Source organism: Hypanus sabinus, chromosome 4, assembly GCF_030144855.1.
Source record: "Hypanus sabinus isolate sHypSab1 chromosome 4, sHypSab1.hap1, whole genome shotgun sequence".
NCBI classification, from domain to species: Eukaryota; Metazoa; Chordata; class Chondrichthyes; order Myliobatiformes; family Dasyatidae; genus Hypanus; species Hypanus sabinus.
In genome coordinates, this window is record NC_082709.1 from 172,584,147 (window position 1) to 173,692,044 (window position 1,107,898).

Consider the following 1,107,898-nt stretch of genomic DNA (forward strand, 5'->3'; position numbering starts at 1 on the left):
TACACAACAAATCTAGCTACACCTCAAAAGCAAAGCAGACTGCTTTTTGGAAATAGTGGTCTGACAGGTATTCTCACCTGAACTTTTTTTTTGTTCATTAGAGAAACATTAACTGATAGCCATCTAGACTATCTCAAACTGTTTAATCTTCTAAGTTCAAGGTAAATATATTATCAAAGTAGGCATAGTTAATCCATAATAGACTAATAACCATAATGTTTCAATATTAATAATACAGAACATTGAAACAATATTTTGTATAATGAAATTACATACACACCAATGAGATATTTGACAAAGCCATCTATTCTAGCAATGACTGAGGGTTAATTATCAGCTTGGTTAGAGGGGAAACATTAGTCTGAGTTGATATTCCTATCCTTAATAGCATTCAAGCTTTTAAGCAGATAGTTTAACATCTCTTCAACAATAGAACCTTTGGCAATTCAGTCCTTTATCAATGTTGTACAACTATGCCAACTGACATTGTGTTTAGTATTATGGAATGGAAGAGTTTTAAGAAATTGGTTATTTTAAACTGTAAAACAGCTGAAGTGCTTAAAAGAAAGTTAAGATGATCCAGTAGTGAAAGCCATTAATTACATGATGACTAGAGAACAGGAGGCTTTTCATAATAGATCATTGTTAAATTAAAATTTTCATATAACAACTGAGGATAGTTAATGTTAATTTATTTAGGATGAATGTCAAATGAGAGGATGTGTAATGTCCTCTGATTTGAGGATTGGTAAAGTTTTGAGAGAAGGCAAGGTAATGTCCTCTCAGAGAACTGTCGAAGGCATAGTTTGTCAAATGTTTGTTTTGATACTACAAAAGTATATGATTTTTATATCTAATTCAATGTGCCTAAGAAACATTTGACAAAGAATACTGTAAATCACAGATTTAAAATGAATCTTCCCACCTTAAATAAGTTAAGGCCTAGAAATACCTAGTGCTCCTTCAGCATCTAATTGTTTCTAAAAATAGGCTGGTGGTTTCACTTCCATTGGTGCTTTCTAAATCAAGAACTAGAATAAGTGAGTCATTCCCCACAGAAAACAACCTGGGTTTGCCTCACCTCTCATTATAGCTCATACACTTCAATCTAAGCAGCATCCTGGCAAACCTCTATTGCAATCTCTCCAAAGCCTCCTCATACTTCTTGTAATAAGATGACCAGAATTGAAGTCAATAAGACATAGAGGAGAATTAGGCCATCTGGCCTTTCAAGTCTGCTCCATCTTTCCTGACTTATTTTCCCACTCAACTCCATTCTCCTGTAACCTTTGATGTCCTTACTAATCAGGAATTTACCTCTTCTTTAAGTGTACCTTATGACTTGACCTCCAAAGCTGTCTGTGGCAATGAATTAAACAGATTCACCATTGTCTGTCTGAAGAAATTACTCCTCATTTCACTTCTAAAAGGATGTCCTTGATTTCTATGAGATCCCCCTGATCTGAATTCCAGTGAGTACAGGCCCACAGACATCCTCATTCATTCTTGGGATCGTTCTTGTGAATCTCCTCTGGAACCTCTCCAATGTAGCACATCTTTTCTTAGGTATGGGGCGCATAACTGCTCACAATACTCCAAATGAGGTATGAACAATACCTTATAAAGCCTTAGCATTACATCCTTGCTTTTATATTCTAGTCCTTCTGAAATAAACATGAACATTGTAATTGCCTTCTCAACCATCTCAACCTGCAAGTTAACCTTTAGGGACTCCTGCACAAGACTCCCAAGTCCTTTTGCACCTCTGATTTCTAAATTCACTCCCCATTTAGAAAAAAAAAGTCTGCGCCTTTATTCCTTTTACCAAAATGTATGACCATACCCTCCCACAATGCATTACATTTTGCCATGTCTTTGCCCATTCTTCATACAATTTCTTTTGCAGACTTCTTGCTTCCTCAACATTACCTGCCCCTCTAACTGTCTTTGTATCATCCATAAATTTGACCAAAAATCCAACAATTCCATCATCCATCATATTAACATGTAATATGAAAAGGACCCGACATTGACCCATGTGGAGCATCACTCATCACTAGCAGCCAACCAGAAAAAGGCATCCTTTTCCCTATTCTTTTTCTTTTGCCAATAAGCCAAACTTCAGTCCAAGCTAGTATCTTTCCTATTATACCATGTTCTTTCATTTTGTTTAGCAGCCTCATGAATGGCACCTTGTCAAAGACCTTGTGATAATCCAAATAAACAACTTCAGCTGATTCTCCTTTGTCTATCCAGCATGTTATTTCCTCAAAAAATTCCAACAGATCTGTTAGGCAAGATTTTGCCCTAAGGAAACCATGCTAACTAGAGTTCAGATGCTTCCTAACTAAAATTTGAGAAAACTGCAACATAACTTCGCAACTATTGAACTCAGCAGAAGAATCTGTATGGATCCCTGTGGAGCATTACTAATCACAGCTCCAACCAAAATAAGTTCTGTCAACCATTAACTTATGTCTTCTATAGGCAAACCAATTCTGATCCAAATAACCCATTACTGTAGATCCCATACCATGCATCTTAGGCTTCTGGATGAGCCTTCCATGAGCGACCTTGTCAAACACCTCACTAAAGTCCATGTAGACAATATCTACAGTTCAACCTTCATCATAATCTCCTCAAAAACTGAATCAAGTGAGTAAAACATGACTTGCCACAGACAAAGCTATGCTAACTTACCCTAATTAACAATGGATTCCAAATACTCATAATTCCTATCTCTAAGAATCCTCTCCAGTAACTTCTCTGCCATTGGCATAAGACTCATCAGTCTCTAGTTTCCAGGATTATCCCTATATCTCATCTTGCGTATGAACCAATATTAGCTATTAGCTAGTCCCAGATGATCTCACCTGCGGCAAGAGAGGAAGTGAAGATATTGGTCAAGGCCCCAATAATTTCATCTCTTGTTTCTGTCAATAAACTGGGGAATATCCTATCAGGCCCTGGGAACTTACCCACCTTAATGTTTTTTTTTTTAAATACCCAGCACTACCTCCTCCTTTATTTTGAAATGCTCTGGCATGTTATTACCTTCCACACCAATTTCCCTATCCTCCACAACCTTATCCTTGGTAAATACAGTTGCCAAGTACTCATTTAGGACCTCTACCTGCAAGCACATCTCCCCTCCTTCATCTTTGAGAGGTCCTACTTCCACCCTAATTATCCTCTTGCTCTTAATATTATGTATAGAGTGCCTTGGGATTCTCTTTAAGCCTAATGTTCAAAGAATTTTTCATGGCCCATTCTGCTTTTCTTAATTCCATTCATTTTTTGTTTTTGCTTCTTTATAATCCTTAAGGGCTCTGTTTGAATTGCTAAACCTTGCAAATGTTTCTTTTCTCTTCTTGAGTCTTGCTGGAACCTAATTTGTCCTTTAATATGGGCAGTTGGTCTTTAACCATCCTCCACATGTCTGATGTGGATTTGCTCAATAAAAAGCTGTTCCCAATTAACTCTCCCTAGTTCCTGCCTAATATTCATGTAACTTGCCTTGCTCCAATTTATTCTTCTGCAAGATCCTTAACTGATATAGTTATCTTATCAAGATATCTTAAGTTATCTTAAAATTGAATGAGTTGTGATCACTGTTCCTTAATTGCTCTTCTATTGAGAGGACCTGGCCAGGCTCATTACCCAACACCACATCCAGAATGGTCTTCCTTGTTGTACGATCTACATACTAATCTAAGAAACCCACCTGGATGCACCGAACAAATTCTGCCCCATTTACACCTTGCACTAAGGAGGTCCCAGTTTATATTAGGGAACTTGAAGTCACCCATTACAACAACCCTGTTGTTTTCACATTTTTTTCCTATTCTTCCTTAATATCACGGTGGCTATTAGATTTGGAGGGGGTGGGGTATATCTGTTGTATAATCACATCAGAGTAATTACACCTTTCTTAATTTTGAGTTCTACCTATATAGTCTTAGGGGATGAGCCTTCCACTATGCTCTCCCCGAGTGTGACTGTGATATTGTAATAGTATAATTCACCCAAACTACCACCTGCCTTTTTGCCTCCTTCTCTAACTTTTATAAAACATTCAAAACTGAAACATTAAGCTTCTATTTCTGTCCTTCCCTCAATTGTCTGTTAAAACCACAACATTATAGTCCCATGTACTGATCCATGCTCTAAGTTCATCACTCTTACCCATAATATTCACTTCAACCCCTCCATTCCACTGTGTTTATTACATTACTCCTGTCTGGTTTTACTTATCATTACACCTGTCTTCCTCTCCATTCCTCCCCTTTCTGACCTGGTCGTCTGGTTGCCACCCCCTTATCAAATTAGTTAAAACCCTCCTGAGTAGTAGCAGTAAACCTCCTGGTTAGGATATCAGTTCCCAAGCAGTTAAGGTGCAATCTGTCCCTCTTTGCTGATCATCCCGGAGCTAGATGAGTTTCTGATGATCTAAAACCTGAATCCTTGCCCTGCCACTCTTTCATCTGTTCTACCTTTCTATTCTTCTACTGACTAGCATGTGGCTCTGTGAATACTCCAGAGGTACCTTCATGGTCCTGGTTTTCAGCCTCATTCCTAAAGCCCTGTATTTTCTGGGCAGTATCTATTCTACCTTTCCACCCTTTACCCCCTTTGATTCAAGAACCATCAGGCTCTTGAACCAAAGGGGATAACTTCACTCAGCTTCACTTGCCCCATTATTGAAATGTTCCCACAACTTATGGACTCACTTTCAAGGATGCTTCATTTCATGTTCTTAATATTTACTGCTTATTTATTTATTATTTCTTTCTTTTTTGTATTTGCACACTGAATACCCAAGTTTGTGCAGTCTATTGTTGACTCTATTATGGTTATTATTCCATTATGAACCTGACTATCTCCATATACAGATCCATTTCTTTGACCAGTCTGTCAGGAGCTGCACTTCCCTCATCAGAGAGACCATGAGGTTCCCTGACTCCCAGTCCCACATCTTGCAGGAGGTGCAATCCACTGTCCTAACTACCATGATGTTTTTACTGAATCAGGAACTAAGGTTGAACAACAAAAAGAAACTTTAGGTGTTTACCTGCACCTTCTCACTAAAGCTCTTTTCTAAAGACTTGATGGAAAAATAATGACAATAATTTCATTTCTTCTGCTGAGGAAAAAGTTAAGTCAATCTGAGTAACGATGAGATGCAAAATACATACAAAATTGGTGATAGCAACTCAATAGCCAATTTTACACTGCTCAGTTTTCTTTAATATCACTATGACTTCCTACTTTATGTCTTCCAGAATACTTTTCTTTCAGATGGGTTTCTTTGCTTTGTTTTAAATGAATAACCAGGACCAATAATGATAACTCAAAATGGGCCGCTTGAGGCACCACGGGCCATCCATAGCAGCAGAATTGCATTCCACCGTAATTTAGCCCCATGATGCAACACGGTCTTTACCCTACATTAGCAGAATTGCTAAAAAGCTGCAGCATGGATGGAAGCCCTTTGACACATTGAATCCAATAGTCAATGCTATTTCCGATTCTCCACTTTCTTTCAAATAAATATCATGAAATATCTTCCATATCTAAACGCATGTTTAGTGATTCTTGACCACTTTTCTAATAGAAACTGCCTATCTTTATGTTGAGACTCTTCATGATTTTAATTACCTATAACAGATTCTTTTGAAATACCTTTGTTGCAAGACAAGTCCATCTTCTCCCGGAGACATTGTGACATCTTCTTTCCTGTAACTAGTCACTCTTCCTCAAGGTAGTTATAGTAAATCTCTTCTAAACCTTCTTAGTGCCCTTCATATTGTTCTTTTAAGTGTTTTCCCAAAACTGGACACAATATTTGGGCTGTGGCCAATTTTTCCATCAAATTGCATCATTAAGATGCCTCTAAACTGGCTGCTATTCTATATAATTACTTTTTCAACCTTATTCGTCAATTTTACTAGGTTGTGCATACATACTCAAAGATCTCTCTCTCTCTCTCTCTCTCTGCACCTTTTAATTTTCCTCTGGTTTAGATTGCCTCACTTTGTTTAACCTATTGCAATATATACTTGGAATTTTTCTGCATTTAATCTCATTTGCTACTTCTTTGGCCATTCCACCAAAAATAAGTTTTAAGACCTTGGGCTCAATATTTTGTTGTGCAATTGGATCCTCAATTTCCTCACTTGCAGACCCCAGTCGGATTGGATTGGCAACAATATCTCCTCAATAATCTCTATCAGCACAGATGCACCACAAGGCTGTGTGTTAAGACCCCTGCTCTACTCTCTTTACACTTATGACAATATGGCTCAGCACAACTCTAATGCCATATTTAAGTTTGCTGACCTTGGCTGAATCAGCATATAGGAGAGAGACTGAAAATCTGGCTGAGTGGTGCCATGACAAAAACCTTTCTCTCAATGTCAGCAAGAAGAAGAAGCTGATTAATAACTTCAAGAGGAGGAAACCAGAGGAATCTATAACAGATTCCCTTGCAAGCCAGCCTCATCGGGAGATTAGAAGGTTAGCAGCTTTATATTCTTTGGTGTTTGCATTTCAGAGGAACTGTCCTGGGCCCAACACATAAAGTGCAATTTAGAAGAAAGCACGGCAATGCCTCTACTTCCTTAGAAGTCTGCAAAGATTTGGCATGACTTCTAAAACTTTGACAAACTTCTTTAGACGTATGGTGAAGAGCATATATTCTGGCCGCATCACTGCCTGGAATAGAAGCAACACCCTTGAATGGAAAATCCCGCAGGAAGTAGTGGATACGGCCCAATCCGTCAAGGATAAACCCTCTCCACCCTTGAGCACATCTAAACAGAGTGCTGTTTCAGGAAAGCAGCATCCATCATCAGGGACCTCTGCAACCCAGGTCATGCTCTTTTCTAACTGCTGCCATGAGAAAGAAGATACAGAAACTTAAGCTCTCTCACCACCAGTTTCAGGAAGTTATTACCCTTCAAGCATCAGATAAGAAAAGCATCTATCTAGCTATCTGGAAAACCCATTAATAAAATGCAGATAGGGTTAATACTTTTCAGAAAACCTCCATTTAGTGTGCAAGAGAAACCCTGAGCTCCCAGTTACCTCTCATTTTAATGATTCACCCCTTTCATATTGGCCTCTGTCCAATGTCAGGATGCAGTTTATTGACTAAAACTCAGCATTCAACACCATCTTTCCTACAGACCTGATTGAAAAGCTACAGAACCTGGGCCTCTGTACTTCCCTCTGCAACTGGATCTTTGACTTACTGACTGGAAGACCACAATCTGTGTGGATTGGAAATAACATCTACACCTCACTGGCAATCAACAAGGTGCACCACATGGATGTGTGCTTAGCCCACTGCTCTACTCTCTCTACACCCATGACTGTTTTGCTAGGAATAACTCAAATACCATTTATAAATTTGCTGATGATACAACCATTGTTGGCAGAACCTCAGATGGTGACGAGAGGGCATACAGGAGTGAGAAATACCAGCTAGTTGAGCGGTGTTGTAGCAACAACCTTGCACTCAATGTTAGTAAGACCAAACAGCTGATTCTGGACTTCAGGAAGGGTAAGATAAGGGAAGATGAACCAATCCTCATAGAGATCAGAAGTGGAGAGAATGAGCAATTTCAAGTTCCTGGGTGTCAATACTGTATCTCTGAGGACCTAACCTGTTCACATGTTGATGTAGCTATAAAGATGACAAGACAGTGGCTGTATTTCATTAAGAGTTTAATGAGATTTGGTTTGTCACCTAAAGCACTTGAAAACTTCTACAGATATATCATGGAGAGCATTCTGACTGTCTGCATCACTGTCTGGTATAGATGGGGTGGTGGTGGTGTGGTGGCTACTGCACAGGATTGAAGTAAGTTGCAGAGTTGTAAAATTAGCCAGCTCCATCATGGGCAGTAGCCTCTGTAGCATCCAGGTCATCTTGAAGAAGTGGCATCCATCATTAAGAAATCTTACCACCCAGGACACACCCTCTTCTTATTTTTACTGTCAGAAAGGAGATATAGAAGCCTGAAGGCACACACTCAGCAACTCAGAAACAACTTCTTCCCCTCTGTTCTCTGCTTTCTAAATGGACATTGAGTCCATGAGCACTATCTTAATAATTCTTTAAAATTTATTTTCTGTTTTTGCACTATTTATTTTAACTCTTTAATATACATATATATACTTATTGTAATTCAGTTTTTTTCTTATATTTCTTATGTATTGCATTCTACTACTGTGACAAAGTTAACAAATGTCGTGACATATGCTGCTGTATTGAACCTGATTCTGATTACACTATCCCAACAATGCCCATTGTAAAATTAAACAATAGTACTTCACCTTTCATCTTGACATACAGGTATAGTAGCCTTCGGCTATCGTGATTTTCAACTTTTCAAGAAACCAATTTTTTTGTTCTTCACAGAATTTGCTAAATATTTCAGTTTAAGTCTGTTCTTTTGTTTCTTTTCTGTCTCTAACTGCTGCATTTTACAATAATGGTTACCTTGATGAGAGAAAGATATCTATAACTTTGCCATCCATCCTAACAAAGGTATTGCAACTTTTCTCCCCATCCATCCCATTAATTAAGGTCAATGGTTTGTTCTTGATTTTTGGTCCTCAAAATTATCAGGGGTATAGACAGGATAAATGCAAGCATGCTTTTTCCACTGAGGTTGGGTGGGACTACAGCCACAGGTCATAGGTTAAGGGTGAATATCGAAAAGTTCAAGGGGAACATAAGGGGAAATGTCTTCACTCAGAGGGTTGTGAGAGTGTGAGTCAGCTCAAGTGGTGCATGTGAGCTCAACTTCAATGTTTAAGAGAAGTTTGGATAGTACATGGATAGTAGGGGCATGGAGGGCTATGGACCTGGTGCAGGTCTATGGGAGTAGGCAAATTAAGTGGTTTTAGCATAGACTAGATGGGCCTAAAGGTCTGTTTCAGCACTGTACTTTTCTATGACTCTAAACGTTGCCCATTCTTTTGAGCATTTTTAACATCTTCTGATCTGTGGCCAATTATACAATTTTTCCATTTATATAGTAACTTAAATCTCCTTTTAGGATATCTCAATGCCAATGACAGCAAATGTTTTGCCATTTTTGGATGCATGAAATATCACAGCTATGCATGTTTCCACAAACAGCAAGGTGATAATGAACAAATAATCTGATTTTTAGTGGCAATATTGAATTAGTCAGTGTACTTCCCTGCTGTTTAGTGTCAAAGAATCTTTTATACTCAGTTGATAGAGCAGCCAATGTCTTAATTTAACACTGCATCCAAAACCTTAAGAGCACTACATTAGAGAGTCAATCTATTAATTGTGGTCCTGTCTTAGGAGTGGGGTTTGAACCCAAAACCATACCATTGTATGACAGATGACACCTAACTCTCATTTGCTTTACAGCTTCACTTTCTACTATTCACCCCCTTTTTTACATAACCATTGCAAATTAGTATAAAAATTACTGTCCCTCCCTGATCTACTTTGCTGCCAGCCCTGCTTCCATTGGATTAAGATTACATCTTGCTGAAAAGGTTTCTGTGAATCAGCATCCTTCCCCTTTTATTACAATTTTCTGCTCTGCTCAGCCATACTCACATTATCTTTAATTTATTTCACAAAACTAAGTACATCATTAAAATTCATATATCCGTTCTTACAGCAATTTTTGTTTCTTCTTTTTGAATTTGCACAGCTTGCTGTCTTCTGCAATCTGAGTGAATGTCCTATTTGGGCAGTCTTTCTTTGATTCGGTTTTAGTTGTTATTCTATAGATTTGTTCAGTTTTTTGTATTTGTGCAGTTCGTCTTCTTTTGTACATAGGCTGCTTGTTAGTCTTTATGTATAGTTTTTCATTAATTCTATTCTATTTCTTGGTTTTAATGTGAATGCCTGCAGGAACGTGAATCTCATATGATAACATATATGCATTTTAATGATAAATTTACTTTGAACTTTGCTGCAACTTCCCACAGCTGGAGACATTTCAACAAAACTGTTTCCTTCCAGCCCTCTGCTTGCTAACTTTGTATACTGGTGTTTTACCTACACTCGTTAGAAATGATGATCACAAATTCTCATTTACCTGACCATGATTGCTTTACAGTTTTGAAAATTAATATGCTTTGGTGTAGACACTTTATTGAATTAGAGCATTGATTCTTTCCCCTCAATGTAATGCTAGGATCTGACCCTCAAGGTTGTTTGTCCCACTCCTATAGAGCAGTCAAGCAACTGCCTGAGCAAGACTGTAAGAGGAGGGAGGCTTGATCAAAAAGTACTTGCTTCTGTCAATCCATGTTTTTTCAGTCCACAATGCTTTATAGTGATTAATAACTAGTGCTGAGTAAGTGTATCAATTGCTAACTATATTCACAAAGCAAGAAAATGAATCTCAGGGTTGTATATGGTGACTTTGATAATAAAATTTACCTTGAACTTTGAGCAATTTTACACTTCTACAATCCATGCATTTCTAATTATTTTACAGAACTTTAATAAGAGCCAGAGGGTCTGTCATTTTACATTTTAAGCATAGTATGTTGGTAGAGAAGGCATTATTCAATAGGTTTGGCTCATGTCCAATGTATTGGTAAGCTCTCCAATGAGTACATCATGCGACTCATAACCCATATTGCGTTGGCAACATTAAATTGTGAATGGTTTCTTATGCTGGAAGGACGGTAAGCTTCAGGTCAACCATAGTGCTTCTTCCATTGAGTTAGCAGTCTTCCATTTCCTATTGTCACTGTCCTGGTAGGCAATCCTGGAAAGTTTGTGGAACAAATACCTACGTTACCAATCTGTTGGGAATGAATTGGAAAAGACACCAATTCAACTCCTTCAGATTTTTCCAACAGCAAGTGTTTGATGTCCTTTATAAACACAAGGGATTTTGCAGATGCTGGAAATCCTGGGCAAAGCATGTTAAATGTTGGAGGGACTCAGCAAATCAAATAGCATCTATAGAGGGAAATAAACAGTCGACTTTGCAGGCCTAAATGTCAACTACTTATTCTCCTCCATAGATGCTCCCTGACCTGCTGACTTCCTCCAGTATTTTGTGTGCATTGAAAGCCTTTCCTTGCTGCAACCCTGAGGACAGCTTACATGGTGTGAAGATTTCTAGTGTACTGAAAGGACTGTGGATAGAGAGTCTTCCTCATCACTATCCAGCCTACTGGATATTTTTAGTGATGGCAAAGCAAATGGAAACTTCAGCACTTTCTAATTCCATACAGAGTACACAAACCTTTCAGGATAACCGCTGATTAAGATGATCATCAGGATCAGTTTGCCATCGGAGACCCATTGCTTTAAATTTGTTCAGCCTTTCATCTCCAAAGTAGCAAATGGTTTGGTTGATTGTAATAATTATTTTGAGGAAATGGACATGACTTGGGCCATTTAGAGCACATATTGCACACACTACACATTTATCAAATTCCTCCTGATTATATTTAAATAGCATTGCATATTATCAACTTTAGTCTTTTTGGCAAGCCTTGAGGCTCCTCCAACCAAATCTTCATCACCTTTATTGATTTGCTCTTGATGTTGTTATCTATCAATATGCCCCACTTTATCATGGACAGTCTTAAATTAAAAATTAAAGTTCATCCCAATGTGTGTGTTTTATCACGTGTTGACTGCACAAGGAATCCATATTCTGGTATGTTGATGGAAATATTTTAATGTGCAAGTCATCTAGTCATCTTTTGTTAGGGTAGGTAGAACTTACGACACACCTCTTGATTTAAGCTTGCCAGTACTTGCAAGAAGCACCATTGTTTAGAAATCAACTTTACATATCTAATTTATTGTAGAATAAAAGACCATTCTCCATGTTAATTGACAATTTTGAGATCATTTTGAAATTTTCCGGTTATCTAACCAGATACTTCCAGGCATAAGTTACCATTTTGCCCCTGCTGTGATTGCTGTGCAATATTCTTTTTGAGCAGACTATATTGTTCTGGAATATTCAAAACAAACCAGTTTTCTGTGCACAGTGCTAGACGTGAAGACTACTAGTTTTCTTCTATACATTTTTCAGCACCTGAACTGCATTGCTCCTTCTAAGTTACCTCTGTTGCTATCAAAATAGGTTCAGGCAATCAAGATCCAATATTTTGTGGCCATTCTATTTCCCTGACCACTCATCATCAGATCCTCCCAGTTCATCTCCACATTTCAGACAAGGAAAAAAAGGAAGTCCTATTAAATTAGGTATGTTAAGACATGACAAGTTGGAAAAAACTGTGACAATGAAAAGCACCAGTTCTGTCATGTCTTGATCTGGTCCAAATTCCTACAACAATCTGATTGATTCTTTGAACACTAAAGAATAAAAAACTGGAACATCTTGCTACAAATATATAGGACTTTGGCGTGACCACATTTCAAGGACTGTGTAAATACTATTCAATACTATTTTAGGAAAATCTCCTGTGCCTTCATGCTTCAGTTTTTAAGGACCAGATGGAAATCAGAAAAGACTGAAACCATAGACAAGAGAAAACTGCAGATACTGGAAATCCAAGCAACATTGAAATTGTAATCTTCTGTAATATTCAGAGAGCTGTTCATATTGAGATGGATTAACAGATAGAAGTTATAAGGAAGTTTGACCTAATAGAGGAATCTTGAACCAAGGGCATACAGCAATTTAAGAGCGAATTTCTTTGGAGCTCTATATCACAACCAACTATGGATACAATCATTAGGTGGAGGAAAATTTCACATCAATTCTTGGACTACAGGGGAAATATTGTGACGGAAAATCAAGTAAAAAAATGAAGTCAAAACTCATGACTGATCACCTGTGATCATACTGAAAGGGAGAGCATATCTAAGGGAGTCACACAGAATACTCCAGAATCTTTTTTTTTGTTATTAGACCAGCAAAGGAACAGGTCCTTCAATATCTGCACCAGTGATGCCTCCTCTGGTTATGATGCCAATCCAATTACCTTTTGCCTGCACAATGTTTATATCCCTCTATTCAACCCCTTGTTAACATTTCTGTCTAAATGATTCTTATATATCACTCTCATATCTGCATCTACCACTTCCATGAGACAATTTCTGTTGTATCAAATTGGTTCAAGATGATCACTTTCACAGAGCAACTTAGATGATCAATGACATCAAAATTTCATTATAAACAAACTAACATAGATACTGGAAAAATTAAAGAGGGGTGCAGGGAGGTAAAGTTCCAAGGGCTGGTAATAGTGGCCATTTGTAAATGTCTCATTATAAATGGGAAAGGAGTACTTGGTTATTTGAACTTTTTTTAATTTATTTCCTGGAAATTACATTAAGCATTGGTTTGGGCACAATTCTTCAAGGAAGTTGTAAAGACCTTAGAACATAGGTGTCAAACTCAAGGCCCACGGGCCATATCCGGCCCGGCGTACAATTATATCCGGCCCGCGAGATCATTTTAGATAGATCTATTATTTTAATTATTAATGGCCTGGCAATATGAAGCCTATGATTGTAAGTTAATACCAATCATAAAAATAATGCTTGCTCAGCAGTCTTCTTCATAAGAAACGGAATTTGTGAAGTGAAACACTTTGTAGTTATAGCAGAGACAGACACATGAGAACAGGCTGAAAAAACGGAGGCAACGAAAGCTGCGTTCGCACGCGCCCGACTGATCCGGCCCGTGACCTATAATGAGTTTGACACCCCTGCCTTAGAAAGAGTGAAGAGGTATGCTAGATTGAATTTTCCAGTGAAAACTTTTCATAAGGAAGATGAAGAACTTTGGTAGAAGAGTCGTGCATCAAAATAGCAAAAGGATCAAGCTAACAAGAAATTTTATGCAAAGGGTTTATGTTTTGAAATACTCAAGAGGAGGTGGTAGATATTATGATAAGAAAAAACTAAAGACTGCAGATGCTGGAGCTGGGAGCAACAAACAGTCTGCTGGAGGAACTCAACAGGTCAACAGCATCTGTTGGAGGAAAGGAATTATTGATGTTTTGGGTTGAAATCCTGCATCAAGATGATAAGTGGAGAAAAATAGTTGCTCAGCAGGCAGGATATTGGACAAACTATATTGCTCTTCACACAGGCTCTATGAGCCACATGGCCTCGATCCAGCTTTAAATTTTATGTTTCTGTGACAGCGCAAGAATGGTTGTTTATTTATTTAGAGATACAGATTGGAATAGGCCATTCAAGTCATACTGCCCAGCAACTCCCAATTTAACTCTAATCTAATCACATCACAATTTACAATGACCAATTAACCTATCTGGTATGTCTTTGGACTGTGGGAGGAAACCAGAACACCTGGGGAAAACCCATGCATTCCACGGGGAGGACATACAAACTCCTTATAGAGGACACTGTGACTGAGCTCCAACAACTCAAGCTGTTACAGCTTTATACTAACAGCTGCGAGTAGAATCCTTTTGAAACAAATCTGTTTTCAAGGAAAAATCTGCAAAGAATTGTGCAATTCTCAAGTGATTGGTGGAAGGAGTTTTCAACTTGTTAAGTGCCAAGTCAGTTACACTGTTAAGACAATCCTTTACAGAAACTCACCAAAGCTCCTTCAACCAGTTCCTTACTTCTTCTCATTAACCCTAGTCTGTGTGTCTCCTGATATGGATATGTTGCTTGTTCACTTTGGATCCTGCTATAGGCCGAGTTTAATTTTTAAAAGTTACTAATCCACTCAGCACTTGATAAGGGCACACAAGTTCAACTCACATAGGATCTAGATTACAAATATAGCCGTAATTGAACTGCTTAAAAGCATTTAAAGTAGGACCATAAGACATAGGAGCAGAATTAGGCCAGTTAGCCCAGCCAGTCCGCTCCGCCATTCATCATGACTGACCCTTTTATCCCTTCCTCAGCCCCACTCCTCAACCTTCTCCCTGTAACATTTGATGCCATATCCAATCAGGAACCTATCAAGCTCCGCCTTAAGCAGAGATACAGAGAAATTTCCTTAGCCAATGGGTGATGAATTTGTGGAAATTGTTGCCACATGCAGCTGATTGTTGGGTGTATTTAAGACAGAGATTGATAGATTCTTGATTGAACATGGGATCAAAGGTTATGGGGAGAAGACAAGAACTGGAGTTGAGGAGGAGATAGAAAATAGGATCAGCCATGATTGAATGGTGGAGCAGACTCAATAGGCCAAATGGCCTAATTCTGCTGCTATATCTTATGGTCTTAAATACACCCAACAACCTGGCCTTTCCAGTTGCCTGTGGTAATAAATTCCACTAATTCACCACCCTCTGGCTAAAAAAATTTCTCCGCATCTGTTTTAAATGGATGCTCCTCTATCCCGAGGCTGTGCACCTTTGTCCTAGACCCCCCCCCCCACCAAGGGAAACATCCTTTCCACATCTACTCTGTCTAGGCCTTTCAACATCCGAAAGGTTTAAATGAGATCCCACCTCATTTTTCTAAATTGCGAGTACAGACTCAGAGCCGTCAAATGCTCCTCATATGATAATCCTTTCATTCGCAGAATCATCCTTGTGAACCTCCTCTGACCACTCTCCAGTGCTAGCACATCTTTTCTTAGATGAGCAGCCCAAAACACTCTTGAACAGTATAAGGTGAGGCCTCACCAGTGCCTTATGAAGCCTCAGTGTCACATCCCTGCTCTTGTATTCTAGACCTCTCAAAATGAATGCTAACACCGCATTTGCCTTCCTCACCACCGACACTACCTGCAAAGTAACCTTTAGGGTGTTCTGTACTAGGACTCTCAAGTCCCTTTGCATCTCAGATTTTTGGCTTTTCTCCTGGTTTAGAAAATAGTCTACACATTTATTTCTACTGCCAAAGTGCATGACCATTCATTTTCCAACATTGTATTTCATTTGTCGCTCTCTTGCCCATTCTCTTAATTTGTCCAAGTCCTTCTGCATCCTGTTTCCTCAACACTACCAGCACTTACAGCAATCTTTGTATCATCTGCAAACTTGGTAACAACATCATCTATTCACTATCTAAATCATTGATATACAGCATAAAAAGAAGTGGTCTCAACACTGACCCCTGCGGAACACAACTAGTCTCTGGCAGCCAGCCAGAAAAGGATCCTTTTATTCCCATCACAAACAAGAGGAGATCCCACTCACTGCCTCCTACCAATCAGCCAACTATGCAAGTCACTTTCCTGTCATACCAAAGGCTCTTAACTTGGTAAGCAGCCTCATGTGTGGCACTTTCTGTAAGTCCAAATATACAACATCCACTGCATCCCCTTTATCTATCCTGCTTGTAATCTCCTCAAAGAATTTTAATAGGTTCATCAGGCGAGATTTTCCCTTAAGGAAACCATGCTGACTTTGCCCTATCTGGTCCTGTGTCACCAAGTACTCCATAACCTCATCCTTAACAATTGATTCCAACATCTTCCCAACCACTGAAGCCAGGCTAACTGGTCTATAATTTCCTTTCTGTTGCCTTCCTCCTTTCTTAAAGAGTGGAGTGACATTTGCAATTTTCCAGTCCTCTAGCATCATGCCAGAGTCCAATGATTTTTGGAAGTTCATTACTAATGCCTCCACAGTGGCTTATGTACCCTTGGGTCGTTCAGCAATCTCCTCTCCTGTAATAGTAACTGCACTCACTTCTCTTCACCCACACCCTTCAAGATCTGGCACACTGCTAGTGTCATCCACAGTGAAGACAGATGCAAAATCCTTATTTAGTTCATCTGCCATCTCCTTGGACCCTGTTATTATTTCTCCGGGGTCATTTTCTACTGGGCTTATATCCACTCTCATCTCTCTAACATACTTGAAAAAGTTTTTACTATCCATGTTGATATGGTTTGCTAGCTTGCTTTCATATTTCATCTTTTCCTTCCTAATGTTTCTTTTAGTTGCTCTCTGTAGAATTTTAAAAGCTTCCCAATCCTCTGCCTGCCCACTAATTTTGCATTGTTTTATGCCCTTTTTTTTGCTTTTACATTAGCTTTGACATCCATTGTCAGCCACGATTGTACTATTTTGCCATTTGAGAATTTCTTTGTTTTGGGAATATATCTATCTTGCACCTTCGTCATTTTTTCCTTGAAAGTCATGCCTTGCTGCTCTGCTGTCAGCCCTGCTAGTATCTCCTTCCGATTTATTTTGGCCAATTCCTCTCATACCACTGTAATTTCCTTTTCTCCACTGAAATACATCAGAATTTACTTTCCCCCTATCAAATTTTGAGTTGAACTCCATCATATTGTGATCAGTCTCCTAAGGGTCTTTTACATTAAGCTCCCTAATCGCCTCCATTTCATTACATTGAATTGACTTTATTGCTTACATCCTTCACACACACACACAAGGAGTAAAAACCTTTACATTATGTCTCTATCCAAATGTGCAATCTGCAACTTATATTAATTTGTAATAAATAGTATGTACAACAGGACAATCAATAGAACATAGAAATACAATTGTCTCAGCAGGAATCAATCATTCTGATGGCCTGGTGGAAGAAGCTGTCCTCCGCGGAGCCTGTTAGTACTGGATTTTATGCTGTTTCCTGGATGCTAGCAACTGGAAGAGTTTGTGGTTGGGGTGACTCGGGTCCCCAATTATCCTTCCGGCTCTTTTTATTCACCTGTCTCTGTAAATGTCCTGAATTGTGGCAATCCAGTATAGCTGATACCCTAGTAGGCTCAATGACAAACAGCTCTAAAAAGCTATTATCGTAGACATTCAAGAAACTTACTCTCTCGGGATTCATTTCCAAACTGATTTTCCCAATCAAGCTGCATGCTGAAATCTCCCATGGCTGATCATAACATTGCTCTTTTGACATACCTTTTCTATTTCCTGTTGTAATCCGTGGTCTACATCCCAGCTACTGTTGGGAGGTCTGTATAGAACTGCCATCAGGGTCCTTTTACACTTGCAATTTCTTAACTCAGCCCACAAGGATTCAACATCTTCGGATACTCTGTCACAGCTTTCTACTGATTTGATGACATTCTTTACCAGCAGACCCACTCCGCCCCCTCTGCTGACCTTCTTACTTCTGCAACGTGTAACCTTGGACATTCACCTCCCAACTACAACCATCCTTCAGTCATGATTCAGTGATGGCCACATCATACCCAATAACCTGTAAAAGTACAAGATAATTTCTTATACACCATGCATTGAGATATAACACTTTTAGTGCTGCATTTGCTACCCTTTTTGATTCTGCATCCTAAATGCACTGATACTCACACTGCTGGCTGCAATTTTATCCTATCATTTGCCTACCCTTCCTGACTCTCTTAACGCACACAACACACACAAAATGCTGGTGGAACACAACAGGCCAGGCAGCATCTATGAGGAGAAGCAGTGTTGACGTTTCAGGCTGAGACCCTTCGTTAGGACTAACTGAAAGGAAAGATAGTAAGAGATTTGAAAGTAGTGGGGGGAGGGGGAAATGCAAAATGATAGAAGACCGGAGGGGGTGGGATGAAGCTAAGAGCTGGAAGAGATGGTCCTATACCATCACCAACCTTCAGCTCTGGGGATCTCCTATTCACTGCCACCAACTTCATAGTTCCCACACCCGCACTTCCCGATTCTACCTCCTACCCAAGATCCACAAACCTGCCTGTCCAGGTAGATCTATTGTCTCAGCTTGCTCCTGCCCCTCCGAACTCATTTCTGCATACCTTGACACCGTCTTATCCCCCCCCCCCTTGTTCAATCCCTTCCCATCTATGTTCGTGACACTTCTGACGCTTTGAATTTTTTCAATTATTTTAAGTTCCCTGGCCCTCACCGCCTTATTTTCACCATGGACGTCCAGTCCCTATATACCTCCATTCTCCCACCCGGACGGTCTCAAAGCTCTTCGCTTCTTTTTGGATTCCAGACCTAACCAATTCCCCTCTACCACCACTCTCCTCTGTCTAGTGGAATTAGATCTTACTTCTCCTTTGGCTCCTCCCACTTCCTCCAAACAAAGGGTGTAGCCATTGGCACCCGCATGGGTCTCAGTTATGCCTGCCTTTTTGTTGGCTTTGTGGAACAGTCCATGTTCCAAGTCTATACGGGTATCCGTCCCCCTCTTTTCCTTCGCTACATCGATGACTGCATTGGTGCTGCCTCGTGCATGCATGCTGAGCTCATTGACTTCATTAACTTTGCCTCCAACTTTCACCCTGCCCTCAAATTTACCTGGTCCATTTCCGACACCCCCTTCCCCTTTCTTGATCTTTCTGTCTCCATCTCTGGAGTCAGCTTATCTACTGGTATCTATTATAAGCCTACAGACTCTCACAGCTACCTGGACTATTCCTCTTCCTACCCTGTCTCTTGCAAAAATACTATCTCCTTCTCAATATTCCTCCGTCTCTGCCGCATCTGCTCTCAGGATGAGGCTTTTCATTCCAGGATGAAGGAGATGTCTTCCTTTTTTAAACAAAGGGGCTTCCCTTCTTCCACCATCAACTCTGCTCTCAAACTCATCTCTCCCATTTCCCGCACCCCACTCGTGATAGGGTTCCCCTTGTGCTCACCTACCACCCCACCAGCCTCCAGGTCCAACGTATAATTCTCTGTAACCTCCGCCAGCTCCAATGGGATCCCACTACCAAGCAAATCTTTCCCTCCCCTCCTTTCTGCTTTCCGCAGGGATCGCTCACTACGTGACTCCCTTGTCCACTCGCCCCTCTCCCCCAATCCCTTCCCATCGATCTCCCTTCTGGCACTTATCCTTGTAAGCAGAACAAGTGCTACACCTGTCCTTACACTTCCTCCCTCACCACCATTCAGGGCCCCAGACAGTCCTTCCAGGTGAGGCGACACTTCACCTGTGAGTCGGCTGGTGTGGTATACTGCGTCCGGTGCTCCTGGTGTGGCCTTTTATATATTGGTGAGACCCGACGCAGACTGGGAGACCGTTTCGCTGAACACCTATGCTCGGTCCACCAGAGAAAGCAGGATCTTCCAGTGGCCACACATTTTACTTCCACGTCCCATTCCCATTCTGATATGTCTATCCATGGCCTCCTCTACTGTTAAAATGAATCCAAACTCAGGTTGGAGGAACACCACCTTATATACCAGCTGGGTAACCTCCAACCTGATGGCATGAACATTGACTTCTCTAACTTCTGTTAATGCCCCTCCTCCCCTTCTTACCCCATCCCTGACATATTTAGTTTCTTTTCTCTCTGCCCATCACTCTGCTTGTTCTCTATCTCCCTCTGGTGCTCCCCCCTCCCCCCCTTCTTTCTCCCGAGGCCTCCTGTCCCATGATCCTTTCCCTTCTCCAGCCCTGTATCACTTTCGCCTATCACCTTTCCAGCTATTAGCTTCATCCCACCCCCTCCGGTCTTCTCCGATCAATTTGCATTTCCCCCTCCCCCCACTACTTTCAAATCTTTCTCTTTCCTTTCAGTTAGTCCTGACGAAGGGTCTCAGCCCAAAACGTTGACAGTGCTTCTCCTTATAGATGCTGCCTGGCCTGCTGTGTTCCACCAGCATTTTGTGTGTGTTGTTTGAATTTCCAACATCTGCAGATTTCCTCGTGTTGTCTCTTAACGCACACTGTCTTTGCTTTTATACCACCCATCCGATCCGGAGTCCCTTCACTCCAGTTTCCACCTTCCTGCCAAATTAGTTTGAACCCTCCCCAACAGCTCTAACAAACCTGCCCATGAGAATATCGGTCCCCCTCAGGTTCAGGTGCAACCCGTCACTTTTGAACAGGTCATACCTCCCCCAGAAGATATCCCAATGATCCAAGAACCTGAAGCCCTGCCCCCCGCACCAGCTTCTCAGCCACACATTTATCTGCCAAATCATCCTGCTTCTACCCTCACTGGTGCCTGGCACTGGCAGTGATCTGGAAATTACTACCCGGAAGGTCCTGCTTCTCAGCCTTCTACATAGCTCTCCAAATTCTCTTTGCTTTTCCTTCCAATGTCATAGGTAACAATACGTACCAAGACATCTGGCTGCTCTGGCTCTCTCTCAAAAACATTGTGGGTGCAGTCTGAGACATCCCTGACCTTGACACCTGGGAGGCAACATACTTTTTGGGTGTCCCATTCACACCCACAGAATCTCCTGTCTGTTCCCCTCATTATTGAGTCACCTATCACTACTGCTCCCCTCTTCCTCCTTTCCCTTCTGCACCACAGACTTATAACTGTACTCAGTGCCAGTAACCTGGTCTCCATGCCATTCCCCGGAATGTAGTAGTATACTTATTATTGAGGGGAATGGCCACGGGGTGCTCTGCACTAACTGCCTATTTCCATTTCTCCTGACAGTCGCCCTCCTGCAACTCTGGGGTGATTACTTCCCCCAACTCTGATTATCTCCTCACTCTTCAGTACAGGCCAAGGCTCATCCAGTTCCTCTCCAGATCCCCAACACGGTCTTCAAGGAGCTGCAGCTGGGTGCACTTCACGCAGGTGTAGTTCCCTGGGAGACTCGTAACATTTGGCACAAAGAAAACACAACAGCCATTTACTACACTAGGTACAGAAACATAACAGATTAAAAAAAAAAGGGACCTTAACAGAAGCTTACCCAGAGCCAACACCTCTTTCGAGCCAAAGCTTGACACTCCTAATCTCACCACTGGCTTACTCCCAATAATTCGATTAACTACTTATTTTCTTAATTTTGACTGATAAGTATTTCTCCATTTAATGGGTAAAATTAAATTTTATCTGTTACACCAAAATGGCAAAAATATATCTTTCATATGCACATTCATTCCATAAGATCAGTACCTCCAATGTGGTCATTGAACATTAAACTGAAAAAGATGGTGGAGTGCTAAGGCCACTAGTTATTAATATAAAAATATAAGTATTTAACATAATGCTTAGATTTAAGTGGAAAATGCAATAGTATAAAATCTCTTTAAACTCTAATGCAGCTTGTTTTGGCTCTGACACAACAGGTCCACTGCAGATGCCATCCGATTGTCTTTACACTTAATCCTGTAATAGCTGAACAGCCAAGACATATACTATTGCATTTTCCACTTAAATCAGTTTAATGTTCAATGACCACATTGGAGGGTACTCATCATCAACTAGTTTGGCATTCAATGCCATTGTCCCCAAAAAACTGATCAATAAGATTTAAGACCTTGGCTTTAATACCTCTGTGCAATTGGATTCTGGATTTCTCATTTGCAGACCCCAGTCAGTTTGCATTGGCAACGTTTCCTGCATGATCTCCATCAGCACAGGTGTACCACAAGGCTATATGATTAGAACCCCCCCCCCCCCATCATTTTACATTTATAACCATGTGACTAGATGCAACTCCAATGCCATTTTCAAGGTTGCTGATGACACCACTGTTGTAGGCTGAATCAAAGGTGGTGACAGACCAGCACATAGGAGGGAGACTGAAAATCCGGCTGTGCCACAACCACCTCTTACTGAGTATCAGCAAGACCAAAGAGCTAATTATGGACCTCAGGAGGAGGGGACCAGAGGTCCATCAGCCAGTCCTCACTGGAGGATCAGCAACTTTAATTTCTTTATTATCATTACAGAGGACCTGTCCTGGGCCCAGCGCTTTAAGTACCACAAAGGAAGCATAGCAGCACCTTCACTTTATGTGTTTACAAAGATTTGGCATGACATCTAAAACTTTGACAAACTTCTATAGGTGTGTGGTTGAGAGCATATTGACTGGATGCATGATGGCCTGGTATGGGAACACCAATCTCCTTGAACAGAAATTCCTACAAAAAAATAATGGATATGTCCCAGTCTCACATGTAAAGCCCTTCCCACCATCCAGCACAAACAGATGGGAGCATTGTTACAGCAAAGCAGCATCCATCATTAGGGATTCCCTCCGACCCCCACCCAGGTAATGATCTCTTCTTGCTGCTGCCACCAGGTAGGAACAGTGATACCCCTCAACCATCAGGCTCTTGAACCAAAGGAGATAATGCCACTTGTCCCATGACAGAATTGTTTCAACAATCTATGGACTCATGTTCTCAATATTTATTTCTCTTTTTGTATTTTTAAACTGTTGTCTTCTGCACACTAGTTGAACAGCCAGCTGTTGGAAGTCTTTCATTGATTCTATTATAGATTTATTGAGCATGTCCACAAGAAAAAGAAACCCAAGGTTGTATATAGTGACATAGCTTACACTTTGGAAACCACGTTCTTTCAAAGCTGGCCTTGAATATTCCCAATTATCCATGTTTTATTTGACCTCTCCTTTTAATCTCTCCACTCTACTGAAAATCTTCCCTGATGAAAGCATGGTAAATTTAAATCTTAACCCTTGCCCCTCCCCCCCATAATGTTCTAAATTGCGGAATATTTCCAACATTTGCTTTTTCACCACTGATATCCCCTGGGATTTTTAAAAATATTTTTTATTTAGGTGCATTTTAGATAATTAAAAAAAGTTGCTAGAAAATTGCAACTTCCTTTTACAACCGACATTCTCAAAGTCAAGTTTCACACCAACTCTGGAATAAAATTCAGCCCATTCCACAAAAGTCACACTTCAGCCACAAATTTTATTTTTTTTTTAAATCCACCAGTACACAGATACAGCTATAAACAGCCTGTACAATCCTACACAGAACCTGTACTGAAATAGAAAATGTAAGCCTCCAAATGTAATTAAATGTTAATACCATAATTCTAAACTTCCAGTGACTTTTCAGCATGATTTTTGTTTCAATGTCAGTAACTATAGGATACACCATTGACCAAATACCTATGACTCCTGCTATACAGTCCTGGTGGTCAATTTTCTCTGCAGGCAACTTCACCTACTTGCACTTCTAATAAATCATACTGTAAACCCCAAGAACTATACTTAATGAACCCATTCACAAGTTTCATGAAAAGAAAACATAAATCCAAGAAGCACTATCACAAATATAGCCAGGACAACATTGCCACAGATTATTAAGAGGGAAATCTGCAACTAAAACAAGTTTTGAAGCAGTTATCTATTACAATTCCAACAATGGGAACATGGTCACCTGACCTTGATTTATTTACGACATGTTTTTTTTAAAAAAAGGTATCAGAATGAACATTTTCCCTTTATGTCTGTGTCAAGTCGGGAAAACAAACAGCCTCCATCCTCATTCATGGAATGTTACAGTATGTTTAAACTGTCAAGTCTCTTTCAAAGCCTTCCAGCTTACTGCTGTTTAATAGTATTGTCTACGAATTTCATGATAAAAAAATCTGTAACATCCAAGTACATATAACTTGTTAACCTTTTTTTTACATTGCCAAAAAACATTTACAGACATAACATCTGTAGATGCAAAAAAAAAATGTATGCTAGGGTGAAGAATGGCCATAGATATGCAGGATTCCCTCCTATTTCAAAATGTGTTGCCTATTATTGAGCTACTAAAACCTTGCATTTACAAAATAGTTGATAAAAATATTCCTCTGAATTGTACAAGAGGTACTTCGACCAATGATAAAGAGGCAAGACAGATGTTATTCTGACTTGGTTTCATTCTCTCCGGCTGCTGGTACCTGCAAAATATGAGTGTGTATTAATATACGAAGTAAACTAAAATGCACATCATTATTTTGATTAACTTATTTACCTCATTGGTTTTCCGTTCACCATTTTCTGAGGGTACAGAATCCTCCTTGGTTTCTTGATTAGCCTGTGGAGGATTCGCTTTTGTAGCTTTGGCCTTGGTTTTTTTCTATAGAAGAAAGGCAGCTCTAGGGAATGTTTCCGGAAAAAAAAAAGAGAATACAGAATTTCTTTAAAAAGCAAGTGAAACTCACTTGGGTAGCCGGTTTCTTTCTTGGGATGTCATTGGATTGTTTTATTTGTCTCTGAGAAAGCAAATACAAAAGTCAGCTGTTTAAACAAAAGCTTTATTTGAATAATATATTACAAAACAATTAACTTTGCACCTTACCTTCCTCAGTTGCATGTTACTTGGTGGTGGGTTCTAGAAAGAGGAAAAAAATTAGAAAGCAAAAATACACATTCTACCCATAGACTGCCATTTGCATTTCAGAGGCTTCTGCAACTAAATGTAGTGTATTTGGGGAAAAATAGCATCAAAGTTGTCACTAACGAATATACGAGAAATTAATTGCAAACTACATTTTCTGAAGTTAATTCTAAAATCTAAAAGGAAACAAGAACGAACGTGTAATTGACTTTTATTAGAGGAGGAGATAAAAAATTGTTTACAAAAGGGTTAAATTTTTGGCTTTTCTAAATTTGAATCCGTTTCAGTGTGCATTAATGAGCTCAGCTTTTCCACAACATATTAATCTTCTTGTACGCTTGCACGAGAGGTCTGTAACTCTTTCAACAGAGTTTAAAAACTATGTTTCCAAACTAAAGAAAATAAATCTTACCTTGTCTGATACTGTATCAGAAGCCTGTTAAATGAAGATGACAAACATGTTAAAAGTATTAAATTATTTAACTGCAGCGTCATTGAAGGGGGTGGGGAGAAGAGAAGCCTTCAGAAGGATGGCAGTGTTGTGTTTGCAAACAGTGTGGAGGCCGTAAAATGCGAGAAATCAGCGTGTTGGGAGGGAGGATGTCGAGAGCAGCAAGGGACGTAATGCGAATCCTTCCCGCCTATTTGTGACCTGCTGGACGAACTTCGGAACTCCGTGTTGCCTTTTCTCTGCAAATGGTAACAGAACATTCGAGATTCCGAATGGAGCTCGGAATTTAGGCAGGAGCACCCTTCAACCTCGCGAAAACACGGCTCTTACCTCCGTTGCTTGCGCGTAAAAGGCCAAAAATAAAATAAAATAAAACTTTCATTTTATCTGGGGGGGGGGGGAGGTGGGTGAATAATGGCAAATGTTTGTTAAGCGTTTATATAAATGCATTGACCTTCCACACATGAAAGTGATTAAGTGGTCTTCATTCATGGGGTGCAATTTTGCACGTCTGCTTCAGGAAGGGGGAAATCTCCAGTTAAGAACACTTGGATCTTGTTTTCATTTATATTTTTAAAAAACGCATTACGGTATTACAATCACACTTCACCACTATGCAACATTCCAGACGCAATTACATACAAGAACGAACATGTAATTGATTTTCCCTCTTTTTTTTGGACTCTCTCTGTCAGAAATAAAATTAAAACTACTCACCAGCTTCCTGGGCATATTTTTGAGGATTTTTTAGAAACACTACAATATGAAAATTGGGCAAACTAGAATGCAAACGGATTGCACTCCTTGATCGCCAACTAACTCAATCCCAGAATGGTATTCAACTACCTTGTTACAATACAACTATGGCACGTTAATACTGCCAAACGAACTAGTTCGAACCAGATTTGTTCCTTCACTTCGTGCTACCTAACATTATGATATGTACCTACCTCCGATTGGCTGGATAGGCCTGTTTATCTCGCAAGCAGACCATAATTTGCGAAGTTATTGGCCAAGTCCAGCTGTCAGGCGCCCATCTCGTTCTCATCTCCCCGGGACCCTTTTTAAGTTCGGTTGACTCGAACGCCCAGAGCTCCGGCGGACCTTGCTGATTGGAGCTACCCTCTCACATGGTTTGCTGCTTAACAAAGGGACGATGCAATCTGTATTTCAGAGTTTTATACCAAACAGTGCGCATTAAACCACCAGCATTGCATTTGTCTGTGTGAATTATTTCTGTAAGCGCTTATGCGGCTGCAACTGTTGAAAAGGGACGTCTCAGACGGAGACTGTTAATAAATGGAATGGCTTCTACTTACTGTTGTCGTGGTTGATCGGGGTGGGGTTACAATAGGAAGCTCAAACATGGCGGAGAGCTGTGCGTGGTTGTTAGTGCTGGGCTCGGTTTTGTTATGTAGTCTGTTTAAGATGCTGCTCCCGACCCTTTCTTTGCTTGTAAGTATCTATTTGCGAAAGTACAGCAGCAGAAATGCTATTATAACGGACATTTCAACGGTTTCTGAACCAGCTAATAAAATGCGACCATTTCGAATCGTGTCAACCGCTCTTCTGTGCAAATATTTTTACTAAGTGATGGGATTTTTTTTTAAAAATGCGAAGTTTTTGAAAGCTATCTTACATGCGATCCTCTTTGTTCTATGAGCAATACCAATACATTTGAAGCAAATGTCTGGATTTGCAATGTGTACTTAATAGTAGAAGGTAATTTCGTATTGTTGATAGAAATTGAACTAGAATAAGCACAATTTTTAGGGAAGGCATGTTGTTAATCAAAATGAATAAATGGTTATGGGTACCTGTTAAATTTAATCCAAAACTGGGAGTGATGACTGGGTGTTGCCTTGGTAAGTAGGCATGCCATGAGTAGTAGGAACATACATTCTTTTTAGAAGCTTTGGCTATGTTATTCATTCTTGTTATAAATTATGTCCATCAAGAATGCCGTAGTGACTTATACTGTGTATTACAAGTTGGGAAAGGGAAGAAAGTTGGTATAAAGATGACTACAAAACTTTAAATTTAAAAATATTTTGCAAGCCTGAAGTGACTGCTGAATACTTTTAACATTGTGCGTTAAACTGACCACGGGGGAAGATTTGAATTTAGAATTAAAATACCATAAGTTTAGGAGGTTAATTTTAATCCTGTATGAATTTGCAATGTTCATAAAATAGTTTACAGTTGGTGTAATGTTGAGAAAACAAGTTTCTTTTGTAGATACTATCTGATGGAAATTGTTAACGATTTTGAGTCATTTGACAAGTATATTCTTGCTTGTGGAACAAGTTCAGTTCCCTGTCAAGTGAGATAATTGCAGTTCTGTTCAGGGGAGAAGAAGTTGAGATTTTATTTTTGGATGCTTTCATGATCAAAACAAATGGAGGAGCAAACCTGAGCATTCCTCCCCCTCCCAAAAAAATAAATTGCTATGCCAAACTAGAGCTAATTTCTTATGTAGAACAACAGAAAACCTGGAAATAGTAGAAATTCATTATGTGCCATGTTGTATGACATGGGCCTTTCCAAGATCATGATTGTTCTTGGCAAATTTTTCTAAAGAAGTGGTTTGGTATTGCTTACTGATGGGCAGTGTCTTTACAAGACGGGTGACCCCAGCCATTATTAATACTCTTCAGAGATTGTCTGCCTGCCATTAGTGGTTGTCAAACCTAGACTTGTGTTATGCACCAGCTGCTCATAAGACCATAAGACCTGCTCCCATAGCTTCAAGTGACCCTGATCGAGGAAGTAAGCAGGTGCTACACCTTGACCAAGGGTGACCATCCTACCACCCATATTATATATTGATGGGGTAAATGCAAGCAGGCTTTTTCCACTGATATTGGGTTAGACTAGAGTTAGAGGTATAGACAATAGGTGCAGAAGTAGACCATTCAGCCCTTCGAGCCTGCACCGCCATTTTGAGCTCATAGCTGATCATCTACCATCAATACTCGGTTCCTGCCTTGTCCCCATATCCCTTGATTCCCCTATCCATAAGATACCTATCTAGCTCCTCCTTGAAAGCAGCCCGGTGGGTTTAGGGGTGAAAGGCGAAATGTTTAAGGGAAACATCTTCACTCAGAGGGTAGGTATGGGTAGAATGTGGGTTTGGTTTCAACACATGAGAAATTTGGTTAGTTACATGGAGGGGAGTGGTCCAGGTGCAGTTCAATGGAATAAACAGATTAATTGTTTGCACAAACTAATTGAGCCAAAGGGCCTGTTACTGTGATGTAATGTTATACGACTATGAAAATGGAAATCTGGAAAGAGGAGTGGGCATTGAATGAAGAAGACTGGGTCTGGAAAATATACATTTGGTCAAACAAACGCAATCGGACTTTATTTTATCCCAGAAAGATGGCACATCTATTTGACGTAATGCCTTACCCACAAGCTGATGCTTTCAACTGTGCAGCTTTCCCCCTTTACTGTATTGTGCTCAAAGGCCTGGGTTCAGCTGTTTATTGGAATAGCTGTGCCTTCTCAGCTGACAATAAAGGGTGGTCATTTTTGGAATTGACAGACTTTCAAGCACCAGAAAATGCTGTCCCCACAGATGAATTTGTTTTATTTCAGGCAGCGTGGAGGTGATGTTCAGCATTTTCCACTTCCCACTGTGTACTGTGTTCAATTCTGGTCAGCTCTTTACAGGAAGGATGTGGAAACTGCAGAGAGAGAGAATGTGGGGAGATTATGAGGATGTTGCCTAGATTGGAGAGCATGCCTTATGAGAATAGGTTGAATGAACTTTCTCCTTGGAGCAATGGAGGATGAGAGGTGGCCTGATAGAGGTGTATAAGATAATGAGAGGCATTGATTGTGTGGATAACCAGGGGCTTTTTCCTAGGGTTGAAATGGCTAATGTGAAGGGGCGTTATTTTAAGGTGCTTGAAATTCAGTACAAGGGAGGATGTCAGAGTTAAGTTTGTCACATGGAGACTGGGTGCCTGGAATACACTGCCAGCGAAGGTTGTAAAGGCGGATACAATAGGGTCTTCAAACAGACTGGGCACATGGAGCTCAGACAAGGCACAGGATAGAAGTGTCCCTGAGAAGAAATTGCTCTCAAGTGGCAGGAGCAGGGATCCGTGGCTGACAAGGGAAGTTACAGTTTGCATAAAAGCCAAGGAAAGGGGTTATAGGGTAGGAAAGTGAGTGGGAAGTTGGATGATTGGGAAGCTTTTTAAATCCAACAAAAGGCAACCAAAAAAGCTATAAGAAGGGGAAAGATGAAATGAGAGCAAAATAACCAATAATATAAAATAGGATACTGAAAGATTTTTAGTCATATAAAGGGTAAAAGGGAGGTGAGAGTTAATATTGGGCCACTGGGAAAACTATATGCTTTTGCTACCTCAATAGGGGACAAAGAAATTAGATCAACTTACTTTGCATCTGTCTTCACTCTGGAATTCACTAGCAGTGTGCCAGAGGTCTGTGAGTGTCTGGGAGCAGGAGTGAGAGCCATTGCTTTTACAAAGGAAAATGTGCTAGGCAGACTCAAAGGTCTTAAGGTGGATAAGTCACCTGGACCAGATGCACTACATCCCAGAGTCTGAGAGAGGTTGCTGAAGAGAAACTGATGCATTGGTCATGATCTTTCAAGAATCACTTGATTCTGACATTGCCCTGCAGGACTGGAAAATTGCAAATGTCACTCCACTCTTTAAGAAGGGAGGAAGACAGAAGAAAGGAAACTATAGGCCAGTAGCCTAATCTCAGTGGTTGGGAAAGTGTTGGTCTATTATTAAGGATGAGGTTTCAGGGTACTTGGAGACTAATTAAAAAATAAGTCAAAGTCAGCATGGTTTCTATACAGGGAAACCTTGCCTGACAAATCTGTGGAGTTCTTCGCGGAAACATAGAAACTAGGTGCAGGAGTAGGCCATTCAGCCCTTCGAGCCTGCGCCGCCATTCAGTATGATCATGGCTGATCATCCAACTCAGAACCCTGTACCTGCTTTCTCACCATACCCCCGATCCCTTTAGGGCCATATCTAACTTCCTCTTAAATATAGCCAATGAACCGGCCTCAACTGTTTCCTGTGGCAGAGAGTTCCACAGATTCACCACTCTCTGTGTGAAGAAGTTTTTCCTCATCTCGGTCCTAAAAGGCTTCTCCTTTATCCTTAAACTGTGACCCCTTGTTCTGGACTTCCCCCAACATCAGAAACAATCTTCCTGCATCTAGCCTGTCCAATTCCTTTAGAATTTTTATACGTTTCAATAAGATCCCCCCTCAATCTTCTAAATTCCAGTGAGTATAAGCCTAGTCGATCCAGTCTTTCTTCATATGAAAGTCCTGCCATCCCAGGAATCAATCTAGTGAACCTTCTCTGTACTCCCTCTATGGCAAGAATGTCTTTCCTCAGATTAGGGGACCAAAACTGCACACAATATTCTAGGTGCGGTCTCACCAAGGCCTTGTACAACTGCAGTAGAACCTCCCTGCTCCTGTACTTAAATCCTTTTGCTATGAATGCCAACGTACCATTTGCCTTTTTCACCGCCTGCTGTACCTGCATGCCCACCTTCAATGACTGGTGTACAATGACACCCAGGTCTCGTTGCATCTCCCCTTTTCCTAATCGGCCACCATTCAGATAATAATCTGTTTCCCTGTTCTTGCAATCAAAGTGGATAACCTCACATTTATTCACATTAAATTGCATTTGCCATGAATTTGCCCACTCACCTAACCTATCCAAGTCACCATGCATCCTCTTAGCATCCTCCTCACAGCTAACACCACTGCCCAGCTTCGTGTCATCCGCAAACTTGGAGAAGCTGCATTTAATTCCCTCGTCTAAATCATTAATATATATTGTAAACAACTGATGTCCCAGCACTGAGCCTTGTGGTACCCCACTAGTCACTGCCTGCCATTCTGAAAAGGTCCCATTTACTCCCACTCTTTGCTTCCTGTCTACCAACCAAATCTCTATCCACATCAATACCATACCCCCAATACCATGTGCTTTAAGTTTGCACACTAATCTCCTGTGTGGGACCTTGTCAAAAGCCTTTTGAAAATCTAAATATACCACATCCACTGGTTCTCCCCTATCCACTCTACTAGTTACATCTTAAAAAAATTCTATAAGATTCGTCAGACATGATTTTCCTTTCACAAATCCATGCTGACTTTGTCCGATGATTTCACCTCTTTCCAAATGTGCTGTTATCACATCTTTGATAACCGACTGTAGCATTTTCCCCACCGATGTCAGACTAACCGGTCTATAATTCTCCGGTTTCTCTGTCCCTCCTTTTTTAAAAAGTGTGGTTACATTAGCCACCTTCCAATCCTCAGGAACTAATCCAGAATCTAAGGAGTTTTGAAAAATTATCACTGATGCATCCACTATTTCTTGGGCTACTTCCTTAAGCACTCTGGGATGCAGATCATCTGGTCCTGGGGATTTATCTGCCTTTAATCCCTTCAATTTACCCAACACCACTTTCCTACTAACATGTATTTCCCTCAGTTCCTCCATATCACTAGACCCTCGGTCCCTTACTATTTCCGGAAGATTATTTATGTCCTCCTTAGTGAAGACAGAACCAAAGTAGTTATTCAATTGGTCTGCCATGTCTATGTTCCCTATGATCAATTCACCTGTTTCTGACTGTAAAGGACCTACATTTGTCTTGGCCAATCTTTTTCTTTTCACATATAAAAGCTTTTACAGTCAGTTTTTATGTTCCCTGCCAGCTTTCTCTCATAATCTTTTTTCCCTTTCCTAATTAAGCCCTTTGTCCTCCTCTGCTGGTCTCTGAATTTCTCCCAGTCCTCAGGTGTGCCACTTTTTTTTGCTAATTTATATGTTTCTTCTTTGGACTTGATACTATCCCTAATTTCCCTTGTCAGCCACGGGTGCACTAACTTCCTTGGTTTATTCTTTTGCCAAACTGGGATGAACAATTGTTGTAGTTCATCCATGCGATCTTTAAATGCATGCCATTGCATATCCACCGTCAACCCTTGAAGTATCATTTGCCAGTCTATCTTAGCTAATTCTCGTCTCACACCTTCAAAGTTACCCTTCTTTTAAGTTCAGAACCTTTGTTTCTGAATTAACTATGTCACTCTCCATCTTAATGAAGAATTCCACCATATTATGGTCACTCTTACCCAAGGGGCCTCGCACGACAAGATTGCTAACTAACCCTTCCTCATTGCTCAATACCCAATCTAGAATGGCCTGCTCTCTAGTTGGTTCCTCGACACGTTGGTTCAGAAAACCATCCCGCATACATTCCAAGAAATCCTCTTCCTCAGCACCCTTACCAATTTGGTTCACCCAATCTATATGTAGATTGAAGTCACCCATTATAACTACTGTTCCTTTATTGCACGCATTGCTAATTTCCTGTTTAATGCCGTCCCTAACCTCACTACTACTGTTAGGTGGCCTGTACACAACTCCCACCAGTGTTTTCTGCCCTTTAGTGTTATGCAGCTCTACCCATATTGATTCCACATCCTCCAGGCTAAAGTCCTTCCTTTCTATTGTGTTAATCTCCTCTCTAACCAGCAACGCTACCCCACCTCCTTTTCTTTCCTGTCTATCCCTCCTGAATATTGAATATCCCTGGATGTTGAGCTCCCATCCTTGGTCACCCTGGAGCTATGTCTCTGTGATCCCAACTATATCATATTCATTAATAACTATCTGCACATTCAATTCATCCACCTTGTTATGAATGCTCCTCGCATTGACACACAAAGCCTTCAGGCTTGTTTTTACAACACTCTTAGCCCTTATACAATTATGTTGAAAAGTGGCCCTTTTTGCTTTTTGCCCTGGATTTGCCTGCCTGCCATTTTTACTTTTCACCTTACTGCTTTTTGCTTCTACCCTCATTTTACACCCCTCTGTCTCTCTGCACTTGTTCCCATCCCCCTGCCACATTAGTTTAAAGCCTCCTGAACAGCAGTAACAAGAGGAAGTAACAAGCAGACTGGTCAAAGGTGAGGCAGTGGATGTCATTTACTTGGATTTTCAGAAGGTATTTGATAAGATGCCACACATGAGGCTACTTAACAAGATAAAGTCCTATGGTGTTACAGGAAAGATACTGGCATGGATAGAGGAATGACTGATGGGCTGGAGGCAGCAAGTGGGAATAAAAGGGGCCTTTTCTGGTTTGCTGCTGGTGACTAGTGGTTTTCCTCAGGGGTTAGTATGGGGGCCACTACTTTTCACATTGTCAAGATTTAGATAATGGAATTGATGACTTTGTGGCAAAATGTGCGGATTATACAAAGGTAGGTGGAGGGGTAGGTAGTGCTGAGGAAGCAATGCAATTCCAGCAGGACTTTGACAAATTGGAAGAATGGGCAAAAAAGTGACAGATGGAATGCCATGTTGGGAAATGTACGATTGTGCATTTTGGTAAAAGGAACAGGAGTGCGGACTATATTTAAATACGGAGAAGGCTCAAAGAAGTACCAAGGGACTTGGGAGTCCCTGTGCAAGACTCCCAGAAGGTTAATTTACAGGTTCAGTCTGTGGTAAAGAAAGCAAATGCAATGTTGGCATTTATTTCAAGGGGAATATGTTACAAAAACAAGGAGATAATACTGAGCCTTCATGAGACACTTGTCATGCACAACCTGGGAGTATTGTCAACAATTTTAGGCCCCATATCTTAGAAAGGATGTGTTGTCATTGGAGGGAGTCCAGAGGAGATTCATGAGGATGATTCTGGGAATGAAAAGGTTAACACATGAGGAATGTTTGGCGGCTTTGGGCCTGTACTCACTAGAATTTAGAAGATTGCATGGGAATCTCATTGAAACCTACTGAACGTTGAAAGGACCAGATAGGGTGGATATGGAGAGCATGTTTCCTATGGTGGGGTATCTAGAACTAGAGGGCACAGCTTCAAAATTGAGAGGTGACTTTATGAGAAGAGAGGTAAGGAAGACTTTTTTAAAAATCTGTAGTGAATCTGGAGGCTAAGGGTATATTTAAGGTGGAAACCGCTAGTTTCCTGATCAGTCAGGGCATCAAATGATACGGCGGGAAGGCAGGTGTATGGGGTTGAGTGGGATCTCAGATCAAACGTATTGGATGGCAGAACAGACTTGTTGGGCTGAATGGCCTAATTCTACTCCTTGTTTTTATTGTCTTGTGGTCTATCCGGACGGTAGTGTAGAAGTTCGCATGATGGTATAGCTCAATTCTGGCGCTGTCAGTAAGGTGTTTATTTTCTACCTATGACCACGTGAATTTCCTCTGCGTGTACCAGTTTCCTCCCACAGTCAGAAGCTGTACCAGTTACTAGGTTGATTAATTGGTCATTGTCAATTGTCTATGATTAGTCCAGTGTGAAATAGTTGGATTGCTGGGCATTGTAGCTCATTGGGCTGGAAGGGACTGTGTCCACACTGTATTCCTAAATAAACTAAAAATGTTTGGATTAAGCTGGCAGAAGTAGTGGTTGAGAAAGGCACAGCAGAACCATTTAAAACCCAATGAAATAAATGAGTAGGAGAGGTTTAGAGCGCTGTGGTCCGTATGCGTCGTATAGGACAAGCTTGGCCATAAGACCAAAAGACACAGGAGCAGCATTAGACTATTCAGCCCATCAGGTCTGCTCCACCATTCCATCGTGGCTGATTTCTCCCCCCTCGACCCCATTCTCCTGCCTTCTCCGCATAACATTTGATGCCCTTACTAGTCAAGACCCTATCAATCTCTGCTTTAAATATTCTCAATGGCTTGGCCAAAAACTGCCATCTGTGGCAATGAATTCTACAGATTAACCATCCTCTGGCTAAAGAAATTTTTCCTCATATCTGTGATTTGCTTGCTAAATGGTGCTTTAAAGAGTCAAGTTTCTAAATATCACTCCACTTCTTCCCATTTGCAGATAGTAATTTAGTAATTTCTTCAACAAAAGCAGTATGTAAGTAAGCTAGTTCTAAAATCTGCAGACGAATCATGTTGTCAAACTCCACATTGTCAACACCATTGACATCAGAAACCGGAAAAGGAAATGTGACTGTGTACGATCATGAAATATACTTGCACAGTTTAAATTCCTTTGTGCGCTCATAGCAAAAGATGTGTGTACACGCTTACCTTAGAGGAAAAGTTGTTCAGGAACCTCTCCAAAGCCATTATGTCCTTTCTCAAATAAAGGAGCCAATTATCAATAAAGGGGAATATCTCAGCTGTACATACTTGCTCTTATATTCTAGTCCTTATGAGGACTTGCATTTTAGTAGCGGAAAGTTAAACAAAAGATTTGCCCCTTATAGACAATTGAATGCATAGTGGATGATCCAATATGCTTTCATAGCTCGGTAGGGTTTCAGGTTTCTGAATCTTTGGGATCTCTTCTCGGGAAGTTATGACCTGTTTTTAAAACAAAAGGGTTACACCTGACCCCAAGGAGGACTAATATCCTAGTGGGCAGTTTTGTAAGAGCTGTTGGAGAGGGTTTAAAGTAATCTGGGCTGGGGGAGGGGGGGTGGATTGAGAAGTGAAGTGATAGGGCTGAAGGTGGGGCAGTTGGTATACAAGTCAATGCTGTGTGTACTGAGACTGAGGAAAGACTGGTAGATGATAGAGCAGAATTGCAGTCAGTGGGATGATTTGAAGTGCAACATAGCAAAATTGAAAAGGTTGATGAGTACAGGACTGAAGGTGCTATATTTGAATGCTCACAGTATACAGAATAAGGTAGCTGATACTGTAGCACAGTTAGAGATTGGCAGGTGTGATGTTGTGGACATCACTGAATCATGGCTGGAAGATCATATTTGGAAGCTTAATATCCAAGGATGCATGCTGTATTGAAAGGATAGGCAGAGAGAGTGAGGTGGCTCTTGGTTTTAAAAAAAGTGCAATTAAATCCTTAAAAAGAGGTCTTATTGGATCAGAAGATCCTTGTGGATAAAGTTAATAAACTGCAATGACAAAAAGACCCTGATTAGAGTTGTATGTAGGCCTCTGTATGTAGCCAGGATATGAGATACACATTACAATGTGAAATAGAAAAGTAATAACAGCAATATTACAATAGTCTTGGGAGATTTCAGTGTGCAGGTAGATTGGGAAAATCAGATCAACAGAAGGCAACTTAAAAAAAAGCCTTGAGGAGGGAATCGATGAAATATAAAGTTAAACAGAAGAGGATACCAAAAGGTTTTTTTTCCCCCATATATAAAGAATAAAGGAGAGATGAGAGTGGACCACTGGAAAATGATGCTAGAGAGGTGGTAATGAGGGACAAAGAAATGGTGGATGGACTTAGTATTTGGCCTCAGTCTTCACTTGTGGAAGATACCAGTAGTATGCCAGAAACTCGCAGGTGTCATGGGGCAAAGACGAGTGTAGTTGCTATTGCTAAGGAGAAGCTACTTGGGAAGCTGAAAGGTCTGAAGGCAGTTAAGTTACCTGGATTAAATGGAATACACCCCAAGGTTCTGAAAGAGGTAGCTGAAGAGATTGTGGAGGCATTGGTTCCTTCAAGAACCAATGGTTTTGGAAATGGTTCTGGAGGACTGGAAAATTGCAATGTCACCCCACTCTTTATGAAGGGAGGGAGGAAGCAAAAAGGAAACTACTGTCCAGTTAGCCTGATTTCAGTGGTTGAGAAGATGTTGGAGTCCATTATCAAGTATGAGGTTTCGGGGTACTTGGAGGCACAGGATAAAGTAGACCAAAGTCAGTATGGTTCTTTAAGGAGAAATTGTGCCTGACAAATATGTTGGAATTCTTTGAGGAAATAACAGGCAGGGTAGACAAAGAACAGTCAAAAGTTGTTTTTTTGGATTTTCAGAAGGCCTTTGACAAGATGTCACACTTGAGACTGTTCAAAAAGATAACAGCTTGTGATATTACAGGAAAGGTACTCGCATGGATAGAAGATCGGTTGACTGACAGAAGGCAGAGTGGGAATAAGGGGGGCTAATTTTGGTTGTCTACTGGTGACTGTTGGTGTTCTGCAGGGGTCTGTGTTGGAATTGCTTTTCACATTATATGTCAATGATTTGGATGACAGAATTAATAGTTTTTGTGGTCAAGTTTGCAAACAATACGAAAATTGGTGTACAGGCAGGTAATGATAAGGAAGCAAGGAGTTTGCAGGAGGACTTGGACAAATTGGGAGAATGGGCAAAGAAGTGGCAGATGGAATATAGTGTAGGGGAGTGTATGGTCGTGCACTTTGGTAGAAGGAATAAAGGTGTAGACTGTTTTCTAAACAGAAACTTCAAAAATCAGAGGGGCAAAGGAGCTTGTGAGTCCTTGTGCAGGATTCCCTAAAGGTTAACTTGCAGGTTGAATCATTGGTAAGGAAAACAAATGCAATATTAGCATTAATTTTGAGATGACTGGAATACAAAAGCAAGGATGTGATGCTGAGGGACGGGTCAGAACGCACTTGGATTGTTGTGAGCAGTTTTGGGCCTCCTGTATAAAAGAATTGGGGGGGGGGGGGGTGTTCATTGAAACCTAATGAATCTTGAAAGGCCTAGATAGATTGTGGAGGGGTTGTTTCCTATTGTGAGGGAGTCTAGGACCAGGGGGCACAGCCTCAAAATAGTGGGATGTCCATTTAGAACAGAGATAAGAATTTCTTTAGCCAGAGGATTGTGAATCTGTGGAATTCATTCCCAAGATGGCAGTGTAGGCTAAGTCATTGATTATATTTAAAGTGGAAGTTGATACATTCTTGATTAGTCAGGGTGTCAGAGGTTGCAAGGAAGGAGGCATGAGAGTGAAGCTGAGAGGGATAGTCAATCAGCCATAGTGGAATGGTGGGGCAGACTGATGGGCTAAATGGCCTAAATATGCTCCAATGTCTTATGGATTTTTTTATACTGAGTTTCTGATTTGACAAAATACCAAATTACTATTTACTGTCTTGTGGGGGGGGGGGAAAGTCTTTGTAACGTCATGTATCTGGCACGTTCAGACCTGGTCGGAGGCATTGGCAGGTGCTAGTAAGCACAATTTGCTTTTGCTCAACGTGTGTTTACGGTCATGCTGTTGATAATGGAGACGTGCTACATTCCAAAGGTTGTTGGTTTCTTATCTAATGAACTTTGAAGATTATGTTGCAGCATGTATCGATGCTACAACATATTTGGTTGCGTATGTTAGTCCAGTCAGCGCAAAGCAACCTTGACAGCTTGAAGCCAAAAGGTGTGCTAATTTAGCGGAAACATTGTGCTTCAGCATGTGAGAGGACACACTCATTCCTTCTCGCCCTGCCTCAGGACATAGTTATGCATTCAATTTATTTGACCCGAAGCCAACTGCTCAAATGGTTTGCAAACAGAAGCAAGAATTAATTTGGCAGTTGGGGGAAAAAGAACAACAAACTGTGTACACAGTTGGTTCTGGTTTCTTCCCAAGCTTTCAGAGAATGTTGCAAATACATTATGCAGCCATACACTCGTGTTTACTGAGTAAGGCAAACAATAGTGAAGAGGAAAACTTGGTTAATGCCATTGAAGATTATTTGTGGCCTCTGTCTTTAGGCTGCTACCCTGTTGCTGCATTTACATGCTTCTACCTACAGCAGCTGGTGATCAACCAAGCACTGCTTTAAGGATAAAATGAATGATAACATTCATTGTGATTTCCAAGAACTGAAAAGTGATGCGCAGTTGTGTTGTAAATCAATCTGGATCCAGCAAAAAAAATCACAAAGATTTGTATGAAACTATGTTGTGACACAGGCCCATTATGACATTTCTCTCTCTCTTGCTGCATTGTTTCATCTTCCATACCTGCAACTGAATTACTGTTGCTCCATTGCTCTCAGTTAACCCAGTGGAATAACCAACCCAAAGGGCATCATCGGCATCCTTTCAGCATGCAGACTGCATGGATTCCACTGGTGAAACCATGCCATCTGAACCGTGTTTAAAGTTACACAGTAGATTCAAGCCTTTCCAGTTTGCTTATCACTCAAATTGGTGCACGGGTGCTGTAAGCTTTCTGCCCTCCACTCCATCCTGTCCCACCTGGAAAATGCTGTTGGATCTTGGTCTTCTTGATAGAAAGACCGCAGTCGGTCTTTGGCACCAGCTCAATCACACTGAGTGCTGGTGACCCCCAGGGCTGTGTACTTGACCTGCTACCGTTCATGCTGACTTGCAACTGCACTCTGAGATCCAGCACATTGTCCTGACCAGCGGCATCACCGTCTGGTACGGGAATTGCAAAGCATCTGACCTCAAGACCCAACACCAGTATTGCGCGGACTGCTGAGAGGATTGCCAGGATCTCTCTCCCACCCGTCTGAGCCAACTGACCCCACCAGCGCCACCGTCAGGTAGGAGGTACTGTAGCATTTGGACAAGAATGGGAAATAGTTTCTTCCTGCAGGCCGTGAGACTACTGAACCTCCGTCACCACCCAGGTGAAGCACCAGTAGCACTATACTGTTTACTTTTTAACTTGTGTCGGAAGTGCACCTTATCATTTGTTAATTTATTAGTGGTAATATTGCTTTGTGTTGTTTGTGAGTTATATGTACTATGCCTTGCATCTTGGTCCTAAAGGAACGTTGGTTGGTTTAGTGGTATACATGCATGTGGTTGAATGACAGTAGTTGAACTTGAGATGCCCAGAGCGCAAAATGATTACTTTGAAGAAAAGCTCTCCTTTGTAATGAGATCGCTGTTCTTTTTGAACAAGCCCCCCGCCCCCACCTTTTTTTAGGATTGTCCTATCTTTATATTTGTCAAACAAAAGTTTTTAATTTGAAGTTTATTGTGTTCTTGTAATTGGGATAAATGCAGGTTATGCATTCTGAGTTTTTATAGTGGACACCTATTGATCTATTGTTAGTATTTCAGGATGGTGTCTTAACAGATCAAACTGATTTTAGAGTTTTTTTAATGCAGATAAATTTGGGTCTCTTACAAAAAGCTAGTTTTGAATAGCCTGAAGTGTATTACAAGGCAGCAACAGGATTGAGCATGTCTATAAGGTTTCCAGAGTCTCCCAAGTACTCTGTATATTTCTTTGTGAAGGATTCACTCCAGGGCAAAGCAGCGTGAGGCATGTTAAACTGGTACTACAGGAGTTGAGTCTTCAATTGATGGGAGGGAAGGTTTTACAAAGGGAATTAATAAACTGAATGCAACAACATGCTAGAGGTTCTCTAAGTCAAACAGCATCTGTGGGAGGAAAGGAAATTGTTTATTGTCACTATGTACTGAGATACTTGTCTTGCATTTCCTTCATGCAGATCAATTCATTCCACAGTGCATTAAGGTAGAACAAGGTATAACAATAGCAATGTAGAATTAAGTGTGATTTTTTTTTACACTTCAGTCCCAATGTAGGGTTTTGACCTGAAGTGTTGATAATTCCTTTCCTCCCATAGATGCTGCTCGAACTGTCGAGTTCCTTCTGCAGGTAGTTTGTTACTCCAGATTCCAACATCTGCAATCTCTTGTGACCCCATTCATAAAACGATTGGTCATTATTTGGATTCAAATAGACTAGTTAGTAGTCAATTGTGTGAGTGTGTAAGCACATCATCCCCTCTTATGAATGCCCAACTTGTGTATAGCCCATACATATGATCCAGCATTTGGGAGGCTGGCAGTATGGGTTTGCCTGCTATGACCCCAATCTCAATGACGTCTGGTTTGTGGGCTGTTTAGCCATGCCTAGTATTCCTACTATTGCTGGTCAACTTCACTGAAAATGGGAAACTTCAGAAATGCATTGAGCTGATATAATTTTCATGAGTGTTTGACACCAACGGATTGTTGTTGACTGTCTTGGTGAATACTAATACAAGTCATTAGAGACATTTCTTTTTACACTCTGTCTTATTTACCTCACTTCTTCCCAGAATGAGGCTCTGTAATGCCATTCGTTGTTTTTAACTCTGATTACTTCAAAATCAGTTCAGTAATATTTATGCTTCAGTACCATTGTTTGTCCACTCCAAGCAACTGATGTGCTGTGGTGTTCATGTTAAATCCGCTTTGTATGTCCTATAATACGTAGTTCAGCCAGATTAACATTTTGGCCATGCCTTAATCTTTTTCCAACCTTGTAAATGTTCAACCAGCTGTCATTAACTCAGGGAAAAATAGTCTGTGTATGGGACACAGAGGTCCATTTATAATCCAAGTCTTTGAAATCTCAAACAGTGCTGATTACACGATGACACAGATTTGTTTGATAATTACTTTAGATATCACCCATTAACTGAAGACACTAAGGTGGAGATTTTGCCTGTTCATTGTTGGAGCAGAAGCATATCTTTACATCTTCAAATTACTGACTGGCATTGGGAGAAGATGAAAGGAACCCCAGGACCCTCATTTAAACTTCAAGATTTGAAGACCATGACTAAAAATTGTGTATTTAATTTTACATAAAATTTCTTTACCTGTGTCATTGTTCACTTCCCCCTTCAGCTTTTTTATAAAATTAATTTAGGATACTGAGAACCTTTTTAAAATTAATTCTACACAAATCAAACTGTTGACAAAAATCACTCCCATGTAGTTTTCAGGCTTTTAGGTACATTTGTTTCACTTCACTAATCGGAATATATATTAGATTTGGCTATAAGTAATTGCTAGGTCATGACACAACTGCGTGTAATAGCATTAGAGGAGAGATTCATAAGGATTTTGTCAGAGCTGGAGAAATACACAGTGGCCACTTTATTAGGCACATCTGCTTGTTAATGCAAATATCTAATTAGCCAATCACGTGGCAGTAACTCAAATACATAAAAGCATGCAGACATGGTCAAGAGGTTCAGTTGGTGTCCAGACCAATCGTCAGAATAGGGAAGAAATGTGATCAAAGAAACAGTGACAGCGGAAAGATAGTTGGTGCCGGATGGGGTGGTTGAGTAGCTCTCAAACGGCTGATCTCCTGGAGTTTTCACGCGCAACTGTCTCTAGAGTTTGCAGAAAATAGTGCGATAAACCAAAAATTAAAATCCACTGAATGACGGTGAACATGCTTTGTTAATGAGAGGATTCAAAGGAGAATGGTTGGACTGATTCAAGCTGACAGGAAGGTGACTAACTAACTGTTGTGATTCCAACAGTAGTTTGCAATGCACAACACGAAGTGGATGGGCTACAGCACCCGGTTCCTCACTTGTACCGAATAAAGTGGCCACTGCGTGTATAGTTGTAGTAATGGGGGGGGGGGGGGGAGTAAGGAGTGTGTGGATCTGACGAACACAGAACTGTACAGGCCCTTTGGCCCTCAAAGTTGTGCTGACCCTTAAACCCTGCCTCCCATCTAACCCCCCCCCCACCTTAAATTCCTCCATATACCTGTCTAGTAGTCTCTTAAATTTCACTAGTGTATCTGCCTCCACCACTGACTCAGGCAGTGCATTCCACACACCAACCACTCTCTGAGTAAAAAACCTTCCTCTAATATCCCCCTTGAACTTCCCATCCCTTACCTTAAAGCCATGTCCTCTTGTATTGAGCAGTGGTGTCCTGGGGAAGAGGCACTGGCTGTCCACTCTATCTATTCCTCTTAATATCTTGTATACCTCTATCATGTCTCCATCCATCCTCCTTCTCTCCAAAGAGTAAAGCCCTAGCTCCCTTAATCTGATCATATTGCATACTCTCTAAACCAGGCAGCATCCTGGTAAATTTCCTCTGTACCCTTTCCAATGTTTCCACATCCTTCCTATAATGAGGCGACCAGAACTAGACACAGTACTCCAAGTGTGGCCTAACCAGAGTTTTATAGAACTGCATCATTACCTCGCGACTCTTAAACTCTATCCCTCGACTTATGAGAGCTAACACTCCATAAGCTTTCTTAACTACCCTATCTATCTGTGAGGCAACTTTCAGGGATCTGTGGACATGTACCCCCAGATCCCTCTGCTCCTCCACACTACCAAGTATCCTGCCATTTACTTTGTACTCTGCCTTGGAGTTTGTCCTTCCAAAGTGTACCACCTCACACTTCTCCGGGTTGAACTCCATCTGCCACTTCTCAGCCCACTTCTGCATCCTATCAATGTCTCTCTGCAATCTTCGACAATCCTCTACACTATCTACACCACCACCAACCTTAGTGTCGTCTGCAAACTTGCACCCTTCCACCCCCACATCCAGGTCGTTAATAAAAATCACAAAAAGTAGAGGTCCCAGAACCAATTATTGTGCGACACCACTAGTCTCAACCCTCCAATCTGAATGTACTCCCTCCACCACGGCCCTCTGCTTTCTGCAGACATGCCAATTCTGAATCCACCTGGCCAAATTTCCCTGGATCCCATGCCTTCTGATTTTCTGAATAAACCAACCGTGTGGAACCTTGTCAGATGCCTTACTAAAATCCATGTAGATCACATCCACTGCACTACCCTCATCTATATGCCTGGTCACCTCCTCAAAGAACTCTATCAGGCTTGTTAGACATGATCTGCCCTTCACAAAGCCATTCTGACTGTCCCTGATCAGACCATGATTCTCTAAATGCCTGTAGATCCTATCTCTAAGAATCTTTTCCAACAGCTTTCCCACCACAGACGTAAGGCTCACTGGTCTATAATTACCCAGACTATCCCTACTACCTTTTTTGAACAAGGGGACAATATTCGCCTCCCTCTAATCCTCCGGTACCATTCCAGTGGACAATTAGGACATAAAGATCCTAGCCAGAGACTCAGCAATCTCTTCCCTCGCCTTGTGGAGCAGCCTGGGGAATATTCCGTCAGGCCCCGGGGACTTACCCGCTCAAATGTATTTTAACAACTGCAACACCTCCTCTCCCTTAATATCAACATGCTCCAGAACATCAACCTCACTCATATTGTCCTCAGCATCATCAAGTTCCCTCTCGTAGGTGAATACTGAAGAGAAGTATTAATTGAGGACCTCACTCACTTCCACAGCCTCCAGGCACATCTTCCCACCTTTATCTCTAATCGGTCCTACCTTCACTCCTGTCATCCTTTTGTTCTTCACATAGTTGAAGAATGCCTTGGGGTTTTCCTTTACCCTACTCACCAAGGCCTTCTCATGCCCCCTTCTTGCTCTCCTCAACCTCTTCTTCTCCTTTCTTGCTACCCTACATTCCTCAATAGACCCATCTGATCCTTGCTTCCTAAACCTCGTATGCTGCCTTCTTCCACCTGGCTAGATTTTCCACCTCACTTGTCACCCATGGTTCCTTCACCCTACCATTCTTTATCTTCCTCACCAGGACAAATTTATCCCTAACATCCTGCAAGAGATCCTTAAACATCGACCACATGTCCATAGTACATTTCCCTGCAAAAACGTCATCCCAATTCACACTTGCAAGTTCTAGCCTTATAGCCTCATAATTTGCCCTTCCCCAATTAAAAATTTTCCTGTCCTCTCTGATCCTATTCTTTTCCATGATAATTTTAGCCAGGGAGCAGTGGTCACTGCCCCCCAGATGCTCACCCACTGAGAGATCCGTGACCTGACCTGGTTCATTACCTAATACTAGATATGGTATGCTATTCCCCCTAGTCGGCCTGTCAACATATCGTGACAGGTATTCGTCCTGGACACACTTAACAAACTCTGCCCCGTCTAAATCATTGGAACTATCAGGTACCAATCAATATTAGGGAAGTTAAAGTCACCCATGATAACAACTCTGTTATTTTTGTACCTTTCCAAAATCTGCCTCCGAATCTCCTCCTTGGTATCTCTAAGCTGGGTACACTCTGAAACAAAGCCATAAGATAAAGATTTACTTGAGAGGTTCAAAATTATGAGAGGCCCAGAAGCATAAAGAACTATGTCTCTCTCAGGCAAGTTTGATTTCCAGATGGTGATAGATTTAAAATGAAGGTTTTTTTTTCATTTTCTTGAAAAATAGTGGTAATTGAGGTTTCTGCTCAAAGGGGAGTGAGGCAGAAACCCCATCCCATTTTAAAAAGTACCTGAATGAGCACTTGAGAACACGTCACTGATGACAGACCAAGAGCTGGAAAGAGAGATTAACCTGAGGAGCTTGTTATTTTGGCTGCACCAAAGGGATGGGTTAAAGGGCCTCCTATGCCATAAATATCTATGATAAACAAAACAATCAGCCTTTGAATCCAGTGTGATTCGTGTGTTTTCAATCTAAACTAAGCTTCCTACACAATTTGTTCATCATTAAGGCTAACTACTTCCAGCAAGGCAAGTTAGGAAATATTTGGACAAGAGCATGAATCACCGAGGTGTAGAAGGCTACATTCATAATGGGTGAGATTAATTGATATGAGTATAATTAAGTGCAATAGTTCATATGGACAAGGTAGTGAAAGGGCCCCTTACTGGCAACTGACTGTGGCCAGCATAATAGATCCATTTTTGTCTTCACTTCATTTCCCCTGTGGTATCACTTTTAACCTTGCTGGGCTTACTACTACAACACTGTCCTGACTAGCTTCATGCTGCTGCACTTCATGAAGTGGTGCTTATCTTAAACTGTTCTTTCTCCCCCTCTGTGATTTCAATAATTTGTGTTTGCTTTTGTTTTGGCACTTTCTGGTGTATGTTGGTTACTGGTTAAGCAACAAATTAATTTATGAATTTCAGACTACTTCGTGACTTCATCCTTGCCTTTCTCTGTGATCACCTCTGATAGTACTTTCCTTTTCGAGAATTCACCTCTCACTTGGTCTCTTGCACGTCACTGAGTATGACTGATTCATCAATGGCATCCAGTGTGAATGAGGAAAAATCCAGACCTCGAGCCCCCTTATTCCGTTGCTACTGCTCAGGTGAAGAGGGTGCCAGAGGTGGTGTGGGAGAGAGCAGATGTGCAGTGGGTGCACTGGAGTTTGTGCTGGGTTGGGGGCTGGCCCCTCCTGTCAGAATTACTCTTCGGTATTCGCTCAATGTAAGCCAAGTCGGATTGCATTCGTCAGTGGCTGCACTAGTGTGTGATGAGCAACTACTGTGTGCTGGTTCTTGCAGAAATTTCTCTCCAGGACAACATCCCATGCACCATCAATCTACAGACTGTGATACTCAGGGACTTGGGCTGGGTTTTTTTTGGTGGCTTTTTCTGCTATTGAAATTATATGCTATCTTGTGTGTGGGTGTGTGAGTGTGACTGTTGGTGCTGTGTTTTGCACCTGGGCCTCGGAGGAACGCTGTTTCGTTTGGTGTATATGTGTGTATGGTTAAATGACAATCAGACTTGCACCTGAACTTGAAGATGCCTCTTCAATCTTTATCAGGTTTTCGATCACATGATCTTATCTCCTCCATTATAGCTCTGAACCAAAATGTTTAATATTGCTCCTTTTGAATTACCCAGGATTCTTTACTGTAAGAGCTTTCCAGTGACGGGGATAATGAGTCATCTTTAACTGTGTGTTTTGCTTCTGTGTGGCTGAATTGTGTCAAATTTGACAGCAGGTTTCTTTGATCATTTTACTCATGGGAAATACTGTAATGGAAAATGGTTTCCAAAAACTCAGAGCTTCTGAGACACTGAAGGCAAATGCCTGCAATTCAACAACAGCTACATTTGGTTGCGTATTGGGCCAAATTTAACCCTAGCGTCAGAAGATCTCAAAGTCAGTGTGCAGTTTTGGATCTGTATGTGTTATCAGCGAGTGGTATTACCTCACATTGAGGTGGGTTCAGTGTTGCGCTGGTCTGTGTAAATTTGGTCAAGAATTTGGATTTGACCTTGGATTTTCTGTGCTTGTTCTTCCTGTTATCGGATGGATTTTGCCAGGATGTTTTGACTTCTTTCCACGTGTCAAAGATATGCTTGTTTATTGCCTCGGTAAGTTGCCTGTGGTGCAGGTGGATGGCAGAAGAGTTGATGGCGATGGAAGATGAGGAAATGGGATTAGCTTCGTGCTTGATTGTTGACGCAGTTAACGAGTCTGTTTCTGTGTGTCGTGAATCCACAACTAAGATGTCTTTTCTCAATTAAAGTTGCAGACTGAAGCTGAATTGCTGTTAACCAAGTCTTTTCCTGCTGGTAGTACCGTCTAGATCTGAATATAGAGCTAATCTTACAAAACTAAATTGGATTGGGCATGATTTTAACTTTCAAATCCAGCTCTAGACAACAAAGTCTTTAACTATTTGTTGTTGGAACCCAATTCTAAGATTAGTTTTCCACGTACTCTTTGGAAAACTGTAATGACCTTGACCAAGTTACATGGATATCTTTAGCAAAATCAGCTCAAAGGTTTTAGTACGAATAGAAGGGTTTTTTTTTTAATAATCGTTCTCTAGGAAGTTATGGATTTAATTGAATGTTTATGGTAAGCACAGAAGAATCTGAGCACTTTGAAATAATTTTCATATTGTGGGAATTTTAACTTAATTTCTAGTTGGTAGTCCTCTTGGCCCCCAGTGCCATTGCTATGCTTAAACCAACAATAGGTCAAGAACGATCCTGTTAATGTTGATTGTCATCATGTGGTTTCCTTGCCATTCTTAGGCTTGAACCTGAGGTAAAGGAGAATGCTGGGGTTTAGTTTACCAACAATTTGTGAGGAGCCATAGATGACTGTACCTTTTATATCCATGAATCAAAGCATTTAACTTTATTGTTGAACCAAATGGAAAAATCACAAAACCATAAGACACAGGAGCAGAATTAGGCCATTAAGCCCATCGAATCTGCTCTGCAATTTCATCCATTTCCCTCTCAAACCTGTTCTCTTGCCTTCTTCCAGCAATCCTTCATGATCTAACTAATCAAGAACCTATCAATTTCCGCTTTAAAATACACCCAATGACCCAGCCTCTACAGCTACCTGTGGTAATGAATTCCACAAATTCATCACTCTCTGGCTAAAGAAATTCCTCCACATCTCCATTCTAAATGGACATTCCTCTATTCTGAGGCTGTGCCTTCTGGTCCTAGACTCCCCCACTGTAGGAAACATCCTCTCCCTATCCACTTTATGCTGGCTTTTCAACATTCAGTAGGTTTCCCACCCCATTCTTCTAACTTTCAGTGAGTAAAGGTCCAGAGCATCTCATATGGTAACCCTTTCATTCCTGGAATCATTCTCGCAAACCTCCTCTGAACCCTCTCCAATGTCTGCACATCTTTTCTTAAACAAGGGGCTTGAAACTGCTCACAGTAGCTATTTTCTTCCCTGTGATATTGGTGGGTTGGCAGGGAATTCCATGTTTCTGTCCCCATGAGAATGGCTGAACAAAAATTTATGTACTGCTATCCAGTTGAACCTTGCTGTTATTTGCTGAGCCTGGGATTGAGGGAGGTGGTGTCAATGTAATGATCAAAAAGAAAATGCTGGAAATACTTGGGTTGGAAAAACTGAAGTAATGTTTATGGTTGATTACTGTTCATCAGAGCTACTTTGATTTGGCAGATTAACACTATTTCTTTCTCTACGGATGCTGCCTGATCTGCTGACCATTTTCTTTTTGATTTTTAGCACCTGCAGTTTGTTTACTTTTCAAAGTACATCATTTCAGCTTAACTTAATTTGTTTTGTATCCAAGGATAATAGGTAGAAGTTGTATTGAGAAAAATAAGCATCATTGAGGAAAGTGCTTTGTCACAGATCGGAAAGAATGTACAGTTTCTGGTGACAAGCTGTGCTTTTGACATGGTAGGTGAAAAGTATATTATGAAAGCATACAAGTGTATGTATACAGATGAGATGCACCCCAGCTTACTGTGGTAAGCGAGGGAGAAGATTGCTGAGCCTCTGGTGATGATCTTCGTATCATCAGTAGGGATGGAAGAAGTACTGGAGGATTGCAGGGTTGCAAATGTTGTTCCCTTGTTCAAGAAAGGGAGTAGAGATAACCCAAGAAGTTATAGACCAATGAGTCTTCAGTGGTGGGCAAGTTGTTGGAGAAGATCCTGAGAGGCAGGATTTATGAGCACTTGGAGAGGCATAATCTCATCAGGGATAGTCAGCATGGCTTTGTCAAGGGCAGGTCATGCCTTACGAGTCTGATTGAATTCTTTGAGGATATAACAAAGCACATTGATGAAGGTAGAGCAGTGGATGTAGTGTATATGGATTTCAGTAAGGCACTTGATAAGATTCCGTATGCATGACTCATTCAGAAAATAAGGAGGCATGGGATCCAAGGAGATCTTGCTTTGTGGATCCAGAACTGGCTTGCCCACAGAAGGCAAAGGGTGGTTGTAGATGGTTTGCATTCTGCATGGTGTTCGGTGACCAGTGGTGTGCCTCAGGGATCTGTTCTGGGACCCCTCCTCTTTGTGGTTTCTATAAATCACCTAGATGAGGAAGTAGAAGGGTGGGTTGGTAAGTTTGTTGATGACACAAAGTTGGGGGTGTTGTGGATAGTCTAGAGGGTTGTCTGGCAGGACATCGACAGGGTGCACAAGTGGGCTGAGAAGTGGAAGATGGAGTTCAACCCAGATAAATTGAACTCCAGGACTGAAGTATTCATTGAAGTGTTCATTTTGGTAGATCAAATTTGAAGACAGAATTTAATATTAATGGTAAGACTTTTGGCAGTGTGAAGGATCAGCAAGATCTTGGAGTCCATGTCCATAGGACACTCAAAGCTGCTGCGCAGGTTGATAGTGTTGTTAAGAAGGCATATGGTGTGTTAGCCTTCATCAACCATGGGATTGAGTTCAAGAGCCAAGAGGTAATGTTACAGCAATATAAGACCTTAGTTAGATTCCACTTGGAGTACTGTGTTCAGTTCTAGTCACCTCACTACAGGAAGGATGTGGACACTATAGAGAGAGAGTGCAGAGGAGACTTACAAGGATGTTGCCTGGCTTGGTGAGCATGCCTTATGAGAGTAGGTTGAGTGAAGTCGGCCTTTTCTCCTGGAGCGACAGAGGATGAGAGGTGACCTGATAGAGGTGTATAAGATGATAAGAGGCATTAATCGTGCAGATAGTCAGAGGCTTTTTCCCAGGGCTGAAATGGCTAACACGAGGGGGCACAGTTTTAAGGTGCAGGATGGAATTCAGAATTAAGTTTTTTCACACAAAGTGGAGGGTACATGGAATGCAGTGCCAGTGACTGGTAGAAGCGGATATAATAGGGTCTTTTAAGAGGCTCTTGGTTAGGTACATGGAGCTTAGTAAAATAGAGGGCTGTTTGGTAAGGAAATTCTCTGCAGTTTCTGGAGTAGGTTACATGGTCAGCACAACATTGTGGGCTGAAGGGCCTGTAATCTGTAGATTTCTATGTTCTATGTATGTATATTAGTGGTTCTGCTGTTCCAAAACAAACATTTTAACACTGAACTAATAAGTGCTCTGTTGTGGAAATACAAAACTTTCTACTGCATACACATCCTAAAACTGACCAAACCAGCCACCTTTTGATCACTGCAAGTGACCGTGCTGGCTAGAAGTACTGACAGCATTGCAGTCGTGGTATGTGGTACAAATAAAGCTAACTTTTGCATGAAGATCTTTATATTGGACCAAAAGCAACCTTTCCACTGAGATTATGATTATTATTATTCCATATGGGTGGAAAAAGAGAGCGAGCTCAGAAACAAACCCTTTGGCCCTCTGCACTAATCATTAACTTCCAATTTACAGAGATTCTTTACCCCACATCTCAAGGAATGCAAACTTTGACAATAAATGTACTTTGAACGTTCTCATCATCTCCATTCATCCAGACATGAGATGATTTCTACAGGCTTGTTAGGTTAATTGGTTGCTACATGCTTGGGTTGAAGGAAGACACTGAAACGTTGGGAGAAAACCCACATGATCATAGGAAGGACATGCAAACTTCACACAGGTCAGGATTGAATCTTGGTCTTTGGTGCTGTAGGCTCAACTGCCTGCCCTAGTGTGCTGTTTATTTTTGGAATTAAGAGGCTTGAGAACTGTAAATAACTTTTAACCAAATGCATGAAGGTTATTAACAGTATATTTATCAGATGTGTGGAAAATGACGCTACCTTTTTCTGACACTTGCCTTTTACAGATAGCTAAATTTCTGCAGAAGGATGGGGAAACTGAGCTCCAAATGAGAATTGAAATTGGAAACATGAAGCAGGAGTTGGCAACGATCAGCATGATGGATGAATTTGCTCGATATGCACGCCTGGAGCGCAAGATTAACAAAATGACCGATAAACTGAAAACTCACGGTACCTCATAAACACGAGATTCTGCAGGATTGGGAAATCCAGAGTAACACACACAAAATGCTGGAGGAACTCAGTACGTCAGCACCTTCTATGGAGAGGAATTCAGACCTGATGAAGGGTCTCGGCTTGAAAAATGTTAACTGCTTATTCCTCTCCACAGATGCTGCCTGTCCTGCAATGGAGAGGAGTAAATAGTCACAATTTCAGGTCGAGACCCATCATCAGGACTCAATCCCTCTGCAGTAGATGCTGCTTAACCTGCTGAGTTTCTCCAGAATTTTGTGTGTGTAACTCTTGGTATTTAGCTTTTCTAAAGGTTGCAGTGGACAACAAGAAAAGAGAACCTGGCCTAATGAAATGCATTTTTTTTTAGAAAGAGATGGTCAATAAATAGCACTTTATTTGTGTAACTGCAGAAGGAGACTGAAAGCTAACACAGGCAAAGCTAAATCTTTTCTCCCACTGAGAGATGGCAGTGTATAATAAACTAGAACATTATCAGCTCCTTAGTCTCACCTCTTGATCAAATGACCCGACTCTGATTAGGTCAACCTACATTGTTCCACTTGCTGAGGTAGTCTACTTAACGTAGGCCCAAATTTTCACTTTGCTGACAGTTCAGATTCAGGTTTATATATCATATGAACATTGAAGCATCCAGTGAAGGGTGTTGTTTACATTAACAAGCAGTGCACCCATGGGTGTGCTGGGGGTGGGGGGGATGATAGTCCGCATGTGTTGCCACACGTTCCAGTGCCAATGTAGTATGGCTTAGAGAACTAAAGTTAAGTATATGACATTTAAGAATATACGAATAAGACCATAAGATATAGGAGCAGAATTAGGACTTTTGGCCCATCAAGTCTGCTGAGCCATTTCATCATGGCTGATCCCTTTCCCTCTCTACTCCAATCTCCAGTCTTCTTGTATCCCTTCGTGCCCTGGCCAATCAAAAATCTATCAACGCCTGCTTTAAATATACCCAATAGCTTGGCCTGCACAGCAGGCTGTGCCAACAAATTCCACAGATTCACCACTCTCTGGATAAGGAAATTGCTCCTCACCTCTGTTCTAAATAGATGTCCCTTTTTTCTGAGGCAGTGTAGTTAGTTGATTTTAGTAATAGGAAAATAATTTGTCAGTGTAGTAAGATCTTAACTAAAAATATATTTTATACGTGCATTTTTGAGCAAGGCAAGACCATCATGGTGAATTGCTCTTATGCTCTGTGCTGGGTGGAGTTTGTTGCTTTTTCACGATCCTGTGTTACTTTATTTGTGTTTTATTTTGGGATACAGCAGAGTTACAGACCCAGCCCAATGAGCCCACACTGCCCTTTACACCCACGTGACCAATTAACCTTTGGAATGTAGGAGGAAACAAGCACTGGCGAAAACCTGTGCAGTCATGGGAAGAACGTGCAAACTCCTTACAATCAGCGGCAAGAATTGATCCCCGGTCGGAGGCTCTGTAATAGTGTACACTAACGGCTCATTTGCCACGCCACGCCAACAGGTCACCCTGTTATAGGAAAGATGCAATTAAACTGGAAGTGGTGCACACAAGATTTACAAGGGTGCTGACATAACTCAAAGGCCTGAATTCTTGGGAGAGTTTGGAAAGTCTAGGACTGTATTCTCTGAAATGTTGGAGGGATGACCTTGTATGAAATTGTGACAGCTATAGATGGGCAAACACACGCAGCCTTTTTCCTTGGGGAAGGGAAACTAAAGTATAAGGCGCATAGGTCTAAAAATTCAAGCATTCTGTGACTCTCTGTTGTCCATGACTTGTAGTTGCAAATGCACGAGTAACAGCTTTATTTTCAGTTAGCTGTTGGGTTTTCTTCCTCAACTTCTTTCACTCCTCTGCCATTTCTTGGGATTTTTTTCAGTACAAGGATTGAGTCTCAAGCCAGTGTAGAATTATCCTCCCCTTTTATCATTTTGATTTGTAAATGGCAGTTTCTGAATTGCATGTGGATCTTCAACATTACAACATGTTCTGTTAAACCACTGAGCAGAATGTCTTCTCCTTACAGTTAAAACAAGAACAGCACAGTTAGCCAAGATCAAGTGGGTGGTGAATATTGTCTTTTATATTGTTCAGGTTGGTATGGTTTCTTAAATGTAAAGTTTTTCTTTGTAAGCTGATCACTTGAAGAGCAAATTTAGCCATTTTATTCCTGTTAATTGAATTTTGGTTTAGTATGCAAAATTTCAGTGTATATTTACAATATTTCTCAATCCCATTTTTTTCCAATAATAGCCTCTGACATTTGCTTTCCACCAGCTGCCTGCACTTCGCAATTACATCAGTATATTGTTTTAGCTAGCAGCCTTGCAAAGTTTAGGACCAAGACCAGGGGTTCCCATCCTGTGGTCCACGGACCCCTCAGTTAATGGTACTGGTTCATGACATAAAAAAGATTGGGGACCCCTGATCTAGACTGATGCCCTGTTGAAAATGGCTGGGCCATTTGTATGAAGCATCGGTCCTGCTGGCAAAATGGTAGAACTCTCACACTGCTTGCAGTGCTTTGGAAATGCAGCTAATTTAGGGCCATCTGCTGAATTTTGTGCTCATGTAGTTGCAAAATATTGACATCGAAGTTGAAAGTTACAGGAAAATCAAAGCTGTGCTTTGAGTAGATAACATGAGCTGTTGGTCAACAGGGTGAAAATTTTAATTGAGGTTAAAAGTTGAAATAAGAATTGATGAATAATATAATGCAGCAGATGTAATATGTTCTAGTGTATAACTATGTAATATTTCTACTTGAATTACAAGTCATGTCACTGTTGAGCTCATGATATATTAAAATCCTTGTGGAAAGTTTGCACTTTGTCAAGGATCACAATTACTTCAACAAGGATTATAACTTCCATTCCTCCAGCCACTCACTCTGGACCATATCAACCTAGTTCAGTAACACAACTGTTACAGAATGTTACAACGGTTAACATTCCATTCACAAAAGATCTGTTATTATTTAATGGGTAAAATGAAATGAGCACTCTGCTTTAAGAGTAGTAGTTGTTATTAAATATATGTCGGAAGTGCCAGTCCAAAAATGTCATAAGTGTTTTGCGGTGTCACACAATTACTCCCCTCTCTTCATGGTACTGATGAAAGTTGGGTGCGATCAGTTGGAAGTAATGATAAATTTTACTTTACACTGGGATTAGTTGAAGTAGACTGGAATGTTTTTTCAGCTCTGTTTAGAAGTTCATCTCTGGGGAGGAAATGATGGTTAGTGTTAAGAGGAAAGCAGTCTATATCTGGTCATGTTATTCTGTGTCATTCACAAGTGATTGTGTTCTTTTTCAGGCAGCTTTAATGATTTCCCTGATATGGAAATATTATTCGGAACCTGTTACTGTGCTCCCACACAAATGGATCGCACCCTTAGAATGGATGGTGGCTTTCCCAACTGGAGTGGCAGGTGCTGAATGAATTATGCACTTTTAAATTTAAAAATTATTAAAAATTATTAATTTCCATTGAGCGTAGTTCACTTTTTTAGTCTGTTGCTTTTCCCATGGGAAAACTCCTCTCTGTGGCTGTCTTAATAGGATCCTAAGAGGGTCATAGGGGTCTCCCTACCATCCATTGGAGACATTTATCAGGAGCGCTGCATTTACAGGGCCCTTAAGGATTCCACCCATCAATCCAGCATCCTCTTTGACTTTCTACCATCAGGCAGGAGACCGATGCATAAAGACAAGAATGGTCAGGGTGGGAAACTGTTTCTTCCCTCAAGCCAAGGGGCTTATGAACTCCCTGTATACAAAGTGTCACTGGTTAATTTGTTCTGTACCTTACAATATTTAATTTATACACTTTATTTATGTGAAATTCATCCTCAGATTTCTATCCTTACTTTCATAAGTTATTGAGTGTTTGTGTGGTATGTGTACTATGGTAACTTACACCCTGGTTTGGAGAAACATTGTCTCGTTTGACAGTACACATGTACATAGTTAAGTGACAAACTTGATTTGATGACAATAACTGCTTGCTGCCTTACTAAACTGGCTATTCCAGTCATGAGTGCAAACAGTGGTGGATCAGTAAGTCTGACGGGGTACACCTGAGATTAGCAACGTTCTGATTGATCCAGTCTCACTTAAAGCCACCAGGAGGAACTGTTTATATAGTAGGAGACTTCATTTTCTCCCCACACTGGCTTTTTAAAGTAAAATGCAATTTGACCTCTTGTGTGAAATTGCAAATATTGGATAATATTAATGTTGTACTTTCCAACTGAGTCAATAAGTTTTTATAAAACATATACAACCAAGACAAGATGGAGACGCAGGTGACTGCAGATGCTGGAATTTAAAGTGACACACGGTGCTGGAGGAACATAATTCACCATCTGTGGAGAGAAATGGACTGTCAACATTTCAAGTTAAGATTCTTCATCTAGCTTGGGAGAAGTATTCAGGTGAAGGGTCTTTACCTGAAACATGGACTGTCCAACTATGTACCAACTACTATACCATAGCAAACCAACCTTAAAAAAATCTAGAAAACATCTCCATTTGTGTATAAACACGATATGTAACCAAAACCCAGCATTATCTATCTATCTATAGAATAATCTAACAACTGTTATGCCACCTTAATGCATCTCCATCCTATTATTTTGTCATCCAGATTCTGCCAACACCAGCATTTCTGTTCTGTAAGCACTTGATCAGTTGTGTGTATTTAAGATTCTGGTATCTTGTTGTAACTTGTCTGTCATTTACATAAACTTTTGGAGGAGGAGGGAGGGATGAGCAGGAGGATTTAGTTTAGATTTCCTAGTTAACTTTGTCCATATTTTGCATTTGTGGCTACACACGTCAATCAGGTGTTCATATAGTAACCTTGTTCTATTTTAATTCGCAGGAGGAGTTGGAATTACCTGCTGGCTCTTAGTTTGCAATAAAGTTGTTGCTGTGGCACTGCAGCCATTCAGCTAAAATCTCACAGTGAGGCCTATGACAAGATCCCGCATGGATTGGCTTGTGTGCACTTTTTTCATTATTTTGAGTTGGGTTCAGCTCTGTTCTTGCACTAGTTGCAACATTATTTTTTGAAAGCAGATTTCAAAAAGGGATGTGAAGAAGAGCCCAACAATAACTTTTGTGATTGTAAATAGATTTTGGAAAGTGATGTAATAAAGTTGTTAGCTGTTACTAGTTTTTGAAGTTCACAGGAATATTAAGAAAAGTTGAAGACCTCAATGTCTTTTTTTTAAAGCCTGAGAGAATGTGAATTGTATTGGATGTGTTGGCAACATTTTTCTACCGATTTGATTCCCTGTGTTTGAGTTACGTGGTTTTGAGAAGAAAGAACTCTCATTTGTTCATTTTGATGACTGCTTCACACTAATTGCAATGTTTTTTGGACAGCAGTCACTTGCATTGAAGTTTTGTGCACAATAAGGGTTCTGTACTGATTGGAAGCAAAATAATTGAAATAAGAGCTTAATAACTTGAATGGAAGGCTTCACACATTTCATGTGCGTAGCCAGTGTGGATTGTTGAGAATGAAATAGTGAATGGCTTTTAGCCTTTAAGAGAAATAAATGTTCAACCAGACAGAATTGCTTGTCAACTTTGATCCTTTGTGGTAGTCATCAAATTTTCGCCCAGATCCCAAGGGATAATTGAACTCAAGACTTTTCAGCAAGGTATTTGAATTTTGGTAAAAAGAATGCGAATTTTATTTCTTTAGAGTGATATTTGTTACTGGATATCATCATTGGAAAAAATCTGCAGCATTTTAAAGATACGCTCGAACCAATTTTTCGATTTTACTCGTTCACATATTTTAACAGGGAAGCTGTAATGTAATTGGAGAGCAAAGTCTAGTACTATTTGTTGTTCAATATCTGTAAAATTAGTATGTGTCAACAGTGTGCTCTGCTGTGAGTCAATCATTTGATAAAGAGGGAAGATTAGAAATAGGAAAAGCTCACCTCAAATCCAGGAGAACTTTAATTGGCTTAAAGCTAATTCAAGCTGGTATATTTGCATATCTGCAATGTAGGTCACCTGATAAGTTTTTAAGATCAAACTTTTCCCTTTTCAATTAAATTTAATTTTGCAATATCATCCAGTATATTAATTGTTTGGTTCGTTATTTGGAACCATTAAGAAATGTAAAATATGTGTTTTCAATGACGCAAGTTAACTAGCTTCATGTCAACTGTGAGTTACCATGATGTTACTAATTACAAATGGGGAAGTTTAGTTAGTTTTCGAGCTTGTGATAGTTATAAGATGTGTTGATATGATGAAACTAGCTTCCACGATTTAAAAAAAACACGCTGGTTATCGACATCTTGACTAATGCATAAACATTGGTTGGGCCAGAAGGCATTTGGAAACCGGCCAGTGAGTGAGTGGGCCAGTGAAGGAGTGGAGATTTGAGGCTTTGACTCGACAGATTCTGGCAGTTTTGGCAGTTGGACTGTGCAATCAAGTCAATCAAGATTTGAATAGCTCAGACTCAGCAGAAAGCAGCTGATTGGGCAATCGAGGTCAAGTGACCAAGCAGTTTGAAAAGCTCAAACAAATAAATAGAGGGTTACCTCAAGCGGAGCGGCCAGTGAGTGAGTGGGCCAGTGAAGGAGTGGAGATTTGAGGCTTTGATGGGAAGCGGCGGAGGACGAGCTTCACTCCAAGTGAGGTAAGGCAGGATAAGTTCCTTTCAAAGGAGAAAATTTCAAAAGTTGAGGCAAGTATTGGGTAGGTCATGGCAGCTGAGATTGGCCCCGTGGTTTGTTCATCCTGCAGCATGTGGGAAATCAGGGGTACTTTCAGTGTCCCTGACGACTATGTGTGCAGGAAGTGTGTCCAACTGCAGCTTTTGGCAGACCGCATTGAGTGTCTGGAGCTGCGATTGGATTCATACTGGAGCATCCGCGATGCTCAGAAAGTCGTGAATAGCAAGTTCAGTGAGTTGGCCACACTGCAGGTAAAGGCTACACAGGCAGAAAGGGAAGGGTTGGCCACTAGACAGCATAGCAATAGGCAGGTAGTGCAGGAGTCCCCTGAGGTCATCTCCCTCCTAAACAGATAAACTGTTCTGGATACTGTTGGGGGAGATGTCTCATCAGGGGAAGGCAGCAGCAGCCGAGTTCATTGCACCATGGGTGGCCCTGCGGCACAGGAGGGAAGGAAAAGGAGTGGGAGAGCTATAGTGATAGGGGATTTGATTGTAACGGGAATAGACAGGCGTTTCTGCAGCCCAAATGAGACTCCAGGACAGTATGTTGCCTCCCTGGTGCAAGGGTCAAGGATGTCTCTGAGCGGCTGCAGGACATTCTGGAATGGGAGGGTGAACAGCCAGTGGTCGTGGTGCACATAGGTACCAGTGATATAGGTAAAAAACAGGATGAGGTCCTACAAGGTGAATTTAGGGAGTTAGGAGATAAACTAAAAAGTAGAACCACTAAGGTAATAATCTCTGGATTACTACCAGTGCCATGTGCTAGTCAGAGTAGAAATAGGAGGATATTTCAGATGAATACGTGGCTTGAAAAATGGTGCAAGGGGGAGGGATTCAAATTTCTGTGGCATTGGAACCAGTTCTGGGGGAGGTGAGACCGGTATAAACAGGACGGTCTGCACCTGGGTGGTACTGGAACCAATGTCTGAGGGGGAGCGTTTGCTACTGCTGTTCAGGAGGCTTTAAACTAATGTGGCAGGGGGATGGGAACAAGTGCAGAGAGACAGAGAGATGTAAAATGAGGGTAGAAGCAAAAAGTAGTAAGGTGAAAAGTAAAAGTGGCAGGCAGGCAAATCCAGGGCAAAAGCAAAAAGAGCCACTTTTCAACATAATTGTATAAGGGCTAAGAGTGTTGTAAAAACAAGCCTGAAGGCTTTGTGTGTCAATGCGAGGAGCATTCATAACAAGGTGGATGAATTGAATGTGCAGTTAGTTATTAATGAATATGATATAGTTGGGATCACAGAGACATGGCTCCAGGGTGACCAAGGATGGGAGCTCAACATCCAGGGATATTCAATATTCAGGAGGGATAGACAGGAAAGAAAAGGAGGTGGGGTAGCATTGCTGGTCAGAGAGGAGATTAACGCAATAGAAAGGAAGGACTTTAGCCTGGAGGATGTGGAATCGATATGGGTAGAGCTGCATAACACTAAAGGGCAGAAAACGCTGGTGGGAGTTGTGTTCAGGCCACCTAACAGTAGTAGTGAGGTTAGGGACGGCATTAAACAGGAAATTAGAAATGCATGCAATAAAGGAACAGTAGTTATCATGGGTGACTTCAATCTACAAATAGATTGGATGAACCAAATTGTTAAGGGTGCTGAAGAAGAGGATTTCTTGGAATGTATGCGGGATGGTTTTCTGAACCAACGTGTCGAGGAACCAACTAGAGAGCAGGCCATTCTAGATTGGGTATTGAGCAATGAGGAAGGGTTAGTTAGCAATCTTGTCGTGCGAGGCCCCTTGGGTAAGAGTGACCATAATATGGTGGAACTCTTCATTAAGATGGAGAGTGACATAGTTAATTCAGAAACAAAGGTTCTGAACTTAAAAGAAGGGTAACTTTGAAGGTATGAGATGAGAATTAGCTAAGATAGACTGGCAAATGATACTTCAAGGATTGACAGTGGATATGCAATGGCAAGCATTTAAAGACTGCATGGATGAACTACAACAGTTGTTCATCCCAGTTTGGCAAAAGAATAAACCAGGGAAGGTAGTGCACCTGTGGCTGACAAGGGAAATTAGGGATAGTATCAAGTCCAAAGAAGGAACATATAAATTGTCAAAAAAAAGTGGCACACCTGAGGACTGGGAGAAATTCAGAGACCAGCAGAGGAGGACAAAGGGCTTAATTAGGAAAGGGGAAAAAAGATTATGAGAGAAAGCTGGCAGGGAACATAAAAACTGACTGTAAAAGCTTTTATAGATACGTGAAAAGAAAAAAGTTTGGTCAAGACAAATGTAGGTTCTTTACAGTCAGAAACAGGTGAATTGATCATAGGGAACATAGACATGGCAGACCAATTGAATAACTACTTTGGTTCTGTCTTCACTAAGGAGGACATAAATAATCTTCCGGAAATAGTAAGGGACCGAGGGTCTAGTGAGATGGAGGAACTGAGGGAAATACATGTTAGTAGGGCAGTGGTGTTAGGTAAATTGAAGGGATTAAAGGCAGATAAATCCCCAGGGCCAGATGGTCTGCATCCCAGAGTGCTTAAGGAAGTAGCCCAAGAAATAGTGGATGCATTAGTGATAATTTTTCAAAACTCCTTAGATTCTGGATTAGTTCCTGAGGATTAGAGGGTGGCTAATGTAACTCCACTTTTTAAAAAAGGAGGGAGAGAGAAACTGGGGAATTATAGACCGGTTAGTTTGACATCGGTGGTGGGGAAAACGCTAGAGTCGGTTAATCAAAGTTGTGATAACAGCACACTTGGAAAGAGGTGAAATCATCGGACAAAGTCGGCATGGATTTGTGAAAGGAAAATCATGTCTGACAAATCTTATAGAATTTTTGGAAGATGTAACTAGTAGAGTGGATAGGGGAGAGCCAGTGGATGTGGTATATTTAGATTTTCAGAAGGCTTTTGACAAGGTCCCACACAGGAGATTAGTGTGCAAACTTAAAGCGCATGGTATTGAGGGTATGTTATTGATGTGGATAGAGAATTGGTTGGCAGACAGGAAGCAAAGAGTGGGAGTAAATGGGACCTTTTCAGAATGGCAGGCAGTGACTAGTGGGGTACCGCAAGGCTCAGTGCTGAGACTCCAGTTTACAATATATATTAATGATTTAGATGAGGGAATTAAATGCAGCATCTCCAAGTTTGCGGATGACATGAAGCTGGGCGGCGGTGTTAGCTGTGAGGAGGATGCTAAGAGGATGCAGGGTGACTTGGATAGGTTAGGTGAGTGGGCAAATTCATGGCAGATGCAATTTAATGTGGATAAATGTGAGGTTATCCACTTTGGTTGCAAGAACAGGAAAACAGATTATTATCTGAATGGTGGCCGATTAGGAAAAGGGGAGATGCAACAAGACCTGGGTATCATTGTACACCAGTCATTGAAGGTGGGCATGCAGGTACAGCAGGCGGTGAAAAAGGCAAATGGTACGTTGGCATTCATAGCAAAAGGATTTGAGTACAGGAGCAGGGAGGTTCTACTGCAGTTGTACAAGGCCTTGGTGAGACTGCACCTAGAGTACTATGTGCAGTTTTGGTCCCCTAATCTGAGGAAAGACATTCTTGCCATAGAGGGAGTACAGAGAAGGTTCACCAGATTGATTCCTGGGATGGCAGGACTTTCATATGAAGAAAGACTGCATTGACTAGGCTTATACTCACTGGAATTTAGAAGATTGAAGGGGGGGGGGAGATCTTATTGAAACGTATAAAATTCTAAAGGGATTGGACAGGCTAGATGCAGGAAGGTTGTTTCCGATGTTGGGGAAGTCCAGAACGAGGGGTCACAGTTTAAGGATAAAGGAGAAGCCTTTTAGGACCGAGATGAGGAAAAACTTCTTCACACAGAGAGTGGTGAATCTGTGGAATTCTCTGCCACAGGAAACAGTTGAGGCCGGTTCATTGGCTATATTTAAGAGGAAGTTAGATCTGGCCCTTGTGGCTAAAGGGATCGGGGGTATGGAGAGAAAGCAGGTACAGGATTCTGAGTTGGATGATCAGCCACAATCATACTGAATAGCGGTGCAGGCTTGAAGGGCCGAACGGCCTACTGCTGCACCTATTTTCTATGTTGCTATATTTACAGTCGGCCCTCCTTATCCGCGAATTCCGTATCTGCGAATTCAACCAACCGCGAATCGAGAAAACCGGAAGTGCTCTTCCAGCACTTGTTGTTTGAGCATGTATAGACTTTTTCTTCTTGTCATTATTCCCTAAACAATGCAGTATAACAACTATTTTACATAGCATTTACATTGTATTAGGTATTATAAGCAATCTAGAGATGATTTAAAGTACACGGAAGGATGTGCGTGGGTTATTGTGGATCGGGATCGAAAAAAATCAGAAGTTGTCTTACTAAGTAAGTGGGAACAGATAGATCTGGTATTACTTAACGTCAGTTAGCCAAACGCTTGTCTTAGTATGTAGTATATATTTTACCTTTCTTTGCATATAAAACACTTAAGAGCGTATGTTTCAGATGAGTGCGCTCTCCATTCGCGCCCAGGGCAGAGCCTTTCTCACCTTATCCTTTAAAATTGTTCCAATTATTGACCGACCTAGCCTAACGCTTTTCCTATGACTGATGGTGTTTCACCTCTTTCCGATCGCTTTATTATTTCCACTTTATTTTCAATCGTGATCATTTTCGTGAACAGAAACCCTGCGGATTCAGAGCTGCACCACCGGGTCTTAAAGTCCACCGCAGCGAGACGCGTTAAATAAGGACTAGGGTTCCGCTGGGTCCTAAGGTCCACCACATTGAGACAGGTTGAATAAGGGACGAGCATTCGCGTTTTTTGGTATCCACGAGGGGTCCCAGAACCAATCCCTCGTGGATAAGGAGGGCCGAGTGTCTGGTGTTTTTTAAGTAAGTTACCAGTGAAGTTGATAAAGGCAAGGCCATGGATGTTGTCTACATGGACTTTAGCGAGGCCTGTGACAAGGTCCCAAATGGGAGGTTGGTCAGGACAGTTCAGTCACCTGGCATTCAGAATATGATAGTAAATTGTTTAGCCATTGAAGTTGCAAGAGAAGCAATGAAGTGGTAGAACATGGTTGCCTCACTGACTGGAGGCTTGTGCTAGTGGTGTGCTGCTGGAATCAATGTTGAGTCTGTTGCTCTTTGTCATACATATCAAAGATCTGCATGATAGTGTAAACTGGATCAGTAAATTTCAGCATAACAACAAGACTCGGGCCAGAGTGGACAGTGTGGAAGGCTATCAAAACTTGCAGCTGGACCTGGACCAGGTGGAAAAATGGTAAATGGAATTTAATGCAGTCAAGTACAAGGTGTTGAACTTCAGTTGGAGCAACCGAGGTAGGTTGCTCTAAATGGGACGAAGGACCTGTTTCTGCATGGTAGTACTCTGTAACTCTAAAGAAAAGGTAATTTGAACAGAAGTAAGTAAGTAAGTAAAAGGAATCTTTAAATGACAGTGATGAACATTCTGCAATAATGCTGTAAATGGGTGCAATGTTTTATGAGATAGAATAGTTGGCTTGACATTGTTTACTACCAATCCTCTAATTGCCCTTGAGAACATGATAGAAGAGCCATCTTAAATAATGGCAGTCCTTGCACTGATCCACTTGAATAGATAATTTGAAGGTATCTAAAGCAGTGGTGTGGAGTTACTGACAAATGAAACCTTTCCAGATAATTAGAATAAATATATTGTTCAAAGTAAATTTTTATCAGAGTATATATATGTCACTATATACTACCCTAAGATTCATTTTCTTGCAGGGATTCACAGAACAAACCAATAACCATATAACAATCACAGCACAGAAACAGGCCATCTCGGCCCTCCTAGTCCGTGCCGAACTCTTAATCTTAATAAAATAGAATCAGTGAAAAACTATACACAAAGACTGACAAACAGCCTATGTGCAAAAGTAGGCAATGTGTGCAAATAATAAATGAATAATTTTTTTAAAAAAATGCTGCGAATGTGAATTGTTCTCAGTATTGAACATGGATCCTTGAAAGTGAGTCCATAGGTTGTGAAATCAGTTCAGAGTTGAGCTGAGTGCAGTTAACCACGATAATTAACTGAAGTCAGAAGTTCTCCATTAAAATTTTCTTCAAATATGTTGTTGACCAGAGGCAGCAATTCCCCCCCCCCCAAAACCAGGGGGAAGGTTTTCTGATTCAGTACTTCCTATACACGTGTCAATGAGTAAAACACAAAACACAGAAACCTACAGTACATTACAGGCCCTTCGGCCCACAATGTTATGCCGATCATGTAACTTCAGAAACTGCATAGAATTTCCTTAGCGCATAGCCCTCTATTTTTCTTAGCTCCATGTACCCATCTAAGAGGCTCTTTAAAGACCCTATTGTATCCAAAAGACCATAAGAGATAGGAGCAGAATTAGACCATCTTGGCTCATCAAGTCTGCTCTGCCGTTCAATCATGGCTGATCCTTTTTTGTATTCTTCCTCAGGTGGTAGAAGTACCCGTTTCCACCACCGCTGCTGGCAGTGCATTCCACACACCCACCATCCTGTGTTTAAAAACTTACTCCTGATATCCCCTCGGTACCTATGCCCCCTTGTGTTACCCATTTCAGCCCCGGGCAAAATCTTCTGACTACCCACACAATCAATGCCCCTCATCATGTTATACACCTCTATCAGGTTCCCTCTCATCCTCGTCGCTCCAAGGAGAAAAGGCATAGTTCACTCAACCTATTCTCATAAGGTATGTTATCCAATCCAGGCAACATCCTTGTAAATCTCCTCTGCACTCGATCTCTGTGGTATCCACATCTTTCCTGTAGTGGGGTGACTAGAACTGAACACAGTACTCCAAGTGGGGTCCAACTAATTTCTTATATAACTGTAACATTACCTCAGAACTCTTGAACTCAATCCCACAGTTGATTAATACCAACACACTATATGCTTTCTTAACAAAACTGTCAACCTGCGCAGCAGCTTTGAGACCCCAAGATCTCTCAGATCCTCTACACTACCAAGAGCCTTACCATTAATATTATATTCTGTCTTCAAATTTGACCTACCAAAATGAACCACTTCACACTTAACTGGATTGAAGTCCATCTGCCACTTCTCAGCCCAGTTCTGCATCTTATCGATGTCCCACTGTAACCTCTGGCAACTCTCCAAACTATCCACAATAGCCCCAACCTTTGTGTCATCAGCAAACTTATTAACCCACCCTTCTACTTCTTCAGATGATTTATAAAAATCACAATGAGGAGGGGGACCCAGACAAATTCCTGCAGAACACCACTGGTCACTGACCTCCATGCAGAACGCGAACCATCTACAACCACCCTTTGCCTTCTGTGGGCAAGCCAATTCTGGATCCACAAAGTAAGATCTCTTTGGATCCCATACCACCTTACTTTCTGAATGAGCCTTGCTTGCATGGCGAACTTATCAAGTGCCTTACTGAAATCCATATACACTACATCTACTGCTCTACCTTCATCAATGCACTTTATTACATCTTCAAAGAATTAAATCATGGCTTGTCAACCTGCCCTTGACAAGCCATGCTGACTATCCCTCATTAATTTATGTCTCTCCAAATACTCATCAATACTGCCTCTCAGGATCATCTCCAGCAATCTGTCCACTTCTGAAGTCAGACTCACTGGTCTATTATTTCCTGGGTTACCTCTGCTCTCTGTCTTGAACAAGGGAACAACATTTGCAACCCTCCAATCTTCTGGTACTTCTTCCATCCCTATTGATGATGCAAAGATCATCACATGAGGCTCAGCAATCTCCTCCCTCACTTCCCACAGTAGCCTGGGGTATATCTCATCCAGTCCCGGTGACTTATCTAACTTAAGGCTTTTCAAAAGCTCCAGAATATCCTCTTTCATAATGTCTATATGCTCAAGTGTTTCAGGCCACTGTAGGTCATCCCCACAATTGCTGAGGTCTTTTTTCCCTGGTGAATACTGAAGCAAAATATGCACTAAATACCTCCACTACTTCTTTGCACATGTTTCCACTATCACACTTGTTTGGTCCTATTCTCCCATGTCTCATCCTCTTGCTCTTCACATACTTGTAGAATGCTGTGGGATTTTCCTTAATACTGCTTATCAAGGCCTTCTCATGGCCCCTTCTGGCTCTCTTAATACTATTCTTAAGCTCCTGCCTAGCAACCTTGTAATTTAGAGCTCTAACAGTACCTAGTTTCTTGAACCTTTTGTAAACTTTTCTTAACTGGATTTTCTACATGCTTTGTACACCATGGTTCTTTAACCCTACCATCCTTTCCCTGCCTCAATGGAACATACCTATGCAGAACTCCATGCGAATGGTCCCTGAACATTTGCCACATTTCTGCCATGCATTTCCGTGAGAACATCTGCTCCCAATTTATGCTCCCAAGTTCCTGTCTAATAGCATCATATTTCCCCCTACCCCAATTAAATGTTTTCCAAAATTGTCTGTTTCTATTCCTCTCCAGAACTGTGGTGAAAGAGATAGTTGTGATCACTACCTCCAAAATGCTCTCTCACTGAGAGAACTGACACCTGACCAGGTTCATTCCCAATACCAGATCAAGTACAGCCTCTCCTCTAGTTGGCTTATCTACATATTGTGTCAGGAAACATTTCTGAACACACCTAACAAACTCCACTCCATCTAAACCCCTTGTGTTAAGGAGATGCCAATCAATATTGGGAAAGTAAAAATAACCAATCACAACAACCCTATTATTGCACCGTTCCAGAATCTGCCTCCCAATCTGCTCCTCGATATCCCTGTTACTATTGAGTGGTCTATAAAAAACACCCAGTAGAGTTATTGCCCCTTTCCTGTATCTGACTTCCACCCACAGAGACTCAGTAGACCATCCCTCCATGAGTTCCTCCTTTTCTGCAGCCATGACACTATCCCTAATGAGCATTGCCATGCCCCCAAGTGTTTTGCCTCCCTCTCTGTTCTTTTTGAAATATCTAAAGCCTGGCACACTCAGCAATCATTCCTGCTCCTGAGACATCCAAGTCTCTGTAATGGTCACAACATCACAGTTCCAGGTATTGATCCACGCTCTAAGTTCATCCACCTTGTTTATGATACTCCTTGCATTAAAATAGAAAAAACCTCAAACCATCAGGCTGAGTGAATCTTTGCTCTAACATCTAGCTATCCTTCATCGCAAACTCCCTACAAGCTGACTCTACTTGCTCTCCAACCTTACCATCCTCTGTATCTTCACTGGTTCCCACCCCCCTGCTAATCTAGATTAAACCCTCCCCAAAAGCATTAGCACAGGAACTCTTGCATTGTAGTTAAGTAGGAAGTGGAAAACTAGAGCTGCTGGCAATGTTTCCTGCTATCTGTTGAGGTTAATGGTGAAGATATTGCTTTTAAGCCTCTCCCAATGCTTCTGATTTTGTTGCTAGGTACTGAGGGTGAGACACCCAGGAATGACTTTTCTACCGTATGTCACTTTAGTTGGACTGGACCCAAAGTTTTTGGCCTGTATCTCCCCCGAATACACATAGAATGCTGGAGGAACTGAGCAGGCCAGGCGGCATCTATGGAAAAAGTACAGTGGACGTTTTGGGCCAAAGCTGTTCCTGCTGAATTCCTCCAGCATTTTGTGCGTGTGTTGCTTGGACTTCCAGCAGCTTCAGACTTTCTCCTGTTTGTGATTTGATCTCCCCAGAGTAGCTCTTTGTGATATTGCACCCAAATTACATTTAGGCAATGAGCAATGATTCTCAAGGATCAAGAGCTATGAAGACAGTATTGCTGGATCGGTGATAATGGATTAATCATTCTTCATGTGTTTGTTGTAGGAGGGTATTGAGTTTAAAAACACACACGTCTGCTCTGTTATATTTTTCTATTAGTTGTGACATTTTAAACTTCAACATACAGCAAGAATGCCACTTTTTAGCCTGAGTTTAAAGGCTCATTTATTTTCAAAGTATGTTGGCAGTGTACAACTCTGATTTGTGGTTGTCTGGAGAAGATGCTTCTCAGGGAAAAACCATAGAAGTTAGCTCAAAGAGAAAACGCAAACTCCCTCTGCACAAAAGAAAACAGCAACGTGATCATCAACCACCCCCAAACCCTCTGTACAAGAACATCAGCCCCAAGCCCCACTCTGCCTGCAAAAAAAACCTTTAAAAATGGGTGAAAATACAGAATATAAGAACCATAAGACTGAAAAACCATAGTCTAAATCCATAAACTCAGAATCTCAATAACATTAAAAGCAAGAGATGATACTTGAATGCAGGGACGTACCCTCTGGGCACAGCAATACACCACAGAGAACGATCCCATCAACGGATAAAAGGTAGGCAGTCAGTGCTTGCCTTCCACATTCACCTCAAAGTAATGTCTTGAAGCTTCCTTTTTCTTCTTAACAAACGAGTTTTGTGTTGTATTAGCAACACAAACAAAATGCTAGAGGAACTTAGCAGGCCAGGCAGCATCTATGGAAAAGAGTAAGCAATCAATGTTTCGGGCTCAGACCCCTCATCAGGGCCAGAGTTAAAAGATAATGTCAGAGTAAGAAGCTGGGTGGGGGTTGGTGGGAGAGGGAAGGGAGGAAGAAGTACAGGTAGTAGGAGAGAGGTGAAACCAGTAGAGGGTGACAGGTGAATTAGAGAGTTGGGAAGTCGACTGGTGAAAGAGATAATGGGCTGGAGAAGGGGGAATCTGACAGGAGAGGGCAGAAGGCCATGGTAGAAAGCAAAAGCGGAAGAACACCAGAAGGCAGGTAAGGAGATAAGGTGAGAGAGGGAAATGGGAATGGTGAAGGGAGTGCATTACTGGAAGTTTGACTGTTCCTCAAAGTCTGTGTCTGTGTTCCTCAAAGTCACAGTGTTTCAAGTCTGTGTTCCTTTCATCAGGTTGGAGGCTACCCAGACAGGATACAAGGTGTTGCTCCTCCAACCTGAGTGTAGTCTCATTCTGGCAGTTCAGGCCATGGATTGATGCATGGGAAATGGAATTAAAATTGGTGGCCACTGGTGGACAGAGTGTCGGTGCTCGGTGAAGCAGTCTCCCAATCTATGTTGGGTCTCACTGATACACAGGAGGTCACACTGCGAGCACCGGATATAGTAGATGACCCCTACAGACTCGCAGGTGAAGTGTCACCTCACCTGGAGGTACTGGGGCCCTGAGTGGTAGTGAGGGAGGAGGTGTGGCACTTGCAAGAATAAGTGCCATGAGGGAGATCAATGGGCAGGGACAAACAGACAAGGGAGTCGCTTAAGGGAGCCCAGCCCTACGGAAAGCAGAAAGCGGGCGGGAAGGGAAAGTTGTGCTTGGTGGTGGGATCCTGCTGAAGATGGTAGAAGTTACGAAGTATTGTGTGTTGGATGCGGAGGCTGGTGGGTTGGTAGGTGATACCTGATGGCATGAACGTTGATTTCTTGAACTTTCGGTAACACGCCACCCCCTTCACCTTTCCCCATTCCCATTTCCCCCCTACCTTACCTGCCCATTTCTTCCCTCTGGTGCTCCTCCCCCTTCCCTTTCATTACCTTCTGTCCTCTCCTATCAGATTCCCCCTTCTCCAGCCCTTTATCTCTTTCACCAATCAACTTCTCAGATCTTTATTTTAAGTCTAGAATGATCTCTAGCAGCATACTTTCATCAATGTAATGCCCTCAGCAAGCACAATGACCTCGGTAAATTGGTTTATTATTGTCACGTGTACTGAGGTACAGTAAAAAGCTCGTCTTGCATACTGTTCATATCGATCAAATCATTATTCTATTTTTATCTTTTTATTTTATCTCTTACTACCTCAAAGTGCTGTTGTAAAGTGTTACAGTTAGGGAAAGTGCAGGCCATATGGAGGTGGATTGTGATATGAAGAGGTAAGAATGGTCATAGATTTTAAACTCAAAGTTGGCCTTGTGGTTATCATTGTAATTGTGCTTACTGTGTGGCAAAATAAATCACTGGATGTGCAGATATCCATTTTCTAGTGATATCATAGCAGTGGTGCTGAGACCAAGAAGGTCAAGAGCTTCAAGTTCCTAGGAACGAGCACCACCAGTAGCTTGTTCTGGTCCAACCACATTGACGCCATAGCCAAGAAAGCTCACCAATACCTCTACTTCCTCGTGAGGCAGAAGAAATTTTGCACTTTTACTTTAACTGTCATCAATTTTTATTGCTCTACCAGAGAAAGGATCCCAAACAGGTTCCTTACGACTTGGTACAGTAACTGCTCTGCCCAAGACTTCAAGAAACTGTGATGTATCTACCTTTGGACCTTTCAGTTTCCCAGTAATAGTGACTATATTCATTTCTGCTCGTTGACTGTCTGAATTTCTGGCATGTTGTTGGTGTCTTCCACAGTGAAGGCTGACACAAAATACTTATTAAGTTTGTCTACTATTTCTTTGTTCTCCATTACTACCTCTCCAGCATCATTTTACAGTGGTTGATCTCCAACCTTGCCTCTCTTTTCTTTGTAACTTTTATATTATTGGATAGTTTACCTTCATATTGCATCTTTTCTTTCCTTGTTGCCTTTTTAATTCCTTCTGATGGTTTTTATAAAGCCTTCCGATCCTCTAGTTTCCCAATAATTTTTGTTATATTGTATGCCTCCCATTTTGCTTTCATGCTGTCTTTGACTTTCCTTGTCGACTACAGTTGTCTCATTCTCCCTTTACCTGTTCTTTGGGATGAATTGATCCTACATCTTCCAAATTACTCCCAGAAACTCCAGCCATCACAGCTCTACTGTCATCCTTGCTAGTTCGAATCAACAATGGCCAAATTCTCTCCCAAGCCTCTTCAGTTCCCTTTACCCCATTGTAATACTGATGCATCTGATTTTAGCTTCTCTTTCTCAAAGTGCAGGAGAACACTTATCATGTTATGATCACTATACAAAACCCAGTCCAGAATTGCCTTTTCCCTTGTGGGCTCAGCCACGAGCTCCTATAAAAAGCCAACTCATTGGCATTCTGCAAATAACTTCTCTTGGGATGTAGCATCAACCTAATTTTCCTAATCTACCTGCATATTGAAATCCCCTTGATCAGTGTAACATTGCTTTTTTACATGTCTTTTCTATCTTGCATTCTAATTTATACTTCTGATGTCTGTATATAACTCCCACCAGGGTCTTTATGTGCCTGCAATGTTTTAACTCTATCCACAATGATTTTAAGTCTTCAAATCCTATGTCACTTCTTTCTAAGCATATAATTTCACTTGTTAACCACCCCGTCCGCCCCCCCCCCATGTCTTTTTGATAGGATGGGTATCCTTATGTTAAGCTCCTATCTGTGATCTTCAATACTTTTGTAATAACTCAGTGTCATCATCAAAATACATTTATTTTATAAATATATGTTATTGTAATTGCAAAGCCTTTAAACTTCCTGTTGATCCTCCTTGAGGAAATAGGATTCTCAAATGTTCACCAACTGCCTAACATGAATATGCAGCTAATTGTGTTATACCTTGAAGTTCAGAAAAATTGAAATTTCTCCCTTTGTGTGTAAGGTAAGAAAAGATAAAAGTGAATGAGCACTGACCTTAATTATATTTAAGTATCTCGCAATTATTAGGTCAATCAACATCTGGTCACAACAATACAATAGTTCAAAGTAAATTTATTATCAAAATACATGTATGTTACCGTACATATGTCGAGATTCTTTTTACTTCAGGCATTTACAGGAAATAAAATAAATGGAATGACAATCAACCGAGAGCAAAAGAAGACAATGCAAATAAAACAAAATACTGATTACATGAGTTGTAAAGAGTCCTTGAAAGTGAGTCTGTAGATCAGAGAACTGATTTGGAATTGTGGTGAGCAGTCACCTGTGCTAATTCAGGAGATACTTTTAGGGTACTAGTTGTCCCTGAACTTGCTGGTTTGGGACTTGCAACCTCTGTACCTGAATAGACAGTAATTTCTGGTCTGCTTAAGGAATTTGGCATCTATTGTGTATAGATGACTGTTAAGCTGGAGCAGTTAATAGTGATCTTCCTTCCCATTAGTTGAAACCAATGTTCTGAGTTTGTATTACACCAGCTGTCAGTGAGACCAGACAGTGATGCAAAAAGAGTTAAGGTCTTCCTTGTGTCCTAGGAAGGACTCTACTTGATCAGGCTCAGCGATATTTCTTCCGCAGGATCATAAAATGTTGGAATCTCTCTCCATTCTTTTCACGCAACCTTGCCATATTTTCCATATGGAAGGCTCTTTTATACATTGAGTGCAAAAATACATTGGCCTGCCATCTGTATAATAATATAACATTGTCATCAAGGGTGAGTACATGGCTCTCTGAAATGTGCAATTTGCTTCACCACATTATCCATTTATAGCCTGTTTCATATTAATTACAGACTCTTGTATTTCAAAGTTCAAAGTAAATTTATTATCAAAGACATTCTGTATATGTCATCATATACAACCCTGAGATTCATTTTCTTGCAGGCATAATTGATAAATCCATAGTACAATCAACGAAAGATCGCACCATCTAGGCATTCAAACAGTGTGCAAAAGACAACAAACTGTAAAAGTACAAAAAGAAAGAAATAATAATAAACATTGAGAACATGCGATGAGGTTTCCTTGAAAGTGAATCCATTGGTCGTGGCAACAGCTCAATGATGGAGCAAGTGAAGTTCAGTGAAGTTATCCACTTTGGTTCAAGAGTCTGATGTCTGAAGGGTAATAACGGTTCCTGAACCTGGTGGTATGAGTTCTGAGGCCCCTGTACTTTCTTCCTCATGGCAGCAGCGAAAAGAGAGCATGACCTGGGTGGTGTGAGTCCCTGACAGTGGATGCTGCTTTCCTCTGACAACGCTCCATGTAGATGTGCTTAATGATGGGGAGGGTTTTACCCATATTGGACTGGATCGTATACACTACTTCTTGTAGGATTTTCTCTTCAAAGGCATTGGTGTTTCCATACCAGACTGTGATATAGCCAGTCAATATACTCTGCACTACATATCTATAGAAGTTTGTCAAAGTTTTAGAATCTTTACAAACTCCTAAGGAAGTAGAAGTGCTGCCGTGCTTTCCTTGTTATTGCACTTGCATGTTGTGCCCAGGACAGGTCCTCTGAAATGATAACACAGAGCAATTTAAAGTTGCAGACCCTCTCCACCTCTGATCCTCCGATGAGGACTGGCTCATGGACCTCTGGATTCCCTCTCCTGAGGGCTATAATCAGTGCCTTGGTTTAGCTGACATATGTTTTCAATTCTCCCCCCCCATATGCAGATTTATCACTACCTTTGATTCAGCCAATGACAGTCAGCAAACTGGAAAATGGCATTGGAGCTATGTTTAGCTACACATTCATAAGTGTAAAGTGAGTAGACCGGGGATAAGCACACAACCTTGTGATGCACCTGTGCTGATGGAGACTGTAGAGGAGATGTCCTTGCCAACTGGAACTGACAGGGGTCTGCAAATGAGGAAATCAAGGATCCAATAGCACAAGGAGGTATTGAGGCAAAAGTCTTGAAGCTTACTGATCAATTTTGATGATAGTTTTGAATGCCAAGCTATAGTCAATAAAGAGCATCCTGATGTTCCATGATTCCACATGTTCCAAGGTTGAGTGAAAAGCCAATGAGATGGCATCTGCTGTGGACCTTATGACCTCCTGTAGGCAAACTGGAATGGATCCAAGTTGTTTCTCAGGCAGGAGCTTATACATTTTATCACCATCCTCTCAAAACACCTCAGCACTGTGGACGTAAGTGCTGCTGGACGTTCTTCTCAGACACCAGTATAAGTGAAGCCTGTTTCAAGGGGATGGGTACCTCAGACCGCCAAAGCTAGAGGTTAAAGATCTCAGTGAACACTCTTGTCAGTTGAGCATCACAGGTCTTTAGTACTCTGCGCTTTCCTTGGGCTCACCCTCCTGAAGGATGCTCGCATGTCGGCCTCAGAGGCTGAAATCATTGGGGACTGTGGAAGTTCTGTGATGCTTCCTCCATGTTTTGACAAGTCTGATTGAATAACATTGCACCATTTAAGCAGGACTATTTACCAGTGATAAATTCCTCTTTTTGGCTTTGGAATCTTAAGAACAATCCAGGCAGAGCTGAATATTCCTTTTAAGAGAATGTAGGCTACAGATATGTGAGTAAGTCTGCCTCTGCACCAGTATAAAAGGACATTGTAATGTGTGTGCTTTAAATACCAATGTTACAACTACGCAGCATTTTTATTGCTGCCCACTTTGTAAGACCAGTGTCCTTCCTGCTTCAATGCTATTTTAAATAAACTGATTGAACTTTCAGGATAGGTTTAATTACTTACCCCACCCCCAACAAAATTTATTGTATTTTTGCTTATTCCATTCTTGGGATTTATAGTTTTGAACAAAATTAATAACTTAACAAGATCTGCAGTTGGGTACAAGAGGAAGGCAGGATCCTTCATCCATTGAATATGTTTTTTGCTGTTCCAAATTCTTGCAGGTCGTGTCCTATCTTCCACCACCCCCAACCCCTTATCTTGGCAAACCGTCATGCCTTGTGTTGAGCCTGGAGGTTGAAAACAATTAACAGAAAAAGCTGAAGTAAGTTTATGTATTAACAAATTCGCTGGACAGAAGAGAAGAAAAATTGTACTTTTTCATGTTTTGAATGAACTGAAGATTAGTGATAATTTTCCTTAGAGCTTCTTTTGAACATTGGCCTTTGTGTGTAATTTTTCATTGATTCTATAGTATTTCCTTGTTCTACTGTGAATGCCCACAAGAAAATAGATCTTGGGGTTGTATATGGTGACATACTGATAATAAATATACTCTGAACTATATTTCTGCTACTGGTATTAAACACTGTGTGGTGTGGTATGCGCTATTGACCACCTTCAACAGTACAGACACCCTGTCCTAAAGGTGCCCCAGTCCATATTTTCATTCTCTCCTTCACCCCATTTGCTGTAATAACAAAAAATAAACACAGGTCTTTTGAATGCTGTGCCACATGCCAGTGAGTCCACGAATAGAGTATTAGGCCTGATTAATATGCTGCTGCAGGAGGCAAAGATTTAGGTTCTTGGAACATTGGAACCCTCTTCTATGTAAGAGGGACGGGTTGCAAGTGAACCAGCGGCTGACCGATATCCTAGTGGGGAAATTTGCTTTCGCCAACATGGAGGGTTTCAACTAGAACAATATATGTAAAATGTTGGCGGAAATCAGCATGTCGGGTAGCATCTATGGAGGGAAATAAACAACTGGCGTTTTGGGCTGACACCCTTCATCAAAACTGGAAAGGAAGAGCCAGTAGGAGGAGGGGAGGGAGTACATGGCGGAAGGTAATAGGTGAGTCCAGGTGAGAGGGTGAAGGTAGCTGAGTGGTGGGGGGGGGGTGTGGTGGATGATGTGCGAAGCTGGGAGGTGTCGGGCGGAAGAGGCAAAAGGTTGAAGAAGAAGGAATCTGAAAGGGGAGTCGATGGAATAAGCAGAAGCTGCGGAACAAGAGTGAGGTGATGGGTGGGGAAGAGAAGGTGTGAGGGGGCTACCAAGAATGAGGGGTAACCAAGTGGGTTACCGGAAGCTAGAGGATTTAAAGTTGATACCATCGGGTAGAGCCCCTCTCTCCCTGTCCTTTTTCATCCTCCCACCTACATCGTTCAAACGCTTCACGAGATTTGTCAAACATCAGAGGGTATTCTTATCTTTGACAAATCTAATGCAACTTCTGGAAGATGAAGTTAGCGGGGTAACAGTTGGCTGTTACAGAAATATGAACTAATGTGTTGGAGGTTATGTTCACATGAATGGGGAATCTGTTCAAAGACAGAAAGCAAAAAGTTGCTTTAAAGCAGCATGGCACTTCGCCCTCGAGGACTTTTTTTAAAGTTGCCAAACGATAGTGATCTTCTAGTTCAGGCAAGTTTCTACTTCCAGTACTTACGTGTTTGGAAAATGGCATGATCTAATAAAATCTGCTGGAATTTAATAAAGTTGCCAGCACTAGATCTCACAGCTGTGACATTAGAAATCCAGCTCCTAGAAGGAATGCATGTAACACGCACACCATTGTAATAATTTGTCATCATTCCCACACTGGCAGAGAGGGAGTCAGGAGAGGCAAGGGAGCTGGATGAGTTTCAGAAGAAATTATTCTCACATGCTCCCTTGGGCCAGAAATGGCTTGGGCGATATCTATGAAAAGAAGTTGATGGTAGAGATAAGTTTTGGGGGTTACACACCACATAATAAGTTGCACATTTTACAGATGCACTGTTGAAAATATTCTGCCTTGGTTGCATCATGTCTTGTTAAAGTTATTCCAATATTTCAATGCACAGGAACACAAGAGGTTCAAAGTACATTTTAATATCTAAGTATGTGTACATTATACAACCTCGAGATTCATCTTCTTAGAGGCAGCCACAAAACAAGAAACCCAAAAGAGCCCAAATAAAAAAAACAATATTCACCCAACCTGCAGAGAAAGAGAAAAAAAAAACAAATCATGCGAATAATAAAAGTAAGCATATAGCATTTAGAATGAAAGTGAGTCCTCAGACACAAAGCCCACAGCAGCCGGAGCAGGCCCACGGCCCATATCGAAGTAAATGTCGTGGAGCCTGGTGCCCGACACAGCCTCAGCCCAAGTGCAACAAAAAGCAGAGTGAACATTGTCAAACAGCGAAAAGAACTGGCCCAACCCTTGCCTTTGTTCCCGACAACCTGCCTTTTCAATCCACTGGCCTGGTGTTAAAATAGTCCAAACAATGGGTTGTTGTTCTTCTCTCTAGAACCAGGGCCCTGTCGCATCAAATCATTCTAGGCCTAGGCCACCCTTCCCCGACCGTTCCAAATCGTCCCAGCGCTTGGATTGATTAAGCCTCACCCTCAGTTAAGCGGACAGGTTCTGAATCCACTCGGCCCAACTCTTGTCTTGACCTCTGTCCAATTACTCCTCGAACGTGCCTCGACCTCGCTCCCACTTTGCGTCACGCTCACGCTTCGACCCTTGACTCAGCCTTGCCTTCGCTCACCTCTTCATTGTTTGCAGTAATCATTTACCCAAATTTTTCTTTACAGAAATAATGTTATTAATGAAGTATTTAGTTGTATTTCTTGCTGTGAAAACAGCCAGTAAGATGTCACTTGCTCTCAGCAACACCATCTTAAACCGGAACTGCAGAGGGTAATGGACGTTGTCTGGTCCACCACAAGCACAGCCCTTACCCCAGTGACAGCATCTACAGGAGGAACTGTGTCAGGAAGGTGGCATCGATCATCAAGCATTCTCACCATCCAGATCATGCCATCTTTTTGCTTCTACTGATGTCCCATACGACCAGGTTCAAGCACAGCTACTTTCCTACAACCATCGGGTTTTTGAACAGACCTTCACAACCTTAACCCTACAGCAATGAAAACAACAGAACACCAGTCTACTCAGGCCAGGTCTCTATCCGTCCCACTGAAAACAGTTATTCGGCAATTCTCTAATTTTATTGCTGAGTGGTCAACACACACAAAATGCTGGAGGAACTCAGCAGGCCAGGCAACATCTACGGAAAGAAGTACAGTTGACGTTTTGGGCTGAAACCCTTTGGCAGAATTGGAGAATAAAGCTGAGGAGTAGATTTAAAAGGTTGGGAGAGGGATGATGTAAATTGCTGGGAAGTTGATTGGTGAGATGAGGCGAGGTAGATACTTTTTTCTATAGATGCTGCCGGGCCTGCTGAGTTCCTCCAGCAGTTTGTGTGTGATGCTCGGATTTCCAACATCTGCAGATTTTCTCTTGTTTGCAGACTAGTCAATAACCTTTTCCACAGCAATCATTATATCATTAGGTTTTGTATACAGGTAGCTATCTCTTAAATGTTTGTCCAATGATGCTTTCTCCAAATGATCTGTTTCATTTTACAGAATTATGCTGCCTTCCTTGTAGAACCAGAAATGAACAGACTTAAGAGGATCTGTTCAGGAATTTAGAAATTTAGGAACTCCCCTCCATTTTTGTTTCTTTTGTAATTGTCTGTGTTTGGGTAAAAAATATTCCCTTATTCTTCTATTGCTTATGTTCCTGTCAGTAATTTCCCTGCAAATTTGCTCCCAGTATTTCTCCTTCCTAGTTCATGGACTATATACTGAACCTGGGAGTCATAAAGTGACAGAAATCAAAGCCCAGAAATGGGCCATTCTACCACTCTAGTCCTAGACCCATTTAAACTACTTATTTCCATCCACCTGCGCCAGGACCACAGCCTTCCATACCCTTACCGTTCACATACCTATCCAAACTTCACTTAAACGTTGAAATTGACCTCGTATGCACCACTTGCACTGGCAGCTCATCCCTCACCCTCATGACCCTCCGAATGAAGAAGTTTCCCCCCCCCCCCATGTTCCCCTTAAAATTTTCACATTTCCCCCTTAACCCATGACCTCTAGGGTAAACTCATTTCTGTTATTTCTTAACTCTATATTTCCTAACTAATTGGATAGATTTTTCTGAGACATCTCTCTCCAACAATGCATTGTTCTCCTTTATCAGTAACACATCTCTTCCTCCCTTTTCCTTATCACTATCTTTAACATTATTGATATTTAGATATCAATAATGTTCTTTTTTAATCATCTGAATCTTTTTTCTTTTTATCTTTTTTATCTCTTTTTATGCTCTTTTTTATTATTTTAATCTTTTTTTAATGTCTTGTGTTATTAACCATGTAATGGTAAATGACAACTGTTGTTTGCTGGGGAAAATTAAAAAAATTAAGTGATCTGAACTTCAACAACCTTAAATTTAATAGAAATTAGCAAACAGAAGTTTTACTTTTATTTATTTAATGACTGTATAGCAAGCTTATCACTTTCATCTGTGGATGATTCCAACATCCTTACAGGCAGCAAGTCAGGATCCAGAAGATTCAATCTGTTTTGATTGGTAACCTGAATTCGACTTGACTGTTTATTTCTTTGTAGTTGCTTTAGTTTCTCAGAGGCTTTAGCTTCACTGTCCTTAGAGGTTTCACTTTCTAAAGAGTCGCCTGATTGAAATAATGTTTCCATGAGGCTGCTTTTCTTGTCGTTCCTTGAAAGTGATGGAAAACAGTTCTCAGGTTTTGAACTTTGTCCATCCCCTACGTGTTGCCTCAGTTCATTCACCCGGGTGCAAAACTTCCCAAAGGACGGCTCGTAACTCCTGAATGAAGAGCCCAGATCCATCAACTCCTCATTTTCTGGCCTTTCTTGTCGTCTTTTGCTGTTATTTTGGGTCACGCATGATAGCTTGCAGACAGGAAGCCCTTTGTGGAGATTTTCGGTTTGCTCTGTGAACCTGTAACGTCTTCTGAGCCAAGAAGGAGCTCTACTGGAGTTGTCAGACAATGGAAAGGCCTCATCTATTTCCTTGATTATATCATCTAGCGGTGATTCATCTCTGGCTTTCTCAGCATTTTGCTGTTCTCCTTCCTTCATCGACATGGTCTCCTCCTGTTCCCCTGATTCTTTACTCTCAAAGGCTTCCTTCAAAATTTGGGCAGCTCGCTCTCTCTCCTGCTTTTCCCTTTTTTCCTTTTCCAGGTTTTCCAAGATATCTTTCTCGACCATCTCTTTCCATCTCTTCTCTGCCTGCTCATATTCTTTTGAGAAAGAGGGGAAAAGCATAAATGAATTCACATTTGTAAGTGAATAGTTAAGGTTTTTGACATCTGTAATATTTAAGTGTTAACAACTTACAAACACCTGATGGTTAAATATGTAAGAGGAAGGTTTCTGTAATTTGTAGGGATATTATAGATACATAACTAGTGGTGTTCCACAGGAGTCTGTGTTGGGATCAATTTTTTTACATTATGTGTCAATGATTTGGATGATGGAATTGATGGCTTTGTTGTAAGGTTTGCAGACAATATGAAGATAGGTGGAGGGGCAAGTGGTTTTGAGGAAATAGGGAGGCTACATAAGGACTTGGACAGATTAGGAGAATGGGAATAGAAATGGCAAATGGAATACAGTGTGAGGAAGTGTATGGTTTTCCACTTTGGTAGAAGAAGTGAAAGGGTTGACTATTTTCTAAATGGAAAGAAAGTATAACAATCTGAGGTGCTACGGGACTTGGGAGTCCTTGTGCAAGATTCCTTAAAGGTTAATTTGCAGGTTGAGTCTGTGGTGAGGAAAGTAAATGTGATGTTAGCATCATTTCAAGAGGACTAGAATGTAAAAGCAAGGATGTAATGTTGAGACTTTGTAAAGCACCGGTGAGGCCTCACTTGGAGTATTGTGAGCAGGTTTGGGCCCCTTATCTTAGAAAGGCTGAAACTGGAGCGGGTTCAAAGGAGGTTCACAAAAATGATTCCAGGATTGAATGGCTTGTTATATAAAGAGCATTTGATGGCTCTGGTCCTGTAGTCACTGGAATTTAGAAGAATGAGGGCTGATGTAATTGAAACCTATTGAATGGTGAAAGGCTTTGATAAAGTGGATGTGGAGAGGATGTTTCCTATGAATTGAATTGAATTTTGGTTTATTGTCATTTAGAAAACACAACTGAAATGCAGTTAAAAAATGAAACAATGTTCCTTCAGAATGATATCACAAAAGCATATGACAAAACAGACTACACCAGAGAATCCACATAATGTTTGGAAGTCCCCAAATCCAGAGTCCAGAGAGGCTGCTGCGTATTAATATCGTGCTACCATCTTAGTGCGTTTCCCAGAAAGGCGCTCCAAATCCACCAGACAAAACAAGACTACCCAGACACACCAAGTCAGGAGACCAACTCTACCACCCAACAAACCAAAAACTAAAGCTACAAGACCTACACAAAACCACATAGTTACAACATATAGTTACAACAGTGCAGACAATGCCATAATTGATAAAAAAAAAACAGACCATGGGCACAGTAAAAATAGTCCAAAGATGTTAAAAGACTATAAGTTTGAAAGAAACCACCACACAGTTTCCACAAGTCCTCAGGATCCCGATAGACTCATCATCCCATGCAGGCAGCAGAAGGGAATACCCCCTCTAGGGACTTCCATGTACCACCGGACTCAGCCGTGTGAATATTTAAGACCAGAGAACACAGCCTCAGATTAGAAGGGTGTCCTTTTAGAATGGAGATGAAGAGGAATTTCTTTAGCCAGAGAATGGTGAATCCGTGGAATTTGTTGCCATAAGCAGCTGTGGAGGCCAAGTCTTTATCTATATTTAAGGCAGAAGTTGATAGATTCTTGATTGGTCAGGGCATAAAGGGATAAGGGGAGAATGCAGGAGATTGGGGCTGAAAGGAAAATGGATCAGCCATGATGAAATGGGAGAACAGACTCGATGGGCCAAATGGCCTAATTTTGCTCCTTTATCTTATGGTCTTATACTTATTACTTTAAAAATGTAATTTAATCAGAATAAAAAATAAACATAGAAGAAAACTGTGCAAAAAACCTTTACATTTATGGTCGTCACACTCAGTAGTGTAAAAAAAAGTTTAAAGAAAATAAACAAATATAGCTCCAGGTACTTTTGTGGCCCCGTTGGGGTGATGCACTGATTTTGTTGTTCGAGGGTCTTTCTCACCCGATGTCGTCCCTTCATGTGCTGTAGCAGGAGGAGTCCATACTGGGGCCCTTCCCCACATAGATGCAATGATACTTGCTGATTATTATTGAAATTTGGAGCAGGTGTACGCCTCTCCACAGCACTACTACCCAATTCAATAGCACTGTGCAGTTGGAGCATAGGTACAGCAGTATCACTCATATGTCAGCTCCAAATTCTTAGTTGCAATTTCTTACCTTTCAATTGAACTTGTCTTCATAAACATCTGTATTAGATTAGATGGGGGAGAAGATTCGAAAAAAAGCATCACCCACTGTGTCTAAAACAGCTTTTTGAATTTCATGCCTAATGCCTTTCTCTAACTTGAACACCCAACATCTCCTGTATTCCATAATTGTCTCTGCCAAAGGAGGTGTAACGTGCTCCTTCACTCCGCCAACCTGCTGGTCACCTTTGGGAAAGGTGTAGCACCTGCTTAGCACCCCAGTCACCGTCACGTGAAATCCTGGGAGCAGGTGGCGGAAGGTCGTATGAGCAGCTGATACATACCACAAGCCCTGGTTATGCGACCACTGACACCAGGCAGACAATCTCTGAAGAGTATTTATAAGGGATAAGACACTACTGAGAAGAAGGCAACAGCAAACCACTTCTGTATAAAAATTTGCAATAATCGTGGCCATGAGATCATGATCACCCATGTCATGACATGACTCATAATGATGATGAGGACATCCCGGTAATCCTTAGTGTACCCTGTCAAGCTTAATATATCTTTCCTAATGTTGTGCCCAAACTTGTCTCATAAATCCCTGAGGTAAAGGATGCATTCAGAAACTTCTCTGAATGGTGTACCCATAGGAAGGTTTGGTTGATGGGACAGGCAAAGAGAGGGGAGCAGCAGAGGCAGCTAAATGGTTGATCTCAGTTTTAAAGAGAAACTAAACCATGAGCTCCCACTGCTTATAGTTGGAGGTGAGATGGAGGAGAAGGTTAAACAAGTTGGAAAATATGGTTGGTACTGAAGTGGAGAAACCAGCAATTATCATTATACTCTGGGATATCTCGGAGTTTCAAGCAGTTTGATCAGAGTTAGTTTAACCAGACTTGGAAATCAAATGTTTTAAAAAATGATGCATGATAATAAGCCTTCAAGTTTCTATTTGTTCAACCGAGTAAAGTACTGGGGATGGATAAGCCGGGCTGCTGAGGAGAGTGAGTTTTACTGGGGACAGGTGGAGGTTGATCACAGTGGCAACTCCATAGGCCTGGAAGTCAAAGACTCAGCAGTTCACAATTTGAAAATGTTGCTAAAAGGTGGAAAACTTTTCAAGAAAGAGACATTTAAGGAATGGGTTTGAATGTGAGTGGAGAGGGACATAAGTAACTAGTTTGGGATGGCTTTATTTCTGACTGAGACGACGGAATAAGGGAGAATGTGAAAAATTACCATCTCAAGGGGTTGCTGGAACTGTGGATAGAGAAGTTGTGTGGAGGCCCAAGTTAATGGATGATTGGATGACAGAGAAGAGAGAACAAAAATGTGTTACATGTAAGCTAATTTTCAATTATCATCATATTAATGATGTGTTCACCTACAAGAAGATTATAGTTGGCAATAGATTTGGTCACGTGAACTGATGCTTTTGAGGAAAAGTTAGAGACACTATTGATCAATTGGGCAAATGCACCAAATGGCACTGGCATGTTATTTCATGCTTGTTAATTATTGCCATTTATTTTTGTCTGCATTTGCACAGTTTATTTACAGCAAACAGGTCCTGATGTTTACAGTTACTGTTCTATAGATTTGCTAAGTATGCCAGCTGTAAAAGTATCTCAGGGTTGTATGTGGTGACATATATGCATTCTGATAATACATTTTACTTTGAACTTTGAAATGAGACAAAGAGGATAAATATATCTGCACAGTGGAAGTGTGCCCCTTGTCCCGGGGGTAATCCTCATCCACTCTTCAATGGTTGATTCAATCATCATAAACATTGGCACAATTTTATGGAATGTTTCTTGTTGGAAAAACTTGCAGCTCATGTTCTGGGATCCTGGCAAGCGTACTTGGGCAGCTAGCCCTAATTTGTTACACAAATGGGACTGGTGGTTTTGCAACTGCCAACCTGATTTGTATCCATTGGCTCTAACTCAATGGCAGAAGAGGGAGGCCAAGACAAAGCTGCCCAAGCTGTGGTGGGCGCACAGACCTAACAGTCTGAAGGAAAACCTGAGGCAAAAATACTGAGGATAACTTTAATCTGCGAAACAGCTTTCCAGCTGAAGTTCTTGCCACGCTGCTCCTTGGTGGTGTCAGCCGATGTCACCTGAATTCAGATGAATGCAGCTCTATCAATAATAGTTCAGCAGCCGGGAACAAGATAGCAGTTGATAAGGTTGGACATTTATGCTTAAAAAGAGGCAACAGGAGATTTTAAATTCCAATTCTATACACTGATTTTTAATTATTTCATAAACATTTGTTGTTTTTGGATGTCAGTTTTCCCAGTGTCAGGTAGAGATTCAAAGCCTAATATCCCTGCATAATATCCACAATTATATATGAGGAGTCTATGATTGATACAAGATGTAACTACAGATAATTGTATATCTTCAGTACACTGAGTTTTATATTTGGCAAAAAATAAACATAAACATTTGATTTTTGATGCTCCCCTGGAGGAGTAGAATTTCTATCTAATCACAGTTGAATAGATCATACCTTTCCCTTGAACCTGAGCAAGAAATGTCACAAATGGCAAGCACACAAGGCCATATGTAGAAGAAGGGAAAGCAGACCTTGTGTCCACAGGGTAAGAGGTGTCATGACAGGAAGCTGAGTAATTATGATAGGTGAGCAAAGCTCTAACTCCAAGAGAAAGGAGCGATATCAATCACTATCCATGCCCTTCTCTGACCATGACCTTCATTTCCATCAACCTGGAGGGACTGTGGAATACTCTCCCCCAAGCTGGCTACCTGCAGAAATATACTGCTTAACATTTCCTTCAAGATGGCACCTGAGTCATGGTCCTAAACAATGGGTCAACAACAGAAGAACCAATCTCAATTTTCTCACAAAATGACAAGACCAAGTGACAGGAGAAGACTGAAGCTTATGCTCAGTGATTGTCTGAATGTTCCCATATTCTCACCTGCTTATGAATCCGTGTCCCATGACTGTGTCAAGGAGAAAACAGGATGGAGTGCATCAAATGCCTATAGAACCCCGGGTAAGCAATGAAAAGGCCATCTCATAAATTACCCACCCTCCTACCCTGTTAAACTCATTCTGCCCCACCTATGGAAGAATTAGAGTCAACAAACCACTCATAAACAAGAGAAAATCTGTAGATGCTGGAAATCCAAGCAACACACACAAAATGCTGGAGGAACTCAGCAGGTCAGTCAGCATCTATGGAAAAGAGTACAGTCGATGTTTCAGGCTGAGACCCTTCAGCAGGACTGGGGAAAATAGCAGATTTGAAAGGTGGGGGGAGACGAAAGAGAAGCGCCAGGTGACAGGTGAAACCCGAAGAGGAGGGATGAAATAAAGAGCTGGGAAGTTGATTGGTGAAGGAGATACAAGGCTGGGGAGGGGGAATCTGGTAGAAGGCCATGGAAGAAAGAAACGTGAGGAGGAGCACCAGAGGGAGGTGATGGGTGAGCAAGGAGATAAGGTGAGAGAGGGAAAAGGGGATGGGGAATGGTGAAGGATTGGGGGGGCATTACCCAAAATTCGAGAAATCAATGTTCATGCCATCAGGTTGGAGGCTACCTAGATGGAGTATAAGGTGTTGTTCCTCCAACCTGATTGTGGCCTCATCACGACAGTGGAGGACGCCATGGATACACATATCGGAATGGGAATGGGAGGTGGAATTAAAATGGGTGGCCACTATTTCTTTTTGAAACCACTATTTCTTTTGTACGCATCCTCCCTAAGAAAATATGGCCTTAAAGAATTGCTTTGGGATATCTAAATGGAGTGATAAAAATGAATTAATTTTTTGTTGTGGAAGTCAAAATGCAAACCATTATCATATTTTCTGGGAATGCCCCGTTATCAAAGTCTATTGGAGTGGGATACACAATGCCCTACAAGATATCTTTAAATGTGAAATACCCTTAGAGAGTAAGACCATATATTTTGGGTATATACCTCAAGAATGGTTGAAAAGAGATAAATTTTTAATGAATATACCACTGGTGGCTGGTAAAAAGACTCTTACTAGGAAATGGTTATCACAGGAGAGCCCAAGTTTAAATACATGGATGGAAATTACAATGGATATTTACAAAATGGAGAAGATAACAGCATCTGTTAATCAAAAGTTGGAACAATTTGGTTCATACTGGGAAAAATAGTTTAACTACATAACACCTCATAGGCCTGATTTTATCCTCACAAATCAATGAAAATGTTGTAAAAAGAGATCACTCCCTACTTGTACGTAGTTTTCTCCTTTCACTTGTTCTTTCTTTCCTCTCTTTTCTATAAGTGTATACCTCAGATAAATATTATGTGGAGATTTGTGACTATATGATATATATGTACAATATCTGAAATACATCTTACAGAAATGTTTGTTGATGATGAACAATGAAAAATAAATTACAAAAAATTTTTTTGTCTTCATTTTCATTCTTCTCTTCTCTCTCCAATATTGAAATAGTTACCTATAACATGTAGCATCAATACATTTCAATTATCTGAATAGGAGGGGTATGGAGGGCTATGGTCCAGATGCAGGTTGATGGAACTAGGCAGAATAATAGATTGGTATGGAATAGATGGGCTGAAGGGTCTGTTTCTGTGCTGTGGTGCCCTATAACTTTTTATTATTCTACTTATGTACCCATTCTTATAGCCTGATTATTATTGTGTTAAAATATTTTGCAATTATAAAGCCAATCCTAAAGACTAATGTATTCCTACCACCTGAAATGCATTCAACAAGAAGGGGTCAGGCACTTGTGAATGGCTGTTAGACTTGAAAGATGGTTAATAAGCCTCCACACCACCCCTGGAAAATTAACCACTAGTAATAATAGACAATAAATGCATGTAACGTTCAGAAGAACAACAATTAGTGTCTATAGCAGCTTCTGTCTGCTTTTAATTGGGCAAATGACTTCAAGTTCAAATGTCCAGTAATTGCACAGGAAGACCAGTCTTCTTTAAATCAAAACATTTTTCTATTCATAACTCCGATTAATGATCTGAACTTGCTGGTAAAGCACAACCGACAACACAGAAAATGCAATCGTTCTAATACATTATAAAATATTTAATGAGAAGCATTAACTAAAAATGCCATTGAGATATAATTCCCTAATAAAGGATCTGAACTATAAAGGTTAACAATTTGTAATTTTCCATGTATTAACATTAGGTTGCGAGGTACAAATTTATAGCATTTGCAGTTACTACAAATTGTGTGTTCTTGTCTGTTTATTTTTGTTGAGTACTGTCCTGGGTAAATTGGATAGAGGATTTTTTCTCCACTGATATTGCTCTCCATCTATCACCCGTTCCTTTTTCACCTGAGGCTTTTATTTCCCTGCAGTGAAGTAGTTTGCCCCCGTTTGGCTTCTCTCGCATAATCATCAGCGACACAATGAAAATCCCACGTGAAAGTTTCTGGGAGTGAACACTCTATGATGCAGCCTTTCTGAATTCAATTCTTTAAAAACTGTGATTGCTTCCCATGTTATTTCCTATAGTTGCGTTCGGTGTAATCAGAATCAGAAACAGGTTTCATATCACAGGCCAAGTTGTGAAATTTGTTAGCATAGTGGTAGCAGTACATAATAATAGAGAGAGAAAAAAGCTATGAATTGCAGTAAGTGTGTATCCAGTTACTATAAAAAGTATTCACCCCCTCCCCCAGAAGTTTTCCTGTTTTATTGTTTTGCAATATTGAATCACAGCGGATTTAATATGGCTTTTTTTGGCACTGATCTTTCGTGTCAAAGTGAAAACAGATCTCTACAAAGTGATCTAAATTAATTACAAATATAAAACACAAAATAATCGATTGCATAAGTATTCATTCCCTTCAAGTCAGTATTTAGTCGATGCACCTTTGTCAGCATTTAGCTTTGAGTCTGTGTGGATAGGTCTCTATCAGCTTTGCACATCTGGACACTGCAATTTTTCCCCATTCTTTTTTTTTTACAAAACTGCTCAAGCTCTGTCAGGTTGCATGGGGATTATGAGTGAAAAGCCTTTTTCAAGTCCAGCCACAAATTCTCTATTGGATTGAGGTCTGGACTCTGACTTGGCCACTCCAGGACATTAACTTTGTTGTTTCCAAGTCATTCCTGTGTAGCTTTGGCTTTATGATTGGAAACCAGTGTCTTGCTGGAAAACAAATCTTTTCCCGAGTTGCAGTTCTCTTACAGACTGCATTAGGTTTTCCTCCAAGATTTTGCTGTGTTTGTTTTACCCTCTATCTTCTCAAGCCTTCCAGGACCTGCTGCAGTGAAGCATCCCCACAGCTTGATGCAGCCACCACCATGCTTCATGGTAGGGATGATGTTGTTTTGATGATGTGCACTGTTTAGTCTGATTGATTAAATGCTCAAGTTTGGTTTTATCAGACCCTAGAACCTTCTTCCAGCTGACTTCAGAGTCTCCCACGTGCCTTCTGGCAAACTATAGCCAAGATTTCATGTGCCATTTTTTTCAACAGTGGCTTTCTCTTTGCCACTCTCCCATAAAGCTGTGACTGGTGAGGCACCCGGTCAACAGTTGTTGTATGTGCAGCCTCTCCCATCTCAGCCACTGAAGCTTGTAACTCCTCCAGAGTTGTCACAGGTCTCTTGGTGGCCTCCCTCACTCATCCTCTTCTTTCACGGTCACTCAGTTTTTGAGAACAGCCTGCTCAAGGCAGATTTACAGCTGTGCCATATTCTTTCCTTTTCCTGATGATTGACTTAACTGTACTCCAAGGGATATTCAGTGACTTGGAAATTTTCTTGTATTCTTTTCCTGTCTTGAACTTTTCAATAACCTTTTCATGGAGTTGTTTGGAGTGTTCTTTTGTCTTCATGGTGTTTTTGCCAGGATACTGACTCACCAGCAGTTGGACCTTCCAGACACAGGCATAATATTACTACAATCTTTACACAGGTGTAATTTTACTACACGTCTCCAAAAACAGATCTCCATTTAACCAAATTATGTGACTTCTAAATAATGATTTGGTGTGTTATATTAAAGGGGGCAAATACTTATGCAATCAATTATTTTGTGTTGTATATTTGTAATTAATTTAGATCACTTTGTGGAGATGTGTTTCCCCTTTGACACAAAGGAGCCCTTTTCTATTGATCAGCATCAAAAAAGCCAAATTAAATCCACTGTGATTCAATGTTGTAAAACAGTAGAACATGAAAACGTCCAAGGGGGTGAATACTTTTTATAGGCACTTACCGTCATTTGTAATTTTCTAATATAAAGCTCTTATATTACTGGCCAATTTTACAAATCTCTGCATTTACTTTGATCCTGTGCAGTAGTTCCCCACCCCCATACCAGACGATGATGCACTTATAATGTTAGTGAGAATAAGTGTAAATGAACCATTCAACTTTAAAATGGACCAGACTTACCTTTTCTTAATTTCACTACCTCAGATTCTGTTTCATTGTCGTGCTTTATGAATTGTATAATTGATCCTTTGTCTTCATCGTCGACGTCTCTCAGAACCTCCCTCTGTTACGGGAATACATCATCCAAACGTTAACAGAGCCACATTACATCTGATAATAATCAAAATGCAAATCAGAATGGTTACCTCACTGTGGATGGTCTTCTTCTCTAAGTTTGGAAGGACATTGTGTGGAGAAAAGGAATTGATGGGAGAAATATGTTCTTCAGTCTGTATTGCTTTGGCCATGTTTGCTGTGAAACAACAGACAACAATTAACAAAGCTGTGGAATCTGCCAAAGGCAAGATCAAAGCAAAATTTGCAGATATTAGCTTTTATTCTATCGCAACACATTCAAACTTCAAACCAAGTCTTTTGCAATTTTGACGGAAGTGCAGCCAAACTCATTGGAAATCATACAGTGCCATATGTACCAGTATATATTGAACGCAGGAAAGACTAATATTGGCCCCTAAAAACTAGATCAAAAATTATTTCAAATGCAAGTAAGGACCAATTAAATAGCAGTAATATTCATGCATCCATACAGGGAGCCATACAGAGCTACCAGAGGAAAGGGTTAAACAAGTACAAGAACAACTTATAGAAGACACTAGGGCAGGTCCATGGAAAGGAAAGATATTGCAGGATATGGGCTAAGTGCAGACAAATGGGACTAGATTGAATTGGCATCTTGGTTAGCATGGGCCAGTTGGGCTGAAAGGCCTGTGACCACAGTGTAGGTCTCTATGACTCCACAACTGAGATATTTGACACAATATAATCTTAACTTTGTGCTCTGATGGTTCATTCTTGATAAATTGAAAAATGTAAAACTGTAACTGAGGAAAATCATCATCTATTAGGCAGAACATTTTTAAAGACACAGTAAAGGACTTATGGGATAATGGGATAAATAGGGGAATATAAAGGGATTCAGAAGCTAACTCTATGCCATGTAGTGATGGATTTGGTGGGTCAGTAAATTATTTATTGAACAGAATGTATCAAATGGTTTTCCTTCTTCCTAAAATTTCCTCTACATTCAATTCACGAGTTCCATAAATTCAGGAGCAAAATCTAGTTCTTAGATTCAGTTACACTGCAAAGCAAAAGCTTTGGATGATGGAAATCTGATATAAAAACAGAAAATACTGGAAATACTCAGCCGGTCAGGCAGCATATGTGGAGAGAGAAAAGGAGTTAGCGCGGCAGTTCAATGTCCACTCATGGTTTCAGGCGAACCACTTTCTCTCATACAGCACCGCCACCATTTGCATCATTCTGACTCGCATGGTCTTCAATCCGAGACAGATATTCCCCTAATGTTCTTTCCATCTTTCCTTCTTTGCTGCAACTTAAAATATGCTTAGTTTCTAACTTTACTGATGAAAGTTCATTCAGTTCTCATGCATTTTTCTGATGTAACTTTGTCTGGTTGTTCCTGGGCACGTTCCTCCTCCTGACTGAATTAGGGTCAGTCCTCTCTCAATAGAAATGATCGGGAACGAATTATGCCTTGTATCCTTTACAAAGTTGGCATACTATAGATATCCTCAGCATTTATAAATATTAAGATATTAAAAACAGATTATTCAATAAATGCTAACCATTTGCGGGCCTTTTGGTGGTGTAAAGGGTCAAGCTGCAACCATCTTCATTCATAGAATTAAAATAAAATCTATTTTATTTCATGATTCTGCGTTTGCGTGTCTTTGGTCTGTGGTGGTGCAATGGCACCCCCTGCTGTTCAACCGGTGAAGTACTGCAGCTGCACTACATACACAACCCACCCATGAACTCCATTTTAATGCATAAGAGGAAGATATCCGATTGTTTTCCCGCCCTTCCTGATAGCATCTCCATCTGTAAACTGAATGGTGTGTTGACTTCTATTTCTTCCCGTACCGCAGAGCTTCTGCTCCGACACCAGCGTTTTTCGCTGGATTAACCTTTGACGCTCAGAGCAAGCCCCGGTTTTCCCGTTTTAGCATAGGCGTAAACTGGTGAAGGTACTGTCCGCTCAGTTGTCTCTGATGTCTATTAGATTCTACGAGTGGTCTAATGGAGCACTGCATCTTTCCACATTTTCCCAGCACCCTGACTGGAAATCTCTCCCACACTAAACCCGTGTAGTGTTCAAGATTATCAGACCCCTTCAAATTTATGGGAGAAATCAACTTCTGAGAGAACAAGTACTGTAGAACTACTACTTTTAAATAATTGCTTAAATGAACATTAATATCCATGTGCTTGCCTGCATTTAACTGCAAGTGTGTGTGTGTGTGTGTGTGTGTGTGTGAATGTATACAAATGGCTTTATGTTTACATCTGTGTATGTTTTAGTCTTATAACTTTAGTAAAAGAGTGCCGATGAAGGGTCTCGAACCGATGGGTCGACTATACAGTCTTTTCCCCAGATGCTGCCCGGCCTGCCGAGTTCCTTTAGCATTCTGTGTGCGTTGCTTGGATTTCCAGCATCTGTAGATTTTAAAAACACAAACACGAGGAAATCTGCAGATGCTGGAAATTCAAGCAACACACACAAAATGCTGGTGGAACACAGCAGGCCAGGCAGCATCTGTAGGAAGAAGTACCCTTGGGTCTCGATCTGAAACGTCGACTGTGCTTCTTCCTCTAGATGCTGCTTGGCCTGCTGCATTCCACCAGCATTTTGTGTGTGTTATTTGCAGATTTTCTTTTGTTCGTGATTTTAACTCATTTTATTTTGTAGATGTTGAATAGATAGTTGCTGCTGAGGGTGGAGCCTTGTCTATTTAGAACATAGAAGAATACAGCACAGTACAGGCCCTTCAGCACATGACATCTGATCTTTTAACCTACTCTAAGATCAACCTAACCCTTTCCTCAACATAGCCTTCCATATTTCTGTGATCCATGTGTCTACCTAAGAGTCTCTTAAATGTCCCTAATGTATCTGCCTCTACCACCATCTCCTACAGGGTGGTCCATGCACCCACCACTCTCAGTGTAAGACTTACCTCTGACATCACCCCTATCCGCTCTATCTATGTCGCTCTTGTGCACGTCCACCACGCCATTCTGTCAGTGCAGCTGATTGGTCACACTGAGATAGCCAATACCCTGAGCTGATGTAGGTGGCTGTAACTGCAAGAAGCAGCCTGACCTAAAGGTCATCTCAGAGCAGCAGAGCATCTGCCCATAGCCAAGATTTCACAAATAGCACAGCATGTTGAATAAGGAAATGGGGTTAGACAATTAGCCTTACGTTTGTTATAATGCAAAGCACAACTATTTATTAACTATTTTACATTTTGTTGGTTAACTAGGAGTCAAAGGTGCAAGCAATCTGAACGAAACAGTAAACTCTCTAATCTTCTTCATATACTGCCAGAGTAGCACACATAAAATGTGGGAAGAATTCAGCAGGTCAGGCAGCATCTATGGAGGAGGAATAAACAGTTAATGTTCAGGCTGAGACCCCTCATCAGGACATACACTGCTCGATCTCCTTTGGTATTGCTCAAATGAAGAGTTGAAGTAACCCTTATTTAAGTAATATTATAATATATACTTATTGATATCAAGAGTACGTGAAGAGACACAAAACAATTTCTTATATATTTTATATATCTACCAGAGAACCTCTACCATCTGACATGTGAGACCCACCAGACAAAGCTGAACAGCTCAGCCTGGCTTTCCCTCACTGAAGTGTGGACAAGGTGATATGCTCAGTTGCCATTCTAATACTAACACCACACCGTTTTCCCCTCATTCATGGGACATGGACAGCACCAGCCAGCTTTTATGGTCCCAATTTGATTCTAATAAAGTGGCCACTGAGTGTAGATTTTTATCATGAATAAAAACCCGTTCTGAAATAAAGAAGTCAGTAATTCCTTTAGCTGAGTGTCTTACCAGGCCTTTGACAGGACAAATAACTGAGTCTGTGAAGTAACTACATTGCTGCATTTGGACTGACACATTAGCCATCCCAGACAGAGACAGCAGATTTCCTTCTCTACAGTACATGGGCAAACAGGATATCAGCGGATTGAGGAGATTGCTCCTCCTTATCAACAAGAGCTGCTCCAACAATCTCTAATCTGCTCCTATCTGGAATGCAGAAATCTAATTATTGAGTCATAGAGTGCTACACACAGAGAAACAGGCCCTTTGGCCCATCTAGTCAGTGCCAAATTATGACAACAGAGTCTTGCTAAAATGGGATTGACTTAAATCTTTCAACCTGCAGCCAAAAAAATTGGCTGTAGGCTTTTACATGGAATGTCTGGGGTAGGATGGTAACATAGCGGCTTGAGTAAAACTATTACAGCACCAGTGACCTGGGTTCTATAACGCCATGGTCTTTACCGAATTTGTATGTTTTACCTGTGACCACATGGGTTTCCTCTGGGTTGGTAGCTCAATTAGTCATATGGGTGTAATTGGATAGCATGGGCTAATTAGGCTGCAAGGGGCTGATGCATGGCTGGATCTCTAAATAAATTTGTCTCTGAATAAATTTGTGGTTGCTCATCCAATTTTTAATTTTTAAGACCCACGTGTGTATGTGTGTGCGTGCGTGCGTGCGTGTGTGCGTGGAAGGGGAGAGGGGTTAATACTGAGGCCATAATAGTGGGAATTTAACTCTTGGCCTTTTGATACAAAAGTAATGATACCATTAGCAACAAAGTCACAGTAACTCTGGTGCTGGAGTACTCCTTACAATGATTCTCAGTCAAATCAAAGTTTAGGTAACAGGCTGTGATTGACTGCTACTGATCAATATAAATGCACCCAGGTTGATCTACCTTTATGTCTTGGTGATGATGAGTTATTCTTCGTGATCCGATTAGCATAGATATTCCGAGCTTCCAAGAGCCTTTCTTTCTCCTAAAAGATTTGAAAATTACTATCAGACTTAAGCTCAGTATAATCATACGTATGCACTGTCATCTAGAAAGATGTTCTGTACACTTCAGAGTAAGCTATTTAAAAAAAAGGAGCCAAAGTCTTCCAATAGCAAAACATTCTTGTTCCTGTTTCCTGCAGAAAGGTTCTGAGTTTAGTTGGAGACAGTAAATTCAGATGTCACAGCTATGTAGGGTTAGTATGCCTTAAGGAAGAAAGGTATTACAAGAGCAAACCAAATAATCTGCTATGGATTATCTTAGTGAATGATTAATATTCAATGTAGATCAAAAGAGCAAGCTGTTCACCATGCTGGTATGGCATAAGAAGGGACTGAGGAAGGGAGGGATTGTAAAAACCAGTATTTGAATGAAAAATCATAAACTCAAGAGAGCCTGCGGATGCTGGAAATCCAGAACAACGCTCACAAAATGCTCGGGAAATCCAGCAGGCCAGGCAGCATCTATGGAGAGGAACGAACAGTTGACATTTCGGGCCGAGACCCTTCATTAGGATAGACAAAGGGTCTTGGCCCGAGACAACAAAATGAAGGGTTTCAGCCTGCAAATGTCCACAAATGCTGCTTGGCTGTCTGGGCTTCTCCAGCATTTAGTCTGACATTTGAAAAATGCTGTTCCATTGATTTGCCTTAGAAACCATAAACTATCTTGATTGACATTCGCTTTCAGATTTGCCCCAGATGCTAAGTTTCACCAGTGTCAGAGGTCACGTTGAACAAATTTTCAAGAATAGTAATGCCACATCCAGGCAGTTTGCAGGATCCCGTTCCTGAGAACTCCTGGTAACCTGAAAAAATTGCAGTCAAAATTGCCAAGTACAATGTAAAGGAGAGAAAACAACTGTGACAAGTTCTTATTTGCAAAGTAATTAAAGCTGGCAGCAAGACTATCTGCCAGTCTCTTGCACCAATGACAGTAGAAACATTTTCTCCACACCAATATCCTACAACTGGAGGTAAAGTGAGGCAAAACTCGTCATGTGAACAATACGCTGTGGATCTCTCTCTGAGGTAAATAAATGTGCTCGAGGTTATTTTTCACCTCCCGACCCAACTTGACGCAACGTGAACACAAGGAAATTTATTTCCTTGGGATAAAATTTCGCAGATAGAAAGACAGAACTGAGAACTTGGAAATTCTTTATATAGAGATTGTGATCTCTGCTTGTGAAATGTTGTGCACATTCCAGGACTGAAAGAGCATTTGATGGTTCTGGGTCTCTGCTCACTGGAATTCAGAAGAATGAGGGGTGACCTCATTGAAACCTATCAAATGGTGAAGGGCCTCTATGGCGTGGTGCTTCCTCTGGTGTTGGAGTCTGGGACTAAAGCATACAGCCTCAGTATAGAGATGAAGAGGAATTTCTTTAGGCAGAGAGTGGTGAATCTGCGGAATTCGTTGCCACAGCCAGCTGTGGAGGCCAAGTCAGAAGCTATATTTAAGGCAGAGGTTGATTTTTTCTTGATTGATCAGGGCTTGAAGTGATATGGGGAGAAGGCAGGAGAACGGGGATGAGAGGAAAACTGGATCAGCCATGATGGGCCAAATGGCCTAATTCTGCTCCGATATCCAATGGTTTTGTGATGTAAACATAAGTCAAGAAGATCCTGGATTCCATCCTTAGACTATCTTGAGTTAGCTCAGCTGAGAGAAAGAGAATTTAACATAGACGGCACAGTAGCGGAACAGTTAGCACAATGCATCTCGGGGCAACTCGGAGTCCAATTCCAGCACCGTTCTGTAATCAGCACATTTCCCTGCCTCATCAACACTGGACTCAGTCTCTCTGCAGATCAGTACTCCTCCTCTCAGTAAGTATCAAGGACAGCACCCTGTCTCTACTCATTAAAAAGCAAGAAATATGCAAGGATGGAATTAAATGTAAAATTATGCCTACTTTTTTCAACGCTCTTTCATACATCGACTGTGGAAGTTTTGTTTTGGTCACAGAAATAAATGTGTTATTATTGTCAACTTATTTTTCATTTTCAATCTCAGTTTTATTTCAGCTTTACACTTTGTATGACTACACTTTTGAAAGCGATTAACAAGAAAGCAATAATTTCAACAAATGCAGCTTTCTCAATTCAGTCAATTAGAATGATATTTCAACCCCTTTCTGTAATATTTCTTAGTCGCCTAACTCCTTAACCAAGTGAAACAGCATTTTTTATTAAGAGTTCACTGAAGTAAATTTCTTCTTTGATCCAAACTAGTGAAATTTGCAGTATTCTCAACTCAGAGTGTCAGGCTGCTCATTTCTGATATCTATGCTGGAATTAACATAAATAAAGCCTTCTGAGAAGAGGTGGAACAGTCTTATCCTAATATTATCACTCTTGTGACTTTAAGCTTCAGTTGCACACTAATGCTTACACCTATGCTGAAGTTTAAGGTGCTTAAACAGTCTGCTTTTTTGAAATTATATGAGACGTGTCCACAGCCCTTAATCTTTGTATCTATGCACCAGTATTGAAAATAGACATGACCCTTGCCCCTGTCTTAACCTCCTTCCTTCAGCTCCAAAATGCTTTCCCATGCAGAACAGGGGATAAACTTGCCTATTCCTGCTCACTTTTGCAAAGAGAAATACTTGCACTCTTATCTGAAAAGGACCAATCACTGATACGCTGGTAAAACCTCTTTAGTGTTAGGATTGTTAGCCGGGTTAAAACCACTTTCGCCTTCACCCCGTGGTAGCATTGTGGTTGTTACTGGACAACTAGCTTCTGATCAAACTACAGGATCAAATCCCAGCAAGGCAGCTGAGGGACTAAAATCAAGCAATCAGCTAATTCTGAAATTTAAAAAAAAAATTGGTCTCAGTAATGGTGGCATAAAACTTCTGGATTGTTACATCATATTCAGAGGATAAAATCTGCTTCCTTATCCGTCCTGGCTACATGTGATTTCAGATAAATGCTGTTGTCTCCCAAATGCACTCTGATAAAGCCATTCGAGCCCAGTCAGACTGGGGAAGTCTAATACATTTTGGACTTGCCAGCCATGTCCACAGAACACTTTACTTTAAGCTGATATTATCCATCATAGGAACAGCAGAACTAACTCCTGGGTTAGGGAGTCCCTCAGCTGGTCAACAATGTAGCATACTGAGGTAAATCCAATAACTGCCTCTCAAGTTAAATTGGAAACTCCTGGAATGGTGGAAATGCGTATAACTAGCACAGTAGCATTTTACTGGGGTTCTGCAGAATTATGCTGGGTGACTACAGAAACCCAGGAGAACCTCTGAAGTTATGTGGGACAATGTAACTTGCAGATTTAACTGATTTAACATGGCATCCATAACTACACGCACACCAACATATCTGGATCTGAAGCAACACACACAAAACTCAGCAGGCCAGGCAGCATCTATGGAAAAGAGTAAACAGTGGATGTTTCGGGATGAGGCCCTTCTTCAGGACTGGAAAGGAAGGGGGAAGATGGCAAAATAAAAAGGTGGGGGGAGGGGAAAGGGGCTCGCTGGAAATTGATAGATGAAGACAGGTGGGCGGCAAAGGTCAAGGTCTGGAGATGAAAGAATCAGATAGGAGGGGACGTGGGTGAAGAACTTGCCTATTACTTCCCCCTGGTCCCCTCCTCCTCTCCTGTCAAATTCCTTCCTCTCCAGCACTTGACCTTTCCCACCCCACCGTGCCTTAATCTATCACCTTCCAGCTAGCCCCTTGATGCACCATCCATAACTCTCTGAGACGTGAGGTGAGATAAAGGCTTTTATTGGTTGGAAGAAAGAACAAGCAGCAATTGACCACCACACTGCATCCTGGAGACTGAGGCCGGGGCTCAGGCCCCAATCGCCTTTATACTGGGGTCAGTGGGAGGAGCCACAGGAGCAGTCAGCGGGGGGGGGGGGGGGGGCGTGTCCAGACAGGTATATGTAGTTCACCACACCCCTTTCCCCTCCCCCCATCTTTTTGTTCTGGCATTTTCCACCTTCCTTCTCAGCCCTGATGAAGCATCTCGGCCCGAAACAGCCACTGTTTACTCCTTTCCATCGATGCTGCCTGGCCTGATGAGTTTCTCCAGCATTTTGTGTGTGTTGCTATGACTTCATTAGTATTGGGTTACTGAGCCATTAATTTGTCACTAAACGATGACTAGTTTTCTACTGAACAATACTCTCTCTTCACCTCAGAGGACCAAATGGCTGGGAGATGATGATCTAATTAAGACAAATGGAGGCAGCCCCCGCTTTATGGAATTTCAGATCATGGAACTGACCCCTGATAGACTTCACAAATCGCTACCAGTTTGCATTAGAAAAGTTTGCTCTTACAAAATTCATGTGGAAATAAAAGTAAACACACACAAAATACTTTTCAAATTTTTCGTAATTTCTTGATGCATTCAGAGACAATACAGCTTCATGTTATGGCAAATCATGAGGCAGATTGTTTTCTAGGAACAAAATCCTGACCTCTCCCCACATAGTGCAGGGGTTGCCTGTATATAATTATGCAAAATAGGTGATGGTGTGGATTTCCTTCACTGTCGTGGCAGATTAAAAAGAACAGTGATATTGAGAATGAAGTACAGATTCATAATTCATAATAATGTGTTGGTCAGCTGGCTATTAATGGAATACTAAGATTAGCTTCCTTATCTGTAAGGTGAGGAAATAAATTGAGGCTCCTGTAATCCTGGCCTCTGTAATCCAGTGGCCCTGCCGTAAAAACTTAACTATGTCAGTAGAAAAATTATATCTCAGTTGAAATTTGGTTTCAATGACTTCCATCATGTAGGCTGGTCACAGCCTTTTTTCCCAGTAGAATAAATTCCCAGTGTTAAGTATTAATGCAAATGATTTGATAAAAGAATGATGTCATATAATTCTATTTGGAAAAAAAAGCTCACTATCCTTTTGTAAAAATTACATGAGAAGAAGACTGCCTCCAACCAATTGTGAGCCAAGACGAGACGTCTAGGGTCATTCACTCTGGCTTTGCAAAAGGGCTATCCCATTTCAAAGATATCATACTGACCAAAGACAGAGATCAGTTGCTGCAGAGATCTGAACAGCTGACCCTGAGGAACGGGCATGTCACTTCACTTCTTAAGAGAAACCAACTTTCTGAATTTACTTTATTTGCCATGTGGTTTCAAACTGAAATATGGAGGAACTCAAATACTGTGTAATATGACTTGTGGGAGTTTTGCACTGTCCCATTAAATATTATCATTACATATAATTCAGAAAGGGCAGTAATTGGTGGCAAATGTACAGGCTAAGACATTATAAAATAATCCGGTCAACTAACATTAATTATAATCTTATTGATGCAATACTAAGATAATGAGGAAAGTATAGGGGGGATGTCGGAGGTATGCTTTTACACGAGAGTGGAGGGTGCATGGAATACCCTGCCAGGGGTGGTGATAGAGACTGATACATTGGGGCATCTGAGAAACTCTTAGATAGGCCTACGGATGATAGATAAATGGAGGGCTGTGAGGAGGGAAGGGTTAGATTGATCTTATTGTAGGTTAAAAGGTCAGCACAACTTTGTGCACCGAAGGGCCTGTACTGGTCTGTGATGTTTGATGAAATTCTGCATCGTTCAGTGATCAGCTTGCGATCCTCCTTCTGAGGAATCTCTAGTGAATTTCAAGGGAAAGTTGCCACTGGAGATGGTGGCACCATTGTTGGCCATAATGCCCAATAGTAGGCCAACACATCTAGCTCAGGCTCAAACTTAAAAATGTGGTGTACTGATGTGCTGCTGACAACACCCTGGGTTAGCTGCAGAGAGCAGGGAGATGGGCTTCGTGGTGGGAAGATGGCTTGGAGGCTGGTGATGGAGGAAGGAATGAAAAAGGATAAAGGTTAGAAAAATAAATGACACAAACGATTAAATTTGTTTCCCACTGCTTAAAAATCAGGCCTACTTTTTAAATATCACCACATAGTGCTTATAATAATTTTAAAAAATGTATTATGTTCTTTTCAACCACTTTGGTTGCAAGAACAGGAAAACAGATTATTATCTGAACAGTGGCCGATTAGGAAAAGGGGAGATGCAACGAGACCTGGGTGTCATTGTACACCAGTCATTGAAGGTGGGCATGCAGGTACAGCAGGCGGTGAAAAAGGCAAATGGTATGTTGGCATTCATAGCAAAAGGAGTTGAGTACAGGAGCAGGGAGGTTCTATTGCAATTGTACAAGGCCTTGGTGAGACCGCACCTAGAGTATTGTGTGCAGTTTTGGTCCGCTAATCTGAGGAAAGACATTTTTGCCATAGAGTGAGTACAGAGAAGGTTCACCAGATTGATTCCTGGGATGGCAGGACTTTCATATGAAGAAAGACTGGATCGACTAGGCTTATACTCACTGGAATTTAGAAGATTGGGGGGGGGGCGACCTTATTGAAACGTATAAAATTCTAAAGGGATTGGACAGGCTAGATGCAGGAAGATTGTTTCCGATGTTGGGGAAGCCCAGAACAAGGGGTCACAGTTTAAGGATAAAGGGGAAGCTCTTTAGAACCGAGATGAGGAAAAACTTCTTCACACAGAGAGTGGTGAATCTGTGGAATTCTCTGCCACAGGAAACAGTTGAGGCCAGTTCATTGGCCATATTTAAGGGGAAGTTAGATATGGCCCTTGTGGCTAAAGTGATCAAGGGGTATGGAGAGAAAGCAGGTACAGGGTTCTGAGTTGGATGATCAGCCATGATCATACTGAATGACGGTGCAGGCTCGAAGGGCCAAATGGCCTACCCCTGCACCTATTTTCTATGTTTCTATGTTTCTATGTTCTTCTGATTTAAGGATGTGCTTCTGTTGCTCATTGTTGAATTGTTAAACAAATCAATCACTGGTCAATGGGTCAGTTAAAGCAATACCGTCAGCGTTTGGTTCAGAGTGCGTTGTTCCATTTCGAGCTTCTTTATCTGATCAAGTGCCTCCCGTGTCTTTCTGTGTTCTGCTGCCAGCTGATGATTGAAACTTTTACCTTTTAACTCCAGAATTCTCTCCAAGTCCTAAAGATACAGTGAAAAAAATAAGCACCTGCAGGAAAACCACAGGAATACTGCCATTCAGGACAACACTGTGTTCAGACAACCTTTACTTTCCTGAACTTAAGGCTCCACAGCGGAGTAAATCTACTGCCACATTCAGATCTGCAATCAATGGCCAATTATGCTTTACATGAGGAGAAGATTCGCCACCAGGCTCAAGGACACCTTCGACCCCACTGTTATAAAACTACAGAACAGACCTCTTGTACAATAAAATAGACTTGTGATCTTACAATCTACCATGACGTGACCCTATCCAGATCATGCTCTCTTCTCACTGCTGCCTTCAGGAAGGAGGTACGGGAACCTTAGGTCCCACCCCATCAGGTTCAGGAACCGGAGTGGATAACTTCACTCACTCCAACACTGAACCGATTCAAACCTAGGCACTCACTTTCAAGAACTCTACAGCTCATGCTTGCAACATTACTTATTTATTTATTTATGTATTGCATTTGTAGGATTTGTTGCCTTCTGCACATTGGTTGTTTATCAATGGTCGTTTATGTGCAGCTTTTCTTGGATTCTTTCGAAATCAATGAAAAACTGCGCACAGATAAAGATTCACTGTGCATACCCACAGGAAAATGAATCTCAAGGTAATATATGGTGACATATATGTACTTTGATAATAAATTACTTTTGAACTTTATTGCCTACCTGGACTGTTCTTTCTGTTTAACTCTAACTCTAACACTACATTCTGCTTTTTCTTTCTGATGTTACCTTCTGCCCCCTCAATGTACTTGTACGTTGGAATGATCAGTATGGATGGTAATGCAAAGACTTTTCACTGTATCTCAATCTGTCTGAGGCCTCCGCTGGTCAGGGTTGACTATGAATGTTGCATCCTTGCTGGTTAGAGATGCAAGCCTGGGCAGTACACTGTGGAGAGAAGCCGTTGAGCCACGTATCGCAGTACAGGTGAGAATAATAAACTAATGAACAGTCACCATTTAAAAGATGGACTATTCTCCTCTAGTACCATTGCAACCAAAGGGCTCACAACTAAAACTAAGACAACTTTTCCCCCAAAGTCTATTTGAACAGCACACCAATCAAGAGTGGGATTCCTGCTTAATTTTAGTGCTCACTTTAATACTGTGTGTGCTTTCAGCCAACTTATCACATCCTGAAGCCTGGAGGTTGGACTCCTCTCCCCTTTGTGGCTGTAACCTGGCCCATTCGCTTTGTGCCAACGCTGCCACAATGGGAAAGTGGCCAATAACTTTTAAAGCAGTTCAGAGTACATGCAGTAAAATGGGATATTGGCTAATTGTAGTAAGATATGTCTACTGTTCTCAAATCTTCTTGCAAATACACCACTTGATTTTTGAATTGCTGGCTGTTAACTTTCAGTGATCAGAGCACAAAGGCTCTCTATTTCTCAGAACATCAACGTATTTCAGTCTTACACTATCCTAGCCATTCCAACCAGGGGAAACATCAACTCTGCACTTACCCTGTCAAGCCCCCTACAGCTTTTGTAGTCTTTTTAATTCAGCAGAGTATAGGCTTAGCTTGATCAATCTCCCCTCGTAGGATAAATCCCCATTGCAGGAGTCAGTTTAGTGAGCCCTACTGCACCATCACAAGGAGTTTCTTTCATTGCTAAGAAGATCTACTTTAGACCTAATATAAAACCTTACATAAGTGCAGAAAGTCATCCACATCATCTTGCAATAAAGGCCAATGTAGTGTTGGGCCTTCTCAATTCCTCACAGCAGCTGTAAATTAACTTTCAGTAATTCATGCCAAAGTACACCACAACCTGGTCATCAACACATGTTAATCTCACACCATTTTAAGAATGTGCTTTATTTTGTATCTAGTTCCCGAATAGGAATAGAGTTGGTAATATAATCATCTTCCGGGAAGCCAGAATGCACCATGCTACCAAGATATCTCATGATGAGAAAGTGGTTTGCGTAGTAGCTTAAAAAAGTTGTCTGCTACTAAATATGGATTTGTATTTGGCCCTGACTGATTGGCCAAAGTTGCTCTTAGTCTGTTGGCTTTGATTATTCAACATGTAATAAGTCTTGTTAAACTTAATGAGATTTAATTTGCACAATCTTGCTAACAGGGAGATATTAGAAATTTCTTGTGAATATTGGTCTTGAAAATGAAAAAAAAATACACAGTACACTGGAATAAAATGTCGGTACTGAACCACGTTGATATAACTACACAGATAAAATGGAAATACACAACTAGGGGTCCAAAATTAAACATACATCCAGTGGCCACTCCTGTGAAAAAAAATTCGAACCACCCCGTCTGGCACCAGTGCTCATTCTATGGTCAAAGTCACTTAGATCACATTTCTTCCCCATTCTGATATTTGGTCTGAACAAAGCTGAACCTCTTGACCATGTCTGCATGCTTTAGTGCATTGGGTTGCTGCCACATGATTGGCTGATCAGATATTTGCAGTAACCAGCAGGTGTGCAGGTGCAAAATGGCCACTGGGTGTATATACTGTATTTGATTAATATTCTAATATGTATCCTTTGTTACCTGTTCAACATTTCATTACCACTGAAGACAGGTTAACTGAACGTACACTTTACTGCTGTGAGCAAATTGACTGCTATGTTTGCATGTACGGTATACATGACTGCAAGTCCAAACTTCATTATTCATCGCAAGATGCTAAGGATATGAATGCTAAGCACAGCTAGAGATATGAGGGATGATAGATATAAATAAATATTCATTCTCCCATAAGACTTGTTTGCCATTGGGTATGCAAGTCCAGTTATCTCTGACTGAATCCACACAACCGTTGTTGAATAAAAAAATCAGTAGTACAGATCTGTAGGTGGGGACTGGTTCCTCTGATTTCTAATGTGTCAGAGTATTGGTTAATGATAAAACATATATTTTGTTCTATTGACTAAAAAAAGATAAGAAACATAATCAGGAGCAAGCCATCTGGTTACTCTCCAGCACCAGCTGTTTATCCGTTTCTTTTTTAATATAGGTAGATCTTGTTTTTCTCAGAAACTGAGCACCCGTAGCCTTGTTGGGTGGCAATTTCAAAGATTTACCACCTATCTGAAGCAGTTTCTGGTTTTTAAATTTCTGTCCTGAATGAATGATCATCCTGCTACTTTAAGATGCTGAGCCTGGTTTCAAGCAAAGTAAATACAATCAGGAGAAGTAAAAATTTAGCATCCTTTCTATGAAGCTACAAAAGAATTTTGTAGATTTCCCATAAGGCACAGGAGCAGAATTAAGCCATTTGGACCATTCAGTTATATCTGCCATTCAATTGTAGTTGACTTTTTTTCCCTCTCAAAACCATTCTCATAACTGCTCCCCATAACCTTTTTTGCTTTTATTAATCAAGAACCTATCATCCTCCACTTTAAGTATACCCAAGACTTGGCCTCCTCAGTCATCTCTAACAGAGGATTCCACAGACTCACCACCCTCTGGGTAAAGAAATTTCACTGAGATCATCTCTAATTCAAGAGTTTAATCCCTGTCTGCTTGGCCTCCCTTCATATAACAAGCTCAACATGCTTTGCTGCAGTTGCTCTAATGCAAGTATATCCCTCCATAGCCTGGGAGATCGTTTCTGTCCGCAACATTTTTTCCAGTTTTACGGGTGTCCTAGGAAGATCAGGTTTGGTCTCCATAGAATCCCTGTAAAACTGGAACAAATGCCTCTACTGTTGAACTCATAACCTTTAGCGAATAAAGCCAACATTTAATGTTTACTCCAAATTACCGGCTAAACCTGCATATTAATTAGAATTACACAGACATCTGCACCTTTCAATCTCTGTTTATCAGGAACAGAATCAGATTTATTATCACTGACCTATACAAATGAAATTGCAGATGAAGTGGAGAACTAAGAAACAATTTTACAATAAATTACAGAGATAAATAAATATTGCAAGAGGAATAATCAGGCAGTGATCATGAATAAATCATGATCATGAGCAAAAGATATTCTGCTTTAATGTTGACTGAGGCGGAAAACATTTTTCCACGTTACATTCCATCTGTGACATCCTTTGCCCATTAGCTAAATCTAGTTATACCTCCCTAAAGCCTCTCTGCATCCTTGCATACTGCACTGCCAGCTGGCTTTGTATCATTAGCAACCCTGAACAGATTATACTCAATCCCCCATCCAAATCACTAATGCAAATTGAGAACAGCTGGGCCCCCACATCATTTCTAATGGCAATCCCTTGGTCACAGCTCCCAACACAGAATGACGTGTTTACTTCCGTTCTCTGTTCTCTGCCCTTTAACCAGTGATCAATGCACAACGTTGCTTTATTCCTGCACTGTGAGACTTTAAGTTTGCTCAAGATTCATTTCTGTGGCCCTTTGTTAAGGTTGAATATATGTTCCACTGGTTCAGCTTTATCTATTCTGCTCGATACTGATGAATGTGATTTTGCTTTCATGACCCTATGCTGAATCTCCTTGGTTTGGTTTTATCTTCCATGCACACCAGGCCAATTTCAAGGCAGTGATGAATCAGCATAGAGGAGGAAAATTGAAAATCTGGCGGAGTGGCGCCACAACAACCTCTTACTCAATAGCAGCAAGACCAGGGAGCTAATAGCAGACTTCAGGAGGAGGAAACCAGGGTGTCCATGAGCCAGTCCATAAGATATAGGATCAGAATTAGGCTATTTGGCCCATTGCGTCTGCTCCACTAAATATTTGATGCACTCCTCATCAGAGAATCAGAGGTGGAGAGGGTCAGCAAATTTAAATTCCTCCGTTTTATTATTATTATTTCAGAGGAAGTGTCCTGGGCCCAGCATATAAGTGCAATTATGAAGAAAGCACAGCAGCACCTCTACTTCTTTCGGAGTTTGCTAAGATTCGACATGACATCTCGAACTTTGACAAACTTCTATAGATAAGTAGTGGAGAATATACTGACTGGCTACATCACAGCTTGGTATGGAAACACCAATACCCTGTAAACAGAAAATCCTACAAAAAGTACTGGATATGGCTCAGTCCAGAAAGGGTGAACCCTCCCTACCATAGAGCACATTTACGTGAAACGTTGTTGCAGGAAAGCAGCATCCATCATCAGCTGCCATCAGGAAGAAGGTACAGAAGCCTCAGGACTCACACCATCAGGTTCAGGAACAGTTATCACCCCTCAGCCATCAGACTCTTGAACCAAAGGGGATAGCTTCACTCAACTTCACTTGCCCCATCATTGAAATGTTTCCACAAACTATGGGCTCACTTTCAATGACTCTTCATCTCATGTTCTCAATACTTATTGCTTCTTTATTTATTATTATTACTTCTTCTTTTGTATTTTGACAGATTGTTGTTTTTTTGCACACTGGTTGAATGCCTAAGTTAGTGTGGTCCTTCATAGATTCTATTAGGGTTACTATTCTGTTATGGATTTATTGAGTATGCCCACAAGGAATTGAACCTCAGGGTTGTATATGGTGACATATATGTACTTTGATAATAAATTTACTTTGAATTCTTGAACTAATATAGTAAGGAGTCCAACATTTTCACCTCCACTGGTATCTCACCAAGAGGACACTGTGTCCATCGTGGACTTTCCAAGAGAATGTGTATTTCAGCAAGGCGTAATATTTCAGGAGACAGGATCTCCAAAGTTCCACCAAGATATTGCACATGTTGTTAACACATAACAAAACAGCAACTACATTACCAGTGATGGTGACAGTATGGAATCCATCAGTTCTTATGGAGCAAGGTCTTTCCTGACTAACGTCAAGGCCATTAGCAATACTCTACAGTTTGCTGAACAACTTCTGTGACAGAACGGTTGAGGTTGTTGAGGGCCTGGAATCACATTGAGGCTGAGGGATTTCTACCCTTGAGGACATTAGTGAAAAAAAAATGATTTTGGGTCAAACTAATGATGGCGTGGTCACCCACACTGAGACCAGCTATTTCTCTAATGATAGACTATTTGAATAATTAACTTTAAGATCCCTATCTGCCCCAGTGTTTTTGAGAATGAAGTACAGGAGCCTTAAATCCTACACTACCATGTTCAGGAATAGTTATTGGCCTTCAACCATCAGACTCCTAAACCAGCATGGATAACTTCACTCATCCCAACACTGAGCTGATTCCACAACCTGGGGACTCACTTTCAAGGACTCTACAATTCATGTTATCGTTATTTATTTACTTTTTTTTGTATTTGTTTATCTTCTTGTGCACGTTAGTTGTTTGTCGGTCTTTGCATGTAGTTTTTCATTGATTCTATTTTTTTTTTGTTCTACTCAGATTGCCCAGAAGGAAATGAATCTCAGGGTAAACAATATTGAACTGTGAACTTTGAATTTTTAGCTCTGGACTGTCAGCCCAGTCCCCAGGATCAGTAGTCTGGAAAATTCAGCTCAGTATTATCTTTCCTCTTGTTGAACAATCCTCCAGGCCAAATCTTATTTGTGCGAATTGGAGGAAACTAATGCCAGGGCAAAGGCAATATTAGGAGAGATTAAATAATTTGAGTAAAGAATGGTCATTTTGTAGTAAGGCAGAGAGGTGGAAAGGAAGAAAGAAAATTCCAGCGTGTGATGCCATGGCAGTTGAAGGTTCTTCCAGTACTGATGGAATAAGTGGATACAAATACACTAGAATGAAGGATTCAGGAATTATATAACTCTGGAGGTGGTTATAGATGTAGAGATTTAGGCCTTAAAGTAATATAACTGAGCAGGATGAGAATGTTAATTTTCATGAGGGAATGGGAGCCACAATCAGTGAGGAAGGGCAGTCACTGAGTGGACCTGATGGGAATGAGATAACATCAGGTGTGTTGGATGAACTGAACTTCCTGGCAGGTGAAGGAAGGGAGACCCATGAGGGAAATCTAATTTGGTGGTCACGCAGGTGATTGTACAGAGGGAAAGTAAAGTGTCGTTGTGGAGAAGTGGGTGTAGTTGAATATCATACCAAAAGAAATAAAGCTGGTTCTCTTTGCTAACAGCATCAGCTCACCCAATGTTAAACTTTAGGAGAGCTTAGTGAAACGTGGATGTAATTGGCCATCAATATGAATAATGTTTCATATTCAGCATTCTCGTATCCACATTTTGTCCCTTTTTAACTTTTTGACAATCTTTTGTATTTTCCCCTTTTTAACAATACTTATTTTTCCACTTTTTAGAGTTTTGGACAATCTTTATTATTAACGGCTCACTCACCTGGATCTTATGTTCATCAGCCTCAAGTTTCTTTGTCAGCTCAGTCAGTTTACAGGTCAGCTCGTCCCGCTCTTCCAAGTCCTTCTCTTGACAGATAGTCTTTAGCTTCTGTAGCGTGTTCTTTGTTTTCCACAGCTCCGACTCTGCCTCTTTTAGTTGCTTCGACACGTACCGGTCCTGCTCCTTTGACCTCCGCAGCATCTCCTTCAACATTTGTACCTCGTTTGTGTGCCTGGTTAATAACTGGGGCAAATTGTTCTGCTCGTTCTCAAACTTCACCAGGGCCTTCATGTGGCGGTACTGAAGCCTTCTGAGCAGCTTGTTCTCCAACCTGGCATTTTTCAGCTCTCTCTGGAGGTCATACACCTCATTCTTCAACTCCTTTGTTTTGTTCAGTCTGGCTGACAGGATGTGGCGGGTAACTGAATCATTACCCAGCTCCCCGGTGTTCATTTTAGTAATTTTTTGTGATTTATTCTTCAATGTAGACTGGTTCCAATTTTGCAGCACTTTAAACCTTGGTTTAGTTTGTACTATGGAAGAAAAGAAAATGGCTCATGTTAATTCTGCTGTCTGCATCAAATGGTTGAATACGCTCAGTGGGCATGTTATTGGGTATATCCGGACACCTGCTCGTTAATGTAAATAACTAATCAATCAAATCATGTGGTAGCAACTCAATGCAAAAAAAAAAAAAATCCAGGCTTGGTCAAAAGGTTCGGTGTTTTTCAGACCAACCATCAGAATGGGGAAGAAGTTCAGCCCACAGCCCAGTACATCACAGGTAAAGCCCTCCCAACTATCGAGCACATCTGCATGAAACATTGTTGGAGGGAAGCAGCATCCATCACCAGAGATCCTCACCACCCAGGCCATGCTCTTTCCTCACTGCTGGCATCAGGTAGAAGATACAAGAACCTCAGGATTCGCACCACCAGGTTCAAGAACAGGGCCTACCTCTCAAACATCAGGCTCTTGAACAAAGGGGGACAACTGCACTCACTTGCCAATTCATTGGGATGTTCTCACAACCAATGATCTCCTTTAAGGACTCTTTATCTTGTTATTTCATGTTCTTGTTATTTATTGCCTTTTACTTATATTTGCATTTGCACAGTTTGTTGTCTTCCACACTCTAGTTGATATTTCATTGATCCTGTTACAGTCACTACTCTCCAGATTTGCTGAGTATGAAAATGAATCTCATGCCTGCATATGGTGACATATATGTACTTTGATAATAAAATTTACTTTTAAGTTTGAACTTTGAACTTTGAACTTTGAAATGTGATCTGTGACTTTGACCATGGAATGATTGTGGTCCCAGACAGTGTGGTTTGAGTATCTCAGTAACTGCTGATCTGCTAGGATTTTCATATAGAGCAGTCTCTAGAGTCTCAACATTCTTGGAGAAAGGTGCAAAAACCAAAACTAAAACATTTACTAAGTAACACACACAAAATGCTGGTGGAACACAGCAGGCCAGGCAGCATCTATAGGGAGAAGCACCATCGACGTTTCAGGCTGAGACCCTTCGTCGCATTCAGTAAGTGGCAGTCCTGTGGGTAAAAATGACTTATCAATGAGAATGGCAGACTGGTTCAAGCTGACAGGAAGCACCAGTAACCCAAATAACCACGCGTTACAACAGTGGTGTGCAGAAGAGTTTCCCTGAAGCCTTGAAGCCTTGAAGTGGATGGACTACAGCAGCAGAAGACCACAAACATACTCTCATTGTCCACTTTATTAGGTACGGGAGTGCAAAATATGCTTTTTTATAGATACTGGTCACAAGATTCACTGCTGTGCAACTAGAATGCTCCCAATTCTGTGCTACTTCCATTCAACTTGACAGGAAGAGATTAAGAGATAAGAAACTCCACAGTACTCCTCTGAAACAAGAGATGAGTTGGGCATTTGGAATGTAAAAATGATGTAATTGTTTTGTTTGTTTTACCTCCACACCTTTTGTCTCTGTTTACACTTGCTGTCATGGGAACTGTTCTGGACTGGACTGGAGTGCAACACAAATGTGTCCAAATCAGAAGACACAGCACACATTATTTTTCTGGTTACAGGATAAACTGACTGGTTGAACGATGGTCTCACATGAAAGCACCAATGCCCAAGAACAGAAAAGCCTACAAAAAGCAATGGTTGCTGCCCGGTCCATCACAGGCAAAGCCCTCCCCACCACTGTGTGCATCTACATGGAACGCTGCCACAGGAAAGCAGCGTCCATCATCAAGGACCCCCACCATCCAGGCCATGCTCTCTTCTCGCTGCTGCCATCCAGAAGGAGGCACAGGAACCTTAGGTCCCACACCTCGAGGTTCAGGAACAGTTATTACCCTACAACCATCAGGCTTCTGAACCAGCATGGCTAACTTCACTCACCTCAGCTGTGATCTGATTCCACAACCTATGGACTCACTTTCAAGGCCTCATGTTCTCAGTATTATTTATTGATTTGTCAGTTTGTTTATTTATTATATTTTGTCTTTCACATATCAGCTTCTTTTTGCACATTGGTCGTTTGTCAGTCTTTGTGTGTGTGTGTAGTTTTTCATTGTTTCTATTATATTTATTTGTTCTACTGTGAATGCCCACAAGAAACGAATCTCATGGTGGGATATGGTGGCATATAACTTGATAGTAAATTTATTTTGGATTTTCATCCATTTCATTTGAGAAATGCAGAAGCCAACATTGCAGTATCTTCTGGTAGTTTTGCTAGCTAAGCATTGTTTCCAGGTAAGTGAATGGTAAAGACTGGATATTAAGTTGCTCAGAACTTACACCCTCCAGAAAGACCACAACCTTGTCGTTGGGTTTGGAGGCTTGTGTGCCTCATTGATCCGGTGAGCTATATTGGTTGGAGTCAGGGCTTATGCTTTGGCTCTTGGTAGGGTCACCCATGCCAAACAGGTCAGAGGGGAGAGATCAGATTAAGAGTGGTTCACTGATCCTTCAGATTTGTGGGTTCAGCTCAAGGTTAATAACCCTGACTGGTAAAACAAAACTGTTATGGAAACAGCAATGAAAAATCCTTCTACATCTGAGTGTGACGGTATTCCTGAGTCTCCACCCGGGACTTGCATGACTGAAAGCAGTGAAAACCGAGGGTGCTACTGATACAACAAAGGAAGCTTTGAGCACCTAAACGTCAGCGGCATAATGGCCAATAAGTAAGTGAAGAACTGATACCATATTCTCCCTTTGGCCTCTGACGCTGCAGCCAACCCGTGAGTAAGCACATAGGCATGAAACCCTGTGAATTGCAAAAATAAACAACCAAAATAAACATGTATCATTTCAAAGTACTCTTGTTGGTTTTCCAGAAGGGTCGAACAAGTAATTGGCTGCTTTATTCATTCTTAGCAAAGGATAAAATAATATCAATTATAACCTCACCATGGTTCAGGTGATGCAAGTGGTATTGTTTTGGAAGGTCAGGCTCCTATTGTGGCCTAATTTAAAGTTCTGTAGTGAACAGAAACACACTGAAAAGATAAGAGATGAAGCCCTGTGATGTACCATCAATAACTCTCGGAGACGAGAAGCAAAAGATAGGCTTTTATTAGCTGCAAACGTGACCACAACATCTTGGAAACTGAGGGAGGAGCAGTGCCTCCAATCGCCTTTATACAGGGGTCTGTGGGAGGAGCCACAGGAGCAGTCAGCAGAGGGGCATGTCCAGATAGGTATACACATAGTTTACCACACCCTGTGCCTGTTTTTACATTTTCCAGCACAGATGATCTCTCTGTAGTTGCATTCTAATCTCCTTCTTTTTATATTCTCTGCCCTGTCAAGTCTACCCCATCCAATAGTGCATCACTGGTCAAAGGTCCCTGATTATAAATCCAACCGTCACCCTCTGCCCTTGTTCACCAATTTTGGATCCAATTTGCAGAATTGCCATGAAACCCCCCATCTGGGACCCTATCAAAGACCTTACTGAAATCCATCAACTTAACAATGCTTCAAAAAATTTAAATCATCATGCAGACAGAACAAAGTCATGCTGACTATCATTGATTAATCCCTGCCAATCAAGTGCTGATTAATCCTGTACCTTGGGATTTTTCCAAATAGTTTCTTTACCACTGATGCTAGATTGACCGATTAGTAATTACCTAGTTCAGACCTTATGGGCTTCCTGAATTAAGACACCATACTCACTTCCTTGGGTTATCTGGCACCTCTTCTGCAGCCAGAGGAGGTTCAGTAATCCCCTCCCTTCCCTGGCATAATAGCCGTGGGGATGTTTCATCAAGCATTTGGAATTCATCCATCTTCAGGTCCACTAAAACACCTAATACCTTCTCCTTTTCGATTGACTTTTATTCTGGAGTTCCACCAAACTCCACCCTGAAATCTCCAACCACAAGGGTATTCTCTCAAATGAATTCTTTCAGTACCTCGTCCACTTTCTTTAAGGGCTCTGCTGTGTTCTGTTCTCTATTCTTACCAATGGGTAGAATGATGCAGGGTGGAACTGTAGTTTGCCCTTGAATTTGAACTCCAAACTTGTGACCCAGAGCATCAAACATAACCCCTTAGTTAGAGCACCACAACAACACAGACACAGGAACTTTGGCCCAACTCGTCAATATTGGCCTGGCTTTCCACCTAGTCCCATATACTTGCACTCAGACCATAGCCCTCCTTTATGTACCTATCCAAAGTTCCCTGAAATATCATAATATTTATTTATTTATTTATTTATTTATTTATCTATCTATCTATCTATCTATCTATCTATCTATCTATCTATCTATCTATCTATCTATCTATCTATCTATCTATCTATCTATCTATCTATCTATCTATCTATCTATCTATCTATTTATTTATTTATTTATTTATTTATCTATCTATCTATCTATCTATCTATCTATTTATTTATTTATCTATTTATCTATTTATCTATTTATCTATCTATCTATCTATCTATCTATCTATCTATCTATCTATCTATCTATCTATCTATCTATCTATTTATTTATTTATTTATCTATCTATCTATCTATCTATCTATCTATCTATCTATCTATCTATTTATTTATTTATTTATTTATTTATTTATTTATTTATTTATTTATTTAGAGCTATAGTGCAGAATAGACTCTTCCAGCCCTTTGAGCTGGGTTGCCCAGCAATTTAACCCCAGCCTAATCACAGGACAATTTACAACAAACAATTAAACTACCAACAGGTACATCTTTGGAATGTGGCAGGACCCCACAGCACTTGGAGGAAACTCATACGGTCACAGGGAGAATGTACAAACTCCTTACAGGCAGCAGCAGCTCATTCCACACTTGAACCATCCTTTGAATGAAAATATTCACCTTCAGATTACCATTAATTATTTTACCGTTTTCCTAAACCTACAACCTCTAATTCTAGTCTTACCCAATCCCCGGGGAGAAAGCCTGTACACATTCACCCGGTCCACACCCCTCATAATGTTGTATACCTCTATAATATAGCCCCTCATTCCCCTGCGCTCCAGGGAATAAAGTCCAAACCGTTCCCTTTAACTCAAGTCCCAGCAAAATGCAATATCTTTAGCACTCACTCTAAGAAAATGGCATCTTTGGAGGTTCGTTTAGTTTGTTCGGAAGAACATGGTGATGCAGAAGGAATCAATCAACTTTTATTTCCCAGGGTCCTCTGATACCAAGTGTGATTGTGGACTTTAGCACTTGGAATGAGTAAGACAAACATCAAACTCTGAACTGCAGCTAGTGTTGCAATTCCACTGTCTGTCTGTTCAGTCTGTTCAGTCTGTATACATCTTTACAACCTCTGCTCCTGTATAAAATGTGGCAACCAAAAGTTTGGATTGATAAAGTTATCCCTGTTCTGGACACCTGGCACCATGGAGTTGTGATTCCACGGCATGCATGTCTGATTCTGACCCCGTCTTTGCCCATTCCTCCTGCCCCTTGCTCTTTCCCACTCAAAGTCAGATTTTGCCTAATGCCCTTTTTATATATTAACACCCACCTAAGCTAAACCCATTTATTTTAAGGGTTAAAATTACCTACCTGGTTACTAGAATGTCTATTATATTTAAAAATGTAAGCCCTTCTCATACTTGCAACTGAATTACTCAATTATTTGTTATGAACCCCGTAAATGGGTGTCTTACCAGCAAAGATAGAAGTGTCCGTTGGAGTCTGGTGATACTATTTTCAACAGTATTGATTAGTAAAAATACACAAAAATAATATCAATGCAAATATACAGATAATATGCGTCATCAATACTAAACCTAAAAGTGTGGGTATAATAATATTCAATAAGAAATAAGCTCTATTGTTGTCTAGGGGTTAATGAATTGTCAGATGGAAATATAAAGTTCAGTTCAGTTCATGCAGGCTGCGGTAGTTGTTGGTCACGGTGTTTCAATTGTTGGAGAGAGACAGAGAACAGTAACAGCTATTGACTTGCCAACTTTCCTTTACGATTTTGATCCATCGATGTGTTGTTGCTGTGGCCATTCACGTATGACCCCTCTGTCCTTTAGCTAGACCGTTCTTCTGTGGTGGACTCGTCACCCAGGCAAGGGTGGACACACACACAAGTCCCACCGGTCTCGCTACAAAAACACTGAGAGTTAAAATTTACCGACCCTTCGTTCGGTCTTCGATCTCCCACCCTGTCTCGTGGGGGTTCTGCTGCTCACTAGCGTTTCTCCTGGTGCGTCTGAGGGGTGTTACCCCAGACCTTACTTTTAGCCCCACTCACGGGGTCTCAGGTGTCAATCAGGTTTGAATGATGTAACCCATCAAACCAGCCCACTCTGGTTGCCCCCTGAGGGGTTTCAATGAATAGAACAGTACCAAGTACACAATCCTTCTCCAAAAGACAATAGCAGTAATCAATGGTTTCGTTCCCTTTTGTTGGTAGGAGACATTCCACTTTGTATATCTCTGAGTTGTCTCTCACTCATTAATTTTCATGAGCTATTATCAATAACTGCCCTGGCAGAGTCCCTTTTGTCTCTCTGACTTCCTTGATAACAACATCGAAATAATAGCGATTTGCGATTCTCCAAAAGGTGGGGGGCATTGGCGATTCTGTACCCTTTTGCCCATCAGAGTTGTTCATTATTCGTAACATATTACATTCACAGTTGAGAAAAGTTACCTCAAAAATCAATATGAATTTCTCAAGAAGAAAGTAGTTAATCTAATTAATTTTAGGATGTGCTTGATAACAATTAATCTGAAACTGAATTCAAACTAAACCTACATAACAGATTTTGTGAATGTGAAATACGCTCTAAAAGTAACATGATATAATGATTGTTGTGTTTATAAATAATGTATCTTCTAGTCTACCATGAATAATGCTCATGATTCAAGATTCAAGATTGTTCAACATCATTTTCTGTACAGAGGTGTAAGGAGAACAAAATAATTGTTACTTATGTAGCACAATAAAAGACACAAAAGATAAAGAATGATAGTCATACAAACACACACAATAAATATAAATCCATAAGATAACTTATGTACGTAGATTGGTTGTATGTCCATAAAGTGATGCTAGGCTGTAGATAAGGTGATGGACAGGCAATAATAAATTATTGGTGGAGATAGTGGGTGGAGATGCTGATCAGCCTTACTCTTTGGGGAAAGTAACTGTTTTTGAGTCTGGCGGCCCTGAGGTGGATGCCAAGTAGCCTCCACCCTGACGGGAGTGGAACAAACAGTCCATAAGCAGGGTGTGTAGGATCTTTCAAGATGTTACTGGCCCCTTTCCGAGCACCTTTCTGTATAGCTGTCCGACATGGCCAGTGGACTGGTGCCTGTGATGCATTGGATAGTGTTGACCACCCGTTGCACAGCCTTCCGGCTCGCTGCAGTGCAGCCTCTGTACCAAGCAGTAATGCAGCTGGTGAGGATGCTCTCTACTGTGCTTCAGTAGAATGATGTGAGTATATATGTGCAAAGTCCAGCTCTCTTCAGCTTCCTCAGAATGTAGAGGTGTTGGTGAGCTATCTTGACTGTGATGTGCATTGGGACCTTGAGAAGTTGTGTGTGACGTGCACTCCCAGGAGTGTGAAACTGCTTGCAGTTTCCGCTGTTGTGCTGCCACGTTAAAGGGCAGTGTGAGTGATCCAAAGACCCAGGACACAAAACTACATTTGATCCTGTTACTTCCTGGTAAACTTCTACAGGTTTAACTCTTGTAAAATTGAAGTAATTACATCATCATTTTCATTTTTCACTGATGATGTCATTAAACGCAAACTACCTAGATAGTGTATGATGCACCCTGCCAATTGGATAGAGGAGTGAGTAACAAGCACTGAGTTTTCCATGAGGTTATAAACTAAAAATCTGTGATTCTGAGAGATTGAGTCACCAGGGAATGAGAGGGTATGTTATAGACATACATAAAATTATGAAACAGATTGGGGTTTTTTTTTGGCATATAAGGATTGTAGATGACTGAGTGAGATCTCTATTGGTCGAGGTCGACCATGGATGCAGAGTCCCAGCTGTCTAGATACACAAGCCAAGGCACTGCAATATGGAGAGTAAACAGTTAACCCTGTAGCAAGCTCCCGCTCTCCACGCATCTGATGAGCCCAGAGAAACAGCAGAGACTGATACAGTTTGGCACCAGCAGCGTCACAGGAGTTGCCAGTCAGCATTGAACTCAACACAGAACTGCCTTAGGGACTCCAGCTCCGGACCTTATCCTTGGGATTTCCTCACGAGGCCTTGCCCATGTGTGGGTATAGCCGCAAGGCAGTGGAGGTTTGCGATGAGCTGCCAACTACAGCTGACAAGCCCCCTCTGCCTGGTTTTAAGGTGGCATTAGCCTGCCTTTGCCCCTTCTCCTCACAGTTCCAATGGGATTAGTAGCTAAGCCACACATGAAGGCCAGGAGCTGGACTTGGTTGGCAGAGGCTATTTGAGTCGCACACCATCAGGAGCATTTAATAAGTAGTAGGAGTTTGTTCCCACTACGACTCCCGGCTATAACAACCTTAAGGGGTTGGGTATACAACCAAGTCATTGATATACTTTAAGTGGAGTTTGATGGGTTCTTGATTAGTCAGAGCATCAAAGGTTATGGGGAAAAGGAAGGGGAATAGGTTGAGATGGATAATAAAGTAGCCATGATGGAATGGCAGACCAGACTCAATGGGACATGCAATTTGGTGTGTCCCTGTCAACCCTTACCAATTTTTGGCGGTGCACCATAAAAGGCATTCCGTCTAGAACTGTAGCAACATGTATGGTAACTGCTCTGCACATGACTGCAAGAAACAGCTCGCCACATCACAAAAACCAGCTCCCCAGATGATCTCTGTCTATACTTCTTGCTGCTTCAGTTAAGTAGCCAGCATAATCAAAGACCACATTCAATTCGGACAAGTTCCCCTCTCTCCTCTCCCCTTTCTCATTGGGCAGAAGATAAAAAAAAGTAAGTAAGCATGTACCATCATGCTAAAGGACAACATTTATCTCACTGTCATCGGATTCTTGTATGGAGCTTGGGTAAGAAGATGGACCTCTGTCCTCATAACCTACCTTGTTCTGACTCTACATCATTTAACTGCACTGCACTCTTTTGGTAGCTTCCTTCTGCGTTGTTATTAATTTACCTTATTCCAGCTCAATGCTCTGTGTAGTGATTTAATCTGCATAAACAGTTTGCACGACAAGCTTTTCACTGTAATTTGTACATGTGATAATAATAAATCAATTTCCAAATGAGGTCTGACTAATGCCTCATAAAGCCTCAGTATCATTACTTCCTTTTATATCCTATCCCTCTAAAAAGGAATGCTAATGTTGCATTTTCCTTATATATATTTATTTATGTTTACTTTCCTACAGACACAGCATGGAATAGACCCTTCTGATACTTTGAACCATACCCCAAGCACCCCCCCCCCCACACACTGACAACCACCAATCACAGGGCAATTAACCTACCTGGTATATCTTTGGGCTGCGGGAGGAAACCAGAGAACCTGGGAACACCCAAGCATTCCTTGGAGAGGACATATAGAGGACATCGAGTTTGAACTCTGAATTCCAGCCTCCCGCGCTGTAATAGCATCCCTACGCAACCATTTCCCTTCCTTACTCTCAATTCAACCTGCAAGGTAATCTTTAAGGAGTCCTACACTCAGACTCTCAAGTCCCTTTGGACTTGCAATTTCTGAATTCATTCCCCATTTAGAAAAAAGCTTTTATTCTTGGTCCATAGGTCAACTGGAGAGCTCGAGAATTTTTGCCAAGGTGGAAATAATGAATATGAAGGGGCATAATTTTTGGTGATTGGAGGAAAGTGTAGGGGAATGTCAGATAGTTTTTTTATGCAGTTAGTCATGGGTGCATGGAACACACTGCCAGGGTTGGTGGCAGAACCAGAGAGATTAGGAGCATTTAAAAGACTTTTAGGCACATGGATGATAGAAAAATGGAAAGCTGTGTTAGCAGAAAGGGTTAGATTGATCTGAGAGTAGGTTAAATGATTGGTACAACATAGCAGGCCAAAGGGCCTGTTCTGTGTCCTATTGTTCTATGTTCTAATTCAAAGTAGCATACCTGTTTTCTGAAAGCTCATGTTGTTGTTTTTCTCAACTGTTTCATTCATTGTCTCCTGCAGTTTTCTTTTCTCATCTTCTCCTTGAAATGACTCAGCACTGCTGCTGCGATCATCAAAGTCCTCCGAGTATTCCGTGTGTTCGCTGTTTCTTTGAGAACTGCTGCTCTTGGTGCCTTTGCTTGTCTTGTTATTGGAATTGCTGCTACTGGAAGTACAGCTTTGGATTTGTCTTCTCGGGGAATGATCTGAGGGACTGCTCTGCAAATCCTCTTCACTGGCCATGGTCAGGAATATAATCTTTGTTGATTAAGTCTTCTTCATGTTGGATTTCACAGTAAAACCTCCAATAACACGGGTTGTTCTGAAAAATATAGTATCATACACAGTTCCTGCAGAAGAAAAAATTGGGAAATATTAATGGAAATCTAAAAGAAGAAAGAAATCCTACAAGAATACAAAAGATCAGTCAATATCAGAAACTATCTTCGTCAAAATTCACTGTTAGCTGTGCTCTTTGCGATTCATTCACTTTATTTTTTCATTCTCTTTTTTCAAGGTATCATCACATAATGGACCACAGAAGGCCACTTGGTTCACTTTTCTTCTGCTGGGCCTTGTACAGAGATTCTGGTTTGTTCCACTTCCCTCCTGTTTTTAATATTTTCATTGTTTTCCTACTAGTAGGCAAAGCATGGAAGCAGAATATAGCATTTTGATTAGTATTATTAGAAATGGTAAAAGGTAGTCAAATTAACTACCTCTTACAAGATTTTAGTTGGTTTTAAGATCCACGACGTCTGTTATTAGTATTCACAGTACTGTAGAGACTGTTCAGCCTCAGGTTTTCTAAAGGCAACAGATTCTAATACTGATTTCTCATTGAGTATAGTTGCGTGCTGTGGTCTGTCGGTTGCATGAAAGCTACATTCTGTAGCTACCACTGAAGCTGGAGGTTAGGTGTAGTTTGGGAGGCCTGGAATTTGAAAACATTGGTTCAGAGTGAGTCCAGTTTGAATTGTTCATTTATGCAAAAGTGGACCAGACTGAGAGGAAAACTATTTTTACCTGCCTATAGTCAGTGGTTCTACCGGGAACTCCCAGCTGTCGGCAAATCACAGTTCAGCTTATTGTTCTGAGGACCAAATGCAAAGGTGCACAATGACTAATAGTCAGATATCAATGCTTCTGATCTCTTTTTCTGGCTCTGAATGCACCTCTGAGCTTAGTATCAGAGTAGTAATGTGCTAGAGAGAGGGAACAATTGTACCTTGCACCTTGCCTCTCAGCTTTGCAGACAGGCTAACTGGCAGACAGCATGCCATCTAACCTCGCTGAGGTTACTGACCCCATGACCAAATGTAAATGTTTGAATGAGTTCATCATTTAATTTTACTTCAATATTTTTGTTTGCTTGTTATATATATTTAACTAGTTGAACATATGTGAATAGATTTTAAAAGTCTACATTAGAGAAATTTAAAATTAGTTTAAAAGAGTGAGCTAAACCATAGGAGTAGAATTAGGCCAATCAGCCCATCATGACTGATTTATTATCCCTCTCAAACCTATTCTCCTATCTTGCCTCCGAAACATTTGACACCCTTAATAATCAACAACCTATCATCCTCCACTTTAAATATATCCAGTGACTTGGCCTCCACAGTCATCTCTAGGCTCTCTGGGTAAACTCTGGGTGATCACCTCTCATTCGAGAGAGTTTAACTCTGGTTTGCTTGCATTGTCATAAGAGTCCTTAAGGGTACATGGGGTGTCCTGGGAGGTGCCTGCTTGTGAAGGGTTTGTCATATCCCTTTATTTGCTCACCTTCGGTCCCCACCAGACACTCAGCTCTCACCTGTGGCTCCAAGTAACTTTGAATGTGACACACCCCAGTATGCTGCTTTGATGGGCAGGCTAAAGCAGGTGAGGGCAGTGGATGGGCATCATACCCCAAGAGAAAGTGACATGCACGTCCTACCATGCAAAGTCAGTTCTGGCGGACTGGGCAGAAGAGATCAACAGGAGGGCAGTACTGCAATGCTTCGTGGAGAGTGAAGGGCACGACATGGCTCAGAAGAAGTCAGTTAACAGCTCCTAAAGAAACTCCCCACCAACACTTTATACTGTGCTTTCTGATTATTGATGCTTGATCCAATATAAACCTTCATATTTGCAACAGCATGAAAATAGCACTTTGGTGGACATAATAGAAACATTACTTTGCACATTTGGTAGATCATCTAAAATGCATTCACCAACAAGAATTATGATTAACATCAGGTATGTTTTGCTGGGAACGAGTATAGGTTCTGCCAGTCTGCTTTTCATGTTTACTGTATTTCCATGCTAACGGCAGATTGTGGAAATGATCTTTGGCATATGTCAGCACACTCAGAGGTCACTATATTAGGTACACCTGCTCATTAATGCAAATAACTAATTGGCCAATCATGTGGTAGCAACTCAATTCACGAAAGCATGCAGACATGGTCAAGAGATTGTTCAGATCAAACAGGAGATTCGGGAAGAAACGTGATCTAACTGACTTTGGCTGCGGAGTGATTATTGGTGCATTCAGGCTGGTTTGAGAATCTCGGAAACTGCCGATCTCCTGGGATTTTCATGCACAACTGTCTATAGAGTTTACAGACAATGGTGCGAAAAATCAAGAAAAAGATTCAGTGATTCGCAAATCTGTTGAAGAAACGCCTCGTTAATGAGAGAGGTCAGAGGAGAATGGCCAGACTGGTTCAAGCTGACAGGAAGGCGACAGTAACTCAAATAACCACATGTTACAACAGTGGTGTGCGAAGAGCATCTCTGAATGTAGAACTTGTTGAACCTTGAAGTGGATGGCTGACAGCAGCTGAAGTCCACGAACATGTACTTGAAAAAGTTGCCACTGAATATAGAATAGCTGTCATTGTCGAAGTTTCTTTCACGTTTGGATATGTTCAGACAGCAATACTCTTTCCTCTGTTACGTCATCAGCACTCACGTTCTAAACGAAAACAGTGGAAATAATCCACAGAATCACGGATTTACTATCGTGGTTTGTGGCGTTTGATTTTTTTTGTGTTTAAAAACAATATTTTTCTGAAGGTAGGATTCCCTCTTTTAAAATTGCACTGTATTAAAGTAGGGTTTGTTATTAAACGAGTCAGAAAATGCCCCTGGTAGTAATTGTCGACGAATACTACAAAAATAAAGATAATACTTTAGGGAGAGGGATGGGGTTGGCATTAGTTTTCAAACGCTCACTGACACAATAGGTCTCATACAGGGGATCTGACTTACCGATCTGCTGTAGGAGAGACGACGCTGGAAGAGACATGAAACGTCCATGGGACGTCTAACATTGAAGTGTGCTCCTCGCTGCAAGAATGAGTGCGGAACAGTGGACGGTGAATCGAATGGACACACCATCAAATATTTAGTTCCATCTCCCTGGAAACGGGTGGAGCAGCGATCTGCGCAATTGCGCTCCGAGTTATCTCCAGGGGGCCGGACAAAGACATAATCGCTCTCATTTCCCAAAGGGGAAAAATGAATTGAAGACACGATCTTGACTGTTTTCTTTTCTTTCAATTCAAAATGCGAGAAAGTGGACGACGAATGCATCATTATATCAGTAAGTCTTGGTCCGAAGCTGCCAGATCTCCAGGTCATTACTCGCAATTTAAATGTTCACATTGCCTTTAGTTATCAGACGAAGGTGACACTAGAGACTGCAGATGCTGGAATCTGGAGCAATAAGCAATCTGCTGGAGGAATTTAGTGGCTGCAGCCGCATCCGCGGCAGTCTGACGCAGGGGTTCGGCCCGAAACGCGAACAAATACCTTCCCCCAATTCAACCCACTCAGTTCCACCAGCACACTGCTGCAGTAGTTGTCAAGATGAAGGTCCATGAGGTGTTAGGAAAGAGGAGAGAAAGCTTGACCATAGACGTGTGTTTCAGAGACCCTTGAAGAGGATTGGAAAGGTTCTGGAACTGTTAGAAAACCAGAATGGGGGCTGAGGATAAATTACACTAGACAACATTTTTTTTTCGAAGGTGTTCCCTCAGAATTTGTTCTATTTATGACAGACCGCTTAAAGCTGGACACAAATATAATTTCAGACTACTTGTATCGCGTAGGATACCTATACGACGCTGGAAGAACTCAGCAGGTCAGGCAGCATCTGTGAGAAAAGAGTAGCCAACGTTTAGGGCCGGACACTTCGTCAGGAATGGGGGGGAAGAGAGGGCCGAAGCCCAGTAATAGAGATAGGGGAGGGGGTAGGGTCTAGAGGCGCCAGGTGGAGAACCAATCAGAGGAAGGATAAAGGGGGGAGGGGGAGGGGATAAGCATGAAAGAACTGTAGAGATAAAGGAGCAGAAAGTTGAAAGGGGAGAGGGCAGAGAGGGACCTAGGATGGGAAAAGGAGATGGACCTAGGAGTTTGGAGAAACGCGCAATTAACTTTTATTGAATATAATGCGCTTAATTGCATAATGGTGCTGACAACTAAGATAAAAATGTTTTGTTGATGATTCTCGTTTGTACTCAGTGTCTGAGGCTTCTCCCTTAATTGTCCAACAATATCAGCCAGCACTGAAGGATTCCGTTTCTCCAGACCGAAATGTCCCGGTGAAGCCTTTCACCACGATCGTCACTGATAGCGTCAATACTTGAAGGGAAGAAGTCTAAATGGGAATACAGAAAACGGATCTTTAGTGACATGTTGAACTTCATGATTTAGTAGGTTTGAAGCATGTTGCCAACCAGCTGCACATAGCTTGGTAATCTGTAGTTGCCAAGAAAATTTTCAACACAACCTTGAATGTCTTCATTGCAATTTCTTCCAGTCACACCAGAAGTTCTTTGAGTTGCTCATCATTGATGACCTGTTTGATTTGTGGACCAACAAAAATGCATTCCTTAATCTTGGCATCAGTTATTCTGACTCGAATTATGAATTGATATAACAATTATAGACAATTTTTAAAAAAGAAAAATGGTGCATGATAGGGAAAGTTCATGTTGATTTTCATAATCAGCAGTCCAAATTCCATAAGATACACCCAAAAGTATTCAGGAAGCAAAATCTTTGCTGTCCAGTGTTGTTGTAACCATGGGCAAACAGTGTCTCCAAAGCATTCTTTACCTCAAGAAACACAGTGCAGTGTAACAAAAATTACCAGGGAGGTGGATGAAGGCAAGGCAGTGGATATTGTCCACATGGACTTCAGTAAGGCCTTTGACAAAGTCTCACATGGGAGGCTGGTCAAGAAGATTCAGTCACTCAGCATTCAGGATGAGGCAGTAAATTGGATTAGACCTTAGCCTAGTGGGAAAAGCCAGACAGTGGTTAGAAAAATTGCTTCTCTGACTGGAGGCCTGTGACTAGTGATGTGCTGGGTCCTTTGTTGTTTGTCATCTATGTTAACGATCTGGATGATGAAGTGGTTAACTGGATCAGCAAATTTGTGGATGACACCCAGATAGCGGGTGTAGTGGACTGCGAGGAAGGCTATCAAGGTTTGCAGAGGGATTTGGACCAGCTGGAAAAATGGGTTGAAAAAATGCAAATGGAATTTAATGCAGCCAAGTACAAGAGTTTGCACTTCGGTAGGACCACCAGGGTAGATCTTACACAGTGAACAGTGGGACACTGAGGAGAGCAGTAAAATAAAGAGATATGCGAATAAAGGTACATCAATTTGTTGAAAGTGAAGTCGCAGGTAGATATGTGTAAAGAAAGCTTTTGGCACATTGGCCTTCATAAATCAATGTACTGAGAATAGAAGATGGGATGTTATGTTGAATTTGTGTAAGATATTGCTGAGGCCAAATTTGGAGTACTGTGTGCAGTTTTGGTCACCTACCTATAGGAAAGGTGTAAACAGGGTTGAAAGAGTGCAGAAAAAACTTACAAGAATGTTGCCAGGTCTGGAAGACCTGAGTTATAAGGAAAGTTTGAAAAGGTTAAGACTGTATTCCTTAGAATGTAAAAGATCAAGGGGAGATTTGATAGAGGTATACAAACTTATGAGGGGTATAGCTAGGGTAAATGCAAGCAGGCTTTTTCCACTGAGATTGGGTGGGACTAAAACCAGAGGTCGTGGGTTAAGGGTGAAAGGTGAGAAGTTTAAGGGGAACATGAGGGGAAACTTCTTCACTCAGAGGGTCGTGAAGGTGTGGAATGAGTTGCCAGCATAAATTGTCCATACAAGCTCGATTTCAATGTTTAAGTTTGGATAGGTAAATGGATAAACTCATTCATAAGGCCAGTGATATTGTGGGGGTGGAACTGGACTCTCTGACGGTGGTGTCTGAAAAGAGGATGCTGTCCAATTTGCATGCCATCTTGGACAATATCTCCCATCCACTCCATAATGTACTGGTTAGACACAGGAGTACATTCAGCCAGAGACTCATTCCACCAAGATGCAACACTGAGTGTCATAGGAAGTCATTCCTACCTGTGGCCATCAAACTTTACAACTCCTCCCTCGGAGTGTCAGACACCCTGAGCCAATAGGCTGATCCTGGACTTATTGCCACTTGGAATAATTTACTTATTATTATTTAATTATTTATGGTTTTGTATTGCTATATTTCTATACTATCCTTGGTTGGTGTGACTGTAACGAAACCCAATTTCCCTCGGGATCAATAAAGTATGTCTCTGTCTGTCTGGATAGTTGGAGTATGGGGTACCTTATCAAATGCCTTGCTGAAATCCATATACACTACATCTGCGGCTCTATCTTCATCAATGTGTTTAGTCATATCCCCAAAAAATTCAATCAGGCTTGTAAGGCATGACCTGCCTTTGACAGAGCCATGCTGACTATTCCTAATCATATTATGCCTCTCCAAATGTTCATAAATCCTGCCTCTCAGGATCTTCTCCATCAACTTACAAACCACTGGAAGTAAGACCCACTGGCCTATAATTTCCTGAGTTATCTCTACTCCCTTTCTTAAATAAGGGACAACATCTGCAACCCTCCAATCCTGTGGAACCTCTCCCATCCCCATTGATGTTGCAAAGATCATCCCCAGAGGCTCAGCAATCTCCTCACTTGCTTTCCACAGTAGCCTGGGGTACATCCCATCTGGTCCTGGTGACTTATCCAACTTGATGCTTTCCAAAAGCTCCAGCACATCCTCTTCCTTAATATCTACATGCTCCAGCTTTTCAGTCCACTGAAAGTCATCCCTACAATGGCCAAGATCCTTTTCTGTACTGAATACTGAAGCAAAGTACTCATTAAATACCTTTGCTATCTCCTCCTGTTCCATACACACTTTCCCACTGTCACACTTGATTGGTCCTATTCTCTCACGTCTTATCCTCTTGCTCTTCACATACCTGTGGAATGCCTTGGGGTTTTTCTTAATTCTGTCTGCCAAGGCCTTCTCATGGCCCCTTCTGGCTCTCCTAATTTCATTGTTAAGTTCCTTCCCACTAATCTTATAATCTTCCAGATCTCTATCATTACCTAGTTTTTTTGAACCTTTCATAAGCACTTCTTTTCTTCTTGACTGGATTTACACCATGGTTCCTGTACCATACCATCCTTTCCCTGTCTCATTGGAACATACCTATGCAGAAACCCATGCAAATATCCCCTGAACATTTGCCACATTTCTTCCATATGTTTCCCTGAAAACATCTGTTTCCAATTTATGCTTCCAAGTTCCTGCCTGATAGCCTCATATTTCCCCTTACTTCGATTAAACGAGTAAGGGGAAATTCATTCTCTTAGACTTTCCATATTTCCTCATGACATAGGATGCCATTTGGCCCATCAAATCTTTGCAGGCTCTGTGAGTATTCCCATTCATCCCATTCACCCATTTATTTCTTTGTAAATTATTTTCCAATCAACTCCACCCACCTCCACACTCTCACACCCCACCAGCTCTCGGTAGTCTCCTTCCTCCTATCTGTATTTATATACATTTGGTATGCAGAAAGATTTCAGAGCATTGTACAAACTCTATACAGCAGCACAAAGTCAAGGTTGAACTCAGATCCATTTTTTTAAAGAGAGGAACAGTGAGGAACTTTGACTTCTTTTCCTACAACATGGTACTTTTTCTCTCATTCATGTAAAATATGTCATGGTCCCTTCTGGCAATTGCCTACCTGGCTATTTACCTCAGGAATTGGGCCTCAATCACCTTGTTTACTTCCAATCATTCCCAGGTTCCACTAACCACAAACACCTGCTTTCCATCAGCAAATGTAGTATAAAAACTCTGTGATCACAACAAGGAGCTGCCAGTTTGTTGGTTGACACCGGTGTGAGTAACCTAGTTTCATGGTTCTTAGGACTACTAGTTTTAGGTCAAGCATTGCTCCTGGATACTGATTCCACGCTCGCTATGTTAATAATACCTCCCGACTCTGCCTCCACATCCGTGTTCTGCACTTGGGTTCGTTTCCACCACCATGTCCTTGCAACAAAATGTCAATTACTTTCTCTTGCTATAGATACTGCCTGACATGCAGAGCATTTCCAGCAATGTCAGTTTTTATTTCAGGTTTCCACTATCTGCAGAATTTTATTCTTGTGTTTTATATATGCTCACTATTTTCCATGAGATCAGAGCTAGGAGAAGACATAGAGTAGGAGAGCTGGGTTGTTAAGCAAAGTGATGTCAGATGGGAACGTAATCCAGACAAGTGTGAGATAATACATTTGGTTTTGCCTTATACTGTCCATAAATGCATGTATACAGTCAACCTCAGAAGCACTGATACACAGGGGATATTTTCATAGCTCCTGTAAAATGACAACACGGGCGGGCAGGGTAGTGAAGAAAGCATTTGGATTTTTTTGCCTTCAAAGTTACTGTAGGGATTTGAGTATGTTAAGGGACACCATGTTGCAGCTGTGCAAGATATTAGTTAGGGTAGCACAGTCATGCAGTGGTTAGCACATCCCTTCACAGTTCCTGGGATCATCAATCAGTGTTCAATTCCCACTGCTGGAGTTTCTATCTTCCCCTTTAACTGCATGGGTTTCCTGTGAGTGCTCTGGATTCCTCCAATATTCCAAAGATGTACAGTTTGGATTAGTAGTTGTGGGCACGCTCTGTGCCAGAGGAGTGGTGACAATTGAGTGCTGCCCAGCACATTCCCTGTTGGTTTGATTGGATGCAAACAATGCATTTCCCTGTTTATTTTGATGTTTTGATGTATATTTGAGAAATAAAGATGGTTTAAATCACATTTTGAATACAGTGTGCATTTCTGATCATCAAACTATAGAAAGGATGGAATAGAGTGAGAAAGAGTGCAGAAGAGTTTCAAAGTTCAAAATAAATTCATTATCAAAGTACATACAGTACACATCACCATATACAACCATGAGATTCACTGTTTGCAGGCATACTCAAAAAAATCCGATGACCATAATAGAATCAATGAAGGACTGCACCAAAAGGGCAGATGATTAGGGTGTTGTCGGGAACAGAGGGTTTTACCTTCAAGGAAGGTTCATATCGGTTGTGATTATTGTCACTGGAGTGCAGGAGGCTGAGGAATGCCCTTCTATATGTTCATAAAATCATGAACACAGATAGGGTAGATGTGAAAGTACATATACCCATATTGAGGGTGGTGGGCATAGGGACAATCTTCCAGAAGATGTGGTAGACATAGCAATGATTACAGCATTTAAAAAGTATTTTGATAGGTACGTGGCAAGGAAGGGAAGAGAGAGATGTGTGCCAAATACAGGAAAGTGGGATTAAAGCAGATAGGTATCACAGTCTTGGACAAGTCAGATTTAAGGACTTTTCTCCTTGCTGCATGACACATTGTAACTGTAAATATAGCCAGCATATCATGTTGGACCTCTTTGTAGTTGGAAAACATTTTGGCCCAAAATGTCGACTGTTTATTCCTTTCTATGGATATGGGTGCGGCCTGACCTGCTGAGATCCTTCAGCATTTTTAGTGTGTGTTTCTTTGGACTTCAGCATCTGCAGAATCTTTTGTGCTTACATAATTGTTCATGTCTGGCCAGGTTTGGGAATCTTAGTCCTGGTCTACCAGCTTCTCTGTTGGGTAGTTGGAAAAACTGATAAGAGAGCCAAAGATGTATTTAATACGAGACATCCCACAAAACACAAGATAGCAGCAATCATAGGTTGTACCAAAGAAGTCTTGCTAAGATTATTCAGGGCTTTGTCAACATATCATTTGGAATACTTTGTGCAGTTCTGGTCTTATATAAAGAGTGATACTGCTGCTTTAAGAATCAATGCAATGTTTCCCAGAATGATGAGGTGTCTTCTGAGGAAGGGTTGAGTAAAATTAGTCTATACTCAGTGGAAATTAGAGACTAGTAGTGAGCTTATTGAAGCAAGCAAAATTATGAGAGGGGTTGAAAAAGTGGATGTCAAAAGGCTATTTTCTCAAGCTGGAATATCTAGACCTCCATGACAAAGCCTTGCATACTGTATGTGATGAAGAAAACATTATTCATAAGGAGGTTTGTAAAACTCTACCTCAGAAAGCAGTGAATGTTCAGTTATTGAATGCCCTCAAAGCTGAGATCAATAATTTTTTGATATACTGGGGCTAAGAGGGAAAGTGACTTAAAGCACAAGATAATCAATGACCTTATTGAATTACAGGCTGTATGACTTAAACCTGCTCCTTTTTCTTAAGTATTCAGCTTCAGAGCTTCTGCTATGTAGAGTATATCTTGCCAAATTCACCTCCCACTCATTATCTTTGAGCTACTTAATCTTACAGTTGATCATGCCATCATAAACATCAGCTGCCTAGTTTCAATGGAGACAAACCTTTCTCTGTTAAATATTTGGGCTTTTGAATGTAGCTCCATAGAACAATGATGAGAAGCTGCTTAAATTTGCATTATTTAATAACAATTCAGCTCTTCTGCATGAACATAGCATATCAGATATGAACATATAACCTGAAAGGGCCTTTATCAATGTCACAATGACATCTCATGTGACTTAACTGTTAGGTCTGACCCTCCTTCTCAATCTACAACCTGGATCACATTTGACCACATCATTCTCCTCAGCACCAGTCCTCCCTGGTCCATTTGCTTAGGATTGCTTTAGGCTGATACAAGGAATCACTTCAACAGATTCTTGCCTGGGTGCAATGCCACCAAATCTGGAGTCCCCAAGAATCCATCCACAGCTGCTCCCATATCTTTGTGATCAAGGGGAAAAAAGTATAGATGTTGGAGATCAGATATACAAACAGAAAATACTAAAAAAACGCTCAAATATCTATGGAGAGAGACGTAAGGCTAATTTTTCAGGTCAATGTGTCAGGATGTGTGCCGGCAATATCGGAACCCAAGTGCAGAGGAAATACAGACTCCAAAGTAGAGATGACAAGAGTTTATTCATAATAATTCCAAATGAACATCAGTGGCTTGGCCAAACAACACAATGAGAAGTAACATTCTCAAAACTAGGACCTCATATTAGCACTAACTGAGCATCTGCTTAAATAAAATAAGTAACACTTAAATCCCTGAGCCTATCAAGATAAATTTAAGAAGCTTAAGCAGAAAGTACCGGGAGACTGCAGTATAGCGAGAGAGTCACTCAAGAAAAACACAGGGAACTCTAAACAATCTATGACCCTCATTAAACACCAATAAACCAAATTAAGGTGCTCTATCTCTCTTGTCCACCACGTTACACAATGATTTTTCCTCAAACTAGGCAAACTTAAGAGACAAGCATGGCTACAGTTGCAGAGAAGAGGGAGGAGTAGAGAAAGAAAAGGGAATGAAAGAGAGAGGAGGAATTTTTTCAGCCAGAGGGTGGTGAATCTATGGAATTCATTGCCACAGATGGCTGTGGAGGCCAAGTCACTGGGTATATTTAAAGTGGAGGTTGATGGGTTCTTGATTAGTTAGGACATCAAAGCTTACAGGAAGAAGGGAGAAGAATGAGGTTGAGAGGTTAAATAAATCAACCACGATCAGATGGTGGAGCAGACCCCATGGGCCAGATAAACTAATTCTGCTCTTATGTCTTATGAATGTGATAAGGTAAACACCAAAAGAGATTGCAATGTAAGTGATGGTGCAGCTCGTTGGAAGAGGATGGGAAAGACTGGTTCAATGGAAATGATTTATGTGGAAGAGATGTGTAGAGAAGATGACTGAGGACAGAGGAAAGAGACACAAAACATACAATGTTGGAACTGTGAGATGCATTTTGATATGAAATCAATCATTGCTGGAAATCAAACATGAAAGCAGGAAATGATGAAAACATCAGCAGGTCAGGCCGTATCGATGGAGAGAGAAAAAGAGTTACCCTTTCTGTTAAAGACCGTTTACCAAAATGAGAAAACAAGTTAGTTTTTAGTTGCAGAGATGGTGGGGGAGAAATAAGAGAAAAGGGTATTATCTCTGATAGGGTGGTGCCGTGGTTGCTCAGTGTTTCCAAAAACACAAGAGATTCTACAGATACTGGAGCAACAAATGGAAAATGCAGGAGGAGCCTGTGGTTGATTCTAGTGTTTGTGAAACAACCTAGTTAGTATATCAATGTTGACAGTTTGAGAGAAAGAGAGAAGTGAAATTCACTTCCTTTTCTTCTAATCTAATGTCCTGAAGTTCATGTACGTGATGTGCTGTGCTCTGCGGTGGAGAACCCAAATTGCGTGACAGCTTTGCAGAGCAGCCACATTCAGTCCACTGTCATGTTAACTTTTCATCCCACTCTGACCTAGCTGTGACCTTCTTCACTGTTCCTATGAAGCTCAAAATAAATTTTAGGAATAGGATCACATCTTCTATCTCAGCATGTTGCAGCCTTTGATACACAATATCATATTCAACAGTTTTAAATAGCTCATTTCCTATGTTTCTGTTAGAAATGGCCTGATCTGTTGTAAAGCTATCCATTTGCAATCTTAAGTCAGTTCTTCTTCACAAACATTGTCAGGCATTTGTCTTTTTGATTTCAGGTTCGGTGATAATTAAAGCACCCATTACAGCGCTTTTGTGTGTCTATTTGTTTGATTTCTTCCAAAGTTCAAAGTAAAACTTATTATCAGAGTACATACATGTCACCACATACAACCCTGAGATTATTTTTCTGTGAGCATACATAGCAAATCTGTAGAGCAATAGTTGTAAATAGGATCAGTAAACATCAGGAACTATAAACTGTAAACAAACTGTGGGAATGCAGGAAAAAATAAATAGTAATAAATAATGAACATGAAATAACAATATATTAGAGTCCTTAAATGAGTGTAGCTATCTCCTTTTGTTCAAAAGTCTGATGGTTGAGGTGTAGTAGCTGTTCTTGAACCTGGTGGTGCGAGTCCTGAGGTACCTTCTCTCTGGTGGCAGCAGCGGGAAAAGAGGATGGCCTGGGTGGTGAGGATTTTGATGATTGACGCTACTTTTCTACAACACGTTTCATATAGATGTGCTCAACGGCTGGGAGGGTTTTACCCCTGATGTACTGGGCCGAAGCCACTACCTTTTGTCGGACTTTCCACTCAAATGCATTGGTGTTCCCATACCAGGCCATAACGCAGCCAGTTGGCACACTTTCCACCACACGTCTAAAGAAGTTGGCCAAGGTTGTTGATGACATGCTGAAACTCTGCAGCCTCTTGAGGAAGCAGAATTGTGCTTCCTTCGCAATAATATTTATATGGTGCATCCAGGACAGATCTTCTGAGATAGTGACACCCAGGAATGTAAAGTTACCGACCTCTCCACCTCTGATCCTCCAATGATTACTGGCTCATGGACCTCTGGTTTCACTCTCCTGAAGTCTATAATCTGTTCTTTGTTCTTATTGAAATTGAGTGAGAGGTTGTTATTATTACACCACTCAGCCAAGTTTTCAGTCTCCCTCCTGCATGCTGATTTATCATCCCCTTTGATACAGCCCACAACAGTGGTGCCATCAGCAAATTTGTATATGGTGTTGGAGCTGTACTTAGCCTCACAGTCATAGGTGTAAAGTGAGTAGAGCAGGGGGTTAAGTACACATCCCTGCGGTGTTCCTGTGCTGATGGAGATTGCAGAGGAAATGCTTTTGCCAATCTGAACTCTCTGGGGTCAACCAGTGAGGAAATCCAGGATCCAACAAGTGGGTAATGAGGCTTGGAGTTCTTGGAGTTCACTAATTAGTTTTGAGGAGATAACGGTGTTAAATGCAGATCTGTAATCGATAAGGAGCATCCTGTAGTATGTGTTTTTGCTGTCCAGGTGTTACAGAGTTGTGTGAAGAGCTAATGAGGAAGCATCTGCTGTGACCTGTTGCTTCGGTAGGCAAATTGGAGCAGATTCAAGTCACCATTCAGACAGGAGCTGATATGTTACAACACCAGCCTTCACCACTGTCGATTTAAGTGCCACTAGGCAATAGTCAACTGGTACAACTGAAGACCGCTTGAAGCAGTTGGGTGCCATCCACTGCTGGAGCAAGAGGTTGAAGGTATCTGTCAATACACCTGTAAATGTATTTTCTGAAAGGGAACTCACTGATCAATTAAACAAGGCTCCATAACACCTAGATTGCTCCCGACCCCTCCATCCCTTCTGCATCATAAAGCTTCTTCTCATTTTCTTTGTCTTCTCATTTTCCAAGTTTTGATCTGAATCTTCAATTTTTTTCTTTCTTATCATAGATTCAGCCTGAACTTCCGAGTGGTTTCAGCTATTTTTATTTCTGCTCTGTAAAGAACTGGACAATTTGGTTGCCTGAAGTTGTTGAACTCAATATCAAGTCCAATTAAATGTTTTGTTGGCAAAGTGGCAAACAACCTGTTGGAAGAACTCACTTCTTCCAACATTAGACTTTGAGCTGAAACATTGAAAATTATTTTTGTACCACAGGTGCTACCAGACCTGCCATGCTCTTCTTGCAGATTGTATGAGACAAATGATATTTAAATTATATTTTCCTCTTGAGCACCTCCAGTCCTTCACCTTTCTTTATTAGAACACAGAATATTACAGACTTACAAAAAAGCTGGATGAACTCAGCAGGTCGGGCAGCAACCGTTGAAAGGAGCAGTCAACGTTTCGGGTCGAGACCCTTCATCAGGACTAAAGAAGGAGGGGGCAGGGACCCTATAAAGAAGGTTGGGGGAGAGTGGAAAACCAATCAGCGGAAAGATCAAGGGGCGGGGGAGGGGAAGCAGGGAGAGGATAGGCAGGAGAGGTGAAGAAGGAATCTAAGGGGAAAGCACTATGGATAGTAGAAGAAGGCAGAGTCATGAGGGGTGATATATAGCTAGAAGAGGAGACAGAGTTGAGCTGGGATGGGGGAAGGGAGAGGGAGGGAATTACCGGAAGTTGGAGAATTCGATGTTCATACCAAGGGGCTGGAGACTACCCAGACGGTAGGTGAGATGTTGTTCCTCCGACCGAAGTTTGGCCTCATCATGGCAGTAGAGGAGGCCATGTATGGAGATATCCGAATGGGAATGTGAAGGAGAGTTGAAGTGGGTGGCAACCGGGAAATCCTGTCTGTTGTGGCGGACGGAGTGTAGGTGCTCGACGAAGTGGTCCCCCAATCTGCATCGGGTCTCACCGATGTGGAGGAGGCCACACCAGGAGCACTGGATGCAATAGATGACCCCAACAGACTCACAAATGCAACCGGTGCTCCCGGTGCGCCCTCCTCTACATCGGCGAGAAACAAAACTGGGAGAAGTACAAGATCGCAAGATCACAAGACAAAGGAGCAGAGGCAGGCCATTTGGCCCATTGAGTCTACTCTGCCACTCCACCATGAGCTATTCTCCTGTCTAGTTCCAATTTCCGGCTTTTTTCCCCATATCCCTTGATACCCTGACTAATTAGATACCTGTCGATCTCCTCCTTAAAAACCCTCAATGATTCGGCCTCCACAGCTGTACGTGGCAATGAATTCCATAAATCCACGACCCTCTGGCTAAAAAAATTTCTCCTCATCTCTGTTTTAAATGGGTATCCTCTAATTCTAAGACTGTGACCTCTTGTCCTGGACTCACCCACCAAGGGAAACAGCCTTTCCACATTTACTCTGTCCAACCCTTTCAACGTTCGAAATGTTTCTATGAGATCCCCTCTCATCCTTCTATACTCTAATGAATACACTCCAAGAGCCGACAAACGCTCCTCATATGTTAGTCCCTGCATTCCAGGAATCATCCTAGTGAATCTTCTCTGAACTCTCTCCAACATCAGCACATCCTTTCTAAGATAGGGGGCCCAAAACTGCACACAGTATTCCAAATGGGGTCTCACCAGTGCCCCATAGAGCCTCATCAACACCTCCTTACTCTTGTACACTATTCCTCTTGAAATGAATGCCAATATAGCATTTGCTTTCCTTACTGCCAATCCAGCCTGGTAGTTAACCTTTAGGGTATCCTGCACTAGGACCCCCAAGTCCCTTTGCACTTCTGATTTTTGAATATTCTCTCCATCTAAATAATAATCTGCTCGATTGTTTCTTCTTCCAAAATGTACAACCGTACATTTCTCAACATTGTATCTCATCTGCCATTTCTTTGCCCACTCTCCTAAACTAACCAAGTCTCTCTGCAACCTTTCCGTTTTTTCAACACTTACCGCTCCTCCACCTATCTTGGTGTCATCCACAAACTTAGCCACAAAACCATTTAATCCATAATCTAAATTGTCGATATACAGTGTAAAAAGAAGAGGCCCCAACACCGACCCCTTCGGAACACCACTAGCAACCGGCAACCAACCAGAATAGGATCCCTGTATTCCCACTCTTTGCTTTCTGCCTATCAGCCAATGCTCCACCCATTCCAATACTCTTCCTGTAATTCCATGGGCCCTCATCTTATTAAGCAGCCTCTTATGCGGCGCCTTATCAAGGGCCTTTTGAAAACCCAAATACACAACATCCACAGCCTATCCCTTGTCAATCTTATTTGAGATTACCTCAAAAAATTCCAATAGGTTGGTGAGGCAGGATCTTCCCTTCATGAAACCACGCTGGCTTGGGCCCATTTTGTCCTGCACCTCAAGGTAATTCATAACCTCATCCTTGAGGATCGACTCCAATAATTTTCCGACTACCGATGTCAGACTAATAGGTCTGTAATTTTCTTTTTGCTCCCTCCCCCCTTTCATAAACAACGGAACCACATTTGTGACCTTCCAGTCCTCTGGAACCATGCCAGAGTCTACTGATTCCTGGAAGATTATTTCTGTTGCCTCCACAATCTCCAAAGCCACCTCCTTCAGAATCTGTGGATGCACTTCATCCAGTCTGGGAGACTTACCTATCCTTAGTCCATTTAGCTTCTCAAGCACTTTCTCTCTAGTAATCTTGACTGTACCTAATTCTATTCCCTGAGACCCCTGGCTATCAGGTATGTTGTTAATGTCTTCCACTGTGAAGACTGATGAAAAATACTCATTTAGTTCCTCTGTCATCTCTTTGTTACCCACTATAATTTCTCCAGCATCCTTTTCAATAGGTCCTATATCTATCCGAGTCACTCTTTTACTCTTCATATATTTAAAAATACTCTTAGTGTCTTTTTTTATGTTAATTGCCAATTTCCTTTCGTAATTCATCTTTTCTTTCCTAATGACTTTCTTAGTTTCCCTCTGTAAATTTTTAAAATTTGTCCAGTCCTCAGTTTTGCTTCCTTGTAAGCTGCCTCTTTTGCTTTTATTTTAGCCTTAACTTCTCTCGTTAGCCACATTTGTGTCATTTTTCCTTTTATGATTTTCTTTTTTCTTGGAATTTTTTTTTCCTGCACTTTCCTTATTTCTTTTAGGAATTTCATCCAACTCTGCTCTACTGTCCCTCCATTTAGCTTACTTTTCCAATCAACTTGGGCCAGTTCCTCTCTCATACCACTGTAATTTCCTTTGTTCCACTGAAGTATTGATACACCTGATACCAGCTTCTCCTTTTCAAATTTGAAACTGAACTCAATCATATTATGATCACTGCTCCCTAGCTGAACTCGATCATATTATGATCACTACTTCCAAGTGAGTTATTGTTTCAGCTGGGATAAGTTTTTGGGGCCCTGGGTAGTGGGGAGTTTGGAGATAAAGGGTAGGTGTTGCATCTCCTGCAATGGGAAGCAGTGGGTGTCCTAGGAGATGGACAAGTGAATAAGGAATATTAGGAGGAACAGTCGTTTTGGAATGGTAAAAGATGAAAGAACAATGCATTTGGTGATGGCAACATATTGCCAGAAACAAAGTTCAAAGTAAATTTATTTCAAAGTACAGACTATATATTTTAAGATTCATTTTCCTGCTGGCATTGATAGGAAAAATGAAGAATTGCAGTAGAAATTTACAAAAGTAAATAAATTCTGACAGCTAGTTATTGGATCAGGTCACATCTGTGAAAAAGATGCATTTTAACATTTGAGGCCAGTGATTTGACATCCAAAATAGAACATAGAACAGTAGAGAATAAACACAAAAAGATTCTGCAGATGCTGGAAATCTTGAGCAACACACACAAAATGGGGTATGGCGTGTTGGTGCCCGAATGTATAATGACACTTGAGGGCTGCTCCCAGCACAAGCTTGGATGTGTTGGTTGTTAACATAAATGACTCATTTCACCCTATGTCTCAATGTACACAGGATAAATAAACTTGAATCTTGAATTTCACAATGCTGAAAGAACTCAGCAAGTCAGGCAGCACCTCTGGAGGGGAATAAACAGTCAGCCTTTAGGGGCCGGACCTGTCATCAAGACTAGAAAGGTAGGGGGCAGAAGCCAGATTAAGAAGGCGGGGAAGGGGAGGAGTACAAACTGTCAGGTGATAGGTGAGACCAGGTGAGGGAGAAGGTGAGTGGATGGTTGAGGGGGGGATGAGGTGAAAAGATGGAGGGACAGGTGGAAGAGGTAAAGGGCTGATGAAGGAATCTAATGGGAGAAGACAATGGACCACAGAAGAAAGGGAAGAAGGAGATTAAGGATGTAGGTACAGCAGGCAGTAAAGAAAGCTGGCCATTAACAAAAGGAATTGAGTATAGGTTCTTCTACAGCTGTACAGGGCCCTGGTGAGACCCCACCTGGAGTATTGTGTGCAGTTTTGGTCTCCAAATTTGAGGAAGGACATTCTTGCTATTGAGGGAGTGCAGCGTAGGTTCACAAGGTTAATTCCCAAAATGGCGGGACTGTCATATGTTGAAAGATTGGAGCGACTGGACTTGTAAACACTGGAATTTAGAAGGATGGGAGGGGATCTGATTGAAACATATAAGATTATTAAGGGATTGGACACACTGGAGGCAGGAAGCATGTTCCCGCTGATGGTTGAGTCCAGAACTAGAGGCCACAGTTTAAGAATAAGGGGTAGGCCATTTAGAACAGAGATGCGGAAAAACTTTTTTACCCAGAGAGTGGTGGATATGTGGAATACTCTGCCCCAGAAGGCAGTGGAGGCCAAGTCTCTGGATGCATTCAAGAGAGAGTTAGATAGAGCTCTTATAGATAGCGGGGTCAAGGGATATGGGGAGAGGGCAGGAACGGGGTAGTGATTGTGTATGATCAGCCATGATCACAGTGAATGGCGGTGCTGGCTAGAGGGGCCGAATGGCCTACTCCTGCACCTACTGTCTATTGAGAGGAATCAGAGGGAGGTGATGGGCACATGAGGAGGAGAGAAGGGGTGAGAGGGTACCCAGAACGAGGAATGGAAAAAGAGGTTGTGGGGCGGGGGGGGGGGGGGGGTAAGAATTACCGGAAGTTCGAGTAATCGATGTCTATGCAACAGGTTGGAGGCTACCCAGACAGACTGAGGTGTTGCTCCTGAACCTGAGTGGCTTCATTACGGCAGTATAGGAGACCATGGACCCTCGTATCAGAATGGGGACTGGAAGTCGAATTGTAACAGGTAGTCTCCGGGAGATCTTGCCTTTTGCAGCATGCATTGTCCCCCGGTCCGCTTCGGGTCTCAATGATGAGGCAGTGGCACCGGAGAACCGGATACAGCGACCCGCGGGTGAGGTGCTGCCTCTCCTGAAAGGAGTGTTTGGAACTCTGAATTGTGGTGAGGGAGGAGCTGTTGAGGCAGGTGTAGCACTTGTCCTGCATGCAGATTCATAAGAAGGAAGTCGTACATAGTGGAGAGTATTGGGGAGTGGGAGGGGGAGGGAAAGATGTGCTTAGCAGTGGGACTCCGTCGGAGACGGCGGAAGTAGCAGTCAATTATATTACGGGTACGAAGGCTCGTGGGGTAGTCGGTAAGGACAAGCGGAATCCTATTCCAGTTACGGCGGCGGGACGTTAGGTAGAGGGCAGATTTGCGGGAAACGGAGGAGATGCGGATGAAGGATGCTTTGATGGTGGAAGAAGGGAAACACAGTTCCTTGAAAAAAGAGGACATCTCAGATATCCTAGAATGGAAAGCCTCATCCTGAGAACAGATGCGGCAGAGACGGAGGAACTAAGAGGAGCATATGCACAGGCCCTTTGCACAAGATGCTTCTGCTAACCAAGATGCAAGATGAAGTTAGTCTCACTTTCCTGCTCGTAATCTACACCCCTTCATTCCCCGTTCGCTCATGTGCCTGTGTAATTGCCTCCTAAACGTTCCTGTTTACCCGCTTCCTGCATTTTCACTGGCACCACGTTCCAGGTACACTCAGTGTAAAACTTTAAATTTCTTTAAACTTTACTACAGTCATTTTAAAGCCATGTTCTATATAGCATTTGGCATTTCTACCCTGGGAAAAGGACTCCATCTACCTGTATCTTCGAGCATTGTGTCAGCTCACCTCTCAGACCCCGAAGCTCCAGAGAAAACCAACTTTCTCCATGAGTGTTTGATGAATTTTGATTGGGGGGGGGGGGTCCCCGAACTGAAACTTTAAATGTTGCTTTCCCTGTTGATGCCTGACCAAGTGCTTTCGCCGGCATTTTCTGTTTATTTCAAATTTACAGGGCCGACAGGTTTTTTTAAAATTTTAGACTCTATTTTAGGCTTATAATCCTTTTATTGTGTTTCACTTTTCCTTCTCCATTTCATGCCTTGCTGACTTAAATGTTATCTGTTTTATTTAAGTCTGAACATCCGGCACTCGTAGTTTTAACTTTTTTCGGGGATTGTCCCGCCGACGTTTTCACATGCATCTCATTTGCGAATTGAAGAAGTGACCTGGATGGAATAAGTCCCCTGCACTTTAAGGTTTACTACCGAGGGACAAAACTGCAGATATTTGAGTTTATCCAATTTAACGTTTAACTTCTGTTAACTTGGAGAAACCGCACCGCGGAACTTGCTGCTTTGCAAGCTGATTGGCTCGTCGCGTTCACTTGCCATATAGGGAGGGTGCGCAAACCCTGTTACTCCAACCTGGGAGAGCGTATGATTGATTAGTCAGAAGACCACTCATTAATCAGATTACTATCGGCCCGCCCCCACGTTTGTGCCACGTAGCCAATCTCAGGGCCGGTGGGGGGCGTGCCCGAGGTTCCGAGCTGGGCTTGGCTTTGCGCAGCGGTGCTGGTTTCTTGCGCCTTGGCGTTACTTGTGCATGGGTGGGAGCTCGTAGGGTTGGAGTTTTTGCATCTATTTTTGTTACGTCTATTTCTTTCGGGATTATTTTAAAAGAAGACATGGTTATCAAGGTCTTTATTGCCTCGCAGTCCGGTTCCACGGCGGTAAGTGAGGTTATTTATGCTTCCTCCTCCTTCCTTCATTCACGGTGGAGCGGCGTTTCTTTTTTTATCTAGCGCAGCTGATAACACATACCAGACCGCAGCAGCAATCAGTCAAACACACTCGCTCCCACAGACTGGTCACAGAATTTTCCAGAATTATAACTGCATTTGTGCACTTCAACGTTCCACATTATTATATATATTTTTCGTTTGTGTATATTCTACGGTCAGTTCATAGTATAATATTTGTTCTAACGCTTGCGAGGGCTCCATTTGGAGTACAAAAGAGTGCAAGTTTTGGACTCCACGGCGTTGTAACTCAGACAATTAACTAGCTGAACGGTGCAAAAACGAATGCTTCTGGTTCATTCGTAGGTCTGTGCTGGTTGACTACTCTTGTACAATGTTCATACAGATGCACGTTTAAGAAAGCGAAACACGTTTAGAATTCACTTTTTTTTAAAACCAATGCTTGCGGAGTCCCAGCATTTCGTGTGCGTTGCACTAGAATTCACTGGCCTGGATTGCAGGGTATCTATATAAACCGGCTTCTGAGTTTTTGTAGACTATGAAGTTTCTATTTTTGAGGAGGTGTAAGTCACATGCAAGGCCAGTAATTATTGCCCTGCTCATTGTTCTTGTGAAGTTGCTAGCGGACTACTGCCTTACATTGATGTACTTTATCTGGTGTCGCTATTATTCATTCAGTGCCTCTGGGGAGGGGTTTCATGGTTTGAACCCCGGTGATGAAGTAATCAGTGTTCACATCTGCACACAGCTTCTCCAGCAGACATTTGAACCCTTGTAAGAAAATCTGGTGTATCAGTCAATGTTGTGCTGGAGTAAGGACTTGTTTATGCTGAGCCATTAATGTGGTATAGCGTCACATGGACGTTCACGTCAAAAAGTGACATCAACTCATAAAAAGAGAGGAAGGGACAGGTAAAGAAAGCATGGTCAATAATGTTTTTTTTAAAAGTACCTACCAGGGGTGCCCAACCTGGAGTCCGCAGTAACCTCTGTTAATTGTAAGGCTCCATGGCATAAAGAAGGTTAGGAACCCTTGCCTTCAACAGATGTGAGGAGAGAAATTTCAGAGCTTCAACGCTAGACAGTTGACAACATAGTTCCTTTTAGCAGCAGGAGGGAATGGATAGGAGAGTAATTGAGGAATGCAGGGTGTCTGAGAGTTTCCCAGGTTAGAGGTGATGGAGTGAGATTATTAAAACGACGATGCGATTTTTTTTCAACTTTGAAGGACTGTTGCACAGGAAGTGTAAGAGCTTGAGTTGAACAGACTTGGTGAGAGCTCGTTTAAGGAAGCTGCAGCTCTAAAGAAAGGAAGGCTATTTTAGCACATTTTTATTTATTTTTGCAAGCTGTTGCAACCAAGTAAGTATTTTAAGTGCAGTCCCTGTTGTAATGAGTTCAGAGTTTGAAGATAGTGTTGGTACGATTGGTTTGGAAACCGTTAGCTTACTTAAATCAACGTCTCCAAGCCATGATAGGAATCCGAAGTACAAATCCCATCAACTGAACTGGATTTTGCACAAGAAGGGGATATTATTGACTTGAAGGTTGTTACTGTTGTTGAAAAATTGATGCAACTCTCAGAATTTGCATCATTAAACCTGAATATATCTTGGAGGAAAGGGAATAGCAAAACTGCAAGTTTTAATTTTCTTTTGCAATCCAGCTGCTAAACGCATTTAAATCTAAATCTAACAATATAAATGTTAATGAACATGTTATTGATAATTTATTTTTTCCTGCACGTGCTCTGATATTTTACTAATAGCACCATTGATAATGTGTGTCCATGCAGAACATACCACCACACAATCGGGAGCCATGCCTACTGCAAGTTCCTGGTTTAACTCCAAAATTGACCTATCCAAAGTGCCAAGTCATCTTGGATGGGTTATTCTAGAATTGTCTTTGTCATGAATCATTATTGATGATCCAGTCCTGATGAAGGATCTCAACCTAGACCATTGTAAATTTCTCTACATAGATTTTGCCTGACCTGCTGAGTTCCTCCAGCATTTTGTCTATGTTGCTGATGTCTACTTGCTACAGATTGAGATTTATTTAGGTACTTGGCAACATGTTCTTACATTTATCTTGGTTTTCATTTCAACGCTCCTTTGGTAAATACAGCTTGATTAAATGTTGCAGTGGTTTGTAAGATAGTTCACCAATAGGTTAGAACCTGTTGGCTACTTTGCTCACAGTATCATAGTCAAGAATAATTTTTGTTAAAAAGAAGTAAAACTAATTCTTTTAAAATGAGTTGTGGTAAAAACAAAATGAAACTTAAGTCTAATTATTTGCTAGTAAATTTTCTGTTTATGATACTTAGCCATGGTTTAATTTTCAATTCTGTTTTTACTACAAATAGGTTTCTGTTTTTTTTCCTCCATCGATTGGTTAAAAGCAGCTAATTTGTATAGACCAGAATGTTCAATTCATTACTGACCCTGTTTTGGGAGGTAGATTTAGTTCCACTATTGACCTTGACATCTAAAGCTAAGGAGTGAGGGGGAGAAACTGGCTAGATTCCTGTTTAGTGGCCTGTGTTGAAAGGTACCCATACGTATGTGGAGTAAAAAGGGGAATGGGTTTGACTGTGCAAGGTAACATACTGAAACCTTGCTAAATTAAATTGGTTGATACTAAGGAAGAGTGAAAAAGTGTTTTGCCTGCCATCCATACAGATCACTTCATTTTTACAGTAAAAGGTAAAACATATTAAGTGCAGAGTAATACGTTACAGTTTGGGGAAAAGTGCAGGTGGATAAAAAGATGCAAGGTCACATTGAGGTAGATTGTGAGGTCAAGAGTGCATCTTATTTAGGGGTTCCCAACTTTCTTTATGCCATGGACCAAAATCATTATGCAAGTTCCCAGTTCGGGAACCCTTGATCTCATTGTAGTAGGGCACCTTTCAGTAGTCTTTTAACAACACGATAGCTGCCTTTGACATGGTTATATGTGGTATAAGGCTGTTGTATCTTCTGCCTGATGGGACAGGGGAGAAGAGCGAATGTGGGTGGGGTTACTGATCTTGCTGCCTACAGTACTGAGGCAGCAGGAAGTGTACAAAGAGTTCATGGTGGGTTTTTGGTTTCCTGAGCTGTATCCACAACTTTGCAGTTTCTTGTGGTCTTGGACAGAACAGTTATCATACCAGACCTTTATGCCTCTGAGTTCTATGGCCCATCAATTAAAAATTGATGCGCGTTAATATAATGTGTTGAATTTCTTTAGCTTTCTGAAGGTACTGGAGTACTTTCATGGCTGTGGTGTCTAGTTGGATTGTGACAGGCAATTGTCAATGTTTACATCTAGGAACTTGATGCTTTCAGCCCTCTCAACTGAGGCACTGTCAAACACCCCACTTGGTGAAGTCAATGAACTGCTCTTTTGTTTTTTTGACACTGAAGGCGAGGTTGTTGTCATGATGCCATGCACTAGGCTCACCACCTCCTTCCTGTGCTGTGACTCATCGCTCATCGTTATTTGAGATTTGGCCCTCTGTTCTCATCTGCAAACTTGTAGATGGCGTTAAAGCTGAATGTTGTCTGCTGTTGGTGCTTCTCCTGGGCTGTTTAACAAAATGTAATTGATTTGGGGTGATGAATTACATGACAGTGTTAAAGCAGTGTGCCTTAGTCATTAGCAGACTACAATCAACAGGAATAGGCCTCAGCACCTTTGCCATGATTACTGATGCTCCTCAGCCCTCTTTGTACTCTACTCCCTCTGCACTGATGACTGCATGGCCCAATTCTGATCTAATTCCATCTGCAAGTTTGCAGATGATAGCACTGTTGGTCTCGTCTCAAATATCGATGAGTTGGAATACATAAAGGAGCTGAAGAGTTTAGTGTCATGATAGCAGCCTTTCCCTCAATGTCAACAAAACAAAAGCTGGGGAATGATTTCTGAAAGGGTACTAATGCACACGCTCCTGTTTACGTATCGATGTTGAGGTTCAAATTCCGAGGTGTGAAACTCACCCATAGCCTTTCCTCGTCCAACTGAGCTGATGCCATGGCCAAGGAAGCTCACCAATGCCTCTTCTTCCTCAGAAATTAAAGACATTTGGCGTGTCCCTATTGACCAGTGGTTCCCAAACTTTTTTATGCCATGGGCCAAGAGCAAGGGGTCTGTGGACCCCAAGTTGGGAAACCCTGGTTTTGACCCTAACTAGTTTTTATCGATGCACTATAGAAAGTATCCTATCTGGGTGCATAATGGCTTGGTATGATTGCATGGAATTGTGGAGAATTGTAGACGCAGCTCAGCATATCACAGGAACCAACCTCTCCTCTTTAAACTCTTGCTGCCAGCATAATCAAAGACCTCAATCACCCCAGACATCCTTTAGTCTCACATCAGGCCGAAAATACAAAAGCCTGAAAGCACGTACCACTGGTTCAAGTCCAGCTACTAACCCACTGTTATCTGATTCTTGGAACAGACCTCTTGTGTGATAAGATAGACTTCTGGCTCCACATCTACCTTGTTATGATCTTGCACTGTATCGTTTATGTGCATTCCACTTTCCTGGTAGCTTTTACACTTCATGCTGCATTGTTATTGTTTTACCTTATTCTAGCTCAATGCACTCTGTAATGATTTGGTCTATATAAACAGTTCTCGAGACAAGCTTTTCACCCTGTCTTGGTACACCTAACAATAATAACCAATACCAGTACAGTAAATGATTCTTTTGTAATAATCACCGTATCAAGGAAATATACAGCAGAGAAACAAGCCCTTCAGACTATGTCTATGCTGACCATAAAGGTAGCCATCTTTGTAATCTTTTCACCCCCCCACCCCCAATAGCTCCTCCACTCCAAAAAGCCAAACCAAGTCTTGCATCATAATAGAAAAATTCCACCCCATGTTACAACCTGGTGAATCTCCTCTGCATCTTCTCAAGTGTGATCATATCCTTCCTGTAGTGCGGGCTCCAGTATTTTACATGATATTCCAGCTGTGACCTAACCAATGTCTTTGGAACATAAAGTCCTTACTTTTGTATTCTATATCATGGTTAATGAAGTCTCGCACCTACCATCTTCAGCACTTTATCACTAGTACTTTTAGTACTTTTTGGATGTGTACACCAAGATCTCTCTCTTCCTGGGGTTCCCAACCTTTTTATGCCATGGACCCTGATCATTAACTGAGGGGGTCTGTGGATCCCAGGTTGGAAATCCCTTCGTTATTCTGCTGTCCTCCCGAGGATCCTGCCATTAATTTCTGATCTATCTTGTTTGTTTTCCCAAGGAGAATCCCAACTGCCTTTCCTCTGTCTGTTCTCTTAATTAATCTATAACATTCTGCAACAGAGGGCTGTCTTCAAATGTCCACACCACCAATGTTTGTGGTATTGGTATTAATAATCATACGTCCTACAATTGTGTCCAAATCGGTTACGTGTGTAACAAACAGTAAGGGTCTCTGGTTTAATTCCTGGGGTGCGCACTGGTCACAGGATTCAGTCACAAAAGCAAACCTCTACTCTCTGACTCCTGTTACTTTGGAAGGGTCAGGGCTGGCTGTGACTATTTTTAAACCAAGAAGGAATTTGAAATCCATGTGTTGGAAATGAGGGATTCGTAAACCGTATCAAGAACAGCAGTAATGAGAATGTGCAAATTTAATGTAGCCTGTAGAGCTTTCTATCAGTTGAACATCTTGTAAATAATGAGGCCAGTTAGTATATTGAATTCAATCTTTAAGTGATAAAGGCACAAGCTGTGTTTAGTGTGGTAGTGGACGAGAGGAAGGATGGTAAAAGTGCTGTGGTAGAAAATGCTTTAGGTAGCAAATATGGATCAAACTAACGGGGATTTCTGGACTGCCTGATCTGGGTTCATTTTTACCAACAAAGCTGCTGGAACTGATGACCGTTAGAGCTTTATTATTCAGTCAAAACAGAGCAGACTTACTGGAGTAAGTGAAGGAAGAAAGGTAAATGCTGTTGGTATGAAAGTTGACGTAATAAGGCATGGAAAACCAAGCCCTAAGTAGGCACACACTGTGTAAATCAAGCCCTCTTAGAATGAACTATATTCATAAAGAAATGAAAACAAGCTAAGTGTGGTTTCATGTTGGTGGAAAACAAATTAGTGAAGGATTTTAGTTGCATTCATGGTTCAAAATTTTTGGTTTAGCATGATTGATTCATCTAGACTGATCCTGTGGAACACTGAGGGAGTGCAGTGTATTGGACTGATTGTCCCCAGTATCTCAGATATATTTGCTGGACTATTTACTTTGGTGAACCGGGCAGAACTTTAAGGATGAATTGCCATTTTAAATTAACAATGATATTGTGTAAATAATTATTTTAACCATTGTATCTTGGATAAGCTGCAAGCCAAATGTTTCCCTTTTCAGGTAGATATTAAAATACTCTAACAAAAAATGGTGAGTGAGCAGAGCAAGTGGCGAGTGTTCTGTCTTATCTGTTGAACTTTTGCATAAATTTGTGTGCTTGATGCCTGAAGAGAATAATAATGCAAATTTTGATATGTGTTAGTTAAGGGTAATGCACCAGCAATCTATTTTTGTTGAGCTGACCTTTATGTTCCAATCTTTTCCAATGGAGCATTTTGACCTCAGCAATATTACATATGACATTCTCATTTTTCTCCCTTCATTGATTTTAAAGATTGAATCCTTTGCATCCTTATGAACCTCCCTATCTCCATTATTTTCAAACTAATCAATCTAAAATGTTGTGACTGGAATTTAAATGCTGCATTCTCATTGATATTGTTCACGTGAAGCTCCATAAATTTCTATCTGCGGCCTTCTGATTTGAGTTGCTCTATAAATCTTATCATAGTCTTGGCCACTCTTTATGCAAATGATGAATGCCTTCACGTAAGTCTCTCAAAGCATTTAAGCCTGAGTCATTGTATAATATGAGAAGGTTATTAGTTTCCAAGTAAAGAAAATGCAGTACAATTCATAATATTTATTCTGAGAGGTTGGTTGAAGATGTTACTAAAGAATCAGCAAATTGGCCAAGTTAACTACCCAGTCTAACTGCCAGTTATTAATTTTCCTCTGGTCGATGAACAGGATGATTTAAAATAGATAAGAGTAACTCATCAGTCCAAAGGTCTTGGCTAAAATTGCTATTTATTGATAAATCTTCAAGCTAGTTTCACCAGAGATCTTCTTTAAATATCAGTCTGTATTTTGTGATTGGTTGTGGAAAATCAGATATATTTACACAAGTGTCAAAACGATGAACCTGAAGTTGACTCTGCACGAAAACTTTGACTACATTTTCCATTTCACAGCAGAAACATTAAACATGAAGTGAATGGTTGTTTCTCAGATTTCTGTTCCATTCTCTTGCACTAGAAATGAAGCTCCTGCTTTTGGAAGGTTCTGGAATCGAGCCTCAGAACCTCAGCATTCTGTGTATACTTTCACCTGATAACACTTTTAGTGAGATCCATTGTCTGTGGTAAACGCTGGTTGATTTGTCTAATGATTGGTTCTTGACACTGTGATAACATTGAAAGTCTAAGAGAGCCACCTGAAAAAGAACTGAACAATATTGGTGCCATTTTACTAGAATAATGATTTGGATATGTAGCAGGGTGGAGATATGTCTCTACCAAAGGAGGTGTTAGGCACTCCTTCCCTCTGCTAGCCTGCAGGTCACCCTTGGGTAAGGTGCACCATCTGCTAGGACCTCCCCCCCCCCCCCCCCCCCCCCCCGGGTCATGTGAAACCATGGGAGCTGGTGGTGGACGGTCATATGAGCAGCTGGTGCATATCACAAGTCCTAGTTATGCGACCACTGACACCAGGGAGACAATCTCTGAAATGTATTGATATTGGCTGGGGTCACCCGTCATGTAAAGACACTGCCCAGAAGAAGGTAATAGCAAGCCATTTCTGTAGGAAAAAAATTGCCAAGACCAATCATGATCAAATGACCATGGTCACTCACATCATGCAACTTTGCACATAATGAACAAATGATGCAATACAAGGATTCCATTGTATCTCAGTTACAACACTCGTGTGAGCAGAGTGTACAGCAGTGGGCACAGCACTGAAGGGTCAACTGTTGACTGTTTTCTCTTTTCCAAAGAAGCTGCCTGGCCTGCTGAGTTCCTCCAGCATTTTGTCCGTGTTGCTTTGAATTTCCAGCATCAGCAGATTTTCTTATGCTTGTGAAAAATGGCAGATGGAATTTATTGCAGACAAGTGTGAGGTGTTGCACTTTGGGAGGACCAACCCAGGTAGGTCTTACACAGTGAACGGTAGGGCACTGAGGAGTGTGATAGAACAAAGGGATCTGGGAATATGGGTCTATAATTCGTTGGAAGTAGTGCCGCAGGGAGATAAGGTTGTAAAGAAAGCTTCTGGCGCATTGGCCTTCATAAAGCAAAGTAGATAGGATGTTATAGTTGAAGTTGTAAGAGACATTGGTGAGGCCTAATTTGGAGGATTGTGTGCAGTTTTGGTCACCTACCTACAGGAAAGATGTAAATAAGGTTGAAAGAGTGCAGAGAAAATTTACAAGGATGTTGCTGGGTCTGGAGGACCTGAGTTATAAGGTAAGATTAAATAGGTTAGGACTTTATTCCTTGGAATGTAGAAGATTGAAAGGAGATTTAATAGAGGAATACAAAATTGAGGGGTATAAATAGGGTAGATTTAAGCAGGCTGTTTTTACTTGGGTTTGGTGAGATGACAACCAGAGGACATGGATTAAGGGTGAAAGGGGAACATGAAGGGAATCTTCTTTGCGTAGAGGGTCATGAGAGTGTGGAATGAGTAGCCAATGAAACTTGATTTCCACATTTAAGAAAGTTTGGACAGGTACATGGATGGTAGGGGTATAGAGGGCTATGGTCCCGGTGTAGGTCATTAAAAGTAGGCAATTTAAATGGCTTAGCACAGACCAGTTGTGCTGAAGGGCCTGATTTTGTGCTGTGATCTCCTATGACTCTTATTTTGAAATGCTTCTTAAATTGAAGTACTATACATTTTACTCGTGAAGATTGTTCTTAATGTATGTCAGACACATTAACATCTTGATGTTAAAACCGTACTTCCTTGAAATGTGTTCTTTACTATTTAAAATACCTCAGGCTGGAGATTGTTTAAACTCTGGTGTTGAAACCCGGAATAATCATGCTGTCAGCCTAGTACACAGTAAATGTTTAGTAATATATTGGCATAATTCTCTAGCAGACAAGGTGAAAGGGAATCTCAAGTGTTTCTATTGTTATACTTAGAACAAAAGGATAGCAAAGGACAAAATTTGTCCTCTTGAAGATCAGTGTCATCTAGGCATGAAGCCAAAAGAGATGGGTGAGATCTTAAATGAGTGTTTTAGATCCTTATTGAAGGCAGTTCATTATGTGCACTAGGTGTCTGTGCTAATTTTGTTTTATAGTCAATCAGAAGAACACAAACATTGGATGAATTCCTCTCTCAATGAATATTAGGAGCTAATACAAAGTTCTATAGTAAAATAGTAGCATTGCTAGTGTTCTAATTTGTGATGTATTTCATTTACATCCGTAATGGTTCCTAACCTGGGATCCATGGACCTCTTGCTTGATGTTATTGATCCGTGGCATAAAAAGTGTTGGGAATCCCTGATTTAGTGAAGGAAGCTCGAGGGTGGTAGTAGTTGTCTCTGATTGGAGTTCTGTGAGTGTTGTGCCACAGGGACTGGTGCTGGATCTGTTCTTTAAGATCTATATTAACGATGTACGTAATATGGTAAACTGGAATTTGTGGATTATGCCAAGGTTGGGGATGTGATAGGGAGGAAGGCCATCACATCTTGCAAAGTGGTCTGGACCAACTGAGGAAAATGGGCTGAGAAATGTTGACTGGAATTTAATGCAGACAAATGTGAGGACAAACCAGTGGTGTGTGGTAGAACAAGGGGACCTAGGAATACAGATCCATAATTCCTTAAATGATGTTACAAATAGATCATAAAGATAACTTTTGGCAGATTGGTCTTTAAAAATCAGAGTATTAAGTAGAGAAGTAGCAGTTTTGTGTTAACATTGGTGAAGCAGAATTTGGATCATAGGGTGTAGTTCTAGTCTCCTTCAATTCAGGAGAGATGTTAATAAACTTAAAAGAGAACAATCAAAGTTACATAGATGTTGCCAGAACTTGAGGACCGAAGCTGCAGGGAAAGGTTAAATAGGTTAGGACTTTATTCCCTGGAGTGCAACAGAATGGGGAGATATCTTAAGAGGTATGCAAAATGATAAGAGGTGGGAATAGAGTGACTGCATGTAGGCTTTTCCCTTCAGGTTGGCTGAGACTAGAACTAGAGGTCATAAGGGTTAATGGTGAAATATTTAAGCGCAATCTGAAGGGATACTTTTTCAGTCAGTGTGTGTTACGAGTGCAGAACAAGATTCTGGCGCATGTACAAACATTTGTATACAGGTTCATTTGCAATGTTATAGACTGGTTAGATGGGTACATGAATGGGAGGGATATTGTTCAGTTGTAGGTCAATGGGACTAGGCTGAATAAAGTCAGCAGGAGCTAGATGGGTTGAAGGGCCTGTTTCTTTGTTGTAGTGCTCTCTAGGCATGGCGAGCATTATTACAGCCAGCGGGAAAGCTGAGGATCGAGGTACTAAAACTGAGAAGCAAAACTTACAGTTGACAAAAATTGAAATGAGAATGGAAAATACCAAAAACGCTCAGGAAATAAGAGAAAATCTATTGACGGGAGAGCCATCCATCTTCAGAATTGGTTCTGGTGACAGGTAATTGACCTGAAATGTTAATTATATTTATTTCTGTATAGATACAGCCTCACCTACATATTTCTAATTTTTTTTTCTGTTTTTATAACTGAATTACCAATGTTTACTCCAGTAATGGGCATAACAATATATGGAAGTATTAAGTGCAAAGTTGTGTGGTGATAGTTTCTACAGCAAGGGCAAAGAACTAACACTCAATTTAATAGCCTGATTAGAGTAGTTAGCTGGTTGTGTGAAAGCTGTTATGTTCACCAGTTTACTTGGCTGGAGTCATTGAAGGAAGGATTTTGCAGTTAACTTGTCTGGAACTTTTCCACTTTGTAATTGAATTTAACAGCTTTGTCTTTGTTCTTAGTGGCTTTATTCTGATGAATAACAGAACAATATAATTTGGCATTGGGTAAGACTTTGTACAGTGTGGAAATATTGCTGAGTTTATATTACCAATCAATTCACTTTCTCATAGACATAAGTTCTTAGCCTCCTCTCCAGATGGCCTCGTTTATTCCATGATAAATGGTGTCATCAGTATCCAGATCTTCTGTAATAATATTAAAGTGTTAGAATACAGGTACAGGCATTTTAGCCCACCCTGTCTATGCTGAACATAATGATGCTGGAATCAGATTTAATATCACAGGAATATGTTGTGAAATTAGTAGTGTAAAAATAGGAAAAAATAGTGAGGTAGTGTCCATGGGTTCAGTGTCCATTCAGAAATCAACTGGCAGAAAGGAAGAGGCTTCTGTACCTCTTTCCTGATGGTAACAATGAGAAGAGGGCATGTCCTGGGTGATGGGGGTCCTTAATGATGGATCCTGCCATTTTTTTAGGCATCATTCCTTGAAGGTGTGCTGCATGCCTTTTCATCACCATCTGAAATTCTGCCAACAATAGTTGTATTGTCAGAAAACTGATACACATCTAATTTCATCTACCTGTACGTGGACAATATTCCCCTTACTGATCATGACTGCCTAGGTGCCTTTGCAACATTGCTATCATATTGTGCATCTACTTGCTTTGCATTCCAAACACAATAAAAACTTGCCTTGTAAATCTCTGCTAGACCTCCCTCTCCCCCCCTCCCCCAGCCTCTCGTATTGGACGTTTCCACCCTGTGGGGAGGGGGTGGGGAGAAAGAAAACTGACTGTTTTCCTGAATCATCTTGGGAGCAATGTAGTTTATCTGATATCTTCCAATAACTAATACATTCTAATCCAGGTAACATTGTGGTGAATGTTTTCTGTGCTCCCTCCAAAGCGTGAGCATCCTTTTGATAGTCTGGTGATCAGAACTGCACACACTGCTGCAAATGTGGCCCATCCCAGTTTCACGCAGCGACTTAACTTCTCAAATTTTGTACTTGTGTTGGAATGATTTATGAAAAGTATAGACATGGACAAGTGGAGTGCAGTAGTTGACGCTACGTGTAGTGGAGTGGGGAGTGGAAGCACTTCAGCTTTTCAGATATTGCTTGAAGCAAGCATTTGTCAGTCTGTGTATAAATGACATTACTTCTTGTTTTGGTCAAAAAGTGATGTTTGGTCAAAAGTGTTTTGTTTTGCAGTCACACATTTTAGTGACAAGTTTCTTAATTGTGCTGGTAAGTTATATTATATCCTGATCCCTTTACCTTTCCCACCCATCGGACTTGACCTATCACCTGACTAGTTCTCCTTCGCCCTTTTTCTCTGCCCCCCCCCCCACATAATTTGTAATCTGGCATCTTTCCATTTCCTTTCCAGTCCTGAACTAGTGTCTTGACTGGAAACGTTGACAGTTTACTCATTTCCACAGATGATGCCTGACCTGAGTTCCTCCAGCATTTTGTGTGTGTTGCTTTGTAAGTTATATCTTGGACTCTTGAATTATTCCATCAACGTTAAGGCACACAACTATTGCATTAGTTTAATTTCCCTTGCAGTCTTTGCAGCTTTGGTCCGAGTGTTGACCTTTGTCACTAGATTTCCAGAATAGTGTAGTGTTGCTTTTTCCTTCTGTTTAAAAACTGGCAGGAACATGCAATAAATTTTTTGTAAAGTTTTCATCACTACATTCCCAGTAATGTATGATAATACACCATTTTATCTTCATTCTCACATCCTCGCTGCTCCTTGTAAAGCATTTGTACTTTTTTCCCATGTTAGTATGGGTTTCCTTCAGGTGTTCTGGTTTCTGCCCACAGTCCAAAGACCTACTTGTTGGTAGGTTAATTGATCATTGTAAATTGTCCTGTGATTAGGCTAGGGTTAAATCGGGGGATTGCTGGGCGGCCCGGCTCAAAGGGCTGGAAGGGCCTATTCTGCGCTGTATCTCATTAAGTAAGTTTTTTGGATGCCATATTGTATTTTCAAACTTGCAATTCCTTCAGTTTACTGTAAGATTGGTTATAGCTTGAATATTAATATTTAATTGGATATAAAGATTAATTGGAAGTGGAAAAATCAAGGGTATACAGATGGTCTGAGACAAGAGGAAGTTTGTGTGTAGCATGCACCTTTCTGGTCTGGTTGGCATGCTTTTGTTCTGCACTTAGGCTGCTCAAGTACTTGGACCTTGGTAATGGACCCCAACATAGCAGGATTTAAAAATACTAGAAATAAGATGCTGTCCTTCATTTCATGTGCAGAGTGTGAAGCTAGTTAGTGTTTTATGATTCCTGTGCTTGTAGGCGTTCTTTTGGAAATATACTGTTCGTGCTCTCTGGACCTTCATTCTGCTTCACCTTCAGTCACAAAATACTCCTGCATGATAAGCAGGCCATCATTCTGTCATAATCTGATGCCTTGAATTTCTTACACCAAATACACTGATGCTAATGCTGGATCTTATAATTCAATGCTCTTCCCCTTCACTAATCCATTGCAGCCTATTGCTTCCAGATCTTCCTAGATATGACAAATTCATGGTCTAAAACAGGAATGTAAACTCTCTGTCCACACCACTGGGCCAAACATAGTTGCAGATACATTTGCTTAGAATTTTGGGTTATTAGTTGCTTGAATATTTTGCTTGGGTTATAAGTAAGGGCACTACTGCCTGTAATGCTTATGTTTAAAGATCTGCTTGATTTGTCATCAAAACTTGCAATGAAATGCAATTTTTGCATCAACGACCATCACAGTCCAAAAATGTGCTGCGGGTAGCCTATGAGAGTTGTCATGCTTTTGACACCAACGTAGCATGCCCACAACTCAGTAATTCCAACCATGAATGTGTAAGGAATGTGAGGGAACTGGATTACCCCAGAAATCCACACACACACAGTCATGGGAGAATGTCCGGACCCCTAAAAGACAGCGACGGAAATTGAACTCCCATTTGCTGGCACTGAGTGGGATCGGAATAAGCTGCAGGAAGTCGTGAACTTGGTCATCTCCATCATGGGCACGAGCCTCCCCCAACCTCCAGGACATCTTCAAGGAGGATTCTTCAAAAGGTGGCATCCACCATTAAGGACCCCCATCACCCAGGACATGGCCTCTTCTCATTGCTACCCTCAACATTTCAGGAACAGCTTCTTCCCCTCTGCTATCTGATTTCTGAATGGACATTGAACCCAGAAACAGTACCTCACTCCTTTTTTTGTTTTTCTTTTTGCAGTAATTTAATTTGACTTTTTAATGTATGTACTTTAATTTACAGTTCTCATTGTGCTGCTACACAAATTTCACACTAGCTGCTTGTGATATTAAGTCAGAATCTGTGATATATTACATGAACCTCTGTATTATTGTGCATTTCTATGCAGATTTAAATGTGGATTCATTTATCTTGTCATAAGGGCAACACTTTTATACAGAATTCTATTAAATAAATCATCTGAGGAGTAGTGGAGGCGGCATCAACTATCACTGGATAAATATGTGAAAGGGAAGAATTTGCAGCAGAGTTCGTAGGGGAATAGGGATTGCTGTATTGTTCTTGTGTTGAAATGATATGGACTCAGTGAGCCAAATGGCTTTTTTCCAAGCTGCACATATTCTGTGATAGTACAGTTTGGATTCCACATGAGCAAGTATGTAAATAGCAGTGTGTCGCATAAATCAGTGACAGACTGAGGAGATGGGAGATGGAGTAGGTTATTTTGCTCTTCAACCCACTTCAGTATGATTTGTGTTGATCATTCACTTCAAACTCCTGTTGCCCCCTTTTCTCTCTATCCCTTAGCATTAAGAAATGTATATACATCCTCGAATTTAATACCTTGTCTTCCACTGCCTTCTGTGGTAGAGAATTAAATAGGTTCACCTCTGTTTCTTCTCTGCCCATATTCTGGGACTTCTACTGTGGTTTGTGGGAATGTCTTGTCCAGTTAAAACTTGGTTTTCTGATATTCCCCCTCATTCTTCAACGCTTCGGTTTGTAAAATAATTCACTGAAACCTAACTGTATGCTTTATGTTTGGGGTATTTACAAGGCACTCTACAGAGGCAGAGCAATATTCTTGCTCTTGTAATTAAATCCTCCTAAAACTAAAGCTGGTGACGTACCACTTACCTTTCCCACAGTTTATTGAATGCCCGCCTTCAGCTGCTGGTGCCCAAGGATACCCAGGCCTCATTTAAACGTTCACCAAGCTGTCACTGTTGACATGTCTTCAGAGCCAATATGGATAACCTCATATTTATCCACATTGTAATAAACATAATACACTTTTTGTTGTAATAAATAGAAGACAATCTTGTACCTTAGGCCTCCTCTTCCCTTCAACATGATCATCACTGATCTGTCCAAAGCTTCAACTCCCCTTCCAAGCATTTCTCTGTGGCCCTCTAGTTCACTGGTACTTTCAATTGGACGATTGATGATAGCAACGTCATGGTCTCTGCATTGGGGGAAACCAAGTTTGGACCAAGTAACCATTTTGTAGAATTGTCAGAGTTGGCCTGCATTCGTAACCTGTTGTATTTCTCTAGTTCTCTGCTGTTCTTATTTGTTCCCTCCATTGACTTCCTGCACTGTTCATGTGAAGATCAATGTAAATTTTAAAAAAAAAGCCTTTTATACCTCTAAAACTTGGTTCAGCAGAAACTGGGAAAACGTTTCGAAACGTCATCAACATTGCATCTTAGTAATCCATACAATTCTGGAGAAACTCAGCAGGCCAGGCACTATCTGTGGAAGAGAGTAATCAGTTGATGTTTTGTGCCAAGACCCTTCTGATGAAAAAAAGATGAGAAGTCAGTGTAAGAAGGCGAGGGTGGGGGAGGAAGAACTAAACAATAGGTGAAACTGGGGGAGGGGTGAAGTAAAGAGCTGGGAAGTCGTCTAAGAAGTGGAAAGGAGGGAATCTGTTAGGACAGGACAGAAGGCTATGGAAGACGGGGAAGGGGTAGGAGCATGAGAGGGAGGTGATGGGCAGATTAGATGAGGTAAGAGAGAAATTGAAATGGTGAAGGAGAGGGAGGCTATTACCAAACATTCAAGATATTGATGTTCATGCCATCAGGCTGGAGGCTTCCCAGACAAAATATAAGGCATTGCTCCTCCAACCTGAGTGTGGCCTCTTCGCAACAGTAGAAGAGGCCATGGATAGACATGTTAGAATGGGAAGTAGAATTGAAAGGAGTGGTCACTGGGAGATCCCGCTTTTTCTGGCGGATGGAGCGCAAAGTACTTGGCGAAGTGGTCTCCAATCAGGAGAACACACCTGGAGCACCAGATACAGTAGATGACCCCAGCAGACTCTCAGGTGAAGTGTTGCCTCACCTATGGGGCTGTATGGGGCCCTTAAATGGTAGTGAGGGAGGAGGTGTAGGAGCAGGTGTGGCACTTGTTCCGCTTGCGAGGATAAGTACCCGGAGGGACGAATGGACCAGGGAATCGCTTGGGGAGCAATCCTTGTGGAATGCAGAAAGTGGGAGGGAGGGAAAGATGTGCTTGGTCATGGGATCCCGTTGGAGATGGCAGATTTTATGTGCTGGATGTGGCGGCTAGTGGGGTGATAGGTGATGTCAAGAGGAACCCTGTCCCTGGTGGAGTGGTGGATGGAATTCGGACAGATGTGTGCAAAATGGAAGAGGTGCAGATGAGGGCAGCATTGATGGTGGAAGATGGAAAGCCCCTTTCTTTGAAGGAGGAGGACATCTCATAATTTCTGGAATGAAAAGCCTCATCCTGAGAGCAGATGCGTCGGATGGCATTCTTACAATGACAGGGTGGGAAGATGTATAGTCCAGGTAGCTGAGAGAATCAATGGGTTTGTACAGTGCCTTGGAAGTTTTCATGTTTCTTTGTTTTTACTACTGAATCACTGTGGACTTAACTTGGCTTTTCTGACACTGATCAACAGAAAAATACTTTTGTGTCAAAGTGAAAATAGATCTCTACAAAGTGATCTAAATTAATTACAAATGTACGAGACAAAGCAGTCAATAGCATAGATGTTCACTCCTTGAAGGCAGTATTTAGTAGATGCACTTTTAGCAGCAATTACAGCCTTGAGTCTGTGTGGATAGGTCTGTATCAGCTTTGTACATCTGGACACTGCAATTTCTGCTTTTTTCACAGAACTGCTCAAACTCTGTCAGATTGCCTGGGGATTGTGAGTGAACAGCCCTTTTCAAGCCCAGCCACAAATTCTCAATTGGATTGAGGTGTGACTTTGTCTGCGGGCTTGATGGTGAGGATAGGATTAGTGAGGAGAGAATGGAGAGCAGTGTGTTCAGATGGAGTGAGGTTAGAATTGGAGAGGGTAGTAAAGTCAAGAAGTCGATGTCTCATAAGCAGTTAGCAATGAAAAGATCCAGAGCAGGCAGAAGACTGACAAGAGGAGTAGGGTTGAAGACAGGAAGAGGCATCAGTGTGGGCTGGAGACTCCTTGCTAAAAACATTGCATATTAACTCCTTTTTACCCTCCATAAGTATTTCTTGACCTGTGGAGTATTCCAACAATGTCTGTTCTTGTATGAGTTTTTAAAAAAAATCCTTGTATGGTGGAGCTTTTGAATTCTGAACTTGGTAGTTCCCATTCCAGATCTCGTGGCTTCTTGTCAATGGCATCCTCTTGTTCTTTGTCATGTGCTGCACTATATAAGGGGAAAGATTTCAAGTCTGATCTGTCTGTTAAATAGGCTCCAAATCATCAGCAATTTATTCCTCATGTACTTAGTGATTTTCTTCAGTAAGATTCTTTAGTGCAATTAATTTGGGTGATGCTCTACATGGAAATATTTCAGTTTTAATGTGTTTAATATTTCAAAAAGCTTAACAGAAAAGATGAAGGCAGTTGCTTCCTATTATGAACTTAACTTCCTCTTAGAACTTGGGTCATTTAACTGGAAGCGGTAGGGCAGCTGGCAGTAGTTTTGAGAATTGTGTGCTAAAGCTGAGAATAGTGGAAAGAGTTTGGTGTAGCAGTTTTACTAAGGTGTGCCTACTGTTTGGAAAAATTGATCATGATCTCTTTAATTTTAATGAAACTAATTTATTAAAACTCAATTCTTGTAAATAAAGCAAATCCATAAAGCAAGACTTTGCAGTTAAGTTCCACACAAATTGTAGTGCAGCTGCTTGCAATGATTGTGGGGTGTGTTGTGGTTGATATTACCAAGGAAGTGCAAATGGGGGTAACAACGCAGATTACTTCAGCTCTTTGCTATTGATGTGATATTGTATATCTGCTGTATTCAGTTACGTCATCTGACATACAGGCTGGTGGTCCGGAATGTTCAGTCGCCTCAGAGTAGCTCATGTTTCTCTGAGAGGCAGCTTGGGTGGGGAGACGGCCATGTTCCTTGCCAGAGTCTTCTGCACTCCCCTTCCACCTCGACAAGGAGATGGGTTATCTTGGGTTTGCCTGTCAGAGATATGGCTGCTATGCCTTGAGAGGAAATTAAAATAGATTTCTATTTTTACTTCATGTCTGTAGACTGTAAATGACCTGTCATTTCCTCAAAGCAAGTTGGAATATTTATGAATATTTTAGGGATGGGACGCTTTACCGGCCAAAGGTGACTTGATTTCTAAAGCATACATTTTTTCCCCTCTCTGTGATTTAGTGAAAGCTGGGGATCAGTTTTTTAATCTTCAGTCCTTTAAAGTGCCAGTTGACTTTGTTCTTGATGGTCCACTGTGGACTTTGGGAAGATGAGGATATGATTTGTTTCCTCTCCTTCCCCCCCCCCCCACCCCTCCAAGGAATAATGACCCACAAGTTTCCCCCAGTAGTTTAAGAATAATATAAATTTGTTAGTTATGATAACAAAATGGCTACCTAGCATGATAGAAATTCTGTCAGTAGATTCAAGTTTGGGTTTTGGTTCAGTTCATTCTTAGCAGATGCAGTATGTATTGGTTCAATAATATAAAAGATGGCAATAATACTTTGTATCAGACAGTGCTGTTGAGAGTGTTGCCTTCAAGAGAGTCTGTTTCTTGATGTATCTTTTTCCCTTTTACAGCACCACAAGCCTGCTGACACTTTTGAGTAGGTATTATATGTAAACTATTTGCCATGGGGTTAGGAGAGAGATTACAGTGCTTGACTGCTTGACTAGTCCCAATGATAATTGCTGGTAGTCTTTCCTACTGTAAATCACAAACTATTTAATTCAGGTAAATGCGGGAAGTATTTTAGTAAGGTAAAATAAACAGTGTTTAAAATCAGTGAGTGCTTGATCAATATCTTTGGTAGTTTTACAGTTAAGAGATTATTGACTTATGGTCTTTATTTGGCTTTTGGCATTGAAACAGGTAACTGAGTCTCAGTAATTAATGCAAATACTGGTAAATGCATCAAGAGGCATATGTTATGTTATTTCACTTAAAACATTGCCGCTGGACTTGCAACTTGCTTCTGATCTGTGGATTTAAAGATAATCAAGGCAAGCCAATGTAAGAGATTAAGTTTTATTTTCAAGCAATCAAAAGCATGTTCATTGATTCTTTAACAATTGAAATATCTGACTGTAAGTTCCATGAAATAAATTATGCTGTAGAGTTCCCAAATCCATTTTGAAAATCCTGTTCCCATCCATCAAAACAAGTAAGTGGGCTTGCGTACACATGGTCACAATTTCCCCAAATAATGACTGTGTAAGCAACAATTATTTCCATATGTAGGGGAAGTTAGTCTTGGTAATGACTAGCTTTTTTATCATTGATTATTAGCTTTCAATAAACAGGAAGTAATAATTCTTATTCCAATATGTTTTCTCACAGCAAGCACTCAGTGAGGAGCAATGGGTGTCTGTTATTTCATTTAAATTTATACTTCAGAACTACTGAAATTCTCGTTGCTGTCTGTGCTGAATTTAATATTTAATCATCTGTTTCTCTTTTCTAAGATTTAATATTTGTCCTTTATCGAGTATCACACAATTTGATTACATTTCCTGATCCTTGCCAGGATAATTGATCATTTCAAAACCTAAGTCTCAGCATCTGATCAAGGTTACATCCTCTGCAGTCTCTCCCTACCTAGATCTACATATTGCTTGCCATCTCTTGTTTCACCCCCTTCCCATGCCCCCTCCTCTTGATACTGGCATTTTTCCTCCTACCCTTTCTATCTAGATGAAGGGTGTGGGCCTGAAACATCAACTGATCATTTCCCTCCACGGATACTGCCTGACCCATTGAGTTTCTCCAACTTGTGGTTCGTTGCTCTGAATGACAGTGGCATTATATTCCAGAATAGATTTAATGCAGTGAGATGTTTACAGGTGACTTAGTGATGCTTAGTTTTGGTGAATATAGTTTTGAGGAAACATCGTGGGGTTGAAACAGGTTGTAAAATTGGTCATTAACACTTGAAACAGAAAATGAGCATGAGGAGGTGATTCAGATGATTGATCCTTACTGGACCTGCTTCACCATTCAACAAGATCATGGCTAGTTATTTAACCCTGTATCATGTTCCCATCTCCTCATTCACAGATCAAGAAGAAACAACAGGATGTTCTAGGCTTCTTGGAAGCCAATAAAATAGACTTCAAAGAAATGGATATAGCAGCAAATGAGGAGAATCGAAAGTGGATGAGGGAAAATGTTCCCGGGGAAAAGCGCCCTCAGAACGGTATTCCTCTTCCGCCACAGATATTCAATGATGAGCTGTATTGTGGGGTAAGATTTTTTAAAAATATATTGTTTTTTTTTTTCGCTCTTTTCCCCCCCCCCCCAACTTATAAGTTGTATATGCATAATTTACAGATTGCATTGTGACTTGAGCATCTGGTAGGAGAGTAAAATGAGTTTCCTGTAAGCAGGTAGATGGTCAGAGTAGAATTGATGGGCCAAAAGGTATGGAGTCATTGTCATATAAAAGTGCCCTTTGGCACTTTTAAGAGCAGGCCCTTTGGCCCATCTAGTTTGTGCCGAACCATTAACCTATCTACTCCCGATGACCTGCACCCGGACCATAGTCCTCCATACCCCTACCGTCCATGTACCTATACAAACTCTTTTAAAAATTTGAAATCAAGCTTGCATAGGCCACTTGTGTCTGTGTGGAATAAGTCTTGAGTATTTGAACTGTGCCTCCTTTGCCGGCTCTGGCGTTAAAATTTAAGTAATCACATCAAGGCATTTTACAAATGTGATTCATCCATAAAATAGTTTCATCTTGGCCCTTTTGCAATTGATATTAACCTAAAGCAGAAAAGTAAACAAAAAAAATTCTTAAAATTGAAGAGCATCTTCTTTTACATGTATCCAATTTTAACTACTTCAGTACCATGTAACTGTAATCTCATTGTAACGGTGTTCATGTCGTTTGCAGTGTTAATTAAAAGCTAGCTTGTTGTTAACTAATCTGATTATGTTATTATTCTTGCCATTGTAGGATTTCGATGCTTTTTTCAATGCCAAAGAGGATAATGGAGTTTACGCATTTCTTGGCCTGACACCACCACCTGGTTCAAAGGTATATCCCTGCACTTTCATTAATTTGTATTTTAAGTGATTATGGGGGGTGGGGAAGATCATTTGTCATTGGGAAAGCTTTTCGAGAGACAGATTTACCTGTTTAAAATAAAATCACAATGATTTTAAAACACTGTAGTATTGGGGAAATAATGGTTTAGCGTACATGTGCTTAGAACTAAATGGAGTGAAATGAATTTGAATTTCTACCAGTTCAAAAAAATTGGATTGTATATGCTCTCTGAGCATTCTGACAACTCCTTGATGTGAAAGTTTGGAAAATGTGTGTAAAGAAATAAAAGTAATATGGATTTAGGTTAACATCTTTTGTGGGCTTGTCTTCTGAATATTTTTACATGCAGTCAGACTTTTGAACTACAGTAACTGAATGCTATCCTGCTTTCTATGTTCGATGTAGATAAAGATTGGCAGAGTTATTGATGGTCCTGTTCATTTTGGGCCATTTCATTGATTTGTGTGTTTTGCATGATTCCTTCTGTAATCACCTTGCATTGGAGATTCCAACTGTTGTCAGGCAGAAATTTCAAATTCATAACATATTTGTGAGCCTCTTGATAAGATCTCAAGAAATTGTTTCCTGCTTGTGATGGTGTCTGTTCAGTTGCTGTATTGTTTCTGTAGGCTGCAGATATTACAGTGGATGCTGAGTCTGACATTAGGGACACGGTTCAAAGTAAGTTGCTGTATGGACTGGGTTGTCCACGTTTCCTAAGCATTGCAGATACTTCCTCCAGTCACGAATACTTCACGTTTCTAACTTGAGCCTTTTAGGTTTTACAGGTAGGAGTTCAATCCACTTAGTATTCTAAGGTAAAACTCCAGTGATTCGACACATTCTGGCCTTTAAGAAGCTGGACTTGCAAATGTTCCAGGCTGTTGGATGTCATTTCTATTAATACCCCTGCAACTGGGCTCACTTTTTATTTGGATGATAGACGACACAGAATATTGTTACAAGTTTTAAGTCAAAGGGAGAATGGGAGTGAGGGGCTACTAAGGTGTTAAGGAGCACGGCAAATATCGCTGAGTTTCCTCCAATATTCTGGCTAAAATGCATCCTTACCAACTTCGTTGTAGCAGGTTATCTGTTTAAAGTTGTATTACTGTTTGCAGCAGCTCTCTGTAAATTAGCTATGTTTTATGTTTTGTAACATCAGAACATTAAACTAATTCAAAAGAAAACGGGTGTCCAAAATTTGAGTCCAAGTATGGGTTTACTTCAAGCGAAGCGAGTGCACATCATGTGACAGTGTGGTGTATGCAATTCGTGTATTATACATATGACCTGTATAAGAATGCTTAATCAAGCAATATAAATGTTACTGAAATAATAAGTCAAGTCACTTTTTATTGTTATTTTGACTATAACTGCTGGTATAGTACACAGTAAAAATGAGACAACGTTTTTCAGAACCATGGTGTTACATGAAACAATAAATACAAAAACTAGACTGAACTACATTAAAAAAAAAACAACACAGAGAAAGCTACTCTAGACCACAGACCTACCCAGGACTGCATAAAGTGCACAAAACAGTGCAAGCATTACAATAAATAATGAGACAATAGGGCAGTAAGTTGGTGTCAGTCCAGGCTCTGGGTATTGAGGAGTCTGATAGCTTGGGGGAAGAAACTGTTACAAAATCTGGTCGTGAGAGCCCGAATGCTTCGGTGCCTTTTCCCAGATGGCAGGAGGGACAAGAGTTTGTATGACAATATATAATAAGCTATGGTTCTTGCATCGAAGACATGACGGTCATTCAAAAAACAGTTCTGTGAATGTACAGTGCAAAAAAGGATGGAAATGGTGCAATATAGTTTTTCTGGGTTTTCAGCTGGAAAAGGGATTTGCTCTGTTTCACATTAAATGGGATGAATTTCAGTTAAGTTTATGACATAATCATGGCAGCAGATTGTATGCATGCTAACAATGAAAAGGATGAGATGGTGGTAAAGTAGAAGGAATTTTCCTCAGAATGAGTATGAAAGAAAACTTGTCAAGGGTTAGTGCCGGTAGGAAAGGGGAAGGAATTCTAGTTGGATCCTTCAGAGCATCTGGAATTGACCATACAAAAATGACGACATAAATGTCAGGATTTGGGACAGGCAGTTGGAACCTTGGGGTCAGCAGTATTTGACCTCAGTTGTGGTGACAATTGTCTCAAGAAATTTTGTGCCAGAGTTGGGTTTATCAAACCTGAAGTGCATGAAGGGAAAAAATTTGAAATGGAGAGTTAGGAATTGTTGCTCATTAAGACAGGCCATAAAATTAGAAATACAATTTGTTGTAAAGTTATAAACCGATTTTAATAGTGATGACAGATCATTGGTTAATGACCTTTTAAAGGTCTGTGCCCACTGGATTAAGCTTGGTCTACTGTTCATTCAGAATGATGACTCTGATTTAAAGCAAAAAGTTTTGGTGGTCAAGGCAAAGGCACTAATCCTATTGTGTGATCTAGAATGCTGTCCTATTGTATTGATTTTTTTTTGCTAGAGTTCAAATTCTTGCTCAAACATTTTTTGGATTTTGCCTCAAATGAGGCAGTGAATATTTAAGATAGACCTGCACTTTGAAATTCAGAATGAGCTGTGATCTTTATTGAAATATGCAAAATTTGATGGATTAGGTCGTAAGAGGCAATTTTCTCCGAGAGCCTAGAAGGAGAGGGCATGCTCTGGGGTGAGGGATTAATCATTTGCAACCAAAGTGGTTGGAATTTTCTATATCTGTGATGGACAATGGCTACTTTCAGGCTGGAATTGTAAATTTTGGACATGGAGAAGGTCAGTGTTAATAGGCAAGGAAATAACAGGAATTAAAGTTGGGCTAGTCCTTTAGCTTTAGTTTTTGATGTATACGTTAACAAGAAACAACACAATCGAACAGCAAGCTACAATTCTACACCCATCCTACAATTTCTTTGACCCACTACCGTCAAGGAGAAGTTACAGGAGCATTGGGACTAGGACTGCCAGACTGGGTAACTGCTTCTTCCCTCAGGCTGTGAGACTAACGAATACCCTGCCACAAGTGAGGTCTCGCCACGAGGACTGAGCTGCTTATTGTACTGTTTACCTGTGCTGTGCACGACATGCATTTTGGAATTTTATTAACTTATTTGTGATAGTACTTTGTTTTATGTGCTGTGTATGTTTTGTGGGTGCACTGTGGTCTGGAGGAATATTGTTATTTGGTTGTATGTATGTACAACCAGATGAGAAAAACTTGAACTTGAGAATGTAATTGCTTGAGAATCTCATCTTAAGAGAAATTAATGAATTAATTCAGGTAGCTGAAAATGGGCTTTTCGTAAAATCTTTATTTGCAGCGTCCAGTCTATTATTTTCACATGTACCACAATAGAATGAAAAGCATTTTTACTTGACCCAGACAAATCATTCTAGACAAATACATTGAGTACAAAAGAAAAATAATGACAGAATGCAGAATATGATTTGATTTTTAAATAGTGGAATCAATTGGAAGAAAAGTATGAAAGTGGTAACTGTGGATTCTCAGTAATTACTGATTATTTTTGAGGGTGCTTGTTGGTATCACTGCATCCAGAAGAATCTGAACTTTCAAGGTACTCTTTTTCATTTATTTATGCTAATTAATTCCATTTGACTGATGAGTCCATGTTGTTGAGAAGAATCCAGTCGAGTGTAACATTTCATAAACTAGCTAGAAAGTTTCTGGAAACTTGATTGCATTTGAAGTTCTATAATCTCTTGCACTGTATAAGATTATACAGCTTCAAATGCAATTGTTTCCACAAACTGGTTTAGATGATCTTTGTGTAAAGACCTTGTGCAGACTCCAGACTGGTGTGTTTAAACTTATTGTTGAGAGTAATGAACACCATTAGTGCTTTTTTTAAATCCCCTGCAGCTGGAGAATTAATTTTCCATGCCATGATAAATGAAAGTTGACCCATGGGATGGGATCGAACAGATGAGCAGGTGAAAAGAGAAAGGGCAAACATCTGCTGTTTGTCTGCTAATCTGGAATAGACTGGCAAAAGTGACAGGCAGAACTGAAATTAAGTGGCTAACTTTATATAGTTGTAGGAATTATAACTCTAATATAGCTCTTTCGTTTCATTAAAGCACGTGGCTTTCTTTTGGAATTTTAGTTTTGAGAATATTTTCCCTTCCACATTATCCACCCCCCTTTAATGCTTTAATGTTTTCCTGCACTGCACTTCTGCACTCCCCCCCCCCCCCCCCCCCCACTTTTTAACATTTGCAAGGTCTGTGAGTGAGGTGGTTAGCGAATCATTTTCACAGTGGACCCACAGCCACTAGGTGCTGGGTTAAGGGTTTCTCAGCATTATTTACCTGTCAGTTGTAGGAATTAATCATTTTGTGATTTTAAATTCTGATCTGCATTTGAGCCAAAATTCAGGGTTCAAATTTTTGCTTTATCTCTACCTTGCACAATTTCCTCCTTGTCTATTATCTTAGTCAATGTTTAAGGATATAAAATTTAATGGAAGAACATCTGTAATTAACTCAGGAAGATGTGATGGATTATAAGTGGCAAAACTACATATTGATAAGAGATTTAAAGAATGCTGTGTGCTTAATGTGTGTAAGATGAGTAAATGAATTCAACATGTAAACTTTTTTCCATTTTGACCTGAATGTTATATAGTGGATTCCAGTTAATTGGGCCATATCAGGACCAGTACGTTTTGGCCCAAGTAAACAGCAGCCCCATTTAGCCAAAGTTTCATGGAAGTAGTTATTAAAGGTATTAAAAAGACAAACTGAGCAACGAATTGTGTACTTAAATGAAATACCGAACAAATGAGAACAGTACCAATATTACTCCAGTATGATAAAGCTGTATTAGTTCCTGATATTTGCCGACAGGAATTCATCCAGTGTACGCTGTAGTGTTCTTTTGATTTTGCTGTAAATAAAATCAGTGCAGACTCTTAGTGTAGATAATGAACTGCCTTCATACAATGCCATTGGTGATTGCATCCTCCAAATCTTTTTCATTATAACATTCAAGGGGATTGTTGATACCTTTTAAAATTCTTTAAAATTTTAAATGCCAAAAACATTCACTTTTGGCAGTTTCTGCCATTTCCAAACCTGGATGCTTAAAACTGCAGTGGGCAAAATAGTTCTGAATTATCTTTCTGCTTATTTCTCGCCAACAGTCAGTGACAATAATCACTCTTTTTTTAAACACAGCTGATAGTTTTTAATGACTTCTGTTCTAAGCACAGTAAAGTACCTAACAGCCACGCAAGTGCACATTGGCTGACGCTAGTTGGAACCTGTTTGGCAACAGAATCCTGACCAATTTAAGTGGTGTAGTGTCCCAAATAGGAGTCCCAGTTGTTTTCTTGAATGGCTTTTGTTCTTTAAGAGTTATCCCAAATAAGCATCTGCCCCAATTAACAGATGGCCCAATTAAGCAGTGTCCACTTTATTTTGAACAAGGCTGCAGTTTACTGATGGGATTGGGATATCTGGTCCTGTTAAAGATTGCATGAGTATTTCTTATGAAGACTTTAATGTTCTTTTTATGTATAAGGAATCTTATTGAAAGCTTGAGTAGCAACTTAAAATTTGGTTTCTGAAATTTGCTTATACTAGAAGTCTAAATCTTTCAATGACTGAGGAACAACACTCGCAATAACTTGGTTTCAGTTTTAATATTTCATGGGTTTGAAAATACACATTTGTCTTGTCCTTCTGATTAGTAGTTTGCCTAACCCTGGATTTCTTGTGCTTGCTTTTTCTCTGGTCCAGGAAGCACATCAGGCTGCAATCATCCAGAACGGTGAAGTTCCAGAAAATAAAGCAATCCTTGTAATTAAGCTTTGAATTTCTTTACAATTTGTAACTGGTCTTGCGTTTGAATTGATGCTTATCCAGCTGTTGATGTATTGTGATTGCTCTGATGCATGCACTGCGCATCACTGTTTAGTTAGAGTTCTATTTCAGAGCAGCATTCTGCTTGGTTTGCAAATATTTTTTGCACGGGTGATAGCTTTGACATTAACCCACCAAAATAGATGCTTTTGATAGGCACTTGTGATGTTTGCACTGTGCATTCATACATCTGAAGCTGTTTTACAGACCTACAGGTTCTGGATTTTGCAAACAGTATATTCTCACCGTGGTCATACTTGAAGCTATAGTATTAATTGTAATGGGGTTGTAATCCATTATACAGTTCCTCTCACAAAAGAGCTCAAGTTACCAGGTGCATTTTAAATGTCAGTTTTGCTTTGAAGTTGGGTTTTTCAAGTTAGTATTATCATAGGATTAAATGCAGAGATATATTGGAAGTTTTATCTGATGTTTCCCAACTTTCCATGGGCTCCATTTATTTTCCCTTATTGGTGACGTAAGTCGCATGCTTTGTGGTTGTAGGTTAACTGGTGAATTGAGCAGAATCATAGAAGCTTCTGGGGATTGGCTAGTGATGTGCCTGGAAAGAAGAATGGAAAACAACGTAGGTGACATGGTTGGCAAACTAAACGAGGTGCAGATCGAGGAGTTCAAATGCCAACCTTTGCAGGTGACTGCACACAATGTGTCAACCTTGCACTTCAGTGTATGTGTGGTCAAATATGGATGGCTGAGATTTATTGGAAAATGTACTTTCGTTTTCCTGTCTCTAATGCTGGCTTCCCTGTGGAGCCAATGGTTTGCCTCAATCCTGAGAAAATCGTTCTGGGATCCTGCAACAAGTAAGAACTGGAGTAGGGTTGGTAGCCTGGTCGATAGAGGTCTGAGGCAAGAAATGAAAGGGCAAGTTCTTTTTTTTCTATTAAATTATTTCAATTTATTATTTGATTGAAGTATAAACAAAGCATTAGAAATGAAATTATTTAACTGAGTGAGCTACGCCAGCTATCGTAGCCCCTCAGGCTTGTTTCAGGTGGAGGTGGTCTCTGGAGTGTGCGGTTAGATGCACTTCTAATCTGGCCTCACAACTGGAATCTGGGTGTTTAATTTGGCAAAGTGTCCCTTCATCTCTCAGTGTGAGTGTGGGATTGCACTGGGTGGTGATTGCAGATGAGTCTATACCGAGAACTTGTGGCCCATTAGTTCGTTTGTTATGTGCTGTGTCACGTGACATGGGTGATCATGGTCTTTTTCCATGACTGTCTTTATGGCTGCCATTATCAATACTCTTCAGAGATGGTCTCTCTGGCATCAGTGGTCACATAACCAGGACTTGTGATATGCACTAGCTGCTCATATGCCCACCCGCCACCTGATTCCACAGCTTCATGTGACCCCGATCTGGGGGAAGCGGAGGTTGTTGCTAAGCAGGTGCTACACCTTACCCAAGGCTGACCTACACTCCAGTGGAGGAAAGGTGAGCTTTGCAGCACCTTCGGTAGAGACCCTTCTCCACCCCTGGCCCATTAGTACAGTTGCTGAAAATACATATCGAATCTTTGTCCAGGCCAGTACTGCTGCAAATTGTAATGTAAAGGAGATAATGTAAAACATTAAGTAACTGGATTTTAACCAGTTGAGTGGCATTCTGCATATTGTTGTGCAGGAAATGTATTATTGGTGTAACAGGAAGGGTTGGGAATTTCATTAATGTGGAGAGAATGCAGCAGCTGACTTCCTTGGAGAAGCAAAGTCGTTTCCCCCCCCCCCCACCCCCCCAGAACATTTTGAATTGTTCGATTTCAGACTTGAAGACCTGCATGTATCTTGAATATTCATGACTTTGGGTATGATTAGCTGGCAAGCTCATTGACATGCTAAATTACCTCCATTGTTGATACTTTTGATTGTAACCAAAATACCCACGAGTTAAGTAGCATAAGCACCGGGAGGAGATGGAGCATTGTGATCTGAAATCTTTTTTGTTATTTTCTTGTAATATTATGAAAAAAATGGGTAGCACTGAAATAGATAATATGCAATCGGAATGACTATTAAAGAAAATTAGGGCAGAGAGCACGAAAGTGAATTCAGGCTGTGAAACTCTGAACCAAAGCTATGACAGCTTTAGAGCATTGACTGGAGCTTGCACCAGAATCCTTGAAGAGGATTCAAATGAAACAGAGGTTTAAAGGTTCATTTTAATATCACAGAATGTATACAGTATACAACCTGAAATTCTTACTCTTCAGAGACCTCCATGAAACAATAGCCCGACAGAATGAATGATAGAAACATTGTAGACACCCCTGCCCTCTCTCTTTGAACTACCCTGTAGGGCTGCATTTATTGCTCAGAGGAGAAATATCAATGGCACCTTGGGTCAAATAATCTGTCTGTGTTGGAAAGACTGGATACTAGAGAACAAACTGTGTCTTCAAATCTCAAAGGAAATGAATTTTAAATAAATCCAGCTACAAGAAATGTAGATTTGTCAATGGAGCCTGGTTAAAATCTAATTCTAATTTCAGTCATTTTTTAAAAAAAAAGAGTGAGGACAAATTGCAATGTATAATTAATTTTGGTTTAATTAACAAATAGTCTTTCAATAACATTGTTTACAACATATTTGCATGGCGCATCTTTTTCCTCACTTCCATTTCTCTTTTTGGTGTGCCAATGAGCAGCCCTTGTGTAGAACCACTGAAGATCAGCTCGGAGAAAGTAATGAAATGTTACATAATCACTTTGAGCGGTCAACAGACATAAATGTAATTATGTATTTGCTTATATTGCTCTGCGTGTGTATACGTTGCATGTGTTTTGTGTGTAATCTTTCATTTTTAACCAGATGGAAATTTATAAGATTGTAAGTTAAATCCTTAACCTGAATAACTCTCTAGCAGATGAGCAATATTTTTAATACAATTAATTTGGAGGAAAAAAAAGCTTGGAATAATAGTAAATAAGTTTGTCATACAATTCCATATTTATAAATGCTGTATAAACCCTGGCCTGCAAAATATTAAAGTAGGGGAAGGATATTATATGGTGCTTCAAATTTTTGTAGAGTATTTTGACTTTTAAAATCATCGCCATCAGATAATTTTTGGGCAGAACTTTACTTTCAGCTCTTTGAAGTGAGTTATAAAGGCTTGTACCTTCAGCTGTTACGTTATAAATTTTCAACCTTGTTTTATGTATAATCTGACAATGGCATTACATCTGTCAGGATTTTAAGTTAAAACTGACAATTGAACTTGTAACACCTTTAAATCTGATTACTTCAAAATATAAACTAAGGTAGTATTTAATCTTTTATAAAACTGGAACATGTCTCCTAAGGGAGAACAAACAATTATACTGGAGAACTTTGTATTTCCACTTCATACCCCCTGAAGACTTCAAGCAATGTGATAGTTTATCTAGGCAGTAGAATTTATAGCAGACAATAAGCTCAGGTTTTTCCTCCCTCCTTAACTAAAGGGAAGAAACAAGTTTGTGCTAATCTCATTTTTTGCTATGTTTTGTATTCACGCATGTTCACGTATTAAATTCCTCCTTTTGTTCAGCCCATTGATCATCACTTCAGTTCTACTGAATCACACTCCCGATGCCTGCTCGACACCGATGCTAACAAGTGTTTGCTCACTTTTGAATTTACAGCACCTGTAATCTTCCACCTTTTGTCAGAACCTCTAGAATCAGTGGATGTTTTTTAAAAAAAAATGTTCTTTGTTTCCCTTCAAATGTTGTTATTGTTCTGCAGGAAAACATTGAGAGCGAAACTGCAAAGAACAAGGAGACTGCTCAGCAAATGGTTGAGCCAGAAGACGATGTAGGAGAATCTCTCAAGCCTGTAAATCTTTCTTTCTCTTGTGCCTTAGCCACTTCAGTTTGAATGATTAACTCAAGACAAATTTAATTTGGCAATGATCAAGAATCGACATATGCCTAGCATTCTTTTGATAACTCACATTCAATTTTATAATCTTCTTTGCAGCTAACGAGCTAATTGAATTAGGACACCAAACATTAGGTGAAGAAATTGAGGATAGGGTATTACAACATTTTAGAATATTTTTTCCTCAATTTTCGAGATTGCTCATCTCAAAGTAACAATACTGTAATATGCAAAAATCTTAAGCACTTATTTATCTAGGGTACCCCAGACTGTATTTGTCAATGTGGAGTGAAGAGCAAATTTATAATTCTGGCAGGAGCAAAGGATGTTGGGAATGGTGAGGGTGGAGCACCATGGGAAGGGTGTGGGACAGGTGGCAGAGGAGGAGTGCTGGGGTGGGGGTGGGGGGAAAAATTATGCAGGTGCAGACGCACCCAGCCCTGAGAAACCAGGCACGGTCACTTGATTCCAAACAATTGGTTTATTGATCATTATGGAATGTCTCTCTGGTGCTTCTCTCATCCTTTTTTTTTACCCAACCACGATTCTTCTCTCTCTAACCCCTTCCCACTCTGAGTCCACAATAGAGACTCACGTATATCAGAAACTAGTTCATCATCACTCACATGTCATGAAATTTGTTCTTGCAGCAGCAGTACACAGCAATACATAAAATTACTACAGTACTGTGCAAAAGCCTTGGGAGCCCTAGCTAATATCTGTACAGTATTTCCAGTAATCATGGGAATAACTCCTAGATGTACCTAATAAAGGGAATTATAGGCCAGTTAGTCTGACCTCAGTGGTTGGGAAGATGCTGAAGCCAGTTGTTAAGGATGAAGTCTTGGAGGCTCATGATAAAACCCCAGCATGGTTTCCCTGAGGAGAAAATTATGCTTGACAAGTCTATCAGAAATCCTTGAGGAAATAACATGCAGAGATAGACAAAGGAGAATTAGTGAATGTCGTGTACTTTGTCAGAAGGCCTTTAACAAAGTGCCACACATTGAGGCTGCCTAACAAGATAAGCGGGAGTAAAGGGAGCCTTGTCTGTTTGGCTGCGGGTGGTTGGTGGTGTTCCGCAGGGGTAGGTGTTGGGGCCAGTTCTTTTTGAGCTTTATGTCGGTGATTTGGTGAATGGAATTGAAGGCTTTGTGGCCAAGTTTGCCAACGATACGAAGAAAGGCAGAGGAGCAGGTAGTCTTCAGGAGGCAGCAAGGCTGCAGAGGGACTTGGACAGATTAGGAGAACAGGTAAAGAAGTAATAGATGGAATAAAGTTTTGGGAAGTGTACGATCATGCACTTTGGTAGAAGTGCATAAGTTATTTTCTAAAGGAGAAAATTTTTAAAATCAAAGGTACAAGGGCACTTGGGAGTCCTTGCAGTATTCCCTGAAGCAGGTATTCCCAACCCTTTTTATGCCATGGACCCCAGGGTGGGGTCCCTGCCCTAAAGGATAACTTGCAGGTTGAATTGATGGCGAGGAAGCAAACAAATGTTACCATTCATTTTGAAAGGACTAGAATATGAAAGGAAAGATGTATAATGCTAAGGCTTTATAAAGCAGTGGTCATACTTGGAGTTTTTTGAGCAATTTTGGGCACTTTATATTGGAGACATTGAAGAGGAGGTTCAGGAGAATGATTGTGGGAATGAAAGGTAATTCTGGGTATGACAAGCGTTTGAATTCCATTGATTCACCACACCATTCTCTGGCTAAAGAAATTCCTCTTCCTCTCTGTTCTGAAAGGACACCCCTCCATTCTGAGGCTGTGTCCTCTGGCGTTAGACTCCTCCACCATAGGAAATATCTTCTCTATATTTACTCTATTGAGGCTTTTCAACAATGGATCGATTTCAGTGAGGTCACCCCTCATTCTTCTGAATTCCATTGAGAAAGAGGTCCAAAGTCGACAATGCTCTTCTTATGATGAGCCTTTAAATCCTGTAATTATTTTCATGAGCCTCCTTTGAACCCTCTCCAGTGTCAGCACACCTTTCTTGGATAAGGGGACCAAAACTTCTCTCCATGTTTCAAGTGACTTGTATGCTTCAGGGCCTCACCAGTGACTTACAAAGCCTCGGCATTATGAATGGTGTCAGATTGTTTCTGCTTGTAGACTTGCTTCACCTCAGGAGTTTTCAACTGGTTGAAGCTGAGGATTTGGGAAGGAGAATCAGTTCTAGGCAAATATGGAGGTAGAAGCTTGAAAATTCTCTGTAAAGTGTTTGAGGTTGGTTGTTTTTAAACCTTTCTGAGATTTGCTTCTCTTGGCAAATGATGGATGGAAAAGGGAATGGGGGAAATGCAGATTTATGTAACGAATCAGCCATTGATAGGTACTGTTCATATTTTGCTATCGTTTGTCTTGTTCACTCTGAAGATTTTTTTTCAACCTTATCTCCCAAATAATCCTTGATTGTTCCACTTCCACACTTACATTCATTTATCTGCAGACTTGTTTACTAGGATGTAGTAAGAATAATGGAAGTGTTGTTAATGGGTACTTGATGGTAGGCTTGAGGTCGAGCCAAGGAATGTTCTGTGTTTCAATCACAGTTGCTGAAGACAGTGTTTAAGTTGTCATTTGCAGTGGGCTGCATATTGGTGCTTGTGGTATTGAGATTTGTTTGCTATGTCATTTTTAAACAGTATTTTTACATTCTGTTACTTTGACAAAATTTAGATGAATTCCCCACCATTTTCAACATGAGTAACACTGTTTCCGTTATCCTTGTGTTAATCTTTGAACTAATTGTTTACTTAGATACATTCTGACAAAAAGGCCATTAATGATATTGCATTAAAAATGAATGCCTTCCATTTTACTTTATCCTTTCCAATTTCTTTCACTAAGGAGTCTACTCTTGAAGGCGAATTGGTGGAAAAAGAGGTACTGATCTATAATGCGTGTGCTATAGTACTTGTGCAATAGAAGCATGCATGTGTAGAACACGGGAGAGAGAGAGAAAGTAATTACTGGGACTCTTTGGAAAGATGTCTGTAAAGTTAGAGTTTTAAGGCTTCAAGGGTGGTGGCATCAGAAAGACTGGGGGTGTGTATTGAAGTCCCAAGCAAACAAGCAATAATAGAGAAATGGGAAGTGCAGACTACAATGACGAGAGAACCAGAGGAAAGGAAATGGCTAAAGGGGTTTGAAGAATTAAAATCTTGTCTGGAAGAGTGAAGATTTTATTGTTGGGCAAAGTGAGCAGTTTAATGATAAGAAAGATGAAAGTTGCAGGACATTACAAACAAATGGGTTAGATCATTAGTGGAGAAGTGAGATGGTGAGAATGTTACAGGAGTGAATACTGTTGTGATTCACCTCATGACTGGTCAGAAACAAGGACAGAATTGTGGCCAAGCAGTTTGGATTCATGGGAGGTGGGTGGAGAGGAAATCTCCACCTGATGCTTTGATCTTCCTGATCTGTTGGAAATTTTCAATCATCTTGAAATAATATCACTGGTGTGAAGTGGGAGTGTGTAGGTTGTTGTACACTGTTCTGTATTTTTATGTAATTCAGGATACTGTGTGTGGTAGGAAGGAGTTGGTATCCTCTACACTCTTTACTTTTAATTATCTTAAATCTGTGCTTAACTATTAATTTAACTGCATTAGGATATGGGTATTTCATCAAAACCTTGCAAAACCTATTGTTTAATCCCCTGGTGTTCACCTTCCAAAAGAAAAGATCAGTTTATCTTCATTTAAAATTTCCAGATTTGGACAAGATCTCTGCTCTACTTGCACGTTATCATACTTTTCTCAATCTGTAATCCAGTGACTGACACACCTAATAGTACTGTAGCTGGAGCCTAACTATATGCAATCCTGTGTTTGCATCCCAGCTTTTGTATTTTGTGGAGATTTTTATTTGTATTTTTTTTAACCTGTCCCCTAGTGTAGATTAGGGGGAATATGAATCTCTTCATCTTTCAGCATCCTACCATTTACTGGTTATTTTTCCCCCCTCCTTACTGAATTCTGTAGTTTGACCAGTTCATGATAGGAAATGCCTAAACAAGGTCTTGTAAGGAATGGGTTATATTGGCATTTAAACAGTGTATGCTTGTGGCCAATAGTAAACAATGGAGATAGCAATGATGCTTTTGAAACTTGATGCAACTTTGTATGTGCACACCTACATGAGCACATCTCCCATTTCTTTTCACTGCCTCAGATATTTCTTTTCTCCATGATTTTATGATCAAATGAAATGGAATGGCTGGTCACACAGCTTTGGCCCGATAGTCTGTTAATATTGTGTTTGCAACAATTGAGCTGATTAAAGGAAATGTAATAGGGAATTACTTTCAATACAAACCATTTTGCTGGGAAGGAAATTGGGAGAGCTTTTTTTCTTCAAATCTGTAATTTACTTAATGAGATTGCGTGTAGTGGAACCTCCCTCGCCTTTTAATATTGCCTCCCCTTACACTCAGTACCAACATAGAGCTGCACCCTGAAATGTCGGCCATCCCTTTGTCTCCACAGATGCAGCCTGACCTGCAGACTTCCTCCGGCAGCTTGTTTTCTTGCTCTACATTACAAAGTTCTCTACTCCATGCACCTGAATTACCATAGTGTCTTCTCTTTTCTCTCTTCACCCCTCCCCCATTCCACCACACTCACCATTATTCATGAAGTCTGCTCTAGTTCCACCTTAAAATTTAATGTCTTGAGTAATTGACTGTTTTATCTGATATATGTTAACTTAGAAAATCCATTAAGGTAACAAAAAGTAAACCAATTGTGTATTGGCCATAGACAAAGTTGTTGTGTATGATAGAACTCTTGTGCAGTTACATACTTCTCTATTGTCCCTGGCTTTGTCTCTAACTTGATTCTGTTAATTTTACCAGGACAAGGAAGAGGAGGAACCGGTTTCAGAGGTTCGACCAATAGATTTGGAGTGCCAAGACATCATTACATTAAAAATTAACACATCCTCATGTTAACAAATTTTGTTTTCAAGCATGCCCTCATCATGAATTTGAGTTCATTATGCAAATGGCTTGGAGTTCCTATTAGATTTAGACACATTACATTCCTCATTTTTTTTCACCCTCTCCATCATAGCTAACTAAAACATTTTAACCTTATTGATTTCTATTTAATCAAATATTTATTCCATTTTAATTTCTCCTTTAGAATGAAGAAGAGCAGCCTGTAACTGAGGTAGATGATCTGTCAACTCATCTCATCATCTCATTAATCATTGTTGTTTCCATTTCAATATTTCAAATGTAATCTGGTTTTGTTTGAATCTGGTAGAATTGTTGGAATGCAATATAGTTTAAATTTTTGGAGTTCTATCCAGAATTTAAGTGGCTCTTTCAAGTTACAAATAAATTGTGTGTTTTAGCCAAGTTCAGACTAGTGCCCAGCTCTTCGGTGTGAATGTCTTCTGCAATGTCATAGTGAAATGTCTCTTGGTTGGGTGCGGGGGTAAAATTGGCTGTTAAGATTCAGACCTACTCTGGTCTAGTCAAGTTTGGGTTGCATTTTCACTGTGTCCCAGGCAGACCTATTGTGCTTTCTCCACAAAGAGCACTGCTGGGCTTTGACTTGCTAGTTGAACAGTATTGCAACACACCTTGGTGGACAAAATTCCTTTATCTGGTCAAAATATCACTCAGTTCTGCATAAGAATATTTTCAATTTCCAAGATTGGTAGCTTTCTTTTCAGTACAATTTCATCCACCACTCCCTCATCATTATTGTTGTATTGAATTATTCCATGGTTATTTTATGGAGTATTTTCTGTTCTGCTTTTAAGTTTTTCCTCTTCCTTTTTCTGTCACTCATTTTTCCCCCTCCCCTCCCTACATACGTTTCAGGAGGAGGAAGATGAAGAACCACTGACTGAGGTAGTTTTGAGTCTTTCAACTCGAGCTTGACAATGACATACATAAAATGTGTTTAAATACTGTATAAGTGTGCAACCTGATTGCACATTTTCACATTGGATATTAAATGATTAACTGACAAGTATAAACTTTAATAACTGAAATGGTCTGTGTGCATTTAGAGACACCTTGCATTCTTTGAACTATAGAATGCATTTTAAATATTTAAGTGTATGGCAGTGTCATCATAAGGTAATGAAATTTAATTTAAAGAATATTATATAATTTTTGCCATACATCTTAAATGAGAATGACATGAATGGTGTTGGTGGCCATATTTTCTTTTAGTTACTGATGTTTATGTTCCAGGAAATTTAATGTAGTCGTTTATTTTTTTTATTTCTTGATTAGGATGAAGCGGATGAATCTTAAAACAATGTTTTTGCTTTTGTATGATTTCCTCTGCAAGGGTTTAAGGTAACGCGAAACATATGACTGCCTAAATCAAATATCCTGATTTTAAAAATGCAAAACAGTTAATATGCCTGTTCAGGTTGCTGCTATTGGGCCTGAAACCTAATTAGCTTCAGTGAGTAATGTATCTCAAACTAGCCATCTGAATATGTATTTTGTGGTTTGCAGTTGACTAATCTCTAAAACGTTGTGCATTTCAAGAAGTCCAAATGCATTTGACTGTATTGTGGATGAAGTTGTTGCCTGTTATGCCTCCTGCTGTTCAGGCAGCAATGAAGGTCCTCCATCTCTGTCTGTCCTTGGCCACTCAGCTGTCAAAGGATCCTTCATTGCTGTTTCTGGAACAGTTTTGTTTTATCAGTCAGTGTTGTTAGCTGAACCCCAAACCTGGAGGACCAGTAGTCCACTCTTAGTTTGGCCTCTACTCTTTGACCTGTTTGGTATGGGTGACCTACGAAGAGCCAAAGCATAAAGCCCCGACTCCAACGATGTAGTTCTCAGGGTCATTGAGACACAAGAGGTTGTGGTCCTCTTGGAGGAACTGAGCTGAACTGTTTGCAGTAGATTGCATCATATGACAGGATTAGCTCTGTTCAAAGTGTGTTTGGAACTAATGCATGTACGTGTTTGGCTGTGTTTCCCATATGATTTTGACATTTGAAGTATCTAATTTTTAAAGCATTGAAGTTGAGGCTTTTATATCGTTACACCTGCATATCATATAACATCTGTTTCTTAGAATTTACTGCAACTCTTTGCAAAAAGCATTGTACTTTTCCTTTCCAAGACTTCAATGTAATAGACTCCAGGTAAACCATTTTGTAAACATTGGTCTGCATCAACTGTATCTGCAGGTAGTGAAGCAATGACTACTGATTTGTGGCTAATGACCCTTGCCTTTCAGGTTAATTTTCAATCCATTATTTATTAAAGGATTTGCCAATGATTTTACTGTGTAATATTGTTTCTGCATTTAACCTCAGTTTTAAGTTGTGATATACTGGGGATGTAATATTTTGAACTTTTTGTGTGAAGTGTAAAATCACATGAAATGCTTTGTACATTTGATACATTAAGTCATAATTAAAGACTGTGTAGAATGTAGTGAACTTGCAGTAAATGTAATGATACCAAAATAATAAATTGTCTTGGAGTAAGATAACCATTTGGACAATGTTCCTCCTTTTCCATCCAGCATAGGCTCAAATATTAAGTTGATCATATTGGATACTTGTGTAGAGCAATCCAAAAATAAAGTAAGTTTGGTCAGATGCTCACAACTCTATAAGATTTGTATCTCAATTTTGCTAGGAGAATTCACTAAAAGATTTGAACGGATGTAGAGGGAATTGGTTTCAGAAAACAGCAATATTGATTTCTGTACTTGAGTGGTGTTCTGTTTAATTAAACATCTATTTTCATTGTTTCTCATTTTTAGGAAGCAGAAGCTCTTGCAGAACAACAGCAAGTGTAGGAACTTGAACCAGGAACATTGGACCACCCATGGTAATCACAGAAAAACATTGGCGCTGCCCAAAAAAGTTCTTCATTTCAACGCATGAATTTCAACAGAGGCATAGCCTTCGAACCTCTACTCCCTTTCGCAAACGCTGAGCCTCAACCAAACTAGCCCCTCTGATTTGTAGATGATTTAGATTCAGTGGACTTTTTAGATGCAAATCTAAGTTTTTGGAAGTTAATGCAAGCAGTCCCATTTTCTAAGGCTTGGTTAAACTCTGCTTCTGTTTCTGAAAATTTCTACCTTGCAAATGCCAATTAGAGCCTTAAATCAAAGCTTTCCTCAAAAAATACTGCCAATTATTGCAAAATTTTGCATCATCTTAATTATGCCGTGTTGCCTATTTTCCCCTCTTTTTATCTGCCAGTGTTCCTTTCACTGAAATTAGTTGCTGTGAATGTTGGAGAGAGTAATTACTGATAAATGATGCAGTGGATTTTTTTTATAAAATTGTCTTGTCTGTCATGATTTATTTTAATTTTTGCACTTAACAGAAGTTACATTCATCCCCAAATCTGACAGTGCATGTTGATTCCAGTTCTACGGAGCAGATTTGTTTCTATCCTGAGGTATGCAGCCCAAAATTAGTTCTCCATTCTCATTTCTTACAGTTACACCTTTTCCAATTTCATGTTGGGGTCTATTTCAAGTAACTGAAATACTCAAAACTTTAACTTCCTGCAGCAAAGTATGTATTCTTAACAATACAAAGCAATTTTAAATTTGTTAGGTTATGTAAAACTAAAATGCACTCCTTCTATTAATTAGCAACAGTTCTCCTCCAGACACATGACTACTGACATGTGTATTGGCAGGCAAATTTTCATTATATGTGCCTCATAGATCTTTGCCCAATACTACACCTAACAATTGAAGCAGATAGATTGTTTGATTTATTTGTTTTAACGCTGTTGTGTTCAATATTGAGGAAGGATGCAAAGCACACCAGGAGGCTAGCATGCAGGATATTCAACTGAACTTTATTGTTAACACTGCTTATACAATATGTGAAGTCCCCCCATGTAGGAGCAACTAACTGAGTGACATAGGATTAACCCATTAACTACCACAACAAACCATAACTACAACATTCCAATACTGTCTTGATAAGTATTTTATAATTTGGCATATATTGAGACTAAAAAACTAGGGTAATTGTCGTTTGCATTCCCCAAATTTTGCCTGTTGAATATCAAGGGAGCTCTTGAGCTAAACAAGTTGAAGTAATTAAAGAGTAAATACTAGAAATGGTTTTTGGCTGTGGCTGAGGAAAGACAGAAATTGGACCAACTAACTCCATCGGAAGCTGTAGTGGGTGGCAATGAGATGTCCCTGCGAAACATCAATGAGCAGTGGTCCCTGGTTGATGACCCTGCAGCTGACCTAAGGGCAGTGTTGGAGTTACAGCAGGCAGCAATGCCAAACAGGAAACAATGTCTTTCTGTGAATCTCACTGGAAGTCAGGGAGAAAACTAATATTCCAGATCCCTGAAAGTTTATTAACCTGAAGCAGTGCCTGGCATTTTTCCAGCCTTTTCTGCTTTTTATTTCAGATTTCTCTTCCTTTTGCATTTGCGCAATGTTCCTGTGGTATTTTTCATAATGATAAATGTCCTAGAAAAAAAACAAACTTGATCTAATCATAATGCTGTTTGAATGATATTTAGTTATATCTGAGAGAACTAAGAATCAAATATAGTTTTTTCTTATTCATAACCAAGAGCTTCAAGTTTAGAGCATTAATAGCTTAATATTTGGGATGCCAATAAAACTGCACAGTTAGTAGAAATTGGTATATCATTCAATTATAGAATGTGAGACAGAGGCGGAGTTAAGGTGCTGATAAATGGTGACTCCTTTGCTTGCTCTTCAGAAGCAGTTCTATTTCCATCTTTAATGGAAATACAGCCCCCCCCCCCCCACCTCCACACACACAGAACCACTGGAACGTTGAGGAACAGATTTTGCAGTCCGATTAAGGAAAATTGTAAAAACAATAGGACTGTTGTCATGGCACCTTCAACTTCCCTAATATAAACTGGGATCAACTCAGGGCAAGTGGTTGAAATGGGGCAGACTTGATTAGATGCATCCAGGAGAATATCTTAAATCAGTATATAGATAGTCCAACAAGAGAAGGGCTGGACTGGACCTGGTGGTGGGTATTGAGCCTGGTGGGTGAACAGTTATGAAACAACATCCAACAACTCAAGATGAGTTAAAAATGGCTTTCGATGAGGATAAGCATGTACCTTGCTGGAGAGTACTAAACTGGAACAGGGTAAATTATGAAAGTATTAGGCAGTGTTACGTATCCCGTAACTGAATAACTTACCAGCAAAGACAGAGAGGTCCGTTGAAGTCTGATGTCACTATTTTCAAACGTTTTTATTTATAAAGGGACACAAAAGTAAGGTTAATACATACATTCAGATAGTGCACATCGTCAACACTCAATCTAAAGCGCGGGTATAGTAATAATCATCATTAAGAAGTGAGCTCTACGGTTGTCAAGGGGTTAATAGATTGTCCGTTGGAAATATAAAAGTCACTCAGAAGTCTGCCGGCCTCAGCCCTTTGAAAATCGCTGGGTTTCACGTGGGGCGACCGAGAGAGAGAGATTGGGGAGAAGAGAAAGAACTTGCCAAGTCTTGATGAGGCTTCCGTGAAATCGGGGGAGGGGGGAGCGTTGGTTTCCTCTCCCCGATGTTAGTTAAAAGTTGTTTTCTGTGATTCCAGCCACAAATTCCAATCCTGGAATCTAACGCATGTGGCTTCCCGCTGCTGCGGGAACACTCTCTCGTGTCGTCTTGGTGCGTCTAAGGGGGCTGTCCCCCTGAGACTCTCCTTTATACTTCCTCACGGGGTCGCAGGTGTCAATCAGGTTGGGATGATGCAATCTCTCTCTCAACCAGCCCACCTTGCCCGAGTGCTTTACACCTGGTCTCCATGAGACAATAGTCGCTGTTGTCTTATTCTGTATCCCGGGTGGGATGTGCAATTTGGCACATTTCTCTCTCTCTCTCTCTCCTACTGGGTCTACTGACCCCCCCCCCCTTCGACGGGTGCTCTTGCGATTCTCACAAAGGAGGGGGCTGGGATCATAACACCTCCCCTCTTAAAACGTTTTTACCAGCAGTTAAAAAGGAGTGGTACACAGTCTTACAGGAGTTTTGAATCTAACACAATACACAAGTTTTTCTTTTCACAGAGTACTACCGTTATACATTCAAGTCAGTATCTAAATAGTCAACGATTACAGTGTCCCTTTCTTTAATATCTTAACATTGCGAACCATACATCAGACTTCAATTCAATAACCACCTATTTATTTTTTTCTCTGAAGCAACAAAACTAAGGAGGTGTGATCTTAGCTTAGGTGCTTTTACAAAAGTGTACGCGAATACTAATCGTTTCAGTCGTTTAACTTAACCGGCAGGTCTCCAAACGGCTGTCTTTATTATTCACAGGCTTTGGCACAAACCCGTTCAACCTGCTTGGCTGTCTAACAATGGCATCCCCATTGACCGTCGCCTCTTTTTCGGCGAGCCCCCCCGTGGGGAACTTGAGTAGTTTTGCGTGGTGAACTCCCGCCCGCCCCGTTCATCGGGGTTATTTTAGCAACACCATGCCCCAGACTTAGACCATCTCCACCCAATTTTTTGATTTTACCCAGGTGGCTGGCCCTTTTATCAGTCCCCTTCAGGCTATTGGTGTTTGATTCGAACTCTTCGCTCAAGTAGCATGTCGAAGGCGGCCTCATCACACCCCATCCTGGCATAACAATAGAGTGGGGGGCCCCGCTATCCCCCGGCTCACTCTGTGAGCGATCTGCCAGGTTTAAGATTTCTTCCTTCGATTTGGAAACTACAGACTTTCCGGTTCCTTCAATAACAATCCTCATCCCCCCATTCTTAAATTCTGCGTTAACCTTGAACCCACCTTCGAGTACAAACACCGGGGAACTCACACTTCCCCCGGTTACCACGGTTAACCCTTTTTCCACTGAACCAAGTCTATCTGACCCACAAGGACGGCCGCCCCGGTCCACTGGGTCAGATACCTCAGACTTCTTCTGAGCTCCGTTACCAGGTTCAGCACCACGTGCATCCCCATCTCGGACACACTCAAACGGGACATTGGCCTCTTCCAGGCTTTCAACACCCGTACCTTTTTCAAATTCTAACTTCCCCCGATCCTCCCAGTTACTCTCTGGGCAGCTCCCACCCGGGGAAAGCGCAACCCTGCGAGCTGAAACAACCTCCTCGGCCTTTTCAGCAGACTCCTTTGAGGCAAGGGTACCCTTTCCATCTAGGACTGCCCTCCTCTCATTATCGGGAACACCTTTAGAACTCTCAAGTTCTTCAAACAATTCTGCCAAACCAGACAGATCATCCATGTCCAACTCTGGACCTTTTAACAGCTTTATCTGTTTCTCATCTTTATTTCCTACCTTTAGGACTTTTCTCTTTGCTAAGGGCAGATCTATCTCCTCTCCCTTACCCCCTTTCACTTTACTACGCTTCGTCTTACTCTAAACCCGCATGGCACAGGGTCAGCAAAGACGTCTTGGCCAAATCAAAACGGGCCAGGTTTAAACTGCTCTCGTTCTCAGCTGTCTCTCTCGACAGGCTGCGAGTGACTGCGCCGGCGAGATGGTCCTTGGGCGCTAGGGGCGGGGCCACCACACTCGCCGGTCGCCAGGTCGGCAGCATGGCTGACCAAACCTTCCCCCTGCTAAGTCGTTCCCCAGCAGGATGTCCACGTCAGCTCTCGGGAATTCTGAGGGCACCCCTATTTCAACTGATCCATACACCAGCTCACAATCCAGAATGACCTTATATAAGGGCACCATTTCTATCCGTTTATTTATTCCTTCCACCTTTACCATGCCCGTTTCCCGACCAAATTCTAGTACCTTACGGCTAACCAGGGATAGTTCAGCGCCCGTATCTCTCCAGATTCGTACGGGAACTGGTGAGTCTCCCTCCGTCACAGACAGGGTTCCATGTGACAGACAACTCCCAGAGCCTTCTGGTACTCTGTCTACCTTCGGCTCCCTGGTCGATTTGCTGATTACCACGGCACACCTGATAGGGACTGCGGCTTTCCCTCTTCCTATCTCCTTTCTCGGAGCAAAGCATCGAGATGCAATGTGCCCCTCCTTTCCACAATTAAAACAGGTCAAACCCGGAGCCCTCTGGCCGTCTTGCCTTTCCCCCTCAACCTTACCGCTAGCTCCCGGTGGAACCTCTGCCTCACTCGTCGGACTTCCTCGATCGTTCCCACGGTCTCTCTGGGGACCTTTATTCGAGGAGGTCTTTGTCTTGTGGGTTAGGACATATTCGTCTGCAAACCTAGCAAATTCTGACATGGACTTATCCGGCTTCTCATTCAAATACATCCGTATCTCTTCCGGAACACAACTTTTAAATTCCTTGATCAAAAGTAACTCCCTGACACGCCCATAGTCCTCGTCCACCCTTTCAGCGGTGCACCAACGGTCCAAGAGCACCCCCTTTTCATTGGCTAGCTCGGTATAGGTTTGATTCCACCCTTTCCTTAAATTTCTAAACTTTTGTCTATAGGCCTCAGGAACCAATTTGTAAGTCCGGAGAATGGCCTTCTTTACCTCATCATAATTCTCCGCTCCTCCCTCCTCCAGGGACAATGCCGCATATGCTCGTTGGGCCTTCCCCTTTAACACATTTTGTAACAACGCCACCCACTGCTCTTTTGGCCACTTCTGATTCACTGCCACCTTTTCAAAAAGCAAGAAATAACTATCGACATCTGTCTCCTCGAAAGGGGGCACCAATCTCAACTCCCTACTAACATTAAACCGCTCCGCTTGGTCTAACCCTTGATCTCTTCGCTCGTTCTTCATCTTCTCAATTTCCCAGTCATGTTGACTCTGTTTCTCTCTTGTTTGCTTCTAGCTCCTTTAGGTGAATTTCATGCTGTCTTTGCCTCTCCCTTTCTCTCTCTCTCTCTCTCTCTCTCTCTCTCTCTCAGCTGCTTCCAGCTCTTTTAACTTAATTTCACGTTCCAACTTTAATTTCTCCACCTCTAACTGAACCGTCCCACTTGATGGTACCTTTTCAGGGATATCTCCCAATACCTCAGCTTCAAACAACTTCTTCCCAATGTAATACTGGGTTATGGCCCTTTGTACCTCCCGCTTCTTCATGGACGACCTCACTTCTGTGAGGTTCAACCCCTTCGCTAAATTTAACTTCTGATTTGGTGGCCGCCTCTAGCGCCCCCACCGTCGGGTTTTCCATAAATTCACCCACGTCCATCTTTGCTGGTTTCCCATCTGGCTACCCGCGTAACCAGATTCAAGTTTTGGACTACAAGCCCGATTCACTGGCCTCCCAATTTGGTGTCAAATCCTGAGACGAGAAACCCCAAGTTGTTAACGTATCCTGTAACTGGATAACTTACCAGCAAAGACAGAGAGGTCCGTTGAAGACTGATGTCACTATTTTCAAACGTTTTTATTTATAATGGGACACAAAAGTAAGGTTAATACATACATTCAGATAGTGCACATCGTCAACACTCAATCTAAAGCGCGGGTATAGTAATAATCATCATTAAGAAGTGAGCTCTACGGTTGTCTAGGGGTTAATAGATTGTCCGTTGGAAATATAAAAGTCACTCAGAAGTCTGCCGGCCTCAGCCCTTTGAAAATCGCTGGGTTTCACGTGGGGCGACAGAGAGAGAGAGATTGGGGGAGAAGAGAAAGAACTTGCCGAGTCTTGATGAGGCTTCGGGGGAGGGGGAGCGTTGGTTTCCTCTCCCCGATGTTAGTTAAAAGTTGTTTTCTGTGATTCCAGCCACAAATTCCAATCCTGGAATCTAATGCACGTGGCTTCCTTCAGAATGGCTTCCCGCTGCTGCGGGATCACTCTCGTGTCTTCTTGGTGCGTCTGAAGGGGCTGTCCCCCTGAGACTCTCCTTTATACTTCCTCACGGGGTCGCAGGTGTCAATCAGGTTGGGATGATGCAATCTCTCTCTCAACCAGCCCACCTTGCCCAAGGGCTTTTCACGTGGTCTCCATGAGACAATAGTCGCTGTCGTCTTATTCTGTATCCCGGGTGGGACGTACAATTTGGCACATTTCTCTCTCTCTCTCTCTCTCTCTCTCTCCTACTGGGTCTACTGACCCCCCCCCCCCACTTCGACGGGTGCTCTTGCGATTCTCACAAAGGAGGGGGCTGGGATCATAACAGCAGCAACTAGGGAGAGTTAATTGGGAACAGCTGTTTTTGGGCAAGTCACATCAGTCATGTGATGGGTATTTAAAGACCAACAGGACAGGTATCTTCAGGAAGGAGGAAGGACAAGGATAGCAAGGTAAGAAAACCTTGAATGATGAGAGAGGTGATGAATTTAGTCGAGGAGAAAAAGGGAATAGTGTAAAGCTTAGGAAGCTGGGATCAAACAGAGCCCTTGAGGATTATAAAGCCAGAAAGAAGCTCAAAGGAATTCAGAAAGCCTGGGGGGGGGGCATTAAAATCCTTTGAAAGTAGGATTAAAGAGAATCTCAAGGCATTCCATACATATATTAAGAACAAGGGTCAGGCCACTAGAGGTTAAAGGGAGGGACATTTGCGTGGACTTGAAGGATGTGGGTAAGGTCCTTAATGAATATGTTACAGTATTTACCAAGGAGAAGGACAAGGAGGATAGGGAGATCAGTGCTTAGAATATTGAAATGCTAGGGCATTTTGAAGTAAGGAAGGAGGCAGTGTTTGGTCTCTTAAATTAAGGTGGATATGTCTCAGGTCCTGATGGAATATACCCCAAGCTATTGAGAGATGAGAAGAGATTGCTGAGGCCTCGACCAAAATCTTGAGGTCCCCTCTAGGCACAGGTGAGGTCCTGGAGGACGGAGTATCTAATGTTCCATTATTCAAGAAAGAAACCGGGGGTAATCCTGTAAACTATAGACTGGTGAGTCTTATGTCAGTTATTGGAAAGGTGTATTAGCAATAACACTTGTGAGCATTTGGAAAACCATAGCTTAATTAGAAAGAGCCAGCATGGCTCTATGCGGGGCAGTCTGTGTCTTACTAATTTGATTGGATTTTTTGTTGAGCTGACAGTGGTGATTGATAGAGCCGTGGAGCATGGATTTGAGTAAGACATTTGACAAGGTCCCTCATGGGAGGCTCATCCAGAAGATTAAGATGCTTGGGATTCATGGTGAATTGGCCATTTGGATTCAGAACTGGCTTGTCTATAGAAGACAGAGTAGTGGTGAATTGGACTTGTTCTAGTTAGAGGTCAGTGATCTGTACTGGGACTTCTACTCCTTGTGATGTATATAAATGACCTGGATGATGATGTAGATGGGTGGGTTAGTAAGTTTGCAGATGATATAAAGATTGGTGTTGTGGATGGCATAAAGACTGGCAGTGGATACGGATCAGTTGCAGATATGGGTGGAGAAATGGCAGATGGAGCTTAACATGGCCAAATGTGAAGTGTTGCACTTTGGTAGGTCAAATGCAAAGAGATAGTACACTGTAAAATCAAGATCCTTAACAGTGTTGATGAGTAGAGGGATCTTGAGGTCCCACTTAGCTCCCCGTAAGTGTCTACGCAGGCTGACAGGATGGTTAAGAAGGCATATGACTTGCTTTATTAGTTGAAGTATTGAGTTCGAAAGTCAGGAAGTTATGTCACTGCATCTGGAGTATTGCATGCATTTCTGGTCGCCCTGTTATAGGAAGGTTGTTGAAAAATTGGAGAAGGTGCAGAAGAGATTTACTAGGACGCTGCCTGGATTAAAGGGTGTGTATTCTCATGAAAGGCTGTGTTTTCTTTGGAGCAACAGAGGCTGAGGGGAGATCTGAGAGGTTTATAAGATTGAGAGTCATGGATAGAGTATACAGACAGTATCTTTTCCCAGAATTGAAATGTCTGATACCAGAGGGCTTGCACTTAAGGTGAGAGGGGGGTAATTTCAAAGGAGGTGTGGGGGCAAAATTTTTTACACACAGAAGTAGATGCCCAGAATGCATTACCTTGGGTGGCGGTAGAGGCAGAAACACTACAGACTTTTAAAAGGTGTTTAGATAGGGACGTAAATGTGAGGAAAATGGACGGATATGCACACTGTGTCGGCAGGAGTCATTTAGTTAGTTTGTGGACTGAAGGGACAATTCCTGTGCTGTATTCTGTTCTTGCTGTACAGAGGTACAACTTCAGCATCTGAGTTTTTACATTTAATGGCAACTGGTAGTGCATAAATGAGTAATTCGTTGAAAAGTCTACAGGAGGAAGAGTTTTAGATTGAATCCAGCTTCAGAACCTGAGAACAGGGAATAAATGTTAGTTCTATTTTAATGCCATAAGCTTCTCATATCACTCTTCCCTCACCACCTTCAGGGCCCCCATTGGTCCTTCCATGAGAGACAACACTTCACCTGCAAATCTGTTGGGGTCATCTATTGTATCTGGAGCTCTCAGTACAGTCTTCTTCTTGGTGATTCCCTTCACAAATTAGATAACTGCTTTGTTGAGCACCTCTGCTCTATCTGCAGAAAGCAGAATTTCCCGGTTCCAATCATTTTAATATCTATCTATCTGTCGGTCCATGGCTGCCTTTTCTACCACAATGATGGCACTCTCAGGGTGGAGAAGCAACACTTCGTATTCCATCTTGGTAGTCTCCAAACTGGTGGAATGAACATCGATTTCTCCTTCCTGTAATTATTTTCTTTTCCCTTCCCCCTTCCTCCTTCCATTCCTCACTTGGCCTCATGCCTCTTCTTCTCACCTGCCTATCACCTTCCCCGGGTGCCTTTCCTTCTTCCCTTTCTCACATGTTTTACTCTCCTATCAAATTCCTCCTTTTCCCATCAATTTGGCTTCATTTATCACCTCCCAGCTTGTCCTTCCCCTTTCCCCACCCTTCTATTCTGGCTTCTTTCCTCCTCCTCTCCAATCCTGATGAAAGGTTCAGCCTGAAGCATTGACTATTTATTCCTCTCCATAAATCCAGCCTGATCCGAGTTCCTTCAACATTTTGTGTCTGGTACAACAGATGTACACTCCTGTTGTGGAGAATGCTGTTTGGTACACTGAGCAGAACAGCTCAACTGTTGTTGCTTGAACAACTCCCTTGCTCTATAATGTTGGACTTCTCAACCTTTCGGCAATTCAGAGCACCTCAAAGCTGAATTACCTTCCACCAACTGTGTTCCTTCAATTCTACCCTTCCTCTGAATTACAATTGAGTCCATTCTTCTGCTTAGAAATCTATCAACAATGTAGCTTGCTGCACTAATATCTTCTGAAAGTCTGCTTAAATTTCCTGATCTTGTTTCTGAGCATTTGAACACCAGAACAAATGTCTCCTTTTTTAAATCTATTTTTAAAAAAAGTGGGCCGAGTTTTCTTGACGATGGCATCTAGCTGTCTCAAAGGACAATGCGGGTAGTTTTTCACAATCTGGGCGGAAGGTATAGAGGTCCTGGGATGCCCAGTCTTCAAGGTCCCTCTCTTGGCGACACCATTCGAGTCCAAAGGAAAACTTATGAAGCAATATATTTGACACCAACTTGGCTGCAGGAGCTGCCAAAAGGATGTTTAGTGATGTTCAGCCACCTCAGGGGTTCCACTCTAGATCTGCTGTCTGGGTTTACTCCCATTGCCTTCATCTTTCCTGAGGCTGCCCACAAGGCAGTGAGCCTATTTACCCATAAATGGGGATCTGGTTAACGAGTGCCAGCGCTTGATAATGCTTCAGTAAAATCCCTTTATATTGTAATAGGTTTGTATTAAAGTAAATTTATTGACCACCTAAAGTTTAGGATTTCTAGGCTGTAGATTTCATTGTGACTTTGATGTCCTTTTTTCTCCCCCCCCCCCCCCCCCTCAGTGTTTTGTACTTGGTTACTAAGGCAATGTTTGCCCGTGGCATTCCCATTTGTCCCATTCCTGCTCCAAATTTATTCCATGCAAAGTATTTTCTCTGTATGTGTTTAATAACTTCTTTCTGATGTAATTTCTGCCTTTTGCTTTCCATCCCTGCTGCTGGAATCACCACCCCACCCCCTGGTACCAATTTAAGCCATAATGCTTACGTAGCTCTATGGTTATGTTACTGGATCTCCAGCCAGTGGCCTGCATTATTGACAGAGGCAGAGTTTGGGAGGCAGAGTTTGGCTCCCACTATTTCAACGCTCCTGGTGCAAAAGTAAAGCCCATCTTGAGTGCTGTCACCAGAAATTCTACCTTTCTAGAATAATTAAAAAGTATAAATTTAAGTAGTTTTAATAATTGATGGCACCAGTGTGCAATAACACATTCATCATAACAGATCTCTGCAGCATAATTTTGACTGATGTCATCTGAGAAGCCTACAGCTGCACTTTTTCTCTTAATTTTAAGAAGGTGTCTATTTCATCATTCTCTACAGCTTCGTAAAACCGATGGTAATCCTGGGGGAATAAATGAGAGAAAATTCACTGCAGTTCGAAAGAGATATTAAGTTTGAAGATTCATCTATTATCAAAGTATACAATTCTGAAATCCTTCTCCAGGTAGCCAAGAAACCAAGAAAGAAAAGAATGGCAGCACGATCATCAACCCCCAAATCCCCCTCCCCTTCATGCAAAAAAAAGGATCAGGTGACAAACACTATATTAAAAAAAAACACTGAGACTGAAAGAAGTCCATAGTCCAAATCCATCTCCAAACTGCAGAAAAACTGGGCTGTATCTGTCCTTAAATGATTTGGTTAAATAATCCAAATTTCACTGCTTATCAAAATTAGGCAATGCAAGAGGACGTGAGAGTGTTAAATTTTAGGGTGCACATAGAATAATTGGTCAACTATCCATTGGTGTGCCAGTGCAAAACAGTAAAAAAAAATCTGGCCTTGACAATGCAGATCGTGACATGCGAAGATCTGCTGTTGACGTTATTATATGAACGCTCACTGCTCTTTCCACAAGTATTTCCTTGAAGCAGCATTATCAACAACCCCAGTTTCTTCCCGCACATCCACATCCAAAAATAAAATTCCAGAAGAAGATGAAGTGGAACTTTCACTTTTGACTGAAAGTGTGTTCTTACTGCTAAGTTTAAGTCAGTAGTTACGTAGCTGGGCCAATAGACAGAGGCCTGGATTATTAAAAGGATTTGAATTTAAATCTCATTGTGCAGTTAAAATTGTTCTTGGTAGTAGCTTTGGAATTATTAAACAGGTAAACTAGATTTTTTCAAATAATCTCCTTGAAGAAAATAAAATCTATTCCTACATGATGTGAAATTGGAATTTTACTCTGTGGCCACTTTATTAGGTACAGGAGGTAACTAATAAAAGTGGCCACCGGGTGTATGTTCATGATCTTCTGCTGTGGCCCATCCACTTCAAGGTTTGTCATGTGTGTTCAGAGATGCTCTTCTGCACACCGCTGTTGTAAAATTGTTCTTTTGAGTTACCTCTGTCTTCCGTGCAGCTTGAACTAGTCTGACCATTCTCCTCTCAGCTCTCTCATTAACTAGACATTTCCACCCACAAACCTGCTGCTCACTAGATATTTTTCGTTTTTCACATCAATCTCTGTTAACCGTGGAGACTGCTGTGCATGAAAATCCCAGATCGGAAGTTTCTGAGATACTAAAATCGATTGTTGCTCTGGCATCAGTAATCATTCCATGGTCAAAGTCACTTTGATTGGATTTCTTCCCCGTTCTGACATTTGGTCTGAACAACCACTGAGCAGCTTGAGCATGTCTGCATGCATTGAGTTACTGCCACATGACTGGCAAATCAGACATTTGCTTAAATGAGCAAGTGTACCTAGTAATGTGGCCATTGTATACAGGTATAGATTGTATACAAGTCGCTAATGTAGTTGACTCTTGCCTGCCTTCTGCATTGCCACTTGGTAGGGTGGAGGGGAATAGGGATAGATAATAATTGCTACCCCTGTCAGCAATGTCAGATTAATGCATAGATAGAGACAAGTTATTTTGCTTTCAAGTACACTGGCACATACCTACACTCATTCTGTAACATAGATTGCAAAAGATTAATGAGATGCAGCCTGGATCTGCTTCTGTGCCACAGTCAATCCACTTTTACCAAGAACAGGTCATGAGTGGTCCTTCAAGCAGCTAACATAATCTATTAACACGACTGCCTTTGGAGAGTGGGAAATCTGCCATAAAAATTATATTTGTATGTGTCTATTTCTGCATCTTTGTGCCAGTCTGATATGTTACCTTCATTTAAAACATTTCTGAGTATGGTGAGCAATCTTTGAATGGATGCCTGCACATCATTTATTAATGCACATTGGAGAGCCCTAGGGTTGATAATTCACTGTACTATTCCTTTCTGACTGGAACAGCTGGTACTTAGTGCTGTCCTTTGATTTTCATTCACATACCTTTCGGTTTCAGTCCCTTTTTAAAAAAAAAGTTATGAATTGAGCTTTAGATTGTAAAATAAAGATCAAATGAACATCTTTAGTTCTGTAAATTCAGCAAACTGCTAATTTCTCAGTTGCATATTTCCTTGAACATTCCAAGTTTCATTTAGTTCTGCTCCAATTTATGCTTATAGGTGCCCCCTCCCTGCACTCCCCTGCTGATATTTAATTGAGTGGATACCACTGTGAGCTAATCCTGTCTTTTTTAATAGGAGTGTGCTACAAATAACCTCCTGGTACTTTTCTCAACTAAGTGGAACTGGTAGATTTTGATCGGAACATCCCAATTTTAATTAAAAAATATAACCTTGATTTAGCTGCCTCCTCACCTCGTTCAGAACACCACAATGTGTAGAGTTATGTTTTTGTAATCACTTGTGATTTTTTTAAAAAACCTCATTTACTGACTAAAAACGTTTATTAAAAGGTGTTAGTTAGGCCTAACGAGGTTAGGTATATTGTGTGTAGTTCTGGTCACCGTCCAACAGGAAAGATATCCGTAAGATTGAAAGAGTGCAGAGAAAACCAACAAGTGTTGCCAGGACTGGAGACCTGAGTTATAAGGAAAGATCGAATAGGTTAGGACTTTATTCTCTGAACCTTAGAAGAATGAGGAGAGATTTGGTAGATATGTACAAAATTATGAGGTTAGAGATAGGGTAAATAAATGCAAGCTATTCCCACTGAGGTTGGGGGAGACTATAACCTGAGGTAATGGGTTAAGGGTGAAAGGTGAACTGTTTAAGAGGAACATGAGGGAGAACTTCATTTAGCAGGTGGTGAGAGTGGGAATCGAACTGCCAGTGGAGGCAGCCAATCAAGGTTCAATTTCAGCATTTAAGAGAAATTTGGATAACTACATGCAAGGCAGGTGTATGGAGGGCTATTGTCCTGGCACAGGTCGATGGAATTAGACAGATTAATAGTTTGGCACAGACTAGATGGGCCGAGGGGCCTACTTAGTGCTGTAGTACTCTATGATGCTCTTGATTGTAACAATAATTTGAGACAGATTATCATAGGAACGAATACTGGCAGGAATGTTAAAATTACCCTGCTTTTCTTTGAAATTGTGACAGGAACTATTTTATATCCTCTTGAGAGGATGGCAGGTCTTCAATTAATCCGGAATTGGTGATTTCTTACCCCACAATAATTGTTACCATTGAATATTTGTGGTGGAAGTGCATTGGGATCACCAGCCCGACTTCTCATTTCTTCCAGCAGTGCTTCACTAACAGAGATATCGATCGGAATGTAATTTATTCTCTTTATTTCCAGCACCCTTTCCACTTCCGACTGCTGAGACCTAACCTAGGAGAAGAGAGTTTGTATAAATAACTAGCAACTGAACTAGAAAGCCATCTTTGGTATCTGCCATCTGGTGATCATGTATAAAGAGACTTTTACTAGAGCTGTTAAAGAGTGCTGAAGCTATTTCAGGAGGAATTAAAATGCTTAAAAGGTTCACGCAGCCTACACTGGCTTGTTTGCAGAGCAAAATTACTTGGAAATTGGAAACCAGCTAACACTTCTACCAAATTCTATTAATTTTTCTATTTTTTTAGTAAGCTTTAAATAGGATTTTTATATTCCCTTTTATCTGGCTGTATATCTTGCAGACAAAGGAACACCAACCAGTCCCCCCAGAGGGATCAGAAGTAGAGAGAGTGAACAATTTCAAGTTCCTGGGTGTCAAGATCTCTGAGGGCCTAACCTGGTCCTAACATATAGATGCAGCTAAATGAAGGTCGGACAGCAGTTATATTTCATCAGGAGTTTGAGGAGATTCGGTTTGTCACCTAAAACACTTAAACCTCTTCAGATGTACCATGGAGAGCATTCTGATGGGCTGAAGAATGGCATGGGGGTGGGGGCTACTGCACAAGATTGAAAGAAACTGATAAAATTTGTAAAATCAGCCCTTTTTAAACAATCTTTGTCATATCCAAGACATCTTCAAGGAGCGGTGCCTCAGAAAGGTGGTGTCCATTGTTAAGGACCCCCATCACCCATAACATGTCCTCTTCTCATTGTTACCATCAGGAAGAAGGTACAGAAGTTTGAACGCACACACTCAATGATTCAGGAACAGCTTCTTCCCCTCTGCCACGTGGTTCCTAAATGGACATTGAACCCATAACACTACCTCACTTTTTAAAAAAATAATATTTCTATTTTTAATATAACTTTTAATATACTTACTATAATTCACCTTTTTCTATATTATATATTGCATTGTAGTGCTGCTGCTAAGTTAACAAATTTCACAATATTTGCTGGTTTTAATTAACCTGATTCTGATTATTTGGCCCTTTGGTCCATCTAGTCTGTGCCGAACTATTAATCTGCCTCATCCCATGGATCTGCACCTGACCATACCCTCCACACCCTCCGATCCAAATTTCTCTTAAATGTTGAAATTGAACCCACATCCACCACTTCTGCTAACAGCTCATAGCACACTCCAACCACCCTCAGAGTGAAGAAGTTCCCCTTGAACTTTCACCCTTGAACCATGACTTCCAGTTGTAGTCTCACCCAGCTTCAGTGGAAAAAGCCTGCTTGCATTTACCTTATCTGCACCCCACAATTTTGTATGCCTCTATCCAATCTCCCCTCATTCTCCTAAACTCCAGGGATTAAACCTATTCAACATTTCCCTATAACTCAGGCTCTCCAGTCCTGTCACCATCTCAGTAAATTTTCTCTGCAGTTTTTCCAATATTATTTACATCTTTCCTGCACACAAAACTCCAAATTCGGCCTCACTAACTTATACAGTTTCAACATTGCATCCCAACTGCTGTACGCAATACTCTGATATATGAAGGTTAATGTGACAGAAGTTTTAGAGTCCTAGAACACCACAGCACAGAAACTGGCCCTTTGCTTATCTCGTCTGTGCTGAGCGATTTCAGCTGCCCTGTCCGCTTTTACCACCCTATCCACATGTGATGCTACTTTCAAGGAATTCTGGATTTGTCTTCCCAGAACCCTCTGTTCTACTGCACTCTTCAGTGCCTTTTCCCTCACTCTGTAAGTCCTACCCTTGCACCTCTCACTCGTCTGCATTAAATACACCACTGATCTTGGTATTGTCTGCAAATTTGTTGATCAAGTGTACGATATTATCATCAAGATCATTGATATAGACAACAGACCTGGTACTGATCACTGTGGTTCTCCTCTGGACATAGGCATTGGCTCCACAGGAGGCCTAATTCAATTGACTACTTCATCTTGAATGCCAAGTGACTGACCCCTCATGCTGGACCTTGCTAATAGTCATAGACTACAAAATGAGTAACAACTGAGGATAATGCAAAATAAAGTGTTACAGCTACAGAGAAAATGCAGTGAGGTAACAATAAGGTGCAAATAATCATGAAACAGATTGTGAGGTCATGAGCCCATCTAATCTTACTAGGGAGCCATTTAATAGTCTTACATCAGCAAGGTAAACATTGTCCTTGAACCCAGTGGTTTATGCTTTAAGCTTTTGTATCTTCTGCTGGATTTAAGAGGAGAGAATGTCTGATATGGTACCTTGATTTCTACATCTGTACTTGAACAGCCATTTTGACTGTAAATCAGCCATCAGAGCTAATGACTCTGTTTTCACTGTATATTAGCATACTATGGCTAGCTGGGCATATCCTACAGTCTGCATTTTACATTTGTTTCATTTTTGCACATATTAATTGCACTTATTTCAAATCTCGTGTACAGTTTTGTCTCTAACTGCCTCATTAACATGTTGGCTGGATGACCTTGGTAACATCTCCAGGGTCAGCTTGGCCTTGCCCAATCAGAGATTCTCAGTGTCCCCTAGACCACCCCTCTCTCACCTTCTCTGCAATGTAAATCTAGCCTGTTTTCCATCTTTCTGAATTCCAACAATGGATCTTCAATTAGAAATGTTAACTCTTCCTTCTACAAATGCCTCCTGATCTGTTGAGCCTTTCTGTCATATTCACTTCTTATTTTAATTTCATGACGCTGGATGATTGGGCCAAAGTGATGGGAAGTTTAGTACTAGTTCTCTTTGTGAATTTAAAGCTAATTATAAAAACAAATCTGTGGCTGATACCTGAAACAGCACTGCAATGTTCAAAGGGAACTCATGTTTGAGGAATTAGATTAATGATCAGATGTAAAGTTCAAAATCCATTTGTTGAAGTACCACCTGAAAGAGATTTTTTGCGAGTATGAAGTCCTTTGCCTGCATGGTGACAAAGACAGCTTGTATGAAAGTGAGGGTTTCAAGTTGGATGTAAGTACACAATGATATTAGAAGGCGCAGTATCAGAAACACTGATCTTTTCATGTGCATAAGCCTTGGCTTCAGTTCACTGAATTAAATGTCATCTGCAATACAGTAATAAACTTTAGAAAATATCTGGCAGTATAGTGCAAAGACAGCGTAATGATCCACTTGGTAGGAAGACTGAGGGATGGTGATTAAATTTAGTATTATTTAAAGGCAGACAGGCAAGATGATACTCAACGGAGAGTTGTGTTGTAAAATCCATTGAAGATGACAGGATAAGCAAATAAAGCTGTCAACAAGCCTTTGTAGATGAGAAGCATGGATGCCAAACTTGAGAAACTGATTTTATCTGGGTACCACACTTCACATTGAGGCATGGCGAGGGCTGAGGGACATGGAAACGACAATTACTAGAATGTGAATGGGGGTTAGAGAATGATTATACAAGGGTCACAATGATGAAACTAGAATATGCCTCATGCAGCAGCATTCAACACCCTTTAGCAGGGTGGAGAGATGAAATAATTTTCTAGGTGCAGAGATATTAGAAGCCAACAGACAAAGATTTATGTTGATCGTTAAAGGAAGCAGAAGGGAAACGATAACAATCCTGTTGATTCCGTGGTTAAGGAAGTTCACCGACATCTCTGTTTCAGGAGGCTGGAGGTAGTGAGCCGCATCACAAATAAGAATGAGTCAGCGCATGAAGGAAATGTAGAGAGTTTAGTGACATGGAGTGACAACAACCTTTCCCTTGATGATGTTTATATTTTTAATCCAAGGTTCTTTCAGAAGTCAAGGAAGAGACAAAACTTGTTGCTTCACAATCAGTTTATTAAGCGTTGATCAGAAAAAGGAAATGAGCAGAAACTAGTAACAGAAGGCTTAAAGACAAGAGGCTAAGATGCTAAGAAGATTAAGATGGTGCTGCTTTGTGCTTAGAATATTTTATAGCCATAGTAAGGAAACATTTCATTTGAATTTATAGATAAGGGTTAACCAATGAAATATCTCCTATTCAAATACTGCAGAACAAAGAAACTCCTAGAGCTTTCTAGAATTATACTTTGTATAGCCACTAAACTGTTATATGTATATAAGAACTATTTAAGATACAAGCAGATAATTAATAGTTAAACTGCAAAGAAAATAACAATTAACAATCCAATCTAAGTTGGATCCAACACCCTCAACAAAAGAATTGGTCGGTGACTTCAGAAAGGGGCTGGGAGCAGTGCACCTGCTCCTGTCTACATCAACGGTGTAATGAAGTTCAGGTAGAGATCTTCAAGTTCCTAGGTGTGAACATCACCAATAGCCTGACCTGGTCCAACCACATTGCTATCACGACCAAGAAAGCTCACCAACATAGAAACATAGAAAATTGGTGCAGGAGTAGGCCATTTGGCCCTTCGAGCCTGCACCACCATTCAGTATGATCATGGTTGATCATCCAACTCAGAACCCTGTACCTGCTTTCTCTCCATACCCCCGATCCCTTTAGCCATAAGGGCCATATCTCACTTCCTCTTAAATATAGCCAATGAACCAGCCTCAACTGTTTCCTGTGGCAGAGAATTCCACAGATTCACCACTCTCTGTGTGAAGAAGTTTTTCTTCATTTCGGTCCTAAAAGGCTTCCCCTTTATCCTTAAACTGTGACCCCTCGTTCTGGACTTCCCCAACATCGGAAACAATCTTCCTGCATCTAGCCTGTCCAATCCCTTTTGAATTTTATATGTTTCAATAAGATCCCCCCCCCCTCAATCTTCTAAATTCCAGTGAGTATAAGCCTAGTCGATCCAGTCTTTCTTCATTTGAAAGTCCTGCCATCCCAGGAATCAATCTAGTGAACCTTCTCTGTACTCCCTCTATGGCAAGAATGTCTTTCCTCAGATTAGGGGACCAAAACTGCACACAATGTTCTAGGTGCGGTCTCACCAAGGCATTGTACAACTGCAGTAGAACCTCCCTGCTCCTGTATTCGAATCCTTTTGCTATGAATGCCAACATACCATTTGCCTTTTTCACCGCCTGCTGTACCTGCATGCCCACCTTCAATGACTGGTGTACAATGACACCCAGGTCTCGTTGAATCTCCCCTTTTCCTAATTGGCCACTGTTCAGATAATAATCTGTTTTACTGTTCTTGCAACCAAAGTGGATAACCTCACATTTATCCACATTAAATTGCATCTGCCATGAATTTGCCCACTCTCCTAACCTATCCAAGTCACCCTGCATCCTCTCAGCATCCTCCTCACAGCTAACACCGCCGCCCAGCTTCATGTCATCCGCAAACTTGGAGATGCTGCATTTAATTCCCTCGTCTAAATCATTAATATATATTATAAACAACTGGGGTCCCAGCACTGAGCCTTGCGGTACCCTACTAGTCACTGCCTGCCGTTCTGACAAGGTCCCGTTTACTCCCAGACTTTGCTTCCTGTCTGCCAACCAGTTCTCTATCCACATCAATACCATACCCCCAATATCATGTGCTTTAAGTTTGCACACTAATCTCCTGTGTGGGACCTTGTCAAAAGCCTTTTGAAAATCTAAATATACCACATCTACAGGTTCTCCCCTATCCATTCTACTAGTTACATCTTCAAAAAATTCTATAAGATTCGTCAGATATGATTTTCCTTCCACAAATCCATGCTGACTTTGTCTGATGATTTCACCTCTTTCCAAATGTGCTGTTATCACATCTTTGATAACCGACTCTAGCATTTCCCCCACCACTGATGTCAGACTCACCGGTCTATAATTCCCTGGTTTCTCTCTTCCTCCTTTTTTAAAAAAAGTGGGGTTACATTAGCCACCCTCCAATCCTCAGGAACTAATCCAGAATCTAAGGAGTTTTGAAAAATTATTGGTAATGCATCCACTATTTCTTGGGCTACTTCCTTAAGCACTCTGGGATGCAGAACATCTGGTCCTGGGGATTTATCTGCCTTTAATCCCTTCAATTTACCCAACACCATTTCCCTACTAACATGTATTTCCCTCAGTTCCTCCATCTCATTAGACCCTCGGTCCCTTACTATTTCCGGAAGATTATTTATGTCCTCCTGAGTGAAGACAGAACCGAAGTAGTTATTCAATTGGTCTGCCATGTCCTTGTTCCCTCTGATCAATTCACCTGTTTCTGACTGTAAGGGACCTACATTTGGCTTGACCAATCTTTTTCTTTTCATGTATCTATAAAAGCTTTTACAGTCAGTTTTTATGTTCCCTGCCAGCTTTCTCTCATAATCTTTTTCCCCTTTCCTAATTAAGCCCTTTGTCCTCCTCTGCTGGTCTCTGAATTTCTCCCAGTACTCAGGAGTTCCGCTTTTTTTTTTGCTAATTTATATGTTTCTTCTTTGGACTTGATACTATCCCTAATTTCCCTTGTCAGCCATGGGTGCACTACCTTCCCTGGCTTATTCTTTTGCCAAACTGGGATGAACAATTGTTGTAGTTCATCCATGTGATCTTTAAATGCTTGCTATTGCATATCCACCGTCAACCCTTTAAGTATCCAACATCTCTATCTGCTGAGGACCCTAAAGAAATTTGGCATGTTCCCCTTGACTCTTACCAATTTTAAACAATGCACTACAGAAGGCTTTCTACCTGGATGTGTAATGGCTTACTATGGCAACTGTTCTGCAAGATCGCAACTGGTCCTCCTTCCCATTATCTTCAGCACAGATACACTGACCCCCCCCCCCCCCCCCCATCACCACTCCCATGCTCACCCTCCCCCAGGCTGTGGGCCGAGCCCAATGCTGTACCCTCTGCTCACACATGACTGCGTGCCCAAACACCCAAGCAATCACATTGTTAAGTTAGCCAATGACACGACAGTGGTGGGGCTCATCACTGACAACAATGAGATGGCTTAAAGAGAGCAAGTGGAAGAGCTTGAAGCCAGGGGCCAGGCAAGTGCCTCTTTCTCAATGTCAACAAGACAAAGGAAAAAGCTCTCGACTTCAGAAGATTGCGCATCGCTCATACCCTTCTTTATATCCGGGCCACACAGTTTCGAGTGCCTGGAGTGCACATCTTGCACAACCTCTTGTCCCAGAACACATCATACGTAACCAGGGAAGCTCACCAATGCCTCTGACTTTCCGAGGTGGCTGAAGAGGGCCGCACTATGTACATGTGTACTGACGTAATTCTACAGCTTTGCGGTAGAGAGAGTCCTAACAAGCTGCAACTACTGAAATGGCACTGCAGCAGACAGGAAGGCTGTACAACGGGTTGTCGATACGCATCACTGGCACCAGCCTACCCTCCAACGAGGGCATAAATACAGAGGGAGCCAGTGCCATCATAAAAGATCCCATCTGCAGTGCTCGCGAACTGTTTATTCCACTCCCATCAGGAGTTCAGCTTTGTAGCATTCACGCCACAGGAATGATAACATTCTCTGAAAATAAAACGTCAAGGAATTTAAAGTTGCTGACCCTCTCCACCACCGGATCCTCCATCAGCTCCAGAGTAACAGCCATTTTGTTCTCCTCTTTACACTTGTGTACTTGAAAAGACGTTAAATAATCTTGAAAGAAACTGCAGAGAGTTGTGGACACAACACGTCATGGAATACAACCTCCCCTTTATGGACACTGTGCTTCTCACTGTCTCAGTAAAACAGCCAACATAGCCAAATACCCCTCCACTGGACATTCTCTCTTCTCCCTCTCCCATCGAGCAGAAGATACGAAAGCCTGAAAGAACGTACCACCGGGCTCAAGGGCTGTTACTATCCCACTGTTATCAGACTCTTGAATGGACCCTTGACCTCTTATTGTTTACCTGCACTGCACTTCCAAGCTTTCACGCTTTATTTTGCATCGTTCTTGTTTACCTTGTTCTACATCAGTACACTGTGTAATGCTTTGATCTGCATGAACAGTTTGCAATACAAGCTTTTCACTGTATCTTAGTACATATGACAATAATAAACCACTACCAAATTATGCTGCCATCTGTCTAAGCTAAATTACATAGCCTGCACAGACTTAATAATAACCTTCAAGTATTCATCTCACTGTCTTTAGGACAGTTTATGTATTACTGAGCTATATAGAAAGGGCAGCTAAGAACAACAAGTGGGGTTGCTCCTACAAAGGCCCATGTATGAATCATGGCCGGATGGCTACCTCTGTGATCACATGGGTCTGAGTCAGAGACGGATGTCAGGGCAAATGCTAGAACAAAATTTCCAAGCTCTGAAGAAACCAATCCTGCAGCCTTGGGTAAAACCAATCGAACCCACAGCTATCAACAGGATGTGCACTCAGTGGCCACTTTATTAGGTACACCTGTTTGTTAATGTAAATATCTAATTAGCCAATGGTGGGGACATCTCAGTGCATTGAAGCATGCAGACATGGTCAAGAGGTTCAGGTCGCGTTCAGACCAAACATCGGAACGGGAAAGAAATATGATCTCCCGGGATTCTCATGCATAGTGGTCTCTGGAGTTTACAGAGAGTGGTGAGAAAAATTAAAGGACATCCAGTGAGCAGTCTTGTGACTGAGAGGGGTCAGAGGAGAACGGCCAGACTGGATCAAGCTGACAGTAACCGAAATAACCATGTGTTATAACAGTGGTGTGAAAAGGGCATATCTGAATGTTGAACCTGGAAATGGACGTGCTACCCAAAGAGGTGTACTTAATAAAGTGGACACTGAATGTATTCTGAGGTCACTCTATCAGCAATAGTGCGTGGTGTCAAGGGAGAGATTATGTTGCTTGTGAGATCCCAGTGTCTTTGTTTAGTTTCAAATCCACTCAGATTGCTCTGGGCAATTCCTTTCAAAAATTACCCTGGAGTAGTAATTACACCTTTTTTGCTTATCATTTCATTAAACTATCTCCAAACCATCACAACAGATTTCCATGTAGTGCAATTGAGGAACCATGGTTTTATACAAGTTCAAGTTCAAATTTATTTTTATCCAACAGTATCATACATGTATACAGCACTGTGCAAAAGTTTTAGGGGTGTGTGTATATAGCTAGGGTGCCCAAGACTTTTGCACAGTACTATACTAATTTTATGTGACCTGTTACTGATTTGTGAGTGACTTGATTCTGATCTGGGTCTCTGTTGTGGATTGAGAGTGGGAAGGGGGCAGAGAGAGAGGGGAACCACGGTTGGGAAAAGGGGAACGGAGAGGAGAGAGAGCAGGAAGCACTAGAGAGACATTCTGTAATTATCAATAAACCAATTGTTTGGAATCAAATGACCTTGCCTGGTGTCTCAGGGGTGGGTGTGTCTGCACCCGCGCTATTCCCCAGCCCCTGGCACCCCCTCTCTGCCACCTGTCCCCACCTGCGGCGCTCCACCCTCGCCATTCCCAACATCCTTTGCTTTGGCCAGTTACTCTCGTACTGCCAAACGAAACAACGTTCTTCCGGACCAAGGTACACAACACAAAGGTAATATTATCTCAAGTAAATCAAATAATAAGGTACATTTATGACACAGGTCAAAAAGTAGTGCTGCATATGTGATGAGACCTGGGTGGTGGCAGGGAGTTCAGTGGTCTCCCTGGAAGAAGCTCTATCTCATCTTGAGTTCTTGTCCTAATGGTACGGTACCTCCTGCCGGATGGTAGAGGGTCAAATAGATTGTTGGTCAATCTCCGACGGTACTAAATAGGGACTCTGTAACACCAAACACTTGATTATGTTCAAGCTTAACAACTAACATTAGAATTTTTATTTACACGCCAGATACCTAGCACATCATAATGAAATTGAAAGAATGTTGTTTTTGATAATACTGTAATTCTGTGAGAGGCGTGGCTGGTCTGCCGACGGAAAGTGTCTCCCCCTAGCCGTGGTCTGGATTCATTACACCATACTGTACTTACTTCTCTCGATGCTGAGACGCTGGAGATATAAATTTGCACCCCGGACATGCCTCGTCTCTCCCTGACAAGCAACTGCTCCGCTGTCTATAAACCCACCGCCGCAGTAGCAGTGGACTCGGCTCTGTCCGTTACACGAACTGCGTAACTGATGGAATTACATGAGATTCTAGAAAACTGAATGTAAATGCCCATGGGAGAACTTGAATCCCTAGAACGGTGACTGGTACACGGAATTCAGTGAATTTAAAACACAAAATATATTTTGAAATATGTTTCCTTTATTTCTTTTTTAAACAAGACCAGGTGCTGCAGTCATGAAATAGGGAGATACAGAACGGAAACAAGGACTTCGGCTCGTTTAATATACGCGGACAATCAGTGCAAAGTTTACACTTGTGCATTCATATTAACTCCCTCCGGATTCTACCAACCACCTACACACGAGTGGCAAATTCATCCATCAACCCACACTTTTTTACGAGGGAGGGATGAAGCCGGGGCTCCTGGGGGAGGGAGAGACACACACAGTCTTAGCACGAGGGCAAACTCCACAAAGACGGCTCCCAAGACCAGGACTGAACCCAGTGTCTGGCTCTGTGAGTCAGTGACTCTATTTACTCTGTGCCACCCACCTGTCATTGAAATTTGGTCGCTCCACTAGTGGAATAGATCTCAGGGGCTTTCTGCAGAGATTCTGAAACTTCCCTGCATAAGAGGACTAGAAACTGCCTTCACCCGTGCTGTGCAGTTTGTGAGCAAAATGTCTCTGGTTCACAAAGATTAAACTTAGAACTAGTATAGTAAGGTAACCGGCCTTTCAGCCCGAAAGGTCCTTGCTGACCAAAATACGTTGTAGCTCGTCCCACTTAGCCACATCCCTCTTCTAAACATTTCCTATCTGTGTTTCCAGATTTTGATCTCATTACTCTGGCCAGGTATTTTAATGACTCACTGAAGGATGGGATGTGTTATTGGGATTAGTTATTAAAAACAAGCACCTATTGCCTGTGAATAGAAAATTATCTGCAAATTGCCTGTAAAATTTTCTGACGAGTAGAGAGACACTATAGTTTCCTGACCCTCATTCCTTCATCTAAGAAATTAACTAGTTGTTCATCTTGTGTCTATTTATTGACAAGTATCAAATGACCCAAAAATAAAAACAGTGTTTTCTATGGTTTACTACTTTGGTTTGCAGGTTTGGAAGAATTTAAACCACCACCAGTAAGTCATGTAACGCAGGAACATATACACTCAGTGGCCACTTTATGAGGTTCCTCCTTTACATTCATGGTCTTCTGCTCCTGTAGCCCATCCACGTGTTGTGCAATCTGAGATAATCACTGTTGGTCACCCGAGTTACTGTCACCTTCCTGTCAGCTTGAACTAGTCTCATCACTCTCCTTTCACATCTCTCATTAACAAGGAGTTTCTGCTCACTCGATGGTTTTTGTTTTTCGTACCGTTCTCTATAAACTCCAGAGACCGTTGTGCGTGAACATCCCAGGAGATCAGTTGTGTTCTCAGACACTTAAACCACTCCATCTGGCACCAGGAATTGTTCCACGATCAAAGTCACTTAGATCACATTTATTCCCATTCTTATGTTTGGTCTGAAAAGCAACTGAATGAACCTCTTAACCATGTCTGCATGCTTTTATGCATTGAGTTGCAGCTGCTGGCTGATTAGATATTTGAACTAACATGCAGGTGTACCTAATAAGGTGGCCACTGAGTGTATGTGCTAAACGGCATGCAATAGAGCTTAGGAACCTTACAAGACCAGAGTACGACAGCCCTGTGATATCTGATCCTGAATGATGGTGAACAATTCAACAACTAATGGAAGGAGGAGGCTTAGAATCAGATCAGAATCAGATATTATCACTCACATATATCTTGAAATTTATTATTTTGTGAAAGCAAGGCAATAAAAAGTACTTTAAGTAACTAATGCAAAAAAGAGGAATAGTGAGGTCGTTTTTATCGGTTCACAGACTGTTCAGAAATCTGACGTTGGAGGGGAAGAAGCTGTTCCTAAACGTTGCATGCGGGTCTTCAGGGTCTTGTGTCTCCTCCCCAGTGGTAGTAATGAGAAGAGAGTATATCCCAGATGCTGAAGGCAGATTTATCTTCAACAAAGTTCCTAGAATAGAACTGCTAAGAGTGGACTTAATCTCTGGTGGCCACATTCAGCAAATGATTCATGCTGATTCATGAATCACATTGGGATTCCCACCATAAGATGCCAGCCCTCAGCCAATTCTTTAATATCAAGAAAGAGCAGAGAGATTGAAATACAGCAGTAAATCATAAACACAAGAGATTCTGAAGATGCTGGAAATCCAGAGCAGCATTATCTTGGCTCTGGCTCTGAAGATGCTCCAGGAGTGGACACACTTCTAAACAAGCTGTTGCAGCTCATTTGTCACATCGACATCAAACTGACTCTGATGGGAAATTGAAAAGCAAAATTTGATAAATAAAGGAAATCTGAAATAAAAAGCAAAGCAGGGGAAATACTCAGTGGGTCAGACAGCATCTGTGGAGAAATCTAGAATTAGTGTTTTTGTTCATTGACATTTCATGGTGGAATTTTCATTAATGTGGAAAATTCTCCTGTTATAAAAAAGACACTGGGAACTCCAGTCAATCTGAAGTTAATGAGCATCAGTGGAAAACACTCCGATGGTTGGGGTCGCAGGACAATACCTTTGGTTGCTGGAGGGCAATCATTACTATGCCAGTACGCAATTCAGGAGTTTCTCAGGCGGACCAATCATGTTCAAGTGCTTCATCAAAGACCTTGATGGTCATCAATAACAATGAGTTAAGTAACACTTAGATAGGCACATGGGCGATAGAAAAATGGCAGGCGATGTGGAAGGGAAGGGTTAGATTAATTGTATGGCACGACATTGTGGACCAAAGGGCCTATATTGTGCGGTGGTTTTCTATGTTCTATGTTTCAAGGTTAGGAGAGGGAATGCCTGCTGAAATTGTACAATGTTTAATTTCATTGGCAGTTCCTTAGAACATAGAACAGCCCATGCTTACATGTATCCAGGCCTAGATAACATTGAATTGTAGGATAATATTGGCAAGCAACATTCTGCAAGATTCAAGATTGTTTGTTATCATTCTTCAGTACACAAGTGTAAAAGAGAACCAAGTGCCAACCAATGGCTATATTTTTATTTATTTTACTGAGACATACATCACTGAACAGGCTCTTCTGGCCCAATGAGCTGTGCTGCCCAGCAACCCACCTATTTAACACTAGCCTAGTTTATTGATTTAGCAAACCAGTGAGTCTTTCTGAACCTTTGAGCCACGCCACCCCAGCAAACCCCCGACAAACCCGATTTAACCCTGACCTAATCATGGGACAATTTACAATGACCGATTAACCTAACCGATATGTCTTTGGACTGTGGGAGGGGCAGATCCAGAAAACCCGGAGAGAACCCATTCCACAGGGAGGACATACAGAGACTCTTTACAGAACAGCACCGGAAATGTACTCTGAATTCTTTGATGACCCGAGTTGTAATAGTGTCGTGCTAAAATCACGGGCCAATTTACAATAACCAATCAATCTGCTAACTTGTACATCTTTGGATTGTGGGAGGAAACCTGTGCTCCTGGAGAAAACCCGTGCGGCCATGGGGAGAAACACCATTGTGCACCAGAATTGAACTCTGAACTCTGACGCTCCGAGCTGTAATAATGCCATGCTAACTGCAATGCTACTGTGACTATGTCCAGAGGTTAGCCATATATCCTTGATGTACAAAGTCATCGCCAAAGCCAAGATTCCACCTTCAACATCCTCGGGTCACCATTGACCAGAAACTCAAATGGACCAACTATATACTGTAAGTACAGTGGGTATAAGAATAGGGTATATAGGTATGTCCTAAGACCAGAGGACATAAGTTCTGACACTCCAAATTCAAACTCAAATGGACCAACTATATACTGTAAGTACAGTGGGTATAAGAATAGGGTATATAGGTATGTCCTAAGACCAGAGGACATAAGTTCTGACACTCCAAATTCTTTGCATCATTTGTAAGGCACAAATCTGGAGCATGGTGGAACTCTTTCTAGTTATCTGGATGAATGAGGCATTACCAATTACAGTCAAGATGCGTAATATCACCTAGGATAAAGTAGTCCACTTGACCAGCACTACATCCAGTGCTCTACGTTCACTCCCTCTGCTGTTGATGCCTAGAGGCTGCAGTGTGTATTATTTGCAAAATGCTCTGTAATTACTCCTGAATACCATCATCTCCGGCTTCCCCTTGGGGTCACACAACCTCCTGGTTTGCAAATGTACCTTCATCAACACTCAGTCTAAATCCTAGATCTTCTTCCCTAACACTGTTGTGGAACTATCCTCAATGAGGGGCTTGTTTCTATGCCATACAACAATGTGACTTGAAAACTCTGAATGCTGTTGGAGCTCCAGTCATCCAGGCAAGAGGGAAATAATTCCATTACGTTCCCGTTTGCACCAGACATAGTGGTAAGGCTTTGGAAAGTTAGGAAGTCAGAATCAAAATCAGTTTTTTAAAATGAATGTTCAAAGTTCAAAGCAGATTTGTTATCAAAGTATATATATGTCACCATATACAGCCCTGAGATTTATTTTCCTGCGGGCATACTGAGCAAATCTATAGAATAGTAACTAAAACAAGATCAATGAAAAATCATCTGGAGTGCAGAAGACAACAAACTGTGCAAATGCAAATATAAACAAATAGCAGTAAATAACCAGAATATGAAATAATGAGATAAAGAGTCCTTGAAGTGAGATCCTTGGTTGTGGGATTGTTTCATTGATGGAGCAACTGAGTGTAGTTGTCCCATTTTATTCAAGAGCCTGATGGTTGAGGGGTGTTAACAGTTCTTGAACCTGGTGGTGAGAGTCCTGAGGCTCTGGTACCGAGGAGAGAGCATGACCTGGTGCTGGTGATCTCTGATGATGGATGCTGTTTTCCTACAACAGTGTTTCATGTAAATGCCCTCAGTGGATGGGAGGTTATTTACCTGTGATGGACTGGGCCGAATCCACTACCTTTTGTAGTTACCTGGACTATTCCTCTTCCCACCCTGTCTCTTGAAAAAATACTATCCCCTTGTCACAATTCCTCTGTCTCCACTGCATCTGCTCTCAGTTTGAGGCTTTTCATTCCAGGATGAAGCGGCTGTCTTCCTTTTTTAAACAAAGGGGCTTCCCTTCTTCCACTATCAACTCTGCTCTCAAACGCATCTCTCCCACTTCCCGCACATCTGCCCACCCCATCCGCCCACCACCCCACTCGGGATAGGGTTCCCCTTGTCCTCACCTACCACCCCACCAGCCTCCAGGTCCAACGTATAATTCTCCGTAACTTCTGCCACCTCCAACGGGATCCCACTACCAAGCACATCTTTCCCTCCCCCTCCTTCTGCTTTCAGCAGGGATCGCTCCCTACACGACTCCCTTATCCACTCGTCCCCCCATCCCTTCCCACCGATCTCCCTCCTGGCACTTATCCTTGTAAGTGGAACAAGTGCTACACCTGCCCTTACACTTCCTCCCTCACCACCATTCAGGGCCCTAGACAGTCCTTCCAGGTGAGGCGACACTTCACCTGTGAGTCGGCTGGTGCGGTATACTGTGTCCGGTGCTCCCAGTGTGGCCTTTTATATATTGGTGAGACCCGACGCAGTCTGGGAGACCGTTTCACTGAACACCTACGCTCGGTCTGCCAGAGAAAGCAGGATCTCCCAGTGGCCACACATTTTAATTCCACGTCCCATTCCCATTCTGATATGTCTATCCACAGCCTCCTCTACTGTCAAGATGAAGTCGCACTCAGGTTGGAGGAACAACACCTTATATACCGGCTGGGTAGCCTCCAACCTGATGGCATGAACATTGACTTCTCTAACTTACGTTAATGCCCCTCCTCCCCTTCTTACCCCATCCCTGACATATTTAGTTGTTTGTTTTTTTTCTCTCTCTCTGCCCATCACTCTGCCTGTTCTCCATCTCCCTCTGGTGCTCCCCTCTCCCTTTCTTTCTCCCGAGGCCTCCCATCCCATGATCCTTTCCCTTCTCCAGCTCTGTCTCACTTTCGCCAATCACCTTTCCAGCTCTTAGCTTCATCCCACCCCCTCCGGTCTTCTCCTATCATTTTGCATTTCCCCCTGCCCCTCATACTTTCAAGTCTCTTAGTATCTTTCCTTTCAGTTAGTCCTGATGAAGGGTCTCAGCCCAAGACGTTGACAGCGCTTCTCCTTATAGATGCTGCCTGGCCTGTTGTGTTCCACCAGCATCTTGATGTATGCATCTTTGAGCCGCACCGATCATAGTGTTTGGTTCATAGTGTTCAGAGGTTTGAACTGACAACAGATCATGACTAACCAATATCCATTCAGACTCTGGAGGAGTATATAAACAGGCATTCTGAGGAGGCATACCCTCAACTGCACACTGATGATGGCTTCTCGATTGGAGCAGAAACATCTGCAAACATTTTGCCAAGATCGGCAATCAACTGAACTTCCACACAGGACCCTTACTATCCAGGCCATGACCTATTCTCGTTACTACCATCAGAGAGGAGATACAGGAGGCTGAAGACTCACACTCAACTCCATCAACCCTACAGCTCCACCATCAGATTTCTGAATAGTCCATGAATCATTGGTCACTATTTTGCTCTCTTTTTGCACTAGTTGTTTACTTTTTATATATTCTTATAGTAATTTATTGCAATTTGTATGTATTGCACTGTACTGCTGCTGCATAACAATAGAGTTCACAATGTACATCTCTCATCCATTTGCACTTACAACCACAGTGAGGAAATGCTTTGAGAGGCTGGTGATAAAACATGTCAGCTCCTGCCAGAGAGCCAGCTTGGATCTGCTCCAATTTGCGTTCCAGAGCAACAGGTCCACAGCAGATGCCATCTCGTTGGCTCTTCACTCAATCCTGGATTATCAGGACACTAAAAACGGGGCTGCACTGTAGCCCAGTGGTTAGCACAACAGTTTACCATACAGGTGACCTGGGGTTCAATTTCCGCCACTGCCTATAAGGAGTTTATATGTTCTCCCTGTGACTGCATGGGTTTCCTCCACGTGCTCCAGTTTCCTCCCACAGTCCAAACTGTGTTTGTAATGCATACTCGACACATACTAACAGGCGTACCTGTTAGTGGGTTAATTGGTTATTGTAAATTGTCCCGCGATCAGATTAAATCAGTGGATTTCACAGTGTTTTGAAACAACCAATCTCTAGAAATTTGCATGAGTCTTTGCTGACATATCAAATCGCCTCAAGTGAGCCAGTCTTCACAAAAATCAGCACTCTGACCTGTCTTTGTAGCTACATATTTATGTAGAAGGACTATTATAGTTTCTGGTCACTGGTGACCTCCAGGATGGTGAATTTGTTTAGGTCTAACTGCATGCAGTAGGGCCTAATTTGCCCAACTGGATTATGTGATGAGTAGTGACTGGAACGGAATAGCGTGTAGTCATTATCCAACCTTCTCACTTTTGAACTTACGAAGGAAAGTCAATTGATGAAGATGGCGGTAAGACGCCGCTCTGAGGAACTCCTGGAACAGAACACTGTACGTCTCACTGCAGCATTGTTGAAATAAACAGGAAATTTCAGCATACTTTCTAAGTATCGGAAGAGTGGCTAAAGATAACTGTATTTGTCACACGCAAAAAAAACATACAGTGAAGTTTGTTGTTCGTGTCAGATCAAATCAGGACTGTGCTGGGTAGCCCACATGCTTGCAGCGCCAACATAGCATGCCCACAACTTACCAGTCCTAACCTGTACATCTTTGGAATGTCAAAGGAGTCTGGAGGTCCCAGTGGAAACCCCTGTGGTCAAGGGGAGAACATACTAACTCCCTAGAGGTGGTGATGGGAATTGAACCCCAATCAATGATAATAGGTGCTGCAGCTTGTCACGATTTAGAGCAGCAAACTCAGACAAAGCAGGAAGTACTCTATCTCAAAATTTCCCTGTACTGTATAAGTAAAACATTATCACCTGTCTGTTTAGTGGTATACTTTCTTCAGTCTAATTTGGCTAGATTGAGGATTAGGGAGGGAATTGATCTCCAAAGTTTGGAATTGTTGAAATATGGTTTACAGAGTAGCAGTGTTTTCCATGGAAGCTGAACATAAGGTTTGTTTTTAGTCTTTTTTTTTAGCACTGCTGCTAAATATCAGTGTACCTTGATTAAAGCAGAAACCCTGCTTGTTATTAGGCCCTCCACTGTCATCGATTGCTCCGCTGACCAGTCAGTGACCCCATGACACTCCATTGACTGGGAACGTCCGCACAGGGTATCCAAAGGTCAACTGCAATGATGAACTTTTGCTGACTTTAATTTTCCTGCCGGGCTCGGACTTCTAGTTTCCCATAGATCAATGCAAGGGGTGTCATCACTTTTTGTGCCTCTGCCATGGGGATCAGATATGCCATTACATCTTTGTGTATTTAGAGAAGAGTGACTAGTGATCAAATCTTCACCGACTGGGCTGAAAGTATTTAACACTTTCTGTTTGTTCAGCACGAGCTTCAATATTGATCCCTTCTCCCTGTAATGGATTAACCTTTAATTAAGATTTCAGTGTGGAGTGATTGCACCAATAACTGATACTCACTTCCAACAGTGCGGACACTGATGTTTGTAATGGCAGCAGGTAAATGGAATATTCATACTTAAAATCTGTCCTGAATTGAATCCATTTAAATTATAAACTTTTTTCTGTGAATTCCGTCCCACCCTCACAAAAGAAGGCGTTAACTCTTCCTTAGTTTTCTTTCCATTGGCAGTCTTGAACCCTGACCAAGTGAATAATTTTTTTGTATATATTTAGTTAATAAATATCAGTAAATTATTCCGCCATTGAGGGCATCATGGTGAGCCTTATTTACAATTGACTTTTGTCACTTAAAACAGGTTCCTATCTGCTTTATCTTGCTGCTCCCTCTGTCTATTACCTCAGTCACTGCAATGCACGGTAAACATTTTTGTAATACGGTTTACACTGTAAATACATGCTGGTATTTATGTATTTGTGCGTATTTCATCCGTACTTTAATCTCTAAGTTGTTTTTGTGTGATTCTTCATTCTTCGTAATTGTTGAATGCTGTTTTCTGTTGCATGTTGTGCCAAAACACCACAGCAAATTCCTGATACATGTGAATACATGTGGTGACTAAAGGCGATCACTGATCCTTATTCCCAGTGGCTCAAGATGCTGAATTCAACTTCATTGTTCCAAGGATGATGTGAGTCAGCGCAGGTGTTGGAGAGGGGGAGCATGTTCTCAAGGGAGCGAACGAACTAGGCTGTTGGGACTTACCTTTGAACACTTAATCACCACATTGTAACGGTTACATGCCGCCTGTAGGTTGGTGTGGTGAGCAACTGTGAAACAGAATGGATTTTGAGGAGATTTGGTATGATAGCAAGGACTCTAGGAAATTTCCAGGGATGTATGGGAAAGAGCATCATAACTGGTTGCATCACCATCTGGTATGGAGGGGTCACTGCACAGGATTAGGAGAAGTTTCGGAAGATTGTAAACTCAGCCAGCTCCACCGTAGGCACTAGCCTTCCCGCCATTGAGGGTATCTATTTAGGCGATGCTTAAAGAAGGAGGCATCTATCATTAATTAATTAATTTAGTGATGCAACACGGAGTAGGGTCTCCGTTCGAGCCGCGCTGCCTCAGTGATCCCCCAACAACCCTGAATAACCCCAACCCAATCACGGGACAATTTACAATGTACAATGAACCTGCTCATTACATCTTTGGACTGTGGGAGGAACTGGGACCACCTGGGGAAAACCCACACATACTATGGGGAGGATGTACAAAGACTCTTTACAGACAGCACTGGAATTGAACTCAGAACTCCGATGCCTGAGCTGTAATAGCGTCACAATAACTGCTACACTACTGTGGTGCCCGAGATTAAAGATCCACACCGCCCGGGACCTGCCCTCTTCTCATTACTACCATCAGGGAAGAGGTACTGGAGCCTGAAGGCACACACTCTATGTTTTAGAGACGGCATCTTCCCCTCTGCCATCAGATTTCTGAATGGACAATGCACCCATGAATACTAACTCACTATTTTGCTCTCTTTTTGCACTGCTTTTTTTATTTTTAATATGTATTTCTTATTATAATTAATAGTATATTTAATTTATTGCACTACTGCTTCAAATCTCACAGCATGTTATTAATAACAAACTTAATTCTGATTTTGTTCCTAGTAAGAAAAAGGCTCTGACATACCTATCTGAACTTAGTTAAGACATCACAGAGAAATGGCACTGGAAGTCATGACAAAATGAATTACCAGTGCTTGACGATGAATGCTGTGTTGTACATATGCAACATAGAATTAGTATTACATTCTCACTGCAGTTTAGACAACAAAAGAGATTCTTTTAAAGCCTGTGTTTCAGGGAAATCTCTCAGTGGAAGTCCCAATGAATGCATTTTTGAAGATCCCAGGGCAACAATACTGATGGCTACAGAAAAATACACAAACCTGAGCACTGATTTGAACAGCTTAAGCAATGTAAAGTTCAAAGGAGGTTTCAATGGAATTTTTTAAACAGGCAGAAAAATGATTTGCAAACATTAGCCTTCAACAGAATAAAAATGTCCCTCTTATGGTGGAATGGCAAGAGGAGTTCTGTGTAGAACCGGAGAACGAGAGGAATGAAGAGCCGATACGTAGGACCAAATGTGATAGAATTGGTGCAGAATTTATAAATGATGACGAGATTTTGAATTTCATTTGAGGAACGCTGTAAATGCCTTAAGCTTCATGTACAACAAGCTGGAGGAACTCAGCAGGTTGGGCAGCATCCGTGGAAACGAGCAGTCAACGTTTCGGGCCGAGACCCTTCATCAGGACTGAAGAGGGAGGGGGCAGGGGCCCTATAAAGAAGGTGGGGGGAGGGTGGGAAGGAGAAGGCTGGTAGGTGCCAGGTGAAAAACCATCAGAAAGATCAAGGGGTGGGGGAGGGGAAGCAGGGAGGGGATAGGCAGGAGAGGTGAAGAAGGAATGTAAGGGGAAAGCACTTAAATGCCTTAAGCTGCTTTTTACAATGCTGCTTACACTGTAAGTATATGCTGGTATTTATATATTTTTGCATATTTTATAACATATCCATACTTAAAACATCTAACTATTTTAACATAATTCTTTATTCTTTATCATTGTTGAAGTTTTTTTTTATTACATACCTGTAAATGTTACATACCTAAAACCTGTAAATGTAAATGGTGAACAAAGTTCATCCCTGATCCTTGCTCCTTGAAGAAGAACAGTTAGATAATGGATGACTGAAAAATTATGTGTTGTAAAGAGCAACAGAGATTATGAGAAAGGACTTGAGTTGAGTGGTCAGCCTATCACTGCTTCTTTTGCCCGTTATGCTGCTGGTGATTAGGGAAGTAATGATGGCTCTCCATCTGTGGCGGTGTTTGCAATTTCCTTCATCGTGTCAGTAGCTTCCTCTTGGTTTACTGACAGTCATTGCAAGCCCTGGGTGGAGACTCAGGAATACCATCGCACACAGATGCAGAAGGACTCTTCATTGCTGTTTCATAACTGTTTTGTTTTACCAGTCAGGGTTGTCAGCCCTGAGCTGAACCCCCGAACCTGAGGGATTGGTGAACCACTCTTATTCTGGCCTCTACCCATTGACCTGTTTGGCATGTGTGACCCTACTAAGAGCCAAAGCCTAAACCCCTGACTCCAGCCAACATAGACCTCTGGGTCATTGAGGCACGCAAGCCTCCAAACCACGATAAGGTTGTGGTTCTCTTGGAGGCAGCCTATCTCAGTGACTGGAAAATAAATCAGTGTTTAAGAGATGTTTCATAGAATATTCTCAGTTTTGAGGCCCTCCATTGGTTGGGATTGACCATGGATGTTACATCCCAGCTGTCTATGTGATAAGCAATCCAGGGCAGTACAATATAGAAAGCAAACAGGAGGAAACCTGCAGATGCTGGAAATTCAAGCAACACACACAAAATGCTGGTGGAACGCAGCAGGCCAGGCAGCATCTACAGGGAGAAGCGCTGTCGACGTTTCGAACCGAGTCCTGATGAAGGGTCTTGGCCCAAAACGTTGACAGCGCTTCTCCCTATAGATGCTGCCTGGCCTGCTGCGTTCCACCAGCATTTTGTGTGTGTTGCTTGTAATATAGAAAGCAAACTGTTGCCCATGCAGCTCATAAATTCAAAGGAGTGGCAGAGACTGATACAGTTTGGTACCTGCGGTGTTGCACGAGTTGCCAGTCAGTGTTGAACCTTAGCATAAGATTGCCTTAAGGACTCAAGCTCTAGATTTTTCCTTGGGATTTACTCCTGAACCCTTCCCCCTGAGTGGGTATAGCTGCAAGGCAGTGGAGGTTTGAGATCAGGATTCTCCTTCTAGATGAGCTGCCAACGATAGGTAGAGGATTTGGTTCAATACTTCACCGGTAAAGCCATCCCAACCATTGAGCACATCTGCATGAAACGCTGTCACAGGAAAGCAGCATCCATCATCAGAGATCCCCACCACTCGGGTCATGCTCCCTCCTCGTTGCTGCCATCAGGAAGAAGCACAGGAGCCTCAGGACTTGCACCACCAGGTTCAAGAACAGTTATTACCCCTCAACCATCAGGCTCTTGAAAGTGGATAACTACTTGCTCCATAACTACTTGAAATGTTCTCACAACCAATGATTTCGCTTTAAGGTCTCTATCTCATTATCTTATGTTCTCATGATATATTGCTGTTTATTTATGTTTGCATTTTATGCACAGTTTGTTGTCTTCTGCACTCTGGTTGATCTTTCATTAATCCTGTTATAGTTACTATTCTATAGAGTTGTTGAGAATACCCACAAGAAAATGAATCTCAGGTTTGTATATGGTAACATATATGTAAATAAAATGTACTTTGTACTTTGTACTTTGAACCACAGCTGATGAGCCCTATCTGCCTGAAGCAAATGGTTTTGATTGAAAATGATCATACGTGCACAGCAAAGTCATCAATAATTCACAGTTCATGGTAAATCTGAAAGATCTAGGAGTACTTTAAAAAGGCAGTAAGGTCAATTATAACATAACCACCCTTGCAAAAGAGGCAAGGTCATTTGCAATGCATGTTCCACATTTAATCTGAATTTACTCCCCATTAAATACACCCTATCCATAGAATTTCAGGATGAGTGGATTACATTAGATTAGTAACCACTATCTCAGTAGTTACTATTAGAAACATTCAGAAAGCAATATATTCATTTCGTAACAAACACAATATGAAAAAGAAACACTCTTATAATTTGACCATACATCTAAAACTTTGACAAACTTCTATAGATGTGTAGTGAAGAGTATGTTGTCTGGCTCCATCACAGCCTGTATGGAAACAACAATATCCCTGAATGGAAAATCCAACAAAAAAGTAGTTGATGCAGCACAGTCCATTATGGGTAAAACCCTCCCCACCATTGAGCACATCTACATGGAGTGTTGTCACAGGAAAGCAGCATCCTTCATCAGGGACTTTCACCACCCAGGTCATGCTCTCTTCTTGCTGCTGCATCAGGAGGAAGGTATAGGAGCCTTAGGTCCCATACCACCAGGTTTAGAAACAGTAATTACCCTTCAACCATCAGGCTCTTGAACCAGAGGGAATAACTTCACTCAACTTCACTTGCCCCATCACTGAATTGTATGGACTGACTTTCAAGGATTCTTCATCTCATGTGCTTGATGTTTATTTATTTATTGTTCGTTTATTTGCAGTTTGTTGTCTCTTGCTCTCTGGTTTCCCACTCTGTTGGCTGCGGTCCTTCATCGATCCTATTAGAGTTGTTGGATTTGCTGAGTATGCCCGCAAGAAAACAAATCTCAGGGTTCTATATGTTGACATAAATGTCCTTTGATAATAAATTGACTTTGAACTTCAACCACATAGTCATAGCACCCAAGTCATGTCAGAATTAAATGTTTTCAAATGATGAAATGAAACAATAATCTATTTATTGAGATACAGCATGGAACAGGCCCTTTTGGACCTCTGAGGCACGCCACCCAGCAATCTCCCGATTTAATCCTAGCCTAATCATGACGCAATTTACAATGACAAAATAAACCTATCAAGCTGACAGGAAGGTGACAGTAACTCAAATAGTCACACAATACAACAGAGGTGTGCAGAAAAGCTGGAGGCACATGTCGAACCACGATGTAGGATGGGCTACAGCAGCCGACCACCATGGACATACACTTGGTGGCCAGTTTGTTAGGTACAGAAGGTGAGCACTGAATGTGACACCGAGCAAGTGAGCAGAACAGATCTTATTCTCCAGAACAGAGGGCATCACTGTAATGAAAAAGAAAATGTTGCAAATACATAACAGGTCAGGTAGATTCCGTGGGAGGAGAAATGTTCAACAGTTTGGGTTCAACACCCGATATCAGAACTGGGAAAGAGAGAAAACAAATTAGTTTTAGGTGTCAGAGGAAGAAAGGTAGGAGGGAGGGTCTGGGTGGGTGCCTGAGCATAGCTGTTAAGTAGCAGTTTAAGATCAGGTTCAAGTTTTCTGTCCATGAAATGTTTTGCTGACAGGAAGTATTTGAGACTTGCCCAGCAGGTCAGACTACTGGAAGTGAAAGAAAACGAAAACCTGACCAAAATGATGACAGTTCTGTTGGAGATGTGAGTTGTCTAAAGTTGGAGAATTTGATACTGAGGCCTGCAGGCTGTAGATGTCCAGATGGAAGATGAGTGCTTGTTCTCTCAGGCTTGTATTGGGCCTCATTATGACAGTTCAGCAGGCTACAAGGCAGGAAGGTCAGAATGGGATTGGGATGATGAATTAAATTGACAGGCGTCTGAAGCTCAGGGTCACAATGATGAGCTGAGTGCAGGTGCTGGGCAAAATCATCATTCAACCTGCGTTTGGTTTCTGCAATACTGAGGAAACACAATGTGAACACTGAATGCAGTACATTTGACCATAAAATATAAGGCCATTCAGCCCATTCCACCATTCAATCAGTTTTTACTGTCCTCTACAGGGTCTTGCAGCACCGTACCACACAATGATGCAGCCAGGACACTCTCAATGGTACTCCTGTAGAAAGTTGTTTGAATGGGGACGAGGAAGCTTGCATGCCTCAGTCTCCTCAGAAAGTGCAGATGCTGCTGTGCCTTCTTGACTAGAGAGGATGTGATGTGGGTTCAGTTCGATTGTCTGCTGTGTGCACACTAAGGTACTTTGTGCTCTTCATTCTCTCCATAGTGGAGACCTACCTGCACCTTCCTGAAGTCCCACAATAATCTCCAAGTGTCGTCTGACCAATGCGTTATAAAGCCACTTGCTTCTATATTCTAGTCCTCTGGAAATGAATATTAACATTGAATTTGTTTTCCTTATCACTGACTCAGCCTGCAAGTTAACCTTTCGGGAATCCTGCACAAGGACTCCCAAGCTCCTTTGCACCGCTGATTTTTGAATTTTCTCCCTGTTTAGAAAATAGTCTACACCTTTATTCTTTTCACAAAGTGCATGACCATACACCTCCTTACACTATATTCCATCTGCCACTCCTCTGCCCATTCTCCCACTCTGCCTGTCCTTCTGCGGACTCCCTGCTTCCTCAACACTACCTATCTTTATATCATCTTCAAACTTGGCCACAAATCCATCAATTCCCTCATGCAAATCATTGACATATAATGTGCAAGTAAGGGATCCCATCACCAACCCCTGTGATACACCACTAGTTGCCAGCAGCCAATCAGACAAGGCCCCCTTTATTCCTCCTCTCCACATCCATTCTATCTAGGCTTTTCAATATTTGATGGATTTCGAAGAGATTCCACCCCATTCTTCTAAATTCCAGTGACTGCAGGCCCAGAGCCATCAAACTTTCCTCATTCATTAACCCTTTCATTCCTGGGATCATTCATGTGGACCTCCAATGCCAGCACATCATTTCTTAGATAAGTGGCCCAAAACTGCTCACAATTTTCCAAGTGCTGTCTGACCAATGCCTTATAAAGCCTCGCTATTATATCCTTGCTTTTATATTCTAGTCCTCTAGAAATGAATGCCAACATTGCATATGCCTTGATTTAGAAGAAATGCTTGCTTTGCGTGGGAAGAAAGCTCTTTCCCATCTAGAATTTTTCCTGTGGTAACAAACCCACAGTTGGCTGCTGGCATTTGGATTTGTTGCTGTGGAAAATCTCTGGGACGCGGAGGGCTGTACAGCTGAACGAGGAGAGGCAGAGACAGCCGTTCCAACTCACTGAAGAGAAGGTGACGAGGAACACATTGAGAAGTCGCTGCCAGTCCACAGTTAGATTCACACCCACCCATGCCAGTCAAGCCTCAGTCCTCAGCCACACAACTCAGCACTGGGTGGCAACGCTGCTTGCCCCAGCTTGCCCAGCGTCAGCCCTCAAGGGCAGCCTCCCCTCACCAAGCCATGGTGCGAGTCATTGGTGGGGAAACTCCAGCAATGATCTGGTTTCACGCCTGGTGCAGCAGCATGCAGGGTGTGGAGGATAGAAGTTCAAAGCACGTTCCCAACACAGCAGCTCATCGCCCAGGCAAGGGAGGGTCGTGTTGCTGTTGTTCTTTTGTTGCTTGCTTATTCTGTTCTGAACATTGTGGGCATGCTACCTTGGCACCAGAATGTGTGGTGACTCTTGTGGGCTACCCCCTTGTTAAAGCAAACAACACAGGATGCTTCAAAGTACATGTGATAAATAAATCTGAATCTGAAGCAATGCATTTCTTAAAGTGAAGTTAGGTATGTACCTAAACATTTGGAATGGAGAACCAAGTGCACTGTAACAAAGCAGTGGTCTTCAGGGGCAGAGCTGAGCAGGGACCAGTACACTGTTATTGGATTGTTTTCCTGGTGAGTTTAAATTTCCTAGTTGTCATGGTGGCTTTTGGACTCTTAACTCTGGCTCATTAGACCATATCTGTGAATTATATTTTACTAACTTATGGTAGTTTTTTAGTTTATGTGCTGTGTGATATGTTGTCTGGGTGTAATCAGTTGACAATAAACTTGAATGTGAACTTGATAGCTCTTTTAAAGAACTGCACAAGTATAATGACTCAAAAGTTCTTCGTTTCACAAACACAAGAGATTCTGCAGATACTGGGAATCTTGAGCAACACACAAAAAGGTGGCGGGTCAGTGAGTATCAATGGGGACCGATAAACAGTCGCCGTTTCGAACCGAGGTCCTGATGAAAGTTCTCTGTCCTAAACATCAAAAGTTTATTCCCATCCATAGATGACGTCTGACCTGCTGCGTTCCTCCAACATCTTCTCTGTTGAATTAGTTCTGAAATAACTGAAAGCCGTTTTTATGGGATAAAATTGCATGTGACAGTATACTGCCATGCCACCAATTTTCTCTGCTCCATGCTCAATATCAGCACTTCTGTTAACAGATAACTCACTGATGCATCTTACTGTAACTGATTTGACACACAAGCATCAGAATCAGAATCTGAATCAGGTTTAACGAAACCAGCATACGTTGTGAAACTTCACATGAGGAAATATGCAGATACTAGAAATTCAAGCCGAAATGTCGACTGTACTCCCTATAGATGCTGCCTGGCCTGCTGCGTTCCACCAGCATTTTGTGTGTGTTGTATGTTCTGAAACTTGTTAATTTTGCAGCAGCACAATGCAATATATGATAAATTTTAGAAAAAAAAAGCTGAATTACAATAAGTATATATGTATATAATAGTTCAATTATGTGTGCAAAAACAGAAATAAAAAAGTGAGGTAGTGTTCATGGTTTCAATGTCCATTTAGACATTGGACGGCAGAGGGGAAGAAGCTGTACCTGAATCACTGAGTGTGTGCCTTCAGGCTTCTGTACCTTCTTCCTGAGGGTAACAATGAAAAGAGGGCATGCCAATGGTTGAACCAAGCAAGAGATCACACTGAAATATACACCACTCATATGCAGTACGTAACACACACATACAAAGCGCAGTCCCTGCATGAGCAGCATTTGCACAACTCAGCCATGCCAATGGTTGAACCAAGCAGGAGATCACACTGAAATATACACCACTCATATGCAGTACGTAACACACACATACAAAGCGCAGTCCCTGCATGAGCAGCATTTGCACAACTCAGCCATGCCAATGGTTGAACCAAGCAGGAGATCACACTGAAATATACACCACTCATATGCAGTACGTAACACACACATACAAAGCGCAGTCCCTGCATGAGCAGCATTTGCGCAACTCAGCCGCTGCGCGCGTCAGCGGGGCGGAGGCAGCCCGGCGCATGCGCGCTGAGCCAGGACGCCGCCGCCGCCATGTTGATGTAGGTGAGGGGCCGGGTGGCGTGTGTTGCGGCGGCGATGTGCACCGTTTAGCGTTCAGAGCGGCGGGGCTGCGCCGTACTTGTATCGGTGTGTTTGTTGGTAGGATAAAAGTTGTCTTGCGTTTAGCCCCGGGGATGGGAGGCCGGAGCTGGCATTCAGGTTCATTTGCGTATAACCAAACAAGGAGAAAATCTGCAGCTGAAAATCAAAGTAACGCACACTCGGAATGCTAGAGGAACTCAGCAGACCAGGTAGCATCCATGGGAAAGGGTGAACAGTCGGCGGTTCGGGCCGGGACCCTTCACCAGGGTCCTGAAGGACGGTCTCGACCCGAAACGTCGACTGGTGACTTTTCCATGAATGCTGCCTGGCCTGCTGAGTTCCTCCAGTGTTGTGTGTAAATATCCGCAGATGCGGGAATTGGTTTGTAATCTGTCAACATACAGTCATTTAAAACAAGCTTCTTTGCCAGGGTGTGAATTTTAGACAATAAATTGGAGGAAAAGGCGAAAACAGTAATAGAAAATGTTGGAAGTTGTCAACGGCTCAGGCAGCATCTGTGTTATACAAAGGTGGCCCTCAAAGGTGCTGACTGACCTGTGAAGTTCTTGGAATATTTTTGAACAATTTATGGGTAGATGTGAAACTTGATTGGATATTGGAAATTTATTGATACCTAGCTGTTATCCCAGTAACACTTTAGCCAATGTTTTCATTTACTCATCTGTGGGGGCGGGGAACGTGCATCATTTTAATGAATGAATTCTCTCCTGTGTTTCAATATTTAATCAGAAGTAAGAAGTAGATTCCATAATACCTCTTCATTCCTACAACTTTAGGTTTGAATTAAATATCTATGCAAGTTGTTAAAATAACTATAATGGGACATGGAGTTAAACTAGTTGCTCGAAGAAGTTGAAGAAAAAAATTTCACCTAGAATGTGGAACTTTGCTTAAAAATACAGCAGAGGTAGAATCCTAGTTTCATTTAAATAAGCAGATGTGACTTGCAGAATTATGGACTCACAAATGGGAAATAGTATTAACATGGAGCTTAGAAAAATAGAGGGCTATGGGTAACCTTAGATAATTTCTAAGAACATGTTCAGCACAACATTGTGGGCTGAAGGGCCTGTATTGTGCTGTAGGTTTCCTATGTTTCTATAAACATCTCTTGGCGGGATGTACAAGGCACACTGACCTTTCCCTATGCAATTGATTCTATTGATATTTTATTTGACTAAATTATGCAATTAGTCAATATATCATGGGCTGTAATTTGCCCTTCTGAAGTTCAGCCAAGTGCTGGTCCAGGATCTCCAAAGGACATTTGAGTACCATTGGTAAATGTTAATCTGTCTGTTTTAGAAATGTATGATGGTGGTAACTTCTCCGTCACCATTACCTGAAAGAGCCATTTATGGATTTGTGCTGTTTCTTGCCTCAAAGTTCGCATTCAGTAAGTACTTTTGTAGGATTTATTAAAAATAAATGAATTCATTTGAGGTATTTCACCAATTATAAGAAGCAGTTATGTTTCAACTTGATTATTTTTTACGGCTCCTTCCGTTATTAAGGCAAATGGAATGTTGGCCTTCATTGCTAGAGGGATTGAATTCAAGAGCAGGGAGGTCATGCTGCAACTATACGGGGTACTGGTGAGGCCACATCTGGTCTCCATGCCTGAGGAAGGATATACTGGCTTTGGAGACAGTGCAGAGGAGGTTCACCAGGTTGATTCCAGGGATGAAGGGGTTAACCTATGAGGAGAGATTGAGTCGTCTGGGACTATACTCTCTGGAGTTCAGAAGAATGAGAGGGGATCTTATAGAAACATACAACATTTTTAAAGGGATAGATAAGATAGTAGGAAAGTTGTTTCCATTGGTAGGTGAGACTAGAACTAGGGGACATTGCCTCAAGATTCAGGAGAGAAGATTTAGAATGGAGATGAGAAACTGTTTTTCCCAGAGTGTGGTGAATCTGTTGAATTCTCTGTCTAGGGAAACAGTTGAGGCTTCTTCACTAAGTATATTTAAGATACAGTTAGATAGGTTTTTACATAGTAGTGGAATTGAGGGTTATCGGGAAAAGGCAGGTAGATGGAACTGAGTTTACAGACAGAACAGCCATGGTCTTATTGAATGGTGGGGCAGGCTAAATGGGCTGGACAGCCTACTCCTGCTCCTATGTCTTATGTTCTTACGAGGGGTGATTGGTAAGTTTGCAGCCTAAGGTAGAAGGAGTCAATTTTAGAAAATGTAGCACATTTATTTTTCAACATAGTCCCCTCCTACATTTACACAATTAGTCCAGTGGTCATGGAGCATATGGATCTTGGACCTCCAGAAAGTGTCCACAGCAGGGGTGATTGATGTTCGTGGCCTAAGGTAGGAGATGAGTTATTAACTTCAAACTTTCTGCATAATCACTGAAAGAGTTGACTTGCATGTGCACTTAATGAGAGCTGTATAACTCATCTCCTTCTACCTTAGGCCATGAACTTATCAATTACCCATGCGCTAGGTTTTCTAAAATAGACTCCTTCTACCTTAGACCACGAACTTATCGATCACCCCTTGTACGTTCCTACCTCAGTACCTGTCCTGTTTTCAAAGGTACATTTAATGTCAGAGAAATGTATACAATATACATCCTGAAATGCTTTTTCTTCGCAACCATCCACAAAAATAGTTCCCCAAAGAATGAATGACAGTTAAATGTTAGAACCCCAGAGCACCCCAGCTCCCCCTCCCACGTGTAAGCAACAGCAACGCAACAATCCACCCCCACCAGCAAAAAAAAAGCATCAGTGCCCACCCACCGAGCACTCAAGTGTGCAGCAAAGCATCAATAAAGACACAGACTAGCAGTACCCCAAAGACTACTCATTCACCCAGTGTTTGACATACCACAGGCTTGCTCTCTCTCCCTGATAAGGGAAAAAAGAAGTGTCTCCATTTCACAGCTAAATGGGAGACATAACAAACAGCTCGCTAATTTATGATGTTAAAAGTCTGTTGCATCACTTTTTCTGAGCTCTGTGCCCAAAGAACTCGGGTTTCTGGGCACACAGCCGGAGATCTTCCATCTCCAACGACACACCAATTTCCTGCAGAGGCACCGATCTCGAGTCCGCCTGCCTCCAGAGCCATGAAACCCCGAAACTCCAAAGGCGAGCTAATCTTCTAGGCAGTGTCCTTGGTATATCGAATAACAGCCAGTTGTAAGACCCTGAGGGCAAGTTCCATTCCCGCAAAGATCTGAAGTCAGCGTGTAACTCCAGGTCAGGGTCTTCAAAAGAACCCTGAAAGGGAAAAATAGAGATATAAAGATAGAAATAGAGCTGTTTCCAAAGATGCAAGCAAAGGAATTGACATTAGGTGTCCTTGTCTCTCCTTAGCTCCTCCTCGTGGATCAATATTGTAAAAGTTTAACTTGAACAGACAAATCCTGAGAAGAGAATTTTTAATTGATCAGAATATTTGACAATGGATGTTTAATCCTACCTGAGCAAAAGGATTAGTTGAATAAAATGTGGAGTAGCAGATCGATTTGGCTTTTGTTGCTCATAGTTGTGATGTTTACAGTCTTCAACCATGGTGCCCAAAGCATTGAAGGTGAATAGTGGATTGCAATTTAGTATGGACTTGAATTTTCATATAGGTCCAGTTGGGTTAATATGACAATTACTCTTCCTCATTTGAAGGAAACCATCAAAACAGTAATTATCTGACACTTTTTTATAAAGTGATTGAGTTCATAGATTACTGGTTCAGTAGCGTAAATTGATTCACTTTACCTTTTACAGTTTTATAAAGGAATATCCAATTCCAGTTCAGTGATATCGGGTCAGGAGTAAGCTGACTAGCCTTTCATTGAGGTTATTGCCAATGTGTGTCTTGCCTACTTCCACCCTTTGTCCCAGTTTAGTTCATATCTTTGGTTTACAAAAATCAAGCAGTTGATCTAACATCACTTTCTGTTAGTGGAAAAATATCCCAAGCTTCTACCACCCTCTGCAAATGAACGAATTTCTAATTTCTGCAAGTTCAGAAATTATTTTTAGAATGTGATGTTTAGTCCTCTTCTCTCAGCCCAACTTGGTTCCATCTTTCTACTCTTTCTGTTCTCATTACCTCACAATCTTCTAGGTTACGGCCTTTCAGTCAGTATACTACTACATAATCCCTAGTTTATGTAATTATTACTCTTGGTTCCTAATCAACATCTGTAGAAAGCAAAACAATTAATGTTTTCAATTATTAAATATTTTCTTCTCTCCACATTAAACCACCTTACTGGGTTTTCCTGGCACTTTCTGTTTAATTTTGTTTGTTGACATCCTTGGAGTTTTATGTAGGGTTAAATCTTTAGCATCTACATATATCCTTCCTAAGGTATAGTGCCCACGATAGGTTGCCATACTTGAGATATGTTCTAACAGGAACTATTTTTAAATTAGTTTGCACTCCATTCCATAGGCCATTGTTTCACTTTTGATTACTTTCTACATTCCTTTATTCCATTGTACATGGAGACCCAGTTTTTTTAAAGTTCTCTACTTTTTAATGTCTTACCATTTAGAAAATGATTGCCTCCTCTTGGGTACAAGCCCAGTCCTCTCATTCCTAATGTTTCATCCATTCATCAAGTAAGCAGAGTGTGATGCTGCTGGTGAGATTTCAGAGGAGATCTATGAGAATGGTTGAGGAATAATTGTATTGGCTTTTTGTTTGAAGCATAGAAGAAGCTGAAGATTGTGTGAGGAGAATTTGAAATACAAAAAATTTAGGAATGATTTAGAGTAAATGAGGGAAGTATTTCCAAATTATAAAGTGATCAACTACTGGAAAACATAGATCTAATAGGCAGAAGGGTTGAGGTATATTCAGGAAAGATGTTCTCGCACAGATTAGTAGGATTTTTGAACATGTTGTTTGAAAGGGTAGTTGAGGTAGAAAAGATAATCACATTTAATAAGGGTACCAATGAACAACTGGTGTCATGACTTGCAAAGCTGTGGCCAAAGCTGGTAAATGGAATTTATTTAAATAGCTGTCTTTCAGCTGGCATATTGATGAAGTGGCCGATATACTATGATTCTATTAATGTTAATTGAAATTGAATCATGATTATTTTTGTTGCATTTAGAGTTATTGTTCGATTTGGGCTGCATTTGTATTATAAGTGTTGCATTAAAAGTGTTTGCATTAATGCTTCAGCATGGCACTAACGAACACAGAATGGAAAGAAAATCATAGATAATATTTCAGCCTGCATTTACTCCCCCCCCCCCCCCCCCCCCGCAAAATGAAAATAAGCATATGTGAAACATCTGCATCTTGGATCAAAACCGCAGTTGCTTATGATCACATTATGGTGCTAAACTAAATCTGGATCACATAATTTTCTTATTAACTTTGCTAATTTTGTGATGGTAGTAATTCTTGGAAAATGATAAACTATTTTAAAAATTTAAATGAATATTCAGCTCATTTAACAGGGCAGAATTAAATTTGCTTAAGATATTAGATTAGGGTGGTTGCTGAAACAGGCTTTTGAGGTGATTCATTTTTTTTTAACAGTGTTTTATTATACTCACTTAACAGTTCTGTATTTAGTATGGGCCTACGTTCCAGAATCGTGGTTGCACTCCGTGGGTCTCACCTATTGGCCACAGAAGTAAGTGTCATTGAATTTATATTAATAATCTGGGCTCAACAGAATATGCATGCATACAATTTATGGTATAATTCTGATTGAGTATTGAAACTGGAATGGTGTCAGTTTTGATAAGAGTTTGCCAGTTTCAAACATTTTTTGAAGTGCCTTATTTACTGATTTGTTAGATGAGGTCAAAATAATCCTCTTTAATTTACTATATCATTGTGCTGCAAATTTAGCAGAAAATTTGCAAATTTTGAAGGGTGTCATTGCTTAATCCCTTTTAAGCATTTGTGGGAATTTGGGCACAGATGATTATCACCAACACATGTGAAATTTGTTGTTATGCGTCAGCAATACATTGCAATGCATATTAATGAAAACTGTAAATTACAATAAGAAGTATGTGTTTAAAAAGTTAAATAAAATTAGTGCAAAAAGAGAAAAAGTAGTGAAGCAGTGTTCATGTGTTCAATGTCCATTCAGAAATCTGAATGCAGAGGGGAAGAAGCTATTCCTGAATCAAGTGTGTGTGGGTGTGTTGAGTGTATGCCTTCAGGCACACTGAACACACATATTTATGTACAGTTGACAAGTATCAGTCTGAAGTGTCTGTGATATCTTGAGGTGAAGAGTAACTTTGAATAAATGTAGATTAGTTCTTCTTGAATAGTTACTTTTTCACTAACCTAAGTAGAGGAACGATGATGTATCTATAGCTTTGTAATGTTTCTGTTTTTCATTACATTATTGAAGAACTTTACCCCGGTATGTAGAAATGTGAATAAGCCAGTGATGTGTAAGGAGTTAAGTAAAATTTTTATATTCATATGCAAAACCCCAACATCAAAATTTTATTTAACAAAAGGTTCTGCAGTTTTTTGTTGGATTGTAAACACAATGTGAATTTAGTTACAATTTAACAGGATATTAATATTTTCCTTAGGTACTGGGCAGTGGCTTTGCCTATCTATCTTCTTGTTGTCATAGTCATTGCTTATATTTTACTCTGTGGAGTTAACATGATGAGCACACCTCCACTTGACTCTGTAGATACCGTCACAGGTGAGTTTGAATGTTAAACCCAGCAAAGGGGTAGGGTGATAATTGTGGAATTATGTGACCACTAAACAACTTAGTTGCTTTCTTACATTTGGAGTAATTTAATGTATTTTAAATTAAACAATAGAGATTTACTGCAACAGAATTGTATGGAATGTCAATTTGATTTTCTGGCAAAATAGTCTGTGTTGTCTTAGGAATGAAGAGTAGTCATCAGATTTATAAACATAGCCTTTGGTTCCAGTTACGATGATTTTATGAAAAGTAGAGGGGTGTAAAGTAAAGCTCAAAGTGCAGTTTTGTTCAATGAGAACTTCCTCTCATATTTTTGTAAGCCCTAGTTTCATACTGTGAATATAAAAATATTGAAGGAAATCTTTTTAAATTTATGGTTTAATGTAGGAGAGATGACTTCATACAATTTAAAATTCAGATTTAGTGATAGGCTAATGATTTGGGTTACTAATCTATGAGATCTGGCTATTGTTCTAGTGACAGTGATCAAATCTCACTACAGCAGTTGGAGATTTTACATTCATTTAATTAACAAAATAAATATGGATTTAAAGAAAGTTAATATTCAATAATAGGGACCATGAAAATACCAGATTCTTGGAAAGTGTAATCAGATTCACCGATGTCCTTTTTAGAAGGAATTCTTTGGCCCAGTTTCTGGATACTTATCTGCAGTTTTTAAGCCTGTAGCATTAGAGTTGGCGTAACTTTCTTGCAGTCAGCTAGACTGAATCCTCAGTTGTTCAGTGAGGCAATTCATCAAAATTTTGCAGGCAATTTGGGATTGCCTTTGAACACAAGCCTATTCAGTGATGCCCAAGAATAATACTGTGAATTATTAATCTCTCTAGGTTAGGAATATTAAATATTGTGTGCGTGAGTTTATTGATATTGCAGTGCATACATACAGATGAAAGATAATTTGTGCATTGTTTAATATTTATTCTGACAATTTTTATAGTAATGTGGCTCTTCATAAACACTAAACATCTGTTATAAGAAAGCATTTTTCTTTTCAGATAGTTATGCAAACAATCAACAGAGCAAACCATACGTTAAAGGAGCAATCCCTGGCCTAAAAGATGTTTCCATCAGTGAAGTGAATCGAATTTTCTTTCTTTCTACACCCCATGAGGCAGCTGGTGATAAGTCGGTTACATGGCGGTCATGTGCTGCAAGGAATATGGATGCTTCTGCTGAGAAAGCCAGTGAAACTTCAGACCTCTAAGATGAAGTGATAATACTGTCATCAACAGGCATTTATTCTGTAACTCTGTGAATTTAAAAAACACCACATTTTTAGAAAATAGTTACATTTTAACTTCTGCTAATGGGTCAGTAGATACATGTGCTATACTGTATGACAGTGTGTTTTAAAAGCCATGTCATTCTCAGACTGTGGTTTGTACCTAAGTCAAAACTAGACTGTGTTTATAAGACCATCATTTGGGTTAGAGAATGATTGACTGGGCTTATCTGTTTAATTGCTATCAGTGACTTGCCAGAAGTTGAACATACCTTGTTTGAGGTAATTAGGCAGGTCAGATTTGTGTTTGATATGGAATTTGCTATAGCGCAGAAAGTGAGAGAAGTTTGGTGAGGTGGAGGTGTTACTGTGCCAAATGTGTGTGAGTTCTTGTAGAATTAAGAGATAAACCATGAAAGTTACCTGCATTCCAAACTGTCTTTTTGTTCAACTTTGCAATCCTAATGATTCTACTCACTGTAATGCATGCAAAATGTTGTAAGAACTCAGCAGGTCAGGCAGCATCTTTGGAAATGAATGAACAGTCAACACTTCAGGCCAAGGCTCTTCTTTAGGACTGGAAAGGAAGCAGGGGCGGGGGGGGGGGGGGGGCGGGGAATGCCAGAATAAAAAGGCAGGGGGGAGGGGATGGAAGCTAGCTAAAAGGTGATAAAACCATAAGATCATAAGACACAGGAGCAGAATTAGGCCATTCAGCCCAGTTAATCTGCTCCACCATTCCATCATGGCTGATTCCAGATCCTACTTAACCCCATACACCTGCCTTCTTGCTATATCCTTTGATGTCCTGACCGATCAGGAAACAATCACTTCCCCTTTAAGTATACCCATGAACTCAGCCTGCACTGCAGTCTGTGGCAGAGCATTCCACAGATTTACTACTCTCTGACTAAAAATATTTCCTTCTTACCTCTGTTCTGAAGGGTCGCCCCTCAAATTTGAGTTTGTGCCTGCTAGTTCTGGATAGCCCCACTAAAGGAAGCATCCTCTCCACATCCACCTTATCTTGTCCTTTCAACATTCGGTAGGTTTCAATGAGATTCCCCCTCATTCTTCGAAATTCTAGTGAGTACAGGCCCAGAGCTGCCAAACGCTCCTCATATGTTAAGCCCTGCATCCCTGGAATCATCCTCATGATCCTCCTATGGACTCTCCAATGGCAACACATCCTTTCTGAGATTTGGAGCTAAAGCTGTTGACAGTGTTCTTAAGTGCAGTCTGACTAGTGTCTTATAAATACTCAGCATTTTCTCACTTTTATATTCTATGCCCCTTGAAATAAATGCCAACATTGCATTTGCCTTCTTTATTACACACTCAACCTGTAAACTAACCTTCTGAGAGTCTGGCACGAGGACTCCCAAGTCCCTCTGCACCTCTGATGTTTGAACCTTCTCCCCATTTAGATAATAGTTCGCACTGTTGTTCCTTTTACCAAAATGGATTATCATTCATTTCATTCCATCTGCCACTTTTTTTTGCCCATTCTTCCAATTTGTACAAGTCCTGCTGCAATTGCATTGCTTTCTCAGTACTACCGACCTTCCACCTACCTGTGTATCATCCACAAACTCTGTCACAAAGCCATCAATTCCATTAGTGAAATCATTAACAGGCAATGTGAAAAGTAGCAGTCCCAGCTCTGACCCCTGAGGAACACCACTAGTCACTGGCAGCCAACTAGAAAAGGCCCATTTTATTCCCACTGGCTGCCTCCTGCCTGTGGGTCATTCCACTATCCATACCAGTACCTTTCCTAGATTGCCATAGGATTTTATCTTGTTAAGCAGCCTCATGTTTGGCACCTTGTCAAACACCTTTGGAAAATCCAAGTAAATGACATAAACTATCTCTCCTTTGTCCTCCCTGCGTGTTGCTTCCTCGAAGAACTCTAATAGATTTGTCAGGCAAGATTTTCCTTTAAAGAAACCATCCTGACTTTGACTTATCATAAGTCTCCAAGTACCCTGAAACCTCATCCTTAATAATAGATTCTAACACTTTCTAACCACTGAGGTAAGGCTAACTGGCCTATAATTTCCTTTCTTATACCTTTCTCCCTTCTTAAAGAATGGAGTGATATTTGCAATCTTCTAGTCCTTCGGGACCATGCCGGAATCAAGTGATCCTTGACCAATGGATGTGTTATCTCTTCAGCAACCTCTCTCAGGCCTCTGGGATGTAGTGATAGGTGAAACCAGATGGGTGGGAAAGGTAAAGGCTGGAGAGGAAGGAATCTGATTGGAGAGGAGAGTGGACTACAGGAAAAAGGGAAGGAGGAGGAGGAAATCAAAGGGGGAGATGATAGGCAGGTGAGAAGAGGTAAGAGGCCAGAGTGGTGAACAGAAGAGGGAAGGTAGAGGGAATTTCTGTTTTACCGGGTGGAGAGATCAATCTACATGCCATCAGGTTGGAGGCAATCCAGACTCATTAGTGCATTGGCTTGAAGGTCTAATTGGAGATGAGAAAGAGGAATCCTGGCCTCCTTTGATTTGTCTACTCATCCAGATGGGGAAGGTGAGCAAAGACGGTTGGTCACTTCCATCAACCAAGTACTGTACACCTGCCAAGTTCAGTTTTATGTCTGTAACTACAGTATGCCTGAACTTAAGGTAACTTGAATTGAAAGCAATCCTGAACTGCTAATAAGCATAGATTTGAGCTGTTGCCAGCAGGACAAGCATCTAAAGTTGCTCCTCTAATTGAACATGATACTTTGTTAAATATGGATGAGTTTCCATCCTTCAGACCACAGCATGGATGCACCATATCGTGAAGTAACACAAGTTGTAGCTGCAAGACCATAGCAATAACTGTTATTCCGACTTATTCCTCCCCACCCCCCCATCTTCTGTTCCAAATCTGATGGAGGACCACAGGCAGAAATGTTGACTGTGCACTCTTTTCCATCGATGACCTGCTGAGTTCATCCAGCATTTTGTGTGTGTTGCTTAAGGTTTCCAGCATCTGCAGAATCACTTGTGTTTACCATAGCAATAACTATTGACTACTTTCCATCCCAGTCTTTAGATTGACATTAAGACCAGGATGTTCAAGTGTTTAATCTTATATTTTCTCCAGGGACATTTTCTTGTAATTATTATCTCAAAATTATCCCATGTGTTATACAGATTTGGGGTAAAGTTGGCAGGAGAAAATAATGAAAAGACTAAATGGCCATTGCATCTTCCAATCAGTAGCTTTCATATTCCTTCCTGAGTTATGCACATACTATACTACTGGACTGCTGCAAGCAGTTATGGCCAGGTGAAGTCATTGTTCAAGACAATGGTAGCGTGTTAACAACTTTGAAAAGGAAGTACAGCTGTTCTTCCAACAATACTTGTTGTGAATACAATAAGCGTTTTCACTTACACTATCTAATATCTGATTGGAAAGTATGCATAGCAGTGTACAGCATTTTATTCTTTGAACTTCAAAACTTAGACAGGAGTAGTCAATAAAGAAGCAGATAAATGAAAATAGGACAGAATTGCTCTAGGGTCTGAATTGCCAGAGCTAAACTGCAGCTCCTGAGATAGTTAATTTTGAGTTTTGGTTCAGGAAGGAGGGGAGGAAATCAAATTTCAGTGCGGTTTGCAGTTGGGATCCTGATAGGGAGGAGAAAAGACTCGGGTGCATTATGGTCATCATTTTTCTGCCCGTAGATCTTGAGTAAATAGCCAATCTCTGATCATTCAAAGTTTATTTTTGTGTTGAAAGCTCAATAAAATGAATTATGAAATGTAAATAGGTGCAAAGAGCAAATTCAATACAATAAAAGTTTTTTAATCAGATGATTTTAGTAATCTTAAATTCTTTTGAATTCATCCTTCATCTAGATCTGCATTATGAACAAAAGAGCATTTAACGTTTAAGTTTACAATTAACAATTTAAATGAGAATTTTATTTTAATGACTGCAAAACAGTATGTTAGTACAGTGACTTATTTTGACAAGTGATTATGCTTTTAATTAATAGCATTTTTCCTGTTTTAAGAAAAATCTTTTGTTGGCTACTGGATTGTTGGTTCAGTAAAAAAATTTGTTTTTAAGTAGGTTCTGGAAAATACTTGTGTAAAGTGGGAGAAAGGTTGTAACCTTAGATGTAAATATTGGAAGTTTACTTGATGTCCATTGTTGCAGAAAATTTTCTGATGATTGCAAGCAGTAGATTTCACTCAGGTTTCAGAATCTTTAGTTACATTAGTTTTCAACCTAGGACACAATAATTGTAATATCATTGACTGCTCTATTCATGAATTGATCTCTGATTTATTTAATATACCCTGTGACCATTGTATTAGATCCACTGTACACTTACATTCATTCATGTAAACACATAATCATATGTAGGGAACATGTAAGGGTCCCAGATCTGCTTCTACACAAAAGAATCTTAACTCTGTTGGTTTTTACTTTTTTTTTTGACAGTTTGCTAGCTTTATAGTCAAAAGTTCATGGCTGAATATCAATTACCTTCAGGGTCCCCATAAATCACATCTAGATCTTAAGCCTCTCAAATTCATGCAGAAGACGATCAGTGAGACATGTATTGGATCCTTAAGCTTACAAAATGAAGTTAGCCTGGGCTAATGGGTTAAAGGAACATAAAAACAGATATTGTATAAGTCCTTTCACAATATTTTAAGAAAACAATTTGGATTTCAATGGAAAAACATGGCTGTATGCATGCTGTAAAGTGTGTATAAAATATATCATGACTTCATATTCTTTGTCTTCAAGGCCATAGTTTAGAGTATGGCAGGTGACCTACTGTTACCTGAGGGGATGGGAGAGCAGTAGCAGAACTATAAATCCCACTAGAAGATTTTATCATTCTTGCTGAAGGCAGTCTCTGTCATTTAGTTAAATTGTTGAAATGTTATGATGATGGATAAAGCTAATGGCTAGGAAGAGACAAACTGGAGCCATCTGGTCTATGATGGTTATTTACTAATTCAAATCACCTTCCCTTCTGACAATAAATGAGCACCAACTACCTAGTACTGGTCAATGACTTTGTGAAACAATTAAAATAACACTATCCTTCCCTTTGAGTTGTTTGATATTTTCTGAGAAATGTTCCAAATACTCAACTAAGAATTTTTTATTGGATGTGTCATATTGAGTCCATTTCTGTTTTCCATTAATGATCACATAAGTTAACTCTGCATAGGGATTAATAGCTTTAGAGACACCAAAGCATCAGTCATCTTCCATTTATTATGATCCACATTAGTATGATTTTCCTGCAATATTCCTATATTTCTGGATTCCCTTAATATCCAGAACCTATCAATCTTTGTTTTGAATGTACTTGATGACTGAGGCACCTCAGGTCACAGGTGGAGAATCCGGAAGATGTGTTACCTTTAGTCAAATGGTTTTTTTCTCATTTCATTCCTGTTCCCTATTCTGAGATTGTCACCCATAGTTTTAGTACTCCTAGCCAAGATAACTATCTGACCTGCATCCAACCTGTATATTAGATTTTTTAAAAAATGTCTGAGATCTCTTATTCTTCTAAGTTCTAAACTCATGGGATGATGAACCTATATCACTTGTCCCTAAAATGGCATACACAAAATTTTTGTTGGTACACAGTATGCAGTTTTGCCTTGTAATTATTTAAACTCCACCCACAATAAATGGTGATTACATTTATTGCCAAATGAAGCAACAAATTATTTTTTTACAACCCAAGAAGAGTGAGATGCTTTCACAAGAAATCATGTTGCACAGCTTCAGCTTGGTGCCAGATTAATGGCTGTGACAATACTGGATGATACGTTTTGAAAGCCCTGCAAACCTGATGTGCACATCAGTATTTGGATAGTAAATGGTTAATGTAACAGTACTGTTTAGAAACTTATTTTTTGATTGTCTTTTTAAAGGATTAATAAATTTTTGCACTAGTTTTCTAAAATGCTTCATTTATTTCAATCTCTCTTGTAATTTTAATAGTAAAACAATTAATACACATAAATAAGCATAATTTATTTTTAAAAGCCCATAATTAGTGTTACTGATTCATTAATCAATAATAATCTGCTCAAACTGAACCTAAGCAGTGAGAGAATTTTTTTCAAGTATTTTCACCAATTTGGGCACACACTTTCAAAAATATATGCCACCCCTATTGAGTCTTCTCAAGATCCCAGTCTACAGAGGCTCCTTGTAAAAGTCATCATCTCTGCTACTTGTCTGGTGAATCTTTGTAACACTCTTTCTTAGGCAGGGGCATCTATTTTTAAGGAGACCAAAACTACACCAGACCTGAGGTGCAGTGTTACCAAGACCCCATATAACTGTAGAAAGACACACAGCCTCTTGCAGTGGTAAAGTAAATTTATTATCAGAATACATGTTTGTACTTCATGGTTTAAACTAGAGTTGCAGGGAGATGGGAACCAGAGCGCCAGAACAGTTTTGTAGAGGCAAATGTTGGTAAGACTTCAGACAAAGTCAGGAACCAAAAGCTTGAGAATGGTGTGACTAGTGTCCTGAGGTGTGTATATTTCAAAGCAAGGAGTATCATGGAAAGGCAGTTGCTCTCAGAGCATGGGTCAACACCTGGAATTATGATTTTGCTATTTGTGAGACTTGGTTGCGGGGGGGGGGGGGGGGACAGGACCGGCAGCTCAATATCCAGGGGCTCTGTTGTTTTAGATGTGACTGAGTGGGAGGGATTAAAAGAGAAGGGATGGCGTTACTAGTCAGGAAAAATGTCATGGCAGTGCTCCATCAGGACAGACTGGAGAACTTGACTAAGTGAGGCATTGTGGGTGCAACTGAGAAGTAAGAAAGGTATGGCCATGTTATGGGGCTGTTACAGGCTACCAACTATCCTAGGGATTTAGAGGAACACATTTGTAAAGAGATCGCAGACTGTTGCAAGAAACATAAGGTTGTTATAGTTGGTGATTTTGACTGGGAGTCCCATACTGTAAAAGGACTACATGGGATAGAGCCTGTCAAATGTGTTCAGGAAAGTGTCCTTCATCAGTGTGTAGAAGTCCCAATGAGAGAGAGTGTGAAACTGGATCTGCTACTAAGGAATGAGACAGGGTGGGTTACAGAAGTTTGTATAGGGGAGCGCTTTGTATCCAGTGATCATAAGGGCATTATTTTCAAATTAAGTATGCAAAGAGATAGGACTGGTTAGTGGTTTGAGATTCTAAATTGGAGAAAATCCAGTTCTGATAGTATCAGAACTGATCTAGCAAGTGTGGATTGGGATGGACTGTTTTCAAGCTTCCTACTCTCAAAATTTAATTTTTGAAGGCCTCCAACTTTCCAAGTTGAGAGTAAAAAGCTTGTATGTGTTTTTCAGAATAAAAGGTAAAGCTATCAAGAGTAGGGAACCTTGGTTTTCAAGAGATACTGAGGCCCAAGTGTATAGCAGGTATAGGCAAGTAGGAACAAATGAGGTGCTTATGGAGTACAAGAAATAGACAATAGGTGCAGAAGTAGACCATTCGGCCCCTCGAGTCTGCACCGCCATTCTGAGATCATGGCTGATCATTCACTGTCAATACCCAGTCCCTGCCTTGTCCCCATATCCCTTGATTCCCCTATCCATCAGATATCTATCCAGCTCCTTCTTGAAAGCATCCAGAGAATTGGCCTCCACCGTCTTCCGAGGCAGTGCATTCCACACCTCCACAACTTTCTGGGAGAAGAAGCTCTTCCTCAACTCTGTTTTAAATAACTGACCTCTTATTCTCAATCCATGCCCTCTGGTACTGGACTCTCCCAACATCTGGAACATATTTCCTGCCTCAATCCTATCAAATCCTTTAATTATCTTAAACGTTTCAATCAGATCCCCTCTCAATCTCCTCAATTCCAGCGTGTACAAGCCCAATCTCTCTGCGTAAGACAGCCCTGCCATCCCAGGAATCAACCTAGTGAATCTACGCTGCACTTCCTCAATTGCCAGAATGTCCTTCCTTAAACCTGGAGACCAAAACTGTACACAAGGTATGCAAAAGAACATCCTTGCTCTTGTATTCAATTCCCCTTGTAACAAAGGCCAACATTCCATTTGCCCTCTTCACTGCCTGTTGCACTTGCTCATTCACCTTCATTGACTGGTGAACTAGGACTCCTAGGTCTCTGCATTTCTCCCTTACCTAACTCGACACCATTCAGACAATACTCTGCCCTCCTGTTCCTGCTTCCAAAGTGGATAACTTCACATTTATTCACATTGAATGACATCTGCCAAGTATCTGCCCACTCACTCAGCCTATCCAAGTCTCCCTGTATTCTCCTAACGTCCTCTTCGCATGTCACACTGCCACCCAGTTTAGTATCGTCAGCAAACTTGCTGATATAGTTTTCAATGCCCTCATCTAAATCATTGACATAAATCGTAAAGAGCTGTGGTCCCAATACAGAGCCCTGTGGTACCCCACTGGTCACCTCCAGCCAGTCTGAGAAACACCCATTCACTGCTACCCTTTGCTTTCTATCTGCCAACCAGTTTTCTATCCATGTTGAAACCCTGCCCCCAATGCCATGAGCTCTGATTTTACTCACCAATCTCCTATGTGGCACCTTATCGAATGCCTTCTGAAAATCTAGGTACACAACATCTACTGGCTTACCCTCGTCTAACATCCTTGTTACACCCTCAAAAAACTCCAACAGATTAGTCAAGCATGATTTGCCCTTGGTAAATCCATGCTGGCTCGGCCTAATCCTATTTCTGCCATCTAGATGTGCCACTATTTCGTCCTTAATAATGGACTCAAGCATCTTCCCCACGACTGACGTTAGGCTAACAGGGCGATAGTTCTCCGTTTTTTCCTTCCCTCCCTTCTTGAAAAGTGGGACAACATTAGCCACTCTCCAATCTTCAGGAACTGATCCTGAATCTAAGGAACATTGGAAAATGATTACCAATGCATCCGCAATTTCCTGAGCCACCTCTTTTAGAACCCTCGGAACACTTAAGAACACTTAAGAAAGAAATCAGGAGGCTAAAAGAAGACAAGAAGTTGCTCTAGCAGACAAGGTAAAGGTGAATCCTAAGGGATACTACAGGTATGTTAAGAGCAAAAGGATTGCAAGGGACAAAATTGTTTAGCCAAAACAGATGGGGGTGATCTTAAATGCATTCTATACATCTGTAATTACCCTGGAGCCGGATATGGAGTCTATAGAAGTGAGGCAAAATGGCATCGACATCATGGACCCTGTACAGATTACAGAGGAGGAGTTGTTTGCTATCCTGAAGCAAATCAGGATGGATAAATCCTCAGGACCTGACAAGGTGTTCTCTCAGACACCATGGGAGGCAAGTGCACAAAATTGCGAGGGGTATAGATAACGTAAATGGAAGCAAGCTTTTTCCACTGAGGTTGTACGGGATGGAAACCAGAAGCGTGAAAGGTGAGGAATTTAAGGGCAAACATGACGGGAAACTTCTTAACTCAGAAAGTCCTGAGAGTGTGGAATGAGCTGCCAGCACAAGTGGTCCACATGAGCTTGACTCCAATGTTTAAGAGAAATTTAGATAGGTACATGGATAGCAGAGGTATGGAAGGCTACGGTCCCAGTGCAGGTTGACAGGAGTAGGCAGCTTAAATGCTTTTGGCATGGACTAGATGGGATGAAGGATCTGTTTCTGTGCTGTACTTCTCTATGACTCTTAAGTCACCAAGTACATACTTTGATAATAAATTACATTGAGGTTCATTTTCTTACAGGCATTTACAGGAAAATAAATAAAACAAAATTTATGGAAACTATGCATAAAGAAAGATTGACAAACTGTGCAGTTGAGGGCAAATAGTGCAAATTCAAAATAAATAAATCAATAAATAATGCTATGAACATGAATTGCGGAGTCCTTGAAAGTGAGTCTGTAGGTTAGAACATAGAAAACCTACAGCACGATACAGGCTACTCAGCCCACAACCTGTGGAACCAGTTCAGAGTTGAGATGAGTGAAGTTATCCACGCTGGTTTGGGACCCTGATGTTTGTAGGGTAATAACTGTTCCTAAATCTGCTGCTCTTGGACCCAAGGCTTCTGTACCTCCTGCCTGATGGTGGTAGTGAGAAGAGAGATAGCCAGGATGGCGGGGCTCCTTGGTGTTGGATGCTGCTTTCTTATGCCAGTGGTTCTTGTAAATGTGCTGAATGGGGTGGAGGGCTTTGCCTGTGATGGATTGGGCCATATTCACTGCTTTCTGCGGATTTTTCTGTTCCTGGGCATTGACGTTTCCACACCAGGCCAACAATCATAGTTAATGTCGCTATACATAAGTTTGTTGTTCTGCAACTGCTTTCATGTAAAGACTTTTCTCCTCATGTATTTGAAGGATGCAAGTAATAAAGTCAATTCAATACACTGTAGCTTGCACGAACGCTTTGAGCATCAGCATTTTACATTTTGTCACCATTTTAAAAATATACACCTTTTCTGTTTATTGCAGCAAAATGGATTGCCTTATGTTTTTGCACTCTATAATCTATTTACTGTGTTCTCGCTGCTCCCTTAGTTTATTCATATCCCTTTGGCTTCTCTCTATAACTTCCTCACTAATTACAATCCTGTTTAGCTTTGTATCATCAGCAAAGTTGGCAATATGCCATTTGGTTTCTCAGAACAATTGCTGCAGTGCAATCTAGCAAATAGACCTGTCATCTGCACCAGAAACTGAGCTTTCACAGACCAGTTAACTCTTTAGTAGGGTTGTAACAGAAAGTTCAAAGTCGATTTTATTATCAGAGTATGTATATGTCACCACACACAACCCTAAGATTAATTTTCCTGTGGGCATACTCAGCAAATCTGTGGAAGCTGTGGAACAGAATCAATCAAAGATCAACTAGAGTGCAGGAGCCAACAAAGTGTGCAAATGGAAATATAAATAAATAGCAATAAATAAGGAGTACATGAAATAACAAGGTAAAGTGTCCCTAAAGTGAGATCGTTTGTTGTGGGAACATCTCAATGGGTGACAGAGTGAGTGTAGTTATCCCTCTGCTGAGGTTGAGGGGTAGTAACTGTTCTTGAACCTGGTGGTGTGAGTCCTGAGGCACCTGTACGTTCTATCTGATAGCAGCAGCGGGAAAAGAGCACGGCCTGGGTGTTGGGCATCTCAGATGATGGATGCTGCTTTCCTATGACAGCATTTCAGGTAGAGATGCTCAATGGTTGGGAAAGTTTTACCTGTGATGTACTGGGGCGAATCCATTACCTTTTGTAGGAATTTCAGTTCAAAGGCATTGGTGTTTCCATACCAGACTGTGATGCAGCCAATCAATACACTCTCTACTGCACATCCATAGAACGGGAGTATTGTATGTTATAGCGATCAATTTGAATGGTTTTCTTAAGGGGAAAATACAAATACCAATCTAAAGATTATAAAAGGGTGAAGCTTTGACTGTGATTTGAGTCCTGAATTACAATTAAAAATAGATGAAATCTGGCATTTTATTGTGGTATATTAGGAAAGACCCTCTTAATTGTGATGTAGGTGTTGATGGGAGGCAGAACTCAGTAACTGGCAAACACCTGTCCAGATGATGTGATATAGTTTATTGACTTTATTGATCTCAGTTCAGTCTCGTAAGTATTTTCTGCCTCCCTTTGTTCTGCATGATGATCCCATGTGTAGAATGATAATTGACCTCCTCTTACTGCTATAGCAATGTCAGTACAACAATCAGGACATTTAAAAAAATAATGTATATAATGATTTTAATAATACTTTTCTGCCTTTTGAGTTTTCAAGATAGTTACATGGGAGTTGGGGGTGGTGGTGGTAAATTACCAGTTTGACAACAGCATGGTGTAGATTGAAAAGTGCAGCAGAATCTTTTAGAATAACCTGAGGTGTGACTTCGGTTTCGTAATGTATCTGAAGGACAGAACCCCTGATACAACAGTACTCCCGCAGTAGTTGACCGAAGTGTTTTCTAAGATTAAATGTTCAAGTGATTGGGGCTTGAGCCTGTGGCGTTCTGACGCGAGAGTTATCACTGAACCAAAAAGCCTGATGGTCATGTGATGTTTCCCTTTTTAAAACAAAAGGTTCTCAGTGCCTGTTACAGGCTTAGGAAGAGACCAAGGACGCTTCAGTCTTCAAGTGATTACTGGTGGGTCGGAGTAGCAAGGGGTCGAGATATTCTCACTAATGTAAAGTCCAGCAAAGCTCTTTCCTCCAACAGAGGGAACCTACTATTATTACATATCATATTATGGCCAGAAACTCCATCCGACTGAAGTGAGTAAGACAGATCACAGCTAAGAAACACAAATAAAAGTAGTAAGTTGAGATCAATAGTGGGAAATACAAAAGAAAATAGTGTAAATATTAAATAAATACTTAATTCTATGTCCACCGGGCAGACAGATAAGGTGCAAATCATAAACACGAGATTCCACATATGCTGGAAGTCTTGAGCAACACACATAAAAAGCTGGAGGAACTCTGCAAGTCAGCCATCATCTTTATGAAGGGGAATAAACAGTTGATGTTTTGGGCTGAGACCCTTTGTCGGCTATTAATTCCCATCCATTGATGCTGCCTGACTTGCTGAGTTCCTCCAGCATTTTGTGTGTGTTGCTGAGACAGATAAGGTAGGTGTATTTTCAGAAGATAACATAAATTATGTCATAACATTTAAAATAAATAGAGGTGAATTAGAAAGGAAAAGATAATCAGGATAAAGCTTCTAGTCCAAAAACATTAAATCTGCACGTTTTGAAGCAAATGGTAACAGCAGCACTATTACACATATTTAACAACCGTATAATAAATATATAGTGGAACTACAGGTACCTAATGTCATGCCTACATTTAAGAGGGAGGACTTATCAGTATAATGATCAGATTAGGGAAAATGTGGGCTCTTCATGAAGTGAGAAAGATATAATGATTTCAAAAGGGAAAGATTTTCATGACCAAATGCCATTGAATTCTTTGAAGAGGTGACAGACAGTCCGGCAAGGACACTGCAGTACATGTGATGTATCTGATTTCCAAAAGGCCATCAGTAAGGCTCCACATAATGGATTAATATAACCAGAGCACCAGGGGACAAGTGGTAACTGATACCCAGATGGCCTTGAGAAAGAAAACAGATTAGGGTTAAAGGGTAGTAGGTGGAATGTTGTGATCACAATTTAAATCAATAATTAAAATTGTGAAATTAAAACCTAATGTGTAAGCTGGCGCGAACTATAAGATGAGGTAGGTTGGGGAATAGTTGCTGCTGAGGAGGATCCAACTAGTTATAGAAGGTCACTTACAACTTTACAAAATGGGTGGATATTTTTAAACGGGTATTAGAAAAATGTAAGGTATTATGTTCTGCTAATATACACAACACCCTGAAAATAAAATATATATAAGTGGGTTAGGCAACAAAGTGTATCTAAGTGGATACACAAGTCATAAATGTGGATATTCAGCTTTATAACCCCCCCCCCCCCAGAAGCAAAACAATCAGGGTTTGTTTCTGGAGTGATGGATTGAAAAGTAGAAGATCGATGCTAATCTTGTATGAAACCTTGGAGAGGTGTCTTTAACCCTGGTCACTATTCTGTATAAATGATGGGGAGACACTGGAGAGAATGCAGACAAATTTACAAATTTGACTCCAGAACTGCAAGCTATACATACCAGGGAAATAATACTAGTCTGAAATATGGCTTATTGGAGGCATTGTTGGGTTATAGGCATAAGTTTAAAGTAAATCCATTATCAAAGTACATATATGTCACCATATACAACCTTGAGATTCACTTTGTGGGCATACTCAATAAATCTATATAATAACCATATATATAATCTATATAATAGTTATGGTATAATAACCATAATGGAATCAGCTTGGGTTTTAAACCAATGTATAAAAGGCAACAAACTGCAAGAAAAGGCAAGAATGAATGAATGAATGAATGAATGAATGAATAAATAAATAAGTACAGAGAACATGAGATGGAGAATCCTTGAAAATGAGTCCATAGGTTGTGGAAACATTTCAATGATGGACAAGTGAAGGTGAGTGAAGTTATCCCTTCTGGTTCAAGAGCCTAATGGTTGAAGGGTAATAACTGTTCCTGAACCTGGTGGTGTGAGTCCTAAGGCTCCCTGTGCCTACTTCTTGATGGCTGCGGGGAGAATAAAGCATGTCCTGGGTGGTGGGCATCCCTGATGATGGATGTTGCTTTCCTGTGTCTGTGTTTCATGTAGATGTGCTCAGTGGTGGACACATACAGTTGTGGGGGAGATTGGGCGTTCAGATAAAATGGTTATCTAAAAATTGAAAAGAAATCCATAAGCGGAGCTTGCTAGAATCAGTTTCGATTTGCGGTGAGTAAAGTCATCTACGGTGAGACAGGAGCATGATAGTTGAAAGGGAATAATTGTTACTGAACCTGGCTCCAGTACTTGCTTCCCGATAGCAGCAGTGAGAAGAAAGCATAGCCTGGTTGTTGTTGGGGGGGGGGGGGGGGCGGTCTTTGATGATGGATGCTGCTTTCTTGTGGCAGTGATCTCATTACTATAAAACTATTTTTAAAGGAATGGGAAGTGAAGAGAAAAGTTCTCCACAGACCAGTTCCCGCTGGTCAGTTGATACTTGAGCCTGAGTTGTACAGCTGCAGGTCAAACATACACGATAATTCATCTGAGCGAATATTGTTATTTCTACTCAGGAAATAGCCTTGAGAGCTTAGTATGACTTCAAACTGTAAAACATGGGATAAGGTGAAATTTCTGGGTAATGTCATGTTCTAAATTGCCTGAGATGATAGATTATAAGATGTTAGTTCATAAGTTTCCCTGCTGGTTGATTGATATTAACCTAGTTGTGGTTGGTGCTGTTTGGTCTCCATTAGGGCTATTAGATTGTGATCACTCAGTATACAGAGCAACTGTAAAGTGATGGCCTTACTGATCTTAGGGGTGCAAGTGAAATAGGTTGCTGATCATTATCTCTGTAGTTTTCACCATGGCTTTTCAATCAGTGTGTTCCTACAAAATTTTCACCTAAGCCCAAGCCTATCGTAGTTTACACAGGGCACAGACAATTCAGCCGGCTTTGCACTGTCATCACAGCTTTTAGATAAAGCAGCCAAACAAACAAAGTTTCCATCACAGAGCTGTGTCCCAGTCTAATGATTTACTCAGAAGTTTAAAACAAACAGAATCAGATCATGTGTCCAAAGATTTTAAGGATCGGTCTGGTGGATGAGGAATGAGAAATAGATCTAAACTTGCCCCCACCCTCACCTCTTGGCTATCTTTGATCATGGGGGCTATCACAATATAAGATTACACTGCATTACTTTTTTTTAGTGAGTTGGCTACAGGCTGAGATATCTTACTCTGTGAGATAGTGGCGTGATGCAAGAGGATTAAATAGCAAAAAGAGAGGTCATTTATTTAACAATCTAAGGTGAGACTCTTGTTTTATTTTAATTTTTTTTTAATTTAGAGATACAGCATAGCAGCAGGTTCTTTCAGCCTAACAGGCCTGTGCTGCCCAAGTACACCCATGTGATCAATTAACTCATTTATTCTTTAAATTATGGAAAGAAACTGGAGCTCTCCAGGAAATCCACGTGGTCACAGTGAGAAGGTACAAACACCTTGCACGCAGTGGGGGGAGTTGAACCTGGCTTGCTGGTGCTGTAATAGCATTGCGCTAACTGCGATGCTACCTTGTCACCCACTTTGCAAAGAGTAACATAAAAACAGAGATGGTAATATTTGTATTAAACTTACAAAGTACTGGGGAAACACACAGTCAAAGCTGGAGGAACTCAGCAGATCAGGCAGCATCTATGGAAAAGAGTAAACAGTTGATGCTTCGAGCTGAGACCCTTCAGTCCTGAAGAAGGATCTTGGCCCAAAACGTTGACTCTTTACTCTTTTCCACAGATGCTGCCTGACCTGCTGAGCTCCTTCATCATTTTGTATGTGTTGATTTGGATTTCCAGAGTCTGCAGATTTTCTCGTGTTTGTGTTTCAAAGTACTGGCTACATTTAAAACTCAATTCATAATGTTACGAACCCTGTAACTGGGTCACTTACCAGCAAAGATGGAGAGGTCCGTTGAAGTCTGATGATACTATTTTTAACAGTATTTATTAGTAAAAATACACAAAAATAATATCAATACAAATATACAGATAATATACTTCGTCAATACTAAATCTAAAAGTGCGGGTATAATAATAATCAATAAGAAATAAGCTCTATCGTTGTCTAGGGGATAATGTATTGTCTGATGGAAATATAAAAGTCACTCAGTTCATGCAGGCTGCAGCCTTTGGGGACCGCTGGGTTTGCAATGATTGGAGAGAGAGAGAGAGTTTTGGGAGAAAAACCTCCCGGCTTTCCTTTTATGATTTCGATCCGTCGGAGTCTCGTCGGTTTGGCCGTTCACTTGTGGCCTCTCCTTTAGCTAAAGCCGTTCTTCTGTGGTGAGCCCACCTATCCCAGGCAAGGGAAAGGACGCATGCGAGCCCCCATCGGCTGTCGCTGGTAAACGCTGTCACGGGATTTCTAGCGTTTCTCCTGGTGCGTCTAAAGGGGTTTTTCCCCAGACCCTCTTTTATCCTTACTCACGGGGTCTCAGATGTCAATCAGGTTGGGATGATGCAATCCCTCAACCAGCCCACTCTGGTCATCCCCTGAGGGGCTTCAATGAATAGTACAGTACTCAATACACAATTCCGCCTCCAAGAGACAATAGCCAGTATCAGGTGATTTTTGTTTCGCTGAGGCCAGGACACATTCCAAACCCTGTGTATTCTGGACGTCTCTCTCTCATTTCCTGGGTCCCAGACCCGAATTAATAGCGATCTTGCGATTCTCAAAAAGGAGGGGGGCGACTTTGTACCCTTCTGCCCCTCAGAGTTGCGGCATATTCGTAACAATAAGAAGAGGCTTGAAAGTTATAAGCACAACAATATTCCAAATTAATGACAAAACTGATTAAAAAGGATCAAATTTCCTTGACTCTTCCATGAATCTCAGGTGATTTTTAAAAAATGTATAATATTGTGTGGCTCTACTTCTTCATCATTATTTTAAAGCTTTCCTTAGAACAGCTATAGTAAGTTTCACGATGACATCCCTGGTATCTTGAGCAAGTAAAATGTTTTTTTATTTGGCTATTCCTTGGGATCAAGGGTGACTCACTTCTAATGTAGCTCTGTGGGTTTGAGCTGGCCAATAGGACTCTGCCAGAGGTGAGGCAGGAGGTACTTGAGTGCACAGACAAAGAAGTACAGTAGTTTGAGATTAGTGTCAGTGAGCAATAAGATCGGTATGAATGTGTTTCTGTGTTGTACAACACTATGACACATTTGGGAGGAGATGATCTTCTTCCATCTATTTATGCTGGGCTTCTGTCTACTCCCACTGTATGTTCTGGAGGATCCAGTATCATTGCCATCCCTAAATGTTTCTCCATTCTCATCATGTACCAGGAATTCCTAAGAGGTTTTTTTTAAGGGGGGTTTGAGATCATTAGTGAATCTCTTCCTTTGACATCTGGTAGTTTCTTCCTATGACAGTTTGGAATATTTGCCCCTTGGAGTCTGAAGTCAAGCATGAGAATGAACTAATCAGTGTAATTAAGGTTTCTATGTTGAGGATGTTGACCTGGGAGAGGAACCTGGCATTTGTTCATCTCCTACCAGTCGATATAGAGCTATTTTTTTTCCAGAGTTAGTAGCATTGGGTATACCTTTTCAGTGTTCTCAAGCACTGCTGTAGGCTGTCCTGGTCTTGAAGGTGTACAGAAGAGCAGGGAAGCCCATGAAGTTTTGCTTGGGTTGATATCTTCACCTATAAGTCACAATTTTCCTCAGATGGTCCAAGGTTATGCTGGTTCACTGATGGCAAGGGTGAATTTCTTCATGAGATATCTGTGCGACATCTGCCTTTGCTAAGACTTGACTTTGAGAACATGAGGAATGTGACCCCACAAAAGTCTTTGATTAGTTCAATCAGCCTCAGGACATATGCATAGATAGGTGTTGTCTGCAGCTCAGTGTCTGACATTGGGGCTGAGCTTGATTCCTGATTGGAATTGACATTGGGATTGATTCCTGATTGGAACTGAGCAGTTTTCCATTTATCCTGTAGATTGGTTTCAGTTAAGTAGGGAGCAGGGTGCAACAATAAAGCAAGAAAGACTAAAAAAAGTTTTGGGGCAATAACCCATTCTTGTTTGACAATAATGAACATGGAAGTTAGGTCTGCTGTGGATCTGAGGATGAGCATTAGTTTAAGGTCTCTCCTCGGTATGAGGTAACACAATGAAGTTCTAGACTGAATTATGTATTCAATTCCTTCAAATTAACTCACAACTTTCTGGCAAAGGTGAAGGTTATTCATCGAGCAAAGGCTAATGCTGAACAAAGCTGACACTTAACCATGTTTTAGATATAAACAGAAGAGATTCCGCTGATGCTGGAAGTTCAGAGCAACCCACACAAAATATTTGAGGAACTCAACAGGTCAAACAGCATCTATGGTGAGGAATAAACAGCCGACGTTTCTGGCTAAGACCCTTCATCAGGACTGGAAAGGACCTTTCCAGTCCTGATGAAGGGTCTCAGTCCAAAATGTCGCCTCTCTATTCCTCACCATAGATCAGGGGTGTCAAACTCATTTTAGGTCACGGGCCGGATTAGGCAAAATGCAGCTTCATGCGGGCCGGATCAGTCAGGCGCGTGTGAACTCAGCTTTCATTGCCTCTGTTTTTTCAGCCTGTTCTCATGTGCCTCAGTCTCTGCTATAACTGCAAAGTGTTTCACTTCACAAATTCCGTTTCTTATGAAGAAGACTGCTGAGCAAGCATTATTTTTATGATTGGTATTAACTTACAATCATAGGCTTCATATCGCCAGGCCATTAATAATTAAAATAATAGATCTATCTAAAATGATCTCGCGGGCCGGATATAATTGTACGCTGGGCCAGATGTGGCCCGCGGGCCTTGAGTTTGACACCTATGCCATAGATGCTGCCTGACCTGTTGATCCCCTCCAGCATTTTGTGTTTGCTACCATGTTTTAGCCCCTCTTAATACAGTACTTCTTCCTTTAAAGTGTGTTGAATCATAATCAGGTTTAATATCATTGGCATATGTCATGAAATTTGTTGTTTGGCCGCAGCAGTGCATTGCAATACATAATAATAAAAACTATAAATTACAATAAGCGGCATATATAAAAAATGAAAATTTAATTAAATAAGTAGTGAAAAAAGGGAGAAGAAAAATTACTGGGTAGTGTTCACCAATTCAGTGTCTATTCAGAAATCTGATGGCAGAGGGGAAGAAGCTGTTCCTGAAATGCTGAGTGTGTCTTCAGGCACCTGTACCTCCTCCTTGATGGTAGAAATGAGAAGAGGGCATGTCTTGGGTGATGGGGGTCCTTAAAGATGGATGTCATCTTTTTGAGGCATCGCATTTTGAAGGTGTCCTCAATGCTGGGGAGGCTGGTGCTCATGATGAGCTGGCTGAGTTTACAACTTTCTGCAGCTTTTTTTGATTCTGTACAGTGACCTCTTCATATCACATTGGTGATGCAACCAGTTAAAATACTCTCAACACTATGACTGTAGAAATTTGTGAATGTCTTTGGTGACATACCAATTCTCCTCAAATTCCTAATGAAATATAGCTGCTGCCATGCCTTTTTTTGTAACTGTATCAATATGTTGGGCCCAAGATAGATCCTCAGAGATTTTGACACCCGGGAACTTGAAACTGCTCACCCTTTCCATTTCTGATCCCTTGATGAGGACTAGTATGGATTCCTTCAGCTTCCCCTTCTTGAAGTCCACAATCAATTCCTTGGTCTTACAGATGTTGAGTACAAGGTTGTTGCTGCAAAACCAGCCAACCAGCTGATCTATCTTCCTCCTGTATGCCTCCTCATCATCATCTGAAATTCTGCCAACAATAGTTGTGTCATTGGCAAATAATTAGATGGAGTTTGAATTGTGCCTAATCACACAATCGTGGCTGTAGAGAAAACAGATGCTAAGCACACAGCCTTGAGGAACGCCATTGTTGATTGTCAGCATGGAGGAGATTTTATTTCCAATCTGCACAGAGTGAGGAAGTCAAGGATCCATTTGCAGAGGGAGGTACAGAAGCCCAGGTTTTGCAGCTTATTGATTAGAACTGAGGGTATGATTTTGTCAAACGCTGATCTGTAATCAATAAACAGCAGCCTGATGTAGGTATTACTATTGTCCAGGTGATCCATGGCTGATTGGAGAGCCAGTGAGATTACATTCGCTGTTCGTATCTGATTGTATTTGTTTAAAATGTCAAGGAAACATTCTTTGTTGCTGTTGGATTGGGATGAACAGTTGTGTTCTACATGCCTCTAAGTATATCTAAAATTATCAGTGATTAAAATGCTGTTTATATATGTGTGTGTATGTATATTAGCTTATGCTATGCAATTGGGAATTTTACAGAAAGATTTGGCTATTGCTTGTCAATGATTCAACTCCTAGAACCTAAAATTAAGCCATCTGCATGCCTGGACTTGGGCAATATTAAGATACTTCTTTGTTTATACAAACAGAAGGGTGCAATTGTTCAATGCTATTGAGGCACAAACCTGCAGCCAAGTTCCTTTGGCAGGTGTCAATAGGCAGACCTCAGTAGCATTTCTTGACCCCTGGAGCCATCTATCATTTTCAGAGAGACATAAACTGAAACACCCTCTGCACCAAAATGAACATTAGTTCATCACTAGTAACTTGAGGAGAGGAAGAAGATTCACAACAAAGGGTAAAAATGATCCTTTTGATACTTTCATATGCTAATGAGAAAGTATTCCAAGGGTAAAATTCTTCATTAAAACTGGTAAGAGACGAGAATGATTATTAACGTTGGATCTTGAAGGTAATTACACCAATCTCTGATATAAGAGAACCAGCTGACTCAATCAATTGTTGTGCCAAAAAAAATGAAAGGAGAAAGAGTTTAAATGGTCCCTAAAAACGAAGTAGTGTATAGTCAGGTAACAACACAGGAACACAATTCTAATCATAAATACCTAAGGAAACAGCTGGCTAGTCAGAGTTCCTACGTCATAAAACTAAAGTTGCTTATTTCTTTGATAAGTTATCGAGAAATCCTTTTAGTTAATAGACGTATGGAAATCAAAATTGCGTCACTGCAATCTGATTGAGACCCATCAATATTGTCATAAAATTTCTATGAAACAACTCCCATCATAACCTAATAATCTGGCCACTCAACTGTTACATTCAAACCAACAATGGCAGTGAAACACTCAAAAACATCACAAGCAGGAACTTAACGCTATCTGTTTCCCTATTATTAATGTTTCTTCTGAGGAAAATTCTTCAGTAATGCAGAAGAAAGAGTTGAAAATATTCTTTATTATTTACTTCCATGCATTTGATTTCACTGAAAGTTTTACTTTGTTAGAGGACCATAAGACATAGGAGCAGAATTAAGCTATTGAACCCATTGAATTTGCTCCGCCATTCAATTATGGGTATTTTATTATCCCTTTCAACTCCATGCTCCTGCCTAATCCCCATTACCTTTTTTGCCTTTACTACTCAAGAATCTCTCAACCTCCACTTTAAATATACCTAATGACTTGGCCTCCTCAGCCATCTGTGGTAATGAATTTTACAAATTCACCACCCTCTGGCTAAAGAAATTCCTCCTTACCTCTGTTCTAAAGGTATGTCCTTGTATTCTGAGGCTGTGTCCTTTGGTCCCCACTAGAGGAAGCATCTTCTCCACGTCCACTCCATCAAGGCCTCTCAATATTCAATAGGCTTCAAAGAGATTCCTGCTTTTTCTTCTAAACTCCAGTGAATACAGGCACAGAACCATCCAACATCTCTCGCACTTAACTCTTTCATTCCCAGGATCATGAATAACCTCTGTATCTTCTCCAATGGAACATCAATCACAGAACAGTACCACACTGTAAAGCCCCTTTGGCTCACAATGTTATACTGACCTATTAACTTACTCCAAGACCAATCTAATCCTTCATTCTCACAAAGCCCTCCATTTTTCTTTCATCCATGTGCCTATCCAAGACTCTCTTAATGTTGCTAATGCATTTGCCTCCACCACAACCCCAAGCAACTTGTTGCATGTATCCACCATGTTCTGTGTAAAAAACCTACATCTGGCATCCCCCTCTATACTTTCCTTCAATTACCTTTACATTATGCCCTTCTGTATTAGCTATTTCTGCTCTGGGAAAGTCTCTGGCTATCCACTCCTATCATCTTGTACACCTCTATCAAGTCACCTGTCCCTCATTGTATCATTGTAAATCTTTGCAGTCCATTAAGAGCAACATATTGTGTTTTTGTAATGAAATTTGATGATATGTAGTAGATGCACCAGATTCCTCTCAACCTTCTTAATTTACTCTTTCACTCCATTTTGTCCAATACCAATAATCACTGACCACCACATTTTAGGCTTAGCTATTGACAAGTAAAACTGAAATGAGAATATTTTTGAAGGAACAAACTTGGGGTTCTCACTCTGTTCAAGTGACCTTTGCTCAAAAATGTAGACGTTTGCTTCTCTGGAGGTTGTGTTAAGGTGTGGTTTGAGGAGGTGGTGCTTTGGGGCATGGGATCAATGGCTTGTGTGTATGTGAATGGAATTGGCCCAAAGTAAACCTCACCTTGGCTGAACAAGTTGTTATTTGTCACTGTACAAACTCATGCAGAGGAAAAGAAACAAAGTACATCTATGAAGCTTTCATTCACCAGGGGAGGCAGAAATACTTTACTATTTAGATATCTGTGTGAGTTTTTTTTTGCTTCAAATGTTATTGCTTGATATCTGTAACAATGTATAACAACCAAGGCATATCATATTCAGGGAATGGTCCCATATCTTGTTGGAATCTAGAGTTTTCACCTGAGGAACAATTACTTAAATCTAGTTTGGACAAAATGGTGAAAGATCTGTCTAATTTCAAAGTAAAGTATAGCAACATCTATAAACTTGTTGGTTGCTACGGCACTTCCACAATTTAAACACTCAGACAATTGATTGCAGTTCCTTGCTTTATAAGATCTCTACAGGGAGTCCAATGAAAACTGAATAGTATCTGAGGATGTAGAAAGTGCAATGCTGATTAATTGAAAGAAGACCTGCTTTGGCTGTGATCCTTGTTATATTTGCCTTAGTAGCATGGCGACACACAACAGAAAGATGGATCCACCTTTTAACCAATTGAACTCAGAATGGATGATGCTTTTCTTAACAAAGTGTTTTCAAAACTGTACGAAAACAAGTTCAGTAATGCTCAACTTCCAATGAAGTAATTAATAGTCTAGGCTGAGGAATTTGTACTGAGGTACATAGGGGAGAAATCGCTCTCCTGAGTGACCTCTGGCTAAATGTATGTCAGCACACTGTGTGTGTATGTATATATACACAAATATATAAGTGGGTGGTGACTCTATGGAGTTCATTACCACAGACAGCTGTGAAGGCCAAGGCATTAGGTGTATTAAATGAGCCATGATGGAATGGTGGAGCAGGCTCAATACGCCAAATTGCTTAATTCTGCTGGAGTGTCTCAGCATTGTATATTGTTGATGAATTCGGAAAAAATAAGACAAATATACTAAATATATTATTTCATTCAAATCTGTTGGGCATTACTGATAGTCAAAGGAAAAACTATTATGATTATTTGTAACAGCTATTAGGCTTTTCCAACAAATAACTATGGTGGCAAACTTCATTGCAAATGGGTTGGAATTTAAAAATAGGGAGGTTGCAATGGTACTGTGTGTTGGGGAGGCCTCACCTGGAGTACTGCAAACAGTTTTGGTCCCCCTACCTGAAAAATCTGTTATCACTGGAGACAGAACAAAGGAGATTCATCAGGCTAATTCCTAGGATGAGAGGGTTGTGAACCCAGCCAACTGCACCATGGCCACTAGCCTCCCATCCATTAAGGATGTAGTCAAAATGCAGCACCTCAAAAAGACAGCATCCATTATTAAGGACCCCATCATCAAGGACATACCTTATTCTCTTTACTACCATCAAAGAGGAGTTAGGTACAGGACCCTGAAGACACACACTCTTATGTTTTAGGAATAGCTTCTTTTCCTTTGTTATCAGATTTCTGATTGGTCCATGAGTCCATCAACTCTACTTTGCTATTTTGCTCTCTTTTGCACTACCTATTTGTTTTTCTAAAGATGTTTCTTAATGTAACAGATTTTTTATGTATTACATGGTATTGCTGCCACAAAACAACAAATTTCACACACATCAATGATAACAAACCTGATTCTGATTCTATCAAGAGAGACTAGATAGTTTGTGTCTGTGTTTCTTGGAGCTTAGAAGAATGAGGGGTGACCTTATTCAAGGAGGTAAAATTTTATGGGAGCTTACAAGGTAGATGCTTGGACGTTCATAACTAGAAGGTAAGGGCTGATTATTTACATCTGAGGTATGTGGAAATTTCTTCTCCTAATGAATTGTGGATGCTGGATTATTGAAAGCATTTTAAAGGGAGTTGGATGAATATTTGCAGAACAAAGAGGTATGGAGAAATATCACAGAAGAGAAGATGAGGCCAGCATACATCAATGGAGCAGGTGTGAGGCGCCCAATAGCCTACTCCCAATCCTATTTTCTTGTGCTCTTATGTCTTCAAACATCCAAGAGGACCACAACCTTGTCATGGTTGGAGGCTTGCATGGCTCAACGACCAGCAGAGGTATGTTGGCTGGAGTCAGGGCTTTGCGCTATGGCTCTTGGGAGCGTCATCCATGCCAAACAGCTCAAAGGGTAGAGGCCAGACTAATAGTGGTTCATAGGTCCTCTAGGTTCCGAGGTTCAGATCAGGGCTAACACCTCTGATTGGTAAAGATAAAGTTGTTACAGAAACAGCAATGAAGAATCCTTCTACATCGGAGTGTGACAGTATTCCTGAGACTCCACCAGGGACTTGTAGGAGTGACAGGAGTGAAAATCGAGAGGAAGCTGCTGACACAATGAAGGAACTCAGCACCTCCAGTAATGGAGGACCTTCATTACAGCCCTAAACACCAGTGGTACAAGTGCCTCCAGAGTGAAAAAATATTTACTATTATTTCCCTTTATATCTTAAGGACTGAAGTTCAGAACTAATACCATATAACCTAAATACACATTTAGTCCAATTGCACCGCCAGCCCAAAATGACAGGCTGCTTACTGCAGATGGAGCACAAGATTACAGTAAACTCAGCCTCTTCCTCTCTGGCACAATACTGTATCAAGACCGAAGTTCGGAAACCTTTCGAGTTTCTCTACCTTTACAGTGGCATCAGGAGAGCCTTTTCTCCAAATTCAGGGTGCAGTAAAATTAATGTCAAATTGCAGTTAAATGTATTTATTATTGGCATACTGTGTGGAATGGGCTTTTCCTGAGCAATCCGTAATCCCGGCATATTTACGGGACAATTTACAACGACCAGTTAACCTACCAACCAGTGGCCTTTGAACTGTGAGGGGAAACCCACGCGGCCACTTACAAACTCCTTACAGGCAGCGGCGGGAATTGAACCCGGACCACAGGTACGCTGCTAACCACGACGTACCGACATTACTTTGTATCGATGCTCGTTTTAGTGCCAATATTCAAAGATGCAATGGTAGGGCAATGTCTGAGGCCATCTCGCCATCCACATGCCTTCGGAACTCTTTTCGATCTTACATCGTTTTAAAAATCAAAGATTAGCTTTATTTGTCACGTGCACTTCAGACCTGAGGTGAAATGCGTTGTTTGCGACCTATCGAGTCAGCGACTTTTATGCTGGGCCACGTTCCGTCGCCAACGAAGCAGGGCCACAACTCACTAACACTAAAATACGTCTTTGTATTTAAAGCACATATTTAAAACTTTAAAAATAGTGCAATATAACAGAATGTGCCCATTTTGTAATTAGTTGTGTTTAGTTGGAGACTGTGTTAAATTTTGACTCCTTGTGAAAGTTTATTTTTAAACTTCTTACAGTAATAAAATAAACGTAGAAAATATATTCATATATATACATACACAACAGTGCAAATTGTCATTTCCTTGCAATGATAAATGCAAATAATAATTGCAATTGCAGCAGTTGTAGGTAGTGAACTGAGAGTTGAGTCGGTTCAGGATTGTTGTCATGATATCACTTTCGGAAGACATCCTTTCCGCTTTGAAGCCGATCCATCTCCGCCGCTGACTCCGCTCACTGTTTCCAAAACATCTCCGTTGCTTCCGGAGCATCTTCCGATTCCAAGTCAAGGGACAGGAATTCCTCCTGCTCCTCCTCCTCTTCCGTGTCCGAGTCGTCATTATAAAAGTGCATTGTTGCCTGGACGGGAAAACTCGCCAGTACCTTTTCTCCCATGAGGTGCAGGTAATGGTCAGCCTTAGATCTGGGCAGGTATAGCCTGGGAAATCAAACACACCAAACCGATAAACCAAACAGTTTCGGTTGAACTATTGTCTACTGATAACAATGCGCCCAATTACTTTAATATTCCTATAATTAACTCATGCCATCTTACTGGAGCGATAACCGTGAAGTTCTGTTTTTTTAATTCGGCGCCTACTAACCACTGAACATGAAATGTTAAAATAAAGGTTGCAGACAAAACTTAGCCGCAGAGTCGGGAGAGGTTGTTACGCACCTGACGGGGTGTTTAAATCCTAAGGATTGCCCGCTCTCTGAACCACCAGGAACTGAGTCCAACTGCGAGGTAAAAAGAAAGTTGAAAAGGATCCTGAAATTACATGTCGCGCTTTTTCTTGCACATTAGCACAGCCAGTCATTTAAAACGCGAAGCCAAATTAAAAAATAACACCTTGCCTTCGTCAGGTCTTCCTGGAACCATATATTGTGGTTAAATCACAGCTGAGCTGTTTCAGAACTTGCAGTTTAAGCGAGTCAGGAGACAGTCTGGATGTTTCTAATTCAAGAGGCTGTAATTATTGGAATTTGGTTGTGGTTTAGTCGTAGTTTCCTTTCGTTCCTGGATTGGAGAAAAGTTGCTGTCCTTTTCAACAGCCCCTCCACAGCCCTGTCTCATCTTTTTCTCTGCGTTCTACTCATCACCCCTTCACCTGCACTGCCGCTGGGACTGCTTCCTTGAAATCCCTCAATTTGATCAGTCTGCCTTTATCTTCAAAATTGTTCTCAAAGCCTACCCCAACCCGCGCCTAGGGCAGCTGCATTTGTTAATCCTTAAATTGCTCAGTGTCTTTTCTGCAGCTTTGGCGGGTGTCAGGAAACGTTTTAGTAAGTTAGTTTAGCAATAGAAATAGTTTCATTGAGAAAGTCCTTGAAATAAAACTAATCAGATTATTTTAACGAAATATACTGTATATCTACACACACGACGATTCGAAACAGTAATTCCTGCTGTTACTTCTTTAATTTGCTCCATTGTACATATTTCTCACAACTTGCAGTTAATTCTAAAACTGAAAATGGCACTTATTATGTTTAAACAATAGAATTGTCTCTTCCCAAATGAAAAGTATGATCTCTTTCAAGGCGAGTACGTATTCAGCTCCTATTGTGCAGGGTGAATATTTTTGGTTTAATGGTTGTTTCGATTTGTTGAAAAACAAAGGAAAAACCCCCAGTGTCTCCACAGATAAACCAATGTTATAAGATTTTGATCCACATGTTATTACCCTGTATTAGCAATTTCAATTTAACTTCATCTTGCAGAGAGTTAAAGTTGATGTATCGCTGATATTTTTATAAGAAAATAAAATATACTATTTTATTACCAAAAATAGTAATAAAACAAAAAAAAACCTGGACTAAAACTACAGGCTGAAAAATTCACTTCACAGTTGTAATTAGATTATTTACTCTTACTTTGATCATACATGGAAGCACTTTGCAACAAAAATAATTGGTTATTCCTTAGGGTTTTCACAGTTTTCTGTCAAACTGGCAAAATTTCATCAAAAATTTTTTGTGCAAAAGAATTGAAACCTAAACTTTCACCCAAGTTAGCTGTTAGTTTAATTCAAAGTTCAAAGTACATTTATTATCAAATTATCAAACAGGCGGCCACAAAACAAGGAAGCCCAATAGAATCCATTTTCCAAGAACAACGAAATGTGCGAAAAAGGAACAAATAGTGCAAACAATAAGTAAGCAAGTAACATTCAGAACTAAAATTCACGAAAGTGAGTTCACAGCCACAAAGCCAGTCAACACTGCAGCATAATGCTGCCACAACAAATATTTGTTTAAAAACGGAAACTTTAAAAAAAACCAATAGAAATGCTCAGGTGAATATGAACAGGACAAGCTGGGTATCTATATCATAATAAAAAACAAAAATACCACATTGGAAAATAAGTATATGAAAAATAAACTGGTGGGCAGGGAGGAGTTAGTCGCTCTCATCTGAGAGCAAGACAGTTGTATCTCAGTTGGTAGTACTCTAACATGTAACCTAGAACTTGTGGTTTCAGTCTCATTCCTGATATCTTTGCTCTAACAATCTAGTGTATTACTGAGGGTATTGCGTCATTGGATAAGAGATGGTCTATTTCCCATTTCATGTGGATATCAAAGATTCAACAGTGCTATTTTCTGGAAGAGTAGTGGCATTGTCCCCAGTGGCATGGCTAATATTTATCTATCTCTCACTAAAATGTCATTAGTGTGGGCCTGTTGTGAGCATATTATCTGCGGCATTTCCTACATTAAAGGAATAAAAGGCTTAGATCACTGTAGAATATTTCATAACTTCTAGAGGTCATGAAGTGCTTTTCATAATCTATTTCCAAAAATAAAATCCATTTTGGAATGACGCGTTCTGCTGAGGCAAAAAAGCAAACAACTCAGCAAAATTCTTGGTTAATTTATTGAAACTGGCTGCAAAAATTCCTATCTATTCCCAGAAAGAATGCTCCAAGACCAATTTCTCTTAACGCCGTTTACCCAGCTACTTTCTTAAATTGAACAAGTAGAAGCTTGTTCGATTCTCGTTTGAGCGTTTACAGAAAATCCACATCCAGTACACTGGGCGATAATACATTGCGGAGATCAAAACCTTTCCATGAAAGCATCACTTCCTGACATCTAACCTGTATCTATACTTTCATAACTTACACAGAAACTGTTGTCAGCAACAAGATCTTTAGTTATTTTAAGATCTCAGTGATATTCTCTAAACTCTTTTTTTGCAAAATGCAAATGCCAGTCCCGTATACAGCTCATGAGCTGAAAACCCAAGACATCTGAACTAGATATCAATTAGCTTTTGTTAAACCTAGTCCCGTGCATGAGTGGGCACAATATTCTCAATACAATTGGACCCAGACCTCACAAAAAAGAGGGCTTATATAGTTTTTATATTAATTATCCTGGAAGTACATCTTTAAACCTATTCGCCTTTGGAACACTGGGAATGGACCATCATTAATCCATGAACTATAACCCCACATTTTTCTGTTGCTCAGCAACATTGAGTGCATGATCTTGTATGCTGCGAACATGTTTGCAATTACCCTTGCCAAATGCATCCTGGAGCACTTGTTTATATTGAAGGAGAGTCCCTCACAGTGCCTGGATCCCAATGTTTTAAATGTGCTCCGTACCTCAGTCCTTAACTCTTATGCATTCATATCTAACTCCGTGAATATACTCGTGGATCATTTCCCAGTGGGCTCATCTGAATCATTAATGAAAGTAATGAAGAAGCATGCTCGTTATAAAACTGATCCCTGTGGGACTCCGATACTAATTGGCCCTCACCGAACGCTGTTGCTATTAATAACCACATTTCGCTCACGAGAACGCAACGAATTCCTTATCCAATCTATGAAGTCTGCCCAATCCCAAGGGGTGCAAATCAAGTGAGCTCCATTTTGGACGGCACTGCTCTATCAGATCAGAGAGTGGCTGCCGCCGTCCGCTAACTTTGGAAAGGCCTCAAAATCTTTCATCAGGTTGTCGAGGAAATTCTCGGTATCCATATTAAAAAGGCAAACGCATTGGAAAGTTAGAGAATGCTAGTTATTGACGGTGGAACCATCTACTAGAAGAGCTGGAAGCGTCCATTAATCAAAAGTACGATAAAAATATCAACAAAAACAAACTGCAAGGATCCCATAGAAAGCGGTATACATAGAGGGGAAATGAAGTGGGAAAGGTTTATTATATTCAGTATAATCAATCATAGATGTCTCAAAGTTGAGGTAAGTTAATAGGCGTATGAAAGTGAAATGATATTCGTCTGTGGAGGCCAAGACATTGGGTATATTTAAAGTGAAGGTTGATGGATTCTTGATTAGTGAGGGCGTCAAAGGTTACAAGGAGAAGGTGGGAGAATGGTGTTGAGAGGGTCAAATCAGCTATGATGGAATCGCGGAACGGACTCGACGGACTGAATGGCCTAATTCTAGTCCTATGCCATATGGAAATTTGGAGTTCTGATGAATCAATCTTCTCTCAGATACTGAGAGACCCCGTGTATTTATCTGCCTGTTTTAATTGTCCTTTCGTGTGGAGTTCACAGTAATTCTGATGTGAGGCCGTGGGAAAAACTTAAGGGACACGGTCTACAGGAACGTCCCCAAGCGAAGCGATTTAAGTTCAGTTTCACCGTGCGAGCAGAGGTGAACAGGTGGGGCCACGGGAATCACTTCCTTACCGAGCTCCGCTTGCGCTTTTCCGTGTCTCTGGCTGTGACAACCCAAGGTCTCCATAACGCCGGGGAACTGAGCACAAAGGAGATTATGTCATCGTTTTAACAAAGTAAATAAACCAGGAGAGAAACAAAGCCCCCTTTTTAATGAGTTTTATATTTAAACGCCAAATAATTTACAACATGAGAACAAAACTCTAAACTCAGAAAATGGAAACTACTTAACGCACAACTGGTGAAAGACTTTAAAGGAGATCTCGGTTCTAGTTTACACTTATTGAATTACACTATTTTAATCTCATTATTAGTAAACAAAATTCGTTGCTGTCACTTCCCGATGCTTCACAATTCTGACGCTGGAATCAGACGAATGGGTTTAATATAAAGTGTAAACATATTACTGTAAGCGAGAATTTTCTGTAATAACACACGCCATCTGCTTTCTAATGCAATGGAGTGCCTGGTCTTACCTCTGAGTCGGTCCGGAGTTCCCTGTCTCTGCTTGCCTCCCCCTGTAGCAGTGGCAAGTCTGTGTGACTTTGGCCCGGACACAGTAAAATGCAGTTTCCATTATTTCACTGCTGAGCCAGTCAGTCCAGCAACAAGTGACATCCTCTCGCCGTTTCTCCAGGTCTTTAAACAGGACAAATACATAAACCCACCCAGGGGCCGGAGGGCGTGACTTTCCGTTTGTCTGATTGCAGCATCTCCGTAGTAGCTCTGAAACACTCGGCGGAGCAGTTCAGCTGAAGCTCTTCGCCAGTATTCCCCTGCAAACTGAACACCACAATCGCAGCTAATTCCACAGCGTTCCCCAGAAACACAGCCTTATTTTAGGGAATTCTTATTTCAAGGGCGTCCCTTTCGAACTGAGATGAAGGGGAATTTCTTTAGTCAGAAGGCGGTGAATCTGGAATTCATTGCCGTAGACCGTTGTGGAGGCCAAGTTATTGGGTACATTTAAGGCGGAGGTTGATAAGCTCTTGGCTAGTAAAGGGTGTCAAAGGCTACGGGGAGAAGCCAGGAGAAAAGATTGAGAGGGATAATAAATCAGCGGAATGACGGAGCAGATTCGATTGTCCGAATGTCCTAATTCTGCTCCTTTGTCTTATGGAATTAATTGACATAGTCAGACTCTGATATACGGCGCCCTTCACAACTCTCCTGAAACATTTTAGCCATGTTCTTTTGTTGCCTTTTTGACAAATGCGCTTGAAGTCTTCATTGGGCAATTCTGCTCAACCCCGCAGTTAAATGGGATCAATAATTCTACTTATATTGAATGTACCCCCCCCACCCCCGTGCCTCTCCACCAGGATAAACAGTTGCTAAAAGCAATGATTCTTGACAAAGCGGAGTATGATTTAAATACATCTTTAAACTGGTAATTTATGATACAAGTTACTCTGACAGATTTCGACTGGAATCGTGAATAATGGTAGAGATTGCGGAGAGAGACCGGAAAACTGACAGTAAATACACGTAATTGTGTATTTGACCGAGGGGATCCAGTTGGTTTCGGAGGTGCCTTCCTCCTCCAAACCGGGGGCGCCGTTGCGGTTTCCGCAGACGAACTCGGCGTTCCGTGATGAGACTGCACCAGGAGCATCACGCCGAGATACTGCGAGACGCTCTGACCGCGAACTCTATCTAATCTCCACCATTCAGGGAGCAAACCAATGTCATTGTTCCTGTTAGAGAGCGGATCCATGATTTAGGTAATACGGCAGGAGAAGAAGAAAACTGGCGCATCGTGAGCTACTAGCATTCATGTTCTGCTTGGAAAATTCAAAGGCAGATTCATTCAGAAGTAAGGGTATTTTTTAACGGTGCGATGCGTTAATTACTGTTAAATATCCTCCCCGGTTCTTCTTTTTAAGCATGGAGTTTTCTAACTTTGGATTGAAATTGCTGCTGGGAAAATTGCAATATTAATATTTTCCGTCCTTTTGATTCTGCTAGTTCCATCCGGGTTATTACATTTTTGGTATTCATATCAGTTTGCTTTATAATTGGTAGTGGATATTTACTACCTTCCTTAATGACGATTAGTTGATGTGATTGAATAAAGAGTTTCTCCACTTCTCTGCTCACGCTTTTTCACAGATTTAGTGTATATTCCTAGGATGCTCTGTAAAATATTATGCAGCTTGGGCCTGTACTGTCTAGAGTTCAGAAGCAAGAGATGTGGTTCAGTTGAAACGTGGAAGATCATCATGGGGCTTAACAAGGTAGATGTAAAAACAATATTGTTACAATAAAGCCAGGAGTCTCCCTTTGAAATAAGGGATTGGAATTCAGAACCATTATGAGAAGAAATGTATTTATACTCTCCCCAAAAGAGCTCTACAGGTTCGGAGCCTGAGGATATTCGTTAGATTTTTTTTCTGAATATAAAGGAAATTAGGGTATATAGTACTATAAGACCATAAGACATAGGAGCAGAATTATACCATCTGGCCCATCCAGTCTGCTCCATCATTCCATAGTGGCTGTCTGATTGCTCTCTCAACCCCATTCTCCTTCCTTCTCCCTGTAACTTTGATGTCCTCACTAATCAAGAACGTACCAAGCCCCGCTTTAAATATACTCACTCAATTACTTAGACTCTACAGCTGTCTGTGGCAAGGAATTTCAGAGATTCACCATTCTCTGGCTAAAGAAATTCCTGCTCATCTCTGTTCTAAAGGGATGTCCTTGTATTCTGAGGCTGTGGTCTCTGTTCCTAGACTCGTCCACTATAGGAAATATTCCCTCCATGTCCACTTTCTCTCAGGCTTTCAGTATTCAATAGGTTTCAATGAGATCCCCCATCATTTTTCTAAACTCCAGCAAGTACAGGCCCAGAGCCATCAAACGCTACTTATACATTAACCTTTTCATTCCCCGGGATCATTCTTGAGGACCTCGTCTGGACCCTCTACAATGCCAGCACATTCTTCTTTAGATGAGAGCCCCAAAGCTGCTCACAATTCTCCACATGCAGTCTGACCAATGCTTTATAAAGCCTCAGCATTACACCCTTGCTTTTGTATTCAAGTCTGCTCAGAATATAAGCTGGCATTGCATGTGTCTTCCTTACCACCAAGTCAACCTGCAAGTTAGGGAATCCTACAGTAGGACTCCCTCATCCCTTTGCGCCTCTGAATTCTAACTTCACTCCACATTTAGCAGAGGAAATAAAACCCAAGTGGGCTTCAAAAGGATGAACAAAACGGATGACAGGAATGTTTAAACAAATATTTAGTTATGAATGTAAAACTGAGGAATTTGTAAAGAGCCTTAAGTACGCATGAGATTGTAGACACTGTAATCAGCAAACAAAATGATGGGGGAACTCAACAGGTCAGGCAGCATCTTTGGAGGGAAATGGACCATCAACTTCTCAGATTGAGGTCCTTCAACTAAGTTCCTACAGCATTTTGTTTGTTCCCCTGAAGTAAAATTTTTAGTAATGTAGTCTAATAATATGATTATTTTAATAATGTTTCTTATTTTGTTTCCTTATTCAGTTATGAAGTGCCAGTAGCATTCTACTGTTAACTTTTTAACGTGTGTTGTAAATGTATCTTATGCTTGACCTCAGTCTTCTGGGATTTATTTTATTATTAGTTCATTTATTTGTAGTAATATTACTTTATGTGCTGTGGCTGAGTTATATGCAACATGTTGTGCATATTGGTCCGTACGAAAGTTTTTTTTCCTTTGGAGGTATACAGTGCATGCATACAATAAAGTTGAACTTGAACTTTTTGTTAGTTCAGCTGATTAAATATAGACTTGGCAGAGAACTGCATATACACAGAAATTACATCCCAAGCCATGTGGGAATTCCAGGATGTTTCCAGATCCCGGACAACCACAGTTGTTGGAAGCATCAACAGCATCCGTGCTGGAGCTCTAGGTTTTGGTGGTTGAACGACAGCTAATATCATCAGGAGGCTGATTGTTTTGTGCAGAGCATATTTCAGATGGTGATCCTATTGGCCAACAGATTGCAATCAGACAGACACAAAGATGAGCATGAAGGCAGTCTAGAAGATTCCTGAGGCACATTATTCCCCGGGCAGAATTCCATTTTGTGCTGCCTGTAAGGAGTCTGTACATTCTTCCCATGACCGTGTGGGTTTCCTCTGCATACTCTGGTTTCATCCCACATTCCAAAGGCCTTAGGTCAGTAGATTAATTGGTCACATGGGTCCAAGTGGGCTGTCAAGTCAAGTCAAGTCACATTTTATTGTCATTTCGACCATAACTGCTGGTACAGTACACAGTAAAAATGAAACAATGTTTTTCAGGACCATGGGGCTACATGAACAATACAAAAACTACACTGAACTACGTAAACCAACACAAAAACTACACTAGACTTCAGACTTACCCAGGACTGCATAAAGTACACAGAACAGTGCAGGCATTACAATAAATAATAAACAAGATAATAGGCACAGCGGAGGGCAGTAGGTTGGTAGTCCGATGGTTTGGGGGAAAATCTGTTACATAAATAAACCACAGAATGATGGTGTCTGGGATTCCGTCTGTGTCTGTACTCCCGCTGAGTATTTCGTTGCCACAGATGTAGTCCAATTTAATGTCCATTGAAGAGCAGAATGGATGGTCGAGCCAGCCGGCTAGGGCTTCCCTTTTTTCCTGGCACGGACTCCTGCCCGCTCGCCTCGCTTCCGCTTCCTCACTCACCGCCTACGGCGTCCCCACCTCCGGCCACCAGCATCAGGCAACTCTGAGGACAGAATCATTGCACAGAATCATTTGGATGGAAGGTCCTGATGCCATGCAATATCTAAAAAAACAAAGTCCAAAATAAATTTATTATCAAAGTACATATATGTTACCATATGCAACCCTGAGATTCATTTTCTTGTGGGCATACTCAAAAAATCCGTAATAGAATAATAACCATAACAGGATCAATAAAAGGCCACTACAACTTAAGTGTTCAACCAGTGTGCAAAAGACAACAAACTGTGCAAATACAGAAAGAAATAACAATAATAATGAATAATTAAATAAACAATAAATATCGAGAATATGAAGTGAAGAATCCTTGGAAGTGAGTCCATATGGGACATTTCAATGCTGGGACAAGTGAAGTTATAAACTTTGGTACAAGTGTTGATGGTTACAAGATAGTAACTGTTCCTGACCCTGGAGATATGAGTCCTGACGCTCCTGTACCTCCTTCCTGATGGCAGCAACGGGAAGAGATCATGTCCTGGGTGGTGAGCGTCCCTGATGATGGATGCTGCTTTCCTGCGACAACATTTTGTGCTCAATGGTGGGGAGGGCTTTACCTGTGAGGGACTGGGCTGTATCCACTATTTTTTGCAGTATTTTCCATTTATCTCTAAATAAAAATAAGATACTCCTAATGGAGAGGTTTCCCATGGGGAAAGCAGCTCCATCCTGATCATTCCACTATGTGTTAGAAATTTTTTCCGAAATTATGGAATTATATGGTTGGAGCCATTAATGAAAATGAGGACCAGTTTAAAAAAAAGAGACCTCTTCGTAATTTAACTCCTTGGATACTTAAAAGGCCATTGAAACGACTTACCTGGTGTGGGACATTCTGATTCATTACTGTGTTATCATTGTAGGGGAAGACAATGAATGATTGTTCCTGTTAATTGGCCTTCACTGAAACCCTGGCCATCTTCTGCATATTGCTAGACCAGGGGTCGGCAACCCGCAGCTCCGGAGCCGCATGCGACTCTTTCATTTCTGTGCTGCGGCTCCCTGTGGCTTTGGAAAATAAATGATGAGTATTTAATTAAAATGTATTTTATGTTAGTTTGTTAGTTTTTGAAATGTAATTCTAAATTTGAAGATTATGGTGATCTTGTACAATCTAAATAAAACGTTGTGGCGACCCATTTCCTGGCACATCCGAACCGGCTCACAATTAGCCACCGTTCCGGCTAAGGGTGATAGCCTACGGGAGTTTGTGAGTACGTGTCTTTTGGAGCATCCGCGCCCATGGGGGTGCAGGTTGAGAGAGGCTTAAAAGCAAGGCTGTGTAGTTCGAATAAAGTTATCTTTGACTGCAGTTTACCGACTCCGTGTCGTTATTTTAGCGCTGCGTGTAGCACACTGCTACAACGTGTTTTTATCGCTATTAATATACGTCACCACTGCCAATGCCTGACACCCGCCAGTGCATGATTTCTTTTAATTTTTCGATCCAAGGTAGGCTAATGATGTAGTAACCTTCAACCCAACGTCTTTTTTTCGGAGTTCAAAATGTTTTTGTTGCATGCAGAAATGTAATTTCGTTTGCTCTGCAGGAGTTCATCGATTTCATAAATGCAACACATTATAGTTTGTTTATACATAGCATAAAGGCAAAAAAAAAACCGTTGTATGCAGTGTTATTTCATTTTAAATGTCAAACGGGTTTTGTGGCTCCCAGTGTTTTTTTTTTCTGTGGGAAGCGGGTCCATATGGCTCTTTCGGTGGTAAAGGTTGCCGACCCCTGTGCTAGATGTATCTCTGATGTTATTTCACAATTAAGAGATTATCTTTTTTTTGTTAATTAATATTCTGCTGTTTGTGTAGTCATGGAGCCATCCTTCAACACTGTAACGAATCAATATATTTTGTCTGTCTCTCATTTTGTGCTCAGAACCTCTTTCACCACCCACCAACATTCTACAAAGAGAAACCTAATAGAAACATAGAAACACAGAAAACCTACAACACAATACAGGCCCTTCAGCCCAAAATGCTGTGCTGGACATATACTTACTTTAAAAATGACCTAGGCTTACCCATAACCCTCTATTTTTCTAAGCTCCATGCACCTATCCAGGAGTCTCTTAAAAGCCCCTATCGGATCCACCTCCACCACTGTTGCTGGCAGCCCATTCCACACACTCACCACTCTCTGCATAAAAAAATCTACACCTGACATTTCCTCTGTACATACTTCCATGCACCTTATAACTGTGCCCTCTTGTGTTAGCTATTTCAGCCCTGGGAAAAGGCCTCTGACTATCCATATGATCAATGCCTCTCATCATCTTATACACCTCTATCAGGTCATCCCTCATCCTCTGTCACTCCAAGGAGAAAAGGCCGAGTTCACTTAATCTATTCACATAAGGCATGCTGCCCTACCCAGGCAACATCCTTGTAAATCTCCTCTGCACCCTTTATAGTTTCCACATCCTTCCTGTAGTAAGGTGACCAGAACTGAGAACAGTACTCCAAGTGGGGCTTGACCAGGGTCCTACATAGCTGTAACATTACCTCTCAGGTTTTAAACTCACGGTCCCATGGTTGATGAAGGCCAATGCACCATATGCTTTCTTAAACACAGAGTCAACCTGCGCAGCAGCCTTGTGTGTCCTATGGACTCGGACCCCAAGATCCCTCTGATCCTCCACACTGCCAGGAATCTTAGCATTAATATTATATTCTGCCATCATATTTGACCTACCAAAATGAAGCATTTCACACTTACCTGGGTTGAACTCCATCTGCTACTTCTCAGCCCAGTTTTGCTTACTATCAATGTCTCGCTGTAAACTCCAACAGCCCTCCACACCATCCATAGCAACACCAATCTTTGTGTCATCAGCAAATTTACTAACCCATCCCTCCACTTCCTCATCTAGGTCATTTATAAAAATCACGAAGAGAAAGGGTCCCAGAACAGATCCCTGAGGCACACCTCTGGTCACAGACCTTCATGCTGAATATGACCCGTCTACAACAACTCTGTGCCTTCTATGGGCAAGCCAGTTCTGGATCCACAACGCAAGGTCCCCTGGGATGCCATGCCTCCTTACTTTCTCAATAAGCCTTGCGTGGGGTACCTTATTAAATGCCCTGCTGAAAATCCATATACACTACATCTACTGCTCTACTTTCGTCAATGTGTTTAGTCACATCCTCAGAAAATTCATTCAGGCTCGTAAGGCATGATCTGCCTTTGACAAAGCTGTGCTGACTATTCCTAATCATATTATGCCTCTCCAAATGTTCATAAATCCTGCCTCTCAGGATCTTCTCCATCAACTTACCAACCACTAAAGTAAGACTCACTGGCCTATAATTTCCTGGGCTATCTCTACTCCCTTTCTTAATAAGGGAACAACATCTGCAACCCTCTAATCCTCTGGAATCTCTCCCATCCCCATCGATGATGCAAAGATCATTGCCAGAGGCTCAGCAATCTCCTCCCTAGCTTCCCAAAGTAGCCTGGGGTATATCTCATCTGGTCCCGGAGAATTATCCAACTTGATGCTTTCCAAAGCCTCCAGCACATCCTCTTTCTCAATGTCTATATGTTCAAGCTTTTCGGTCCACTGTAAGTCATCCCAACAATTGCCAAGATCTTTTTCCATAGTGAATACTAAAGCAAAATATTCACTAAGTACCTCTGCTATCTCCTCTGGTCCCATACACACTTTTCCACTGTCACACTTGATTGGTCCCATTCTCTCATGTCTTTTCTTCTTGCTCTTCACATACAGAAAGCCTTGGGGTTTTCTTTAATCCTGCTCATCAAGGCCTTCTCATGGCCTGTTCTGGCTCTCCTAATTTCATTCTTAAATTCCTTCCTGCTAGCCTTATAACCTTCTAGATCTCTATCATTATCTAGTTTTTTGAACCTTTTGTAAGCTTTTCTTTTCTTCTGGACTAGATTTTCAACAGCCTTTGTACACCACAGTTCCTGTACCCTACCATCCTTTCCCTGTCCCATTGGAACGTACCTATGCAGAACTCCATGCAAATATCCCCTGAACATTTCCCACATTTCTGCTATACATTTCCCTGAGAACATCTGTTCCCAATTTATGCTTCCAAATTCCTGCCTGATAACTTCATATTTCCCCTTACTTCAATTAAACACTTCCCTAACCTGTATGTCCCTATCGTTCTCCAATACTATAGTAAAGGAGATAAATTGTGATCACTATCTCCAAAATGCTCTCCCACTGAGAATCCTGGTACTTGACCAGCTTCATTTCCCAATACCAGATCAAGTACAGCCTCTCCTCTTGTAGGCTTATCTACATGTTGCGTCAAGAAACCTTCCTGAACACACCTAACAAACTCCACCCCATCTAAATCCCTTGCTCTAGGGAGATGCCAATCAATATTTGGGAAATTAAAATCTCCCACCACAACAACCCTGTTATTATTACACCTTTTCCAGAATCTGTCTGCCTCTCTGCTGCTCGATATCATGAATGTCATTAATATTAATATCATGAATGGCAGTGATGTTTTACTCCCGGAGGACCTCAACACCTGTTATATACACTTTGAAACAGGAGAATAGAACTACTGCTATGAGAATCCCTGCAGCATCTGTTGACACTATGATCTCTGTCTCAGAGATCAGACTGTCTTTCAAGTAGATAAACCCTTGCAAGGTGACAGGTCCTGATGGAGTACCTGGTAGGGCTCTGAAAACCTGTGCCAACTAGTTGGTGGGTGTGTTCAAAGATATTTTCAATCTCTCATTGCTACAGTTGGACATTTCCATCAGCTTCATAAGGGAAATAATCATACAGGTGCCCAAGAAGAGCAGGGTGAGCTGCCTCAATGACCATCTCCAGTAACACTCACATCTACAGTGATAAAGAGTGATGGTTTTGTGAATGCTAGAATCATCTCCTGTCGCAACAAGGACCCGGACCCACAGCAATTTGCCTATCGCCACAATAGGTCTATGGTGGATGCGATCTCATTGGCTCTTCACGCAGCCTTGGATCACCTGGACAATATTGATACCTATGTCAGGATGCTTTGTATTGACTATAGCTGAGTGTTTAACACAATCAATCCTACACTTCTAATTGTGTGACTAGGCACAGCGCAAATGTTATCTGTAAATTTGCTGACGAGACAAATATTGTTGCCAGAGTTTCGGATGATAACAAGAGGGCATACAGGAGCAAGGTATATTAGCTAGTTGAGTGTTGCAGCAACAACTTACCACTCTACGTCAGTAAGACCAAAGAACTGATTGTGGACTTCAGAAAAGGTAAGGCGAGGGAACACACCAGTCCTCTCAGAAGGGTCAGAAGTGTAAAGTGTGAGCAGCTCTAAGTTCCTGGGTGTCAATATGTCTGAGGATCATCATTTATTGTTGTTTTTGTGTTTAAAAAGTATCAAATATTACTGCACTATTGAGTGTAGGGAGAGGAGAAACAGATTCTTCAGTAACTTAGCAAATGATGAAGAAAGGCCTTTTATATCTATCAGCTTTAGTCTCCGGTGATTTAGTAACGGTCACAAAACTCTGAATCCTGGTAATCAGTTTTAAAATCCCCGATGGTAGGCTCACCCAGAAGATTAAGATGTAGCAGATCAATGGTGACTTGGCAGGTTCATTCAAAACTGTCTTATCCAGAGAGGGCAGAGGGTAGTGGTTGATGGTGTGTCCAGTGGTCTGTGGTATTCCACAGGGATCTGTCCTGGGACCTCCACTGCTTGTGATAGATATAAGTGTCTCAGATGATAACATGGGATGGATGGGTTAGTAAAAAGATTGCCAGAGGGCACACCAAGATATAAATCAGTTACAGTTATGGGTGGAGTCATGGCAGATGGGAGTTCAATCTGGGCAAATGTGAAGGGTTTTACTTTGGGATGTTAAATTTAAGGGGAAAGTACACATTTAATGTCGTTCACTGACATACAGAAGAATATTAGAGTCTAAGTCCATAACACCATGAAAGTGGCAACAAGAGTTGATAGGGTGGTAAAGAAGGCACATGGCATGCTTGTGTTTATTGGCTGAGGCAGGAGGTGATGTTACAAGTTTATAGAACTCTGGTTAGGACTTTAATCCCCAAAACATAGGAGGATGAGGGGAGATTTGATAGAAGTAGACAAAATTATGAGGGATATAGATAGGGTAAATGCATAGTAGGCAGTCCTCGATCCTAGGGGATCATAGGTTTGTGCCTCTGGTGGACTGTGTCCTCTCCAGGGCGCGAGCCTGGATGGGAAGATTTGAAGAACCATGCAGTGGGTTCCCCCCTCCACATCACTGATGTTGTCCAAGGGAGGGGCAAGCGCCGATACAGCCTGGCACCAGTGTCGTTGCAGAGGTTGCCAGAGTGAGGTTGTAAACAACATCAAACTGCCTGAGGGACCCTGGCTGCGGACTTCTTCCTCGGGGTTTACTCCCGAAGCCCTTCCCATGGGTGGGTCTGGCCGCAAGGCAGCAGAGGTTTAAAATCAGAGATTTCCTTCTCCAAGGTGGACTGCCGTCCAAGGCTGACAAGCCCCACCTGCCTGAAAGGTAAATGCAAGCCGGCTTTTTCTGCTGAGGTTGGGTGAGATGTGAGAACTAGAGGTCATAGGTCAAGAGTGAGAAGAGAATTGTTTAAGGGGAACATAAGGAGGAACTTTGTTCAGAGAGTTGTGAGAGGACGGAGCGAGCTGCCATTTGAAGAGGTGGATGTGGGTTTGATTTCAGCACTTAAGATAAGCTTGGATAAGTTCAAGGATGGGAGGGACCTATGATCCATGTGCAGATTGATGAGACCAGGCAGAATAATAGTTTGCCATGGACTAGATGGGCCGAAAGGCCTGTTTCTGTGCTGTAGTGCTCTCCGACTCGATCAATTGAATTGCATTGGATTCTAGTCACCCATTATAGGAAGGATATGGAGGCTTTGGGGAGGGTGCAGAAGAGGGACATCAGGATGCTGATTGGATTAGAGGGTATAAGCTACAAGAGGTTGGACAAACAAGGGGTTTTTTCTCAAGAGTGTTGGAGGCTAAGGGGTGACCTGACAGGTTTGTAAAAATTATCAGAGGTATAGATAAACTGTAATTATCTTTTCATTAGGATCAAAATGTCTAATACAAGAGGGCATGCATTTAAGGCAAAAGGAGGAAAATCTAAAGATAATGTGTAGAGCATGTTTTCTTTCCTTAAACAGAGAGCGACGGTACCTGGAATGTGCTGCCAGAGGTGGTGTTGGTGGCAGATGTGATAGAAGCATTAAGAAGCTCTAATTAATAGAATCAGTCTGCCTTCATGTGGTCCATATCCCTCCATTTGCAAAATATTCTAATACAGGTACGCAAAGAATGGAGGGATAAGAACAGGTGCTGGCAGAAGGGATTAATTTAATTATATGTCATTAGCTTAATTATTTGGCACAACATCTTGGGCCAACGGGCCTGTGCCTGGCCTTGTTATAATCTCCTTCAAAGGTGTAAACTGCATTGTGTATGGAATTCACTGTTCTAAATTATGGATCCACTAAAGGTGTTACAATTGGACTCACCATCATCGGATTAGGAAGGGGACCATTGTCCATAAATATTTATACATTGCCTGAACAAAGATTAATATATAGACTACGAATGATAACATAGCCAGCTGGTAATGGCATCTGCACTGGACTTCGATGTGAGTGGCTTCAGGTTCGAATCCACAGGCTCCTTGCACGCTTTCCATCTGTGCTGTGTTGAGTGTCGTGCAGCAACTCCGCCTCATAAAGAACAGACAAGTGCTAAAGAAATGGCATGGTTGCTGCCCGATGCACCACAGGGTGCAGAGAGGAATAACAACAATGTATGGTAACCCAGGCTGGCTACGAATTACCTGACGGCCAGTGAACTATTACAGCATGAGTTAAAATTTTCAATGGAATGGAGTTAAAAACGTCATAACCAATAAATGGGAGTCTTGCCAGAACTTAACAAACCTGCGATGCCAGACCCTTTCCATTTCAAAGTCTAGTTTGTGTATTTGATTTACCTTTCAAACTGCTCAACAATACATAGTATTATGAATGTGGCTTTTGTTTTACGTTTAATCTTTGTTTCTTTGGTTATCACCACCTCCACCCCAACCTGGCCTCTCACCAGTGCTGGAATTTCTTCTCCGCAGGTTTCCTGTCAACTCTTTAGAATATTTATCACTCTCAGCCCCCGTGGTTGCGAGTTATTGTGTAATCGGATAGTTCTGGATATATTTACTGAGCCGAGATGACTGGAACTGTCATGAGTAAATAATTTGTGTTTTGACAGGAATATTTTAAATTAGCACTTACCTGGGGATGTTTAGTTGACCTTTTATTTAAGTTCAAAATAATTCTTCTCCCTGCCCCCTTTGTCTTGAATTGTGGAGGATGGGTTTAAAAGTCAAACAGAATAAATCTAGGTTTTTTTCCCCACATCTAAATACATTGTGAAGGTGCTTTCAGTACATTTTACCGTCAAACCCAGCTGTTGTCATGCTATAATAAAGAAGATTACATTTATCAGCGTCTGAAGCAAAATGCTCCATTGTTTATGAAAGCCTCAATAGATTTTAATGTTTTTCTCTCTCCTGAATACACTATGCCCCTGCAGCAATAAGTCATGATCTGATGTCTCCTTGAGCATTCATTCTTCACATGTAAACTAACAAATAGAAGGCTGTTTGACCACTGGTCTTTGCAAGGATTTAACTGTTTTCAACCTGTTGACTAATACATCTTTCAGACTTGCTTTTTGAGTATTGATAGGAATAGGAGGCTTTGGATCTTCCATTCACCATTTCAGCTTTTAGAGAGGACAAAGTATAGGGATAGGCCATTCAGCCCTTCATGTCTGCACTGACCACGATACCACTTTTAACGAATCCTATCTGATCCATTATCCACATCATTCCCTACCTGTTCATTTGCCTCTCTAAATTCCTCTAAAAGATTGCTATCGTATCTGCTTTAGGCAGTAAGTTCTAGACACCAACTTTCGTGTAAAAATACCGACGAAACAAAACTCCTTTAAACACAGTGGGCACTCACTAATAAGCTTACCAAGACAATCACTCTATGACAGGGCCATACCATACCATCTGCCGTGCACCCGGCCCTGACACACTGAGTAAACAAGGACACTTGTGTCAGAAACCTGAGAAAGTCCGCAGAATTTGAAAATCCCCAGCAACACAAACAAGATGCTGGAGGAAATCGGCAGGTCAGGCAGCAACTACAGAAATGAGTCTATAATTGACATTTTGGGCTTTGGTGTTTTTAGATTTCAGTTCGGCATTCAACACTACTGTCCGACAGATCTTGGTGAACAAACATCTGCCCCTTGGGCCAAAGACACCACTGGGCAACAGGGTGCTGGACTTCGGAACAACAACTCATCCAATCCTCCCTCCCCAATATCCTCAACGTGGGTGCACATCTGATCCTCCCTCCCCAATATCCTTATCTGTGCGCTCATCCGATCCTCCCTTCCCAATATCCTCATCTGGTTGCACATCCAATACTCCGTCCCCAGGATCTCAACGTGTGTGCACATCCGATCCTCCCTCCCGAATATCCTCATACGGGTGCACATCTGATTGCACCTCCCCAATATCTTCAACTCCCTCACCAAAATCCTAAATGTGGGTGCACATCCGATCCTCCCTTGCCAATATCCACAACATGGGTGCACATTCGATCCTCCCTCGCCAATATCCTCATGTGGGTGCACATCCGATCCTCCCTCCCGAATAACCTCAAGTGGGTGCCCATACGATCCTCTCTCCCCAATATCCTCATATGGGTGCACATCCAAACCTCCCTCCCCAATATCCTCATGTGGGTGCACATCCGATCCTCCCTCCCGAATAACCTCAAGTGGGTGCCCATACGATCCTCTCTCCCCAATATCCTCAAGTGGGTGCCCATCCGATCCTCCCTGCCCAATATCCTCATCTGGTTGCACATCCAATCCTCTGTCCCCAATATCTCAACGTGTGTGCACATCCGATCCACCCTCCCCAATATCCTCATATGGGTGCACATCTGATCGTCCCCCCCAATATCCTCAACATGGGTGCACATCCGATCCTCCCTCCACAAAATCCTCAATGTGGGTGCACATCCGATCCTCCTTCGCCAATATCCTCATGTGGGTACACATCTGATCCTCCCTTCCCGAATAACCTCAAGTGGGTGCCTATCCGATCCTCCCTCCCCAATATCCTCATGTAGGTGCACATCCAATCCTCCGTCCCCAATATCCTCATGTGGGTGCACATCCGATCCTCCCTCCTCAATATCCTCATGTGGGTGCACATCCGATCCTCCCTCCTCAATATCCTCAACATGGGTGCACATCCGATCTTCCCTGCCCAATATCCTCATCTGGTTGCACATCCAATCCTCTGTCCCCAATATCTCAACCTGTGTGCACATCCGATCCTCCCTCCACAAAATCCTCAATGTGGGTGCAGATCCGATCCTCCCTTGCCAATATCCACAACGTGGGTGCACATTCGATCCTCCCTTGCCAATATCCACAACGTGGGTGCACATTCGATCCTCCCTCGCCAATATCCTCATGTGGGTGCACATCCGATCCTCCCTCCCGAATAACCTCAAGTGGGTGCCCATACGATCCTCTCTCCCCAATATCCTCAAGTGGGTGCCCATCCGATCCTCCCTGCCCAATATCCTCATCTGGTTGCACATCCAATCCTCTGTCCCCAATATCTCAATGTGTGTGCACATCCGATCCACCCTCCCCAATATCCTCATATGGGTGCACATCTGATCGTCCCCCCCAATATCCTCAACATGGGTGCACATCCGATCCTCCCTCCACAAAATCCTCAATGTGGGTGCACATCCGATCCTCCTTCGCCAATATCCTCATGTGGGTGCACATCAGATCATCCCTCCCGAATATCCTCAACGTGGATGCACATCTGATCCTCCCTTCCCGAATAACCTCAAGTGGGTGCCTATCCGATCCTCCCTCCCCAATATCCTCATGTAGGTGCACATCCAATCCTCCGTCCCCAATATCCTCATGTGGGTGCACATCCGATCCTCCCTCCTCAATATCCTCAACATGGGTGCACATCCGATCTTCCCTGCCCAATATCCTCATCTGGTTGCACATCCAATCCTCTGTCCCCAATATCTCAACCTGTGTGCACATCCGATCCTCCCTCCACAAAATCCTCAATGTGGGTGCACATCCGATCCTCCTTCGCCAATATGCTCATGTGGGTGCACATCCGATCCTCCCTCCCAATCATCCTCAACGTGGGTGCAAATCCAATTCTCCCTCCCCAATATCCTCATGAGGGTGCACATACGATCCTCCCTCCACAATTTCATCAACGAGGGTGCACATCCGATCCTCCATCCCCAATATCCTTATCTGTGTGCACATCCGATCCTCCCTACCCTATGTCCTCAACGTGGGTGCACATCCGATCCCTGCTCCCCAATATCGTCAATGTGGGTACACATCCAATACTCACTCCCCAATATCCTCATGTCGGTGCACATCCGATCCTCCCTCCCCAATATCCTCATGTGGGTGCACATCCGATCCTCCCTCCCAATATCCGCCACGTTGGTGCACATTCGATGCTCCCTCCCAATATCCTCAACGTGGGTGCACATTCGATCCTCACTCCCCAATATCCTCATGTTGGAGCAGGTCCGATCCTCCCTCCCCAATATCCTCAACGTGGGTGCACATTCGATCCCTGCTCCCCAATATCCTCAACATGTGTTCACATCCGATCCTCCCTCCCCAATAACCTCATGTGGGTGCACATCCGATCCTCCCTCCTCAATATCCTCATGTGGGTGCACATCCGATCCTCCCTCCTCAATATCCTCAACGTGGGTGCACATCCAATTCTCCCTCCCCAATATCCTTATCTGTGTGCTCATCCGATCCTCCCTACCCTATGTCCTCAATGTGGGTGCACATCCGATCCCTGCTCCCCAATATCGTCAATGTGGGTACACATCCAATACTCACTCCCCAATATCCTCATGTCGGTGCACATCCGATCCTCCCTCTGCAATATCCTCATGTGGGTGCACATCCGATCCTCCCTCCCAATATCCGCCACGTTGGTGCACATCCGATCCTCCCTCCCAATATCCTCAACGTGGGTGCACATTCGATCCTCCCTCCCCAATATCCTCATGTGGGTGCACATCCGATCCTCCCTCCCAATATCCGCCACGTTGGTGCACATCCGATGCTCCCTCCCAATATCCTCAACGTGGGTGCACATTCGATCCTCCCTCCCCAATATCCTCATGTTGGAGCAGGTCCGATCCTCCCTCCCCAATATCCTCAACATGGGTGCACATTCGATCCCTGCTCCCCAATATCCTCAACATGTGTTCACATCCGATCCTCCCTCCCCAATAACCTCATGTGGGTGCACATCCGAACCTCCCTCCGCAATATCCTCATGTGTGTGCACATCCGATCCTCCCTCCCCAATATCCTCATGAGGGTGCACATACGATCCTCCCTCCAAAAATATCATCAACGAGGGTGGACATCTGATCCTCCCTCCCCAATATCCTCATATGGGTGCAGATCTGATCGTCCCTCCCCATTAACCACAACATGGGTGCACATCCGATCCTCCCTCCACAAAATCCTCAATGTGGGTGCACATCTGATCCTCCCTCCCCAATATCCTCAACGAGGGTGCACATCCGATCCTCCTTCAACAAAATCCTTATCTGTGTACACATACGATCCTCCCTCGCCTATGTCCTCAACGTGGGTGCACCTCCGATTCCTGCTCCCCAATATCGTCAATGTGGGTACAAATCCGATTCTCCCTCCCGAATAACCTCAAGTGGGTGCCTATCCAATCCTCCCTCCCCAATATCCTCATGTGGGTGCACATCCGATCCTCCCTCCTCAATATCCTCATGTGGGCGCACATCCAATCCTCCGTCCCCAATATCCTCATCTGGTTGCACATCCTATCCTCCCTCCCCAATATCCTCAACGTGGGTGCACATCCGATCTTCCCTCCCGAATAACCTCAAGTGGGTGCCCATCCGAACCTCCCTCCGCAATATCCTCATGTGGGTGCACATCCGATCCTCCCTCCTCAATATCCTCAACGTGGGTGCACATCCAATTCTCCCTCCCCAATATCCTCATGAGGGTGCACATATGATCCTCCCTCCAAAAATATCATCAACGAGGGTGGACATCTGATCCTCCCTCCCCAATATCCTCATATGGGTGCAGATCTAATCGTCCCTCCCCATTAACCACAACATGGGTGCACATCCGATCCTCCGTCCGCAATATCCTCATGTGGGTGCACATCCGATCCTCCCTCCACAAAATCCTCAATGTGGGTGCACATCTGATCCTCTCTCCCCAATATCCTCAACGAGGGTGCACATCCGATCCTCCTTCAACAAAATCCTTATCTGTGTACACATACGATCCTCCCTCGCCTATGTCCTCAACGTGGGTGCACCTCCGATCCCTGCTCCCCAATATTGTCAATGTGGGTACAAATCCGATTCTCCCTCCCGAATAACCTCAAGTGGGTGCCTATCCAATCCTCCCTCCCCAATATCCTCATGTGGGTGCACATCCGATCCTCCCTCCTCAATATCCTCATGTGGGCGCACATCCAATCCTCCGTCCCCAATATCCTCATCTGGTTGCACATCCAATCCTCTGTCCCCAATATCTCAATGTGTGTGCACATCCTATCCTCCCTCCCCAATATCCTCAACGTGGGTGCACATCCGATCTTCCCTCCCGAATAACCTCAAGTGGGTGCCCATCCGATCCTCCCGCCACAAAATCCTCATGTGGGTGCACATCCTATCCTCCCTCCCCAATATCCTCAACGTGGGTGCACATCCGATCCTCCCTGCCCAATATTCTCATCTGGTTGCACATCCAATCCTCCGTCCCCAATATCTGAAAATGGGTGCACATCCGATCCTCTCTCCACAAAATCCTCAATGTGGGTGCACATCCGATCCTCCTTCGCCAATATCCTCATGTGGGTGCACATCCGATCCTCCCTCCCAATCATCCTCAACGAGGGTGGACATCTGATCCTCCCTCCCCAATATCCTCATATGGGTGCACATCTGATAGTCCCTCCCCATTATCCACAACATGGGTGCACATCCGATCCTCCCTCCACAAAATCCTCAATGTGGGTGCACATCCGATCCTCCGTCCCCAATATCTCAAAGTGTGTGCACATCCGATCCTCCCTCCGCTATATCCTCATATGGGTGCACTTCTGATCGTCCCGCCCCAATATCCTCAACGAGGGTGCACATCCGATCCTCCCTCCCCAATATTTTCAACATCCGTGCACATCCGATCCTCCCTCCGCAAAATCCTCAATGTGGGTGCACATCCGATCCTACTTCGCCAATATCCTCATGTGGGTGCACATCCGATCCTCCCTCCCAATCATCCTCAACGTGGGTGCACATCCAATTCTCGCTCCCCAATATCCTCATGAGGGTGCAGATACGATCCTCCCTCCACAATTTCATCAACGAGGGTGCAGATCTGATCCTCCCTCCCTAAAATCCTCAACGTGGATGCAGATCTGATTCTCCCTCCTCAATTTCCTCATGTTGGTGCACATCCAATCCTCCCTCCCCAATATCCTCAACGTGGATGCACATCCGATCCTCCCTCCCCAATAGCCTCAAGTGTGTGCACTTCCGATCCTCCCTCAATATCCTCATGTGGGTGCACATGTGATCCTCCCTCCCCAATATCCTCAAAGTGGGTACACAACCGATCCTCCCTTCCCAATATCCTCAACTGGTTGCACATCGAATCCTCCCTCCCCAATATCCGCATTTGGTTTCACATCCGATCCTCCCTCCCCAATATCCTCAATGTGGGTGCACATCCGATCCCTGCTCCCCAATATCCTCATGTGGGTGCAGATCCGATCCTCCCTCCCCAATATCCTCAACGTGGGAGCACATCTAATCCTTCCTCCCCAACATCCTCATGTGGGTGTACAACTGATCCTCCCTCCCAATATCCTCAACGTGGATGCACATCCGATCCTCCCTCCTCAATATCCTCAACGTGGATGCACATCTGATGCTCCCTCCTCAATTTCCTCATGTTGGTGCACATCTGATCCTCCCTCCTCAATATCCTCATGTGGGTGCACATCCGATCCCTGCTCCCCAATATCCTCATGTAGGTGTACATCCAATCCTCCCTCCCAATATCCTCATGTGGGTGCACATCCGATCCCTGCTCCCCAATATCCTCATGTGGGTGTACATCCAATCCTCCCTCCCAATATCCTCATGTGGGTGCACATCCGATCCTCCCTCCCCAATATCCTCAACGTGAGTGCACATCCGATCCTCCCTCCCCAATATCCTCAATGTGTGTGCACATCCGATCTTCGCTCACCAATATCCTCAACGTGGGTGCACATCCGATTCCTGCTGCACAATATCCTCAACGTGTGTCCACATCCGATCCTCGCTCCCCCATATCCTCATGTGGGTGCACATCCGATCCTCCCACCCTATATCCTCAACGTGGGTGCACATCCGATTCCTGCTACACAATATCCTCAACGTGTGTCTACATCTGATCCTCGCTCCCCAATATCCTCATGTGGGTGCACATCCGAGCCTCCCTTCCCAATATCCACATGTGGGTGCACATCCGATCATCCCTCCTCAATATCCCCATGTGGGTGCACATCTGTTCCTCCCTCCTCAATATCCTCATGTGGGTGCACATCTGATCCTCCCTCGTCAATATCCACAAGTGTGTGCACATCCGATCCTCGGTCCCCAATATCCTCAACCTGGCTGCACATCCGATCCTCCCTCCCCAAAATCCTCATGTGGCTGCACATCCGATCCTCCCTCCACATATCCTCAACGTGGATGCACATCCGATCCTCCCTCCTCAATTTCCTCAGGTTGGTGCACATCCGATCCTCCCTCCCCAATATCCTCAACGTGGATGCACATCCGATCCTCCTTCCCCAATATCCGCATGTGGGTGCACATCCGATACTCCCTCCCCAATAACCTCATGTGGGTGCACATCCGATCCTCCCTCCCCAATATCCTCAATGTGTGTGCACATCCGATCCTCCCTCGTCAATATCCTCAAGTGTGTGCACATCCGATCCTCCGTCCCCAATATCCGCAACCTGGATGCATATCTGATCCTCCCTCCCCAATATCCTTAAAGTGGATGCACATCCGATCCTCCCTCCTCAATTTCCTCAGGTTGGTGCACATCCAATCCTCCCTCCCCAATATCCTCAACGTGGATGCACATCCGATCCTCCCTCCCCAATATCCGCATGTGGGTGCACATCCGATCCTCCCTCCCCAATATCCTCATGTGGGTGCACATCCGATCCTCCCTCCCTAAAATCCTCAATGTGTGTGCACATCCGATCCTCCCTCTTCAATATCCTCAAGTGTGTGCACATCCGATCCTCCCTCCCCAATATCCTCAACGTGGATGCAGATCTGATTCTACCTCCTCAATTTCCTCATGTTGGTGCACATCCAATCCTCCCTCCCCAATATCCTCAACGTGGATGCACATCCGATCCTCCCTCCCCAATAGCCTCAAGTGTGTGCACTTCCGATCCTCCCTCCTCAATATACTCATGTGGGTGCACATGTGATCCTCCCTCCCCAATATCCTCAAAGTGGGTACACAACCGATCCTCCCTTCCCAATATCCTCAACTGGTTGCACATCGAATCCTCCCTCCCCAATATCCGCATTTGGTTTCACATCCGATCCTCCCTCCCCAAAATCCTCAATGTGGGTGCACATCCGATCCCTGCTCCCCAATATCCTCATGTGGGTGCAGATCCGATCCTCCCTCCCCAATATCCTCAACGTGGGAGCACATCTAATCCTTCCTCCCCAACATCCTCATGTGCGTGTACTACCGATCCTCCCTCCCAATATCCTCAACGTGGATGCACATCTGATCCACCCTCCTCAATATCCTCAACGTGGATGCACATCCGATCCTCCCTCCCCAATATCCTCATGTCGGTGCACATCCGATCCTCCTTCCCCAATATCCTCAATGTGGATGCACATCTGATCCTCCTTCCTCAATATCCTGAAGTGTGTGCACATCCGATCCTCCCTCCCCAATATCCTCAATGTGGATGCACCTCCGATCCTCCCTCCTCAATTTCCTCATGTTGGTGCACATCTGATCCTCCCTCCTAAATATCCTCATGTGGGTGCACATCCGATCCCTGCTCCCCAATATCCTCATGTGGGTGTACATCCGATCCTCCCTCCCCAATATCCTCAACGTGAGTGCACATCCGATCCTCCCTCCCAATATCCTCATGTGGGTGCACATCCGATCCTCCCTCCCCAATATCCTCAACGTGAGTGCACATCCGATCCTCCCTCCCCAATATCCTCAACGTGAGTGCACATCCGATCTTCGCTCACCAACATCCTCAACGTGGGTGCACATCCGATTCCTGCTGCACAATATCCTCAACTTGTGTCCACATCCGATCCTCGCTCACCCATGTCCTCATGTGGGTGCACATCCGATCCTCCCTCCCGATATCCTCAACGTGGGTGCACATCCGATTCCTGCTACACAATATCCTCAACGTGTGTCTACATCCGATCTTCGCTCCCCAATATCCTCATGTGGGTGCACATCCGATCCTCCCTACCTATATCCTCAACGTGGGTGCACATTCGATCCTCCCTCCCCAATATCCTCATGTGGTAGCACATCCGATCCTCCCGCCCAATATACTGAACGTGGATGCACATCCGAGCCTCCCTTCCCAATATCCACATGTGGGTGCACATCCGATCATCCCTCCCCAATATCCTCAACGTGAGTGCACATCCTATCCCTGCTCCCCAATATCCTCAACGTGGATGCACATCCGATCCTCCATCCCCAATATCCTCAACGTGGATGCAGATCTGATTCTCCCTCCTCAATTTCCTCATGTTGGTGCACATCCAATCCTACCTCCCCAATATCCTCAAAGTGGGTACACAACCGATCCTCCCTTCCCAATATCCTCAACTGGTTGCACATCGAATCCTCCCTCCCCAATATCTGCATTTGGTTTCACATCCGATCCTCCCTCCCCAATATCCTCAATGTGGGTGCACATCCGATCCCTGCTCCCCAATATCCTCATGTGGGTGCAGATCCGATCCTCCCTCCCCAATATCCTCAACGTGGGAGCACATCTAATCCTTCCTCCCCAACATCCTCATGTGGGTGTACAACTGATCGTCCCTCCCAATATCCTCAACGTGGATGCACATCTGATCCTCCCTCCTCAATATCCTGAAGTGTGTGCACATCCGATCCTCCCTCCCCAATATCCTGAAGTGTGTGCACATCCGATCCTCCCTCCCCAATATCCTCAATGTGGATGCACCTCTGATCCTCCCTCCTCAATTTCCTCATGTTGGTGCACATCTGATCCTCCCTCCTCAAAATCCTCATGTGGGTGCACATCCGATCCCTGCTCCCCAATATCCTGATGTGGGTGTACATCCAATCCTCCCTCCCAATATCCTCATGTGGGTGCACATCCGATCCTCCCTCCCCAATATCCTCAACGTGAGTGCACATCCGATCCTCCCTCCCCAATATCCTCAACGTGAGTGCACATCCGATCCTCCATCCCCAATATCCTCAACGTGGGTGCACATCCGATTCCTGCTGCACAATATCCTCAATGTGTGTCCACATCCGATCCTCGCTCCCCCATATCCTCAACGTGGGTGCACATCCGATTCCTGCTACACAATATCCTCAACGTGTGTCTACATCCGATCCTCGCTCCCCAATATCCTCATGTGGGTGCACATCCGATCCTCCCTCTCTATATCCTCAACGTGGGTGCACATTCGATCCTCCCTCCCCAATATCCTCATGTGGTAGCACATCCAATCCTCCCGCCCAATATACTGAACGTGGATGCACATCCGAGCCTCCCTTCCCAATATCCACATGTGGGTGCACATCCGATCATCCCTCCCCAATATCCTCAACGTGGATGCAGATCTGATTCTCCCTCCTCAATTTTCTCATGTTGGTGCACATCCAATCCTCCCTTCCCAATATCCTCAACGTTGGTGCACATCCGATTCCTGCTGCCCAATATCCTCAACTTGTGTGCACATCTGATCCTCGCTCCCAAACTTTCTCATGTGTGTGCACATCCGATACTCCCTCCTCAATATCCTCATGTGGGTGCACCTCTGATCCTCCCTCCTCAATATCCTCAAGTGTGTGCACATCCGATCCTCCGTCCCTAATATCTTCAACCTGGATGCATATCCGATCCTCCCTCCCCAAAATCCTCATGTGGGTGCACATCCGATCCTCCCTCCCCAATATCCTCAACGTGGATGCACATCCGATCCTCCCTCCTCAATTTCCTCAAGTTGGTGCACATCCAATCCTCCCTCCCCAATATCCTCAACGTGGATGCACATCCGATCCTCCATCCCCAATATCCGCATGTGGGTGCACATCTGATACTCCCTCCCCAATAGCCTCAAGTGTGTGCACTTCCGATCCTCCCTCCTCAATATCCTCAAGTTGGTGCACATCCAATCCTCCCTCCCCAATATCCTCAACGTGGAAGCACATCCGATCCTCCATCCCCAATATCCGCATGTGGGTGCACATCTGATACTCCCTCCCCAATAGCCTCAAGTGTGTGCACTTCCGATCCTCCCTCCTCAATATCCTCATGTGGGTGCACATGTGATCCTCCCTCCCCAATATCCTCAACGTGGGTACACAACCGATCCTCCCTCCTCAATATCCTCATGTGGGTGCACATGTGATCTTCCCTCCCCAATATCCTCAACGTGGATGCACATCCGATCCTCCCTCCCCAATATCCTCATGTGGGTGCACATCCGATCATCCCACCCCAATATCCTCATATCGGTGCACATCCAATCCTCCTTCCCCAATAACCTCAATGTGGATGCACATCCGATCCTCGCTCCCCAATATCCTCCACGTGAGTGCACATCCGATCCTCCCTCCCCAATATCCTCAACGTGAGTGCACATCCGATCCTCCCTCCCCAATATCCTCAACGTGGATGCACATCTGATCCACCCTCCTCAATATCCTCAAGTTGGATGCACATCCGATCCTCCCTCCCCAATATCCTCATGTCGGTGCACATCCGATCCTCCTTCCCCAATATCCTCAATGTGGATGCACATCTGATCCTCCCTCCTCAATATCCTGAAGTGTGTGCACATCCGATCCTCCCTCCCCAATATCCTCAATGTGGATGCACCTCCGATCCTCCCTCCTGAATTTCCTCATGTTGATGCACATCCGATCCTCCCTCCCCAATATCCTCAACGTGGATGCACATCCGATCCTCCATCCCCAATATCCGCATGTGGGTGCACATCTGATACTCCCTCCCCAATAGCCTCAAGTGTGTGCACTTCCGATCCTCCCTCCTCAATATCCTCATGTGGGTGCACATGTGATCCTCCCTCCCCAATATCCTCAACGTGGGTACACAACCGATCCTCCCTCCTCAATATCCTCATGTGGGTGCACATGTGATCTTCCCTCCCCAATATCCTCAACGCGGATGCACATCCGATCCTCCCTCCTCAATATCCTCAACGTGGATGCACATCCGATCCTCCCTCCCCAATATCCTCATGTGGGTGCACATCCGATCATCCCTCCCCAATATCCTCATATCGGTGCACATCCAATCCTCCTTCCCCAATAACCTCAATGTGGATGCACATCTGATCCTCCCTCCCCAATAGCCTCAAGTGTGTGCACATCCGATCCACCCTCCTCAATATCCTCAACTGGTTGCACATCGAATCCTCCCTCCCCAATATCCTCATGTGGGTGCACATCCGATCCTCCCGCCCCAATATCCTCATGTGGATGCACATCCGATCCTCCCTCCCCAATATCCTCAACGTGGATGCACATCCGATCCTCCCTCCCCAATATCCTCAACGTGGGAGCACATCTAATCCTTCCTCCCCAACATCCTCATGTGCGTGTACAACCGATCCTCCCTCCCAATATCCTCAACGTGGATGCACATCTGATCCACCCTCCTCAATATCCTCAACGTGGATGCACATCCGATCCTCCCTCCCCAATATCCTCAATGTGGATGCACCTCCGATCCTCCCTCCTCAATTTCCTCATGTTGGTGCACATCTGATCCTCCCTCCTCAATATCCTCATGTGGGTGCACATCCGATCCCTGCTCCCCAATATCCTCATGTGGGTGTACATCCGATCCTCCCTCCCCAATATCCTCAACGTGAGTGCACATCCGATCCTCCCTCCCAATATCCTCATGTGGGTGCACATCCGATCCTCCCTCCCCAATAGCCTCAAGTGTGTGCACTTCCAATCCTCCCTCCTCAATATCCTCATGTGGGTGCACATGTGATCCTCCCTCCCCAATATCCTCAACGTGGGTACACAACCGATCCTCCCTCCTCAATATCCTCATGTGGGTGCACATGTGATCTTCCCTCCCCAATATCCTCAACGTGGATGCACATCCGATCCTCCCTCCTCAATATCCTCAACGTGGATGCACATCCGATCCTCCCTCCCCAATATCCTCATGTGGGTGCACATCCGATCATCCCTCCCCAATATCCTCATATCGGTGCACATCCAATCCTCCTTCCCCAATATCCTCAATGTGGGTGCACATCTGATCCTCCCTCCTGAATTTCCTCATGTTGGTGCACATCCGATCCCTGCTCCCCAATATCCTCATCTGGGTGTACATCCAATCCTCCCTCCCAATATCCTCATGTGGGTGCACATCCGATCCTCCCTCCCCAATATCCTCAACGTGAGTGCACATCCGATCCTCCCTCCCCAATATCCTCAACGTGAGTGCACATCCGATCCTCCCTCCCCAATATCCTCAACGTGAGTGCACATCCGATCCTCCCTCCCTATATCCTCAACGTGGGTGCACATCCGATTCCTGCTACACAATATCCTCAACGTGTGTCTACATCCGATCCTCGCTCCCCAATATCCTCATGTGGGTGCACATCCGATCTTCCCTCCCTATATCCTCAACGTGGGTGCACATTCGATCCTCCCTCCCCAATATCCTCATGTGGTAGCACATCCGATCCTCCCGCCCAATATACTGAACGTGGATGCACATCCGAGCCTCCCTTCCCAATATCCACATGTGGGTGCACATCCGATCATCCCTCCTCAATATCCTCATGTGGGTGCACATCTGTTCCTCCCTCCTCAATATCCTCATGTGGGTGCACATCTGATCCTCCCTCGTCAATATCCACAAGTGTGTGCACATCCGATCCTCGGTCCCCAATATCCTCAACCTGGCTGCACATCCGATCCTCCCTCCCCAAAATCCTCATGTGGCTGCACATCCGATCCTCCCTCCCCAATATCCTCAACGTGAGTGCACATCCGATCTTCGCTCACCAACATCCTCAACGTGGGTGCACATCCGATTCCTGCTGCACAATATCCTCAACTTGTGTCCACATCCGATCCTCGCTCACCCATGTCCTCATGTGGGTGCACATCCGATCCTCCCTCCCGATATCCTCAACGTGGGTGCACATCCGATTCCTGCTACACAATATCCTCAACGTGTGTCTACATCCGATCCTCGCTCCCCAATATCCTCATGTGGGTGCACATCCGATCCTCCCTACCTATATCCTCAACGTGGGTGCACGTTCGATCCTCCCTCCCCAATATCCTCATGTAGTAGCACATCCGATCCTCCCGCCCAATATACTGAACGTGGATGCACATCCGAGCCTCCCTTCCCAATATCCACATGTGGGTGCACATCCGATCATCCCTCCCCAATATCCTCAACGTGAGTGCACATCCTATCCCTGCTCCCCAATATCCTCAACGTGGATGCACATCCGATCCTCCATCCCCAATATCCTCAACGTGGATGCAGATCTGATTCTCCCTCCTCAATTTCCTCATGTTGGTGCACATCCAATCCTACCTCCCCAATATCCTCAAAGTGGGTACACAACCGATCCTCCCTTCCCAATATCCTCAACTGGTTGCACATCGAATCCTCCCTCCCCAATATCTGCATTTGGTTTCACATCCGATCCTCCCTCCCCAATATCCTCAATGTGGGTGCACATCCGATCCCTGCTTCCCAATATCCTCATGTGGGTGCAGATCCGATCCTCCCTCCCCAATATCCTCAACGTGGGAGCACATCTAATCCTTCCTCCCCAACATCCTCATGTGGGTGTACAACCGATCCTCCCTCCCAATATCCTCAACGTGGATGCACATCTGATCCTCCCTCCTCAATATCCTGAAGTGTGTGCACATCCGATCCTCCCTCCCCAATATCCTGAAGTGTGTGCACATCCGATCTTCCCTCCCCAATATCCTCAATGTGGATGCACCTCCGATCCTCCCTCCTCAATTTCCTCATGTTGGTGCACATCTGATCCTCCCTCCTCAATATCCTCATGTGGGTGCACATCCGATCCCTGCTCCCCAATATCCTGATGTGGGTGTACATCCAATCCTCCCTCCCAATATCCTCATGTGGGTGCACATCCGATCCTCCCTCCCCAATATCCTCAACGTGAGTGCACATCCGATCCTCCCTCCCCAATATCCTCAACGTGAGTGCACATCCGATCCTCCATCCCCAATATCCTCAACGTGGGTGCACATCCGATCCTCCCTCGTCAATATCCTCAAGTGGGTGCACATCCGATCCTCCCTCCCTATAGCCTCAACGTGGGTGCACATCCGATTCCTGCTACACAATATCCTCAACGTGTGTCTACATCCGATCCTCGCTCCCCAATATCCTCATGTGGGTGCACATCCGATCCTCCCTCTCTATATCCTCAACGTGGGTGCACATTCGATCCTCCCTCCCCAATATCCTCATGTGGTAGCACATCCAATCCTCCCGCCCAATATACTGAACGTGGATGCACATCCGAGCCTCCCTTCCCAATATCCACATGTGGGTGCACATCCGATCATCCCTCCCCAATATCCTCAACGTGGATGCAGATCTGATTCTCCCTCCTCAATTTTCTCATGTTGGTGCACATCCAATCCTCCCTTCCCAATATCCTCAACGTTGGTGCACATCCGATTCCTGCTGCCCAATATCCTCAACATGTGTGCACATCTGATCCTCGCTCCCAAACTTTCTCATGTGTGTGCACATCCGATACTCCCTCCTCAATATCCTCATGTGGGTGCACCTCTGATCCTCCCTCCTCAATATCCTCAAGTGTGTGCACATCCGATCCTCCGTCCCTAATATCCTCAACCTGGATGCATATCCGATCCTCCCTCCCCAAAATCCTCATGTGGGTGCACATCCGATCCTCCCTCCCCAATATCCTCAACGTGGATGCACATCCGATCCTCCCTCCTCAATTTCCTCAAGTTGGTGCACATCCAATCCTCCCTCCCCAATATCCTCAACGTGGATGCACATCCGATCCTCCATCCCCAATATCCGCATGTGGGTGCACATCTGATACTCCCTCCCCAATAGCCTCAAGTGTGTGCACTTCCAATCCTCCCTCCTCAATATCCTCATGTGGGTGCACATGTGATCCTCCCTCCCCAATATCCTCAACGTGGGTACACAACCGATCCTCCCTCCTCAATATCCTCATGTGGGTGCACATGTGATCTTCCCTCCCCAATATCCTCAACGTGGATGCACATCCGATCCTCCCTCCTCAATATCCTCAACGTGGATGCACATCCGATCCTCCCTCCCCAATATCCTCATGTGGGTGCACATCCGATCATCCCTCCCCAATATCCTCATATCGGTGCACATCCAATCCTCCTTCCCCAATATCCTCAATGTGGGTGCACATCTGATCCTCCCTCCTGAATTTCCTCATGGTGGTGCACATCCGATCCCTGCTCCCCAATATCCTCTTCTGGGTGTACATCCAATCCTCCCTCCCAATATCCTCATGTGGGTGCACATCCGATCCTCCCTCCCCAATATCCTCAACGTGAGTGCACATCCGATCCTCCCTCCCCAATATCCTCAACGTGAGTGCACATCCGATCCCCTCCCCAATATCCTCAACGTGAGTGCACATCCGATCCTCCCTCCCTATATCCTCAACGTGGGTGCACATCCGATTCCTGCTACACAATATCCTCAACGTGTGTCTACATCCGATCCTCGCTCCCCAATATCCTCATGTGGGTGCACATCCGATCTTCCCTCCCTATATCCTCAACGTGGGTGCACATTCGATCCTCCCTCCCCAATATCCTCATGTGGTAGCACATCCGATCCTCCCGCCCAATATACTGAACGTGGATGCACATCTGAGCCTCCCTTCCCAATATCCACATGTGGGTGCACATCCGATCATCCCTCCTCAATATCCTCATGTGGGTGCACATCTGTTCCTCCCTCCTCAATATCCTCATGTGGGTGCACATCTGATCCTCCCTCGTCAATATCCACAAGTGTGTGCACATCCGATCCTCGGTCCCCAATATCCTCAACCTGGCTGCACATCCGATCCTCCCTCCCCAAAATCCTCATGTGGCTGCACATCCGATCCTCCCTCCCCAATATCCTCAACGTGAGTGCACATCCGATCTTCGCTCACCAACATCCTCAACGTGGGTGCACATCCGATTCCTGCTGCACAATATCCTCAACTTGTGTCCACATCCGATCCTCGCTCACCCATGTCCTCATGTGGGTGCACATCCGATCCTCCCTCCCGATATCCTCAACGTGGGTGCACATCCGATTCCTGCTACACAATATCCTCAACGTGTGTCTACATCCGATCCTCGCTCCCCAATATCCTCATGTGGGTGCACATCCGATCCTCCCTACCTATATCCTCAACGTGGGTGCACATTCGATCCTCCCTCCCCAATATCCTCATGTAGTAGCACATCCGATCCTCCCGCCCAATATACTGAACGTGGATGCACATCCGATCCTCCATCCCCAATATCCGCATGTGGGTGCACATCTGATACTCCCTCCCCAATAGCCTCAAGTGTGTGCACTTCCAATCCTCCCTCCTCAATATCCTCATGTGGGTGCACATGTGATCCTCCCTCCCCAATATCCTCAACGTGGGTACACAACCGATCCTCCCTCCTCAATATCCTCATGTGGGTGCACATGTGATCTTCCCTCCCCAATATCCTCAACGTGGATGCACATCCGATCCTCCCTCCTCAATATCCTCAACGTGGATGCACATCCGATCCTCCCTCCCCAATATCCTCATGTGGGTGCACATCTGATCCTCCCTCCTCAATATCCTCATGTGGGTGCACATCCGATCCCTGCTCCCCAATATCCTCATGTGGGTGTACATCCGATCCTCCCTCCCCAATATCCTCAACGTGAGTGCACATCCGATCCTCCCTCCCAATATCCTCATGTGGGTGCACATCCGATCCTCCCTCCCCAATAGCCTCAAGTGTGTGCACTTCCAATCCTCCCTCCTCAATATCCTCATGTGGGTGCACATGTGATCCTCCCTCCCCAATATCCTCAACGTGGGTACACAACCGATCCTCCCTCCTCAATATCCTCATGTGGGTGCACATGTGATCTTCCCTCCCCAATATCCTCAACGTGGATGCACATCCGATCCTCCCTCCTCAATATCCTCAACGTGGATGCACATCCGATCCTCCCTCCCCAATATCCTCATGTGGGTGCACATCCGATCATCCCTCCCCAATATCCTCATATCGGTGCACATCCAATCCTCCTTCCCCAATATCCTCAATGTGGGTGCACATCTGATCCTCCCTCCTGAATTTCCTCATGTTGGTGCACATCCGATCCCTGCTCCCCAATATCCTCATCTGGGTGTACATCCAATCCTCCCTCCCAATATCCTCAACGTGAGTGCACATCCGATCCTCCCTCCCCAATATCCTCAACGTGAGTGCACATCCGATCCTCCCTCCCTATATCCTCAACGTGGGTGCACATCCGATTCCTGCTACACAATATCCTCAACGTGTGTCTACATCCGATCCTCGCTCCCCAATATCCTCATGTGGGTGCACATCCGATCTTCCCTCCCTATATCCTCAACGTGGGTGCACATTCGATCCTCCCTCCCCAATATCCTCATGTGGTAGCACATCCGATCCTCCCGCCCAATATACTGAACGTGGATGCACATCCGAGCCTCCCTTCCCAATATCCACATGTGGGTGCACATCCGATCATCCCTCCTCAATATCCTCATGTGGGTGCACATCTGTTCCTCCCTCCTCAATATCCTCATGTGGGTGCACATCTGATCCTCCCTCGTCAATATCCACAAGTGTGTGCACATCCGATCCTCGGTCCCCAATATCCTCAACCTGGCTGCACATCCGATCCTCCCTCCCCAAAATCCTCATGTGGCTGCACATCCGATCCTCCCTCCCCAATATCCTCAACGTGAGTGCACATCCGATCTTCGCTCACCAACATCCTCAACGTGGGTGCACATCCGATTCCTGCTGCACAATATCCTCAACTTGTGTCCACATCCGATCCTCGCTCACCCATGTCCTCATGTGGGTGCACATCCGATCCTCCCTCCCGATATCCTCAACGTGGGTGCACATCCGATTCCTGCTACACAATATCCTCAACGTGTGTCTACATCCGATCCTCGCTCCCCAATATCCTCATGTGGGTGCACATCCGATCCTCCCTACCTATATCCTCAACGTGGGTGCACGTTCGATCCTCCCTCCCCAATATCCTCATGTAGTAGCACATCCGATCCTCCCGCCCAATATACTGAACGTGGATGCACATCCGAGCCTCCCTTCCCAATATCCACATGTGGGTGCACATCCGATCATCCCTCCCCAATATCCTCAACGTGAGTGCACATCCTATCCCTGCTCCCCAATATCCTCAACGTGGATGCACATCCGATCCTCCATCCCCAATATCCTCAACGTGGATGCAGATCTGATTCTCCCTCCTCAATTTCCTCATGTTGGTGCACATCCAATCCTACCTCCCCAATATCCTCAAAGTGGGTACACAACCGATCCTCCCTTCCCAATATCCTCAACTGGTTGCACATCGAATCCTCCCTCCCCAATATCTGCATTTGGTTTCACATCCGATCCTCCCTCCCCAATATCCTCAATGTGGGTGCACATCCGATCCCTGCTTCCCAATATCCTCATGTGGGTGCAGATCCGATCCTCCCTCCCCAATATCCTCAACGTGGGAGCACATCTAATCCTTCCTCCCCAACATCCTCATGTGGGTGTACAACCGATCCTCCCTCCCAATATCCTCAACGTGGATGCACATCTGATCCTCCCTCCTCAATATCCTGAAGTGTGTGCACATCCGATCCTCCCTCCCCAATATCCTGAAGTGTGTGCACATCCGATCCTCCCTCCCCAATATCCTCAATGTGGATGCACCTCCGATCCTCCCTCCTCAATTTCCTCATGTTGGTGCACATCTGATCCTCCCTCCTCAATATCCTCATGTGGGTGCACATCCGATCCCTGCTCCCCAATATCCTGATGTGGGTGTACATCCAATCCTCCCTCCCAATATCCTCAAGTGGGTGCACATCCGATCCTCCCTCCCTATAGCCTCAACGTGGGTGCACATCCGATTCCTGCTACACAATATCCTCAACGTGTGTCTACATCCGATCCTCGCTCCCCAATATCCTCATGTGGGTGCACATCCGATCCTCCCTCTCTATATCCTCAACGTGGGTGCACATTCGATCCTCCCTCCCCAATATCCTCATGTGGTAGCACATCTGATCCTCCCTCCTCAATATCCTCATGTGGGTGCACATCCGATCCCTGCTCCCCAATATCCTGATGTGGGTGTACATCCAATCCTCCCTCCCAATATCCTCATGTGGGTGCACATCCGATCCTCCCTCCCCAATATCCTCAACGTGAGTGCACATCCGATCCTCCCTCCCCAATATCCTCAACGTGAGTGCACATCCGATCCTCCATCCCCAATATCCTCAACGTGGGTGCACATCCGATCCTCCCTCGTCAATATCCTCAAGTGGGTGCACATCCGATCCTCCCTCCCTATAGCCTCAACGTGGGTGCACATCCGATTCCTGCTACACAATATCCTCAACGTGTGTCTACATCCGATCCTCGCTCCCCAATATCCTCATGTGGGTGCACATCCGATCCTCCCTACCTATATCCTCAACGTGGGTGCACATTCGATCCTCCCTCCCCAATATCCTCATGTAGTAGCACATCCGATCCTCCCGCCCAATATACTGAACGTGGATGCACATCCGATCCTCCATCCCCAATATCCGCATGTGGGTGCACATCTGATACTCCCTCCCCAATAGCCTCAAGTGTGTGCACTTCCAATCCTCCCTCCTCAATATCCTCATGTGGGTGCACATGTGATCCTCCCTCCCCAATATCCTCAACGTGGGTACACAACCGATCCTCCCTCCTCAATATCCTCATGTGGGTGCACATGTGATCTTCCCTCCCCAATATCCTCAACGTGGATGCACATCCGATCCTCCCTCCTCAATATCCTCAACGTGGATGCACATCCGATCCTCCCTCCCCAATATCCTCATGTGGGTGCACATCCGATCATCCCTCCCCAATATCCTCATATCGGTGCACATCCAATCCTCCTTCCCCAATATCCTCAATGTGGGTGCACATCTGATCCTCCCTCCTGAATTTCCTCATGGTGGTGCACATCCGATCCCTGCTCCCCAATATCCTCATCTGGGTGTACATCCAATCCTCCCTCCCAATATCCTCATGTGGGTGCACATCCGATCCTCCCTCCCCAATATCCTCAACGTGAGTGCACATCCGATCCTCCCTCCCCAATATCCTCAACGTGAGTGCACATCCGATCCTCCCTCCCCAATATCCTCAACGTGAGTGCACATCCGATCCTCCCTCCCTATATCCTCAACGTGGGTGCACATCCGATTCCTGCTACACAATATCCTCAACGTGTGTCTACATCCGATCCTCGCTCCCCAATATCCTCATGTGGGTGCACATCCGATCTTCCCTCCCTATATCCTCAACGTGGGTGCACATTCGATCCTCCCTCCCCAATATCCTCATGTGGTAGCACATCCGATCCTCCCGCCCAATATACTGAACGTGGATGCACATCCGAGCCTCCCTTCCCAATATCCACATGTGGGTGCACATCCGATCATCCCTCCTCAATATCCTCATGTGGGTGCACATCTGTTCCTCCCTCCTCAATATCCTCATGTGGGTCCACATCTGATCCTCCCTCGACAATATCCACAAGTGTGTGCACATCCGATCCTCGGTCCCCAATATCCTCAACCTGGCTGCACATCCGATCCTCCCTCCCCAAAATCCTCATGTGGCTGCACATCCGATCCTCCCTCCCCAATATCCTCATGTAGTAGCACATCCGATCCTCCCGCCCAATATACTGAACGTGGATGCACATCCGAGCCTCCCTTCCCAATATCCACATGTGGGTGCACATCCGATCATCCCTCCCCAATATCCTCAACGTGAGTGCACATCCTATCCCTGCTCCCCAATATCCTCAACGTGGATGCACATCCGATCCTCCATCCCCAATATCCTCAACGTGGATGCAGATCTGATTCTCCCTCCTCAATTTCCTCATGTTGGTGCACATCCAATCCTACCTCCCCAATATCCTCAAAGTGGGTACACAACCGATCCTCCCTTCACAATATCCTCAACTGGTTGCACATCGAATCCTCCCTCCCCAATATCTGCATTTGGTTTCACATCCGATCCTCCCTCCCCAATATCCTCAATGTGGGTGCACATCCGATCCCTGCTTCCCAATATCCTCATGTGGGTGCAGATCCGATCCTCCCTCCCCAATATCCTCAACGTGGGAGCACATCTAATCCTTCCTCCCCAACATCCTCATGTGGGTGTACAACCGATCCTCCCTCCCAATATCCTCAACGTGGATGCACATCTGATCCTCCCTCCTCAATATCCTGAAGTGTGTGCACATCCGATCCTCCCTCCCCAATATCCTGAAGTGTGTGCACATCCGATCCTCCCTCCCCAATATCCTCAATGTGGATGCACCTCCGATCCTCCCTCCTCAATTTCCTCATGTTGGTGCACATCTGATCCTCCCTCCTCAATATCCTCATGTGGGTGCACATCCGATCCCTGCTCCCCAATATCCTGATGTGGGTGTACATCCAATCCTCCCTCCCAATATCCTCATGTGGGTGCACATCCGATCCTCCCTCCCCAATATCCTCAACGTGAGTGCACATCCGATCCTCCCTCCCCAATATCCTCAACGTGAGTGCACATCCGATCCTCCATCCCCAATATCCTCAACGTGGGTGCACATCCGATCCTCCCTCGTCAATATCCTCAAGTGGGTGCACATCCGATCCTCCCTCCCTATAGCCTCAACGTGGGTGCACATCCGATTCCTGCTACACAATATCCTCAACGTGTGTCTACATCCGATCCTCGCTCCCCAATATCCTCATGTGGGTGCACATCCGATCCTCCCTCTCTATATCCTCAACGTGGGTGCACATTCGATCCTCCCTCCCCAATATCCTCATGTGGTAGCACATCCAATCCTCCCGCCCAATATACTGAACGTGGATGCACATCCGAGCCTCCCTTCCCAATATCCACATGTGGGTGCACATCCGATCATCCCTCCCCAATATCCTCAACGTGGATGCAGATCTGATTCTCCCTCCTCAATTTTCTCATGTTGGTGCACATCCAATCCTCCCTTCCCAATATCCTCAACGTTGGTGCACATCCGATTCCTGCTGCCCAATATCCTCAACTTGTGTGCACATCTGATCCTCGCTCCCAAACTTTCTCATGTGTGTGCACATCCGATACTCCCTCCTCAATATCCTCATGTGGGTGCACCTCTGATCCTCCCTCCTCAATATCCTCAAGTGTGTGCACATCCGATCCTCCGTCCCTAATATCCTCAACCTGGATGCATATCCGATCCTCCCTCCCCAAAATCCTCATGTGGGTGCACATCCGATCCTCCCTCCCCAATATCCTCAACGTGGATGCACATCCGATCCTCCCTCCTCAATTTCCTCAAGTTGGTGCACATCCAATCCTCCCTCCCCAATATCCTCAACGTGGATGCACATCCGATCCTCCATCCCCAATATCCGCATGTGGGTGCACATCTGATACTCCCTCCCCAATAGCCTCAAGTGTGTGCACTTCCAATCCTCCCTCCTCAATATCCTCATGTGGGTGCACATGTGATCCTCACTCCCCAATATCCTCAACGTGGGTACACAACCGATCCTCCCTCCTCAATATCCTCATGTGGGTGCACATGTGATCTTCCCTCCCCAATATCCTCAACGTGGATGCACATCCGATCCTCCCTCCTCAATATCCTCAACGTGGATGCACATCCGATCCTCCCTCCCCAATATCCTCATGTGGGTGCACATCCGATCATCCCTCCCCAATATCCTCATATCGGTGCACATCCAATCCTCCTTCCCCAATATCCTCAATGTGGGTGCACATCTGATCCTCCCTCCTGAATTTCCTCATGGTGGTGCACATCCGATCCCTGCTCCCCAATATCCTCATCTGGGTGTACATCCAATCCTCCCTCCCAATATCCTCATGTGGGTGCACATCCGATCCTCCCTCCCCAATATCCTCAACGTGAGTGCACATCCGATCCTCCCTCCCCAATATCCTCAACGTGAGTGCACATCCGATCCTCCCTCCCCAATATCCTCAACGTGAGTGCACATCCGATCCTCCCTCCCTATATCCTCAACGTGGGTGCACATCCGATTCCTGCTACACAATATCCTCAACGTGTGTCTACATCCGATCCTCGCTCCCCAATATCCTCATGTGGGTGCACATCCGATCTTCCCTCCCTATATCCTCAACGTGGGTGCACATTCGATCCTCCCTCCCCAATATCCTCATGTGGTAGCACATCCGATCCTCCCGCCCAATATACTGAACGTGGATGCACATCCGAGCCTCCCTTCCCAATATCCACATGTGGGTGCACATCCGATCATCCCTCCTCAATATCCTCATGTGGGTGCACATCTGTTCCTCCCTCCTCAATATCCTCATGTGGGTGCACATCTGATCCTCCCTCGTCAATATCCACAAGTGTGTGCACATCCGATCCTCGGTCCCCAATATCCTCAACCTGGCTGCACATCCGATCCTCCCTCCCCAATATCCTCATGTGGCTGCACATCCGATCCTCCCTCCCCAATATCCTCAACGTGAGTGCACATCCGATCTTCGCTCACCAACATCCTCAACGTGGGTGCACATCCGATTCCTGCTGCACAATATCCTCAACTTGTGTCCACATCCGATCCTCGCTCACCCATGTCCTCATGTGGGTGCACATCCGATCCTCCCTCCCGATATCCTCAACGTGGGTGCACATCCGATTCCTGCTACACAATATCCTCAACGTGTGTCTACATCCGATCCTCGCTCCCCAATATCCTCATGTGGGTGCACATCCGATCCTCCCTACCTATATCCTCAACGTGGGTGCACATTCGATCCTCCCTCCCCAATATCCTCATGTAGTAGCACATCCGATCCTCCCGCCCAATATACTGAACGTGGATGCACATCCGATCCTCCATCCGCAATATCCGCATGTGGGTGCACATCTGATACTCCCTCCCCAATAGCCTCAAGTGTGTGCACTTCCAATCCTCCCTCCTCAATATCCTCATGTGGGTGCACATGTGATCCTCCCTCCCCAATATCCTCAACGTGGGTACACAACCGATCCTCCCTCCTCAATATCCTCATGTGGGTGCACATGTGATCTTCCCTCCCCAATATCCTCAACGTGGATGCACATCCGATCCTCCCTCCTCAATATCCTCAACGTGGATGCACATCCGATCCTCCCTCCCCAATATCCTCATGTGGGTGCACATCCGATCATCCCTCCCCAATATCCTCATATCGGTGCACATCCAATCCTCCTTCCCCAATATCCTCAATGTGGGTGCACATCTGATCCTCCCTCCTGAATTTCCTCATGGTGGTGCACATCCGATCCCTGCTCCCCAATATCCTCATCTGGGTGTACATCCAATCCTCCCTCCCAATATCCTCATGTGGGTGCACATCCGATCCTCCCTCCCCAATATCCTCAACGTGAGTGCACATCCGATCCTCCCTCCCCAATATCCTCAACGTGAGTGCACATCCGATCCTCCCTCCCCAATATCCTCAACGTGAGTGCACATCCGATCCTCCCTCCCTATATCCTCAACGTGGGTGCACATCCGATTCCTGCTACACAATATCCTCAACGTGTGTCTACATCCGATCCTCGCTCCCCAATATCCTCATGTGGGTGCACATCCGATCTTCCCTCCCTATATCCTCAACGTGGGTGCACATTCGATCCTCCCTCCCCAATATCCTCATGTGGTAGCACATCCGATCCTCCCGCCCAATATACTGAACGTGGATGCACATCCGAGCCTCCCTTCCCAATATCCACATGTGGGTGCACATCCGATCATCCCTCCTCAATATCCTCATGTGGGTGCACATCTGTTCCTCCCTCCTCAATATCCTCATGTGGGTCCACATCTGATCCTCCCTCGACAATATCCACAAGTGTGTGCACATCCGATCCTCGGTCCCCAATATCCTCAACCTGGCTGCACATCCGATCCTCCCTCCCCAAAATCCTCATGTGGCTGCACATCCGATCCTCCCTCCCCAATATCCTCAACGTGAGTGCACATCCGATCTTCGCTCACCAACATCCTCAACGTGGGTGCACATCCGATTCCTGCTGCACAATATCCTCAACTTGTGTCCACATCCGATCCTCGCTCACCCATGTCCTCATGTGGGTGCACATCCGATCCTCCCTCCCGATATCCTCAACGTGGGTGCACATCCGATTCCTGCTACACAATATCCTCAACGTGTGTCTACATCCGATCCTCGCTCCCCAATATCCTCATGTGGGTGCACATCCGATCCTCCCTACCTATATCCTCAACGTGGGTGCACATTCGATCCTCCCTCCCCAATATCCTCATGTAGTAGCACATCCGATCCTCCCGCCCAATATACTGAACGTGGATGCACATCCGAGCCTCCCTTCCCAATATCCACATGTGGGTGCACATCCGATCATCCCTCCCCAATATCCTCAACGTGAGTGCACATCCTATCCCTGCTCCCCAATATCCTCAACGTGGATGCACATCCGATCCTCCATCCCCAATATCCTCAACGTGGATGCAGATCTGATTCTCCCTCCTCAATTTCCTCATGTTGGTGCACATCCAATCCTACCTCCCCAATATCCTCAAAGTGGGTACACAACCGATCCTCCCTTCCCAATATCCTCAACTGGTTGCACATCGAATCCTCCCTCCCCAATATCTGCATTTGGTTTCACATCCGATCCTCCCTCCCCAATATCCTCAATGTGGGTGCACATCCGATCCCTGCTCCCCAATATCCTCATGTGGGTGCAGATCCGATCCTCCCTCCCCAATATCCTCAACGTGGGAGCACATCTAATCCTTCCTCCCCAACATCCTCATGTGGGTGTACAACCGATCCTCCCTCCCAATATCCTCAACGTGGATGCACATCTGATCCTCCCTCCTCAATATCCTGAAGTGTGTGCACATCCGATCCTCCCTCCCCAATATCCTGAAGTGTGTGCACATCCGATCCTCCCTCCCCAATATCCTCAATGTGGATGCACCTCAGATCCTCCCTCCTCAATTTCCTCATGTTGGTGCACATCTGATCCTCCCTCCTCAATATCCTCATGTGGGTGCACATCCGATCCCTGCTCCCCAATATCCTGATGTGGGTGTACATCCAATCCTCCCTCCCAATATCCTCATGTGGGTGCACATCCGATCCTCCCTCCCCAATATCCTCAACGTGAGTGCACATCCGATCCTCCCTCCCCAATATCCTCAACGTGAGTGCACATCCGATCCTCCATCCCCAATATCCTCAACGTGGGTGCACATCCGATCCTCCCTCGTCAATATCCTCAAGTGGGTGCACATCCGATCCTCCCTCCCTATAGCCTCAACGTGGGTGCACATCCGATTCCTGCTACACAATATCCTCAACGTGTGTCTACATCCGATCCTCGCTCCCCAATATCCTCATGTGGGTGCACATCCGATCCTCCCTCTCTATATCCTCAACGTGGGTGCACATTCGATCCTCCCTCCCCAATATCCTCATGTGGTAGCACATCCAATCCTCCCGCCCAATATACTGAACGTGGATGCACATCCGAGCCTCCCTTCCCAATATCCACATGTGGGTGCACATCCGATCATCCCTCCCCAATATCCTCAACGTGGATGCAGATCTGATTCTCCCTCCTCAATTTTCTCATGTTGGTGCACATCCAATCCTCCCTTCCCAATATCCTCAACGTTGGTGCACATCCGATTCCTGCTGCCCAATATCCTCAACTTGTGTGCACATCTGATCCTCGCTCCCAAACTTTCTCATGTGTGTGCACATCCGATACTCCCTCCTCAATATCCTCATGTGGGTGCACCTCTGATCCTCCCTCCTCAATATCCTCAAGTGTGTGCACATCCGATCCTCCGTCCCTAATATCCTCAACCTGGATGCATATCCGATCCTCCCTCCCCAAAATCCTCATGTGGGTGCACATCCGATCCTCCCTCCCCAATATCCTCAACGTGGATGCACATCCGAACCTCCCTCCTCAATTTCCTCAAGTTGGTGCACATCCAATCCTCCCTCCCCAATATCCTCAACGTGGATGCACATCCGATCCTCCATCCCCAATATCCGCATGTGGGTGCACATCTGATACTCCCTCCCCAATAGCCTCAAGTGTGTGCACTTCCAATCCTCCCTCCTCAATATCCTCATGTGGGTGCACATGTGATCCTCCCTCCCCAATATCCTCAACGTGGGTACACAACCGATCCTCCCTCCTCAATATCCTCATGTGGGTGCACATGTGATCTTCCCTCCCCAATATCCTCAACGTGGATGCACATCCGATCCTCCCTCCTCAATATCCTCAACGTGGATGCACATCCGATCCTCCCTCCCCAATATCCTCATGTGGGTGCACATCCAATCCTCCTTCCCCAATATCCTCATCTGGGTGTACATCCAATCCTCCCTCCCAATATCCTCATGTGGGTGCACATCCGATCCTCCCTCCCCAATATCCTCAACGTGAGTGCACATCCGATCCTCCCTCCCCAATATCCTCAACGTGAGTGCACATCCGATCCTCCCTCCCCAATATCCTCAACGTGAGTGCACATCCGATCCTCCCTCCCTATATCCTCAACGTGGGTGCACATCCGATTCCAGCTACACAATATCCTCAACGTGTGTCTACATCCGATCCTCGCTCCCCAATATCCTCATGTGGGTGCACATCCGATCTTCCCTCCCTATATCCTCAACGTGGGTGCACATTCGATCCTCCCTCCCCAATATCCTCATGTGGTAGCACATCCGATCCTCCCGCCCAATATACTGAACGTGGATGCACATCCGAGCCTCCCTTCCCAATATCCACATGTGGGTGCACATCCGATCATCCCTCCTCAATATCCTCATGTGGGTGCACATCTGTTCCTCCCTCCTCAATATCCTCATGTGGGTGCACATCTGATCCTCCCTCGTCAATATCCACAAGTGTGTGCACATCCGATCCTCGGTCCCCAATATCCTCAACCTGGCTGCACATCCGATCCTCCCTCCCCAAAATCCTCATGTGGCTGCACATCCGATCCTCCCTCCACATATCCTCAACGTGGATGCACATCCGATCCTCCTTCCTCAATTTCCTCAGGTTGGTGCACATCCGATCCTCCCTCCCCAATATCCTCAACGTGGATGCACATCCGATCCTCCTTCCCCAATATCCGCATGTGGGTGCACATCCGATACACCCTCCCCAATATCCTCAACGTGGATGCACATCCGATCCTCCCTCCCCAATATCCTCAATGTGTGTGCACATCCGATCCTCCCTCGTCAATATCCTCAAGTGTGTGCACATCCGATCCTCCGTCCCCAATATCCGCAACCTGGATGCATATCTGATCCTCCCTCCCCAATATCCTCAACGTGGATGCACATCCGATCCTCCCTCCTCAATTTCCTCAGGTTGGTGCACATCCAATCCTCCCTCCCCAATATCCTCAACGTGGATGCACATCCGATCCTCCCACCCCAATATCCTCATGTGGGTGCACATCCGATCCTCCCTCCCTAAAATCCTCAATGTGTGTGCACATCCGATCCTCCCTCTTCAATATCCTCAAGTGTGTGCACATCCGATCCTCCCTCCCCAATATCCTCAACGTGGATGCAGATCTGATTCTCCCTCCTCAATTTCCTCATGTTGGTGCACATCCAATCCTCCCTCCCCAATATCCTCAACGTGGATGCACATCCGATCCTCCCTCCCCAATATCCGCATGTGGGTGCACATCCGATCCTCCCTCCCCAATATCCTCATGTGGGTGCACATCCGATCCTCCCTCCCTAAAATCCTCAATGTGTGTGCACATCCGATCCTCCCTCTTCAATATCCTCAAGTGTGTGCACATCCGATCCTCCCTCCCCAATATCCTCAACGTGGATGCAGATCTGATTCTCCCTCCTCAATTTCCTCATGTTGGTGCATATCCAATCCTCCCTCCCCAATATCCTCAACGTGGATGCACATCCGATCCTCCCTCCCCAATAGCCTCAAGTGTGTGCACTTCCGATCTTCCCTCCTCAATATCCTCATGTGGGTGCACATGTGATCCTCCCTTCCCAATATCCTCAACTGGTTGCACATCGAATCCTCCCTCCCCAATATCCGCATTTGGTTTCACATCCGATCCTCCCTCCCCAATATCCTCAATGTGGGTGCACATCCGATCCCTGCTCCCCAATATCCTCATGTGGGTGCAGATCCGATCCTCCCTCCCCAATATCCTCAACGTGGGAGCACATCTAATCCTTCCTCCCCAACATCCTCATGTGGGTGCAGATCCGATCCTCCCTCGCCAATATCCTCAACGTGGATGCACATCTGATCCACCCTCCTCAATATCCTCAACTTGGATGCACATCCGATCCTCCCTCCCCAATATCCTCATGTCGGTGCACATCTGATCCTCCTTCCCCAATATCCTCAATGTGGATGCACATCTGATCCTCCCTCCTCAATATCCTGAAGTGTGTGCACATCCGATCCTCCCTCCCCAATATCCTCAATGTGGATGCACCTCCGATCCTCCCTCCTCAATTTCCTCATGTTGGTGCACATCTGATCCTCCCTCCTCAATATCCTCATGTGGGTGCACATCCGATCCCTGCTCCCCAATATCTTCATGTGGGTGTACATCCAATCCTCCCTCCCAATATCCTCATGTGGGTGCACATCCGATCCTCCCTCCCCAATATCCTCAACGTGAGTGCACATCCGATCCTCCCTCCCCAATATCCTCAACGTGAGTGCACATCCGATCCTCCCTCCCCAATATCCTCAACGTGTGTGCACATCTGATCTTCGCTCACCAATATCCTCAACGTGGGTGCACATCCGATTCCTGCTGCACAATATCCTCAACGTGTGTCCACATCCGATCCTCGCTCCCCCATATCCTCATGTGGGTGCACATCCGATCCTCCCTCCCTATATCCTCAACGTGGGTGCACATCCGATTCCTGCTACAGAATATCCTCAACGTGTGTCTACATCCGATCCTCGTTCCCCAATATCCTCATGTGGGTGCACATCCGATCCTCCCTCCCTATATCCTCAACGTGGGTGCACATTCGATCCTCCCTCCCCAATATCCTCATGTGGTAGCACATCCGATCCTCCCGCCCAATATACTGAACGTGGATGCACATCCGAGCCTCCCTTCCCAATATCCACATGTGGGTGCACATCTGTTCCTCTCTCCTCAATATCCTCATGTGGGTGCACATCTGATCCTCCCTCGTCAATATCCACAAGTGTGTGCACATCCGATCCTCGGTCCCCAATATCCTCAACCTGGCTGCACATCCGATCCTCCCTCCCCAAAATCCTCATGTGGCTGCACATCCGATCCTCCCTCCACATATCCTCAACGTGGATGCACATCCGATCCTCCCTCCTCAATTTCCTCAGGTTGGTGCACATCCGATCCTCCCTCCCCAATATCCTCAACGTGGATGCACATCCGATCCTCCTTCCCCAATATCCGCATGTGGGTGCACATCCGATACTCCCTCCCCAATATCCTCATGTGGGTGCACATCCGATCCTCCCTCCCCAATATCCTCAATGTGTGTGCACATCCGATCCTCCCTCATCAATATACTCAAGTGTGTGCACATCCGATCCTCCGTCCCCAATATCCGCAACCTGGATGCATATCTGATCCTCCCTCCCGAATATCCTCAACGTGGATGCACATCCGATCCTCCCTCCTCAATTTCCTCAGGTTGGTGCAAATCCAATTCTCCCTCCCCAATATCCTCAACGTGGATGCACATCCGATCCTCCCTCCCCAATATCCGCATGTGGGTGCACATCCGATCCTCCCTCCCCAATATCCTCATGTGGGTGCACATCCGATCCTCCCTCCCTAAAATCCTCAATGTGTGTGCACATCCGATCCTCCCTCTTCAATATCCTCAAGTGTGTGCACATCCGATCCTCCCTCCCCAATATCCTCAACGTGGATGCAGATCTGATTCTCCCTCCTCAATTTCCTCATGTTGGTGCACATCCAATCCTCCCTCCCCAATATCCTCAACGTGGATGCACATCCGTTCCTCCCTCCCCAATAGCCTCAAGTGTGTGCACTTCCGATCCTCCCTCCTCAATATCCTCAATGTGGGTGCACATCTGATCCTCCCTCCTGAATTTCCTCATGTTGGTGCACATCCGATCCCTGCTCCCCAATATCCTCATGTGGGTGTACATCCAATCCTCCCTCCCAATATCCTCATGTGGGTGCACATCCGATCCTCCCTCCCCAATATCCTCAACGTGAGTGCACATCCGATCCTCCCTCCCCAATATCCTCAACGTGAGTGCACATCCGATCCTCCCTCCCCAATATCCTCAACGTGAGTGCACATCCGATCCTCCCTCCCTATATCCTCAACGTGGGTGCACATCCGATTCCTGCTACACAATATCCTCAACGTGTGTCTACATCCGATCCTCGCTCCCCAATATCCTCATGTGGGTGCACATCCGATCTTCCCTCCCTATATCCTCAACGTGGGTGCACATTCGATCCTCCCTCCCCAATATCCTCATGTGGTAGCACATCCGATCCTCCCGCCCAATATACTGAACGTGGATGCACATCCGAGCCTCCCTTCCCAATATCCACATGTGGGTGCACATCCGATCATCCCTCCTCAATATCCTCATGTGGGTGCACATCTGTTCCTCCCTCCTCAATATCCTCATGTGGGTGCACATCTGATCCTCCCTCGTCAATATCCACAAGTGTGTGCACATCCGATCCTCGGTCCCCAATATCCTCAACCTGGCTGCACATCCGATCCTCCCTCCCCAAAATCCTCATGTGGCTGCACATCCGATCCTCCCTCCACATATCCTCAACGTGGATGCACATCCGATCCTCCCTCCTCAATTTCCTCAGGTTGGTGCACATCCGATCCTCCCTCCCCAATATCCTCAACGTGGATGCACATCCGATCCTCCTTCCCCAATATCCGCATGTGGGTGCACATCCGATACACCCTCCCCAATATCCTCAACGTGGATGCACATCCGATCCTCCCTCCCCAATATCCTCAATGTGTGTGCAGATCCGATCCTCCCTCGTCAATATCCTCAAGTGTGTGCACATCCGATCCTCCGTCCCCAATATCCGCAACCTGGATGCATATCTGATCCTCCCTCCCCAATATCCTCAACGTGGATGCACATCCGATCCTCCCTCCTCAATTTCCTCAGGTTGGTGCACATCCAATCCTCCCTCCCCAATATCCTCAACGTGGATGCACATCCGATCCTCCCACCCCAATATCCTCATGTGGGTGCACATCCGATCCTCCCTCCCTAAAATCCTCAATGTGTGTGCACATCCGATCCTCCCTCTTCAATATCCTCAAGTGTGTGCACATCCGATCCTCCCTCCCCAATATCCTCAACGTGGATGCAGATCTGATTCTCCCTCCTCAATTTCCTCATGTTGGTGCACATCCAATCCTCCCTCCCCAATATCCTCAACGTGGATGCACATCCGATCCTCCCTCCCCAATATCCGCATGTGGGTGCACATCCGATCCTCCCTCCCCAATATCCTCATGTGGGTGCACATCCGATCCTCCCTCCCTAAAATCCTCAATGTGTGTGCACATCCGATCCTCCCTCTTCAATATCCTCAAGTGTGTGCACATCCGATCCTCCCTCCCCAATATCCTCAACGTGGATGCAGATCTGATTCTCCCTCCTCAATTTCCTCATGTTGGTGCATATCCAATCCTCCCTCCCCAATATCCTCAACGTGGATGCACATCCGATCCTCCCTCCCCAATAGCCTCAAGTGTGTGCACTTCCGATCCTCCCTCCTCAATATCCTCATGTGGGTGCACATGTGATCCTCCCTTCCCAATATCCTCAACTGGTTGCACATCGAATCCTCCCTCCCCAATATCCGCATTTGGTTTCACATCCGATCCTCCCTCCCCAATATCCTCAATGTGGGTGCACATCCGATCCCTGCTCCCCAATATCCTCATGTGGGTGCAGATCCGATCCTCCCTCCCCAATATCCTCAACGTGGGAGCACATCTAATCCTTCCTCCCCAACATCCTCATGTGGGTGCAGATCCGATCCTCCCTCGCCAATATCCTCAACGTGGATGCACATCTGATCCACCCTCCTCAATATCCTCAACTTGGATGCACATCCGATCCTCCCTCCCCAATATCCTCATGTCGGTGCACATCCGATCCTCCTTCCCCAATATCCTCAATGTGGATGCACATCTGATCCTCCCTCCTCAATATCCTGAAGTGTGTGCACATCCGATCCTCCCTCCCCAATATCCTCAATGTGGATGCACCTCCGATCCTCCCTCCTCAATTTCCTCATGTTGGTGCACATCTGATCCTCCCTCCTCAATATCCTCATGTGGGTGCACATCCGATCCCTGCTCCCCAATATCTTCATGTGGGTGTACATCCAATCCTCCCTCCCAATATCCTCATGTGGGTGCACATCCGATCCTCCCTCCCCAATATCCTCAACGTGAGTGCACATCCGATCCTCCCTCCCCAATATCCTCAACGTGAGTGCACATCCGATCCTCCCTCCCCAATATCCTCAACGTGTGTGCACATCTGATCTTCGCTCACAAATATCCTCAACGTGGGTGCACATCCGATTCCTGCTGCACAATATCCTCAACGTGTGTCCACATCCGATCCTCGCTCCCCCATATCCTCATGTGGGTGCACATCCGATCCTCCCTCCCTATATCCTCAACGTGGGTGCACATCCGATTCCTGCTACAGAATATCCTCAACGTGTGGCTACATCCGATCCTCGCTCCCCAATATCCTCATGTGGGTGCACATCCGATCCTCCCTCCCTATATCCTCAACGTGGGTGCACATTCGATCCTCCCTCCCCAATATCCTCATGTGGTAGCACATCCGATCCTCCCGCCCAATATACTGAACGTGGATGCACATCCGAGCCTCCCTTCCCAATATCCACATGTGGGTGCACATCTGATCATCCCTCCTCAATATCCTCATGTGGGTGCACATCTGTTCCTCCCTCCTCAATATCCTCATGTGGGTGCACATCTGATCCTCCCTCGTCAATATCCACAAGTGTGTGCACATCCAATCCTCGGTCCCCAATATCCTCAACCTGGCTGCACATCCGATCCTCCCTCCCCAAAATCCTCATGTGGCTGCACATCCGATCCTCCCTCCACATATCCTCAACGTGGATGCACATCCGATCCTCCCTCCTCAATTTCCTCAGGTTGGTGCACATCCGATCCTCCCTCCCCAATATCCTCAACGTGGATGCACATCCGATCCTCCTTCCCCAATATCCGCATGTGGGTGCACATCCGATACTCCCTCCCCAATATCCTCATGTGGGTGCACATCCGATCCTCCCTCCCCAATATCCTCAATGTGTGTGCACATCCGATCCTCCCTCGTCAATATCCTCAAGTGTGTGCACATCCGATCCTCCCTCCCCAATATCCTCAATGTGTGTGCACATCCGATCCTCCCTCGTCAATATCCTCAAGTGTGTGCACATCCGATCCTCCGCCCCCAATATCCGCAACCTGGATGCATATCTGATCCTCCCTCCCGAATATCCTCAACGTGGATGCACATCCGATCCTCCCTCCTCAATTTCCTCAGGTTGGTGCACATCCAATCCTCCCTCCCCAATATCCTCAACGTGGATGCACATCCGATCCTCCCTCCCCAATATCCGCATGTGGGTGCACATCCGATCCTCCCTCCCCAATATCCTCATGTGGGTGCACATCCGATCCTCCCTCCCTAAAATCCTCAATGTGTGTGCACATCCGATCCTCCCTCTTCAATATCCTCAAGTGTGTGCACATCCGATCCTCCCTCCCCAATATCCTCAACGTGGATGCAGATCTGATTCTCCCTCCTCAATTTCCTCATGTTGGTGCACATCCAATCCTCCCTCCCCAATATCCTCAACGTGGATGCACATCCGTTCCTCCCTCCCCAATAGCCTCAAGTGTGTGCACTTCCGATCCTCCCTCCTCAATATCCTCATGTGGGTGCACATGTGATCCTCCCTTCCCAATATCCTCAACTGGTTGCACATCGAATCCTCCCTCCCCAATATCCGCATTTGGTTTCACATCCGATCCTCCCTCCCCAATATCCTCAATGTGGGTGCACATCCGATCCCTGCTCCCCAATATCCTCATGTGGGTGCAGATCCGATCCTCCCTCCCCAATATCCTCAACGTGGGAGCACATCTAATCCTTCCTCCCCAACATCCTCATGTGGGTGCAGATCCGATCCTCCCTCGCCAATATCCTCAACGTGGATGCACATCTGATCCACCCTCCTCAATATCCTCAACTTGGATGCACATCCGATCCTCCCTCCCCAATATCCTCATGTCGGTGCACATCCGATCCTCCCTCCTCAATATCCTCATGTGGGTGCACATCCGATCCCTGCTCCCCAATATCTTCATGTGGGTGTACATCCAATCCTCCCTCCCAATATCCTCATGTGGGTGCACATCCGATCCTCCCTCCCCAATATCCTCAACGTGAGTGCACATCCGATCCTCCCTCCCCAATATCCTCAACGTGAGTGCACATCCGATCCTCCCTCCCCAATATCCTCAACGTGTGTGCACATCTGATCTTCGCTCACCAATATCGTCAACGTGGGTGCACATCCGATTCCTGCTGCACAATATCCTCAACGTGTGTCCACATCCGATCCTCGCTCCCCCATATCCTTATGTGGGTGCACATCCGATCCTCCCTCCCTATATCCTCAACGTGGGTGCACATCCGATTCCTGCTACAGAATATCCTCAACGTGTGTCTACATCCGATCCTCGCTCACCAATATCCTCATGTGGGTGCACATCCGATCCTCCCTCCCTATATCCTCAACGTGGGTGCACATTCGATCCTCCCTCCTCAATTTCCTCATGTTGGTGCACATCCGATCCTCCCTCCCCAATATCCTCAACGTGAGTGCACATCCGAACCTCCCTCCCCAATATCCTCAACGTGTGTGCACATCTGATCTTCGCTCACCAATATCCTCAACGTGGGTGCACATCCGATTCCTGCTGCACAATATCCTCAACGTGTGTCCACATCCGATCCTCGCTCCACCATATCCTCATGTGGGTGCACATCCGATCCTCCCTCCCTATATCCTCAACGTGGGTGCACATCCGATTCCTGCTACAGAATATCCTCAACGTGTGTCTACATCCGATCCTCGCTCCCCAATATCCTCAACGTGGATGCAGATCTGATTCTCCCTCCTCAATTTCCTCATGTTGGTGCAGATCCAATCCTCCCTCCCCAATATCCTCAACGTGGATGCACATCCGATCCTCCCTCCCCAATAGCCTCAAGTGTGTGCACTTCCGATCCTCCCTCCTCAATATCCTCATGTGGGTGCACATGTGATCCTCCCTTCCCAATATCCTCAACTGGTTGCACATCGAATCCTCCCTCCCCAATATCCGCATTTGGTTTCACATCCGATCCTCCCTCCCCAATATCCTCAATGTGGGTGCACATCCGATCCCTGCTCCCCAATATCCTCATGTGGGTGCAGATCCGATCCTCCCTCCCCAATATCCTCAACGTGGGAGCACATCTAATCCTTCCTCCCCAACATCCTCAAGTGCGTGTACAACCGATCCTCCCTCCCAATATCCTCAACGTGGATGCACATCTGATCCACCCTCCTCAATATCCTCAACGTGGATGCACATCCGATCCTCCCTCCCCAATATCCTCATGTCGGTGCACATCCGATCCTCCTTCCCCAATATCCTCAATGTGGATGCACATCTGATCCTCCCTCCTCAATATCCTGAAGTGTGTGCACATCCGATCCTCTCTCCCCAATATCCTCAATGTGGATGCACCTCCGATCCTCCCTCCTCAATTTCCTCATGTTGGTGCACATCTGATCCTCCCTCCTCAATATCCTCATGTGGGTGCACATCCGATCCCTGCTCCCCAATATCCTCATGTGGGTGTACATCCAATCCTCCCTCCCAATATCCTCATGTGGGTGCACATCCGATCCTCCCACCCCAATATCCTCAACGTGAGTGCACATCCGATCCTCCCTCCCCAATATCCTCAACGTGAGTGCACATCCGATCTTCGCTCACCAATATCCTCAACGTGGGTGCACATCCGATTCCTGCTGCACAATATCCTCAACGTGTGTCCACATCCGATCCTCGCTCCCCCATATCCTCATGTGGGTGCACATCCGATCCTTCCTCCCTATATCCTCAACGTGGGTGCACATCCGATTCCTGCTACACAATATCCTCAACGTGTGTCTACATCCGATCCTCGCTCCCCAATATCCTCATGTGGGTGCACATCCGATCCTCCCTCCATATATCCTCAACGTGGGTGCACATTCGATCCGCCCTCCCCAATATCCTCATGTGGTAGCACATCCGATCCTCCCGCCCAATATACTGAACGTGGATGCACATCCGAGCCTCCCTTCCCAATATCCACATGTGGGTGCACATCCGATCATCCCTCCCCAATATCCTCAACGTGAGTGCACATCCTATCCCTGCTCCCCAATATCCTCAACGTGGATGCACATCCGATCCTCCATCCCCAATATCCTCAACGTGGATGCAGATCTGATTCTCCCTCCTCAATTTCCTCATGTTGGTGCACATCCAATCCTCCCTCCCCAATATCCTCAACTGGTTGCACATCGAATCCTCCCTCCCCAATATCCGCATTTGGTTTCACATCCGATCCTCCCTCCCCAATATCCTCAATGTGGGTGCACATCCGATCCCTGCTCCCCAATATCCTCATGTGTGTGCAGATCCGATCCTCCCTCCCCAATATCCTCAACGTGGGAGCACATCTAATCCTTCCTCCCCAACATCCTCATGTGCGTGTACAACCGATCCTCCCTCCCAATATCCTCAACGTGGATGCACATCTGATCCACCCTCCTCAATATCCTCAACGTGGATGCACATCCGATCCTCCGTCCCCAATATCCTCATGTCGGTGCACATCCGATCCTCCTTCCCCAATATCCTCAATGTGGATGCACATCTGATCCTCCCTCCTCAATATCCTGAAGTGTGTGCACATCCGATCCTCCCTCCCCAATATCCTGAAGTGTGTGCACATCCAATCCTCCCTCCCCAATATCCTCAATGTGGATGCACCTCCGATCCTCCCTCCTCAATTTCCTCATGTTGGTGCACATCTGATCCTCCCTCCTCAATATCCTCATGTGGGTGCACATCCGATCCCTGCTCCCCAATATCCTGATGTGGGTGTACATCCAATCCTCCCTCCCAATATCCTCATGTGGGTGCACATCCGATCCTCCCTCCCCAATATCCTCAAAGTGAGTGCACATCCGATCCTCCCTCCCCAATATCCTCAACGTGAGTGCACATCCGATCCTCCATCCCCAATATCCTCAACGTGTGTGCACATCCGATCTTCGCTCACCAATATCCTCAACGTGGGTGCACAGCCGATTCCTGCTGCACAATACCCTCAACGTGTGCCCACATCCGATCCTCGCTGCCCCATATCCTCAAGTGGGTGCACATCCGATCCTCCCTCCCTATATCCTCAACTTGGGTGCACATCCGATTCCTGCTACACAATATCCTCAACGTGTGTCTACATCCGATCCTCGCTCCCCAATATCCTCATGTGGGTGCACATCCGATCCTCCCTCTCTATATCCTGAACATGGGTGCACATTCGATCCTCCCTCCCCAATATCCTGATGTGGTAGCACATCCAATCCTGCCGCCCAATATACTGAACGTGGATGCACATCCGAGCCTCCGTTCCTAATATCCACATGTGGGTGCACATCCGATCATCCCTCCCCAATATCCTCAACGTGGATGCAGATCTGATTCTCCCTCCTCAATTTTCTCATGTTGGTGCACATCCAATCCTCCCTTCCCAATATCCTCAACGTTGGTGCACATCCGATTCCTGCTGCCCAATATCCTCAACTTGTGTGCACATCTGATCCTCGCTCCCAAACTTTCTCATGTGTGTGCACATCCGATACTCCCTCCTCAATATCCTCATGTGGGTGCACCTCTGATCCTCCCTCCTCAATATCCTCAAGTGTGTGCACATCCGATCCTACGTCCCTAATATCCTCAACCTGGATGCATATCCGATCCTCCCTCCCCAAAATCCTCATGTGGGTGCACATCCGATCCTCCCTCCCCAATATCCTCAACGTGGATGCACATCCGATCCTCCCTCCTCAATTTCCTCAAGTTGGTGCACATCCAATCCTCCCTCCCCAATATCCTCAACGTGGATGCACATCCGATCCTCCATCCCCAATATCCGCATGTGGGTGCACATCTGATACTCCCTCCCCAATAGCCTCAAGTGTGTGCACTTCCAATCCTCCCTCCTCAATATCCTCATGTGGGTGCACCTCTGATCCTCCCTCCTCAATATCCTCAAGTGTGTGCACATCCAATCCTCCGTCCCTAATATCCTCAACCTGGATGCATATCCGATCCTCCCTCCCCAAAATCCTCATGTGGGTGCACATCCGATCCTCCCTCCCCAATATCCTCAACGTGGATGCACATCCGATCCTCCCTCCTCAATTTCCTCAAGTTGGTGCACATCCAATCCTCCCTCCCCAATATCCTCAACGTGGATGCACATCTGATCCTCCATCCCCAATATCCGCATGTGGGTGCACATCTGATACTCCCTCCCCAATAGCCTCAAGTGTGTGCACTTCCGATCCTCCCTCCTCAATATCCTCATGTGGGTGCACATGTGATCCTCCCTCCCCAATATCCTCAACGTGGGTACACAACCGATCCTCCCTCCTCAATATCCTCATGTGGGTGCACATGTGATCCTCCCTCCCCAAAATCCTCAACGTGGATGCACATCCGATCCTCCCTCCTCAATATCCTCAACGTGGATGCACATCCGATCCTCCCTCCCCAATATCCTCATGTGGGTGCACATCCGATCATCCCTCCCCAATATCCTCATATCGGTGCACATCCAATCCTCCTTCCCCAATAACCTCAATGTGGATGCACATCCGATCCTCCCTCCCCAATAGCCTCAAGTGTGTGCATATCTGATCCTCCCTCCTCAATATCCTCATGTGGGTGCACATCCGATCCTCCCTCCCAATATCCTCATGTGGGTGCACATCCGATCCTCCCTCCCCAATATCCTCATGTGGATGCACATCCGATTCTCCCTCCCCAATATCCTCAACGTGGATGCACATCCGATCCTCCCTCACCAATATCCTGAACGTGGATGCACATCCGATCCTCCCTCCCCAATATCCTCAACGTGAGTGCACATCCGATCCTCCCTCCCCAATATCCTGAACGTGAGTGCACATCCGATCCTCCCTCCCCAATATTCTCAATGTGTGTGCACATCCGATCTTCGTTCACCAATATCCTCAACGTGGGTGCACATCCGATTCCTGCTGCACAATATCCTCAACGTGTGTCCACATCCGATCCTCGCTCCCCAATATCCTCATGTGGGTGCACATCCGATCCTCCCTCCCTATATCCTCAACGTGGGTGCACATTCGATCCTCCCTCCCCAATATCCTCATGTGGTAGCACATCCGATCCTCCCGCCCAATATACTGAACGTGGATGCACATCCGAGGCTCCCTTCCCAATATCCACATGTGGGTGCACATCCGATCATCCCTCCCCAATATCCTCAACGTGGATGCAGATCTGATTCTCCCTCCTCAATTTTCTCATGTTGGTGCACATCCAATCCTCCCTTCCCAATATCCTCAACGTTGGTGCACCTCTGATCCTACCTCCTCCATATCCTCAAGTGTGAGCACATCCGATCCTCCGTCCCCAATATCCTCAACCTGGATGCATATCCTCCCTCCCTCCCCAAAATCCTCATGTGGGTGCACATCCGATCCTCCCTCCCCAAAATCCTCAACGTGGCTGCACATCCGATCCTCCCTCCTCAATTTCCTCAGGTTGGTGCACATCCGATCCTCCCGCCCAATATCCACATGTGGGTGCACATCCGATCATCCCTCCCCAATATCCTCAACGTGAGGGCACATCCTATCCCTGCTCCCCAATCTCCTCAACGTGGATGCACATCCGATCCTCCATCCCCAATATCCTCAATGTGGATGCAGATCTGATTCTCTCTCCTCAATTTCCTCATGTTGGTGCACATCCAATCCTCCCTCCCCAATATCCTCAACGTGGATGCACATCCAATCCTCCCTCCCCAATAGCCTCAAGTGTGTGCACTTCCGATCCTCCCTCCTCAATATCCTCATGTGGGTGTACATGTGATCCTCCCTCCCCAATATCCTCAAAGTGGGCACACAACCGATCCTCCCTTCCCAATATCCTCAACTGGTTGCACATCGAATCCTCCCTCCCCAATATCCGCATTTGGTTTCACATCCGATCCCTGCTCCCCAATATCCTCATGCGGGTGCAGATCCGATCCTCCCTCCCCAATATCCTCAACGTGGATGCACATCTGATCCACCCTCCTCAATATCCTCAACTTGGATGCACATCCGATCCTCCCTCCCCAATATCCTCATGTCGGTGCACATCCGATCCTCCTTCCCCAATATCCTCAATGTGGATGCACATCTGATCCTCCCTCCTCAATATCCTGAAGTGTGTGCACATCCGATCCTCCCTCCCCAATATCCTCAATGTGGATGCACCTCCGATCCTCCCTCCTCAATTTCCTCATGTTGGTGCACATCTGATCCTCCCTCCTCAATATCCTCATATGGGTGCACTTCCGATCCCTGCTCCCCAATATCCTCATGTGGGTGTACATCCAATCCTCCCTCCCAATATCCTCATGTGGGTGCACATCCGATCCTCCCTCCCCAATATCCTCAACGTGAGTGCACATCCGATCCTCCCTTCCCAATATCCTCATGTGGGTGCACATCCGATCCTCCCTCCCCAATATCCTCAACGTGAGTGCTCATCCGATCCTCCCTCCCCAATATCCTCAACGTGAGTGCACATCCGATCCTCCCTCCCCAATATCCTCAACGTGTGTGCACATCTGATCTTCGCTCACCAATATCCTCAACGTGGGTGCACATCCGATCCTCGCTCCCCCATATCCTCATGTGGGTGCACATCCGATCCTCGCTCCCCAATATCCTCAACGTGAGTGCACATCCGATCCTCCCTCCCCAATATCCTCAACGTGTGTGCACATCTGATCTTCGCTCACCAATATCCTCAACGTGGGTGCACATCCGATTCCTGCTGCACAATATCCTCAACGTGAGTCTACATCCGATCCTCGCTCCCCAATATCCTCATGTGGGTGCACATCCGATCCTCCCTCCCTATATCCTCAACGTGGGTGCACATTCGATCCTCCCTCCCCAATATCCTCATGTGGTAGCACATCCGATCCTCCCGCCCAATATACTGAACGTGGATGCACATCCGAGCCTCCCTTCCCAATATCCACATGTGGGTGCACATCCGATCATCCCTCCCCAATATCCTCAACGTGGATGCACATCTGATCCTCCCTCCTCAATATCCTGAAGTGTGTGCACATCAGATCCTCCCTCCCCAATATCCTCAATGTGGATGCACCTCCGATCCTCCCTCCTTAATTTCCTCATGTTGGTGCACATCTGATCCTCCCTCCTCAATATCCTCATGTGGGTGCACTTCCGATCCCTGCTCCCCAATATCCTCATGTGGGTGTACATCCAATCCTCCCTCCCAATATCCTCATGTGGGTGCACATCCGATCCTCCCTCCCCAATATCCTCAACGTGAGTGCACATCCGATCCTCCCTCCCCAATATCCTCAACGTGAGTGCACATCCGATCCTCCCTCCCCAATATCCTCAACGTGTGTGCACATCTGATCTTCGCTCACCAATATCCTCAACGTGGGTGCACATCCGATTCCTGCTGCACAATATCCTCAACGTGTGTCCACATCCGATCCTCGCTCCCCCTATATCCTCAACGTGGGTGCACATCCGATCCTCCTGCTACACAATATCCTCAACGTGTGTCTACATCCGATCCTCGCTCCCCAATATCCTCATGTGGGTGCACATCCGATCCTCCCTCCCTATATCCTCAACGTGGGTGCACATTTGATCCTCCCTCCCCAATATCCTCATGTGGTAGCACATCCGATCCTCCCGCCCAATATACTGAACGTGGATGCACATCCGAGCCTCCCTTCCCAATATCCACATGTGGGTGCACATCCGATCATCCCTCCCCAATATCCTCAACGTGGATGCAGATCTGATTCTCCCTCCTCAATTTTCTCATGTTGGTGCAGATCCAATCCTCCCTCCCCAATATCCTCAACGTTGGTGCACATCAGATTCCTGCTGCCCAATATCCTCAACTTGTGTGCACATCTGATCCTCGCTCCCAAACTTTCTCATGTGTGTGCACATCCGATACTCCCTCCTCAATATCCTCATGTGGGTGCACCTCTGATCCACCCTCCTCAATATCCTCAATGTGGATGCACATCCGATCCTCCCTCCCCAATATCCTCATGTCGGTGCACATCCGATCCTCCTTCCCCAATATCCTCAATGTGGATGCACATCTGATCCTCCCTCCTCAATATCCTGAATTGTGTGCACATCCGATCCTCCCTCCCCAATATCCTCAATGTGGATGCACCTCCGATCCTCCCTCCTCAATTTCCTCATGTTGGTTCACATCTGATCCTCCCTCCTCAATATCCTCATGTGGGTGCACATCCGATCCCTGCTCTCCAATATCCTCATGTGGGTGTACATCCAATCCTCCCTCCCAATATCCTCATGTGGGTGCACATCCGATCCTCCCTCCCCAATATCCTCAACGTGAGTGCACATCCGATCCTCCCTCCCCAATATCCTCAATGTGAGTGCACATCCGATCTTCCCTCCCCAATATCCTCAACGTGTGTGCACATCTGATCTTCGCTCACCAATATCCTCAACGTGGGTGCACATCCGATTCCTGCTGCACAATATCCTCAACGTGTGTCCACATCTGATCCTCGCTCCCCCATATCCTCATGTGGGTGCACATCCGATCCTCCCTCCCTATATCCTCAACGTGGGTGCACATCCGATTCCTGCTACACAATATCCTCAACGTGTGTCTACATCCGATCCTCGCTCCCCAATATCCTCATGTGGGTGCACATCCGATCATCCCTCCCCAATATCCTCAACGTGGATGCTCATCCGATCCTCCCTCCCCAATATCCTCAACGTGGGAGCACATCCAATCCTTCCTCCCCAACATCCTCATGTGGGTGTACAAACGATCCTCCCTCCCCAATAGCCTCAAGTGTGTGCACATCTGATCCTCCCTCCTCAATATCCTCATGTGGGTGCACATCCGATCCTCCCTCCCAATATCCTCATGTGGGTGCACATCCGATCCTCCCTCCCCAATATCCTCATGTGGATGCACATCCGATCCTCCCTCCCCAATATCCTCAACGTGGATGCACATCCGATCCTCCCTCACCAATATCCTGAACGTGGATGCACATCCGATCCTCCCTCCCCAATATCCTCAACGTGAGTGCACATCCGATCCTCCCTCCCCAATATCCTCAACGTAAGTGCACATCCGATCCTCCCTCCCCAATATCCTCAATGTGTGTGCACATCCGATCTTCGTTCACCAATATCCTCAACGTGGGTGCACATCTGATTCCTGCTGCACAATATCCTCAACGTGTGTCCACATCCGATCCTCGCTCCCCAATATCCTCATGTGGGTGCACATCCGATCCTCCCTCCCTATATCCTCAACGTGGGTGCACATTCGATCCTCCCTCCCCAATATCCTCATGTGGTAGCACATCCGAGCCTCCCGCCCAATATACTGAACGTGGATGCACATCAGAGCCTCCCTTCCCAATATCCACATGTGGGTGCACATCCGATCATCCCTCCCCAATATCCTCAACGTGGATGCAGATCTGATTCTCCCTCCTCAATTTTCTCATGTTGGTGCAGATCCAATCCTCCCTTCCCAATATCCTCAACTTGTGTGCACATCTGATCCTCGCTCCCAAACTTTCTCATGTGTGTGCACATCCGATACTCCGTCCTCAATATCCTCATGTGGGTGCAACTCTGATCCACCCTCCTCAATATCCTCAATGTGGATGCACATCCGATCCTCCCGCCCAATATACTGAACGTGGATGCACATCAGAGCCTCCCTTCCCAATATCCACATGTGGGTGCACATCCGATCATCCCTCCCCAATATCCTCAACGTGGATGCAGATCTGATCCTCCCTCCCCAATATCCTCATGTCGGTGCACATCCGATCCTCCTTCCCCAATATCCTCAATGTGGATGCACATCTGATCCTCCCTCCTCAATATCCTGAAGTGTGTGCACATCCGATCCTCCCTCCCCAATATCCTCAATGTGGATGCACCTCCGATCCTCCCTCCTCAATTTCCTCATGTTGGTGCACATCTGATCCTCCCTCCTCAATATCCTCATGTGGGTGCACTTCCGATCCCTGCTCCCCAATATCCTCATGTGGGTGTACATCCAATCCTCCCTCCCAATATCCTCATGTGGGTGCACATCCGATCCTCCCTCCCCAATATCCTCAACGTGAGTGCACATCCGATCCTCCCTCCCCAATATCCTCAACGTGAGTGCACATCCGATCCTCCCTCCCCAATATCCTCAACGTGTGTGCACATCTGATCTTCGCTCACCAATATCCTCAACGTGGGTGCACATCCGATTCCTGCTGCACAATATCCTCAACGTGTGTCCACATCCGATCCTCGCTCCCCCATATCCTCATGTGGGTGCACATCCGATCCTCCATCCCTATATCCTCAACGTGGGTGCACATCCGATTCCTGCTACAGAATATCCTCAACGTGTGTCTACATCCGATCCTCGCTCCCCAATATCCTCATGTGGGTGCACATCCGATCCTCCCTCCCTATATCCTCAACGTGGGTGCACATTCGATCCTCCCTCCCCAATATCCTCATGTGGTAGCACATCCGATCCTCCCGCCCAATATACTGAACGTGGATGCACATCCGAGCCTCCCTTCCCAATATCCACATGTGGGTGCACATCCGATCATCCCTCCCCAATATCCTCAACGTGGATGCAGATCTGATTCTCCCTCCTCAATTTTCTCATGTTGGTGCAGATCCAATCCTCCCTTCCCAATATCCTCAACTTGTGTGCACATCTGATCCTCGCTCCCAAACTTTCTCATGTGTGTGCACATCCGATACTCCGTCCTCAATATCCTCATGTGGGTGCACCTCTGATCCACCCTCCTCAATATCCTCAATGTGGATGCACATCCGATCCTCCCTCCCCAATATCCTCATGTCGGTGCACATCCGATCCTCCTTCCCCAATATCCTCAATGTGGATGCACATCTGATCCTCCCTCCTCAATATCCTGAAGTGTGTGCACATCCGATCCTCCCTCCCCAATATCCTCAATGTGGATGCACCTCCGATCCTCCCTCCTCAATTTCCTCATGTTGGTTCACATCTGATCCTCCCTCCTCAATATCCTCATGTGGGTGCACATCCGATCCCTGCTCCCCAATATCCTCATGTGGGTGTACATCCAATCCTCCCTCCCAATATCCTCATGTGGGTGCACATCCGATCCTCCCTCCCCAATATCCTCAACGTGAGTGCACATCCGATCCTCCCTCCCCAGTATCCTCAACGTGAGTGCACATCCGATCCTCCCTCCCCAATATCCTCAACGTGTGTGCACATCCGATCTTCGCTCACCAATATCCTCAACGTGGGTGCACATCCGATTCCTGCTGCACAATATCCTCAACGTGTGTCCACATCCGATCCTCGCTCCCCCATATCCTCATGTGGGTGCACATCCGATCCTCCCTCCCTATATCCTCAACGTGGGTGCACATCCGATTCCTGCTGCACAATATCCTCAACGTGTGTCCACATCCGATCCTCGCTCCCCCATATCCTCATGTGGGTGCACATCCGATCCTCCCTCCCTATATCCTCAACGTGGGTGCACATTCGATCCTCCCTCCCCAATATCCTCATGTGGTAGCACATCCGATCCTCCCGCCCAATATACTGAACGTGGATGCACATCCGAGCCTCCCTTCCCAATATCCACATGTGGGTGCACATCCGATCATCCCTCCCCAATATCCTCAACGTGGATGCAGATCTGATTCTCCCTCCTCAATTTTCTCATGTTGGTGCACATCCGATTCCTGCTGCCCAATATCCTCAACTTGTGTGCACATCTGATCCTCGCTCCCAAACTTTCTCATGTGTGTGCACATCCGATACTCCCTCCTCAATATCCTCATGTGGGTGCACCTCTGATCCTCCCTCCTCAATATCCTCAAGTGTGTGCACATCCGATCCTCCGTCCCTAATATCCTCAACATGGATGCATATCCGATCCTCCCTCCCCAAAATCCTCATGTGGGTGCACATGTGATCCTCCCTCCCCAATATCCTCAACGTGGGTACACAACCGATCCTCCCTTCCCAATATCCTCAACTGGTTGCACATCGAATCCTCCCTCCCCAATATCCGCATTTGGTTTCACATCCGATCCTCCCTCCCCAATATCCTCAATGTGGGTGCACATCCGATCCTCCCTCCCCAATATCCTCATGTCGGTGCACATCTGATCCTCCTTCCCCAATAACCTCAATGTGGATGCACATCCGATCCTCCCCCCCCAATAGCCTCAAGTGTGTGCACATCCGATCCTCCCTCCTCAATATCCTGAAGTGTGTGCACATCCGATCCTCCCTCCCCAATATCCTCAATGTGGATGCACCTCCGATCCTCCCTCCTCAATTTCCTCATGTTGGTGCACATCTGATCCTCCCTCCTCAATATCCTCATGTGGGTGCACATCCGATCCTCCCTCCCAATATCCTCATGTGGGTGCACATCCGATCCTCCCTCCCCAATATCCTCAACGTGAGTGCACATCCAATCCTCCCTCCCCAATATCCTCAACGTGGGTGCACATCCGATTCCTGCTGCACAATATCCTCAACGTGTGTCCACATCCGATCCTCGCTCCCCAATATCCTCATGTGGGTGCACATCCGATCCTCCCTCCCTAAATCCTCAACGTGAGTGCACATTCGATCGTCCCTCCCCAATATCCTCATGTGGTAGCACATCCGATCCTCCCGCCCAATATACTGAACGTGGATGCACATCCGATCCTCCCTCCCCAATATCCGCATGTGGGTTCACATCCAATCCACGCTCCCTAATATCCTCAACGTGGGTGCACATCCGATCCTCCCTCCCCAATATCCTCAACGTGAGTGCACATCCGATCCTCCCTCCCCAATATCCTCAACGTGTGTGCACATCCGATCCTCCATCCCCAATATCCGCATGTGGATGCACATCCGATCCTCCCTCCCCAATAGCCTCAAGTGTGTGCACTTCCGATCCTCCCTCCTCAATATCCTCATGTGGGTGCACAAGTGATCCTCCCTCCCCAATATCCTCAATGTGGATGCACAACCGATCCTCCCTTACCAATATCCTCAACTGGTTGCACATCGAATCCTCCCTCCCCAATATCCGCACTTGGTTTCACATCCGATCCTCGCTCCCCAATATCCTCAACGTGGATGCTCATCCGATCCTCCCTCCCCAATATCCTCAACGTGGATGCACATCCGATCCTCCCTCCTCAATATCCTCAACGTGGATGCACATCCGATCCTCCCTCCTCAATATCCTCCACGTGGGTGCACACCCGATTCCTGCTCCCCAATATCCTTAACATGTCTGCACATCCGATCCTAGCTCCCAAACTTCCTCATGTGGGTGCACATCCGATCCTAGCTCCTCAATATCCTCATGTGGGTGCTCATCCGATCCGCCCTCCCCAATATCCTCATGTGGGTGCACATCTGATCCTCCCTCCTCAATATCCTCAGGTTGGTGCACATCCGATCCTCCCTCCCCAATATCCGCATGTGGGTTCACATCTGATCCACGCTCCCTAATATCCTCAACGTGGGTGCAGATCCGATCCTCCCTCCCCAATATCCTCAACGTTCGTGCACATCCGATCCCTGCTCCCCAATATCATCAACGTGTGTGCACATCCGATCCTCGCTCCCCAACATCCCCATGTTGGTGCACATCAGATCCGCCCTCCTCAACATCTTCATGTGGGTGCACATCTGATCCTCGCTCCCCAATATCCTCATGTGGGTGCACATCCGATCCTCCCTCCTCAAAATCTTCAATGTGGTTGCACATCTGATCCACCCTCCCCAATAGCCTCAAGTGTGTGCACATCCGATCCTCCCTCCTCAATATCCTCAAGTATGTGCACATCCGATCCGATCCTCCCTCCCCAATATCCTCAACGTGGATACACATCCGATCGTCCCTCCTCAATTTCCTCATGTTGGTGTACATCCGATCCTCCCTCCCCAATATCCTGAAAGTGGATGCACGTCCGATCGTCCCTCCCCGATATCCGCATGTTGGTGCACATCTGATCCTCCCTCCCCAATATCCTCAACGTGGATGCACACTCATTCCCTGCTCCCCAGTATCCTCATGTGGGTGCAGATCTGATCCTCCTTCCCCAACATCCTCATGTGGGTGCACATCCGATCCTCCCTCCTCAATATCCTCATGTGGGTGTACATCCGTTCCTCCCTCCCAATATCCTCAACATGGGTGCACATCCAATCCTCCCACCCAATATCCTCAACGTGGATGCGCATCCGATCCTCCCTCCCCAATATCGTCATGTGGGTGCACATCCGAGCCTCCTTCCCCAATATCCTCAATGTGGTTGCACATCCGATCCTCCTTCCCGAATATCATCAATATGGATGCTCATCCGATCCTCCCTCCCCAATATCCTGAATGTGGGTGCACATCCGATCTCTGCTCACCAATATCCTGAACATGTGTCCACATCCGATCCTCCCTCCCCAATATCTTCATGTTGCTGCACATCCGATCCTCCCTCCCCAATATCCTCATGTGGGTGCACATCCGATCCTCCCTCTCCAATATCCTTAATGTGTGTGCACATCCGATCCTCCCTCGTCAATATCCTCAACGTGGGTGCACATCCGATCGCTGCTCCCCAGTATCCTCATGTGGTTTCACATCTGATCGTCCTTCCCCAATATCCTCATGTGGGTGCACATCCGATTCTCCTTCCCCAATATCCTCATATGGGTGCACATCTGATCGTCCCTCCCGAATATCCTCAACATGGGTGCACATCCGATCCTCCCTCCCCAATATCCTCAACGTGAGTGCACATCCGATCCTCCATCCCCAATATCCTCAACGTGTGTGCACATCCGATCTTTGCTCACCAATATCCTCAACGTGGGTGCACATCCGATTCCTGCTGCACAATATCCTCAACGTGTGTCCACATCCGATCCTCGCTCCCCCATATCCTCATGTGGGTGCACATCCGATCCTCCCTCCCTATATCCTCAACGTGGGTGCACACTCGATCCTCCCTCCCCAATATCCTCATGTGGTAGCACATCCGATCCTCCCGCCCAATATACTGAACGTGGATGCACATCCGAGGCTCCCTTCCCAATATCCACATGTGGGTGCACATCCGATCATCCCTCCCCAATATCCTCAACGTGGATGCAGATCTGATTCTCCCTCCTCAATTTTCTCATGTTGGTGCACATCCGATTCCTGCTGCCCAATATCCTCAACTTGTGTGCACATCTGATCCTCGCTCTCAAACTTTCTCATGTGTGTGCACATCCGATACTCCCTCCTCAATATCCTCATGTGGGTGCACCTCTGATCCTCCCTCCTCAATATCCTCAAGTGTGTGCACATCCGATCCTCCATCCCTAATATCCTCAACCTGGATGCATATCCGATCCTCCCTCCCCAAAATCCTCATGTGGGTGCACATCCGATCCTCCCTCCCCAATATCCTCAACGTGGATGCACATCCGATCCTCCCTCCCCAATAGCCTCAAGTGTGTGCACTTCCGATCCTCCCTCCTCAATATCCTCATGTGGGTGCACATGTGATCCTCCCTCCCCAATATCCTCAACGTGGGTACACAACCGATCCTCCCTTCCCAATATCCTCAACTGGTTGCACATCGAATCCTCCCTCCCCAATATCCGCATTTGGTTTCACATCCGATCCCTCCCCAATATCCTCAATGTGGGTGCACATCCGATCCTCCCTCCCCAATATCCTCATGTTGGTGCACATCCGATCCTCCTTCCCCAATAACCTCAATGTGGATGCACATCCGATCCTCCCTCCCCAACATCCTCATGTGGGTGTACAACCGATCCTCCCTCCCAATATCCTCAACGTGGATGCTCATCCGATCCTCCCTCCCCAATATCCTCAACCTGGGAGCACATCCAATCCTTCCTGCCCAACATCCTCATGTGGGTGTACAACCAATCCTCCCTCCCAATATCCTCAACGTGGGTGCACATCCGATCCTCCCTCCCCAATATCCTCATGTGGGTGCACATCCGATCCTCCCTCCCCAATATCCTCAACATGTGTGCACATCCGATCCCTGCTACCAAATATCCTCATGTAGGTGCAGATCCGATCCTCCCTCCCCAATATCCTCAACGTGGATGCACATCTGGTCCTCCCCAATATCCGCATGTGGGTGCACATCTGATCCTCCCTCCCCAATATTCTCAACGTGGGTGCACATCCGATCCCTACTCCCTAATATCCTAATGTGGTTGCAGATCCGATCCTCCCTACCAATATCTTCAACGTGTGTGCATGTCCGATCCTCCCTCCTCAATATCCTCAACGTGGATGCACATCCATTCCTCCCTCCCCAATATCCTCATGTGGGTGCACATCCGATCCTCCTTCCCCAATGTCCTCAATGTGGATGCACATCCGATCCTCCCTCCCCAATAGCCTCAAGTGTGTGCACTTCCGATCCTCCCTCCTCAATATCCTCATGTGGGTGCACATGTGATCCTCCCTCCCCAATATCCTCAATGTGGGTACACAACCGATCCTCCCTCCTCAATATCCTCATGTGGGTGCACATGTGATCCTCCCTCCCCAATATCCTCAACGTGGATGCACATCCGATCCTCCCTCCTCAATATCCTCAAAGTGGATGCACATCCGATCCTCCCTCCCCAATATCCCCATGTGGATGCTCATCCGATCCTCCCTCCTCAATATACTCAACGTGGATGCACATCCGATCCTCCCTCCTCAATATCCTCAACGTAGATGCACATCCGATCCTCCCTCCCCAATATCCCCATGTGGATGCACATCCGATCCTACCTCCTCAATATACTCAACGTGGATGCACATCCGATCCTCCCTCCCCAATATCATCATGTGGGTGCATATCCGATCATCCCTCCCCAATAACCTCAACGTGGATGCTCATCCGATCCTCCTTCCCCAATATCCTCATGTCGGTGCACATCCGATCCTCCTTCCCCAATATCCTCAATGTGGATGCACATCCGATCCTCCCTCCCCAATAGCCTCAAGTGTGTGCACATCCGATCCTCCCTCCTCAATATCCTGAAGTGTGTGCACATCCAATCCTCGCTCCCCAATATCCTCAATGTGGATGCACCTCCGATCCTCCCTCCCCAATATCCTCAATGTGGATGCACCTCCGATCCTCCCTCCAAAATTTCCTCATGTTGGTGCACATCCGATCCTCCCTCCTCAATATCCTCAACGTGGATGCACATCCGATCCTCCCTCTCCAATATCCTCATGTGGGTGCACATCCGATCCTCCCTCCCCAATATCCTCAATGTAGATGCACATCCGATCCTCCCTCCTCAATATACTCAACGTGGATGCACATCCGATCCTCCCTCCTCAATATCCTCAACGTGGATGCACATCCGATCCTCCCTCCTCAATATACTCCACGTGGATGCACATCCGATCCTCCCTCCCCAATATCCTCATGTGGGTGCACATCCGATCATCCCTCCCCAATATCCTCAACGTGGATACTCATCCGATCCTCCCTCCCCAATATCCTCAACGTGGGAGCACATCCAATCCTTCCTCCCCAACGTCCTCATGTGGGTGTACAACCGATCCTCCCTCCCAATATCCTCAACGTGGATGCACATCCGATCCTCCCTCCTCAATATCCTCAACGTGGATGCACATCCGATCCTCCCTCCCCAATATCCTCATGTGGGTGCACATCCGATCATCCCTCCCCAATATCCTCAACGTGGATGCTCATCCGATCCTCCCTCCCCAATATCCTCAACGTGGGAGCACATCCAATTCTTCCTCCCCAACATCCTCATGTGGGTGTACAAACGATCCTCCCTCCCAATATCCTCAATGTGGATGCACATCCGATCCTCCGTCCCCAATATCCTCAACCTGGATGCATATCCGATCCTCCCTCCCCAAAATCCTCATGTGGGTGCACATCCGATCCTCCCTCCTCAATATCCTCATGTGGGTGCACATCCGATCATCCCTCCCCAATATCCTCAACGTGGATGCTCATCCGATCCTCCATCCCCAATATCCTCAACGTGGATGCAGATCTGATTCTCCCTCCTCAATTTCCTCATGTTGGTGCACATCCAATCCTCCCTCCCCAATATCCTCAACGTGGATGCGCATCCGATCCAACCTCACCAATATCCTCCACGTGGGTGCACATCCGATTCCTGCTCCCCAATATCCTCAACATGTCTGCACATCCGATCCTAGCTCCCAAACTTCCTCATGTGGGTGCACATCTGATTCTCCCTCCTCAATATCCTCAACGTGGATGCACATCTGATCCTCCCTCCTCAATATCCTCAGGTTGGTGCACATCCGATCCTCCCTCCCCAATATCCTCAACGTGGATGCACATCCGATCCTCCCTCCCCAATATCCGCAAGTGGGTTCACATCTGATCCACGCTCCCTAATATCCTGAACGTGGGTGCAGATCCGATCCTCCCTCCCCAATATCCTCAATGTTCGTGCACATCCGATCCCTGCTCCCCAATATCATCAACGTGTGTGCACATCCGATTCTCGCTCCCCAACATCCTCAAGTTGGTGCACATCAGATCCGCACTCCTCAACATCCTCATGTGGGTGCACATCTGATCCTCGCTCCCCAATATCCTCATGTGGGTGCACATCCGATCCTCCCTCCTCAAAATCTTCAATGTGGTTGCACATCTGATCCACCCTCCCCAATAGCCGCAAGTGTGTGCACAACCGATCCTCCCTTCCCAATATCCTCAACTGGTTGCACATCGAATCCTCCCTCCCCAATATCCGCATTTGGTTTCACATCCGATCCTCCCTCCCCAATATCCTCAACGTGGATGCACATCCGATCCTCCCTCCCCAATATCCTCAACGTGGGAGCACATTAAATCCTTCCTCCCCAACATCCTCATGTGGGTGTACAACCGATCCTCCCTCCCAATATCCTCAATGTGGGTGCACATCCGATCCTCCCTCCCCAATATCCTCATGTGGGTGCACATCAGATCATCCCTCCCGAATATCCTCAACGTGGATGCTCATCCGATCCTCCCTCCCCAATATCCTCAACGTGGGAGCACATCCAATCCTTCCTCCCCAACATCCTCATGTGGGTGTACAACCGATCCTCTCTCCCAATATCCTCAACGTGGGTGCACATCCGATCCTCCCTCCCAAATATCCTCATGTGGGTGCACATCCGATCATCCCTCCCAAATATCCTCAACGTGGATGCTCATCCGATCCTCCCGCCCCAATATCCTCAACGTGGGAGCACATCCAATCCTTCCTCCCCAACATCCTCATGTGGGTGTACAACCGATCCTCCCTCCCAATATCCTCAACGTGGATGCACATCCGATCCTCCATCCCCAATATCCTCAACGTGGATGCACATTTGATCCTCCCTCCTCAATTTCCTCAGGTTGGTGCACATCCAATCCTCCCTCCCCAATATTCTCAACGTGGATGCTCATCCGATCCTCCCTCCCCAATATCCTCAACGTGGGAGCACATCCAATCCTTCCTGCCCAACATCCTCATGTGGCTGTACAACCGATCCTCCCTCCCAATATCCTCATGTGGGTGTACAACCGATCCTCCCTCCCAATATCCTCAACGTGGGTGCACATCTGATCCTCCCTCCTCAATATCCTCAAGTGTGTGCACATCCGATCCTCCGTCCCCAATATCCTCAATCTGGATGCACATCCGATCCTCCCTCCCCAATATCCTCATGTGGATGCACATCCGATCCACACTCCGCAATATCCTCAACATGTGTGCACATCCGATCCCTGCTCCCAAATATTCTCATGTGGGTGCAGATCCGATTCGCTATCCCAATATTCTGATGTTGGAGCACATCTGATCCTCCCTCCCCAATATTCTCAACGTGGGTGCACATCCGATCCCTGCTCCCTAATATCCTAATGTGGTTGCAGATCCGATCCTCCCTCCTGAATATCCTCATGTGGGTGCACATCCAATCCTCCCTCCTCAATATCTTCAACGTGTGTGCATGTCCGATCCTCCCTCCTCAATATCGTCAACGTGGATGCACGTCCGATCCTCCCTCCCCAATATCCTCATGTGGGTGCACATCCGATCCTCCTTCCCCAATGTCCTCAATGTGGATGCACATCCGATCCTCCCTCCCCAATAGCCTCAAGTGTGTGCACTTCCAATCCTCCCTCCTCAATATCCTCATGTGGGTGCACATCCGTTCCTCCCTCCTCAATATCCTCATGTGGGTGCACATCTGATCCTCCCTCCTCAATATCCTCATGTGTGTGCACATCCGATCCTCCGTCCCCAATATCCTCAACCTGGATGCATATCCGATCCTCCCTCCCCAAAATCCTCATGTGGGTGCACATCCGATCCTCCCTCCTCAATATCCTCATGTGGGTGCACATCCGATCATCCCTCCCCAATATCCTCAACGTGGATGCTCATCCGATCCTCCATCCCCAATATCCTCAATGTGGATGCAGATCTGATTCTCCCTCCTCAATTTCCTCATGTTGGTGCACATCCAATCCTCCCTCCCCAATATCCTCAACGTGGATGCGCAGCCGATCCAACCTCACCAATATCCTCCACGTGGGTGCACATCCGATTCCTGCTCCCCAATATCCTCAACATGTCTGCACATCCGATCCTAGCTCCCAAACTTCCTCATGTGGGTGCACATCTGATTCTCCCTCCTCAATATCCTCAACGTGGATGCACATCTGATCCTCCCTCCTCAATATCCTCAGGTTGGTGCACATCCGATCCTCCCTCCCCAATATCCTCAAAGTGGATGCACATCCGATCCTCCCTCCCCAATATCCGCATGTGGGTTCACATCTGATCCACGCTCCCTAATATCCTGAACGTGGGTGCAGATCCGATCCTCCCTCCCCAATATCCTCAATGTTCATGCACATCCGATCCCTGCTCCCCAATATCATCAATGTGTGTGCACATCCGATTCTCGCTCCCCAACATCCTCATGTTGGTGCACATCAGATCCGCACTCCTCAACATCCTCATGTGGGTGCACATCTGATCCTCGCTCCCCAATATCCTCATGTGGGTGCACATCCGATCCTCCCTCCTCAAAATCTTCAATGTGGTTGCACATCTGATCCACCCTCCCCAAAAGCCGCAAGTGTGTGCACAACCGATCCTCCCTTCCCAATATCCTCAACAGGTTGCACATCGAATCCTCCCTCCCCAATATCCGCATTTGGTTTCACATCCGATCCTCCTTCCCCAATGTCCTCAATGTGGATGCACATCCGATCCTCCCTCCCCAATAGCCTCAAGTGTGTGCACTTCCAATCCTCCCTCCTCAATATCCTCATGTGGGTGCACATCCGTTCCTCCCTCCTCAATATCCTCATGTGGGTGCACATCTGATCCTCCCTCCTCAATATCCTCAAGTGTGTGCACATCCGATCCTCCGTCCCCAATACCCTCAACGTGGATGCACATCCGATCCTCCCTCCCCAATATCCTCAACGTGGGAGCACATTAAATCCTTCCTCCCCAACATCCTCATGTGGGTGTACAACCGATTCTCCCTCCCAATATCCTCAATGTGGGTGCACATCCGATCCTCCCTCCCCAATATCCTCATGTGGGTGCACATCAGATCATCCCGCCCGAATAGCCTCAACGTGGATGCTCATCCGATCCTCCCTCCCCAATATCCTCAACGTGGGAGCACATCCAATCCTTCCTCCCCAACATCCTCATGTGGGTGTACAACCGATCCTCCCTCCCAATATCCTCAACGTGGGTGCACATCCGATCCTCCCTCCCAAATATCCTCATGTGGGTGCACATCCGATCATCCCTCCCAAATATCCTCAACGTGGATGCTCATCCGATCCTCCCTCCCCAATATCCTCAACGTGGGAGCACATCCAATCCTTCCTCCCCAACATCCTCATGTGGGTGTACAACCAATCCTCCCTCCCAATATCCTCAACGTGGGTGCACATCCGATCCTCCCTCCCCAATATCCTCATGTGGGTGCACATCCGATCCTCCCTCCCCAATATCCTCAACATGTGTGCACATCCGATCCCTGCTACCAAATATCCTCATGTAGGTGCAGATCCGATCCTCCCTGCCCAATATCCTCAACGTGGATGCACATCTGATCCTCCCCAATATCCGCATGTGGGTGCACATCTGATCCTCCCTCCCCAATATTCTCAACGTGGGTGCACATCCGATCCCTACTCCCTAATATCCTAATGTGGTTGCAGATCCGATCCTCCCTACCAATATCTTCAACGTGTGTGCATGTCCGATCCTCCCTCCTCAATATCCTCAACGTGGATGCACATCCGATCCTCCCTCCCCAATATCCTCATGTGGGTGCACATCCGATCCTCCTTCCCCAATGTCCTCAATGTGGATGCACATCCGATCCTCCCTCCCCAATAGCCTCAAGTGTGTGCACTTCCGATCCTCCCTCCTCAATATCCACATGTGGGTGCACATGTGATCCTCCCTCCCCAATATCCTCAACGTGGGTACACAACCGATCCTCCCTCCTCAATATCCTCATGTGGGTGCACATGTGATCCTCCCTCCCCAATATCCTCAACGTGGATGCACATCCGATCCTCCCTCCTCAATATCCTCAACGTGAATGCACATCCGATCCTCCCTCCCCAATATCCCCATGTGGATGCACATCCGATCCTCCCTCCTCAATATACTCAACGTGGATGCACATCCGATCCTCCCTCCTCAATATCCTCAACGTAGATGCACATCCGATCCTCCCTCCCCAATATCCCCATGTGGATGCACATCCGATCCTCCCTCCTCAATATACTCAACGTGGATGCACCTCCGATCCTCCCTCCCCAATATCCTCATGTGGGTGCACATCCGATCCTCCTTCCCCAATGTCCTCAATGTGGATGCACATCCGATCCTCCCTCCCCAATAGCCTCAAGTGTGTGCACTTCCAATCCTCCCTCCTCAATATCCTCATGTGGGTGCACATCCGTTCCTCCCTCCTCAATATCCTCATGTGGGTGCACATCTGATCCTCCCTCCTCAATATCCTCATGTGTGTGCACATCCGATCCTCCGTCCCCAATATCCTCAACCTGGATGCATATCCGATCCTCCCTCCCCAAAATCCTCATGTGGGTGCACATCCGATCCTCCCTCCTCAATATCCTCATGTGGGTGCACATCCGATCATCCCTCCCCAATATCCTCAACGTGGATGCTCATCCGATCCTCCATCCCCAATATCCTCAACGTGGATGCAGATCTGATTCTCCCTCCTCAATTTCCTCATGTTGGTGCACATCCAATCCTCCCTCCCCAATATCCTCAACGTGGATGCGCAGCCGATCCAACCTCACCAATATCCTCCACGTGGGTGCACATCCGATTCCTGCTCCCCAATATCCTCAACATGTCTGCACATCCGATCCTAGCTCCCAAACTTCCTCATGTGGGTGCACATCTGATTCTCCCTCCTCAATATCCTCAACGTGGATGCACATCTGATCCTCCCTCCTCAATATCCTCAGGTTGGTGCACATCCGATCCTCCCTCCCCAATATCCTCAACGTGGATGCACATCCGATCCTCCCTCCCCAATATCCGCATGTGGGTTCACATCTGATCCACGCTCCCTAATATCCTGAACGTGGGTGCAGATCCGATCCTCCCTCCCCAATATCCTCAATGTTCATGCACATCCGATCCCTGCTCCCCAATATCATCAATGTGTGTGCACATCCGATTCTCGCTCCCCAACATCCTCATGTTGGTGCACATCAGATCCGCACTCCTCAACATCCTCATGTGGGTGCACATCTGATCCTCGCTCCCCAATATCCTCATGTGGGTGCACATCCGATCCTCCCTCCTCAAAATCTTCAATGTGGTTGCACATCTGATCCACCCTCCCCAAAAGCCGCAAGTGTGTGCACAACCGATCCTCCCTTCCCAATATCCTCAACAGGTTGCACATCGAATCCTCCCTCCCCAATATCCGCATTTGGTTTCACATCCGATCCTCCTTCCCCAATGTCCTCAATGTGGATGCACATCCGATCCTCCCTCCCCAATAGCCTCAAGTGTGTGCACTTCCAATCCTCCCTCCTCAATATCCTCATGTGGGTGCACATCCGTTCCTCCCTCCTCAATATCCTCATGTGGGTGCACATCTGATCCTCCCTCCTCAATATCCTCAAGTGTGTGCACATCCGATCCTCCGTCCCCAATACCCTCAACGTGGATGCACATCCGATCCTCCCTCCCCAATATCCTCAACGTGGGAGCACATTAAATCCTTCCTCCCCAACATCCTCATGTGGGTGTACAACCGATTCTCCCTCCCAATATCCTCAATGTGGGTGCACATCCGATCCTCCCTCCCCAATATCCTCATGTGGGTGCACATCAGATCATCCCGCCCGAATAGCCTCAACGTGGATGCTCATCCGATCCTCCCTCCCCAATATCCTCAACGTGGGAGCACATCCAATCCTTCCTCCCCAACATCCTCATGTGGGTGTACAACCGATCCTCCCTCCCAATATCCTCAACGTGGGTGCACATCCGATCCTCCCTCCCAAATATCCTCATGTGGGTGCACATCCGATCATCCCTCCCAAATATCCTCAACGTGGATGCTCATCCGATCCTCCCTCCCCAATATCCTCAACGTGGGAGCACATCCAATCCTTCCTCCCCAACATCCTCATGTGGGTGTACAACCAATCCTCCCTCCCAATATCCTCAACGTGGGTGCACATCCGATCCTCCCTCCCCAATATCCTCATGTGGGTGCACATCCGATCCTCCCTCCCCAATATCCTCAACATGTGTGCACATCCGATCCCTGCTACCAAATATCCTCATGTAGGTGCAGATCCGATCCTCCCTGCCCAATATCCTCAACGTGGATGCACATCTGATCCTCCCCAATATCCGCATGTGGGTGCACATCTGATCCTCCCTCCCCAATATTCTCAACGTGGGTGCACATCCGATCCCTACTCCCTAATATCCTAATGTGGTTGCAGATCCGATCCTCCCTACCAATATCTTCAACGTGTGTGCATGTCCGATCCTCCCTCCTCAATATCCTCAACGTGGATGCACATCCGATCCTCCCTCCCCAATATCCTCATGTGGGTGCACATCCGATCCTCCTTCCCCAATGTCCTCAATGTGGATGCACATCCGATCCTCCCTCCCCAATAGCCTCAAGTGTGTGCACTTCCGATCCTCCCTCCTCAATATCCACATGTGGGTGCACATGTGATCCTCCCTCCCCAATATCCTCAACGTGGGTACACAACCGATCCTCCCTCCTCAATATCCTCATGTGGGTGCACATGTGATCCTCCCTCCCCAATATCCTCAACGTGGATGCACATCCGATCCTCCCTCCTCAATATCCTCAACGTGAATGCACATCCGATCCTCCCTCCCCAATATCTCCATGTGGATGCACATCCGATCCTCCCTCCTCAATATACTCAACGTGGATGCACATCCGATCCTCCCTCCTCAATATCCTCAACGTAGATGCACATCCGATCCTCCCTCCCCAATATCCCCATGTGGATGCACATCCGATCCTCCCTCCTCAATATACTCAACGTGGATGCACATCCGATCCTCCCTCCCCAATATCCTCATGTGGGTGCACATCCGATCCTCCTTCCCCAATGTCCTCAATGTGGATGCACATCCGATCCTCCCTCCCCAATAGCCTCAAGTGTGTGCACTTCCAATCCTCCCTCCTCAATATCCTCATGTGGGTGCACATCCGTTCCTCCCTCCTCAATATCCTCATGTGGGTGCACATCTGATCCTCCCTCCTCAATATCCTCAAGTGTGTGCACATCCGATCCTCCGTCCCCAATATCCTCAACCTGGATGCATATCCGATCCTCCCTCCCCAAAATCCTCATGTGGGTGCACATCCGATCCTCCCTCCTCAATATCCTCATGTGGGTGCACATCCGATCATCCCTCCCCAATATCCTCAACGTGGATGCTCATCCGATCCTCCATCCCCAATATCCTCAACGTGGATGCAGATCTGATTCTCCCTCCTCAATTTCCTCATGTTGGTGCACATCCAATCCTCCCTCCCCAATATCCTCAACGTGGATGTGCATCCGATCCAACCTCACCAATATCCTCCACGTGGGTGCACATCCGATTCCTGCTCCCCAATATCCTCAACATGTCTGCACATCCGATCCTAGCTCCCAAACTTCCTCATGTGGGTGCACATCTGATTCTCCCTCCTCAATATCCTCAACGTGGATGCACATCTGATCCTCCCTCCTCAATATCCTCAGGTTGGTGCACATCCGATCCTCCCTCCCCAATATCCTCAACGTGGATGCACATCCGATCCTCCCTCCCCAATATCCGCATGTGGGTTCCCATCTGATCCACGCTCCCTAATATCCTGAACGTGGGTGCAGATCCGATCCTCCCTCCCCAATATCCTCAATGTTCGTGCACATCCGATCCCTGCTCCCCAATATCATCAATGTGTGTGCACATCCGATCTTCGCTCACCAATATCCTCAACGTGGGTGCACATCCGATTCCAGCTACACAATATCCTCAACGTGTGTCCACATACGATCCTCGCTCCCCAATATCCTCATGTGGGTGCACATCCGATCCTCCCTCCCTATATCCTCAACGTGGGTGCACATTCGATCCTCCCTCCCCAATATCCTCATGTGGTAGCACATCCGATCCTCCCGCCCAATATACTGAACGAGGATGCACATCCGAGCCTCCCTTCCCAATATCCTCATGTGGGTGCACATCCGATCATCCTTCCCCAATATCCTCAACGTGGATGCTCATCCAATCCTCCGTCCCCAATATCCTCAACCTGGATGCACATCCGATCCTCCCTCCCCAATATCCTCATGCGGGTGTACATCCGATCCTCCCTCCCCAATATCCTCAACGTGGATGCACATCCGATCCTCCCTCCGCAATATCCTGAAGTGTGTGCACATCCGATCCTCCCTCCCCAATATCCTCAATGTGGATGCACCTCCGATCCTCCCTCCTCAATTTCCTCATGTTGGTGCACATCCGATCCTCCCTCCTCAATATCCTCATGTGGGTGCACATCCGATCCCTGCTGCCCAATATCCTTATGTGGGTGTACATCCGATCCTCCCTCCCCAATATCCTCAACGTGGGTGCACATCCGATCCTCCCTCACCAATATCCTCAACGTGGGTGCACATTCAATCCTCCCTCCCAATATCCTCATGTGGGTGCACATCCGATCCTCCTTCCCAATATCCTCAACGTGGGTGCACATTCAATCCTCCCTCCCAATATCCTCATGTGGGTGCACATCCGATCCTCCCTCCCCAATATCCTCAACGTGAGGGCACATCCGATCCTCCCTCCTCAATATCCTCAACGTGAGTGCACATCCGATCCTCCCTCCCCAATATCCTCAACGTGAGTGCACATCCTATCCCTGCTCCCCAATATCGTCAACGTGTATGCACATCCGATCCTCCCTCCCCAATATCCTCAACGTTGGTGCACATCCGATTTCTGCTCCCCAATATCCTCAACGTGTATCCACATCCGATCTTCGCTCCCCAATATCCTCATGTGGGTGCACATGTGATCCTCCCTCCCCAATATCCTTAACGTGGGTGCACAACCGATCCTCCCTTCCCAATATCCTCAACGTGGGTACACAACCGATCCTCCCTTCCCAATATCCTCAACTGGTTGCACATCGAATCCTCCCTCCCCAATATCCGGATTTGGTTTCACATCCGATCCTCCCTCCCCAATATCCTCAACGTGGATGCACATCCGATCCTCCCTCCCCAATATCCTCAACGTGGGAGCACATTAAATCCTTCCTCCCCAGCATCCTCATGTGGGTGTACAACCGATCCTCCCTCCCAATATCCTCAACGTGGATGCACATCCGATCCTCCCTCCTCAATATCCTCAACTGGTTGCACATCTGATCCTCCCTCCTCAATTTCCTCAGGTTGGTGCACATCCAATCCTCCCTCCCCAATATCCTCAACGTGGATGCACATCTGTTCCTCAGGTTGGTGCACATCCAATCCTCCCTCCTCAATATCCTCATGTGGGTGCACATCTGATCCTCCCTCCTCAATATCCTCAAGTGTGTGCACATCCGATCCTCCGTCCCCAATATGCTCAACCTGGATGCACATCCGATCCTCCCTCCCCAATATCCTCATGTGGATGCACATCCGATCCACACTCCGCAATATCCGCATGTGGGTGCACATCCGATCCTCCCTCCCCAATATCCTCAACATGTGTGCACATCCGATCCCTGCTCCCAAATATTCTCATGTGGGTGCAGATCCGATCCTCCCTCCCAATATTCTGATGTTGGAGCACATCTGATCCTCCCTCCCCAATATTCTCAACGTGGGTGCACATCCGATCCCTGCTCCCTAATATCCTAATGTGGTTGCAGATCCGATCCTCCCTCCTCAATATCCTCATGTGGGTGCACATCCAATCCTCCCTCCCAATATCTTCAACGTGTGTGCATGTCCGATCCTCCCTCCTCAATATCGTCAACGTGGATGCACGTCCGATCCTCCCTCCCCAATATCCTCATGTGGGTGCACATCCGATCCTCCTTCCCCAATGTCCTCAATGTGGATGCACATCCGATCCTCCCTCCCCAATAGCCTCAAGTGTGTGCACTTCCAATCCTCCCTCCTCAATATCCTCATGTGGGTGCACATCCGTTCCTCCCTCCTCAATATCCTCATGTGGGTGCACATCTGATCCTCCCTCCTCAATATCCTCAAGTGTGTGCACATCCGATCCTCCGTCCCCAATATCCTCAACCTGGATGCATATCCGATCCTCCCTCCCCAAAATCCTCATGTGGGTGCACATCCGATCCTCCCTCCTCAATATCCTCATGTGGGTGCACATCCGATCATCCCTCCCCAATATCCTCAACGTGGATGCTCATCCGATCCTCCATCCCCAATATCCTCAACGTGGATGCAGATCTGATTCTCCCTCCTCAATTTCCTCATGTTGGTGCACATCCAATCCTCCCTCCCCAATATCCTCAACGTGGATGCGCATCCGATCCAACCTCACCAATATCCTCCACGTGGGTGCACATCCGATTCCTGCTCCCCAATATCCTCAACATGTCTGCACATCCGATCCTAGCTCCCAAACTTCCTCATGTGGGTGCACATCTGATTCTCACTCCTCAATATCCTCAACGTGGATGCACATCTGATCCTCCCTCCTCAATATCCTCAGGTTGGTGCACATCCGATCCTCCCTCCCCAATATCCTCAACGTGGATGCACATCCGATCCTCCCTCCCCAATATCCGCATGTGGGTTCACATCTGATCCACGCTCCCTAATATCCTGAACGTGGGTGCAGATCCGATCCTCCCTCCCCAATATCCTCAATGTTCGTGCACATCCGATCCCTGCTCCCCAATATCATCAACGTGTGTGCACATCCGATTCTCGCTCCCCAACATCCTCATGTTGGTGCACATCAGATCCGCACTCCTCAACATCCTCATGTGGGTGCACATCTGATCCTCGCTCCCCAATATCCTCATGTGGGTGCACATCCGATCCTCCCTCCTCAAAATCTTCAATGTGGTTGCACATCTGATCCTCGCTCCCCAATATCCTCATGTGGGTGCACATCCGATCCTCCCTCCTCAAAATCTTCAATGTGGTTGCACATCTGATCCACCCTCCCCAATAGCCGCAAGTGTGTGCACAACCGATCCTCCCTTCCCAATATCCTCAACTGGTTGCACATCGAATCCTCCCTCCCCAATATCCGCATTTGGTTTCACATCCGATCCTCCTTCCCCAATGTCCTCAATGTGGATGCACATCCGATCCTCCCTCCCCAATAGCCTCAAGTGTGTGCACTTCCAATCCTCACTCCTCAATATCCTCATGTGGGTGCACATCCGTTCCTCCCTCCTCAATATCCTCATGTGGGTGCACATCTGATCCTCCCTCCTCAATATCCTCAAGTGTGTGCACATCCGATCCTCCGTCCCCAATATCCTCAACGTGGATGCACATCCGATCCTCCCTCCCCAATATCCTCAACGTGGGAGCACATTAAATCCTTCCTCCCCAACATCCTCATGTGGGTGTACAACCGATCCTCCCTCCCAATATCCTCAATGTGGGTGCACATCCGATCCTCCCTCCCCAATATCCTCATGTGGGTGCACATCAGATCATCCCGCCCGAATAGCCTCAACGTGGATGCTCATCCGATCCTCCCTCCCCAATATCCTCAACGTGGGAGCACATCCAATCCTTCCTCCCCAACATCCTCATGTGGGTGTACAACCGATCCTCCCTCCCAATATCCTCAACGTGGGTGCACATCCGATCCTCCCTCCCAAATATCCTCATGTGGGTGCACATCCGATCATCCCTCCCAAATATCCTCAACGTGGATGCTCATCCGATCCTCCCTCACCAATATCCTCAACGTGGGAGCACATCCAATCCTTCCTCCCCAACATCCTCATGTGGGTGTACAACCGATCCTCCCTCCCAATATCCTCAACATGGATGCACATCCGATCCTCCATCCCCAATATCCTCAACGTGGATGCACATCTGATCCTCCCTCCTCAATTTCCTCAGGTTGGAGCACATCCAATCCTCCCTCCCCAATATCCTCAACGTGGATGCTCATCCGATCCTCCCTCCCCAATATCCTCAACGTGGGAGCACATCCAATCCTTCCTGCCCAACATCCTCATGTGGGTGTACAACCAATCCTCCCTCCCAATATCCTCAACGTGGGTGCACATCCGATCCTCCCTCCCAATATCCTCATGTGGGTGCACATCCGATCCTCCTTCCCAATATCCTCAACGTGGGTGCACATTCAATCCTCCCTCCCAATATCCTCATGTGGGTGCACATCCGATCCTCCCTCCCCAATATCCTCAACGTGAGGGCACATCCGATCCTCCCTCCTCAATATCCTCAACGTGAGTGCACATCCGATCCTCCCTCCCCAATATCCTCAACGTGAGTGCACATCCTATCCCTGCTCCCCAATATCGTCAACGTGTATGCACATCCGATCCTCCCTCCCCAATATCCTCAACGTTGGTGCACATCCGATTTCTGCTCCCCAATATCCTCAACGTGTATCCACATCCGATCTTCGCTCCCCAATATCCTCATGTGGGTGCACATGTGATCCTCCCTCCCCAATATCCTTAACGTGGGTGCACAACCGATCCTCCCTTCCCAATATCCTCAACGTGGGTACACAACCGATCCTCCCTTCCCAATATCCTCAACTGGTTGCACATCGAATCCTCCCTCCCCAATATCCGGATTTGGTTTCACATCCGATCCTCCCTCCCCAATATCCTCAACGTGGATGCACATCCGATCCTCCCTCCCCAATATCCTCAACGTGGGAGCACATTAAATCCTTCCTCCCCAGCATCCTCATGTGGGTGTACAACCGATCCTCCCTCCCAATATCCTCAACGTGGATGCACATCTGTTCCTCAGGTTGGTGCACATCCAATCCTCCCTCCTCAATATCCTCAACTGGTTGCACATCTGATCCTCCCTCCTCAATTTCCTCAGGTTGGTGCACATCCAATCCTCCCTCCCCAATATCCTCAACGTGGATGCACATCTGTTCCTCAGGTTGGTGCACATCCAATCCTCCCTCCTCAATATCCTCATGTGGGTGCACATCTGATCCTCCCTCCTCAATATCCTCAAGTGTGTGCACATCCGATCCTCTGTCCCCAATATCCTCAACCTGGATGCACATCCGATCCTCCCTCCCCAATATCCTCATGTGGATGCACATCCGATCCACACTCCGCAATATCCGCATGTGGGTGCACATCCGATCCTCCCTCCCCAATATCCTCAACATGTGTGCACATCCGATCCCTGCTCCCAAATATTCTCATGTGGGTGCAGATCCGATCCTCCCTCCCAATATTCTGATGTTGGAGCACATCTGATCCTCCCTCCCCAATATTCTCAACGTGGGTGCACATCCGATCCCTGCTCCCTAATATCCTAATGTGGTTGCAGATCCGATCCTCCCTCCTCAATATCCTCATGTGGGTGCACATCCAATCCTCCCTCCCAATATCTTCAACGTGTGTGCATGTCCGATCCTCCCTCCTCAATATCGTCAACGTGGATGCACGTCCGATCCTCCCTCCCCAATATCCTCATGTGGGTGCACATCCGATCCTCCTTCCCCAATGTCCTCAATGTGGATGCACATCCGATCCTCCCTCCCCAATAGCCTCAAGTGTGTGCACTTCCAATCCTCCCTCCTCAATATCCTCATGTGGGTGCACATCCGTTCCTCCCTCCTCAATATCCTCATGTGGGTGCACATCTGATCCTCCCTCCTCAATATCCTCAAGTGTGTGCACATCCGATCCTCCGTCCCCAATATCCTCAACCTGGATGCATATCCGATCCTCCCTCCCCAAAATCCTCATGTGGGTGCACATCCGATCCTCCCTCCTCAATATCCTCATGTGGGTGCACATCCGATCATCCCTCCCCAATATCCTCAACGTGGATGCTCATCCGATCCTCCATCCCCAATATCCTCAACGTGGATGCAGATCTGATTCTCCCTCCTCAATTTCCTCATGTTGGTGCACATCCAATCCTCCCTCCCCAATATCCTCAACGTGGATGCGCATCCGATCCAACCTCACCAATATCCTCCACGTGGGTGCACATCCGATTCCTGCTCCCCAATATCCTCAACATGTCTGCACATCCGATCCTAGCTCCCAAACTTCCTCATGTGGGTGCACATCTGATTCTCACTCCTCAATATCCTCAACGTGGATGCACATCTGATCCTCCCTCCTCAATATCCTCAGGTTGGTGCACATCCGATCCTCCCTCCCCAATATCCTCAACGTGGATGCACATCCGATCCTCCCTCCCCAATATCCGCATGTGGGTTCACATCTGATCCACGCTCCCTAATATCCTGAACGTGGGTGCAGATCCGATCCTCCCTCCCCAATATCCTCAATGTTCGTGCACATCCGATCCCTGCTCCCCAATATCATCAACGTGTGTGCACATCCGATTCTCGCTCCCCAACATCCTCATGTTGGTGCACATCAGATCCGCACTCCTCAACATCCTCATGTGGGTGCACATCTGATCCTCGCTCCCCAATATCCTCATGTGGGTGCACATCCGATCCTCCCTCCTCAAAATCTTCAATGTGGTTGCACATCTGATCCTCGCTCCCCAATATCCTCATGTGGGTGCACATCCGATCCTCCCTCCTCAAAATCTTCAATGTGGTTGCACATCTGATCCACCCTCCCCAATAGCCGCAAGTGTGTGCACAACCGATCCTCCCTTCCCAATATCCTCAACTGGTTGCACATCGAATCCTCCCTCCCCAATATCCGCATTTGGTTTCACATCCGATCCTCCTTCCCCAATGTCCTCAATGTGGATGCACATCCGATCCTCCCTCCCCAATAGCCTCAAGTGTGTGCACTTCCAATCCTCCCTCCTCAATATCCTCATGTGGGTGCACATCCGTTCCTCCCTCCTCAATATCCTCATGTGGGTGCACATCTGATCCTCCCTCCTCAATATCCTCAAGTGTGTGCACATCCGATCCTCCGTCCCCAATATCCTCAACGTGGATGCACATCCGATCCTCCCTCCCCAATATCCTCAACGTGGGAGCACATTAAATCCTTCCTCCCCAACATCCTCATGTGGGTGTACAACCGATCCTCCCTCCCAATATCCTCAATGTGGGTGCACATCCGATCCTCCCTCCCCAATATCCTCATGTGGGTGCACATCAGATCATCCCGCCCGAATAGCCTCAACGTGGATGCTCATCCGATCCTCCCTCCCCAATATCCTCAACGTGGGAGCACATCCAATCCTTCCTCCCCAACATCCTCATGTGGGTGTACAACCGATCCTCCCTCCCAATATCCTCAACGTGGGTGCACATCCGATCCTCCCTCCCAAATATCCTCATGTGGGTGCACATCCGATCATCCCTCCCAAATATCCTCAACGTGGATGCTCATCCGATCCTCCCTCACCAATATCCTCAACGTGGGAGCACATCCAATCCTTCCTCCCCAACATCCTCATGTGGGTGTACAACCGATCCTCCCTCCCAATATCCTCAACATGGATGCACATCCGATCCTCCATCCCCAATATCCTCAACGTGGATGCACATCTGATCCTCCCTCCTCAATTTCCTCAGGTTGGAGCACATCCAATCCTCCCTCCCCAATATCCTCAACGTGGATGCTCATCCGATCCTCCCTCCCCAATATCCTCAACGTGGGAGCACATCCAATCCTTCCTGCCCAACATCCTCATGTGGGTGTACAACCAATCCTCCCTCCCAATATCCTCAACGTGGGTGCACATCCGATCCTCCCTCCCAATATCCTCATGTGGGTGCACATCCGATCCTCCTTCCCAATATCCTCAACGTGGGTGCACATTCAATCCTCCCTCCCAATATCCTCATGTGGGTGCACATCCGATCCTCCCTCCCCAATATCCTCAACGTGAGGGCACATCCGATCCTCCCTCCTCAATATCCTCAACGTGAGTGCACATCCGATCCTCCCTCCCCAATATCCTCAACGTGAGTGCACATCCTATCCCTGCTCCCCAATATCGTCAACGTGTATGCACATCCGATCCTCCCTCCCCAATATCCTCAACGTTGGTGCACATCCGATTTCTGCTCCCCAATATCCTCAACGTGTATCCACATCCGATCTTCGCTCCCCAATATCCTCATGTGGGTGCACATGTGATCCTCCCTCCCCAATATCCTTAACGTGGGTGCACAACCGATCCTCCCTTCCCAATATCCTCAACGTGGGTACACAACCGATCCTCCCTTCCCAATATCCTCAACTGGTTGCACATCGAATCCTCCCTCCCCAATATCCGGATTTGGTTTCACATCCGATCCTCCCTCCCCAATATCCTCAACGTGGATGCACATCCGATCCTCCCTCCCCAATATCCTCAACGTGGGAGCACATTAAATCCTTCCTCCCCAGCATCCTCATGTGGGTGTACAACCGATCCTCCCTCCCAATATCCTCAACGTGGATGCACATCTGTTCCTCAGGTTGGTGCACATCCAATCCTCCCTCCTCAATATCCTCAACTGGTTGCACATCTGATCCTCCCTCCTCAATTTCCTCAGGTTGGTGCACATCCAATCCTCCCTCCCCAATATCCTCAACGTGGATGCACATCTGTTCCTCAGGTTGGTGCACATCCAATCCTCCCTCCTCAATATCCTCATGTGGGTGCACATCTGATCCTCCCTCCTCAATATCCTCAAGTGTGTGCACATCCGATCCTCTGTCCCCAATATCCTCAACCTGGATGCACATCCGATCCTCCCTCCCCAATATCCTCATGTGGATGCACATCCGATCCACACTCCGCAATATCCGCATGTGGTTGCACATCCGATCCTCCCTCCCCAATATCCTCAACATGTGTGCACATCCGATCCCTGCTCCCAAATATTCTCATGTGGGTGCAGATCCGATCCTCCCTCCCAATATTCTGATGTTGGAGCACATCTGATCCTCCCTCCCCAATATTCTCAACGTGGGTGCACATCCGATCCCTGCTCCCTAATATCCTAATGTGGTTGCAGATCCGATCCTCCCTCCTCAATATCCTCATGTGGGTGCACATCCAATCCTCCCTCCCAATATCTTCAACGTGTGTGCATGTCCGATCCTCCCTCCTCAATATCGTCAACGTGGATGCACGTCCGATCCTCCCTCCCCAATATCCTCATGTGGGTGCACATCCGATCCTCCTTCCCCAATGTCCTCAATGTGGATGCACATCCGATCCTCCCTCCCCAATAGCCTCAAGTGTGTGCACTTCCAATCCTCCCTCCTCAATATCCTCATGTGGGTGCACATCCGTTCCTCCCTCCTCAATATCCTCATGTGGGTGCACATCTGATCCTCCCTCCTCAATATCCTCAAGTGTGTGCACATCCGATCCTCCGTCCCCAATATCCTCAACCTGGATGCATATCCGATCCTCCCTCCCCAAAATCCTCATGTGGGTGCACATCCGATCCTCCCTCCTCAATATCCTCATGTGGGTGCACATCCGATCATCCCTCCCCAATATCCTCAACGTGGATGCTCATCCGATCCTCCATCCCCAATATCCTCAACGTGGATGCAGATCTGATTCTCCCTCCTCAATTTCCTCATGTTGGTGCACATCCAATCCTCCCTCCCCAATATCCTCAACGTGGATGCGCATCCGATCCAACCTCACCAATATCCTCCACGTGGGTGCACATCCGATTCCTGCTCCCCAATATCCTCAACATGTCTGCACATCCGATCCTAGCTCCCAAACTTCCTCATGTGGGTGCACATCTGATTCTCACTCCTCAATATCCTCAACGTGGATGCACATCTGATCCTCCCTCCTCAATATCCTCAGGTTGGTGCACATCCGATCCTCCCTCCCCAATATCCTCAACGTGGATGCACATCCGATCCTCCCTCCCCAATATCCGCATGTGGGTTCACATCTGATCCACGCTCCCTAATATCCTGAACGTGGGTGCAGATCCGATCCTCCCTCCCCAATATCCTCAATGTTCGTGCACATCCGATCCCTGCTCCCCAATATCATCAACGTGTGTGCACATCCGATTCTCGCTCCCCAACATCCTCATGTTGGTGCACATCAGATCCGCACTCCTCAACATCCTCATGTGGGTGCACATCTGATCCTCGCTCCCCAATATCCTCATGTGGGTGCACATCCGATCCTCCCTCCTCAAAATCTTCAATGTGGTTGCACATCTGATCCTCGCTCCCCAATATCCTCATGTGGGTGCACATCCGATCCTCCCTCCTCAAAATCTTCAATGTGGTTGCACATCTGATCCACCCTCCCCAATAGCCGCAAGTGTGTGCACAACCGATCCTCCCTTCCCAATATCCTCAACTGGTTGCACATCGAATCCTCCCTCCCCAATATCCGCATTTGGTTTCACATCCGATCCTCCTTCCCCAATGTCCTCAATGTGGATGCACATCCGATCCTCCCTCCCCAATAGCCTCAAGTGTGTGCACTTCCAATCCTCCCTCCTCAATATCCTCATGTGGGTGCACATCCGTTCCTCCCTCCTCAATATCCTCATGTGGGTGCACATCTGATCCTCCCTCCTCAATATCCTCAAGTGTGTGCACATCCGATCCTCCGTCCCCAATATCCTCAACGTGGATGCACATCCGATCCTCCCTCCCCAATATCCTCAACGTGGGAGCACATTAAATCCTTCCTCCCCAACATCCTCATGTGGGTGTACAACCGATCCTCCCTCCCAATATCCTCAATGTGGGTGCACATCCGATCCTCCCTCCCCAATATCCTCATGTGGGTGCACATCAGATCATCCCGCCCGAATAGCCTCAACGTGGATGCTCATCCGATCCTCCCTCCCCAATATCCTCAACGTGGGAGCACATCCAATCCTTCCTCCCCAACATCCTCATGTGGGTGTACAACCGATCCTCCCTCCCAATATCCTCAACGTGGGTGCACATCCGATCCTCCCTCCCAAATATCCTCATGTGGGTGCACATCCGATCATCCCTCCCAAATATCCTCAACGTGGATGCTCATCCGATCCTCCCTCCCCAATATCCTCAACGTGGGAGCACATCCAATCCTTCCTCCCCAACATCCTCATGTGGGTGTACAACCGATCCTCCCTCCCAATATCCTCAACATGGATGCACATCCGATCCTCCATCCCCAATATCCTCAACGTGGATGCACATCTGATCCTCCCTCCTCAATTTCCTCAGGTTGGAGCACATCCAATCCTCCCTCCCCAATATCCTCAACGTGGATGCTCATCCGATCCTCCCTCCCCAATATCCTCAACGTGGGAGCACATCCAATCCTTCCTGCCCAACATCCTCATGTGGGTGTACAACCAATCCTCCCTCCCAATATCCTCAACGTGGGTGCACATCCGATCCTCCCTCCCAATATCCTCATGTGGGTGCACATCCGATCCTCCTTCCCAATATCCTCAACGTGGGTGCACATTCAATCCTCCCTCCCAATATCCTCATGTGGGTGCACATCCGATCCTCCCTCCCCAATATCCTCAACGTGAGGGCACATCCGATCCTCCCTCCTCAATATCCTCAACGTGAGTGCACATCCGATCCTCCCTCCCCAATATCCTCAACGTGAGTGCACATCCTATCCCTGCTCCCCAATATCGTCAACGTGTATGCACATCCGATCCTCCCTCCCCAATATCCTCAACGTTGGTGCACATCCGATTTCTGCTCCCCAATATCCTCAACGTGTATCCACATCCGATCTTCGCTCCCCAATATCCTCATGTGGGTGCACATGTGATCCTCCCTCCCCAATATCCTTAACGTGGGTGCACAACCGATCCTCCCTTCCCAATATCCTCAACGTGGGTACACAACCGATCCTCCCTTCCCAATATCCTCAACTGGTTGCACATCGAATCCTCCCTCCCCAATATCCGGATTTGGTTTCACATCCGATCCTCCCTCCCCAATATCCTCAACGTGGATGCACATCCGATCCTCCCTCCCCAATATCCTCAACGTGGGAGCACATTAAATCCTTCCTCCCCAGCATCCTCATGTGGGTGTACAACCGATCCTCCCTCCCAATATCCTCAACGTGGATGCACATCCGATCCTCCCTCCTCAATATCCTCAACTGGTTGCACATCTGATCCTCCCTCCTCAATTTCCTCAGGTTGGTGCACATCCAATCCTCCCTCCCCAATATCCTCAACGTGGATGCACATCTGTTCCTCAGGTTGGTGCACATCCAATCCTCCCTCCTCAATATCCTCATGTGGGTGCACATCTGATCCTCCCTCCTCAATATCCTCAAGTGTGTGCACATCCGATCCTCCGTCCCCAATATCCTCAACCTGGATGCACATCCGATCCTCCCTCCCCAATATCCTCATGTGGATGCACATCCGATCCACACTCCGCAATATCCGCATGTGGGTGCACATCCGATCCTCCCTCCCCAATATCCTCAACATGTGTGCACATCCGATCCCTGCTCCCAAATATTCTCATGTGGGTGCAGATCCGATCCTCCCTCCCAATATTCTGATGTTGGAGCACATCTGATCCTCCCTCCCCAATATTCTCAACGTGGGTGCACATCCGATCCCTGCTCCCTAATATCCTAATGTGGTTGCAGATCCGATCCTCCCTCCTCAATATCCTCATGTGGGTGCACATCCAATCCTCCCTCCCAATATCTTCAACGTGTGTGCATGTCCGATCCTCCCTCCTCAATATCGTCAACGTGGATGCACGTCCGATCCTCCCTCCCCAATATCCTCATGTGGGTGCACATCCGATCCTCCTTCCCCAATGTCCTCAATGTGGATGCACATCCGATCCTCCCTCCCCAATAGCCTCAAGTGTGTGCACTTCCAATCCTCCCTCCTCAATATCCTCATGTGGGTGCACATCCGTTCCTCCCTCCTCAATATCCTCATGTGGGTGCACATCTGATCCTCCCTCCTCAATATCCTCAAGTGTGTGCACATCCGATCCTCCGTCCCCAATATCCTCAACCTGGATGCATATCCGATCCTCCCTCCCCAAAATCCTCATGTGGGTGCACATCCGATCCTCCCTCCTCAATATCCTCATGTGGGTGCACATCCGATCATCCCTCCCCAATATCCTCAACGTGGATGCTCATCCGATCCTCCATCCCCAATATCCTCAACGTGGATGCAGATCTGATTCTCCCTCCTCAATTTCCACATGTTGGTGCACATCCAATCCTCCCTCCCCAATATCCTCAACGTGGATGCGCATCCGATCCAACCTCACCAATATCCTCCACGTGGGTGCACATCCGATTCCTGCTCCCCAATATCCTCAACATGTCTGCACATCCGATCCTAGCTCCCAAACTTCCTCATGTGGGTGCACATCTGATTCTCACTCCTCAATATCCTCAACGTGGATGCACATCTGATCCTCCCTCCTCAATATCCTCAGGTTGGTGCACATCCGATCCTCCCTCCCCAATATCCTCAACGTGGATGCACATCCGATCCTCCCTCCCCAATATCCGCATGTGGGTTCACATCTGATCCACGCTCCCTAATATCCTGAACGTGGGTGCAGATCCGATCCTCCCTCCCCAATATCCTCAATGTTCGTGCACATCCGATCCCTGCTCCCCAATATCATCAACGTGTGTGCACATCCGATTCTCGCTCCCCAACATCCTCATGTTGGTGCACATCAGATCCGCACTCCTCAACATCCTCATGTGGGTGCACATCTGATCCTCGCTCCCCAATATCCTCATGTGGGTGCACATCCGATCCTCCCTCCTCAAAATCTTCAATGTGGTTGCACATCTGATCCTCGCTCCCCAATATCCTCATGTGGGTGCACATCCGATCCTCCCTCCTCAAAATCTTCAATGTGGTTGCACATCTGATCCACCCTCCCCAATAGCCGCAAGTGTGTGCACAACCGATCCTCCCTTCCCAATATCCTCAACTGGTTGCACATCGAATCCTCCCTCCCCAATATCCGCATTTGGTTTCACATCCGATCCTCCTTCCCCAATGTCCTCAATGTGGATGCACATCCGATCCTCCCTCCCCAATAGCCTCAAGTGTGTGCACTTCCAATCCTCCCTCCTCAATATCCTCATGTGGGTGCACATCCGTTCCTCCCTCCTCAATATCCTCATGTGGGTGCACATCTGATCCTCCCTCCTCAATATCCTCAAGTGTGTGCACATCCGATCCTCCGTCCCCAATATCCTCAACGTGGATGCACATCTGATCCTCCCTCCCCAATATCCTCAACGTGGGAGCACATTAAATCCTTCCTCCCCAACATCCTCATGTGGGTGTACAACCGATCCTCCCTCCCAATATCCTCAATGTGGGTGCACATCCGATCCTCCTCCCCAATATCCTCATGTGGGTGCACATCAGATCATCCCGCCCGAATAGCCTCAACGTGGATGCTCATCCGATCCTCCCTCCCCAATATCCTCAACGTGGGAGCACATCCAATCCTTCCTCCCCAACATCCTCATGTGGGTGTACAACCGATCCTCCCTCCAATATCCTCAACGTGGGTGCACATCCGATCCTCCCTCCCAAATATCCTCATGTGGGTGCACATCCGATCATCCCTCCCAAATATTCCTCAACGTGGATGCTCATCCGATCCTCCCTCCCCAATATCCTCAACGTGGGAGCACATCCAATCCTTCCTCCCCAACATCCTCATGTGGGTGTACAACCGATCCTCCCTCCAATATCCTCAACATGGATGCACATCCGATCCTCCATCCCCAATATCCTCAACGTGGATGCACATCTGATCCTCCCTCCTCAATTTCCTCAGGTTGGTGCACATCCAATCCTCCCTCCCCAATATCCTCAACCGTGGATGCTCATCCGATCCTCCCCTCCCCAATATCCTCAACGTGGGAGCACATCCAATCCTTCCTGCCCCAACATCCTCATGTGGGTGTACAACCAATCCTCCCTCCCAATATCCTCAACGTGGGTGCACATCCGATCTCCCTCCCAATATCCTCATGTGGGTGCACATCCGATCCTCCCTCCCAATATCCTCAACATGTGTGCACATCCGATCCCTGCTACCAAATATCCTCATGTAGGTGCAGATCCGATCCTCCCTCCCCAATATCCTCAACGTGGATGCACATCTGATCCTCCCCAATATCCGCATGTGGGTGCACATCTGATCCTCCCTCCCCAATATTCTCAACGTGGGTGCACATCCGATCCCTGCTCCCTAATATCCTAATGTGGTTGCAGATCCGATCCTCCCCTCCTCAATATCCTCATGTGGGTGCACATCCAATCCTCCCTCCCAATATCTTCAACGTGTGTGCATGTCCGATCCTCCGTCCTCAATATCGTCAACGTGGATGCCACGTCCGCTCCTCCCTCCCCAATATCCTCATGTGGGGTGCACATCCGATCCTCCTTCCCCAATGTCCTCAATGTGGATGCACATCCGATCCTCCCTCCCCAATAGCCTCAAGTGTGTGCACTTCCAATCCTCCCTCCTCAATATCCTCATGTGGGTGCACATCCGTTCCTCCCTCCTCAATATCCTCATGTGGGTGCACATCTGATCCTCCCTCCTCAATATCCTCAAGTGTGTGCACATCCGATTCCTCGTCCCCAATATCCTCAACCTGGATGCATATCCGATCCTCCCTCCCCAAAATCCTCATGTGGGTGCACATCCGATCCTCCCTCCTCAATATCCTCATGTGGGTGCACATCCGATCATCCCTCCCCAATATCCTCAACGTGGATGCTCATCCGATCCTCCATCCCCAATATCCTCAACGTGGATGCAGATCTGATTCTCCCTCCTCAATTTCCTCATGTTGGTGCACATCCAATCCTCCCTCCCCAATATCCTCAACGTGGATGCGCATCCGATCCAACCTCACCAATATCCTCCACGTGGGTGCACATCCGATTCCTGCTCCCCAATATCCTCAACATGTCTGCACATCCGATCCTAGCTCCCAAACTTCCTCATGTGGGTGCACATCTGATTCTCACTCCTCAATATCCTCAACGTGGATGCACATCTGATCCTCCCTCCTCAATATCCTCAGGTTGGTGCACATCCGATCCTCCCTCCCCAATATCCTCAACGTGGATGCACATCCGATCCTCCCTCCCCAATATCCGCATGTGGGTTCACATCTGATCCACGCTCCCTAATATCCTGAACGTGGGTGCAGATCCGATCCTCCCTCCCCAATATCCTCAATGTTCGTGCACATCCGATCCCTGCTCCCCAATATCATCAACGTGTGTGCACATCCGATTCTCGCTCCCCAACATCCTCATGTTGGTGCACATCAGATCCGCACTCCTCAACATCCTCATGTGGGTGCACATCTGATCCTCGCTCCCCAATATCCTCATGTGGGTGCACATCCGATCCTCCCTCCTCAAAATCTTCAATGTGGTTGCACATCTGATCCTCGCTCCCCAATATCCTCATGTGGGTGCACATCCGATCCTCCCTCCTCAAAATCTTCAATGTGGTTGCACATCGAATCCTCCCTCCCCAATATCCGCATTTGGTTTCACATCCGATCCTCCTTCCCCAATGTCCTCAATGTGGATGCACATCCGATCCTCCCTCCCCAATAGCCTCAAGTGTGTGCACTTCCAATCCTCCCTCCTCAATATCCTCATGTGGGTGCACATCCGTTCCTCCCTCCTCAATATCCTCATGTGGGTGCACATCTGATCCTCCCTCCTCAATATCCTCAAGTGTGTGCACATCCGATCCTCCGTCCCCAATATCCTCAACGTGGATGCACATCCGATCCTCCCTCCCCAATATCCTCAACGTGGGAGCACATTAAATCCTTCCTCCCCAACATCCTCATGTGGGTGTACAACCGATCCTCCCTCCCAATATCCTCAATGTGGGTGCACATCCGATCCTCCCTCCCCAATATCCTCATGTGGGTGCACATCAGATCATCCCGCCCGAATAGCCTCAACGTGGATGCTCATCCGATCCTCCCTCCCCAATATCCTCAACGTGGGAGCACATCCAATCCTTCCTCCCCAACATCCTCATGTGGGTGTACAACCGATCCTCCCTCCCAATATCCTCAACGTGGGTGCACATCCGATCCTCCCTCCCAAATATCCTCATGTGGGTGCACATCCGATCATCCCTCCCAAATATCCTCAACGTGGATGCTCATCCGATCCTCCCTCCCCAATATCCTCAACGTGGGAGCACATCCAATCCTTCCTCCCCAACATCCTCATGTGGGTGTACAACCGATCCTCCCTCCCAATATCCTCAACATGGATGCACATCCGATCCTCCATCCCCAATATCCTCAACGTGGATGCACATCTGATCCTCCCTCCTCAATTTCCTCAGGTTGGTGCACATCCAATCCTCCCTCCCCAATATCCTCAACGTGGATGCTCATCCGATCCTCCCTCCCCAATATCCTCAACGTGGGAGCACATCCAATCCTTCCTGCCCAACATCCTCATGTGGGTGTACAACCAATCCTCCCTCCCAATATCCTCAACGTGGGTGCACATCCGATCCTCCCTCCCCAATATCCTCATGTGGGTGCACATCCGATCCTCCCTCCCCAATATCCTCAACATGTGTGCACATCCGATCCCTGCTACCAAATATCCTCATGTAGGTGCAGATCCGATCCTCCCTCCCCAATATCCTCAACGTGGATGCACATCTGATCCTCCCCAATATCCGCATGTGTGTGCACATCTGATCCTCCCTCCCCAATATTCTCAACGTGGGTGCACATCCGATCCCTACTCCCTAATATCCTAATGTGGTTGCAGATCCGATCCTCCCTACCAATATCTTCAACGTGTGTGCATGTCCGATCCTCCCTCCTCAATATCCTCAACGTGGATGCACATCCGATCCTCCCTCCCCAATATCCTCATGTGGGTGCACATCCGATCCTCCTTCCCCAATGTCCTCAATGTGGATGCACATCCGATCCTCCCTCCCCAATAGCCTCAAGTGTGTGCACTTCCGATCCTCCCTCCTCAATATCCTCATGTGGGTGCACATGTGATCCTCCCTCACCAATATCCTCAACGTGGGTACACAACCGATCCTCCCTCCTCAATATCCTCATGTGGGTGCACATGTGATCCTCCCTCCCCAATATCCTCAACGTGGATGCACATCCGATCCTCCCTCCTCAATATCCTCAACGTGAATGCACATCCGATCCTCCCTCCCCAATATCCCCATGTGGATGCACATCCGATCCTCCCTCCTCAATATACTCAACGTGGATGCACATCCGATCCTCCCTCCTCAATATCCTCAACGTAGATGCACATCCGATCCTCCCTCCCCAATATCCCCATGTGGATGCACATCCGATCCTCCCTCCTCAATATACTCAACGTGGATGCACATCCGATCCTCCCTCCCCAATATCCTCATGTGGGTGCCCATCCGATCCTCCTTCCCCAATGTCCTCAATGTGGATGCACATCCGATCCTCCCTCCCCAATAGCCTCAAGTGTGTGCACTTCCAATCCTCCCTCCTCAATATCCTCATGTGGGTGCACATCCGTTCCTCCCTCCTCAATATCCTCATGTGGGTGCACATCTGATCCTCCCTCCTCAATATCCTCAAGTGTGTGCACATCCGATCCTCCGTCCCCAATATCCTCAACCTGGATGCATATCCGATCCTCCCTCCCCAAAATCCTCAAGTGGGTGCACATCCGATCCTCCCTCCTCAATATCCTCATGTGGGTGCACATCCGATCATCCCTCCCCAATATCCTCAACGTGGATGCTCATCCGATCCTCCATCCCCAATATCCTCAACGTGGATGCAGATCTGATTCTCCCTCCTCAATTTCCTCATGTTGGTGCACATCCAATCCTCCCTCCCCAATATCCTCAACGTGGATGCGCATCCGATCCAACCTCACCAATATCCTCCACGTGGGTGCACATCCGATTCCTGCTCCCCAATATCCTCAACATGTCTGCACATCCGATCCTAGCTCCCAAACTTCCTCATGTGGGTGCACATCTGATTCTCCCTCCTCAATATCCTCAACGTGGATGCACATCTGATCCTCCCTCCTCAATATCCTCAGGTTGGTGCACATCCGATCCTCCCTCCCCAATATCCTCAACGTGGATGCACATCCGATCCTCCCTCCCCAATATCCGCATGTGGGTTCCCATCTGATCCACGCTCCCTAATATCCTGAACGTGGGTGCAGATCCGATCCTCCCTCCCCAATATCCTCAATGTTCGTGCACATCCGATCCCTGCTCCCCAATATCATCAATGTGTGTGCACATCCGATCTTCGCTCACCAATATCCTCAACGTGGGTGCACATCCTATTCCAGCTACACAATATCCTCAACGTGTGTCCACATACGATACTCGCTCCCCAATATCCTCATGTGGGTGCACATCCGATCCTCCCTCCCTATATCCTCAACGTGGGTGCACATTCGATCCTCCCTCCCCAATATCCTCATGTGGTAGCACATCCGATCCTCCCGCCCAATATACTGAACGAGGATGCACATCCGAGCCTCCCTTCCCAATATCCTCATGTGGGTGCACATCCGATCATCCTTCCCCAATATCCTCAACGTGGATGCTCATCCGATCCTCCGTCCCCAATATCCTCAACCTGGATGCACATCCGATCCTCCCTCCCCAATATCCTCATGCGGGTGTACATCCGATCCTCCCTCCCCAATATCCTCAACGTGGATGCACATCCGATCCTCCCTCCTCAATATCCTGAAGTGTGTGCACATCCGATCCTCCCTCCCCAATATCCTCAATGTGGATGCACCTCCGATCCTCCCTCCTCAATATCCTCATGTGGGTGCACATCCGATCCCTGCTGCCCAATATCCTTATGTGGGTGTACATCCGATCCTCCCTCCCCAATATCCTCAACGTGGGTGCACATCCGATCCTCCCTCACCAATATCCTCAACGTGGGTGCACATTCAATCCTCCCTCCCAATATCCTCATGTGGGTGCACATCCGATCCTCCTTCCCAATATCCTCAACGTGGGTGCACATTCAATCCTCCCTCCCAATATCCTCATGTGGGTGCACATCCGATCCTCCCTCCCCAATATCCTCAACGTGAGGGCACATCCGATCCTCCCTCCTCAATATCCTCAACGTGAGTGCACATCCGATCCTCCCTCCCCAATATCCTCAACGTGAGTGCACATCCTATCCCTGCTCCCCAATATCGTCAACGTGTATGCACATCCGATCCTCCCTCCCCAATATCCTCAACGTTGGTGCACATCCGATTTCTGCTCCCCAATATCCTCAACGTGTATCCACATCCGATCTTCGCTCCCCAATATCCTCATGTGGGTGCACATGTGATCCTCCCTCCCCAATATCCTTAACGTGGGTGCACAACCGATCCTCCCTTCCCAATATCCTCAACGTGGGTACACAACCGATCCTCCCTTCCCAATATCCTCAACTGGTTGCACATCGAATCCTCCCTCCCCAATATCCGGATTTGGTTTCACATCCGATCCTCCCTCCCCAATATCCTCAACGTGGATGCACATCCGATCCTCCCTCCCCAATATCCTCAACGTGGGAGCACATTAAATCCTTCCTCCCCAGCATCCTCATGTGGGTGTACAACCGATCCTCCCTCCCAATATCCTCAACGTGGATGCACATCCGATCCTCCCTCCTCAATATCCTCAACTGGTTGCACATCTGATCCTCCCTCCTCAATTTCCTCAGGTTGGTGCACATCCAATCCTCCCTCCCCAATATCCTCAACGTGGATGCACATCTGTTCCTCAGGTTGTTGCACATCCAATCCTCCCTCCTCAATATCCTCATGTGGGTGCACATCTGATCCTCCCTCCTCAATATCCTCAAGTGTGTGCACATCCGATCCTCCGTCCCCAATATCCTCAACCTGGATGCACATCCGATCCTCCCTCCCCAATATCCTCATGTGGATGCACATCCGATCCACACTCCGCAATATCCGCATGTGGGTGCACATCCGATCCTCCCTCCCCAATATCCTCAACATGTGTGCAGATCCGATCCCTGCTCCCAAATATTCTCATGTGGGTGCAGATCCGATCCTCCCTCCCAATATTCTGATGTTGGAGCACATCTGATCCTCCCTCCCCAATATTCTCAACGTGGGTGCACATCCGATCCCTGCTCCCTAATATCCTAATGTGGTTGCAGATCCGATCCTCCCTCCTCAATATCCTCATGTGGGTGCACATCCAATCCTCCCTCCCAATATCTTCAACGTGTGTGCATGTCCGATCCTCCCTCCTCAATATCGTCAACGTGGATGCACGTCCGATCCTCCCTCCCCAATATCCTCATGTGGGTGCACATCCGATCCTCCTTCCCCAATGTCCTCAATGTGGATGCACATCCGATCCTCCCTCCCCAATAGCCTCAAGTGTGTGCACTTCCAATCCTCCCTCCTCAATATCCTCATGTGGGTGCACATCCGTTCCTCCCTCCTCAATATCCTCATGTGGGTGCACATCTGATCCTCCCTCCTCAATATCCTCAAGTGTGTGCACATCCGATCCTCCGTCCCCAATATCCTCAACCTGGATGCATATCCGATCCTCCCTCCCCAAAATCCTCATGTGGGTGCACATCCGATCCTCCCTCCTCAATATCCTCATGTGGGTGCACATCCGATCATCCCTCCCCAATATCCTCAACGTGGATGCTCATCCGATCCTCCATCCCCAATATCCTCAACGTGGATGCAGATCTGATTCTCCCTCCTCAATTTCCTCATGTTGGTGCACATCCAATCCTCCCTCCCCAATATCCTCAACGTGGATGCGCATCCGATCCAACCTCACCAATATCCTCCACGTGGGTGCACATCCGATTCCTGCTCCCCAATATCCTCAACATGTCTGCACATCCGATCCTAGCTCCCAAACTTCCTCATGTGGGTGCACATCTGATTCTCACTCCTCAATATCCTCAACGTGGATGCACATCTGATCCTCCCTCCTCAATATCCTCAGGTTGGTGCACATCCGATCCTCCCTCCCCAATATCCTCAACGTGGATGCACATCCGATCCTCCCTCCCCAATATCCGCATGTGGGTTCACATCTGATCCACGCTCCCTAATATCCTGAACGTGGGTGCAGATCCGATCCTCCCTCCCCAATATCCTCAATGTTCGTGCACATCCGATCCCTGCTCCCCAATATCATCAACGTGTGTGCACATCCGATTCTCGCTCCCCAACATCCTCATGTTGGTGTGCACATCAGATCCGCACTCCTCAACATCCTCATGTGGGTGCACATCTGATCCTCGCTCCCCAATATCCTCATGTGGGTGCACATCCGATCCTCCCTCCTCAAAATCTTCAATGTGGTTGCACATCTGATCCACCCTCCCCAATAGCCGCAAGTGTGTGCACAACCGATCCTCCCTTCCCAATATCCTCAACTGGTTGCACATCGAATCCTCCCTCCCCAATATCCGCATTTGGTTTCACATCCGATCCTCCCTCCCCAATATCCTCAACGTGGATGCACATCCGATCCTCCCTCCCCAATATCCTCAACGTGGGAGCACATTAAATCCTTCCTCCCCAACATCCTCATGTGGGTGTACAACCGATCCTCCCTCCCAATATCCTCAATGTGGGTGCACATCCGATCCTCCCTCCCCAATATCCTCATGTGGGTGCACATCAGATCATCCCTCCCGAATATCCTCAACGTGGATGCTCATCCGATCCTCTCTCCCCAATATCCTCAACGTGGGAGCACATCCAATCCTTCCTCCCCAACATCCTCATGTGGGTGTACAACCGATCCTCTCTCCCAATATCTTCAACGTGGGTGCACATCCGATCCTCCCTCCCAAATATCCTCATGTGGGTGCACATCCGATCATCCCTCCCAAATATCCTCAACGTGGATGCTCATCCGATCCTCCCGCCCCAATATCCTCAACGTGGGAGCACATCCAATCCTTCCTCCCCAACATCCTCATGTGGGTGTACAACCGATCCTCCCTCCCAATATCCTCAACGTGGATGCACATCCGATCCTCCCTCCTCAATATCGTCAGCATGGATGCACATCCGATCCTCCTTCCCCAATATCCTCATGTCGGTGTACATCCGATCCTCCTTCCCCAATATCCTCAATGTGGAAGCACATCCGATCCTCCCTCCCAAATAGCCTCAAGTGTGTGCACATCCGATCCTCCCTCCTCAATATCCGCATGTGGGTGCACATCCGATCCCTGCTCCCCAATAAACTCATGTGTGTGTACATCCGGTCCTCCCTCCCCAATATCCTCAACGTGGGTGCACATCCGATCCTCCTTCCCAATATCCTCAACGTGGGTGCACATCCAATCCTCCCTCCCAATATCCTCATGTGGGTGCACATCCAATCCTCCCTCCCCAATATCCTCAACGTGAGTGCACATCCTATCCCTGCTCCCCAATATCGTCAACATGTATGCACATCCGATCCTCCCTCCCCAATATCCTCAACGTGTGTGCACATCCGATCTTCGCTCACCAATATCCTCAACGTGGGTGCACATCCGATTCCAGCTACACAATATCCTCAACGTGTGTCCACATACGATCCTCGCTCCCCAATATCCTCATGTGGGTGCACATCCGATCCTCCCTCCCTATATCCTCAACGTGGGTGCACATTCGATCCTCCCTCCCCAATATCCTCATGTGGTAGCACATCCGATCCTCCCGCCCAATATACTGAACGAGGATGCACATCCGAGCCTCCCTTCCCAATATCCTCATGTGGGTGCACATCCGATCATCCTTCCCCAATATCCTCATGCGGGTGTACATCCGATCCTCCCTCCCCAATATCCTCAACGTGGATGCACATCCGATCCTCCCTCCTCAATATCCTGAAGTGTGTGCACATCCGATCCTCCCTCCCCAATATCCACAATGTGGATGCACCTCCGATCCTCCCTCCTCAATTTCCTCATGTTGGTGCACATCCGATCCTCCCTCCTCAATATCCTCATGTGGGTGCACATCCGATCCCTGCTCCCCAATATCCTTATGTGGGTGTACATCCGATCCTCCCTCCCCAATATCCTCAACGTGGGTGCACATCCGATCCTCCTTCCCAATATCCTCAACGTGGGTGCACATTCAATCCTCCCTCCCAATATCCTCATGTGGGTGCACATCCGATCCTCCCTCCCCAATATCCTTAACGTGAGGGCACATCCGATCCTCCCTCCTCAATATCCTCAACGTGAGTGCACATCCGATCCTCCCTCCCCAATATCCTCAATGTGAGTGCACATCCTATCCCTGCTCCCCAATATCGTCAACGTGTATGCACATCCGATCCTCCCTCCCCAATATCCTCAACGTTGGTGCACATCCGATTCCATCTCCCCAATATCCTCAACGTGTATCCACATCCGATCTTCGTTCCCCAATATCCGCATGTGGGTGCACATCCGATCCTCCCTCCCCAATATCCTCATGTGGGTGCACATCCGATCCTCCCTCCCCAATATCCTCAATGTGTGTGGACATCCGATCCTCCCTCGTCAATATCCTCAAGTGTGTGCACTTCCGATCTTCCCTCCGCAATATCCTCATGTGGGTGCACATGTGATCCTCCCTCCCCAATATCCTTAAGGTGGGTGCTTAACCGATCCTCCCTCCTCAATATCGTCAACGTGGATGCACGTCCGATCCTCCCTCCCCAATATCCTCATGTGGGTGCACATCCGATCCCTGCTCCCTAATATCCTAATGTGGTTGCAGATCCGATCCTCCCTCCTCAATATCCTCATGTGCGTGCACATCCAATCCTCCCTCCCAATATCTTCAACGTGTGTGCATGTCCGATCCTCCCTCCTCAATATCATCAACGTGGATGCACGTCCGATCCTCCCTCCCCAATATCCTTATGTGGGTGCACATTCGATCCTCCTTCCCCAATGTCCTCAATGTGGATGCACATCCGATCCTCCCTCCCCAATAGCCTCAAGTGTGTGCACTTCCAATCCTCCCTCCTCAATATCCTCATGCGGGTGCACATCCGTTCCTCCCTCCTCAATATCCTCATGTGGGTGCACATCTGATCCTCCCTCCTCAATATCCTCAAGTGTGTGCACATCCGATCCTCCGTCCCCAATATCCTCAACCTGGATGCATATCCGATCCTCCCTCCCCAAAATCCTCATGTGGGTGCACATCCGATCCTCCCTCCTCAATATCCTCATGTGGGTGCACATCCGATCATCCCTCCCCAATATCCTCAACGTGGATGCTCATCCGATCCTCCATCCCCAATATCCTCAACGTGGATGCAGATCTGATTCTCCCTCCTCAATTTCCTCATGTTGGTGCACATCCAATCCTCCCTCCCCAATATCCTCAACGTGGATGCGCATCCGATCCAACCTCACCAATATCCTCCACGTGGGTGCACATCCGATTCCTGCTCCCCAATATCCTCAACATGTCTGCACATCCGATCCTAGCTCCCAAACTTCCTCATGTGGGTGCACATCTGATTCTCCCTCCTCAATATCCTCAACGTGGATGCACATCTGATCCTCCCTCCTCAATATCCTCAGGTTGGTGCACATCCGATCCTCCCTCCCCAATATCCTCAACGTGGATGCACATCCGATCCTCCCTCCCCAATATCCGCAAGTGGGTTCACATCTGATCCACGCTCCCTAATATCCTGAACGTGGGTGCAGATCCAATCCTCCCTCCCCAATATCCTCAATGTTCGTGCACATCCGATCCCTGCTCCCCAATATCATCAACGTGTGTGCACATCCGATTCTCGCTCCCCAACATCCTCATGTTGGTGCACATCAGATCCGCACTCCTCAACATCCTCATGTGGGTGCACATCTGATCCTCGCTCCCCAATATCCTCATGTGGGTGCACATCCGATCCTCCCTCCTCAAAATCTTCAATGTGGTTGCACATCTGATCCACCCTCCCCAATAGCCGCAAGTGTGTGCACAACCGATCCTCCCTTCCCAATATCCTCAACTGGTTGCACATCGAATCCTCCCTCCCCAATATCCGCATTTGGTTTCACATCTGATCCTCCCTCCCCAATATCCTCAACGTGGATGCACATCCGATCCTCCCTCCCCAATATCCTCAACGTGGGAGCACATTAAATCCTTCCTCCCCAACATCCTCATGTGGGTGTACAACCGATCCTCCCTCCCAATATCCTCAATGTGGGTGCACATCCGATCCTCCCTCCCCAATATCCTCATGTGGGTGCACATCAGATCATCCCTCCCGAATATCCTCAACGTGGATGCTCATCCGATCCTCCCTCCCCAATATCCTCAACGTGGGAGCACATCCAATCCTTCCTCCCCAACATCCTCAACGTGGATGCTCATCCGATCCTCCCGCCCCAATATCCTCAACGTGGGAGCACATCCAATCCTTCCTCCCCAACATCCTCATGTGGGTGTACAACCGATACTCCCTCCCAATATCCTCAACGTGGATGCACATTTGATCCTCCCTCCTCAATTTCCTCAGGTTGGTGCACATCCAATCCTCCCTCCCCAATATTCTCAACGTGGATGCTCATCCGATCCTCCCTCCCCAATATCCTCAACGTGGGAGCACATCCAATCCTTCCTGCCCAACATCCTCATGTGGCTGTACAACCGATCCTCCCTCCCAATATCCTCATGTGGGTGTACAACCGATCCTCCCTCCCAATATCCTCAACGTGGGTGCACATCTGATCCTCCCTCCTCAATATCCTCAAGTGTGTGCACATCCGATCCTCCGTCCCCAATATCCTCAATCTGGATGCACATCCGATCCTCCCTCCCCAATATCCTCATGTGGATGCACATCCGATCCACATTCAGCAATATCCTCAACATGTGTGCACATCCGATCCCTGCTCCCAAATATTCTCATGTGGGTGCAGATCCGATTCGCTATCCCAATATTCTGATGTTGGAGCACATCTGATCCTCCCTCCCCAATATTCTCAACGTGGGTGCACATCCGATCCCTGCTCCCTAATATCCTAATGTGGTTGCAGATCCGATCCTCCCTCCTGAATATCCTCATGTGGGTGCACATCCAATCCTCCCTCCTCAATATCTTCAACGTGTGTGCATGTCCGATCCTCCCTCCTCAATATCGTCAACGTGGATGCACGTCCGATCCTCCCTCCCCAATATCCTCATGTGGGTGCACATCCGATCCTCCTTCCCCAATGTCCTCAATGTGGATGCACATCCGATCCACCCTCCCCAATAGCCTCAAGTGTGTGCACTTCCAATCCTCCCTCCTCAATATCCTCATGTGGGTGCACATCCGTTCCTCCCTCCTCAATATCCTCATGTGGGTGCACATCTGATCCTCCCTCCTCAATATCCTCATGTGTGTGCACATCCGATCCTCCGTCCCCAATATCCTCAACCTGGATGCATATCCGATCCTCCCTCCCCAAAATCCTCATGTGGGTGCACATCCGATCCTTCCTCCTCAATATCCTCATGTGGGTGCACATCCGATCATCCCTCCCCAATATCCTCAACGTGGATGCTCATCCGATCCTCCATCCCCAATATCCTCAACGTGGATGCAGATCTGATTCTCCCTCCTCAATTTCCTCATGTTGGTGCACATCCAATCCTCCCTCCCCAATATCCTCAACGTGGATGCGCATCCGATCCAACCTCACCAATATCCTCCACGTGGGTGCACATCCGATTCCTGCTCCCCAATATCCTCAACATGTCTGCACATCCGATCCTAGCTCCCAAACTTCCTCATGTGGGTGCACATCTGATTCTCCCTCCTCAATATCCTCAACGTGGATGCACATCTGATCCTCCCTCCTCAATATCCTCAGGTTGGTGCACATCCGATCCTCCCTCCCCAATATCCTCAACGTGGATGCACATCCGATCCTCCCTCCCCAATATCCGCATGTGGGTTCACATCTGATCCACGCTCCCTAATATCCTGAACGTGGGTGCAGATCCGATCCTCCCTCCCCAATATCCTCAATGTTCATGCACATCCGATCCCTGCTCCCCAATATCATCAATGTGTGTGCACATCCGATTCTCGCTCCCCAACATCCTCATGTTGGTGCACATCAGATCCGCACTCCTCAACATCCTCATGTGGGTGCACATCTGATCCTCGCTCCCCAATATCCTCATGTGGGTGCACATCCGATCCTCCCTCCTCAAAATCTTCAATGTGGTTGCACATCTGATCCACCCTCCCCAAAAGCCGCAAGTGTGTGCACAACCGATCCTCCCTTCCCAATATCCTCAACTGGTTGCACATCGAGTCCTCCCTCCCCAATATCCGCATTTGGTTTCACATCCGATCCTCCTTCCCCAATGTCCTCAATGTGGATGCACATCCGATCCTCCCTCCCCAATAGCCTCAAGTGTGTGCACTTCCAGTCCTCCCTCCTCAATATCCTCATGTGGGTGCACATCCGTTCCTCCCTCCTCAATATCCTCATGTGGGTGCACATCTGATCCTCCCTCCTCAATATCCTCAAGTGTGTGCACATCCGATCCTCCGTCCCCAATATCCTCAACGTGGATGCACATCCGATCCTCCCTCCCCAATATCCTCAACGTGGGAGCACATTAAATCCTTCCTCCCCAACATCCTCATGTGGGTGTACAACCGATCCTCCCTCCCAATATCCTCAATGTGGGTGCACATCCGATCCTCCCTCCCCAATATCCTCATGTGGGTGCACATCAGATCATCCCTCCCGAATAGCCTCAACGTGGATGCTCATCCGATCCTCCCTCCCCAATATCCTCAACGTGGGAGCACATCCAATCCTTCCTCCCCAACATCCTCATGTGGGTGTACAACCGATCCTCCCTCCCAATATCCTCAACGTGGGTGCACATCCGATCCTCCCTCCCAAATATCCTCATGTGGGTGCACATCCGATCATCCCTCCCAAATATCCTCAACGTGGATGCTCATCCGATCCTCCCTCCCCAATATCCTCAACGTGGGAGCACATCCAATCCTTCCTCCCCAACATCCTCATGTGGGTGTACAACCGATCCTCCCTCCCAATATCCTCAACATGGATGCACATCCGATCCTCCATCCCCAATATCCTCAACGTGGATGCACATCTGATCCTCCCTCCTCAATTTCCTCAGGTTGGTGCACATCCAATCCTCCCTCCCCAATATCCTCAACGTGGATGCTCATCCGATACTCCCTCCCCAATATCCTCAACGTGGGAGCACATCCAATCCTTCCTGCCCAACATCCTCATGTGGGTGTACAACCAATCCTCCCTCCCAATATCCTCAACGTGGGTGCACATCCGATCCTCCCTCCCCAATATCCTCATGTGGGTGCACATCCGATCCTCCCTCCCCAATATCCTCAACATGTGTGCACATCCGATCCCTGCTACCAAATATCCTCATGTAGGTGCAGATCCGATCCTCCCTCCCCAATATCCTCAACGTGGATGCACATCTGATCCTCCCCAATATCCGCATGTGGGTGCACATCTGATCCTCCCTCCCCAATATTCTCAACGTGGGTGCACATCCGATCCCTACTCCCTAATATCCTAATGTGGTTGCAGATCCGATCCTCCCTACCAATATCTTCAACATGTGTGCATGTCCGATCCTCCCTCCTCAATATCCTCAACGTGGATGCACATCCGATCCTCCCTCCCCAATATCCTCATGTGGGTGCACATCCGATCCTCCTTCCCCAATGTCCTCAATGTGGATGCACATCCGATCCTCCCTCCCCAATAGCCTCAAGTGTGTGCACTTCCGATCCTCCCTCCTCAATATCCTCATGTGGGTGCACATGTGATCCTCCCTCCCCAATATCCTCAACGTGGGTACACAACCGATCCTCCCTCCTCAATATCCTCATGTGGGTGCACATGTGATCCTCCCTCCCCAATATCCTCAACGTGGATGCACATCCGATCCTCCCTCCTCAATATCCTCAACGTGAATGCACATCCGATCCTCCCTCCCCAATATCCCCATGTGGATGCACATCCGATCCTCCCTCCTCAATATACTCAACGTGGATGCACATCCGATCCTCCCTCCTCAATATCCTCAACGTAGATGCACATCCGATCCTCCCTCCCCAATATCCCCATGTGGATGCACATCCGATCCTCCCTCCTCAATATACTCAACGTGGATGCACATCCGATCCTCCCTCCCCAATATCCTCATGTGGGTGCACATCCGATCCTCCTTCCCCAATGTCCTCAATGTGGATGCACATCCGATCCTCCCTCCCCAATAGCCTCAAGTGTGTGCACTTCCAATCCTCCCTCCTCAATATCCTCATGTGGGTGCACATCCGTTCCTCCCTCCTCAATATCCTCATGTGGGTGCACATCTGATCCTCCCTCCTCAATATCCTCAAGTGTGTGCACATCCGATCCTCCGTCCCCAATATCCTCAACCTGGATGCATATCCGATCCTCCCTCCCCAAAATCCTCAAGTGGGTGCACATCCGATCCTCCCTCCTCAATATCCTCATGTGGGTGCACATCCGATCATCCCTCCCCAATATCCTCAACGTGGATGCTCATCCGATCCTCCATCCCCAATATCCTCAACGTGGATGCAGATCTGATTCTCCCTCCTCAATTTCCTCATGTTGGTGCACATCCAATCCTCCCTCCCCAATATCCTCAACGTGGATGTGCATCCGATCCAACCTCACCAATATCCTCCACGTGGGTGCACATCCGATTCCTGCTCCCCAATATCCTCAACATGTCTGCACATCCGATCCTAGCTGCCAAACTTCCTCATGTGGCTGCACATCTGATTCTCCCTCCTCAATATCCTCAACGTGGATGCACATCTGATCCTCCCTCCTCAATATCCTCAGGTTGGTGCACATCCGATCCTCCCTCCCCAATATCCTCAACGTGGATGCACATCCGATCCTCCCTCCCCAATATCCGCATGTGGGTTCCCATCTGATCCACGCTCCCTAATATCCTGAACGTGGGTGCAGATCCGATCCTCCCTCCCCAATATCCTCAATGTTCGTGCACATCCGATCCCTGCTCCCCAATATCATCAATGTGTGTGCACATCTGATCTTCGCTCACCAATATCCTCAACGTGGGTGCACATCCGATTCCAGCTACACAATATCCTCAACGTGTGTCCACATACGATCCTCGCTCCCCAATATCCTCATGTGGGTGCACATCCGATCCTCCCTCCCTATATCCTCAACGTGGGTGCACATTCGATCCTCCCTCCCCAATATCCTCATGTGGTAGCACATCCGATCCTCCCGCCCAATATACTGAACGAGGATGCACATCCGAGCCTCCCTTCCCAATATCCTCATGTGGGTGCACATCCGATCATCCTTCCCCAATATCCTCAACGTGGATGCTCATCCGATCCTCCGTCCCCAATATCCTCAACCTGGATGCACATCCGATCCTCCCTCCCCAATATCCTCATGCGGGTGTACATCCGATCCTCCCTCCCCAATATCCTCAACGTGGATGCACATCCGATCCTCCCTCCTCAATATCCTGAAATGTGTGCACATCCGATCCTACCTCCCCAATATCCTCAATGTGGATGCACCTCCGATCCTCCCTCCTCAATTTCCTCATGTTGGTGCACATCCGATCCTCCCTCCTCAATATCCTCATGTGGGTGCACATCCGATCCCTGCTGCCCAATATCCTTATGTGTGTGTACATCCGATCCTCCCTCCCCAATATCCTCAACGTGGGTGCACATTCAATCCTCCCTCCCAATATCCTCATGTGGGTGCACATCCGATCCTCCTTCCCAATATCCTCAACGTGGGTGCACATTCAATCCTCCCTCCCAATATCCTCATGTGGGTGCACATCCGATCCTCCCTCCCCAATATCCTCAACGTGAGGGCACATCCGATCCTCCCTCCTCAATATCCTCAACGTGTATGCACATCCGATCCTCCCTCCCCAATATCCTCAACGTTGGTGCACATCCGATTTCTGCTCCCCAATATCCTCAACGTGTATCCACATCCGATCTTCGCTCCCCAATATCCTCATGTGGGTGCACATGTGATCCTCCCTCCCCAATATCCTTAACGTGGGTGCACAACCGATCCTCCCTCCCCAATATCCGCATTTGGTTTCACATCCGATCCTCCCTCCCCAATATCCTCAACGTGGATGCACATCCGATCCTCCCTCCCAATATCCTCAATGTGGGTGCACATCCGATCCTCCCTCCCCAATATCCTCATGTGGGTGCACATCAGATCATCCCTCCCGAATAGCCTCAACGTGGATGCTCATCCGATCCTCCCTCCCCAATATCCTCAACGTGGGAGCACATCCAATCCTTCCTCCCCAACATCCTCATGTGGGTGTACAACCGATCCTCCCTCCCAATATCCTCAACGTGGGTGCACATCTGATCCTCCCTCCCAAATATCCTCATGTGGGTGCACATCCGATCATCCCTCCCAAATATCCTCAACGTGGATGCTCATCCGATCCTCCCTCCCCAATATCCTCAACGTGGGAGCACATCCAATCCTTCCTCCCCAACATCCTCATGTGGGTGTACAACCGATCCTCCCTCCCAATATCCTCAACATGGATGCACATCCGATCCTCCATCCCCAATATCCTCAACGTGGATGCACATCTGATCCTCCCTCCTCAATTTCCTCAGGTTGGTGCACATCCAATCCTCCCTCCCCAATATCCTCAACGTGGATGCTCATCCGATCCTCCCTCCCCAATATCCTCAACGTGGGAGCACATCCAATCCTTCCTGCCCAACATCCTCATGTGGGTGTACAACCAATCCTCCCTCCCAATATCCTCAACGTGGGTGCACATCCGATCCTCCCTCCCCAATATCCTCATGTGGGTGCACATCCGATCCTCCCTCCCCAATATCCTCAACATGTGTGCACATCCGATCCCTGCTACCAAATATCCTCATGTAGGTGCAGATCCGATCCTCCCTCCCCAATATCCTCAACGTGGATGCACATCTGATCCTCCCCAATATCCGCATGTGGGTGCACATCTGATCCTCCCTCCCCAATATTCTCAACGTGGGTGCACATCCGATCCCTACTCCCTAATATCCTAATGTGGTTGCAGATCCGATCCTCCCTACCAATATCTTCAACATGTGTGCATGTCCGATCCTCCCTCCTCAATATCCTCAACGTGGATGCACATCCGATCCTCCCTCCCCAATATCCTCATGTGGGTGCACATCCGATCCTCCTTCCCCAATGTCCTCAATGTGGATGCACATCCGATCCTCCCTCCCCAATAGCCTCAAGTGTGTGCACTTCCGATCCTCCCTCCTCAATATCCTCATGTGGGTGCACATGTGATCCTCCCTCCCCAATATCCTCAACGTGGGTACACAACCGATCCTCCCTCCTCAATATCCTCATGTGGGTGCACATGTGATCCTCCCTCCCCAATATCCTCAACGTGGATGCACATCCGATCCTCCCTCCTCAATATCCTCAACGTGAATGCACATCCGATCCTCCCTCCCCAATATTCCCATGTGGATGCACATCCGATCCTCCCTCCTCAATATACTCAACGTGGATGCACATCCGATCCTCCCTCCTCAATATCCTCAACGTAGATGCACATCCGATCCTCCCTCCCCAATATCCCCATGTGGATGCACATCCGATCCTCCCTCCTCAATATACTCAACGTGGATGCACATCCGATCCTCCCTCCCCAATATCCTCATGTGGGTGCACATCCGATCCTCCTTCCCCAATGTCCTCAATGTGGATGCACATCCGATCCTCCCTCCCCAATAGCCTCAAGTGTGTGCACTTCCAATCCTCCCTCCTCAATATCCTCATGTGGGTGCACATCCGTTCCTCCCTCCTCAATATCCTCATGTGGGTGCACATCTGATCCTCCCTCCTCAATATCCTCAAGTGTGTGCACATCCGATCCTCCGTCCCCAATATCCTCAACCTGGATGCATATCCGATCCTCCCTCCCCAAAATCCTCAAGTGGGTGCACATCCGATCCTCCCTCCTCAATATCCTCATGTGGGTGCACATCCGATCATCCCTCCCCAATATCCTCAACGTGGATGCTCATCCGATCCTCCATCCCCAATATCCTCAACGTGGATGCAGATCTGATTCTCCCTCCTCAATTTCCTCATGTTGGGGCACATACAATCCTCCCTCCCCAATATCCTCAACGTGGATGCGCATCCGATCCAACCTCACCAATATCCTCCACGTGGGTGCACATCCGATTCCTGCTCCCCAATATCCTCAACATGTCTGCACATCCGATCCTAGCTCCCAAACTTCCTCATGTGGGTGCACATCTGATTCTCCCTCCTCAATATCCTCAACGTGGATGCACATCTGATCCTCCCTCCTCAATATCCTCAGGTTGGTGCACATCCGATCCTCCCTCCCCAATATCCTCAACGTGGATGCACATCCGATCCTCCCTCCCCAATATCCGCATGTGGGTTCCCATCTGATCCACGCTCCCTAATATCCTGAACGTGGGTGCAGATCCGATCCTCCCTCCCCAATATCCTCAATGTTCGTGCACATCCGATCCCTGCTCCCCAATATCATCAATGTGTGTGCACATCTGATCTTCGCTCACCAATATCCTCAACGTGGGTGCACATCCGATTCCAGCTACACAATATCCTCAACGTGTGTCCACATACGATCCTCGCTCCCCAATATCCTCATGTGGGTGCACAACCGATCCTCCCTCCCTATATCCTCAACGTGGGTGCACATTCGATCCTCCCTCCCCAATATCCTCATGTGGTAGCACATCCGATCCTCCCGCCCAATATACTGAACGAGGATGCACATCCGAGCCTCCCTTCCCAATATCCTCATGTGGGTGCACATCCGATCATCCTTCCCCAATATCCTCAACGTGGATGCTCATCCGATCCTCCGTCCCCAATATCCTCAACCTGGATGCACATCCGATCCTCCCTCCCCAATATCCTCATGCGGGTGTACATCCGATCCTCCCTCCCCAATATCCTCAACGTGGATGCACATCCGATCCTCCCTCCTCAATATCCTGAAATGTGTGCACATCCGATCCTCCCTCCCCAATATCCTCAATGTGGATGCACCTCCGATCCTCCCTCCTCAATTTCCTCATGTTGGTGCACATCCGATCCTCCCTCCTCAATATCCTCATGTGGGTGCACATCCGATCCCTGCTGCCCAATATCCTTATGTGTGTGTACATCCGATCCTCCCTCCCCAATATCCTCAACGTGGGTGCACATCCGATCCTCCCTCACCAATATCCTCAACGTGGGTGCACATTCAATCCTCCCTCCCAATATCCTCATGTGGGTGCACATCCGATCCTCCTTCCCAATATCCTCAACGTGGGTGCACATTCAATCCTCCCTCCCAATATCCTCATGTGGGTGCACATCCGATCCTCCCTCCCCAATATCCTCAACGTGAGGGCACATCCGATCCTCCCTCCTCAATATCCTCAACGTGTATGCACATCCGATCCTCCCTCCGCAATATCCTCAACGTTGGTGCACATCCGATTTCTGCTCCCCAATATCCTCAACGTGTATCCACATCCGATCTTCGCTCCCCAATATCCTCATGTGGGTGCACATGTGATCCTCCCTCCCCAATATCCTTAACGTGGGTGCACAACCGATCCTCCCTTCCCAATATCCTCAACTGGTTGCACATCGAATCCTCCCTCCCCAATATCCGCATTTGGTTTCACATCCGATCCTCCCTCCCCAATATCCTCAACGTGGATGCACATCCGATCCTCCCTCCCCAATATCCTCAACGTGGGAGCACATTAAATCCTTCCTCCCCAGCATCCTCATGTGGGTGTACAACCGATCATCCCTCCCAATATCCTCAACGTGGATGCACATCCGATCCTCCCTCCTCAATTTCCTCAGGTTGGTGCACATCCAATCCTCCCTCCCCAATATCCTCAACGTGGATGCACATCTGTTCCTCAGGTTGGTGCACATCCAATCCTCCCTCCTCAATATCCTCATGTGGGTGCACATCTGATCCTCCCTCCTCAATATCCTCAAGTGTGTGCACATCCGATCCTCCGTCCCCAATATCCTCAACCTGGATGCACATCCGATCCTCCCTCCCCAATATCCTCATGTGGATGCACATCCGATCCACACTCCGCAATATCCGCATGTGGGTGCACATCCGATCCTCCCTCCCCAATATTCTCAACGTGGGTGCACATCCGATCCCTGCTCCCTAATATCCTAATGTGGTTGCAGATCCAATCCTCCCTCCTCAATATCCTCATGTGGGTGCACATCCAATCCTCCCTCCCAATATCTTCAACGTGTGTGCATGTCCGATCCTCCCTCCTCAATATCGTCAACGTGGATGCACGTCCGATCCTCCCTCCCCAATATCCTCATGTGGGTGCACATCCGATCCTCCTTCCCCAATGTCCTCAATGTGGATGCACATCCGATCCTCCCTCCCCAATAGCCTCAAGTGTGTGCACTTCCAATCCTCCCTCCTCAATATCCTCATGTGGGTGCACATCCGTTCCTCCCTCCTCAATATCCTCATGTGGGTGCACATCTGATCCTCCCTCCTCAATATCCTCAAGTGTGTGCACATCCGATCCTCCGTCCCCAATATCCTCAACCTGGATGCATATCCGATCCTCCCTCCCCAAAATCCTCATGTGGGTGCACATCCGATCCTCCCTCCTCAATATCCTCATGTGGGTGCACATCCGATCATCCCTCCCCAATATCCTCAACGTGGATGCTCATCCGATCCTCCATCCCCAATATCCTCAACGTGGATGCAGATCTGATTCTCCCTCCTCAATTTCCTCATGTTGGTGCACATCCAATCCTCCCTCCCCAATATCCTCAACGTGGATGCGCATCCGATCCAACCTCACCAATATCCTCCACGTGGGTGCACATCCGATTCCTGCTCCCCAATATCCTCAACATGTCTGCACATCCGATCCTAGCTCCCAAACTTCCTCATGTGGGTGCACATCTGATTCTCCCTCCTCAATATCCTCAACGTGGATGCACATCTGATCCTCCCTCCTCAATATCCTCAGGTTGGTGCACATCCGATCCTCCCTCCCCAATATCCTCAACGTGGATGCACATCCGATCCTCCCTCCCCAATATCCGCATGTGGGTTCACATCTGATCCACGCTCCCTAATATCCTGAACGTGGGTGCAGATCCGATCCTCCCTCCCCAATATCCTCAATGTTCGTGCACATCCGATCCCTGCTCCCCAATATCATCAACGTGTGTGCACATCCGATTCTCGCTCCCCAACATCCTCATGTTGGTGCACATCCGATCCCTGCTCCCCAATATCCTCAACGTGTATGCACATCCGATCCTCCCTCCCCAATATCCTCAACGTTGGTGCACATCCGATTTCTGCTCCCCAATATCCTCAACGTGTATCCACATCCGATCTTCGCTCCCCAATATCCTCATGTGGGTGCACATGTGATCCTCCCTCCCCAATATCCTTAACGTGGGTGCACAACCGATCCTCCCTTCCCAATATCCTCAACTGGTTGCACATCGAATCCTCCCTCCCCAATATCCGCATTTGGTTTCACATCCGATCCTCCCTCCCCAATATCCTCAACGTGGATGCACATCCGATCCTCCCTCCCCAATATCCTCAACATGGGAGCACATTAAATCCTTCCTCCCCAGCATCCTCATGTGGGTGTACAACCGATCCTCCCTCCCAATATCCTCAACGTGGATGCACATCCGATCCTCCCTCCTCAATATCCTCAACTGGTTGCACATCTGATCCTCCCTCCTCAATTTCCTCAGGTTGGTGCACATCCAATCCTCCCTCCCCAATATCCTCAACGTGGATGCACATCTGTTCCTCAGGTTGGTGCACATCCAATCCTCCCTCCTCAATATCCTCATGTGGGTGCACATCTGATCCTCCCTCCTCAATATCCTCAAGTGTGTGCACATCCGATCCTCCGTCCCCAATATCCTCAACCTGGATGCACATCCGATCCTCCCTCCCCAATATCCTCATGTGGATGCACATCCGATCCACACTCCGCAATATCCGCATGTGGGTGCACATCCGATCCTCCCTCCCCAATATTCTCAACGTGGGTGCACATCCGATCCCTGCTCCCTAATATCCTAATGTGGTTGCAGATCCAATCCTCCCTCCTCAATATCCTCATGTGGGTGCACATCCAATCCTCCCTCCCAATATCTTCAACGTGTGTGCATGTCCGATCCTCCCTCCTCAATATCGTCAACGTGGATGCACGTCCGATCCTCCCTCCCCAATATCCTCATGTGGGTGCACATCCGATCCTCCTTCCCCAATGTCCTCAATGTGGATGCACATCCGATCCTCCCTCCCCAATAGCCTCAAGTGTGTGCACTTCCAATCCTCCCTCCTCAATATCCTCATGTGGGTGCACATCCGTTCCTCCCTCCTCAATATCCTCATGTGGGTGCACATCTGATCCTCCCTCCTCAATATCCTCAAGTGTGTGCACATCCGATCCTCCGTCCCCAATATCCTCAACCTGGATGCATATCCGATCCTCCCTCCCCAAAATCCTCATGTGGGTGCACATCCGATCCTCCCTCCTCAATATCCTCATGTGGGTGCACATCCGATCATCCCTCCCCAATATCCTCAACGTGGATGCTCATCCGATCCTCCATCCCCAATATCCTCAACGTGGATGCAGATCTGATTCTCCCTCCTCAATTTCCTCATGTTGGTGCACATCCAATCCTCCCTCCCCAATATCCTCAACGTGGATGCGCATCCGATCCAACCTCACCAATATCCTCCACGTGGGTGCACATCCGATTCCTGCTCCCCAATATCCTCAACATGTCTGCACATCCGATCCTAGCTCCCAAACTTCCTCATGTGGGTGCACATCTGATTCTCCCTCCTCAATATCCTCAACGTGGATGCACATCTGATCCTCCCTCCTCAATATCCTCAGGTTGGTGCACATCCGATCCTCCCTCCCCAATATCCTCAACGTGGATGCACATCCGATCCTCCCTCCCCAATATCCGCATGTGGGTTCACATCTGATCCACGCTCCCTAATATCCTGAACGTGGGTGCAGATCCGATCCTCCCTCCCCAATATCCTCAATGTTCGTGCACATCCGATCCCTGCTCCCCAATATCATCAACGTGTGTGCACATCCGATTCTCGCTCCCCAACATCCTCATGTTGGTGCACATCAGATCCGCACTCCTCAACATCCTCATGTGGGTGCACATCTGATCCTCGCTCCCCAATATCCTCATGTGGGTGCACATCCGATCCTCCCTCCTCAAAATCTTCAATGTGGTTGCACATCTGATCCACCCTCCCCAATAGCCGCAAGTGTGTGCACAACCGATCCTCCCTTCCCAATATCCTCAACTGGTTGCACATCGAATCCTCCCTCCCCAATATCCGCATTTGGTTTCACATCCGATCCTCCCTCCCCAATATCCTCAACGTGGATGCACATCCGATCCTCCCTACCCAATATCCTCAACGTGGGAGCACATTAAATCCTTCCTCCCCAACATCCTCATGTGGGTGTACAACCGATCCTCCCTCCCAATATCCTCAATGTGGGTGCACATCCGATCCTCCCTCCCCAATATCCTCATGTGGGTGCACATCAGATCATCCCTCCCGAATATCCTCAACGTGGATTCTCATCCGATCCTCCCTCCCCAATATCCTCAACGTGGGAGCACATCCAATCCTTCCTCCCCAACATCCTCATGTGGGTGTACAACCGATCCTCTCTCCCAATATCCTCAACGTGGGTGCACATCCGATCCTCCCTCCCAAATATCCTCATGTGGGTGCACATCCGATCATCCCTCCCAAATATCCTCAACGTGGATGCACATTTGATCCTCCCTCCTCAATTTCCTCAGGTTGGTGCACATCCAATCCTCCCTCCCCAATATTCTCAACGTGGATGCTCATCCGATCCTCCCTCCCCAATATCCTCAACGTGGGAGCACATCCAATCCTTCCTGCCCAACATCCTCATGTGGCTGTACAACCGATCCTCCCTCCCAATATCCTCATGTGGGTGTACAACCGATCCTCCCTCCCAATATCCTCAACGTGGGTGCACATCTGATCCTCCCTCCTCAATATCCTCAAGTGTGTGCACATCCGATCCTCCGTCCCCAATATCCTCAATCTGGATGCACATCCGATCCTCCCTCCCCAATATCCTCATGTGGATGCACATCCGATCCACACTCCGCAATATCCTCAACATGTGTGCACATCCGATCCCTGCTCCCAAATATTCTCATGTGGGTGCAGATCCGATTCGCTATCCCAATATTCTGATGTTGGAGCACATCTGATCCTCCCTCCCCAATATTCTCAACGTGGGTGCACATCCGATCCCTGCTCCCTAATATCCTAATGTGGTTGCAGATCCGATCCTCCCTCCTGAATATCCTCATGTGGGTGCACATCCAATCCTCCCTCCTCAATATCTTCAACGTGTGTGCATGTCCGATCCTCCCTCCTCAATATCGTCAACGTGGATGCACGTCCGATCCTCCCTCCCCAATATCCTCATGTGGGTGCACATCCGATCCTCCTTCCCCAATGTCCTCAATGTGGATGCACATCCGATCCTCCCTCCCCAATAGCCTCAAGTGTGTGCACTTCCAATCCTCCCTCCTCAATATCCTCATGTGGGTGCACATCCGTTCCTCCCTCCTCAATATCCTCATGTGGGTGCACATCTGATCCTCCCTCCTCAATATACTCATGTGTGTGCACATCCGATCCTCCGTCCCCAATATCCTCAACCTGGATGCATATCCGATCCTCCCTCCCCAAAATCCTCATGTGGGTGCACATCCGATCCTCCCTCCTCAATATCCTCATGTGGGTGCACATCCGATCATCCCTCCCCAATATCCTCAACGTGGATGCTCATCCGATCCTCCATCCCCAATATCCTCATCGTGGATGCAGATCTGATTCTCCCTCCTCAATTTCCTCATGTTGGTGCACATCCAATCCTCCCTCCCCAATATCCTCAACGTGGATGCGCATCCGATCCAACCTCACCAATATCCTCCACGTGGGTGCACATCCGATTCCTGCTCCCCAATATCCTCAACATGTCTGCACATCCGATCCTAGCTCCCAAACTTCCTCATGTGGGTGCACATCTGATTCTCCCTCCTCAATATCCTCAACGTGGATGCACATCTGATCCTCCCTCCTCAATATCCTCAGGTTGGTGCACATCCGATCCTCCCTCCCCAATATCCTCAACGTGGATGCACATCCGATCCTCCCTCCCCAATATCCGCATGTGGGTTCACATCTGATCCACGCTCCCTAATATCCTGAACGTGGGTGCAGATCCGATCCTCCCTCCCCAATATCCTCAATGTTCATGCACATCCGATCCCTGCTCCCCAATATCATCAATGTGTGTGCACATCCGATTCTCGCTCCCCAACATCCTCATGTTGGTGCACATCAGATCCGCACTCCTCAACATCCTCATGTGGGTGCACATCTGATCCTCGCTCCCCAATATCCTCATGTGGGTGCACATCCGATCCTCCCTCCTCAAAATCTTCAATGTGGTTGCACATCTGATCCACCCTCCCCAAAAGCCGCAAGTGTGTGCACAACCGATCCTCCCTTCCCAATATCCTCAACTGGTTGCACATCGAATCCTCCCTCCCCAATATCCGCATTTGGTTTCACATCCGATCCTCCTTCCCCAATGTCCTCAATGTGGATGCACATCCGATCCTCCCTCCCCAATAGCCTCAAGTGTGTGCACTTCCAATCCTCCCTCCTCAATATCCTCATGTGGGTGCACATCCGTTCCTCCCTCCTCAATATCCTCATGTGGGTGCACATCTGATCCTCCCTCCTCAATATCCTCAAGTGTGTGCACATCCGATCCTCCGTCCCCAATATCCTCAACCTGGATGCATATCCGATCCTCCCTCCCCAAAATCCTCAAGTGGGTGCACATCCGATCCTCCCTCCTCAATATCCTCATGTGGGTGCACATCCGATCATCCCTCCCCAATATCCTCAACGTGTATGCACATCCGATCCTCCCTCCCCAATATCCTCAACGTTGGTGCACATCCGATTTCTGCTCCCCAATATCCTCAACGTGTATCCACATCCGATCTTCGCTCCCCAATATCCTCATGTGGGTGCACATGTGATCCTCCCTCCCCAATATCCTTAACGTGGGTGCACAACCGATCCTCCTTTCCCAATATCCTCAACTGGTTGCACATCGAATCCTCCCTCCCCAATATCCGCATTTGGTTTCACATCCGATCCTCCCTCCCCAATATCCTCAACGTGGATGCACATCCGATCCTCCCTCCCCAATATCCTCAACGTGGGAGCACATTAAATCCTTCCTCCCCAGCATCCTCATGTGGGTGTACAACCGATCCTCCCTCCCAATATCCTCAACGTGGATGCACATCCGATCCTCCCTCCTCAATATCCTCAACTGGTTGCACATCTGATCCTCCCTCCTCAATTTCCTCAGGTTGGTGCACATCCAATCCTCCCTCCCCAATATCCTCAACGTGGATGCACATCTGTTCCTCAGGTTGGTGCACATCCAATCCTCCCTCTTCAATATCCTCATGTGGGTGCACATCTGATCCTCCCTCCTCAATATCCTCAAGTGTGTGCACATCCGATCCTCCGTCCCCAATATCCTCAAACTGGATGCACATCCGATCCTCCCTCCCCAATATCCTCATGTGGATGCACATCCGATCCACACTCCGCAATATCCGCATGTGGGTGCACATCCGATCCTCCCTCCCCAATATTCTCAACGTGGGTGCACATCCGATCCCTGCTCCCTAATATCCTAATGTGGTTGCAGATCCAATCCTCCCTCCTCAATATCCTCATGTGGGTGCACATCCAATCCTCCCTCCCAATATCTTCAACGTGTGTGCATGTCCGATCCTCCCTCCTCAATATCGTCAACGTGGATGCACGTCCGATCCTCCCTCCCCAATATCCTCATGTGGGTGCACATCCGATCCTCCTTCCCCAATGTCCTCAATGTGGATGCACATCCGATCCTCCCTCCCCAATAGCCTCAAGTGTGTGCACTTCCAATCCTCCCTCCTCAATATCCTCATGTGGGTGCACATCCGTTCCTCCCTCCTCAATATCCTCATGTGGGTGCACATCTGATCCTCCCTCCTCAATATCCTCAAGTGTGTGCACATCCGATCCTCCGTCCCCAATATCCTCAACCTGGATGCATATCCGATCCTCCCTCCCCAAAATCCTCATGTGGGTGCACATCCGATCCTCCCTCCTCAATATCCTCATGTGGGTGCACATCCGATCATCCCTCCCCAATATCCTCAACGTGGATGCTCATCCGATCCTCCATCCCCAATATCCTCAACGTGGATGCAGATCTGATTCTCCCTCCTCAATTTCCTCATGTTGGTGCACATCCAATCCTCCCTCCCCAATATCCTCAACGTGGATGCGCATCCGATCCAACCTCACCAATATCCTCCACGTGGGTGCACATCCGATTCCTGCTCCCCAATATCCTCAACATGTCTGCACATCCGATCCTAGCTCCCAAACTTCCTCATGTGGGTGCACATCTGATTCTCCCTCCTCAATATCCTCAACGTGGATGCACATCTGATCCTCCCTCCTCAATATCCTCAGGTTGGTGCACATCCGATCCTCCCTCCCCAATATCCTCAACGTGGATGCACATCCGATCCTCCCTCCCCAATATCCGCATGTGGGTTCACATCTGATCCACGCTCCCTAATATCCTGAACGTGGGTGCAGATCCGATCCTCCCTCCCCAATATCCTCAATGTTCGTGCACATCCGATCCCTGCTCCCCAATATCATCAACGTGTGTGCACATCCGATTCTCGCTCCCCAACATCCTCATGTTGGTGCACATCAGATCCGCACTCCTCAACATCCTCATGTGGGTGCACATCTGATCCTCGCTCCCCAATATCCTCATGTGGGTGCACATCCGATCCTCCCTCCTCAAAATCTTCAATGTGGTTGCACATCTGATCCACCCTCCCCAATAGCCGCAAGTGTGTGCACAACCGATCCTCCCTTCCCAATATCCTCAACTGGTTGCACATCGAATCCTCCCTCCCCAATATCCGCATTTGGTTTCACATCCGATCCTCCCTCCCCAATATCCTCAACGTGGATGCACATCCGATCCTCCCTACCCAATATCCTCAACGTGGGAGCACATTAAATCCTTCCTCCCCAACATCCTCATGTGGGTGTACAACCGATCCTCCCTCCCAATATCCTCAATGTGGGTGCACATCCGATCCTCCCTCCCCAATATCCTCATGTGGGTGCACATCAGATCATCTCTCCCGAATATCCTCAACGTGGATGCTCATCCGATCCTCCCTCCCCAATATCCTCAACGTGGGAGCACATCCAATCCTTCCTCCCCAACATCCTCATGTGGGTGTACAACCGATCCTCTCTCCCAATATCCTCAACGTGGGTGCACATCCGATCCTCCCTCCCAAATATCCTCATGTGGGTGCACATCCGATCATCCCTCCCAAATATCCTCAACGTGGATGCACATTTGATCCTCCCTCCTCAATTTCCTCAGGTTGGTGCACATCCAATCCTCCCTCCCCAATATTCTCAACGTGGATGCTCATCCGATCCTCCCTCCCCAATATCCTCAACGTGGGAGCACATCCAATCCTTCCTGCCCAACATCCTCATGTGGCTGTACAACCGATCCTCCCTCCCAATATCCTCATGTGGGTGTACAACCGATCCTCCCTCCCAATATCCTCAACGTGGGTGCACATCTGATCCTCCCTCCTCAATATCCTCAAGTGTGTGCACATCCGATCCTCCGTCCCCAATATCCTCAATCTGGATGCACATCCGATCCTCCCTCCCCAATATCCTCATGTGGATGCACATCCGATCCACACTCCGCAATATCCTCAACATGTGTGCACATCCGATCCCTGCTCCCAAATATTCTCATGTGGGTGCAGATCCGATTCGCTATCCCAATATTCTGATGTTGGAGCACATCTGATCCCCCCTCCCCAATATTCTCAACGTGGGTGCACATCCGATCCCTGCTCCCTAATATCCTAATGTGGTTGCAGATCCGATCCTCCCTCCTGAATATCCTCATGTGGGTGCACATCCAATCCTCCCTCCTCAATATCTTCAACGTGTGTGCATGTCCGATCCTCCCTCCTCAATATCGTCAACGTGGATGCACGTCCGATCCTCCCTCCCCAATATCCTCATGTGGGTGCACATCCGATCCTCCTTCCCGAATGTCCTCAATGTGGATGCACATCCGATCCTCCCTCCCCAATAGCCTCAAGTGTGTGCACTTCCAATCCTCCCTCCTCAATATCCTCATGTGGGTGCACATCCGTTCCTCCCTCCTCAATATCCTCATGTGGGTGCACATCTGATCCTCCCTCCTCAATATCCTCATGTGTGTGCACATCCGATCCTCCGTCCCCAATATCCTCAACCTGGATGCATATCCGATCCTCCCTCCCCAAAATCCTCATGTGGGTGCACATCCGATCCTCCCTCCTCAATATCCTCATGTGGGTACACATCCGATCATCCCTCCCCAATATCCTCAACGTGGATGCTCATCCGATCCTCCATCCCCAATATCCTCAACGTGGATGCAGATCTGATTCTCCCTCCTCAATTTCCTCATGTTGGTGCACATCCAATCCTCCCTCCCCAATATCCTCAACGTGGATGCGCATCCGATCCAACCTCACCAATATCCTCCACGTGGGTGCACATCCGATTCCTGCTCCCCAATATCCTCAACATGTCTGCACATCCGATCCTAGCTCCCAAACTTCCTCATGTGGGTGCACATCTGATTCTCCCTCCTCAATATCCTCAACGTGGATGCACATCTGATCCTCCCTCCTCAATATCCTCAGGTTGGTGCACATCCGATCCTCCCTCCCCAATATCCTCAACGTGGATGCACATCCGATCCTCCCTCCCCAATATCCGCATGTGGGTTCACATCTGATCCACGCTCCCTAATATCCTGAACGTGGGTGCAGATCCGATCCTCCCTCCCCAATATCCTCAATGTTCATGCACATCCGATCCCTGCTCCCCAATATCATCAATGTGTGTGCACATCCGATTCTCGCTCCCCAACATCCTCATGTTGGTGCACATCAGATCCGCACTCCTCAACATCCTCATGTGGGTGCACATCTGATCCTCGCTCCCCAATATCCTCATGTGGGTGCACATCCGATCCTCCCTCCTCAAAATCTTCAATGTGGTTGCACATCTGATCCACCCTCCCCAAAAGCCGCAAGTGTGTGCACAACCGATCCTCCCTTCCCAATATCCTCAACTGGTTGCACATCGAATCCTCCCTCCCCAATATCCGCATTTGGTTTCACATCCGATCCTCCTTCCCCAATGTCCTCAATGTGGATGCACATCCGATCCTCCCTCCCCAATAGCCTCAAGTGTGTGCACTTCCAATCCTCCCTCCTCAATATCCTCATGTGGGTGCACATCCGTTCCTCCCTCCTCAATATCCTCATGTGGGTGCACATCTGATCCTCCCTCCTCAATATCCTCAAGTGTGTGCACATCCGATCCTCCGTCCCCAATATCCTCAACGTGGATGCACATCCGATCCTCCCTCCCCAATATCCTCAACGTGGGAGCACATTAAATCCTTCCTCCCCAACATCCTCATGTGGGTGTACAACCGATCCTCCCTCCCAATATCCTCAATGTGGGTGCACATTCGATCCTCCCTCCCCAATATCCTCATGTGGATGCACATCAGATCATCCCTCCCGAATAGCCTCAACGTGGATGCTCATCCGATCCTCCCTCCCCAATATCCTCAACGTGGGAGCACATCCAATCCTTCCTCCCCAACATCCTCATGTGGGTGTACAATCGATCCTCCCTCCCAATATCCTCAACGTGGGTGCACATCCGATCCTCCCTCCCAAATATCCTCATGTGGGTGCACATCCGATCATCCCTCCCAAATATCCTCAACGTGGATGCTCATCCGATCCTCCCTCCCCAATATCCTCAACGTGGGAGCACATCCAATCCTTCCTCCCCAACATCCTCATGTGGGTGTACAACCGATCCTCCCTCCCAATATCCTCAACATGGATGCACATCCGATCCTCCATCCCCAATATCCTCAACGTGGATGCACATCTGATCCTCCCTCCTCAATTTCCTCAGGTTGGTGCACATCCAATCCTCCCTCCCCAATATCCTCAACGTGGATGCTCATCCGATCCTCCCTCCCCAATATCCTCAACGTGGGAGCACATCCAATCCTTCCTGCCCAACATCCTCATGTGGGTGTACAACCAATCCTCCCTCCCAATATCCTCAACGTGGGTGCACATCCGATCCTCCCTCCCCAATATCCTCATGTGGGTGCACATCCGATCCTCCCTCCCCAATATCCTCAACATGTGTGCACATCCGATCCCTGCTACCAAATATCCTCATGTAGGTGCAGATCCGATCCTCCCTCCCCAATATCCTCAACGTGGATGCACATCTGATCCTCCCCAATATCCGCATGTGGGTGCACATCTGATCCTCCCTCCCCAATATTCTCAACGTGGGTGCACATCCGATCCCTACTCCCTAATATCCTAATGTGGTTGCAGATCCGATCCTCCCTACCAATATCTTCAACGTGTGTGCATGTCCGATCCTCCCTCCTCAATATCCTCAACGTGGATGCACATCCGATCCTCCCTCCCCAATATCCTCATGTGGGTGCACATCCGATCCTCCTTCCCCAATGTCCTCAATGTGGATGCACATCCGATCCTCCCTCCCCAATAGCCTCAAGTGTGTGCACTTCCGATCCTCCCTCCTCAATATCCTCATGTGGGTGCACATGTGATCCTCCCTCCCCAATATCCTCAACGTGGGTACACAACCGATCCTCCCTCCTCAATATCCTCATGTGGGTGCACATGTGATCCTCCCTCCCCAATATCCTCAACGTGGATGCACATCCGATCCTCCCTCCTCAATATCCTCAACGTGAATGCACATCCGATCCTCCCTCCCCAATATCCCCATGTGGATGCACATCCGATCCTCCCTCCTCAATATACTCAACGTGGATGCACATCCGATCCTCCCTCCTCAATATCCTCAACGTAGATGCACATCCGATCCTCCCTCCCCAATATCCCCATGTGGATGCACATCCGATCCTCCCTCCTCAATATACTCAACGTGGATGCACATCCGATCCTCCCTCCCCAATATCCTCATGTGGGTGCACATCCGATCCTCCTTCCCCAATGTCCTCAATGTGGATGCACATCCGATCCTCCCTCCCCAATAGCCTCAAGTGTGTGCACTTCCAATCCTCCCTCCTCAATATCCTCATGTGGGTGCACATCCGTTCCTCCCTCCTCAATATCCTCATGTGGGTGCACATCTGATCCTCCCTCCTCAATATCCTCAAGTGTGTGCACATCCGATCCTCCGTCCCCAATATCCTCAACCTGGATGCATATCCGATCCTCCCTCCCCAAAATCCTCAAGTGGGTGCACATCCGATCCTCCCTCCTCAATATCCTCATGTGGGTGCACATCCGATCATCCCTCCCCAATATCCTCAACGTGGATGCTCATCCGATCCTCTATCCCCAATATCCTCAACGTGGATGCAGATCTGATTCTCCCTCCTCAATTTCCTCATGTTGGTGCACATCCAATCCTCCCTCCCCAATATCCTCAACGTGGATGCGCATCCGATCCAACCTCACCAATATCCTCCACGTGGGTGCACATCCGATTCCTGCTCCCCAATATCCTCAACATGTCTGCACATCCGATCCTAGCTCCCAAACTTCCTCATGTGGGTGCACATCTGATTCTCCCTCCTCAATATCCTCAACGTGGATGCACATCTGATCCTCCCTCCTCAATATCCTCAGGTTGGTGCACATCCGATCCTCCCTCCCCAATATCCTCAACGTGGATGCACATCCGATCCTCCCTCCCCAATATCCGCATGTGGGTTCCCATCTGATCCACGCTCCCTAATATCCTGAACGTGGGTGCAGATCCGATCCTCCCTCCCCAATATCCTCAATGTTCGTGCACATCCGATCCCTGCTCCCCAATATCATCAATGTGTGTGCACATCTGATCTTCGCTCACCAATATCCTCAACGTGGGTGCACATCCGATTCCAGCTACACAATATCCTCAACGTGTGTCCACATACGATCCTTGCTCCCCAATATCCTCATGTGGGTGCACATCCGATCCTCCCTCCCTATATCCTCAACGTGGGTGCACATTCGATCCTCCCTCCCCAATATCCTCATGTGGTAGCACATCCGATCCTCCCGCCCAATATACTGAACGAGGATGCACATCCGAGCCTCCCTTCCCAATATCCTCATGTGGGTGCACATCCGATCATCCTTCCCCAATATCCTCAACGTGGATGCTCATCCGATCCTCCGTCCCCAGTAGCCTCAAGTGTGTGCACTTCCAATCCTCCCTCCTCAATATCCTCATGTGGGTGCACATCCGTTCCTCCCTCCTCAATATCCTCATGTGGGTGCACATCTGATCCTCCCTCCTCAATATCCTCAAGTGTGTGCACATCCGATCCTCCGTCCCCAATATCCTCAACGTGGATGCACATCCGATCCTCCCTCCCCAATATCCTCAACGTGGGAGCACATTAAATCCTTCCTCCCCAACATCCTCATGTGGGTGTACAACCGATCCTCCCTCCCAATATCCTCAATGTGGGTGCACATCCGATCCTCCCTCCCCAATATCCTCATGTGGGTGCACATCAGATCATCCCTCCCGAATAGCCTCAACGTGGATGCTCATCCGATCCTCCCTCCCCAATATCCTCAACGTGGGAGCACATCCAATCCTTCCTCCCCAACATCGTCATGTGGGTGTACAACCGATCCTCCCTCCCAATATCCTCAACGTGGGTGCACATCCGATCCTCCCTCCCAAATATCCTCATGTGGGTGCACATCCGATCATCCCTCCCAAATATCCTCAACGTGGATGCTCATCCGATCCTCCCTCCCCAATATCCTCAACGTGGGAGCACATCCAATCCTTCCTCCCCAACATCCTCATGTGGGTGTACAACCGATCCTCCCTCCCAATATCCTCAACGTGGGTGCACATCCGATCCTCCCTCCCAAATATCCTCATGTGGGTGCACATCCGATCATCCCTCCCAAATATCCTCAACGTGGATGCTCATCCGATCCTCCCGCCCCAATATCCTCAACGTTGGAGCACATCCAATCCTTCCTCCCCAACATCCTCATGTGGGTGTACAACCGATCCTCCCTCCCAATATCCTCAACGTGGATGCACATCTGATCCTCCCCAATATCCGCATGTGGGTGCACATCTGATCCTCCCTCCCCAATATTCTCAACGTGGGTGCACATCCGATCCCTACTCCCTAATATCCTAATGTGGTTGCAGATCCGATCCTCCCTACCAATATCTTCAACGTGTGTGCATGTCCGATCCTCCCTCCTCAATATCCTCAACGTGGATGCACATCCGATCCTCCCTCCCCAATATCCTCATGTGGGTGCACATCCGATCCTCCTTCCCCAAAGTCCTCAATGTGGATGCACATCCGATCCTCCCTCCCCAATAGCCTCAAGTGTGTGCACTTCCGATCCTCCCTCCTCAATATCCTCATGTGGGTGCACATGTGATCCTCCCTCCCCAATATCCTCAACGTGGGTACACAACCGATCCTCCCTCCTCAATATCCTCATGTGGGTGCACATGTGATCCTCCCTCCCCAATATCCTCAACGTGGATGCACATCCGATCCTCCCTCCTCAATATCCTCAACGTGAATGCACATCCGATCCTCCCTCCCCAATATCCCCATGTGGATGCACATCCGATCCTCCCTCCTCAATATACTCAACGTGGATGCACATCCGATCCTCCCTCCTCAATATCCTCAACGTAGATGCACATCCGATCCTCCCTCCCCAATATCCCCATGTGGATGCACATCCGATCCTCCCTACTCAATATACTCAACGTGGATGCACATCCGATCCTCCCTCCCCAATATCCTCATGTGGGTGCACATCCGATCCTCCTTCCCCAATGTCCTCAATGTGGATGCACATCCGATACTCCCTCCCCAATAGCCTCAAGTGTGTGCACTTCCAATCCTCCCTCCTCAATATCCTCATGTGGGTGCACATCCGTTCCTCCCTCCTCAATATCCTCATGTGGGTGCACATCTGATCCTCCCTCCTCAATATCCTCAAGTGTGTGCACATCCGATCCTCCGTCACCAATATCCTCAACCTGGATGCATATCCGATCCTCCCTCCCCAAAATCCTCATGTGGGTGCACATCCGATCCTCCCTCCTCAATATCCTCATGTGGGTGCACATCCGATCATCCCTCCCCAATATCCTCAACGTGGATGCTCATCCGATCCTCCATCCCCAATATCCTCAACGTGGATGCAGATCTGATTCTCCCTCCTCAATTTCCTCATGTTGGTGCACATCCAATCCTCCCTCCCCAATATCCTCAACGTGGATGCGCATCCGATCCAACCTCACCAATATCCTCCACGTGGGTGCACATCCGATTCCTGCTCCCCAATATCCTCAACATGTCTGCACATCCGATCCTAGCTCCCAAACTTCCTCATGTGGGTGCACATCTGATTCTCCCTCTTCAATATCCTCAACGTGGATGCACATCTGATCCTCCCTCCTCAATATCCTCAGGTTGGTGCACATCCGATCCTCCCTCCCCAATATCCTCAACGTGGATGCACATCCGATCCTCCCTCCCCAATATCCGCATGTGGGTTCACATCTGATCCACGCTCCCTAATATCCTGAACGTGGGTGCAGATCCGATCCTCCCTCCCCAATATCCTCAATGTTCGTGCACATCCGATCCCTGCTCCCCAATATCATCAATGTGTGTGCACATCCGATTCTCGCTCCCCAACATCCTCATGTTGGTGCACATCAGATCCGCACTCCTCAACATCCTCATGTGGGTGCACATCTGATCCTCGCTCCCCAATATCCTCATGTGGGTGCACATCCGATCCTCCCTCCTCAAAATCTTCAATGTGGTTGCACATCTGATCCACCCTCCCCAAAAGCCGCAAGTGTGTGCACAACCGATCCTCCCTTCCCAATATCCTCAACTGGTTGCACATCGAATCCTCCCTCCCCAATATCCGCATTTGGTTTCACATCCGATCCTCCTTCCCCAATGTCCTCAATGTGGATGCACATCCAATCCTCCCTCCCCAGTAGCCTCAAGTGTGTGCACTTCCAATCCTCCCTCCTCAATATCCTCATGTGGGTGCACATCCGTTCCTCCCTCCTCAATATCCTCATGTGGGTGCACATCTGATCCTCCCTCCTCAATATCCTGAAGTGTGTGCACATCCGATCCTCCGTCCTCAATATCCTCAACGTGGATGCACATCCGATCCTCCCTCCCCAATATCCTCAACGTGGGAGCACATTAAATCCTTCCTCCCCAACATCCTCATGTGGGTGTACAACCGATTCTCCCTCCCAATATCCTCAATGTGGGTGCACATCCGATCCTCCCTCCCCAATATCCTCATGTGGGTGCACATCAGCTCATCCCTCCCGAATAGCCTCAACGTGGATGCTCATCCGATCCTCCCTCCCCAATATCCTCAACGTGGGAGCACATCCAATCCTTCCTCCCCAACATCCTCATGTGGGTGTACAACCGATCCTCCCTCCCAATATCCTCAACGTGGGTGCACATCCGATCCTCCCTCCCAAATATCCTCATGTGGGTGCACATCCGATCATCCCTCCCAAATATCCTCAACGTGGATGCTCATCCGATCCTCCCTCCCCAATATCCTCAACGTGGGAGCACATCCAATCCTTCCTCCCCAACATCCTCATGTGGGTGTACAACCGATCCTCCCTCCCAATATCCTCAACATGGATGCACATCCGATCCTCCATCCCCAATATCCTCAACGTGGATGCACATCTGATCCTCCCTCCTCAATTTCCTCAGGTTGGTGCACATCCAATCCTCGCTCCCCAATATCCTCAACGTGGATGCTCATCCGATCCTCCCTCCCCAATATCCTCAACGTGGGAGCACATCCAATCCTTCCTGCCCAACATCCTCATGTGGGTGTACAACCAATCCTCCCTCCCAATATCCTCAACGTGGGTGCACATCCGATCCTCCCTCCCCAATATCCTCATGTGGGTGCACATCCGATCCTCCCTCCCCAATATCCTCAACATGTGTGCACATCCGATCCCTGCTACCATATATCCTCATGTAGGTGCAGATCCGATCCTCCCTCCCCAATATCCTCAACGTGGATGCACATCTGATCCTCCCCAATATCCGCATGTGGGTGCACATCTGATCCTCCCTCCCCAATATTCTCAACGTGGGTGCACATCCGATCCCTACTCCCTAATATCCTAATGTGGTTGCAGATCCGATCCTCCCTACCAATATCTTCAACGTGTGTGCATGTCCGATTCTCCCTCCTCAATATCCTCAACGTGGATGCACATCCGATCCTCCCTCCCCAATATCCTCATGTGGGTGCACATCCGATCCTCCTTCCCCAATGTCCTCAATGTGGGTGCACATCCGATCCTGCCTCCACAATATCCTCAACATGTGTGCACATCTGATCCCTGCTACCAAATATCCTCATGTAGGTGCAGATCCGATCCTCCCTCCCCAATATCCTCAACGTGGATGCACATCTGATCCTCCCCAATATCCGCATGTGGGTGCACATCTGATCCTCCCTCCCCAATATTCTCAACGTGGGTGCACATCCGATCCCTACTCCCTAATATCCTAATGTGGTTGCAGATCCGATCCTCCCTACCAATATCTTCAACGTGTGTGCATGTCCGATCCTCCCTCCTCAATATCCTCAACGTGGATGCACATCCGATCCTCCCTCCCCAATATCCTCATGTGGGTGCACATCCGATCCTCCCTCCCCAATAGCCTCAAGTGTGTGCACTTCCGATCCTCCCTCCTCAATATCCTCATGTGGGTGCACATGTGATCCTCCCTCCCCAATATCCTCAACGTGGGTACACAACCGATCCTCCCTCCTCAATATCCTCATGTGGGTGCACATGTGATCCTCCCTCCCCAATATCCTCAACGTGGATGCACATCCGATCCTCCCTCCTCAATATCCTCAACGTGAATGCACATCCGATCCTCCCTCCCCAATATCCCCATGTGGATGCACATGTGATCCTCCCTCCCCAATATCCTCAACGTGGATGCACATCCGATTCTCCCTCCTCAATATCCTCAACGTGAATGCACATCCGATCCTCCCTCCCCAATATCCCCATGTGGATGCACATCCGATCCTCCCTCCTCAATATACTCAACGTGGATGTACATCCGATCCTCCCTCCTCAATATCCTCAACGTAGATGCTCATCCGATCCTCCCTCCCCAATATCCCCATGTGGATGCACATCCGATCCTCCCTCCTCAATATACTCAACGTGGATGCACATCCGATCCTCCCTCCCCAATAGCCTCAAGTGTGTGCACTTCCAATCCTCCCTCCTCAATATCCTCATGTGGGTGCACATCCGTTCCTCCCTCAATATCCTCATGTGGGTGCACATCTGATCCTCCCTCCTCAATATCCTCAAGTGTGTGCACATCCGATCCTCCGTCCCCAATATCCTCAACCTGGATGCATATCCGATCATCCCTCCCCAATATCCTCAACGTGGATGCTCATCCGATCCTCCATCCCCAATATCCTCAACGTGGATGCAGATCTGATTCTCCCTCCTCAATTTCCTCATGTTGGTGCACATCCAATCCTCCCTCCCCAATATCCTGAACGTGGATGCGCAACCGATCCAACCTCACCAATATCCTCCACGTGGGTGCACATCCGATTCCTGCTCCCCAATATCCTCAACATGTCTGCACATCCGATCCTAGCTCCCAAACTTCCTCATGTGGGTGCACATCTGATTCTCCCTCCTCAATATCCTCAACGTGGATGCACATCTGATCCTCCCTCCTCAATATCCTCAGGTTGGTGCACATCCGATCCTCCCTCCCCAATATCCTCAACGTGGATGCACATCCGATCCTCCCTCCCCAATATCCGCATGTGGGTTCCCATCTGATCCACGCTCCCTAATATCCTGAACGTGGGTGCAGATCCGATCCTCCCTCCCCAATATCCTCAATGTTCGTGCACATCCGATCCCTGCTCCCCAATATCATCAATGTGTGTGCACATCTGATCTTCGCTCACCAATATCCTCAACGTGGGTGCACATCCGATTCCAGCTACACAATATCCTCAACGTGTGTCCACATACGATCCTTGCTCCCCAATATCCTCATGTGGGTGCACATCCGATCCTCCCTCCCTATATCCTCAACGTGGGTGCACATTCGATCCTCCCTCCCCAATATCCTCATGTGGTAGCACATCCGATCCTCCCGCCCAATATACTGAACGAGGATGCACATCCGAGCCTCCCTTCCCAATATCCTCATGTGGGTGCACATCCGATCATCCTTCCCCAATATCCTCAACGTGGATGCTCATCCGATCCTCCGTCCCCAGTAGCCTCAAGTGTGTGCACTTCCAATCCTCCCTCCTCAATATCCTCATGTGGGTGCACATCCGTTCCTCCCTCCTCAATATCCTCATGTGGGTGCACATCTGATCCTCCCTCCTCAATATCCTCAAGTGTGTGCACATCCGATCCTCCGTCCCCAATATCCTCAACGTGGATGCACATCCGATCCTCCCTCCCCAATATCCTCAACGTGGGAGCACATTAAATCCTTCCTCCCCAACATCCTCATGTGGGTGTACAACCGATCCTCCCTCCCAATATCCTCAATGTGGGTGCACATCCGATCCTCCCTCCCCAATATCCTCATGTGGGTGCACATCAGATCATCCCTCCCGAATAGCCTCAACGTGGATGCTCATCCGATCCTCCCTCCCCAATATCCTCAACGTGGGAGCACATCCAATCCTTCCTCCCCAACATCGTCATGTGGGTGTACAACCGATCCTCCCTCCCAATATCCTCAACGTGGGTGCACATCCGATCCTCCCTCCCAAATATCCTCATGTGGGTGCACATCCGATCATCCCTCCCAAATATCCTCAACGTGGATGCTCATCCGATCCTCCCTCCCCAATATCCTCAACGTGGGAGCACATCCAATCCTTCCTCCCCAACATCCTCATGTGGGTGTACAACCGATCCTCCCTCCCAATATCCTCAACGTGGGTGCACATCCGATCCTCCCTCCCAAATATCCTCATGTGGGTGCACATCCGATCATCCCTCCCAAATATCCTCAACGTGGATGCTCATCCGATCCTCCCGCCCCAATATCCTCAACGTTGGAGCACATCCAATCCTTCCTCCCCAACATCCTCATGTGGGTGTACAACCGATCCTCCCTCCCAATATCCTCAACGTGGATGCACATCTGATCCTCCCCAATATCCGCATGTGGGTGCACATCTGATCCTCCCTCCCCAATATTCTCAACGTGGGTGCACATCCGATCCCTACTCCCTAATATCCTAATGTGGTTGCAGATCCGATCCTCCCTACCAATATCTTCAACGTGTGTGCATGTCCGATCCTCCCTCCTCAATATCCTCAACGTGGATGCACATCCGATCCTCCCTCCCCAATATCCTCATGTGGGTGCACATCCGATCCTCCTTCCCCAAAGTCCTCAATGTGGATGCACATCCGATCCTCCCTCCCCAATAGCCTCAAGTGTGTGCACTTCCGATCCTCCCTCCTCAATATCCTCATGTGGGTGCACATGTGATCCTCCCTCCCCAATATCCTCAACGTGGGTACACAACCGATCCTCCCTCCTCAATATCCTCATGTGGGTGCACATGTGATCCTCCCTCCCCAATATCCTCAACGTGGATGCACATCCGATCCTCCCTCCTCAATATCCTCAACGTGAATGCACATCCGATCCTCCCTCCCCAATATCCCCATGTGGATGCACATCCGATCCTCCCTCCTCAATATACTCAACGTGGATGCACATCCGATCCTCCCTCCTCAATATCCTCAACGTAGATGCACATCCGATCCTCCCTCCCCAATATCCCCATGTGGATGCACATCCGATCCTCCCTACTCAATATACTCAACGTGGATGCACATCCGATCCTCCCTCCCCAATATCCTCATGTGGGTGCACATCCGATCCTCCTTCCCCAATGTCCTCAATGTGGATGCACATCCGATACTCCCTCCCCAATAGCCTCAAGTGTGTGCACTTCCAATCCTCCCTCCTCAATATCCTCATGTGGGTGCACATCCGTTCCTCCCTCCTCAATATCCTCATGTGGGTGCACATCTGATCCTCCCTCCTCAATATCCTCAAGTGTGTGCACATCCGATCCTCCGTCACCAATATCCTCAACCTGGATGCATATCCGATCCTCCCTCCCCAAAATCCTCATGTGGGTGCACATCCGATCCTCCCTCCTCAATATCCTCATGTGGGTGCACATCCGATCATCCCTCCCCAATATCCTCAACGTGGATGCTCATCCGATCCTCCATCCCCAATATCCTCAACGTGGATGCAGATCTGATTCTCCCTCCTCAATTTCCTCATGTTGGTGCACATCCAATCCTCCCTCCCCAATATCCTCAACGTGGATGCGCATCCGATCCAACCTCACCAATATCCTCCACGTGGGTGCACATCCGATTCCTGCTCCCCAATATCCTCAACATGTCTGCACATCCGATCCTAGCTCCCAAACTTCCTCATGTGGGTGCACATCTGATTCTCCCTCTTCAATATCCTCAACGTGGATGCACATCTGATCCTCCCTCCTCAATATCCTCAGGTTGGTGCACATCCGATCCTCCCTCCCCAATATCCTCAACGTGGATGCACATCCGATCCTCCCTCCCCAATATCCGCATGTGGGTTCACATCTGATCCACGCTCCCTAATATCCTGAACGTGGGTGCAGATCCGATCCTCCCTCCCCAATATCCTCAATGTTCGTGCACATCCGATCCCTGCTCCCCAATATCATCAATGTGTGTGCACATCCGATTCTCGCTCCCCAACATCCTCATGTTGGTGCACATCAGATCCGCACTCCTCAACATCCTCATGTGGGTGCACATCTGATCCTCGCTCCCCAATATCCTCATGTGGGTGCACATCCGATCCTCCCTCCTCAAAATCTTCAATGTGGTTGCACATCTGATCCACCCTCCCCAAAAGCCGCAAGTGTGTGCACAACCGATCCTCCCTTCCCAATATCCTCAACTGGTTGCACATCGAATCCTCCCTCCCCAATATCCGCATTTGGTTTCACATCCGATCCTCCTTCCCCAATGTCCTCAATGTGGATGCACATCCAATCCTCCCTCCCCAGTAGCCTCAAGTGTGTGCACTTCCAATCCTCCCTCCTCAATATCCTCATGTGGGTGCACATCCGTTCCTCCCTCCTCAATATCCTCATGTGGGTGCACATCTGATCCTCCCTCCTCAATATCCTGAAGTGTGTGCACATCCGATCCTCCGTCCTCAATATCCTCAACGTGGATGCACATCCGATCCTCCCTCCCCAATATCCTCAACGTGGGAGCACATTAAATCCTTCCTCCCCAACATCCTCATGTGGGTGTACAACCGATCCTCCCTCCCAATATCCTCAATGTGGGTGCACATCCGATCCTCCCTCCCCAATATCCTCATGTGGGTGCACATCAGCTCATCCCTCCCGAATAGCCTCAACGTGGATGCTCATCCGATCCTCCCTCCCCAATATCCTCAACGTGGGAGCACATCCAATCCTTCCTCCCCAACATCCTCATGTGGGTGTACAACCGATCCTCCCTCCCAATATCCTCAACGTGGGTGCACATCCGATCCTCCCTCCCAAATATCCTCATGTGGGTGCACATCCGATCATCCCTCCCAAATATCCTCAACGTGGATGCTCATCCGATCCTCCCTCCCCAATATCCTCAACGTGGGAGCACATCCAATCCTTCCTCCCCAACATCCTCATGTGGGTGTACAACCGATCCTCCCTCCCAATATCCTCAACATGGATGCACATCCGATCCTCCATCCCCAATATCCTCAACGTGGATGCACATCTGATCCTCCCTCCTCAATTTCCTCAGGTTGGTGCACATCCAATCCTCGCTCCCCAATATCCTCAACGTGGATGCTCATCCGATCCTCCCTCCCCAATATCCTCAACGTGGGAGCACATCCAATCCTTCCTGCCCAACATCCTCATGTGGGTGTACAACCAATCCTCCCTCCCAATATCCTCAACGTGGGTGCACATCCGATCCTCCCTCCCCAATATCCTCATGTGGGTGCACATCCGATCCTCCCTCCCCAATATCCTCAACATGTGTGCACATCCGATCCCTGCTACCATATATCCTCATGTAGGTGCAGATCCGATCCTCCCTCCCCAATATCCTCAACGTGGATGCACATCTGATCCTCCCCAATATCCGCATGTGGGTACACATCTGATCCTCCCTCCCCAATATTCTCAACGTGGGTGCACATCCGATCCCTACTCCCTAATATCCTAATGTGGTTGCAGATCCGATCCTCCCTACCAATATCTTCAACGTGTGTGCATGTCCGATCCTCCCTCCTCAATATCCTCAACGTGGATGCACATCCGATCCTCCCTCCCCAATATCCTCATGTGGGTGCACATCCGATCCTCCTTCCCCAATGTCCTCAATGTGGGTGCACATCCGATCCTGCCTCCACAATATCCTCAACATGTGTGCACATCTGATCCCTGCTACCAAATATCCTCATGTAGGTGCAGATCCGATCCTCCCTCCCCAATATCCTCAACGTGGATGCACATCTGATCCTCCCCAATATCCGCATGTGGGTGCACATCTGATCCTCCCTCCCCAATATTCTCAACGTGGGTGCACATCCGATCCCTACTCCCTAATATCCTAATGTGGTTGCAGATCCGATCCTCCCTACCAATATCTTCAACGTGTGTGCATGTCCGATCCTCCCTCCTCAATATCCTCAACGTGGATGCACATCCGATCCTCCCTCCCCAATATCCTCATGTGGGTGCACATCCGATCCTCCCTCCCCAATAGCCTCAAGTGTGTGCACTTCCGATCCTCCCTCCTCAATATCCTCATGTGGGTGCACATGTGATCCTCCCTCCCCAATATCCTCAACGTGGGTACACAACCGATCCTCCCTCCTCAATATCCTCATGTGGGTGCACATGTGATCCTCCCTCCCCAATATCCTCAACGTGGATGCACATCCGATCCTCCCTCCTCAATATCCTCAACGTGAATGCACATCCGATCCTCCCTCCCCAATATCCCCATGTGGATGCACATGTGATCCTCCCTCCCCAATATCCTCAACGTGGATGCACATCCGATTCTCCCTCCTCAATATCCTCAACGTGAATGCACATCCGATCCTCCCTCCCCAATATCCCCATGTGGATGCACATCCGATCCTCCCTCCTCAATATACTCAACGTGGATGTACATCCGATCCTCCCTCCTCAATATCCTCAACGTAGATGCTCATCCGATCCTCCCTCCCCAATATCCCCATGTGGATGCACATCCGATCCTCCCTCCTCAATATACTCAACGTGGATGCACATCCGATCCTCCCTCCCCAATAGCCTCAAGTGTGTGCACTTCCAATCCTCCCTCCTCAATATCCTCATGTGGGTGCACATCCGTTCCTCCCTCAATATCCTCATGTGGGTGCACATCTGATCCTCCCTCCTCAATATCCTCAAGTGTGTGCACATCCGATCCTCCGTCCCCAATATCCTCAACCTGGATGCATATCCGATCATCCCTCCCCAATATCCTCAACGTGGATGCTCATCCGATCCTCCATCCCCAATATCCTCAACGTGGATGCAGATCTGATTCTCCCTCCTCAATTTCCTCATGTTGGTGCACATCCAATCCTCCCTCCCCAATATCCTGAACGTGGATGCGCAACCGATCCAACCTCACCAATATCCTCCACGTGGGTGCACATCCGATTCCTGCTCCCCAATATCCTCAACATGTCTGCACATCCGATCCTAGCTCCCAAACTTCCTCATGTGGGTGCACATCTGATTCTCCCTCCTCAATATCCTCAACGTAGATGCACATCTGATCCTCCCTCCTCAATATCCTCAGGTTGGTGCACATCCGATCCTCCCTCCCCAATATCCTCAACGTGGATGCACATCCGATCCTCCCTCCCCAATATCCGCATGTGGGTTCACATCTGATCCACGCTCCCTAATATCCTGAACGTGGGTGCAGATCCGATCCTCCCTCCCCAATATCCTCAATGTTCGTGCACATCCGATCCCTGCTCCCCAATATCATCAATGTGTGTGCACATCCGATTCTCGCTCCCCAACATCCTCATGTTGGTGCACATCAGATCCGCACTCCTCAACATCCTCATGTGGGTGCACATCTGATCCTCGCTCCCCAATATCCTCATGTGGGTGCACATCCGATCCTCGCTCCTCAAAATCTTCAATGTGGTTGCACATCTGATCCACCCTCCCCAAAAGCCGCAAGTGTGTGCACAACCGATCCTCCCTTCCCAATATCCTCAACTGGTTGCACATCGAATCCTCCCTCCCCAATATCCGCATTTGGTTTCACATCCGATCCTCCTTCCCCAATGTCCTCAATGTGGATGCACATCCGATCCTCCCTCCCCAATAGCCTCAAGTGTGTGCACTTCCAATCCTCCCTCCTCAATATCCTCATGTGGGTGCACATCCGTTCCTCCCTACTCAATATCCTCATGTGGGTGCACATCTGATCCTCCCTCCTCAATATCCTCAAGTGTGTGCACATCCGATCCTCCGTCCCCAATATCCTCAACGTGGATGCACATCCGATCCTCCCTCCCCAATATCCTCAACGTGGGAGCACATTAAATCCTTCCTCCCCAACATCCTCATGTGGGTGTACAACCGATCCTCCCTCCCAATATCCTCAATGTGGGTGCACATCCGATCCTCCCTCCCCAATATCCTCATGTGGGTGCACATCAGATCATCCCTCCCGAATAGCCTCAACGTGGATGCTCATCCGATCCTCCCTCCCCAATATCCTCAACGTGGGAGCACATCCAATCCTTCCTCCCCAACATCCTCATGTGGGTGTACAACCGATCCTCCCTCCCAATATCCTCAACGTGGGTGCACATCCGATCCTCCCTCCCAAATATCCTCACGTGGGTGCACATCCGATCATCCCTCCCAAATATCCTCAACGTGGATGCTCATCCGATCCTCCCTCCCCAATATCCTCAACGTGGGAGCACATCCAATCCTTCCTACCCAACATCCTCATGTGGGTGTACAACCGATCCTCCCTCCCAATATCCTCAAAGTGGATGCACATCCGATCCTCCATCCCCAATATCCTCAACGTGGATGCACATCTGATCCTCCCTCCTCAATTTCCTCAGGTTGGTGCACATCCAATCCTCCCTCCCCAATATCCTCAACGTGGATGCTCATCCGATCCTCCCTCCCCAATATCCTCAACGTGGGAGCACATCCAATCCTTCCTGCCCAACATCCTCATGTGGGTGTACAACCAATCCTCCCTCCCAATATCCTCAACGTGGGTGCACATCCGATCCTCCCTCCCCAATATCCTCATGTGGGTGCACATCCGATCCTCCCTCCCCAATATCCTCAACATGTGTGCACATCCGATCCCTGCTACCAAATATCCTCATGTAGGTGCAGATCCGATCCTCCCTCCCCAATATCCTCAACGTGGATGCACATCTGATCCTCCCCAATATCCGCATGTGGGTGCACATCTGATCCTCCCTCCCCAATATTCTCAACGTGGGTGCACATCCGATCCCTACTCCCTAATATCCTAATGTGGTTGCAGATCCGATCCTCCCTACCAATATCTTCAACGTGTGTGCATGTCCGATCCTCCCTCCTCAATATCCTCAACGTGGATGCACATCCGATCCTCCCTCCCCAATATCCTCATGTGGGTGCACAGCTGATCCTCCCTCCCCAATAGCCTCAAGTGTGTGCACTTCCGATCCTCCCTCCTCAATATCCTCATGTGGGTGCACATGTGATCCTCCCTCCCCAATATCCTCAACGTGGGTACACAACCGATCCTCCCTCCTCAATATCCTCATGTGGGTGCACATGTGATCCTCCCTCCCCAATATCCTCAACGTGGATGCACATCCGATCCTCCCTCCTCAATATCCTCAACGTGGATGCACATCCGATCCTCCCTCCCCAATATCCCCATGTGGATGCACATCCGATCCTCCCTCCTCAATATACTCAACGTGGATGCACATCCGATCCTCCCTCCTCAATATCCTCAACGTAGATGCACATCCGATCCTCCCTCCCCAATATCCCCATGTGGATGCACATCCGATCCTCCCTCCTCAATATACTCAACGTGGTTGCACATCCGATCCTCCCTCCCCAATATCATCATGTGGGTGCATATCCGATCATCCCTCCCCAATATCCTCAACGTGGATGCTCATCCGATCCTCCCTCCCCAATATCCTCAACGTGGGAGCACATCCAATCCTCCCTCCTCAATATCATCAATGTGGATGCACATCCGATCCTCCTTCCCCAATATCCTCATGTCGGTGCACATCCGATCCTGCTTCCCCAATATCCTCAATGTGGATGCACATCCGATCCTCCATCCCCAATAGCCTCAAGTGTGTGCACATCCGATCCTCCCTCCTCAATATCCTGAAGTGTGTGCACATCCAATCCTCCCTCCCCAATATCCTCAATGTGGATGCACCTCCGATCCTCCCTCCCCAATATCCTCAATGTGGATGCACCTCCGATCCTCCCTCCACAATTTCCTCATGTTGGTGCACATCCAATCCTTCCTCCTCAATATCCTCAACGTGGATGCACATCCGATCCTCCCTCCCCAATATCCTCATGTGGGTGCACATCCGATCCTCCCTCCCCAATATCCTCAATGTGGATGCACCTCCGATCCTCCCTCCACAATTTCCTCATGTTGGTGCACATCCGATCCTCCCTCCTCAATATCCTCAACGTGGATGCACATCCGATCCTCCCTCCCCAATATCCTCAACGTGGGAGCACATCCAATCCTTCCTCCCCAACGTCCTCATGTGGGTGTACAACCGATCCTCCCTCCCAATATCCTCAACGTGGATGCACATCCGATCCTCCCTCCCCAATATCCTCAACGTGGGAGCACATCCAATCCTTCCTCCCCAACGTCCTCATGTGGGTGTACAACCGATCCTCCCTCCCAAAATCCTCAACGTGGATGCACATCCGATCCTCCCTCCTCAATATCCTCAACGTGGATGCACATCCGATCCTCCCTCCCCAATATCCTCATGTGGGTGCACATCCGATCATCCCTCCCCAATATCCTCAACGTGGATGCTCATCCGATCCTCCCTCCCCAATATCCTCAACGTGGGAGCACATCCAATCCTTCCTCCCCAACATCCTCATGTGGGTGTACAAACGATCCTCCCTCCCAATATCCTCAATGTGGATGCACATCCGATCCTCCTTCCTCAATATCGTCAGCGTGGATGCACATCCGATCCTCCTTCCCCAATATCCTCATGTCGGTGCACATCCGATCCTCCTTCCCCAATATCCTCAATGTGGATGCACATCCGATCCTCCCTCCCAAATAGCCTCAAGTGTGTGCACATCCGATCCTCCCTCCTCAATATCCTCATGTGGGTGCACATCCGATCCCTGCTCCCCAATAAACTCATGTGTGTGTACATCCGGTCCTCCCTCCCCAATATCCTCAACGTGGGTGCACATCCGATCCTCCTTCCCAATATCCTCAACGTGGGTGCACATCCAATCCTCCCTCCCAATATCCTCATGTGGGTGCACATCCAATCCTCCCTCCCCAATATCCTCAACGTGAGTGCACATCCTATCCCTGCTCCCCAATATCGTCAACATGTATGCACATCCGATCCTCCCTCCCCAATATCCTCAACGTGTGTGCACATCCGATCTTCGCTCACCAATATCCTCAACGTGGGTGCACATCCGATTCCAGCTACACAATATCCTCAACGTGGATGCACATCCGATCCTCGCTCCCCAATATCCTCATGTGGGTGCACATCCGATCCTCCCTCCCTATATCCTCAACGTGGGTGCACATTCGATCCTCCCTCCCCAATATCCTCATGTGGTAGCACATCCGATCCTCCCGCCCAATATCCTCAACGTGGATGCTCATCCGATCCTCCCTCCCCAATATCCTCAACGTGGGAGCACATCCAATCCTCCCTCCTCAATATCATCAACGTGGATGCACATCCGATCCTCCTTCCCCAATATCCTCATGTCGGTGCACATCCGATCCTGCTTCCCCAATATCCTCAATGTGGATGCACATCCGATCCTCCATCCCCAATAGCCTCAAGTGTGTGCACATCCGATCCTCCCTCCTCAATATCCTGAAGTGTGTGCACATCCAATCCTCCCTCCCCAATATCCTCAATGTGGATGCACCTCCGATCCTCCCTCCCCAATATCCTCAATGTGGATGCACCTCCGATCCTCCCTCCACAATTTCCTCATGTTGGTGCACATCCAATCCTTCCTCCTCAATATCCTCAACGTGGATGCACATCCGATCCTCCCTCCCCAATATCCTCATGTGGGTGCACATCCGATCCTCCCTCCCCAATATCCTCAATGTGGATGCACCTCCGATCCTCCCTCCACAATTTCCTCATGTTGGTGCACATCCGATCCTCCCTCCTCAATATCCTCAACGTGGATGCACATCCGATCCTCCCTCCCCAATATCCTCATGTGGGTGCACATCCGATCCTCCCTCCCCAATATCCTCAATGTAGATGCACATCCGATCCTCCCTCCCCAATATCCTCATGTGAGTGCACATCCGATCATCCCTCCCCAATATCCTCAACGTCGATACTCATCCGATCCTCCCTCCCCAATATCCTCAACGTGGGAGCACATCCAATCCTTCCTCCCCAACGTCCTCATGTGGGTGTACAACCGATCCTCCCTCCCAATATCCTCAACGTGGATGCACATCCGATCCTCCCTCCTCAATATCCTCAACGTGGATGCACATCCGATCCTCCCTCCCCAATATCCTCATGTGGGTGCACATCCGATCATCCCTCCCCAATATCCTCAACGTGGATGCTCATCCGATCCTCCCTCCCCAATATCCTCAACGTGGGAGCACATCCAATCCTTCCTCCCCAACATCCTCATGTGGGTGTACAAACGATCCTCCCTCCCAATATCCTCAATGTGGATGCACATCCGATCCTCCTTCCTCAATATCGTCAGCGTGGATGCACATCCGATCCTCCTTCCCCAATATCCTCATGTCGGTGCACATCCGATCCTCCTTCCCCAATATCCTCAATGTGGATGCACATCCGATCCTCCCTCCCAAATAGCCTCAAGTGTGTGCACATCCGATCCTCCCTCCTCAATATCCTCATGTGGGTGCACATCCGATCCCTGCTCCCCAATAAACTCATGTGTGTGTACATCCGGTCCTCCCTCCCCAATATCCTCAACGTGGGTGCACATCCGATCCTCCTTCCCAATATCCTCAACGTGGGTGCACATCCAATCCTCCCTCCCAATATCCTCATGTGGGTGCACATCCAATCCTCCCTCCCCAATATCCTCAACGTGAGTGCACATCCTATCCCTGCTCCCCAATATCGTCAACATGTATGCACATCCGATCCTCCCTCCCCAATATCCTCAACGTGTGTGCACATCCGATCTTCGCTCACCAATATCCTCAACGTGGGTGCACATCCGATTCCAGCTACACAATATCCTCAACGTGGATGCACATCCGATCCTCGCTCCCCAATATCCTCATGTGGGTGCACATCCGATCCTCCCTCCCTATATCCTCAACGTGGGTGCACATTCGATCCTCCCTCCCCAATATCCTCATGTGGTAGCACATCCAATCCTCCCGCCCAATATACTGAACGAGGATGCACATCCGAGCCTCCCTTCCCAATATCCTCATGTGGGTGCACAACCGATCATCCTTCCCCAATATCCTCAACGTGGATGCTCATCCGATCCTCCGTGCCCAATATCCTCAACCTGGATGCACATCCGATCCTCCCTCCCCAATATCCTCATGCGGGTGTACATCCGATCCTCCCTCCCCAATATCCTCAACGTGGATGCACCTCCGATCCTCCCTCCTCAATTTCCTCATGTTGGTGCACATCCGATCCTCCCTCCTCAATATCCTCATGTGGGTGCACATCCGATCCCTGCTCCCCAATATCCTTATGTGGGTGTACATCCAATCCTCCCTCCCAATATCCTCATGTGGGTGCACATCCGATCCTCCCTCCCCAATATCCTCAACGTGGGTGCACATCCGATCCTCCTTCCCAATATCCTCAACGTGGGTGCACATTCAATCCTCCCTCCCAATATCCTCATGTGGGTGCACATCCGATCCTCCCTCCCCAATATCCTCAACGTGAGGGCACATCCGATCCTCCCTCCTCAATATCCTCAACGTGAGTGCACATCCGATCCTCCCTCCCCAATATCCTCAACGTGAGTGCACATCCTATCCCTGCTCCCCAATATCGTCAACGTGTATGCACATCCGATCCTCCCTCCCCAATATCCTCAACGTTGGTGCACATCCGATTCCTGCTCCCCAATATCCTCAACGTGTATCCACATCCGATCTTCGCTCCCCAATATCCGCATGTGGGTGCACATCCGATCCTCCCTCCCCAATATCCTCATGTGGGTGCACATCCGATCCTCCCTCCCCAATATCCTCAATGTGTGTGCACATCCGATCCTCCCTCGTCAATATCCTGAAGTGTGTGCACTTCCGATCCTCCCTCCTCAATATCCTCATGTGGGTGCACATGTGATCCTCCCTCCCCAATATCCTTAACGTGGGTGCACAACCGATCCTCCCTTCCCAATATCCTCAACGTGGGTACACAACCGATCCTCCCTTCCCAATATCCTCAACTGGTTGCACATCGAATCCTCCCTCCCCAATATCCGCATTTGGTTTCACATCCGATCCTCCCTCCCCAATATCCTCAACGTGGATGCACATCCGATCCTCCCTCCCCAATATCCTCAACGTGGGAGCACATTAAATCCTTCCTCCCCAACATCCTCATGTGGGTGTACAACCGATCCTCCCTCCCAATATCCTCAACGTGGGTGCACATCCGATCCTCCCTCCCCAATATCCTCATGTGGGTGCACATCCGATCATCCCTCCCGAATATCCTCAACGTGGATGCTCATCCGATCCTCCCTCCCCAATATCCTCAACGTGGGAGCACATCCAATCCTTCCTCCCCAACATCCTCATGTGGGTGTACAACCGATCCTCCCTCCCAATATCCTCAACGTGGATGCACATCCGATCCTCCCTCCTCAATATCCTCAACTGGTTGCACATCTGATCCTCCCTCCTCAATTTCCTCAGGTTGGTGCACATCCAATCGTCCCTCCCCAATATCCTCAACGTGGATGCACATCTGATCCTCCCTCCTCAATTTCCTCAGGTTGGTGCACATCCAATCCTCCCTCCCCAATATCCTCAACGTGGATGCACATTCGATCCTCACTCCGCAATATCCACATGTGGGTGCACATCCGATCCTCCCTCCCCAATATCCTCAACATGTGTGCACATCCGATCCCTGCTCCCAAATATCCTCATGTAGGTGCAGATCCGATCCTCCCTCCCCAATATCCTCAACGTGGATGCACATCTGATCCTCCCCAATATCCGCATGTGGGTGCACATCTGATCCTCCCTCCCCAATATTCTCAACGTGGGTGCACATCCGATCCCTACTCCCTAATATCCTAATGTGGTTGCAGATCCGATCCTCCCTACCAATATCTTCAACGTGTGTGCATGTCCGATCCTCCCTCCTCAATATCCTCATGTGGGTGCACATGTGATCCTCCCTCCCCAATATCCTCAACGTGGGTACACAACCGATCCTCCCTCCTCAATATCCTCATGTGGGTGCACATGTGATCCTCCCTCCCCAATATCCTCAACGTGGATGCACATCCGATCCTCCCTCCTCAATATCCTCAACGTGGATGCACATCCGATCCTCCCTCCCCAATATCCTCATGTGGGTGCACATCCGATCATCCCTCCCCAATATCCTCAACGTGGATGCACATCCGATCCTCCCTCCTCAATATACTCAACATGGATGCACATCCGATCCTCCCTCCCCAATATCCTCATGTGAGTGTACAACCGATCCTCCCTTCCAATATCCTCAACGTGGATGCACATCCGATCCTCCCTCCTCAATATCCTCAACGTGGATGCACATCCGATCCTCCCTCCCGAATATCCCCTTGTGGGTGCACATCCGATCCTCCCTCCCCAATATCCTCAACGTGGGAGCACATCCAATCCTCCCTCCTCAATATCGTCAACGTGGATGCACCTCCAATCCTGCTTCCCCAATATCCTCATGTCGGTGCACATCCGATCATCCCTCCCCAATATCCGCATGTGGGTGCACATCTGATCCTCCCTCCCCAATATTCTCAACGTGGGTGCACATCCGATCCCTACTCCCTAATATCCTAATGTGGTTGCAGATCCGATCCTCCCTACCAATATCTTCAACGTGTGTGCATGTCCGATCCTCCCTCCTCAATATCCTCAACGTGGATGCACATCCGATCCTCCCTCCCCAATATCCTCATGTGGGTGCACATGTGATCCTCCCTCCCCAATATCCTCAACGTGGGTACACAACCGATCCTCCCTCCTCAATATCCTCATGTGGGTGCACATGTGATCCTCCCTCCCCAATATCCTCAACGTGGATGCACATCCGATCCTCCCTCCTCAATATCCTCAACGTGAATGCACATCCGATCCTCCCTCCCCAATATCCCCATGTGGATGCACATCCGATCCTCCCTCCTCAATATACTCAACGTGGATGCACATCCGATCCCTGCTCCCCAATATCCTTATGTGGGTGTACATCCAATCCTCCCTCCCAATATCCTCATGTGGGTGCACATCCGATCCCTGCTCCCCAATATCCTTATGTGGGTGTACATCCAATCCTCCCTCCCAATATCCTCATGTGGGTGCACATCCGATCCTCCCTCCCCAATATCCTCAACGTGGGTGCACATCCGATCCTCCTTCCCAATATCCTCAACGTGGGTGCACATTCAATCCTCCCTCCCAATATCCTCATGTGGGTGCACATCCGATCCTCCCTCCCCAATATCCTCAACGTGAGGGCACATCCGATCCTCCCTCCTCAATATCCTCAACGTGAGTGCACATCCGATCCTCCCTCCCCAATATCCTCAACGTGAGTGCACATCCTATCCCTGCTCCCCAATATCGTCAACGTGTATGCACATCCGATCCTCCCTCCCTAATATCCTCAACGTTGGTGCACATCCGATTCCTGCTCCCCAATATCCTCAACGTGTATCCACATCCGATCTTCGCTCCCCAATATCCGCATGTGGGTGCACATCCGATCCTCCCTCCCCAATATCCTCATGTGGGTGCACATCCGATCCTCCCTCCCCAATATCCTCAATGTGTGTGCACATCCGATCCTCCCTCGTCAATATCCTGAAGTGTGTGCACTTCCGATCCTCCCTCCTCAATATCCTCATGTGGGTGCACATGTGATCCTCCCTCCCCAATATCCTTAACGTGGGTGCACAACCGATCCTCCCTTCCCAATATCCTCAACGTGGGTACACAACCGATCCTCCCATCCCAATATCCTCAACTGGTTGCACATCGAATCCTCCCTCCCCAATATCCGCATTTGGTTTCACATCCGATCCTCCCTCCCCAATATCCTCAACGTGGATGCACATCCGATCCTCCCTCCCCAATATCCTCAACGTGGGAGCACATTAAATCCTTCCTCCCCAACATCCTCATGTGGGTGTACAACCGATCCTCCCTCCCAATATCCTCAACGTGGGTGCACATCCGATCCTCCCTCCCCAATATCCTCATGTGGGTGCACATCCGATCATCCCTCCCGAATATCCTCAACGTGGATGCTCATCCGATCCTCCCTCCCCAATATCCTCAACGTGGGAGCACATCCAATCCTTCCTCCCCAACATCCTCATGTGGGTGTACAACCGATCCTCCCTCCCAATATCCTCAACGTGGATGCACATCCGATCCTCCCTCCTCAATATCCTCAACTGGTTGCACATCTGATCCTCCCTCCTCAATTTCCTCAGGTTGGTGCACATCCAATCCTCCCTCCCCAATATCCTCAACGTGGATGCACATCTGATCCTCCCTCCTCAATTTCCTCAGGTTGGTGCACATCCAATCCTCCCTCCCCAATATCCTCAACGTGGATGCACATTCGATCCTCACTCCGCAATATCCACATGTGGGTGCACATCCGATCCTCCCTCCCCAATATCCTCAACATGTGTGCACATCCGATCCCTGCTCCCAAATATCCTCATGTAGGTGCAGATCCGATCCTCCCTCCCCAATATCCTCAACGTGGATGCACATCTGATCCTCCCCAATATCCGCATGTGGGTGCACATCTGATCCTCCCTCCCCAATATTCTCAACGTGGGTGCACATCCGATCCCTACTCCCTAATATCCTAATGTGGTTGCAGATCCGATCCTCCCTACCAATATCTTCAACGTGTGTGCATGTCCGATCCTCCCTCCTCAATATCCTCAACGTGGATGCACATCCGATCCTCCCTCCCCAATATCCTCATGTGGGTGCACATGTGATCCTCCCTCCCCAATATCCTCAACGTGGGTACACAACCGATCCTCCCTCCTCAATATCCTCATGTGGGTGCACATGTGATCCTCCCTCCCCAATATCCTCAACGTGGATGCACATCCGATCCTCCCTCCTCAATATCCTCAAAGTGGATGCACATCCGATCCTCCCTCCCCAATATCCTCATGTGGGTGCTCATCCGATCATCCCTCCCCAATATCTTCAACGTGGATGCTCATCCGATCCTCCCTCCCCAATATCCTCAACGTGGGAGCACATCCAATCCTTCCTCCCCAACATCCTCATGTGGGTGTACAAACGATCCTCCCTCCCAATATCCTCAATGTGGATGCACATCCGATCCTCCCTCCTCAATATCGTCAGCGTGGATGCACATCCGATCCTCCTTCCCCAATATCCTCATGTCGGTGCACATCCTATCCTCCTTCCCCAATATCCTCAATGTGGATGCACATCCGATCCTCCCTCCCAAATAGCCTCAAGTGTGTGCACATCCGATCCTCCCTCCTCAATATCCTCATGTGGGTGCACATCCGATCCTCCCTCCCCAATATCCTCAACGTGGGTGCACATCCAATCCTCCCTCCCAATATCCTCATGTGGGTGCACATCCGATCCTCCCTCCCCAATATCCTCAACGTGAGTGCACATCCGATCCTCCCTCCCGAATGTCCTCAACGTGAGTGCACATCCGATCCTCCCTCCACAATATCCTCAACGTGTGTGCACATCCTATCCCTGCTCCCCAATATCGTCAACGTGTATGCACATCCGATCCTCCCTCCCCAATATCCTCAACGTGTGTGCATATCCGATCTTCGCTCACCAATATCCTCAACGTGGGTGCACATCCGATTCCTGCTGCACAATATCCTCAAAGTGTGTCCACATACGATCCTCGCTCCCCAATATCCTCATGTGGGTGCACATCCGATCCTCCCTCCCTATATCCTCAACGTGGGTGCACATTCGATCCTCCCTCCCCAATATCCTCATGTGGTAGCACATCCGATCCTCCTGCCCAATATACTGAACGAGGATGCACATCCGAGCCTCCCTTCCCAATATCCTCATGTGGGTGCACATCCGATGATCCTTCCCCAATATCCTCAACGTGGATGCTCATCCGATCCTCCGTCCCCAATATCCTCAACCTGGATGCACATCCGATCCTCCCTCCCCAATATCCTCATGTGGGTGTACATCCGATCCTCCCTCCCCAATATCCTCAACGTGGATGCACATCCGATCTTCCCTCCCCAATATCCTCAATGTGGATGCACCTCCGATTCTCGCTCCTCAATTTCCTCATGTTGGTGCACATCCGATCCTCCCTCCCCAATATCCTCAACGTGGGTGCACATCCGATCCTCCTTCCCAATATCCTCAACGTGGGTGCACATTCAATCCTCCCTCTCAATATCCTCATGTGGGTGCACATCCGATCCTCCCTCCCCAATATCCTCAACGTGAGTGCACATCCTATCCCTGCTCCCCAATATCGTCAACGTGTATGCACATCCTATCCTCCCTCCCCAATATCTTCAACGTGTGTGCACATCCGATCTTCGCTCACCAATATCCTCAACGTGGGTGCACATCCGATTCCTGCTACACAATATCCTCAACGTGTGTCCACATCCGATCCTCGCTCCCCAATATCCTCATGTGGGTGCACATCCGATCCTCCCTCCCTATATCCTCAACGTGGGTGCACATTCGATCCTCCCTCCCCAACATCCTCATGTGGCAGCACATCCGATCCTCCCGCCCAATATCCTGAACGAGGATGGACATCCGAGCCTCCCTTCCCAATATCCTCATGTGGTTGCACATCCGATCATCCCTCCCCAATATCCTCAACGTGATGCTCATCTGATCCTCCATCCCCAATATCCTCAACGTGGATGCAGATCTGATTCTCCCTCCTCAATTTTCTCATGTTGTGCACATCCAATCCTCCCTCCCCAATATCCTCAACGTTGGTGCACATCTGATTCCTGCTCCCCAATATCCTCAACGTGTGTCCACATCCGATCTTCGCTCCCCAATATCCGCATGTGGGTGCACATCCGATCCTCCCTCCCCAATATCCTCATGTGGGTGCACATCCGATCCTCCCTCCCCAATATCCTAAATGTGTGTGCACATCCGATCCTCCCTCGTCAACATCCTCAAGTGTGTGCACATCTGATCCTCCCTCCCCAATATCCTCATGTGGATGTACATCCGATATTCCCTCCCCAATATCCTCAACGTGGATGCACATCCGATCCTCCCTCCTCAATTTCCTCAGGTTGGTGCACATCCAATCCTCCCTCCCCAATATCCTCAACGTGGATGCACATCCGATCCTCCCTCCCCAATATCCACATGTGGGTGCACATCCGGTCCTCCCTCCCCAATATCCTCATGTGGGTGCACATCCGATCCTCCCTCCCCAAAATCCTCAATGTGTGTGCACATCCGATCCTCCCTCTTCAATATCCTCAAGTGTGTGCACATCCGATTCTCCCTCCCCAATATCCTCATGTGGTAGCAAATCCCATCCTCCTGCCCAATATACTCAACGTGGATGCACATCCGAGCCTCCCTTCCCAATATCCTCATGTGGATGCACCTCCGATCCTCCCTCCTCAATTTCCTCATGTTGGTGCACATCCGATCCTCCCTCCTCAATATCCTCATGTGGGTGCACATCCGATCCCTGCTCCCCAATATCCTTATGTGGGTGTACATCCGATCCTCCCTCCCAATATCCTCATGTGGGTGCACATCTGATCCCTGCTCCCCAATATCCTGATGTGGGTGTACATCCGATCCTCCCTCCTCAATATCCTCATGTGGGTGCACATCCGATCCCTGCTCCCCAATATCCTTATGTGGGTGTACATCCGATCCTCCCTCCCCAATATCCTCAACGTGGGTGCACATCCGATCCTCCTTCCCAATATCCTCAACGTGGGTGCACATTCAATCCTCCCTCCCAATATCCTCATGTGGGTGCACATCCGATCCTCCCTCCCCAATATCCTCAACGTGAGTGCACATCCGATCCTCCCTCCTCAATATCCTCAACGTGAGTGCACATCCGATCCTCCCTCCCCAATATCCTCAACGTGAGCGCACATCCGATCCTCCCTCCCCAATATCCTCAACGTGTATGCACATCCGATCCTCCCTCCCCAATATCCTCAACGTGTGTGCACATCTGATCTTCGCTCACCAATATCCTCAACGTGGGTGCACATCGGATTCCTGCTACACAATATCCTCAACGTGTGTCCACATCCGATCCTCGCTCCCCAATATCCTCATGTGGGTGCACATCCGATCCTCCCTCCCTATATCCTCAACGTGGGTTCACATTCGATCCTCCCTCCCCAATATCCTCATGTGGGTGCACATCCGATCCTCCCTCCCTATATCCTCAACGTGGGTGCACATTCCATCCTCCCTCCCCAATATCCTCATGTGGGTGCACATCCGATCATCCCTCCCCAATATCCTCAACGTGGATGCTCATCCGATCCTCCATCCCCAATATCCTCAACGTGGATGCAGATCTGATTCTCCCTCCTCAATTTTCTCATGTTGTGCACATCCAATCCTCCCTCCCCAATATCCTCAACGTTGGTGCACATCCGATTCCTGCTCCCCAATATCCTCAACGTGTGTCCACATCCGATCCTCGCTCCCCAATATCATCATGTGGATGCACATCCGATCCTCCCTCCCCAATATCCTCATGTGGGTGCACATCCGATCCTCCCTCCCCAATTTCCTCAATGTGTGTGCACATCCGATCCTCCCTCGTCAATATCCTCAAGTGTGTGCACATCTGATCCTCCCTCCCCAATATCCTCATGTGGGTGTACATCCGATATTCCCTCCCCAATATCCTCAACGTGGATGCACATCCGATCCTCCCTCCCCAATATCCACATGTGGGTGTATATCCGATCCTCCCTCCCCAATATCCTCATGTGGGTGCACATCCGATCCTCCCTCCCCAAAATCCTCAATGTGTGTGCACATCCGATCCTCCCTCTTCAATATCCTAAAGTGTGTGCACATCCGATCCTCCCTCCCCAATATCCTCATGTGGTAGCACATCCCATCCTCCTGCCCAATATACTCAACGTGAATGCACATCCGAGCCTCCCTTCCCAATATCCTCATGTGGATGCACATCCGATCCTCCCTCCCCAATATCCGCATGTGGGTGTACTTCCGTTCCTCCCTCCCCAATATCCTCATGTGGGTGCACATCCGATCCTCCCACCCAATATCCTCAACGTGGATGCACATCCGAGCCTCCCTTCCCAATATCCTCATGTGGATGCACATCCGATCCTCCCTCCCAATATCCGCATGTGGGTGTACATCCGTTTCTCCCTCCCAATATCCTCAACATGGGTGCCCATCCGATCCTCCCACCCAATATCCTCAACGTGGATGCGCATCCGATCCTCCCTCCCCAATATCGTCATGTGGGTGCACATCCAAACCTCCTTCCCCAATATCCTCAATGTGGTTGCACATCCGATCCCTGCTCCCCAATATCCTCATGTGGGTGCACATCCGATTCTCCCTCCCCAATATCCTCATATGGGTTGCACATCTGATCGTCCCCCCCAATATCCTCAACGTGGGTGCACATCCGATCGCTGCTCCCCAGTATCCTCATGTGGTTGCACATCTGATCGTCCCTCCCCAATATCCTCATGTGGATGCACATCCGATCCTCCCTCACCAATATCCTCAACGTTGGTGCACATCCGATTTCTGCTCCCCAATATCCTCAACGTGTGTGCTCATCTGATCCTCGCTCCCAAACTTCCTCATGTGGGTGCACATCCGATCCTCCCTCCTCAATATCCTCATGTGGGTGCTCATCCGTTCCTCCCTCCTCAATATCCTCATGTGGTGCACATCTGATCCTCCCTCCTCAATATCCTCAAGTGTGTGCACATCCGATCCTCCATCCCCAATATCCTCAACCTGGATGCACATCCGATCCTCCCTCCCCAATATCCTCATGTGGGTGTACATCCGATCCTCCCTCCCCAATATCCTCAACGTGGATGCACATCCGATCCTCCCTCCTCAATTTCCTCAGGTTGGTGCACATCCAATCCTCCCTCCCCAATATCCTCAACGTGGATGCACATCTGATCCTCCCTCCTCAATTTCCTCAGGTTGGTGCACATCCAATCCTCCCTCCCCAATATCCTCAACGTGGATGCACATCCGATCCTCACTCCGCAATATCCACATGTGGGTGCACATCCGATCCTCCCTCCCCAATATCCTCAACGTGGGTGCACATCTGATCCTCCCCAATATCCGCATGTGGGTGCACATCCGATCCACCCTCCCCCAATATTCTCATGTCGGAGCACATCCGATCCTCCTCCCCAATATTCTCATGTCGGAGCACATCTGATTCTCCCCTCCCCAATATTCTCAACGTGGGTGCACATCCGATCCCTGCTCCCTAATATCCTAATGTGTTGCAGATCCGATCCTCCCACCTCAATATGCTCATGTGGGTGCACATCAATCCTCCCTCCCAATATCTTCAACGTGTGTGCATGTCCGATCCTCCCTCCTCAATATCCTCAAACGTGGATGCACATCCGATCCTCCCTCCCCAATATCCTCATGTGGGTGCACATCCGATCATCCTTCCCCAATGTCCTCAATGTGGATGCACATCCGATCCCTCCCTCCCCAATAGCCTCAAGTGTGTGCACTTCCGATCCTCCCTCCTCAATATCCTCATGTGGGTGCACATGTGATCCTCCCTCCCCAATATCCTCAACGTGGGTACACAACCGATCCTCCCTTCCCAATATCCTCAACTGGTTGCACATCGAATCCTCCCTCCACAATATCCGCATTTGGTTTCACATCCGATCCTCCCTCCCCAATATCCTCAATGTGGGTGCACATCCGATCCCTGCTCCCCAATATCCTCATGTGGGTGCAGATCCGATCCTCCCTCCCCAATATCCTCAACGTGGGAGCACATCCAATCCTTCCTCCCCAACATCCTCATGTGGGTGTACAACTGATCCTCCCTCCCAATATCCTCAACGTGGATGCACATCCGATCCTCCCTCCTCAATATCCTCATGTCGGTGCACATCCGATCCTCCCTCCCCAACATCCTCATGTGGTAGCACATCCGATCCTCCCGCCCAATATACTGAACGAGGATGCACATCCGAGCCTCCCTTCCAATATCCTCATGTGGGTGCACATCCGATCATCCCTCCCCAATATCCTCAACGTGGATGCTCATCCGATCCTCCATCCCCAATATCCTCAACGTGGATGCCGATCTGATTCTCCCTCCTCAATTTTCTCATGTTGTGCACATCCATCCTCCCTCCCCAATATCCTCAACGTTGGTGCACATCCGATTCCTGCTCCCCAATATCCTCAACGTGTGTCCACATCCGATCTTCGCTCCCCAATATCCGCATGTGGGGTGGACATCCGATCCTCCCTCCCCAATATCCTCATGTGGGTGCACATCCGATCCTCCCTCCCCAATATCCTAAATGTGTGTGCACATCCGATCCTCCCTCGTCAATATCCTCAAGTGTGTGCACATCTGATCCTCCTCCCCAATATCCTCATGTGGGTGTACATCCGATATTCCCTCCCAATATCCTCAACGTGGATGCACATCCGATCCTCCCTCCTCAATTTCCTCAGGTGGTGCACATCCAATCCTCCCTCCCCAATATCCTCACACGTGGATGCACATCCGATCCTCCCTCCCCAATATCCACATGTGGGTGCACATCCGATCCTCCCTCCCCAATAGTCCTCAGGTGGGTGCACATCCGATCCTCCCTCCCCAAAATCCTCAATGTGTGAGCACATCCGATCCTCCCTCTTCAATATCCTCAAGTGTGTGCACATCCGATTCTCCCTCCCCAATATCCTCATGTGTAGCAAATCCCATCCTCCTGCCCAATATACTCAACGTGGATGCAGATCCGAGCCTCCCTTCGCAATATCCTCATGTGGATGCACCTCCGATCCTCCCTCCTCAATTTCCTCATGTTGGTGCACATCCGATCCTCCCTCCTCAATATCCTCATGTGGGTGCACATCCGATCCCTGCTCCCAAATATCCTCATGTGGGTGCACATCCGATCCCTGCTCCCCAATATCCTCATGTGGGTGCACATCTGATCCTCCCTCCTCAATATCCTCAAGTGTGTGCACATCCGATCCACCGTCCCCAATATCCTCATGTGGGTGTACATCCGATATTCCCTCCCCAATATCCTCAACGTGGATGCACATCCGATCCTCCCTCCTCAATTTCCTCAGGTTGGTGCACATCCAATCCTCCCTCCCCAATATCCTCAACGTGGATGCACATCCGATCCTCCCTCCCCAATATCCACATGTGGGTGCACATCCGATCCTCCCTCCCCAATGATCCTCATGTGGGTGCACATCCGATCCTCCCTCCCCAAAATCCTCAATGTGTGTGCACATCCGATCCTCCCTCTTCAATATCCTCAGGTGTGTGCACATCCGATTCTCCCTCCCCAATATCCTCATGTGGTAGCAAATCCCATCCTCCTGCCCAATATACTCAACGTGGATGCACATCCGAGCCTCCTTCGCAATATCCTCATGTGGATGCACCTCCGATCCTCCCTCCTCAATTTCCTCATGTTGGTGCACATCCGATCCTCCCTCCTCAATATCCTCATGTGGGTGCACATCCGATCCCTGCTCCCCAATATCCTCATGTGGGTGCACATCCGATCCCTGCTCCCCAATATCCTCATGTGGGTGCACATCTGATCCTCCCTCCTCAATATCCTCAAGTGTGTGCACATCCGATCCTCCGTCCCCAATATCCTCAACCTGGATGCACATCCGATCCTCCCTCCCCAATATCCTCAACGTGGATGCACATCCGATCCTCCCTCCTCAATTTCCTCAGGTTGGTGCACATCCAATCCTCTCTCCCCAATATCCTCAACGTGGATGCACATCTGATCCTCCCTCCTCAATTTCCTCAGGTTGGTGCACATCCAATCCTCCCTCCCCAATATCCTCAACGTGGATGCACATCCGATCCTCACTCCGCAATATCCACATGTGGGTGCACATCCGATCCTCCCTCCCCAATATCCTCAACGTGGGTGCACATCTGATCCTCCCCAATATCCGCATGTGGGTGCACATCCGATCCTCCCTCCCCAATATTTCTCATGTCGGAGCACATCTGATTCTCCCTCCCCAATATTCTCAACGTGGGTGCACATCCGATCCCTGCTCCCTAATATCCTAATATGGTTGCAGATCGATCCTCCCTCCTGAATATGCTCATGTGGGTGCACATCCAATCCTCCCTCCAATATCTTCAACATGTGTGCATGTCCGATCCTCCCTCCTCAATATCCTCAACGTGATGCACATCCGATCCTCCCTCCCCAATATCCTCATGTGGGTGCACATCCGATCATCCTTCCCCAATGTCCTCAATGTGGATGCACATCCGATCCTCCCTCCCCAATAGCCTCAAGTGTGTGCACTTCCAATCCTCCCTCCTCAATATCCTCATGTGGGTGCACATGTGATCCTCCCTCCCCAATATCCTCAACGTGGGTACACAACTCGATCCTCCCTTCCCAATATCCTCAACTGGTTGCACATCGAATCCTCCCTCCACAATATCCGCATTTGGTTTCACATCCGATCCTCCCTCCCCAATATCCTCAATGTGGGTGCACATCCGATCCCTGCTCCCCAATATCCTCATGTGGGTGCAGATCCGATCCTCCCTCCCCAATATCCTCAACGTGGGAGCACATCCATCCTTCCTCCCCAACATCCTCATGTGGGTGTACAACTGATCCTCCCTCCCAATATCCTCAACGTGGATGCACATCCGATCCTCCCTCCTCAATATCCTCATGTCGGTGCACATCCGATCCTCCCTCCCCAATATCCTCATGTCGGTGCACATCCGATCCTCCTTCCCCAATATCCTCAATGTGGATGCACATCCGATCCTCCCTCCCCAATATCCTCAATATGATGCTCATCCGATCCTCCCTCCCAATATCCTCACGTGGGAGCACATCCAATCCTTCCTCCCCAACATCCTCATGTGGGTGTACAACTGATCCTCCCTCCCAATATCCTCAACGTGGATGCACGATCCGATCCTCCTCATCCTCAATATCCTCATGTCGGTGCACATCCGATCCTCACTCCGCAATATCCACATGTGGGTGCACATCCGATCCTCCCTCCCCAATATCCTCAACGTGGGTGCACATCTGATGCCTCCCCAATATCCGCATGTGGGTGCACATCCGATCCACCCTCCCCAATATTCTCATGTCGGAGCACATCCGATCCTCCCTCCCCAATATTCTCATGTCGGAGCACATCTGATTCTCCCTCTCCCAATATTCTCAACGTGGGTGCACATCCGATCCCTGCTCCCTAATATCCTAATGTGGTTGCAGATCCGATCCTCCCACCTCAATATGCTCATGTGGGTGCACATCCAATCCTCCCTCCCAATATCTTCAACGTGTGTGCATGTCCGATCCTCCCTCCTCAATATCCTCAACGTGGATGCACATCCGATCCTCCCTCCCCAATATCCTCATGTGGGTGCACATCCGATCATCCTTCCCCAATGTCCTCAATGTGGATGCACATCCGATCCTCCCTCCCCAATAGCCTCAAGTGTGTGCACTTCCGATCCTCCCTCCTCAATATCCTCATGTGGGTGCACATGTGATCCTCCCTCCCCAATATCCTCAACTTGGGTACACAACCGATCCTCCCTTCCCAATATCCTCAACTGGTTGCACATCGAATCCTCCCTCCACAATATCCGCATTTGGTTTCACATCCGATCCTCCCTCCCCAATATCCTCAATGTGGGTGCACATCCGATCCCTGCTCCCCAATATCCTCATGTGGGTGCAGATCCGATCCTCCCTCCCCAATATCCTCAACGTGGGAGCACATCCAATCCTTCCTCCCCAACATCCTCATGTGGGTGTACAACTGATCCTCCCTCCCAATATCCTCAACGTGGATGCACATCCGATCCTCCCTCCTCAATATCCTCATGTCGGTGCACATCCGATCCTCCCTCCCCAACATCCTCATGTGGTAGCACATCCGATCCTCCCGCCCAATATACTGAACGAGGATGCACATCCGAGCCTCCCTTCCCAATATCCTCATGTGGGTGCACATCCGATCATCCCTCCCCAATATCCTCAACGTGGATGCTCATCCGATCCTCCATCCCCAATATCCTCAACGTGGATGCCGATCTGATTCTCCCTCCTCAATTTTCTCATGTTGTGCACATCCAATCCTCCCTCCCCAATATCCTCAACGTTGGTGCACATCCGATTCCTGCTCCCCAATATCCTCAACGTGTGTCCACATCCGATCTTCGCTCCCCAATATCCGCATGTGGGTGCACATCCGATCCTCCCTCCCCAATATCCTCATGTGGGTGCACATCCGATCCTCCCTCCCCAATATCCTAAATGTGTGTGCACATCCGATCCTCCCTCGTCAATATCCTCAAGTGTGTGCACATCTGATCCTCCCTCCCCAATATCCTCATGTGGGTGTACATCCGATATTCCCTCCCCAATATCCTCAACGTGGATGCACATCCGATCCTCCCTCCTCAATTTCCTCAGGTTGGTGCACATCCAATCCTCCCTCCCCAATATCCTCAACGTGGATGCACATCTGATCCTCCCTCCCCAATATCCACATGTGGGTGCACATCCGATCCTCCCTCCCCAATATCCTCATGTGGGTGCACATCCGATCCTCCCTCCCCAAAATCCTCAATGTGTGTGCACATCCGATCCTCCCTCTTCAATATCCTCAAGTGTGTGCACATCCGATTCTCCCTCCCCAATATCCTCATGTGGTAGCAAATCCCATCCTCCTGCCCAATATACTCAACGTGGATGCAGATCCGAGCCTCCCTTCGCAATATCCTCATGTGGATGCACCACCGATCCTCCCTCCTCAATTTCCTCATGTTGGTGCACATCCGATCCTCCCTCCTCAATATCCTCATGTGGGTGCACATCCGATCCCTGCTCCCCAATATCCTCATGTGGGTGCACATCCGATCCCTGCTCCCCAATATCCTCATGTGGGTGCACATCTGATCCTCCCTCCTCAATATCCTCAAGTGTGTGCACATCCGATCCTCCGTCCCCAATATCCTCATGTGGGTGTACATCCGATATTCCCTCCCCAATATCCTCAACGTGGATGCACATCCGATCCTCCCTCCTCAATTTCCTCAGGTTGGTGCACATCCAATCCTCCCTCCCCAATATCCTCAACGTGGATGCACATCCGATCCTCCCTCCCCAATATCCACATGTGGGTGCACATCCGATCCTCCCTCCCCAATATCCTCATGTGGGTGCACATCCGATCCTCCCTCCCCAAAATCCTCAATGTGTGTGCACATCCGATCCTCCCTCTTCAATATCCTCAGGTGTGTGCACATCCGATTCTCCCTCCCCAATATCCTCATGTGGTAGCAAATCCCATCCTCCTGCCCAATATACTCAACGTGGATGCAGATCCGAGCCTCCCTTCGCAATATCCTCATGTGGATGCACCTCCGATCCTCCCTCCTCAATTTCCTCATGTTGGTGCACATCCGATCCTCCCTCCTCAATATCCTCATGTGGGTGCACATCCGATCCCTGCTCCCCAATATCCTCATGTGGGTGCACATCCGATCCCTGCTCCCCAATATCCTCATGTGGGTGCACATCTGATCCTCCCTCCTCAATATCCTCAAGTGTGTGCACATCCGATCCTCCGTCCCCAATATCCTCAACCTGGATGCACATCCGATCCTCCCTCCCCAATATCCTCAACGTGGATGCACATCCGATCCTCCCTCCTCAATTTCCTCAGGTTGGTGCACATCCAATCCTCTCTCCCCAATATCCTCAACGTGGATGCACATCTGATCCTCCCTCCTCAATTTCCTCAGGTTGGTGCACATCCAATCCTCCCTCCCCAATATCCTCAACGTGGATGCACATCCGATCCTCACTCCGCAATATCCACATGTGGGTGCACATCCGATCCTCCCTCCCCAATATCCTCAACGTGGGTGCACATCTGATCCTCCCCAATATCCGCATGTGGGTGCACATCCGATCCTCCCTCCCCAATATTCTCATGTCGGAGCACATCTGATTCTCCCTCCCCAATATTCTCAACGTGGGTGCACATCCGATCCCTGCTCCCTAATATACTAATATGGTTGCAGATCCGATCCTCCCTCCTGAATATGCTCATGTGGGTGCACATCCAATCCTCCCTCCCAATATCTTCAACATGTGTGCATGTCCGATCCTCCCTCCTCAATATCCTCAACGTGGATGCACATCCGATCCTCCCTCCCCAATATCCTCATGTGGGTGCACATCCGATCATCCTTCCCCAATGTCCTCAATGTGGATGTACATCCGATCCTCCCTCCCCAATAGCCTCAAGTGTGTGCACTTCCAATCCTCCCTCCTCAATATCCTCATGTGGGTGCACATGTGATCCTCCCTCCCCAATATCCTCAACGTGGGTACACAACCGATCCTCCCTTCCCAATATCCTCAACTGGTTGCACATCGAATCCTCCCTCCACAATATCCGCATTTGGTTTCACATCCGATCCTCCCTCCCCAATATCCTCAATGTGGGTGCACATCCGATCCCTGCTCCCCAATATCCTCATGTGGGTGCAGATCCGATCCTCCCTCCCCAATATCCTCAACGTGGGAGCACATCCAATCCTTCCTCCCCAACATCCTCATGTGGGTGTACAACTGATCCTCCCTCCCAATATCCTCAACGTGGATGCACATCCGATCCTCCCTCCTCAATATCCTCATGTCAGTGCACATCCGATCCTCCCTCCCCAATATCCTCATGTCGGTGCACATCCGATCCTCCTTCCCCAATATCCTCAATGTGGATGCACATCCGATCCTCCCTCCCCAATATCCTCAATATGGATGCTCATCCGATCCTCCCTCCCCAATATCCTCAACGTGGGAGCACATCCAATCCTTCCTCCCCAACATCCTCATGTGGGTGTACAACTGATCCTCCCTCCCAATATCCTCAACGTGGATGCACATCCGATCCTCCCTCCTCAATATCCTCATGTCGGTGCACATCCGATCCTCCCTCCCCAACATCCTCATGTGGTAGCACATCCGATCCTCCCGCCCAATATACTGAACGAGGATGCACATCCGAGCCTCCCTTCCCAATATCCTCATGTGGGTGCACATCCGATCATCCCTCCCCAATATCCTCAACGTGGATGCTCATCCGATCCTCCATCCCCAATATCCTCAACGTGGATGCCGATCTGATTCTCCCTCCTCAATTTTCTCATGTTGTGCACATCCAATCCTCCCTCCCCAATATCCTCAACGTTGGTGCACATCCGATTCCTGCTCCCCAATATCCTCAACGTGTGTCCACATCCGATCTTCGCTCCCCAATATCCGCATGTGGGTGCACATCCGATCCTCCCTCCCCAATATCCTCATGTGGGTGCACATCCGATCCTCCCTCCCCAATATCCTAAATGTGTGTGCACATCCGATCCTCCCTCGTCAATATCCTCAAGTGTGTGCACATCTGATCCTCCCTCCCCAATATCCTCATGAAGGTGTACATCCGATATTCCCTCCCCAATATCCTCAACGTGGATGCACATCCGATACTCCCTCCTCAATTTCCTCAGGTTGGTGCACATCCAATCCTCCCTCCCCAATATCCTCAACGTGGATGCACATCCGATCCTCCCTCCCCAATATCCACATGTGGGTGCACATCCGATCCTCCCTCCCCAATATCCTCATGTGGGTGCACATCCGATCCTCCCTCCCCAAAATCCTCAATGTGTGTGCACATCCGATCCTCCCTCTTCAATATCCTCAAGTGTGTGCACATCCGATTCTCCCTCCCCAATATCCTCATGTGGTAGCAAATCCCATCCTCCTGCCCAATATACTCAACGTGGATGCACATCCGAGCCTCCCTTCGCAATATCCTCATGTGGATGCACCTCCGATCCTCCCTCCTCAATTTCCTCATGTTGGTGCACATCTGATCCTCCCTCCTCAATATCCTCATGTGGGTGCACATCCGATCCCTGCTCCCCAATACCCTTATGTGGGTGTACATCCGATCCTCCCTCCTCAATATCCTCATGTGGGTGCACATCCGATCCCTGCTCCCCAATATCCTTATGTGGGTGTACATCCGATCCTCCCTCCCCAATATCCTCAACATGGGTGCACATCCGATCCTCCTTCCCAATATCCTCAACGTGGGTGCACATTCAATCCTCCCTCCCAATATCCTCATGTGGGTGCACATCCGATCCTCCCTCCCCAATATCCTCAACGTGTATGCACATCCGATCCTCCCTCCCCAATATCCTCAACGTGTGTGCACATCTGATCTTCGCTCACCAATATCCTCAACGTGGGTGCACATCGGATTCCTGCTACACAATATCCTCAACGTGTGTCCACATCCGATCCTCCCTCCCCAATATCCTCATGTGGGTGCACATCCGATCCTCCCTCCCTATATCCTCAACGTGGGTGCACATTCGATCCTCCCTCCCCAATATCCTCATGTGTGTGCACATCCGATCCTCCCTCCCTATATCCTCAACGTGGGTGCACATTCGATCCTCCCTCCCCAATATCCTCATGTGGTAGCACATCCGATCCTCCCGCCCAACATACTGAACGAGGATGCACATCCGAGCCTCCCTTCCGAATATCCTCATGTGGGTGCACATCCGATCATCCCTCCCCAATATCCTCAACGTGGATGCTCATCCGATCCTCCATCCCCAATATCCTCAACGTGGATGCAGATCTGATTCTCCCTCCTCAATTTTCTCATGTTGTGCACATCCAATCCTCCCTCCCCAATATCCTCAACGTTGGTGCACATCCGATTCCTGCTCCCCAATATCCTCAACGTGTGTCCACATCCGATCCTCGCTCCCCAATATCATCATGTGGATGCACATCCGATCCTCCCTCCCCAATATCCTCATGTGGGTGCACATCCGATCCTCCCTCCCCAATTTCCTCAATGTGTGTGCACATCCGATCCTCCCTCGTCAATATCCTCAAGTGTGTGCACATCTGATCCTCCCTCCCCAATATCCTCATGTGGGTGTACATCCGATATTCCCTCCCCAATATCCTCAACGTGGATGCACATCCGATCCTCCCTCCCCAATATCCACATGTGGGTGTATATCCGATCCTCCCTCCCCAATATCCTCATGTGGGTGTACATCCGATATTCCCTCCCCAATATCCTCAACGTGGATGCACATCCGATCCTCCCTCCCCAAAATCCTCAATGTGTGTGCACATCCGATCCTCCCTCTTCAATATCCTAAAGTGTGTGCACATCCGATCCTCCCTCCCCAATATCCTCATGTGGTAGCACATCCCATCCTCCTGCCCAATATACTCAACGTGAATGCACATCCGAGCCTCCCTTCCCAATATCCGCATGTGGGTGTACTTCCGTTCCTCCCTCCCCAATATCCTCATGTGGGTGCACATCCGATCCTCCCACCCAATATCCTCAACGTGGATGCACATCCGAGCCTCCCTTCCCAATATCCTCATGTGGATGCACATCCGATCCTCCCTCCCCAATATCCGCATGTGGGTGTACATCCGTTTCTCCCTCCCAATATCCTCAACATGGGTGCCCATCCGATCCTCCCACCCAATATCCTCAACGTGGATGCGCATCCGATCCTCCCTCCCCAATATCGTCATGTGGGTGCACATCCAAACCTCCTTCCCCAATATCCTCAATGTGGTGGCACATCCGATCCCTGCTCCCCAATATCCTCATGTGGGTGCACATCCGATTCTCCCTCCCCAATATCCTCATATGGGTGCACATCTGATCGTCCCCCCCAATATCCTCAACGTGGGTGCACATCCGATCGCTGCTCCCCAGTATCCTCATGTGGTTGCACATCTGATCGTCCCTCCCCAATATCCTCATGTGGATGCACATCCGATCCTCCCTCACCAATATCCTCAACGTTGGTGCACATCCGATTTCTGCTCCCCAATATCCTCAACGTGTGTGCTCATCTGATCCTCGCTCCCAAACTTCCTCATGTGGGTGCACATCCGATCCTCCCTCCTCAATATCCTCATGTGGGTGCTCATCCGTTCCTCCCTCCTCAATATCCTCATGTGGGTGCACATCTGATCCTCCCTCCTCAATATCCTCAAGTGTGTGCACATCCGATCCTCCATCCCCAATATCCTCAACCTGGATGCACATCCGATCCTCCCTCCCCAATATCCTCATGTGGGTGTACATCCGATCCTCCCTCCCCAATATCCTCAACGTGGATGCACATCCGATCCTCCCTCCTCAATTTCCTCAGGTTGGTGCACATCCAATCCTCCCTCCCCAATATCCTCAACGTGGATGCACATCTGATCCTCCCTCCTCAATTTCCTCAGGTTGGTGCACATCCAATCCTCCCTCCCCAATATCCTCAACGTGGATGCACATCCGATCCTCCCTCCTCAATTTCCTCAGGTTGGTGCACATCCAATCCTCCCTCCCCAATATCCTCAACGTGGATGCACATCTGATCCTCCCTCCTCAATTTCCTCAGGTTGGTGCACATCCAATCCTCCCTCCCCAATATCCTCAACGTGGATGCACATCCGATCCTCACTCCGCAATATCCACATGTGGGTGCACATCCGATCCTCCCTCCCCAATATCCTCAACGTGGGTGCACATCTGATCCTCCCCAATATCCGCATGTGGGTGCACATCCGATCCACCCTCCCCAATATTCTCATGTCGGAGCACATCCGATCCTCCCTCCCCAATATTCTCATGTCGGAGCACATCTGATTCTCCCTCCCCAATATTCTCAACGTGGGTGCACATCCGATCCCTGCTCCCTAATATACTAATATGGTTGCAGATCCGATCCTCCCTCCTGAATATGCTCATGTGGGTGCACATCCAATCCTCCCTCCCAATATCTTCAACATGTGTGCATGTCCGATCCTCCCTCCTCAATATCCTCAACGTGGATGCACATCCGATCCTCCCTCCCCAATATCCTCATGTGGGTGCACATCCGATCATCCTTCCCCAATGTCCTCAATGTGGATGCACATCCGATCCTCCCTCCCCAATAGCCTCAAGTGTGTGCACTTCCAATCCTCCCTCCTCAATATCCTCATGTGGGTGCACATGTGATCCTCCCTCCCCAATATCCTCAACGTGGGTACACAACCGATCCTCCCTTCCCAATATCCTCAACTGGTTGCACATCGAATCCTCCCTCCACAATATCCGCATTTGGTTTCACATCCGATCCTCCCTCCCCAATATCCTCAATGTGGGTGCACATCCGATCCCTGCTCCCCAATATCCTCATGTGGGTGCAGATCCGATCCTCCCTCCCCAATATCCTCAACGTGGGAGCACATCCAATCCTTCCTCCCCAACATCCTCATGTGGGTGTACAACTGATCCTCCCTCCCAATATCCTCAACGTGGATGCACATCCGATCCTCCCTCCTCAATATCCTCATGTCAGTGCACATCCGATCCTCCCTCCCCAATATCCTCATGTCGGTGCACATCCGATCCTCCTTCCCCAATATCCTCAATGTGGATGCACATCCGATCCTCCCTCCCCAATATCCTCAATATGGATGCTCATCCGATCCTCCCTCCCCAATATCCTCAACGTGGGAGCACATCCAATCCTTCCTCCCCAACATCCTCATGTGGGTGTACAACTGATCCTCCCTCCCAATATCCTCAACGTGGATGCACATCCGATCCTCCCTCCTCAATATCCTCATGTCGGTGCACATCCGATCCTCCCTCCCCAACATCCTCATGTGGTAGCACATCCGATCCTCCCGCCCAATATACTGAACGAGGATGCACATCCGAGCCTCCCTTCCCAATATCCTCATGTGGGTGCACATCCGATCATCCCTCCCCAATATCCTCAACGTGGATGCTCATCCGATCCTCCATCCCCAATATCCTCAACGTGGATGCCGATCTGATTCTCCCTCCTCAATTTTCTCATGTTGTGCACACCCAATCCTCCCTCCCCAATATCCTCAACGTTGGTGCACATCCGATTCCTGCTCCCCAATATCCTCAACGTGTGTCCACATCCGATCTTCGCTCCCCAATATCCGCATGTGGGTGCACATCCGATCCTCCCTCCCCAATATCCTCATGTGGGTGCACATCCGATCCTCCCTCCCCAATATCCTAAATGTGTGTGCACATCCGATCCTCCCTCGTCAATATCCTCAAGTGTGTGCACATCTGATCCTCCCTCCCCAATATCCTCATGTGGGTGTACATCCGATATTCCCTCCCCAATATCCTCAACGTGGATGCACATCCGATCCTCCCTCCTCAATTTCCTCAGGTTGGTGCACATCCAATCCTCCCTCCCCAATATCCTCAACGTGGATGCACATCCGATCCTCCCTCCCCAATATCCACATGTGGGTGCACATCCGATCCTCCCTCCCCAATATCCTCATGTGGGTGCACATCCGATCCTCCCTCCCCAAAATCCTCAATGTGTGTGCACATCCGATCCTCCCTCTTCAATATCCTCAAGTGTGTGCACATCCGATTCTCCCTCCCCAATATCCTCATGTGGTAGCAAATCCCATCCTCCTGCCCAATATACTCAACGTGGATGCACATCCGAGCCTCCCTTCGCAATATCCTCATGTGGATGCACCTCCGATCCTCCCTCCTCAATTTCCTCATGTTGGTGCACATCTGATCCTCCCTCCTCAATATCCTCATGTGGGTGCACATCCGATCCCTGCTCCCCAATACCCTTATGTGGGTGTACATCCGATCCTCCCTCCTCAATATCCTCATGTGGGTGCACATCCGATCCCTGCTCCCCAATATCCTTATGTGGGTGTACATCCGATCCTCCCTCCCCAATATCCTCAACATGGGTGCACATCCGATCCTCCTTCCCAATATCCTCAACGTGGGTGCACATTCAATCCTCCCTCCCAATATCCTCATGTGGGTGCACATCCGATCCTCCCTCCCCAATATCCTCAACGTGTATGCACATCCGATCCTCCCTCCCCAATATCCTCAACGTGTGTGCACATCTGATCTTCGCTCACCAATATCCTCAACGTGGGTGCACATCGGATTCCTGCTACACAATATCCTCAACGTGTGTCCACATCCGATCCTCCCTCCCCAATATCCTCATGTGGGTGCACATCCGATCCTCCCTCCCTATATCCTCAACGTGGGTGCACATTCGATCCTCCCTCCCCAATATCCTCATGTGTGTGCACATCCGATCCTCCCTCCCTATATCCTCAACGTGGGTGCACATTCGATCCTCCCTCCCCAATATCCTCATGTGGTAGCACATCCGATCCTCCCGCCCAACATACTGAACGAGGATGCACATCCGAGCCTCCCTTCCGAATATCCTCATGTGGGTGCACATCCGATCATCCCTCCCCAATATCCTCAACGTGGATGCTCATCCGATCCTCCATCCCCAATATCCTCAACGTGGATGCAGATCTGATTCTCCCTCCTCAATTTTCTCATGTTGTGCACATCCAATCCTCCCTCCCCAATATCCTCAACGTTGGTGCACATCCGATTCCTGCTCCCCAATATCCTCAACGTGTGTCCACATCCGATCCTCGCTCCCCAATATCATCATGTGGATGCACATCCGATCCTCCCTCCCCAATATCCTCATGTGGGTGCACATCCGATCCTCCCTCCCCAATTTCCTCAATGTGTGTGCACATCCGATCCTCCCTCGTCAATATCCTCAAGTGTGTGCACATCTGATCCTCCCTCCCCAATATCCTCATGTGGGTGTACATCCGATATTCCCTCCCCAATATCCTCAACGTGGATGCACATCCGATCCTCCCTCCCCAATATCCACATGTGGGTGTATATCCGATCCTCCCTCCCCAATATCCTCATGTGGGTGCACATCCGATCCTCCCTCCCCAAAATCCTCAATGTGTGTGCACATCCGATCCTCCCTCTTCAATATCCTAAAGTGTGTGCACATCCGATCCTCCCTCCCCAATATCCTCATGTGGTAGCACATCCCATCCTCCTGCCCAATATACTCAACGTGAATGCACATCCGAGCCTCCCTTCCCAATATCCGCATGTGGGTGTACTTCCGTTCCTCCCTCCCCAATATCCTCATGTGGGTGCACATCCGATCCTCCCACCCAATATCCTCAACGTGGATGCACATCCGAGCCTCCCTTCCCAATATCCTCATGTGGATGCACATCCGATCCTCCCTCCCCAATATCCGCATGTGGGTGTACATCCGTTTCTCCCTCCCAATATCCTCAACATGGGTGCCCATCCGATCCTCCCACCCAATATCCTCAACGTGGATGCGCATCCGATCCTCCCTCCCCAATATCGTCATGTGGGTGCACATCCAAACCTCCTTCCCCAATATCCTCAATGTGGTGGCACATCCGATCCCTGCTCCCCAATATCCTCATGTGGGTGCACATCCGATTCTCCCTCCCCAATATCCTCATATGGGTGCACATCTGATCGTCCCCCCCAATATCCTCAACGTGGGTGCACATCCGATCGCTGCTCCCCAGTATCCTCATGTGGTTGCACATCCGATCCTCCCTCACCAATATCCTCAACGTTGGTGCACATCCGATTTCTGCTCCCCAATATCCTCAACGTGTGTGCTCATCTGATCCTCGCTCCCAAACTTCCTCATGTGGGTGCACATCCGATCCTCCCTCCTCAATATCCTCATGTGGGTGCTCATCCGTTCCTCCCTCCTCAATATCCTCATGTGGGTGCACATCTGATCCTCCCTCCTCAATATCCTCAAGTGTGTGCACATCCGATCCTCCATCCCCAATATCCTCAACCTGGATGCACATCCGATCCTCCCTCCCCAATATCCTCATGTGGGTGTACATCCGATCCTCCCTCCCCAATATCCTCAACGTGGATGCACATCCGATCCTCCCTCCTCAATTTCCTCAGGTTGGTGCACATCCAATCCTCCCTCCCCAATATCCTCAACGTGGATGCACATCTGATCCTCCCTCCTCAATTTCCTCAGGTTGGTGCACATCCAATCCTCCCTCCCCAATATCCTCAACGTGGATGCACATCCGATCCTCCCTCCTCAATTTCCTCAGGTTGGTGCACATCCAATCCTCCCTCCCCAATATCCTCAACGTGGATGCACATCTGATCCTCCCTCCTCAATTTCCTCAGGTTGGTGCACATCCAATCCTCCCTCCCCAATATCCTCAACGTGGATGCACATCCGATCCTCACTCCGCAATATCCACATGTGGGTGCACATCCGATCCTCCCTCCCCAATATCCTCAACGTGGGTGCACATCTGATCCTCCCCAATATCCGCATGTGGGTGCACATCCGATCCACCCTCCCCAATATTCTCATGTCGGAGCACATCCGATCCTCCCTCCCCAATATTCTCATGTCGGAGCACATCTGATTCTCCCTCCCCAATATTCTCAACGTGGGTGCACATCCGATCCCTGCTCCCTAATATCCTAATGTGGTTGCAGATCCGATCCTCCCTCCTCAATATGCTCATGTGGGTGCACATCCAATCCTCCCTCCCAATATCTTCAACGTGTGTGCATGTCCGATCCTCCCTCCTCAATATCCTCAACGTGGATGCACATCCGATCCTCCCTCCCCAATATCCTCATGTGGGTGCACATCCGATCATCCTTCCCCAATGTCCTCAATGTGGATGCACATCCGATCCTCCCTCCCCAATAGCCTCAAGTGTGTGCACTTCCGATCCTCCCTCCTCAATATCCTCATGTGGGTGCACATGTGATCCTCCCTCCCCAATATCCTCAACGTGGGTACACAACCGATCCTCCCTTCCCAATGTCCTCAACTGGTTGCACATCGAATCCTCCCTCCACAATATCCTCATGTGGGTGCACATCCGATCATCCTTCCCCAATGTCCTCAATGTGGATGCACATCCGATCCTCCCTCCCCAATATCCTCAATGTGGGTGCACATCCGATCCCTGCTCCCCAATATCCTCATGTGGGTGCAGATCCGATCCTCCCTCCCCAATATCCTCAATGTGGGTGCACATCCGATCCCTGCTCCCCAATATCCTCATGTGGGTGCACATCCGATCATCCCTCCCCAATATCCTCAACGTGGATGCTCATCCGATCCTCCATCCCCAATATCCTCAACGTGGATGCAGATCTGATTCTCCCTCCTCAATTTCCTCATGTTGGTGCACATCCAATCCTCCCTCCCCAATATCCTCAACGTGGATGCGCATCCGATCCAACCTCACCAATATCCTCCACGTGGGTGCACATCCGATTCCTGCTCCCCAATATCCTCAACATGTCTGCACATCCGATCCTAGCTCCCAAACTTCCTCATGTGGGTGCACATCTGATTCTCCCTCCTCAATATCCTCAACGTGGATGCACATCTGATCCTCCCTCCTCAATATCCTCAGGTTGGTGCACATCCGATCCTCCCTCCCCAATATCCTCAACGTTGATGCACATCCGATCCTCCCTCCCCAATATCCGCATGTGGGTTCCCATCTGATCCACGCTCCCTAATATCCTGAACGTGGGTGCAGATCCGATCCTCCCTCCCCAATATCCTCAATGTTCGTGCACATCCGATCCCTGCTCCCCAATATCATCAATGTGTGTGCACATCTGATCTTCGCTCACCAATATCCTCAACGTGGGTGCACATCCGATTCCAGCTACACAATATCCTCAACGTGTGTCCACATACGATCCTCGCTCCCCAATATCCTCATGTGGGTGCACATCCGATCCTCCCTCCCTATATCCTCAACGTGGGTGCACATTCGATCCTCCCTCCCCAATATCCTCATGTGGTAGCACATCCGATCCTCCCGCCCAATATACTGAACGAGGATGCACATCCGAGCCTCCCTTCCCAATATCCTCATGTGGGTGCACATCCGATCATCCTTCCCCAATATCCTCAACGTGGATGCTCATCCGATCCTCCGTCCCCAATATCCTCAACCTGGATGCACATCCGATCCTCCCTCCCCAATATCCTCATGCGGGTGTACATCCGATCCTCCCTCCCCAATATCCTCAACGTGGATGCACATCCGATCCTCCCTCCTCAATATCCTGAAATGTGTGCACATCCGATCCTCCCTCCCCAATATCCTCAATGTGGATGCACCTCCGATCCTCCCTCCTCAATTTCCTCATGTTGGTGCACATCCGATCCTCCCTCCTCAATATCCTCATGTGGGTGCACATCCGATCCCTGCTGCCCAATATCCTTATGTGTGTGTACATCCGATCCTCCCTCCCCAATATCCTCAACGTGGGTGCACATCCGATCCTCCCTCACCAATATCCTCAACGTGGGTGCACATTCAATCCTCCCTCCCAATATCCTCATGTGGGTGCACATCCGATCCTCCTTCCCAATATCCTCAACGTGGGTGCACATTCAATCCTCCCTCCCAATATCCTCATGTGGGTGCACATCCGATCCTCCCTCCCCAATATCCTCAACGTGAGGGCACATCCGATCCTCCCTCCTCAATATCCTCAACGTATATGCACATCCGATCCTCCCTCCCCAATATCCTCAACGTTGGTGCACATCCGATTTCTGCTCCCCAATATCCTCAACGTGTATCCACATCCGATCTTCGCTCCCCAATATCCTCATGTGGGTGCACATGTGATCCTCCCTCCCCAATATCCTTAACGTGGGTGCACAACCGATCCTCCCTTCCCAATATCCTCAACTGGTTGCACATCGAATCCTCCCTCCCCAATATCCGCATTTGGTTTCACATCCGATCCTCCCTCCCCAATATCCTCAACGTGGATGCACATCCGATCCTCCCTCCCCAATATCCTCAACGTGGGAGCACATTAAATCCTTCCTCCCCAGCATCCTCATGTGGGTGTACAACCGATCCTCCCTCCCAATATCCTCAACGTGGATGCACATCCGATCCTCCCTCCTCAATATCCTCAACTGGTTGCACATCTGATCCTCCCTCCTCAATTTCCTCAGGTTGGTGCACATCCAATCCTCCCTCCCCAATATCCTCAACGTGGATGCACATCTGTTCCTCAGGTTGGTGCACATCCAATCCTCCCTCCTCAATATCCTCATGTGGGTGCACATCTGATCCTCCCTCCTCAATATCCTCAAGTGTGTGCACATCCGATCCTCCGTCCCCAATATCCTCAACCAGGATGCACATCCGATCCTCCCTCCCCAATATCCTCATGTGGATGCACATCCGATCCACACTCCGCAATATCCGCATGTGGGTGCACATCCGATCCTCCCTCCCCAATATTCTCAACGTGGGTGCACATCCGATCCCTGCTCCCTAATATCCTAATGTGGTTGCAGATCCGATCCTCCCTCCTCAATATCCTCATGTGGGTGCACATCCAATCCTCCCTCCCAATATCTTCAACGTGTGTGCATGTCCGATCCTCCCTCCTCAATATCGTCAACGTGGATGCACGTCCGATCCTCCCTCCCCAATATCCTCATGTGGGTGCACATCCGATCCTCCTTCCCCAATGTCCTCAATGTGGATGCACATCCGATCCTCCCTCCCCAATAGCCTCAAGTGTGTGCACTTCCAATCCTCCCTCCTCAATATCCTCATGTGGGTGCACATCCGTTCCTCCCTCCTCAATATCCTCATGTGGGTGCACATCTGATCCTCCCTCCTCAATATCCTCAAGTGTGTGCACATCCGATCCTCCGTCCCCAATATCCTCAACCTGGATGCATATCCGATCCTCCCTCCCCAAAATCCTCATGTGGGTGCACATCCGATCCTCCCTCCTCAATATCCTCATGTGGGTGCACATCCGATCATCCCTCCCCAATATCCTCATGTGGGTGCACATCCGATCCTCCGTCCCTATATCCTCAACGTGGGTGCACATTCGATCCGTCCTCCCCAATATCCTCATGTGTGTGCACATCCGATCCTCCCTCCCTATATCCTCAACGTGGGTGCACATTCGATCCTCCCTCCCCAATATCCTCATGTGGTAGCACATCCGATCCTCCCGCCCAACATACTGAACGAGGATGCACATCCGAGCCTCCCTTCCGAATATCCTCATGTGGGTGCACATCCGATCATCCCTCCCCAATATCCTCAACGTGGATGCTCATCCGATCCTCCATCCCCAATATCCTCAACGTGGATGCAGATCTGATTCTCCCTCCTCAATTTTCTCATGTTGTGCACATCCAATCCTCCCTCCCCAATATCCTCAACGTTGGTGCACATCCGATTCCTGCTCCCCAATATCCTCAACGTGTGTCCACATCCGATCCTCGCTCCCCAATATCATCATGTGGATGCACATCCGATCCTCCCTCCCCAATATCCTCATGTGGGTGCACATCCGATCCTCCCTCCCCAATTTCCTCAATGTGTGTGCACATCCGATCCTCCCTCGTCAATATCCTCAAGTGTGTGCACATCTGATCCTCCCTCCCCAATATCCTCATGTGGGTGTACATCCGATATTCCCTCCCCAATATCCTCAACGTGGATGCACATCCGATCCTCCCTCCCCAATATCCACATGTGCGTGTATATCCGATCCTCCCTCCCCAATATCCTCATGTGGGTGCACATCCGATCCTCCCTCCCCAAAATCCTCAATGTGTGTGCACATCCGATCCTCCCTCTTCAATATCCTAAAGTGTGTGCACATCCGATCCTCCCTCCCCAATATCCTCATGTGGTAGCACATCCCATCCTCCTGCCCAATATACTCAACGTGAATGCACATCCGAGCCTCCCTTCCCAATATCCGCATGTGGGTGTACTTCCGTTCCTCCCTCCCCAATATCCTCATGTGGGTGCACATCCGATCCTCCCACCCAATATCCTCAACGTGGATGCACATCCGAGCCTCCCTTCCCAATATCCTCATGTGGATGCACATCCGATCCTCCCTCCCCAATATCCGCATGTGGGTGTACATCCGTTTCTCCCTCCCAATATCCTCAACATGGGTGCCCATCCGATCCTCCCACCCAATATCCTCAACGTGGATGCGCATCCGATCCTCCCTCCCCAATATCGTCATGTGGGTGCACATCCAAACCTCCTTCCCCAATATCCTCAATGTGGTGGCACATCCGATCCCTGCTCCCCAATATCCTCATGTGGGTGCACATCCGATTCTCCCTCCCCAATATCCTCATATGGGTGCACATCTGATCGTCCCCCCCAATATCCTCAACGTGGGTGCACATCCGATCGCTGCTCCCCAGTATCCTCATGTGGTTGCACATCTGATCGTCCCTCCCCAATATCCTCATGTGGATGCACATCCGATCCTCCCTCACCAATATCCTCAACGTTGGTGCACATCCGATTTCTGCTCCCCAATATCCTCAACGTGTGTGCTCATCTGATCCTCGCTCCCAAACTTCCTCATGTGGGTGCACATCCGATCCTCCCTCCTCAATATCCTCATGTGGGTGCTCATCCGTTCCTCCCTCCTCAATATCCTCATGTGGGTGCACATCTGATCCTCCCTCCTCAATATCCTCAAGTGTGTGCACATCCGATCCTCCATCCCCAATATCCTCAACCTGGATGCACATCCGATCCTCCCTCCCCAATATCCTCATGTGGGTGTACATCCGATCCTCCCTCCCCAATATCCTCAACGTGGATGCACATCCGATCCTCCCTCCTCAATTTCCTCAGGTTGGTGCACATCCAATCCTCCCTCCCCAATATCCTCAACGTGGATGCACATCTGATCCTCCCTCCTCAATTTCCTCAGGTTGGTGCACATCCAATCCTCCCTCCCCAATATCCTCAACGTGGATGCACATCCGATCCTCCCTCCTCAATTTCCTCAGGTTGGTGCACATCCAATCCTCCCTCCCCAATATCCTCAACGTGGATGCACATCTGATCCTCCCTCCTCAATTTCCTCAGGTTGGTGCACATCCAATCCTCCCTCCCCAATATCCTCAACGTGGATGCACATCCGATCCTCACTCCGCAATATCCACATGTGGGTGCACATCCGATCCTCCCTCCCCAATATCCTCAACGTGGGTGCACATCTGATCCTCCCCAATATCCGCATGTGGGTGCACATCCGATCCACCCTCCCCAATATTCTCATGTCGGAGCACATCCGATCCTCCCTCCCCAATATTCTCATGTCGGAGCACATCTGATTCTCCCTCCCCAATATTCTCAACGTGGGTGCACATCCGATCCCTGCTCCCTAATATCCTAATGTGGTTGCAGATCCGATCCTCCCTCCTCAATATGCTCATGTGGGTGCACATCCAATCCTCCCTCCCAATATCTTCAACGTGTGTGCATGTCCGATCCTCCCTCCTCAATATCCTCAACGTGGATGCACATCCGATCCTCCCTCCCCAATATCCTCATGTGGGTGCACATCCGATCATCCTTCCCCAATGTCCTCAATGTGGATGCACATCCGATCCTCCCTCCCCAATAGCCTCAAGTGTGTGCACTTCCGATCCTCCCTCCTCAATATCCTCATGTGGGTGCACATGTGATCCTCCCTCCCCAATATCCTCAACGTGGGTACACAACCGATCCTCCCTTCCCAATGTCCTCAACTGGTTGCACATCGAATCCTCCCTCCACAATATCCGCATTTGGTTTCACATCCGATCCTCCCTCCCCAATATCCTCAATGTGGGTGCACATCCGATCCCTGCTCCCCAATATCCTCATGTGGGTGCAGATCCGATCCTCCCTCCCCAATATCCTCAATGTGGGTGCACATCCGATCCCTGCTCCCCAATATCCTCATGTGGGTGCACATCCGATCATCCCTCCCCAATATCCTCAACGTGGATGCTCATCCGATCCTCCATCCCCAATATCCTCAACGTGGATGCAGATCTGATTCTCCCTCCTCAATTTCCTCATGTTGGTGCACATCCAATCCTCCCTCCCCAATATCCTCAACGTGGATGCGCATCCGATCCAACCTCACCAATATCCTCCACGTGGGTGCACATCCGATTCCTGCTCCCCAATATCCTCAACATGTCTGCACATCCGATCCTAGCTCCCAAACTTCCTCATGTGGGTGCACATCTGATTCTCCCTCCTCAATATCCTCAACGTGGATGCACATCTGATCCTCCCTCCTCAATATCCTCAGGTTGGTGCACATCCGATCCTCCCTCCCCAATATCCTCAACGTGGATGCACATCCGATCCTCCCTCCCCAATATCCGCATGTGGGTTCCCATCTGATCCACGCTCCCTAATATCCTGAACGTGGGTGCAGATCCGATCCTCCCTCCCCAATATCCTCAATGTTCGTGCACATCCGATCCCTGCTCCCCAATATCATCAATGTGTGTGCACATCTGATCTTCGCTCACCAATATCCTCAACGTGGGTGCACATCCGATTCCAGCTACACAATATCCTCAACGTGTGTCCACATACGATCCTCGCTCCCCAATATCCTCATGTGGGTGCACATCCGATCCTCCCTCCCTATATCCTCAACGTGGGTGCACATTCGATCCTCCCTCCCCAATATCCTCATGTGGTAGCACATCCGATCCTCCCGCCCAATATACTGAACGAGGATGCACATCCGAGCCTCCCTTCCCAATATCCTCATGTGGGTGCACATCCGATCATCCTTCCCCAATATCCTCAACGTGGATGCTCATCCGATCCTCCGTCCCCAATATCCTCAACCTGGATGCACATCCGATCCTCCCTCCCCAATATCCTCATGCGGGTGTACATCCGATCCTCCCTCCCCAATATCCTCAACGTGGATGCACATCCGATCCTCCCTCCTCAATATCCTGAAATGTGTGCACATCCGATCCTCCCTCCCCAATATCCTCAATGTGGATGCACCTCCGATCCTCCCTCCTCAATTTCCTCATGTTGGTGCACATCCGATCCTCCCTCCTCAATATCCTCATGTGGGTGCACATCCGATCCCTGCTGCCCAATATCCTTATGTGTGTGTACATCCGATCCTCCCTCCCCAATATCCTCAACGTGGGTGCACATCCGATCCTCCCTCACCAATATCCTCAACGTGGGTGCACATTCAATCCTCCCTCCCAATATCCTCATGTGGGTGCACATCCGATCCTCCTTCCCAATATCCTCAACGTGGGTGCACATTCAATCCTCCCTCCCAATATCCTCATGTGGGTGCACATCCGATCCTCCCTCCCCAATATCCTCAACGTGAGGGCACATCCGATCCTCCCTCCTCAATATCCTCAACGTGTATGCACATCCGATCCTCCCTCCCCAATATCCTCAACGTTGGTGCACATCCGATTTCTGCTCCCCAATATCCTCAACGTGTATCCACATCCGATCTTCGCTCCCCAATATCCTCATGTGGGTGCACATGTGATCCTCCCTCCCCAATATCCTTAACGTGGGTGCACAACCGATCCTCCCTTCCCAATATCCTCAACTGGTTGCACATCGAATCCTCCCTCCCCAATATCCGCATTTGGTTTCACATCCGATCCTCCCTCCCCAATATCCTCAACGTGGATGCACATCCGATCCTCCCTCCCCAATATCCTCAACGTGGGAGCACATTAAATCCTTCCTCCCCAGCATCCTCATGTGGGTGTACAACCGATCCTCCCTCCCAATATCCTCAACGTGGATGCACATCCGATCCTCCCTCCTCAATATCCTCAACTGGTTGCACATCTGATCCTCCCTCCTCAATTTCCTCAGGTTGGTGCACATCCAATCCTCCCTCCCCAATATCCTCAACGTGGATGCACATCTGTTCCTCAGGTTGGTGCACATCCAATCCTCCCTCCTCAATATCCTCATGTGGGTGCACATCTGATCCTCCCTCCTCAATATCCTCAAGTGTGTGCACATCCGATCCTCCGTCCCCAATATCCTCAACCAGGATGCACATCCGATCCTCCCTCCCCAATATCCTCATGTGGATGCACATCCGATCCACACTCCGCAATATCCGCATGTGGGTGCACATCCGATCCTCCCTCCCCAATATTCTCAACGTGGGTGCACATCCGATCCCTGCTCCCTAATATCCTAATGTGGTTGCAGATCCGATCCTCCCTCCTCAATATCCTCATGTGGGTGCACATCCAATCCTCCCTCCCAATATCTTCAACGTGTGTGCATGTCCGATCCTCCCTCCTCAATATCGTCAACGTGGATGCACGTCCGATCCTCCCTCCCCAATATCCTCATGTGGGTGCACATCCGATCCTCCTTCCCCAATGTCCTCAATGTGGATGCACATCCGATCCTCCCTCCCCAATAGCCTCAAGTGTGTGCACTTCCAATCCTCCCTCCTCAATATCCTCATGTGGGTGCACATCCGTTCCTCCCTCCTCAATATCCTCATGTGGGTGCACATCTGATCCTCCCTCCTCAATATCCTCAAGTGTGTGCACATCCGATCCTCCGTCCCCAATATCCTCAACCTGGATGCATATCCGATCCTCCCTCCCCAAAATCCTCATGTGGGTGCACATCCGATCCTCCCTCCTCAATATCCTCATGTGGGTGCACATCCGATCATCCCTCCCCAATATCCTCAACGTGGATGCTCATCCGATCCTCCATCCCCAATATCCTCAACGTGGATGCAGATCTGATTCTCCCTCCTCAATTTCCTCATGTTGGTGCACATCCAATCCTCCCTCCCCAATATCCTCAACGTGGATGCGCATCCGATCCAACCTCACCAATATCCTCCACGTGGGTGCACATCCGATTCCTGCTCCCCAATATCCTCAACATGTCTGCACATCCGATCCTAGCTCCCAAACTTCCTCATGTGGGTGCACATCTGATTCTCACTCCTCAATATCCTCAACGTGGATGCACATCTGATCCTCCCTCCTCAATATCCTCAGGTTGGTGCACATCCGATCCTCCCTCCCCAATATCCTCAACGTGGATGCACATCCGATCCTCCCTCCCCAATATCCGCATGTGGGTTCACATCTGATCCACGCTCCCTAATATCCTGAACGTGGGTGCAGATCCGATCCTCCCTCCCCAATATCCTCAATGTTCGTGCACATCCGATCCCTGCTCCCCAATATCATCAACGTGTGTGCACATCCGATTCTCGCTCCCCAACATCCTCATGTTGGTGCACATCAGATCCGCACTCCTCAACATCCTCATGTGGGTGCACATCTGATCCTCGCTCCCCAATATCCTCATGTGGGTGCACATCCGATCCTCCCTCCTCAAAATCTTCAATGTGGTTGCACATCTGATCCACCCTCCCCAATAGCCGCAAGTGTGTGCACAACCGATCCTCCCTTCCCAATATCCTCAACTGGTTGCACATCGAATCCTCCCTCCCCAATATCCGCATTTGGTTTCACATCCGATCCTCCCTCCCCAATATCCTCAACGTGGATGCACATCCGATCCTCCCTCCCCAATATCCTCAACGTGGGAGCACATTAAATCCTTCCTCCCCAACATCCTCATGTGGGTGTACAACCGATCCTCCCTCCCAATATCCTCAATGTGGGTGCACATCCGATCCTCCCTCCCCAATATCCTCATGTGGGTGCACATCAGATCATCCCTCCCGAATATCCTCAACGTGGATGCTCATCCGATCCTCCCTCCCCAATATCCTCAACGTGGGAGCACATCCAATCCTTCCTCCCCAACATCCTCATGTGGGTGTACAACCGATCCTCTCTCCCAATATCCTCAACGTGGGTGCACATCCGATCCTCCCTCCCAAATATCCTCATGTGGGTGCACATCCGATCATCCCTCCCAAATATCCTCAACGTGGATGCACATTTGATCCTCCCTCCTCAATTTCCTCAGGTTGGTGCACATCCAATCCTCCCTCCCCAATATTCTCAACGTGGATGCTCATCCGATCCTCCCTCCCCAATATCCTCAACGTGGGAGCACATCCAATCCTTCCTGCCCAACATCCTCATGTGGCTGTACAACCGATCCTCCCTCCCAATATCCTCATGTGGGTGTACAACCGATCCTCCCTCCCAATATCCTCAACGTGGGTGCACATCTGATCCTCCCTCCTCAATATCCTCAAGTGTGTGCACATCCGATCCTCCGTCCCCAATACCCTCAATCTGGATGCACATCCGATCCTCCCTCCCCAATATCCTCATGTGGATGCACATCCGATCCACACTCCGCAATATCCTCAACATGTGTGCACATCCGATCCCTGCTCCCAAATATTCTCATGTGGGTGCAGATCCGATTCGCTATCCCAATATTCTGATGTTGGAGCACATCTGATCCTCCCTCCCCAATATTCTCAACGTGGGTGCACATCCGATCCCTGCTCCCTAATATCCTAATGTGGTTGCAGATCCGATCCTCCCTCCTGAATATCCTCATGTGGGTGCACATCCAATCCTCCCTCCTCAATATCTTCAACGTGTGTGCATGTCCGATCCTCCCTCCTCAATATCGTCAACGTGGATGCACGTCCGATCCTCCCTCCCCAATATCCTCATGTGGGTGCACATCCGATCCTCCTTCCCCAATGTCCTCAATGTGGATGCACATCCGATCCTCCCTCCCCAATAGCCTCAAGTGTGTGCACTTCCAATCCTCCCTCCTCAATATCCTCATGTGGGTGCACATCCGTTCCTCCCTCCTCAATATCCTCATGTGGGTGCACATCTGATCCTCCCTCCTCAATATCCTCATGTGTGTGCACATCCGATCCTCCGTCCCCAATATCCTCAACCTGGATGCATATCCGATCCTCCCTCCCCAATAGCCTCAAGTGTGTGCACAACCGATCCTCCCTTCCCAATATCCTCAACTGGTTGCACATCGAATCCTCCCTCCCCAATATCCGCATTTGGTTTCACATCCGATCCTCCCTCCCCAATATCCTCAACGTGGATGCACATCCGATCCTCCCTCCCCAATATCCTCAACGTGGGAGCACATTAAATCCTTCCTCCCCAACATCCTCATGTGGGTGTACAACCGATCCTCCCTCCCAATATCCTCAATGTGGGTGCACATCCGATCCTCCCTCCCCAATATCCTCATGTGGGTGCACATCAGATCATCCCTCCCGAATATCCTCAACGTGGATGCTCATCCGATCCTCCCTCCCCAATATCCTCAACGTGGGAGCACATCCAATCCTTCCTCCCCAACATCCTCATGTGGGTGTACAACCGATCCTCTCTCCCAATATCCTCAACGTGGGTGCACATCCGATCCTCCCTCCCAAATATCCTCATGTGGGTGCACATCCGATCATCCCTCCCAAATATCCTCAACGTGGAAGCACATTTGATCCTCCCTCCTCAATTTCCTCAGGTTGGTGCACATCCAATCCTCCCTCCCCAATATTCTCAACGTGGATGCTCATCCGATCCTCCCTCCCCAATATCCTCAACGTGGGAGCACATCCAATCCTTCCTGCCCAACATCCTCATGTGGCTGTACAACCGATCCTCCCTCCCAATATCCTCATGTGGGTGTACAACCGATCCTCCCTCCCAATATCCTCAACGTGGGTGCACATCTGATCCTCCCTCCTCAATATCCTCAAGTGTGTGCACATCCGATCCTCCGTCCCCAATATCCTCAATCTGGATGCACATCTGATCCTCCCTCCCCAATATCCTCATGTGGATGCACATCCGATCCACACTCCGCAATATCCTCAACATGTGTGCACATCCGATCCCTGCTCCCAAATATTCTCATGTGGGTGCAGATCCGATTCGCTATCCCAATATTCTGATGTTGGAGCACATCTGATCCTCCCTCCCCAATATTCTCAACGTGGGTGCACATCCGATCCCTGCTCCCTAATATCCTAATGTGGTTGCAGATCCGATCCTCCCTCCTGAATATCCTCATGTGGGTGCACATCCAATCCTCCCTCCTCAATATCTTCAACGTGTGTGCATGTCCGATCCTCCCTCCTCAATATCGTCAACGTGGATGCACGTCCGATCCTCCCTCCCCAATATCCTCATGTGGGTGCACATCCGATCCTCCTTCCCCAATGTCCTCAATGTGGATGCACATCCGATCCTCCCTCCCCAATAGCCTCAAGTGTGTGCACTTCCAATCCTCCCTCCTCAATATCCTCATGTGGGTGCACATCCGTTCCTCCCTCCTCAATATCCTCATGTGGGTGCACATCTGATCCTCCCTCCTCAATATCCTCATGTGTGTGCACATCCGATCCTCCGTCCCCAATATCCTCAACCTGGATGCATATCCGATCCTCCCTCCCCAATAGCCTCAAGTGTGTGCACAACCGATCCTCCCTTCCCAATATCCTCAACTGGTTGCACATCGAATCCTCCCTCCCCAATATCCGCATTTGGTTTCACATCCGATCCTCCCTCCCCAATATCCTCAACGTGGATGCACATCCGATCCTCCCTCCCCAATATCCTCAACGTGGGAGCACATTAAATCCTTCCTCCCCAACATCCTCATGTGGGTGTACAACCGATCCTCCCTCCCAATATCCTCAATGTGGGTGCACATCCGATCCTCCCTCCCCAATATCCTCAACGTGGGAGCACATCAGATCATCCCTCCCCAACATCCTCATGTGGGTGTACAACCGATCCTCTCTCCCAATATCCTCAACGTGGGTGCACATCCGATCCTCCCTCCCAAATATCCTCATGTGGGTGCACATCCGATCATCCCTCCCAAATATCCTCAACGTGGATGCACATTTGATCCTCCCTCCTCAATTTCCTCAGGTTGGTGCACATCCAATCCTCCCTCCCCAATATTCTCAACGTGGATGCTCATCCGATCCTCCCTCCCCAATATCCTCAACGTGGGAGCACATCCAATCCTTCCTGCCCAACATCCTCATGTGGCTGTACAACCGATCCTCCCTCCCAATATCCTCATGTGGGTGTACAACCGATCCTCCCTCCCAATATCCTCAACGTGGGTGCACATCTGATCCTCCCTCCTCAATATCCTCAAGTGTGTGCACATCCGATCCTCCGTCCCCAATATCCTCAATCTGGATGCACATCCGATCCTCCCTCCCCAATATCCTCAGGTGGATGCACATCCGATCCACACTCCCCAATATTCTCAACGTGGGTGCACATCCGATCCCTGCTCCCTAATATCCTAATGTGGTTGCAGATCCGATCCTCCCTCCTGAATATCCTCATGTGGGTGCACATCCAATCCTCCCTCCTCAATATCTTCAACGTGTGTGCATGTCCGATCCTCCCTCCTCAATATCGTCAACGTGGATGCACGTCCGATCCTCCCTCCCCAATATCCTCATGTGGGTGCACATCCGATCCTCCTTCCCCAATGTCCTCAATGTGGATGCACATCCGATCCTCCCTCCCCAATAGCCTCAAGTGTGTGCACTTCCAATCCTCCCTCCTCAATATCCTCATGTGGGTGCACATCCGTTCCTCCCTCCTCAATATCCTCATGTGGGTGCACATCTGATCCTCCCTCCTCAATATCCTCATGTGTGTGCACATCCGATCCTCCGTCCCCAATATCCTCAACCTGGATGCATATCCGATCCTCCCTCCCCAAAATCCTCATGTGGGTGCACATCCGATCCTCCCTCCTCAATATCCTCATGTGGGTGCACATCCGATCATCCCTCCCCAATATCCTCAACGTGGATGCTCATCCGATCCTCCATCCCCAATATCCTCAACGTGGATGCAGATCTGATTCTCCCTCCTCAATTTCCTCATGTTGGTGCACATCCAATCCTCCCTCCCCAATATCCTCAACGTGGATGCGCATCCGATCCAACCTCACCAATATCCTCCACGTGGGTGCACATCCGATTCCTGCTCCCCAATATCCTCAACATGTCTGCACATCCGATCCTAGCTCCCAAACTTCCTCATGTGGGTGCACATCTGATTCTCCCTCCTCAATATCCTCAACGTGGATGCACATCTGATCCTCCCTCCTCAATATCCTCAGGTTGGTGCACATCCGATCCTCCCTCCCCAATATCCTCAACGTGGATGCACATCCGATCCTCCCTCCCCAATATCCGCATGTGGGTTCACATCTGATCCACGCTCCCTAATATCCTGAACGTGGGTGCAGATCCGATCCTCCCTCCCCAATATCCTCAATGTTCATGCACATCCGATCCCTGCTCCCCAATATCATCAATGTGTGTGCACATCCGATTCTCGCTCCCCAACATCCTCATGTTGGTGCACATCAGATCCGCACTCCTCAACATCCTCATGTGGGTGCACATCTGATCCTCGCTCCCCAATATCCTCATGTGGGTGCACATCCGATCCTCCCTCCTCAAAATCTTCAATGTGGTTGCACATCTGATCCACCCTCCCCAAAAGCCGCAAGTGTGTGCACAACCGATCCTCCCTTCCCAATATCCTCAACTGGTTGCACATCGAATCCTCCCTCCCCAATATCCGCATTTGGTTTCACATCCGATCCTCCTTCCCCAATGTCCTCAATGTGGATGCACATCCGATCCTCCCTCCCCAATAGCCTCAAGTGTGTGCACTTCCAATCCTCCCTCCTCAATATCCTCATGTGGGTGCACATCCGTTCCTCCCTACTCAATATCCTCATGTGGGTGCACATCTGATCCTCCCTCCTCAATATCCTCAAGTGTGTGCACATCCGATCCTCCGTCCCCAATATCCTCAACGTGGATGCACATCCGATCCTCCCTCCCCAATATCCTCAACGTGGGAGCACATTAAATCCTTCCTCCCCAACATCCTCATGTGGGTGTACAACCGATCCTCCCTCCCAATATCCTCAATGTGGGTGCACATTCGATCCTCCCTCCCCAATATCCTCATGTGGGTGCACATCAGATCATCCCTCCCGAATAGCCTCAACGTGGATGCTCATCCGATCCTCCCTCCCCAATATCCTCAACGTGGGAGCACATCCAATCCTTCCTCCCCAACATCCTCATGTGGGTGTACAACCGATCCTCCCTCCCAATATCCTCAACGTGGGTGCACATCCGATCCTCCCTCCCAAATATCCTCATGTGGGTGCACATCCGATCATCCCTCCCAAATATCCTCAACGTGGATGCTCATCCGATCCTCCCTCCCCAATATCCTCAACGTGGGAGCACATCCAATCCTTCCTCCCCAACATCCTCATGTGGGTGTACAACCGATCCTCCCTCCCAATATCCTCAACATGGATGCACATCCGATCCTCCATCCCCAATATCCTCAACGTGGATGCACATCTGATCCTCCCTCCTCAATTTCCTCAGGTTGGTGCACATCCAATCCTCCCTCCCCAATATCCTCAACGTGGATGCTCATCCGATCCTCCCTCCCCAATATCCTCAACGTGGGAGCACATCCAATCCTTCCTGCCCAACATCCTCATGTGGGTGTACAACCAATCCTCCCTCCCAATATCCTCAACGTGGGTGCACATCCGATCCTCCCTCCCCAATATCCTCATGTGGGTGCACATCCGATCCTCCCTCCCCAATATCCTCAACATGTGTGCACATCCGATCCCTGCTACCAAATATCCTCATGTAGGTGCAGATCCGATCCTCCCTCCCCAATATCCTCAACGTGGATGCACATCTGATCCTCCCCAATATCCGCATGTGGGTGCACATCTGATCCTCCCTCCCCAATATTCTCAACGTGGGTGCACATCCGATCCCTACTCCCTAATATCCTAATGTGGTTGCAGATCCGATCCTCCCTACCAATATCTTCAACGTGTGTGCATGTCCGATCCTCCCTCCTCAATATCCTCAACGTGGATGCACATCCGATCCTCCCTCCCCAATATCCTCATGTGGGTGCACATCCGATCCTCCTTCCCCAATGTCCTCAATGTGGATGCACATCCGATCCTCCCTCCCCAATAGCCTCAAGTGTGTGCACTTCCGATCCTCCCTGCTCAATATCCTCATGTGGGTGCACATGTGATCCTCCCTCCCCAATATCCTCAACGTGGGTACACAACCGATCCTCCCTCCTCAATATCCTCATGTGGGTGCACATGTGATCCTCCCTCCCCAATATCCTCAACGTGGATGCACATCCGATCCTCCCTCCTCAATATCCTCAACGTGAATGCACATCCGATCCTCCCTCCCCAATATCCCCATGTGGATGCACATCCGATCCTCCCTCCTCAATATACTCAACGTGGATGCACATCCGATCCTCCCTCCTCAATATCCTCAACGTAGATGCACATCCGATCCTCCCTCCCCAATATCCCCATGTGGATGCACATCCGATCCTCCCTCCTCAATATACTCAACGTGGATGCACATCCGATCCTCCCTCCCCAATATCCTCATGTGGGTGCACATCCGATCCTCCTTCCCCAATGTCCTCAATGTGGATGCACATCCGATCCTCCCTCCCCAATAGCCTCAAGTGTGTGCACTTCCAATCCTCCCTCCTCAATATCCTCATGTGGGTGCACATCCGTTCCTCCCTCCTCAATATCCTCATGTGGGTGCACATCTGATCCTCCCTCCTCAATATCCTCAAGTGTGTGCACATCCGATCCTCCGTCCCCAATATCCTCAACCTGGATGCATATCCGATCCTCCCTCCCCAAAATCCTCAAGTGGGTGCACATCCGATCCTCCCTCCTCAATATCCTCATGTGGGTGCACATCCGATCATCCCTCCCCAATATCCTCAACGTGGATGCTCATCCGATCCTCCATCCCCAATATCCTCAACGTGGATGCAGATCTGATTCTCCCTCCTCAATTTCCTCATGTTGGTGCACATCCAATCCTCCCTCCCCAATATCCTCAACGTGGATGCGCATCCGATCCAACCTCACCAATATCCTCCACGTGGGTGCGCATCCGATTCCTGCTCCCCAATATCCTCAACATGTCTGCACATCCGATCCTAGCTCCCAAACTTCCTCATGTGGGTGCACATCTGATTCTCCCTCCTCAATATCCTCAACGTGGATGCACATCTGATCCTCCCTCCTCAATATCCTCAGGTTGGTGCACATCCGATCCTCCCTCCCCAATATCCTCAACGTGGATGCACATCCGATCCTCCCTCCCCAATATCCGCATGTGGGTTCCCATCTGATCCACGCTCCCTAATATCCTGAACGTGGGTGCAGATCCGATCCTCCCTCCCCAATATCCTCAATGTTCGTGCACATCAGATCCCTGCTCCCCAATATCATCAATGTGTGTGCACATCTGATCTTCGCTCACCAATATCCTCAACGTGGGTGCACATCCGATTCCAGCTACACAATATCCTCAACGTGTGTCCACATACGATCCTCGCTCCCCAATATCCTCATGTGGGTGCACATCCGATCCTCCCTCCCTATATCCTCAACGTGGGTGCACATTCGATCCTCCCTCCCCAATATCCTCATGTGGAAGCACATCCGATCCTCCCGCCCAATATACTGAACGAGGATGCACATCCGAGCCTCCCTTCCCAATATCCTCATGTGGGTGCACATCCGATCATCCTTCCCCAATATCCTCAACGTGGATGCTCATCCGATCCTCCGTCCCCAGTAGCCTCAAGTGTGTGCACTTCCAATCCTCCCTCCTCAATATCCTCATGTGGGTGCACATCCGTTCCTCCCTCCTCAATATCCTCATGTGGGTGCACATCTGATCCTCCCTCCTCAATATCCTCAAGTGTGTGCACATCCGATCCTCCGTCCCCAATATCCTCAACGTGGATGCACATCCGATCCTCCCTCCCCAATATCCTCAACGTGGGAGCACATTAAATCCTTCCTCCCCAACATCCTCATGTGGGTGTACAACCGATCCTCCCTCCCAATATCCTCAATGTGGGTGCACATCCGATCCTCCCTCCCTAATATCCTCATGTGGGTGCACATCAGATCATCCCTCCCGAATAGCCTCAACGTGGATGCTCATCCGATCCTCCCTCCCCAATATCCTCAACGTGGGAGCACATCCAATCCTTCCTCCCCAACATCCTCATGTGGGTGTACAACCGATCCTCCCTCCCAATATCCTCAACGTGGGTGCACATCCGATCCTCCCTCCCAAATATCCTCATGTGGGTGCACATCCGATCATCCCTCCCAAATATCCTCAACGTGGATGCTCATCCGATCATCCCTCCCCAATATCCTCAACGTGGGAGCACATCCAATCCTTCCTCCCCAACATCCTCATGTGGGTGTACAACCGATCCTCCCTCCCAATATCCTCAACGTGGGTGCACATCCGATCCTCCCTCCCAAATATCCTCATGTGGGTGCACATCCGATCATCCCTCCCAAATATCCTCAACGTGGATGCTCATCCGATCCTCCCGCCCCAATATCCTCAACGTGGGAGCACATCCAATCCTTCCTCCCCAACATCCTCATGTGGGTGTACAACCGATCCTCCCTCCCAATATCCTCAACGTGGATGCACATCTGATCCTCCCCAATATCCGCATGTGGGTGCACATCTGATCCTCCCTCCCCAATATTCTCAACGTGGGTGCACATCCGATCCCTACTCCCTAATATCCTAATGTGGTTGCAGATCCGATCCTCCCTACCAATATCTTCAACGTGTGTGCATGTCCGATCCTCCCTCCTCAATATCCTCAACGTGGATGCACATCCGATCCTCCCTCCCCAATATCCTCATGTGGGTGCACATCCGATCCTCCTTCCCCAATGTCCTCAATGTGGATGCACATCCGATCCTCCCTCCCCAATAGCCTCAAGTGTGTGCTTCCGATCCTCCCTGCTCAATATCCTCATGTGGGTGCACATGTGATCCTCCCTCCCCAATATCCTCAACGTGGGTACACAACCGATCCTCCCTCCTCAATATCCTCATGTGGGTGCACATGTGATCCTCCCTCCCCAATATCCTCAACGTGGATGCACATCCGATCCTCCCTCCCCAATATCCCCATGTGGATGCACATCCGATCCTCCCTCCTCAATATACTCAACGTGGATGCACATCCGATCCTCCCTCCTCAATATCCTCAACGTAGATGCACATCCGATCCTCCCTCCCCAATATCCCCATGTGGATGCACATCCGATCCTCCCTCCTCAATATACTCAACGTGGATGCACATCCGATCCTCCCTCCCCAATATCCTCATGTGGGTGCACATCCGATCCTCCTTCCCCAATGTCCTCAATGTGGATGCACATCCGATCCTCCCTCCCCAATAGCCTCAAGTGTGTGCACTTCCAATCCTCCCTCCTCAATATCCTCATGTGGGTGCACATCCGTTCCTCCCTCCTCAATATCCCCATGTGGGTGCACATCTGATCCTCCCTCCTCAATATCCTCAAGTGTGTGCACATCCGATCCTCCGTCACCAATATCCTCAACCTGGATGCATATCCGATCCTCCCTCCCCAAAATCCTCATGTGGGTGCACATCCGATCCTCCCTCCTCAATATCCTCATGTGGGTGCACATCCGATCATCCCTCCCCAATATCCTCAACGTGGATGCTCATCCGATCCTCCATCCCCAATATCCTCAACGTGGATGCAGATCTGATTCTCCCTCCTCAATTTCCTCATGTTGGTGCACATCCAATCCTCCCTCCCCAATATCCTCAACGTGGATGCGCATCCGATCCAACCTCACCAATATCCTCCACGTGGGTGCACATCCGATTCCTGCTCCCCAATATCCTCAACATGTCTGCACATCCGATCCTAGCTCCCAAACTTCCTCATGTGGGTGCACATCTGATTCTCCCTCTTCAATATCCTCAACGTGGATGCACATCTGATCCTCCCTCCTCAATATCCTCAGGTTGGTGCACATCCGATCCTCCCTCCCCAATATCCTCAACGTGGATGCACATCCGATCCTCCCTCCCCAATATCCGCATGTGGGTTCACATCTGATCCACGCTCCCTAATATCCTGAACGTGGGTGCAGATCCGATCCTCCCTCCCCAATATCCTCAATGTTCGTGCACATCCGATCCCTGCTCCCCAATATCATCAATGTGTGTGCACATCCGATTCTCGCTCCCCAACATCCTCATGTTGGTGCACATCAGATCCGCACTCCTCAACATCCTCATGTGGGTGCACATCTGATCCTCGCTCCCCAAAAGCCGCAAGTGTGTGCACAACCGATCCTCCCTTCCCAATATCCTCAACTGGTTGCACATCGAATCCTCCCTCCCCAATATCCGCATTTGGTTTCACATCCGATCCTCCTTCCCCAATGTCCTCAATGTGGATGCACATCCAATCCTCCCTCCCCAGTAGCCTCAAGTGTGTGCACTTCCAATCCTCCCTCCTCAATATCCTCATGTGGGTGCACATCCGTTCCTCCCTCCTCAATATCCTCATGTGGGTGCACATCTGATCCTCCCTCCTCAATATCCTGAAGTGTGTGCACATCCGATCCTCCGTCCTCAATATCCTCAACGTGGATGCACATCCGATCCTCCCTCCCCAATATCCTCAACGTGGGAGCACATTAAATCCTTCCTCCCCAACATCCTCATGTGGGTGTACAACCGATCCTCCCTCCCAATATCCTCAATGTGGGTGCACATCCGATCCTCCCTCCCCAATATCCTCATGTGGGTGCACATCAGCTCATCCCTCCCGAATAGCCTCAACGTGGATGCACATCCGATCCTCCCTCCCCAATATCCTCAACGTGGGAGCACATCCAATCCTTCCTCCCCAACATCCTCATGTGGGTGTACAACCGATCCTCCCTCCCAATATCCTCAACGTGGGTGCACATCCGATCCTCCCTCCCCAATATCCTCATGTGGGTGCACATCCGATCATCCCTCCCAAATATCCTCAACGTGGATGCTCATCCGATCCTCCCTCCCCAATATCCTCAACGTGGGTGCACATCCGATCCTCCCTCCCAAATATCCTCATGTGGGTGCACATCCGATCATCCCTCCCAAATATCCTCAACGTGGATGCTCATCCGATCCTCCCTCCCCAATATCCTCAACGTGGGAGCACATCCAATCCTTCCTCCCCAACATCCTCATGTGGGTGTACAACCGATCCTCCCTCCCAATATCCTCAACATGGATGCACATCCGATCCTCCATCCCCAATATCCTCAACGTGGATGCACATCTGATCCTCCCTCCTCAATTTCCTCAGGTTGGTGCACATCCAATCCTCCCTCCCCAATATCCTCAACGTGGATGCTCATCCGATCCTCCCTCCCCAATATCCTCAACGTGGGAGCTCATCCAATCCTTCCTGCCCAACATCCTCATGTGGGTGTACAACCAATCCTCCCTCCCAATATCCTCAACGTGGGTGCACATCCGATCCTCCCTCCCCAATATCCTCATGTGGGTGCACATCCGATCCTCCCTCCCCAATATCCTCAACATGTGTGCACATCCGATCCCTGCTACCATATATCCTCATGTAGGTGCAGATCCGATCCTCCCTCCCCAATATCCTCAACGTGGATGCACATCTGATCCTCCCCAATATCCGCATGTGGGTGCACATCTGATCCTCCCTCCCCAATATTCTCAACGTGGGTGCACATCCGATCCCTACTCCCTAATATCCTAATGTGGTTGCAGATCCGATCCTCCCTACCAATATCTTCAACGTGTGTGCATGTCCGATCCTCCCTCCTCAATATCCTCAACGTGGATGCACATCCGATCCTCCCTCCCCAATATCCTCATGTGGGTGCACATCCGATCCTCCGTCCCCAATGTCCTCAATGTGGGTGCACATCCGATCCTGCCTCCACAATATCCTCAACATGTGTGCACATCCGATCCCTGCTACCAAATATCCTCATGTAGGTGCAGATCCGATCCTCCCTCCCCAATATCCTCAACGTGGATGCACATCTGATCCTCCCCAATATCCGCATGTGGGTGCACATCTGATCCTCCCTCCCCAATATTCTCAACGTGGGTGCACATCCGATCCCTACTCCCTAATATCCTAATGTGGTTGCAGATCCGATCCTCCCTACCAATATCTTCAACGTGTGTGCATGTCCGATCCTCCCTCCTCAATATCCTCAACGTGGATGCACATCCGATCCTCCCTCCCCAATATCCTCATGTGGGTGCACATCCGATCCTCCCTCCCCAATAGCCTCAAGTGTGTGCACTTCCGATCCTCCCTCCTCAATATCCTCATGTGGGTGCACATGTGATCCTCCCTCCTCAATATCCTCAACGTGGATACACAACCGATCCTCCCTCCTCAATATCCTCATGTGGGTGCACATGTGATCCTCCCTCCCCAATATCCTCAACGTGGATGCACATCCGATCCTCCCTCCTCAATATCCTCAACGTGAATGCACATCCGATCCTCCCTCCCCAATATCCCCATGTGGATGCACATGTGATCCTCCCTCCCCAATATCCTCAACGTGGATGCACATCCGATTCTCCCTCCTCAATATCCTCAACGTGAATGCACATCCGATCCTCCCTCCCCAATATCCCCATGTGGATGCACATCCGATCCTCCCTCCTCAATATAGTCAACGTGGATGCACATCCGATCCTCCCTCCTCAATATCCTCAACGTAGATGCTCATCCGATCCTCCCTCCCCAATATCCCCATGTGGATGCACATCCGATCCTCCCTCCTCAATATACTCAACGTGGATGCACATCCGATCCTCCCTCCCCAATATCCTCATGTGGGTGCACATCAGCTCATCCCTCCCGAATAGCCTCAACGTGGATGCTCATCCGATCCTCCCTCCCCAATATCCTCAACGTGGGAGCACATCCAATCCTTCCTCCCCAACATCCTCATGTGGGTGTACAACCGATCCTCCCTCCCAATATCCTCAACGTGGGTGCACATCCGATCCTCCCTCCCAAATATCCTCATGTGGGTGCACATCCGATCCTCCCTCCCCAATATCCTCATGTGGGTGCACATCAGCTCATCCCTCCCGAATAGCCTCAACGTGGATGCTCATCCGATCCTCCCTCCCCAATATCCTCAACGTGGGAGCACATCCAATCCTTCCTCCCCAACATCCTCATGTGGGTGTACAACCGATCCTCCCTCCCAATATCCTCAACGTGGGTGCACATCCGATCCTCCCTCCCAAATATCCTCATGTGGGTGCACATCCGATCATCCCTCCCAAATATCCTCAACGTGGATGCTCATCCGATCCTCCCTCCCCAATATCCTCAACGTGGGAGCACATCCAATCCTTCCTCCCCAACATCCTCATGTGGGTGTACAACCGATCCTCCCTCCCAATATCCTCAACATGGATGCACATCCGATCCTCCATCCCCAATATCCTCAACGTGGATGCACATCTGATCCTCCCTCCTCAATTTCCTCAGGTTGGTGCACATCCAATCCTCCCTCCCCAATATCCTCAACGTGGATGCTCATCCGATCCTCCCTCCCCAATATCCTCAACGTGGGAGCTCATCCAATCCTTCCTGCCCAACATCCTCATGTGGGTGTACAACCAATCCTCCCTCCCAATATCCTCAACGTGGGTGCACATCCGATCCTCCCTCCCCAATATCCTCATGTGGGTGCACATCCGATCCTCCCTCCCCAATATCCTCAACATGTGTGCACATCCGATCCCTGCTACCATATATCCTCATGTAGGTGCAGATCCGATCCTCCCTCCCCAATATCCTCAACGTGGATGCACATCTGATCCTCCCCAATATCCGCATGTGGGTGCACATCTGATCCTCCCTCCCCAATATTCTCAACGTGGGTGCACATCCGATCCCTACTCCCTAATATCCTAATGTGGTTGCAGATCCGATCCTCCCTACCAATATCTTCAACGTGTGTGCATGTCCGATCCTCCCTCCTCAATATCCTCAACGTGGATGCACATCCGATCCTCCCTCCCCAATATCCTCATGTGGGTGCACATCCGATCCTCCTTCCCCAATGTCCTCAATGTGGGTGCACATCCGATCCTGCCTCCACAATATCCTCAACATGTGTGCACATCCGATCCCTGCTACCAAATATCCTCATGTAGGTGCAGATCCGATCCTCCCTCCCCAATATCCTCAACGTGGATGCACATCTGATCCTCCCCAATATCCGCATGTGGGTGCACATCTGATCCTCCCTCCCCAATATTCTCAACGTGGGTGCACATCCGATCCCTACTCCCTAATATCCTAATGTGGTTGCAGATCCGATCCTCCCTACCAATATCTTCAACGTGTGTGCATGTCCGATCCTCCCTCCTCAATATCCTCAACGTGGATGCACATCCGATCCTCCCTCCCCAATATCCTCATGTGGGTGCACATCCGATCCTCCCTCCCCAATAGCCTCAAGTGTGTGCACTTCCGATCCTCCCTCCTCAATATCCTCATGTGGGTGCACATGTGATCCTCCCTCCCCAATATCCTCAACGTGGGTACACAACCGATCCTCCCTCCTCAATATCCTCATGTGGGTGCACATGTGATCCTCCCTCCCCAATATCCTCAACGTGGATGCACATCCGATCCTCCCTCCTCAATATCCTCAACGTGAATGCACATCCGATCCTCCCTCCCCAATATCCCCATGTGGATGCACATGTGATCCTCCCTCCCCAATATCCTCAACGTGGATGCACATCCGATTCTCCCTCCTCAATATCCTCAACGTGAATGCACATCCGATCCTCCCTCCCCAATATCCCCATGTGGATGCACATCCGATCCTCCCTCATCAATATACTCAACGTGGATGCACATCCGATCCTCCCTCCTCAATATCCTCAACGTAGATGCTCATCCGATCCTCCCTCCCCAATATCCCCATGTGGATGCACATCCGATCCTCCCTCCTCAATATACTCAACGTGGATGCACATCCGATCCTCCCTCCCCAATAGCCTCAAGTGTGTGCACTTCCAATCCTCCCTCCTCAATATCCTCATGTGGGTGCACATCCGTTCCTCCCTCAATATCCTCATGTGGGTGCACATCTGATCCTCCCTCCTCAATATCCTCAAGTGTGTGCACATCCGATCCTCCGTCCCCAATATCCTCAACCTGGATGCATATCCGATCATCCCTCCCCAATATCCTCAACGTGGATGCTCATCCGATCCTCCATCCCCAATATCCTCAACGTGGATGCAGATCTGATTCTCCCTCCTCAATTTCCTCATGTTGGTGCACATCCAATCCTCCCTCCCCAATATCCTGAACGTGGATGCGCAACCGATCCAACCTCACCAATATCCTCCACGTGGGTGCACATCCGATTCCTGCTCCCCAATATCCTCAACATGTCTGCACATCCGATCCTAGCTCCCAAACTTCCTCATGTGGGTGCACATCTGATTCTCCCTCCTCAATATCCTCAACGTGGATGCACATCTGATCCTCCCTCCTCAATATCCTCAGGTTGGTGCACATCCGATCCTCCCTCCCCAATATCCTCAACGTGGATGCACATCCGATCCTCCCTCCCCAATATCCGCATGTGGGTTCACATCTGATCCACGCTCCCTAATATCCTGAACGTGGGTGCAGATCCGATCCTCCCTCCCCAATATCCTCAATGTTCGTGCACATCCGATCCCTGCTCCCCAATATCATCAATGTGTGTGCACATCCGATTCTCGCTCCCCAACATCCTCATGTTGGTGCACATCAGATCCGCACTCCTCAACATCCTCATGTGGGTGCACATCTGATCCTCGCTCCCCAATATCCTCATGTGGGTGCACATCCGATCCTCCCTCCTCAAAATCTTCAATGTGGTTGCACATCTGATCCACCCTCCCCAAAAGCCGCAAGTGTGTGCACAACCGATCCTCCCTTCCCAATATCCTCAACTGGTTGCACATCGAATCCTCCCTCCCCAATATCCGCATTTGGTTTCACATCCGATCCTCCTTCCCCAATGTCCTCAATGTGGATGCACATCCGATCCTCCCTCCCCAATAGCCTCAAGTGTGTGCACTTCCAATCCTCCCTCCTCAATATCCTCATGTGGGTGCACATCCGTTCCTCCCTACTCAATATCCTCATGTGGGTGCACATCTGATCCTCCCTCCTCAATATCCTCAAGTGTGTGCACATCCGATCCTCCGTCCCCAATATCCTCAACGTGGATGCACATCCGATCCTCCCTCCCCAATATCCTCAACGTGGGAGCACATTAAATCCTTCCTCCCCAACATCCTCATGTGGGTGTACAACCGATCCTCCCTCCCAATATCCTCAATGTGGGTGCACATCCGATCCTCCCTCCCCAATATCCTCATGTGGGTGCACATCAGATCATCCCTCCAGAATAGCCTCAACGTGGATGCTCATCCGATCCTCCCTCCCCAATATCCTCAACGTGGGAGCACATCCAATCCTTCCTCCCCAACATCCTCATGTGGGTGTACAACCGATCCTCCCTCCCAATATCCTCAACGTGGGTGCACATCCGATCCTCCCTCCCAAATATCCTCACGTGGGTGCACATCCGATCATCCCTCCCAAATATCCTCAACGTGGATGCTCATCCGATCCTCCCTCCCCAATATCCTCAACGTGGGAGCACATCCAATCCTTCCTACCCAACATCCTCATGTGGGTGTACAACCGATCCTCCCTCCCAATATCCTCAACGTGGATGCACATCCGATCCTCCATCCCCAATATCCTCAAGTGTGTGCACTTCCGATCCTCCCTCCTCAATATCCTCATGTGGGTGCACATGTGATCCTCCCTCCCCAATATCCTCAACGTGGGTACACAACCGATCCTCCCTCCTCAATATCCTCATGTGGGTGCACATGTGATCCTCCCTCCCCAATATCCTCAACGTGGATGCACATCCGATCCTCCCTCCTCAATATCCTCAACGTGAATGCACATCCGATCCTCCCTCCCCAATATCCCCATGTGGATGCACATGTGATCCTCCCTCCCCAATATCCTCAACGTGGATGCACATCCGATTCTCCCTCCTCAATATCCTCAACGTGAATGCACATCCGATCCTCCCTCCCCAATATCCCCATGTGGATGCACATCCGATCCTCCCTCATCAATATACTCAACGTGGATGCACATCCGATCCTCCCTCCTCAATATCCTCAACGTAGATGCTCATCCGATCCTCCCTCCCCAATATCCCCATGTGGATGCACATCCGATCCTCCCTCCTCAATATACTCAACGTGGATGCACATCCGATCCTCCCTCCCCAATAGCCTCAAGTGTGTGCACTTCCAATCCTCCCTCCTCAATATCCTCATGTGGGTGCACATCCGTTCCTCCCTCAATATCCTCATGTGGGTGCACATCTGATCCTCCCTCCTCAATATCCTCAAGTGTGTGCACATCCGATCCTCCGTCCCCAATATCCTCAACCTGGATGCATATCCGATCATCCCTCCCCAATATCCTCAACGTGGATGCTCATCCGATCCTCCATCCCCAATATCCTCAACGTGGATGCAGATCTGATTCTCCCTCCTCAATTTCCTCATGTTGGTGCACATCCAATCCTCCCTCCCCAATATCCTGAACGTGGATGCGCAACCGATCCAACCTCACCAATATCCTCCACGTGGGTGCACATCCGATTCCTGCTCCCCAATATCCTCAACATGTCTGCACATCCGATCCTAGCTCCCAAACTTCCTCATGTGGGTGCACATCTGATTCTCCCTCCTCAATATCCTCAACGTGGATGCACATCTGATCCTCCCTCCTCAATATCCTCAGGTTGGTGCACATCCGATCCTCCCTCCCCAATATCCTCAACGTGGATGCACATCCGATCCTCCCTCCCCAATATCCGCATGTGGGTTCACATCTGATCCACGCTCCCTAATATCCTGAACGTGGGTGCAGATCCGATCCTCCCTCCCCAATATCCTCAATGTTCGTGCACATCCGATCCCTGCTCCCCAATATCATCAATGTGTGTGCACATCCGATTCTCGCTCCCCAACATCCTCATGTTGGTGCACATCAGATCCGCACTCCTCAACATCCTCATGTGGGTGCACATCTGATCCTCGCTCCCCAATATCCTCATGTGGGTGCACATCCGATCCTCCCTCCTCAAAATCTTCAATGTGGTTGCACATCTGATCCACCCTCCCCAAAAGCCGCAAGTGTGTGCACAACCGATCCTCCCTTCCCAATATCCTCAACTGGTTGCACATCGAATCCTCCCTCCCCAATATCCGCATTTGGTTTCACATCCGATCCTCCTTCCCCAATGTCCTCAATGTGGATGCACATCCGATCCTCCCTCCTCAATATCCTCATGTGGGTGCACATCCGATCCCTGCTCCCCAATATCCTTATGTTGGTGCACATCCAATCCTTCCTCCTCAATATCCTCAACGTGGGTACACAACCGATCCTCCCTTCCCAATATCCTCAACTGGTTGCACATCGAATCCTCCCTCCCCAATATCCGCATTTGGTTTCACATCCGATCCTCCCTCCCCAATATCCTCAACGTGGATGCACATCCGATCCTCCCTCCCCAATATCCTCAACGTGGGAGCACATTAAATCCTTCCTCCCCAACATCCTCATGTGGGTGTACAACCGATCCTCCCTCCCAATATCCTCAACGTGGGTGCACATCCGATCCTCCCTCCCCAATATCCTCATGTGGGTGCACATCCGATCATCCCTCCCGAATATCCTCAACGTGGATGCTCATCCGATCCTCCCTCCCCAATATCCTCAACGTGGGAGCACATCCAATCCTTCCTCCCCAACATCCTCATGTGGGTGTACAATCGATCCTCCCTCCCAATATCCTCAACGTGGATGCACATCCGATCCTCCCTCCTCAATATCCTCAACTGGTTGCACATCTGATCCTCCCTCCTCAATTTCCTCAGGTTGGTGCACATCCAATCCTCCCTCCCCAATATCCTCAACGTAGATGCACATCTGATCCTCCCTCCTCAATTTCCTCAGGTTGGTGCACATCCAATCCTCCCTCCCCAATATCCTCAACGTGGATGCACATTCGATCCTCACTCCGCAATATCCACATGTGGGTGCACATCCGATCCTCCCTCCCCAATATCCTCAACATGTGTGCACATCCGATCCCTGCTCCCAAATATCCTCATGTAGGTGCAGATCCGATCCTCCCTCCCCAATATCCTCAACGTGGATGCACATCTGATCCTCCCCAATATCCGCATGTGGGTGCACATCTGATCCTCCCTCCCCAATATTCTCAACGTGGGTGCACATCCGATCCCTACTCCCTAATATCCTAATGTGGTTGCAGATCCGATCCTCCCTACCAATATCTTCAACGTGTGTGCATGTCCGATCCTCCCTACTCAATATCCTCATGTGGGTGCACATGTGATCCTCCCTCCCCAATATCCTCAACGTGGGTACACAACCGATCCTCCCTCCTCAATATCCTCATGTGGGTGCACATGTGATCCTCCCTCCCCAATATCCTCAACGTGGATGCACATCCGATCCTCCCTCCTCAATATCCTCAACGTGGATGCACATCCGATCCTCCCTCCCCAATATCCTCATGTGGGTGCACATCCGATCATGCCTCCCCAATATCCTCAACGTGGATGCACATCCGATCCTCCCTCCTCAATATACTCAACATGGATGCACATCCGATCCTCCCTCCCCAATATCCTCATGTGAGTGTACAACCGATCCTCCCTTCCAATATCCTCAACGTGGATGCACATCCGATCCTCCCTCCTCAATATCCTCAACGTGGATGCACATCCGATCCTCCCTCCCCAATATCCCCTTGTGGGTGCACATCCGATCCTCCCTCCCCAATATCCTCAATGTGGATTCACCTCCGATCCTCCCTCCTCAATTTCCTCATGTTGGTGCACATCCGATCCTCCCTCCTCAATATCCTCATGTGGGTGCACATCCGATCCCTGCTCCCCAATATCCTTATGTGGGTGTACATCCAATCCTCCCTCCCAATATCCTCATGTGGGTGCACATCCGATCCTCCCTCCCCAATATCCTCAACGTGGGTGCACATCCGATCCTCCTTCCCAATATCCTCAACGTGGGTGCACATTCAATCCTCCCTCCCAATATCCTCATGTGGGTGCACATCCGATCCTCCCTCCCCAATATCCTCAACGTGAGGGCACATCCGATCCTCCCTCCTCAATATCCTCAACGTGAGTGCACATCCGATCCTCCCTCCCCAATATCCTCAACGTGAGTGAACATCCTATCCCTGCTCCCCAATATCATCAACGTGTATGCACATCCGATCCTCCCTCCCCAATATCCTCAACGTTGGTGCACATCCGATTCCTGCTCCCCAATATCCTCAACGTGTATCCACATCCGATCTTCGCTCCCCAATATCCGCATGTGGGTGCACATCCGATCCTCCCTCCCCAATATCCTCATGTGGGTGCACATCCGATCCTCCCTCCCCAATATCCTCAATGTGTGTGCACATCCGATCCTCCCTCGTCAATATCCTGAAGTGTGTGCACTTCCGATCCTCCCTCCTCAATATCCTCATGTGGGTGCACATGTGATCCTCCCTCCCCAATATCCTTAACGTGGGTGCACAACCGATCCTCCCTTCCCAATATCCTCAACGTGGGTACACAACCGATCCTCCCTTCCCAATATCCTCAACTGGTTGCACATCGAATCCTCCCTCCCCAATATCCGCATTTGGTTTCACATCCGATCCTCCCTCCCCAATATCCTCAACGTGGATGCACATCCGATCCTCCCTCCCCAATATCCTCAACGTGGGAGCACATTAAATCCTTCCTCCCCAACATCCTCATGTGGGTGTACAACCGATCCTCCCTCCCAATATCCTCAACGTGGGTGCACATCCGATCCTCCCTCCCCAATATCCTCATGTGGGTGCACATCCGATCATCCCTCCCTAATATCCTCAACGTGGATGCTCATCCGATCCTCCCTCCCCAATATCCTCAACGTGGGAGCACATCCAATCCTTCCTCCCCAATATCCTCATGTGGGTGTACAATCGATCCTCCCTCCCAATATCCTCAACGTGGATGCACATCCGATCCTCCCTCCTCAATATCCTCAACTGGTTGCACATCTGATCCTCCCTCCTCAATTTCCTCAGGTTGGTGCACATCCAATCCTCCCTCCCCAATATCCTCAACGTGGATGCACATCTGATCCTCCCTCCTCAATTTCCTCAGGTTGGTGCACATCCAATCCTCCCTCCCCAATATCCTCAACGTGGATGCACATTCGATCCTCACTCCGCAATATCCACATGTGGGTGCACATCCGATCCTCCCTCCCCAATATCCTCAACATGTGTGCACATCCGATCCCTGCTCCCAAATATCCTCATGTAGGTGCAGATCCGATCCTCCCTCCCCAATATCCTCAACGTGGATGCACATCTGATCCTCCCCAATATCCGCATGTGGGTGCACATCTGATCCTCCCTCCCCAATATTCTCAACGTGGGTGCACATCCGATCCCTACTCCCTAATATCCTAATGTGGTTGCAGATCCGATCCTCCCTACCAATATCTTCAACGTGTGTGCATGTCCGATCCTCCCTACTCAATATCCTCATGTGGGTGCACATGTGATCCTCCCTCCCCAATATCCTCAACGTGGGTACACAACCGATCCTCCCTCCTCAATATCCTCATGTGGGTGCACATGTGATCCTCCCTCCCCAATATCCTCAACGTGGATGCACATCCGATCCTCCCTCCTCAATATCCTCAACGTGGATGCACATCCGATCCTCCCTCCCCAATATCCTCATGTGGGTGCACATCCGATCATCCCTCCCCAATATCCTCAACGTGGATGCACATCCGATCCTCCCTCCTCAATATACTCAACATGGATGCACATCCGATCCTCCCTCCCCAATATCCTCATGTGAGTGTACAACCGATCCTCCCTTCCAATATCCTCAACGTGGATGCACATCCGATCCTCCCTCCTCAATATCCTCAACGTGGATGCACATCCGATCCTCCCTCCCCAATATCCCCTTGTGGGTGCACATCCGATCCTCCCTCCCCAATATCCTCAACGTGGGAGCACATCCAATCCTCCCTCCTCAATATCGTCAACGTGGATGCACCTCCAATCCTGCTTCCCCAATATCCTCATGTCGGTGCACATCCGATCATCCCTCCCCAATATCCGCATGTGGGTGCACATCTGATCCTCCCTCCCTAATATTCTCAACGTGGGTGCACATCCGATCCCTACTCCCTAATATCCTAATGTGGTTGCAGATCCGATCCTCCCTACCAATATCTTCAACGTGTGTGCATGTCCGATCCTCCCTCCTCAATATCCTCAACGTGGATGCACATCCGATCCTCCCTCCCCAATATCCTCATGTGGGTGCACATGTGATCCTCCCTCCCCAATATCCTCAACGTGGGTACACAACCGATCCTCCCTCCTCAATATCCTCATGTGGGTGCACATGTGATCCTCCCTCCCCAATATCCTCAACGTGGATGCACATCCGATCCTCCCTCCTCAATATCCTCAACGTGGATGCACATCCGATCCTCCCTCCCCAATATCCTCATGTGGGTGCACATCCGATCATCCCTCCCCAATATCCTCAACGTGGATGCACATCCGATCCTCCCTCCTCAATATACTCAACATGGATGCACATCCGATCCTCCCTCCCCAATATCCTCATGTGAGTGTACAACCGATCCTCCCTTCCAATATCCTCAACGTGGATGCACATCCGATTCTCCCTCCTCAATATCCTCAACGTGGATGCACATCCGATCCTCCCTCCCCAATATCCCCTTGTGGGTGCACATCCGATCCTCCCTCCCCAATATCCTCAACGTGGGAGCACATCCAATCCTCCCTCCTCAATATCGTCAACGTGGATGCACCTCTGATCCTGCTTCCCCAAGATCCTCATGTCGGTGCACATCCGATTCTCCTTCCCCAATATCCTCAATGTGGATGCACATCCGATCCTCCCTCCCCAATAGCCTCAAGTGTGTGCACATCCGATCCTCCCTCCTCAATATCCTGAAGTGTGTGCACATCCGATCCTCCCTCCCCAATATCCTAAATGTGGATGCACCTCCGATCCTCCCTCCCCAATATCCTCAATGTGGATGCACCTCCGATCCTCCCTCCACAATTTCCTCATGTTGGTGCACATCCGATCCTCCCTCCTCAATATCCTCAACGTGGATGCACATCCGATCCTCCCTCCCCAATATCCTCATGTGGGTGCTCATCCGATCCTCCCGCCCCAATATCCTCAATGTGGATGCACCTCTGATCCTCCCTCCACAATTTCCTCATGTTGGTGCACATCCGATCCTCCCTCCTCAATATCCTCAACGTGGATGCACATCCGATCCTCCCTCCCCAATATCCTCATGTGGGTGCACATCCGATCCTCCCTCCCCAATATCCTCAATGTGGATGCACATCCGATCCTCCCTCCTCAATATACTCAACGTGGATGCACATCCGATCCTCCCTCCCCAATATCCTCAACGTGGATGCAGATCCGATCCTCCCTCCTCAATATACTCAACGTGGATGCACATCCGATCCTCCCTCCCCAATATCCTCATGTGGGTGCACATCCGATCATCCCTCCCCAATATCCTCAACGTGGATGCTCATCCGATCCTCCCTCCCCAATATCCTCAACGTGGGAGCACATCCAATCCTTCCTCCCCAACATCCTCATGTGGGTGTACAACCGATCCTCCCTCCAAATATCCTCAACGTGGATGCACATCTGATCCTCCCTCCTCAATATCCTCAAAGTGGATGCACATCCGATCCTCCCTCCCCAATATCCTCATGTGGGTGCTCATCCGATCATCCCTCCCCAATATCTTCAACGTGGATGCTCATCCGATCCTCCCTCCCCAATATCCTCAACGTGGGAGCACATCCAATCCTTCCTCCCCAACATCCTCATGTGGGTGTACAAACGATCCTCCCTCCCAATATCCTCAATGTGGATGCACATCCGATCCTCCCTCCTCAATATCGTCAGCGTGGATGCACATCCGATCCTCCTTCCCCAATATCCTCATGTCGGTGCACATCCTATTCTCCTTCCCCAATATCCTCAATGTGGATGCACATCCGATCCTCCCTCCCAAATAGCCTCAAGTGTGTGCACATCCGATCCTCCCTCCTCAATATCCTCATGTGGGTGCACATCCGATCCTCCCTCCCCAATATCCTCAACGTGGGTGCACATCCAATCCTCCCTCCCAATATCCTCATGTGGGTGCACATCCGATCCTCCCTCCCCAATATCCTCAACGTGAGTGCACATCCGATCCTCCCTCCCGAATATCCTCAACGTGAGTGCACATCCGATCCTCCCTCCACAATATCCTCAACGTGTGTGCACATCCTATCCCTGCTCCCCAATATCGTCAACGTGTATGCACATCCGATCCTCCCTCCCCAATATCCTCAACGTGTGTGCATATCCGATCTTCGCTCACCAATATCCTCAACGTGGGTGCACATCCGATTCCTGCTGCACAATATCCTCAAAGTGTGTCCACATACGATCCTCGCTCCCCAATATCCTCATGTGGGTGCACATCCGATCCTCCCTCCCTATATCCTCAACGTGGGTGCACATTCGATCCTCCCTCCCCAATATCCTCATGTGGTAGCACATCCGATCCTCCTGCCCAATATACTGAACGAGGATGCACATCCGAGCCTCCCTTCCCAATATCCTCATGTGGGTGCACATCCGATGATCCTTCCCCAATATCCTCAACGTGGATGCTCATCCGATCCTCCGTCCCCAATATCCTCAACCTGGATGCACATCCGATCCTCCCTCCCCAATATCCTCATGTGGGTGTACATCCGATCCTCCCTCCCCAATATCCTCAACGTGGATGCACATCCGATCTTCTCTCCCCAATATCCTCAATGTGGATGCACCTCCGATTCTCGCTCCTCAATTTCCTCATGTTGGTGCACATCCGATCCTCCCTCCCCAATATCCTCAACGTGGGTGCACATCCGATCCTCCTTCCCAATATCCTCAACGTGGGTGCACATTCAATCCTCCCTCTCAATATCCTCATGTGGGTGCACATCCGATCCTCCCTCCCCAATATCCTCAACGTGAGTGCACATCCTATCCCTGCTCCCCAATATCGTCAACTTGTATACACATCCGATCCTCCCTCCCCAATATCTTCAACGTGTGTGCACATCCGATCTTCGCTCACCAATATCCTCAACGTGGGTGCACATCCGATTCCTGCTACACAATATCCTCAACATGTGTCCACATCCGATCCTCGCTCCCCAATATCCTCATGTGGGTGCACATCCGATCCTCCCTCCCTATATCCTCAACGTGGGTGCACATTCGATCCTCCCTCCCCAACATCCTCATGTGGCAGCACATCCGATCCTCCCGCCCAATGTCCTGAACGAGGATGGACATCCGAGCCTCCCTTCCCAATATCCTCATGTGGTTGCACATCCGATCATCCCTCCCCAATATCCTCAACGTGGATGCTCATCTGATCCTCCATCCCCAATATCCTCAACGTGGATGCAGATCTGATTCTCCCTCCTCAATTTTCTCATGTTGTGCACATCCAATCCTCCCTCCCCAATATCCTCAACGTTGGTGCACATCTGATTCCTGCTCCCCAATATCCTCAACGTGTGTCCACATCCGATCTTCGCTCCCCAATATCCGCATGTGGGTGCACATCCGATCCTCCCTCCCCAATATCCTCATGTGGGTGCACATCCGATCCTCCCTCCCCAATATCCTAAATGTGTGTGCACATCCGATCCTCCCTCGTCAATATCCTCAAGTGTGTGCACATCTGATCCTCCCTCCCCAATATCCTCATGTGGATGTACATCCGATATTCCCTCCCCAATATCCTCAACGTGGATGCACATCCGATCCTCCCTCCTCAATTTCCTCAGGTTGGTGCACATCCAATCCTCCCTCCCCAATATCCTCAACGTGGATGCACATCCGATCCTCCCTCCCCAATATCCACATGTGGGTGCACATCCGGTCCTCCCTCCCCAATATCCTCATGTGGGTGCACATCCGATCCTCCCTCCCCAAAATCCTCAATGTGTGTGCACATCCGATCCTCCCTCTTCAATATCCTCAAGTGTGTGCACATCCGATTCTCCCTCCCCAATATCCTCATGTGGTAGCAAATCCCATCCTCCTGCCCAATATACTCAACGTGGATGCACATCCGAGCCTCCCTTCCCAATATCCTCATGTGGATGCACCTCCGATCCTCCCTCCTCAATTTCCTCATGTTGGTGCACATCCGATCCTCCCTCCTCAATATCCTCATGTGGGTGCACATCCGATCCCTGCTCCCCAATATCCTTATGTGGGTGTACATCCGATCCTCCCTCCCAATATCCTCATGTGGGTGCACATCTGATCCCTGCTCCCCAATATCCTGATGTGGGTGTACATCCGATCCTCCCTCCTCAATATCCTCATGTGGGTGCACATCCGATCCCTGCTCCCCAATATCCTTATGTGGGTGTACATCCGATCCTCCCTCCCCAATATCCTCAACGTGGGTGCACATCCGATCCTCCTTCCCAATATCCTCAACGTGGGTGCACATTCAATCCTCCCTCCCAATATCCTCATGTGGGTGCACATCCGATCCTCCCTCCCCAATATCCTCAACGTGAGTGCACATCCGATCCTCCCTCCTCAATATCCTCAACGTGAGTGCACATCCGATCCTCCCTCCCCAATATCCTCAACGTGAGCGCACATCCGATCCTCCCTCCCCAATATCCTCAACGTGTATGCACATCCGATCCTCCCTCCCCAATATCCTCAACGTGTGTGCACATCTGATCTTCGCTCACCAATATCCTCAACGTGGGTGCACATCGGATTCCTGCTACACAATATCCTCAACGTGTGTCCACATCCGATCCTCGCTCCCCAATATCCTCATGTGGGTGCACATCCGATCCTCCCTCCCTATATCCTCAACGTGGGTTCACATTCGATCCTCCCTCCCCAATATCCTCATGTGGGTGCACATCCGATCCTCCCTCCCTATATCCTCAACGTGGGTGCACATTCGATCCTCCCTCCCCAATATCCTCATGTGGGTGCACATCCGATCATCCCTCCCCAATATCCTCAACGTGGATGCTCATCCGATCCTCCATCCCCAATATCCTCAACGTGGATGCAGATCTGATTCTCCCTCCTCAATTTTCTCATGTTGTGCACATCCAATCCTCCCTCCCCAATATCCTCAACGTTGGTGCACATCCGATTCCTGCTCCCCAATATCCTCAACGTGTGTCCACATCCGATCCTCGCTCCCCAATATCATCATGTGGATGCACATCCGATCCTCCCTCCCCAATATCCTCATGTGGGTGCACATCCGATCCTCCCTCCCCAATTTCCTCAATGTGTGTGCACATCCGATCCTCCCTCGTCAATATCCTCAAGTGTGTGCACATCTGATCCTCCCTCCCCAATATCCTCATGTGGGTGTACATCCGATATTCCCTCCCCAATATCCTCAACGTGGATGCACATCCGATCCTCCCTCCCCAATATCCACATGTGGGTGTATATCCGATCCTCCCTCCCCAATATCCTCATGTGGGTGCACATCCGATCCTCCCTCCCCAAAATCCTCAATGTGTGTGCACATCCGATCCTCCCTCTTCAATATCCTAAAGTGTGTGCACATCCGATCCTCCCTCCCCAATATCCTCATGTGGTAGCACATCCCATCCTCCTGCCCAATATACTCAACGTGAATGCACATCCGAGCCTCCCTTCCCAATATCCTCATGTGGATGCACATCCGATCCTCCCTCCCCAATATCCGCATGTGGGTGTACTTCCGTTCCTCCCTCCCCAATATCCTCATGTGGGTGCACATCCGATCCTCCCACCCAATATCCTCAACGTGGATGCACATCCGAGCCTCCCTTCCCAATATCCTCATGTGGATGCACATCCGATCCTCCCTCCCCAATATCCGCATGTGGGTGTACATCCGTTTCTCCCTCCCAATATCCTCAACATGGGTGCCCATCCGATCCTCCCACCCAATATCCTCAACGTGGATGCGCATCCGATCCTCCCTCCCCAATATCGTCATGTGGGTGCACATCCAAACCTCCTTCCCCAATATCCTCAATGTGGTTGCACATCCGATCCCTGCTCCCCAATATCCTCATGTGGGTGCACATCCGATTCTCCCTCCCCAATATCCTCATATGGGTGCACATCTGATCGTCCCCCCCAATATCCTCAACGTGGGTGCACATCCGATCGCTGCTCCCCAGTATCCTCATGTGGTTGCACATCTGATCGTCCCTCCCCAATATCCTCATGTGGATGCACATCCGATCCTCCCTCACCAATATCCTCAACGTTGGTGCACATCCGATTTCTGCTCCCCAATATCCTCAACGTGTGTGCTCATCTGATCCTCGCTCCCAAACTTCCTCATGTGGGTGCACATCCGATCCTCCCTCCTCAATATCCTCATGTGGGTGCTCATCCGTTCCTCCCTCCTCAATATCCTCATGTGGGTGCACATCTGATCCTCCCTCCTCAATATCCTCAAGTGTGTGCACATCCGATCCTCCATCCCCAATATCCTCAACCTGGATGCACATCCGATCCTCCCTCCCCAATATCCTCATGTGGGTGTACATCCGATCCTCCCTCCCCAATATCCTCAACGTGGATGCACATCCGATCCTCCCTCCTCAATTTCCTCAGGTTGGTGCACATCCAATCCTCCCTCCCCAATATCCTCAACGTGGATGCACATCTGATCCTCCCTCCTCAATTTCCTCAGGTTGGTGCACATCCAATCCTCCCTCCCCAATATCCTCAACGTGGATGCACATCCGATCCTCACTCCGCAATATCTACATGTGGGTGCACATCCGATCCTCCCTCCCCAATATCCTCAACGTGGGTGCACATCTGATCCTCCCCAATATCCGCATGCGGGTGCACATCCGATCCACCCTCCCCAATATTCTCATGTCGGAGCACATCCGATCCTCCCTCCCCAATATTCTCATGTCGGAGCACATCTGATTCTCCCTCCCCAATATTCTCAACGTGGGTGCACATCCGATCCCTGCTCCCTAATATCCTAATGTGGTTGCAGATCCGATCCTCCCTCCTGAATATGCTCATGTGGGTGCACATCCAATCCTCCCTCCCAATATCTTCAACGTGTGTGCATGTCCGATCCTCCCTCCTCAATATCCTCAACGTGGATGCACATCCGATCCTCCCTCCCCAATATCCTCATGTGGGTGCACATCCGATCATCTTTCCCCAATGTCCTCAATGTGGATGCACATCCGATCCTCCCTCCCCAATAGCCTCAAGTGTGTGCACTTCCGATCCTCCCTCCTCAATATCCTCATGTGGGTGCACATGTGATCCTCCCTCCCCAATATCCTCAACGTGGGTACACAACCGATCCTCCCTTCCCAATATCCTCAACTGGTTGCACATCGAATCCTCCCTCCACAATATCCGCATTTGGTTTCACATCCGATCCTCCCTCCCCAATATCCTCAATGTGGGTGCACATCCGATCCCTGCTCCCCAATATCCTCATGTGGGTGCAGATCCGATCCTCCCTCCCCAATATCCTCAACGTGGGAGCACATCCAATCCTTCCTCCCCAACATCCTCATGTGGGTGTACAACTGATCCTCCCTCCCAATATCCTCAACGTGGATGCACATCCGATCCTCCCTCCTCAATATCCTCATGTCGGTGCACATCCGATCCTCCCTTCCCAATATCCTCATGTCGGTGCACATCCGAGCCTCCCTTCCCAATATCCTCATGTGGGTGCACATCCGATCATCCCTCCCCAATATCCTCAACGTGGATGCTCATCCGATCCTCCATCCCCAATATCCTCAACGTGGATGCCGATCTGATTCTCCCTCCTCAATTTTCTCATGTTGTGCACATCCAATCCTCCCTCCCCAATATCCTCAACGTTGGTGCACATCCGATTCCTGCTCCCCAATATCCTCAACGTGTGTCCACATCCGATCTTCGCTCCCCAATATCCGCATGTGGGTGGACATCCGATCCTCCCTCCCCAATATCCTCATGTGGGTGCACATCCGATCCTCCCTCCCCAATATCCTAAATGTGTGTGCACATCCGATCCTCCCTCGTCAATATCCTCAAGTGTGTGCACATCTGATCCTCCCTCCCCAATATCCTCATGTGGGTGTACATCCGATATTCCCTCCCCAATATCCTCAACGTGGATGCACATCCGATCCTCCCTCCTCAATTTCCTCAGGTTGGTGCACATCCAATCCTCCCTCCCCAATATCCTCAACGTGGATGCACATCCGATCCTCCCTCCCCAATATCCACATGTGGGTGCACATCCGATCCTCCCTCCCCAATATCCTCATGTGGGTGCACATCCGATCCTCCCTCCCCAAAATCCTCAATGTGTGTGCACATCCGATCCTCCCTCTTCAATATCCTCAAGTGTGTGCACATCCGATTCTCCCTCCCCAATATCCTCATGTGGTAGCAAATCCCATCCTCCTGCCCAATATACTCAACGTGGATGCAGATCCGAGCCTCCCTTCGCAATATCCTCATGTGGATGCACCTCCGATCCTCCCTCCTCAATTTCCTCATGTTGGTGCACATCCGATCCTCCCTCCTCAATATCCTCATGTGGGTGCACATCCGATCCCTGCTCCCAAATATCCTCATGTGGGTGCACATCCGATCCCTGCTCCCCAATATCCTCATGTGGGTGCACATCTGATCCTCCCTCCTCAATATCCTCAAGTGTGTGCACATCCGATCCTCCGTCCCCAATATCCTCATGTGGGTGTACATCCGATATTCCCTCCCCAATATCCTCAACGTGGATGCACATCCGATCCTCCCTCCTCAATTTCCTCAGGTTGGTGCACATCCAATCCTCCCTCCCCAATATCCTCAACGTGGATGCACATCCGATCCTCCCTCCCCAATATCCACATGTGGGTGCACATCCGATCCTCCCTCCGCAATATCCTCATGTGGGTGCACATCCGATCCTCCCTCCCCAAAATCCTCAATGTGTGTGCACATCCGATCCTCCCTCTTCAATATCCTCAGGTGTGTGCACATCCGATTCTCCCTCCCCAATATCCTCATGTGGTAGCAAATCCCATCCTCCTGCCCAATATACTCAACGTGGATGCACATCCGAGCCTCCCTTCGCAATATCCTCATGTGGATGCACCTCCGATCCTCCCTCCTCAATTTCCTCATGTTGGTGCACATCCGATCCTCCCTCCTCAATATCCTCATGTGGGTGCACATCCGATCCCTGCTCCCCAATATCCTCATGTGGGTGCACATCCGATCCCTGCTCCCCAATATCCTCATGTGGGTGCACATCTGATCCTCCCTCCTCAATATCCTCAAGTGTGTGCACATCCGATCCTCCGTCCCCAATATCCTCAACCTGGATGCACATCCGATCCTCCCTCCCCAATATCCTCAACGTGGATGCACATCCGATCCTCCCTCCTCAATTTCCTCAGGTTGGTGCACATCCAATCCTCTCTCCCCAATATCCTCAACGTGGATGCACATCTGATCCTCCCTCCTCAATTTCCTCAGGTTGGTGCACATCCAATCCTCCCTCCCCAATATCCTCAACGTGGATGCACATCCGATCCTCACTCCGCAATATCCACATGTGGGTGCACATCCGATCCTCCCTCCCCAATATCCTCAACGTGGGTGCACATCTGATCCTCCCCAATATCCGCATGTGGGTGCACATCCGATCCTCCCTCCCCAATATTCTCATGTCGGAGCACATCTGATTCTCCCTCCCCAATATTCTCAACGTGGGTGCACATCCGATCCCTGCTCCCTAATATCCTAATATGGTTGCAGATCCGATCCTCCCTCCTGAATATGCTCATGTGGGTGCACATCCAATCCTCCCTCCCAATATCTTCAACATGTGTGCATGTCCGATCCTCCCTCCTCAATATCCTCAACGTGGATGCACATCCGATCCTCCCTCCCCAATATCCTCATGTGGGTGCACATCCGATCATCCTTCCCCAATGTCCTCAATGTGGATGCACATCCGATCCTCCCTCCCCAATAGCCTCAAGTGTGTGCACTTCCAATCCTCCCTCCTCAATATCCTCATGTGGGTGCACATGTGATCCTCCCTCCCCAATATCCTCAACGTGGGTACACAACCGATCCTCCCTTCCCAATATCCTCAACTGGTTGCACATCGAATCCTCCCTCCACAATATCCGCATTTGGTTTCACATCCGATCCTCCCTCCCCAATATCCTCAATGTGGGTGCACATCCGATCCCTGCTCCCCAATATCCTCATGTGGGTGCAGATCCGATCCTCCCTCCCCAATATCCTCAACGTGGGAGCACATCCAATCCTTCCTCCCCAACATCCTCATGTGGGTGTACAACTGATCCTCCCTCCCAATATCCTCAACGTGGATGCACATCCGATCCTCCCTCCTCAATATCCTCATGTCGGTGCACATCCGATCCTCCCTCCCCAACATCCTCATGTGGTAGCACATCCGATCCTCCCGCCCAATATACTGAACGAGGATGCACATCCGAGCCTCCCTTCCCAATATCCTCATGTGGGTGCACATCCGATCATCCCTCCCCAATATCCTCAACGTGGATGCTCATCCGATCCTCCATCCCCAATATCCTCAACGTGGATGCCGATCTGATTCTCCCTCCTCAATTTTCTCATGTTGTGCACATCCAATCCTCCCTCCCCAATATCCTCAACGTTGGTGCACATCCGATTCCTGCTCCCCAATATCCTCAACGTGTGTCCACATCCGATCTTCGCTCCCCAATATCCGCATGTGGGTGGACATCCGATCCTCCCTCCCCAATATCCTCATGTGGGTGCACATCCGATCCTCCCTCCCCAATATCCTAAATGTGTGTGCACATCCGATCCTCCCTCGTCAATATCCTCAAGTGTGTGCACATCTGATCCTCCCTCCCCAATATCCTCATGTGGGTGTACATCCGATATTCCCTCCCCAATATCCTCAACGTGGATGCACATCCGATCCTCCCTCCTCAATTTCCTCAGGTTGGTGCACATCCAATCCTCCCTCCCCAATATCCTCAACGTGGATGCACATCCGATCCTCCCTCCCCAATATCCACATGTGGGTGCACATCCGATCCTCCCTCCCCAATATCCTCATGTGGGTGCACATCCGATCCTCCCTCCCCAAAATCCTCAATGTGTGTGCACATCCGATCCTCCCTCTTCAATATCCTCAAGTGTGTGCACATCCGATTCTCCCTCCCCAATATCCTCATGTGGTAGCAAATCCCATCCTCCTGCCCAATATACTCAACGTGGATGCAGATCCGAGCCTCCCTTCGCAATATCCTCATGTGGATGCACCTCCGATCCTCCCTCCTCAATTTCCTCATGTTGGTGCACATCCGATCCTCCCTCCTCAATATCCTCATGTGGGTGCACATCCGATCCCTGCTCCCAAATATCCTCATGTGGGTGCACATCCGATCCCTGCTCCCCAATATCCTCATGTGGGTGCACATCTGATCCTCCCTCCTCAATATCCTCAAGTGTGTGCACATCCGATCCTCCGTCCCCAATATCCTCATGTGGGTGTACATCCGATATTCCCTCCCCAATATCCTCAACGTGGATGCACATCCGATCCTCCCTCCTCAATTTCCTCAGGTTGGTGCACATCCAATCCTCCCTCCCCAATATCCTCAACGTGGATGCACATCCGATCCTCCCTCCCCAATATCCACATGTGGGTGCACATCCGATCCTCCCTCCCCAATATCCTCATGTGGGTGCACATCCGATCCTCCCTCCCCAAAATCCTCAATGTGTGTGCACATCCGATCCTCCCTCTTCAATATCCTCAGGTGTGTGCACATCCGATTCTCCCTCCCCAATATCCTCATGTGGTAGCAAATCCCATCCTCCTGCCCAATATACTCAACGTGGATGCACATCCGAGCCTCCCTTCGCAATATCCTCATGTGGATGCACCTCCGATCCTCCCTCCTCAATTTCCTCATGTTGGTGCACATCCGATCCTCCCTCCTCAATATCCTCATGTGGGTGCACATCCGATACCTGCTCCCCAATATCCTCATGTGGGTGCACATCCGATCCCTGCTCCCCAATATCCTCATGTGGGTGCACATCTGATCCTCCCTCCTCAATATCCTCAAGTGTGTGCACATCCGATCCTCCGTCCCCAATATCCTCAACCTGGATGCACATCCGATCCTCCCTCCCCAATATCCTCAACGTGGATGCACATCCGATCCTCCCTCCTCAATTTCCTCAGGTTGGTGCACATCCAATCCTCTCTCCCCAATATCCTCAACGTGGATGCACATCTGATCCTCCCTCCTCAATTTCCTCAGGTTGGTGCACATCCAATCCTCCCTCCCCAATATCCTCAACGTGGATGCACATCCGATCCTCACTCCGCAATATCCACATGTGGGTGCACATCCGATCCTCCCTCCCCAATATCCTCAACGTGGGTGCACATCTGATCCTCCCCAATATCCGCATGTGGGTGCACATCCGATCCTCCCTCCCCAATATTCTCATGTCGGAGCACATCTGATTCTCCCTCCCCAATATTCTCAACGTGGGTGCACATCCGATCCCTGCTCCCTAATATCCTAATATGGTTGCAGATCCGATCCTCCCTCCTGAATATGCTCATGTGGGTGCACATCCAATCCTCCCTCCCAATATCTTCAACATGTGTGCATGTCCGATCCTCCCTCCTCAATATCCTCAACGTGGATGCACATCCGATCCTCCCTCCCCAATATCCTCATGTGGGTGCACATCCGATCATCCTTCCCCAATGTCCTCAATGTGGATGCACATCCGATCCTCCCTCCCCAATAGCCTCAAGTGTGTGCACTTCCAATCCTCCCTCCTCAATATCCTCATGTGGGTGCACATGTGATCCTCCCTCCCCAATATCCTCAACGTGGGTACACAACCGATCCTCCCTTCCCAATATCCTCAACTGGTTGCACATCGAATCCTCCCTCCACAATATCCGCATTTGGTTTCACATCCGATCCTCCCTCCCCAATATCCTCAATGTGGGTGCACATCCGATCCCTGCTCCCCAATATCCTCATGTGGGTGCAGATCCGATCCTCCCTCCCCAATATCCTCAATGTGGGAGCACATCCAATCCTTCCTCCCCAACATCCTCATGTGGGTGTACAACTGATCCTCCCTCCCAATATCCTCAACGTGGATGCACATCCGATCCTCCCTCCTCAATATCCTCATGTCGGTGCACATCCGATCCTCCCTCCCCAATATCCTCATGTCGGTGCACATCCGATCCTCCTTCCCCAATATCCTCAATGTGGATGCACATCCGATCCTCCCTCCCCAATATCCTCAATATGGATGCTCATCCGATCCTCCCTCCCCAATATCCTCAACGTGGGAGCACATCCAATCCTTCCTCCCCAACATCCTCATGTGGGTGTACAACTGATCCTCCCTCCCAATATCCTCAACGTGGATGCACATCCGATCCTCCCTCCTCAATATCCTCATGTCGGTGCACATCCGATCCTCACTCCGCAATATCCACATGTGGGTGCACATCCGATCCTCCCTCCCCAATATCCTCAACGTGGGTGCACATCTGATCCTCCCCAATATCCGCATGTGGGTGCACATCCGATCCACCCTCCCCAATATTCTCATGTCGGAGCACATCCGATCCTCCCTCCCCTATATTCTCATGTCGGAGCACATCTGATTCTCCCTCCCCAATATTCTCAACGTGGGTGCACATCCGATCCCTGCTCCCTAATATCCTAATGTGGTTGCAGATCCGATCCTCCCACCTCAATATGCTCATGTGGGTGCACATCCAATCCTCCCTCCCAATATCTTCAACGTGTGTGCATGTCCGATCCTCCCTCCTCAATATCCTCAACGTGGATGCACATCCGATCCTCCCTCCCCAATATCCTCATGTGGGTGCACATCCGATCATCCTTCCCCAATGTCCTCAATGTGGATGCACATCCGATCCTCCCTCCCCAATAGCCTCAAGTGTGTGCACTTCCGATCCTCCCTCCTCAATATCCTCATGTGGGTGCACATGTGATCCTCCCTCCCCAATATCCTCAACGTGGGTACACAACCGATCCTCCCTTCCCAATATCCTCAACTGGTTGCACATCGAATCCTCCCTCCACAATATCCGCATTTGGTTTCACATCCGATCCTCCCTCCCCAATATCCTCAATGTGGGTGCACATCCGATCCCTGCTCCCCAATATCCTCATGTGGGTGCAGATCCGATCCTCCCTCCCCAATATCCTCAACGTGGGAGCACATCCAATCCTTCCTCCCCAACATCCTCATGTGGGTGTACAACTGATCCTCCCTCCCAATATCCTCAACGTGGATGCACATCCGATCCTCCCTCCTCAATATCCTCATGTCGGTGCACATCCGATCCTCCCTCCCCAACATCCTCATGTGGTAGCACATCCGATCCTCCCGCCCAATATACTGAACGAGGATGCACATCCGAGCCTCCCTTCCCAATATCCTCATGTGGGTGCACATCCGATCATCCCTCCCCAATATCCTCAACGTGGATGCTCATCCGATCCTCCATCCCCAATATCCTCAACGTGGATGCCGATCTGATTCTCCCTCCTCAATTTTCTCATGTTGTGCACATCCAATCCTCCCTCCCCAATATCCTCAACGTTGGTGCACATCCGATTCCTGCTCCCCAATATCCTCAACGTGTGTCCACATCCGATCTTCGCTCACCAATATCCGCATGTGGGTGGACATCCGATCCTCCCTCCCCAATATCCTCATGTGGGTGCACATCCGATCCTCCCTCCCCAATATCCTAAATGTGTGTGCACATCCGATCCTCCCTCGTCAATATCCTCAAGTGTGTGCACATCTGATCCTCCCTCCCCAATATCCTCATGTGGGTGTACATCCGATATTCCCTCCCCAATATCCTCAACGTGGATGCACATCCGATCCTCCCTCCTCAATTTCCTCAGGTTGGTGCACATCCAATCCTCCCTCCCCAATATCCTCAACGTGGATGCACATCTGATCCTCCCTCCCCAATATCCACATGTGGGTGCACATCCGATCCTCCCTCCCCAATATCCTCATGTGGGTGCACATCCGATCCTCCCTCCCCAAAATCCTCAATGTGTGTGCACATCCGATCCTCCCTCTTCAATATCCTCAAGTGTGTGCACATCCGATTCTCCCTCCCCAATATCCTCATGTGGTAGCAAATCCCATCCTCCTGCCCAATATACTCAACGTGGATGCAGATCCGAGCCTCCCTTCGCAATATCCTCATGTGGATGCACCTCCGATCCTCCCTCCTCAATTTCCTCATGTTGGTGCACATCCGATCCTCCCTCCTCAATATCCTCATGTGGGTGCACATCCGATCCCTGCTCCCCAATATCCTCATGTGGGTGCACATCCGATCCCTGCTCCCCAATATCCTCATGTGGGTGCACATCTGATCCTCCCTCCTCAATATCCTCAAGTGTGTGCACATCCGATCCTCCGTCCCCAATATCCTCATGTGTGTGTACATCCGATATTCCCTCCCCAATATCCTCAACGTGGATGCACATCCGATCCTCCCTCCTCAATTTCCTCAGGTTGGTGCACATCCAATCCTCCCTCCCCAATATCCTCAACGTGGATGCACATCCGATCCTCCCTCCCCAATATCCACATGTGGGTGCACATCCGATCCTCCCTCCCCAATATCCTCATGTGGGTGCACATCCGATCCTCCCTCCCCAAAATCCTCAATGTGTGTGCACATCCGATCCTCCCTCTTCAATATCCTCAGGTGTGTGCACATCCGATTCTCCCTCCCCAATATCCTCATGTGGTAGCAAATCCCATCCTCCTGCCCAATATACTCAACGTGGATGCACATCCGAGCCTCCCTTCGCTATATCCTCATGTGGATGCACCTCCGATCCTCCCTCCTCAATTTCCTCATGTTGGTGCACATCCGATCCTCCCTCCTCAATATCCTCATGTGGGTGCACATCCGATCCCTGCTCCCCAATATCCTCATGTGGGTGCACATCCGATCCCTGCTCCCCAATATCCTCATGTGGGTGCACATCTGATCCTCCCTCCTCAATATCCTCAAGTGTGTGCACATCCGATCCTCCGTCCCCAATATCCTCAACCTGGATGCACATCCGATCCTCCCTCCCCAATATCCTCAACGTGGATGCACATCCGATCCTCCCTCCTCAATTTCCTCAGGTTGGTGCACATCCAATCCTCTCTCCCCAATATCCTCAACGTGGATGCACATCTGATCCTCCCTCCTCAATTTCCTCAGGTTGGTGCACATCCAATCCTCCCTCCCCAATATCCTCAACGTGGATGCACATCCGATCCTCACTCCGCAATATCCACATGTGGGTGCACATCCGATCCTCCCTCCCCAATATCCTCAACGTGGGTGCACATCTGATCCTCCCCAATATCCGCATGTGGGTGCACATCCGATCCTCCCTCCCCAATATTCTCATGTCGGAGCACATCTGATTCTCCCTCCCCAATATTCTCAACGTGGGTGCACATCCGATCCCTGCTCCCTAATATCCTAATATGGTTGCAGATCCGATCCTCCCTCCTGAATATGCTCATGTGGGTGCACATCCAATCCTCCCTCCCAATATCTTCAACATGTGTGCATGTCCGATCCTCCCTCCTCAATATCCTCAACGTGGATGCACATCCGATCCTCCCTCCCCAATATCCTCATGTGGGTGCACATCCGATCATCCTTCCCCAATGTCCTCAATGTGGATGCACATCCGATCCTCCCTCCCCAATAGCCTCAAGTGTGTGCACTTCCAATCCTCCCTCCTCAATATCCTCATGTGGGTGCACATGTGATCCTCCCTCCCCAATATCCTCAACGTGGGTACACAACCGATCCTCCCTTCCCAATATCCTCAACTGGTTGCACATCGAATCCTCCCTCCACAATATCCGCATTTGGTTTCACATCCGATCCTCCCTCCCCAATATCCTCAATGTGGGTGCACATCCGATCCCTGCTCCCCAATATCCTCATGTGGGTGCAGATCCGATCCTCCCTCCCCAATATCCTCAACGTGGGAGCACATCCAATCCTTCCTCCCCAACATCCTCATGTGGGTGTACAACTGATCCTCCCTCCCAATATCCTCAACGTGGATGCACATCCGATCCTCCCTCCTCAATATCCTCATGTCAGTGCACATCCGATCCTCCCTCCCCAATATCCTCATGTCGGTGCACATCCGATCCTCCTTCCCCAATATCCTCAATGTGGATGCACATCCGATCCTCCCTCCCCAATATCCTCAATATGGATGCTCATCCGATCCTCCCTCCCCAATATCCACATGTGGGTGCACATCCGATCCTCCCTCCCCAATATCCTCATGTGGGTGCACATCCGATCCTCCCTCCCCAAAATCCTCAATGTGTGTGCACATCCGATCCTCCCTCTTCAATATCCTCAGGTGTGTGCACATCCGATTCTCCCTCCCCAATATCCTCATGTGGTAGCAAATCCCATCCTCCTGCCCAATATACTCAACGTGGATGCACATCCGAGCCTCCCTTCGCTATATCCTCATGTGGATGCACCTCCGATCCTCCCTCCTCAATTTCCTCATGTTGGTGCACATCCGATCCTCCCTCCTCAATATCCTCATGTGGGTGCACATCCGATCCCTGCTCCCCAATATCCTCATGTGGGTGCACATCCGATCCCTGCTCCCCAATATCCTCATGTGGGTGCACATCTGATCCTCCCTCCTCAATATCCTCAAGTGTGTGCACATCCGATCCTCCGTCCCCAATATCCTCAACCTGGATGCACATCCGATCCTCCCTCCCCAATATCCTCAACGTGGATGCACATCCGATCCTCCCTCCTCAATTTCCTCAGGTTGGTGCACATCCAATCCTCTCTCCCCAATATCCTCAACGTGGATGCACATCTGATCCTCCCTCCTCAATTTCCTCAGGTTGGTGCACATCCAATCCTCCCTCCCCAATATCCTCAACGTGGATGCACATCCGATCCTCACTCCGCAATATCCACATGTGGGTGCACATCCGATCCTCCCTCCCCAATATCCTCAACGTGGGTGCACATCTGATCCTCCCCAATATCCGCATGTGGGTGCACATCCGATCCTCCCTCCCCAATATTCTCATGTCGGAGCACATCTGATTCTCCCTCCCCAATATTCTCAACGTGGGTGCACATCCGATCCCTGCTCCCTAATATCCTAATATGGTTGCAGATCCGATCCTCCCTCCTGAATATGCTCATGTGGGTGCACATCCAATCCTCCCTCCCAATATCTTCAACATGTGTGCATGTCCGATCCTCCCTCCTCAATATCCTCAACGTGGATGCACATCCGATCCTCCCTCCCCAATATCCTCATGTGGGTGCACATCCGATCATCCTTCCCCAATGTCCTCAATGTGGATGCACATCCGATCCTCCCTCCCCAATAGCCTCAAGTGTGTGCACTTCCAATCCTCCCTCCTCAATATCCTCATGTGGGTGCACATGTGATCCTCCCTCCCCAATATCCTCAACGTGGGTACACAACCGATCCTCCCTTCCCAATATCCTCAACTGGTTGCACATCGAATCCTCCCTCCACAATATCCGCATTTGGTTTCACATCCGATCCTCCCTCCCCAATATCCTCAATGTGGGTGCACATCCGATCCCTGCTCCCCAATATCCTCATGTGGGTGCAGATCCGATCCTCCCTCCCCAATATCCTCAACGTGGGAGCACATCCAATCCTTCCTCCCCAACATCCTCATGTGGGTGTACAACTGATCCTCCCTCCCAATATCCTCAACGTGGATGCACATCCGATCCTCCCTCCTCAATATCCTCATGTCGGTGCACATCCGATCCTCCCTCCCCAATATCCTCATGTCGGTGCACATCCGATCCTCCTTCCCCAATATCCTCAATGTGGATGCACATCCGATCCTCCCTCCCCAATATCCTCAATATGGATGCTCATCCGATCCTCCCTCCCCAATATCCTCAACGTGGGAGCACATCCAATCCTTCCTCCCCAACATCCTCATGTGGGTGTACAACTGATCCTCCCTCCCAATATCCTCAACGTGGATGCACATCCGATCCTCCCTCCTCAATATCCTCATGTCGGTGCACATCCGATCCTCACTCCGCAATATCCACATGTGGGTGCACATCCGATCCTCCCTCCCCAATATCCTCAACGTGGGTGCACATCTGATCCTCCCCAATATCCGCATGTGGGTGCACATCCGATCCACCCTCCCCAATATTCTCATGTCGGAGCACATCCGATCCTCCCTCCCCTATATTCTCATGTCGGAGCACATCTGATTCTCCCTCCCCAATATTCTCAACGTGGGTGCACATCCGATCCCTGCTCCCTAATATCCTAATGTGGTTGCAGATCCGATCCTCCCACCTCAATATGCTCATGTGGGTGCACATCCAATCCTCCCTCCCAATATCTTCAACGTGTGTGCATGTCCGATCCTCCCTCCTCAATATCCTCAACGTGGATGCACATCCGATCCTCCCTCCCCAATATCCTCATGTGGGTGCACATCCGATCATCCTTCCCCAATGTCCTCAATGTGGATGCACATCCGATCCTCCCTCCCCAATAGCCTCAAGTGTGTGCACTTCCGATCCTCCCTCCTCAATATCCTCATGTGGGTGCACATGTGATCCTCCCTCCCCAATATCCTCAACGTGGGTACACAACCGATCCTCCCTTCCCAATATCCTCAACTGGTTGCACATCGAATCCTCCCTCCACAATATCCGCATTTGGTTTCACATCCGATCCTCCCTCCCCAATATCCTCAATGTGGGTGCACATCCGATCCCTGCTCCCCAATATCCTCATGTGGGTGCAGATCCGATCCTCCCTCCCCAATATCCTCAACGTGGGAGCACATCCAATCCTTCCTCCCCAACATCCTCATGTGGGTGTACAACTGATCCTCCCTCCCAATATCCTCAACGTGGATGCACATCCGATCCTCCCTCCTCAATATCCTCATGTCGGTGCACATCCGATCCTCCCTCCCCAACATCCTCATGTGGTAGCACATCCGATCCTCCCGCCCAATATACTGAACGAGGATGCACATCCGAGCCTCCCTTCCCAATATCCTCATGTGGGTGCACATCCGATCATCCCTCCCCAATATCCTCAACGTGGATGCTCATCCGATCCTCCATCCCCAATATCCTCAACGTGGATGCCGATCTGATTCTCCCTCCTCAATTTTCTCATGTTGTGCACATCCAATCCTCCCTCCCCAATATCCTCAACGTTGGTGCACATCCGATTCCTGCTCCCCAATATCCTCAACGTGTGTCCACATCCGATCTTCGCTCACCAATATCCGCATGTGGGTGGACATCCGATCCTCCCTCCCCAATATCCTCATGTGGGTGCACATCCGATCCTCCCTCCCCAATATCCTAAATGTGTGTGCACATCCGATCCTCCCTCGTCAATATCCTCAAGTGTGTGCACATCTGATCCTCCCTCCCCAATATCCTCATGTGGGTGTACATCCGATATTCCCTCCCCAATATCCTCAACGTGGATGCACATCCGATCCTCCCTCCTCAATTTCCTCAGGTTGGTGCACATCCAATCCTCCCTCCCCAATATCCTCAACGTGGATGCACATCTGATCCTCCCTCCCCAATATCCACATGTGGGTGCACATCCGATCCTCCCTCCCCAATATCCTCATGTGGGTGCACATCCGATCCTCCCTCCCCAAAATCCTCAATGTGTGTGCACATCCGATCCTCCCTCTTCAATATCCTCAAGTGTGTGCACATCCGATTCTCCCTCCCCAATATCCTCATGTGGTAGCAAATCCCATCCTCCTGCCCAATATACTCAACGTGGATGCAGATCCGAGCCTCCCTTCGCAATATCCTCATGTGGATGCACCTCCGATCCTCCCTCCTCAATTTCCTCATGTTGGTGCACATCCGATCCTCCCTCCTCAATATCCTCATGTGGGTGCACATCCGATCCCTGCTCCCCAATATCCTCATGTGGGTGCACATCCGATCCCTGCTCCCCAATATCCTCATGTGGGTGCACATCTGATCCTCCCTCCTCAATATCCTCAAGTGTGTGCACATCCGATCCTCCGTCCCCAATATCCTCATGTGTGTGTACATCCGATATTCCCTCCCCAATATCCTCAACGTGGATGCACATCCGATCCTCCCTCCTCAATTTCCTCAGGTTGGTGCACATCCAATCCTCCCTCCCCAATATCCTCAACGTGGATGCACATCCGATCCTCCCTCCCCAATATCCACATGTGGGTGCACATCCGATCCTCCCTCCCCAATATCCTCATGTGGGTGCACATCCGATCCTCCCTCCCCAAAATCCTCAATGTGTGTGCACATCCGATCCTCCCTCTTCAATATCCTCAGGTGTGTGCACATCCGATTCTCCCTCCCCAATATCCTCATGTGGTAGCAAATCCCATCCTCCTGCCCAATATACTCAACGTGGATGCACATCCGAGCCTCCCTTCGCTATATCCTCATGTGGATGCACCTCCGATCCTCCCTCCTCAATTTCCTCATGTTGGTGCACATCCGATCCTCCCTCCTCAATATCCTCATGTGGGTGCACATCCGATCCCTGCTCCCCAATATCCTCATGTGGGTGCACATCCGATCCCTGCTCCCCAATATCCTCATGTGGGTGCACATCTGATCCTCCCTCCTCAATATCCTCAAGTGTGTGCACATCCGATCCTCCGTCCCCAATATCCTCAACCTGGATGCACATCCGATCCTCCCTCCCCAATATCCTCAACGTGGATGCACATCCGATCCTCCCTCCTCAATTTCCTCAGGTTGGTGCACATCCAATCCTCTCTCCCCAATATCCTCAACGTGGATGCACATCTGATCCTCCCTCCTCAATTTCCTCAGGTTGGTGCACATCCAATCCTCCCTCCCCAATATCCTCAACGTGGATGCACATCCGATCCTCACTCCGCAATATCCACATGTGGGTGCACATCCGATCCTCCCTCCCCAATATCCTCAACGTGGGTGCACATCTGATCCTCCCCAATATCCGCATGTGGGTGCACATCCGATCCTCCCTCCCCAATATTCTCATGTCGGAGCACATCTGATTCTCCCTCCCCAATATTCTCAACGTGGGTGCACATCCGATCCCTGCTCCCTAATATCCTAATATGGTTGCAGATCCGATCCTCCCTCCTGAATATGCTCATGTGGGTGCACATCCAATCCTCCCTCCCAATATCTTCAACATGTGTGCATGTCCGATCCTCCCTCCTCAATATCCTCAACGTGGATGCACATCCGATCCTCCCTCCCCAATATCCTCATGTGGGTGCACATCCGATCATCCTTCCCCAATGTCCTCAATGTGGATGCACATCCGATCCTCCCTCCCCAATAGCCTCAAGTGTGTGCACTTCCAATCCTCCCTCCTCAATATCCTCATGTGGGTGCACATGTGATCCTCCCTCCCCAATATCCTCAACGTGGGTACACAACCGATCCTCCCTTCCCAATATCCTCAACTGGTTGCACATCGAATCCTCCCTCCACAATATCCGCATTTGGTTTCACATCCGATCCTCCCTCCCCAATATCCTCAATGTGGGTGCACATCCGATCCCTGCTCCCCAATATCCTCATGTGGGTGCAGATCCGATCCTCCCTCCCCAATATCCTCAACGTGGGAGCACATCCAATCCTTCCTCCCCAACATCCTCATGTGGGTGTACAACTGATCCTCCCTCCCAATATCCTCAACGTGGATGCACATCCGATCCTCCCTCCTCAATATCCTCATGTCAGTGCACATCCGATCCTCCCTCCCCAATATCCTCATGTCGGTGCACATCCGATCCTCCTTCCCCAATATCCTCAATGTGGATGCACATCCGATCCTCCCTCCCCAATATCCTCAATATGGATGCTCATCCGATCCTCCCTCCCCAATATCCACATGTGGGTGCACATCCGATCCTCCCTCCCCAATATCCTCATGTGGGTGCACATCCGATCCTCCCTCCCCAAAATCCTCAATGTGTGTGCACATCCGATCCTCCCTCTTCAATATCCTCAGGTGTGTGCACATCCGATTCTCCCTCCCCAATATCCTCATGTGGTAGCAAATCCCATCCTCCTGCCCAATATACTCAACGTGGATGCACATCCGAGCCTCCCTTCGCTATATCCTCATGTGGATGCACCTCCGATCCTCCCTCCTCAATTTCCTCATGTTGGTGCACATCCGATCCTCCCTCCTCAATATCCTCATGTGGGTGCACATCCGATCCCTGCTCCCCAATATCCTCATGTGGGTGCACATCCGATCCCTGCTCCCCAATATCCTCATGTGGGTGCACATCTGATCCTCCCTCCTCAATATCCTCAAGTGTGTGCACATCCGATCCTCCGTCCCCAATATCCTCAACCTGGATGCACATCCGATCCTCCCTCCCCAATATCCTCAACGTGGATGCACATCCGATCCTCCCTCCTCAATTTCCTCAGGTTGGTCCACATCCAATCCTCTCTCCCCAATATCCTCAACGTGGATGCACATCTGATCCTCCCTCCTCAATTTCCTCAGGTTGGTGCACATCCAATCCTCCCTCCCCAATATCCTCAACGTGGATGCACATCCGATCCTCACTCCGCAATATCCACATGTGGGTGCACATCCGATCCTCCCTCCCCAATATCCTCAACGTGGGTGCACATCTGATCCTCCCCAATATCCGCATGTGGGTGCACATCCGATCCTCCCTCCCCAAAATCCTCAATGTGTGTGCACATCCGATCCTCCCTCTTCAATATCCTCAAGTGTGTGCACATCCGATTCTCCCTCCCCAACATCCTCATGTGGTAGCAAATCCCATCCTCCTGCCCAATATACTCAACGTGGATGCACATCCGAGCCTCCCTTCGCAATATCCTCATGTGGATGCACCTCCGATCCTCCCTCCTCAATTTCCTCATGTTGGTGCACATCCGATCCTCCCTCCTCAATATCCTCATGTGGGTGCACATCCGATCCCTGCTCCCCAATACCCTTATGTGGGTGTACATCCGATCCTCCCTCCCAATATCCTCATGTGGGTGCACATCTGATCCCTGCTCCCCAATATCCTGATGTGGGTGTACATCCGATCCTCCCTCCTCAATATCCTCATGTGGGTGCACATCCGATCCCTGCTCCCCAATATCCTTATGTGGGTGTACATCCGATCCTCCCTCCCCAATATCCTCAACATGGGTGCACATCCGATCCTCCTTCCCAATATCCTCAACGTGGGTGCACATTCAATCCTCCCTCCCAATATCCTCATGTGGGTGCACATCCGATCCTCCCTCCCCAATATCCTCAACGTGTATGCACATCCGATCCTCCCTCCCCAATATCCTCAACGTGTGTGCACATCTGATCTTCGCTCACCAATATCCTCAACGTGGGTGCACATCGGATTCCTGCTACACAATATCCTCAACGTGTGTCCACATCCGATCCTCCCTCCCCAATATCCTCATGTGGGTGCACATCCGATCCTCCCTCCCTATATCCTCAACGTGGGTGCACATTCGATCCTCCCTCCCCAATATCCTCATGTGTGTGCACATCCGATCCTCCCTCCCTATATCCTCAACATGGGTGCACATTCGATCCTCCCTCCCCAATATCCTCATGTGGTAGCACATCCGATCCTCCCGCCCAACATACTGAACGAGGATGCACATCCGAGCCTCCCTTCCGAATATCCTCATGTGGGTGCACATCCGATCATCCCTCCCCAATATCCTCAACGTGGATGCTCATCCGATCCTCCATCCCCAATATCCTCAACGTGGATGCAGATCTGATTCTCCCTCCTCAATTTTCTCATGTTGTGCACATCCAATCCTCCCTCCCCAATATCCTCAACGTTGGTGCACATCCGATTCCTGCTCCCCAATATCCTCAACGTGTGTCCACATCCGATCCTCGCTCCCCAATATCATCATGTGGATGCACATCCGATCCTCCCTCCCCAATATCCTCATGTGGGTGCACATCCGATCCTCCCTCCCCAATTTCCTCAATGTGTGTGCACATCCGATCCTCCCTCGTCAATATCCTCAAGTGTGTGCACATCTGATCCTCCCTCCCCAATATCCTCATGTGGGTGTACATCCGATATTCCCTCCCCAATATCCTCAACGTGGATGCACATCCGATCCTCCCTCCCCAATATCCACATGTGGGTGTATATCCGATCCTCCCTCCCCAATATCCTCATGTGGGTGCACATCCGATCCTCCCTCCCCAAAATCCTCAATGTGTGTGCACATCCGATCCTCCCTCTTCAATATCCTAAAGTGTGTGCACATCCGATCCTCCCTCCCCAATATCCTCATGTGGTAGCACATCCCATCCTCCTGCCCAATATACTCAACGTGAATGCACATCCGAGCCTCCCTTCCCAATATCCGCATGTGGGTGTACTTCCGTTCCTCCCTCCCCAATATCCTCATGTGGGTGCACATCCGATCCTCCCACCCAATATCCTCATGTGGGTGCACATCCGATCCTCCCTCCCCAAAATCCTCAATGTGTGTGCACATCAGATCCTCCCTCTTCAATATCCTCAAGTGTGTGCACATCCGATTCTCCCTCCCCAATATCCTCATGTGGTAGCAAATCCCATCCTCCTGCCCAATATACTCAACGTGGATGCACATCCGAGCCTCCCTTCGCAATATCCTCATGTGGATGCACCTCCGATCCTCCCTCCTCAATTTCCTCATGTTGGTGCACATCCGATCCTCCCTCCTCAATATCCTCATGTGGGTGCACATCCGATCCCTGCTCCCCAATACCCTTATGTGGGTGTACATCCGATCCTCCCTCCCAATATCCTCATGTGGGTGCACATCTGATCCCTGCTCCCCAATATCCTGATGTGGGTGTACATCCGATCCTCCCTCCTCAATATCCTCATGTGGGTGCACATCCGATCCCTGCTCCCCAATATCCTTATGTGGGTGTACATCCGATCCTCCCTCCCCAATATCCTCAACGTGGGTGCACATACGATCCTCCTTCCCAATATCCTCAACGTGGGTGCACATTCAATCCTCCCTCCCAATATCCTCATGTGGGTGCACATCCGATCCTCCCTCCCCAATATCCTCAACGTGTATGCACATCCGATCCTCCCTCCCCAATATCCTCAACGTGTGTGCACATCTGATCTTCGCTCACCAATATCCTCAACGTGGGTGCACATCGGATTCCTGCTACACAATATCCTCAACGTGTGTCCACATCCGATATTCCCTCCCCAATATCCTCAACGTGGATGCACATCCGATCCTCCCTCCCCAATATCCACATGTGGGTGTATATCCGATCCTCCCTCCCCAACATCCTCATGTGGGTGCACATCCGATCCTCCCTCCCCAAAATCCTCAATGTGTGTGCACATCCGATCCTCCCTCTTCAATATCCTAAAGTGTGTGCACATCCGATCCTCCCTCCCCAATATCCTCATGTGGTAGCACATCCCATCCTCCTGCCCAATATACTCAACGTGAATGCACATCCGAGCCTCCCTTCCCAATATCCGCATGTGGGTGTACTTCCGTTCCTCCCTCCCCAATATCCTCATGTGGGTGCACATCCGATCCTCCCACCCAATATCCTCAACGTGGATGCACATCCGAGCCTCCCTTCCCAATATCCTCATGTGGATGCACATCCGATCCTCCCTCCCCAATATCCGCATGTGGGTGTACTTCCGTTCCTCCCTCCCCAATATCCTCATGTGGGTGCACATCCGATCCTCCCACCCAATATCCTCAACGTGGATGCACATCCGAGCCTCCCTTCCCAATATCCTCATGTGGGTGTACTTCCGTTCCTCCCTCCCCAATATCCTCATGTGGGTGCACATCCGATCCTCCCACCCAATATCCTCAACGTGGATGCACATCCGAGCCTCCCTTCCCAATATCCTCATGTGGATGCACATCCGATCCTCCCTCCCCAATATCCGCATGTGGGTGTACATCCGTTTCTCCCTCCCAATATCCTCAACATGGGTGCCCATCCGATCCTCCCACCCAATATCCTCAACGTGGATGCGCATCCGATCCTCCCTCCCCAATATCGTCATGTGGGTGCACATCCAAACCTCCTTCCCCAATATCCTCAATGTGGTGGCACATCCGATCCCTGCTCCCCAATATCCTCATGTGGGTGCACATCCGATTCTCCCTCCCCAATATCCTCATATGGGTGCACATCTGATCGTCCCCCCCAATATCCTCAACGTGGGTGCACATCCGATCGCTGCTCCCCAGTATCCTCATGTGGTTGCACATCTGATCGTCCCTCCCCAATATCCTCATGTGGATGCACATCCGATCCTCCCTCACCAATATCCTCAACGTTGGTGCACATCCGATTTCTGCTCCCCAATATCCTCAACGTGTGTGCTCATCTGATCCTCGCTCCCAAACTTCCTCATGTGGGTGCACATCCGATCCTCCCTCCTCAATATCCTCATGTGGGTGCTCATCCGTTCCTCCCTCCTCAATATCCTCATGTGGGTGCACATCTGATCCTCCCTCCTCAATATCCTCAAGTGTGTGCACATCCGATCCTCCATCCCCAATATCCTCAACCTGGATGCACATCCGATCCTCCCTCCCCAATATCCTCATGTGGGTGTACATCCGATCCTCCCTCCCCAATATCCTCAACGTGGATGCACATCCGATCCTCCCTCCTCAATTTCCTCAGGTTGGTGCACATCCAATCCTCCCTCCCCAATATCCTCAACGTGGATGCACATCTGATCCTCCCTCCTCAATTTCCTCAGGTTGGTGCACATCCAATCCTCCCTCCCCAATATCCTCAACGTGGATGCACATCCGATCCTCCCTCCTCAATTTCCTCAGGTTGGTGCACATCCAATCCTCCCTCCCCAATATCCTCAACGTGGATGCACATCTGATCCTCCCTCCTCAATTTCCTCAGGTTGGTGCACATCCAATCCTCCCTCCCCAATATCCTCAACGTGGATGCACATCCGATCCTCACTCCGCAATATCCACATGTGGGTGCACATCCGATCCTCCCTCCCCAATATCCTCAACGTGGGTGCACATCTGATCCTCCCCAATATCCGCATGTGGGTGCACATCCGATCCACCCTCCCCAATATTCTCATGTCGGAGCACATCCGATCCTCCCTCCCCAATATTCTCATGTCGGAGCACATCTGATTCTCCCTCCCCAATATTCTCAACGTGGGTGCACATCCGATCCCTGCTCCCTAATATCCTAATGTGGTTGCAGATCCGATCCTCCCTCCTCAATATGCTCATGTGGGTGCACATCCAATCCTCCCTCCCAATATCTTCAACGTGTGTGCATGTCCGATCCTCCCTCCTCAATATCCTCAACGTGGATGCACATCCGATCCTCCCTCCCCAATATCCTCATGTGGGTGCACATCCGATCATCCTTCCCCAATGTCCTCAATGTGGATGCACATCCGATCCTCCCTCCCCAATATCCTCAACGTGGGTACACAACCGATCCTCCCTTCCCAATGTCCTCAACTGGTTGCACATCGAATCCTCCCTCCACAATATCCGCATTTGGTTTCACATCCGATCCTCCCTCCCCAATATCCTCAATGTGGGTGCACATCCGATCCCTGCTCCCCAATATCCTCATGTGGGTGCAGATCCGATCCTCCCTCCCCAATATCCTCAATGTGGGTGCACATCCGATCCCTGCTCCCCAATATCCTCATGTGGGTGCAGATCCGATCCTCCCTCCCCAATATCCTCAACGTGGGAGCACATCCAATCCTTCCTCCCCAACATCCTCATGTGGGTGTACAACTGATCCTCCCTCCCAATATCCTCAACGTGGATGCACATCCGATCCTCCCTCCTCAATATCCTCATGTCGGTGCACATCCGATCCTCCCTCCCCAACATCCTCATGTGGTAGCACATCCGATCCTCCCGCCCAATATACTGAACGAGGATGCACATCCGAGCCTCCCTTCCCAATATCCTCATGTGGGTGCACATCCGATCATCCCTCCCCAATATCCTCAACGTGGATGCTCATCCGATCCTCCATCCCCAATATCCTCAACGTGGATGCCGATCTGATTCTCCCTCCTCAATTTTCTCATGTTGTGCACATCCAATCCTCCCTCCCCAATATCCTCAACGTTGGTGCACATCCGATTCCTGCTCCCCAATATCCTCAACGTGTGTCCACATCCGATCTTCGCTCCCCAATATCCGCATGTGGGTGCACATCCGATCCTCCCTCCCCAATATCCTCATGTGGGTGCACATCCGATCCTCCCTCCCCAATATCCTAAATGTGTGTGCACATCCGATCCTCCCTCGTCAATATCCTCAAGTGTGTGCACATCTGATCCTCCCTCCCCAATATCCTCATGTGGGTGTACATCCGATATTCCCTCCCCAATATCCTCAACGTGGATGCACATCCGATCCTCCCTCCTCAATTTCCTCAGGTTGGTGCACATCCAATCCTCCCTCCCCAATATCCTCAACGTGGATGCACATCCGATCCTCCCTCCCCAATATCCACATGTGGGTGCACATCCGATCCTCCCTCCCCAATATCCTCATGTGGGTGCACATCCGATCCTCCCTCCCCAAAATCCTCAATGTGTGTGCACATCCAATCCTCCCTCCCCAATATCCTCAACGTGGATGCACATCCGATCCTCACTCCGCAATATCCACATGTGGGTGCACATCCGATCCTCCCTCCCCAATATCCTCAACGTGGGTGCACATCTGATCCTCCCCAATATCCGCATGTGGGTGCACATCCGATCCTCCCTCCCCAATATTCTCATGTCGGAGCACATCTGATTCTCCCTCCCCAATATTCTCAACGTGGGTGCACATCCGATCCCTGCTCCCTAATATCCTAATATGGTTGCAGATCCGATCCTCCCTCCTGAATATGCTCATGTGGGTGCACATCCAATCCTCCCTCCCAATATCTTCAACATGTGTGCATGTCCGATCCTCCCTCCTCAATATCCTCAACGTGGATGCACATCCGATCCTCCCTCCCCAATATCCTCATGTGGGTGCACATCCGATCATCCTTCCCCAATGTCCTCAATGTGGATGCACATCCGATCCTCCCTCCCCAATAGCCTCAAGTGTGTGCACTTCCAATCCTCCCTCCTCAATATCCTCATGTGGGTGCACATGTGATCCTCCCTCCCCAATATCCTCAACGTGGGTACACAACCGATCCTCCCTTCCCAATATCCTCAACTGGTTGCACATCGAATCCTCCCTCCACAATATCCGCATTTGGTTTCACATCCGATCCTCCCTCCCCAATATCCTCAATGTGGGTGCACATTCGATCCCTGCTCCCCAATATCCTCATGTGGGTGCAGATCCGATCCTCCCTCCCCAATATCCTCAACGTGGGAGCACATCCAATCCTTCCTCCCCAACATCCTCATGTGGGTGTACAACTGATCCTCCCTCCCAATATCCTCAACGTGGATGCACATCCGATCCTCCCTCCTCAATATCCTCATGTCGGTGCACATCCGATCCTCCCTCCCCAATATCCTCATGTCGGTGCACATCCGATCCTCCTTCCCCAATATCCTCAATGTGGATGCACATCCGATCCTCCCTCCCCAATATCCTCAATATGGATGCTCATCCGATCCTCCCTCCCCAATATCCTCAACGTGGGAGCACATCCAATCCTTCCTCCCCAACATCCTCATGTGGGTGTACAACTGATCCTCCCTCCCAATATCCTCAACGTGGATGCACATCCGATCCTCCCTCCTCAATATCCTCATGTCGGTGCACATCCGATCCTCACTCCGCAATATCCACATGTGGGTGCACATCCGATCCTCCCTCCCCAATATCCTCAACGTGGGTGCACATCTGATCCTCCCCAATATCCGCATGTGGGTGCACATCCGATCCACCCTCCCCAATATTCTCATGTCGGAGCACATCCGATCCTCCCTCCCCAATATTCTCATGTCGGAGCACATCTGATTCTCCCTCCCCAATATTCTCAACGTGGGTGCACATCCGATCCCTGCTCCCTAATATCCTAATGTGGTTGCAGATCCGATCCTCCCACCTCAATATGCTCATGTGGGTGCACATCCAATCCTCCCTCCCAATATCTTCAACGTGTGTGCATGTCCGATCCTCCCTCCTCAATATCCTCAACGTGGATGCACATCCGATCCTCCCTCCCCAATATCCTCATGTGGGTGCACATCCGATCATCCTTCCCCAATGTCCTCAATGTGGATGCACATCCGATCCTCCCTCCCCAATAGCCTCAAGTGTGTGCACTTCCGATCCTCCCTCCTCAATATCCTCATGTGGGTGCACATGTGATCCTCCCTCCCCAATATCCTCAACGTGGGTACACAACCGATCCTCCCTTCCCAATATCCTCAACTGGTTGCACATCGAATCCTCCCTCCACAATATCCGCATTTGGTTTCACATCCGATCCTCCCTCCCCAATATCCTCAATGTGGGTGCACATCCGATCCCTGCTCCCCAATATCCTCATGTGGGTGCAGATCCGATCCTCCCTCCCCAATATCCTCAACGTGGGAGCACATCCAATCCTTCCTCCCCAACATCCTCATGTGGGTGTACAACTGATCCTCCCTCCCAATATCCTCAACGTGGATGCACATCCGATCCTCCCTCCTCAATATCCTCATGTCGGTGCACATCCGATCCTCCCTCCCCAACATCCTCATGTGGTAGCACATCCGATCCTCCCGCCCAATATACTGAACGAGGATGCACATCCGAGCCTCCCTTCCCAATATCCTCATGTGGGTGCACATCCGATCATCCCTCCCCAATATCCTCAACGTGGATGCTCATCCGATCCTCCATCCCCAATATCCTCAACGTGGATGCCGATCTGATTCTCCCTCCTCAATTTTCTCATGTTGTGCACATCCAATCCTCCCTCCCCAATATCCTCAACGTTGGTGCACATCCGATTCCTGCTCCCCATTATCCTCAACGTGTGTCCACATCCGATCTTCGCTCCCCAATATCCGCATGTGGGTGGACATCCGATCCTCCCTCCCCAATATCCTCATGTGGGTGCACATCCGATCCTCCCTCCCCAATATCCTAAATGTGTGTGCACATCCGATCCTCCCTCGTCAATATCCTCAAGTGTGTGCACATCTGATCCTCCCTCCCCAATATCCTCATGTGGGTGTACATCCGATATTCCCTCCCCAATATCCTCAACGTGGATGCACATCCGATCCTCCCTCCTCAATTTCCTCAGGTTGGTGCACATCCAATCCTCCCTCCCCAATATCCTCAACGTGGATGCACATCCGATCCTCCCTCCCCAATATCCACATGTGGGTGCACATCCGATCCTCCCTCCCCAATATCCTCATGTGGGTGCACATCTGATCCTCCCTCCCCAAAATCCTCAATGTGTGTGCACATCCGATCCTCCCTCTTCAATATCCTCAGGTGTGTGCACATCCGATTCTCCCTCCCCAATATCCTCATGTGGTAGCAAATCCCATCCTCCTGCCCAATATACTCAACGTGGATGCACATCCGAGCCTCCCTTCGCAATATCCTCATGTGGATGCACCTCCGATCCTCCCTCCTCAATTTCCTCATGTTGGTGCACATCCGATCCTCCCTCCTCAATATCCTCATGTGGGTGCACATCCGATCCCTGCTCCCCAATATCCTCATGTGGGTGCACATCCGATCCCTGCTCCCCAATATCCTCATGTGGGTGCACATCTGATCCTCCCTCCTCAATATCCTCAAGTGTGTGCACATCCGATCCTCCGTCCCCAATATCCTCAACCTGGATGCACATCCGATCCTCCCTCCCCAATATCCTCAACGTGGATGCATATCCGATCCTCCCTCCTCAATTTCCTCAGGTTGGTGCACATCCAATCCTCTCTCCCCAATATCCTCAACGTGGATGCACATCTGATCCTCCCTCCTCAATTTCCTCAGGTTGGTGCACATCCAATCCTCCCTCCCCAATATCCTCAACGTGGATGCACATCCGATCCTCACTCCGCAATATCCACATGTGGGTGCACATCCGATCCTCCCTCCCCAATATCCTCAACGTGGGTGCACATCTGATCCTCCCCAATATCCGCATGTGGGTGCACATCCGATCCTCCCTCCCCAATATTCTCATGTCGGAGCACATCTGATTCTCCCTCCCCAATATTCTCAACGTGGGTGCACATCCGATCCCTGCTCCCTAATATCCTAATATGGTTGCAGATCCGATCCTCCCTCCTGAATATGCTCATGTGGGTGCACATCCAATCCTCCCTCCCAATATCTTCAACATGTGTGCATGTCCGATCCTCCCTCCTCAATATCCTCAACGTGGATGCACATCCGATCCTCCCTCCCCAATATCCTCATGTGGGTGCACATCCGATCATCCTTCCCCAATGTCCTCAATGTGGATGCACATCCGATCCTCCCTCCCCAATAGCCTCAAGTGTGTGCACTTCCAATCCTCCCTCCTCAATATCCTCATGTGGGTGCACATGTGATCCTCCCTCCCCAATATCCTCAACGTGGGTACACAACCGATCCTCCCTTCCCAATATCCTCAACTGGTTGCACATCGAATCCTCCCTCCACAATATCCGCATTTGGTTTCACATCCGATCCTCCCTCCCCAATATCCTCAATGTGGGTGCACATCCGATCCCTGCTCCCCAATATCCTCATGTGGGTGCAGATCCGATCCTCCCTCCCCAATATCCTCAACGTGGGAGCACATCCAATCCTTCCTCCCCAACATCCTCATGTGGGTGTACAACTGATCCTCCCTCCCAATATCCTCAATGTGGATGCACATCCGATCCTCCCTCCTCAATATCCTCATGTCAGTGCACATCCGATCCTCCCTCCCCAATATCCTCATGTCGGTGCACATCCGATCCTCCTTCCCCAATATCCTCAATGTGGATGCACATCCGATCCTCCCTCCCCAATATCCTCAATATGGATGCTCATCCGATCCTCCCTCCCCAATATCCTCAACGTGGGAGCACATCCAATCCTTCCTCCCCAACATCCTCATGTGGGTGTACAACTGATCCTCCCTCCCAATATCCTCAACGTGGATGCACATCCGATCCTCCCTCCTCAATATCCTCATGTCGGTGCACATCCGATCCTCCCTCCCCAACATCCTCATGTGGTAGCACATCCGATCCTCCCGCCCAATATACTGAACGAGGATGCACATCCGAGCCACCCTTCCCAATATCCTCATGTGGGTGCACATCCGATCATCCCTCCCCAATATCCTCAACGTGGATGCTCATCCGATCCTCCATCCCCAATATCCTCAACGTGGATGCCGATCTGATTCTCCCTCCTCAATTTTCTCATGTTGTGCACATCCAATCCTCCCTCCCCAATATCCTCAACGTTGGTGCACATCCGATTCCTGCTCCCCAATATCCTCAACGTGTGTCCACATCCGATCTTCGCTCCCCAATATCCGCATGTGGGTGCACATCCGATCCTCCCTCCCCAATATCCTCATGTGGGTGCACATCCGATCCTCCCTCCCCAATATCCTAAATGTGTGTGCACATCCGATCCTCCCTCGTCAATATCCTCAAGTGTGTGCACATCTGATCCTCCCTCCCCAATATCCTCATGTGGGTGTACATCCGATATTCCCTCCCCAATATCCTCAACGTGGATGCACATCCGATCCTCCCTCCTCAATTTCCTCAGGTTGGTGCACATCCAATCCTCCCTCCCCAATATCCTCAACGTGGATGCACATCCGATCCTCCCTCCCCAATATCCACATGTGGGTGCACATCCGATCCTCCCTCCCCAATATCCTCATGTGGGTGCACATCCGATCCTCCCTCCCCAAAATCCTCAATGTGTGTGCACATCCGATCCTCCCTCTTCAATATCCTCAAGTGTGTGCACATCCGATTCTCCCTCCCCAATATCCTCATGTGGTAGCAAATCCCATCCTCCTGCCCAATATACTCAACGTGGATGCACATCCGAGCCTCCCTTCGCAATATCCTCATGTGGATGCACCTCCGATCCTCCCTCCTCAATTTCCTCATGTTGGTGCACATCCGATCCTCCCTCCTCAATATCCTCATGTGGGTGCACATCCGATCCCTGCTCCCCAATACCCTTATGTGGGTGTACATCCGATCCTCCCTCCCAATATCCTCATGTGGGTGCACATCTGATCCCTGCTCCCCAATATCCTGATGTGGGTGTACATCCGATCCTCCCTCCTCAATATCCTCATGTGGGTGCACATCCGATCCCTGCTCCCCAATATCCTTATGTGGGTGTACATCCGATCCTCCCTCCCCAATATCCTCAACGTGGGTGCACATCCGATCCTCCTTCCCAATATCCTCAACGTGGGTGCACATTCAATCCTCCCTCCCAATATCCTCATGTGGGTGCACATCCGATCCTCCCTCCCCAATATCCTCAACGTGTATGCACATCCGATCCTCCCTCCCCAATATCCTCAACGTGTGTGCACATCTGATCTTCGCTCACCAATATCCTCAACGTGGGTGCACATCGGATTCCTGCTACACAATATCCTCAACGTGTGTCCACATCCGATCCTCCCTCCCCAATATCCTCATGTGGGTGCACATCCGATCCTCCCTCCCTATATCCTCAACGTGGGTGCACATTCGATCCTCCCTCCCCAATATCCTCATGTGTGTGCACATCCGATCCTCCCTCCCTATATCCTCAACGTGGGTGCACATTCGATCCTCCCTCCCCAATATCCTCATGTGGTAGCACATCCGATCCTCCCGCCCAACATACTGAACGAGGATGCACATCCGAGCCTCCCTTCCGAATATCCTCATGTGGGTGCACATCCGATCATCCCTCCCCAATATCCTCAACGTGGATGCTCATCCGATCCTCCATCCCCAATATCCTCAACGTGGATGCAGATCTGATTCTCCCTCCTCAATTTTCTCATGTTGTGCACATCCAATCCTCCCTCCCCAATATCCTCAACGTTGGTGCACATCCGATTCCTGCTCCCCAATATCCTCAACGTGTGTCCACATCCGATCCTCGCTCCCCAATATCATCATGTGGATGCACATCCGATCCTCCCTCCCCAATATCCTCATGTGGGTGCACATCCGATCCTCCCTCCCCAATTTCCTCAATGTGTGTGCACATCCGATCCTCCCTCGTCAATATCCTCAAGTGTGTGCACATCTGATCCTCCCTCCCCAATATCCTCATGTGGGTGTACATCCGATATTCCCTCCCCAATATCCTCAACGTGGATGCACATCCGATCCTCCCTCCCCAATATCCACATGTGGGTGTATATCCGATCCTCCCTCCCCAATATCCTCATGTGGGTGCACATCCGATCCTCCCTCCCCAAAATCCTCAATGTGTGTGCACATCCGATCCTCCCTCTTCAATATCCTAAAGTGTGTGCACATCCGATCCTCCCTCCCCAATATCCTCATGTGGTAGCACATCCCATCCTCCTGCCCAATATACTCAACGTGAATGCACATCCGAGCCTCCCTTCCCAATATCCGCATGTGGGTGTACTTCCGTTCCTCCCTCCCCAATATCCTCATGTGGGTGCACATCCGATCCTCCCACCCAATATCCTCAACGTGGATGCACATCCGAGCCTCCCTTCCCAATATCCTCATGTGGATGCACATCCGATCCTCCCTCCCCAATATCCGCATGTGGGTGTACATCCGTTTCTCCCTCCCAATATCCTCAACATGGGTGCCCATCCGATCCTCCCACCCAATATCCTCAACGTGGATGCGCATCCGATCCTCCCTCCCCAATATCGTCATGTGGGTGCACATCCAAACCTCCTTCCCCAATATCCTCAATGTGGTGGCACATCCGATCCCTGCTCCCCAATATCCTCATGTGGGTGCACATCCGATTCTCCCTCCCCAATATCCTCATATGGGTGCACATCTGATCGTCCCCCCCAATATCCTCAACGTGGGTGCACATCCGATCGCTGCTCCCCAGTATCCTCATGTGGTTGCACATCTGATCGTCCCTCCCCAATATCCTCATGTGGATGCACATCCGATCCTCCCTCACCAATATCCTCAACGTTGGTGCACATCCGATTTCTGCTCCCCAATATCCTCAACGTGTGTGCTCATCTGATCCTCGCTCCCAAACTTCCTCATGTGGGTGCACATCCGATCCTCCCTCCTCAATATCCTCATGTGGGTGCTCATCCGTTCCTCCCTCCTCAATATCCTCATGTGGGTGCACATCTGATCCTCCCTCCTCAATATCCTCAAGTGTGTGCACATCCGATCCTCCATCCCCAATATCCTCAACCTGGATGCACATCCGATCCTCCCTCCCCAATATCCTCATGTGGGTGTACATCCGATCCTCCCTCCCCAATATCCTCAACGTGGATGCACATCCGATCCTCCCTCCTCAATTTCCTCAGGTTGGTGCACATCCAATCCTCCCTCCCCAATATCCTCAACGTGGATGCACATCTGATCCTCCCTCCTCAATTTCCTCAGGTTGGTGCACATCCAATCCTCCCTCCCCAATATCCTCAACGTGGATGCACATCCGATCCTCCCTCCTCAATTTCCTCAGGTTGGTGCACATCCAATCCTCCCTCCCCAATATCCTCAACGTGGATGCACATCTGATCCTCCCTCCTCAATTTCCTCAGGTTGGTGCACATCCAATCCTCCCTCCCCAATATCCTCAACGTGGATGCACATCCGATCCTCACTCCGCAATATCCACATGTGGGTGCACATCCGATCCTCCCTCCCCAATATCCTCAACGTGGGTGCACATCTGATCCTCCCCAATATCCGCATGTGGGTGCACATCCGATCCACCCTCCCCAATATTCTCATGTCGGAGCACATCCGATCCTCCCTCCCCAATATTCTCATGTCAGAGCACATCTGATTCTCCCTCCCCAATATTCTCAACGTGGGTGCACATCCGATCCCTGCTCCCTAATATCCTAATGTGGTTGCAGATCCGATCCTCCCTCCTCAATATGCTCATGTGGGTGCACATCCAATCCTCCCTCCCAATATCTTCAACGTGTGTGCATGTCCGATCCTCCCTCCTCAATATCCTCAACGTGGATGCACATCCGATCCTCCCTCCCCAATATCCTCATGTGGGTGCACATCCGATCATCCTTCCCCAATGTCCTCAATGTGGATGCACATCCGATCCTCCCTCCCCAATAGCCTCAAGTGTGTGCACTTCCGATCCTCCCTCCTCAATATCCTCATGTGGGTGCACATGTGATCCTCCCTCCCCAATATCCTCAACGTGGGTACACAACCGATCCTCCCTTCCCAATATCCTCAACTGGTTGCACATCGAATCCTCCCTCCACAATATCCGCATTTGGTTTCACATCCGATCCTCCCTCCCCAATATCCTCAATGTGGGTGCACATCCGATCCCTGCTCCCCAATATCCTCATGTGGGTGCAGATCAGATCCTCCCTCCCCAATATCCTCAATGTGGGTGCACATCCGATCCCTGCTCCCCAATATCCTCATGTGGGTGCAGATCCGATCCTCCCTCCCCAATATCCTCAACGTGGGAGCACATCCAATCCTTCCTCCCCAACATCCTCATGTGGGTGTACAACTGATCCTCCCTCCCAATATCCTCAACGTGGATGCACATCCGATCCTCCCTCCTCAATATCCTCATGTCGGTGCACATCCGATCCTCCCTCCCCAACATCCTCATGTGGTAGCACATCCGATCCTCCCGCCCAATATACTGAACGAGGATGCACATCCGAGCCTCCCTTCCCAATATCCTCATGTGGGTGCACATCCGATCATCCCTCCCCAATATCCTCAACGTGGATGCTCATCCGATCCTCCATCCCCAATATCCTCAACGTGGATGCCGATCTGATTCTCCCTCCTCAATTTTCTCATGTTGTGCACATCCAATCCTCCCTCCCCAATATCCTCAACGTTGGTGCACATCCGATTCCTGCTCCCCAATATCCTCAACGTGTGTCCACATCCGATCTTCGCTCCCCAATATCCGCATGTGGGTGCACATCCGATCCTCCCTCCCCAATATCCTCATGTGGGTGCACATCCGATCCTCCCTCCCCAATATCCTAAATGTGTGTGCAGATCCGATCCTCCCTCGTCAATATCCTCAAGTGTGTGCACATCTGATCCTCCCTCCCCAATATCCTCATGTGGGTGTACATCCGATATTCCCTCCCCAATATCCTCAACGTGGATGCACATCCGATCCTCCCTCCTCAATTTCCTCAGGTTGGTGCACATCCAATCCTCCCTCCCCAATATCCTCAACGTGGATGCACATCCGATCCTCCCTCCCCAATATCCACATGTGGGTGCACATCCGATCCTCCCTCCCCAATATCCTCATGTGGGTGCACATCCGATCCTCCCTCCCCAAAATCCTCAATGTGTGTGCACATCCGATCCTCCCTCTTCAATATCCTCAAGTGTGTGCACATCCGATTCTCCCTCCCCAATATCCTCATGTGGTAGCAAATCCCATCCTCCTGCCCAATATACTCAACGTGGATGCACATCCGAGCCTCCCTTCGCAATATCCTCATGTGGATGCACCTCCGATCCTCCCTCCTCAATTTCCTCATGTTGGTGCACATCCGATCCTCCCTCCTCAATATCCTCATGTGGGTGCACATCCGATCCCTGCTCCCCAATATCCTCATGTGGGTGCACATCCGATCCCTGCTCCCCAATATCCTCATGTGGGTGCACATCTGATCCTCCCTCCTCAATATCCTCAAGTGTGTGCACATCCGATCCTCCGTCCCCAATATCCTCAACCTGGATGCACATCCGATCCTCCCTCCCCAATATCCTCAACGTGGATGCACATCCGATCCTCCCTCCTCAATTTCCTCAGGTTGGTGCACATCCAATCCTCTCTCCCCAATATCCTCAACGTGGATGCACATCTGATCCTCCCTCCTCAATTTCCTCAGGTTGGTGCACATCCAATCCTCCCTCCCCAATATCCTCAACGTGGATGCACATCCGATCCTCACTCCGCAATATCCACATGTGGGTGCACATCCGATCCTCCCTCCCCAATATCCTCAACGTGGGTGCACATCTGATCCTCCCCAATATCCGCATGTGGGTGCACATCCGATCCTCCCTCCCCAATATTCTCATGTCGGAGCACATCTGATTCTCCCTCCCCAATATTCTCAACGTGGGTGCACATCCGATCCCTGCTCCCTAATATCCTAATGTGGTTGCAGATCCGATCCTCCCTCCTGAATATGCTCATGTGGGTGCACATCTAATACTCCCTCCCAATATTTTCAACGTGTGTGCATGTCCGATCCTCCCTCCTCAATATCCTCAACGTGGATGCACATCCGATCCTCCCTCCCCAATATCCTCATGTGGGTGCACATCCGATCATCCTTCCCCAATGTCCTGAATGTGGATGCACATCCGATCCTCCCTCCCCAATAGCCTCAAGTGTGTGCACTTCCAATCCTCCCTCCTCAATATCCTCATGTGGGTGCACATGTGATCCTCCCTCCCCAATATCCTCAACGTGGGTACACAACCGATCCTCCCTTCCCAATATCCTCAACTGGTTGCACATCGAATCCTCCCTCCACAATATCCGCATTTGGTTTCACATCCGATCCTCCCTCCCCAATATCCTCAATGTGGGTGCACATCCGATCCCTGCTCCCCAATATCCTCATGTGGGTGCAGATCCGATCCTCCCTCCCCAATATCCTCAACGTGGGAGCACATCCAATCCTTCCTCCCCAACATCCTCATGTGGGTGTACAACTGATCCTCCCTCCCAATATCCTCAACGTGGATGCACATCCGATCCTCCCTCCTCAATATCCTCATGTCGGTGCACATCCGATCCTCCCTCCCCAATATCCTCATGTCGGTGCACATCCGATCCTCCTTTCCCAATATCCTCAATGTGGATGCACATCCGATCCTCCCTCCCCAATATCCTCAATATGGATGCTCATCCGATCCTCCCTCCCCAATATCCTGAAGTGTGTGCACATCCGATCCTCCCTCCCCAATATCCTCAATGTGGATGCACCTCCGATCCTCCCTCCTCAATTTCCTCATGTTGGTGCACATCCGATCCTCCCTCCCCAATATCCTCATGTGGGTGCACATCCGATCCCTGCTCCCCAATATCCTTATGTGGGTGTACATCCGATCCTCCCTCCCCAATATCCTCAACGTGGGTGCACATCCGATCCTCCTTCCCAATATCCTCAACGTGGGTGCACATCCGATCCTCCCTCCCAATATCCTCATGTGGGTGCACATCCAATCCTCCCTCCCCAATATCCTCAACGTGAGTGCACATCCGATCCCTGCTCCCCAATATCGTCAACGTGTGTGCAGATCCGATCTTTGCTCACCAATATCCTCAACATGGGTGCACATCCGATTCCTGCTACACAATATCCTCAACGTGTGTCCACATCCAATCCTCCCTCCCAATATCCTCATGTGGGTGCACATCCGATCCTCCCTCCCAATATCCTTAATGTGGGTGCACATTCGATCCTCCCTCCCTAATATACTCATGTGGTAGCACATCCCATCCTCCAGCCCAATATACTCAACGTGGATGCACATCCGAGTCTGCTTTTCCAATATCCTCATGTGGGTGCACATCCGATCATCCCTCCCCAATATCCTCAACGTGGATGCACTTCCGATCCTCCCTCCACAATATCCTCAACGTGGATGCACATCTGATCCTTCCTCACCAATATCCTCAACGTGTGTGCACATCCGATCCTCGCTCCCCAGTATCCTCATTTGGTTGCACATCCGATCCTCCCTCCTCAATATCCTCATGTGGGTGCACATCCAATCCTCCCTCCTCAATATCCTCAACGTGTGTGCACATCCGATCCTCCATCCCCAATATCCTCAACGTGGATGCAGATCTGATTCTCCCTCCTCAATTTCCTCATGTTGGTGCACATCCAATCCTCCCTCCCCAATATCCTCAACGTGGATGCACATCCGATCCTCCCTCACCAATATCCTCAACGTTGGTGCACATCCGATTCCTGCTCCCCAATATCCTCAACGTGTGCACATCTGATCTTTGCTCCCAAACTTCCTCATGTGGGTGCACATCCGATCCTCCCTCCTCAATATCCTCATGTGGGTGCACATACGTTCCTTCCTCCTCAATATCCTCATGTGGGTGCACATCTGATCCTCCCTCCTCAATATTCTCAAGTGTGTGCACATCCGATCCTCCGTCCCCAATATCCTCATGTGGGTGTACATCCGATCCTCCCTCCCCAATATCCTCATGTGGGTGCACATCCGATCCTCCCTCCTCAATTTCCTCAGGTTGGTGCACATCCAATCCTCCCTCCCCAATATCCTCAACGTGGATGCACATCCGATCCTCCCTCCCCAATATCCTCATGTGGGTGCACATCCGATCCTCCCTCCCCAAAATCCTCAATGTGTGTGCACATCCGATCCTCCCTCTTCAATATCCTCAAGTGTGTGCACATCCAATCCTCCCTCCCCAATATCCTCAGTGGATGCCCATCCGATCCTCCCTCCCCAATATCCTCAACGTGAGTGCACATCCGATTCCTGCTACACAATATCCTCATGTGGGTGCACATCTGATCCTCCCTCCCAATATCCTTAACATGGGTGCACATTCGATCCTCCCTCCCCAATATCCTCAACGTGGATGCTCATCCGATCCTCCATCCCCAATATCCTCAACGTGGATGCAGATCTGATTCTCTCTCCTCAATTTTCTCATGTTGTTGCACATCCAATCCTCCCTCCCCAATATCCTCAACGTGGATGCACATCCGATCCTCCCTCACCAATATCCTCAACGTGGATGCACATCCGATCCTCCCTCCTCAATTTCCTCAGGTTGGTGCACATCCAATCCTCCCTCCCCAATATCCTCAACGTGGATGCACATCCGATCCTCCCTCCCTAATATCCGCATGTGGGTGCACATCCGATCTTCCCTCCCAAACTTCCTCATGTGTGTGCACAGCCGATCCTCCCTCCTCAATACCCTCATGTGGGTGCACATCCGTTCCTCCCTCCTCAATATCCTCATGTGTGTGCACATCTGATCCTCCCTCCTCAATATCCTCATGTGGGTGCACATCTGATCCTCCCTCCTCAATATCCTCATGTGGGTGCACATCCGTTCCTCCCTCCTCAATATCCTCATCTCGGTGCACATCTGATCCGCCCTCCTCAATATCCTCAAGTGTGTGCACATCCGATCCTCCATCCCCAATATCCTCAACCTGGATGCACATCCGATCCTCCCTCACCAATATCCTCAACGTGGATGCACATCCGATCCTCCCTCCTCAATTTCCTCAGGTTGGTGCACATCCAATCCTCCCTCCCCAATATCCTCAACGTGGATGCACATCCGATCCTCCCTCCCCAATGTCTGCATGTTGGTGCACATCCAATCCTCCCTCCCCAATATCCTCAACGTGGGTGCACATCTGATCCTCCCTCCCCAATATCCGCATACCCTAACCCTGGATCAAAATTCCTCGGATTCATTACTCTCTGGCGAATGAGAATGGAGTGTATATTAACATACCCTCTCCTTATCCTCACCATCATCCACCTCCTTCTTGGTGAAGACTGATGTGAAGTGATCTTTAAGGAGCTCATATACTTCTTCTGGATCCATGCATAAATCCTCTTTTATCCTGAAGTGGACCTATCACATACAACAAATGCTGTGTAAATTGAAGCTTTTCCTTTTCAGCTGAGACCAGGATTTTCCAGCCCAAACAGATCGATAAGGGCAGCAGCACAGATCAATGAAACAGATCTACAAAAAACACAGGGGTTTACTAGACTAGGCGAGGCATAGAATATAGGTAGGACTGGGTAGGTTACACTGGAACTGTGGATTATGTTAAATGGTTCACAGCTTGTGTAGAATTCCGATCACTATACTATGGAAAAGGTGTGTTCATAATGGAGGTAGTGCAGAGAAGGTGTGTGGATGTTGCCAAGGCAGCAAAAAAGCACTAGAGTGAAAGATGTTGTAATCAGAACAGAGCCAGACACACTCCCTTTGTTCTCCCCTTTCTCACAAGTTAAAATATAACTTTTATTTGGCACTTCCCCATTGAAACATTGAAAAGTCAAAATGTGTCTTTTTACATCAATGACCAAAACAATAACAGGATTGTGCTGGGACAGCAAGTGATGCTTGCTTCTGGTGTCAACGTAGCAGGCCCACAACTCACTAACCTGAACCTGTGCATCTTTGGAATGTGGGAACAAAGCAGAGCACCTTCTCGATAACGGGAAGAACATACAAACTCCTTACAGATAGCGGTAGGAATCAGCAGGTGATCACTGGAACTGTAATTACACTAAATGCTCCACTACAGTGCTGCCCCATGTGTCTTCTGATTCATTCGAGTTCTGATAAGAGATCACAGAACTGAAAAGAACCAATCTGTTTTCATCTCTGCACAGATGCTGCCTGACGTGCTGAGCATTTCCAGTGTTTTCTGATTTTTAATTTGCATTTCTAGCGTCTGCAATGTTTTGCAACCTTGATTGGGTTGGTCTGGATTTTTAATTATATTTATATTGGCTTTGAGACAGAACATGAAAATTTCAGTTTCTAAAATATCATTTAGTCATTACAATCATAACAACTCCATTTCAACAATAGTGAAAATACACATGGACTAAGATGTTAACTGTCATCAGTGGATCATCAGCTGATCTGCCACCTGTCTTCAGGAGTTTCGGCCCACTTATGATCAAGACTCCCTCGAGGTGGTGGGCCAGCAGTGCTAAAGCACCACCTTCCACTGGTGAGCTTAACAACTTGGCATCTGCCTCTACCAGAGTTGTTGGTTGCTTCCATCCAACAGATAGTCTACTCTTCAGGTATCTATGCAGCTACTGAAGAGTTTACAAAAGATGGATACACTGTCCGACTATCTGTCCCTCTGGACGTACTTAGTCCACACCCATGATGATCCTGTCTCTGCTGCCTCAGCTACAGCTCTGCTGGTTGACTTAGATATCTCCATGCTCCAAGAAGCTTCTCAATGGCAATGTCAATCAATAAATGACATTAGGCTATAAGTAGAGATATTAGAATAGTAGACAAAAGAACAGCATCCAGGAGATTGGTGGTGAGCATTATTTCAAAGGTAAAGTGAATGGGAGAAAGAACATTTATAGAAGGTTTCCTGCAACTGATGATATGACTGGAAATGGGAGATTTGTTAAAGGTGCTGGACACCAACATCACTAACTTGTTATTCTATGAGGGTGAATATGCGCTCTTATTCTTGGACAAAAATGAATGGAAGTTTCCTAAATGCAAATTATATTTTCTCTCTCTTTTATCTCAATTGTCTTTCACTTTGTATGACCTTTCCATTAATCCAGTACTTTATGTATTTGTTCCTTGTTATCACCATATTGCAGTTTAGTTCCCTTCACATGGCATCCTTGTTCATTAAGAGAAGTGCCTTACTGGGAAAGAATCAAAATAAACCCAACAGAAGTGCGGGGATTTAAATTATTTCCAATATTTATCAAAATCAATCGACTTTACAAAAACGAGCATTTGACAGTGAATTATTCAAAACCTATCTTTTCTTTCTCTAACACATTTAAATTATCAGCAGTCCTCAGCGAGCTTTTTCAGCCGCCTAATGTGCTTGCCTTGTAGCCACCTGGTGGAATGTACGTGTATTGCAGGGAGAGGAGATGGCACGAATCTAACAGGGATCAAGCGTCAACTTTATTTGCCATAAATACATTTATATGTATTAGGGGTTTTCTGTGGCGGTTTGTGTGGGAAAAAAACAACTAACTTTCAACAATTATAAAAAGTGAAGAATAATGTTAAAATAAGATTAGATGTTAAAGTATAGATTTACATTTTTTCCTGAAATTGTTATGCATCTCCATGCCTTTCAGCTCTAAGTTGTTGCGATTGCACCAGGACACTAACTTGTTTACCTATTAGTGGTACTTGGATTCATCATCTCTGGTAATTAGTGATGTTGTTCACAAACTTTATTTGTTTAGCTGACGGATCACTGGAAATTAAGTTATTGGTGAATAAAGGAAGTAAGACATTCCCTGTGGAAGGTGGATTGCAGGGGACTTGTAATGACAAAACTTGCATATACCATAGGGCAGCTGCCAGAAGAGAACTCTTTGTGAAATATACCATTAAACAATTTTATTTTAAAATGAAGAACTGCAAAAAAATTCATTTGACTCCACTCTACTTCTGAGAAAGTAGAAAGCATTGGTGCAATTATTCAGTTTGGTTTGGTTTGGATAACTGATTGGAGAATATTAGCTTCCTCCAGCCTTTCCTTGCACTGCATCAATAAAGGTCAATGCAAGTTTTAAGAAAGAATAAAGGGATGACACTAACATTTGGAAGCTGGGGTAATGGAATAGTGGCTTTTAAAGTTTTAATAGTCATTATAAACAGAAAAATATGAGCAGGAGTAGACCATTTGGCTCTTGAAACATGTTATCGTATTCAAATCAATCATATTCCCTGTCTCTATCCATACTCCTTGATGCCTTTTCTGCCTAGAAATCTCAGTGACTTACTTTGCATAGTCTCCTGAGGTAAAGAATATTATAAGTTCATAACCCACTGAACGAAGATATTTCTCGTCATCTCAGTTTTAGATACCTTAATCTATATACTGAAACTCTGACCCCTTGTTCCAGCCAAGGGAAACAATACAGTATGAAGGGGCTCAACCTGAAACTTTGACTGTCTCCAGTTCCCTTAATACATGAAGCCTGATGTTGGATTCCTCCAGTTTTTTATTATTATACCATAAGAGAGGCTTCTGGTGCAACAGTCACTGAAGGCATGCATTCAGCTTAAGCATGCAGTTAATACGACAAATGCTTTGGGAGGGAAAATAAAGCAGCCACGACAGCACAGACTTGATGGGCTGAATGGCCCAATTCTTCTCCTATGACTTGTGGCTTTAGTTTCAGGAGATGATGAGTACTGGAGCAAAGTTTCCAAACTACTATCAATCAAAGGCCTTAGTGAAACCATAACTGGAGTATTGTGTATAGCTTCGGTCTCCTTATCTAAGGAAGGATAAATACATTAATGAATTGCCACAGAGAAGTTGCAATAAAGGTTGCAAAGATTGATTTTTTAATGTAAATAATCAAGGAATGTGGGCTCTTTGCAGGCTGAGCCAGCATGTAATTACCCTTGAGAAGCTGGTGCTGAACTGTCTCTTTGAACTACTGAAGTCATCTTATTATCCTATCAAAATGGATAACTTCAGGTTATATTGCACCTGCCTTGTATTTACTTATTCACTTAACTTCAGAGAGATACAAGGCAGACACAGGCTCATGGGCCCATGAGTCTACACCATTTTTTTGAACTTTAGTCACATTTTCATTAATCTCATCCAGATTCCACCATTCATCTACACACTAAGTGCAACCTGCACTTCTTAAATACGTGGAGAAAATTGCAGCACCCATTGGAAGTCTACAAAGTCACAGGGAGAATGTGAAAATTCCAGACAGCATTCTGGGTCAGAATTGAACCCAGGTCTTTGGCCACTCACTCACTTTGAAGACTACTTGTATCCTCCTTACAACATATAACCCCACCCAACTTTGTGTTAATGGCAAACTTAGAAATATTACATTTGGTTGCCACATCCAAATCATTAGATGGCACAGTAGTGTGGTGACTAGCACAAGGCTTTACAGTACCAGCGACACGGGTTCAATTCCTGCCACTGGATTTGTACGTTCTCCCCGTGACTGTGCAGGTTTTCTCTGGGTGCTCCAATTTCCTCCCACAGTCTAAAGACATTTAACTGGTCATTGCAAGTTGTCCTGGGTTAAATTGGGGGCTGCAGGGCGGCATGGCTCAAAGAGTCAGGAGGGTCATTCTCTGAGCTGTATCTCAATAAATAACTAGTGCGTGGGGATGGGCAATCTGCAAGGCCACATTATAGGGGGTTTAATGGGGGAAGATGCAGAGTCAAACTAGTGAGGGCCTTTGTCTTTAGGGTAAGGCCTATTTTTTCCCCACACACATTGGTTAATGATGACTGGACTTGGTCTCCTGTTGTGCATTATGCTAGTGTTTGTCAGTGGGTCCTCAGATGCAAATCAACGCACACAGGGGACACTTGCATACACACACACATTTGAAGGCCAAATGTCAAGAACCATTGATTCCTTCACAGAAACATTTAAGAGAATAAGCCACATATTAAACTTCCTGAGGTTATTCACCATCTTGCCTCTGCTTCTCAGTACCTACTATGACAATCAAAATGAAATCAATTTAATTATCATACATAGATACAGCTGAACAAGACAACGTACCTTTGGGGCCAAGGTGCAAAACATACATAAAAGCATATTCACTCGATTAAAAAATGTCTATATTGTCCAAGACCCAGAGTGACATGTCCTGCAATTGATGGTACAGACTCCCCGCAGTGTGCAGAAACACACAATCAAGGTCACAACTCCATGGAAAATATGTATTATTCGGTATTAGAATCAGGTCTATTATCACCGACATGTGTCATGAAATTTGTTGTTTCATGGCAGCACTACAGTACACTACATAAAAATTATAAGTTACAATAAGATAAATATCAACAGTGGCTAGATGGGAGATGCCAGAGAGTAGTGGTGGATAATTGTTTATCGGGATGGAGGCCGGTGACTAGCGGGGTGCCTCAGGGATCTGTTTTGGGCCCAATGTTGTTTGTAAAATACATAAATGATCTGGATGATGGGGTGGTAAATTGGATTAGTAAGTTTGCTGATAATACTAAGGTAGGAGGTGTTGTGGATAATGAGGTGGGTTTTCAAAGCTTGCAGGGAGATTTATGCCGGTTAGAAGAATGGGCTGAACGTTGGCAGATAGAGTTTAATGCTGAGAAGTGTGAGGTTCTACATTTCGGCAGGAATAATCCAAATAGAACATACAAGGTAAATGGTAGGGCATTGAGGAATGCAGTGGAACAGAGAGATCTAGGAATAACAGTGCATAGTTCCCTGAAGGTGGAGTCTCATGTAGATAGGGTGGTGAAGAAGGCTTTTGGAACGCTGGCCTTTATAAATCAGAGCATTGAGTACAGAAGTTGGGATGTAATGTTGAAATTGTACAAGGCATTGGTAAGGCCAAATTTAGAATATTGTGTACAGTTCTGGTTCAATTATAGGGAAGTTCAATTATAGGAAAGATATCAATAAGTTAGAGAGAGTGCAGAGACGATTTACTAGGATGATACCTGGGTTTCAGCACTTAAGTTACAGAGAAAGGTTGAACTAGTTAGGTCTCTATTCATTGGAGCGTAGAAGGTTGAGGGGGGATTTGATAGAGGTATTTAAAATTTTGAGAGGGATAGATAGAGTTGACGTGAATAGGCTGTTTCCATTGAGAGTAGGGGAGATTCAAACGAGAGTTCATGATTTGAGAGCTAGGGGGCAGAAGTTTAAGGGAAACACGAGGGGGTATTTCTTTACTCAGAGAGTGATAGCTGTGTGGAATGAGCTTCCTGTAGAAGTAGTAGAGGCCAGTTCACTTGTGTCATTTAAGGTAAAATTGGATAGGAATATTGACAGGAAAGGAGTGGAGGGTTATGGTCTGAGTGTGGGTAGGTGGGACTAGGTGAGATTAATAACTCGGCACGGACTAGGAGGGCTGAGATGGCCTGTTTCCGTACTGTGATTGTTATATGGTCATATGGTTATAAATATAATAAATAAATAATTAGTCCTAAAAGAGAGCAAAATAGTGAGGTAGTGTCCATGGGTGCATGGAATGCACAGAAGTTTAATGGTGGAGGGAAGTTGTTTACGCCCTCCATTGCTCAGGGTCGATCATAGATGTTGCAACCCAGTTGTTTACGTGATATGCAGGCCAGGGCACTACAATGTGGAGAGCAAGTTGTTGTCCATGTGGCAGACTCCCCCTCTCCGTGCAACTGATGAATCTAAAGGAACGGCAGCGACTGACACAGTTTGGCACCAGAGGCATCGCAGGAGTTGCCAGTCAGCGTTGAACTCAACATAGGATTCCAGCTCTGGATTTTTCCTTAGGGTGTACTGCTAAAGCCTTCCCCAGTGGGCATTGCCAACATGCAGTGAACGGTTGAGATCAGAGTTTTCCTTCTCCTCGATGAGCATGGGTGACAAGCCCCAACTGCCTGGTGACCGGTCTTTGCTTTTCACTTGCCAGTAGAAGCTGTTCCGCTGGGCTTAGTACCCAAACCACACATGAAGGCCACAAGCTGGCCTTGGCTGTCAGAGGCTATTAGAGACATGCCATTGGAGCACTTTGCGGGAGCTTAGTCGCACTACCATCTCCAGCTATAATGACTTAAGGAGAGGAAGAACCTGTTCTTGAGGTGCATCTTCAGGCCCGTCCTTACCTTGATTCCTTCACAATAAACTTCCTGAAGTACTTTGCCATTCAGCTGTGACAGTGATGAATTTCACCACTGCATCCAGGTCACTGCTGAGGATGGTCTGATGAATCACCCTGCTATATGGCCTGGAGATATAGATAACCTACCAACAGCATCTCAAAGCATCAAAATATCGATGCACTGCAAAATCAAATCAATTATCCTCTGCCACATCATCATCCACAACAGTAAACCTCTGATCACACTTTACCAAATCCATTAGATAGATCATATCACCCATAAGACTTCAGAAATACTTTCTCAGAATGCAAAGCAGATTTAATATCACTGGCATATTGTGAAATTCATTGTTCTGCTGCAGCAGTGCATTGCAATACATAATGATAAAAACTATAAATTAGAATAAATAAATATTAAAAAGCTAAATTAAATGAGTAGTGCAAAAAGAGGGAAGGATACTGAGGAAGTGGTCATGGGTTCATTGTCCATTCAGAAATCTGATGGCAGAGGGGCAGAAACTGTTCCTGAAATGCTGAGTGTGAGTCTTCAGGCTCCTATATTTCCTCTTTGATGGCACCAAAGGCATATCCTGGGTGATGGGGGAACTTGACAATGGATGATGCCTTTTTAAGGAGTAATTGATACAGGGGAGGCTAGTAGCCGTGATGGAGCTGGCTGAGTTTGCAACTTTCTGCAGCTTTTTCTCAACCAGTGTTGTATACAAAATTGAGTGTCATTGGTGACATACCAATTCCACTCAAACTCCTAATGAAATATAGCCGCTGTCACACGTTCTTTGGAATTGCATCAGTATTTGAGCCCAAGATAGATATTCAGAGATATTGACACACAGGAACTTGAAACTGTTCTGCCTTCGCACATGCTGATCCTTCAATGAGAGCTGATATGTGCATTCACCTGACTTACCCTTCCTGAAGTTCACAATCAATTCTTCGGATTACCAACACTAAGTGCAAGGTTGTTGCTGTGACACCACTCAATTAGCTGATCTACCTCGTTCTTGTACACGTCACCAGCTGAAATTCAGACAACAATATTTGTCTTGTCAGCAGATTGTAGATGTGCTTGAGCTGTGCCTAGCCACACAGTCATGGAGTTAGAGAGGGTAGGGCAGTGGGTTAAGCACACACCCTTGTGATATACAGGACTAGTGTTGATTGTCAACGAGGAGATGTTACTTCCGTTCTACACAAATTGTGGTCTCTCGGTGACCAAGTCAAGGATCCAGTTGCAGAGGGAGGTACAGAGGCCCAGGTTTTAGTTCTTTTTGAATAGAACTGAAGGAATGTTTGTATTAAATGCTGAACCGTAATCAGTAAACAGCAGCCTGACGAGAGCACAGTATTATTATTGTCTGGGTGTTCCAAGGCCCAGTGGACAGCCGGTGAGATTGCATCCACTGTAGACCTCTTGGGCAAATTGCAGCTGGTCCAGGGCCTTGCTTAGGCAGGAGTTGATTCAGGCAAGGACCAACCTGGCAGAGCACTTCATCGCAGTAGATGTGAGTGCCACTGGGTGATAGTCATTGAGGCAGCTGGCCCTGCTCTTCTTGGGCACTGATAGGGGTAGCATAGTTATTGACACAACGCTTTACAGTACCAGTTCAATTCTTGCCGCTGTCTGTAACGAGTTTGTACATTCCCCCCCCACCCCCGGTAACCGCATGGGTTTCCTCCAGGTACTCCAGTTTCTTTCCACAGTCCAACAAAGGCGTACTAGTTGGTAGGTTCTTTGGTCATTGTCAATTGTTCGGTGATTAGGCTAGGATTAAATCGGTGGGCTGCTGGGAGGAGGCGCGGCTCGAAGGGGCCTATTCCGCGCAATAAATAAACGATTGCCGCTCTTTTGAAACAGCTGGGAGCCTCCGACTGCAGACTCCGATATATACTCCCTTGTCACTACTCGACTAATCCATCAATTCAGGCAGCAAGTGGTGAAAGATGTTAGTGAAGGGTATTTTACTTGCTGAACGGAGCAGGAGCGTCCTTCCCCACTCTGACAGAGTACTCATGGAGAAGGTGTTCAACGTGCAGCCGGGCTGGGTGGAGTTACAAGGTCTACAGAACGGCGTAATTAAAGCAACAGGTTGTCCGCGACTGACAGAGGGAAGGCACCTAAGAGCGTTTAACGAGGAACAGAGCTGGCTCGGGAGTGTTGCGATTGGTCAGCTAGTGGAAGAGGCAGAACTAGTTCGGGCACTTCGGTGGTCGGGGATTGGCCAGACCCCACGACGGGGGCGGATCTAATTGTGGATTGGTCAGCCCCGGAAGGGGGCGGAGTCAGCGCTGAGTGAAGGGTCGTCCGGGAAACGGTCTTTTCATCGCCATGTTGATCACGCTGTGTTACGTTTACCTCTGGCTGCGCTTCCAGAAGTGCTATGCCATGGTCATCTGCCGGGTCGTGCGGCGTTTCCACCGCAGTGCCAGCCTGTCCTTCGTCGTCCTGCCGCCCGATGGCGGCTCCAGGCCTCGCAGCGGCAGCCCCGGAGTCTCAGTGGAGAAGATCTGTCTCCGGCTCGCCGACAGGGCTTTCCTCCTCGCCGAGCCCCAGCAGGTGAACTCCTCCCTCCTTAAGAAGTTTGTTGCTGTGATTGCACTTGATGTGGTGACCTGTGTGTCGCATCAGGGCTTCCCTACTGGAGCTGCGTATATGGCAGGGAAATTTCACTCGCCGCATTAGCAGTGTTTACAGAGATTTTGTCCTTTTGAACTTTACTATTTTATAGTGCATTTATATCGTTGGCCACTTTTTGGGCGTGGAATTTTCTCCCTCCCGGAATGATTGCATTAAATTTGTGCTCAACAATATAACAATGTATAAACTAACAATTGAGCATTAAATATTGATTCCAACTCTTTCCCCTTCATGCACAATCTCTCGTGTTATTTTGTAGTGAAATGCACTCTGTAGCCATGGTAACTAGATTACACGTGTGTGCACAGTGTGTATTTATCTTTAATTCAAGCGAATTTTTTAAAAGGTTCAATTAGTATGTGAACCACATCCACATTTTGTGGTGCAGGTATTTGTAATTTAGATGCAAATAAAGTGGATGGCTGTTTTGTCTGGGACTTGGTAAACTTCTGTTCATGTATGTTAGATGTCCATTTTTACAAGAAAGACGTTTGGGTTTCTCAGTGGATCTGCCTCTTTAACAGAGAACATTGCGAATTGATGAATGTATTTTATGTTGTTTAAACATATCCGTAATAAGGAAGCTGCAGGAATTGGACTAAGAATAGCTCATATTCACAGAGGCGATAAAGATGAAAGAAAATGTGAGAAATGTGCTTGAAATGTACAAGGTTCTGAGGGGGGATTGACAGGGTGGATTTCCTCTGACCCTCTGTGAAGAGTTGGTATATTTGAGTTCAAATCTTATCAGTTTTGTCTGTTTTCAGTACTGGCTTGTTGATCTGTTTTGTAAGTTATCAGCACCAAATGTTTTCATAGAGCCATAAAGCTGTGATGTTTTGTAACTCCAAAACACACAAAATAATTGATAGGTAAACAAGGGAGGTGGGAGATAATATGTTCAGTTTTTACTTCATACACAGACATATAACGTGGTGTGAGATGAATACTATGCATGTACTTTTACACATAACCATAATGATTTAAACAATATATTTACTGTATTACTCAAATATTACTGGAAGATTAAATACACAACCCTCCACCTTGCTTAGCTATAAACTCTAACCCAATGTAGAATGCATCTCAACTTGTGTACACAGCCCATTTTGGGCACTCGCCTACAAAGTATCCCAGGACACCATTAGGAAGCGGTGTCTCAGAAAGGCAGCGTCCATTATTAAAGACCTCCAGCACCCAGGGCATGCACTTGTTTCACTGTTACCATCAGGTAAGAGATACAGAAGCCTGAAGGCACACACTCAGCGATTCAGGAACAGCTTCTTCCCCTCAGCCATCCAATTCCTAAATGGACGTTGAAGCTTTGGACACTACCTCACATTTTTAAAATATACAGTATTTCTGTTTTTGCACAGTTTTAAAATAGTCTATTCAATATATGTAATTGATTTACTTGTTTATTTATTATGTTTTATTTTATTTATTATTATTTTTTCTCTCTCTCTCTGCTAGATTATGTATTGCATGGCACTGCTGCTGCTAAGATAACAAATTACACATCACATACTAGTGATAATAAACCTGATTCTGATTCTATGACATAATCTGGCTTTACTTGAGCACTTCTTACTCCTTTTCGAACCTTGCCCCCTCTGAATGCACTGCCCTTCACTCTTTCTGCACCAATCCCAACCTTGCTATCAAACCTGTGCTGATGGAGTGTGATTGATTGACCTCTCTACCTTGTTCAGGCCAGTTGGCAACTCTCAGACACCACCTCTTACCTACCCCTTGAAGAAGATCCTACTCTGGACCATCAGAAAAATCTCTGATACCATTATTGACCTCAGCAACTCTGGAGAACTCACATCAACTGCCACCATAGTTCCCTCTCATTGCTTGCTTCTTCCTCCTACCCAAGATCTACAGACCTGACTGTCTGGGTAAGCCCATTGACTCTGCCTGCTCCTGCCCCACTGAACACATGCTCTCATACCTCGACTTCATTCTGTCCCCCTTGGTTCAGACCTTTCCCACCTACATCCATAACACTGCTTGTGCCCTTGAGCTCCCCAGTAACTTTCAATGCCCTGGCCCTGATAGCCTAATTTACCCCATGGATGCTTAGTCCCTATACACTTCTGTCTCCCATCAAGGAAGCCCTAAAGTTGTCCAATTCTTTTTCAATAAAAGAACCAATCATTTCTCCTCCCTTTCACCACCACCCTCCTCCATCTGGTAGAACTGGTCCTTGCCCTCAACAATTTCTCCTCTGGCTCCTCCCAATTTCTCCAGACTCGAGGGGTAGCCATGGGCACCTGCATGCGCTCCACCAATGCCAACCTTTTTGTTGGCTACTTAGAATAGTCCATGTTCCAAGCCTTCCCTGCTAATGTTCTTCAACTTTTCCTCTGCTAGATTGATGACTGTATTGGTGCTGTTTCAACTTTGCCTCAGCTTCCAACCTGCCCTTAAGTTCACTTGCCCCATTTCCGACATCTCCCTCCTCTTTCTCGATCTCTCTGCCTCCATCTCTGGAGACAAACTTTTATAAATTTGCCCTGTCTCCCGTAAAAATACTATTTCCTTTTCTCAGTTCCTTTGTTTACGCTGCATGTGCTCCCAGAATGTGTCTTACCATTTCAGAACATTAGAAATGTCCTCCTTCGAAGAATGGGGTTTCCCTTCCTCCACCATTTATGCTGCCCTCACCCACATCTCCTCCATTTCACAGACATCTATGCTCACCCCATCTCCTTGCTGCCTTAACAGTGATAGATGGGGATAAGAGGAACCTTACCTGTCACTCCAAATCCACGTGTCATTCTCCGCAAAAAATACCATCTCCAAAGAGATCCTACCACTAAACACATCTTCGCCTTGCCCCCATTCTCTGCTTTCTGTAGGTATCGCTCCCTCTATGATTCCCTTGTCCATTCACCCTTCCGTGCACTTATCCCTGCAAGTGGCGACCTGCCTATTCACCTCCTCCCTCACCTCCATTCAGAATCCCAAACAGTCCTTCCAGGTGAGGTAACACTTCACCTGCGAATCTGGGGTTGTCTATTGTATCCAGTGCTCCCGATGTGGCCTCCTCTACATTGGTGAGACCCGTTGTAAATTGGGGCTCTGTTTTGCTGATCACCTCTGCTCCATCCATCAAAAGCAGAACTTCCTGCTGGCAAACATTTTAATCCCAATTCTCGTTTCGATATGTCAGTCCCTGGCCTTCTGTTGTGCCTTAATGAAGCTATTCTCGGGGTGGGGTGGGGGGGAAGGAGCAATACCTTGTATTCTGTCAGGTTAGCCTCCAACTTGATGATGTGAATATCTATTTCTCCTTCTGGTAAAAAGAAAAAATCCTCCCCCTTCTCTACTCTGGCCTTTTACTACTTACCTGCCTATTACCTCCCCCAGTGCCCACCCTTATTTACTTTCTCCTTTGGACAACTCTCTTCTATTAGATAGCTTCTTCTCCAGCCCTTTATCTTTCCTACTCACCTGGTTTTGCCCATCACCTATGTCAGGGGTCACCAACCTTTTTTGCACCACGGACCGGTTTAATATTGACAATATTCTTGCGGACCGGCCAACGGTGGGGGTGTTAATCATGACTGGAATATAGGTGATAAGTCAACTATAAGTCACTTATAAATGGCTAATACACTCAATTTCATTTCTAAAAGGGTTTATCTAATGAATTTAATATTAAAGACACAGCGCATATTTTCCTCGCATGAACATAGTGATAAGTCAATTATAACTCATAAGTCAATAGCATCATAACATTTTAAGTAACGTTTGGATATTAAACTGGGTGCATATTTTCCTGGTATGAACATATAAAATCATTGCAACACACCAGTGAGAGGACAAGGTAAGGGCCGGAGGTGCCCGTACTGGGGCTGCGGCGGTCGCAGTCCAGAGAGAGCGACCGACCGAGGGGAGTGCGACAGGGTGCGTGCCTTCCCCCCTTGTAGGTAGGATTTATTGGCCGACAGAGGTTTGGCTTGAGGGTTGACTTTCAGTAGGTCACAGCAAGGTAGCTGCTCTGCTACTAACGAAACCCTGAGCCTGAATGAGGTTGTCTGTGAATATTTTTTAGCACTGGGTTCCCCACGAACATTCGATGTGCTAAACAGGTTGCGAGTCGGCGCCCATCTGTCTGTGCTCCAGGCCAGTACCAACGGCAATTCTTGCCGGCCGCGTGAGGCCGACCAGTGATCCCTGGCGCGAGGGTGTCACTGCGTTTAGGCGACTGATGACCTCGCATGGGTAATGACTGCGCCTGTGTCCAAGTTCAACAGCGGGCGAGACAGGGAATGAAGAAAGGTGCAGCTGACTCATATCGTTTCATATTGCCAAATCATATCATTTCCACATGGCCTGGTAGCACATGCTTGGGGACCACTGACTTAGCTATCCTCCTACCTCTCGCCCAACCTTTTTATTCTGACATCCTTTCCAGCTCTGAAGAATGATTACGACTTGAAACATTGACTGTATGTTTATTTCCTCCAGCAATTTCTGTGTTTTGCTTTTGATATCCAAGGTCTACAGAATTTCTTGCGTTTATATAATACAACTACTATATGGACATCCATTTTAAATTTTAAGTTGTCCCATTCAGGCCTGAAGATTCAATGATTGTGGAGGCTTTTTTACTCTTGTGGGATCAGCCTGCTTGGCAGGTGAGACTTGTGGCTGTGAAACTATCTCGGCTTCTGGAGCCTGCTCCCTGGTGGTTGTAGTTGACTCTGGGACTGCAGGAAGTGATCTGACAGCTCTGGAGTTGACTCTGAACACTTTCCTTTTGGATGTGTTGGCATTCTGAACAATGCAGGGCAAGGCTTCATTGGATGCTGTGAACCACAATGTGTGAGTACACTATCTGACATCGCCATTTCCCTTGTCTTGTGGAAAGCCACCTCACACTGCTTTGTCCATGGTCATTTCTTCCCAGTTTGCGGTAATGAGTTCGGGGGGGGGGGGTGTGGAGCACAGTAGCCGGGTTTGGCAGGTGCCTGTTGTAGTAATTGACACATCCTGAAAAAGGACAGCAACTGTGACACATTCTTTGGGGCACTGCTTGAATTTTCTCAGCACTCTTGTGTAATCAGCGTGGGTTGATGCTGTGACTGCAGTGAGTGACGCTTAGTTTAAAGAATTTACCTTTGTTACATCATGCTCTGAGGGCATAATCTTCCAGGCTTTTTAACATTGTTTTGAGATTTTCCTTGTCATCCTTACTGGTAACAGTAATGTCATCCAGACAACACTGAGTGCCTGAAGAGCCTGGGTAGCACCTGGTCCATAAGCTTTCTGCCAGAGCGCAGGTGCAGATGCTGCTCCAAAAATAAGCCTGTTATGGTGATAAAACCTTTGCGTGTTTATGGTGAGAAACGCTTTGGACTCTTCCATCTCCATCTGTAGGTAGCCCTCTGCTGAGTCCACATTGCTGAAGTGTTTTCCACTTCAAGTTTGCAAAAGTTTGCAAAGATACCCTCTATCCTGGGCAGAGGGAATTTATTTACTTTCAATACTGGGCTGATGGTGACGTCAGATCCTGACAGACACATTCTTCTAGGCTCCTCTCAACCTTGGAAAGAATTCCTTCAGTCTCTATGCGATCTAGTTCACTGACTACTTTATCATGGATGTTATATAGCTTTGTAAAACTTTGGTGTGGCATTTTCATTTAACACTATATTACCCTTGATATGTTTGAGTTTTTCTTGAACATTGCTGTGGCATTATTCAATACCCTTCCTTAATTCTCTTTCAGTTGACTCTTTTGCAGGGGATTTGGCATGCAAATAGTGGCTGGATCTCCAATCAAGTTGTAGTTGTCTCAGCCCGCAATGTTAGCTCTCCAGTTGTACTACAGACAAGCATAATGTAGCTTGTTGTATTTCACTGTTTTGAATGTCATTCTCACAGGAATGATCTTTTCTTCAGTATGAGTTCTTAGCTGGGTATCTTCAGGCTTCATTCAAACTCATTTTGTGGAATGAGTGAAACTGCTGAGCTAGTATCCAATTCCATTTTAAATAATTTGCTGTGTACTTCTGGTGTAAGCCATATTGCTTGTCTGTTGGTTTTCTCAAGGCTACTTCGTCCTGGGTCACTCTCAACATGATGAAGTTTTTCATCAAGAGCATGCAGATTCGTTCTCATTTTGACTTTTTATCTTTATTTTGTCTGTCCAGCATGCTCTTTATGTGTATCCTACTTTGTTGCATTTTCTGCAATTTGGCCTTTAAATCTACACTGGTCTACTGTATGTGAGTCCCTGCCACATAATTTGTTCGGCCAGACACATTTTTGTTTAAATGTTGCAATTTTGTTCACATTCACTTTCATTCCTGACTGCAAATTAATTGTGTCTCTGTCTGCAGTTTCATGGGTACAGCTATTTCAACTGCTCCTTTAAATGCAAGTTGTGCTTCATTGAGGAGCTATTTTTAAAGGTTTGTTGTAGGATTCCACAAATTAAGTGATCTTTCATTGCTTCATTAAGTCTATTTCTGAACTGGCAATGCTGAGATAATCTCTTCAATTGAAAAATGAATGCTGAAATGGACTCCCTTTTGATTCCTAAAGTGCTCTGCAGTCGACAATGGTTTTGGTTCTAAATGTTTCTGCGTTACTTTCATGATATTAGCAAAGCTCATTTCAGCTGATTTAGTTGGAGCAATTACATTTCTAAGTTAATCTTATGCCTTTAAATCCCGTGCACTCAGCACTGTACACTGGTACTTGTTTCTCATCGGCTATTTCATTTGCTTTAAAATATTGCTCAATCTGTTCAGTGTTCATGTTCCTGTTATCTTTCCTGTAATCAAACACATCAGTCTTTCCAATGCAGTCAGCTATTTCTGCTCTTATTTTTTTTTAATGATTATTATTACCAGGTGCTCATTGTTTATGAACACATGGAAATCTCAATTTTCTGCCCTTTGTTTACTTGATTGTCTTTCATTTTGTGAAGAAAACCTCCTGCACTTTTTAAAACTCAGACATCTTGTTGCACTCTAGCAGGTAGCTAATTGTCTCAGGTTCATTTTTAAAAGTACCTCATTGCCATTGTATGTTTTGTGACTCCAAAACACAAAACTAATTGAAAAGAAAAAAAAGAGAGCTGGGGGATAACTCATGTACGCTCATTTTTACTTTAAACTGAGGCGCACACATGTGGTGTGGTGGTGTGGTGATGTGTGCCATGCACATACTTTTACATTCAACCTGCATTAAATTAAACAAATGTTTACTCAAACAATATATTTACAATATTACTGAAATATTAAATACACAACTACTTGGCCATAGCATCTTGTCCATAGCTCACTTGTCCATGCTTAACCAAGCTGTCTAAGCTAAACATCTGCTTGTGTTTGGCCCATATTCCTCCAAACCTTTCCTATTGATGTACTGTAACTGTTCAAATGCCTGTCAAATATATCATATTGCTATAACATAATGCTATAACTCCTGTACTCAAACATTTGTGCGTGTGTTATCCTGTACTCAGCATTCTGACCGTTGAAGGCAAGTGTGCCAGATGCCTCCTTCACCACATCTGCCTGTGGCACTACTTTCACGGAACAGCATTTCTGCCACCAACAGGTCTTTCTGTTCTACAACACTCCCCAGGGCCCTATCATTTAATGTGTGCTTCCTGCCCTGGTTTGAATTACCAAAAATTATTTGAATTAAACTCCATCTGCCATTCTTCAGCCCAATTGATCAAGATCTTGTGTATTTTTAAGTAACCTTCATTGCTCGCTATACGCTGAATTTTAGTGTCACCTGAGGATTTCGTAACCATGCCATCTACGTTCATCTGTCTGTCCATGATATGATTATATTTTGTTTCTCCAACTGTTGTATTAGTATGCTGACTTAAATATACATTGCTTCTTACCCTGTGGGTTTCCTTTGCAAGCTATTTCGTGTAGTTAGTCATGTTCTATCCCAGCTTCACTGGATGTACCTATGATGTTTGATTCGCACCCAATTGATTCTTGAATCCATTTTCTGGACACCGGTAACTACAGTTTTTGTGTGGTATTGTATTATAATTGACTGTATAGCAGCAATGTGAAAAATATTCAACTCTACTGATTTAGTGATCGGTTGCTTGAAATTCTAATAATTCTTTAGAAAGTAACCATATTTTTTTTATTTTACTTTATGGGTGTGGGCATTGCCAGCTATGCCAGCATTTATTGCTAATCCCTAGTTACCTTTGAGAAGCTGGTGATGAGCTGCCTTCCCGAACTGCTACAGTCCCTGAGGTGTGGGTACACCCACAGTGCTATTAGGGAGGGAATTCCATGATTTTAATCCAGTGATAATGGAGGAACGGCAATATGTTTCCAAATTAGGATGGTGAAGTGACTTGGAGGGCGATTTCCAAGTGGTGGTGTTCCCAGGTATCTGCTGATCTTTTCTTTTTAGATGGTAGTGGTCGTGACTATGGAAAGTGCTGCCTTAGAAACTTTGTGTTGTTGTAGTGCATCTTGTAGATAGTACCTCCACATCTGGATACATCCCCAGTTCTGCAACTGTTCTTCGATGGTGGAGGGATGTAGAAGGAGTCCCAATCAAGTTGGCAGCCTTATACTAGATGGTGTCAGGCTTCTTGATTGTTGATGGAGCTGCACTCATGCAGGGGAGTGGTGAGTATTCCTGACCTGAGTCTTGTAAATGGTGGACAGGCTTTGGGGAGTCAAAAGGTGCATTACACGCTGCAGGATTCCTAGCCTTTGACCTGCTTTGGTAACCACAGTGTTTATATGGCTAGACCAATTCAGTGTCCTATCAATGGTAACCCCCAGGATGTTGATAGTATGGGATTCAGTGATGGTGATGCCACTGAATGTCAAGGGATGATGGTTAGAGCCTCTTTTGTTGGAGATTGTCGATGTCTGACATTTGCGTGGCTCAAATGTTACATGCCACTTGTCAGCCCAAGTCTGGATATTGTCCAGGTCCTGCTGTAATTGTGTATGACCTGCTTCACTATCTGAGGAGTCACGAATGGTGCAGAACATTGTGTAGTCATCTGTTAACATCCCCACTTCTGACCTTATGGAAGGAAGGTCATAGGTGAAGCAGCTGAAGATGTTTGGTCCTAGGACATTATCCTGAGGAATTTCTGCAATGATGTTCTGATGATGAGATGATTGACCTCCAACCACCACAACCATCTTCCTTTGTGTTGGGTATGATTTCAACCAGCGGAAGGTTTTTCCCCTAATTCCCATTGACTCCATTTTAGCTAGGACACCTTGATGCCATACATGGTCAAATGCTGCCTTGATGTCAAGTGCTATCATTCTCACTTTACCTCTGGTATTTAGCTATTTGGTCCATGTTTGGACCAAGGAGGTGATGATGTCCGGAGCTGAGTGGCCTTGACTGAACCCAAACTGGGCATTGATAAGCAGGTTATTGCCGAGCAGGTGCTGCATGATAGCGCTATTGATGTCCCCTTCCATTACTTTTCTGATGATTGAGAGTAGGCAGATAGGGCAGTAATTGGCCGGGTTAGACTTGTCCTGTGTGCAGGACATACCTGGGCAATTTTCCACATTGCCGGGTAGATGCTGCTGTTGTAGCTGTACTAGAACAGCTTGGCTAATGGTGCAGCAAGTTCTGGAGCACAATTCTTCAGGACTATTGCCTGGATTTGTTAACATTGTTTCCCAATCTACCATAACCAGATTGTACCTTGTACTTGTTTATTTCCTTCAGATTTAAGACTGCGATTTCAGATCAAACTGAATCATTTTTAATGCAAGATTTATCATATTGTGATCACTTTCTGGTTACATAATACAAGATCTAAAAGAACCTGTTGGTTCCTGAACATGCTGATCAGAAAGTCAACTTCTGCACTCCATAAATGATTCCCCTCTATATGATGGACTAATCCATTGAATATTATATAATGCTTGTAGTATCTGCATCTTTCTTAGTTTGCAATTTGGTCTATACCATTACTGTTTTGATGTCTATAAAACTTAGTTTAATTTTTGGCCTTTCATGTTTTTTAACTTCATGTTATCTAAACAGTCACCTCCCCAAGGCAGTAAATCTGATCAGCCATTCTCCCCCCACTCCCCCCCCGCCCACCAGACCCCTCTCTCTTACCTCAGTCACTGAACTGAATTGTAAGCACGTTAAACCACTTTTTATAATGCTGTTTACATTGTAAGTATGTGCTGGTATTTATGCATATTTTACTTCATATCTGTACTTTATCCTCTAACTTTATTTTTTGTTATTCTTTATTCTCAAAGTAAATTTATTAACATTCCTAACTATGCTTCTGGAATATTTTGTATTATTTTTTAAATTATTTGTGGTAATATTACTATGTGTTGCATATAGAAACATAGAAAATAGGTGCAGGAGTAGGCCATTTGGCCCTTCGAGCCTGTACCGCCATTCAGTATGATCATGGCTGATCATCCAACTCAGAACACTGTGTACCTGCCTCCTCTCCATACCCCCTGATCCCTTTAGCCACAAGAGCCTTATCTAACTCCCTCTCAAATATAGCCAATGAACTGGCCTCAACCGTTTCCTGTGGCAGAGAATTCCACAGATTCACCACTCTCTGGGTGAAGAAGTTTTTCCTCATCTCGGTCCTAAAAGGCTTCCCCTTTATCCTTAAACTGTGACCCCTCATTCTGGACTTCCCCAACATCGGAAACAATCTTCCTGCATCTAGTCTGTCCAATCCCTTTAGAATTTTATGAGTTATACGTACTGTGTTGTGCACCTTGGCCCAGAGGGATGTTCTTTTATTTGGTGGTATACGATCGAATGTTAATAAACTTGTATGTGTACTAATTTAACTTGCTGATTGTTGTATTTATTGTTCAATATATTGACAAATATAAAACATCAAAATATTCCTTTCGTTTTGATAATTTTGCAATATATCAATATATTGCAGGGAGAGGAAAATATAATAATGTTCTGCTACAATTTAGTAAGCTTGAGGACAGGGGATCAAATACAAACCAAAATCTTGTAGATTTGATGAAGATTGGTGTTACGATTGGAGAAGTGAAACATGAGCCTTGTCAGATTGACACTGAACATTGTGCTTTAGCCCTTTTGGCCAGGCAGAATGTGGTGTGTATTTATACTGGCAGTTAGAGCCATACTGGTTGGAGTGAATGATTCCGAGAGGAGAAGCCAAGGCAGAGGAATTCCGATGCCTGTCCAGTTAAGCCGGGTACAAGACTGGATCGCTGTAAGCATTAAGCCGATTTGGAGAGGTCAAGAATGGCTTCTTCGACAGTGAAATCTAGGCCAGAAGTGAATTGTTGAGCAGTGTGTTCTAGGTCCGGAACAATTTGCCGTGGCTGGGCCCTCATCCTAATGTGAGGTATGATTCCCTGTCCCGACAATTTAAGCACTGCCCCAGATAGACTGGGGGCTCTTCTCTCCGTGACGCTGAGGCTGTGAGTCTGCCTCCTTTGTGGTGATTTGTCCAGCTAGTACGTTGAACTGAATAGAGGCTTTGTTTAACATTTTCCGATTGAAATATTATTGATTTCCAGTAATACATCTTAATTGGTCACTATCCAATTTCCCTCTGGACTTGAAAGAAGTAATTGTGTCCGAAGTTGAAAGTGGAGTTTTCAAGCCTGATTACACATACTTCTGAGTACTTGGTTGGGAATAGATGTGGATTAAGAGATTTTGTGCAGGCCAGCTGATATTGACACACTGCTGATCTTTTTTCTTCTTGTCTTTAGTTCTATCGAGATTGGCAGGACAATGTTGAATATAGAGTCACCTCTTTCAAGCTCAAAGGGAGTTTGGATACTGTGACCAATTGCAGGTGTATATGGCTAACAGGACCATGATGTATTGAAGATCATGAATGATCATTTGGACTAGGAAGGTGCTTAAAGTAATTTTTTTGGAGCTTTATTACTAAAATCTGTCTTTATTGTGAATTGGGAAAACATCAGCAACAACACTTTTCAGTGAGGTGTTACTCATAGAGCCCTGCAACACAAACAGGCCCTTTGGCCCATTTAATCAGTGCTGAACTATCCTGGTAAATCCTATAACTTTCCATAGTGCTCCATACCTCATCCATGTACTTATTCAAATTTCTCACAATAGGGTGTTCTGTATTTCTGAAAGTAATTAAATAATTCAAATATTTCAAGAAGCTGCATGGAATGGGTGGGCCTTGACAAAGCTACTTGAGCTCTATCTTCCTCTTTGAGCTGGGAATATGGCTCCTGATGAGTTGTGACATCTCCCCTTAAATCACAGTTGAAATGGAGCTGCAGAAGTTCAAAATTCAAAATGCTTTTATTACATTCACAAAACAAAAAAACCCAATAGACCCGGTTTAAAATGGACTGTCAAGCACCCAATTGGGGGGGGGGGGGGTGAGGAAACTGGGGGGGAGGGTGAGAGGGAGAAATAGTGCAGGCCACAAAAGTAAGCAGATAACATTCACAACTGAAGTTCACGAAAATGAGTCCAGAGCCATGAAGCCAGTTATCACTGCAGCCGGTCCAGGTCACGGCCTCAGTTCAGTACACAGAAAAGTAAACCTCGCGTCACTTGCTTCTGGTCCCAACACCCTGATCTTTTCAGTCTAACCTGGTGCGTAAATGGGTCAAATCTCAGGTCATTCTTTGCTCCTGGACCCAGTTCTGGGCTCCTCTGCCTTGACTCTGCTCGGCTGTGCTGCATCCAATCACTTCCCAGGTCCGCTCATTGGCTCATTCCCAGTTCTCTGACCTGGGTCTCGCTGCCTCAATTTGTCCCATACCCACCAAACCTTTGAGATTTCATTTTACACTGCAAAAATGTCTGGTTGTACAGGGGGTTCAAAAGCTCAAATTTGAAGAGACTTTACAGGCAGTGATCATTTCTGAGGAAAAAGTGTGATTAATAATACAGTAATTTATAGTTCTGTCTGTTTTCTTGGCTACCAGCAAAAGGAAATCCCACTTGTAATTGGTGATGATCATTGTCATGTTTTATAACTTTAAAACACTTAACTAATTCAAAGGAAGACGCAAGAGTCTGAAATGCGGGCCAACTTCGTGTTTACTTTAAGCAGTGCCCATGTAGCACATGGTAGCATGATGACATATGCAATTCATGTATTTTTACATATAATCCATAATTATTTAAATGGAACAAAAATGCTTAGTCAACGTAATATATATGTACGTATAGAACCATAAAACACTACAGCACAGTACAGGCCCTTCAGCCCTCTATGTTGTGCTGACCCATATAATCATTTTTTTTTTAAAAAGTACTAAACCCACATTACTCCATAACCCTCCATTTTTCTTTCATCCATGTTCCTGTCCAAGAGGCTCTTAAATACCCCTAATGTTTTAGCCTCCACCACCATCGTTGGCAAGTCATTCCAGGCACTCACAACTCTCTGTGTATAAAAAAAAACACAAACAAACACACAAAACAAACAAACTTACCCCTGATGTCTCCCCTAAACTTCCCTCCCTTAATTTTGTACATATGCCCTCTGGTGTTTGCTACTGGTGCCCTGGGAAACGGGTACAGTCAGCCCTCCTTACCTGCCTTACGGGGGATTGGTTCTGGGACCCCCTGCGGATACCAAACTTCGCGGATGCTCAAGTCCCTTATTTAACACAGATCAGTGCGGTAGCCTTTAGGACCCAGTGGAACCCCGGACTTTATTTAACGTCTCCGTGCCGTTGACTTTAGGACCTGGTGGTGCCCCTCTGAATCTGCAGTGTTTCTGTTCACAAAAATAATCATGATCGCGATTGGAAAATAAGGTGGAAGTAATAAAGCAATCAGAAAGAGCTGAAATGCCATCGGTCATTGGAAAAGCATTAGGCTACAGTCGGTCAACAATCAGAACAATTTTAATGGAGCATTTGGAAGGCCCTGCCCCGATGAAAGCTGCAGTTATTACTAAGCAACGCAGTGTTTTAATTTCTGGAATACATATGTTTCTTAAGCGTTTTATATGTATAGAAAGGTAAAATATGTACTATATACTAAGAAAAACATTTGACTAACTGATGCTAAATAATACCGGATGTATCTGTTCCGACTTCAAATCCAATTTAAAGACTGACTCAGGAACAGAGCACATTCATAACCCGGGGACTGCCTGTACTTTAAAGTCATTTCTGGATTACTTATAATACCTAATACAATGTAAATGCTATGTAAATAGTTGTTATACTGTATTGTTTAGGGAATAATGACAAGAAAAATAGTCTGTATGTGCTCAAGCAACGAGTGCTGGGGAGAGGGCTTCTGGGTTTTCCCGATCTGCGGTTGGTTGAATCCGCGCATACGGAATCCGCGGATAAGGAGGGCTGACTGTACTGACTATCCACCCTATCTACGCCTCTCATAATCTTGTAGACCTCTATCAAGTCCCCTCTCATTCTTCTACGCTCCAAAAAGAAAAGTCCCAGCTCTGCTAACCTTGCTTCATATGACTTGTTCTCCAAACCAGGCAACATCCTGGTAAATCTCCTCTGCACTCTCTCCATATCTCTTCCACATTCCACTTCCACATGTATATAGACAACTATATTAATTCTGTGAATGGAGGCCTAGTGAAGGAGTAATGTTAGAAGTAGTTTTAATAGACTGATATGCAGCAAATTATTTTTCCAATAAATGTTCATTTGTTTTGAGTGCCATGTCTTGCATAGAAAAGTAATGTTTTATAAAGATGTAAAAGATATTTGAAAATAAAATCAGTTGTGTTGGACTTGGTCTTTAATTGTAATTCTGACTGACCCAAAGCATAATCACATATGGTCCATTTACCATTTTCATTACTGTATGAGGATATATTATAGAAAACTTCAAACAGTAATAATGTGTCTGGCTTGTAAGTCAGATTTCAAATTTTGAAAAAAGTTGGAATGGTGTAAATCCCATTGTTCCTTTGATAAAGTTTTTCTGTAATAGCCACACTTAATTTTATTTTCCAGAAACAAAATGGTGCAAAAACACTTAGTAATTCTATCAATATCCTTTTTTAAAAAATGAAAGAAACATTTTGACACTTGAGGCAAACCTCTATTGCTGATGAAGGATTATGCCTGAAGCATTGAGTTTGCAAATGCTGACTTTGAAAACGTATTCCATCTCGTGCATTTGTCTCATATTTCCTCTATGCACAATTGTTTATTTTATACTTACAATGCAATATCAATTAACACTTATATTGACCAGTATCCCTGATTTATGGTAATTTATAAAAATGCACAGGAACTTGCTGACTATACTCATTGCTGACATTCACTGGGTATCTGTGGAATCTAATATTGAATTTTTCATAAGTGCTATCTCAGCAGTAATTGAGGCAGCCTTACAAAGGTGCAAGCTCTAACAGGATCAGGGAAGCCATTCTGAACCAAGAAACAGCTAAAAAAAAATATATGAATGTCATAAAGTGCTAAGTTGGGTAAGCAGGCCAGGTTTCTGAAAAGATTTTAAGTAGTCAGTAATTTAATGTTTCTGCAACAGGTGAAAAAATAAATAATTAAAAATACTATATAAGCACTTTAGTTGTTAAAATACTGTGTAGTGATTTAAAAAAAATTGGTCTACTCCTGCTGGAGTTGTACCACCATTAAATGAGATCATGATTGATCAAATCTTTGCTTCAATGCTACTTCTTCATTTGTTCTAATCGCTGTCAACTACAACTTTTGGCAGAACTCCCCAGTCAAAATCTTTTGAAATAAATTCCTCCTAAACGACTTTAATGAGCATTCTTTTATTCTGAAGAATTTATTCCACCCCTGAAAAGTTCATTTTCCACCCCCCCACCCCCAAAGGCAACCAGCAAGAATATCCTGTTGATTTTCCTTGGAGTCTTGTATGCTTCTGTAAGATCACTACTTAATCTATTAAAGTACAAAGAATGCAAGTTCATTTTATTTTTGTGTGTCAATCACTTCAAGTCCATGCCCCTGAAATCAACCTGGTGCGTGTTCTCCGCATTACCTTCAATACAAACGTATACTTTGTGCCTCCCCTTTATGAACTCTGTTCATACTTCTCATTGCCTCAGTAAAGCAGCCAGCATAATCATGGTCTCTTCTCACTCCCTCTCCCAGCAGCCAGAAGATACAAAAGTCTGAAAGTACATATCACCTGGCTCAAGGACCGCTTCAATTGCAGTGTTATCAGCCTTTTAATTGGACCTCTTGAACGATAAGATGAACTCTTGGCTTCTTATCTACCCCTTTATGATCTTGCACTTTACTGTTTACCTGCATTACACTTTCTCTGTAAAGTTTACACTTTATTCTGCATGGTAACAATATGTAAGACAAACTTTTCACTGTATCTTGGTACATTTGCTCCAATAATCCAATGCCCAATAATTTCTAAATATGGAGATTAAAACTGTTGCAATTCAGCACTCTCTGAAGTGGCATTAAAACATCTTAACTTTTATTACTCCAGTAATAAAAACCAACAGTCCAGGTGTTTCCCTAATTACTCACGGTTCCTGCATGTTTGGGTGGTGGGCTGGATACAACTCTACCAAAGGTATAAGGCACTCCTTCTTTTTGTTAGCCTGCAGGTCACCCTTGGGCAAGGTGTAGCACCTACTTAGCCTTTGATCAGGGTCACATGAAGTCATGGGAGCAGGTGGTGGATAGTTGTATGAGCATCTGGTGCATATGACAAGACATGGTTATGTGACCACTGATGCCAGACAGATAATCTCTAAGAGTATTGATAATGGCTGGGATCACCTAGCTTATAAAAGCTGTCTGGAAAAGGCAACGGCAAACCACTTCTGTAGAAAAATGTTTCAAGAACAATCATGGCTATGGAAAGACCACGATCACATAATGACTGAACAAATCTGTGTGTCAATCCTTTGTTTTGTGCACTCGGATCCAAGATCTGACCCTTAACATTTTGTTATTACTTTCCAAAGTGTCTTCATTCCAATCCTTGTGACATTATCAAACTTGGCTACATTCACACCACCCAAGACATTAATATAATTTGTAAATAGTTCAAGGTCTAGTGCTGAACCCTGTGGAACCCAACTGGATACTGATTGCCTGTTGGAAAATAACCCATTCAGTCTTACTTTATTACCTTGTTTCTTTTCTTGTAGTGCCCTTCACCATTTGAAGTATTAAAATTTAGTTAGAAATACAAACAAATTACTATTTGGTACTCCTGCACAAATTTCTGTGAACTCTAATGCAGGAGCAGATGGAAAATTGGTGCAACTTCAGAGAGTGTTGAAGTACAACAGGGGTCACCAACCTTTTTTGCACCATGGACCGGTTTAATATTGACAATATCCTCGCGGACTGGCCGACGGTGGGCGTGTTAATCAAGACCGGAATATAGGTGATAAGTCAACTATAAGTAACTTATAAGTGGCTAATGCGCTCAGTTTCATTTCTAAAAGGGTTTATCTAATGAATTTAATACTAAACACACTGCATATTTTCCTCATGAATATAGTGATAAGTCAATTATAACTCGCTTATAAGTCAATAGCATCGTAACATTTTAAGTAATGTTTGGATATTAAACTCGGTGCATATTTTCTTCGTATGAACATATAAAATCATTGCAACACACCAGTGAGAGGACAAGGTAAGGGCAGGAGGTCCCCGTACCAGGGCCGTGGTGGTCGCAGTCTGGAGAGAGCGGCCGACAAAAGTTTGGCCTGAGGGACGACTTTCAGTAGATCGCAGCGAGGTAGCTGCTCTGCTACTTAAGAAACCCTGAGCCCGAATTAGGTCGTCTGCGAATATTTTAGCACCGGGTTCCCTACGAACATTCGGTGTGCTAAACAGGTTTAGAGGCAGTGCCCATCTGTCTGCTCTCCAGGCCAGTAGCATTGGCACTTCTTGCTGGCCGCACAAGGTGGCCAGTTACCTGAGACCAACCAGTGATCCCTGGCACGAGGGTATCACTGCGTTTAGGCGACTGATGATCTCATGTGGGTAATGACTTTGCGTGCGCTCAAGTTCAACAGTGGGCGTGACAGGGAATGAGGAAAGGTGCAGTTGACTCATATTGTTTCATATCGCCAAATCGTTTCCTCGCGGCCCGGTGGTTGGGGACCACTGAAGTACAACATAATTTTAATCTCCAAATTTTGCTTGGAGACCCAAGCTTCATGACAATGGCACAGGGGAACATGACAAATTTAGTATTTCTCAGAATCAAGATATTACATTGCTTGTTTTGAACACAACCATAGTTATTTATGTTCACCTTGCTATTACAATAGAACACTTAGCAGACTTCATCTCACCAAGATCTTTCAGTTTATTTTGCTGCAGATGAAACACATAAAATCAAGGATAAACTTTATTAACCATATACATTTACATACATTACGAATTTGTTATGGTGTGTTTGAGATATGCAAGAAAAAGTACCATTCAGCAGTGGGCCTCAAAGGGCCAGAAGGGCATATTCTGCACTGTCTCAATAAATAACATTAAAAACATTATAAAAAATTACATATAATATAAATTTCAAGGTTAAAGAGATATGCAGTTAAATGTGTATAAATACATAAATACCAGTGTAAACAGCATTATAAAATACCGTTTGAAGTGTTGCCATGCATTATTGGGAGTAATTAATGGGGGAGGGGAAAATAACGAGTGGTTGATCAGGTTAACTGTGTGGAGGAAGAAACTATTAAAATGGCTTGAAGTTTTTGTTTTAATATCCCCAGAGCTTTCCACAAGAGAGCTTTTGGGAAAAAGGCGGTTTGCGGGGTAGGAATGTCCACAATAATTTTTCCTGACCGCTTCTTTGTCCTGGGCATGAGCATTGATTGATATCTTGATTAACTTCTATAGATGTATGGTGGAGAGCATATGGACTTGGCTGCCTCACAGCCTAGTACGGAAACACAAATTCTGATCGAAAAATCCCACAGGTAGTGGATGCTGCCCAACCCATCACGTGTAAAGCCCTCCCACCATTGAGCACATCTACATGGGCAGAATGCTTTCCACAGTACATCCATAGAAGGCTTTTGGGTGTTTTTGTTGACGTACCAAATCTCTTCAAACTCCTAATGAAATATAGTCGTTGCCTTGCCTTCTTTAGAGCTACATCAATATGATTAGGTCCTCAAAGATCTTGACACACAGGAACTTGAAACTGCTCATTCTCTCCACTTCTGATCTTTCTACGAGGATTGGTATATGTTCCTTTGTCTTACTCTTCCTAAAGTCCACAATCAGCTCTTTCATCTTACTGACGTTGTGTGCAAGGTTGTTGCTGTGACACCATTCCATTGGTTGGCATATCTTGCTCCTGTAGGCCCTGTTGTCTCCATCTGAGATTCTACCAACAATGGTTGTATCATCAGCAAACTTATAGATGGTATTTGAGCTATGCCTAGCCACACAGTCATGGGTATAGAGAGAGTAGAGCAGTGGACTAAGCACACACCCCTGAGGTGCTCCAGTGTTGATTGTCAGCGAGGAGGAGATATTATCACCCATCCATGCAGATTGTGGTCTTCCGTTTAGGAAGTCAAAGGTTCAATTGCAGAGGGAGGTACAGAGGCCCAGGTTCTGTAACTTAGCAATCAGGATTGTGGGAATGATGGTGTTAAATGCTGAGCTACAGTTAATGAACAGCATCTTGACATAGGTGTTTGTATTGTCCAGGTGGTCTAAAGCTGTGTGAAGAGTCATTGAGATTGCATCTGCCGTTGACCTATTGTGGCGATAGGCAAAATGCAGTGGGTCCAGGTCTTTGCTGAGTCAGGAGTTCAGTCTAGTCATAACCAACCTCTCAAAGCATTTCATCATTGTAGATCAAGTCAAGTCAAGTCAACTTTTATTGTCATTTCGACCATAACTGCTCATACAGTGCATAGTAAAAATGAGACAACGTTTTTCAGGACCATGATTTACATGACACAGTACAAAAAACTAGACTGAACTGCGTTATAAAAAAAACACAGAGAAAGCTATACTAGACTACAGACCTACACTGGCCTGCATAAAGTGCACAAAAACAGTACTGGCATTACAATAAATAATAAACAGGACAGTAGAGCAAGATGTCAGTCCGGGCTTCGGGCATTGAGGAGTCTGATAGCTTGGGGGAAGAAACTGTTCCATAGTCTGGTCGTAAGAGCCGGAATGCTTCGGAGCCTTTTCCCAGACGGCAGAAGGGAGAAGAGATTGTATGAGGGGTGCATGGGGTCCTTCATAATGCTGTTTCCTTTGCAGATGCAGCGTGTAGTGTAAATGTCCGTGATGGCGGGAAGAGAGACCCGATGACCTTCTCAGCTGACCTCACTATCCGCTGCAGGATCTTGCGATCAAGGCAACTCACATTATTCTTCTTAGGCACTGGAAAATGGAACAGTTATTACCTCTCAACTGTCAGGCTGGTGAATGAGGGGGTAACTTTACTTGCCACCTCACTGAAATGTCTCCACAACCTATTGACTCACTTTCATAAACTCTTCATCTCAAATTTTTGATATTTATTGCTTATTAATTTATTATTTTTTCCCTTCATTTTGTATTTGTGCAGTTTGTTGTCCTTTGCACCCTGGTTGTCTGCCCTGTTGAGTGTGCTCTTTCATTGATTCTATTATGGTTACTAGATTTATTGAGTATGCCTGCAAGAAAATGAATCTCATGAATATGATTACATATATGTACATTAATAATAACTTGTCTTTGAACTCCTCCAGATTACTAGGAAAAAATACTGGGCCTGAGAAATACTTTCTGAGAAATAAATTATCATCTCCTCCTACTCAGTTGTTATGATGTAAGGTTCTTCTGACTAAACTTACAATCTCTCTCAGCATCAAAGGTTTGCAAACCTTGCCATCGGTATCTTTCATCCTCGGAGGAACATACTGGCCCTTAAACAGCTAGCCTTTATAGGACTCTCACATGTCAGATTGCTAACAAACAGCAGCAACCATTTCCTTTCTCCAATCCATACCTACTCAAAGTCAAAATAGAGTTTATTGTCATAATTCCAACTACATTTGCACTGAAGAATTTGCAGCAGTATCACAGGCTCCTAGCATTAGAAAAACGCCTTCACAAGAAAAGCAAAAATGTAAATTATGCACACTTTTTATGAGAAAGCACTATTGGACCAAAAAAACAGAGAGTTGTCAAAGTGTTGCTCTACTGGGGTATGATTAGGGATGTGCAGGTTGGTTCAAGGACTAAATGGTTAAAGAGAAGTAGTTGTTCTTGAACTTGGTTGTGTGGGGCTTCATACATCCTGCAGGATGGTAGCTGCAAGAAGGTGGCATGGCTTATTTGGTGGAGGTCTTCAATGATAGATGTTGCCCCAATGTAGATACTACCAATAAGAGCGTAAGACATAGAAACAGAATTAGGCTATTTGGTCCATTGGATCTGCTCTGCCATTACATCATGGCTGATCCATTTTCCTCTCAACCTTATTCTCCTGTGTTTTCCCCATAATCTTTCACACCCTGGCTAATATAAGACCAATGATGGGGAAGGATGTGCCAGTGATGCTTGTAGGCTGAGTTCACTACTCTGAAGCTTATTACATTCCTGCTTCTTTGAATTGTCATACCAGATCATGACACAACAGTCAGGATACTTTCAGCAGTCTGTCTGTTGGTTTGTTGGAGTATTCGTCATTTTCAATAGCAAGACATTGCTGGTTATCAAGTACTACCTGGTCTACCCCATCAGCGAGTTGCTTAACGGTTCTGGAGCCGGACTTGATGTGTATCGTGTTGTCCAGACTTGTTGCATACCATTGTTGTGTTGAGGTGGTGTGCAGTCTGGGGGAAAAAAAGGTGCAAGTGATTGTCTTGGACATTTTTCCTGTGATCACAATATCTTGTTGGATATTGATAATGTAGAATACTGCGTCTGGCTCATTGGTGAGACCGAATGAGGTGGAGCTGCATTGTGGGGGCTAGTACCTCAGGCTGCAGGGTCACCTGTTGGTATGGGAGAGAGCAGAGAGCTTTGTGGGCACATTGTGGCCTGTGCTGGGTTGTGGGCTGGCCCGCTCCTGTTGGTGCTGCCCCCTGGTGTTCGCTTGGTGGAAGAGCAAGCTGGACCAGGGCAACATCCCATGTACCATCACTCTACAGGTCATGCCATTTCAGGGACTTGAGCTATTTTTTTTGTGACTATATGTTCTCATGGTAGGTGCTGTTTGCGGTTGGTAATGTGTTTCACACCTTTGACCCTGGAGGAACTCTGTTTTGTTTGGCCATATTCACGTATGGTTGAATGATAATTAAACTTGAACTTGACATGCTGTGCCTTCTTAATGTTCCAAGAAAGTAAAGATGTTGGCATGCCTTCCTTATGATTGCATCTAAATTCTGGGCCTCGGACAGATCGTCTGCTATCCTAATGCCTAGGAATTTAAGGTTTTCTCCACTACCAATCCCTCTAATGTAGACTGAAGCAAATTTGCCCTCAATCCTCTTTCATGAGTCAACAATCAGCTAATTAAAGAGCAGTTACAATACCATCATACTTAGCCATCTTCCAGTTTAGTTCTTTAATTCAGGGACTGGTCTTAACCTCATTTTATAATTCATGGAATTAGTGGTCACTGTTCCCAAAATGCTCCCATACTGAAACTTTGATCACTTGACAAGGCTCATTCCCTAAAATAAGGTTAGTACCACCCTATCCCCAGTTGGACTACCAAAATACTGTATGAGGAATGTTGCCTCATTAAAGCCATTGGTGCGAAGGAAGTCACAGTCAATATAGGGGAAGTTAAAAACACTACACAACACAACACTACACAAAAGCAAGCACAAAAACACACACAAAATGCTAGATAAACTTAGTAGGTCAGGCAGCATCTATGGAAATGAATAAACAGTCTATATTTTGGACAGAGACCCTACTTCCAGACTGGGAAGGAAGGGGGAAGACGGAGGGGAAGGAGGATAGCTAAAAGGGTGATGGGTGAAGCCAGGTGAGTGGGAAAGGTAAAGAACTGAAGAGGTAGGAACCTGATAGAAGAGGAGAAAGGGATGGAGGAGGGGACCCAGGGGTGGATAGGCGTGGGAGAAGTGGTGAGAGTGGGATGGCAAAATATTTTTTAAAATTTAATTATTTTTGGATCAGCATAACAAAACTTCCAATTTCCAGAATCATTTACATTTCTTCCCCTTACAGATATCAGGTATCAGAACACTTCCATCAAAATATAGACATCACCACAACATCCTATACAAAAGCCCTTATTAGTATAGCAGACAGGTTTACATCTATATACTGCAGAAAAGGTTGCCATGTCTTATGAATACTCTATGTTTTTGAGTGTACCATACATGTCAAAAAGTCCAAAGGAATGAATTCCATGATTAATTTACACCAACCAAAAAGTGCAGGTGCCTTATCGGATATCCAACAAAGCAAAATGTTCTTCCTCGCACAAAAAGTCAGGATGTTAAAACGTTTTTAATATGACTGCTGGGCAGGCCTAAGAGAAAAGACGCTGGGTCCAATTCAAGCTTCATCTTCAGAATCTTTTCCATTTCACCCAAAATATCACTCCAGTATGCCTGAAGTTTGGGACAAGTCCAAAAACAGTGTGTGAAAGTTCCAGTATTTGCTTTACATTTAGAACACATAGAACCCCCCGACTTAAATTTCGAGAGATGATCTGGAGTCAGATGGGCTCTATGCAAGAGTTTTGAGTTGCAATGCTTGAATTCTATTACAAACTGAAATCTTCTTTGCATTATCACAGATGTCTTCCCATGTTTCAGCTGTAATTTCTACTCCCAGCCCTTCCCAACTGCTCAGCCTCTCCACAAGAATATTCCCTCAGGATGCTGTAAAAAGTACTAATGGAGGCTTCACCCTTATAGTGAAACACCCTCTTTTCTATGTCAGAACTATAGAAATCAGTTAGCAATGATTTTTTTTCCAGTATATAATTTCTTACCCCACACTTGAAGGGGATTTCTGAACCTTCTAGCACCCCATATTCTGCCCTGCTGCCAATATGGCATTAAGCATAGTCAAAAATGAAAAGAGGGCATAATTTATCAATCCACCAATTTGTTACCGTCATGTATAAACTCAGGCTGGAGCAGCACTGCTAATTTAAACAAATAATGAAACTGTATTAATCAAAACAAACATGTTACCCATCCTATAAGATATGTTGCTGTCGAGTAATGAAAAGGTAAAGTGACCATCAAGCATATTATCGTCCATAACCAGGGCTACACAACATACTGTTTACGCTATTTAGCCCAATGTGTCCACAGAAGTTTTAGCTTTGCCAGGAGAATCAAATCCTTTGGTGGTCCCATTGTAGGTGATTTTCAGTGCCGCTGGGTATAGCATAAAGTACTGGATTCCGGATTCTCTCAGCTGCTTCTTTACCTGGTCGAATTCCTTGTGCTTTGGGATAATGGCTGCTGAAAAATCTTGAAAAAACATAAACCTGGATCCCTCATATATTAAAGCCTGGGCATCAGTCCCACGGTGCCTTGAAGCCTTATCACTCTTTGCTTATCACTCTTTGCTTATCACCGACATTATGGAGCCACAGGAGGACGGGTCAAGGGTGTTGGCCTGGGCACGGTTTTGGCATGGTTTTGACGATGAGCTCTTACCACTTTAATGCATCCAGCCTTGGTTTCCAAATCAAGGAAAGAGAAATAGATATTCATGCCATCAGGTTGGAGGCTACCCAGATGGAAAATAAAGTGTTCCTCCTCCATCCTGAGAGTGGCCTCATCAAGAGGAGGCCATGGACTGACAAGGCAGAATGGAAATAAATAACACTTGTTTTTCCAGGATGTGTCTGAATTTCTGTTCCTGTAGCTTCCACTGGTTATTGGGAGGACTGTAGTATAAACTTAACATCATCATTCTTATTTATGACCTCTATTCCTAACCCCCTTGCTTGCTGAGCCCTCCAAGATGTCCTCTCAGTGCAGACGTGACATTTTGGTTGACATCTTAGTGTGGTATTGTCAAAATATGTCAAAAGACTAATTATCTTAAGCTATTTCATTTATGACTTTTCTTCCACCATAAAGGAGATAGATGCTGATGTCTGTACAATTTCATTTGCATCCTCTCAGATAATTAAAAGGTTGACATAACATTATGGGCTAAAAAGTCTGTACTCTGCTGTACTGTGCTATATTTTATGTACTAATGAACTAGTCTCTGCCTGTGAAGTACAGGAAGCTTTCAGCACCCAAAAGCATTACCTGCTACTTGTCGGGGTATGGTCATCCAAAACAAGGAAGAATCTAACCATTACCTTGTAGGATTTGATTTCTGTCAGTGCAGCATCTTGGAGATGCCAGATAGGCAGACACTTAACTAGTTATACAAATAGTCGCTGTTAGTTAAGGGCTTCTCAACTGGGATTCCACAAGAAGTTGCTAGTGGTTCCGCAAGAGATCATGATTTAAAAGAAAACTTTGTTTTTTGAGCTTTGCTTGATGCTAGTGCTCGCAATGGTGCGCAGTGACCGAGCAGCCTTATTGGCAACCTCGTTAAAAGTCTGTCAGCCCAGTGTGGCGGTGTGCAGTAGGACTATGTTTATTTGGTTGAGTCGGTTCTTAGTTTTTGACATGAATTAGGGACGACCATTGATATTTGGTGAGCACTGTGTTGCAGGGAGGCTGATGAGTGTTTCTGAGCACTGAATGGACTCGCCAAATTTGGGCTGTGACGTGAGTCTTTCCCTCCTGAATTACCTCCCCCAATTTCCCCTTACATGCCGCTGACTGACTTATGGGAGTGAACAAACTCTATCCATATAGTAGAAAATTGGAGAGAAATTTTCATTCTAAAGAAGGAATTTTTATGCACTGCGACACAGCTGCTGGCTTTGCTGTTGTAAATGTTGCAAAAGGTGAGTTGTTTCCACTGCTGCTTTGGAGTGAGAATGAGAGAGGATATCAGAAAGACTCAAGTCTTATTGAAAACCACCTAGGAGAACAGCAGAACAAAATTGAACTGTATCTTTTCTTCCATTCAACACAAGTGTATGACCGGGTGAGGGAACCTTCACTGAATCTTCTGCTCACCCTGAGAACATGACTTTGAGAGAAGAGGATGACTTTTGTGAGCTGTAGTCTGATCATGAACTCAAGATGAGATTTACTGACATGTCCCTGGCCAAATTCTGGATTTTTGTGAAGGAAGAGTATCCTGCCATTCATAGGAAAGCAGTGAGCATTTTGTGTCAGTTTTCAACTTATTACATGTGTGAACAAGCTTTTTCTTGTTTAGCAAGCATCAAGAGCAAGGATAGAAATAATCTCATTTTAGTTGAAGGTGAAATCCAGGTATCCTTAAGTTTGACCCAGAATTGTTTGCAGCAAAAAAACAAGCACAGGTTTCACATGCTAGACCTATATTTGTGCCTGATCATGTCACTTAGTAAGACTTTTCTCAAAGTCTTGCATAAAATTGTGTCTTAGGCTGTATTTTTATTCATATTACTTTGGCTTATGATTTTCAGTAACTTTACTATTCAACATTGTCAATAAATTTTCATGTTGTAAATAGCATTAATAAAAATCAATTTACAACCTTTATTTAAATTAAACCCACCAAGTCTACCTTTAGAAAAAATAAATCCCATTTTGGCTTATGCCAGTTAATTAACAGAAATTTGTTATGTTTTCCTTATGAGTTTTTAAAATTTATGAAAGGGAAAGAAAGATTAATTTCAAGAAAGGTAAACTAAGCTTAACTAAAGAAAATGTGCAGATGCTGGAAATCTAAGCAACTCACACAAAATGCTGGAGGAACTCAGCAGGCCAGGCAGCATCTATGGAAAAAAGTACAACTACCGTCTTGGCCTGAAATGTCGACTGTACTTTTTTCCATAGATGCTGCTTGACCTGGTGAGTTCCTGCTAGGCTTAACTACCTGTTTTCTCCTCCCCCCCCCCCCCCCAAGAAAGGTTAGCTAAAAGTTAATTCTCCTAATTCTCCACTCAAAAGAGCTTTTACAATTACTTTTGGATTATAATATCTACAACTTACTGATCATGCTAATGTACTGTGAGCTGTAGATATAATAATTTTTATGCAGGGGTTCCGTGAGACCTGAAGGTTATTTCAACGGTTCCTCTAGGGCGGGGGTCGGCAACCTGCGGCTCCCGAGCCATTTGTGGCTCTTTCACCTCTGTGCTGCGGCTCCCTGTGGCTTTGGGAAATAATTGGTCAGTATTTAATTAAAATGTATTTTATGTTAGTTTGTTAGCTTTTGAAATGTAATTCTAAATTTGAAGATTATGGTGATCTTGTACAATCTAAGTGTGGCGACACATTTCCTGGCACATCCGAAACGGCTCACAATTAGCCAGCTTTCCGGCTAAGGGAGATAGCCTAAGGGGGTTTGTGAGTACGCGTCTTTTGCAGCATCTGCGTCCATGGGGGCTGGGTTGAGGGAGGCTTAAAAGCAAGGCTGTTTAGTTCGAATAAAGTTATTCGACTGCAGTTTACTGACTGCGTGAGCACACCGCTACAACGTGTTTTTATCGCTATTAATATACGTCACCACTGCCAATACCTGACACCCGCCAGTGCGCGATTTCTTTAATTTTTCGATCCAAGGTAAGCCAACTATGGAGAATTCTAAAAAAAGAAAAGTGACTGAAGAAAACAGAACGTTTAATGATACGTGGACAGATTCATTTGCTTTCACTGTTGACGAGACTGGTTTACCGGTATGCTTAATATGCAATGAGAAACTAGCAAACAACAAAAAGTCAAATGTCGCAAGGCATTTCCAGAGTAAACACGCAGCCTTTGCTCAAAAATATCCGGATGGAGATGAGAGAAAAAAAGCCGTTTGGGAACTGATGCGGAAGGTTGATCTGAGCAAAAATCATTTCCAGAAATGGATGAAGTCTGGAAAATCAACGACATACGCCAGTTATATTGCCGCTCAGGAAATAGTCAGGCACGGGAAGCAGTTTACAGATGGTGAATATATAAAAGAATCTTTCATTAAGATTTCAGAACATCTATTCACGGACTTTAAAAACAAGAGTGAAATTGTGCAGAAAATCAGGGATATGCCCCTCTCTGCAAAGACTGTCAAAGACAGAACCATAAAAATGGCAGAAGACATCACAAGACAGCAAATTAAAGACATCAATTCAGCTGTGGCCTACTCGATTGCCTGTGATGAGTCTAAAGACAAAGGTGATATTGAACAAATAGCGTTGTTCTGCCGGTATGTAAACTCTGCCGGGCCACAGGAAGAACTGATTGAGTTGATACCTCTAAAAGACCAAACACGGGGGGAGGACATCTGTGAGGCTGTCTTGAATTGTTTAAGAGCCAAAGGAATAAAGACCACCCATCTGGTGTCAGTAGCTACTGATGGGGCGCCGAATATGACGGGAACGCACAAGGGATTTGTGGCTTTACTGCAGAAGTCGCTGGACAGAAAGCTGCTGACTTTTCACTGCATCTTGCACCAAGAGGCACTGTGCGCTCAAACATTTCCTCCGGAATGCACAGAAGTAATGGATGTTGTCATTCAGATTGTCAATAAAATAATGGCAAAAAGTTTAAATCACCGTCAATTCCGTTTGTTACTGGACGAGATGGAAAGCGCATATTCTGATCTCCTGCTGCACAACAAAGTCCAGTGGCTGTCCAAAGGGGAGGTGCTGAAACGCTTTGTCGCGTGTCTGGAAGAAGTGAAAAATTTCCTGGGCAGCAAAGGGCTCACCTTTCCTGAGCTGGAACAGCCAGAGTGGCTGGAAAAGCTACACTTCATGGTAGACATGACAGCGCACCTGAACACGCTGAACACAGCTCTTCAGGGGAAAGGACGCACAGCCCCGCACATGTTGGAGGATGTATTGGCATTCGAGCGCAAGTTGACAGTGCTTGCCAGAGATTTACAGAAAGGCACATTGTCTCACTTCCCCAATTTGAGAGAGTTCAAACAAGGTCACGACATGATAAATTCGGAGTATTTACATTCTGCAATCATCGCAATGCAAACATCGTTTGGGAAACGCTTCTGTGAGTTCAGAGAGGAAAAAAACACATTATCCTTCCCGGTCACTCCCCTAAGCATCGATCCATCCCTACTGAATACGACTGCATTGGCAGGTGTGAGTCAACCTGATCTTGAGATGGAACTGGCCGACATAGCCGACAAAGACATATGGGTGTCCAAGTTTAGACGCTTGACAGCAGACCTTGAAGATGTTGCCCGTCAGAAGGCCGTTCTTGCTCAGAATCACAAATGGAGTGATATTGAAAACCTTCCAAAACCGGACAAACTTGTGTTCGAAACATGGAATGCTATGCCCAACATTTATGTAAACATGAAAAAGTATGCGCTTGGAGTCCTGTCGATCTTTGGATCCACATATGTATGTGAGCAGGTGTTCTCCAACATGAACTTTATTAAAAACAAACATCGCGCACGCCTCACAGATGACAGCTTGCGATCCTGTGTAAAGATGAAGGTGACGTCATACAGCCCTGATGTGCAGACGCTGTGCGCTGAGGTCCAGGAGCAGAAATCCCATTAACCAAGTATGATAAATATTTTAATTGCCTATTATTTTATGTATATTCATATTTTTTCATTGTTCAGTGAAATAGTCCTTTTATTTTTCAGGCTGACAGCTGGCTGATGTTATTTTTGGTTTGCTGCTGGTGGCAAATTTAAGTTTGGCGTTTTTCGTAAATACAAGAAGGACTCAAATAGACGTTGAGTATTTTACTTAAAAGTAACCTTCAACCCAACGTCTTTTTTTCGGAGTTCAAAATGTTTTTGTTGCATGCAGAAATGTAATTTCGTTTTCTCTGCAGGAGTTCATCAATTTCATAAATGCAACACATTATAGTTTGTTTATACATAGCATAAAGGCAAAAAAAACGTATGCAGTGTTATTTCATTTTAAATGTCAAACGGGTTTTGCGGCTCCCAGTGTTTTCTTTTCTGTGGGAAACGGGTCCAAGTGGCTCTTTCAGTGGTAAAGGTTGCTGACCCCTGCTCTAGGGCAAAGAGTTTGAGAAAGGCTGTGTTAGATAGTGGGAGTACATAATATCTGAGGAGTGTTTGATTGCTCTGGGCTTCTACTCACTGAAGTTTAGAAGAATGAGGGAAGATCTTATTGAAACCTATGGAATATTGAAAAGTCTAGATAGAGTGGACATGGAGAGGATATGTTCAATAGTGGGAGAGTCTCAGACCAGAGGGTACAGCTTCAGAATACAAACCCCATTTCCAGAAAAGTTGGGATATTTTCCAAAATGCAATAAAAACAGAAGTCTGTGATATGTTAATTCACGTGAACCCTTATTTAACTGACCAAAATGATTTTCAATAGTTTTACTGACCAACTTAATTGTATTTTGTAAATATGCACAAATTTAGAATTTGATGGCTGCGACACACTCAACAAAAGTTGGGACAGAGTTAAAACAAAATTGAAAAGTGCACAGAATATTCAAGTAACACTTGTTTGGAAGACTCCACGTTAAGCAGGCTAATTGGTAGCAGGTGAGGTATCATGACTGAGTATAAAAGTAGCGTCCATCAAAGGCTCAGTCTTTGCAAGCAAGGGTGGGTCGTGTCTCACCCCTTTGTGCCAAAATTCGTGAGTGAATTGTTAGTCAGTTCCAAAGGAACATTTCTCAACGCAAGATTGCAGAGAATTTAGGTCTTTCAACATCTACAGTACATAATATTGTGAAAAGATTCAGAGACATCCCAGTGCGTAAAGGGCAAGGTTGGAAACCGCTGTTGAATGCGCGTGATCTTTGAGCCCTCAGGCGGCACTGCCTAAGAAACCGTCATGCTACTGTGACAATTATAGCCACCGGGGCTCGGGAGTACTTCAGAAAACCAATGTCACTTAACACAGTCCATCGCTGCATCCAGAAATGCAATTTGAAACTGTATTACGCAAGGAGGAAGCCATACATCAACTCTATGCAGAAACGCTGGCGAGTTCTGTGGGCCCGAGCTCATCTCAGGTGGACTGAAAGACTGTGGAACCGTGTGCTGTGGTCAGATGAGTCCACATTTCAGCTAGTTTTCGGAAAAAATGGGCGTCGAGTTCTCTGTGCCAAAGATGAAAACGATCATCCTGATTGTTATCAGTGAAAGGTGCAAAAGCCAGCATCTGTGACGGTACGGGGGTGCATCAGTGCCCATGGCATGGGTGAGTTGCATGTATGTGAAGGTACCATTGACTCTGAGGTGTATATTAGGATTTTAGAGAGACATATGTTGCCATCAAAGCGACGTCTCTTCCTGGGACGTCCATGCTTATTTCAGCAGGACAATGCCAGACTACATTCTGCATGGGCTACAACAGCGTGGCTTTGTAGACACAGAGTGCATGTGCTTGACTGGCCTGCAGCCAGCCTAGATCTATCTCCTATTGAAAATGTATGGCGCATCATGAAGAGGAGAATCAGACAATGGAGACCACGGACTGTTGAGCAGCTGAAGTCTTATATCAAGCAAGAATGGACAAAATTTCCAATTGCAAATCTACTACAATTAGTATCCTCAGTTCCAAAACGATTAAAAAGTGTTATTAAAAGGAAAGGTGATGTAACACAATGGTAAACATGCCTCTGTCCCAACTTTTGTTGAGTGTGTTGCAGCCATCAAATTCTAAATTTGTGTATATTTACAAAATACAATTAAGTTGGTCGGTAAAACTATTGAAAATTTTTTCTTTGTACTTTGTCAGTTAAATAAGGGTTCACATAAATTAACATTATCACAGATTTTTGTTTTTATTTCATTTTGGAAAATATCCCAACTTCTCTAGAAATGGGGTTTGTAGAAAGATGCCCCTTTAGAATAGAGATGAGGAATTTATTTAGCCAGAGGATGGTGGTTATGTGGAATCAATGGCACAGATGGCTGTGGAGGCCAAGCCTTTGGATATATTTAAAGCAGAGGGCGATAGATTCTTGATTAGTCATGGTGTCAAAGGTTATGGGGAGGAATGGGGTTGAGAGGGATAACTGAATGGCAGCTAAGACTCAATTGGCCAAATGGCTTAATTCTGCACCTATACCTTATGGTCTACTTCAGTAGCCAATTTGCCAACTGACTCCCCAAAGTCTTTCCACAAATTACAGGGCACATGTTTTAAGATTGTCCTGGAATGTTCCCACAAAGATGGATGAGTATAGCTCCAGTAACAACAAAGAAGCTTGACACCTTCCGTCTTTTTGTTTGGCAACTAGTCCACCCATCAAAAACATCAATTTACTTTTCCACCAGTATGAAATAATGTACTGTAATGTATACAATCTGTAAAATGCAATGCAAGACTCCTGTGATGGCACTTTTCAAGTTAACAAACTGCTGTTTGGAAGAACAATGGCATTGTATGTGAGGTGATGTTACCACCTGCAGGTTTCCTCTAACTTATATCATTCAAACTTAGTAATATACCACTGGTGCTTAATCCTGGAGTTCCATCTGACAGGCACTTTCACCACTAAGTGGTGATTCAAAGTCATCTTCTCAAGAGCATACTGGGATGGGGAATATATGCTGGTCTTGCTCAAAATTAAACAGAAATAAACAATATGTGGAAGATGTATATCATAGTGGCACACTTTGTGTTCTATTAAGTACTTGGCTGTTTAGGTTTTCGTTGATTATCGGCTTTACATGGGCGTTTTCAATGTTTTCTGATTTTCATTTATAATCTTCTGTAATTTGTTTTGAGCCAACTATGAATATTGCAATAGAAGTTAAAAGCTTTTAAATTTGTTTATTTTCTTGTACCAACTTTTCAGCTTTGTGATGACTTGAGTAAATGGTCTCCAGTCGAGCCCAAGATAGCTAACTTTGAACATGCTCAGTGTGGAAAGCAAGTAACTTTTCTGATAGAAGCTGCACTGGAAAATGTCAGTTTTGGTCCAATCTCTGTTTGTTCTGAAAAGGTAAGTAAATCATTTTCTCAAAAAAAAAGTTATAATAATGATTGGAAAATCTCAATCATGAAGGGAATAAAGGGGGCCTTTTCTGACTGGCCGCTGGAGACTAGTGATGTTCTGGTGGTGGGACCGCTTCTTTTCATGTTGAATGTCAATGATCTGGATGATAGAATCGATGGCTTTGTGCCCAGATTTGCGGTTGATAGTTGGAGGGGCACATGGTGTTGAGGAAGCAGGGAGTCTGCAGAAGAATTGGGAGAATAGGCAAGGGAGTGGCAGATGGAATATAGTGTAGGGAAGTGTATGGTCATGTACTTTGGTAGAGATAATAAAGGCTTAGGCTATTTTCTAAGTGGGGAGCAAATGAAAAAAATCAGAGGACTCCTTGTGCAGGATTTCCTAAAGGTTAACTTGCAGGCTGTGTCAATGAAAAGAAAGGCAAATGAAATGTGAGCATTCTTTCAAAGAATATAAAGGCAAGGAGGGCTTTATACATCATTGGTCAGGCTGCATTTGGAGTATTATGAGCAATTTTAGACCCTTTATGTAAGAAAGGATGTGCTAGCATTGGTGATGGTTCTGAGGAGGTTCATGAGAATGAAAGGGTTAACGTATGGGGAGCATTTGAAGAATCTGGCCCTGTACTTGTTGGAGTTTAGAAGAATAAAAAGGATCGCAGTGAAACCTATCAAATATGGAAAGGCTTAGATAGTGTGGATGTGCAGAGGCTGTTTCCTATAGTGGGGCACAGCTTCAGAGTACAAGGACGTCCTTGTACTACAGAGATGAGGAGAAAGTTCTTCAGCCAGAGGGTGGTGAGTATGTGGAATTTATTGCCATAGATGGCTATGTCGGCTTAGTCATTGTGTATATTTAATGCAGAGGTTGATTAGTAATAACATCAAAGGTTATTGGGAGAAGGCAGGAGAATGGGATTGAAAAGGATAATAAATTGGCCATGATGAAATAGCAGAGCAGATTTGATAGGCTGAATGACCTAATTGTTTCTTTGTCTTATGGTGTTTTAAAAGTAAGGTTTGAAATTTGCTTCATTAAAATGAGCATTTTGAATTTCAGAAGGTGGTGAACTTTGGGAATTCTCTAACCTGGAGTGTTGAGGAGGTTAAATCAATAATATTTATTATTATTATTATTATTATTATTATTATTATTATTATTATTATTATTATTATTATTATTATTATTATTATTATTATTATTATATTAATTTTATTTTTAAAAGTGACTGTAGATACATTTTTGAACGTTTGGTGAATTGAGCACTGTGGGGGGGGGATTGGCACAGGAGGGGTTCAGGTACATCTATTCCTTATTTAGTACCGATAGCTTACTCTCTCAAGTTATTCTAACACTAGTAACCAGCTTCCTGCTATTCTTTTTGACTTTCAATATGGGCATAAATATAAGATGCATGCTATTTCTCTTTACTTAAACCCAGTGGTCTCTCACTGATAATGAATAAGACTTGAGGACATTAGTGCAAAGGCAATATCAGAAAGTGGTCACATTATGTTTGACTGAATGTGGCAGTTGTTTAAAATTGACACAATCTTCTTTCTTGTAGATTTTAAAATATACTGATGTGTGCACACCATTGGCATGCTTACTTGGAGATCACTACAAGTTAATTGCTGAAACAAACGTGGATGATTTTAGCAGGCTCGGAGTAGCATTCATGGAGAACAGACTGCAAATGGATGAAAGAATGGTGCCTCAAAAGATTGTTTGTGAGTGTGTTTTGCTCTCACTTGGTAGCTTTCAAACATATAATTGCATTTAATGCATGTATTTGACATGTAATGAGTAAATATGTTACTCTAGGCAGTTTCTTTTCATGAATTAATTGTAAATAACATTGACATGATTTTTGCAAACCAGAGAAATTATTTTCTTCATCTGATTTTTAAATATTAAATTGTAAAAAGTATGTGTGTTAATTTATTTAGGTAATGTGTTGTTACTAAGCTTAGTTTTAGAACAAGGCAGTAACTACCATGACTTTGTAGGACTACCCTGCCACCTGCTACTTTATCAGTTCCTGACAGAGTCATCTTATGGACAGACATTCCTGCTGCACCTAGCCTCACTTAATGGACATTCAATCAATATATGTATTTATAACTATTGTGTTCTTTATCTTGAGTTTTTTTTCTTGTGCTGTGTCGTATCCAGAGTAACAATTAGTTTGTTCTCCTTTGCACTTGTGTACTAGAAGTGACATCGAGCAACCTTGAACAAGAGAAAATCTGCAGATGCTGAAAATCCAAGCAAAAAAAACATACATATTGAAACATACTGAAATGTGTCGTTTGCATTAATAACGCGCACACACATGCACACGCGCGCGCGCGCACACACACACACACGCACACACGCACACACACGCACACACACGCACACACACGCACACACACGCACACACACACACACACTCCCCACCCCCAGAGGAACTCAGCAGGCCAGGTAGCATCAATGGAAAAGAGTAAACAGTCGATGTTTTGGGGAGAGAACTATCATCAGGTCCTGAAGAAGTATCTCAGTCTGAAATGTCAACCGTTTATTCTTTATCATTGACGATGCCTGGCCTGCTGAGTTAAGCAATCTTGAATCTTATTTCCAATGTATTTTTTTCAAAATATGAATGCTTATCTCATTATAGGACTGACCTGTAGGAGCCATTAAATCTCTAGTTATATTGAAACAACATTAAATACAAATTGGGATACTGCCTTATATCCAGCCTTAAACTGGTGCTTTCCTCCTTTTGAAACAGTGGTAAATGATCACAGGGCTGAATTTACAGTAATTTTGCCCAGCTGACTATTTATGTGTGAACATTAGCAGTCAGTGCTAATTGAGGTACAGTGTGATCAATTCTGGCCTGCTCTCCACCCACAGGAATAGGTACATGCAGTTATATCTTGCTCTCTTATGAATGGGTCGCGAGTACAGTTGAGTATGGGTGATAACTGGATTGAGTGCTTACAGACACACAAGCAAAGTCCTCTCCACCGTTGAGCACATTAGCATGGAGCATTGCCACAAGAAAGCAGCGTCCATCATCAGGGACCCCACCAGGCCATACTCTCTCTTTGCTGCTGTCATCAGGCAGGAGGTACAGAAGCTTTGGGTCCCACACCACTAAGTTCAAGAACACTTATTACCCCACAACCATCAGCCTCCTGAACCGGTGTGGATAACTTCACTCACTACAACTCTGAACAGATTGCTTAACCTAAAGATTCAATTCAAGGACTCTTTGCAACTCATGTTCTCAGTATTAGTTTTCTATTTGCACAATTTGTCTTCTTTTGACCATTGGCTGTTAGTCAGATTTTATGTATGTTTTCTTGTGAATGTTACTGTATTTCTTTATTTTCCTGTGAATGCCTGCAAGAAAATGAATCTCAAGGGGTACATGGTGACATATGCGTGCTTAGTTAATAAATTTAATTTGACTTTAGCTTTGATAAGAGTCACAGAACTGTACAGGACAGAGCTAAATTGATCAGCTCAACTTGCTCATGCTGACTGTGATATCCATTTGCCCTCATCCCCCTGCTCCCTTCCTGTCCTATCCTAATCCCCCTGCTCCTTTCCTGTCCATTTCTAATCCCCCGCTCCTTTCCTCTCCTATCCTAATCCCCCCGCTCCTTTCCTCTCCTATCCTAATCCCCCCGCTCCTTTCCTGTCCTATCCTAATCCCCCGCTCCTCTCCTCTCCTAATCCCCCGCTCCTTTCCTCTCCTATCCTAATCCCCTCCCGCTCCTCTCCTCTCCTATCCTAATCCCCCGCTCCTCTCCTCTCCTATCCTAATCCCCCTGCTCCTTTCCTGTCCATTTCTAATCCCCCGCTCCTTTCCTCTCCTAACCTAATCCCCCCCCGCTCCTTTCCTCTCCTATCCTAATCCCCTCCCGCTCCTTTCCTATCCTAATCCCCCTGCTCCTTTCCTGTCCATTTCTAATCCCCCGCTCCTTTCCTCTCCTATCCTAATCCCCCGCTCCTTTCCTCTCCTATCCTAATCCCCCCGCTCCTTTCCTGTCCTATCCTAATCCCCCCGCTCCTTTCCTCTCCTAACCTAATCCCCCCTGCTCCTTTCCTCTCCTATCCTAATCCCCCCGCTCCTTTCCTCTCCTATCCTAATCCCCCCGCTCCTTTCCTCTCCTATCCTAATCCCCTCCCGCTCCTCTCCTCTCCTATCCTAATCCCCCGCTCCTTTCCTCTCCTATCCTAATCCCCTCCCGCTCCTCTCCTCTCCTATCCTAATCCCCCGCTCCTTTCCTCTCCTATCCTAATCCCCCCGCTCCTTTCCTCTCCTATCCTAATCCCCCCGCTCCTTTCCTCTCCTAACCTAATCCCCCCTGCTCCTTTCCTCTCCTAACCTAATCCCCCGCTCCTTTCCTCTCCTATCCTAATCCCCCCGCTCCTTTCCTCTCCTATCCTAATCCCCCCGCTCCTTTCCTCTCCTATCCTAATCCCCCCGCTCCTTTCCTCTCCTATCCTAATCCCCCCCGCTCCTCTCCTCTCCTCTCCTAATCCCCCGCACCTCTCCTCTCCTATCCTAATCCCCCACTCCTCTCCTCTCCTAATCCCCCACTCCTTTCCTCTCCTATCCTAATCCCCCACTCCTTTCCTCTCCTATCCTAATCCCCCGCTCCTCTCCTCTCCTATCCTAATCCCTCACTCCTCTCCTCTCCTAATCCCCCGCTCCTCTCCTCTCCTATCCTAATCCCCCGCTCCTCTCCTCTCCTATCCTAATCCCCCCGCTCCTCTCCTCTCCTATCCTAATCCCCCCCGCTCCTTTCCTCTCCTATCCTAATCCCCCCCGCTCCTTTCCTCTCCTATCCTAATCCCCCCGCTCCTCTCCTCTCCTATCCTAATCCCCCGCTCCTCTCCTCTCCTATCCCCCCGCTTATTTCCTATTGAAGTACCTATCCATATGCCTTTAAAGTGTAATTGTATTTGTCACTTCCTCTGACAGCTCTTTGCATACTACCACTCTCCATGTAGAGTATTCTCTTCAGATCTTAAATTGCTCCCCTCTCACCTATTTTGATGCTAAAGATAAATCCTTGAAGAGTGCACATTCATTCCCAACATGCATGGGGTTGGTACTGAGCTCTATGTATTAAAGGGATATGGTCTTCCTGAAGAGAGGGAGTTTAGTGAAACATGTATCAGTTATATCACTATAAAATTGTGTGCAAGTAGTGAGATGTTAAGTTTAAACATAAACATCATTGTGTGATTGCCAAACTTGTTAACTTACAAACATTAGTAAACTCCACTATATCAAACTGGTTTCTGTAAGACTGATATTTATTACTGAAGAAAACATAAAAATATTCACTAAAATCTCATATTTTGCATACATTTTTTAGGTTATTGTAAATACCATCACATCACTCAGGATCAGTAAATTAGATGGAGAATCATGCAATGTTATGTCCATTTTGTTTTCCAATCGAAACTTGTATGAACCATTTCAGAGTAATTCGGGAGTACTTGTCACAGGAGCTTGTTTGTAATGTAGAAGAGAAATAAATAAGGAATTTCTTTGTAAAATTATTATATTTCCATATTTGAGCTCATTAAAAACATTTCCATTAATCCATGACATTTGGGATCTTATAGTAGTCATTTCTCTTATTGTGAATTATTTTTAGAATGCATAATATTTCCATTCCTATAATTCAGATAAATTTATATTTCTTTCAGCTTTACAGCTTAATGAATCAATTCATGTCAAGTTACGGAAATCAAATGCTGTGCTTGAGAAAGTGAGCAAGAGACTCGATGATCCCCAGACCCAAGATATTGCTGTTGAAACGTTTTCTAAAGACACTTCCAGCAGACCAACGAATGAGCCAACTGTGGGTTCATTTGGTGATTGCTCTAGTGCAGTTTGCTCTGGGAAGCCCCAACAACAAGATATGGATGAAATGATGGAGATTCTTGGTAAAGAGCCCCTTGTATCGCAAGAAGGAACGGAACTTGAAGAATATAGCCATCATCTTCACCTTTCCAGTTGCTCTGAGTGTTTGGAGTTAGAAAATAGCACTATTGAATCTGTCAGATTCACCTCAGCAGAAAATCTACTGGACCTCTCTGATGACTATTGTGGAAGCTCTGATGAAACAGTAATTGAAGAGGACAATTTACTGGAAAACAAAGGGCAAAGTAACAAAAGTGGGAAGCCTCCCAATGTGTTAATATATGTTGGATCTCAATGCAGTCAGAACTTGATGAAGTTTCAGCAAGTAAAGTCTGTCCTGATGGATTGCCTTGACAATGATAGGTATGCTATCTATCCTCTTCAAGAAGAACAAATTCTGAAGGAGCCTTGGACTGATAATTCTTTGTTACTAGTTGTGGCCTGTGACAAGCCAGTGTCTGAACAAATTAATAGACAATTCATGAATTACTTGTCCAAAGGTGGGAAGATCTTAGGACTCTGCTCATCCTTCTGTTTGGGTGATATCAAAATATCTCATAAAAATGAATTGAAGGAAAAGATTCATAAGTTTTGCTTCACAAAATCTGATGGCAATAGTGTAATCCTGGGTGCTTTTATCAGTGGTAAAGTCTTTTTAAGAGACACGATCGGTAACACAGAGGATGCCACGGATGATGTTGAGCTGTGGGGGAGTTTAGCTGATCTTGAAAATGAGATGGTGATCATACGTTTATCCTATGGAGAAAATGGAGGAGAAGCTGTTCTCTGCCAGGTAAAACTTTTAAAAATTCATTTGTAAGAAATTGATTTTTTATATATAGATTAATATTATTTATATTATTTTATCACTCTTCTGTCTGGAAGTGCTGGTCCATCTTATAAGTTCTTTGTATGAGATTGGCTCTCGAGTTAAGAGTTTGGGGGAAGGCTTATTTTAACAGCTTGGAAAATCTGGTTGGGAGTAGATGCTTGTAAGTTAACTGATAAATGAGAGTCTTTAAAAAAATAAATCAATATGAATTCAGGGTCAGGAAGTTCTAGTCAGAGTTAAATGCAAAGATGGCAGGATTAAGGAACTTTGGTTAACAAAGGATATTGAGGGTGTGACCAGGAAGGAAAAGGTATAGACAACTGGGATTGAATGAGCCTCTTGGAATATAAAAAGTGCTGATGAGAACTTATGAAGGAAATTAGGAGGGCAGAACGGGGTAATGCGGTATTCTTGACAAGTAAATATATGAAGAATCTAAAGCCATTCTATAAATGCGCGAAGTGCAGAAACAAATATTACTGTGACGATTGCACGCTCTAGTATTAATTGTTTGGTGACAATAAAGTGTAATGATAATGATAAATCTGCCAGGAACAAAAGGTTAGCCAGCAAAAATGTGGGTCTCCTTGGGGACCAAAGGAATGTCGAGCCAGGAGATGGAGGCTGGGTCTTAAATGAATACTTCTCACTATGTAAAAGGGCATAGAAGTTCATGGAAGAATATGAGGATAATGAGGAGCAGATCAATATTGAAGGTTGTAGAGAACCATGTTGTATGTCACAGTTTCACATAAGGGTTTATAGATCTCCAGGACTGGGTATGATCTATCCCAGTTGCTATGGGAAGAAAGGGAGGACACAGCTGGGGGCGTGATACAGATTTTTGTTCCTTCATTGGTCATAGATGACATGCTGGAAGACTGGAGGATAGTTAATGTTCTTTTATTTAAGAAATGCAGAGATAAGCAACGTAACTTGCAGGCTGGTGATCCTCAATGGTAGGAAAATCACTGGCAAAAATCCTATAGGATAGGATTTACTTACATTTAGAAAGTCAGAGGCTGATCAGGGGTAGTCAATATTACCTCTTCTCACCTACCTATCACTACCCCCCTCCCCACCCCCCACAAGTCTCCACTTCCTTCCCTTTCTCCTGTGATCCACTCTTCTGTCCTATCAGTTCCTTCTCCAGCCCTTTATCTTTCCAACTCAGCTGGCTTCACCTATCACCTTCTAGCTATCCTACCCCACCTTTTTATTCTGGCATCTTCCCACTTCCTTTTCAGTCCTGAAGCATGGTTTCAACTTGAAGCATTGACTGTTCATTTCCATAAATGCTGCCTGACCTGCTGAGTTCCTCCAGCATTTTGTGTGTATTGCTTTGGATTTCCAGTATCTGCAGACCTTTTCGTGTTTATGATGGTCAATTTTGATCTTTATGGAGGATCTCATCAGTTTGACAGTTTTTGAGGAGGAATCTCGAAGATTGATGTTCCCCCATGGTGGATTGGTCCAGAGGGTTGAACTACATGGGATCCAAGATGGCAGAGGATAGTTGCTGCAGGGTGTTTTTTTTTTGTTTTGAAGTCTGTAACTAGTGGTGCACCACAGGGATCTATACTGGACCTTTGTTGCTTGTGATATCTATTAATAACTTTGACATGAATGTCGGAGTAATGATCAGTATGCTACAGATGACTTTTAAATTGCGGATGGTGTTGATGATTGTCTTGAGATTACTAGATGCAGATAAGGTGGAAAGTTGGGTTTTGTTTTGGCAGTTGGAATTTAATTCTGACGAGCGAGAGGAGATACAGTTTAGAAAGTAAAGTTGGGTAGGACATGTATAATGCAAGTGATAGGGCACTGAGGAATGTTGATGATCTGGGGATCTTGGGGTTTAACTCCTTGGTTCCCTGAAAGTGGAAATACAGGTAGATTGGTTGGTGAAGAAGGCGTATTCCATGCTTGCCTTCAAAGGCTTGGGCTAGAGAATATAATAGGTGAGATATTAGGTTGCAACCTTACAAAGCATGAGCTAGGCTGAACTTGGAGTATTGTGTGCAGTTCTGGTCATCACGCTATAGGAAGGTGGTGGCGTACTGACCAAAGTGGGAGTAGATGCACTAGCATGTTGCCTGGGTTGGAGAGATTTAATTACAGGGAGAGGTTGAATAGGCTGAGTTTGTTTTTCCTGGATCAAAGGAGGCTGTGGTGTGAATTGATAGAAATATATGAAAGTATAAGAGGTATAGATATTGAGCATGGTCAGAATTTTTTCTGCATGGTGTGGGCACATTAAAGAAAAAAGCACTTAAGTATAAAATGAGAGGAAGAAGTTCCAAAGAGGGTTTGAGAGGAAATTTTTTTTAACACAGTAGTTGTATCTAGAACTTGCTGCCAGAGGAGGTTTTGGAGTTTAAATGCCATCAACTTTTTTAAGAGACATGCAGACATGTAAGTAAATAGGAAAGGCATAGACTACAAAGTTAAAGAGGGTCAAATGAGAACAGTGCATATGGGCAAATAGGTAGTCATAGTATGGTAGTCTACAGTTCTATTGGTCAGTGACTCTAGTCTTCAATTTTTTTCCGTCAACTCAAATGCATTTGAGTTGCAAACCATTTTACAGCAATGTAATGCAATTGTTGCCATATATTGATATAGGAAACATAGGGGCCAACTTGTATGTAGAAAGCTTCCATGGACAAGTCCTGATGCAGGGGCAGGGTTTTGACCTGAAATGTGGATAGTCTGTTTTCTCCCACGGATGCTGCCTAACCTACTGTTTTCCTCCAGCATGTGTGTTGCTCCAGATTCCCGCACCTCCAATCTCCTGTGTCTTTCATGGACATTTTATTGATGTTGATTCTATGATCGCGTGGTTGGCTGGCAAGTATCAATATCATAGCAGGAATTTCCCATTAAATAACACTGAAATATTTTCCATCCACTTAAAAACTTCTATAGTGTTTATATCACAAAACACTTAGTTAAACGTCTTCAAAAATGGGATGTCTTTGACACTGTCTTACTTTCTACTGGGCCATGACGAGCCCAAATTTTGACTTGTCTGGAATTCATTTGCTCTCATCGACTAAAATTATTCTAGCATCTGAAAGTCATCTTATTTCAAAGTCTAACCCAATCAGAAAAAGGAAGCAAAGAACAGAAGGAAAGCTGAAGAGCTATTACTACATGACCTTTGCATTGTTACTTTATAAAACCATAACACTATATAGGCTTATTAGAGATAGTTAGAGTAATTTTATTTACTAATAAAAATGGTGGTTGAGTGAGATGCTTCTGGTACTGCAGAATGAATCTGCTTCTTTTGACTGGGAACGATGGTGCCATGACCCAACTACAGAACACTGAGAGTTAGGTCTGCAAACTTTGGGCCCGACTGATTCTCCTCAGAACACACACAAAATACTGGTGGAACACAGCAGGCCAGGCAGCATCAATAGGAAGAAGTGCAGTCAACGTTTTGGGCCGAGACCCTTCATCAGGTCTACTTGAAAGAAGCGATAGTAAGAGATTTGAAAGGGGATGGGGGAGATCCGAAATGATAGGAGAGGACAGGAGGGGGAGAGATGAAGCTAAGAGCTTGAAAGTACCTCGGGTTCAGGTTGGCTACTGTTGACAGCATAGCTGCTGGGGCTGGGAGCATAGGGCGATTGGTGATCAGGAAGCTACTGTGAAGAGCATGAATGTGGCAGTTGTGGGGAAAGAAGCCTCACTTGGAAGAGAGCAGACAGCTTGAGAATCCAGGCAGCGAGAATAAGGAAGTGGGATTGCTGTGGAGGACAGGCTAATTGAGAGAAAAATGGGGTAGGGGTGGGGAGAGGACTGAAGGTCAAATGGTTGACTTAAAGGGCAGAAGCTGGGGGACGGGAGGGGAACAGGGGCTAGAGAGCTGAGGGAGGAAGTTTTAGAAAAAGGTGTGGAGGTAGAAATACAGTGGTGGGAATGAAGGAGGAAGAGGATCAGACTGGAAAGTGGTGATGGAGGTGGTGTGGCTCAGATCAAGTGTATGCGCATATGCAGGCGAGCATCCCTCTCTTTGGTCACCTCGATCCACCTCGCCATTGCACTGAGATCACATAATAACAGCTGCTCCATGTGAAAAGGATTCCCACGTAGATACCTTATACTCCTCAGAACTGGAATGGAAATAAATTCTTGTCTCTGTGATAGTGCCTAGGAAGAATAAAGTACTATAAGAGGATTGTTTGTTCTTGCAGCTGCAGACAGTGTGTAGTTTGAGGAGACCAAAGTGGAGATGGTGCGGAAAAGTTTTAAATCAAAGGCAAATATCCTCCCTGGGCAAGTCTAGTAACAATATATAATGCTTGACAAATCTCCAAGCTTTTATTTCCTGAAAACTTATATATATTTCTTTTGTTGTAATACCAATATAGGTTCACCTTGAAATACCCCCCGAGTCAACTGAGATCCAAATGGAAGAGGATTTCAGAACGCTTAAACAGAGCAATGCACTACGATATGAAGTGCTGACAGAAATCCTGAAGCGTTTACAACTTGGTTGTGGACTTTCTGAAGTGCCATCTTTGACACCAGTGTATCTGTTGACCAAGGCAGAGGTAAAGATATAACTTCAATGCAACAAAAGTTCTTGACTTTCTCTTGGGGTAGAAAGCTACAAAAACTTCACAGATAATTGTGTCAAGACATTTTGGTTTGAACTTTTTGATTATCTTTATGGAGTAAAAGTTACTTTGGTTAAAAAAAAAAGTTACTTTGGTCATTTTCTGTTTTTAAATTGCAGAATATCTGGTCTTAAAGAAATCTTTGCAGCTAGTTGACCAGGGTTGTGAAAACATATTCTTCCAGAACGCTATCATTGTTAACCAGCACAGATTGCTAGAATGCTGCACTATATACCATCTAATTCCCTTTCGGACAGTAAATGTGGCATAGAATTTAGCTTTAATCATTTTCTGCAAATCATCATTTTATTTTAATCTTATTTTTAAAACTTGTAAATATATTGCCTTCTCCACAGTGTCTTATTGATAAATGAAAACAATCTAGCATTAACCCGCCAGTAAGGGGGAGCTGTTGTCGTCTGGCGTACTGACCTCTAGCTGGCCGAGGCACAGCGACAATTCTCTGATACCTCCTCTTATTTACCCCTTGATCATGACCCCACTAAGGAGCACCAGGCCTTTGTCTCCTATACCATCACCAACCTTATCAGCTCTGGGGATCTCCCATCCACTGCCACCAACCTAATAGTTCCCACACCCTGCACTTCCTGTTTCTACCTCCTACTCAAGATCCACAAACCTGCCTGTCCAGGTAGACCTATTGTCTCAGCTTGCTCCTGCCCCACTGAACTCATTTCTGAATACCTTGACACTGTCTTATCCCCCCTTGTTCAATCTCTTCCCACCTATGTTCGTGACACTTCTCACGCTTTGAATTTTTTCAATTATTTTAAATTCCCTGGCCCCCACCGCCTTATTTTCACCATGGACGTCCAGTCCCTATATACCTCCATTCCCCCACCCGGACGGTCTCAAAGCTCTTCGCTTCTTTTTGGATTCCAGACCTAATCAATTCCCCTCTATCACCATTCTCCTCTGTCTAGTGGAATTAGTTCTTACTTTCAATAATTTCTCCTTTGGCTCCTCTCACTTCCTCCAAACCAAGGGTGTAGCCATGGGCACCCGTATGGGTCCCAGTTATGCCTGGCTTTTTGTTGGCTTTGTGGAACAGTCCATGTTCCAAGTCTATACGGGTGTCCGTCCCCCTCTTTTCCTTCGCTACATCGGCAACTGCATTGGGGCAGCCTCCTGCACACATGCTGAGCTCGTCGACTTCATTAACTTTGCCTCCAATTTTCACCCTGCCCTCAAATTTACCTGGTTCATTTCCGACACCTCCCTCCCCTTTCTTGATCTTTCTGTCTCCATCTCCATCTACTGATATGTACTATAAGCCTACAGACTCTCACAGCTACCTGGTCTATTCCTCTCTCACCACCATTCAGGGCCCCAGACAGTCCTTCCAGGTGAGGCAACACTTTACCTGTGAGTTGGCTGGTGCGGTATACTGTGTCCGATGTTCCCGGTGTGGCCTTTTATATATTGGTGAAACCCAACGCAGACTGGGAGACCATTTCACTGAACGCCTATGCTCGGTCCGCCAGAGATAGCAGGATCTCTCAGTGGCCACACATTTTAATTCCACGTCCCATTCCCATTCTGAGACATCTATCCATGACCTCCTCTACTGTCAAGATGAAGCCACACTCAGGTTGGAGGAACAACACCTTATATACTGGCTGGGTAGCCTCCAACCTGATGGCATGAACATTGATTTCTCTAACTTCTGTTAATGCCCCTCCTCCCCTTCTTACCCCATCCCTGACATATATAGTTGTTTGTTTTTTTTCTCTCTCTCTGCCCATCATCCTGCCTGTTCTCCACCTCCCTCTGGTGCTCCCCCCTTCCCCCTTTCTTTCTCCCGAGGCCTCCTGTCCCATGTTCCTTTCCCTTCTCCAGCTCTGTATCACTTTCGCCAATCACCTTTCCAGCTCTTAGCTTCATCCCACCCCCTCCGGTCTTCTCCTATCATTATGCATTTCCCCCTATCCCCACTACTTTTAAATCTCTTACTATCTTTCCTTTCAGTTAGTCCTGACATCGGGTCTCGGCCCGAAAAGTCGACAGTGCAACTCCTTATAGATACTGCCTGGCCTGCTGTGTTCCACCAGCATTTTGTGTGTGTTTGACTTTCCAGCATCTGCAGATTTCCTCGTGTTTACAATCTAGCATTAATTATTTTGATTTATTTTTCCCCAACCTACCCTAAATTTTCTCATCTCCTGTGCAAGGAACCAGATTTTTTTTTAAAAAAGGACTTCTTTAGATTATGAACTTATAATAAAATATTATAAACTAATATAATAAAATAATAAAAATAATAAAATAATAAAAATAATAAAATAATAAAAATAATAAAATAATAAAAATAAAATATTATAATATAATAAAATAAAACTTAAAATAAATTTTCTAACCTAAGCTATAGTAAAGCTTGATCTTTCAAATGTTGAACTGTGATCAACTTTACACTCAACAAATATTTCTGATTACATTGTTTTCTTAATATATTTAACTTAAAAATCACAGCAATTCACAGCAATGATCAGTTTGCAGCTAATTACACTAGATTTACTTAATGCAGAAGGATTAAGGTTAAATAAAATATCACTAAATTATATTTGACATTGAAGTCCTATGTAATGTTAATGAGGAAAAATTTATGGAAGAATACACATCTACTTTTGCACATTCCCGTTACGCATGCTGAGTTCCAGATGACTAAATCACTTGCACCTACCTCTCTGTTACTGTTTTTGCAATGAGACCGTTTGGTATTGAATATTCCACAAGGAGGCGCTATATGGCTGAAAATGTCACATCAGTTATCTGAATGTGTGCAACTGTCTTTTATAGAATTCTATGCAATGTACAGAGCCATTAACTCTATGAAATCAGACAACTTTCTTCTGGCAAACCAACTTTATTTCTTTATTTAATATATAGGTTTATTACATTAGCTAACAGTAGTTAGAAGCTGAAAGCTAAACGACAGCCACAGTAATTCCTACTGCAACTGTAGTAGTGTATTGCATTAATTTAGATATTAAGGCTGTCTACTGGTTTGGATTTAAAGTTATATCTATGAGATCTAAGCTGAAAGAATGTCTGAGCAAGAGTCCTTTCCATTTGTTTGATTAAAGTTAGAGCACCATGACTGGTGACAAACAGAGATGACAGTGTATCCTGTGAGTGGTAGTTTGGGTTCTGTATATGGATAGATATACTGATTTAATTTTGAGTCAACATGACACATAGGTGATGACAGTAGCGCAATGGTTAACACAACGTTATTACAGCTTGAGGCGTTCTGGACTTAAATTCTGGCGCTGTCTGTAAGGAGCTTGTACACTCTCCCCATTAATGGTGAGGGTGTCCTCCGGGTGCTCCAGTTCCCCCCCCCCCCCCCGCCCACAGTCGAAAGATGTACTGTTCAGTAGGTTAGTTGGACAATGTAAATTGTCCTGGGATTAGGCTAGTGTTAGTCCTTGGATGGGCTGCTGGGTGGTGTGGCTCATTGGACCAAAAGCACCTTATCCGTGCTGTTTCTCAAAATGAAAATAAATAATAAATTACTTTTGTCTTGTATTGAAATGCATCTGTTTTGCCCTTGTACCTTGTTCTCTATTTTCTTACCTATTCCTTAATGCTGTGTAAGTGAATTCAATTCCCAATTTGCAACTTGTGTTTGAAGTCGAACAAAATAGATGGACATTTGTAAATGAGGGTAAAAAGATATATTTAAAAACATGTTAGTTTGTGATAATTGCCCATTTTTCCTTTAAACAATAAGGCAAAATAGATTTTCCTTTCTACCCTGTTAGCAGCAAAAAGGCAGATTTTTGCAGCTAATCTTAATTAGAAATGATCTGTAAAAGTAAAAGGATACATTAGGAGGGTTTTTGTTAAGATGTTGTAGAAATTTCCCAAATGCAGCATAATTGGGTATTTTCTTTGCTTTGACATTTGCCCTGACTACAGAAGAACTGCACTGTGAAGCAACAATGAGGTTCCTTCCTCCTTTTCTTTACTTCTTAAAACTAGTCCTGAAGAATGGCCATTAACTTGAGAGCTCAGCTCTCTAACCTCTCCATGATGCTGCCTAACTTATTGAATACTTGTAGTGTTTTCTATACTTACTTCATATTTCTTGATTTTGTGTTACAGTTGCTACTAGTCTTCTGTAACCAAGACTAGAAATAGATCGAGTAGAAAGCTTTAGAAAGATGGGTCAACCAGAATTAGATTTACTGAGATTCATATCCTTTTTGAAGTTCAAGTTTGTCATCTGACTATACATGTATACAACCAAATGAACCAGTGTTCCCCTAGGTCATGATGTACCCACAAAACATATCACACACACCACATAAAATAAAATCTTACCACAAATAAGTTAACAAAATATAATTTAAAATGCATGTAGTGTGCAGCAGATGCACAGTATGGTAAACAATTTGCTGCCCTGGTGGTGAGAGCCAGAAGGAAGAAGCTATTAATCGGCTTCCCAGTCCTGATGCTCCTGTACCTCATTCCTGGTGGTAGTAGATCAAAGAGATTGTGGGGTGGGTGGTAGGAAACCTCAATAATGCTTTAGGCCCTTTGTGTACAATGCACCCAGTAAATGCCATGAATAGGGGGAGGGTGATCCTCTAGGTTCTTGCAGTCCAGTGCCTTGCAGCTTCTGTAGCACATAATGATGCAGATAGACAGGATACTGTCAATAGTACTCCTGCAGAAAGTTGTTAGAATGGGGATGGGGAGCATCCCAGCCCCTATCAACTTGACCAACTGGTTAAGTGTTGGGATATCACTGAAAAATGATGTGCCATTATTTCTCTATGCATAGCACATCTTTCAGTTCCCTTGAGGAAAACTGCATGGTGATAAAATGATCCCAAATGCTTTTGATCTTGTTAGTTTAAAGGTAATTTTTTCACTAGCACTTGACATAAGTTTATGCCTGTGTATTTAATGACCTTGTTTTGATTAGCCGAAGGAAAACATTAGCAGAAATCCAAAGCTGTTGCCCTCAAAGTTGTGATTGACATGTATTCTGGAAAATCTTCCTGAAAGTGTTGTTTTTTTACCTTCTACCACTGCTGTTTTAGAAGAATTATTTTGGTAAGTAGTTTAAGATGATTTCAGTTAATAAGAATTATCAATGCTTAAAATAACCAGATACATGGCTTGAGTGGTAGATGAGTTTCATTGCAAGACAATATGGATTTCTTTATTTTATTTAGAGATACAGCACAGTAACAGGCTGGTCTGACCCAATGAGCCCACATCGCTCAATTAGAGAGGAATGGCTGGCAGGCTGGAGGCAGCGAGCGGGAATAAAGGGGGCCCTTTTTTGTTGGCTCTCAGTGATTAGTGGGGGGTCAGTATTGGGACTGCTACTTTTCACATTGTTTGCCAATGATTTAGATAATAGAATTGATGGCTTTGTGGTGGGTAGGTGGTGCTGAGGAAGCAACGCGATTGCAGCAAGGCTTAGACAGATTGGAAAATGGGCAAAAAGAAGTGACAGATGGAATGCAGGGCTGGGAAATGTATGACAGTGCATTTTGGTAAAAGGAACAATAGCATGGGCTATTATCTAAGTGGGGAGAAAGTTTAAACACCAGAAGTGCAGAGGGACTTGGGAGTCCCTGTGCAAGACTCCCAGAAGATTAATTTACAGGTTGAGTTTGTGGTGAAGAAGGCAAATACAATGTTGGCATTCATTTCATAAAATATAAAAACAAGGAGATGATGCTGTCCTGACGAAGGGTCTCGGCCCGAAACGTCGGCAGTGCTTCTCCCTTTAGATGCTGCCTGGCCTGCTGTGTTCCACCGGCATTTTGTGTGTGTTGCTTGAATTTCCAGCATCTGCAGATTTTCTCGTGTTTGCGAGATAATCCTGAAGTTTTATAAGACATTAGTCAAACAGCACTTGGAACATTGTCAACAGTTTTGGGCTCCTTTTCTCAGAAAGGATGTGTTGTCATTGAAGAGAATCCAGAGGAGGCTCACAAGGATGATTCTGGGAATGAAGGGGTTAACATGGGGGGGTGGGGTTGGCAGCTTTGGGCCTGTACTCACTGGAATTTAGAAGATTGCGTGGGGATCTCATTGAAACCTACCGAATGTTGAAAGGACTAGATGGGGTGGATGTGAAGAGGATGCTTCCTCTGGTAGGGGTATTGAGAACTGGAAAGCACAACCTCAAAATTGAGGGGCGTCCTTTCAGAACAGAAGTGAGGAGTAATTTTTTTTAGCCAAAGAGTGGTGAATCTGTGGAATGCTCTGCCACAGACTGCAGTGACAATAGACAACAGACAGTAGGTGCAGGAGTAGGCCATTCGGCCCTTCTAGCCAGCACCGCCATTCATTGTGATCATGGCTGATCATACACAATCAGTACTCTGTTGATTAATAGTGCTTCAAAAGTTACAGGGAGAAGGCAGGAGGAGTGCGGTTGATAGGCACAATAAATCATCCATGATGGAATGTTAGAACAGACTCGATAAGCTGGATGGCCTAATTTACTCCTATGTCAGATATCATATGATCTATTTTATTAGACACCTAGCTTCTATGGATGCTTCCGCATAGGGATACACTTACTATTAAAATTTTAGAAGGATCAGTGTAGATTGAGTAGAGCAACTGATTTCTTGGATTAAAATTAACAGGAATGAAATTAAAAAAAAATATTTAAGGCGATTGCTCTTTCATCTGGACCAATATCTAGTACTGATGCCAGTCCTCTGACCACATTAGCAGAATGATCAAAAGAACAGGAGAATGAAGCCTTTGTGTGTGCTGTGTTGTGTAAAGTACATTCAAAATAAAATCTAAGATCAGCTTTATTTGTCACAAATACATCGAAACATACAGTGAAATGTGTCGCTTTGCGTCAAATCAAATCAGCGAGGATTGTGCTGGGCAGCCCAAGTGTCGTCGTGCTTCTGGTGTCAACGTTGCATGTCTGCAACTCACTAGCCCGAACGGTTTGTCTTTGGAATGTGGGAGGAAGCCGGAGCACCTGGAGGATTTTGCCGCAGTTGCATCGGGTACGTACAGACTTGCCAGAAGCGGTGGGAAGCACGGTAAAAGTGTTCTGCTAACCACTACGCTCCTTGGCCGCCCGCAAGAGGAAGAATAGAGAATGCAAAAGTATATGTGTGTTATTTCTGCATTTATTCCAATCTAAGATCATTCCTAAAGCCTTTGATTATTAGTGAAGTCATCTTAAAGGTCAGCGTTATTTTGTAGGAAATGTGGCAGCAAAGTCACAAAACAGCAGTAAGATAAAGAGTAGATGATCTTGATTGGGGATACAAATTGGACAGGACAAGGAGATAACTGTCTTACTGTTCTTTGAAAAGTACTGTGGGAATACCACTAGGGTAAATATAGCTTTAAGTTAATGTCTTATTCTGTCCTGGGGGTGGGGGGGGGGGGGGTGGTGTCGTTACGTTGAGCTTTGCAGGCATACTATGTTGTCGCTGGAATGTGTGATGAGGCTTCAAAGTTCAAAGTAAGTTTATTATCACAGTGCATATAGGTTACCATAAACTACCCTGAGATTCATTTTCTTGCAGGCATTCACAATAAATACAAAGAAACACAATAGAATCAATAGAATATACACAAGACAGAGATGGACACGGAAACATTGTGCAAAAGACAATCAGCTGTGCAAATAAAAAAAGAAAAAAATGTAATAAATATTGAGAACATGAATTGTACAGCATCGGGCTCTTTAACCAGAGGGGATAACTCCGCTCAACCTCACCCACCCCAACACTGAACTCATTCCTCACCTATGGGCTCACTTTAAGAGCCCGATGCTTGAGGGGTAGTAACTGTTCCTGAACCTGATGGAGTGGAACTGGAGGGTCCCGTACCACCACCTTGAAGGCAGTAGTGAGAAGAGAGCATGGCCTCGATGGTAGGAATCCATGATGATGAATGCAGCTTTCCTGTGACAGTGCTCCATGTAGATGGTGGGGGAGGGGTTTTACCCATGATGGACTGGACTGTACCTACTACCTTTTTGTAGGCTCTTCCATTCAAGGGCATTGGTGTTTCCATACCAGACTGTGATACAACCAGTCAGTATACTCTCACCGGAGGATCTATAGAAGTTCGTCAAAGTTTCAGGTGATATGCTCAATCTTTACAATCTTCTCAGAAAGTAGAGACACTGCCGTGCTTTCTTTCTTTGCAAGAGAGAGAGAGAGAGAGAGATTAATGCAAACTACACATTTCAGTATGTTTGGATATACATGTGATAAATAATTTTGAATCTGATACAATCAACACTCACTCAGATTGTCAGCCTGGTTTATGTTACGTGTTCTCAAGTATGCCCGAAAACCATGTCATTTTGATAAAAGGCAGAGTGTCAACACTGTCACATTTCACTGCCAGATTGTTAATGATTCCTCTATTTAAAAAAAATAAGGCATTTAAACTTTTGAATATATGAAGCTTTTGAAGCATACTGTGGGCGTGTGTTGCAAATATGGGCCAATGATGCTGATTAATTTCTGTGTTTAACTGTTTGTCGCAGGGATATGAGCTTAATCCACTGCTCTGTTACACCCATGACTGAGTGGCTAGGCACAACTCAAATGCCATCTATAAATTTGCTGAAGATACAGCCATTACATATGGTGATAAAAGGGTGTACAGGAGCGAGATACGCCTGTCAGAATGCTCTCCTCGGTACAGTTCAATTTCCTGGGTGTCAGTGTCTCTGAGGGCCTGACCTGGACGCAATACATTGACGTAGCTATAGAGAAGGCAAGACAGCAGCTGTATTTCATTTGGAGTTTGAGGAGATTTGATTCCTCAACAGACACACTCAAAAACTTCTACAAATGTACTGAAGAGGGCATTCTGACTGGCTGCATCACCGTCTGAAATTGGGTGGGGGGGTGCTACTGCACAAACTTGTAAAATTAGTCAGTTCCATCATGGGCACTGGCTCAGGACATCTTCAAGGAGCTTCTGGCGGTGTCCATCATTTAGGACCCCCACTATCAGGACATGCCCTCTTCTCATTGTTACTGTCAAGAAGGATATACAGAAGTCTGAAGGCACACACTCAGCAATTCAGAAACAGCTTCTTCCCCTCTGCCATGCAATTTCTAAATGGACATTGAACGTTACCTCACTAGTTTTTTACATTTCTGTTTTTACTTTGCACTACTTATTTTAACTTAACTACAAACGTTTGTATTTAATAGATGTGCATGCAATTACTGTAATTCAGTTTTTTTTCTCTATATCATGTATTGCATTGTACTGCTGCTGTAAAGTTAATGAATTTTGTGACATATGCTGGTGATATTAAATCTGATTGTGAACATAAAACAGTACAGTACAGGAACAAGATATTCTGCCCGCAGTATTTTGCACATTGCCATTGTATCTGCTTAGACAATGTCCTCTTGCAGTGTATCCAGGCATCTACCACTCCCTGTTTATAACAAAACATGCCCTATCCAACTCCATCAAATACTGTCTAATTAGGTAATACTGCAGTGAACCAGTTCTGCACCCGCTTCAAATCCTCCACATCTATTCTGTAATGCAGTGCAAACAATGTGGCATAACCAGCATTTTATACAGTTGTAACATGACTTCCTTACTTTTATACTCATCACCCAACTGATGAAAGCAAGTATGTCATACAGAACAACGCACACAAAATGCTGGAGGAACTCAGCAGGTCAGGAAGCATCCATGGAAAGGAATAAACGTTCAATGTTTCAGACTGTGACCCTTCATTTGGAAAGTATGCTATTACCTTCTTATCCGCTTTCTTTATTTGTGTTGTCACTTTCAAGGAGTTGTGAACCTGCACCCCAAGATCCCGCTGTACATAAGTGCTGCTATTTACTCTGCACTTGTATCTTACATTTGATCTCCCAAAGTGTATGCATCTTCCAAGAGTTTGGATAAAACTCCATTGGCCATTCCTCTGCTTATATTCTTAAGCAGTTTGTTTCTTGCTGAACCGTTTGACAAGCGTTCTGCAGTATCTCCTGTGTTTACTACCTAATCAATTTGCTTTTAATTCCTGCATCCATTCGTACTGTTTGTTTCTAACCTTTCTTTATATTATTGTATTATTTCAGTGGTAAACTCTTCAGGTGAAAAAAAATTTTGCCTGACTCCTTTTCCACTCTTGCCATCCAAATTTATAATTTATGTCTCTTAGTATTTAAACACCCCATTACAGCCAGCAAATTACCTGGAACAATTTTGCCAATTCCTTTCATTTTGTGTATGTACATGCTTGAAAGGTCTGGGCAAAACAAACATTTCAACATTTGGATAAGATATTTGTAATAGTTGTGATATGCCTGAATTGAAGCTTTCACTTTGTTCTATAAATGTGTTTAATTACGTTAATAATTATAGTAATTGGTAAAGAGGAAGAAAGCTATTGCAGTTTGTCTTATTTAACATTATACTTAAAAGAAATTATTTGTACAACATTGGGCTCTTTTCAGGCTTGGCCAGTTTAAGAATCACAGCAGTTCTGGAAGGAAAAGCGGTGTTTCAAATCTTTATGCTATGAGTAGCTTAGATTAATATTCTGACAAACTGGATTTTTGTAAAGAAGTAGATGTTTTATAATATATAGATGTACTAGATATGATAACCAAATTGTTAGGTGTACCTCATACTTTAATATGAATCTCTGGAATACAAAAACGTACTGTTCTTGCATGTTTAAAAATTTGTATTCATTCCTTTTTAGGTATGTCAGTAGTTTGAAGGTGACATTTAACCTTTGACCTGGCCACTTTGTCACAATAAACATCTTGCTGATGAGCGTAGGCTGCTTGCAAGATTGCTTCCAGATCATTCATTGTAACTGCAGTAGCTGTAAAAATAGTCTGCTTAGTGTTCCTCTTGGTTCGGAAATTCACTCTATCTGCAGCGTGAACTTGGCCTGTCCTGTGGTACACACTGCAGGTTATCCTTATAAATTACAGGCAGGTTAAATTATTGCAACGTGGTTCTCTTAACCCCCCCCCCCCCCCCCCCCTCAAGTCGTGATAGTAAGTGTCAAAGCTATTCAGTATTTTTCTCCTCTGGTCTTACTCTGGCCAATTCTTCCTGCCACTGTCAATAAAAAAAGAAACTTCCATATAATTTATATGACACACACAGCTGATTTTATTTTTACCTTGGTGTGTTTGCCTGAATTGGTTCAGATTCAAATTAGTCATATGCATCATTGTGCAATGAAATTTCTTTTTGTGTGTGAAACTTGACAGAGTAAACAGTGACACATACAATGATTGTAGTGCAATAGAGTCATAAAAATGTACAGCACAGAAACAGGCCCTTTGGCCTATCTAGTCCATGCTGATCCATTTAAACTGTCTACTCTCATCGATCTGCAGTGGGGTCATAGCCCTCCATAACCCTACCATACATCTACTTATCCAAACTTCTCTTAAACATTGAAATCATAGTTTCTAAATCAGGTTGTATTCAGTTTCAAACTAGTGTTAATTTGATAAGGCCCAGCATTAGAAAGTTGTCATAATATGACATAAATTATCAGCCTTGCTTGAAGCGTGGAGGATGGATGGCCTGGGATATAGAACACTTCCACTTTAATATGTTAGAGCAAGCTTGCACACTCAGAATCAGGTTTAATATCTTTGGCACACTGTATATTGTGAAATTTCCTGTTTTGAGTCTGCAGTACAATGTAATACGTTATATTAATAAACTGCAAATTACTATAAAGAATATATGTTAAAAATAAAAATAGTCAATGCTTCAAAAAGGCTGCAGTCATCATTAAGGGCTCCCATTGCCAAGGACATGGCCTCTTCTTATTGCTACCATTAAGGAGGAGGTAGTATAGCAGCCTGAAGACATATTCTCAGTGTTTTAGGAACAGCTTCTCCTCTGCCATCAGATTTCTGAGTGGATGATGAACTGATATGCCCCACCTCCCTACTTTTTAAATTTTTTGCTCTATTTTTGCACTACTCGATGGGAGGCTGGTGCCCATAATGGAGCTGGTTGAGTTTGCAACTTCCTGATCCTGTGCCGTGGCCGCAATTTGAACGCTCTCCATGGTATATCTGTAGAAATTTGTGAGAGTCTTCGGTGACATCAAGTCTTCTCAAACTCCTAACGAAATATAGCCGATGTTATGCTTCTTTGTAGTTGGGCCTTGGATAGATCTTCAGAGATGTTGATACCCAGGTACCTGAAACTGCTCACCCTTTCCACTTCTGATCCCTTGATGAGGTCATTGACTTCCCCTTCCTGAAGCCCACGATCAGTTCCTTGGTCTTTTGAGATGTTTTTAGTCTAATTAGAAAGCTTTGTCATACATCCATCTGTGCCATATCTTGGTGCCGGATTCTTTAAAAGAATGTGGGCACTTTGGATGGATGGATGCAACCATTTTAACTAGTAAAAACAACAGTAGTTAATAATCTCTAATTCTGTTGGCAATAAATTTCAGAATGGTAGTCCTGAGTAGAATTCTAACAGTGTTATATATTGGTTTGCTGTTGGTTTCAAATTAGGTTAGATTGCTTTCATATGGATTCAATTGCATGAGTACCAGTTTCCTTTCAGATTAAAATCAGCTGATCTAGGCAGTTTACTAAATCATAATTTTTTTGAAACTTGTAATTTTTGTATTTTCAGGAAATGCAACACACTTTCCTTAGATGGCTGTGGCCTAGACTGGATAAAGAAGGTGTACTTAAATCACCAAAGGTATCTTTGAAAGCTGTGACCAAGTGGCAACCGGGGCTGGACGCCTCCCCCACCTGCTTGCCTCTCATTACAGAACCTCATACATTTTCGTCAGAATACTTTGATCTCAAAATTTACTGTGAAAATCTTCAAACACAGCTGTTGGGTCAATTGATATTCTTCAGTGAAGTGATCCCAACTACGATGGATGTCTTTGACGGGTAAGGATACCTTTAAAATGAGTCTAGATTAAAGTCTCTCTTTAATAAATGTCAGCATTTATCGTGAAGAAGCACAGGAATCCGTCCTAACAGTTCTTTCTGTTTCATTTCCACCTCTCACACTGTTTATATATCAATAGTATAATTAATGCCTGTTTGCATGAAAAGTAATTAATGCAACTATGATGGATGACTAGGACCATGTGTTTGCTTTTACTGTAGATATGACCACTTTTACATGGTGATGAAATGTCAATTTCTATTTTTACATGGCGTTCTGAGTCTTTAGTTGCTGTTTTAGAGTTTTCATTCTAGAAATCTTTACTTTTCTATGGAACTTGGAGATCAAGGAGCAATTTTATTCACCATGTATACACAGTGACGACTTTATTAGTTATCTTCTGTACCTAATAGAGAGAACACCGAGTGTGTGTTCATGGCTTCCTGTTGCTCTAGCCCATCCACTTCAAGATTTGAAGTGTTGTGCGTTCAGAGATGCTCTTTTGCGCACCACAGTTGTAACGCGTGATTATTTGAGTTACTGTCATCTTCCTGACAGCCTGAACCAGTCTGATCTTTCACTAGCAAGGGATTTTCGTCCACAGAACTGCTACTTACTAGATGTTTTCATCACTCCTCACCTGACTTCACCAATCTTTCCTGACTTTCTAGCTTGTCCTCCTCCTCCTCCTCCCCTCCACCATTTTATTCTCACATCTTCTTCCTTCCTTTCCAGTCCTTATGAACGGCCTTGACCCAAAATGTCGACTGTTCATTCATTTCCATAGAATACTGCCTGTTGATATTGTGTATTTGGATTTTCAGAAGGCATTTGACAAGGTGCCACGCATGAGGCTGCTTAACAAGTTAAGAGCCCATGGTATTACAGGAGAGATTCTAGCATGGATAAAGCAGTGGCTGATTGGCAGGAGGCAAAGAGTGGGAATAAAGGCAGCCTTTTCCAGTTGACTGCCGGTGACTAGTGGTGTTCCACAGGGGCTGGTGTTGGGACTGATTCTTTTTAGGTTATATGTCAATGACTTAGATGATGGCATTGACAGCTTTGTTGTGAAGTTTGCAGACAATATGAAGATAGGTGGAGGGGCAGGTAGTTTTGAGGAAGTAGAGAGGCTACAGAAGGACTTGGATTAGGAGAATGGGCAAAGAAGTAGCAGATGGAATACAGTGCAAGTGTATGGTCATGAACTTTCGTAGAAGAAATAAAAGGGTTGACTATTTTCTAAATGGAGAGAAAATACAAAAATAATGAGGTGCAAAGGGACTTGGGAGTTTTTATGCAGGATTCTCTAAATCTTAATTTGTAGGTTGAATCTGTGGTGCAGCAGGCAAATGCAATGTTAGCATTCATTTCAAGAGGACTAGAATATAAAAGCAAAGATGTAATATTGAGAATTTCCAAAGCATTGGTGAGGCCTCACTTGGAGTATTGTGAGCAGTTTTGGGCTCCTTATCTTAGAAAGGATGAGCTGAAACTGGAGAGGGTTCAAAGGAGGTTCATGAAAATGATTCCAGGATTGAATGTCTTGTCGTATGAAGAGCATTTGATGGCACTGGGCCTGTATTCACTAGAATTCAGAAAAATGAGGGATGACCTCATTGAAATCTATCCAATGGTGAAAGGCCTCGATAGAGTGGATGTGGAGAGAATGTTCTCTCTGGTGGGAGTTCCTTAAGACTATAGGATGCAGCCTCAGAATACAGGGGCATCATTTTAGAATGGAGATGAAGAGGGATTTCTTTAGCCAGAATCTGTGGAATTCTTTGCTACAGGCAGCCAAGTCTTTATGTATACCTAACACAGAGGTTGATAAATTCTTGATTGGTCAGTGCATGAAGGGATATGGGGAGAAGCAGAAGATTGGGGCTGAGAGAAAATAGATCAGCCATGATGAAATGGCAGAGCAGCCTAGATGGGCCAAGTGGCTTAATTCTGTTCCAATATCTTAGGATCTAATGGTCTAATCAATCACTGGATAAAGCTGTTGATCTGGATGCAATATATCATACATTTTAAAATTTGCTAGAAAAAGCATAGTAGAGAGAGTAATGTACATAATTGTTCCTCATGAAGATCTGGGAACAGAGAACTGAGAAATAGATAACTTATAATCTACTCAGAAAAGATTCTCAATAAGTAGGAGGAACCATGGATTAGTCAGTGCACCTTCAAGGTAAAAATGTGTGAGTGATGTCCTCCACAACAGGGAGATCATACACCCATGGTTTTTTTTCAGGTGGCATGTGGCCTTATTGCCATCTTAGTCCACCCTTACTCCTCTTGAGACTATAGATTGTACTGTGGGAAAGAACTGAGGGCAGAATATGTCAAGGACAAAGTCAGAGTCTGAAAATTTCTTTACTGTTTCTTTTCAATGGGCACTGGCTGATTCACTTTCATTCCTGGCTTTCTAGCTATAGACGTTGAGAACAATTAGATTATCTACATGTGTAATGGTCATCAGTAAGTTGTTGGATATTTGTGCCCTTTTCACTCACCATTTGTTCCACAGATGCTATCTGACCTACTAAATGTGTCCAGCATTTTTTTTCTTTTATTACTGCTGGTGTGGAACTAGCATTACAGGACGTATGAGGAACAGTTGAACCTACATCTCCTCCACCTTAAAACCAAGACCCTAACTTCAGTTTGAACTGTAGTCTGCAGGTGGTGCTCAGAATGCATGTTCAGAAGCTAAGCTCCAAGTAATCGTTGAATTGAGAATAATGATTCCTGCAATTAACATTCACCAAATTAGAACTTTCTATCCTCTGGTTTCCACTGTATGTCAACAATATTGAGACCTTGGAAAATGCTGCTGCTTTCCGTCATCTAGGAGCTGTTTCTCTCAGTGAAAGATGATACTGATGATGACATTCACCTGTGTCTTCAGTGTGCCTGAACAGGTTCAGGCTTTGGCTGGAGAAATGTATTTCCAAGTCAAAGTCTGGAGCCTAGTCTGTGGCAATGATCCATTTCCTCCTTGTGCATCACTGAATTCTAGACTATGTACAGCACGCATTTCAAAGCACAGAATCCTCCAAATTGACCAGCAGGGTAAATGAACCAACTTTGGCATCTTCTTCCACTCTAATGCTCGTAGCACTGGAGTCGTGTTGGTCCTTGTATAACTCTCCATGGCCAGGTAGGATTATTTGACTGCATATTAACTGAACCAGGTTCTATTCTGAGTTCAATTAAAGCCAGAAATGACCATTTATGCACGGGAAATGATTCAGAACAGTTCTGTAAGTTTCCTTGAAGATAGATAACATTAACACCAGCTTGTGCAAACGGCTGGCCTATGACGGCTCAAGATGCAGGAGGAGTATTCTGATGGCCTTGTGAACCTCAGGACCATTTGTTGGGAATGTACAATTAGTGGCTGGACTGCATACCCACTTTCTCATTGTAATTGACATCTTTTCCACCTGTGGCACGGTATGTTCATGACCTCATCAACCACCTTGGAACCCCCAGGAATGGAGTTGGAAGTATGTTGATTCCCATGAGCCACTCAAAAAAAAAAAGTAGTTGGGTGGTTGTGCCTCTTATTATATGAAGTAACCTCTTATCAAATTAAAGGACCATGTAAAAGAATTTCACTCAGAATTTTCATTTGAAAAGTCTAGCAAAAATTTTAGTTGATCAGTCTCATTGACTGTTTTAAGTAGATAACAAAGGGCAGCAGTGAGATGATGGAATTATCTGTTCTGGGGATAGAGGACTATGTGTGTATGTGCATGCGTGTGAGGGAGGAACGGGGCTTGTTTTGCTGCTGTTGCTCTGTAGAACATTGTGGGCAGGCTTTGTTCGCACTGGAGTGTGTGTCGTGACACTCGTGGGCTGCATCTAGCACACCCTTGGGTATGTTGGTTGTTAGCACAAATGACACACGTCACCGCATGTTTTGATGTACATGTGATAAATAAACTTGAATCTGAGTGAACAAGGGCTGGACAATAGATATTGGATCAACACACACAAAATGCTGGAGGATCTCAGCAGGCCAGGCGGCATCTATGGAAAAGAGTACAGTTGATGTTTCAGGCCGAGACTCTTCGGCAGGACTGGAGAAAAAAATAGCTGAGGAGCAGATTTAACCTATCACCTAGTGTTTCTCACTCCCTTCCCCCCACCTTTCAAATCTACCCCTCAGATTTTTTTCTCCAGTCCTGCCGAAGGGTTTCGGCTCCAAATGTTGACTATACTTCTTACTGTAGATGCTGCCTGGCCTGCTGAGTTCCTCTAGCATTTTGTGTGTGTTGCTCGGATTTCCAGCATTTTGCAGATTTTCTCTTGTTTGTAAATAGATTTAGGATGCTCTGTAACACTTTCGTAAATGAAGTGAGATGATGCAAAGTGAGAATGGATAGTGAACAGGCTTCAAGTCAGAAGGAAGCTGTCCATCGTGTCCAGTGATGACAGGAAACCTGTGCAGGAGCGTTTCTAAAAGGCATAGCTGTTGCACTTCTCTTGACCTCACAAGTCTGGCTTCAGTGGTATGACCAAGTGTCACAAACTGGGATCTTCCTCGGTTACAGTGGTTACAGTGGATGACCATCTATTCCTTGCAGTGCCCTGCACTCTCCACGAAGTGTTGCAGTACCATCTTCCCAGCCGTTGGATTTCACTGTAGATCTTATCCACCCAGTCCTCCAGAATTGACGTCACATGCTCAAATGAACGTATCTCGGCCGTTTACGAGGCCACCGACTACCCTGACCTGGTTTAGCCTGCCTGGTAGCGCAGTACCGGGGTGTGGCTGCTGTCAGATGCAAACAACTACTTGAAGCTGCAGGTCAGAGCTGAGTGTCCAGTGGGGATCAGAGGCGAGTGAGCTGCTGCAGAACAGACATGACAAGCACCTTCACCAGAGGTGCTACCCCTTCCTGGATGCCCCATACCTCCCATCAGAAGGAAGTAAGAGCAAGAGAAAGTGAGTCTAATTTAAAGATTTAATTTGTTTATGACACTCCTTGAATTGGGGATATGGAACAGGCAATTTGGGAAGGAAAGTAACATTACAAGAGGCTAGTAATAAATCTGAAAAATGGGGATATATTTGACAAATGATTTTAAACATGTGAATGTTTACATTTGTAAAGGAAATGTTTACATAATTCTTGAAACATAAGCTAAATAAAACAGGGAAGAAAGGGAGTTCAAGTTCCATAAATCACTAAAATAGCTATACCGGTTAATAATGCTATAACTATTCAAGTCATTCAAATTTATCCAAAACAATATTACACAATTATATGCAGTAAGAAAATGAAATTAAGTTGCAAGGTAACAGTGATTACTGTAGTAGCTGATTATTTGTCAAAGAGATATGAACAATGAGCAACACTTCTTAAACAGTCTAGCAATCATCAATGGAAAAATAGGCAAGATAACATACACTTGTATTTAAAATTTCACAGAACTATATTGCACTGTTCCAGTTTCCACATAAGATATGTAGCATCATGGGAAAGCGTATATCAAAAATTGCGTACACCTGTCAGGGAAGGACAAAGTATCTGACCCTCTATTTTGAAAAGTGAAAGCTGAACTATGACCCAATGGACGTTGTTAAAATTATTAAGTTTTGATAGACAAAACAAATATTTCTACTTGTGGACAGAGGGAAACAGGTGTGTGGCAATACAAGATAGGCACTAAAGAATAACACTAAATTCAGATAAAAATGAGTGGTGAGTTGATGCAGTTTGTTACTGATGCGGAGTGATTAGATGAATTGTCTATATGCACCAAAGGGGAGATTTGATAAGCAAAAGTGAAAGGAGTTGAGCAGCATGTTAGATTTGATGAGGAAAAATGGGAGAAATTCTGTGGAACAAGAATGTGAAATGGACTGATTCTGTGCTCAATATTAGAGAGCTTATGTATTCAGATTTCACAGTGATTGGAAAAATTCTGGTTCCTTTTTATTCCATAGGATTCTGTAATCAATACTATTGTTCTGGGTTGTACTTTACTGCAGCTATTTTTCACTGATCTTGATGTGTGGGTCTTAACATTAAAACTGGAATGGAACTATTTATTGTCTGGTGAGGAGAAACCGAGCCATCTATAACATTATAAAATCTAGTTTTTGATTTATAGTATTATGTAGCAGCCTTAATGAATGTTGCATTCATTTACTAAAGCTGAGTTTGTGTTACAGCTAGTTTGGCTGATATTCACTTTTCCTCTTTGATTAACATACATCACTGTAGCTGTCAAACAGGTTATTTGCTCTGATGTTTTACAAAGTTTCGAAGGTTCATTTATTATCAAAGTATACAACTCTGAAAATTCTTCTCCAGATAGCCACAAAACCAAGAAAGGAAAGAATGGCAGCATGATTATCAACCCCCAAATCCCCTTCCCCACACAAAAGGCGAAGAATGATCGGGTGAAAAACACAGAATATATTTAAAAAAATATAGGATTGGTGTGGGGAAAAGTCCATAATCCAGATTCCTATTGTAAACCCAAAAACCTGAGTAATTGTCTCTGGGCACCGTGATTAGTGCAGTGGAATATTCAAGGATTTAAACTGAGTAAAAAATATGTTCATTATTCAAATAACAATTTGGCTATATTGTCATCTAGGATATAATATTGTTCATATTGAAATTAACTAACTTGTAATCTGTAAGTTAGGTTTCTCAAATTACAAAGTGTATAGTTAGAGGAGGTGAAGCACTTTGATTGTCTAACAAAGATCCCCACTGGATTGTGGCAGACTGTATGTGGTGTGGTTGCGGATTGTTGTCCACTGGTGCATGAATTTAATGTTAGTATGTTAAACATACTGATAAATCTTATATTGTTCAGGTTTCATTGTCATTCAACAATACACATGAATATAGCCAAACGGAACAGTGTTCCTCTGAGGCCAAGATGCAAAACACAGAATCAACAGTCACAGAGAGCACCTATAGAACTTATATTTATGATAGCAGAAAAACATAATTACAAAAAAAAATAATGATATAGTCCAAGTCCCTGAGTGTCATGGCCTTTGGATTGATCATGCATGGATGTTGTTTTGAAGCCATGTCTCTGCAAGAACAGCCCGCAGCAGTTTCTCATGTCGTGCAGTGCAGCCACAGACTAAGGCAATGCAACTTGTCTTGCAACAAATAAACACTGGAGAGCAGCACTGACAGAAGAGGCAAGCTCCTACCCCAAAACGGAATCGGCCAACTTCCGTGTCTCCTTCCTCACCAGCTGTGGCAGGTGAGCGCCTGGTCTGCACCACAGCCAAGGCCACACATCTCCACTGCTATTGGTTTCACCTATGAATCAGTAAAGTGGACTTGCAGTACTCTACACTGACAATGTCCAACAGGGTCTTGCAGTCACCGCAAAGTATCCTGCACTGTCCGTTGGACTGCGCCTTCTTCCCTGAGTGACTGAAGCATAATTCGCAAGTGATGCACGCAATTAGATTCCTTGAGAATTATATGGGTAATAATGATTCTCTAGAACTGACAGGACCTTATATGGCTGATCAAATCTATTTATCAAATGAAAGGACTCACAGTAGTTTCTGGTTTTCTCTCACATTCTATAAATAGAATAAAAGGGATTAAATTCCCATTAGAGAAAGTAGAATGTAAATAGCTGGGGTGTGACATAAAATAAATATTCTTGGTAATGTAGATATTTTCTTTTGCATAAAAATACGATACAAGTTCAGAGGACTACTTAAACTACTATTCACAGCTTCTGGAATAAACTGCCACTTAAATGCAGCAAAAACTAATTTGAATTCAGCAGTCTAAAATCCAATGGACAGTCGTATGACCAGTGGATGATATGCTTGATCATGAAGTGGAAATCTAAAGGGGGATGAAATGCAGAGTTAAACTATAGGCTGAGTGTATTGTGTATTTAATTCTAGACTGCTTGAATTCCATCCTGCAAAATTTAGTTATACAAGCTTCCATTAGTGGTTAGACATTGAGACTGACCGTAACAAAAATAAATGGGATGATTTTTCTGCATTCATGTTTAAAATTTTTATTTTATGTTGATTGAAACTACCCAAATTCTAGTTACTTGAGTCTTGGATCCATGAAGATTAATGCACTTTAAAATTCATTCATGCGATGTAGGTGTTGTTGGTGAGACTTGCATTTTTTGGCTCATGAGGACTGAACATGTTCATTAGTCATGATCTGTGGTCACTGGCCAATCACTGTTTATTATGCTTACAGCTGCCTGCAGACTTTTTGTTGGCTTCTGCATAGCAACCTTTGGTTATCAGGAGTCTGATATGGTATGGAGTGTACTAGAGGAATCTCAGACCAATGTGAACTCAGTAATTCACATTGGTTCTCAATAACCCATTAGGGAATTAGCAGAAAACTTGAATGAGGATATTAGATCTGTATAAAATCATATATAGTAAACAAAACGACAAGAAAGGTGTGATTGAGAGAGGAAAAAAGGTTGCGGCTTCAGTTTGATACATTGTAGTCTTTGAAGTTTTAAAAGCAAGTTTCCAGAACCAGAGACATTTCATAATTATATTGTTATGATTTATTACATTGTAGAAGATTGCGTTACTCTAGGTTGGATATACCTGTATACGTGCTATCTGATGGGTAAGTATAGAGAGGCATGTGGGAGGGAAAGGTTCAATTGATTTTGGAGTGGCTTAAAAAGTTAGCACAACATCTTTGGCTGAAGGGCCATTACAGTGCCGTACTGTTCTATGTCCAATGTTCTATAAGTATAATAAATTCACACCCTTCATTTGTTTTAATACAGAGCTCCTGAGTGTTGTTCTGTGGTAGATAAACCTTATCTAGGAGCAGGATAAAGTAGATAGTGACTTCAAGAGCAGGAGTTGATGTTGAAGGATGCTATCCAATTTACTCCCTGATAACTTTGGGTATTGATGGTCTCAATATTATTCTTACTGAACAACCTGGGCCATTATTATTTCAAAAACAAAATCTGCAGATACTCTAAATCTGAAATAAACACAAAGTGCTGGAAACATTCAGTAGGTAAGCCAGCATCTGTGCAAAGGGAAAAAGAGTTAAAGTTCAGGTCAAGGACAGAGAATGCTGAAGTAATATATTGATATATTATTTCCGCCATTTTGCCATTGCAGCCCATGGTACTGTTTTGTGTATTCCTTATGAGCTACATTACTGTCCCAACCTTTTCTTATTGATGAATCTATAGGATATTATATTATTTAATATACCTTGAAAATCTGAAAACCTCATTGTCTAATTTCCTAGTTTAAAGCTAACAAAATGAAGATTTAAAATTGTACATTGTGCGTATAATCTATGTAGAAAAGTGGAAGAGGAAAATGGGTAAGTAGAATAATAATACATTTATGGATAAATAATGGCAGAAGAACTGGAGAAAATTTAGACATATGGTGGATTCAAAGTCAAAGTAAAATTTATTATCAGAGTATATATATGTCACCGCATACAACCCTGAGATTCATTTTCCACTGGGCATATTCAGCAAATCTATAGTATAATAACTATAACAGGATCAATAAAAGATCAAGTAGAGTGCAGAAGACAACAAATTATGGAAATGCAAATAAAAATGCATAGCACAGAATGTTACCGATGATTGCCAGTGCCATGTTGATGATTATGGTTAATTGGGACACAGAGACCAGTACCTTTTGGTTCAGTTAGGTGGTTTCCCCAATTAGCCGAAGTTTCGTGGATACACTAGATAAAAAGGTTATAAAGAAGACAAACTACAATTTAGTTGAGTAACAAATTATGTATTTTAACTGAAATACAGAACAAATTAGAACACTATCAATACTATTGCTATTTGTCCATTGTACCCAACAATTACAGGAAATCTGTGGGGGAGAGCTTTTAAAGTGGAAAAGCCATTGGACTGGGGCAATTCCACTCTCTCAACCTCTGAAATCTGTGTCCAGTGGCATGAGTAGATGTCACAACTGTGGTCTTCCATGGTTGGAGTAATGACCATGACTACTGTGGGTTGTCATGCTCTTGCTCTTTCTCTTGACATAGTGCAGAACCGTCTTCCTGGCCGTTGGGTCTCACTGTAGATCTCATCTGCCCAGACTGCTGGAGCTAACTGCATGCCAAAGGTATGTCCGAAACTCAGTGAGGTACAAGACCCACCAGTTACCCTAACCTGGTTTAGACCACCTGTCAGAGTGGTGCTTCAGGATGTGGCTGCTGCCACGTGCAAATAGCTAATTGGAGCCGCAGGTGTGAGCTGATTGTCCGAAGGCGACCAAGGGTAACATTCGAGATGATTATTGATACCTTCAAGTTCTTCATAGTCCCTAACTTGTTCAAGTAGTGAAATAGTTTCAATTTCATTTCTGGCCATTTCTGGCATTTTCAAGTCTGAATGCATCAAACCGCAGTGAACAAAACAGTTCTGAATTCTCCTGCTTATTTCTCACAAACTATCAACGACAAAAGTCATTGCTTTTTGAAAACAAACAAAAGCAACTGACCCTTTTTAAAAACTGTTCACTCTAAGTACATTGTGGTATCTAACGGCCACACGACATGCATGCAACTCATGCTAGTTAGAAAATGTTTGGCACCAGTCTCCTGCTCCATTTAAGTAGCATATAGTCCCAAATAAACAAAGGTAATCCCAGCTATTTTCTGGCTTAGTTTTTGTTCTTTAATAGCTGTCCCAAATAATTGGTTGTTCTGATGGCTCAATTAACTGGAATCCATTGTATATGGATTTAAATAAAATATAATAAAAGTTCAGTATAATAAAATTTTAATCCATTTTTGGGCTTTGGGGTTAAGGAAGAAATCTGTTGATAAAGAAGAATAATGACTTAAATAGAGTATAATAATTTTATGAACTTCGCCTGCCTCAATATTAATTCAGTCAAAGAGATAGTTCAAGGCAATAAGGGAATTGGGTTCCTATAATATATACAATTTTTATCTAAACTAACTTGTGCAAAGCTTAGTGGGAAAGGATTCATTTTTGTAGCTGGTAACAAAGAATAAATCATAAATGAATATAGGGGAGTTTTCAGGCAATAGTTAACATAATATAATTCACTTTGACAATGGATAAGGAAACAAGTATGACAAACTATGCTAATACATTGGATAAAACATATTTTGAAAGGTTAAGAACAGAACTTGAGAACAAGGCAGGAACCGGGTATTGATAGTAGATGATCAGCCATGATCTCAGAATGGCGGTGGAGGCTCGAAGGGCCGAATGGTCTACTTCTGCACCTATTGTCTATTGTAACATCAATAGACAGCCATATTGGCATGGAATAGAAAGATTTAAGTTCAGGAAGAACGTATTTGGCTGAAAGATAATAAACACAAATTTTGTGTGTTTCCATGGGTGAATAATGATGTAAAGTAGCTGAGGACCACAGGCTTAAGAAGAGACTGAGGAAAAAGGCAAACATTAACTACATACCGTAATTGAAGGGAAAAATAGCACAAAAAGGAAACATGAAAGGATTAGGAAGTCTAAGTGGAAATAACATTTTCAAGAGACATTAAGTAGTAATACATTCTATTCTGTAGGTTCTTTGAGCCTGGTGTTACATGCTTTCAGGCTTTTGTTTCTTCTGCTTGATGAGAGGAGGAGAAGGGAACATCCAAGATTATGTTGGCCTCTTTATCGAGGAGTGAATAGTATAGACAGAGATATAGATGGACATATTAAGGAAAGGCAAGACAAGCAAATAAAGGAGAGGGGAATAGAGGGCTGTACCATGATATTTATAGGAAGGTGGATAGGAGGAAGCTTAGTGAAGAATAAATGCTGACTTGCATTAGTTGGGCCAAATGACTGGTTTCTCTGCTCCATGTTCTATATAAATGGAGAAAAAAAAGACTGAAATCAAATACAGAATTGAAGATGTGAAGGTTTTTCAAAATAATTTACTTAAAACAAGTTACTTACTCCCCCTTTCTCCCCCCCCCCCATTCAAAACCTTACAGTATCCATTGATAGCAATGGAACTTGGAATCCTGCAACAAAGTGCTGTTAATATTTAGGGATCCGAATATAATTGGGAAGGAAACATTGCCCATTGTTAATTGCTCTTAAAGTGAGTGTTTTGCTAGGCCACTTCAGAGGACATTTAAAAGTTAGCCATGCTTCTGTGTCTGGAGTCACGGATAGGGTAAGGATGACAGGTTTCCTTTCCTAAACTAAAGGTTTTGACGTCAATCTAGTAGTATATGGTCATTATTACGAATGGCTAATTTTTTTCAGATGTAATTCCAGATTATTAATGGATTTGAAAAGTGATTTTTTTTTCCCCCCTAATGTGATGGCGGGAAATCACTGGAAGTCTTTGCATTGCTTGGATTTCAATGGTGGAGCATTTCATCTTTCATATCCATTAGTTAGTTCTGGACAGTGCATGCCCAGTAGTTTTAATGGCATTGTAGATTTAACACTGGTGGTTTTGATTGAAACTACCAATAAGACCTGGTCCAACATTTTTTTTTAAGTTTACTGAACTTTTGACTCTTCAGCTAATTTACATTCTATATTGCTTTTATATTACAAACCTGTGGCAGCATTGTTGGTTTATTTTAAGAGAGTGTAATATTTGTTTTGTTGAATAATCTGAAACCAAGGTGCTGAATTGTATACAGAATTTATTTACTGCTCAATTTCAATACAGGCAATTTAAAAGAGAAGTTTTTGAATAGTGATGAAGTATAGTGGTGGATAGGCTGGCTTGAAATTCCAAAATGCCAGGCTGATTTAAGTGTGTGTTTTTAACCCTGCTGTAATAACAACAGTGACAAACCTTTGGCCTGAAGGAGCTGGAGAACGCGAGGGTAGTTAGTGGGGTGGAACTAATTTAATGCCTCAGTGGCCTCACGGCAGTAGAGCAACCAGCACCTATGGAGATCTTTGTCTACATTTCCACTTATACTGGGAAGATGCCAGTCAGCACTTGGGTTCAAAAACAGGTGGAAGCCATTATATCTGTCATAATGGTTTGAAAAATTGTTTCTGAAATTTTGCTCCATGTTTTAAAAACGAATTGAAAATGATAGCATAGTGCAAGGCTTTTGTAACCGAATAAAAAAAGATTGCTGATTAGTATTTCCTGATTCTTTTTTTTTTAAAGAAATTAGCTAGCTTATGTAGGTAATGTTTGCTTCATGTTAAGTTTTATTATTTTTGATGTTGCCTTTCTTAAAACTTGTGTTTAGACTAATTGAATAATACAAACCTGTGATGAAAATTGGAGAGCTGGTGTTTGGGAGTGTTTGTGAAATAACTTTATATGAAGGTTTTGCTTACATTGCCCAGACTGGTTTTAAAGCCTCTCATGTTGTGCTGGACCAGGGCTCTCATCAGTGATGCCATTGTATGAGTTTCATATATTGGGCTGTGGAGATTATTAACACAAGACCAATGTGTAACTGGTATGGTTCTAATTTAAGGGTTATATGTCCTGAAGCTTTCCAGTAGAACTGTTTCACTTTGGGTTGTGCAAGATTGATTTACTGTTATATGGTCTTGCTTTAACATAAATTTATGAATTAAAAACTCAAGGTCAGTTTGATTCTCTTTTCCTGAAGTGAAATTCCTTCTGTAGTTCTTCAGCTCTGTTGAGAAGTTACTGGAATCTCAACAGAATTTGTTTGCATTACTTTCAGTGCCTTTTTATTAGTTTGATCTTTTTTTTCTATCTTTAGCTTTAGTGCCGATTCACCTCATACTTGGGTGGCTCATTACTGCTTTGATGAAATTCATTTCCATCTCTGTGAGCTAATAACAGAATGTTATAGTGCAGGGCAAGAGCTTCAACTTAATGTTTGTACTGATGATTTTCTCTACTCCCACTTAAGGCACCAACGTGCATTTAAATCATTTGAGCAACACACACAAAATGCTGCAGGAACTCAGCAGGTCAGGCAGCATCTATGGTGGGGAATAAACTGTTGATGCTTTGGGCTGAGATCTGAATTTCTTTGCCATCCTTATTGTGTTCTCCAAGAATGCAACACACAGTAAAATTTTTAATCATATTCCATCGTGACAGAATTATGCAAATAGTATGTTTTTATGAAGAATGATTCAAAAAATTAAATACGGCAAGTTGTCTGCCACAGTATTTCATTGGGGGCATATATTAAATACTTTGTTTAATGTCTGCCCCACATTGGCTGTTAACTGAGTGGCCATTTGAAGGGAGTCATGTACTTCCTCAGGGTGACCTGGGTTCAGTCTGTTCTCCCTGTGATTGTACAGATTTCCTTCCAGCTCTGGTTTCCTTCTGTGTTTCAAAAATGTGCTAGTTGGTAGGTTAATAAACCACTTGTAAGTTATTCAGAGTGGAAATGGATTGTAGAAGAGTATGGGGGAGTTGATGGACAGATGAGAGAAAATGGATTATTTGAAATTAAGTGGAGAGTGAGATGGTTCTGTAAATTGGATCAGATTCAATGGGTCCTTCCATGTCAAAAGGAAGATAAAAAATATTCTTTGCTGAAGTGAATCTGTGAGCTATTGGAGTGTTTGTAACAGTCAGATGGTGCTGTGCTGATGGTTAATAATGTTAGATTTTCGTTCCGTATTTTATTTAGTTAATTGAATTGAAATATCCATTAGATTGGGATTTGAACTTGGGCAATAAGCTTTTGTGCTCCTCCCCATCGCCCCAACAGTTGCTAGACAGCTTGAACAAATAATCTGCTGAATTCCTCATTAGGACTACCATCTCAGAATAGTTGTCTCTTTTGGATTATCAGTATGGAAGAACAGAAGAACCTTCATTTATGAATAGTCCCTGCCACTTAAAATGTTCATCTCATTGATATCAATGAATTGTTGATTCTGATGGCCAAAATGTGATAAACATTAGCCATTTAGCATTTATTTCAAAGTTGCTGATTGTGTCATCCTTGCATATTTCTGATCAAAAAGAACTGTGCTTGGTCTTTGATGATTTAACTGCAATGATCATAGCACAGCATTGATCAGATTCATCTAGTTGGAGCCAGAGTTTGTATTATCATGGGACGCTTACTGTTCTTATTAAAATTCTGTATCAATAACTTGTCAATGTACAAGTAACTTGAGATAATAAAATGCTTGTCCCAAAGCGATTTAAACAATTTCTAAAGGTTATGTACCAGTTTTGCAGTTCTTCATCAAGTCAACATATTAAGTATTCACAATATTTTTAAATGGCACACTATAGCGAACTTAATCGATGGTAGATGAGCTTGGGTCAGATATGCAGCAAGTGTAATTTAATGTTGGTAAAGGTCCCCAGGACATGTTATGGATTATTGTCAGGCAAAAATATAAAGTAAAATTGGGAGGGTTGAGTAAAAGTTTGCTCAAGTAGGTGAGGACTGTGTTTGTGGAATCTGGCACCTTGTGTATGCATGTTTCCAACAATGGAAACAGGAGCTCTTGGAGATGGATTCTAAAATGGCGCTGCAGATGGCGGCCTCAGTGCCGAGCTCTCTGGCTTTTTGTGTGTTTTTGTGTCTTTTTATTGTTTTTGTTCAAGCGGATTCAGTCATATTCAGCAGGGATGAGCTCCTGAACACCAGGCAGCTCATTAACAACTACCTTCCAACTTTCCACTCTGACCCAAATAGTTTTTCTGAGATCTTGGTCGGCGGAGCAGCGGCTCGGTATGGATTATGGAAGAGTCATAAACGAGGGAAGAGAGTCGGTGCGCTTGTTAAACGGAGACTGCGGGGATTCCGCACCGCGCTCCCAGCGATACACCTCGCCAACATTTGCTCTCTTCCTAATAAGTTGGACGAGCTGCTTCTTCTGACCAGAACCAGTGGAGACTTTGCGAATTCTGCGGCTCTTTGTTTCACTGAAACGTGGCTCGGTGATTCCGTTCCGGACGGAGGTCTGCACGTCCCCGGCTTCCAGCTGCTGCGAGTGGACCGCGTCACGGAGTTATCGGGGAAATCAAGGGGTGGTGGAATCTGTTTTTACATCCATGAAGGCTGGTGAACTGACGTTAAGGTTCTTCACAGACACTGCGACCCGAACCTGGAGTTTCTCGTTCTGAACTGTAAGCCTTTCTATTCACCGCAAGAGTTTTCCTCATTTATCCTTGTTGGTGTTTACGTTCCACCTCAGGCCGATGTGAGTGAGGCCGTTCGGCGGCTGGCTGATCTTATTATGCGTTTAGAACGGGAACACACAGATCCGCTGTTGATCGTCCTAGGAGATTTCAACAAAGCTAAACTGAATCACGAACTCCCGAAATACAGACAACATGTTAACTGCCCCACCAGGGATAGTAACACTCTGGACCACTGTTATACTATCCTAAATAATGCTTACCGTTCTATTCCCCGTGCAGCCTTAGGACTCTCTGACCACTGTCTGATCTACCTCATCCCAGTCTATAGGTAGAGACTTAAATCTGCTAAGCCTGTGGTGAGGACAGTGAAGAAGTGGACCAGTGAGGCGAAACAGCAACTTCAGGACTGTTTTGACACCACTGACTAGGGTGTCTTTGAAGCTGCAGCCACCAATATACATGAACTGACAGACGCTGTGACATCCTACATCAGTTTTTGTGAGGATGCATGTGTACCCACAAAAACTTTCCGGACCTTCGCCAACAATAAGCCATGGTTTACCCCCAAACTCAGACATCTTCGCCAAGCTAAGGAGGACGCCCACAGGAGTGGGAATAGGGCCCTGTACAGGCTGGCCAGAAATGCACTGACAAGAGAAATCAGAGTGGCCAAGCGGCTCTACTCCGAAAAGTGAGGAATAATTTCTCAGCTAATGACTCATTGTCGGTGTGGAGAGGCCTGCAGGAGGTCACTGGCTACAGGAGACGCACTGCCCCCCCGCTGAAGTTAACAAAGCTTTGGCTGACAACCTTAATACCTTTTTCTGTAGATTTGAGAGGGTCCATCTTACACCTGTCCCTCCCCCCTCTTCGGTCTCTCTTCCTGCCTTCCCTCGACCATCACTCACTGGCACTCATCCCCCAATCACTGCAGTCACCTCCCCACCATCTCTGTCCAGCCCCCCTGGATCACAGCTTAGAATGAGCGAAGGAGAAGTATGTCGACTGTTCCAGCGACTTAAGACCTGAAAATCTCCAGGCCCAGATGGGGTCTCCCCCTCCTGTCTATGAGCCTGTGCTGATCAGCTGGCTCCCATCTTCACTCAGCTCTTTAATAGATCTCTGGAGCTGAGTGAGGTTCCGACTTGCTTCAAGCGCTCTACCATCATCCCGGTCCCCAAGAAACCCACCATCACAGGACTGAACGACTACAGACCTGTCGCATTGACATCTGTGGTCATGAAATCCTTTGAACGCTGGTGTTGAACCACCTGAAGACCCTCACCAGCAGCCTGCTGGATCCCCTGCAGTTTGCCTACCGGGCAAATAGGTCAGTAGACGATGCAGTCAACCTGGGACTGCACTATATCCTGCAACATCTGGATCGTCCTGGGACCTATGCTCAGATGCTGTTTGTGGATTTCAGTTCGGCGCTTAACACCATCGTCCCTCATACCCTCTGCTCCAAATTGTCTCACCTCACTGTGCCACCTGACCTCTGCGATTGGATTTACAGCTTCCTGACCAACAGAAGTCAGCAGGTAAGGATGGGACAGGTCATCTCGGATACTCGAATCACCAACACCGGCGCCCCCCAGGGGTGTGTCCTCTCTCCACTGCTGTTCTCCATCTACAGCAATGACTGCACCTCCTCCAACCCCTATGTGAAGCTTTTGAAGTTTGCAGACGACACCACCATCATCGGACTCATCCAGAACAGTGATGAGTCTGCATATCGACAGCAGGTGGACCAACTGGCGCTCTGGTGCAGTCGGAACAATCTGGAGCTGAACACGCTCAAGACAAAGGAGATAATAGTGGATTTCAGGAGACATCCCCCCGTTATGTCCCCCCTCACAGTCCTCAGCAGCCCTGTGTCCACCTTGGAGAACTTCAGGTTCCTGGGAACCACCACCTCTCAGGATCTGAAGTGGGAGCAGAACATCAGCTCCATCCTGAAGAAGGCCCAGCAGCAGATGTACTTCCTGCGGCTCTTGAGGAAATATGGTCTGCCTCAGGAATTGCTGCTGCAGTTCTACACTGCAGTCATTGAGTCTGTCCTGTGCACCTCCATCACTGTGTGGTTTGGAGCCACCACCAAGCAGGATAGAACCAGACTACAGCGCACAGTGAGGACTGCCGAGCGCATCATTGGAGCCTCCCTGCATTCTATTGTGGACCTGTACTCTTCCAGGTTGAAGAAGAGGGCGGGGAACATCATAAAGGACTCCTCCCATCCTGCGCATGGACTGTTTGAACTTCTTCCGTCTGGTAGGCGCTTCAGATCCCTCCAGACTAAGACTAATAGGCACTGGAGAAGTTTTTTCCCTACTGCGGTCACTTTGCTGAACAGTTAACTGCCGGTTAACTGTCGGCTAACTATTACTTGGATTGCACTACTTGTATGTATAATCTATATTTTCATTTATATTTATCATTATTATTGTTATGAGCAGAGAGACAACATCTGCCGGAAGTAAATTCCTTGTATGCGTACAGGTACTTGGCGATTAAAGTCTGATTCTGATTCTGAAAGGTGTCAATGGGAGAGGAAGCCAATGCTAGGGATCTTCTGACTGTCTTTAAATAAGTAAATGTTGGAATTAGAGTGTAAAGATTCAAGTGTGCTGTTGCAGGGGAAGCTGGTTGCAAACAACTTGAAACCAGGTAAGAATGGGCCAGTTATTTGTAGGATCAGAAGCACCAAAGATGAATTGTTTGAGGAGACAGTGACCGCAGTTTTGAAAGAGTGAGTCGTTATAGGATGTACAAGAGCTATTCATCGAATCATTTAGAATGATTAGATAGCTGTAGAAATTTGAGAGGAAATTTGAATATTGAGCTCTGGGAAAGGTGGCCAGCGAATATAGGGGGAGGACAAGTTATATTGAAAATGGGCTGGTTTCAAGGACAGATGAAGAAACTACTTTGTAAAGGTGAGGTCAGCTCCTAAAAAGTAGGAATTATTTTCAATGTCAGCTCGCATGGAGAGCAGGAAAATGAGTAATCATTATCATTACACCCATACAATCCTCTTGTTGACTGAGTATTTTGATGCCTTTATAATGAGATTATTTAGAAAAGTATCTAAAATCTCAAAGCTTTTTGGCTTCTCAGTCATTGTCATAGTGTTGTACAGTTTCCGCTGACTACAATGTCTATCTGTGCTATTCACTTGCCTCATTTTGATTCATATCTTTCAAGATTTTTATATTCCAACTTTCATAGTTAATTGCTTATGCATGGCTTTCTAGACTATGAAAATTAATTTTTAATTTGTTCTTTACAAAATTTTTTGATGACTTCAACTTTATTTTGCATGTTAATTATAGTACATTCATTCTGAAGCAAGCCTACTGGATTAGAAGACAGCAACACACAAAAAGTGCTGGAGTAACTCAGTAGGCCAGGCAGCATCTATGGAAAACAGTCAACGTTTTGGGCTGAACCCCTTCAGCAGGACTGTTTGTGATTGGATTAGAAGATGGATTTATTGTGAATAGTTCAAGTGCCTGGTCTGAGAATTTACCTTTTCCACACAGAAGTTATCCCAATTGTTTTAAGTCCTGTCATCTGTAAAGCTTTTTAGTCCTGAAACATGAATGAATGCTCGTTTTTCATTAATGGGGAGTTAAATAAATTTTCTGCTAACTTGGCTATGATAAACAGAATTTACAAGGTAGTATTTGTACACCATATAATCTTCTCTCAGTCTGTTTTCCTGTTTTTTTAAAATTTTGTAGTGTTAAAATGATCTATAAACTCAAGAATGGGTGACACAGTTGAAAAACAGCTTGGGGCATCTTTGGGTTTTTTACATAGAAAAAAATTACAGTAATAATAAGACATTAAGCTGCTTCCACGTGCTTCCTGAATCAAGGAAGATTCCTGATTACAGTGAAACATTTGGGTTCAGATTGTTCAACATCTAATATCTTTTCCAATATTGATGTTAGTTTCCCTTTCTTAAAAGAAAAGTTACAATTTTAATTTTTATCCAAGACATTATACCAGCACCGAGTCTGAACAAGGATGTTATTTTGTGTTGTATCCATGATGATCTACTACTAAGTTCTTTGTGAGGTCGTGTGATGGAGTGAGTCACCAAGGCCAGCAGTCTGGTCAGGAATGCATGAAACATCTCTCTGTGTAATGGTTTTAGCCAGCATTCTTGGAGCACCATATATCTGGAAACAAATATTACACTGAGGTTCAGTTGGGATGGCATTAGTGACTGATTCTGATGCTCTGAGTCAATGTTATGTTTGTGATAACCACTGGGATTTATACAAGACAAAACTTTAGCTTTTCAGCTGGTTTGTTGCAGCATGATTTTCCTGACCGCACAATCTGTGGTGCTCATTTAACTAATTAGATACTACTGTAATAGACATGAAAATAATTTTGATTGAATTTAGAAGATAAATCTTATTCTGGTTTGGATTGCTTACCAAAGAAGTAGAGGTAAAAATCTTGCAATATAGCATTTCTGCTTTAGCAGGTAGAAACTAGTATCGTACATTAAATTTAAATAACATTATTGAAATGAAAGCACATTGTAAGTGTAAGTAAGCACTTAAAAGAAGACTTAATGATTGTTTCTTCCTGTTCAGTTAATGGGAAACAGGTTAATTTGAGTGCATACTTGATGTGAGCCCAATGTTGGTAAAACTATAACTTAGTGTGAAAACTATTATTTTACTTTGGAGTGTGTCTGTTTTTTAACAGGGCATATGCCCTTGAACAAGTAGTAGTTGGTTACAGTAGTTTAGTATTTTGTACTACAGAAGTTTCTGGGAACTGAGAAATGTTTCAGTCCGTTGGTCTTTATTAGTTGGAGCAACAATGTCAGTTTTCAATCTTGTCTTAGTATGAATAGCACTTCATAACTTTTGTGATGAATGGACAAAAGTATTGAGTAGATTTCTCTGAATAACTAAAGCCCCTTGAAAATAAACCCTGATGCACTATAAATTGTGTTTGTATTAAACGCATGACTATTAATATATTGCCTCTTACATTGTAGCGCTAACTGTAATCGTTAATTATTTACTCCTTCCCCATGATTTTCACAAGCCTATTGTTCACAAAGATATCACAATTACACTGCACTATTTTATAGTGATACATTGTTGATTTATAGAACTTTAACCGTTTCCCCCCCCCCCCCCCCGCTCCCAATCTAATTATAGAAGGGCTCAGTGTTCTAGTTGTGTAAAATGGGTTAAATCTCTAATATTTTATTTCATACTGACAGTATTCCATGTTGATCTTTTTTTTATTTGTGTTCAGCATAAGTATATACTGTACACAGTGGTCTTTTTATTAGGTACAGGAGGTACCTAATAAAGTGGCCACTGAGTACATTTCTATATATTCGTGGCTTTCTGCTGTTGTAGCCCATCCACTTCAAGTTCCATCGCTTTGTATGTTCATTAATGCTCTTCTGCACACCACTGTTGTAACACATGGTTATTTGAGTTACTGGCGCCTTCCTGTCAGCTTGAACCAGTCTGGCTGTTTCCCTCTGAACTCTTTCATTAACAGGGTGTTTTCGCCTACAGGACTGTCGCTCACTGGATGTTGCTTTGTTTTTCGCACCATTCTCTGTAAAATTCAGAGACTACTGTGCCTGAAAATTCTAGGAGAGGAGCAGTTTCTGAGATACTCAAACCACCCTGCCTGGCACTAACAATCATACCACTATCAAAGTTACTTCTTCCCCATTCTGATGTTTAGTCTGAACAACAAGTGAACCTCTTGACCATGTCTGAATGCTTTTATGCATTGAGTTCCTGTCACAAGAATGGTTTATTAGATGTCTGCATTAGCAAGCAGGCGTATAGGTGTACCTAATAAAGTGGCCTCTAAGTGTAAGTCTATTGCTGGGGAGGATGAGATCTGAGCTAAGCAGGAAATGTTCAAAATGAATAGCCTACATATGTGGAGAGACAAACCTTGCTAGTAATTCAAGTCCTTATAACCAAATTCAGGGGTAGGGGAAATGGGCAGAAAAAAAGTGGGAACCAAGGTTCAGTCTGCCATGGGGCAAGGTAGAAAAGGTCAAATGACAAAGAATGATGATGCGAAGCAAAAGTAAGTGGAAATGTATTGAACTAAAGGATGGGTTAAGAAGAGAGGCAAGGGGCAAACAGAACCAATGTGAGTTTTCTGAAATCGTTGATGTTGAGTCCAGATGGTAACAAAAGATCTGAATAAAGAATTAGGTACTGTTTCTGTTCTGATTTTATTAAAATATTGTGTACAGCTAAAGATAGAGAAGTCAAAATATGTCAGTTTCTTATAATTTTCTGTGTAGTATTTAGTCATTGTGCTTGGATGGATTCTCTGTAATCTTCATATTTGTATAATTCATACAGTAGAAATATGTAGATATAAATAAGTACAATCAGCCTATTTATCCAGTGCTAGCTCGAAAGTGCAATTCAATTAATCTCACCCTCTTATTACTCGGTTACCAACATACAAATTTAGAGCAGGAGTAGGTCAGCCACTTGAGCTGACCTCCATTTGGTAAGATTATGGCTGATTCCTTTGTAACCTCCCCTTTGAGTTGGTGTCTGCCGATAAGTTTTCATTCACTTGCACATCAAGAATTTATCTACCTCTGCCTTAAAAATATTCAAAAGCTCTGCTTCTTTGCAAAAGTATGTTCAAAAGACTTGTGATTATTTGAGGGAGGAAGTTATATTTTTTATCATCAGAATCGGGTTTATTATCACTGGCATGTGTCATGAAATTTGTTAACTTAGCAGCAGCAGTTCAATGCAATACATAATATAGAAGAAGAAAAACAATAATAATAATAAAAATAAATAAGTAAATCAATTACAGTATACATATATTGAATAGATTAAAAATCATGCAAAAAACGGAAGTAACGTATATTAAGAAAAGTGAGGTAGTGTTCACAGGTTCAATGTCCATTTAGGAATCGGATGGCAGAAGGGAAGAAGCTATTCCTGAATTGCTGAGTGTGTGCCCTCTGGCTTCTGTACCTCCTACCTGATGGTAACAGTGAGAAAAGGGCATGTCCTGGGTGCTGGAGGTCCTTAATAATGGAAGCTGCCTTTCTGAGACACCACACCCTAAAGATGTCCTGGGTACTTTGTAGGCTATTCCCCAAGATGGAGTCAACTATATTTACAATCGTCTGCAGCTTCTTTCAGTTATGTGCAGTAGCTCCTCTATACCAGACAGTGGTACAGCCTGTCAGGTACAACTATAGAAGTTTTTGAGTGTATTCGTTGACATGCCAAATCTCTTCAAACTCCTAATGAAGTATGGGCACTGTCTTGCCTTCTTTATAACTATCTTGATATGTTGGGACCAGGTTAGGTCCTCAGAGATCTTGACACCCAGGAACTTGAAACTGCTCACTCTCTCCACTTCTGATCCCTCTGAGGATTGGTATGTGTTCCTTTGTCTTACCCTTCCCGAAGTCCACAATCAGCTCTTTTGTCTTACTGACATTGAGTGCCAGGTTGTTGCTGAGACACCACTCCACTAGTTGGCATATCTCACTCCTGTACGCCCTCTTGTCACCACCTGAGATTCTACCAAGAATGGTTGTATCGCTAGCAAATTTACAGATGGTATTTGAGCTATGCTAACCACACTGTCATGGGTATAGGGATAGTAGAGCAATGGGCTAAGCACACACCCCTGAGGTGCACCAATGTTGATTATCAGAGAGGAGGAGATATTATCACCAATCTGCACAGATTGTGGTTTTCTGTTTAGGAAGTCAAGGATCCAATTGCAGAGGGAGGTACAGAGGCCCAGGTTCTATAACTTCTCAGTCAGGATTGTGGGAATGATGGTGTTAAATGCTGAGTTATAGTCGATGAACAGCATCCTGACATAGGTGTTTGTATTGTCCAGGGGGTCTAGGGCCATGTGAAGAGCCATTGAGATTGCATCTGCCATTGACCTATTGTGGTGATAGGCAAACTGCAATGGGTCCAGGTCCTTGCTGAGGCAGGAGTTCAGTTTAAACTGTTGTCTGATAGACAGGAGATTCTCCAAATAACGTTTGACTTGCTTTTCAGATGAGAGCGTTCCTGAGACACAAGAGACTACAGATACTAGAATCTGGATCAAGAAGCAATGTGCGGCAGCAACTCAGTGGGTCAGACGGTATCTGTGGGATATGTTGACCCAGAATATCATCAGTTCCTTTCCTTTCACAGGTGCTGCTAGACTCATTTGAGTTCTTCCAGCAGATTGTCTGCTGCTCCTGGACAATTTGCACTTTGTTGGATAATTGATGTTATAGTTGTACAGATTAATTTGCCTAAAACTGTAGCTCATGCTGGGGTGTAGTCGTCGGTGCCACAGCTAGGATACTGTCAAGGCCTATACCCTTTGGTATGTCCAACGTATTCTAGTTTCTCTTGCTATCATGAGGGAAACTGGTGGATCATTCATTTTGTTGTTCTGTCTCTAGTAGTAAATATTTCAATTTTGTTCTGCTGGCTTACCTCCCATTTATTGAAGATGGGATTCTGTACTACATTTTCAATTAAAGGACCACACACTTTTGATTCAAGCTGTTGATTGTATGATCACCAATGTATCTAGTTATAAAAAGAAAATATTTTGTTTAGATTATTTTTGTTATTGAAGATTACATTACTAGGTTCAATATTTTCATCTTTAAAAATGTGATAAACCCATTTTCATCTCTGTTCATATATAACCTGCCAAATTGTCCTGAGACAATGTCTTGACTTAAAACATCTACAGTTCTTTGCAGCACAGATGCTGCTTGATTCACTGTGGTTCATCAGTGGATTATTTGATGCCCCAGATTATGGCATCTATGATCTCTGGTGTCTCCACCTGCCAAATTGTGGTAGCTTGTAGAAGATTTTGCATTGGCAGTATGTAATTGTAATTGCATAGAAACAAGAACATCAGAAAAAAACTTCAGAAAAGTTCTTCAGATTGTTGGTTTTGCTCGGAATCAAAAGTCTCAGGGGGTATCAGAATCAGAGTGAGGCTTGGGTTTAATTTCACAGGCTTATTTTGTGAAATTTGTTATGCACAACAGTACATTGCAATACATAATAATAAAAATTGTTGGCACGGATGTCGTAGAACTTGCAAAGTTGTTTGGTATAGTACTCTCCCGGAGATAGAAGACCAGCTTCCTCACCACTTCCCACTGCTCAGTGACAGCCAGCTATCTTACAGCACACAATGCATCCTATATTTCGGACACCTCATATCACTCTCTGTTGATGCCAGATCTTCAAGAGTGCCAAACCACAACAGCCCCACTATTATGTCAAACTCCGGGGTGGTGTCATAGAATATGGAACATTACCATGCAGTACAGGTCCTTCAGTCCACAACGTGACAACTATTCAACCTACCTGAAAATCAATCTAACCTTCCCTCCTACATTGCACTCCATTTTTCTATCCTCCATGTGTCTAAGAGTATTTTAAATATCCCTGTTCTGTGTGACAAAATGACTATTTCCTTAATGCTTGTAAAATCTAAGTTAATGCCAGTGTTAAATTCAGCATCCTAACTTACTTGGTATTGTGGAATGTCAACTGTAGCTGATATTGTCCTTGTATTCTGTGCTTTAAAACTTGTTGAGAATCAAATCGCAAAGCAAAATATTGTATTGCTGCCTTTCTCTTTTTCATGTCTCCCAGCGCATTCATCTACATAATCTTGCATTTGCAATGGTATTGTGAGGACATGTACAAGAAACAAAACAAAAATAGAAAGTTGTTGATTAGATATTGTATATAAGCATACATTTTTATAAGAAGGAAATATTCGTTATGTTTGGTTAGCAAAGTAAAAATTCAAGAGATGCCCATGCTATGTTTAGACATGTTTAAGTAATATTCTCCACCTACCAACTTTCCTACAAAATCTAAGCAGAGTTCCAACAGAAATTGCATTGAGATTTTCTACCTTGAACAATTTTGTAGTGCAAAGGAAATAAAAGATTTTCAAAAAGATGAGTAAGTGGAAAAGTACAACACTCAGGCAGAAAAGCATTCGATTATACAGATGCTAACTTATTTATATTCTAATATTAAATTGTCAAACTGACCACTGCAATTGAATGAAGTGTTTCATTCTGTGGTACCACTCTGCAACTTTCTCCATTACATCGACTACGTTGGTGCTGTTTTCAGCATCTGTGCAGAACTCATCAATTCTCTCAACTTCTTTACTAATTTCTACCCTGGTCTCCAATTTGCTTGCACTCTATTTGTGCAGATTAGCCAAAAGGTTTGCAGAACAACTGTGCTTTGCCCCCAGTCACTACCCTATGTTTCTGGTTGCAAGCTCTTTTGGCCTTTCTCCTCATTCCCATACTGATCTGTCAGTCATTGGCCTTATTGCCAGGATGAGGCCCAATGTAATCTAGTGGAACAGCACCTCATATCCCTCCATGTTTGTCTGCAACTCAATGATCATTGAATTTTTCAATTTCGGGTAACCTTCAGCTCCAGTGTTTTTGTCCCCACCTCTCTCTCTCTCTCCTTTCCATCCACCTTCAGTCTCCCCATTATTGTTCCTTCCTCCCCCTTCGATAACCCTCCAGACTCCCCATTTTCTTCCCCTTCCTCCTCTTGGTTCCATCCACATATTTTACCCCAATTGGATGCCCCCAACCATTGCCTATCTACCACTGGTTCTATCGACCTAGCTCTTCCCTAATTGTTTCCATTGATATGATAAAGAGGCATAGAGCACTACAGCACAGAAACAGCCCCTTCAGCTCATCTAGTTTGTGCTGAACTGTCATTCTGCCTAGTCCCACCAAGCTGCTTCTGGCCCTCCAGACCTCTCCCATCCATGTACTTAATCAAATTTCTCTTAAAGGTTGAAGTGGAACCCCCAACCATCGCTTCTGCTGGCAGCTCGTTCCACGCCCGCACCACCCTCTGAGTGAGGGAGTCCCCATTCAGGTTCCCCTGCCTTATAAGATTACAGTGCTGGTTCTTGCTTATCACCCTCCAGCAGCTGTCTCCACTTTCAGTCCCCCTCCTCTCCCCACTGAGCTCTGTTTGCCTACCTGTCCTCCACCGATCAGTCACGATGGGGGAGGTTGACCTGAAATTTTGTCAGTTCCTTTCTTTCCTCACTGCCAGCCTCACTGAGCTCCTCCAGCAGTTGGTTCTTGCTGCAGATTCCAACATCTGCAATCTCTTGTATCACCACTTTTCATCCACTTGCCTCTGTATCCAAATTCCACCTCACCCTCTTCTCTACCTGGTTTCAAAATGCCCAACATCCATCCTTGCTCCTTTATTTCACCAACTGACCCCTGTCCATCCACTGCCCCCTTCCTCTTTACTCTGGCCATTTTCTCTTTCCATACATTGTCCTGATCAGGGTTTCGACCTGAAACGCTGACTGTCTTCCTCCACCACAGATGCTGCTTGACCTGCTGTGTTCCTCCTGTAGATTGTTTGTCACTCCAGCTTCCAGTATATCTTCAGGCTCAATGACAACTACTAAGTGGTTCGCTAGTACAATATGAGGTGAAGAGCTCAATTTAATCTACCTCGTTATGATCTTGCACCTTATTGTCTACCTTCATTGCACTTTCTCTGTAGCTGTTACACTTTATTCTACATTGTTATTGTTTTACCTTGTTCTAGCTCAATGCACTGTGTAATGATTTCATCTCTATGAACAAACATGAATGTGTATAGCATAGTGATTAGTGCAATGCCATTACAGCTCGGGTCATCGGAATTCTGAGTTCCATTCTGACACCATTTGTAAGGAATTTGTATGTCCTTCCTGTGAACACATGCACTTTCTCTGGGTGGGTGCTGTGTTTTCTTCCCACATTCCAAAAAATTAATGGCTAGTAGGTTAATTGGTCATTGTAAATTGATCTGTGATTGGGCTAGGGTTAAATAGGTGGGCTGCTGGGCAGTGCGGCTCATTAGGGTGGAAGGGCTTGTTCTGCGCTGTATCTCTAAATAAACAATAAATAAAAGACAAGCTTTCCACTGCATCTTGGTAGAGGTGACAATAATATTGCAATTCCATCTGCAGTTTGTTTTGAAACTTTAGAGCACCTGGACATGCTAAAGAGCCTTTTACAAATGGAAGGCCATAATGTTTAATTTCCAGTGAACGTAGCCAGTGCGAAATAATGTCCAAAGGATTTTGTAGCTTATGAAGCCTGCATGCTGGATACTCGTTACATAATTACTTCAGGGTATGACATTCATATATTTTACTTCAAGATCTACCGCCCTTTGAAGTAAAATGCATTTAAAATCAGACTCTTTGTAATTCACCAACAAATGTTACAAACATTTTCATATTTAAAATATGCACAATCAAAATGTATTGGGTTAGTATGCCCAGTAGGGATACCTATTTCTCAGTACAGTATATTCTGGTTAATTGGGACATGTCGGGACCAATACATTTTAGCCCAGTTGAGCAGCTGCCCCAATTAGCTGAAGTTTCATGGAGATGCTTAAAAAGGTATAAAATAGACAAACTAGGTAACAACCTGTATATTTAAAAGAAATACAGAACAAATTTGAACATTACCAATGCTATGGCAGTACAGGTAGTCCCCGAATTATGAACATCCGACTTACAGACAACTCGTACTTACAAACCGAGGAAGGAGAACACCGTCCGCCATTTTGTCGGATTGCGATGCCGTACGCCATTTTAAGTTGTTGCCATTGACACTGTGTTGAGTGTGTAACTTTGTATTTGGCTTAAATTTTTCTTAGTAAGATTCACCCTCTCCCCCCGTTCCAGTCAGCCGGTGGCGCAGTGAGATCAGCGCTGGGCTGGAGAACGGAGTTTCCCGAGTTCAATCCAGTGACAGACCGCTCCCGTGCCAGGTTGATGTCAATCCAGTGACTCCCGTGCCCGGTTAATGTCTAGCGCACAACTCAACCTCGTTTTAAAAAAAAACCACTGCCACCTCCAGTTTAAATTCCCACGCGGAATATTGTGGAGGATCAAGTACAGTACCCAAACCCAACACAGCCCCCACTTGTCACACTTAACCTGCCTCAGTGTGGTGAACTTTTGGATCCGGGGAATTCAGTGCGGTGGTCCTTAGGATCCAGCGAACCTCGGCAGCCGGCGGGGGTCAGGACCCACCGCCCGCAGTGTTTCTGTTCCATTGATGGGAAGTGATCGCAATTGAAAATAAAGTGGAAATAATAAAGCGTTTGGAAAGCGGTGAAATGCCATCGGTCATTGGAAAAGCATTAGGCTACAGTCGGTCAACGCTCGGAACAATTTTAAAGGATAAAGTGAGAATAATGGAGCATGTGAAAGGCCCTGCCCCAATGAAAGCTACAATTATTACCAAGCAACGCAGTGGTTTAATTATTGTAATACGTATGTTTCTTAAGTGTTTTATATGCATAGAAAGGTGAAATATATACTAAGACAAATGTTTGACTGACGCTAAATAATACAGGATGTACTTGTTCCGACTTAAAGACGGACTCAGGAACGGAACTCGTACGTAATCTGGGGACTGCCTGTATTATAAAACTGTATATTAGTTCCTAATAGTTATCAATGGAGGAATTCATCCAGAGTATGCTGCTGTGTTCTTTCGATTGACTATAAAGGAACAAGATCATGCAGACGCCTGGTGCAGATAATGGACTGTCTTCATACAATGCTTTTGACATTTGCCTCCTTCAAATCTTCGTTTTCATTGTAACATTCAAGCAGATTGTAGGTCCTAATTTGTTGACCTAGTGAAATCATTTAATTTTCACTCCTTGCCATTTCTGGCATCTCAAAGCCTGAATACCTGAAACTTCAGTGACCAAAGTAGTGCTTATTTCTCACGAACTATCAACGTCAAAAGTCACTGCCTTTTGAACACAAACACACGTAACTGATGCTATTTAAATAATGTTCGCTGTAAGTACAGTGCAGTGCCTAATAACCACACAAGTGCACGGATCTGACCCAATTAAGAACATAAGACAAAGGAGCAGAAGCTGGCCATTCGGCCCATTGAGTCTGCTCCGCCATTTTATCACGAGCTGATCCATTTTCCCATTTTGTCCCACTCCCATGCCTTCTCACCATAACCTTTGATGCCTTGGCTACTCTGATACCTATCAATCTCTGCCTTAAATGCACCCAAAGACTTGACCTCCACTGCTGCCCGTGGCAACAAATTCCACAGATTCACCACCCTCTGGCTAAAAAAATTTCTTCGCATCTCTATTCTGAATGGGCGCCCTCCAATCCTTAAATAATTTAAGGGAATCTTGGCTATTTTCCTGATTAGATTTTGTTCTTTAAGAGTTGTCCCCAATAAGTGGCTGCCCTGATTATCTGATGGATTGATTAGCTGGAATTGACTATATTTCCAAATCAGATACTGTATTATTTTATCCAGTGTTGGTTCAAAATTATCCTTCTATGGCTGTTGACATGGCTTTGGGAATCAGCTTTCTAAGAAAATACACTCTTAAAATCTAATTAGATTAAGAAAGATACCCCTCAAACTCTCTATTGAGCAACCTCTCCTGGTAACAAACCTTCCTTGTGAAGTACTAGGTAGAAATTATCTATTTTTCCTATGCTGAATAATGTCATTTTTTCTGAACATTTAGATAAGTTTTAACAGGGTTAGAGTAAAGGGTTGGGATGATTAGATTATCCAGGTTGAATGTCCTGATGTCTAGTTATCCATAGCTACTTTCCTTTTAGTGATTAAAAATGTAAATATCACATAAATATCTGTCCAAATCTATTTCATTGTTTCTCAATTAACTGTGTTGTCAAAAATGTTTAGTACCTCTTTCCAATTGTTGTGTTCTAATATTTGATTTTATGTTCAAAGTCTTTTGAACTTTGAGTTTATAATTGTTCAATTAAATATGTCATATTTTTATTTGATGTTTATATCAGTGGTTCCCAAACTTTTTTGGGTTATCAGCCCCTTTGGCTCCCAGACCACATCTCAAGTGCCCCCTCCCTTTCCAACTGTTACATAAAAACTATAAAGAATTTTGACTTGTGATGCACAGTGAAAGAAAATAAGATGAAAATATGGATGGGCTTGGTACAGTGATATCTGCTTTCGAGATCAGGCTGAATGTCACTCAGAAGGAATCTCAGATCCACAAGTTCAGTTATTTACAGTCTGTTTCACAGCTTTGAACGAAGTTGGGCGACGGCACTGAAGCCACGCTCCACTAAATATGACGTTGGAAAGGCAATAAAGAATATCTTGACCTCTTTCCACAGTGCAGGATAGTGCTCAGAGATCTCTTTCGGCAACCAAAGGTCTTGTTATGATACTTTGAGCTTCAGCTCAGTCATTTTTTTCTTCCTCCATGCTTCCTGTTAGTTCCTCACTGCAAGTGTTCAGGAATAGATTTATTACCCAGTCTGGTACTTGGATCAAGCGAAGATCCTGAAATGTCTATCTGACAAGTTTTTATGCAGCTCACCCAGGTGGGCACAGCATACTTGAGAACCATCATCTGGTATTCTTTCTTTCTCGTCCAACTCAGAGATGCTTGGAAATTAGAAAAGGTTGTGCCAGGTAATGTTGCAGGTTAACTTGTGCAGAAATATGGAGACAACTGATTTGACTATGATAAGACTCATAATCTTCTTTGCAATCTTTGTAATCGAAGGTTGATTTCATTAAACTTTGCCAATAATTCTGACAAATAAACAATCTGATGCCCAATATTGTTGAGTTGATTATTGAATGAAGCATTCAAGTCTTCAAATATTTTTATCAGTTTTAAAAAGTGCATAGAAATCTTTAATTGCTACATTTGGAAGTTCTACCTGCTTCAAAGTTGCAATAATTATACCAGTCCCGAGAAGAGCAGGGTGAGCTTCCTTAATGACTGTTGACCAGTAGCACTCACATCTACGCTGATGAAGTGCTTTGAGTGGTCGGTTATGGTTAGAATCAACTCCCGCCGAAGCAAAGACCTAGACCCACTGCAATTTGTCTTAACGCCACAATGGGTCTACAGTGGATGCGATCTCATTGGCTCTTCATACAGCCTTGGATCACCTGGACAATATTGATACTTATGTTAGGCAGCACAGCGTTTGACAAGATCATTCACACAGTTCTGATCAGAAAGCTCCAAAACCTGGGCCTCTGCAACTAGATTGTTGACTTCCTCACTGGAAGACCATTGTCTGTGTGAATTGAAAATAATATCCCCCTGCTGTGATTGGTGCACCTCAAGAATATGTGCTTAGTCCACTGCCCTACTCTCTCTACACCCGTGACTATGTGGCTAGATACAGCTCAAATGCCATTTATGAATTTGCAGACAACACAACTATCGTTGGTAGAATTTCTGATGGTGACGAGAAAGAGTACGGGAGTGAGATAGATCAGCAAGAGTGGCGTTGCAGCAACAGCTTTCCACTCAACGTCAATAAGACCAAAGAGTTCACTGTGGACCAGAGGGGACACCGACCATTCCTCATTGAGGGATCAGAAATGGGAAGGATGAACTATTTCAAGTTCCTGGATCTATCTTGGGGCCAACATATTGATGCAGTTACAAAGAAGACATGACAGCTGCTATGTTTCATTGGGAATTTGAGGAGACTTGGTGTGTCACAAAAGACATTTGCAAATTTCTATAGATGTACCATGGACAGTATTGTAACTGGCTGCATCACTGTCTGGTATTGGGGGTGGGCTACTGCACTGGATCAAAGTGTGCTGTAGGTAGTGGTAAAGTCAGTCAGCTCCATTACTGGCTCTAGCCTCCCCAGCATCCAGGACATCTTCAAGAGGTGACATCTATCATTAAGGACCCCCATCGCCCACAACTTGCCCTCTTGTCATTGCTACCATCAGGAAGGAGGTGATGATGATGGCATCTGTCTATCTCAAAGGACAATGGAGTAGCAGCACTGGAGTAAAATCTCCAGGACACAACTCTGAAGATCCTGGGATGCTGAGTCATCAAGGTCCCTCACTCTGTAGTCTAAAGGAAAGCAAAGCATTGCATTTGGCACCAGCTTGGCTGCAGGTGCTGCTGGAAGGCTGTTTAATGGCGTCCAGCCACCTTAGAGGTTCCACTCTGGATTTTCTGTTTGGTTTACTCCCGTAGCCGTCATCTCTCCTCAGGCTGCCTGCAAGGCAGTGGGGCTATTTACCTTCAGCTGGGGATTTGGGTCACGAGCACTGGGGCATGTCCACATGCTTGTGGGCCTATGTGCTATGTGTGCAGGGGCCAGACCTCCTCCCTGTCCTCTGTAGTTCAGTCTGAGTCCAAAAGGGAGGAGATACAGGAGCCTGATGGCACACAATCAATAATTTAGGAATAGCTTCTTCACTTTGCCAAATCAGATTTCTGAATGGACATTGAACCCATGAACCTAACTCACTTTTTTCTCTCTCTTTTTGCACTACTTTAATTTACTGTATTTTATAGTTTTCATTATGTATTCCAATGTACTGCTGCCACTTTATAACAAATTTCACGACATATGCAAGTGATATAAGCTTGATTCTGTTTAAAAGCGTCTCAGGCAATTTCCTTTTGAGAGCCACCTGACTTCTGTGTGCAACAGCAAGTGTTCATCATTCTCAATGCTAATCTCTAAATCAGTGGTTCCCAACCTTTTTTTGGCCATGCCCCACCTAATCACCTCTAAAATCCTGATGCCCCCTGTGGTGATATATAATTCTTATTATTCAAAAAGTGAATTCCTATTCACCTGGAGGAAGCCTAAAAGACCATTAACTTGGTTTAAACAAGCTTCCAAAGAACATAGCATTCATGAAAGAGAAAAATAAAAGAACCAAAGGACTGTTAAAGTTCTGAGGAAGAAATTACTAAGAAATTGTAAAAAAAAAGAACATTAAGTGATATTAAAATAATAATAATAAATAAATAAAACAATGCCGATTCGTTTCTACAGCATACAAAGACAGATACACCGTTTAAAAGAGATGACACAATGTACACACCTTCACAACACCAAGAACCGAAAGCTACCGCAAAAAGCAGCATTGGTGCGACCTCTTACGAGTTTCTTACGCGTTTGGACTTGTTCATTCGTTCCTTCCTACATCAGTCAATTCATTAATTTAATTATGAAAGCCATTTGATGGTTGTAATGATGGTGATACACTATATATACAGTACATACGCAATTACACATGTACATACACACAAGTATTTTTATGTATCCATACTGTATATACACATATGTATTAACTCGCACACACACTCATACACAGACTTACTAGAAAAAATTCACTGTTAATAACTCATTCTTGAATTGCCCCCCACTTAAAAATCAAATTACCCCCCTGTGGGGCGTATGCCCCATGTTGGGAACCACTGCTCTAAGTAGTCAGAATCAGGTTTATTATCACCAGCATGTGACGTGAAATTTGTTAATTTAGCAGCAGCAGTTCAATGCAATACGTAATCTTGCAGAGAAAAATAAAATAATAATAATAATAAAAATACAAGTATATCAATGATGTATATTTAATAGATTACAAAAAATTGTGCAAAAATAGAAATAATATATACTGTATTTTTAAAAAATTGTGAGGTAGTGTCTAAAGATTCAATGTCCATTTGGAAATCAGATGGCAGAGAGGAAGAAGCTGTTCCTGATTCGCAGAGTGTGTGCCTTCAGGCTTCTGTATTTCTTACCTGATGGTAACATTGAGAAAAGGACATGCCCTGGGTGCTGGAGGTCCTTAATAATGGACGTTGCCTTTCTGAGACACCGCTCCCTAAAGATGTCCTAAGTACTTTGTAGGCTAGTACCCAAGATGGTGCTGACTAGATTTACAACAGTCTGCAGCTTCTTTCGGTCCTGTGCAGTAGCTCCTCTATACCAGACAGTGATGTAGCCTGTCAGAATGTTCTCCACAGTACAGCTATTGAATTGTTTGAGTGTATTTGTTGACATGCCAAATCTCTTCAAACTCCTAATGAAGTATGGGCACTGTCTTGCCTTCTTTATAACTGCATCGATAAGTTGGGACCAGGTTAGGTTCTCAGAGACCTTGACACCCAGGAACTTGAAGCTGCTCACTCTCTCCACTTTTTAACGCTCTACAAGAATTGGTATGTGTTCCTTCGTCTTACCCTTCCTGAAGTCCACGATCAGCTCTTTCGTCTTACTGACATTGAGTGCCAGGTTGTTGCTGCGACACCACTCCACTGGTTGGCGTATCTCACTCCTGTATGCCCTCTTGTCACCACCTGAGATTCTTCCAAGAATGGTTGTATTGCTAGCAAATTTATAGATGGTATTTGAGCTATGCCTAGCCACACCATCATGTGTATATAGAGAGTAGACCAAATAGATTTCATATATTGTGTTGATAACAGTGTTTAATGATTTGTGAACTTAGATATTTTTAGTGAAAAGATGTTGTTTGTGAATTACAAAGTGAATGGTAAATATGTTAAGTGCAGCTTTTAAAAAAAAATTAATAACCCCGCGGTGGTGTCCTGTCGTTGATGGTGTCCCATCTATTACATAACCAAAAATGTTGGTGAGCAGAATGTCCTTCTCTGAAAAATTGCTCAACAACCCAAAATATTAACTCCTCTTCATATCTGTTTGTATGCCTCTTGCAAATAAGGAATCTTGAAACATGCTTTCTTCTTTTATGAAATAAACATAACCAAGGAGCAAAGACTCGTTGCCAGGCAAAGTTGACTTGTTTAACTGTGGAGCAAATTCTGATGTCCTAAGTATGTGGCACAATTGTGTGTTCCACATTCTCAGACATTTCAGCTATTCGTCTTTGAACAGAGTTGTTGTTCAGCAGAATCACTTAATTATTTAGTCTGGTGACTTGTGTAAAACCGTTCTCAGAACCTCCCTGACTACTGGCAGAATCTGTTCTTCTCCAGTTGTACAGAGTTTTCCAGATGTAGCAATGAAATGTTGTATGAAGCACGTGAACCATCACAGTTGTGTTGTGAAGTGCTGGCAACCATGCTTTGAAGTATTTTCCATTTCTGAAAGTTTTTGTAAAGTGACTGAAAATAAGCTAAGTTCTTTGCTTTATCAGAGTGTATTGTCTCTAAATGTTAAAGGAGCCAGGATGGTTTCATTGCTTCATTTGTAAAAAAAACTTTTTCACACAATAGACACTTCGGCTGCTGGTATAAATCCATATTTAAGATGCTCTAAACTATACTTTTTCATTTAGTCTGCTTCTGCCATTTTCTTTATGGATTAACGACCACGGTCAATAACATTGTTTAAGTCTAAATTCTGATGCTGTGATCAATAAAAAGGAAAGTTTTGACGTCATCATAGCTCATGCAAAACTTGACTCTGCTTGTAGGAACATAAAGTGGTCTAGTGATAACTCGATTGGGCTATGGGCTAGAGAAATGTGGTCAAGGGCATTCTAAAGGGCAGATTCAGAACTTTATTCCATTAAATATCATACTCTAGTTCAAAGGAATGGTGTCACAGTGTGATTAGAATATGGGAATTGTACTAGCTAACACTATACAACAGTAGTGAACGGCAATAATGCACAGACAGACATACTTTATTGATCCCGAGGGAAATTGGGTTTTGTTACAGCCGCACCAACCAAGAATAGTGAAGAAATATAGCAATATAAAACCATAAATAATTAAATAATAATAAGTTAATCATGCCAAGTGGAAATAAGTCCAGGACCAGCCTATTGGCTCAGGGTGTCTGACACTCCCGAGGGAGGAGTTGTCAAGTTTGATGGCCACAGGAAGGAATGACTTCCTATGACGCTCAGTGTTAAAACTCGGTGGAATAAGTCTCTGGCTGAATGTGCTCCTATGCCTAACCAATACATTATGGGGTGGATGGGAGTCATTGCCCAAGATGGCATGCAACTTGGACAGCATCCTCTTTTCAGACACCACCGTGTTCCACCCCAATGACCTCACTGGCCTTACGAATGAGTTTGTTGATTCTGTTAGCATCTGCTACCCTCAGCCTGCTGCCCCAGCACACAACAGCAAACATGATAGCACTGGCCACCACAGCCTCGTAGAACATCCTCAGCAATGTCCGGCAGATGTTAAAGGATCTCAGTCTCTTTGGGAAATAGGGACGGCTCTGTCCCTTCTTGTAGACAGCCTCAGTGTTCTTTGACCAGTCCAGTTTATTGTCCATTCGTATCCCCAGGTATTTGTAATCCGGTATTTGCACGTGCCAACTCTGAAGATAACACAATTTCTTCAGTTTAGATCTCTCATGAGATGCTAAATACAGAACTATAACATGCTTCGAGCAAAGTCAGTCTTTAAGAGAACAGTGGATTAGCAAGAGATGAGGTGATTATGTGATTATTGTAATCAGTTTTGAGGCTCTGAGGATCAAATGCTTATAAATAAGTATAGTATTTTGTGGAAGTTTTAGGCACATGTATATAGATTGGATGGATAACACTTTTGCATGGTACTGTAGTTATTTTATGTATTGTACTGTATTGCTGCAAAAAAAAATTCATGATGTGTGAGTGATGATAAACCTGAATCTGATCTGAGTCTCCATTGTTGACTGAGCAGCAGGGAGAAGGCAATCATGGTTGAGAAAAGGGGAAGGGAGTGACAAGCACCAGAGAGACATTCTGTAATGATCACTAAACCAATTGTTTGGAATCAAATGAACTTGCCTGCTGTCTCACCCCCTGCCCATGGCATTTCTCTGCCACTTGTCCCACACCCCTCTCATGGTGCTCCACCCTCACCATTCCCAACATCCTTTGCTCCAGATTTACAAACTCGCTCTCTATTCCATGTTGACAAATACAGTACTGTGCAAAGGTCTTTGGCCAACCTAGCTATATATATGTGCACAGTACTGTAATTTATTTCTTAAATTAATCTTGTAATCCCTCATGTGCCCCCTTTACTATTGAGTGCCTCCCCACTGTCCCCTTTATCACTCCTTTAAAAATTCCCCCCTCCCCCCCCAGCGAGATGATATTGCACACTTTGGGAACCACTGCTTTAGATGGACATCTCTGTCTTATATATATGTACATATTCAATTGTGTATTATTTTTTGGTTGTCTGTCTCTTTCCATGTATACAATATTTGTCAGTTGTCTGGGTGCCATGTTCTTTAATGAAAGGAGGTAAAAAGTTTTCTATTGATACTCATTGCGTTTGCTCTTCTTTCCCCGTCGCATTTTATCATGTAGTGGATTACTGGTTATGGATTAAGATTTTGGGCAAAGGTTAGAGTGATGAGAGCTCATGCTTTGTGCCCTGTAACCTCCTGGATACTTCGATTCTGTGTTCTAAGAAAAATATTGAAATTTCTGGTTTCTGTACTTTTGTGGAAGAAATCTTCCTCTTCATTAAGGAAAACATTGTCAGAAACCAGAAGTTATTTTCTTTGTCATGGAATGATACAGCATGGAGACAGGATAGTCAGTCCAACAAGCCCACGCCAGATAGATTTACTCATCTGTGTTAGCCTCGTCTTCCAGCACTTCCCCCATGGCCTCTGTCACCAGGTGATTTCAGTGGTGATCCAGAATACAAGTTAGCTGAAATGGTAAGAGCAATTTCTTTTTAACTTTAGAATGTTTGAAATTTAGATTGATTTTTTTTAATGACACTAGAACTTTTGATACATTAGCAGTAAAGTAACAATTCAGAGGCAGCACAATATCCCTACAATTCCTAGATTCCTCTGTAGTTCAAATTATAATCCAGAGTTTGCAGTTAATAAGAAGAGACTATGCTTGCAGAGGAATAACACTTTTCATTCATTACCTAAGATTTATTGGAGGCTTTTGAGTGGCAGCTGGAGCTTTTCAAGACACTTGTGTTATCACTGTGTGGTTATTGGGGGTCTTTAACATATCATGCCAGGATATGGAATAGAGTTTCTCTTCAATCGGATGCAAGAGTTATATTAAGAGTTCTTAATTCCAATAAAAATTTCCACTTAACCATCTGACTCTTGAACCAGAGGGGGTAACTTCATGCAACTTCACTCACCCCACTATTGATCTGATTCCACAACCTATGGCCTCACCTTCAAGGAATCTGCAACTTGTGCTCTTGATATTTATTATTATTATTATTTCTCTTTTTGTATATGCACAGTTCTTTTTTGTACATTTGTTTTCCATCGATTCTGTTGTGTTTTATTTTGTATTTACAGTGAATGCCTGCATGAAAATGAATCTCAGGGTAGTATACGGTGACATATATAGTCATAGACCATTACAGTACAGAATCAGGCCCTTCAGCCCATCTAGTCCGTACCAAACTGTTGTTCTGCCTAGTCCCATTGACCTGCACCTGGACCATATCCCCCCCTCCCCATACCCCTCCTATTGTGTACTTATCCAGATGTCTCTTAAACGTTGCAATCAGACCTGCATCCACCACTTCTGCTGGCAGCTCTCACCACCCTGTGAGTGAAGTTTCTCCTTCATGTTCCCCTTTAAGTATTTCACCTTTCACTCTAAACCTAGGACCTCTAGTTGTAATCTCAGCCAACCCCAGTAGGAAAAACCTGCACGCATCCACCCTATCTATAACCCCTTTTAATTTTGTATACGTACCTCTATTAGAGCTGCAGCATGGCCCCCAGCTCTTGAAATCAATCTCTCGACTAACAAAGGCCAACGCACTATATTCCTTCCTAACCACCCTGTCAACTTACATTGCAACTTTTGAGAGATTAATGGCTGTGGACCTCAAGATCCTTCTGTTCATCCAGACTCCTGATCTCCCAGTCTACCTTGTTGTGGCCCTTACACTATATCATTTACTTGCACTGCGCTTTCTCTGTAACTGTAGCATTTTATTCTGCATTCTGTTATAGCTTTTTTTATTAAAAATTAGTCCAAATAGAATAAAAATATTGAGGTAGTGTTCATGAGTTTATGGACTGTTCAGAAATCTGATCGGTCCATGAACACCACCTCACTATTTTGATAATAAATTTACTTTGAAATCTTATGATGAGTGAGGGCATTTAATGAGAAATAAAGGAGAAGGAAAATTTGGCAAAAGTTATTTTAGTTTTTAAAATTCTAACTTTGAACAATTGCGACTCCCTTCTTCTCAAAGCAAATTTTTTATGTACTGTTGAAAATATATTAAATATAATAAATATTCAGCAGGCAAATGGTATTTGGTGAAAAGATCACTGAGTAATGAAAGGAGTACAATTTCTATTTCCTCAAGGTAGAAATTCTGTGCATAGATCAACATTAATGTAATATCAATTCTTGGTGCGTATCACATCAATTACAAATCATCAGTTTGCTACAAACCATCAATACAGTTTGTAGAACTTTCTGTACTCTTGTGATTTGTTAAATGCAGCCTTTTAAATTCTGATTTATATTTAGTTTTATATAATAATGTAAAATATAATGATAAATCTTGAGCCATAAATTGGGCGTCCAGAACTACAACCATCCATCTGTATTGCGTTGACTGGATTATATAATCAATTCTTAATGTGATTGTACCTTCAACCTTTGGACTTGGAGGTAGAACAGTTGCTAATTGAAGCTGGCAGATACACTATTAAATTCATATATTAATAACATAGAGCAATAGCTTAATGAAAGAGGTTTCAGGTCATTTGTCCTGTGCATGGATGTTTGTTTTGCTATGTGCCATAATTAAGCTATGACATCTTTAGCTGGCTTTTGTGTGTTAAGCACCATATGTACAGTACAGATACTGAATAGATGTGGATTTATGATTGTGTTTAGCCACCTGCCGTGTGATCCCAGACTGTCTGTATAGAAGTCTGGTATAGTTGTGAATAGGTTTCATTTACCAGACCATAACATCTTCCTAAGGATCATTGATAGTGGAATACTTAAAGTCTGCAGTTGCAACCTGCGGTGATGTTATGGTCCTAGCTTAAAGTATTAAACAAGATGTACAGTGGGACTTCCTTAAAGAAATTTGCTCATATTTCTAAAATTGCCCTTAATAATAGTTCAACAGTTCTATTTAATATCAGAGGATGTATAGAGTATGTAACCTGAAATTCTTGCTCTCGCAGGCATCCACGAAGCAGAAGAGTACCTCAAAGAGTGAGCAGCAGTAAAAACATTAGAACCTCAAAGCTCCCATCCACAAGCAGCAGCAAAATAATAGAAATAATGCTACATTTAATTTTACTACAACAATGTTTTAAGAAAATATTTTTGCATATTGTGTTTTTTATAGCAGATTTCATTGTATAAAGCTAACTTTGTAGTTTGCTTACTATTAGAAATATTATATTGTCAATGCATCAATATAGCCATTTGGTGTGCTGTATAAGTGAAACCACTCAATGTAGATATTGTACTCAACATTTCTATGTGCTGGGGTGTATTTGTTTTCATTGTTGAGATTTTTGAAATCCTTTAAGTGATGGCACAGTTCATCAATCTGCCACTCAAAATAACAAGAACAATCTAGTACGGCTGTTCAGCCTTGCACTTTCCTTTATTTTGTTTAATTATTGAGAAATAGAGTAAAGGATTAAAGACAGTAGGTAAAAAGAAATAAAAAGAAAAACAAGATAAATCAAGCATTTGCAAATCAGGGCAATGTAGAGAAAAAAGAGTAAAAGAATATTGAATAAAGCTGGTAATGCAATTCAGGCTACTTGTTGGAATGATGCTTAAATGACCGATTTAGACAAATGCTGTATTTCTACACTGTGCCTTTTATATATTTCTTTGTGGGAGATGTCTAGCTCACTTTACATTATTAGGAGAGTTTCTGAAATAACCAAGCTGTAACTTGGACGAACAGCTTTCCTCAAACCCACAAAAATGTTTTGCTTCATTCCTACCCCCTTAACAGAACAATCATCACTAAGGAGTCAAACCAGATGGAGTAAAGCACTCTGCACTTTATAAAGGCATCAATCCATCGTCATTCTGTTAGTTTTGATTTCTGTTTTGACATTTCCAGTCGTTCAATTTATTGTAGTATAAAAAGTTGAACTCAGTTGAAAATTGACAAGGGCCTGAAAAAAATGAGTACAAGGCCCATTGGCAAGGGCCTGAAAAAATGAGTGTAAAATATATGCTATCTAAAATCTTAAATGGATGAATTTTCAATAGGTCTGTACATTTTTTTAAAAAAGATTCAAAATTGTTTATTGTCTTCAGTACACAAGAGTAAAGCAGAACAAAATGATTGTTACCTTGGATCTGATGTGGCATTAAAAAACTTAAAGAACACAATAAAGAAACTTTAAAAAAAAACAAAACATGCACAATAAATGTAAAAATAATCCTTTCAAATACAGACAGTGGATGGGTTGAAAGTGGGGCATAGCTTACTCTCAGTGGTCTCTGCAGATAATGGTACATGTTAGTATGTAAATGAGAAAACAGAGGAGGCCCAAGAGTGATTCTTGGGCAATGTAACTATGTACAAGTGATTTTAGAGTTATGATTAGATGACGCTTTCTCCTGTGTTGTAGGTCTGTCAATATTCAGTTCTAGCTTACCTTGGATGTAAATTAATTTGCCTATTTAATATTTGTTGCCACCCATCTGTCCTTCCACATACATGACTTCACTCTTCCCCTCCTCTACACTTTACCTTAAAGCATGGTATAACTGATAGCTGACTTGTCGAGATTTAGCATCTTATCCTCTGGGAAACTCCTCTGGGCAATCCATTATCCTGGTAACCCATACAAACAGGTAGAGCAATGATTTGTACTGTCAGTGCCACTGATATATGTAACAATTTATTATTATAAATGAGAGGATGCCCTTCGTCAAGATAATATTTCATTCAGGAGATTGTAGTTTTAAATTTTCGTTCATGTGAAGTCTTTTTCCAGTTCCTTGTAGGTGTGCAAAGGGGAGTGTATGTCATAGACCTTCTCCCTCTCTTTCTCTCTTTGCCCATGACTGCCCCGCTTGATGCCTCAGATCAGCTTAAAAGCATGGCATTCTGAAAGGATGAAGAAAAGTGGAATTTTTAAAGAAAATATTCTGGAAAATAAACATAAATTTGAATGAAAATTAACCTGAATACCTTGTTGAAAGAACACTGATACTTTGCTTGGGTAAATCTTAATGTATGTAGTAGACCTGACTCATTTTGCCAGCCTCAATTGAAATTGACGTATAACAACTTGTACTTGGATTGATTGGAACGGGTTCTGGATAAAAACCTTAAATGCAGTAGATCTTGATGTAAATCTCAATTGAACAAATTGACCTTGTGTAGAGTAATTGCAATTGTATGAAATTGTAAGCAGATGTTAAAACTTTGCCTTTTAGCACTTGATCCATTCAAAAGGAGCAGATTAATTTAAAAAAACTTAAAACTGATAAAGCATTTTTTTAGGATTTACTGAAATGAACAGCATTACTAAAACTGTACACAGAATTTTGCACTAGCTAGATTGTTGTTGCTTAATGAAGTTTTGCCAAAAAAAAAGCCCAGAATATGGCAAATGTGGCAAGTATGTATATTTAGACCAATCAATAAGTGGGCCTTTATGTTAACGAGTAATAGGGAGATATATGACAGGTGTAGTTTTTCACTGCCAGACTTAAAAACTTTTATGAAAAAATCCTCTGAAATATGAATATTTCCAAAAGCATTACCACCCATCGTGAGCAGGTTTTCTTGCTTGTTTTGGAATCCTTCTTGACATTTATTAGGTTGGTACCTGACCTGCTTTATTTTGCTAGGTTTCTGCAAAAGATGTTGAATTTGCTAGTAATTTGTGTAAGATTATTTTCAAAAATATTTCATTAAACAAAAATCAAGCCTACTTACTCTCCAGCCTATTATTTTAAATAGCTATTTGAGAAAAGTAATTTGCAAAGATATGCTCAGAGAAGTTTAGAAGAATGGTGGGGGGGGGGGGGTATTACATTGAAACCTTTCGAATATTGCAAAGGCCTAGGTAGAGAGGATGTTTCCTATAGTAGGGGAATCTAGGACCAGAGAGCATAGCCTCTGAATAGAAGGACATCCCTCTGGAACAAAGATGAGGATGAATTTATTTTGCCAGATGGTGGTGAATCTGTGGAATTCATTGCCACAGGCGGCTGTGGAGGCCAAGTCATTGAGTATATTTAAAGTGAGTTTGGTAGGTTAGTGATTAGTCAGAGTATCAAACGAGAATGGTATTGTGAGGGATAATAAATCAGACATGATGGAATGGTGGAGCAGACTCAATAGGCTGAATGATCTAATTTTGTTCCTATGTCTATACCTTGAAATCAGTGCTGTCCATCTGACTAGATCCATTTTAAACTTAAGGAATTCAGTATACTGGCCCTTTTCTCAACCATAGCATCAGATTGCCACCTGCGACTATTCTCCTGCCTTCTCCCTGTAACCCTTGATGCCCTGACTAGTTAGAGTACTGTTATATATGGGCAGCTCCAATACAAGCTTTTAAGCATGTCGAAGTGGTGCTTGGAGGTGTACATATCAAGAGGTTTGACATCCGCACCTCCAAGCACCAAAAACAGTACTCTATTTTTAATTTTACTTCTACTTCATACATCAAAGTTTAAAAAAAAGTTTGAAGTAAGTTTTTATCTGAGTACATACATGTCACCTGGGATTCTTTTCCTTGCCTTCAGGCTTAGCAAATCTGTAGAACAGAAACTGTAAACAGGATTAATGAACAACAAACTGTGCAAATGCAAATATAAATAAATAGCAAGAGCATGAAATAATGAGATAGGGTTCTTAAAGCAAGACCATCCGTTGTGGGGGCACCAGAAATAGAATGAATGTAGTTATCCCCATTTGTTCAAGAGCCTGATGGTTGAGGGGTAGTAACTGTTCCTTAACTGGTGGTGTGAGTCCTGAGGCACTTGTAAATCATTTATATTTTTGGGTAAAAGACTCAAAGTTTCTGTAATTTTTTAACATATTGCATTAGAATTCTGCCTTTTTAAAAAAATAAGAAACCTTGTGTACAGGAACAGTCTAGTTTTATTTTTAGAATTCCTATTTAAAAATGCTATATTTTAAATTTAACTAGGGGAAGGTTTTCTGTGTTGGGATTGTATCAGGCATTGCCTCTGGCGTGTGGAAATTTCCTTTGGTCAATTATTTGCATGCTTGCAGGCATTGATTAGAAAAGGTAAAATCTTAATGATATTTTAAGCCAAATGTCAGCTGCTTGACGATTGCAATAGGCAAGTTTTGAGGGAGATTCTTGGAATCATTGCTCTTAAAAATATTCAAATACAGGTAGGCTAATAGCAGCCAAAATTTTGGAATAATTCAATTCTTAACAGAATTCTTTCAGACCTTTGATCGGAGACTCATTAGACATTAACACATAATCTTAGTGTGAGGATAGTGCTGTTGAATGCCACAATATATGCAAGGAAAATGCTCATTGCTAATGGGAAAAAGTTGTTGTTTCTTGCATTGGGTGGCATTTTTGCCATTTTTACAATCCCAAGTTGCTAGCTTGACGCTCAACCTAGCATGGATGGAGAGTGTATAAGGGGATTCAAACTGGGACCATTCACCTCAGAGTCTGGTGCTGATGCCGCCACACCACTGGCCAGCTAATGGCAGTGAGTACTGTCTTAATGAATGTTGACAGTTAACAGAGTCCAGCTCCAGTTATTACCTTTCTCATGCTAACTGTTCTGAAAATATTCTCCAAGGGTGTTCAGCATGTGTTTTGTCAGAATGACTAACTTATTATCAGATTTGTACACTTTAATTTTAATGGCAGGATGATTTCTGTTTTCATTAAAAGAATAAAAGACCGAATAATTGTTTCCCTTTAAGAAAAAATGCTTCTGGTACCTATTGCGGAGGGAGTCTTGTTAGGAATTTAAATTGTAGATGTTGCTTAATTGAACATTTTTCTAGCCTTCTCTAGTTATATTTAAAATATTGCACTTTGAATTATTTTTAAACTTAGACTGTTTGCTGTATACATAGTTGCTTATTAAAAAAGAAGAATCTAATGCACTTTGTTTAAAGTGTTCAGTGAATTAAATTTAAATTTGCTGCTATATTGATTTGAGCTTTTGGAGTTTGATCTGTCCTAATGAATTTTAAATGCAAATAGTTAATCCATTTAAAAAAGAATTGATGTCTGAACTGTGCTGCATGTACTATATGTAATCCTTGAATTATAATTTTTAAATGATGGCTAGATGAGTATTGATACTTTATTTTTATTCTGAACTTTAGTGTAAAGAAGTGCACTGTGAGAACAATAATGCAAAATTGGTAACCGTGGAGCACAGTTTCAAATTGGTTTTGTCATATATTTCTCTTCACTTCCGTCAACATGGCCTGCACAGCCACTTCGTCAGTGCATTTTGACTGGAGTGACATAATCAACCCTAAAGGCATTAAAGCTGAAGCTTGAATATTGAATTGATCAGGTGGCAGTGGAGTATGCTTTACCCTTTCGAGGAAGTCAGTATATATGCCAATAAGAGAATTAGATTCAAACACTGGTTGGATTTTGTGTTTGCCAAGAGTAGTCTTTGGGCTTTAGATGGAATACATTAAAGATTAAATTCTAACAAAATGAATTTCATAGTTCTGATCAAGTTTTGTAACAGTTAAAAATATTCAACTCTATCTCAAGTAGTGGTAAGAAAATAATGAATATCAGATCCAGGGAATATATAATTTAATGGAAATTTCTGCACATTAATTCCATCAATGGTTCTTTGTGTTTATTGGAATAGATATTTTATACAGAAAAAGCTAGGTAAAATGATCTGGATTCAGTATTTTTATAGTCTTAGGAAAGAAATGGTACCAGGAGTTTCTTTAGTTCAAAAAAGATTGGAAGAACATTGTGACATTTCATTTCTGATGCTTATTTTTTTAGAAAGTTATTTTGTATCTTCTTTAAAAAAACTGGTGTTTTAGGGGTTAATAGTGTGATACAAGCCAAGATAAGATTGAATGACAGAGCAGGTTCCAGATTCCACGGACCACATAGCCTTCTCGCACTCTTATTTTCTATGTTTCTTCCATTCTTTATAAACATAATTTAAAAAAAAATTTGCTCCTGTTGTTCATGAAGAAACTATTTTATTTAATGCTCTATGTTGACATGTATCATTGAGATTTCATGTTGATGATATCTAGCACATTAAATTTGACCAAACATTTATCTGTAGAAAGCTGCTTCAAATTCAGCTTTGGCAACTGATGTTCTGAAGCCACTTTATTACACTTTGTGAGTCTAGTTAAGAATGAGATTGCCAAATATTTAGGTGACTTTTCAGAAAGTGAATGTGAAGCACTCAAAGTTGTAAGTTGTTCAAAATTTACCAAAGTGTATTTGGTACAATTGTCAGCTGAGAATTTTCTCCTAAATGACTGTAGGCTGTGCAAGAATGAAGTGCTATAGGTAGAAACATCTATACAAATTAGGAAAAAATGCAAATGAATTCTTATAAAACAACTTGGGGGGAAAATTAATCCTCCTTTCATGTCACTTTTCTTGCATAATGCCACAACCTAAGCTTTTTAATATTAATTTCTTTCTTCTGAGGGTTGGATTTCTCAGTGAATACTTCCAGAGACATGAGTTGAACTGCACCTCATCTGCATTGTTGCTTTTTATTTGTGAAATGCTGGTATCTTATCGAAGCCTGCTTCTGTTTTTAGCAAGAGCAGGCAAATATAGACTTTGTAGCAATTTCATTCATTGCGATGTGAATTGCATTCAAGCATTGCCTTCAACCAGTGTTCTCATTTCTGATCACAATCAGCAAAACTTCCAGAGAAGTGTGTTTTTGTATGACCATTAGACGTAGGAGCAGAATTAGGCCATTTGGCCCATTGAGTCTGCTCTGCTATTTGATCATGGGTGGTTTATCCCTCTCAGGCTGATTCTCCTGCCTTCTCTCCCTCACTATTCGAGTTAGGAATTAGTATTTTGGAACCCGGTTATCAAAAGAAGATTTAGCACTGATTATTCAGCCTTGCAGGTGAAGACTAATCATTTGACAATAAAACTGGGAGCATCTGTACTTATCGGAATCAGGTTTCTTATCACTGACAAATGCCATGAAATTTGCTGTTTTGTGGCAGCAGTACAGTGTAAGACACAAAATGACTATCAATTACTGTAAGAAAATGAAATAAATAGTGCAAAAGAGAGATAGTGAGGTAGTATTCGTTGACCATTCAGAAATCTGGTGGCAGAGGGGAAGAAGCTATTCCTAAAATATTGAATGTGCGTCTTCAGGCTCCTCTACCTCTTACCTGGTGATAATAACGGGAAGTATATATTTCGGTTTCAGGATGGGAGGAACTGAAGGAATTTGGTACTTTTTCATCTCCTGTTCTTTACAGTGATGCTAATTTTAAATTGCTGACTTTGACACTATCTAGGGCTGCAGAATCATTAATTTCTGATACATGATAAATTAGTAGATCAGTTTAAAAAGCAGATTCCAAAACCCAGGGTGCTGAGGTGTACAATGCACACCAGAGTTTAAGATGGTAATGCATTTGTAGTGTAATCCCTAATCTGTTCAAAGTTCAAAATAAATTTTATTATCAAAATAGGTATCTCATCAAATGCTACCTAAGATTCATTTTCTTGCAGGCATTCACAGTTGAACAAAGTGTTACGATAGAATATGTTAAAAAGTGCACACAAAGACCAATGTGTTGTGCAAATACAAAAAGAAACAAGTAATAATAAATAAACAAAACTGAGAACATGAGTTGTAGACTTTCAGAATGCTGACGTTCAAAGCTGTGACAGCACTTTGGCTGTCATTGTTAAAGGTGTTGCTAAATTCTGGTTTTAACCTTGAAGAATGCTGTTAACAAAGAGCCTTCTATCTATAGGCTGTGTAATTTTCCTTCTGTTTCTACTTACTTTATTCAAGATGGAATGAAGGCTCATATTACATCTTTTTGATATTTTATAGTTATCGTTTTAACTTAATGCACCACGGCAAGAATTTAAAAGATCCTCATGGTTTCCAGTGAAAAGGCATAATGACTGCCATTAAAAGGCCTTAATTGTATTAATCAAGAGGCAGGCATATCACAGAGGTAAAATAGTTTTTCTTGAAATCTACATTTGATAATGCACTAATTTTTTTCTCTCGGCTCCTTTTAATTTATATTTCTCTGCCCAAAGTTTTTGTTGCCCTCATCCATTTAACACGTACAAGCAGGATAGGAGTCGTATGGTTTATATTACCCTTACTTTATTTAAATTTCTTCCAAACAATGTTTTAATTTGGAAAGCCAGAACTGGATGGTTTCACTTTATAAATTTGTAACTCTGTATAATTTAATGTGGCACGTATTGATTAAGGATCGTGGAGTAGATTACATTTGCAACTACAGTCTAAATAAAGTATCTTGTTGACTTTAGAATAAGACTGGAACCTGCAGCTTGCAGAGTTGGTGGGAAATTGGTCTAATATCAGAATAAACCAATGTTCAAATCTGCTTAAAGTGCAGAAAAACATCAGGAATCCATGGTATTCTTAGTCTGATATATGTGTACCCACAGGATTAGTTTAACATTTTAGAATTTAGTTAACAGTTTACAAAGAATTCCAATTTATTTCCCTCCTAAGGAAAGCTGATGAAACCTTTTATAATGCAAAGGGCTGTGTCAATAGAACAGACTAAACATTACTGCATTAGTCCTCAGGACAGAGAGTCCAGAGAATGCAGCCGTCTTTCTCGCTGTTCAAAAATGTCATAGGCTGACAATTCAATCAAGATGATTTTTGTTTAAAAAAAAACTTTGCTTACGAAAAGTATTTTAATAATAGACTGGCATGTGGTAACCAGGCAGGTTTTGTAATTTTACTTGATGTGTAGAAAATCTGAGGAGACAATCTGCCTCAGAGTTGTTTTGTGGAATTACTGAATATTGCAAGGCAACAAGATATGTGTCCTTGCTAAACGACTGTCGGTGCTGTACAGTACTGCTTAACTAAACTGTCTTTTAGAAAAATAATTAAAGGTAAAGATAAATAAATTGGCTGTGATTGTGATAGTTTAGAATGTTAAACTATTGAAAATATATTGAGCAGAGCTGATTTAATTTTTGCTAAGTATGTCCTTGTATTTTATATCTCCTCCAGCTGGTTGGATTATGTGATCTTTAGTCTGTGCACAGTTCTCCAGATTTAATTTAGTAAATGAGATGTATATTTTGTTTATACAACACCAATTTAAAAAAATGTGTAAAGTGTTCTGAGGAAAGTTTTTTTTCAACATCAATATGAAAGCCATTATGATAGGAGAGATTATAATATAATAGATTATTATGGAGAACACATGGTGTTTCTATTGAAGTTATAAACTTACATTTTATGTACTGCCTTGATGTTCCTTCGCTCAAGTGCTGTAAATTGTCAGCACTTACACGGGAATATTGGTTTGAAAGGACAAAATCTGAAAAGCAAATTTCTGAGAATTTGAATACAAATTTCCTAAAACTTAACAAGTCAACTAATACTGTATGATAGTCTATTTACTAAAGTATCTATGCAGAAATGTTATGCTTTTAAGATCATGTTCAGTGTTGGCTGGAAAAGCTAATTCACAATAAAGCATTTACCAGATAATCCATATATTGTTGTGGGCTAACTAGGACTTCATTTTTTTTCTTGGCGACGTCTTTATTATCCTTGTGGGAAAATGTTTGGATTCAGCTGCAGTTGATAGCATTAGGACAATCTGGAAGCTTTTCAGGTGAATATCAGTCATGTTTCAGTGTACTGCAACTTCATATGCTATTATTTCTTTCAACAGTTTAAAAAGTTGCAACTTTAACATAGTTAGAAACGTTCAGGAAGCAAATACGTATGGAAGTTGTATTGGAAATACATTTATTCTGTCATACTTAAGATGTAGCACTCAATACATAATGATTAAAAAAAACAAAAGCTAGGGCTGTTATTTTAATGCTTTTACTTAGTAGGTGCCTGAAATCCATGAAACACCTGCTAATTTGCCAAATGTCCTCAATAGTTGTTATCAGATTCCTGTAAAATACATCTTTGTTTCCACATCATTTTGTACAATGGTAGTAGCATTTATGATACAGTTACCAGTGTGAGTAATTCCATGGAACATCTGATAGTTTAAAATGAAAGATTGATTTGTTTGTATTGGGTTTTGAAACGGAAGAAGAAAAATTAAAAGGGAAATGAAAATTCAGTTCTCTGATAGTCAGGCAGTTTTTTACTTGAATAATTCAACTCCACACACAGTAGTGTATTATATGAAAATAATATATCGAAAGCTCATGAAAGCTTATATTTTATATTAAAAATATAAGATACAAGCCTTTGAGAATAGGAAACCTCAGAAAATATCGGGTCTCAAAATCTGTGCTTTCATTAATAACATGCATTTTTAACATGTATTTTAAATTTTGGGAAACTTTTAAAAGATATTGCTGTCAAATGAGCATTATTTCCCTACCAAAGTTATTGAGACATCCAGTGTAAGCACCAGATGTTCTGCAAAAGGTTTGGATGGTGATGTTCTTTTACAATTCATTTGTATTTTACAAATGCATTAATTTTTTTTGCTTATATATTTTTTCTATATATAGGAAGAATGCATTAAGAGTGAACTCCATTCTTTAGATTCTTTTAATGTTTTCCCAGCAATGCTTAGTTAAATATTGTGCATTAGTGCAGTACTTTATATATGCTGATGTTCATATTGGTGGTTCCCTTGACTTTGATGTTACTATTAAAATCTATATGCTCCACAAGAAGTTGTAAAAGAGGTATTTACATATGAATTCTTGAGTGATATAATTTACAGAACTTTTACTGATTGAATAAAAGATTATATCAACAATGGACAAAATACTTCGAACATATTTTATGGAAAAAAGTTCTTGTGAAATATTCCTTACATAGAAAGCAAAATATATCTTGAAAAAAAAGGATAATTTACTACCTTGCTTCAGTCCAATTTTTCTGCTCAGTCCAGAGCTCCTCTTCCTGTGGTTTAAGTGCGCTCATAACTGCCTAAACATTTAAAAGGTTTAAAAGTGCTTTCTGCAGATTAGAAGACTGAATTGACTGTATTTTACTGAGTTTAGTCTGGTTCCAGAAACAATAACTGTCCAATATAAACATATCCTTCAGAAAGAATGCAGTTTTAAAATCCTGTATTTCCATTTATAAGGCTAATTGCATAGCCTAGGTATTTAGAAAATGTTGACTTTCTTTCCTGTTGTTCTCATTTAGCTTTTCAAAAGCATATCTCACAGTATCACAATTGGTTGAAACTTAGTAATAACACGTCAAAAAAGCTGAAGTATGCATGCCATCTTGTAAACACTGTCATCTTTTGCTCCCTTTCCCAATGTAGTCTGATTCATCACAGCTTAGTAGGAATAATTTCCTTTCATCTCCTCCAACTTTATTTAAAAAAAACAAAAAATTGTGAGTGGGTATAGACAATCATTTTATTCCTTTAACCACTCAGTTTATTTATGTTATTCTGACACTGATGCTATTTTTGAGATCATTACGATTATGTTCAAAGCTTTCTAAGATACTGAATAGGCAGTAATTTAAAAGGGAAAAACTTAAATTGATATTGGGACAAAAAGTTAACATTTTAGGGGAATAGCACTTAAATGCTTGTAATCTTCAGTAAATGTGTTATGTTACAACTTGGGAGAGTGCAATGAAGTAAATTAAAGAACGAATGTACAGTACAATTAACAGTTAAGTGTCTAAATAAACTGCACAATTTCTAGCTGTTGCCAGTCTTAAAAATATTTCCACTGTTATTCCAGACAGCAAAGAATTGGACTTTAAAGCCAATGATAAATTGAGTCACAAGTAGAAAAAGGCACATTTAATGATGCATTTAAAAACCTGCTGTCAGTTCCTTCTGCCTTGCTGTTGTGCCTGGGCAGCAGGCAGGAGCATGACCTCCCAGAGCTCCACCAGGTTAAGCAGTCTGATTGAGCACTGCTGCTAATTAAGAGCTCTTGCTGTTTGGCAGGACCACCAGAGAACCTTCTGCACTTGTTCATGATGACTGCGTGTCCTCTAAAATTAACTCTTGATGCATGCAGGCAGGAGGCCCAGCTGGCCTCTGCCGTTCCTCTTACTGCAGAGATGAAGTTTAATAAGAAGCCCAGTCTCCAGCACCATCGTCGGCAACAACCACACAAAACCAAAGGTGTCTCCTGCACAAGGAGAAAATGAATACACCAGGGCGCATCGCAGCTTCCATGTGAACAAAGGGAGAGCCACTAACGTTAAGTGGCTGAAGCAAAAAAAAAGCAATTAAGTGGTGAGACTGACAAAGCTGCTTTCAAACTGTTGCTAATTTGTGAGAAATATTGATTTAGAGTTAGGATGATAATCACCACAATGATTGCTGACCTGGCCCTTCTCACCAGTTTTCCTGCATCCATGCAGCACATCAACTGCAAAGATATTGCCTGCTCGGCAAGCATCTGCTCTTCATTTCTGAGCCCAGAAACCATTTGTTGGTAGGCCATTCAATAGTGCAAGCATTCAGATATTTTCATTTATACAGTGGACACTTTATTAGGTACAGGAGTGGAACCCAGGGTAATTTTCTACTGCTGTAGCCCATTCACTTCAGGGTTCAATGCGTCTGTGTTCAGAGATCCTCTTCTGCACAACACTGTTGTAATGCATGGTTATTTGAGTTGCCTTCACCTTCCTGTCATCTTGAACCAGTCTGGCCAATCTCCTCTGACCTCTCATTAACAAGGTGTTTTCACCCACAGAATTGCTGCTCGCTGGGTGATTTTTGTTTTTGTTTGTACCAATCTCTGTAAACTCTGATACATGGAAATCCAAGGACAAATAAGCAAATGCTTAGTCTTAGAGGCAGGTTTTGTTATGGGAGAGGTGAACAAACAAGTTTGGGGAGGAAATACCAGAACTTAGAAGGCATTGCAAGCATTAGCCGATTGAATGGAATAAGAAATGCATTAGAGCAGGTGTCCCCAACCATTTTTTGTGCCATGGTCCAATTCCATGGGTCTGTGAATGCCAGAGGGAGAACGTAGCACAATTGGGCCATGAGAACAGGCAAAACTGTTCCACATTAAGTGAGATTCACGACTTTAGCCATTGAGATACAGCAAGGTATCAGGTCTTGGTCCAGTGACAAGGAGTCTGGAATGACTGGGGATAAACCCCAACTGCATCACATAGGTACCCAGTGGCCACTTCCTTAGGAAAAGGAGGTGGTCTTCTGCTGCTGCCACCCATCCACGTCAAGGTTCAATGTGTTGTGTGTTCAGAAATGCTCTTCTGCACACAAATGTTGTATGGTAATTGAGTTACTGTCACCTTCCTGTCAGCTTGAAGCAGTCTGGCCATTCTCTTATTAGCGGTAGTGCAGTGGTTAGCGCAAAACTACTATAGCTCATGGTGTTGGAGCTCAGAGTTCAATTCTGTCATCCTGTCTAAGAAAGTTTATTCATTCTTTCGTGTGTGTGTGTGCATGTGTGTGTCCGTCCGTCCTTTGGGTGTTCCAGCTTCCCCCCATGGTTAGTAGATTAATTGGTCATTGTCAGTTGTCCTGTGAATAGACTAGTTTCCTGTGAATAGGGGGGTCACTGGATGGCACGGCTCACTGGGTTGAAAGGGCTTATTCTGTGCTGTATCTCTAAATAAAAATGAAATAAACAAGGTATTTTCACCCACAGAACTGCTACTCGCCAGGTGTTTTTTGCTTTTCGCACCATTTTCTGTAAACTCTAATCAGGGAGATCCACAGTTTCTGAGATACTCAAACCACCTGTCTGGCACCAACAATCATTCCATGGTCAAAGTCATTTTGATCCCATTTCTTCCACATTCTGACATTTGGTCTGAACAACAGCTGGACCTCTTGAACATGTCTGCATGCTTTTATGCATTGAGTTGCTGCCACATGATTGGCTGATAAGATATTTTCATCAACATGTAGGTGTACCTAATGAAGCGACCATTGAGTGTATGTAGTTACACACATAATCTACCCACATGCACCCTTCCCCATCCCACCATAATCTATCACCCTCCCTGGGCATTCACTCTTCTCCCACTTCTGTCAGGCAGAAGATACAAAAGCCTGAAAGCATGTACCACCAGACTCAACGACAGCCCCTACCCAACTGTTTTAACTTTATTAAATAGTTCCCTAACATGATAAAGTGGACTCTTGACCTCACAATCTACATAGCTTATACTGATCTTGCACCTTTTTTTTTTACCTGCCCTGCACTGCACTTTTTCTGTAGCTGTTACAGTTTATTCTTTATTGGTATTGTTATCATTTTACCTTGATCTAGTAGATAATGATAAAATAAAGGACTACGTAGGAAGGGAGGGTTAGATTGACTTTAAAAGTTCTGGCTCAAGGGACTGTACTTTGCTGTATGGTTCTGTGTTCTTCAATGCCCTATGCAATAATCTCTAATCTGTATGAACATTATGTAAGACAAGTTTTTCCACAGTATTTTGACTAATTCCAGTTCTGTTTCCTTCTCCCTCAGTATCATCCTTTTGGTTGAATTGTCTCATTTTCCTTCCTCTTCACTCGCTCTTTTTCCTTCTGCCCATTTCACCTTCCATTCTCATTGGATTCCTCCACCCTCCCTCTTCCCCCTCCCACATCTCCTGGAAGTCAGTAGCTCATTATTAATAAACTGCTGGCTTGCTGAACAACACCGCCGTCTAGTCAAAGCATTTAATTTTGCCATTGTGCCTGTCAGTTTTGATGCCTGACATCGTTTACTTGTGTTGTGGTTTGTGTGTGATATGAAATATTCCATATTAGTATTTATCAGATGGAATATTTATTTACCTTACCTGATCTTTTCTTCGTGCGCATTGATTTACCTAATGTATGGAGTTGTAAAGTGCATGGTTTACAGTTTGCAAGTTCATGGAGTGTGGATTTATGTTAAAGTGGAGCTTATTGTATTCTGCACAAGTTCATGTATGCACAAGTGCAGCAAAGAGCTTACTTGCGGCAGCATCATAGCATCGTATACGCAGCATTCACTGGGAAAACAAATTATATCCAAGTTTTCCAAGAAATAACACACTAACAAGCAAAGAAAGACAGAGTCCATTTTAGTACAAAGTGATCAAAACGGTCGGAGTGTCAAAGTTGAGTTTATTGTTGTATGCAAAAGTGCAATGAAAAACTCACTTATAGCAGCGTCACAGGTACATAACTTCAAATGCACATTCCCACAAAAAACATGAATTATAACAAGGAAAAACCACAACAAAACACTTAGTTACAACAGCATCACAAGTGCTGATTTAGTTAAGGACTGAATGGTTGAAGGGGACTTGTGTTGTGGGACCTGAGGGCATGAAATGTTTATGAAAAGATCATCAAAACTATCTCAGCCAGATGGTACAACCAAGTCCATAGTGGTTGAAGTCCTGTTGCAGAGGCTTCCACTCAAGTACCTATCCTTACTCACTGGTACATTTTAAATGAGGCGCTGTCACCTTTCAGATGAGAGTTCAGATAAAGATTCCACATAGTACTTCACATTTCTTCACCTGCATCTGCTTACCAATTTCACCAGTCAGACTAGTGAGGGTTCCTGTGGTCAGCATGGGCCAGTTGGGCCAAAGGGTCGTTTCTGTGCTGTGTTACTCTATGACTCCGAAAACTTTCTCTGTGTCCTGTCCTGTAACTCCTACAATATGGCTACTGGAACTGTACCCAGTATGATCAAACCAAAATCCAATATACATTTAATATAATGATTCCCACATTATATCCTGCCCCTCTTTTTGCATATTTGGGGAATTGAGGGTTATGGGGACAAGGCCGGTAGGTGGAGATGAGTCCATGGACAGATCAGCCATGATCTTATTGAATGGTGGAGCAGGCTCGACAGGTAAGATGGCCGACTCCTGCTCCTATTTCTTATGTTCTAGACATAGACTCCAATGCTTGGTCTGCCTTTTTAAAAACAATTTTTTTTATTTCTCGTGAACTCACAGAATAAACAGCATACATGAAAATAATAAATATAGCACTAAATATAGAGAGTGATGTGCAGAAAACAACAGAATGGCACACACTGTTTTAAAGTTTGGTATATCTATACTTAGTGTTTTTCTACCTTTCCTTACTTCCAAATAAAGTGATCTCATGATTCTCGCCACCTTGCATTTTTATCTGTGCTGAAATTTATTCATCAGTTCCTTGCCCTTTCTGTGAGATTATTTTAATATTTCATTGTAGATTGTTGCTATCCTCCTCAAGGCTGACTGTCCTCCCCAATTTAGTGTCCTAATCCAATTTAGAAAGTGTGTTTAAAAGCAAGCTTCTGGGGGAACTGAGTTAGCAGCTATGGAGGAAAAAGAATGGTCAGTGTTTCAGGTCTTGAGCCCAAACATCAAACATTCCACAGATGCTGTCTCACCCGCAGAGTTCCTCCTGCAGATTGCTTTTTGCTACAAATTCCAGCATCTTTGTGTTTCAATTTTGGAAAGAACAAACTTATTTTTTAAATACATACTAAACTTCAGATTGTTTATGTAAATTGTGTAATTATTGTGTTAATTCTTTTTGAAGACAACTATTTCTACCACTATGAATAGCTATGCTTTAGTCCCAATTTTGCTTTCGGTCCCAAACACAGATAGAATTCCATTCTGTTATATGGCCTGAATTCCACATTCTCTGGCTGTCTTCATTAATCTGTGATAAGTTACACTTATTGAAGGGCTGTGGGGAAAAATAAATAAATTAAATGTCCTAGATTACCATTAACTGCTCTCCCTGTTACCTGTTCAAAAATTTCATTAAATGATCAAATAAGATTTTCCATTTTGAAATCCATGCTGATTTATTGTTTATTATACTTCTCATTTCTACATCTTCCATTCCTTTTAAAAGGGATTCCATTATTTTCCCACTATTGATGTTCAGCTGACTGCTCCTTAATTTCTTGAACATGTTTTATCCGCTATCATAAATATTGCCATTCAAAAGCCAACTGCAAGTCTTCTGGTATCAGAATTTTTTCCTAATCAGCTATTAAATATGGGTATAGATTGCTTAGCTTATAGAATGTGTGGATTCAATCCAGTAAGACCAGTACTTTTATTTGCTTTGATATTGAGAAGTTTATTTAATATAGCTTTTTTCCATCTTAAACGCATTTACCTCATTATTCACTCGTCATCCAATGTCCATCTGTTCAATCTCCTTGCTAACTTCTGAAGTAAAACAAATGATTTAATATTTCTTCCATTTCCTTTCCTTATTTGTGGAAGTGCCCTGTGTGTTGTGTCATGGTAACTTTTCTATCCCAATCTTCTTTTTATTGATGTGTTTGAGAGATACTTTACTATCTTGTGTTATGTTTCCTGATAGTTTCAGTTTTAAAGTTTTCCTTTTCCTTAAGCCCCAATACTTTGGTTGTCGTTCCTTTCCATGCCTTGTGGCGCATTAGGTGGTAAACATTGCTGTTTCTTTAGCATTCCTTTGTTTTTTAAGAGGTTGAGTTACTAGCTTGACTCTCAACCCAGCACGATGGAAAGCGATGGAGCTGGCCAGAATCGAGCCTAGGATCACTTGTCTCAAAGTTGGTGTAGATGCCACTAAACTATCGGCCAGCTAAATTCCTTCATATTCTTTCTTATTTGTATTCTTCTTCCTCATTTCAGTTGTTTCCTTATCTCTTTGTGCATCCATGGGGTGTCATGTGTATTGAGTTTATTTCCTTTTAGATGTGTGTTGATTTGATTCCTTTTAGATTGTACAGCTGAAGGAGGTTGCAAAAATTGAGTTAAGGTATTATCATTTAAAAGGCGTGGAAAAAATTGTAACTTTTTTTTTGGCTGTGGCATCCATTTTGATTACATTTACTTAGTAGCCTGTGATTGGGTTGATCTTTTCTATAGGACAGTGAGGATTGTCCCATGGAGCTAACGATCTCAAAGAAAGGAGAGAAGCACTTTAGTCACTGTGGAGAATGAGATCTGAAATGAGTCACTTTAAGTGCTATTTTTCCATTTTCCAATCTTGCACTGTTGTGACCCCAAAATCAATCCTGTAAGGATTAACATGTAAAGCAGCATTGAATTAATTTTATACCATGATTATGAGATCAGCTTTAGATGATACAAAACATCTAGCCCCTAAATACACTAATGCTCTTAGCTGTTCAATGAGAAGCTGTCAATAAAAGGGTTTTCTGATTTGAAGTGTGGTGCAATTTATCAGGCTCGCCTAAGCTTGCCACTGTTTAGCATGACTAATGCATTCCTCTAGAAGTTAATCCCACGTCAAAGTACCTCCAACAAGAAGCGCCCACACTGCAATAACTATGCCACTGAAATGCAATACAATTCTTCACAATGCCACCAAATGACATATAATTAGTTTTTAAGTATCACTTATATTTATTTCATTTTACTGTCATGGCAAGGAAAATGTAAAGTGACCAAACTCACCTCAGATCTAAAAAATGTGACCAGGTCAGTATTTGGTGTGAGATGATTGTCTTATGAAGAAAGGTTGAGCGAACTCAGGCTTTTCACTTTGGAGCGAAGGGGGATGAGAGGTGTGCAAGATGATAAAAGGCATAGATTGAGTGGCTAGCCAGAGACTTTTCCCAGGGTGGAAATGGTCAATGCAAGGAGGCATAATTTTAAGATGATTGGAGGAAAGTATAGAGGGGATGTCAGAGGTAAGTTTTTTTTACACAGAGTGTGGTGAGTGCATGGAACGCCCAGCCAGGGGTGGTGGTACCCCTAATATATTTGCCTCTATGAAACTCTTAGATAGGCTGGTGTGTGATAGTAAAATGGAGGTCTATGTAGGAGGGAAGAATTAGATTGATCTTAGAATAGGCTAAAAAAGCCACAACATTGTAGGCCAAAGGACCTTTACTGATTTGTAGTGTTCAATGGTATTCTATGCATTTGGAAGCCTCAGTTTTGCCACTCATTACTTGAGAATCACTCAAATCTACATCCATTCCCTAAATTGTTTCCTTTTTAGGATAAAGTCAGTGTGATTCTCGGTTCCTCTACAGACCACCTATACATCTAATTAAGCTCCTGTCAAGAAGCAAATGTGCGTTATGTTCTCCAAAGAACCAGAATATTCATTCTCATTATTAATATTAAGCACTGTCAAGCTTTTCTCAAGATTACGACCTCTCTTAACATAGAAGTTGCTATGCCGCAGGGACTACACTATAACTACGCCCTTTTGCTAATCTTATAAACTATAATTAACCGTAGAAAAGCTGGAGATACCCAGCAGGTCTGGCAGTACTGAGGTGAAAGAAAGAGAATTGAAGTTTTGTGTAACCTTCCACAGAAAAGTAAAGGAATAATTTTAAAACAGGACACTGAGAAATCTGGGAGCAGTAAGACATAGAAACAGAGTTAGACCATTTGGCCCATTGAGACTGCTCCACAATTCAACCACAGCTGATTAATTATCCCCCTCTGTAACCTCTCTGCTCTATCAAGAATCTATCATCCTCTGCTTTAAGTATATCAAATAACATGACTTCCAAAGCCAGGTATGGCAATGAATTACATAGATTCACCACCCCTGGCTAAAGAAAGAAAAGGTTTTGGAACTATTGAAGAGTTGTGATTTAATTAAATGACAAAAAAGGTGATGATTTTAAGGGGGAAAGCAATTGATGAACCTAAGAAAGGAGTAAACAGGAAGAATAGAAGCATTACTGTTGTCCAATGGAAAGGAGGTTGGTTATGATCGTTCAATACAAAGTAGTTTTTCAGATTAGTGTTTTTCCATTTCTCACATGAGTCATTCTTTTAAATCTCAGTGAGATTTCTAACTCATGCTGAATTGTAGAAGCTTTTGTTGAAGCTGGATTGGATGCCTTAAAGAAATTTCATAAATTATCCTTGCAGTGAGTAAACAAAGGCATATTCAGTTATTAAACAGAAAAAAGACTTGCATTCTGTCAGTCAGGGTTTGATCGCGTGATGAGAAGCCAGTTGTAGTTCAGCTGCATATATTGACAGTATTACTCCCAACCTGAATGTAGATGAATAGGTAATTCCTTCATTTGTAAACCCGGTGACTGCACTGTTGTAGGTGACTGGGATTGATTTTCTGTACATAATATGTTTGATGCTATTCCCAATGCACATTTTCTGAACAAATTGCCCAGCTTGTGTTGGGAGGAGTTGTTTCTGTCATGTTCTGTTGCTTCAGTTCCTGAAGTAAACTGTTTCTGAGTAAATTGATCTTGGAATTTCTTTTCATCAACTTCTATAATATCACCCTGTCTCGTTGAAGATTAGCTTAAGCTGAAGCAGAGTAATTTGTACAACATTTATCTGAGTGTCCTTCAGGAAATTGGACTCCAGACTATTTGACAGGATTTTTATTAAGTCCCAGTACCTTTTCTCAGGCGTAAAATTCCCCTTGATGTTGTCTAAGTGGCACAACTTGCAAAATTCATTTTCAGTGAGATTGTCAATGTTAAATGGCCTGAAAAATGACAGTACTTTCTTGTTTTATGGGACAACCAGCTTTCACTGATGTTGTTTTGTGTGAAGTCAAGCAATCTATAATGCCAATGAGCAGTTGCATTAAAAGTTCAAAGTAAATCTCGGCCCGAAATGTCAGGTGTACTCTTTTCCATAGATGTTGTCTGGCTTGCCGAGTTCCTCCAGTATTTTGTGTGTGTTGCTTGGATTTCCAGCATCTGCAGATTTTCTCTTGTTTGTTATATGTTGCCATATACTACCTTGAGATTTTCCTGCGGATATTTACAGGAGAGAAAATTAATCTCAAGATAGTATATAGTAATGTGGTTGTATTTTGATAAATTTACTTTGACCTTTGCAATTGAGGGTTGGACCTATCATTATTCTTAGCTCTTAATAAGATGTGGGACCTTCAGTGACCTCACATACACCCTCACACACGTGTCTTGACTGAGAAGGTGTAAACCACAATCAGTCTCGGTGTCCCAGCTTCTGGATTATTTTGGGCCTCTGTTGCTCTTTGCCACATCTCACAAAGTTCTCTGGGTTCAAGCACCATTCTCAAAGATAGAATATCCAGTTTACAGGACTAGATTGAGTAGGCAATGCCTCCAAAGTGTAGGCGTTTGTTGACCATATTTAAACATAAACAAGGTCTCCTTGACAACCTATGGAGGCTACACAGTCTCCATACACACTTGCACAAAAATGCTACCTGTGGGCTCTATCCTCTGCCAGCATGCCAATGTCTCCAAAACCCCTTAAGAATCTTCACTTAGCACCATCCTTGCAGAATTATTCATTCTACAACTGAAGCAGCCAGAGTGACGTTTGCATTATGGTTTTTGCCGTTAGGATCTTGTTGCAGAGATCACACCTGTTAAGGTAAGCCGTTGAAGTTGCAAGAGTGTGTTTGACAAATAAAATTTGCTGTTATGAGACTGACAACGCGATGTTACAGAGGGAAATCTCTCACATCTCCTCTGAATGTGGCAATTGAAAATCTTATTCTTTATGCTGTTTTTGCAAACAACGGTAGCTCACAATGCTCTTTAGATCCTGTTAAAATGTACCAAAAGGTTCAAGAAAAGGGACAGGTCCAAATGCAACAATGATGGAGAGGTCTCTGCCACAGAAAGAATCTTCAGGATTTTCCTCCACCAGCTTCTGCCAGCTGCTTCTCAGTTTACAGTGTGGATTCTGTATAACGTAGGGATGTCCTTCACTGCATGGCAATTCCGAGACAAATGCAGAGAGTAGCTACAATCTTTTTCAAGATCACTAAAGCATTTTTGACTCTGGCATTATGAAATATAGTGAAGAGCCCTCCACAAATTCAGCTGCCTGTGTGCCTTCAACTTCTTACATCTGCTTGGTGATGGGTTGGGAGTTACAGTCCTAACCAGCAAGTTCACATCTGGTGGAGACCAAGATGCATCAGTGCCAGATATTTTCTTTCTTTTTGTCACACCTCATTCCCAGCAAGTTAGAGTTGAACTAATCTATGGGACTAATGGGAAACTGTTCAACCTACAACACTCTCACTCTGGAACCAGCTTTAACCCAACTTCACAATCAAGTTTCAGTACGTGGACGATGTACATTTGTACTTGTTTGAAGGCCAATCTCCAAGTCATAAGAAGATGCATCTTGCACTGAAATCTGTGGACCAAGAACCATCCTCAATCCTACCCCAACTGGACAACTCTATCTTCTGACTGAAAATGCTTGACAAGACTTTAGAAAATGTGGAGGAACTCAGCAAGTCAGGTAGCAACTATGGAGAGGAATAAAGGGCTGAAATTTTGGGCCAAGATCCTTCTTTCTGATATTTGTGTGTGTTACTCTGGATTTCCAGCAACTGCAAAATCTATTGTGTTTAGAAGATGTGGACTACTTTCCATATCTTGACAGTCACCCTCATCAATTAAGGCAGACATCAGAGCTGAAGTTCAATGTGACCTGTAGTGCATCAGTCGGGCTTTGGCTGACTCAAGGTTGAAGTCCAAGATCTCAAACTCAACAGCAGTGATCCTAACTGCCCTAAACACTAATGAGCTTTGGGCTTTGAGAACTAGGAAATGGACAACAGTAAGGAGAGATTCTATAAATAACAAACAATTTTACCCAAAACTCATATCTGAAATATAACACGTGATGCAATTTCTATTGACGCATTAAAGATGGAATAGCGGTTTGATCTTGGAGTCCATTGAGAAAGGTTCATAATTGTTAATAACTTTTGAACATGGTTTGCCAATTATTTTCTATCAATATGGAAACTAAACACCAGTCCCAAACCTTTTGAACAATATGTTGATTTACTCATTAAATATTTTAGTTGATTTATTACTGACAACTAGTACTGCTATAATCATCCAAATGAAAATTTTCAAAAGTGTTTTCAGCCATTTTGCGTTTAATGGGCAAGTAATTGAAATTTATTTGTATTTTCTGATATTTAAAAGGAATTTATCCAATTTAGCTATTTAAAATTGGCTTCAAAAACAGCGTAGCTAAGCAGAAACTCAAGGTGGCAGTTGACTGCAACAAAGGAAGCTTTCTCTGTTTAGTACTGATAAGCATTTTATAACATGGCTTTTGCATCTGGATGATAAACATCAAGGAAGGCTTCACCTGAAGAAGTCTGTAATGTTGAACCATGCACCGCCTCCACCCTGCCACCCCCATTCCCAAAATATATAACGGTAACACCTGTAAATGAGTTTATTTTAGTGATGTTATTCTTACATACATTGTTCATATTAGCAAAAACTGGAGTGGCACAATAGCGCCATGCTATTCCAGTAATACTGATGCAGGTTTGATTCCTGTAATCACATGGGTTTTCTCTGTGTTCTGATTTCCTCCCACATTACAAAGACTTATAGGTTAGTAAGTTAATTGTTCTTGTGGGCTCATTGGACTAGAAGAGCCTGTTACCATGCTGTATCTCTAAATATAAAATAAATACAAATTGGCATTTCTGTGAGGGGCTACAGCATTATTAACCGTGTGTCTTTAAGACAGCACTTTAAATAAAAGGGGACATTTAATTTCAAATACAGATCTTGATTTAATACCATGGGTTCTTCAAGATATATCTTTCTTATACCTGCTATAAGAAAAAGCCTGGACAATGTACAATATGGGCATATGCAGTGAGAAGCATATATTGTACATTAGCCTGACTTCTCCATTTATGGGATTTCACTGATTGAAACATTTTCCAGGAGCACCTCTCTTTGGGTAAATCAAAGAATGATAGTGGATGTAAAATATAAGATTGAACTTTGATTATATTTTACCAAGAGATGTTTTATTGGTTCATAAAGGAAAAAATATAGTACAATAGTACAACAATAGAATCATGACCCAAAATAAAGACAGAAGATGCTCAAAACACTCAGCAGGTCAGGCAGCATTTGTGGAGTAAAATCCTTAAGAGGGCAGAATACCTTGAAAATATGTGAACAACACTCTGCAACTTCAAATCTGTTCTTTCTAGATCCCAAAACAATTATTGTGTTCATAAAACTTGTACTACGATCCTCCTGAAATGCTAGATCTTGTCTTTTATAGATCCTCTGATGAGGATCGGGTGAGAGGGGTGGTGAATGAGCTGTGAGATTAAGAAATCCAAAGGAAGCGGATGGGTTTGGGGAGGGAGATGGGAGAAGTTGGGGGGGGGGAAGAGTCGGTCAGGGAGAGATGAGAGGAGGAGACACATGGGCATATGGAGGTATGGAAATGAGTAAGCTCTAATTTGTCATTTTTAACATTACATCCCTCAACTTCTGTCTATCTCCAACCCCAACAGTCCCTATCTTACTGCCTCTTTCTGTTGAATCCGGATCAGACCTACTTTATATGACTTCTGGCTTTTTGGGGAGAGTCATTTTTCACCTAATTGTGCATCATGTTCAGATGTCACAATTGATTATAATCGAATTTAAAAAGAAAATTAAACAAAATTCCAAAAGTTCCAAAAATTCCAAAATCCTGCAGGTGCTGGACTCAGCAGGCCAGGCAACACCAATAGAGAAGAATAAAGAGTCGGCAGATAAACTGTGAAAATGAGTCCTGATGAAGGGTCTCGGTCCAAAACGTTGATTGTTTATTCATTTCCATAGATGCTGTCTGACCCACTGGGTTCCTCCAGCATTTTGTGTGTGTTGCTTTGGATTTCCAGCATCTGCAGATTTTCTCCTGTTTAAGATAAACAATTACCTGTTTTCCTACTTGAGCAAATGCTTGAAAGTATAGAGCAAGATCATAAAGTATCATAGCAATGAAAATTTTATTTACATAATTTTTTATTGTTGATGCAATGTTGGTCATTATATTAAATATTTAATTACTAAGACTTGTTGTACAGATAAGATAAAGGTTAGCATTACTCCTTTATACCTGCGTCATACAAGTGGCAGGCTCTGGAAAATTATAAAATTTTGTCAAAGGACTACTTTACTTTTCCCAGCAGTGATACATAAATGTGTGTTTCACCAGAATGTGGATTTTTATATTGCACAAGAGAAAGGAAACAGCTCAGGTGAAAGTGGAAGTTCAGCAGCCGTTTACTTAGAACACAGAGCAGTATAACATAGGAGCAGGCCATTCGGCCCACAGTGTTGTGCTGAACCAGCTAAAGAGCAAATCAAAAACTCTCAAACATTTATCTTTCCTGTCTACACCACATCCAAATCCCTCCATTTTCCTACATCCATGTGCCTATCCAAATGTCTTCTAAGATACTCTTAATGTGTTTGCCTCCACCTCCATACCGGGCAGTGCATTCCAGGCATACACTAGTCTCTGAGTAAAAAAACTTACCCCTCACATCCCCCTGAAGCTACCCATTCATTCTCACCTTCAGTGCATGCCCTCTGGTATTAGACATTTCACACATGGGAAACAAATACTCCCTGCCTACTCTACCTAGGCCTCTCATAATTTTATTATAAACTATAAGATCTCCACTCAGCATCCGGTGCTTCCGAGGAAACAACCCAAGTTTATCCAGCCTCTCATGATAGCACATGGCCTCTAAACCAGGCATCGTCCTGGAATACATTCTCAGTTACAAATCTATACCCACTGATAAGTGGAGCTCGGAGAAACAGAGGGCTATGGGTAACCCTAGGTAATTTCTAAGGTAAGGACATGTTCGGCACAGCTTTGTGGGCGGAAGGGCCTGTATTGTGCTTGTAGGTTTTCAGTGTTTCTATGATATCACTGGAGAATACCTGTCACTGTCTTTTCTGAACCTTCGGTGCTTGATTTATGAAATAGGCTACCGATAGGATTTGTGTCAACTTAAGTGAAGGAATATCAATGATTATCAAATTACTGATTAAGCCAGTTACAAATGAGCTACAATGCAGAGTACTGTGATATTTTATGCTCTGTGAGAATATTGATATTTCATGCATGAGTGATACAAGCCTGATTTGGTATTCACAGTATAATGCCACATTTGTTTGCTCTTCAGATGAAGTGCATAGGAAGGAAGCCACTTTTAGTCTAATGAAAATTCAACGAAGAATAAAAGGAAGTGAGGAAACTCAGGGTAAATAATAGGTGTTGAACACTGTCAATTTCCCTTTGGAAATAAAGTGATCTGGCTTAGGTTTCTCAAATATGATTCAGCTCTGCATCAATCCTCTGAGCAGGAAATTTAAACTTCAGCTTCTTGTCAGCCCTGCGGGTTAATATTCAATGTCACATTTGCTGGAGAAACTCAGCAGGTCAGAGAGCATCCATCGAAATGAACAAACAGTCAATGTTTTGGACTGAGAGCTATCTTCAAGACTGGAAAGGAAGGGGGAAGATGCCAGAATAAGAAGTTGGGTGATGGGGAGGGGAGGGAGAATAGCTGGAAGGTGATGGGTGAAGCCTGGTGAGTGGGGAAGGTAAAGGACTGGAGGTGAAAGAACCTGAAAGGAAAGGAGAGTGAACCATGTGAGAAAGGAAGAGGGGTCCCAGCAGGACGTGATCGGCAGGTGGGAAGCGGTAAGAGGCCAGAATAAGGAATAGAAGAAGAGGGGAGGGTGAGGGAAATTTTTTTAAACTGAAGAATAAATTGATAGTTGCGCCATCAGTTTGGAGGCTACTCAACGGAATTTAAGGTGTTGCTTCTCCACCCCGAGGGTGGCTTTGTTGTGGCCCAGGAGGAGGTTATGAACTTACGTGTCTCGACGGGAATGGGAATTGGAATTAAAATGTTGGGCCGCCAGGATGTTCTGCTTTTGGCGGATGGAGTGGAGTTGCTTGACGAAAAGATGTCCCCCAATTTACGACAGGTCTCACCAATGTAGAGGAGGCTACATGGGAGCACCGGATACAATAGACGATTTCAGCAGAAGTGTCTTGTAAGTGTCTCGCCTGGAAGGATTCTTTAGGGCCCTGAATGGGGGTGGGGGAGGAGGTGAATGGGCTGGTGTAACACTTAGGCTGCTTTGCTTGCAGGGTTAAGTGCCTGGAGGGAGATTAGTGGGGAGGGACAGATGGACAAGAAAATCATAGAGGGAATAATCCCCGCGGAAAGCAGAGAGTTGGGTGGGGTGGGGGGGGGGAGTGTGGTAAAAATGTATTTGGCAGTAGGATCCCTTTGGAGATGACAAAAGTTGTGGAGAATGATGTGCTGGGGCCGGAGGCTCATGAGGTGGTAGATAAGGACACGAGGAACTCTATCCCTGTTAAGGTCGTGGGAAAATGGGGTGAGTATGGATGTCTAGGAATTTAGAGGAGGTGCAGATGAGGTTAAATGTTACAGAGTTAATCCATATAATTGTGACTCAGAAAGGAAAGGAGTACAAGAGGCATGCTGTGGTGATAGGTAATCTGTTACTTCAGGGAACAGACAGAAGATTGTGTGGGCAAGAACGAGATTCCAGGATTGTATGTTGCCACCTGGTTGCCAGGGTCCGGGGCATCTCAGATCAAGTCCTCGGCATGTGGGAGAGTGAACAGCCAGAGGTCGTGGTCCAAGTAGAGACCAATGACATGGGTAGGATGAGTGATGAGTTTCTGCAAAGTGAGTTCAGGGAGTTGGGTGCTACATTAAAAGGCAGGACCTCCAGAGTTGTGATCTCAGGATTACTACCCATGCCACGTGTTAGTGAGGCCAGAACTAAGCTGATTATACAATCTAATAAGTGGCTAAGGCTTTGGTGTCGGAAGGAGGGCATAAGAGTTTTGGATCATTGGGCTCTCATCCAGGGAAGGTGGGACCTGTGTAGAATGAACATTTCGCACCTGAACTGGAGGGGGACTAATATTCTAGCAGGAAGGTTTGTTAATGCTTCATGGTGGGGTTTAATCCAGAGTTGCAGGGGAATGGAAACTAGAGTGCCTGAACAGATGTTGGAGAGGTTGTGGGGGAAGACCTCAGACAAAGTTAGGAATGAAAAGGTTGACCATGGTGTGACTGTGTCCTGAGCTGTGTATATTTCAATGCAAGAAGTATTGTAGGAAAGGCAGATAACGATGAGGTAGCTGGTTTACAATCAATTGCTGTCAGGGCAAAATTGCAGTCAACAGGATGAGCTGCAACATAAAAGGTGGAGAAAATCGAAAAAGATGAATACGGGAGTGAAGGTGTTGTATCTAAATGCATGTAGCATATGGAATCAGGTGGATGAACTTGCAGCACTGTTGCAGATTGGTAAGTATGGTGCTGTAGGCATCACAGAATCACGGCTGAAAAGTTATAGCTGGGAGCTTAATGTCCAAGGATACACACTGTATTAAAAGGATAGTCAGGAAGGCAGAGGGGATGGCGTGCTCTTTTGGTAAAAATGAAATTAAATCACTAGAAAAGGTGACATAGGGTTGGAAGGTGTTGAATCATTGTGGATAGAGATAAGGAGCTGCAAGGGTAAAAAGACCCTAATGGGAGTCGTATCCAGACCCCCAAACAATAGTAAGGATGTGGCCTACAAATTACAACGGGGGATAGAAAATGCATGCCTAAGGGACAAGGTTACAATAGTCATGGGGGACTTCAATAGGCAGGTAGATTGGGAAAATCAGGTTGGCGCTAGATTCCAGCAGGGGGAATTTCTAGAGTGCCTACGAGATGGCTTTTTAGGGCGGTTCATGGTTGAGCCCACCAGAGGATTAGTTATTCTGGATTGGATGTTGTGTAATGAACCAGAATTGATTAGAGAGCTTAAGGTAAAAGAACCCTTGAGAGCAAGTTATCATAATCTGATCAAATTCACTCTGAAATTTGAGAAGGAGAAGCTAAAGTCAGATGTACCAGTATTACGGTGGAGTAAAGGGAATTACAGAGGCATGAGAGAGGAGTTGGCCTGACTTGATTGGAATAGAAAACACTGACAGGGATGACAGCAGAGCACCAATGACTGGAATCTCTGGAAACAATTCTGAAGGCACAGGATATATACATCCCAAAGAGGAAGAAGTATTCTAAAGGAAAGATGAGGCAACTGTGGCTAACAAGAGAAGTCAAAGCCAAAGCCACACACTCAAAATACTGGAGGAACTCAGCAGGCAAGGCAGCACCTATGGAAAAGAGTATAGTCAATGTTTTTGGCTGAGACCTTTCATCAGGACTGGGGGAAAAAGATGAGTAAGAGTAAGAAAGTTGGGGGAGGGAAGGAAGAGCCACAAGGTGATGGGTGAAAAGGTGAAACTGGGAGGGGGAAAGGGTGAAATAAAGGAAGTTGATTGATGAAAGAGGTACAGGGCTGGAGAAGGGGAAATCTGTTGGGAGAGGATAAGCTGAGAGAGGGAAATGGGAATGGGGAAAGGTGAAAGGGTGGGGTGCATTACCAGAAGTTTGAGAAATCGATGTTTGTACCATCAGGTTGGAGACTACCCAAACAGAATATAAGATGTTGCACCTCCAACCTGAGTGTGGCCTCATCATGACGGTAGAGGAGGCCATGGATAGACAGATTGGAATGGGAAGTGGAATTAAAATGGGTGGCCACTGGGTGATTCCACTTTTTCTGGTGGATGGAGCGTAGGTGCTTGGCAAAGTGGTCTCCCAATCTATGTCAGGTCTCATTGATTATACAGGAGGCCACACCAGGAGCACCAGATACAGTAGATGACCCCAACAGACTCACTGGTGAAGTGTCACCCATGTTCTTACTCTGAATGATCCATGCTCTAGTTCATCACCATTACCCATAATACTCTTAGCATTAAAATATATACACACTTCAAACTATCTGCCCCACCACACCTATTACTTTCCGTCTGCCTTTTTTTTCACTAGCCCCAACACCTAACTTCCTCTAAATGTCCGTTTTCTGATCCGATTCTGTTTCCCAAGCCCCTACCGAACCAGTTTAAACACTCTCAAGAAGCACTAGTGAAATTCCCAGCCAGGATTTTGGTTCCCTTCTATTTTAGGTGCAACCTGTCCCTCTTGTACAGGTCTCTCCCAGCCCCGAAAAGGTTCCAGTGATCCACGAACCTGAAACCCTGCCCCCTGCACCAGTTCCTTAACCACTCATTCATCTGTACTGTCATCTTGTTCCTGCTCCGACTGGCATGGGGCATCCAGAGTAATCCAGAGATTACTACCTTGGAGGTCCTGCTGTTCAGCGACATTCCTAACTCCCAATACTCACTGCACAGGATCTCTTCCCCTTTTCTACTTGAACTAATTCATTGCATGAATTCCTTTTATTGTACTTAAAAAACAGCATGTTGAAAATCAGCCCACTCTTTCACTGTTCCTGGATTTAAGACTGAAATTCTGTCTCAAGCTGAATTAATTCAGTATTTTTCAGTAGTTACATTATTGTATTTATGTTTAGCAGAGCACCAACTTTTGATAGGCACGTGATAGAAAAACTGAGGGAAAAGGAAGGGTTAGATTGACTTTAGAAAAGGTTAAAAGGTTGATACAACATTATGGACTGAAGGACTTGCACTGTGCTGTAATGTTTTATGTTAAGCATATCAGGCCAAGCCACAGTGCTTGATGAAGAGTGTTGAACGTTGATTGGAAAGACTAATAATAATATTGTAATTGAAATTTATTAAGTTGTAATATGTCATTAAGCAAGAAGAGATGTTTTTGGCCTAAAATGACTTAATAAATGTTTTGAAATTAAAGTAATATGTGTTCCCATGGTCCTATTAAAAGTCAGGAAGAAGTAATTGTGATCTTTTTAATTGTTGACTTTATCACAATCCCAGAAGATTTTCACTTCAGGTTTAAATTGCTAGACATTTTAACAACTACAATAAGTTTCCAATTATCCATCCCCTGTTTCAGCTGACCACATTTTCCTCTTAATTCACAGGTTGATGCTTCAGTTGCCAGAGGAAATAGGGTTAATTGCCATTGCAGTTCGACAAACACAAGGCAAAGGTCAGTTGTTTTTCATTCCTTTTTCTTCCCAGCCTTCGGAAATAACATTTTTTCTCGAGTTACAGTGCAGCTGAAGCATTTGCAGTTTAATCACGGTTGTTCACCTTAAAGCAGAGATGGCTGAGAGATGAATCAACAAAGTGTTTTGATAGAATAGTTGAGGACAGAATGTTGCCAGTGGCAGAAAGGATGGGAATTCACAGGACACATCATCTCAGGACATTATAAAGCCATTTGATTGTTTAATTTTTTTTCTAGCTTAGTGAGTTGTTACTATCTGGAATGTACAACAATGAATGGTGAAATCTAAGTCAGTACTGATTTTCAAACGAGGATTATATTTTACCTCTGTGGAATAGTTTAAGTCCAAAACAAAAAGAACAGCAGTTTAGTTAAAAGAGTTCATGATGGAGCAGTGAGTTGAATAGTATATTTCTGTACTGTTTGATAGATTAAAATATGATATGATTTTGGAATTGTAGGATTTGGTCTGGGCATGACACCTGCTCAGACACAAGTGCAAATACCCAGAAAGTGGGAAATTAAAATGGACATTACAGAATGGTATATATTAGCCTTCTGCCACTATTTCTTGATAAAACTCGTGCCTTTTTTTAAAAAGCAATCTGTCATAAAGAAAAGGTTTATTTTCTAAATGTTGTGACTTTATCTTATTTCCCTCATGATCTCACTACTCCAACTTTGTGGCTTCCTTAGACCAACGGTCATCTTTTACTTGGTTTTCTTTGGGGGTTTTAAAGATTGCAAATCGCTAAGTACCGTAGAGTCAGTGCAGTGCTTTTAAAGGATAGTCACAATTATAATCTGGGAGTTTATGGAACTCAATTTAGTCAGACGGAAGCCCAGGAAAAGCAGTATGAAGGTTCTGATAGTTTTATAATGAAGTTGAAGGAGAATGTTGATAAGGTGAAATCCTTTCCACGAAAGAGTACCCAGAAATATTTTACCTAAACTTAAAAAATTGGAGCCCCAGTTTAGCATCTCATTTTGGAAAAATGGCTCCTCTGCTATAGTTGTACGACATTAGAGATTAACTCAAGAACGGGGGGGGGGGGGGGGGAGGGGGGTTCAACCTACAAAAAATCTGGTGCACAGGAGAGAGAATGTAGCTGAAAGAGTTAAGATTGACATACAACATGTTTATGTCCAGGACTAGGATAAAAAAAATATCATTGCATCATCTTGGGATGAATTCATATCTGAATCAAAGTGATTAAAAGATCAGAGGAAAGTGCTTATAATATAATGCTTGTTTTCCATAATGTTTTCAGTATATCTATTTTAATTTTGATTCGGGTTTTAATTTCAGGTCGTGGACAAAATATATGGATTAGTCCTATTGGCAGTGCTATGTTCACAATGCATGTTAGGATTGACATGCACTCTCAACTTGGACAGAACATTTCATTCCTACAGCATCTTGTCGCTCTGGCTGCAGTGGAGTCTGTGCTTTCCGTTCCAGGCTATGAGGTCTGTCAAACCTCCGCTCTTTCATAATGTAAAAATACTTACCCTGCAGCAGTCTCCCTCACTTTGCATATGTGAATTGAGTATTCAAATCAAGTAGATTTAAGGGCAAGGAAGTAAGTTGACAAGGATGAGAGTTAGGAGATTAATATATTGTGAATAGAAAAGTTAAGGGACACGGCAAAATAGGGATGGGAAAGAGAATGGAAATTCAATAAAATGAGGGAAGACAAATTGGAGAAGAGAGCTGAATAAAGTTCAGAATTGGAGTAAAGGTGAGCGGGGGGCGGAAGAGATAGAATGATGAGGTAGGTGAGGACTGTGGAGGTTGGACTGATCCTTCAACAGCAGAGATGATAACTGGGAAAACTAGAATTGGGAATGATGTGTCCGCTAGGAGTGCCTGTTTCTGACGCTACAAAGAAATAGGATGGACAAGAGTAGATGCAGGATGGAGAGAAGTGGAAGAATGCTGTATGAGAAATAGGGGAGGATATTAGAATGAATAACTCTGAGAGGATCGTGGCTGATTCGATCTTCAAATTAGTTCTATTTTCCTACTTGAGACGTACGTGGAGTCGGATCTACTTCCACTTGTCCTGCCTACAGAACATCCTGAAAATCAGTTGGAAAGACCGAATTCCTGACACGCAAGTGCTGTCTGCAGCTGACATGCCCGCCATCCACAGTGCCGATGACACATCAGGTTAGATGGGCGGGCCACGTCGTCAGGATGCCAGACAATTGCACCCCCAAGCAGTTGTTCTTTGGGGAACTCTCATGGTGGTCAGCAAAAATGATCCAAGGTCCTTGAGATTGATCACAATACTTGGGGACGTGCGGCCTTGAATCGCTCATCCTGGCTGAGCCTCGTCAATAAAGGTGCCCCCAAAACTGAAAAGAATGGCAATGCTGAGGCAAAAAGGGAATGACAACCGCGGAAAGAGCGAGCAGCAGGCACCTCAACCACAGAGCCTTCATACAGTTGCCCCACGTGTGGGAGGTACTTCGCAGTCCGGACTGGACTCATCAGTCACCTCCAGACACACAAATAACAAACACACCCACCCAAGGATGTCAGTGGACCTCATTGCTCGCGATGGTCCACTACCCGAAATCAGTGAAAAATGTTTGATTACTAAGTTTGATAGCAAAGGAAGAAAAGATTTTATCAAGAACTGGAATGGTTAATAATTGTAAGATGGTTTTGTCAGCAGGCTGAGGTCAAATTATTGTCATGAGCTTCTGTTAGGATATTTCATTACCTAGTTCTGAAATTAACGTTTTACTTCTTCTGCATTGTGCTATATTAATGGAAAATCTAATATGTAATACATGTTTCTTTAGGACATTGATTTGAAGGTTAAGTGGCCAAATGACATCTACTACGGTAATCTCATGAAACTGGGTGGTGTCCTGGTCAATTCTACCTTGATGGGAACAACTTTTCACATACTTATTGGTAAGTACAAAATGTGTGTGTGTGTAAAAAATCTAAAAAGAGAACTTTCACTTGAATGCCATATCTGATTTGTCAAAGATATATTTTAATTAATGAACATAAACCACTTTGGTATTTCAGAAGTTGAGTATTTTTCAATAAATTTCCATATTAGATATTCTTTGTGTATCAGACAAACCTAAACAGGATGCTACAAGTTGAGCAAATAGTTGTGGCTCGTATTAAAGATTCAAAGGTTAATTTTATTATCAAACTATACAACTCTGAAATCCTTCAATTCTCCGGGTAGTGATGAAACCAAGAAAGAAAAGAAAGGCAGCAGGATCATCAACACCCAGATCTCACCTCCCTGCAAAAAATACGAACAAAAAAGCAACAGGCATTTTCCCCAAATCTGTCCTTACACACAGAAACAGAGCAAAACAATGAGGTACTTAGACCCCCAAATTCCCTCCTCTGGGACAGAAGTGAGCAAAACAGATTAGCAAATGTTTTCCTCCATATAACTCAGCCATATTGGTTTGCTTTATGAGAACCCACTTTTATATTCCATGGTCATGTGTGTTTTTGTTTCAAAATGTTATTGAATGGCATTGGGATCAGACAAATAAGAACAAAACCTTTTGTTCCTTTTGAATCTGCTAAAGACTGGATACTGTGGAATATAGAACAACTGCAGGAGAACATGTACTGTATAAAAAGAGTGTTCATTTAAGGAAGGTTAATAGTCAGAGGATTAATTGTATTGAGAGGATCTTCTCCAAGGATCGTCACCTTGTCCTGGTGGAGAGGAGTATGAGTTCCTGAGATCCCTGGGAATGATGCCATCTGGAGTTTAGCTATCTGGCACTTACCTCCTGGTAGGGTCACCAAAAGTAGTAAGGTGAGCAGGAAGGTTCCAGATAAAGAGCAATCCAATCAATACCTCAGTCATGGAGCTGCTGGTGGGAGATGATGGCACATCACAAGGCAGAGAGGCAGGGGAGGTCTTCAGTAGTGAAGGGTCCCCAGTCATCTTGCACTCCATGCCGCCGGACCCTGACTCTGATCTGTCAAGGACTGTGCGGTGACTGCTTGTGCATCAGCCTCCCCATGTTAAACAAAGTCGTGCATCGGTGTTCTTCATCCACTCTAATATCCCAGAGTAAATCTCATGGCGATCAGCAAGTGATAAGTGAGGTAGGATTGTGAGGTCTGGAAGCCCTTAGTGTGTGGATCCCCAATCAGCTTCTATACCACATGAAGACCCACCAGTAGATATTCACTTACGGCAGGGGTTCCCAACCTTTTTTATGCCGTGGGCCAATACAATTAAGCAATGGGTTCCTGGGCCCCAAGTTGGGAATTTCCAACTTAGAAGAACATCATTCTTATCTCGAGTGATTACACTACCATTCAGAGAAAAAATATCACCTCGTCAGTATCCAAAAAATCAATGAGCATATCTCATCATATCTACTTCATTTCATCAATAAATGTAACAGTAATAATGAAACATTTTGTTCTAGAATAGCATCTTTGAATATAAACCTAACAACTTAAATAAATACAAATTTGACTGTTTAAGCATGACCTTGAGAAAAGCTGTTGCCAAATTGTGATTTTTCTCTTCAAATCAGCAGTCCTTTTATACATGTTCTCCTGCAGTTGTTTTGTATTCCATAATGTCCAGCGGATACGGTATGCAGAAATATAAACGGATTTTATATTCTCGAGGTTTATGCTAGTATAAAGAAAGCCTAAGCAAAATAAGCATTTTCAATGAAAACTTTATTGAATTTGTACAAATACTCTTATTTGTACAGAATTGTCAAAGCTGAGATGGCTTAGTTTGAGCTAAATTTTATAGATTTCATCAATTTGAATTTTAAATAATGGTCTTATCTATTGGTTGAAATGTTAAAATAAGGCAGAATCTTAATCTACTGTAATATTCATAACCAGAATTATGGATAATCTTAAGCTGCATTGTGTTCGACTGCAGATTGCTGCAACATTCATGGACTCGAGGTCTTGGACTATATATTTTTCTTGTGTTGACTGTATTTTACTGATATCTTATATGAGCTTTGGCCGCTTGGCCCCAGAGTAACACTGTTTTGTTTGGCAGTATTCATGGGTATTCATGTATGGTTGAATGACAGAACTTGAACTTATCCACTTAAGTATCAAGTATGATTGTGATTTTACATTCTGAAACAAATTTTAATCTTTGCTTTCTTTTCATAAGGCTGTGGATTCAACGTAACTAACAGTAACCCAACTATTTGCATCAATGATATCATTCAACAGCATAACAAAACGCATGGGACACATTTACAGCCGTTTCGAGTAGACCAACTGTTGGCAAGGACAGTCACTATCTTTGAAGATCTGATGAGCACTTTCCAAACCAAAGGGGCAAGTGGAGTTTTGCCACTTTATTATAAGAGATGGGTGCACAGGTTAGTAAAGATGTGGAAGATGCATGTTTATGCTTTCTGCAGAACAGATTCAATTATATTGAATCTTGCTTTCAAAATAAGGTAAGTAATTAAAAATATTAGGATTACCTCTCTTCCTAGAACTTACTTTATGCAGAGTCCTGGTTTGACATGTGAAGGGAGATCATAGTTATTAATATAACGATTATGCTTTTATATCATGTTAGATTGTTATTTATAGATAGCTGTTTGGACTTCGTCTGACAAAAAACTTTCATTGCAGTTGAAATGAACTCCTCTCAGATGTAATTATAAGTTCAGGACAATTTCAAGAACATTGACCTAGAAATGTTACTTATGTTTTTTTTTATGTTATCAATGAAATTGCAGTTCCCTGGCATGAAACGCAATAATCATTTTAAGATAGCTTTACATCATTCTGGAATTTTCCCTCAGCTCCTCCTTGAAAGTTCACCCTCCTGCTCTTGATATCATTTTCTATTCAGCTGCATACAGGTGAACATCATTAGCCATGTTGCATTCTTCTTTCTAGCCTTTAAAGAGCAGTAGTCCAAGGCTGTCTTCACAGATTTGTTTAATCGGCCTGGGGATTCAATGTATATATGGAGTGGCTGCGTTATTAGGTACACCTTGTTAATGCAAATATATATTCAGCCAATCATATGGCAGCAACTCAATGCATGAAAGCATGAAAACATGGTCAAGAGGTTCAGGTGTTGTTCAGACCAAACATCAGAATGGGGAAAAATGTAATCTAAGTGACTTTGTGGAATGATTGTTGGTGCCAGACAGGGTGGTTTGAGTATGGCAGAACTGCTGGGATATTCATACAAAACACTCTCTAGAATGTACAGAAAGTGGTTCAAAAATCAAGAAAATATCCAGTGAGTAGCAGTTCTGTGGGCAAAAACCCCTTATTAATAAGAGAGATCGGAGGAAAATGTTCAGACTGGTTCAAGCTTACAAGTAGGTGACAGTAACTCAAATAACCATGTGTGACAACAGTGTGTGCAGAAGAGCATATCCAGATGCACAACACACCGAACCTTGAAGTGGATGGGCTGCAGCTGGGTTCCACCTCTAGACCTACTAAAATGGCCACTGAGTGTATATTAATATAGAACTTGTTAGCAAATGCCTTTTTACTTTCATGGCAAAATATCAACAATCTAATTTTCACATGAGCAAGTGCATTTGGAACTGCTTGACAGTGTTGCATTTGGGTCGGTATCCTGATCATCTACTTCTGATCATTGCACATCTAAAATGGTGACAGTATTCCTATGCCATCATTGAGGTGTTCCCACAACCAGTGATCTTACTTTAAGGACTCTTTATCTTGTTATTTCATGCTCTTGTTATTTATTACTATTTATTTATAGTTACATTTCGACAGCTTGTTTTCTTCTGTGCGCCTGCGCTTTCATTGTTCCTTTTTACAGTTACTGTTCTATAGATTTGCTGTGTATGCCCGCAGCAGAAAGAATCTCAGGGTTGTTATTGGTGACATGTATGTACTCTAATAATAAATTTTATTTAACTTTGAATTTTTAGTCTTGAGCTAGTTCCACTTCACGTCTGTGGTGATGGGTTTTAATGCTTTACTATCTTATGTTGCTTATTAAAATAATGTCTGAAATATGTACTTCCCAAACACTTCCACTAACATAGCACTGATAGTGAGAATCAAAAAACTGGGAATCTGAGATAAAAATGAAGTGTTAGAAATATTCAACAAGTGGGGCAGCATTCTTTCCGTGGAGAGAGGAATAGAGTTATGGTTCAAGTCTTCAGACCCTTTGATAGATTTAACACCTTCTGACCTTGCCGCAGTGCTGAGGTCTGGAGGTGCTTCGACTGAGCTCTCTGCACCATTTTTTGTGAGAGGCCTATGCACAGACTCCTGTCTTGCCCAGACCTTTCACTTACACCTGCAGCAGAAGACAGGCACTAATGAGGGCATTCTATTTGAAGCATAACTGCTTCTTCCTATGCATGTGGTGGATTTTGCATGCAGTCCAGAAGCACTTACGGTTAATTTCACTGAAAGTTGGTCACGTAGTCCGCATGGACTTCCTTGATTACAATGTTGATTTGCTGTGAGATATCAATTCTTGAATGCCCTGCACAGAGCTATAAGGATATCACTGGCAGGATGGTCAATCACTTTGCCAAACTGAACATAAAAATCACAACTTTTAGTTAACAGCTTAGACACTTCACAAGTTTAAAATAAAGGTTGAGTCTATCTGGAAGCTGAAACATCTTGGATCTTTTTAATGAAAGATAGTTAATTTAAAATTCATTACATTTTGAAATATCGGAATTATAATATGCAGATGTAAAATTATTTGTCTTCATATGGAAGAGCTTACAAGAAATAATCCATTGTATGGTTAAAAGTTCACACCTCATACATGAAGGCACAAAGTTTCAAGGTATTTTACAGAAAGTAATTTGTAAGTATTCCTGAGGTGGTTGTCTGATACTGACTATGTCACAGTTGATGAAGCGCTGTAGAGAAGCAGGGAAAATTACTGCTCGAATTACTTGCCTCAGCATAGGGAAGAAATGGAAGCTTTAAAGAGGGCACAGAGGAAATTTACCAGGATGCTGCTTGGATTAGAGAGTGTGTCTAATGGAGGAAATGTTTTCTCCCAGGCATTAAGGATGAGGATGCTTGGTAGAAGTGTATAAGATGATAAGAGATATTGATAGGTTGGATAGCCAGGCCCTTTTTGGCTAATGCGAGATGGCATAAACTTAAGGTGACTCAAGGGAATATATGGGGGTGGGGGCAGGAATATCAGAGATAGGTTTTTTTTTACATAGAGAGTGATGGGATCATGAAACACGCTGTCATGGGTGGTGATGGGGGCAGATACATTAGAATCTTTTAAGAGTTTTAGTTCATTTTCATATGAATATAAGAAAATTATCGAGGGCTATGTAGGAGGGCAGGGTTAGATTGATATTGGAGAAGGTTAAAAGGTTGGCACAGCATCTCAGGCCAAAGGGCCTATACAGTGCTATACTGTTCTATGAAATATTCTACGTCTAACTATACAGAGATGTATTCTAAAAGTTGCTGTTATTTTCGAGGTGATATGATGGAGCATGCTGATTCTTCCTCTACACAATCATCAATTTGAACTGTTACTCTGTCGAAGATTAGAAATTTCTCCCTAGTCAGTGAGTGCCTGTGGCCATGTAGGGTCTCTCTGTTTCACTCCATCCTCTTTTTCTTTCCTCTTGCCTCCAGAATGGCAGGACTGGTTTCAGTTTTTGTTGTATATGATAACATCCTCAGCATATCTAAAGATTTTATTATTTATTTATTTTATTGAGGTACAGTGTGGAATAGGCCCTTCCCACCCTTCAAACTGTGCCGCCCAGCAAGCCCTAGTTTAACTCTAGCATAATCACAGGACAATTTACAATGACCAGTTAACCTGTGTGTCTTTGGACTGTGGAAGGAAACTGGAGCACCCGGAGGAAACCCACATGGTCACGGGGAGAATGTCCAAACTCCTTCCAGGTAGCATGATTTGTGAGATTTGCTCTACATACACATATAGAACAAAGAACGAAAATCATTTTGGCACAGTACAAGCCCTTCACTCACAGTGTTGTGCTGACCTTTTAAGTTATTCTAAGATGAATCTACCCTTTTCCTCCAACATTTCCCTCCTTTTTTTTTAATCATCCATATGCACATCTAACAGTGCCCCTTATATAGCTGCCTCTGCCACCTGCCAGGACATTCTACACACCCACCACTCTGTGTGTGTGTGTTGGGGGGGGGGTGCGGTGAGAAGCAGACTTGCATCTGAAATTCCCCCTATATTTCCTCTAATCACTTTAAAATTATGCTCCTCATATTAGCCATTTCTGTCATGGGAAAAATGGATTAATAAGCCAAGTCTACTAACACTTATTTCTGAATCTTTCACACATTCAGGCAGTTGGAGCAGGAGACACTGCAAGGGGCCTGGTGTTTCTTTGCGGCTTTCTACACCTGAAGCTAGCTGCTGTGATGAAACACCGTTTGTTTTCTCAGTCGATCTCATCACACTTCCCTTGCATTTGAACTGCCCTACCTTCAGTTCTCTGCATCAGTGGAACGTGCTGCAGGCATCAGAGACCAGAGCTGAATATTTGAAACAGAATCGCACAATGTCAACTCCCCTGCCTTTGCACACAGATGCTTCCAGTGTTGTTTCAAATTCCTATCCTCCTAAAAAAAAAAGGTGACCAGTTCTATGTTCGAATAAGCTGTTTGCAAAGGCCACATTGAGAAGCTGCCTGAACAAAGTATGGTTTGGCAGTGCGTTCTAATAGAGACCAAGGATAGCGAGTGCTGGAGAAACAACATTGGGCTGCACTCGCACAGAGGGTAAACACTTGGATTAAAAGGGAAAGATTCAGATGTTGGAACTGAAAATAAAATGTAGTTTGTTTTGTACTGAATTTCAGTCTAGTGGTTGAGACCAAGTAGAAAGACAGGCCAAGAAGAAATTGTGAGGTGGCAATATGTCTTACCATTTAAAAAAAATAAGTTGCAGTTTTGTTTCACCTACTTTTCCCTTTCTTAAGAGAAAATTAATGGATTTTGCATCTGATTTTTAAAAATTATAATCCATAAATTTTGGGGAGACTTACTGTCTATAATGTCACTAAAAGCTTCCAAAATACCTTTGTATAGTTTTGGATAACTGCTCAGAAAATCTGCACGCCCAAGCCTCTCAGTTTGCCGGTTGGACCTTTCTTCAGCTGGAGAATTTAATAATCAATGTTGTCCTCAAAGCAATGTGTGGAACAGAATGGGACTTCTGTGAATGTAACGCATAGTGACTGCACAGTTTGGAATTTTTTGTGGAGATTGAGAAATGATACAAGGATATTTGAACATTTTCATTTATTTGTAGCTGGCGTGGCGCAGCGTGGATTCATCAGACACAAGTATAGTGGTTTAGCTGACTGGCTGAAAAATTTACATCCAAATGAATTCTTCTGACTGCTTGAGTCCTGAGCTGCCCGAGTAAATGAACGTATAAGCGTCAAATGATTTATTCTTTTTTCTTTGCTGTGGTCTCTGAACGTTCTTATTTTAAAAGCAAATTAATCCAGTCATTGAAATTGTAGTTGGTGTATGTGAACCAACAATAGGTAGTCCGACTGACCTGAATTAAGTTGGAGATGACGCCAGGCCAGTTTGGAATCCAGTTTATCTTTTATTTTCACTTCCTACACTTTTTCTTTTGATTTTCTTCAATGAAACAACCTTTGGTTATTCCCTTCCTCATTGCAAAACAGATGGCCTGTATGATTTTGGATTTCTTGGCCTGCACCAGAGGTGCTCAAATATTTTAGGCTTGAACTATTTTTAGGTCGGAACTGAAGACCACATTAAATGCGCAATGGATGTTGTTGGACATTATGAATAAAGCAAAATGGCAATGCTTGTTACGTTCACAGAACTGAACTGTGCACTTGAGGTCAAAAGCATGAAAGTAGGTGCTAATTTGAGGGTTGAGGTTTAGTTATCATTAAAAATAAGGGTGAAGAGCCAAAAGGGATGTACACACCAGATACTCTAATGCAAATAAAGAAAATGCTACAATCTTTTATAGTTGATGTGATAACAGGATACGTACGGCCTCAAAGCCCTCCGCTTCTCTCTTGATCATCCAATCCCCTTCCACCACCACCCTTTGACTGTCAGTACTGGTCCTCACCCTGAACAATTTTTCCTTTGGCTCCTCTCACTTCCTCTAAACCCACAGGGTAACTGTGGGCACTCGCATGGACTCGAGCTATACCTGCCTTTTTTGTTGGCTATGTGAATCAAACTATGTTTGAAGCCTTCCCTGGTTATAGTCCCCGATTCTTCTTCTGCTACATTAACGACAGCATTGGCCCTGCTTTATGATGAGCTTGTCAATTTTGATCAACTTTGCCTCTAATTTCCACCCTGTCCTTAAATTCATTAGGTCCATCTCTGACACTTCCCAGTCCTTTCTTGATCTCTTTGGAGACTAACCATCAACCATCTTTTTTAAAACTACTAATTCCAATGGTTATCTCGACAATACCTGTTCCTACCCTATCTCCTAAAAGTGCTATCCCCTTTTCTTAGTTTCTCCATCTCCTTCGCATCTGTTCCCAGGATACAGCTTTCCATTCCAGGACATCAGATATATTGTCCTCCTCATTTAAAGAATAGGGTTTTTCTTTCTCTACAACTGACGCTGCCTTCGCCCACATCTCCTCCATTGCCTGTACATCCACGCTCACACCATCTTCCCACTGTCATAATAGTGATTGAGCCCCTCTTGTCTTTGCCTACCACCCCATCAGCCTCTGCATTGAACACATCATCCTCTGTAACTCCTGCCATCTCCAAAGGGATCCTACCACTAAACCTAACTGAGCTTTTCTTTACTTCTAACCCCCAATCCCTCCAACCAGCTTTCCGCAGGGATGCCTCTCTCTGCGATTCTCTTGTCCCATTCGTCCCTCCCCTCTAAACTCCCTCCAGGCACTCAACCGTGAAGTATTAAGTGCTACACCTGTCCATACACAACCTCCCTCACCTCTTTTCAGGGCCCCAAACAGTCTTCCGACATATTTTATATTGATGCTGCCTGACCTGCAGAGTTCCTCCAGTGCTTGTGTGTCTTACTTAGAAATTTCAATGGGCTTAGACAAAGTCAACATGGAATTTTGGAAGAGTAATATTTAACAAATTAATCTACAGAGTCTTTGAGCATACTACTGGTAGAATAGATAAAGGAGAACTTTTGAATGCGTGGATTTTCAGAACCCAGTTGGCCAAGTTGAACGTAATAAGTTAATAAGTGAAATTAAAATACATGGGACAAAAATAATACAAGCATTGACTGAAAATTGGCTGACAAACAGGTAATAGAGTAGGAATACGTATGATAAACACAAGAAAGTCTGCAGATGCTGGACATCCAAAACAACACATATAAAATGCTGGAACTCGGCAAGCCAGGCATTGCCTATGGAAGTGAATAGACAGTTGACGCTTCAGGCTGAGACTGTCCTGAAGAAGGGTCTTGGCCCAAAATATCTACTGTTTTTTCATTTCCATAGATGCTGCCTGACTAGCTGAGTTCCTCCATTATTTTGTATGTGTTGCTTAGGAATACATATGACTCTGTCAGGTTAGCAAGTGGTGACTTGAGGAATGGTGAGGATCATTATTCATGAACAGTTTACATGAAGGAATCAAATGTAACTTTTCGAACAGCACCAGCGCAGCAAAAGTGGATGGGGTTGTGAGAAGGCTGCAGAGAGAATTCAAAAATTTTTAGACCAGTTGGGTAGGCAAACACATGTTAGGTGCCGTAAAACACGGACTGATGAGTAGTTATGCATGTTGATAGGGAAAACAGAAGTACAATATTGTACAAATAGGGATCTGTTGATGTACAGATTGTCCTGGCTATCCTTGTACATGAGTTAGTAAAAGTAAATATACAACTGCAGCAACAATACACACAAAATGTTGGTGGAACTCAGCAGGCCAGGCAGCATCCATAGGAAGAAGCGCTGTTGACGTTTCAGGCTGAGACCCTTCGTCAGGACTAACCGAAAGGAAAGATAGTAAAAGATTTGAAAGTAGTTGGGGGGGGGGGGGAGAAATGCGAAATGATAGGAGAAGACCGGAGGGGGTGGGATGAAGCTAAGAGCTGAAAAGGTGAATGGCAAAAGTGATACAGAGCTGGAGAAGGGAAAGGATCATGGGACGGGAGGCCTTGGGAGAAAGAAAGGGGGGATCTCCCAGTGGCCACACATTTTAATTCCACGTCCCATTCCCATTCTGATATGTCTATCTATGGCCTCCTCTATTGTCAAAATGAATCCAAACTCAGGTTGGAGGAACAACTCCTTATATACCGGCTGGGTAGCCTCCAACCTGATGGCATGAACATTGACTTCTCTAACTTCCGTTAATGCCCCTCCTCCCCTTCTTACCCCATCCCTGACATATTTAGTTGTTTGCCTGTTCTCCATCTCCCTCTGGTGTTCCCCCTTTCTTTCTCCTGAGGCCTCCTGTCCCATGATCCTTTCCCTTCTCCAGCTCTGTATCACTTTCGCCAAACACCTTTCCAGCTCTTAGCTTCATCCCACCCCCTCTGGTCTTCTCCTATCATTTCGCATTTCCCCCTCCCCCCACTACTTTCAAAGCTCTTACTATCTTTCCTTTCGGTTAGTCCTGACGAAGGGTCTCGGCCCGAAGTGTCGACAGTGCTTCTCCTTATAGATGTTGCCTAGCCTGCTGTGTTCCACCAGCATTTTGTGTGTGTTGTTGTTTGAATTTCCAGCACCTGCAGATTTCCTCGTGTATACAACTGCAGCAAGCAGTTAAGAAGGCTTTTGCTAAGTTAACCTTGGCTTTGTGCACAGACCAAGAAGCACATTACTGGTATATTATAGTGTCCTGGAGAGTTAGCTGTAGTTTTGAATTAAGACTGTCAAACAAGGAGAAACTGGTCCAACTAAACTGCTATTCATGGGGGTAAGACATTTAGAACTGAGGTGAAAAGTTATTTCTTTAGTGGATGATGAATGTGTGGATCTCTCTATCATAGTAGTGGTGGCCTGGGGCAAGTCACTAATAGATTTAGGAAAGAAATAGGTAAAACTCTGTCTTAATCTACCATGGTGCTGGATTGCAATGTTCTAGACACTTTTTCAATTAAGACTCCCAACACAGTATTAAATCACTCCCAGAGTAACACACACAAAATGGTTGGGGAGCTCAGCAGGTCAGGCAGCATCTATGGAGGGGAATAAATAGTCGATGTTTCGGACCAAGCCGCTTCATCAGGACTGGAAGGAAGGATATAGAAGCCAGGATAGGCTGGGAGGAGGGGGAGGAGTACCAGCTGCAGTGGTAGGTGAAGGTGGATGGGTGAGTAGGCAGGGATGAAGTAGGAAGATGGGACGTGATTGGTGGAAAAGGCAAAGGGCTGTAAAAGAAGGAATTTGATAGGACGGGACAGTGGACCGTGGAAGAAAGGGAAGGAGGAAGGGCACTAGAGGAGGGTGAGTGGCAGGTGAAGAGAAGAAAGGGGTAAGAAATGAGTTAGAATGTGAAATGAGGAAGGAGGAGGAGAGAAATGACTGGAAATCACTTTTTTAAGATGTTACTCAGGAGCATAATACATTTTTCAGTAAGCAGGTGAGTTTAAAAGGAACACAAAATGAACTGCTGGTGAAACTCAGCAGGTCAAGCAGCATCTGTGGAGGCAAAGGAATGAAACCCTCCGGTGACCCTGACACAAGATCTTGATCCGAAGCACTGGCCATCCCTTCACCTCCACAGATGCTGTTTAACCTGCTGAATTCTAAAAGCTTTTTTGTGCTCAGATTCCAGCACCTGCAGTCTCTTTAGTCTCAAGTTTAAAGGGAATGCAGGAACTGTGGGTCATTGACTTTAAAGAGAGGTTGGGAACTGGGGGCTCTGGTGTGTTAGAGAGCATGGGAACTGGTGCCACCTGGCAGACCATCAAAACATTGACAGTCCAGGGAATTCAACGGGACAGTAGCAAATTGAATCCAAAATTGGATCAGCTGTAAGAAGCAAATTGTTATAGTTGAGGGCTTTGTGCCTTAGTAGGCTGCACAGTGGGTTTCCACAGGGCTCAGTACTACGTCCCTTACTTTTCATATAATTTATTAATGATATGGACTTCAGTGTTAGACAAATTGTGGTTGATCCAAGAGGAAAGCTTTAGACTGCAGGAAGGTATCGATCTTGATGACTGGGCAGAAGGATGGCAAATAGAATCTAATTTTCAGAAGAATCAATGAATTAATTGGGGACAGAGAGGACAGAAGAGTCATGAGGCAAGGAAATAGTAAATAGGGCATTATTGAAAGATGCAAGGAGTAGAGGGATCTTTGTGTATGCCACTTAACTTCCCATGAATTGTAAATGGTGACGCATTTAGTATATACAAGTTAATTAACAATTATTTATCCTATTTCTTTGAAAGACAAATGACATCCTCATGAATCTTCATTTTCATGGGCATGCCATCACCCTCCACAGCTGTACACCATCCTGAATCGTAATCATCATCACTAGGTCTCATTCCTTTGGGCGTGCAACGATGGCGTTGGAAGCATGGCGGCACGTACTTTCAGCATGGATACATGGAAGCATGGATATTTGCCTTCAGCACGTATCCGGACCATGTCGATCATTGACGCTAAAGACAATTATGTTTTGATGTACATGTGACAAAATAAAGCTAATTTAAAAAAAAAATCTTTAATACTGTTTTGAAGATTCCTTCGTTGGAAGGTCCGAAACAGTTTAGTAGCAGCTTCTCAAGGGCATTTAGATTACTTGCCTTTATACTACTTCCAGTTTTTGAAGATAAGTGAACAGATAAATATTTTGGGGTGTTTAATACCCTTAAGATGATAGTTATAGGAACCACTATAGTGATTATAGCCATCTTATAGCCATTAAAGAAGTAATTATATCAATGGTGTTTAGTGTTCAAAGCATTACTTAGAGAAATGATTTATTTTTAATGATTTTGAGTAGAGAATTTAATCTACCCTCTCAGATTAGACCCAGACTGTTAGAATTGAGTGACCGAAGTTTTCTGTGACACTTACCTAAGAAGATGGATATATTTTTAAAAAAACAACTTTCATGGAGCAGTACGCATCCATTTTGTCTCCCACCATAAGCACAACCTTTGGCACTGTATTCCCTCTCAGTCTGCAGTCCCAGACTGCACCTAACAAGGTGCCCATCCTTCTGGGCTCTAGACCGACCCAGAGATAAATACAAGAGATTCTGTGGTGCTGGAAATCTTGAGCAACACACACAACATGCTTGAAGAGCTCAGCAAGTCAGGCAGCACCAATGGAGGGGAATAAACAGTTGATGCTTCAGGACAGGAAAGGGGGAAGAAGCCAGAACAAGTAGGTGGGGGGAGAGAAAGGAGTACATGCTGGCAGGTGATAGGTAAAATCAGATTGAGGGGAACCTGAGTGGGTGGGATGGAGGAATAAAGTAAAAAGCTGGAGATAATAGGTAGATGAGGTAAGAGGCTGAAGAGGAAGGAATCTAATATGAGAGGACAGTGGACCATGGAATAAAAAGGGGAAGGAGGAGGGATACCTGAAGGAAGTGATGGGCAGGTGAGAAGGGCTGAGATGGCTACCAAAATAAGAAATACAAAATGAGAAGGGGGAGGAAGAAATTACTCAAAGTTATAGAAATTGACATCATGCCGTCAGTTTGGAGGCTATCCTGACAGACTATGAGGTGTTGCTCGTCCAATCTGAGTGTGGCCTCATCATGGCAGTAGAAGGGGGTATGAACCAACTTGTTGAAATGGAAAGTCAAATTGAAATGTGTTTCCACCAGGAAATCCTGTCTTTTGTGGTGGACAGAGTGCAGGTACTCAATGAAGCAGTCCCCCAATTTATGTCAGGTGTCACCAATGTGAAGCCGCTCTGCCATCTAGGGTGCAAGGGAAAATCTTGGCAGAATCTGGAAGGGAGTGTGCCTGCCAACAGGTAGCTCCAATATGAAGCTCCCAGCAGCAAGTGATCCAGTCCCACAGAAGATGGAAGGTTACAGAGTTGGTCCTTCAGCAATTGCCAAGCAGGTTCCACTCATTCTGCCATCTACTGATAGATTCCTGTAACTATCATTTTGAGAGTCAGAACATTCAATGCATGGAGTTCAAGAAAGAGGGTGTGTTGGAGAGGCAGGGATTTAGAAAGGGGATTATAGACTACAGAACCTACCTAGCAATGAATGTCCACCCTACCAATGATTAGGAAAAGTACTGAGTAAAAAATAAGGTGCAAGAGTCAGGAATGAAGAATGTGAGGCTGAAGAAGATTTGAGAGATGCAGAGTTTGAAGCCGTTGTTGTAAAATTGGTTATTGTTAAAGGCAGAGTTAAAGGTTAAAAGTTAATGATGGTCACAGGGTGAACGGGATGCAGCAGTTGCAGACAGTCTGGTTAAATCTGAAATTGGTCTACGATGAAAGATGCCAATAGCTGCTAGAGCAGAAGACAATGGTATCAAGTTACCCACACTTTTCCCTGGGGCATTCGGTCTTGTCTGAGGCTAGCTGCTAGATACTTTATGAGATAGCAAAAATAGCACACAAAAATTGAAGATAAATTCTTTACTCAGCGTGGTGAGTGCTTAGGATGTAGTGCCAAGGGTGGTGATAGATGTTAGATACACTCAGGGCATTCAAAAAAACTCTTAGACACGTGGATGATAGATATATGTAGGACTATGTACTGTATAGGAGAGAAGGGTTAGAATGATTTTAGAGAAGATTGAAAGGTCAGCACATCATGGGCCAAAGGGTCTGTATAGTGTTCTGTGTTCTACGATAGAGATTAGCTTTGTCACATGTTCTTCAAAACATACAACAAGATGCATTATTTGCATCAAATCAAATCAGCGAGGACTGTGCTGGGCTGCCTGCAAGTGTAGCCACACTTCCAGTGCCAAAGTGCTCTCAATTACTACTTCTAACCATGTGTCTTTGGAGCAACACACACAAAATGCTGGGCAGCATCCACGGAAAAGAGTGCAGTCAGTGTTTCCAGCTGAGACCCTTCAGCAGGACTTTGTGTGCGTTGCTCAGATTTCCAGCATCTACAGATTTTCTCTTGTATGTCTTTGGTACGTGGGAGGAAACCCATGTGCTCACAGGGAGAACATACAAACTCTATACAGGCATTGGTGGGAATTGAACCCCGATTGATAATCACTGGCACTGTAAAGCAAGGTGCTACTTGCTGTGCTACTGGACCGTGCAGCTGGGTGTTATCACAGTAAAGGTTTAAACTTGTCAACAGTTTTTGTTTTCAAGGACAGCATGTAGATGAGTATTTAGTTGTGACTAGGGTTAACTGAGTGTGTGCAGAGCTGAAGAACAGTAATTTCCTGGAGATATTTTAGATTGGTAAGAATTAAAACTGAAGTCTTTGTCCTGTGAAGGTTGGTTTGAAATTGTACAGGTTGCATATTGTTGGATGGAATTGCACAACTGTACAAACTCCAATATTCTGTTACTTGTATTATGCTTCTTTACATTGTACAGTATGTATAACCTAAACTTAGTATCAGAATTTGGTCAGTGAGAATCTTGATTTCACTTCCAGTAAGGACAGCAGCAGTCTCTAGATATAAGTGAAATAGTTTGTACAACAGGCAAACAGTTTCTTATTAACACTAAGTCCTTACATTAATCATACTCTAAATACTCAATACTCAAAGCTACTCATTGTTTAGGTATACAGGGAAAAAAATTCTGTCTCACTACTCCTCATTTTCCACTGGAACTTAAAGACTGGGAAATCTGTTTATCTGACTGACTGTTTTATCCTCTGATATTGTAAACATGATCACCTTTTATGGTTTTTCTAATTGCTTTTTGTTTCTTTTAAAGTGGCACACAAGTACGGTTATGGAGCGAGGATGGTCCTGCAGCTTGGGTTGTTGGACTGGATAATTCTGGCTTCCTTCAGGTTCTAAAGGAAGGTGATAACGACATTGTTACAGTACAGCCTGATGGGAACTCGTTTGACATGCTTCGCAATCTTATCGTCACTAAGCAGCAATAAAGCTGACCAGGTTTGGTGGAACATCTGTTCTTTTGGAATTTTGTATTTTATTTAGCGATACAGCGTGGAGTAGGCCCTTTCAGGCCTTCAAACCCTGCCGTCTGGCAACGCCAAATTTAACCCTAACCTAATCTAGGGATGCTTCTCAATGACCCGTTAACCTACTAACGTGTATGTCTTTAGACTGGGGAAGGAAATCAGAGACTGCAGAAAGCACGCGCATTTCATAGGAAGCGTGTACAGACTCCTTACAGTGGACACCGGTTTTGATCTCCGAGCTCCATCACCCGAGTTGTAATAGCGTCACGCTAACTGCTATGTCCCGTAGTGCCTGATGGAATAACAGAAAAGCTCATAAATGTCTTTTAATTCTGTTATGGTATGAGTCAGTAATGTCATCATTTAAGACTGTTAGGTGAATAAGGGGTCAGCTTTCTGCCAGAGGGGCAGAAGGTTGCTGAGGTTCGAGTAATTTGAGTCATAGAGTTATAGAAAAGTACACCATAGGCACAGGCCCTTCAGCCCACGTAGTCCGTGCCAAATTATTTAAACAGCCTACTCCCGTCAACCTCACCCCTCCATATTCCCTACTATCCATGTACCTATTGAAACTTCTCTTAAACGTTGAAGTTGGGTTTGCATGCACCACTTAAATGCCAAGCGCCTGATCCTTCTTGTCCACCCTCCCGTGTAGGATCTTGTCAAGTGCATTGCTGAAGTCCATGTAGACAACATCCACTGGATATCGTCAGGGGAAGAAAAAAGTTTGTAAGGTTACTTGTGAAAGGTATCCCAAATATAAGAAGTTTTTTTTTGGTAGCCTAAATATGAAAGTATAAAGTTGCACTTGATAAACTTGAAATAGGTGAATGGCTACAATTTCATAGGCACTCTCCTGTGCCTGAGGAAATGTGAAGTAAATCTACTGAAGAGTTCCAGTAATTACTGGCGACTGACTTTAAATAAGGAAAGGTTAATGTGAGGGTATTAAAAAATACTCTGTGTTTTGTCAGACACCCTGACTAAGATCAGGCTGCATAAGCTCAGACAGCCTGCTTTTCCAGTAGCACAGTTGACGAGCTGGCAGAAGTATCTCTTAACTCAGCATAAGATTAGCTATTATTACTTGATGTGAAGACAAATAGGAAATGCTCTTCCTATTTTCCTTTCCTCCTCAGGATGTACCCGAAGACAGTGTCTGATGTCTGAACAGGCAAATATTGTTCTGCGCCCAACCAACAAACTACAGCAGGATACTGATCACCCCTTGGACATCTGGCCAGTTTAATGAGAATGAGGCCTGAGCAAGAATTTCCCACCAACCTCTTCAGACACGCTGCCCACTTCACATCTGTGGTCTGACACTTGACAGCTTCTCATAAAAATTTCCTCACTACAGGTAGATGAATACCATGGTTATATAAATAATTCTGTGCCTTTGTACAACTGATTACTGCCCACATGTTCAGATTTTGTTTTATTAGGAAAACAGGCTAAGAAATTGATTTAATTTGTTTTTATTCTGATTGTTCCTTATTTACCATTTATAACTTACAACTGTACAAAATGTATTCAAATAGGAACTTATGTTTATAAACTTCTTTATTTGAGTTTTTATTTAGAATTTTCTTTCAACAAGCACTCCTGCAAGTTTGTAACAAATAATTATTTTTGAATTTTTTTAATGCAAAATAATGTAGAAAACAAAAACTGATATTTGTTCTATAGAAAATATTCCAATTTGAATTTCTCATTACAGGGTTTGTATGTTTACAACTTCTTATGTTGTAAACAGATCTTGATTAATACTTGGTTGTTAGAAAAATTACTTCTGAAGAAGTTAACAATGATTTTTGATGTTTACAGAAAAATAAATGGATTTTCTACAAATTACATCTCAGAATTTTCCTTCTCATAACCTATTGCAGTTGTTATTTTTGATATGCTCTTTTAATAACCCGTTCTTTTCTAAAAATTGTCCCAAAGTTTTGAGTAATGTTGTATGACGGGAGTAGCAGATTTCACATTCATCCTGTACAGCAAGCTGTGATGATCAGTGCAAAAAAGCATTCTCAAAACCCGCACATGTGAAAAATGTGTGAGCCTTTTGATGACTAAAGATATAATCGTGAGGACAAGTTTACATTTGTCTTTTTTTTTCTATTTTTATACCATGTTCTTCTTGATGGTTATTTTAAGGTGGAATTGGCCAATAAATATTTTCAGCTGTTGATTTCAGCATTTATTTTGCAATTGCTGGCAGTATTTTGACTGCTGATATTTAGTTTGTTAATTTTTTTTGGAGCTAAATAATTAAAAAAAAATCTTGCTGCTATTCTCTGTCTTTCAGTTGCGATCATTGGCAGTTTTATATGTAATACGAAGCAATCGGATGCATATTTTTCCAGGTTTGATATTTCTTTCGCAATTACTGAAGGTTTACTTTGCATATCCCAGTGGCATTGTTTGGATGCAAAGTTACATCCTTTTTGTAAGAATGGTCAGCCTTATAACACACAGAAGGTTATATTCTGTCTTTGAAGGAATAGATTCTAATAACTAAATGAACACTTTCAGTTACGTCATAGTTTAAGAAATAGTGGGATTAAAAAGTGTTCATCGCTTTCAGGCTCCACTTTAAAAGCAAGTAGCGCTGAAAAGGCTAATGGATCATCAGTAATATTATACCCAAGGCTGTACTAATAGTTTAGCTAATTAGAAAAATCAACTATTTTACCTCTTCCGCAATTTTATTTTGACTGTTTTTAAACAAAAAACAAATGCCGATACAATTGTAATATAAGAATTTTCAATGTAAAATACATTATTATTTCATTTCCTGTTAACAGATGGAAGCTAATGAAGTGTGGACAAGTCAGTGCACAGGTGGAACTTGTGGGAATAACTTAGTTTCCTCTTTGTATGGGTTCCTGTTTTTGTGTGCGTGACCTCTCATTGTCTTGACAGCAGGCAGTTTTACATTGAAACACATCATTTGTCACCGACCTTGTATTTGCTTCATTACCGACTATCCAACCAAATCCTTCCACACCAAACATAGGAACCCCACTGTTATGTTGTTTAACAGACCTGAAGGAGATGTTGGGGGTGGAGGGAATGTGCTTTTTATAGGATAGTCAAGTCACTAGAAATTCATTTCTTTACACATGAGATCTGAAATACGGTGCACTTTGAAAACTTCGGAGATAAATTAAATCATACTGAACAAATACATTTATATCCAATTTCTGCTAACGATCATAAACTGAAGCAGATGTAGATTCACAGGAGATTCTGTGGATGCTGGAAATCTTGAGCAACACACACAAAATGTTAGAGGAAGTCAGCAGGTCAGGCAGCATCTATTGAGGGAAATAAGCAGTCAACGTTTAATAAACAGGTGAGACTAGATGATGGGGAAGGTAGTTGGGTGGAGGAGGAGGGATGACGTAAGAGGATGGGAGGTGATTTTTGGAAGAGGTAATGGGTTGAAGAAAGAGGAATCTGATAGGAAAGGGCAACAGATTAAAAATGAAGTGGGGAACCGCAGGACGCTGATGAGCAGGTCATGAGGACAAGCGAGAAGAAGAGGAGTTAGAGGGCCACCTCACCTATCACCTCCCACCTTGTACTCCTCCATCTTCCCCCAACTTCTTATTCTGGTTTCTGCCCTCTTCCTTCCAGTCCTGGTGAAGGGTCAAATGAAACGATTGCTTATTTAGAGTCATAAAAGAGTACAGCACAGAAACAGGCCATTCATCCCATCTAGTCCATTGAAACATTTAAACTGCCTGCTCCCATCGACCTGCACTGGGACCATAGCCCTCCATACCCCTACCATCCATGAACCTATCCAAACTTCTCTTAAACACTGAAATTGAGCTTGCATTCTTTATCCAGCATTTTTGTGTTTGTTGTTGAAGCAATGTAGGTCATTTGGCCCTTTGTTCTTATTCCATCGTTCATTTAGTTCATAGCTGGTCTTTTACCTCAGTTCTACTTCCTTGTACTATCCCCACATCTTATTACATAAAAAACATCTGTCAACTACTTCTCAGAGACTGTGAACTTCAGGTGAGCAAAGGAGTTTATTGCAATCTGATATATATGGCGATACACTAATCTGAATGTGATGATTATATTAAGCAAATGAGGGTGAAGAAATTCCTTAAATGACCTGAACAGTTGACCTTTTATTTTAACTCTGTGACATCTTAGCTAGAGGAAACTCTTTCTTCCATTAAACTCCATAAGGAATGTGCATGACTCAGTGAAATTAAAAGACCATAAGACAGATTAGACCATTCCGCCCATTGGATCTGTTCTGCCATTCCATTGTGGCTGATTAATTATCTGTCTCAACCCCATTCTGCTTCAGGAACCTATCTATCTCTACTTTAAATATGCCCAATTGTTTGACCTTCACAGCTGTTTGTGGCAATGAATTCCACAGATTCATCATTATCTGTCTATCAGCTCTTATTCTTCTAAACTCAGGAGGGTTGTATTCTAAGTCATAAGGAAATAGGATTAAGGAGAGGTTACCTAGCCCTTCATCAAGATTGCACTGACATTCAATATGATCATGGATGATCTTGTCAGCTTAATTTGGCCTCATTCAACAGGAATCAATCTGGTGAACCTTTGCTGCACAACTATTGCAAATATTCCCTTCCTTGCGTAGGAAGACCAGGCCGGTACACAATATTGTTGGAGTGGCCGTTGTGTGAGTGGACCAGTGTTAGAGTGGGAAGGCTTCGGTGAGATAATTAGCTGGCAAGTTTCTTCTTCATTTTTCCTCTGTCTGTACATAGTGTAGTGAGGATGGTTCCAGGAGCTGTGCTGTGTTCTTTGTGTGAGATGTGGTAATTCTGAGAGACCTCCAGCCTCCTGGATAACAATATCTGCACCAGGTGCACCGAGCTGCAGCTCCTCAGAGAATGTGTTAAGGAACTGGAGCTGGAGCTCGATGACTTTCGGCTATACAGGAAATTGACTTGATTGATAGTGCTAAGTTGGAGGAGGCAGTTTCTGGGTGACTGTCGATAGAGGGAAAGGGAATCGGCAGCCAGTGCACAGTTCCCCTCAATAATGAGTATACCACTTTCAATACAGTTTGGGGGGGGGGTGGATGACCTTCTAAGGGGAGCTGCAGTGACCAGGTCTCTGGCACTCTTTGGCTCATAAGGGAAGGGGGAGAAGAGGATTGCGGTAGTGATAGGGGATTCCATAGTTAGAGGAGTGGACGCAAGATATCTGATAGAGACACCCAGATGGTATGTTGCCTCCCAGGAGTCAGAGTCAGGAAGGTCTTGGATTGGGTCTAAAACATTATAAAGGGAGAGGGTGAACAGCAAGAAGTCTTGGTACAAATTGGCACCGATGGCATAGGTAGGAAAAGGGATGAGGTCTTGAAAAGTGAATTTAGAGAGTTAGGTAGAAAGCTGAAAAGCAGGACCCACTGGATTTGCTGCCTGTGTCACGCACCAGTGAGGGTAAGAATAGGATGACATGGTGCATGGATGTATGGCAAAGGAGCTGGTGCGGACAGCAAGGCTTCAGATTTGTGGATCATTGGGATACTCTCTGGGGAAGGTATGGTTATACCTGAACCTGAGAGGAACCAATAAACTAGCGGGCAGGTTTGCTAGAACTTTTGGGGAGGGTTTAATATGATTTGGCAGGGGGGTGGGAAACTGAGTGATAAGGCTTGAGGATGGGGCAGTTGGTATACAAGAAGAGGAATATGTAGTGAGACCGTCAGAATGGACAGTCAGATGATAGGGCAAATTTGAAATTGGTAGAATTAGTTGCAATGTTACAGGGGCAAAATTGAAAAAGGTGATGAAAACAGGACTGAAGGTGTTTTATTTGAATGCACACAGTTTAAGAAATAATATAAATGATGTCGCAGTGCAGTTAGAGATGGGCAGGTGTGACATTGTGGGCATCACTCAGTCACAGATGAAAGAAGATCATAGTTGGGAGCTTTACATCCAAGGATACAGATTGTGTCGAAAGGACAAGCAGGTAGGCGGAGGGGATGGTGTGGCTCTGTAGGTAAAAAATGAAATCACCTCCTTTGAAAGAGGTGGCATAGAATCGGAAGATGTATGATTTTTGTAGGTAGAGTTAAGGAACTACAAGGCTAAATAGACCCTGATAGGAGTTGTGTACAGGCCTCCGAACAGTATCCAGATGTGGACTACAAATTACAAGGGGAGATAGAAAATGCATGTCCAAAAGGTAATGTTACGATAGTCATAGGGGATTTCAACAATACAGGTAGATTGGAAAAATCAGGTTGGTGCTGATTTTGGATCCCAAGAGAGAGAACTTGTAGAATGCCTATGAGATGGCTTTTTAGAACAGCTTATGTTTGAACCCACTAGAGGAAAGGCTGGTCTGGATTGGGTGTTGTGCAATTAACCAGATTTGATTAGGGAGCTTAAGGTAAAGGAACCCTTAGGAGACAGCCACCATATTATGATAGAATTCACCCTGCAGTTTGAGAGGCTGAAACTAGAGGTAATTCCAGAGGCATGAGACAGGAGCAGGCCAAAGTTCATTGGAAGGGGGCACCAGTGGGGATGACAAGGGAGCAGCAATGGCTGGAGTTTCTTGGAACAGTTCGGAAGGCACAGGATAGTTACATCCCAAAGAAGTAGTATTCTAAAGTTAGGATAACACAACTGTGGCTGACAAGGGAAGTCAAGAGATGGCATGTAATAGAGCAAAAATTAGTGGGAAGTTTTTTAAAAAAAAAGCAAGAGAAGGCAACTAAAAAAAGGAGCGAAAAGATGAAATGTGAAGGTAAGCTAGCCAGTAATATCCAAGAAGATAACAAAATTTTTTCAGATATACAAGGAGTAAAGGAGAGGTGAAAGTAGATATTGGATTCTTAGAAAATGACGCTAGAGAGGTAGTAATGGGGACACAGAGATGGCTGATGAAGTAAATAAGTATTTTGCATCTGTTTTAACTGTGCAAGGCACCAGCAGTATGCTGGATGTTCAAGAGTGTCAAGGTGCAGAAGTGAGTGCAGTTGCTATTACTAGAGAGAAGGTGCTTGAGAAGCTGAAAGGTCTGAAGGTAGATAATTCATCTAGACCAGATGGACTACATGCAAAGATTCTGAAAGAGATGGCTGAACCGATTGTGGAGGCATTAGGAATGATCTTTCAGCCATCGTTCTGGAGGACTAGAAAATTGCAATTGACCCTCTACTCTTCAAGATGGGAGGGAGGCAGAAGAAAGGAAACTTTAGGCCAGTTTGCTTGACTTCAGTAGTTGGGAAGATGTTAGAGTCAATTGATGAGGATGAGGTTTCGTGGTACTTGGAGGCACATGATAAAATAGGTCAAAATCAGCATGATTTCCTAAAAGGACTATCTTGCCTGACAAATCTGTTGAAATTTCTTGAGGAAATAACAAGCAGAATAGACAATGGTGGATGTTGTGTACTTGGATTTTCAAAAGGCCCTTGAAAAGGTGCCACACACGAGGTTGCTTATCAAGATAAGGGCCCATGATGTTACCGGAAAGATGCTAGCATGGGTGGAGCATTGGCTGGTTGGTAGGAGGCAAAGAGTGGGAATAAATGGGGCCTTTTCTGGTTGTCTGCTGGTGACTAGTGGTGTTCTGCAGAGCCTGATATTGGGACCACTTGTTTTCATGTTATATGTCAATGATTTGGATGATGGAATTGATGGCTTTGAGGCTAAGTTTGCAGATGATAAGAAGAAAGGTGAATGGGCAGGTAGTGCTAAAACAGCAGGGAGGCTGCAGAAGGACTAAGACAGATGAGATGAATGTGCAAAGATGTGACAGAAAGAATACAGTGTAGTACAGCACTTTGGTAGAAGGGATCAAAACATAGACTATTTTCTAAATGGGGAGGGAATTCATAAATCAGGGGTGCAAAGGGTCTTGGGAGTCCTTATGCAGGATCCCCTAAAGGTTAACTTGCAGGTTGAGTCAGTGGTGAGGAAGACCAGTGTGATTTTAGCATTCATTTTGAGAGGAATAGAATATAAAAGCAAGGATGTAATGCTGAGGCTTTACAAGGCAGTGGCTGGACCTCGCATGGAATATTGTGAGCAGTTTTGAACCCCTTTTCTAAGAAAGGATGTGCTGACATTTGAAAGGGTCAAAGGAGTTTCATGACAATGATTCCAGGATTGAATAGCTTATCATATGAGGAGCATTTGATGACTCTGGCCTGTACTTGGAATTTGGATGGGATCTCATTGAAACCTATCGAATATTGAAAGCCTAGATAGAGTGGATGTTCCCTATAGTGGGGGTAGTCTAGGACCAGACAGCACAAGCTCAGAATAGAGGTATGTCCATTTAGAATGGAGATGAGGAATTTCTTTAGTCAGAGGGCGGTGAATCTGTGGAATTCATAGCCACAGGTGGCTGTAAAGATCATTGAGTGTATTTAAAGCAGAGGTTAATAGATTTTTGGTAAGTCAGGGTGTGAAAGGAGAAAGCAGGGAAAGGGGTTTGAGAGGAAAATGGATCAGCCATGATCAAATGGTGGAGCAGATATGATGGGCCAAATGACTTAATTTTGCTCCAATGTCTTTTGGTCTTTTTAAAACCTTATTTAGTTAGAGCAAAGGATCAGAACTTCCCTTGCCATCAAGATTGTTTAAGATTCAAAATGTTTAATGTCATTTCCAGTACGTGTGTAAAGGAGAACAAAATAATTGTTACACTGGATCCAGTGCTGCACAAAAACAAACCCAATAAGATAACACAATAGTAAAAAAAACAATAAAAATAAATACATAAGAGCTTTATATACAGATTGATTGCATATCCATAAAGCGATGCTGGACACAGGAGTGTCTGTACATAAAGTGACTGACAGGAAATGATAAAGTAGTGGCGGAGGGGTGAGTCAGTGGGTGGAGATGTTGATCAGCCTTACTGCTTGGGGAAAGAACTGTTTTTTCAGTCTGGTGGTCCTGATGGGAGTGGGACAGTTTGTTTGCCTTCCTAATGATTTGCTACCCCTTCATGCTAAATTTAGATAATTCTATGTAAAATGCAAGTCACTTGGAATCACACACCTTTCAATGCTCACCGTTATAAAAAAAATACTCTGTGCCCGTTATATTTAATCCAAAATGGGTCACCTCACATTACATTCCATCTGTTATATTCCTCATCCATTTATTTAATATTCCCTGAAGCTTCATTGCATCTTCCCCAAGTCCACCCCAGTATATCACTCAGTTTTGTAATACAGTATGAACAAACAGGGGAAATATTACATTTGTTCCTCTCGCCCAGGTTGTCACCAGCTTGAGCTCTGGCATTCCAGTGGTCACAGACTCTCAACTTGTTTATTTCTAATCTCTGAACCAATCCTTGAACAGTACTGATAAATTACCTCCAATACTGTACACTTTCATTTCGTAATCTACTGTGCTTGAATAATTTGCTGTTCAAAATATTTACAGAAAACATTTGTAATCATAAAGTGCTAATTCTTCAAAAATTGAAAATGACTCAGAGCTACATCCTGTTGTCAATATGTATATATTAGTGTCTCTGTACAAAGCATAAGCATAATGCAGAAGGGTTTGAAAACTGGCTACCAATTTGATAATACATCATCACAATCAAATGTGCAGCAGGCTATCAAGAAGGCAAATGGAATGTTGGCCGTTGCTAGAGAGATTGAATTTAAGAGCAGGGAGGTTATGTTACAACTGTACAGGGTACTGGTGAGGCCGCACCAGGAGTACTGCAAGCAGCTCTGGTCTTACTTGAGGAAGGATATACTGTCTTTGGAGGCGGCGCAGAGGAGGTTTGTCAGGCTGATTCCAGAGATGAGGGGGCTAAGACTATGAGGAGAGATTGAGTCGCCTGGGACTGTACTCGCTGGAATTCAGAAGGATAAGAGGAGATTTTACCAAAACATATAAAATTATTTATTCAAGGTTGGGTAGATTTTTGCATAGTAGGAGAATTAAGGGTTATGCGGAAAAGGCAGGTAGGTGGAGATGAGTCCCAGGCCAGATCAGCCATGATCTTATTGGATGGTGGAGCAGGCTCGACGAGCCAGATGGCCGACTCCTGCTCCTATTTCTTATGTTCTTATCAGATTGTCTGCCTGGGATCCGTGGTCTTATAACCAGGACGTGATATGCAGCAGCTGCTCATACAACAATCCTTCACCTGCTACCATGACTTCACATGACCCTGATCAAGGGGTTAAACAGGTGCTACAAGGTGACCTACAGGCTAGCGGAGGGAAGGAGCACCTTCCACCTCCTTTGGTAAAGACGTCCGTCCACTCTGCCACCCAGATATCTATCCACAACTCATAGAATTTATTAATAATCCCAACCTGAAGAAAAATGATGTTACTAATTTTCATCAGACGGATTTGTCTATTTTGATTTTGATTACCAAATGCCATTTGCAAAAAAAAAATTCTAAACTAACGAGACTGCCCAGAGGTGAATGCAAACCAATTATTGTTATTTACAGGCAAATCCATTATTTTTTCATTTCTAGGAACTGGATGGAAACGAAAAATATTGAAACATAAATTTTACTCATTACTTTAAATCAGTGGTGATGGATAATGGAATGTTGGAATATTTTCTCTATAGCCATTGTAATTATTTATTCTTTTAAAAATTCTGATAATCAAAAGATCACATGTGAAAGTGAGTTTTCATTTTTGAACATAAGAACATAAGAGATAGGAGCAAGAGCAGGCCAGTTGGCCCCTCAAGCCTGCTCCGCCATTCAACAAGATCATGGTTGATCCAATCTTAACTCTAGTTATCACCGAATCCCACAAGGAAACAGTGCCAACCAACAGGGCACCATGCTGCCCATTTTATTTTATTATTCATCCCGCCCAAACCCATGTGATCACCTGGGGAAAAAAAATGATTTGCTAATTGAGGAGAAAAAACCTGGAAAATTCCTCTCCGACCCATCCAGGCTATCGAAAACTGGCCCAGGAGATCACATGGCTGATCTAAACCTAGCCTCATGTCCACTTACCTGCTCGCTCACCGTATCCCCTAATGCCATTTTTATCCAGGAAAATGTTTATCTCCATTTTGAATTTATTGAGTGTAGTAGCTTCCACAGCTCTCTGGGGCAGTAAATTCCACAGCCCCACTACCCTCTGAGTGAAGAAATTTCTCCTCATCTCAGTCCTGGAACGGCATCCCCTTATTTTAAGATTATGCCCCCTAGTCCTAGTTTCACCCATCATTGGGAACATTCTCCCCGCATCCACCCGATCAAGCCCCTTCACAATCTTATATGTTTCAATAAGATTGCCTCTCATTCTTCGGAACTCCAATGAGTAGAGTCCCAATCTACTCAACCTCTCATCATACATCAACCCACCCATCCCCGGAATTAACCTAGTGAATCTTCTCTGCACTGCCTCGAGAGCCAGTATGAAGAGAAAAGGGATTCTTCCATAATCACCTATATTAAATTTAGAAGTTTACATCTAATGATGACTAACACTGGACAACAAAGATTTTGCTTCCTAAAAACTTCTGGGTGTGCATTATGTATTTTGGACTGCTGGTCAAGAAAATCACCATGAAATTTCCCTGTCATGTACCATATTTTTGAAATCACCTATATTTGTCATTTCAATTCATAATTCAAGTCAGAATAACTGATGCCAAGATTTGTTGGTCCACAAATCAAACAAGTCATCAATGACAGGCAATTCGAAGAACTTTCAGTGGGACCAGAGAAAATTGCATGGAAGGCATTCAAAGATGTTGAAAATGTTCTTGGCAACTACAAAGCACCAAACTCTGTGCAGCTGATTGACAAGATGCTTGAAGCATACAAAACCATGAAGTGCAACGTGTCACTAAAGATTCATTTTCTGCATTCCCATTTAGACTTCTTCCCTGCAAATCTTGGTGCTGTCAGTGATGAGCGTGGTGAAAGGTTTCACCAAGACATTGTGTTCAGGACAACTGGATCCCATCAATACTCTCTGATTATTGTTGGACTCTTAAGTGAGGAGCCTCAGACAATGAGTACAAATGAAAATCATCAACAAAACATTTTTAGCTTAGTCAATTATTGCAAAGCGTCAGCACTATTATGTAATTAAACGCATTATATTCAATAAGAGTTCATTTTGTTTCTCCAAATTCCGATGTGATGCAAGTAGTCTGAAATGATCACCTTCTAGCTTGTACCCCTTTACCTCCCTACTTTCTCATTCTGACTTCTACCCACTTCCCTTCCAGTCCTGATAAGGAGTCTCAGCCCAGAATGTCGGGTCTTTATTCCTCTCAATAGATGCTGCCTGAACTGCTGAATTCCTCCAGCATTGTGTGTGTGTGTGTGTGTTGCTCTCATATTAAAAATAATACTGTAGTATTTTATAGTATTTTCATTTAAGGTAATTTTTGAAATTCTTTCTTGAAAAGCTGTGCTGAAATGTGACTCTGGCAGAAATATTTATGACAGGAAGAGTATTATTCAAAAATCTTTTACTAAAATGGCATTTACAAATGTACAAATCCGTAGGTTTAATAATAGAAGTTTTCTTTGGAGCACTGCTTACTTTTCACATTTCAAGTTTTCATAATCTTTTGTACATTAAGTAAAAGGCACTCTTCAGTTTCTTTGTGTTTATTGGTTAGCTTTCAACACATTACAATAGATCTATAATCTCATTTGAGCAAAAAATTCCAGAAAATTGCTATGACATTGCCCAGACCTATTTCCCCAATTTATCCTGGAGCTTATTTCCTCTTGGAATTCCCAGTCAATATGAATTTACTTGTTGTGATGCCAAATCTGTGTTTATCCACAGGCATCATTTTACAACACAAGCTTAGGCAGAACATAATTTCCTGTTCACGTCTATGATTTGAGTGAGAGAAAATTAAGTGAAAATACATATACATATATGAGAGTACTAACCTGTCTTTTCCAAATTTAAGTGTTCCTTTGGAACAAGATATCCCAAACCATAGGAATCATCACCATTGTCACTAGTTGATTTACGACCAGCTAAAAATTATGTAAGTTTGGTAGCGTCATAGGGATCTGCCCCTACAATTCTCTCTTTTGCTTTTGTTTCCTTACTTTCACCTGCAGATGTGCAAGCTGTGGTTAACTGGCCCAGTGAAGAGTCCCCCTTCACTCTATCTGCTTGAATGTGGGTGGGAAGATCGAGATGGTCTCCACCAAGGTTATAGCTCAGACAGTTGTCTTTTATGTTCTTATGTATGGTATTAGGGACAGAGAGGGGAGTTAGGGGTCAGGTTAGGGATGAGAGGGAGTTAGAGGTCAGACCAGAGTCTAGGTCTCTTTCAGCAGTCAGTTACATGAACGTGCAGCAAAGGACATCTGTGGACAGATGCTGGGTAGGCAGGTGCTTGTGGACAGACCAGTGAGGGCCAGGTCTGATGGACTCCTGGCCAGCCTGATCTCAGGATTGAAGGTCCCTACGGGGAAGATGCCCAAGGGTTAGTATCCCCATAGGTCGTTGAGACGGTGAGTCTGGCGTTTGAGATCCTGTCATCAGTGTGTCTATATGATGAGGCCCAGTGGTTGAATCTCTGAGTATGCGAGTGCACTGGGAAAGTCAGAGGCCCAATGTCTGTGAGTCTACTGGAGGTTGGAGACTTGGAAGCAGCCTGCCCTGGGTTGGAGTAGTCAGTGAGTGTATGTGTATGTGTGTGTGTGCGTGTGTAAAGCAAGTTTGTTTTGCTGTTGTTTTGTCCTGCTGCTGTTGCTTGTGTTGTTCTGCTGAATGACGTGTCCATACCATATTGCCACAGAAATGTGCAGTGACACTTGCAGGCTGGCCCTAGCACATCCTTGGGTTGTGTTGGTTGTTAACACAAATGACACATTTCACTGTAGGTTTTGATGTCCGTGTGATATTTAAGTCTAAACCTAGTATGAAGTTACGCTCAGCAAATAATTCAACAAGTCCTTGTGCAGACTGCCTGCTTCCTCAACACTACCTGAACCCCCACCTATCTTTGTATCATCTGCAATTCGGCCACAAAGCCATCAAATCGCTCATCCAAATCCTTGACATATAACGTAAAAAGGAGCTGTCCCAACATTGATCCCTGTGGAACACCACCAGCTACCAGCAACCATTCAGAAAAGGCTCCCTTTATTCCTACTCTTTGCCTCCTGCAATCAGCCACTGCTTTCTTTATATACTTACTAAGCGGAAGTGGACCACACATGCACTTAGTGGCTACTTTATTAGGTACACCTGTACACCTCAGTAAACATGCCCTCTTCTGCTCTTATAATGGAAGAAGATCATTCAGCATAGGAGTCTGTCCTGAAAAACTCTTGTAGTAATGTCCTAGCACCAGGAAGACTGATGTCCAGCAACCACGATCATTGTTCTCTGATTGAGAGACAACTCCAGCGATTACTGTATTCTCCATTTGTTGTTCACTGACGTCAGTTTCACTGGGTCTACTCTGTACCACGGACATTCAAATTCTGCCTGGATAACAAAAAATATTTAATCTAACCACACAAGGTGATCAGGTTGTTAGGTTGGGCCTTCATTCGTCAGAGGATTGAGTTCAAGATCCACAAGGTAATGTGGCAGCTCAGTAAAACTCTGATTAATAAAACCCTCAGTTCTGGTCACCTCATGAGATGGTACATATTGGTACCAATGACATAGAAAAGAAAAGCAAAGAGGTCCTGAAAAGAGATTTTAGAGAGCTAGGTAGAAAGCTGAGAAGCAGGACCTCCTGGGTAGTAATTTCTGGATTTCTGCCTGTGCCAGGCACCATTGAGGGTAGAAACAGGATTATTTGGCAGATAAATGCATGGCTGAGAAGCTGGTGCAGGGGGAAGGGCTTTAGGTTCTTGGATCATTGGGATCTCTTCTGGGGGAATTATGACCTGTTCAGAAGTGACGGGTTGCACCTGAACCTGAAGGGTTCTTGCATGCAGGTTTGTTATAGTTGTTGGGGATGGTTCAAACTAATTTGGCAGGGGGCTGGAAACCAGAGTAAAGGGACTCAGGATTGGATGGATAGTAAAAAAGCAAAGATAGCATGCAGTCAGATTGTCAGAAAGGGCAGGCAGGTGATGGGACATAGTCACAACCAACAGGATGAGTATCAGTATATTAGGGATGCAAAATCAAAAAGGGTAACAAATACAATACTCAAGGTGTATCTCAATGTGTGGAGTATAAGAAATAAGGTGGATGATTTTGTTGCATTATTACAGATTGTCAGGTATGATGTTGTGGCCATTACTGAATCGTGGCTGAAGGATGGTTGTAGTTGGGAGCTGAATGTCCAAGGTTACACATTATATCGGAGAGATAGGAAGGTAGGCAGAGGGGTTGGTGATAAGACTGCTGAACAGATCCTGACCCGCATCTGGGCCGTACCTTCTAAATATCTGGACCTGACTTGCACTACCTCACTCCCTTTTCTATTTTCTAATTATGATTTATGATTTAACTTTTTATTATATTTACTTTGATTCGTACTTCAGGGAGTGCAAAGTGCAGAAACAAATATCACTGTAATGATTGTATGCTCTAGTATCAATTGTTTGGTGACAAAGTTAAATATGAGTGTGGCTCTGCTGCTAAAGAATGGCATCAAATCAGTAGAAAGATGAGACATAGGATCGGAAGATGTTGAATCCTTGTGGACTGAGTTAAGAAATTGTAAGGGTAAAAGGATGTTGATGGCAGTTATATACAGGGTTCCCAACAGTGGCTGGGAGGTGGACTGCAGACTACAACAGGTAATAGAAAAGGTGTGTCAAAAGGGCAGTGTTATGATAGTCGTGGGAGATTTTAACATACAGGTCAATTGGGAAAATCAGGTTGGTAATGGATCTCAAGAGAGTGAGTTTGTTGACTGCCTGAAAGATGGCTTTTTAGAGCAGTTTGTTGTTGAGCCTACTAGGAGACCAGCTTTACTGGATTGGGTGTCATGTAATGAACTGGAGGCGATTAGGGAGCTTAAGGTAAAAGAACCCTTAGGAACCAGTTATCACAATACGATTGAGTTCAACTTGAAATTTGATAGGGAGAAAGTAAAGTCTGATGTGTCAGTATTTCAATGGAGTAAGGGAAATTACAGTGATATGAGAGAGGAGCTGGTCAAAGGAAATTGGAAAGAGCTGCTGTCAGGGATGTCAACAGAGCAGTAATGTTGTGCATTTCTGGGAAAAATGAGGAAGGTGCAGGACATGTGTATTCCAAAAATGAGAAATACTCAAATGACAAAATAGTACAACCATGGCTGACAAGGGAAGTCAAAGCTACTGTAAAAGAGGGGGCATGCAACAAAGCAAAGATTAGTGGGAAGATAGAGGATTGGGAAGTTGTTAAAAACCTACAGACAGCAACTAAAAGAATCATTAGAAGGGAAAAGATGAAATATGAAAGCAAGCTAGCAAATACTATCAAAGAGGATAGTAAAAGCTTTTTCAAGTATGAAAAAATATAAGAGAGATGACAATGGATATAGGACCTCTAGAAAATGAGGCAGGAGAAATAATAATGGGGGACAGGGAGATGCAGGATGAACTAAATGAGTATTTTGCATCAGTCTTCACTGTGGAAGACACTAGCAGTGTACTAAATGTTGTAGTGTGTGAAAGAAGAGAAGTGGGTGCAGTTACAATTACAAGGGAGAATGTGCTCAAAAAACTGAAAGACCTAAAGGTACATAAGTCACCCGGACCAGAGAAACTGCGCCCTAGGGTTCTGAAAGAAGTAGCATTAGAGCTTGTGGTGGCATTAGCAACCATCTTTCAAAAATTGTTGGACTCTGGCATAGTTTTGTAGCTTCCTCTGTGTTGTTTTTTTTTTACATAGTTCAGTCTAGTTTTTGTACTGTGTCATGTAACACCATGGTCCTGAAAAACGTCGTCTCATTTTTACTATGTTCTGTACAAGCAGTTATGGTCGAAATGACAATAAAAGTGACGACTTGATAGTGCCAGAGGAGTGGAAAATTGCAAAAGTCTCTCTACTCTTTAAGAAAAGAAGAAGGCAGCAGAAAGAAAATTATAGACCAGTTAGCCTGACCTCAGTAGTTGGGAAAATGCTACAGTCAATTGTTAAGGATAAGGTGATAGAGTACCTGGTGACACAGAACAAGACAGGACAAAGTCAGCATAGTTTCCTTAAGGGAAAATCCTACCTGACAAACCTGCTGGAATTCTTTGAGGAGAGTACAAGTAGGATAGACAAAGGGGATGCAGTGGATGTTGTATATTAGGACTTCCAGAAGGCCTTTGACAAGGTGCCACACATGAGGCTGCTTACTAAGTTAAGAACCCGTGGTATTACAGGGACGTTACTAACATGGTTAGAGCATTGGCTGATTGGAAGGAGGCAGCAAGTGGGAATAAAAGGATCCTTGTCTGGTTGGTTGCTAGCAACTAGTGGTGTTTTGCAGGGGTCAGTGTTGGGACCACTTCTTTTTATGCTGTATATAAATGATTTAGATGATGAAATAGATGGCTTTGTTGCCAAGTTTTCAGATGACATGAAGATTGGTGGAGGGGCAAGTTGTGCTGAGGAAACAGGTAGAATGCAGAAGGACTTGGACAAATTAGGAGAATGGGCAAGAAAGTGGCAAATGAAATATGTTAGAAAATGCAGGGTCATGCACTTTGGTAGTAGAAATAAATGTATGGACTATTTTCTAAATGGGGAGAAAACCTGGGATGCAAAGGGACTTGGGAGTCCTTGTGCAAACACCCTAAAGGTTAACTTGCAGGTTGGGTTGTTGGTGAGGAAGGTAAATGCAATGTTAGCATTCATTTCAAGAGGTCTAGAATAGAAGAACAGGGATGGGATGTGATGCTTGGGCTTTATAAGGCACTGGTGAGCCCTCACCCAGGTTCACAAAGGTGATTCTAGGAATGAAAGAATTATCATACGATGAATATTTAATGGCTCTGGGTTTGTACTATTTGGAATTTAGCAGGATTGGGGGGATCTCATTGAAACTTTTCAGATGTTGAAAGGCCTAGACAGAGTAGATGTGGAAAGGATGTTTCCCATGGTGGGAGAGTCTAGGACAAGAGAGTACAGCCTTAGGATAGAGGGGTGTCCATTCAAAACAGAGATGCACAGAAATTTCTTTAGCAGAGGGTGGTGAATTTGTGAAATTTGTTGCCACATGCAACTGTGGAGGACAGGTTGCTAGGTGTATTTAAGGCAGAGATTGATAAGTTCTTGATTGGATGTGGCATCAAAGGTTATGGGAAGAAGGCTGGGATCTGGGGTTGAGAAGGAGAGAAAATAAAGGATCAGCCTTGATTGAGTGGTGGAACAGACTCAATGGGCCAAATGGCCTAATTCTACTCCTATGCCTTATGGCCTTATGGTCTTACCAGGATGCTCCCTGGATTAGAGAGCATGTCTTGGGAGGATAGGTTATGTGAGCTTGGGCTTTTCTCTCTGGAGTGAAGGAGGATGAGAGATGACTTGATAGAGGGTACGAGATGATTAGAGGCATAAATCAAGTGGACAACTAAAGACTTTTTCCTCAGGGCGGGAATGGCAACTATGAGGGGTTATACTTTTAAAGTGATTGCAGGAGAGTATAGAAGGGATGGTAGTAAGAATTTTGCACAGAGTGGTGAATGTGTGGAAAGCCCTGCCAGGGGTGCTGGTAGAGACAGATACATTAGGGGCATTTAAGAAACTTAGATAGGCACATGGATGACAGAAGGATGCAGAGTTATGTAGGAAGAAAGGATTAGATTAGGTTAAAAGTTTGGCACAGCATTGTGGGTCAAAGGGCCTGCACTAAGCTGTGTTCCATGTTCACCTCAGGTTCATTTTAATTGCTGAGACCTCTCATTCCTGACCCATCACAAACAAGAGAAAATCTGTGGATGCTGAAAATCCAAGAAACACACACTAGGATTGCTGTTGGGTCTTGGCCCAAAATGTTGACTACTCTTTTCCACAGATGCTCCTTAGCCTGTTGAGTTCCTCCAGCATTTTGTGAATGTTCCAGTCCCATGTTTTGCACAACCTTTGGCAATCTACAACAAAGCTTTTAATCCTGTACAACTAGCTCGAGGGGCAGTCATGCTTGCATCAGGTTTAATCTGGAGAAGCCAGTGAGCTGAGAAATCTGCAACAAATTGTGCTGCTTCTGTGGTCACTATCAAAGTCCACTGGAGCTATACAGTCGGCAGGGCAGAAGATATTGCTGCAAACTTAGACCTACATTGGGACCTCTGACTTCTATGGAAGTGCACAGATTAGCACAAGATCTGCCCTAAGAAGAATGAGACAAACCACAAAGTGTTGACTTTAGAATGAAGTCAGCTCTGTTGAGCTGTTAAGCCCCCCCCCACATCTACCTGGGGATCAGCCAAGCTCAGGAGGGCTGTCCTACAGAGTAGTCAAACAACATTCTGAGCTACAAACATGAGGAAATCTGCAGATGTTGGAAGTCTGAAGCAACACATATAAAATGCTGGCGGAAATCAGCCGGCCTCGCAGTATCAATGGAAAAGAGTAAACATCCGACATTTCGGGCCATGACCCTTCATCAGGATAAAAAGATGAGAAGTCAGAGCTAACAGAGTAAGAAAGTGGGGAGAGGGAGGAAGAGTACAAGGGGGTAGGTGACAGGTGAAACCAAGAGAGGGGGAGAGGTGAAGTAAAGAGTTGGGAAGTTGATTGGTGAAAGAGATAAAGGGTTGGAGGAGGTGGAATCTGATAGGAGAGGGTAAAAGGCCATGGAAGAAAGAGGAGAAGAACCAGAGGGAGGTGATGGGCAGGGAAGGTGATGAGGTGAGAGAGGGAATCAGGAATGAATGGTGAAGGGGGTAGAGGCGGACAATTACCGGAACTTTGAGAAATCAATGTTCTTGCCATCAGGTTGAGGTTACCCAGATGGAATATATAGTATTGCTCCTCCATCCTGAGTGTGGCCTCATTGTGGCAATAGAGGAGACCAGGGACTGACATGTTGGAACTAATCATGAACTAATGGTGAACAGAATCACCTTTCAGGCCACCATCCAGACACATTTATCATCTTCATTATCTAACAGGTCGGCTGATCCACCAGAGCAGGTAATGCAGTAGTAGGTAAAGGTAAGTAGATCTAGGATTCCTGAGCATTGACTTTGGACCAAAGGAGCTTCATTGCATCAGGTCAAGCTGCACTTTAGTGCAGCACAGGCCCTAAAGATTGCTTCCTTGTGCTTGGTACAAGCACCACTCCAACAACTTCTGTGTGAAATGATTCGTTTTGGAAGGTCGAATTTGAAGGCGGTGTTATGGCAGGACTCTTGGTAGCGTTTGGAGCCTCGGGGTCTGCCTCCATAGAATGCTCAAAGTTGCCGTGTATGTTGATAGAGTTGTTAGGGCAGCATTAGGTGTGTTGCCCTTCATTAACTGGGGGATTGAGTTCAAGAGCTGAGAGGTAATATTGCAGCTCTATAAAACTGTGGTTAGACCACAGTTGGAATATTGTACTCTGTTCTGGTCACTTCATTATAAGAAGATTGTGGAGCTTCAGAGAGGAGGCGGAGGAAATCTACCAGGATGCTACCTGGATTGAGCGTGCCTTATGAGCATCGGCTGAGTGAGTTAGGACTTTTCTGTTTGGAGAGAAGGAGGATGAGAGGTGACCTGATAGACTGTACAAAATGATATAAGAAGTGTTGATAGAGTGGATAGGCGGAGAATATTTTTTCTCATGGTGGAAATGGCTAATATGAGGGGGCATAATTTTAACGCAATTAGAGAAAAGTGTAGTAGGGATGATAGGGATAAGTTTTTTTACAGAGAGTGTTGGGGACGTGGAACACCCTGCTGGGGTAGGCACATAGATGGTAGAAAATTCAAGGTTATGTCGAAGGGAAAGGTTAGATTGACCTAGGATAAAATGTTGGCACAATATCATGGGCCAATGAGCCTGTAGTGTGCTGTAAGATTCTATATTCTTTGTTCTGTTTATAGAATTCCCTTAATGCAACAAATTATCCCAATGAATTGCATGGTAATTGTCAAATATTGTGGAGTTACATAGCTTTGTGAGTTGTAGTGAACTGTGGTGGTAGGAAGGCTGAAAGCCCAGAGAGGAATTTGAAAATGGTACTGAGAGTTCGAAAAGGAAGTGGTTGCTTAAGTTGGAACCAGTGGGGTCAATCAACATTGTGTTGAGTGAATGAGGCTTGATTCAACTTGGAACATGGCAGCAGCGTATTAGATGACCTCAAGATAACAGAATTGAATGGGGGTGGCCAGCAAAGAATGCAAATGAACTAACAAGCCTTGAAGTAAAAGATGCACTTAAATTAAGTCTTTCACTCCTGCTGGGGCATAAGCCGCCAACAGTAGCTCACCAGACTCCTCTATCCTGGGCCAGTCTTTCAAGTTGTCCCCAGGTGTACCCTTCCTATCCCAGGGATGAGATCTCCGGAGCCTCTATTGGCATTTCTGTAGCACTGGGTTTTTATGGTGAGGGGCTGTTAGCCCCAAACCCAGCCTTCCCTGTTTCACTGCCACACTTGAGACTGTCCATGGTGGAGTTATGTACATAATAGAGTTTGAATAATACTGGGAAAGAAGCCAGAAATTTTACGGAGCTTGAATTTGGTGAAGGCACAAATATATAATCTGTAGTTCACCACCACCACCACAAGGTTAAATATGACACAAAGGTTGTGAATAGTCTGGCTCAATTTCAGGCAATTATCAGGCAGAGGGATCGAGATGGGGAACAAGGAATGATGGTCGTTTTTGTTGATTTGTTTAAAGCTTTTGATTCTGTCAGTCACAAGCTTATTATTAAAGCTTTGGGCTGGATCGGGGTTGATGCCCCTTATGTGGGTCTTTATACAAACTCTGATACCTGTATTGGAAATAGACAATAGACAATAGGTGCAGGAGTAGGGCATTTGGCCCTTCTAGCCAGCACCGCCATTCACTGTGATCATGGCTGATCATCCACAATTAGTACCCCGTTCCTGCCTTCTCCCCATATCCCTTGACTCCACTATCTTTAAGAGCTCTATCTAACTCTCTCTTGAATGCATCCAAAGACTTGCCCTCCACTGCTTTCTGGGGCAGAGCATTCCATAGATCCACAACTCTCTGGGTGAAAAAGTTTTTCCTGAACTCCGTTCTAAATGGCCTACCCTTTATTCTTAAACTGTGGCCTCTGGTTCTGGACTCCCCCAACATCGGGAACATGTTTCCTGCCTCTAGCGTGACCAATCCCTTAATAATCTTACATGTTTCAATCAGATCCCCTCTCATCCTTCTAAATTCCAGTGTATACAAGCTCAGTCACTCCAATCTTTCAACATATGATAGTCATGCCATCCCGGGAATCAACTTTGTGAACCTACACAGCACTCCCTCAATAGCAAGAATGTCCTTCCTCAAATTTAGAGACCAAAACTGAAACGACAAAGCCAGAATTGAACTGATCCCAATATTGAGGGGAATAAAGCAAGGATATATACTTTTCTTCCCCCCTCTCCCATATAATTTAACATTGTGATGGACATTTTGTTATGATCATTGGACAGGTAGAGTTCCAGATTACATCTTTGGTTAGAAAGCACTTTCTGTATTGCCCTGACTTTTGCAGATGACATGGTCCTTTGTGAATGATTAGGAAAAGGTCACATCTAAAACCACAAGGTTCTGCAGTGTTGTTTGTGAGAATGTGGCAAGAAATGAAGATCTTTTACTCTTCTGATTGTTTAGGTAAAGGAAATTTCTGCTCATCAGAACTGAACATGGAAGGGTGTAGTGAGGTCAGTTTGGGTGTTGTCAGTGTACATGTGGGGGTGTTACTGTGATGTTACTGAGGCCAGCAGTAAATACAATCTGTAAAGTATTTCCACTCCTGAGAGACTTGACAAAGAGAATGCAAGGATATCTACATGAGCAAAGCTGGAGAAAAATTACTGGAATTAATTAGAGTGGATGACAATGGTCTTGGTACAACATCACTGTGGTGTTTTCTCAGAACTAGCAACATCAATGTTTTAGAAACTATTGAGCATCCAACTTTGTTTTCACTCCAGGCATCTGCCTGCTGATAAGTTTGGCAGGGCAGTGTAGCGGTTAGCACAATCACTTTACAGAGCCTGCAACTCATATTGGGGCTCGTTTCCCGCAGCTGTCTGTAAGAAATTTGTACGTTCTCTCCTTGATTGAGTGGATTTCCTCTGGGTTCCCTCAGTCCAAAGATATATGGTTAGGGATAGTAAGTTGTGGGCATGTTACGTTAGCACTGGAAATGTGGTGACACTTACTGCTTCTCAGCACAATTCTCAGACTTTGTGGCTTGTTGATACAAAATGGCATTTTTTTTGTATGTTTTGATGTTTTAATGTGGCAAAATAAAGCTAATTCCTCTTCTCGTGTATCTCCTGTATAAGCTATTGGATTTCCTTGGATATTCAGCAGTCTGCTTCAATATAAAAAACAGCTTGTTTCATGATAACCATTCCACAGATTTTAACTTCTTTAGATGCTTGTTTGACTTTTGTATTGAAAATGCTAATTGTTCACTGTTCACAAGGTATTTGTTTTTTAGTTTATTGAATAGCAGTGCTTTCTCACGAGCTGAGAGTGCTCCTTTCATACCAGCCACCACATGCTATCATGTCCACTACAACCCATTCCTCACCCTGGTGGTTTGACATGATTATTATTTTCTTGCTTCTTGGGACAGTTGGCAGTGTTGCTGCCACATTGGTGAAACCAGCATTCATTAGAAAATCTATTTAAAGTAGCCACTTTTAAGTGGACCCCATAACAATTAATTGTGTCATTTTATGCTGAGCATTGCTATCTGCAACTCAAAGAACAGGCAATTTCAACTGATGAAATCGACTCTTTATTCCTTTCTATTCATGCTAGATACCTGACCTGCAGAGTTCCTCCAGCATTTTGAGTATGTTGCCAATTTCAATTGTACCCAAAAGGAGAGTGCTCTACTGGTTCAATTCATTCTTCTACATCACAGAGTGCCTCACTGAGGGTGTGGTTTTAAAAGGTTATTGAAGTGTTTACTTTTATTGCAATTTGCCAGATATCCTCAAATGGTTAGTAACTTAACAGAGAGTTCATTTAGAAACGTGTACCGGGATTTCAGACTGATGTGTGGCTGTTGTCTGAGTTGCTTTTCTCTGGAGAGGTTAGCAGCCAACAATATTACTTACTCAACAGTGTGAAGTCTCTGTTCACCCAACAGTCAGAGAACAGCTGGGCATCTGAATGGAGCAGGCAATAGTGGAACCTGATAAGTGCTAAGCAGCAACCTCACAACATTACACTAACAAGGTCTCTTTGGCATTGATCGAGTAATGTGCAAATTCAATGCAGCTTTCTGTTTTTAGCAAAATATTTGAAAGTATCTTAAAATCATGCAGTCAGGATCTTACTGTTAAACAGCATTTAAAAAAGTTCAAAGTTTAAAATAAGTTTATTTTCAAAGTACGTATATGTCACCACATACCACCCTGAGATTAATTATTTTGAGGCATTCACAACAGAACAAAGAAATGCAATAGAATCAATTAAAAAAAAAATTATACGGAAAGACTGACAAGCAACCAATGTGTGAAATAAGGCTGCAAATGCAAAATAAATAAATAAATAACACCGAGAACGAGTTATTGTGTCCAAAGTTTGCTCTCTTTGGTCAGTTCATTGTTGAGGTGAGTGACAATAGACAGTAGGTGGAGGAGTAGGTCATTCAGCCCTTCTAACCAGCACTGCCATTCACTGTGATCATGGCTGATCATACACAATCAGTACCCCGTTCCTGCCCTCTCCTCATATCCCTTGACCTTGCTATCTATAAGGTAAGTGGAGTTAGCTGTGCTGGTCCTGGGGCTTCATGGCTGTAGGGTAATAACTATTTCTGAACCTGGTGGTGTGGGACCTCAGGCACTTGTCCCTCCTTTCCGATGACAGCAGTGAGAAGAGAGCATAGCCTAGATAGTGGGAGTCTTTGATCGTGGATGCTGCTTTCTTGTGGCAGCGCTCCTTGTAGATGTGCTCAGTGGAGGGGAGGGCTTTTCCTGTGATGGAAAGGGCTGTATCCACCACTTTCAAAGGTTTGGCATAGTATGTTATGATTAGAAGACAACAGTAATAACCTTTGTTCGTCAGCAAAGGCAACACAATCAGTCTACAGTTGCACTTCGTAAATAATAACTTTGATCATTTATCAGCTTGTGAAAGATTGGAGAAAGAGAAATGAAGGAAAGGCTTTGGGTTGGGATGTGGAAGCCACTGTGATTACCTGTTGAAAGATGCAAGAATATTGGAGTCCCTCTGCTGATCTTTCTTCAAGTGGAAGTGTTAGTTCGTAGCGTGATGAGCAGAGGAAACATGGGAGATCAGGGAAAAGGTATATTTTGTGAATGGGGCTTAAATAACTAACTGGAGGAAGACAATGCTCCATTCAGTTCAGCAAACGTTCTCTCCACTTAGCTGGTCTGGGATGAAGTGCAGATCAAATTTATTCACTTGCTTTTTTTAAAATTGAAGAATTCCAGTCAGAAAACCAGGCTTGTATACTTGTCCTTAACGTTACCGCTATTATTAGCTCTTAACCTCCATCATTGTGGAACAGAGGCTAATTCAGCAAGTGTCCTGTTTCAAGAGCGGGATGCTCAAATTTTCCTTCATTGTGTAGAACTTTAAAAAAATTGAAAATTAGCTTATTTGCCATATGCATATTAAAACATACAGTGAAATGCATCATTCGCATCTGAGGATATGCTGGGGTCAGCTGGCATGTGTTGCCATTCCCAAAACTCAGCAACCATAAACTTAACCATACCACTTTGGAATGTGGGAGGAAACCGGAGCAGCCAGAGGAAACCCATGCAGTCATGGGGAGAGTGTACAATCTCCTTACAAACATTGCTGGGAAACTGAACCCAAGCATTGGTACTGTAAAACATTATGCTAACTGCTATGCTACCGTGCAGGCAGAAGGGCCTAGTTTAGGTATTAGATTACAAATTTAATTAGCTTGACACAACATTGTGGGACAAGGGCCCTGTTTCTGTGCTGTACTGTTCTGTGTTCAGTGCACTCATTTAATTCATCATCATCATTATGTGCTCTGTTGTATGATGTGGATGATCATGTTCAATGACCATGATTGTTCTTAGCAAATTTTCCACAGAAGTGGTTTACTGTTGCCTTCTACTGAGCAGTGTCTTTGCAAGATGGGTGTCCCCAGCCATTATCAATACTCTTCAGAGATGGTCTGCCTGGCATCAGTGGTCGCATAACCAGGACTTGTGACATGCACCATCTGCACCCATGGCTTTACATGACCCTAAGAAGGTGCTACAACTTGCCCAAGGGTGACCTGCAAGTTAGAGGAGGGAAAGAGCTCTTTACACCTCCTTTGGTTGAGACATATCACCACCCACCACCTATTTCATTACTTGATTTAATTTAACTAATTTACTTAATTTAAATTCCTTGCCTACCATAGTGGGATTTGAATTTATCTCCAGAGTGTATTCACTAATCCAGCATATAAATTTATCCAGGCAATTTTTTTCAGAAAATTTGAAATCTGTTTTAACCTACTTCAAGATCAATCTGACCCTTCCCTCCCACATAGCTCTCCATTTTTCTTTCATTCATGTACCTACCTAAGTACCTTAAATGTTCCTATTTTGTCCTAGTCTGCAATTTGGGTAACTTTCAGTAACATATGCAGATTTCCTCACTACAAGATTGAAACAGTCATATTACTTACACACTAGATATGCATGACGTTATGACCTTTACACACTTTTGGAAATAAAGATCCCAGACCTCTGCCCCAATCGTGTCCCTCTACCTTAAGTAACTGTAAACTGCTCTGCCTTCATCCTTTTTCTAGGCTTATGAATAATTTCTTGCCCTCCGCTCTCCTTTCACTCAAAAACAACTATACATTCTTGGTTAGACCCCATATGGAATATTGGGAACAGTTTTGGTCTCTTGCTTCAGGAAGGATATATTATCTTTGGAATGGGTACAGTGCAGATTCACTAGCATGATGCCAGAACTAAATGGGTTAAATATGATCTCCTTGCACAGGGGGATTGCACTTAAGTGTTTTATTCTAAGTAGTACAGGAATTTAAACCTAAAGTTCCCTAGTTAAAAACTGATCATTCAAACCTTGGACCACACATAGCCAAAAATCTATCATGTGCTATATTTAAAGGTCTCTCCTCTCCAGAACTACAACCTCATTAATTCATTTTTATTGCAAGAAAGCACATGATCCTCAGAGAAAGAGAAAACAAAATATTTATTTATCCTCATCTACTTATTGACAACAGTTGCTATGTTTGTTAATCTGTGTTCTAGTATCTTGCTGTGAGCTCAGTTCACCCAATGTGTGAAACAGTTTTTACCAGTTGTTTTTTTTTAAAGAAAATTGAATTTAATCCATCCAATCTGCTCTTTCTGAAATACTCCTGGATGATAGCCAAATAATACTATTACCTTGGGAGATTTTTAACAATGCTTTTTTTTAGTTGTAAAAGCAGATTGCATGTTAACTGTACTAAGACTTTTTCTGTTAATGGACTTGAAAGGAAATCAATATATTTGGTATAGACCACAAACTAAATTTGAATCATATTCTGGTCTAAGAGTCTATTGAAGTAATCAGACTCAGTATTGAGCCAGGGCTATGTTGTCAAAGGTGCCAGTGCATTTAAGGAAATGTCAAAATTCCTTATGATAAGTTAGTGTCCAAAATTAAAACACATAACAGTGGGCTAATGTATTGGCATGGATTAAAAATTGTTTGGCAGTCAAAGACAAGACACGCAACAGTGGGATAATGGATTAAGGTGGATTGAAAATTGATTGGCAGTCAAGAATGAGAGAGAAGAAATTAGCAGATCTTTCTTAGTGTGGCAGATGCTAACTGGTGGAGATTAGCTTTCAAAATATTTCCAAATTTCCTGATGATAATAAATTGGGTGGGATTGTGAAGAGAATACGATGCGATGAGTAATGAGTGACTGGGCAAAATATGGTAGAATGATTCTGCAAATGGAAGTGTTAATGTATGAAAAGCATTTGATGGCTCTGGAGTTTAGGAGAATGGGGGAGGGGAGATCTCAATGAATACTGTATCAAATTAGGCCATTCAGTCCATCGAGTCTGCTCCACCATTTCATCATGGCAGATTTATTATCCCTCTCAATCCAATTCTACTGCCTTCTCCCCATAACCTTTGATGCCCTTACTAATCAAGAACCCGTCAACCATATACAGCCGTCTATAGCCATATATGACAATGAATTCTATGGATTCACCACCCTTTGGCTAATGGAATTCCTTCTCGTTTCTGTCCTAAAGGGACATCCTTCTATTCTAATGCTGTGCCCTTTGGTCCTAGAAAACATCCTCTCCATGTCAACTCTATCTAGGCCTTTCAATATTTGATAGGTCCGCTGTTTTACGCAACCCTTCCTTACAGCTTAAAGTACACTAGTTTTCCTCGTTTTTATGGCTCTGATTATGATTATTTAACTTGAAGGTGCTAGTCTGTCTCTTTTTCTACTGATGTTGTTGACCTGCAAAGTATTTCCAAGCAGAATGGGATAATAAATCAGCCATAATCGAATGGTACAGCAGACTCAATGAGCCAAGTGGCCTAATTCTGCTCCTGTGTCTTATGGTCTTATGGTTTTATTCCCTCTAGGACATCCATCATAACAATAATAACAACCTCCACCTTTTATATAAGAAAAATATACCGAGACTCTTGACTGGTGCATTTTTGAATCCCAATTCTCAGTGAAGCATACAATGGGATTTTAGGCTTTATGACCAGCAGCTTGGGTAAAGAAGTACATTTCAAGGTACATCCTGGTGGAAGAGGTGGCGAGATATTGAGATATTGGAGGAAATTCCAAAGCTCAGATCTCAACCCTTTATCAGGGTGGTTGACTCCATTTAAGGAGCAGAATAATAAGCAATAGACATTTCAAAGAGCTACTAGACTGGAGGAAATTACAGAATGAAGCAAAGATTATGGATTATTAGACTGGAAGAGATTACAGAATGAGGCAGAGGTGAAGTCATGGATGGATTTTAGCACTGAGATTTTGATTAACATGCCCAAGCAAGCATGTAGGTGATGGATGAGTGATTTTAGGTTATGTTAGGGTGTGAACAGCACAGTCTGGGCTGACCTCAGCTAGAACAGAGGCTAGTCAAAACAGTACTGCAATAGCCAGGGGTATCTAGCTCCTGAAGTTTTCATTCAGCCGTTGAGGGAGAGGTGGAGCTGGCTAGTATTCTGGAGGTGGATTTTAGTAATAGCGCATTACATGGCCTAAAGCTCAGTAATGCTGCAAGCAGTTTGAATCAGTCTCAGTGAATTGCCATGGAAAGTGATGAGTTGATGCCTAATGAATAGAAATGGTGGCTTTGGTCTTTCTGATACTTAGTTGGAGAAAATCACTGTTCATTCAACATCTTTAACCTATCTACAGGAAAGAGCTAAATAAGGTTGAAAGAGTACAGAGAAAATTTACAAGGATGTGTAGGGTCTGGAGGACTTGAGTTATATGGAAATACTGAATAGGTTAGAACTTTATCCCTTGGAACATAGAAGACTGAGAGGAGATCGATAGAGGTATGCAAAATTAAGAGTAGTTTTGATGGGGTAAGTGCAAGCAGGCTTTTCCACTGAGGTTGGGTAGAACTACAACTACAGGTCATGTGTTAAGGGTGAAAGGTGAACAGTTTAAAGAAAACATGAGGGGAAATCTCTTCAGTCAGACGGCCATGAGTGTGTGGAATGAGCTGCCAGTACAAATGGCACCTGTGAGCTCAATTTCATTGTTTAAGAAAAGTTTGGATAGGTACATGAATGGTAGGGTAAGGAGGGCTATGGTCCTGATGCAGATTGATAGAAGCAGTTGAAATAGTTAAGCACAGACTAGATGGGCTAAAGGGCCTGTTTCTGTGGCTGTACTTTTCTATGATTCTATGACTTTATCAGGTGTTGGACAAGCCAACACCTAATAACGCTGATAACTTGGAGGGGTCATGAGAGGTGGAGGTGAGGTAAAGCTCTCTGCCATTACCAAGCATGTAGAAACTGAGGGCAGATGGTTACATGATGATGATGATCAATGACTCGGCAGTGGGGACATAGACTGATGTTCATGGTGTTGAGTTCCAGTTCCAGTTACTCAGGTGCTTGTACTACCTAAACATAGAACACAGAATATTACAGCACTGTACAGGTCTTTCATCCAATGATGTCGTGTTGACCTTTTAATCCACTCTAAGATCAATTTAACCCTTCCTTCCGACATAGCCCTCCATTTTCTTCAATTATCCATGTGCCTAACTGTTTCTTAAATGCTCCTATTTTATCTGCTTCTACCACCACCCCTGGCATGCACCCACCTCTCTCTGTGTAAAAAACATTGCCTCTGTCACTCACCACCCCCTCCCTGTTACAGTTTTCGCCAATCACCTTAAAATTAAGCCCCCTCGTATTAGCCATTTCTGCCCAGGGTATAGATTCTATCTATGCCTCTTATCATCTTGTACACCTCTATCAAGCCACCTCTCATTCTCCTTCACTCCAAACAGAAACGCCCTAGCTTGCTCAATCTTTCCTCATAAGAGATGCTCTCTAGTCCAGGCAATATCCTGGTAAATCTCTTCTGCTCCTTCTCGAAAGCTTCCACATCCTTCCTGTAATGAGGTGATCAGAACTAAACACATTTCTGGTTCCTTTTTAATTCTCTTGATATGCCTTAACCCAAGCTTTCTTTCTTTTTTGTTCTCTGCACTTGATTTGAGATTGGCAATTCAATATGATTCTTCCTTGTTTATCCTTCACTGTTCTTTAACAGTTCTTCGGTTGGATTAATTAAAGAGACACACAGTTGCTTTCTTTCTTTGTGAATCATGACCACCCTGAAGAGGGTAAACTTTTCTGTGACCGATTGGGCTGCAGGGTAACCACTCAAAGAAAAAGTGAACAGTTGAACGTGCTGGAGGAGGCAAAATCCAGTCCAAATCCAGATGGACACGTCGTGGCCACTTTATTAGGTACACCAGCTCATTAATGCAGCTATCTAATCAGCCAATCATGTGACAGCACCTCACTGCATAAAAGCATGCAGGCATGGTCAAGAGGTTCATTGTTAATCAGACCAAACATCAGAATAGGGAAGAAATGTGAACTAAATTACTTTAACTGTGCAATGATTGTTGATACCAGACGGGGTGGATTGAGCATCTTAGAAACTGCTGATCTCCTGGGATTTTCATGCACAACAGCCTCTCCAGAGTTTACAGAGAATGGTGTGAAAAACTAAATCATCCAGTGGAAAAGCTTTCTTAATAAGGGAGGTCAGAGAATGGCCAGATTGACAGAAAGGCGACAGTAATTCAAGTAACTTTATTAGGTCCAGGAGCTATCTAATAAATTGCCCACTGAGTGTATAATGAGTAGAAATTAATAACCTAGTTCTGAAGAATTAACACCTTTATATAACTCTGTTGCTTTTTCCTTCTCACAATAAAGAACATATATGCCTGTATTAAGCCAGATGTGATGAAACATCACCTGACCTGAAACATCAGATGTCTATTTCCCTTTACAGATGCTGCCTGACCTGCTGAGTTTCTTCAGCATTTTGTGTATATTGCTCGAGATTTCCAGCACCTGCAGTCTTTCTTTTGTCTCCTTTAATACTTGTACATTGTTTTAAAAATGTCATGAAATCATTAGCTGAATTCCTGAGTTCAACAGCTTGTCTTCGTTGACATTAGTTCAGCTGAGTGTTGAGAACTGCATTTAATTAAGTGTCAGCTGTGACTCTGTGGGCATTATTCTCGCCTCTGCGTCAAAGGAAATGGGTTCAAGTATCTCTCCAGAGCCTTCACAAGAATCTAAGCTAACACACCAGGACAGTACTGAGAGTGTACTACATCATCAGAGTCGCTGCTAAACTGAAATTCCACCTGATCTCTTAAGTGCACTTAGGAGATTCAAAGGCAATATTTTGAAGATTGGGAAAGCTATGTTCATTGGCCTGGTAAATATTTATACCTTTATCCCTTGATCAAAATAGGCTATTTAATCAATTTAAGATAGCTTTTTGTGGAATCATGTTTGCACCAATTTAATAGTGATGACACATTACAATAAACACACACAGGATGCTGGAGCAACTCTGAAGGCCAGGCAGCTTCCATGGAAAAAAGTAGAGTCAATGTTTTGCACCGAGACCTTTCGTCAACTGTACTTTTCCAGCATCTGCAGATTTTCTATTTGTGACACATTACAATAGTACTTTATAGACCATAAGACCATAAAATCATAGGATGAGAATAAGGCCATTCAGCCCATCGAGTCTGCTCTGCTATTTCACCATGGCTGATTCCCAAATCCCATTCAGCCCCGTGTGTACCTGCCTTTTCACCGTATCCTGTGTTGCCCTGACCAATCAGGAAACTATCAACTGCTGCCTTAAATATAACCACGGACTTGGCCCTCATTGCACTCTGTGGCAGAGCATTGCACAGATTCACTACTCTCTGGCTAAAAGAGTCCTCCTTACCTCTGTTCTAAAAGGTCACCTCTCAATTTTGAGGCTGTGCCCTCTAGTTCTGAATATATTTTCCATAAGAAACATCCTCTCCACACCTACCCTATCTAGTCCTTTCAACATTTGGTAGGTTTCAATGAGATCCCCACATAATCTAAATTCCAGTAAATACAGGCCCAAAGCTGCCAAATGTTCCTCATATGTTAACCCCTTCATTCCCAGAATCATCCTCGTGAACCTTCTCAGGACTCTCTCCAATGGTAACACTTCCTTTCTGAGGTATCGGGCCCAAAACTGTTGACAATACTCCAAGTGTGGCCTAACTAGTGTCTTAAAAAGCCTCAGTATTATCTCCTTGTTTTTTAATATTCTATTCCCCTTGAAATAAATGCCAACATTGCACTTGCCTTCTTTACCACAAACTCAACCTGTAAATTAACCTTTTGTGAGTCTTGCACAAGGACTCCCAAGACCTTCTGAACCTCTGATGTTTGAATCTTCTCCCCATTTGGACAATAGTCTACAGTATTGTTCCTTTTGGCAAAATGCACTGTCATACATTTCCCAACACTATTCTATCTGCCACTCTTCCAATTTGTCTAAGTCCTGTTGCAATCACATTGATTCCTCAGCACTACCTACCTCTCCACCTATCTTTGAATCATCCGTAAAGATAGCCACAGAACCGTCAATTCCATGCAAAGTAACCTTTAAGTTACTCTTTTATCCCCCATTACTACCTCATCAGCATCATTTTCCAGTGGTCCCATATGAACTCTCACCTCCCTTTTACTATTTATATAACCGAAGGGAAGCTTTTTTCTTTGAAAAAGGAGAACAAAGAGGCTTCCCTTCCTCCATCATCAAAACTGCCCTCAACTGCATCTCTTCTATTTCATGCACATCTGCTCTTACCCCATCCTCCTGCCGCACTGCCAGGGATAGGGTTCCTCTTGTCCTCACCTACCACCCAGCAGCCTCCGCATCTAGCACAAAATTCTCTGAAACTTCTGCCATCTCCAACTGGATCCCACCACCAAACACAGCTTTCTCTCCCCACCACCTTCTGCTTTCTGCAGGGATCACTCCCTATCGGACTCCCTTGTCCATTCATCCCGCCCCACTGATCTCCCTCCTGGCACTTACCCTTGCAAGCAGAACAAGTACTACACCTTCTCCCTCACTACCATTCAGGCCTCCAAACAGACCTTCCAGGTGAGGCGATACTCCACCTGTGAGTCATTTGTGAGTCAACTTAGATTGGGAGGAACAACACCTTATATTTCATTTGGGTAGCCTCCAACCTGATGGCATGAACACCGATTTCTCAAACTTTCAGTAATGCCTCTACCCACTCCACCCCCTTCACCATTTCCCATCTCCTTTTCCCTCTCTCATCTTATCTCCTTGCCTGCCCATCGCCTCCCTTGGTGCTCCTCCCCACTTTTTTCTTTCTTCCATGGCCTTCTGTCTCTTTCACCTATCAACTTCCCAGCTCTTTGTTTTGGCCCAAAGTATTGACTGTACTTTTCTCCATAGATGCTGCCTGGCCTACTGACTTGCTCCAGCATTTTGTATATCCTGCTTTAAATTATTGGCTAGTTTGTCCTCAAATTTCAACTTTTCCCTTAAAGGCAACTATAGCTTTTTTAGTTGCCTTTTGTTGGATTTTAAAAGCTTTACATTCTTTACATTAAGCTCCCTACTAAAATCTGGGTTATTACCCAATCTAAGAAAGCCTTTCCCCAAGTAGGCTCAAGAACAAGCTCCACTAAAAAGCCATCTCACAAGCATTCAACAAATTCCCTGTCTTGGCATCTGACACCAACCTGACTTTCCCAATTTCCTTACATATTGAAGTCACCTATTACAATTGTGACTTTACCCTTATTACATGCCTTTTCCAGCTCGCTTTGCAATCTCAACCTCACATCTTGGCTACTATTTGGAGGGCTACATATGATTCCCATCATGATTTTTTTTTACCCTTGCAGTGTCTTAACTCCATCTACAAAGATTCAACATTGTTTGACCCAATGTCACCTCTTTCTAAAGATGTAATTCCATCTCTTACCAACAGAGCCACAGCACTGCCTGTGTCTTCCTGCCTGTCCTTTCAATTCAAAGTATATCCTTTGATGTTAAGCTCCCAACTATGACCTTCTTTCAGCCATGACTCAGTGATGTCCATAGTGTCATACTGAACAATCTGTAATTGTGCCACAAGTTCATCCACCTTATTCCTAACGTGACATGTATTTAAATACAGCATCTTCAGCATTCTTTGCCCTTTTGAATTTTGCCTCTGTGGTACAATTTAACTCTTTGCTGTCTGCACTTGTATCCACTCATTGGTTTGTCCTTCCTTTCATTCATGTTACATCCGTCATCAACTTGTAAACCTGCTGGCTCATCCTCAGCTCTATCATTCTCATTCTCATTCCCCTGCCATATTAGTTTAAACCGCTTCCAATTGCTCTAGTGAACCTGCCTGCAAGAATATTGGTCCCCCTCAGATTCAAGTGCGACCATTCCCTTTTGTACAGGTCACACCTGCCCCAGAAGAGGTCCCAATTATCCAGAAATCTGAATCCCAGCATCCCCCCCCCCCGTGCCAACTCTTCAACCACACATTTACCCGCCACCTCATTCTATTCCTATCCTCAATATAATGTGGCACAACCACTATGATAGACTTCTGGCTGCTCACACTCCCTTTCAATGATATTGTGGACGCGTTCAGAGACATTACAGACCCTGGCACTGAGGAGGAAAACTACCATCCGTGTTTCTTTTTCATTGGTGTTGAAGCTCTTGGGATGTAGGATCTTGTGATGTACTCATTGAGCATCATGTCTGCCATGTTACCATTGTGACTGCACTTGATGTCATAGTGGTGACACATCACAATAGTACTTCATTAATGTTGAAGCGCTTGGGGTCTTCTGAAATGAAAGCTGTTATTTAAAGTTAATTGCTCTAATAAGTAAGAATTTGGTATATTTTTAAGAGGCCATCAGATATTTTTGCTAGAACATGCTTCCTTTTGCTGCCATTGAGTTGGTGGAATTTATTAAGAAATTTTCAGTGCTTTTTATTGTTCTGTATGTGGGGTGAATAAACCCTCACCATCGGCCTTTGAGTAAGAATGGATGACTAGTGCACATGCCAGGGTCAAAACAGTTACTAACCTCAACCATCAGGCCCTTGAACAAAAGAAGATAACTGCACTCATCTACTGAGATATTCCCACAACCAATGATCTCACTTTGGTAAGGACTCTTTTATCTTGTTATATCTTGTTCTTGTTACTTTTTGCTATTTACTTATATTTGCATTTGCACAGTTTGTTGTCTTCTATGTTTTTGCTCTTTCATTGATCCTGTCTACAGTTACTATTCTATAGATTTGATGAGTATGCCCGCAGGAAAATAATCTCAATGTTGCATGTGGTGACACATATGTACTCTGATAATAAATTTTACGTTGAATTTGCATTTTAAAGACACAGAAACCTGCTAATCTTTTTCTCAGCTTTGTCATTTGGAAATAATGGTGGTAGACTGTTCTGGCCACCAGGTTCAGGAATAGTTGTTGCCCTATAGCCTTTGGACTCTTGGACCAGCTTCACTCGCTTTAGCACTGAACTAACTCTGCAGCCTGTTGACTGACTCCTGGAGACTTTGCAGTTCATATTTTCAGTATTGTGTGTGTTTTTTAAAAATTATTTGCACCATTTGTCCTTTTTTTTTGCAATTGGATTTTGGTCAGTCGTTGTTAAGTGTGTGTGTTTTTTGTGGATTCTGTTGTATTTGTTTTCCTGTGGGTGTCTGTGAGGAAATGAATCTCAAGGTTGTGTATGGCATACGAAACTTTGATAATAAATTTACGTTGAACCTTGTTCAAGGAAGAGGTTAGTAAGGGAGTAATCTGTAATTATGTACTGATCATTTAGCACAATATTTTATATAAGTGCTTATCAGATATAGGTCCATTTATCACTGTATTTCATTCATTGTTCAAATAAAAAGTATCTTGGCAACAACTTCATGGTTCTCACTATGGTCTGCAAAAGTTCTTGAAACGTTCTCATGATGAATGAAGCAATTACAATGCGTAAATGCAGAGCAATAAAGGGTCTTGTTTTGACAATTACAATCATTTTAATACATAGTATTATTCCCTTCAGAATCTGAAATAAAACCTTATGGTGCAGACATCTTCTGCTTGCCATTGTTAGTGTTTTTTATATATGTCAATAAGATAATATCTATTAGTTGGGGAAAGCTTATCTTCAATAACGCAAGAAAGAATGCAAACTCTGTGAACTGTTCCATGTGTCCACATTTCGAATATTGCACAAGTGATAACGTTCTGCATGTTTGTCTTCTTACAATGCATTAATTTGGGCTTCAAACCTCAGAGGGAGGGAGAAACACATTAGCATTGAGGCAACAAAATAAGGTTTGAGCTTCGGAATAGGCCAGTACAACTGCAAACCTAGACTCCCTGTTGTACCTGGAGATGTAATAGAAGTTCTTATTTAGTTATTTTGTAACAAATCGACCTTCTATGCACACGCACACAGATTCCTCGTCACCTCCCATTGGTTATTATGACGGATGTTCCGATGTAATGTGGTAGGACAGGTTCTTGGTGCATTTCTGGTGAAGAGTTCAAAGCTGGGCTTGGGTTTCTGTAACCAGGAGAATTCTTCTCTTCAGCAGCATATCCTCGGTTTTCCATGATGTACCCTGTAAGTGCACAAGGTGACCTTTGGAAGGTGTGCTTAGCAAAGAATTGCCCATAACTTAAGGGTTCAAGCTGGGGTTGACCCGATGTTGCCACACCCAGTGAATCTTGCTGTTCATGTAGCCTTCCTTCATCCAATTTTGTGTTCTCTCTTGTATTACTCACGTTGACCATGTTTGGTTTCTGGTGGTTGAAATGTTCATATGGGACCTCTTTCACACAAATCCTTGTGGCTTGTTCATATGCTGTTTGGCTTGGTATGAGTTGTTGGCCTATCCGGACCTTTGGCTTGGCTGCATCACAGTCTGACTTAGCTAACAACGAATTGTTTAAGGAGGGTGAAAAACACTTGACGACATTACATAATTTCTCCTGAGAATTGTGCCTGAACAGTACTTTACACTCTTCCTTAACAACATGTGGTGTGGTCTGCAGTGCTTCTATTTTGGTTTGCTTCACAGGATTAGCGTAAGGTTTCTCCTTATATTTACTATTTGGTCTTGATGTCGCACAGCTTGGAAGTGTCCCGTAGGTGGCCGCTTCACAGTGTCTGCCAGTAGGCAATACACCTAAGAGTAAAAGAAGGTAAGAAGACAGTGTTAGGCAGCATGAGGAGAGTGCACAACAGCCATTGAGTGAGTCCAAATTGACAACAGGTGTTTCTAATTATCCAAGTTTATTTAGCTAAAATTCAATAATTTTCACCGTCCACTTAAAGTGCTGACAAAATAATGTATTCAAAATTCCTGTTAAGTAATTGATATAATTTATTTTAAAATAGCATAGTACCCATAGCTTATTTAATATTAAAACAACAACAGTTCCATATGTTATTTCAGGCATTTGGGAAGTATGTGACTGAAATCACATAAACCAATCCAATAATTAACCTGAGCTAGCGACATTAGAGACTGCGGGTGCTGGAATCTAGAGCAAAAAAAAACCTGCTGAAGGAGCTCAGTGCGCCAGGCAGCAATTGTGGAGACGAGAGGTCAAAACTGTGCATCAGGACTGAAAACAGAGTGGGAAGAGAGGAGGAGGTGCAAGCCAAGGTCTAGAAGGTGCTTGGGGGACTGCATAGGAAGACCAAAGGAACCATGTAGGGGAGTGGGGGGGGGGGACTAAAAAGGGGAGGGGTGCAGTTAAGAGAGAAGCAGGTGGAAGAAGACAGGGAAAAATGGGGGGCAGATGGAGTCATGGGTTTGGGGGGCAGGAGGCTTGAGGGGGTTGAGCAGGGACGTAAATGCCACAAGTTGTGGAAGGAAGGTGATAATGCACACCATCTAAGGCTAAGATAAGCAGATGGAACCAAAGGAAGATGGAAGCAGATGGAATCCAGTGGGAGAAGTGTGTGGATAATAGGAAGATGGAACCTGGGAGGGAGGAGGATAAGAATGGATTGTGGGTTGCTGGGTGAAGGGATTTAAAGGAAGGGGAAACCAAAATGGGAGGACTAGGGGTGAATTGGAACAAAAGCAGAGAGCACAAGAGGTTAGGGTTACCTGAAATATGAAAATTCAATGTTCAGGGGGAGTACGAGGTGTTATATTGAGCTGTTCTGGGTATTGAAAGCAACATTTGAACAGCTTGGCAAATTAAGTAGAAACCCAAAGATTAAAACGATAGCCTTAGCTTTTATAAAGCAGTGACATAAGCGACCATAAATCAAGCTCAATCATTTGAAGGTAATTGCATAATAGGAAAAGTAATAAAATTATTTTTTATGTTCACAGAGCAGTAAAATGTTTATTATTTATGAGGATTGCATTTTATATACTTCTTGGCAGAAAGACTGATTTGATTCTGTTGGAGAATCAGTTAGTTATCAGCCTAGTTACATGGTTAAATTTGAGATATAATGTTACTTGATGTTCCATTCAATAGCATGATCAAGAACGTCAAATATACAGGCTTATTCTAGTAAATCTCCAACTACATTTGACACATTAACCAAGAACATCTGAGGACCTTATGTTGTCCATAGATATGTGCATTTGTATTCTAGTTTCAAATTTCTACACCTATGCATAAAAAATATAAAACTGAACCAAATGGGGTAGGGGATCCAGTGGGCAAAGTGTGTCAGGAGGGGAGGAGGATGGCTGATTGTGGGGGTAGGGGTGGGACTGGGTGTAGGAAAGGGAAACAAACTAGGAGGACTAGGCATGGATCTGAACCAGAGAGAGTGAGCACAGGAGGTAAAAATAGGTGGAATGTAAAAATACCACCTAATCTCAGCTCCTCTCTTCATCACCCCCTCCCTCCCCCACCTACCTTCCCCTTCACCTGGTTTAATTTATCACCTTCTAGCTTGAACACCTTCCCTCCCCAGCACCATTTTATACTGGCTTCCCCCACCTTCATTTCCACTCCTGATGAAGGGTCTAGGCACAAAGCATCAGTTCTTCATTCTTCTCCAAAGATGCTGTCACACCTGCAGAGTTCCTCCTGCATTTTGTGCACGTTACTCTGGATATCCAGCATCTACAGAATCAATTGTGTTTATAAAGATGCTGGAAAGTCTGATGGCTATTTTATTGCACTTTCCCAGGATATATGCAGACATGAGGATAAGAAAGCATTACACACATCTCCTCACTGCAGGCACATAACCATTATTAAACTGCAACAATTAGTTCACCTTGGAAGAACTGATGCTTGGCTTCCTTTATATGAACCTGTCATGAAATCAGCAAAAAGTGAACTTTTGATTCATTGAATTGTCTACTGGACTGCTAAAGAGCCAGGTAAGGAAATGTCAACCAAAAGCAGCTTTTACAAAACTTACATAGATCACAGAAATAAGGAGAATTTCTTTAGCCAGAGGTGGCAAATCTGTGGACTTCACTGCCACAAACAGCTGCGGAAGCCGTAATTGAGTACATTTAAACCAGAGGTTGATAGGTTCTTGATAAGTAGGGGTGTTAAAGATTACGGGGAGAATAGGCTTGAGACGGATAATAAATCAGACCTGATTGTATGACAGAGAAGATCAGTGCACTGAATGGTCTAATTCTACTTCTATGTCCTATGGTTTTATGTATATTAAGCTTATTTTAATTAATTTCATACTATACAATTTTAGCTTTAAAGTTGGAAGCATCAAATATAACCATGCCGAATCCTATCAAAAGTAGTTCAATCAAATAACACGTGGTAAGAATTAGTGATTTGGGGTAGTATGTTATCTTGAAGCCCCACAAAAAAATTATATAGTGGTATTCAAAATATATAAGGAATGTGAGCTTAGAAAAACAGAGGGCTATGTGGTAGGGAAACTCTAGGCAGTTTCTGGAGTAAGTTACATGATCAGTACAACATTGTGGGCTGAAGGACCTGTAATGTGTTGTAGATTTCTATGTTCTATGTAAATATTCCTGAATTGTTGATATATACTCCTCTTTCATTTAATCTCATTTAAGATTGATCAAAGACATAATTTTTGTCAATGTGCATTATGTAGTTGCTGATTTGCTCAGGTTACAGAGGTAGCCACATAGAGAAGTTGATCAACAGTGAGTCACGTAAGTATCTCTGAGTAAAACAACATCACTTACACTCATAGCTCTGTGTAGAACAATACTGGGATTCACTGATGTGGTGATCCGGCAGGCTTTTTGAGGCAGTCAGATTCTGCGCTGCTGATGAGCTTGTCAGATGCCAGCGGTTGTCATTGGTAGCTTGAAATGCACCCACGTAGAACCTTGCAGTTTCAGACGATGGCCCTTGACTCTGACCTGCCTTGCTAGGTGCCATCTGCTTTTTGCTGCCAAGCACTTGTGGGTCCAATGGGAAGTGTCCGTAGGTGTAGGGGAAAGGGAGCCCATATGAAGAGGCATAAAGGAGTTCATTATTCTCCTGGTGGGAAGCATTTTCCTGGGGTGATAGAACATTCAGCGAGGGGCTGCCTCCCCAGCTACCGGCATGGTCACAATCGGATTTCTCAGTTTGGAATGAATTATACTGCTGCAAATGTAATAAAGAGGAAAAGAACGTCTCTTGTAACAGAGGAACTGCATTCCAAGAACAAGTTTAATTTCATTGTACAGGCTATTTCAAATTTATTTTAAAAAGATATATTTTTGAATTCTTTTTATTATTTATATTCATCTTCCTGAATGAATGACACTGTATTTTCTAGAGCTTTTTAATAAAAATACGCACAAGCATGTCATCCAATTCCACAATTTTCTCATTTCACAAGGTGGTATCCATCATTAAGGACCCTCACCACCCTGGACATGCCCTCTTCTCATTACTACCATCAGGGAGGAGGTACAGGAGTCTGAATGTAGAGTGGAGAGTATATTGACTGGCTGCATCACAGCTTGGTGTGGAATTTGAATGGAAAATCCTACAAAAAGTAATGGATACAGTCCAGTCCATCGCAGATAAAGCCCTCCCCACCATTGAGCACATCTACGTGAAGCATTGTCACAGGACCTCGACGGGGACATCATCAGGGACCCCGATCACCCAGGACATGCTCTCTTCTCACTACTGCCACCGGGAAGAAGGTACAGAAGCCTCAGGACTCACGCCACTAGGTTCAGGAACAGCTATCACCCCTCAGCCATCATGCTCTTGAAACAAATAACTTTACTGAACTTTACTTGCCCCATCATTGAAATGTTCCCACAACCAATGGACTCGCTTTCAAGGACTCTTCATCTCATGTACTCGATACTTATTTACTGATGCTTGTATTAGCACAATTTGTTGTCTTTTGCACACTGATAGATGGCCAATGTTGGTGCCGTCTTTCATCGACTCTGTTCTAGTTATTATTCTATTATGGACTTATTGGGTATGCCCACAAGAAAATGAATCTCTGGGTTGTATATGGTGACGTTATGTACGTTGATAACAAAATTTACTTCGAAGTTTTGAACTTGAAGACACATACTCAACACTTCAGGAACAATTTCTTCCCCTCTGTCATCAGATTTCTGAACAGACAACGTGCCCATGAACACTAACTCACTTCCTGCCCTAATTTGCACTAATTGTTATGTATTTCTTATTGTGACTTTCAGTAATATTTTTATGTCTTGCACTGTACTGCTGCCACAAAACAACAAATTTCATGACATACATCGGTTTTAATAAACCTGATTCTGATTCCTTCTTTTGCAGTAAGTTCACAGCACTGTGTCCAAATTCCTTGATAAAATACCATTCATGTACAATTTATCTCTAGGTGTGCTTAAGCCAACGAAGAAAAAGTGGCATAGATCAGCTTGAACAAAGAGCAACACCTCAGCCTTGACAATTCTAATTATGACACATAATTTTGAAAAATTTTGAACTTCTTGCACTCTTCATAAATTACCTTGCCCTGCCAGCTGAATAGCAATAAAATATCCCTCTGCTTTGTCAATGTTAATTTGTTATATTAAAAGTGATTAGAAAATTAGTTTAATATCACTTGAGTTTATTCACATTGACTATGACAGACATAGTTAGTACATCACTTTCTGGCAATCTCAAACATTATGTATTTTGTTGTGTAGATTGCTTCCTGGTGTTCCAGTGAGATGTAGACACTCTATGTACCCACAATGTTCACTTAATGTTTTATTTATGATTCTGCCAACGTTGGTTTTAGCTTGCTCCAAGTACTATTGTTGTAGAATATTGTCCTTGCTGTGGAGGCCAAGTCATTGGATATATCTCAGCTGGAGGTTGATAGGTTATTGATTAGTCAGGGTGTCAAAGGTTACAGAGAGAAGGCTGGAGAATGGGGTTGAGAGGGATAATAAAACAACCATGATGGAATAGTGGAGCAGACTCAATGGCCCAAATGGGCTAATTCTGCCCCTATGTCTTATAATCTTATAGAATCTGAATTTTACTCCATTCTGTAGATTTTAGTAGATAACCAAGGCCGATGCAGCTGCAATATTGAAGAATTTGGATCAAAACAAGCTCTTTTCCCATGATACCACAAAGCCTCATTGAAAGATAATCACAGGGATCACCCAGCATTTTGGCACCATTTATCCCTAAATTAAGCATAATTAAGTAAATTATTTCTCTCCTGTTTATGAGCCCTTACTGCCTGTGCATTTCCTCATATTATAGCACTGACTTAACTTCAAAAACATTTCATTCCATTGAATAGCTTTGGGGTTTCCATAGGGTGCCACATTATTTTTCTTTCTTAATCCAGAGCTGTAGTGTGATAGGAGAATCCAATGGATGTCCACTGTTGTCTGGATAGGATAGGATGTATATGAGGATATTGACTGTGAATAGCAGTAACCTCATCAATATTACTGCTCATAATTACTGTTTGAGTTTCCATAAACTAAATAGCCAACATTAGGTGTCTACAGCTGGATGTGACCATCTTGCAGGAGATAATTTTCTTGTTCTTTTGCTGATTATAGGATGCTTTGTGCCTGTGACGCTGATGCAAATAATTTTTTTCATTGCAGTTATACATGCACGTACTTGTGCATTTGATAATAAGTGCAATATTTTTATGTTTAGATGTGGTGGGTTTGGACTGAATGAATTTCTTATTTCTGACTCCCTAACATCTTAAATTTTCAGGGTTCCACGCTAGCCAAGAATTCACGATTCACATGGTTAATCACCCCTGAAGCTACAAGGAGCACTGGCACAAGAAAGCAGCATCCATTACTAGAGACCCCCACCATTCAAGCCATTCTCTCCTCCCACTGTTGCCATCAGGAAGGACATACATGAGCCTTAGGTTCCACTCCACCAGCTTCAGGAACAGTTATTATCCTTCAAACATCAAGTTCCTGAACCAGAGTGGATAACATTGCTCACTTCAACACTCAACAACCAATGGACTCACTTTTAAGTTCTCTACAACTCATGCTCTCGATATTATTGTCTGTCTATCCATTGTATTTTCACAGTTTGTCTTCTTTTGCACTTCAGTTGGTTATCCATCTTTGTGTGTAGTTTTTCACTGATTCCATTGTATGTACTTGTATCTATTGTGAATGCCCAGAAGAAAATGAATCTTAGAAGAGTGTATAGTGATGTATATGCACTTTGATAATAAATTTACTTTGAAATTTGAACTCTCTTCTTGTTACTTAAAGCAATGCAAAGAAAAAGCATTTCAGGATGTATATTGTATACATTTTTCTGACATTAAATGTACCTTTGAAACCTTTGAAATCCCATGACATTATGACATGGGCATTATTTAGTGTGAGTTGAACATGGCTGCAAATTGGATGTTCGGTGCTACTGGAACGCTACTCTCCCACAAACGAGAACTGTTTGTCAATAAATCACTGGAGCAACTGAAAATTAGGGATACAATTTCTTAATGAATGGGCTCTATAATTGGCTTAATTAATGGTCCCAGTATGTAATGCAACCTAAGGTCATCAAGTAAGAGAACAGTTGAAATAATGGAATGTCACTCCTGAAATGCAATATCATCCCTGGTAATTCCTTAAATGTTGAAAGATTACCTTTATTTGTCTCCTATACATCACAACCTACAGTGAAATGTGGCATTTGCATCAAATCAAATCAAATCAGCGAGGATTGTGCTGGGCAGTCTGCAGTTGTCGCCACACTTCCGGTGCCAACATAGCATCCCACAACTCGCAAACCTTCACCTGTACACCTTTGGAATGTGGGAGGAAACTGGAGCACCTGGAGGTTATGGGGATAACATACAAACCCTTTGCAGACAGTGGTTGAACTCAGCCTGGGTCACTGGCGCTGTAATAGAAAGGGCCAATCTCCTTTAGAAGGGATATCACTAGAAGTGTTACTGTGATACACACTATGGTCAGTAAATACTGTTTCATTTAGTTTCCATTCCCTTGCTTTTAAAGTAATCTTTCTTCTGCAACCCCACCCTTAATCCAATCATTCTTTCTTCTGCTGTGGTTGTTATTCTGTATTTATGGTTCTCCAATTCACCCATGTTCCATTTGTTTATAAAAGAAACATGACCAATAAAAAATTGAAATTACCACACAGAATCAGGCCATTTGGCCATTTCCCAGCATTTGTCTTGAGCTCTGGCAGGCTAATTGGCTCTTTAATTGCTCTTCCAAATACTTCTCAAATGTAGTGAATGCTTTGGCCTCCACATCCCTTTTAGAAAAGGTTGAAACTTGTTAAGTGATGTGATTTTGTAACATTTTCTCAGTACTACCATCAGGGAGGATGTACAGGAGCTTGACAATGAATACTTCACATTTTTGGAACAGTTTTTTACCCTCTGACATCAGGTTTCTAACCATGACCTTATTATTCCTGTTCTGTACAATTTCTATATTTTACTTTGTATTGTAACTTATATTAATCTTTATTTCTTGCAATGTACTGCTGTCACACAATCAAGAGATTTCACAACATTTGTCAGTGATAATAAAAAATAAATCTCTCTCTCTCTCTCTCTCCTCCCCTCCCCCCCCCCCCCCCCCCGCAACAGAAACTGCTGGAGGAATTCAGCAGGGCAGCCGCATCTATGGGAAAGAGTACGGTTGATGTTTCATGCCAAGACCCAACCACTCTCTATCTTTCTCTTTCTCCCATCCCCCTTCCCTGTCCCCCTCCCCTCTATCTTTCTCTCTCACTCTCTCCCCTCTCCCCCTTTCAGGCTTCATCCATACTAGACCAGATAATTTTAAAAATGCTGGTTTCACGTAAAAACAATAGGCGTCCGCATTATGTATTTTTAGAAATATCTCTGTCCTCATTGAAAAGGAGATTTCAGTGAATCTCCTCCTACTGCGCATGCGCAGGACACATCTACCAAAAACAAGCGACATGTTTAGTGTCAAATCTCACCGTGAAAGTGTGCATTTGTGTAGTTACAGACTAGAAAAACTTAAAATGACAGACAGCTGTTGGCTGTCACGCAAGAGAACTTAAAAGTAAAAAAAAACAAATACTGGAGTGTACGGAGGCAACTGACAGGGAGTTCACGGACAGATTGACCCGGCTGATGACGAACATTGAAATACTAACTAACTCTGTTGCATTAATAAAGCCCCTTGTTAAATGTATAAAACATGTCTGCATCAGTATTATCTTGTATTTCCATACAATGTTACATTAGGCTGTTACAATTCTATTGTCCGAGAAGTACTTGCATAAATAGGTAAACCACCTTCATATGAGCAAGGACAGAAAACAGGGCAAAGTGAGTACAGTATACTTATTTATTCAGTAAGTTATGGGTCAAAGTATTTGTTGAGAACATTTCTAACTCTTCTGGCATCAGTCTCATTGCCGTCTGTTCTGAAACTGTTAGATTGTGCGGGGGGTTGCGTTCAGGAAAACAATGAAATGGCGCGCTGCCGTCTGACAGTGTTTTCAGATTTCTCCGGTTACCCCAGCCAAACAGATCTGCCCGAGCGGCATTTTCAAAAATACCCACTTTGGACAGTGTTTCTAAAAAGCTCCGGTTTGAGGTTTTTCGCGTTTTAGCGTTGACAGAGAGTAAAAACAAGAGAAAAAGCTTCGGTTACAGATTTATCCGGTGTAGTGTGGACGTAGCTTCACTCTCTCCCCTTCCCCCTCCCCCCACCTTGCCACCTAGCAATCCCTAGCTTAAACATGGGACAATTTACAAACTTACTAACTGGTACATCTTCAGACTGTACAAGGAAACCAGAACACTTGGAGAAAACCCACACATTTCACACATGAATGTATAGACTCCTTACAGACGATTTCCGAATTGAACTCTGAAATCTGACACCCCAAGCTGTAATAGCATTGTGCTAACCTCTACACTACTGTGGCATCCTTCTGTATTAACTCATTGTTACTTTTAGAGATTTCCCTGCTAAAGGAAATTGGTCCTCTTTGGTTTCCTGTTGAAGCCTTTCACAAAATTATAGGATGTGGAAACCACAGAAAGGATGCAGAGGAGATTTACAAGGATGTCGCCTGGATTGGGGGGGGGGGGGCATGCCTTATGAGAATAGGTTGAGTGAACTTGGCCTTTTCTCCTTGGAGCGACAGAGGATGAGGGATGACCTGATAGAGGTGTATAAGATGATGAGAGGCATTGATCGTGTGGATAGTCAGAGGCTTTTTCCCAGTGCTGAAATGGCTAGCACAAGAAGGCACAGTTTTAAGGTGCTTGGAAGTAGGTACAGAGGAGACGTTAGGGGTAAGTTTTTTATGCAGAGTGTGGTGAATGCGTGGAATGGGCTGCCAGTGACAGTGGAGGAGGCGGATACGATAGAGTCTTTTAAGAGACTTCTGTACAGGTACATGGAGCTTAGAAAAATAGAGGGCTATGGGTAACACTAGGTAATTTCTAAGGTAAGGACATGTTCGGCACAGCTTTGTGGGCCGAAGGGTTTCTATTGTGCTGTAGATTTTCTATGTTTCTACTGTAATTAAATCTCCACTCAGTATTCTTTCTCCCCCAAAAAAGTAACACTAAACCAGATAATCTCTCATTGTACATATAATTTTGCAGTCTTTGTAAATCTCCTTAGCACACTCTCCAGAACTATCAAAGATTTCCTAAAATCTAGAATTGTACAATGATACAATGTTGAAAGAAGGCCATTTGGTTCCTTAGGCATGCACATTGGAAGATTATTCTATTTGGTCTTGCTTCCCTCCTCCTCCTCCTCCTCCTCCCTCACCCTTCCCCTCCCTCATGTATTTTTTCTTCAAATGATAACCTGATTCATCTGAAATATTATTACTGAATTTACTTTCACTTCTCCTTCAGCCAATCCCAGCCAGTTAGCAATTCAGGAAGATCCCAGGTTTGATTCCTGTTTCAGGGACAGTGATGAAAACAGTGTTTCTGCAAGTGGCTCCTAGATATGAAAAATAAATTCTTGCTTGGATTTAGGTTCTACAATTATAAATTTAGCTCTCTAAAACCTTAGTTATACTACACTTGGAATATTGTGTTCAGTTCTGGTCACCCAGTATAGGAAGGATGTAGAATCTTCAGAGAGGGTGCAGAGGAGATATACCAGGATGTTGCCTGGATTAGAGAGCATGTCTTATGAAGTTAGGTTGAGTGAGTTAGGGCTTTCTCTTTGGGAGGAAGGAGGGCAAGAGGTGAGTTGATAGAGCTGTGCAAGGTAATAAAGGGTCTAGATCGAATGGATAGCATTTTCCAGGGGCAGAAATGGCTAAACCAGAGAGCATAATTTTTAAGGTAATTTGAGGAAAGTATAGGGGATACGTCAGAGGTAGGTTGTTGCACAGGGAGTGGTGGGTGTGTGGAAATTCCTACCAGGCGCGGTGGTAGAGGCAGATGCATTACAGGTATTTAAAATGTTTCTAGAAAGGCACATGTATGATAGAAAAATGGAGGGCTACGTATCAGGGAAGCGTTATATTGATCTCGGAGTAGATTAAATGGTCGGCACAACATTATGGGCTGAAAAGCCTGTACTGTCCTATGTTCTATATTAATCAATTGAACAAAACTCTAAGCCCCACAGAAGAGAAAGAAAAGCCTGCCAACCCACACAACTGAATATTGGGCACTGGAATGAGGCTGGAGATAACATAAGCTGGGATGGAATAGTTTTAACAGCAGTGGTAAACATCTGAAATTTTATAGTAATGAGTTTTGAAAAAGTGACTGAAGAAAAGCTAGTGCAACTTCTTAAAGCTTGCTTCACATACCATTGAATTGGTTTAAGTTGCATTAAGTCCAAACTATGACCGTGAACTGTGAACTGTCTTGTATTATGAGATGGACATACAATGCTTCCTTTATTTAAATCTTTAAAATTATTACTGTGGTGAAAAGCAATGAGAATTTAAAAATAAGTGGGCTGGTAGCTGTCACTTCCTTCTCCAACTTTATGTAAATACTTGAAAATGGTTGAATGTATAATTAAGAAATCAGTTATTTTCTGATGTGAATATGTATCAAGTTTGGAAGGTAGGATTCTGCATGGTATTGGGATAGAACGAACTCTTTGCTGCTCTAATCTGATGCAGGTTTGTACAGCTCCAGTTCATGCCCTTGACGGTACTCTCAATGAGAAGCTGAGATCGCACATTAGATGCTTCCCGCGTAGGAAGTAGACAAAGCTCACATGAGTCACCCTGGGTGACATCTGTACTTCCTTAATCAAGAAAGACATTGCTGGAGAGGCCAACAAGAAGATCAACTAATTTTTTTTCCATCCCTTTCTTCAAATTGCACCATGTAACATTCCATTGAGGCATAGTAACAGGAAGTAAAGTTGATGCTTCCTGTGAGGAAAAAAAGGAACAGCATTCCTCAGCTCAAACATTAATTCCAGTGGTACCTAGACAAGGGGATCTGGGAGTGATGTGAGGAAAAGGTTCCATAATTTGTACCTGTGGGTATGGAGACGTCTTTAGCTTTGACTTCAGCTTGGAGATTTTAGGTTTAAGTTGTTTTTGGTTTTCATGTGAGGTAGACAGCAACATCTTGTACGGAAAGGATGCCTTGATGGCGATGCTCTGATCCAGTGATAATTGCAGTTCCTTGTATTCAATATCCCTGCAACATAAGATCCAATAACACAATGATGTGAGGTAACGTGAGTCACAAACAAAATTATTTTAAAAGGGTTAAGAGTAGCCTTGATAGGGGACTGACAGGGGATTAATGTGAATTTATTATCCAGCCTTCCGAAAATAGCTCACGGAGGAAATTAAATCCACAAGTGTACAAACAGTAGTATTTACAGTAATTAACTGATGCCGGCTTATATCCGTTTAATATTCCAATCTGTCTTTGTGTCAGGCACCAGTTGACGGCCTTGTCCTGGTCATTTCCTTTTGACTAGGGCTGCCTGTCATACATCTGGAATGTGCCTGGAGTTTGCCGCTGATTTCACCAGCGCTCACAAAGCCTGGTTTTTATATTAAATAAAAATTAAACTGAAAATTTATTGCACACTGGCGTGTGACAGGAATTGACTGCTGAGGAAGTGGCTTGTAATTCTTTTCTCTCTGTAGTGTATGCATTCTGGACTGTGCAATCCAATAGTATTTATAATCAGCCAATCATGCACATTTATCTGTGTATTTTGTCAAAAGGTGGTTTAATATCCATTTATTACTCCCGTTATTTGTGGCCCATTGACATGACAAGGATGCATTGTTTTATAGCCTGCAGTTTTCTTGGAAGCAGTTTAATTTACAGCAATAGGGGATGACAGTTAATCATAGTTAATCTGCATGAGTGTATTAATATTGCAATAATACATCATTTTAGCATTAACAAAATTATAAAAAGGCTGTCCAATGCAGTTATGTGTATACATATGTGAATTGACTGAATGGTTGAGACTTAGCTAGTGAAATGGCAGAAATTTTATTCTTGGAAGTCAAAGAATGAAGTGGGGATCTGAGAATGCTAATATGTAAATCACAAAGGAATGGACTTCATGTTCAGAGCAGTGGGACAGAAACAGAGAGGAAATTAGAAGAATCTCATTGAAATCTATTGAATATTGAAAGGTCTAGATAGAATGGACATGGTCACATATTCAACAATTCAGGAACAGCTCTTACCCTCTGCCATCAGATTTTTGAATGGACGTTGAACCCATGAACACGACCCCACTACTTTTTCATTTCTATTTTTGTGCTATTTATTTAATTTAACTGTTTAATATATACACTTATTGCAATTGCCATTTTGTTTTTCTATTATTATGCATTGCCTTGTACTGCTGCCACAAAGACAACAACTTTCATGACATAGGCTGGTGATATATTAAACCTGGTTCTGGGAGGATGTTTCCAATAGTGGGGGAGACTAGGACCAGAAGGGCACAGCCTTGGTATCTGATAATGTTGAAGAATAGGGGGGATGCAACTATCATGAAATGTTGAGTTGGTTCAAACTGGTTTCCCTTGATCTTTTGAATGTACTAAACTGTTTCAACTCGAGGATAACCACACAAAGTGACATGGAAGAGAGATATTAATACACCAACATGAGCATGAAACTTACTCTATAGTGTATAGGTAATGGAAATAATGGAATAAAAGAGGCTGAATGGAAACTCCGACATTTTCTACCCTCTTAGTATCAGTCCCACCATTAAACATAATGCATCAATTCCAAGATTGTAAATGAGGTGGAGTAAGTCTCCCAAACTTACAGTCTTCTACACAGTGCAACTACTTTCCAAGATCTAGAACCAGGATTTCTCCAATGAAACCACCATGCCAATCTTGTCTCATGGAATCGATCAGCTCCTATGTTAAATATTTTCCTTCCTGTAATGTATGGATCTATTTCTTTCAGAGCAATGAACCCCCTCCCCCTTAGCACTACATGTCGATCTATTATCAGCGCGTGCGCTGCTGTCTATGCATGTTTAATATTCTCTCTCTTGCTTTTGCTGCAATGTGAATGCACCAGTTAAAGCCATTGAACCATAGAACATGACAGCACAGAAACAGGCCTCTTGGCCCTTCTTGGCTGCGCCGAGCTGTTTTTCTGCCCAGATCCCTCTGTTTTACTGTACTCCTCAGTGTCCTACCATTTACCTTGTATGTTCTACCTTGGTTTGTCCTTCCAAAGTACAAAACCTCACACTTGTCTGTATTAAACTCCATCTGCCATTTTTCAGCCCATTTTCCCAGCTGGTCCAAATCCCTCTGCAAGCTTTAAAAACCTTCCTCACTGTCCACTACACCTCCAATCTTTGTATCATCAGCAAACTTGATGGTCCAATTTACCACGTTATCATCCAGATCATTGATATAGATGACAAATAACAATGGACTCAGCACTGATCCCTGTGGCACACCGCTAGTCACAGGCCTCCACTCAGAGAAGCAATTCTCCACTACCACTCTCTGGCTTCTCCCATTGAGCCAATGTCTAATCCAATTTACTACCTCTCCATGTATACCTAGCGACTGAATCTTCCTAACTAACCTCCCGTGTGAGACCTTGTCAAAGGCCTTACTGAAGTTCATGTAGACAACATCCACTGCCTTCCCTTTGTCCACTTTCCTGGTAACCTCCTTGAAAAGCTCTTGTTAAACATGGATTTGTTAAACGTGACGTTTGTTAAACATGATTTGCTAAGCATAACATAAACATTTGTTAAGCCATCTCCCGTGTGCCTGCTTTTATTTAATTGTTGTGTAGTTGTGCAACAGACACAACAAATTGGCAATGCGTACGAACCCGAATGTCAGAAAATATCATGAACTGCACTGACAGTTATGGGATGAAATGGCAAGAGTTAAAGAGCGTAAGAAAGCCATCACAGGCACTAACAAAGGAACACGCGAGTAACAGTGAAAGACGCGCTGAATTTAAAGTGAAAATAATGTGGCAATGGCTTCAGTCAGGAAAGGTGATGAATTTGATAGCACTAATGAAGGTTGGGAGTCATATATCGGGAGGATTGAACTGTATAGTGATGTGAACAGCTTGGAGGAGCAAAGCAAAGTCCTTGCACTTCTTAGTTTAATGGGCCCCAGAACGTAAGTCTCTTTTGCAACCTGGTAGTGCCTGAAAAGCTAGCAAGCAAGACATTCAATGAAATTGTTACAATTTTACACAATCGCTTGAGCCTCAAACTACTGGTAATAGCTGAGAAATTTAATCTTACAAAAGGAACCAGTCAAAAAATGAAAGCCTTTCTGAATACATTGCAGAACTGCGCAAACTTTCCCAGTACTGTGACTTTAGAGATGGGCTTCTTGATGCATTGTGGGACAGGTTTGTTTGTGGCATGCATAGTCAAAGCACTCAAAAGAGGTTTGTATCCAAAAGACACCTAACCTTAGAACGGGCATTGACCATTGCAAAATCATTAGAGACTGCAGCAGAACTACAGAAAAGGAGGTTAGAATGTGAAATGCTCAAAATGTCCCTGAATGGTGTAAAATGCCAAAGGTGCTATGGATGAGACAAATCCTCCCATGATGTAAATGACTGTTGGTTCAAAGAAAAAGTCTGCAGAGAGTGTCACAGACAAGGTCACACAGAGAGAGTGTGCAAGGAGACAAAAAGCACAACCGAGTGAAAAGTCTCAAACACAAAATTCAACAAATGCATAAAGTTACCGAATGTAAAACAGAATCAAACAACATAGAATCTGACGAAGGTGAACTGTCATGCTTAGAACTGCAGAGTGTAACTGAAGCAGATCACAAGATCATCTGGATGACAATGTATGTGTCTGGTGAAAAACTGAAAATGGAGATGGATGCAGGGCCAGCTTTGTCCATAATTCCAGAGGCTGACTACAACAGACTGTTTTCTAAGATACCATTTGAGAAGACCTCAGTGATGCTAAAGACTTACACATGTGAAAAAGGAGTCTCCCAAAGGCAAGCAGAAAGTAAATATGATGTATGGAGGCCAAACACAATAGTTAGAGCTCGATGTGTTGAGAAATGGAGGGGTAGCACTTTTTGGATGTGAATAATTGAGAAAAATCCAACTGGACTGGCACTCAATCAAAACTCTCGAGTGACAACAAGAAGCAATGGCAGCCCAAATGGTAGCACTAACCAGAGACTCAAAACTGCTGAATACTATTGAGAAGGAGTTTGAGAAGGAGATGAGTAAACTCAAAGGCATGAAGGCCAGAATTGAACTGGATGAAGCAGCAACACCAAGATTCCATAAAGTGCGTCCAGTGCGTTATGCACTACGTCTTAAAGTGAATACTGAACTTCAGAGCTTGGAGATAGAACCATAGAACCATAGAACACTATGGCACAATACAGGCCCTTCAGCCCTCCATGTTGTGCTGACCCATATATTCCTTTAAAAAAGTACTAACCCCACACTACCCCATAACCCTCCATTTTTCTTTCATCCATGTGCCTGTCCAAGAGACTCTTAAATACCCCTAATGTTTTAGCCTCCACTACCATCCCTAGTAAATCATTCCAGGCACTCACAACTCTCTGTGTAAAAAACTTACCCCTGATGTCTCCCCTAAACTTCCCTCCCTTAATTTTGTACCTATGCCCTCTGGTGTTTGCTATTGGTGCCCTGGGAAACAGGTACTGACTATCCACCCTAACTATGCCTCTCATAATCTTGTAGACCTCTATCAAGTCCCCTCTCATTCTTCTACACTCCAAAGAGAAAAGTCCCAGCTCTGCTAACTTTGCTTCATATGACTTGTTCTCCAAATCAGGCAACATCCTGGTAAGTCTCCTATGCACCCTCTCCATAGCTTCCACATCCTTCCTATAATGAGGTGACCAGAATTGAACACAATACTCTAAGTGTGGTCTCACCAGAGATTTGTAGAGTTGCAACACGACCTCTCTACTGGCACTCTCTCCAAGCTTGAGTGGAGTGATTGGGCCATGCTCATTGTCACAGTGATAAAGAAAGGGAAGGCTGGAGATGTTTGCATATGTGGGGATTTCAAGGTCAGCATCAACCCAGTGCTGTGTACAGTGCAGTATCCCCTGCCATGATTAGAAGACACTTTTGCATCTTGGGCAGATGGGGAAAAGTTTTCAATGATTGAAAACTGAGAGTGGAGATTGCAGAGTCAAGCAAGGAGTTCCTCACAATCAACACTCACAAGGGCTGTTCCAGTATAATAGTCTCATCTTGGTGTCACATCAGCTCCAGCAGTTTGCCAAAGAGAAATGGACCAAGTGTCCAAGATATCCCAGGAACACAATGTTACCTTGATGACATCATTGTGGTTGGCAAAAATGATGAAGAGCACCTCCAGAACCTGGTAAAATGCTTACCAGGCTAAGTGAGTCTGGTCTGTGTGCAAAGAGAGAGAAATGTATTTCTCAAGAATGAAATTTCATATTGTGGACTTGCCATTGACAAGCATGGCTTATGTAAGTCACAAGTGAAGATTGAAGCAGTCCTAGAAGCACCCAAACCGGAAAATATGTCACAACTCAGGTCATAATGGAGCCTTGTAAACCACTACCACCAGTTTCTCCCAAACATTTGCTGCAGTGCTGCATCCATTGAATGTGCTTTGACAGATAGGAATAAAATGGTAATGGTTAGAAAGATGTGAAAAAACATTCAAGGAAACGAAGAGACTAATAATGTCCCATGAACTGTTCACCCATCATGACCTATCCCTGCCCATCAGACTGACACGTGATGCATTCCCTTATGGCATTGGAGTTGTTTTATCACACGTTATAAAAGACAGATCTAAATGCCCAATTTCATTTGCTTCAAGATCACTGACAGTGTAGAATGCAACTTCGCACAGATTGACCGTGAGGCCCTTAGTCTAGTATGGGGAATAAAGAAGTTCCTTTACTACCTCTACGGGTAAGAGTTTACACTAGTGACAGATCACCAGCCCCTTGTGTCCATTTTCAGTCTCAGGAAGGGAATTCCAGTAATGACCACCACCCGTTTACAAGGTTGGACACTGTTCCTAGGAGCCCAGTCTTATGATAGAGAGTTCAAGGGTACCAAACAACACAGCAATGCTGCTGGCTTGTCAGATCTTCCACTACTGGCAACTGAAGAAGAGAAGTACTGTGACCCAGCAGAGGTGTTCCACACCGCATTGGTGGACCAGTTGCTGGTAACAAAGGGAAACGATAAGTGACCCAACATTGTCAGAAGTCTATGAAATCACCGTGCAAGGACGGACAGCTCATGGTAACCCTGTGTTTCCAGATTTCTCAGCAAGACACAACCATCTGTCGGTATGCCAAAGAACGCTGATGTGTAGCTCTTGCGTTGTGGTTCACTTTAAACTGCGCACCAGAGTGTTAGAAAATCTGCATGAAGGTCACCTGGGTATAGTCAAGATGAAGAGTCTTGCCTGGAGCTACGTGCCATGGGTGGGAATGGATATACAGATAAAAAACTTAGCCAAAAGCTGTGTGGGATGCCAAAAAGTTCAAAATGCACCCCTACCGGCACCATTACACCCATGGGAGTGGCTGTCATCACCATGGCAAACGGTACATATTGACATTGCTGGGCTATTGATGAACTCCATGTTTCTGATTGCTGTGGATGCTCATTTGAAGTGGCCAGAGGATATACCAATGAAGTCAGCTAACTCAGCAAAGACTGTCCACGTTCTGAGGACTATCTTCATCGGAAATGACCTACCAGAGTAAATTGTGAGTGACAATGGGCCATGATATATGTCAGAAGAATTCCAACTGTTCATGAAGAAAAATGGCATCAGACATTTCAAGTCAGCTGCTCACCACCCAACAATGAATGGGTCAGCTGAAAAGTTTATCCAAACATTCAAGAAGTCCATTAAAGTGATGGACAAAAAGGACATTTCTCTACAGCATAAGGTGGCCAAATTCCTTTTTGTGTAGTGGAACTCTGCTCATGTGATGACAAATCAAACACCTGCAATGCTGATCATGAGCAGGAATCTGTGATCCAGCATTGACCTCCTGAAAGTAAATCTATGGAGGGAAGTGCAGAATAAACAGCTCAGCCAGTTGCCAAGTGAAGCAGCAAGGAGCTTCAAGGTTGGACAGAAAGTCCTAGCGCACGATTACCGAGAAATCAAGTGGACACCCGGCAGGATGGCTATAAGAACTGGACCATTGATGTACACAGTGGATGTTGCAGATCAGACATGGAGACATCATGTGGACCAGATACTGGATGTTCAACTGAAGAACACACCTGAGTTGATTACATTTGACAAGGTGGATACATTACAGCCACTGGACTTACCTCTCAGTGGTGATGTCACTGACAGCAATGTGACACTGGAAACTGAGAACATTGGCCTAGACAAGACACCTACCAAACCTGATCCTATTCCACAGGTCCAGAGGGACAACAAGAACGTCATTGTTGACAAGACACCTGCCTAACCTGATGCCACTCCACAGATCCAAAGGTGCTATACTGAAAGAAACATGGCACCACCCAAAAGACTGAACCTTTAGAACTGTGAAGTTAGTTACGGACTGTTATTGTGAAAGCATGTTTATTTGGAATATGAGTTTATGAAAGGGAAATTGAATTTTTGTATATTTACAGTCTTATGTTGGTTTATTCTAAAGAGGGAGGAAGTGTAATGTATGGATCTATATCTTTTAGAGTAATGACACCTCCCAACACTATATATCGATCTGTTGTCTGTACATACACTGCTGTCTACATATGTGCATTATTCTCTCTCTCTCTCTCACTACAATGTGAATACTCCAGTTACAGCCATCTCCCACATGTGTGCCTTTATTCAATTGATATGTAGTTGTGCGTAGACACAAAGGTTCCTATATCAATCTTCTTGTCATCTATACCAGGACCATTGAAATACATTCTTCTACTTCATAATTTCTTCGGCCCATCCTTCTCCTTTTCTTTGTTCCTTTCCCTAGAAAACCCTTCAGCCTTCCCATCAAAAGCAATCCAATCAGACCCACCCTTTGCCTGGCCAAAATTATCTTATATTGAACACTTTCTCCTTAAACTCCACTCATTTCATTCTCGTGGATCTTAGATGGGTCTGGCTTTTTGTCAGTGATCTGCTAATTTCTTTCTTCCATTCAGCTTCCAATGTTCACTACAGCTAGTCTGACTCCAGGAAGTCCCACAAGAGACTTCCACCTGCCCTTGATCTCTCTACGCCATGTGGCACTTTATTCAGTACTTCCTATACCTAATAAAGTGACCACTGAGTGTAAGATTGTGGAGTTTTGCATCTGTAGTCCAGACACTTCGAAGCTCAACGTGCTGTCCATTCATAGATGCCTTTCTGCACACCACTGTTGTAATGCATGGTTGTGTCGGTTACTGTTGCCTTCCTGTCAGTTTGAACCATTCTCCTCTGACATCTCCATTAACAAGGTGCTTTTGTCCACATGTCTGCCACGCACTGGGTGTTTTGTTTTTCGTACCATTCTCCATAAACTCCAGAGACTGAGTGTATTCCTAAGCAGCTACTGCAACACTTTACATGCCAGCTATAAGATCAGGGTTCAATTCCTGCTGCTGTTCGTAAGGAGTTCATACATCCTCCCCATGACTGCGTGTGTTTGCTCTGAATGTGTTAGTCATTGATGCAAATGACAAATTTCACTGTACATGAATGTTTCAATGTCCATGTGTCAAATAAAACTAAGCTACCTATCCACCTATCTTTCTGATGCTGTTTGCATCAAAACAAATCAGTGTGGATTGCCCTGTTTAGCCAGCAAATGTTGCCACACTTGCGATGCCATCAAAGCATGCCCACAGCTCACCAGCCCTAACTGTACATCATCAGATTGTGGAAGGAAATTGGGGCAGCCGGAGGAGACCCACACAGTCTACAGGCAGAACGTACAGGCTCCTTACAGACAGCAGCACGAATCGAATCCTGATCAGTGATCGCTGGCACCGTTAAGCTAACTGCTAAGCACCAGTGGTAACATTGTAGCTCTTCTGACATCTTGATCTTAGATGCGAACAGGACATAGAAAGAGAAAATTTCACAGTTCATGGTGAGGGTTTTGAAGAAGAGCTACTACCATTGGGTAGGAGATACAGGAGCCCCAGGTCCCCCACCATGAGGTTCAGGAACAGTTATTACCCTACAACCAGCAAGCTCCTGAATGAGCATGGATAACTCCACTTACCTCAACTCTGTAATGACTCCACAAACTATGGACTCACTCTCAAGGACTCTATGACTCACGTTCTCAGTATTGATTTATTTATTTTTATTGTTTGCACAATTTGTCCTCTTTTGCACATTAGTTGCTTGTCAGTCATTGTTTATGTATAGTTTTCCATAAATTCTGTTGTATTTCTTTACTTTCCTGTAAATCCCTGAAGGAAAATAAATCTCAAGGTAGTATATGATGACATATACGTACTTTGAACTCGGAAACAAATCCTGTCGATCTGTATTTCTGCTTCACCCACATCAGTTAATGAGGTCTCAAATACCATAACCATCAGAATTACGTGCCTCTCATTATCAAAGCTGGGGGTAAACACAAGCCGGGCCTGATCAACCCTGGATGGTTCGCCTGGGTAACCCTGACAAACCACGTTAACTCAGCTACACCCCAGCAGTGGAGTCATATACAATGCATAATGCTCCTTTTGTTATAAAATAAAATATCCTCTGATTTACCAGGAGAGTACCACTGGCATTTCACATCACTGAACACTTCCAGCACTGCATAAGCTTGACTTTGTGTGTACTCCTGTCTGATGTATGAATCTTGCTTATTTTCCTGCTACCCAGCTTAAATACAACAATATTGCTATTCATGATTAAGTTTTGAATAGTATATTTCTGTGCATTCATAGAAGTTGAATGTTGGAAATCTATTCCCATATGTACCTCCTCTCAGCAGCATGGTTTATGATGACTGAGTGGGCCAGACTGTGACCTTGCTGTAACTGAGGATGCTGCTGAAGGGGAGTTCAAGTTAGCAGCCACATTACTAGAGCAGTGGTGTGTATGTGATAAAAGAGAATTGTGCAGGAGTATTACATTCAAGGCACAGCAAAGCCTTGAGCCTTTACATCAGATTAACCACTTTCAGCATAATCATAACCCACAGTCATACAGTCTGGTATGGAAGCACCAATACCTTTGAATGGAGAAGCCTGCAAAAAGCTGCAGATAAAGCCCTTCTCGCCACAGAGCACATGTACAAGGAGCGTAGTCACAGGAAAATAGCATCATCAAAGACACCAATCATCCAGTCCATGCTCTCTTCTCATGGCTGCCATCAGGAGGAAGGCAGAGGAGCCTTAGGTGTTATACCACCAGGTTCAGGAACAGTTATCGCCGTAAAAACCATCAGGTTCCTGAACCACTGTGGATAACTTCACTCACCCCAACATTGAGGTCCCAACTGATTCCACCAACTACAGACTCACTTTCAAGGAATCTACAGCACCTGCTCTGAATATTATTTATTTATCTATTATTATTATTTTGCTTCCTCTTTTGTATTTGCACAATTTGCTGCACTTTGCACGTTGATTGTTTGTTCGCTTTTGCACGTAGTTTTTATTGATACTATTTCTTTGATTCTGTTGCATTTCTTTGTACTTACCATGAATCCCTGCAAGAAAACAAATCTCAGGGTTCTGCCTGGTGACATACTCTGAGCTTTGAACTTTGAACTCTTAACAGGGCACTGCTAAGCTCTGCTCTGGCTTTCTCTTTTGAATTCATGTCAGTGATAGTTTCCATGGTTGTTAAAATATCTCTGTTCTGTTTTTATTCCACATGTTTCCAGAATTTTCACAGGCCTCTCTATATTTTGAAATTCAATTGTTTTTTACCATTTACAGTTGTACTTTATCACATTAATACCTCCATTTCCCCGTATTAATCGGACGTAACTTGTCTGTGTTCACTTAGGGTTGAGATCGCTGATTCAGCCTTGAGCCTCTACTCAAATTTACTGCACTTGGGAGTCACTGCCAATCAGTGTGAGTCAAGCCAGAAAGCTTGGCTATGAAAGAGCAGTATTCTAATACATTAGTTTGTTCAGTTCAATCACTTATCCACTACTTCATCATCAACAATTTATGAAGAAATACCACTTATGAGAAAATTACCTCCCAAATCACAGAAATACAAGCTGTGGTGTTACTTTGGTTTCATATCAGGTAAACTGGTTGCATTGACCAGTCTGTTAAAGGCAGAGAGTGCTATTTTGATTACTTTCTGTCTGAACAATATTAAATCACCTTTCTGGCATTGGCTTCTGCTTTGTTCCAGCATGTCTGGGCAGATTTTAGGAGTTGGGAGGAAAGAGTGCAAGTTCCTACCGATTGTGCCATTAGATTCATTCAAATTTCTGCATTAAAAATTATATATTTTTGCCGTTAGACCCCAAAAAATATGAGCGAGTAGTTTATTTGAACACTGAATTCTCCATCTTCATGGTTTCCCATTATCATGCTATGTCACTTTTTCATTCTGTTGTTTGAAAATGCTTAGCTCATGGTCATGCTTTTAGTCCTTACATTCATCTCACCTGGCATCATCTGCCCTTTTTCCCCCTTGTCAGTTTCCGCCCATTCCTCACCTGCATCTGTCTCCCAATTCCACTCCTACCCTTTTTCCTCATCTGCCCTATATCCATCAATACTCCTTGGCCTACCTGTGACCTACAGAGACAACCCCACCACCCCAATGTCTCACCTCTCACCCTCTCCTTTTTGTAATGGTTTTCATCCCTCCCACTTCTTAGCCTCAAATCAGCGTCTTCAGTTGCAACGTAGACAATTACTTTCTTGTATGTCCTTGTCAACACACAAAATGCTGGAAGAAGTCAACAATCAGGCAGCATCTACTGAGGGAGAATAGACAGTCAATACTTTAGGTTGAGATGCTACATCAGGACCCAAAGGTTTTTGGACCAAAGTGTCAACTATTTATTCCCCTCCATAGATGCTGACTGACCTACTAAGTTCATCCAGCAATTTATGTGTACTGCTGTGGACTTCCAGCATCTGCAGAATTTCTTGTGCTTATATGCGTCTTTATCTGCTGCTATGTCTTAGCCTATCTCCAGGTGGTTTGACCTAGCTGAGAGAGACAGGGTTTTGGGGAGGAGGAAGAGTGGGGGGAGGTTGATGTAAAGGATGGACTTGTATGAGGAAGAAGGATTTTGAGGAATAGCTTTATACAATGGTTTTGTGATTGGTGGGAATGGAATCTCTGGGGGATTTGCTGTGGGACTACTGAAGCACAAGGCACTTTTGTCATGTTTTGAAACCTAGCCAGTTCAGCTAAAGCAATAATTCTTTCTACAGCAGAGAAAGCAAATATTGATTCAGTAGTCACTTTACTAGGTAACTCCTGTACCTAATAAAGTGGCCACTAAGTGTATGTTCATGGTCTTCTGCTGCTGTAGCCCATCCACTTCAAGGTTCCAAATGTTGTGCATTCAGAGATGTTCTTTTGCCCACCACTGTTGTAATGCATGGTTATTTGAGTTAATGTTGCCTTCTTGTCAGCTTGAACTATTCTGGCCATTCTCTTTTGTCCTCTCTCATTAACATGGTGTAATTTCCCCCCCAGAACTACCGCTCACTGGATCTTTTTTTGTTTTTCGCAACATCCTCTGTAAACTCTAGACTGTTGTGTGTGAAGATCCCAGGAGATCAGCAGTTTCTGAGATACTCAAGCCGCACTGTCTGCAACCAACAACCATTTCACAATCAAAGTCATTGAAAGCACATTTTTTCCTTATTCTGATGTTTGGTCTGAAGAATGACTGAACCTCTTGACTACGTTTGCATGCTTTTTATGCATTGAGTTGATGCTACCCGATTGGCTGATTAGATATTTTCATTAATGAACAGGTGTACAGGTGTGCCTAATAAAGTGGCTACTGAGTGTATAGCCCAAATTAAAGCACAAATGATTCTGCAGATGCTGGAAGTCCAGAGCAATACACCCTAGATGCTGGAAGAGCTCAATAGATGAGTCAGTGTCTATATGAACAGTTGACATTTCAGGCCAAGACCATTCATCAGTACAGGAAAGGAAGGGGGACGAAGATGGAATAATAAGGTGGGGTGGAGGGGAAGGAGAGCAAGTTGGCAGGTGGTAGGTGAAACCAGGTGTGAGGGAGATGGGTGGGTAGGAGAAAGAACATGAAATAAGAAGCTGGGAGGTGATAGGTAGAATAGGTAAAGGATTGAAGAAGATGGAATCTGATAGGAGATGATAGTGGACCATGGAAGAAAGGGGATGAGAGGCATGAGCAGAAATGATGGGCAGCAAGGCCCAATTTATCTTTGTTGACTCTTTGAGAGATTCAATTAGACCTATTACTTCACTATTGTGCATAAGCCTGCAATGTTTTACTTTTACTATTAGAATGTATTCAACTCCTTCTTGAAAGTTAGCCCTCATTTTTTTCATTCACCATTCTTTTGCTTGTTGTGTATTTTCAAAATGAGGAATAATCTGCTGGAATGAACTTGGTGGGCTAATGCTAGATTTTCTTGCAAATGACTGGATGTTAGTTCAAGCATGCAGACCGGCACACTGTACACATTTACTTACGTGAGAACATAATTGACGCTGACGATGCAGTGGGGTCTTGAGGAACGGCTGTTGTGCACAATGGTGGCGTAGCTCTGAACCCACACCCATCCTCCATGTTTGGATAGCAGCCTGTAGTACTTCGTTGTGACTTGTCCTTTGACCAGCACTTCCAAATTAATTCAAAAATAACATTTACTTCATTTTATTTAACAACTTTTATCATTTCAAATCATTAAAACGTTGCAGACTTCACTAATACCACATTACATTTGGATGGTGGGGTCGAGATATGTCTCTACCAAAGGAGGTGTAAGGTGCTCCTTCCCTCTGCTAGTCTGCAGGTCACCCTTGGACTAGGTGTTGCACCTGTTTCGCACCCCGAATCAGGGGCACACAAAGCCATGGGAGCAGCTGGTGGATGGTGGAGTGAGCAGCTGGCGTACATCACAAATCCTGGTTGTACAACCACTGACGCCTAAAATGGATGGGCTCACCCGTCTTGTAAAGACACTGCCCGGAAGAAGGCAATGGCAAACCATTTGTGCAGAGATATTTGCCAAGAACAATCACGGTCACGCAAAGACTATGATTACCCACGTCATGTGCCATGGCACATAACGAACAGATAAACCTTTAGAAAGTGTAACGGGGGAAGTTGCACACTCTAAATGCTGGAGGAACTTGGCAGGTCAGGCAGCTTCAATGGAAAGGAATAAAGAGTCGATGTTACGGGCTAAGATCCTTCATCAGGACTAGCTGGTGTTGTTTCATGCATTAAGCTGGAAACTGTAGTTAACAAAATGAGGGGTAATTATTATTGTCTGCTTTGCCTGTTTCAACAAATATTAGAGTCATAGGATCATACAGCATAGGCCTTTCAACCCATTGATTTCATTCTGGTCATCGGGTGCCTGAAAACACTAAATCTAATTTCCATCATTAATGTGTTCAGGAGCACTGAAGGTCTGCACATGGTTAGGGATCTGGTTGTTCTTGTCCTAAAATGATCAGCCCATCGACTGGGGCTGCACGGTAGCATAGTGGTTAACATATCACTATTACAGCACCGGTCAGTGAACTGGGTTTAATTCCTGTCGCTCTCAGTAAGGACTTTGTACATCCTCCTCGCAAACTCATGGGTTTCCTCAGACATATCAAAGACATGCGGGTTAATTCAGTAAGTTGTGAGCATCCTGTGTCAGCACCGGATGTGTGGTGACACTTGTGGACTACCTCCAGCACATCCTAGGACTGTGTTGGTCACAGACACCAAATGATGCTTTAACTGTATGTTTTGATGTTTTGCTGTATCTGTGACAAATAAAGCTAATCTTTAATCTTTACGAGAGAGTGACTGCAGCCAGGCACTGATACTCACCTGCATATCAGGACCAATAACCAAAGCAACATTCTCCCATTATAAAGATATCAGTTATTTTAAGGTACTGTTCCTCCTTCTAAAAATTTAGTTACTTTTATTACTTCTCTAATAGATCTTTTCAAATCTCAAGCCCATGGAATTCCTTAACTCGCTGGACGGCATTATGCCCCACTTAGCTGCGGTTTAGCCACTGAAATGGAAGTTTTGGATCTCCACGTGTGGTGAAATTGAGTCATTATGTTATACAGTACAGAAACCATCCCTTCTGCCCACTGAGTTGATGCTGACCATCAAGCACCCAGTTACATCACTCCTACGCTAATCCTCATTTACCCTCCTCACATTCTGATCAACTCCACCCAGATACAAACACTCGCCTACTCACTAGCACAACTTACAATAGTCTATTAACCTACCAACCCACACATCGTGCAGTGATAGGAGGAAATGGAAATGGGGGATGCAAGCGAAAACCCACAAGTTCATGAGGAGGTGCTACTCTGACAGCACAGGGTTTGAACCCGGGTTGATGGACCTGTGCGGCAGCAGCTCTATGAGCTATACCATTATACTGCCCTAATCTACCCTCAACTCAATCATTGAAGTTAGTGAAGGATTAAGGTTTACATTTTGCCACTCTATGGATGTTCAGTGGCTGAGTTTGGTCTAGTTTGAATGTTCAGACCTGGCATTAGACTCAAGACCTTCTTGGTTTCATTCCTGGTTTCAATGGGGTTTACAGCATACATATCAGGGACCAATGGTCAGGGTGGTTAATTTTAATATTTTTATTATTTCCAACAGCCTTTCTGCACTTTGATTGGTTGGTAACTGGTTGATTATTGTCTCATGTACTTTGTAACAGACACAGCATGTTGAAGGGACTCAGCAGGTCAGGCAGCATTTACAGAATGGAATGAAGAGTCACTGTTTCGGGTTGACTCCAGTCCTGATGAAGGGTCTTGGCCCAAAACGTTGACTCTTTATCTCTTTCCATCGATGCTGCCTGATCTGCGGAGTTCCTCCAGTATTTTGTGTGATCTACTCTGGATTTCCAGCATCTGCAGAATCTCTTGTGTTCAGATAGAATACAGTGATGGGAACTGTATGATAATGCATTTTGGTGAAAGGAACAATAGTGTGGACTGTTATCTAAATGTAGAGAAGGTTCAAGCATCAATGGAGTCCCTGTGCAAGACTCCCAGAGGGTTAATTTACAGGTTGAGTCTGTGGTAAAGAATGCAAATGCAATGTTGGCATTTATTTCAAGGGGAATAGAATATAAAAGCAAAGAGATAATGCCTTTCTAAGACACTGGTCAGGCCGCACTTGGAGTATTGTTGACGTTTTTAGGACCCATATTTCAGAAAGGATGTGTTGTCATTGCAGTAAGTCCAGAGGAGGTTCACAAGGATGATTCCGGGAATAAAGTGGTTAACATATGAGGAGTGTTTGGCAGCTTTGGGCCTGTACTTCTCTTATGTCTGATGGTCTTATGGTCTTCACATGTTCTTTATTTTGCATGACTTCCATACAGATGATTTCACCACATGTGTACATTGAGGCAGTACAAGAGGTATAAACCTTAATTATTTGCTTTAGCTTGATGAAATGCTGTTGAATGTCAAGAGTTGTTAAATTCAAATACATCTTTTGACAGAAGGCAAAGTTCTGCCAGCACATCCATCTCATCCTGCGCCCCACCTCACTCAGACTGACCACGTCCATTAGTTAAAATAAAATCAGTAAAGGTCTGACAAGCACTCAGCACATCAGACAGCATCTCTAGAAAGGGAAACTACGTGAGCATAAAGATCCAGTGACCCATTTCTGATGAAGTGTCATTGGACTTTGTGTTTCATTCCATAGATGCTGGCTGACCAACAGCAGTTTCAGATTTCCAATATCAGATGTTTCTGATGCTTGGAAGTTAAAAGCATGTCATGTTTATTCCAACAACTGATCATTTGACAGTATAGACCTAGATGTTATAAACTAAGAAGAACAAAATGGATTAAAATCAGCTAGCTGGGTGTTAATGTTATCTATGTATAATAATTGATCTCCGCAAATTGTTCTGGAATGGGTATAATTTCAAATGAAAGACTGATTACTCACAGAGATGATGGGCGTATCTTAAGTGGAAAACGTCACATCCATGCACGTGATGGTACAACGTCTTCTCTATAAGGTCCTGGGGCTCAAATCCAGTTAACTCTGCAACTCTGAACAGGGTAGAAAAAAACAGTAAGTTGATTGAAATGACATAAGGAGCAATCAGTTGAGATAAAAGATTGACCATGGGAGATTGACCTGGACTTTATACACTGGGAAGTACAGTTTAAAAAGTAGGAAGGTAATATTAGCCAAAGCAGACTGGTGGTTAGAAAGTTGTATCCACTTTTGGGTGTTCTGATTTTGTAGTCCAACCGGAGTTTAGCAGCAGCAAACAGGATGGCCAAGAGAGTGTGTTGTTACATTGTTTGGGAGTGTTATATAAGTGTTCAATTCAATTTGTATTTTCCCTTATATCAAGTACTATCGCTGATGAATTGTCATCCAGGAGCTAAACCAGAATAACTCAGTAATCTAGAGTCATAGAGCACTACAGCGCAGAAACAGTCCTTTTGGCCCATCTAGTCCATGCCAAATACTTAATCTGCCTGTCCCCATTGACCTGCGTGTTCTTGATGTTTCCCCACAAAATGCATCCTCGTAAGTAATAGGAATGAGATGGTGAGATTCTTAAGCCTTAGACCAGGGGTTTCCAACCTGGGTTTCACAGACACCTTGGTTAATAGTAGGGGTCCATGGCATAAAAAAGACTGGGCACTGCCTTAGACATACTGCCCTTAGAATTTTAACCAATAAAGAATTTAAATCGTCCTAACCCTCACTTGCCTTTATCAGATTAAGATTCTTACCTTGAGTCCAGGAATATGAGCTTGAGATCTAGACTGGCTCTGAACATGAACATGTTGCTATGAAGTTTGATTTCAGTGATGGCGCTGGGCGGCAGTGAGTGTCCCACAGCGACCAGTCCCACAATCTGGTAACAGCCATCATAGAGAGACACGTCAAACACATACTGGCGGATCTTCAAATACCCACTGCAGTGGATCACCTACAGAGGAGGAAGATGAGATGCAGAATGCAACTATCTAAATGTACAGAAGAATTTAATTTTAAAATCAGTCCATTTCTTTCAAAAATCTCAGAGTAGAAACTTTATTAAATAATGCTAAGCAGTCAAGTTCTGTTTATATTAATGCCCGACAATATTTTTAGTACAGGGATTTTCTAAAGGAGGGCAAGTTAGAGTTCAAAGTAACGAAATATGAATATGCTACCAAATACTATCCTGAGATTTATTTTCCTGCAGGCATTAGTACAAATAAATAAAATAGAATTAATGGAAAACTACACACAAAGGCTAACAAGCAACCAATGTGCAAAAGGATAAGTAAATAAATAATACAGAGAACGTAAGTTGCAGAGTTCTTGAAAAGTCAGTCCATAGGTTGTGTTTACTGATCAGCTCAGTACTGTGATGAGTGAAGTTCTTCACATGATGATTCAGGAGCTTGGTGGTTGATGGGTGATAATTGTTCCTAAATTTGGTGGTGTGGGACCTAAGGCTCCTTTACCTCCTACCCAATGGTGCAGCAAAAACAGGGCATGATCTGGATTATGGCAGCACTCCTTGTAGGTGTGCTTGATGTTGGGGAGAGTATTTCCTGTGATCAACTGTGCTGTATCCACCACCTTTTATAAGCTGTTTTGTTCTTGGGCACCGATGTTAATAATGGGTGATAGAGCTTCCTGACAATGCATTATGGAAAGAAGACAATGTAATGTGTTTGCCATCCATGTCACGTTGGTCTGTAGTGGAAATGGTAGGAACACGACGAACACACACGCCTTGTTGTCATGATGTTTATGCTTTTATTAGTGGAGAAACTTTGGTCCATACTTACACAAAGAATGAAATCACTCTATTGATCAGGAAAGAAGTTAATACGAAAGTTAAAAGAGGGAAATACACGCAGAAAAAAATCTAAGTTGGGTCTTTCAATAGGACCTTGGATAAACCTGTGATTTAGAATGTGATTAAAGGTTGTTTGGATAACTATGGACAGATGATTGAATGTTGTCTGTTGAATGATGGCTCCTAAGCTTCTGAGGAAATGTCACGCCAAGGACAGCAGCTCAATAAGAATCGATAATGTAGAGTGCAGTAATAAATAGTCACTTTGGAATTTTCCCATGAGATCAGAACAAAATTCCCACTTTTTTTTTCTTGGAAGGTAGTTTGTTTCCATATTTCTGTAATGTCTTGGCACTCTCAGCAATGTTGTAAAATACAATTAACTTTAAAGGAATTACATTGTATGGTAATGCCCTTGAATGGAAAATCCTACAAAATGTGGTGGATATGGGCAAGTTCATCACTGGTAAAGCCCTCCCCACCATTGACAATGTCTACACGAAGCATTGTCCCAGGAAGGCAGCATCCATCATCAGGGATCCCCACCACGTCAGCCATGCTCTCTTCTTGCTCCCACCACCAGGTTCAGGAGCAGTCATTAGCCCTCTACCATCAGGCTCCTGAACCTTCACTCAGTTTCACTTGCCCCATCACTGAATTATTCCCACAACTTATGAACTCACTTTCAAGGACTCCTCATCTCATGTTCTTGATACCTGTTGCTTATTTATTTATTATTATTATTATTTATTTTTTTCTCAGCTCAGATTGGTAAAACCTGAGGCACGAGCATAAACAAGCAAGCTAGGAACTTTCGGACTATTCTAGTGGTCTTTAGTATTGTGTCTTTTTGAAGATTTACATAGATATTACTGTCTAGCCCTAATTGTTTAATGTTATTGTGTAGTGCCTTTGACATGATACTAGTTGTAGATATTACAATCAGGACAATGTATATTACCCTGTTCATGTTCTAAAGTCTTCCCATTTCCTCTTCTAATTCAGCATATTTCTGGAGTTTTTCTCTTAATGATTTCTGTAAGTTATGTGCGTTTGGAATAGCTATATCTATTAAATAAGTTGTTCTAGCTTGTTTACCCTGTATTATTATAGCTGGACAGTTATTATGGATTGCCCTATCTTTGTTAACTGATCGGAAATAATATAATTTGTGGTATTCTGACTAAAACTGGATCAGGTTTGTACTTATAGTATTATTATTATTTATTTTTTCTCAGCTCAAGCTGGTAAGACCTGAGGTACGGGCTTAGCCAAGCAAACTCATTTGTCAATTGCTAGGAACTTTCAGACTATTGCATTCTTTTTGTATTTTCAAAATTTGTTCTCTGCTGCACATTCATTGTCCACCCTGTTAGTGCAGTTTTTCCTAGATTCTATTATGGTTATTGGATTTATTTATGTTTATTTGAGAGTGTCAACAATAAAATAAATCTCAGAGTTGTATATGGTGACGTATATGCAGTTTTATAGTAAATTTATTTTGAACTTTGAACTTTGATTATTATTTAATTTACATTTAACAATCTGTACAATCAATGGAAGAACGTAGTACAGTACAGCATAGTACAGGCCCTTCTACCCAAGATATTGTGCTGACCTTTTAACCTATTCCAAGATCAGTCTATTCCTTCCCTCCTGTATTACCCTCTAATTTTGTATCATTCACGTGCCTCTTAAATGTCCCTAATCTTTGGGTCTCTATACCTCCCTGGCAGTGCATTCCATACACCCACCATTCTCTAATTAAAAGCCTAACTCAGATATCCCTCCTGTACTTCCCCCCAGTCACCTAAAAATTATGCCCCTTCGTATTAACCATTTCACATTGGGAAAAAGAATGGTCTATCCACTCAATCTGTGCCTCTTATTATAATCAATGGCTCCAATGATATTAATTCTTTCTCATGATTTTCTGTATCTCACAAGTCTTTGCTGTGTTGATTTGTAACTCTGTGTTGTGATAATTTTTGGAACAGATGACACATTAACCAAATGGTCTCAATGGAATTTTTTTGATTTCTTGGCAAATTAAACCCTGTCACTGACTCAATAAATGCTCTCAATCATTTATTTAGAGACAGCACAGTCCAATGAGCCCATGCTAACCAAGTAACCGATTAGGTTTGTAACTTACTAATCCACATCTTTGAAATGTGTGAGGACCTGGATGAAATCCATCTGATCATGGGGAGGACATACAAAGTCCTTACAGATAGCAGCACTGCTAACAGCAATGCTACCGTGCTACCCAAAATAAGATTAGCTTTATTTGTCATGTGTACATTGAAACATACAGAGATATGCTAGCATCAAATCAAGGGTTGTCATGCTTCTGGTGCCAGCATAACATGCCCGCAACTGTCTAACCCTAAACAAACACCTTTGGAATGTGGAAGGAAACTAGAGCACTTGGAAGTCATGACGAGAACGTACAGACCGTGACAGGAATCGAATACTGATCTTAGAGCTGTCGCAGTAACTTCATTGTGCTAGTCACTACACTACTATGCCTTCGTGTGTTAATTTGTTGTGGATTATTTTAAAGTATTGGAGAATCCCTTTTTTGTTGCTGATGAGGGACTAATACAGCACTTGAACTGCATGCCCTGCAATGGTTCCTGAAGTGCCTGCCATGTTGATCACACTTCCTGACTGACTTGTTTTTCTAGATTCCACCCTCCAGCTATGGTTGGAAAGAAGACCTTGGAAAATTCAATTTCATAAAAACTTGAAATTAGAATAATCAAATAAAATACAGAAACCTCTTTGTAATAGGAAGTCTAAGCATATAGCACATGGTGTGGTATGAATGCAATTCAAGTTAGCAGATAGTCTCAGTTTAGTCATCATTACTTGCCTGAATTGCCATCTAGTGCTACTTATTAGGGAAACCATCCAAGCTTCCTGTGGGCTCTGTTGTTTAATGCACTTCCTAATTCATAACCAAGTTGTGGAGATCAACAAAGGGAGCAGATCCCATAACTGATCTTTGATGAATTAATTGATCTAAGATCACAGTCAAAGTCAAAGTAAATTTATTATGGAAGTACAGATATGTCTCCATACACTGCCATAAGATTAATTTTCTTGCAGGCATTTACAAGAAAATAAAGAAATCCAATAGAATTCATTAAAAAAAATAGACATAAAGAGAGAAAAACAACCAAGGTGCAAAAGAAGACAAATTGTGAAAATAAAAGATATACTATAAGTGAATTATAAATAGATAGTTAGATAGATAGATAATAAATAAATAAATAATAGATAGCTAGGTAGATCCTTCAAGAGGACTACAACATTGTTGTAGCATTTAGAGGCTTGCATGGTCTAAATCACCCAGAGAGCTATGTTGGCTGGTCAGACCCTCATGCTTTGACTCTTGGTGGGGTCATTGGGTGTATTTAAACTGGTGGTTGATATGTTCTTGATAAGTCAGGGCATCAGAGGTTATGGGGAGAAGGCAGTACAATGGAGTTGAGGGGGAAAATAAAGCAGCCATGATGGAATGGCAGAGTGGACTTGATGAGCTGAATGGCTAATTCTTACTGTCTTGTGTCTTATGGATGTCTATCATGTGGATGAACAAAGATGGTTCATGCACAGCAGTGCCTAATTCTGCTCCTATGACATATCATCCATGATTGATACAACCATTGATGATTTATAGTTGATTTGATGAAAAAGAGAAATTATTTTTTTTCTGATTTTCACTCATTTTACTGAAGAAGCATAATTTTGCTGGGGAATAGTCACAGTGGTGTCATCAGTCCTACATTGCCAAAGTACTCAGCAGTTTATTTGACTGCAGGGACCTCTCAGACTGGCACAGATTTATCCAGACATACTCTTACATTCCAGCAGGGTGCTGACAAATCAGTAATTAGGAGGGAGATTGAAAATCTTGCTGAGAGGTGCAACAACAACCACCTCTCACTCAAAGTCAGCGAGACCAAGGAGCTGATTATTACCTTTAGTAGGAGGAAACTGGAGGTCCATAATCCAGCCTTCATCAGGGATCAGAGGTGCAGAGGTTCAGAAACTTTACATTACTTGGTGTTGTTATTTCAGAGGACTTATTCTGGTAAGCGTAATTACAGAGAAAGCACGGCAGTGCCTCTACTTCCATAGAAGTTTGAGAAGATTTGGCATGACATCTAAAACTTTGAAAAATTTCTATAGGTGTGTGGTGGAGAGTATATTGACTGGTTGCATTACAGCCTGGTATGGAAACACCAATGCCCTTGAATGGAAAATCCTGCAAAAAGTAATGGATATGGCCCAGTCCATCATGGAAAAGCCCTCCCTACTATTGAGCACATCTGCATGGTGCATGGTCGTAGGAAAGCAGCATCCATCATCAGGGACCCTAACACCCAGTTCATGCTCTCTTCTCACTGCTGCTGTCAGGAAGAAGGTACAGGAACTTCAGGACTCACACCACAAGATTCAGGAACAGTATTTACCCCTCAACCATCAGGTTCCTGAACCAGAGGGGATAATTTCACTCAGATTCACTTGCCCCATCACTGAGATGTTCCCACAACCCATGTCCTCACTTTCAATGACTCTTCATCTCATGTTCTTGATATTTATTGCTTACTTATTTATTATTATGATTTATTCTTTTATATTTACACAGTTTGTTGTCATTTGCACATTAGTTGTTTGTCCTCTCTTTTGGGTGCAGTCTTTCATTAATTCCAACAATTGGTTCTTGGATTTTGTCAGTATGCCCACAAGAAAACAAATTGTATATGGTGACATACATATACTTCAATAATAAATTTACTTTGATCTTTGAAAGATCAAGGATCAGGAACACGCTTCGATAGTTTAGATAGTAACAAAATTCACTGGTACCCTGGAAGTATAAAACTTCTGTCCTATATAATTCAGACCCACACCAAAGAACGTAGCAACTGGAGATTTTCATCAGTTTATGCTTACAGTAATAAACATTCATTTAAACAATTAATTAATTTTAATTAATCAATATTCTTATTAATTTGCAATGGTATCTAAGCATTCAATTGACAAAGTAATTGGCTTAGGAACTCTTCTCCAAACCTCTCTATGACATTTCCCAGTTAGATCACACATGGAATATTGTATTCAATTCTGATTACCCATTATGGGAAAGATGTGTGCTTTATAGTGAGTGCAGAGGAGATTTACCAGGACGCTGGCTGGATTAGGGAGCGAGAGGATAGGTTGAGCGAGCTAGGGCTTTTCCCTCTGAAGCGAATGAAAATGAGAGTTGACTTGGTAGAGGTGTACAAGAATATTGGATACATAGATCCAGAGGATAGTTATTTCCCAGTGCAGAGATGGCTAATATGAGAAAGCATAACTTTAAGGTGATTAGAGGAAAGTTTTGGGGTGGGATGCAGAGTGAATCAGAGATAAGTCTTTTTAACACAGAAATAGGGGTGGGCATCCTGCCAGGAGTGGTGAGGGGGATATATTTGGGGCATTTATGAAACACTTAGAAAGTCATAAATGATATTAAACATGTAAATGTGTATGGTGAGCAACATACACAAAATACTGGAGGAACTTAGCAGGCTAGGCAGCATCTATGGAAAAAAGTACAGTTGATGTTTTGGGCCAGGACCTTTTGGCAGAACTGGAGATAAAGAGCTGAGGAGTAGATTTGAAAGGTGGGGGGGGGGCAGGGGGAGGGAGAGGAAACACCAGGCAGCAGGTGATACTTGGAGGGAGAGGGATGAAGCAAAGAGCTGGGAAGTTGATTGGTGAAAGAGACAGAAGCCCATGGAACAAAGAAAAGTGGGTGGGGGGAGGAGCACCCAAGGGAGGTGATGAGTGGGCAAGGAGATAACATGAGAGAGGGACAATTGGATAAGAAATGGTGAAGGGGGTGGGGAGCCATTACTGGAAGTCTGAGAAATCGATGTTCATGCCATCAGGGTTGAGGCTACCTAAACAGAATATAAGGTGTTCCTCCAACCTAAGTGTGGCCTTATCCCAACAGTGGAGGAGGCCATGGACGGACATATTGGAATGGGAATTGAAATGGGTGGCCACAGGGACATCCTGCTTGTTCTGGCGGATGGAGCATAGATGCTTGGCGAAGCCGCCTCCCAATCTACATTGGGTCTCACCGATATACAAGATGCCACACTGGGAGCACCGAACACAGTATATGACCCCAACAGACTCACTGGTGAAGTGTCGTCTCACCTGGAAGGTCTGTTTGGGGCTCTGAATGGTAGTGAAGGAGGAGGTGTAGGGGCAGGTGTAGCACTTGTTCTGCTTGCAAAGGTAAGTGCTAAGAGGGAAACCAGTGGGGAGGGACGAATGGACAAGGGAGTCGCATAGGGATCAATCCCTGTGGTAAGTGAAATGTTGAGTGGGGGGAAGATGTGTAATGCCTGCCCTCCCCCTTCACCATTTCCTATCCCTTTGTCCCCTTGCTCCTCTCTCATGTTATCTCCTTGCCTGCCCATTGCCTCCCTGCCCCACTTTTTTTTTCTTCCATGGCCTTCTGTGTCTTTCACCAATCAACTTCCTATCTCTTTGCTTCATCCCTCCCCCTCCAAGTTTTACCTATTACCTGGCATTTCTCTCTCCCCTCCCCCCACCTTTCAAATCTACTCCTCAGCTTTTATTCTCCAGTCCTGTTGAAGGGTTCTGGCCCAAAACATTGACTGTACTTTTTTCCCATTTGTGCTGCCTGGCCTGCTGAGTTCCTCCAGCATTTTGTGTGTTGCTTGGATTGAGAGCATCCATTGATTTTCTTTTGCTTGTGGTGTGTATGGTGAATAATGTTGATCCTTGATCCTTAGATGATAGTAAAATGAAGTGCTATGTAGGAGGGAAGGGTTAGATTGATCTTAGAGAAGATTGAAAGTTTAACACAACACTGTGGTCTAAAAGGGTCTGTGCTGTGTTATAATAATCTGTGTTCTATGTTCTAAAATCCAGCTTTCACCAAGATTGCCTAATATGTGGTTCCATGTTAAATTTTTTCTGTCACTTTGGGATATTTTGTTAAATTAAAGGCACTTTACAAAGTGTATGAAGATGCTGTAACTGGAAAATATTGTACAATGAATGTGGCATTAATGAGAAGAAATAATATAATTTCTTGAAATGTTTTCTTACTGGCATCCTTGGAAAAGAGTGCAATGTTGTCATCATAATTGAGTAAGCAGTGGGGTATCTCCCAAAGGAAGAATTATAACCTTGACCACAGTATTTTTATATATTACTAATGTGTATCCACTGTAACTTCTTATTTACATTTCCTTACCTTGTAACCACCACAAGTCAAACCTGCATTTCTTTTGGCCAGAACACATTTCATACGTAGAAAGAAGGAACGATCAATTTCATATTCTGGAAAGGAAGAGCAAACAATATGATCCAAGGAGTTTCTAGTCCTAATAATATAATCATGGCATGTTATTGTACAGGAGCCACAGGACTATTGCAAGTCAGTAAAGAGTCTTTTTTATTATGATATTTTATTATTCTTATTTGAACTCTAGTTTGGATGATGCTGTATGACCACCTTTATAGCTTGCAGATATCCAAGAGGTGATGGTGGACCAATTTATTCATGAAATATTAAAAAAATAACATGGGGCTGTATTGATCGAAGATTGCAGTTTAGTGGATAATATTCTAAGCAATCATGCTGGTATATATTTTCTGTATATGATAAGGAACATCTAATATACTGGGGATCTAACTGTTTTGGATTTCTGTAAGCATATTTCAATTAAAATGTGAGAACCCAATTCAATTGTATTGAACTGAAGAGTGAGACACTCATTGGTGGGGTATAAGGGAATAGAAAAATAGAAACATAGAAAACCTACAAGCACAATACAGGCCCTTCAGCCCACAATGCTGTGCCAAGCATGTACTTACTTTAGAGATTACCTAGGGTTACCCATAGCCCTCTATTTTTCTAAGCTCCATGTCCTTATCCAGGAGTCTCTTAAAAGACCCCATCATATCTGCCTCCACCACTGTTGCCAGCAGCTCATTCCACGCAGTCACTATTCTCTGCGTAAAAAACTTACCCTGACATCTCCTCTGTACCTACTTCCAAGCACGTTAAAACTGTGCCCTCTTGTGTTAGCCATTTTAGCCCTGGGAAAAAGCATCTGACTATTCACATGATCAATGCCTCTCATCATCTTGTACACATCTATTAGGTCACCTCTCATCCTCCGCCGCTCCAAGGGTAAAAGGCCGAGTTCACTTAACCTATTCTCATAAGGCATGCTCCCCAATCCAGGCAACATCCTTGTAAATCTCCTCTGCGCCCTTTCTATAGTTTCCACATCTTTCACGTAGTGAGATCACCAGAACTGAGCACAGTACTCCAAGTCGGGTCTGACTAGTGTCCTAGATAGCTGTAACATTAGCTCTCAGTACTTGAACTCATTTCCACGATTGATGAAGGCCAATGCACCATATGCCTTCTTAACCACAGAGCCAACCTGCACAGCTGCTTTGAGCGTCCTATGGACTCGGACCTCAAGATCCCTCTGATCCTCCACACTTCCAAGAATCTTACCATTAATACTATATTCTGCCATTATATTTGACCTACCAAAATGAACCACCTCACATATATCTGGGTTGAACTCTATCTGCCACTTCTCAGCCCAGTTTTGCATCCTATCGATGTCCTGCTATAACCTCCGACAGCCCTCCACATGTTCCACAACTCAGTGAATCCAACTGTGGTGGAGAGCAGGCAAGAGAACTATATGTAAGGTAGGATAATTATAGGTGATATTATTTTACCTCTATGACATTACAGTAAACTGTTGAAGGAGTTAATAAAAGCTGTAATGGTCACAACTGAAGAATAACAGAGATACATCTGGACAGCAGATAAGAAAAGCTAAAAGGAAATTATCACTGTTTTTTGGGGAATTAATTTAACTCTTTTAGATATTTGTGATGCAATGAGTTTTATTCATACAAACTTAACAAAGGGATGGGTTAGATCAGGGGTTCCCAACATTTTTATGCCATGGACCATTAAGCAAGTGGTCCGTGGACCTCAGGTTAGGAATTGCTGGTTTAGATGAACAGGATCACAAATGTCACATTCTTAAAGAACTGTGTTAGTAATGAAAGGCAGTGAAATAGGTCTTAATACATCTTCATTTGAAACCAGAATGAGTGGTCTAAAATCAAAGGAAAAAAGTTTGAGGTGGGAGGGTAGAAATTTGAAGATCTGAGAGACAAGGTTTCACACAAAGGGCGCTGATTATGTATAACAAGCTGCCAGAGGAGGTGGTAGAGGCAAATGCAATTACAATGTTAAAACCTGGCTTTTGGAAATGAAAGGAATAGATGGATACAACCTAAAGCAGGCAAAGGGATTGGCATTGATCAGGATCACCCGTGGCAAGGATGTGTTGGGCTGAAGGGCCTTTTACTATGCTCTATGACTGTATTACACATATCACCCAATTTTAACATTCTATCATAGAAATCCAAACATAAATGTCTTTCAAGACACACAAACTAATTGATTCCAACCTTGAGAGATTTTTAAACTAACTCCAAATGAATCCTTTTCCAAAGTAGAATCAAGTTATTGGGATCGGAGACTTTGAATATTTCACTAAAAAAAAACAGTCTGTAGAAATGTTTGTTAATCTCAATTGTGCCTCTAATTCATTGGATCTAGTTTGTCTCCCAAATGGCACTGCTGGGTTTTGGCTGCATGGAGCTGGTGGTGGTGGTGGTGGTGGTGGTGGAGTCTTAGCAAGCATTGTTTACCTCAACAAGAATATAAGGAGCACGACATCTCATACTTCAGCCGCTGTCAGGCTGGAGAAGCAACACCTCATATTCTGTCTGGGTAGCCTCCAACCTGATGGCATGAACATTGATTTCGCTAATTTCCAGTACTTTTTCCTTCCTCCTCTTCCCTCTCCTTTCATTCCCCACTCTGGCTCCACTATTACCTCTTCTCTTCACCTCTCCTGCCTATCACATTCACCTGGCACTCCTCCTCCTTCCATTTCTCCCATGTTCTTCTCTCCTCTCTTATCAGATTCCTTCTTCTTCAGCCCTTTACCTTTTCCACCTATCACCTCCCAGTTTCTCACTTCACCCCCTCCCCCACCTGCCTGGCTCCACCTATCACCTTCTAGCTTGTACTTCTTCTCCAACCCTTCCCCCACCCCACCCCACTTTCTTATTCTGGCTTCACCCTTATTTTCCAGTCCTGAAAAAGTGTCTTTCCCCAAAATGTTGAGTGTCTCTTCTTTACCATAGATGCTGCCTGACCTGTAGTATTTTGTACGTGGATTTCCAGCATCTGCAGAGTCTCTTGTGTTCACAATCCATAGCCCACAGTTTTGCCTTTGTTATGTATACTGCGCATACCTCAGTGACCATAGACTTATGGTAACTGAGTCACAACTGTGCTCCTGACTCTTACTTTCATGGAAGTAACCAAAATGATGTTCTGGCAACTGCATCAATTCCAAAGTTTCATAAGGGAATGCCTTCTAAGCCAACAAGTAAACATGGACGCATGTGGTAGACTGCTGAGAAATCTTATTTTGAAATGGCTGGCTCTTCTGATCTGGATTGAATAATGCTATGGTTAACATCAGCGTTATTAATTTGTACATTGGTGAACTGATTTTGTTTCCTGATTCATGCTGGGACCATTAATAAATACGGGTACCTCTCCACCTCTGTAGTTATGGTTAAACTCAGGAGGATGGGCAGATGTCCACATGGCCAACTGAATGGATAATCTATGTGATTCTATATGGTAATATAACTCCTGCACAAAGTAAGTTACAGTGAACAGGTAACTGGTTTATTATTGTCATACCTACTGAAGCTCTGAAGAAGGTGGAACCAGTAGATGACATGACCAAAGGTGGCATTACAGTTCACAAAATTATTTATTTTACTTCTTCTTCTTTCAAATACGATTGGAACCTGCGATTTGTATTTTGATGGTGTGTTTTTGGACTGATTGAGCAAACTGGTGCTTTGCTGTCTCTGAGGGAGTTTTGGCAAGCTTTTGACCAGTGTGTGTGGCCTAAAGGCCAAGAAGCCTGGAGGCATGGTGCAAGCCCACAATCGACTCCATTTCTCACCGATTAAAGTGTCAAGCAAGATTAAAATCAATGACGACAAGAGTGGAAGGTGAATGGATGTTCAGCAACATCTGCCAGTGTTTGACTGGTCTCTTACTCAGCCTCACTCACTGCTCCTGGAGGAAGTGCCTCTCTCTCCCTCTCATTTGATGCTGCCCCAGGAAGGCGCTGGAGACTTGGGCCTTTGGCGTGGTTTGATTGACGTGCTTTCTCAGTTGGGCTCTGTAGTTCATGTTATGATGTGTTTCTAGTTTCTGGTTACTCTTTTATCCTATTTTATGCAATTTTGATCAGAGCGGGCTGGCTCAGCAATCGGCAGTCAACAAGCAATACAGCGCTAAATTGAACTGAACTAAACTGAATATTCCAAGACTGTTTCAATTACTTTGTGGTTGGATGTTTTACATTTTGTGTTTCTCACTTGTTTTTTGTCATTTGTGTAATTTTCTTGTATGTTTGGTGTTTGGTGTTTTCTTTGAACAGGGTCCATGGTGTTTCTTTGTTTCATGGCTGTTTGTGGGAAGGGAAATCTCAGGGTATGCATAAATATTTTGGTAATAAATGCACTTTGAACTTCGAAGCACAACTAAAAACTTCATTTTACATACCATCTATACTGATTATTTCATTATATCAATACTCAGAGGTAGTTGAAGGGAAAAGCATTAACAGAATGTAGAATCTACAGTAGTTACAGTTACAGTGCAGCTCAAGCAGACAACTAAGTGCCAGATCACAATGAGGTACAGTACTGTACTGTGCAAAACTCTTAGGGACACACTGTATATAGACACATAGAAACATAGAAAACCTACAGCACAATACAGGACCTTCAGCTCAAATAGCTGTGCCAAACATGTCCCTACCTTAGAAATTACTAGGCTTACATATAGCCCTCTATTTTACTAAGCTCCATGTACCTATCTAAAAGCCTCTGAAAAGACACTATCATATCCACCTCCACCACTGTTGCTGGCAGCCCATTCCACGCACTCACCACTCTCTGAATAAAAAGCTTACCCCTGACATCTCCTCTGTACCTACTCCTCAGCACATTAAACCTGTGTCCTCTTGTGGCAACCATTTCAGCCCTGGGAAAAAGCCTGACTATCCACACGATCGATGCCTCTCATCATCTTGTACACCTCTGTCAGGTCACCTCTCATCCTCCATCACTCCAAGGAGAAAAGGCCGAGTTCACTTAACCTGTTCTCATAAGGCATGCTCCCCAATCCAGGCAACATCCTTGTAGATCTCCTCTGCACCCTTTCTATGGCTTCCACATCCTTCCTGTAGTGAGGCGACCAGAACTGAGCACAGTACTCCATGTGGGGTCTGACCAGTGTCCTATATAGCTGCAACAATACCTCTTGGATCCTAAATTCAGTCCCATGGTTGATGAAGGCCAATAGCTAGGATGCCAAAGACTTTTGCACAGTACAGAATTTGTGAACGTGGAGCGGAGAGCGAGTTTGTAAATCTGGCAAGAGCAAAGTATATTGGGAATGGTGAGGGAGGAGTTTCGCAGGTGGGTGTGGAACAGGGGGCAGAGAAGTAGTGGCATGGATGGGATGAGGTGGCACAGGTGCAGACACACTCAGGCCTAACACCCCAAACAAGGTCATTTGAATCCATTCAATTTGTTTACTAATCATTACAGAATGTCTCTTTGGTGCTACCTGCTCCCTCCCCTCTCACTCCCCCTTTACTCAACCATGATTTCCCTCCCCCTGTCACCTTCCTACTCTCAGTCCACAACAGAGACCCATATCAGAATCAGGTTTATCATCACTCATGTATATCACGAATTTTGTTTTTTTTTTGGTTGCAGCAGTACAGAGCAATACATAAAATTGCTACAGTACTGTGCAAAGGTCTTAGGTACCCTAGCTCTATATATGTGCCTAAAACTTTTGCATAGTACCGTAGATTGTGAGGACAGGAGTCCATCTTATTATACAAAAGATAACAGTGGGATAGAAGTTATCCTTGAGCTTGGTGGTATGTGCTTTCAGGCTTTTGTGTCTTCTGCCCGATGGGAGAGGGAGAAATCTTTGATTATGTTGGCTGCTTTAGTGAAGCAACTAGAAGTGTAAACTGAGTCCATGGAGGGGAAGCTGGTTTCCCTGATGTGCTGAGCTGTGTCCATAACTCACTGCAGTTTCTTGCAGTCATAGGCAGAGCATTTGTCAAACCAAGCTTTGGTGCTTCCAGGTCTTCTGTGGTATATTGACAAAAATTCATAAGGGTCAAAGGGGAGGTAACAAATTTCATTAGCCTCCTGTGGAAGTAAAGGCTCGTTGGTTTCCTTGGTCATGGCGTTGAATTAGTATTAAATCAATGTTATGATAACGTTCAAAAACAAAACACTCAGCATGCAGCAAGAGTGAATGTAGCACAAAATATTTTAAAAACTGTATTCGGGTCAGACAGCCTCTGTGATATAATCTAATTTTCTGATTTATAATTTGCAAAAACCTACACCATTAAAACATTGTTTCATTCACTGCCTGACCTGTTCAGTATTCCAACATTTTCTGCATTTCCTATTACTTGGTCCAGTTATAATCTACATTAAAGTAAGTGCTGACAGGCTGTAGAAGCATTATCTCTCTCCAGCAGCACACATGCAAAGTGCTGGAGGAACTCAGCAAGTAAGGCAGTATCTGTAGAGGGAATAAACTGTCGACATTTTAGGCCGTGACCCCTCATGGAGACTGGAAAGGAATTTCATTACCATTCTGAAATGTTGGTCCATGACTTTCTGTACTGCCATGATGAGTCCAAACTCACGTTGGAGGAGAAATACCTTTTTCAGTCTGGGTAGCCTCCAACCTGATGGCAAAAACATTGATTTCTCCAACTTCCAGTAACATTTACCACTGCCCTTCATTTCTCTTTCCCATTCCCCATTCTGGCCTGTCTCTTACACTTCCCTTCTCCTCACCTGCTCATCATCTCCCCCCGGTTCCCATTCTCCTTTCTTTCTTCCATGGTTTACTGTCCTCTCCTATCAGATTGTTTTTCTTTACCAGACCCACCTATCCTCTCCCAGCTTCTTACTTCATCTCCCTCCCACTTGGTCTCACTTATGACCTGCCAGATTGTATTCCTACTTCTCCCCCACATTTTTATTCTGACTTCTTCCTCCTTTCTTTCCAGAGCTGATGTCAGCCCAAAAGGTCAACTGTTTATTCATTCCATAGGTACCTCCAGCATTTTGTGTGTATTGCTCAAGATTTCCAACATCTACAGAATCCCTTGTGTTTATCTTTCTCCAGTGCAAAGAACCACTTGGAGAGAGAAACACTGCTCATTCTGTTTGCTTTGCTATGAACACAAGATGTGATTTTGTAAACTGTGCCTTAGAGTCACTAATTTTGAATAATGTGTTTAACTCTAAGCTTGGACTAAAAGCTTTTTAGGGGCCACAGTGGACCTGACTCCTTGGCAGTGAAGCAGTTAGCACAATTGCTTTACAGAGCCAGGGAGCACAATCAGGGTTTGATTCCCACTGTTGTCTGTAAGGAGTTTGTACGTTCTCCCTCTGACCGTGTGGGTTTCCTCTGGGTGCTCCGGTTTCCTCCCACAGAACAAAGAAGTACAGGTGAGGGTTAGTGAGTTGTGGGCTGCCCCAGCACAATCCTCAGACTGTCTCAGTCATTGTTGCAAAAATTACACATTTCACTGTACGATAATAAAGCTAATTTAATTTCTCTTTTTAATGAAATGTTGTCCAACCTATCATTGGTTGAATGCAATGCAGATTTGCTAGTTGCTTTGTCAAAAACCTTCAATGTTGCTGTTTTAGAATCAGAATCAGTTTAATATCACTGGCGTATGTTGTGAAATTGGTGGTTTTTGCAGCAGCGGTACATCGTAATAAAAACTGCAAAATAGTGCAAAAAAGTAGTGGGGTTCATGGGTTCAATGTCCATTCAGAAATCTGAAGGCAGAGGGGAAGAAGCTGTTCTTTCAGGCTTTATGTGCTTTCAGGCTTCTGTACCTGCTTCCTGATGGTACCAATGAGAAGAGGGCATGTCCTGGGTGATGGGGGTCCTTAATGATGGATGCGCCCTTTTTGGGGCATTGCTCCTTGAAGGTGTCCTAAGTGCTATGGAAGCTAGTGCCCACGATGGAGCTGACTAAGTTTACAATATTCTGCAGCTTCTTTCAATCCTGTGCTGCAGCAACACGCCCCACCCCCTCCATACAAGATGGTGATGCAACCAGTCAGAATACGCTCCACGGTGCTCCTACAGAAATTTGAGAGTGTCTTTAGTGATGTATCACACCTCCTCAAGATCCTTATGAAATACAGTGCCGCCTTGCCTTCTTTGTAATTGCATGGATATGTTGGGCCTGGATAGATCCTCAGAAATGTTGACACCCAAGAACTTGAAACAGCTCACTCCATGTTTCACTAATGTATGCTTTGTATAAAATTTGCTAAGTGGTTTTTAGCCACTACTCAATGCCACCTGATATAAATGCTCCTTGATTTTGGAATGAAATAGATTTTGCTCTGGGTTATAGTGACTGATGAATAACAGTAGCAAACTGGGTGTTCACTGCCCGTTAGAGCAATTTTTCCATGGCAATGAAATGGAACAGGTGTCACTCTCTGAGCCATTTTTAAAGTAGGACAGGTTTGTTAATTTGATTGCTGATTGATTCTAATTGACGTGGAGAAAAAGAGAAGAAACAGGTGTCAGTGGCTGCGGCACTCGGTAATCATGTGCGTTAACTGTGTCCTGGCATTTTTCTGTTTAAACTCCAGCTGGAGCCTTGCTATTGAACTCACCAGTTCAACTGGACACAAGTCTCCCCTCATGTCCAGCTCCTGCATGAACCACACATCTTTATTCTGCAGACACTAAATGAATGATTAAAAAAAATATTAAGTGTCTCTGAGGCAAAATCATACACAAGGTCTGAATGGGTTACTGAGTAGAAGGAGCCATGTAGTAAGTCCCTCTACTAAGCAAGTGTCAGCAACACTATTCCCTAAATTACAACGTCAGAAATGGCTATGTAACTTTGGGTTGAACTGCTACAACCCAGACAGTTAAAGTCAGAGCTTGTTTTATTTGAAAGGATCTTACATCCTTTGCTGCTCAGATTAGTTTGGCTGAATGTCCTCTATGCTGTGAATATGCAGTACTAGGAGGTCACAGAGCTGTATGTCTCTGCTCTGACTATCTCTGCTCTTCAGATCTTCCTGTGACTGTAATGTCCAGCAATGAGTTGACAGGGTTAGTACACGGGACATTGAGCACATCTCTGAAGCTTTTTCTCTGTTTACTCCGTAATCTCTTCCTTTGATTGAATTCTGTATCGAATTTCCCTTCTGGAAGCCATGCTGATGATACAGCCTGACTAATGGATCTGACTTTCATATGAAGAAAGACTGGATCGTCTAGACTTATACTCACTGGAATTTAGAAGATTGAGGGGGGGAGATCTTATTGAAACGTATAAAATTCTAAAGGGATTGGACAGGCTAGATGCAGGAAGATTGTTTCCGATGTTGGGGAAGTCCAGAACGAGGGGTCACAGTTTAAGGATAACGGGGAAGCCTTTTAGGACCGAGATGAGGAAAAACTTCTTCACCCAGAGAGTGGTGAATATGTGGAATTCTCTGCCACAGGAAACAGTTGAGGCCGGTTCATTGGCTATATTTAAGAGGAAGTTAGATATGGCCCTTGTGGCTAAAGGGATCGGGGGTATGGAGAGAAAGCAGGTACAGGGTTCTGAGTTGGATGATCAGCCATGATCATACTGAATGTTGGTGCAGGCTCAAAGGGCCGAATGGCCTACTCCTGCACCTATTTTCTATGTTTCTATGACTGATGGTAATCAGCAACTCAGTGTTGAGAACGTTGGCTTGCCTACGCTGTCAATGGATGACCTGTGGAGGCAGTTTTGGTGTTACCTCTCTGGTGCCTTGAGGCAAATTCCAAATGTAGTCCAGGTCCCTGAAGCTTACAGGAGAGCAGGGATCAGTGCTCTCCCAGTAGACCATGAGCTTTGAGATCTTGATCCTCAGTCTTTTGCTTGGATGTCCAGAGACAGCTCATTTTTTCCATGAGCCATTATTGTCAGAGGACGGTGTTGTACAGTAGAGAAAGGTCAGTGGTGGATCGTTCCTTCGCCGATACCCTTTCTCTTATTTGCTTCAGTGAAGATGGGACTCAGCCTCTGAATGGGCATTTGCATCATCTGCACACAGCAACTTAATGGCTGAAGGGGGAATGGCATTGATTCTGGAGTGGAGGCAAAAGGTCCTGATGTGCCTTTCAGATTCAAGACTCAAGATCGCTTATTCTCATTCTTCAGCACAGCAATGTAAAGGGGAACAAAATGATTGTTACTTCAGATCCGATGCAACATAAAAAAAACAAAGTAAGCATAATGAGCCCTATAAAACAACAAAACCCCAATAACTATAAATATAAAAGCAATCCTATAAAACACAATGTGTAAGTAACTGTTATATACATAGACTGAGAGTATGTACATAAAGTGATGTGTGGTGATGTCTATGTATTGGTGGTGGGGCGGGTTGATGGGTGGAGGTGTGGATCAACATGATGGCTTGGGGGAAGTAACCGTGTCTGAGTCTAGTAGTCCGGGCATGGATGCTGCTTCTCTGAGGGGTGGGATGAACATTTCATCAGCAGAGTGGGTGGGATCCCTCGTGATAGGCAAACACCCAACGTGTGAAAATAAAAGAACAATCATGCAAACAAGTCAACAAGTAATACACAGAACATGAACAGCAGAGTCCCTGAAGTGAGTCCACAGCCATGGGAGCCAGCTCTGCGCTGAGGTGGATGAAGCTGTTCCAGGAGCCCGGTGACTGCAGGACAACAACCACTCCCAAACCTGGGCAGTGTGTGACCCAAGCCCTGCACCGCCCCGCCTGATGGTAGCAGTGAGAAGAGAGGGAGATGGATCAAACCCAGGCAGACGGGACAGGCTTGGGTGGGGGCTGTTGGAACTACCTATAGCGTGCACCATTTCTTTGGCTGCGTTTATTGTTGGATTTATTATTGCTCAGTATGCGAGCACGGAATTTCATTGCACCCTGGTGTATATGACAATACACTCATCCAAATCTGAAAGCTGTCAGCAGCTCAGATATCCTGGAGCTTATCCTGCTGACGACCAAGAACAGAAGCGAACTCATCACTCACAGAAAGCGCCTCGACTCTCTTAGATGTTTATGCAGCTTCGGTATGTAATCTAAAACTTTGACCATCTTCTGTAGATGCACTGTGAGAGTATCCTAACTGATTGCATCACAGCCCGCTATGGAAAAGCCTACAAGAAGTTGTGTATACAGCCCAGTCTATCAAAGGCAAAGTCTTCCCCATCATTGAACACATCCACAAGGAATGCCACACACAAAATGCTGGAGGAACTCAGCAAGTCAAGCAAAATCTCTGAAAAGGAATGAGCAGTCAACATTTTGAGTTGACGCCCTTCGTCAGGGCACATATTGGCCTGTAATGTTGGCTGTTTGTTCCTTTCCACAGAGGTTGCCTAACCTACTGAGTTCCTCCAGCGTGCAGTGCGTGTTACTCCGGATTTCCAGCATCTGCAGAATCTCTTGTATTCACAAGAATTATTGCAACAAGGATGCAGTATCGGCCATTAAGGACCCCCGCCATCTAGACCATGCCATCTTCTTGCTGCTGCCATCACGAAGGAGGCAGAGGAGCATTAATTCCCACACCACTCGGTTTAGAAACTGTTATTATCAGTCAACCATCAGGCTCCTGAACCAGAGGAGATAACGTCACTCTCCTTAACCCTGAAATGACTCCACAATGTATGGACTCACTTTCAAGGACTTTTGCAACTCATGTTCGCAGTATTATCTGTTTTCTTTTATCTATTTGTTATTTATTTATTTATCTGCTGATATATTTATTTTTTTGTTTATTTTTGTTTGCAGTTTGTTTTCTTTTGTACATTGGTTGTCTTTCAGTCTTTCTACACAGTTTTTCACGGAATTCTATCATATTTCTTTGTTCTACTGTGAATGCCTGCAAGAAAACACATCGCAGAGTGCCATATGCATACTCTGATAATAAATTTACTTTGAAGAAGATCCTTGACTTTGTTTCACAAGAAAAAACTTTTAGATCCCAAACTAGTCACCATTTATGATTCACAAGAAGTTGAGAAGACTACTTGCCAACAGCAAAGACCTCCACTGGAGTTATTTCTTAATTTATTTAGTGATGTAGCGTGGAACAGGCCAATCCAGCCCTTTGAGCTGCACCACCTAGCAACACTGATCAATCCTAACTTAATCACAGGAAAATTTACAATGACCAATTAACCTACCCAATACGTCTTGGGACTTTGGAAGGAAAATGGAGGACATACAGGCAACCCATGCATTCTATGGAGAAGACGTATAGAGGTTGCTTACAGAACACCACCAGACCTGAACTCTGAACTCCTGTTGTAGCATCATGCTACGTGCCACGCTACCATAGTGCCCATATAATAGCTTATAAATAGACTAATAGATCGTCACAACTAAGGCAGTAATGGGACCATTAGTATAGTAAGGTGAGTGGAGTGGGATGGCTGCATTGGAAATAATCCAGTTCCAATGCTAGGTAGGTAACTAAAAAATGAAAACCGGGGTAGACGCTGAGAATGGAAGAAAGCCACATAAGGGATCTGAAATATTCTTTCCTTTCTACCTGTCTCTCTGTGTTAATATGCCTTGTTTTTGTTGCTCTTTCTCCCCATCAGAAACCCAGTTTTATCTCTATTTTAACCCTTCTAATGAAGGAGTTAACATCGTGTATCTCTCGCCACAGATGCTCCCCATTTTCAGAGTATTCCTGGCATATTTTGTGATAGCATATTGGAGAGAAAGTTTGTAAAACCATCTGCTGCTCTAAAATGGTATTTTGTAGTGACACCATTGATAAGAGAACAGTGAAAATAGGTCTGTTAATAGATGATTAAGACCTTTCAAATAGCTATTTGCTTTCCTACATGGACTTGGCTGACTTTTTGTAGGTTTTTCTGATCCAGGGCATAGACATTCTTATACCTGGCCATGGTGCAACCAGTCAATGTACTCTCCACTGCACATCCATTGAAAATGGCAAAGTTTTCGACAATATACCAAATCTATGAACTTCTAAGAAAACAGAGGCGCTTGGTCCACCCTCACACTGAGTATTCAAGCGTTCACGTGGACCCTTGTTAAATGCTGTCAGTGACCCAGCATCAACCGCTCCCTCTGACAGTCCGTTCTTCAGGTCAATTTTATTTAAAGGAACAGCATAGTAACAGGCCTTTCCTGTGCTGCCCAATTACACCTATGTGACCACTTAACCTACTAACCCACGTGTCTTTGGAAAGTGGGAGGAAACTCATGTGGTCATGGGGAGAACATTCAAACTCCTTAGAGACTGTGGTGGGAATTGCACCTAGGCTGCTGGCACTGTGAAGTGTAATGCTAACCACTACATTGCCACCACTGATATTCTCTCTAAATCACTCCCCCTACTCTAAACCTATGTATGCTTTCTCATTTTATCTATCTCTAATGGGGGAAGTAATACTGCAGTCTTCCAGACTTAGAACAACATAGTACAGGCCATTCAGCTCATGAAGTTGTACCAAACTTTTATACTATTAACCTAACCATACCTTCCTGCATAACCTTCCATTTATTTTCATCCGTGCCTACGTAAGAGACACTTAGACAACCTTAATATATCTGTCTCTACCCTTGCAACATATCCATGCATCGACCACTCTCTGTGTGAAAAATTTAGCTCTGACAGTCCCCTCTACCCTCCTCCAATCAATCACCTTAAAATTATGCCCCTCATATTTGTCACGTCTATCCTGGGGAAGTGTCTCTGGCTGTCCACTTGATCCAAGCCTCTTATCAGTTTGTACACCCCTATCAAGTCACATCTTTGTACCTCTCATGATTTTTATATAGCTCAATCAATAGCTACGGAGGGAGAATGCATTGCCAGCGTGGTAACTGGCAGCACTGCCCGGCATTAACTCTCACTGACTTCAGAAGGCAGGAGCATTAATTCCCGGCAAATGCTCTGAGCGCCTCAGCAAAAAGATGCAGAAGGAAAATGAGACGGCCCTTTCCTATATTGGTTCCAATACAAGTAACATGAATCAAAATCAAGCGGCTGCATTCTTCTGATTACGATTTTAAACAAACAAGTGTTTGCAGTTTTTACATCTGTTCTGTTTTCCTTTACTTCATCTGTCTTCAGGTTTGCTCTTCTTAAAACAGCTCCGATCCATCTCTTCAGAAACACTGACTTCCCTGCATCTTCACCCAGCAGTAATCCCTTTATCAATTGCCAACCATGGCTGTCAAACGTCATTCTATCCGAGTCTCAATGGCTCCCTTCATCCCATTGGCAGAATTTTAGGGGGAAAAAGTTGCTATTTTTCCATTGGATGTTGTGCAAAAACATTTCCATTTAAAGGAACTCACTCCATTGACAGCATATCCTCATAATAAGGCCAGTGTTTAACATTGACAGGATCAAATGCATCAAGTCAAGTGCAGAAACTTCCCTGTGACACATCTCCAACAACACGTCTTGGTTTCTCTGACATGCCTTCTCCGGCTGATGAGCCCACACAAAGATTATCCATTAATAAGCAAAAGTAGTAAGGAAAAATTAGGGAAACATTGTGGACGTCTTTCAGAACACAGTGAAGTTCAGTGTCAATTCGTGTTAAATCACAAAGAGTAGATGGTAAACTTGTATTCCATTTCAACTCACTCCAAGACATGTTCCCTTAGTCTGGACAAGGATTGAACCCAGCTCGAAGGACATCACCCACCTCTCTGAAGTGCACTATGTGAATATTTCAGTAAGATTCTGCCTCGCCATAACTGAGCAGATCTTATATTAAAAAATAGATAGCACTTTGAGAATGACTGAAGAGCATTACCTAAACTCAAAAGAAAGGATTTACAATTATGACCAATTTTGAACAGTAGTCTAACAATTAGCCTAGTAGTCTGAGGGCCTGTTTATGCAACATCTGGTAAATATGAATTAATTAAATAATCCTAAACTGGAAAAAAACAACTGTGTATCACGCATGCACTGGTGGCTTATGGGGAAATCCATCTGGTTCATTAAAGTCCTTAGGGAGAGGAAATCTTCTGTCATTAGCCTATTTGACCTATATGTGACTCTAGTCCCAAAGAACTGTGATTATTCCTTAACTTTTGAAATGACCTAGAAAGTCATGTTGCTGAGTGTGTCTGACCATTGTCTTCCTGATTCAGATTGGAGATGGGCACTTAACAACAGCTTCCGACAGAGGAATGAAAGAGAATTATAAAGCATCATGATCTTTCATAGACAGGTTCGAAAATGTCACATGCACAACTATTTGAACTGAGCTTTGTTCTATCTACAAAACACATTGCCTGTTTGACAGATCCAAAATCCAATAGATAAAAGATAATCTGTGGTTGAAAAAATTATTTTGAGTGGACCATGAGGAGAATTGTTTTGAATGTTATCACAAGGCCTTTGTTAGGCACCTGAATCAGCTTTTATTTACTGTAGCACCTACTGGGCAGTTCAAAGAAGGTAGCATTCTCTGTTAACTGCACTGGAGATCCTGTCTATATCAATCTCCGTGAGTGATTTACTGACTCAGACTCAAGAAAGCTCGAAAGACTCAAGAAAACTACTGATTAAACCATAAACGCAAGAGGTTCTACGGATGCTGATTTGACAAGTTGATTTATTTTAATAATTTCTAGTGGGTGAGTCTAGGGCCACAGAGCACAGACTCAGAATAGAGGAATGTCCATTTAGAACAGAGATGAGGAAGAATGTCTTTATCCTGAGGTTAGTGAAACTGTGGGATTCATTGCACAAATGACTGTGGAGGCCAAGTCATTGAGTATATTTAAAGTGGAGATTGATAAATTTGATTAGTCAGGGCTTCAAAGATTACAGGGAGAAAGCAGGAGAATGGGATTGAGAGAGATAATAAATCAGCCATGATGGAATGGTAGAGCAGACCCAATGGGCCAAATGGCCCAATTCTACTCCTTTGCCTTATTGTCTTACGGTCAAATAAGACATTTTGAAGGAAATAATGAACATTTTCTCTTATTTTTTCTGAAAGTGAGGCAACTGAGTTACAAGATAGCACTCAATAAATTAAAGTTCTGTAAAAATCTGAATAAGGGGGTGATTGGCAACAGCATAAATGCTAGCTTAAAACACACAAAATGCCAGAGGAACTCAGCATGAAAGACAGCATCAAAGAAAATGAATAAGCAGTCAATGTTTCAGTCTGAAATCCTTCATCAGGGCTGGGAAGGAAGGGGGAAGACACTAGAATAAAAAGATGGATGAGAAGGGAAGGAGGATAACTTAAAGGTGAAAGGTGGGTGGGGAACTGAGATGAAGATGATAGGTGGAAAAGGTAAAGGGCTGGAGAAGAAGGAATCTGATAGGAGAGGAAAATGAGCCATGGGAGGAAGGGAAGGAGGAGGGGCACCGGGGGCAATGATTGGCAGGTAAAGAGAAAATCTAAGAAGGTGCAAGAGTATGGAAATGAAGAAGAGGGAAGCAGTCCTGATGAAGGATTTCAGCCTGAAATGTTGACTGTTTATTCATTTCCATAGATGCTGCTTGACCTGCTGAGTCCTTTCAACATCTTGTGCATATTAATCTAAATTTACAGCATTTGCAGAATCTCTTGTGTTTAAAAACAGCAGCTTGCTTGTTTTCTCCTTTGTGGTATTTACAAAAGGTTCTTGGAGAAATTGGCTTCAGTTATGATAGAAACAAACAGTTACGTGTTGGACATTACCCTGTTTGGGCCATTAGATGTGGTGTACAGAGAAGGTGGTACCTTGCAGTAGGTGCGGATGGAGAGACTGGTGAGCTGTGAGGACTGCAGTCATCTCATCGTGATCGGAGGGATGAATATATTCATAAATACTGTTCCCGGTTAGCTCCACCTGGTAAAGAAAAGCACATTCAGAGCTGGCTACATACAATCTTTGTGACTCGACCACATTATTTAATTATTTATATAATAAAAGCTTTGTAGCTGAATCATTAGAATTACCCATGCCACTTAACTGCCACCAGGCTAACCTATCTTAACAGGAGTCTGAAGATACATATTCAATGTTTTAAGAACAGTTTCTTCCCTCTGCCATTGGATTTCTCAGCTGACCATAAACCAATGAACATTACCTCACTATTGCTCTCTGTTTTGCACTATGTTTTAAAAATATTTCTTATGATAACAGAGTAATTTTTATGTACAACATTGTACTGCTGCTACGAAACAACAACTAAATTCATAGACACGTAAACATAGCTGGGGTGTCCAAGACTTTTGCACAGTACTGTAGAAGTTATATGTGTTGCACTGTAAGCTGCTGCAAAAAAAAATCAAATTTCATGTCTTATAGTACTGTGCAAAAATCTTAGACATATAAACATAGCTAGAATGACTAAGACTTTTGCACAGTACTGTAGATTATGTCCATCCCATTACAAAATAACACTTAATATTTCAGAGCTAATATAAATCTAAGTACAGTGTTCATTTCTGTTTCTCAACCATATTTCCATTTTAACCAATATACAGTACTGAGCAAAAATTTAGGCACCTTAGATATATATATGTGCCTAAAACCATTGTACAGTACTGTATGTCAGTGATAATAAACCTGATTCTGATTCTGAACTGTAACCTACTTATCATGGTATTCAGTAAAATCTGGCAGAGGAAAATTGAAATCCCTGATAAACCACAGTCTGAATCAATCAAAGCTACAAAGGAACATCCATGATACAGTTGTAAAATATTTAGAAATCCCAGTCAATCATTGGGTGGTACAGTTAGTAGAGCCACTGCTTTGCAATTTCAGAGACCTGGGTTCAATTCTGACCTCAGGCGCTGTCAGTGTGGAGTTTGCATGTTCTCCACATGGAAGGATTAAGGGTTTCCTCTCAGTACTCTGACTTTCTCTCTTATGCAAAAGGCATGTGGGTTGGTGGGTTAATTGTCATTGTAAATTGTCCCTGGTGTCAGAATCTGAGAGAAGCTGAGAATATTTTTTTTTAAAAACAGTATTATTGTAGGGTCAGTGTAAATAGTTGGTTGACAGTCAGCATGAAGGTCCTCTTTCTGTGGTGTATCTCCAATTCTAAGTAGATGCTCCTTTTCTGTGAGACTGTTAAATTCTATCTATTTTGTAATCTGGAGGACCACCATAAATATATGAGCCTCTGAACTTTCTTGAAATTCCTCTGGGATTTTTGAGCAAAATATCTAAACCAGCAATCCAAGGCAATACTGAAGGATTAGTTTACTTTCTGGCATACTCTCTTTTGGGTGAAAATTAAGACTTTAATGAGGGTAAAAAAAAAGTATCACTGACACTATGTTTGAAAAAGAATCAATGAGTCATCTTTGGTGTTTTGTCAATACTTAGTTTTCAGTTCATGTTTCTAAGATGGAGTATTGGTCATCAACTGATTGCTATTTGGGTGACCTGGCTTAGACATAAGACATAACATAAGATATAGGAGCAGGAGTAGGCCATCTGGCCCATCAAGCCTGCCCCGTCGTTCAATAAGATCATGGCTGATCTGACTATGGACTCAACTCCATCCACCTGCCTTTTTCCCATAACCCCTAACTCCCCCACCATGCAGAAATCTCTCCAACCTTGTCTTAAATATATTTACTGATGTAGCCTCTGCTGCCTCATTGGGCAGAAAATTCCACAGATTCACCACTCCCTGGGAAAAGCAGTTCCTCCTCATCCCCATCCTAAATCTACTCCCCTGAATCTTGAGACTATCTCCCCTAGTTCTAGTCTCACCTACCAATGAAAGCAACTTCCCTGCCTCTATCTTATCTATCCCTTTCATAATTTTATGTTTCTATAAGAACTCCTCTCATACTTCACTAAATTTCTGCTATGGTTCCTATATTACAACAGTGTACACAGATCAGAGAAGCATTTTGGGAGCTTCTGAAAGGATTATTAAAATGTATTAAAATTACATACAGTATTGTGCAAACGTCATAGGCACATAAATATACCTCTGCCTGAGACTTTCGCACAGTACTGTGTACACACACACACACACACACACAAATATACATACACAAGCAGATATATATACACTGTATATAGATATAGATTGACAGATAGTTAGAGAGAGAGAGATACAGTTAATTAGGTATGTACAATTTGTTTTGTATTAAAATTGGCTTTGAGAGGAAGATAAGAGTTACAAATTCTTTCAAGTAGCAATGCATTACCATATTTGACATTTGACTGTGGTTTAACAGGTGGCCAAGGAACAGCTTGGCACAATACAACAAATTACTTGCAGCAGAGAGCTGGGCCCTTGGCTACAGATTCTCGACATTGCTTAGAAATGGCACATTCAGGATCTTTGCTCAGTTTTTGAGAGGTCATTTCAATTTAAAACATATGAATCAGTCCAGATTGTTGATATCATGAGCAATTTTTTGATTAAGTCTAAACATATTCTTGAAACATAATTTGTCTCTTAACTTTTTTCTGCAGATTTCAGAGGTGAAAGCTTAAATAACTTGTTATCTTTATTTAATATTTTAGAAATCTGATTACAAGAAGCCAGCATATTAGTTGTGAAGTAAAGTGCACAATGCCTTGTTTCTGATTATTGTGCATAAATTTCTGTCACTTATTGAATAAACACTCTCCATCTGAGGCATGGGGTTCTTTGTAAGTGCATTTTGGGAATTATGTTTGTGAATCCCAGTTTGAATCACAGGAACACTTCTGCCTTGGAAAAGGTGCCTACCCAACAGATAGTGAGGATTACAATAATGTCTGTCATTTACTCTATCACCCACGTTTGATGCTTCTTTTTTTTTTGTTGTTCAGCCTTAGTGCTTCTTTAGGAAATGAGCTCTGACAACTTGTCCAAGTTTCTTCATAGAATGGCAGAGGGGTAGGTGTTTGGCCTCTTGCTACTAAATTAAATTATGAGTGATGTGTATCTTCATCTCCATCATTTGGTTATATTCCAATATATGTACATATAAGAGATTCTGCAGTTGCTGGCGATCCAGAGCAACATACTCAAAAGGCTGGATGTACTCAACATGTCAGGCAGCATCTATGGAGAGGAATGAAGATTCAACATTTCAGGCCAAGACTCTTCATCAGGACTGGAAAGGAAAGGGGAACAAGCCATTGTGACGGGAAGGTGGCAGATGATAGGGATGACCTGGTGAGGGGAAAGGTAGATGTTTATGGGGGGGGGGAGGGTAAAAATGAGATGCTCGGAGGTGATAGGTGGAAGAGGTAAAGGGTTGAAGAAGACGGAATCTGATAGGAGGAGATAGTGGCTCTGGGGAGCAAATGAAGGAGGATGGGCACGAAAGGGAGGTGATGGGCAGGTGAGATGAAGAGAAGGAATAAGAGGGGAGCCAGATTTTGGAATGGAAGAAGAGAGAAGGGGGAAGAAAGAGAAATTACCAGGTTAGAGAAATCAATGTGAACTTGAATCTGAAGTTCAAGTTCAAGTTTATTGCAACCTGACTGTACATTATACACAACCAAAGGAAACAACCTTCCTCTGGTCCACAGTGCACCCACAAAACATATATCACACACACACAGCACATAAAACAAAAGATTGCCACAAATAAGTTAATAAAAAAAATAATTCAAAGGTCGTGTTGTGCATGGCACAGAATAAAGAGTAAACAGTAAACATGGCAGTAACCAGCTTGCCGTTTTAGTGACAAGACCTCGGTGGTGGCAGGGTATCTGTTAGCCTCATGGTCTGGAGGAAGAAGCTGTTACACATCCAGCCAGTCCTAGTCCTGATACTTCTGTACGCCCTTCCTGACGGCAGTGGGTCAAACAGATTGTGGGATGAATTGTAAGGATCTTCAACCATGCATCGGGACCTTTCTCTACAATGTTGCTGGTAAACGTCAGATAGAGGGGTGAGGGAGACCCTGGTGATCCTCTCGGCAGTTTTTTTATACCTTCTGTCAGGTGTTGCGGTCCGATACCTTGCAGCTTCGGTGCACACAATGATGCAGCCAGACAGGGCCAAGGATCCAGTGAATAAAGTCAACATTTCTCCACAGCCCAATTCCAAGGGCCCCGGTAACATCCATCTTAAATGTTTTTTGCTCTCACTTGGTTCCCTGGGCAGTTTTTCCGATAACAGGGTGACCAAAATAGACACAATATTACAAATGCGGCCCCACCAGCATCTTACGACATTGCAAATATTAACCAAATAGTGAAAATAAGGAAATCGGAATTAAAGTGCGATATTTAAACACACCGTGAAACTTGGCAACAAGATGTAAATGGTATTTTAAGAAAAGGCGCATTGCTTTGCACCAGAGGGAAAGGATACTTGAGTGAAAACTTTGCAAGTGTAACCATCTGGCCGGAGACGGTGAGATTTCTTCCAGACGGGCTGAGAAAGGGTTCGGTTTGGATCTAAACCGCAGATCGCATTAGCATGTGAAAAGTAAAAAGACACTTTGATCCTTCATTTCAAAACCTGAGGGTCAAAATAAAGATTGGACAGGTCGCAGCTTAACACCTAGTGTACAAATTATTTTGTTCAATGGGTCAACCGATCAGATTAGGTATCTTTCAAAAAACCCATTAAAAATGAAGCGACGAAAACTAGAGTAAAAAATACTTGAAAATGAACTGCAGTATGCAACTGTGGGATTCGGCTAATCTCTCGAGTTTCCCCGTTTGTAAAATATCGGGTGAGGTTCAGAATGTAAACGGCAGCAGAAATTAGTGCTGAGGGATTAGTACATCTGGCGAGAAGCTGCGCATTCTTGAGCTAATTCCGCATCAACGCGTCGTCAATGTCGGAGAAATTTGGGAAACTACGGGTCATATTTCGCACCATTAAAATTTAAGAAAATTGGCCTTGCGTATTTTGTGGCCCAAATTTCAAATTTCCAACAGTTACAATCAGAATCAGGTTTAATATCACTGATATATGTCGTGGAAGTTGCTGTTTTGCGGCAGTACACGAAGAACCTATAATTTACAAAGTTTTACAACACACACACACACACACACACACACACACACACACACACACACACACACACACACCCATACACACACACACCCATACACACAGCACACACACACACACACACACACAACACACACAACACACACACACACAACACACACCATACACACACACACACACGCACACACACACACACACACGCACGCACACACACACACAGACACACACGCACACATCACACACACACACACGCACGCACACACACACACACACACATCACACACACACACACACACACACACACACACGCACACATCACACACACACACACACACACACATCACACACACACACACACACACACATCACACACACACACATCACACACACACACACACACACACACATCACACACACACACACACACACACACACACACACACACACACACACACACGCACACACACACACACACATTCACACGCGCACACACACGCACAATGAAAGAAGTAGTGCAAACATTGGTCGGTCCAGATTCTTCACGGACCGGCGTTAGGATCAATAGTTACGATAAAATAAAAGAAAGTTGTACATTTTTTTCAGTAAGTATTCATTCCATTTTGCGAAAAAATGAAGGGCGCGAAATACCAATGCCAGGAAACGTGGAGGTACGACTTGAAAGCGGCTATTAAATTTCAGAAAGAAAGAGCATTATTTGAACTTAAGGAGCATTTTTTGATTAGTAAGGGTGTCAAAGCTTACCGAAAGAAGGCTGAAGAATGAAGGGAAAATAAATCAGCTATTGTGGAATGGCGGATCAGATTCGATGGGCCGAATCGCCCAATTCTATATGCCTTGAACAGGAAGCTTTGCTGAGCCTTGCACTTCCAATATTCACTCTCAGTTCCCAGAATGGGGATCCCATTAAAGGCCAGTCCTGATGAAGGCTCTCGGCTCGAAACGTTGACTGTTCATTTCGTTGCATAGATGCTGTCTGACTCGCTGAGTTCCTCCAGCATTTTGTTAGGTTTACTAAGCATCTCAATCAACTCCACAATCACTTATTTTGCTTTTTTTTGCGGCACCCGCTCAATTCTTTGCTGTAAAATTTACGTGCGGACTGTCCTTTGAGGCTATCTGTAGCGCTTTACACTCAGCAATCTGCCGGTTATATTGCATATTTTATTTATCTATTTTTCTACGAGGAGGTCGTCACCAAATAGATTAACTCTAGTGATAAACGCGAACGCCTCGAAATGCACGCCGCTCGGTTTCTTACCTGTGACAAGCCTAAGTGGACGGAGGCCGTTTCCGAAATGTACATGATCTTGCCATCGGACGCGACCACGAAAACGAAGCCATCGAGAGTCTGAAAGACATAGAATTTACTAGAAAAATGGCAGTCACTCTACACACTTAACATGGCACCTACAACATGTCCTACTGCAATCGCCATAAGTAATACGATGATGCTAGTCCAATGCAAAATATTCCAGAAATCAATTATTTACTTTCACTGGGGTATGTAGGTCGTTTTAAGTTATAGGTGATGTGGAAATATTTGGAAGACACGGTGAAAATGGTCTGCCCCTGTTCATTATACTCCCCACTCGTATCTCTGGCCTGCTGTACTGACTACAGATCTGCACCGTTTTATAATAGGTCAGGTTCGCTGACAAGTCCCGTTACCTGAAGCAAGTGGGATCCTAATTCTCTGGCCATGTTGTCCAAGGGACTTGCACGACTGGGTTGTCCCCAGGCATCTCCCAGACCTGTTTGAGAAATAATATCGCGTGTCAGCAACGGTTTAAGCGCGTTCGGTAGTAACAGTAGATAGTTACAGTCAACGGAACTTGTCCAAGTATGTATATGTCACCATATCCCCGCCTTGAGATTTATTTTTTGCAGGCATTTACAGGAAATAAAGAAATACAAAACAATTTATGGAAAACTATGCAAAAATAAAGACTGACGATCAATGTGCAATAGAAGACAAATTGTGCCAATTACAATACATAAAACACTAAAATAAATAAGAAATAATAATAAACAGAAACCTCATCTTTCAACGTGAGGATCGATTTATGACGAACTGTCAGTTCATAACCATCCAACTCTGCAGGGCAAAATTGCTCTAGGGATTTTTCTTTCACTTTTTTATGTTATCCGTATTATTTTTATATTAGTTTCGTTCACCGTATTTTGCAAGGAAATATTTTATTTTTCCATATACTCAGCATAGAGAACCCAAGCTGCTACTGAGACTGCAACGCCGATATGAAATCGACTGGCTTGGTTAAATACCATCTCAAGATTGGGTATTTTGTGTATCAATATGCTTCAGCAGCGTTTAATGCTCTATAGAATTTTGTTTCTGTACGCATATAGAGCAGTATGGGTAGCAGGGTGAGGATACGCCTCTGCTAAAGGAGGTATCCTGACTCTCCACTACCATGCAGGTCACCCTTGGACAATGTGTAGCACCTGCTTAGCCCTCCGATCACGGTCACGTGAAGCCATGGGGGCAGGTGGGGGATGGTCGCATGAGCAACGGGTACATATCACAAGTCCCGGCTACGAGACCACTGGCTCTGAAGAGAATTGATGATGGCTGGGGTCGCCGGTCTAGTATGGACACGGCTCAGAAGAAGACAATGGCAAACCACTTCTGAAGGGGAAAAAAATACGAAGAGCAATCATGGTCATGCAGATCAATATCTCCCACGTCATTAGACACGGCACATAATGATGATGAAAGAACAGTAACACCGTTCGACCGACGCTATTGGTGCCGATCTTTCAACCTGCTCCTGGACCAATCTCCCCCTTCCCTCCCACACAGCCTTACATTATTTTCTTTCGTCCATACAGGTTTAATTGATGATAATTTTAGCGCACATTTATCTATGGTTATGGACAGATGGAGTGTCCATATGATGTACATATGTGCATATGTTTCGCGGGGCTGGTAGCTGCGCAATGTGATATGTTGGCGTCCATGGAGTGCATCTGTGTTTCTAAGCTGCGTACTGTGAATTCCACCAAAGGAGATGTGATGATAAATCCAGCATTTTAAAAAAAAGTGAACAGGCGATTTTAAATAGCTGTGATGTGCCCCATGCTACTCTTCAGTTACAACCGAGTTCCTGTTCGTGGCTATTTTTGACGGAGGAGTGCAAGGGGACCTTGAGGCCAACCCTGGTTTGCTCTCACTCTGCAAAACTCTCGTCAAACAAGGATAACAAACTCTTGTAAGTTCAGTCTTTAGGTCGGGACTATCCCTCAATCCAGCAGTCCCGATGGTTCACACGTGGAACTGCGTGTCGATAAAAACACTGTGTTAAAAAAGGAGCACACACGCGTGCTTTTCACTCTCCTGCCGGTTATTATATCGCACTTGCTATTAATACTGTGAAGCTGCCAGCTGTAAATTTCACCCTTCACGGACTGGTAACCCTTGACGCCACAATCCCAACAGCATGGATTTGGCGCTGTAGAAAGCTGTTCTACTAAATAATGATTTTCTTGTTGAGTTTTGCGTGTGAAATAAGGCTATCAACTATCTGAGCAGAATTAGGCTATTCGGCCCATCGAGTCTAATCTCTAATCCACTATTCAATCATGGGCTGATTTATTAGCTCCCTCAATCCCATTCTCCTGCCTTCTCCTTCTAATATTTGACGCTCTTACTAATGAAGAACTTATCAACCTCCGATTTATATATATCCAATGACTTGGCCTCCAAAGCTGCCTATGGCATTGAATTCCACAGATTCACCACCCACTGGATAAATAAATGTCTCCTCTTCTCCGCTGTGAAGGGACGTCCTTGTATTCTGAAGCTGCGCCCTCTGGTCCAAGACTCCGCCACTATAGGAAACACCCTTTCCATATCCACTCTGTCCAGGTCTTTCAATATTCGATGGGTTTCAATGAGATCCCGCTCATTTTTCTAAACTCCAACGAGTTTATAATATTTGATACGTGCTGTATTACTTATTACTTTTGTGTGAAATGAGCATAAAATTGTTGTTGGACGCAGTTAAACAGGAATGGCCGTACGTAAAAGCCAGGCGCAAATAATATATTGTATTTGGACCCGTGTATTTACCTATGTAAATCTGGGGACTGAGAACCCCAGACACAAACATGTACTTTTTTCAACAAACTTGGCTGCGGCGCGAACCTCGGTATCGCAGCAACTCGCTAGGGATTTTACTCTCTCTTGAAAACCCATGACGTGGTTCCTTTCGCCAGAAGGTTGCGAATCTATGCAAATCATTGCTACAGATGGCAATGGGGCCCAAGTCATTGGGTATATAGATTGGTAGATTTTTGATTAGTAAGGGCGCCAGGGTTTCGGGGAGAAGGCAGAAGAATGGGATTGAGAAGGGATGGGCCGAATAGTCTAACTCTGCTCCCACGTCTACCAGCTGGATTCACGCCAACACCACCGTCAGCGCAAGTTTCCCCAGAAATCACTCGCAATCTCGTCCCGGCAATGTTGCCGCCGAGTCGAAACCTTGCAGCTCTATGATCACCTTCAAAAGGCGTTACCCGAAGGCGGCGGCATCCATCGTTAAGGACGCTCACCACCCAGAACATGCCCTCTTCTCATTACTACCGTCAGGGAGGAAGTACAAGAGCCTCAAGACACGCGCTATAGGAACAACTACATTCCCTGCGCCGTCAGATCACTACCTCACAATTTTGCACACTTTTTGTAATATTTATTTTTATATATATTCTTAATAGAGTTCAGTGATTTTTGTAAGTTACTCCAACAGTAGAGAAGCATGCACACAAGCTGAAACATTCAATCTACCCGCGCTTTGCCGGGGCGTCCTTCATGTTTGCAAGTGGTATGTGCATTGCGTTCCCGTATACATACATTACGCAGGAACTATGTGAATTGTGGGTTTATGAGTCATTGAAATGGAGTTTGCATCTTTTCCGATTGCTGTTTTAAATATCCAAGTAATCTAGGACTCCGCCATCAGATGAACGCCCTAGTATTGTTATTTCTTCCAGTCACTCTGCGGGGACGAATAATCTCGCTCTTTATGTAAAAGTTTTCCCAAAGCGGTTGATCAGATACCGACGTAATCAAGACCAGTCTCTCATTTTAGATTATTTAGGCCCATGTTGAATAAACCTGCAAAAGAGTCAGCGCCGCAACCGAGAACCAGGTGATAAAACCATTGGATTACACAGAGCCAATGAATAAACTGTCTCTCCTGATGAAGGGTTTCGGCCCGAAACGTCTTCACTACCTCCTCCCATAGATGCTGTCTGGCCTGCTGAGTTCTGCCAGCATTTTGTGTTTTTATAAATAAACTGTCCTTACGTTCGACAGAACGCTGAAAACTAGTGACGTAATTGGATTGTTGCAGACAGTTTACGGGGAATGATTTGTTGTTTACTTGCGTCTCATCATCGGCCAGGATGGCCGTAATCATTCCGTCGCTTCCCGCCCCTCTCCTGTACCTAATGTAAACCCTTTTTTCTTGTTTGCTATTTAATCTCCTGCCTTCCAATCCAGGACAGATCGCTTTATGTTTTCTCTCACTAGACCCCCTAACCCTCTCCAACCCCTACTTATACAAAACATGCACCACGTGTTGTGTTTCCATTTCCAATTCCGACAATGATTCAGCGATCCGAAACATTAATTAACCGGTTCTGGCACTTGAAGACGCTGTCTGGGCTGCCGAACATTCTCAATATTCACTGGTGTTAACTTCTGATTTCCCTCAACTGGAGTATTTTGCACGTCTGTCCAGATTAACTACTGTAAATTGCCTTCATGTAAAACATCTCTTTATAGATTATTGGGATTTCTCACGGAGTAATAATTGACGAGTAGGTTGGGATAACTAGTTTCTTTCTGAGCCATGACAATTTTATGGTATTTCATAAAATACCGCTGAGGCTGTCCTTCTCAATGAGAGTATGCACAAGTATATAGAATCAGCAGGAACTCCCAAGAACCAGCCTTCAGCACCAGATCCCTTAGCTGGGCGGGTTCTTCAACGACATGCCCAGTGATTAAGGCTTCTGACTTCATTGGCCTTTCACACAGTGTTCCAGTCCCCAAATACCTTAAAATAAAATCTCATCTCTCCTCCAATAATTATAAACTCTTTTCTAAAACGATGTCCCTTTGTTTTTTTTTACCAAGTAAGAGAGACGAAACACAACAACGGTATCCCCTGCCAACCTCTCCTGTTCCAAAAAAAAAACATCCACGCCCTCTTTAGTCTTTTGTCAAAGCGCACAATTATTAATCCTGGAAACATCCTCTGCATCATCCAAATGCAATTGTTTCGTTCTTGTTATGAGGTGACCTGCCGAGCTACTTTTAAAGAACTCTGCAAATACATTTAGAGGATTTTATTTTCCTCCACAACAGTGCATTGTGTTATCGAAAAGCAAACAAACAAACAATTAAAATGCTCGCAACCTGAAATTAAATCAGGAAATATAAATACTCAGCAGGCCAGGCTGTGTCCTTGGAGAATGGAAAACAATGATTACCGTTTCAGGTCGATGAATTCAGAGTATAAGCATAGATTTCACCAGATTGAATCCCATTTGCTTCCTTTCTTCCCAGTTGACCAGATTACTTTAGAAAGATAGAAAACCTACAGCACAATACAGGCCCGTCGGCCCACAAAGTTGTGCTGAACGTGTCCCTACCTTAGAAATTACTAGGCTTACCCATAGCCCCCTATTTTTCGAAGCTCCATGTATCTATCCAAAAGTCTCTTAAAAGACCCTATTGTATCCACCTCCGTCACCGTTGTCAGCAGCCCATTACACACACTCACCATTCTCTGAGTAAAAAACTTACCCTTGACATCTCCTCAGTACCTACTCCCCAGCACCTTAACCCTGTGTCCTCTTGTGCAGCCATTTCAGCCCTGGGAAAAAGCCTCTGGCTATCCACATGATCAATGCCTCTCATCATCTTACACACCTCTATAAGGTCATTTCTCATTCTCCGTCGCTCCAAGGAGAAAAGGCCGAGTTCACGCAGTCTGTTTTCATAGGTGCGCTCCCCAATCCAGGCAACATCCTTGTAAATCTCCTCTGCACCCTTTCTATGGCTTCCACGTCCTTCCTGTAGTGAGGCGACTAGAACTGAGCACAGTACTCCAAGGGGGGGGGGGGGGGGTCTGACCAGGGTCCTTTCCAGCACTTCAAAGTCTTTCTCCTCAGTTTCAAACATAGAGTATTAAAGCACAGTTCAGGCCTACTGGCCCACGAATCTGTGTCAACCATTTTACCTACTCTAAGATCAATCTAAACATTCCTTCCTACATAACCTTCCATATTTCCATCATCCATCACACAACTAATTTCGATTCATCTCAAAACCTTTGCTATCATATCATTATACTTAATTCTAAATTATTAACATACAGGTTATGTTATGACATAAAAGGACTCAGTACTGAACTCCGTAGAAGCTGCTAGTTAGAACAGTTCAGTACCTTAAATACAACTAACCTCCAGCATTTTGTGTGTTCATTACTCAGGATTCAAATAAGAGTTTGCACCTAAGAAAATAAAGTATACTGTTGAATGAAGATTAGGATTCTGTGCCTTTTGTGCCCTTAACCAGAAAGTGTGTCCCAACGAATTTGAGGGCAATTAAAGTTTCCCCACTATTACTACCCTATTGGTTTTGCAATTGTTAGAAATTTGCTCATCTTCTCAGTTGGTCTAGTTGGCTGTTTATAATAGTATCCTGGCAGAGAGCTTTAATTCAACCCAGAGGTATCTTGGGATTGACCAAATAACAAAGTTCTGGAAGAACTCAATGGGTTGAGCACAACCTTCCCTCTAATTTGTTTTACAGTTGCACAGTCCAGCCACTGCTCCGAGCAGGAAATTTTTGCACTGCCTGAAAACAGAGCAGCACTTGATTTTCTTTTTGTAATATGCACACTTTGAATATTTACAATGAAAATTGCAAAGGCAATTTTTGGTTTTATTTATTATTTGAATTATATAATGAAATGCAATCCAGCAAAGAAAATCTTCCATGTTTCATAAACTTTTAAACATAGACATTGTCAGCGTTCAGCAGGCTGGCGGTTTATAACCAGTAAGCTACTAACTCTCATTCTGTGTTTAATGTTGCAATTTGTAGCAATATTGTAACTTGAAACACTGACTATGCAAATAAGTTGAAGCTAAAATGTTTCAAAGTAAAAGTTGTGGTACGTTTTCTATTTAGAAAATTTATGGATTATATTTATTAACTAATGATTAATTACAGGATATTTTGCAATTATATTAATATACATTACAAAATTATATTAACATAATTTTAAGATTTTATTAATATCATACAAAAGAAAATTGCAACTGCGCAGCAACAAAGGCCATGTGTGCGGGAGCATTTCAGTTATTGTGGGGCCGCACACCCGCATAGCTTAGATGCAACAGTGGTTGAGCAGCAATTTTTGCGGGTTGGGTAGAACGTGCAAAGGGAGCTGAGTTATCTGCATTTCCTGTCCAGATCCTGTATCGGGACCGAGAGGACAGAGAAACAGATAGTTAGTATAAAAGGCGAAGTGGGGTGGGGTGGGACAGAAGTTAATAGGTGATAGGTGGACTGAGGTGGGCTGAGGGATAATGGGCAAAAGGAGCTAGGTTAGGCAGCAGGATAGGTGGAAATGAGATACAGCGGCACGTGGAAACATGGAATAAAGAGGCAGGTGGAGCCAGGTAGCAGCAGGAATGGTGAAGGTGGACTCGAAGATTGGAGTGTGATAAGCGAGAACGCGAAGGCTACAAGTGCAGGAATCAGATAAATAAGCTGGTACGAATCACCAAGGGAGAGACGAAGGGCATGTGGGACCAGCTATGAGAGGGGATGTGGTGGATGAAATGTGTGTGGAATAGGTGAATAGAACCAGCGGGTGGTGGGGGACGTAAACAGGCAGTGACTGGCTGGAGGGAGAGATATGGAAAACGGAGAAAAAACGGGGACTGGAGATGGATCTGAAGGACACGGGGGAGGGGGAGGGGGCACAGGAGGAAAATTCAACATTCAGGGTTGTACACCACTCAGTGACAATCCTTTTGACAATCCTTTTAAGAGATGATCCCTTCATAAGAATTTTTCAAAATTGTAATCGCTTCCTCCTTTCTTTTGTATGCCTCCTTCTCTCTGTCTCATTCCTCCTCTCTCTATCTCCGTTTCTGTCTCTCTCTCTCTCTCTCTCTCTCTCTCTCACTCTCTCTCGTCAGAGCTGTAAATCCAGAAACTTTAATCTTCCATTCTCGCTGTCTTTGAGATGCGTTTCAGCAATTTAGAAGATCATTGATTTACATCTCATTTGGTTTCATCTTTAGCCTTGAGGTTATTAAAGACAGCGAGTACAGTCATTAAATGTTGGAAAACTATGCTAGAGTTTCTTTTTTCGATTCCAAAAAGTATGTTGTAATGCAGTATTTATAAAAAGCAACAACACAATTAGAGATTTTTCCCCTCGGCCGCTCAAGGAAGCGAGAAAGTTACAGGTTCTGAATTTTAATTTATATGATTTCTGTAAGAGGAAAATGCCAGCGATATTGTCTGCGATGGGCAATACTGCACCCAGTACTCATTGTAAACTGAAAAGGAGTAATTAATTTTAGGAACACTTTAGGTCTAGCGCGGTATGGATTATTATTCTAATATAACCTTTGGGTCCTTCCATTACTGGCATTCATATTGGATGCATTTTCGTGGCCAATAATCCGAAACACTTCTCGACTAATAAGATTTCAGGTTCGACGTCGATATGAATGCGCTCTAACAAATGACCAGTACTTTGCACGGCACTTAAAGTAATCTGGAATTTTCCGCTTGCTGGGACAGAGAATGACGTATTCTGGTATTGCAATCTCGGCTCCTTTTTTTCGCGACAGAATTTCTCTGAGATCATCTTTGAAGTGTTTCTGGCCAAATGCGCAGTGCAGCTACTTGCTAATCTTGCTTTGTGAAACATCACGCCAAGATAGTAGCAGTTACTATCAGAATTAAGAACCTCTCACACCATAACAAATAATTTCCATTGATCATATTAAATCGCTAAAATTATGTTTAAAGCCTTGATTGGAACAATCTTCTGTATTTAACCTTCCATGCCTGCGTATGCAAACGGTTATCATAGCTTCACATATGTATTAATCATGCTATCATTTTCTGCTCTAACTTCAACCAATATATCAAAGCCCCATCCACTGAAGAACCAAGCGGTATGTAGGTCAGATTGTTTGATTCTGCTCCCATGTCTTATGGTCTTATGGCTAACAGAACGGGGACTTTCCAGATTTTGAAATGGAAAAGATACAACATCCCTTCCTTCCTTAAATTGTGTTAAACAGCTGAATGGCGATTTCTGTCACAATCGTTCTGCTCGTTCACTTTTGACATTTAGAGATAACGTATCGTGTTTTATTTCTAGATCCAAAGTAGGTTTCTTAATATCTGAGCACACTGAACTCTAGTTGATACAATCTTCGACATTATAAAGTTACAGTATAAGGAGTGTTTGGGAAAGTGAGGCCAAACAAGAAAATCCATGCAACATTGAAATGTGAAGGAGGCTGAAGGGCTGCTATGGCCTACAGCTAGTCCTGCTTCTTGACTTTAAATGGACTTCAGAATATCTCCAAGTGATCTCATGGACGTGGACACAGAGACATGCCATAGGCTTCAATCAAATAGCTAGGCTAATTACATCCATCCATTCAGTATCATTCTTCTTGTTGTTGGACAATCCCTCGGTTCCAAAGAATACTTCTTTCTACTCTGATTTTGTAGCTACTGAGGTGGTTAATGGGGCCCTGTAAAAATTGCAGATTTTTCTACATTTGGAGCACAGATAAATGGTGGCATCAAGAAGGAGGGTAGTTCTTGGGCTAGGACGCCCCACTCACCACTTAATGTGTCATTTCTCTGTGTTCTTGATGCATAGCCATGGAGGTTTCAATACAATCCCGAATGCTGCTTCTCCACTTTCAGCTGTCATGGGCTTGAGGTTCTTAAGTGTTAGTGGGCATGTTGTACATCTTCAGGAAAGCTTTGAATACGTACCAGAATCTTTCGTTTGCCTGGTAAACACTTCCCATGACAGAGTTCAAGAAGAGTGCCTGTTTTGGAAATCTGGTAACAAGCATAGCTAACAAAGCTCAAACATGGTCTCAGTACTGGGAATGATGAACAGGGAGAAGAAATTGACATTGCTTTGTGGGGACAGTAGAAATAATAAAGGTGGCATTTTTCCCAGTGTATTAAAGTGTTCGCTATTGGTTGTCCAGATCTCAGAAGCAAACAGAAGGCCAGGAATTGTTGCTCTTCATTAGACTGCACATTTTATGCCAGGCCTGAGATCTTGATCTTTAAAGGCTGTTCTGGTGTGTCGAAAGTAGTAGTCAACTTTAGCATCACCTCCTGTCTTCCCCAACAGCCTACTCCCAAGGAATGGGAGTTGTCCCTATTTTCCTACTCTAATCAACTCGTGTTCTTGCGTGTAGTTTGGACAAATTAGTGAAGGGTCTTGGTAATCAGGGAGGAGGGACAGGAACTTGAAGGCACAAAATCATTGCTTTAGGAGCAGTATCTTCCCCTCCGTCATCACTTTTCTGAACAGTCCATGCTCCCATGAACAAGTCTGCACTATTTAGTTTTTAATTTGCACTTACAGTATTGTGCAAAAGTCTTAGACACATCGAAAAAATATTGTAAACCGAAGATGTTTTCATATGATAATGATAATGAAATGAAAGATATAAATAACCAAAAATTACTACAAAAAGCAGTAAACTGCAAAAAAAAAAAACTAATTCAAATCAATATTTGGTGTGACCACTCTTTGCCTTTAAAACTGTGTCAATTCTCTTAGGTCGACTGCCATGCAGTTTTATAAGAAGATCGGCTGGTAGGTTGTTCCAAGCATCTTGAAGAAATTGCCACAGTTCTGCAGAGTTTGGCTGTGCTTCCGTCACTCCGAAAATTCCAGACAGCCTCAATGATGTTGAGATCAGGGCAGTGTGGAGGCCACACCATCTGAAACAATATAAAAATCTTGGGTGCCTAAAACACAGTACTGTGTTTATTTCCACTGTTTATTTATTTTGCATATTTCTTATTGTAACTTATATCATTTTTTTTGTAATGCACTTCCCTTCTACCGCAGAACAACATTTCACTGATTCTGATTCCAATTCATGAAGATGCTGAGCATGTGGCCCATCTTCCTTTGTGCTTTAGTGAATGAGTGAACAACGTCTTGGTGCTCAGCAAATGCAAATATATACTATAGTTCAACTATCTAATACACTGTCGACTACTATAAAAATGAATTCCGGCTACTATAATGCTCTCAGTTGAAGTAACAGACCAAGCTTTATATAGTGACAAAGTCACCAGCCACGCAGTTGTGCTTCACTACTGTTCAAATTTGGAATTCTTCCCAGTTAGTAGAGCAGGACCAGAATCATAATAGATTCTACCAATGCGAGAGTGACCCGCAGCTTAGTGCACTGTTTTCGTCTGCATTGTTTCTAGGAGTCTGATAAGTATATGAGTCCAGTTTTAATAGCACTCAGAATTCAAGCACTCAAAAGGTATTTTGGGCCCTTTATCTAAGGAAGGACGTGCTGGCATTGGAGAGGGTCCAGAGGAGATTCGCGAGAATGATCCTGGGAATGAAATGTATGAGGCGCACTTCGTGGTTCTGGGTCCAGCGAGTTCCTCGGTTGGAGGGTGGGGGGGGGGGGGAATCTCATTGAAAACTATCGAATATTGGAAAGCCATATAGAGATGATGTTTCGTATAGTGAGGGAGTCCGGGACCAGAGGGAACCGTCTTAGAATAGAAGGAAGTCCCTTTAGAACAGAGATGATGGTGAATCTGCCCGATTCATTAACACAGACGGCTGCGGCTGCCAAATCGTTGGGTATATTTAAAGCGGGGAGGTGGATAGGTTGTTGATCAGTAGTGGCGTCAAAGATTACGGGGAGAGGGCAGGGGAATAAGATTGAGAGAGAAAATACTTCACCAGAAGGCCAATAGTAGTTCAAGAAGAAGACTCGTCACTACTTTTTGAAGATCGTGAACTAAATGCCAATTTCGACAGCGACAATCACACCCCATAACAAAAGAATCAAAACTCGGTCATAATGTATTCTAAGTACCTAGCTGAGTGCAAGAACATAACTGAGCCCTAAATGTCGATATTCAGGCTAATTGAACAGGACTAGTAAATTTAATCTTGTAGTTCTGGTGGCTATCACAGGTCACCAGAGTTGCCTTTATATGTTGTTGAAACTCTGGTCTGAACTATATAATTCTACACAGCCAAACATTTGATGTAAATTTATTATTCAAATGTACAGGAGCCAAGGGTTCGGGTGGCAAAACTTATTTACCTTTTTCAGTTGGCGGCCGAGAGTTAGACCGTGTCGTAATGCAAAAATATTAGAACAGTTTGTAAATATTTGCAATTTTTGGAATTATTGTTAACAATACGCAATCAGAGCAGGGCCTGAAAAGTTTATCATCTCGTAGCTATATCGGAACGCGGAATCCCAATCTACCTTTAACCGGCTTCGTACAAAGAAGGATCGCGGCTTTTCAGATTACGATTCTTCATACAATTTCAAGTTTTTTTCTTGCGGATTAGTTGCCCCAATATTTGGCCAGCCAGCGATAACAAAAGAACACCAAAATCGGATTGGAATTAAAAAAAATACGACTTGACTTGTAATTTAAGGGGAAAAATCTACACACATTCAGGAAGTTCGTAGCCAACGCAAATTTAATAAAATTCTTACAGCACCGTGGCCAAAATTTGCATGGTACTGCCTGAAAGCTTATATACTCAGGGGAAAGGTATATTTTATTAGTTTGTTAATGTGGTGTACAGTTCCTGCGACAAACGTGTGGAAGGAGACGGTATTAACACTCAGGGAGTTCTTAACTTCAAGATCAAACAGTAATAGTCCCCACCCTCGCTCTCTAGACCTACAGACCCCTCGCTAGTGCAACAATCTGTCAGCTTCAGCTTCTGGTCGTAAATTGAAAAGTACCAAACAATGCACCTCCGCTGTAGGAACCGGAATGAATTATTTGAAACGCTTGCTTCGTGATTTACACACAGGTACCCATACGAAGTAATTTACTAAACTCCACGTTGTGTTATGGAGATGTGGGTTGGGTGTATAAATAAATAACCGTGTTACTCTTACCACAGGGCACCTTTGAAAGCAGTCTAGGCCATTCATACTCACTGGTGTATACGCTATACATTTTGTAAAGAGGAAATGTAAACACTGCTTATAGCGCAGAAAATCAAATAGCATTTAAAATGGTGTCTCCGGAAGTTTTTGGAAAAACGGGACTACAATTAGGGTGTAATCCAAGTACACATATGTATAAGAGAGAGAGGGAGAAAGAGAGAGAGAGGGAGAGAGAGAGAGAGAGAGAGAGAGAGAGAGAGAGAGAGAGAGAGAGAGAGAGAGAGAGAGAGAGAGAGAGAGAGAGAGAGAGAGAGAGAGAACGAGGGAGATGGAGAGGGAAAGAGAAAGAGAGAGAGCGAGAGGGAGGGAGATGGAGGAGACGGAAAGGAGAGGGAGAGAGAGGGAGAGGAAAGAGAGAGGAAGGGAGATGGAGAGAGGGAGGAGAGAGAGGAGAGGGAGAGAAAGAAGAGAAAGAGAAAGGGTGAAAGGGAGAAAGGAGAGTGTGAGAGAGGGAGAGACCGCGGAGGGGGAATACCCGATTACTGGGGAAGAAATTAAACCAAGGTAATGGCAAAACAAATCAGAAACATTCAAAGATTTTTAAGATAATTGCTGATGCAATGACAAAGATAAGAAGATCAAATTCATTACGTCACGGGTTTAAAGAATCTTTCTAGGAAAAGTGCTATTCTCGACAAACAACGTTTTGAGCCAGGTTGTAGCATCTGCAGTTTCCATTCACATAGGATGAATGCTATTTGGTATAGATAAATCTCTTCCGTTTGGAGGCTAGCGGTAAAATCGTCACAGCAAAAACTCAGGAAAGAGTAAATTTAGTTTGTTAGGCATTGTACGTTTCCCTTGCAATAACGATTGTGTGGAATCCGTATTATTGAAAAAGTTTAAAACAACGGGGATAACTCCGTTTTATCTTTTAGTGCGCTCAGATTTCAGCGCCGAGTGGACCGCTTCTGTATTGTAAAAGTCTATGCTTGTTCATGAGGACCCTGATCTTGTAGTTATATATGTTGAGTATACCCATGCTAAATACGACCATCAGATGGAGAAGCAGAATTAGGGCATTAGGCGCACCGAGTCGAGACATCATTCAATCTGCACTGAAAATATATTAACAGCGTCGTTTGTACCCGACAACAAATAGATGGTTTTAATTACGGGGGAGAGCCCTATCGAGAGTTTTTCTCCATTTCTTCGATGTCGACAGAGTTGCAGACTGAGATCTAGGGATCGTCCCCCACCCCCCGTAATAACGGCAAATCTGCTGGGCAAAAGTAGATACTAACTATTCCACATGACGAAAACTTTCTTTTCGTTTCTCCAGAACGGCACTAGCATATAATGGACAAAACCAAACTAAATACGACAAGACTGTAAAAAATTCGCGTGGATTTACATTTGAACTCTAAGTAACCGATGGACGGAGGTCCCATCGATGCACTCTATCAGATACTACAAAGTATTACAAAAAAAAGTAAAATGAAAGTCCAAAAAAAATGTTTTCAGGGCCTTTCATAGCAACTGGATATTAATTCCGCTCCATCTTACTGAACACAAACGCGAATACAGCGACTGCTGTAGTAAATACGTTCTTGTCAATATCTCGACATATTCCAATTAGTACTAAACCCCGTTATCCAACCGTCAATACTGAAGTCCAATATATCCATTCCTCCTGACATTATTGCAGGTGACATTATAGACTAGACCTGTACTAAATTTCAAACCTTTTAGACTAAAATAATGAATGACGGGGTAGACTATTCTAATAAGTTCATTGCATCTCTCTATTTCGTCTCCTTTTTGTACAAATAAACGCTATTCTAAACTTCGGCACAATGGTTAACGATGGTTAGTTGACCGTAGCGGTAAAACACCGCAGCCACAGCCAGGCATGAATGGACCATTGTGTTTTTCTCTCTGTCGCTGCATCCCACTTCCTCTTTTTCACTTTCCAAGGTCAAAAGGCAAAACTGAGATTTTTCTCTCAGTGTTTTTGTTTAATAATGACCCTTTGCTGCAGGCTTCTCCCCGAAAGCTCCAGGTCGGCGGCTTATGACTGGATTCGTCTAATAATGCACAGACTCTAGAACAGAGAAGTCCAAATTAATCTGTCACTTATTTTCAGCGACTATGACAAATTAGTTCCAGCAAACACAAGCGTGTAAAAAATTCGACGTTTCCAAATATTTTCTTGGAAAACATCGTGACCATCCCATAACACTTTTTTCTTTGCAAAATGATCACTGAAATATGAAAGACGGCTCTTTCAGACAACAATAAATGTGCATCTTGGCTATTATCTTTTTCTATTGAATCTGGAATTTAAATATCGTCTCTTTTTAAACTGTTACACCGCAGCATGTGGCCGGAAGGGCGCGGTTTGAATGCAGTCTTCCCTTATTTCGGATAAGTGAAATGTTTGAACGGCTGTATTTAAGTTTACGTTTAAGTGGACTTTCATGTCCGATCCGGCAGCTGAAAGGAAGGGAGAGATTTTTTTTCAGGTCACGTGCTCTTTCCCTCCTCCCCCGAGCCTTTCCCCATTTCAGATCCCACTTAATCCACAAATATCCTTAGCCCAGGAAGTGCGAAAAAAGCTGTCTCCAGTCTGAGTTCGCAGGGAGCAAAAATCCGCAGCTGGGTGCAGTTTTAATGTTCCGTAATTCGCTCATGTTGGCGTTAACGACCAACCACGCAGACACACGTTGGGAAAAGGCCCTGTCAACTAGACCACACTTTTCCTAACCGTAACAAGCTATTTATGGTGCAGAAGCTGGAGATTTTCCATGGCGCCATAAAAAGTGGTGGAATTGCTCAGCATGGCAAAATGGCATCAGACAGAAAGCATCGCTCTCTCTCGCTCTCTCTCTCTCTCTCTCTCTCTCTCTCTCTCTCTCTCTCTCTCTCGCTCTCTCTCATTCTCTCTCTCTCTCTCGCTCTCTCTCTCTCTCTCTCGCTCTCTCTCTCTCTCTCTCTCTCTCTCTCTCTCTCTCTCTCTCTCTCTCTCTCTCTCTCTCTCTCTCTCTCTCTCTCTGTCTCTCTCCGCGTTTGCTACCTGACCTGCTCTGTATTTCCTGCATTCTCGGTTTTAAATTCAGGTTTCCAGCATCTGGCGTGCTTTGCTTTCTAAGCTCATGCTCACTTCGTCCGTGGGTGCCACAGTCCGATCGAATGTTCCCAGCGTTTAATGTACGCATCTCTATACGAAATTGTGCATTGCGTTTTCGTTAAACATCCACCCACCAAGAGATTTTCGGTATAAGATAGATAGATTCTTTATTGGTCTCAAAGGAAATTACAATGTCACAGTAGCAATACAAGAGGAATACATGATGTTCGACCAACAACCACAGTCCCTAAAATGTACCTATGATGTAATTACCAATGTAACTCCCCGCGGTTAACATTTCAGGTGGGATATCCTTCACTAGAACGGCTATCAGCTTCACAATTTAACTCTATCTCTCCCTCTGCACAAACGCCGAGGGGCCAGTTCAGTGTTCCTAACAAGATCAGACTTTTTCAGAGCTCCAACAGCTGTAGCATTTTGCTTTTGCAGTTTTAAATCCACCTGATGTCAGTTTACTCCAGTACGATTTCCCCCTCGCTGTCGCTGCTACTACCGCCATTTTAATCATATGTGTTAACTTCTCACATCAATATTTATTATTATTTTAATCTAATCATATTTAAAATCGGTCTCCAGTATTAGAGCTTCACTATGCTGCGTCTGCAACCGATGGCTTGATATTCATTACCGCCGAAGGCAACCACAGACGAAAATTTAAATTTACTCAAAAGAGAATCTGGAAAACTTGAGCAACGTGAACAAAATTCTGGAGGAACTCAGCAAGTCCGGTCACAAGTTCCTCCAGAATTTTGTTCACGTTGCTCAAGTTTTCCAGATTCTCTTTTGAGTAAATTTAAATTTTCGTCTGTGGTTGCCTTCGGCGGTAATGAATATCAAGCCATCGGTTGCAGACGCAGCATAGTGAAGCTCTAATACTGGAGACCGATTTTAAATATGATTAGATTAAAATAATAATAAATATTGATGTGACATGCCGAGTTCCTCCGGCATTAAGTTTATAATTATGCCTTTTTCTCTCTCTGTTGATACCTTAAAGTAGCTAACAGTGAACGATAAACACAGGCGATAATGCAAATGCGGGAAATCCAGAGTAAAGCACACACAATGCTGGAGGAACTCATCAGATCAGGCAGCATCTATGGAAGTGTATAATAAAGAGTCGCCGTTTCGGGCCGAGTCCTGGTGAAGGGTCTCGGCCCGAAAAGTGGACTCTTTATTCCTTTTCATAGATGCTGTCTGACCTGCTGAGTTCCTAATTATTTTGTGTGTATGACATCGAGTGCCGGAACACACAGTTAATTGTACAAAGCCAGTTTCCTTAAACAGCAAGATTGTAACGAACTGACAATCAGTACTTGTTATTAACGTCAACAGATAAAGGGGGGGGGGGTCACGATATCTCGTCCAAATAAGGGCAAGGAATGGTTTTAGACACGAAGAATATTAAGCTAAACACACCATGTAAGATACATTTCCCGAAAATATGGCAGTCCCCATATATTTCATGTTTTAAAAGTTTTTTCTCAACACAACTTGAACCACAACCTAGCAACTTAGAAGCCAGCGCTATCATTTGAACCAAGGCTGTGTGGGATTATCAATCTAACAGAAATGGAACAGTCCAACAATTTCTCAGATTGACATCTAGGATAGGATTTTGTCAGTCAATAAACACAACGGCTTCGATTTCAACCAAAGGACTATCTTGCGATTTAAATATGGTAAGCACAAAACTAAAAGGCCAATAAAGCCGTCTGGTTTTAATAACATGGTACACATTTCCGACACTTTCAGAAAATTCCTTATCTGCACGTTTTGTAGTTGCACGTAGGTTACTCGTGTATGCTTAGCCAATCGCTCACGTTAGTCACAATTCTTAGAATGACTACAAAAGAAACGACCCGTTACCCTGAAAATGCCCCAGTTTTTCGGCTCAAGCGAGAACGACGAGACGCTAAGATATAGAAAACACTCAAGAACCTTTATTTTAAACTTTAAAATTACGTTGTTCCGCTGACATTTGTTTCAATAATATTAGATAAAACCGGCCAGCTTCCGGTACAAGCTCTGCGAAGAATTGGGAGTTCTTAATATTGACATGTTTCTAATAGGATCTTTCGGTCTATAAAGTAGAATTTTCCATTACACAATCAATGTTGCTCAATCACTTTGGCGTCAAGCCCGTCTCCACCATTAACCAGAGGGATCTCTTTCTGCAGAGTGGTCACAACCAAATGTCACAAATAAAACTGGAACAACAGGCAGGGCTGCGAATACGATCGCTACTCTTTCTGAGAACGATCATGGACTCCTCGTTAAGGAAGACCCCACAAAACACAAGTAATATTTTGATCGAACGACTTGGCTGATTGATGTTTTAATGAATATAGGTTGGATTAGTCGCGTGTCTCCTGTATTTATTTGTTTCAGCGTAAACCTATCAAACCCTTCCAATTCGCCCTGAAAGCAACTCGCATAATTAACTATAAAAACAACTTTAGTAGATTCATCATTCGGCTTAGCGGGACTCTATCCGAGATTTATTATAGTTTCGCATTGGTGTAGAATGCGCGGTGCCGAGGTTGATTAATCACCAAGTTTCCGTGCCACAGAGAAGAAAAATAAACACTTAAAATAATTTGATCTACTATATGCGCGTCGCACTACTTTTACATTCATTTCAAGGCCATGCACGACTACACTATGGATAAAAAGAAGCCACGCGCATTTTGACGATGCCTGTCCCTGTTTGGATGCTTTAACCATTTCTCTACCAAAGGAAAAGTTAATAATAATCAGTTTATGCTACCACCCTGCCACCGACTTTATAACAGTCACAGCAAGGAACGCTACAGACCAGAGTTCCGATTCTGTATTTGCTATCCTTCTGGATTTCTAATATTTCTAAAGGGGAGTCTATTACAATGTCAACAAACTGTCTTTTGGCCACGACGAATTCCAGAAAAGGAAACATTCACATTGCGATTTACCTGCGTGTACTGTATGGGAAAACCTGTCTCGTGTTGGTACATTTTTATACGTTTGATTATATACACTGCAAATAGGCTGCATTATGCAGAAGTTGCCCCAAGGCATTTTTCATCCCGATAGCTATGGCTACTCTTCAATTTTAGGGTGATGCTATCTAACAGGGCACACAGTAATGTCCCACAAAAGTCAAAGAGCCATGGCTAAGATGGTCTTTATTTTTCGTAATGTTAATGGAGGAGTAGATATTGTCCATGGCACCTGCTGTACTTCACATAGTGTCATGTGATCTTTTTTATACTAAGAAAGCGGGACATCCGTTCAAAGTTTTCTCAGAAATACAGAGCTCTCGATAAAGGATTCGGTGCTGCGCTGTTGTACCCACATGCAAACGGTTCTTAGAGAAGTCCACCTCCTGACTGGGAGGAGAGAGCTCGCCAAGCTAGCACGCACATGCATATGTTAATGTAAAAACTCAATTCAAATGCTGATTTGAAGTTTATGATTTGAGCCATGATCTCTTCGTATCCCGCAATGCTACACTTTAGCACCGTTGGAGAGGTTAACTCATGAACGAGATGACGCTCAAAACGTTGGCCCCATAAACTTAGGACTGTGATGAAGCAAGAGTAGTTTAGCTACTGGTCTTCGTCAAAAGAGGCTGCCGGTGTTTCAATCCCCTCGTATTGCGTTTATACAGCTTGACCTCTTTGTGGCTAGAATCTTAATTATTCTGTCTTGAGCGCTCCCAACGATTAAATCACAAATATTATTTACTTTAACTTAAGGTTGGACAGATATAATGGTGGCGTGCGTGCCTTGGTAGGTCAGGTTGATACTACACGTGATTTACATAAACTTTACCAGTGTAAACTCTGCTAACTCTAGATTTAATGCAAGTATGGGCCTACTCTCCCTTTTATACATGCATGCATATTTAGATGAACTAATTAGGTCTTCCCCCTTCCTTTCCAGCCCTGAAGAAAGATCTCGACCCGAAACGTCGACTGTTATTCACTTCCATATGTGTTGCCTGATTTGCTGAGTTCCTTCTGTATTTTGTATGTATTGCTGTGGATTTCCAGCATCTGCAGAATGTTTTGTGTTTCTAATTGAAACACTAGTTGTGGCTAAGGTGGGGAGCTTTGAAAAGAAAACAAAATGCCTGTTGATATTACTAGTAAACCAAATGGTACAAGATACATTAAAGAAACAATCTTTCTTCGAAATTGAGTGGGTGTTGTCTGTGATGAGATAGCGGCGCGTTCTCTTTCTTTCCAAACATTGATCACGTCACAAAGTCTGATGCAATAGTAGGGTAGCCCTCGACGGTTTTATCGCTGAGAGGAGACGAAACGAAGCCGGCTTCCCTTATCTCGCGTTAGTGGAAGATTACATGACGTTACCTGAAGAACAAAGCTCTCTACTGGTGTCGGAGCCAAAATCTCCGACTCTCCTCTCCAATCATCCATCAGAACCTCAACCCGCCAACACACACACACACACACACACGTACAACTAATATCACTAGAAGCTTCATGTCACTTTGTCATCAATGAAAATTAATAATCCAAAGGAAGACTTAAATCCCGATGTCTACACTGTACTTCCCGTATGGAACGATACACACTTGAAATGGGCTGAAAAGTACACCATAATTGGTCACTGCAATGTTCATCCAATCGCAATCAAGGATTAATACGAGGCAATTAATTTCCCTAGAGTTCTTATAACGTTTATGTTTACTACGGCAGAACTTCCACCTGAACTAACTTGGGCTCCGTACACATTAAAATGATGTATCAATGTATGAATCTGTCCTGTGAATCGGTAATCATCCTCCAGTCAATGGGTTGGTGGGAGCGTGCAGCCTCTTTTTCATTACAAAAGACCACTGCATCCATCAAGAGCAGCAAACCCACCACCATCTTTCATGCCAGCTCTAACTGCTCATCTGGTGACAGTGAGGTATTACAGTAAAGGACGTCGGCTGAGCCTTCGGTTAATTGACCCCATCTCTTATCACATGTATTGCTTGCTTGGCAGGAGAGCGCCATCGAAAGAGACCAGGAGGTACCATAGAGCTGAGGTTGATCGTGCTCCCGTGGTCTCCCTGGTGGATCATCCGAAATATTAAATTATGACTGAAGCAAATGCGCTGAGCTATACTATTGATAGTGCCCGCATTTCCGAGGAGGCTGCTACCACGTGATCATGTCATGAATCTCGCTTTCTGTAAATAGGTTCGGGATGATGGAGTATATATATTCTCTCTATGTTTACTCCTAAATACAGACCCAACTGCTCTGCGCTGCATTCCCAATTCGCAAGGGCCAACATTTCATTACCCAAGTCCCTCTACAGCACAAGCATCTTTTCAAAATAAATTTTGTTTAAAAGCCGAATTACCATTCAAACAGAGGGAAACAAATGAGAAATATCACTAATTTCTGCCAACGAGAAATAACAGATAATAAACATATGGGATTTCTTCTGATGACGAGAAATATCAGAGTCGATACCTGAAGCTACCTCAAAGAGGTATATTTTCGGGCCTCGCGCGTCATGATTGATTGAAGTGAGTCTATATTTTTAGATGGTGTGGTACGGACCTTGTATATAGGGAATTTAGAAAATCTAATAGACCTCGATCATATCATAAAAGAACAGAACTGCCGATTCTATAAAACACACCGGAGCAAAAGGCTAACCAGGGCAGTAGACCTAAAGTCACGATGCTAAAGCAGTGGGCAATTATTTCCGAGCTGAATCTCATTCTGAATTAAAAATCTTTCCCGTCGCTTTTATACTACGAGTTCACTTGATACCGGTTTAATTAAGATACATTTTCTTACATTTGTACATCGATTATTTTTAATTAGTGACGAAATTCAAATGGCCGTGTTGAACTATTTCACTACCACAAACAATAATCACCGATTCCGGAGAGTGAAACAGCCCAAATGCTGTGTTTGTGAAATGCCATATCTCTGCTCTGAGCGTCTCTGGTCTTGGTGAGGGCCTCACTATCTCTTTCATTAATGGTGCAGCTGCGTTATGCACCCGTCAAACAAAACCTAGGATACATTATGCAACGCAATGATATAAACCTGCTGACAGCAAATACATTTTTTTCTCCCCAGTTAACCAAACAATCGGTGGGGATCCATTATATACTTTTGTCCTTATTACTCAGGAACGGCTCAATCTATTGTGTGACACATTCCCGTTACAATTAATAGCCTTCATCATCCGAACCATTTCATAATTAAGAAAAGACCTTTTGTTTCCAACTTTTTTGAAAAATAATTGATCAGCTTCAAACAGAGAAGGCTCATTACGAGCGATGTTTCGGATTGCGTACGCCCATACTTAGTTTAGATTTCAATAAACAAATGCCGTTTTACAACGTTTTATTAATGTCTTTATTGCAAAGCTGATGCACGCTGCCAACACTTAGATTACTTGAATAAAGAAATTATAGAGCTGATTGCAAGTGAGCAGTTAACACCTGCTCTGTAAACGCTATTGTGAGGCTAAACTGAAATTCTCGCCGCACCCGCCCCTACCCCCAACTGCATCTCCATCTCGCTAATAAATTCATAAAAAATAAACGATTACTGTCAACGTCAAGACTTTCTGAATGATATAGAGAATTTATGCGTGTGAGTCCAAATGGGCAATGTGTAGATAACTCCGGTGGTTAGTCAATAATCAAGCTACATCCCACGAAGGCCTAGATTAGATTTAAGGTGCAACAGTCTACAGCTTAATCCACCAGGAAAATTAATGTGCTCATATCACGTGTACGTGTGCACATATAAACAAACGTACGTATGATATATGCGCATGTTGTTCTCAACTCTAAGCAGGACGAAAGCCAAACCGATGTAGAACTTTAGTTTCAACACACAGTACAAACTAACATATTTTTATGGATTATGGAGAACAATGTTGGTTTTTAACAACCGCGTAGCATTTTACTATTTAATTTAAATGACGCATTTACATAAATCAGCATTGCATATAATAATTCTCACTATCTAAAAAATGAAAGGCGTGCATTGAAATATACCAGGATATTAATAGTGATGAAATGCCGATTCTAATTATTGTAATGGTAATTACGGAGTGGGCTCAGAGTAATGTTCCCCCACCACTACCCCAGCGTGTTGGAGGTGCCCCAGTCCCTATTGTATAACTGAAGTGACGGCTAGGTTATTACTATTGCTTGGTCCAGTGCATCTGCAGCAGGTAAGCCTTTATTTCACACTGCGGCAAGAGAGGCCGCATATATCATTGTCAGTTTATTTAGTTATTCATCGAACATTAACCAGGATTTAATGAAAATTTTAAAGAGCAGAATTTTATTGCACTGTGAACGTACACAATGACTTGGTAACAAATTGCCACCTGATTCTATTTACTATTAACCGCATATGACCTCTTGCTCCTATAGGCTGAACTACGGCGTGGTGTTAAAATGGCGATTCTAATTATTCATTTCTAATTGCACAGAGATAAGGGGCCACGCATAAAGACAGAATGGAAAATAATATTTTAGCTTTCCGTCTTCATTTTGCTTGTTTCCTTGTATTACTCCGTGGTGATTGTATGGAATAATGATTGTGCAATATAATGAGCGAAAGGTCGGGCATATTTTGAGATCATATTACTGCTCAAAATTGAAAACTAACTGATCTCTCCTTTTGTATATGTAACGTTTCTAACTAATTGACAATTTCCACCTGAAAGCCGGGGAACCTCTCTGAAATAATTCTTCCTCCATCATCTCTGCAAAAGATCGATGCGGAAATAAATTTCTGTTTAGGGTTGGATATGCTTACTGTAAGTGCTCCTGCATATAACTCGTCAAGTACCATTGCAATCGTTGGCCTATAAATTGTGAGGCTAGTGGGGTTTGGCTGGTCACTCCATGTAGTAATGTTGTCATTATATTTTAAAATAAGTTTATATCTGAAACAACAGCACAGGTCGCAGAGAAAAGAACAACCAAAACAACCTCGGAATCTCCGCCCCCGAACATCCATTTAACCTTAGCTCGTGATTCCTTCGAATTCTGGGCCTTAATAACGCAATGCTATATTAAAGTGCTAATTATTATTTCCGGAAGCAAATGGCCTTTGTTTAAGGGGAACTGCTGTAACCAGAGTCACAGCGGTTATGTTTATTTAACAATGCGAAGATACGTGACTGATAGCTACCAAGTACCGACCAATAGTTCGGTTTTCACCAAATAAATCAGCTCCGTCGTGGCTGACAAGAAGATACCACAGAAACATTTAAACCCAGAGATTCATGGAGGGAAAGGGGTGCCGCTCAAATTCCAATTAAAATAAATACAAAACAAAGAAATCCGAGAGTAAGTTCCCCTTCCAATTAGTTAAGTACCAAGATAAATGGTACAATTTCATAATACGGCCTACGGATGACCTGAAAAAGGTTCCGAGAATGTACGGATGTTACACAGAATTTAACTATGAAACCATATATATTTCTCAAATAACACCATCTAAATATTTCAAATATTAGTAGGTTATAAAATCAAACAAAGCATTACAATGCACAGAAAAGCCTAAATGCAATTCTATGATTATGAGCAGAACATATTACTTAGTAAACGATGGAACAGTAAAATAATTACAACTACAAATAGCTAAATAGAAATAGACATGCTTCTTAAATCTGACCTTAGTTAAGATACTTTGCATTGTAAACACACTACCTTTTAATCTGGTTCTCGTCCGAAGATAAAACATGCTCAATTTGTCTGCAATATTGCAATTTTACAGAAGTTAACTTTAAAAGAGGGAGAGTTTAATTTTTATAGACGGGTTTGGATTCAACCAGCGAAGGTGCTTTAAAGAGACTTGAGCCACCGACGGCGACCCGGATTGAATTAAAACAAAAAAACTATTGTTTCAGTTTTTCTCTCGGCCGGTGCTTACCCTCAGGAAACACAGCCCTCATTTTGAGGTAACTGGTCGTCAGTCTGATGATCGACGCTTTGTCCAGCTGAGAGGTGATAGCCGAGGGTAGAGGCAGTAACTTAGCCAGCTCGTAAAATTCCCCATTTTCCTTTTCTCTTCTCGTCTTCGCGGCATTTTTGGATTTTTCCTTCATCTCGTCTATTGCACCGGAGTATTACTGACATAATAAATGCAATTTTTCCGGAGCATCAGAAACACTCGTTAGGTTTTTATTGTTTTGTTTCTGCTTGTCCGAGTAATTTTGTTTTCCTTTCGCAATGCAGTAGTCAAAAGTATCACTTAAGGCATTTTAACATAGATTAGTGGCGATTTTTCCTACTCTGTATACCTGGCAGTTTTACCGAGGCGGAGAACCGTGTCCTCTGTGTCCGCTTTCTCCCGGTGGCTGTGACCGCATTCAGCTTCCAGTTTCAGGGCTGGTTCCACTGAAGTGGCTGCACTTGCTTAGGATTCAGACACCGTGGACTCTGACCCATACCCCCACCCCACATCCCCCTTTCTTCGGCCTTTTATCCTGGACTTCGCTCCTCCGGCACAACTTATGCCCAGTCACTGTGTGTGTGTGTGTGTGTGTGTGTGTGTGTGTGTGTGTGTGTGTGTGTGTGTGTGTGTGTGTGTGTGTGTGTTCTCTCCCCTCAGTTCGGGCTTCTATTTGCCACCTGCTCCGACCCCACGGTTTCACACGGAGGACCGCGGGTGCTTCTCGGAGATGAGATCCCCCCTATTAGTTCAGTGATTGAATTCGTTCAGATCGGTTGGCAGCCGATTCACCATCAGCCCTAATACAAGGGCTCCTAAATTCTACTGCAGATAAATCGGCTGCTGTATCTTTAGGGGTGTGGGGGATTGGTGGCAGTAGGGGGTGGGGATGTCAATTACGATGCTCTTTTCTTTTTCCTGCGGAAATGATTCGAATTCAGGCTACCATCATCCTCTCCGCTGTGATTCGTATCGACTCCGTTACCACCCTCGGGTGTTGATGACTAGACCAGTTTGGCACTGTACCCCCACTCTCTGGGGTTCGTACCGACTCGTTCACAGGGTGCTGAACTTCCCCTGTGTCTTCTACCGCCGGAGTGGGTCTTGTTAACTCTGTGCTGGTCTGTTGTCATTTGAGAAGCGCAGAAGCGCAGAACCCATCTCAGTTCCAAGCGGCGGTTCCCGATTCTGTGTGTTACACGCGAAAGCGGGTCAGATCCCCCACGTCAGTTCCAGGTTACGTGCATATCCTCTTGTTTTCAGTTCAGATCCTTAATGATGAGCAACTGCTCAGAATGTCGTGATTTTCCCCCCTTTCTCTAACGTTGTCTCTATTGCATCCCGGAGCTCCACATATCTACTTACGGGAGAGTTGAAGTCAGCGCCAGATTCGCAGCGTGTCCCGAAAAGCTCTTTACTCCCACGCGCACTCTGTCTAACTTACGCGTGCGTAAGCGCTCTTGATCAACCACTACTCCTCTGCCACAAATTTAATCTTCACCTACCACCCCACCCCACCCCCTACTCCAACTATCACTCTATGGCTGCTTCATTCTGGTTCACTCACCTACGAAGCAAATCACGCGTGTACTCTAAGTTAATTAATTTGTCGATTGGCTCACTCACTTCCCACTGTCTCACTGTTTCATTCACCGTACGTCAGATTGACTGCCACTCCTCTGCACAGTCCTGCTTATCCATCCACTGACCGCCTCTCTCTCATTGTCCCACTCACTATCTCACTGTTTCACTCAATCACTACCTCGCTAGTTCAAAATCCCATTCACTCTGTCTCTCTCGCCCACTCTCCTTCACGAATTAGTTATTAGTTTCATAGTCTCACCGGCGCATCATTTCATCCACCCGGTTTCACTCCCTGCCTCCCAATCAATATTTAATATGGTCTCTTTTACACTCTTCACACAATTTCATCTTTACTCTGCGCTCTTGCCTCATTATCTCATCTCTTGACTATCACATTCCCTTATTGGTCGGTCCATGCGCTAATTCACTCCTTGTTCCACTCAAAGACTGATTCTTCATGCCCCACTCACCCACTTGGAATGAAAAATAATCAAGAGCCAAGATTTGGCGACATCTAATCAGATCGAGAAAGGCAGTGTGCGCAGGCGTTTTTCCACCGAAGAGTAGAGTGACAGGAAGGTTCAAGTTCAGAAGGTTTAGCACCGTTGTGCCACTGTCCTGTTATAGTCGCAATGTTGTATTTTCCGTGCATCCTTTGTTAATCCTAACTCTTAGTGTTCGCCATTATATCAGCTTGACCTGCTTTCATCTGAATTCGTATTTTGGACATACTATATCATAGCTGAGAAAAATCTCTCGTTCTGCCACTCTGCGTTAGTTCGTGTTGTTTTGGGATAAGTGAGCGAGTGATGTCGAGAGGAAGACCAACGCAGGACCACCTGACTGAAATGGTTCCATCTATATGGCGCCAAATGTCATACTACTTATGAATGTTTCCACTGACAGAGTTACAAAACACTGTGACTTTCATCACTAAATTAAACTTTCAACTCCAACATTTGGATCGCAACCGTCACTATCATATCCTAAACTGGCGTCAGCTAGTATAAACTTAATTCATATTATAATTCCAGATCGTAAGGTACCACCTATTCCACTGAAGTTACCTAATCAACCGAGTTGGAGCTACTGTTGTGTGGACATTTATGCTTAATTTGGGTGTGATATTGTAACAATGCGGGGTTACAAATCTGATGTTGTTACATTGAACTCATAGCAATGACATCATTTTGTAGTTATCTAGCGGGTTCATCACATATATGACGTTGGCGTCTTATTTTATTGACATGTTTTAGTTAGAGTCTGACATCCTAATACCGTTCCTATCAGGCCGGCGTTATAACATTACGTTCCTGTTATGAAACTACGTGACTCGCAAGAATTATATTGTGGTGTATCGCTAACTGCTACATTAAACTCAACTGACTTTCGATTATGTGTGGTCGGCATATCCATTGAAATTATGTGATTGGTGTTATTGCATTGTCTGATATATTGCAGCTCTATGATTGACGTTATATTAAACATACACGTAACTAATTATACTTCAGCAATATGACTAACTGTGCGTGTGATTATATGACAAACACAATTATATTTTAGTTAGATACTTCACATTATTGTACTATAGTTAGTAAGTTGATATTATAGAGTAGTTGGATAACGCACAACACATTTTAATTATTATATCGTATTAGTATCGCATATTAACACCATTTATATACCGCAGTTAAGGTATATGGGAAACTTGGCTATGCCAAGATTATTGATTTGGAACTCGCTGTATGTGGGGGGGGGGGGGTTTGAAAACAAGGATCAACATGCTTTCAAAATGAACTTTGTTAGGTGCTTAAGAGAGAATCGTTTACATGGCTATGAGAAAAAGCAGAGGAATGAGGTTGAAGGATCCTTCTCCTATTAAGTAGCAGCAGTGCAATAATTAATCAATTCTGTAAAGGGGCAAAGAACCTTAATATATCCATACTAATAACTGCAGAATATTTATACGACTGAATATTGTGTTTATATATGATTGATATTATTGTAGTTATCCGTCTGGGATCATTATGTCATTGTAAGTTAACATTATATACTGATTTGTTTTATGGCTAATATGAATGAATTATACTTTGTGATTGAGGTTATGTAACACCATGAATGATAGCAGTTCAAGTTGGGGAGAGTGTAAAATCTTTGGCTTTATATACAGAAAAAAGGAGCAATGTTTAACATTATGCATCATTGGTTAGGGCCCATCTGAGGTACTCTAGTCAGTTTTGGATTGTTCCATTTAGAAAAGACTTTGGGAGCACAGGACAATATTTGAAAAAAAAAGAAAATATCATGGTATTCAATGAGAAAAATGGCATTGATATCTTGAGGATGGATAAATATGATTATAGATTTAACAAAAGGGTTCCCAAACCAGTTGATTCTGATAACATAAAACAATAGTTTAAAAGTGAATGATGTACACTGTATTGAAGGACTATTATCAGTAAAATTTATTACTGCTGTATTAGGACAGGTCTGTCCCCTGCTCTTTCAAGCACGTTTTAAATAGTACACACAAAATGCTGGAGAAACTCAGCAGGTCAGGCAGCATCTTTAGAACAGAGTAAACAGTCGATGTTTTGGGCCAAGACCATTCATCAGGACCATTCATTAGGGTCTTGGCCCGAAATGTCAACTATTTACTCTTCTCCATAGATGCTGCCTGGCCTACTGAGTTCCTCCAGCATTTTGTGCATCTTACTTTGATTTCCAACATTTGCAGATTTTCTCTTGTTTGTGAAGATTTAAGTAGATTCTCTGCAGAGGTGAGGATGGGACAAATGCAGATTCAGATTCAGATTTATTTATTGCACGTACATTGAAATGCATCCGAGAATGTGCAGGAGGAAGCCCACAAGTGTCAACACATATTCCAGTGCCAACGTAATACGCCTGTAGTGTTTATCAGAACAACATGAGCAGCAGGAGCAGCAGCAGCAAAAACATCAAGAACAAAACAAAAGAAGAACAGCAAGGCAAGGAGAGAATCCGAGAACTGGAGCTAAGGTGGCTGAAGGCACATTCTCCAATGAATCTGCACATTAAATAGGATGGGCAAAAAGTCATCACAGAGATCTCACAAGGCCTTTTAAAAGTAAGAATGGGCTAGGCCTTGGAGAAATGTAAAAGCAGAAGGAGAATTGAAGAATAAATGTAGGTAGGCAATCCTGTGAATGCACAGGAATCCGAGAAGCAAGTAAAGCAGAGAAGTTAATGAGAGAAGGCAGAGAGTTGACGGAAGTGCCGAAGTTCTAAGTTCAAACTAAATGTATTATGTCACCACAGGCAACCCTGATGTTCATTTCCTTGCGGGCATTCACAGTATATACAAAAAACACACTAGAAATAATGAAAGACCACCCCCAACAGGGCGGGCAAATAATCAATGTGAAAAAGACAACAAACTGCAAAAACAAAAAGAAAGAAGAAATAACAACAACAAACAAACAAATAAATAAATAACTGTAAATATAGAGAACATGAGATGAAGAGTCCGTGAAAGTGAGTCCTTAGTTTGTGGGAACAGCTCAGTGATAGGTTGTGCGACCAGTGATGAAATGAAGATGATTTACTTCACTCAATAACATGTTATTGTCTGGAATATGCCACCTGAAATGGTGGTTGAAATAGATTCACTAATAACACTCAGAAAGTAATTCAATTAAACCTAGAAGTGAAAATCTTTTCAGTGTTGTGGTGAAAGGGTGAAGAATCGGAGGCATGTTTAGCTTAGATGCAAATAGGATGGGTTGTTCTGCCTCCATAGTTGCATCATGTTATGATTCCATATTAAAATATTGAGAATTGCTATATTGATGTTAGTCTATACATTAATATTTCTGCCATATGTTTGGACTTCTGTGTTGCAAATAATCCCTAAACATTCTCAATTTCTATCACTTTTCTTGTACTTTCTTGTTCTGAGACATTGATTCATATCAAAGGTTATGGGTTTATCAAAGATTATGAGGAGAAGGCTGGAAAATGTGATTGAGAGAGATGATAAAACAGCCGTGATAGAATTGAAGAGCACGTTCAATGGGTCAATGGGCTATTATGTCTTATGTTCTTATGGACTCTCAGATATCAACCTTACCACCCCCACCCTGCATGATCAAATCCTTGGATGGTTTCCTGTATTAATGATGCCAAATAAATGTCACAGAAAATGGTATACAGTGGTAGGATAACAAAAGGATGGATTTTTGAAGATATAAGCATTTAATTCTTCAGGAATCTTTGACATGTTATCAAATGGTGGATTATAACAAAGGTTGCAACGCGTGAAGACAGGGGGCCGATGGTAGGATAGGTTATACATGGTTATCAAACAGAAACCTAAACACAGGAGGAGTTGAGAATAATTAATATAACTGGGTGAAGTGGTGTTCCAGACGGATTAAACCTGAGCTCTGCTTTAATGCTGTTTAATATTTATATAATGGTTTAAATGTGAGAACTGGAACTATTATTTCCAAATTTCCCAGCTATAGAGAATTGGGAATCAAAATTACTACCAATGAGGACTGTGACAGACTGCAGGAAGTCAAGACATTTCTCTTTGCACAATGGGTACACACAGAAATCAGCATGGATATATGTGTACTGATCTAATTGGTAAAAGGAACAAGGGCTCCACATAAGAAATAAGTAGTTAAGTCCATTAAAGGATGGATATGAGGGCGGTGTAATAAAAATAAGAAAAGACTTTAACGCAGATTTATAACTCCCCGAAAAAGTGAACAGTTGTGCTAAACGTACAAAGCATTTGCTTTGATCTGACTTGGAACAATCCTGCATTCCATACTATTTAAGAAAAAATGCTACAGGGGTACTAGGGTAGATGTAAAAACAATTTAATAAAAAAAGAATGGTTAAACGGGCTCTAGAAAAAGAGGAATGCAATGTAATGATTCAAAAATAGTAGGATGAAAGAAGGGTTCACTATTAATTCTGGCAGGGATGTGTGATCTCTAGAATAGGGATTAGCATAATGCTATCACAATGCCAGCTACCCGGTTTGAATTCCTTTGCTGTGGACCCAGGTTGAAGTCCTTCACTGTGTGCAAGGATTTTGTATGTACTCCCCATTACGCGTTGGTTTCCTCCGGGTGCTCCAGTTTCCTCCCACATTCCAGAGGCCTATGGGGCTAGTAGGTTAATTGGTCACATGGGTGTAAATCTGCGTCCAGAAGAGCCCATCAATATACTGTATCTCTAAAAAAAAGTGATTAAGAAAGGCAAGGATAAAATCGAGGAGGGTTGAATTAAGCCTAAGGATCTGCAAGGCTTATTGGTTTGAATGTCATGTTGTCCCAACCATACAGTAAAAAACATCAAATTATGAAAATCTGAAATGAAAGGTGGTAATACTCGGTAGGTTTTGCACTCCCTGTTTTGGTACCTTAGATGCCATGTAAGGCTTGTGTAAGGCAAATGTAAGCTTTATATTATTAATTAACTGATTGCCTAAATTATAGTGCAGCAAGGTAACAGGGATAGTACCATTGCATGATCTGGTTGTTTGTATAAGGCCACTTTCTGATGTGATATTATGCCTTCTATCCAGTGCTTTTCGATTATTCATTATTATTTTTGTTAACCCCAAAACCAAATGATTACTATCGAATGTGAATTCCAAGTGACAGACTATACACTCTGTAGCCACTTTATATACACTTCATAGAAAGTATACATTCTATACTTAATAGAGTAGCCACTGAGTGTATGTTCATGGTCTTCTGCTACTGTAGCCCATCTACTTCAAAGTTTGACATGTTGTGCATACAGAAATGATCTTCTTCATTGTTGTAAAATTTGGTTATTTGAGCTACTATGACCTTCCTGTCAGCTTGAACCAGTCTGGTCATTCTACTTTGACCTCCCTCATTAACGAGGCGTTTTCACCCACAGACCAGCTGCTCACTGCATTATTTGTGTGTGCGTTTTTCACCCTCGCAGCATTCTCTGTAAGCTCTCGAGACTGTTGTGCGTGAAAATCCCAGGATGTTAGCAGTTCCTGAGATACTCAGACCACCCCGTCTGGCACCAATCATTTCACCGTCAAAGTCACTTAGATCAGATTTCTTCCCCTCTCTGATAGTTGGTCTGAACGACAACTGAACGTCTCGACCGTGTCTGCATGCTTTTCTGTATGATTTGCTGCTATGTGATTGGTCGATTATGCATTTTCATTAACGGGCAGGTGTACAGGTGTACCTAATAAAGTGGCCACTGGTTGCAGGTGTGAACGAGCCTTCGGCACAATCGTTTGGTAGCGATGAGAAGACAAAGAAAGTTGCAACCTGATGCAGTTTTTTTTTAGTTACCGAGAGCAGATCTCACCCTCGAGGTCAGACTATTTGAATATCTTGGAGTAATTCATTCCAGAAGTACATCTGCATGACCCAGGATTACGCAATCTTCTACCAATGTCGTTGCATAATAATATTACCTTTTGTTTTAAAATATACTGGATAATAACAAATAAAAATTGCTATATTTCTACATGGTAATAAACATACATATGTCAAATACGTTGTAATACCATCAATGTTTCGGCTCAGCAATATTACAAGAGGAAATGAGCAGGCTAACATTTGAACTGCATTTGATATAAATACTGTACTATAAAAATCAAAGTGAGATTTAGTAAATAAAAACAGAATTCTGGCAGAAAATGTTATAACGTTGCTATGTTACCACGCTGGTCGGTCGAAAACAATGCTAAGTCCTATTTGGCAGATGTTTTGGTTCCACTGTCCACATTTGTGCTTTGAGTTAAATATTAAAGTGCATAAGGAACTGTGTTTATCAGATTGAGATAGGCTTGCTACCCAAGTCTATCAAACGCTGTCGGTAAATTCCAATTTGCTTTATACAATGCGTCCGTATAACAATACACGCACTATTACTTATTCAGCCTTAATCAGGTAGTGAAGCAATATGAGCATTTAGTAAATGTATGCGCTCTAAAGTTGTAATTCTAAATCCGATCAATTTACCTTTTCATCTTGTCTGCCCCATTCGAATAAACGCACACTCCTTCCACGTGTACAATATAAAAACAACACGTAGGAAATTATTTTCCAGGTTCAAAATCATAAAGTGCACAATTAAGTAAATAATGTGGCAGTCCGGTACTACGTCAATCGTTTTCGTATGTTTGTCGCTAGAATAAATTCCCGTTTTATTTGTAATTACAAAATCGCATTGATATAATCTTATAATATTATGAGTATGTAATAAAAGTAGAATATATTGGTCAGTAGGTCAGGCAGCTTCGATGAGGAGGGAAGATTGTCAACATCTGAGTTCGAGGGTCTTTCTTTTGATGGCGTTTGATCTGCTGAGTGTTTCAAAAGAATTTCTCGTTTAGCTTCGGATTTCCAGACTCTGCGGCTTTTGCTCCAAAGGATACATAACGTGTGCCCTCCAGAAACACCCGAAAATACGTTGCGAGAGCGTATGTTGCTTGTTTAATATGAACTACTATATACAACATTATTTGTTTCTATTATCTCTCCATATTTTTCTTTATCTATCAACAAACGTGTTTTCATATCTGCCTCAAAAGAGCTTATTTTCTACCCTCTTCCCACTAAGGAAGAAATACAAATCTGTTTCTAAACTTGCGGGTTATTTAAAGAGAAAATAACATGCTACGGGGAATAGCATATCACTTTGGAAGAACCAGTTCAGATACAATGGGCCGAACAGCCTCGTTCTGTATTAACACTTTAGGAAAAATCCCATTATCCACAGATTTCTACAATTGCCGTTTTACCTCATTTAAGAAAAAAAATCAGTGGTATATTCATATATGGGGCCTCTCTGCAAAAGGGAAATTCCTGTTGAATTAATGTGGCCTCTGGGGTAATACCCAATGCGCCGCTCTGTTGCAAAGAATCACTAGCCGTGTTATAAAAATTACGTGCTCGATTGATGCCATTCGATCATTTAAGACGCACTTCAATTTATAAATACTTCGCCGCGGAGATTATTTTATGTAATTAATGGGGATTATCCTTGGCGCAGTTTTAAACGCTAATTGTGAGCTGACATAATTTTCAGCAATACTCAATGTGCGCAGATTACGGTCTCTTGCGGTAAAACCATTTATACGGTAAAACTCCATCTGCCATTCTTAACTTCCAAATGAATTATTTGTCACATAAGGATCATGCCTTTCCACGCTCTGTGAGATTTAACCGGAGCGCTGAAATTGAATTTAACGGTGTGCGTCGACGCCCTAATTTTATATCGTATTCACGTGTTATTTATGGAGTTGTACATGGCGCACAGGTTACACACGGATGTACTAGTTTTGCCGACTCACTGTTACAGCGGAGATGTTGTCCGGATATTTTACAGAAGGAGACGAACAGCTGAAGTAGGAAGAATAATCCCTGACAAAGGATGTTGTAACAGAACAAAACCATTCAGCCAATACATCAAAACATTTACAGGGATCAAAATACTGCATTAATCAAAAGCCTTCTTTTAACTGTTTTCTTTTTAACTTTGACACGGCGATCAAAATTTCAGTGAGGACTATAAATAAAAGTTTTTTTCCCCGCTGTAACCCCGCTGTAGCGTCGAGTAATTAAACGAATGGGTCGCTAGGTCGTTTCCTGAGTCAAGACAGTGATTTAGAAATACAAATCGGATAAATTGGGCTTTGATCGATATGCATTTTCGAATTCCGATAGTTTTAAAGAAACATCTTGATTTTTAAAAAGTAATCGAATCGGATTTATATTAAAATCATTTTTTTACGAATGCAAACTTAGAAAGAAAAATAGATTAGTTAACGGCGAATAAAAGATGCTTATTTTTTTAAAGTGGGCTCATTAGTCTAGTCCTCAGCACTGGTCGACAGTTCGGATTAATTTGAACAGAATGTTTAAATAGCAACTCTGTTTTAGTGAACTATTTCGAGCTTCCCACGAGTGCGCGCTGCTGGAACCTATTCAGGAGCAAGTGGCCGAGAATACCTGGGCAATCTGCAGCTGTGTAGGGCTCTTGTGGACTAATCAGTTAACTTATTTATTTTGTTTCACTAGCTGCGATACTTAAGCTATCACTTTCTTACAGCCTGCCATCTCTGATGGATTAATGCAAGTAGATATAACAGAAAAAAAACCTCCAGATGCTCGGCACAGTTGGTAAGGTTCTGAAAGCCTTTCAGTCCTTTCTGCGCTTGCATCGCTTCCCTGCTGAAATTTGAAGTTCATTACAGTGGGGCTAAGCACTATCTACATTGACCGAACGTTCCCCGTTGACAGGCTTCCTCTCCAACGCATATTTGGCAAAGGACTTAGTTTATGTTTATAAATTTCAGAAATCAAATTCTCTAGCCAGTCTTAGTTCAGTACGTGCAATCCAGCTTTTTTGTTTGTCTTCTCTCTAAATGTTACACGTACTTTTATAATTATTCACAACACCACCACCCCGCCCCCCACCCCTCTCCTTTTGACCCTGGTCGCTCCACCGTCACCTTCACTTCACAGGCCCAAAATAGCGACAAGTAAATCTGATCTGTGGCATAGTTTCGAAATAACAATATGGTTATTTGCTGCATCTGTGATTACACGACCATTTGTCTGTTTCAACGATCGAATGATTACAACGGAACATAGCCAGCCAAATAGACTAATTACACAGACTATGAAGAGATTATTGGATGAGTCACAATATGTATTACATAAGCGTGAATAAGATCAGGCGCTTTCAAAAATTGTACTGAGAGACATACATCACACGCCCATGTCGAATGGTGTTTGTGTATCCGCGGTGGGCTTTCTATTGAATGCTTGACATTTACACAACTCCAGGCACACAGTCGAATCCTAAGCCGAGTCCACACAATGCCGGGATAGAAATCTATTAATGAGACTTAGCCCAGATTTGATTGCAGACCCTGAATTTATACAGAATATAGGCGCTAACAGAAATTCTGGTTATTTTAACAGGAAGGTGAATTTCCATGCAGAAAAGTATTAAGTTGTTCCCTCACACGCATCCATCTGGTAAACGAATGTTAAACGGACACGTCTCAGCCCACCAACGTGAAAAAGTGCGAGAAATAAAAACGTTTAGCGCAACTAAACTTTAGAATGTGAAAAGATACGTAGGAAGCATTTTGAAAAGCAATGCCTTAACAGGATGGGTGCCACGATTAGTGAAATCTCACTGCTGCAAGGTACGTAGAATTCCCGTATGTCTGTAAAGAGAACAAGTAAACAATATGGGTCGGCAGTATCAAGTTTTGTGAAGGGACGATATTAATTGGTAGTGTAGGCTAGTGTAGATGCTGAAATTCGTAGCAAGAAAACAAATGTCTGCAGGCGATCTCAACGCGTCGAGCAGCATCTGAAGATGTAATGGAATTGTCGACGTTTCAGGTGGAAAACCTGCATTAGGACTTAATTGGTCAGCTTTCATTTTTTCTCTCTCTCCCTCTCTCTGCAATTCACCCACTTCTTTCGACCTGGACAGCAAAAATGTTCTATCAACCCATCAAGCGATTGGTTTACTGGTGTAAATAAATGTTGCATCGGACATTCCGGAGGAGCGGCTGGGACTTGTGATTTATTTCCGTTCAAGCACCCCTGTAGTTTTGGGGTTATGAGCAGCAACGGCTCTTTCTGATGAAATGATTTGGATCTGAAATGTTGAACACTACTTACCTTTCCACAGATGCTGCTTCCGAACAGCATTAGCATTTTCAGCTTTTATAACATAATTCGAGAATTTCCGCTTTCAATATTTGAATGACAATAATAGGCATTTCCTAGTGGAATGCTGTCAGAGATGAGAAGCTAAGCAGCTTTAGGTATTTATAGCAAGTTAAATGCGTAGTTAAAGAAAATCAAACAGAACTAAGGCAAGCTTCCTCTTTAACTTCTGGCCAGTGAAATTAATGACTTAATAACAATTCATAAAATTAATTTGTAATTGTTTCAAATGTATTTAAATGTTATACACTGAAATAACTGGGGATTCATTTATCTACTGCCAGTGATACTGTATGCACACAAATACTGAGAATCAAAGAGTTACACAGCAGGGAAACAGGCTCATCTCACCCATGCCAACAAGTTGTCTACCTGGGCTAGCCCACTTTGCCTGGGTTTGGCCTACTCCCTAAACCTTTTCGATCATTAGATATGCTTTATCAACAGGCAGTTTGATTTGGTCCAGGGTACTTTGGTCAAAGTACGCAACAGATTCAGTCCGGAGGCTATGCTAATTAGCTTAATAGCGATTGATGCAAGGGGACAAAGAGAATATCAGTTATGTATATGTATCATATTGCTTTCTAATTACATGAACCATTTTTCTTTCAAAATTATAAGAAAATACTCATGACACATTTAATTCCCATTATCAAACCATTGCCCAAATCTTATCCCCTGTTTGCTCAGTCATTATTTAAAAAAAATATATATAATGATATCGTGGATTCAGGTTTTATAGTTAGTGCATCGGTACAGAACATAATTCACTCTTGAATTTATTACACCCAAGAGCAAGGAATGCTCAACAGATCTCACCACACATTCATCCAAACACTCACCCAACAAGGTGAATTCCAGATGTGAGGAGAGAGTGAATGCCTTTGGAATTGGAATTGGAGTTGAAACCAGTAGCATCTGAAGGATCCCACCAATCTGCTCATGGACTGTTTGTCCCAATCCCATCAGGGAGGAGGCTACTTAGCATCCATGACAGGACCACCAGAGACAAAACCGGTTACTTTCCCCAAGCAGCAAGGCTGATCAACACCTCCAGCCAGTAGCCCACTCCTCCACATCCTGAGCCACCACTACTTTATAATTTCCTGTCAGTCACCTTCTGTACAAACACTGCTGTGCATAGTATCACTTTATGGACATACAATCAATCTATGTATATAAGCGATCTGAAGTAACAATTATTTTGTTCTCCATTTCACTTGAGTACCAGAAATGACATTAAACAATCTGGAATCTTAAATCTTTATTATTGTCATACATACTGAGATACAGTGAAAAACTTTTCTTGCATACTGTTCTTACAGATCAAGTCATTACATAGTGCATTGTGGTAGAACAATAACAATGCAGAATAAAGTATAACAGTTTCAGAGAAAATCCACTGCAGGTAAGCAATAGGTGGAAATAATGAGGTAGATTGTGAAGTCAAGAGGCAATTTTATTGTACTAATGGCCTGATCAATAGTTTTATTACAATGATAGAAGCTGTCCTTGGGCCTGGTGGCATGTGTTTCCTGACTTTTGTATATTCTGCCTGATAGAAGAGGGGAGAAGAGAAAATGTCTAGAATAGGTGGAACCTTTGACTATATTGGCTGCTTTACTGAGGCAATGATAAGTGTAGACATTGTCCATGGAGAAAGGCTGGCTCCATTGGATTGTGTCCACAACTCTGTAGTTTCTTGTGGGCATAACTGTAAGACATAGAAACGTAAACACAGGAATCTATAGCACATTACAGGCTCTTCAGCCCACAGTGTTGTGCTGAACATGTAACCTGCTCTAGAAACTGCCTCGAATTTCCCAACTGCACAGCCCTCTATTTTTCTAAGCTCCCTGTACCTATCTAAGAGTTTCCCAAAGACCCTATTGTATCACTCTCTACCACTTTCATGATAGTGTATTCCACACACACACTTTCTGCATGAAAAACTTATCTCCAACATCCCCCTTGTACCTACTTCCAAGCACCTTAAAACTATGCTCTGCCCTCCCCCTGTATTAGCCACTTCAGCCCTGTGTAAAAACCTTTGGCTATCTACACGATCAATGCCTCTCATCATCTTATACACCTCCAGGCATGCTCTCCAATTCAGACAACATCTTTGTAAATCTCTCAATAATATTCACATCCTTCCTCTAATGAGGTGACCAGAACTGAACACAATACTCCAATTGGGGTCTAACTAAAGTCTTATATAGCTGTAACATTACCTCATGGCATTTGAATTCAATCCTATGATTGATTAAGGCCAACACACTGTGCACCTTCTTAACACCAGTAACAACCTGTGCAGCTGTTTTGAGTGTCCTATGGACACGGACCCCAAGATCTCACTGATCCTCCACACTATCAAGAGTCTTACCATTAATACTATATTCCTTCTTCAAATTTGACCTACCAAAAATGAACCACAAAGCAAGGTCTCCTGGGGTCCCATGCCTCATTACTTTCTGAATGAGCCTTGCATGGAGAACCTTATCAAGTGCCTTGCTGAAATCCATATATACTATATCCACTGCTCTACCTTGTGTCCATAAGACATAGGAGCAAAATTAGGCCATTCAGCCCATTGTAACTGCTGATTCCAGATCTCACTCAACCCCATATCCCTGCCTTCTCACAATATCCTTTGATGTGCTGACTGATCAGGAAACTATCAACTCCTGCCTTAAATATACCCACGGACTTGGCCTCCAGTGCAGTCTGTGGCAGAGCATTCTGCAGATTCAATACACTCTGGCTAAAAAAACTTCATCCTTTCCTCTGTGCCCTCTAGCCCTGGAAACATCCTCTACCCTATCAAGTCCTTTCAACATTCAGTAGATTTCAATGAGATCCCCCCCGCATTCTTCTAAATTCCAGTGAGTACAAGCCCAAAGCTGCCAAACACGCCTCATATGTTAACCCCTTCATTCCCAGAATAATCCTTGTGAACCTCCTCTGGATTTTCTCCAATGATAACACATCCTTTCTGAAAGACAAAGCCCAAAACTGTTGATAATACTCCAAGTGCAGCCTCACTAGTGTCTTATAAATTCTCAGCATTATCTCCTTGTTTTTATATTCTATTCCCCTTGAAATAAATGCCAACATTGTATTTGCCTTTTATTTGCCACAAATTCAACCTTTAAATTAAGCTTCTGGGAGTCTTGCATAAGGACTCCTAAGTCTCTCTGCACCTCTGATGTTTGAACCTTCTCCCCATTTGGAGAATCGTCTGCACTATTGATGCTTTTACTAAAATGCATTATCATACATTTCCAAACACTCTGTTCCAACTGCTACTTTTTTGCCCATTCTTCCAATTTGTCTAAGTCGTGCTGCAAATCACATTGCTTCCTCAGCACTGCCTACCCCTCCACCTATCTTCATATCATCCACAAACTTTGTCACAAAGTCATCAATTCCATTATCCAAATCATTGACCATGTGAAAAGTAGAGGTCCCAATACTGACCCCTGAGAACCATCACTACTCACTATCAGCCAACCAGAAAATGCTCCTTCTATTCGCTGCCTCCTGCCTGTCAGCCATTCCTCTATCCATACTTATATGTTTCCTATAATGCCATTGTATTTTATCTTGTTAAGCAGCCTCATGTGTGGCACTTATCAAATGCTTTCTGAAAATCCAAGTAAATGACATCCACAGCCTTTTCTTTTGTCCACCCTGCTTTTTACTTCCTTAAATAACTCTAATAGATTTGTCAGGCAATATTTCTCTATGCAGAAACCATGTTGATTTGATTTAGTTCATCCGCCATTTCTTTGTCCCACATTGCTACTTCACCAGCATCATTTCCATTGGTCCAATATCAGCTTTCACCTCCCTTTTACTCTTTTTATAACTGAAAAGCTTTTGGTATCCTGCCTTGTATTATGGGCGACTCTGCCTTCATACTTCATCTTTTCCCCTTTTGTAGTTTATTGAATTGCCTTTTGTTGGATTTTAAAAGTTTCCCAATCATCCAACTTCCCATTCACTTTTGCTACCTTATATGCCCTTTCCTTGGCTTTTATGCAGTCCTTATATTCCTTTGTCAGCCACGGTTGGCTAGCCCTGCCATTTAAAAAGTTCTTTCTCTGTGGGGCATATCTGTCCTACGCCTTGTGAATTAATCCCAGAATCTTCAGCCATCTCTGCTCTGGCATTATCTCTGCCAGTATCCTCCACTAACTGACCCAGGCATGCTCCTCTCTCATGCCTTTGTAATTCTCTTTATTCTGTTGTGATACTGATACATGGGACTTATGCTTCTCCCTCTCAAATTGCAGTATAAATTCAATCATATGGTCACTGCGTCCTAAGAATTCCTCTACATTAAGCTCCCTAATAAGATCTGGGTTATTACATAACACCCAATCTAAGAAAACCTTTCCTTGTGTAGGCTCATCACAAGATGCTCTAAAAATCCATCTCGTAGGCATTCAACAAATACCCTCTCTTGCGATCTGACATCAACCTGATTTTCCCAATCCCCTTGGATACTGAAATCCCCTATTCCAACTGACATTACCTTTATTACGTGCCTCTTCCAGCTCCCTTTTTAATCTCAACTACACATCTTGGCTACTATTTGGAGGCCTATATATGATTCCCATAATGGCTCTTTTTTACCCTTGCACTTTCTTAAATGTAACCACAAAGATTCAACTGGCAAGTGCAGAGCAGTAGATGTACCAAGCCATTATGCATCCAAGCTAAATGCTTTCTGTGGTGCATCAATAAAAAATGGTAAAGGTTGATACTGGAGGCTTCCTTCAACATAAAGGCAATACTTGACCAAGTTTAGCAGCACAGGGTTCTTGGAAAGATGAAGTTAATGACAAATTCACCACTGGCTGTTGTTATACCTCACACAAAGGAAAGTGATTGTGATCATTGTAGAAGTTCTGTAGGTTAATGTCCCAGCCTCCACTATCTTCAGCTGCTACATCAATGACCCTTCTTCCAGCTGAAGGCCAGATTTATGACCACTTGCTGCTGATTGAACATTGTTCATTTCTATTTATGTAGCTCTTCAGAAATCAAGACCATAAGACATAGGACAGAATTTGATTATCTGGCCCATTGCTCTGCCATTCGATCATGGCTGGTTTACTTTCCCTCTCAACTTCCTCACATCTTCCTGTAACCTTTGGTCCCTTGCTAACTAAAATCCTATCAATCTCAGTTTTAAATAAACCCAAAGATGTTAGGTCTTTCAATATTCAGTGGGTTTCAATGAGATCATCCCCCCACCACTCTTCTAAATTCCAATAAGCACAGGCCCAGAGACATCAAACTCTCCTCATACATTAACCCTTTATTCTTGGGATCATTATTGTAAACTCCCTGTGGACTGTCTCCAATGCCAGCAGATCCTTTTTCGGATACAGGGCCCAAAACTGCTCACAGTACTCCAAGTGTGGTCTGACCAAAGCCTAGTAAAGTCTGAGCATCACAATAATGAAGTAGACTTGCATACAGCACAAACAAGACAATATTTGGAGATAGATTCACAAGTGGCAAGCAACAGGGTATCCATGTAATGACTGTTGCTCTATACAATATCACGAGAGAGCCCAATGACCCACTCTTGAAGTTCAATGGCAGTTATACTGTAATCTTCAAGCCCCCTGTCATCAATAGTCTCATGGTTGCCGTTGACTGATCCTTATTGGACTAGTCATACACACTCTCAGACTACGGGAGTAGGTTAAAGATTGTGTGTCCTTTAGTGAGTGCTCAACTCAAAAGCTTCCAAAAGTCTTCCTACCAACCATCAAACATGCCAGGTGTGTGGTGGCTGGATGAGTGCAGCTCCAACAATCAGACAATGCGACACCATTCAGAATAAAGTGGACTTCTTTATTGTTATTGTATCCACAACCCAAAACATTCACTCCTACTACCATCAGTGCACCGACTCGAAAATACTCTGCGGTTACTCATATAGGATACCCAAAGCATCTCACAAACCTATCAGAATCAGGTTTAATATCACTGGCATATGTCATGAAATTTATTCTTTTGGGCAGCAGCACCTTACATAGTAATAAAAACTACAAATTAGAATAAGAAGTATACATTAAATAGGTAGCGCAAAGCGAGAGGGAAAAAGCTAAGGTAGTGGTCATGAGTTCATTGTCCATTCAGAAATCTGATGGTGGAGGGGAAGAAGCTGTCCCTGAAATGCTGAGTGTGTGTCTTCAGCCTTTTTTACCTCCTTCTTAATGGTAGCAATAGGAAGTGGGTACGTCTTGGGTGATGGGTGTCCTTAATGATGTATGCCACATTTTTGAGGTATCTAATTTTGAAAGTGCCCTCGATGCCAGGGAGTTACTGCTTATGATGGAGATGGTTGAGCTTACAACTTCCTGTAGGTTTTTTCCGACCCTGAAATGTTGATGCAACCAGTTAGAAATCTCTCGATGGTACATCTGAAGAAATTTATGGGTGTCTTTGGTGACATGCCAAATCTCCTCAAACTCTTAATGAAATAAAGCTGTTATCATGCCTTCTTTGTAATTGAATCAATATACTAAGCCCAGGATAGATCCTGAGAGGTGTTGACACTCAAGAACCTGAAACTGCTCACTCTTTCCACTTTGGATCCCTTAGAACCGCGACATGTAGGTTACCCCTCCATGAGGCATACCAACTGATAAAGAAATAAATGGCTGCCCCTTTGTTGTCACTGTGCCTAGATCTTGGAAATCTCTACCCAAAAGCTTTATGAAAATGTTCTTCAGGAAGAATGCTGTGGTCCAAGAATGTGTCTTACCTCTGTTTTCTCAAGAAGATTATGGATGAGCAATAAATACTGGCCTTGGCTGTGACACCCACACTCAGTGGCCACTTTATTAGGTACACCCATATACCTGCTCATTAATGGAGTATCTAATCAGCCAATCATGCAACAGTATCTCACAGCATAAAAGCATCTGAATTCAGTCAAGAGGTTCAGTTATTCAAATCAAACATCAGAATGGGGAAAAGATCTGATTTAAGCAACTTTGACATGGAATGATTGGTGCCAGGGTGGTTTGTGTATCTCAGAAACTGCTGAACTCCTGGGATTTTCAAACAAAACAGTCTCTATAGTTTACAGAGAATGGTGCAGAAAACAAAAAAGAAACAGCAGTTCTCTGGGTGAAAATGAGAGAGGTCAGAGGAGACCGGCCAGACTGGTTCAAGCTTACAGGAAGACGGCAGTAACTCACACAACCATGCATTACAACAGTGGTGTGCAGAAGAGCATCTCTGAACCTTAAATGAAAATTGAATCTTAAAGTGGATGGGCTACAGTCGCTGAAGGCCATGAACATAAAGTCGGTAGCAATTTTATTAGGTACAGGAGGTAACTTATATTAATAAAGAGATGTAAGGGGGGTACAGAATGTCTGTCTCTGAAAAAGGGACTGGAACTACATATTCCCCTCACAAATGGGGCCTTATGAAAGCACTTCCATGGGCATGTGGTTTTGCAACAGGCAGTCTTATTAATCGAGGTTTGATTTATGAGTAGCCTGAGTAACACATGCACACTAGGCTCACCAGTGAAAATGCTGCTTTATTTCTTCTCAAGCGGCCCAATCGCTTTGGAACTGATATAAATTCTTGGCCTGTCAGCTGTGCAGTGTCTTTTACTGCTCAGTAAAAACTGCAACAAATCCCACTCTAGGTATAAGATCCTGTATGAATAAAAAGATTTGTGGAAACATGAAAGGTACATTGGCCTGAAGTTCAATAGATTACTGAGAAAGGGAGTATGTATCTTTTCACCTTTATGGCATGTATAAAAAAGCAAATATAAATAAAAACAAGGGAATATGATCTCTTATAATATAGAGAACATCTTAAGCATTATATATCATTACTTACATAATCACCTTCAAGAGGACTATAACCTTGTCACAGGGTTTGGAGACTTGTGTGCCTCAATGACACAGACAGCTAAGTTGGCTAGAGTCCTACTGAAGGGTTTTGGCCGGAAACGCCGACTGTACTTTTTTCCATAGGTGCTGCCTGGCCTGCTGAGTTCCTCCAGCATTTTGCATGCATTGCTCGAATTTCCAGCATCTACAGATTTTCTCTTGTTTAGAGTCAGGGCCTTGTGCTTTGGCCCTTGGTAGGGTCACCCATGCCAAACAGGTCAAAGTGTAGAGGCCAAACCAGGGGCGGTGCATCAGTCCTCAAGTTCAGGGGTTCAGCTCAGGGCTGACTGGGAAAACAAAATTGTTACAGAAGCAGCAATGAAGAATCCTCCTCCTTCTGAGTGCGATGGTATGGACAGGCAACGATGGAGGGCCTTCATTGCTGCCCGATGTGCCAGCGGCATAACAAGCAGAAATTTAAATTACATAATCTGTCAAGAATCATTTATATATACATATTTTATTACTTACATGTATGTAGAATGAGAATTATACAGACCATAACCTTTTCAATCAGAACTATAATTGTTAGCCTTTTAGGGTGTGGTTTCAGTACAGGGGTTATTCTCTTCAGAGTAATAGAATAAAAGAGAAAATGTGAGAGTGGTCCAGTATTTTAAAATAATAAATGAAGTTGATTGAGTGATTCAAAAAAAGTTATGACCATGCAGTTTGCTGTGAGGTGTTCGTCTGTTTAGAAATACTTAATGGTAGGACTGATTACATATTACTAAAAGAATTAGGAGAAGGAGTGAGCCAAATAACTAATCAAGTCTGCTCTGCCATTTAATAAGTTTGTGGCTGATTCCCAAATGTCCCTGATAATCTTTCACCCACTTGATTATCAAATATCAATCCACCTCTGCCTTAAAAATATTCAAAGATTCTACTTTATTCTTTGTTTTGCAAAATTGAGGAAGGGAGTTTTGGAGAAAGGAAAATAAAGTATTGCCTCATTTGTCTTATAGGAGTGACCCCTCATTTAAAATTGTGGCCCTCAATTCTAGTAATTGCATAAGGGGAAGCATCTTCTCCACATCAACCAAAGGTTCTTATATGTTTCATTCAAGTCATCTCTCAGTTTCCTAATCTCCAGCCTTGCCTGACCAACTGTACTTCATTCAACAACCTACCCTTCTCAGGTATTAGGCTGGTTGATTTTCTATGAATAGCTTCCAAAGCATCAGTACTCTTCCTTAGATTACAAAAACACTGATACCATACACTGTCCTCCAGGTATGGTCTCATGAATGACAGAAGCAAATCCACCCCAATTTTATGTTCAATCCTCCTAGCAATAAATGATAAAGTTCTGTCACTTTTCCTAATGACTTGCTGTGCCAGCTTACTAGCCTTTTGTGAATTTTGAACTAGGACACCCAGATTCTTCTGCATTGTAGAAGTCTTAAATCTCTTCAATTTAAATTATATGCTTTTACATTTTTGACAGAGAGAGCTCAGAGAAGGGAAAGAAAGACCATGCATGAATTTATTAATACCCACTGATTGCTAAAAGTGCAAGGTTTTCTCATGTGTCTGCTCTCCGTATCTGTGCTTGCTTGGTTCAAAGGTGGGAGCCTATTGTGTAGGCCCAAAGTGACAGAGACTCCAGCGATGAAGCTTAAACAAGGACAGTCTTCAATGTTCCAACACACTCTTCTGAAAGCTTTGACAGCTAGCAAAGGCTAAGCCCCCAGGTTTTCGGACTGTCAAAACTATGGGGAAAGTTAAATGACTCAATGAAATGTAATGTTTTAAAATCGAAGTACATAAGTTAGAGTTCTAAAGTTTTTACTAATATTTTTAAAAATAAAACTATTGAAACATTTCTAAATCATAAAAACTTCAAACAAAAAAGCCTAACTTTCCTCTTTGTTTTAACCCCAGCAGCTCCAAATCCCCATTGAAATGTTTCAGGCCATTAATTCCATGGTTGGTCTAACCTGAGACTGAATCCAAGAGCCAACCTTTCCCTTAGCAAGTTTACACTATACCACTGGATGTTCGGACAAGTAGATGAATCTCAGGACTTCTGACTTTGACCAATCATATATGGAAATCTTTGTCTTCCATTTAATTGCTTCATTTGGAGGTTCCCATCTGCTTTATAAAGAACACTACTATCTAGTACTAAAGAAAAACAAGGTAAAGTGCCTTAATGACTACTACCTGGTGGCTCTGATGTCAAACATTATGAAGTTAGCGGCTAGCATAACACTATTACAGTGCCAGTGACCATGGTTCAATTCCGCCTCTGTTCAGAAAGGCTTTTCTACATTCTCTCCATGATTGTGTACGTTTCCTCTGGGTGCTCCAATTTCTTCTTATATTCCTTTCTTTTTAAATCTTTTTATTAATTTTAAACAAACATAAATGAAACATGAATGCAGAGAGTTTGAAAGTACATAATTAATAGGTTAAGTATACATTCATATAGATGATAATCCATATATAATAACCTCCCAAACTCATAGTAATTATGAAAAAAGGGAGTAAATAAGAAGAAAAAAAATCCCCAAAAAAGAAGAAAAGAAAAAAAAACCTAACCAACAAGGGCCATTGCATTATGTCAAATATACACAGTAGCGTCAATAACTCCGCACCTCCATCCAAATAATTAAGGATAATAGAAGCAGGGTTTAGGAAAAGTCAGTTTAACTGATATGAAAATGTTGGATAAATGGTCTCCAAGTTTCTTAAAATTTAACTGACGTATCAAAGGCAATGCTTCTAATTTTTCTAAGCTCAAACAAGAGAAAGTTTGAGAAAACCACTGAAATATAGTTGGAGGATTAATTTCTTTCCAGTTCAATAGGATAGATCTTCTAGCCATTAAGGTAACAAATGCAATCATCCGCTGAGCTGAGGGGGATAAACAAATATTATCCACCACTGGTAAACTGAAAATTGCAGTAATAGGATGCGGTTGCAATTTAATATTCAGAACTGTTGAAATAGTCCCGAAAATATCTTTCCAATAATTTTGCAAACAAGGGCAAGACCAAAACATGTGGGTCAATTACGCTACTTCAGAATAACATTTGTCACAGGTTGGATTAACATGAAAGTAAAATCGAGCAAGTTTATCCTTGGACATGTGAGCCCTATGTACAACCTTAAATTGTATTAGGGCATGTTTAGCACAAATAGAAGAAGAATTGACTAATTGAAAAATTTTCTCCCACTGCTCAGTGGGAATAAGACAATGAAGTTCTTTTTCCCATTCCTTCTTAATTTTTTCTGATACTTCTGGCTGTATTTTCATGATCATGTTATAAATGGTGGCTACTAAATTTTTCCATAATGTCCATTGGACATAATTTCAGAAATTATTCAGAATTATTTTCTTATATTCTAAACATGTACAGATTAGTATGTTAACCCACATGGGAGTAATTGAGCAACACAGGCTTGTTGAGTCAGAAGCTCATATTACGAAGCTATATCTCCAAATAAATTAAAAAAACAAAAAACTGGGCAACAGTAGATGGCATCTTCTTGACCTTACACTCATCTCTGAAACATCTAGGACAATAAAGACTTATATAATATATGTTAGACTATTGTTTATTGGTTACAGCTCCATCTTTAATACTATAATTCCAAGCAAACTCATCTCCAAACTCCTAGACCTGGGTCAAAACACCTCCCTTTGTAACTGGAGACCAAAAGGGGATAATTGCACTCAACTTCACTCATCCCATCACTGAAATATTCCCCCCACCTATGGACTCATTTTCAAGGACTCTTCATCTCGTATTCTCAATATTTATTGCTTATTTATTATTATTATTATTTCTTTCTTTTTGTATTTTCAAAGTTTGTTGACATTTGAACATTGGTTGAACAGTTGGTGCAGTCTTTCATTGTTTCTATTACGGATATGTTGAGTATGCTCCCAAGAAAATGAATCTCAGAGTTGTGTAAGGTGATGCATATGTACTTTGATAATAAATCTATTTTGAACTTTGATTCTTAACTTCCTCACCAGCATTCCACAACACGTAAGGAGGCAGCAACACCTGCAACATGGTGCTCCACAGAGCTGCTTGCTTATTTATTTACAAATTGATTGATTGATTGAGATACAGCATTGAGTAGGCCCTTTTGGCCCTTGGAGCTGTGCTGCCTAGCAACCCCCAGTATAACCAAAGCCTAATCACTGGATAATTTACTGTGACTAATAAACCTACCGACCATTATAACTTTGGACTGTGTGAGAAAGCTTGAGCACCTGGAGGAAACCCATGTGGCCATCGGGAGAACGTACAAACTTGTTACAGACAGTGGCCTAATCTGTCCCCTGCTCTGCTGTCTGTACAGGTTTTGCTCCAAATCCATCTACAGGTTTTAAGATGCCGCCACGTAGTGGACTATATCTCAAGTAACAACAAGTCAGAGTAGAAGAAGGAGACTCAAAACCTATTTATGTGGTGTCATGACAACACCCTTTCCCTCAATGACAGCAAAACAGAACTGCTGCTTTTAGATAGTGGGGCAGTACACACACTGGTGCTTATGTTAATAGTGCTGAGGTAGAGAGAGTTGGAGTGAACATCACCAATAGCCTGTCCTAATATAACAACATAGATGTCACAGCCAAGAAAGTATACCAGTGCCATTACTTCCTAGGAGGCTAAAGAAATTGTGCATGTCCCCTTTGACACTCACCAATTTTTATCGATGCACCATAGAAAGCATCCTGTCTGGAAGCATCATGGCTTGGTATGGTAACTGCTCTGGCTGGGAGAGGGTTGTGGACACAGATCAGCTCATCGCAGAGACCAGCCTCCCCTCCATAGACTCTGTATACACTTCTCAATGCTTCAGTAAAGCAGCCAGCAATAATCAAGGACCCCACCCACCCCAGAAATTTCTCTTCTCACCCTTCATGCACCCCATTCAGAAGAAGATTCAAAAGCCCGTCAGCAGGTACCACCAGGGACGAGGGCAGCTTCTATGCCACTGTTAGAAAGCTATCGAACAGTCCCTGGGCACAACAAAATGGACTCTTGATCTCAAGATTGACTTCATTTTGACCTTGTGCCATATTATTTACCTACACGGCACTCTCTAGGCAGCTGTTAGAATTTATTCTACACTTTTATTGTTTTACCTTGTGCTACCTCAATGCACTGTTGTAATGAACTGATCAGTATAAACGGCAAACAAGAGAGAATCTGCAGATGCTGGAAATCCAAGCAACACCCACAAAATGCTGGAGGAACTCAGCAGGCCAGGCAGCATCTATGAAAGAAAGCACAGCTGATGTTTTGAGCCGAGACTCTTCGGCAGGACTGAAGAAAAAAAGTTAAGGAGTAAATTTAAAAGTTGGGGGGGGGGGGGAGAGAGAAACACAAGGTGATAGGTGAAACCGGGAGGGGAAATAAATAGCTGGGAAGTTGATTAGTGAAAGAGATACGGGCTGGAGAAGGAGGAGTCTGATAGGTGGGGATAGAAAAGGGGGGATGTGCACCAGAGTGAGGCGATGGGCAAGCAAGGAGATAAAGTGCGAGAGGGAAAAGGGAATGGGGACTGGTGAAGGAGATGGTGGGATGGGGTGGGGCCATTAGCAGAAGGTTGAGAAATTGATACTCATGTTATCAGGTTGGAGACTACCCACAATATAAGGTACCGCTCCTCCAACCTGAGTGTGGCCTCATTGCGACAGTAGAGAAGGACTTTCTCACTGTACCTCAGTACATGTGACTGCAATAAACCAATTTACCAATGATCAGTTCCATTCATTTACCAGCAGTGTGTAGATCTTTGCATTGAAAGAAACCTAGCAGCAAAATCCTGTGATCAGAAGTGAAAACATGATCAGATGATCTGTTTAGGTGAAATTGGTAAAAGTATGAAAACTGTTTGGGATGCTGGGGATATGAATGCAACAAAAGGGAATCAAAACGGAGATAAAATCATAGAATCCTACTGTGTAGAACTGGTCTCTTTTGGCTCACCTCATGACTATGATGTCCATTTATGCTAAATCCTATTTGCCTATATTAGGCCCATATCTCTCTATGCCTTTCCTGTCTAAATGTCTTTCAAACATTGTATTTGTACCTGCCACCACCACCTATTCTGACAGCTCCTTCCAGCTCTTTGCAACTTCTAAGGTGCACACATATGAAAGCTTGAAGCATGGGCAGGAGGTAGGAGGAAAACAGAAGGGTTTATGTTGGACAGCTCTAGTAAAGAGTTGGCACAGATACAATCACCTAAATAACTTCTCTCTCCGTTAAGAGTTCCTATGGCTCTGTGGTTTGATAGTGACTTACTGTGGCAGCATCTAAGTTTATAGAAAACACAAGCAAACTTACTACTAGTATTTCTTTTATTCTGTAAAATAAAGCTCCATATTTTCAGAAGTGCATGCTTTACAGACACTTTGTAATATATAGAAGATGCTGCAATGAAATATAAACACAAGATCTTTGCAGATGCTGGAAATCCAGGGTGACAAATACAAAGTGCTGGGGGAAATCAGCAGGTCAGGTAGCATCCATGTAGTCGACAGAAAAGCCCTCCCTAGCACTGAACACATCTACAAGGAGCGTTGCCACAAGAAAGCAGCATCCAACTTCAAAGGCCCCATTCATCTAGACCATGCTCTCTTCTTGCTTCTGCCATTGGAAAGGAGGCAGGGGAGCCTTAGTTCCCACTCCACCAGGTTTAGGGACAGTTATTACCCTTCAACCATCAGGCTCCTGACACCAGTGTAGATAACTTCACTCACCTCAACACTGAATTGATTCCATAACTTATGGACTCATTTTTAAGGACCTTAACAATGCATGTTCTCAGTATTAATTAACTAATAAATCATCCAATCAATTAATTAATTTTATTTGCACAGTTTGTCTTATGTACACTTGTTATTTGTCAGTTTTGGTATGTAGCATTTCATTGCTCTACTGTGAATGCCTGCAAGAAAATTACTCTTAGGGTTGTTTATGGTGACATTTACGTACTGTACTTTGATAATAAATTTGCTTTGAACTTTAAACTTTGCCATTTCGGATGAGACCAGTCATCAGGACTGGAAAGTTCAGATGAAAGTACATAAGAGTTGAAATATTGAACATAGTAGTTTGTAAACATGTGGAGTTTTACTAACAATGTACTGTTCGGTTGGCTCACAGATTGTCCTGTGCCATTTCAGGCAGAAAGTTAACAATGAAGAATAATTTAAAACAGAAATTATTTTTTTTTAGAAAACCGACCTTTATTAAATCCCAAACACCTGCCAAAATAGACAATTTTATTCCATTTCATCAGCCTTAAAATATTTAATGTTCCTTTCTTCTGCAAAATGGAAGAGATTTTTTTGCATTGTGTGTTTTTGAAAAAAAATCTCATATTGAATTTGGCCAATGATTAAAACAAATAGAGCAGCTGGCCAGTCCACATCACCCTGCCTGGCCCCGCTACCATTTAAAGATAAATGAGAAAAAGCCAAGGGTAAGTGTTTTTCTCAATGTGCATTCTCAGTTTCACAGGAAAAACTGGATTTGTATTTTGACCCTTGAATATAGGGCCAAAGCTGCATATTTTGTGTGAACGAGAATGTTGCAAAGGAGCTCTCAGTGTACATTTGTTTTTTTCTATCTCATGTAACCAGAGCTGAATTTAAATGTTGCAAGGGATATTAAAAAAACCTCTTACTCGTGTTGGTCAATAAGGGCTTCCCAACATTTTTTTTTGCCATGGATCACTACCATTATCTGAGGGGTCCATGGACCTCAGGTTGTGAACCCCTGGTAGATGAACATTAGATGTACATCCCACATGTTGGATTTTATTTACAAGCTGTACAAAAGTACTAATTTTTGAAATAAATTGATGATTAGAATTCTTATCAACAAATGATACACTTAGTGGCTATTTATTAGGTACACTTGTCCAGAGCTCATTTATGCAAATATCTAATCAGCCAATCAGGTGGCAGCAACTCAATGCATAAAAGTATGAAGTCATGGTCAAGTTGTTCAGACCAAACATTGGAATGGGCAAGAAATGTGATCTAAGTGACATTGACTGTTGAATAGTTGTTGGTGCCAGATGGGGTGGTCTGAGTATCTCAAAAGCTGCTCAGCTTATGAGATTTTCACATGCAACAGTCACTAAAGCAGGGGCTCCCAGCCTGGGATCCACAGACCCTTTGGGTAATTGTAAGGCTCCAAGGCATAATAAGGTTGGGATCCCCTGCTCTAGAGTTTACAGAGAATGGTGCAAAAATCAAAAAAGCATCAGCAGTTCTGTGGGCAAAAATGCCTCATTAATAAGAGAGGTCAGAGGAGAACAGCCAGACAGGTTCAAACTGACAGGAAGGTGAGAGTAAATCCAACAATCATGCCTTACAGCAGTTTTGAACACATCTTTGAGCGCACAACGCGTTGAACCTTGAAGTAGATGAGCAACAGCAGCAGGAGATCACAAATATACATTCAGTGGCCACTTCATTAGGTTCAGGCAGTTCCAAATAAAGTGGCCACTGTCTGTATAATTTGCAAACAATCCTCTGTCTTCGATCCTTGGTTCACATGCTGCTGTAAACAATAAACTCTTCTGATAAAGGTAGACATATTGTGCTGCTATCATTATGTCTGTCCCTCTGTCCATGAGCTTGGCAGCTTTAGTACAAATCTGATCAAATTTTTATGTGACTTCATTCAAAACTTCCTCTCAGTTAGAAACAGCAATTCGTTCATTTGAGAACTACCGTAAGCAATTTACTGTGAAATGTGAGTACTGCAAGTCAGGGAAATACTGTCAGAATATGTGTCAATCCCGTTGTGACTGGAAGTGCTGCACCTATTTTAAAATAATGCTTTTGTAATATGAAAGTTGATATGGAACGCAATGCTGGTTGTGCTTCATTGTGTTCCGCTGGGAAGAAGTATTCCAGCATCCTCCAAACATCTACGCTCAGAGGGAATTCAGCTTTTCCCCATTGGACCCGAGAAATTAAATCCTTTTATCCTGGTCTCCAGCTCGACAGAAGGAAACACACTGCTGGGCATTGTCAGCCTAGAACTTGAAGACTACTATCAATTTTAAAAATACAATGTTTCATAAAAATGGGCTTCTCCTCTGCAAGCGTACTGGACTGGCATGCTAATCGCTGCACCTTGCACAGTCCCAGATGAAAACTTTGCATGTTGCAGACATATGAGACTGCAGGTGTTAGATCCTGGAGCAACACAAGGGATGGTGGAGGAGCTCTAAGTCAGGTAGCTTCTATGGAGGAAAATAGACAGTGTTTCAGACTGAGAACCTCCACTGGACTCTCAACAGCACCTCTTGTGTGTTCACATCTTTGCAAACCTGCCACATCCAGATGTGACTGGAAGTGAACAATTGGACAACTGACAGGAGAGGAGTTGTCAGCAAGCCAGTTGTCAGTTATTGTAGAGTGCAGCACATCTGGAATGTGCTGTAGGGCTATTAAAATAAAAACTTCATGCCATCTAAAAAAACTTTCTCCCAGACAATTCATCTGATCAAGCATTCTAGTTAGATCCTCATCATCTCTATCTATTACCACTGCACTGTAGACACTTTACACCACTTTTTATAATGGTGTTTACATTGTAATTTTAATATAATTCTTTATTTTTTATAATTGTTGAATATTATTGTTTTCACTGTGTGTCACTCCCTGACCAACAGCAAATTCCTAATGCATGTAAATATATATGGCAAATAAAATTGATTCTTTATCCTTGATGAGTATAAAAGCCAAACGATTTTCTGTCAAGAATGGAATGGTGATGTATCATAGTCTCAAATCCCCAGTCCAGTATGTAACTTTACTGCAGCTGTGAATTAAAGAATTGAATTTCAGAGGTAATGTAAGAGAACCTAACATAGGCATTATGGCAGCTTTGACTAAATGTGGGATCAAATAGTCCAATCATAATGAAGTTAGAGTCGAGGAAAACTCTTCAGTGAGCTGTAGCCATACCTAGTATAAATGAAGATGACGGAGACTATTCTTCTCAGCCTAGTCCCAGGTCGTTCCAGCAAACTTTCCTCAAGCTACCTCAGCTGCAAGGTGTCACAGTAGCATAGCAGGTACTGTGACCTTTATAGAAGGTTCAATTCTGCCAGGAGTTTGTACGTTCTCCCCCTGACCACGAGGGTTTCCTCCCGGTGCTCTGGAATCGTTCTAGACTCCAAAGATGTACAGGTAAGGGTTTAATAAGTTGTGGGCATTCTATTTTGGTGCCAGAAGTATGGCGACACTTGCAAGCTGCCCCCAGCAAACCCTCGGACTGTGTTGGCCATTCATACAAATGTTGCATTTCAATGTATGTTTGGATATTTTGATGTACACGTGACAAATAAAGCTGATCTTTAAACTGCTTTATCAGTGATCTGCCTTATATCACGTCAGAAAATCAAGTGTCTGTCGATGATTACCACAAGCCCTTATTTATGGAGGCAATCTACATGAAACAAGATCCAGACTAATGCAGAGAAGGTTGAATGAACTGTACAGAGCCTTGGTAAGACCAAGCTTAGATTATAATGTGCAGCTTTTGTCTCTATATTTAGGAAACAACATGCTAGTATTAGAGTTGGTGAATAGATCCACTAGATTAGTTGGTGAAATTAAGAGCTTTTTCCATAAGTTTAGATTGATAAAGATTGGTTACAACCTCTGGAATTTAGAATGAGAGGCCACCTCATTTAATTATCTAAAAGTCTCAGAAGAACTGACAAAGTAGGTGCTGAGAGGTTGCTTCTACAAGAATGTTTAGATTTAGATTAAAGATTTCGGGTTAAGATAAGGAAAGCATAGAACATGTTGGATTAGGGTCAACATTGTTATTTTTCTTGTAGTTTAACTTTTTTAATGCTTGCTGATATATTTGGATAATTGCCTGTTTGTCTGTAAATGTTCAGTGAATTTTCAATAGTTTGTAGTATAGCTGGTTTTGTGCTTTAGTTATTTTGCCTGTAGGTCTGAGATGTCATGGCAGTGTAAATCAATATTGCCCTTGTTGTCTCCCAGGCAGTTCTTATCAGAGAAGATTCTCATATCTGTCCAGCTTGAACCAATTTTCAGTATAGGGAAAGACAATGAGGCAGGATCTTTGTTAGAGTGAATTAGTTACAGTTAGGGTTAGGTACCTGCTGCTGTGTTACTTGCTTGCAACACTTCTACTGTCATCTCTTCGTTATGAATATCTAATAAAACAGCTACTGCCTTCCTTTCCCCTCACCTTCTTATTCTGTCTTCTTTTCCCTTTCTTTTGAGTCCTGATGAAGGGCCTGAGTTTATTCCTCCCCATTGATGCTGCCTGACCTGCTGAGTGCCTCCAGCATTTTGTGTATGTTGTTCTGGATCTACAGCATCTGCAGAATCTCCTCTGCCTCGTTCTCGACTTCTGAAAACCTTCTGGACAATATCATCTCCAAAACCTACGTAAGTGGAGCATAGACACAAACCTTTGGCCCTTTATGTTGGGCCAATACAATTAAGCTCAGGATGTCTAATTACACTAATCCCTTTTGCTTGAACATGCTTCAGATCCTTTCGTTCTCTACATGTCCATGTGCCTATCTAAGAGGCCCTTATACACTTCAATGTATTTGCTCCGACCAGCCACCTTGGAAAAGGAAAAGTGGGATGTGAAAACTGGAGATATAAATTGTTTCATGGATGAAATTGAAGAAGTCAACCTTTGTAGATGTCACCAAGATTGGGGATGTAGTGGACAGTGAGGAAGGCAATCATGACTTGCAGAGGGATCTGGAAAAACGGCTGATTGAATTTAATGCAGACACATGTGAGGTTTTGTGCTTTAGTAGGACCAGACAGGGTAGGTTTTACATGGTGAACGGTAGGGCACTGAGGAGCACATTAGAACAAAGGGATCTGGGAATACAGGTGGATAATTCATTGAAAGTGGTGTCACGGGTAGATAGGGTCATAAAGGAAGCTTATGGCACATTGGCCTTCAATGTATTCAACATGGAAGATGGGACGTTATGTTGAAGTTGTGTAAGACATTGGTGAGGCCTGATTTGGAGTATTGTGTGCAGTTTTGGTCACCTACCTACAGGAAAGGTATAAACAAGGTTTACAAAATCCTACCTTGGCACCTCACCGTGGCGTAGGAGTGACACTTGCGAACATCAGCGAAGTACGGCAGAGATTCGTTCTCCGGCAGGTCTAGCCTAGCTGTGAAGGTGATGTTCCATCAGTTTACTACTAGACTAGATCTAGTAGTGGGATCGTGGCTAGCTAAGTCAAGGAGGTAAGCATGCCTTTGCTACTTTGTAGGTTACGCCTCTTCAGGCAAAGGCTGCACCCAATGAGGATGCCGGCAGCAGGACGTCTGATGGTGTCTGTGGCAGATGGATCCAAAAGGGTCAACGGTACAGCCACTTTGGTGGCATGCGGAGGAACTAGAGTGCTGGTCAACGGATGGCATCACAAGACTAGTTAGTTGTCACTGACTAGCAGCTTCCTTATCCGCTCAGTCTGTTACACTCCTGTGTACCACTTAGCATCGGATTTGGAAGCCCAGAGAGACTGTATGGTGGGGGCACGACACTGTCTGTCTTACTACTGTGCAAGGCATGTTGGAGTAGAGTTTCTGGATGGTGTGCTGCAGAGACTAAACTGATGTTGATAGACAGTTGAAGAAGAAGAAACAAAGTTGAAAGAGTGCAGAGAAAATTTACAAAGACGTTGCCGGGTCTGGAGGACCCAAGTTAGAAGGAAAGATTGAATAGAATAAGACTGTATTCTTTAGAAAGTAGAAGACTGAGAAGAGATTTGATGGAGCTCTACAAAATTATGAGTGGTATAGATAGGGGTAAATGAGTGGTATAGACAGCAGGCTTTTTCCACTGAGATTGGGTGGACTACAGCCAGAGGTCATGGCTTAAGGGTGAAAGGTGAAAAGCTTAAGGGGAACATGAGGGCAAACATCTTTACTCAGATGATCGAGAGCTTCCAGCACAAGAGGACCATGTGAGCCCCATTTCAAAGTTTAAGAGAAGTTTGTGTAGGTATGTGGATGGTAGGGGTATGGAGGGCTATGATCCCACAGCAGGTCGATGGGAGTAGGCAGTTTAAATGGTTTTGGCATGCACTAGATGGGCCCAAGGGCTTGTTTCCACACTGTACTTCTCTGTGACTCTATGACTGTAGGTTGCCCAGTTCCACAAAATCCTTTGGCGCCAACTTCAATGGTCCATATGGCTTAGTGCAGCTCCTATTCTCCCCTGTTTCTATCTATCTGTTACCACATATAGGCTAGCTGTCATTAAAATTGATGTTAATAAACCTTCAATTTCCAAAGCCCCAATTCAATGTGGAATTGATGGTATTACTCTAATCCTGCTGAGGTACAAGTCTGAAACCTGGAATATGACTTTATTTTAAAAAAAAGCAGAGAAGGATCCTGCACGATCCTAGTGTAGTACCCAACACCTGCCAACAAAAATATGAAAACATTTCATTGTTTTGACTTTTTTAATGAAACCTTTCTCTGGTATTTCCCCTGAATGAAATGAGATTCATTCACAGCACCCTGGATTACACAGTCAGAAGGTGAAGTGTTACCGTAATGATCAATAAGTCTTTTGGGGTATAAAAGGTTTAAGAGGATTTTGGCAAGCGAGTTGTAGTGAGAACTCCAAGCCTCCTGTCAGACAGGACAAAGGGGGACTGTGCACACTATTTCTTTTCTCTTGAATGCAAAGAAACTGGCAGTGATGAATGCTTGAATCAACCTTTACATGTAACCTGGGAATGGAAGTAGTTCAAAAATTAAATAAAATACCACTTATGGCTTTAAAAGAAGAAAATAACTTATTTTTCTGTCCCAATGAGGGTCTTGGCCTGAAATCTCGAACCCTTACCTTTTCCATAAATGCAGGCTGACCTGCTGAGCTCCTCCAGAATTTTGTGTGTGTTCCTTTGGATTTCCAGCATCTGCTGAATCCCTTGTGCTTACAAGATATCTTATTTTAGTATTTGTGCTTAGTAAGAAACTATGAAAACTACTGGTGAATGAATGGGCTCTTGCAAGATTAGATTCACTAACTATTGCAAGCAAACTACAGAGTCAATGTACACTCAGTGGCCACTTTATTACATATACTTGTACACCTGCTTGTTAATACAAATATCTAATCAGCCAATCGTGGCAGCAACTCAATGCATAAACGTATGCAGACATGGTCAAGAGGTTCAGTTGTTGCTCAGACCAAACATCAGAATGGGGAAGATGCAAACTTGAGAAAATGGGGAAGAAATATGATCTGTGACTTGGAGTGTGGAATGATTGTTGGTGCCAGATGGGGTGGTTTGATTATCTCTGAAGCTACTGATTATATCCTGGGATTTTCACACATAGAAAATGAAGCAAAGTACATTCAGTGAGTGACAGTTCCGTGGGTGAAAATGCCTTGTTAATGAGTCAAGTCAAGTCACTTTTATTGTCATTTTGACCATAACTGCTATGTAGAGTTGTAGTAAACTATGTGTATACCTGTCTGGACATGCCCCTCTGCTGACTGCTCCTGTGGCTCCTCCCACTGATCCCTGTATAAAGGTGCTTGGAGGCACTGCTCCTCCCTCAGTCTCCAAGATGTTGTGGTCACTTTTGCTGCTAATAAAAGCCTATCGTTTGCCTCCCTTCTCAGAGAGTTATTGATGGTGCATCAACAGTACATAGTGAAAATGAGACAACGTTGTTCAGGACCATGGTGTTGCATGACACAGAACAAAAACTAGACTGAACTACATAAAAAACAACACAGAGAGAAAAAAAACAACTACACTAGACTACAGATCTACCCAATCTTGCATAAAGTGCACAAAACAGTGCAGGCATTACAATAAATAATCAACAGGACAATAGGGCAGTAAGGTGTCAGTCCAGCCTCTGGGTATTGAGGAGTCTGATAGCTTGGGGGAAGAAACTGTTACAGTCTGGTCGTTAGAGCCCAAATGCTTCGGTACCTTTTTCCAGACAGCAGGAAGGAGAAGAGTTTGTATGAGGAGTGCGTGAGGTCCTTCATAATGCTGTTTGCAGATGCAGCGTGTAATGTAAATGTCCGTGATGGCGGGAAGAGAGACCTCGATGATCTTCTCAGCTGAACTCACTATCCGCTGCAGGATCTTGTGATCCAAGATGGTGTGATTTCTGAACCAGGCAGTGGATGGACTACAACAACAGAAGACCATGAATATGCACTCAGTGGCCACTTTATTACATATACTCTGTACCTATTAAAGTGACATTTAGGAATAATGCTGAAGCAGAAATAAATTCAAGGACAAGACTTACTTATTTGCTCCGTCTATTACAACTGGCGAGAGTTTATTAGACAGCTTTGGTTGCTGCAAAATGACCTCAGCTGTGCTTAAAATACAGTTACTATGGCGACTTCTCAACCTGTAGCTTGGCATCATGGGATAACAGCCAGGCAGAATATTGGTGGATGGCTGGAATGACAAGGGCCCACAGCTGATGTTTGATTTACTTGCAATTGATCCATTAATGAGAGGGGTCAATGTAATCTTATCTGCAAAGCTCTTGTGGCTGCCCTGGAATGTGTTATTAAATATACAGCAGTCTCTAGTCCACGAGATGGAATATTCTCTGAGAAGCTCGTATTACCATCTGGGTAGCTAAATGAAGAACATTCAATTTCCTGTTAAGCTTATTGTTTAATAGCTTTTATTTTATAGTGCACATGGCCTCAGCAAAGCATATTAATAATAGTTCTACAATGAACCATTCCCATCACAACATTATTTCATAAAATTCACATTTAAATCATTCATTGTTGAATCATTTTATAAATGAAAACAGAGCTTTCTTATTTGAAAATTCAGCTTAGTTTGCACAAGGCTTTAAATAGAATTCAAATGATATCTTAAATTATGAAGGGGTAGTTCCAGAGAATTGCAAATGTCATCAGAACACTGTGATAGCTATAATACAAATGGCAAAAAAAAAGAATCTGTGTTAGAATCAGAGAAAGTGCATCATTCCTATGATGTTTATTCATTATATAAATATATTACAACGATATTGCAAATATGCACCCTGTGGCCATTTTACTAGGTACCTCCGACACCCTAATAAAGTGACCACTGTGTGTATGTCTGTGTTTAGGCAGATTGTGTTTGTCTATTATTGTGGCTTAGATGAAGATTAAATGAGTAATTAATGTAGAAAACCAAGTTATTGCAAAGAGCTCACAACTTTTTCTTGCAACTGTATAGCTAGGATGCCTAAGGCCTTTGCACAGTACTGTATTTGTCAATGTGGAGCGGAGAGCGAGTTTGTAAACCGGCAGGAGTAAAGGATGTTGGGAATGGCGAGGGTGGAGAACTGCGGTTGAGGCATGGAGCAGATGGCAATAGACAATAGACAATAGGTGCAGAATTAGACCATTTGGCCCTTCGAGCCTGCACCGCTATTTTGAGATCATGGCTGATCACCTACTATCAATACCCGGTTCCTACCTTGTCCCCATATCCCTTGATTCCCCTATCCATAAGATACCTATCTAGCTCCTTCTTGAAATCATCCAGAGAATTGGCCTCCACTACCTTCCGAGGCAGTGCATTCCAGACCCCCACAACTCTCTGGGAGAAGAAGTTTTTCTTTAACTCTGTCCTAAATGACCTATCCCTTCTTCTCAAACCATGCCCTCTGGTACTGGACTCTCCCAGCATCTGGAACATATTTCCTGCCTCTATCTTGTCCAATCCCTTAATAATCTTATATGTTGCAATCAGATCCCCTCTCAATATCCTTAATTCCAGTGTGTACGAGCCCAGTCTCTCTAACCTCTCTGTGTAAGACAGTCCTGACATCCCAGGAATTAACCTCGTGAATCTACGCTGCACTTCCTCTACAGCCAGGATGTCCTTCCTTAACCCTGGAGACCAAAACTGTTCACAGTACTCCAGGTGTGGTCTCACCAGGGCCCTGTACAAATGCAAGAGGATTTCCTTGCTCTTGTACTCAATTCCCTTTGTAATAAAGGCCAACATTCCATTAGTCTTCTTCACTGCCTGCTGCACTTGCTCATTCACCTTCAGTGACTGATGAACAAGGACTCCTAGATCTCTTTGTATTTCTCCCTTACCTAACTTTACACTGTTCAGATAATAATCTGCCTTCCTGTTCTTACTCCCAAAGTGGATAACCTCACACTTATTCACATTAAACATCATCTGCCAAGTATCTGCCCACTCACCCAGCCTATCCAAGTCACCCTGAATTCTCCTAACATCCTCATCACATGTCACACTGCCACCCAGCTTAGTATCATCAGCAAACTTGCTGATGTTATTCTCAATGCCTTCATCTAAATCGTTGACATAAATCATAAACAGCTGTGGTCCCAATACCAAGCCCTGTGGCACCCTACTAGTCACCACCTGCCATTCTGAGAAACACCCATTCACCGTTATCCTTTGCTTTCTATCTGCCAACCAGTTTTCTATCCATGTCAATGTCTTCCCCCAATGCCATGAGCTTTGATTTTACCCATCAATCTTCTATGTGGGACCTTATCAAATGCCTTCTGAAAATCGAGGTACACTACATCCACTGGATCTCCCTTGTCTAACTTCCTGGTTACATCCTCGAAAAACTCCAATAGATTAGTCAAGCATGATTTACCCTTGGTAAATCCATGCTGGCTCGGCCCAATCCTATCATTGCTATCTAGATATGCCACTATTTCATCTTTAATAATGGACTCTAGCATCTTCCCCACTACTGATGTTAGGCTGACAGGTTGATAGTTCTCTGTTTTCTCCCTCCCTCCTTTCTTAAAAAGTGGGATAACATTAGCCATTCTCCAATCCTCAGGAACTGATCCTGAATCTAAGGAACATTGGAAAATGATTACCAATGCATCCACAATTTCCAGGGACACATCCTTTAGTACCCTAGGATGCAGACCATCTGGAAGGAGTGCCTGGGATGAGGGTGGGGGGTGGTGGTGCAGTTTCAGACACACTCAGCCTTAAGACACCAAGCAAGATCATATGTTTCCAAACAATTGGTTTATTGATCATTACAGAATATCTCTCTGGGGCTTCCCACTCCCTTCCCCTTTGCCCAACCATGATTCCCCGCTCCCTGCCCCCTTCCCACTCTAAGTCCACAAAAGAGACCCATATCAGAATCAGGTTTATCATCACTCACATATGTCATGAAATTTGTTTTTATTTGTAGCAGCAAAACAGTGCAATACATAAGATTACTACATGACAGCGCAGAAGTCTTAGGCATCCCAGTCATATTTCCCAAGGCACTTGTATAATCTGTGTACCTTATATGTAACTATGTTATATTTATTCAAGACTCTTCTTCCTTTAGAAATTACAGAGCCCTATATTCAACACCAGGAGAAATGACAGATGTTAATATGCTTTTAACAAATTCTTCTAATTTAATGCGGGAATTGATTAAAGCAGGTTAATCTACTTAAAATAAAAGAAAAGTGTTGGATTCCTTATATACAGTATACATGTCCTGTCAAATCAAGAGTTCAGAAAGATGAACATCGAAAGTCTGCAGATGCTGGAAATCTGAAATAAAGACTGAAAGTGCTGGAAATAATCAACAAAGGCTATTGAGCGTTCCCAGAATTTTTTTTTTTACCTTTCATACAGAGCTTCATTTTTTTCTGTCAGCTTTGTCTACTATAACCATAAATTCCTGCAGTCACATGGAAACTGCCCATGTAAATATGTCTGTGTAATTACATTCACCTTCCAATGGTAACACTGAAGTGTCCAGGTTACACATTCCCCAGTCTTTGGCTTGTCTTGTGGAAGACTGCTTTGTTTCAGCCAAATCCACATTTCAATTGCCATCAAATTTTATCTCAAATGCAGAAAGAAACACAAATGTTTTCTGGTATATCTGATCGTGAGATAGCATGACATTATTGAGGTAATAAAGAGCTTCTGCAAATCCTCCAGAACATCTGGTCTTTAATTTACCTCAGAATCTGTTGAGATCACTTCCTCACAAGGAATGTTTGAACATGACCTTGGGAGGTCAGGTGCCATTAGCAAATAACCTTTCGAACTGTGGTTACAGACAGGCCCTCTGCGCTGCTGAAGTATTCAGCTGGTGTGAAATAAAAGTTCATTTATAATTAATTAATTTATCATTTACTTGCCTGGGCCATTTCTTTAAAATATAATAGTAATAAACATACAATAATTAAAAATATATATTATTGGTTCATACCTACTTAAGAGTAGAGTCATGAATGAAGTCATTACCATAATGTGTCTACAGGTAAATTGCTAGACAACATAAACACATAAATTGCTCAGAAAATGTTCACTGCCTCATCTGTTAACCTGAAAAGCCTCATATCAGTACCATTTCTGAGGTGACATTTTCCGTAACCTCAAGAAGAGCCGATTTCATTATCAAGCTACTGCTGATGTTCATAAGCTTCTCAATTTGGACGTATTTTATCCAAATTATAAATGATGCTGATATTTTGTGGCCTCCTCAATTGCTAAATTGACATTCCTCTTCTCAAGATATTCCCTAAATAAACAATCTTCAAAATAAATAATCTTAAACAGCTTTTCCTAAATTGAACTTGAGCCAAATGGGTTGCTTTAATGAAAAATGAAAAACTGCAGACATTTAACATCTGAAATAAAAACAGAAAAAATCTGGAGATGTTTTACTGTTCAGGTAGCAAATCTGGAGCAAGAATTAAAAAAAAATTAGTGCTACAGCTCATTAACTTCAAGTCATACAGTTTTGATGAATCGTCATTGAATTGAAACATTAACTTTATTTCTCACTCAATCTGCAGCTTTCTCTGTTTAAGTTTGTGGTCACTTTTGTTGTGTTTGATATTAAGGGAGAGTGCAGAGCACACCAAGGAACCAGCTTGCAGGATATTCAACTGAGCTTTCCATGCACAATTTGTAAACTCCTCCCATGTAGGAGTGGCTATCTGAGTGACATATGAGTAACACTATAAACCACCAATACAATTTTAAGCCTGGGCTTAATGTTATCTAAGAATGAAAAGGTCTGAATTACACTTTTCCATTGACCAAGGGGTTTTTACACAACCAGCTGATGAAAGAGGGACATCCAAATGACGTGATGTCAATTCCAGAGTATGCATGGCTCATGCGGACAGGGAGAGAGCAGTTGTTCGTCTTGTTAACTAATTTGCTGAAATAATTGTGAATCAACATTGTGGCACTTAAAACAGTAGAAGCAAGTGTCAGAATAATGAATTCAGTGTCAAATCAAGTGCAAAAAATGAAATAAAGCGAAGGAATATATAAGGAAATAAAGAGAGCAAAATAATAAAGGCATCTTAACACGTACAGATTTAAAAATAAAGTATCAATAGCAATTAAGATTGGATGGAAGGAGACTCCGCAACTCCTTAAACTTTTTTTTCACAGAAAGACTACCTCAGATGTCATGTCGACTCCAGCAAATTTCCACATATGTACCATGGAGAGCGTTCTAGCTGGTTGCATCGGTCCTGTATCTGGTACGGAGGGGACACTGCATGGGACTGGAAAAATCCGCCAAAGGTTGTACTCTCAACCAGCTCCATCATGGGCATAGCTTCACCAGCAATGAGGACATTGCTACTATCAGTGAGGAGCTCTTGAACAAAAGGGGATAACTACACTCTTTTAAGGACTCTGTTATATTGTTATTTCATGTTTGTTATTTATTGCAATTTATTTATATCTGCATTAAAACAATTTGTTTACAATTAACTGTTCCTGATGTTACAGTTTATAGTCATTGTTCACACAATCCTGTAACACCTGGACAGCAAAGGTGCATACATCAGGATACACTTTATTGACTAAAGCTCTTCATTCAATATTATCATCCCCTCAAAATTAATCAAGAAGTTTCAACACCTTGGCCTCAATGTCTCCATATGGAAATGGATCCTCAGTTTCCTCACTTACAGACTTAGGCATTTTGGAATGGCAACATTTCCTCCAGAATTTACAGCAGCAGAGGTGCACCACAAGGCTGTGTGATAGTCTCCCACTCTATTTTTAACTTCCCTAATATTGAATGGCATCTCCTTAGAGCAAGGGGTTTGGATGGGGTGGAGTTTGTTAGGTGTGTTCAGGAAGGTTTCTGGATGTAATACGTAGATCAGCCAACTAGAGGAGGGGCTGTACTTGATCTGGTGTTGGGAAATAAACTTGGTCAGGTGTCTTTTCTCTAGGTGGGAGAGTATTTTGGAGGTACTATCTCCTTTACTATAGTGTTGGAGAGAGATAGGGGCAGGCAATTTGGGAAAACATTTAACTGGGGTAGGGGGAAATATGATGCTATTCGGCAGAAACTTGGGAGCAGATGTTCTCAGGGAAATGCACAGCAGAAATGTGGCAAGTGTTCAGAGAATATTTGCATTGGCGTTCTGCATAGGTATGTTTCATTGAGGCAGGGAAAGGATGGTAGGGTAAAAGAACCATGATGTACAAAGGACATAGAAAATCTAGTTTTGAAGAAAAGAAAAGCTTACAAAAGATTCAACAAACTGGGTAGTCTCAGAGCTGTAGAAAATTACAACGTTGTCAGGAGGAGCTTAAGAATGAAATTAGGAGAGCTAGAAGAGACCATGAGAAGGCCTTGGTGGGCAGGGTTAAGGAAAATCCAAGGCATTCTACAAGCACGTGAAGAGCAAGAGGATGAGACATGCGAGAATAGGAGCAATCAGTTGCAATAGTGGAAACGGGTGCATGGAGTCGGAGGAGGAAGTAGAGGTACATAATGAATACTTTGCTTCAATATTCACCAGGGAAAAGGACCTTGGCAATTGTGGGGATAACTTACAGCAGACAGAAATACTTGAGCAAATAGAAATTAAGAAAGAGGATGTGCTGGAGCTTTGGAAAAACATTAAGTTAGATAAATTGCCAGGTCTGGGTGAGATATACCCCAGGCTACAGTGGGGAGCGAGGAAGGAGATTGCTGAGCCTCTGGCAATGACCTTTGTATCATCATTGGGGAGGGGAGCAGTACCAGAGGATTGCAGGGTTGCAAATGTTGTTCCCTTGTTCAAGAAAGGGAATAGAGATAGCCCAGGAAATTATAGACCAGTGAGTCTGACTTCAGTGGTGGGCAATTTGTTGGAAAAGATCCTGAGAGGCAGGACTTATTAACATTTGGAGAGACATAATCTGATTTGGGATAGCCAGCATGGCTTTCTCAAGGGCAGGTCGTACCTTGAAAGCCTGATTGAATTCTTTGAGGATGTAACAAATCACATTGATGAAAGTAGAACAGTGGATGTAGTGTATATGGATTTCAGTAAGGCATTTGATATGGTTCCTTATGCAAGGCTCATTCAGAAAGTAAGGTGGCATGGGATCCAAGGAGACCTTGCTTTGTGGATCCGGAATTGGCTTGCCCACAGAAGTCAAAGGGTGGTTGTAGATGGTTCGTATCACACACAGAGTTCGGTGACCAGTGGTGTTCCACAGGGATCTGTTCTGGGATTTTTTATAAATGACCTAGATGAAGAAGTAGAAGGGTGGGTTAGTAAGTTTGCTGATGACACAAAAGTTGGGGGTGTAATGGATAGTCTGGAGGATTGTCCGAGGTTACAGCAGGACATTGATAGAATGTAGAACTGGGCTGAGAAGTGGCAGATGGAGTTCAACCCAGATAAATTGAACTCCAGGCCTGAAGTGTGAAGTGGTTCATTTTGGTAGGTCAAATTTGAAGACCGAATATAATATTAATGATAAGACTCTTGAACGTGTGGATCAGTGAGATCTTGGGGTCTGTGTCCAAAGGTCAAAGTTGACGATGTTAGGAAGGCGTATTGTCTGTTGGCCTTTGTCAACCATGGGATTGAGTTCAAGAACCATGAGGTAATGTTACAGCTATATAAAACCTTAGTCAGACCCCATTTGGAGTACCGTGCTCAGTTCTGGTCACCTCACTACAGGAAGGATGTGGATACCATGGAGAGAATGCAAAGGAGTTTTACAAAGATGTTACCTGGATTGGAGAGCGTGCCTTATGAGAATAGGTTGAGTGTGTACCCAATGGGTTGGTATATGTCTAGAGGAAAAGGAGATCCAGCCACTCACCAACCCCACCTCCCGTACACGCAGGTGCTGTGGCAATCAAGCTTCTGCCGTGCGTACACACACAGTATCAAACTCACACCAGATACCGTTATGGAATACACTTTAAAGAGTTTACTAAAACTAAAAGAGTACTAGACAATACAATATATATGAAAGAAAAGAAAAAGCAAAAGGCGCCAAACTTATCAAAGTCCAAACCACTTCGTGCACAACCGTTGGAGCTCAATTACTGAAGTCTTCTGGCCACCATTCGATCCCCTCCGAACTCCTCGACTCGCAGCTCAGGACCATCCGAAGTGGTCAACCAAACACATCTATCTTCGTCTCCTCTCCTCGGGGTACCTCCTAGCCTCAGACCCCCACTTGAGGTCTGTTCCTCGCCCAGTTTACAGCATCATGTCCTCTCTCTCTCTCACCCCCTTGCACCGATCTCCCCAAAAGCCGCCAACAATAGCTTACAGACTCAAAAGAAAGAACAACATAAATCCCAATTGGTTAACAAAGGAATACAATTCTCCTTATCAGTAAATTTTAACCCAAACAAGCTTCCAGCTTTCTCTCGCACCAAAAAACCATTCCTACTTTTAACAAAACAAAGAAGTCATTCTGAGTAACATACACAGTAACAATGAAAAAGAAGATACCCCCTTTACAAGTGGATTTGGCCTTGGTGCAATGGAGTATGAGAGATGACCTCATAGAGGTGTATAACATGAGGGGGCATAGTTTTAAGATGCTTGGAAGTAGGTAGAGGGGAGATGTCGGAGGTAACTTTTTCAAACAGGGAGAGGTGGGTGTGTGGAATGCACGGCCAGTGACGGTGGTAGAGGTGGATACAATAGACTCTTTTAAGAGCCTCTTAAAGAGGAACATGGAGCTTAGAAAAGTAGAGGGCTACGGGTAGGGAAATTCTAGACAGTTTCTGGAATAGGTTACATAGTCGGAACAACATCGTGGGTCGAAGTGCCTATAATATGCTGTAGATTCCTATGTTATATGTACTTGCTTTACACTTATGACTGTGAAGCTAAGCATAGCTCCATGCCATGTTTAATTTTCCTGATGACACCACTGTTGTTGGCCGAATCAAGGGTGATGACAAATCAGCATGTAGAAGGAAGACAGAAAATCTGGCTGAGTGGTGACACAACATCAACCTCTCACTCAAAGTCAGCAAGACCAAAGAGCTGATTACTGACCTTAGAAGGAGGAAACTGGAGGTCCACGAGCCACTCCTCATTGAGGAATCAGAAGTGGAGAAAGTCAGTAACTTTAAACTCCTTGATGTTATTATTTCAGAGCATCTGTCCTGGGTTCATCAAGTAAGTGCAATTACAAAGAAAGTACAGCAGTGCCTCTACTTCCTTAAAAGCTTGTGAAGATTTCGGATGACATCTAATAATTTGTAAAACTTCTACAGATGTGTAATGGTGAGTTTATTGACTGATTGAATCATGGCCTGGTATGGAAACACCTATGCCCTTGAATGGAAATCCAGCAAAATGTAATCATATGGCCTAGACATCATGGCTATAGCCCTCCCAACCATTGAGCTTAGGACCCTTGCCACCATGATCAGGATTACCCCTCAATCATCAGGCTCTTGAACCAGAGAGGAAAAATTCACTCAACTCCACTCACCCCATCACTGTACTGTTCCCACAAAACATGAAGAGACTTTCTAGGGCTCATCATCTCATGTTCTCGGTATTTGCTGATTATTTATTTTTCTATCTATCTATTGCCCTTTGCATATTGGTTGTTTGTCCATTTTGTTGGATACAGTCTTCCATTGATTCTATAATGCTTCATGGATTTACTGTATATGCCCGCAAGAAATGAATCTCAGGGCTGTATATATGTACTTTATTAATACGTTTACTTTGAACTTTTGAAGCACTGGTGTTATCTGTGTGGAGTTCGCACATTCTCCCAGTGATCGCATGGATTTCTTTGACTTCAGTAGATTCCTCCCATATGTGAAAGATGTATTGGCTGATTGGTTAATTGGTCACTGTAAAATGGTCATTGGAGGGAATGATAGTGGATTTAAGAGGCTTTTAGTTGGCACGTGATTATGGAGAGAATGGTGGGATGAGGATCATCAGCAGGCAGGAGAAATTTAGCTTGTTTTGGTGTTGTGCTCACTGTGGGCTGAAGGGTCTGTTCCTGTGCTGCACTGTTCTATTGTCAATGGTTTAATGAACCCAGGAACTCCCGATCCCAGTAGGCTGTGGGGCCTAAGACTCTGAATATCTTCTTCTTTGGCTGCCCATTGAATTCAATGTTAACTGTGCTGACTGTTTAGTCTCTGCAGGCATGTTTATGGGCCACAAGACCAGCACTGGATCGGCGCTGTCTCCCACATCAGTTGCATTTGTGATTTGACTGGTCTAGCACCGAATGTCTGCGTTCATGACCTGCTTCATATTTCTTCTGCCTTTTCTCCTCAATAGCTGGGATTGACCTCTTGACAATGCAGTGCCAACTTCTTCTGCCCAAAGCATCTTTCTCCCAGGTGTTGACATTCATGTCAGTGTTCTTCATATGGTGCTTGAGCACATCTTTGTAGCGCAGCTTCTGACCACTGTGCTTCCTCTTTCCTTCATGTAGCTCACCACAGAAAACAGCTTTGGGTAAACGATCATCGCCCATTCTTGTGATGTGACCAGTCCAATGCATCTGAGAAGCTGTGATGAGCGATTTTGTGCCGATTGTCCCAGCATATTTGAGCACCTCCACATCTGGCACCTCTGTTGCCACTTGATGTGTAATATTTGGTGTAAATGCCTGAATTGTGTCTTGATCAATTTCTTGATGTGCTTCCGATACAATGTCATCATTTCAGTTGAATAAAGCAGAGATGGTAAGACATTGAATATATCAAGCAGGGTACAGATGGATGTCTAGACTCATGGAGCACCAAAAGGTGGGTGGAGAAAACAGGGATATGGTACTGGGGTTGAGAAGTTCAATGGTTCAATGGCTCGATTTAATATCAGAGTATGTAAACAGTGTACAACCTGAAATTCTTACTCTTCACAAACAGAGAGAAAAATCCCAAAGAATGAATGACAGAAAAATGTTAGAACCCCAAAATCCCCTACCCTTTCCAAGCAGCAGGAAAAGCATCAAGCTTCCCTCCTCTCCTCCCCCCACTCACTTCAGACTCCCCCACCACCCACCACGCAAGCCATAACAAGCCCCCAGGGGCCATGATCTAGAGTCCATCAAAAGCTACAGTGCATCCTAGCACTCCAACATATCAATAGGCTCCTTGTTCTAACTGGTGGGAAGTGGGCAGAATAGCTTGAAGAGGGAATTAGTGAAGGAATGGGATTACCCTGTCATGTGATAAGGATGCATGAAGAATGAGTAATATAATGGTCCGACTTCTAGTGCTGACATTAGCCTAAACTGGCAGCAACAATTTTTGCCATGCATCCGGCTGTAATGCCTGTTTGCCTGTGATGTATGGGTGGATGTCCTACAGCATCCAGGATGTCAGCTCCAGTTTCTGTTGGCTCCCCAGGTCAAACCTGATCGCAGGTTAAACCTCTGCTTTGCAAAGGAGACATTAGCTTTTGGTGTTGAAAGCTGGAATTTGGGGTCTTGCCATCGGCTAGTTTGGGGATCGATTCTGAATATGGGATCCCAGAAGTCACAGTAGTCCAGGAGTCACGGCCTGATAGCCAAAGCTCAGAGACTGGAGTCAGGAATCTTGTCTTAGAGTTGGAGGATTGTCCATGTGAGGGTGGGTGAGGAGACATCAGTTTCTGGGAAAATTACTTAGTTAAGTTAGTTATGATATTTTCAATTGCTTTTACTGTGTGTAATTTTAGCCTGTTAAATGAAAAATAATATTATTAAACTTACTTAACAAATTTTGAACAAGTCCCATGCTCTTGAAATTAAATCAAAAAATGTGAAATACTCAGCAGATCGGACAATATCTATGGAGTGAGATACAGGTTGATGACTTTAACCAGACCATTCTGATGCGACGTTGGTGCTGTTTGAATGAAAGGTCTCCAACCTGAAATGTTACCTCTTCATAATTCACTACAGATGCCAGCTGACTGTTGAATATTTCCATTACTGCTTACTTCTGTTTCAGTTTTCCAACACTTCCAGTACTTTGAATTTGGACCCATCTTATTGAACGTTTGAGAATATCTTTAACATTTTTCCAAGATGTTTGCTGCTCTTTTTTTTAAATTGTTTTCTAATGGGGCCATGTCTTCAGCTTGCTCCCTGCAGAATTAGTCCTAAGAATGGCCCAGAGTTAAATTCTGAAGCACCTTATTTATACTGCCTTGCTCAAAACAGATTAGTTACAAAGCTTGTATACTAAGTACTGGTTCTGTCTTTAGCAAGACTTGGGTTTTCATTACTTATACATCTTACTGCCAGAAGTTCAGGATAATTCCTTTAAAGTCAAGCACAGAAATTTCCTCCAGGGTTCCCCTGTGGCACCAACAATTCTGTACTGTGCAACCATACATGACGCCTCTTGTCACCAGCCATTCAGTAACACTGCAGTGTTATTTTAGCATCATATTTTTCTTACTCATTTGACAAAGGTGATACGGCCTCTGCATGGTAATTCCACTAAGCTCCATGTCAAATTATGAGCGTTCAACTCCTTAGCTTTCTGAGAAACTTCATGCCCTAAGCATCACTGACGATGACGGATGAAAGACAGAATGAGGGAATCCGAATCAGATCAGAATCAAGTTTAATATCACCGGCATATGTCATGAAATCTGTGTCTTTGCAGCTGCACTACAATGCAATACATAATAATAAAGAAAAATATGAATTACAGTGACTATATATATTAAATAGTTAAAAAGTAGTGCAGAAATAAAATAAGACAAGTAGTGAGGTAGTGTTCAGGGTTCAATGTCCATTCAGAAATCTGATGGCAGAGAGGAAGAAGCTGTTCCTGAATCACTGAATGTGTGCCTTCATACTTCTGTACCTCCTCCCTGACGGTAGCAATGAGAACAAGGCAGGACCTGGGTGATGGGGGCCCTTATTGATGGACACCTTTTTTGAGGCATCACTCTTTGAAGATGTGCAGGATACTACAGAGGCTAGTGCACACGATAGAGATAAATTTACAACGCTCTGCAGCTTACTTCGATCCTGTGCAGTAGCCCCCACCACCCGTACCAGACAGTGGTCCAGCCAGTTAGAATACTCTCCATGGTGACATACCGGGGGGTGGTGGTGCTGAGAGTCTCCGACTCGAACAATGAACTGAGGCCAGGGCTAAAGCTTGGAGCTGAAGGTACTGTAAAATGCTCTATGTTCTATTGTTTGTTACTAAGGTAGACACTAAATGTTCATGTTAAATCACATCACTGAGGGGTTTTTGTAAGGTGAAATAGAGCGCCTAAGCCATTGCGAGCCCAACTTTGACAGAATGTTTATATACAAAGCAAGAAAATTAAAACTGGAAGGTAAATAAAGGAAAAGTTTGCTGAATGGTGCTGGTTATGGCCGGTGGTTCCAAACGTAACCACTGGCATTCCACCATTCTTCTCGGGCTTAGGGCTTGCACACACAAGTTATTAATCAGGGACTTGCTGACAGATTCCAGGGAGGTAAATCTGCACATATGTTCTTCCAGTGGACTTACTGGGAGCTCAATGGAACAGCCCGCACTTACTCTGACTCACCATTACTTCTGCGATCCAGTGCCAGATTAGAAACTTCGTTCATTTTAGTGAGTTAAGGGGAAGGTAAAGCTTTATAAATTTTATTTTATGTTAGCTTAACATTTTAAAATATTCTTGTTCTTAAATGTCAAATTAATTTAAATGTTAAAACATTATGTCATTTTAATTTTGACTTTAATTTTAATAGGATTACAATATTGCTGACATCATTGGATGGATGAAGGGTCTCAGCCCAAATTATCAACTGTTTGTTTCCCTCCATAGATGCTGTCCTACTTGCTGAGTTCCTCCAGTACTTTGTGTGTGTTGCTCAAGATTTCCTGCATGCGCAGAACCTTTGGTGTTTATCTGTGATGGCCTGGGGGGAGAAGAGTGAGACTCCAGGGTGTGACTGTATTCCAGCCTTTCATCTCTCTGTGTGAAGAAAATCTTTCCAACATTACCCATAAAGTTACCTAAAATTATTTTGACTTGCTCTCCTCCTAAATTCACAACTATTTCAAAATTACTTCATTCTTGACTGCCTTGTACATCCCATGCTCCTTTAAGCTGTCTGCAAAGTTTACAGATCCTCCCTCATGATTTATTAATCACAATTTTGTTACAAGGCACTAGGCTTATGCAATTCCTTACATTGGCTTCCAACGTTTGAAAGCCTTTCCTGCTTCCTGGTTTCCAGAATCTAGCACGATACACAGACTGAGGTGGGTGATAAGAGCAACACACAAAATGCTGAGGGAAACCAGCAAGTCAGGCAACATCTATGGAGTAGAATGAACAGCCAACTGTTTGGGTAGAGATCCTTCATCAGAAATGAAAAGGAAGGGGGCAGAAGCCACAATAAAAAGATGGGGAAGGGGAAAAGAAAGGGGTACAAGGTGGCAGGTGATTGGATAAAGTAAGAAGGTGAGTGACAGGTAGAAGAGGTAAAGGGGTGAAGAAGAAGGAATCTAATAGGAGAGGAAAGTGGACCTTAGAAGAAAGGGAAGGAGAAGGGGCACCAAAGGAAGGGGATGACCAGATAGGGAGAAGAGAAAGGGTGAGAGTGGGACCATAATGGGGAATGGAAAAAGAGAGAAAGTGGGGCATATATTACTGGAAGTTAGAAAAATCAATGTAGATTGTGCACATACCGATTAATCACAGTTTCCTATGACCTAATTCTTCTACACTCACTCCAATCATCTGTGTTCTGGCAGACAGGATGTAGGGTCAGGAAGTGTATGGCCATGCACTTTGGTAGAAGAAATAAAAGGGTAGACTATTTTCTAAGTAGAGAGAAAATTAAAAGATCTGTGTGGTACAAAGGTACTTGGAAGTCCTTGTGCAGGATTCCCTGAAGGTTAATTTGCAGGTTAGATTGGTGGTGAAGAAGGCAAATGTAATGTTAGCATTTGGAGGACTGGAATATCGGACAACTATGCTGCTCCAAAGAGTGCTATATGAGGTCATGCTTACTCTCGGGCATTAGGCTTTATAATGAGTCAAACTATAGCCAAGGAAGTGATGACCCCCTCCTGTTCGTGCTTCCAATATTTCTATTTGTGCACTTGTAATGCTACTGTGAGATTGTAATTTCCTTTGGGATCAATAAAGTATCTATCTATCTATAAAAGCAAGGATGTAATGTTAAGGATTTATAAAGCACTGGTGAAGCCTCGCTTGGAGTAAAGTCAGCAATTCTAGGCTTCCTATATAAGAAATAATGAGTTAAGATTGGAGATGGTTCCAAGGAGGTTAACAAAAATGATTCTAGGATTGAATGGTTCATCATATGAAGAGCATTTGATGGTTCTGAGCCTGTATTCACTGGAATTCAGAAAAATGAAGGGTGACTTCATTGAAACCCTTTGAATGTTGAAAGGCCTTGATAGAGTGGATGTAGAGAAGAAATTTCCTACAGTGGGAGAGTCAAAGACCAGAGCACACAGCCTTAGAATAACGGGGCACCCTTTTAGAATGGAGATGAGGAGAAATTTCTTTAGCCAGAGGGTGGTGAACCTGTGGAATTTGTTGCCACAGGTGGCTGTGGAGGCCAAGTTTTTATGTATAGTTAAAGCTGAGCTTGATAGTTTCTTGATTAGTCAGGGCATGAAGGGATACGGGGAGAAGGCAGGAGATTGGGGTTAAGAGGGAAGATGGATCAGCTGAGCTGAAATGGTGGAGCAGACCCGATGAGTCAAATGGCCTAATTCTGGTCCTATATTTTATGGTCTTATTATGGACTTATTTTTGTTTGTTGGTTCCTGCTCTACATTGGTTGGATATATTTAATTGTATCCAAAAAGCATATTTCTCAACTTGTTTAACCATATTTATTTCTGAACGTGTTTTTGTTTTCAATTATTCTGTAAATCCTGAGCTACCACATTCAAACTTGGAGGCTGCCCAACTCGGAAATCATCCATTGACATCTCAGTGTAATCAATCAACATTTTCTTTATCCAGCCATCTGACGAATCAGGCTGCTTAACTAGAAACACAACTAACTAATCAACCATTCTGGTCTCAGCCTAAGAGATTGACAGTTTATTCCTCTTCATAGATGCTGCCTGACTTGCTGAATTATTCCAGCATGTTGTGCATGTAACCAATCAACGGACTCTCCAGGCAACACCAAATCACTAAATATCTGAATGCACTGGGCTTGTACTCACTGGGGTTTAGAACAATGAGAAGGGAATCTCACCGAAACCAGTCGAATGTTGAAAGGCCTGGATAGAGTAGACATGACGAGTATGTTTCTATAGTGGGGTGAGAGGGGGCACAGGCAGGCACAAGCACAGACAGCACAGCTTCAGAATAGAAGGACAACCCTTTTGAACAGAGATTAGGAGAAATTTCTTTAGCCAGGGTGTTGTGAATCTTTGGAATTACTTGCACGAGCGGCCATGGAGGCCAGGTCATCAGGTCTATTCAAAGCGGTAGTTGATAGGTTCTTGAACAGTAAGGGCATTAAAGATTGCAGGGAGAAGGAGGAAGAAAGGGGTAGAGAAGGGTAAAAAATCAGTCATGATGGAATGGCGGAGTTGACTGATGGGCCAAGTGGCTTAATCCTGCTTCTAGTCTTATGGTCTTACAGAGTAAATGAATGGAAAGTGGTTGCAGTCAATATCTGTTTAGGGTCCAAGTAAATAGTGAAGTTTCAGATGTGCACTGTGGCATTGTGGCAAAAGGAACAGTCAAAGAGAGGACGGCGATTAAATAGTAGTAGGCAGTCATTGATCCCAGTGGACTGTGTCCTCTCCAGGGCGCGAGCCTGGATGGGAAGATTTGAAGAACCATGCAGTGGGTTCCCCCCTCCACATCACTGATGTTGTCCAAGGGAGGGGCAAGCGCCGATACAGCCTGGCACCAGTGTTGTTGCAGAGGTTGCCAGAGTGAAGTTGTAAACAACATCAAACTGCCCGAGGGACCCTGGCTGCGGACTTCTTCCTCGGGGTTTACTCCCGAAGCCCTTCCCATGGGTGGGTATGACCGCAAGGCAGCAGAAGTTAAAATCAGAGTGTTTCTTCTCCAAATAAACATTAAGTAAAGATGTAATAATATTACAGCCATTGAATGCTTTCTCCTTACTGCTGCAGAGAACAATTATGCACAGAATGACAAAGAAGCCTTGAGACTGGTTTGGGGTGTAAAGTGTGTCAACCAGAATTTGCACAGGAGAGAGTTTACCATAATTACCGATCATCAACCACTGGTGTCCATTTTCACTCCACAGCAGGGTGTTCCACTAACTGCAACAGCATAAACGCAGAGATGGGCTCTCTTTCTTGGAAGACACAGCTACAAGATCAAATTCAAGAGGACAACTAACCATGGAAAGGGCGATGGATTGTCCCTTTTATCCTTGGAAAAGGAAGTACCTGAAAAATTTACGAAGGAGGACATTCCACTTGATGTGTTCTCCCCAATGCAAATCGAAAGACCCCCTATTATAGACAATCCAAAGGGAAACCAGAAAAAACCCCAAACTGTCTCACGTTTACATGGCAGCCAAAAATGGATGGAATGTGAAACAGGAATTCCAATTCCCCCATTTTTACTGGTGCCAGGATGAACTTGCTATTGATGGCGGATGCCTTATGTGGGGATTAAGAGTTGTGCCATCAAATCTGAGAGCTAAAGTGTTGGAGGAGCTGCGTGCTGGTCATCCAGGCTTGGACAGAAAGAAAGCGTTAGCTTGCGACTTTGTCTGGGATCGATTAGCAGACTGAGCCACTTGCCATGCACTACTTGGCCTGCCAACACGTCCAGAAGGTGCCAAAGACAGTGCCTCTCCGTCCCTGGGAATGGCCTGCATTGCACTGGCAGAGGATTCATGTGGATTTTGCCAGACCACTCATGGACAGAAATTTCTTGGTAAAAGTGGATGCAGCTACAAAGCAGTCAGAAGTGTTCCCAATAGCCTCCAGCAGAGCCTCACGCACTGCCGATGTGTTGAAAAGCCTCTTCTCAAGGATCAGTGCTCCAGAACACTCAGCGACAATGGACCATAAGTTGTTGCAGAACTGATTCAGTCGTTCCTGAAAATGAATGGAATATGACATCTTACATCTGCACTGTACCACCAGCTACAGATGGCTTGGCAGAAAGGTTTGCCCAAAGACTCTAAAGACTGTGGGAAATGTCAGCAGAGCCCACTGCATTGACACTGAGCCAGAAGCTCAGCAATTTCCTCCTTGCTTTTCACAGTAGAGCGCATTCCACAACCAGCAGCTCACCAGCTATGCTGTTCCTGGGTCATCCCTTGCAATCATGCTTGGATCTGCTCAAACGGTCTCAGAGGTAGCAAGCAGGACAAACAGCTGAGTCAACAAGGAAAGTCGATGTTTCACTCCTGGACAAGTAGTCCTGGTGAAAACTGGGTTTTAGAGAGATTAACGACAATACCGGACCACTCCCCTACACGATGGAGAATGTATCTGATATGATCTGGAGATGATATATCCATCAGCTGAGGAGAGCAGAGTCAATTTTTAGAGAAGAAATGTGGCTCGAGCTGTCAGAAACACCTCCTGCAGTTCCAGAGTCAACTCCTACCACCATCACAGAAAAGAGCTCAGTAGCTGAGATTGTTTCACAGCCCTGAGTCTCACCTGTCAAGTCAAGTGATCCTCCCTGTTGAGAAAGACATTATGTCACAAGAGTAAGAAATCTTCCACAGTAATTAAATTGTTGGGCTTTAATGGGCCAATTTAAAATTGGTTCTGCTGTGGATGTCTGTACAGTTGTTGTATAACATTGAATGCTGTGTATGTAGTTGAGATGTATTCTTTGTTTAGTTGGAGTTTTTAGCTAAGCAGGGAAGAGTGTTGTGTATTTAATACTTCAGTAATGTGTGGTTAATATTGAGGATACACGAGTGAACCTGCAGATGCTGGAAATAAATAAAAACACAAAATGCTGGCAGAACTCAGCAGGCCAGACAGCATCTATGGGAGGAGGTAGTGACGACGTTTTGGGCCGAAACCCTTCATCAGGAGTGCTGATATATTGAGGATATAGAGGATATATTGTTTGATAATGTATTCTTTGTTGCTTACATAATTCATTGTGGGTTATACGTAAAAGATCGTGAAGGCATATGTCATTATGCCACCGGATCATATGTGTGGGACATTACACCACCATGTCATAAGTGTGCATCTCACACTAAGCTAACACACATTCTACCAGGCTCCTGAGTCTTTCTTTGAATGTTTAATGTTTTGGAGTTACAATACATAACAGTGTTGTGTTCTGATCTGGTCACCTCATTATAGGAAGGATGTAGAGCTTTAGAGAGGGGGCAAAGGAGCTTTACCAGGAAGCCGCTTTGCCTAGAGTCTCACGAAGTTAGAAGTTAGAAGTTAGAGCTAGAAGTTTTCTCTTTGGAGCAAAGGAGGATGAGAGCTGACTTGATAGAAAGTGCACATGATGATAAGAGGCTTAAATCAAATGGATAGCCAGCGACTTTTACCCAGGGTAGAAATAGATAATATGAGAGGACATAATTTTAAAGTGATTGGAGGGATGTCAGAGGTAAGTTTTTTTACATAGTGAGTAATGGATAAATAGAATGTGCTGCCAGATACATTACGGGCACTTAAGAAGCTTTAAGATAGGGATGCAGATGATAGAAAAATGGAGGGCTACGTTAGAGGGAAAGGTTAGTTTAATCTTAGAGTAGGTTAAAAGGTCAGCATAACATCGTGGGCTGAATGGCCTTTCTTCTATGTTCTAAATCAGCAAAGACAGGGTGCAAGAGAATGGTAATCAGCGCATTGACTTGATGCCTGTTGAGAACAAGCTACCTAACCTAATCTTACCTATCAGCAAATGATCCATGGCTCTGCATGTTACTCCTCTTTATATGCACATCCTGTGAAGATGTAATAGTAGTAAGGATGTTTGCCTCTTCTACCCTCTCCAAATGCGAGTTTCTGACTTCTATCACCGTCTAGATGAAAAAAAAACTTTCCTCATCTCCTTTCTAATCCTCCTGTCAATTACTTTAATCCTTGCCTCCTGATTTTTAACCATTCAGCTTAGGGAAGTGATTCCTGCCTATTCACTCTGTCTAGCTGCACATAATTTTATGCACCTTAATTAAATTTTCCTTCAGCTCCTCTGTTCCAAAAATAAAAACTTCTCTCTAGTGGATCCTTAAAATCCGAGCTAGCTATTTAGGGCTGGAATCAGGAAACACACAAAGTGTGGGGAGGTCTTGAACTCTTTCCCCCAAGACTGTGAAATTTTAATCAATTGAAATTATTTTTTAAAATGAGATCAATTCATTTTCTTAACACCGGATTCTGCAGATGTTGGAAATCCAGAGTAACACACACAAAATGCTGAAGGAACTCAGCGGGCCAGGCAACATCTATAGAAAGAAGTGAAGAGCCAGTGTTTCAGGTGAAGAATTTTCATTAGGACAGGAAATGAGGGGTGAGAGGAAAGGGGGAGGGGGGTGGGATAAAGGAGGAGTTTTTTTCTGATTGGGGAATGGTGTCTTGAAATCTGCTTCAGTGGTGCATAAATGGACATGAGGGATGATCAGCTACAGAAAAATTTTAAACAGGTTTTGGAGAGTTGGGACAGGGGCATGTGATGAGTGCAAGCAAATGAGCTACAAGGCATTCTATAAAGCAGAATAATAATGTTTTATCCAATCAGTCCTCATAACTAAAATGTTCCAGTCCTTGTAAATCTCTGCATCCTCTCCAGTATAATCTTATTTTTCCTATATTGTACACAGTACTCAAGCTGTGACCTGCCAGATGTTATACGTAATGCTGGAATAATTACCCATTCTCTTATGTCCTATTTCTTGGCTTAGAGTATGAAAGCATTCCATATTCTTATTTAACTAACTTGCCTCTCTCTCTTGTCACATTTAAAGATCTGTGTGGAAATATTGGAAGACCCTAAGACACAAGAGACTGCAGATACTGGAATCTAGAGCAACTGGAGGAATCCATCAGATCAGGCAGCATCGGTGGGGAGAAATAGATAGTTGTTGGATGGGGGGGGGGGGGTAGAATTGCTATTTTCTTGTAGTTTAGTTTTCTTATGCTTGCTTGTATTGTTATATTTTCATTTATATACAGTATTGTGCAAAAGTCTTACGTGCATATATAGATAGCTAGGGTGTCTAATACTTCTGCACTGTACTGTATTTGTCAATATGGAGCAGAGGGCGACTTCGTAAATCTGGCGAGAGCAAAAGATGTTGGGAATGTGAGGGTGGAGCATCACAGGAGGGGTGTCAGACAGGCGGCAGAGGAGTGCCAGGGCTGGTGGGTGGCGTGAGTGCAGACACAACCAGCCCTGAGACACCAGGCAAGATCATTTGATTCAAAACCATTGGTTTACTGCTCATTACAGAATATCTGTCTGGTGCTTCCCACTTCCTCACCTCTTCCTTCTGCTTTTCCCAACCATGATTCCCATCTTCCTGCCCCCTTTCTGCTCTCAGTCCACAATAGAGACCGATCAGAATCAGGTTTATCATCAACAAGAGAAAATCTGCAGATGCTGGTAATCCAAAGCAACAAGCACAAAATTCTGGAGGAACTCAGCAGGCCTGGCAGCATCTATGGAAGAGAGCAAACAGTTGACGTTTCAGGCTGAGACCCTTCATCAGAACTGGGTTTTGGTCTGAAACATTGACTGCTTACACTTTTCCATAGATGCTGTCTGGCCTGCTGAGTTCCTCCAGCATTTTGAGTGTGTTCCTCAGGTTTATCATCACAATATATATATATTTTGTGGCAGCAGTACATTGCAATATATAAAATTACTATAGTACTGTGCAAAATTCTTAGGCACCCTAACTATATATATATGCTCCGTTCAATGCAGGTTGGCACTTCCATTGTGTTGGTATAATGGACTACCTGACTGGCAAGACCACCGGTTGTGTGGCTTCAGAGCTGTACGTCAGACAAATTCATGCAAGCAATTGAAGCGAACATCAGCATTCTGAACCAAAACTGAGTCCTCAGGTCCGAACCTTGGAGCAGCCCGGAGTAGGCCCAGAACCTCGCTTAACAGTTTGTCATATTAGCGGGCATTGAGCACGGCAGACTGGGTAGTCTTCATAGCTTCAGCGCCATGGAGAGAGGAGTAACCATCATAGAGAATGAGTGAAATTGGCTCTCATTTCAGATCCTGACACCCTGTCTTTTCAGTCTATCTGTGCCAGCGTTTAAATTGACCAGACAACAGAATGATAAAAGGCTCTGGTGCCCTAGAGAGGGGAGTGAAAATTGTGGTCAGTGAGTGAAACCGGCTCTTGCCTCTGCTCTGGGCCAGTGTTTAGACTGTCTATACGCAAAATTGTACCTTGCACCAGGACGTGGGCAGCACTGCTGTGAAAGGCTTTAGCTTTGGGAACACACTGCCCAGCGACTCGCTCTGGACCCAGATTTCTTTGCCCAGTCTGAAGCTGCTCTCAAGCTCTTCAAATCAGTTCAGTGTCCAGAGTGATTCAACCTTGCACCCAGTCAGCTGTACAGGCATTGGAACTCCATCTGCAATGGTTCTGCAGCCCAGCATCTCGGCTCCTCCCCTGAACTCACCTTGCCTTCGTTTGCTCTTCACTATTTGTGGCAATAATTAACACAAACCACCCCAGAAAAGGTATCTTGAGTGATGTTTTTTGTTGGATATTTCAGCTTTTTGACCACCAGAAATCCTTTGCACACATTCGGTCACACCACCTCAACTGGAATTAACCTTCCAGTGCAGAAAAATACCTAAAGGAACACACAAGGTCAAATTGGCAAAAGAGAAAGGGGACAAAAACAGAAACAATATCACGACAAGACTGAGAAAAGCCTGCCAGTCTAGAAACCTGGGGATCAAGTGCAAATCTAAGATCGCGATTCTGGCACATGGTCCATACAAGGATTTGTGCAAGGGAAAATTGCTCCACATTCCTACCAGATTCAGGACCACCACTGAGAAGGAACTGTGTGGATCTATGTCCACACACTCCAGCCCATAGCTATAATATGTCACCTGTCAGCATACCAAAGGGGCCAGCAGATATTAAAAATAAACTTTTGCTCAGAGTTCTCAGAAATACATTAATATTAACATAGAAAATGAAAGAAATACATTTGTGGAGACAAATAGCAGACCAAAAAGGATCACTGAAACATCTCAGAGATGGACTGAGAGTTTATGAGTAAATAAGGGACGTATTTGTTCATTAAAATTAAAAATTAATGTAAATATCCCTGTTGAAAAGCATTATTGTTTCTTGCAGGTTTTTTGAGAACATAGTATTGTGTTTGTTTTCTTTAAAGTGGAAAGATGTGTTATTATGTTTGTACATAATAAAGAACTGCAGTTCCCAGTGTGCAATGTGGGCAGTTCACCCGGAACCAGAATTGACATTGGGTTGTATGTGCTCAGGTCAAGCTGAAGCCATGAATAGGGTGCTCTGTAAGTAAATATGTGCTAGCATTTTTAACCACACTCTTCGTCTTTGCTAAGAACAACCATGAACAACCATTCCTTTTTTGTCAGATGGGTGGGAAATATAAAGGGCTGGAGAAGAAGAAATCTGATAGGAGAGGAGAGTGGTCCATGGGAGATAGGGAAGAAAGAGGGGCACAAACGTCTGCAGAATGTCTTGTGTTCAGGATCCAACATTGATGACATCTCAGGTCAAGACCTTTTACCATGTGTTGTCCCAGTCCAGATGAAGCATCTCAACCCAAAAAGATAACTGCCCATTTCCCTCCACAGATTCTGCCTGACCCGTTGATCATCCACAACTTCTTGTTTGTTATTTATTCTAAGGTCCTTCTGTTCCTCCACGTGTGTCAGTATCCACACTTATTAATTTGAACACTAATATAAAGCGAATTGACTCAATATCATTAAAACCCAGGTTGATCAGTCATCCATTTCTAAGTTATACCTCATATCTAACTCTCCAAGTCAAAATACATCTGACCTGTGCCTCACCTCCATATATCTCATAGTGCATCACATAATACATTTTTTTAGCCTGTCACACCAGACAGTCAGCCATTCTTGTCTGACGCGTGGTGTCAAGATTGGTCTCCTTTCAGATTGACCGGGTCACGATATGAACATTCCTGACCTGACCCTTGTTTTTTTTTTATGAGGCCGAGTGGCGAGCTCAATGCTCAACCCAGCTTCGCTCCGGAGTTTGGCGCTGATGCCATTGCGCCACCAGCCGGCCGCACGTGATACTCTTCCCTTATTAAAAGAAAACTATATTGATCTCCATTCTAAAAACTTGAACCTTCGGGAGAATGAGTTCCAGACTTCCCTTATACTCTGTGTGAGAAAGTGCTTCTTCATTTCAATTCTAGCTTGGATCTCAATGTCCCACCAGAGGAAACAGTTACTCTGCCTCTATCCCATGCTGATGGCATGAATTATTTTAACAACCTCAAACAGGTCACCCAGCAACTTTCTACACACAGGGGAAGATGAAGGTGAACGTGAACCAAGTTTCTACATCTACCTTCAAAATTTAAGACCTCATATCATTCTGCTGATTCTGGGCTATAACTAGTCGAGAGTCAATATCTCTTTTGTGAATAATTATCTTGTATAACTGTTCCAGAAGACTACATCACTTGCTTTATTTTAGTTAGAGATACAGCATGGTAATAGGCCTTTCCGGCCCAATGAGCCCGTGCTGCCGAATTACACCCGTGCGACTAATTAACCTGTTAACCCATACGCCTTTGGAATGTGAGAGAAAACCGGATCCCATGTGGGGAGAACGTAAAAACTCCAAATAGACAGTGGCAGGAATTGAACTTGGGTCACTGGCGCTGTGAAGCATTACGCTAACGGCTATGCTACCGCATTAGATCTTCATTTTGTTTGGTGCTTCTAATCACAAGAACAGGATGCAAGTCAGAAAGAGACTTTGTTTCAAGGCTATAAAAGAAGACACTAATTCCAAAATGCCGTCTTTGCTTTAGAGTATCCGCAATAAAGGCTAATGAAGCAGACGATTGTTTTCAAAGTCAGCCACCACTCAGCTCACATCTGGGAAACAGGTCAATGGTTCTGTTACTGTTCAATATGCCTGAGTTACTAACTTTAAAAAATAATTCAATATACTCTCTTAGTATAGAGCAGCTAATATATTCTTTTCTTTCTATACCAAAATGAATTATGCAGCATGCTTTGACTGCCAAGGCTGTCTTTAAATCTTCATAATATTTTGTGCCACATTTCAGTCGCACATTATTATTTCAAGGCTGGTAGGAAATGCTGTCCATCTGCACGGTATTCCCTCAGGATACTGGTTCAAACTCCAGAATCTTTCCGTATGATAGAGGCCTGGGGCACTCATCACCATGAGTCCATGGTTACACAGCATGAGAAAGCAAACACCAGGTTTGTCCGACGGAGGGTCATTCCTATCAGGAATTGTTGGGAGAGCTGTGTAAAGAAAGATGCATAAAATCAGGGAATTCAGAGATATAATGAATTACTTGGGCTGCCACTGACCCCAATTAATCAAACGACATGTAATAATATTGCAGTAGTCCTAGGATGCGGTCGATGACCCTGGGCACATGATTAAAACAACCATAGTTTCCAGCATACAATCGTGCAAATTACACAGGCAATGAGGCCCCAGCAAGGACTGATAGCACAGTTGACGTATACTGAAAGGTGACCAAGTACCAATAATTATGTTTCCCAGTGCAAATAAATGGTTACATTTTTTTTGTTCCACATCATAAAGAATGTAATAGGACCAATGGCATCCCAATATTAGTTGGTGCATTTAGCAAGAGAGGAGAAGTTAGTGTTAGCAAGTTAGCCAACCCATCCCCCATTAACAGTTTCCAAATCAATAAACTTTGTAATTGGGGGGCCGAATTCAGATTCAGATTTATTTATCGCAGGTAAATTGAAACACACAGTGAAACGTGTCATTTGTGTTAACAACCATCACACCCGATGATGTTCTGGGGGCTGTGTACGTTGAATTGAATTAACTTTATTACTTACATCCTTCATATACGAGGAGTAAAAGTCTTTATGTTACGCCTTCACCTAAATGTGCAATGTGCAATTTATAGTCATTTGTAATAAATAGTATGTACAACAGGATAGTCAATATAACATAGAAATACAATTGAATTAATCAGTCTGATGGCCTGGTGGAGGAAGCTGTCCCGGAGCCTGTTGGTCCTGGCTTTTATGCTGCGGTACCATTTCCCAGATGGTAGCAGCTGGAGCAGTTTGTGGTTGGGGTGACTTGGGTCTCTAATGATCCATCAAGTCCTTTTTACACACCCGTCTTTGTGAATGTCCTGAATAGTGGGAAGTTCACATCTACAGATGCTCTGGGCTGTCCGCACTACTCTGTGCAGAGTCCTGTGATTGAGGGAAGTACAGTTCCCATACCAGGCAGTGATGCAGCCAGTAAGGATGATCTCAATTGTGCCCCTGTAGAAAGTTCTTAGGATTTGGGGGCCCATATCAAACTTCTTCAACCGTTTGAGGTGAAAAAGGTGCTGTTGTGTCTTTTTCACCACACAGCCAGTATATACAGACGACGTGAGATCCTTGGTGATGTTTATGCCGAGGAACTTAAAGCTGTTCACCCACTCAACCCCAGATTCATTGATGTCAATAGGGGTTAGCCCGTCTCCATTCCTCCTGTAATCCACAACCAGCTCCTTTGTTTCTGCGACATTGAGGGAGAGATGGCTTTTTTGACACCACTGTGTCAGGGTGATGACTTCTTCTCTGTAGGCTGCCTTGTTATTATTTGAGATAAGGCCAATCAATGTAGTATTGTTAGCAAATTTAACTAGCTGATTAGAGCTGTGGGTGGTGACACAGTCATGGGTATACAGGGAGTAAAGGTCAGGGCTTAAGACAGGGGTACCTGTGTTGAGGGTCAGAGGGGCAGAGGTAAGGGAGCCTGCTCTTACCACCTGGTGGTGATCTGACAGGAAGTCCAGAACGCATCGAAGCGTCACCGTGCATTCTAGTGCCAACATAGCATTCCCCCAATACTCGACAGAATAACACAGAACACAACAAAACAAAACAGAAAACAACAGCAAACAAGCCCTGTTCCTCCCAAGTACCCACCCAGCCTTGCACATACACAGACTTCAAACCCCAGGACAGGCTATCTTTGGCCTCCAACCTTCAGTGGACTTGGAGCCATAGACTTTGGGCCTTCAACTCCCCTAGTGGACTCTCAGAGCTTCACAGATTTAAGGCCCCAGTCATCAGGGTTAGTGTCAATAAGCTGTGAGCATTCTATGTTGGAGGCAGAAGCATGGCGACTCTCGCGTGCAGCCCCCAGCACATCTTTAGACTGTGTTAGTTGTTGAGGCAAACAACAGATTTCACTCTACCTTTCAATATTTTCATGTACTTGTGACAAATAGTGCTAATCTTTAAATCAGTAATTCAAGATTGATTATCATTCTTCAATACACAAGTGTAAAGGACAATGAAATGATTGTTACTCCAGATCTGATACAGCATAGAAAAACACAATGAGCATAGAGAACACAATAAATATGTAAGTACAAGTAACGTTTGAATGTGGATGTATATACATAAGATTAGGCCAAATGTAGGTCCATAAAATGATGCTAGGTGCAGGAGTATCTGAACATAAGGTGACTGATAAGAATTGATAAACTGAGTGACAAAGTTACTCTTGGTAAGAGGAAATTTTCCAGGTAGCAGTGAAACATATGAATACAAATAGCATTCTGAATCGTAAGACATTCTGAAGCATTAAAACACCTTGACATATTTGACATGACGTAGTTAAATGCACAGGTTAGAGCATCTCAGTGGACTTCAATGGGTAACATTCAACCTGGCCCACCTGTGTGTTGTCTTTATGTTAGGCGAGGCTTTGGCAGAGCGCAGTGCGCAGCCACTCAGCACCGGGACGGTCTCAGCTGGAGAGGTCAGCTCTCAGAACTGTTCGTCAGGCCTAGTGATAAAATTCCATCAGACAGCGTGCAGGAAGGACCCAGTGAAGCACTGTTCACATCTGAGACCTATAACCTGATACATGCATCGGCAGCAGCAGTTCCAGAAACGCTGGGCGTCAAAATGAAATACAGTGAAGAGTACAGTTATAAACCCCCGGGATACAATGATTGGAAGCCAAGATGAAAACCACAAGGGTGGAGGTCAGCAGACTAACTGAGCTGCAGAAAGGTGGGAAGACCAAAGGCTCATCTGGGCTACTAAGGAAGTTCAGAGGTATGTCCATAGCTGAAGCCCTGGAAACTGTCAATCAATGGTTAACAGCTCTGGCTACCAGAGTGTAGAGGTACACTAAGGACGCAAAGGCCAAGTGAATAAATGCATCTTCTCCAAAGAACCAGGAAAATTATTGGCACAGTTCCAGAGTGATAACATGACAGTACCTGAACCAGTCAAAACAGCCCTTGAGCACTGGAAGAGTCTAAGAGAGAAAGAAGCATCACATAACACCAGTGCCCAATGGCTGAGAGCACTACAAGCAAGCCTCTGCAGTCTCCCAGGAAGAACCAATCACCATCACAGCAGTCGGTGTCCATCACAGATAGCAAGTATGAAGAACTGAATGTCACCAAGGCCAGAAAGAATGACAATCTACAATCAGTGAATTCAAATGAATCAGGACAGTGGAAACAGACAGGCTAATTGTCTTTGTTCTTGCTGTATGCTTGTGGGATGGAGGCTGCCATTTTGTGAAGACACTTTATTCTCCATTTTGTGAGCTTGACTGGCTGGGCTTGATCAATGGTTTAAAGAAGACAGAATAATTCTTCAGGCAACCTGCTGGACTCAAGATCATTTCCAAATAAAAAATTATTTGTGAGATGTTCTTTGGTTGGCTATAACATGCAAGTTTGTGAATGTTGGGGTTAATGCCTGCCTGAAGTGGTTTGAGCTCACTGCTCATTGACAACAAAGAACCATAAATTATTGACTGTCACTTGATGGGAAGAGGGCAATAAATTGATGCTGTCTTAGAAAAGAGCCATTAGCAAGGTGTTAAAGGACAGGCACGTGACCTGTGGCCAACGACACTGGAGTGCGATATTTGAACTGATAAGGAATGGATATAAAAGTCGATGCTTTGTGTGTGCTGGTAGCAGTAACTTTGAAGAATAACCATCGCAGATACAAACGTGAGCAACCCTGTGTGAAACATGTGGCGACTGAATCAGGACAACGAGGAACGCCTGGCCAGCATAAACTCCCTTGCCCGGGTAATACCTTTGGTATTCTTTAATGATTCAGGAGAGTCAGGGATGCATAGCGAGTGTGTGCACAAGGTATTTAGTATATGAATTCACATACTTATTAGTTAAAACAATAAAGGTACTTGTCAAAAAATACAGATCTCTCTGTGCCTCACTAATCATCGTTGTAAGTAATAAGTATTTTTTTCAACACTTGACATGACCCATGCCTACTGGCTGAAGAAACTAACAGCATTACATACATGGCTGGCAGCTCCAATGAACCAGCTGCTTGAGGCAGGCTCCCACACTGACTGGCTAACTCAAAGGAGGACAGTACTCATGATGAAGGATCCTCACAAAGGAGTAACACCATTAAACTTCTGGCCCATAACCTGCCTGTCAACAACATGGAAGCTCCTATAACCATCGAGCTGAAGGAACATGCGTGTAAGTTCCTGAGCCCTGTTCAGGGGGGATTGGTAATGGAACCAGGGGCTCCAAGCACCAACTACTGGTAGATAAAGCGTTCATGTGAGACTCCAAGACCAGGCAAACTAACCTAAGCACAGCTTGGATTGATTATCAGAAAGCATATGGCTCAATGCCTCACACATGGATCCTGGAATGCCTGTGCCTGTACACGGTTAACAAGGACCTTCATAAAGAACTCCATTGGCCATTGGAACACAATGCTAGAAGTGAACTCAAAGCCAATGGCACAAGCTACCATCAGATGTGGAATATACCAAGGTGATGCACTATCCCCACGGCTGGTCTGCATAGGCTCGAACCTCCCGAGCCAGATCATCTCAAAGAGTGGATATGGGTACAAATTCAAGAGTGGAGTGACCATCAGCCACCTCCTGCGCACGGATGACATCAAGTTGTATGCCAGAAATAAAAGTACCATTGAACCGCTAATCCACCTGACAAGGGTATACAGCAGAGTCATCGGGATATCATTTGGACTGGGAAAGTGCAGCCGGATGGTAGTAAAAAGGGGCAAATTCATCGAGATTGAAGGAGCCAAGTTATCTGAAGGCCACATACCAGATGTACAGGACAGCTGCAAATGCCTGGGGATCCTGCAGGGACATGGAAACCAGGACGAGGTCACAAGGAAGGCTGTAACATCCAAGTACCTCCAAAGAGTGAGACAGAACCTAAAAAGCCAATTGAAAGGGAAGTACGAGATCAGAGCCATCAATACGTTACCTCTACCAGTCATCGAATATCCAGCCACGATGGTGTGCTGGCCATGGAACAAATTGGAAGCCGCTGACTTAGAGACCCAGAAACTACTAACAATACATCTAAAGTCCAATCTTGAGCGATTGTACACCTGCTGAAATAAAGGAGGACAGGGACTTGGAAGTGTCAAGGCCACAGTCCTGGAAGAAGTGCAAAACATCCAAGAGTATGTCAGGAAGATGGCCCCTATGTCACAACCACAGACTTAGCAGTGCAGCAGATTCAGCAATTGTGTTTGTGAATAGGTATGGGTTAGCTAATTATTATTCCGTTATGGTGGTCTTTTTGTTGTAGCGCTGGTCGAGATTTGAGCAAAGCACAGTAATGTTACGCTGCCTGCTTGCATTCAGCCTTGACTGAGAAAGTGGACTGTCGAGTTGACCGACGCTGAAGACTAGTAGTATTCGTTTTATATTTAGTTATCCCTTTTAGCCGCTGTGTTAGTATCTAGTTTGCCATTTGAGAGTTTTAGTTAATGGCCCTGTTTGGCTTATTGTTTATTGTTTTTCTTTTCCTTAAACCCGTTTTCCGTGTATTCTATGTCTATATGACTGGTGCTTCTCACAGATGGTATAGATTAAGCATTTTGAAAGCCAAGTGTGACATGCTTGAAGAATAATAAAAGAAAATGACATTTCTGCATAATCAATATTTATTGTTGAAATAATCCTTATGGTTGGAAGAAAACAGTAAAAATTGTCAGGGCTCTGGAAAGGACATAATCAAAAATTTAACATCTGATATGTAGTCCTTCACTTACCCTTGTTCTCTCAGTCTTAATCTCTTTTGTCTCTAATTTTGTTACTAATTTATCATTATTTCTGTGGGCAGTCATTCGCTTTGAACTTTATTCCATAGCTTTACTGAAGTTTCATCCGCTATGCCTGACCTGCTTATTTCCTTCAGCTTCTCGGGTAACACACACAATATGCTGGAGGAACTCAGCGGATCAGGCAGCAACTATGGAGGGAAATAAATGGTCCTCTTCCGGTGTTTGCTCCACATTCTTATCTCCCTACAGAGAGAAGATCTTCATAGAACTTACCCTCTGTGATCTTCTGATCTGAAATACATACATACATACCATAAGGCTCACCCAGCTCGCGTTCATCGAGGGGGATCAGCCTTTGGCCCTGCCAAACTGGGTGGATGCTGTGCAATGTACCCCCAGTTACAAACCCACAATGCAAAATATCAGACTGTACACCATATGCAATTAAATGATAGACTTTGTGAATCTTAATCTGAGGATAGGGTTAGTAATGAAAATAAACAAAACAAAAAAGGGCCCAAGTCAAAGTCAAAGTTCCAGTTTGAGCTCACTCAGTAGTCATCCTTTCACAGTTGATCTCCTCCAAACGTTGCCGACCTTTTGGACTCTCAGATCCCAGTCCACTCTGTCTGGCGTTCTACCAGCTTTCTCCACTCATGTCATCCCTCTTCATCTCTGCTGGACAGAAGATCGTGAAAACAACATCTTTCTAGATACACAAGACAAAACACCAATCCCCGATTGGCTAACAGTCCTGTTGTCTCCAGTAATAATCCAAACATGACTGCTATTGAGAAACTATTACCTCAGCAGTGAACATTACAAAGAAGCCATTACACATACATATATACACTAATACATAATACAAATATATATACACAATACTACTACGGCTACTACTACTACTACTAATAATAAATAAGTAAATAAATAATACTAAAAACATAGGTTGTAGGATCCTTGAAAGTGAGTTTACTAGGTTGTGGAATTAGTTCAGCACTGAGCTGAGTGAAATTATCGACACTGGTTCAGGAGCCTGATAGTTCAAGGGTGATAACTTCCTAAATGTGGGACCCAAGGCTTTTGCACCTCCCTCCCAATGACAGCAGCAAGAAAAGAGCATGGCCTGGATATATAAATATATATATATAAAGTTAAATTAAATAAGTAATGCTAAAAGAGAGAAGAAAAGTAGTGAGGTCCATTGGAAAACTGATGGCAGAAGGGAAAAGCTGTTCCTGACTTACTGAGTGTGTGACTTCAGGCTCTCGTACCTTCTCCTTGATGCTAGCAATGAGAATAGGACATATGTTGGGTGATGTGGATCCTTAATGATGGATGCCTCCTTTTTGAGGCATCATTTCTTGAAGGTGTCCCTGACCAAATTATTTGCAATATATCCAGTCTCACAACAAACTTGTCTTAGGGGCAACTAGGGGCACAGCAGATAGTGCTGCTGATTCATACCTCTATAACTCAGCGTCTGCTCTAACCTCCATTGCTGCTCCTGAATGCTATAATTTCACATGGCAGTTGGTAGGTTAGTTACTACTCTGGTAAATTAATCTGGTGTGGTTGAATGGTAAAAGAATCATGATGGAGCTGATGTACATTGAAAGAGAATAGGTTGCAAGGAAATAAGTGGGGAATTAGGATTGAAGGGATTGCTCTGACAGCCAGCATTGAATTGATGGGCCAAATAGACTACTGCGTTGTGAGAAATAAGAACAAAACTGCACCTAGTACTTCAGTTGCAGCCACAGCAGAACACTGCACAGTAGCAGCAAGGCTTGTTCTTCATTCCCCTCACTACACAGATCAACATCCCATCTGTCTTCTTTATTAATTGCTGTACCTGCACGCTGACATGCAGTGCTTCCTGCTCAAAGTTCAAAGTTCAAACTTCAGAGTAAATTTATTATCATAGTTCATATATGTCATCACCCTGAGATTCATTTTCATACAGGCATTCACTGTAGAACAAATAAATACAATCGAATCATTGAAAAACTACAAACAAAGCCTGAGAAAAAGAAGAAAAGTTGTGCAAATAGAATAAAAACAATAATATTAACTAAGCAAATAACTAATACTATGAACATAGGTTGTAGGGTCCTTGAAAGTGAGTTCATTAGGTTGTGGAATTAGTTCGGTGCTGAGCTGAATGAAGTTATCCACACGGGTTTAGGAGCCTGATAGATCAAGGGTGATAGCTCCTTAAAAGTGGTATTATGGGACCAAAGGCTCCTGTTATCTCCTTCATGATGGCAGCAGCAAGAAGAAAGCATGGCCTAGACAGTGGGGCTCCTTGAAGATGGGTGAATACTTTATTGTGGCAGAGTTCCTTGAAAATATATTCAATGGCTGGGAGGGCTTTTCCTGTGTGAGGACTCCTAGATGTCTTTGGATACCAATAGATTATAATCTTACACCATTTGAATAATATTGTTCTTTATATTATTCCCGTAGAAGTGGATAACACCTCCTTTCCCCAGAGGAAATGCCACAGCTTCTCATTTTGTCCACTCATTTGAACTGCCTATATCACTAATACGACAATACCTGATGAAAGGGCCTACAGGGATAAGATATACCAGCTGGATGAATGGCTTCACAGCAACAACCTGGCTTTAAACATCAGTAGGTCCATTGTGGACTGCAGAAAGGGTAAGACGAGAGAACACATACCAGTCCTCATTGAAGGATCAGATGTTGAAAGAGTGAGCAATTTCAAGTTCCTGGGTGTCAATATCTCTGAAAAACTAGCCTGTACCCAGCTTACCAATGGAACTACAAAGAAGGCACGACAATCACTACTTTTCATTAGGAGTTTGAGAAGATTTGGTATGTCACCTAAAACTCTCTTAAATTTCTACAAATGTACCATGGAGAGCATTGTAACTGACTGCATTGCCGTCTGGTGTGGGGGTGGGGAGGTGGGTGGGATGGTTACTGCACAGGATTGAAGTAAGCTGCAGAAAGTTGTAAATTTAGTCAGCTCCGTCATGGGCACTAGCTTCTGTAGTATCCAGAAAATCTTCAAACAGCGATGCCTCAAAAAAGCAACGTCTATCATTAAGGACCCCGTCACCCAGGTCGTGCTTTGTTCTCATTGCTACCATCAGGAAGGAGATACAGGAGCCTGAAGACATGCACTTAACAATTCAGGAACAGCTTCTTCCCCTCTGCCATCTGATTTATGAATGGATATTGAACCCATGTATGCTACCTCACTACTTTTTTATTTCCATTTTGCACTATTTATTTAATGTAACTAGTTAATATTTATACTATATATGCTAGATATAATGTAACATGCTGTAAGGTTTCAGCTAATGTCATGGTGAATGCAATGGTAATGCGCTGCTAATGTAATGGTTTCTCTGTAGCAGCAATGTTTGGGTTATGACTAGAGATAGCAGGGCTTTGGAATGTGGGGCTTTTCAATGAGAGGGATGTGGTTCTTTCTTGTGGGTCTGGGAGCATGGTCTTTTGCTGGGGAGAGATGAGGAGAGAAGATGTGAATGGAGGGAGTTAGTAGACCGCCAGATGGAGTAGACTTGGAGCGACGGTCCAAGAGTTGGCTACACTCGGAGGAGGTGGTCAGGAAACCAGTGGACTGAACCGTCAGCTCCAATGTTGTGCATTAGACTCTTTTGTGATAATGGGCCCTTTTCTTTTTTTTGTTTCTTTACTAACCATATAGTCAAATTAAGAATTATAAAGCTCAATTGATTAATCGCATATTGTGTACTCTTTGTTATTTCATGGTACTGATTTGTAATGGGACACATCGCACAGCATCCACCCCAACAAGATTTTTTAGTTTGGCCAGGTTGAGGGCTGTCTTCCCCTAGATTAAGCCTCTGGCTGAACAATTGTGGGGGTTTGTCCAGGATTGATTTCGTTAGATGTTGTGTGATTACCCTGAGCATTGAACCAGTGGGGTAGGTATTCATACTCTGAATGAATTGTTAATTCACCAGTTAGATACTGTTAAAATTGCAATTGTAGGGTGGAGTTTTGATAAAATGGCTGGTGCAGCTCTCATTTAATTGCAGTCTGGCGCTGACATGGTGGCAGTAGGACGGGCTGAATCACAAGTCGAATTTCCCACAGCTGGGGCAGAAGATTTCAAAGACAGGGTTCTATCATTTCTGAGGAGTGAGGGGAAGGAGTGGTCAGATTTGGAATGTCTAATTAGTCCACGTCCCCCGGTGAAGAGTGAGAATTCTGAGTTAGTATCCACCTTTACCTCTCTGGCAAATAAATGGAAAAATGCTCAGGTTCAAAGTCCCAGCTATGGTAGGCTCCACCTATTCTCTGGAATAACACCCACCCCTAAAGGGGAAGAGGAGTATGAGACTTGAGCAGAGCAGACCTCTCAGTGGTTAGATGAGTGGCTGTGCTCTGATGACGTAAAGTGACAGAGATTGGTTGAAAGTTTGACTGGGCAGGCTGCTGGCAGCAGAAGTCATGCCAGAAGGATACCTTCCAGCTTCAACATCTTCTCTAGCAACCTCCACTTCCAACCTGCAGGAACCCGGGGAGTCCTTGAAATTGAATGGCTCAGTGGTCAACTTTCCCCCTTTTTCCAATAATTTCTCCCCAGCTTGTCTCTTAGGGACACTAGACATTACCATCACCGGGAACAGATGTGCCAGGGGCATCTCCCACTTGAAGGTGACCTCCCTCTACGTAGTGTTCCAGACAATCACTGCCATTCTGCTCACCTGTACATCCGGGGGCTTCTGCAATTCAGGCCTCACCAGTAGAGTGAGCCCCCAGGTACCCAAGCAGAGAGAGTTGTTGGGAAAACTTAGAGGAGATCCAGTGAGGGAACGGCCTGGTGTTTCTGGGGGAATACATTCCTTCTGGCGTGACAGAAGTCTCTATTCCAGGTTGAAAATGATCTGATCATTGTCTATTCATTGGTTTTATACCAAGAATTCCCTTGTCTAACATGCAACTACTTAAGTTCAAATAATAGAATCATTTCCATTTCAGTTTTCATAGATTTAGGTAATTGACAAAGATCAATTGATGTTGGAAATAAATATAAACACAAAATGCTGGCAGAACTCAGCAGGCCAGACAGCATCTATGGGAGGAGGTAGTGATGACGTTTCAGGCCGAAATGCTTCATCTTGATGAAGGGTTTCGGCCCAAAACGTCGTCACTACCTCCTCCCATAGATGCTGTCTGGCCTGCTGAGTTCTGCCAGCATTTTGTGTTTTTATTAAATAGATATCACTATTGAAGATACAAGTACAACATTTGGAGTGGTATTTACCACAGAAACAATAATGTGCTGCTTCCCAAACTGCCAACAATGTTCAAAAGCTGATCTCAACCCAAATTACAACACTTCAGCAACAATTAAGTGGCCATTGGGTAAATTCATATGGAGTGCAGCCACAAGAAAGTAGCATCTATCATCAAAAAGCCTCACTATCCAGACCATGCCCTCTTCTCACCACTATCGTTGGGCAGGATCCTTAGACCCCACACCACCAGGTTCAGGACAGTAACTACCTTACAGCCATGCGGCTTCTGAACCAGACTAGATAACTTCATCCATCACTACGCTGAACTAATCCTATGACCTACCGACTCACCTTAAAGGATTCTTTACAACTCATGCCCTCTGTAATATGTTTTTTAATTTCACTCTTTGCCTTCTTTTGCACATTGGTTGTTAGTCTTTGTCTGTTTATGTATAGTCTTTAATAAAATTCTATTTTATTTCTTTTTGTCCTATAATTGCCTGTAAGAAAATGAACCTCAATGTACCGTATTATAAGAGATATGTGCGTACTTTGATAATAAATTTACTTTGATCTCTGAAGTGAATTTCTCTCAGTTTGTCACCAATAGCCACAGTAGATACTACCCTACATTGTTGCAAAAACTTGTATGTAAAACTGCCTGATTTATCCACTGAGACCAATAAAGCTTTTCCTTTTTATGGTCTGCAAGTTGCACGTGACGTTTCATTGATAGTATTGCAGCTCGGGCTCAGTACTGAATCACAATTAAGTTAAAATTGCATTGGTGTGTCTGGAGTGTGACTGTACTAATTCGCTTCAGCGGTCCAGGTGTTGAAGGGCACTCTTCCTCAGGCCACGGCACTGCTGGAAATATTGCCTTGCACAGATGTTTGATAGTGAGAACCTGGAGGTGCTGATCGAGGTGGTGAGAGTCCCCAGTAAAATAAAACAGTTATCTTCAAGAAGGATAACCTGAGAACCATGCTGGGGGAATGAAGTACAATCTTCATTCTGGTTCCCTGGCACTATCCTGCCTTGAAGTTCCAGGAGAAGCCCCTTAGCCATAAGTAAGTCAGCCATGATTGAATGGCAGAACAGATTGTCTGATTCTGCTCCTATGTCATGGTCTTCATTCTTCAGTTGGAGCTTGCTTCTGTGGTCGAGGTCCAGCATACTTGCAAGCTGCAACTTCTCGTGAGAATATCCTGTGCACAGGTGAAATTAACTTGAACAATTTAAACCATCAGTGCTGATTATGTCAGTCACTGCTTTATCTGTGCAGGATACTTGCCCAAATTTCTTTACCTGTATCTCAGAAAGAGAGTGACATCAACATGTACTGAAGCTAAATGCATCTGCTGGCTTTTCTGTAACGTGTCATAAGAACAGAGAAATGATATACACTCAGAAATCCTGATTTGTCATTTAAGGGTTTTGTTCAGATTAATTTCCTTTTAACAGTGAGAGAGTGTGTTCTTCCATTCACAGACCATGACCTTGCCGTCTGGTGGAGAAGGTGGAGCAGAGAGAGCATATCCTCTGTTACATATGTGTTGGGAGGCATCCAGCGTAAGTGGAGTGACTGCAATTGCCATCTCCATGATCCACCCAAGAAGGACTTCCACGACCTGGCAAAATATAGAGTTATGGAGCAAGACAGCACAGAAACAGGCCCTTTGGCCCATCTAGTCCATGTTGGACTATTTTTCTGCCTAGTCCCGTAGAATTGCCCCTGGACCGTAGCCCTCCATACCCTACCATTCATGTACAGTACCTATCCAAATTTCTCTTAAATGCTGAAATCAAACCCATATCCACCACTTCCACTAGATGATCATTCCACACTCTCATGACCCTCTGAGTGAAGTAGTTTCCCCTCATGTTTCCCTTAAACTTTTCACCTTTCACTCTTAACCCATGACCACTAGTTGTAGTCCTATCTATACCCCTCATAATTTTGTATACCTCTTTCAAATCTCCTCTCAATCTTCTATGTTCCAAGGAATAATCCCAACCTATTCAATCTTTCCTTATAACACAGGCCTTCAAGTCCCAGCATCATCCTTGTAAATTTTCTGTGTATTACAGAATTTCATTCTTATTTACATCTTTCCTTAGGCAGGTGACCAAATCTGAACACAATCTGCAGAGTCCCTTGTGCCACCCTTCATTATGGTACTACTCCTGTGGCCAGTGAGGAGACAGAGTTGCAGTAAATTCTTCTCTCACCCTCATAGCAGCCTGGGGTATATCCCATCTGGCCCTGGGAATTATTGTTCACAGTTCATACCAACATTAGAATCAATATTTTTCCAACTGATGCTAAATTCACAAGTATTTTGTTGGAGTTGTGGCTTAACAATGTTGTGATAATTAACACTAGTAACTGTGAGGTGTTGCAGTTTGAAAAGGAAAGGAGATGGTCTCCTACTTTGAATATAATATACAAGAGCAATGATGCCGGTTAATAAGGCCCTAGTAAAGGTAAATGAGATACTGGAGTTTATTCCTAGATGATAGACATAAAAGTTGAAAAGCTATGCTAAAGTTGTTTTGAACTTTGGTTAGGCTACATTTACTAGGACGGGTCAAACAGGCTGGGTCCTTTTTATGAAATAGGACAGAGAGGTGACTCAACAGAAGTCTTTAAAAGTAATAAGATTTTTGGGAGAATAAAAACAAAGAAAATATTTCCATGTTTGAGGATGAGAAAGCAAAAGGCCAACAGTATAAAGGAGGTCACAGACATCATATGGGCAGAAACAACTTTACTCAATGAATAATAAGAAGATGGAAATTGCTAGCACAAGGAATGGTTGAAGTAAATCAAACAAATGCATTTAATGGAAAGGTTAATGAGGAGCGTAAAATGATTATTCTGATGGAACATGGGAGGAGGCCAGAGTGGAGCATACATGAAGAATGAACTGAATGGATTCCCCCACATTCTCTGTCATTGCTATGTCACTTCAAGGGTACAGATGTCTTTGAAATTGATAACCAGCAGTATTTTTTGTGAGAGGATAAAAATAGCAAAGAACATGTAGTTTGAATATGACATCGTTATACCATAGTACAGTAATTAAGCGCAAATATGTAGTATAGCTTTGCTACAGTAATGTTAAATGAGCTTTGCGTGCCAAATTGTCAGAAATGCACTCCCAGCAATCACACTGCCTAAATGCTTCATGTGCATGGAAGACCACGATGTAATTTCTCAAAATGAATTCTCCGTGCATGCAATCACTGATTGCACTGAGCCACTTGTTTGCAAGGGAAATTACATTGCCTACTGCCTGAAAATGATCTGCCATCCTTCCTGCGATCTCTTTGACTTCCTGCCGTCAGGCAGAAGGTTCTACAGCTTAAGAGCCAGAAGCAGCAGAGCGGGGAAACAGCTTCTTTCTCCACCCTGCTGCCACCCAGCACAAGTGTACGCCCTATCTGAATGCCCTCCCCCACCCTCCCCCTCTTCCCAACTCATAGACACAATCTCATCCTGCACTGGTCACTTTTCATCTTTTATTGTTACTGTTTCCCATATTAACACTACTGCATGTTTTATTATAATATTGGCAGTAACATAGTACTGTCCTATGTAAACATGCACCTCGCACTTTACGTCAACCTGTCAGTGCTCAGGGCATCCCAGGGAGCTGTGCTGCTATTATTTTGTGACTGTATGTGTTAGATTGGAATTATTTGTTCTGTGTGTGAATATACGTACCGTGTTTTGTACCTTGCCCCAGAACAACGATGTTTCATTTAGCTGTATACATGAGTATGGCTGAATGACAATAAACTTGAACCTGAACTATCCAATAGCGTTTCTAGCCTCTTGGCTTGATTTCATGTCACTGATTACTAGCTGCTGTTCAGTTCATTTCTGGTATATCATTTCAAAAATGGTTGGTTTACTAATAAATGTACTAACTTTCACATTCTCCCTTCTGAGAAAAATAAATATATGAATGTATTCCAAAACACTGTAATAAATAACACATCAGTAATGTCACTTCTAGTTTTAAATATTAAGAGAGAAAAAAAAAGATTGTTTTATATCTTCAACTGTTTCACTGCCACGTCGATACATATCTCTAATGATGTTTTGGTTTTTTAAATATAATTTAATGAGGGATTTGGAGGTGCTTTGGAGATCAAAGGCAAATATTTAACAATTTGCTATGTATAAAAGAGTCATCGTCGTGGCTACCCCTCGAGGTCGAGGATGATGGTCTTCATTCCATTAACCTATCACAGAGTGAAGACACCTGTGTGTGTATTTGTTTAACGTGTACTTGATGTTGCACTCCAAGAAGCACACGATACTTCACAAATCAACCAACTGATTCCAATGGCATGGAAACCACGACAACTGGAGCTGATGGATTTGTTGCAGCCTTCATCCGCCTTCACAGCCATTGAGTTCGAAGTAACTTCGTCTGCCTGTTCCACCATTGAGGTCTTGGTTGGATTGTTCTTTGTCAGGGACCTCACCCTCGACCTTACCAGCATGGGTGACCCTACCAGGAACATAACTCCAGACGTCATCGCTCTTAGGATCTCAAGACCATACAAGCTTCTCCACCATGACAAGGTGACAATCCACGGAGAAGATAAAAGAGTCAGACAAAGAAACAGGGAGGAAATTAGACAATAATACTTGTCAAGGGAAATTAGACACTTTTTTCTGGGCAGGGGGGCAAAATGTTAACACCTGTATATTTAAAATGATGCTTCCTGCAGAAAACAGGAAGATTTGAAATAATTGAACAATGTATTCGGAACTTTACAGCATTTTATTCATCAAATCTGAGCAGCAATAAGGTGAAATCTTACTGGAGATTGTTATATTCTCTAAGCATCAGTTTCAGGTTCCCATTAAGAGTCTGGCTGATTTTCTGTACATGCTTGTGTTGAAGTTGAGAAAAGAAATTGCTTTCAAATCTGGATCAAGAACGTGTCATAACATTAACCTGATTGTCTGTGCTTCTCTTGAAATGTGTAATAAGTTCCTGTTGTTTATTTAGTTCTGATTCATACAGCTTTAAACCTAATCTTACTGTACAAAGGCACTTGCCCAGTAGCCTGGAATGAACCACCTAGTTCATCTATTTCCTTTGCACGGTTTTAACAGGAAGCACTATATGAAATCTTGGGCCACGTTTTGTTGGCAGCATTCTTTGGCAGAAGACACCTTTATCATAATGGTGACAACATTTGTCATTGCCTAATTGTGACTGACTTTAAATAGGAATGATGAAAGATTTCCCACTTTAGTATAGACTGAGCAGCCATGCTTGTCCATTCAACTCTTCACTGACGACAAGCGGCATACAGAAGGAGCCAAGTGGCTGGGATTTACAAAGTTATGCAGCTAGTGCAAAGCTGATGCCTTTTGTTAGAATTTTCTTCTTAAAAAAAAGCTTTGCTATGTACATGAATTGAAATCTACTTGCATGAAAGAAATATGCATTAGTTGTTACTGTGAATTTTTCTAAGATTAGTGAATGGTAACTTCTCAGTAAACATTGTGCAATCCCTTTATTAAAATGGAAGAAGAAATTATTCAAATAGATTTAACTTTTAGCATTAAACGATCTGCCTTCCTGTCAATGTTTCTGCAGAGCATGTGATAAAATTACTTTGAATTTTTAGGTGGTCCTATTTTGTACAAAAGTATTTGAAAGACTTTTTTGGTTGGCTTTGCAACACTTGGAACAAATAATAAAGTTATCTTAAAACAGATTAATGTATTTTGATATCAAAACTTACATAGTTAGTTTCAGACTAAAGCTTTCAGAACACCCTAAATGAAACATTAAAACTGCTCTGAATTTAAAATCAGTGAGTAATGGACTAGCAATTGACACGAGATGAACCAAATGTTGAGTCAGGGTTCAATTAACATCTCACTCAGTCAGAGTCCGAAGGCATACTATGGTAGACCAAATATTTAACTTATTGAAGTCCCCGTAACCTTCTGTACACATGCAATCATCTCCACATGTACACAATGCACTTGCTGTATCAATCTTCTTCATTTGACAATCAGACCCCAATACTGGTTAATTATTTCTCTGGAACTATTACAATATTCATCATCACAAACAAGAGAAAATCTGTGGATGCTGGAAATCCGAGCAACACACACAAAATGCTGCAGGAACTCAGCAGGTCAGGCAACATCTAAGGAAAAAAAGTACGGTCAACATTTCTGACCGAAACTCTTTGGCAGGACTGGAGAATAAAGCTGTGGAATAGATTTAAAAGCAGTGGGGGAGGCGGTGGGAGGGGGGGGGGGTGAGAGAAACACAAAGTGATAGGTGAAACCTGGAGGGGGAGGGGAAGGTGTAAAAATCTGGGAAGCTGATTAGTGAAAGAGACAGAAGGCCAAGGAAAAGAGAAAAAGGGGGGAGGAGCACCAGAGGGAGGCAATGGGCAGGCAAGGAGATAAGGTGAGAGAGGGAAAAGGGATGGGAAAATGGTGAAGGATGAGGGGCATAAATGAAATTTTGAGAAATCAATGTTCATGCCATCAGGTTTTGAGATTACCCAAACAGAATTTAAGGTGTTGCTCCTCCAACCTAAATGTGGCCTCATCCCAACAGCAGAGGAGGCCATGGATGGACATATCGGAATGGGATTGGGAAGTGGAATTAAAATGGGTGGCCACTGCAATACCCCGCTTGTTCTGCCAGGCGGAGTGTGGTCTCCCAATCTACGTCGTGTCTCACCAATGTACCAGAGGCCACACCGGGAGTACTGAAGACAGTAAATGACTCCAGCAGACCCACAGGTGAAGTGTTGCCTCATCTGGAAGGACTGTTTGGGGCATTGAATGGTAGTGAGGGAGGAGGTGTAGGGGCAGTTGAGGCACTTGTTCCGCTGGCAAGGATCAGTGCCAAGAGGGAGATCAGTGGGGAGGGACGAATGGACGAGGGAGTTGCATAGGGAAACCTCCCTTCCCTTTCTTGATCTTACTGTCTCCATCTCTGGAGACAGCTTATCTACTGATGTCTATTACAAACCCACTGACTCTCACAGCTACTTGGACTCATCCCACCCTGCTACTTGTAAAAACGCCATGCCCTTCTCTTAATTCCGCCATCTCCACCGCATCTCCTCTCAGGATGAGGCTTTTCATTCTAGAATGAAGGAGATGTCCTCCTTTGTCAAAGAAAGGGGCTTCCCTTCCTCCACCATCAACATTGCCCTCACTGAACGTCTTCCATTTCATGCACATCTGCTCTTACCCCATCTCCCCACCACCCTACCAGGGATAGGGTTCCCCTTGTCCTCACTTACCACTGCAACAGCCTCCGCATCCAGCACATAATTCTCTGAAACCTCTGCCATCTCCAATGGGATCCCGCCACCAAACACAGCTTTCTCTCTCCTCTGCATTCTGCTTTCCACAGGGATCACTCCCTATGTGACTCCCCTGTCTATTTGTCCCTTCCCATTGATCTCCCTCCTGGTACTTACCCTTGCAAGCAGAACAAGTGCTACGTCTGCCCCTAAACCTCCTCCCTCCCAACCATTCAGGGCCCCAAGCAGTCCTTCCAGGTGAGACAATACTTCACCTGTGAGTCTGTTGAGGTCATTTACTGTGCTCAGTGCTCCCAGTGCGGCATCTTGTATATCGGTGAGATCCAATGTAGATTGAGAGACGGCTTCGCCAAACATCTATGCTCCATCTGCCAGAACAAGTGGGATCTCCCAGTGGCCACCCATTTTAATTGCACTTCCCATTCCCATTCTGATATGTCTATCCATGGCCTCCTCTACTGTCGTTAGGTTAGAGGAACAGCACTTTATATTCCATCTGGGTAGCCTCCAACCTGATGGCATGAACATCGATTTCTCAAACTTCCAGTAATACCCCCACCCTTAACCATTTCCCATCCCCTTTTCCCTCTCTCACCTCATCTCCTTGCTTGTCCATCACCTCCCTCTGGTGCTCCTTTCCCTTTTTTCTTTCTTCCATGTCCTCTGTCTCTTTCACCAATCAACTTCCCAGCTCTTTACTTCATCCCTCCCCCTCCAGGTTTCAGTTATCATCTTGTGTTTTTCTCTCTCCCCTACCCCACCTTTTAAATCTACTCCTCATCTTTTTTTCTCCAGTACTACCAAAGGACTGTACGCCGACTATACTTTTTTCCGTAGATGCTGCCTGGCCTGCTGAGTTCCAGCAGCATTTTGTGTGTGTTGTTCAGATTGCTCACAATATTCATCATTATTGAAGTACTCATTTTGATAGGTAAAAAGTTTAACATTGACTTTAGTTGTAGCTCAGTGGTTCCCTAGGTGGACAACATCTAAGGGGACAATAAAGATAAAGGGAGCAATCAAGGGTGCTTGGTAGCAAGGGGTACTGCTGAGGTATTACAGAGTTAATTTAACAAGTGAATTACTTATTCGAAGCCTGTGATCCTCAGTGCCTCATAATCACCTCATCTCTTGCTAACTCACTGTCGTTGTCCTACAGTCAAAGTACATTATAGTTGTTGAAAAGTAATGTGACACTTCTGTATTTGACATATCGTGAAGAATCTGGACTGAAGAAATTGTGTTATTTCAGGGCCTTGCCTGAGCATTATTGCCAATCACTACTGTAGTACAGTGTTAGATGATTCCTGAACTCAGATTGTGTAGTGTTGCAATTTCCATGAATTAGGGTATGAAATTCAATAGGGAAAAAGTTCAGAATCTGCCCTTTCAAATGGCCTAGACTGCATTTCTCTAGCTTACGGCCCAATCAAGATATCACTGTTTCACTTTAAGTACGTTCAGAGGGAGAGTCAGGTTTTGCCTGAGCTATAATGACGTCACAACTTTCCCTTTACTGATCGCAGCACTTGAAGATGGACTTAAACTTGAGTGATTGGTCGTGGTTGTCAATCCACACTGAAAGTGGCAAGAACAGACTGAGCGATAAAGGAGTGTAGACAGTCTTGAGTGGAATATCTGAAATATGAACTTGCTGAATACCAGCACCAAAATAAACTTTAACAATGACTGACCATGAGCAGAAGCTGTGAGTTGGTTTTGTTCCACTGGGTTACAAGTTGAAACTCTCCAATATTAACTACGGTTGTATTAAATGTGTCAGAGAGCAAACAAGGAGACCGAGTTGTCAAACAGACTTACAATGATTTGATTGTAGATCAGATTTCTACAAAAGATTTTTTGGTGGGCTTTTTCAAATTTTAGTGAATTTAGGGGAGAGCAGAGTTACTTTCTGTGCTCCTGCCATTGTGGTCTGCTGATTGGTGAATAAGTCAACTCTCTGGTTGGGTCATTTCTTCTCACCAATGAGATTAAGCATTGTTGCAGCAATCATAAGCACCCCTCTGCATTCCCCCAGAAAGAAGAAGAGTGAAGGCAGACAGATTTCCTCTTTCTCGGTGAAACATTTGCTGAGATTGTGGAAATGCCTGGACAGGGAAAAGGTGGCGCCTGTAAAATACAGTCCAAGCCCAATTCTTGCTCATCCCAGGCCAAACTACAGTTCCCAGTGGGCCGTGTTCAACAAAACATTTCATTGTTCATTGCTAAATCTGGAACAATTGGAGAACAACTGATTCTGCCAGCATAAACAGAGATTCTGAGAATGGTTTTGCTTAAGTCACCAGGCCAAATAACTAAAGGTATTCTGCTCAGCGACAACTCTGTTCAAAAGAGAATAGATGAAATGTCTGAGCATGTGGAAGACATATTGTGCAACATACTTAGGACATCAGATTTGCTCCTCAGTTGGATGAGTCAACTTTGCCCGGCAACAAGTCTTTGCTTCTTGGTTATGTTTGTTTCGTAAAAATGAAAACACTTTTCAAGAGTTGTTATTTGCAAAGGGAGTAGAAACAGATATAAAGGGAGTGTCAATATTTCAGGTTGTGGAGCAATTTTTCAAAGAGAGGGATATTCTGCTCGCCAACATTCTTCCCTGTGTAACAGATTTGGCACCGCCTAAGACAGGATAGCACTGTGGGGTTATCACACTCTTGAAAATAGTTGTACCTAACATATTTACCAATCATTGTGATTCACAGACAACACCTTGTTGCAGAAAACCTTGGTGATTGCCCTAAGTTCCATGCTTTCAATGTCTTGACCATTTTGTGAGCTTTGTATTGAGAATGATGAACAACTTGAACACTTGCTGTTGCACACAGAAGTCTGATGGCTCCCAAAAGGGAATTGCCTGAGACGCTTTTATTTACTTTTCAAAGCTATGATAAAATTATTTGTAGACACGAATGCTTCACTGAGTAATCAACTCAAGAATATTAGGCATGACATTGCTTATTTGTCAGAACTATTTGCAAAGTTTAATGGAATCAGTCTTCAATTGCAAGGGAATGATGTGTGAATCTTATGAAAGCCAAATAAGCTTTTCTGAATTAGAAGAGAAAGAAAGAATACCGGGTGATGATCTTTAAGAATTTTGTGTCCACCTGGCTGAACTGCATAAAGACATGTCAGAAAGATTTTAGGATCTTCCCTCAATCTAAATTCTAGATTGGGCACTAAATGCATTTGTTATGAGGAATTCACAGGAAGAGTGGAGGAAAAACTGATCTCGCTACAAAATGACTTTGAGGTGAAGCCAAGATTCAAAAAAATCATATCAAGACTTTTGCAGAAAGTAATCTCTGTATGGTATTCTGTACTGTGAAAAAAGGCCAAGAATTCTTTATTACCTTTCCAACATCACATTCAGAGGAGTGAGGTTTCAGTGCAGTCACCTGACTTCTTTCAAAGCAATGAAACAGATTCCAAGCTACTGAAGCTTCTTCTGAAAGATGTTCTGCCTAATGTTGAGAAGCTGATATCACTGCACCAAACCCATCCATCTCACTGAAAGGAGAAAAAGCAATGAAGTAGCGAATAGTTGGACTAGTAATTGTTGATGAAAATTGCTTTTACTGTAATTAAATAGAGAAATAACTTTCTCTGTAGCTTTATATGGATTTGAATACTTTTTTGCAATTGTCATTGCTTTGAATTTGTAGTTCTTATTTTCTTTCACTGTGCGTCATAAGTCAAAATTCTTTATAGTTTTTATGTAATGGCTGGAAAGGGAGGGGTGTCACTGGAGATGTGGTCTGAGAGTCAAGGGATGGTAACACTAAGAAGTGTGGGAACCACTGAGATAGTATGGATAATCTATGTCCATAGTTCCCTCAAGTTGGTAGGGTTGTTAAAAAAGCGAATGGTGTGTTGTGCTCAGAGTTGTGGGAACTTAGTTCAAAAGCTGTAAGGTAGTGCTGCAGCTTCATAAAATCCTGTTTATACCACACTTGGAAAATTGTGTTCAGTTCTGCTTGCCCCGTTATATGAAGGATGTGGAAGCTTCAGAGCCGGTACACAGGAGATTTACCAGGATGCTGGTCAGATTAGAGATCAAGTCTCATGAGGAAACGCTGAGAGAACAAGGGCTTTTCTCTTTGGAGGATGAGAGGTGACTCAATAGAAGCATACAAGAGGATAAGTGCCATAGGTATTTTTAAAGTCTTACCCCTCTCATCCTAAAGCCACATATAGACAGACTGGGCAGCCAGCATCTTTATCCCAGGGTAGTAATGGCTACCAGGAGGAGGCATAATTTTAAATGATTGGTGGGTTTTTTTTATACGGAGAGCTGTGAGTGCATGGAACACGTTGCCAGGGGTGGTGGTAGAGGCAGACACATTAAGGGCATTTAAGAAACTCTAGATAGGTTCATGGATGATTGAAAAATGGAGGGCTATCGAGACAGGTGAAGACACATCTCTACCACGGGAGGTGTAAGGGGCTCCTTCCCTCCGCTACCCTGCAGGTCACCCTTGAGCAAGGTGTAGCTCCTACTTAGCCTGCCAATCAGAGCTATATGAAGCCATGGGAGCAGGTGATGGATGGTCGTATGAGCAGCCGGTGCATATCGCAAGTCCTGGTTATGCAACCACTGACACCAGGCAGACCATCTCTGAAGAATATTGATAATGAATCGGGTCACCCATCTTGTAAAGACACTGCCCAGAAGAAGGCAATGACAAACCACTTCTGCTGAAAAATTTGCCCAGAACAATCACGGTCATAGACCATGGTCACCCATGTTGTATGACATGGCACATAACGAATGAATGTTGTAGGAAGGAAGTACTAGATTGATCTTAGAGAAAGTTGAAAGGTCCGCACAACATTGTGGATGAAAGGGCCCGTACTGTGCTGTAATGTTCAATGTTCTATAGTATTCAGCCATGGTTTGATTCTAGTGAGATACGTGGAGCATACGGAATGGTATTCAAGGCTTAACTTTCAGAATCCCTATACAACTGGCTGAAAAAGTGAGCTGTCTCAGAGACTGCCCGCTGCTCTGCTACATCAGGCACATCTAGCCCATCTGTGGACAAATTTGTTATCTCCTGAATGGTCACAGCAATCAGCAAAAAGATCCCACAAAACTGGAGTGGAAATTAGTCATCCTTGAGAGACTGCCTAAGAAGAAGGATGCTGGAGCTTAATTGCAATATCTATCAACATGATTAACAGAGCTTTGTGAAATGGTAAAACTAAATCCTAGGACTGTTTAAATGTATCAGTTTCTGGATTGGGTGCAAAGCCGTGCTATGATTACAGCATGCTCATATACCTGATTATTTGTTTAGTTGTTTCTTATTAAAAGGCACTTCACAGAAGGAATCAGGAGCTATTACTATAGAAGTGCTATTTAAATGAATTGTATGAATTAATCTAGAATGGTAGTACAGTCTTGTGGGGCCGATGACCCTTTCCCTATAGCCAGAGCAAGACCACATCCATGTGATTGGATGTCCATGGTATCGGACGATGACAGTTACTGTAGGTTTGCCCAGTCTTGTTGTGCATTCATACGAGGCTGCTGAGTCCAAGTTGTGAGTGATGTAGATGTCCACAGCAAGGACATGAAAACTGTGCTAGGTCTGGAAACAGAGACGTTGCTACTGTTTCCTTCTTCGTTGGGCAGCGATTAGTACTGCTCAGCGTCTCTCCTCCAGGCTCTGGAGAGCGGTTCTAACCAAGGCTCGCCAGCCACTCTGATCTTGCGCACTCTGTTCCAGCATGTGCAATGTTATTTTTCATGCAGTCTTTGACCCTCCTGTGGGGTCTGCCTCAATTTCTCTTATCCACGGATGCTCAGCACATAGTAGCTGCTTGTGGTGTCAGGAATCCTTCATGTGTATGACATGCCCTGTCCACCTCAACATTGTGAACCCTGCCCTGTCGAGGACTTCTGGTACTAGATCATGGCTATATATAATTAATTAATCAATCAATTTATTCATTATTATTTACGTATCTGTTTATTTCTATAGAGATACTGCATAGTACCAGGTCCTTCAGGCTCAACGAGCCCACTTTACCCAATTACATCCATGTGACCAATTAATCTATTAACTTGTACGTTTTTGGATTGTGGGAGGAAACTGGGACACCTGGAGGAAACACACAGAGTCATGGGAAGAATGTACAAACTTCTTATAGATGACGACAAAATTGAACTCAGAGTGTCGGTGCTGTAATAGCGTTCCACTAACCGCTACGCTAACGTTGCACCCGCTTTATCTTTACCACATGACCTTCAGGTATATTTATGGTATCTTACACAGATCATTTCACTTGGCAAAGGTACACGCTGCACAACTTCTCTTCACTAAGAGTGGGGGGATAGCAAAGTGTGTAGTGATCTTCCGGGATGAAAGACACCCGAAACTATGTGATGTACAACTCCATGGATTACTTCACATATTGGACCAGATAATGCTTGCTGAAGGCATGTAGAAAGTGTATGGACTTGCCTTATCTATGATATTTAAATACATTCAATATGTCTTGAAAGTTAGTTAAATCATTTTTATCATTACCAATTGCCAAAACGTATGAAGACAGATTCCATGCTTCAAAAACAACTAAATAAAAGCAATAAAGAAAGATAGGCATTCTGCCCCCTTGTGCCCTTCCCTATTCATTCAAACAAATAAACTTGTTCCTCACCAGGTTTGGCAGACAGACAACATGGAGTTGCATGCTGTGAAATCATTGCTGCAGATTCAAACATCCAAGTGCTGCTAGAAAATACCCAGCAGAACCTGGCCATAAGCTTGGGTCTTCCATATTTGTAAAGGTGTTCAAAACTCACTGATACTATGCAATCATTTGGTTCTTGAACTGGTGTTAATGAAAATATCTAATCAGCCAATCATGTGGCAGCAACTCAATGCATAAGAGCATGCAGACATGGTCAAGAGGTACAATTGCTGCTCAGATCAAACATCTGAATGCGGAAGAAATGTGATGTAGGTGACTTTGACAGTGGAGTAGTTGTTGGTGGCAGATAGGGTGGTTTGAGTTTCTCAGAAACTGCGGGCCTCCTGGGTTTTTCACACACAGTCTCTAAAGTTTACAGAGAAAACCAATAGTATCCATTGAGAGGTATTTCTATGGGTGAAAATGCCTTGTTAATTAGCTAAGTACCTGTTGTTGGATGTTTACTTTGTAGTTAGGAGAGACATAATGAAGTACTAGTACCTGTGGAGTTTGAAGTGTTACTGAATGTTTGGTGTCATAGTTTTTGTTCCTTAAGGTGGCTTAGGTAAGTACTTGTTTGATTTAGATGTTTGGTCATGATTTTTCAAGGATTTATAGTACATTTATTATCAAAGTATGTCTGCCGTATACAAGCTTAAGATTTGTCTTCCCACAGTCAAACTCAAAACAAAGAAAATCATAGGACCCACTAAAAAACATTCAAACCCCCTCCCATGCATAAAAAAACCCAAATTGCACAAACAGCAAAAAAAAAGACAGCTGAAAAACACAATATCAAACACAAAATTGAAAAGTCCAGGTATATTCAATGCTGTTCAGCTTGGTGTCTGCAGTACCCCCCCCCCACCCCCGCCGATTCAAAATTGTCCAAATTAGCAACAAACCAGGAGCGATCAGAAACCAGAATCACATCATAATGTGAACGACAGACTCTGATCCACAAACTGCATCGATTAAACCTTGCCCAAGACTCCAGCACAATCATCTGGCAGCATCGAGCAAAAGGGAGAGAGGAACCAGCTGAGCACAGGGACCTTCCTCCGGCAGCAGCAGCGAAGAGGCTGGTAGATGGCGCTGAATGTCCACTTGGCTTCCATACTCACCTTGATGATTTCGACCTTTCTTGAGACTTTATTGGATGCGACGAGCACCCCATCTCCAGGCTTCTTGGCCTTGAGGCTGCACTCTTTGCTCCAAGCCTCCTGTAACCGTCATGGAGGCAGCAAAGTGCCTGATTGCCCAATCGGCCTGAAAGCCCACCACCAAAATGTAGATCAGAAGCTCCAACAGTAGCAGAACCATATTTTAAAGAAAAAGAAGATGTAAATGAAGTGATTTCGTGAACCATCTGTAGGATGTTGCCCTTGGTTGTGTTCTTCACTGGAGCCTTCTTACTGTTTGTGAATAAATGGTTAATGCACTTACTCATAATTGTTATCTTTTGTCCCACTTACCAAACCCTTGAATCTCCTTCCATGTAACATATGAACCGTGTCAAGTCCTGGTGTGGACTGACAACAGTGTGGGATTTGGGAGTCTCACTAACCTGACTGTGGGACGCCCATAGACTGGTCAGATAAGCTGGACTCTCACGTGTTGAAAATCAGACACCACATCATTTCTGTACTTAATGAGGTGGGATTCCCCGAAAGGAAGGCAAGTTGAAGGGATGCTTTCTGGCTGTGGGCAGCCATTGTAAGGTATCAGCATGAGATGATCACACGGAGATAGCAGGGCATAGTAGGCCTCAAGATCAAGGTGGAAATGTGGCCTCAGTGCAGTGCCACCATAGGGGAAGTTGTCCAGTCAGCACAGACCCAGACCACAGAGCTAGAAGACAAGAGTATGGAGATAGCCTGTCAGCTAATGAAGGTACAGCAATTAGAGGCGGCCTGACAAGCTAGTTAGCAACCCGATCCTGTTAAGGTCCAAACCCCGACACAGCAGGGCAACGATACCAACACATGGATGGGAGATGGGGATGTCTGAATGCATCAGGTGGATGTTTTAGGGAGGGTGGTTGTCCCAACATGAAATCAATAATCGCCTAAGGGCACTGTTTGCTTTGCAAAAGGAGAAATGCATCATTAAGGGATAGTGTGGCAGCAGGAACCCTTCCCTATCTGAGTGGGGTTTAAAGCCCTGAGTGTAGTGGAGCTCAGTAAAGGAAGAGCCCTTCGCCACTGGGCATATATGGCAATAGTGACAACTGGCCAGAGGAACCTGATCTAGCTTCTGCCATGATAGGGTATTTGGTTACTGCAGTGGCTCCACGCTCAAAAAGAGAGGTGCTGTTCTCAAAGGGATTGCCAGTCAGGTGCCTCTTAAATGAAGTAAGTGCTTTAAGGGCTGGTATTTCCCTACATGTGATCTGTTTAACTGGAAGGGCTCAACTCTGCAAGTGCCTCCCCAGCCAAAAGGGAAGGAAAATAATAGTGTAGGGAGTGTGATAGGCCCAGGTCCAACCAGTCAGTGGGACACAGCGAGTGTGAGCGGGAACAGTACCCTGGGTTGGCTGTGTCTGCGCCGAATGCTGCTGTGAAGGTGGGCACTCTCTGCATGCTGGATGGCACTTTTTGGATAGGGGGCTCCTGGTCTTACCCATGGCTCCTCACGGGATGGTATGGCTGCTGCTGTCTGGGGTATGTGGTGCTGTATCTACACCACCTCAGTGCCCTGGATGTAAACCCTGCTCATGTTGATCAGCATCAGCGAGGCAGAAAGATTTTGGGTGATAGCCCTTCCCAGAATGATACGGCCAGACTGTCCCAGGAACTGATACGGATGTCCTTAAATTACCTGTCACAAAGAAAGGTGACACTTGTGCTGTTATCGGTCAAGAATGCTGTATCAACATTCCTGATGAATTGGGGAACATCACTCACCTGGCTGATTACATCTGACAGTCAGTAGATAAGATTAAGTGGGGGGCCAGTTCCTTAGCTAATGTACTCTGGAGGGAGGCTGGTGGCCTTTTGGGGTGCGAGGAAGCTGGTGGACCACTATAGACCACTGGGGGTGACTTTTGGGCTTATAGAACTGGGTATTGTACTTCTGTGTTTTGTATATAGTTTAATGGGGTGTTTGTGGGTGTCGTAACAGTCTGAGGGCCAGATAATCACAGTGCAGTGGCTGTCAAGGGGTGGATGTAACGTGAAGTGTTAGTTTACTCGCCAGTTGAAAGCTGCTTCCGCTTTGCTGCTCATCCATTGGGCCATTCGAGGGAAGCTGCAGCTCTTTCCTGGTTGTCTTGTGCAGGAAACCGTCCACTTTATAGAGTGGACAGCCAGCACCTCTTTCCCGGGGCACCACTGCTCAGTACAAGAGGACATGGCTTTAAGGTAAGGGGTGGGAAGTTCGAGGGGGATATTAGAGGAAGGTTTTTCACTCAGAGAGCGGTTGGTGTGTGGAATGCACTGCCTGAGTCAGTGGTGGAGGCAGGTACGCTAGTGAAATTTAAGATACTGCTAGACAGGTATATGGAGGAATTTAAGGTGGAGGGATATATGGGAGGCAGGGTTTAAGGGTCAGCACAACATTGTGGGCTGAAGGGTCTGTACTGTGCTGTACTATGTTGTTCTATGCATGATGACACCAGTTTCTGGTTCCGGGCACCTCAGAGGTATAAGAATAGCAGGTGCAAAAGACTTGCTCTCTTTCCTTTGTCTCCAGGGGTTCATCGTCACAGTGATGTCATGACCGGTGCTGGACAACCACTGAGAAAGTGTGCTGCAGGGATAGGAGCGACCACATGCACACTTAGCTGAGAACCTGGTGAATGTTTCGTTTTGCAGTTGTGTAACTTGGGGAGAGTTAACAAAGCACCTGTTAAGTTTGAAGTGTTACTGAATGCTTAGTGTCATGGTTTTTGCAACTTACAGCGGCTTAGATGAGTACTTGTATGACTTATGCGCTAGCTGGAGCATTTTACTCTTTGTAAATAAATGATTAATATGCTTACAGGTAATCGGTGTCTTTTGTTCCACTTACTAATACCATGAACCTGCTTCCATGTGACAAAATCTGAATCTGAGTCTCAGTCTGTGCTTGCTTCTCCACAGATGCTATCTGCCCTCCCAAGTATTTCAAGTACTTTTCTGCTCATTAATCTGAGTAATTAGATTCTAGCTATATGCACAGCAAAGCCTCGGTGATACTGTTTAGAAGAGATTTCTTTTCTAGGCTTCATTTTCTCTGTCTGATCTACTCAGGCTCTGCTGACATTGCATTTAATTGCAGGATATCCTTCATATCCAGAAGGAGGCCGCCCATTTCCACGTGGTCTCCTTCACAGCCCACCATCTTTTCACGTTTCATTTCCGAGTGGTTCTAATACTGACTAGATGTCCTTTCAAAGTTGCTGACACTGTCTTTGGACCACATAGATCCTAACCCATAGAGGTAAGAATGAAGGCCAGATTGCATTAGAGTTCAAGTTCAGCTCAGGATTCGGAGACGAATGGTGCCAATTCTTCAGTACAGGCTTCAACGGAGTCCATTCTTTCTCTGCCAAACAGGGAATCCCTGGTGTTATGACTATGAAACGCTTCCCAGTTGCTATCAGGCTGATTTCAGAACTGGACAGATTACAGTGAAGGATTTAACAAGCCTGGCTGTGAACAACCTACAGGAGGCAAATCAGCCTGAATGACAAACAGCTTCAGAAACTGGCTCACAGTCAGAATTTTTTTTTGCAACCCAATAGAAATGTTCCTCTGAAGTGACATTTTCAGGCGTGGATCTACTTTTAATTCAAATTGTAAGATGCCTTCAGTGGATGAATGCAAGTCCTTGATATTAAGTGAATTGGAAGTGTAAATAACTGAAGGGGTGAGAATGATTGGTTTTATGCCAAACATCCTTCAACATTTTCCCCAGTATTGAATGTTGTTTTTCATACTAAGTTGCTGTCTTTCAACAGATATCTAAGCCTAGAGAAAATGGATGTGAGTGCTGGGCCAGGAATTGGGCTGGAACTTGGAAGAACACTATGTTATATAATTTCTGTTGTGATGACATAAACTGAAAATGTCATATCAACTTAGGAAATTGACATAGGTCATTCCAGTATTCATCTTGAAAAATGTGTGGGAAAAGGGAACCAAGGAAACTACCAAATGTAATAAGAAATGTTTCAGTGTTTGGGACCATGTTTTGTGTTAACCATGAAATCTCAAACTGTTATTATTGGCAATGCAGCATTATTATCATGTTCTCATTGAGACTATGCTAAGGAGTGCTGTTTTGACTGGTTTCACGGCTAAAAATAATGAGTAGAGATGGGATTCTTTCATATCAAATCGTGCAGGAATAGTTGGACTTGTGATACGATGGGTGACATAGCCTGCCCAATTTCAGAGTGGCAGAAACACAAGTCATTCTCAATTAAGAGAAAGCCTCAACTATGAAATAGAAAAGCAAACTTTACAAATGTACAGCAAGATTAAAGATGAATTAACATTTCAGCTCAGCTCCTCAATACACATTTTTTTTAGAAACAGGTAGTGACAAGGAAAGTCCATTCACACCACACAATTTGACTTTCCAATGTTGCTTTCCAGCAGTCAAATAACACTTTGTTGAGAAGGGAGCAATAAAGAGAGAGAGGAAGAGAGAGAGAGAGAGAGAGAGAGGGAGGGAGGGAGGGAGGGAGAGAGAGGAGAGAGAGGGAGATGGAGAGGGAGGGAAGGAGAGAGGGAAAGAGAGGAGAGAGAGAAAGAAAGAAGAGTGTGAAGAGGGAGAGGGGTGTAGAGAAAGAGAGAGAGACAGTGGGAGATCACTTAAGATAAAAGCAAATAAAGGAAGTGGGGTGTAACTGGATCAGTCATTATAGGGGCGGCCATTGTTGGAGTGGACAGTAGTAGACCGGGCAGGCTTTGGCAAGAACGGGTAGATGCTCTAAGTATGTTTCTAGTATTTTTTCCCTCTCTGTTTATTAATACAAAGCTAATATTGTGATTATGGATACAGGATTGGTGGTATGTTTTCTGAGATCTGGACAGTCTGGAAGACCTCCAGTCACCCTGATAACGGGGTCTACACAAATTGCATTGAGCTGCAGCTTCTTATAGACCATGTTATGGAACTGGAACTGCAATTTGATGACCTTTGGCTCATATGGGAGAAAGAAGAGGTGATAGACAGGAGCTACAGAGAGCTAGTCTCTGTTAAGTTGCAGGAAGCAGGTACCTGACTGACTATCAGGAGAGGGAAAGGGAACATGCAGGCAATGCAGAACACCCCTGTGTGGCTGCTCCCCTTAATAATAAGTATACTGCTTTGGACACTGTTGTGGGTTTGGTGGGGGGGGGTGCAATATACTTGGGGAAACAGCAATGACCAGGTCTCTCTGGCAATGAGTCTGGCTCTGTAGATCAGAAGGAAAGTAGGCGAGAGAAAAGGACTGAAGAAGTGAAAGGGAATTTCATAGTTAGAGAAGCAGATTCTGTGAATATGAAAGAGACACTCAAATGGTATATTGCCTCCCAGATGCTAGGGTCAGCGATGTTTCAGATCAGATCCAGAGCATTCAAAAGGGGAAGAGTGAGCAGCTGGAAGTCATGATACATATTGATACCAACGACATAGGTAGAAAAAAGTGTTATATTTGAAGGCATGCAGTATTCGGGGATAAGGTACATGATCTTGTAGCAGAGATTGGCAGGTATGGCATCATGGGCATCACTGAGTCGTGGCTGAAAGAAGATTGTAGTTGGGAGCTTAATATCTAACAGTGCACATTGTATTGAAAGGACAGGCAGGTAGGCAGAGGGGTGGGGTGGTTCTGGTGGTAAAAAAAATTAAATCAAATCCTTAGAAAGAGGTGACATGGGATCAGAAGATGTAGAATCTTTGTATGAAGAGTTAAGAAACTACAAGAGTAAAAAGACCCTGATGGGAGGTATATACAGACCTCCAAACAATAGCCAAGGTGTGAGATACAAACTGCAATGGGAGATAGAAAAGACATATAATAATGGCAATGTTACGGCAGTCAAGGGGATTTCAATATGCAGGTAGATGAGAAAATCAGGTTGGTGCTGCTTCCCAACAGAAGGAATTTATAGAATTTCTAGAGCAGCTTGTGGCTGAGCCCACCAGGGGATTTGGTGTTGTGTAATGAACCAGATTTGATGAGGGATCTTCAGTTAAAGGAACCTTTAAGAGGTAGTGATCATAATATGATAGAATCCATCTACCCATTTTTCCGTTTGAGAGGAAGAAACTAAAGTCGGATGTATGTATGTATGTATGTATGTGTGTATATGTATATACACATAACTATGAGTACTATATGTGTTATGTGACATGTGCTGTTGGTACTGTGTCACTGTGTTTTGCATCTTGGTCCTGGAGGGACCCTCTTTCATTTGGCTGTATTCATGTGTACAGTTGAATGGCAATTAAACTTGATCTTGATCAGTATCAAAGTGGAGTAAAGGCAATTCCAGAAGCAAGAGAGAGGAGCTGGTCAAAGTCAACTGGAAGGAGACACTAGCAGTGATGACAGCAGAGCAATAATGCTGGTTTCAGGGGGCAGTTCGAAAGGTACAACATAGATAAATCCCAAAGATGAAATATTGTAAAGGAGGATGACATAACTGCGGCTGACAAGGGATGTGAAAGACAGCACAAAAGGAAAAGAGAGGGCAGAAAGCTTTCTTTACCACCTATCTACCAGTGCCAACATTTTCCATGAATTATGGACCGGTATTCCCAGCTCACTTTGTTCTACTTCACTCCTTAGGACCCTACCGTTCACTGTACAAGAGCCACCCTGGCTGGTGCTATTGAAGAGCAACACCTTGTACTTGTCTGCATTAAATTCCATCTGCCATTTTTAAGCTGATTTTTCCAGCTGGTCCAGATCCTGCTGCAAGCTCTGATAGTCTCCTCACTGTCCTTTACACCCCCTATCTTGGTGTTATCTGTAAGTTTGCTGATCCAGTTAACCACATTGTCATCCAGATCATTGATATAGATGACCAACAACAATGGACCCAACACCAATCCTTGTGGCACACCACTAGTCACAGGCCTCCAGTCAGAGAGGCAACCATCTACTACTACTCTCTGATTTCTCTCACAAAGCCGATATGTAATCCAATTCAATAATTCATCTTGAAATCCTAGCATTGGACCTTCTTGACCAACCTCCCTTGCAGGACCTTGTCAAATGACTTGCTAAAATCCATGTAGACAACATCCACTGCCTTGTCTTCATCCATTTTCCTGGTAACTTCCTCAAAGAACTCTATAAGATTAGTTAGATAAAACCTACCATGCACAGAGCCATGCTGACTGTCCCTAATCAGTTCATGTTTCTCCAAATACTCATATATCTGTCCCTTAGAATACCTCCCAATAACTTTTCACTATTGATGTCAGCTCACCAGTCTAAATTTCATGGTTTATTTCTAGAGCCTTTCTTAAACAGTAGAAAAACATTAGCTATCCTCCAATCCTCTGGTCCCTCACCTGCCGCTAAGGATGATTTAAATATCTCTGCTAGGGCACCTGCAATTTTTACACTTGCCTCCCAGAGGGTCAAAAGGAACACTGTTTCACGTCAATCTTCACTGTCTTCACTGCTAGAAGACTCCAGCAGTATGCCAGAAATTCTAGCGTGTCAGGAGGCAGAAGTGAGTGTAGTTGTTAAGCAGAAGGTGCTTGGGAAGCCATAAGGTCTAAAGGTTGGTAAGTCACCTGGATCAAATAGACTACATTCCAGCGTTTGGAAGGACATAGTTGAAGAGATTGTGAAGGCATTTGTAATGGTCATTCAAGAATCAGTAGATACTGGAATGGTCCTGGAGGACTGGAACATTGCAAATGTCACTCCACTCTTTATGAAGGATGGGAGGCAGAACAAAGTATTTATAGGCCAGTTAGCCTGACTTCAGTGGTTGGAAAGATTCTCGAGTCCATCATTAAGGATGAAGTTTTGGGCTACTTGGAAGCACATGATAAAATAGGATAAAGTCAGCTTTGTTTCCATAAGGGGGAATCTTGCCTGACAAATCCGTTGGAATTCTTTGAGGAAACAACAAGCAGGATAGAGAAAGGAGAGTCAGTGAGTGTTGTTTACTTGGATGTTCAGAAGGTTGACAAGGTGCCGCACGTAAGGCCACTTATCAAGATAAGAGGTCATGGTACTACAAGAAAGATACATGCATAGATAGAAGATTGGCTCACTGATAGGAGGCAAAGTGTGGGATAAAGGGGGCCTTTTCTGATTGGCTGCTGTTTATTAGTGGTGATCTGCAGGGGTCGGTGTTGGCCGAGAGGTAATGTTGCAGCTATATAGGACCCTGGTCAGACCCCACTTGGAGTACTGTGCTCTGTTCCGGTCGTCTCACTACAGAAGGATGTGGAAGCCATAGAAAGGGTGTAGAGGAGATTTACAAGGATGTTGCCTGGATTGGGGAGCATGCCTTATGAGAATAAGTTGAGTGAACTCAGCCTTTTCTCCTTGGAGCGACGGAGGATGAGAGGTGACCTGATAGAGGTGTACAAGATAATGAGAGGCATTGATAGTGTGGATAGTCAGAGGCTTTTTCCCAGGACTGAAATGGCTAGCATGAGAGGGCACAGGTTTAAGGTGCTTGGAAGTAGGTATAGAGGAGATGCCAGGGTTAAGTTTTTTTACACAGAGAGTGGTGAGTATGTGGAATGGGCTCCCGGCAGTGGCGGTGGAGGCAAAAACAATAGGGTCTTTTAAGAGACTCCTGCATAGATACACCGAGCATAGAGAAATAGAGGACTATGGGAAAGCCTAGGTAGTTCTAAGGTTAGGACATGTTCAGCACAACTTTTTGGGCTGAAGGGCCTGTACAGCGCTGTAGGTTTTCTATGTTTCTATGAATGAAAGGGTTAACACAGGAGTTATGTATTATGGCTTGAGCCTGTACTTGCTGCAGTTTAGAAGAATGGCGGGGGGGTAGTGGGATCTCATTGAAACCTATTGAACATTGATAAACCCAGAGAGAGAATGGATGTGGAGAGAATGTTTTCTGTAGTGGGGGAGTCATGGTCGGCTGTGGAGGCCCAGTCATTGGCTATATTTAAACCAGTTAATAGGTTCTTGATTAGTAAAGGCATCAAAGGTCATGGTGAAAGGCAGGAGGATGAAGTTAAGAAGAATAATAAATAAGCCATGATCAAATGGCAGAGCAGACTCGATGGACCAAATGGCCTAATTCTGCTCCTATGTCTTATGTCTAAACCCATAAGCCTGCATATAATCCATCTATTTCTGTTTGTTCACGTGCCTGTTTAAGTGGTTCAAACTTTGCTACCTGTTTGCACCATCTCTCCCGTTAGCAAGTTCCAGGTTCCGATCGTTCACTTTGTAAGAACTTGCCTTGCAAATCTCCTTTAAACTTTCCCTCTCTCACCTTAAACCTATAGCTTCTAGTAATTTACATTACCTGCTTGGGGAAAAATGCTCTTACTATCTACTCTGTCTATGCCTCTCATTATATAATAGACTTCTATCATGCTGCCCCTCAGCTTCCCGTTGCTCTGGGGAAAATAATTTAAGTTTATACAGCCTCTCCTTTTAGCTGATATATTCCAGGCCAGCAACATACTGACAAACCTCTTCTGCACCCATTCCAAAGCTTCTGTATCTTTCCCATAGTGTAGCAGAAAGTGATCCATATGTACCCCGGTCAAAGTTTATACATCCTGACTGATAATGGCAAATCTTTCCCACCTTATCTACTTGTATTGGCACTTTCCGGGGCTTGTACCCCAAGGTCCCTTCATACATAAGGGTCCTGATATTTATTGTATACTTTTTTCTTGCATTTGATCTGCTAAAATGGAACTTTTCACACCTGTCAGATTAAACTCCATCTGCCAGTCTTACACCGAGATTTCCAACTGATCTCAAGCTTCCTGTACCCTTTAACCTTCATTGCTATTAACTTCTCCACCAATTTGCCTTATTTGACGAATCAGTGGTCCCTTATGTTCAACAACATTATAAGTGGTAAAGGCGCAGATTGCACCCGGAGTATAGCCTCTGCAGTCAAATTTCTGAATGGTCCATGAACCCAAGAACACAACCTTATTATTTGTACAACTTATTTTTTATATTTCTTATTGTAACATTTAGTAATTATTTTTGTCTTATACTGCAAAATAACAGATTTCACAACATATGCCAGAGATAATAAACCTGATTCTGGGTGTAAGACTTTGAAGTCCATCACCAACATTGACGTGGTAGTAACACCACTGACTGCACCCTACAAGTCTTTAAGGACATGGCTTCTCGATTGGGTCTACAGCAGCTGCGAATGAACTAACAAAAGGGACAAATCTACTTGACACTGTCCTCACTAGAAGGCTCCTAGCCCATGAGTAGTATCAGTAGAAATGGCAAACAGTTGTTGCAGTGATGAATGTCTGTCTTCACAGTAGATTAAAGATTAGCTTTACTTGGCACACGTACATCAAATCATACAGTGTATTGCATCATTTTGTGTAATGACCAACTCAGAATGAGGATTGTGCTGGGGTCAAGCCCACTAGTGTCACCACCCTTCAGGCATCAACGTAGCATACCCACAACTCACTAACCCTAACCTGTGTGTCTTTGGAAACTGGAGCACCTAGAAGCAGCCCATATGGTGATGGAAAGGACATACACTTCCCTTACAGACAATGGTGGGAATTGGACCCTAATCAATGATCAATGATGCTGTGAACTGATTGCGCTAACCACTAAGCTATTGTGCTGCCCGAGCATACCCTCATCCTGCTGCGTGACATTAAAATTGTCTTACATGTGTAACTCAGAACAGATATGGTAGCTCAAATCTGGGCATTCATAAGATACTCAATTCGTTACCAACAGTAGGAATGTGCATTACCACAATCTGTAGCCTCATGGTATGGCAAGTCCCTCAACCTACCATTACTATAAACCAGGCAGTCAGCCCTGGTTCAACGAGAAGATAATATCCAGAGCAGCACCAGATACACCAAAAATCAAGGTGCAAATCTGATGGAGATTCAACACAGAACTACATGAATGCTGAATAGTAAGATCAGACCCAATAAAAAGGGCTCAGCTTTGCGGTCCTGCCACATATAGTAGAGAATACTGGTGAACAATTAAAAGGGAGGAGCATACCTTCATCCTTGATGACTGCAGGGTCCAGTGAAGGAGTTCTAAAACCAAGGATGAAATATGCATGATCATGTTCGGCTGTAAGTGTCAGATTAATGAGCCATTTTGGCTTCCTCCTAACATAGTCCTCAGACAGTTTGATTCATTCCATGTTGAATATGATACCCATTGAGAGCACTAGGTACAACATAGGCTTTGGGACCAGGCAATTTTAATGTTTCTGTAGCGTAGAGGTTATCACATTCATTTAACACGCAATAGGTTCCCGGTTTGAAACCAGCCAGAAACATTCGGAGAACATTTTTGGGTGGCACGATAGTGTAGCAGTTAGCACCGGTAGTTAGCACCATTACAGCACCGGTGACCAGGGTTAAATTTTGATGTCTGCAAAGAGTTTGTATCTTCTCCCCATGACTATGTGCGGCTGTAATGAAACCCAATTTCCCTCGGGATCAATAAAGTATGTCTGTCTGTCTGTCATTTCTTTTGTGTGCTTCAGTTTCCTCCCACATTCCAAATGACATACAGATTGGTAGGTGAATTGGTCTTGTTGGGCTGCAAGGGCCTATTTCCTTGCTGTATCCTTAAATCAAAAAAAAAATTAAAATCATTGTGGCTGTAGTATTGAAGAGCTACACTTCAGGAGTAGGCATGTTTCTAGTCGAGCTGCTCAAGTAATGTTATGATGATGGTATCTACTCAACAATATGCTCTCTTAACAAAAAACAGTGGATATCCTATCCTATTATAATCTAATCAGCCTTCAATCAATCATCATCATCATCATATTTTATTAACATGCAATTATGTAGAAGGCGTTGAACAATGGTCTTTGTGTACAAAACTCACTGCAGTCGGGACCCTGGGGACTTGTGGAAACTGTGGTGATTTCTTTTGAACTTACAGTCCTTTAACATCTTGGACTATTTTTACTGTGCCCATAGTCTGTTTTTTTTATCAATTATGCTATTGTTTGCACTGTTGTAACTATGTTGTAATTATGTGGTTTTGTGCAGGTCTTGTAGCTTTAGTTTTTGGTCTTGTTTTTGTCTGGCGGATTTGGAGATCCTTTCCAGGGAATGCGCTAGATGGTAGCACGATATTAATACACAGCAGCCTCTCTGGACTCTGGATTGGGGATTGCCAAGCGTTGCGTGGATTTTCTGGTGTAGTCTGTTTTGTCATATGCTTTTGTGATATCATTCTGGAGGAATGTTGTCTCATTTTTTAACTGCATTGCATTTGTGGTTTCTAAATGACAATAAACTGAATCTGAATCTCAATTGGCATTCAATGGGCTCATAATTTATTAAAGATGGGCTGACTTCCATTCTGTGTTTAGTGTTACAATTTGTAACAGTGTTGTAATTTGAAACACTAACAATGTAAATACATTGATGGTTTAAAATATTTCAAGATAACGGTTTTAACATGTTTATATTTTAGAAAATTAATGTATTATATTTATTAACACAATTAATTACAGAATATTTCACAATTATATTAATACAGATTTCAAAATTATTTTAGCATAACAAAAATTATATTAACAATATACAAAAGAAAACTCCAGCTGCATAGTAATGAAGGCTATGTGCGTGGGAACTTTTCGGTTACTGTGTGGCTGTGCACCCATGTAGCTTAGAACGTACAGTGGTTTCAGACATCTGGGATCCACACTTTCTGAAAGTTTATCTCCTGGTAATACACTATCCAATTGTGGAAATATAATGCTGTTTCTTCCATGTCACTCGGTTTAAACCCTTGAGTTCCCAAAGCAATAGCAGTACAATAATACTTTCATGAAAGTAATGGTTATAATTCACATGGGAGTAAGCTACCACCTTCTCAAGGATAATTTGATTTTGGCAATGAATAAAAACAGAAAAAAGCTGGAAAAACTCAGTAGGTCAAGCTGCACTGTGAGAAGAGAACTAATTAACTTTTCAGGTCAAATACCCTTCATCAAAGTGGGAAAGGAAGATCGTATAGATGAAGAGAGGATAGTTATCTGTGATAGGGTAAAACAAGGGTGACCATGGGGATAGAAATTAAATGGGAGAATTCACAGAGTAAATGAGGCAATGGATTTTCCAGTCCCAAAAGAGTAAATAATGAAAAAGATTATCATAAACACAAGAGATTCTGCAGATGCTGAAAATCTTGACAGCACAGACAAAATGCTCAGTGAGTCAGGTAGCACCTATGGAGGAGAAGCTTCAGGCTGAGACCTTTCACCAGGACTGCATTAGGGTCTTGGCTTGAAACATCCACTCTTTATTCCATTCCATAGATTCTGCCTGACTGGCTGAGTTCCTCCAGCATTTTGTGTGTATATTGCTCAATATAAAAAGCCAGCAAGATTTGACTAAATGTTTCTTCGCAATGCATTTGCCTTTCCTTAATAATGTAAATACATAGACAATGTAAGTTTGGGTATTTGGTCTGGGAAATTACTCTAATAAAGGGCCTGTAATGGTGCTGTATCGCTAAATAAAAATTAAAATAAATAAAACAATATAAAGTAACGTCAAGTGAGGCATTGCAATGAAAGCACCTGACTGAAAGGACCTCACCATTATGCCTCGAACTGTTTCTGGATTTTTCTACAGATTTTTAACTGTGGGCTGTAGACATAGAATCATAGTCATAGAACACTACATATAGAAACAGGCCCTTCACCCCATCTAGTGTATGTCAAACTATTATTCTGCCTTGTTTCATTGACCTGCACCCACCATCCGTACCCCTCTCATCCATGTACTGATCCGAATTTCTCTTAAGTATTGAAAACATATCGCATGAACCTGCATCAACTGTCACTTGTGTTGGGTGTAATTCTCCAGCATTGTTGGATGGCGTTTCCATTGAAACAGTATTTTGAGAGTGAAGTTCAAATGTCACCCGCGTTCGGCAGCCGTCACTGGACTGATTCATCTACCCATTCCGCTTAAACCTATCTCATGCAACATAATCCAAAAGAAACCGTAGAATTACAATGCAATGGCACCTTCTGAGTCAAGGACGTGAAGAAATGTGGGTGTAATGGGAAAACTGCCTCATCCTGTAGTTAGTGTACATGCACATGCTTTTTTTAGATGAGCTGGAACTAAGCAGATCTGCAGGCAGGTCAACATTGGAAAAAAGCAGAGAGGATATTCTGGCCATTGATATAACTTGCTTTGTGGGATCTTACTGTGCATAAACCGATTGTGAAATCTTCTACAAAAAGTACAGTGGTGGAACATAAATCAACTATCTAATTTGCTGCAATATGGCCATATACTGCATGGCAGCTAAATGGTATAATCGTTTATTAAATAATGACATAGTCATTTACTCACACCATTTTTGCCATTAATAGATTTTTCTGGTGTAAATGTGCAGGGTTAAAATTGACGTTCCATTAAAATGCTTGCTCCATGCCTGTGTGAGGCTGATGGAATGCTCCGGGCTGGGGACCTCGTCTGTGTCTATAAAGCCTGCTGCTTTAAATTGTGTGACTTGTAACTGAAAAGTAAACATAATGCCATATACTGTACGTTATGTGTAAACTATTCCTCTTGTGAAGTTGAAGAATTAGAATTAACAGAGGTAGAACAATGATACCAAGAGCATTAATAATCATGAGGTGTGGAACCAAACAAGGTGATGGGACATGCTGGAGTACATTAATTACTGTATGTAAAGTTAGAAGTAATTGTCCATTTTCCCTTTTGCTTACTTGACTGAAAATGTGGAATTTTCCATTCAGTTGTGGGACTCAAATATTACATTTTGCTGGGTTACAAAAATACCCGGAGAAGCCATAAAGTTATTGTTTTAACATAGTTTCCAATTCTCTGAAAATTTACTTACATCATCTATAGTGCAGTGAGACTCTGTAATCCCTAGGTCAAGTTTAAGCCTTTCCTTCAAATAGGAAATCATTCTTTGGTTTCAGACTTGATGGCATCCGAGCAGTCTGCCTTCTCTTGGAATTCAACATCTGCTATTATCCACGAAGAATGAATTTGCATTTTCTTTTATGGAAATACACTCAGGGTCACGTGGTACCAGACTTTGAGCAAATAGCCGGGACTTGTAAAAGTGGCAGCTGGGATCCAGATTTCCAGAAGAACATCTCAATAGGCAGTGCAAAGAATGGATGATCTGTTCGGTAAACACGGCTAATAAAGAGTGGCTAGCAGCACGCTGAGAGCATAAGCTCAAGAGAGACTGTGTCTATTTTATGCTGGGAACGCGGTACAAAGTGTGAAATGTTGCGAGTGAAATGCAAAGATCAATTCTGTATAATTGCTGCCTTCAGTAATCAGTTCATATTGTATTGCTAATCATAAAGAAGAAATTTGGTCCTTCCTAAGCACATATATAAATGTAAATGTTCAATCATTTATATTTTTAAGACTTTTCCCTTTGACCATCAGGCTTATCAACCAGTATGGATGAATTCACTCAGCTCAACTTTGAACTGATTGCATAACCTATGGGCTCACTTCAAGGACTCAATAACGTACGTTCTCACGATTAATTATCTGTCTATTCATTTTCACTTGCACAGATTGTCTTCTTTTGGTTGTTTGTCAGTCTTTGTGTGTACTTTTTCATTAATTCCATAGTATTTCTTTGTTCTTCTGTGAATTGCTGCAAGAAAATGAATTTCAAGGTAATAAAGGGTGACATATATGTACTTTGATAATAAATTTACTTCGAACTTTGAATATTGAAGACTTAATCAGCTCTGTCAATTTGAAAGCAAATAGAATCTCTTCCTAGATGTCAATAGATTTGACCTCAGGAAATTATATGTGATATGAATTTATTTCTCTTATTAATTTTCCCTCCTCCCATTTTAGACAGCCACATGTTCACTATTTGCTCACCATACACTGTAGCTCTCTTCCTTCTACTCACTACTACCATTGTGCAGGAGGTACAGGAACCTCAGCTCCTAGTCCATCAGTTAAAACCCTACAAGTATCACTCTCTTGAAACAGTGCGGATAATTTGAATCATCTACATCTCTGAACCAATTCGACAACCTACAGTAACACACACAAAATGGTGGAGGAACTCAGCAGGCCAGGCAGCATCTATGGCATCTATAGCCGTTTCCAGTCGAGACCGTTCATCAGGACTGGAAAGGAAGGGAGTCAGACCAAGATGGTAGGGGGAGGGGGGAAGAAGTACAAAGTGGCAGGGAATAGGTGAAATTGGGAGAGGGGGAGGGCGTGAACTAAAGAGCTAGGAAGTTGGTTGGTGAGAGAGCTAAAGGGCTGGTGAAAGGGGAATATATTAGGAGCGGACAAAAGACCGTGCTCAGCAGGGAAAGAGGAGAAGCACTAGAAGGAGGTGATGGGCTGGTAAGGAGATAAGGTGAGAGAGGGAAACAGGAATGGGGAATGGTGAAGGAGAGGGGGATTACTGGAAATTCAAGAAATCAATGTTCATGCCATCAGGTTGGAGGCTACCCAGACGGAATATAAGGTGCTGCTCCTCCAACCTGAGCGTGGCTTCATCGTGGCAAATCCACAACCTACAGTGTCAGTTTGCTTTGTTCTGAACATTGGTTGTCAGGGTGCAGTTATTTATAGTCCTTCATAAATTCTATTGTATTTCTTCATTTTACTGCAATAAAATGTATCTCAAGGTAGTATGCAATGACATTTACAGTACATACTTAGATGATAAGTTTACTTTGAAGTTTGATAACTTCCAAACCATGACAATTTGAAACTAGAATTTTTTGACGGGCTTTCCCAGCAAGGCCCTTCAGAAAGATGCAGAACCCCACCAGGGTGGTCATCTGAGTGTATAGGTAGTCCCCGAGTTACGAACAACTTGTGCTTACAAACTGAGGAAGGGGAACACTGTCCAGCATGTTAAGTCAGATCGCAACACCGTCCACCATTTTAAGCCAGATTGCGATGCTTTACGCCATTTTAAGTCATTGCAGTTGACTCTGTGTTGAGTGTGTAACTTTGTATTTGGCTTAGATTTTTCTTAGCAAGATTCACCCTGACCACCCCCCACTTTTCCGGTTGGCTGGTGGCGCAGTGGGATCAGTGCCAGGCTCAAGAACAGAGGTTCCCGAGTTCGATCCAGTGACAGACCGGGTTGAAGTCGAGCTCGCAACTCAACCTTGTAAAAAACAACACTGCCACCTCCAGTTAAAATTCCCACGCGGAATATTGAGGAGAATCAAATACCCAAACCCAGCACAGCCCCCACTTGTCCCATTTAACCTGTCTTAGTGCGGTGGACTTTAGGACCTGGGGAATTCAGTGCGGTGGTCTTTAGGACCCGGTGGAGCTCGGGACCTGCTGCATGCAGTGTTTCTGTTCCGTTGACGGGATGCAATCACGATTGAAAATAAAACTAAAGTGGAAATAATAAAGCATTTGGAAAGAGGTAAAACGTCATCAGTCATTGGAAAAGCATTAGGCTACATTCAGCCAGTGATCGGAACAATTTTAAAGGATAAAGGATAAAGTGAGAATAATGGAGCATGTGAAAAGCCCTGCCCCGATGAAAGCTACAACTATTACTAAGCAACACAGTGGTTTAATTATTGCAATAGATACATTTCTTAAGTGTTTTATATGGATAGAAAGCTTAAATATATACCATATACTAAGACAAACGCTTGACTAACTGACGCTAAATAATACCGGACGTACTTGTTACGACTTACGTACAAATCCAACTTAAAGATAGACTTAGGAACGGAACTCATTCATAACCCGGGGACTGCCTGTACACTAGAATAGCAATGCTTCATGCGATAGAAGCAGGACATCAGGCTTTTTGCACATTTGTTGGCTCAATGTATTAGTAATTCATCTTCTTTTAAGTAACAAGAATAATACATAGTTTTAATGTGATAGGAAGCAAGTATGAGGGGGATGTCAGAGGTGCAATCTCAACACCTAGAGTTGTAGGTGCCTGGAATGTGTGCCAGGGATGGTGGTGGAGGCAGAAAGGGACTCTTAGATAGAAACATGAATTATACAAAAACGAGGGACTGTGTGGGAGCGAAGGGTTAGATTGATCTTAGAGAAAGTTAGAAGGTTGGCACAACATTGTGGACCGAAAGGCCTGCACTGTGCTGTAATGTTCGATGTACTATGTTTGTCACTCCCCTTTGTGACTTGTTTCTTTTACTCTACCGAGTATTAACATCCTGAAACTTACCCTCCACATTGGACACCTTCCTGACTTGGAAGTATATTGTTACTCCTTCTTTGTCATCGGGTCTATATCCTGGAACTCCTGATCGAAGCCACTGCTGTGAGAGCAGCTACAGCAGGAGGCCTGTTGTGGTTTAAGAAGATGGAACACCACCACTCTGTCAAGGCAAAATAAGGAATGGCGAGAAACCAGGATTTCAAAAGTGAATATAAAAAATAGTTTTTTTCACATCTGGGGATCAAATTCAGGCAGGTCAACATGTACGGGTATTGTAAACCCACTCTGTAGGTCATTTAGGAAAAATTAATATGCAGATAGGTGAATATAATAACTTACAAAATTGTCATTGACTTGACTCCACATTGCTTTTAGAATCATAATTTTTGACAACTTATTATCATCAGCATTCACCTTTAAGTTTGAATGTTTATGATATAATTTTCTAGCTAAAGTTAGCACAGTATTATTGATTTGAGGCAAGGAGACTCCAGATGTAAATAATACTGGGGCAAAAGACAAACTACTGGAGGAATTCAATTGGTTAGGCAGCATCTATGGAAGAAGAGGAATTCTTGATTTCCCTAATAATAATTTTTATTACTAAATTGAGGTTATATTTAAAATGCTCTTAGCCACAAGTAAGATGCCAGAGGACTGCAGGAGAGGTAATGTCGTTCTCTTGTTTAAGATAGGCTCTAAAAATAAGCCTGGAAATTATGCCAGTGAGTCTGACATCAGTACTAGGTAAATAACTGGAAGATATTCTTAAGGGCAGGATATAAAAGTAGTTGGATAAGCAGGAGCTGATTAGAGATAGTCAATATGGCTTTGCGCATGGTAGAATGTGTTTAGCCAAACTTACTGAGTTTTTTTGAGGAGATTATCAGGAAAGCTATTGAAGGGAAGGCAGTAGTTATTGTCTACATGGACTTCAGTGAGGCTTTTGAAAAAGTTCTGCATGGGATGCCCATCCAGAAGGTTCAATCGCTTGGCATTTGGGATGAAGTGGTAAATTAGACCTTTATGAGGAGCATAAATAGGGGAAATGAAAGCAGGCAATTTTGGCTGAGGCTGGGTGAGACGAGAACTAGAGGTCAAGGAATAAAGGTGAAAGGTGAGATATTTAAGTGAACCTGAGGGGTAATTTCTTCGCTCAGAGCAAGGTGTGAGTATGGAGCAAGCTGCCAGTGGGTGTGGTGCATGTGGGTTTGATTCCAAAATTTGAATAAGTACATGGATGGGAGGGGTATGCAAGGCTGGATTTGGTAGCAATTTGATGAGACTAGGGAGAAAAATAGTTCATCATGGACTAGAATCAAAATCTAATATGTTGTGAAATCTGTTGTCTTTGCAGCAGCAGTAAAATGAAATACATAATAATAAAAAAGCTGTGAATTACAGTAAGTATATATACTGTATACTAAATAGTTAAACTAAATAAGTAGTGCAAAAATAGAAATAAAAAAGTGGTGAGGTAGTGTTCATGTGTTCAATGTCCATTCAGAAATCTGACGGCAGAGAGAAGAAGCTGTTCCTGAATCGTTGAGTGTGTGCCTTCAGGCTTCTGTATCTCCTACCTGATGGTAACAATGAAAACAAGGAATGACCTGGGTGATGGGGTCCTTAATGATGGACTGTCTTTTTGAGGCATCACTCCTTGAAGATATCCTGGTTACCACAGAGGCTAGTGCCCATGGTGGAGCTGACTAAGCTTAGAACTCTCGGCAGCTTATTTTTATCCTGTTCAATGCCATCCCTCCACCCCCACCCCTAATACCAGATGGTGTTGCAGCCAGTTGGAATGCTCTCCACAGTACATCTGTAGAAAGTTACAAGTGTTTTTGTGAGTTAGACTGAAGTGGTCTATCACTCTATATTCAGATATCTTTAAAGCTACTCAGTACAGATGCACAATTCTATATCCATCTGTCAATGTTTTCAAGTCAGTTCGCCATGTAAAACTGAGAGAGGCCATGTGTAAAATTCATCTATTTTCTGTATAATTCTAATAGGCTTGAGTCATAGAACAACAGTGAGGGGAAGACTGCAACTGGAGTTTCATTACATCTTTTCAACTGAGGTTTGTGGGTTTATGAAAGTCCATTAAGAAAAATAAATGAACTACTAATCTGAAAACTTACTAGGATCCAGATAATACAGCTTAGATCTGAACCTGTTATTCAGACTTAATAAATAAAGAGCTGACTTCTAAAACTTCGAAAGCTGCGGAGTATATTGTTTCATAGATTTATCTTCAGACTGGAGGAACCCACTTTGTTATTAGAGCTGCCACATGCCAGAAATGATTGATGACTATGTAGTTTGTGAAATGACAACACGTGACGTTGAACTAAAGGGTCATGTCATTTTCTGAGGATCTAAACCATCATTGTTTATAGAGCAATTTTAGCCAAATTAAGAACAGTAATTAAACAGCCCTCAGCTGGCTATCAGATAAACCCAGTGTACTGGAATGATAGATACCTTTCATGCTCTAAAGACTTAGTTTGAATGGAATCTAAATAAAGATATTTAAGCCCCATCAGAATTTTATGTGTTTCATTTGAGTTCCCTCTCATTCTTCTAAACATCTCTGCAAAGGAATAATCAATGAATTACCAAGTTAAAATTTTAAGTAAGTCTCAATTTGTCAAAACCAAATATGCTATTTTAATTTTAAAACATTGGATTAAATTATAAATTCAGCGATGATTCAAGCATCTTGTTACAGGTGGGTGTTTGAAGTTATTCTGTCTCTTCCTGTTAACCCTACCATTTTCAGATACGTCTCCAACAGAATCATAATCAGAGAATGCTACAGCACAGGAACAGACCCTTTGGCCCATCTAGCCTATGTCAAACTGTTAGTCTACCTAGTCCCGTCTATACCAAATTTTCTCAGTTTGTAATCTTTTTACATTGGCTGTTTGTCCATCTTTGTGTGTAGTTTTTCAATGATTCTATGGTATGTATTTCCCGTGAATGCCTGCAATGTTTCATATGCACACTTTTATAATAAATTTACTTTGAACTTTGAATGTTGCCTCTAATATTAGCATTATGGAAATAAATAAATTAACAAATTAAAAAATATATGTATACACATCATACCTGGTAAAGGAATATCAAACGTAGCATATGTATATATAAATATGCTGCATTTGAGAATCTTTTACCTTGTTAGTTACCACAACAACTTGCTGTGAACTTTTCCCATTCAATATAGTTGTACAGACTAGTAGGTAACTTTGGGAGCCAGGCATATTTAACAACAGAATGTAGCCAAAAAGTTTGACAACTTACCAGTATTTGAAAGTCAATACATAAATTTTAAATTGGAAAAGTTCCAATGCCAGCAACAACTTTCTGCTTTCTATACCCAGTGAAAACAGATCCAAAAATTATCATTGGCATGTTAATAGGTACTAAAAAGTGGTTCATGACAGTAACAGCCTCACTTTATTTGTGCTATTATTAAGAATAAAATAAAGCATGCAAGATCCTTGCACAGGAAATATAGCTGCTTCAGGTGTTGATTTATAATTTGGCATAGTTTAAGAAGCAGTTATTAAAATGTAAATTACTGAGGGCTCAACAATGCTTAAAGGATAATTTGTTGAGAATACATGAACTTGGCATTCATTGTAAGCCAAAGTTAATTACTGATAGCAAACAAACCCATTAGTTCTCACCTGTCCACTTCACTTGTGATCAATAGCTTCAGAGCAAGAGCAAATTGTCCCAGTCAATAAAGCGGATGGAACATGCATTAAAGCAGGCAGGCATTCTGCAGTTATCTTCAGATAAGCCTATCAGATTCAGATTAACTTATTTATCAGATGTACATTGAAACGTTTAGTGAAATGTGTCATTTGCCTTAACAACTAACGCAACCTAAGGATTTGCTGGGGTCAGCTTGCAAGTGTCACCGGATAAATGACACCGAGATGCAGTCTCCGTCGAGGTTAAGGTTCAGACCTGGTTGCTTTTTTCGGTCTCTAGGGATTGCTTTGGAGGCAGAGAGGGGAGTTAGGGGTCAAGTTGGAGTATAGAGGAAGGGATGTGAGGTTTCAGGGTCAGGCTAGAGTCTCAGCCTCCACCCCATGCTCGAAGCCCAGTGACGTGGATGTGCAATGAAGGATGCCCATGGATAAATGTTGGGCCAACAAGCATTGTGGACGAAGACCAGCGAGGATGAGGGATGACTGCCCCACAGGTCAGTGAGTTCCTTTGGCTTGGCAGAGCACAGCATTGGAGGTCTATGAAGGCAGGCCGCATTAGAGGTCTCAGCCCAAAACATCAACTGTTTAATCTTGTCCATAGATGTTTCCTGGTCTGCTAAGTTCCCCCAGCATTTTACGTGTGAAGCTTTTCTATTTAATATATTTGCTAAATATTTTAGTTGTTGATAAAGTCCTTGTTTGTCTACATGTATAGTCATCAACTCTGGTGCAAAAATTTTAACTTTGTTAATGTTATTTCAATTCTTTAATCTGACCTGCCAAACATCAGTTGTGATTAACTGCTGACATTTATCTATGTCTCCAGTTAAAGGTGAGTACCTGCCTGAAGTTCTTTGGTGACGATCAGACCACTAACCCCTGCTCATTGGTGAAGCCAATCTCTGACCCTGCATTCTCATTAACTATCCCCACTGCAGCAGCTGGAAAAAGTGAGTGGACTTGAAGGAGAGCAACACACACAAAATGCTGGAGGAGCTCAGCAGGCCAGGCCGCACCCATGGAAAAGAGTAGACAATCAACGTTTCAGGCCGAGACCCTTTATTGGGGAGAGGGGTGAAGTAAAGAGCTGGAAAGTTGATAGGTGAAAGAGACACAGGGCTTGAGAAGTGAGAACCTAATAGGAGAGGGCCGAAGGCCATGGAAGAAAGAAAAGGGGGGAGAGGATCAGAAGGATGTGATGGACAGGTAAACAGATAAGGTGGGAGAAGAAAAATGGGAATGGGAATAGTGAAGGTGGGGGGGGAGGGAATTACCGGAAGTTTGAGAAATCGATGTTCATGCCATCAGGTTGGAGACTGCCCAGATGGAACGTAAGTTTCTGCCCCTCCAATCTGAGTGTGGACTCATCGCAGCAGTAATGGAGGCCATGGACTGTTGTCGGAATGGGAATGGGAGGTGGAATTAAAATAGGCGGCCCCTGGGAGATATCACTTTATCTGGTGGATGGAGCATAGGGGCTTTGCGAAGCAATCTACATCAGGTCTCGCTGATATACAGGAGGCTACATTGGGAGCACCAGATACAGTATATGACCCCAACAGACTCACAGGTCAAGTGTTGCCTCACCTGGAAGGACTGGCTGGGCCCTGAATGGTGGTGAGGGAGGAGGTTTAGGGGCACTTGTTCTGCTGGTGAGGATAAGTGCCAGGAGGGACATGAGTGGGGAGGGACGAATGGACAAGGAAGTCACATAGGGGGTGATCCCTGCAGAAAGCAGAAAATGTTGGGGGGGGGGAGGGAGGGAGGAGAGAAAGAGGTGCTTGGTGGTGCGATCCCAGTGGGGATGGCGGAAGTTATAGAGAATTATGTGCTGGACACAGAGGTTGGTGGAGTGGTAGGTGAGGACAAGAGGAGCCCTATCCCTGTTGGGGTGATGGGAGTATGGGGTGAGGGCAGACATGAAGAAAATGGAAGAGATGTGGTTGAGGGCAGCATTGATGTCTGCCAAAGCATACAGTTGATGTTTCAGGCAGAAACCCTTCAGCAGGACTGGAGAAAAATAAGCTGAGGAGTAGATTTTAAAGGTGGGGGGAGGGGCAGAGAAAAACAAGGTGATCTGCATATTTTCTCTTGTTTGTGATTGGACACCTGTACACCTGTTCATTAATGCAAATATCTAATCATCAAATCATGTGTAAGCAACTCAATGCATAAGAGCATGGAGACATGGTCAAGAGGTTCAGTTGTTGCTCAGACCAAGTATCAGAATGGGGAAGCAATGTGATCTATGTGACTGTGAGTGTGGGAGAATTGTTGGTGCCAGACGGGTGGTCTGAGTATCTCTGAAACTGCTGATATCCTGGGATTTTCATGCAAAACAGTTACTAATGTTTAGAGAGAGTGGAGTGAGAAACAATCAAAGAACCATCCAGTGAGTGGCTGTTCTGTAGGCGAAAGCACCTTGTTAATGAGAGAGGTCAGAGGAGAATTGCCAGAGTGGTTCAAGTCGACAGGAACTCAAATAATCATGCGGTACAACAGTGGTGTGTCGAGGAGCGTCTCTGAGTGCTCGACACATTGAACCATGAAGTGGATGGGCTACCGCAGCAGAAGACCATGAACAAGAGGTACCTAATAATCTGGCCATTGAGTGTAGAATTCCATAAATTGGCAGTGAATGACAAGTAGACAAGAGAATGCACTCTTTGTTCAGTATGTATTTGACCCACTTGATTTTATAGCAAAAAATAAAGTCTGAAATAGATGGTTTTCCTCCGAATTGTCTGGATAAATTAGAGAGGTAATTCAGCCATGGCCAAGGTTGTTTTCCTATTGAGACCCTTTCAGATTTGACTAAAACAGCAGAACCTCCACAGTTCCTGCAGAACACCTGTTCACAAAAATTCCAAAAAGCAACAAAATCAACAACAGTGGCATGCTGCCTGATTCCCATTGTAAAGCCATGCGGATTGAAAGGAAATTCTGTTGACTTTTCATTTAGTCAATCTAAAAGAACACAAACCACACACTGATGTCTTCAGACAAGTAATGTCATTAATGCCTTGCCATAATGCATTGCTTTTAGCTAAGATGACAAGGAAAGCTGGAAGCAAATAGAGCAAAATAGAATTCTCTACTATTAATTTGCTCGCCTTTCTTTTGCTGTTCCAGCTGAAAGCCTTGTCATGACCCAAGGCCCCATTTAATTTCAGAAGATCACAGAAAGAAGCATCAAAAATGCTGAAGAAATATGCTATTTATGCCCTCCTTGTTGCTATTGTTGATGTATACCTCCTGTAATTATTACTTGCAATCCTGTACATTCAGCAATTTCTGAAGCTGGAGAATCCATTGTGAGGAGTGGAATTTAGATCAGGCAACTGGGTTAAATGAACAAAATGTTTGAGTAATTACGCTTTGGACTTCCATGTTAATACGATTATTCCTGTACCATTTCTGAGCCGATGTGATAATACTTTCTGCCCAGGCCACCAAAGTAACACGCAGGTATGGCAAAATCAATAGGAAAACTAATTGCACAACAGTGTGACTTTCTTTCCATGATATTAAAGTACAAGAGGAAGAAAAGATGATTTAATTATGAATAAAAAAGATTCTGCTGATGCTCAAAAACTAGGGCAAAACATACCAAATGCTGGAGGAACTCAGCAGGTCAGATGGAGTGGAACAAACAGTCGAAGTTTGATCCTTCACCAGGGGTGGAAAGAAAGTGGGGGGGGAAGCTAGATTAAGACAGTGGGTGTATGGTTGAAGGAGTGCAAACTGGCAGGCGATAGGTGAAAAAGGTGAGGACGACAGTCTGTGGATGTTCCCCTCCTCCCATCTTTTTATTCTTGCTTCTTCCCCCCTTCCTTTCTTCTTCTTGGGCATTCCCTTGTGGTTAAGGATGACTTACTTCCACTCTGATCTTGTGGATTTAGAAGCAACTGATGAGGCTACTTTGGGATCTGCAGATCTATCACATAGGAAGCAAGAAGAAGCAGTTGTTCTGGTGGGAGGAGAGCTTGTGAGGTGATGTGATCTTTCAACCATTTCCACAGAGCTTCTCTGTGCTGAAGAATAGACCCGAGGATTTCTATTCCATCTGGAATTCTCCTTCTCAACTTTCAGACGTCATGGACCAGGGATTTCCAGGTCAGGAGGGATGATAAACATTTGTAACACCCTGGGAAAGGTTTCACTGCTAATGAAATGGTTTTTCTGTAGAAGCAGTGTTTGGGTTATGGGTGGAGATAATGGGAGCTTTGGAATATGCGCTGTCCAATGGAATGTTTTTTTTCTTGTGTGCCTAAGACCAAGGTCTTTTGTTTGGTGGAAGATGGGGAGAGAAGATGTCAGAAAAGAGAGGTCATAGACATGAGAAAGGAGTGGATTTGGAGTGGGGCCGGGAGTCGATGAAGCCCGGGGAAATCGATGGAGGACGAGCAGAAGGGAAACTGTGAGCTCCAATGTGCACATTAAAAGTTATAACATTAAACTGTTTCATTAAAATGGGTCCTTTTCTTTTTGTTTTACTTTATTAATCCTTTATTCAAATTGAGAATTATAAAGTTAAATCGTTTAATTGCATGTGGTGTACTGTCTGTTACTTTGCGGTACTGATTTGTAACAGAGGAACAGATCACACAGCATCCACACAAACGAGAGGTTTTGCACCCCAGATTTCACACATTTGGCGGGGCTAGAGGCTATCTTCCCTAGACTAACACTGCCAACTGAAGGTTACATGTTTTTACAGCAACTTTGAGAATATCGTTGAATCTTGTTCTCTAGCTGCTCAATGATCTCTTCCTCTGACATGCCTTAAGACTGAGTGTCTTGCATTGAAGATCCCAAAAGGATTTGAATTGTTTTCCAGCGAAAACAGCTCAGAAAAGGTCATCGTTGCATTTGGATTTTCATTCGTGTGATGCCAAAAGGATAGCATCATGTAATGTCAGCAGATTTGTGCAGATACCAGGCTCCTGATCTGATGTTCTCTCTTCTTCTGGAGCGTAAGCCAGCTCCATAATGCTATGGTAAGCAATGAACAACCCCCATTGAAATGATTTGAAAATAAGTATTTTCTTTGTGAATATTGTGTTCGGTTTTGGTCACCTCATTATACGAAAGTTGTAGAAGCTTTAGAGAGGCTGCAGAGCAGATTAACCAGGATGCTATCTGGATTAGAGACCATATTTTATGAGGAAAGGTTGAGCAAACTTGGGCCTTTCTTTTTGAAGTGAAGGAGGATGAGAGGTGATTTGATAGGAGGGTAAAAGATTAAAAGCAGCATAGACTGAGTGGACAGCCAGCACCATTTTTCCTGCGGGAGGGAGGGGCGAGGAAATGGTTAATATGAAAGGGCTAATCTTGAGGTGATTGGAGGAAAATATAGGGGGATGTCAGAGTTAAATTTTTTATACTGAGTGTGGTAATTACCTGGAATGTGCTGTTAGGCATTGTGGGAGCAGCAAGAAGTAAGTACTGTGTGGCCCGGATGGTGGAGGTCCTTGATGATGGGTGCTGCTTTCCTGTGACAGCGCTCCTTGCTGGCGTGCTCAGTGGTGGGAGGACTTCACCTGTGATGGACTGGGCTGTATCCAACAGGGCTTTTTTTTAGGATTTTCCATTCAAGGACATTAATGTTTCCATACCAAGCTGTGATGTAACCAGTCAATGTACTCCCCACTGTGCATCTATAGAAAGTTGTCAGTTTTAGATAACATGCCAAATCTTTGCAAATGAGCTGTTGTGCCTTCTTACCTGCTCTGTTTCCTGTCTTGGTACAATTTATGCAGCATAACCAGTGTGATCATCACATGAGCACCCACTGTAAAGAGTTTGGAAGTGCAGTGGAACTCACCCCAGAGCCTCTGATGTCATCAGCAGAAGGCTTCCCCTCTGCTTTACTGTAGCCTGCAGCGGTTCAAACCAAAAGGCAGAGGGTGCGGCTAAAGAACAAGTCATGCCATAAATGATGTAAATTTCCCCATGATGATGGTATCTTAATTAAAATAAATAATATCTGTGTCCCAATCTTTGTTTAAGTTTATCTTAAGACTGGAAGGGAGCAAAGTGACTCAACTCCTACACTTTCACTTAGTGTGTTGGTGATGTCTCTAGGCATTGGTACATTGGAGGTATGTTTTAAAGGAAAATAAATTCACAAAAGGAATTTGGTCTAAATATAAAACAGCTTTACCCCTTTACTCCCAGGCTTTTTTGGTAAACAGTTCAGTATGAGGAATTTTACTTTATGAAGCATAAAAAGTAAGACTTACTGAACATCAGGCAAATAACTTCCTATTATTGCTATTATTAATTATTTAGTATAACATAAGCATTGCAGTTTTAAATACCATACAATGAAAGTTTATGGTTCAGACAACATAAATCCAGATACTGGAGCAAATCAAAACAATTTGCTATATCATGTGATATACATGTCTGTATGTGTCCATGGGAGATTGCATGTCTATTGAAAGTTTTCATCTCAGCGTTTTTGAAAAGGAGAATTCTTACTCTAAGATATGCTGTTGACAGGATCATTTGTTTAGCTGGTGCCAGGCTTTCTGGCACTTTGTTGGAAAATTTTTTAGCGAGCTAGGCCTTTTCTCTCTGAAGTGACGGAGGATGAGAGGTAACTTGTGATCCACCATCAATAACTCACTCTGAGACATAAAGGCGAGATATCGGCTTTTATTGACTGAAGGAAGGAACAAGCAGTAAGTGACCACCATACTACATCCTGGAGACTGAGAGACCAGGCTCAGGCCTTGATCGCCTTTATACAGGGGTCTGTGGGAGGAGCCACAGGAGCAGTCAGCAGGGGGCGTGTCCAGACAACTTGATAGAAGAATAGATTGAACGTACAGCTACAGACTTTTATCCCAGGGTGGAAACAACTAATCTGAGGGGCATAATTTTAAGGTGATATGAGGAAAGTATGGGAGGGGGGGGTATGGCAGGGGTATGTTTTTTATACAGAGAGTGGTGGGTATGTGGAACATGTTGTCAGAAGTGGTGGTAGAAGCAGGCTGTGTAGGATGGAAGCATTCCTGAAGCTGGTGGTGTGGGTCCTGAAGCTCCTGTACCTTCTTTCTGATAGCAGCAATAGTAAGAGAGCATGGCCTGAATGATGGCAGTCCTTGATGATGGATGTTGTGTTTTTGTGACAGCGCTCCATGTAGATGAGCTCAAGGGTGGGGAGGGTTTACCCATGAAGGACTGGGCCGTATCCACTACATTATGTAGGGTTTTCTGTACAAGGGCATTGGTGTTTCCATACCAGGCCGTAATGCAACCAGTCAATTAACTCTCCACCACACACCGATAGAAGTTTGTCAAAGTTTTAGATTCCATACTAAATCTATGCAAACTCCTAAGAAATGTTGGCATTGCTGTGTCTTCTTCATAATGGTACCCATGTGCTGGGCCCTGGGCAGATCCTCTGAATTGATAACACTTTGGGATTTATAGTTGCTGGCCCTCTTCACCTCTGATCCCCCGATGCTGACTGACTCATGGACCTCTGGTTTCTTCCTCCTGTAGTCAATAATTAGCTCTTGGTCTTCCTGACATTGAGTGAGAGGTTGGTGTCGTGGCACCACTCAGCCAAATTTTTGGTCTCCCTTCTGTATGTTCATCAATACCTTTGATTTGGCCAATGACAATGCTGTTGTATTTTGTTCTTGTACAGTTTCAAGAAGATATGGACACCTCAGGAAGAAAGTACAGGTGCCTCAGGACTTACACCAGCAGGTTCAGGATCCCATCAACCGTCAGGCTCTTGAACCAGTGAGAATAACTTCACTCGCCCCACCACTGAACTCCCACAGCCTATGGACACATTTAAAGACTCCTCATCTCATGCTGTTGATATTGATTGGTTATATATTTATTATTATAGTTTTCTCCCTTTTGTGTTTGCACATTTGTTTCTCTTTTTCTCATTTGGTGTCCTGTAGGATGCAGTCTTCGTGGTTCTTGGATTTATTTTTATTTATTTATTGAGATACAGCACAGAATAGGCCCTTCTGACCTTTCAAGCTGTGCCCTCAAGCAAATCTCCCGATTTAATCCTAGCTTAATCACGGAACAATTTACGATGACCGATTAACCGGTACGTCTTTGGACTGTGGGAGGAAACAGGAGCGCTTGAGGGAGACCCACGGAAGGAACTTGCAAACTCCTTACGGGCAGTGGCGAGAATTGAACCTGGATCACCTGTCCTGTAACACTTTGCGCTAATGGCTACGCTATATGCTGCCCCTTGATTTACTGTGTATGACTGCAAGGAAAAAAATCTCAGCATTGTATATGGTGACATATATGTACTTTGATAATAAATTTACTTTAAAGTTGAATTGAACAGACATAAGAAGCAAGCTTTATATCTCATTCTTAACTTCTGAAGAACCCTTGGATTGCAAAGTATCAGGAAACAACAGAGCATTATCGAATCTTTCAAATGGACAAATCCTCTGGATTTAAATATTAAAATATTAAATATTACGATATAAATATTAATATCTGCTCACAGATGCGGCAGTTCCTTCACTTCAGTGAGTTCTGTTTCAATTTACCTCTGTATCAATCAATAGACAATAGACAATAGGTGCAGGAGTAAGCCAGCACCGCCATTCACTGTGATCGTGGCTGATCATCCACAATCAGTAACCCCTTCCTGCCTTCTCCCCATATCCCTTGACTCCGCTATCTTTAAGAGTTCCATCTAACTCTTTCTTGAAAGCATCCAGAGAATTGGCCTCCACTGCCTTCGTTTTCCGATGGCCAGTTTTAAGGTTATTGTTACCCTGACAACTGCGGTCTGCATCCACTCACAGACATCCCCTCAGTTGTCTTCATGTCTCCATCTCTACACCTTAGAACTCTTTTGAGGGACCCCTGATGTGAAATATTGAGCTTCTTCCCCTTGTCATTGGTGCTTGACCTGCTGAGTGCTCCCAGAATCACCCGTTTCAGATTTCCTGTATCTGCAGTTTTTTTTTAACTGAAGCTCTTACTAAGGATTCATATTTTTTCATCTTTATGTCAGTTCCTGACATTAAATATATATCAGATGGTTGTTGACTCATCAGCCCTGTCACAAGAGTCCCTACAATCAAGATGTCTTTAAGCAGCTGTACTTTAAGAAGATGGCATTTGTCACTAAGGACCTGCACCATCTGGGCATGCCCTCTTCTCCTTACTACCATCAAGGAGGAGATACAGGAGCCTAAAGCCCCACACTCAGTCATTCAGAAACAGACTCTCCTGTCAGATGTATGAATTGTCTATAAATTTTACTTCAATATTCCTCTTTCTTTGCATAATTTATTTAGTAATGTATAGTAATTTTGCGTCTTCACAGTGTACAGCTGTCACAAAACAGAAAAAAATCAGCAAATAATAAAGCTGATTCTGATTCTTATTTAACCCATTTTCTGATGTTACCATCTTCCACCTGTTATCTGTGAAAAGTGCATAATTACTTTCATTAATAGTCATTCTAGATTACTTCGTATCAAAAGTACAAGCCCCATCCCTTGAACCCCAGTTATGCCCTTCCCAACAACCAAGTAACATTTCCCTTTAATTAAAATTATAATAATGTAGTATTCCTGTGATTCTGAATTTGAATTCCATTTAAAATACCTGCAATTGAACGAAAATCTGGTTTCACTAAAAGTGACCACAAAGTGTGGCACAGTTCCCAAACAGTCATTAACGTGTATGGAGGGAGAAAACTGTAACCTACCTCGTCTAGTCTCTGAAATGCCTAGAAAGCCTTTCGGTTGTAACCTAAGCAGTTTAGAAGGAATGTTCATAACCACTTCTAGTGAGAAACCTACTAGTGGTGCTTACTGTCTCAAAAAAAGGTGTGTAATGCTGTGGCTTTCATATCTTAATCCTAGATCACCGTTTTAGTGGCTTTTTCATCTGGTGAAAGAAAGGTTTGTTTTCACCATGTAATTTCCAGCTTTCCTACACCTAGAAACTACTTACCCTGTCTTGTATTAGTAAAAAAAAAAATTCACCTGAATTTAAGATTTCTTTCAGGCTGACCAGATATACTCTCGTTCTTAAAATAGATCTGGCTAAATGAATATCTGATTCAGACATTACCCTGACACAAGCAGAAAATTCCAGTGTGTTAAACTATTTCCTGTTCATTAATACAGTTCTGAATACCAACCCAAGCATAACAGTTATAAAAAGCACTATCCAAGCATAAAGAGTTTTCTGATGGTCAGCAGACTATCAAGCCAATTAGCCACCAAGGTTAATTTAAGGATGGTAAGAAATTTTAGGTGGGTAATCTCTTGTATGGGAAATGAATATTTTTTGTTAAGTGTTTTCGGTTTTGTCCTTGATTTACATTGAATTCTTGAATGAATAACCAACAGATTCAGCTGCAAAGATTTGTCAAGCGTCCATTTTAATCTGTAGGTTAGAGAAATCCTGAGTTGAGCTGAATATTTGCTGGCAAACACTGCGCATTGAACAGAGTTTAATTATACTATGTTAAAGGATAATTTGGCTTTTAGAATGAAATAAGTTTAATTCACAGGGTACTTTCAAAGTATAGAAATTCACCCCCAGCTAAAGTCCAAGTAATGTTACTTTGCACTGATATCAGCTTCAAAACCAGACCACAACACTCTAAGGAATTAACTCCCCACCCAAAAAAATCTGTTATGAGCTTCCTTTATTTTTTGTCAGGACAAGAATCGATCTTTGAACATTTTTTTTTAAAAACCTAGTTAAAAATAATTCAAGAAGTCTGAACAATTTATAAAGTATGAATAGTTTTATTTATCTATTTATTCATTGAGCTATAGTGCAGAATAGACCCTACTGACCCCTTGAGTTGTGCCAGCCAGCCAGTATTCCCCCAATTCAATCCCAGCTGAATCATGGTACAATTCACTTTGACCAATTAACCTACCAAATGGTCTCTCTTTGGATTGTGGGAGGAAACTGGAGCACCCGGACGAAACCCACATAGTCACGGGAATACATCTCCTTACAGGCAGCGGCGGGAATTGAACCCTGGTCGCTTATACTGTGAATTTGTGTGTTTAAATATGTGTGCAAGGGAGCAAGGAAGTAATTATGATAAGAGCTGATTCCAATCATCAGTCTTACCACTTCAGATTTCAAAGAGAAATGCTAGAAACATTCAGTGGATCAAGCAGACTCTGTGGATGGTGAAACAGAGTTAATATTTTAAGTGAATGATTTAATTTTAACTGGGAAATTCACAGGATTGAAGTTACTAGAGTAAAAGAATTTCAAACAATAATTGATTCAGCAAAAAAAAACATAAACACAAGAGATGCTGTTAATCTTGAGCAACACACACAAAATACTTGAAGAACTCGGTAAATCATGAAGCATCTGTGGAATGGAATAAACAATCGATGTTTCAGGTCAAGACCCGTCATCAGGACTGGCAAGAAAGGGGGGAGAGGCCAGAGCAGAAGGAGTGGGGAGGGGAAGGAGTACAAGCTGGCAGGTTATAGGTGAGACAAGGTGAGGTGGAAGGTAAGGGGATTAAAGTGAGAAGCTGGGAAAGAATAGGTGGAAGAGGTAAAGAGCTGAAGAAAAAGGAATCTAATGGGAGAGAACAGTGGGTCATGGAAGAAAGGGAAGGAGGAGGTACTCCATATGGAGGTGGTGGACAGGTAAGAAATGGAGTGAGCGGGGAACCAGAATTGGTGGGGGGGGGGGGGGGTGGAATAGAAAAACAGAGAAAGGAGAGGAGCAATAAATTACCATGTTAGAGAAATTGATGTACATTCCATCAGGTTGGAGGCTACCCAGAGAAAATACGAGGTGTTCCTCCCCGAAACTGAGTGTGGCCTCTTCATGGCAGTAGACGAAGCCACAGACAGGCATGTCAGAATTGGAATGGGAAGTCAAATTGAAATGGATGGACACTGGGAAATCCTACTTTTGGTGGTGGATGGAGTGAAAGTGCTCAGCAAAGTAGCCCCGCAATCTATGTCAGGTCTCACCAATATAGAGGAAGCCATGCTGGGAGCATTGGATACAGTAGATAACACTGAAAGACTTGCTGGTGAAGTGTCACCTCACCTGGAAGGAGTGTTTGGGGACCTGAATGGTGGTGAGGGAGGAAGTGTACCTGGAGATGTGGCACTTTTCCTGTTTGGTGGGATGTCCAATTATAAACGAGAGAAAATCTGCAGATGCTGGAAATCCAAGCAGCATGCACAATGCAAAGCAGTCATTACACAACAAAGATGAACATCGATTTCTCGAACTTCCAGTACTGTTCCCCCCTCCTTCACCACTCCCCATTTCCATATCCCTCTCTCACCTCAACTCCTTACCTACCCATTACCTCCCTCTGGTGCTACTCCCCTTCCCTTTCTTTCATGACCTTCTGCCCTTCTCCAGCCCTGTATCTCTTTCACCAATCAACTTCTCAACTCTTTACTTCGCCCACCCCTCCAGGTTTCACCTATCATTTACCACCTTGTATTTCTTCCTCCCTTCCCCCACCTTCTTATTCTGAATTCTCATCCTTTTTTCTCCAGTCCTGCTGAAGAATAAGGGGTTTTAAATTGGTCAATCTCAGAACTGAACTCAATAAATCTTGGTAAATCATTTTAACTTCTCCCTCTCTCAAATCTCTCTCACCTTCTAAGCCTTTATCTCTTAATTCTCATTTGATTGTGATTCATCCTCTTTCATTCCCATTCCTTCAAACTATCAATCCAGATACCCTATTGCTGTTTAATAGCCTTCCAGCAGGATATACATTTTATGAATAGAAGAGCAAAATCTTCAAGCTTCTAGGAGATTGTTCAAAGTATCTGAAATTAAGCTGTAACTCTGTTCATAGCCTCTCTGAACTTCATTTGCTAATTTAGTAAATGAGCAGATAATCTGATAATACTTTGCATCTAAGTTGCACTGCCCAGCCACCTTCTGTTGCAGGTGCAACCAATTTAAAAGCTGAAATGGGTTCTTTAAGGTCCCGTGCAATTTTTGGACACTCTTCAAATCGAGAGAAAACCACAATGCATAACCACAGTGATTAATGAGGATGCTTACCATCAAGTTCAATTAAAACACTTAAGTTCAATTAAACTACGTCACGGCAGTGTAGTAGTTAGAGCAACTCTTTCCAGCTCCAGAGATCACCAATCTGGATTATATTCCCTCTGCTGTCTGCAAGTATGTCAGGTACTTTCTCCCCCTGACCACCTGGGTTTCCTACAGGTGCTCCAGTTTTCTCCCCCATTCCAAAGACATATGGGCCAGGCTGCCACGCTGGCGTTGAAAGCAAGGCGTGCACTTGCCAGCTGCTCGAAGCACATCCTTGCACTGTGTCAGTTGTCGATGCAAATGATGCATTTGCTTTGCTATTGATATATTTTGTACACTTGACAAATAAAGCTAATCTTTTCCTTTAAAATAAAGAAAAGCCCATCTTTTTTGATGCCAACAATTCTTGCCTGGAGTCGTAACATATAATGGTAGAAGTCTCATGAAAAGTTGAAGCATTTACAGTAGTCTTAAAACGCAAATTTGGAGGAAGATACCTAAAATGGACTGGAAGGTATCCAGTTTACTTTTAGTTTTAAAAGAAATGCTTCCCACAATTTTTGTGCTTCATTTTAAATAACAGACTGAAAGGATTTTGTTCTTTCCATTGAATAATGTGGCACAGGCCCAGAGCACAGCTCTCCCCCGCTCTTTCTCGCCATTACAGAAGGTGTACGTGAAGTACTGTGCAGGTGTTTTACAGTCTGGCAACGTGTTGAGTTAGCATCGTTCAGGAATCATTTTAAGTGACTAGAGATCCTCAGTTAAAATTACACTGTTGTCACAAGGATATTGCAAATGGCCATCTAGCCTCCCCAGCACAATTCATCATCAACTTCATGCATCCCAACCATTCGTCCTCTTTTAGTTACGTCTGGCCATATTCTCTGAATAACTAACTCCCTTATGAATCAACTAAATTCCCTTGAGTGACTTATCGGAGTGGTGCATACTGCACTAGGTGGCAGCCTATGCCATACTGTTAACTTTCAAAGCATGAACAAAGTTACAGAGATGAAAACCAGACTGAAGTGTTTTGTGTGAGACTGGATTTCACCACTCTTTAAAAAAAATAAACGGTAAGTTGGAATACTTCCCACTACGTGAGCCCTGTTGAACTTCACACTGTATAAAGCAAAAGTTTAATATCATCCTACCTGTCATATTATAAGAAAACAGCATACGGTTCTTTATTAAGAAAATATGAAAGTCTCAGTGGAGGACACCCATGCTTTAAATAAAATGTATTGAGTAGCTCTGAAAAATATGCCCAACACCAATCTGGTATGTATGAAAATGGACCACTTAATGTAATCACTGTGAAATTGTCAATCACGAAACAAATGTATGTTTAAAGAGGAGTAATATCTTGGAAAACATCTAGCCTGTCAACTTAAAATGAAAGATGCTTCCAATTGTTTCAGACATTTCATGAGTGTTTGCATGGAGCTATGCTCCTCTGAGATTATTACCAACTCTCGAATTCTATAAGACTAGCTTGAATCAATTTAACTTCTCAGGTTTTGGATCAAGATGGATGTTGTCTTAATGTCTGCCCTCTCCTTCCTTGGAGGAAACTCGAGAGGCCGTTTAAGGAGAGCAGGAAAGTTGTGGGCCTGGAGATTTTCCCAGTTATAACCATTTCTAGTCTGTGTTAGTTAAAGCATTAATGATAAATCTCGAGTATGTGATAACTATTGCTGAATAGTTCCAGCCATGAAAGTGACCAACATCGCCAATTATTGACACAATAGTTAATATTCTTTACCGTCTATTTACTAGTATCAATCTCAAAAATTTTGACTACAAAAATACAAACATCTCCTCAAGAAGATGTTGGTCCAGTGCATTTTGAAACGTACACAGTATGTAAAGGTATTTAAGCACCAGTGATGATATGCTGTTGATATTAAACTTATTTCTGATTCTCCTGCCTTCTCCCTGTAACTTATGATGATTTACTAATCAACTTATGAGTTAAATATTCAATGACCTGGTCTCCACAGCTATGGCAAAAAATTCCACAGATTCACCACCCTCTGGCGAAAGAAATTCCTTCTCATTTCTGTTTTAAAGGGACATCTACCCTCTGGATTCCTCCATTATTGGAAACATCCTTTCCATGTCATCTAGGTCCCCTCATTCTCCTAAACTCCAGCAAGCTGTTGAGTCTGTGGTAAAGAAGGCAAATGCAATGTTGGCATTTGTTTCAAGGGGAATAGAATAGAAAAGCTGGGAGATAATGCTGAGGCCACACTTGGAGTATTGTCAACAGTTTTGAGCCCATATCTCAGAAAAGATAATTGGAGAGAGTCCAGAGCAGGTTCATGAAAATGATTCTGCGAATGAAGGGGTTAACATATGATGAGCATTTGGTAGCTTTGGGCCTGTACTCACTGCAGCTAAGAAGAATGCGGGGGGATCTCGTTGAAACTTGCTGAATGTTGAAAGGACTTGATAGAGTGAATGTGGAGACGATGTTTCCTATTGAATTGAATTGACTTTATTTCTTATATCCTTCTCATACATGAGGAGTAAAATTCTTTACATTACATCTCTGAATAAATGTGCAATCTTAGTAATTTATAATAAGTAGAACAGTAGAATACATTCAAATCAGCGTGAGTTAATCAGTCTGATGGCCTGGTGGAAGAAGCTGTCCTGGAGCCTGTTGGTCCTGGCTTTTATGCTGCGGTACTATTTCCTGGATGGTAGTAGCTAGAATAGATTATGGTTGGGGTGACTCAGGTTGCCAATGATCCTTCGGGCCCTTTTTTCACATCTGTCTTTGTAAACGTCCTGAATCATGGGAAGTTCACAACTACAGATGCTCTGGGCTGTCTGCACCACTCTCTGCAGAGCCCTTCAATTAAGGGAGGTACAGTTCCCATACCAGGCGGTGATGCAGCCAGTCAGGATGCTCTCAATTGTGACCCTGTAGAAAGTTCTTAGGATTTGGTGGCCCATACCAAACTTCCTCAACCGTCTGAGGTGAAAGAGATGCTGTTATGCCATTTTCACCGCACAGCTGGTGTGTACAGACCACGTGAGGTCCTCAGTGATGTGGATGCTGAGGAACTTAAAGCTGTTAACCTTCTCAGTCCCAGATCCATTGATGTCAATAGGGGTTAGCCTGTCTCCATTAATCCACAACCAGCTCCTTTGTTTTTGTGACATTAAGGAAGAGGTTGTTTTCTTGACACCACTGAGTCAGAGAAATGACTTCTTCCCTGTAGGCCACCTCATTATTGTTTGAGATTAGGCCAATCAATGTAGTGTTGTCGGCAAATTTAATTAGCAGATTAGAGCTGTGTGTGGTGACACAGTCATGAGTATACAAGGAGTAAAGGAGGGGCCTTAGTACACAGCCCTAAGGGGCTCCTGTGTTGAAAGTCAGAGGGGTAGAGGTGAGAAAGCCCACTCTTACCACCTGCCAATGATCTGACAGGAAGTTTAGGATCCAGCTGCACAAGGCAGGGTCATGGCCATGGTCTCTGAGCTTCCTGTCGAGTCTGGATGGAATTATGGTGTTGAATGCTGAACTGTAGTCCAAGAACAGCATTCTCACATAAGCATCCTTATTCTCCAGATGTGTAAGGACAGTGTGTAGAGCTGTGGCAATTGCGTCGTCTGTCAGTTGGTTGTGTCGGTAGGCGAGTTGTAGGGGGTCCAGTTTGGGTGGTAGCATGCTACAAGTGTAATCCTTGACCAGCCTCTCAAAGCTTTTGTTTATTATTGGGGGAGGGGTATTCCGAACTAGAGGGCATAGCCTCAAAATTGAGGGAAGACCTTTTTAAACTGATTTTTTTGGAGGATTTTTTTAGCCAGAGTAGTGAATCTGTGGGATGCTCTGCAACAGACTGTGGTGGAGGCCAGGTCCATGGGTATATTTAAGGCAGAAGTTGATAGTTTCCTGATCAGAGCTTTAAAGGTGAGAAGACAGGTGTATGGGGTTAAGTGGGAGCCAGGATCAGCCATGATTGAATGGCCGAGGAGACTCAGTGGGCTGAATATTCTATTTCGGCTGCTATATCTTATGGTCTTATGATCTAAGCCCAGAGCCACCAAGTGCTTCTCATAAGTTAACCCTTTCATTCCCAGGATAATTCTTGCGAACCACCTCTGGACCCTTTCCAAAGCAAGCACCTACTTCCTTAAATAAGGGGCCCAAAAGTCCACACAATAGTCCACATTTGGTATGACCAATGTCTTATAAAACCTTAGCATTACACTCTTGCTTTTATAATCCTCAAACTCTCGGAATGAACGCAAAATAATATCCATCATCGCGTATGAAAAGCTAGTAAGATCAATATCTGTTGCAGAATCTATCATCAAGTTTGTAAGATATAGCCACATATTTCAAATGAAACAGTTCCAGGTAGCCATTCTGGTTTTCAAAAAAAGGGCAATCATGCTTGGCAGAACTTTGAGAATCAGATGGTAGAGTGGGAAAATGCAGTTGTTCGTTGCATATGAATTTTAGCCTGAAACAATATAGAAAACAAGAAACAGATAATTTAGAAAATCCTGTGTGGGACAAGATTGCACACAGGAAATATTTAAAAGATCAGTGATTGTTGGAAGTATAGAAGCTAGGAGCAATTTTATTTGCAAAAGAGAAAACAAAGAATAGGAACTAAGATGGTTTTTTAAAATTTTCAGTGCGCTGAGAAGTAGAGAGAAGGTTTAATCAAGAATCTGTCTATGGTTTCATTTGTTCACCAGACACAGCAAGGATCAGCCTGAAGGGAGGAGGTCCAAAATGTCAGGATATCAAAGCAACAGAAGCCCAAAGAGAGCTGAATGCTGATGCATGTTAGGAGAATAGGTGAAAAAGTGCCAGGAAGTGAAGTTACAAATTTCATCAAACAAAAGCCATCATTATGATTGAACTTGTAATTGTCACATGTACTGACATATAGTGAAAACTTAGTTTTGAATGTCATCGATGCATATTATTTCAAGACATTAGTACATCAAGGTTATTTAAGGGATAACCTTGATGTCATGATGTGCACTGGCGATACCCGAACCCAAATGCGAAGGAAAGACAGACTCCAATGTAGAGATGATAACCAGAGTTTATTTATAAGAATCCCAACAGAACATCAGTGCCTTGGCTGAGTGACAGCTCGAGGCAAAACGTTTTTAAAACCTGGACATCGCAATTAGCGCTAATTGGGCGTCTGCTTAAATAATACAAGTAACACAGAATCCATGAACCTATCAAAATAAACTTAGCAAGATTAAACAGAAAGCACCTGGAGACCACATTACAAAGAGGGAGTCACTCGAGAAATAAACACAAAGATTGACAATTAACAATTAATGCTTATGAGTATATAGATAAGGTAAATGCAAGCTGTTTTTTTTTTCCATTGAGGTTAGTGGGACTACAACCAGAGATCATGGCTTAAGAGTGAAAGGTGAGAAGTTTAAGGGAAACACGAGGGGAAGCTTCTTCACTCACAGGATCATGAGAGTGTGGAATGAGCTGCCAGTACAAGTGGTCCATGCAATCATGATTTCAACGTTTGAGAAGTTTGGATAGGTACATGGATAGTAGGGATACGGAGGGCTATGGTCCCAGTGCAGAACATTGGGAGTAGACAGTTAAAATGGTTTTCAGCATGAACTATTTGGGCCGAAGAACTGTGCTATAATTTTCTATGATTCTATGACTCTATTTGAGCTCTCATTAAACAACAATTAACCAACTCAGGCGCTCTAAAAGCCTCGGAACCCAGTGCTTTCCAGTGGCCCACAGAGGCCCGAACATCTCATTACAGAAGCAGTAAGAGAATCATGCAAACTAGATTGTGAGGTGGTCCCTTCACAATTCTTGTAACAAGAGATAGAAAGCAATCCTTGAGCCTGATGGTGCAGTGCATGCTTTCGAGCTTCTGTATTTCCTGTCTGTTAGAAGGGGGAAGAAGAAAGAATACCCTGGGTGGGAGATGTTTTTGATTACACTTTTTACTTTCCCAAGGCAACAAGAAGTATAGAGTCTGTGGAGAGGAAGCTGGTGTTTGTGATATACAGAGCAGTGTCTCCAACTCTGCAATTTATTGTGGTGTTGGGAAGAGTAGCTGCTATACCTAGATGCGATGCACCCAAACAGGATGCTCCCTATCAAAATTGGTGAGGGTCTTCAGAGACATAGAAACATCGAAAAACATACAGCAAAATACAGGTCCTTCGGCCCACAAAGCTGTGCCGAACATGTCCATACCTTAGAACTACCTAGACTTACCCATAGCCCTCTGTTTTTCTAAGCTCCATGTACCTGTCCAGGAGCCTCTTAAAAGACCCTATCGTATCTGCCTCCACCACCGCCACTGGCAGCCCATTCCACGCATTCACCACTCTCTGCGTAAAAAACTTACCCCTGTCATCTCCACTGTACCTACTTCCAAGCACCTTAAAACTATAAGGTGCTCTCTCGTGCTAGCCATTTCAGTCCTGGGAAAAAGCCTCTGTCTATCCACACAATCAATGCCTCTCATTATCTTGTCCATCTCTAACAGGTCACCTCTCATCCTCCGTCGCTTCAAGGAGAAAAGGCTGAGTTCACTCAACCTATTCTCATAAGGCATGCTCCCCAATCCAGGCAACATCCTTGTAAATCTCTGCACCCTTTTGTGCTGAGGACATGTCAAACTTCCTCAGCCTGCTGAGGAGTAGAGGTGCTGGTGTGTTTTCGGCCATAGTGCACACATGATTGCATGAGACAAGCTATTGCTGATATTTACATCTAGGAATCTGAAGCTCTCAGCCATCTCCAACTCAGCACCATTGATCCATACAAGGTCACATGTTCCATCTAGCTTCTTGAAGAGGCAAGTGTTGAGGGCTTCAGGATTACAGTTTCAATGGCATTATTCTCCTGTTTATTCATTACATCTTACTTAATGAAGAAAATCTAGAAGTGTAAGAAGTAGTAGCAAGAAGAGTCCCATTGCTTCTTGAGCCTGTCAGCCATTCAAAAGATTATTCTGATCTAATTTTAACCTCAGCACCACTTTCCTGATCCCTCCTCATACCTCTTGCTTTCCCCATAATTAGATCTCTGTCAATCTATATCATTGCCACTGGCTCTACAGTTTCCTGAGACAGAAAATACTGAATATTCACAAGCAAAGAAGTTTCTCTTCATCTTCCATTTGAAATTGACTACCTATTATTAGGAAATTATGCTCCTAGTTCTAGATACCATACCAAGCGAAACATTCCCTCGGCATTCACCCTTCTAAACTCCCTCCCAAATTTGTACAATTGATAAGTTTGTGGCCCAAGTTAGAAGGAGATGAGTTATACAGCTGTCGTTACATGCACATGCAGTTCAACTCTTTGAGTGATTATGCAGAAAGTTTGAAGTTACTAACTCATCTACTTCTACCTTAGGTCACAAACTTATCAATCATCCATCTGTGGACATTTTCTGGAGATCCAAGATCCGTATGCTTCACGACTGCTGGACTAAGTGTGTAAATGTAGGAGGGGACTATGTTGAAAAATAAATGTGCTAGGTCTTCTAAAATTGACTCCTTCTACCTTAGGCTACAAAATTATCAATCACCCCTCGTATGTTTTGATGAGATCTCCTCGCAGTCTCCTCTGCTACATTGAGTATAGATCTACCCCACTCACTCTTTCTTCAGAAACCAATTCCTTCATGTCAGGGCTCAGTCCAGTGTACGTCTGGGATATCCCCAGTGTTAGTACATCCTTCATTAAATATGGAGATATGGAGGGAAAATCTGTACTGCAAGACCAGTCTCACTGGTGCTCTATAAAGCTGTGTTGGATCCTGGTGATTTTGTAATACAAAGATTCCTCTGAAGTTAAGAGTGAGGCATAAAACTTGCTTGTTATGACTATATATGAAGTGTTCTAGTTTAAACGAGAGAAATAAGTCATTCCAGTGATAAGAATAACCTAAGAAATAGCCAAGTTCAGAGGCATGACACCCGCTGCTGACAGAGAAGCATCATGGCTAGCAGAACACTTGACAGCATCAGCGACTGGAATTCAATTACACCACCAACTGAAAGGAGTTGCACAGTCTTCCCATGACCAGGAATGCTTCCTCCGGCTACTCCAGTTCCCTCCCACATTCCAAAGATGTAGGGGTTAGTAGGTCATGGGCATGCTATGTTCATGCTGAAAGCGTGGAGACATTTGCGGGCTGTCCCAGCATGTATTCAGACTATGTTATTCCTAAAATAACTCTTAGACGGTGCTGATCATTGACGGAAAAGGCACGTTTCTCTGTATTTTTTGATATTCCGATGTAGCGGCCTCCTCTACATCGGTAAGACTCAGATTGGGGGACTGCTTTGTCGAGCTCCTACGCTCCGTCCATCACAATAGACAGGATCTCCCGGTTGCCACCCAATTCAACTCTGCCTCTCGTTCCCAACTAGATATGTCCATACATGGCCTCCTTTACTGCCATAATGAGGCCAAACTCAGGTTGGAGGAGCATCACCTCATCTACCGTCTGGGTAGCCTCCAGCCTGGTGGTATGAACATTGAATTATCCAACTTCCAGTAATTCCCTCCCCCTCCCCCCATCCTAGGTCCCTCTCTGCCCCTCTCCCCTTTCAACTTTCTGCTCCTTTATCTCTACAGTTCTTTCTTGTTTATCCCCTCCCCCTTTATTCTACCTCTGATTGGTTTTCCACCTGACCCCTCTAGCCCTTTCCCCTCCCCTATCTCTATTACTATTCTTCGGCCCTCTCTTCCCCACCCCCCCCCCCATTCCTGATGAAGGGTCTCGGCCCGAAACGTTGGCTACTCTTTTCTCACAGATGCTGCCTGACCTGCTGAGTTCTTCCAGCGTTGTGTACATATACATTTTCTAAGCTAATCTTTATGTTTTACCTACTACAGAGAAACTTCCAGAAAAATCCAGTCAGCCGCTGTATATCACAATTATTGAAAAATTCATTGAATCATTACATGTATATAGTTGATTATATGTGGAAAGTGGCCAGTGAGTGAGTGGGCCAGTGAATGAGTGGAGCAGTGAAGGAGTGGAGATTTGAGGCTTTGACTCGAGAGGCTTCGATGAGAAGAGGCTGAGGACGAGCTTCACTCCGAGGAAAGGCCGGGTAAGTTCCTTTCTCTCCTTTCAAAGGAGAAAGTTTCAAAAGTTGAGGCAAGTATTGGGTAGGTCATGGCAGCTGAGATCGGCCCCATGGTTTGTTCATCCTGCAGCATGTGGGAAATCAGGGATACTTCCAGTGTCCCTGACGACTACGTGTGCAGGAAGTGTGTCTAACCACAGCTTCTGGCAGACTGCATTGAGCGTCTGGAGCTGCAATTGGATTCATACTGGAGCATCCGGGATGCTGAGAAAGTCGTGAATAGCACGTTCAGTGAGTTGGCCACACCACAGGTAAAGGCTACACAGGCAGTAAGGGAAGGGGTGGCCACTTGACAGCGTAGCAGTAGGCAGGTTGTGCAGGAGTCCCCTGAGGTCATCTCCCTCCTAAACAGATAAACTGTTCTGGATACTGTTGGGGGAGATGTCTCATCAGGGGAAGGCAGCAGCAGCCGAGTTCATTGCACCATGGGTGGCTCTGCGGCACAGGAGGGAAGGAAAAGGAGTGGGAGAGCTATAGTGATAGGGGATTCGATTGTAAGGGGAATAGATAGGCATTTCTGCAGCCCAAATGAGACTCCAGGACGGTATGTTGCCTCCCTGGTGCAAGGGTCAAGGATGTCTCTGAGCAGCTGCAGGACATTCTGGAATGGGAGGGTGAACAGCCAGTGGTAGTGGTTCACATAGGTACCAACGATATAGGTAAAAAACAGGATGAGGTCCTACAAGGTGAACTTAGGGAGTTAGGAGATAAACTAAAAAGTAGGACCACTAAGGTAATAATCTCTGGATTACTACCAGTGCCACATGCTAGTCAGAGTAGAAATAGGAGGATATTTCAGATGAATACGTGGCTTGAAAAATAGTGCAAAGGGGGAGGGATTCAAATTTCTGTGGCATTGGAACCAGTTCTGGGGGAGGTGGGACCGGTATAAACAGGACAGTCTGCACCTGGGCTGGACTGGAACCAATGTCTGAGGGGGAGCGTTTGCTACTGCTGTTCAGGAGGCTTTAAACTAATGTGGCAGGGGGATGGGATCAAGTGCAGAGAGACAGTGGGGTGTAAATTGAGGGTAGAAGCAAAAAGTAGTAAGGTGAAAAGTAAAAGTGGCAGGCAGGCAAATCCAGGGCAAAAAGCAAAAAGAGCCACTTTTCAACATAATTGTATAAGGGCTAAGAGTGTTGTAAAAACAAGCCTGAAGGCTTTGTGTGTCAATGCGAGGAACATTCGTAACAAGGTGGATGAATTGAATGTGCAGATAGTTATTAATGAATATGATATAGTTGGGATCACAGAGACATAGCTCCAGGGTGACCAAGGATGGGAGCTCAACATCCAGGGATATTCTATATTCAGGAGGGATAGACAGGAAAGAAAAGGAGGTGGGGTAGCATTGCTGGTTAGAGAGGAGATTAATGCAATAGAAAGGAAGGATATTAGCCTGGAGGATGTGGAATCGATATGGGTAGAGCTGCATAACACTAAGGAGCAGAAAACGCTGGTGGGAGTTGTGTACAGGCCACCTAACAGTAGTAGTGAGGTTGGGGACGGCATTAAACAGGAAATTAGAAATGCATGCAAAAAAGCAACGGTAGTTATAATGGGTGACTTCAATCTACATATAGATTGGGTGAACCAAATTGGTAAGGGTGCTGAGGAAGAGGATTTCTTGGAATGTATGTGGGATGGTTTTCTGAACCAACGTGTCGAGGAACCAACTAGAGAGCAGGCCATTCTAGACTGGGTATTGAGCAATGAGGAAGGGTTAGTTAGCAATCTTGTCGTGCGAGGCCCCTTGGGTAAGAGTGACCATAATATGGTGGAATTCTTCATTAAGATGGAGAGTGACGTAGTTAATTCAGAAATAAAGGTTCTGAACTTAAAGAAGGGTAACTTTGAAGGTATGAGATGTGAATTAGCTAAGGTAGACTGGCAAATGATACTTAAAGGGTTGACAGTGGATATGCAATGGCAAGCATTTAAAGATCGCATGGATGAACTACAACAATTGTTCATCCCAGTTTGGCAAAGGAATAAACCAGGGAAGGTAGTGCACCCGTGGCTGACAAGGGAAATTAGGGATAGTAACAAGTCCAAAGAAGAAACATATAAATTAGCAAAAAAAAAGTGGCACACCTGAGGACTGAGAGAAATTCAGAGACCAGCAGAGGAGGACAAAGGGCTTAATTCGAAAAGGGAAAAAAGATTATGAGAGAAAGCTGGCAGGAAACATAAAAACTGACTGTAAAAGCTTTTATAAATACGTGAAAAGAAAAAGATTGGTCAAGACAAATGTAGGTCCTTTACAGTCAGAAACAGGTGAATTGATCAGAGGGAACAAAGACATGGCAGACCAATTGAATAACTACTTTGGTTCTGTCTTCACTAAGGAGGACATAAATAATCTTCCAGAAATGGTAAGGGACTGAGAGTCTAGTGAGATGGAGGAAATGAGGGAAATACATGTTAGTAAAGAAGTGGTGTTAGGTAAATTGAAGGGATTAAAGGCAGATGGTCTGCATCCCAGAGTGCTTAAGGAAGTAGCCCAAGAAATAGTGGATGCATTAGTGATAATTTTTCAAAACTCCTTAGATTCTGGATTAGTTCCTGAGGATTGGAGGATGGCTAATGCAACCCCACTTTTTAAAAAAGGAGGGAGAGTAAAAATGGGGAATTATAGACCAGTGAGTCTGACATCGGTGGTGGGGAAAATGCTAGAGTCATTTATCAAAGATGTGATAACAACACATTTGGAAAGAGGTGAAATCATTGGACAAAGTCAGCATGGATTTGTGAAAGGAAAATCATGTCTGACGAATCTTATAGAATTTTTGAAAGATGTAACTAGTAGAGTGGATAAGGGAGAGCCAGTGGATGTGGTATATTTAGATTTTCAAAAGGCTTTTGACAAGGTCCCACACAGGAGATAAGTGTGCAAACTTAAAGCACACGGTATTGGGGCTACGGTATTGATGTGGATAGAGAATTGGTTGGCAGACAGGAAGCAAAGAGTTGGAGTAAACGGGACCTTTTCAGAATGGCAGGCAGTGACTAGTGGGGTACCGCAAGGCTCAGTGTTGGGACCCCAGTTGTTTACAATATATATTAATGATTTAGATGAGGGAATTAAATGCAGCTTCTCCAAGTTTGCGGATGACACAAAGCTGGGCAGCAGTGTTAGCTGTGAGGAGGATGCTAAGAGGATGCAGGGTGACTTGGATAGGTTAGGTGAGTGGGCAAATTCATGGCAGATTCAATTTAATGTGGATAAATGTGAAGTTATCCACTTTGGTTGCAAGAACAGGGAAACAGATTATTATCTGAATGGTGGCCGATTAGGAAAAGGGGAGGTGTAACAAGACCTGGGTGTCATTGTATACCAGTCATTGAAGGTGGGCATGCAGGTACAGCAGGCGGTGAAAAAGGCAAATGGTATGTTGGCATTCATAGCAAAAGGATTTGAGTACAGGAGCAGGGATGTTCTACTGAAGTTGTATATGGCCTTGGTGAGACTGCACCTAGAGTATTGTGTGCAGTTTTGGTCCCCTAATCTGAGGAAAGACATTCTTGCCATAGAGGGAGTACAGAGAAGGCTCACCAGTTTGATTCCTGGGATGGCAGGACTTTCATATGAAGAAAGATTGGATCGACTAGGCTTATACTCACTGGAATTTAGAAGATTGAGGGGGGATCTTATTGAAAAGTATAAAATTCTAAAGGGATTGGACAGGCTAGATGCAGGAAGATTGTTTCAGATGTTGGGGAAGTCCAGAATGAGGGGTCACAGTTTAAGGATAAAGGGGAAGCCTTTTAGGACCAAGATGAGGAAAAACTTCTTCACACAGAGAGTGGTGAATCTGTGGAATTCTCTGCCACAGGAAACAGTTGAGGCCAGTTCATTGGCCATATTTAAGAGGAAGTTAGATATGGCCCTTGTGGCTAAAGGGATCAGAGGGTATGGAGAGAAAGCAGGTACAGGGTTCTGAGTTGGATGATCAGCCATGATCATACTGAATGGCGGTGCAGGCTCGAAGGGCCAAATGGCCTACTCCTGCACCTATTTTCTATGTTTCTATGTTTCTATAAAATATACAAGCAAGCATAGGAAAAGATAAGCTATGAGAAGAATAGCAATTTTTCATTCTAACCCAACCACTGCATCAAAGGTCATAGAACCATAGAATTCTACAGGACAGAGACAGGCCCTTTGGCCCATCTAATCCATGCTGAACTATTTATCTGCTTAGTCCCATCAACTGCTTTCATTCCCTTCCCATCCATGTACCTATACAAATTTCTCTTAAATGTTGAAATTGAACCCACATCCAACATTTCCACTGGCAGTTCATTCCACACTATGTCTGCTCTCTGACTGAAGAAATTCCCTCTCATGTTCCCCTTAAACCCTTCACGTTTCACCCTTAACTCAAGAACACTACTTCTAGTATTCCCCAACCTCAGTAGAAAAAGCCTGCTTGCATTTACCCTATAATTTTGTATATCTCTATCAAATCTCCCCTCATACTCTTACACTCCAAGGAATAAAGTCCTAACATTTTTAACCTTTCTCTATGACTCAAGTCCTCATATCCTGACAGCATCCTTGTAAATTTTCTCTGCACTCTTGCAATCCAACTGACATTTATCCTACAAATAGGTAACCAAAACTGCACACACAGTATTCAAAATTTGGCCACACCAATGTCATACGCAACTTCAGCATATCATTCTAACTCCTGTCCTCAATACTTTGATTTATGAAGGCCTAGGGTGCCACAGTAGTGCGTGTGTAGGCCTCCGTTAGTCTCTAGACCATGGATTTGCAGCTTGGAAAGTTTTCAGGGCTCAAGCCTGGGCAAGGTTTTTCTTATGGAAGACTGGCAGTTGACTAAGCTGCAAGTCTCCCCTCTCCATGCTACCGATGTTGTCCAAGGGAAGGGCATCAGGACCCATACAGCCTGTACCAGTGTCATCGCAGAGCAATGTGTGGTTAGGTGCCTTGCTCAAGGACACACACACAACCTCAGCCAAGGCTCGAACTAGCGACCTTCAGATCACTAGCCGAACGCCTTAACCACTTGGCCATGTGCCAACACAGTAGTGCAGCATTTAGCTCTTCACTACTACAGCTCAGGACGTTAGACTTCAGAGTTCAATTTCTGAGTCCTCTGTAAGAAAAGTTGTGCATTTGTCTTGTGTATGCGTGTGTTTCCTCTAGGTGTTCGAGATTCCTCTCACAGTACAAAGATGTACGGGTTTGTAGATCAATTTCTTTGCCTGTAAGCTAATGTTTTGTGTTTCATGTATTAACACTTGCAGATCTTTTTACAGCAGACCATTTTATTTTATTTATTTAGAGATACAGCACAGAACAGGTCTTTCTGGCCCAACGAGCTGCACTGTCTAGCAGGAGAGAGAGAGCTTCGCACAGGTTGGGGAGGGAGAGCCTCTCGCAAGGCTCCGCATATTGGACAATTGTGTATGACTGCGAGGCCAGTTTCCTGTTCTGGGTGTCAGATGTGGGATGTCCGGGAGACTTCCAGCCTCCCTGATGGCCACATCTGCACCAGGGGCATCGAGCTGCAGCTCCTTAGAGACCTTAGGCTCGTTAGGGAGAGTAAGGAGGTGATAGAGAGGAACTAGAGGCAGGCAGTCACACTGGGGCCATAGGAGACAGATAAGTGGGTGACTGTCAGGAGAGGGAAGGGAGGGCATCCGGCATTGGAGAGCGCACACCGCAGCTGTCCCCCTTAACAATATGCACTCCATTCTGAGCGCTGTTGGGGGGACCTTCCTGGAGGAAGCCCCAGTGGCCGTGGCTCTGGCACTGAGTCTGACCCTGTAGTTCAGAAGGGTAGGGAACGGGCAGCGGTAAAAGGGGGCTCTATAGTTAGGGGGACAGATAGGCGATTCTGTGGGCGTGAAAAAGAAATAAAGATGGAAGTTTGCCTCCCAGATGCCAGGGTTTGTGATGTTTCAGATCACATCCACAATATCCTGAAATGGGAAGGTGAGCAGCCAGAAGTCGTGGTACATATTGGTACCAACAACGTGGGTAGGAAAAGGGAGGAGGTGCTGAAAACAGACTACAGGGAGTTAGGAAGGAAGCTGAGAAGCAGGACCTCAATGGTAGTAACCTCGGGATTACTGCCTGTGCCACGTAACGGTGAGGATAGGAATAGTATGAGGTGGAAGATAAATGCATGACTGAAGGATTGGAGCAGGGGGCAGGGATTCAGATGTTTGGATCACTGGGACCTCTTCTGGGACAGGTGTGACTTGTACAAAAAGGACAGGTTGCACTTGAATCTGAGGAGGACCAATAACCTGGCGGGGTGGTTTGCTATTGCTATTGGAGAGGGTTTAAACTAGATTTGCTGGGTGTGGGGTGGGAACCGAAAAGAAGCAGAGGATGATGAGGTTGGAGCACAAGTAGAAGCAGCTTGTAGGGAGTTTGTGAGGAAGGATAAGCAGATGTTTGAGCAAAGATTCACTCCGCCTGATGGTTTGAGGTGTGTCTATTTGAATGCAAGGAGTATCATAAACAAGGTGGATGAACCAAGTGTGGATCAATACCTGGAACTGTGATGTTGTGACCATTACAGAGACTTGGATCCCTCAGGAGCAGAAATGGCTGCTGAGTGTGCCAGGCTTCAGGTGTTTCAAAAAGAACAGAGAGGGAGGCAAAACACTTGGGGGCATGTCAATGCTAATTAGGGATAGTGTCATGGCTGTAGAAAAGGAGGAACTCATGATTGTCTAATGAGTCAGTGTGGGTAGCAGTCAGAAACAGGAAAGGGGCAATAACACTACTGGATAATTTTTGTAGACCCCCTAATAGTAATGGGGAGATTGAGGAGCAGATAGGGAGGCAGATTCTGGAACAGTGCAACAATAATGAGGTTGTTGTGATAGGAGATTTTTACTTTCCTCACATTGATTGGCATTTCCTTAGCGCAAGGGGTTTAGATGGATTGGAGTTTGTTAGGCCTGTTCAGGACGGTTTCTTGATGCAATATGTAGATAAGTCAACTAGAGGTGAGACTGTATTTGATCTGGTATTGGGAAATGAAGCTTGTCAGGCATCAGATCTCTCCATGGGAGAACATTTTGGAGGTAGTGACCACAATTCTACCTCCTTCACCATAGCGCAGGAGAGGGATAGGAGCAGACAATTTGGGAAAACATTTAATTGGGGTAGGGGGAAATATGATGCTATTAGGTAGGAACTTGGGAGCATAAAGTGAAAGCAGATGTTCTCAGGGAAATGCATGGCAAAAAGGTGGCAAATGTTCAGGGAACACTTGCATGGAGTTTTGCATAGGTATGTTCCATTGAGGCAGGGAAAGGATGGTAGAGTAAAAGAACCATCTTTAACAAGTTAAAGAGTTAAAGAAAGGATGTAGAAAATCCAGTTAAAAAGAAAAGAAAAGCTTGTGAAAGGTACAAGAAACTAGGTACTGTTAGAGCTGTAGAAAATGACAAGGCTGCTAGGAAGAAGCTTAAGAATGAAATTAGGAGAGCCAGAAAGGGCCATGAGAAGGCCTTGGTGAGCAGGATTAAAGAAAGCCCCAAGGCATTCTACGAGTCTGTGTAGAGCAAGAGGATGAGCCGTGTGAGAATAGGACCAATCAGGTGCAATAGTGGAAACGTGTGCATTTAGTTGGAGGAGATACTTAATGAATACTTTGCTTCAGTATTCACCAGGGAAAAAGACCTTGGCAATTGTGGGGATGACTTTCTGCGGACTGAAACGCTTGACCATAGAGCCATTAAGAAGGAGGCTGTGCTGGAGCTTTAGAAAAGCATTGTTAGATAAGTCAATGGGACTAAATGAGATATACCACAGGCTACAGTGGGAAGCGAGGGTGGAAATTGCTGAGCTTCTTGCGATGACTTTTGTGTCATCAATGGGGACGGGAGAAGTACCGGAGGATTGGAGGGTTGCAAATATTGTTCCCTTGTTCAAGGAAGGGACTAGAGATAACCCAGGAAATTATAGACCAGGGAGTCTGACTTCAGTAGTGGGCAAAGTGTTGGAGAAGATCTGAAGATCAGGATTTATGAGCATTTGGAGAGACATAATCTCATCAGGGATAGTCAGCATTGCTTTGTCATGGGCAGGTTGTGCCTTATGAGCCTGATTGAATTCTTTGAGGATGTAACAAAGCACATTGATGAAGGAAGAGCAGTGGATGTAGTGTATATAGGTTTCAGTAAGGCACTTGATATGGTTCCCTATGCAAGGCTCATTCAGAAAGTAAGTAGGCATGGGATCCAAGGGGAACTTGCTTTCTGGATCCGGAACTGGCTTGTCCACAGAAGGGAAAGGGTGGTTGTAGATGGTTCATATTCTGCATGGAGCTGGTGACCAGTGGTGTGCCTCAGGGATCTGAAGAAGGGTGGGTTACTAAGTTTGCTGATGACACAAAGGTTGGGGATGTTGTGGATACTCTGGAGGGTCTGAGCTAGGCTGAGAAGTGGCCGATGGACTTCATCCCAAATAAGTATGAAATGGTTCATTTTTGTAGGTCCAATTTGAAGACAAAATATAATATAAATGGTTATACTCTTGGCAGTGTGGAGGATCTGTGAGATCTTGGGGTCTGTGTCAATAGGACACTCAAAGTTGCTGTGTAGGTTGACAGTATTGCTAAGAAGGTGGTTTGGCATTCATCAACCATGAGATTGAGATCAAGAGCCATGGGGTAATGTTACAGCTATATAAGACCTCAGTTAGACCCCACTTGGAGTACAATGTTCACAGAAACAATCTGCATATAGCAGATTCTCACAAATGACAATGAATGGATGGACCAGATAGACTTTAATGCCTCCTGTGAGAGATCGTGTGTAATTTATCACTTGGGAGAGTCTAGGACCAGAGGCCTCAGCCTCAGAGATCCATTTAGAACAGAGATTAGGAGGAATTTCTTTAGCCAGAGGATGGTAAACCTGTGGAATTTATTTGCACAGACAGCTGTGGAGGCCAAGTCATTGGATATATTTAAAGTAGATATCGAAACGAGCTTGATGGGTAAGGGCATCAAAGGTTACGAGGAGAATGGAGTTGAAAGGGATATTCAGTCAGCCATGAGCGAATAGCAGAGCACACTCAATGGACTAAATGGCCTAATTCTGCTTCTACAGTATGCCTTATGGTCTTGTGGTCTAATATACTTAAGCCTTCCTCTCTTTTTGATTCATTCATGGATGTGCGTATCATGGTCAAGGTCAGAATTTATTGTTCATTCTCAAATTCCTCTGAGAAGGTGATTAAGTGCATCTTTCTTAAATATCTGTAATTCATGTGTGATATATTTCGATATGGAGTTTCAGTATTTCCACACAGTGACTCTGGTGGATCTGGGTGTAGATCATGATAGCATGCGATATGGTCAGAGAACTTCATAATGATGTTCTCATGAACTTGATGACTTAATGGTTCTGGTTGATAGATGTTTCTGGCTTCAGAGGTGCTGTTGGTAAAGACTTCATGGACTGGGAGGTACAAATTTCAAATGTAATGTACTTGTGTTTGAGGCAATGGAGGCACTTGAGGTGGAGTGAATGCATGATGTAGTGGATGGACTGCTTTGTTCTGCATTGTGTGGATCTTCTTGCAATGCTATTCATCCAAGCAAGAAGAAAGTGACTACCATACGCCTGAAGTACCTTGTGCATAGTGGAGAGACACCAGGAAGTTTGCAGTGGAATACCCTGGGCTGCAGTACCTATATGGCAGGTTCACTTAGAGTTTTGCTTGATGACAATGCTTCTGAACGTTGAAGATGTGGAAGAGCATCACCTTTGAACTTTAAAGGCTGATATTTAGGTTCTTTCTTCTTGAAGATGATCAGAGTCTGGCACAGGTGTTATTTGCTGCTAATCAGTCTAAAACTGAGCATTACATCCGTTGGCAATTATGATGCTATCCGAATGTTCACCAGATCTTGCTGCATGCATGATTGCTTCATCAGCTAAGGAGCTGAGGCTGGATCTGGACACAGTGCAAACAAGTTGTTGGAACGGAGAATGAATTTAGTTTGAGTTCAAGGTGAAAACCTTCCTGCAAAGCACATGCTGAGAGAAAGAAACAAAACGTAAGCCAGAAAGCAACTGATTACACTGTCATGTGCATTTTATATTTTGTTACAGTTTGCTGTGCAGATGACCATGGTGGTTGTCTGTCACGTCCAAGGATGACAGGGAACCTGTGCGGGTGAGTTTTTAAAGTGAAAAAGCCATCGTATTGGGGTAATTACATTCTCTTGACCTCAGAAGTCTGGGTCCATTACTACGAACAAGGGTCACAAGCTGGGGCCTTACATTGTTGCAGTGGATGGCTATGACATCTTTGATGCCTTACCCTACCGTTCGGTCTGCACAGAGTGCTGCAATACCACCTTCCTGGTCATTTGATCTCACTGTAGATCTCATCCACCCCATCCACCAGAGCTGACTTTGCATGCTGGGGCAGGGATGTCTCTAAGTCACTGAGGTATGAGGCCATCGGATACCCTCACCTGGTTTAGTCCACCTGTTGAAGTGATGTACCAAGGTGTGGCTGCTGTCACCTGCAAACAGCTACTTGGAGCTACAAGTGAGAGTTGAGTGTCCAGTGTGGACCGAAGGTGAGTGAGCAGCCCCAGAGTGGACATGACAAGCACCTTTATCAAAGGTGCTGCACCTCCCTGGACAAAAGAGATTTCAATGCAAAAAACATTCAAATATTAGTTATTAGCAGCTTCCCTCAGAGTTCTGGTTATTTTTCAGAATGAAAAATGTGTTTTGATATGATCTGCTTTTCCAGTCAACTGACTGAAATTAATTTCTGGTACATGGCAATTCTAGATCCTCACAGTAATACCCAGCCGGATCCATTTGAGTGCATTTGACGAAAGAACTAAAGCAAACTGATGCTGAAATTTCTTATTTCTGTGTGTTCCAAATTGATGTGGCCGCACAAACATTCAACTTATACTGAAGAACATCTGGGACTTGGAGTTGGGTTGTTCACTTGATGAGATGTCTGGAAGTTTATTTAATCCACAGCACGGGTGGTTTCCATCTGTAAGCAATTGAAAGGAACGTAGTTTGATTTTTTACGTTTAATGTATTGTACACTTCGAATGTTGTGCATGTTGGGTATCGTGTTGAAAGTTTGGTAAAGTTAGACAGCTTCATGATTCTATGCCATTTTAAATTATTGATTATTTTATTTATTCAGAGGAAATTACTGTGCACAGACCAGAAACATCTTAGGTTGAAGCCCCTGATTTCTACCACTCTGGTGTGTCAATTGATCTCAGTTAGGTTGGCCATAGTGGCTAACAACAGCATTTGGAGATTGGGAAGGGGAAACTCATGATCATACTCATGAGGCCAGTGGAGGAGCAACATCTTATATTCCATATGGATAGCCTCCAACCTTTTGGCATGAACATCGATTTCTTAAATTTCTAGTAGTTGTCTCCCCCCACCCTTTACCATTCCCCATTCCTGATGCCTTTTCTCACCATATCTCCTTACCAGCCCATCACCTCCCTCTGGTGCTCCTTCCCCCTTTTCATTCTTCCCCGGCCTTCTGTCCTCTCCTATCAGATCCCCCCTTTTCTAACCCTGGTTCTCTTTTACCAGTCAAATTCCTAGTTCTTTACTTCAACCCCTCCCTCTCTCCTGGTTTCACCTATCACCTACCACCTTGTACTACTTCCTCCCCTCCCCCCACCTTCTTACTCTGACTTCTCCCCTTCCTTTCCTGTCCTGATGAAAGTGTTTAGGCCCAAGGTGTCAACTGTTTACCCTTTTCCATTGATGCTGTCTGGCCTGCTGAGTTCCTCCAGCATTTTGTGTGTGTTGCTTGGATCTGCGGCATCTGCAGATTTTCTTGTATTTGTGTACTCCTGATCACTGTCCAGTGGATGTCTGATGAGATAACAATTATCTCTGCAGTTGTGAGGCCTTCCGTTGGTCAGGGTTGACCAAAGGTATTGTGTCCTAGCTGTCTACATGATAGCTGTTGCCCATGTAGCATGCTCCACCTCTCCACACAGCTGTTGAATCCAAAGGAGTGGCAGAGACCGATAAAGTTTGACACTGGCGGCATTGTAGGAGTTTCCCGTGTTGAGCTCAGCTGCCATATGGACTCCAGCTCAGGAATTTTCCTCGAAGTTTACTCCCAAAGCCTGTAAATTGGTATAGCCACTAGGCAGCAGACGTTTGAGATCAGAATTTTCCTTCTCCTAGATCATCTGCCAACTGTGCCTGACGAACTCTATCTGCCTGAAGCAACTCGTTATAAGGCACCAGTAACCTGCCTCTGCCCCTTTCTCCTGTCAGTAGAAACCGTTCCCCACTACTCCCCTGGCTAAAGCAATCTTAAGGAATACCGATGTGCATTGCACATAGTTAGGAGATTATAAAGACTGACAATCAGGGTTGGTTAGTTTTCATCATATTAACAAAATGCATTAACTTTAGGTCTCTGTTAGGACCAATACTGTAAATGATGAAGCTGTTTTATCATTTGATATGTACCTACACTTATTTTAGAGGAGTGTGTGTGTGAAGACCCTACCACTTGGTAGGCATGGCTTTAACTCTGAATCTTTTAAGAATTCATGGATTTCATCATTCATGCAGATTCTTGTTCTTCAGCACTTCAACCATCCTGCACAACCATAATCACGAACTTATAATAGCAACACCATGACCAACTTCAGAATCAGAATCAGGTTTATTATCACTGGCATACGTCATGAAATTTGTTAACTTAGCAGCAGCAGTTCAATGCAATACATAATAATATAGAAGAAGAAAAAAAACATTTATTTATTTAAATCAATCAATTGCAGTATACGTATATTGAATAGACTAAAAATCATACAAAGAAACAGAAATATTATATTAAAAAAGTGAGATAGTGTTCACGGGTTCAATGCCCATTTAGGAATCGGATGGCAGAGGGGAAGAAGCTGTTCCTGAACTGCTGGGTGTGTATCTTCAGGCTCCTGCATCTCCTCCCTGATGGTAACAGTGAGAAAAGGGCATGCCCTGGGTGCTGGAGGTCCTTAATAATGGACGCTGCCTTTCTGAAACACCACACTTTGAAGATGTCCTGGGTAATTTGTAGGCCAGTACCCAAGATGGAGCTGAATAAATTTACAACCTTCTGCAGCTTCTTTCGGTCCTGTGTAGTAGCTCCCCCCCCCGCCCCCCCCCATACCAAACAGTGATGCAGCCTGTCAGAATGGTACAACTATAGAAGTTTTCAAGTGTATTTGTTGACACACCAAATCACTTCAAACTCCTAATGAAGTATAGTCACTGTCTTGCCTTCTTTATAACTGCATCGATATGTTGGGACCAGGTTAGATCCTCTGAGATCTTGACACCTAGGAACTTACACTACAACCGGCATTTCTTTGGTTCAAATTCTATTCTTTTTTGTATGATTTTGTAAAATGAGAGTATAATTTTCTTGTGAATGTTGTGTTTCTAATGTTATGTGCCTGTGATGCTTCTACATGAAAATGTTTCATTGCAACTGTGCATATATGTACTTGTGCATGTCACACTAAACTTGACTTTGATTTTGAAGACATGCAAGAGTTAAAGTAAGCCTAGATTGCCATCCACTAGGAAAGAGGAAATTGGAGTTGTGTGGTAAAGCTGCAGCCTCAGAGCACCAGAAATCCCAGATTTGGCCCTAACCTTGGTGCTGTTTGTGTGCAATTCAAATGTTCTCCTATAGTTATATAGAGTTTTCATAAATTTTATTGTGTTTCTTTATATTCCAGTAAATGCCTGCAAGAAAATGAATCTCAGGGTTGCATATGATGACATATATGCACTTTGATAATAAATTTACTTTGAGCTTTTTGAACTTTAAACTATGACTGTATATATTTCCCTTGGCTGCTCCAGTCTCCTCTCACATCCTGAAAATATGTGGGCTAGTAGAATAATTGGCCACGGTAAACTCCCACTAGAGCAGGGGTTCCTAACTGGGAGTCCACTACCCTTTGCCTAATAGTATGTGTCCATGGCATAAAAAAGATTAGGAACCCCTGCCCAAGAGTGTGAATGTAGTGGCTGAGGGAATTTGCTCAGAATGTGGGAAGCATAGAAGGTGGGATTAATAGAACATAGAACATAGAATAGCACAATACATTACAGGCCCTTCGGCCCGCAATGTTATGGCAACCCTCAAACCCTGCCTCCAATATAACCCCCCCACCTTAAATTCCTCCATGTACCTGTGTCGTAGTCTCTTAAATTTCACTAGTGTATCTGCCTCCACCACTGACTCAGGCAGTACATTCCATGCACCAACCACTCTCTGAGTGAAAAACCTTCCTCTAATATCCCCCTTGAACTTCCCTCCCCTTACCTTAAAGCCATGTCCTCTTGTACTGAGCAATGGTGCCCTGGGGAAGAGGTGCTGGCTGTCCACTCTGTCTATTCCTCTTAATATCTTGTACACCTCTATCATGTCTCCTCTCATCCTCCTTCTCTCCAAAGAGTAAAGCCCAAGCTCCCTTAATCTCTGATCATAAGCCATACTCTCTAAACCAGGCAGCATCCTGGTAAATCTCCTCTGTACCCTTTCCAATGCTTCCACATCTTTCCTATAGTGAGGCGACCAGAACTGGACACAGTACTCCAGGTGTGGCCTAACTAGAGTTTTATAGAGCTGCATCACTGCATCGCATCTCTTAAACTCTATCCCTTGACTTATGAAAGCTAACACCCCATAAACTTTCTTAACTACCCTATCTACCTGTGAGGCAACTTTCAGGGATCTGTGGACATGTACCCCCAGATCCCTCTGCTCCTCCACACTACCAAGTATCCTGCCATTTACTTTGTACTCTGCCTTGGAGTGTCCTTCCAAAGTGTACCACCTCACACTTCTCCGGGTTGAACTCCATCTGCCACTTCTCAGCCCACTTCTGCATCCTATCAATGTCTCTCTGCAATCTTCGACAATCCTCTACACTATCTACAACACCACCAACCTTTGTGTCATCTGCAAACTTGCCAACCCACCCTTCTACCCCCTCGTCCAGGTTGTTAATAAAAATCACAAAAAGTAGAGGTCCCAGAACAGATCCTTGTGGGACACCACTAGTCACAACCCTCCAATCTGAATGTACTCCCTCCACCACGACCCTCTGCCTTCTGCAGGCAAGCCAATTCTGAATCCACCTGGCCATACTTCCCTGGATCCCATGCCTTCTGACTTTCTGAATAAGCCTACCATGTGGAACCTTGTCAAATGCCTTACTAAAATCCATGTAGATCACATCCACTGCACTACCCTTATCTGTATGCCTGGCCACCTCCTCAAAGAACTCTATCAAGCTTGTTAGGCATGTTCTGCCCTTCACAAAGCCATGCTGACTGTCCCTGATCAGATGTAGGTTTTGAGTGAGTGGGTGGTGGTTAGATAGTGCAGAATCCATGGGCTAAAGGGTCTGTCGCTCTGTCACTCTAAGACTCCATGAAATGAGATTTGTGCTGAACATGCCCATAAATACTTGCAAGAAAATTAATCTCAAGGTAGTACTGTATATGGCAACATATGCAGTAGATTCTGGTTAATTGGGACTCATCATGACCAACCATTTTATTTTTGGCCCAGTTAAATGGCTGCCCCAATTAGCTGAAGTTTCATAAAGATTGTTAAAAAAAAGTATAAAAAAGACAAACTAAGTAACAAATTAAATATTTAAATGAAACGCAGAATAAATTAGAACATTACCAAAACTACTACTGTGCATTAGTTGTTAATTGTTATCAATAGAGGAATTCACCCAATGTACCTGTACGCTGCCATATTCTTTTGAATTGACTGTAATTGAACAAAATCAGCACAGTTTATTATTTGCCATCTATCAGTGACAAAAATCACTGCGTTTTGAACACAAACATGCGAGTGATGCTATTTAAAACTGTTTGCTGTAAGCATGGTGTAGTGTCTATCAAACGCACGATGTGCACGCGACTGATGGTAATTAGAAAATATTCAGCAACAGTCTCCTGACCCACTCATGAGGCTCCCCTAATTAACTGATAGCTCAATTAACAGGAATCCAATAATTGAATACTGGAAACTGTTAATTACAGTTTTGCTATGTGTCACAAGCCAAAAAAGATAAATCATTTTCATTCCCTTTTTTCTGTTTCTGCCCATGGTTTTACTTTCTTCCCACTGCACATTATCTCTCACAAACAAAGGCGATTGGTTGATAGCCCATGCATACACATGCACATTGAAATCCACAAACACAATTCCAAAAAGCACTCGATCAATTCTTCACTTATTATCAACGCAGCTTTATTGGTGAAACATAAATGGATTTTTCCAAGGAGGATTTCAGTGATATTTCTTCATTCTTCAACTCAAACAGAAAAAATTTGGCCCAATTTAGACCATTGATAGAGAAATGTAAATAATCTATCAATAACAACAATTTATCTTGATAGATTTTCTTAACATGTTTTACTCTGTGAAATAAACTCTAGGGACCGTGGCTGATAATATCTCAACCATACCATTTATCAGGAAAGATTAGGAAGATTAAGCTGGAGACAATATTCTTCCTTACTCTGTGTATATTAAGAAATGAATGCTTAATCTATTTATATAACATGGTTTTGCCCTCTATCTTAATGTGGATATTATCTCATTTTAAAATGAGTTTCTGCGTCCTCTAAAATAAATATGACTAGTTACCAGTATAAGTATTAGTCATATTTACTGTAGATGTGCTGAAAGCAAGATCTCCTTTAATTTATAAATTAGTTTGAGAATAAAATTGAACACTAATCACTACTGAGCATTCTCAATTACTTAGAAAATTTTTCCTCGCATATGGCATGGAATCTATGTATCATGGAATCAAAGTTGACTGATAATTGGTAAATAGTTTACTATTGTCATATGTACTGAGGTACAGTGAAAATCTTTGTTTTGCATACCATCTAGACATATTATACAAAACATAAGTACCTCGAGGTAGTAGAAAGGTAAAAAGCAAAAACAGAATGCAGAATACGGCAGGGGTGGCATGGTAGCATAGTGGTTAGCACAATGCTTTACAGTGCGAGTGTCCTGGGTTCAATTCCCACCGCTGACTGCATTGGTTTCCTCCAGTGTTCAAGTTTCCTTCCACAAGTCCAACGACTTACTGATTGGTAGGTTGATTGATTATTGTAAATTGTCCTGTGATTAGGCTAGGATTAAATTGGGGAGAAGGGCCAGAGAGGAAGTGTGGTGCGGTTAGACAATAAGGTACAAGGCTATAATGAGACTTGTGAAGTCAAGAGTCCACCTTTTCATTCTAGGGAACTATTGAATAGTCTTCTAACAGCAGAATAGAAACTGCCTGGTAGTACATGTTTTCAGACTTTCGTATCTTCTGCCCAATAGGATATAGGAGTGAGTGAGTGGGGTAGAGGGGGGTCTTTGATTATGCTAACTGCATTTCCAAGATAGTGGGAAGTGTAGTTGAAGTTAATGAAGGGAAAGATTACTTTTATGATATACTGGACTGCGTCCACATTTCTCTGAATTTCTTGCAGCTTTGGGCAGAGCAACTGACAGACCACAAGCTGTGATTCATCTGGATGGGATGCTTTCTGTATTGCTGTCGATTTCAAGCATCTGCAGAATATCTTGTGCTCAGATGAAGGAGATCTTGCTGTGCTTCAGGGCTTTGGTAAGACCTGCTCATACCGTGTTTTTGTGTTTTCTCATTACGTACATGAGGCCATTGGTTTTACTGCACTCTTACTGATTTCCCTGTTCAGAATTTTTTATTCCCAAACTTCTTTCATTTGGTTTATTCAACTATTTTTCCAACTTATTTTCAAAAGTTCATTCTGAATTCTCTCTAAGCCACAGTATTTTATACCCTGCTTTAAAAGTGCCACCTTATTTCTCCTTTCCTTCTTCTAGTGATGTTAAGCCCTCATATGTATTCGTAACACACAGTATATTGTCAGTCTTGAATAATTTTCAACTTCCCTATGAATTCACTCCTTATCTGCACTACCTTTATGGAAAAGAGTTCCTCTAGCCCAAGAATGAAGCTTTTTATCCTTGGTAATATCTTAGTGAGCCTCCTGTACAGCCTTCCCATTGCCTTAACACTTTCTCTAAAATAAACTTATGCAAAATTGGATGAAGTTTGGTTCATCTAATGTAGCATTTATGGCAGAGGGATTGAGATCATGGAGAAGCATTGAAAACACATTTAATACACAGCTGTTTCACTACAGTTATAATGTACACAATCCTCTTGGAAATTCACTTCCGCTCCATTTCCCAAAATAACCTAATCAATAATTTACATAGGTTTACTGTTAACCTCTTAGTATTCTATATCCATTTTATGAAATTCAGATCATATTTTAGCTTCTTTAACATTTCACTTTTAAACATACAGTAACTGTGTTTAAAAACATACAATTTTTTGTCAAGTATTGTTTTTCTGTGGAACAATGGATAAATGGTGTGTAGAGCATAATACTGGAGGTGCTGGTTCTTTGAGTCAGAGTGTCATAAAACACTACAGTCCAGAAACAGCCCCTTCAGCCCATCTAGTCCATGCAAAGTATTATTCTACCTAGTTCCATCAACCTGCACCTGGACCATAACCCTCCCATCCATGTATCTATCCTAATTTCTCTTAAATGTTCTAGTTGAGCCAACATCGGCCACTTCCGCTGGCAGCTCATTCCACATTCTCACCACCATCTGAATGAAGAAGTTCCCCCTCATGTTCCCCTTAAACATTTCACCTTTCCCCCTTAACCCATGACCTTCACTCAGCCCCAGTGAAGAAAAACTTTGACTGTGGGTGAAAAAGGCAGGTTGTGGTTGGACCAATAAAAAAACAGGTTCTCTCTGTAAATACGGAAAAGGCTCAGGAACACTGGAAGACATCACTAATTGAGGTTCATCCCCCGCTGATGCTCTAAGCTGCCGGTATGTTCTCCCCATGATGGCACGGGATTCCTTCTGGTGCTCCAATCTCCCCCCACATTGCAAAGATGTACAAGTTAGGGTTAGCGAGTTGTGGATATCGTACGTTAGCACTGGATGCGTGGCAATACTTATGGGCTGCACAATCCTCACTCTACATTTCAATGTTTTAAGTACATGTGACAAATAAAGATAATCTAATCTTTAAAGGTACATCTACCATCAGGCAAATGAAAGATATGTTAAAATGGCTTGTTCCCGAGAAGTGACCGAGCCATTTTCTAGAAAGTTGTTCATCACCTTGGCAACGATCACTACTGATTACTTTGCAAAAGACATCTTCCAATGCTCAACTGTCCAGTCCTGACAGGTTATAGTCCTAAAGTCACGTAAATCCTCCATACAGTAGTCAGTGCTCACTACGTTATGTGACAAATTTTAATACTGCACGCCTGTTGTAGGATGTATTTATTTATGATTAGATGTTTGAACTCATTGTTAAACTTATTAAGGAACAGTTGAAGTGGTATTTGGTTGATTCAGTAAATTGTACATGCAATAGTACTTAAGCTTTCATTTAAAACAATCCTTACAGCTGTGCGCAGGGTGATGAAAGCACTAATACATTGGAGAGATGAGCTCAGTATTCAGCTTGATCAAATCCTTTTGTCCAGAAATTAGACCCATATGTACATGTTGCTCTGTCTAACAAGAATAGTGACTACACTTCAAAAGTAATTAGATTCATTAAAACACTTCAAAATGCCCTGAGATCCTGAACAGAGCTGTGTTACTATACATCTACCATTTACATTTTAAACATAAATGAGCAAACAGTAATTTTGACCTTAAGACCTAACAGCAGTCATTCGAGTCCGTTCCGCCATTCGATCTTGGCCGATTTATTTTCCTTCTCAACCTCATTCTCCTGCCTTCACCCCATTACTAATCCAGAAACTGTCAGCATAACAATGACAGCTTCCACAGTAATTCCAAGGATTCACCGCCTCAGGTTGGGAACCCCTGATCTAGGCCTTTCAATATTCCATAGGTTTCAATGTGATCCCTCCTAATTCTTCCAAATTCCATTGAGTACAGACCCAGAGTCATCAAGCGTTCCTCATTCATTAACTCTTTCATTTCTGGGATCATTCTCATGAATCTTCTCTGGACTCTTTCCAATGCCACATCATCCTTCCTCAAATAAGGGGTTCAAAACTGCTCACAGTATCCATTACAGTCTGACCAATGGCCTAAAAAGCCTTAGCATTACATCCTTGATTTTATATTCTAGTCCTCGCAAAATGACTGCTAACATTGCATTTGCTTTCATAATACATAAAATCTATAGAATACATAAATTCTGAAACTACAAATTTCTAATGGGCTAAATATTAAATTGAAGGGTATCATTCTTACAATGTCTGAGATGCCTGGATAAATCAAATGGTTTTCACCTGCTATTCTTACCAGATGTATTACTAGACATAATGAGGAACATTGCATGTCCTGCTTGAACTAATCTCCCAGCACTCAAATGGTTCTTGAGCTGGAGAAATCAAATCATTTTGTCATGCTAATTAAAGACACAAGAGGAATTTTTCCAAGGACTGTGAATAAACAGTACATTTGAGTTGAGTGCTGAGTATAGGGTAATGCGCAGATCATTGTGGATCTGAGGCAAGGCCTCAGGAATCCAGCTAATTGTCTGTTTAACCAGCCAGGCCTGGTCACCTTCTCTAACTTTTGTTTTAAATCTGATCAAGGAAAGAGAGAGTTTCCTTTATGACATATTATTTAAAGACTATGCAGAATTAGGCATCAAAACTTCCATATACTCATTGTTCAGTGGGTAGCAAGCTCACCTTTGATCATAGTGAGGCAGTAGTAAGTAACAATTCTACTCTGCTGGTCTCCCCAAATGCTGTTCTGTAAGTACAGGCTCCATAGAAGTCAGGCATTCATAAACGGGGCAGGACCTGTATATCCTAATGTTCATTTCAAAGTTCAAATAAATTTAATATCAAAGTACGTATGGTATATGTCACCAAATACTACCTTGAGATTTATTTTCTTGCAGGCATTTGCAGGAAGATAAAGAAATACAGAAGAAACTTATGAAACATTTTAAATAAGAAAGACTGACAAATGGCCAAAGTACAAAAGAAGCTAAAGGGAGGGAAAAAAAATAATACTGAGTTGTGGAGTCCTTGAAAGTGACTCTACAGGCTATGGAGTGAGTTCACGGTTGAGGTGAGTGGAGTTATCCACTCCAGATCAGAAGCCTGATGGCTGTAGGCTATTAACTGTTCATTGGTGGACTGCAATACTGAGTTTTGCATAATATATGAGAATGATCCCAGAAATGAAAGAATTAATGAATGAGCAATGTTTGATGGCTCTGGGCATGTACTTCCTGGAATTTAGAAGGGATCTCATTGAAACCTATTGAATATTGAAAGTATGTTCAAATCGTCCAATAATTTATTTTGTTCGGAGTCACCATCCTTTGTATTATACTAGGATAAGTGCAGCCATTGAACCGGAAGCTCTCTCTACAGATGCTGCCTGATCTGTATCACTTACAGTAGTTAAGGTCACACAGCATAAAAATGTGCAGTATGTGGATTTAGACAAAAAGACCCATGCCTGTTGCCATCTTGCCTGTGGCTGATGGTTTCATCATGAGGATAGCTCCTCATGAAGGAACCTGAACATCCTGTGGTTCTAGATGCTACAGGACTACAACCCTCCCAGTATTATGTCTGTAATTCTCAGAGCAACATGAAAGCATTCTGTCTAGATGCATAAAGGCTTGGTACGCCAATGGTTCTGCACGTGACCGCAGAAATTGCAGAGAGTTGTAGACACAGCTCAGCAGATCATGGACTATATGGATTCTGTCTATAGCTCTAAGATGGACTCTTAGCCTCACAGCCTACCTTGCAATGATCTTGCACTTTATTGGTTATCTAAGCTGACCCTTTTTGGTAGTTTTTATTCTGCATTGAGCTTTATTCTAGCTCAATGCACTGTGTAATGGTTTGATGTGTATGAACAGTACGCAAGACAAACTTTGTATCATCATAATGTGACATTATAAACAAATAACAATTCTTAATACTGACATCCAGACTGCTCAGTGGTCACTTTATTATACGCGCCTGCTCCTTATTGCAAATATATAATCATCCAATCGCGTGGCAGCAATTCAATACATAAAAGCATGCAGACTTATTCAAAAGATTCAGTTGTTGTTCAGACCAAACAGAATGGGGAAGAAGTAGGATCTATGTGACTTTGACTGTATAATGATTGTTGGTGCCAGACAGGGTGGTTTGAGTATCTCAAAACCTGCTGATCTCCTGGGATTTTCACTTGCAACGATCCCTAGAGTTTACAAAGAATGGTGCAAAGGAATAAAGAAAATCTGGTGAGCAACACTTCTGTGGACAAGAACACCTTGTTAATGAGAGAAGTCAGAGGAACAGACTTGATGGGCCAAATGGCCTAATTCATCTTATGGTCTTATGGAGAATAGCCAAACTAACTCAAGCTGACAGGAAGGCGACATAACTCAAATAACCAGATGTTACAACAGTGGTGTGCAGAAGAGCATCTCTGAACACACAACACATCAAACCTTAAAGTGGGTGGGCCACAGAATCAGAAGGCCACATTGGATTTCACTCCAGTACTTTATAAAGTGGCCACAAGAGTATATCTATGTGGCGCACACAGACATCGAATCAAATACATTCTTTGCAGAACATAAGATGAGAATGTTATTTTATGGAAAGAAGAGAAAATGCCCTTTGAGGCAAGTTTGAGCTCTCTCACTATATGGCACAGATTGCCTTGTCTGCTATATTGCAACACCTGTGCTAAACTACTTCAAATATAGCATTTCAAAGGAACTTTATGTCCTTAAATTTTGTGTTTGTTCATGCTGGCAGCGATAGCACTGTTTATTGCAAGGCTTGGTTATGTTAAAGCAAACATTTGATTTTTTTCCCCCAAGTTGTTCCAGACTATTTACACTGAGTGCTTGTGTGACAGAGAGCATCATCATTACACACAGAACTGTGCTAAGCTAAGGTCACACCTGCATTACTTGGAGATAAAGCAATAGGACACTGAAGGAATGTGCTTTCATATCGAGACAAACAGCAGGAGTCTGCTAAGGAGCCCAGGCTTCCTTGTTCCCATTTGTTCCTGATTTGAAGGACTTCCTAAATAACTAAGCAAATACACCTGTGCTCTCGTGCCCACCAACACACCTACACTCAGAACCATCACTCTGAGGCAGAAATTCTTCCTCTTCTCTACATGGAAAATATGCAATTGGAATCAAATTTATTATCTCTGATATATGTATATACAGCTGCATTCAACCGTTACTTGAACATTGTGTTTTATAGGACTGTTTTACATTAATATTTATTTTGTGCTTTAAGTTTTTTGTGCTTTTTATACTGCATTGGATCTGGAACAAGAATAATTTTGGTCTCTTTTAGGCTTTTGTACCGAACAATGACACCAAACAATCCTGAACCTTGAATCTTAATTACGTAAAAGTACTCAAGCTGCAAGTTAATTTGAATACATTTCAATTCACCAGGTAGAAAATATTCCACAGAATAGCTTTTAGTGTGCTCAGTAAAATTACATCTTGATACTTGGAATTATTTGCCAAAGGATGCATACCATTCCATAATGGAAGTCATAATTTGGGGCTTCAGGATTACTTTTTCAACTTATAAAGAATTCAATCTTGATAATGACTGAAGGTTAGCTGCTTTATTTATTCATCTTTAAATTCCTTGACATTATTATTTTAGAGGAGTTGTCCTGGGTCAAGCACATAAGTGCCATCACAAAGAATGCTTGGCAGTGACTCTACTTTCCTACAAGTCTATGTAGGTTTGGCTTATGAGCAAAATCAGAATTATACTACCTATTGAAAGAAAAACTTTGACAACTTTTATAGATGCACAGTGAAAAGCATTCTGACATGACCTGGTGTCTACACCATTGAGCACGTCTGTGAGGAACATGACCACAAAACAGCTCTATCCATCATCGTGGAGTAAATAACTTCACTCACTTCAAGAGTGAAATGGTTTCACAACCTGTGGATTCATTTCAAGGACTCTACAACTCATGTTTTCGGTATTATTTGTTTTCTGAATAAACTCTTCTTGGGATTCCAGCCAGGTACAGGTATCAACTTTAACCAACGTTTTGATGACAAGCTCTGCCATCTTCATCAGGGATCACGTCTGGGCATTTCTAGTCCGGTAGTAAATATACTCCTGCCGTTTGTCCCTCCTGATTGGTTAGTCCTCATCCAACCAGGTTTCCAATTCGATTGTAAACAAGGTGGGACAGCGGAAACCTGATTGGATGAGGACTAACTGGTCAGGAGGGACAAATGACAGGGGTATAAATATTACCAGAGTAGATGTGCCCAGGCATCATCCCTGATGAAGAAGGCAGAGTTTGTCATCGAAGCATCGGTTAAAATTGAAACCTATACCCAGGTGAAAGCATGAGAAGAGTCCATTTGTCATATACACTAGGAAAGCAGTAGATTCTTTTTGCTTTTTATTTGCACAATTTGTCAACTTTTGCACATTGGTTGTTTGTCAGTCTTTGTTTATGTATAGACTTTCATAATTTCTATTATATTTCTTTATCTTCCTGTAAATTTCTCCAAGAAACTGAATTCTAAGTATGTATATGGTAATAAAAACATACTTTGATAATAAATTTACTTTGACCTTGACTTTGTTCCTTGAAATGTGTTGATTTCTGTTTAAAATTGAGTGTGTTATGTAAAGAAAATCATGGAAATACTGATCTCATAAATAAACTATCAATCAAGGTTAGACAGAATTATGTATCCCATATGAAGAAAGTAACCTTATGAGCAAAATTAGAATTATACTACTTATTGAAAGAAAAAAATGGTAGAAAGAAAGGAAGGTTAGTATTAGTGTCATATGTACACTGAAATAGTGAAGCACACAGTAAAATGCATCATTTTGTGTCAACCACCAACTTAGTCTGAGGATATACCAAGAGCAGCCTGTAAGTGCCACCTCGCGTCTGGCACCGATATAGTATGGTCACATCTGACAAATCTCTTACTAACTTTTCTTTCAGTTGGTCCTGACGAAGGGTCTCGGCCCGAAGCGTCGACTGTACTTCTTCCTATAGATGATGCCTTGCCTGCTGCGTTCCGCCAGTATTTTGTGTGCGTTGCCTGAATCAGAATGTCTTTGGAATGTGGCAAGAAACTAGAACACTTGGAGGAAACTGTACAAACTCCTTGCAGACAGCGGAGGGAATTGAACCCTGATTGGTGATCACTGGCGCTGTGAAGCGATGCGCTAACTGTTACGCTACCGTGCTGATAATGCTTATCATTAGCATTAATATTCAGAGTCATTCACCGTGATTCCAAATGTTTCTTTTCGTGCCTTTTGGTGGCCCGATAATAAAATGCAGAAGTGGAATGGTAGCATAGAGTGTAAGTTACTGAACAAACACCAAGACACACAAATTCCGATCCTACCCCGGTATTTGTGGAATTAAATAAGCCTGGAATAGAAAACTAGCTTCAGTAATGGGGATCACATTTTGGATTATCACAAAAATACATCTGGATCACAACTGTCTTTTAGGGAATGAAAGGGAAAGGACTGAAAGCTCACAGTACTTTGTTGAATGAGAAATTTAGCATTAAATTAAATGAACACCATTCTAATCTACTATACTTCTCAATTATTCAATATACACTCAGTGGCCCCTTTATTAAGTTCCTCCTGTATTTAATAAAGTGGCCACTGAGTGTATGGTTGTGGCCTTCTGCTGCTGTAGCCCATCCACTTCAAGGTCTGATGTGTTGTGTGTTCAGAGATGCTTTCCTGTTGTAATGCGAGGTTACTTGAGTTATTGTCACCTTCCTGTCAGCTTGAACCATTCTGGCCATTCTCCTCTGACCTCTGCCATTAACAAGGCATTTTCACCCACAGTGCGTCCGCACACTAATTACATTTTGTTTTTTTGTATCATTCTCTGTAAACTCTTGAGATTGTTGGGCATGAAAATACCAGGAGATCAGCTGTTGCAGAGATACTCAAACCGCCCTATCTGGCACCAGCAATAATTCCATGTTCAATGATCACATTTCTTTCCCATTCTGATGTTTGGTCTGAACAACAACTGAACCTCTTGACCATGTTTGTATGCTTTTATACATTGAGGAGTTGCCATGCGATTGGCTGATTGTAATGCCTGCGCTGTTTTTGCGCACTTTATGCAGTCCTGGGTAGGTCTGTAATCTAGTCTGGTTTTTTTCTGTGTTATTTTTACGTAGTTCAGTGTAGTTTTTTGTACTGTTTCATTTACTGTGTACTGTACCAGCAGTTATGGTCGAAATGACAATAAAAAGTGACTTGACTTGATTGGATATTTGCATTAATGGTCAGGTGTATCGATGTATCTAATAACTGAGTGCATGTTCTTAAGCATGGCTACTTTGTTGTAATAATCCTTGTCTAGTCTTAGTTTATATTTCAGACCTTGGGAAAATTAAATTATCCTGTGCAACACACACAAAATGCAGGAGGAACTCAGCAGGTCAGCCAGCATCAATGGAAAAGTCTATTAAGTCAACATTTCAGGCTGAGGCACTTCTCTGCTATATTTAATTGATACATCATGTTTGGTTAAATCCATTATTCTTATACACTGCAAACATCAAGCATAATTAAAATATCAAACATTAAAATGCTCAGGCTTAAATGGACTTTGTGCATTCAGATAACCAAACTGTTTTCGCACTTCTGTTACAGAATCTCATGGCCAAGAACACAGATTTAACTTATTTGCCATTTTTGTGTTCATTTTTTTTAAATCAAAGTTTAAATAAACCAAATAAATTGATTCAATGTAATTAACAAAAGTTATTCATCAAAATATGTGGATAGCCTTTATAACTACTGACAAAATGTTTTCAAACATTGTTCTTTACGGTGTGAATTAATAGCTCTGTGAAAAGGGAGTTTTATCAACTTATATTGAAGAGTTTATTCATTCAAGATTTATTCCCCATCTCAAATTACACTGAGGCTCTGATGGTCTTGCTGGCCCATTTCAGAGGCAACGTAAAGTGTCTGGAGTTACACTTATGTCAAGCTAAGTAAGTACAGCATATTTCATTCAATAAAGGACCAAGTGATTTTTAAAATGATCCAGTAATGCCTGCGTGTCTCATGCATGGTATCCTCATCAGAATCAGGGGTCCTCATGCTCAGGCATTTTTTCCACTATAACATATTTATAAAGTAGTTATGGTTATGAAATGAATTCATAAACCGCAATTATACATACTTATATACAGACATAACTATATATGTCCTATGGTCAATATCTACAGTATATATGTATATTTTGCAATACATATTCAACAAACAGTATAAGGATGAAGTTTTACTTTAAAAAAATTACAGATCAAGTACTCAGAATGCAAATTAGTGCCTCTTATTCCACTTTATTCCAATGATAAGCCTTGGCTCTGTAGGGCAAAGAAACTCCTCTATGCGTTAGTGTGGTCAATTTTTCCATTTCCCAAGCAGTTCCCTTTCTGACTAAGTGACAGTTGGTACAAAGTTAAGGACTGATTAGGGCCTAGAAGGAGGCACCCATGCAAAATGAGATTCAAGTGACTCCTTCAGCCTGCAGACAGAGCAGATATAATTGTCATAGTCACGACCGCATTTTGACTGCTAATCTCTGTGGCAAAATTGTGCAATATGATTCCTAAAGGCTATTAAGAATGGTGTAAGTTTGGAGTGTCTGGATGAGTGGTGGAATAGGATGATGTTTGTGTGTTGTGAAATCAAAATTCCAGCTAACATTGGAGTAACGATGGAGGTCTCGTTTTTTTGTGTAAAGTTGGAGACTGTCTTACGGTAACTTAAACCATGCCATTTTCTGAAATGAGGTGGTGAGACTGCTGGCAGTGTATGCTGGAAGTATTTCTGTTGGTGAACAGTCATATTTTGATTTAATTCTGGAGAATTAAATTCTTTTTTCACACGATTTCCCTAAAACCTTTCTGCATTTCTATATAGTAATACCAGCTGAATTTTCTTTTGTTGGCCTGGCGTTCAACAATAATTTCAATTGCAAGTGCTTTTCCCTCTTGTACCACTAAATTTTACCCAAACTAATTCAGATTGGGATACAAGGAATTAGATTAAAAGCTGGGATTTGTGAGTGACCACAGGGAAACAGGGAGAAGAATGAGTCAATGTGTCAATAGGGACTATAGCACAGAAACAAGCCCTTTGGCCCATCTAGTTCATGCCTAGTCCCGTTTCCTGCACCTGGACCGTAACCCTCTGTAACCCTCTCACCCATGTACTTATCCAAATTTCTCTTAAATAGTGCAATCAAACCCATATCTACTACTTCCACTAGCAGCTCATTCCACACTCTTACCACCTTCTGAGTGGAGATTTTTCCTTCATGTACCCCTTAAACATTGCACCTTAAACTGTTAACCCATGACCTGTAGTTGTAGTCTCACCCAGCCTCAGTGGAAAAGGCCTGCTTGCATTTACCCTGTCTATACCCTTCATAATTTTGTATACCTCTATCAAATCTCCCCTCATTCTCCAGGGAATAAAAGTCCTAACCTATTCAGCCTTTGGCTATAACTCAGGTCCTCAATCCTGCCTATTTCTTTGAAAATTTTCTCTGTGCTCTTTCGATCTTATTGATATCTTTCCTATAAAAAAACACCAGAAATGCACACAATACTCTAAGGTAGGCCTCAACAATGTCTTATACAACTTTAACATAACATCCCAGTCCTGTACTCAATAGGAAGGCCAATGTGCAAAAAGTTTTCTTTACAACCCTATCTACCTGTGATGCCACTTTCAAGGAATGATGCATCTCTATTCCCAGATCCCTTTTGTTCTATCACACATCTCAGTGCCTTTCTGTTCACTATGTAAGTCTCTACCCTAAAATTAATTAGCTTTGTTTGAACACACAAGAGAGCATAACTGTAAAGGGTGGGTGGTAATTACATATGATATTAAATGCTCCAGATTAGATGAAGATAAATAAGGAATTCTCTGATATGTTAATTCAGTTAGAATCAGAATCAGGTTAATTGTCATTGGCATATGCTGTGAAATTTGTTTTGCAGCAGAAGTACAGCGCAATACATATAAGAGTTACTATAAATTACAACAAGAAATACAAAAAATGTAGTGTAAAAAGGCAGCAAATATTGATGTAGTGTACGTAGGTTCATTGTCTATTCAGAAATCTGATGGCAGAAGGAAAGAAGCTGTTCCTAAAATGTTGAGCAACACACACAAAATGCAGGTGGAACACAGCAGGCCAGGCAGCATCTATAGGGAGAAGCACTGTCGACGTTTCAGGCCGAGGCCCTTCTTGAAATGTTGAGTGTGTGTCTTCAGGCTCTTGTACCTCCTCCTTGATGATAGTAATGAGAATATGGTGTGGCTTGGTGAGAACCTTTAATGATGGATGCTACCTTCTTGAGGCAGTGCCTACTGAAGCTGCCTCAGTAATCATCTCCTTTTTTAGACGTTGAGTAGAAAATGATATTTTTTTAATTAAGTTGAGATGTCAGAAGTTTACAGAGAGAAGCATAGCTGATCATTGGCAATTATAATATGAAGACTGATATCATAATTTCTTAATATGAAGATCAATATCATAATTTCATAAATGTAACAATTAACAAATGACACTTAAATAAAACAGAGTGTTGTAGAAATTGGACATGAAATATTGTATGGTTGGAAAGAGATAATGATGAAACACAGAGTTCTTAAAGTGGGGGGCTTAAAATATCAAAGTATCCAAAGAACAGTATTTATCAAATATTCTGATTCACTAAATTTTAATCCTTTTCCTTGCTGACTTGTCAAGACACGCTAACACAGACTAGCAAGATACAGAAATGGTTCTGGGAATTAGTCAGCTCCTTTGTACTTCTTAGAAGGAAAAAGTAAGCTTGTACTCCTCAAGTTGGACCCATCCTTGCCCCTTGAAGGTCAGCCAAGTGAATTGTTAGTAGATGCTTGATACAAAGAAAGGTGGTTTTATTATTTCATGACTGGAAATCAGACTGAATCATTCACAGTGAAGCCTCATGTGAAAGAAGTGGACTGGATGCTAATTACACGTTTGTTGTTTCCTCACATTTTGTATTCTGGTATCATTCTATCAGAGTCATTTGAATGATGAAAGGTCAGCAAATGAGAACAGACCTAGATGAAATTAGATCCAGTGAAGTAGAGAGTGTGTGGAGAGTGAATCGTTGAATGAGAAAGTAGAGTTCCTGACTTCATTATTCATGCATTTCGTCAGAGTCCTCATCTGGGTTATGTTAACAGTGGCAGTACAATCAACTTCCATTCATGTGCTCGCTCTTCAATAACCAAACATCCCAGGGCATTTTATCAGACACCAAATTGACGCCAAGTCACATAAGGAGATATTTTGGGTCAGTGAGCAAAATCTTTGTTAAAAAAAATAACTTTAAAAGAACATCTTGAGAGAGGAAAGAGGTGAATATGTAGAAAGACTTTTCTTGTCAGTGACCTGAAACACTGAGTGTTTCTTTTAACCATGGTTGCTGCCACCAAGAAGAACGCACACCAAAATGTTCGGTCAAAGTTATTACCCCTCACCCATCGGGCTCCTGAATCAGTGTGAATAACTTCACTCTCCTCAACACTGAACTGGTTCCACAACCTATGGATTCACTTTCAAGGAGTCTACAACTCATCTTCTCAGTGTTATCTATTTATTTATTTTGTGAGTACCTGCACAGTGTGTCTTGTTTTGCACATTGGTTGTTTGGCTTTCTTTGTGTTTAGTTTTCAATTAATTCTATTGTTTTTCTTTGTTCTACTGTGAATGCTTGCAAGAAAATAAATCTCAAGGTAGTATATGGTGACATATATAGTACGTACTTTGATAATAAATTTACTTTGAACTTTGGACTTTGACCTACAGGGCATTTTCTTATTTCAGAATCCTAGCATCTACAGCTTTTGATTATTGTATATTGGATTTTAGTCTGACAATTTCTGAGATTTTTCACACTTTTCTCTACCTCCCTGATTTGTCCAGGAGAGATAATTTAAATAGGCAGTATGCGTCTGCAAGATAGTGCTAATTAATTAATATTCACTGTCATTTATCCCCACCCAGAGTTCTCCTAGCAAAATGTATGCATATTTTTAATTGTAATGAAGAGATTAATCCTCTGATTCCAGGACCTTACAGGACTGAAGGAGTTTAGTTATAATGTTGTGGAAATACTTATTTCACAATCAAGCTTAGAAACACAGGTTAAGTAGATATGCCATCTTGTGGGAGCTACTTTCATGAACAACTGTTCTCTGACAGTACATCAAAGAAAAATACATGAAATGTTACAACGTTGTCATTCAAAAGAAACCTGAGCAGGTGAAGATTTTAATACAATTTCAATTCTTATTTTTCAGTAACAGAATATTTCATCAGTCCTGATGAGGTGTCTCAGCCCAAAACATTGACACTTTATTCCTTTCCATAGGTGCTGTCTGACCTGCTGAGTTCCCCCAACGTTTTGTGTGTGTGTTACTCTGAATTTCCAGCATCTATAGAATGGCTTGTGTCTACAGAGTGTTCTAACTGGGTGAAAATATCATTTTATAAAGTAAGCGAAATTCTGTCCTTGTTTGATCTAAGCAGGTCATATGTCACAGATACAGGAAAAACTTCCAAATATTTCAGCTGTATGTAAAATGGATTTATCTACACAGTTGTAAGTGAAATTGTCTTTGCAATGGGATGCTGCATTTGTGGGTATCATAACCTGAGAAGGAAAAGTTTTAGTCCCAAATGAGCGTTTCATATTGCCCCAACTAAATGAACCTTCTCTCTTTATTTTGTTTTAACATTTGAGGTCATGAGCATTTCAAGGATTTCCTCTGAAAGTCACATAAACTGTGAGTTGTCAACCCAAGTTAAATGCTGGTTTGCAATATATATTTTAGTTTTGGCTTTATGCTTGAAGGAAACCACATCGCTGGTGCTTTTCGAGGCGATCATCAAATACTCTACAGAATAAGGATTTGCTCTGGAAATCCGACGTCTATAGCCTTGAAATTGTGGATTTCCTGTCATCTCATGGTTTGTGTTCCCTGGAGCCTCATGGTTCTTAGTCAGTCTGCTGCTTCAGAGAACTTTCTTCTTCCTTGTGGCAGACATATGGCGTCCAGGTCTCTATGCCTATCAACAGATGGCACCTAGAGTTAATGGTAATTTGTTCTCCCCACGCGTGCTCTAAGAAGCAGACTTCAGCTTGCCTGTCATGTGTAGAACAGCGCCAGCTCTCACTTCGGACAGCAGACAACTCTCACTTCAGTATGACTCATTTTACACGTGGCTGGTGGCAGTTTGATTTGTTTATGGCTCATAATGCGGAACTACACCTGATTTAGTCCTTGAAATACAATTACAACTGGAAACGCTGCTGACAGCAGCAATTTCAGAGATTCAAGACTCAGAATGAAATAATTGTTACTCCTGATCCAATGCATCACAAAAATAAAGCATGGAGAAAGTAACTGCTGGTCCTGGTGTGGATGCTACATTGCCTCCTCCCTGATGAGAATGGGGCATACAGTCCGTGAGCAGGGAGGATGGGATCCTTTTTGATTTTGCTGGCCTTTTACTGGCACCTTTCTGAATATATGTCCTTGATGGGAGGTAGACTGGTGCTGATGTTGGGCTGGGCAGGTTTGACTACCTGTAAAGCCTTCCTGTCTGCCACAGTTCAGTTTCCAGTGGCGCTGCATGTTTGTTCTGACTATCTGAGTTTCAGTGTACATTCTTTACCTCAGTTGTATTCGGAATCTAATTCTTCTGCCATCGGTTGTCAAAAGCTCTGGATTTTACTCCCTAAACCTCCTCGTCTCTGTCAGAAACCACATGTGGATCCCAGGATTTGAACACCCCAGTTTGAAAACTGCATAAGCTACAAGATTTGATTATTATTTCCTGATGGTTTTCCCCCTAGTCATTGCAATTGTAACTTGATATTTCTCACATGTCTAGCCTTAGTACGAGAAATGACAGCCAAATGAAAGAAATTGGTCACCTGTCTATTCCAATTACCGAACGGCTACAATTATTTCTTTTTCTCTGTGGCAATAATGCCAAGGTATCTAAAATATTCCTGTTGTATGCATCTGTTTAGTAAAGCCTACAGAAAAATGGCAAAATCATGCCGCTTCCAGCATTTAGAGGTACCAACCTCACAATTATGCTGCTGCCTCGGGTATCACCACCTTATCTTGGTGGTGAGCCAGGAATTATTGCCCGAAGATTGTGTCATGTTAAACTAAATTGGATACTCTTGTGAAAGGCTATTGGCTTACTCTTATGCTGTGGTGCTGAGGCAAGGGTTGGAAGAGGTTTTGAAGGGTATAGGTCAAAGAATTAAAGAACAACTTAGTACTTTCACTCTTGGAAAGGAGAATAGAATTCCCTCAACCTACTTTTTACTATTGGTTTTAAATATCCAGTCTGGAAAAATGTTGAATTTCCCCTTGGGGATGAATAAAGTATCTACCTATCTATCTACTCATAAATCAGAGTATTGAGTGCTGGACGTAGGGGGTTATACTGAATTTGTATAAGACATTGGTGAGGTCAAGTTTGCAGTTCTGGTCATCTGCCAACAGGAAAGATACCAATAGGATTGAAGGAGTACAGAGCAAATTTTCAAAGATGTTGCCAGAAGATGAGGACCTACATTATAGGGAAAGGTTGGGTCATTTAGAACTTTATTCCCTGAAGTGTAGAAGAATGAGGGATGATTTGATGGGGATATACAAAATTATGAGGGGCTTAGATAGGGTAGGTGCAAGCAGACTTTTTCCACTGAGGTTAGATGAGACTACAACTAAAGGCCACGAGTTAAGGGTGAAAGGTGAAATTATTAAGGGGAACCTGAGAAGGAACTTCTTTGCTCAGAGGGTGGTGTGAATATCATAGTCTAACCCCCTAATATCTGGAATCAGCTTGGTGAACATCCTCTGCACCACCTCCAAAGCCAATAAATCCTTCCTCAAGTAAGGAGACCAGAACTGCATGTAGTTCTCCAGGTACCCTGTACAGTTGCAGCATAATGTACGGAGAGCTTTAGTGTAGGTGTGGGTGATGCACCATCAATAACTCTCGGAGACGGGAGGCGAACGATAGGCTTTTATTAGCTGCAAGACACCACGATTAGCAGCAAGAGACCACCACACAACATCCTGGAGACTGAGGGAGGAGCAGTGCCTCCAACTGCCTTTATACAGGGGTGTGTGGGAGGATCCACAGGAGCAGTCAGCGGGGGGGGGGGGGGGGGGGCGTGTCCAGACAGGTATACGTAGTTCACCACAGTGGGTCAATGAGACTCGGCACAATAACAGTTCGATAGAGCTGAAGGGTCTGATTCTGTCCCATAGAGTCTAACAACTCTATGTCTCCATGAAGCATGTAGACGAGAAGCAAACTGGGCTCAGGCCACAAACCATGTCTATGAACAACCTGCTCCAGACAAGGGATTGGCAGACTACATCATGCGTCTTCCCAAGTATTCAGAAATGAAAGTCAACCAACTTGAAAATTCAGGAGTGGCGACAAGAAGGTTCACTAAGTGAAAGGTGGGTATCATTGGCAACTCATCCCACATCCAGTCATTTTCAGCATTTAGATGAGGAAAGGAAAGAAGGACTAAACTTTGGGGACCTTTCAGTGTTAACGGTGTGTGGTTCAGAAGAGAAATTATGACTTTAATCCACGACTTCAGTTCAGATGAGTAAAAATGAGAAATGGCAACTGCACGCCCATGGAGCTCCCCAATAGAAGAGATGTGAGAATCTACAGAGGAACGATGAAGGAAGGCAATACATAATGGAGATGATATTTGTTACTTTGGCAAATGTAAGTGTAGCTGATAGCACAATCTCTTTACACTGCCAGCTGTAAGATTGGCGTTTGATTCCTGCTGCTGTTTGTATAGAGTTTCTACGTCTGATTTCCTCCCACATACCAAAGATGTTTGGGTTAGGGTTAGTGAGTTGTGGACATGCTATTTTGGCACCATCACTTGTGGGCTGCCTCCAAGCTTTATCACAAAACATTTAATCTGGCTCAAATCCTTTGCTGTTGGGACAAATCTTAGACCTAAAATTTTTGACAGCTCTATGATAAGATGAGTGAAGATCTGGAGGATGTTTAGAGGCAATCGCTGCCCTCATGATCTACTGCAGTAACCTATGCAGAGACCAGCATCTGGTAATGGCAATGCATAAGGCGATGGCCTATATTTCAAATATTAGAAAATCAGCATCTCCAAGGCTGTAGCACTAAATGCATACACCTTTTGACTCTTTAAATGATAGATATTACTTGCATTGTTTTTAATTGCAATAACTTTTATTTTCTATTCCTTATGGAATTTAAGAGGGATCCTTTGTTATATTTTTATTTAAAATTTCTACCATCAATACTAGTTGCTGGATCCATTTCTTGAGCTTTGTTTATGGATTTTCAGCGAAGAATGAGTTATTTGCCAATGTAATAACTGCTATGGTTAAGTTTGTTACACTTCAATCATTTTGGGATAAGAAACAAGATTATTATATAAATGTCTTCAAACATCAATTAAACTTCACGATATGCATAAAAACTTTAAAAATATACATCATTAATTTCTTGTAGAAAAAGCTTTAGCAGCAAACATTACACTCGCACACACTGTAATCTGCCTGAAACTTCCAGGCTTTTCCATAAATCATTCCAGTCAAAACACTGTTGCAGCCGTGCAGATAATTTCAAGGCACGTTCATTTAATAGGCATGCAGGCTTTCAAACCCCAGTTCAGAACTCCCTACTGAGCCATCATTTCTTTGCAGCCTAAAAAAGGAGTCAAGAGTTTTTGCGAATATGTCTTTATACATCTAAACATGGTATAAAATGTACTCTCCAAACAACATACTAGGGAGAAGTTAAAATGGTCAATATCGGACAGCTGGGGAAATGCAGAGAGATTTCCAAGCTAACACGAGGAAATCTGCAGATGCTGGAAATTCAAGCAACAACACATACAAAATGCTGGTGGAATGCAGCAGGCCAGGCAGCATCTATAGGGAGAAGTGCTGTCGACGTTTCGGGCCGAGACCCTTCGTTAGGACTAACTAAAAGGAAAGATCAATCATTTCAGTTAGTCCTGACGAAGGGTCTCGGCCCGAAACGTTGACAGTGCTTCTACCTATAGATGCTGGCGGGCCTGCAGTTTTCCAAGCTGTTGATTTCAGCTAGAGAGGCTTTTCATATGGCTGAGGCTTGGAACAGAAGTCTCCATATTACTTCTATTGTTCACAACACAGAATTTTTGTGGCAATGCTTATCACCACTGTGTGGGTAAGATATCAACCCAGAGATTATCTTGCAACTGCGCCCTCCAGCTTTGGACTCTCTGATCCTGGGAAAAAGACTCTTATTGTCCACCTTATCCATACACCTCATGAGATTCCCTCATATTCAACTGTGCCCCAGGGATTAAAGACTCAGAGAGACGCTCCTCTCCCTGTAACTCAACCCTCCGGTACAGGTAGCATCGTGCTATAGGCTTTCTTCCAGCATACAGGCCCCCATCAGTGAGGACATAAATGCAGAAGTAGGGACATACTATATAAGTCATTGGTGAGGCTGTACTTGGAGTATTATGTTGTGGAAAGGCGTTGTCAAATTGGATAAGGTGCTGAAGAGTTTTAAGGGAATGCTGCCTGGGTTATAGGGAGAGGTTTGCCATGCTGCATCTTTGTTCCCTGGACCGCAGTCAAATAAGAGGTAGTCTCATGGAAGATTATAAAATCACGAAGAGGAGCATAGTGGTTAGTGCAATCACTTTGAAGCACCGGCAATTACCAATCAGGATTTGATTCCTGCAGCTGACTGTAAAAAGTTTGCACATTCTCCCTGTGACTGCATGGGTTTTCTCCAGGTGCTCTGGTTTCCTCTGTTACACCTGTGCCCCCCCTCCTTTTTGAGAATCGCAAGATCGCTATTAAGTCAGGGCAGGAGACCCAGGAAATGAGAGAGAGACGTTTGGAATGTCTTGGCCCCAGCGGTACAAAGCCACAGAAAACGGCCATTGTCTCTTGGAGACGGAATTGTGTATTGAGTACTGTACTTCATGAAGCCCTCAGGGAATGATCAGAGGGGGTTGGTTGAGGGATTGCATCATCCCGACCTGATTGACATCTGAGACCCCGTGAGTAAGGATAAAAGAGGGTCTGGGGAACAGCCCCTTGACACGCACCGGGCGAAACGCTAGAAGTCCCGTGACAGTGTTTAATAGCAACAGCCAGTGGAGGGCCCACGTGTGTCCTTTCCTGTTGCCCCGGGATTGAGGCCCTACCATGGAAGGCGGCTTAGCTAAGGAAGAGATCACCACCGACGCCATTTCGAAGGATTGACATCATAAAACGGAAAACCGGGCAAGTTCTAAACCTCCGTCTCTCTCTTCAAATAAAAAGCTGCAGCTTGAATGAACTTGAGTGACTTTTATATTTCCATCGGACAATACATTATCCCCTAGACAACGATAGAGCTATTTCTTAGTGATTATTATTATACCCGCGCTTTTAGATTTAGTATTGACGACGTATATTATCTGTATGTTTGCATTGATATGATTTTTGTGTATTTTTATCAATAAATACTGTTAAAAATAGTACCATCAGACTTCAACGGACCTCTTTATCTTTGCTGGTAAGTGACCCAGCTACGGTATATGTAACACCTCCCACATTCCAAAGGCATATGGTTAGGGTTAGTGAGTTGTGGGCATGCTATGTTGGAGCTGGTAGTGTGGTAACACTTGTGGGCTGCCACAGCACATCCTCAGACTACGTTGGTCATTAACACAAAATATTTCAATGATAAGTAACGCTAATCTTTAAATCTTTATTTGCTCATCTGCTTTCAGTGTACTTCCAGAACCCTCTGTTCCACAACACTCGTCAGTGCTCTGCCATTCACTGCATGGGTCCTGCCCTGGTTTGAATGTCCAAAATGCATTAGCTCTCACTTACCGCAACTAAATTTATTTGCCATTCCTCAGCCTGTCTCCCTAACTAATCAACAACTCATGTTACCTGTTATTGTGGAAAATAGTTGGCTGATGCTTCAAGCCAAGAGCTGTTGGTCCTGATAAAGTCCTTCTGCTTTCCCTACCCTTCAACAATGTCCTCTTCCTCTTCATTCCTCTTTCTGTGGCTTATACTGAACGCACAATTTATTCCCCCTGTCACAAAAGGAGATAGATGCCCATGTCTGGAAACATGGTCTGTGTCAAAGTGTTGGATTTAGCAAAATGTTCTTCTTCAAAGGCCATTCATTTTCCCATATCTAAACAGACCTAGGGGACCAATCAGTAGCAACAGCCAGGAGAAATTATTTGGCTAACCTGTGAGTAGTTGCCAATCCTTTTGAAAGGAGGGAGACAGGGATTCTTCCTGCTGGTGAATATACACTTGGTATTCACTTTATTTTGTATGCCTGTGTACCTGCCCATTAATGCAAGTATCTAATCAGCCAATCATGTGGCAGCGACTCAATGCATAAAAGCATGTAGACCCAATCAAGAGGTTCAGTTGTTGTTCAGACCAAACATCAGAATGGGGAAGAAATGTGATCTAAGTGACTTTGACAATGAAATAATAGTTGGAGCCAGATGAGGTGGTTTAAATATCTCAGTAACTGCTGATTTCCTGGGACTTTCGTACACAACAGTCTCTAGAGTTTACAGAGAAAAGTGCAAAAACAACATCCAGTGAGTGACAGTTCTGTGGATGAAAACACCTTGTTAATGAGAGAGATCAGAGGAGAATGGCCAGACTGGTTTAAACTGAGAGGAAGGTGACAGTAACTCAAAGAACCACATGTTACAACAGTGGTGCGCAGAAGAGCATCTCTGAATACACAACACGTCAAACTGTGAAGTGGATGGGCTACAGTAGCAAAAAGACCACAAATGTACACTCAGTGGCCATTTTATTAGGTACAGAAGGTACTGACACCATGAACAGCCTTTTGCCAACTGTCATTTGTTGGTACAATCAGCTTCACCCCAATTAAAATGTATCTTGAATGTCTGAGGGCTCTGTCTGCAGACGCTATTGATCTTAATTTCATAGTGACTATATTTCACAACTAGGCCTTTAACAAGCTGTGTTTTATAGAAACATTAGGAATGAATCAGTGAAATCCGTTATCAGTGAACATGAGACATGGGGCCATGTCACATTACCATCATAGCACAGATGATAATGCCTCAAGACTGACAGAATCCAGTTGTGGGTATTTATTAGGGATGGCTTGTGAACAGTATCACTGGCCACTGTTGGATAGATCTGGCTATCATCAATTATTACTTTTGTATTTTCCTAAGTCCGCAGTCACTCTGCCTGTCTCGAATTATTTTATCCCTGCTCTTCAGTTTTAAATCTATGGCGAGAAATTAAGGGTTCATTACTTTGAGGTTAATTGTGGGATTATAGCTGGATTAAGTTCAATGAGAGAATAACTGATGGGCCCCAGCATTCATATGTCATGTGTCAGCATAACGCAGCCATTCAGTCTCCAATCTTCAGATTTTCATCACTTTTACTATACATTACACCATGTAATCCTTTGGGCTTCCTACACATCTATCCATAATAGTAGATATGGTTGGCTCACTTGTCGCTGTAAAAAATAAACGGGACAAAGACAAAATCAAAGTTGAGTTTGTTGTCATAGGTACAGTACAAGCATATAGATGCTATGAAAAACTTACTTGCAGCTGCATCACAGGCAAATAGTACCAGAAATACAACCTTCACAAGAAAATCACAAATTAAGCATAACTTAAACAATTAGAACAAAAAAATCTATTGTAGTGCAAAGTGGTAAAAGTGTTATGCTGAAGTAGAGATTAGAGTTGTGCAGGTTGATTCAAGGACTGAATGGTTGAAAGGAAGCTGTTGTTCTTGAACCTGGTGGTGTGGACCTCGGGCTTCTGAACGTCCTGCTCATTAATGGCCACGAGAAGGTAGCTTAGCCCGAATGGTGGGCATATTTGAGTACTTGAGGCAGCAGTACCATTCAGGCCATGGTCTCTTCTCACTGCTGCAACTGTGGTACAGGAGCCTTGGGTCTCACACCACCAGTTTCAGAATTACTGCTCTTCAGACATCAGGCTTCTGAACCAATGTGAATACCTTCTCTCACCTCAGCGCTGAACTGATTCCACAAGCTATGCACTCACTTTCAAGGACTCTACAACTCATGTTCTCAGTTTTATTTATTTATTCAATAATGTATTGATTTATTGATTACATTTGCACATTTTTCTGTTCTTTAGTCTTAGTTTGTATGTAGTTTTGCATAGATTCATTGATTTACCGTGAATACCCACAAGAAAATAAATCTCAGGATAGCATCTGGTGGCATATATGCACTTTGATAATAGATCTACTTTGAACTTGGAAGCTGATGTAGATACTTCTGATGGTGAGGGAGGATGTGCCAATGACACTTGGGCTGAGTCCATCTCTTCTTCTATTTCTGCATGTTTAAATTGCATCATCAAGCCAGGATGCAACCAGTCAGGATACTTTCAACAGTACATCTGTGGAAGTTTATTAGAGTATGGAAAAGTAAAATTAAAACAAGATGGCTTTACAGTGTTGTGGTGATGTTGCTGACTTGCATTATGTTTTTTCACTCTCATAGAAATCTAATCTTCATTTCAGAGGGATTATAATGACGAGTCAATTCATGGTTGTTTATAGAGAAAATAATTCACAAAATTAACTTATTTCCAATCTGTTTCCAATCTGAGTAGTTCAATGTAGCTCAGTGTTAGAGAAAAGTCTAAAAGCTGGAATGTCTGAAAGTGGTTAAGTCACCTAGACCAGATGGACTACACCCCAGGGTTCTGAAAGAGTTATCTGGTTGGTTTGTCAACTAAAACACTCAGAAGCTTCTACAAATGTACCATGGAGAGCATTCTGACTTGCTGGGTCGGCATTAGGTGTGGAGGGGTACTGCACAAGATTGAAATAAGTTACAGTGAGTTGTAAAATTAGTCAGCTCCAACATGGGTATTAGCCTCCATAGTATCCAAGACATCTTCAAGGAGCGGTGCCTTAGGAAGGCAGCATCCATCATTAAGGACCTTCATCACCCAGGACATGCCCTCTTCTCATTGTCACCATCAGGAAGGATGTACAGAAGCCTGAAGGCACATGCTCAACAATTCAGGAACGGCTTCTTCTCCTCTGCCATCTGATTTCTAAATGGACATTGAACCCATGAAACATACCTCACTTTTTTATTTCTGATTTTGCACATTTAATTTAACTACATATATACTTAGTATAATTCAGTTTCTCTTCTCTATATTTATTTATCATGTACTTCATTGTACTGCTGCCGTAAAGTTAACAAATTTCACAATATATGCTGGTGGTATTAACCCTGATTCTGATCCTGAAGAGATTTTGGAGGCATTAGAAATGACCTTTCAAGAACCACAGGATTATGGAATTGTTCTGGAGGAGTGGAAAATGGCAGATGTCACTTCACCCTTGAAGAAAGGAGGTAGAAAGAAAAAGGAAATTATAGGCCAGTTAGCCCAACTTCAGTGGTTGAGAAGATGTTGGAGTTGATTATCAAGAATGAGGTCTCAGGTACTTGGAGGCACATGATAACATAGGCCATAGTCAGAGTGGTTTCCTCAAGGAAAAATCTTGCCTGACAAACCTGTTGGAATTCTTTGAGGAAACAAGAAGGACTGACAAAGGTAAATCAGTGGATGTTGTTTATTTAGATTTTTAGAAGGCCTTTGGCAAGGTGCCTCACATGAAGCACCTTGTCGTTGATTGGAGTACTGCGCAGATGCAACAGGGGCATACCCGAGCAGGTCCAACAAAAGATTTTTGATGGGAACCCCAGTCTCTATAAAAAAGAGGTATCGCCTAGTGGAGTGGTCATCGTGGGAACGGTCATTGTTGCTGTAGTCTGAGTAGGAAGACTTTGGCTCAAACAAGGCATCAGTGAGAACAGGCGGACTCCAGGTAAATTCACTCCTTATTTTTTACTTAACTCTAGAGAGAATAGGCGGTATGTCTACAGAGCCAGTGTTCTGTTCTAGGTGTCAAATGTGGGATTTCCAGGAGACTCCCAGCCTCCCTGAAGGCTACATCTGCACCGGGTGCTTTGAGGGGCATCTCCTTAGTGAGCATGTTAGGGAACTGGTGCTGGAGCTCACTGACCTTTGGCTTGTTAGAGAAAGTGAGGCAGTGATAGAAAGGAGCTACAGACAGGTATGCACCCCAAAGCTACAGGAGACAGATAAATGGTTGACTGTCAGGATAGGAAAGGGGGAACGACAGATAGTAGAGAGCACCCCTGTGGCCATCCCCCTCAGCAAAAAGTACTCCCATTTGAGTAATATTGGGGGAGGGGGTGGGCAGAAAATTCTGTGGATGCAAAAAGGAAACACGGATGGTAGATTAACTCCCATGTGCTAGGGTCTGGTGTGTTTCTGGACAAGTCCACAATATCCTGAAAAGGGGGGGGGGGCGGGATGAGCAGCCAACAGTCATGGTACATATTGGTACCAATGACATAGCAAGAAAAAGGGAGGAGGTCCTGAAAAAAGAATATAGGAAGTTAGGACGGAAGTTGAGAAGCAGGACCTCAAGGGTAGTAATCTCTTGATTACTGCCTGTGCCACGCAACAATGAGGACAGGAATAGAAAGAGGTGGCAGATAAATGTGTGGCTGCAAAATTGGAGTGGGGGGTAGGGATTTAGACTTCTGAATCATTGGGACCTCTTCTGGGGCAGGCATGACCTGTACAAAAGGGATGGGTTTCCCTTGAATCTGAAGGGCTCCAATATTCTTGCGGACAGGTTTACGAGAGCTGTTGGGAGTGGTTTGAACTAATATGGCAGGGGAATGGGAACCAGGATGATAGAGCTGAGGATGAACCAGCAGGTTTACAAGTAGATGGAGGGCATAACATGAATGTACGGAAGGACAAGTCAATGACTAGGTACAAATGTAAAGAGAGAAAAGAGTTAAATTGTATCACAGAGGCAAAATTCAAAGGGGCAAAGAAATGCGCATAGCGTTTGGAATAAGGTGGATGAACTCATGGCATAATTAGAGATTGGTCAGTATGACATTGTGGGCATCACTGAGTCGTGGTTGAAAGGAGGCCACAGTTGGGAACTTAACATCAAAGGATATACTTTGTATCGAAAGGACAGGCAGGAATGCATAGGTGGTGGTGTGGCTCTATTGGTAAGAGATGGAATTACATCTTTAAAAAGAGGTGACATTAGGTCAGACAATGTTGAATCTTTGTGGATGGAGTTAAGACACTGCAAGGGTAAAAAAAAATCATTATGGGAATCATATATAGCCCTCCAAATAGTAGCCAAGATGTAGGGTTGAGATTGCAAAGGGAGGAGGAAAAGGCATGTAATAAGGGTAATGAGACAATTGTAATGGGAGACTTCAATGTACAAGGGGATTGGGAAAATCAGGTTGGTGTCAGATCGCAAGAGAAGGAATTTGTTGAATGTCTACAAGATGGACTTTTAGAGCAGTTTGTGCTTGAGCCTACTCAGGGAAAGGCTAATTTAGATTGGGTGTTGTGTAATAATCTGGAATTTATTCGGAAGCTTAATGTAAAGGAACCCTTAGGAGACGGTGATCATAATATGATTGAATTCATACTGCAGTTTGAGAGAGAGAAGCATTAGTCACATGTATCAGTATCACAATGGAATAAAGGGAATTACAGAGGCATGAGAGAGGAGCTTGCCCAGGTGGATTGGAGGAGGATACTGGCAGGGATGACAGCAGAGCAGAGATAGCTGAAGTTTCTGGGAATAGTTCACAAGGCGCTGGATAGATATGTCCCACAGAAGTAGTTCTCAAATGGCAGGAGTAGGCAACTGTGGCTGACAAGGGAAGTTAAGGACTGCATAAGGAAAAGGCATATAAGGTAGTAAAAGTGAGTGGGAAGTTGGATGATATGGAAGCTTTTAAAATCCAACAAAAGGCACTAAAAAAGCTATAAGAAGGGAAAAGGTGAAATATGAGGGTAAACTACACAATAATATAAAGCAGAACACCGAAAGACTTTTTAATTGCATAAAGTGAAAAAGGGAGGTGAGAGCTGATATTGGGTCACGGGAAATTGATGGGAGACAAAGAAATGTCAGAGGAACTTAATAGGTATTTTGCATCAGTTTTCACTGTGGAAGGTGCTAACAGTGTGCCAGTGGTCCGTGAGTTTCAGGGAGCAGGAGCGAGTGTCATTGCTGTTATAAAGGAAAAAGTGCTAGGCAACCTCAAAGGTGGATAAGTCACCTGAGCCAGTTGGGTTGCATTCCAGAGTCCTGAGAGAGTTTGCTGAAGAAATATTGGATGGATTGATTATGATCTTTCAAGAATCACTTGTTTCTGGCATGGTCCTGGAGGGCTGGAAAATTGTAAACTGTCATTCCATTCTTTAAGAAGAGAAAGGAGAGGAAATTATAGACCAGTTAGCAAACCTCAGTGATTGGGAAAGTGTTGGAGTCTATTATTAAGGATGAGGTTCTGAGGTATGTGGAGACTGAAGTTAAAATAAGTCAAAGTCAACATGGCTTCTGTAAAGGGAAATCTTGCCTGACAAATCTTTGAGGAAGTAACAAGCAGAGGCAGCTGGACAAAGGAGAGGTAGCTGTGATTTATTTGGATTTTCAGAAGGCATTTAACAAGGTGCCACACATGAGGCTGCTTAACAAGATAAAATCCTATGGTGTCACAGGAAAGATAATGGCATGGACAGAGGAATAGCTGACAGGCAGGAGGCAGCGAGTGAGAATAAAGGGAAACTTTTCTGGTTGGCTGCCAGTGACTAGTGGTGTTCCTCAGGGTTTAGTATTGGGACCGCTACTTTTCAAATTGTTTGTCAATAATTTAGATAATGGAATTGATGGTTTTGTAGCAAAGTTTGCAGATAACTCAATGATAGGTGGAGGGCTTGATAGTGCTGAGGAAGCAATGCAATTGCATCAGGACTTAGACAAATTGAAAGAATGGGCAAAACAAAATGGCAGATGGAATTCCGTGCTGGGAAATGTATGATAATGCATTTTGGTAAAAGGAACAATAGTGCAGATTATTATCCAAATGGGGAGTAGGTTCAAACACTAAAGGTGCAGAGGGACTTAGGAGCTCTTCTGCAAGACTCCCAGAAGGTTAATTTACAGGTTGAGTCAGAGGTAAAGAAGGCAAATGCAATGTTGGCATTTATTTCAAGGGGAATAGAATATGAAAACAAGGGCATAATGATGAGCCTTTGTTAGACACTTGTCAGACTGCACTTAGAGTATTTATTGTCAACAGTTTTAGGCCCCGTATCTCAGAAAGGATGTGTTGTCATTGGAGAGAGTCCAGAGGAGGTTCCAGGAATAAAGGAGGTAACATATGAACAGTGTTTTGTAGCTTTAGACCTGTATTCACTGGAATTTAGGAGAATGCGGGAGTGGGGGTGGAATCTCATTGAAACCTACCGAATGTTGAAAGGACTAGATAGGGTGGATGTAGAATGTGGAGAGGATGTTTCCTATGGTTGGGGTACCCAGAACTAGAGGGCACAGCCTCAGAATTGGGAGGAAACTCTTTAGAACAGAGGTAAGGAGGATTTTTTTTAGCTTAAGAGTGGTGAATCTGTGGAATGCTCTGCCACAAACTGAGGTGGAGTCCAAGTCCGTGAGTATATTTAAGGCAGAAGTTGATCGTTTCCTGATTGATCAGGGCAGCAAAGGATATGGCAAGAAGGCAGGTGTATGGGGTTGAGTGGGATCCGCGATCAGCCATGATTGAATAGCGGAGCAGACTTAATCGGCTGAATGGCTTAATTCCGCTCCTATGTCTATGGTCTTATGGTCTAATAAGCTGCTTACCAAGATAAAAACCCGTGATATTACTTGACGAATACTAGCATGGATAGAAGACCGGCTGACTGACAGGAGGCAGAGACTTGGAATAAAGGGAGCCTTTTCTGGTTGGCTGCCAGTGACTAGTGGTATTCACAGGAGCTGGTATCGATAGTTGTATGGTCAATTTTATAGACAACGCAAAGATAGGTGGAAGGGCATACAGTGTTTAAGGAAGCAGGATGTCTGCAGAAGGACTTAGACAGGTTGGGAGCATGGACAAAGAAGTGGCAGATTGAATACAGTGTGACATTCTGGGTAGGGGCGTGGCCAACAGCCCGCCCCTGAATTTCTAATGACCAGTACTGTTTATTGTTCTTGTGTTAAAATGCTTTTGTGGGATTATGGGGGGAAGTTCCAGTTTGTTTATTGTTACATTTTAGCTTAGGTTATACAGTTATTTGCTTGTGTAATTGTGTGTCACCCTAACTGTAACCGGGCTGTGTGATGGTCACCTCCCCCGTCTGTGTGGTGGTGTTCTCTCTCTGGGTCATCGTGCCTGGTCTGTTTTGTGTCTTTCGCAATAAAACTGTTGTTGAGTGAAAGAGCTTCCTCGTCTGTCATTATGGACCAAATGCTCGCCACAATCATATAAGGAAGTGTATTGTCATGCACTTTGATAGAAGGAATAAAGGTTTGGAATATTTTCTAAATAGGAAATTCAAAAATCAAAGGTGTAAAAAGGACTTGGGAGTTGTCGCGCAGGATTCCCTGAAGGTAAACTTTTATTGAGTTAGCGGCAAGAGAAGCAAATGCAATGTTAGCATTATTTTGAGAAGTCCAGAATACAAAAGCAAGGATGTGATGCAGAGGCTTTTTAAGGCCACAGTTGGAGTATTGTGAGCAGATTTGGGCACCTTATCTAAGAAAAGATGGCATTACAGAGGGTCCAGAGGATATTCATGAGAATGAGTCCAGAAATGAAATAGTTAACATATGAGGAGCAATTAATAACTCTGGGCTTGTGCTCACTGGAATTGATGATTGAAACCATTCGAATATTGAAAGGCCCAGAGAGAGTGGATATGGAGAGGATAATTCCTATAGTGGGTGAGTCTAGGACCAGAGGGCACAGCCTCAGAATAAAGGTATATCGTATTTAGAACAGAGATGTGGAAAGATTTCTTTAATCAGATGGTGGTGTACCTGTGGAATTCATTGGTACAGACAGCTGTGCTGACCAAGTCATTGGGTGTATTTAAGGCAGAAGTTGATAGGTTCTTGATTAATTAGGGTGTCGATGGTTAAGGGGAGAAGGCAGAAGAATGGGGTTGAGAGGGATAATAAATCAGCCATAATAAATGGCAAAGCAGACTTGATGGGCTGAATGGCGTTATTCTGCTCCTATGTCTTATGGTCTTAGAACTCAGAGTCAGAAATGTTATTTGATTATTTTTGTAGATTTTGCATAATCTCATTCATGGTGAAATTCTAATGAAACTGTTTAAAATTCTTTGTTCCTCTACAAACTGTCCATCTGAAGTCACTTTATAATTTGAGATCAGAACCGATACCATTGTTTTCCCTTGAGCTCTTGGACATTTCAGTCTAACCGTAATCAATCCATTCCAGCCAAATACTTCTCAGCTTCCAGTTGAGTGGAACGAATCAGCTCTGCCTTGGCAGTCCAGTCATACTCTTGGCAAAGAAATAAACTCTCTAATTTCATCAGATCGTCCTCATTATGCTTAACTTTCGTTGATCAGTACATTATGATTAGAAGCAGGAGACAGCCACTCAGTATTTTGAGAATGCTCCAATACTCAGTAGTATCACATCTGATCCTGCACTTAAAATTAATTTCTTGTCTAATCTCGATATACTCTGATTTCCTTAATATGAGAATCCTTTGTTCTCATTGCTAAGTATGAATAATCATGGACAGGAGTGGTTAAATTCCACAAAATACTGGCCTCTATGTAAAAAGCAGCTTTGCTCCATCCATAACAGGTGGACACCCATTTTAATCCCAGCACACCAGTCTATAACCTCCTTTATGCCACACCTCATATTCCGTCTAGGTAGCCTCCAACCTGATAAAATGAGCATCAATTTCTCTAACTTCCAGTAATTTCTCCCCTTCCCCTTCTGTCTTTCTCCAGTCCCCATTCTGACTCCCCTCTTGCCTCTTCTTCTCACTTGCCTATCACCTCCCTCTGATGCCCCTCCTTTTATTTCTCCCATGGTCCACTCTCCTCTTCTATCAGAACCCTTCTTTTTTAGCTTTTTACCATTTACGCCTTCCACTTCCCAACTTCCCACTTCAGGCCCCCCCCCCCATCCCCATCTTCCTCCCCTCACCTGGTGGCTCTTATACCCTCCCCCACTTCTTATACTTGCTTCCTTCCCCTTCCTTTCCAGTCCTGATAAAGGATCCTGGCCTGAAATGCTAACATTTATCTTTTGTGCACTTTATGCAGTCCAGTGTAGGTCTGTAGTCTAGTATAGCTTTCTCTGTGTTTTTTTAATTACGTAATTCAATCTAGTTTTTTGTACTGTGTCATGTAACACCATGGTCCTGAAAAACATTGTCTCATTTTTACTCTGCACTGTACCAGAAGTTATGGTCAAAATGACAATAAAAGTTGACTTGACTTGACTTGACTTATACCGCTCCACATAGATACCACCTGAGCTGATGAGTTTCTCCAAAGTTTCGTGGCATTTACTTGATGTAAAATTGCTTTTTTCCCCTCATCTCAGTCAGAAACAACCAAGTCTTTGTGGTGAGACTTTGATTTGTAATTTAAGATAATCCACCTAGAAGAAGCTCTGGCGTTCCCTTGTCACGTCTTCTCAAAATCCTGTATGTCAGAATGAATCGCCTGTGAGTAGGGTTAATGTTCTTCAACCTCTCATCAAAATATGATCATCTCATCATAGGAAGCAGTTTAGTGAATTAACATTGCACTAAATCCAAGGCAAACTCATCCTTCCCCAAGTACAGTGACCAAAACCACACTCAGTCCTCCAAATTAAATAATAGAACAGAGAACAGTGCAGCACAGTACAGGCCCTTTGGCCCTTGATGTTGTGTCAACTCCAAGATCAATCTAACCCTTCCCTCCCACAAAGCCCTCCATTTTTCTTCGTACACTTTTACATTCAGCCTCCATTGCCGTTGAGGTCAACAACTTCCAGTATTTACTTTTCTATTTGGTTATCGTGCCCTCCTGCTCACTTTCTACATCTAATGACTTACTTTACACCCACCTGTGACAATTTCTTTTCATTGTAAAAGTATTATGCTTTACTATTCTTTCTATCAAAGTGCAGAGACTCGGCTTTTCCCCATATGTGGACCGCATACCATCTTTTCCCCTACTTACTTAACTTGTCAATATTCAAAACTCCACATCCTCCTCGCGGCCCATTCTCCCGCTTAATTTTCTTTCACTATCAAGTCAGGATACGTTGACTTTTCTGATGAATACTTGAGAGTCCAGCACTGATGATTATCGCACCATATGAGCAGCAGATTGCCAACATCAGAGGGGATGTTTATTTCTTATTCTACCTCATTTTATCATGCATTCACAATTATCCAGTTTCCCTATAATTGGATCTTGGCCTTCTTGACAGAAAGGCCACAGCCTGATGCAACATGCAACATGCAGTTGGCAGCAACATCTCTAGCTTCATTATGCTGGGCCCCCCAGGGCTGCATGCACAGCCTGCTTCTGTTTATGCTACTGACGCACGACCTGACTGTATTGCTAGGTCCAGATCAAACCAAATTATCGATTTCATCGATGACACAAGTGCGGATAGCCTCATCAACAACCATGACGAGATGGCGTAGAGAGGAGGCAGAGTGGTTTGTAGAATGATGTGAGCACAACATCTTGAGTCTCAATGTGGACTTTAGGAAGGTGAAGGCTGATCACTCCTCACTGCACATAAACTGCTCCTCCATGGAGACAGTACCAATTTTCTGGGAGTGCACCTAACAGATGGTCTCTCCTGGTCTCTCAAAACCACCTGCACCTGTTTAATCTATTGTTTACCTTGCTGCACACTTCACATGCGTTTTGAAAAACATTTTAGTAACTTATCTGAGGTAGTATTTTGTTTTATGTGTTGTGTGTGATACATGCATTGGGTCCGGAGGAACGTTGTTCCATTTGGCTGTATAAATGAGTAGACAGATGACAACTAACTTGAAATTGAACTCTTTAGTCAAGAAAGCACAGCAGTGTCTCCACTTCCTGAGGAATGATTGAGGTGAGTGAGCCCCCACTGCCCGATTCTAACCAATTTTTATGAAAATGCTGCATCGCCGTCTGGTTTGGGAACTGCAAGGCATCTGACCACAAGCCCCTACAAAGGATTGGGAGGGCTGCTGAGGGGATCATTGGGGTCTCTTTTCCACATTCATGGTCGTTATCAGGAGCACTGCATATGCAGGGACCCTAGAGTTGTCAAGGATCCCTCCAATCAGTCACACAATCTCTTTGACACCTTGCCATCAGGCAGGAGGTACCATAGCTTTGGGACAAAGACTGTTAGGATGGAAAACAGGTTCTTCCCCCAGGCCGTAAAACTACAGAACTCCCTGCCACCTTTAAAAACTAAATGGTATGACACTATAGGCGCTTTATAAGTGAAGCCTCATCACTTATGAAGCGCCAGTAGCATCATCCTGTTTACTTATTAACTTGTGATGGAAATGCAGCTTATGCTAAATCTTCTGGAAAGTATTTCATTGTTCGCTAATTCATTTGTGGCAATGTTAATTCATGTGCTGTGCACGAGTTACATGCATTGCATTGAGTACCTTAGTCTGGAGGGACACTCTATGGTTGTAATGACAATAAACCTGATCTTGAACTTAAAATGCACCAACTATGTCAAGGTTCTGGTTCAGGGCTTTATGATCAACAAAATAAATGGCTGCCCTGGCAAATTATACTTGACAATTTAAATCTCCCTGTTTGGTATAATTATTTTTCATTTGTTGGCTCCTTCACAAAGCATCAATTATCATGTACAATGGAATATTTTGTCCAACAATCCCACGTATTCTTCTGATGTAATAATACAAAGTACAAGGTAAATTCATTATTTAAGTATGTATGACATATACAACCTCGAGATTCAGTTTCTTGCAGGCAGCCTCAGGAAAGTAAGGAAATTCAATAGAACCCATGAAAAACAACACATACCAAAGACTGACGGCTATCCAATGTGCAAAAGAGGACAAATCGAGCAAATAATTTTTTAAAAATCAATCATACTGAACATGAGCTGCCAAGTCTCCTAAAGTGTGTCGCCGGGCTGTGGATTGAGTTCAGTGCTGAGGAAAGTGAAGCCATCCACGTCGGTCCAGGAGCCCAATGGATATAGAGCAACAATTGTTCTCGCAAGAATCTTTACATGGTGACAATACAATTAGCATTTCCTCTGAATGAGGACACCAAAACATGGATATCATTACAACGGAAGGGTACAACTCCTATCCAGCCAATACTTTATAAACAGAGTGAATGAATGACAGCCAATATTGACCCTGTGCACCTATATGCCTCTGATACAAAGATTGCCTTGTTTAACCTTATCTTCTATTTCCACTGCAAAGCCACTTCTGCATTTAGTTGTTTAATTGCTTTCTTTATGCCATGGACCCCTACCTTTAACCGCGGAGTCTATGGACCCCAGGTTGGGAACCCGTGCTCTAGGTCCTTCTTTATGATAAATCAGAGACTGTGAAGGACACTGGTTTTTAAAAGTGTACAAGGAGAAAATTCATCCAGGATCCTGACTGAGATTACGAGAAACATCCTCTTAAGTGTCGTAGTTCTATGTATTACAATTCTTTCTGAAAAGTCAAATAAATTACATCTTGATTCAGATTCAGCTTCATTTATTTATCACACATACAGTGAAGTGCATTGTTTACATTAACAGCTAACACAACCTAAGTCAGGGTGCCACAGTAGTGTAGTGGTTGGCGCGACACTATAACAGGTCGGGGCATTTAAGAGTTCGGTGTTCTGCTGCAGCCCAGTAAGGACTCGCTGTACATCCTTGACATGGAATGCATGACTATTCTCCAGGTTCTCCAGTTCACTCCCTTAGTCCAAAGAAATACCAGGTAGGTTAATTGGTCATTGTAAATTGTCCCATGATTGGGTTATGGTGAATCAAGTTTGTCATGGATTGCTGGTGTGGCGTGACTCAGAAGGTCAGAAGGACCTGCTCTGCGCGGTAAACAAATAAATAAACAAATAAACGTACTGGGGGTACACCTGCCCGTTTTATCACACATTCCAGTGCCAACACAGTGTGCCTATATAAGCAGAACAACATTAGCAACAACAACACAACAACAGCATAACAAGCCATGCTACTCTCTCCCACCCATCCATCCACCCAGTCATACACACAGATGGGACTCCAGCCCCAGGACAGGCCTCCTCCAGCCTCCAACATCTCCAATGGATTTGCAGACCCACAGACCCATGGCTTCAGATGTAAAGCACGCACACGGAGGTGACATTAACTGGTGTATTCACTTGTAGAGAGAGAAAACAACAGATCAATGTGCATGAGTAGATTATCAGTCGATAAGTAGTGCTAGGGAAGCTATTGTGCAAAAAGAAATAGATCCATACATTACAGTTCCTCCCCCTTTAGATTAATGTAATGTAAAACAAAACATTCAATTTCCCTTTCATAAAACATAATCAAATAAACATGCATTCTCAATAATAGTGTCTTCTTGATTTTTCTCTTTTTAAATAACAGTCCATAACTAACTTCACTATACAAAACATTCAATCTTTTGGGTGGCATTCTGTTTCTTTCAGGCTAGCACCCCTGGATCTGTGGGGTGGTATCAGGTTTGGCAGGTGTCTTGTCAAAGACAACTTTTTCTGTTGCAAATGTCATGTTGCTGTCAGTGACTGAGAGGTAAGTCCGGTGGCTGTAATGTGTCCATCTTGTTGTGTGCAGTTGACTCAGGTGTGTTCTTCAGCCGAGCATCCAGTATCTGGTCCACATGATGTCTCCATGTCTGATCTCCAACATCCACTGTGCACATCAGTGGTCCAGTTCTTGTAGCTATCCTGCCGGGTGCCCACTTGTCTTCTCGGTAATCACATGTTAGGACTTCCTGTCCAACTTCAAAGTTCCTTGATGATTCTCTTGGCAACAGGCTGAACTGTTCATTCTGCACTTCTCTCTGTAGATCTGGTTTCGGGAGGTCTATGTGAAATCTCAAATTCCTGTTCATGAACAGCATTGCAAGTGTTTGGTTTGTCATTGCATGAACAGATGTTCCACTACACAAGAAGGAAGTTGTCCACCTTGCACTTTAGAGAAATATCCTCCTTGTCCATAGCTTTAATAGACTTCTTGAAGGTTTGGATAAACTTTTCAGCTAAGACAGTCATTGCTGAGTGGTGAGGAGTTGACTTGAAATATCTGATGCCATTTTTCTTCATGAATATTCTGAACTTTCTGACATGTGTTGTGGTCCATTGTCACTCAAGATTTGTGGAGAAAGTAGTCCTCAGAGTGGAACCAATCAATTCTGATGTGGTTGATTTCATTGGTATGACCTCTGGCTACTTTGAATGAGCATCCACAGCAATCAGGAACGTGGAGTCCATGAATGGCCCAGCAAATTTAATATGTACTCTTTGCTATGGTGATGATGGCAGCTCCCATTTGTTGTAACAATGCCTTTGAGGGTGAAGTTTGAACTTTTAGGCATTTCAAACAGCTTTTGGCCAAGTCTTCGATCTGTTTAACTATTCCATTTTCAAACACCTTCTGATTAGCATTAAACAGCTGTGTCAGTCTCTGGTTAGTGCTACTGTTGGGCTGCAGTTGCCTGTTGATGACATATTGAGAGATTTAATTGTGTGCTAGTACAGTTGGATTTTTTCTCAAACATTCATGCCCAAGATGCTGGCCCTCTATTTTTCAATACTTAAAGCTTTAACTGCTGTGGTTTACCTCTGTACATCAGATTTACTTTCTGTTTGCCTTTGGGAGACACTTTATTGCTTGTGTAGGTCTTTAGTATCACTGAGGTAATTTCTAATGGTAGCTTAGAAAACAGAATGTTATCATTTGCCTCTGAAATCATAGACAAAGCTGACCCTGTATCCAGCTCCATTTTCAATTATACACCAGACACATCTATTGTTACCCATACAATTTTGTAATCTGCTTCAATAATTGTAACAATTTATCTGTGGAATGCTCTGCCACAGACTACGGAGGAGGCCAAGGTGGAAGTTGATCATTTCCTGATCTGTCAGGGCATCAAAGGATATGGTGAGAAGGCAGATGTATGAGGTTGAGTGGGATCCAGGATCAGCCAAGATGGAATGGTGGAGCAGATTCGATAAGCTGAATGGCCTAATTCTACTCCTGTGTCTCATGGTCTTATGGTCTTAATGCTATGCAGTTCTAGGCATGACAGTTCAGACTCTGTGTTGTCTGATTCAGTTGCACATTGAATTGTGCACTTGTATGGTTTTGTATTTGAAACTTTTCACTCTAAGTGGTTTTTCTCTTTGTCTGACTGCAACTCTCTCTATGTGGCCTTGTCTGTGACACTTTTTCTAAGAACAACCAGTCATTTGTATCACGGGAGGATTTGCCACATCAATAATATATTTGGCTTTCTGCACCATTTGGGGACATTGACTGGACCCTGAAGCCCAGAGTAGACCTTGCCACTAAATGGGATCCAGAACCAGTGGAAACTTGCACCTGGGCATTCAGTTGACATAAATCCTACTCTAGATGTTCTCTCTAAGTTTTCTTACACTTCAACTTGCCACCTTTCCACAGAGATTCTGCCATCAATGAACCTGTTGTAAGTAAAGGCCTAGATAGAGTGGATGTGGATGAGTCTAAGACCGGGGGACACAGCCTCAGATTAGAAGGATGTTCCTTTAGAACATGAGATGAGGAGGAATTTCTTTAGCCAGAGATGTCAAATTCATTGCCATGGAGGGCTGTGAAGGCCAAGTCATTGGGGATATTTAAAGCGGACAATGATATATCCTTGATTAGCAAAGGGTGTCAAAGGTTCTGAGGAAAATAAAGTCAAAGGGACAATAAATCAGTCATGATCGAATGGATTAGATAGACTTAATCAGCCCAAATGGCTGAATTCTGCTCCTATGTCTAATGGTCTGCAGAGCAGGAGATTGTGGGGTGAGTTGGAGGCAGTTCCTTGTGGACTTTACATGCCAGTTATAAAAAGCACATGGGGTCTGTCAGGACTTGGCTGTGCAGCAGGAGATTGCTTGGCTAAATAGTACCTAAGATTAATTACCAATAGCCAATAAAAAGAAGTGAGATTTAAGCAAAGCAGCCATTGTTGGAGTGGGCCAGTGTTAGAGTGGTCAGGCTTTGGCTTGGACGAGAACAGGTGGAGACTAGAACTTGAGAAGTTAGAGATAGAACATATGTAGGCAGGATGGTGGTTTAGGCAGTGGAATGTTCCTCCTATGAGATGTGGGATTCCAGTCCTCCTGATGACTACATCGGCAGGACGTGCACCAAACTTCAGCTCCTGACTGGTAAGTTCAAGGAACTGGGGCTGGAACTGAATGCATCATCGGAGAGGCTGAAAACTTCATAGATGAGTCTTTTATGGAGGTGGTCGTGCACAAAGTGCAGGCTTCAGAGAGTAGATGGATGACTACCCAGGAGTAAGTAGTCAGCGCAGAGTTCCCCTGTGACCATAACCCTCAGCAACAAGTGTACCGCTTTGAATACTGCTGGGGGTGGGGGGTGGATGATCTATCAGGGCACATCAGCAGCATCCTGGCCAGTGGCACTGTGGTCAGCTCTGAGGCTCAGCATGGGAAGGCAGAGGGGTAGTGATAGGTGACTCAGCAGGGTATGATCAGTGGGTTCTGTGGCTGCGAAAGAGAAGCCACGATGGTGTGTTGTCTCCCAGGCGCTAGCGTTCAGGATATCTCAGAGCAGCTGCAGACGTTTCTCAAGAGGGAGGGTGAGCAGCCAGGGGTCACGATGCACATTGGCACCAGTGATATAAGTAGCAAAGGGGACAAAGTTCTACACAGCGAGCACAAGAAGGATGGGTTACACACTGAACCCAAGGGAACAAATATCCTGGTGGGCAGGTTTGTTAGAGCAGTTGGGGAAGGTTAAAATAAAATGGCAGAGGAATGGGCACCGGACTGAAAGGACTCAGGATGGGGCAGTTGGTATAGAAGTTGACACGTTGTGTAGTGAGACTGTGAGCAAGAACAAGCAGATGATGGGGCAAAATTGCAATGAATGGGATAAGTAAGGTGAAGAATAACATGGGGGGAAAATTAAAAAGCGTGATGAATACATAATTGAAAGTGTTATATTTGAGTGCACGCTGTATATAAGATAAGGTAGACTATCTTGTAGCATGGTATAAGATTGCCAGGTATGACTTTGTGAATGTCACGAAGACATTGGCTCAGAAAAGATCAAAGTTGGAAGTTTAACATCTAAGCATACACTTTGTATCAAATGGACAAGCGGGTAGGCAGAAGGGATGGGGTGTCTTTGCTGGTAACAAATTAAATCAAATTCTTAGACCTGACATAATATCGGAAGATAGAATTAGAATCTTAGAATATTAGAGTCTTTGTGGATAGAGTTAAGAAATTTAAAGGGTAAAAAGACCCTGACGGGAGATATATGTAGGCCCATAAACAGTGGCCAGAATGTGGGATATAAATTTCAACAGAAAATAGAAAAGGCATGCAAAAAGGGCAACGTTAAAATCGTCATAGGGGATTTCAATATGCAGTTAGATTGAGAAAATCAGGTTGGTGCTGGACCTCAAGAGAGGGAAGATGAGGAATCCTGCAAGTAGGGTTTTTAGAGCACCTTGTGGTTGAGCCACTAGGGTAAAGGATGGTCTGGACTTGATGTGTGTTGAAACAGATTTGATTACAGAGCTTAAGGTAAAGGAACCCTTGGGAGCTCGTGATCATAATATTCTTCATTAGCCTGCAGTTTGAGAGGAAGAAGATAAAGTCAGATGTATTAGTATTACAGTGGAGTAAGGGAAATTACATGAAAGAGGAGCTGGCCTCAGTTGATTGGAAGGGGACACTCTCTGAGATAATGGCAGAACAGCTATGACTGGAGCTTCTGGGGGCAATTCAGAAGCTGCAGGATAGATACATCCTAAAGATGAAGTAGTATTCTAAAGGGAAGATGAGGCAACCATGGGTGATAAGGGAAGTCGAAGATAACATAAAAACAAAAAAAGAGAGCATATAATATAACAAAAATAGGTGAGATGTTGGAGGATTGGGAAGCTTGAACAAAACAATGGAAGGCAACTAAAAAAACCCATAAGGAGAGAAAAGATAAATTATGAAGGAAAGCTAACCAATTATAAGAGAGGACACCAGAAGCTTGTCAGATATATAAAGAGTAAAAGAGAGGCAAGAGTGGATATTGGACCACTGGAAAATGATGCTGTGATGTAGTAATGGGGGACAAGGAAATGGTGAATGAACTTAATAAATATTTTGATTCAGAATTCACAGTAGAAGACACTAGCAGAATGTTAGAAATTCGATAGTGTCAGGGGACAGAAGTGAGTGTTGCTATTTCTAAGCTCAAGGTGCTTGGGAAGCTGAAAGGTCTGAAGGTAGATGTCACCTGGACTAGATTGACTATGTCCCAGGATACTGAAAGGTATAGCTGAAGCAATTGAGGAGACATTAGCAAAGATTTTTCAAGAATTACTAGATTCTGGAATGGTTCTGGAGGACTGGAAAATTGCAAACGTCACCCCACTCTTTCAGAAAGGAGGGAGGCATGAGAAAAAGGAAATTATAACCCATTCAGCCTGACTTCAGTGGTTGGGAAGATGTTGGAGCCCATTATTAAGGATGAGCTTCTGGGATACTTGGAGGTCATGATAAAGTAGGGCAAAGTCAGCATGGTTTTCTTAAGGGGAAATCTTGCCTGATTAATCTATTGGAATTCTTTGAGGAAATAGCAGACAGATAGACAAAGGAGAGTCAGTGAATGTTATTTACTTGGATTTTCAGAAGGACTTTGACAAATTTAGGCACATGCGGCTGCTTAAAAAGGAAGAGCCCATGGTATTACAGGAAAGAAACCAGCATGGACAGAAGATTGGGTGCTGGCAGGAGGCAAAGAGTCAGAATAAAATGGGCCTCTCCTGGTTGGCTGTTGGTGACAAGTTGTAATCTGACGGGGTTGGCATTAGGACCACTTCGTTTTATGTTATATGTCACCAGTTTGGGTGACCAAATTGATGGCAGGACATGTAGCCTTGAGAAAGCAGGGAGTCTGTAGAAGGTCTTGGACAGATTGGGAGAATGGACAAAGAAGTGGCAGAGGGAATATAGTGTAGGGAAGTATATGATCTTGCACTTTGATGGAAGGAATAAAGGCATAAACTATTTTCTAAATGGGGAGAAAATACCAAAATCAGAGATGCAAAGGGACTTGGGAGTTCTTGTGCAGGATTCCCTGAAGGTTCACTTGTAGGTTGAGGCAGTGGTAAGGAAGGCAAATGCAATGTTCGCATTCAATTTATGAGGAGCAGACTATAAGAGCAAGGATGTGATGCAGTGGCTTTGTAAGGCTTTGGTCAGACCACACTTTCAAAGTTTCAAAGGTACGTTTAATGGTCAGAGAAATGTATACAATATTCATCCTGAAATTATTTCTCTTTACAGCCATCTGTGAAAGCAGAGGAGCGCCCTAAAGAATGAACGACAGTTAAATGTTAGAACCCCAAAGCCCCCCTAGTTCCCCCTCCCATGCACAAGCAGCAGAAAAGCAACAACCTCCCCCCAGCAGCCAAAAAAGCATCGGTGCCCCCCCCCCCACCGAGTATGCAAGTGTGCAGCAAAGCATCAATAAAGACACAGACTTGCAGTATCACAAAGACTACTCGTTCACCCGGTAATTCAACATACCACTCTCTCCCTAATAAGGGAAAAAGAGGTGTCTCTATTTCACAGCCAGAGGGGAGGCATAACAAACAACTCAATGAATTTACGTTGTTAAAAGTCTGTTGCATCGCTTTTTCCAAGCTCTGTGCCCAAAGAACTCGGGTCTCTGGGCACACAGCCAGCAACCAGCTTGCTACTTTCAATCTTCGATCTCCCTCGACAAATCGATTTCCCACAGAGGCACTGACTTCCTGGAACCCTGAAGGCGTGCTAGTCTCCTAGGCCGCATCCTTGGTATATCGAATAGCAGCCAGTCGTGAGTCCCATTCTCGCAAAGAACCAAAGTCAGCATGTTGCTCCAGGTCCGAGTCTTCAAAAGAACCCTGAAAGGGAAAAATAGAGATATAAAGATAGAAATAGAGCTGTTTCCAAAGATGCAAGCAAAGGAGTCACCGTTAGGTGCCATCGTCCTCCTAAGCTCCATCTACCTTCACCTGCTCCACTTGGAGTATTGTGAGCAATTTTGAGGGCCTTATCTAAGAAAAGATGTTCTGACATTGGAGGGGGTTCCAGAGGAGGCCCACAAGAATGAGTATGTGAATGAAAGTGAAGAGCATTCGATGGCTTTGGGCCTGTACTCACTGGAAGAATGAGGGGGAATCTTATTGGAACCTATTGAATATTAAAAGGCCTAAACAAGAGTACATGTGGAGAAGATGTTGCCTATAGTAGGTGAGTCTATTACCAGAGGGCATGGTTTCGGAATAGACGGACATCCATTTAGAACAGAGATGAGGAGGCATTTCTTCAGCCAGTTGGTGGTGCATCTGTGGGATTCATTGCTATGGGTGGCTGTGACAGCCAAATCATTGTGTATATTTAAAGTGGAGTTGATAGGTTCTTGGTTGGTCAGGACATCAAAGGTTATGGGGAGAAGGCAGGAGAATGGGATTGAGTGGGATAATAAATCAGACGTGATGGAATGGCAGAGCGCACTCAAGTGGCTTAATTCTGCTTCTACGTTTTATGGAGATATGGTCTAATTATGAGCCTAACCTTATCCACGTTAAAGTACTTCCAGGGGCAAAAGTGTTAAGGAATTATCCTTCAGTTTGCTAAGTATGGGGTTTCCTAATGCTTGTGCCTTTTCACATATTCTTTTTTTTTCTCCCCAGGATGCTTAGCTTTATTCTAACAAGATCTGACATTGGTTTTAATTTCACTTTAGAGCAAAACCAGATTGCAGAATAATCTGACCCATGTTTCAGTTTCGGTCCCCCTCTCTGCTTATTCCGTGCGTGCACCCCCCCCCCCCAAGTATTTCAGAGCATTTGCGGAAAAATGACTGAAGTTGGAACAAATTATAATTCCATTGATAACGCTTTGCAGTTACAGCTATTATTCTCGTTTCAAAATAAAATGTGTCAAGTTTTTTTTGTGCTAGATGTTATTAATTTTCACATGATACATTTTATAAAAGTGACGTTTAATTTCCTCTCAGGCCCAGGAAAGAGGGAGGTCACCAGGTGTTACTCTATTTGGCAGCCTACAGCTGAGTGGTGAGAACGAAATTGTGAGTGAGGATTATAAGCGGATCAAAATGCCCATAGATTGACTGCTCAAATAGCCAATTTGCAATTTACACTTTGTAGTGTTAATGAAAGACACATTGAGGGGAATTCTTCTCTTTAATGGCGTGGCACCGTCCCCCAAGGCTCCTTTTTGACTATTTTGTTTGGCGCTCTGAAGCATGTTTTTGAACCTTTGAATATTTATCAATTGGCTCATTTAAGCACATTTCCAGTGCATAGTTGTGACAGAAGAGCAGGATTGCTAGGGAATATCAACACGAAAATTGGCTTTCAATGCATTGTAGAATTCCAGAGCTCATTTCCTCCTGGTGAAAAGAAATGACTCACACTATATCTGGGTAAGAGAGTGTCTGTGGGTGAATGAGATGGTGAATTGCAGTACGGCTTAAACATACTGCTCTTTACTTTGCTAAGGTGATCTGCATCCAGTAGCCACTTTATTACAAACCGCCTGAGCCATATAAAGTGGCCACTAAGTGTATGTTCATGATCTTCTGCTGCCGTAGCCCGTCCACACCAAGGTTCGATGTGTTGTGTGTTCAGAGATGCTTTTCTGCACACCATTGCTGTAACACGTGGTTGTTTGTGTTACTGTTGCCTTCCTATCAGCTTCAACCAGTCTGCCCATTCTCCTCTGTCCTCTCTCATTAACAAGGCATTTCGCCCACAGAACTACTGTTTATTAGTTTTTTTGTTTGTTTTTCACATCATTCTCTGTAAACTCTCTACAGACCCCTTGCTTAATGGTATTGGGCCATTGCATAAAACCCTTATTCTGGAGATGGTTGTCTGCGAAAATGCCAGATCAGCAGTTTCTGAGATACTCAATCCACCCTGCCTGGCACCAACAATCATTCCATGGTCAAAGTCACATTTATTCCCCATTCTGATGTTTGGGCTGAACAACAACTGAACCTCTTGATAATGTCTGCATATTTTTATGCATTGAGTTGCTGTCGCATGATTAGCTGATTAGATATTTGCATTAATGAGCAGGTGTGCCGGTGTACCAAATAAAGTGGCCACGGAGTGTAGATGTTACTGTCAAGGCCAGCATTTATTACACATTGCTAATTACTTTCGAGGCAATGTCTTCTTGAATTGCTTGCCAATGTATTAAGATTATGCAGTGTTTTGGCTTCAACAGAGTGGACTTGCTGTGGCCATTTCAGTTAAGAATAAACAGATTGGAGAACTGATACTACAGATTACAATGATGCTTAGTGATTGTGTATACTAGGGCCTGCGAATGAAATTATCTGACACTCGAGGACTTGCACTGATCACCAACCCCAGTCCGTTGGGATAAAAAACACCTTCTGCAGGGTGGCCTTCCTCTCCGTGACTGGAACACAAGACTGTCAACCTGCCTGACTCAGCAAGGTTGCCTGGACTTCCCCTTGGAAACTCAGGCCCCAGTCTACTGAGTTACTCAGTGACCATTAAGCCACTGATGTTTTGGGCAGCAATGAAAGTCCTCCACCTCTGGCAGTGTTCAGGGCTTCCTTCATCATGTCAGTAGCTTCCTTTTGATTTTCACTGCTGTCAGTCATGCAAGTCCCGGGTGGAGACTCAGGAATACCGTCACACTCAGGTGTAGAAGGATTCTTCTTTGCTGTTTCCATAATAATTTTGTTTTACCTGTCAGAGTTGTTAGCCCTGAGCTGAACCCCTGTAACCTGGAGGACTGGTGGCCTGTACCCTTTGACTACGTGGCATGGGTGACCCTCTCAGGAGCCATAGCATAAACCCCTGACTCCAGCCAGTGTAACTCTCTGGATCATTGAGTTATGAAGAGCTCCAAACCACAACAAGGTTGTAGTCCTCTTGAAGGAACTAACACCCACCCATTTTATCATCAGGTCCAACCAAGATTTTCACTCTTTTCTTTAAAGAACATGTCTTACACAGGTGTTGACATGCTTCTTCCCACTAATAAATAATCCTGTATTTGGACAACACCACTTAGCTGTTGCACTGTTGCCCCTGAGAATGCCTTTGAATACTATCTGTCTATGAGGTCATCATCATCATGTGCCATGTCATATGACTTGGGCAATTATGGTCTATGACCATAATTGTTCTTGGCAAATATTTCTACAGAAGTGGTTTGCCATTGTCTATTTCTGGGCAGTGTCTTTACAAGATGGGTGACCCCAGCCATTATCAATACGCGACAGAGATTGCCTGGCATCAGCGGTTGCATAGCCAGGACTTGTGATATGCAGCAGCTGCTGTTATGACCACGCACAACCAGTTCCCCATGGCTTTATGTGATCCTGATTGGGAGGCTAAGCAGGTCACCCTTGGCCAAGGGTGACCTGCAGGTTAGTGGAGGGAAGGAGCACCTTACACCTCCTTTGGTACCTTTGGTAGATATGTATCTCCGCACCCCCCCCCCCACACACATTATAAAGAGAAAGAGACGTAATTGAGATGACACTGGGGTGAGAATTTTCAAAGTGTTTTCCCCAATGTGTGTGGGACACCTATCTCATTTATGCAGGGGTTCTACTGATCTTAAAGTTGTAATGAAACATTAAAAGAGGCTAAATAAAAAACCCAAATGGCAGGGATATTTAAAGCTCGTAGAGCTTTTTGTTCTATTTAAAGGGAATGAGTGGAACGTTCTCAGAAGTGAAGGTTGTATGAGATCTGTTAGAAGACCTTGGCAGTGGATTCCTCTGATGTTGCTTATTAAAACCCATGGGGAAATCCTTGATTAAATCAGATAAAGTTACTCACCTAAATGTTATTTTGTTTTATAATGCAAATATAAATTGTGTTGATTAAACAATGAGAAACTGTTATAGCAGTTATTCTGTAAAAGTTAAAAAATACTTGGAGCCTCCAGAAAGGAAACAGGCCAGTTTAACCCAGGAGTCTTGGGACAGCATTTAATTTTTCTACACAAGATTCAAGATTGCTTACTATCATTTCCATTACACAAGTGTAGAGGAGAATGAAATAATTGTTACTCCAGAACAGATACGGCCCATATGCACAGTAAGATAAAGAACATAAAAATAAAACACAATAAATACAAATACATAAGATAGCTTATATACATAGACTGATTGTATGTCCATAAAGTGATGCTAGGCATTAAAGATGGCTGACAGGAAGGGATAAAGCAGTGGTGGTTATAGGTGTGGAGGGTTGGGTTAGTGGATGGAGGTATTGATTAGTCTTACTACTCAGGGAAAGTAAATGTTTTTAAGTCTGGTGGTCCTGGCATAGATGCTACATACTCTCCACCTGATGGGAGTGGGGCAAGCAGTCCATGAGCAGGGTGGGTGGGAGCCTTTACTGGCCCTCTTCTGGCACCTTTCTCTATGTACTTCCTTGATGGCAGTAGGCTGGTACTGGTGTTGCGTTGAGAACTTTGTCCACCATAGTGCTGTTTCCAGACTATGAAGTTATGCAGCATGTTAGGAACTAACAAGCAAAAATTGCAAGGCATGTTCATCTGTCCCTTTCTTACTTTCCTTCTTTTCATTCTCCTTCATCAACTTATCCAAGTGGACCATAAGAGAGAAAGAGAGAAAGTAACAAATTGTGTAAACAATAAAAGCAAGCAAATAGCATTGAGAACAGAAGGGAGACCTCAGACATAAAGCCTGGAGCAGCTGGAGCAGGCCCACAACCTCGACCTTGGTTCTGCACATAGCAGAGTGGAGGTCGCAGAGCGCACAGACATGGATACCATGGACCAAATGGCTTCCTTCTGTGTTAGAGTGTTTCCGTGATGATATGATTTCTTAAGGAATTCTGCCAGAGAGGAAATAAAAGGCTCTCAGTTTTGAAGAAATATTGAATTAATTATTGTGAGGGAATTAGTAGTTGCTTATATATAGTCAATTTCACCTCTTTTTCTGTACTGATTCCACACACATGGACTCATTTTCAAGGACACTGCACCTCACGTTCTCAGTATTATTTATGTATTTACTTTTTTATTTGCACAATTTGCCTTCTTTTGCACATCATTTGTTTTTCAGTCTTTCATCATGTATGTGTTTTCCTTTAATTGTATTGTATTTCTTTATTTTCCTGTAAAGCCTGCAAGAAAATGAATCCCAAGGTAGCTTATGGAGACATATACATACATTGATGATAAACATACTTTGAAATTTGGACTTTGACCTTCGAACTTTGTACATGTGAGTTATCCAAATGTTGCTGTCAGGTTTTGTCCATTATAATTGAGACCTGTGAATGTGTTACTGTTATTTTGTGATCCCCACTCATTTGATAATGATTTTTGCTTACATTTGTAACTCCAGAAACTAATCAAAAGTAAAACACAGGAGCCAGGGAAAATGTGCCCATAATGTTTAGTGAGTCATGCATATATATTGTGGTGGCATAATGACGTATGCCATTCATGTCTTCTTACATGGTTGTCCATAGTGATTGTCCGGTGTATCCAACAATGACAGGAAGCCCGTGATGGAGAGCTTTTAAAGTGGAAAAGCTATTGCATTGGGGCAAGTCCGCTCTCTCAACCTCAGAAGTCCGGGACAAGTGATCCAAACAAGCGTCACGATGGGATCTTCCTTGGTTTCAATGGGTGACTATGATGGCTTCACTCTCCGTGGAGCGTTGCAGTGCTGCCTCCCTAGCCATTGGATCTCACCGTAGATCTCATCCACCCAGTCCACTGGAGATGATCCCGTATACTAGGACAGTCATCTCCCAGTCTTACCTGGGTATAAGGTCGCTTGCTACCCTCACTTGGTTTTGTTTGGTTTAGTGGTGAATCAGGGTGTGGCCGTTATCCCATGCAAACAGCTACTTGGAACCACAGGTGAGAGCTGAGTGTCCAGTGAGTGAGCTGACCTGGAATGGAGACGACTTCTTACATATAACCCATCATAAATAGCTTAATCAAAGCATATATTAAGAATATTATTCAAATATTACTGAAATGTTAAATACACTACACTTCTCCTGCTTAGCTATAAACTCCGTCAATACAGAATGCATCTCAGCTCATATGTAGTGTATTGCTCTTTAATCATCATACATATATGTGTGTGTGTATGTACATATCTATATATGTATACATATACAGTAACTACCACATACAGTTATGCAAACCATAGTAAATTTTAAATTTGTCCCATTCAGGCCTAACGATTTAATTGCTGTGGAGGATTACTCTGGTCGGATAGCATCTTTCCTCGCTGTGGGAGGGGGATGCAGGTGGGGGGGGGGGTGTGGTTCACTCTTCTTGGCTGGTGAGGCTTGTGGCCGTGAAACAACCTCAAGTTCAGGGGTCTCCTCCATGGTGGTTGTAAGAGTGGACAATGGGACTGTAGGAAGTGGTTTAGACACTTTTCTTCTCTAACAATTGATGCTGTTCTATTCAACTAATCAATGTATCGTCTCCAGATGACATCAGGCGTCATCACCACTGTGTAGGAGAGTGGTTCAGTTTATCCCTAATCTTTCCCAGTACCCACTTTTAATAACCTCTGTAGTCCTTTGCTGGGACTATTTGTCCAGGAGTGAAACATTGAGCCTCTTTGAAAAGCCCTCAGTTTGCCTCAGCTGTTCGCCCTGCGTTCTTCTGTTGAGATTGGGTTTGAGGTGGTCCAAGTGTGAGTGCAAGGGACATCCTAGGGACGGAATTGTTGGTGAGTTGTTGGTTGTGGAGCATGCTGCAGTGTGATAAGCAATGAGAAAATCGGTGAGCTTCTGATTCAGTGGCGATGTAGTGCGTTCTGCGAACATTGCTCACAGTGTGTACTTTGGACTCTGGACAAAACTTGCCTCCGAGCCATTTGTAGCTGGGTGGCATGGTACAGATGCAATATGTCTTATTCTATTCTTTTTCAGGTGTGACAAGTTTTTGGCAACAATCTGTGGCCCAGTGTCATTAAGTGTTCTGGAAGACTAGTCCTTGAGAAGAGGCTTCGCAACACACCAGCAGTGTGCAAGGGTGTAGTGGAGCCTATTGGGAACACTTCTGTGGATTAGAAATTGATGATCAGTAATGATGGTAAACTCTCTCCCATAAAAATACTGGTTGAAACGTTTTACAATCCAAACCAGGCTCAAGTCCCCTTTGTAAAACTGTGCGTAATTTTCCTCTACAACAGTTAGGGAACCTGATGCAAGGGCTATGGGGCATTCACTTCCATCACTCGTAACGTGTGACATGACTGCACCTGTACCACGAGGAGAGGCATCACAGGCAAGCTTTGCTGGACTATGTGGATCATCATGTGTGAGGACAGCGTTTGGTGTCACCATTTTCCTTGCCTTTTGGAAAGTCACCTCACACTGCTTTCCCCACTGCCATTTCCTCCTGATCTGTAGTAATGAGTTCAAGGGATGGAGCGCAAAAGCCAGGTTTGACAGGAAACTGTTAATAAATCCTGAAAAAGGACTGCAACTGTGACATGTCCTTTGGCCTTGGGGCAAAGAAAATTGAACTTACTCTGCACAAGTGTGTAATTGTTGTGCATAAATGGTGTGACCACAGTAAGTGTTGACTGGTTTAATGACTTGTACTTACTTCATCGTGCTCTGAGACCATGATCTTTTTGACTCTGCCTTGAGATTTTGGAGTTGTTCCTCATCGGTAACAATGATGTCATCCAGGTAACACTGAGTGCCCGGGCAGTCTTGCATCACCTGGTCCTTGGCTTTCTGTCAGTGTGCAGGTGCAGCTGCTACTCCAGAAATAAGCCTATTATAGCAATAAAGCCCTTTGTGAGTGTTTAGGTTGAGAAACACTTTGAACCCTTTGTCCATCACCATCTGTAGGTAGGGCTCAGCTGTCCACTTACTGAAGTGTTTCCCTCCAGAAAGGTTTGCAAAGATATCCTCTATCCCAGGAAGAGGGTATTGATCTACTTTCCTGGCACAACAGATCCTGGCAGACACATCCTTCTTGTCTACTGGGACCCCTGGCATTGCCCATGGATCTCGGAAAGAACTTCTTCAGCCTCCATGCAATCTAGCTCACTGGCTACTCCGTCATGGATGTGAAGGGTTTTGTAATACTGGGGTGTAGCACTTTCATTTAACGCTATTTTACTCTGAGGATCTAACCTGGTCCCAACATATTGATGTAGTCATAAAGAAGGCAAGACAGTGGCTATACTTCATTAGGATTTTGAAGCTATTTGGCATGTCAACATATACAGTCAAAAACTTTTATAGCTGTACTGTGGACAGCATTCTGACTGGCTGCATCACTGTCTGGTACGGGGCGGGGGGGGGGGGGGGTACAACACAGGACCGAAAGAAGCTGCAGAAAGTTGTAAATCTACTCAGCTCCATCTTGGGCACTAACCTACAAAGAATCCAGGACATCTTTAGGAAGCGGTGTCTCAGAAAGGCAGCGTCCATTATTAAAGACCTCCAGCACCCAGGGCATGCCCTTTTCTCACTGTTACTATCAGGTAGGTGGTACAGGAGCCTGAAGACACACACTCAGCAATTCAGGAACAACTTCTTCCCCTCTGCCACCCGATTACTAAAAGGACACTACCTCACTTTTTTAATATACAGTATTTCTGTGTTTGCACATTTTTAATAAGCTTTTCAATATACATAATTGATTTACTTGTTTATTAATTATTATGTTTTATTTTATATATTTTTTTCTCACTGCTAGATTATGTATTGTATTGAACTGCTGCTGCCAAGTTAACAGATTTCACATCACATGCTGATTCTGACATGTTTAAGTTTTCCAAAGCCATCCTTTAACACTGCCGTGGCATCATCCAGCATCTTTTTTAATTCGCTTTCAGTTGACTTTTCTGCAGGAGATGTGGCAAGCAAATGGTGGTTAGATCTTCAATCAAGTTGCCCTTGTGTCAGCTAATCACGGCCCCATAGGGTGACCCTCCTACCTTTACTTGCATTGGTCTGGTGTAGCCCCTGTGAGCCTCTGCAACAACAATAACACAATTTGTTTGGCCAGGCAGGTTTCTGTTTAGATGTTGCAATTTTGTTCATGCTCACGTACATTCCTGACTGTAACTCAATTGCATCTCTGTCTGCTGTTTTCATTGATACAGCAATTTCAACTGTTCTTTTAGCTATCAGATGAGCTTCAGTTAGGAGCCATTTCTGAATGCTTTCTTGTAATCTCTCCATCTCCCAGTGTAGAGTGCCCTCCTGCTTCTGAACATCCACCATTGTCCCTGTACCTAAAAAGACCAAAGTAACATGTCTGAAGGACTGGCGTCCTGTCACACTCTCCTCAATAATAAGCAAATGTTTTGAGAGGCTGGTCAAGCACTACATCTGCAGTATGCTGCCACCTACACTAGACCCCTACAATACGCCTATCAACACAACCAATCAACAGATGTGCAATAGCCATGGCTCTACACACTGTCCTTACACATCTGGAGAAGAAGGTCACTTATGTGGGAATGCTGTTCTTGGACTACAGTTCAGCGTTCAACACCATAATTCTCTCGCTACTTGACAAGAAGCTCAGAGACCTCGGCCTGCACCCTGCCTTGTGTAGCTGGATTCTGGACTTCCTGTCAGATCGCCGACAGGTGGCAGAGTGGGATCCCTCACCTTTGCCCCTCCAACCCTCAACACAGGTGCCCCTCAGGGCTGTTTCCTAAGTCCCCTCCTTTACTCTCCGTATACCCATGACTGTGTTGTCACCCACAGCTCCAATCTGCTAATTAAATTTGTTGAAGATACTACATCAATTGACCTAATCTCAAATAATAATGAGGCATCTTACAGAAAAGAAGTCATCACCCTGACACAGCAGTGTCAGGAAAACAGCCTCTCCCTCAATGTAGCAAAAACAAAGGAGCTGGTTGTGGACTACAGGAGGAATGGAGACAGGCTAAACCTTATTAACATTAAGGGATCTGGGGTTGAGAGGGTGAATAGCTTTAAGTTTCTCAGCATAAACATCACCGAGGACCCCACATAGTCTGTACATACCAGCTGCATGGTGAAAAAGGCATGACAGCACCTCTTTCACCTCAGACAGTTGAAGAAGATTGGTTTGGGCCCCCAGATCCTAAGAACTTTCTACAGGGCACAATTGAGAGCATCCTGACTGGCTGCATCACTGCCTGGTATGAGAACTGTACTTCCCTCAATTGCAGGACTCTGCAGAGAGTGGTGCGGACAGTCCAGCGCATCCGTAGATGTGAACTCCCAATATTCAGGACATTTACAAAGACAGGTGTGTAAAAAGGGCCTGAAGGATCATTAGAAACCCAAGTCACTCCAACCACAAACTGTTCCAGCTGCTAACATCTGGGAAATGGTACCACAGCAGAAAAGCCAGGACCAACAGGCTCCGGGACAGCTTTTTCTACCAGGTCACCAGACTGATTAATTCATGCTGATACAGTTGTATTTCTATGTTATATTGACTGTCCTGGTGTAGATATTATTGATTATAAATTATCATTTGGATGGAGATGTAACATAAAGATTTTTACTCCTCATGTATATGAAGGATGTAAGTAAAAAAAGTCAATTCAAATTCAAATTCAATTTAAACTAAACAATCTCTCAGTACATCATTAAGCTCATTGCTGAACTGGCAATGCTCAGACAATTTCTTCAATTCAGCCACATATGCTGAAATGAACTTCCCTTCCTTATGATTCCACTTATGAAACCTAAAGCATTCTGCAATCAACAATGGTTTTGGTTCCAAAAGTTCCTGAATTACGTTCACAATATCGGCAATGATCATTTTGGCTGGTTTGGTTGCAGCAGTCAAAGCTCTAAGCAGGCTGTATGTTTTTCTACCTATTACACTGAGCAACACTAGCATTCATTTCTTATTGGTTATGCCATTTGTTTTAAAATACTGTTTAGTTCATTCTGTATACATGTCCAGTTATCTGTTGTATAATCAAACACATCTATTTTCCCAATTTAGCCCGCCATCTATTTATTTATTTATTTATTTATTATCATCATTGATACTCACTGCTTGTGAAGCAATAGATTTTGTTTATTTTCTGCCTTTTTTTAACTCAACAGTCTCTCTCCTCTTGTGAAACAAAAAATATGCTGCACATCAATAGGAATGTAGTCATCTTTGGTTTCTATTAGAACTTCCTCATTGCCACTGTTTTGTTTTGTAACTTCAGGAATACAACTAAAGAAAAACACAAGAGCTGGGAAATGCGTGTCTGCTTCGTTTTAAATACACTATTTTCTATCACAATATTCCTCTATTGGGCTTGTGTGGCGTTCTTTGTAAACCTGAGTGTGGAGGTGAGAACAGGGATACAAAACTCAAAGCTGTATCTGCTTTCATCCTCAAGCAAATTTTACATCTTTGCAGTTCTTACCAATCATCACTGGATAAGGGGTAGTGAAAGCAAGTACCCTCCATTTTCTTTTTTATGTTTTGCTAATTCAATTTTACATAGAACATAGAGCATTTTAGTATAGTGCAGAAACTTGGGCCCACAATGTTGTGCTGATCTTTTAAATTACTCTAACATCAATCTCACCCTTCTCTCCTTCACAGCCCTCCATTTATCTGCTATTTAGGTGCTTATCTAAAAGCCCTTAATATATCTGCCTCAACCACCACCTCTGTCAGTGCATTTATCATGCTAAACAACTATTCTTAATTGAGACTAGTGTAATGGGAATAATTCAAATTTTAAACCTACTGAATCCATGTGTCTTCACATTGCTGGAGAGTCTGAACAACTCCCAAGCCATTGTGACAACTGAATAAAAGTTCCTGGGAACTGGGAAAATAAGATTTATTTTAATGGAACTGATCTCCTGATTGAAGTTGGATTCCACTGTGCACCATAATGGAATTTCTGATGGGGCCAGGGAGAAATCATTAATTATAATGAAAGTTTCAGAATCACAAATATCATTCCATTGTCCATAGATAAAGCTTCACCTGTTTCTCTTTCTGTCTTTGAAGGAAATTTGATTGGCAATACTTGCTAAACTGTTAGAGTGATGCATTTAGAAAAAATGGTCCAGTAAGGACTGTCTTCTGGTTGAATCAATTATCGCTCTAAGTCAAGGTTCCCCAATAACTAGAATCCACATGCGCACTGGGCGTTTGCACATGTCCAATGGAAATCAGTAATATACAATGGGAAAGAAATGTAACTGTGTGAAAAGACTTATATGAGTAATCAGAGGATTTGTAGCACTTCTGGTGATTACAAGGTCACAATGGTGAATAGTATAGCTTTAAGCTTTTGGTGTTCCCCACTCCTCTGCACACTTAGGTATACACAGCTGGTAGAATGAACACAAAAGGCAGCCTTTTTTCCCCCAAATGAAAAGTGAAAGAATGAGGATTGAAGGGAACCTGATCTGATCCCTCTCCATTCCAAAGTGATGAGCTTACTCTAGTCAATGCCAATAAAGCTGAATAACATGAGAAATTTCACATCAATGTTGATTGCCAAACAGATATTAGTGGGATGCTGATGTTCCCCATGGTTTGCTATTTACAAGACAATCTAATGGGATTATACAGGAGCCAGAGCCTTATTTTACCGAGCTGCTTTTTTCTTTCTGCAACATTAAGAATTAAGCAAGAAATTCAAAGAACTTTCTTAAAGTATAATTGTTCAAAGTTCAAAGTGCATATATGTCACCATATTACCCTGAGATTCATTTTCATACAGGCATTCACAGTAGAACAAAGAAATACAATAGAATCACTGAAAAAACTACACACACAAGCTTCTTTTATTTCTTCTTTTAAATATGCCTCTATAACTAAACTGCATGCCATTGGAGCCTGTCATTTACATTTAGATTATATGTTTTTGTGCTGACTTAGTGATCTGGCATCTTTGCTGTCTCCAGGGGAATTCGGCAAGTTTGAGAGTGGAGTGTGCAGCCTAAAGGCGGAGTGCCAACCCACGATTGGCTCCGTGCTCCTCACCACTTAAAGCATCGAGCAAGACTGAATGTGACGAGGATGGGTGTTCCCATCAGGCACGGTCTGCCTGCGTTTGACCTGTGTCCCTCTCTCTCTTGCTTGTTGCTACCAGAGGAAGTTGCAGTAGCTTTCCTCACACTGCAAGGTTTGATCAGTACGGCTCGGTCGTGTACTCATTTTGGAGAACTCTGCAATTCATGTTACATGTGTCTCTGGTTTCTGGTTATTCTTCTTCCACTATTTTGTACGATTTAATTGAGGCTCTTTGGCGTGGACTGCAGTGTTTTGCCACGGTCTGGCTCTGCGGCCCGCAGTTAATGAACAAATCAGTGCTGAACTGAACTCAACTAAAGTGAACACTCCTAGACCATTCTGCAATTTGATGTTTAATATTCTGAATGTAATTTGCTTGCTTTTTGACGTTTGCACAATTTGTTCTTTAGTCACACATTGGATGTCTGATATTTTCTTTGAATGGGTTCTGTACTATAGTGAAAGAAAGACAATACAGTTAAATTGTTATAGAGCACAAATGGCCCTTCAGCCCAACTCGTACTGCTGACAAAAAAAAAACTAGTCCCATTTAGTACACAGAGCATAGAACGTTACAGCACAGTACAGGTCCTTCACTCCATGATGCTGTTCCAATCTTCTAACCGCTCTAAGATCAATCTAACCCTTCCCTCCTACATAAGCCTCCAAGTTTCCATTATCCAAATACCCTTCTAGGGTTTTTTTTTTAAATGCTTCTAAAGTATCTGCCTCTACCACCACCCCCTGGCAGGTCATTCCATGCATCCACCACACTCTATATAAAGAACTTCCCTCTCCCCGGAGCTTTCCTCCAGTCAACCCTCAGAGAGTGGATCTCAGGGTTGTATATGATGACATATGTGTACTTTCATAATAAATTCACTGAGAACTTTGAACTTAAAATTATGCCCTCTTGTGTTAGCCATTTCCGCTCTGGGAAAAGAAGTCTCTGGCTATCCACTCTATCAATACCTCTTATCATCTTGTACAGCTCTATCAGGCCACCTCTAATCCTCCTTTGATCCAAAGAGAAAATCCCTAGCTTGCTCAACCTATCTTCACAGAACATGTCATCTAGTCCAGGCTACATCCTAGAAAATCTCTTCTGCACCCGTATTAGGCTCATATCCCATTGAAGCTTTCTCTTCCATGATCATCAGGATGGGTAATCTTCACCAATTTCCAAATACTCAACATTTCCGATAATGTTTCCCGGTTAAAACTGAGTAGAAGCATCGATACAAAGTGGTGGTTTCAACTTGCTGCCAGCTTGTAAAACTGTTGCAGATTATATGTTAACAAAACCGGCCTAATTAGATATTAATTACAACACCCTTAATCCCACTGCAAGTCTAAAACCTACGTGACCATTCATAAAGTGTCAGAAGTTGGCATCATACACTCAAGTGCCCAACCTGTTCATTGAGAAGAAGACTGCTTTTAAATTTCATACATGTAATTCTAACCAGTAGCATTCAGTGCAGGACCCCTTGATACTGAAGGCTTTCCCTATTGATGCTCTTAGCACTCAATTACCCTGAAAACCAGAGATGGATAATTATTTCTTCTCCTTCCAGCCTACAATCAGCAGTGGTTGGTCTCTCCCTTCAGTCGTGGATTTTATGGATGACCTCAGTCAAAGTCCCAGTTGGCACCACTTGATGCCTCTTGGGATCACCAGGTTGCCTCTGAGCTGTGCCCCTTCCTCCACCTGGCAAAATGTCACTCATGATGTGAATAGGCTAGATTCCAATACCTCCACAAATCATGTGATATGAAACGTTCAGCCTTGACATCTGTTCCACTTCCATCTTTCTCACTGGGGCAGAGATAGTCACAGGGTCTTCACAGATACCTAGTATCCACTGGTGGTATAAGTTGCTTGAAAGTTCATCCACTATGTAAATTGGGACAGTCAGCTCCCAGAAACAACAATGCTATAATGTTCAGGTAGTCTGTTTGAAGTCAAAGTTAATTTATTATCAAAGTACATACAATATATCATTCAGCAACCACTTTATTAGGTAGACCTGTATACCTGCTTGTTAATGCAAATATCTAAACAGCCAATCGTGTGGCAGCAACTCAATGCACAAAAGCATGCAGACGTGGTCAAGAAGTTAATTTGTTGTTCCAACATGACATCAGAATGGGGAACAAATGTGATTTAAGTGACCTTGACCGTGGGATGATGGTTGGTGCCAGAGAGGGTGGTTTGAATATTTCAGAAACCGCTGATCTCCTAGGATTTTCACACATAACAGTCTCTAGAACTTACAAAGGATGGTGCCAAAAAACAAAAAAACCCTCCAGTCTAAAGCAATTCTGTGGGCAAAAAAGCCTAGTTAATGAGAGAGGTGAGAGAAAAATGTGCAGACTAGTTCAAGCTGAGAGGAAGGCAACAGTAACTCAAATAACCACACATAAGACTAATATGTATTACCATATACTACCATTAGACTCATTTTCTTGCAGACACTTACAAGACACATAGCAAAGACTAACAACCAACCAATGTGCAAAAGAAGACAAAGTGTGCAATCAACAATTAATATTGAGAGTATGAGTTATAAAGAGTCCTTGAAGGTGAGTCTGTGGGTCATAGAATCAGTTCAGAGTAGTCATGAATGAAGTTATGAAGTATAATTATTAGCTCGGTTATTGAATTGAATTGACTTTATTTCTTACATCCTTCACATTGTTGTGTGTGAAAATTCCAGGAGATCAAATCAAATCAATATTAATTATCATTCAACCATACATGGATACAGCTGGGCGAAACAGCATTCCTCTGGGGCCAAGATGCAAAATGTGCACAGCATATTCAAAACACCAAGCCAAAAAAAACATAGCCATTCAAAAAAAGGCCCGTGTACAGTCCAAGAACTTGAGTGACGTTGATGGTTCCCGGAAATCCAGCCTGTCATTCCACTGAATGAACACTAGAGGGCAGCACCAACAGGTGAGGCCAGCCCCCTACCAAATATGGATGCCATGCTACACCACCTCTGGTGTCTCCTCACCTGGACTGCAGCAGCAGGCAAGCCTGTGGCTTGAGGCCTTGTCCTCGCTACAACTGAGGCAATGCAGCTCCCACGTCACCTGTCTCACCACCAAACAAGGGAAACAGGCCAGCAGCATCTTACATTATCAATGTCCAACAAGATCACACACCAGCTCCAATGCCTACAAATAGCAGGCAACAACACGGTCTGAACTCAAGTCAGCTCCTCCGAACCTGACCAGGCTCCTCCATCACATCAGCCAGCTCCTCCCTCTCTGACTAGCCAGTTGGCTCATCCTCCTCCAACCAGCTGGCCGGCTCCTCCTTCTCCGATCTTCCAGCCAGCTCCTCTTTCTCTGACCCTCCAGCTGGCTCCTATTTCTCCAACCCACTGGTTGGCTTCTCCCTCTTCGACACATCAGCCGGCTCCTGATTAGGATCAGCAGTTTCTGAGATACTCAAACCACCATGTCTGGCACCAACAATCATTCCATGGTCAAAGACACTTACATCATATTTCTTTCCCATTCTGATGCTTCGCCTGAACAACCAATGGAACCTCTTGACCATTTCTACATGCTTTTATGCATGGAGTTGCTGCCCCATGATTGGCTGATTAGATTAATGAGCAGGTATACAGGTGCACCTTATAAAGTGGCCTCTGAGTGTGGATTAATATAATAAATCTGTAGTGGAGCACAACGTACAACATTGATAACACTGCATAATCACCACAACAAACTCTATTTTCATGCCTCTTCCTAGTTATCCATTTCCTAATGCTTTTCTACCACTGATTCCATTGCTCAACATCTGCAGGTGCAAGCATTCACAGTCAGTTTATATTCTTGTAAAAGTATTTTTATTTCTCTGAAAGTGGAAAGAAAGGAAAACAGGATTTAAAAACAGGAGAAGAAAGCCAGCAAGTTAGAAATGTTTTACAAGCAGCTGTAGCGTTGCTCAATGTTTAGTACTGTTTCCCATGGCACTGGCTAGAATGTGAAGGCTGTACCAAAACCTCAGTGGTTTTCCAACTGTTGTTCAGGTAACTTTTCTTGAGGTGAAAAATTATTTTAAAAACTTTTCTCTTTGACAATACTTTTACCTGACAATCAAGTCCAGTTCTGGTATCTATGTTGTAGCTTATATTCACAGGAAGTGACTCGGATCCAGTGGAAAACTTGCAACTGCTTTGGTTGTGATTCATTGACCTGCAATAACTATGGCCCCCAGTTCCACAGACCATGACAAACCAGGCAGATTTGCTTTCACGCACCATTAACGGGATTGCAAGTGTTCCAGATGTTATATTGAAAGGCGCAGAATTTGCAAATCATAAACACAAGAGATTCTGCAGAAGTTGGAAATCCAGAGTAGCACACACAAAATGCTGGAGGAACTCAGCAGATCAGACAGCATCTATGGAGAGGAACAAAGAGCCAGTACTTTGGGCTCTTTGAGATCACTGGAGATCTACTTCTGTATCTTCACTGAATCCACATTCATTGCAGGTGTAGAATCATGGAGTCTTGGTGCACAAAACCAGCTTCTGGACCAAATGGTCCATGCTAATCAAGATTCCTACCTAAGTTATTCCCACTTGCTCATTTTAGTCTCTCTGAACCTTTCCTATCAATATATCTGTCCAAGTGTCTTTCAAATGTTGTTAGTGTACCTGCCTCAACCATTTCCTCTGGCAGTTTACTCCATATACTGGTGAAAGAGTTGCTTCCTATTAAATATTCTCCCCTCTCACCCTAAACCTGTGCTCTCTATTTGTTGATTCCCCATCCTGATAGTTACTTGCTGTTTATTACAAGGTATCTTTCTCTTAGCTTGCCAGAAGTATCTAGGAGAACCAATCAATTAATCCTAGGTAACAAATAGGCATGGTAACGGTAAGCCCAACACTGTTATAGCACGAGTGACTGGGTTCAATTCCGCTGTTGTCTATAAAGAGTTTATAGGCTCTCCCTGTGATTGTGTGGGTTTCCTCCAGGTGCTCTGATTTCCTCCCACATTCCAAAAATGTACGGATAAGTAGATTAATTAGTCACATGGGTGTAATTGGGTTGTAAAGTCCTGCTGCCATGCTGTATCTCTAAATAAAATAAAATCCAGGAGTCTCCACTGAATTTGGAAGAGTTGTAAATCCCATTTAGCATCAGTAATTTTGATGATATGAGGTCCTGGTCATAGAGGTGGGCATGCCCAGTTGAACAATGTGGCAAAAGGAAAGGTTTGGTACTGACCAGATAGAGTCAGAGTCCAGAACTTGGATTGTGTTCACGTCTTTAGACAACCGTTGATTCCTTCACGTGCAGTGTTTCAGTGCCTCGTGTACCTCTGTTATGGCCGTATTTCTCTGCAGGGTTTTGAGATGCCTTTCCTCCTCCTCAGTGGTCCAGTAATGACTCGGTGTCAGTAGCAGGAACCAGTGCAGTGGCCAAGCTCCGGTCAAGAGTTTGGTGCAGCAGTGAGGAAGACTGAAGAAGAGACACCATCAATGGAGTAGTTTCGAGCTGCCAGGAGTGCAGTAACTTGACCTCCTTCAGCTGCTCTTCTCAGGGATTCAGACCTCAGAGATCTGTCTGCAAACATTACTCAGCCGCTCATCAGAAATATCTACTCGGTCGCCGAGACTCTACCATGTAGCGTCATAAACTGCTACAGCACAGAAACGGGCCCTTTGGCTAAGCCAGTCTGTGTCAAACTATTATCCTGCCCTGTCCTATCAACCCACATCTGGAACATAGTCCTCCACACCACTCCCTTCCATGTACTTATCCACACCTCTCTTAAGAACATAAGACATGGGAGCAGAATTAGTTTATTCAGCCCTTCAAGTCTGGTTCTGCCATTCCATCATGGCTGACTTATTATCCCTCTCAACCCCATTATTCTGTCTTCTCCCTGTAACCTTTCTAATCAAGAGCCCATGAAACTCTGCTTTAAATATACCACCAGGTAAGAGGTACAGAAGCCTGAAGGCATACACTCAGCGATTCAGGAACAGCTTCTTCCCCTCTGCCATCCGATTTCTAAATAGGCATTGAACCTATAAACACTACCTCACTTTTTTAATATACATTATTTCTGTTTCTTGCATGATTTTAATCTGTTCAATATACTTATACTGTAATTGACTTATTTATTATTATTTTTTCTTCTATATTATGCATTGCATAGAACTGCCGCGCCAAGTTAACAGATTTCACAACACACGCAGATGATAATAAAACTGATTCTGATTGTGACTTGGACTCCACAATCATCTGTGACAATGAATTCCACAGATTCACCACCATCTTAAATAAGTTAAGTCTAGGTAGTTTGGGGACAACCATGTTAGGTTCATAATCACTATCCATGGATTACCAACTGACTGAACTCTTTAGTGAAATGAAACACTTCTATCATACTGAGGCAATTGCCCCAAGCTTATCTCCAGAATCCTTCAGGGATGTCTGGACTAGTTTCATGGAGACCTTGGTTTTTAGCCTATTGATTCTCTCCCCAGTGTTGGGCAGTCCATGTTGGCTTACCAAGGATCCTTTCATAAATAAACAAAGAGGAAGAGTGGTCTGATTGAGGCAGCAAGAAAGCAAAATTAGCTAATTCACCGCTGGATGGGGTGACGGTTGTGCACAGGGATTAGCATGGACAGAGGCAGGAACGTTTGATTGGGTTGCTTTCCACCTCTTTGAAATGAATGGTGACTTCATTCAATTAAAGAGATTTGCCCAATAACCAATCACTTCACTTTACTGGGACATCCGTGACTGAACAAGAAGAGGGGTGTTCTTCAAGAAATTAGTGTTGCACGTAGTTCAGAATCTGAATCAGGTTTATTATTACTGACATATGCCAGGAAATGTTTTGTTTTGTGGCACAAGTACAGTGCAAGACATAAACATTACTATAACTTACAAGATATATATTTAAAAAATCAGCACAGTAGTGCAAGAAGTGACAAATAGTGAGGTAGTGTACATGGGTTCATGGTCAGTACAGAAATCTGATGGTAGAATGGAAGAAAATGTTGAGAGCATGTCTTCAGGCTCCTGAACCTCCTCCCTGATGGCAGCATGTCCTGGAAGGTGAGGGTCCTTAATGACCCTGTTGTGTATTTAATAGAAAGACAGAAAACCTACAGCACAATACAAGCCCTTCAGCCCACAAAGCTGTGCTGAACATGTACTTACTTTAGAAATTGGCTAGGGTTACACATAGCCCTCTATTTTTCTAAGCTCCATGTACCTATCCAGGAGATTCTTCAAAGACCCTATCGTATCCACCTCCACCACTGTCACCGGCCTCCCATTCCACACACTCATGACTTCCTGCATCAGGTCGCCTCTCATCCTCCGTCACTCCAAGAAGAAAAGGCCAAGTTAACGCAACCTATTCTCATAAGGCATCCTGCCCAATCCTGGCAACATTCTTGTAAATCTCCTCTACACCCTTCTATGGTTTCCACATCCTTCCTGTAGTGAGACAACCAGAACTGAGCACAGTCCTCAAGTCTTACATAGCTGTAACATTACCTCTCAGCTCCTAACCTCAATTCCATGGTTGATGAACGCCAATGCACCATATGGCTTCATCATATTTAGGTAATATTGTAAATATATAGTTTGATTAAGCATTCTGGTTCACTTAAATAATTTATTACAGGTCACGTGTAAAAGTACGTGAATAGCATATAACATCACACCATCATAAGTGTATGCCTTGCTTAAAGTAAAAACAAACGTACACAAGTTATCTTCCAGCTCCTTGTTACATTAATTAGATTTTACATATTTGAGTTACAAAACATAACAGTGGTGATGAGTAAGTTTTAAACAAATCTGAGATGACTACCTACAAGTTGAAGTGCAGCAAGAAATGGACGAGTTCATAAAACACAGATCATGTGTTTTGGTCTTTGGAGCAGCATACTTTCTTTGCAAAAGAAAAAAATTATTGAGTTTAAAAAAGGGCATAAAACTGGGTTAAGAAACAGTGAGTGGTAATAATCATAAAAAAGAGTAGAAATGGCTGGCTACATTAAAAAGATTGACATGTTTGATTACTCAACAGATAAATGGATATTATATACTGAACAAATGAGCAGCATTTTAAATCAAATGGAAAAGCCAATGAGAAGTGACTGCCAAAATTGCTGAGTGCATTGGATTTAAAGGTGTACAGTTTGCTTAGAAGTTTAACTCCTCCAACCAAACCAGCCGAAATGAGTTTTGCTGATATCATGAAAGTAATGCTGAATCAAAGTTATTGTGCTTGCAGAACATGTCATGGTGTGCTCAGGACCCAGGTGCAGAGGAATGACAGGATGCCCAGGAAGAGACAGCAATAAAAGGTTAAACATTGGAATACCAGCAGAGTGTTGGAGGAGCAGTTAAGTGACACCATGAGACAATTCATTCTCTCTGACACAATGACCCCGATAAGGCACTGAATGAGAGTCCTCTTTAAATAATCATAGAATGTGGGAAAAATGTGCCAGTCACAATGATTTGACAGGATTAAACTGAAAACATAAGAGCTTAACAATTCTAATCAAGGTATTGATTAGAAAATATAGGTGCTCTAAGGTCCTAGAAACTCAACACTCTATGGCAAGCCACAGAGCTCATAACAGAACAGTTCAGGTTTCATAAGCAGAATCTAAAGGAAGGGGGCCCCATTTCAGCGTATGTGGCTGAAGTGGAGAAGTTGTCTGAGCATTGTCAGGTCTTTGATGGGCTTAATGATGCCCTGAGAGATCATTCAGTTTGTGGAATCTTACAAGAAAGCATTGAAAAAAAAGGCTCGTAACTGAAGCGCAACTTACATTTAAGAGAGCAGTTGAAGTGCTGTATCAATGGAAGCAGCAGGCAAAGATGCAAATGATTGCAGTTAGGAATGAAAGTGAGCATGAACAAAATTACAGCATCTAAACAGAAACCAGCCTGGATAACCAAATTGTGTTACCACTGTGGCAGGGCTCACGTACAATAGAACAATGTAGGTTTAAAATGCAACAATATAAGACACATGCAAAAAGCATGACTGGCAGACAAAAATAAATAGACTGCACATGGAAGAGAAAAAGATACAAAGTCAAGTTGCAGTTTCCAAAAAAAGAGCACTAATCTGCAAGCTGCGAATGAAAAATCTGATAATGATGAGAGTGACACATGACTGTGTAGCCTTAAGATTTACACTGTGTAAATGAATAAAAGACAAGCAATATGGCTTACTCTAGAAATGAACAGTAAATTAATTAAAATGGAATTGGACACTGGCTCAGCTGTTTCAGTCATTCCATCAAATCAGTTTGAACAGCATTTCAAAGACACTGAACTGAAGCCCGCAGACATTCAACTAAGAACTTACAGTCAGCCCTCCTTATCCATGAGTTCTGCATTCACGAATTCAACCAACCGTGAATCAAGAAAACCCGGAAGTGCTCTTCCAGCACTCGTTGTTCGAGCATTGTTCATCTCATGTCTTGTTCGTTCGCCACTTTGTTCCTGTGAAAAAATGGCTCCTAAAAAGCAATTACCTGGTCAAAGCAAGTCCTCAAAGGCTAAGAGGGAGTGTAAAGTGCTATATCTCACTGAGTGTGTGGCTAGAGGACATGTTGCAGAAGCATATCCCTGTCATGGCCAAATTGTACACGAAAAAGCTCTCAGTCTCTATGAGAACTACTGCGACAGGGTTGATGAGAGTGAGAGAAAAGAGTTTAAGGCTAGTAAGGGATAGCTGGCTGGCTACGTAAAGCGCTACAGCCTCAAGAACGTAAAGATCAGGGGAGAATTGGCTAATGCCGAGGCCACAGCAGCGTTTCCAGAGGAGCTCAAGAAACTCATAGAAGAGAAAGGCTACCTTGCAAGATTTGTTTGATGATGCAAAGAAAAAGAAGAAACAGCTTCCTATAACAATTCTGAAGTCTCGACGTTCAATACTTGAAGATCCTCAGTCCTCAACCTCCACAGTTCCTGACTTTAATATTATTGAGCCTGCTCCAAAGTGTCCTTATTCCCTAAACAGGACATGTAACAACTACTGTACAGGTATTACAAGTTTTACTCATTGTTTGATCATTGTTCGCCTCACGTCTCGTTCGTTCGCTGCTTGTCTTGTGAGCAAGAGGAACATGTACAGTTTTTTTCTTGTCAATATTTCCTAAACAAGACAGTGTAACAACTATTTACATAGCAGTTCCACTGTATTAAGTGTTATAAGTTCTGTAATCTAGAGATGATTAGAAGTTTTACTCGTTGTTTGATCATTGTTCACCTCACGTCTCATTCGCTCGCTGCTTGTGTTGGGAGCGAGAGGAACATGTACAGTTTTTTTCTTGTCAATATTCCCCAAACATTACAGTATAACAACTATTTACATAGCTTTTACATTGTATTAGCTATTATAAGTAATCTAGAGATGATTTAAAGTATACGGGAGAACGTGCGTAGGTTATATGAAAATACTATGCCATTTTATATAAGGGACTTGAGCATCCGCGGATTTTGGTATTCGCGAGAGGTCCTGGAACCAATCCCTTGTGGATAAGGAGGGCTGACTGTATATTGGAGAAAAGATAACTCTCGTGGGAATGGAATTTGTAACTGTGAAGTACAACAAGCAACAAGCCACATTGGACTTGTATGTGGCAAAAGCAGGAGGGACAGCTTTGTGGGGTCATGACTGGCTGAAACAACTACAATTTGATTAGAGCTCCATCTGCCATTTGCATGCCACATACCCTGCGATAGCATCAATAGAAAGCAAATTAAGAAATGCACTAGGTGATGTCACAGCCATGTTCAAGGATGGCATTGGAAAATTCAAACATATCAAGAGTAAAATAGTGTTAAATAAAAATGCCACACCCAAGTTTTTCAAAGCCCATCTGGTTCCTTATACCACCTGTGATAATATAGCCAAAAAGCTAGATCGCATGGAGGCTGAAAGAATTCTTTCCCAGGTTGAGTGGAGCCCATGGACAATGCCAGTGGTCCCAGTAGCAAGAAGAATGGGTCTGTGAAGACCTGTGATGATTTTAAGGTCATCATCAATCCAATACTGTAAGTAAATCAATACCATCTGTCCAGGATGAAGGATATCTTCGCAAACCTTTCCTGAGGAAATCATTTCAGCAAAGTGGACAGCTGAGGCCTACCTATGGATGCAGACAGAGTCCAAAGTGATTCTCACCATAAATACCCACAAAGGGCTTTGTCTCTATAATAGGCTTATTTCTGGAGTAGCATCTGCACCTGCACTTTGGCAGACAGCTATGGACCAGGTGCTATTAGGGATATCTCGGCACTCGGTGTTGCCTGGATGACATCATTGTTACTGTTAAGAATGAGAAGGAACATCTCCAAAATTTCAAGATTGTGTTATAAAGAATAGAAGGTTATGGGCTCAGAGCATGATTGAATTCTTTAAAACAAGCATCACTTACTGCAGTCGCACCACTGATGCGCAACAAGAGTACTGAGAAAATTCAAGCATTGGTCAATGGTCCAAGGCCAAAGGACATGTCGTCCTTTTTAGTATTCATCAATTACTATAACAGCTTCCTGTCAAACTGAGCAACTGTGTTCCACCCCTTGAGCTCATTACTACAGACCGGGAAGAAATGGCAATGGACAAAGCAGTGTGGGAAAGGAAATGGTGACGTCAAACACTGTACTCACACACTATGATCCACATTATCCAGTAAAGCTATACACACAAAATGCTGGTGGAACGCAGCAGGCCAGGCAGCATCTATAGGGAGAAGCGCTGTCGACGTTTCGGGCCGAGACCCTTCGTCCAGTAAAGCTTGTGTGTGAGAGCCCTCCGTGAGTATCGGTGCAGTCACGCCACATATTATGTGTGATGGACTGGTGCCTTTGCATCACATTTCCTTACCGCTGCAGAGAAAAAAATAATACTCAGATCGAGCAGCTTTCCATGCACGGTTTGGGATGCCAACATGTCCAGAAGATGCCAAGAGCATTTTGGAGAAGAGAGAAGGAAGGTGTCCAGAACTGTCAGAAGTATTTCCTTGCAATCCCAGAGTCAATGCCTACAGCCACTATGCAGGAAGCTACAGAACATGAGATTGCTTCAAAACCACAAGTTTCAGCAATCATGCACACCTCCCCCTCCACCCCTGGCAGGAAAGACGTTATCCCACAAGAATAACTCCACAGCGATTACATCTTTAGGCCTGAGTGTGTCAATTTAAATATTTATATGTGTGTATAAGAATATATATATGTGTGTGTGTGTATATATATACATGTGAGTGTATGTTATTTATATAAGTTGAGATGCATTCTATATTGAGTTGGTAGTTAAGAAGGGAGGAATGTGTGTATTTAATATTTCAGTAATATTGTAAGTATATGATTAGATTAAGCATTCTTGTTCATTTAAATAATTTGTTACAGATTATATGTAAAAGTATGTAAATGGTGTGTCATTACACCACCACATCATGCATACGAGCTTTGCTTAAAGTAAAAACCAATGTACACGAGTTATCTCCCAGCCCTTTGTTTTTTTTATTTTGATTTGCTTTTATGTTTTGGAAGTACAAAACGTAACAGCCCCTTCTTGAGGCACGTCCTATTGAAAATGCCCTTGATGGTGGGGAGGCTATTGCCCATGATGGAGCTGACTGAGTTTAAGACTCTCTGCAGTTTTTTCCGTTGCATTGGCACCTCCACACCAAACTGTAGAGATCTGCTTGAGCTCAGGTACTTAATATGGTGGATGGTCCAGACATGACAAGAGCTTTCTTGGTTTTTGGAAATTCTGTGTCAAGTTCCAACTGATAAATCCACATAAGAAACAATTTTCATGCTGGAAACTGCAGAGTTCTGCTGAAATGGAGGATCCTTGCTTGCCTATAACAGAACTTGCAAGTGGAGAGTTATACCCATAGGGATACTGATAAGCAGCTAACAACTACAGCTGTACAAACAACAAATGACAAAAGATGGAGCACAGCTTTAAGCAGCAATCAGGGAAGCTCCAACAAGCTTCAACAACATCCTTTGTATTACAGACTTAAAATAGGGCAGAAACGATCAGTAGCTCAAAGATGCATCAATAAGAACAAAGCCCTGTGAGCGAAAAAAAAAAATCAACGAAAAGGAGCATGCCTACCCAGTGACGCTTCTGTTAAAGTATTAGTTAGCCAGTTGGGCATTACTCTGTTTCCCCATTGCGCAAGAGAGATCTCTGGTTTAAAGGCATCTGGGCTCTACAACGTGAAGAATTCCTATAAATTTAAATATGTAGCTCTGCACGCCTGTAATGGTGGACTGTATTAGGGGCAACTTGCCAGCTTCCACAAGGGTTAGAGTGTTTTGTAGGTAATAGTAATCATACTTTAGTTTGAAATCACTAATAGTTTTGTGAACCCCTGATTATTGTACTGTATGTATTTTTCAAAGTTCAGAAAGTTTATTTATTCTCAAAGTACAGATTTGGTCACCAAATACAACCCTAAGATTCATTTACTTGGAGACATACCCAATAAATCTATAATAGAGCCTGCCTGCATGTAAATGCGAAGGAATAAACATTTGTATGTTTGTAAAAAATGGGACTATTTGTGAAGTAGACCTAAGTATCTAACCATATAACCATATAACAATGACGGCATGGAAACAGGCCATCTCAGCCCTGCTAGTCCATGCCGAACACTTACTCTTACCTAGTCCCACTGACCCGCACTCACCCTCCATTCCTTTCCTGTCCATATACCTATCCAATTTTTTTTAAATGACAATATCAAACCTGCCTCTACCACTTCTACTGGAAGCTCGTTCCACACAGCTACCACTCTCTGAGTAAAGAAGTTCCTCCTCGTGTTACCCCTGAAATTTTGCCCCTTAACTCTCAACTCATGTCCTCATGTTTGAACCTCCCCTACTGTCAATGGAAAAAGCCCATCCACATCAACTCTATCTATCCCCCTCATAATTTTAAATACTTCTATCAAGTCCCCCCTCAACCTTCTACGCTCCAAAGAATAAAGACCTAACTTGTTCAACCTTTCCCTGTAACTTAGGTGCTGAAACCCGGGTAGCATTCTAGTAAATCTCCTCTGTACTCTCTCTATTTTGTTGACATCTTTCCTATAATTCGGTGACCAGAACTGTACACAATACTCCAAATTTGGCCTCATCAATGCCTTGTACAATTTTAACATTACATCCCAACTCCTGTACTCAATGCTCTGATTTATAAAGTCAGAGAGTCAGAACGGGAGTGCGGCGAGAGCCATTTTGATTTTTACTTCTTCTCATCGGAGTTACAAGAGGCGGGACTGCGCAGGCGTGTGGCGTCGGGCAGTGAAGCGTGGAAGATTTAGAAGGAACACAGCCTTATACACTTTGCGGGCAGTGGAGTGAGCCGGGAGCAGAGTGCAGGCTTAAGGGCTTTGGCTCAACGGGCTTAGGTGGAAACGGGCGAGGCAAGGTAGGTTCAGGTTTTAATTTTTCCTGTTACTTGAGGAAAGGGGTAATTATGAGTGTGAGGGCAGCTTGTTGCTTTTGGTGTTGGATGTGGGAGGTCCCAGAGTCTCCTAGCCTCCCAAATGTCCACATCTGCACCAGGTGCGCCGAGCTGCAATTTCTAAGGGACCGTGTTAGGGAACTGGAGCTGCAGCTCGATGACCTTCATCTGGTCAGGGAGAGTGAGGAGTTACAGACAGGTGGTCACATCGGGGCCACGGGAGGCAGACAAGTAGGTTACAGTTAGGAGAGGGAAGGGGAAGAGTCAGGTACTAGAGAGTATCCCAGTGGCTGTACCCCTTGACAAAAAGTACTCCTGTTTAAGTACTGTTGGGGCGGAAGGCCTACCTGGGGGAAGCAATAGTGGCCGTGCCTCTGGCACAGAGTCCGGCCCTGTAGCTCAGAAGGGTAGGGAAAGGAAGAGGAAGGCAGTAGTAACAGGGGACTGGATAGTTAGGGGGTCAGATAGGCGATTCTGTGGACGCAATCAGGAGACCCGGATGGTAGTTTGCCTCCCTGGTGCCAGGGTCTGGGATGTTTCTGATCGCATCCAAGATATCCTGAAGAGGGAGGGTGAGGAGCCAGAGGTCGTGGTACATGTAGGTACCAATGACATAGGTAGGAGAAGGGAAGAGGTCCTGAAAGGAGAATATAGGGAGTTGAGAAGAAGGACCGCAAAGGTAGTAATCTCGAGATTACTGCCTGTGCCACGCAACAGTGAGAGCAGGAATGGAATGAGGTGGAGGATAAATGCGTGCCAGGGATTCAGGTTTCTGGATCATTGGGACCGCTTTTGAGGCAGGTGTGACCTGTACAAAAAGGACAGGTTACACTTGAGTCCTAGGGGGACCAATATCCTGGCAGGGAGATTTGCTAAGGCTACTGGGGAGACTTTAAACTAGAATGGTTGGGGGTGGGAATCAAATTGAAGAGACTAGGAGAGAAGAGGTTAGTTCACAAATAGAGAAAGCTTGTCGACAGTGTGTGAGGGAGGATAGGCAGGTGATAGAGAAGAGGAGTGCTCAGACCGAAGATGTAGGGGAGAAGGAAGAAAAAGATGATAAATTTGTTTGCATTGTTAGGTATAAACAGAGAGGAAGAGGTGGAAAATTTCTTAAATGCATCTATTTTAATGCTAGGAGCATTGTAAGAAAGGTAGATGAGCTTAGAACATGGATTGATACCCGGAAATATGATGTTGTAGCTATTACTGAAACATGGTTGCAGGAGGGGTGTGATTGGCAACTAAATATTTCTGGATTTCATTGCTTCAGGTGTGATAGAATCGGAGGGGCAAGAGGGGGAGGTGTCGCATTGCTTGTCAGAGGAAGTATTACAGCAGTGCTCTGGCAGGATAGATCAGAAGTTTTGTCCAGGGAGGTTATTTGGTTGGAATTGAGGAATGGGAAAGGTGTAGTAACACTTATAGGGGTGCATTATAGACCAATTAATGGGGAGCGAGAATTGGAGGAGCAAACTTGTAAGGAGATAGCAGATGTTTGTAGTAAGCACAAGGCTGTGATTGTGGGAGATTTTAATTTTCCACACACAGACTGGGAAACCCATTCTGTAAAAGGGCTGGATAGTTTGGAGTTTGTAAAATGTGTGCAGGATAGTTTTTTGCAGCAATACATAGAGGTACCGACTAGAGAAGGGACAGTGTTGGATCTTCTGTTAGGGAATGAGATAGGTCAGGTGACGGAGATATGTGTTGGGGAGCACTCAGTGATCACAATGCCATTAGTTTCAAAATAATTATGGAGAAGGATAGGACTGGACACAGGGTGGAGATTTTTGATTGGAGAAAGGCTAACTTTGAGGAGATGCGAAAGGATTTAGAAGGAGTGGATTGGGACAATTTGTTTTATAGGAAGGATAGAGAAATGAGGGAAGAAAAGAGAAATGGATGTCATTTAAAATTTTGAGGGTACAGAATCTTTATGTTCCTGTTAGGTTGAAAGGAAAGGTTAAAAGTTTGAGAGAGCCGTAGTTTTCAAGGGATATTGGAAACTTGGTTCGGTAAAAGAGAGAGATTTACAATAAATATAGGCAGCATGGAGTAAATGAGGTGCTCAAGGAATATAAAGAATGTAAGAAGAATCGTAAGAAAGAAATCAGAAAAAGCTAAAAGAAGATTGTCAAGTAAAGTGAAAATAAATCCAAAGGGTTTTTACAGTTATATTAATAGCAAAAGGATAGTGAGGGATAAAATTTGTCCCTTAGAGAATCAGAGTGGACAGCTATGTATGGAGCCAAAAGAGATGGGCAAGATTTTGAACAATTTCTTTTCTTTGGTATTCACTAAGGAGAAGGATATTGAATTGTGTAAGGTAAGGGAAACAAGTAGGGTAGTTATGGAAACTATGATGATTAAAGAGGAGGAAGTACTGGTGCTTTTAAGGAATATAAAAGTGGATAAATCTCCATATCCTGACAGGATATTCCCTAGGACCTTGAAGGAAGTTAGTGTAGAAATAGCAGGAGCTCTGACAGAATTATTTCAAATGTTATTAGAAACAGGGATGGTGCCGGAGGATTGGCGTATTGGTCATGTGGTTCCATTGTTTAAAAAGGGTTATAAGAGTAAACCTAGCAATTACTGGCCTGCAAGTTTGACATCAGTGGTGGGTAAATTAATGGAAAGTATTCTTAGAGATGGTATATATAATTATCTGGATAGACAGGGTCTGATTAGGAACAGTCAACATGGATTTATGTGTGGAAGGTCATCTTTGACAAATCTTATTGAATTTTTTGAAGAGGTTACTAGGAAAGCTGACCAGGGTAAAGCAGTAGATGTTGTCTATATGTTGTCAGTAATGCTTTTGACAAGGTTCCACACGGAAGGTTAGTTAGGAAGGTTCAATCGTTAGGTATTAATATTCAAGTAGTAAAATGGATTCAACAGTGGATGGATGGGAGATGCCAGAGAGTAGTGGTGGATAACTGTTTGTCAGGTTGGAGGCTGGTGACTAGTGGTGTGCCTCAGGGATCTGTACTGGGTCCAATGCTGTTTGTCATATACATTAATGATCTGCATGATGGGGTGGTAAATTGGATTAGTAGGTATGCAGATGATAATAAGATAGGTGGCGTTGTGGATAATGAAGTAGGTTTTCAAAGCTTGCAGAGAGATTTAGGTCAGTTAGAAGAGTGGGCTGAAAGATGGCAGATGGAGTTTAATGCTGATAAGCATGAGGTGCTACATTTTGGTAGGACTAATCCAAATAGGACATACATGGTAAATGGTAGGGCATGGAGGAATGCAGTAGAACAGAGTGATCTAGGAATAATGGTGCATAGTTTCCCGAAGATGGAATCTCATGTGGATAGGGTGGTGAAGAAAGCTTCTGCTAAGCTTCTGGTGGTCTGATTCTCAGACTTCCTTCTCCAAACACAGAACAAATATTCCTTTATTGAACATATATATAAAGGGTTAATACTTAAAATGGGTGCACTACCTTCCCTGGTTTATTCTTTTGCCAAACTGGGATGAACAATTTTTGTAGTTCATCCATGCAATCTTTAAATGCTTGCCATTGCATATCCACTGTCAACCCTTTAAGTCTATATATATATATATATATGTATATACACATACATACACCTGGAGTATTGTGTGCAGTTTCGGTCCCCTAATCTGAGGAAAGACATTTCTGCCATAGAGGGAGTACAGAGAAGGTTCACCAGATTGATTCCTGGGATGGCAGGACTTTCATATGAAGAAAGATTGGATCGACTAGGCTTATACTCACTGGAATTTAGAAGATTGAGGGGGGATCTTATTGAAACGTATAAAATTCTAAAGGGATTGGACAGGCTAGAAGTAGGAAGATTGTTCCCGATGTTGGGGAAGTCCAGAATGAGGGGTCACAGTTTAAAGATAAAGGGGAAGCCTTTTAGGACTGAGATAAGGAAAAACTTCTTCACACAGAGAGTGGTGAATCTGTGGAATTCTCTGCCACAGGAAACGGTTGAGGCCGGTTCATTGGCTATATTTAAGAGGGAGTTAGATACGGCCCTTGTGGCTAAAGGGATCAGAGGGTATGGAGAGAAAGCAGGTATAGGGTTCTGAGTTGGATGATCAGCCATGATCATACTGAATGGCGTTGCAGGCTCGAAGGGCTGAGTGGCCTACTCCTGCACCTATTTTCTATATTTCTATGTTTCTATATTCATCATACTCTAAGAGGCTATATAATCTGGTCATTATTCTAACAACAGTGTTACTCTAAATATTAAAAGGGTGTACTTTTAATGTCCCACATAATATATTCAAAACACACAAGCCAAACTACATTTCCTTGTGAAAAATCTGATTATAGTTCTCAGCTGAAAGGGGTTTAACGAATGGGTAATGGACATAGACCAATACAGCAGTGTACAGGCTTTTTGGCCCGCAATGTTATGTTGCATTTTTAACCTACATTAACATCATTCTAACCTTTTCCTCCTACACAGCCATCCATTTTTCTATCGTCCATGTGCCTTTCTTAGATGTCCCTAATGTATCTGTCTTGGCCACCATCCTAGGCAGGGCTTTCCGAACACCCACAACTCCATGTGTAAAAACCTTACCTCTGACATCGTCCCTAGATTTTCCTCCAATTACCTTAAAAGGATGTTCTCCTGGATTAGTCATTTCCACCCCAGGGACAAAGTCTCTGGCTAGCCTCTTATCATCTTACACACCTCTGTCAAGTCACCTGTCATCCACCTTTGTTCCAAAGAGAAAAACTCATCCATTCCTCATAAGACATACTCTCCAATCCCAGCAGCATTCTGGTAAACCTGCTTTTCACCCTTCTCCAAAACTTCAACATCCTTCCTATAATGAGATAACCAGGACTGAACATAATATTCCAAATGTGGTCTAACCAGGACTTTATAGAGCTGTAACATTATCTTTCTATACCATATGTTGTAATGGCTCTACATGAGTCGGAATCAGGTTTAATATCACCAGCATTTGTCGTGAAATTTGCTAACTTTGCAGCAGCAATATAATGCAACATATGATAAATAAACAAAAAAAACAGAATTACAGTAAATATATATTTGTATATTAAATAGTTAAACTAAGACAAGTAATGCAAAAAAATAGAAGTTAAATAAAAAGTAATGAGGTAGTGTCCATTTAGAAATTTGATGGCATTTGATGGGGAAGAAGCTGTCACTGAGTCACTGAGTGTGTGTCTTCAGGTTTCTGTACCTCCTTCCTGATGGTAACAATGAGAAGAGGGCACGTCCTGGGTAGTGAGGGCCCTTGACAATGGAAGCCGCTTTTCTGAGGCACTGCTGCTTGAAGGTGTCTTAGATACGACAGAGGCTGGTACCGATGATAAAGCTGAGTAATTTTACAACTGTCTGTAAATAAACGGTGTTGTTCCTCCAACCTGAGAGTGTCCTCATCACTGCAGGTTCAAAGAATAACCCCTTTATTCTGTCTGGGTAGCCTCCAACCTGATTGCATGAACGTTGATTTCTCGATCTTCCAGTAATGCCCCCCCCCCACCTCCTTCACCATTCCCATCCCCTTTTCCCCTATCTCTTTGCCTGCCCATCGCCTCCCTCTGGTGCTCCTGCCTCCTTTTCTTTCTTCCAGGCCTTCTGTCCTCTCCTATTAAATTCCCCTTTCTCCAGCCCTTTATCTCTTTCACCAATCAATTTCCCAGCTCTTTACTTCACCCCTTCCCCTTCCAGTTTCACCAAGCACCTTGTGTTTCTCCTTCTTCTCCCCCACTTTTTAATTCTACTCATCATCTGTTTTTTTCCAGTCCCGCTGAAGGGTCTCAGCCAGAAACATCGGCTGTTTACTCTTTTCCTCGGACGCTGCCTGGCCAGCTGAGCTCCTCCAGCATTTTGTGAGTGTCACTTGGCTTTCCAGCACCTGCAGACTTTCTCTTGTTGGTGATCAGGTTTGAGGATGATCAGCCTCACGGTCTCCCTCGGCACAACCATGGCCTTAGCACAACCAAACGGAGAAAGGTGATCTATAGTAATCAAAGGTGTGTCTCATGAGAGACAGAAACAGTCGAGTGTGGCAAGATGGAGTGATACTCGGAGATGCTGTAAGTCATCGCCATTTCTAATCTGTATTATTACTAATGGATTCAAGAAAGAATGCCTGAAATCACTAATTAACCATCTGATTCCCTGCCACAGAGATGCCTCGCTTTGTACTTCACCCATTATATGGTGTCAGCAATGTACCATGTCTTCATGAATGGTATGGCAGAGACTCCATGCTCAAGCCAGTCTTAAATACAAGGCTATATAGCTAATGAGTCAAAATACCACATGCACACAGGGAGGATTCAAGGATAGAGTCATAGTCATAAAAACATACAGCGCAGAAACAGACCATTCAGCCCATCTGGTTCCTGCTGAAACCTTGTCGACCTGCACTCAGACCATAGCCCTCCATACCTCCGCTATCCATGTACCTACTCAGACATCGCTTAAACGTTACAACTGAGCTCACATGCACCACTTGTGCTGGCAGCTCATTTCACACTCTCATGACCTTCTGAGTGAAGAAGTTTCTCCTCATGTTCCCCTTAAACTTATCACCTTTCACCCTTAACCCATGACTTCTAATCGTAGTCCCACCCAACCTCAGTGGGAAAAGCCTGTTGCATTTACCCTATCTATACCCCTCATTTTGTATACCTCTAACAAATCTCCTCTCAATCTTCTATGTTCTAAGGAATAAAGTCCTAACCTATTCAATCTTTCCTTATAACTCAGGTACTCCAGGCCTGGCCTTCCTTGTAAATTTTCCCTACACTGTTTACATCTTCCCTGTAGGTAGGTGATCCAAATTGCACTCAATGCTCTAAACTAGGCCCCACCAATGTCTTCTCAAACTTTAACATAACATCTCATGTCCTGTACTCAATACATTGATTAAAGAAGATGAGCTCACAGCCTGCACTATGTAGGAGCTGGCAATTTGAGGACGTGGCCCCGTTCATTAAGGAGTGGATGTTTAGATGTTTCAGGCTGTAGACTGTGACTTTGGGTGAAGCAGGTGTTAGCACTTGTGCGCTCTCTGGGAAGCTCTGTAACACAGCTCACTACCGCCCATTTTACACCAGCCACAGTTCGTAGTCACGTCTCACAGGGGCATTCGGAAAATCTCCATTCCGTAATGGCATACGCATTCCCAACCTCAAAGTAGTGCAGGAACCACCAGGTTTGCCGATGCGTGTTATTCTTCTTTCTTTTCCCAGCAGTTTATTGCTTCAAGTTACAACTCCAGCTCGGCGCTGTCTTATTTTCCCACCTGTTTCTCATTAGCCATAATTTAGCAACATGAAGTGGAGGGAGAGAAATACCGAGAGAGAAACCAGGGAGCTCAACAATGCTTTCCTCTCCCTCTCTCCCCTTTCTAATGGCTTATGTAACATACTCTGCACACACAAAGAGAAATATGAATATGTGATGACAGAGCTCTTTCCTTCTGGTACAATTTTGGTGCCAGTCCAGAGGCCTGGGATTCTAAAGTGCAGGCACAATAATGGCCAAGAGTCACATCACACCGAGTGCCAAAACCAAGCCCTCCGTACACCCTCGGGAGTCTGCTGTGGCCCAGTCTCCAGAGGCAGCGTGTAAACAAATAGTGCACTTAATGCTTCTCTTCACATTTGTCTCCGACAACAGTTCCAATATATTCTCCATATTCTCACCCAGCAGGATCATATTCTGCCGAACTTGTTATCCTTAAAACTCAGGAAGTTTGATTGCCAAAATCACTGCTGTCAGTGAAGTTCCGCTTAAAGGCTTAATATATGGGAAACTAGTGCATACTTCCTTGGGTAAAGTGAGATTTCAATTAAAAAATGGCATCAGAAGTTCTTATATTCTGTCTTATGTCTATGCATATCTATAGTACCGTGCAAAAGTCTTAGGCATATACATATAGCTAGGATGCCTATGACTTTTGCACAGTGCTGTATTTGTCAACATAGAGGGACAGAGAATTTGTAAATCTGGCGGGAGCAAAGGATGTTGGGAATGGTGAGGGTGGAGAACCTTGGAAAGGTGTGGTACAGGTGGCAGAAGAATGCAGACACACCCAGCTCTGAAACACCAGGCAAGGTCATTTGATTCCAATCAATTGCTTTGTTAATCATTACAGAATATTTTTCTGGTACGTCCCACTCCATCCCCTCTCCCTTTCCCTTCTCCCAACCATGGTTCCCCTCTCCCTGCCCCCTTCCAACTCTCAGTAGCTTTAACATAACTCATATAATTTCTAAAGTAAATATGTGTTTGGCACAGTATTGTGGGCAGAAGGGCTTGTATTGTGCAGTAGGTTTTCTATGTTTCTATTACTCATATATATATTATGTATATATGCCTAAAACTTTTGCACAGTACTGTATGCCTATGTCTTAAATTCAGTGTGATACAATACAGTCTATTCAGGGAGACTCTACCATATAAACACAAGCTTTTTGACCCACGATCCATGTTTCCTTAATCCTGGCCAGTAGTGTATACAGCTGTCTTTTAGGAAGGTGTTGTTTGGCAGGTTAGGTTTGATTTTTCAGTCTCTCGAGGATTTCTTGTGCGATTTTGTGTAAATAAAAGTGAAATGAAGGTTGTGTGCCTGACTTGCCTCATGCTATCTGCACTATTTGACAAACCACAGAAAAGGAAGAGGGAAAAAAGCCGTTTTCATTTCAAGAAATGAATCAGGAAAACACCGAGATCTTCAAATAGAATAGTAAAGTCAGCAGACCCAGCAACTGAAAACAACAGAAGTGCTGGAAACACTCAACAGGTCAGGCAGCATCTGTGGGGAGAGGAACAGAATTAATGCTTCAGATCAAAGACCTTTTATCGGAACTATGAGAAGTTGGAAAACAGGTGTGTTTTAAGCTGTAAAGATGAAGGAGGGGAGGAAAGAACAAAGGAAATATCGGAGAATTAGATTGCCAATGAGAAATAAATAGATTCTCCGCAGAGGGCATAATACTAAAATGAGATTAAAAGAGTGCCCAGGATACCCTAAATTATTTCTACATTCTTAAATTGTAAAATTACTTTCATCCAAGTCTCAAGGATATGGTTGATTTTCAGTTTCATGTCCCTACAATCAAATGGTCTGTCTCCCTCGATGCTGCTGGAGGACGGTACCAAAGTTCTGGGTTTGCATTTTGTGGACTGGAATAAAATCTGAGCTGAACCAAATATGGACTCTTTCAATGTTTGTGTTTCATTTTCTACGTTTTCGCTCATTCTTTTCTGTTGCCATTTCCGCGATTTGCTTTTTTTTGCACACATGGGGCCTGGGGCAGTGTGAGTTTGATACTCTTGTTGATGTTTGCATGTGGTGGGGTAGATATTCTTGTTGCTGTTTACACAGTTTGTTTTTTTATGGAGCGGTGGGGGGGGTTGATGTTTTTCATTGAATGGGTTCCGTGGTTTTCTTTGTTTTGTGGCTGTCTGTAGAGAAGACGAATCTCAGGGCTGTATCCTGCATACATGCTTTGATGATAAATGTGCTTTGAATCCTTATAGAAGTTTATTATATCATGACATCCATTGATATGGAAAATGGTTACAGTCTTTTTCCCTCCACGAGGGACTCTAAAACCAGAAGGCATAGATTTAAAGCGAGAGGGGAAATATTTAAAGTGAGTGTAAGGGGCATGTTTTTCACACAGAGGGTGATAAGACTACAGAATAAGATGCGGTTCGAGATAGGTACAATTCCAACCTATGAAGTCTATAAGTACAAAAGATTCTGCAGAGCTGGAAATCCGGAGCAACACACACAAAATGTTGAAGGAACACAGCAGGTCAGGTAGCATCCATAGAAATGAATAAACAGTCAATGTCTTGGGCCGAGGCCCTTCATCGAGACTGAAAAGGAAGGGGGAAGACACCAGAATAAAAAGTTAGGGGGAGGGTAAGGAGGACAAGCTGGAACATATAGAGGACCAGGTGAGTGGGAAAGGTAAAGGGCTGGAGAAGAAGGAATCTGATAGGAGAGGAGAGTGGACCATGGGAGAAAGGGAAGTAGGAAGGACACCGGGTGAGGTGATAACTGGGTGAGGAGAAGAGGTAGAGGCCAGTGTGGCAAATTGAAAAAGAAGGAAGAGGGAGGGGAAATTAAAAAAGAGGGAAAAGGATACCAGAAGAAGATATCAATGTTTATGCCATCAGGTTGGAGGCTACCCAGATGGGATATGAGGTGTTGCTCTTCCACCCTGAGAGTGGCCTCACTATGGTAGAAGAGAAGGCCATGGACCAACATATTGGATCAGGAATGGGGATAGGAATTAAAATAGTTGGCCACTGGGTAATTCCGTTTATGGCAACTGAAACGGAGATGCTCGACAAAGCAATTCCCCCAATTTACAATGTAAAGGAGGTTGCATCGGGAGCACAAGATACAATAGAGGATCTCACCAGTTTCTCAGGTGAAGTGTTGCATCACCTGGAAGGATTGTTTGGTACTCAGTGGAGGTGAGAGAGGAGGTAAATGGGCAGGTGTGGTATCTCTATCCCTTGCAGGGATAGAGAAAGATTAGTGGGGAGGGATGAATAGACAAGGGAATCAGAGGGAGCGATCCCTGTGAAAAACGTAGAGTTGGGGGGGGGGGAGGGGTTAAAGATGTTTTTGATGATAAGATCCCATTGAAGAAAGCAGAAGTTGCAGAGAATGTTGTTTTGGGGGCTCAGGTGGTGATAGGTAAGGACAAGAGAGACTCCGTTCCTGCTAAGGTGATAGGAAGATGGAGTCACCACAGGTGTCCATTAAATAGAGGAGATGCAGGTGAGAGCAGCATCAATGTGGAGAAAGGGGAACTCCATTCTTTGAAGAAGATGCCTTGGAAAGGCAAACCTCATCCGGGGAACAGATGTAGTGGGGACAAAGGAATTGAGAAAAGGGAATGGCACTTTTACAGGAGACAGGATGGGTAAGGGAATGGTCAAGGTAGCAGTGGGAATCAGTAAGTTTATAAAAGATGTCTGTAGACAGTTTGTCTCCTGAAATAGAGACAGAGAGATTGAGAAAGGGGAGGGAGGTGTAAGAAATGGACCAAGCAAATTTAAAGGCAGGGTAGAAGTTGGAGGCAAAGTTGATGAAATTGACGAGCTCAGCATGGGTGCAGGAAGCAGCACCAATGTAGTTGTCAGTGTAGCGAAGGAAGAATTGGGGAGCTTGGAGTATGGACTCTCCCACGTAGCCAATGAGAAGACAGGTATATCTGGGCCTCAAAAGTTATTTAGACAGGTAAATGAATATGAAAGACTTAGAGCAGAGTTTCCCAGCCTGGGTCTCTGTTAATGGTAAGGCTCCATGGCATGAAAAGGTTGGGAACCCCTGTTTTAGAGGGTTATGTGCCAAGTGCGGCAGACAGGACTAGTGAATATAGGCAAATTGGTCGGCATTGACAAGGTGGGCTGAAGGACCTGTTTCCCTGTATGACCATACACTCAGTGGCCACTCATTAGGCACACCTGTACACCTGCTCGTTAATGCAAATATCTAATCAGCCAATCGTGTGGCAGCAATACATGCAAAATGGCAGGCAGACATGGTCAAGAGATTCAGTCGTTGTTCAGACCAAATGTGAAAATGGGGAAGAAATGCGACTGAAGTGACTTCAATTGTGGAATGATTATTGTTGGTGCCAGGCAGGGTGGTTCGAGTATCTCAAAAAATATTGTTCTCCTGGGATTTTCACACACAATAGACTCTGGAGTTCACAGAGAATGGAGCAAAAACATAAACAGTGGCAGTTCTGTGGATGAAAACGCCTTGTTAGAGAGAGGTCAGAGTGGTTCAAGCTGACAGGAAGACTCAAGTGACCACACGTTACCATAGTGATGTGCAGAAGAGCATCTCTGAAGGTACAACACATTGAACCTTGAAGTGGATGGGTTACAACAGCAGAAAACCATGAACGCACATTTAATGATGACTTGATTAGGTACAGGAGGTATCTAATAACGTTCTCACTGATTGTATAACTCTATTTCTACTAATAGAGGTAGTGAAGGCTTATCAATTCTAGGTGATTTTACTGGAGGTACATGTAGAAGGGAATGCAAGAGGATGAGAGAGAAAGAGGAAATAAAACAACACTGGAACATTAAAATACAGAAATATTGTTTTGTTTTGTAAAAGAATGTCAGATATCTTCAGCAGATCAGGCTACATCTGTGGAAATGTTTCTGTCTGTCAACCTGGCATCAGAACTGCCACTTCTGATATGACCTAGAAAGTCTAGCTATCTGACTGTTGAATTCATTGTTGAGTACCAGGAGTTCTAACTTTAGAAAGGGTCCAGAAAAGATTTACCAGAACAATCCTGGATCCTGGGAATGAAGGGGTTTGCTGGCTCTGGGCCTGAACTCGCTGGAGTTTAGAAGAATGAGGTGGGATGTCACTGGAAAAAAGACCCTTTCAGGGTCATTTTCATGAACAATCTCTGGACCCACTCCAAAGCCAGAACATCCTTTCTTAGATACGTCTGACCAATTCTTATAAAGCCACAGTCTTCCATCCATCTATTCTCGTCCTCTGGAAGTGAATGCTAACAGTGCATTATGCACATGGGATCCAATAAGCTTGGTAATAGATGCAGAGGGAAGCGGTGTGTGATTTTAGGAAGTCAGATCCAGGTAGGACATACAGAGTAAATGGCAGGGTGATAAGGAATGTTGCTGAACAGAGAGATCTTGGGGTTCAAGTGCATTGTTCCCTGAGAGTAGCAACATTGTTGAAGTTAAGGCCTCTTCTATTTGTCTTGTCTTCAGAGGTTAGGACACAGAATATAAAAGTTGGGACAGTATGTTGCAACTTTATGAACACCGTTTGGTCAGCACTTTGAGAATTGTCTGTAGTATAGGAAGGATGTAATTGTGCTAGAGAGAGAGTGAAGAGGAGATTCACCAGGATGTTGCCTGGATTGGGGGACTTTAGTTTTGGGGTGGGATTGGACAAGCTGGGTTTGTTTTTCCTGGAGTGAAGGAGGCTGAGGGTGACCAGACAGGGGTATATAAAATTGTGGGAGGCATAGATAACATAGTCAGTCTTTTTCCCAAGGTAGGCAAATCAAAAACATGAAAGCATCGGTTTAAGATGAGAGGAAGGATCTTTCATAGCTCATAGTGCAAGTTTAATTGTCATTCAACCATACATGGATACCCAAGAATACAACCAAATGAAGCAGTATTACTCTGTGGCCAAAGCAAAAAACACAATACCAACAGTCACACACAGCACAAAACATATATACAAGTATAAGATATCAGTAAATTACAAACAAAAACTATAGTTCAGAACCCTGAGTCCATGAACATTGCAGAAACCATAGTTGTACACAATACTTGTCTTCTGCTGAGTGAACACTAGGAGGCAGCACCAACTCCAGCTTGGATGCCTTGCCACACAGTCTCCTGTGGAACCTGACTGTCCACTTGAGGGGGAAGTTTCTTATACATAGAGTAGTTGATGTTTGGAGCTTGCTGGCGAAAGGGGTGGTGGACACAGACATAATCAGTAGTTTGAGGTATTCAAATAAGCAAAGAATAGAAGGGTACGGAACTAAGGCAGGCAGGCAAGGTTAGTGCAGATATGCAAAAAGATTGACATGCTTATAGTGGGCGAGAGGTCCTATTACAGTGCTGTCCAATTCTATAGATCAAGTGTATTCCCCGTGAAGTCAAGAGCACAACCGCAGATAAATCTACACAAGGATCAAACAGCCACTACAATGAGAGGTCATGGGTTAAGGGTGAAAGGTGAAATGTTTAATGGGATCATGAGGGGAAACTTATTCACTCAAAGAGTGGTGAGTGTGGAACGAGCTGCCAGTGCAAGTGGTGCATGTGAGCTCGATTTCAACGTTTGAGAGAAGTTTGGATAGGTAGTAGGGGTATGGAGGTCTATGGTCTGGGTGCAGGTTGATTGACTAGGCAGTTTAAATGGTTTGGAATGGACTAGATGGGGTGAAGGGCTGGTTTATAAGCTGAATTTTTCTATGATCCTATGACTAAATAAGGTAAATCATAAATGGATTAGCAAATTTGCATCTGACATTAAGAATGGGGGAGTGATCGCAAGTGAGAAAGGCTATCAAAGCTTGCAGAGGGATTTGCATCAGCTGGAAAAATGGGCTGAAAAATGGCAGATTGAATAAATGCAGACATGTGTGAGGTGTTGCACTTTGGGAGGACCAACCAAGGTGGGTCTTACACAGTGGTCATTAGGGCACTGAGGAGTGTGGTAGAACAGAGGGATCCAGGAATATTGATCAATAATTCCTTGAAGGTGGCATCACAGGTAGATAGGGTCATTAAGTGAGCTTTTGGCCCAGTGGCCTCTTAGATCAGAGTACTCAGTACAGGAATTGGATGCTACGTTGAAGTTGTATAAGATGGTGAGGCCAAACCTGGAGTTTTGTTTTCAGGTTTTATTGCCTACCTACAGGAAAAATATCAGTAAAATTGAAATAGCACAGAAAAAGTTTAAAAGGATGTTGCTGGGGCTTGAGGACCTGAATTACAGGGAAAGGTTGAATAAATTAAGACTTTATTGACTGGAATGAGGGCGATTAGACGGAGGGATGCAGACATATGATAGGATAAATGCAAGCAGGCTTTGCCACTGAGGTTGGGTTAAGGGTGAAAGGTGAAATATTAAAGCAGAACTTGAGGGGGAACTTCTTCACTCAGAGAGTGGTGAGTGTGGAATGTGCTGCCTGGTGGATACAGATTCAATTTTAACATTTAAAATAATTTTGGATAAGTACATGGATGAGAGGCATTTGGAGGGACAATGAGACTGGACAGAAAAACAGTTAGGCCTGGACTTAGTCGGACTGAAGGGCCTGTTTCTCTGCTGCAGTGTTCTATAACGAGAAGAATAGGGTAAAATGTATGAAACGGCTGTGCAGAATCAATTCCAATTAATAGAGCAAGGCTAGCAACAGTATACTTACTCATCGATAGATCAGGTGTATGTAAAACCGGTCTAAATTTTTCACAGTGGAGGGGCTGGGCTTTCTATTTCAGAATAAATCACAGAATCGTTCCATTAGCACTGTTAACAAGATTCAAATGTTAGAACCCAGAAAGAGAAACTTCTCTTCCTTCGCCATTCATCTTCCCGGGTGGAAGCAATGGTCACTGCTCATTAGGTGTCGGTGTGGAGCGTACTGCACTGACCCCTCGTGGCACCAATTGGTAGTGCACCCTGATGAAACCCCCTCATCCCATTCCAAACAATAACTATGTCTAGCATTTATCATTTAATGAAGTATGAACTTCCAATAATAACTTTATCAGATTAAATTTCTACCGTTAGTGCTAATCAAAATTTACTTCAGTTGATTAGAAGGGTGATGGCTGACCTGCGGAGCCACAGGGGTCTGAAATTTATTACCAGAACGTGTTCCGTAGGCAGAAATCCTACAAAACTACTGACGAGCAGTAGAGGAGCTATTACAGACTGGGCCACAAACAAGGAGTGTGGTGGTGGGAGTGAGGCTAAAAACTTTTTTTGTGCACTGTAACGACACAACAGCCCAAATAACTTTGGAGATGTGGGAGGCCAGAAATGCTGCAATTTGAGGCAGAAACACAAACTGTTGGAGGAACTGAGTGGGTCAGGCAGTATCTGCCGAGGTCAGTGTTTCTGGTCACAACACCACAAGAGACAAGATAACATGTCACAATACTATGAGTTTTGGACTACAGTAAAAAAAAATCCTCACCAATTTGATCTGATAGACAATAGACAATAGGTGCAGAAGTAGACCATTCGGCCCTTCGAGCCTGCACCGCCATTCTGAGATCATGGCTGATCATCTACTATCAATACCCGGTTCCTGCCTTGCCCCCATATCCCTTGATTCCCCTATCCATAAGATACCTAACTAGCTCGTTCTTGAAAGATACTAAAGATATATTTTATTGGTAACAAGTGGTCAGGATAGACTGAAATCAGAATTTAAAATTCATTCTACTAGGCAATGTTTCAATAGAACAAGATAGCACAAGAATGACTCAAAATACGTAATCACCACCCGGAGCTGTACTTCCTGCCTCTGCCCTAAGGAATTTGTCTGTTTTCCCCATAACCAAGTGGGTATCCTTTGGGTCCTCTGCTTTCCTCCCACATTCAAGATTAGGTTCAGGAACAGTTATTACCCCTCAACCATCAGGTTCTTGAACCAGCGGGGATAACTTCGCTCAGCTCCACTTGCCCCATCTCTGGACTGCTCCGACAACCTATGAGACCGGTTTCAAAGACTCTTCACCCCATTTCTTTATTTTGTTATTTCTTTTTTTTTCCTTTTGTACTTGCTCAGTTTGTTGTCTTTTGCACACTGGTTGTTTGTCTGCCCTGCTGGGTGTTGTTTTCCTTTGAATCAATTATGGTTCTTGGATTAACTGAGGTTGCCCTAAAAAAAAACGATTCTTAGGGTTGTATATGGTAAGATATATGTAGTTTGATAATAAATTTACTTTGAACGGTGATTTCTGAGCTTTGAACATTCCAGAAACCTTTGGGTTAGGGTTACTGAGTTGTGATCATGCTAAAATGGTGCTGAAAGTGTGCTGATACTTGTAGGCTGCCCAGCACAATCCCCACTGATCTGATCTGATACTGAAGATGTATTTCATTGTATGATTTGATGTTTCAATGTATATATGAAAAATAAAGGTAATCTTTTGATCAATGGATTCAAATGGGCTCTCACCTCTACTAGCTCGTTGGCCTGATGCCTCTATAAGCCTTTTGGCGCTGCTTGAATCAGTCAATTAATGGAGGCAGACCTAGGAACAGAGCATCCTTAACTGACCACAATAGGTCTCAGCTCTACAGTACTATCTAATACAACAATATATCAAAAATGGCATCCACTCTTATGCACACCTTAATGTGGCTGGGAGTTTGATTTGGATTTTTATGAACTAGAATGTTCAAGGAAGAATACATTTTGATTCCAAGATTCTGAGTTCAAGCTAAGGTTAACACTGTTTCGATGACTGAACGACAAAAACACCATTTTAAACCAGGAGAAAGTGCAGACTGAAGCGGGCAGGAGAATGGTAAAAGTGCCCTCTGGTGGTCTGTATCAAAGCTTTTAAAATGCACAGGTCAGTGTTATTGATAGAAAAACAAGGAGATATAGATAGTTTGGTGTGAAAAATGGTAAATGGAACTTAACACCATTGGGTACTATTTCCCATGGTAGGGGATTCTAGGACAAGAGGTCATGACTTAAGGATTGAAGGACGTCCTTTTAGAACTGAGATGCAGAGAAATTACTTTAGTCAGAGGGTGGTAAATCCGTGGAATTTGTTGCCACGAGCGGCTGTGGAGGTCAAGTCATTGGGTGTATGTAAGGCAGAGATAGATGGGCTGTTGATTAGCCAGGGCATCAAAGAGTATGGGGTGAAAGCAGGGGAGTGGGGATGACTGGAGGAACTGGATCAGCCCATGGCGGAGCAGACTCAATCGGCCAAATGGCCTACTTCTGCTCCTATATCTTATGGCCTTATGGTAGGAGCTACAGGAGGTTGCGGTTCCACACCACCAGGTTCAGGAACAGCCATGACTCTGTGACCACAGGCACCTGAACCAGTGTGGACAATATCACTCACATCGATGCTGAACTGATTTCACAAGCTACAGGCTCACTTTCAAGGACTCTACAAATCATGTTCCCAGTATTATTTTTTTTTATTTGAGCAACTTGTCCTCTTTTGCACACTGCTTTTTTTTTTGTCAGTCTTTGTTTATAGAACACAGAACATACAACAATACAGCACTATACAGGCCCTTCAGCCACGTTGTTGTACCAAACATATAACCTACTTGTCTGGTCAATCTAACCCTTTCATTCTGCATAACCCTCTATTTCGCTATAATACACATTTTGTATTATTTTTCTGTGTGGCTTTTCGTAAATTCTATTGTATTTCTTTATTTTCCTGTAAATGACTGTTTGAAAATGAATCACATGGTAGTAGATGGTGATATATACATACTTTCTCAAGAAGACCATAAGAAATAGGAACAGAATTAAGCTATTCAGCCCATCGAGTCCTCTCTGCCATTCTGTCAAGGCTGATTAAGAGCCCATGGTATTACAGGAAAGTGACTAGTATGGTTAGAGCATTGGTAGATTGCTGATTGGTAGGAGACAGCAAGAGGGAATAAAAGGATCCTTTTCTGGTTGCCTACCAGTGACTGGTGGTGTCCCACTGGGGTCAGTGCTGGAACTGCTTCTTTTCCTGCTGTATATCAATGATTTAGATGATGGAATAGATGGCTTTGTTGCCAAGTTTGCAGATGATACGAAGATTGGTGGAGGGGCAGGTAGTGTTGAGGAATCAGGAAGGCAGCAGAAGGACGTAGACAGATTAGGAGAATGGGCAAGAAAGTGGCAAATGAAATACAGTGTTGGAACAGGCATGGTCATGCATTTTGGTAGAAAAAAATAAACGTGCAGACTATTTTCTAAACAGGGAGAAAAGCAAAATTCTGAGATGCAAAGGGACTTGGGAGTCCTTGTGCAGAACACCCTGAAGGTTAACTTGCAGGTTGAGTTGGTGGTGATGAAGACAACTGAAATGTTGACATTCATTGCAAAAAGTCTAGAATACAAGAGCAAGGATGTGATGCTGAGGCTTTATAAGGCACTGGTGAGGCCTCACCTTGAGTACTGTGAACAGTTTTGGGCCCCTCATCTTAGAAAAGATGTGTTGGGATTGGAGAGGGTCCAGAGGAGGTTCACAAGGATGATTCCAGGAATGAAAGGGTTATCATACAAGGAGCACTTGATGGCTCTGAGTCTGTTCTCGCTGAAATGCAGAAGGATGAGGGGGGATATCATTGAAACCTTTTGACTGTTGAAAGGCACAGAGTAGATGTGTGAAGGATGTTTCCCATGGTGGGGGAGTCTAGGACAAGAGGGAACAGCCTCAGGATAGAGGGGTGTCCATTTAAAACAGAAATGTAAGAAATTTCTTTAGCTAATGGGTGGTAAATTTGTGGAACTTGTTTTCACAGGCAGCTGAGAGGCCAGGTTATTAGGTGTATTTAAGGCAGAGGTAGATAGGTGCTTGATTGGCCATGGCATCAAAGGTTATGGGGAGAAGGCTGAGGAGTGGAGAAAAGATCAGCCATGACTGAATGGCAGAGCAGACTTGATGGGCCAAATGGCCTAATTCTGCTCTTTTGTCTTATGGTTTTATTGTAGTCCCTCTCAACCTTATTCTATTTTTTCTCTGTAACTTTTGATGCCTTTACTAATCAAGAAACTTACAACACGAGTGAATCTGCAGATGCTGGAAATAAATAACACAAAATGCTGGCAGAACTCAGCAGGCCAGACAGCATCTATGAGAGGAGGTAGTGTCAAATCTCAAGGTTGTATATGGTATACATACTTCAATAATAAATGTACTTTTGAAATTCTTTTTCAAACTCTGATTCCTGAATTTTCTCCTCATTTAGAAAATAGTCTACGACTTTATTCCTTGTACCAGGGTAAAAGTAAGGACACCAGAATTACACACTGAGGCATTGTGAAGAAGTGACTTGGAAAGATGTGAGCGCAGATTCTGGTAAACCAATAAAATAATATAAAATTCTCACAATGAATGGAAGTACAATGTTTAAAAGTCTTATGTTGCTGTTAGTATTCATTTAGTTACCGTTCACTAAAGCTCTGTGGAATTTCATTTATTCTTTTCATATTTTTCCAGAGCAAAGAAAATAGATAAATTAATAAATTCCATCTTTTTTTCTGATTTACTCGATGTTATTTTTACTCAAAGGAAAAGCACATTGGTTCGATGAAAATAAGAAAAGATGGATTATATACAAGGTTAGTATAAATTATTGAGAGAGACGGGATTATTTTCAATAAAAACTCTGCTCCTGACATGTGAGAAGACCACATACTTCATTCTCCAATAAAAATTTCCTTTGCTGCATTTGAAAGTTTCAAACATAATGTCTTCCTTCCCTTCACTGGACATAAAACAAACAGGTTGTAATTGGTGTCAGTGAGAAGAAACAATGAAAAAGGAAAGAAAGTATACAGTACTTTATTATATGTGGCAGAAAGCCAAAGCCTGGATGGACTACTGGCAGAATTTCAGATGGTGGTGAGAGGGCAGACAGGAGCGAGATATATCAGCTAGTTGAGTGCTGTCACAGCAACAAACCTGCATTCATCGTCAGTAAGTCCTAATGGGAGTGCACTACTATTTTTGCACTACTTCAGAAAGGGTAAGACAAGGAAACACACACCAATCCTCATAGAGGGATCAGAAGTGGGAAGAGTGAGCAATTTCGAGTTCCTGGGTCTCAATATGTCTGAAGATCTAACGTTGACCCAACATATCGATGCAGCTACAATGAAGGCACAACAGGGGCTATATCTCATTAGGAGTTTGACAAGATTTGGTTTGTCACCCTGACACTCTTAAATTTCTACAGTTGTGCCATGGCCGCCTCACCGTCTGGTATGGAGGGACGCCAAACAGGATTGAATTAAGCTGCAGAGAATTGTAAACTTAGTCAGCTCCATCATGGGCACTAGCCTCCAGAGTATCCAGGACATCTTCAAGGAGTGATGCCTCAAAAAGGTAGCATCCATCGTTAAGGAGACCCATCACCCAGGTCATGCCTTGTTTTCATTTCTGCCATCGGGTATGCGGTACAGAAGCCTGAAGGCACACACTCAACGATCAGCTTCTTCCCCTCTGCCATCAGATTTCTGAATGGACACTAAACCCATGAACATTACTTCACTATCTTTTTATTTCTATTTTTGCTCTACTTATTTAGTTTATCTATTTAATATATATATTTACTCTAATTCATGTTTTTATTCAATTATTATGATTTGCATTGTACTGCTACTGCAAAGGCAACAAGTTTCAGGACATATGCTGGTGATAATAAACCTGATTCTGATTCGGACTTGCTGGACATTAAAGGGGGAGCAGATCTTTGTGCATCTCTTTATATACAAACGGTGGCCACCATATTAGGAGCCCGTTGTGGTCATCCCACTTAAGGTTCAACATCTGGTGCATTGAGAGTTATTCTTCTGCTCATCACTGTTGCAACACGGACTTACTTGAGTTCCTGTCACCTTCCAGTCAGCTTGAACCCGTCTGGCCGTCCTCCTCCGACCTCTCTCATTAACAAACTCTCCACAGCACTGCCACTCACTGGATGTCTTTTCTCTCTCACGCCGTTCTCTGTAAACTCCAGACACTGCTGTGCGAGAAGATCCCAGGAGATCGGCAGTTTCACCACGTCTGCCACTAACAACCATTCCACTCTCAGAGCTTTCCTTCCCCATTCTGATGTTTGGGCTGAACAACAACTGAACCTCTTGACCATGTCTGCATTCTCTTATGTACCGAGTTGTTGCCACATGATTGGCTGATTCAATATTTGTATTAATAAGCAGGTGTACTGGTGCATCTAATAAAGTGACCACTATCACTGGAACAAGTGATTGTGAGTTGCAACAACTGTGGGTAACATTGGACACAATGGTAATTCTGTATGTCTTGGCAGCCTAGGAAGAAGCAGGGTGGTGGATCAGCCCACAAGGAATGAGATCAGCCCTTTCCTGTTCCTTTTTCCCTGATTCAGATGGTGTGTGGGCTGAATCCATTTTGTTATTCTTAAAGTCTGGAGTTCTAAAACCACATAAAACACCCCTTTGCCTTAGGATTCTTAACATTAGTGGTGGTCATAGAGATACACAACACAGAAACAGAGCTTTCAGACCAACTCAAAGTTCAAAAGAAAATTCATGATCAAGGTGGTGGTGGCTGGTCTCCGTCTGGTTCAGAGGACAATGGGTGATGTTCATCATCACAACCCTGGACAGAAGGTATGGAGATCCTGAGATGCCCAGTCATCAAGTTCCCCCTCTCAGCCTCACAAGGGTAGTCCAAAGGAAAACTTATAAAGCAACACATTTAGCACCAGCTTGACTGCAGGGGCTGCCAGAAGGATGTTCAATGATGTCCAATTGTCTGAGGGGCTCCACTCCGGATTTGCTGTCTGAGTTTACTCCTATAGACTTTGTCTCTCCCATGGCTGCCCACAAGGCAGTGGAGTTATTTATCTATGGTTGGGGCTCTGGTTCACGAGCACCAGGGCATGTCCACACACCGGTGGGCCTGCGAGCTACATGTGAAGGGGCCAGATCTCCTCTCCATCCTCTGTAGTTCAGCCTGAGTCCAAAAGGAGTTCAGCTTCCATGTTTTGCCAGCGAGGAGGCACTACATGAGGCTTGCTGTTGGAAAGGCTGTTACTGGCGGGGAGAGATTTACACACTCGTCTCTCCTTTTCGCAAGACTTCAGCCACCAGCTGAAAATGAGAACAACAAGCACTGCAAAGTGACACTTCAAATGCAATTGGACAGGGAGATCAGAAGCATAATGACCTGAGGGTAGAAACTGTTTCCCATCCTGACAGTTCTTGTCTTTATGCATCGGACTCTCCTGCCTGATGGTAGAAAGTCAAAAGGATGCTGGATGAATGGGTGGGATCCTTAATAACACAGAGTCTTGCCATCTTCAGAAGTTTTCTGATGACTCTACCATAGTTGGATGCATCAGCAAGGGAGATGAGGCTGAGTACAGGACTACGATGGGAAACTTTGTCACATGGTGCGAGCAGAAACATCTGCAGCTTTATGTGAAAAAGACTAAGGAGCTGGTGGTGGACCTGAGTAGGGCTAAGGCACCGGTGACCCCTGTTTCCATCGAAGGGGTCAGTGTGGACATGGTGGAGGATTACAAATACCTGGGGATACGAATGGACAATAAACTGGACTGGTCAAAGAACACTGAGGCTGGCTACAAGAAGGGTCAGAGCCGTCTCTATTTCCTGAGGAGACTGAGGTCCTTTAACATCTGCTGGACGATGCTGAGGATGTTCTACGAGTCTGTGGTGGCCAGTGCTATCATGTTTGCTGTTGTGTGCTGGGGCAGCAGGCTGAGGGTAGCAGACACCAACAGAATCAACAAACTCATTCGTAAGGCCAGTGATGTTGTGGGGATGGAACTGGACTCTCTGACGGTGGTGTCTGAAAAGAGGATGCTGTCCAAGTTGCATGCCATCTTGGACAATGACTCCCATCCACTCCATAATGTACTGGTTAGGCACAGGAGTACATTCAGCCAGAGACTCATTCCACCGAGATGCAACACTGAGCGTCATAGGAAGTCATTCCTGCCTGTGGCCATCAAACTTTACAACTCCTCCCTCAGAGTGTCAGACACCCTGAGCCAATAGGCTGGTCCTGGACTTATTGCCACTTGGAATAATTTATTTATTATTATTTAATTATTTATGGTTTTATATTGCTATATTTCTACACTATTCTTGGTTGGTGCGGCTGTAACAAAACACAATTTCCCTCGGGATCAAGAAAGTCTGTCTGTCTGTCTGCCTGACTGTCTGTCTAAGGGCCCTGTGAATGCAGCACTCCTGATAAATGTCCCCGATAGTTGGAAGGGAGACACCTATGATCCTCTCAGCCATTATCACAGTCCTTTGTAAGAACTTCCAGTCCAATGCTCAGTTGCTCCCATACCAAATGGAGATGCAACTTGTCAGGATGCTCTCAATGGTGCTCCATTTATGTCATCATATACTACCCTGAGATTCTTTGTCTTATGGACCTTGACAGTAAAAACAAAGAAACATAATAGAGTCAGTGATAAATGTGTCCATGACAACCAACTTGTCTATGTGAGGAAGTCCCATTTCCCTGTCATTGGCTCATATCCCTCTAAACCTTGGACCAATCTCATTAAGCAAGGGGTCCATGGACTCCAGGTTGGGAACCCCTGGTCTAAACATTTCCAATTGATGTACTTAACTACAAGTCTTTTAAATATTGTACCTGTTTCTACCACTTCCTCTGGTAGTTCATTCCCTATACACACCGCATTCTGTGTAAAAACTCTGCCCCATAGATTTCTTTAAATCTGTCCCCTCTCCCCCTAAACCTATACCCTCTAATTTCAGATTCCCCTCCCCTAGATTGGGAAAAAGTTTTGATCGTTCAGCTTATCTATGTCTCTTGTGATTTTATAAACCTGTATAAGGTTATCTCTCAGCCTCCTATGCTCCAAGGAAGAAAACCCCCATCTGAATAGAATCTCCTATAACTCAAGCCATCCAGACTAGAAACGAAAAAAAATATAGAATTTGATTTCCCATGTTTCTTTTTCCACAGATGCTGCCTGACCTGCCGAGTGTTCTCTGCGTATTGCAGATTTACCTCAGAATATTACATCCTGTTTGTCAGAGTTTGCCCAGTCTAGGTCTGTGATATTCCACCTACCCTACACCCTGCCTTTCCTACTTCAGGCCATGCAGCTTTTGAAGTGCAATTCACATTATATTATAGAGGGGAAGCAGCCATTTTGTGCTCAGCAAGATTCCACAAACAAAAATTCTGATAATAACCCATTAAAATATAGATACACTCAGTAGCTATGTTATGAATTTCCTCCTGTACCTAATAAAGTCCCATTGAGTGTATGTTTCTGGTCTTCTGCTGCTGTAGCCCATCCACTTCAAAGTTTGATGTGTTGTGTGTTCAGAGATGCTCTTCTGCACACCACTGTTGTAATGTGTGGTTATTTGAGTTACTGTCGCCTTCTTGTCAGCTTGAACCAGTCTGGCCATTCTCCTCCGAACACTCTCATTAACAAGGCGTTTTGAACCACTGCTCACTGTATGTTTTAGTTTTGAATATTTTTACACCATTCTTTGTAAACTCCTGAGACTTGTGCATAAAAATTCCAGGAGATTAGTAGTTTTTGAAATAGTCAAACCACCCCATCTGGCACCAGCAATAACTGCACAGTCAAAGTCACTTAGGTCATATTTCTTACCCCATTCTGGTGTTTGTTCTGAACAAAGACTCAACCTCTTGATCATGTTGGCATGGTTTTATGCATTAAATTGCTGGCATGTAATTGGCTGATTAGGTATTTGCATTAACGAGCAGGTGTACAGGTGCATCTGATGCACTTGTCACTGAGTGTATTGTTCCCATGTTATTGAAAGATTCTGTTCAAGTGAATCATTCATATCTTAAACAGTTCTCAGATCAGAAAAGTGACCTCAAACCAAGCTCCCACACAGCTGGTGACACCAGTAGCAAAGCCGCAAGTGTTTAAGGAGAACATGAGGGAGAACTTTTTTACCCTGAGGGTAGTGAAAGCGTGGAACAAGTTGCCAGCAGAAATGGTGGATACAGGTTCGATTTCAGCATTTAAGAGAAACTTGGATAGGTACGTGGATGCCAGGGGTATGGGGGCTATGGTCCGGGAGCAGGTTGATGGAACTAAGCAGAATAATGAGTTGGCATTGACTAGATGGACCAAAAGGCCTGTTTCTGTGTTGTAGTGCTCTATGACTTCAACAAGTCCATCCTGTCATTCTCCCACACTCGCCATCGTTTGTATCGGCTGGAGCTCAGTCAGGCCCTGGGGAGGGCCGTTATTCATTCATGAACTGTCTGTGGGAACACCAGCATTCATTCTCCATCTTTGGTTGCTCCCAAACAAACGGTGACTATGGGGCCACAATTAGATCAGATTCAGGCAGCAGGTATCCTTACTGGAGAAACTTCTTGGGATCCAGTATGAATCAGATGGGCCGAATGGCTTCCTTCTGATTCAGGTTATTCCATCTGTGTGATTCTGATTGCGGACATGTCATGCACATGCTGTCTGTTCACTTTTGAAATAAAGCATTCCACCAGACAGGGCCGATGACAGCCTAACTTAAGAATCATCTCAATAGAGAATATCCTTGACCATGCAGAACTCCCTCAGTAAATTTGTATCCACGTAACTTGCAGGTCCATATAGAGGACCTCGATGGTTTGGAGGCCTGTGCGCCTCAGTGACTCAGGAAGCTATGGTGTCTGGAGGCAGGGCCTTACGTTTTGGCTCTTGGGTCAGGGTAGGGGCCAGACAAAGAATGTTTCACTGGTCCTCCGGGTTCGGGTGTTCAGCTCGGGGCTAACAACTTTGACTGGTTAAAAAAAAATTGTTATTGGTTCAGCAGTGAAGACTCCTTCCATATCAGTGTGAGATAGCATTCCACCCAGGACCAGCATGGCTGACCTTGAACCACACCTGGGGCACAATAGTGAAGATGGCCAAGGACGGACAGTGGTGGAGGCCCTTCTCTGCTGCCCGAACTGCCAGTGGCATTACGGACAGTGAGTAAGTAACCCGCAGCCGGCTTGAACTGAGAGCTTTCTGACTCAGAGATGAACTGTGATTTAGTTTTGCTCTTTTTCAATCCCTGTTAGAATTTGTACTTGCTTTAGTGTTGTTTCATGTACTGACCTTGCATACTGGTCAGACGGATCATATCATTACACAGTGCTTTGAGGTAGTCCAAGAAAAAATAACAGAATAATGCAGAATGAAATGCAACAGCTGCAGAGGAAGTACAGTGCAGGTAGACAATAAATTACAAGATCATAATGAGATAGATTGTGAAGTCAGGTGTCCAATTATGGTACTAGACAATCATTTCATTGTCTTATCACCGTGGGGTAGAAGCTCTCCTTGAGCCTAGTGGAACGCACTTCAAGCCTTTCGTATCCGATACAGCCGCCTCTAGACTGGTGAGACCCATCGTAAAGTGGAGGGCTGCTTCGCAGAGAACCTGTGCTCCATCCACCAAAAGCGGAAATTCTCGCTGGCCAAACTTATTCATTCCAAATCTGAAAAGTCGGCCCACGATGAGGCCACCCTCAGGGTGGAGGATCAACACCTTATACTCCATCTGGGTAGTGTCCAACCTGATGGCACGAATATTCCTTTCTCTTTCCATTAAAAAAAATCTTTCCCCTCTTCTTCTATTCCCCACTCTGGCCTCTTACCTCTCCTCACCTGCCTATCACTTCCTCCTGGGCCCTCTCCTCCTTTCCTTTCTCCTGTGGTCGTATCTCCTCTCTTATCAGATACCTTCCTCTCCAGCCCTTTGTCTTTCCCACCCACTTGGATTCACCTATCACTGTCGAGCTAGCCTCCTTCCCCTCCCCTACCTTTGATAATGTATGGATGAAGACCTTGAACGTCAGGGGAAGAGTTGCTGCAAAATGCAGACATAGACGCCAGTAATCTGTCGATGTTGCTATTCTTGAGCAAACACACAAAATGCTGGAGGGTCGTAGAACTATGCGGCACAGAAGGGAGTGGTTAATGAACAAGTTAATGCCATCAAGGCACGTGCACGTTGTGTGTTTGGCTTGCTGATATTAATTTCAGCAGTAACTGTGAAAGGGACAGCAAGTTAGTGCATCGATTGGCACAAAACTGCTACAGCACCAGCAATCCGAGCTCAGTTCCCACTGCTCACTGCAAGGAGCTTGTACCTTCTCCTCTTGACCATGTCAGTTTCCTCTGGGTGCTCTGGTTTCCTCCCACAGTCCGAAGATGTATGGATGAGTAGGTTTAATTTGCCACGTGGACGTAACTGAGCAGAGCAGGCCTGCTGAGCTGGAAGGACCAGTTACTGCACTGTGCCTCTAAATAAAATAAAATAAATACAATTCACATACTTTGCAGATGAAGTCATAGGGGACGACAGCACAGAAACGGACCGTCCTGCCGAGTTATTATTCTGCCTACACCTATTGACCAGCATCCAGACCACTGCCCTCCATACCCCTCACATCCATGTACCTATCCAAAATTCTCTTCGAAGTTGAAGTCGAACCCATCCACCACATCTGCTGGCAACTTGTTCCACATTTGCATTACCCCCTGAGTGGCGAAGTTCCCCCTAACGCTCCATTAAATATTTCACCTTTCACTGAAAAGAGGATGCTGTCCAAGTTGCATGTCATCTTGGACAATGACTCCCATCCACTCCACAATGTACTGGTTAGGCACAGGAGTACATTCAGCCAGAGACTCATTCCACCGAGATGCAACACTGAGCATCATAGGAAGTCATTCCTGCCTGTGGCCATCAAACTTTACAACTCCTCCCTCGGAGTGTCAGACACCCGGAGCCAATAGGCTGGTCCTGGACTTATTTCCACTTGCCCTGATTAAATTATTATTATTTAATTATTAATGGTTTTATATTGCTATATTTCTACACTATTCTTGGTTGGTGTGGCTGTAATGAAACCTAATTTCCCCCGGGATTAATAAAGTATGTCTGTCTGTATCCTTTAGATCTAGCCCCACCTATCCTCAGTGGAACAAGCCAGCTTGCATTTACCCTATCTATACCTTTCATAATTTTGTATACCTCTATCAAATCTCCCCTCATCTCCTATAGTCCAGGGAATAAAGTCCTAACCTATTCAACCTTTCCCTGTAACCGAGGTCCATGGGTCTCAGTAACATCCTTGTAAATTCTGATGAAGGGTCTCAGCCTGAAACATTGACTCTTTCCTCTTTTCCACAGGTGCTGCCTGACCTGCTGAGTTCCTCCAGAATTTTGTGTGTGTTGCTTCGGATTTCCATCACCTGCAGCTTATCTCGTGTTTGTGATCCTTGTAAATTTTCTCTGCGTTATTCCCTAAGTGATTGCCCCTGCGCCTGAGCTAACGGGTCATGGAAAATATATTCGCATTCCATGCATGATTTGCCCAGTAATTCAATTCGTGCTGTCTCTAGGAAAGCGAGCTTCCATTTGACACGTTGCATGTGTAATGTGAAGCGGATCAGCAGCCTGTGTACTAGCTTCACCATTCTGATACAACACCCTCAGATACTGCAGTCTCCTTAAATGCCTCTGCAGAAGGTACCACGGTAGCAATGCAGTTAGTGCAATACCATTACAACTCAGGGTGTCGGAGTTGGGAGCTCAATTCCAAATTGTACGAAGTTTGTGCGTCCTTCCCGTGAGCAAGTGAGTTTCCTCTGAGTGCTCCGGTTTCCTTCCACATTCCAAAAAGTACTGGTTAGTAGGTTAAATGGTCATTGTAAATTGTCCTGTGACTAGGTTAGGGTTAAAATTGATAGGATGCTGGGCTGGCCCAGATCGACTGTTTCATGCTGAATCCTGAAAATAAAAAATTATTAATTGTAATGTTTATTATTTATGAATACTTCGTATTCCTACATTCTGAGAAAACATTTTTCCATTAGATTTTGAACTGAGTTCTGCAAAATGTCATCAAGGAATAACCCTCCTGTCTGGTTTATAATTAAACTAAAAAGGTCGCAAGGAATCTCCGGCAGCTTCCTGATATAAATTAACCAGCTACTGGATTCCACTCTCCCTGCTAACAGGAGACATGTATTAAAATTACTGATTAAAAGGTAAAATATTACACCTTACATTATACAAATACAGTATATCCTTTACAAAATAGCGGTCAGTCACGAAAAAGAGAAAACAAAACTGTAATTGCAGAAAGAATAACGTTTATCCCGTCAATTTTAACATATTTCTTTACACTGCACACACAAAAGCTCTAGTGAACTACTTTAAAAGGGTTTGTCAGAGGTTTGTATCCATTCCAGCCGAGGTAAGAGCGGTTTCTTTCATATTCCTTGTCAGTTCTTGAACAGTATAGAACATCTAGAACAGAGGTGTGGAGGGATTTCTTTAGCCAGAAAGTAGTGAATCTATGGAAATCATTACCACAGAGGTTGTGGAGGCAAAGGCACTGGGCATATTTAAAGTGCCGATTGATAAGTTCTTGATTAGTAAGGGCATCAAAGGTTTTGGGGAGAAAGCAGGAGAATGGAGTTGAGAGAGAGAGGATAAATCAGCCGTGATGGAATGTCAGAGCCAACTCATTGACTAAATGGCCTAATTATGCTTCTATCTCTTATGATATCATGATGAAGAATCTCAGCCTGAATCACTGACTGTTTATTCCCTTCCATGGATGATGCCTGACTTGCTGAGTTCCTCCAGAACATTTTTTCAGAATCAGAATCAGCATCCCCGGCATATGTTGTGAATTTTTTGTGACCTTTTGCTTTGGCTGAATGAATCAATCTGCACCAGCTCAGCGTAGATTGTGTGATCTAACCCCATGAGATTTCCATTTCTCTTCAGCTTACTGACTCTAAGGTGAACTACGAGCATCTGGGGAGGTTACCAACCAAAGTTTCATGAGTTATAATGGACATTGTACTACACCTTTATGTTGTAATGAAATTACTCATGGAACTATTTATAAAAATAGAAATGGGGGAGTAACTTTAAGAATCATCGTGCAGTGAACAGGAATGTACCTTGAAAAGTTATTCAGAATTATTGTAAAATAGGAGAGGCCACCAACACCTTCTACTAACAGTAGTGAGCAATGAATACAAACTTGATAGCAACACATATTTTGGATTGGGATGTAGAATTGTTATTTTTCTTCTAGTTTACCTTTCCTATGGTTCCTGTATTTTATATTGTGGTTGCCCATCATATGCGAATCCTGTGCAGAACAGTTTTGAAAGTGGGGAGCCATTGCACCGGGGCAGCTCCGCTCCCTTGGGCTTGGAGTCCCAGGTCCAGTGGTGTGAGCAATGGTTATAACTGGGGTCTTCTTCCTTGGTGGTAGTTCATGACTATGACTTTTTCTGGGCCACATCACGTTATAAGACAGTAAGACATAGGAGCAGAATTAGGCCATTCAGCCCATTGAGTCTGCTCCGCCATTACATCATGGCTGATCCAGGATAGCACTCAACCTCACACACCTGCATTCTCACCATATCCTGTGAAGCCCTGACTGATCAGGAAACAATCAACTTCCACCTTAAGTATACTCACGGACTCGGCCTCCACCACGGTCTGCGGCAGAGCATTCTGCAGATTCACTACTCTCTGGCTAAAAGAATTCCTCCTTACTTCTGTTGTAAAAGGTCACGCCTCAGTTTTGAAGCTGGGCTCTCCAGCTCTGGATACTCCCACCACAGGAAACATCCTCTCAACATCCACCCTATCTAGTCCCTTCAGCATTCGGTGGGTTTCAATGAGATGCCCACACATTCTTCTAAATTCCAGTGAGTACAGTCCCAAAGCTGCCGAATGCTCCTCATATGTTAACCCTTTAATTCCTGGAATCATCCTTGTGAATCTCCTCTGGACTCTCTCCAACACCAACACACCCTTTTTGAGATGGGGGGGGGGGGCAAAACTGTTGACATTACTCCAAGTATGGCCTGACTGGTGTCTCATAAAAGCTCAGCAATATCTCCTTGCTTTCATATTCTATTCCCCTTGAAATAAATGCCAACATTGCATTTGCCTTCTTTACCACAGACTCGACTTTTAAATTAACCTTCTGGGAGTCTTGTGCAAAGACACCCAAGTCCCTCTGCACCTCTGATGTTTAAACCTTCTCCCTATTTAAATATAGTCCACACTATTGTTCCTTTTATCAAAATGCGTTATCATTCATTTCCCAACACTGTATTCCATCTGTCACGTTTTTGCCCATTCTTCCTATTTGTCTAAGTCCTGCTGTAATCCCATTGCTTAATCAGCACTACCTTCACCTATCTTTGTATCATCTGAAAACTTTGCCACAAAGCCATCAATTCCATTATCCAGGTCATTGACAAACAATGTGAAAAGTAGCAGTCTCAATACTGACCCCTGAGGAACACCACTCGTCACTGGCAGCCAACCAGAAAGGCCCTTTTTATTCCCACTCACTGCCTCCTGCCTTCCAGCCATTCCTCTGGTCCATGCCAGTACCTTTCCTGTAACAACATAGGATTTTATCTTGTTAGCAGCCTCATGTGTGGCACCTTATCAAATACCTTCTGAAAATCCAAGTAAATAACATCCACTGCCTCTCCTTTGTCCATCCTGCTTGTTAGTTCCTCGAAGAACTCTACAGATTTGTTAGGCAAGATTTCCCTTCATAGAAACCATGCTGACTTTGACTTAATTTATCATTAGTCTCCAAGTACTTTGAAACATCATCCTTAATAGTAGACTCCAACACTTTCCCAACCACTGAGGTTAGATAACTGGCCTGTAAATTCCTTTCTTTTGCCTTCCTCCCTTCTTGAAGAGTGGAGTGACACTTACAATCTTCCAGTCCTCTGGGACCATGCCAGAATCAAATGATTCTTGAAAAATCATGACCAATACATCCATCATCTCTTCAGCAACTTCTCTCAGGATCCTGGGATGTAGTGCATCTGGTCCAGGTGACTTATCCACCTTAAGACATTTGAGTTTGCCTAGCACTTTTACCTCTGTAAAAGCAATGGCACTCACTTCTGCTCCCTGACACTTGCAGACCTCTGGCACACTGTTACTGTCTTCCACAGTGAAGACAGATGCAAAGTACTACTTAAATTCATCTGCCATTTCTTTGTTCCCCACTGTTACCTCACCAGCATCATTTTTCAGTGGTCCAATATCAGCTCTCATCTCCCTTTTACTCTTTATACAACTAAAAAAAAGTCTTGGTATCTAGCTTTATATTATTGGCTAGTTTGCCCTCATATTCCATCTTTTCCCTTCCAATAGCTGTTTTATTTACCTTTAGATGGATGTTAAAAGCTTCCCAATCATCCAACTTCCCACTCACATTTGCTATCTTATCCGTCTTTTCCTTGGCTCTTATGCAGTCCTTAACTTCCCTTGTCAGCTATGGTTGCCTACTCCTGCTGTTTGAGAACATCTTCCTCAGTGGGACATATCTGTCCTGCGCCTTGAGAACTGTTCCCAGAAACTTCAGCCATCTCTGCTTTGCCGTCATCCCTGGCAGTTATCCTCCTCCAATCCACCTGGGCAAGCTCCTCTCTCACACCTCCGTAATTCCCTTTTTTCTATTGTGATACTGTTATATGTGACTTAAGCTTCTCCCTCTCAAACTGCAGTATGAATTCAATCATATTATGATCACTGCCTCCTAAGGGTTCCTTTACATTAAGCTCCCTAATAAGATCTGGGTTATTACACAACACCCAATCTAACATATCCTTTCCCGAGTAAGCTCAAGCACAAGCTGTTCTAAAAACCCATCTCATAGGCATTCAATAAATTCCCTCTCTTGTGATGCGACACCAACCTGATTTTCCCAATCCCCTTGCATATTGAAGTCCCCTATTACAATTGTGTCATTATCCTTATTACATGCCCTTTCCAGCTTCCTTTGCAATCTCAATCCCACAACTTGGCTACTATTTGGATGCCTATATATGATTCCCATCATGCTTTTTTTTTGCCCTTGCAATTTCTTAACTCCACCCACAAAGACTCAACATTATCTGACCCTATGTCACCTCTTTCTAAAGATGTAATTCCATCTCTTACCAACAGAGCTATACCACCACCTATGCCTCCTTGCCCTACTTTTCGATACAAAGTATATCCTTTGATGTTAAGTACCCAACCATGGCCTTCTTTCAGCCATGATCATTGATGCGCACAACATCATACCAACCAATCTGCAATTGTGCCACGAGTTCATCCACCTTATTCTGAATGCGACACATATTTAAATACAGCTCCTTCAGTCCTGCATATTTTGCCCTTATGAATTTTGCCTTTGTAGTACAGTCTAGCTCTTTGCTCTGTCTGCATTTGTACCCAATCATTGACTTCTCCTTCCTTGCATTCATATTACATCATCTACTCGTAAGCTCCCAACCATGGCCCTCTTTCAGCTATGAGTCGGTGATGCCCTTTGCTCTCCATGTTGCATTGCAGAACCATCTTCTTGGCCGTTAGATCTTGCCATTGAACTCAGCTGCACAGTCCATCAAATTTGACTTCACATGCTAGGATATTCATGTCCCTATCTCACCATGGTATGAGGTCCTCCAGCTACGCTCGCCTAGTTAGCCTGCCTGTCGAAATGGTGTACCGGCTTGTGGCTGCTGTCACTTGCAAACAGCTACCTGGGAGCACAGGTGAAAGCTGAGGGTCCAGTGAGGACTAAAGGTGAATAAGCAGCCTCAGAACGGACACACAAGCCCCTTCATCAAAGGTGCTGGCCCTTCCTGGATGTTCCATCTTTAATTTTATTGATGTTTTTATGTAATCAGCTATATACATGCAATTATTCAGTGTATTTTCCAGTAAACACTGTACAGTTGTTTCTGTATTTTTCTAGAAGATTCTTAGTTTTCAGTAATAGGTGCCACACTACTTGAATCTGGCTATTCTATAGGTTAATTTTTATCACTGAAACTTATGTTATCTTTAGCCTAAGTATGAGTCAACCATACTTCTTTTTCCTTTGCTTTTCCTTTATTGTCTCAGCTCCTATTTCTTGACTTTTTCTTCTTGTAATATTTAATAAAGTGGTCATAAGTAGTATGTTTTATACATCATTCTTGTCTCCCAAGGACCCTTTGAATCATAAAAGCATCAGAGTCCAACACCATGTCCCAGGGATGAATAAAAATACTGAGCAATATCAGCTTAAATCAATTTTCTCTGAATGCTTGAGCTACAGGTATGTTTTGATTGATTGGGCGAATCATACAAATCCTTTGGTGAAGGTAAAACACAATTTCATCACCCACAAAGCAAAATATTTTCAAGAACACTTCAGAATTTAAAAGGACTCTTTCTAACAAATCTATTCTTTTCTAATGGTTTTGTTCAATTATATTAGCAATTGTTTCTAACTACATTGGTAATGTCACACTCAATTACTTATATATTTTCTACCAATTACAATATTGTAAATACACTCAAGAATATCTTGGAATTTAAAGGGACTCTCTAAAAAATCTATTCTTTTCCAACAGCTTCATTTAGTTTGATCATAAGTCAAGTCCATAAGACACAGGAGTAGAATTAGCTAGTCAGGTAGTGTAATGGTTAGCACAACGTTTTACAGTACCAGCAAGACAGGTTCAGTTCCTGCCACTGCCTGTAAGAAGTTTGTACGTTCTCCCCATGGGTTTCCTCAGGGTGCTCTGGTTTCCTCCCACAGCCCAAACACCAGAAGATCATAAAACATAGAAGCAGAATTAGGTCATTCAGCCCATCGAGACTGCTCTGCCATTTCATCATGGCTGATCCTGGATCCCATTCAACCCCATACACTTGCCCTCTCACCATATCTCTTGATGCCCCAATCCATCAGGAATTTATTAACTTCCAGTTTGAATATACGCATTGACTTGGCTTCCACCACAGTCTGTGGCAGAGCATTCTGCAGATTCCCTACTCTCTGGCTAAAAAAATACTTTCTTACTTCTGTTCTAAAAGGTCATCACTCAATTTTGAGGCTGTGCCCTCTAGATCTGGATAATCCCACCAGAGGAAACATCCTCTCAACACCCACACTGTCTAGTCCTTTCAACATTCAGTAAGTTTCAATGAGATCCCCAAGCATTCTTCTAAATTCCAGTGAGTTCAGGCCCAAAGCTGCCAAACACTCCTCATATTTTAACCCTTTCAGTCCTGGAATAAGCCTTATGAACCTCCTTTGGACTCTATCCAATGAAAATACATCCTTTCTGAGATATCAAGTCAAGTCACTTTTATTGTTATTTCCACCATAACTGCTGGTACAGTGCATAGTAAAAATGAGACAACGTTTTTCAGGACCATGGTGTTACATGACACAGTACAAAAACTAGACTGAACTACGTAAAAAAAAACCTCACAGAGAAAGCTACACTAGACTACAGACCTACACAGGACTACATAAAGTGCACAAAAACAGTGCAGGCATTACAATAAATAATAAACAGGACAACAGAGCAGTAAGGTGTCAGTCCAGGCTCTGGGTATTGAGGAGTCTGATAGCTTGGGGGAAGAAACTGTTACATAGTCTGGTCGTGAGAGCCCGAATGCTTTGGAGCCTTTTCCCAGACGGCAGGAGGGAGAAGAGATTGTATGAGGGGTGCATGGGGTCCTTCATAATGCTGTTTCCTTTGCAGATGCAGCGTGTAGTGCAAATGTCCATGATGGCAGGAAGGGAGACCCTGATGACCTTCTCAGCTGACCTCACTATCTGCTGCAGGGTCTTGCAATCTGAGATGGTGCAATTTCCGAACCAGGCAGTGATGCAGCTGCTCAGGATGCTCTCAATACAACCCCTGTAGAATGTGATGAGATGTGGGGGGGGGGGGGGGCGTGGGAGATGGACTTTCCTCAGCCTTCGCAGAAAGTAGAGATGCTGCTGGGCTTTCTTTGCTATGGAGCTGGTGTTGAGGGACCAGGTGAGATTCTCCACCAGGTGAACACCAAGAAATTTGGTGCTCTTAACGATCTCTACCGAGGAGCCGTCTATGTTCAGTGGGGAGTGGTCGCTCCGTGCCCTCCTGAAGTCAACAACCATCTCTTTTGTTTTGTTCACATTAAGAGACAGGTTGTTGGCTCTGCACCAGTCCGTTAGCCACTGCACCTCCTCTCTGTAAGCTGACTCATTGTTCTTGCTGATGAGACCCACCATGGTCATGTCATCGGCGAACTTGATGATGTGGTTCGAGCTGTGTGTTGCAGCACAGTCGTGGGTCAGCAGAGTGAACAGCAGTGGACTGAGCACGCAGCCCTGGGTGGCCCTCGTGCTCAGTGTGATGGTGTTGGAGATGCTGCTCCCGATCCGGACTGACTGAGATCTCCCAGTCAGGAAATTTAGGATCCAGTTGCAGAGGGAGGTGTTCAGGCCCAATAGGCTCAGCTTTGCAATCAGTTTCTGAGGGATGATTGTGTTGAATGCTGAACTGAAGTCTATGAACAGCATTCGAACGTACATGTCTTTTTTGTCCAGGTGGGTTAGGGCCAGGTGGAGGGTGATGGCAATGACGTCATCTGTTGAGCGGTTGGGACAGTACGCAAACTGCAGGGGGTCCAAAACTGTTGACAATACTCCAAGTGCAGCCTGACTAGTGTTTTATAAAGCCTCAGCATTATCTCCTTGTGTTTATATTCTAGTCCCCTTGAAATAAATGCGAACATTGCATTTGCCTTCTTTACCACAGACTTGGCCTGTGAATGAACTTTCTGGGAGTCTTGCACGAGGACTCCGAAGTCCCTCTGCACCTCTGATATTTGAATTTTCTCCCCATTTAGATAATAGTCTGTATTATTGTCCCTTTTATCTTAACCTAAAATTGGTCATTGTAAATTGTCCCATGATTAGGGAGGATTATGTCAGGGGGTTGCTAGATGGCATGGCTCGAAGGCTGGAAGGGCCTATTCCGTGCTGTACCTCAATAAAATAAAGTCTGCTTCACCGTTCCATCATGGCTGATTAATTTTCCCTCTCTAGTCCATTCTTCTGCTTCAGCTGTTAAATCAGCAGTTTCTTCTGATTGAAATGGTAACGTCACACACAACTTTTTGCATTTTTCCACCAATCACAATACTGCACTGGAGATGAGCAATAATCTGTATTTATATTGTGCCTTTACTGTGACAAAGCACTCCCAGGAGTTTTAACAACCCGATCTGATACAGGGCCTGATAAGAAGGTAGATGACCAGATGACAGAAGGTTTGGTCAGATTGGTAGACTTCTGGAAGCATCTTAAGTAAAACAAGGTAAAGAGGCAGAGAGATTTAGAGAAGTAACTCTGGAGCTTTCTGCTTTAGTATTCAGCCAGCCTCCAACTGTTGTATCAGAGGAGGAGATTTCAAATTCAGTCAAATCGCTTAAAATGGAATTGTTTCAGAGCAAGTAGAGCAGAAAATATATTGCAATTGTACATACTCTTATTAATTTCTATTGACCATTCAGCCTCTAGGCAAGGCAGCTGCTTACATGTGTAACTGCTGCAGTGAACATGTCAAGCTCTCTGTTTAAATGCATAGTACTCCTGCTGCAGAGAGCTGGCTCGTTATCAGACCAGATCGAGCATAACTTTAGCAGGTGAGTACAGATTTGTGCTCATTAGGTTTATGTAACTTAAATCACTTATTTATATATACTGCAAATATAAATTGTTCAAAGTCTGTAAATGTACTTTAAGATGTTTTCAATTTGGGATTTTTGAATGCCGTTACAGGTCAATAGCTTCAGCATGTATTAAATCACATGTCTTTGGTTGCAACTTTGTAGGTAATTCGACAAGTAACTATAGAAAATAATTTATTCTGTAAGTAAGATGGAACTGAAGAACCCCTGAGAGGTAAACCATGCTTTGATTTTAACCTGACAGTTCAGCAAATAGTTAAATTCCACACTGAGTATCACATATAAGATAATTAAGGCTGGGTTTGCAATGACAAAAAAAACAAGTTTCATTTTGTAACACTAGCTCCCGTAAAGATCACATGGTAAAAATGGGATTTGACAGGTGTGTAATTTAAGCTGGTATCCTTTTCCACTGGGGTCGCTATTCTGCAGTTTGTGCCGTAAGCCTGGTTTTCTTGAAGTGCTCGCAGTGTTCATGGAAGAATTTTGCAAAGGTAATTTTATCAGTCACTATAAACAAAAGGGCCAAATTATGGACAGAGGTGTGTAATCTCCAAAGGAAAAACAAACAGCACTCTTAAAAAGCAAACACGAGGAAATCTGCAGATGCTGTGTTGTTGTCAGCACTCTTAAATCTCGGGTAATAAAAAGCAACTTATTCACTGGAAACTTGACGATATTATGCATTGTCATATTTTTTTCCCTGTATTGATGACAATTACAAGTATAGGAAGAACTTGAAATTGCTCAGTATAGACTGGTCAGAATTTCGAAACTATGGAGGTGAGTGGTGCAAGTGTAGGAACACTCAGTGGCCACTTTATTAGGAACATCCTGAGTGCATGTCTGTGGATTTCTGCTGCCATAGCACATCCAGCTCAAGCTTTGACACACTGTGCTTTCAGAGATGTTCTTCTGCACACCACTGTTGTAATACCTGATTATTTGAGTTACGGTTTCCTTCCTTTCAGCTCGAACCCGTCTGACTATTCTCCTCTGATTTTTCTCATTAACAAAGTGTTTTTGCTCACAGAACTGCCACTCACTGGATGTTCCCCTTATTTTTTTTTTAAACCAGTCTCTGTAACCTCTAGAGACTGTTGTGCATGAAAATCCCAGGAGATCAGCAGTTTCTGAGATACTCAAACCGCCCCATCTGGCACCAACAGTTATCCCACAGTCAAGGTCACTTATGTCACACTTTTCCCCATTCTGCTGTTTGGTCTGAACAACAACTGAACCTCTTGACCATGTCTGCATGGTTTTTACATTGAGTTGTTTCCACACGATTGGCTGATCAGATATTTGTATTAACAAGCAGGTTACAGGTGTAAAGTAATCACTGAGTTTTTTTTTCTCATTTACAAAGCTCAGTACCACTTCTACAGGAATGCCATTGACTTTTGATAATGTATTATAAAGTATAAAAGAAAATAATTATGTTACTTTAGACAAAGAATTTATCTACAGTGTAGGAGAAGTTAAATGTATCATCTCTGGACAGAATTGTGCATTTAAAATTTCCTGCACTGCAGGTAAGTGAGGTGGCAGGTAAGTGGAATTGAAGTCAACCATCAGATCAACCTTAATCTTAATGAATAGAGACACAAGGGATTCTGAAAATGCAAGAAATCTGGAGCAACGTGCACAAAATACTGGATTAAAGCAGCAGATTAGTCAGTATTTATGATCGGGAATAAGCAGTTGATGTTTCGGGTTGAGACCTCCAATGCTGCCTGACCTGCTGAGTTTCTCCCGTTTTCTATAGAGGCACAGTGTCAACGAGCACTACAGCACTGAATCAGGCTCTTTGGCCCATCTAATCCATGCCACCCTGATCTTTTGCCTAGTTCCAGCTACCTGCACCTGGACCATATCCTTCCATATCCTTTGCAATCATGTGCTTATCCAAACTGCTTTTAGAAGTTACAATTGAACCCACATCTACCACTTCTCATTCCACCCTCTGTGTGAAGAAATTCTCCCTTAAATATCTCCCTTTTTATCCTAAATCTATGACCTCTAGTTCTGACCTCACTCAACCTGAGGGGAAGAGCCTGCCTGCATTCACCCTACCATAACTTTGTAGTCCTCTATAAGACCCCCCCGATTCTAGTGATTCCAGTGAATAATGTCCAAACCTATTCAACCTTTCCCCTAGAATGCAAGTCCTAAAAAGCCATTAAATTTTCTTATTTTGTGTATGCTGATTTTATTGAAGGTTCGAGCAGCTAAGGACCTACCTGGCCTTCTGCTCCTATTTCTGAAGGAGCATCCTCATGTTGCTTAATGTGTACTATTTAGCATGGCCGGGTGAAGATACGTCCCTTCAAGGCGTAAGGCGCTCCTTCCCTCCACTAGTCTGTAGGTCACCCTTGGGCAAGCACCTGCTTAGCAACCCCCTCCCCATCCCGATCAAGGTCACATGAAGCCATAGGAACTGGTGGTGGATGGTCACATAAGCAACGGGTGCATATCACAAGTCCTGGTTATGTGACCACTGATGTCAAGCAGATAATCACTGAAGAGTATTGGAAATGGCCGGGGTCACCTGTCTACCCAGAACAAGACAACGGCAGACCACTTCTGTATAATTTACCAGGAACGATCGTGGTCAGATCGGCCATGTCAGACAACACGGCACATAATGATGGTGACAGTAACTATTTTGCATCTTCTAGTCACTGCCAGTTAAACAGAAATCTTCCAACAGATTCTTCACAGAGGTCGGGAGTGCCACCTGTCGGTTGCACTTGTCGGGATGAAACAAGAAAAGATAGTTATATTTTCCCATTAACAGCACTTGATGTCTTGCTCCAAGGCTCTGACGTTTCATTTAAACATGGGGTGAAATGGTTCAAATGTGGTCTGACATGATCTGTGGGAGAGTGCCCCTTCCGTGGCCTCATGAGCCACACCTGAACCCAGTAAGTCAAAGCAGAAGCAAGACAATCTCGATCACAAGCAATTGCCGAGAAAGAACAACAAAACTCTCAGCATTTCCGTACACACTGAGGTATCGGTAAGTGCTGTTCTATCTTTTCCACATTTGACAGCCTCACTGCATTTGCTTTCCACATCCAATTTGCTCAAAAATAATCTTCTATTTTACTGATATCTTACTGATTGCTTTTTGCTGTACTTAGTGCACATCGTTGAATTACTTACAATCTCTCACAGAGGTCCCAGATAGAATCCAAGCTGAGATTACATAGAGCAGTACAGCAGAGTACAGACCCTTCAGCCCATGACACTGTGCTGACCTTTTCATCTACTCCAAGATCAATCTAACCCATCCCTCCCACGTTACTATAGAGCATCCAAATCAGGACCACTAGATTTAAAAATAATTACTTCTTCAAGCTGTCAGATTGATCAACACCTCTAGCCATCAACCCTCCCCACCACCCCCACCACCATTACGTATGCATTACCTTATATACATGCAATCAGTCTGTGTACATAACAGTTGCTTGTATATATTGTTTTTTTGGATTGCTTTTATATTTATTATGTGTTTTTTAGCTTTTTTATTGTGTGCTTTAAAGCTTATTGTGTTTTTTATGCTGCATCAGATCTAGAGTAACAATCAACACGCGCAAAATGCTGGAGGAACTCAGCAGGCCAGGCAGCATCTATGGAAAAGAGTACAGTTGATGCTTCAGGCCAAAACCCTTGAGCAGGACTGGAGAAAAAAAGCTGAGGAGTAGATTTGAAAGGTGGGGGGACGGGAGAGAGAAACACCAGGTGACAGGTGAAACCTGGAGGGGGAGGGATGAAGTAAAGAGCTGGGAAGTTGATTGGTGAAAGAGACAGATGGCCATGGAAGAAAGAAGGGATGGGGGAGCACCAGAGGGAGGCGATGGGTGGGCAAGGAGATAATATGAGAGAGGGACAAGGGGATGGGAAATGGGGAAGGGGGTGATAGGTTGGAGGCATTACTGGAAGTTTGAGAACTCAATGTTCATGCCATCAGGTTGGAGGCTTCCCAGATGGAATATAAGGTGTTGTTCCTCCAACCTAAGTGTGGCCTCATCACGACAGTGGGAAAGGCCATGGTTGGGCATATCAGAATGGGAATGGGAAGTGGATCCCACTCGTTCTGGCAGATGGAGAATAGATGCTTGGCGACATGCTCTCCCAATCTACGTCAGCTCTCAGAGATTTACCAGAGGCCACACCAGGGGCACCAAACACAGTAAATGACCACAACAGACTCACAGGTGAAGTGTCGCCTCACCTGGAAGGACTGTTTGGGGCCTTGAATCGTAGTGAGGGAGGAGGTGTTGGGGCAGGTGTGGCAATTGTTCCGCTTGCAAGGATAAGTGTCAGGAGGGAGATCAGTGGGGAGGGACAAATGGACAGAGAAAAGTAGCAAGTGGGTGGGGGGGAGGGAAAGATGTGCTTGGTGGTGAGATCCCGTTGGAGGTGGTGGAGGTTTTGGAGAATTATGTGCTGGACTTGGAGGCTGATGGGGTGATAGGTGAGGATAAGAGGAACTCTGTCCCTGGTAGCGTGGTGAGAGGATTGGGTAAGAGCAGATGTGTGGGAAACGGATTCCAATTGGAGGTGATTCCCTTATCCATTCATCCCTTCCCACTGATCTCCCTTCTGACACTTACCCTTGCAAGCGGAACAAGTATTTCACCTGCCCCTACACCTCCTCCCTCACTACCATTCAGATCCTTCCAGGTGAGCCGACACCTCACCTGTGAGTCTGTTGGGGTCATAGACAGTGTTCAGTGCTCCCGGTGTGGCCTCTTGTGAGAGCTGATGTAGATTGGGAGACCACTTTGCTGGGCATCTATGCTCCATCTGCCAGAACAAGCTGGGTAGCCCAGCGGCCACCTATTTTAATTCCACTTCCCGTTCCCATTCTGATATGTCCATCCATGGCCTCTTCCACTGCCGTGATGAGGCCACACTTAGGTTGGAGGACCAGCACCTTATATTCCATCTGGGTAGCCTCCAACCTGAGGGCATGAACATTGATTTCTCAAACTTCCAGTAATGCTCCACCCCACTCCCTTCACCATTTCCCATCCCCTTGTTATCTCCTTGCCTGCCCATTTCCTCCCTCTGATGCTCCTTCCCCACCCTCCACCCCTGTTTCTTCTTTCTTCCTTGGTCTTCTGTCTCTTTCACCAATCAACCTCCCAGCTCTTTACTTCATCCCTCTGCCTCCAAATTTCACCTATCACCTCGCGTTTCTCTCTCCACCCCCCACCTTTCCAATCTGCTCCTCGACTTTTTGCCTCCCGTCCTGCTGAAGGGTTTCAGCCCGAGATGCTGGTTGTACTTTATTCCATAGATGCTGCCTGGCCTGCTGAGTTCCTCCAGCGCTTTGTGTGTGTTGCTCGGATTTCCAGCATCTGCAGATTTTCTCTTGCTTGTGGAGTAACAATTATTTTGTTCTCCTTTACAATTGCGTACTGAAGAATAACAATAAACAATCCTGAATCGTGAATCTGGAAACTTGCCTATCTAAGACTCTCTTAAACGTCTCTAATTCATCATCCTCTACCACCACCCCGGTAGTGTGTTGCATGCACCCACCAGTCTCTCTGTTAGTCTGCCTTCCTCATACTTTCTTTGAATTACTTTAAAAGTATGCCATCTCGTATAAGTCATTGTTGCCCTGATAAAAGGCATTGGCTGTAAATAGGAAGTTTTATATTAAGTTTTAGAATTCTTGCCTCATCTTCCCATTTCCAAGCCTGAGAAAGTTCACACTCCCGCTGCACCTCCTCCTGTCGGCTGAACTCTCTGGAAAAGCGGCTGAACTTTCCCACTTCACTGCTGAGCCCTCCCACCAGTAGCTGGGGAGTCCATGAATTTTGTTGGCGTCTCCTTGAATGTTATTCAAACCACTTGTGTCATTCAGTCTTCCATCCTCTTGTTCTTGCTGCTCATTGATCCCAATTGCCTAAATGCTTGTCAAGTGTGCAGAGAAGAGCACAACTTCAGAAATCTTACTCATTAACATCTGTCCTACATGATAAAGTGAATTCATGTATCTCAAGACTGTTTGCCTTATTATTTTTATTTGTTATCAAATTTACAGCATGTTGTATGATTCTGATGAATTTTGAATTGCTGTGCGCACAAACTTCAGAGTTAGATGGTAAGACGAAGGAGTAAAATTAGGCCATTCAGCCTATCAATTCAGAGGCTTTTTCCCAGGCCTGAAATGGCTAGCAAGAGAGGACACAGTTTTAAGGTGCTTGAAAGTAAGTACAGAGGAGATGTCGGGTATGTTTTTTTATGAAGAGAGTGGTGACTGCGTGGAATGGGCTGCTGGCAACGGTGGTGGAGGCAGATACGATAGGGTCTTTTAAGAGACTCCTGGACAGGTACATGGAGCTCAGAAAAATAGAGAGCTATAGGTAACCCCAGGTAATTTCTAAGGTAAGGACATGTTTGGCACAGCTTTGTGGGCCAAAGAGCCTGTATTGTGCTTTAGGTTTTCTATGTTTCTCTATCTAAAAAGGTTAGTCATATTTTTACCTATAGCATTCAAATTTGAGGATAAGATAAAAACAAAATATGTTTGATTCTACTCAGCAAAACTAGAAACATCTTCAGGTCAGTGAGCAATATACGGGGATCAACCAAGTACAGCGTCCCCACCAAGGTGAAGCTGTATCAAAGCTATGTTCAGTCCATACTCTCGAACAGGTCAGAATGCTGGTGAGTGACAGAGTGACCTTGCCAAGCTGTCATCATTCCACACCACGAGCTTCCAGAAGATCCTCCATATTTCATGGCCAAGATAAGATCTCCAACCATGCCCTATTCCTTCAGTGTCACAAAGAGGATTTGGCCACAATCATCGTGAGGAAATGCTGGAAATGGATGGGGCATGTGGTGAGAAGAGAAGCCAACTTCATCATCAAGACTACATTTCCTTGGTCCCCTGAAGGGTGGAGGAAATGCGGGGGGTCAAAAGACAACTTGGCTCCATACCATAGAGGCAGAAATGAGGAACATGAACCACACCTGGGGCACAATAAAATGGCCAAGGACTGACAGAGGTGGAGGCCATTCATTGCTGCCCTAAACACTGCAAGCATAACAGGCCCTAACTAACTAAGTAGCTATGTTTGATTCTGGAATTAATGAAAAACAAATGATGGAGTTGTATTGCACATCATTTGGGTCAGAGGGTGTCCGGATTACTATTTCAGACAGGATCTTGTCATTTCTGGCATTTTGGCTTTTTATTTTGAATGAAAATTATGTTGTAGAAATTGCAAGTCTAAAGATCAATTATTAATTGACAGATAATGTCATAACTTCTGTAACTGTAAAGGTTCAAGAGCGCAGAAATCAATTTAGTCCATTACCTTCTAAGTGCTGGTTTTGAATTGCTCTGAAATCTATAAATAGCAGGTATATTCACATCTAAAAATAAACTGTAAAGAGCACTAACACACATTGAGCAGTTCTTAAGTTCAATAGCACAGCTAAGTTCAGTTCTTATGGTAATGTGCTGCGACAAAGGTATGTCTTTTACATATTTTTGCTCTGTGCTTTGATCTGTATTTAACCCTGAGTGTGACCTTGGTCTGACTCCTACTCACAGTGGTTAGGCTTTCTGCCTGTAGGCAGGTCTGCAGTATATCCAACATCCATCAACGTGAAGCCCCTGTGAACTTGCCACAATTTCATCGCAGAAGCCTTGTTAGCCTCACATTTCTTTTTACTCACTCGCAGGAAACGGACGGCATTTATCGTCCATCGTGAATAGCTTGGCTTTCTGGGTCACATCTGAGGCAATGAAAGTTTCAACACTTTGAGACAGTTTTAGAGTCAAATATAGCCCAGTCCAAATAAGGTCATTAAGTGAACAAGTTGGGGGTTTAAGGCCAAACCTGTGGTTTCAAAGTGAACCTTACGAAGACTATCTTTTTATTATTTATTTACTTTTTTATTTAAAAATCAATGGCTTCAATGATGAGTTTAAACCACATGACTCAAATTTTTAGTCTAAGTCTCGAGATTGCCAGTTCAGTAGATAGCCAGTATGAAGGAACTCAGCAAGTTAGACAGTATCAATGGAGAGCTATAAACAATTCTCATTTTGGCTTTCATGAACCCTGTTGAATGGTCTCAGCTCAAAACATCAAATGTTTATTCCCCTTCATAGATGCTGCCTGACCTGCTGAGTTCCTCCAGCATTGTGTGTGTATTACTCAGGATTTCCTGCATCTACAGCATCTCTATTATTTGCAGCCAGTATAGTCTCAAATCATATCCCAGTATAGCCCTGCACAATGTGGGAGTCCAGCACAAAGGACAGAATTTTAACACCAAATCATCAGGCAAAATGTGAAATATGGAATTCCAGGTCAAGATTTTAATTTTGCAGAGATTGTTATATGTTTTTTTTTAAATAGTCAACATTGTAAAAGAATATGGAGTCAAAACAGTGAAATGGAATTCAAAGTTGAAGTCAAAAATTCAAGTCTATTGTCACATGTGCAATTTCATTCAGTGGCCACTTTATTTGGTACACCTGTACACCTGTCCATCAATGCAAATACTTAATCAGCCAATCATGCAGACGTGGTTAAGAGGTTCAGTTGTTGTTTAGCCAAACAGAATGGGGAACATATATAATCTATGTGACTTTGACTGTGAAATGGTTGTTGGTGTCAGACAGGGTGGTTCGAGTATCTGGGATCTCCTCACACAACAGACTCTAGAGTTTACAGAAAATGGTGCAAAAACCAAACAAACAAAAAAACAGCAAGCAGCAGTTCTGTGGACAAAGACACTTGGTTAATAATCAGATGACAATGACCAGACTGGTTCAAGCTGACAGGAAGGCAACAGTAACTCAGATAACCATAGGTTACAACTGTGGTGTGCGAAAGAGCATCAGTGAAGGCACAACATATTAAACCTTGAAGTGGATGGGCTACAGCAGCAGTAGACCATGAACATATAGTCAATGGCCACTTTAGTAGGTTCCTAGTAAATTGGGCCATGAGTATAAGCTGCCCAGTGCAATTAAATCTTACTTGCAGCCACATCACAGGTACATCACATTGGAGGCATAATATTCAAAAGGAAAGCATAAATTAAACATTAATTATACAGACTTATTCAAGTTTATGAAGAACAACCAGGGCCTTGCTTCCCAAGGCTAGATCTGTTGCAATGAGCGACTGAAGAGAACCCAAGTGCAGGACACAGGCACAGAGATTGAGTTAGGATGCTTACGTGGACGTGAGCGTTGAACAGCAAACAGGAGGGATCTTGACACAGAGCTTCATAGGTAAACCTGGAAACTGGAGCAAAACTTAAGCAGCCGGGAAATGTTAATCACCACACAGGCAAAACCAATGATCTGCCAACCAGTGGTTGTTATGCCAGGGTACTTGTGCTGCCGGTCTTGACGGAAACCAGGTGAGCCATCACCAGAGAGAATTTGAAGCAATTGGGAAATTAATGGTCAGAATCGTGGCACAATCAAAGGAAATTAGGAGCAAGATAGAGAATTAATGATCAGGATTGTGATATGATTGACTCTCCCTGTTGCCACGTTCAGTAGTTTTGCCACTCGACAAAGTTGAATATGTGCTTCTGGTGCTACTTTTCAAAGTTTGAATGAGGGGAGTTTTATTGAAACTTAATGAATATTGAAAGGCCTACACAGAATGGGCGTGGAGAGGCTGTTTCCCATAGTGTAGGGATGTAGGACCAGAAGGTGCAGCTTCAGATTAAAAGATGTTCCTTTAGAACAGAGATGAGGAGGATCTTCTTTAGCCAAATGATGGTGTGCCTATGGAATTCATTTTCACAGTCAGCTGTGGAGGTCAAGTCACTGGGTTTATTTAAAATGGTTCTTGATTAGTCAGGGCATCAAAAGTTATGGGGAGAAGACAGGTGAATGGGGTTGAGAGGAAAAGTAATGGCAGAATAGACTCAAATGACAAATGCTGTCTTAAGGTCAAAATTACTGTTTGCTCCTTTATGTTTAAAATATGAATGACAGAGAGATATATAGTCAGCTCTGTTCAGAATCTCAGGGCATTATAAAATGGGCCAAATGCCTAATTCTGCTCTTATGTCTTATGGTCTATGGTCTTTGCAAACCAATGACAGGGTAGCAACATGTCTTGTCTCAATGATAGAAGGAGAGTAGCTCTGACAGCTTTTAAACCAGGACAGTAGCACCAATATAGGGCCTCTATCATAAGCATAAGATATTCTGCAGATGCTGGAAATCCAGAGCAACACACATGATGCACCATCAATAACTCTCGGAGACGTGAAGTGAGATATAGGCTTTTATTGGCTGGAAGAAAGAATAAGCAGCAATTGACCACCACACTGCATCGTGGAGACTGAGGCCAGGGCGGTGTCCCCAATCGCCTTTATACCGGGGTCAGTGGGAGGAGCCACAGGAGCAATCAGCGGGGGGGCGTGTCCAAACAAGTATATGTAGTTCACCACATTCACCCCCCCCCCTTGTTTTAAAAGAGAGTCCCCATGGGGCAAAGTTTCTTACAAGTATATTTACAGGTTAAGTTTATCAGGTGGTCGAAACTGTCGCTGCAATCTACGTAGCACCGGCTGTGATTGCACCAGAGATGGAGGTTGTGCTGGTTCCGGCCTAACTGGAGGTGTCAGCCCACTAGGCATCAGTGATCCCTCATGCGTGTGCAAGGCGCCTGGTATATGTGCATGCAAGACTCCCAGTATAGGAGTGTCATAAGGAGTCTGTGTAGGGCTCGGTGTGCGCAGTGTCACCTCGGGTACAGGGTTCATAGTTACTGTGGAGCGTTCGGGGTAGGGGTCTGCTGCTCCTGCGGGCGCCAGGTCACGGACGGAGACCGTGTCCTCCCACCCATCAGGTAAGACCACGTAGGTATACTGGGGGTTCGCATGAAGTAGGTGAACCCTCTCAACCAGCGGGGAGTATTTATTGCTCCTCACATGTTTCCGGAGCAGCACTGGCCCTGGGGACGTCAGCCAAGCCCAGTGGCAGACTTCCTGGGAAAAGAAAATAGGCGCTTGTGAGGGGTGGCATTGGTGGACGTACATAACAGGGAGCGGATAGAGTGAAGTGCCTCGGGGAGGACCTCCTGCCATCGAGAGACTGGCAACCCTTTTGACTTAAGGGCTAAAAGTGTGGCCTTCCACACTGTGGCATTCTTCCTCTCCACCTGTCCATTTCCCCGGGGATTATAGCTGGTGGTCCTACCAGTAGCAATGCCCCTAGCCAGCAGGTACTGGCGCAGCTTGTCACTCATAAAGGAGGACCCTCTATCACTGTGGATATAGCAGGGATATCCGAACAGAGTGAAGAGCTAGCGCAGGGCTTTTATGACGGACGTGGCAGTGGTGTCAGGGCAGGGGATGGCAAAGGGTACTCGTCGATAATGTTGAGAAAGTAGACATTGCGGTCGGTGGAGGGAAGAGGGCCCTTAAAGTCAACACTCAGTAGCTCAAAGGGGCGGGTGGCCTTGATAAGTTGCATCTTTTCAGGACGGTAGAAGTGTGGTTTGCACTCAGCGCAGACTTGGCAGTCCCTGGTCATCGTCCTGATGTCCTCAAGGGAGTATGGCAGGTTCCGGGCTTTCACGAAATGGTAAAATCGGGTGACCCCCGGGCGGCAAAGATGTGCATGGAGGGCATATAGCTGGTCGAGCTGTGTGCTGGCACACGCTCCCCAGGATAGGGTATCAGGGGGCTCATTGAGTCTGCCAGGCTGGTACAGGATATCATAGTTGTAGGTGGAGAGTTCTATTCTCCACCACAAAATTTTATCATTTTTGATTTTGCCCCACTGTTGGTTGCTGAACATGAACGCTGGTCGGTCAGAAAGGTGAAACATTCGCCGGCGAGATAGTGCCTCCAGTGCCTAATAGCTTCCACTATGGCCTGGGCTTCTTTCTCCACCATGGAGTGCCGAATTTCAGGGCCTTGAAGGGTACGAGAAAAGAATGCTACTGGCCTGCCTGCCTGATTGAGGGTTGCAGCAAGCACGAAATCGGAGGCGTCACTCTCTACTTGGAAGGGAATGGTCTCGTCCACTGCATGCATTGTTGCTTTGGCAATGTCCCCTTTAATGCGGCTGAAGGCCGCGCGGGCCTCGGCAGAGAGGGGAAATGTGGTAGACTTGACCAGGGATGGGCCTTGTCTGTGTAGTGAGGGACACATTGGGCGTAATAGGAAAGGAAGCCCAGGCACCGTCTGAGGGTGGTGGGAAGAGGGAGTTCTAACAGGGGGCGCATACGGTCGGGATCAGGGCCAATGACCCCGTTCTCCACGACATACCCAAGGATAGCGAGCCGGGTGGTTCCGAACACACATTTGTCCCTATTATAAGTAAGGTTCAAGGCTTTGGCCGCTTGGAAAAATCGTTGGAGGTTGGTGTCATGATCCTGCCAGTGGTGACCGCAGATGGTGATGTTATCCAGATATGGGAACATGGCCTTCAGTTGGCACTGGTCCACCATCGGGTCCATTTCCCTCTGGAAGACAGAGACACCATTTGTGACACCGAAGGGAACGCGCAGGAAGTGATAGAGCCTGCCGCCCGCCTCGAAGGCGGTGTAGGGGCGGTCCTCTGGGCGGATGGGGAGCTGATGGTGAGCGGATTTCAGGTCTATGGTCGAGTACACCTTGTACTGAGCTATGTGATTGACCATATCCGCGATGCGGGGTAGGGGGTACGCGTCAAGCTGCGTGAACCTGTTGATGGTCTGGCTATAGTCCACGACCATCCTATTTTTCTTCCCGGTCCGAACAACAACCACCTGGGCACTCCAAGGACTTGTGCTTGGCTCAATGATCCCCTCCCTGAGCAGCTGCTGCACCTCCGACTGAATAAAGGCCCTGTCCCCCGTGCTGTACCTCCTGCTTTTAGTTGCCACCGGTTTACAGTCGGGGGTCAGGTTGGCGAACAGCGGTGGGGGAGGGATCTTGAGGGTGGAGAGGCTGCAAGTGATGTCAGTAGCGAAGCTGTCTGCATGGTGCTGGGTGGGATGTGTGGGTCGGTGTGTGTGTGTGGTCAGTAGCGGGGTATATGACGAAGTCCCACAAAACTGAGGATTCCTGACAGTGAGTGGTGGGAGGGGCCCGTCATACGCCATTGTCACACTTTTCAGGTGGCTCTGGAAGTCCAGCCCCAATAGCACAGGCGCGCACAGTTGAGGCATGACCAGTAGCGCAAAGTTCCGATATTCTGTGCCCTGCACCACCAATGTCGCTACACAACCCACCCGGATGTCTGTGGAATATGACCCAGAAGCCATTGTGACCCTCTGGCTTACTGGCCGAGTCACGAGTCCGCAGCGTTGCACCGTGTCCGGGTCAATAAAACTCTCAGTGCTGCCCATGTCAAACAGGCAGCTAGTCCTGTGCCCCTCCACCAGGATGTCCATCATTGACCTTGCAAGCTGGTGTGGGGCACTTTGGTCGAGTGTTACGGAGGCCAGAGTTGAACCGCCGCCTTGGTGCCCAGTAAGTACCAATGAGTCAGGGGCAGGGCGAGGTGGCACCCACAAAGATTGCTGCCCCATGTCTCGCACAAGGCGTGCAGGCAAGATGGCGGCCCCCATGCCTCACACGCAGCGCTGCCCAACCCCGCTCCTGGTTCAGACTTACAGACCTTGGTGAAACGGCCCTTCGTCCCGCAACTGGAGCAGGTCACTTCTCGGGCCGGGCAGCGTTTTCGGGGGTGCTTTTCAAGTCCACAGAAGTAACACTGCGTGGACTCACGACTGGCAGCGGCGCTGGCGAATTCGCTTGCAGGTGGCTGTGGCGGGGTCTGAGGTGTCCATGGAACCAGCAGGGGATCACGCAGCTGGACAGCGTCAGCGTTGTGCAGAGCAGTCTCCAGCGTGTCGGCCATCTCGATCGCCGAGCGTAAGGTAAGATCAGCATTTTCTGGCAGCCACTGGCGCATGGACACTGACCTGATCCCCGTAACAAAGGTGTCTCGTACTAGCAGCTCCGAATGTTGTTCCGCCGTCAGTCCCTTGCAGTCGCAAGTTCGCACGAGCGTCTGTAGGGCTCGGAGAAACTCGGCACTCGACTCATTGGGTCGCTGTTGCCGCGTCGCTAAGCGATGTCTTGTGTAGACGGTGTTCACTGGCCGTAGGTACTGTCTTTTGAGGGCATCCAGTGCCCCTTGGTAGGTCGGCAGGTCCCTGATAAGGGAGAATACTTTCAGACTTACTCTAGATAGTAGTATTTTGTACATTGTGGCAGGCTCAGTCACTGGAATCTGTTCCAAGTATGATTGAAAACATGCAAGCCAGAGTTCAAAGGCAAAAGCTGCTTCTGAGTCTTGAGGATCAATGTCTAATTTTTCCAGACGTAAAATGCTTGAGACGTGAGGTGAGATATAGGCTTTTATTGGCTGGAAGAAAGAACAAGCAGCAATTGACCACCACACTGCATCCTGGAGACTGAGGCCGGGGCGGTGTCTTCAATCAAGGTCAGTGGGAGGAGCCTCAGGAGCAGTCAGCGGGGGTGGGGGGGGGGCGTATCCAGACAGGTATATGTAGTTCACCACAACACAAAATGCTGAATGCAACCCTGAGGACATGTACATTGCACTAGCTTTCTAGTAATATCTCCCCCTTGCCTTCTTCTCTTTTTCAATTTCCCATTCTTACCCCTTCCCGTTCCTCCTTCTTCCCCATAATCCTTAACTGTCCCGTAACGCAAATACCTTTCCATCGCAGTCTTGACTATCCTCGGTGACTCCTCCTCCACAACTGTGGCAATGACTCTGAGAGGAGAAGCTCCTCCTTCATGTTCAGTTTAGGTAAAACCCTTTATTCTGCAAGTATGACCCCTGGCTTTACATACCTCTCTGGGAAACAGAGCTTCTCAAAATCTCAGCGATCTTACATGCTTCACCTCCCACGAATTCCAATTTAGGCTCAAATTTGCAACTGTTCTTAATAAAACTTTTTCTTCAGCCTAAGAATCAAATTTCCACCTTTACAAGCATGCTACCTGCTTATATAAAAAATCCTGAATTGTAACCGCTACTCCAGATGAAATTGCCCTTTGTCCTGTCTAACTACATCAAGGCTCCTCTGTTTAAACACCCTTGCAATATACAGTATCCCATCCTACAATTTGCCTTCCTAATGTCATGCTGATTTTCTGTGTTCATTGTATGGGAACCCACATCTGCAGCTATCTGTAGTCCAAAAGACCACTAGACACAGAAGAAATTAGGCTATTCGGCCCATGGAATCTGCTCTGTTTTCAATTGTGACTGATATTTTCAAACCTATTGTCCCACCTTCTCCTCATAGTCCCTAACTCCTCTCCCCAGTTAAACTGCCTTCTGTGTTTCCTGTTCCTTCTGCCAAAATCAATGGCCTCACACATCCCCATTTAGAGTCAGAGAATCATATAGCACAGAAAGAGGTCCTTCTGCCCAGGGAATCCATGCTGACCAAACATGCCCACCTAAGCTAGTCCCATTTGCCTGCATTTGGGCCATTTTCCTCTGAATCTTTCCTATCCACGCACTCATCGAAAGTCTTCTATTTGTTATTTGTTGTTATTGTCCCAAACTCAACCACTTTCATTGGCAGCTCTTTCCATATATACACCACCCTCTGCAGGAGGTGGTTGCCTCACAGATCTCTTTTGTATCTATCCCCTCTCACCTTATAAGCCTATGCTCCTAGTTTTCGGTTTTGTTTCCTGGGAAAATACTGTGCGCATTCACCCCCTCTATGCCCCTCATAATTGTATATGCCTCTATCAAGTCTCTAGTTAATTTCCTACATTCCAAGTATCAAAATCCAGACCAACTTCTCCTTATAACTCAGACCCTTGTGTTCTGGTAATCTTGTAAATCTTCTTTGCACTTTTTTTAGTTTAATGATGAATTTTAGACTATATCACAAACAAGAGAAAATCTGCAGATGCTGGAAATCCAAGCAACACACACAAAATGCTGGAGGAACTCAGAAGGTCTATGGAAAGAAGTACAGTTGAGATTTTGAGCCAAGACCCTTCCGCAGGACTGTATCTGCTCAGTTTTCTTTCCCACCTACTTAACCTTTCTACACTCAGTGGCCACTTTATCAGGTACCTCCTGCACTTAGTAAAGCAGCCACTGAGTGTATGTTTGTGGTCTTCTGCTGCTGTAGCCTATCCACTTCAATATTTGACATGTTGTGTGTTCAGAAATGATCTTCTGCACACCACTGTGGTAATACACAGTTACTGTCACCTTGACTCAGTCTGGCCACTCTCCTCTGACTTCTCCCATTAGCAAGGCATTTCTGCTTACTGAAATGTCTCTCCTGGAATGTTTTCTGTTTCTCACACCATTCTCTGTAAATTCTGGAGACTGTTGTGTGTGAAAATCTCAGGAGATCAGCAGTTTCTGAGATTCTGAAACCACCCCTGTGGCACCAACAATCATTCCACGGTCAAAGTCACTTAGATCACATTTCTTCCCCATTCCGATGTGTGGGCGGAGCAACTGAACCTCCTGACCATGTCTGCATGCTTTTATGCAATAAGTTGCTGATTAGATATTTGCATTGCTGAGTAGGCAAACAGGTGTATCTAGCAAAGTGTCACTGACTGTATATTCCTATGAAGGCTCTCTCTTTTCTCCTCACAACTTTCTCTCCATCTTTCTTTGTATTATGAGCAACTTTGGCTACAGTATACTCATTCCCATTCATCTAGGTCAGTAATGCCAATGTTTTACCAGTCTCCGGCCAGCAGCTCTGTGGAGAATCACGTGATACGCTTCACATTGCTAAGCCTATGTCCGAATTCCATGCCTGGGTATTAGAATGTGGAAGCAGAGACTGACGGCATGTCTAACCTCCTGCTCAGCTGCTGAACTCACTTTGTGTTCCGCAGTGAAGCGGAAACAGTCTGCGGTGAGGGCTGAGTGAAGTTTGCGTTCAATCACTCAGTTTCACACCAGTGCTGACTAATGATTGTAGAGTGACTTAATTTGAGCAGGATCGCCAACCTTGATTGAAAGAGTAGGATAAGGTGAGTGATTTATTTGTTTTTCCTATAAGTTACTTTACAATTTTAAAGCACACAAAATGTTGGAGGAAGGCAGCAGGTCAGGCAGCATCAATGGAGAGGAATAAACAGTCAACATTTCAGGCCAAGACCCTTCTTCAGGACCAGAAAGGAAGGGGGAAGCAGCCAGAATAATATAGTAGGGGAATGGAAGGAGTTCAAGCTGGTGGGTGATAGGTAAAGCCAGGTGAGGGGGAGGGTTGGTGGATGGGGGAGTGGGGGGGATGAAGGAAGAAGCTGGGAGGCCCGAAATATTGATTTATTCCTCTCCATAGTTGCTGCCCAACCTGCTGATCTTCTCTAGCATTTTGTGCGTGTTCCTCTGGATTTCCAACATCTGCAGAATTTCTTGTGGTTTATGACTTACAAATTAGTTTCTAAGAGTTTATGATATTTTTGTAAATATAATGTTTTTGTTTTAAATATTGTTTTAATTTTTCATTATTTATACAAATATAAATCTAGACCACTAGACATTCTGGTCTAATGTCTCTCCAGCCACACCTTTTAAGTTCCTGAGAAACAATGCTGCCCCCATTCTTACTAAAAGAATCCTTTTCCATTCATACAACGAGAGGACATTTAACCATTTTCCCCTGTTTCCATCCAAGGGGTCAGTGTGGACATGGTGGAGGATTACAAATACCTGGGGATACGAATTGACAACAAACTGGACTAGTCAAAGAACACTGAGGTTGTCTACAAGAAGGGTCAGAGCCGTCTCTACGTCCTGAAGAGACTGAGGTCCTTTAACATCTGCCGGACAATGTTCTACGAGTCTGTGGTGGCCAGTGCTATCATGTTTGCTGTTGCCTGCTGGGGCAGCAGGCTGAGGGTAGCAGACACCAACAGAATCAACAAACTCATTCGTAAGGCCAGTGATGTTGTGGGGGTGGAACTGGACTCCTTGACGATGGTGTCTGAAAAGAGGATGCTGTCCAAGTTGCATGCCATCTTGGACAATGTCTCTCATCCGCTCCATAATGTACTGGTTAGGTACAGGAGTACATTCAGCCAGAGACTCATTCCACCGAGATGTAACACTGAGCGCCATAGGAAGTCATTCCCACCTGTGGCCATCAAACTTTACAACTCCTCCCTCGGAGTGTCAGACACCCTGAGCAAATAGGCTGGTCCTGGACTTATTTCCACTTGGAATAATTTATTTATCATTATTTAATTATTTATGGTTTTATATTGCTATATTTCTTCACTATTCTTGGCTGGTGCGACTGTAACAAAACCCAATTTCCCTCAGGATCAATAAAGTATGTCTGTCTGTTAAAACCCTAATCATTACAGTTTAGCAACATTATGATCACTTGGATAACTGCACTAAAATGGACTTTTTTTCTAATTGTTTTAATTGTGGTCTTGTAAAAATTGTGCATAATTTATTTTTAAATTATGTTTTTCTTGTGATTGCTGCTTCTGTGATGCTCTGTACCTGTGGTGCTGTTGCAAGTAAGTTTTTCGTTGCATCTGTGCATACATGTACTAATGCATTAGACAATAACCTCGACGTTGACCATTACTGAGAGAGTCACTCGATATGCGTGAAAAAGTTGTGGAGTCTTCTAGATGTCTGCTCTGCATAATGATGAACGTTCAGCAATATCCTAGTGTTACGCGGTTACCATGGTTGAATAGCTTTTAGTGTGGGCAGACTGAGAGCTTAGCAAAGTGTGTGAGGAAGCATTGGAACTTATGTCTGAATCCTGCTCATTAGACATCTCTGGTGGCTGAGAGACATTGGTGTGGTGCATTGAGCACTGCCCGTGATATGACATTTGACAATTTCTTTGCTGAAGTTAAATGTTTGTGTAAGGTCAATCAACTTCATTGATGCATCTTATTTTTATTTTTTATATATTTTGAGATACAGCATGGCCAGGCCCTTCTGGCCCAATGGGCCACATTGCCCAGAAACCCAACTGCTTAACACTCGCCTAATCACAGGACAATTTATAATGACCAATTAACCTAGTAACTGGTATATCTTTGGAAGATGGGAGGAAATCAGAGCACGCAGAGGAAACCCACATGGTCAAAGGCAGGACGTACAAACTCCTTACAGACAGTGCCAGAAATGAACTCCCAAACTCCAGAATGCCATAATAGCATCACACTACAATGCTACTGTCCACAAAGCTTCATTCTAACATTGACCTCTAGAGCTAAGTGCAACACTGCCCTGCCCTGATTCCAAAGAACCTCCTTTCCACCTCCCCAGTTAAGGCTTCCAGTGCACCTTCCAAAGACCTGGGACCCCATGCCCTCTCAGGTGACATTGTTTGCCCTTTTTTCCAGGTTTTCTTCATCAGTGGAAGACTTCACGACAGTTCTTTTTTTAAAATATATTTTTTATTAAATTTTTAAGAGAATTACATACAAAGAATAGAATAATAGAGTAATGAAAATTGATATTTGCCCTCCCCTCTCCCCTTAACCCTTACCCCCTTAACATCCCTGTCTAAAAGAAAGAAAAAAGAGAAAAAAAGAAAGAAAGAAAGAAAGAAAGAAAGAAAGAAAGAAAGAAAGAAAGAAAGAAAGAAAGAAAGAAAGAAAGAAAGAAAGAAAGAAAGAAAGAAAGAAAGAAAGAAGAAAGAAAGAAGGATTGTCTGGATATCGGAGGATCCCCACATGCACCATGGAGTTCAAAATAACTTTAGCATATATCTTTATTTTTCCCCAAATAACTAATAATTTTATCTCCAAAGGATCTATATATTTAATCCTATCTTTTGTAGATAGGGGTGCCAAATTTTCAAAAATATATCAATTCATTTCTTAAATTATATGTAATTTTTTTAAGTGGAATGCAGCTATATATTTCATTATTCCAATGGTCCATAGTTAAGTATGAATCTGATTTCCAAGTAACTGCAATAGCTTTTTTGGCTACTGCCAATGTAATTTTTATAATTTTTTTTCTGATATTTATTCAATTTAGGTTTCGGTATTATCCCTTCAATATCGCCTAATAAAAATAATATTGGGCTATGTGGAAGTTGTATTCCAATAATTTGTTCCAGTAAAAGTCTTAGATTTATCCAAAAAGGTTGAATTTTAAAACAAGACCAAGTAGAGTGTAAAAAAGTACCGATTTATTTTTTATGGTGTAATATATAATTGATGTTCTTTCAGCCACAGTGTACCTCTTCATTAGAAGGTTTGGGCTGGCAGAGGATCTTTCAATGAAGTGCATCACTCACACTATTGGCACCTTGCTGATGTATCTGTCATTGCTGATTAACTGCACTCTGACAACTTGTACTCACTCCCCAACCGTACCTTATCTACTGTTCACAAGGAGGACAGTGTGGCCCCTGTCATCAAAATGCTCTGGAGCTTCAACAAAGAAATGTCATTTTCATACAGAAATTGACTAGTTATATACAAATATTCTTCCATTAGAAACATTGTGCACTTCTGAATCCCATCATTTACATATTTAAGTATCAATCATAATGCATATTTCAGGTGTTATTAAGAAAGTAAGTCTACGTGTTAAAGGCCAGTGGTACTTGAAAACTAGTAAAATAACTGTCCAATAAATAGTAAGTGCTAAACATCACCCAGGAAGGAGCTACAGGAGGCTGAAGGCACACGCTCAATGATTCAGAAACAGCATCTTCCCCTCTGTCATCAGTTTTCTGAATGGACATTGAACCCATTACGAACTTACTATTTTTTTTCTGTTTGCACTATTTATTTGATTTAGCATATATAGAGTATATATAACATTACTGTAATTTACCATTTTTATTATTATGTTTTGCAATGTACTGCTGCCACATTACGACAAATTTCATAACATATGCCAGTGATGATAAAACTGATTCTGATTCTGACTTAGTAACTTAATAACTACCCTAGAATCTTTTGCTTGCATCTTTATCTTGACTTGGTAAGCTTGGTGATTTTGGTTACCAGGCTTGATCAGAAAAGCTGGACAAAGGAGAGTTAGGTTTTCAAGGATCGTGTTCAACCTGGCTGTATGCACTATGTCTGTCTCTGTCAGCTTATCACCTTGACTGTTGCCTTAGTGAGCTGAGCTGTCACAGAGAGAAAGGCTGTACTCTGTATGGTTAGCACACATTGCTTTGCTGCAATTTCCACACATCCAGCTACACATTGACTGCAGTAATAGAAATGAAAATGCAACATAAAACAGCATTTCATTTGCACCCCACTCAACCATTGTGAGCCCTATCTGTTTATGGGGGGGGGGCATTCACTTTATCCCTCAAAATGTGACCACAAAAGCTTTCATACCTGTTTTGGAATTGGAATTGGAGTTGAAGTTGGTTCATTACTGTCAGATGTACAGAGGTACGGGGAATTGAGGTAGTACAAGGGGGAAAAGAATAACCGAATGCGGAATAAAATGTTACAAAGAAACTGCAGTGCTGGGAGACAATGAAGTGAAAGGCTATAACAGGTTGACCGAGAGGTCTGTTCAATGGTCTTGTAACAGCAGGATAGAAGCTGTGCTTGAGCCTGGACTGACATGCTTTCAGGCTTTTGTATCTTCTGCCTGATGGGAGGAGGAGAGGAGAGAATATTCAGGTAAGGTAGGTGGGGTCTTTGATTATTCTGGCTGTTCTACTGAGGCAGTGAGAAGTATAGACTGAGTCCTTTGGTGGGGGGAGGGGGGGGTGGCTGGTTCCTGTGATGTCCTGAGCTGTGCCCACAACTCTCTGCAACTTCTTGCCAATCAGTAAAAATTGATTTAGAGAAAGTGTGAAGTAGTTAAGGAAACCTGGCCATTAAGCAGCAGACTCTTAAACTCATTCTGAAAGGCCACATTTGGCAAATGTGTAATTGTGATGTGATTATCCTGTTCTTTGTTAGTAGGCTGGCATCAACCTTACGCATAACAGGAAGGACGCATTCTCCAAAGAGGCAGTGTTGCTACTGCAGCTGTCCAAGAACAAAGGAAAGAGGACCAAAATGGCCAACATGGGAATTCAGATTACTGGATTTTGTCTCGGCCTCCTCAGTCTGTTTGGAACTTTAATTGCCACCATTTTACCTCACTGGTGTAGAACGGCACATGTGGGTACCGACATTATCACTGCCATGGAGTTCATGAAAGGACTTTGGATGGAATGTGTCTGGCAAAGTACCGGCATCTACCAGTGCCAAGTCCATCGCTCACAATTGGCTTTGCCCCCAGACCTCCAGGCCGCTCGTGTCTTGATGGTATTTTCCTGCTTGTTTTCTACGCTGGCCACTTGCGTTTCTGTAGTGGGTATGAAATGCACTGTGTGCTTCAAGGAAACCTCATCCAAGGATCATATTGCCATGTCAGGAGGGGCATTTTACATCCTTGCTGGCATCATGTGCCTCATTCCAGTTGCTTGGTCAACAAATGACCTAATCCGTGATTTCTACAACCCAGTGTTACCAGCTGGAACCAAATATGAAATGGGGGAAGCTCTCTATATTGGCTTTGTGTCAACTGGTATGGCTCTCGTTGGAGGATCTCTCCTGTGTCTTCCTTGCCCTCAGCAAGGGAACGAAAGACCCTATCAACCACAAGCTTTATCAATACAAGCTGCATCTCAGCTGCCTTCTATTTATAGGAGCAACTACTTCATGTCACAAGCATCTGCCTCTCATAGTGACTACCGTTTACATGACTATGTGTGAGTAAGAAGACTCTTCATTGCAATTAGCCTCTGCACTTCGGAGTTCCAAGAAATAATGTACTTTCTTTACAGTAAGACACACAAAATGCTGGAGGAACTCAGCAGATCGAGCAATGGGGAGGAATAAAGAGTCAGACCAAGATCCTTCATCAGGATTGTTGCTCAAGATTTCCAACGCCTGCAGAATCTCTTCTTCTAGGTATCGGGTAATCAAAATTACCTCAACATTGGCAGAGGTATGGAAAAGAAGGGGACAGGTTTGAGCTGAGAGTGAAGAGTTTTAAAAGAGAATGTTAGAGTTTTTTTTTACACAGTGAGTGGCCCAAAATGTTGACTCTCTATTTTTCTCCATGAATACAGCATTTTGTGTGTGTGTTGCTCTGAATTTCCAGCATTTGCAGAATCTCTTGTGATTATAATATAATTTATTTTACTTTTTCTCCACACTTTGCAGGAAAATTAAGAGTTCCGTTTTGGTTGAAGGACAAATGTGCTTAATTTATTTGTGACAGGGAGCAGTATATAGTTTTCAATGATTTACTTCATTAGAAATATTTTTCAGCATTACCATTACTATAATTTGTAAATTACTACTGATGAGTTCTAAGTTGGCCTTTTATGTGTGATCTGACTTGGTCTGTGTAAATAATAAACTTCCTTTTTAAATGTTTTCATTAATTTTCAAACAAAACATAGTAACAATAGAAATGCAGAGAGATTAGGAATACAAAGTTAATAGAGCAGTATATACAAGTATAAACTATTGATAACACAAATGTAACAAATCTCCCAAACTCATCCTGCATTTATACAGTAAAAAAACCCAAATTGAAAAAGAGAATATATATATATATAAACTAACTTGCAAACTGAACTGAGAAAAAAAAACAAGCTGGGCTATTATATTATAGTGTCAGTAGTGTCAATAGCTCCACTCCTCTAACCAAATATTTAAAGGTAATAAAAGAGGTTTGGGAAAGGAAATAATAAACTATTGAGCACATCTACATGGAGTGATGTCACAGGAAGCAGAATCCATCATCAGGGACCCCCACCACCCAGGTCACGCTCTCTTCTCACTGCTGCCATCAGGAAGAAGGTACAGGAAGCTCAGGACTCATGCTACCAGCTTTGAAACAGTTATTACCCCTCAACCATCAGGCTCTTGGGCCAAAGAGGATAACTGCACTCAACTTCACTTGCCCCATTATTGAAATGTTTCCACAACCAACGTACGCTGTCAAGGACTCTTTGTCTCAAGTTCTCAATATTTATTTCTTATTTAGTTATTATTATTATTTCATTTTGTACTTGCACAATTTGTTGTCTTCTGCACTCTGCCTGAACACCCAAGTTAGGCAGGCTTTCACTGATTCTGTTATTGTTATTATTTTATGTAGTTACTGAGTATGCCTGTATGAAAATGAATCTCAGCATTGTATATGGTGACATATATGGACTTACATAGTAAAATTCACTTTAAAATTTGAACTTTTAGTTATCCACAATAGTGGTAATTAATGAAGTCATTCATGTTTTGGATTATTGAAAATGCACTAATTTATTACATAGATATCCTGGAGACTGCATAATTATTAATAGGTATAATCAGAGTCCATATATGTTTTATTACTAGGAGAAAATTCTGTGAAAAATCAATGCAAAGTTTGTTATTGAAAAGCGTTTCAAAAAAATACACCAGTCAGTTTTTTAATGAGAAACAGAGTCTTTAATGCAAGTTTGTTTGAATATGGAACTGGATTACAAACAAATCTATGAAGAATGTATGTAATAGTTCTGAAGAAGGGTCTCAGCCTGAAATGTTGATTGCATTTATTTCCATAGATGCTGCCTGATCTGCTGAGTTCCTCCAGCAGTTTTTTGTGTGTTGATTTGTATTGCATAATGTTACCCAGGTGTTCATTTTGTGTGCCACTGATTACACATTTCACACATTAATTTCTTAACTTGTTATTGTGTCTGAACTTAGAAGTTGAGAACAGCTTAGATTTTGTTTATTTAGATACAGAATTGCAGCCCTTTGAGCCATGCCATCCAGCAATCCCCAGATTTAAACCAAGCCTAATCACAGAACAATTCACAATGACCAATTAAACTCCCAATTTTTGTCAAGAGTTTCATTAATGTGTACTTTATGGAATTGGTCATGTTTACTTTTCATTGCTCTCTACAAAACCAAAGAGCATTCAAGAAGGAAACAACCTTCAGGGTTTAGATTGTCAGGAGAAGTCAGATGAATGAGAGAAGGTGAAAGAAAATGACCTGTATTTGAGTTTATTGTGTTGTTCAGCTTGGGAACAGACCTGTCAGTCCATCAGGTCTGCATTGACATTTAACCAACCACTTCCATGAGTTCTACATTCTTCTTATGCTCCCCGCGTTCCCATCAACTCTGTCAGGTTCTGACAGTGGCAAATGAACTTACCAGCCCACCTGTCTCTGGGATGTGCAGAGAAAATGGAGCAGCTGGATGTGATCACAGGGAGAATGTGAAAACACCACACACCTCAAAGTTCAAAGTATCGAAGTTCATAGTATATGAATCAGAATCAGAATTAGGTTTAATATCACCAGCAAATGTCGTGAAATTTGGTGTCATTGCGGCAGCAGTGTATTGCAATACGTAATGATAGAGAAAAACCTGAGAATTACATTAAATACATAAATAGTTAAATTAAATAAGTAGTGCAAATGGCCATAAAGAAGTAGTGAGGTACTGTTCATTGGTTCAATGTCTATTCAGAAATCTGATGACAGAGGGGAAGAAACTGTTCCTGAATCGCTGAGTGGGTGCCTTCAGGCTTCTGTACCTCCTTCCTGATGGTAACAATGAGAACAAGGCATGACCTGGGTGACGGGGTCCTAATAATGGGCACCAGCTTTTTGAGGCATCGCTCCTTGAAGATTTCCTGAATACTATGGAGGCTAGTGTTCACAATGGAGCCAACTAGGCTTACAACTCTGCAGCTTACTCAATCCTGTACAGTAGCTCCCCCATACCAGATGGAATGCAACCAGTTAGAATGCTCTCCACAGTAGATCTGTAGAAATTTTCAAGTGTTTTTGGAGCCATACCAAATCTCCTCAGACTCCTAATGAATATAACTGCTGTCGTGTTGTATCTGCATCAATTTGTTAGGTCCAGGTTAGATCTTCAGAGATATTGACACCCAGGAACTTGAAATTGCTCACTCTTTCCACTTCTGATCCCTCGATGAGGACTGGTATGTGTTCCCTCTTCTTACCCTTTCTGATATCCACAATCAACTCTTTGGTTTTACAGACATTGAATGCAAGATTGTTGCTGCGACACCACTCAACTAGCTGGTATATCTCACGCCCTCTCGTCACCAGCTGAAATTCTGCCAACAATCGTTGTGTCGTCAACATTTTTATAGATGGTATTAGAGCTGTGCCTAGCCACACAGTCATGGGTATAGAAAGAGAAGAGCATTAGGCTAAGACACATATAAGATTATAAACTTTGAAACATATAAAATTATTAAGGGATTGGACACGCTAGAGGCAGGAAACATGTTCCCGATGTTGGGGGAGTCCAGAACTAGAGGCCACAGTTTAAGAATAAGTGGCAGGCCATTTAGAACAGATTTGAGGAAAAACTTTTTCACCCAGAGAGTTGTGGATCTATGGAATGCCCTGCCTCAGAAGGCAGTGGAGGCCAATTCTCTGGATGCTTTCAAGAAAGAGTTAGATAGAGCTCTTAAAGATAGCAGAGCTGAGGAGAAGGCAGGAACAGGTTACTGATGGTGGATGATCAGCCATGATCGCACTGAATGGTGGTGCTGGCTCAAAGGGCCAATTGACCTACCCTTACACCTATTGTCTATTGACACATCCCTGATGTGCACCAGTGTTGATTGTCAGCAAGTTGGAGATGATGTTTCTGATCTGCACAGATTGTGACCTACCAGTTAGGAAGTTGCAGGGGAGGTAGACAGCCCTAGGTTCTGGAGCTTTTTGATCATAACTGTAGGAATGATTGAGTTAGATTCTGAGCTGTAGTCAATCAACAGCATCCTAACATTGGTCTTTGTATTGTCCAGGTGATCCAAGGCCATGTGGAGAGCCATTGAAGTTGCATCCCCTGTAGACCTATTGTGTCAATTGGCAAATTGCAGTATGTCCAGGCCTTTGCTGAGAGGAGTTAAATCTAGCCATAACTAACCTCTCAAAGCCCTTTAGCACCGTAGATGCAAGGGCTTCTGAATGACAGTCATTAAGGCAGCACACTCTGCTCTTCTCAGGTACTGATATAATTGTTATGCTTTTGAAGCAAGTGGGAACTTCCAACTGTGGCAAGGAGAGACTGAAAAGGTCTTTGAACACCCCCATCAGTTGGTTGGCACAGGATTTCAGAGACTTACCAGGAAGTAATGGGCTACAAACCCTACCAGAGTTGACATGCATCCAATTTTGATTCCAACCTTGTTTGGAATAGTTCCTTAGCTCTTGAAATAGCTCTCTGCAAGTCATACTTGTTTTTTTTTTGCACAGATCTGGGTCATCGGACTTGAATTCCACATATCTAGCCTTCAGTAGACTATGAAGCTCAAGGTTCACCCCTGGCTTTTGATTTGGGTATGTACCATAAGCTCCCATAGGCACACACTCATCCACACAGGTTTTAACAAAGGTAACACAGACAAAATACTGGAGGAACTCAGTCAGAGTTCTCATCTTCCTTTCCAGTCCTGATGAAGGGTCTCAACCTGCAACATCGACTATTTACTCTTTTCCATAAATGCTGCCTGACCTGCTGAGTTCTTCCAGTATTTTCTGTGTGTTGCTTTGCATTTCCAACATCTGCAGATTTTCTCAGGTTTTAATGAAGTCGGTGATAGCTGTGACATACTCATTCAGACTTGAAGATGAATCCCCAAGTACAGTCCAGTCCACCAATTCAAAACAGTCCTATAAGCAGTCCTGCGCCTGCCTTGGTCATACCTTCTTGGCCCTCACTACTAACGCTGCAGCCTTCTATCTCTGCCTACACTCAGGGAGTAGATGTACAGCTGGGTGATCAGACTTTCCAAAGTGTGGGCAAGGGATAGCACAATAAGTCTCTTAATGATGGTGTAACTGTGGTCCAGTGTGTTGGGTCCTCTAGTACTGCAAGTGACTTCCTGTCTAGATGGCACCAGCATACAACACTCATTCAGTTGATACCTCCAGATGACCCATAAAGATGTCTATTTTACTTCTTCTATGTCTGATTTTCATCTTAAATGTGTTTTTGGGACTGTTAGAGCCTGTGATTTACAGTCTGGAGAATGTTTGAGTCATCCAGCACTTCAGCCCAGAAGATTCCGAGAAGTGGGTGACCTTGAGGTTGAGAAACTTCGAGATAGGGTGTGAGCAGATGTTTGAATCCATTTCACCAATTAGAGTATTCATTAGTCACCAATTAAAGGGTTAAGGAAGATTGAGACATCAGGGTGAATGCTGAAGGTAAACAAGAGTTCTGTGCCAACTGCCTTCCTTTCGAGTGCTGCCAAGGAGTCTGTGTGCAGCCTATCATTGAGTGGCTGGTTGTGGCGGGTGGGTAGGCCTCTGCCTCAGGCACTGTCCCTCTCTTTCGACGATGAGGAGCATGTTACCATGGTTCTCCATCATCGATTGAGCTATTGCGTTTATTGACTATGGGCTTTCTCAGAATTATTGTTTACGTATTCTGTGTTTCCGCCCATTTCTTTCCATTTTGCTGTGCGAGGGGAGGGGGTTTGGGATCAATGTTTTGTACGGGGGGATGTTGATGGTTGATGATCGGGTTGCCTTTCTTTTTTGTGGGCGGGCTGAATTTGATGTTTCTCTCTGAATGGCTTTCATGTTCTTTCTATGTTTTGTGGCTACCTGGAGAAGACGGATCTCAGAGTTGTATATAGATACATACTTTTATAATAAATGAACCTTTAAACTTCTGATTTGTTGGTGCTAATTATTTAGAGACTTCTTCAGGATGGCCTGGTTAAAGTCCCCCATATTGATGAGGAAGGAATCAGGAAGGTCAGCTGGTGGCATCAGCACTGGACTCTGGAACAGAGGTTCCCGGGTTCGAATCCAGTCAGGTCGTTCCTGAGTATGTTTTCCACCAGGTTGAGTGTTGAACTCGCAACTCAACTGTGCCACACAGTCTTCTGTTCTGCGCCTTGTAAGGCATGGAAATGCCCAACACTGGCCTCTTAGGCCTGAGTCAACGTCATCATCGTCATCATAACAGGATGTGCTGTTTCATGCATGTTCATTACATCGCTCAGTTCATCTAGAGCCTCTTTGGCATTGGCCTGAGGTGGGCTGACATTTCCCATAGCTGATAAAATGGATGTCACTTGACCATGAGATGTTCGAGGTCAGGTGAACAGGACTGGAGCAGGACTGCCATGTTTGTACCCTACAATAAATTGATCATGAAGCATAATTCACCTCCTCTGCCATTGAAAGACTCAGCAGTCATATCTTGGCAGTGTATTGTGAACCCATCAATCTGAATTGCTGTGTCTGGAACTGAAGGGATTAATCAAGATTCCATGGAACAAAAATGCAACTGGTCCTAATACTACCTATGCTACCTTATAGGACCTGGATGTTCACCACATACTATCTTATGATTCATTTTCTTGCAGGCATTACAGGAAAATAAACTATACATATAAACTATACAGAAAAACTATACATAAACAAAGACTCGTGCAAAAGAAAGATCTTGCAAATACTAAATTTACATTAAATGGTGAGGATTGAACCAAAGTGGCTGAAACTGTGAGGCAGGGGCTCTACCAATGTACCACCACGCTGCTCCTAAAGAAGCTGTAGTTGGTTTTGATCAATAAATAGACACAAAGCAGACCCTTTCGTTCAATGCTTCATCTGCCCACGAGGACCCTTATCAAGCAGTTTTCAGAGATTTTCCCTTTGACTTCACATTTTTAAACTCAATTGCCTGTTTCATCGAATAACAGTTGTTTTCAGAGTAGTATTCTGAGTTGATTTTGGCTGGAATTTAATCTTCTTATTTCAAGTAATGTCATTTTTCTTGACCACTTCACTTAGAGGTCTGAGTTCCAAAAATTCATACACAAGCTCAACATCATCACTATATCCGGCTCCTGGTAATATTGCAGTTCTTGTGCTGAGGCCTGACTGAAATGTCAGCAGTTCTTCACATTACACGTTACTCACTGGGTAATATGACTTGTTGCACGGTCCTTCATGCATGCTTATTACCTAATGGAAGAGTTAATATACGAGGAATATTTGATGGCTCTGGGCCTGTAGTCACTGGAGTTCTGAAGAATGAGGGGAATCTCATTGAAAACTAACAAATATCGAAAGGCCTAGATAGAGTGGACGTGGATGAGATGCTTTCTACATTCTAGGACTGGGGACACAGCCTCAGAATAGAAGGGTGTTCTTTTAGAACAGAGATCAGAAAGATATTTTTTTTAGCCAGAGGGTGGTTAAATCTGTGGAATTCATTGCCACAGACAGTTGTGGAGGCCAAGTCATTTGGTATATTTAAAGCAAAGGTTGATAGGTTCTTAATTAGTAATTGCATCAAAGGTTACTGAAGATGGCAGGAGAATAGGGTTGGGAGGGAAAATAAATCAGCCACAATGGCCTGAATAGCCTAATTCTGCTCCTGTGTTTCATGGTCTTAGCCCATAGAACGTAGAACAGTACAGCACAGGAACAGGCCCTTCAGCCCACAATGTTGTGCTGAAGCAGCTAAGAAGTAAATCAAAACCCCTCCCAAAAATAATCCCTCCTAGCTACCCCTTGTCCATATCCCTCCATGTTCCTCACATTCATGTGCCTATCTAAATGTCTCTTAAAAGCCTCTAATGTATTTGCCTCTACCTCCATACCAGGCAGCACACTCCAGACATCCATGACTCTCTGAGTAAAAAACTTACCTCTCACATCCCCTTTAAACCTACCCCCTCTCACCTTCAATGCATGCCCTTTGGTATTCGATATTTCAACCCTGGGCAAAAGATACTCCTTGTCTATTCTATCTATGCCTCTCATAATCCTCTAAAACTCTATCAGATTTTCACTCAGCCTCCGTTGTTCCAAAGAAAACAACCCAAGTTTGTCCAGCCTCTTATGATATGACATGCCCTCTGAACCAGGCAGCATCCTGGTAAACCTCTTCTGCTCCCTTTCCAAAGCCTCAACACACTTCCTATAACGGGGCAGCCAGAAATGTATGCAATACTCCAGATGTTGTCTAACTAGAGTTTTATAAAGTTGCAATGTAATCTCTTGACTTTTAAACTGAATGCCTTGACTAATAAAAACAAGCATTCCAGAAGCCTTCTTAGCCACCCTGTTGACCTGTGTACCCACTTTCATGGAGCTATGAACTTGGACCCGAAGATCTCTCTGCTCCACAACACTGTTAAGGGTCTTGCCTAAACGGTGTATTTGTCTTCTTGCATTTGCCCTACTGAGGAGCAACACCTCACATTTATCTAAGTTAAACTCCATCTGCCATTTCTTTGCCCATATCTGTAACTGATCTATATTGCACTGTATTCTCTGCCAGTCTTCCACACTGTCCACAACTCCACTACTCTGGTTATCAACCAAAAACTTACTAATCCACCCATCTACGTTTTCATCCAGGTCACTTATAAACGTTACAAGCAGCAGAGGTCCCAGCACAGATCACTGTGGACCTTCACTAATTACAGGCCTCCAGCTTGAATAAGTCCCTCAACCAGTACCCTCTGTCTTGTATGCGCAAGCCAGTTCTGAAATCAGCCAATTCATTGTAGACACCATGCATCTTAATCTTCTGGATTAGCCTCCTATGAGGGGCCTTGTCAAAAGCCTTACTAAAATCCATATAGACAACCTTCCCTGCCCTACCTTCATCAATTTCTCTTGTCAGCGTGTCAAAAAACTCAATCAAGTTGGATAAACATGTCCTACCCTGAACAGAGTCCGGCAAGCTCTCCTTAATGAGGCCGTGGGTTTCCAAATGCTAATATATTCTATCTCTAAGACTTTTCTTCAGCAATTTCCCAATATCTGACATGATACTCACTGGTCTATAGTTCCTGGAATTTTCCCTTGTTCTGTTTTTAAATAGCGGTACAACATTGTCCTTTCACCAGTCATCTGGGACTTTGCCTGTGCCTCGAGAGGAGATAAAGACACTGGTCAAGGCCCCAATAATCTCGTATCTTGCCTCCTTCCTCCATCCTATAGGATGCAGAAGTGGGCTGAGAAATGGCAGATGGAGTTCAACACAGAGAAATGTGAGGTGGTACACTTTGGAAGGACAAACTCCAAGGCAGAGTACAAAGTAAATGGCAGGATACTTGGTAGTGTGGAGGAGCAGAGGGATCTGGGGGTACATGTCCATAGATCCCTGAAAGTTGCCTGACAGGTAGATAGGGTAGTTAAGAAAGCTTATGGGGTGTTAGCTTTTATAAGTTGAGGGATAGAGTTTAAGAGACATGATGTAATGATGCAGCTCTGTAAAACTGTAGTTAGGCCACACTTGGAGTACTGTGTCCAGTTCTGGTCGCCTCAGTATAGGAAGGATGTGGAAGCATTGGAAAGGGTACAGAGGAGATTTACCAGGATGCTGCCTGGTTTAGAGAGAATGGATTATGATCAGAGATTAAGGGAGCTAGGGCTTTACTCTTTGGAGAGAAGGAGGATGAGAGGAGACATGATAGAGGTGTAAGAGGAATAGACAGAGTGGACCGCCAGCACCTCTTCCCCAGGGCACCACTGCTCAGTACAAGAGGACATGGCTTTAAGGCAAGGAGTGGGAAGTTCAAGGGGGATATTAGAGGAAGGTTTTTTACTCAGAGAGTGGTTGGTGCGTGGAATGCACTGCCTGAGTCAGTGGTGGAGGCAGATACACTAGTGAAATTTAAGAGACTACTAGCAGGTATATGGAGGCATTAAAGGTGGGGGGTTATATGGGAGGCAGGGTTTGAGGGTCAGCTCAACATTGTGGGCCGAAGGCCTGTAATGTGCTGTACTATTCTATGTTCTATGTTCTTCAATAACCTGGGGTAAATCTCATTAGGCTCTGGGGATGAATCCACCTTAAGACACATTAGGAGCCCTAACAATTCATTCAACAATATGGATAATCCTGGGGAGCTGAGCATCCATTACCCTTCTACACGGCCACTCTGGACTTGCTCAGACATTTCAGACAGTTAAAAATAAACACTTCTGTAAGGGCTGGAGGTACATACCGGCTGGAGCAGGTCAGAATGCCAGACTACCTCCCCTGAAGAATATTGATAAGGTAGCAAGGCTTTAACAACAGTACATGTATATCAAAAAGTAGCATGTGGTGAAAATATAAAATTAAAAACACACAGAAAATGCTGGAAACACTCCAAATGCCAGTCGGCATCTGTGTTTCAGGTTGAAATCCTTTGAAATTTGCCACTGTTTGCAGCAATCTGATTGTTTCACGGTTACCATCATTCTTCTCCAAAGATTCTCATCTTGTCATGGTGGAGATAAGAGTTGCTGAGGTCCTGAGAGCATTCAGTCTGGAGTTTAGTCATCTGGCCTTTACCTCCTGGTAGGGTCAACCAAGGCTGTACCTTCAAGGGGAAGTTTCCAGACAAAGAACTATCCAACCAACACCTCAACTCTGGAGCTGGTGGAGCTTCTGAGGAAGTTGAGGTCGTTCAGTGTGTGCAGCAGGATGTTGGAGATCTTTTACCAGTCTGTTGTAGCGAGTGCAGTCTACTTTGTGGCTTTACGTTGGGGAAGCAGCGTCGGTGCTGGAGATGGAAAAAGACTAAATAAACTCATCAAAATAGCTAGATCAGTCCTTGACTACAACCCAGGCTCTTTTAAGTTAGTGTTGGAGAGGAGGTTACTAAACAAACTGTTATCCATTATGAACAGTCTGGTATATCTTCTCCATGACCTACTGAATAAGCAGTGGAACACCCTTTCAAACAGACTCATTCAGCTCCGCTGTCACAAGGATCATTACGGAGAATCTTTCCTACAAAATGTGATAAGCGTATAAAATAATTCATCTCTGTGCACAGGAGAACACACATCATAGTACAATTGTCTCTGGTTTATTATTTCATAATTTATTACTGCACATTATTATACATTGGTAAATTATTGTTGTGTATATTATTATTCTTTATTATTAGTTAAGTCTGCACACTGCTAATTGTGTTTTTAAATGTTTCAATGGTTCAAAAGTACATTTAATGTCAGAGAAATGTATAGAATATACATCCTGAAATGCTTTTTCTTCACAACCATCCATGAAAACAGAGGAGTGCCCCCAAAGAATGAATGACAGTTAAATGTTAGAACCCCAAAGTCCCCCCAGCTCCCCTCCTTCCCACGCATAAGCAGCAGCAAAGCAACAATCCCCTCCCCCCCTCCAGCCACCAGCAAAAAAAAGCGTCAGCACCCACCACCGAGCACTCAAGTGTGTAGCAAAACAACTGCCAAGACTTAGAATTGTAGTACCACAAAGGCTACTCATTCACCCGATACTCAACATACCACAGGCTCTCTCTCCCCCCCTAATAAGGGAGAAAGGGGTGTCTCCATTTCACAGTGAAAGGGGAGACATAACAAACAACTTGGTGGTTTATGATGTTAAAAGTCCATTGCATTTCCCAAGCTCTGTACCCAAAGAACTCGGGTCTCTGGTCACACTGCCAGAGATCTTCCGACTTCCACGACACACCGATTTCCTGCCGGGACACCGACCCTTGATCCGCCCTTCTCCAGAGCCATGAGATCCTGGACCGCTGAAGGCGAGCTAAACTCTTAGGCCGCAGCCTTGGCGTGTTGAATAACGGCTAGTCGTGAAACCGAGTGAGCGGGTCCCATTCTCGCAAAGAACCGAAGTCAGCGTGTAATTCCAGTTCAGGGTCTTCAAAAGAACCCTGAAAGAGAAAAATAGAGATATTAAAGATGGAAGTAGAGCTGTTTCGGAAGATACAAGCAAAGGAATCGCAGTTTGGCGCCATCAAAACTAAGCTCCACCTTCTTCGAAAAGAATCTCCCACTCAGGATCAATAAAATATTATTATTATTATTATTATTATTAAGATGATGACGTATCACCACAGCAGTGAAGGTGGAGGAAGGCTGCAGCAATGAAGGGTCTCCAGTCATCTTCTACTCCATGCCACTGGGTCCTGACCCCAGTCAAGGACTATATGGTGGCTGCCCAAGCATCAGCCCCCCCGCATTAAACAAAGTCACACGTAGATGTCCGCCATTAAGGGAATCCACCCTAACGTCCTGAATTCACCCCTTAGGAGAACATAATACTCGACTTGAGTGATTACACTACCAATACTTTTTAATCCAGATTGATTTAGTTCCATGAATATAAACTCACCAACTCAGTGCAATGTAAACTTGTGCCCCCTGGAGGCTGGTCCACTATGCTATTACCTTACCGAAACATTAAGCAGGATACTGTCATCATTCCATATTTTCCACTAAATAGCCGTTACATTAAATGCACCACAATTTGCTTTATTTCCTCACTTCTGTTTCCTGCCTGTCTGCATTGAAATAAGTGATTTGTGAAACTTTGCAGGACACTTTGTTTCTCTGTGCTTTATTTTCCGCAGCTCATTACACTAGCCATCCGCTCACACTCCAGTTGCGGACTGACTGTATAAACCTGCATCTGTACCTGCAAACCCTCTGGGCTCCCTGTCACACGCAGTAAATCCAAATTCAAAGTAAATTTCAATGTCAAAGTACATATGTGTCAACGCATACAACCCTGAGATTCATTTTCTTGTGGGCATGCTTGATAAATCTATAGAATAATAACCATAACAGAATCAGTCACAGACTGCCCAACTATGGCGTCCAACCAGAGTGCAGAAGACAACACACTGTCCAAATGCAAATATAAATAAATAGCAAAAAATAACAAGAACATTAAATTACAAGATAAAGAATCATTAAAAAGAGGTCATTGGTTGTGGGAACATCTCAATGGATGAGCAAGTCAGTGTAGTTAACAACTTTTTTCAAGAGCCTGATGGCTGAGGGGTAGGAACTACCTGATGGCAGCTGCAGGAAAATGTCATGGCCTGGCTGGTGAGGATCTCTGATGATGGATGCTGATAGACAATTAATATAACCTAATGGCTACTTTCCATGTAGTACTAACTTAGTGTTACTGGTAATCTAATGCTTATTTTCAAGCTACAAGTGACCCATATTCCTAGAATCCTAGTATGGAATCCTGGAATCCTACTGTGGAGTCCATCCATATTATCGGAAAGATGTCAACTTTCACAATAACATGGATGGACTCAGTAACTGACAAGCAGGAATATAGCATAATTTTCACATATCCTTCAAATAGTTAAGAAGTTAAGAAGGCCATAAGATATAGGAGCAGAAATAGACCATTTGGCCCATCAAGTTTGGTCCTCTGAAAGTTCTATGTAACCATAGATATATTACAACAAAGTTTACGGTATTTAAACATTGTGGGTGTACTGAAAACAGTTTTAATGGCAATAAATTTTGTGGCAGAAGAACACTTTTCTTCTTTTTCTATGGAGAATTAAAAGAACGTAAGAACTGGGAGCAGGAGTAGGCCATCCAGCCCATCCAGCCTGCTTCTGCATTCAATAAGATCATGGCTGATCAATGGTATCAGGATATTTTTTAACATTTGCCTTTATTTTGACATGCCCATTCAGATAATACAAGCTAGAACTGCTTTGGTATCTGCTTCCACTAAATATCAAACACGGCACATTTTGTTTTTCCAATTTGTGTCAAGTATTGTTAAACTTTGTCAGTCAGTTTACTGAGAGGTGAATCAGACCCACCCCAACTTCTCATCCAGGCACTGTGCTACATTCCTTTTGGAACAGCCCCATTATTGACTCAGATCCTGGAGATCAGCACTCCCAAGCCCTAATTGAGGCAAAGAGTATACAAACCATAGACCACATGACAAAGGAGCAGAAGTCAGCCATTCGGCTCATCGAGTCTGCTCCGCCATTTCATCATGAGCTAATCCAATCTCCCCTCTAGTCCCATTCCCCCCGCCTTCTCACCATAAACTTCGATGCCCTGACTACTCAGATACCTATCAATCTCTGCCTTAAGTACACCCGCTGCCGCCCGTGGCAACAAATTCCATAGATTCACCACCCCCTGGCTAAAAAAGATTCTTCGCATCTCTGTTCTGAATGGGCGCCCTTCAATCCCCAAGTCATGTCCTCTTGTACTAGACTCCCCCACCATGGGAAACAACTTTGCCACATCCACTCTGTCTATGCCTTTCAACATTCGAAATGTTTCTATGAGGTCCCCCCCCCATTCTTCTAAACACCAAGGAGTACAGTCCAAGAGCAGTCAAATGTTCCTCATATGTTAACCCTCTCATTCCCAAACAAGGATGTCTTGGTATAACTTTAGAGCACAAATGTAATACTCCATACAGTTGTTTGCCAGGAAGAATGTGACTCCACTCGAGAGTGTGCAGGAGAGATTCACCGTGATGTTGCCCGACCTAAAATGTTTCAGTTATTTATCAGGAGGGACTGGATAGGCTGAATTTGTTCTCCTTGAAGCAGAAGAGCTGAGGGGAGATTGATTTGAAACTTCCTACTTCTTACTTTAAAACTATGCCCTTTGGTTCTAGCCAACTTGAACTTGGAGAAATGTTTCTTACTATCTACCCTGCTCATGTCTTTCAAATAATCACAGGTCTTGGTACAATCATATAATACATTAGATAGACCACAGCTGGAATGTTATGTACAGTTCTGGTTGACTCCGTAGGACGAATGTGATTGTACTAGAAGGACTGTGAAATAAAATATTACTCCATGACAGAAATTTTTTCTCACTTCTGAGTTGAATGGCCAACTTCTGTATTTTTTTCTGAGGCTGTCTCCTCTGGTTCAAAGGGAACATCAACTCCACAAGGGAGATCACCTTCCGTTCTTCTAAACTTGTGAGAGTGCAGTCCTCATCTGCTTAATGTCTTCTCATACAGCAAACCCGTCATCTAGTGAACAAATCCAGGACCTCCTGGCTAAAGAGAAGGTGGCTCTCCTACTGTATGACACGATGGAAATAATGATTGAATAAACACTCAGAAAGAGAAGTTCCCATCGCATCACAATTTCCTAATAGCTTTCCCACTGATTTTGATCATTTCACTGTCCATTTGACAATATTTGATAGCATTGCCAAACCAATATACAGTAGTTACACTCCAAGCATTAATATAAGATCAGAATTGGGTTTATTGTCACTGACAGAAGTGATAAAATTTGTTGTATTGTGGCAATGTTACAGTGCAGGCATAACAAATTGCTATATGGTCAAGCGGAAGCAGAATCAGAATCAGGTTTATTATCACTGGCATATGTCGTGAAGATTATTGTTTTATGGCAAAGGTACAGTGCAAAGTATAAAAAATACAAAAGTTGCAATAATCAATATAAAAAATAAGTAAATAATGCAAAAAGGGAGCATAGTATGTTCAGAAATCTGATGGCGTAGGGGAGGAAGTGGTTCCTCAAACGCTTAGTGTGTATATTCGGGCTTCTGTACCTCCTCCCTCATTGAAGTAATGAGTCGAACACCTGCTCTGGATGGTGAGGGTTGTTTAATAATCAACAACATGAACAAAGTCAGATCTCTGAAGCACTGTGGAGCCATCAAACTACACACTCCTCTAGTATTCTTCTTTGTAGGCAGTACACTGGGATTGAGACTGACTTGCTTCGACTCTGCCTTTATAGGTTCTGAGTTCAAAGTTCAAAGTATATCAATGTCACCGTTTTCTTGTGGGCATACACAGTAAATCCAAGAAACGCAATAGAATCACTGAAAGACCACACCCAACAGGACAATCAACCAATATGCCAACAAACCATGCAAAAGAAAAATAATAACAATTTAATAAGCAATAGGCATCGAGAGCATGAGATGAAGATTCCTTGGATGTGAGTCCATTGGTTGTGGGAACAGTTTGGTGATGGGGTGAGCAAAATTAAGTGAAGATATCCCCTCTGGTTTAAGAGCCTGATGGTTAAGGGTTAATAACTGTTCCCAGACCTGGTGGTGAGAGTCCTAAAGCTCCAGCAACTCCTTCTTGATGGCAGCAGCTAAAGGAGAGCATGGCCTGGATGCTCGGGGTCCTTGATGATGTATGCTGCTTTCCTGTGGCAGCGCTCCGTATAGATGTCAGATCAAAGTCAGATCTCTGGAGATGAAGCACTGTGGAGCCATCAGACTATACACAGCATGAGTATACTTCTTTGTCGGCAGTCCCCTTGGAGAATGATTTGCTTCCACTCTGCCTTTATAGTTTCTGAGGCAATTTGTCTACTGACACAACCGACCAACAAATGATGCTAGAGCCACAGCACTACACATTGTCCTCACTCACCTGGAGAAGAGGGATGTTTAAGCGAGGATGTTGTTTTTGGAGTACAATTCAGCATTCAAATCCGTAATTACAACTGGGCTCAACAGGAAGCTCAGAGACCTCGGCCTACACCCACTCAAATTCAGAAGCCTAAGATCTCAGGGCTCTGGAGACGGGCAGATCGAGGGTCGGTGTCATGGCAGGAGACCCGTGTGTTGTTGGGGGAGTTGGGGTATCTGCTGTGGGCCCGAAGACCGGAGATCTTTGCGATCTTCAGGCACAGGGCTTCAGAAAGCAAAGTAACGGACTTTTAACATTGTAAACCAGCGAGTTGTTTGTTATGTCTCCCTGCTTGCTGGGAAAATGGAGACACCTTTTTTTCCCTTATTAGGGAGAGAGAATATCTGCAGTATGTTGAATACCGGGTGAAACGTGAAGTCTTTGGGGTAACTGCAAGTCTGTGTCTTTGCTGTTGCTTTGATCACGCTTGTGCTCGGTGCTGGTGCCGATACTTGCTTTTTTTGCCGGTGGGGGGAGGGGGGATTGCTGCTCGGTGCCGCTTATGCGCAGGAGGGAGGGGCGCTGGGGGGACGACTTTGAGGTTCTTACGTTTATCTGTCGTTCATTCTTAGGGGTACTTCTCCTTTCATGGATGTTTGCGAAGAAAAAGCATTTCAGGATATATATTGTATACATTTCACTGACATTAAATTGGCCCTTTGAACCTTTGAACTTTTGAATTCATGCAGCTGGATTCTGGACTTTCTGTCAGATCACCAGCAGATGGTAAGGATAGGCACCCTCACCTCTGCCCCTCTGACCCTCAACACAGGAGCCCCCAGGGCTGTGTCCTAAGCCCCCTCCTCTACTCCCTATATACCCATGACTGTGTTGCCACACACAGCTCCAATATGCTGATGAAGTTTACAGATGACATAACATTGATAGGCCTTATTTCCAACAATGATGAGACAGCCTACAGAGGAGGAGTCAACACCCTGACACAGTGGCGCCAAGGTAAGGTGTTGGCAGGAAAGTAGAGGAGGATGTTAGAGTTAGGTACTCTAACATTAAAAAAACACGGACAGATACATGGATAGGAATAGTTTAGAGGGACGTAGGCCATATGAAAGCAAATAGAGTGAACTTAGGTGAGCTACTTCATCTGCATAGATGATTTGAGCACTCAGATGGTTTGGTTCAGAGTTGTACTGTTCTATAACTCTATAACTCCCTACTCCCAGAATCTTCTGTCTGCTTCAAGACATTCCTCCTTTGTCAAGTCATTGCTCATAAATTTAATTCTTCTGAACATCTAGCATGCTCAAAACCACACAAAGTCTTAAAGAAGAAAGTGAGAAACATTCTTAAAAGGGATATGACAATAACATAAAATAAAACTATGTTACCACTCACCCATATTATTAATAAAATTGATGTATCCTAAGTGCCAGAGTACTTGGGTACCGCATAGAAACTGTGAAAAGGGATATATAGGACTATCAAACTGCATTTGACAATGCAGTGTGAACTTTATGGCATTTCAATGCTCTAAAAAAGATTAGTGGAATTGATTGCAAAGTGCTTTGGATTAATTGAGCAATAAATTGGAAGCAAATGAAAAGCACTTAAAAAGTAAGGCGTGCTTCACTTTAAAACTGAGATCACAAATGGCTTTTAGCAAGCATTAATCAATATCAGCGCTTAACAGCTTTTGTTTCAATCAATTGCACACAGTTAGCAAAAGATCATCAATAAAGAAAATGGAACAAAAAATGTATTACTAGGAAAACTGTCACAGTTATGAATATGGATTGCTTTAGATGATCTAATGTGTTCAATATCTTGTCCCTTGTCACAGAGTGTGTTCCATACCTTGTTCCTCCCTGACATATAGGAAGTTCAAAGTTCAAAGATCAAAGTAAATTTATTATCATATATGTCTCCATATGTCACTTTGAGATTTGTTTTCTTGCAGGCATGTACAAGAAAATAAATAAATACAATATAACTTATGAAAAACTGTAAGTACCAAAGACTGACGAACAATCAATGTGCAAATGAAGATGAATTGAGGAAATAATAAATAATAAATAATACTGAGGTTTAAGGTCCTTGAAAGTGAATCTATAGACTGGGGAGTCAGTTCAGTGTTGAAGTGAAATAGAATGCAAATAAATAATTTTAAAAGAATTTAATTCCTTCAAGATGACTGAGCTGTGACCAGAAATCAGAATAAAATTCCATGATGACTTGACCACAGAGTTGCTAGCTTGAGCATTAGTTATTTGTTCCACTACTGTGTAATTGTTTGTAATCTCCAGGGTCCTCATTTTCCATGTCGACTTTGATTCCAAAACTAAAGCAAATGAAGATTCTCCAACTGTGATTTCTTTGATTTTTACTTTCTACATCTGGTGTCTGTTGCTACTTGGAACTGAAACCACCAGCCTTGTTCATCCGTGAAAGTGTAAGAAAGTCAGCACGTTAGTATCAGCTCTCTGAAGGTGAGTGGGAATCAGCTGGAATTCTTATACATTGGCAAGCGAGGTTGTGTACATCAGGAAGTGAGGGTAGTGTGATGGTCTGCGTTACACTTTACAGCACCAGCAATCACCGATCAGATTTCAAACCTTGCTGTTCCTTTTAAGTACTTTGTACATTCTCCCTGTGACCACATACATTTCCTCTGGGTGCTCCAGTTTCTTCCCGTATTCCAAATGCGTACAAGTTAAGGTGAGTGAGTTGTGGGCGTGTTATGTTGTCACTGGGCACGTGGTGACTCCTGCAGGCCATTCACAACAGATCCTCAGACAGTGTTGATCATAAATGCAAATAATGATTTTCATTATATGCTTTGATGTGCATGTGACAAGTAAAGCTGATATTAAATCGTATTCAAGGGAGCTTTTAACTCCATTGTCATGCTTAAACATAATATTTTAACATTTCTGCCATAATCTTTTTTAAAAATAATAATTGGTCATTGGTTCATTATTGTCATATGTACTGAGATACAGTGAAAAGCATTGCTTTGCATGCCAGCCATACAGATAATTTCACAACATAAGTACATTGTGGCAGTACAAGGGACAAACAATACTGCAGAATACAGTGTTACAGTTACAGAGAGAGCAGAGCAGACAGACAATACGGTGCAAGAGCTACCACAAAGTAAATTGTGAAGTCACAAATTTACCTTATTGTACAAGAAGTTCATTCAATAATCACATTACAGTGGGATAGGAGATGTCTTTGAACCTAGTAATATATGTTTTCAAGATCAGTGGATTCCGGTTAATTGGGACATCGGAACCGGTACATTTTGGTCTCATTAAGCAGCTGCCCCGATTAGCCGATTTCATGGAAATAGTTAAAAAAAGTATAAAAGAACTCCAACTAAGTAACAATTTATATATTTAAATGAAATACGGAACAAATTAGAACACTATCAATACTTTTACAGTACTATAAAATGCTGTATTAGTTCCAAATAGTTATCAAAGAAGGAATTCATCCAGTGTATGAATTGAACAAAATCAGCCAGATTCTGCACTGTATCTCTAAATAAAATAAAATATTTTGATAACTATCAGAGTAAAAACCAGGGGGAAGAGAGAATGTTCAGTGTGAGTGGGGTCATTGACTGTGCTGGCTGCTCGACTGAGACTGTGAGAAGTAAAGATAGAGTCCCTGGAGAGGAGGTTGCTGCACGTGATGTGCTGGGCTGTGTCCGCTCCTCTCCGCAGTTTCCTGCAGAACAATTCCAAGCCTTTGTGCATCCAGATTGTATTGTGCATCGATAAAAATTTGTGAGGGTCAACGTGTACATGCCAAGTTTCCTTTTGTCTACTGAGGAAGTAGAGGTGTTGGATAGTTTTCTTGGCCATGGTGTCTACATGATAGGACCAGGCCAGGCTATTGGTAATGTTCATTCCTTGAAACCTGACAGTCTCAAGCCCTTCAACCTCAAGATCAATGACGTAGACAAAAGGATGTAGTGAACAATAGGGTTTGGAGGTCGGAGAGTCCAGCATCAGGTAAGTGCAGAATTGGGCGTCAAGTGATGAAACATTGCTAGTTAGAGGCAAACATGTGCTTAGGAAGTATCAAATGCTATGTCAGAGTTTGGAGGAGAAGTGACAGCAACATTTAAGAGGCATTTAGACAGGCATCTGAAGAGGCAGGGAGTTGGAATATTGACCATATGCAGGCAGGTAGGATTTGTCTAACTTGGCATTACAGTCTGTGGAATCAGAATCACGTTTTGTTATTACTGACTTAAGTCATGAAATATGTTGTTTCTCAGAAGTAGTACAGGGCAATACATATGAATTTACTACAATTAAATTATATAAAAATGAAGTAAATAGTGGAAAGAGAGAGCAAAATAGTGAGGTCATATTCATGGGTTCACGGACCATTCAGAAATCTGTAGCGGGGGAAGAAAATATTGAATGTGTGTCCTCAGGCTGCTGTACCTTGTGCCCAGTGGTGAGCATTCTTAACAATGGATGCCACCTTCCTCAGGCACTGATTTCCGAAGATGTCCTTGATGGGGTGGGGTGTAATACCCATGATAGAGTTGGCTGAGTTCACAAACCTCTGTGGCTTTTCCCGATCACGTGCACTGGAACTCCCATACCAGACAGTGATGAGACCAATCAGACTGCTCTCCACAGTACGTCTGGACAAACTTGCCTGTCTTTGGTGGCATACAAAATTTCCTTGAACTCCTAATGAAGTATGCCTTCTTTGTGATTGCATCAGTATGTTGGGTCACGATAGTTTCTCTGAGATGTTTAAATCCAGGAACATGAAGCTGCTCACTCTATCCACAGCACATTATGAGCCAAAGGACCTGTTCCTGTGTTGCAATTTCCATGTCTTAAGTGTGGTTTTAGGCTGAATGTGTGAGCATCAGCCACGAGGCAGCTGGGTTTGAGAGCAATCACCAAGCAAAGCACTGGTAAGGTGATGGGCATCCTTGTCTCTGTCACTGTTGTCTTTATCAAATGCTGAAGCGAGCCACAAATCTCCAGATAAAGCCTACTTCTGTTAACTGCCTCAAATTACAAATGGATTTATCCATCATACACCTGGACAACATGCATTTCTTATGCATGATCATATAAGATCATATGCATTTCTTCCATGTGCATTATACTGCTTCTCTGCATCAGACACTTGGTTCAGTTTTGTTGCATTGTGCAATAACTGCTCAGAGAACCAAACCGACCTCTGCCATCAGCTGTTGAAAATATTCACTTACGTAGCAGTGGTTAGCTAAGTGCTGTTACCAGAAACAAGCCCATCTTTATTTTTTAAATATAAAAACTTGTAAAGCCCATGGATCTGTTGCAATGTTCACTGAAATAAAATGGTGCCCTGAAGAAAGGTGTCAGCTGGTAACGTAGACTATCTTTTCATTCCCACAGAAGCTGCCTGACCTGCTGAGTGTCTTCAGCATTTTGTGTGTGTTGCCTGTTTAACCATAAAACCATAAGACCATAAGATATAGGAGCAGAATTAGGCCATTTACTTTACTTTACTTTACTTTACTTTACTTTTATTGTCACCAAACAATTTATACTAGAGCAGTGGACTCTGCTTGGTTAGACCAAGTCAGGTCATTTGTGATATTCACCCTGAGGAACTTAAAGCTTTTGACCTGCTCCACCTGATCACCACCGATGTAGATGGGGTCGTGCAGTCCGCTACTCCTTCTGAAGTCAACAACCAATTCCTTTGTCTTGCTGACCTTGAGGGATAGGTTATTGTCTTCGCACCATGCCACAAGGTTCTTAATTTCCTCTCTGTACTCAGACTCATCATTACCCAAGATACGGCCTACAATTGTGGTGTCATCAGCAAACTTGTATATTGAGTTTGATGGAAACTTGGCTACGTAATCATGGGTGTACAGTGAGTACAGCAGGGGGCTGAGTACACAGCCTTGTGGGGCACCGGTGCTCAGAGTGATTGTAGAGGAGAGCTTGTACCCTATTTTTACAGACTGGGTCCTGTCTGTGAGGAAGTTGAAGATCCATTTGGCCCATCGAGTCTGTTCTGCCATTTTATCATGGCTGATACAATTCTCTTCTCAGCCCTAACCTTTTGTTTTCTCCCCGTATCCTTTCAATCAAGAATCTATCAACCTCTGCCTTAAGTATGCATATAGACTGGCCTCCACAGCTGCCTGTGGCAAAGAATTCCACAAATTCACCACTCTCTAGCTAAACAAATTCTCCTCATCTCTGTCCTAAAAGGACGCCCCTCTATTCTGAGGCTGTGTCCTCTGGTCTTAGAATCTCCCACCATAGGAAGAATCCTCTCCATTCACTCTATCAAGACCTTTCACCATTCGAGAGGTCGCCCTGTCATTCTTCTGAATTTCAATGAATACAGGTCCAGAGCCATCAAATACTCATCATGTGACAAGCCATTCAATCCTGGAATCATTTGCAAAACTCCTTTGAACCCTCTCCAGTTTCAGCACAGCCCTTCTAAGATAAGGGGACCAAGCCTGCTCCCAATAATCCAAGTGAGGCCTCACCAGTGCTTTATAAAGTTTCAACAATACATCTTTGCTTTTATGTTCCAGTCCTCTCGAAATGAATGCTAACATTGCATTTGCCTTCCTCACCACAGACTCAACCTGCAAATGAACCTGTAGGGAATCCTGCAAAAGGACTCCCAAGTCCCTTTGCACCTCAGTTTTTTGTATTTTCTCTCCATTTAGAAAATAGTCATCCCTTTCATTTCTTCTACCAAAGTGCATGACCATACACTACCTGACACATTATTCCATCTACCTTCTTTGCCCATTCACCTAATCTGTTTAAGCCCTTCTATAGTCTTGCTACTTCCTCCAAACTACCTGCCCCTCCACCTATCTTCATATTGTCTGCAAACTTTGCAACAAAGCCGTCAATTCCATCATCCAAATCATTGACATATAACATAAAAAGGATCGGTCCCAACACAAACCCCTGTGGAACATCACTAGTCTCTGGCAGCCAACCAGAGAAGGTTCCCTTTATTCCCACTTTTTGCCTGCTGTCAATCAGCTGCTGCTTTATCAGTGCTAGAGTATTTCTTGTAATACCATGTCCCATAGCTTGTTAAGCAGCCTCATTTGTGGCACCTTGTCAAAAGCCTTCTGAAAATCCAAGTACACAACAGCAACTGATTCTCCTTTGTCTATCCTGCTTGTTACTTTTTCAAAGACTTCCAACAGATAAGTCAGATGAGATTTTCCCTTGGGGAAACCATGCTGACTATGGCTTATTTTATTATGTACCCCAAGATTTATTCCTAAATAATTGACTCCAACCTCTTCCCAACCACTGAGGTCAGACTAACTGGCCTATAATTTCCTTTTTACTGCCTCTCTGTCTTCTTGAAGAGTGAAGTGACATTTTCAATTTTCCAGTCTTCCAGAACCGTTCCGGAATCTCATGATCCTTGAAAGATCAGTACTATTGCCTCCATGGTCTTTTCAGCCATCTCTTTCAGAACTCTGGAGTGTCCACCATCTGGTCTAGGTGACTTATTCACATTCAGACCTTCCAGTTTTCCAAGAACCTTCTCTCTAGTTATGGTAACTTCATGCACTTCATGCCCCCTGACACTTCCACTATATTGTTAGTGTCTTCCACAGTGAAGACTGATGCAAAGAACTTACTCAGTTCATCTGCCATTTCCTTGTCCCCCACTACTGCCTCTCTAGCATTGTTTTCCAGCAGTCTGATATCTACTCTTGCCTCTCTTTTATACTTTACGTATCTGAAGAAACTTTTGGTATCTTCATTAGTGTTATTGGATAGCTTACTTTCATGTTCCATCTTTACCTTCTTAATGACTTTTTAGTTACCTTCTGTTGGTTTTTAAAAGCTTCCCAATCCTCTAACTTCCCACTAATTTTTGCTGTCTCTTTGGCTTTTATGTTGGCTTTGACTTCTCTTGTTAGACACGGTTGTGTCATCTTTCCTTTAGAATACTCCTTCCTCTTTGGGATGTATATAACCCATGCCTTCCAAATTGCTTCCAGAAAATCCAGCTATCATCCCTGCCAGAATTCTTCTCCAATCAATTTTGGCCAACTCCTCTCTCATGACTTTGTAATTCCCTTTACTCCACTGGTACAGCTGACTTTAGCTTCTCCTTCTCAAATTTCAGGGTGAATTTAATCGTATTATGATCACTTTCCCCTGAGGGTTCTTTTACCTTAAGCTGTCTAATCAATTCTGGCTCTTTGCACAATACACAATCCAGAATAGCTGATCCCCTTGGGGTCTCTACCTCTAAAAAGCCATCTTGTGGCACTCTAGAAAATCCGCATCTTGGAATCCAGCACCAACATGATTTTCCCAATCTACCTGCGTATTGGAGTCCCTCATGCCTTTTGTAACATTGCCTTTTTGGCTTGCATTTTCTGTCTCCCATTGTAATTTGTAGGCCACATCCTTACTATTGTTTGGGGGTCTGTATACAACTCAGGGTCTTTTTACCTTTGCATTTCCTTAGGTCTATCCACAATGACTCAACACCTTCCAAACCTATGTCACTCCCTTATAATGACTTGATTTCATTTTTTACCAACAGAGCAAGGCCACCCTCTCTGCCTTCTTGTCTGTCCTTTTGATACAATATATATCCTTGGGCTTTAAGCTCCCAGCTATAATCTTCTTTCAGCTATGATTCCGTGATGCCTACAACATCATACCTGACCATCAGTAACTATGCTGCAAGTTCACCTACTTATTCTGTATACTGTGCACATTCAGATACAACACCTTCAGTCCTGTATTCACCCTTTTCGATTTTGTCCGCCTTTTAGGTTGCAACTCATCATATTGCCTACAAGTTTGCCCTATCAACAGCCTCTCCTCACTACACCTTGCCTCCATTTGTAAACCAGGTACCTCATCTTCAACACTGTTATCCGCCTTTCCTACGATACTTCTTGCATTGAAATATAGGCAGTTCAGGACACTAGTCGCACCATGCTCAAACGTTTGATTCCTGACTTTGTCTGAGGTCCTACCAACATCTGCCTCCACAACCTCTCCACTAACTGTTCTGGCATTCTGGCTCCCATCCCCCTGCAACTCTAGTTTAAACCCCACCGTGCAGCAGTAACAAACTTTCCCACTGGGATATTAGTCCCCCTCTAGTTCAGGTGCAAACCATCCCTTCTATATGGGTCCCACCTTCCCTGGAAATAAGCCCAACGATCAAGAAATCGTATGCCTTCCCTCTTACACCAATACCTTAGCCACATATTAAACAGTATAAACCTCCTAGTTCCATGTTTTATTTAAATACCTAATTTTAAATACTTTTTAAACTATTTCAATGAAACTTCAGCTAATTGGTGCATTCCTCTGGGACCAAGGTCAAAAACATTCAAAATAGCAAGTAATGTAATTAAAAATGTTGAGCAAAGAAGCATATTCACTCAAAAAAAAACCCCACTATACAAAATATTCTCTCCACATTCACTCTATCTAGGCCAGGGGTCAGCAACCTTTACCACTGAAAGAGCCACTTGGACCCGTTTCCCACAGAAAAGAAAACACTGGGAGCCGCAAAACCCGTTTGACATTTAAAATGAAATAACACTGCATACGTTTTTTTTGCCTTTATGCTATGTATAAACAAACTATAATGTGTTGCATTTATGAAATTGATGAACTCCTGCAGAGAAAACGAAATTACATTTCTGCATGCAACAAAAACATTTTGAACTCCGAAAAAAAGACGTTGGGTTGAAAGTTACTTTTAAGTAAAATATTCAATGTCTATTTGAGTCCTTCTTGTATTTATGAAAAACGCCGAACTTAAATTTTCCGCCAGCAGCAAACCAAAAATAACGTCAGCCAGCTGTCATCCTGAAAAATGAAAGGACTATTTCACTGAACAATGAAAAAATATGAATATAAGTAAAATAATAGGCAATTAAAATATTTATCATACTTGGTTAATGGGATTTCTGCTCCTGGACCTCAGCGCACAGCGTCTGCACATCAGGGCTGTATGATGTCACCTTCATCTTTACACAGGATCGCAAGCTGTCATCTGTGAGGTTTTCAATATCACTCCATTTGTGTTTCTGAGCAAGAACGGCCTTCTGACGGGCAACATCTTCAAGGTCTGCTGTCAAGCGTCTAAACTTGGACACCCATATGTCTTTGTCGGCTATGTCGGCCAGTTCCATCTCAAGATCAGGTTGACTCACACCTGCCAATGCAGTCGTATTCAGTAGGGAAGGATCGATGCTTAAGGGAGTGACCGGGAAGGATAATGTGTTTTTTTCCTCTCTGAACTCACAGAAGCGTTTCCCAAACGATGTTTGCATTGCGATGATTGCAGAATGTAAATACTCCGAAATTATCATGTCGTGACCTTGTTTGAACTCTCTCAAATTGGGGAAGTGAGACAAAGTGCCTTTCTGTAAATCTCTGGCAAGCACTGTCAACTTGCGCTCGAATGCCAAGACATCCTCCGACATGTCAAGAGCTGTGTTCAGCGTGTTCAGGTGCGCTGTCATGTCTACCATGAAGTGTAGCTTTTCCAGCCACTCTGGCTGTTCCAGCTCAGGAAAGGTGAGCCCTTTGCTGCCCAGGAAAGTTTTCACTTCTTCCAGACACGCGACAAAGCGTTTCAGCACCTCCCCTCTGGACAGCCAGCGATAAAAACACGTTGTAGCGGTGTCAGTAAACTGCAGTCAAAGATAGCTTTATTCGAACTAAACAGCCTTGCTTTTAAGCCTCCCTCAACCCGGCCCCCATGGACGCAGATGCTGCAAAAGACGCGTACTCACAAACCCCCGTAGGCTATCTCCCTTAGCCGGAATGCTGGCTAATTGTGAGCCGTTTCGGATGTGGCAGGAAATGTGTCGCTACACTTAGGTTGTACAAGATCACCATAATTACATTTCAAAAGCTAACAAACTAACATAAAATACATTTTAATTAAATACTGACCAATTATTTCCCAAAGCCACAGGGAGCCGCAGCACAGAGGTGAAAGAGCCACAAATGGCTCGGGAGCCGCAGGTTGCCGACCCCCGATCTAGGCCTTTCAATATTCAATAGATTTCAATGAGATCTTCCCTCATTCTTCCAAACTCCAGTGACTACAGTCCCAGAGTCATCAAATGCTCTTCTTATGTTAACCTCTTCATTCATGGAATCATGCTCATAAACCTTTTTGGTAATCAAGGTTGGATAGATTTTTACATATTAGGGGAATTAAGGGTTATGAGGAAAAGGCAGGTAGGTGGAGATGAGTCCATGGCCAGATCAGCCAAGGTCTTATTGAATGGCAGAGCAGGCTTGATGGGCCAGATGGTCAAGTCCTGCTCCTATTTCTTATGCTTTTTTGTTGTATTACCGTTCCTGCAATTAATTGGTTAATGGGGTTCAAAGCACCAAAATATTAACTGAAACATCTGTCAATGGTTCCCATTTAAATTTACTGCTCAACTAGCTAGCCAATTCGTCATACAATCACACTATGGCCCAAATCCTAACTTCATGTGGGGAAGGTGAGGCTTAAGAGACCTAATGAATAAAAAATGTTCCCATAACATTGGGAAGTTGCAATGAGAAAGCAGCCCCTAATCTTAGGAGCTAAAGGAAGGATTGCACCTCCGGCATCCACATTAGGTCTGAGTGTGATATAAAGGCCAGCTTCATATCTTCTGCACTGATTGTGTGATTGGACTCTGTAGGCAAGGACCAGAGTGTCAGGGTCGTCAGCTACTGGAGAGGAAGGGATCAGGTTGGGTGAGGAAACCCCTCAATTATTGTACCAGTGTACCACTCCAAGGGGCCAATGAGTAGTGTGATGTGTCGGAACATATTAGAACGGTACTGAAAGCATTGACTATGAATATAAAGTATGAAAATGCATTGCACAATTTATACTTGGAAGTATTTGTTTATTATGGACATACTGTAGAACATCGAACAGGAACACAGCACAGGAACAGGTCCTTCCCCCCACAATGCCGTGCTGAAACAAATAAATTAGTAATCAAATGGTCAACTAAACTGATTCCTTCTGCCTTCATAATGACCACATCCCTCCATTTTCCTCACATTCGTGTTCCTACCTAAAAGTCCATTAATGTATTGGCCTCTACCACCACACCAGGCAGCACATTCCACACACTCACCACTCTTTGAGTAAAAAACTTGGCACTCACATCTCCTTTAAAATGGCCCTCTCATTTTAAATGCATGCCCTCTGGTATTAGACATTTCAATCCTGGGAAAAAGATACTTGCTGTTTACCCTATCTATGCTTCTCATAATCTTATAAACCCCTATCAGATTTCCCCTCAGCCTCTGCCAGTCCAGAGAAAACACCCCAAGTTAGTCGAAATTACTTCCACCAATCAACTTCTCAGCTCGTTACTTCATCCCTCCCCTTCAGGTTTCACCTATCACCTTGTGTTTCTCTCTCCACTCCCCCAACTTTTAAACCTACTCTTCAGTATTTTTTCTCCAGTCCTGCCAAAGGGTCTCGGCCTGAAACGTTGACTGTACTTTTTTCCTTAGATGCTGCCTGAATTGCTCCAGCATTTTGTGTGTGTTACTCGGATTTCCAGCGTTTGCAGAGTTTCTCCTGTTTTCAAGTTAGTCCAAACTCTCATTATAGCACTTGACCTCTAATCCAGGCAGCATCCAGGTAAAACTCTTCTGCTCCTTCTCCAAAGCCTCGACATCCTTCTTATAATGGGGTGTCCGTAACTGTATGTCATATTTCAGATGTGGCCTAACTAGAGTTTTATAAAGCTGCAACATAACTCCCTGACTTTTGAACTCGATGCCTCGACTAATATGTAAGTATTAACCACTTAACCACCCTATCAACCTTTGTAGCCTCTTTCAGGGAGCTATGAACTTGGACCAGAGTTTTCCTCTGCTCATCAACACTGTTAAGGGTCTTTACATTTGACCTACCAAGGTGCAACACTTCACACTTGGCCAGATAAAACTCATCTGCCATTCCTCTGCACATATCTACAACTGATCTATTTCCCATTGTACTCTTTGGCCAGTCACCTACACTATCCACAACACCACCAATCTTCATATCCTCTGCAAACTTACTAACCCACCCACCTACATAAATCCAGGTCATTTATGTACATTACAAACAACAGAGGTCCCAGTACAGATCCCTGTGGAACACGCCAATTAACAGACCTCCAGCTAGAATACATCCCTTCGATCACCACCCACTGTCTTCTACGGGCAAGCCAGTTCTGAATCCAAATGCCAGTTTGCCATGGAACCCATGCATCTTAATCTTCTGAATGAAGGCATTGTCGAATGATTTATTAGAATCCATGTAGACAACATCCACAGCTCTACCTTCATCAATCACCCTTATCACCTTGTCAAAAAATTAAATCTTATGAATAAACTTTATTTAAATTTTTTAAAAAATAATCCAGAAAGGATTGTCATCAATCAGACTGGGCAAAGCATTGACGAGGTGACTAGATTAGTCCTGGCCAAGGGGCTAAGCTTTGCTCTGGTCCCCAGAGCTATACCTTTTTGGGACTACGTTGGTGGAGTAGAGCAAGCAGTCTGAAAACTACCACTGGATACCATGGAGCAGGTAATGATAGAGGTCTGCATATCCCTCAAAAGAGCCCTCGTGCCAAAACCAAACATTGCAAAAGGAGAGCGAATGGCCTTTCAGGCACTACGGCGAAACCCAGCCATCATGATTTTACCAGTGGACAAAGGAAATGAAACTGTCCTGATGTCCTTGGAGGAATACTACGGGAAAGTCCAACAGATTCTGGGTGATCTCGTCTGCAGAGCTCTACAGCAGGATCCCATGGATTCAATTGTTAGGAAGACCTCCATTTTACTGAAGAAATCCAGGCTGCCAGACATGTGCAAGACACTTCCGCCTCAGGCTTTGGTATCACCAAGACCTTACTGGCTCCCTAAGACACATAAGGAGGGCCCCCCGAGGTATATCATCAGTGCGATTTACAAAGCATTTAATGACCATGCTGTTTCCCTTCGTTGGGGGCTGTGAGCACAACATCACAAATTTGACCAACTTGGTTAAAATGATAACCCTGTTCACTGAACCCAGAGAACATAATGGTCAGATTCAATGTGTTGTCCCTGTTCACGAGAGTTCCCATTAAGGACAGCTTGGTCCTTCTGTGGTCATGGTTTGTTAAGGATACCATTGACCTTTTTGAACACACCTTTACATTGACCTTTACACACCTTTATCTCTGTAAGCGGAACTACTATGAACAAATGGACAGAGTGGCCATTGGATCACCATTGTCACCAGTTTTTGCTAATTTCTACTTGGAGGACTTTGAGGAGAGGGTTCTGAGTTCATCATCCTTACAGCCCAAATACTTCTTCAGATACGTCGATGACACCTTCACAGTCTGGCCTCATGGACCCAGGCATTCCAACAGTTCCACGACCATTTGAACAGCATATGTCCAAACATTCAACTTGGGATGGAGGTGGAGAAAAATGGTTGCCTCCCATTCTTGGACATTCTAACATGCCAGAAACTGGGCAGTAGTCTCAGATATGGTGTTAATCAGAAACCCACTCTCACGGACTATTTGCTCAATAATAACAGCCATCATCATGCCTCTCAACAGGGAGCAGTTCTTTCTAATTTGGTTAACCATGTGACAACTATTTCAGACTCTGAGAGTCTCCCCAAGGAAGTAAGACAATTACACATGACATTCCTACATAACAGCTACAAGGTGAAGGAATTCAATCAGGCCCTTAATAGGCCGATAGAAAAACCAGGAAACCTAACAAGGAGGAACCTTTCACTACCACCTGTCTTCCCTATATTTCCACGGTTTTTGGATCACCAGGATCCTGAAGAAATACCAGCTTAATGCCATCCACAGATCCATAAGGAAGCTGGTGTTTACAGGATTCGCTGTGAATGCAGAGCAGTGTATATCGGCCAGATGGGATGCTCAGTGTAAACCCACAACAAGGAGCACAGGAGGTGTATTTGTTTGGGTTACATGGAAAAATTGGAGGCAGCAGCACACAGCATTCACAATGGCCATTGGATTGACCTCGACAGCACAAAACTACTGTGCCACACCAGTGGCTTTTGGGACCGCCTGGTAAAGGAAGCCATTGAAATAATAGAGAAAAAGAATTTTAACAAAGACAAAGATATCACTCTACGTAAGACCTAGAATTTGATTGTAAACAAGGTGAGAGAGTGGAAACCTGATTGGATGAGGTCTAACCAATCAGGAGGGACGAACTACAGGAGTGTAAATACCACCAGACTAGACATGCCCAGGTATTATCCCCAATGAAGATGGCAGAGTTTGTCATCAAAACATTGGTTATAATCAATACCTGTACCTAACTGGAAGCCTGAGAAGAGTTTAGTTGCCATATGTGCTGGGAGAGCACTAGATCATTTCTTTAAAAAAAATTAGATTTATTGAGATGACATCAAATGTTGCCGGCAGATCATCAGCTTGGTGAAAGTCGTCCTTTGGTCTGTCAGTATTTCGAGATGTCTGTAGAAGAATGCTGGATGACTGGGATATTACAGGCTGCAGGAGACACTGAAGTTTGGTGGGCAAAGGACTACAACTTGGGGTTCTTCTGCTACTGGAGAGGGTGTTGCTGTGCTGGGTGAGGAAGGACGGGCAGGTGATAAGGTAAAATTACACGCAGTGGGATGAGTTAAAGTATAACATTGAGGAAAATTGAGAAGGATGATGAATACAGCTTTGAAGGTGTTACTGTGTATTTGAATGCACGCAGTATACAGAATAAGGTAGACAATCTTGTAGCACAGCTAGATTGGTAGGTACGATGTTGTGGGCATCACTGAGTCGTGGCTGAAAGAAGATCACAGTTGAGTACTTAACATCTGAGGATACACATTGTATTGAGAGGACAGGCAGATAGGCAGAGGGGTGTTGTATAATAAACCAGATATGATTAGAGAGCTTAAGGTAAAGGAGCCCTAGGGAGACAAAGATCAAAATATGATAGATTCACCCTGCAGTTTTATAGGGAGAAAGTAAAGTCAGATGTATCCATCTTATAGTGGAATAAAGGAAGTTGCAGAGACTTAAGAGAGGAGCTGGCTAAACTTGAATGGAAAGGCACACTCGCAGGGATGATGGAAGAACAGCAATGGCTGCAGTTTCTGGTGCAATTCAGGAGAAGCAGAATAGATATATCCCAAAAATGAATAAGTATTCTGAAAGAGAATGAGGCAACCATGGCTAACAAGGGAATTCAAAGATAGCATAAAAGGAAAAGAGAGGGCATATAACCAATTTAATTGTTTTTTGAGGAAGTTACCAGGAAAGTGGATGAAGGCAAGGCAGAGGATGTTGTCTACATGGGCATTCGTAAGGCATTTGACAAAGTCCAGGCATAAGAAGCTGGTTTAGATGGCTCAGTCACTCAGCAGTCAGGGTGAGGTAGTAAATTAGATTAGACATTGGCTTTGTGGGAGAAGCCAGAGAGTGGTAGAGGGTTGCCACTCTGACTGGAGGCCTGAGACTAGTGGTGTGCCACAGAGATCAGTGCTGAGTCCTTGGTTGTTTGTGGTTAACTGGATCAGCACATTTGTGGATGACACCAAGTTTGGAAATGTAGTGGACAGTGAGGAAGGCTTTAATGGCTTGCAGAGGGATCAACATCAGCTGGCTAAATGGGCTGAGAAATGGCAGGTGGATTTTAATGCAGACAAGTGTGAGGTTTTTCACTTCAGTAGGACCAACCAGGGTAGGTCTTACACAGTGAACGGTACAGCACTAATAAGTGTAGTAGAATAAAGAGATCAGGGAATACAGGTACACATTTCATTGGAAGTGGTGTCACAGATAGATAGGGTCATAAAGAAAGCTTTTCATACATTGGACTTCATAAATCAATGTATTGAGTACAGAAGATGGGATGTTATGTTGAGGTTGTACACAACATTGGTGAGGCATAATTTGGAGTATTTTGTGTAGTTTTGGTCACCTACCTACAAGAAAGATGTAAACAAGGTTGAAAGAGTGCAGAGAAAATTTACAAGGATGTTGCCAGGTCTGGAGGACCTGATTTGTAAGGAAAGATTGAATAGGCTAAGACTGTATTCTTTAGAACACAGAAGATTGAGAAGAGATTTGATAGAGAAAGACAAAATTATGAAGGGTTATAGTTAGGGTAAATGCCAGCAGGCCTTTTCCAAAGTGTTGGGTGGGACTACAACCAGAAGTCATGACTTCTTCTTCATGAAAGGTGAGAAGTTTCAGGAGAACTTGAGGGGAAACTTCATTAGTCAGAAGGTTGTGAGAGTGTGGAAGGAGCTGTCAGCACAAGTGATCCATGGGAGCTCAATTTCACTGTTTAAGAGAAGTTTTGATAGGTTCATGGATAGTAGGGATAATGGAGGGCTATGGTCCTACTGCAGTTCAATGGGAGTAGGTAGCTTAAATGGTTTTGGTATGGATTAGATGGGCCAAAGGGCCTGTTTCTGCACTGTACTTCTCGATGACTATAATATAGCAAAAACCTTAGGGAAATTAGAGGATTAGGAAACTTCTAAAAACAACAGAAGACAACTAAAAAGCCGTAAGGAGAGGAAGGATGAAATGTGAAGGTCAGCTAGCCAACATTATAAAAGAGAATACCAATTTTTTTACTGCATATATAAGGAGTGAAAGAGAGGCAAGAATCAATATTGGACCGCTGGAGCCAGTGGTAATGGGGGACAAAGAAATGGTAGACAAATTCACTAAGTACTTTTCATTAGTCTTCTCTGTGAAAGACACTAGCAGTATGCTAGAGATTCAAGAGTGCCGGGGACAGAAGTAAGTGTTAATGTGATATTACCAAGGAGAAGGTGCTTGAGAAGCTGAAAGGTCTAAAGGTAGATAAATCACCTGAACCAGGTGGTGTACACCCCAGTGTTCTGAAAGAGGTAGCTGAAAATACTCTGGAGGCATTAGTAATAATCTTACAAGAATCACTAGCCTTTGGAGTGGTTCCAGAAGTCTGGAAAATTGCAAATGTCACTCCACTCTTTAAGAAGGGAAGGAGGCAGAAGAAAGAAAATTATAGGATAGTTAGTCTGACTTCAGTGATTGGGAAAACGTTGGAGTCCATTATTAAGGATGAGGTATCAGAGTATTTTGAGACACATGATAAAATGGGCTAAAGTCAGTATGGTTTCCTTAGGGGAAAATCTTGCCTGACACATCTGTTGGAATTATTTGAGGAAATAATAAGCTGGCTAGACAAAGGATTTGGATGTTCAGAAAGCCTTTGACAAGGTGCCACACATGAGGCTGCTTAACTAGATAAGCACCCCTGGTATTACAGGAAAGTTACTAGCATAGATAGAAGATTGGCTCAATTACTTCCAGGAGGACCACAACCTTGTCATTAGATTTGGAGGCTTGTGTGTCTCATGACCCAGAGAACAATGCTGGCTGGAGTCAGGGCATTGTGTTTTGGCTCCTGGCCGGGTCACCCATGTCAAACAGGTCAAAGCGTAGAAGCCAGGCTAAGAGTGGTCCACTGGTCCTCCAGGTTAGGGGGTTCAACTCAGGACTAACAACCCTGACTGATAACTCAAAATTGTCATGGAAATAGGAAAGAAGAATCCTTTTACAGCTGAGTGCGATGGTATTTCTGAGTCTCCACCAGGGACTTGTGTGACTGAACATAAGAACATAAGAAATAGGAACAGGAGTAGGCCATCCGGCCTATCAAGCCTGTCCAGCATTCAGTAAGATCATGGCTGATTGTCCATAACTCAGCTGCATCTACCTACCTTTTCTCCATAACCCTTAATTCCCTTACTATGTAAAAACTTATCTAACTGTTTCTTAAATATATTTATTGAAGAAGCCTCAACTGCTTCCCTGGGCAGAGAATTCGACAGATTCACCACTCTCTGGGAAAAACAGTTTCTCCTCATCTCCATCCTAAATCTTCTCCCCTGAATCTTGAGGCAATGTCCCCTAGTTCTAGTCTCACCTACCAATGGAAACAACTTTTCTACTTCCATCTTATCTATTCCTTTCAAACGTTTGTGTGTTTCTATAAGATCCCCTCTCATTCTTCTGAATTCCAGAGAGTATAGTCCCAGGCGGCTCAATCGCTCCTCATAGGTTAACCTCTTCATCTCTGGAATCAACCTGATGAACCTCCTCTGCACTGCGTCCAAAGCCAGTATATCCTTCCTCAAGTATGGAGACCAGAACTGCACGCAGTACTCCAGATGCGGCCTCACCAGTACCCTGTATAGTTGCAGCATGACCTCCCTGCTCTTGAATTCAATCCCACTAGCAATGAAGGCCAACATTCTATTTGCCTTCTTAATAACCTGTTGTACCTACAAGCCAACTTTTTGTGATTCATAAACAAGCACTCCCAATTCCCTCTGCACAACAGCATGCTGCAATCTTTCACCATTTAAATAATAATCTGTTCTTCTATTATTCCTTCCAAAGTGGATGATCTCGCATTTACCAACGTTGTATTCCATCTGCCAGACCTTGGCCCATTCACTTAACCTATCTATATCCCTCTGCAGACTCTCCACATCCTCTGTACAATTTGCTTTTCCACTCAGTTTAGTGTCATCAGCAAATTTCGCTACACTACACTCAGTCCCCTCTTTCAAATCATCAATGTAAATGGTAAACAGCTGTGGGCCCAGAACCGACCCCTGCAACACCCCGCTCACCACCAACTGCCAAACGGAAAAACACCCATTTATACCAACTCTCTGCCGCTATCCACTATCCATGCCAATATACTTCCTCTGACTCCATGCATCCGTATCTTATTTATAAGTCTCTTGTGGGAACCTGGAACCTTCTGGAAATCTAAGTATATGACATCCACCTGTTCCCCTCTATCCTATAGGCAACCGTTAGACTCGAGAGACCATGGATTTGTGCTTTGGAAAGTTTCCAGGACACAGGCCTAGACAAGGTTGTATGTGAGACTGGCAGTTCTCCGGCCCATGCTGCAAGTCTCCCCTCTCCACACCACTGATGTTGTCCAAGGGAAGGGCAATGGCCGATACAGCTTGGCACCGGTGTCGTCGCAGAACAATGTGTGGTTCAGTGCCTTGCTCAAGGACACAACACACTGCCTTAGCTGAGGTTCAAACGTGCGACCTTCAGATCACTAAATCAATGCCTTAACCACTTGTTCATGCGTCCCTCTGTCCATTGCACTCATTATATCCTCAAAGAACTCTAGTAAGTTTGTCAAACAGGACCTGTCCTTTCTGAATCCATGCTGCATCTGTCTAATTGAACCACTCCTTTCTAAATGTTTCACTATTTCTTCCTTAATGATAGCTTCAAGCATTTTCCCGACTACAGACGTTAAGTGGCGTGACATTTGCTGTCTTCCAATCTGCCGGGACCTGCCCAGAGTCTAGAGAGTTTTGATAATTGATTACCGAGACATCTACTATAACTTCTGTCAATTCCTTCCGCACCCTGGGATGCATCCCATCAGGACCAGGGGACTTATCTACCTTTAGGCCTTCTAGTTCGCTCATCACTGTCTCTTTAGTGACAGTGATTTTATCGAGGTCCTCACTTCCCATTTCATCCATAATATCCTTCTTTGGAATATTAGAAGTGTCCTCCACTGTGAAGACCGATACAAAATAGTCGTTCAATGCCTTTTCCTTATCACCCAATATCTTCAGATGAGAAGGGATAGTGAAAGCCGAGAAGAAG

At 43.7% G+C, this 1,107,898-nt stretch overlaps 9 protein-coding genes and 3 long non-coding RNA genes across 37 annotated transcripts; 5 read left to right on the forward strand and 7 right to left on the reverse strand.

Annotated features, from left to right (window-relative positions):
- Positions 1-23,510: 23,510 nt before the first annotated feature.
- Positions 23,511-26,309, reverse strand: LOC132393500 (non-histone chromosomal protein HMG-14A-like). The gene is made up of 6 exons (XM_059968838.1): positions 26,127-26,309; positions 25,371-25,394; positions 24,920-24,952; positions 24,783-24,833; positions 24,593-24,697; positions 23,511-24,518 (listed from the first exon to the last, which is right to left on the reverse strand). The coding sequence occupies exons 1-6, from the start codon at positions 26,139-26,141 to the stop codon at positions 24,480-24,482; spliced, it is 267 nt and encodes an 88-aa protein (XP_059824821.1). The 5' UTR covers positions 26,142-26,309; the 3' UTR covers positions 23,511-24,479.
- Positions 26,310-26,751: 442 nt separating this feature from the next.
- On the forward strand, positions 26,752-56,548 carry get1 (guided entry of tail-anchored proteins factor 1). Its single transcript, XM_059968837.1, has 5 exons — positions 26,752-26,864; positions 51,348-51,513; positions 53,555-53,622; positions 54,844-54,958; positions 56,413-56,548. The coding sequence occupies exons 1-5, from the start codon at positions 26,775-26,777 to the stop codon at positions 56,484-56,486; spliced, it is 513 nt and encodes a 170-aa protein (XP_059824820.1). The 5' UTR covers positions 26,752-26,774; the 3' UTR covers positions 56,487-56,548.
- A 575-nt stretch (positions 56,549-57,123) lies between these two features.
- sh3bgr (SH3 domain binding glutamate-rich protein) lies at positions 57,124-180,604 on the forward strand. 15 transcript variants are annotated; one of them, XM_059968830.1, is made up of 12 exons: positions 140,614-140,810; positions 161,501-161,686; positions 162,405-162,485; positions 168,281-168,340; positions 171,073-171,156; positions 172,155-172,244; positions 175,149-175,184; positions 177,160-177,189; positions 177,449-177,475; positions 178,138-178,167; positions 178,558-178,623; positions 180,059-180,604. In XM_059968830.1, exons 1-11 carry the CDS (start codon positions 140,766-140,768, stop codon positions 178,576-178,578), a joined length of 690 nt encoding a protein of 229 aa, XP_059824813.1. In that variant the 5' UTR covers positions 140,614-140,765; the 3' UTR covers positions 178,579-178,623; positions 180,059-180,604. The 15 variants fall into 15 exon arrangements, 6 of the variants coding, with proteins under 6 accessions (XP_059824813.1, XP_059824815.1, XP_059824816.1 ...); XR_009511887.1 differs by lacking the exon at positions 140,614-140,810 and adding exons at positions 74,672-74,774; positions 119,720-119,793 and having other exon boundaries at positions 177,449-178,623; XR_009511880.1 differs by having other exon boundaries at positions 140,613-140,810; positions 177,449-178,167.
- LOC132393497 (lebercilin-like protein) lies at positions 77,318-122,820 on the reverse strand. Its single transcript, XM_059968829.1, has 8 exons — positions 122,461-122,820; positions 119,163-119,552; positions 108,571-109,103; positions 101,195-101,332; positions 94,208-94,289; positions 89,555-89,661; positions 89,370-89,472; positions 77,318-79,816 (listed from the first exon to the last, which is right to left on the reverse strand). Exons 2-8 carry the CDS (start codon positions 119,443-119,445, stop codon positions 79,011-79,013), a joined length of 2,052 nt encoding a protein of 683 aa, XP_059824812.1. The 5' UTR covers positions 119,446-119,552; positions 122,461-122,820; the 3' UTR covers positions 77,318-79,010.
- A 42,559-nt stretch (positions 180,605-223,163) lies between the features above and the next one.
- Positions 223,164-231,790, forward strand: pigp (phosphatidylinositol glycan anchor biosynthesis, class P). Of its 4 annotated transcripts, none has more exons than XM_059968840.1 (5): positions 223,164-223,207; positions 224,577-224,667; positions 228,821-228,893; positions 229,822-229,940; positions 230,972-231,790. In XM_059968840.1, exons 1-5 carry the CDS (start codon positions 223,169-223,171, stop codon positions 231,178-231,180), a joined length of 531 nt encoding a protein of 176 aa, XP_059824823.1. In that variant the 5' UTR covers positions 223,164-223,168; the 3' UTR covers positions 231,181-231,790. The 4 variants fall into 4 exon arrangements, with proteins under 4 accessions (XP_059824823.1, XP_059824824.1, XP_059824826.1 ...); XM_059968841.1 differs by having other exon boundaries at positions 223,182-223,295; XM_059968843.1 differs by having other exon boundaries at positions 223,182-223,211.
- Positions 231,791-257,250: 25,460 nt separating this feature from the next.
- ripply3 (ripply transcriptional repressor 3) lies at positions 257,251-262,893 on the reverse strand. The gene is made up of 4 exons (XM_059966225.1): positions 262,393-262,893; positions 261,929-261,995; positions 257,936-257,997; positions 257,251-257,695 (listed from the first exon to the last, which is right to left on the reverse strand). Exons 1-4 carry the CDS (start codon positions 262,491-262,493, stop codon positions 257,491-257,493), a joined length of 435 nt encoding a protein of 144 aa, XP_059822208.1. The 5' UTR covers positions 262,494-262,893; the 3' UTR covers positions 257,251-257,490.
- Positions 262,894-265,843: 2,950 nt separating this feature from the next.
- On the reverse strand, positions 265,844-517,487 carry LOC132393506 (uncharacterized). The gene is made up of 3 exons (XR_009511892.1): positions 517,383-517,487; positions 509,603-509,725; positions 265,844-266,663 (listed from the first exon to the last, which is right to left on the reverse strand). It is a non-coding gene; the product is annotated as an uncharacterized LOC132393506 (long non-coding RNA).
- Positions 517,488-518,674: 1,187 nt separating this feature from the next.
- Positions 518,675-711,411, forward strand: hlcs (holocarboxylase synthetase (biotin-(proprionyl-CoA-carboxylase (ATP-hydrolysing)) ligase)). Of its 3 annotated transcripts, XR_009511889.1 has the most exons (14): positions 518,675-519,029; positions 551,899-552,045; positions 553,625-553,787; positions 557,779-558,788; positions 563,213-563,395; positions 576,116-576,387; positions 648,234-648,301; positions 649,632-649,792; positions 651,137-651,251; positions 653,482-653,695; positions 667,181-667,365; positions 668,534-668,754; positions 669,706-669,763; positions 711,278-711,403. XR_009511889.1 is itself a non-coding variant. In XM_059968844.1 (12 exons), exons 1-11 carry the CDS (start codon positions 518,802-518,804, stop codon positions 667,353-667,355), a joined length of 2,736 nt encoding a protein of 911 aa, XP_059824827.1. In that variant the 5' UTR covers positions 518,675-518,801; the 3' UTR covers positions 667,356-667,365; positions 668,534-669,602. The 3 variants fall into 3 exon arrangements, 1 of the variants encoding a protein (XP_059824827.1); XR_009511888.1 differs by lacking the exon at positions 669,706-669,763 and having other exon boundaries at positions 711,278-711,411; XM_059968844.1 differs by lacking the exons at positions 669,706-669,763; positions 711,278-711,403 and having other exon boundaries at positions 668,534-669,602.
- On the reverse strand, positions 566,820-610,249 carry LOC132393507 (uncharacterized). The gene is made up of 4 exons (XR_009511893.1): positions 602,034-610,249; positions 600,971-601,066; positions 586,065-586,116; positions 566,820-571,631 (listed from the first exon to the last, which is right to left on the reverse strand). It is a non-coding gene; the product is annotated as an uncharacterized LOC132393507 (long non-coding RNA).
- LOC132393505 (uncharacterized) lies at positions 610,259-628,844 on the reverse strand. Of its 2 annotated transcripts, none has more exons than XR_009511891.1 (4): positions 628,394-628,844; positions 626,783-626,869; positions 621,041-621,083; positions 610,259-615,018 (listed from the first exon to the last, which is right to left on the reverse strand). It is a non-coding gene; the product is annotated as an uncharacterized LOC132393505 (long non-coding RNA). The 2 variants fall into 2 exon arrangements; XR_009511890.1 differs by having other exon boundaries at positions 621,041-621,097; positions 628,394-628,841.
- On the reverse strand, positions 704,089-793,261 carry sim2 (SIM bHLH transcription factor 2). 6 transcript variants are annotated; one of them, XM_059968849.1, is made up of 11 exons: positions 793,163-793,261; positions 766,951-767,033; positions 766,541-766,630; positions 760,061-760,169; positions 743,302-743,387; positions 734,944-735,143; positions 734,138-734,244; positions 730,657-730,804; positions 717,032-717,197; positions 708,277-708,685; positions 704,089-705,288 (listed from the first exon to the last, which is right to left on the reverse strand). In XM_059968849.1, exons 2-11 carry the CDS (start codon positions 766,981-766,983, stop codon positions 704,564-704,566), a joined length of 2,073 nt encoding a protein of 690 aa, XP_059824832.1. In that variant the 5' UTR covers positions 766,984-767,033; positions 793,163-793,261; the 3' UTR covers positions 704,089-704,563. The 6 variants fall into 6 exon arrangements, with proteins under 6 accessions (XP_059824832.1, XP_059824830.1, XP_059824828.1 ...); XM_059968847.1 differs by lacking the exon at positions 793,163-793,261 and adding an exon at positions 792,961-793,109; XM_059968845.1 differs by lacking the exon at positions 793,163-793,261 and adding an exon at positions 791,575-792,954.
- Positions 793,262-1,069,986: 276,725 nt separating this feature from the next.
- Positions 1,069,987-1,070,688, forward strand: LOC132392401 (claudin-14-like). The gene has a single exon (XM_059966226.1). The coding sequence runs from the start codon at positions 1,069,987-1,069,989 to the stop codon at positions 1,070,686-1,070,688; it is 702 nt and encodes a 233-aa protein (XP_059822209.1).
- The last annotated feature ends 37,210 nt before the right edge of the window (positions 1,070,689-1,107,898 follow it).

Excerpts from the sequence above, each read along its gene's own strand:
- LOC132393497 (XM_059968829.1), bottom strand. The coding sequence starts at position 119,445 with ATGGCCAGTGAAGAGGATTTGCAGAGCAGTCCCTCAGATCATTCCCCG. Across the intron at positions 101,333-108,570 it reads CTGATGAACATAAGATCCAG|GACTTGGAGAGAATTCTGGA; the intron begins GTGAGTGAGCCG and ends CTGTATCTTTAG. Across the intron at positions 94,290-101,194 it reads CTCTGAACCAAACGCTGACG|GAGAAAGAAAGGCTCTTGGA; the intron begins GTATTGCTTTAA and ends CAAATCTTTTAG.
- LOC132393500 (XM_059968838.1), bottom strand. Across the intron at positions 24,834-24,919 it reads GTAACATGCAACTGAGGAAG|AGACAAATAAAACAATCCAA; the intron begins GTAAGGTGCAAA and ends TTGCTTTCTCAG. Across the intron at positions 24,698-24,782 it reads GAAAGAAACCGGCTACCCAA|AAAAAAACCAAGGCCAAAGC; the intron begins GTGAGTTTCACT and ends TTTCTTCTATAG.
- sh3bgr (XM_059968830.1), top strand. The coding sequence starts at position 140,766 with ATGGTTATCAAGGTCTTTATTGCCTCGCAGTCCGGTTCCACGGCG. Across the intron at positions 177,190-177,448 it reads AGGAGGAACCGGTTTCAGAG|AATGAAGAAGAGCAGCCTGT; the intron begins GTTCGACCAATA and ends TTTCTCCTTTAG. Across the intron at positions 178,168-178,557 it reads ATGAAGAACCACTGACTGAG|GATGAAGCGGATGAATCTTA; the intron begins GTAGTTTTGAGT and ends TTTCTTGATTAG.
- ripply3 (XM_059966225.1), bottom strand. The coding sequence starts at position 262,493 with ATGGAAACTGCATTTTACTGTGTCCGGGCCAAAGTCACACAGACTTGC. Across the intron at positions 261,996-262,392 it reads AACTCCGGACCGACTCAGAG|TTCCCCGGCGTTATGGAGAC; the intron begins GTAAGACCAGGC and ends CTTTGTGCTCAG. Across the intron at positions 257,998-261,928 it reads AAAAGCGCAAGCGGAGCTCG|TTGGACTCAGTTCCTGGTGG; the intron begins GTAAGGAAGTGA and ends TTTACCTCGCAG.
- get1 (XM_059968837.1), top strand. The coding sequence starts at position 26,775 with ATGGCGGAGAGCTGTGCGTGGTTGTTAGTGCTGGGCTCGGTTTTGTTA. Across the intron at positions 26,865-51,347 it reads TCCCGACCCTTTCTTTGCTT|ATAGCTAAATTTCTGCAGAA; the intron begins GTAAGTATCTAT and ends TGCCTTTTACAG. Across the intron at positions 51,514-53,554 it reads CGATAAACTGAAAACTCACG|TTAAAACAAGAACAGCACAG; the intron begins GTACCTCATAAA and ends TTCTCCTTACAG.
- hlcs (XM_059968844.1), top strand. The coding sequence starts at position 518,802 with ATGTTGATCACGCTGTGTTACGTTTACCTCTGGCTGCGCTTCCAGAAG. Across the intron at positions 558,789-563,212 it reads GAGAAGCTGTTCTCTGCCAG|GTTCACCTTGAAATACCCCC; the intron begins GTAAAACTTTTA and ends ATACCAATATAG. Across the intron at positions 576,388-648,233 it reads ACGATGGATGTCTTTGACGG|GTTGATGCTTCAGTTGCCAG; the intron begins GTAAGGATACCT and ends CTTAATTCACAG.
- pigp (XM_059968840.1), top strand. The coding sequence starts at position 223,169 with ATGCGCGCTGAGCCAGGACGCCGCCGCCGCCATGTTGAT. Across the intron at positions 223,208-224,576 it reads GCCGCCGCCGCCATGTTGAT|AAATGTATGATGGTGGTAAC; the intron begins GTAGGTGAGGGG and ends TGTCTGTTTTAG. Across the intron at positions 228,894-229,821 it reads CTCACCTATTGGCCACAGAA|GTACTGGGCAGTGGCTTTGC; the intron begins GTAAGTGTCATT and ends TATTTTCCTTAG.
- sim2 (XM_059968845.1), bottom strand. The coding sequence starts at position 791,749 with ATGAAGGAAAAATCCAAAAATGCCGCGAAGACGAGAAGAGAAAAGGAA. Across the intron at positions 730,805-734,137 it reads AAGATACGCCCATCATCTCT|TGCTGGTCAAAGGACAAGTC; the intron begins GTGAGTAATCAG and ends TTAATTTGGAAG. Across the intron at positions 717,198-730,656 it reads AGCGTCAATTATGTTCTCAC|GGATATTGAATACAAGGAAC; the intron begins GTAAGTAAATGT and ends CTTATGTTGCAG.
- LOC132392401 (XM_059966226.1), top strand. The coding sequence starts at position 1,069,987 with ATGGCCAACATGGGAATTCAGATTACTGGATTTTGTCTCGGCCTCCTC.